Source organism: Lissotriton vulgaris, chromosome 8 (genome assembly GCF_964263255.1).
Source record: "Lissotriton vulgaris chromosome 8, aLisVul1.2, whole genome shotgun sequence".
NCBI classification, from domain to species: domain Eukaryota; kingdom Metazoa; phylum Chordata; class Amphibia; order Caudata; family Salamandridae; genus Lissotriton; species Lissotriton vulgaris.
In genome coordinates, this window is record NC_141696.1 from 285,298,060 (window position 1) to 286,451,492 (window position 1,153,433).

General features: G+C 44.0%; 1 protein-coding gene across 3 annotated transcripts; it reads left to right on the plus strand.

Annotated features, from left to right (window-relative positions):
- Positions 1 to 438,605: 438,605 nt before the first annotated feature.
- Positions 438,606 to 962,240, plus strand: SAMSN1 (SAM domain, SH3 domain and nuclear localization signals 1). Of its 3 annotated transcripts, none has more exons than XM_086934054.1 (16): positions 438,606 to 438,722; positions 480,533 to 480,664; positions 527,468 to 527,514; positions 538,356 to 538,396; positions 560,864 to 560,950; positions 567,704 to 567,783; positions 576,672 to 576,731; positions 627,179 to 627,305; positions 636,679 to 637,052; positions 810,107 to 810,178; positions 817,954 to 818,109; positions 850,524 to 850,680; positions 864,697 to 864,848; positions 876,865 to 876,933; positions 941,979 to 942,129; positions 961,289 to 962,240. In XM_086934054.1, the coding sequence occupies exons 1-16, from the start codon at positions 438,699 to 438,701 to the stop codon at positions 961,486 to 961,488; spliced, it is 1,929 nt and encodes a 642-aa protein (XP_086790180.1). In that variant the 5' UTR covers positions 438,606 to 438,698; the 3' UTR covers positions 961,489 to 962,240. The 3 variants fall into 3 exon arrangements, with proteins under 3 accessions (XP_086790180.1, XP_086790179.1, XP_086790181.1); XM_086934053.1 differs by having other exon boundaries at positions 438,611 to 438,722; positions 876,865 to 877,071; XM_086934055.1 differs by lacking the exons at positions 438,606 to 438,722; positions 480,533 to 480,664; positions 527,468 to 527,514; ... (4 more) ...; positions 627,179 to 627,305; positions 636,679 to 637,052 and adding an exon at positions 730,311 to 730,465 and having other exon boundaries at positions 876,865 to 877,071.
- The last annotated feature ends 191,193 nt before the right edge of the window (positions 962,241 to 1,153,433 follow it).

Below are 1,153,433 nucleotides of genomic sequence, written 5' to 3' on the forward strand. Positions count from 1 at the left end.
ATGTACAGAGACAGACAATAGGGTAAGAGCTTTCGAAATGTATGTCTGATGTGTACCTGGAGGAAAGTAAGTACAGGTTATCCCTAGACACACAACTCTCTCTCGGTCTCTCTTAACATGTCCTGGGGCATAATTTTACTGCCAAGCACTAAAGTGACCACCAAGTAGACACCTTTTGCACTTGACCTTCACAGTAGCAGTCAAGCAATCCAATGCTTACTCAGAGAGGCAGTGTGGGGCCAGCCACTCAGAATTCAATAACCAAGTAATACAAGTCAATAACTGAAAGTCCAATCAGTGCTTAGTCTGTGATAAAGAAAAAGTGGTTCACTTCAATCACAATCAACACAGCACACTACATAAAGCTTCAGAAGTAGCAAATTAAGTTGGCAGCTTAAGTTACTCTCCAGGGATTTATTAATCCTTGTGTATACACTGAGCAGTGGTGTCCATGACAACATTTCCACCCCTTCATGAAGGATAAAACTGAAATCCCTTAGCATTACCTAGACAGGAATTGTTAGGGAAAGCCTAGTAAATGCACCTTCCCAGCCGCAGGAGAATTTACAAGAATGTATTTAAGAATTTCTTACAACAAATGTGCTATTGCACGCACATGAACAGTGGGTCTTTTGCATCAGGTGTCCCGTGTGCTTCCATCAATGTAATACTTGGACGCCTAAGCATAACACAGTATTAGGTACATGCCTAATGTTTTCTTATACAGGATGGCTGTGTGTTTTGCAGTACTTGTGCTGTACTCCCGGCACTCTGATCAGAAGCATGTCCTATTGACTAATGCAGGGCCTGTAGTTTATCTGTCTCCTGCTCCAAATTTACAATGTGCAAACTACGCATTACTGAAGTACTGGGTGAATTTTTAATTATGCCTGTGTAACCAGGATACTTTGGGACATATACCACTTTACAGGGGGGACACTTTCACAACCGCAGCTACAGCTTCGTCATTAGTGACAGATGGCAACTTTATTTTACAAAATAGCACTGATCTGCAGGTCAACAGGCTTCAACAATTTAGTTTGCATTTTGCATAAATTACATGACCCTTGACATTTGTCAAACTGTCCCTAACCCAAAAGGAACGTTGCCTGTTGTCTAAATAACTGTCCCTGGGCCTCTCCCTCACTCACATCTGCCCAGACCCTTCGTTAGGTTTCATTGTATGCCATGCTACTGCTGTGGGGCTAATCTCACAACTAATGAATAAAGAACAAGTTAGTTGAGGTCAAAGTATTGCATAGGTTAGGTTTCAAGAATATGAAAACTAACAAGATAGTATAAACAATTGCATTTACATTAGTCTTCCGAATCCATTTCTGGACATTTTCCTTGCAAAACATCATTTGCATCTCACATGGTCACTCAGAGATGGGGTGAGAATAAAAATGCACATCCCCACAGAGCCCTCCACTTCTCTCTCCCTTCAATCATGCCACCTCAGGGCCACAATTATACATAACATCTCAGACTAGACAACCCAGTTCAGTAACCAGCAAAGCAGACAATATAAAATACCGTAAATGGACCAGCAGTGCTATTCAAAGCTAATCAAAAGACAAAATAACAGTATCTCAACTGAAATGATTTTGAAATGTGCACATGGCATCATATAATTACGATAAAAATTAAAAGGTACAGTTGTAACAGCACTGTAAGCAAAAAATTTGTGGACAACCCGAATTGGACTTGGTGCTCAATTGTGTTCGTGACACAAAAAAAGTGGCGATGCAAGTGACAATTGTGCAATCTGCAAAAACGGCGCAATTGAAATTGTTATCAATTTTCCAATTCAAACATTGTAAATCATTGTCTTGAGCCACAACATTGTATATACTTGTTCACATCCGCACCTTGCGCCATTTTCGCTGATTGCAGAATTGCCGCTTGTGTCGCCACTTTTTTTGTGTCACGTACACAATTGAGCACCAAGTCCAATTCGAGTTGTCCATAAATTTTTTGCTTACAGTGCTGTTACAACTGTATCTTTTAATTTTGATGGTAATTATATGATGTCATGTGCACATTTCAAAATCATTTCAGAGTCACCAGTTTTCTTTTCGCATAATGTAGTATACATACATGTCTAATAGTCCTTTCTAGTGATACTAGTTGAGATACTGTTATTTTGTCTTTACATACCTACCCTAATCTCAACGTGGTTTATGGGTTATACTCCTGTGGTCAAATATAAGTTCAAAGCTAATCAGCATACTGAAAACCACACAACTGTGTGTCTGTATCTTACAGTTCAACATCTAACACACTGCGTCCAATAACTGCACCTCTGTAGTCATCACGCAGAATATGGAAACACTTCCTGCATAGGATCAAAACAAAAACATCCTTTCAGCCACATACTCTACATGGTGTAGCATGCTGCTCATGTAAGCAAGTGCTTCAGTGTCCCACATAGGGGTAGTAAGCGCTATATAAATGCTGCCACACAATACAATACGCTTTAGGTGTTGTTGCAAGGCATGCCTCCTGAACTCATTGAATGGTAAAATCCAATTGCGGTTTCAGAATGACCAACACATATGTTAATATTTCCCATGCACATTATCCTCTGAACTGATCATATAGGCCGACTGACATCCCTATAACTAGGAGAACCAGCAAGACTCATAAGAGATCTGGTGTATCACTTCCCTGATGTACAATTATTCTGCATGCATTCAGGAAGTGACAGAAATAGCTTGACACCAATAACTTTGTGCTACCTACTGAATTTCCTTACATTGCTTGCACTTGAAAGATTAATTTTCCACATTTTATACAATCAAATTACAAAGGAAATTTTGCTCTATAATTCTTTCCTCTTATCGTATCAGATTTGACAGGAACTGGCAATTAATTAATGCTGAATCGCATTTTAACATCCATGGATGTACACATGACACCCACATTAATTCTAAATGAGCTCATTGTGATTTATGCCCCTACAATAAATACCCAAGGAATTAATAATGATTGAATCATTATAATATACTGTTCTACGAAGAAGATAGTTCAATTCACTGTATTACCGACAGTATTTAATAGTCATATTTCATGACATTTTATGAACTGTACATACTTGAAATGTGCAAAGAGGATTTGCTAGAAAGTGTCTCTATACAATAAAATATTACCTGATTCATTTCAGCCTGTAGTTTCAACATCCAACTTGATTCAGAGAATCAACTTAACAAAGTGCAATTCATGTTATGTTATGGAGATTTTTATATAGAACATTCCGCATTTTCAACAACCCCTTGACTCTGTTCAGGTGTTAGTAACCTGGCAAAGGTTGGGGGTTAGGCCATGTGCCCCCAGCATCATCAAACCATGTCAGTACATCCATACCGCAAATTAAGATTTTCTGTTTTGTTTTGAATGCTTGCATTTATGCTGGCCTAGTATATATTTCTAGCACCAGTTAAGATTTCTTTAGAGGCTATAGTTTCTCTCTCTTGCAGTGCATGTACTTCCTGTGCCCGTACCTACCAATTACTGGTTGCCAGCTATCACCATGGAGCTATAATTATTCAGGTTTGTTCTGCAATTTACCATTGATCTTGGCAAGTATGTATGGACTAGGAATGAGTTTTGTGTCAAAATGTTGTTTGTGTGTGTGCGAGTGTGGGTGTGTGGACATGGACTCCAGGGTTTCAAACTCCCAACTGAGGATTGTGGGCATGCTGTGTGAAAGGCCCAGGGATTGGGAGGAGATCCTGCTGCCAGACACAGAGGGGGCTAACCGAGCCTCGAAAACCATTGACCTATGGCTTCCCTGGCAGCCAGGAGGCACTAGATGTGAGTAGAAAGCAGTATAAGCCTTGACCTTTGAGGACTTGGAGTGGCTCTTTCCGGGACGCTGCAGGAACAGGAATCATGCCCTGCCAACCATGGTGCGGGATTGGACCTGCGGTGTTGCCTATGTGGCAACTAAGGCATACAATCTCTCCCCTCTTGGCACATCATATGACTCACCTAAAGAGAGGTGCCAAGACATGGCTGGGCCTCCCAGGACTGCTGCACGATGCCCTGTGATCCAGGAGCAGCTCACACCCTGGCCATGGTGAGTTGGTGGGCCTACTAGTTCACTACTCCTGGGACCTTGTAGAGGCTAGGCATGTGCATTTCAACCGGGCAGTTGAGTGGGATTGGCTAGGGCTTGCTGCCAAGAATGCCTGGGGTTGGTTACTGAGGTGCTTGGTCTGGACCCTTGACTCTGGGCCCTAAGTGGTCCATAAATAGCTGGAACATTGCCTCCTGTGTAGAAATCCATTGTCAAGCCACACAGGGGAGTGTCTTCTGGTCCCCAGATCAGACTACCAGACAGGCCAGTATTGGCCTATATGTACCATATTGTGACTTGCGCCTAGGGCCTTGAAGTAGAGGGAGATCTGGCTACTTCAAGCCAGGCCGAAAGATGGTCTCTTTCCCTCCTTCCTCCTACCCGCTCCTCCTCATATAAGGGTGAGTCAGAGCATAGCAACAGATGGGCAGGTGTCCTTTCCCTCAGAACGATCCTAACCTCCGCCCTTGACTGACTTGCCGCAGTGGTTGCCTAGTGGGCCCCAGTGATTGTTGTTGATCCCCTTCTTACTAAATCTCCTCCATACTTCGCAGCTGAGTGTACTCATTGCACTGCCCTTGGTCTTTGATGAGGCCTTCATCTGTATCCTCATCCCCTCTAAGCATGGGCGGAAAATCCGTTTCGCTCGCGGATTTTGCGGATTTTCGGTAAATTCGCAATCCGCGAGATTCGCAAATCTCCCGCAAAATCCGCAAATCCGCGAGCAGCGGATTTTATGGCTTGCTCGCACTGTTCGCGTGAGTTCGCGGCTTCCCAGTACAACTTCGCGCCCCGCGAATAAGCGCTAAATTGCAGAAATACGATCTTAGCAAAACTGAAACTACTTACCAGGTTCAAAAGTTCAGGCTCATCATTAGTAGCCATTTCCTGTAGTGCTTCCTGGGGGGCCCCTCCAGAGTTCAGTTGCCTACTTGCAACTATTATGTGACCCAGCTCTGAACCTCAGAATAGTTACACATATGCCACAAAGGTCCTGAATTACAGCTAAGGGAGACAAGCAGGAGCCAGGCTGGAAGTTCAAATCCATTAATCAGCCCCTAATTCATTATTGTCAGTTGGGGCAGGGCAGGTGTTGTAACTAATTTTGCAACAATGAAAGCACTTAGCAAGTGCAAAAGATCACTAATCAGGAAGCACTAAGGAAGCAGGTGCCAGCAAAAAAAATATTCTGTGACACATTAATCAGCCCCAAATTAATTCAGGTCACTTGAGGCAGGGAAGGTGTGCTTTGCTTTGCCACAATAATGTACACTGACTGGACAACCAGAGGGTGCTGTGATGAAACAGAGGGTGGCATGGGTGGGCCAGAGGGTGGCATGAGTAGTCAGAGAGTGGCAGTGGTGACAGAGAGTGGCAGTGATGAAGAAGAGTGTCCCAAACAGGCTGGACACGTAGAAACAACAAGTTCGCAAAACTTGCGACCCGACAGGTAAGTTCGCGTTTTGCGAAATTGTACAAAACCCTTGCGAACTGGCAGAAACACGCGCGAACACACAAAAAAAAATCCGCAAATTCGCGAGAATTCGCGGATTTTGCGAATTGCGAGTTCGCAAATCCGCAAAATTCGCGAACGTGAGATTCGCAAAATTCGCCCATGCTTAATCCCCTCATCCTCTTGTCTTTGATGCATCATGGTGAGGCCACAGGCAAATGTAAATTCCAGACAAAGCAGGATAGACAAGTTTGCCACAGCACCATCTGCACCACAACGCCAAGATGTCCCAACACACTCCAATGACTCAACTGACTCAGGCCATGCCTGAAAGGATCCTTCAAGCTATCTGTGACACTCAAACAACATTGAAAATACAGGTCAGTGTACTTGGTGCTGAAGTAGGTCTCCTGGGCCAAGACCTCAGGAAGATTGCAGAATGTGTCAACAAAGAGGAAACTAAGATCTCTACTATGAAGGCACAGTGCAAACACTCCATGTTGATATAGCACAAACAAAGGGGTAGGTGGGTCGCCTTGAAAGAAGGGTGGAAGACACGGAGGATAGGTCACAAAGAAATAATCTACATTTTGTTGGGGTGGATGAGGGCATAGTGGGGGTCAAACACTTCTAGATGTCTGGCAGAGGTCCTGGCTTACGGCAGAGGTCTTGACTCCCGACTTTATGGTTGAATGGGCACACTGGTCCCTGGTGGAGTAGCCCACCACTAGTGTCCTCCCATGACCACTGATAGCCCTGTTCCTTAATCATGCTGACAGAGACACATTTTGATGACAAGCCACCAAGACACCACACCTTACTATTGATTCCACCAAGTTTAGCATTTATCCGCATTGATAGGCTCTGGTTCCACAGCAGCAACCATCATTCTTAGAGGTGGAACAAGAAGTACTGCAATGCAATTGGTCTACATGCTTCCATATCCTGCAAAATGTAAGGCCCCACATGATGGGAAGGCATGCCATTTCGGGATGCTGCAGAAGGCCTGGGTTGGCTTGAACTGGGGTACTTCCAGGGGTCAGCCACTGAGAGCAATCATCCAAAGCCATTCTCCAAATAGAAGAATGAACACCAATCTTCTGTCCGACAACAACAGGGCAGTCAGCAAGGACTTCAATCCACAATAACTAGTGCCCCTACACCACCTGAGGGGCGGCCCAAATCCAACATTGAGGACAGTGGCAGAAAGAGGTCCATGCCTCTTCCCTCCTGTTAGTCTATGTTGCGAGTCGGGACACTCTCTGAGTAACTGAGTGCTATATAAAAGACATTCATTCATGCCCCCAGACACACTCCTCTGAGATATGCATCTAATTGATTGTCTTTCCCGCCTCAATCCTATATGTACGCCTCCTTAAGTCGTGGAAACCAAGAAGGTGCCTTTATGGCCAAGTATGCTTACATGTTGGATGGGCAATATTTCTTCTATAACTAACTGATGCCCAGGCAGATCTCTGCCATATTACCCCTTATCATATAGTTTCTACATTGTGATGGGGCATCAGTACTTCAGTTCTGGATGTGTAGAGTGGCAGGGGAGTTGGGATTAGAGTTTTAGATTTAGAGTTTTTCTTACTGTTTTTGTTTTCTTTGTTTTTTACACTTTGTTTACACAGAAGTCTGCAGATGGCCCGATTAGATGTACCCCAGAGGACAAGCCTCTTGATAACGTTTGCAGGCACCATTCCATACATCATTAATGTAATTTCCTGGAATGTAAATGGCCTCAACAATAAAGTTGTAAGGGGCCTGCATACCAGCACCCCAAGAGATATGCACCACAGGTGCTCCTCATTAAAGAAACCTATCTACTGGGTAATAGATTTGCAGTACTGACCCTTAATGGTTATCTGAGGACTTATGATTCAGGATACACAAGCAGTTCCTGTGGAACAGCAATTCATATTCATAAACACTTTCCATTCCACTTCCAGAAAGATCATTCTAACAATGGCGGCTGGTTTCTTATAGTGCAAGGATCCTTCGGTGATGTAAGATGAATGTTTTGTCTATTTACACGCTACCTAGTCTAGTCAACATTACTCATAGTACATCATCAAGCCCCTTTACAATCTGCATTGGGCATTAGGAGGAGATTTAAACTCTGGTATGGGAGCAGCTGGAGATACCCAGAGTACCTCAACTCTGCGTAAGTTGAGTATCCTACATTCCTAGTTCCGCTCATTAGGCCTGACTGACGTATCGAGTATTAAGAACCCCAACAATAGAGAATTTACATACTTTTCACTACCACACAATTCCTAATCTAAAACTGATTATGTCTTCCTGTCGGCCACAAAATAGGTGACTGGTTGTCACCACGTCCCTACCATGTGCCCTGATGGATCATGCACTGATATTGTGCATTAGGCACTCATGTGGGAAACAGGGAGGACTTTGGAGATTGAACGCATGGCGGCTCCACAACATCGTATTCTCAACCTTCCTACAACCACAGGTGGTGGAGTACTTTAAGATAAACACTGTCTCTGTCACCTCCCCATCCATACTCTGGGAATCTCTCCAATCAGTCACAATGAACAGATCATATCTTACCAGACAGAGGCAAAGAAGCATAGATGCATAGAAATATGTGAACTAGAGCCCAATATACTTGACTTTGAAAAACACCTAAATAAACCCCCGTTTCAGAGGTATGCTGCAAGATTTAACCACTGTGTCTCTTGCTATGGAAATAACTGCTAGACTCAGCTGCAAAGACCCATTTACTGACCCGATATAAAATGTAAGACATGGGTGACAAAGCTGGGAAAGGGTTATACAGGCTCGCTAATAGGGATTAAGAGCTGTCTTGCTAATAGGGATTAAGAGCTAAAACAGGTTCCTAAATTAGACACTTCCTTGGGACAAAGCCTTACTGATCCAATCGGATTACACAGGAATTTGCCAAATATTAAAGATCCATATACATTCCAGAGAGATCCCCAAGACATCCCTCCACCCAAATGTGGGAATCCTACTGTTAAGAACCTTGTTATTCCTAGACTCTGACATTGTTGGATGGGGTCCTTAGTGAGGAGCATAGCATGGGAGCGCATAATGCCCTCTCCACTGGGAAAACTCCACTTCGGTTTTTCAAAAAAATACGCTTCACACTGGACCCCCTCTGCTCATCGCCATGTACGAAGAGGTTTCCGAGCTGGGCTGCCTGCCAAACTACTTGTGGGGGAGAGCACAACAGTAATCCCAAAGCCAGAATATCCCTTTCAGGCTGCACCTTCTACTGGCCTACATCTTTAAATAATCTGGAGTCCAAGTTATTGGCCAAGGTTTTAGCTAACAGATTGGTTGAAACATTACAAACAGTGATACACCATAAACAAAATGGCTTCATGACAGGGTGTAGCACGTCATTGTCTCCAAAGACTTCATATTGCCCTTGCACCTTCTATTACAGTCCATAGAGACTACGGGCCCGATTCACAGAATGAACTAAAGACTCAATCCTATACTTACTACTGTTTTGGTATTCACAGATTGCTCTTACTACTTTTGGTATTCACAGAATGAACCTACTACTTTTGGCATTCACAGAATGCACTTACTACTTTTGGTATTCACAGAATGAACTTACTCAATTCGGTATTCACAGAAGTTAGGACTCCTAACTTTAGGACTCCTAAATGCCTTCTGTGAATACCGAAAATCTTAAAATTAGGATTTTTCTCACTTTAGTAGTAGTAAAGTTAGGACTCCTAACTTTAGGACTCCTAAATGCCTTCTGTGAATACCGAAAGTCCTAAAATTATGATTTTTCTCACATTAGTAGTAGTAAAGTTAGGACTCCTAACTTTAGGACTCCTAAATGCCTTCTGTGAATACCGAAAGTCCTAAAATTACGATTTTTCTCAATTTAGTAGTAGTAAAGTTAGGACTACTAACTTTAGGACTCCTAAATACCTTCTGTGAATACCGAAAGTCTTAAAATTAGGATTTTTCTCAATTTAGTAGTAGTAAAGTTAGGACTCCTAACTTTAGGACTCCTAAATGCCTTCTGTGAATACCGAAAGTCCTAAAATTATGATTTTTCTCAATTTAGTAGTAGTAAAGTTAGGACTGCTAACTTTAGGACTCCTAAATGTCTTCTGTGAATACCGAAAGTCTTAAAATTAGGATTTTTCTCAGTTTAGTAGTAGTAAAGTTAGGACTGCTAACTTTAGGACTCCAAAATGCCTTCTGTGAATACCGAAAGTCCTAAAATTACGATTTTTCTCAATTTAGTAGTAGTAAAGTTAGGACTACTAACTTTAGGACTCCTAAATGCCTTCTGTGAATACCGAAAGTCCTAAAATTATGATTTTTCTCAATTTAGTAGTAGTAAAGTTAGGACTACTAACTTTAGGACTCATTTTCATTGGATTCTTTATTCGATGATTAAAAATCACCATAAAAGTACAAACATTCAATATACATTCAATTCATTTCTTTTTAAAAACAAACCATCAAATTAACATGAATCCTAATGTAAGTACAACAACAAAGTCCCAGTGAATTAGATAAAACATTATAATCCATTAAAACCAATCACGGAAGTCTCACATTTCCCCCCCCCTCCTCTAGTTGCTCTTAATCGAACAGCTACTTTAATAAAATTGATAACGCAGCACAATGTAAGGGGATCCGACGCCTGTTGTAAAAAAATCAAAGCCTCTTAAGCACGTTTTATATTATATTTTTTCAGGATGTCTACCAAGAATCTACGCCTGGGTTCAGAATAAAATGAACATAGCAATACAAAATGAAGGGAATCCTGCGGAGACCTATTGTCGCAGCCGCAGGTTCCCTTCTGCTCTATAGTAGATGAATACCCTAATGGTGATCCCAATAATTATGGTAAAAAATTGAGCCTAAAACGGTTCATTAAAAACCTTTACTGTGCGTTGTGTAACAGATATAGGTACGGTTCCGTTCCTTCTGTGGTCTTTACAAGGTTATATGCACACACCGTTGTTTTAGCCCTTTCTTGTTCTGTTCTCTGTGCGGCTTTATGTGCAAGAAACGCTTTTTTAACAATTGTCTTATGCTGGGGGATGATCGCTGTTGGATCGGTAAAGAGATTCCCTAGGCCCAGGGTAACCAATACAGACTTTACGTAACTGAGCCACGGGTTTCGCAACCATTTTTCTCTGCCCAAGCAGTCCATCAAAATTTCCCTGCTTAGGCTCGCCTCAGGGTTTGTCCAGATTTTAAGCCAGGCTAAGATTTTCCTAACCTTTATCGAATCTTCAAGGTATGGTATCCCTAACTCCCTGTGTACTATTGCAGCTGCTAAACTATGTGGGGCTTTCAGGACGGAGCGTAGGTGTTTATTCTCCTCCCGCTGCAGTTGATAAGTATTTACAAAGCCCCACACCTCTGCCCCATACATAACTTTAGAGCAACACATTGAGTTGAACAGGATCATCACCTGTTCGGGGCACCACCTCCCCAGCCTCCGGCCAAAACCAGCTATTGCCCCATTGGCGACATTCATTTTACGGCAACGATCCTCTATCAGGGCATTACATTTTAATAACCCATCAAATAGTAAGCCCAGATATGAGAATGATTTAACCTTCTCTATCTTGTGACTCTTTATCGTGAAGGTGCATTTATTTGAGGGTTTTTTACCAGCTGATAATACATAGGATTTACCCAAATTACCAGAAAGGTCTAATGAGCCCATAAAAGAAACAAAACCATCAATTAAAATCTGTAAACTCTTTGGTGTGCATCCGAGGAGGACCGCGTCATCTGCGTAAAGTAACACAGGAACATGACGCGACCCTACTCGGGGACAGTCAGATCCCAACTGTAAGAGATACTACTCAAGATTATTAATATAAAGGGAGAATAAAAAAGGCGCCAGGATGCAGCCTTGGCATACCCCACTTTTACATTGGAAGGAGTCAGTGCATCCATCCTCAACGTTATACCTGACTTGCGCTGAAGTATTACTGTGCAATTCCCTTAAAATGTTAATGAGGCCAACCTCTATCTCCATGCTGGTCATCATGTTCCAAAGCTTGCCTCTGTTGACATGGTCAAAAGCAGCTGCCAGATCCATGAACCCCATATAAAGGGATTCATCACTGGCCATAGTGTATTTGGCTGCTATCATATAGAGGTTCAAGCATTGGTCACTCGTGGAACGACCCATCCTAAAACCATACTGTGCGTCTGAAATGATATTATTTGCTTCTGTCCACTCAGACAACCGGTTTAACATTCCCCTTCCCAGGATTTTGGCGGATACATCAATCAGGGAAATGGGGCGATACCATTGTGGATCATCCATGTTACCCTTTTTGAAAATAGGAACAATTGTAGCAGTAGACCAGGAGGGCGGTAAGCCACAGCGGATTGCGGTATTAATAACTCTCGTCATTATAGGGGCCCATAATTCCACCGAACTAAGGAACAAATCAGGCGGGATTCCATCCGGGCCAGGTGCTTTATTTTTTGACAGCCCCTCAATCCCGACCTTAATTTCCTTTAAGGAAGAAACTACGAGCTGACCTTGGTCTACATTCCCTTTTTCATACTGTATGTCTGTTTCATGATTATATAGACCCCTATAATGAGTAATCCACATATCAGGCGTAATGTTTGTTCCTAATTTGGGGGCCATGTCATCCTGGAAAGTGGGTCTGTTGATAATTCTCCAAAATTCTGTCATGTCCCTCTTTTCCCCCGCTTCTCTGAGGTCCGCCCAACCTGCTGCTTGTAATGCCTTTTTCCTCCTGCTCAGCTCACTTTTATATTTTTTTCTGCAGGACGCAACCTGAGTGGTGTCCCTGGGCTTTGTTTTGATACGATCTTTGAGCTCCCTCAGGGCTTTAGAGCAGTCTCGGTCGAACCATTGCGGCTGACTACCAGTCTCGTTTGCTGGGGCGCTAGTCTTTAACATCCCATCTACCAAATGTGCTATGTGTTCAAATGCTATGAGTAGCTGCCGCCCTTCAATTGTCTCGTCTAAACACGCCTCAAAAGCTGTTTTCCCCTTCTCCATCAGTGATTTGTAAAACCTCTACCCGTCTATCTTAGACCACCTTAGGCGTCTGCCCTGGTCAGTAACCCTCTCAGATACCCCTACAGGCTTTCCCCGATTTGGGGCGGACTGGTATAATATGTCTAACACCAAAGGGTTATGATCGCTAAACGGGTTCCATTCAATGCCAACCCTAGAGATTCTATTTGTAAAATCCCTTGAGGCAATAATGTAATTAATATACGATGAGCATCCTCTACCCTTAAAGGTAGGTGTCAGGATCTCGCCCTTTTGCATATGCACCATATCCATGGTGTGAACCAGATCCTGATTCAGCAAGAATTTTGTTAAGGCATCACCTTCTACTGTATGCTCAAAGTGGGCTCCATTATCTTCTGGGCATCGCGAACATGTCACGTCTATTGGAAAAAGGGTTGGGCAGAGGTGACAGGTAAAATCCCCCATGACTAGACTGTTTTGGGAGTGAGTTTTGGCTTCACAAGTCGAGTCTTGGCACAGTCTATACTCCAGTTCCCTTATAAGTACATTACATCCCCCACCCGCCCCAATATTAAACACATTCAATATTGTCAGATTAAGTCCTTTACCCTTGAGCCGCACCTCTTGGATGTCATGAGAATTACAGTTTGAGGTTGACCATGTACCAGGGAGGTTCAGGTCCACATATACTGATAGCCCACCCATAGCCCTGCCTGATCTAGATTTCCTTGCTGGAACAAAGAAACATTTGTACCCTTGTAAGTGTAGTGAGCAATTATCAACTGCCCAAGTTTCCTGTAAGCAGATTATGGAGAATTTATGTATGTACTGGCGCCATTCTTTATTATTAATTTTGGCGGCCAAACCAGCGGTGTTCCAAGACACAATTCTGACTACATCATTAGCCCCCTTCCCCCTTTTGTCTCCCCTGCCTGGGGCTTGTACATAAACTGATTGCCCCTTGTCTATAGTCACACAATCAGTCACTGAATTTTGGGAGCAAGTATGCTTTGGGGGGGGGAGCATACACATTACAAGTTGTGGCTGACTTTACGAATGGGCAGGGACTCTTTTGTGGTCCAACGACATCATTATCTGCTATATCCCCTGAGCAAAGTCAATCGACTCCCTCCATGCCCGCTAATGCTGCAAAGCGATTAAAAGTGGGCCAGGAGTAGTCACCTTGATGGTAAGAGAGAGGTCTGAGACAATCATCCTGCCTCTGGGTGGAGGGCCTAAAACCAAGATTCTGGTGACAGAGTGAGGGGATTGCATAGTTGTTCTGTTGGTGGTGAGAGAGGGGTCTGGGATAACCGTCCTGCCTCTGAGTAGAGTGCCCAAAACCCAGATTCTGATTACAGAGTGAGGGGGTTGCATAGTTGTTCTGTTGAAAAACCAAAGGCCTAAGGTTGGGTATCGGGGCAACTATTCCTCTTGGGTAGAAGTAGGTTAGATCACGTATAGTAATAGCGTTACCTACGTTTTGTGGAAACCCATTTACAATGTATCTAACAACTCTGTCATCTTGAAAATTAATGATAACAATGTCGCCCGGTAAATCCTTGGTTCTTTGCCCCAACCAGGGGAGACGTCTAACATTAAGTATTGCCCCATTTATTTGCGGTGAAAGTGGGCAATTCTGCCTCAGCCAATGTATGACTTTATTTTTTAGCCCACGTTGGTCTTCTCCACATCCATCCACTAAGGCTGGCACCCCGGTGAGGACCGCAACATATGGCTCCACTTCCGGGGGCAGCTCTACTCTGAGCCTCTTATCTGGGAATGTCTTAGCTGGTTTTTCTTGGTGAATGGATTTGGCGGCTTTTCTGGCAGGATTCGTTATCGGGGAATTTCCTAATTTATCTGATGTTACTCCTTCCTGTATCTTCTTAGCGTTATTTTTACTATTTATCACTGCTGTGTTAATGGGTAATATTTTGCGGGGTTTTGGTTTGGGTAGATTTGTGGTTTTTATACCATTCTGGGCAGTGGTGTTTGAAGACAGTGCAGTGGGATGGTGCTCTAGTTCAGATTTAGAAAAATCCCTAAATGCCACTTTAATTTCCCCTAGGTCCTTTTCTAGCTTCTCAATTTGGCTGGTTAATCCCTTCAATCTCTCCACCAATGGCAGCGTAAACGATCTTAATAGTTGTTCTATACTACCCAGTAAATTAATACTAGATGGATCATTTATCGGGGTAGGTATTGAACTAACCATCGGGATTGGTGTGGGTACTTTGGGGGAGGGTTTGTCGGAGGACCCCCCATTTTTGCCACTAGCCTTGTTTTTGTATAGAGAATCCCCCCTCTTTTTCCTTCTTTTGGGCGGTGGACCTTGGGCTCTGGGGATTTTGGATGCTCCCTTTACTGTGTTAGATAAGTCCACTCGTGGCGGCAAAGTGTCTGGCAGGGCTTCAGCCTCTGGGGTCAGGTTACAATTAAAAGATGAATAATTTATAAGGGTGGGTGTAGTTCGCGAAGTAGCGCTACGCAAAGCTACGCGAAGTGCACTTCGCACTACGTCAACTTCACGTAGCACTATGCGAGCTGCGTAGTAGCATGTTCGCACTGTGCAAGATGTGCTTTCAATGATTGCACAGTGCGGACAAGCATCCGGCACTGTGCAATCATTGAAAATGGCATCTTGCACAGTGCGAGCTGTAGCTTTCTGCTGCTCGAGTAGATTATTACTCGAGCTGCAGCTTTCTCAATGCGAACTAGTAGTTTCTCCTTGAGAGCGGTCCCGAGCATGCGCAACCACTCACAATGGGAAAACCTTACCTCCCCGCGTTGAGAATCTCGCCGGTATGTCATTTTGCTTGCTCGCGCCCGCGAACATGACGTTCAGGACCGCGAACAAGCAAAAAATGAGCGCTGCACTACGCTACGCTGCACTACGCGTGTTCGCACTGTGCTACGTGCAGCTCGCGTAGTGCGAAGTAGCGCGAACTTCGCAAACTCCGCGAGCGTAGCGTAGTGCTTCGCCCAGGGTTAATAATTTATAGTCATTGGCTACAACTAGTGGGGGAGTTTCTTCTCGCAAGAGTAGTGGAATACTGATATTTAGGGATGCCTCGCTATCCCCAATTACAGGGGAAATACTGTGGATAGGAGAAATTGTTAACTTTGGGGAACCTATAGATGATCTCTTGTTTTTAATGCATTCGATAGATAGATAGGATTTTTCTCAATTTTTCTCAATTTAATAGTAGTAAAGTTAGGACTCCTAACTTTACTACTACTTAATTGAGAAAAATCCTAATTTTAAGACTTTTGGTATTCACAGAAGGCATTTAGGCGTCCTAAAGTTAGTAGTCCTAACTTTACTACTACTAAATTGAGAAAAATCGTAATTTTAGGACTTTTGGTATTCCCAGAAGGCATTTAGGAGTCCTAAAGTTAGGAGTCCTAACTTTACTACTACTAAATTGAGAAAAATCCTAATTTTAAGACTTTCAGTATTCACAGAAGGCATTTAGGAGTCCTAAAGTTAGGAGTCCTAACTTCTGTGAATACCGAAATGAGTAAGTTCATTATGTGAATACCAAAAGTAGTTAGTGCATTCTGTGAATGCCAAAAGTAGTAAGTTCATTCTGTGAATACCAAAAGTAGTAAGTGCAATCTGTGAATACCAAAACAGTAGTAAGTTTAGGATTGAGTCTTAAGTTCATTCTGTGAATCGGGCCCTTAGTTTTTATTGACTTTGAAAAACACTGCGACTCAGTTCACTTGCTGTTTATTTTGCTGAAGTGAATGAACTTCAGCCTGCTGTTCAGACGATATGTGCAAATCCTCTATGCTAAACTATTGGTGAATGTCAGAGTCAATGGCCCTTTGTTTCCCCCCTTTCACATACAATGTGGCATACAACAGAAGTGCCCCCTTTCACCCCTTCTTTTTGCAGAAGCCAAAGGACAACTTGCTGAATGGAACCAAAGGAACACACTCATGAGTGTATTTAGGTGGGACACAGAACAGAACGTTTGAATATCCCTCTATGCTAATTATATCCTAATATATATTCAGAATCCAGAGGCCCACATTCCCAGACTGATGCAAATATTGCATTTCTATGCTGTGGACCTTTGTAAGTTCCTGGTAGGAGTACAAAATATAAATTTGGTCGTAAGCATCCAGATCTTGTTGACGGAGGGTATTGCCTGGGAGCGAAACCAAAACTAGCATCTGCTCACCATAAATATTGCCGGATGTAGTGCACTGTTTTAAATGATCTTCCTTCCTCACCTGTTTATACATTCCAAAACATTCCATACAGTATTCCGCATAAATCATTTTAATCACTGCAGTCATCCATTTTCTTTATTCCTGTGGACCTGGAATCAACATGCTGGCACTTAAAGGAAGTTTGTTGCTCTCCGCATACGAGGGAGGGCTTGGACTGGCAAATATTTAGGTTTGTGTCTGCCCCACACCAGAGTGTATAGCTGCACATGGTGCGCTCAATTTGTTAAATACACCAAGATCTTTCCCTCACTACTAATACAGCACTGTCTTGTTGACTCTCAGCCCTTCACTGGATTAAATGGGATGGAGTCCTGACTGACGGGGCCCCACTATGGTGTGGCACTACACTTAAACACCCTGTGAACTTACTGGGTTTTCACCCAGGGGACTTTGGGGAAGTCTGGGAGGGTGAACTTATCCGCACTTTTGTTTTTCTGGCTGGCATGACATGAACCAAATCCAATTTCACAGTTATGTACAACTAGGTCATGCACTAGTTGCACATGTCCTGATCTCAAAGCCTTACCTGAGTGCATGGGAGTTCGAAATTGCACAATTGGACACCTAAGGCATTTCCACTCTGTACCGTACACTGTTCAATAATACTCCAGATCTCCTCCAGACAGATGGATACAGGATGTTGGCCCACTGGATGATGCTGATTCAGTCGAGGCAAAGATAGGTTCTTAAATGCTTGCATTATCCAACCACCTGCGACTCTTACAACTTAGACACGTTTGCCAGGTATATTACAGCCTATCTCGACTGAGCAGAATGGAAACAGGAATAAACCCACACTGTCTACAATGTGAGATGTGTGAGTGACTACATTGGAGAGTGCCTGGGAGTGTGAGTGGCTGTATGGGTGAGTGAGTGGCTGTGTGAGTGGCTGTATGGGTGTGTGAGTGGGTGTGTACGTGACTGTATTGGAGAGTGAGTGGATGTCTGAATGGCTCTATGGTTCAGTGACTGGCTGTGTAAGTGACTGTATGGGTGAGTGAGTAGCTGAGTGGCTGTTTGGGTAAGCGAGTTGCTGTGTGAGAGGCTGAATGTAGAGTAAGTGTCTGTGTGAATGGATTTATGGGTGAGTGAGTAGAAGTGTGATTGCTTGTATGGATGTATGAATGTGTATGTAACTGATTGTGTGAGTGTGTGAGTGATTGTATGGCTGAGTGAGTGGATCTGTTGAGAGGCTCTATGGATGAGTGAGTGGGTGTGTGAGTGGCTGTTTAGGTGAATAAATGGCTGTGTGAGTATCTGTATGGGTGACTATGCTGCTGTGTGAGTGGCTGTATAAGTAAGTGAGTGGTTCTGTGTGTAGCTATATGGATGAGTGAGTGGTTATGTAAGTACTTGTATGGGTCTGTAAATAGGTATGTGAATGGTTGTGTGGGTGCGTGAGTGGTTGTATGAGAGTGTATGTGGGTTTGAATGTGTATATGAGTGGTTCTGTGGAAAATGTCATCAATTAAGTCATTTGAGATGTCATCAGTAATGTCACTGACCATGTCATGAGTGATGTAATATGTGAAGTCATAAGTTATAGTTAGATCAGGTGACTATAGCTGCTAAATTTTGTATGAGTGAAATGTGAGCCTAACTACAACATCCCTGTAACCTTTTGTTTTTCAGCGAATTTCAGAGGTTTTTTTAAGCCTATTTCCTAACTATGACGTCCGTGTAATCTTTGTTTTTTTTCACAGAATATCCAAGATTTTTAAAAAATGTTTTCATACTTATAACATCTGTGTAACCTTTGGGTTTTTCACAGAATTTGTAAGGTTTTTCTATTTTTTTTTTACTATAACTCAATATTGTACATTACACATCCACAATCAATGACTCATTTATGTATTTGTCTGTGTCACTCCTTTTTACTACCTTAGAAGATTAATAACAGTATTTATTTTTTACATTTTTTACAACGATTTTGCGACAACATTGAGTCCGCCGCGATACCTATGTTCCGCTTTGTGGAAACGCTGAAAAGACTGCATGTTTTCCAATAAGTGTAAAATACATATATACACATATTGTAAAGTATGTTTCACAATACTTGTTTATTAACATATTATTTAAACTTCTCTTTCTATATTTATTTTCAAATAAAAACACTTTTGAATTGTATTTTCCATTTTCGTGATGCTGCCGGTAATCGCGGAGAACGCAATTTTTCCAACAAGTGTAAAACACATCTTATAAAGTACGTTTGACCATAGCTGTTTATCAAGATAATGTTTAAACTTCTCTATCTGTACTTATTTTCATTGAAAACCACTTTTGAATGGTATTTTCCGTTTTCACGGTGACGCCAGAAGTCGCGATGACGTTGATAATCGCAAAGACCGCATGATTTCCAAGAAGTGTAAAACACATATTTACAGGCATGATGAATGGGTTTTGGCAGTAGGCGTCTATGAACATGCTGTTTAAACTTCTCCATGTATAGATATTTTTACTGAAAACCACGTTTACATTGTATTCTCGGTATTCACAATGATTTCTGTAACCATGAAGGTCATGTGACTTGGAAGGAAAGATATAGGACTGGACAAGGCACATTTCAACTATTCTAACATGGAGGACCCACCCATTCCTCTTTTCCTAATTCTTGCATTTATTTTATAATTATTCTGCCGATCAACCTAGGTAGCGGTGTTCATTGTGGATGTGTGCTGACCCCAACCCTCTTTTCCCTCTACTTGAATGATGTGGTCCAGTTTCTCTCTTCCAGACAAGCAGATACCCCCACATTAGATAAGGTCAAAATCTCAACACTGTTATTTGCAGTTAATACTTTATTGGTATCATAAAGCTCAGGTGGTCTACAATTTCTATTGAATCATTTCGAATAATTTTGTGCCAAGCGGGTCTTGAGATAAAGACATCCAAAATCAAGTTTATCAGAATAGAGTTACACAAAGCATATAGAGGGTGGCCTACCCTAGGCATGGTATCACTTGAAAGGATAGAACATTTGAGTACCTGGGCATTTTGACAGGGAATATGTCCTGGAAACTGTATGTGAATAGGATGTCCCTGACGCTTAGGCATACAGCAGGTATTCTATAACCATTAATGTTAGAGATGGGCAAAAGATCAATTGCAGACAAGATCAAACTGCATCCGCTGCTGTTTTGGAGGAGAATCAGGTCTTCACCAGAACTTTCATCCTATGTCAAAGCATTACAGGAAGTGAGCACTCTTTATATGTCCAATAAGTTAACTTGGTTGAGAAATATAAAATCACTGTTGGCTGAGATTGGTATGCTTGAGATTTGGAACTATTCATCCTCCGATTCATTCCCAACCAAAGATTTGTGTGAAAGTTCGTTATTGGGAGTGCATAAGGCAATCAGAGCCTAAGACCACATCAGGCAGTCGATTCACAAGAGAGTTCATGGATTTCAAATCAGACAGTATAAACAAAGATTACTTTGATACTATTTTGGTTCCTAATGAAAGGGAATTGTAAATCCAGTTTGGGTTGTGTACCCTCCTATTCAATACATTTGTGAGTGGGTGATTAGACAAGTCATCTACATCAATGTTTTGCCCATACTGCAAAGTTGAGAAAGAGACTGATGCCCACAAACTATTTGCCTGCCCAGTTTACAGGATTCCGAGATAAATGGATAAAATCCATTTGTAGTTTGCTGGACATTCGGAATCTTTTAATATCTCCAAGGATCTTATAATCGGACCCTAGACCCTTATTTGCTTGTGCTATGACCACATTTCTTAGACTTATGTGGGGCTTTAGGAGGAATTATGAAGACTTAAATTATTGATTTTAATTGTATTCGTATGCAACAAGGACTTAGGTTGAAAGATGAATTCTGGACAATACACAGCCTTTTTTCAATACAAAACATGTATCTGTTGAATCTATTAGCTGATGAGACAGCCTCATTGCGGGTATTGCATTGACATCACATGAGTGGCCTAGAAACGTGCAAACTGTCACACATTTTGCTGTATTTTAGGCATTGCATATGTTTTATTGATTTAATATATGTGTTTATATCGAAATTGCTCTGGGCTATGATACCGTTTGGTTACCAAAATAAGATTTTATTACTTACTATAGTCATTCTGAACAGGTGCTTGTGGTTTTCTGTAGTAGTCTGTTCACAGAGTGGTTCTTTTTATTTTTTTGAAGAGCAAAATGGCAACAGGAGGCCAAAATCAGGATGAGGTGCCTGAGCTACCAGAGCAGGAGGAGCAAGATCTAGAAAATGAAGACTGGGAAAGAAGGTTTTGCTCCAAAGCAAGGAGGCATTGGTTGGGAATTTTTCTCCATTGCATCTGGAAAGCCAGTGGCCAAATTTGTGAAGTGCTAAAACCCTTTGAAGAGGGTCAAACAAAAAATACTCTAGTGGTACAAAATCCACGTTGAACCACCTAAAAGCCTATTACTCAAGTGCATTAAAGGCAGCAAAGAAGAACAGAGATGCTACGGGATCTTCAACATCCTCGGCTGTACCCCCTGTGCAAGGACAGAGAGTCCCTTCAGAACTACAGAAGCATTCTGAATATTGGCCCCTGAATTGAGCTCTATGTTCATGTACTGCAGCACAGTAGTAACAGCTGGAGGGTAGTCCATTAAAACAATCCATCAAGCAGCCAGGCAGCACAAATACACATTTAAAAACAAACAAAAATACTGCCCCTTGTTGCCATTTTGTTTCAACTAAAAAAACACCCAAAAAAAATCAAATGTTAGAAAAACATAAAAAGAGTCATACAAAAAAGGTTCTTGTTAGAATCGCCTTTTACAGTTTAAAAAAAGATAAAGTATGCTGTACTGTTGAGTGAGTAGCTATCTGAATGACTGCATAGGTGACTCAGTGGTTACATGAGTAGTTGTGTGAGTGAGTGAATAGGTGCATCCTTAACAGTAAAGGTGAGTGGCTGTATGGGTGAGTTACTCCTAGTGTGAGTGGGTGAATGGGTGATTAAGTCCTAGTGTGAGTGCATGTATGCGTGAGTTAGTGGCTCTATAAGTGGCTGTGTGGGTGTGAGAGAGGCTTTATGACTAAGTGAGTGGCTGTGTTTGTAGCTGTGTGAGTGTGTGTGTGAGCAGTCGAATGTGAGAGCGACTGAATGTGTGAGTGGTAGTATGGATGAGTTAATGGTTGTGTGAGTGGGTGCATAGGAGAGTTAGTGCCTGTGTTACTGACTGTATCAGAGAGTGAGTGTCTGTGTGCTTATATGGGTGAGTGAGTCCTAGTGTAAATGGCTGTATGGGCGAGTTACTGGCAATGTAAGTGGTGGTATGTGTGAGTGAGTAGATCTGTGAGTGGCTACATGAGAGAGTGAGTAGTCATGTTACTGGCTGTATGAGCAAGTGAGTTGGTGGGTGAGTAGCCTATATGAGCATGAGTGGTTGCATAAGTAAGTCATTGAGTGCATGTGTGACTGACTGTATGGGAGAGTGACTGACAGTATGGATGAGTGAGTCATAATACGAGTTGTTGTATGGGTGAGTGAGTGCTAGAGTAAGAGGCTCTATGGGTGAGTTAATGACTGTGTAAGTAGCTACCCTATTTCTCACCATATACCTCTCTCAATATATCTTCTAACTCAACTATCTGACTAATCTCCAACCTCGTTCTACTACTCTTTATAATGTTCTACCCTATTCCTCACCCTATACCTCTATCAATATATCCTCTACATCAACTCTCTCATTCATCTCAAACCCCATACCACTTATGACCCCAAAAAAGCCCTTTCTAGACTCTCCCCTACTCTACCCCTCCTTGCACCATCTGACACCTTTTTAACTATACTGATCCCCAAAAACAAGCCTTTCTAAACTCTTCGCTCTGTCTTTTCCCCTCCACATCCCTCTTTACTCATCCAACTACTGCTATGATGTCCAACATTTTTTATCCCTAAATCCTTCACTCTTCTATCCCTCTACTATCCTTTCCAATCAAAATAACAGACTAACATGTCCACTTATCAAATTTCACATTTTACTATACTAATTCACGACTAATCCTTTATGGGTTCCAAGTAGCGTGCTACTCACTGAGAAAAGCGCTTCAACACCTCATTAGGAGTAGCAAGCACTGTATAAATGCAACCCTTTTTCCTTCTTCTATCCCTCCGCTATCCTTCTCAATCCAAATAACTGACTAATATTCACCACTCAAATTACTTTCACCACTTATCCATTATGGGTTCCAGAGTAGCATGCTACATGATGAAAAAGAGCTTCAACACCCCATCAGGGATAACAAGCGCTAAATATAGGTGCAAACCTCTTTCCCTCTACTATCCCTCTGCTACCCTTCTCAATCCAAATAATTGACTAACATATCACCCACCACTCAAATTACTTTCATATTTCACTATACTAATTCAACACTAATCCTGTAATGGGTTCCGGAGTAGCGTGCTACTTGCCAAACAAGCACTTCAACACCCCAACAGGGGTAACAAGTGCTATATAAATGCAAACCTTTTCCCTCCTTTATCACTACATTATCCTTCTCAATCGAAATAACTGATTAATATCCACCACTCAACTTACTTTCATATCTCACTATACTAATTCATCACTAATTCTTATGGGTTCCGTAGTAGCGTGCTACTCACCAAGAAAGTGCTTCAACACCCCATTAGGGGTAACAAGCGCTATATAAATGCAAACCTTTTTTCCCTCTTCTATCCCTCCGCCATCCTTCTGAATCCAAATAACTGACTAACCTATCCACCTCTCAGATTACTTTCATATTTCACTATACTAATTCAACACTAATCATTCTTGGGGTCCGGAGCAGCGTGCTACTCGCCGAAAAAACCCTTAGTAAGCACTATATTAATGCAATTACAATACAATACAATAGTTGTGTGAGTGGCAGTTCGAGAAAGTCAGTGCTTGTGTGATTCGCTGTATGAGTAAGTACTAGTGTGAGTAGCTGTATGAATGACTGAGTGCTAATATGAGTGGCTGCATGGGTGAGTTAGTGGCTGTGTAGGTAGGTGTTTGAGTGAGTGGGTGTGCATGTGCTGTATGAGTGAGTGAGTAGATGATTGAGTGCCTGTTATGAGTGAGTTGGTGTGTGTGTATGTGCAGCTTTGTGTAAGAGTAACTGGTTGTATGAGTGGTAGTACAGGTAACACAATGGTTGTGTGTGTGGTTGTTTGAGAGAGTCAATTTGTTTCTAAGGGAGAGTGAGAGTGTGTGTGGGAATGTATGTATGGGTGAGTGAGTCCTAGTGTGGGTCACTGTATGTTGAGTGAGAGCTAGTGTGAGTGGCTCTATGAGTACATTAGAGGCTATGTAAGTGGCTGTATGGGTGAGTGAGGAGCTGTGTGACTGGATTATCAATAACTCAATATGTGTGTCACTGGCTGTTTTAGTGAACGAGTATAGGAGTGATCAAGTCTATAAGTGAAAAAGTAGGTATATCAGTGGCTCTATCCCTGAGGGACTGCTTCTATGAGACACTGTATAAGTAAGTGATTGGATGTGTTCATGCTGCATAAATAATTGCTTGAATAATTGAGTACGTTATTGCATGACTACCTAGAAATGTGTTTTATTTCACTGAAACTTTTGATTAGGAAATTGAGAAAAAAACAAATGAGAAGGTATGGCAAGTACACTGTATGTTTAAACACTCTCTCCATGCATATCTGTAAGCCGTACATGTGTGGTAGTAGAAGTATTCTTTACATCAAACGATGTTGAACTGCATCCGCTAATAAAAAAGAAAAAGAAGTTAAAGATATTTTAGTATTTCATTGTCAAACTTACACAAACATAACAATATAAATTGCTTATATTAGAAGACTATAGATGATGGTTTGTAAGACACATCATCCTTGAACTGTGGGGGAAACACAATCAACGGAGTGTAAAAAAACAAAAAAACAAAGCCGCACAGTAGATCACTACTATTAAGTAAAACTGTGCATTTCACTCACTACACTTGATTAATTTGTGGCTTTTTCTACACTTACTACAGTAACCAGAGAAAACATATGCAACAAATATTTCTCATATTATTATATCTGGTAAAATATCAGAAATAAATGTGAAATAGTCTTCAATTTTGGAGATCCTTTTAAAAACATCACATCTGGTAGGCCAAATGATGTGCAAACTATTGATGATCCAAGTAGACAAAATCCCATACTGTACTTCTGTTGTAGCCTGGAAATAGGATGTAGACAGTTTGTTGAAGAAACAAAGCGGGACAATTTTTTACTTTTGAAATCCACTTTGAGGCTTTAATTAGAATGTTGTGTTTAGTTGTTTTAACTCCTTTCTCCAATATAACAGGACTCTTGATTTTCGAAGATCCTTTTTAAAACAATACTCTCAGTATGCTGAATAAACCCACACAGTAGTTTGTAGAATATGTTGTTGGAGAAACAAAAGGGGTCGTTTATTTTAGCTTTAAAAACACTTTTTAGATCCAACTTAAGACTGCTGTAATTGGAGAATTTCTATTCAGTTTTAATTATATTTAGACAATGTATTGTTTTGATGTTATATAAATTCCTTTGTCAAAGATAAAAGGAATCTTGCATTTGGAACAACTTTTGGCAGACATTATCCCAAATAGGCCAAAAAATGTCTAATAAACAGATGAACCATGTAATAAAAAATACGGGATACCACTTTTTTATCCACAAATCATCTTCAGAACTTCGTTTGAAAAAAGAAGAGATATGAGTTTGGTAATGTCCTAGGTAGTCTTGGTTTGGGTTTTAGATTAATGTAATTGTATTCTGTCCATCCAGATTGTTATCTTACATAGACAGTGTAGTGTCCAGAGGTTGTATTAACACCTTCATGAAAGATGATAGACAAAAGTAGAAAGTCCTTCCCGAAATAGATATATGTCCAGCTACGAATTTTGTAATTTCAGCTTCCAATGTTGAACCATCCTCTCTGCATCGTTGTAGCAACACTATAAGGTATTTCCCACTTGTTTCTAGAAACAACGTAGGCACATCATCTGATCTGCAGTTTGGGAAGATCATATTTTGGTTGATCTTGTCAACAATTTCTTAAAAGGCACAGTTTTAGTTTTTGGTAATGTGAAGTAGAGAAATTGGTCGGAATTAATTACAGTACTGGAGTTGAATCCACAATCTTTGTACTCATGGTTCCATTTGTAACTCAATCCAAATAACTAATTATTATTTAGTTCTTCTTGCTCAAACACTCCTAGCATTATCATAATAAATTCTTGTGTGGTTTGTTGAATATTTAGAGAAAACACTACTGGTCCATTAGATATATCTATATGATATCAGAATCCTGAAACATAATGTATTATACTTCTTTTACTCAGTAAATGTTTGAGCAAACTATATAGTGCAGAACAGATTCTTTTATCTGTGTTTTGTTAAATTTGGTTTATTACATATGGCAAATGGAACCGTATATGTGGAACAATATTTACATAGTAGTTGACCCCTGAATTGTTTTCGAACTGGGAACCTACTGAAGAACTGGATTAACCAACTTACTAGGTCTTGGCGGTGGGGGAACCACCCAAGCCTTCCATACCCTTCATACTTAGTAAAAGGAGACACAGGAGCCTTCGTCTGCAGGAGGAACCCAGATTTATTCAAATAGCCCGGGATATGGAACACAGTCCCAAGCTCGTCAGAAACCAGACAGAGGAGGCTGCTGCTTTACTCCGTAGCTTGCATGCCTTTTATACTTTTTCATCTCAGTCTTTTGGCTGTTAGTCTATTGTTCAATCAGGGCAGTTTTTGTAGTTGATAACCAGATCTAGACGACGTTTGTAGGTGGTGACTGTAGTATTCTTAGTTAGAGTGTTCCAATGGAATTGTTATGATACATTGGGGTTGTACGTTCTGTTGGAGTTGGAGTGAGGCACTTGTTATTCATGGTGGTTGTTTAAGCTGTCTCCTGCTATTAAAGTGTCTTCAATCAATTCTCTGCGTTCCTGATTACTTCATAATCTGGCGACGATCGGGATATTTTTTTGGAAGGACCCATGTCTAGTTTTGCAGAGGATTTTTTTTTAAAAACAGAACTTGGGAGACAGCGTTTGCCATTACTACAAAGGTATTTATTGGATTTTGTGTAAATTGATTGCACCAGCGGCAGGTTTACAGTAAGTGCTTTGCTTGCACCAGCGGGTGTTGATTTTGAGTCATTTATTGATGTTTCCAATACTTTAATTTTGGATTAGAAGGCTGGTTTAATTTTCCTCTATATTAAAAGTAGACAATTTATCAATTTAAATCCAGTGCCTTCAAGTCGCGGTGATTTTGAAGCAGTTTAAAAAAAAAAAAAAATAACCTGGTGTTTTGTGGAAACATTTGTTTTACAAGTATCATTGGTAACGCGAGTATATTTTCAAAGGAAAACACTGACCTGAACTTGTTTTCTTCGAATGTGACTGATCAGAGTATTCTTAGAACTCTGTGTTCTTTGCTGACAGTCAGGATTATACAACGTAGTGAGTCTACGTAACTAAGCTACATCTTCATCACGCAAAGGTCAAAGTACGCCGGAATACATAGAGCGGCCATTTTGTTTCCAACTAGTCTCCGATTCGGATCGCTTTATCGACAAAGTTGTCTCCAACGAGGAAAATAGATTGATTAACTTATGAAGAGGCTTTTGAGTGACTATAAACAAATTCTTATTAACAATTGACAGCGGACTACAGTGACTACTTTTATTATTTTTTTTCTTGTTTTTATGCTCCTCATGTTGTCAGTATTTTCTTCCATGTTATTAGTAATCTAATTTTATTTCACTTTACAGGTGTTTTGTGTCTAATATATTTAAAAAAAAGAGAGAAAATGTCAAATAATATCACTTCACCTGTGCATTTCTTACCTTTAGCTGGTAATCCCAAGATGGAATGGGATCTATGGTTTTCAACATTTGTAGCCTATGTAGACATAGTAGAGGAAGATGGATTTTCACCTAAGAGGAAGTTAGCACTTTTGAAGAACTGTTTAGGTGGTGCAGGTCTTAAGGAATTGGAAAATGTACCTCCTATCGAGGGGGCAGATGCTGGTGATTTGAATATTTTTGAAGTTGTAGTAAAACAATTGGCTACTAGGTTTGGGAGGAAAATTAACACTGTCATGGAGAAATTTAAATTTTATTCCCGAGTACAAAAAGAGGATGAATCTATTGAAGACTAGATAGCCGCATTACGCTCTTTGGCTGGGTCGTGTGCCTTTGAAACAATCAATTTTGATAAAGTTTTAAGAGATCAAATCATGTTGCATACAAAGAGTAAAAAGATCCAGGAACGTTTGTGGATGGGAACTGAATCTACTCTCAGTGCAGTGTTAAATATTGCTAAAGGGATTGAGCAATCTGAGTTATTTGTCAGTGAGATTAGAGGTTAGGATGTTAAAAACAAAGTAGTGATTCCTGAAGTTGCATTAGTGAAGACGTTTCCCAATTCAAAGAAACCTTTGTATACTACTTCCAAAAAGGAGAATTTTGGGAGAGAAAATAAACCGTTTGCAATACTCTGTTGGAGATGTGGGAGTAGTGACCATGTATGAAGCTACAGGGGCTGTCCAGCATGGAACAAAATATGCATAAAATGCAAGAAGCCAGGTCATTTTAACAAAGTGTATAGATCTTTACAGAAAGTAAATTTGTTGACTCATGAATAGTGTGATGACTCCGAGCAATCTTCTGAAATCAACAGCTTATTATGTGTTGGTGACACTGAATGTATAGATTTCCCAAAGGATACTATTGTGATTAATGGTGAAGAAATATCAATGCTTATTGATTCTTGTGCCTGGTATAGTATCATAGGCAGAAATGTTTTCAATAAATTTTGGAGCACAGTGAAATTGTCGCCACCAGATATACAACCTGGTGGTTATTCATGTCATAAGATTAGCTTAGATGGATTTATGTGGGCTGACATTAAATTTAAAGACAGAATGATAAAGGGAAAAGTTTATGTTTCGACCAAAGGTGCATCAATTTTGGGATGGCCTCACCAACATGAGTTGGGTATTAAACTTGATCCTAATGCCTCACCGCCAGTGTATGTGCTTTCACCTGATGATGACTTCACAATTCATATTCGCCATCTAGGCGAATATGTCAATTTCAAACACCGCATTATTCTTAAGGATGGTGCTGTCCCCGTTCGACATAAGGTTAGGAATGTACCATTGGCGTACCGTGATAAATTGAAAACAATTCTGGCAGATTTAGTATCTAAGAAAATCATAGACCCCATTGAATCCTCACCTTGGGTTTCTCCAGTGGTTTTGTCCCTTAAGGCTAATGGCGAACTTCGTTTATGTGTAGACCTTAGAAGTTTGAACAAAGAAATCTGGATTGATAGACATCCCTTACCACATATTCACAAACTAATTTCTACTCTTTCAGGTGCTTGTGTGTTTTCAACATTAGACTTAGCTAGTGCCTACCACCAAGTTGTTTTGCATGATGAGTCAAAAGTTTTAACTAGCTTTATCACACCTGAGGGTATGTTCCAATTTTGCCGCATGCCATTTGGTTTAGCCAGCGCAGCATCTGTATTTCAAAGACTCATGAAGGAAGTCTTGGAGGGTTGTGAGGGGGCTATTGCCTTTCAGGACGATATTTTAATTTATGGAAAAAGTTGTGAAGAGCACGATAGGAACTTAGAAAGAGTATTAGAATGTGTACAAAAAAAGGCCTAACATTAAAATTTTCAAAATGCAAATTTAGACAGAGCACGGTGGAATATCTTGGCCATGAAATTTCCTCACAAGGTATTAAACCAAAGTTTAATCACATCCAGAGCATATCGAAAGCACTTGTGTCATTTTTGGGACACACTGAATTTTACAGTAAATTTGTTCAAGACTATTCGTCAAAAATACATCCCCTAAGGTTGTTATTAAAAAAAGATGTTAAATTTGTATGGAACAGGGAGCAACAATCGGAATTTGATTTACTTAAACAAGAAGTTGTTAATGCTCCTTTCTTGAGACCATTTGAGATGGGTAGAGAATGCATAGTGTGCGTTGATGCAAGCAATGTAGGTTTGGGTTCTGTCCTAATGCAAAAGAACAAGGGTGAAGAATATGTGGTCTCTTATGTGTCTAGAACTCTACGTGGTGCTGAATACAACTATGCTACAATTGAGAAGGAACTATTAGCATGCACGTGGTCAGTTGAACACTTTAGACAATTTCTCTGGGGGACAAAATTTCGGATAAGAACAGACTACAAACCTTTGATTAATATGTTAGCAGCTGATGTGGGGAGGACCTTAACGGCGCGTTTAGCACCTTTGGCCGCAAAATTGCAAGAGTTTCAGTGTACAGTTGAATATGTTCCTGGTCGTGTAAATGTACATGCGGACTGCATGTCCAGATTACCTTTAGTTAATTCAATTGAGTTCGCAAATTTAAAAAGGGATTTGGATGTTGTTTTTACAATTGATATCAATGGTGGAATTAGTGGAGAATCGTCAGTTTCTATTTCTGAAATTGAATGGAGAGAAGCAATGTGCAGTGATACCAATCTATCCAATGTAGCAAATTACTTACAGCGGGGTTGGCCTCAAGAACGCAATCTATCTGGTGATATCTTATCTTTTTATAAAATAAAAGATGAACTCATGTTTGTTCCTCCTTTCGGATTAAGAGAAAAAATCATTTCTATGGCTCATGAAGGTCACATGGGTATGTCCAGTACCATGAGGCGTATTCGTGAATTCTATTGGTGGTCTGCTGTCGACAGAATGGTTGATAAGTGGGTTAGTCTCTGTTTTCCTTGTGCCAGAAGTGAGAAAACAGTTAAACCATTAACCATGAGTGTTTCTCCCATTGAATTTGTTCCATGCCCTTGGAAGAATTTGGGGATTGATATTATTGGTCCTCTTGACCTGTCAACTCACAAGGATGTTTTGCATTGGTTTTAATTGACTATTTTTCGAAATGGCTAGAGCTCAAGATAGTTGACAAGATTGGGTCAACACAAGTGGTCCAGTTCTTGGATGAAGTTTTTTGTAGGGAAGGCATTCCTGCAGAGTTAGGGGGTCATTAGGATCGCGGACGGACTTGAGTCCGTCCGCGACCCCAGAGCATGAGGGAACGTCCGCATGGGCTGCGGCGTTCCCTCTGTGCAGATTAGGATGTGACCGCCAGGGTGGCGGTCACATCCTCTATTTTTATCATTGCTGCGGGTGGAGCTTCAAGCTGCACCCGCAGCAATGTTAAAAATGCATGCACAGCATTTGCGTGCACAAAGCGGCAGGCACCGCGCGGTGCCTGCTGCATTGTGCACGCAAATGCAGGGGGGTACCATAGGTACCCCCCATGTGCACCCCCCACCCCCCACTACACCTAGGGGGCCCGCAACGGGCCCCTGCAGTGCAGTTACACATGCTTTTCCACGGCGGAAAAGCCGCCGCGGAAAAGCATGTTCCCAAGCACATCCTAATCCGGCTGACGGTGTCTAAGAGACACCTTCACCATTTTAGTGCTTTTCCGCCGCGGTTGTAAGCCAGCCGCGGCGGAAAAGCTGCGGACCTAAACCATGACCCACCAGCCATCCTAATGTGGCGGTGGGTCCTGGTGGGTCCGCAGAGGATTTTCCGCATCCTCCGGGCTGGCGGTGGCTTCCGCCGGCCCGGAGGATGCGGAAAATCCTCCATCCTAATGACCCCCATAGTGTCAGATAATGGTCCATAATTTATTAGCAAAGAGTTTGTGTCCTTTTTGAAAGGTGTGGTATAGTGCACAAAAGAGTGTCAAACTATAATCCTCAGGCGAATGGTCAAACAGAACGCTTAAGGAATCTATTCAGTTGGCTGTTAAAAGCAATTTAGATTGGAAGAAAACTTTACGTGAGACATTATTGACATATCGTATTTCTCCTAATTCTGTTGCTGGTCTATCTCCATTTAAGATGCTAAGAGGTAGAAAACCTGGCTCTAAACTTCTTCCTTGGTGGATAAAAGCTAAAATTTCTTCTGAAGTCTCATTTGATTCTTCGAAAGTCATGGACAAAGTTTTAAAGTATCAGGAGAAGATGAAAGGTAGTCGGTTGCCACTGGGTAATCATAAAGGGAAAATCAAGGTAGGGGATTTTGTGCGAGTCAAGTTTGGAAGGGTTTTTGGTAATAAATGGAATAAATGGTCTGATCCATGCAAAGTAACAGAAATGTTTTCCAAGGCGGTAAGAGTTGAGGGTGGTAAAATATGGAACTTTCGGCGGATTTCTGTTTGCAAGGCTCTTAATTCAGAAGTGTGTCCATCTAAAAATAATAATGGTTCTTTGTTAGACTTTGCTGGAAGGGAATCACAAAATCCAAGTATAGAAAATGATGCATCTTACTCGGCCATGTTTGATACTTTTGGATATGAAAATCAAAATGCAGATGCTGATGTTTCTATTCCTGCAATTGATAAGAGTACACAAGATGGTGCTTCTGTTATTATTAATGATGAAAGTGATGACAATGGTATTCAGTCCACTGATGTTACTAATGTTAATTTAAGGAAAAGTACTCGTGTTAAACAAATTCCTGTAAAACTGTGTGATTATTTGCATTGAATTTGTTTTTTTTCTCTCTCTTTTTTTTTTCTTCAAAGGGGAAAGGTGTGTAGTATTCTTAGTTAGAGTGTTTCAATGGAATTGTTATGATACATTGGGGTTGTACGTTCTGTGGGAGTTGGAGTGAGGCACTTGTTATTGATGGTGGTTGTTTAAGCTGTCTCCTGCTATTAAAGTGTCTTCAACCAATTCTCTGCGTTCCTGATTACTTCAGTGACCTGGTCAAGGCTTGGTACACAAATCATTGTTCACTCAGCTTGATCAAGGCTCAGTCTTTCAGGTCATTGTTTAATCACCTTGATCAAAGCCCGGTCTTTCAGGTCATTGTTTAATCACCCTGATCAAGGCCCAGCAGTCAGACCATTGTCCAGATAACCTGATCACGGTGTCAAGGATGTTTACCAGGCTGGGAGCAGGAGATGGAAAACAAATCATTTACACAGGGTGTGAGTGTCTCATGGCTTTCTGTTGAACTGCAAGAACAGGGGGGGGTTGGGTGTGCAACAGTTCCTGGGCAGAAATGCAGGCTGCAAGATGGCTGTTGTCATGTTAGTTAGATTTTCCTCAGGCATCAGCAGAAACGACCAGGTGGGTCGTGTGGAAGTGTTTGACACAAGATGGCAATGAAAAGGCAATGGAGTCTCGGTACAAATGATGCCTATCAGAAGAACACTTTTCCTCAGACCCTCCTTTTGCCATTGAGTGGCAAATACTTTAAGAAATGTCAATGTTCATAAGGCCATCGGTTTCTTGTAGACAAACAGCGTCACCACGGTGGCCATAACGCATTTACTATGTCGGAGACTGACATCTTGTTTCTGGATTCGGGTGTTTTGGACGGCTGCCATTTTGCTAAGCCAGGGACCTCTAGTGGCTGTCTCTGATTGGTGGTTGCTTCACTGGGCGCAGGTGCCAAGGGCCCTATCTTGTACCTTAGTCTGACACACCAGCACCACTCTCAGCCCGGAAAGATCACAGCCCTACAGCCTACAGGTACTTGGCAAAGTGAAGGGCAAGCCTTCCCTTGGGGGCGCAAGTTGTATCGGTCAGAAGTAGGGACAGTATGGTCAGGAAACAATTGTTCTTGGTGTTAAGCAGAGTTAAGGGAGGGTTCCACCCTTCCTTTCAGTATGCTGTCACTCTCTGCCTCCGTGGATGTAGAATGCAGTCTGGCATCGCTGAATAGGACAAACGTTGGGACTGTTTCTGTGTCTGAGTCTCCTTGTCCTTCCCTCACCCACTGATCATAGGGGAGAGGCAGAGGCACACGTCTGCAGTGCGACGAATGCACCCAATTCTTCCGAACTTCTACTTTCACTGCGGTGCGGGTGGCCAGTAACACCTGACGGGGCTGTGTCCGGCAGGGCTCGAGGCTCTTAGTCTGTTGAAAATGTTTCACCAAGACCCAATCCCCAGTTTGGATGACGTGTCCTGGGCCCTCGCTCTTGTCAGGTATGGCCTCATGCACCTGGTGATAAAGAGTACGAAAGATATTAGTCAGACTGTACAGATAATCAGTTAATACAGCTGCGGGACACCCCATACATTGTCAGGCCTCCTGAACACAATCTCATGGGGAGATAGCCCTATCCTGGTGTGGGCCGTTGTTCTTGTGGACAGTATGGCTAAGGGCAGAGCATCAACCCAAGTGACACCTGTTTTGGCTACTATTTTGCCCATTTTAATTTTTAAGATGCCATTGTACACCTCCACTAGACCTGCTGACTGGGGGGGGGGGGTTAGCTGCATGAAATTTTAGTTTTATACCCAATGCTGTACAGACATATTCCATAATTTGAGCCATAAAGTGAGTCCCGTTGTCCCTCCAGACCAAGCGGGGCAAACCGAATCGTGGGAGGTACTCTTTTAATAGTACTTTGGCGGTAGTGATAGTGGTGCAGTCTTTGACGGGGTAGGCCTCCACCCATCGGCTGAAGGTACAGACCACCATAGGACATGTTTCAAATTGTTACATCGGTCCATCTGGATGTAATCCATTTAGAGGACTTCAAAAGGGAAGGTAGGAGGAGAGAATACTCCCTTAGGAGTAACTATGCCTTTTCCTGGGTTATACATTAGGCAAATCATGCATGTTTTAACCAGCTTGTCAGCATATGCTGGTATCTTAGAGTTGTACCATGTAGGTTCCAACAGTTTACATATCCCTTTTGCACTGATGCGAGCGGGACGATGGGCCATCGTGACTACTGGTAGCACTTGGCTGTCAGGTAACATCCATTGTTTTTCCATAGTAGTACGGACCCAACAACCATCAAGTCCCTCCTTTGCTAATTGCTCCTTCCACACCCTTAGTTCCTCAGGAGTAGTATGGGACTGAATATCAATCACACTCTGTACTGTGTTTTCAACCATGCCCTCATCTGCCACCCACCTAGCGGGACCTCCTATTCCTTCCCGTTTCCTAAGAGCTGTTTGTCTGGCCGTCTGGTCAGCCAGGGCATTGGCTTTCCCAACATCATCTCTCACTTTCTTACGGGCCTTACATTTTATGATGGCCACCTTTTTGGGGAATGTCAGGGAGTCTAACAGTTGGTGAATTAGGGGGCCATGTTGAATCTTGGTCCCATGGGAAGTAAGGAAATTCCTTTCTTTCCATAACCTCCCAAAGTTGTGGGCCACCCGAAGGAATATTGTCTGTCAGTATAAATAATTACCGTCATCCCTTTGCTTAACTCACAGGCTCTAGTGAGGGCCACTAATTCTGCTGCTTGAGCAGAGCACTGCGGAATCTGAGCTGTTTCTACTATTCGCCCTAATGTTGTGAGGGCGTAGGCGGCTGAGGTGTTACCATCTGACCCTCTGAGACATGATCCGTCCACATACAGTGTACCTTCTGGTTCTGCTATCGGGGTGTCCTGTAAGTCAACCCGTCCCTTTGTCTCCTCCTCTTCCTTAATATGCAGTCATGTGGGTCTAAGCAAGCATCCTGAGTATCCAGTGGGAGTAATGTGGCAGCGTTTAGTACAGTGCATCTTTTGATGTTAATGTGGCTGGCAAAGAGTGTCAGTTCATATCCAGTGAGCTGTGCGCTAGTGAGGTACTGTGTCTTGGTGTTATTAAGGAGGGTATCTACAGAATGGGGGACCATCAGAGTCAGGGAGGAGTTCATGACGATCCCCGCACTCTGACGGACCATGGGGGCGGCCGCAGCGGTCATCCGTAGGCATCCTGGGAGAGCCCTTGCAACAGAATCTAAGGTGGCTGAAAAATAGTCACATGGCCGATGGTGACCTCTGAACATCTGAGTCCAGACAGCGCATGCACAGTAGTCATGGGCGGATTTTGCGGATTGGCAATCCGCGAATTTGCGGATTTGCGAATTTGCGGATTGCGAAAATCCGCAAAATCCGCGAATTCTCGCGGATTTGCGGATTTTTTTATTTTTTTTGTGTTCGCACGGGTTTCTGCAAGTTCGCGAGGGTTTTGTACAATTTCGCAAATTGCGAAATTGTACAAAACCCTCGCGAACTTGCAGAAACCCGTGCAAACATGCCAGTAACCCGATTCAAGGCCCCATTCTCCCGATTTTTTTTAAAAATCTCCCACTTTGCTCTTCTGAAATGTTTTTGCGTATTTTTTTATTTTTTTTGTGTTCGCACGGGTTTCTGCAAGTTCGCGAGGGTTTTGTACAATTTCGCAAATTGCGAAATTGTACAAAACCCTCGCGAACTTGCAGAAACCCATGCAAACATGCCAGTAACCCGATTCAAGGCCCCATTCTCCCGATTTTTTTAAAAAATCTCCCACTTTGCTCTTCTGAAATGTTGGCATGTATGATGTAACTATTTTACAATGGCGCCAGCAAGCTGCCAGCGCCGTTGTAAAATAGTTACAAAGTTAGCTTGCACAGGAAGCACTTAGATAAAATAAAGCAGCACCTGCTTCGTTTTATCTAGTGGTTCCTGTGCAAGCTAACTTTGTAACTATTTTACAACGGCGCTGGCAGCTTGCTGGCGCCATTGTAAAATAGTTACATGAGTGGGGGTTCAACTTTTGAACCCGTTACGTCCGCGGATTTTTTTTTGCGGATTTTGCGGGAAATCCGCAAAATTCGCGGATTGCGGATTTCCCAAAAATCCGCAAAATCCGCGGGCGTAACGGATTTCCCGCTCATGCCTAATGCACAGCCGTCTGTCTCATGTACAAAAAGAAAACATTGTTTGTTATAATCAGGAGTACCGAGGACTGGAGCAGTACCAAGAGCCTTTTTTAAATCTTGGAAGGCCTGTGCATGCTCTCTAGTCCATGGAAAGGAACTGTCTGATATGTTTTTAGTGGTGAGGGCAAGAAGAGGTTTGACCATGGCCGAAAAATTGGAAATCCACTGTCTACAGTATGAGGTTAGGCCTATGAAGGCTCGCACCTGCTTTTGTGTTTGTGGGGCCGTCATAGCATTGATAATGGCTACACGATCAGCGGTGAGCTGCCTTCCCTCCTTCGAGAGGAGATAACCTAAATAGGTCACCTTCTCTTGACAAAACTGAAGCTTTTTTAAAGAGACTCTGTGATTATGGAGGGCAAGGTGGCGTAACAAACAGAGAGTAGCTTCTTTACATGCTGGGGCAGAATTTGCAGCAATAAGGAGGTCATCTACATATTGTAATAGTGTGAAATTATCAGGGAGTTCCAAGGAATCTAGTTGACTTTTTAGGGCTTGACTATAGATACTGGGGCTCTCGGTGAAAACTTGAGGGGCGCGGCGGAATCTAAAGCTCCGCCCATCAAGGGAGAAACCAAAAAAATGTCTGCTGTCAGGATGTATAGGAATGCTGAAAAAAGAATTCTTCAGGTCTATGACAGAAAAGTCCGTGGTGTCCGAAGGGACCATCGTTAAGAGGGCTGTAATGTCGACAACAGGATATTGGGAGATTGTTATTTTGTTAAGGGCTCTCAGGTCAATCACAAATCTGTATATTTTAGCGGAGAGAGCATCTCCATTGGTCTTTTTAAAAACAGGAAAAATGGGACTGTTACAGATATTGCCACCTGTTTCCTCCACTACACCCTTGTCCATTAATTTAGATATTATTGTTAAAAGGTCCATTTTCGCCTTCCGCGGGCAGTCGATACTGCCAGAGGCGGGGGAGAAGGGCACCTGGCTGGATGCTTACCACATGAGGGGATACCCTACATCAATGTCCAATGATGCCCAGAGGGAGGATGGTAAAGACTGCAACTCTGGTGGGAGGGGAACGGACAGGTACCTATAGGAAGCTGCGGTGGGGCAAATTGTTAGTGAGATACCTTAGGGACTACATGATATGGTTGCAGACAGAGCTTTCAGTAAATCCATGCCTAACAAGTTTTCACTGCAACCTGTAGTAAGGACCAAGGGAGCGTCCACATGTGCAGGACCAATATTGAGAGGAAGGGGTTCAGAGACAGGGCTGGTCACAGGTGTTCCTGCAAAACCCACGGAGACATATATATTGCCAGAAAAGGGTGCCTCCGGGACTGACAGACGTGCAATAGAAGACCTGGTGGCCCCAGTATCCAAAACAAAATTCTGATTGTTCCCAACAACTGACATTTGAACATACGGGCCCCTTTGATCCACTGGAATTTGCACTCTGATAATACCCCTTTCCTGGCTATCCTATGCTTGGTAGGACCCTGTCTCATCAACTTCACCATAATCATCATTGTAATGATTGCGTGTTGCTTCATACCCATCAAACCTATTGGCCGGGCGCTGCCGGATGGGAGCGTCATCCCTGGGCCTGCGTTCTTTATCCTGTGGATGGCGCGGGCCATGGTCCCTAGTCGGCCTCCCTTCCCTGGAAGCGCGAGGCTGAGTCTTCCCTGATCGGATGTTTTCAGCTAACTCAGGGCACTCATCTATCCAATGGCCGTACCCCTTACAATAAGCACACTGATCTGTTTGGAGGGCTCCCGTACGTTGAGGGCTGGAGGGGGTAGACTGGCGAGCGCTCGGAGGGGGTTGGGATTGAGGTCTGAAATTCCCACGGGCATCAGGACCTCGGGGAGGGAAAGCCTGCTGCAGAGTGCCTTAGTCTTAAGATCCCTAACCTTCTTACTTTCCTTGTCTCTATCTTCATTCTCCCTATTCTTGTGATATTGTGCCATATCCAAGATACCAGTCATAGTTTGGGCAGACCACATACTTTTAACTTTCTTAAGCCTGGCGGAGATCTCAGGAAGCAAGTTGCTGACAAACTTATGAACAAATACTGGGCCAGAACCTAGGGTCCGGGGATCCAAACTACTATGTCCCTTGTATTCTGTCTCAAAACAGGTAAAGAAGTCAGCCACATTCTCATCTTTTCGCTGCCTACAGGCGTTTATTTTATCCCAGTTAATGACAGTTTCCACCAAAAGTGTTTTCATAAACATCATTATTTTACCGGGAAAAGTCAGGATGGCAGCTTCTGGTTTAGTCCCTCCTACCCTTGCTTCTTCCAAAGCTTCTAGGTCAGCCCATTTACCTCCCAACGCTACTTCATGGTCAGTATGTCGAATTTTGCCCCAAATTTTAGTGTGGACAACTGTACCAAAAAGTAAATCTATATCCTCAAGAACGAGAGTACCTGCAGATATAATCTGACCTAATTCTCTGTAAAAGGCAGCCAGATTCTTCTGGGGATCTGGTAATTGTCCTTTGAACTGCATTACTTCTGACCTTTTCCAAGAAACATGAACCCAAAGCCTGCACCAGTGTGCCTCAACAGCCCCTCGGCAATCATTTTGGGCATCGGTAAGTGCGTTAACAAAGACAGGGGCCGCCTCTCTCATTGGCATAGCTGTTTGTAGAGGGGTGTTGGGAAATGCGATCATATCATGGTGAGCCATTAAAGCAGACATAGTGCCAAATAGCCCCTCTCCCTGAACATCGCCTCTTTTTATTTGCGACCTAAGGTCCATTAATACAGTGGGTATCTGCATGAGCGCATTCTCAAATTTTTGCATGACCAGGGTACACATGTATTAAAGGGTAGTGGAGGCAGGAGTGGGCTGTGGCGGGGGGACATGCGGGTGTGAGGCATCATGGCAGGGTACATTGGGGCATATGCAGGAGGGCTTTCTAGCATGGTATCAAGCAAGGAATCACCTTCTTCTCCCCCTTCCATATGGCCCTTTCCTTTCTCCTCACGAGCTGGATAACATTTTTGTACCTGGGCCCCATGCTCCCTATCGGCTATTTCTACTGATTTTGTCAATTGATTTTGTAAATTTTCTCTGGCGTGGTCAGCCATTGACATACGTTCTTGTTTTCTTTCTTGTGCCTTCTGCTTTCTAGCTCTCTGCTCTATCTCTTTCCTCCAAAATCGGACAGATTCAAACATAGACGGGCGCGTTTTTCTTTTAATTAATTGTTCCTCTAGGTTGGCGAGAACTTGGGAACTAAAGGAGCCATAAAGTGGCCACTGTAATTCCGCGTTACTTTGTTTCGTATATTTCACCCAGAATGAGGAAAACATTATGGCAGAAGGGCCATGTTTTACATACATCGTATGGCCAGGGGTCCCTTCTGGAGAAAGCGGACAAGCCGCCTCCATCTGGGAGTCCTGCTTACACATACAACAACATAATCTCTTGAACTTACTACTGACTGGCATGCTTGAAAACAGATAACAGACACCAGAGGGTTTTAAAACTCACCTCGCTTGCTTGGCTTTGGCAAAAGTCAATAACAGCTTGGCTTTTGCAGAAGTCAATAACAGAATCACACAGACTCGGTGGGTCATCAGTCCACCCTTAGCTTACAGGGGTAGTTCTCTTTTGCAGACGTAGGGCTGTGTCCTGCTCCAGAAATTATTTGCCAGGGGACTCCAGCGAGAACGCGGTCATGTGGCCCAGACCGGGTGAGGAGGAACAGCGGGTGAGTTGTTTGGCTTACCGGATTGCAAGAATCCCTCAGGTAGGGTACCTCCGCCGGAGTCTCTCCGTGCATCTCCTCACATCCACCGGGCCTGACCTTCGTGCTCATGGAATCCCTATTCGGGCGCCATCTGAAAAACCGAATTAACCCACTTACTGGGTCTCGGCGGCGGGGGAACCGCCCAAGCCTTCCATACCCTTCAAACGTAGTAAAAGGAGACACCGGAGCCTTCGTCTGCAGGAGGAACCCAGATTTTCTCAAATAGCCCGGGCTATGGAACAGAGTCCCAAGCTCGCCAGAAACAAGACAGAGGAGACTGCTGCTTTACTCTGCAGCTTATAAGCCTTTTATACTTTTTCATATCAGTCTTTTGGCTGTTAGTTCATTGTTCGATCAGGGCAGTGTTTGTAGTTGATAACCAGATCCAGACGACGTTTGTAGATGGTGACCTGATCAAGGCTTGGTACACAAATCATTGTTCACTCGCTTGATCAAGGCTCAGTCTTTCAGGTCATTGTTTAACCACCTTGATCAAAGCCCGGTCTTTCAGGTCATTGTTTAATCACCCTGATCAAGGCCCAGCAGTCAGACCTGATCACGGTGTCAAGGATGTTTACCAGGCTGGGAGCAGGTGATGGAAAAGAAATCATTTACACAGGGTGTGAGTGTCCCATGGCTTTCTGTTGAACTGCAAGAACAGGGGGGGTTCGGTGTGCGACAGCTCCTGGGCAGGAATGCAGGCTGCAATATGGCTGTTGTCGTGTTAATTAGATTTTCCTCAGGCATCAGCAGAAACGACCTGGTGGGTCGTGTGGAAGTGTTTGACACGAGATGGCAATGAAAAAGCAATGGAGTCTCGGTACAAATGATGCCGATCAGAAGAACACTTTTCCTCACTACAACCTCTCCATCAGTTAGCAGTTTTCTCTTCTTTGATTTTTGGAAACTCTCCTTCTGTCCTTCCTTTTCTTGAGCATCTATACACTGTTTTGTAATCCTCCACTTTAGACAGATTAACCTTTCTCATAAACAGGGTATTGGCCTAATTGGGGAACATATAAACTTCTGAACCAATTATATTCCCTTATACAGCTTGCATCAGCACTAACTTTCTTCTCATCAAAGTCAATCAAAACAAACCAGACAATGTTCTAATTAGTGACAATGCTACATAATACGTTCCTTCTTTGCATACATTACTTCCAATATTAACAAAAGTTGCATCTAAACTTAAACTCTGTGATTTGTGGATGGTTACATGCTACACTAAAGATAGTGGCAAGTGCTGCTCTTTGGATGTTTAAGCCTTTCACTAACAAAAACGCATCAACCAATTTGCTTCACACCATCAACGTCATCCAATTTTTCCACTTCATGTTTATTTGGATAATTAATAAAATGTAATCCTTTTCCCGTTGCACCATTTACGAACCCTTCTACAACATTTACATTCCAAAGCAAAATTATACATGTTTTTGCAGGGATTTAAGTACTTCTCTAACCCTGCAGTTTTCGATTCCGACTTCTCCAAAGAATCCAATGTTGCATGTAGAATATCTGTGAGTAGTATTGTGATTCCCTGATGTTCCACTTTAAAATTAGCTGTAATTTCCCAAATATTTTCTTTCTCCAGTTTTAGTAATTCTTCATTGAATTTGGAGCACTCTTGAAGGGTCAGCATTAAACAAACTATACATTTCTGATCTTTAATTAAATTATACATTAGTTTTGCTGCTGTAATATTAGATTGAAATGGTTTCTTGATAAGGCGAGTTTCCAATGCTCTTTTCCCTTCTTTTGTTAGAACTCCTACTCTAATATCCACCAGTGAATATCCATATTCCACATTTGATGCTTGGTGCACATTTCTCACTAAATCTTTGTATTCAAAGTTTTGCCAAATATTTGCATTCCCAATACTTCCTAGAGAATTTCTTGTTTCATATTGTAGAAGTGTTTTTAAAACAGTTTTTCCTTTTACAGGTGTTAGTTGTAGTAGGTCACCAAAGACAATTACATGTTTCTGACCAAACAAAATATCATAGTTTGTTCTCAGCATCTGCTGCATTCCTAAATGTATGAAGGCAACCATAAGTTCAAAACCATTCTTACTTCATCTATAATTAGAAGCTTCAGTTTTTTATAATACTATTGCTACCTCACGACAAGCGTCACCAGATAATTTCTGGTATTCTAGTTTGTTGTCATGTTCCACAGGTAGCATTATTAGTTGATGAAGTGTAATTCCTTTAATGTTATGCGCAGCTAATCCTGTTGGGGTAGTAACTACACATGATAAATGTGAATATGTAGTCTTCTGTAGATAATTGGTGAGTGCTTTAATTAAGAAGCTTTTTCCACTTATGTGTAGTTGAACTGGTTTAAATGAAGAACAATAACACTGTCTCTTCTCATGCAGGAATCCATGCTCTATATTCTATCTTTAACTTTATTAAAAAAATAATTATTCATTATTCAGTTGTTCTACATAGGGGCTGATTCCGATCTGGGTTGAAAGCACTCCGTCCTGGGGTGTTTTCCGAACGATCCAGACTCCTGCAGTCCGACTGAGCGAGTACGATGTGGCTGTATTCTGTCGGACTCGGTTCGGTCAGACTCCCATAGAAGTGAATGGGAGCCGGTCGTACGACGCGTACATGGGCTCCCATTGACTGAATGGGTACGTCGCGGACAAGTGCGCCCCCTACAGTGGGTACGCGTCGGTGCCATCCGCACGTACATGCCTGTGTTGGGGAGACCCATGGGTCTCCCCCTGTGTCCGAGTCGTAAGGCTGCGGGTGACAGGGGGTCTGGCGCGGACCCCCGAAGTCCAACTTCGGGAGCTATTGCGAGCCAGATGCTCCGACTCGATCCGGCTGTCCAAATCGAGCATCTACTAGCTCGGTCATGAAATGTCTCCATTGCGCGCCACGGTTTGCTTGTGACCGAGTCGTATGGAGTGGTTCGGTCACGGAAACGATTCGGACGGAGATTTCGCGTTTGTTCGCATCGTACTTCGACGTCTGGCCCCGTGTACGACTCGGAAGGAAATCCAGCCTCCGAATTGGATCAGCTAATGCCGAACCCGATTCAGTGCCCTTCAAACCGAGATCGGAATCAGCCTCTAACTGTTCGAAATCTACAGTTTCATGTCTTGCTTGCTGCATTGCATTCTCCAGCTCTCTCATAGATATTGCTGCTTCATTTTGAATTATTGGCTCTCCAAGAGGATCTTGACTTGCTGTTGCAGAACTTTGGCTGCTTTGAGAACTCTCCTTGGCAATCTAGCAGAACTTTGGCTGCTTTGAGAACTCTCCTTGGCTATCTCAGTAGCAATGGTTTCTTCCTGTTCAATCTCATCTCTCAACATTTGCAGGTAGGTTGAAAACACATAGCACTCAATGGTGTATTTCACAGCAGCGAAAGAGTCTTCATAACAGTTATAGTGTCCAAGTAATTGTGATTCTGAACGTGATGGTGTGAATAACTGCAAGCGTGCCAAGTAGAAAAACTTTTTTCTCTGGAGTATGGCTACTAAGTTTTCTGTGGTTAATTAGATTTCTTTTTTTGTGTCTCACTAAGCAACCATCACATCCAAGGACTGCATACCTTCTTTGTAATATATTTTCAATTACATTACTTCTATATGTTTAGTGCTGAAGTACTTCATAGAAACAAATGTTTTCAAGATGAGGACTCCTTCTTGGGTAGTACGTATCCAGCATGTTAATTTTCAGAATGTCTGTACTCTTGGGTTCAAGTTCTACTAGTTATTGTACTTCTAGAATATACTTTAATACTCTATTATGACTACTTGTAAGGCCTAGGCTTACCCATAATATTCCTCTTGACTCCAAGAACAAACTAGCCAAGCTTAACCTGTCCGAGCATCATAAGAACATATTTCTCTGTGGGAGAGCATGTTGAAGCTGAAACTGTACAATTTCTTGGTAAAAACTAATTTCTGCAGAAATCTCCTTCTTCATCTCTTTTATCTCTGTCTTCTCTGACTTTGTCATGGAAGTCATGTAGCGGCAATAGTGATGGAGTTGTCTGCAACTAATTGTAGATACATTTTGCATTCCAAATCTTCAGAATAATAAGATTGTAGTCATTGATATATTTGAAGCTTCTGTTCTTCTCAGGTTGTATGTTTTTTTTGGAGATGTCTATGTGAGGGTGTGTCTGACAGCAGACAAAAAGCTGTTCACCTTTCCTTGTTTGATCAAAGGTCATGGGAATCCAAAAACAACATCTTGTCTAAAATTTTCCTTTGGATTTCTATTTTCGACAACAGTATTTACCACACCTATGAGTTTGAAATCGTAGAACTTGTTGTCTCAGCCCCTTCTAAGTTGGGATAGCGCATGTCTCCTATTGTTCTATGAAAGATAAGACACACTCATCAGTGTCTGTACCAAACTTCAGAGCATGTTTTACCTATAGCAGCATTTGATAATGTAGAGCACCTCTTGCTTGATATTCTTTGTGCCAAAAGAAGTCACTCACTTCACCAAGAGGAGGATTCGTTTTGTTTCAGATGTAAGCCATCATAGCTAGAAATCAGTGGTTAAAGTATCTGTAAACGTTTGCAGGGTCTGATGAACAGAGTTCTTCTGGGGTCTTCAGATTGATGTCTTTTATATTGGGGTCTGCTTCTTTTAAGAATTCAAGCAGATCGTCCCATGCATACTCAGCACAACTAAGTGTTAGAAACCAGGTAGGTGCTCCTAAGTTTCTCAACATATCCTCCTGCTACCTCCAGTAGGTTCCACACAGTGGGTTTGCTAAGAGGTTTCTTAGTGGCCATGTCCTCTTTCTCTACCATTCTGCAAATGCACCCCCTGGTGCACTACTAGTTGGGGGATGAAGTCCTCTTGGCTCTTCAGGGGCCCTGGGGGCCAACTAGCCTACCTGTTATGTCTGGTAAAGCCCACACAGCTGCATTGGTGAGAGGTCACCAGAGGCTATGCCTCTTTCTCCACCACTTTGCAAATGCAGCTCCTGGCACACTACTGCTTTGGGAATAAAGTCCACTTTAGTCCTGAGGCCCTCAGGAGGCAAGGGGACCTCATCCACCCACCAGCAGTGTGCCAAGAGGTGAGTTTGCACAGTGGTAGAGTATGGGGACGTGGCCTCTGACCACCTTTCATCAATCTCACTGTGGGGGCATACTGGAGGGAACAGGAGGTCTTGTTGGCCCCTAAAGACCCTCAGCAGCCAAGGGGACTTCATCCCCCAACCAGGAGCATGCCAGGAAGCATATATGCAGATTAGTGGAAAAAGGGGATGGGGTCTCCAGAAAGTTGCCATTTATTTTCTTTTTTTTGGAACGGACCCCCTATGGCCCCCCCTTCCCTGGACCATTGAGGGCCCAGGCCCCATACTCCAGGGCCAGATCCTTTTTTATTTTTTTTAAAAACCCTGCTAGGTCAATTTTTGCTCTGGGACACCATTCCCTGGGTCCCGGCTATTATTTATTTATTTTTCAATACTTCAAAGGGAGGGGAGCCCAGCGGCCCACTCCTGGGCCATTTTCGGCCCGGGGTACTCGATCCACCGGGACATGTCCATTTTAAAAAGATTATTATTTTAAAAAACAGGAAGGGGGGCGTGGCCAACCATAATGGATGTGAGGACGTGACTCCGATCGGATCCACGTGGAGCCCCGTAATTCTGGTCTTCCTAGCGCGCGGCACCTGGTGAAAAAAAAACGGGATGCCTGTGCCCAGTGTACTTGTTCTGGAGCCCTCTTTTGCCAAGGGAGTGCCGGTTTTGACCCCCGGACTGGGGCGGGTGAGCTGAGAAGCGGGATCCAAAATGGCAACCACGCCCAGCGGCTGTTAATTGCTGCGGTGGGTCGGTTCCCTGTGGTTGAACTGCATGAACGGAGCTTATCAGGCAATGTACCCCCCAGGAGTGCGGTCTCGCCAATGTCAGATCAAAGAAGTGTCTGATCCCAGGCCACGGTGAGGCCAGCAGTGTTCCAGGTGTCCCAACGAGCTGTGGGGGATGATGGCCCACCACGCAGTCTTCTGGCCAAATGGGAGAACGCTGGTGAGGAGCAGAGGGTGGGGCGGCCGTGGGCTTGCCCTGCACCTCTAAGCCTGGGCCATAGCCAGGAAGAAGAAGCCTGAAAAGGAAACTTGTGAAGCTGAACAGATCGTGCCTGACCCTAACATGGGGCCCGGTGTAGGAGATGACTGGTTCTGTTTGGGGGTCGTTCAACACCGGGAGCACTGATTTCTGCAGAGTGGAGTGTGTATCACCCCTTTCACACCGTAACCTGGGACTTGGCAAGGAGTCCTCAAGGAGGCAACCACCTGGGTCTAAGGGAATGATACAGAAGAGCCCACTCACCCAGAGGTCCTGAGCTTACAGAGAAGGACCCTCCTTCACCCCCAGCTCCAGTGACCGGGCCAACTGCACCTATTGATTGGAGGCGGCACAGCGCATACCGAGGAGCACACCCCTATGCCACCGAAAAAATCTCAGCCCAACAAGTCTTCAGTGATTTTGGTACAACCAGTTCTGGAGTGGAGGAAGAGGGGGGAACCCAGCGGCTGCAGAAATGGCACTCACCCGAAAGGATCTGTTGGCGACCTTAAGGGATTACAATAGGGAACTAAGAGAGGACATCAAGGCTGACATTGCACCTCATTTGAGGCCTTCAAAGCTGAGAAGGGAAGAAAACTAATCGCACTGCAGGCAGACGTGGATTCAGTTCGCACTCGCACCCTGGATGTAGAGGCAAAGAGCCAAGTGCTTGAAGGCAGACTCAAGCCCCTGAAAGAAGGCATGAACTGCCTAACCACCCAGCTGAATACCATTCTACTAAAATGCGAGGACTTATAAAATCGCTTCCAAATGGATAACATAAGGGTGAGAGGCCTGGCAGGAGGAAGTGAGGGATTGAATTTGGACTCATTCATGGCAGGTCTCTTCTCCAGCGTCTTAGGGGATGATTCATCAGAGATGTGACTGAAACGAGTGCATAGGGTGGGCTGACAACAACAGGGAGTAGACAGATGCCCGAGGGATATTCTGGCCAAATTTAGCTCCATCAAAATCAATGAACTGGTCCTGAGGAGAAGTAGTGATGCAGTCACTTTTTGGGGCGCGACGTGCTCATTCTTTCAGGACATGACCCAGGCCACACTGGCCCGTTGACAGCAGTTCCGTCCAATTACAGCTACCTTAAGAGATTGCCAGATAAAATGCCAGTGGACATTCCCCTTCAGGATAGCCTTTTACCTCGGCAACAAGCAACACCACTTCACTGAGGTGGAGGAGGTGACAGCCCTCCTCGGCCTTGAGAAATCCCCACAGCAGCAGGAGGCCATCGCAGAGCGACCACGAGCAGAGCAGCCGACGAACAGACACACACCTGGTCCCTGGCAGACGCTCAGGTGCATGTTAAATTGGCAAAACGTTGATGAGAGATCTTCAAACTGCCCGACGCAATAGAGATAAGTTCCCCCTCCACTGTTGACCGATTAAAGACTTTAAAACTAGAAGGAGGTGACATTGTGTTAGAGACGCCAGACGCCAAAAATCTCAGTTCCCAGGGTCGAAGAGGGGGAAGAGCTTCTCTTTCAGTACTCTGCAAAAATACCTCTCCCCATTTTTTTTTCCTTGACTAATTCCGCAAGCACTGTGTTGGCTTCGTAGGAATTAGTGTCCAAATTTACATACATAGGGGGTTCTGGGAGCAGGAATGGTCCTGCCCCAGAAGTCACCACTTAATGAAGCCTTTTGGTTGCTTCGTGGACTTCTTAATCTATAGTTATTGTTCTAGTTCAGTGTCATTGTTTTTAGTGTGGTGCCTAAAATGTGATGCTTTTGAATGGGCCATTGTGTGTGGAGTGGGCCGGGCGGTGGTGGGGTGGTCGATAGGACTCCTGTGTCCCCATGGGGAAGATGCACAACTATATGTAAATGGCAGTTAACTGTATGTCATGGAACGTAAGAGGTCTCTACTCCCCTAACAAGCAGCAACATCTGTGGAAATTCCTGGGGGACCATCAGGTACGCTTGGTGGCCTTACATGAAACCCACTTTTCTAACGCTACGAAGCAGTATGAGGTAGCCCTGTTTTTTCACTTTACCATTCACTTTCAACCCCGTGACATCAAAACAGACAAGGCGGAGAGGTTCCTGATGGTCAGAGCGGTGCTGATGGGACGACCCTGCACCATAGCTACGGTCCATGTGTCCAACGTTGGGCAGTTGGACTTCCTACTCACATATCTCACCACCCTAGAGGGCTTTGCAACGGGGGACATTATTTTAGGGAGACTTACATCTTATTTGGGACCCAACAATAGACATCACCCATTTGCAGAGGTCAAGGGAGGAAGTCTTAAAACATCTCTGCAACAAATGGGGCCTATAGATGTATGGAGGGGATCACTGACAAAATTTCGACCTCCAAAATATCGACCTACAGAAATATCGAGTCTTAAATATCGAGGGCAAGAATATCGACATCCTATCCACAACATGGTAAGTACAAAAATATCGAAAAAATAAGATGTTAAAAATATTGATGTTAAAAATATAGTTTTTTTTCTTTTAAAATATAATTGTAAAATAAATTAAATAACACTAATAAATATAATATACATAGTTATAAGTATCAAAAATGTTTAAACTTAATATATAATACATATATAATAATAATATATTAATTAAATATATACTGTAAATATATAATATATATGTTCTGAACAATATGTTGTAATAATTATTTTACAAACTTATAAATTATTACAATATATTCTAATTTACTAATACATTTACAAACATAAAACAATAACATAATTAAAATGTACAAAACATAAAAAATTAAATATACTTGTAATATTTTTACAATTAATTATATAAAATGTTGGATAGCGTAGGAGTAAAAATTACTATTCCCACTCCAGAGAGTGCAACAGTAGGGAAAACTTTGGATAGCGTAGAGGTAAAAATTACTATTCCCACTCCAGATAATGCAACAGTAGGGAAAGCTTTGGATAGCGTAGGAATATAAATTACTATTCCCACTCCAGAGAGTGCAACAGTAGAGAAAGCGTTGGATAGCGTAGGAGTAAAAATTACTATTCCCACTCCAGAGAGTGCAACAGTAGGGAAAGCGTTGGATAGCGTAGGGGTCAAAATTACTATTCCCACTCCAGAGAGTGCAACAGTAGGGAAAGCATTGGATAGCGTAGGGGTACAAATTACTATTCCCACTCCAGAGAGTGCAACAGTAGGGAAAGCGTTGGATAGCGTAGGGGTCAAAATTACTATTCCCACTCCAGAGAGTGCAACAGTAGGGAAAGCATTGGATAGCGTAGGGGTAAAAATTACTATTCCAAGTCCAGAGAGTGCAACAATAGGGAAAGCATTGGATAGCGTAGGGGTAAAAATTACTATTCCCACTCCAGAGAGTGCAACAGTAGGGAAAGCATTGGATAGCGTAGGGGTCAAAATTACTATTCCAACTCCAGAGAGTGCAACAGTAGGGAAAGCATTGGATAGCGTAGGAGTAAAAATTACTATTCCCACTCCAGAGAGTGCAACAGTAGGGAAAGCGTTGGATAGCATAGGGGTAAAAATTACTATTCCCACTCCAGAGAGTGCAACAGTAGGGAAAGCGTTGAATAGCGTAGGGGTAAAAATTACTATTCCCACTGCAGAGAGTGCAACAGTAGGGAAAGCGTTGGATAGCGTAGGAGTAAAAATTACTATTCCCACTCCAGAGAGTGCAACAGTAGGGAAAGCGCTGGATAGGGTAGAGGTAAAAATTACTATTCCCACTCCAGAGAGTGCAACAGTAGGGAAAGCGTTGGATAGCGTAGGAGTAAAGATTACTATTCCCACACCAGAGAGTGCAACAGTAGGGAAAGCGTTGGATAGCGTAGGGGTAAAAATTACTATTCCCACTCCAGAGAGTACAACAGTAGGGAAAGTGTTGGATAGCGTAGGGGTAACAATTACTATTCCAACTCCAGAGAATGCAACAGTAGGGAAAATGTTGGATAGCGTAGGGGTTAAAATAACATACTTATAAATAAAATCTTTTTATTAAAATAATGATATAAAGTATTTAAAAAATTCAAACCATATACAATACCTATACATAATTATACAAAACATGATTAGCAAAATAAATATTTTAAAATACCAGTTTTAATATTTAATTACCAATTACTAATTATTTAACATTTATATTATTTACAAAACAATCATTTAAAAAAAAATATTACTTAATTACATTTACATTACTTCCACCATATTCCCCTATAAACCCACTACCCACAACAGAACACATTTATCTATTTATGAAGTAATTAAAATTATTTAACAATCAATTAAAATTAATTACCAATTATTTAAAAATAATTACCAATTATTTAAATGTAATTTATAATTCCTACTAATGAATAATTAATTATACTTAATTAAAAATCTTCCCACCCTATTCCCCTATAAACCCACAACCCACTATAAAACATATTTATCAATTAATCAATTAATTAAAATGATTAACCAATTAATTAAATTTAATTACCAATTATTTATAATTAATTAATATTAACTACTAATTATTAATCAATTTAACATAGTTAAATTACTTACCACCCTTTTCCCCTATAAACCCACAACCCGCTATAAAACATATTTATCAATTAATCAATTAATTAAATGATTAACCAATTATTTCAATTTAATTACCAATTATTTATAATTAATTAATATTAACTACTAATTAGTAATCAATTTACCATAATTAAATTACTTCCCACCCTATTCCCCTATAAACCCACAACCCGCTCTGGTACTAAAACATATATTTAACTTATAAATAAATTTATTAATATATATATATAATACACATATAATAGTACCTATTTTAATTACTTAAGTAAAACATATAACAGATACATAATAAAAAACAACAGAAATAATACAAATATCGATATTAGTGTAATCGAAATTAGTAACATCGATATATATGCTATCAATATTACTAACTTTGATATTACTTACATCGATATTAAGTATTTCTATATTACTTACCTTAGGGTCGATATTCTGTCCAACGATATTCTTGTCTTCGATATTCTGCACCTTCGATATTATTGACACAATATTTTGGTACATCGATATTAATGACTCGATATTTTGACTGTGTACTGTATGGAGGGCCCTCAATTCCGCAATACGCGATTACTCTTACTTCTCCCGCTCCCACAGACCATACTCCAGGATCAACTATATTTTTGCCAGTCAATCACTCTTACAGTCAATCCCGAGTGCCTGGCTACACCTGATAAGCCTTTCCGACCACTCCCTGCTAGCATTCCTACTAAACTGGCTGGCTCCACACTCCAAGCTAGCTAGGGGGTACTTCCCCAATATCCTATGCCAAGATAGGAATCTACGGGATGACCTATGGTAGTCTATCCAGAACTTCTTTGTCTCCAATGTCCCCGTGGACACCTCTCACTTGAACAATTGGGATGCATTTAAGGCAGTAAATCGGGGACAATGCATCGCTTTGACCACCTGCCTAAAAAAACTTCAGTCAGAAGAGAGATTGTCACTTGAGGGGGACCTGTGAGAGGCAGAAAGGTCACACAAAGACTCCCTATCTACTCAATCCTTGCAGAAAGTCACAGCAATGAGAGGAAAGCTGCGGGCAATTTATACCAATAGAGCAGAGAAAACTATTCTGCGCCTTTAATCTCCGGGCTATGGGGAAATGATAAAATAGGCCCACTGTTGGCTCGACAACTCAGAGCGAAACAAGAAAAAGAATACATTAGGCAAATAATCAAAAGCAAGGGGACCACACACCTTAGTGAGGAGGGAAAGGCACAGGCCTTCTGAGACTTCTATCACTCACTCTACACTGCAGAGGCTTTTATCGTTTTAACTGAAACGTTTAGATGAATAGGGCATCTGTGGAGCCTTTCACGCAGAAGTGCACCTGATCTGTTAGCAAGTTATCTTGAGTTGCAGTGGCTAAGTATGAACATCGTTGAACACACAAAGGGGGCATCAGTTCCTCTGGGGGAGTGAATCCATAATCTAGTTCGCTCAATAGTGTAAATGAAAGGGGAGAATATTCTGAGTAATGTAGTCGTTTGCTCTGTAAGAAAACTATGAGGAGGGGAGAGAGATGTGGAGTGGGTAGATTCTCCTCGATGACCTAGTCCCCTCAGTAGACCGTACGAGCGCCCTGAGTCATCATTGGGAGTTGCTCCTCATGTGGGTGGCGCTACAGTCCCTCACGGGCCCCACAGGGGGGCTCTTTAGCGGAGTTCTTTTTGTGGAGATGCCGCAGTTGTGCATGTGGGTCTGAGGGCCTAGTGAAAAAAATGTATGTTAAGTGAGTGAAAATTTAAAATGACCAGACAGTACCCGTCAATTAATTTATTCAAGGGTCTGGGTGGCCAATTTAAAGAGGTGGACCCTGGAATGTCCCTATATACACCAAATAATAGGGGGGCGTCTGTGGTACTAGACGTTTGTCTCAGGGTAAGAGTGTGGGTGTGGCGATAGAAAATAAAAAAATGTATATATATATAAATACAATTATTGGGTCAACATGTTTCGCGCATCGAGTGGTCCCTAATGGATCCAATTGCGCTTCTTCAGGACCAAATCATATTGTTCAAACCAAAAAGTTGGGTTTGAAGAAGCAGGTTCCAGGCCTAATGCCTATGAGCCTGCAGTACCTTTGTCATCAAGGTGTCAAGCGTCTTGGCGCTATCCGGTACGTTCAAAAGTATGTACTTAAGCCCAACCCCAAAAGTTCAAGGAATGGGCCCCCTCGGCAGCTACTTGCCCAAATAGCGAGAGAGTGTGTTGTCTCCCTCCGTAGGCGTCATTCACTCCTACCCTCGGCAAAGTATGAACATAGCCATTCAGGCTTTGCTGTTGCACCTTGGTTTGTGTAATGGGTCTGTATATATCCATAAATGTTTTTAACTTTCCTTGTTTCTCAATTGTGGTTGGGTGTTTTATTGCACTGGATTGCAGATAGAGGTTTGTTTTTAATGCGCGGGCTCTACATAGGGTTCACAATGATTTCTATCTCTTTGGTGATGGATTGAGGGCAAGCAATGCATACCACTGGGTCCTGAGGATGGTCTTGCTAACCTGATGTGCCATTTGAGACCGTAACATTGACAACTTAGCCTCTCTAACAACATCAATGACACCACATGGTGCTTTTAGTCCTTCATTCAAAGTTGAAATGTGATGATTTATAGCTCATGGACTTAGGTGTCTTGGACCTTTATAGTTAGGAGGATTCAAGAGATTCCTTAGATCCTCAAACCTAATGAATGTAAATATAAGGATCATAATGCGGTATCAGTGTTGGTTTTCTGATGTACTGCTGTATAAAAAATGTTATTTGTACTGTAATACATAATCGTTATGATATTTTGCTGATTCAATTCTCAAAAATATATTTTTGTTCATTACGTCATTGGTTTTATACATGAATATTGTGTTGATGTTATTGGATCATTTGTTTAACCAGCATAAGATTAAGCTGAGTAGAAATAGTTCCTCCAGGAGCATATTCCTTTTGTAGATTACTTTACTAAGTTCCTTGGGGGAAACTGGGTTGCCCTGTGTCAATATATACAATACATTCTCCACAGCAGCAAATCCTGTTCAGCTGTTCCTCAGCAAAGGGGTATTCAGCCTACTGGGCCAATCATTGGCTACAGTCTCCAGGTTTGTGCCGCTGAAGATTTTCGACTTTGAAAAAAGATGCTAAGTTCGAACGTAGAAATCTTCGTCTAGAGGCTCTCCAACAACCACGCCTCCTCCTTGGACACCACCTGCAGCCTTACTCCGCTAATGTTTCCTGCTTAGAACATTTGCTTCAAAATTTCTATTAAGTCTGAAGGTAAGTGGTGACTGAGCCCAATCCACTTCTTCTATCTGACCCATTCTCCATCGCTGTCAGCCATATTTATCAACTTTGACCTGGTCTTGGACGACCATTACCTGACCATTTGACTTTGCTAATGCTGGACAGCATTGGCAAAATAAAAAAGAATTGGTGCCCGAGCTGAACAATCAAAAAAAAAATTCTAAATGCTAAATGGCTGGTACCAGGGTGATGACCTATTTCGGTTCACATGTTACTATACATGCTAATATATGGAATATGTCACTGTGGTGGCCATAGTTTACTTAATGGTCGATCCCAACACATGTGCTTGTATGCTCCATGATGTTGCAGCAGTCATTTTGTTTACATTTAATTTACTGTTCTAAGATGACAGATGCACAATGTAAAAAAGATGCAAAAATGCTTTGAGAGGGTATAGTGCCTGGGAAGCAAATTACAACTCCAGGGCCTTATACAAAAGAAACAAAATTGAACTTTAAAAAGGACAGTGTTATAGTTAGTTAACGGTAATTAAGTATTTGTTATTTTTTACCTTTTAATGTTTATTTTTTAGTTTAAATGTTTAATTTTTTATTTTTGTGTTTCATTGTCAATTTGGATTGTTGAATTAATTGGGAGAATGGAAGATTTGGCGGGTAGATTTTTATTAATGTTGATTAAAGTGTTAATTATGATATATATTTTAATTGTTAATTATATTTGTAATTGTTTAAAAACAATTTTAAGTTATGTATTGTATAGAAATTGATTCATTTCAATTTTGTGCTGTGAGATTTATGCGGTGTTGAGGGTAACATTTTTAATATGTATTATTATTGCTAATTGATTTTTATGTTATTTTAAAAAACTATTTACATTTTTATTTCTCTTTAAATATAAAAAAAGTTTTAATTGGTATGACATTATAAGTTTGGCCATATTGTTTATTGGGGATTGGGTGAGTAGGTTTTAATTACAAAATTTATACATTTAGATTAGCTGAGTAATGCATTAACTCTGCTAATCTTGAAACCCACAAATGTTTGTGTTTTTAATTAACATTTACATTTTAGAATATTTCTAAATGGAACATTAACTCTCTAGTTTTTAAACAAATTGGGTATATTGTTGGTTTATAATGAGTTTTTTAATGACAATATTTATAGGTTATTTAAAAATGTATTGATGTTATATATTTTTTTAATATTGTGTATAGATGTATCTTTTTTATGTGTGAATCAAAGGATACTGTTGATTTTAAATGATATTTTGCTTATTTTTTTAATTAAATTTTAGTTACATTTAAAAGTATTCGAAAAATATTTTCCATTTTGTTAAAACTAAGTTATTTTCTCTTTTTCTGAGTATTTTTTATTTCTACTAGGAAATTACATTATTAAATAATATGGCTTTAGTGAATGAGGCCCTCACCCAAATAGTTGCACTTTCCACAGAATATATGAGACATTGGTTAGAATAGTAAATTTGGCCCTGATGTATGTTCTTTCCCATAGTTTGTTGTATTGGTGCTAGAATAGTAAATTTAACCCCCAAGCCTACAAACTACACTTTCTGCAGTGTTTTTAGGTTGAGCATTCAAGACCTCTTGTATGTACTTTAGTACATATTTATATGTGTATGTACTTTGTGGGCTCTGGAGATCAGCCCTAGGACTTGTCTGCTTCCGCTTAGGGACTTTTTTGCTGTTCAACTGATTCTATTTAACTGTCTTGATAGAAAACGACTAGTAGGGGTCAGTAAAATACCAGAATTGCTTTTTGCTGAGGGACTTTCTTTTTTTATTTTTTCTGGCAACTACCTCTTTTTAACTTTCTTGATAGAAAACGACTAGCAGAGGTCGGTAAAATACCACATTAGCATTCTCTAGATTCCAGTCCATAGAAATTGTCTTCCACGAGCAACCGTAGACAATAATCATTTTTTTCAAATCTTGTATTTTCAATGATATGACCAGCGAAGGCCCTGATTTTAAATTAAAAAAGACCTTTGGACTATACCATTTCCCGATGAATGCAACATTTTTCTCCATGTGTTCCCATGCGTGGCATGTCACACAGTTTGGTGCTTACTTTCCCTCCATGTTAAAGAACAGTAGATGTTTCAGCACCCAGGCTAATGTGCTGTATAGATAAATACATATAAGGTCCCAAAGGCGAGACAGATTGCTTCTATTTAACTGTCTTGCTAGGAAACGACCAGTAGGGGTCAGTAAAATACCAGAATTGCTTTCTGCTGAGGGACTTTCTTTTAAATTTAGCTAAATACATATAAGGTTCCAAAGGTGAGACAGATTGCATTGCAAATGCTTGTTCAAACTGTAGTCTGAATGCAAATTTTAACACCCTCCAATGTATGTACCTTTCTAATGTTTGTTAGTCTGGAATTAGATTATTAAATCTGATCCCAACCACCTTGCCAAACACACACACACACACACACACACACACGGACACATGCACACGCACTGAAACCCGCTCTAGTTAGAAATATAAATGTTACTGAAATGTTTGCAGTTTTCTTAATGTTTGTTGGGCTGGAGTTAGAATTAGATATTTGACCTTCTTTTGTATGCATTTTCTGTAGCATTAGTTCAAAGAACTTTGAATAGAAAATCTGACCCCTCCCCCCACTGTATGTATATTTCCAAACTGTTTTAGGATTATCAAACAGACAGTATATCCCGAGCTCATTTTCTCAATAATCAAAGTCCTTAAACACAAGTTGATCTTCTCAATCTTTTTTTTATTTCGTAGTACTTCTTCAAAACAAAGGTCTAGCCACATCTGTCACCCAGTCATCCTTTCCTTTGTATAATATCGTTTTAGGATTATAGTTACAGTAGTGTATCTAAATTCATTCTTATTTTCTTAATGTTTTTTTATTAGAGTTAGTTATTAATATTTATTTAATTTGATGTACTTAACGCCTTTCTCCTTTCAGTTTTCTAAATTCCATTACCCTGAGCGATACAGTCTCATGGCCTTATATGATGAGTGTCGGAAAGCCTCTGACTTTCCGAGCCCCATCGTTGGTTTCCCTTTCAACCACCTAATTACAATCTAGGTGGTCAAAAGTGAAAGCAGTCGGCCATTCTGGCTGGGTTCTGACGGGCTCAAGGAGCCCATCGGCCAGTCGGTGACTGGCCCATAATCCCCATTGATGGAGTTTCTGCCGTAGGGATTACGATGCTCAGTTTCTGTCAGGCTTTACATGCTGGGCTTTTTGCCATAGAAAGTCTGTCGGAAAGCAAGTTTTGGGGCCCCCAGCAGTCCCCCTTTCTCCTTGGGGAATCCAGTTTGGGGCCACCTATAGTGCCTCCCATTAAACCCTTCCCCATGTGGCAGGCACCATAAGGTGCCTGCCAAGCGGTGCAGGGACTAACAGAATCTCCCATTTCTCTATGAGGGCTTGTGCTATGTCCGGTTTGCGGCCGCAGCACAAGCTCCCATAGAGAAATGGGAGTATTCGACCGCACCATGTGCGGTTGAATTGTAATTGCAGTGTTAGGAATGCCGACTGGAGGTCGGTCGGTCCCGAGACCATGATGGTGTCGGTCAGAGGCAACTCTGAATGACTTTGTAATCATTCTCCAAACAAATTTGGTAAGCACGAATGATAGATAGGTGTTTATGCAAAATACCACATTAAACTATTCTAATCCTGTGTAAAATGTGCATAGCTCCTACCTATTCCTCTTAGAATGCTTCCTTTGCATCAGTGTAGAGCTGGAACTCCTCTCAATGTGTGGATAGATTTGACTTTCTGGCCCACTCTGCATTTAGCCCACTGGACTCAACATCAATGAGCCAGCTTTAGGTGCAAGACATGTTTGCCACCTGCAGAGAAAAAAAGCTGTACTGTATAGAGAATTCAAACAGAGTGCACCTTTATCGGAAGTAGAGAGTGGCTTTTAGCTCCTCGACAGGTCATGGTTGTTTATTGACAGTTGAGATTCTAATGAGAGGCTGGGGCATCCTTAATCTGTGCAAACTGTGAGAGAGACGTTAACAAACCTTCTTCATTTAACATCTAGTCAGAGCCCATAAAATACTTCCGCCTGCTTGTATGTAGCATATTGTGTGTTACATGTAATGTGCAAGGAGATGATGTTAAGTATATGTGATGTCTTCTGTTGGAAATTTGCTCTTTCTGGAGGTTTAGCCCAGGTTTTTTACTTTTGTTGCTGAACCCCTTTTTGTTGGCCATAGGACTCTGATCACTTTACCCTGCTAACCAAACGTAAAGTGCTTGTGCTCTCCTTTCAAACATGCTAACATTGGTATACACATGATTGGCACCTTTAATTTACTTATAACTCTCTAGTACATGGCACTACCTGCACTCAGGGCTGGTGAAATTAATTACTACTATTAGGCTACAGCATTAATTTTGCCAGCCACTAAATTGGCACGGCAAAACTTATCTCCAGGCCTGCCTCTGCAGCATGGGTGTGTAGTTTTAAACTGTCATTTCAACCTGGCAAAATAACCTTTTTGCCAGTCTTAAACCTTTTTTAATACTTAAATGTCATCCCTCTGGTAGGCCCTAAATGCCTGTTTGGCAGGATGCACGGGGTTTAAACAGTAGGACATGCATATCTAATGTTTCATGTATTGGCAGTGAAAAAGTCATTTTTCACTGGGTAAGGCTGGCTCTCCCGTTTGTTAAAACTGTTTTGAGCTATTACATTTATTATGTGCTGAATTAATTTGGAATTAATTAGAAAAATTATTCAGGATACATGTTATTAGTAATTTAAAACCCAAATTAATGATAAAGTTGATTTTATATTATTATTATAGAAGTTACACATTTAGAAAATAGTTTTTTTCCTACCTAAATTGAAAGGCTTTATTGCCAGTGTCTAGCTGCCACTCAACCCCCTAATGATTTTCCAGTGGTGAGATAATTATTTTCCTTTCATACAGTGGACAAAGTGCTCTGGGTATAGGTTAGGGGTTCTTCTCTTGGATGGCCTGGGGGATTGTGCCCAGCCCCATTCTGAACATCAAAGGATGCCTACCTTTTCAATGATAGATAAAGCGGACACGTAAGCTTGCCTTCTCTTTGTCTCTCTAGTTAGGCTGGCACCAAACCCAGTGGGGATAGCGGAACTGTCCAGAATTGGTTTAGGGTATAGACAAAGGCTTACCCTCCAACCATAGGCTGGTACTAGGTATAAATGTGAACCCTTATCAGAGCTCTCCTAAGGACAATACTGGATCCGTGAAAATCTGAAGAAGAATTGCCCTGCTCTCTGAACCCAGCCTGAAGAAAGACTGGACGTGCTTGCCTCAAATGTAGGACCCAAGAAGTGACTCCAAGGGTCAATTGGCTGGCCTCCTGTTTAAGCTACAGGAACACAACATGCTTCCAAAGACCCTCTCTCTGCAACTGCTGACCAGCAAAGTATTACATGGACCTCCCCTGGGCCCTGCTGCTGGCCTTTGTTGAGGTGAGTCCTAACCCCCAAGTGATGGCCCCCACATCCCGGACCCTTGGCTGGTGTTAGAGGGAACTCCTCCTGTCCACACTGCAAAAGTTGAGACATAGACATTTTTTGCCAACTTTTTGCCTGGAGAAATGACGGCGACTGGGCTTGCAGTCAAAGTTGCAGCCATCAATATTAAATCACTGGTCGACTCAGTTTTCTCGTTTGCCCCGCTGAAGGAGAGCTCACTATCAGAAATGTTTCTAAACCCGAACGTAGAAGGCTTGATCTGGGCTGATGCCGAGCAGCAACTAGTTAACGTTGAGGCTTTCCTGGGCACAGACTTAGGACTTTGCCCACTTGGAGCTTTCCCACCTTCGTCAAGGAACACACTGGTACCCCACACCTTAGCAACCCCTACATCATCGAGCCCCGCTTTGGATCCAGATTGCAGCTTCCCTCCCCGACAACTCATTGCTGACCTCTTTTCTCTATTAAATCCAAAGGTAATCTTTACACCAGAATGAACCTGGTGCCTGAATCCGACTTGTGCTCTATCACTGTTACTCTTTATTTTTGCCTTTGACCTGTTCTAGCATGACTAGATACCCGTGATTAGTGCTTTGTGCTTTTTGGCTATATTTTTAATTCATAGTTTATAAATGCATATCTCCTGTTCTACTTGTTGGAGTATTGTCATTTTGTTGTCAATTTGTTTATCAAAATATCCTTTATTTTTCTTAAATTGAACTGGGATTTTTCTTGTGTTCTGAGCTCACTTTATTACTAGTTGAGTACTGCACAAATACTTTACACATTGCCTCTAAGTTAAGCCTTTCTGTTTTGTGCTAAGCTACAAGAGGGTTAAGCGCAGGTTTATTTAGTGACTTTGTTATTCACACTGACAAGGATTATGATTATTATTTGAGGTGGGTACTCCTATTTTTTACGCCTTTTATGAAAAGATGATAAATGCACACAAGAAAGAGGTTTCCTTCACATGGTAAAGCTTTTCTGGCTTTTCAATTCCCTGAACAGACCCTGATTTTCCATCCCAGTGACACTGCAACAGTTTCAACTCAGCCTGGCAAGAATATACATTCAGTTAGGAGCGAAGCCTGACTATGAAAGGCTACCTACAACCTCCGCTGCTGCTTTGCAATTCTACCTGAAGATCTTCCTGGAGATAAGCCAACCCCTACTCAGGGTATCTGAGTTGTATGAGGTTCCATCCACATCCTGTGGCCATCTAAGCGCTACCCTCTTTTTGCTCATCCACGGACTGTCTCGGCATTTCAGAGACCCCATATAGAGTCTACATGAATTTTAAGCTGTCATCCTAATTTCATAGAAACGTTTTTTTGCCAATTTTGCCAGTTTTACATAAACAATGCTTACCTTTATTCAGTAGAGTGTATTATTCTTATCTTCCAAAGTATCACCTGAGAAGGATATCCGACCGCGGACAAGGCTTTGGAAGTTCCTGTTTTCTCATCAAGTCCAGGTCCAAACCCTAGCCATTAAAAACCAATCATCTGGGCTCTAATGGCTAAATGACTAAACTTGAAATTTACTGCAATGGTACAGAAGGAGCGACCTGAAACTGTCAAAAAAGACCAAGAACAGAATGACTTGATCTGCACAAATTATGACTTATGGAACTCAACCTATCATTTAGGCAAGAAAATCCGCAGCCATGTTAATGTTAATATGTTTAATAAAATGCACGATTACCATCAGGCGTCTTTGCGCAAGTGTCACTATATCCTATTTAAAGTGATTGAAACAGAGTTCTTCAAGTTGTTGGCGGGATTTTTTAAATCCGGCATTTTGTGACTGCACATCAGGGCCTGGTTCAGAACCACCTTTAGCACCAGCTCGGGTGTGACCAATGTATCTGAAGCTACGCCATACTAGACAGACTCACCCCAGGACTGCCCTATCTTTTTGTGTACGAAGACTCAATACTCGTGAAGATACTACTCATAAAATACGTTTGTGAATAGCAAACAACTGTAAACTTGCACAAAAGTGTAAGTTCATCTTTGTGAATCAGGCCCTGTGTATTTACGAGTAAGCATGTTTTCCCCCTGGTTTGTATATTCAAGAGTAACTTGTATATTAAACCTGAGTATGTCACAAGTATTCACAGAAAAAGCTTTGGCACCCATGCCCCAAGGACCTTTCTTCTTAAAATAGGCTCAAATACCTTTAATAATTTTTAAGTATTAATACTTTGCTCTACTACCACAAATCATCCTGGCACTCTGCAAATTTAGCTTTAATGAGTAATTAAATGTGATAATAATGTTTTGCTGGTGATGGAGGGCATAGCATCCTCATGAAGTAGAGTGGTAATATCACATTATAATGCCGTAGTGCGACACCAATTTAAGTAGCACTATCTTAGAAGTTCAGTATTGCACACACTGCACCCTTTTAAATCGTTTCTAAATGAGGGGGTCAGCCTGTGTGCCCACTACCTGCTGCAAAGGCAGTGTCCGGCTGCTACTACAAAATAGTTCGACCTCAACCTGTTCTATTCCTTATTTTCTACGCCTGTTCCTGATTCCGTCACCCGATTTCAAACACCACCTACCCAAAACAGAATCAACGTGTCCTCATGCTAACCAGATTATTAATTCTGTATCACATATTAACTAAACAACATATTTGCGATTCTTCTTCAAGAAGTCAAGACATTACTATCTATATTGAGAGAGAAACACTCACTATTTTATGTAGATGAAAAAACACAGCATCATGTTATTCACATCCTGTTAAATTTCCTAGAATAATTCTTGCAACAACACGATTACATTCTATCTCTTGCTCGACAGTGATTTCTCTCCAGCATAAGATGCACTGACCTTTCTTGAGAATGTTCTGCGCGGGCATTCAAGGTGGAGATGGTATAGTTTATAGTGTTCTCTGCCATCATGTCAGCCATTATTTTCACTGACCTTATTTGTGTTCTCAGGTTGATATGTCCCAGATTAATGAGGCATTTGTTCTCAATGAAGAAGCCATTTAAAAATGTACTCTTAGTACGTTGTTTAAGATCCATTATTGTTATCTGACTTACTTATGCTGGGGCTGGAAATCATTTGGAGCAAATGATGGATCACAGATGTAATATATGTTTTTGAAAATCGTCCCTAGTGCTGACAAGGTGCCTTTTTACTCATGACAGTGTCTGCCTAATTGAGTCAGAATATTCTATCATTTTTGTCATCACAAGGATTGTGTGCACCTTACAAAGCCCACAAGATTCAGCAACAAAACAGTGCAGGTCCATCAGCAAAGGCATTTAGTTCCGTAGAGAAGGAGACAAGAATATGTGGTCGGTTGTTTACCCTGGAGACAGACAGAGGGGTCCGTTCCTTTAGGAACTGGAGCCCTCCCACACCCTGATCGGTGTCATGCTTGATCATAGGGCATGTTACTCATCAGACCGGCGCTGCAAGGCCTGACGGAAACCCGCGTAGGGGCGCTTTATCGGACATCTTTTGTTCAAATGCCCTATGTGAAGTGTGGGTGGGGAAGCAGCCATTACAATGCAACTAAAACAAGCACTACCATTACAATGAAACTTTTACAACGCAGGATCCATTACAACGCATTCCATTACAACGCAGCTGCTATTACAACGCACACCATTACAACGTAAGTATAGGTAAGTATTTAAATAAATGGTAACCCCTACACCATCCAACACTTACCCTACTATTACGCCCCCATGGAGTAAGAATAGTAATTTTAACCCCTACACTATCCAACACTTACCCTAATTTTACACCCCCTGGAGTTAGAATAGTAATTTTAACCCCTACACTATCCAACACTTACACTACAATTACATTCCCATTAATTAAAAAAATAAAATACTTACCCATACTTACGTTGTAATGGCATGCGTTGTAATAGCAGCTGCGTTGTAATGGCATGCCTTGTAATTGATCTTGCGTTGTAAAAGTTTTGTTGTAATGGTATGCGTTGTGAATGTAGGCGTTGTAACATCATACATCCGTGTGGGTGTAGGGCCGTTGGTGTAGATAGATATAGTGAAATGTGAGTGCATGGGGTGGTGTAATAAAATAGACTAAGCAGTACTCTCTATCAAGTTTTTAGCAGTGAGACTACTTGTCTAATTAAAAAATACTGGCTAAAAGTAGAGGAAATGGTCTCTGGTTGCTCATTTATTGTCGTAATATGAGTCAATAATGATCAAGAAGCAATTCGTTAGGTGCGTCAGTTTCTCATCTACACAGTGATTGGAAACTGGGTTGGTATCAAGGAAATTCCAAGCACAAATAAACTTTAATTTGATGTATTTCTGTACAGAGTATCCTAAAAAGCCGACCCAAAGCTTTCCTGAAGCGGGAGAGATGAGGTAGACCGTCCTGTGAAATTATCACAACAACTCTCATGCTAAATTTGCATTCTATGCTCCTTTTTAAGGAAGTAATAGTACTACGCTAATTGGGCCCACTTTTTAGGCCCTGGGTACATGTCTTCCTATTTTACTTGGGACTTCTAAGTAAATTAATTATGCCCATTGGGTGTGAGCCAATCCTGCCATACTAAACGGAGAGAGCACAAGCATGTTAGCACTAAGTCCACAGGCCAACAAAAACACATTAATCAAAAAAGTGAAGGGTAAAGGCAAACAGGGTTTGTCCAACAGTGATGAAAACAAAACAGTCAACTCAACCACATTCCAAAATTGTAAGGGAAGATTACAACATGAAATCAATTTGTTTTGCCTTCTTTGAAATCTTTAAAGGAAAGATAAACAGTCTTTTCCAGCATCACTTCCACCTGAGATCCATCATCAAAAATGTTTTCAGACACCATTACATGGGACTATTGAAATCAGCACTGTTAACTGTGTATACAGAAATTGAAATGTTTAACTGGTTGTCGTTTGTCTGGTTTAACTGCAAATTGTACATATGGATGAGCTATTGCTGTGCTGGTGCCTATTATGGCATCACATGCAACCTGGATCTGTGAGCAGCACTATATTAAAGTTTATGTCTGGGCTGTGTTAAATCAAACCAAATGTAATTAATTAAATAAACAAGGGGGAAAGGAAACAAAGCAGGGATTGCAGAATGCACAAGATGTACTTTTTCTTTTGGGTTAATCTCCTCTTAAAACAGTTACTGCGAGTAACTGAAACTACCATTGAAGAAAGTCTATTGTATGTGAATGTATTGTACCTATACCTTTATGAAAAATAAGTCAACACACACAGTTCAAAGACAATGGATTGCGAACCTAGGGGCATATTACCAAGCAATAGCGATAATTATCGCTATTGCTTGGTTAGAGACAAAAATTTACAGCTGAGCTGCGGCGATTTTTACCGCAAATAAACCTTGGTATTACCAAGGTTTATCGCAAATGCGATAAAAATCGCCGCAATGCATGAATATCGCTGAAAAGTCAGCGATATTCATGCATTACCGAGCTAATGCTCTTAGCCATGTTATCCACCTCCCATTGGATAACATGGCTAAGAACTGCTCAGGACAGGTGTTAGCTTTTGGAGATATTCGCGCTTAGCGCGAATATCTCCAAAAGTTGGTAATAGGAGATAGCGATGTTAGCGACTGTTTTCAGTCTCTAACATCTTGGCACGCCCACTTTGCATGTCATTAGTGATAAATATCACTGACATGCAAAGTGGGGCCCAAGATGGTCGCTATCTCCTACAAGCTGTCGCTAACTGGTGTTAGCGACAGCTAGGTAATAGGGAGATCATTTTATCTCCGCTTTCTTGGCTTTTAAAGCCAAAAAAGCGGAGATAAACCCCCTTGATAATATGCCCCCTAGTTTGCAAATATGCTGTCACCAGCTCTAGACTACAACGGCCTCAGCAAGTGGGACAACATGAGGCAGCTATCTATTAAAATGAGTAGAGGGAAAGTTAAAGTTAGTGACATAATAGCAAGCATAAGCAAACTCAATCGGTTAACATTTTTGATTGGAAAGTCCTTCTTCATTGATACAGCATTTTAAGTGTGTGTGTGCGTGAGAGAGAGTGAATGCATGAATGGCTATTCAAGCTATTAAGCACCAATTCTGAAGAGCAACCAATCTGCTGCTAGCTGAATAGCCAGAACTGTATGGAGGTGTCAGACAACGTTAACGGGCATTGGCAATGTAGGGCGAAGGATAAATCAGGTAGGCGAACCACTTTGGTAAACATTGCGAAAGGTCGACATGCAGATGCGACCGCTACCCTTCGAGAGAGCAAGGTTGACGACGGGGAAACCCTCCTTGGGAGAAGGCATGTGTGAAGATGACGTGTAGTGAAAACCCCGTCATGGAATTAAAATTACGTTGCACAGAAAAAGAAAGAAACATTACGTACCCAAACACGTTTCAACAACCAACATTATACAAACAAGCATTTACAATGCAACGGAGGGGGGGCGGAAAGGCACGGAGAGCGGGAGGGGGGCGGGAACGGCCCAACACTGACAGCGGAGGGGGGGGTGGGAACAGACACACACGGACATAAGGCAACAAAAAAACAAAGCACTCACCTGGACTTCTTCCGGCGGCCGTGGTTGGCATGGAAGAGGAGAGGGAGAGGGGGCGGGAAAGGCGACCACGCCCACGCGAGCAAGAAGGCGGGTGCCGGGTCAATGCCGGACCAGATTCGGGGGCGTTCCCGAGGGCTTTTGGCTGACGTAGCGTGACGTCGCCAAAAGCGAAAAATTCGCGGGAACGCCCCCGAATCTGGTCCGGGATTGACGGACAGAGCCCTCTCCCAATGGCTAGCCTCCATTTATGGAGCTAGCCATTGGGAGGAGGGGGCGGATACCCGACCCCACAGAGAAAAACATAAGGTTTTCCTAGTGCATGCATACTTCGTACGCATTTGCTAGGCAAAACCTAAAAAGGAAGAAGGGGGATATAATTGCAAAGGAGGCAGGAGAGTGATGACGGAAGTGAAAAATAATAAGGGGGATGGTGAGAGGTGTTGTTAGAAATGGGAGTCTCTATTTGGCAGTGGTTTGCACCCAGTCCAAGTAGTGGCCCTTAGTAAGGGTAAGGTAGTTACAAACCCAAGATGACTCCTGCCCACCCCCTTGGCAGCTTGGAATGTTCGATCAGGCTTAGCTCAGAAACAATGTGTAAAGCATTTGCACCAACATACACTGTAACAAGTGAAAAAACTAAAAAAAAATGGAAAACTAGTTTACAAAAATAATCAATATTTATCTGAATAAAACAAGACCAATACGAAAACAATCCAACATACACAAGTAAAGATATCACTTTAAAACCAATTCAATCCATAGAAATCTATGGATGTGTTACTTTTAGCACAAAGTACCTGGGATTCGTCAACATCAGAGAAGAAAACAGGCGCAGGGGAGGTGAGGCACCAAAAAAGCAAAGCAATGTGTCGGTTTCTTACTCCCAAGGGAGGTGATGCATTAGTTTTGTACTGCCAGGGGTGGTGATTTTCAACCCACAAGCAAGTGATGCACCGATTTCTTCAGCCGCACAGCAGGGCCTGCACTGGAGTCAGAGCGGGTGCCATGGATGTCAGAGACAGAGTTCTCGGGACCCGGGCTACAGTGTTTCTTTTATCTTCAGAATAGGTGCTTCAGCCGCCATGCCACGATGCACTGGTTTTTTAACCATGCAGTGGTGCTGAGTTAGGAAAAGCAGGTGCTGTAGGTTGATGCATGGAGTTTCTTCAGTCCGTTGCAGCAAACACTCCTCCAAGTGTCCAGACCTGGAATTGGCGCCACTTGGCAGGTCAGAACCCCCAGCGAAGGAGTTGAGAGGGCTGTAGATGACATCTTTAATGGCCCTTAGACTTCTTAAAAGGAGGCAAGCACACACAAGGCCTTAGAGGACCTTGGCAAGCAGGATACAGAAACTAAAGTCCAGTCCTTTCACTGCCCAAGACAGAAACAGCAAGCAGTAGACACAACAAAGCGACAAGCATAGTGGCAGTTCTCCTCCTTTAGCTTCTCCAGCTCTTTTTCTTGGTAGAATCTCCTTTTAGTCCAAAAGTGTTCTGAAGTTATGGTGCCACAGCTCCAGTACTTATATCAATTTCTGCCTTTGAAGTAGGCAAACTTCAAAGGACTGTCTTTGTAGTGCACAAGAACCTGACCTGGTTCCAGACACACTGCATGTGTGGCGGAGTCAGCTTTGTGTGAGGACAGGCACAGCCATAATCTGTGGTCTGTGACAATTCCTCCCATAAATCTAGCTCAGGAAGACCCGTCAGCCTGGTTATGGGCCATCAGAACAGGGGGGCACACCTCAGCTACCTTTGTGTTACTGTCTAGAGTGAGTGCACAAAAAGCCCAACTGTCAGTCTAAACCAGACGTGGATTCCACAGGTAGGCAGGCGCAAAGAATGGTAAAGCCAGAAAATATCCAGTTTCTAAAAGTGGCATTTTTAAACACACAGTCTAAAAACCAACTTTACTAAAAGATGTATTTTGAAATTTGAGCTCAGGGACCCGAAACTACAAATCTCTATCTCTTCCCAATTGGAGGTTACATGTGTAAGAGGTTACAAGGCCGCTCCAAGGATAACCTATGGGAGAGATAGTCCTTAGATATAAATGAAATTGGTAGTATTTCACTATCAGGACATGTAAAACATACAAGCACATCCTACCTTTCACATACACTGTTCCCTGCCAATGAAGCTACTTTGAGCCTACCTTAGGGGTGCCTTACATGTAGAAAAGGGAAAGGTTTGGGCCTGGAAAGTGGGTGCAGTTTAACACTGCCCTTACACACACTGCAGTGGCAGGTCTGAGACATGGTTGCAGCGCTACTAAGATGGGTGGCACAATTAGTGCTGCAGTCCCATAATTAGTATTTGACTTTCAGGACTTGGGCACACACACTGCACTTTACTAGGCACTTACTAGTATATCAAATGTGCCAATCATAGATAATCAGTCATAGTCACAATTTACACAGGGAGCACTTGCACTTTAGCATGGGTCAGCAGTGGGAGAGTGCCTGGAGTTCTAAAACCAGCAAAAATGAAATTCAGCACACATTTAAAAACAGGTGGTCAGAAGCAAAAAAGACAGGGAAATACACGCCAAAATGCCAGGTCTAACAGGTGCTCACCAATATAGGGTTGAGACAAGAAAGAATAGGACAGGATAAGAGAAAGAGAACAGGAGCAAGATGTTGAGTCAGGAGAGGAGAAAAGCAGGTGACCCATACACACTAACCCAATCTATTCTTGTTTTTACTATACGTCCAGTCATTTTGGCCATGACTACTGGGTTAAAGCTGATGCTACGCCATGGGCAAAATTGAGGCATTTTGAGTTGTAAATTGAACTGTGGCCAAATTTGAACTGCTTTTTATAGGCTAACTAGCTTATCCGTCCCGCGTTGCTGCGTTTTCAGAAGAAAGGAAATTCAAGGAAACTCGTTATGATAACATTAAATTTACATTGTGTCATTGTTATTGAAACTTATTCATTTTATTTTTGAAAATATTTCTAAGTGTGGCTTGAGCAGTGCGTCCTCGATTGGATTCCAATCTTGATTCTGGTTGCTCTCCTCTTTCATTTGAGCGGGCTTGAGCAGTGCGTAATTGCTCGTTTTCCAATCTTGATTCTGGTTGCTCTCCTGTTTCATTCGAGCGGGCTTGAGCAGTGTGTAATCGATCTGTTTCCAATCTTGATTCTCGTTGTTTGTTCGTTTGAGAAGAATGGGCTTGAGCAGTGCCAACTTGATCGGCTTCCAAACTTGATTCTCTTTGCTCGTTCGTTTGAGAATTACGGGCTTGAGCAGTTTGTATTCGAACAGCATTACGGGCTTGAGCAGTTTGTATTCGAACAGCTTCTAATCTTGCTTCCCGTTGCTCGTCTGTTTCTGAAGCTCACAATGCCTTTTTCTTTTGTGCTTCTGATGTAGCTTGACCAATCCATTTCCGTTTGGAGGTCATAACTGTTGACGATGCTCGCAAATTCGCTGTCTATTTCAGTATTCTAAAGATTATGAGGGCCCAGGGGGTTCGATTTTAAAAATAAATTTTTGACAGAAACCTTTGCGGGAGTGTACTCAACAACTTCCCAAAGTTTCATGGCGATCGGATGAATGGTGTAGTAATGCATAAAGGACAAACAGACAGACAGACATACTTTCGTTTTTATATATATAGATTGTGAAACTCCTTGTCACTTTCCACCTGTCATGGCTTCTGGTCCCTGGAACTAAGTCTTGCTGTTTCAGAGCTTTTGATAGATATGTACTCATTTAGAAATTATAGTGTTAGTTGTCAGATTTCTATGTGTGTATCACCACATCCATTCAGGGACTAGGTCAATGGTAGCCATTTAGGACCAGTATATGTCTAATCACCATGCCAGTGTCACCCTAGGGGCACATATAGGAAAAAACAGAGGCCAAACAACTGCAGCCTTCCAGTGTACCCATCACAACTGAAGCCCAGCATATATATCTTCAAATAGGAAGTCCATGGCAGTCCTGCTCTGAGACTGCCAAAGTCATAATACGGCCCTAAGACTTTTTCTCCTGCCATTTTTAATGGAAGTCATATTGGTTCAACACATGGAGATCTCAAAACTGCAGGTATTTTATGTGTCGAAATTGTGTATACTGCCTAAATATCAGAATCATTGGCACAAGCATTCAGACATATCGCAATATTAGCTAATGAAGTCATAACCATTTTCTCAGTAGCAAAACCTGAATTTAAAAATCTCCCACTTCGGATTTAATCTTTGATGTACAACTAGGCCTCAGTCTTTAGGACAAAAAGCAAGGTCAATGTTGACAAAATAATATTATGTATACCAGCATTTGTAAAGTGCACAGCTACCGCAGGTGATGTGTCCTGGCGCTGGGGGCCATCAGTAGGATTAAGCGAGCTATTGAGCTATTGACAGGAGTCACAAGGTGCTGGGCTAATCTGCTGCTGGCACCAGGGATTGAACCGTGAGCCCCTCTGTTCGGGAGTCAGCTGCCCTGGCCGCTGCACCACACCTCTTCCTTTATCATCATTCCACTTAATAGAAGACATTATTTTGAAATCCACAGCCCTAGAAGGAAGCTCAGAGGTGACAGAAATGTAATCAATTGTCCTTTGATTACCTCTTATTTAATAAATTGACATAAATCTTTAATTGTTTCAAAGATATAAATCAAAAGTTGTCAAATTAAAAAAGCCGTAATATCAAGTAGGATGAACATCAATTTTTCCATTTACAGGGAATGGGCTCTTTTGGCCTTGTCTCATTAGTTTCTCTGGCTCATCAATGATGTCTTCCCATTAAAAGTGCCAGCCAACAGAACTTCAGTAACTTGATCTGAATGGCGGAAACAGCTGTCTAATGATAACCCAGGAAAGTAGGTTGCCTTGTGAAAGTAACTCAAGGCATTGCACTAAAATATTAATTATAAAAATGTATTACATGGTCTTGTAACCTTGTTTCAATTTAATTTCCAGAGTTTAAATCTTCAAATTGTTGTTTCTTTTAGATGTATCAGGACAGTTACATTTACAAATAAGAGTTATCAAACCAGCCATTGCTTTCTCACAAACTGAAGGAGTGGCTTGGTTAATGGAAAATGTTATGGTCATAATAGCCATTCATGTTATAAACATCCAAGGTCTCCTCTATAGTCTTTGAAACTTGAAACTCAATTTGTGAAAATGCCCCTATTTGTATGGTCCCCCAATTTCTGCTAACTTTCTTTGCTGGTGTTTTGACTTCTCACACTGGGGCACTGCTGTCCAGTGCCCAGGGTATCTGCTCCTATCCCTAAAACATGCAGAAATGAGCTAATCCCTGACTGACATAATTAACTCCCCTATAAGTGTTTGGTACAAAAGCTACACTCATGACTTGGTACGTTACATGATATCTATAGACTGCAGCACACATTGTGGCATCTACTAGTGTGACAGAGAAACCATGTCTTTAGGGCTACCATGGAAGCCCTCTGCTACAATTTAAACCTGCAGCCCAACCTGTCAGATTAACCCTTTTTAATGGGAAAAAAACGTTCTATTCATCCCTTTGTAAGCCGTGTTGCCCCCAAGGTAGGGTGCATGATACTGTAGTGGGGGCGTGCCTTGCATTTACACAGTGTTAAGTTAGCATGGGTTTATCAGAAGTTTAAACACCATTTTTTGCTTTCCTGCTCTGCTTTGCACATGACACGCTCTTGCAATATTGTTTAGAGAAGGCTGAGTATTTTGCTTCACATGAGAATAGCTTGTTATGCCACATTTCTAAACTGCTTCGCTAGTTTAGTCTGCACATAGAGAGCCGAGACTGTCAAGATTATCTTGGACACTGTGTCTGTTATTCGGAATGATTCGCGCACGTTCTAGACATAACATATATGCAGCTGTGGCCACCTCTGATACTGGCGCGTTAAATAATGCACTGTGCAGGCATGATCGGACACACTTGGAGAACTTTTGTATCCTGACAGCTTGTGAAGAACTCGATGTGATCCACTACTGCTGAGTATCAGAGGTATGGGGCTGCCCATTTAATCCTATGAGACCTTCATTAGTTATAAACTAACTCACTAACTAGGGAGGGTAAAATATAGGTATATTTTAAACGGATGTATGACGGTACAACGTGTACCGTTTCAACGCGTGCCTTTACAACGCGTCTTTAACAACGCAAGTCGTTACAACGACTTGCGTTGTTGGGCGCGGATAGTAAATAGTATAATTTACTATTCTAACACCAGTCCCCGTGGATAGTAGGGAAGGTGTTGGTATAGTAAATATACTATTCTTTATCCTTTAGCGCCCTCCAGTGCAAGTCGTGGTAAAGGACGTGTCGTAAAAACACTGCGGGGTAACATCCGCGTTGAAAAGGATGTTCCCCTTTTAAACCTGTTTCCCGTTAGCATTATACGATGCTTTCGCCCTTTGTATTTTATGGAATAGTAACAAGGCTGACAACCTTGTTTCTGATAATATGTTTGCTTGTATTATCTAAGGTACTGCGCATGAGATCACAGCATTCGAAATAAACATTTCAAACTTGCAAGTGTCTCTATTTACTCCTTGTTTTGGACTGTGTAAGACTGTAACGGAAGTGTGCTCTTGTTAGCCACCTTACCTGAGGTATCCTAAGTCACATGTTCTGGGTTGACTAATCATTGGTGTTTTTGCTATAGTTCGAAGAACCAATGAGTCACTGATTGCTAGTCTGGTAGGGGGTTTGGCCACTAAGGTGGGTTTTGGAACACCCTAATTCACTGAGGTCCTAAGTCTCTATGCACAGTTCTGTGTAGGAGAAGAATCCCTGCTACATGGCGCCCAACATGGTTTGGTCGTATTTACAAGGCGCTTGAGTAGTGCTTATATCAGTCCTTAACCTCCTCACTATCGTTTCCGGATAACGGTATTGACGGATAAACCTACCTATAGTTACATAGGTATTTTCAAGCTTGAATCTATCAAAACGGTTTCCTTTTGAATTACTACCCAGTTGTGCTACATAGATTCTTCATTGTACCACATTCTTACTGTGTCGTTATGGGTGATGTTGACATACCGCAGCATAGTCGCATAGCGGTTCGCAATCATTTGCAAACGTATAACGTCGGACTGGAGGGCATGGCAGTAATCTTTTATTGTGAGTGCTGAAGTAGCTTACCCTTTTGAGATCTTTTACTCGTGGGTGACCTTCCCTGCTGTGAACGCAAATACTGGTGTGTTCCACACATGTACTCACACAGCTGTGCCCGCAGAATATGTTTCTTATAGGACACAGGAAGTTCCAATAAATGCTTGGCAGCACAGAGTTTGGTTTAATGGCGCCCTTCCCCACTCTTTAACGACAACTAGATTAGGTCCTTTGTCCATTCCAGGCGCTACTTGGCCTGTTTTGGCTGGATTTACACTGCATCCTCAAGCAGGAGCGGTTCCCGTTACAGATCTAAGACGCCTACATACTGTAGCGATTAGCGTTATTAAGTCCTTGGTACAATACATTACCCGCAATCTCCCAGGCAGGGCCCCAGGTGTTGCGGCGCTTCCAGCTGGACCGAGCGGAATGAAACTTAGTCCAGTAATGGTTAATGCAGTAATGGGCAAGCGTCCCCAAGATAAGGATGATATTCCTTTCTGGCTTGCCGAGAAATTTGACCAGCTGGAAGACTTGATACCGGAAGCTGGTGACTGTGAGTCATGGGTAAAGATTTTTGCGGGCAGTGTGTACGAGGTGCTTCGGCACTCCGTCAATGACTGTTCTTCCCTTGGTCATTAAGCGTGTTCAAGATGAGCACAGACCAGAGGCAGCGGTTGAATTGTGAATGAGGCTTTGCAGCAGTTTTGACGTAGTTTCCGATCTAGTCCTTGCGAATGTAAAGGGAGATGCAGTAAGCTTTCAGGTGTCTAATGCTTTGTAGGCTGTTCCCGGTGCCGATAAACCCCGAGAGTTACCGAGAATAATTATGGCGGCTTATTAGACCGCGGGCCGTGATAGTTTGGGTGTCAAGCCGTTCTCTACTAAAGAGAAAAAGCAACCCCAAGGGCCGAACTCAGAAAAAAAATGAACAGCCCAAATCTAAAATGCAGAATTGGTCTACGAATAAAAAACTAGGTAAACAACAACAGAAGCACGAGTCACGTCCTGCATCTCCCATGCCTTCGTCTACAGAACGTGTTTATGACTTGCGCGATCGCGCAATGATCCTGATCGTTTTCAGGTTTCTGAACAACGCTCTCCTCGTTCTTTTCAGGACTCATCGGCTTCATCGACCATTGGTGGAGGAGGCGGCAGAGGTCGGGGTGGCCAGCAGGGAAGCGACCAGCCCCGCCCAAAAGACGGAAAAGGAAAGCAGGACAAAACTACACCGAAAAGACCCCAGTTTCAGAAAAAGAAAGTCGCCACATTAACAGTGAGATATGCCACAGATAGTGAGAACGCAGCTTCGGGATCAGAATTGGGCGCTGACACTGTGGGAGAGCGCGGCGGAGATTACCATAGTACGTGAGGCGCTTCATCCACTACTGAAGGTGACAGTGACTGACACTTATGTTGTTGTAGAGACAGCTGACACTAGAGTAGCTGCCCCTGACAGGCTTTTTGAGATTCAACTTTTAATTGAAGGTGACATACAACGTACCATAAAAGGGGTATTTTAGGAAAATCTAACTACGACGTATGACATTTTGTTAGCGGAGGCTGATTGGCCACCACCTTTTGTTCTCGCTGCTCCAAGAGGGGAGGAGGTAATACTCCCTAGTTTCGCGCACACAGTGTCGAAAGAGCATGCACTGAATTTTGCAGAAAAGTGGGCTAAGGCCCTAGCTCCGGCTTTGTACCGTACTCACTGTGGTTAGGATATATTTTCCCCCTGACACAAGATTCTCCTATGGTCTATGCCACAGCCTCAACCTCAGTATCCCATGCGACGTGAAGCTAAGGCTTCTGTGGCAGAAATCCTTGAGCAATTGGAATATCAAGGTGTGATTGAAACTTGTGTGTCTCCGATGAATAACCCACTTTTTACTGTGACCAAACCTGACGATTCATACCGTTTGGTATTGGATTATCGGCATTTGGATTCGTATTGCTGTACCTGTGCAGTAGAGAATACCCATGGCTCTGCTCTAGTGGATGGTCTTGTGCGTAAGAGGTTTAAGACCACATTTGACATATCCAATGTTTTTTTTGCCAAAGCTTGTCCGGCTTAAGTAGTCAATGGACCAGTTTTACAAGTGGTGGCAAACAGTGCCAATACAAACGTTTACCTATGGGCTATAAGAATAGTCCTGGCGTGTTTGCTGCCCGTATTGTCTCTCTTTTAGAGAGAGTCGCTCCAGACGCGTGTTCGTACGTGGATGACATCTATCTCACAGACGACTAAATTTGGGCGCATCTGTGTCGCGTTGACCGCATAGTTTGTTGTTTTGCGGACTTCGGTTACAAATTCAACTTTGCAAAGTCACACATTGCAGAGTATACAGTGTTGTTTCTGGGCTATGAGCTCAACAATGAAGGTCAAGGCTTAGCTCCCCACTTCTTGGAGAAATGCGCACAATTGCGCCCTCCAACAACACTGAAGAAATTACAATCTTTGCTGGAATTTTTTAATTTCTGGCGTACTTACATTCCTGATTATGCCCAGCATATGCCTTGATACAACCAACTTATACCAAATTGTGCTGGCAGCCTGATCATATGGCCCCTTGCAATCTTTGCAGGCTGATCTACTTGAGTATAAATTCTTGCTGACTCGTGATAACCACACGGATGTATGACGTTACAACGCATACTTTTACTCCGCATACCATTACAACGCGGTATTTACAATGCATACCGTTACGCATAGCGCTTTGGGGTGCTGGATAGTGGTAAGTATAATTTACTATTCTAACTCCAGTCCCCGTGGACCCTAGGGAAGGTGTTGGATAGTAAATTAAACTTACCTCTTATCCTAGAGCACCCCCCAGCGCAATGCGTTGTAATGGTATGCGTTGTAATGCCTGCGTTGTAGTGGTAGTGCGTTGTAAAAATTGCGTTGTAACAGGTGAATACCAACCACACCAATCTGGTGATTAGAATCGTACCTGGGGCGGTGGGTTTCACGTACCCTACTTTTAATGAGGGAGACACAGTACCCCTTGCTTACAAGTTACACTTGTACACTTTGATTGAAATGCAGTTTTCCACTGTGAAAAAAGTTTTGACAGCAGTGCAAATGGCGCGCACTGTCGCAGGGAAAACGCATGTTGGTTGTTACCCCGTATCCTGCCCTGGAAGCAGTGACGAAAGCCAGTGTACCAAATTTAAAAGCCTTACACCCACGGTGGATACAATGGGTTACGTCTCCGATGTCTCCTGATGTCACGTTTGTCTTTGACGCCTCCTTACAGACGCAGGAGTTCTTGCAGTATGAGTTTGTTCATCCTGCTCCTCTGACTATGCGTCCTTTGAAGGAATTCCATTGTGTCATTTACACTGATGGTTCTGCGCAAGTTGCGCATGGGTCTAAACACGCATATGTCTCAGCCTGCGCTATTGTGGTGGGTACTATAGTGAATGGTGAATTCAAGTCCGATGTCGTACATACTCAGACATTAGGGGACTGTACTGCTCAGTTGGCAGAGCTACGTGCTCTGATGCTTGCATTGGAGTACGCGGATCCTGGTGTGACTACTCTTATTGTGAGTGTTTCTTATTACTGTATCCAGTCTTACAATGACAATCTAGTTTTTTGGACTCTAAATGATTATCGTGATTCCAAAGGTAGCACAATAAAACATAAAATGATCTGGGTTTGAGTGGCGGAACTCAAAGAGCAATTGCCACTCGTGTATGTCATTCATACTCTTGGTCATCAGCGCTTGGAAGTTCACGCTGTTGGCAACTCTTTGGCCGATGAGGCTGCAAAGTCAGCGGTAGCTACATACTTGGTTGCAGCAGTTACGCGTTCCAGAAGTAAAATAGATGATGACATCTTGGCAGCTATTGCTGCGACTGAGAAGGGTGGGAAATATCCTACTGGATTCCCTTCGAAGTACTCTTATCACTTAAGTCCCGATAAAGTACCTTATGTGAAGATACCCGACGTTGGTGACAGATTGATTCCCAACACGGACCACAGGCCCACACGGATTACAGCTACCCATGAAAGTGTTGCGTCCGCGCATGTGGGCGTTTCGGCTACTGTATCTCAGCTTCAACTGTGTTACTGGTGGCCAGGGCCGGACTGGTGCTTTCGGGCACCGGGCAATCCCCCGGTAGGCTGGATGGGGTGGGGGCCGTTTTTTGTACAGGGGGCCGGTTTTGTGGCTGGGGGGCGATTTTCAGTCCGACCGTCACTACTTCAGAGAGAAGTCACCAGGTGGCGTGTCTGAGACTCTCAGACTTCCAAGTCCTTAGAACTTGGAAATCTGAGTCTCAGACAGACACACATGACACAACACCTGGTGACTTCTCTCTGAAGTGAGTGACGGTCGGACCGAAAATCGGCCTCCCAGCCAAATACTACCAGGCCTGAATATCTCAGACCGAGTCCACTCGCTCTAGCTGCAGGGAAACAGCAGCACCAGCAAGCCTGATTGACCGGTGTGTGAGTACAACCAAAACAAACGTTTCAGGAGGAGGAGGTGCCTGTGCGCAGCGCGCAGAATTAGGCACTGTCTCCTCCTCCGCCGAGTCTGCGAGCCGCTCTAGGGTGGCTGATGATGTAATTCCTGCATGCACACAATTAAAACTGCGCGTGACTGCATCACGAGTGAGTGACGAGGCCAGCAGAGGTGCGCACTTCTTGACCGGAGCGGCCATAATTTAAGTATTCTACTGGCTAGCCGAGTAGCCGTAGCCCCCCTGTGTCTGCCAGACTGCCACCAACAGCAGGAGGTGAGTACGTTTTTCCACCCCGGCACCAAATCAATTAATGATGATTGTCTTCATGGTGGTCAGGTGGTGGTAGGTGCTGGGGAGTCGGGCCTGCGGGCTTAAAGGGGCTTCTCAGGTACAACATTTTTGTAAGCCCTAATTGCGTTACATCGTGTTAAATGTATCTCGTCGTGTCTCCCAACAGTACCAATATTCTCTCTCACACTTGTATCACAGGGCTGGTGGTTCGATTTCATAGGGAATCTTAGAGGTTGCAAGTAGTATCACGTTTGCATGTATTAGATAATTAATGAGCCTGGTGCGGCCGCTGCCACATTCCAGCGCTGCCCAATTCTTGTATTAAACCCATCTCCATCCTCTTTCTTCCACCATCCTCCACCCGTCTTCCTGTCTTCCTCCTGCAAAGTTTCCTTCAAGGCTTCTTCCTATGTCACTGTTTTCCTACCGTCCTTTAAATCCTTCTTTCTACCTTTGCTGCTTTCTGATTGCTTTCCAGGGGTCAGTCATAATAAAAAACTTGAGTTGGACCCCCCCCCCCCCCCCCCTCCCCCCAAAAAAAATTATCTGAACCGATGCCCACCACCGGCACAAATTAGGCAATGTAAAGAACTACAAAAGAACCCGGAGAAATGGCGCTGCCCACTGACTTCAGCTCCATAGAAGGACATTTTTAATAGAAAACGCGGATTGCTTAGATCCCAGCAGATTTTTGGCACTCTTCATGTTTTTACATTTTGCAAATTGACTGCAGACTTTTAAGTTTCTGGGAATCACCCTTCGATTTTTCATCTCTGCCTCAATTTATGGGCAAGCAGAAAGAAAAAGTGAAGAAATATTAGACAGAAAGCTGGAGTGACATAGGACTAAGTAAGTGACGCTGCAGTGGCAGATGTTAATATGGCCCGCCTAGCAACACTTAAGAGATTTACCGAAGTGCACGTTCATTTTACTAGCAGCTCAGCATGGACGTCATTTAAGTGTCGCCCTGGGGAGCAGCTGTTCTCCTGGTTTACCCTTTGGAGTCCTTGCGACCACTGGCCTCAGAGATCACAAAGACAGTGCCAGGAACCGAAAGAACATGGGGCTCTGATTAGCCCTGTCTACTTCTGTTGCTTCATCAGAATGGGGCATTTGTATTCATTAAAACATGTATCTCACTTCAGAAAGTTTCCATTTTGCGAACAGATCCATTCTGATGAGCACGCAAGGCACCTAATGAATTAAAATGTTGCTATCCTGCCTGGGCTTCACGAAAACCACTGTTCACTTCAGGGCTATTCAGCAACAGCAGAATCTGTTTAGCTTTCTTCAGTTTTTCGTTCCCCATTCAGGCAGGCACAGAGAGGAACCAATGTAGAAAAGTCAGCCCATATGACAACCAATGCCCAGGCTGCTGGCGCAAGTCGCCCATTAGTTCCCATTCTGAATAGTTACCAAAAAAAGAGACGGGCGCTGGGAGCAGGAATCACAAGAACAGAGTTTATTTCTCATGAGGAGAGCCTGTCATTTCAGACACGAAACAAGGTGTCATCGGGAGGTGCTCTAACAAGTGAGCTGAGACTCCGTCTTTTATACTTTACAAAACACTTGGCATTACAATCACAACATTGTGAAACAAAGAAAAGACATCCCCATAATCCTCGTGTCAATCCTACCCCACATGTGTTCACAATAGGGACCCTTGACCTGCTGATAAGAGGGGAGGGCAGTCACGCAGCTGAGTGTTCCGTCAACTGTTTAGGATGTGTGCGCCTGATCATAGCCTAGGGGGTGGGGTGGCCAGGATCAATAGTGGGTCCTTTGAAGAGGAGTGACTTCATACAAAAAAAGGGCAGTAAATGGTATCTCCTGGCTTAGGCGATGGCCTCGGACATGTGTGGTCAGTCGGACTCGGGGGAAGGGGTCATCAAAGGAGTGGTATTCATGCCGCGTGGACAATCGAGTGCGGAGGGAGGGCTTGTCAACAGAGGGGCATTCATGGAAGGAAAGGAGGTGTTGGTCAGGCGCGGCCGTGACTTCCAAGGACAGGGTCTTGCAGAAGAAGGTTTATGACTTGCCCGTGTGAGGGAGAAGGGGAAGGGGGGGGGGGGCAGGGTGTGCACAGGGACAGAGTCGCACAGAGAGAGAGAGGTCTTATGACTCATGCATGAGAGAGCGGTGGTAGTCAGGTGCAGCTGGGGAGGGCTATGTCAGCTGGGGCGAAGGTGGCCTCTTCAAGAGTGAATGGGGGGGTTTGCGTGGGTCAAGCAGAAGGGCTGCCTTTCAGGGCAGGGTCGCGCAGAGGGAGAGGGTTTCATGGTTTATGCATGTGAGAGAGAGGGGGGGAGGTTTCAAATACGCGCAGAAGGGAAGCCGGTGTTTCTAATCTTAGGCGGGCAAAAGGCTAGGGTGCCTAAAAATGGCTGTCATGTACACATGGGTAAAGGCCTTTGCTGGCAGAGTGATGCAGTCAATGCTTTACGGTATTCATGGTGCATGCAGGGAGAGGAGTGGGGAAAGGGAAATGAACGTTGCTTATGTATATCAATATTTCTAATTTTCTACAGTCGCCCCTTTTTACATAGCAAAGTTCATTTTCGTAATCGATGAGGGTACATATAAACAGGTGCGGTCGAAGAATTAGCATTTGTCAATACTAACATATGGCATATAATCATGGACAGTTGATGTGTTTGGCAGAATGCAGCACATAGGAGATTGCATTTGTCGAGTTCCTATCATTTCAAAGCACTACATAGCATAAATGTTTCTGACTTAAAAATGTGACCAATGAACATTTTGACCAAGTAGTTGAGGGCGGAATTCAGTTCAATACACAAGATCTCTTCGTCACAGTGTCTTTTTAGTAGTGAGCCATCACTGGTAGGCTCTAGTCCGTGTCCTTTTGTTGGCGCTGTTGAGCACCGGCGGTGGAGCTATAGGCCCAGCTCGGATTTATCCTTACACGTTGCAGGGTGCGGTCAGTCCTCTGCTGTTAAACCACAGTCCTGTTTCCTAAACAATCCGTTTGGCGGCGCCTTATGCTCGGCACCTATATTTCCGTGGCAACACCCTATTCCCATTTGAATGCAGTTCTTCCTTTTGGCAACAAGTCACGGGGGAAAGAGGGTGTGTGTGGTTCAAATAGTCGATAGGAGAGAGTGGAGTTGGGTCAGAGTTCCTGGGACACACAAAAGGGACCAGGGGAGCAAAGGATAACAAGCAGGCAGGCCCATCAATCGGGCTCAAAGAAGGGGGACGGAGACTCCAGGCACACGTGGGTTTAGCAGACGGAGGGCTTCAGGGCAGCCCGTCATTTTTCATTTTCCACGTTTGAAATTGCTGTCTCGTCCCGTATCTTGTTGCTCTGCGGCTCCACCTTTGGTCGAGGTCGCATGTATCTCAAGATCTGCAGCCAGGCACGTCCGACCCTTCTCCTCCGGTGATCGCAAATCTTTGAATAGGTACAAAACAAGCTTTTAGAGAACTGACAGAAGAAGTCATTTATGCAGGTCAATTCCTCCCTCAATCCTACGCACTTGGGAGATACGCTCATCGGTCACAGTCAGAGGTCTATTACCAAGCAGTGCATATGTCAACATTCCTACTGTGCTCATGCCAAGGGTATTCATCGTCTAGTCATGACATAAATTTATAGAAATAATATTCCCATCAACTGCGCATTTCATCAATTTCAACATTTTGGAACTTCCGGTGTAGACTTGCCTTTCAAACCCAAGCCTTTATCAGTCTAACATTTCCCTTCAAAGCTGGCTAACCCTTCCAAACAGGGCGGGGGCGCTATCATCGAGAGTCAGGTAAAACAGGGTTTTCTCGAGGGACGACAGTTACTCATGGTCATCATGTTTATATCCGGGACAGCGGCGGGGGTCTACCAAATGAAGTGGGGATGCTTCGGGTGCTCGCTCTTGGGTGCAAAAAAAAAGGGGGGGTGGGGTAATCTGGGCATTGGGGGTCAAGCTGGACGTTGGCGTTCGCCTCTGATGAACAGAAAAAATAAGGTGCCATTGACATACAGTTCCCTTATAAAGGCCAGATTGGGGGACCTTAGTCGTCTTACCTGTCCTTTCCTTCTCAGCCAATTCGAGTTCATTCATTTTGCAGAAAGGAGAGGTAGTAATATGGCGAGATATAATCATTTTAGTTTTCAGTCAATTTTGCTGAACGCCTTCGCGTTCAATAGTTATCCAATCAGACTGGTGCCTGCGAGGCATGATTTTACCATAAAAAGGAAGGGGAAATAAGGAGACTCTCATAGAGTGAGAGTCGTCCGCAATCTAAACGAGCCATTTGGTACACGTATGTTATGTAGAGTGGGAGAGAGAGAGAGAGACAAAGAGAGACAGAGAGAGATAGAGTGAGGGAGAGAGATAGGGAAAGGGAGAGACGTGTACAAAAATAGGTCCTTTAGTGCGTTCATAACACAGAACAGTAGGGGGGTCAGGTAACGGAGAGACGTAAACAAAGAAAGAACACAAACCCCTACAGTACACACACACACAAACTCAGACGAAGGAAGACAGTACATGTATTACATATATAAGACATTCACAACAAAACAGAAAGCAATGGTTGGCCAACAAGATCTATATTTTTATATCCTATTTATCCTTTTACTATCCTATTTACCTTCGTGCTTAGCTCTTTCTACCTTTCCCTCCTTTTCCCTCTCGCTTGTTATCTCTCCGAGCGTTCTCAATTGCCAATACTTACACCTCGGTTAGTCGATCAGAAATGAACCTGGTCGCGCTATTTACCCATGGTTGGATTTTAAACCATTCTCCAGTTTCTTCCTTTGGTGGGAAGTTCTTCAGGCTGAGGCAACGGCAAGTATTGATCGGGAGAACAGTCGGACAGCTTGGCTAGATCTATAAGAGTGTGAGAAGGGGGGGGGGGCAGTACATTTTGAACATCAGCAACATTTCTAACTTCCCAGATGGGTGCAGTCTTGGTAACCCTTACCCGTGTACTTTTCTTTTGTCCTTTCCCTACGTAGTCAAACGTCTAGTTACATTCTCTAACGTGTTATTTCGAGCCAATTTTCGTCATACAGTACCCGTCAAGTCTCTATGTCAGTCCATCCTCCCAGTCGCTATGTTCTAAGGAGGAACAGTCATGTTAAGTTTACGTCTTTTAAAAACTTATCGTCATGAGGACCATGCTCATATTCCCTGCTTCCCTTTTCCGTCGGTGGTTCGATCATCGTCCTCCCATACTTCAGCCGATGTTCCAACGCGACCTGCAGAAGGGCGGAGAAAGAAGGGGGGTGGGGGGCAGCATTCAAACCACATCAGCATGCAGTAATCCGAAAATGTTTTTACCTACCACATACTCGACCTATCTCCACGTAGTGCATTTCTTTGCCATCTCGGCGTTTAAGCCCAGAGGGACCAGTAATGTCAGATAGATAATCATTGACGATCTGCGTATCTACATCAGTTACTTGGTCGTAACCCCTTTTGGTTGGGTGCAAGGGTGGCGGTCAGGTGGCATTTCTGTGGTGTCGCTTTAAGGCTTCTAAAACACTTTTCCGGCTGCCTGTGACACATAATGTAGCTGCTAAATATCGGGTCCTTTTTAACCTTCAGCCTTCATCATACTTTCTCGTTGCTCACAGTAGTAATACATTCAAAACTCATTAATGCAACCGCTACAACTATGCTTTCTTTTTCAAAAATACTTTTAATAAAAAAAGTGCTGATGTATAAATACAGGCCTACAACCCAGTGGACCGGCCATGGAGCAGATTGGAACTGTACATAAGAAGAATGAAGTTGGTGGCAGTTCATTGCATAAAGTGCGACAGTGCAATAAAATCGTGTAGAACTTTACTACAGAGCAAGCATGATGCATGTCAAGGATTCAGTTTTCAATTAATTCATTAATTCAGTATCCAGATGCTCGTTCACTGTCCAAATTACACCAATTCATTGTTCCCATTCATAATTAGTACCCACCCTAAATCAGTTCATTGTCCAAACACATGATCAATATCTGTATTGCTTTCTTCTCTAAGCACATAATCACTATCCATCTTATCGACTTTCATTGTCCAAAAATGCATACATATCTCAGAGCATCAATATTCGAGCAATCCAGGTGAACAGGGAGTTCGAAAGTTTTCGTTTCGTGTATCGGCGCCATTTTGGTCGAGGTCAGGCAGGTTCCGGTATAGTCAGAATGTCTCCAATGACTCATGGTTGGACCAGAACCTTCCGTTGGTAATTCAAAAAGTTTTTCGCAGTGTGGTAACAGTCTAACAAATGGACCATCAGTCAAAGAGTGGGGAGGGCAACAACAGTTTTCCTACCGGGTCATTCTGGTGTTCCACCGGAACTGAACAAGTCTGCACCTTGGCTGTGTTTTAGCCATTTCCAAACTGAGGCTGGCGCCGGCAGGAGTGTATCGATGTCGCGGGTCCCAGTGAGGGGGACGGGGGCACCCATGCAGAGGAGTCGGGGGGGCCCCCCGGCTCTCATAGAATCTTCAAAGTTGAGGAGAGAAGGCATGGGGCGTGTGCCCGCCCCGGGCAAAAGACCGTTTTTCGATGTGGACCCTCTTTAAGTAAGAGCGTTGGGGTGCCGCTGGAAGCCTCCACCTGGAGGGAGGTGGGGGAGGCTCGTTTGCGCCACCTCCCCCTTCCAGCGACCCCTCGCCGATCCTCGGCTCCGCCGTTTTGATATTGGCCGTGCCGGCTATTGAAGATGGGGGGGGGGGGGTCGGTGGCTGAGGCAAGACAGCCCCCCCCCGTGGCCTGCAGGGCAGCAGAAGAGGAGAGAAGGAGAGGCCATCACGGTTTTCTGGGCCGTCCGCCCCACAGCCTCCCCTTCCTACTGCGGCCAGGCGAGCCCCGCATGCCTCGAGGCCTCGCCTACTGGATGGGCGTAACCGCGGACCTGTGGCACTTCGGGAGTTTCCGGAATGGGGGTAGGTACCTATTGATTTGTATCTATTTCATGTGACCGTTATTTGGGCGTGGTGGGCAATGAGGCAGACATGTTTAGGGCAGGAATAGGCAACGGAACCTAGCTACCTCGTGGCTTGCCTTGGTGTCAAGCTTGTCTTCCCTCGCCATTTTTATGTTTCTTATTACGGGTTATTTCTAACGTTTCTTATTTAATTTTTAGCGAAAACTGATTTCGCTCAACTCCTTTTCTTGTATTTTTATGCCATAACCTATTATAAGCTATAGCGACTAGTCCACACTTAATGAACAGGTCCTTATTAGGTGTGCCCTCCAGTGGAGCTGGATGGTTCAACTCTAATAAGCGGTCCGGGCTAAACAGGCTACCAATCAGTGGGGAGAAGATAGGCATGACGGATTACAATGGGGACAAAAGTCTGCACTACCTATCTTATCACGGCGGGCAAAGACTAGACAGAATATTTCTATTCTCCGTTGTTTGCAGGCGGTGAATACCTCAAAAGAACCAATACCGAACAATCAGTGTTCGGTCAATCAAACAATCAGTGGGGAGAATAAGTGGGTACGAAAAGTTTGCGTTACCCACTCTTTCTCTACCTGCAAAGAGAGACCTTGTTCTTCCCTGTTTGCAGACAAAGAATCTCCAGACAATAATCCACGAACGACAGTTCGGGACAACAGTGGGGGAGGAAGATAGGCACGACGGATTACAACGGGGACAAAAGTCTGCGTTACCTATCCTTCACTGCTTGCAAAGGGAGAGCCTGTTGTTTCTCCGTTTGCAGACGGTGAATCTCCAGAGGTACCAACAAAAGAGTAATACTAGTATTATCCAAACCAAACAATTATCTCACAATTTGTCGCATTTACGCGACCTTACCCGGACCGGACCGTGTGGGCAGTTCTTCGCCTTCCTCCTTCCAGCGCCCGATCGTTCTCTTACTCCATGATTTTACCGCAGCAGTCCTGTGGGATTCCAGTCAGGACAGTAGGTCACTCGAGAGAGGTCCGTTCAGAATTGGTGAAGTTCATTCAATCGGCAGCCGGACGAGGGCCCTCTCAAGACAGGTATACTCCGATCATTTAGATGTTCACCTCATCGTCTGGATCTCTCTCATTGGACCTTATGTCACTGATGGACCCCGCGTTGGGACGCCAATTGTAGAAAAGTCAGCCCATATGACAACCAATGCCCAGGCTGCTGGCGCAAGTCGCCCATTAGTTCCCATTCTGAATAGTTACCAAAAAAAGAGACGGGCGCTGGGAGCAGGAATCACAAGAACAGAGTTTATTTCTCATGAGGAGAGCCTGTCATTTCAGACACGAAACAAGGTGTCATCGGGAGGTGCTCTAACAAGTGAGCTGAGACTCCGTCTTTTATACTTTACAAAACACTTGGCATTACAATCACAACATTGTGAAACAAAGAAAAGACATCCCCATAATCCTCGTGTCAATCCTACCCCACATGTGTTCACAATAGGGACCCTTGACCTGCTGATAAGAGGGGAGGGCAGTCACGCAGCTGAGTGTTCCGTCAACTGTTTAGGATGTGTGCGCCTGATCATAGCCTAGGGGGTGGGGTGGCCAGGATCAATAGTGGGTCCTTTGAAGAGGAGTGACTTCATACAAAAAAAGGGCAGTAAATGGTATCTCCTGGCTTAGGCGATGGCCTCGGACATGTGTGGTCAGTCGGACTCGGAAAGGGGTCATCAAAGGAGTGGTATTCATGCCGCGTGGACAATCGAGTGCGGAGGGAGGGCTTGTCAACAGAGGGGCATTCATGGAAGGAAAGGAGGTGTTGGTCAGGCGCGGCCGTGACTTCCAAGGACAGGGTCTTGCAGAAGAAGGTTTATGACTTCCCCGTGTGAGGGAGAAGGGGAAGGGGGGGGGCAGGGTGTGCACAGGGACAGAGTCGCACAGAGAGAGAGAGGTCTTATGACTCATGCATGAGAGAGCGGTGGTAGTCAGGTGCAGCTGGGGAGGGCTATGTCAGCTGGGGCGAAGGTGGCCTCTTCAAGAGTGAATGGGGGGGTTTGCGTGGGTCAAGCAGAAGGGCTGCCTTTCAGGGCAGGGTCGCGCAGAGGGAGAGGGTTTCATGGTTTATGCATGTGAGAGAGAGGGGGGGAGGTTTCAAATACGCGCAGAAGGGAAGCCGGTGTTTCTAATCTTAGGCGGGCAAAAGGCTAGGGTGCCTAAAAATGGCTGTCATGTACACATGGGTACAGGCCTTTGCTGGCAGAGTGATGCAGTCAATGCTTTACGGTATTCATGGTGCATGCAGGGAGAGGAGTGGGGAAAGGGAAATGAACGTTGCTTATGTACATCAATATTTCTAATTTTCTACACCAAGAGAGCATAAATAACATGAACAATAACAGTAGGCAAGCATTGCAGAAGTGTGGCTCGATGGTTAGAGCGGCAGACCTTGATGCAGAGGTCTAGCCCGGGACCAGGGATCAATTCCCAGCCTTGGCGGGTCTTGGGCTCAAAAATTCCACGGACCTGATAATTCTCGCCTCGGTGCCTATTCCAATCATGGAGTCCCACTATGCAACTCTGGGCAATAGCTTGCGTAATCTCCACAACGGCCCCCACAACGCTAAGGATGCCTGGCCTCCACCTTGGGGTGCCCAGGAGTGGACACCTCACAGGGAAAGCCAGGATGGGTTCCACAGCGGTATTCGTACAAGCGCCTACTATACAAGTATCAATTTACATTTACATTGCATACACTAAGATAACATGATTAGCTATCGGTGGGAGGTTAACAGTGAGGAATATGTGGGATCAAAAAGTAGCCTCTAAAAAAATTGTTTTTGAAGGCAACCTGACATTCACCAGGTGAAGAATCTGTGCGAAAAAGTATACACCAACAAGAAAGTTAATGGATACTTTTCCCCACAGATTCCTCACCTTATGAATGAGTCCCACAGAAATACCCGTTGGAAGGTGCCATTGAGTGGTGCCCATTAAGTAGGGACACAATGCAACACATCCTTGGGAAAGTATATGTCACTACGAGACTGAGTAATGAGGCAATAATTTTCACACATATATGTAAAGATGACCATGTGGCTACCTGGTAATGGGGTGATACTGTGACATCCATGGAGGGAGGCTTGAATGAAAGTTGGAGGGACTGTCTAGGCCATAGCATAGAAAATCCTAATCCAAAGGGAATCCCAACGTGAAAACGAGCATTTGATGCCCTCTTGAGAAGCCCACAAAGATACGACCATCCACTCTGTTTGTAATGTCCAATAGATGTAATAAGGCACTGCACACGTGGAATGGAGTCCATGCAGTCGCTCTTCCTTGTAAGTGAGGTAGAGAAGAAGGAATAAAGGATGGGAAACTGATGGGCCGGTTACTATGAAAGTCTGACACAGCTTTGGACAGCAATGCAGGAGAGGCAAAAAGTACCAGTTTATCTGCGCCAAATACTGTGAAAGGTGGGAAGGTGGACAGGCTGAGATAGCCTGCAATTCACCAATCCTATGTCAGAAGTTATTTCCATCAGGAAAGCAGTTAATGCCACTGATGGCGTAAAGGAGTAAGTCAAAGAGATTTTGCCATAGAAGACCTCTGGGAAGATGTCAGAGACTGGAGAAACTGCTTCAACTGATAATGGTATCCTTTAGCTCCAGCGCTACCCTGAAAGGAGCGATACATTTGCTTGGGAGTTGCTCACCAGACTGCTGTGTCCTGGAGAAACCTCAGAACTTTCAGTACTGCTGTCATGCTGATGTCCCGCTTTCTATCTGAAGAGCCATTGACCGTCAGCATGTCCATTACAGCCTCTTGGACATTCCCAAAAAGCCTGTCAAGCACATCAAAACATAGAAAAACTCCCCCTAGTAGTGGTTGCTCACTGCGCTTGCTCGCTACATACCATGTGAGGGCTGGTCTCACTTTTACTTTGTTCTCTCTGAATCACTACTTGTGTCTATTTTTGGTGCTCTCTGAAAGAATGCCTATGGGTACATATGACTGGGTGGGTAACCTGATGTTCTTTAGGGTCATCATCTAGTATTTACTGTGCTTTGAAAGTTGATACAATTTGAATATGTAATGAAAAATGTGTTGTCAAATTCACCATTTTGGTCTGTCGTTTTCCAAAATTTTCCAAACTTCCCTAGTGGAGGTCAGGCTCGCTCGCTGCGCTCGCTCGTTAAGCGCGTGCCGGGGGCTGGTCTGGAAAAATTTGCCAGGGCTGCTTTCAGTTCCCAGTCTGGTACTGCTGATGGCGGGGACTGTATAAACAGACGCGAGATTATGTCCTTCAATGTGGCATATGTCAGCAAATCAAGCCTTCTTCAGCTGCGCCTCCGCCCCAGATACAGTTGTACATTTCTAATAAACCACTTGGTTGTGTTTATTTAGATCACTGCGGTCCTTTTTCTTCTGATACTGCGTATAAGTACATCTTAGTTGCAGTTGATTCTTGCACCCGCTTTGTTTGGTTATGGCCGCACCAAAGTGCTGATTCACAGACTGTCATAACAGACTTGCGTATCTTTAATGAATTTTTGCCTGTGGCACCTTCCATTCTGACTAGGGTCCAGCTTTCGCCTCTAAGGCATACAAGGATGCCATGGGGTCTTTGGGGGTTCCAAGTCAAATTTTCGTCTCCATACAGGCCTGAGGGCAACAGTGATGTGGAATGAATAAACCGTGATTTAAAGCAGTCTTTGACAGCTCGAGTTATAGGAAATGGCTAACCCATCTCAATGGCGTGCTCTTAATAATCTCCCTAGAAGGTCTCTGGGTGGGCGGACCCCATACGAAATGCTCTTTGGCATCAAAGTGTATGTCCAGGACCTTGACGGTCTAGACTCTGCGGGGTCTGCTGCACCCTTTGACGTAGATGAACATTGTAATGTTTTGCAGACTTTACAATAGACGAGAGACAGTCTGGCAAAGGAACATTTGCCCTGCACATCAGATGCTGCGTTGCAGATCCCAGTAGTTGGCTGGCTACCCAGAGTTTGAGAACTGGTCCGTGAGAAGATCGAGAACAAGAGAGAATTTGGCCCCTCGTATCGAGCACCAGTTCCTGTACTTGTAGTGCAGGGCACAAGAACAGTCATTTTACCACCTCTCCCAGGTCGTAAAGAAAAGAGGTGCATCTCCATAGACAATGTCAAATTACACAGAGTGGCCGATTCTTCTTAGTATGACACCTGCGGTCTTCTGCACGGCTATGCTGAGAAATTCTGTTTTGGTGCCGGCTCCAGGAAACAGACCTGCTGACGTTGTCTTAGAGATGCCTGCTGTATCAAGTCCTTTATTGAATATTCTACCTCAGGATCCTCTTAACGAGACTGAGTATACATACCCCACAGACTTGTTGTTGCTGATTTAGAGACTAGGGTGGCAAATGAGTCAAGATTTTCCTTTGACACTAACTCTTCCACATCTAAGTCCCAACATTTTGTAATTCCTCCTTGGACTTATATTTTGTTGGTACTTTTTTCAATTTTTTTGTTTATGTCAATTGGATTTGTGATTTTTTTCTTTTGTTTGGTGAATGTCCACTACGTTGAGAAATTATTAGTTATTCGCCCAATTAATGGAACATTGGCACCCTACTTCTCGTCCCACTGCATCAAGAGAGACTTGGAGCATGTTAACATCACTGCTTGGCCAGTTTTAGATGGAATAGTTTGGGATGCAGTGAAGTTCCAGATTCATGGTCCGACTGAAGTCATTAATGTCCCAAATGTACTGAGGGTTTCCATGGAGGATGTAATTAAGCAAAATATGCATGCTGATGATTGGGATGTTCAGGCCGTTGAGGCTTTGTTTTCAGATTTAAAATATTATGCTGCTTTTGATGCTAAAGATTTATATTTGAATTCTGCTGACTATGGTGATTTGTATTGTTACCAACACTTTGGAAATCACTACCTGCACAAGGCGAACACATGAAGGAATATAGTGAATTATACCCAATGAGAACATTGTCCTGCTCCTACAGAAGGGAGCTCCAGATCTCTTTTGAAGATATTCACATATTTTACTGATTTTTATCAAATAAATCCTGATGCTTTTTATTTTAGAATGACCGGAAAGTCCTTTTCCAAAGTTAGACTGACCCACACCAAATTATTATATTCCAGGTCCTTTCTAGAGCAATTGGCTCTAGGGGGCTATGAGCTGTGGAAATATACCATTGATCTTAAATCTGTTTGGGGTTCTAAAAATTGGTAAGTGCAAGGCACAGAGGCTTTGCATCATGCATGTCTCATCCCGAACCATATGTTGTTTCTGAATTCGACTATTTCACAGACCACATGCTTTGGATTGGCTACTCCTAAAAAATTAAATGCACTATATTTTCCAGAATTGGAAGAGTATCCCGGCTGGAGTAATTACTCCGACATCTACATTAGAGAATTACAAGTGTTAATACTGAATTCTTCCTTAAACATCTCTTTAACACCTGAAGGTTGGTTGTTGTGGCACAGAAGTGCTGATTCCTGCCAGCATCGGTTTCTGGGTTTGGCCCGTGGCTACACACAGGTTAGGGTTGCTGTTGCAGATAATAGCATTAATACGCTTTCTTCCCTCATTTACACTTTAGATAATATTGTGTCGTCTGTTGTGGATATAGTGCAAGTAGATGTTTCTTTTTTGTTCCATGGTCAAAATCAATTGCTTTCCGTAATGCAGTTTGCCTAGACCTTACAAACACTGAAGGCAGGAAAAGTTCTTTGGGATTACATGAATACGTCATCGTTATTTGCACCTTTTAATTTGACTGACAAACAGCAATTCATGTCGATGAAAGATGCCACGTTTTCTATATTGCATATTGAAAAACTTGAACCATTGCCATTTTCTGTGGCCGAAACAAATTCTGCTGTGTGGCTTATCCACTGTATGATAACATTACCTTTCAGCCTGTTTAAGTTTGAAGCATGCATGAAGTACTATGCTATAGGCAGATATGAACCCTTAGGCAGCACTTATCTCCATGAAGCTTGGTCACTTCCGTTTACCTATACGTGTCTGAGGGAGGGTAAAGAAGTTTATTTGAATGGTGCGTATTGCACAACAGTGCCAGACCACTCTTTAATTTGTAGACACATACAATTGCATGGCTCTTGTAATCAGGAGGCCCCTAATTTGGGTTGTATTTTGAAAGGCACTCCGACACAGGTCCTTTCTAGAGCAATTGGCTCTAGGGGGCTATGAGCTGTGGAAATATACCATTGATCTTAAATCTGTTTGGGGTTCTAAAAATTGGTAAGTGCAAGGCACAGAGGCTTTGCATCATGCATGTCTCATCCCGAACCATATGTTGTTTCTGAATTCGACTATTTCACAGACCACATGCTTTGGATTGGCTACTCCTAAAAAATTAAATGCACTATATTTTCCAGAATTGGAAGAGTATCCCGGCTGGAGTAATTACTCCGACATCTCCATTAGAGAATTACAAGTGTTAATACTGAATTCTTCCTTAAACATCTCTTTAACACCTGAAGGTTGGTTGTTGTGGCACAGAAGTGCTGATTCCTGCCAGCATCGGTTTCTGGGTTTGGCCCGTGGCTACACACAGGTTAGGGTTGCTGTTGCAGATAATAGCATTAATACGCTTTCTTCCCGCATTTACACTTTAGATAATATTGTGTCGTCTGTTGTGGATATAGTGCAAGTAGATGTTCCTTTTTTGTTCCATGGTCAAAATCAATTGCGTTCCGTAATGCAGTTTGCCTAGACCTTACAAACACTGAAGGCAGGAAAAGTTCTTTGGGATTACATGAATACGTCATCGTTATTTGCACCTTTTAATTTGACTGACAAACAGCAATTCATGTCGATGAAAGATGCCACGTTTTCTATATTGCATATTGAAAAACTTGAACCATTGCCATTTTCTGTGGCCGAAACAAATTCTGCTGTGTGGCTTATCCACTGTATGATAACATTACCTTTCAGCCTGTTTAAGTTTGAAGCATGCATGAAGTACTATGCTATAGGCAGATATGAACCCTTAGGCAGCACTTATCTCCATGAAGCTTGGTCACTTCCGTTTACCTATACGTGTCTGAGGGAGGGTAAAGAAGTTTATTTGAATGGTGCGGATTGCACAACAGTGCCAGACCACTCTTTAATTTGTAGACACATACAATTGCATGGCTCTTGTAATCAGGAGGCCCCTAATTTGGGTTGTATTTTGAAAGGCACTCCGACACCTGCTATCATACCAACATTCACTTTACTGGCAAACGGTAGTTATTTACTGTTAAATAATGCAGATTGTTGTGGGATGCTGGCCCGTATCGCTTATGTGGTTACGGTCACTGAGCGTGTAATTTGCTGGGAAAATGTTCTGTTTCCTCCTCCGCATGGAAAGCTGGATGTTTCCATCTGGCCGTTGATTCTGACCTTGAAAGCAGAGTTCAACCAAATGAGTCATATAAGAACACTATTGTCTCAAAAAGAGGTGGCTCTTACATCTGCTAGAGAAACATTTGTCCTTCACGTGGCAAATACCCGCACTGAAGTGCATGCGTTATTGAATACAGACCTGCCCTTGCATTTTTGTGAGTTAATTCACACTATCTTTAATGCGTCCTCGATTACGGGGTTGGCGCACTTTTTTAAAGTCGTAAGCAGTGGCCTTGTGACTTCTTTTCAAACTATTTTTGGTGTGTTCCAGGCATTTTTTCATTCAATTTTTTCGAGCCTCTTTGTGTCATGCCCCGAGATTCCCGACGTACTGTCCCTTTAAGGGAAACCACTATAAATGTTACCAGAGCCCTTGGAGCAACGCTTTACGTTCTTGCGTCTAGCTCCGTGGTTTAGCAGTTCCGTCCTGTTCCTGTGTGCCTGACTTCCTGTTGGTCCTTCCGGTTTTGTTTGAAGTCGGAGGTCCACCGTCCTTCGTGCTTTTTGCGCGTTGCACGGTTCCCCTTCTGTCCTGCTATTTTGTACTCTGTTCTTTGATCTAATTCATACTGTTGTTCCGCCCGACTGCCGGGCTTGGTCTCCGAAGTCCGGCCGGGCAACGTTTCCTGCAACCTTCCCTTACGCATCCGTGCTCCGCCCGACTGCCGGGCTTGGTCTCCGCAGTCCGGCCGGGCAACGTTTCCCTGCAACCTTCCCTTACACGTCCTTGCTCCGCCCGACTGCCGGGCTTGGTCTCCACAGTCCGGCCGGGTAACGTTTCCCTGCAACCTTCCATTTCACGTCCTTGCTCCGCTCGACGGCCGGGCTTGGTCTCCGCCGTCCGGCTGGGCAGGGTGTTTTCCCTTTTAGGTATTTAGGTTTCTTTTCCCTTTTCCGCCCGGTGTCCGGGTTTGTTCTCCGCCATCCGGCGGTGTCCCGATTACTTTCCCTTATTGTGTTACTTGATTGTAAATTGGCTAGTCCCCTCATCATTCATTCCTGGGCCAGCCTCACTACGTGTTTGGGGATACTTGCGTGGACTCGAGTGGGGTGCAGACTTCTATCTTCACAACTAAGAATCACGGTAACAGCGTTGAGCGCTGCACTCTTGTCTTAACTGCGATAGTAAATCTATTAGTCCTAAACATGTGCTTTGTATCATAGACTTCCAGGCAAGGCAGTGGTGTTGGCGTCGGATTGTTGTCAAGTACATTTGATTAACACATGCATCTAGAAGCCTTCTACAGCATACTGAGTGAGAGTTTTGCACTTTAGGCTATTATTATTATATGTTCATGGTAATCGAAGAGCATTCACTCTTAATTGGTTGTTATTCCAGTAATAGCTGAAGCTGAACTCCTACAAACTCCTACACATCTGATTCTGCGGGTTAGACAAAACATTAGTGGTATGTAATGGGCATTTGCGGAATGTAGATACCTTTACATGTGTATTGTAACTGTTGTTAGATAGCTTGTATATTTCTTTCAGCCCCACGTCTACCAGAAGTCCTTACAGTGTTGTACACCTCCACGCAGCAGATTACAGTCAAGCCTTTTTTCTTCCCCACCTTTCCTTGTTTTGTCTCCCTGTTTTCCCCTGGCGAGCCTCTCGATACTCTAGTGTCGAAAGGCCGTAGGGGAAGGCTGTGGATTACTCTTCGGATTCCTGACGCTCCTGCGGAACCTGCCTGGAAATCATTACACTTTGGTGGATTTCCTTTAATGCTCGCATTAGTTGCTGGTGTGCTGCTCTTGCTTTGTTTGTTTAAAAATGGATGGGCATCCTGCAGCACACGACAATATGTCCTGACTGTTGCTGCTCCGCAACCGAATGCTTAGTCACTATGGAGCTCTGGCAACATTGAGTGCAGTTTATGGATTATTGTTTCGATTCTCCTTTTTCACATGTGTCCAGCCTGTCTTTCATTGCCTGAGCTGCGATTTCGAATGGGCCCTGGATTTGTGTCTCTGCAGTACGGTGTCTCCCAACGCGGATTATGACCAGCTTATGAGCCCCTTAGTGGTTCATGACTTGCTCTGTTCTGGCGGCGGGATTATGGCCTTAGCAGCGATACATGGAATAATGGGACGTTGGAATGTTTTTGCAGCAGCGCATGATTTCTTGGCACGCAGTTACATTGAAGACGGTCCGAGTTTGCCTCTGATGGTGCTAGAGGCTCCGGTCGTTGAGGAACATGTATGTTCGTTCCCACTATTGGATTGGATGGCTGAAATGTTTTCAGATGAGGACAATGCCTTCCTATTGGAGGCTGTTGCAACATACTGTGCTTATACACTGTTGGAATGAGACTTTTTTTAATCTTTATACCTGTTCTCTAATTTTCAGCTACTGCTTCCTATCGAACAGCGAGTAATTTTTTTTGCACATTTGAACTTGACTCTGCTTTTCAGGCTTGGACTCTGCGTTCTTAATTCGCGCACGTTTATATCACGTGCTTCGATCAAGGGAGGGTGTAGTGGGGGCGTGCCTTACATTTACACAGTGTTAAGTTAGCATTGGTTTATTAGAAGTTTAAATGCCATTTTTTTCTTTCCTGCTCTGCTTTGCACACGACACGCACTTGCGATATTGTTTAGAGAAGGCTGAGTATTTTGCTTCACATGAGAATAGTTTGTTATGCTATATTTCTAAACTGCCTCGCTAGTTTAGTCTGCACATAGAGAGCCGAGACTGTCAAGGTTATCTTGGACACTGTGTCTGTTATTCGGAATGATCCGCGCACGTTCTAGACATAACACATATGCAGCTGTGGCCACCTCTGATACTGGCGCTTTGAGGTTCTTTGATTTCTGACTTTGTCGGGTATCTAGCTGCCATTTTGTGTCTCGTCGCCATTTTGTGTTGCCCTCACTCAGGCTGCACGGCGAACGCAATGTTTTTGCTTTTCCCAGCTGCTGCGTGGCCTTTCAGTTAAAGAGTAACTCTATTGCCCTTGTTTATGAAACTGATGTCAGGGTCTGGCCGAGTTTGTTAATCCATGTCTGGGTTGACTGATCCCCGTCTCAACTGACTATTTGCCTTCTCCTATTCTCTTCTCACATTATCTTATCCGACTGGCCTTCACTATTCTCTCCTTGTATTCTCTTGTTACACAGCTATCCTTTGAGGCACACAAATACGTCCTGCCACCTGCAAATTGGATTGTTGTAACCGTTACTGATTAAAATTGTTGGGAGGGGTAACACACGGGGTCTGAGAAAGGGGCGTATTTGGGATACTTGATAGCTTGTTTTCCAACTTTTCTCATTGGTCCGTTTTGTGTGCGTAAGGAGCGAATCCTGTAAATGTGTTTCCTATAAAAGATTGTGCGCCACGGATTGAAGTGGCAGTCTCCTCAGAACCCACCTCGTGTGTAACTTCTGGGATAACTGTGCTTGGCTGCAGCTAATAAACCTGGTTTCCACGCTCAACAGAGTGTTTTGTGTCTCAGGGGATTAAGGCGTTCCCTGCGCCGCCAGGCCCATAAGGCCCGGTTCTCCAACTGGCGCTCAATGTGGGGCTGTTTCAGTGGTAGCGGTTCAGCCCGAGGGTCGTGAGAAGCCCCGCAAGAAAATTCCGGAGAATTCGCGAACCACGTCAAGCGACCCCTATATGTCGAAGTGGACCAAAGGTCTTTTGCAGCGTGGCTACTCCTTTCCGATGGCTGCTGACGACTACTGCCCTGACTGCCGCCCTGCCTTAGACCCTCTGGTGATGATTGGTATCGCGAGACGTTAGACGGACCTCTGTTGACGTGAGAAGACCATTTAGTTAAGTATTCGTGGGTAGCGCCCACTCCTTTGTTTTGATTTTGACTTTTGTTATTCGACCATTGCAATAGCCGAAGCCAAGGGGTGAGTACATTTGTACCGTGTTCTTTCCTTTCTCTCCTTAAAGTTGGTAAACGGACCAGTGTGCCTGAAAAAGCCTGGTTTGAGCGGATTTAGGAAACTCTGTTGTTTTTGCTGTACTAGGGATTCCCGACTCGAGGACTCATGTCTGATTCCTCCGGTTGGAACTCCTACTTATGAGCTCTATTCTAAACATGGTATTGGTCCCATTGCCTTTAATGAGGCATGGATCCGATACACGAAGAAAGATGGTGTTTTACGATGGCCCATAATGGTTGTTTTGAGCCTGATGTTTCAGATAATCTGGAAGCACTTCTGTTTAAGAGAAAAGCCCGGTCGGCAATGTTTGACTCTTCGTTCCGCAACCTTTGCTTGGTCCTAATCAATGTTCCTATTGTAAAGTGGAAGGTAATTTTAAGAATAGCTGTCTGGTTTTATTGCAGCGTAATGGTGGATTTCCAGGCCGCGAGGCCGTGGTGGTTTTCAATCAGCACCTAGAGGTAGAGGGCGAGGTGCGTTGCCTCAAGGACAGCGTTCCTTTCCCCCTCAGAATTCTTTGAATTATTTTGATCAGCAGAATACTCAGTCTGCGCAATATTACAATGACGATTATTGTGTTGAGAGTGAAGTTCAGGATTTTCATTCTAGCTAGGACAGCCAGGGACAAAGTAAGGGAGTCGTATCAGTTCCAGTGGATCAGAATGGACCTTATGTTGAAGTAGTTGCATTGGGTGTTGCAGAGCCATTTCTTTTGGATACTGGTGCGATGAGAAGTTCTATCATGCATTCCAAACTCCCTGGGGCACCTTTGTCTGCCTTAACGAATGTTTCTGTGGGATTTTCTGGCGCCCCAGTTGCTAACCCGGTCTCTTGTCCTTTGCCTCTTTCGATTGGTCCTTACGATTTGGAAGCCCTGCTTATTCTAACGACTGGTTGCGGAGAAAACTTGTTGGGTTTGGACTTATTGAAACGTCTACATGCAACGTTGTATTGTTCCCCCTCTGGTGTGCATCTTACCATGGGTGAGAAATTGATCTCCCCTACAAATCTATCCAAAGATCGGTTTCCGCCTGAATTGCAATCTCTCCCTGCTACGCTTTGGGCTACAGGTCCTAATGATGTTGGTCTGCTACAGATTCCACCTTACGTGGTTACTATTAAAAGTGATGTTAAATTGCCACGTATTTCTCAGTATAAGATTTCTAATGATGGTGAAAGAGCTCTGTTGGCTATTATCTATGATTTGGTTCAGAAGGGTGTGGTGGAAGAAACGAGAGGTAATGTTTGCAATAGTCCTGTTCTACCTGTTCTTAAACGCACTGATCCTTCTCAGCCTCCTGTATATCGCTTTGTGATTGATCTTCGAGAGGTCAACAAGATTGTTGTCACCCAGTTTCCTGTTGTTCCAGATATCACTGCTTTGCTTACTATGATTCCAGCTTCAGCATCATGGTTTTTGGTTATTGACCTCAAGAATACTTTCTTTAGCATTCCTATTGCTGAGGAAAGTAGGGATATTTTGGTTTCTCTCTTGGAGGTGGAAGTTTCCGGTTCAAGCGTGCACCTCAAGGCTATTGTGAAAGTCCCTCCATTTACAGTCAGGCTTTGAAATCCCAGCTGGATGCTTTCATTTTGCCCCCAGGTGCCACTCTGATTCAGTATGTCGACGATTTGTTGGTTGCTGCTGATTCTGAGGATATCTGTAAGGATGCAACAGTTTCTTTGTTGCGTCATTTGTCTGAGTTGCATCATAAGGTGTCCCCTTCTAAGTTGCAATATTGCCGCCAAGAGGTTACCTATTTAGGTCATCTCTTGTGGAAGGAGGGAAGCTATTGACCCCAGAACGAATTCAAACAATTGCACAAATGTCTGTACCATTCACACAAAGGGTGGTGCGTGCCTTTTTGGGCATTACCTCCTATTGTAGACAATGGATCCCAAATTTTTCCTTGCTGGCTAAACCTCTATTGGCACTCACGTTGAAAGATACACCACAACCTCTTCCTTGGACTGATGAATGTCAGAAAAGTTTTTCTGATTTACGTACTGCTTTGTGTTCTGCCCCTGTGTTAGGTACAGTAAGCCTTTCACACTCTACATTCACGAAAGAGAAGGTTGCGCATTGTCGTTTTGAACGCAGCAATTTGGAGTCAAACAACGGCCATGTGCCTATTTTTCGGCTACGTTGGATCCAGTAGCCAGGGCATTGCCTAGTTGTCTCAGAGCTACAGCAGCAGCAGCAACCTCTATCCGTCAATCTGCTGGATTGGTATTAGATAACACTCTTGTTGTCATGGTGCCACATGCAGTAGATACTCTTTTGAATAGAACGAAGACACAACACCTCACGAGTGCTCGCTTGTCTGGATATGAGCTGGCACTTTTGGCCAGCCATATACACATAAAGCGGTGTAATACTTTGAATCCAGCGACATTGTTGCCCATTCCGGACGAGAAAGGCATTCAAGAACAGCATGACTGTTTTCTCCGAACAGAGGAGGAGACGAAAGGCAGAATAGATCTAAAAGACACACCACTTGTGGACCCGGATGGGATCCTCTGGGTGGATGGGTCTTGTTTCAAGCTTCCAAATGGCGAGACGACTGCAGCTTATGCCATCACCACCTTGTATACGGTAGTGGAGACAGCACGTATTGCACAGAATTCAGCCGAAGCAGCTGAATTAATTGCCCTAACGAGAGCGTGTGTGTTGGCTAAGGGAAAGAGAGTGAATGTTTACACTGATAGCCAATATGCCTTTGGTGTGGCTCATAGTTTCGGTCGCTTGTGGAAGGAAAGAGGATTCTTTACTTCCCATGGGACTAAAATTCAGCATGGTCAGTTGGTGACTGACCTTCTCGAATTACTTGCTTTGCCTACACAGATAGCAATAATCAAGTGTAGTGCCCATAAGAAGATTACTGACGATGTGGGTCGTGGGAATGCTTTTGCAGATGAAGTAGCGAAGGAAACAGTGAGAGATGTTACAAGTTGCATGTGTGTTGCGGGCCCTGCAAGATGGGTCAGAGAAGGAGGAATGTGTGAGGACACGATAGAAAGTGTGAGAATGATTCAAGAAGAGGCTACTGAGAAAGAATTGAGTGGTGGAGAGAAAGTACGGGAATGTTGGACTCGACTGGGTGTTGGACGGAATTGTCAGAACATCAGCTTTGGCTGGAAACCAGACGCCTATGTACTACCTATAGTTACTATGGCGCATGGTCCAGCCCACATCAGTGCAAAAGGAATATGTAAGCTCTTGGCTCCAGTATGGCAGAATGAAGGAATTCCTAAATGTGCAGAAAATGTGGTGAAGCATTGCATTGTTTGTTTAATGCATAATCCAGGAAAGGGAACCCCAACTCCAGCAGGTCATTTTGCTCCTCCTAGTTATCCTTTCGAGGTATTACAAATCGATTACATTCATATGGATCGTTGTAATAACCTCAAGTATGTTCTGGTGGTGGTATGTGCCTTTTCCAGATGGATAGAGGCCTACCCCCTAAAGGACAATACTGCTTTGTCTACTGCCAAAGTTCTTTTGAAGGAGTTTTTCCCGAGGTTTGGTTTGCCGCGCATTGTATGGTCTGACAATGGGAGTGAATTTGTAGGCCAAATCATGCAGAAAGTATGTACAGGTCTTGGTATTAAGCAGAAATTCCATGCGGCAAACCACCCTCAGTCAGCAGGTTTGGAAGACCGTCCACCGCTTTTCCGCTCGGCTGCCTTGCGACCGGGGCGGAAAAGGATTAATATGGTGGCGGTGTCTAATAGACCCCTGCGGGCCCCCAGAGTGAAGGAGGGGTGGGGGGGTGCACATGGGGGTACCTGTGGTACCCCCCAGCATTTGCATAAACAAAGCGGCAGGCACCACGCGGTGCCTGCCGCTTTGTTTATGCAAATGCACACATACATTTTTGACATTGTGGCAGGCGGTGCAGTGAGCACCGCACACCACAATGTTAAAAATGGGGGATGTGCCTGTCACTGTGGCGGGCGCATTCTAATGCACACATCAGGACCCCCGCCCTTGAGGCGGGCGGTCCCGTTTTCCGCAAGGCTGGCTGGGGCCATTATGTCTAAAGCACTAGTGCGGATCTTTAAAATAATATGCATTGATTTGGCTACACTCAGTCATTAAAATCGGTATAGTGGAGTTGTGTGGGTGGTTAAAGGTTTCTGTTTAACATTTAATAATAATTCTTGAAATGAGAAAATAAAGAAAGAAAATAAATGTGATACCTCAAGACAAATGCTTATAGTTTTGTCAATGGAATGGGATAGAAAGTCAATCAATCAAGATCTTTATTTCGCATTTAAAAGTGATGCATAAAAAGAACATGGACGAAAAAACATGAGTTACAAACAAGCAATAAAAACATCCGAACAACTCATTATTCAGCATCACATTATACCAATTCAATTTCATAAAAGGTAAGTAGTATCAAAAAGCAGATAAAATGACAACTTTATGCTTAAATTGTTAAAACAGATCTAAAAGAAACCCAGCGAAAACGTTCATAATACTAATGCTTTAGAAACGCATCAATTGGCTAAGGCTACTCAATAGTAAACTGAACTCATTATACTTAATAGAGGGCAAACTGAACAATAGGGAAACCATTAAAAGGTTGAAAGAATACATTTCCTAACTCAGTACATAGGTAGTTTTAGGGGCTAGCCCTTATAACAGGATATTCACCTTTCTAATCCTTAAAACAGCTAATAAATAGGACGCTGGCGTGTAACATACATAAGGGGATTCCAAACCTCGTATTACTTCCAATGCCTGCTTGTGCGAACATAGACTGAGTTTTTACAGTAGAGGGATAATGAATTTAGCCCTCTCAGCCTCATAAAATGTTCAAAAAAGAGCAAATGTGAAATTGATTGCTTGGAGAGACCATTACTGGGGCAGAGAGACAAATGGGATACCGAATAGGAATGTGTGGGGTACCCCACCATTAACAAAATGTAGCTCAGTCTAAATCTCGCCAAAACAAAATGATATCTTTTATTGGTGACAAAAGACAAATAGGAAAGATGACCAGCTCCCACAGGAGGTGATGTTGGAAAAGCCATTACTAATATTTTAGATTGATTTTCTTGCAGTATATCCTGAAATTGTTTAGCAATAAAAATGTCCTTTAATCTGAGTTTGGAAAATTATATACAATAAGAAGGAGTGTCATAAAAAAAAAAGAGGATCCAGTTTGTTAAAGGATTTTTTCACAGAAGCTTACCAGGCAATTGATGAAGCTCTGTTCAGGGAAAAATATCATTTATCTCTGTTTGATTAAGAAGGACAGTTTCCCCTATCAAAATCGTAAGCCACACCAGGAGCGGAGCTAGTTTTATAGTATCAGAGATGAGCGAGGAACCCAGCTTCTCATGGACTAAAGTGTTTGGGCAGGAGCTGGGCATAGCCAGCAGTCTTTTAAAAAATGCGTCCTCTGTTACTTGAATGGACTCTGCCTGTGCTATGCCCCAAAATGCAGCACCATATGTAGCTATAGATAATGTTTTTGCTGAATAAATATCTAACATTTCTTTAATTGGTTTATCCCCCAAATTTAGGGAGAGCTTCCATATGGTCGCTATGCTTCTGGACATCTGGTTCATTCTATTTTTAACCATTGAAAACCAGTTTAGTTTGTCATAAAAAAGAAAGCAACCCTTTCTTACCCCTTTTCAATTCTGAATGGTTTCTTATATTCTCCATTCTAGCGTAACGCATCACAGCCTCTGCCTGGCTGTATAACTGTCTGATGAAAGAGGTTATGGAGAGGTCCACGCCCATTGAGTCCATAATGTCCCACAGTTTACTGTAGGACACGCAGTCAAAGGCCGCGGACAGGCCCATAAATGCCATATATAATTGCCCTTTCTTAGCAGTGACGTATTTAGCAGCAATTAAGGCATGATTAGGCATTGGTCTGTCGTACTTCTTCCCTTTCTAAAGCCGTATTGGGCTTCTGCCAGTATATTATTTTCTTTAGCCCATTCCTCCAAATTATTTAACAACAGTCTACCCATAATTTTAGCTGTGCTGTCAAGAAGAAAAATTGGGATAAAAGTCACAAAGGTGGCACGATATAATGATTCTGATATAAAGTGATTACATTGTAGTGCAATCAGCATCAGTGTGCGTAGGACAGTGAGCATCACAATCAGATAAATCTTGAATATCTTGGAAAACAAAGAAAGCACAGAAATTGTGTGCAAGCTACCGAGAGAAAGAGTTGAGAAACTATACAGCAGAAACTGCATTAAAGGTCTGTAGGCATAGACAGTACTGTTTGAGGCGGCTACTTTTTAAATAATTACTCCAATGATCAAGCATCGGTGACCAGATCATGCCAAAATTGAGTCTGATCCCTTCTTTTTTTCAGAGATGCACTTGTTAGCATACATGTGTCGTATAGGACATTTAATCATTGGACACATGTTGGTCTATGAAAATTATTTCACACTTTTCTGCATTGCACATACTAACTTGGGGGCGGACATACTAACTTGAGGGTTTTGGTTAGATAACTTGACAGAAGAATTTTAGGAAAGCAAGAGAAAGGTTGCAGGTTAAGAAGGAAGCAAAGAACGGCAATAGTGAAACTTCAGGATCCAACCTTGGCCCAGTAAACATCAAGGTAAAGGCAATGAAAGACATTGCACAAAGACCGTCCATTCTTTTTGTATTTCTAGAACTTTAATGAGTTGTCTAAAACTAGATTGCCCCACCTCTCAATTGTCCAGAGTGTGCCCACAGGCGATGGAAGCAATGCTTTAGAGCATTTGTGGATTCTTGACCAAATGCTCCTAAACAACATTTCGGTTAGCTAAATGTAAGTTGATGTTGACAGCCTCTCAAGGAATAACAGAACATAAATATTTTAGGGATAGTGAGGAACTTACCTTTAAAAGATGTAAGGAAACCGTTGCTTGGTCTAATAGCAAAATGGACTGAGTTTATTAACTTGTAAATAGCTACTGCCGCACTTGGGTAGTTGTGAGATTGTGGGCTAAGTAAGTGAAACAAGATCTATGTTTCCATGAAGAACAGAAAGAACATGAGACATTCAAGTTCAAAGAAATGGCCAACGGAATATATTACTTTCTCAATCCATGGCTTGTTTGTTATCATACAAATCTCTCTGGTCCATTGGATGAACTTCATTGCGATATATGATGGAATTTGGCTTAACTACTAAAACAGTGTTGAAAACACAAATAAATTACCGAAATAGTGTCTCTGGTGATGTGTTCCTTGGTTTAACATCACAGGAAGATCTTAATTCAAAATATTCTTTCCCTCCTCTTCTTCAAAGTTTATATATACTTCAGATACAGCCAAGTCATTCCCTCTTAGGGTAGAATGAAGTTATGATGACTATTGCTATTGATTTATTTTGTTTATGATTTGTAACTCACTCAAATTCAGCTGGTCAGGCTTGCCCTTTAAGGGAAATGAATCATTTTGTGAATTGACACTGAAAAGCACAAACCTGGTTCATTCACAAACTCAAAATTTCAATTGTGGTGCCTGCTGAACATTTTGTGACGTTGAGATGTAGCTAAATGTTTTGTGAAATAGTCCTAAACACATTTTGTCAAAAAATGTTGTACAAGCAATTGTCACTAGTTTACCAGCACATAACTTGTTACAGAATTGCAACACAGCACCTTTTCTGGAGCAACTTGAAAATGTACGATTCACTGTTGAGAACAAAATCTCCATAGTATATTGGTTCTACTTCACCACGCTTCTTAAGAATATGAGCTGACATGGTAAAATCACATTTCTGGAATTGTCACTTAGTTAATCCCATGAGGCATTTTGCATTAATATTTTTTTTAGAATATATGTTTCAGTTTAGGCTAAACGTTTTAGAGTACTGGGGTGACAAGGATGCCTATACTGCGAGTAGAAGGAAGGGTAAAGTTTTCTTACCAGTAAGTATACTGAAATAACTACTTAAAGTGGTATCCAGACATTCACATTAAACACTGAGAGCGTTCTGGATCAAGGGGCATGTCCAAGGCGGCAGAGTTCTTGCCTTGTTTGCCTATAAAATACTTTACGTTATTCACAAAAACCCTTGCATAGCCTCAGCCAACCAGATTCTAGAGAGCATTGAACTTGGAATACATTGAGAGGAAGTTAAGTCTGAGAGCCCTCACTGTGCAAATTCCGTGACTGAAGTCTGGTCAGTGCCCAAGAGCTGCAAGGGTAGCAGAAGTCATCAGTGGAGGGTGGATGATTTTAGGCCTGAGTTGGACTATTTTGGAGAGTAGAAAGTAAATGTAAATTTAATATGCCAAACAATGCCAGCCTAATATTGCAGTAAAGGAGTAATTGTCTCAAGAAGGACACCTTATAAATGGTAAAATGATGTTATGATAGTTGTTCTTATATAGGACTATGTCTGACATTAACACAGAACCGTTGGCTCTTTACCTATCTCAAAGGAGCAAAGTGATATTTGGTGATTTTAGATTTCCCTAGGGAGAGGAGCAGGAGAGATTTGGTCAGTGACCAACCTCAAACAACTGAATAAGCCAAGTCAGTGAGGAGAGTATTGGCAGCTATGAGTATGTGTGTAGAAATATGTCCGAATATCTCAGACAAAAATACAGCCTGCCATAAAGATCATCTCCTAAATATTGTTTACAAAGCTATCTTCCCATTGGGTGTTGATTTGCTATTATTAACTCTTATGTGGCAATATTGAGGATGAAACATTTAAGCCAGACTATATTTTTACCACAATATTCTGATACCACAGCCTGATGGTTGTGCTTATTGATCAGATTTGCTGCTATACGCACAACTAGAATTGTACGTTTCAATAAAATGACAAATTTCATATGAAAGACAAAGAAAAATTATCTAAATATTATATACATGAGTGAAAACAGATCAGAGACAAGAGATCGGACAAAATACTTTTTTGATAGTGCTCTGTCATCTCCTTGGTGATAAGTTAGTGCTTGAAGCAAACACATTTTATTGCTGTATGGATGTGGTAAAATATGACAAGAATGTTTTTTCCGATAAATGTTCATATTTCTAGTATGGTATATGTTGCAATGGTGATGCACTTCATGGTTTTTTGTGCTGCTGTGCTTTTCTACTGCATTATTGCAATGTGACATTTGTTTTGCATTCTGTATTGAATGTTTTGTTGTGCTCTCTTATGTTTTGTTATGTCTCTTAATTATGCTAATGTGATACATTCATTTTTATACTGTAGACATGTAAAAAATGCTATGTTTCCAGCAAAAAGCAGCACATGCCTTTATACTTCCTATGAGAAGCAACTCTTTACCACTGTTTAAGGTGGTAAAGTAGCAGTGCTACAGCTCTTCGGCTGTTAAAGACACAGGTCAGCCCAAAAGTGTGGCAGAGACCTGTCCTGAATTAGCGTGCGCAATGCTCTCTTTATGTGAGATGGACCACGGATGTCTATAACTTTCAAAAACGCATACGCTGCTGTACCTGGGACGCTGGGACGATGTCATCTGGATTTTCTGCCAATTCGCCCTCAACGCCTTGCCGCACCCGCTTCGCGGGTGCCGCTGCGCGGTGTGAGTTACACCGCCCTGTGTCATCGCATTGCAGTTTGCCTGGGGAGGAGGTGAGAGCGAATCAGGGGTGGAGCGCTGCAGGGACTCGCATTCCCAGGAGCAGCGACGGCTCGTGGAGGGAGTTACGGTGGGGCAGGAGGGCGGGGAGGGGGAGGGGCAGGGCGGAGGTTGCTAAAAACCGGCATATGGATAATTGCAGGTAAGTAAACAATTTAATTAATAAAACGAATTTCGTAGTGCGCCTTGCATCGCAAAATGCAATGCAGTGCGAGCTACGAAATTCGTTTTATTAATTAAATTGTTTACTTACCTGCAATTATCCATATGCCGGTTTTTAGCAACCTCCGCCCTGCCCCTCCCCCTCCCCGCCCTCCTGACCCACCGTAACTCCCTCCACGAGCCGTCGCTGCCCAGGAGTCCCTGCTTGACCTCTGGCATCTGGTCAGCGCCCCCTGACTGCCCCGCCCCCTAGACGCCACTATTACATCTATATTACTAGACTACTCTCACGCTGCGCGGGAGCGCGCTGGAGCACCGGGCGAAGCCCGGGCCAAGGGCGGGCCCGTTTGAGACTGTTTGTGACCGGACCGGGCCCCCTCTCTTGGTTGTTTTTTTGGTTTTTGGTTCCGTACCCGCCTTGGACACTTGTCGTTTGAACACTTTATTCTACTTACAAGGTACCAGTTGATAACATGTCCACAAGGGAAAGCAGAAGTAAAACTGCGGTGGGAGGAGGACAGATAATTGGGCCATTGGATAATTTTATAACAAGGGCGAATGAAGCTATAGATCAAGGCATCATTCTCCTTGAACGCAGAGTATCCCAAGACTTACAAATAGCTACGCGTTCATCCTTGGGACTTCTCGCACTAGCAAGAACCCCTGTACAAACCCAGGATTCAGGTGCCATGAACGATGTTAGGATAGAAACTCTTAGTTTGCCAAATATAGTTGACCTGTCTGCATCCCAACTCTTATCAGATTCCCAACTAAGTCTGGCTTTAGAGAAATCACCCGATTTACTTATTAATCACACACCAGATGAAGTAAGGAATAGACAGTCACGGGGTAAGAGAGAGGGTGCCATACCAAAGCAAAAGAAACAAGCTATTGCGGCATTGGCCAAAGAGAAAAATGCACCAACGAAAAAGCCAAGCAAAGCAAAAAATCATCAAATAAAAAATGGGAGTAGTAGATTACCCCTGGCGAGACCACAGAGGGTTTGGAACTAGAAAGTATAGAAACCTTTGTAGTAGGGGGGGATATGTATAACTGTTGTGAAGCAACTAGCAGCCTGCTAGTAAAAATTGAGGAACTTTTTAGAACTTATTTTTCCCCAATAGAGACTAGACTCTCAACTATTGAGAAACAACTAGCTGGGCTGCACGCTTCATCTAAAATTATCCCTAAGACTGCCACAAACACATCTAATCCTGGGCCCTCTCTAACAGGTGGGATTAAAACTAAAACTGGAAACAACAACACCGTAGCCCCAGGGCCCAAGAAGTCCACAGCACAAGTGTTGCGTACTACCGTAACAACAAAGACACCAGTAGCTCAAGTAAATAAAAACCCTGGGAAACCCATAAATGATTCTGCCCCCCCCCAACCCACCAAACAAGCAGAAAGCCAAGTTAAGTCAACCCCTGTGCTCCCGGACAAGGACCAGAAGAAGGGAGAAAAAGAGCATAGACGTGCGTTTCACTTCCCTCCAGAGGCTAGCTCATTGGTAGTGGTCATGACCGGGGTTCCAGAGGTAGCTGATCACATCACTGAAACCAGTTGGTCCCTAAAAAATAAAGTACAACATTGGCTTAATGTCAACCGACCACTACCTTTACACTACACTAGCAGGATTCTAACAGTCCGCAGAGTACCCTGGATAGGAAAAGAGTGCAAGACTACCCAGGGTGACTGTGTTATAATTAACTTTGAGGATCCTCGTACTGTAGACTACATATGCTCTTTGAACACACAAGGTTCCTATCAACATATAGAAACAAAAAGACTCTCCTTTTTCTATCCCCCCCAGGAGTCGATATAGCTGTTTAGAGATGGTCGACTGACTGATACCAACCATCAACCCACATAAAGAACAGGATGGTCACAGCAAGTACAATAGTAGGAATAATCAGCAACTCAATGTTAAACAGACTCCTAACCCCTCACCCACGAGGATAAATAATGATAAACAGAAAATAACAACAAAAACAATAAGTAGTAGCCTGGGTATAGATAGCTTGTTATCCGCAAGGAAAACCCTGCCAGAAAGGATTGCAATCACTGAAAGCACAATAGATGTCAGCACTAACATACTTAACATACCAACTAAGTCTAATTCTGATCTATCGATCCTTAGTTGGAATGTGGCTGGCCTGGAGCCAAGATTGTCTGACCTAAATTGGTTAGAGACTATTTCCAATATAGATATAATTATGTTCTAGGAAACATGGGCCACCCCTAACCTGCACATTGTAACAGTGTAATTGCGGCCAAACCTGATTTTGGTAGACCGATGGGCGGATTGTTAATTGGCATCAGGGTTACTGCAGGTGGGAATATTAGGGTAATACCAACCAAAAGCCCTAATATTCAGATTATTGAATATAAAAGAAAGGTCCCCTTTTATATTATTAATTTTTATAATAATGATTTCCATTCAATCCCAAATATTAATTTCATTGAATTATGTAAAATTTTGAGCAACATAATTGAACCCCTAGAAAATACTACAAGTAAAGTGATTATTCTAGCTGGGAATTTTAACGCTAAAATTTCTAATCTAGATCTACCAGGGGCAAATATCTATAACGATCGAGCAGACAAAAGGGGGCAAGAATTGGACTTGCTTACCCGTGATCATATGTTAACTAACATCATGGATGAAAGCCCAACTCCTAACGATAATTATGTCCCCACATTTAGAGGTAGAGATCATTCCTCAACTATAGATTATATTTTCATGTCACCCGAACTCATTGACAGTCTTACGATGGCCAAGGTCATTGAGACTGCATTCGGGGACCATAACGCATTGGTTGCGAGTATTAGACTAGGGCCCCCGCCAGTATTTAAAACTACTATGGGGGCAGGAGATATAACCCCCGATACAAATAATTCAAGATTGAAATGGAGGAAGGTGGATAGTGGTAGTATAACTAACCAACTCACTACGAAACATCAAAATTTAATAGATTTGTGCATAACAGCCGATGGGAATCACCAAAGGGTGATCTGAGATTGTACTAATCTGTGCTTAGTTATAAAAACAATTTTAACTGTCCCTAATCACAAAACCAATACGGACCCTAAATGGTTCGATAACAACTGCTCAGCCGCAAACAGGGCTTTACGTAATGCACTGAATGCTAAGCCTAGATGTCAAATTAAGGTCAGGGAGGCACGAAAGAGGTATAAAGCTGAAATAGGGAAACGCAAGGCAATCATTTTGTCAGAATGCTGGGAGGAACTATCAGACTCAGCCTCTGGGAAAAAAGGCAAAATTTTCTGGGCCGCTGTAAAAAATCTGCGCAATATGGGTACACAAACGTCAGCAATAAGCTGTACCATTTCCAGCCATCAATGGGAAAACCATTTCTCTAAAGTATATGCAACACCACCAAATGTTAATAATAATTTTGTATTAGGTGATTTGCGTCCCTTAGAGATTAGTCTGGGAGAGGTAATCGCCGGTATCAAACAAAGCCTCGGCAATAAAGCCCCAGGGCCAGATGGCCTCCCAATCAATATCATTAAATGGAAACCAGAACTATGGGCACCCATCTTGACAAATGTATTTAACAGCCTACCTTTAGTGCATATACCCGACACATGGTCTACTAGCATAATAGTGCCTATATATAAAAAAGGAGAGAGAACAGACCCAATGAACTATAGACCCATCTCGCTCCTAGATAATACTCTCAAATTTTTGGGAAGAGTATTATACAATAGAATTAATGAGTGGGTAGACGACACAGGGATTTTAGACTCCTGCCAAATGGGGTTTGGGAGTTTGGTTGGAACAACCGAGCAGTGCCTAAATTTAAATTTGGTAATTGGTAAATATCCTATTGCTCGGTCTGCACCAATCTATTTAGCCTTTATGGACTTATCGTCCGTATTTGACCTAGTAAACAGGTCTAAATTGTGGGCGATTCTTTTAGAATATGGTCTGGATGAATCGCTTGTTTATTTTCTTGCGTATTTGCACACTGACACAAGAGCACAAGTAAGGATCGGGATGGGGGGGAAGTGTCAGAACCCATAAAAGTAGAAAGAGGAGTTAGGCCGGGGTGCGTTTTAGCACCCCTGCTATTTAATATTTACATAAATGGATTAAACAAATCCCTAAAAACGATAATCACAGATGTCCCGAAAATAAGGGGGAGACTGCTACCGACTCTGCTCTACGCAGATGATGCGGTTCTTATGGGTCTAACCCCAAATGCCCTGCGCAGCTTGGTAAAAGACTTTGTGCAATATATGGAAAAACTTGATCTTAAAGTAAATTTAAAAAAATCTTTTATTATGTCCTGTGGCCCGGGTAAGAGACAATTAAGTGCTATTTCAGTGGGTGTTGATAAACATTATTCTACCAACACCTTCCCCTATTTAGGAATGGTTTTTGCTGCGAGCGGCTCGTGGAGTGGACATTTAGCCCACGCCACGAGCAAGTTCTCAAAATCCAATAATTCTATTCTTAGCCTCCCACGGCCTAGGAAAGTAGATGCTACAAAAGCCATTTTAAATTTTTTTAAATCACAATGTGTACCAGTAGCTACTTATGGGGCAGAAATCTGGGGTCTGGGAAAAACATCGAGTATCCAGACAGAGGAAAACCGCTTCTGCGGTAAAATCCTCGGAGCACCCATTTCCTCCTCGGAATACATTTGCCACTGCGAACTAAATTTGCATTACATATCAGATTTTATTGCCTCCAGACCGGCACGGCAATGTTCTGGCTTGCTATTTGGAAGAATAACATGGCTGGCCCAACCCAGGACATCATAAGAGACTGCCTCTATTGTGATAAAGGGGTGTTAATCCCTTGGCTCTCTGGAGTGTTCAAAAAATTGAGTAGCGTAGGCAAAGGACACCTTTTCCTTGACCCAAGTAAAATCAACCCCAAAGATAAAAATTATTTAAAATATGCACTGTACGCACTTTATAGAGAAGAAAGATCGGCAAGAGAATTAATTAAACCTACAATCCAGGCTTATGTGAACAAAGATCTGTATATACAATCAATCCCTTTGTACCTTACGCTTCCAATGACAAAGTGGGAAAGATCTTTGCTTTTCCGCCTCATGGCAGGGACTATGAGATTCTTGGTATGTTTTCCACTAGGCTATACCTTTTTAAAATCTGGAAATAATCTGTGCCCATGTGATGACACGAGCCCACAAACTGATTTACATTTCCTTTTCTTTTGTAAATTTTATCAAAAATATTTTAAATGGTTTTTAGTACCGTATTTTAAAAAGCACATACCACTTTCTTTGGAGGAATCAAACTTGATGTTGTTGACTTTGAAAAATGAAGAGTTGATATTCCGCACTAGCACTTTTCTAAGAGTCATTACCCATGTTCGCAAAACAATGGAGAACCCTTAGTAAATCTGAGACCTACATTTATAAATTGTTTTTTAATATTGCTGTTTTTAATTACTGTAAATATGTTATTTGATCTGGGATTGTCTGTATTGCTTTTATCAATTTGCAAAAATTCCGAATAAAGATTTTTGAATTGAATTGACTGCTAAGAAAGGATAAGCAACACAAAAAGATGTTATGTACAGTGCTCACAAATGAGCTTGTGGTTACTGGTGGGGGATACCGGCACTAATTTTTGGGGATAATCACTTATTTTTCCTGATCAGACATTTTCCGAGACCAAGAGAGGGAAAACACACATAGGAGAACAAAGGAGGAAGAGAAAGAAGGAAAAAACGTCACAAATGGAGAAGGCAGGGTCTAGCAAGAGAAAGATGAAGTGCTGGTAGTGTAGGGAAGTGGATTAAAGAGGCCCGAGGTACATTCAAGGCTGCAGAGCCTTGGTATTCGGTGCGCTGACATTTATTTGTGCCAGTCGCGGACAATTATTTGTGCAAGTCGCTGCCTTCTGACCTAAGTTGGCACTTATTATGTTAGAAATTAAGCACTGGTTACATATACCCTTCCAAGGTAATACTGAAGCACACAAGTCACATACAACTGCAAGTTCTTGACACATATGCAAATATGACTAATGCTATCAGGCACATGGAGAATGATGTGCTCGGTCCCAAGTGAAGCTTCACTGCTTGTAGCAAGTATCACGAGAGGTCTAAAGTACAAAAGACTCTTCATCGAATTTTTTAATTTTTATCAAGTGCATTTAAATGCAGGCTTCTGGGACTAGTATAAGTGTTTCCTTGAGCTGTTCAACCGTCATGCATCCTGTTACAGAATTCAACTTTTAACCTTCCAGGCGGGTGGAGACTGGACTATGGGCCCTGTTATTTGGCTGAACTTTTCCCCTTGAAGTTAGGTTTTAAGTTCAAGCAGTGAGCAAGAGTTTTGTGATGTGTAATTCTGTTATGATTAACTTTCTGACCCCGGATGATTAAAGCGGGCAGCCAACAGAATGAAGAGTGACTCAACTTTGAACTTTTAATCCCTTGAGTGACAGCATCCAGAGGGCAATGGATGACTCATCTCAGTGCATTAACCTTTAGCCCATGGCTACCTAAATGTCAGTAATTTGTTCTCGAGCGTGAGTCATTTTGCTTTTTACCTTTGAATACCCAATATTAAATAGGCAGCATAATCGGTGTATTTTTTATCAATTGGTTTACACACAAAGCCTCGTTTAAATGTTTTAATGGCAATTTCATGATACCTTTTTCACGGGAAAAACCTATTCAAATTATCAGGCATTGCTTAGGGTTCAGAAAGCAACTGCTTTGTTTTGGATTGTGGGTTACAATTCTCATGAAAAAAGCATGAATGTACTGGTCAGCCTTGCCCTTGCCAAATGCGATTTTATCTCTCACCTTGATTAAACCCCCAATAGTGTTAGCTCAAGTCAAGTGACCTCAAGGCTTCTTAAAGAGATGGTTATGAAAACCAGGGAGGCGATGTCAGAGGTCATGCCACTGATCTACTTGTAGGGAATTAAGGGACAGGGATAATGTTAGCAAAGGGCACCTCAGCAAAAGGGAAGCAGTATGAGTCCCAGAAGAGAACATTCTCCCATAGACTTAAAACATATTAATCTGGAAAGGGCAGTCTGACTACAAATCTAAGGCACTGAAGGCAATTGTATAGCGCATACATGTCAAGAGACCCGATTCAGGCGGGGGACTCCCGATTTTAGAAGCCCAAAAAATCTTCATTTTTGCTGTCTCCAGCCTAGAAAATTGCCTCTGATACAGCATAAATCAATAGGTAAACTAAATTCTCGTGATTTTCTTTCAAATTCTCCCACTTTCATTTTCTAAAGTGTTGGCATAGTGGCCCCTCTCGTGGTACAAGCGCAGTGTTTTTTTTAGTTGATGGCGCCGATCCAGAATCAGATGTCCCGCTCATAATGCCGTAGCGCTTTAATGCTCTGATGTTTTTAACTTTATGCTGCATGATTACGATGTTGCATACAAAATTTTAAAACTTTAAAATTGCCGAATTTAAAAATCTGTAAATATTGTGACTGGTACTGTGATTGGCACGGTGTGCCAAAGCCGTGCTCTTGACCTTACCTACGCCGCCAGCGCCCCGTTCCAACACGGGATCTCCCGCTTGTTGTGGAGGGCGCCGGCCAATATCTGGTTCTCCTGCCCTGACTGGCTGCTTAGGGTCACGCGGGTTTAGGCTCCTAGGTCCTCCCCTATTTAACCCGGATGCCTTTCGCCGCGATCAGCGGACGCGAACAGCGGGCGCGCGCCAAAGTCGCGCCTAAGTCCAGCCCGTCTGTGCCCGTCCGCGCGCTGGACGCGCTGGGGGTTACAGAAGAGGCTGCTATTTCTGTGGGCCAGCGAGTAAGTTTCATCTACTCGAGTCAGGACTTAGCTGCACTTAAACCCCCTAAACTTTCCTGCCATCATAAGCTTACCCCTGAGGCTTTCCGGGGACCCCCCCATTGTTGTTGTTATACTGGATTTTTTGAGCCAATATTTTCGGACACTTTAGTTACGCGGTCTTCCGCTGTTACGCCGACCCTTAATACCACTTCTGAAGGGGGCTTTCTTATCAATGATAGATCTCGAGTAAAGAACAACATTGCATTTAATGACTTTGTCGTTGCCAGGAAGCCCACATGGGTCTTCATTACAGAAACATGGGCCTCTGCCTCTTCGGGTCCTGAACTGGTTAATGCTATCCCAGAGGGCTATGCGCTGGCTAGAATGGATAGAGTGGGCCGCAGGGGAGGAGGATTGGGTATCCTCTACAAGATCTCTGCAACCTGCCGTATTAAATCCCTTTCCTCCCCCTCAGATCCCTTTCAGGCTATTTTCTTTTCCCTAATCTCCTCCCCCTCGGTTTCTTTTTCTGGCCTCCTGATTTATAGGCCTCCGGGCCCCAGATCAGGTTTTAGTCACAACCTACTCAATATCTTAGAGCCCAATTTTGGTAGGTCTAATTTGACGGTCATGGGTGATCTGAACTTCCATCTGGAGGATGCAGGCTCTAGTGATACCTGCTCCCTGGTGGACGCCCTAGCTGCATATGGTCTCCTGCAACTGGTGGATAGCCCTACCCATCAAGCTGGCCACACACTGGATGGAGTTTTTTCCAACGATCCCAGATTAACAACGGGCTCCCCCATTCCTCTAGTGTGGTCAGACCACCTGGCTGTCCCCTTGGAACTAAATTCCCCCCCTTCCCCCACACTGCCAGGCTACCCTAGGAGAAGGGAACCTAAACGGAATTATAGGAGAATCTCCAATGATACCCTGGCCCCTCTTATGGCCAACATCAGGATGCTGCGCTGGATCTCTCTAACACCATCGTAAGAGCAGTGGACTTTCTGGCCCCCGCTTCTTACAGCTACTCTTCCAGAAAGAGACCATCGGCCCCATGGTTCTCAGAGACCCTCAGGCTTTTAAGACAGGATTGTAGGAAGCAGGAAAGGCTCTGGCGAACGAGCTGGGATCTCAGAGAAAGGGAAAAGCACAAGATCTTGTTAAGAGAGTACAAAATAAAGATAATTGAGGGAAAGCATGCCCATTTTTCCAACTTAACGGCCTCCCTCACTTCCTCAAGGGAATTGTTTAAGATCGTTGACTCCCTTTGTACTCTGCAAACACCTGACCCTGTAATAGGGTTTCAAAAACTGTGCGACAAGATCTCGCTGTTCTTCCACTCAAAAATTGCGGATATTTATACCTCTCTGGAATCACAAAGGGCCATATTGGGGTCCCCCCCTCCCCTGACTCCATCTCCCACTGATTGTCGGCCAAAGGACTCTGAGAACAGTTTGTCTAATTTCCCTCTTCTCACTTCCCAGCAGCTAGACCAGCTCCTGAATAGAATTAAATCTGGATCTCCTTTGGACCCTTGTCCTCTTAGAATCCTGAAGGACTGTAGGGAGGTTTTGTTGCCCTACCACCTGGAAGTGATGAACCATGCTATAACGGAAGGCATTTTTCCTGCTTCTTGGAAAAAAGCAGTGGTCAAGCCTTTGCTGAAAAAGCCAACACTAGATCCGGAGATATTAAAGAACTTTCGACCTATCTCACTGTTGCCGGCCCCAGCAAAGATGCTTGAGATACATCTTAATCAACATCTAACCGCCTTTCTCGATTCCTCTGGCCTTCATGATTCGTCACAGCATGGTTTCAGGAAGCACCATAGTACTGAGTCGGCCCTCACTGTGGTCGTTAATAACATACGCTCCAAGGTGGATCGGGAACAGACTACTTTACTGGTCCTGCTAGACCTGACAGCAGCTTTCGACACCCTGTCGCCCCCCATTTTAACAGCTCGTCTTAGTGAGATTGGGGTAGAGGGCCCAGCGCTGAGCCTGCTGTCCTCCTTCCTCAATCAGAGGGAGCAGAGGGTCAAGTTGGGAGAGTTCCTGTCCCCCGCTAAACCTGTGCAGTGTGGGGTACCTCAGGGGTCGGCTTTAAGCCCCACTCTCTTCAACATATATGTGGCCCCGCTTGCCAGGTTAGTAACATCTTTTGGGATGGAGGTGGTGTCATACGCCGATGACACCCAAATTATGATCTCTCTCTCCCACTCGGTGAGTACCTCCGCTTTCAGCTTCAGGAACTGCATGGAGGCAGTCTCACAGTGGATGATTCTGAACTCACTGAAGCTGAACGGAGAGAAAACCGAAGTCTTGATCTTTGGTGGAGACCAGGATGTCTGGTCTAACAACTGGTGGCCCCCATCCCAAGGCCCACGAAATCCGCTCGGAATCTGGGCGTAATGATTGACACCGCTCTTCCTATGACTCAGCAGGTAAATAGAACGGTCTCCACCTGTTGGGGTGTTATTAAGATCTTGAGGAAAATCATGCACTATCTTTCCCTAAAAGCCCGCAAACAGACTGTGGTGGCCTTAGTTACATCCCGGTTAGACTACTGCAACGCGCTCTACTTGGGCATTAACATAGGCCAGATACAACGCTTGCAGACTGTTCAAAACGCGGCAGCTCGGTTCATCCTTGATGTCCCCAGCCGCTCGTCTGCCACTGTAGCCAGGAAGAGTCGGCACTGGCTCCCGATTCAGGCCAGGATCTCTTTTAAGATCCTGTGCCTTGTCTACAGGGCACTATTTGGAGTAAGCTCTGAAGGTATACGATCTCTGCTGGTTCCTTACACTCCCAGCAGAAACCTACGCTCCTCCAGTAAGAATCTCCTGACTGTTCCTCGGGTTCGTAAAGTTAGGTGGGGAGGAAGGGCCTTCTCTGTTCTGGCCCCTAAGTTGTGGAACACCCTCCCCCCGGGAATTAAAAACACAACCCTCTATCTGACCTTACAGGAAAGCATTAAAAACCTGGCTTTTTGCAGAGGCGTATCTGTAAGCTGGTTTTCGGCTCACATATCATGTTTTCATTTTGGTTAGGCGCCTTGATGCCCATGGGCTAAGTCTGCACATTATAAGACTTCCTTCATTCATTCAGTTATTTCATAAAATGCCCTCTTCTATGGAATATTTGCCCTAATTTCCTTTCATTGGTTAATGTTTTATCAGGCTGGGTATTACTTTCACATTCTACTCAGATTTTTTAGTTCGATGAAGCTAAACAGTCTGCCAAGTACCAGCATTTTCATATCTGTATTAGGATACATTCATTTCCCCATTTTATCTTTTTAAACATAGTTTTTATTGTTTTGTTGCCAACTTACATTGCAGTATTAGTAAATGTCATAACAAATTTGTATACCGCCATTCCCCAATGCATGTAGTCAGAAACAGAATCATTTAGATAGCAGAGTCTATTGCTTTGTCCACAGTCACCTCGACCTTCCAGTCCTGGCGCCGTTTGTGAATGGGGGCCGTGCTAGTATTCACGCTCAACTGCCACCCAACCCCCCTCCTCAAACCAACTCAGTCACCCCAACCACCTCCCACCCTATCCCCCCCCCCCCACAGGCGTGTCTTAGCTAACCATTCGCTGCTGCCCTGATGGGCCAAAACCGTGATCGTTCTGTGCAACGGGATCGATGAAGGCACTGTAGTATTAAACGTCTCACACGTGGGGCGGGTGCAGCACTTCACCAATAACACATAGTGAAACCCTACCGACTATTGTGGTGTGTTTTGCCGTGTGTGTCTCGGGGCTAATTGCTCGGACCTCATCATCTGCATCTTCCGGGGCTGTAAGTTCCACAACTAGTCTCTCCCAAGCTCTCGCCCTCTCCAACGCCATCTCACTGCTCGTTCTGCGTGCAATTTGTAACCGGACTGTGCCCTCACACTCAGCCCACTTCCGGAATTCTGCCTTCCACTTATCTATAGTTAGGCCCTTTGTCGCTTTTCAATGGGAGGTTATAGTTCTTTTGGCCAATAGGAGTCTCAAATCTATGAATTTGCTAGTGATTTTATTCTTTGAGGTCTGGGGAAGCCAATGTAGGATACAGTGTGCCATGGAGGGTTAGGGTCTCTTTTGGTATATCCATCAACAGATCCATCACTGCCCTCCAAAAGAGGTCAAGAGAGGAGCAGTCTCACAACATGTGTTTGAAATCTGCTTCAGCCATAGCACACCTCGGACAGGACGCTGACTGGGTCGGGAAATATTTATGCCATCGGGCTGGTGTTAAGTATGCTCTATTTAGTATGTGAAAGTGCACTAACTGAAACCGCGCATTTCTTGTGCTTTTTCAGGCCCTCTCTACTATCCCACTCCATGCTGCATCTGGGAGGTCTTTCCCTATGTCCGCCTCCCACTTAAGTTTTAGGGCAGTTATTGGTGACAGGGACTCTAGTGTCATGCGCCTACATAGACATGTCACCGCCTTTATGGTGCCTGCCGCCACCGCCACATATTGGCACCCCATAGAGGTGGGCGGCTCTGTAAGGCCCGTTTTCCAGTGTTTTCTAATAGCTGTTTTGAGTGCAGTGTATTGCAGAAAGGCGCCACCTGGTAGGTCATATCGGGCTCGTAAGTCTTCAAAAGCTAGGAGGGCTCCTTCCTCATAAAGTTCCCCCATTGTCAGTAATCCCTGCTGTTCCCAGGTCTCCAGTTTCTGCCAGGTGCCCCATGTGGCAGAGCCCTGCACATCTTCAGCGGTATATCAGGGGCATAAGGGGTCCCTATATTTAGTCTCTGCAGGTACCTGTTCCAGCATTTCTGGGCTGTGGCAAATTCCAGGGTAAGGTGTATGGTCCCGAGCGGGAGCCGTAACACTATGCGGGATATGACCATCAGGGGGCCCGATAGTTCACCGGGCCCATCTTCTTCCCTAGTGGCCTTCGCCACCCACTGCGTGAGCCATTGGAGCTGGGCTGCTATATAATACATTTCATAATCCGGGACTGCTAGCCCTCCCCCTGCCGGAGGTATCATGAGTGTGTTTAGGGCCACTCTGCGTCTGCCCCTGTCCCACAGAAATGGCACGACCATCGCCCTTAGCCGTTTGACTCGGAACCCAAATCGGTAGGACCCTGAAGAAGTACAGTAAACGCGGAAGGGTCACCATTTTAAGAAGCCCCACCCGTCTCACCACTGATAATGGCAAGGTACCCCAGAATTCAAAGTTGGCCCTGGCCCCTTTGATCGCCCTCCCAAAGTTCCCCTTAAGAATATCTTCCTTCTCATGATAAATAAGGGTGCCTAAGTAGGGCAAACATCTCTCCTCCCATGTCACCCCTTCAGTGGTCTGGGGGGCTAGCCTGCCCTTGCGCACCGGGAAGAGGGCAGTTGACTTTTAAGCCAGCCATTTTACTCAGAGCCTGCAGCAGGGACTTCGCCCTAGCAATGCTTTGCCTGTGTCTGCCAGGAACATCAAGAGGTCATCCGCATATAGTGCGATATGGTGGATCTGGCCATAGAGGTCGAAGCCCCGATACGCCCACCCCAAGCAAGCGTGTGCCACCTGGGGCTCCACTGCCATAGCAAATAGTAATGGGGAGAGGGGACACCCCTGTCGCGTGCCCCTCCCCACACTACAGGCCTCCCAGATCACCCCTCCTGTTTTGACCCTGGCGGCTGAATCTGTATACAATAGGGCCGTCCATCTTACCAAATCGGGGCCAAGGCCCATTTGTCGCATCAAATGGAAGAGGTACTCCCACTCTAAGCTGTCAAAGGCTTTTTATATGTCTACAGCAAATATCGCAGCAGAAGTTTACGTTGTAGGAATCCGCCTCCAAAACATGTAGGAGCCTTTGTATATTAAGTGATGTGTTGCGGGCTAGGATTAACCCCGACTTAGTCGGCATGAATAAGGGTAGGCATGTGGGGCAGGAGACGAGTGGCTAGTATCCTGATGAGTATTTTGTAATCAAAGTTAAGCAAGGATAACGGTCTATATGCTGTTCTGTCCCAAGATTGTTTGCCCGGCTTTAGCAAGGGAACAATGATTGCCTCCCTAGTGGAATCCAGCAATCTGCCTATCCTTTTAGCCTCATTGTATGTGGCGCGTGAGATGGGGGGCAAGCAGATCAATGTAAGTAAGATAAAATTCGAGCCCAGAGTTTTATTACGAGACATGCTTTGATGGACACTCGCACCTCCCGTACGTCAATGTTCCATCCCAACAATTTCGCCTCCTCTTCATCCAACGTCGGCAGGTGAACACCCTCCGTGAACTCCTGTAGTTCTGCTTCAGAAGGGACTACTCGGCTGCGATAAAGCTCCGTGTAGTAATCAGAGAACAGATCATTTATCCCCTGCTGATCAAAGCGGGCAACCCCCATCTGATCCCGCAGCTCCCGTATGACTGAGCCGCGACGAGCCGGATTAACCAACCAAGCTGGGAGGGCCCCCGACTTATCCCGCTCCGAATGCGCCCGCGTAATATATTTTTTATAATCAAAGCACCACAAGCGCTCTTCATTAGCTGCCACTGCTTCCCTGGCTACTAACAGTTCCTCTTGCTTGGTCAGATTTTCAGGGCGTTCCCTTTCCAGGAGGCACAATCGTTCGTCATCTATTTGGATGTCGTGCAAGAGGGCCTTTCTGGTCCCAGCTCGGCAGAAATGCATCTTCCCCTAATAACCGTCTTATAAGCGTCCCACTCCACGATCACTGCCCCAGCTGTTCCCTCATTAAACTGGAAGTATTCTGTAATAGCCGTTGCAATGGTGGTGTGGAAAACCTAATCATCAAGGGCTTCTGGCCTCAATCTCCAGGTGGGGATTTTGGGGCGCGTTTGTGACCATCCCAACTGGGCTAACACCGGAATATAGTCAGAAATCGTCCTAGGGAGATATTCACTACTGCGGATCCCCCGTGAACGTCCAGGGAGCACAAGAAGGCGTCGAGGCGGATGTGCAATTCATGTAGAGCAGAGAAAAAGGAGTAATCTCTGGTTAATTGGTGTTGGGCCCGCCAAGTGTCAACTAATCCTCATTTCTGCTGCCAGTTACTACGCACATCTGCTAGCTTATGTGCCAGCGCGTTCGAGAGGGGGAGGGGGGTGGGAGAGATCCAAGGTGACATCCGTGACACAATTAAAATCGCCCCCTAGTAATAGTGGTCCTGTGAGGGCGGTTGCTAGCTTACGCGATAGCAGAGAGAAGAAGGCAGACTGGTCAGCATTAGGCGCATATACACATCCCAGAGTAATGTCCCTACCATCTAACTTCCCCTGTACCACCACATACCTGCCCTCTGGGTCAATCAACTGTGTTGTGCATTGGAATTGCACTCCGGCTCTCACCCAGATCAGAACCCCCCTTGAGTATGCAGAATATGTAGTAAAATAAACCTGTCCCCTCCAACGGCGCTGCAGTGCTTTCCCCTCTTTTGCCATGAGGTGGGTTTCCTGAAGGAATGCAATTTGATGACAGTTAGGATGGTCAGCAACACTCATCCCCGTGACACGCCTGGGTCCCCTTAAAAAAAAGACAACAAGGAAAACATCCCCAACTCCCCCTCCCCAGGACAGGCACCCAACGAGGCAACCCCATCCAAACTATGGAAATGTACATATAAAGATCTATCAAGAGAAGGTGACTCAGGACTCTACCATGAAGTCCCCAGAACCCCCCCGGCCCCCCCATTTGAGTTAATACATCCATATGGACCCCCCACTGTCCTTGCAGAGAGTCATCGCAGCCCGTTACCACCTGGCAAAGGAGTCTCGAGTCCCAACAGTCAGAACAGAGACCTTACCGATCCCTTCACGCCGCCCCCGCTGCTCCATCACCCAAACATCCCATCCGCCGTTTGCGGAGTAACCACAGGAAGATCTGCGTCCGAGTGCCCCTGAGCACTACTCGAACTTGGGCTCTCAGTTCCACTCCTCGCGTGCTCCGAGTTGCTGCTGGCCAGACTAACAGCTCCCTGGCTGATGGCTTCCACTGCTAAAACTGCCCAGTCTCGCTCCTGGCACCAATCTTTGGGAGATACAGGCCTCTGTGTCGGCGATGCGGTGGACGGGTGATCTCGTGGCGGAGCCGTCCGTGACGAACGTGCACCGGGTCCCTCCCGGGCTTTCAACCAGTCCCAAGCGGCCTGCGGTGTGAGAAAAAAGTGTGTATCCCCCTCGGCAGCCACTCGTACCAGGGCCGGGAACACCATGGCATAAGGGAGGTGAAGTTGGCGCTGCTTCCGCTTGACCGCCAGGAAGGAGGTTCTCTGGCGCTGTACCTCCCTAGTATAGTCTGGGAAAATCATTACTTTGCTGTTTCCAATCCGTAAATTCTGTTGCGCCCGGGCCCTCTGCAGTATGAGATCGCGGTCTCGGTAGTGTCGCAGTCTCACCACCATTGGGCGGGGTGGAGCTCCAGGCTTAGGGGGGTGAGCTGGGACCCTGTGTGCCCTTTCCAGCGCATAAAACAGAGAGAGGCCTTCCGGCGCCACCTCTGCTTTCAACCATGTCTCCAAAAACTGTACTGCATCTGTTCCCTGTTCTCGCTCCGGGACTCCCACTATGCAGAGGTTGTTGCGCCGGGAGCGCCCTTCACTGTCCTCCGCTCTCACCTCCAGCACCTTAACTCTATGTACCACCTCATTCAGTGACTTTTGCAAGGCTGTAACCGTGTCAGGAATGTCTTTCATGGTGGTTTCACTGGCCGCCACCCGCTCTTTGAGTTTCCGGTGGTCGTTCTTTAATAGGGAAAGATCCGAGCCAATGGCATCCATCCTCTTCTCCAGCGCCTCCCTGAGGCTATGATGGCCTGCATGATTTCTCCCAGGGAAGGGTCCCCAGGCTGTTTGGGTGCCCCGCGTACCGTGGAAGCATCCTCTTCATCCATGTGCCGGTCCATCTCCTCTATCTGCAAAACCTTGAACCCCTTTCTCTTGGTCACCCTGCCCATCTTGAGACTCGCAGGCAACAACAGTGAGTAAGAACAGCAGAGTCTATGTTCACACCCCTCCTTGGCCAAGGATTTGGCGATTCTCCTCGTGCCCGGTCAAGGCCACACGGGACCTTCCAATGAGTCCCTGTCCTAGTGGCTCTCCCGTCAGTGGGGTGCACTTCACGCCAAGCCGCGGCCGGCCAGTAAACCAGGAACAACCACCCCCTTCTGCTGCCTTCATATTGCCGAAGGCCAGGGAGAGCCGCCACCTCCGCTCCGGCATCTGTAGGGAAGATCAGGGCACTCCCAGGGCACCCTTCGACCGACTCTTGGTCAGGCCTCTCCTTCACCGCACATGGCCGCCATTTTGAGGTGCAGCAGCGGGCTCTCCAGCCGTATAGTCCCCATCTCCGGTTGTAGTCAGTACTGAGGACAGTCAGTTCTGTCCCCGCAGCCTAAGTCAGGTCTCCTTGCCTCTGGTGGAGGTGCGGTATATGCTCTGCGTCAGTATCCAGGTGCACCCCAGGTTTCTAGGGGGTATGCTTCCCACCCCTACAGTGTCAGTCTGCCCTATTCCAAATCGAAGGTCCACATCACATCCACATCAGCTGCATCCCCAGTATAGTTGTCCACGTGGTGACATCAATCCCCTCCTCCACTCTACTCAGGGACCGGAGGAGCTCAGGGGCCACCTGCTCAATCCCCATGGGCTGCCCCCATCAGTAGTCCACTCCGCCCGCTGCAGTCGCCTCCAACCATCGGGCGCCTACGCCACAGTCACCCAGTCTCATGCCAGGCAGTGCCACTGCAACCAGGACCGCCTCGACTGCCCCTCAGCTTTTTGCGCGCTTTGCGCTTCTGCTTCGCCCCACGTCTCAGGCACTCACAGGCAACTGTTATATAGCTCGCATGGCCAACTCTCCACTCCACTCCAGCCCTATCACAGAAGGTCTCCCGCTCAGCAGTTCTGGCCAATTAGCACATCCAAATAGAGCACAGTTAGTAGCAGGATTCACAGTTAGCAGGCTTTATCGTGGCGCTGATCGGGTCTCGGGCACCGCCATCTTGATGTCAGGCATCCTCTGCCAGCCAGCCAGGAGACATTCACTCACTCCCGCTGCCCCTCGATGTCTCCTCACCACAGATGCCCAGGTGAGTCACGTCCTCCTTCCAGGCAGAGCCGCCCACAGGCAGAGGGGCTCTCAGGATATCAGCAGACTACAGCAGTTGTCCTCCCAGTCAGGCAACTGTCCTGCCGAAGGGGGACGTCATCTTAGGTCTTGATTCAGCGGGCTCCCGCTCCTCCGAACAAACCTCATTCCTCCGCTCAGCCCCTTACATTAACGACCCAGTCACCCCTCAAAACGGGCACCAGGTAGTCCGCCACGGACTGCAGCATCGGGCCCAGGCTCTTGCTCAGGATCAGTTTTGACGGAGGGCAGCCGTGGAGGAGCTCCGAGGTCTGCTTCCTTTCACATCGGCGCCTAAGCCACGCCCCCGGATACATTTAATTCCCCATGCCATGGTGATCTCAGAATGTGTTCAGAGGCTAGGTGTCGCACTTCATGTGTACCCTACTGCGAAAAACCCCACCATGCACCTCTCTCACAAAATCCAAGATGGAGAAACCCTTCTTCTCTTGTGCAGAGACTGTGTGTCTGAGAGGTGTGGTGATGGTAGTAAGCAGTTCACTCCTTTTTTAGTTATTCCCAGCCAGTTCTTGGGCAGCTCTCCCCCACTAAGTTTAGTGCCTGATTGACTGGGAGGGCAAAAGAGATGGCCTGTGCAAGTGTGAGCTACATCTATGTGTGATGGGGGAGGACCCTTTAAAGTAAACTTGGCACAGCTCAACTGGCGGTGGAATAAAAACACTGACGGAGGAATAAACACACCTACCCCCTTGCAGGCCACTGTCTCTGCTCTGTGAGCAGTTTTCACACCTCTTCACAGATATTCAGCAGCTGGGTGACAGTTGTAGGCTAGTGTAAATTAGTAAGTATGGGCGGAAAATTCGTTCCGCTCTCAGAATTTGCGGATTTTCCATGATTTCGCGATTCGCAAATCGCAGCAAAATCCGCGAATCTGCGAGCGGGACAAATTTTGCTCAGAAAGCACTTACAGGTTTACAGCAGGTGCCCAAGTTGAAGCTAATTTCTTTGTAACCATTTACAAAATGGTTACAAAGAAATTAACTTCAACTTGGGCACCTGCTGTAACCCTGTAAGTGCTTCCGGCGCCTCATTGCCTACTTCCAACTATTGTCTGACCCTGCTCTAACCCTCGAAGCAGGGTCAGAGAATAGTTACAATTAGGCAACGAGGTTCCTGTCACAAAAATTAAACCTCAGCAGGAAGCACTTACAGATATAAATCCGGTGCCCGATTTCAAGCTCAAATTCAGTAACGCGTTATAATCAGCCCAAGAATCTTGTGAGCACGGTCAATGCTAGCCAGGTGTGCTTTCTCCACAAAAAGCTGTAATCCGTGATGGAGGTCTAGGCATCCACGAGTTTCTTGAGCCCAATCCCCCTGTACTTCCAGTGACCAGGAGGCTACTTTCTCCTCATCTGCTGCGCTGATCGGCCTCTGACCTTTATAAACAAGAGGCATGTGAACTCGCACAGAAGCCCTGCCCCACACACACTAGGCTATGCAACCTCTTCCCGCCCTTTCCCCCACTGTGATGGACAGCTCACTCGAGGGACCTCGGCGCCTATGGGCGCAGTGGCAAAGTTACAGACACACGGGGTCACTGGAGACAACTCTTCTGGGCCTTTACACAGCTGTAGTGCAGGAAAAGCACAATACATTTATCCAACGAGGTAGCACTTACTGCTTTCTCCCCATCTGCTGCGCTGATCGGCCTCTGACCTTTATAAACAAGAGACATGTGAACTCGCACAGAAGCCTGGCCCCACACACAATAGGCTATGCAACCTCTTCCCACCCTTTCCCCCACTGTGATGGACAGCTCACTCGAGGGACCTCGGCGCCTATGGGCACGGGAGCAAAGTTACAGACACACGGGCCACTGGAGACAACTCTTCTGGGCCTTTACACAGCTGTAGTGTAGGAAAAGCACAATACATTTACCCAACAAGGTAGCACTTACTGATTAGCCAGTAGAAAGTACTCCAGTTGAGTATAGTGTGCAATTGCAACAAAATCCGCAATTTTGTGGGGAAATCCGAGAATTTGTACGAATTTGCGAACCGCGAATGCGCAAAATGCGCCCAAACTTATAAATTAGCCTACAAATGCTTCAGGCAGGGAAAAGGTAACACTCTAAATGTACCTTTTCCTTAAGATTTATTACAAATATGATTTTGGCATTAAGCTTAGTTTTTAATAAATATAAGAAAATTGTGCATGACTTATTTTTTTTAAAAAAATAACTATTTTAAATGTGTATATTTTATTGTCGGATGATGTATTTATTGGCATGTATGCCAGTTTGAAGTGAGTGTTTCATGCATCTTGTGCTAGTTTGCGTGCACACTAGCTATTCCTTCCTAGCTGCTACCGTGAGCGGTTAGGCTTCTTATCTTGCTTCCACCATCTGCCCTCGGCCTGAGAGGATCCCGCCCCGTTCCTCTGTGGCTGTGTGCCGTTTGAGCGAAGGGTGCTGAGATGTCCTCTCAGGCTTCCCGTAGTTTTCCAGAACTGCTTGGCTGTTTCCGGTGGTGAGCAGTTTAGTTTTCTTCCACCACCTCATATTTAATCACTTTGAAGCAGACGTGCAGCGGGCGCGCCGCCGGCACGTCAAAGGCAAGCCTGTCTGTGTCTGTCCATGCCTGGACTGGGCCCAGGACCAGAACCCCTGGTCTAATGATGTTAGAACATGTAACAGAGCTGTGTGTGTGGTTATTCTCTTCCGGCAGAACAGGCACTTAGGATATGTCAGGCTTCACAGACGAGGCCTACAGTAAAGTGCCTAGAGACTCCAGCTGATGCGGATATCTATTGTGGTTTTATTAACGTCAGATCTCTAGCCAAACATAATATGAAATAGCTGACCTAATATCTCGCTATAACTTGGATGTGTTATTTCTCACTGAAACATGGGCTGATGCAGCGTCAGACCCAGATTTCGTGACAGCAGTACCCCCATGATTTTTATCCGCTATTAGATGGGCTGGCTGTAATCTATCATGAGCATTTTGGATCCACTTTTTCCTCAGCCCCCAACCCCCACTGTGAAACACTTTACTTTGCCCTGGAATTGAACCCGAAAAAGACTGTTAGAGGCATTCTTTTATATCGCCCCCCCCAGGCCCAAGAAGCTGCTTTGTTAACAACTTAGATTCCCTTCTTGAATCTGTGTTCACCACAAACAAGTTTACAATTTTGGGTGATTTTAATGTGTATTTAGAGGATTTAACAGATGAAGATACGGTCACTCTTTTAGATACTTTTGAAACTGTAGGGCTATCACAGATGGTGCATAAACCTACACATGAAGCAGCACACACACTGGATGGCATATTTACTTCCAAATCAAGCCTGACAGTAAAGGATATCTATCCTCTCACCTGCACTGATTACTCTATAATTTTATTTAATTATACTATCCCTAAAGTACCAGTGGTAGCTGCAGCTAAAGCCCACCCAACTATTTACGAAGCCTGGAATAAGAGTGATGCTTCTGGGATGATATCGCCAATACTTTTAGGAACAAAGTTAATAATATCTATGATTTTTTTGAGGCCACCTTTACACACAAGCTAATTGAGGAAACCCCTAAGACTGACCCTGGCAAAAATACGCTTCAGAGCTCCTCCCGAGTAACTAGTAAGCTAATGGAAACACTTATTAAGGAAATTAAATCTGGGTGCCCTTTAGACCCTTGTCCCCATGTAGTATTGGGAGATATAGCAAAGGAGGTCAGTCCTACTCTTATGGAAATTTTTAATACTATGTGCACTTCGGGAATTTTCCCCAATCTTTGGAAGGACACGTTGATCCTTCCATTGATAAAACACCAAATCTGGATGCATCTGACCCATGCAATTATCTTCCTATCGCCAGGCTGCCTTTTCCAGCTAAGATAGTGGAGAAAATCATGAATAAACAATTAGCTCAATTTGTCTAAGAAAATTACTTACTTGACTCCTCTCAGTTCGGATATGGTCCAGAACATAGTACGGAGACGGCCTTCATTAAGGCTACTGAGGAGATTAGGACAGCGATGGACAGAGTTGGTGCAGCTGCCCTGATCCTCCTGGATCTGTCAGCAGCATTTGACACTGTTGATCATAATCTGCTGTGGTTACGTCTGGAAAAATTAGGGGTAAAGGGTCGGGCTGCCCTTGCTATCATCTTTTTGGATGGAAAGAAGACAAACAGTGACCCTGGATCACTTTAAATCGCCCTCCTATGTTCTGCCATGTGGGGTCCCATAGGGCTCATTGCTTAGCACATCCCTTTTCAATATCTATGTGTCAAAACTGGCTCCACTGATCCAGCATTGCGGCTTTAGCTTAAAATCGCATGCCAATGACACACAGATTGTGGTACCTGGGTATAAAGATCAAGCCTCCCCTGTATTGCAATTTCAAAACTGTATGCTGGAAATTAACAGTTGGATGGGCAAGCATTGTCTTAAACTTAATCCGGAGAAAATCGAAATAGTGATTTTTGGCAATTTCCAACCTAGATGGGATGTGTTTTGGTGGCCTACACAGATGGGAGACTTGCCAAAAACAGTAGTAAAAGCAAAAAATCTTGGAATATTGATTGACGATAAATTAGCATATTCTCAGCAAACTAATGCTATTGTCTCTGCCACTTTTTATTTGGTCAAGAAACTGAAGAAGGTCCTTCCTTATATTCCTATGGGTTCTAGGAAGACGGTGGTGACTGCACTTGGTACTATCAGATTATTGCAATGGACTGTATTTGAGCATGCAGTAACAACATTAAAAAAAACTGTAGTTGGTACAAAATGCAACTGCTAGACTCCTATTAAATCTGCCTAAGTAAGAATCAGTTTCGAAGGAAATCCGAAGACTTCACTGGCTTCCTGTAGCAAGTTGCTTCAAGTTTAAGATGCTATGCCTAGCCTACAAGGCCTTGAATAATATGGGACCTGTGTTCCTAAAAAATATCTTTTCCTGGTATGATCCTGGCAGACAGCTACGGTCCCCAGGAGTCGTACCTCTAGCTGGGGGGGACGAAGCATTGGTTATGGCACAACCAAACTATGGAATATGCTTCCAATGCATATTAGGTCTGTAAGTTCACTGGCCTCATTTAGATAGTCTTAAAAGCTGGCTATTCCAGAATTTGTTTGTGATCTTTTGAGCTTACTTCAGTACTTTAGCGCCAAGACACCTCCGGGTATTCGTGTGCTTAATAAGTTACATTAACATAACATAACATTATTAATATTTAATCTCTAATACCATTGTTTCTCTATGGGCTAGCCAATCTTTCTACAGTAAAAATGCATTCTAGGTGATAGTTTTCGTAAGGAAATGTGAACTTTCTACAAGTACTACTTCTAAATATCAATGCATCCTGCCTTGCGGTCTACAAGGCCTACAGAGAGGTGACATCACTATTTAAAAGGAAGATGTTTACCTGTCAAGAGGGTTTATTTTAATATATTGGGTTGCAGTTTTAAAACTGCAGCAGCCAGGCTACAGTGGAAGGCCTAGAGTCATGTTTGCGTGTCCCACTAGTGAATGGCACGGCAGTGCTGTAGTCCTTAGGTGGCATTTCATATTACATGACATGAGTGTACTTTGGACACAGTACATGTTAATTAGGGTTTTAGCCAATGCCTACATTTTTTAAGGGTCAGAGTACCTGCATTGGGTCTGGTTTGCAGTGTCCCATTGTACAAAGTTAAAGCAACAGCAGAATGAGTCCACAAAAAATGGAGTGTCAACACAAAAAGGGCATTTTCCAACAGTCAACTTATAACTTGTAAGTGAGTTATAGCCTGTGGCACCGTGACCATGGGACCGAAACCTTGGCATATTTGTTGCTGTTTGGACATCGCACAGAGGGTAACAACAAGGTGATATGTGGAATGCTTTTAAATACTCTCAAACTTAGGCAACTGCAGGGCTGCATTCCAATTAGTCATTTTTTATGTTTTTCTTCCTATGTCACAGTGAGCATGGGACACGTGTTTCGGCTTACCAGTTACACTGAAGAAAATTAAAAGGGGATAGATGAAAGGTTTGCAAAGAGTTTTGTCCAATGGCGATCACTTGGGGCCCTCATTGTTTACCCACTTCGTCACTTCAGATAAAGATCAGCTTTAGAAAAATCAATCTCGGTTCTACTCTACTAGGACACACCCCAGATTAGTTTTGGCCAACTTAGGCCATGTTATTGAGGTACAATTTGAGTTTTGTTGCATAGTGAAAGTGGGACCCACATCTCAGCATGTGCGTCGCCATAGTGGCATCTCACTGAGGAAAACGAAAAGATGATAGGTAGAGTGCTTGCGAATAATATTGAACACTGGCATTCACTCGAGTCGGATTGTAGTCCACCTTGCCACTTCAGATAGATACCAGTATAATGCAAATCTTGCTTATTCATGGTCATCATTTCCCAGGAAAGTATATTAAGTAGTGATGTAAGAATTTGGAAACAAGCTTTTGTTTAGTGGAATTGGTATGTTTATAAAGTATATCAAGTAATATAGAATCTTGGGGAGTATGATCATATTTACCAATCCTAAATGGCCAGCCATTGTCAGCATAGTTTTAGCCATCAAATTATTTGACCTTCTAGGTTACTGATACGTGCTGTAATTTAGTGAAATGACATCATTCTTGTTTAGGCGAAGCCAGATATCAAGGTATTTAACCAGGCATACACTCCACTCTTTGGAATGTCTAGCTCAAATACATGTGTGCACTTCGATAGAGGGAATATCGTTTATTTTTTTCCAGTTTATAATTAGTCTTACCAAGCCTCCACATTTTTTAATTTCTCTGAGGATGGGGGTTAAGGTACTCTATTAGTGCAAAAAATATATGGGACAATGGATAGCCTTGGCACAATTCCGCTAGCAATTGGTAGAGGAGTTCAGAATCAGCCATTTATGTAAAGTTTTACTATTAAGGAGGTATACAGCAGTCAAACTCTATTCATGACCTGCTTAGGCATACTCATTTGGGTCAGCAAGGCCATAAGGTAGCTCCACTTAAGGTAGTCAGAGGCCTTTGTGGCATCCAAAAAGACTACCACGGGTCACATCTCTGGCTTTACCTGATGTGGTACAATGCACAGAGTGTGTAAACCCTAGGGGCAAACTCCACCTGATCGGGGAGCATCAGCAAGGGGAGAAGCCTGTTATCAATTATTTTCATTTTGTCATCACAGTTTATTAAAAGAGGTATCTATATGACTCACAACTGCCAGCAAGTTTGTCGTTCTTAGAATAGTTATCAGAACATCAGAACAACTTCCCACAAGGGCGGGGAGGCAGCCCTTACTCACAGCTTCTTTATAAACCTCCAAAAGAGGTTTCTTTGGGGCTTGTTGGTCTATATATGCATGATTTATTTGTTTGCTCGAGTAAAAAGACCGATCAACACAATAAAAACAAGGTGAACTATATACATCAAACATCAGAAATTTCCTATGTGATACAAACAATCACTGCAAATTGCCCACCTAAGAGGTAAATTGGCTTTATTCATCTATGCCACGCAGAGTATAACAATTTAGGAAAGGCAACCGCTACAAGGACAATTTCACGGATCTTAAAAGTCATTCTTCACTGTCGAATTTCAAAAACGCCATCCATTTGTGTCTTTGTTTACAATTTTCCGCTCAGAAAAATAGAATATTCTTCTCATTCTTTTATGGGTGATTGCAGGCCGGGCACACAGGGGATTCTTATAAGAGACTATAGACCTTTTTGTCCCCCCTCGTCCCAATTTCTTGAATCAAATATGTTTAGTAGTTGAATCAAACATCTCCTTGGGTTAAAGCCCTCACACCAAGGTATGACAATAACAACTGATGAAAGAATGCTACCCCAAACTCAAAATATAGTAGATGCTTCTAAATTGTAAATGCTTAGATGTTTAAAGTCAGTAGTTTAGTGGCATTTATTACATAATATCTTTCACAAGTAGCTGTGTTGTCAGATTTATTTGTGTAATAGTGTCCAAGTGAATACACATTAGCAAGGCTGACAAATAGTAAATTATGGACAAGAAATCCTTCAATAAAAGTTATATATGTATACATTATAATTTCATAAATGCAAATCGATAAGTAGAATTGCTTCTAATAAACATCAAACTTTCATCCTGGATTATTAGATGACCATTTGGAGGTAAATTTATCCGAGGGCAAAACACCAAGCCTAAATGTGACATATAGTGCTCTAGTTGCTGGATGATTAATAATATTTAGGAATTCATCAAATTGAAAATCATTCTTTAATGAAGTTTAAAAAAAAATCAATACCTGACTCATACAGGATATAAAGTGATGACCTTTCCCCTGAGATACATAGGGATCATGAAGTGAGGAACGCCTCTTTGCCGCAGCTCAGCGATCACCCATTCACCTGGAGACTTGTAGACATACACTACGAATACTCTGACCTCCTGAGGCGGAAGCCGGGAGAGTCGCTCCTCGATCTTTTTAAAATTGTAATTACTGTGATTTTAAAACAGCTTTTACCCTATTTGAGTGTAATTTTGTGATTGTGATACAAAACCTACCTCTCTCCCCTGGGCACTCCCGCGCAGCTGCTGGAACGCTGCCGCGGGATACTTCCTGGTGTTGCCGCCACCCTCCTGGGACACGCAGGCCACGCCCACCACCAGTCAGGCCACGTCCCTGCCCCCACCTCTTATTTATTATGTGCTTCCAACGGAAGTGCAGCGGACGAGCGCAGTGGGCGCGCCTAGGGCAAGCCCGTCTGCTCCCGTCCGCGACCAGACCGTGGCCGGGGCCAGGCATGCTGCCGGTAAGGGGGCGCACCGAGGAAGGATTGTGTGGTCAACAGAGGACCTATGGGCTCTCAATACTACATCTGAGTGCTGCACTCATGAGATAGATCCTCAGGCTCTCACACCCCCTCAGATCTGTGGGACTTGTGGGGTATCTCTCGGTCCTAGAGACACGGCGAGGCTCTCCAAATCCAAGCCATCAATTAACAAAGGTCTCAGAGCAGGCCTGCTGAACTGCAGATCCCTAGTTAAACATACAGAAGATATCTGGCTACTACTAGAAGAACATGAGTGGGACGTTCTGTTTCTAACAGAAACTTGGATCAAGGAGGATAATATGACCGCCATTGCGCTAGCAGACCTCCTGGGATTTAAAATATGCCACTCTAATCGCTCAGACGCCAAAAGAGGTGGAGGTGTGGCTGTTATTTTTAAAGAACAACTAGTGTTAACCTCCTCGGCCCCTACCATGATTCAGGGAATCGAAGGCCTACACTTTTGTTTTCAGGTGAGCCCTCAGCTATCTTTAGCAGGATTAGTAATCTACTGCTCGCCTGGCAGTGAGGATCCCAATTTACTTAATCTGCTGGATACGATTGTTCAGAGCTCCCTCCTCTACCCTCAATTCATCGTGGTCGGGGATTTTAACATCCATATGGACAAAACGGACTGCGCTCTTGCAGAGCTGCTGAGATCCACACTAAATACGGCCAAGCTGAGGCTGATTAATGACGGCCCCACGCACAGAGTGGGTCACACGCTCAATCTCATTTTTTCTAATATTAAGGATGTGAAGCCAGAGACACCACTACCGCTGACCTGGTCAGACCACTCATTGATCCCATTTAAACTAAATATGGCACATGATAGTCCGACTTCAAGCAAATGCTCTTTTTTGAAGAGACAATGGAAAAAACTAGTCCCCGATATTATGGGCCCTGTTCTGGCGCAGAATATCCCATCTCTCACCTCATACGTTAACTTAGACGCACAGCTACTCAATGATTGGGTCGGGAATATGGTTTCTTCCATCGCACCAGCCTCACGAGCATTATCTAAGCGACACTCTCCCTCCGCTCCCTGGTTCTCTCAGGACCTTAGAATAGAGAAAACAGCTTGTAAGAAGCTGGAGAGACTGTGGAGAGTAAACTACAGGCTCGCAGAAAAAGCCAAATATAAGGAAGCATCCAAAAAACAACAGAAAGCTATTAGAAAAACAAAAAAACTGTTTTATGCGGACTCTATCCAGCAGGCAGAGCAGTCGAGTAAGCAGATCTTTAAGGTGGTACAGTCCTTTTGTAAACCTAAATGCATCGAGAGGGAGTTCCCCCCGTCACCCACTCTATGCGAAAACATCGACCAAAAAATCAAACAAGTTTACGAATCCTTTGGGCCAGAAACAAAAACGGTGAAATCGGACCTAACTATCAAAGATGTGATGGGTGAAACCCTAGCTCAATTCCAGATTATACCTCTGAGTGCGGTGGGACAAGAACTTATCTGCTGCAAATCAGGTTCGCCGGACGACCCATGTCCATCCAAACTATGGGGCACCATAGCTGATTTTGTGGCCCCCACAGTACAACAAATCTGGAACTCGTCCGTCGTCTCGGGGGTATTCCCGAACATCTGGAAACATGCAACCCTCCTCCTGTTTAAAAAAAAAACCTAATGGGGATCCAGAAAACCTCAGCAATCTTCGCCCGATCTCTCTGTTAGCCGCCCCGGGAAAAATGTTCGAGAAAATAATACAGCGCCAGCTGAGTGAATTCATCGAAAAAAACAAGATATTACATGAGACGCAATCAGGCTTTCGTCCTGGCTTTAGCACAGAGACAGCACTAATTGAGGTGGCAGAGTCAGTAAGGTGGTCGATGGATGCAGGAAGCTCAGCGATGCTGGTACTCCTGGATCTGTCAGCCGCCTTCGACACGGTTGATCACGCTAGACTCTTGATGCGACTGGCTGAGATAGGCATCCGTGACCAAGCATTGGGGTGGATACATTCGTATCTGTCCCAGAGAACACAGAAGGTGGCACTAGGGACTGTCTCTTCAACACCCAAAGTCCTCAGCTGTGGCGTCCCGCAAGGGTCGGCACTCAGCCCCCTCTTGTTCAACATCTACCTCGCTCCTCTCTTTACGTTGATTGCCATTTGAGGTGTCAAGGCAATCTCTTATGCCGATGACACCCAGTTTGTATTTCCGTATTCAGAGGTGTCGCAGGAGTCCATCTTGAGCTTCAAGGGCTGTCTCCAAGATGTGGCCTGTTGGATGAACACGAACAAATTAAAACTAAACGCCAATAAAACGGAAGTGATCTTTTTTGGTAAAGGCCCCCCTCCTCCCTCAGAGCTATGGTGGCCAGCGGAGATGGGCCAAGCGCCCTCACCTAGCCTCACGGCAAAAAATCTTGGAGTGAGGTGGGATGACAGCCTGTCCTTTACCTCGCATATTTAACAGGTAGTCGGTTGCTGTTTGAGTAAGCTGAGGAATCTCCGTAAGATTCTGAAACTTCTCCCTGAGAGTTGTCGGAAAACAGTAATCCATGCCATAGTAACATCTAGGCTGGATTACACCAACGGACTCTATCTGGGCTTACCTAAATACCTGATTCAAAAACAGTTGGTCCAAAATGCGGATTCCTTTTAAGCATTCAGTCTCTCCGTATCTGCGATCACTGCACTGGCTACCAGTTGCCAACAGAATCAAATTTAAGGCACTTACGTTGGCCTTCAGATCCCTGTTTGGCACCTGTCCTAAGTATTTGAAAACCGGGCTCCCGAGATACGTCCAGGCCCGTGCGCTTCGTTCCAATTGCCGTGTTCAACTGGTCGTCCCACGAGCAAAAAGGGCTCGACTGGGGGGTCGAACTTTTTCGGCAAATGTTACAACGCTATGGAACACCCTGCCCCCAGCAATTCAGCAACCCCCCTCTGAACCTTGCTTCCAACGGCTGCTAAAGACTTGGCTCTTTACCCAACCACGCTAAGCTCCCTCGCTTCAACCATCCAGGTCAACTGTATTCTTCCTAGTGCCGGGACACCTCCTCGTGAGGTAGCTGTTCCTGCTTTACAAAATGCTGTATTATTATTATTATTATTACGAGTTCCCACAATAGTGTCAGCTTTGGATTGAGTTGGTTAGCCTGGTCAGGCAACCACCACGGTTGTCTCTATTTTCCATGACCTGATAAAGATCCTCATGAAAAGGTTTAAAACTACCCTCATCGCCTAACTCGGGTTGAAATGTCGACGCTTCCTATTCTATGGCCTGAACTACACACTATTGATCATCCCCGGAATTGGATGATACCTTTAATAAATAGCAGCATCATTCTGAAAAGTGAAAAGCGGACTTTAAATGATATAGCATATTTGCTTTGTAGTCAGGATTAAGAACACTGGTTTACCTCTTTTACTAATAAAACATGGTAACCAGTATTGTTTGTATAGAATCATGATACTGTAATCTACTATTGTTTTTCTGTCTGATTTTCCGTTTCTAAACTCACCCCACAAATGAGCACTTTTCTTTGCACATCTTATTAGAGCAACCTTTTATGAACAATTCTCTATATGACCTAAGTTGTTTTGTCTCTTTCTCTGGTGTATTACTAAAGAGTATTTACTCTCACGTTTCAATAGCCATACATTAATGTCCGACTGACCTAATTTATTTTCTGTTCCAGTTTGACCATGAACAATAGGTACCCAATTCCAAGTTTAGCCAAGATTTTACATAGACCCCTGCACTGCGTCCATATTAATGCTGCAATATTTAATGCATTGCTTCTCTATAGAGACTCAACTCATCAAACTGTCCGATTGTGTATCCACTACAAGAGTGGCTCCACACTAGCATGCAATTAATTGGTTTTAGGGAAAAAACAATGCAATATTAGAAGTGTTGTGACAATCGTTGGTGCCTTTAGTAATGATTTAATACATTTATTTTTGGACATTAACAGCACTTTGGCTTTGTAATGCCCCCCATAGTTCTGACCCATTAAGGGATTCAGTAATGGCGTTTTGCCATATATATATATATATATATATATATATATATATATATATATATATATATATATATATATATATATATATATATATATATATATATATATATATATATATATATATATATATATATATATATATATATATATATATATATATATATATATAGATATATATATATAGTGCTGGGGATATAAAAAAAAGTGGTCGAACTATAAGCAAGCTTCACTATTTTTGGATGCTGTCTATTAGGCTAGTTGGAGGATAATTCCCTCACAGTCTACTCTGTCTTACATAAATTAGGAACAGGCACGCAAGCCCCTATAGCATTCATCAGTTTATTAATATATCGTTCCCATACATTGGGTACCAAATAAAACAAGTCACACAGGGAGCATGACACCTACTTTGATCTGTTCAGATTTTGGGGTGCATTGGACAAGGATCTGAGAATTCTGCATAGGGCCTCATGAAACTCTGAGAAATGTTGCACCCATTTGTGAGGTTGCATGTGTCTCATTGATTGGGTTCTCCCCGTGAGATATGATATGCCAAAAAGACTTAGTGTTGGAAAACGAGGCAGCATCTGTGAGGCATGCACAAATAATATGACTACATTTGTCCTTCACTGGGAACCAAACACCCAATTGTAGCGCCTGACTCTCAGAGGGTAGTGTTGCAGAGCAGTCTGGGGCTTACTCAAGGGAGGTGGTGTGGGCTAGTAATCGCCATTTGCAGGTGCGCAAAAATAACACTCAATAATTGATTGTCCAGTCTGTACTTTACTTTATAAAAGTAAGAGTACATTTATTAAACACACACACTACTCAATACTATGCATTAATTTACAAATATTCATAAGCTGTTGGAATTACTTCGTGACGTTGCATAACATTTCCATCCCTCCCGCAGTGGGAGTGGAGTCTAGTAGCACCACTCCCATGTAAGTATATCATCTTGTCCCCAATACAGTTAGTGGATCAAAGCCTGGGCGAGGGCCCTGTACACTGGCACCATCCCAGTGGCGACCCACCCCTTTATCTCAATAAGCATTTAAAATTGGTAACCCTGTCTTGGTGACACATAACCCTGACTGAGCATGTCCTACTGATCATGAATTATATACCACTACATCTTAAGGGCTAGCAGTCCGGGTTCTTCACCTAAGCGCAGCAGCAAGAATACATGTTTAAGCATCACTTTAGATTAACAGTACTCATCACATTTGTGGATCATTAGAACGCATTGCAATTACAGCCCCTAAAGGCATCACAGATGAATTCACAGGATTACGCAGATAGAGCCAGACACCCTAGCAGAAATGTCTGACAACATAACCCCACTTTGCTTATGACATCACCTTACACAGGTACTTCACATTACACATGTGACTTTCAGTCCTCTGAAAGAAATACCATTAGTAAATGCATTCCTGGTGCAATTACACCTCTTCATCTCCATGAGATGCCCTTCTTCAAACATCCCCAACTCAGCCCTTCACTCCTTGATGCACTTCTCCATACACCTCCAGCTATACAACGAACATTCCAGCCCAAGAGGTGTTCAAATGCTAGCTGAGCCCTTGAGGGGTTGTTCTTTTTAAGTACCCATGAGACTTAGGGAGGGACTTCCAGTTTTCATGCTGGGGGAAACTGCCTTCTCCATGCAGCTCCCCCTGCAGCCTGGCACACATGTAGTTTTGGCCCCACTCTCTGGGAGCCACCACAAGCAGAAAAATGCTGGGTTCCCTTTGCAGGCCAGTCCAGGCCTGCAAGGCATTATGGGTGCTCCCACATATTTGATGAGCGGCTCTCCCGCTGTGCTGGGAAGAGCTGCGCTAGCAGTCCTCTGCCTCGTTGTTGGGCCTAGTTGGGGGGCCCGGTCCCACCCGAGTCCCCAGATGAGTGTTAGAGGCTCTGGGAGCCCACCCCCGGCCGCTCTACCACTTTTCGGGGTCCCGGTCCCACCCAGGCCCCGAATTGCAGTGCCTCTTGGCTCCTGGGTCCCAGTCCCACCAGGGACCCCCACTGCCTTTTTGGTTGGAGGGCAGCCTAGAGAACCCACCCCAGCTGCTCTACCAGCTCCCCGCGCGGCCACCACCCTCGTGTGCTGCCGTGGGAGCCGGCACAGCAGTACTGGTCTGCCCGCAGACTTGGAGGCCAGCGCTGCTTCAGCCGGCCTCAGGGGAGTGCAGCGGCACTCCTCCCCCATCGCCTTTCGCCACTTTGGCTCCCGGGGAGGGTGTCTTGGGACCCTGGATCATCTTCACCGAGGGTGCGACGGCACCCCCGGCTTATATTCCCTCGGCTGGGGGGCTCCAGGGCACGCCATCATCGGGGCCCGGAGATGGGGTCCCATGCCTCACCTTCTCTTCCCTGGGAGTGCACCGGTGCTCCCCGATGGACGATTCTTTGCCGGGGGCCAGGGTGGGCTCCTGGCTTTCCGCCTGGGCACTCTTCACAAGGAGAGCGATGGCACTCCCCGGCTTTACTTCGGCTGTGTGGGGGGGTTGCATGATGGTGCCCCCCCTCCTCCTCAGTGCCCTCTTCAGGGGGAGCGCGATAGCGCTCCCTGACTTGGCTCTTCTGCGGGCCCGGGGAAGGGGTCGTGGGCTCCTTAGGCATATTTTTGCGGGTTGAGCGACAGCACACCCCGACTTCGGCGGGGTCCGGGGATGGGATCCCATGCCTCTTTGGTCACCTTTACAGGGGAGTGTGATGGTGCCCCCCCTGGCTTGACTTCTTTTTGGGCGCTGCTTCGTCGTTGGTCTTCTTAGGGGTCAAAGTTTGCCTATCTTCCGGGGGGATATCTTGGCCTTCAGGTGTCCAATCAGCCTAATTTTGGCTACTTCTTGCTCCTGGTGGTGCTACCCAGCCACTGGGAGCACTCTCCTTCACCCGTATTGTCTCCAAAAAGGTGCACTCTGCAGGGAGTGGTCTTCACTGGCTCCCTGTGCCAGCCTTTCGTCTGCTCTCCTCCTGGGCCTCTCTTCTCCCTTCGCAGAGACACCTGCCTCTGCGCACTGGTCCTGGACTCTTCTTCCATCGCTGTTCAGGATCCTGGGGGTAGTCAGGGAGTTCCTTCTTCTAACTGCCCATTGTGCCAGGCTCCAGCACCTTCTGCCTCAGCAGCCCACACCCCAGAGAGAGCTTCTCTTCCTGTGCAAGTTTTTTTAAGACGTTGGGGAGGGGGCTGGCAGGAAGTCTCTGTTTGTCCTATCACACAGCGACACATCACTTCTCTGCACCTGCTCCCGCCTTCCTGCCCAGGCCTCTGGGTTAGTTCAAGATGGGTCGTCCAGGGTCTCCTGCCACATTGTCTCTGAAAAGCCCCTTCCCCCCAGAGTTGCCTTTTCCCTGGTGCAGCCTGGTGCCAGGCACACAGTGATAGCTGCTGATGGATGGCCCTGTAGCTCCACCCATCCTCTCCTCCTTGGAGATGAGGCCTTAGCTCATGGAAGAAAGGTTATCAATCCCGCCTGCTGAGGGCAGGCACCAGCCAGGCCCTGGTTATGGCAGACTCAGAGAAATGTGACAGTTATGGATAACCCAAAAGTACAAATATTACTTTGGACTCTGCAGAATACTTCTTTACACAACTGTTACAGTGGACTTTAGTGTGTGTCTGGAATCTGTAGGCCTTAGGAAAGTTAAACTACCCCATGTGCTCCCTATCCCCATAAGAGAATCATGGAATAAACACTGTAAAGCACACTGCATTTCCCTGGCATGTTTTTTCCCAGTGTATAGAGCCTATTCCATGTCATCACCCTGTTCTGCATAAGTCCTGCCACATCAGTCTATCTGCACCTACTTCTTGGCTGCACATGCTAGGAATCTCCCCTGCGCAGCCCCTACACTTGTGCATGTACACATGTGTCTGCATATAACCAGCCTGGTGTCCCTTACTCCATCTGCTGCGCAGTGCACTGGGCAAGCCAGGAGGACATCAGTAAAATCCCCATGTAGTCTCTTTCATTATGAGTTCACTGTGGGTGAGTCCCAACTTATGAGGCTCCCCCACAGTAAAAGCTCAACAATTAGGTGCTCAAAAAGCGAAAAATACGGGTGGCCCATAGTGTCAGAACCACCTTCTAACACTTAGGGGCTGATTCTGATTTCGTCCGGAAAGGCTCCGAAGGATGGTCGGAGCCCTTCCGACCGACCCAGAATGTGTGGCCCGGATTCCTTTCCGACCGAGCTATTCTGATGGGCTCGGTCAGAAAGGAATCTGACTCGGATTTCCGGATTGCGGACGACAGGCTCGGAGAGCCTGTCCGCAGTCCGGGAATCCCTCAGTACCTCCCCGGTCGCCTCTTTATGACCGAGGGAGTACGATGGCAGCTTTTCACTGCCTTTTCGTTCCGGTGTGTCCGGCATGAAAAGGCAGTCGGAAGCTGTCTCTAGGGGCCCCCAGCAGGGCCCCCATGGGTCGAGGCTGCCGGATGGCGACCTGGGGGCACTTATGGATCCCCTCCGTTGATCCCTGCACCCGGTGGCAGGCACCTTGGGGTGCCGGCCACAGGGTGCAGGGATGAACTGCACCCCTGCTTTCAGCAATGCAGGCATGCATTCCGTTCGGAATACATGCTTGTATTGCAAAGTATACGAATGCAACCAAACCCTGTTCGGTCACATCGTACTAGCAGGGCTGTAACTGATGACAGCAGGTCGGTCGGTTACAGCTCCTGGCCGATGTCGGATGGACTATCGGAATCGGACCCATAGAGGCTGCCAGCAGATTATCCCAAAGCGTGTTTTCCCTAATGACTTTTAGAAGATTTTACAGTTATTTTATAATCAGCTCTTCTTTAGATAATCTAGTTTTATCACCTGGCTTGATAACAAGAATTTATGAGCTTTTGACTGCTCTACACTCTACTTTGAAGAACCTACTAGTCGTTGTCTAATTTAAATGGCTTGCATTCATTAGAAAAGTATTTTTATATTTAAACTTGTGCCAAGTATTTTGTGTTGATGAAACTAAACTGGGATTTCACCAACATTCATCTTTCTCCCTAGTAAGATTGAGGACCATCCTCAATCTTACTAGAGAAGATGTCAATGTAGAAATTGAATTGAAATGCAACCTAAAGCTCTCTACACACATTATAGGGATCTCCAGAAGTCAGTCCACATTCACCAAATGGTATACATGAGCATTGTGGTTGAAGCTTCTATTGCAAAAACGTGAGGCAGCATTATGTGTCTTTTGAGAAGCAAACCTAAATGTTTGAACCCCTTACAAGAGGGGATATATATTCGAGTGCAATTAATCTATGCAAAAGTCTGATGTCTATTAATCTCACTTCTATGTAATCCAATTGCCTCTCTTGGAACGGTTCACCATCTGTGTGAATTAAATCTGAATGAACAACAGAACAACACTGCTGGACATTATGACTCCAGTGTATTACCTTGTTTTCCAGTGTTCTTTGGTCTTCATATAAACCTTGACACAGTTTAGCAAACTAACATGGACATAACTTTTGGGCGAGACAGATGAGTCCTAGTATTAACATGCATATTTGTGTGGATTTTTGTTGAGGCCCCTTGATAGTAAGGACATTTAAAAAAGCTACCTTTCCCGCTCTAGGTATATAGGCAGTTCATTTATCAATCTTATTTCATATGGTCCCATAACTATGGATGGACACATTTAAAAGAGGCTCGTGGGACACAATGGACTTCTGCTCCAAAAAACTGAAACTGTTCTCCCTAGCCCTGGTAGAGATAATGCTGCTTTGAAATAATATCTGCTGTTCATTTGCAATATCTTTCTCTAGGAAAAGGCTTGAAATGTCCTTCTCTCTAATACCATTCATGTATCTCAGTAAAACTATCATAGGGGCTATCTATGTATTTTGATTCTCTTGAGGTTAAAACAAGATCAGTTTTGAGGTGCTTGCTAATTCAATAGGAAATTGAATTAACGACTTGCCTGAGGTATAGTATCTTTATTTGTAGTGCCTTAATAAAACTGTATACTTCAGCAATCAACGTACTCACAAAATCAACTGCCACTCCATATGGAGGTAATATGCTTCCACACTCAATTCTAGGATCTAAAAAAAAACTATCCCTTTGGTTTGCACATGTATGAGAGGCTTGAACCAACTACAACAAACCACGGTTGGTTCTAAATGTACACAATCATTTGGATCTTCAGGCTCCTATTTTCCAGATGATAGAGTAGAGTCTATCATAGGCTAAGCTCTAAGGTTATGTCTGAAGTGCAAGCATGTATTTCTGGGAAGTTTAAGTTTCTTTTCAAATATGTTATCACCATTTTTCAATGCTAGATGTAACAACCTTTGCAAATCTTTTTTATTCAGTAATGCTTCAAACTCTTCAGTTATAGAGCTGCTGGTAGTTTTTCTTTTACCCATATTTATAGTACCATTTGAAAAGAACAATATTAGAAATTAAAACCTTAACATTGAGCTAAATGTGTAGACAAATAAAAATCCTTCACAGCAAACACAACTTTTAAAATCTAAGAGCACATTAACCCAGGTGGATCCCAAGAGCTTCCACAATGACCAAATATCAAATAAAAAAGAAAAAGAGGTAGCGAAGGGACTGCGCAGTGGGTCAGGTGACAATGGTTTATTGCACTAGCAGGAGGGGTGCAAGGGAAGGGACAGCAAGATGACTATCCATGGCAGGCTGGTCTTGACAGGAGCAGCAAGCTGACCACAGAGGGAAAGAGGGAGGAGGCAGGGTCACGCTGTCTGAGAACTGAGTGCAGACAAGAGGTGGGGCAGAGGCAGGGCAGCAAGCTGACCACAGAGCGCAGGCTTCTGTGGTTTGGCCTGATGGGGTGGGCCGGGTCCGCTATGGGGTTTTGGCTGAATGTGAAAAGACAAAAGCTAAAAGGACTTTATAGGTAGGGTATTGTAATACAGTATACCCTTCATTGAAAAATAGAAATTCGCAGAAGAAATCAAAGGTTAAAGTGGTGTTATAATTAGGTGTGGAAATGGGTTAAAAGTCAACATTTATTAACCAAACACTAAAATTAGCCAGTTATAGTTCAGTGTACGAACTATAACTTGTGCCCTGCCAATGCACTGCACTGAACTCACATATTACATCACTCTTGATATGTTAAATGCCATCATTGATGACATCACAGATAACATCTCAACTTAAATCAATTGTGGCATCTCTGCTCACAGTAGTGATGACATCACCCAACAGATATGGTAGTCTGCTATAAGCTTTTCATACTGAAAGTTATTCAGCAAGGTACAAGCCATTCCAATATTCTATAACATCTGTAGAAGTAATGGACTCATCCAGAACAATGAGAACATGAAGCTTTTCTGTGAAATAACTCAGATTAAGTAGATATTATACTCTTTTTTTTACTGGTAGTGATGTGTGTAAGAAATGTAATAGCTCCGTAGCCATTAATGAAACCAGCAACAATGAAACCTTTAATAGTTTTTTTTTTTTAAGTTTGGCTATTATTTATCTTAATGAGATGTGTCTGTTAAATATGTGATCTGACATAGAAGCTTAAGGTAATGACTTTACTTCTATATGTCAGCCAATTATAAGCCATTCACTACCTGGCCCTATGGACAATCTTCTGTAGTATGTACAAATATCATTCACATGTTTCTGAAAAGATCAGAATGGTGTGCACCACTCTAACAACATACTGTGATTTGAACCATTGTAAGTGTGTCACACATACATTATACATTCTATAACATGTAAGTCTTAGAATTTTCATTGAACTTTTGTACATTAATAAATGCACTTTATAAATCTCCAGTTTATATAGAAAAAGCTTAAAGCATTGCGTTTCATTTTTTTTTAACATCAGCATGCATACAGACATCAATGGGAGAATAATGTATTGTAAGGAGAAGCTTTAGTTTTTCACAAATATCTAGAGTAGCAGGCACAACCAATTTGAAACATATGACTGCAACTCACACTAGTTGTGCTCAGTCTCTACCTTGCTTTATTAAAATATTGTTTCCAGTTAAAACTTCACTGGTAGTTAACTGTACGCCATATAATTTTATCATAGTGAATCAAACTTATCTCCAGAACTACACTGTTTCTGTAGAGCAGTAGCGTGGATGCTTTCATCAGTGATGTTTTCAATTTTCAATGATGTCATTTGAGATGTTATGTGCGAGTGTTGTGTTACGGGAGGCCTGAAGCAGTGCATGGTGGGAGCTCAAGTCCTAATTAGGCCAGTAAAGTATAACTGATTAATTTTGTGTTGCTTTTTGGCTTTTGAACATTAGTTTTTATATTATAACAACCAAGATCTAACTATAATGTCACGTACTTTATATATATTTGATCTGAGAAGACAATGCCATCCCAAAGGATTGCGACCTACCACTGTGTGAGCAGGATGTATGTATGTATGAGTATGCTATTTCTATAGCGCAAGCGTAGCCAAAAGGCAGTGGAGTGCCATACATGGTCAAATGCAACCTTAAAGTCAACGAGTAATAGGAGAGGAAGCTGTGGACAATAATGCATTATGAAGTAGTGTTCTTAATTTAAAAAGAGAAGAATTTAATTTCATTTAATTTAATTTGAGAAGAGTTGGGACGGTCCTGATAGATAAAGGGAGGTTGTTTCAAATCCTAGGAGCATTGATACGAAGGTCTGTCATTTTTTTTACAATTCTTTAGCCTGCAATCCAATGGTGCCCTGGCTGCACTTGTGCCAAGAACCACTAAAGCTTGTGAACATGTCTTCAAGATAAGCAGAGCTGCTGGTTTTGATGGGTTTGTAAATGATGCAGCTGGTTTCCAAGATGGTGTGGTCTGCCAAGGGGAAACAATGCAATTCCATCAAAATAGAGTGATGTGATCATATTTCTTCAGTCCCTGGGTGAGATGTGTGGAAGCATTGTAGGGTGCCCTTAAGGGGAGCCAGTGTCGAGTCTAAGAGGCCATGGAGTAGGGCATTACCACCATCCAGATGCGAGAGCACAAGGACTTGAACAGCAACAGTGCAAGCTCCGCCTCACTCGTCTGCAAAGAAGTGTGTGCTCTGTAAGGCTGTTCCTCTTGGCATGCCTCCCCCTAATAGGAGGAGGAGATGGTGCTGCACATAAAGGAATAGTGCCGCCACTTCCTCTTCTCTGAAAATATGTCAGGGTGTCACATTGACACAACACAGACGTAAATGGGACACTGTGTTTGTCACTGTCCTCATTGAAGGTGAGATAACAACAAAAGCAGACAGGCAGCTAAAACATTTTAAACTGAAAGCACAGGGGCAAGGAAACATGACATAAAGTGAAAAAAATAAAAACATTCTAGGACACATGGGCAGGAAATTAATCAAATTTGGAGTGCAATGGGTAGGGAAACAGGCAAGCAGGACACGCCGGAGTCTGGCATGACACACGAGTCAACACGGCAGATTGCATGTGTTGCAGTCCTCGCTTTCTTTAACGCAATATACTGCCTTGCATTTGTTTTGGAAGTGAGGTGTCTGAATGCCATTTTGGGCAATAATGTGTATTTAATAACATTTTCGGACATTTCTGAGTAGAAAATTACACGAGTTTCTCCTAGGCTAAATACACACAGTATTGAAATAACAGAAAATCAAAACAGCTATGAATTTGCAATATATGATTATTTAATTTCACTTTTCTTTAGAGGCCATTTAACCCTGAAAATACACCTCTACACTGTAGAAGGCACACATACATAAAAACAAACGTACACAAAATATATTCCCACCTGATCACTCTTATTGTGTTCCCTACTTCCAATATATGTTGATGTGTTCATGAACAAAACATCTATTATATAAATGCAATTTTGAAACATTCACCATCTCCGAGTGCTTTACAAAAGCATACCTATTGCCTTTGGCAGCACTTGTTTAAGTTAGCGCACTTTTATTAATAACTGCTTCTAGTGAAGACATGCACTGCGAGCTCACTTAACTCCAACTAAATTATGTTTTGCCATATTTTGTTATTTCTATCCTTTAGGGTTTCTTGGATGACAAATAAAAAAGTTGTTATTGTTGCTATAGATACCTGCAATAAATACATCACATTTATCATCACCTTGTCAAATGGGCTTATCTGTGACATCTTTAAATTTATAACTATCGCTGCATCCAGTGTATGTTCTCCAAGCAAAAAATTTAAATGGAAGCCAATTTATCTTGAACATCCCTTCTTTTTTGGAGTATTTAGCAATCCATCATGTAACCTAACATATATATTTGGTCATCTAGATGAAGAACTTCCTTTGTGTTGACCACTTGCCATTAACACGGTAGCAACGCTGCCTCATAAGGAAATGTACTATTGTAGTGGCTAAAAAACGAACCTGACCTTGAATAATAGTGTTCATGTACAGCTCTCTAATGCTCGTGGGCCAGGTTTGCACTGTATAAAACTGCAACAACAACAAAAAACAGTTCCACATGTCTCTATGTTTGAGTAGATGTCAAGCAGGGCCTTAACTGCAACTTTGTCACCCCAGGTTAATTGTGTGATTTTAGACACTTCGGATTTTTGTTAAATTATGTAATTATAAAAGTGCACAGTTTATCACGATTCCGATTTTATGGGGCAGATTTACAAGAAAGTGATGCATCTGCAGAGATGTGTCACTTTCTCTGAGACAACCTGAGAAACTCTTGCGCCACCATGGATGCGCCGTATTTACAATACGACCACCATGGTGTAAGGACTGACAGATGCATCAGACATTCTGACACATCTGTTGGCGCAAAAGTCAAGCATTGCTGAAGTCGTTTCGCAAGCAGGATGCAACTCCATCAAAGCATGGGAGGCCTATGCTCATTGTATTGTGTCACTCCTTACTCCTGCTCTAAGCAGGCGTACGATTTTGACTAAGTGGCGTCGTAGAAGAGGAGCAGTGAAATCTTGTAGATTTCAGTGTGTCACTTCTCCAAGGCTTTTTGCGTGGGAACGCCCACCCTGCATACATTATACCTGATGTAGGTATAACGTGACGCAGGGCTTTACAATATGATGCATCTCCCTAGATGTGTCACGTTGTAAATAGGCCGCATTTTTGTGCAGCAACAGCGGCGTAAAAATGATGCAAGGGGCTTGTAAATCTGCCCCTGAATTTTTAGTCATGTATGCCTCGCATCCCACGTTCTACAATCTTGCTTTCATTTGGCCCTACTCCTTTAACAAACACTGAGTAATGGGACACATAGCTGGGTTCTGGGAACATAATTGTACTGTTACTGCATTGTTCTATAGTGGTCTTTAAAGAGGTGTATTTTCGATTGTTGCCTAAACTGTAGTAGCATAGTTGCATTCCCAGTGGTTAATTTGTAAAATAACAAGTGCTGGGAGAAATGTGCAGGTGCAAACTGCCTCCTGACTAGAGCCCGCCACTTATTATTCTGGAGAGGACTTGGCCTAATGGCTAGAGCTACCGATTTTGGAGTTTGGGAACTGGGTTTGAGCCTGTGGCTCAGCATCCTGTGATAATGTGGAAAATCGTGTGCCTTCCAAATGCGTGTGTCCTTAATTGGTGCAATAAGTGCTGGTGCTGAGGATTAGGTGCCGGTGCTGCCCTCCGGCCCAAATTAAACACTGTGCATTCCTGATAGATACGTGGATATTCTTCAGATCGTGTGTGCAGGGCTGGCTTTAGCACCAATGCCTTCTGGTGCGACAATCATTTTTGGCCTCCCCACACCCAATGACCGCCTCCCCAAATTCTGTGACTACCAGCAGCTAAAAGTGCCCCTCATCTCTCCAATAATAAGTTATTCTTAAACACACCGCCCCCTCCCCCATGAGGTCCAGGCACCTTCCACAGGTCAGCACCTAGTGCTGCCGCACCAGTCACACTACTGTAAAGCCAGCCCTGCTCGGGCGCTAAAATGTAGAAGGTGAGCTGTCTTGGTTTGTCTTTTTGTACACTTCTAGGTCTCCTGTCTGATGATTTCCTGGCTGCAGGAGTAGCAAGAGTCACCAGAGAATGTGCATTTGTCTGCAAGATAAGCCAAGGTGCTGGTTGTAATAGCTCTGAAAATGATGCAGCAGGTTTCAAGATGGCAAAGGGATGGCAAAGGGAGCCAATGGAGTTCCACCAGTCTAGGGTTGATGTGATCATATTTCTTCCGGCCCTGAGTAAGGTGCGCTGTGGAGTGTAGGATAGATGATCAAACACAAGGGTTACACAATATGCAAAGCCACTGGAAATATGCAGCAGGGGAGGGTTAAATTATGCGCAGGTTGACTAAGTTATGCTGTAAGAAAAGGCAAATTATATGGTGCAGTACGGCCATTTTCTGCTAGTATTACGTCACTATTTTTGTCATTTTTACACTTGTTAACACTGCCTAGGCATAGGTTTCGCTAAGTTTATCAACCAAACATAGCAATAAGCAACAGAAAGGTGACCAGTAAATCTTTGCAAAGGACCTTCCAATGCTGAGCAACATGTGTCACTGCGATTTTAGTAACTTTTGAACCATTTAAGCTAGTAACTATGTTTTGTTTTTTAATCTGCATATTATGCAGCAGATTATGGTTTTTGTGGCACATGCGGCAGATCCATATTTATGCGAAAAATGCCACATCGGCACAGTCCCGTTGTTCCTATGGCCCTGAGAATATGCCTATGAGGAACCAAGGACAAATTGCAGTAGCACAAAAAGAGTGGTTCACTCTGGCTGATTAAAACAACTATTCATAAGCTAATGGATGTATAAGTCATCTAAAATGTACTTAATACCACACAGTAATACCAGGTGATCCCTATTTGCTAAATGTATGCACATGAATGAATAGGTAAGGCATTTACTCAATAGCAACAATGGAGTTTTTAAAAGAGTCATTAAAAGGGTGTGTGGTTTCTGTGCCACTCAAGATGGCAGTGGCCCTGTGAGCTCTGGTACAACGTCGAGCTTCATAATTTTAATTGCCACATTCTGGATGGCGCAAAATTCTCCTCAGACAATGGCTATTGCCTTCCCATGTTTCCAGAGTTGAAACAGTTGCGGTAATTGCTGTATTGAGAGCCTCCTTCTGTAAGGTGCTGTGGTGGTGTGTTTCTGACTTTTGCTGCCGCCATTTTGTCAGCATGCCACCTGATGTCGTCCTGCTTCATCTTTCCACACACAGTGCTCATTTTTGTTTGCCTCATTATTGTGTGCCCACAGGTTGCTTTGATAATATGTGATTCCTTACCAACAACTTCATCCTTGCAGTGCTGCCTCGTCTTTCCTGTTTTTTGCTGTGGTACCTCCTTCAATTCATCACAAGCACACACTATTTTGTGTGTTTTTGCAGGCTGCTCGCTCCTCTATCTTCATGGCATTGTTCAGATTTCCTTTCATGGGAAATGGTTGATGGCAATAAAACTTTCTAAACTGCAACTCTGTTACACTTATAGGATCAGCTCACAAACTACTGGCAACTGAAATATGTGGTAAACCTCCTCAGCTTATCAGCTTATTCCTGCTGGTATGTATGAGGCATTCTTTTAATGGTAGGCCTTCATTGGTGATATTTGCCAGCATTTCAGGTTTTCCTCTCAATATGCCTATTTCCTATTCATATTCTATTACTACTCTCTACATTTTTTATCTAAAATCTGTTTCCTTGATTGCTGGCTTGTTGCATACTTTTTTGCCTTTGCTTTCACCTGTATGGGAAGGACCAACTCATCCCAACAAAGTATACCTTATACTTTACATCATGTAAATATGGCATGTGATCTTCTTGCCTCTGCTAAAGTAACCTCTTCTATTACTAAACCTAAGAGGACGAAAAATGATCCTCTGTCACCCATCTTATCTTCTCATAACCCTGTTTTGGACATTATCTTGGATGAAGTGAGAGGTCTGAAACCTTTCAAGTGTGCAACCAATAAAACATTACAACAGATTGAGGGTCATTGGATTGCCATGGAGAGTAAAATTATTGAAATGGAACAGCGTGTCAGTAATCTGTCCGATATTGCTAAAAAGATTCCTATTTTTGAGCAGGAAATCCTCAAACTCAAGGTCCATACTGAGGACCTTGAAAATATAAAGAGACGGAATAATGTTTGTATTTATGGACTGCCGGAGGCCATTGAGGGTCCTGACCTAATTGGTTTCTTCAATAAATTTCTTCCAGATCTTCTTGGCTTTCCGAATACACCTCTTCTCAACATTCAGAATGCACATTGTCTTTGTCGTCTTAATTTGCATGCTGCGAAACCACAAGGAACTATTCGTTTTTTTCTGGAATTTAAGGACCTGTTACGTGTCTTGAAAGCTGCAAAGGAAAAGCGTTGTCTCATCTGATCTGGTCACAACATCTTTAGCTCTCAGGATTTTACTAACAAAACTAATGCTAATAGAAAAGAGTTTCTGGCCCTTCAACCTCAAATGTGTTCATTTAATATTTGTAATGGCATACTTCATCCTTGTTTATGTAAAGTTGCTCATGAGGACACTACAAGAAAGTTTGAGGATACTGGGAAACTGAAAACATTTCTTCAGACTCTTTCTCCTAATGCTTTGGACCTTATTGTTCAGCAAACCTAGAAATGTTATACTTGTGCCTGTTCTCTTCTTTTCTTTCTTTTCTAATAACAAATGTTATTGATTCTATTTACAGACCTTACAAAGGACGGATGTGACAAGAAGCACTATAGTATAGCAAAGAATTTTCAAGATACATAAATTGTTCATTTAGCTTCAATACACACCTCTTTGCGGGGCCCAGATCAAAGAAAACAGTATAGTTGTCCAATACTAACATTGTCCCATTCCAATTGAGCAGGCAAAGTGATTACATATAACACAGTTATATCTATAGCGAAACATACATGACACCATTACTACTTGAATTTTTTGATCTAAGCATCTAATAGGCTCACAACACCGTTGTGTGTTTGCAAGGGGATGTTCCTATAAGTGAATGTTCCTATAAGTGTGTGTTTCTGTGGGCACCCATGGGTGACAAAAACTGGGAACTCCTACTCCATAATGAAGTCTAGTCCTGTCTTCCATTGTGAAATTCAGGGGGGGTGGTTCATCCTTCCACTGCCTGGGTATATCTCGTTTAGCGACTGTAAGACCTAGGAACAGTCCATGCCTTTTATATCGGTTGCCCCCTATTCCTTCTGTATTATGCAGAAGTGTTAGTTTCGGAGACTTCGGTATATCCCAGGCCAGTACTTCCGCCAGACAGATGAGAACCAAACCAGTCTGCGATCAAGCAGGACCAGGTTGCATGTAGAAATGTGCCATTGTCCGACTGACATCTGAGGCATATTGGGGTGGCAATCAGCCCCACAGTCCACAGTCTGTGTCGGGTGTAATACGCTCTATGGAGGTATTTAAATTGAATAAGGTGAAGTCCGGAGGATTTTGCAGCTTTGCATCGTGAACGTAGGGCATCGGCCTAGTCATCTTCATCCATCTTCTTCCAGGAGTCCCATATCGGTGTCCAAGCAGCCCGAAGAGCATCTAAAGTAGTTGGGCTATTTGTGACTAGGGTCCTCTCTAACCTACAATACGGGTTCAGGGAGCAGAGAAGTACCCTAGATCAATGCTTAAATTTGCACCTTTTAATAATTAAATATACTCAGGCCAAGGAAGCGTTGCTTTATATGGGTTTTATAGACCTTTCTTCAGTCTTTGACCTGGTTAACAGGGCAAAGCTTTGGGCAATTTTATTGAGAATAGGGATTGACCCATCTCTAGCAAATTTTTTAGCTGCTCTTCACCAGGGGCTTTTAGCATCAGTCAGGGTCACAAGGGATGGGGGTCGCACTAGTCACTTTAGCTCTAAGCGGGTTGTTAGGCAGGGTTGCATCCTGGCGCCCCTTCTTTTTACTTTATACATTAATGCTCTTGATAAGTCCTTAGAGGGGGTTTCATTGGATGTTCCGCGTGTAGGAGATTCCATAATCCCGGTTCTCCTATAAGGCTTTGCGATGCGGCTGGGGGCAAGACCTATGGAGGCTCATTTAAATGTGTACAAATCCAAATGCTTGGCTATAGCCTCGTATGGTGCCTCATTATGGGTTTTTTTACCCCAAGAAAAGTTACAGGTTGCAGAAATAAATTCTTAAGATCCCTCTTGGCGGTTCCATAATCCACCCCCACATTTTCAATGCACTCCGAACTGGGGCTGGGTTACCTTATCGATCAACTGACAGTTGCCCCATTGATTTGCTGGATAAAGACCTGGTTGAATCAAGAGATTACATTGAACCACCTTATTTTAAGAGATTGTATCTCCATGGAGAAGGTCGATAGGGTGCCCTGGTTAGTTTATATTAAAGACATGTTTTTAAAACTCGGACGCCCAGAAATATACTTGTCACCTGATCTTATTAAAAAGGAAGATTTATCTTGGACAAAGAAAACTTTTTTGCGTATGTTATCTCTGGATCGTGAGGAACGGGAATTGATGAAACCATGTGCCAGAGCTAATTATGCTCTATTAACCTCAATGTCACTTGAGCCATACCTAAAAATTGTTACAATCCCTTTTCATCGCCATCTTTTGATTAGATTTAGGTTTCCAGTCTGGGGCAAACCGGAAAATTCAATACCTTGTAGTTGTGATAATTTCTCTATCCAAGACACAATGCATTTTATTATGTTTTGTGAGCATTACGCCGATATTAGGAAAACATTTTTAAGACCCGCACTCATCTACTTGCAATTATTAAGCAGTACCCGTGTAACTTTCGGCGTTGCTAGTTTCTTGGTGGCTGCTGTACGGAATAATGTTAAAAGGACAGCTGTTCGCAATTGTCCTGACTGAATTTTTACTCTTTTATGATAGTATATAACTTTTTATCATGGAATTTTGTTCATAGTGTATAATGTATGATAATTTGCACCTATGATTGTATGGATTTGGAGGTATGAATTGTTCTATATTTGCTTTTATGATTTTAAGTAATCGAATAAAGAGCTTTGACTGACTGACTGACTGACTAGGGTTTGATATATCTTAGAGATCTTGTGTTCCTCGAGATCCCAGATGTCTTCAAGAGGGCTAAATTCGAGGAGGGTAGTCAAGTTCTTAAAGTACAGATGGAGAGGATGTCGCAGTTGCAAGTACTGATAGAACTGGATAAGGGGCATGTGAAATTCTTTTTTGAGGTCTCCGAATGCTTTAAGGTCTGTGCCTTTCATCACATCCCCAACGTTGGGAGGTCAATTCGGTCCCAACCACCGAAGACCTGTAAATCAGCAACCTGCGGAAGTAAGCGATTCTGCAACAGAGGGGTCGCTTGTGTAAGACGTTGCCACCATCCGAGTCTACGCAGGGTTTGTCACCATGTTAGGATCACCACACGTGTCGCTGGGGGAAGATCTTTGAGATCAGTATTATTGTTCAGGAGCAAAAGGGCGATAGGGTCTCCCATCATCCACTGCTCCAGGCGATATGTGGGATCGTCCAGAGAGCCATACCACCAGTTGTTTAGGACTTATAAATGTGCTGCGGCATGGTACGCCAGTATGTCATCAGTGGAAATGACCCCACAGTAGGATAGAAGTCAGCAAAGGCACGTGCAACCTGCTCCAGGATGGTAATCAAATACCCTGTATCCGACTTAAGGGTCGGAGATGTGTCTCTTTAAGGGAGTATGAATGCTTTGTTATCTCTTCTGTAGTGAAGCTAACTGGTGACGAGCCTCCTGTCCATCCCCTTCGAGCGCCTGCAACACCTTTTGTATTATCAGAGCCTCTAGCTGTATCCATTCCTGTTTTTTCTCCCGTTAGCTGCAGAACAATAACTGATGTCAAAGCCCCGTATAGTGGCTTTCACAGCCTCCCATAGGGTGATGGCAGAGTCCACCGTGCCCTCATTCATAATGAAATAGTCTGTTAGGGCTTTGTGTATATGAGAACGGTAGGTCACATTACGCAAATACCAAGACGTCAACTGCAGCTGGACCGGAAAGTGGTCCGAAAGACTCCTGGGCAGAATGTCAGCCTTGATCAGACATGATGTATGTTCCTTGGTGATGAAAATATAATCAAGTCTCGAAAAAGACCCATGTACTGTAGAAAAGTATGTGAAGCCAGCCTCAGTATGGTGGAGCCTCCTCCAACTGTCAGACCATCCTAGCACCTTGGCTAGTGACCCCGGACGGGAATCTCTATGTGAGAGCGGTATAGTAGTAGGGCGGCATCTATCAAGTTTGGATTGTATAACATGGTTCCAATCCCCGCGATCAGTGCTAACCCATCAGGAAAGGAACCCCAAAGATCAATTATGTGCTTGGTAAATGTGTTGCTGAGTGGGAGAGGGGCATAGACACTACCCAGTACCACAGCCTTGCCTCCAATTGTACAGTGGACAAAAAGATATCTATCCAGTGTATCCGCCCAAGTAAGGATATGCGTAAATGGTACTCTGCGGTGTATCAAAATGGCCACCCTTCTGGAGCCACTCGTAAAACCCGAATGGAATATGTGAATGAATCCAAGGCGAGCCAGGCTTGATGTTTTAGTCCACAACAAGTGTGTTTCTTGGAGGTGCAGGACGTCAGTCCCCAATTGTTTTAGGTGTCTTAGCACCCCTTCGCATTTGACCATATCAAGTAGGCCTCCGACTTTCCAGGTGACCACCGATATACCCTCGGCCTTGACAGGTTTAGGGGAATGTAGACTCGTGTTGTGCTGACACGTGTTTTACACAATGTGTGTGAAGAAGACAAACTGCATTGTTATTCTGAGGGGACTTTAGGACAACTATATCCCACAACGTTAACACCCACAACATCCGCATATCCCCTACCTCAATACCTCCAGGAACACAGAAGTATCTGTCGCGGAATGTGAACAGTCTTCACCCCAACGGGGGTTACAGGCTGGAACAGTTCAATGAATCCCCGTAGATCCATCCCTATGAAATGTCACTGGGATCTATGATATTTGGTTCAGTAGAGTAGCCCAATCCAGTGCTGATGTGCGGGATTATGCAGTTAAGTCAGTTTTTCAACCCACCCGCAAGTAGGCCCTCGAGTCCAGAGGGTTACGCTGCTTAAAGTGTGGCAATATTTATCGTCTCTTTGACCTATTTGTTGCTTCCCGGTCCAGAGCGCCACAAGGACCTAGAGCGATGATGTCATTTTTCTGTGGGAATATTGTTTTTGGTTAGGTGCGAGTCACTGGTTGAAGAGTCTGAATCTCAAGGTGGAGGCATGTGTGGCTTTACCAGATGCTGCTCCCAGATCCATTGAAAGATATATTCTGGAGTGTCAAAATAGGGTGTTGTTTTCATAGCTGAGTGAAGGCAAGCAGGTTAGAGCAATATGTAAAAGATCTGTAACTCTCTGAGACTAGTCTTCGCAGCCGTGAAGGATTGCCTCTGCTGCTGTACTATTCCAGTAAAATTAGGAAATATCATTATTTGCTAGGATTTGTACGTGAGGGATTTCTGGGCTCTAGCCTTTCTCAAAATGGTATCCGGGTTGTGGTAATTCCAAATTCGTGTGATCATGGGTCTGGGACGGGCACTGGGAGGAGGGCTCACCACCAGCATGTGATGGGAACGCTCCAGTATGAAGCAGGGTGACAGACATCCCTCTGGGATCCAGGATCTAAGCCAATTTTCGAGGAAGTTGCACATGTCCGAGCCCTCGCATCCCTCTGGGAATCCCATAAAATGTAAATTATTATGTCTAGGTCTCCATGTGTGGCCAGGCTCTTGGAGAGCGATTCAAGGGTGGAGACCTTTCCTTTCAGGATGGTGATGTCATGCTCCACCTCCGAAACCCCGGTCTTGGCCTGTGTGATCCATCCGACTGCGCCACGCAGATCCTGACACAACAACATAATGTCTGCCCCCACTGCCCCAATTTTGGCATCCAGCATATCGCGTTGTTGGGCTATCCCGGCTTGTATCGTGGTAGTGTCTGTCACAGCCACGGCTGCGTCATCCGAAGCAGCGGGGGCCACGCCGCTGCATGTGAATTTATTTATAGTGCTTTGTTTCATGGGTGTGAGGGTTGGGTGGCCCTTGGACATAGGGCAGTTGGGAGGGCTGTAGCACAAGGCACCAGGAAGTATTTGAGTGTTCCGGTACCAGATGGGGCACAGATTCTCAGAGCCCTGCAAGACTGGTAAGTAGCTGGAGTCCCGACAATTAAAGGTTCAGGCGCAATGGAGGATCGCCCACCCCTACAAGCCGCACCAGTACCTAGCCCGGCCGCTTCCGTAGACACAGCGATCCCCCAACCACTAAAGGGAACAACCCACATCTATCCTGCACTGCGGGCCGCGCCTGAGGACAGGCAGGTATACAGTGAAGAAAGCACAGCAAAGAAAGTTCACTTTAGCAGGAGCTCCCTGACCCCCCGGTATAGGGCAGCCGGTCAATCACATGGCGCTTGTACTGACCTCGAAAATCCTCTGAATCTATGATGGGAGGCCCAAACCAGTATAGGTCACCTTCAATAAGTGGATTTACGGGTTTGCCCAATGCACTCAAAAAAGTAGATCACATGTTATGTAACATTCAATAGACATATACAATAAACCAAGCGACAGAGAAATATAGAAATCTCCAGTGGGAGAGTGATCCGATGGAGTCCTTTATTTTGTAAAACAGCCAGCCGACACGTGTTTCATCGCTATTGCGAATCCTCAGGGCTAAATATGGCTGTATCACAACAGAAGGTCGCTCAGCTGGTGATAATTCCGACCCGACCGACCTGACCTGACGTGACCGTGAGTGAAGAATAGACAGGGAACTAGCCTCCACTCCCTGTGTGAGGTAACTGTTAATTGACACAGTCTTGTGTAAGACATCCGACCTTCTGTTGTGATACAGCCATATTTAGCCATGAGGATTCGCAATAGCAATGAAACACGTGTCGGCTGGCTGTTTTACAAAATAAAGGACTCCATCGGATCACTCTCCCACTGGAGATTCCTACATTTCTCTGTCGCTTTGTTTATTGTATATGTCTATTGAATGTTACATAACATGTGATCTACTTTTTTGAGTGCATTGGGTAAACCCGTAATTCCTGTAAGTTGGCAGTTTAGCTACCAATTGTTGAGTGGTTCCAAGGGCTCTCCACTCACCCAGTTGCACCACCTATATAAGCTAATCAGTATCTAGTGTGTCTACTTTAGGTTGTGCATCCAGTTGTTTCTCTGACAAAAAGCCTTTCGGTTTCTTCTACCTTCAAAAAGTGGGTCAGCCCTGGCCTCCATGGCCTCCTCAGGTCAATCTCCTAGCAGTGTGTAGTAATCCATGTTCTGCATTCTCTCTTAGAATTGTTATCTTACATTTCCACTGTAACATTCTATGCACTGATGAGCCATTCACTACTGGGCTCCTGCTGAAGGTGGTTGTTCAAGCTGTCTGTCCCAATAAAGCTACAGACTTCTACTTGGCTTCTTGGACTCATTTACTACATAAATTTGGCGACGACCGGGATCTTCAACCTTACATCAAATTCTTCAAAAAAAAATCTTCACCAAAGTTTTTTTTTTCTATTTCAAGAAAAGAACCCACATTCTCAAGAACTTTTCCAGTGAAGTCAAGGGACATTGACAGCGTTCACCTGCACAGCTCTAAGAAAATTAAGGTATTTCCTTTGTTTTATATGTGTAAAGATTGCACCAGCGGCTGTGTTTACTTTCTGTGCCTTGATTGCACCAGCGGCAGTTTGTGTTTATTCCCCTTATTTTCAACTCGCTCATACTGGCGATATGTACATGTATAAAATCTGCCCAGTGATTAATTGCCAGCTTAACGCGACTTTTGTATCTCAAAGCGCCACGTTTCTAGAGTTTTTTCTCTTTCATTGACTGTTTACTACATTTGTATATTTTCAAACTTACTCAACGAGCGCTTCTGTCCACACGAGCGCTTCTGTCCACACGAGCGCTTCCATTTACCCGAGCCTGCTTCCACACGAGCGCTTCTATCTACGCGAGCCTTCTCCTTCTCTCCCAGCGCTCCTGTTTCTATTTCGTCATCTCCGCCTCGTCATCACGCACGCATCACGCTTTCGCGTATGCGTTCCAGCAACCATTTTGTTTTTTTCGTTTCCATGGGAACCACCACGATCGTCTACAAACTGTGATTACGATCGTTTCTCCAATACTTCTCTATTATAATGCGCTCTTAAACCACGTTTTTAAATAAGAACAAACTTCTTTCCACAGCGTTTTTTTTTCATTATTTTTCTCTGTTTCAAGAAAAAGAAGGACATTTGGATGAAAGACTTTTAAAACAACAAAACTCATAATCGTCTGGAACTGACATCTTCAGACAACGGTGACTACTTTTATTATTTTCCATAATTGTCATTTTACTTCTTTGGACTTTTCCTCGTTTTTGTGAAATTAGTTTTGGAATTATTTACAATGTCTAACAACATTTCTTCCCCTGCACATTTCTTACCTACAGCAGGTGATCCTAAAGTGGAATGGGATCTTTGGTACCCTACATTTTTAGCTTACGTAGACGTTGTTGAAGAGGATGGTTGTTCTCCTAAAAGGAAGTTAGCATTGTTAAAGAATTGTCTGGGTGGTGCTGGTCTCAAAGAGTTACAAAGCTTACCTCCCATAGATAGTACTGGTGCTGGGGATTTAAATGTTTTTGATATTGTCATTAAACAACTAAGCACCAGGTTTGGAAGAAAAATTAACATTGTAATAGAAAGATTTAAATTTTATTCAAGAATACAAAAAGAAGATGAGTCAATTGAAAATTATGTAGCCGCTTTACGCACTCTGGCTGGCTCTTGTGCTTTTGAAACCATCAATTTCGAACAGGTTTTAAGGGACCAAATTATGATGCGTACTAAAAGTAAAAAAATCCAAGAACGTCTTTGGATGGGTACCGATTCCTCCCTTAGCGCTGTACTGAACATTGCCAAAGGCATTGAACAGTCCGAACTTTTTGTGAATGAGATTAGAGGCCAGGATACCAAATCTAAAGTTGTCATCCCTGAAGTCTCTTTAGTCAAAAATTTTAATAATTTTAAGAAGAGTTCTTTTCCTCCCAGAAAAGATTTCTCTGGTAGAGAAAGCAAGTTTCCTGTTAAAAAATCCCAGATTATTTGCTATAGGTGTGGTGCCAATGATCACGTGGGCAATTACAGAGGTTGTCCAGCTTGGAACAAGATTTGCATAAAATGTAAAAAATGTGGCCACTTTAGCAAAATGTGCAAGTCCCCTCAAAGAGTAAATTTTTTGTCTTATGAAGAATTCGATGATACTGAACAACCTTCTGAAATCAACACTCTGTTATGTGTAGGTGACTCAGAATGCAAAGGTTTTCCCACTGATATTATCACTATTAATGGTAAGGAAATTTCAATGTTGATTGACTCCTGCGCCTGGTACACCATTATTGGGAAAAATGTTTTCAGTCGACATTGGCATTCAACCAAGTTCTTACCACCAGACATAAATCCTGGTGGGTACACGGGTAAGAAAATTGACATTGAGGGCTACATGTGGGCTGAGATCAAATTCAAGGACAGATCCATTAAAGGGAAGGTTTATGTATCTTCCAAAGGAGCTTCCATCTTATGTTGGCCTCATCAGTACGACCTAGGTATAAAACTTGACCCCAATGCCTCCCCTCCAGTATACGTAGTCCCTCCTGAAAATGATTTCATTTCACAATTAAAAAACAAATTCTCATCCATCTTTTCAGATAATTTGGGGACTTTTGTGAACTTTAAACACTGCATCATTCTTAAGGACTCAGCCATACCCATTCGCCATAGAGTAAGGAACGTTCCCCTGGCTTATCGTGAAAAGTTGAAGGGTATTCTTTCTGATTTAGTAGATAAGAAAATTATTGAGCCTGTTGAGTCCTCTCCATGGGTTTCGCCAGTGGTTTTGTCACTCAAGAGCAATGGCGAACTCCGTCTATGTGTTGTCCAACGGAGTTTAAATAAGGAAATTTGGATTGACAGACACCCCCTACCCCACATCCACGAACTTATCTCCACTCTATCTGGAGCATCGGTATTCTCCACACTGGATCTGACTAGTGCATACCATCAGGTATTGTTACACGAAGAATCAAAATTCCTTACAACCTTCATCACGCCGGAAGGCATGTTTCAATATTGCTGCATGCCTTTCGGCTTAGCTAGTGCAGCATCTGTGTTCCAAAGGCTGATGAAAACTGTGCTAGAGGGTTGTTTGGGTGCAATTGCATTTCAGGATGATATCCTCATTTATGGTAAGAATCACGAAGAGCACGATGCTAACCTGGAGAAAGTTCTTAAGTCTGTCCAAGAAAATGGTTTAACGCTAAAATTGTCTAAATGCAAGTTCAGACAGAGCAAAGTAGAATATCTTGGTCATGAGATTTCTTCAGAGGGCATTAAACCTAAGTTCAACCATATACAGAGTATTTTAAAAGCCCCAGCACCGTCAAATAAGGAACAATTAGTCTCCTTCTTAGGTTTAACTGAATTCTATAGCAAGTTTGTTCAGAATTATGCCTCCAAAGTACACTCCTTAAGGTCTTTACTAAAGAAAGATGTAAAATTCAGCTGGTGCAAGGACCAGCAATTTGCTTTTGACACTATGAAACAAGAAGTAGCTAATGCTCCGTTCCTCCGACCTTTTAACCTGGGTAAAGAATGCATAGTATGTGTGAATGCTAGCAATACTGGTTTGGGTGCTGTTTTAATTCAGAAAAATGAAGGTGTAGAACATGTAGTTTCTTACGCTTCCAGGACACTGCGTGGTGCTGAATACAATTATTCCACCATAGAAAAGGAACTCCTGGCTTGTACCTGGGCTTGTGAGCATTTCAGGCAGTTCATTTGGGGTACCAGTTTTCGATTAAGATCCGACCACAAGCCTTTGATACACATGTTAGCAGCTGGTGGTGGAAGAACTTTAACCGCGCGTTTGGCCCGTTTGGCTGCCAAACTTCAAGAGTTCCAGTGCATTGTAGAATATATTCCTGGTCGCTTAAATGTACATGCCGACTGCATGTCCAGGTTACCCCTAGTCAATTCTATTTGGTCTCATTTTTCTGACTCTGATGTGGTTTTTAACATTGATGACGTCAATGAATGCAACAGTACAGGTTTATCTACTGGCATTTCTGAGGTTGCTTGGAGAGAAGCAATGTGTAACGACACCTGTTTATCCGGTGTTGTGGATTATTTACAGCATGGTTGGCCTCAAGAAAGGCATTTATCTGGTGATATTCTATCTTTCTTCAAGGTTAAGGATGAACTCATGTTTAACCAGGGTTTTGTGTCTCGCAGCGACAAGATTGTTCCCCCCTCCTCCCTAAGAGAAAAAATTGTTTCAATGGCACATGAGGGTCATATGGGCATGTCTAGTACCAAAAGACGTATCCGTGAATTCTACTGGTGGCCTGGCATTGACCGGATGGTTGATAGGTGGGTAAGTTCCTGCTCTCCGTGTGCCAATAGCGACAAAACTGTAAAACCTTTGTCTACAGATATTTCTCCCATCGAGTTTGTCAACTGTCCCTGGAAGAAACTAGGTATCGATATTGTTGGACCCCTTTCTTTGTCTCCGAACAAAGAGGTTTTTGCTTTGGTTTTAATCGATTACTTTTCCAAATGGCCTGAGCTCAAGATTGTAGACAAGATTGGCTCTACACAGTTTGTCCAGTTTCTAGACAAAGTCTTTTGTAGAGAAGGTATCCCAGCCGAAATTGTGTCCGATAATGGTCCGCAGTTCGTCAGTAAGGAGTTTGAGTCTTTTCTTGAGAGGTGTGGCATAGTCCACAAAAGAGTATCCAATTATAATCCCCAGGCCAATGGCCAGACAGAACGCTTTAACAGGGTTATCAAGGAGTCTATCCAGTTGGCAGTTAAGAGTAACCTTGATTGGAAGAAAACCTTATGTGCTACTCTTTTATCCTATCGTACCTCCCCTAACTCTGTTACAGGTCTCTCTCCCTTTGAGATGCTTAGAGGTAGGAGACCTGGTTCAAAACTTCTTCCTTGGTGGATGAAAGTTAAATTTCCTGTTGGTTCTTCCTTTGACCGTGATGAAGTTAGGGATAGAGTGTTGAGATACCAAGAGAAAATGAAAGGCTGTGCCTTGGCTTCTAGCAATTGCAGTAAGAAAATCTCTGTAGGTGATTTTGTTCGTGTCAAGTTTGGCAGATCTGTTGGGAACAGGTGGAACAAATGGTCTGATCCTTGCAAAGATATCGAAATTTTCTCCAAAGCTGTTCGTGTTGAAGGGGGGAAAGTGTGGAATTTCAGGAGAATTTCTCTGTGTAGGAACCCGAATCTCTTGTCCTCTCCTCCACCCATTAATCCTGTCCTGGAGGATCCTGTATCTTATTCTCCCATGGTTGACACTTTCATGCCGGAGTGTCAGAATTCAAGTGTGCCTGTCCCTGTGGGCAATATTTCCTCTCCGAGTGTTCCCTCTACATCTGTTCCTGTTACACCTGTCAATGAATGTTTCATTCCTGTTTCTCCCATTGCAAGCAATGTTGACAATTCCTGTGCTCAAGCGAATGTACCTGTGCCTCCAGCCCCTGCTCCTCATGAGAATAGTCTTCCTGAACCTGGTCCCAGGAAAAGTTCTCGTGTCAAACAAATTCCTGTAAAGTTACTTGATTATTGTTGTTGAATGTTCTCTCCCCTTTTCCCTCTTATTCCTTGTTTCATTTCCTTTTGTCCTCATTTTTTTTTAGTTTTTTTTTTCTTTCAAAGGGGGAAGGTGTGTAGTAATCCATGTTCTGCATTCTCTCTTAGAATTGTTATCTTACATTTCCACTGTAACATTCTATGCACTGATGAGCCATTCACTACTGGGCTCCTGCTGAAGGTGGTTGTTCAAGCTGTCTGTCCCAATAAAGCTACAGACTTCTACTTGGCTTCTTGGACTCATTTACTACACAGTGTGGCTGGCGAGATCCAGGAACAGTCCTCTGGGACACCGCAGACCCAGGCCCCTCATGGACAGGTAATGCAGGGCCCGAAGTCGTCTGCGTCCCTGCCAGCGCTGCACAGAGAGAGCACTCAGGTGCGAGCAGGGCAACAGCACAGGGCACACTCAGCCTTGATTATGCCTACAATCCTCCCGGGCACGCCCCCAAGGCAGCCCAGGATTGGTGCAAACTGGCACCCCCCTCACCTCGCGGCTCAAAGCAGTCTGCAGATTCACTCCCCCCGATACTGCAGGTCTTTCCAGGGGGAGGGGCCTCAATCTCACCCCGATGCCAATCATTTGGGGGCCCGCCAGATGAGCGTACCCCCACCCGGCCACAAATGAGTTTCCTAGACTGCACGCTTGCGGAGCTTGTACAGACGCGCCCCACGTCAAATTCAGGGCCTAGGCCCCAGCCCAGATCCACCAGTCAAGGGTCCCACTAAGCTCCGACAGAGTTCAGCGGCGGCATAATTATTCCTGAGCAATCCTCCAGCGGCCTGGGGGCCAGATCGCATCCTGATCGTATGCTGCAGGTCCCCTCCGCCTCGACACGGCTAACCACAGACTCTGCTGGCCAATCACATCCAATCGACCCTCGTAATGCACTCCCGCATCTCACAGCATCCTGGGTGCTGAACAGTCAGGTATGACAAAAACACTAATTGCGATTCTCCTATTACCATGACTAGAGAATCTGGATTTCATTAAAGACACAGAGGCTGACATTATGCAATGTCTATTATTGCAGTCTCCAAGCAGCCGCATGTCATAATACAAAGATTCCATAAAGAACATTGAAACAAGGTAAATGATACGGCATGATAACAATCTGCCTCTTTTAAAACAGGCGAAGAGAAAAGAGAAAGTTCAAAGGTATCAGAATGCAAACTTGAAGGTTTCCAAAGGATCCAAATGGAGACGTGAAGAGGAAAGTAACCAAGCAAAGATTCAGCACAAGGAATCGAAGGTTATGAAGAAGGGTTATCTGAAAAGAAAGAAAGTAATGAGTCTCTCTCGATCAAAAATAGGATATTTCAAGCATGAATTATTGTAAACAAATAATAAAGCATTACATCAGCATAAATGTAAACACAAGTCATAAATCATCAACCACTAAGGATTGGGATGGGTGGGATAATATCAGCCTCCGTGTCTTTAATGAAATCCAGATTCTCTAGTCATGGTATTAGGAGAATCGCAATTTCATTACAAGAACGGAGGCTACATAATGCATGTTGGTAGTTTTGTAATACAACATTAGACATATGTTCGATAGGTTTACAGTAATGTCTAGCAAAGGTACTAGCGTTCGACCAGTCGGCCGCTTTAAGAATATCATCTAACTTACCTAGCAGTAGTTGCAGGTGTGAAAATATTGATGTGGTATTGCTGCAAAACTCACAGTTATGGAAAACACAGGTGTGTGCTAGAAAACTAAAGTTATATTTGCACTTTAAGTTAAAAGATTGTACATATAACCAAGATTATGTTACGCAGCTACGTGTTTACACACTGCAGAGTTGGTGCTTGCCGAAAACTGGTCTAAATGCTGCTAGTAAATCCTTATGCATGTTTTCTGAAATTGACAAATATTCTGTCATTGCAGGATCTGGATGTACATAGGCATTTCAAGAAATCTGGTCAATACAGGAATTTCTATTCATTAATGAAAACTTTCACTCTGATGAAAAGATTTATTACAGGCGTCAGTCTACTGATGCAAAACTGTACGTTTGGCACACCTGGGAGGCTTCAAGCTTGAGCTGATGAAGGGGTTCAGTCACTGGTGCTAAATAAATAAAATGGCTCTTTGAGATATTACACTCTTGATTGAGTTTGTGTAACACTGCCAGGCACTAATGCACCTGTTAAGAGCCCTCGGTAATGAATAATCTGAACTGCGGTAAAAAGGAAACTGGCAGTAAATCATAAATGTGTTGTAGGTATTACCCAGCGCTGCAAAAATACCGAGTCAGTTGTTTTACACCTTGACCTGATGAATGCAAAGTGGTGGGATGGAATAAAAGACACAAGAGAAAGATGTCACTTTTAAAGATGTGTCACATGGTCAGCATCTACTCTGCATGTAATAAAATCTATTATCAAGCTCGGTTTCTGAATACAACAGATGACTTACTCAGCATTTGTGTAAACAGCTGATTTGAGACCAGTATCGGAAACGAAAGAATGCAAAAAGAAAAATTGATGGACAGAATGCAGAACAATGTCAAACATTCACCCCAGTACAGTGATCCACCGTTTTTTTTGCTCACCATGCCATTCCATTTTGGACCCAGCAGTATGCAAATCAGTCTTGACCCTGCACCCAATGGGAACAGTCCAGCCCGAACTGCCAGGAAAAGAAAGGACATTTCCCTTCTCCTGTGGCCATGTATTTGAACCCTGCTCTCGTAGACTTACACCATTCGAGGCCAAGGGCCTGATTTAGAGTTTAGCAGATGGCTGCTCTGTTAATGAGGGATATCCCCTCCACCTTATTACATTTGCTGTAACATACAATGCACTTGCAATAATGTAGATGGTGCATCTGTCGCGTTCATCCTGGAGTAATGCATCTGCCAAACTCCAAATCAGACCCTTAGTCTCACTCCGAACAAACTTGCTAAGTGGGAAATTCGAGAAAATGACAAATGTCTGAAGTGGACAGTGGCACAGGCTGTTCTGGTGGCACTCTGCCCATCTCTCTAGAGATGCTGGCGAGAAGCCTATTTAAAACTGAGACAAATGTGCACCTAGATCAATGATCATGCCCGCTGGCTAATCAAAATAGATGATGGTACACATTTCAGGAACAATATTGTCATCTCCTCTTATTCGGCCTCATTGTGCCAAAGTTAAACTATTGCTAGGGTTTGGACCCTGAGTTTGACCCACATTGATCCCACTGGTTTCAAAGACAAGAGAGAACTTCGCATCTCTCCTAAAATGTGCTAACACGATATCTAGGCAGGGAGGAAGCCTGATACCTATAAAAGAGAATACCCTTGCGGGTGACTGGGATATCGGGTCCTAAGAAGGAGATACCAGACCTCCTGCATTCTATTCCAGAGGTACGGTGCTGACTAAACCCTTAGAGAGAATTCTTGAAACAAACTCTTGGCAAAACCAACTTAACTTAAATTGCTACCTACTTACTCCCTCCCATATATTAGGCTTAGGTCAGGTACACCGGGGTAGGCGTAGTTAGAAGTACCAGTTGAGGTTGTTAGCCAATGTATATATGAATGTATATATTTTATTCATTTTAACTTTCTTATGGCTAAGAAACCATATCAATGCTTTTACAGTATTATTTCGTAATACTCCTTTTACTGTGCGCACTTTTCATAATAACAAGTCTTGCAATTGTGGCAATTCATTTCTCTTGCATGAGAAGGAAGACTGCTCAATAAATAATATCTTTTATTGGAAACGCCTGTCTCTCCATTCTCTGCACTCTGGTGAAAGTAAATCTGCACAACTGACTGAGTGAAATAGCTGTCTATTGTTTCACACGACTCTAGAGATTGACTCTTATTCTGAGGAGCCAAGTTGTCATGTTTATGCGGTTGTCGGAAGCTGAATCCCTTCTTGTCTGAGCCAGGGAAGCTGATCACTTCCTAATCAGTCAAGAAAGTTTCCAGTGACCTCTGAGCTAGCTGGCGCAAACCTAAATTAAGTCTAACATAGTCCGTAGAGACCTAGAAACCGCAGTCCTACGTCTACACTACTGTTTATGTTATTCCAATGCGCAGGGCCTATAGGGAAAATAGGAACTACACTACAGGTTAGAAGTGTTGACAGCCAATGAGCATGCTGCTTTCCTGTGAAAGGCATACTGATTGGCTGCCACTGTCTGTCAACACTCCAAACCAGGAAGTGTTGGCAGCCATCTTGTGACTCAGTAGAACCAAGGCACAAGAAAGCAGTGAAACAAAGGTGCAAACGTGCAAAGCATGCAAAGGGGGCAAGGTAGAAGCACCCTGACCCCCTAGGCCTGCTCAGGGGGTCCCACAAGGACCCCCCAGCCCCCCCCAAATATTTTTTTGGGGCCTTGGGGGTCCTTGTGGGACCCCCTAAGCAGGTCTAGGGGGTCAGGGTACTTCTACCCTGCCCCCTTTTTGAGTTCTACACGTTTGTTTTTCTGCTTTCCTGTGCCTCAGTCTACCGAGGCACAAGATGGCTGCCAACAATTTCTGTTTTGGTGTGTTGACAGACATTGGCAGCCAATCAGCATGCAGCTCGCGCATGCTAAGGTTCGCGCACGTGCAAGAACAGTGCAAGAACAGTGCAAGGACGGTGCGCGCACGGGCACGCACCGTGTCCCGCCTATAGATATATAATTTGAAAAAAGTTGATTTTCTCAACAAATACTGAAGGGATTTTCACCAAATATACAAAAGGCACTTCTGCATACCAGGCTCTACCATTTTGCCAAGTTTGCAGTAATTCCATTCAGCCGTTCGGGCTGTAGCTGTGTCTAGAGGTCCTATGGAAAATTGCATTGGACTCAATTTCACATTCAGTTTTCTCATAAACTACTGGAGGGATTTACACCAAACATACAAAAGGCACTGCTCCATACCAGTCCCTACCATTTTGCCAAATCTGGTGTAATTCCGTTCAGCTGTTCGAGGGGAAAATACGTTTTGGGACCCCCCTTTTTTCTCAGCCCCCCCCCTTGACAAATCCCCCCAAAACTTTCAGGGAAAGAGCGGAGCGCAGGGAGGCAAATTTAAGGAAAATTACAGGCAGATCCCTCAAAAGTTATTCCCATTTCCTATGGTAACTAGGTCCTAACTATATATACCTACTGGCTATCGCCAGTAGGTTATATATATATACAGATAAACAGACATGTATATATATATGTGTATATATATATATATATATATATATATATATATATATATATATATATATATATATATATATATATATATATATATATATATACACATATATATATACATGTCTGTTTATCTTGTAGATATATGGGATATAGTGCTTTTTATATATATACCCATTTTTAAATTTTGATATGTCTTTTTGATACTAGCTTTTATCATATGTGATTTTGAGTGCTGTTATTTATCATATTTATTGGTCATTTTTTCTCAGGGATCTGAGTTTTTATGAGCAATTATATCTCGTATAGCATCTCTTGTCCTATGAAAATGCAGCTCACTATGCACTTTGGCACTTTTCGTCACAATCACTTTTTGCACCTTATCTATTCATGCACTTTTTTCCCTTTTGCTGCTATCTAATTTTGCTACTTTGCACATGACAGTCGATATGTTTACATTTCCCTATCATTAGCTTTTTGCTTGGAAATTTAAACTGTTTGTACCATCTTTTATTTTGATGGGCTAGTAATGTAACTAGTAGATCACTTCCATTGTGATGTACGGAGTATTTGCACTTTAAGAATTCATTCCTGAATCCTGGATTTACCAGCCAATAACATTTTTCTGTGCCACAATGTCATTACTTTCCTCATGTGGATTTAACCTGAGACTGTTGTTCTATGTGTGCTGTTTATATTTGACATTTGCAGCAAAAGTCTTTTTTCACTGTTGTTACTCACGTGACACGGGAGGTTACCACCAGGGGGTGGTAACAGAGTGTTAGCATACTGATAAAAGGCTTGTGATTGTTTCATTTAACTGCAGCGTGAACAAGGGCACTTGTGCTCGAAACGCGTCGCTGATTTTGGTTCTGTGGATCTAAAATAAATAACATCATTTGCTGACTTGGTGGTCCGTATCCTTTTTGTTGTTGGCGTGGAGGCTGTGACCACGAGCGCAGAGCAGACAGAGGAGGAACTTTGTGCTCTCATATATATGTATATATATATATATATATATATATATATATATATATATATATATATATATATATATATATATATATATATATATATATATATATATATATATATATATATATATATATATATATCGTTACAGCAGCTCCGGTAAATAGGATGTTGCCTAGCCAACTCGTGGGCGGTCTGAGGTGGTGCCACCGGTAACCCAAATTATCCAGGACAACTCCGTTTGTACAGCAGACGTACTCGGACACTTCAAGTTGCTTGTGCAGAAGGGATTTATTGGCAGGAAACAACGCGTTTCACCTTTCGGCTTGATCAAGTTTCAACCTTTTTGATACTACGTGCTCATATTTATCCCGTATCCATCATAGACACAGGACTTTCACCCAATTTGTGTGGCAAACAATCCTCAATATTGCCAGCGATCCCCGCCTTTCATAACTTTATACATTTTATAAGTATTTATAATACTATAAACATAATTAATTGGGAAATGTAACAATTGTAAAATGTACATATATCAAAATTTTTTGATAATTTCACAGTTGAAAAAACAAATGAAAATAACTTGTTAATTACAGCGCAGCGGTCACAAACGGCAATTTTCCGCAATCCATTAAATTAGAACAGTGTAAACAATGAAAAGCATCTAGTTAATCGCACTAGTGTCAGCCTTCTGATTAATAAAGTTTCCATGTTTTGAACATTACTACCTCAATGGAGTCTGCGTGAAGTCATGTACGGCGCCCCATAAGCGTATGGCGCAAACATTTCTAATTGTTCAAAAACATATATTTATGTATTTAATGTACATATTAAGGGAAGACATTATCTATGACAATCATGAAAATAGTTTTTTTAAACGTTTAATAAGCAATTATTACTTTTAAAAGCAATTACGCAAATCGCAGAGGTAAGTCGTACATACTTGCATCTTAAGAGCACCGTAAGAGCACTGTAAGCGTACGCAAAGTCATGTGACCATAAAAGGAGAATTTTGATTGGTTCATAATACTTCCTATTCCAACTGTTGAAAGACCCCTTTCATTTTGATCATCCTACTTGGACTTTCCCAGGAAAAACATCTTTTCTGTGGAGCTGTAGTCTTTTAGAACCAAACTCTACAATGGCTTCTCTTTTTGAGATTTCATCAGTACATTCCACTGAGGAAGATTTTGTTACAGAGCCACCTAAGAAAAAGAGAAAAGAAGCTTTCATTTGGAAGTTTTTTTCATTTCCAGAGGGACAGAAAAAGGTGAATGTGCCGAAAGTAACGTGCAAGATCTGTGAGGTTACACTTTCCAGGGGTGACCCCACTAAAAAGTCCTCTTTCAGGACAGCCTCAATGGTTCGCCATGTCAAAAATTTGCATCCAAATAATTATGCAAGGATGGCAACACAAAGGTTCCAGGAGAACCCTCAACCTGCAGTTCCTTCTACCTCAACTGCACCACCTCCTCTTCCGAGCAGTCCGCATCCTATTATTGTGCCTCAGTTTGCGGATCTTACAATTAATTTTAAATTTTGCAGAGAACTCCTTTGTTACGGTGAGCAGTCTATTGACCTCATTGTGAAGAGCAAAGAAGAGCACTGTTACCCAAAACAATAACACTTTTGTTTCTTTTTTGTTCCTGTTCCACAGTTTTTTTGTTTCCAGTTTCATTTTTTTGGTTTAAAAAAAAACAACTAAAAAACTTGCTAAAAAATACAAAACAAATAGAAAACTAAAAAGAAAAAATAAACAGTTATTTTCAGAACTACCTCCACTGGCTTAGGAAAGAACTATATTTCTATATTAGTGTGTAAAAAATTGTCAGAATGAATGTGTAGTGCCTAAATGAATGAATGAATTAGTAGTATATGGTGAATGTGAAAGTGCAAAACTATAAGGGACTGCTACAGCATAAATGTATAAGGTGTGTACCTATAGTATACTGTAGTACCTCCGAAGCACTTCAATGTAACATATCCATATAAATAAGTTACAACAACTCTATGCTTCAATTTGCACTGCTAGTGAAACTGCCTGGGTGAATTTGTATGTGTTAGGAGCAGATTTACAACCCCCTTGTGCCTCTTTTACACATCTTCTCCGTCACTTTTGTGATGCAGCGGTGGTGCAAAAGATGTGCCATGGTGTCTGATATTTACAATGTGATGCATATGGAAGGCGCATCACATTCTAAAGCCCTGCGCCAGAAAGAGGCTTTCCTGCGAAGAGAGGGGGGGAGAGTGGAGGTGTTCTGCATTAGGAACGCCTCCTAAAAGTGACTGAGTGAAATCTATAAGATTTCATTCAGTCACTTTTAGGCCTATGCTACGTAAAAACCCTGCACTGGCTTGAAACAGGTGTAAGGATTGACACAGCTTTGTGAGCATAGACCCCAAGAGCATTGCTGGAGCTGCATTGCGCTTGGAACGCAAGTCAAGCAATGCACCACCTTCACAACACAAATACATCACATATCTGTGCCATTTTTGCTCAATAATACACCACATTCTAAATACGGTGGATCCTTTGTGGTGATATCACAGTGCACAATAACTGGCATATCTCTGGGGATGTACTACTTATTGTACATCTGCTGATTACTCTTTGAATGTAGTGAATGGATTACTACACAATGATCAATGAGTTACTATAAAACTATAACAGGAATGACATAGTGCTCGGTGAAAGTGTAAAGATAAAGACTGAGGAATTCAAAATATAAAAGGTCAATTTGCAGGTGCATAGAACAGTACATGCATAGTAGAAGTTTGAAGCAGTCCATAAACTAAGGCCTACTTTGCTCCATAATTACTTGGGTACTGACTGCATGATTACAGTTCTGCAAAGAGAGTGCATGGCTGAATTTATAAGAGCTTCAGTTTTACCACAGTACATATATAAGCAAATACTGCTGAATGGCTCACTACAATATTGAAACAGTAGAGTGAGAGTGACTGTGAAAGTCTAATGATACAGACTCGGAAATGTAATGTATAAAAAACAGAAATGTGCAGCTACATAGAAGACTGCATGCATCGTCTATACAGGTTTAAAACAGTACATGGCCTAAGGCCTACTTTGCACCATGATTACTTGAGTACTGACTGGATAATTACAGTTCTGCAAGGAGAGTGTCTGTCTGAATTTAAAAGAGCTTCATTTTTAGCACAGTGCATACATAAGGGCATTCTGCTAAGTAGCTCACTACAATACTGAACCAGCAATCACAAAGAGTTTGCTGGAAGTGTAAGAATATAGACGGGATGATAAAAGCTATAAAAGACAAGTTTGCCCGTGCATAGAAGAGTGCATGTATAGTGTATAGGAGTTTGAAGCAGTCCATACCCTAAGGCCCACTTTGCACCATGACTATTTGGGTACTGGCTGAATTATTACAATTCTGCAAGGAGAGTGTCTGGCAAAATGTATAGCAGCTTCACTTTTAGAACAGTGTATACATAAACAGATACTGCTGAATGGCTCACTACAATACTAAAATAGCAGTACCAAAATGTTTGGAGGAAGTGTAAAGATACAGACTGGGCAATTGAAAGTTTAAAAGCCAAGTTTGCAGGTGCATAGAAAAGGGCATTTATTATTTATTAACCTTCCCAAAGCCCCAAGCGCCAGCACACCTTTCCGAGTGTGGGATTACGATTTACAAATGCTAGCAGTTTTTAAATTAAGAACCATAAAAATAACAAATATTAAACCTTTTTTTTTCTTCTAATGATAACGATATTTTTTTATATGTCTTCTATTTAGATGCTTTTAATCATGAAAATGCAAAGAACACATTTTACCGAGTAACACTTTTTAAACTCTCCAACGTATGTAGATAATAATACCTTATACGTGTTACTATCAAAATCGAAACATTTACAGCTTCACAGTTTGTAACTTTTCCGAACACGTGCAGAAGAAAAACAGTTAAAACCTGAGCAAGTGTAAACTGCAAAACGTGCCATCTAAATAGGCAGAACCACATCTTCCTTCCATAGACTACTAAACAACAAAAAACTATAGAAACCATACCTACTGTGCAATTAGTTTCGTTTTCGCGAGTTATTTCTGAATCACCAATCTTTGTTACAGGTTCCGTTATCTAGCATCGGATTCTCTTTTTGCATCAACAAACATATTCCTGAGTTGTAAGTTGTTTCAATATGACATAGGCATAGTACTTAGTTATAAATTGTGGCTATTTGTCAATATTTAAAATTTATATGTAGAAAAAAATGTTATTGCATGTTTTTCACTTTTTCTCTGTAACGTCAGCAGCTTGTTCTTAGAAACAGATAGATTATAGCAAATATTGCTCATTTTTTGGCTCCTTTCCCCTTATATATAGGGGCTTTTTATATTATAATATTGATACTGTACTTCGCTCGAGAGGTGTTGCTAACCCGTCGATGCAAACCCTAAACATTTACAATCAACGTAACAATGTTACACTTGTTATTGTGTTTTCCCCTAGAGATCACATATTGTTAATATGTGTGTTATAATATTAACAGTCTTGGTGATCTTAGCGTAATTCACAATCCGTCGTCACAAACAGTAACGATAAGTAAGGAACGTTACTGGCTTGCTGCTTTCAGTCTATTTTCCCCTTGTGATCATATGCTGTGAGAATATATACATATTATTATTCTCACCCTCATGATCTCAGAGAAGTTTATGACCTGTCGCCACGAAGATCACATTTTTTCACCTCCCGGAGAAAAGAAGTTCAATAAATAATTACCGCTCAACAGTATTTCATTATGGATGTTCTGTTAAATACATAACTTTATTTTCCTTTTCTTTTTAATGTAACAATGGTATCAATTGTTATATTATAATAGATTGTCCTATTGCTACAGAAGAGGAATGGGAGATTTTTCAGCGCCATCTGTAATATAATTATCAAATATTTATAAGTACTTGATCAGATATTTTTATATATATTAAAATATAGCTATCATGCATACTTTGTTACTTTAAATATTTAATAAACCCTACATTTGTGAATGTTATTTTCTAATTTCTATTCTTATTTGCAATTCCTATTCACCTTCTCCCTAAATAATATATAGGAACTGTACTATATATTATAAGAGTAACATTCTATATATTCTTGGGTGAGTATGTGATTTATTAGTGGAACAGTCTGCAACCTGTAAACACTACAACAGCACGTTTCTGATTTGTACAGAATACAAATTTGAAAAATAATAATGCATGCCTTTCTATGTAATATGAAATAATTTATATTTTACTTGATCTGAGATAATGTAGTGCGGGAGTGTTTGTTGTAGAACTTCTGTTCTACTTTATCTAAAAGTAACTGATGCCCTCTTACATCAACAAGAATGTGGGGAAACACTTATACAAACTGTAGCACAAAAAAAGAAGTATATAGCCACACTTAACTGATATTTTATGAAATTACATTTCCTTTCATATACACAGCAACAGTTTCTGAATAAAGTTTGTTTGTATTTGCTTAATAAAAACTGTTTCAAACCTAGACTGAATTTTTTGCTGTGCAACCATACCTCCCCATCAGGAAAGTAAACACCACATTATAAGTAAAAAGTTCTACTAAGAAGTATGTCACCTACAAACTTGATAAGAGAAAACAACGCAAGACACTGTCATTTTTCCGGACTTCTTCTACAACTAACGGTTCCTATGAAAAAAAAATATATAAATCTCCAGCACAGTAAATATTTCAATTAGCAACATATTGTGATGAACTTCTAACCTCTGTACTCATGCAAGTGATCCATAAACTGTTACTATGGTAACAGGCAGAAAGGTAGTGGCTGTACACAAAACCGTTATATTTACCCTGGATCCTCTACAAGACACGAACAAAACCAAAATACCACATTTACAACCCCTTTGCACAGTTTTTTTTAAATAAAAAGAGGTCCCAGGGGGGGCTCGAGTGGAGGAGGAGGCTGTCCCCAGAACTCCGGGGGGCCATGAGTCCCCGCATACATATAGTTAAAGATCTAGGCCCCCATTATGAAAAACAAATTGCCCAGGGATTTGGTCCCCCCCAGAGGCTAATTAACAATAAAGCTGGGTTTGTGTTTTTTTCTTTTTCACCCAAAACGTGTACCCTGCGTTTAAAAAAAGAAATAAATAAATCCTGCGTGACGTCATATACGGCGCCCCGTACACGTACGCCGCGAAAGATTCTAATTGTTCAAAAACATATATTTATGTATTTAATGTACATATTAAGGGAAGACATTATCTGGGATAATCATGAAAATAGTTTTTTACAACTTTAAAAAAGCGTATATTACTTTTAAAATCAATTACGGAAATATCGGCCGTACGACGTAAGAGTAAAATAGTTTAAAGACTTATACATTTTATAAAACAATATAGTACTGCACGCTAAAGAAGAAAAGTCAACACAATTATTGACCCCTCTTCCAACATTGTGCTTAGGCTACCAGGAAAACACAACAACAGTACAAAGCCCAGATTTCCATTATAGTGATTTCTTAGTTGCAGGTCTAGTTGTCAGATCAGAGCTAGTCCCTATACTTCCATGAAGGAAAAGACAGTACTATACTTCCACGATTAACTCAAGAACCTACTGGTACCACGTTAACGTGGTACCAGTAGGTTCTTGAGTTAATCGTGGAAGTATAGTACTGTCTTTTCCTTCATGGAAGTATAGGGACTAGCACTGTTGTCCATATCTTTCTCCTTGTCCCTGATTGGAATACTAAGGAGACCTCCCTTTTCTTTTTACACTAGTTGTCAGATCGACACATACTCTCTCATGGCTGGTATACACCCACACCACACCCATCCAGCACATCCGTCACTACACACATGACCCTATGATCAAAAAAGACGGGGCACACGTGTTCTATGCCATTTTAGAGTTGTTTCCAAACTACCGAACAAGGGGCCCACTACTACATGTGTGGACTCTTTGCTCACTGAGTTAGTGGTGCCCGAAGCACTGAGCGGGTTAAGAACCTGCGATGATAATGATGGGAGCACGAGTATGTGGTTAGCCATACACATTTACCACCCATGATAAAGGCATAAGCATGATAATGGCTCTCTGGTGACGGACACGCGTTGTAATGGCTGTGGCTTACGTGCTTCAAATTAGTTTTTAGGTATACGTTTGACCAAGTCTGATAACATCGGAGGCCATGGACAAACACAGGAAATCCCATCGATCACAGACAAGATAGGCGGAGGGTAAAATGAAAGTAACAGGTATAAAAAAATAACGGAGGAAAACTACTAAAATGGCGGAGGACGGAGTATGTAATCAACGTTTGGCATCTCAGCAATATAATTATTAATATACTACAAAAGTATAGCAGTGGATGACACACACGGCCCGGGAAAAGAAAGTGGCAAAATTAATACCTGAAATGAGGACAGCTTTGCTTGGCGAACTTAAAGAAAAAGAAAGAAACATGGGCTTGGAAATGAGGCTGCTCATGCAGAGAGAGTACAACTGGTGCACAAAAAAAAGTTTCAAATACAATCATAGAAATATAGCTCTTTTTTTCACCAGTAAAGTTAGTTCTCCAAAAGAGCAGTTTTTTTTAGCCCCAATGCTCCCACGATCCTCCCCGCGTCCTTCGAGAGCCGGCATTGCTTTGTCAGAGAGAGCAGCTTACATGCTGCTCTCTCTATCGAAAACCAATCTGCTCTCCTACTTGAAAGAGAGAGCAGATTAACTTGCTCTCTCTTTCAAATAGGAAAGCAGTTTGCTGTGGTAAAGTGGGAACAGCGACTCTCCCGCCCTACCATAGCAAACAGCACCCCAAGATACTGCAGGAGCCGGCCCTGGGAGGCGGTGGTCCCCATGGCCATCAAGGGCTCCAGGAGGGGGGCCGCGTGACCCCCTCCCAACATTAAAAAGCCCCGGGGGCTGAAAGGTCATTTTACATATTACTGCCCCAGGAAGGTGGCGGTCCCCGGGGCATGTACAGGGGAGGGGGAGCTGAAAACATACTTTTAAAAAAAAAACCAGAGGGGGTAGCGGTCCCCGGGGCTGCGGGGGGCCTTACAAACCCCCCTTTATGGATAAAAATTGCCCCCAAGATTTGGCCCCTCCGGAGGTGAATTAAGAATAAAACGGACTTCTAGTTTTTTTCCCTATACGCGTACCCTGTGATTTCTTTTTTTTTTTTTTTAAATTGGGGGCCTAAAGATCCATGTGGGACCCCTGAGCAGGCCTAGAAGGTCAGGATGTTTCTACACTGCCCCCTTTCCTTTTTTTCAACTTTGTTGTACTGTTTTCTTGTGACTCGGTTCTACCGAGGCACAATATGGCTGCCAACACTTCCTTGTTTGGAGTCTTGACAGATAGTTGACATCCAATCAGCATGCAGCTCGTGCTCGTAATTGTACGGATTTCCCTACACGTGCAGTACTTTGTCTCTAGATATCACTATGATTTTACTTTTGATTTTCTCAGGAACTACTGAACGGATTTACACCATCCAACAAAAAGCACAATCTGCGAACCGAACTCTACCTCTCTGCCAAATTTGGTGTAATTCCGTTCAGCCGTTCGGGCTGTAGCCCTGGCTAAAGGTCCCTATGGAAAATTGCATGTTTTGGGACCCCCCCTTTTTCTCGGCCCCCACTTTGAAGAATCACCCCCAAACTTTCAGAGAAGGAGCGGAATCAAGCAGGCCATTTTCTTGGAGAAATTTGCGAAGATTCGTCCACCGGCGCCAAAGTTATTCCAAATAGACTGTTGTGGATTTCCAATGGAAAGTAGGTCCTAACTATAACTACCTACTGGTGACCGCCAGTAGGTAATATACATATATATATATATATATATATATATGTGATTAAAACCAAGGTCTCAATATACTTCTGGACTGAGTTTTGATTCCTGAGAGCGTACTTTACTGCATCTTTGCTATTGGATATATATATATATATATATATATATATATATATATATATATATATATATATATATATATATATATATATATATATATATATATATATATATATATATATATATATATATATATATATATATATTCTTCCTCCAAAAGACCCGTTTACACGAAGTACGTGGCCCGTACACAGATGGCGAGTGAAAACCGAGCAGGTCTCTCGGCAAACTTTGGTTTATCCTGAGTGCGATTATATATATCCAGGATACCACGTCTTGCTTCCTTCACTCAGGCTTTTCCCCAGAACAAGGAGACGCAGACACGGACCATTTCGTGCAAGTATTTATTCAGCTCAAGTTAGCGCATGATGTTTCGGCTCTCAGCGAGCCTTTTTCACATGACAGTGTTCCAAATACAACTCAGTCGTGCATGACGTTTCGGCTCTCAGCGAGCCTTGTTCACATGACAGTGTTCCAAATACAACTCAGTCGCAGAATTCAACAAGACTGCAGAAACAGATACGGGCCCAAAGTAGGTGCAACGGTTAATTCTTTATTTCGTGCTGGGTTCCAAAATCGCCATGACGCATTTCGCGCTTCACAGAGCGCTTGATCACATGACACAGTACACAAACAGGTATTGGCTTAAATAATCACATTGGCAGGGTCACATGTTTACAGCCTGAGTCAAGCATAGACATGGAAGAGTCTTGTAGTTCAATTGAACTGCACATCATTTACCTTTAATTCACAGCATCAACATTAAAATGTACTCATTTAGGCTGTTTGTTTAAATAGCTAAAAACAACTCCAAATTTAAATGCCAAAGTCCTGTATAAAAGTCAAAGTGTAAGTGCATAGAACAAAAAACTTTTGTTGAAAACCCACAAGATGGTTTGTGTATTTCACAGCAGCTCAATACATTCTTTCTCTCAAGTTACTGATGGTAGATATATTCTTTTTTTGTTTTTAATAATTTTTCCATTATTTAAATTTTTGTAAAATATTTCTTTTTTAAATAAAGTGACCAAATGAACCTGTTAATTACCAACCAGAGCCTCGGTGATAATTTTATCTGCTGCATAACAGTATTTTAAAGTGCCACGTGCTTCCTAGGACAAAGGGAGGGGGCAGCAACTATATATATATCAGTGCAAATACTTAAATTATCTGTAGTACAAATACATAGGTTACAGCCACACAAGGTTTATAAAATTAGGATACAGAACAAAGTTTTGAAGTAGCTTTGCCATGGTTGTCTCGGGATGAGCATAACAGATATCTCTTGTGTAGGCATATACGCTCCTAAAATTGATCCATGTGTGCAAAGAAAACAATTGAAGTTCATGTCATATGAATAAAACCTTAAAAATTGGTTAAATGACGACAAAAAATTGTAATTCTTTCACCACATAAAATATCTAAAAAGGCTATATGCGTACAAAAGAGTCAATCCTAAAATTGAATCTATAAATATATCAATAAATATCTAAAAGACATAAAAAAGTATTAGATCATTGTATATTTACACATCCCTGAGGCACAGTTTACATTCAAAATTTTAAATTGTTTCTGAGGGAGAAAGTTTTAAAGGCAAGTATAAAGGTCCTCCGTGTTATTTAACCCTGAAGGCTGTTTTGTATTGAGTTCTAGAATGTAACGGGTCTCTAGGCGGCGTAATTTTTCTTCTCTGTTGCCGCCTCTTTTGTTTAGGAGAACACAATCTATTACATAGTACTTTAATTCTGCACTTTTGGAGTAGTGTTTGGCCATAAAATGTCTTGCCACCGGGTATGTATTATCTTGATTATTGATCGCCCTGATATGCTGTAAAATTCTTTTATGTACGGGGAGTTTAGTACTCCCCACGTAGAGCAGATCACAAGGACATGACAAGACATAGACAGCATACTCCGTCTTACATGTAAGTACTTTGGTAATTTTGTGCTCTTTTAAGTCAAAAGGTAATAAATAGCAAGTTTTGTTCACTGCTTGTGAGCAGGCTTTGCAGACCTTACAATTGAAGAACCCACCATGTGTTTGAAGCCAATTGTTGGATTCAATGACTTCAGGGCTACTTTTTACAAGTACATCTTTCATTGATTGACCCCTACTGTAGGTGATAGATGGTTTTTTGGGGAGATCCTTCCCAATTACAGGATCACAAAGGACCAATGGCCAATTTTTGTTAATGATAGATTGAATTTGTTTGTGTTGGGCACTGTATTGAATAATGATTCTGAATTCAGTCGAATTTTCAGGGCAAACCTCATCAGTCCTTATTTTTTTAGGGTAATTCTGTAAGAGCTCTGATCTATTTTTGGTCATTGATGTGGAAATGGCAGTCTTGACCATTATTTCTGAGTAGCCTCTCTCCAAAAATCTAGTTTTACTCGCTTTTTGAGCTAAGATCAGATCATTTTCCCTACTGTGAATTCGCCTAAGTCTCAACATCTCCCCATATGGGATGCTGTTAATTAAATGTTTCACATGAGAGCTTTTGGCATGTAGGGTTGAATTACCCGCTGTGGGTTTGCGGTGGAGTCTCGTTTCAATTTTATCATTTTCAATAAATATCTCAGTGTCTAAAAATGTTATAGATGAATTGCTAATGGTGGCAGTAAAATGTAGATTAAGTTCATTGTTGTTAATATCCTCAATAAATCTTTCAGCTGATTCCATATTGCCATCCCAAATCACAAATAAATCATCTATAAAACGTAACCAAGTGATTATGTGACACTCCATAATTGTACGGTGCTCAACCCTGCGGACCAGCTCCTCCCACCAGCCCATGTGGAGGCAGGCGTAGCTGGGAGAGAAGCTGGCCCCCATGGCAACACCCTGCAATTGTCTGTACAACACATTGTTGAAAATGAATATATTATTATTCAGACAAAAGTCCACCATTTCCAACAGCATTTGTTTGTGCTTCAACATATCGCCCAACAATTTTTGCAAATAAAAATTAAGTGCATTCAATCCATCAGAGTGTACAATGCTAGTGTATAGTGCACTTACATCTAAAGCAATAAAGCAATCAGCAAATAATGATTTTCCCATTTAATGTCTTTGAGTTTGTAGAGAAAATCGCTAGTATCACTAACTAATATATATATATATATATATATAGTGGTTATTCATTTTCTCGATTACATGAGGCTTGTGAGACAGCATTTGCTGTCTCAAGGGCACATCTCAAAGGAGAGATTTAAGAGAGTTGCAAAGGTGTGACCAGTGAAAAGCAACCCACACTAAAGAACAAAACAGTAACTAGATACCAGTAATGCAATTTCTGAAATCCTGAGGTCCAGATAAGTCTAACTTGTCTGTATGTCGCCATGTCCGCATGTAAAATGACCGACTGTACTGCGCTGTATGAAATACCTCCAAGGCTCTCATTACAAGTCGTCCGGACCGGTCTCCCAAAGAGGATACATTTCCTGGCTATTCTGAGTTGTGTGGGGTCTCTGATACTGGAATTACCAGGCCGACATATCCCAACCCTAGCAAAAACCAGCTGTAGAAACTCTGGCCGGGACCTGCTTCTGGTGAAACTGCAGACAGGGTCTGTGGAAGAGGCACAGCCCGGCGACTGCCCAGGCCCTGCTGCACATGGAAGAGCAGCAGGCGGTCACCAGTATTTCTCAGCCCTATTGAGCTCTCTCCCTGACCCCAACACTTGCCCTTCAGCTCCCAGCACACATCAATACCCCCACTGTCATTTACCACCTGTGCGAAGGAGCTTTGAGAAGATGGTAATGTCAATGGTAAAGGTCCCACTATTCAGCCTGTAAAGGGAATGACATGCAGGAAAGGACACTATAATCCCAGATTGGCGTGTTACTCCCTACTCTTGGCAGAATAATTTGTCATGCCAATTATTTGGCGTGGGGAAATCTATCGCCACAATCCCTGCACCAAAAATGGACTACTCACACCAACACCCTGTATCATCAAAGTAAGAACGTATGCAAAGTATACATTTGCTATTTTAAAGCCACACCTAATGCAGTAGGCAATATTGTAGATTAACTATATTTGTAGCTCGATATTTCATAAGAATTATCCCCCCACCCATAATGCCTAATTACACAGATCACAGTCCTCACAAATCCCATTCTCCGGCAGGAGAAATGCCAAGTGTACAGTCCAGAACAAACAGCCATGCTCCAAAACATAGACTGCCATAAGTTATAAGGCAATGTCAACGTTGATTACAACCCACTGATGCCTCAGAAGGAGTACACATCATTACAGCATTTGTTAAAAACACTGGAGAGAAAATTACTCCAAATGATTGCACATGGAGGATAGTGCATCCACCCAATGGCCTCATTTATTGCCCATTGTGCCTCAGACCAAGCAGCACAAATGGAAGTTTTAAGACCAGCATAAACCATTGTTGGAGTTTTACAAACATGAAAAGCATCATTGCTGTGACTCTATCAGACAGCATCCTTTTTTGTTTTCCCTGCCTCCTTTAGAGAGGAGGAAACTACTTGGTTTCACATGCATCAGCCAGATCTACTATCATTAACAAGTTTCAGGCGGGCAAGCCATCACAGGACGCCGAGCTCACAGCTTCAGTTTGTTCACTATACTTATATATGACTATTTAAAGATTCTAACGAAATATTTAGGCTTGTGTATTGCCTCAAACAGTCGCTGATTTGTAGTGAAAGGTACTTGAAAATGTGAATGTGTGGGGCAAGGTTTGGTGCCTGTTTTTTCGGTGTTGTCATTCAACATCTGTAATGGTAGGGCCCAATGTGGGCCCAGAACAAATGCAGCGGGGGCACAAGCCCTATCTGCCCCTTCCTACAGAATCCTGTGCGTATTCCCACTTCAGCAGGAGAAAACTGCCTCCTTCTGGGATACTGAATCTTCATTATTCAGAAGAAAGCCTAGATTTCAGGGTTAGATTCGGAAAAACAAAACAAATAACACTGGACCCAGTGACATGGCGGGCCAGCTCATTGCATATATTGCTCTCCCATTTGATGCTAAACCCTAAACTAGATGAGAAGAGTGCCACTAGGCCAATAAAGGTGGGCCTCCTCCACCCTAGCTAGTTGGAATTAAGGGTCACACCCTGGTGTAAAAGAGGAAGTTTTGGTAGGGAGGTTTGCTTTTCACCACATGCCTTTCTGTACAAGTTCAGAGTATGGAGCCTGAGCTCACACAACCCATCTCTGAGATCCATCTCTTGCACACCTGCTCAGATACTTGCAGCACTGCATCTTCCAGTTACTGGGTTCCTTCACAGGACCAGTACCATGATATGAGAAATCTTACAGTTTTGTCTTAGATTTGGGCACAGGAGGATATTATAAGTGTTCCGTGCAGCCTTTAGGGAACAGTCATGTGACATATGTGGCTGTCTTTAACTGTGGCCCTCATGGATAACCTTGTTGGCCTTCGCCCTGTCCGGTGTCAAAATTAGCTGCTTCGGGTCAGTAACCTGGATACATTGGTATCATCAAGATAATAATGCAATGCTTACTGCTCATCCAAAAGCAGTTTAAATAATTCACCTGTTTGACCCGGAAGCTTCTCCATGGGGTAGGGAATCCAGCTTCATGCTCAGCCACAGAGACAAAGGGAGTTCAGGCAATCCCTAGGAGAGCTTGCCTGCTGTGGAACTTCTCTCCAGAGACTGTGAGAGTATGAAGGATCCAGAAAACAGAAACCTATCTGTCCTTCTGGAAGAAGTCCAGCAAATCAGTGCCACAGTCATACAATGTTCTCAAGCATTTAAATAGTTTAAGAAGGTCACTGGACTTTAGGTGGGTGGGCAATAGGTGTTACTCAGTGTGTCATTACTGCACCCCACAAATATAGAATTGATGCCACCAGTGAGGACTAAACGTAAAGGGGTTAAAGTGTGGTATTCCACTGAAACTATGAGCATGAGTCCAATTTAGTGTCTCTTCTATCCCAGGATGCACCAAGGATATCCCTGGAGAGCAACACATTTGTAGTTTGTTGACCGTGTGAGCAGCCACGGCCCATGCAGGTAAGAGCGTGGGGTCGGGTTGGAGGGGTGATTTCGACAGACAACAACGAAGGAAAATCAAAAAAAAAGAAATTCTCTCACGGTTGTCTGTCGAATTCCCTCCAACCCGGCTCCGCCTCTCTTACCTGCACGGACCGTGGCTGCGTTTGAGATAAGGTCCCCTCAAATGGATCCAAAGTAGGAAAATGTATAGGAGAGATTAAAGACAAACGAAAACATTTGGAGATAGACAGCGTGTACATTAGCATGGAGATTTGCACATACAACAGTGCTTCAGCAGATTTGAGGAGTTAGTGATTTATATGATGATTTTGTGTTGTAATAGCATGTTTTGTACCCAAGGGATAATGACTCCATTCTCAGCGGCAGTTTTTAACGGTCGGAAGCTTGTTGGGAAATGGAAACAATTCTGTTCTACTGGCACACTTTTTCTCGACAGTGCGGCAACTGGGTAAAATTAGTTTAACTGAATTGTCTCTAAATGTGCCACAAAGCAGTGAAGTGACATTATCTTCCACAACAAACAAGAGCTGCAGGTTTGGAGGCTGTAAAAATGGTGCTGACATAAATCAAGATTTTAAATCCTGGAATGCTGGCTCACACACCAATGCAAATTCCTCAGCTTAGGTGAAGGATTCAATGCATTGGATATTTTCTATGCACTACAACCCACATTCATGCATGGGTTTTTAGCGAAATAAAAACATTTCCCCTCGTCACCTGCTTCAAAGAGGCATTCGTTTTTGATGCAAAGCCCAGTGCAGCTATCTTAGTAGATTGAGCTTTGTGACAAAACCTATGCGCATTTGCATTTATTTATATTCTTAGCGCAGGAATCGACCCCCGAAGGGGTATCTCCGCGCTTGGGTTTGCGTTGATCAGCCCCATAATGCCCCAGTAACAGCCCCATGATAGAAAGTGCTGCAAAGTAACAACAAAGTATTTTGTGCTTAGAGAAAAAAGGCAGTTTCCGGCACAAAACAATGTTTGCACTAGATAGCAAATTCCTCTGCAGGACTTTGTGCCACTTTGAGCTGATTTGGGTTGCTTATCTCTGACACAAATCTTTAGAAACTCTGAGCCCATAACGGCTGGTATCTTCATACTAGAGCGAGGCACATAGTTGCACAGATACTTGACCTATTAAATACATACTTCCGTGACACGGTGAGAAAAGTAGTGCAAGAAGTGTGGTTGTTCAAAGTTCACCCCAAAAAAATGTTCAAACTATGGCAGCTTTCCAAAACTGCCAAAGTGAAGAAAAGAGAATATTGCTCATGTAAAGTAAAGCAGAAGGATCCATCTCGGCAAAGGCCCCCTTTCTCTTGTTGCATGCCCAACTCAGCACTGTCCTTGCCTGCCCTGTACAGCACCACCCTCCCCTGCATCTAGGCTTTATGCTGTGGCCCTGTGGCACCTCTTCCCACATCAGCTGTGTCCCTTATCTCTGTGCAGCTCCCACATTATTCAAAGCGTCCACACTGTTCGCTTCCTCCATATCTGTTCATCATGTCTGTACAAAGATGGGTGGCTGGCTGCTGCCCAGTTTAGGGATTTACTAGTGCATGGTATTGCCTCGACAGGGAATCCTGCATCCGGACGTGTGGCCTGCAGTGCACTAGCTCAGCTTAATTTTGCTTCAGACAAAAATGAGCAACGTCACACGCTTTTTCTAAGAGGGACTTCATCTGGCTAAGCAGGCACGTACGAACTTTACACCCTGCTAGTGAAGACCATTTCAGAACGTTCTCTACATTTTAATTAAGTTGGCTCCTTTAATTAGATTGAATCCATAAAAGAATACCTCTTTAAGACTAGAATTAAGAAATTCGAACACTGAGAGCAAAGTACTAATGTTAATCTTTATGTTTTCTGAACACCGTAAAAAGTACATTTGGAAGCTGTGTCTCCCTCGACGTCCGTTGTGTCTTCAACATTCAGTTTAGTGAGAATTTCATACAGCAATGCCAAGGTGGAGGGTTCAATGAATGAGACTTTTGTTATACTCATTCAGTGTTATTAATTTGTTATTGGAAGGAATGTTGAGCTCAGGTGTTTGTATGTCTGCAGAATTGGTGCCTGTATTATGGGCTAAGAAATTAAGATCTACTTTGACCCAGATTGCAAAGCCCCTTGATGGCCATCCTCTAGGACATGGTATGGCTTTAGTGCTGTAATTGGATCAAAACTGCATGAAAACTGAGGCATGTAAATATACAGTTTTGTTACGTGACTGATTTGTATGTCAGTATGATAACAATATGCATCAATTCTGTCGAACCAGTTGGTGTGTAATTCGAAATTCGGAATTGTAAACAGTTATTTGAGGCAGAGGCTTTGATTGTTCGTGATTCAGTTGGATGAAGCCACTGCCAGAATTAAGGTGACAACTTTCAATGGCTTACCTATTTTTCCTGATAAATTGTGGAATTTTGCATGTTCAGCTATGAAATACTCGCAGAGCATCAATCAAAATAAACTTTTGCACTTTCAAATTTCAGTTTAGCTTAAGAACAATAGTTTGGGTAAATCATCTCTATATCATTCATTGTGCTGGACAGCTCTTGCCTATGCTTTTTATTTTTTTTGTTGGCAAATGTTTCTGAGCAAAGTAGAATTACCGTTGTCGCTTGAAATGATTAAGCATCTGACATTGATCTTAAGACCCCCAGAATATGACAATGTCATGAGATTGTTTAAAAGGGCCCAAGTCTACTAATATGCATCGGCTAAAAAGTATGAGGTCTTGCTATTTACATTACTTTATGCAGCTGAGCAATATGCTTCACTGACAACTGGTAGAGTTTGCCTGAGCTCCAATGTTTTCTTCGGTCATCAAGTTGGTCTTCAAAGAAAACTAGGTTTAGTCAGGCACTCACTGAGAACATCTCCAGTTTTTGACAAAATGCAGGCATTGCTTGAGATTTAGGGCCTCTTTGTGGTTGTGCTTGTGGTTTCTTATTTCTGGTTGCTATCACGTTGAATCCCACCAGGTACTACAAGCCCATTGGAATGAAAAATTGATTACTTCAGAAACAATCATTCTAAGGAAAAAGACAGTAATAAAGCAATGGAAGATAAAGAGGTGCTCCCTATGGGGCGACCACCACATAAAATGAAGCTGTCTACTTTATCAGAAAAGAGAACACTGAGGAGGAATCTATGCATAACTTTGAAAAGAATGTGTGGGTTCTCAGAAACGTTTCACTCTTGATTACTGGAAACCCAGCCTCACTGATGGAATTATATTTTCATATTAGGTTGAAGGTAACTTTCGACATATAGGTGAAGCCTACTGAAGGACGTTCCTGGTATGCATTGAAGCGTTTGAAGAATAAGATGAATCCATTATAATGTGTTATGCACTGCAGCCTAGCCATTGAAAAGACTGATGTAGTAGTGTGGGATGAACATGAAAACCTCACGTTCAGAATTTCAAGTGGAATGTAAACAATCATTGCTGTTACTACAAAGGATTTTATTGCAAAAATAAAAATATGAAAATGAAGGTCATCTATTTAAAATTGACGAAACAGTGATTAAATAATATTTACATGTTTAAACCTTATCAAAACTATGTGCTTATGCGAGGTCACCAAAAGTGATGCAAAATGATGATTTTGAATTTACTTTCCAGCGCAAAACTTCTTTTGCACTGGAAAGTTGTTTCAAAGTAACACACACTAGTGCCAGTTACTGCTTTGCGCTACTCTGCATCACGGGGGCATCTGATGAATAGTGCATGAGCGTTGCCATGCATTGACGCAAAGCCCGATCTACTAATATGTAGGCATGGATAGTATCCCTATCAGTCGTAAAAGCATTTACGCCGTTGGGATTGCGATGTTGCTTTCCAGCAGCCTTTCCGAGTCAGCCTGTCTGACAAGGAAAGGTTGTCAGAAAGTGACTTTTGGGATCCCTAGCAAGGCCCCCTTGCCCGCGCTAACAATTGTTGGCCAAGGGAATACCTAAGGTAGCCCCCTGTAAAACCCTGCATTGTGTGGCAGGCACCATGGGGTGCAGGGTCTTCCACACACATCCCATTTCCCCCTAGGAGCCTGTGTTACGGCCTGTTCTCGGGCAGAACACAAGCTCCTATAAGAAACTATGGGAATCCGACCGAATAGTGTTCAGTCGGATTGTCATCCGACAGACGGCACCACCAACCGCAAGTCGGTCTGTCCTAAATCCTTGACAATGTCAGGAGGAGGCTTTCCGCCTGACATCGTAATGAGTCCCTTAACAAGCGCTGACTTTTCAGTTTGGGAACAAGTAGAGAATTGCTTTTGAATTGCAATTTAAAATCTTCTTTAATAGTAAAGTGGGTTTTTAAGTTAGTAAACTGAAATGTCGACTTTTAGAAAGTTGCCATTTTTCTACGTAAAGCAAATGTACCTTTCTGCCAGGGTCCAGGGTGGTTCTCCTCTGATGTAATCTGTATTCCTTTCAGACATGGGGAAAGAGGCCTTGGGCAGAGGGTTATTGTCCTGAGCTGGATGTCCTTGGGGGCTTTACCCAGTCTTTCTGAGCTTCAAAGGGTAGCCAGAGGGTTAGGCCCACACCCTTCCTGTTGTCTGAGGCTGCCAATGTTGCCACTGACAGATTAAGCTCACACCCAGACCTTTCAACCCTTTTTATCCTAGATAGTTCAGAGCCAACCCCAGGAAAGGGGGAACATAAGACAAAAAGGGCATCCCCACCCACAGGCTGGTACTGGGTATAAGAATAGCACATGTAGAACCTCTTATCAAAATACTCCTGGACCCGTGGAGGATTCAAATAATGGAGTGCTCTGCTGTCTGAAGATTGAAGACTGGACCTGCTGGCCTTGAATCCCAGGATCCCAAGAAGTGACACAGTTGGAAGACCTCCTGTTTGAGCTACAGAGACACGACAATGTTCCAGAGGTCATCCTGCTACTGTCCAGTTGGCCAGCACCACTTGTACCTGCCTGAACCCTGCTTCTGGCCTCTGTATCAGTGAGTTCTGAACTCCAAGAGGTGCCCCTCAGGTCCTGTATCCTTGGCTGATATCAAAGTGTACTCCTCTAACTTCAAACCTGCAAAACCTGTACTCCAGGTGAAAATCCTGAAGTTTGGAGCTCCTTGTGACCACAAGCAGACTCCTCATGGAAGCAACTGTCACCACACCTCCAACCAAAGCGATGTTGAGATGGTGTCCTGTTGTTCAAACCAAACAGTGACCGCCTGCATCTCTCGCCCAGGTGAAACTCCAGCAATAACTGCTCCTTGCACTGACTAAGACCTCCTCTTGGCCCACCAAACACAAAGCTCCAGGAGAGGCTCCTTACCTGGGTTTGGACATTGAAAAGGTAAAATCATCCCCAGGATTATGACTTAGACCTGGTCCAGCACAACCAGATAATCTCGAGTGGTACTTTGTGGTTTTGACACTATTTTCATCTAGAATTTTAAAAATCACAACTCCGGTTCTATTAAATGGATTTTTGTCATTTTGGAATTATTTTATCAAATGTAACTAAATTAGTTTGGGTTTATTCATATGTTGTGTTCCCACGGTTTTACTGTTTGAGTGCTGCATAAATACTTTACTTATTGCCACTTAGCTAAGCCGACATCTTTCATGCCAAGCTATCAAAGGGTTAGGAACAGGTTTATTTTGGGACTTTTTGTGTTCACCCTGACAAGGGTTTTGTTTATTACATGAGTGGAGCTTCCTCCCCCCTCAACTTAATTTCTTACAAGCAGTCTAAGCATAGTGTGGTGCAAAGGTGTTTGCGACACAGATGTAGGCAGTCAAAACAGGCACCAGTGCTTGGAAAGAGAGCAGCAAAACAATATCTTAGTAGATACAACACTGTCCAGCTCTCCCTCTTTCACACAAAAAAGTGCAGCACATTTGGTTTCTGCACTGCACTGTGTGGAAAAAAAGTTAATTTGCCCTTTAGTATGCAGAGAACTGTGCACAGTGAGTCATAAAGTGGCGATAATGGGCTTGATAATATGCTCTAAGGAATTCCAATCGAAGCTCATGTTAAATATATAGGACATCTAACATGAGCTTCGATTGGAGTTCCATAGAGCATATTATCAAGCCCATTATCGCCACTTTATCTGCAGTTTCCTGCCGATAAAGCAGCGATAATTTTATCGCCCAGGCTTGATAATATGTCCCCATATTGCCTGTCAGATGGCTTGTTTGCCCATGGCTTTTGGAAAAAGTGTGATATTGGTGAATCAGGATAACATTATGGTCTCTCGAATCAAGTTGGAATATGAAGCATTGTTAGAGGGAGAGCCCTGAAAGAATACCTAGGCCATCTGCAGTGGTTCCATCACATGTTGTTTAAGGTGAAGAGTGTCAAAGTAATCAAAAGGTACTTCCTGGGTTTTCATCAAAGCTTAGTATACTAGCAGCTTGAGGTTCTCAAGAAAGATGATGTTAGGGTAATTGGTGAATTTGAAAGTGATGAAGTCAGGGAATTCCTCTGAAAAGGCTTTGTTAGTTTTTGTGCTCTATAGAACAAGCAGAAGACATCTGTTTGGAAGTTATGAAGGAGATGTGGAACATTTGTAGCACTATATAAATGATTTGTGAAGGTTTAGAAAGAGTGGCTACATCGTGTGAGGGCTGGTGGGCACTCATATACATCCAGTAAGTGCTAAACCCCTTTACAGGTCAATGCTTGTCAAATTCTTCCTAAAGGACTGTTTGCATTATCTTGACGACCTCCTAATATAGTTTCTTTTTTTTCGTTTGAAAACTCTAGATGCAGATCTAATTAAGTGGGGTACATTTTCTGTGGGACGCTTTTCCACAATGTATCATGATTGCCACAAATTTCCTGCTTCTGATTGTCTTTCATTGTGCATCATTGTTGCCATGTGAGCAGCCATCACAAGCTGAAAATCTAGGGGAGTGAATGGTGCAAGGATGTTCACACTGTAGGCAGAATAACAGGAGTTATTCCCAAATACTGCCAATACTTTGGACATGTGACAATATATTGGAACCAACCTAAATTGATGCTCTAAATCTGCTGCCCTATCTGATCTTTTAGAATTGCTGCCCCTGACCTTACCACTGCACAAACACAAAACAACTTCTGACTTTATTTCTTTTAAATGTTTTGTCTCACAGCCCCTTGGGCATTCTGTTGACATACATGTTATTTATAAATATTACACTTAAGGGCATCTGACGCACTGGGTGTAACGTTTAACTATATTCGCCATGTACTCCTGTCCGTTCTGCTTCTGGCACTCTCAGCAAGAATTTGAAATCAAGGACCAGATTTCCTAGAAAGATTTTCAGGCATCAGATAAGGTACCTGACTCCCAGGAGTCCTAATTGTAGTTCAGTGCATTTGACCCAAGGAGAATGTCCTGCCTAGTCAGTTCAGAGCATGTGCACTTGTGGTGTTTTTAAACACTGTCATCTTCCAAATCACTCATGTCCACGGTCGGTATTTTAAAGGCTGCCATCCAATCTGCTCATTGATGCCTCTTAAACCAAGTTCTAATCTTAGAGAATGTGGCAGCGGATTTTTTTGCAATACCATTAGTGATTAGATGTACTTATAAATCTCCTGATCCTTATCCCTACAGAGAGGCATACAAGGCATGGAGCATCTTAAATATCAAAAGGAATGAATATTTATTATTCACTGTTTCCTATATCTTCCTAGAACTCCAAGATGGGGCTTTTACGCAATATGTAAAGCATTACAAAACTGCTCTGGGATACCTAATCCTACAGCCACACGAGCAGCAAACGACGTCAGAGCAGGGCTCCAGGGTGACCATTAAAACATATGATACTGCAGGGAATGTAATAACATTCTTAGACAATATGATATACAAGACCTGTTTGAAAGGCTGGACCCCAGGCCCATATATTTAAACCTACAGGCGTCTATTTTTCAAATATTAGAAAAATCTCAACATAGCACTTACATTTTAGTTAACCGAGTTAATTTGTAGGAAAGGATCATATTGCACCAGGCGTGTTCCTAGAAGACCAGTTTGCACTGTGCTCCTTCAATTGATGCGAGAACCTGTCAACAGGTTATTTCGGGTTACTTTGGAAAAATAACTCATCTTGCTGCAGAGTAAGAAGTCTGAGCTTGGAATAAAAGATTCAGTCAGCAGGACATGGCGTCGTAATACTGTAATGTCAGTCTAGGAGTGGTCTGTCAGCAAATTGACCTGATCCGTGTCTACGGTTGACACGAACTTGAGCGCTCCACAGGAATCCCAAAAAGAACATGAACAGCTGAGTGTTAGCAACAACACGTTTTTCAGCATTCGTGAATGAACGCTCGTAGACTCTCAGATGAAGTTACATTGGCTGACTCACTTTGTTTTACAGGATGGCTCTTATGGGGGAAACCGCAGAGAAACCTAAAACATTTACAAACCTGCCAGGGATAGTGACCTTTACTCCATGTTGGAAAGCAAATGAGCAGAGGAAAGTTACGTTTTTGTATGGGCAGAAAGGTGCTCATCTAAATAGTTCAGTCTTTAGTTCCTGGAGCTTAACAATAATGTTTTGCAAGGGCTGTAAAGCGGCTTTTGTTAAAAAAATATCCGACGGGAATAAAGAACAAGCATTGTCCTTGCCAATAGGTCTCGCCTTTTGGACCTTATAAGTATTTAGTCATGTGCAGCACATTACCTGGATGCTATAACATCTATTGTTCTTTAATTTGTAAGCTTTAACACCAATAGGCACATTATAGCACTGCATTGAGAAATATTTATTGAAAGGTTCTATTTTGTATAACTATTTTTCTGAACTCATATATTTGGAAGTACTTTTTATATGCAGTGATGAAGGAGAAAAAAGAGTTTTAGTGTAATAAATAATTTGCCTGATAACACAATTTAAAGAAAGGAAGCCACACGAGTCCAGGTTTTCTAGTTTCACTTTAGCAGTGGTCACACCAGTCAAACCCCGCGCATTCTGAACTTCTACAGGATGGAAAACCCCTTCAATTTCTCACAGTTAATCGAGTTCTGATTTCCGGCTGAAGGGTCTGTGCTGAGGGCCACCCCACGCACTCTCATTCTGCATTTTTGCTGGGTTTCGGTGTAGGGCGGCCCACTCACAGGTGAAAAATAGCGCATTATCCTCAATTAACAATATTTCGTTTTTTATTAAACTTATGTTTTGACTTTTGTTGGGGACTAAGGGAGTTAAAAGATGTTTATCTTAATTATGTTCATGGGTAACACAACACTGCAATCCATAGCATAAAACTGCATTATACATTGGGAGATGACATATCTTCTTTAGGGATCCAAGCTTGAAGTATACAGCACTTGAATGACTTATTTGCATATATATATTTTTTAAAAGTACTTGCGTCTGGTGACATTCGCTATCTAAATAACGCCACCTTACACAGATTACATTTTCATTCGCTAGTCTGTGTGCGTGTTTGCTTTTTTTCTCTTTAGATTTAGAATACATCAAACAGCAGAAGACACTTTGAAATGTGTTCTATATCTGGATAGACTATCCTTGACTAACATCTAAAGTAAACAAAGGCAAACAAGTCATTTTACAAATCAATACATATGCTTTTCTTGAACATCATGCTTTGTGTTGCGCCCAGGTCTTTGCAGACAACAACAAATAACCAGTATTTTCTCTTGGAAAGGTGGCAACCCTAGACACCTGATCCATGTAATGAGCCATAAATGACTGAAATATCGTTCAATACATACAACTATATGTTCAAATGAATACCAATCTCTCCAGCCTTCTCTTGTGAACAAAAACCGGCCACTGCAGAGCTCATCCACTTGACCCTCATGCAGTCAATTATCTGTAATGCAACAGTGACATCATATGATTCATCCCCAGATCTGACTAAGAACAGTCCCAGACGGAGCCTTGTTGCCATAGTCATGTGTCTTTAGTGTTCCCTGTAAACCATCCCCCCAGTAATATTTAAAGGGCCATGCCCATGTGACTCTCTTTCTTCTTTATGAATGGGCACACAAAGCGGAGAGGATGAGACTTGAAAAACAAAAAAAGCATAATTTGCACAGCTAAATAGCACAATTAACCTGATGCATTGGAGGGACCCACAAATGACTGTGTTTAGTAAGAAATAATTACTGCTCGGAAGCAGTGGCCGACTGATTTACTCTCTCTCAGCTCCTTGAAAGTACGACCTGCTAAATAGCCTGCAGTCTGACCTCCTGGCCCACAGAGCCCTCTAATATTTGTTATACTTAACCAAAAGCTGAAACCATATGTCATTTAACGCACTAATATACCACGCAGTTATTGGATATTAATCTCCCCTAGTGAATGAAGCATCCACTACATTTTATTGCAATTGTGGAGTGTCAGATTCTATCTCTGTGTTTAAAATATATATGTATAGTTTTTTAATTTCTGTTTTATTGGTAGTCAGTGTGTTCCCGATTGTTGCAAAGTAAGTGATTCACGCTTTTAAGATAGCGACCAATTCGCCCATCCGTCCCAACACTATGAACCGAGAGACCCCGCATCTGCATCACCACTGTGATGGGAATTGTGGCCGGGGTGCGCGGACGGGCAGTTCGGGATTTGGTGCCTCCATTCCGATTAATGCTGCCTGGCACTGCCCACCCTGCATGAAGAGGACACCTTTCAGAGCACTTCACATAAAGTGTCTAAACAAAGCCCTGTGGATCTCCCGGCAGCCACAGCTCATGCTGGCCCCTATGTCAGCAGTTTTCTGCCACTGTGGATGTGGCTCAAACTCATCAAGCGCATGACAAAATAGAAACGTTAGGAAGCGCCCGTGCAGTAACAGGCTCCTAAATAGACTGCTGTTGAGAGTGCGAGCTTGCTGCTGGGGTGGTTTTGCGGAGCTGCTCCTGTTGTTTGTGTCACTCCTGGGGCTTCTGAGAACTCTGCTGAAGCATTGTCTGCTGCCACGGGAGACAGTAAGATGCTGCAGCTGCATCCTCATAAACACAAAGAGGACAGGAAGGCGGAGGTGGGGCTTTGAGAGCCCGATCTGACACTGGACTTGAGCGGGGCTACTGCTGTAAAGTCAAGCAAGGAGGCCCCACACGTACCCTGGGTACGGCAAAATGACATCTGCTTTAGGGAAAGTAAAGAAATCGAAAAATATATATTTGAAATGTTATAGCATTGCAAACAAACGGCCGCCATTGTCCCTGCTGCTTTGACAAAAAAAACATGCACGGAGCACTGAATGCAAGTAAACCGCGTCATGCCTAACGTAGGAGAAACTCAATAAAGAAAATAGTACACGTACTATGTAACAACCAAGTAAAGGGGCCAGTAGCCATGGGAGGTAACAAATGAAGACATGGCCATGTTAAGGAGGGACTAACAAGCTAATTACAGATTCAGAAGCCAGCATTTATGAATGACAAAGACTCAAGCCAATGAAAAATATGGGTGGGGCTTCTCTTCTATACTGGACAACAAACGATCGCAAGAGCAGCGCTTTCGTGGTGGTTCAGGCTCGACCTAAAAAAGTAAATCAGTGACACAAGCCTACATTTATGAGCTGTGTAGTCAATAGCAAAAGAAAATATTAAAATGAAAAATCTTTATTATGTGTTAGTTCACAAGAGTAATGCAGATTATTTAAAAATGCTGTAGACCAGATTGCTAGTGGTCTAATAAACCCCCATATTGAGTGGGTTAGTTGAGTCTGAAAGTGTTTATTGACAAAAAATGATGTAGGATCTGTAAATTCAGAAATTGAAGAGGAAAGCAACTAAGTACATATATATTTTCCCTAGTTATTAGGTCTCAACTCTGAATAGAAGGTTTTTTTCTCGTCTACTAAAAACCTCAGTGTGCTGGGCTGGTACTTTTTTGAGTGTGATAAATGCCTAAGCCACATCATTGAAACTCGTTTTCAAAACTCTACTTCAAAATAAACAAACTTCAATGATGACTCTCATAGGCACCGTGAGACATACCCAATTGTAAGATTCGGGGCCCACCGTGTGTATAGTCCCCGGATGATCCATGGTGTTCCAGTACACAGATCCCACACACCGCTTACAGGGTGCACTACTCCACTGACCCCAAGCGGTCAGGGGTCCTTTACTTAATCCCTCGGGCTATACCCAGCACGCGGGTGCGAGTGACGCACAGAGTGCGTGTGTGGCTCACTACACCAATGACTTATGTCAGATGCTATATATTATATGGTCTTCAGCCAAACCAAAGGCGACTATCATCTCTAGATGCTAAACACTTGTCCGTCAGCATGTCTACCCCAGGAGAAAAAAAATCTAAGACTGCAGTCGTACAATGAGAGAAAATGCATGGAAAGAACAAATACTAGCTTCCTGTAACCACAATTTGATCCTCAAGCTTGAAAAATGCCTACTTACAGCATCATGCCAGGGGATACTAGACGTGTGTCAAAGTAGCCTTGTGCACAGCGTTTTCACTCAAAGGAGTGTACATCAAAAAGCTTGTTGAAATCTTGTTAAGTTCAATGATTTATACACAAAAAATGTCAATGGTGTAGCGAATGAAAGAAATTGACCAAATGAAGCATAAGTTTTAGTTCATTGTTCGATCTGTATTCAAATCATGATGAAAAGAGTTGATATCCAAGGACAATGTTGAAAATCACAAGATCCAGGACATGAAATACCACACTTCAAATTTCATGAAATCACAAGTCCCAATGCATTTCGGGCTTATAGAAAGAGCCCTTCATCAGGGGATCTAGAAAAACGACATAAACCAGGTTTTAGACCTATGTGTAAGGCAAAACAATAGGCATAATACTTTCTCAAGCAAGGGGGTGGTGTAAGAAGCCATGCGCAAAAAATACACCCAAAATAAGGTACTTGATTGAAGGAGAGCCAGGTAGTGCGAAGCAAAGTGATAAAAAAACGGACCTGCATTCATGCCTGCAAGCGCAAATATAGTGTGTGTCATGAACTACAAAGTAAAATGTGGAATCTAATCAAAATAGTAGAAATAGTGACTGACATGAGTAAAAACGGGTGGGTGGTGCAGCAACGAAAACATTAGATCACCCAACAAAGTTACAGTGGTTATCGAAGTGAGAGAACATGCCGGTGACACAAAAGAAAAAGTGTAAACAACGAGCATGCTCGGAAAAGCTTACGAAGTAGGTGGATAGTAGAGCGTCATCGCCGGTAGCTGCAAAAATGCAGACACGAGGCTTAGACAATGTCAGCAATCCAGTGACATCAAAGTGAAAACAAAACGAGCGCGTCTCTTACCGATGGAAACAATGCAGACGTGAAGCGTGTGAACACGGTGCCTTGCGGAGAATGAGTGTCAACGTTTGAGAAACGCCCAAGCTTATACGTGAAAAGAGAGGAAGTCCCAAGGCAAGAGAGTAGAAAGTGTAAAAGGACACCGAGTATATCCCGTGGTCGGCCATTTATGAGTGGTGTAAAAAATACAACAATGAATAGAAAAGAGGTGGCCAGAAGGTCCAAAAGGCAACTTATCAAACTGGAAGCAACATGATTACACACAAGAAATTCATAAATATTGTCACTGTGACAGTTATGCCAAGTTACACAAAAACGAAAATGAATGACTTGAATGTATGGAAACAAACGAAATGAAAACATTGCAGAAAATATCAGGAGACAGTACAGAATGCACATATGATGGTCTGTTTAAAGAAAACAAGCAAGTTCAAATTTATCATTAAGACCCAAGGGGGTCAGAGTCTGCATAAACCAAATCCAATGCATCTCGCGTTGAGACAAGTATTTGTTGCAATCCCTATCTGGACGTACATCTATAACTTCAAGTACCCCACATCTCAGTTGTGCAATATTGTGTGTTAGGTTGCGCCAGTGTTCAGCAATAGGGGAACTCGTGGTCTGGGTCCTGATCCGGCTCTTGTGTTCATTAATCCTTACTCTTAAAGGTCTCTCAGTTTTACCTATGTAGTAAAGACCACATGGACACTTGATGTAGTACACTAGATGGTGACTAGTGCAAGTTGCGTTGAATTTGAGATGAATGGGTTTCCCAGATCTAGGATGGTGAATCATATTACCCTTGACCATGTTGCTACAGTTAGAACAGTTCATACAAATCGTCAAACCTTTGTACATGACCTGGGGAGTTGGTTGAGTGTTCAAAATCTCCTTGAGATTTTTAGCTCTTCTATAAGCAAACATGGGTGTATGTTGAAATAGATCTTTAAAATCAACTTCCGACTGTAGAAGAGACCATCTGTTGGTTATAATGCTTTTCAACTGTGGTGATTGTGTAGAATAAGTAGAAACGAATACTTCTCTCTTGGTTGTTGATGCCTTCATGGTTTTAGTTAAGAGCTGTTCACGTGTCACTGCTCGAATTCTAGTCTCAGCTTCTTGGATGACTGAAGGGGGGTAACCCCTTGCAATGTATTTCTCTTTGTGTTGTTCAATCGTGTGCATGCCTTTTTGCTCATCAGAGTGTATGCGCTTGATACGCAAGAATTGACTATATGGAAGGTGGCGTTTAAGCGACCATGGGTGAAAGCTCTGGTATGCCAGAGCGTTGTTTCTGTCTGTTGATTTGGTGAACAGAGAAGTGGTGATGTTGGAGTCTTGTATCGTGATTGACACTTCAAGAAATGGAATACTCCTTGCTGCAATTTGAGAGGTAAATTGAATTCTAGGATGTATGGTGTTGAGCTCTTGGATCTTAGTCTCGAGTGTATGGCGAGGACCTCGCCAAATGATAAGGATGTCATCGATGTACCTCTTGAAAAGAAGTAGATGATCAATCCAATCATTGTTAGATAGAATGTGCTCAGTTTCGAATTTCATCATAAAGATGTTGGCGTAGCTGGGAGCTCCCGGAAAACCCATGCTGGTTCCATTAGATTGCAAAAAGAAAGTGCTCTTCCATTGGAAGTAACTGTGAAATAAGCAGAATTGTAAAATCTCCAATAGAAACACTCTATTTGCTCTCAGTTCATCAGTTTTTAGAAGTGCCCATTCAATGGCCTCGATGCCTTCGGAATGAGGAATGGAGGTATACAAAGCTACCACATCAACAGTGCTTAGCCAGATTTCTTCGCCTGTTGGAATATCAATGGAAGAGAGGATGTTGAGCAAATGTGTGGTGTCTTGCACATAAGTGTCGCTGGATTTGACAATGGGTTGCAGGAAAGTGTCCAGATATCTTCCCAGAGAGTCATGAATGGAGTCACATCCAGAAACAATGGGTCTCAAGGGTGGATCCCTCAAAGATTTGTGTATCTTTGGAAGCATGTATAGACGTGGTCTACGTGGAAACTTGTTAAAGAGATACTCCTTGGTTTTGACCGTGATCCATTTCATTTCTAAAGCCTTATTGAGAATTTTGTCAAGTACTCTCAAGAATTCGTTTGTGGGGTCCGCAGGCAATGGAAGGTATGTGGATGTGTCAGATAACATCAATTCAATTTTTTGGTCATAATGCTGTTTATCCATGATCACAAGAGCGCCACCTTTGTCAGCCTGCGTGAAGTGGAGATCAGTATTATCTTTGAGTGAACGTAAAGCATCTTTTTCTCTCTTAGATAGGTTGTGTTTGGATCGAGTGGTAGGCGGTAGTTTGGCAATGTCTTGTTTGGCTAAAGACTCAAAAAGATCTATGGACTTATGCGAGATCGGTGATATAAAGGAACTCTTGGGTTTGAATTCAAGAAGTTCAGAAGTATCCTGGCTAGAACCAGAAGATTCAATGGTGGAAAAAAAGTATCGTAACCTGAGTTTTCTCGTGAATCTAAATAATTCTACCTGGGAGTCTAAATTTCTCGCCTGGTTGGTTGGTACAAAGGAACATCCTCGATTTAATACCGTCATTTGAGTGTGAGTCAATTCTTTTGATGATATATTAACCACTAGTGTTTCTTCTTCCTGGACGGTTTTCCCGTGTCCGGACCCTCTGCGGGTTTTTGCGGGCCGGTCTTCGTAGGTGGTTCGTTTGTGGCTGGACTGGTGGATAAAAAATCCTTTGTGGTAGATGAGGTGCCTTGTGCCGGATCACTGATGGAAACTGTCGAGACAGGAGGTCTGGACATTTGGGTGTCGGTGACGGAAGCAACGCTCTCATCTGAAGACGCCATGTCGGATTTCTTCTGCCAAGTTCTTTTCTGTGCATAGACTTCAGCCCAGGAGTAGACCTCATCTAGTTTATAGTCGATGGTGTCTCGACGGAATTTTCTAATTTTTCTTTCATGAAGATCTTTGGCATAGGAATCTAATCTGGTATTGATATTTTCAAGAGTGGAATTCCAAGACTCAGTCTCCATGCGTTGAGTCAGGGTGTTCTGTAGTTCTTTGATTTCAGTCTCTAAGCCAATCAGCACTTGTGAAAGTTCTTCCACTATTAGTAAAATGAGATCAAGCGAGCATTTATTTAGAACCGCATACCACTTTTCCATGAATTTTTTGTTCATTTTAAACAGCATGGGCTTAATTGCAAGACGTAGTCCACGAGGGATTCTACTGAACCGATGGTACTGGATGAGCGTTGTGGCATGCAGACGTTGGTTAATTTCACGTCGCATGAGGTATTCAAGTTGTTTGATTTGTTGTTGCACTGGACCTGAGGTCACATCACATTTCCTCACCTCCTTGATGAGGTCATATATGCCTGAAGCTTCTTCAGAGGTGTAAGCTTTTGTCTGTGCCTTGTTCTCAGTAAGATGAGCTATGTCGTCGAATGACGCCATATTTATCAGTAGGAAAAATTGTTAGAGAGGTGGTGCAAAACGGTTGCGATGCAGAAACTAGAAGATCCAAATGAAGAGCAACCTGTATGCACTCAAGTAAATAAGATGTTCAAAATTGAAACCAATGAAAAATCCTCTATCAAGGTTTGACCAATGCGTGCCACAAGGAAAAGGGTCCTGCAAAACCCTTTCTCAATGAATGCCAGGGGATACTAGACGTGTGTCAAAGTAGCCTTGTGCACAGCGTTTTCACTCAAAAGCTTCAGGCATATAAATTCATGGAAAAGTGGTATGCGGTTCTAAATAAATGCTCGCTAAATAATGCTCGCTAAATAAATATCAATACCAGATTAGATTCCTATGCCAAAGATCTTCATGAAAGAAAAATTAGAAAATTCCATCGAGACACCATCGACTATAAACTAGATGAGGTCTACTCCTGGGCTGAAGTCTATGCACAGAAAAGAACTTGGCAGAAGAAATCCGACATGGCGTCTTCAGATGAGAGCGTTGCTTCCGTCACCGACACCCAAATGTCCAGACCTCCTGTCTCGACAGTTTCCATCAGTGATCCGGCACAAGGCACCTCATCTACCACAAAGGATTTTTTATCCAACAGTCCAGCCGCAAACGAACCACCTACGAAGACCGGCCCGCAAAAACCCGCAGAGGGTCCGGACACGGGAAAACCGTCCAGGAAGAAGAAACACTAGTGGTTAATATATCATCAAAAGAATTGACTCACACTCAAATGACGGTATTAAATCGAGGATGTTCCTTTGTACCAACCAACCAGGCGAGAAATTTAGACTCCCAGGTAGAATTATTTAGATTCACGAGAAAACTCAGGTTACGATACTTTTTTTCCACCATTGAATCTTCTGGTTCTAGCCAGGATACTTCTGAACTTCTTGAATTCAAACCCAAGAGTTCCTTTATATCACCGATCTCGCATAAGTCCATAGATCTTTTTGAGTCTTTAGCCAAACAAGACATTGCCAAACTACCGCCTACCACTCGATCCAAACACAACCTATCTAAGAGAGAAAAAGATGCTTTACGTTCACTCAAAGATAATACTGATCTCCACTTCACGCAGGCTGACAAAGGTGGCGCTCTTGTGATCATGGATAAACAGCATTATGACCAAAAAATTGAATTGATGTTATCTGACACATCCACATACCTTCCATTGCCTGCGGACCCCACAAACGAATTCTTGAGAGTACTTGACAAAATTCTCAATAAGGCTTTAGAAATGAAATGGATCACGGTCAAAACCAAGGAGTATCTCTTTAACAAGTTTCCACGTAGACCACGTCTATACATGCTTCCAAAGATACACAAATCTTTGAGGGATCCACCCTTGAGACCCATTGTTTCTGGATGTGACTCCATTCATGACTCTCTGGGAAGATATCTGGACACTTTCCTGCAACCCATTGTCAAATCCAGCGACACTTATGTGCAAGACACCACACATTTGCTCAACATCCTCTCTTCCATTGATATTCCAACAGGCGAAGAAATCTGGCTAAGCACTGTTGATGTGGTAGCTTTGTGTACCTCCATTCCTCATTCCGAAGGCATCGAGGCCATTGAATGGGCACTTCTAAAAACTGATGAACTGAGAGCAAACAGAGTGTTTCTATTGGAGATTTTACAATTCTGCTTATTTCACAGTTACTTCCAATGGAAGAGCACTTTCTTTTTGCAATCTAATGGAACCAGCATGGGTTTTCCGGGAGCTCCCAGCTACGCCAACATCTTTATGATGAAATTCGAAACTGAGCACATTCTATCTAACAATGATTGGATTGATCATCTACTTCTTTTCAAGAGGTACATCGATGACATCCTTATCATTTGGCGAGGTCCTCGCCATACACTCGAGACTAAGATCCAAGAGCTCAACACCATACATCCTAGAATTCAATTTACCTCTCAAATTGCAGCAAGGAGTATTCCATTTCTTGACGTGTCAATCACGATACAAGACTCCAACATCACCACTTCTCTGTTCACCAAATCAACAGACAGAAACAACGCTCTGGCATACCAGAGCTTTCACCCATGGTCGCTTAAACGCCACCTTCCATATAGTCAATTCTTGCGTATCAAGCGCATACACTCTGATGAGCAAAAAGGCATGCACACGATTGAACAACACAAAGAGAAATACATTGCAAGGGTTTACCCCCCTTCAGTCATCCAAGAAGCTGAGACAAGAATTCGAGCAGTGACACGTGAACAGCTCTTAACTAAAACCATGAAGGCATCAACAACCAAGAGAGAAGTATTCGTTTCTACTTATTCTACACAATCACCACAGTTGAAAAGCATTATAACCAACAGATGGTCTCTTCTACAGTCGGAAGTTGATTTTAAAGTTCTATTTCAACATACACCCATGTTTGCTTATAGAAGAGCTAAAAATCTCAAGGAGATTTTGAACACTCAACCAACTCCCCAGGTCATGTACAAAGGTTTGACGATTTGTATGAACTGTTCTAACTGTAGCAACATGGTCAAGGGTAATATGATTCACCATCCTAGATCTGGGAAACCCATTCATCTCAAATTCAACGCAACTTGCACTAGTCACCATCTAGTGTACTACATCAAGTGTCCATGTGGTCTTTACTACATAGGTAAAACTGAGAGACCTTTAAGAGTAAGGATTAATGAACACAAGAGCCGGATCAGGACCCAGACCACGAGTTCCCCTATTGCTGAACACTGGCGCAACCTAACACACAATATTGCACAACTGAGATGTGGGGTACTTGAAGTTATAGATGTACGTCCAGATAGGGATTGCAACAAATACTTGTCTCAACGCGAGATGCATTGGATTTGGTTTATGCAGACTCTGACCCCCTTGGGTCTTAATGATAAATTTGAACTTGCTTGTTTTCTTTAAACAGACCATCATATGTGCATTCTGTACTGTCTCCTGATATTTTCTGCAATGTTTTCATTTCGTTTGTTTCCATACATTCAAGTCATTCATTTTCGTTTTTGTGTAACTTGGCATAACTGTCACAGTGACAATATTTATGAATTTCTTGTGTGTAATCATGTTGCTTCCAGTTTGATAAGTTGCCTTTTAGACCTTCTGGCCACCTCTTTTCTATTCATTGTTGTATTTTTTACACCACTCATAAATGGCCGACCACGGGATATACTCGGTGTCCTTTTACACTTTCTACTCTCTTGCCTTGGGACTTCCTCTCTTTTCACGTATAAGCTTGGGCGTTTCTCAAACGTTGACACTCATTCTCCGCAAGGCACCGTGTTCACACGCTTCACGTCTGCATTGTTTCCATCAGTAAGAGACGCGCTCGTTTTGTTTTCACTTTGATGTCACTGGATTGCTGACATTGTCTAAGCCTCGTGTCTGCATTTTTGCAGCTACCGGCGATGACGCTCTACTATACACCTACTTCGTAAGCTTTTCCGAGCATGCTCGTTGTTTACACTTTTTCTTTTGAGTCACCGGCATGTTCTCTCACTTCGATAACCACGGTAACTTTGTTGGGTGATCTAATGTTTTCGTTGCTGCACCACCCACCCGTTTTTACTCATGTCAGTCACTGTTTCTACTATTTTGATTAGATTCCACATTTTACTTTGTAGTTCATGACACACACTATATTTGCGCTTGCAGGCATGAATGCAGGTCCGTTTTTTTATCACTTTGCTTCGCACTACCTGGCTCTCCTTCAATCAAGTACCTTATTTTGGGTGTATTTTTTGCGCATGGCTTCTTACACCACCCCCTTGCTTGAGCAAGTATTATGCCTATTGTTTTGCCTTACACATAGGTCTAAAACCTGGTTTATGTCGTTTTTCTAGATCCCCTGATGAAGGGCTCTTTCTATAAGCCCGAAATGCATTGGGACTTGTGATTTCATGAAATTTGAAGTGTGGTATTTCATGTCCTGGATCTTGTGATTTTCAACATTGTCCTTGGATATCAACTCTTTTCATCATGATTTGAATACAGATCGAACAATGAACTAAAACTTATGCTTCATTTGGTCAATTTCTTTCATTCGCTACACCATTGACATTTTTTGTGTATAAATCATTGAACTTAACAAGATTTCAACAAGCTTTTTGATGTACACTCCTTTGAGTGAAAACGCTGTGCACAAGGCTACTTTGACACACGTCTAGTATCCCCTGGCATTCATTGAGAAAGGGTTTTGCAGGACCCTTTTCCTTGTGGCACGCATTGGTCAAACCTTGATAGAGGATTTTTCATTGGTTTCAATTTTGAACATCTTATTTACTTGAGTGCATACAGGTTGCTCTTCATTTGGATACTTACAGCATCAAACATCTGCCAAGCTGATTACCAACAAAAAAGGAAGAATAAACAGAGGCATGCGATACAAACTGAATGCAAAATATGTTGAGGGATGAAAATTACAAACAAGGAAGACCTCAAGTATTTATTTTTATTTATTTGTGGGATTTGTAGAGCGCACAGCTACCCACTGCAGTGGTGTCCCGGCGCTGAGGTTTAACTGAAGGGAGCAGAACTAGTAGGGGCAGAAAATGTAAGATAGGACTAGGTGCTCGTAAACAACCATGTATTCAAGGTGCATCAAAAAGTAAGTTCTGATAGGCGGATGGAGAGTGGCAGGACAGTCTAAAGTTTAGAGGTTCCAACCGCAAAGGCTCTGCCCCCCGTCCTGGCCCGACGAAAGCAGGGGATGACTGGGAGACTCTGGTGGTTAGATCTAAAGGCCCGGTCATGATGGTAGTGTTGGAGTCTCGCTCTCAGATACGCAGGGCCCAATACACGGAATCAGCCGTGGCCCGTGGAGGGAGTTCGTTGGGGCAGAGAGGCGGGGCGGGGGTGCTAAACACCGGAGTATGGATAATTGCAGGTAAGTAAACAATTTAATAAATAAAATGAATTTCGGAGCACGCCCGGCATTGCAAAATACGATGCAGCATGCGCTACGAAATTTGAATCTGATTGCTTCTTGGAGTGATGCTTTTTTGTTTTTTGTTTTTGCCTATTTGAGCGCCCTAAGCCCCCCTCAGAAAACCTAAAGGGTCAGGAAGTGTCTACCGTGCCCCCTTCTAACCATTCCGAACATTGTTTGCCCTCCATCTTGGGTCTCAATTCTACCGAAACACAAAATGGAGGACTCCCGTAACGCTGCCGGTACGCGTACCGGTGCGCGAACCGGTAAGCGCTCGATAAAAAAAGGTGGGAAAGTAATTTACAGAAAAACCACTTGAGACACTTTCATCAAATATAGAATAGGCCCTACTACATAGCAGTCCCTACCATTTACCCAAATTTGATGGAATTCCATTGAGACATTTATGCTGTAGGCCTGACTAAATATCCTGAGGTAAATTACATGACAAAAACACATATGAAGTGTTAGAATTGACAACTAATTAAAATGTTACTTTCATTTTCTACTATTATATCATGACATTTGATTGGTTATGTACCTGAATATATATAAAGAAAGAGAGAGAAACACAGCCATTTTGACTACTTCTTCCTGAAGTACATTTGAAGAGCATTTTCACTGACAACTTAAACTTCTTTTTGAAAGGTAAGAAGTTATTTTAAAAATTTGAAAGGAGAACTATGTTACGGTAATTTGTGAAAACGTTTTCAGATAGTTATATACTGTCCCTCTGTAAGAGTTAGAGATTGAGATAGGCTTCTCTGTTATAATTATGGATTGAGTTAGGCTTCTATGGTATAATTATGAATTTACTTAGTCTTCATCACAGGCACATTTTAATAGTTCTACTTCCTGCCTGAATCCATACAGTGCCCAAAGATAACTTCACTGTTAAAAACTCACAAGTACCTGTCTGAACTTTAACCCAAGAGTAACCTATCTCTACTGATATATTTATTTTTTATGCAATTTACAGCAAGAAAATGGAAGCACAACAGAAAGAAAATAATATTTCCTTTCAAATTAAGATTTAAAACAATCCAAAGGAAAAAAATGAAGAAATTGACTTTTTGGATGACACATTAGACGAAGAATTAATTAAATGTGTTGAAGAATGTGAACCATGTAATGAAAAGGAGGACATACCTGATGAATTAATGTTACAAATTCTTTTAGATTTTGAAAAATCAGAACAATAAATTTAAATTTTAAAAGTTAAAATTGTTTGAGACATTATTCTTTTTTATTTGAAAATTATGAAATAGAACCCAAAAAGATATAATATAAAGTGAGACTTAAAATATACTGTGCAACTTCTTTGTGTTACATAGTAAGTTTGCTCATAGTTACTTCCTTTCTCCAACTATATTATCTCCAATGTGTATTTAACATCTCATTATCATCTTCTGCCTCCGTATTGTTTCTGCTTTCCTGACAGACTAAGGTATGAATTCCATATACCACAATAACTTCTGAAACAACATGCAAGATATCTACAAAGGAGACGGTGTATATTAATTTTTAGACTCTGCATTGGTACCTACATGTTGCTACTTAAATAAAAAGAAACAACAAAAAGAACAATCAATAAACATACAATATTTGAAAATGCTATCATTCTTTTTTCCCCATATTAGGCTCCCCGGACCGCTTCCCGGTGCGCGTACCGGGCGCTCCCCGCGCAAAAAAACGTTTTGGTTTTTTTTCTCCCGCTGGGCCCTTTTATAGCCCCCACATCAAACCTAGGGTGTCAGGGGGGTCTACTCTGCCCCCTTATGGTCAATTCCCCCTTTGTTTTTGCCACCTCTTGTGTCTTGATCCTACGGAGACACAAGATGGCGGCCGCTCCGGACTGTTTGGAATGTTTACAGACACCCGAGAGCCAATCAGCTTTCCGCGCGCAAGTTGCGTAGCGCGTCCGGAGCGCTCCCCGGTGCACGTACCGGGGCTCGCTTACAGATATACATATTTTTTTAACCTAAATTACTCAAAATGCACTATTGCACATATCTTGAGACCTAGCAAAGGCACATCGGGCTACCAGTCCCTACAATTTTGCCAAGTTCCATAGAAATCCATTCAGCCGTTCGAGCTAAAAGTGAGTCCAACCGCCCTATGGAAAACTCAATGATAAAAACAAGTTTTGGTACCCCCTTTTTTTCTCGGCCCCCACTTCACGAAACACCCCCAAACTTTCAGGGGACGCTCAGAAACAAAATGTGCCATTTTCCTGAAAATTTCAGCCAATTCCGTCCTTCAACACCAAAGTTATTCAACATAGAATTTTCAGAAATCCCTATTCGAAAAAATCCAAACTATATATACCTACTGGCGGTCGCCAGTAGGTAGTTATAGTTAGGGTTATTTTCAATACAAAATCTCAACATTCTATTGTGAATAACTTTGGCGCCGGTTGAGGAAACTGCCTGAAAATTTCCTCAAATATGCCTCGCGGCACCCCGCTCCTTCCCTGAAAGTTTAGGGGGGATTTGTCAAGCGGGGGCCGAGGAAAAAGGGGGGTCCCAAAACATGTTTTCCCCATGTTAAATTCCATAGGGAGGTGTACCTCACTTTTAGCCCGAAAGGCTGAATGGATTTCCACCAAACTTGGCAAAATTGTAGGGACTGGTAGCCCGATGTGCCTTTGCTATGTCTCAAGAGATGTGCTCCAGTGGATTTTGAGTGATTTAGGTTCAAAAAAATATATATATCTATGGCCGCGCCCCGGTACGCGCACCGGGGAGCGCTCCGGGCGTGCTACGCGACTTGCGCGCGGAAAGCTGATTGGCTCTCGGGTGTCTGTAAACATTCCAAACAGTCCGGAGCGGCCGCCATCTTGTGTCTCAGTAGGATCGAGACACAAGAGGTGGCAAAAACAAAGGGGGAATTGACCATAAGGGGGCAGAGTAGACCCCCCTGACACCCTAGGTTTGATGTGGGGGCTATAAAAGGGCCCCGCGGGAGAAAAAAAAAATATTCCCATTTGCGCAGGGGGAGCGCCCGGTACACGCACCGGGGAGCGGACCGGGTGAGCGTACCATGTTAAAAACCCAGTGAAACAGTAAAATAATAATTTAAAGTGCTTAGAGGTAGTGATGCATTTCTAGAGTGTGTCACAAAAGTGATGCAACTCCAGCAATGCATCCTTTCACATGGGGCCAGCCCCATGTGAAAGGGCCTGCGTCAGTCTTACGCCTGCTGTGAGGCAGGTGCAAGATTTTGACACAATGGTGTCCTAAAAGTGACGCAGTGAAATCTCATAGATTTCACTGCGTCACTTCTACGACCCTTTCTTGCGTCAATACGCCCCCTTTGCATACATTACACCTAGCGCAGGTATAATGTGAAAGGGCTTGCGTCAGTCTTTTCTTACCCTTCCACACCACCGTTCTTTTACTACATTTTCTTCACTTATCCACATTCCCCATGTTCACTCTCCTTCTCCTCACTCTCGTTCCCCACACTCACCTTCTTTCAGTCCCCCTACTTCACTTCCCTTCCCCTCTCGTCCCTTTCTTTGCTTTCTCACTCCTCTTCATTTCCTCTCCTCTCTCACTGCACTCCACTTCAGTTACTCATTTTGAATTTGATAAGAATATAGCTCTTTTTTGAGAACTGGAGGTAGTTCTAAAAAGAACAGTTTTTTTTCTATTTTTTTTAAATGTTTTTTTCAGAACAAAAACAAAAACAGGGAATGCAAAACTGCTCGACAGGAGCAAAAAAAGGGAAAAAATTAGGGCTGGGGAAGGCAGCGGTGTTCTTGCCTCTTGCGTGCAATGAGCTTGATGCTCTGCTCACCATAGCAAAGTAGTTCATCGCATTGCTTGCACTTTATATTAATGTCACTAAAAACAGGTTGAATGGTCGGAATCATCTCAAATTCCGCTGCACGTCCTCTCCCTGATGTTGTGGCTCCTCCTGTAGATGTAGAGGCACCATCCCTTGGGGGATTACGTGCCAGGTCTCGGACACTCTCCCGGGCATAGTTCTGGGGGTGCCTGAGTTGGACGTGGCGAATCATTGTCGAATTGCCAAAACTGTACTTGTAAATGTAAATGTATTTGAGCTTATATAGCGCACAGCTACCCACAAAGGGTTTCCCGGCGCTTGCTTAGGGAACCCGTCCTGGTATTCCCCTGTGAGATAACCCCGGCAGGGTATCCACAAGGTGAAAGCCAGGCATCCCGCCGCGAGGGGCCGTTGTGGAGATTAAGCAAGCTATTGCCCAGAGTCGCAGAGTGTGAACCCGTGAGTCGAGAAGGCACCGGAGCGAGAATTATCGAGTCTGTGAAATTTTTGAGCCCAAGACCCGCCGAGGCGGGGAATTGAACCCTGGTCCAGGGCCGATCTCAGCTTCCGGGTCTGCCGCCTCTAACCCCTGAGCCACACTTCTCCACTTCCTTTTTGGGTCTCCTCGTGAAAGCACAGTTTGGCAGATTTTGCATTCTACTTTGGGAGCATTCACCTTTTTTAATCCTTCAGGTATTGAAAAAAATTTCCAAATAAAATGCTACTTGATCTTGGGCTGAGGAGGCCATTCCTCAATGAAGCCATCTGAGTCCTCACTACTGCTGGATGGTCTGGCTGCCATTCTTTGCACAAAATGGTAGGACAGAAAAAAGCAGGTCTTGCTGTCTCCAAAGTGAAAGAAGGAATGAAGGAAATGGGTGGGGTTATTATTAGTTGTAAAAAAACTGATAACAACCAATGAAAAGAGTTATTTTAAGGTCACATGACCAGGGCTTTCATCATTTGGAAACCAAAACTGTCCTGAACCAATAAAAAGTGTTATTTTTAGGTCACATGACCCGACGCGCTTACGCTACACGCCCCGGGGCGCGCCCAGGGGTGTGTCACGTAAGCGCGTCGGATGCTTACGTTGCGCGATCTTATTCGCTCGAGTGCTTCCGGGTGCGCTTACGCCGTGCGTATCACGCGGATGCAGCTACGTGATATGTTATGTTATGTTATGTTATGTTATTTATACTTTTGTATAGCGCAACGGTTACTCAAGAAGAGTGTCCCGGCGCTTTGGGTAAGGAGAACTTATTCACAATAACATAACACATTAAAAACAACAGAAAGCACATAAGACAGAGGAGGGAACTGCTAACAGGACTATTGAGAGAACAACCAGGTCTTAAGACCTCTCCTAAACTCAAGCAGACTTGAGGCCCCCCTAAGAGGGAGCGGGAGCGAATTCCACATCTGTGGGGCCAGCAGGCTGAAGGAGCGGCCTCCCAGGCGCGCTCTCTTAACACGAGGAACAGCCGCCAAGAGCAAGGATTCGGATCTCAGATAACGAGCAGAATGATAAAAAGCCAGTCTCTTTTGAAGATACCTTGCTCCCACCGCATGGAGAGCCTTGTATGCCAGAGTCAAAGCCTTGAAGGCGATCCGTTTGCGGATGGGTAGCCAGTGCAGGGTCGATAACAGGCCTGAGGCACTGGCACGTCTATTTAGACCAAAAATGGCCCTGGCCGCTGCGTTCTGCGCAACTTGAAGACGCTGCAGCAGGTACTCTGGTAGGCCCAGGTAAAGAATGTTGGCATAATCCAACCTGGAACCTATCAGGGCCTGTACAGTCAGCTGCCTGTGCTCCACCGACAGAAAAGGCAGAAATCTCCGCAACATCTTCAATAGGCCGAAGCAGGTGCCGGTCACTCCAAGGATCTGGGCTTTCATCGTCAGCCCCTTGTCCATCTTAACCCCCAAGTTTTTGGCCATAGGGGAAGAACCGGACGGAGGGAACATATCGATGGGCCACCAGGCCTGCCAGCACGGCTCCGTATCGCACCCGAAAAAGAGTACCTCAGATTTATCGGAATTGCACTTGAGGCTGTTCAGTTGGAACCATGTGAACACCGCCCCAAGGCAATTCCGGATACTCTCCCCGTCAAAGTCAGCCCCTCTCTCACAAGAAAAGAGGAGCTGGGTGTCGTCGGCATACGACACGATCCGGGCGCCAAACGACTCCACCACCGCCGCCAAGGGGGTCATGAAGATGTTAAAAAGGGTAGGGCTCAATATAGAGCCCTGAGGGACCCCAACTCCCAAAGGCGGCATGGCGGCGGTGTCAGGCGGCGTCCAGATCGTTTGCCGGCGGCCAGCTAGGAAGGACGAGAACCAGCTGAGCACCGTCCCCCTGAGACCAATCTCATAGAGTCTAGCGAGAAGGCCATCATGGGGGACGGTGTCGAAAGCCGCCGACAAGTCCAACAACACCAGCATGACTTGATATGTCACGATGATGTTTTTGTTCGCGGCAATAGCGCTAACGGGACGCTCACCGGTGTGCGCCCCGGGGCACTGGAAAAGTGCGCTTTCCGGTGCGCACACCGGGGCACGCACCGGGAGCGCACCAGGGAAAAACAATTTTTTAAAAAAAGTATTATATAAATGTACAATATAGGATTCATTATAAAAATATTACATTTCATAGGTTTGAGGCCCTATATATAGTTAGGAATTAGCATTTAAAAAACCTATGAAATTCACTGAAAAAACAGAGGTTTCACACCAGTTATAGTTAGGAATTAGCATTTAAAAAAACCTATTAAATTCACTGAAAAAACCATAGGTTTCACACCAGTTATAGTTAGCTGGAAATTTTACTGACATAAAACCATAGAAATTCCCACGTTATAGTTAGTTGGACTCACTATAACTTGCGTGCCTGCAATGCACTGCTGATGACGTCACATAGTACATCACTCATGACATGGTCAGTGACTTCACTCATGACATCACTGATGACACCATCCTTGTGACAGAGTGAAAGACCCCCTTTCAGTGTAATGTAACCCTTGAAACACATATTCAAAAATAGAAACTAAAATTTTCAAAAAAATAGATACCCATACCAGTTACAACAACCAATTCAGTAATACCACCATCTATATACACATCCACTCATTTACCAACAGTTCTATATAGTCACTCATACATATACTCACTCATCATATGTAGTGATACACATATACATCCTGTTACACACCGACAGTCATCCAAACGTTACTCAAACACATACTCACACATGCAAATAAACTATAGAACATCCATGTATTTGCATATACAACTATACACACACTACCACCTTACTTCTAAGGAAACTTACACATACTTACTCTCTTAAACAAACACTTATAGAAACACATACTTTTTTAAACAGGAACTCTTACAATCTCTCCCTCTCACATATACTCACTTATATACATCAATACTCACAAATACTAGATTAAAACATATGTAGTTACTGATAAAAACACTAGTCAGGCAGTCAGATTCAGATTAGCTTTATTCGATTTTAGTTTAAAAACCATAAAAGCAACAACAATACATACATAGATATCTCAACATTTCATCACGAGGTTACTATCAACTATTAAAACAGGATTAAATCAGTGTGACGGATCAACTAATCAATGTTTGAGCGTATTCAAGAATAATTAAAAACTAGGGTTAGTGGCACAAGGTACACAAGATCCCCTTCTCCAGGAATTATAGTTCATTGTCATTTGTCTTGGTACCGGAATAAGTTGGAAGCTCGGATAGAAATTAAGCATGGGCGAATTTTGCGGATCTCGCGTTCGCGAATTTTGCGGATTTGCGGATTCGCAATCCGCAAAATCCGCGAATTCCCGCGAATTTGCGGATTTTTTTTTTTTTTGTGTTCGCCCGTGTTTCTGCCAGTTCGCGAGGGTTTTTACAATTTCGCAATTTGCGAACTTACCTGTCGGGTCGCAAGTTTTGCGAACTTGTTGTTTCTACATGTCCAGCCTGTTTGGGACACTCTTCTTCATCACTGCCACTCTCTGTCACCACTGCCACTCTCTGACTACTCATGCCACCCTCTGGCCCACCCATGCCACCCTCTGTTTCATCACCACACCCTCTGGTTGTCCAGTGTACATTATTTTCGGCAAAGCAAAGCACACCTTCCCTGCCTCAAGTGACCTGAATTAATTTGGGGCTGATTAATGTGTCACAGAATATTTTTTTAGCTGGCACCTGCTTCCTTAGTGCGCCCTGATTAGTGATCTTTTGCACTTGCTAAGTGCTTTCATTGTTGCAAAATTAGTTACAACACCTGCCCTGCCCCAACTGACAATAATGAATTAGGGGCTAATTAATGTGTCACTGAAAGAATTTAAAGTTCCAGCCTGGCACCTGCTTGTCTGCTCCTTTAGCTGTAAATCAGGACCTTTGTGGCATACAGTTAAGGTCAGAGCAGGGTCACACAATAGTTGCAAGCAGGCAACCGAATTCTGGAGGGCCCCCTCAGGAAGCAATACAAAGAATCGTTACAAATCATGAGGTTGACCTTTTGCACCTGCTCATTGCTTTTGCTTTTGCTGAAATCGTTTTGCGGTTTTTTTCGCGCTATTCGCGGGGCGCGGCGTCGTGCGAAACCGACCGCGGAAGCCGCCAATTCGTGCGAATGAGCATTTTATTTTTTTGCGGCTTGTTGTTTCGCGAGTTTTTTTGCAGTATTCGCGAGCCGCTTGCAGCGCAACACGCGAATTTACCCCAAGGTCGAGTACGGGCGCGGCCATTTTGTTTGCGTGACGTATTTCCGTTTCCGCCCGCTATGTATAATCTCGCGCAGTAAGCGCATTGCGAGTAGAGGTTCGCACGAGATCGCGCGGGAAATCTAGAGGTTCGCACGAGATCGCGAGGAAAATCTCGCGCGAACTGACTTTCGCGCTCGGAAACGGGCGCCGGCCATCTTGTTTTTCATTCATTTCCTGTGTCTGGGCATGGTGTTTAATCCTCTTGATATCTTTCCCATCCTTTGCTTGTTTTCAGTTTTTTTTTTACGATTTTGCTTCTTATCTATCCCTCTCTTTTCCTAGCTGCATATTTTTGTCTTTTCTGCTATTTTTCTTTACTTTTAAACTACTTTTGTAAACTCTTTTCTTTTCTTCTTCCCTATCCTATTCTTTCTTAATTTTCTACTTCTTCCTACCTTACCTGCCCAGACCATGGTCAAGCCAGGCGCCGTGAAGCTGCCCAGGCACTTGAGGGCCGCAGCGGCGGCGGGGAGTAGTGCTGGACCCAGTGGCAGGACAGCAGGCGTGAGATCGAGGGGGGAGCAGGTGACGCGCCGGGAGATATTCAGCCCGGAGGAAGTGGGCGCGCTGGTCTACTTCGTCCAGCGCCGCCTGCCCAGGACCATCGCGGGAGGCGGCAGGATCGCGGCCGGCGGCTATAACATGCGGGAGCGCCGGAAGCGGTGGGAGAAGGTGTGCTGGGCCATATCCCACCTCTACGGGGTCCAGCGCACCTACAGCCAGGTCACCCATCGCTGGACGGACCTCCTGGACCGCGAGCGCGACCTGCTGGACCAGCTCGGCTTGGAGATCCCCGGGCTTGGTGAGTAGTAGTAGCCATTGGCATTTAATCACTCACTACTATGATGTTTTCTCCTGCTCTGTGTTGTTGTATTGCAAATATTTGTTTTTTACATGGAGCAAGCCAATAATGCCGCTGATGACGATTACATTGTAGTTAAATTATATTTCAAAATCTTCTGTGCATTTCAGGTGCACTGCTCTCCTTCTCAGTGGGGTTGCTACTATGCTTATTTGTTTTCTATTTCGTGGTCTCATTGGCCTGAGTAACTATTATGTATGAGTGTACTTAACAGAACTGCGTAATGCTAGACACTAGGGGGCAGATTACATTTACAAGCCCCTTGCGCCACGTTTACGTTGCCTTGCGTGACGCAACAGCGGCGTAAACGTGCCGCATCCCTGCAAGTCATTTACAGCATGACGCATCTAGGGAGATGCGTCACGTTATAAAGCCATGGGCCTGCACCACAATGGGTGCGTTCCTAGTACGCAGGGTGGGCGGTCCAGCGGCTGTGCGCCTCGCAAAATTGCCTGCGTGAAATCTACAAGATTTAACGCAGGCACTTCTGCGACGCTGCTACGTCAATTCAATTCCTTATGTCTGCTCGAAGCAGGCGAAAGGACTGACACAGCATGTAAAGTATTGGGTGGCCCTGAGCATTACTGGAGTTGCATTGCGTTGGCGACGTGACTCCAGCGATGCGCCGCTCTTACGTGACGAGATGCGTCACGCAAGTGCCTACCCTTGCGCCAGGGCGCGCCGCATTGTAAATGAGGCACATCTGCCGTGTCGCAAGGGTAGTTTTGCGTGACGCATTTGATCTGGCGCATCTCTGGAGATGCGCCAGAACGCGTAAGTAAGTATGCCCCTAAGGGGCAGAATTGCAATTACCGTCGCATCCCTGCAAAGTAGCAGGGATGCGCCATTAATTGTGCGGCCCGCTACCACCACCAAACATGGTGCGCCGTATTTGCAATGCGGCGCCCCATGGGCCCAAAACGTCACCGAAGCTTTACTGCTGGAGTTGCGTCGCAACGATGGCGCAGCTCCATCAATGCTCTGGGGTACCCTATCTCCCCAATGCTGGGTCAAGCCGTACGTCTGCTTCAAGCAGGTGCAGGGTTTGTGTGACGCATCATTGTCCTAAAGGTGACTGATTGATATTTTGTAGATTTCCCTCAGCCACTATTAGGATGTGTTCCAGCGCAGGAATGCCCTCCCTTGCGCCGGAACGCCCCCTGATGGCGCAGGGCTTTATAACGGGATGCATCTCCCAAATGCGTCACGTTGTTATAATATTATACGCCGCACCATGGCGCCCTTTTTTGTTTAGCTGCTGCGTCACAAAAGTCACGCAAGAACGGCGCAAAAGAGCCGCAAGGGCTTAAATCTGCCCCTTCCTTTGTAACCCTGACAATAAGAAAAATAGTGGCGGTGGATTGATAGTTTGACTATTTAAATGACTGGTAATGTAGCAGGCAACTGTTAGTGTTGTCACTGATCTGACTGAAATCACAATGGAGTTTGTCTGTCACTTTGCGTCTTGCCTGCGGACTGCTGCCTGCCAGTCCTAGGTGAACGTTTCAGTACTTTGTTTAGTGAGTTACGTGACTTTCGAAGTCACAGGTCCGCAAATAAATAAAAAGTAACCATAATCAATATAATTTCGCGGAAATATTTTGTTATTGTTCTTTTGAAATGTTTGATTTGGTTGACATTGACAAGCAACAATCATCCATGTTTTCTGTTCTTTCTTTCATGTTGTACGTCAGCTCCCCCCAGGGGCGAGAGGAGGACACAGGAGCAGCAGGCGGCGGATGCTGTTCATCAACAGGGCCAGGATCGGGCAGGCGAGGGCTCCTCTGCTGGCCCCAGTAAGTTTTCATTTTAGACTAGTACCTATTTTTCCTAGCGTTCCTCATTTGAATTTTTTCAAAATTGTCTTTGCTCTTCTTGTAGACTGTATCTAAATTCTTATCCTGCCTCTACTATGACTCCCTGTGGTATTACTAGATTATTCTTATTAGTCTGTCTGTGTAGCTAACTAAGATTGCACGGTTGGCGAAACTCCCATGATTCTAGTCAGCAATAGCTCTATCAACTTAGTGCAGTCCTCTGGGATTGTCCATAATGTCTTTTGAAGTGTTCTATCTGGACTCATGCTTGCAAAAATTGCAAAACCTTTCGTTCAGTCACTCTAGTCTGGAGGACCAAAAAACACAGATTGTATTTAAATTTAAAAGCTTTATTAAAAGTAAACACATTTATTAAAATGAAGTCATAATAAAACTAAACGTTTAACTGATAATGGAAAAGTGGTTAGTGCTGACGATTAATTGAAGACATTTCTTGTGGTCGAGCCAAGCTCTCACCTGGTTTCAACTTGATCTTGTTGTTAGAAGTCCATCTTCTGTCTGTGTGGAGAAAAATGGTGCGTGTTAAAAAATCAGCCTTCATCAGTTGTGCCAAAAAGTGCAGCAAGACAACCTTCCCTGGAAAAAGGGACATTTTTTTTAACTTTAACGTAGACAGTCACAAATTACATTGTTTTCACATGTCTTCATTCCTAGACCAAATACTAGTGACTAGTGAGTGCTTTATTCTAAGATTCTTAAATGTACTTTGTAGGTGGAACATCTGGTGGCGGGGCCAGTGTGGTGGTGGTGCTCGACACGGAGGCGGAGGGCAATTCATCATCAGGGGAGGAGGCGGCGGCGGCGGCTGTGAGAGTTGAGACGGTGGTGGCGGCCAGAGGTAAGCTCTTATATATTCCTTACTTATTGAGATTGAAGACTAGCTGGGAAGGCAAGAATATGAGATGCATGGCTGGGTGAATGATGAAGCAATGATGGGTGGAAGGACAACAGCCTGGGTGGGTGACACAGAAACTGTATGTGTCCATATACCTGGATCATGCTACTATCTGACTCTTAGATAGCATATGTGTATCTAGAGCAGGGGTACTCATAGTACGGCCCGCGGGCCGGTGGTGGCCCGGCAAGCCTTCCTTGGCGGTGCGCAGACCTTGCAGACAATCACTGCTCCCCCGGCCCCCACAGAGCAGAGGCTTTTTTGTATTTCACCTGTTAGCGCCCCTGCATCTCCACTCTGACAATCACTGCTCCCCCGGCCCCCACAGAGCAGAGTGGAGATGCAAGGCCACAAAGAGGTGAAATAGAACAAAGCCTCTGCTCTGTGGGGCCGGGCAAGCAGTGATTGTCAGGGTGGAGAAGCAGGGGCGCTAAAACAAACAAAGCCTCAATAATATGTTAATGGTCTTTTAAAGACCTGTTAAGTACTTTGGTGTTGTTGTCTGTGTGTGCGCGTTGAGGAAGCGGTCTCAACCCGGGCTGAAGGCTGACACAGATAGACACACACACAGTGAGATGACAGAGGGAGAGGGAGGGCAGGAGGGAGAGAGAGATGGAGGGAGGGCAGGAGGGACAGCAGGAGGGAGAGAGATGTATGTAAATGCTGGGTCTGGTGGCTCAGTGGATGAGGGCATCTGCTGCAGGGACCTGTGTGCAACCTCATGGTCACAAGTTATCGTTTTGCTTTAGCCCCGCCCCCTCTGACTCCGCCCCCACCAGTGCGGCCCTCGGCCACAAACTACACTGTAAATGTAGCCCCTGAGAGAAAGTTTGTGAGTACCCATGATCTAGAGAGAGTAGATGGTCAGTGGATGAACTAAGTGTAACTTTGAAGAGCATGTAACACTGCACCCGCACGTCCGTTCCAGTGTAGGAAAGGCAAGGAAAAGAACTTTTAATTTTGTCCAAATACTACCATAAGTAGTAGCAGTAGTTTGTATTGCAAGCACTGCATAGATCCGGTTATTATGGTGGCCACTCCCTACCTCTCTTAATAAGTTTAGTAGTACTCAGTCATTCATGTGTGGATGTATCACTGCCTGTCACTCAATAAAAAGCAAAGCACCTAAAGTCATCCCATATATAAGCAAAAACATCCCATGTGAAGTGATAGATAATCAGATTATTTATCTTCTTCAATTTTCCATTTCTAGTACTCATTTCCACTGTAGGGTGAAAGTTAAATTAATTAAGCAGTAGCCCTTGAGTTGTAACAGAGTATTCTCAGTGCCACCCGTAATAGAAAAGTAAGAGATTCACCACCTGCATGTACTGGACGGGTACAGTAACGCAACGGCAACGCAAGTCTAGGTCACTCCTCATGGCGTGCGTCTCTTTTTCTCGGGTGCAAGTTTACCGCGCTGGCATTATGCCGGCTTGCAGAAAATAACGTACCAATTTTCCAAAACAAGAGACAAGAAGAAGAATAAGACTGGTGTACTTTCATAGTCGACTCCAATGGAAGTCCACAGTGCTCATAGAATTTGTTCCTTAAACTCCCACTAATGTTAGAGCAAGGATGAAGAAGTGTGAGGTTAGATAGATACTGGCCTCAATAGTTATGTAATGCGCTTGCAAGTTGCTAGTTGTACTGCAGCACACATTTCTGCTGAATGATTGAGTTAATCTTAAAGAGCATTGGTTACAGACTATGTCTTTCTTTCTTCATATAGGTTCTCCTTCCAAACGAACAAGGAGGAAGGAGCTGGCTAGAGCGGCCCGGCAACGGAGAATCGAGGCCACTGTTGCGGAATATCGGCGGCTGGTGGCCCTGGAGGACGAGGAAAGTGTGCGGTCGACAACAACGACAACGTCGTCCTCCGTGGCCTCACCGGCTGCCACCGTGACCCAGCACAGTGGTCCACCGAGACTGAGCCGGGCTGCCAAAGGCAAACGCCACCGCCGAGCAGCAAGGCCAACAGCTGCTTCTCACAGGCCTTGCACCTGCAAGGCAGTGAAGGCACGCCTGCGCCGCACTACCCTGATGGTGTCCCGCCTTCAGCAGGAGCTCGCCTTGCTCCGCGAGGAGCATGATGCCCTGGCCCAAAAAGTTAACAGCATCCACCCATAGTGTCCCTTGCCCCTTTTTTAGAGACTTTTGGGGGGTGGGAATTGGGAGTTGGGTTTTTGGGGACTTTTGAAGGACAATCGTTGGGGTTAGGGAGGGTCTTGCGGGAGATTATTTTGTTAGGGATATAAATATACTTTTTCAAACTTTATCTGAGCATACCTGTTTTTTACTGCTTGCCTGGTGGGTGGGGGTTTAACGTTGACTGTTTTCCTGAAAGTTTAGTTCCATTTTCTTCCTTTAAGTGTAAATGCCCAAATGTTTTCAACACTAAGTGCCTCTCACAGACTAAGTGAAGTGAATCCAAGAGTCCTAGGACTTTAGTAGTACTACCTTCAGTCTCTCGTCTCTCGTACTAATACTCCATTATACCCCCAAACCACCAAACGCTTATCTTACCTGTAATTTGTGTTTGAAAGTAGGGCTAGGCCCAGGGCTGGCTCCACGGGAAACACCGAATAACGTTGGCAATCTTGGTCGGATAAAATTTCCTCATAGCGGTGGTAGTAGTGGTGTGACACAGTGGCAGTTGCATGCCTATGAAAAAAAAGAAAATGAAATCTGGTTTGTCCTCCTGAGCAATTCAACGGTACAACTGAGAATATAGCAGGTGACAGAAGTACAGTAGAGCAGTGCCACATTGTAGCCTAACAAATGGTAAAGTATAACTACTAATTCGGTTGAAGTTCTTTCACATTAGCAATGGTTCTTTGTCAAGCAGAGTAAGAATATATCATCGACAACTGTGGAAAGAAAGAATGCGACAGTACAGGGCCTGTGTGGAATTATTGATAACTATATTCAACATAAGGTCTCTGTAGCCAGATACCCGAGAGCCTTGCTGGTCACTATAAATCCATTCACAACAACACTCAATGGGGTTGGTCTGGAAGGTGTCACGTTTACTCCCCGTGATCCAGTCGATGCAAATATGGTTCCACCTCCAAATGTCACCAACACCCAGAAGTGTAAACACAGGGTGTTCGAGGCATTAGGCGAGGGAGAAAAATAACAAACTAAAATAAAAAATGTGGGATGGGTAAAGGTAGGGTCAGCAGGGAAAGGATACCTGTAAGAGAAGACAAGACAGGCATCAGTGAAGTGATGTCCTAACATACAAGGGTACTCTCATATAGTCTCACTAAATAGTCTGCAAGTCTCCCGCCTACTCATGGGAAATGTAGTTTCATAGTACGGTAGGCGCTTAGGGGCTGCGTAACCTGACAGAAGGTATAGTAGATAGAAAAGGAGAAATTGCTTTTTTTCTAGGTGTCCCCTCACTCACCAGGGTTGCCCCTTGGTGACATGCTTCATCATTGGGGCCATCCCAGTCCTCTACGGCCTGGGGCGTGCTGCGACTTGCGAATTACGTAGGAGCACTTACAAATGACTATGTGTGGTGCAGATAGTGGAGTGGACTAAGTGATGTGTTAAGGGATCAATGTAGAAGCCGAGAGAGAGCAAAGAAATGCAGTCACAGTCAGAGAAAAAGGCAAGGGATACTGTATCTATGTGGTTGTAGTGGTCCTGTTGGAAGTGGTAAGTAAGTTGCCCGCAGAAAAAAAATCCTCCTATTAGCGGCACTCCTCCATTGCAGCCGACGCTTCGTCCACCGATGTTGGTCACCAGAAGACACCCTGTCCACTGCCTGCCTGATGCTGAATTGTGGCTCGCTACTGTGAAGCCTGACTCCATCCTTTTTTCCCCATTGCAGAGACTGAAACCCGGCCTGTAATTATTCAACGAAAAACAGGAAGTGATATAATATTACAACACCACTGATAAATAAATATAAGGTATGTAGGCTGTGGAGTGCAAAAAGTCACAATTTGTTTTTCCTAGTAGACAGACAGTACAATGTTTTTGAAAGTGCGTACTCTGAGTCACCTTTTGAAGGATAAGTAAGTATGGGCAAATTAATGTAGCGGATCTTGCCCCTCAAGCTAGGTGTACTGTAAACTGTGTTTTAGAACAAAAATAGATCTTCCTAGCAGTGCTCCCACCCAAAAAACGAGGCCTAGCAGAAAACTGGAGACAAAACTTACTTTGAAAGTAAAAGTAGGCCGAAGTACCCTAATTACCCATTACCCCCCGTGGATTGTATTCAAACCACTTGCAAGCAACCAAGCAAAAGTAGCCATAGCCAGCATCGCTCCAAGACTCGAAATCCCCCCCACTCAAACACATGCAATAGAAATACTGCTAACCCTAACGAACCCTAAGTTAAGAATAGTGGCAAAGGCTTTCTTTAACTATGCCAAATCCCCCCTTTCCCACCATGGATTTTCTTCAAATGACTTGCAACCAAAATTACACATTCTCACGAGTGCTCTAAGACCCCAGAACTCAGTTTGAAAAATCTAGAACACCCCGATACACATGCAATCCTGCTGCTAGGGCTAACCCTAACGAACCCTAAGTTACAAAAAGTGCCAAAACTAAAGGCTTTTCCGCGCGGATTTTGTCCCAACCACTTCTACCCGGTATTAGACCTTCCCAGGAATGCCCCAAGACCCGGCAACCCACCCGCCAAGAAGCATAACACCCCCAAACAGGCCAAAAGCAAAATCTCATACTTGCAATATTTCTGGGCCTTCGGTCCAAACGCGCTGCGTAGCTAGGCCATAAGTCGGGGTTGGCACGACGGATTTCCTGAAAAGCAAATGCAATCAAGATTAGAGTGTCCCAGCAGTGCTCCCAGACCACGAAACTCACCCACAAACACCAGGAAGCCCCCCAAACAGGCCCCCGAAAACGCTACATAGAGCAAAATGTCAGAAATAGCCCCAAAAAAAAATCGGCCTGGATTTTGTCCCAACCACTTCTACCCGGTATTAGACCTTCCCAGGAATGCCCCAAGACCCGGCAACCCACCCGCCAAGAAGCATAACACCCCCAAACAGGCCAAAAGCAAAATCTCATACTTGCAATATTTCTGGGCCTTCGGTCCAAACGCGCTGCGTAGCTAGGCCATAAGTCGGGGTTGGCACGACGGATTTCCTGAAAAGCAAATGCAATCAAGATTAGAGTGTCCCAGCAGTGCTCCCAGACCACGAAACTCACCCACAAACACCAGGAAGCCCCCCAAACAGGCCCCCGAAAACGCTACATAGAGCAAAATGTCAGAAATAGCCCCAAAAAAAAATCGGCCTGGATTTTGTCCCAACCACTTCTACCCGGTATTAGACCTTCCCAGGAATGCCCCAAGACCCGGCAACCCACCCGCCAAGAAGCATAACACCCCCAAACAGGCCAAAAGCAAAATCTCATACTTGCAATATTTCTGGGCCTTCGGTCCAAACGCGCTGCGTAGCTAGGCCATAAGTCGGGGTTGGCACGACGGATTTCCTGAAAAGCAAATGCAATCAAGATTAGAGTGTCCCAGCAGTGCTCCCAGACCACGAAACTCACCCACAAACACCAGGAAGCCCCCCAAACAGGCCCCCGAAAACGCTACATAGAGCAAAATGTCAGAAATAGCCCCAAAAAAAAATCGGCCTGGATTTTGTCCCAACCACTTCTACCCGGTATTAGACCTTCCCAGGAATGCCCCAAGACCCGGCAACCCACCCGCCAAGAAGCATAACACCCCCAAACAGGCCAAAAGCAAAATCTCATACTTGCAATATTTCTGGGCCTTCGGTCCAAACGCGCTGCGTAGCTAGGCCATAAGTCGGGGTTGGCACGACGGATTTCCTGAAAAGCAAATGCAATCAAGATTAGAGTGTCCCAGCAGTGCTCCCAGACCACGAAACTCACCCACAAACACCAGGAAGCCCCCCAAACAGGCCCCCGAAAACGCTACATAGAGCAAAATGTCAGAAATAGCCCAAAAAAAAAATCGGCCTGGATTTTGTCCCAACCACTTCTACCCGGTATTAGACCTTCCCAGGAATGCCCCAAGACCCGGCAACCCACCCGCCAAGAAGCATAACACCCCCAAACAGGCCAAAAGCAAAATCTCATACTTGCAATATTTCTGGGCCTTCGGTCCAAACGCGCTGCGTAGCTAGGCCATAAGTCGGGGTTGGCACGACGGATTTCCTGAAAAGCAAATGCAATCAAGATTAGAGTGTCCCAGCAGTGCTCCCAGACCACGAAACTCACCCACAAACACCAGGAAGCCCCCCAAACAGGCCCCCGAAAACGCTACATAGAGCAAAATGTCAGAAATAGCCCAAAAAAAAATCGGCCTGGATTTTGTCCCAACCACTTCTACCCGGTATTAGACCTTCCCAGGAATGCCCCAAGACCCGGCAACCCACCCGCCAAGAAGCATAACACCCCCAAACAGGCCAAAAGCAAAATCTCATACTTGCAATATTTCTGGGCCTTCGGCCCAAACGCGCTGCGTAGCTAGGCCATAAGTCGGGGTTGGCACGACGGATTTCCTGAAAAGCAAATGCAATCAAGATTAGAGTGTCCCAGCAGTGCTCCCAGACCACGAAACTCACCCACAAACACCAGGAAGCCCCCCAAACAGGCCCCCGAAAACGCTACATAGAGCAAAATGTCAGAAATAGCCCAAAAAAAAAATCGGCCTGGATTTTGTCCCAACCACTTCTACCCGGTATTAGACCTTCCCAGGAATGCCCCAAGACCCGGCAACCCACCCGCCAAGAAGCATAACACCCCCAAACAGGCCAAAAGCAAAATCTCATACTTGCAATATTTCTGGGCCTTCGGCCCAAACGCGCTGCGTAGCTAGGCCATAAGTCGGGGTTGGCACGACGGATTTCCTGAAAAGCAAATGCAATCAAGATTAGAGTGTCCCAGCAATGCTCTCAGACCACGAAACTCACCCACAAACAGACGGAACCCCCCCTAAGAGCACCTCAAAGGCAAGCAAGTCATCAAAAACACAAAAAATTTTCCGCCTCGGATTTGGCACAAACCACTTTTAGTGCTTCCCAGCAATGGCCCCAGACCCGTCAACTCACCTGCAAAGAGGTAGAACAACACCCCCACAAGTGCTGAGTCTTTCTTCATTGGGCGTAAACCAGCCCTCTGCTTTGATGGAAATAGGAGTCTGGTGGAGGAGGATAGAGGAGCATGTTCTTCTGAACTTGTGAACCTGAGGAATGCAGACTGCGGCACCTTCAAATAAATTAGCAAACAAGTGAAGACAGTTCTGCTGATGGCCTTGTCTTTGTGATTATCTGATTAAAGTTTGAATTATATTAACTGTGCACAACAAAGAAAGACAGACACACAGGAATAAAAGTGAATAAGGATGAAAAAGAAAGTTATTGATTCGTTGTCTCATTTTCAGGGCTCGAAGTCGGTATCACGGTCCAGGAATAAGAATAAGGCTTCGTCATCATACTCTGCGAATTCAGCCAGGGTGAGGTCAGTGCCACCTGACAGAGTAGAAATTCCCTCATCTATGGTGCTGGCCACCTCTTCATCCGGCACGCTCTCTCGTACTCTTATATCTGGTGGTATGGGGTGCTGATTCATCTTGATCATTGTTAACCTCTCCACATTTTTGGGCGAGAGGCGGCTCCGTTTGGGAGTTACAATCCCACCAGCCGCACTGAAAACCCGTTCAGAAGACACACTTGCGAGTGGGCAAGACAAGTAGTTTATAGCCAGGTTGGTGAGCTGTGGCCACAATTCTTTTTTCCCATGCCAATACGCCAATGGGTCAGAATTAACATAGACCTCTGTGGAGTCATTCAGATAGTCCTTCACCATCGACTCAAGGTCCTCCTCCAAGGTTCCTCCACTTTGCGTAGCTCTTGCTGTGCCTCTGACCTTTTGAGAACCAAACCCACGCAGAGCTAGCCAATCCTCTTCAGCCTCCAATGTTTCTGTTGTCTTTCGTGCAGATGATCCGGTTGCCGGTGTCTTTAACGGCTGAGAGGTCACTTGTGCCACAGCCACAGGTGCAGAAGTGGATTGTTTTGACTGGGGATGGCCTGCTGATGTACTGCCATTTCCTTCAATTTCCAGCCGTTCTGTTTCAAACTTCTTGGCTGACAAGGCTATCCAACGTTTGTACTTTGTAACATCTTCATCACCAAAAGGAAAGAATGCTCTGCCTGCCAGCGCCTTTTTGTAGCGTGGATCCAGAATAGTAGCACAAATGTAATGCTGTTCTGAGTGGATCTTTTGAAGACGTTCATCACCTTGTAGGAGCTCTAATAATTGCTCAGCCAGAAGCAAAGAGTCTTTCTTTTTGTCATCTTTTCGAAACACAGAACACACCTCCTTCAGTTGGTCCTCCAGCATGTACAACAATGGGATAGCTTTTCCCAAATTAGAGTCCTCCTTGCTGACTGCACGCGTGAAGACCTCAAAAGGACGAAGCATGCGTGTTAGGCTTTCAACTATGTTCCATTGCGGCCCACCCATCCTCAGCTCCTCTATACCCTCTTTCAAGAAATATTGATCGAGTTGCGTATACTGCTCATACAGACGCTCAAGCATGTAGAAGGTTGAGTTCCAACGTGTTACCACCTCCTGGATGAGTGCTTTCACTGGCATTTGACATTGATATAGCATGCTCCTCAGCTGCTTGCGGGCCTTAAAAGAATGCCTGAAATGCTTGCAAATTTTTCGGCAGTTCTCCAATACACTGTACGCTGCACTGCTTTTATTACCCAAGAATTTTTGGACAACCAGGTTTATACAGTGCGCCAAACACGGCACTCTGAAATAGTAACCGTCCCTCATGGCCTTAACTATATTGGAGCCATTGTCCGTGGAAACATAACCAACCTTGCGTTTTAGTGGGGACAGACAGTTAAGGACCTTTGTGTTAAAGACATCCAAAATGTTTTCTGCTGTGTGACGTTTCTCCAAACCAAACATGGCTAGTGTTGCATGTTTCCGAGCACCTTTAAAAACAATGTTAGTGTCAACACCTGAGTTTAGCTTTGCTTTAGCCCCTGAAAAAGAGACCCAGTGTGCAGTGATGCACATGTAATCAGCGCCTGCGCCACTGGTCCACATGTCTGTTGTCAGATGTATAGTGTGAACAGCACTCTTCTGCAAAGCTGCCCCAATCACCTTCAGAACATCTTCATGTAGTGCTGGAACCGCAACTCGGGCAAAATAGAACCGGCTAGGAACCTTCCATTTAGGGCAGAGCGCTGTCACTAATTCTAGAAAACCAACCCCTTCTACAAAAGAAAAAGGGAGAAGGTCCAGAGCTAGCATTTTAGCCAGCTTAGTGTTATACAGACGGGTCATTGGGTGGTTGCGTTCATATTGCGCTTCTGTAAACAACATCTTTTTAATGTTGCCCTGGACCAATGATTTACGGGATGATGATGATCTCTTCGACCCAGTTACGCTCGCTGATGAACTTTTCGGCATTGATGTCTCACTCTCTCCCACACTCTTAGTGTGGCTCCCATGGGGTGTGCTGCTGACATGGGAACTGGGTGTAAGTGAAGTGTTTGAATCGTCTTCTTCTACCTCCTCGTCATCAGCAGATGACAAATCAACGTTTTCATTACGTGCAATTCCGGCTTTCTTGATCGCCTCTAGGTGCGGAAACCATTGGACAGGGTGCCTTCTCTCAAGATGACCTCTCTGGCCTCCGGTACCATAGTTAGAACCAAGCTTACCACGACTAAATCGAAGCTTACAAAGGCTACAAATGGCTACGTTTTCCTTTTTTGGGCAAACACTAAAGAAGTCCCAAACTGGAGACTTGAAATGTCTTCGGGGGCCGGAGGAGGCGGCGATACTGGTGGTGGTGGTCCTGCTGCTAATGACAGATGAAGTGGAGGATGTGGATTGCCGAACTTCAGTACGTTTTGCACTTTCACCACCACGAATTGAGGTCGAGGACGAGGTGGGTACCTTCTTGCGAAGAAATATGGAAGCGGTAGGTTTTGGTGTACTACTTAACTCCAAATCTAATGATTCCATTTCCATTGCCTCCTCGCCGACATCATCATCACGCTCAGCAGCTTCTCGGGATAGGGTCAAAATGTCTCTTTGCTGCATGCCCGGTGGGGCTGCAGTGACCTTTGTGATGACTGGCTCGTCGTCATCGTGAGAGGCTTCATCACCAGCAGTATCTGTCACTTCTTGTTGAGCCTCATCACACTCCATAGGTTTGAGTTTTTGGACGACCTTCCTTTTACGCTTAGGTGCCGGTGTCAGATCATGGTGTGCCTCTGCCTCACTGTCAGACCGCAGTTGTGGTTCCCAAGACAGATCACTTGCACCAGAACGAGGTGGGCTTGAAGAAGATGTAGACACCCCCCTTGATCTTTTCCTTGCTAGGGATGTGGAAGACAATGAATGATCATCAGGAGGAGTGGCTTCCAATGATACCTCAGCTTCAATGTCGATTTCCAAATGTGCCCCTACTTCGGGAGGAACAACTATTGTGGGCACTTGTGAACCTCCATGCACCTTTGCTTGCGCATCTCCTTTTGCTGCCTCTCCTTCCACATGTACTTGGGCGTGTACTTGCACATGGTGTTGTTGCGGCTGTGGTTGTTCAACACTTGTCAGATGAGTTACAACAACCTGTGTTGATTCAGGGACATTGCTGCTACTTTCTTGCGATGAGCCAACATCACTGGTCGATGGTGATTGGAGAAGTACACTGACTGCCTCTGAAGCACTCAAGGGCTTTGACTTAAGTTGGCGTGGTGGTGGAGGCACTGAACCCAATGGAGCAGGGGTGCTGCTCTCAGCTTGGTCCCCAGCAGATCCTGCTGCTGCAGGCGTACTTTTTTTTTTGCTCCCAAAAAAAGTGGCGGGTGGCACACCAGCCTCCTTGGTAACTTGCTTCTTCTGCTCCTTACTAGCAACTTTCTTGCTAGAGGAGCTACGGAGAACTTTCTTTGGGGCCATCTTCTTCAGAGCAGGTCAGACAGCAGGCCGCAGTTGCACGAATTGTAGAGTTGTCTGAGGCCAGACGTGACGTCGCGTGACGTTATGCTGCACACACAAACCGCTGCAGGACTTCTTCCTGGCACTGGTGGTTCTCTTGAGTCTTGTGCACCTAAAAAAAATGGAAGACAGAGGAACATCAGTTCAGTTATAGAGCACAAAAAAATCGAAAAACACTGCAAAATCAGCACAATCCCAATCCATCCATGCCCTCCATAATGTTTAAATTCAAGACAACCCACAGAAAGACTAGGCCCATGCAAGACTCACTACCCCTGGGCATAAATAAAGGTTGAAAAGTAGGCAAAATGGTTGGAGGCCTAACAACAAAGCCTGCATTCAAAATGGCCACTTGCCTGCCAGCACATGGCCAGTGCCTGTAGCTGCACTCAAAATGGCCACCAGCCACATGGCATGTCCCTCCCCATGAACACCCCCAAAAATCGAAAAACACTGCAAAATCATCACAATCCCATTCAATCCATGGCCTCCATGATGTTTAAATTCAAGACAACCCACAGAAATACTAGGCCCATGCAAGACTCACTACCCCTGGCATAAATAAAGGTTGAAAAGTAGGCAAAATGGTTGGAGGCCTAACAACAAAGCCTGCATTCAAAATGGCCACTTGCCTGCCAGCACATGGCCAGTGCCTGTAGCTGCACTCAAAATGGCCACCAGCCACATGGCATGTCCCTCCCCATGAACACCCCCAAAAATCGAAAAACACTGCAAAATCAGCACAATCCCATTCCATCCATGGCCTCCATGATGTTTAAATTCAAGACAGCCCACAGAAAGACTAGGCCCATGCTAGACTCAAATACCCCTGGTGAAAAGGCCACAAGTACAGGCCCAAAAATCGAAAAACACTGCAAAATCAGCACAATCCCATTCCATCCATGGCCTCTCCATGATGTTTAAATTCAAGACAGCCCACAGAAAGACTAGGCCCATGCTAGACTCAAATACCCCTGGTGAAAAGGCCACAAGTACAGGCCCAAAAATCGAAAAACACTGCAAAATCAGCACAATCCCATTCCATCCATGGCCTCCATGATGTTTAAATTCAAGACAACCCACAGAAATACTAGGCCCATGCAAGACTCACTACCCCTGGCATAAATAAAGGTTGAAAAGTAGGCAAAATGGTTGGAGGCCTAACAACAAAGCCTGCATTCAAAATGGCCACTTGCCTGCCAGCACATGGCCAGTGCCTGTAGCTGCACTCAAAATGGCCACCAGCCACATGGCATGTCCCTCCCCATGAACACCCCCAAAAATCGAAAAACACTGCAAAATCAGCACAATCCCATTCCATCCATGGCCTCCATGATGTTTAAATTCAAGACAGCCCACAGAAAGACTAGGCCCATGCTAGACTCAAATACCCCTGGTGAAAAGGCCACAAGTACAGGCCCAAAAATCGAAAAACACTGCAAAATCAGCACAATCCCATTCCATCCATGGCCTCTCCATGATGTTTAAATTCAAGACAGCCCACAGAAAGACTAGGCCCATGCTAGACTCAAATACCCCTGGTGAAAAGGCCACAAGTACAGGCCCAAAAATCGAAAAACACTGCAAAATCAGCACAATCCCATTCCATCCATGGCCTCCATGATGTTTAAATTCAAGACAGCCCACAGAAAGACTAGGCCCATGCTAGACTCAAATACCCCTGGTGAAAAGGCCACAAGTACAGGCCCAAAAATCGAAAAACACTGCAAAATCAGCACAATCCCATTCCATCCATGGCCTCTCCATGATGTTTAAATTCAAGACAGCCCACAGAAAGACTAGGCCCATGCTAGACTCAAATACCCCTGGTGAAAAGGCCACAAGTACAGGCCCAAAAATCGAAAAACACTGCAAAATCATCACAATCCCATTCAATCCATGGCCTCCATGATGTTTAAATTCAAGACAACCCACAGAAATACTAGGCCCATGCAAGACTCACTACCCCTGGCATAAATAAAGGTTGAAAAGTAGGCAAAATGGTTGGAGGCCTAACAACAAAGCCTGCATTCAAAATGGCCACTTGCCTGCCAGCACATGGCCAGTGCCTGTAGCTGCACTCAAAATGGCCACCAGCCACATGGCATGTCCCTCCCCATGAACACCCCCAAAAATCGAAAAACACTGCAAAATCAGCACAATCCCATTCCATCCATGGCCTCCATGATGTTTAAATTCAAGACAGCCCACAGAAAGACTAGGCCCATGCTAGACTCAAATACCCCTGGTGAAAAGGCCACAAGTACAGGCCCAAAAATCGAAAAACACTGCAAAATCAGCACAATCCCATTCCATCCATGGCCTCTCCATGATGTTTAAATTCAAGACAGCCCACAGAAAGACTAGGCCCATGCTAGACTCAAATACCCCTGGTGAAAAGGCCACAAGTACAGGCCCAAAAATCGAAAAACACTGCAAAATCATCACAATCCCATTCAATCCATGGCCTCCATGATGTTTAAATTCAAGACAACCCACAGAAATACTAGGCCCATGCAAGACTCACTACCCCTGGCATAAATAAAGGTTGAAAAGTAGGCAAAATGGTTGGAGGCCTAACAACAAAGCCTGCATTCAAAATGGCCACTTGCCTGCCAGCACATGGCCAGTGCCTGTAGCTGCACTCAAAATGGCCACCAGCCACATGGCATGTCCCTCCCCATGAACACCCCCAAAAATCGAAAAACACTGCAAAATCAGCACAATCCCATTCCATCCATGGCCTCCATGATGTTTAAATTCAAGACAGCCCACAGAAAGACTAGGCCCATGCTAGACTCAAATACCCCTGGTGAAAAGGCCACAAGTACAGGCCCAAAAATCGAAAAACACTGCAAAATCAGCACAATCCCATTCCATCCATGGCCTCCATGATGTTTAAATTCAAGACAGCCCACAGAAAGACTAGGCCCATGCTAGACTCAAATACCCCTGGTGAAAAGGCCACAAGTACAGGCCCAAAAATCGAAAAACACTGCAAAATCAGCACAATCCCATTCCATCCATGGCCTCTCCATGATGTTTAAATTCAAGACAGCCCACAGAAAGACTAGGCCCATGCTAGACTCAAATACCCCTGGTGAAAAGGCCACAAGTACAGGCCCAAAAATCGAAAAACACTGCAAAATCAGCACAATCCCATTCCATCCATGGCCTCCATGATGTTTAAATTCAAGACAGCCCACAGAAAGACTAGGCCCATGCTAGACTCAAATACCCCTGGTGAAAAGGCCACAAGTACAGGCCCAAAAATCGAAAAACACTGCAAAATCAGCACAATCCCATTCCATCCATGGCCTCTCCATGATGTTTAAATTCAAGACAGCCCACAGAAAGACTAGGCCCATGCTAGACTCAAATACCCCTGGTGAAAAGGCCACAAGTACAGGCCCAAAAATCGAAAAACACTGCAAAATCATCACAATCCCATTCAATCCATGGCCTCCATGATGTTTAAATTCAAGACAACCCACAGAAATACTAGGCCCATGCAAGACTCACTACCCCTGGCATAAATAAAGGTTGAAAAGTAGGCAAAATGGTTGGAGGCCTAACAACAAAGCCTGCATTCAAAATGGCCACTTGCCTGCCAGCACATGGCCAGTGCCTGTAGCTGCACTCAAAATGGCCACCAGCCACATGGCATGTCCCTCCCCATGAACACCCCCAAAAATCGAAAAACACTGCAAAATCAGCACAATCCCATTCCATCCATGGCCTCCATGATGTTTAAATTCAAGACAGCCCACAGAAAGACTAGGCCCATGCTAGACTCAAATACCCCTGGTCAAGGCCCCAACAACAGGTCAAGAATCGAAAAACACAAAATTTTACAAAAAAAAAAAATCGAAAAACACAGAAAAATCAGCACAATCCCAATTCATCTATGGCCTCCATGATGTTTAAGTTCAAGACAACCCACAGAAAGAATCAGTCCACCCACCACTGAGTACCCCTGGGAAAAGGCCCCAAAACAGCCCAAAAATCGAAAATCCCAAAATTTTAGTTGCAGCAACTGTAATGCCCCAAACAAACTTACTTGTAAAATTTCTAATCCAACAGTAATCCAAAGAAAGTCAAAAAGGCCTCAAATCCAAAGATCCAGCAGCATCCACAAAAGGTAATCCTTCCAGGTCCACATCCGAATGAAAAGTGACCAGGAGATGGACAAAGCACTGGGAGGAGCCTGCTGAACAGGAACAGGAAGTTGAAGACTATGGGGCACTTCCTTCCTCCCACCCCCCTGCCCCCCTCCCCAAAATGGACTCCTCGCTAAAAAAGTGCAGGCAAATGTCAAACTAAGGAGTTATTCACATAAAAATCATCATTTCTAGAAGGTTTATGCTGCTTGCTGGTGGATTTCTTGTGCAGAATTGCAAATTTATATTTTCGCGCGCCGCATCTCAAATCTCGCAATTGCGAAGTACCGCGAGACGTGATCTCGTCGTACTCGCGTTGACAAACTATCGCTGGCAAGCCGCGATGACGTAATCGCGCTCGCCAATTCCCGCGGGATCACACAGCAAGATCCAAAATGGCGCAGCACTCGCAAACTATCGAAAAAAACAACTCGGCAAACGATGATAAACGCCGCGCGCCGCAAAAATTGTATCACCAACGCCGCGCGCCGCCAAAAAAATCCGCTGCGTGCGAATTTGCGGATTTTGCGGGAAATCCGCAAATCTCGCGGATTGCGGATTTCCCGAAAATCCGCAAAATCCGCGAGCGGAACGGATTTTCCGCCCACGCTTAATAGAAATCATACAAGTCCCAAATGCAAATGGGGCCATCTCCTACATTGGGCTGGCAAAATCGTAGGTAGGGGACTATGTTCCTGTTCTTAAATTTGATTAACACCAGGTCCCCCGAGATGTCTTTGGGCAATGTACCTAGCCACCCCACCCTCCTGACACTCAGGATTCCACCATCTAGGTCAGGTGGCAAAGGTCTGTTGAGTTTTAGCCAGAAAATGACCTTATTTATCAGGTCCCGGTGTGTTTCAAGTTTGCCCTGGCTAGGTGCAGGGACCCCAGAGAGGACAGTAACATATGGGGCGGCTTCGGGAGGTAAATTTATGCGATGCCTTCTTTGTAGCGCGTCCCTGGATGCTGTATGAGGTGGTAATGCGGAGTTTAGTGTAACATTGGGGCCAGTTGGAATAGGTGTAGTAAGAGGCAGTTCTAGGATTTGGACTTTACTGCATGCAATGGGCTTAGACTTTTCGTGGTTAATAGGAGGGTTAGGGCAAATAGGTATGGCGGTTTTATTGGTTGTTAGAGAGTTCCTTTTTAGTGTTTTTTCAATGCTGGTCAGCCTGTACCCTAGTTCGTTAATTTTTGTAATCAGAGGTGATATTGCAGATGTTAACAATTGCTCAAACTGAGCCAGTAAGGTCAATTGGAGGGGCGATACAGGGTCGTCTGTTCTATACACAGCCTTATCCGTCATAAGTGTGATTGGGTTCGAGGGGGATGGTGTAGAGCTGGTGCACAATTTTGGAACGTTAGATTGGTTCTCCTTGTCTTTTCCCTCATCATGCTTCCTTTTACAATTTAAACCCCGGGACGGTATATTGGCTTGAGATTGGACTTTTTTGGAAGGTAGAGGTACATCCCGTGGAGTGCCAGCCCCATGTGAAAGGGCCTGCGTCAGTCTTACGCCTGCTGTGAGGCAGGTGCAAGATTTTGACACAATGGTGTCCTAAAAGTGACGCAGTGAAATCTCATAGATTTCACTGCGTCACTTCTACGACCCTTTCTTGCGTCAATACGCCCCCTTTGCATACATTACACCTAGCGCAGGTATAATGTGAAAGGGCTTGCGTCAGTCTTTTCTTACCCTTCCACACCACCGTTCTTTTACTACATTTTCTTCACTTATCCACATTCCCCATGTTCACTCTCCTTCTCCTCACTCTCGTTCCCCACACTCACCTTCTTTCAGTCCCCCTACTTCACTTCCCTTCCCCTCTCGTCCCTTTCTTTGCTTTCTCACTCCTTTTCATTTCCTCTCCTCTCTCACTGCACTCCACTTCAGTTACTCATTTTGAATTTGATAAGAATATAGCTCTTTTTTGAGAACTGGAGGTAGTTCTAAAAAGAACAGTTTTTTTTCTATTTTTTTTAAATGTTTTTTTCAGAACAAAAACAAAAACAGGGAATGCAAAACTGCTCGACAGGAGCAAAAAAAGGGAAAAAATTAGGGCTGGGGAAGGCAGCGGTGTTCTTGCCTCTTGCGTGCAATGAGCTTGATGCTCTGCTCACCATAGCAAAGTAGTTCATCGCATTGCTTGCACTTTATATTAATGTCACTAAAAACAGGTTGAATGGTCGGAATCATCTCCAATTCCGCTGCACGTCCTCTCCCTGATGTTGTGGCTCCTCCTGTAGATGTAGAGGCACCATCCCTTGGGGGATTACGTGCCAGGTCTCGGACACTCTCCCGGGCATAGTTCTGGGGGTGCCTGAGTTGGACGTGGCGAATCATTGTCGAATTGCCAAAACTGTACTTGTAAATGCATTTGAGCTTATATAGCGCACAGCTACCCACAAAGGGTTTCCCGGCGCTTGCTTAGGGAACCCGTCCTGGTATTCCCCTGTGAGATAACCCCGGCAGGGTATCCACAAGGTGAAAGCCAGGCATCCCGCCGCGAGGGGCCGTTGTGGAGATTAAGCAAGCTATTGCCCAGAGTCACAGAGTGTGAACCCGTGAGTCGAGAAGGCACCGGAGCGAGAATTATCGAGTCCGTGAAATTTTTGAGCCCAAGACCCGCCGAGGCGGGGAATTGAACCCTGGTCCAGGGCCGATCTCAGCTTCCGGGTCTGCCGCCTCTAACCCCTGAGCCACACTTCTCCACTTCCTTTTTGGGTCTCCTCGTGAAAGCACAGTTTGGCAGATTTTGCATTCTACTTTGGGAGCATTCACCTTTTTTAATCCTTCAGGTATTGAAAAAAATTTCCAAATAAAATGCTACTTGATCTTGGGCTGAGGAGGCCATTCCTCAATGAAGCCATCTGAGTCCTCACTACTGCTGGATGGTCTGGCTGCCATTCTTTGCACAAAATGGTAGGACAGAAAAAAGCAGGTCTTGCTGTCTCCAAAGTGAAAGAAGGAATGAAGGGACGGTATATTGGCTTGAGATTGGACTTTTTTGGAAGGTAGAGGTACATCCCGTGGAGTGCCGTTTAGATAGTCAACATCTCTACCCATAATAGGGGGGGTTGATGCGTCCGGGACATACTTGGTGCCACACAGGGCATTCAGCTCCTCCCAGATTGACATGGTTAAATAGAGAAAAGGAACTCCTAATGCAACAGTAGGCAGTACAGTGCAAGACAGATATGAAATAAAAAGTCTCTATACCTCCTCCTCGGAAAGGGTCAAGTGGGGTGGCCCGTCCTGTCCTCTTCTGGCCTCTGAGGGCCTTAGAGGGCCCGCCCTTTGCCCGGGCTTCGCCCGGCGCCGCCCGCGACGCGGGGGATCTGGCTGGACTTATGAGCACCTCCGGGGGCGGGACAGGGCGTGCGCGACTTCTGGTCGTGTGGGGCGCTGGGAAATGTAGTCAGGAAGGCTGTCGTTCCCCACACAAGCAGCACAGAAAGGCTGCGGCGCTCCTAGGACCCTGCAGGACTCCAAGGTCAGTTCAGTATGCCCCCCGCTCCCCCGGGGCTCTGGCTGGACTTATGAGCACCTCTGGGGGCGGGACAAGGCGTGCGCGGCTTCCGGTCGTGTGGGGCGCTGGGAAATGTAGTCAGGAAGGCTGTCGTTCCCCACACAAGCAGCACAGAAAGGCTGCGGCGCTCCTAGGACCCTCCAGGACTCCAAGGTCAGTTCAGTATGCCCCCGGAGTCAGGCAGTCATTCACTCACTAACACACACATATACAAACTCATCCACCCATACAGTCCTGCACATATGCTGTCTTCAAAACACATACAAACAGTGAGTCAGTCATTGATGTATCTATGTGCTAAGTAATACCCCCACCAAACCATACAGACACTCCTACTGATACTAAAAAAAACATCTAATAACCCATACACACACACATGTAGCTACTCACCAACCCATGCAGCCACTTATACACAAAGTGAAACACTGATACATATATTTAAATATTTTAACATTACTCGCTAATATATGTATTCACTAAGATACACTTAATAAGCCATTTAACCAATCAATTTTTTTTTTAAACATCCATTTAGACACTTATTTAAAAATGTATTCTTCCATCAACCTTTACAAATACATATGTAAAACATATTTATTTTTCAGAAAGACACACATTCACTGGATGGTGTCATCAGTGATGTCATGAGTGATGTCACTGGCCATGTCATGAGTGATGTAATATGTGACGTCATCAGCAGTGCATTGCAGGCGCGCAAGTTATAGTGAGTCCAACTAACTATAACGTGGGAATTTCTATGGTTTTATGTCAGTAAAATTTCCAGCTAACTATAACTGGTGTGAAACCTATGGTTTTTTCAGTGAATATATATATACATATATATTTGTAAAGCGCGAACGAATTACCCTTAAGGGTCTCAAGGCGCTGGGGTAAGTAAATATGGCCTCAAGAGCCCTGTTCACATTCTATAGGTTCCACTGTTTCCTTCCTCTGTCCCTCAGCAAACAGGAGGCTCCTGATTGGGGAAAAGGGGTCAACCTGTTCCTGTGATGTCATGGCACATCAAACGGTGTGTTATGCCTGACATAATGGTGAATCGACGTCTATGAAAAGAACTGACATACAAAGCCTCGCAAGTGTAGAAAGTCCATAAAGGAAAGATTAATTTAGAAGCAATGCCTCTGCAGGACTAATTTACATACTCTTAAATGCCTTCGTGAATTGGTCTTAGAGTTGTTAAGTGTATCATAATTCACTAGAAGCTCACAAACTCACATAATGTAAAGAATTAGAAGTTTGAGCAAATATTTGCTAACGGTTTCGTGAGCCCTCACGTGGAGCAATCCAGTCCAAAACGTAGCACCGCTACTTCCTGCATTACAAACGCCTGTAGACACAGCTTCAGATTGCTGTCACCACACAAATACCCATGCGAACGTTAGCATATGTACCCCCCACTTTTACAAAACTATGCATCCTGCTCTATACAACATACGTTCCTCCCAAAAGCGATGCAACTATTTTTAAGGTTTCATTGTGTTTCTATGTTGTGTCGCAATAATATGTAGATATCAACAAATGGAAGTGCAGCAAAAGGGAATATTTTGAACACAATTGAATTTAAAGTGATTTAACCAGTGCTATATGCAAATTTACTTTTCGAACTAATTACAGTAAAAACTAATATGTGCGGTAATTTCTGAGCACATTTCTGAAAGCAGGAAGGGATTTGTTAGAAAGAATTTCTATTCAAGACCGGAAAAGCAGTCTGACAGAAATGCAGCAGCAGATGGCACTGTAAATGCGAAAGGCCTCGTGAATCAGCAGTACTTTTTTTTAATATCCGTGCATATATTTCCTTTTTACCCTCTCCGTAATTTAAAATGCAGGGGCGGCGCCATTATGTATCTAAGGAGGTATATTAAATATACCTTTCAATCAAGGGTGTGAAGAAGGGTTCCGAGGAGGGGTCTCGACAAGACAACGTGCAATAGACTGTCGGATAGTGCATGTCTTGGAACGAGGGGATGGCGACGAGCCTTCATTCATATCGGATTTAGCAGCAGGCAGCAACAGCCTGGAAAGACAGATTATATCTGTCGCCTTGGCAACCATTTTACATATCAATGCTTTCAATTTCCGTGTTCTCGCGGCTGAAAGAGAAACCCTCACCTATTAGACTTCCTTTGAATAAAACGGCCTAAATAGAGGAATAGGCTCAATTTTACTGGTACCTACAGTATACCATGGCTTCTATTTATTTCAGAATAACCCGTGCTCATATCACAGTTTCATTAACTCCGAGCGAAATTCTGAATTGCTATTTGCGTTCAGAAAGTTGTCACGACAATTACCTCTGCCTTTCCCCAGCTCTTGCAAGCCTTCCCATGTGCCATACCTCACGGAGTAAAAATCGTTTTACAGAATTTGACCTTGAATACTTTGGGGCTAATAGTTTTATTGGCAGGCGGATAGGGGGCGTTACAGGGGCAGGGACGTTTTAAGGCAAGGGCCTAGTGGGCTCTGGCCCAGGGCCCCAGGCTTTCAGGGGGCCCTCTGTTAGAGCCAGCTGTGTTCTGCAGAGTGTTGCCCTGCTGATCTTGAATAATTCTTAAACAGACTCTTTTAAATACTATTTTCCTTTAATTTAATTTTATTGTGGGTGATGCATTAATGTTTATTATAGAAATTTTACTAAGAAATGTTGTGTTTATGTTTGATGCAACATCCATAAAAAAAAGTTTCTTTTTGACCATAACAGGACCTGGAATATGAGAAATGAGAAGTTGTCACAGAAATTATTTGCAGTATTGGTAATGAGCTGCTGCTGTGTTACAATATTGAAAGCACAGGTCACTATCCCTAAATATTAGATGTAAAGACATTCAGAATTTGGACCAGTGTGCCTGGCCTAAGAGGGCATGAAAGAGTTGAAATTGGATCATAAATTCAAAGCTGTTGCGAAGAGGGGCCCACAAAATAAGTTCAGCCCAGGGCCCCCAAAATCCATAAGATGTCCCTGTACAGGGGGTGCTATCACAGGTTTCGTAGTTGAAATTTCAAGGGTGTATTAAGTTAAATAACATTTTCCATATAGCAAGCCCAAATCCTTCGCAGTGGGGTGCTACCAACACAGTGCACACACCACTTTCAAAATATAAACCTGTCCTATTTCTGTCCCTAGCCTTGTTTTTGTTAATCTAAAATGTGATCACTGGACAGTAGCGCATATATTGAGTATCACAAAATCACGTGTGTGAAACTATTCCTGACTGTCTGTGCCACTGTTACGAAGGCTAGGACTCTTCCATTGCAAGAAGCCGGTTCTTTGACGTGGGCGCAGCTTCCATTGGTGCAGCAGGTGCAGTGGCACCGGGGCCCAGCGGGCAGAGAGGCCTACCGAACCCTGATTATTGCTGTAGTTTAAAAGTCAAACAGCAGTCATGGGGCCCATCCATTCATTGCACCAGAGCCCATGACACACTGGCTATGCTGCTGTCATGTGAGAGGATTAACCATCTGCTTTGACATGATCACCTTGGAGTGGTGGCTCACGCGTTGGTCATTTCTTGTCTAAACTCCGTTTTGTGTGCCCTACTCTGCAATCTAAAGGCCAAAGTACACTCTACAACCAGAGATACCCCCTTCCCAAACAAAACAGAAAGCCTGGTGCATCACTTTAATCATAAGCAAAGTACACAGGCTACTACGAGCCTAGATACATTTTTAATGGCTGCGCAGCACTTAGAGACCTGCCGGTATTAAGCGCTCTACAAATCACAATTAACATAACATAACATATAGAGTAGCACATGAGAGGATGTGGCCTAACAGCCAGAGCGAACAACCTCAGAGCTGGGGCACGGGTTGGAGTCTCTGCATTCTGAAAAGCAGAGGTATGGTGCTCCTTTGGGTCTGGATACAAAAGAAGTGGGTGGGGACAAGGGATGCTTTTATTTTAGGAACCTCAGGAGAGATGGTCTCGCCCAGACACATTGGTACTGTACTTACAGGAAAATTATTTGGTTCAGTCTACAGGTTTTGAACTGATAAAAATAGTGAAGAGGGATTTGAGGATGGTGAGGGAGCCTAGGACCAGGACAATGAGGTGCGTTACTGTTACAACGCAACTTTTACGTCGTAATGCTGTTACAACGCAGCTTTTAAAACGTAGGTTCCATTACAACGGATGTCATTACAACGCAGGATATTACATAGCAGATGGTATTACAACGCCTACCATTACATCGTAAGTATTGGTAAGTATTTAATTTTTTTTTTATTTTATTTAATTTTATTTAATTAATTTAATTAATATTAATTATTAATAAATATATTTATTTATGTTTTTTAATGTTATAAATTAAATATATTAATTTAAGTAATTTTTAAAATAAGTATGAGTATAGGAGTATATGTTTTGGGGTACTGAGGTATATGTTTTGGGGTGTTTGGGTATTTTTAGGTTTCAGGGCAGGGTTTGGGTTTTGGGGTACAGGGGTGTTTTTAGGTTTTAGGGCAGGGTTTGGGTTTTGGGGTACAGGGGTATTTTTAGGTTTTAGGGCAGGGTTTGGGTTTTGGGGTACAGGGGTGTTTTTAGGTTTTAGGGCAGGGTTTGGGTTTTGGGGTACAGGGGTGTTTTTAGGTTTTAGGGCAGGGTTTGGGTTTTGGGGTACAGGGGTGTTTTTAGGTTTCAGGGCAGGGTTTGGGTTTTGGGGTACAGGGGTGTTTTTAGGTTTTAGGGCAGGGTTTGGGTTTTGGGGTACAGGGGTGTTTTTAGGTTTTAGGGCAGAGTTTGGGTTTTGGGGTACAGGGGTGTTTTTAGGTTTCAGGGCAGGGTTTGGGTTTTGGGGTACAGGGGTGTTTTTAGGTTTTAGGGCAGGGTTTGGGTTTTGGGGTACAGGGGTGTTTTTAGGTTTTAGGGCTGAGTTTGGTTTTGGGGTACAGGGGTGTTTTTAGGTTTCAGGGCAGGGTTTGGGTTTTGGGGTACAGGGGTGTTTTTAGGTTTTAGGGCAGGGTTTGGGTTTTGGGGTACAGGGGTGTTTTTAGGTTTTAGGGCTGAGTTTGGGTTTTGGGGTACAGGGGTATTTTTAGGTTTTAGGGCTGAGTTTGGGTTTTGGGGTTCAGGGGTATTTTTAGGGTTTCTTTTTTTAAAGTACGACTTTAATTAAATTAAAATAATTAATTAAATTAAAATTAATTAAATTTATTTAATGAAATTAATTACAATTTTAAGATTAATACAATTATATTTATTAAATTAAATTAATTAAATTTAAATAATTACTATTATTAAATTTATTAAATGAAATTAATAAAATTATATTATTTTAATTACATTACATTAATTCCTATTTAAAATTAAATTAAACTTATTTAAATAAAGATAAGATTAATACAATTATATTAATTTAATTAAATGAATTATATTTAATTAATTACTATTATTAAATTTATTAAATTAAATTAATAAAATTATATTAATTTAATTAAATTACATTAATTCCTATTTAAAATTAAATTAAACTTATTTAAATAAATTATATTAATTACATTTTTAAATTATTTTAATTATATTAGTAAAATAAAATTAATAAAATTAACTTAATTTCATTTTTTAAAATAAATTAAACTTACCTATACTTACGATGTAATGGTATGCGTTGTAATACCATCTGCTATGTAATATCCTGCGTTGTAATGACATCCGTTGTAATGGAACCTGCGTTGTAAAAGTTTGGATGTTACAGCATGCGTTGTAAAATAACGCGTTGTAACATCATAGATCCGGACAATGATAATGTGGCACAGTTGTGTTCTGGAGAGTGCTGAGGAGGGCAAATAAACCAACTGCCATACACAGTGCTAGGAAAGAAGTAAACAGAGAAGTGATACCATTCTGTAAGGTGCATGGGATAAAAGTGGCTAGACACACAGACATTGTGTATGAATTCTTGTAGTTGTTCAGGTATGATGGAGTTCTTATGTCACTGTTCAGGGACAAAATTACTTAGATAAAGAAGTGCCGAAACAAGAAGAACGGTTACGCAGGCCCTAGTCAGCAGCAGACTGGACTACGGCAACACACTGTACGCAGGAATCTCAGCCAAAAACCATTTACAACCACAACGCATCCAAAACGCCTCCGTCCGACTGATCGTCAACGTCCCCCGCCGCAGCCACATCACCCCCCACCTGAGAGACCTACACTGGCTCCCCATCGACAAGAGGATCACCTTTAAGTTTCTCACCCACGCACACAAAGCACTCCACAACGCCGGACCAGCCTACCTGAACAGCAGACTCAGCTTCCACACCCCCACCCACCAGCTACGCTCCGCCAGCCTCGCCCTTGCAGCTGTCCCCGCATCCAACGAATGACCTCTGGCGGCAGATCCTTCTCCTACCTTGCCATCAAGACCTGGAACACCCTTCCTACCCACATACGGCAGACCCAAGACCTACTTCAGAAGACTCCTCAAGACCTGGCTCTTCGAGCAGTAGCAGCACCCTCTTCTCCCCTCAGCGCCTTGGGACCCTCACGAGTAAGTAGCACGCTTTACAAGTACTCTGATTGATTGATTGGTGAAAAGACAGTGCAAGAGCCCAGTGGCGGCTGCTGTGGGATTTAAGTGGTGAGGCAGCGCAGGGAGAAAAAAATGCTTATCTGCATTCTCCAGGGTTGGTGTTCTTCTGGTCTCTGCTTTTCAACTCCACAGGGTTACCTACGCCAATCTAGGCACTCCCTAAGGGACTGCGACTTTCTGCTTGTTATCCACCCAGCCATACTGCATAGCTCGGGTGGAGAGATCTAAGTGCGCATTATGGTTTGGCCGGCCTTTGACAGCCTGCCAAACCGACATGCGCACTTGAAGCCTTGCCAGCACACCTCTTACTTCCTGCAGCTGTGTTGACATGTCATCAATCGATCAATCAGTGTTTTGTAGAGTGCACTACTAACTTGTTAGGGTATCAAGGTGCTGGGGTTGAGAAGTGGGGTGTGCAGCTCCGTTGGGGTTAATTCGAAGAGCCAGGTCTTCAGGTCCTTTCTGAATTGGTGCAGCGTCGGTGGAGGGGGAGCTCATTCCATGTTTTGGCTGCAAGGTTGGAGAAAGGCCCTCCACCCACTCTGTTCCTGTAGAATCGTGGGATGGTGGCTAGGGAGAGGTCGGCTGAGCGAAGGTTTCTCTTGGATGCGTGGAAGGAGAGGCGGTTGTTGTGAGTAGCTTAAAAGTTATTCTTCTTTAGAGGAGGAGCCAGTGGAGGTCACAGAGGAGCTGGGTGATGTGATTGTGTCTTAGGATATCGAGGATTAGTCTAGCTGTGGCGTTTTGGAGGGTCTGGAGTTTGTGGAGGAGTTTTTTGTTGATTCTAGTGTAGAGGGTGTTGCCGTAGTCAAGTCCGCTGGTGCTGGGGGATGTGAGTGACCCTTTTCCTGGAGGCGGAGGGAATCCATTTGAATGTTTTAATTAGTATGCGTTGGGTGTTGAAGCATGCGGAGGAGACTGCATTGATCTGACGATTCATAGTGAGCAATGAGTCCAGTATGATGCTGAGGTTACGTGCGTGGTCTGTCGAGGTGGGTGCGTTTCCGAGGGCGGGGGAGGGGGCCCACAAGGTGTCATCTCATGCGGAGGGTGTGGAGTCAAGGATGAGGACTGACTGCAGTTTTTTTTAGTTGAGTTTTAGGCAGATGTTCTTCATCCATGTTGCGATGGCTTTCATCCCCTCTTGAAGTTGTGCCTGGAGATGTTGGGTTCCTTGGTGAGGGAAAGGATGAGTTGGGTATCATTGGCATAGGAGGCGATGTTGAGCTCGTGGTTTCTGGCGATGGTTGCAAGGGGGGCCATGTAGACAATGAAGAGGAAGGGGCTGAGGGAGGATTCTTGGGATACTCCACATCTGATCTCTGTTGTTCCGAGAGGAAGGGCGGGAGTCTTATTCTCCAACACTCTCACCCCAATTAGGAAAACCTCCAACAGACGCACTGACAGAAAAGCCAGCTGGTTCACCGCCGACCTCCAGGACTTCAGACAAACCTGCCGAAAACTCGAGAAGAAATGGCACCTCAAACAGACACCGGACAGCTCTTCAGCCCACATGAATACCATCTTCAGTCACCATCACCTCATCCGATCAGCCAAAAGGGCCTCCTTCAAGGACCCCACCATCCACACTGACCCCCTGCTCACCTGGACCAAAGTGAACGACGACGACACCACCAAAATCACGAACACCATCCACTCCGGCTTTCCGTCAGACCCATGCCCACATCACATCTTCAACAAACCTAGAGCCACCATCACACCCCATCTCTGCAAGAACATCAACATCTCCTTCGAGACCGCAACCTTCCCGGAGAGCTGGAAGCACGCCGAGATCAACGCCTTACTCAAGAAAACCAAGGCGGATCCGAGAGACCTCAAGAACTACTGGCCCATGTCACTGCTCCCCTTCCCGGCGAAGGTCATCGAGAAGATCATCAACGGACAACTCACACATTACCTCGAGGAAAACAACATCCTGGACCATCCCAGCCCTGGTTCCGTAACAACCACAGTGCCGAAACTGCCCTCCTCGCTACCACCGATGACATCATGGCCCTGCTGGACAATGGAGAAACCGCGGCCCTCATCCTCCTGGACCTCTCAGCCGCCTTCGTCACCACTCTCTACGCACACGCCTCCACAATGCAGGTATCCGAGACAAGGCCCTAGAACGGACCACCTCCTACCTCTCCGCATGACCCAGAGTGTCCGCTTCCCGACATTCCGATCCAAAACCTCAGAGTTCATCTGCAGAGTCCCCTAAGTATCAGCCCTCAGCCTGACTCTGTTCAACATCTACATGGCACCGCTTGCCCTCATACCCCGATCGCACAACTTCAACATCATCTCCTACGCCAAGGACCTCCTCACTGCCAAAACCAACCTCCATGAAGGAATGAAGGCCGTCGTCAAGTGGATGAAGAACACCCGACTGAAACTGAACTCAGACAAGACGGAATTCCTCATCCTGGGTTCCACCCCCTCAGCCTGGAGTGACTCCTGGTGGCCGTCCACACTGGGAGCAGCACCCACACCCACGGACCATGCACGCAACCTGGGATTCATCCTCGACTCAGCACTCTCCATGACCAAGCAAGTCAACGCCGTCTCATCCTCCTGCTTCAACACCCTCCGCATGCGCTCCAAGATCTACAGATGGATCCCCACCAAAACTAGAAGAACTGTCGTAAATTGTATATTACCGTATAGTTTTTGCCATATAATTACAAGTCATAAGGATAGCTCAAATGAGAGGCAGAGTCCGTGGTATCTGAGTCATACGGGCTTTAATATAATGCTTCGAAGCATGGGACATCGGGTTCCATCACCACTCAGGTTCAGGAAGGGACATTCAACATTTTATTAGCATCACACATTATATATAGTAAAACAGTATACATGGAAGTGAATACAGTAGGCGTAACAGGTGAAAAGAGAGGTGATAAGAACACATGTGCGTAACAGGAGGCGTGTAAGAAGGCGTACACATGGGCGTGCACCGGACATGTCAGAGAATCGTCACATGAAACGTCACAAGTGGGTGGATGCATAGAGTAAGTTGCAGAATCAGCAGAAACTTATGACCTATATGCGCGCACAGCTGAGCATGACGTGTAACCGGGGAGAGCTGGGGGCTTTGACTTTTGCACGAGTAGAGGAGACTAATGTCTGGGGTGTCAAAACGACCTGTACCTATAGCATATCTGATATCGTATGTTTTGAGGATGTAGTGTCTGGAGTAAAAGGTTTCTCGGGCAGGGGCCGTTCAACACTGAATGCTAGTGCGTGCATACGGATCTTCATGTAGAGTGCGGGGGCCATGGGCCTACCATGGTAACAGGAGCAGTAAATTACTTGCATGGAGACAGGAAAGCAGGGAGGCAGGGCCCTTTGCTCTGCAGCCGGGAATATGTTTACCTATTTCACTAGACTGGAATGTGTTTTCGTGGAGGCTGAGCAGACAACATGTAGGTAAAACATCATCTTGGCAAGCGAACCAGGCCGAGCCGGGCACCGCTCGTCTGAGGCAGGAAGTAAGGCAGAGGTCAGGGATGCATACCTAAACGGCAGCTTTCAGAGGGAGAATGAACTCGGAGCCTCGTTTAAGGGCCTAACTCGACTGGGCCAGAAAAACGTGTGCGAGATTCAAAAGTGTACCATGTAAAGACGTTGGCACCATAGGCCTAGAAGCCTAATTAACGGGATATTTATGCATGACTGGATAGCTGACATGTTAACGTTGGACGCAAATGTATTTGCGTCTTTCTAGCATGAACAGAAAAGAAGTTACACGACATACAAGGAACATGGGTGCATGAATAGGGTGCGAGTGGGGGACACATTGGTTGCCTGGAAATTTCTATTACCTCAGAACGGTCACCCAGGCCCTCGTCAGCAGCAGGTTGGACTACGGAAACACCCTCTACACTGGAGCATCGGCCAAACTACTGAAACGACTACAACGTATACAGAACGCCTTTGCACGCCTCATCCTCGACATCCCCCGACACAGCCACATCACACTCCACCTGAAAGACCTGCACTGGCTCCTCATCAACAAGAGGATCACCTTCAAGCTCCTCCCCACACGAAGCACTGCACAACACCGGACCAGCATCACTCAACAGAAGACTCACCTTCTATGCCGCGAACCGCCAGCTCCGCTCCGCCGACCACGCCCTCACCACTATTCCCCGCATCCAAAGAGCAACCTCCTGTGGCAGATCATTCTCCCACCTCGCCGCCAAGACCTGGAACACCCTCCCCATCCACCTGTGGCAGACCCAGGACCTACTAACATTCAGGAGGCTACTCAAGACCTAGCTGTTCGAGCGGTAGCAGCACCCCACCCCCCAGCACCTTGAGACCCTCATGGTTGAGTAGTGCGCTTTACAAATGTTTGATTGATTGATAATCTCTGTGTTCTGCCGGTGAGGAATGAGCGTATCCAATCTAGGGCCTTTCCTTGAATGCCAAAGTCATAGAGTCTGGTGGCTAGTGTGCAGTTGGAGACAGTGTTGAAGGCTGCTAATAGGTCCAGGAGGATGAGGGCTGCCGTTTGGCCTTGGTCGAGGAGGGCGCAGATGTCATCTGTGGAGGCAAGGAGGGCGGTCTCGGTGCTGTGGTTGCTACAGATTCCAGATTGGGAGTTGTCTAGGGTGTTGTGGGTTTCGCTAAAGTGTGCTAGCTGCATGTTGAAGGCCTTTTCGATGCCCTTGGCTGTGAAAGGAAGCAGCAAGATGGGTCTGAAATTCTTGAGGTCTGTCAGGTCTGCGCAGGGTTTCTTCAGGAGGGGGTTGACTTGGGAGTGCTTCCAGTCATCGGAGAATGTGGCATTCTCGAGGGAGCAGTTGATCATCAGGCATAGCTCGGGTGCGATGGCTGTGGCGGCTCTGTGGAAGATGTGTGGCGGGCAGGGGTCTGAAGGTTCTCCGGAGAGGATGCTCATCATGATCTTTAGAGTGTTTTCTGTCATGAAGGGGGCCCATGTAAGTAGGGTCTATTTGGTGGCATCAGCGGGGGCAGGGTTGGGGTGGTGCAGAGGTCTTGATTGTCGAAGTTGTCATAGAGCGTCTCGATCTTGAGGATGAAAGAAGGAGCTGAGTCTGTTCCAGAGGTATTGTGAGGGGGGACATCTGTTGTTTCGCTGTTGGGTTTGGCAAATTCCTGTATGATGGCGAAGAGTTCCTTGATGTTGTGGGCATTGGAGAGGATTCTGTCTTGGAGGAAATTCTTCTTTGTGGCTTTGATGAATTGGTTGTGCGCCCTGGTGGCTGTTTTGCAGGCGGTGCATGTTTCTGGAGATTTGCTGTTCCTCCACATCTTTTCCAGTCGTCGGCAGGGGCACTTAGATTCTTGAAGTGTTGGGGTGAACCAGTTTGCTTTCTTGTTGTGTAGTCCTGTGGTCTTCTGGATGGTGGCGAGTGTGTTGGTACAGTTGGCGATCCATTGGTGGAGGTTGCTTGCTGCGGTGTTGGCGTCTGTCGTGGTAGGGGATGGTGTGCAGGTGTGGGCAAAGGTGAGGTGTTATACGGAGACTTTGTTCCAGATTCTGTGAGGGTGTGGTGCTTGTGCTTGAGAGTAATGGGTTTTCTAAAAGATAAATGGATGCAGTGGTGGTCCGTCTGAGCTGTTCTGTGGTGTGGCTGAAGAGGATGCTGTTTCCTTCGGTGAAAAAGGGGTTGAGTGTGTGTCCTGCTGTGTGAGTGGGGGTGGAGACAAGTTGCTTCAGTCCTATGTTGATGTGGTTCTCTAGGAGGGTGGAGGTGTTTGGGTCATCTTAGTTGTCCAGGTGGAAGTTTAGGTTTCAGAGTAGCATGTAGTCTGTGGAGGCGAGGGTGTGGGGTGCGATGAGGTTGGTGATGGCATTGATGAACAGGGCGTAGGGGCCGAGTGGTCTGTAGATGAGGGTTCTGCGGAGTGTCATTCTGGGGTTGGTCTAGATCTGGAAGTGGATGTGCTCCATGAAGGGGCGATATTTCATCTGAGTCAATGATTGATATGTGGAGGGAGTTTTTGTGGATGATGGTGAGGCCTCCTCATTGGTGGGTGAGGTGGGGGGATCTTTCCACAGGATCTTGTATCTGTTGGGAATGTTGGTTGTGATGTTGGGTCCGGAGCTGGCATTGGTCCAGATCTCTGTGATGAAAGCGACATCAGGCTTGTGTGTGTTAAGGAGGTCCCAGATTTCTGTGGTGTGTTGGTGCATGGATCGTATGTTGAGGTGGATGCAGTTCAGTGGTTTGTGTTTGCTGCGTCCGGTTGGCTGGGGGTTGCTTCGGGGGTCCAGAGGTGGGTGATGGTGCGGCGACAGTGTTGGCAGGCGATCAGGCCTTGGGTGTTGCTTGGCATCGAGAGTTGGCAGTCGTTGTTGCATCCGGGGATGAGTGCGTGGAGATTGCTAGGGTTGTACCGGCGGGAGACCGAGAGACCAGGATCCCTGGCGTTAGTTGCGATTGGGTCGCTGATAAGCCCAGACGGGCTTGCCTTTGGTACGCCATCAGCGCGCCAGCGGCGTGCCCATTGCGTGCACCCACCATTCAGTAGGAGTCGGGGGAGGCTGATCTGCTGGGAGGCGGGAGCAACATGCTGGAGGGGAGTGGCCATGGGGGCAGCATGGAGCATGGGAAGAGGGAGAAAGGAGGGCAAGAGGGAAAAGAGGCAAAAAAGAAAGAGGCAACGAGAAAAAGGCTATGAGAAAGAGGCAAAAAAGAGGAACAGGCAAAAGGATACAGAACAGAGCAGAATAGCAGAAGTGCAGGGTGCTCTTCCACTCGACCACCAGGGATGAGGCAAAGGCAGGAGCCTGCGGGGGGAGGAGGGCCACGAACACCTACCTGTAAGGAGCTAGGGCTCAAGGGCAGTCCCTTAATGGTGGAGCTTCACAGGGGGGGAGCAGTAACACTTGACCAGGAAGGTCAGCGGTGTCGGAATGGATGCCCAACCCTTGGCTCAGCTGCTGGAAGTACACGAGGCAAATAAAATTATGATAACCTTAGGTATTATCATTTTATTTTTCATTTTTCAATGCTCAAAAGCAGTGGTGGCGACGCTCCTCCACCTTAGCTGCCAGTGGATGGGGAGGAGTAAGAAAGTAAGCCGTCAGGGGAAGGGTTCTTCTGTTGTCGGGTCAAATGGCACTAAGACACTAAGAGCAAGATTTAAGGCAAAAGGAAAGAGAACAAAGGAAAGTAATAAGAGAATGAGAGAAGCAAATGAAGTTATGTTTGGTCCAGAGGTGGGTAAACCAATTAGGTAGAAAATAAACATTGGTGGCAGGAAAGGGCAGAGGGGCTTGAGCAACACACAACACGGAAGTTGTCAAGTTGAAGTTAAGAGAAATTTGTAACATGGGTATTGGGAATTGTTCATTGCCAATACCCATGGGGTGTTGTTTTATGCGCCTAGCTTGCTCCCGAATAAAGTGGCCCCCGGACAAAGACAAGTCTCTGTTAATGTCCTCCTAAGTGGGGTCCTGGGGGGAGGGGAGGTTGCCGCCGGGGAGATTTGGGGATAGAGAGCACGGACACACTGACTCGACTGTGTCATGAGTGTCTCTGCTTCGTTCCAGAGCTATTGCTATGGAGAAAGGCGGCAGCTACTAACCAACCCACCCTGGAACAGTTGAAGGTACAGCAGCAGCAGGCTGGGGGAGCTTGTGGCTTTAGTCACCAGGATGGGGTAAAGGGAATACGTTGCAGGGAGTCTGCGGGTCGAAGAGTGGTGAGGACAAGAGAAGGGGTGATAGGAAATAGAACAAGGAAAATGCAAAGAAAGCGAGGAAAAAAAAAAAGTATGCTTGGTCCAGGGGTGGACAAGCAAGTTAGGTGGAAAAGAAAATTGGTTGCAGGATTAAAGGCAGAGGGGCCCGAGCATGACACAAAGCAGAAGTTTTAAGTTGAAGTTAAAGAGGAATTTGTTAAATGGGCGCGGGAATGACCTGGTATGGGAATAATGGGATGGGATGGGACAACTATTGGAATACTGTGAGGGCAAATTAGGATGTGTGTCAGGAAGCCAGAGGATGTTGTTATGTGCGCCTCGCTTGCTAATAAAGCGGGCTTATGACTAAAAACAAGGGGGATTATTTACAAGCCCATTGCGCCACTTTTGAGTCATTTCTAATATGGGAAAAGTGACGCAAAAGAGGCGCAAGTGGCTTGTAAATCTGACCCAAGGTGTCCATGATGAATCCCTCCCAGATGATTACACGAAAAACGTGTGGCAGGTGAAAAAGATTATGTACATTTCTTAAAAGATGCCGAGTGCTCTTCACTTACCTTCTGCTGACTGCAGATGGCAGTGTTCTATAGCCCTAAATTATTTAGGATTCCAAAAAGTAGGTGCGTTTGAAATTGTTCCACTGGTTGATTCATGGCACTACAAAGCAGAAAAGTGTTAGTCATTGTTGATAATTTAAAACTTATTCTGTTATGACAGGGTTCACATTCATTTCACAAATGTAAACAAACAGTTGATTGTTCAGCTTGCATTGCACGCATTTGTTTCTTTTCAGTGTTTAAAGTCAGTATTAAAGATATTTTAGCAACATATATGGCTTGAAGCGTCCGGTGTAATACTGAAGGAGTTGTATGTCAGGCAGGAAATTCACTGCTATTTGTTTCACTTGCCATTTAATTATGTAATTTTATTACAATGTGGTGGCCACGAAGTCATCGCAGGCGATTGATTACGAGGAAATAAAGATGCAGCAAATATAACTGAGTGGTTACAATTAAAGTAAAGTAAACCTGTGTGCAAATACTAGAGTTCACATAAATGAACGACTGAAATTTCTAATGAAAGACATGAGGCCAGCTCACAAAACATGTCTCACTGGCCTAAAATAAAAGTCCTTAATAGTAAAATAAGGCAGTGCTTGGTGCAAACATACTGTATCCCTGTATCATAAAAGCAGATTTTTGGAGGTGGCAATGTATAACAAGAATATTTGTGCATATTTGTTGAATTGCATTTGGTTATAATTATGTGTTGTGATTTCCTTTGTGCTTTTGAAACATTACTGCATTGGGGTTGTGTTGCATTGTTTGACAGCTTTTTGGCTGTGCACCATTATGTTTTTGTTGCGTTGTTATTTTTCTTTGTGTTATGCTATTGTTTCGTCTTTTGTTCTGCTCTTTATTTACATTAGAGGTGTCAACATATGCTGTTACATTTCCAATCAAGAGCAGCACATTCCTTTAATTTTTAGTGACAACCAACCATTTACCACTCTCTTAGCTGGTAAAATATAATTGATCCAGTTCTAAGTTTTTCAGAATTTCCTGGAAATAAAAATGCTTTGTGCAATTAATTGTCACATTTCAGTCATAATCACATATCATTTTCCAACACTTACAATACTGATGTAAATGTACATATTTGGCCATTTCTACCAAAGGTGCAGTGTTATATATATTTCCCAATTTCCTACAAAGGCCCTTAAGTTCTAATTTCCCACAGCAGTTCAGGTTAACATAACCTCTATTTGTAAAGCACACGTTCACCCCAGGGCATCTTGGCACTGAATAACAGTTATTTATTGTTACCCAATGGTGTTCATGTTATCGACTCCGAAGGCTGAAAGGTGGAGTGGACCCGCTGGGATTTGAAACTGTGGCCATGAGGTCAAACACAGGCCCCTCCAGTGAAGGCATTAGTCCATTAAGCCACCAGACCCAGCACCAGAATGCACATATTTGACATTTCATGTTTTTGCCCCCCCCCCTTTATTATACAAACTCCCTGTTCATCCTTTGTGCTCCCCTCCGCAACCCACATACTGTACTGTGCTGCACCTATGATCTCTTGGTCACATAAACATTCAGACAATGTACACGAATGCCATTTCCATGCTGTCCACTGCATTACTAACCCCAGATCTTTCGAACATTCATTCCCCTGGCCAGCCGGTGCCGTTCTCATCTTCTTACCTAGACCTGTCAGCTTCACCTTAGAGCTGCCCCATTGAGCACATTAGTGCTTACGTCCACTGTCCCTAAACTGCTCTTCGGCTCCCTTGTTCCTCTGATGGTCCATTGGTGATCCCTGCAGATCCTCTGCACAGGCCTTGTATTCCCAGACGTGGGGCCCTTCCACACTTTCCACTAGATTCAAGATAGGGGTGTTACCCCAAAACCGGTCCCAGGATGCTTGTTTCCGGTCCAGGGAAGACCTGGCTTGGCAGTTCAGACTGGGCGGTTTCCACCTGGAACAGGGTCAAGACTGATTTGCTTATGGCTTGGTCTCAACTGTGGTGGTGAAGTGAGCTAAAGACCGATGATGGATTCAACCCTGATCTGTAACTAGGGGTGAGTGGCTGAAAAGTTTCAGCACTCCGTCCATCATCTCCTTGTGCTTGCCAGTAATTGTTTTAACCTTGACTATATTGCAGGTACATAGTAATGTAGCTCCAACCACAGCATTAGACAAGAACAGCTTCTTGGTCCACTGTCTGCCTCTCCATTCCAACATTCCGGATATAATGCAGTAGTTACAGAACACCACATCACCTCCCTCACCCAACACAACCCCAAAAACAAGGATTAAGATAACTGAAATGAAACCCCAATAGATCCTACAAACTAGTTCAGCTAAGGAAATTGCAGTTTCACCTAACGTAATAAACAGCAGAACTGGCCAAATGGGTTGGAACACTTGTATGTACATTTTATCTTTACATATAGTCCCATAAGTGTACTGGCTTTATCCGTTTTCGTCAGGGTCTCTCATTTTGACTCCCTGTTGGATCCCCCAAAGAACCACACTCAGGATCCACCATTTGACCACCAAGTTCCTGCTCCACCGAATGATACATTGCTAACCTGTTAAGATTCAAGATCCTGTGGTCACTTGTTTTTACAGCAATTAAAAACAATTTTAATACTTTGAAAGTTTGACTAAATTTCGACACTTTGACATCCTCCTGTGGAGACTTGATTTGTATCCAGTCACTCGCATACACAGGAGTCTGCTTCACAGCTTTCCTCGCATCATAAGCTTCTTTTCTCAGCACCTTTTTCTCACACACTCTCTCTCTCTCCATCCTTCAATATTTCCTACCTGATCATTCACATCCTTTCTTTCTCATTCACTCAACCAAGAAATGCCTCCCAATTAGGAACCCTTCCTCTGAACAGTTGAAATGGTGAGACCCCAGTGGTGGAGTGAGGTGTCAGGCCGTATTCTTGCACTTTCTTTCTAATCTCATTCTCCCATGCCACCGTACACACCAGCGACTGTTGAAACTCTCCTTAAGTGCCTTAATAAAGTGCTCAACAACACCATCAGACTCAGGGCGGTACAGCACTGCTTTCTTATGCTTGATACCTCTGTCCTTAAAAATGCTTCAGTAACCTCAGAAGTTAATTGGACACCATTATCGGTAAGTATAGAGGAAGGAAAACTTTCCAGCTCGAAAAGTTGTTCCAGAAAATTTATGAAATCCCTTGACTTTACAAAATTTACAATCTTGATCTCCAGACACTGTGAATACATTTCAGTACAAACAATCACATACATGTCACATGACCGAGCCTAATATGTCCAGCGCAATATCTATCCAAGGGCCAGCAGCCTCCTCTCTCACCACCCTGGGTTGTGCCCTGCATTTAAGCACCTAATCACTCCGTGCACTTTCTAGGCGGCTTCTCACCTCCCTCTCTATTAACACATCCATAGCTGGCCACTAATAGTTTTCTCTGACCCTCTCCTCAGACTTGATTTTGACAATGTGACTGGCATGCTCTACCAGTTTTGTCCTCATGTTATGAAGGGGAACACATTTACTGCCTCTCAATAACAAATCACTCACTCTTCACCTGCCAATATCCAGGTATTTCCTCATCACACTTGTTTTTAGTACACCAAGCTTCCAAGACCATCCCTACTACCTTTTGCAACACCCGATCATCTTGAAGCTCTTTCCTCCACAAGGCTTTGGCTTCTGCCTCATCTCTATGTTTAGAGAATGAGCCCCTTCTATCCATGTGGACCCCCAGGTACCTATATGAAACAGCTTTATCAACACTTTTACCGTTATATTGCCAACCACCACCTTGGTATTTCCTTAGCCCAAAGGTGATTGCCCTTCTCTTTGTTAAGTTCAATTCCAGTTTGTTTTCGGTTGTATAAAGGTACAATCAATGAAGTAGTCTCTGCAAGCCGACCCTGGTGTGGCTAAGCAGGACTAGGTCGTCCGCGTGCAGTAGGTTACTAACTCTTGCCCCGGAGAGTTTTGGAGGATGAGAATTAACTTTGTCGAGTGACTCCGACAAGTCGGAAATGAAAAGATGGGGCGCCAACACACAACCTTGTTTCACTCCGCGAGATGAATTATTCAATCGGTTATCAAACATAACTTTACCTCTTCAGCAACATACTCCCCAGCAAAATAGTCTTCATCTTCATGACTATCCTCTTCATGTGTTAGACATAACCTCGAGAAATAGTGAGTCTGCACAATAAACACACCACGAACATAGGACACCTTGAATTCGAATTCCTGCAGTGCACCCACCTATTTGTGGGTGTGATGAGCCACCAAATCAATGCCCTTTTTGGAAAAGACCTCCTTGAGAGGTTTGTGATCAGTCTTGATCTTAAAACTGTGCCCCCAAAGAAATTTCATAAGCTTCCTTCTGGTCCTATACATTCCTAACGGCTCTTTCTCCACCACAGAGTGATTGATCACTGTTCCTCTCAAACCTTTCTAGACAAATAACATTTTTCTGTGTTGACCCCCAGACAACTGAGTAAAACCCGCCATCAAGCCTTTTGAGCTGGCATCGGTCATTACAATAGTTTCGTCATTGATGTAAAAGCTTCCTAAATCGGAGGCATTCTCTAGGCTTCATTTTACGTCTTCAAACTCTTATTCCACATGATCTACACCATGTAAACTGTTTAGCCATACTAAGTAAAGCCCTCATGCATGCAGTTCTTCTTGAACATTTGGAAACAAACTTATTGTAAAATTCAGCCATGCCCAGAAATATCACCAACCCTTCTTTACCCTAAGGGAGTAGTACATTTGATATGGTGTTCACCAAGCCACTCTTAGGTCTAATGCCAGAACCTGTGACCATATGACCCAAGTACTCAATTTCAGCCACATTACATTTGCATTTTTCAGGTTTCAATGTTAGTTCACAGTTCTGCACTTTACTAGGACTTCACACAACCTCTTTTCATGTTCACCACCATCAGCCCCATACATCAAAATACCATCTTGATTAATCTTCACCCCTTCAACTCCTTTCAGAATCGTCTCCATTGCCCTCTAAAAGACAGAGGTGACTGAAATCAACCCAAATGGCATCCTGAGGAAATTGAAAGTGCAGAAGGGAGTGACAAGCGTGATGAGATCTTGAGAAGAGGGGGTGCAACTTAATCTGGAGATATGCTGATGTACGGTTAAGTGTGGAAAAATGCTTAGCCCCTTTAAGAGAACACAACGTCTCTCTGATATTGGGAAGGGGATAATGGTCAACCACCACTGACTTATTGAGCTCCCACTTAAGCCATGGTACCAGTGGATCACCAGGTGATGTTAAGAAGAATGGGTGAGCAGTGACATTCTCCATGTTGGATCCATGTTGGATCCAAAGACACCAACGCAAATTTGAACGTAGAGTTAAAAAACATACTCTGAGATTGGAGATGGACCTCACCAGTATTTTTTAAGTAATACCCACTGTGAGAAGCTGGCTTAGTATATGGTGCTCACTTATGTAAGTGTAGCACCCTGCACTAATCCAGACAACCCTTATGGTGATTTTAGTGGTCTTAGACAACCTTAGAAAGCTCTCTAAGTGGTAGCTGTGGAGAGCAGCCTTCAGGCTCAGTCCAGAAAGAGATATCAATATGCATTGATTGTTTACACTCACTAACACAATGTATATACAATACACACAAAACTTTGTCAATAGTATACGTAAGTATCACTGAATGTACAGTGGTCTTCAGGGGGAAACCAAACCATATACTAAAATAGTGGAATGCGAGCTACAATTCAAAATCAAAAGTGGACCCAGAAGATGTACAAGTGTTGGGGACCCAAGGAACCACTCAAGATGAATGTCTAGTAACCCCACAGAGGTCGTGTGCAGAGAGAGAACACAACCACATACTCAATTCAGGTCAAAGGGTAAGTCGCAGTTGCAATTTTAAAGAAAAGGGACCCTTCCCAGAAGACCCTGAGGAAACCCTGTGAAAGATGGAAGGTTGAAGAGCCACCCCACCCATGGACATCCCACGAACCAGGATATCTCCACCAGGGAACCCGGGTGCATTAGGGCATAGTGGCGTTGGAAACCGCCGTAGACATCAACGGAGGACTTCAGGAAAGAGGCAACTGGCCAAGAAGGTGAAAGAGTCTGGTGGAACCCAAAGGTGGATTCAAGGTGAGAGGTACCTGCAAGCAGAGGGGACAGAATCTATGCCACTCAGGAGTGACCAGGAGGCATGGAAGACAAATGCCCACAGATTCGGAGATGCAGGAGAATCGGCGGTGCCCTTGATGTTGTATCTGTATGGACCAGGCGACGCTGATGAAGACCAGGAGATGTTCACAAGCTGTTCCACGTCGAATGTTGAGAGCCAAGGGGTCAGTGTCAGGCAGGGGCACCAACAGGCCTTGGCAGCATCAAATAACGTAGTTGAAAAAAAAGGTGCAGTGTCGGGATCAGCAAGGTCCAAGTAACTCACCACAAGCAGGGAAGTCAGAGCAGGCTAGAGCAAGTAGGGGAGCCCACTGGAGCCAAAGATGACCTTCAAGAGTACCCACAGGCCAGAGGCACAGGAGTCACAGGAGCACCTCGAGCACCTCGAGCAGCTCACCAAAGAATGAAGGCCCAGGGTGCAAGGGATGCAGTGCAGGCACTGATATTGGTTGCAGGAGATGCTTGAGGCTGGGGCTTCTTGGAGCCCAAAGATCTCTGTTGAAGAGAATCAACAAGCCTTGGTAATGGCAAGTCGATGTAGTGCACAAGGTTGTTGCTCCAGCGGTTCCAACGATGGAAACTGTCCTTAAAATTGTGAGAAAGACAGTGCAGGCCTCGAGGGAGCCACCACCTGCGTTGCTGAATCTTTCAGAGTCTGTAGAAGCTTGGGAACAGTAGATCGGTCAGCTGCATTGCAGTGCCTGCAGATGCAGGTAAGTGACTTCTTCACTTCAAGGGAGATTCCTTCAGTTGTTTTGGATGTCCACAGGCTCTGTGAGGAACCTGTATGGAGCACAGGCACAGAATTTGCAGAAAGACTGGCAGACTGGCAGAACGACGAGACCAGGAGCAGCAGGAGGAGTCTTTCCAGGTGGAATCTTTTTATTTTTATTTTATAATTCTTTTTATTAAACACTTCCGACATATATCACCACAGTTACATTTAGGCCAGTGACCCATCATTTCACATTATTAACATTGAAATTGCAATAACAATCAGAATTAATGAGGTACATAAATCAAGGAGATTCTAGAGTGCCTATATCAACCTGTCGAGCCAGTGGGGCACAAATGTCACCTCTATATTGGTTCCACACTCCCCACACCCTACTCCATTTCCCAGGGCATCCTCTGGCTACATAGATCGACTTTTCCCTATACATACTCCAGTCTAAATCTTCCTCCCATTTTCTTAGGTGGGGCGGTTGGAGCGCCCCCCACAACTGCGCAATATTCCTTTTCGCGATCATGTATGCCAGGGTTACCCACTGCGTGGTATTTGTATTCAGATCAGTGGGTTCCAAAACATTGAGAATACACCTCTGCGCCTCTGGTTGCAAGTGTACCCCCAACACTACCCGCAGGGTGTCATGTATGTACTTCCAATATGCTTGTATATAGTGACATTCCCACAGTATGTGGAGGAACATCCCTGGTTCTCCACACCCTATTTACACTCTGCACTCTCCGTCCTCCCCATCTGGACCAGTCGGGGAACTGTCACATACGTTCTGTGGAGTATTTTAAGCTGTATTAACCGCAATCTGGCCGGAATTTCGACCTCCCGTGGGGATGATAGCGCCACCTTCCAGTCCTCCTCATCAAGGTCTAACCCATCACTATTCCATTTCCCCTTGAGGGCCTGCAGCGGGTCCACAGTATTATTAATTAGTTTCTTGTAGATAAGGGAGATGGTCTTCTCGGGAGGTGTCCGTCTAATATTCTATCCTCCATAGGTGAAGCTTCAGAGAGCGTGACATTCCTCGGTATCTGGGAAAGTAAGGCGTGCCGGACCAGGAGATATTTGTAATGTTCGGTATCAGTCAAACCATATTGTTTTTTCAGTGAGGCAAAGGAAAGGACTGTACCCTCCCCCAGAAGTCTTTTATCCCAATGGTGTCCCACTTATCAAACCCCTTAGTACGCCAAAGGCTCCCAAGTCTCTCCGAACCCCACAGTGGTGTAGCCAGAGGGAGTTTATTTTCCCATTGCATGTTCTATTAACTGCATACATACATGAGTGGAATGAGCCGTGGGTCCAGTCAGGGGAAACCTACGAGACCCGGCATACAGAACTCTATTATAGTCACCTCCAGGGAGCAGCCGCCTGTCCATAGCATATCCCGGATCACCCGGACGGCCATATATCCCATGATTGATAGCCACTAGCTGGAACGCCCAATAATATTTCCTAAGGTCTGGAAGGCTGATCCCCCCACGTACCAATTAAGAGTTAGTTTAGAAACCGCTATACAAGGTCTACCTTCACCAAAAAATTGCCTCTGGAAGCTCTCCACGTCCCTGAAGTAAGACGCTGGTACCGGGTCCATCGCATTTTGGAGCGCATACAGGAAGCGAGGCAAGGCCATCATTTTAAACAGGACCGCTCTTCCTAACAATGAGAGGGGAAGATATCTCCAGTGTGCTACATCTCTTTTAAGGCACTGCATGGGAGGATCCAAGTTATGAGCAAACCGGAGCCTCGAGTCCAGCGTCACATATATGCCGAGATACAGAAAGCCCTCAGGCGCAATCTAGATTGGGCACTTTTAACGGAAATCTGGGTGGGTCCCGTGGATGACATAAATCACTGACTTAGACCAATTAACAGTAACCCCTGAGTATCTACTGAATATAGCCTGTATATCCAGAAGGCCAATTAGCGACATCCTGGGGGAAGTTACGCAGAGTAGGATGTCATCTGCATATAAAGATATCTTATCCTCCCAATCAAGTGACCACCTCATTCCCCGGATTACCCGATCTTGCCTGATCCAGGCCGCCAAGGGTTCCAGGGCCAAAGCAAAAAGAAGCGGTGTTAAGGGGTATCCCTGGCGTGCTCCTCTCTTGAGCTGGAAATCTGCGGATTTGCAGTTGTTAACCACTAATCGGGCCATGGGGCCGGATTACAAAAGATGAACCCATCCAGTAAATTCCGGGCCAAACCCCAGCTTGCGCAAGACCGTGAATAAGATGGGCCACTCCACCCTACCATGTCAAACGCCATAGTACCGTCTAACGATATCACTGTGGCCGGCTCCTGTATTGTGTGAGCTTTACCGAGCACTCCGTGTAATCTACGCAGGTTAAGGGCCAAGTTACGGTGTGGCAAAAAGCCTGATTCATCAGGGTGCACCAAGGTGCTTATAACTTTGACTAAACGTGTCGCAAAGCAATTTTGCCAGGAACTTAGGTTCCACATTCAAAAGTGAAATTGGCCTGCTTGAGGCACAGCTGGTCCTGGGTTTGCCGTCCTTGTATATTACAACTATATTGGCAACTCGTTGATCATATGGGAGTATTCCTTTGTCTTTACTTTCAAGCCACATTACGCGGATATGGGGCGCTAGTTTATTCGGGCCAATTTGTATAATTCAATGGGAATACCATTAGGTCCTGTTGCTTTCCCGGAATTCACCCCCCTAATTGCCTGCACCACCTCATCATCTGTCAGTGGGGATTCCAAGTATTGGACATTTTCTTCAGAGAGTACGGGCAACCCTATGTCCCTGAGCAGATTGTCATATGGCTGAGATTCCCGCCACCCCCTCTCAACACAATCATCCCCAAGAATTGGGAAACCGGAAACAGTTCTTGAACTTTTGGAAGGCGGGAAGGGAGTTACCCTTCCCGGCCGTATTTATTAAAATATGAAACAAAATTAAAACATTAAAATAACAGTTTCATATTATGTACAATTTCATTTCCACATTACGATGTTTGGCTAACCTTAACAGATCTCTAATACAAAGGTTCTCCTAGCCGAACTAACATCCTACAAAACATTTGACTTGAAATTGTACATCCTAACGTTAAGGGCCAACGGCAAGGTCGTAACCGGTGTCAGATCCCTAACCCAGAAATGCCCCCCTCACTTGTGAGAGGAGCGACCGCACAGAGGCGTACCTCAAGTGCATCTACCAATTTCCCTTTGTACTTGACGGGGGCCCCAATAAACTCGACGCCATTTAACGGTCGTTTGAGGACTCGTGTGAGGTGTCTAAAAGGTAGCGTAAACCCCCTCCCGCACCCCACACAACTTACCCATCTGCCGTCGCAGATGTCCTGGCCCCGGGAAATTCCCCAGGAGGGGCCGTAGCCCCTCCTATCCAGGAAGGGGCCTTGACCACCTTTCCTTTCCTTCCGGCGGCCTCTCCTTAGACAGGACCGCCTCCCCGTTGAGGGGCCAATTGGCCACCTCCCCTGAGCGCTCCCATCCGTAATGGGTGACGCCCCCTCATAGGGATCTTCAAATTACTGCTCACCGATCATGACCTTACCGCCACAGGCCGGATAGTTGACCGGCTATCCGGACCCCCCACAAAACACTCCTACCTAAAGGTCATGCTGTAAACTCCTTAACCATGCTATGAAGTCTCCTATGAGTAATTCGTTCCCCACCCGGGACAAATGAACACCGTCCCCCAAATACATACTGTCCCCTTTAATACAACCATGCGAAACAGAATGCAGTGTACTTGAACGAAACAACCTACTCACTTTGTTATTAATTTTCCTTACTGAATGATTCAGAGCAGTAACAGAAATAGCCCCCCGCCACACTTTTCGTGGGATCATATGGGACCATGCAATTGTGCACCCTGGAACTCTTCTTGCCAACCAACTTACGGTGGAAAGCATCGCCTCAATAAGTAGTCGTCTACCAGTGGCCACCAAATCGTTGCCCCCAAGATGGACTATGATTATAGACGGCGGTGACCTTGTCCGCCCTAACAAACCCTCAAAAAATGATTGAAACTGGTCAATACAGAGCCCGCCCTTTCCGTAGAAGGACACACTGTACCCGTATTCCCCAGCCACGTGAATCATGTCACCTGCTTTGAATACGTCCGCGGCACGCCTCACGTATGAGTGGCCCACGACCCACACCTCCTTTTTCACAGCCGGTGATGTCTGACCGCTGGTCCCCAGGTGTTGGGTCGCCTGCACAGTCCGCCCCGCCTCGTAGGCTTGCGCAACTGAAAACCAAACAAAAACAAGAAGCGTGAGTACATCATTACAGCTTCACAACATGTGCAACCGCACATACCTCTTATAACAGTTCGAGGACCAACGCCCCACACGTTTTATTTGTTCAACACTCAGACCCCTGGCTGTAGCCTCTGTAGCAGCCCCTATCCGGAAGGAATGGGTCCCAAAATCGCCGGGGTTCAAGCCCGCGGCTGAAATCGACATCGCTAGCACCCGCTGGAACTGAAACCTCGTCAGTGGGGTGGCGTCAGCAGGTCTCAACAAGGTCCTCCCCCATGATGCCACCCTTTGCGCTAAAAATTCCTCTACGCAAACCACAGGGCACATGGAAGATCCGGGAATCCGTTGTATGATTATGTAGTCCCCCATCGCACCCTGATCGGTTTTGGACCTGACAAACGAGACAGTCATCGTCTCCCCCTTGACTTGAATGTGCTCTCGGCACAGTCCCCCCATCGCATCCTGCTTGTTCTTCGCCACCAGTTCGCTTACCCGCATAGCCCCATGGAATGCCAGCGCAAAAGCGGCTCGGAATAACACTGTTTCATACTGGGATGAACACGTTGCAGGGAGTACGGAAAATAACAGGGCCAACCTATCTAGACCTATCGGGTGTCTCTCATCTACTCTGCGACCCTCAAGGCGTTGCCACCCACGTAGCGCTTTTTGCACAACGAAAGACGCTGTCGGGTCCTGCATCCCATGAGCCCTTGCCATAAAGGAAATGGCGGCCCGATGCCTCTGGGCCGCTGCTACTGATTTGCCTGCCTGATGTAAAGACAGCAGAAATTTCACTACAAACTCTTCCTGACCCCAAAGCTCCCCCCCAGCAGTACCCAAAAAGGCCCAATAGGAACGGAACGCCCCTTCATATGCCTTCCTCGTCCTGGGTGCTAAACTCTCTCCCACGAGGTTTTGTAGTTCGGGGCACCGAGAGACCAGAGAGCTTCGGGAAAGGGTGCCGCCACCGGGTCCGCTGTGGGCAGAAAACCCCAGAAGGCCTGCATACGGAAACGAGAAAGCGCATCAGCCGCTTGGTTCATCACCCCCGGCACGTGTCGTGCCCTAAACAGTACATTCAGTTGCATGCATAACAACACAATTTCCTTGAGCAGTCTCAGAATCAATTTGCATCGTGCTGCCTGATTATTGATACACTCAACCACGGTCATGTTATCAGACCAGAACACCACAGAGTGATCCCTAAACCCTTCAGGCCATGTTTTCAAAGCCACCAGAATAGGGAACAGTTCGAGAAAAGCAATGTTACTCGTCAACCCGCACTCATGCCACCATGACGGCCATTTTTGAGCCGACCATTGTGTACCCAATATGGCGCCAAAACCCATACTCCCCGCCGAATCTGTCCAAAGCCCCAACTCCTCGGAGGACACCGCTGGTTTGTTCCAGACAATTCGACCATTGAAATCCGCCAGAAATGCCAACCAAATGCGCATGTCCTGGCGAACCTCTGCCGAGAGTCTCGTGCGGTGATGTCCTTCCTTCAAGCCGACCATGGATTGTGCAATCGAGCGGGAAAAGGGGCGCGCCATCGGTATCACTCTTAGGGCAAAATTCAACTGACCCACCACCTGTTGCAATTGATGCAGGTTTACTTTCGTTGCACGAATACATGCCTCAAGGGATAACCTGAATTTTAACACTTTTTCCTTGGGTAATCGAAAACAACCTTCCACCGAGTCGAGCTCGATCCCCAGAAACTCGATCAAGGTCGAGGGACCCACAGTCTTACCTGGCGCCAATGGCACACCGAATTGATTCGTTAAGACACAAAATTCATGTAAAGCCTGTCCACACTCAGGATCCCCGGCTGCCCCCAAAAACAGAAAGTCATCGAGATAGTGCATAACATGTTGAAAACCTGTCTTCCTTGTGAATACCCACTGCAGAAAACAACTGAACTTCTCGAAATAGGCACATGAAATCGAGCACCCCATTGGCATACATCTATCCATGTAATAGCGACCCTGAAACATGAAACCAAGAAGACGCTGATCGTCTGGGTGTACCGGGAGCAACCGGAACGCTGATTCGATGTCTGATTTCGCCATCAGCGCCCCGGGCCCCAGGCGATTCAACATGGCTACGGCCTCATCGAAAGATGCATACCGCACTGAACACACTTCCGGGTCTATCGCGTCATTCACGGAAAGACCACGTGGGGCTGACAAGTTATGTATCAGCCGAAACTCACCCGGGTCCTTCTTGGGGACCACCCCTAGAGGGGAACAAACAAAGTTAACAACCGGTGGCAAATCGAATGGACCGGCAACACGACCTCGAGTCACCTCCTTCCCAATCTTTACCTGTACCACCGCCGCGTGCTGCAAGACCGACAGTTGATTCTTACAGTTTGCTACACCCTGAAAATCCCCCACTGGGATGCGGAAACCATATGAGAACCCGTTTCGCAACACCCCAGCGGAAGCATGATCCGGGTATTCGTTGAGCCAAGGAATCATTGCCATGGTATCAATCGGGGTAGGTAAAGGCGCCCCTCGGACTATATCAGACCTGTTTGGCGCCTCCCTTACCACCGTTATCACCCGTTTTGGCTCTGCACAAGGACTCAGGATGGGATGGCTGCCCACACCCCCCACACTCATGTCTGAATTTGCATGACCCATGGGGCCTCGTACATTTCCCTCTGTTAAAATTCCAACAGATCCCCCTTTTCCCTGTGTTGCCACTTGGTTTCGAGTGGTACTCATTACCTGCACCCGTCCGAAAGGGCGTCCCAGAGTTTTGGCGGGAAGATTCTCCTCCGTTACTTCCCACCAATGGTACCTTCAACATTCCTGTACTCTCCATTTTTTGCCATGACACGGAGTCGTAACAATCCCAAGTCAACAATGGGTTGTGTTCCTTAGCTTTTCTAAAAAGATTGTCATAGCAGAACCACTGATTGCCCCCATATGCCACAGAATACTCCATAATACGCGACTGATAAATGGGTAACTGGGTCAGCAACTCGGGCCTGCGCTCGCCCATGATGGAGGTAAATATGCCCCACGCTCTGCCCCAAGTACCAATATTCTCGTCAACCTTAAAGGCGGCCATTTTAGCGCGCCAAACACTCGGGTGCATGAGCTCCTTTTGGCTCTTCACATGCTCTATCTCGTAATGGTCGGTAAGCAATGAAAACATGTTTACATACTTATCCGCCCAAATCAATTCCTTAATTTCTAGCGGGACATGCTGGGCAATCTTCTCCCTTCGAGAAGGTACAGACCCCTCCCCCGCAATCGGCAATGGCCGCTTACCTGAAGTAGACCCCGTGCTTGTCGCCGAACTTGGGCCTGCTGTACTTCCCGTAGCCGGAACCTGTGGGGGAACAGAAGATGTTGCCTTCGCAGCCTCCCTAGATTCCCGCAGTTGCCTCATTACTGCCCGGGCGTCGTCAGCCGTGGCGCCCTCGCTATCTTTTCCCAACCACGCTGCCAATTGTGCCGCTAACTCGGGGGGCATATCCTCCCTGTTCACGGGGGTGACCACCACAGGAATTGGATTCCCCTCTTTCGGCACCGGGATTGGCTCCTCACGTGGGGTATCGGGAACCGGGGTGTCTCCCCCAAGTGCTCCCCTTCTGGGCCTCTTGCTTTTTCCACCGGGGACTGCTCCCTGCAAAGGCCGTTTCGTTCCTCCCGGCCCGTCCTTAGCCTCCACCTTTTTCTTCAGATCGGCTATCTCCTTCATGAGCATGCGGAGCATCTGCTCGGTACCGACCCGCTTTCCGACTTTCTTGGGCATTCTCAGACGGGATATCTGTAAGAGAAAAAGAAAGATTACAACGCTCAAAATTGGCTCTTCGTTCCGTCTCGAGCTCACGTGCAGCGGGGAGGTGCAGCTTCAGAGCACAGGAACAAGAGGATGCTTTCTTGGCTTCCGCTCCTTTTATCCGTCTTCAGGGCGGGCGTAAACCCGCCCCCGCCTGCCTCCGAGGGCGTGGCCGGCCGCGTCGGTGTCTAGGCCAGCCCACTCTAGGGCGGGAAAAAGGCGCGCCCCGGCTACGCCACTTCGGGCATACCAGCCGAGACTCGCCTCCCGCCCAAGATGGCTTCCCAGGGGGATCGTGGTACTCCACCATACGTTCGGGGGGACCGAATGGTCGCCCCTTTCCATTCTCCTCCTCAGTGTATCTCCCCGTCGAACTATATACCGCTTGATAATTTTCCGCTAATGTATCCGCTATTTCTTGCGGGTCTGTAGTGGGAATGGAGTCTATTCCCTGCACCTCCGGCACCAATCACGACGCCCACTCCCTCCTGTCCAAACACACAATAAATTTTCCAGCTTTATCCCCATGTTCATATATCCTACTTTGGTCCTCCCTGCTCTGCGCCCTATCTCTATCTCTGGCAATGCTGTTAAACTCGTCTTGCCTCAGCTTGAGGAGGTGTACTCTTTCAGGGGTTACTGCGTTGGCTAACTCTTCTTCCAGCTTCACCACCTCCTCCTCTGCCTTCCCAAGATCCCCCTGTCTGTCTTTCTTTTTCCCCGCAACCAGGGAGAAAGTTTCTGCCCGGATGACAATTTTGAAGGTCTCCCACAGGGTTTGAGCAGAATCCACTGTGCCCACATTTATTTATTTATTTATTTATTTGCTTATATAGCGCAGGAATTCGACCCCCGAAGGGGTATCTCCGCGCTTGTGTTCTTATCATAAACTAAAAGCCAGACACCAGAAAACAAATAAGTTGGATGCGGGGATTAGATAGTCAGGAACAGATGTGTTTTTAAGAGTTTCCTGAAAGCTCCTAGATTGGAGTTTTGTCTCAGGGTGAGGGGTAAGGTGTTCCAGAGAGTGGGACCCCTGTAGGAAAGTGCTCGACCACCCTGTCTTTCCCTCTTAATCCGCGGGACTTGAAGCAACAGTTGGTTCCTAGAGCGCAGAGAGCGACCTGGCTCGTAAAGTTTACATTTTTCGGTCAGGTATCTTGGATCACTGCCAAATAGGCATTTATGGATTAAGCAACATATTTTGAATTTAACCCGCTGGCGGATGGGCAGCCAGTGGAGTTTGTTCAAAAGAGGATGCGAGGGGGATCTGGCTGGAACATTAAGGACCAGTCTAGCTGCCGTATTCAGGGCTACCAGTAATCTGCCAAGTTGTTCCTCGTTGGCAGAGAGAAGAAGCCAGTTGCAGTAATCTAGCCTGCTGATCACAAGCGTTTGAATCAGTGTTTTCCTGTAACTATCTGCTAGGTACGGGAATAAACGCCTCAGAAGCAATGACCCTAAAACAAGATCCTGTTACCTGAGTTACGTGATCTTTTAAAAAGGTATGTAGATCTGTTGAAAGGTGGCAAAATAAGGGAATTGCTAGTATTGAAACCCTACTAAGGTATAGGCTCTGGCATCAGAGAGGCTATTATCAAAGCTCTTATATAATGAGATTGTTGCCATAATTTGTCGCTGCACTACATGGCACCAAAGGGAAAAGTGGATTTAGTTTGGGGACAAGTAGTTTTATAAAGGAACCTGTCCCATGGACAAGTAGATATTTTATTAAATTCCACACCCCTGGGAAGGAAAAGGAGGACAGATAAGAACTGATAGGTACACCTGGATTCATTGACATTTAGGTATCCTAATCATTCTACCCCGGTTTTAACTATACCACCTAGGAGCTAGAATTAAAATTGTTTAGAGCTTACTAGGCAGGTAATTTTAATTCATTCACACATAATCCACTCCACCACATCACAACCTTGCACCACACATAGTCTATTAATAAAGTGCTCCTACGTAACTCGCAAGTCGTAGCACGCCCCAGTCCGTAGAGGGCTGGGAGGACCCCCATGATGAAGCATGTCACTATGGGGCAACCCTGGTGAGTGAGGGGACGTAATTGTCTGTGGCTTTGACTACTTTCTCACGAGTGGGTGGGTCCTTAAAGTACCAGGGGTTGAGAGGAGCCACCCTACCAACCCTCATCTTTTCTATCCCAGTTGTTAGCCACTCTGGGGAGTGGTCTGATATGCCCCGACCTAGGTGCCTAATTTCCCGGATAGTCTGCGCCTGCATCGCCTGGATGAGGACAATGTCTATGCGAGAAAGACTATTGTGCACACTGGACACATGGGTGTATTGTGACCTAACCGGGTTGTGTATTGTCCACGCATCTACCAGCCCCATTGTCTCTGCAAAGTTCTTTAACCAACTCAGTGTGGGTCTAAGTGCACGGGGTGGGTGGCGATCAAACTCTCCTGACATTACTGCATTGAAATCCCCCCCTAGTATCAGAAGACCCATTGGAAGTGAGAGGAAAATTGACTTATGGCTTTGAATGTGTCTGTCTGCAAGCCTGGTGGGACGTAGACCGACATAAATATGTCCGTCTTCCCTTCCCATTGGCCCGACACCCCAATATATCTGCCTTTCTTGTCTGCCCACGTTGCCTGGATAGTGAAGGGGAATGAGTTTTTAACCAGTATGCCAACACCCTGTGACCCTGAGGTAAATCCTGCGTGAGCTACTAGCTTATACCCTCCTCTATGTAAGGCCATACATTTACTCCCAACTAGGTGTGTTTCCTGTAAAAGGACGACATCCAGAGTGTGCCTTCTAAGAAATTAACTAACCATGCCTCTCTTTATCTTGTCCACCAGGCCATTCACGTTCCAAGTAAGCACTCTGATCCCTAATTCTTGCTTAGTGCACATCAATGTATCTATCGCAAGGTCGCAACCGAGCGACCCAACGCCTCCGTAAATGAGAGTCTAGCCCTGGGCTGCTGTTCATTAGTGTCGAAAAACCCAAGAGTCAAACCTGACTAACATACACACAAAAAGCGATGCAACCCCTACCCTCCAACCCCCTCCCTGCACCTCTGCACATGGCAAACACCCATCCCCAACTAGCAGGTGGCTGTCGCCCTATACACAAAAACTACAAAGCTACTAAAGGTATTAAAGAGGGAGGGTGTCGGCAACCCGTTCCCACCCCCCGCAACCCCGCACTCAAGAAACACAATTTTCCATCTGAGCTCACATGTCTCGATACAGTTCCGAGCTCCCCGGGAGGATCTTACCAGGCCAGCGATCGTGCACCCATCCAATACCTGTCAGAATACAGACAGTCCATACAATCATATTCAGACTTAATCCTGTTCTTCAGCGGCTTCCTCCCCCTCTCGGGCTTGGGACCCAGGGCCATCGGGGGGACAGCTGTCAATACAGTTTATACGATGTCCGGATTATCAAAAAAACATGCCCTTCCCCCAGCCTCCACCCTTAGACCCGTCGGGAACATCATGGTGTATTTGTACCCGCTCTCTCGCAGTTTTTTCTTGACTGCCAGAAAGTTCCGGTCTGCTTCTGTACTAGTTGAGTAAAGTCTGGAAAGAAGGAGAGTGTGGCATTCTCGTAACGTAAGGGTCCTCCGAGATGGGCAGCCTTCAGGATAGCGTCTCTGTCCCTAAAATTCAGGACCCTGGTGATCATGGGATGTGGGGGCGCTCCGGGCCTCGGTCTTCCCCCCGGAACCCTATGTGCCCACTCGATTGTAAAGAATTTTCCAATCCCCTTGGGCTTGAGATGCTGGAGAACCAACTCTTCCACAAACGGGTTAAGGGCCGGGCCTTTGGATTTTTCTGGCACTCCTAGGATGCGGATATTATTGCGCCGAGCTCTCCCTTCACATTCGTCCAGCTTATGCTTCGCCTGGACCTGAGGCAGTTTCACCCCTTGGGCGCGGCCGTGATTCTGCGTCTGTGTGGGCGTTTTAATGAGTGGGCTGGTTCATGACGGCCCCCAGCCGCCATCAGCATGGAAGGGGGTAAGATCACGCACTTCTTGCTGCAACTGCGCCACGTCCTCCACCAAACTAGCGGTTTTGATGTCCAGAGATTTGACCTTTTCATTTACTTTGGTAAGGTCTGCGCATATTAGGTTTACCTCTATCGACACCATGTCCAGCTTAGTGTCCAGCGCTTCCATCTGTTGCCCCAGGGAAGACTTGATCCCCTCTATTGCTGCCACGACATCAAGTAGCGTCAATTCCCCCATCGGCCCAGATGAATCTCCACCGCCCACTGCATCGTGCCTCGAGTCAGATGGGGAACCCTTAGGCATAGTGTAGCGGTCTACCTTATTGGTCTGCATGTGCTTAGGCCCTTTCGATACCCTGGATGAGTGCCTCTTGCTATCCAGTTTGGCCGCCATATTTTGATCTGCTCACACCGCTCACTAGCCTCGGTCTGAGAATTGGTTGCAGGATATAGCTTTTCAAATTCACCCAGGGCTTCTGTAAGTGTCCACCAGTCCACTCAGAATCAATAGCGTGTGACTCGCCAGGGGGGCCAGGAGCAGACAACCACAGCGATATGGGACTCCCGTCCGCCCGAATCCCCGCTAGGATGGCTCTGCATGTAAATCGCCTCCCCACTCCTAGCTCCAGCACTGCCAATCGCACCACTTCCTCCGCCACCTGCGGGTGGGCCCAATCCTTCGGGTCTCTCCACACAGGCCTATATGCAGGCAGGAGGCACTTCACCTCCTCTAAGGGCCCATTCACGGAACCCCTTCCACACAGAGAGCAGGGCCTGAGCACTGCCCCCTCCTCCGCGCCAACTTCATAGGGCTCCAAATCATGCCTGATTGCCTTCAGACCGCAGCGCGAGGGGGGCTTTCTCACCACCACTGCAGTCACCTCTCACCCCCGCCGCTCACCGCAGCCGCGCCCCGCAGCCGCCGATTCACGCGGGCGGACCCGACCGCTGACTTCCGGTCCGGTCCCCTCGTTGTTGTCGCTCTGCACGGCGACCTCTCCTCCATGCCAGGCCCCTGCTTCAGTCCCGGAACAGGCCCGAAACCGCGTCGCCTTCTTCTCAGGCTTCCAGCGTCCCCGGGGAGTCAGACAAGGCTCTAGGTGCACTGTGCACCTTCCAACGACGGCCACCACGCTCAGGTGGCAGGATAGTGATCAGCATGTTGAGGCTGGGGGACAATCCCGAAGGAGCCGAGAGCTCACGCAGACATCTTAGTCAGGCGCGTAGCTCCTTCCAGTTGCAATCTTGGTGTCACGAGTGAAATTCAGCAAAGTCCAGGGTGCCAAGATGGTCGAAGATGAAGTGGTTTCAGATCTAAATCTTGTCCCACGACGAATCTAGGGAGCCACCCACAGGTGAGCCCTTAAGCACCCAAAGGAAAAGGTTGGAATGATTTAGCGGTCGCTCCTAGAGGAGGGGCTGCAGAGTGGGTAGGATACTCCCATGCCTTTTGTCCAGTTTCGTGCCAGAGCGGGAGCCAATAACTCTCTGAACTGGTTTGAACGGGAGTATGTAAGGAGGGACCCAAATGTGCCATTCAAGCCGTCTTAGTGGTGCTGGCTATCACCCCCTCCCTGTCCCAATACACTAAATCTTGTCTGGGAGGTGGTCACACCTCACTGCGACAAGAAACCTATTGACCTGCCTTTCACTGCTCAAGCGTGGCTCAGTAGCAGGAAAGCAGACTTGTGTCTCTGGTCAGCAGCAAGCTGCCTGAGTCTAGAAGACTGGTACCGGGAGCACTGAGTGTCTCCCAGAGGAACTTTAAAGTGCATGGAATCATACCCCCACACATGATTCCAACATGTTTGATGCCAAACACAACAGGGTTCGTTACAGCCAGTTTAGAGATAGCCATATCGTAATGATGCATGTCTACTTCATGTATCATAATGGCTGAGGCACTTACAAACCGGGAGAATGGACACTGAAGGTTGTAGAGGTTTCCTGCGCATGGAAGGGCACCCTCACACTTAGAACTGAGCACCCTGCCTTCAGAATTGAAAGGCCTACCTTAGGGGTGACTTATAGGTTTTAAGTGTAGTGACCTCAGATTTAAGGAAACTGATATCCGTCGTAAGTGGTGCTACCACCAGCGTACACAGGCTGCAATGGCAGGCCTGTAGTCACAATTTGTGTGGTCTCTCATGGGTGGCATAATACATGCTGCAGCCCATGGGAGACCCATGGTGTACCTATGCCCTGCGTGCCTCAGTACCATACACTAGGGACTCACAAGGGTACACCAGTAGCCAATCTCACCATGTCACCAATCTAGGGAAGAGGCACAGAGACTTGGGTCCTGATTAGGAGGATCCCAGTCAGACTAATTAGTACAACATAATGACACCAGCAAAAAGTGGGGGTGAACATGAAAGCAGATCCTACTTTCCTACACCCACATACCTGTTGCACCCAAGAACAGTGTGCACAGTGCTGTTTTGGTGTAAGATCACCCACTTACACAATACAAACATAAAGTTAAAAATGCTGTGTTTTACAATGCGATAAACAGAACAACAAATATCAATGTGCCAGGGATGTGCCTGTGTCGCTGAAGCAACCACTGAGTTGTAAGTGTTAAAGTATTCCCAGGCATTGCAAGCAATGAATACAAGTCTTACTATGGAAGGTTTGCCACGGTTCTGCTGAATTAACTGTAGCAAAGTGAAGTTTGGAAGCCACCATTGTTCCAGGTAGAAGTCGGGTGCGTTGAGAAGACACCTGTCAATGTAACCAGGCAGTCCATACAATGAGCAGAGGCTCAGGAAAGGGTGGAAGGAAATGGTGGATCCTGGGATGAGCAGAGGTACGCTGTTAATGTTGCCGTTGATTTGTACGATTTAAAGTATTACCAGGTGCGGCAAACATAGAACAAGGGCTTTGCCAAGATTTACAAATATCCACGTTGTCAACTCTATGCTAGGCAGAAGCAGCACGTATTAAAAAAACCTGACAAAATGCACTGCACAAGTTAATGGAATACCAGGCTGCCAAGGTCAAGAGACGCACCACCAAAAGTTACCAGGCCCTCGTGTTAACTACTCCAGCATCACAAAACATGCCGGCACATTCCTGCAGAAGTGGCATCATTACAAATATATTTATGGTGACGAGTAATTACCAGTGGCTGAGATTAATTAAAGCATTTCATCCATCACTTTTCTGCATACTTTGATGTGTCGCCTTAAGTGGTTGGGGTATGGCCAGACGTGGGTCCTGTGCACACTGTGACACTGGAACCAAGCTGTACCTGGCTGATGAGCCCATAACTAGGGCAAAACCATTCCTGGGTTGCTTTTGTTCCGGTTCAGGAATGATTTGGCTTAGCAGTTTGGGACTGATTTGCATATAGGCAGTTCCAAACAGAGGTGGCATTGTGTGCAAAATAAAAATGGATTGGAATTTGGCTCCAATTAATTACTAGTTGCTGAAATTAATTCAAGTGTTCTATCCATCTCGTTTCAGTATACTTTGATGTGTGGTGAATACAGAGCAGTTTTTAAAAGAGCAATAGACAGACAATTCAAAAATTCACACATCTCATAAAAGGCAAATTGTACACCATTATCTGTGACCAAAACAGAGGTATTCCTTCACTGGAAAATTCTTCCTTCAAAAATTCAAGCACTATTTTTTTATTTTATTTTTATTTAAAGAGTTTTATATAGCGCGGACAAGACCACAGGGGGTATCAGAGTGCTTTGCAGAAAGGTAGTTACAAGGGTACAAGAAATATAAACGACATTAGTACAGGAAGGACTGGAAAAGGACAACATCGGTTACAACAGTTAAACATTTCAAAAGGAGAGAAGAGTAATAGAGCGAGCCCTAGGGTGAGACTGAAGGACTGACCAAATAATACTTTTAGCAGAACCCTTTGACTTTCTTAATAAGGAAGCAAAAGTTAATATCACAACTGAACAGGAGAGGACACCATATTTGTTTTCACTGTATTGACACATTTAGTAACCACCCATTGTTATGTATAATCCACCAATAGTAAAACAAAATATTCAGTCTGAGATAACATATTCAAGGAACCACTATGTATCAACTTAGTCCAGGGTTCAGGTGGGATTTCCACTGGAACATGAGGTGATGATAGTGCAACTTTTCTCTTGCCACTTCTTCCACACATATAACAGTCTTAGAACCTGTAGAGACTTTTCTTTCCCCAAGACTCAGCTCATCTCGGACATTCCAAAAGCCTCCCAAAAATTCAGATAATCCTTTGTAATTAGGCCAGCCTTTGTCCATGTATTCCAAAACCGTTCCAAGCACACCATCCTCTTTACAAGGTTCACCCCAATCGGTGACATTTGTTTCATTTTTATTTTCTCACACCTAACTTACCATAGTTGGTCCTTCACCTCAACTTCACTAGTTGTGAAGACCATATCAATCACAGGAAACCTGGATAAACTATCTCTGTCTTGTTAGGAACTCCTGAGAGATATTCAGCATGGAAATTGAATTCTATTAAACCTTCGGTCCACTTCCTAATCCTAGGCAATACATTCACACTATCTTCACATGAAAAAATCTGCACCAAAGGTGGATTTTGTGTTATCAATATGAAAGCTATGCCCCATATAAAAAAAATTGAAATGTTGAATTGGCCATACCCCAGCCAATGCTGCACACTCTGTCACACAATACCTCTCTTCTGCCCCTTTGATGGAGCAAGGCAATGACTCTTTCTTCACCAATGACTATTAGCAAAAGAATGCCCTCAAGATCATGTTAACTGGCATCAGTAGGCAGCAAGGTTTTCCAGCAAGCACCAAATTGCCCCAAAGTAGGAAGAACAGGAATTACATTTTTAATTAATTTTAAAGCAGCATCACATTCCACAAGAACAATCATATTTGAACACTTTCTTAAGCAGATACCTCAAGGGTAATGAAAGATCAGCAACATTGGGAATACATTTGGCACATTATTCAGCTAATCCCAGAAAAGATCTTACTTGATCCTTAATAACTGGTGAAGGTGTATCCACAGTGCTTTTTGCCAGCTCCAGTTTTGAACTTTTGCCTTCCCCTTACTTGAGAATGTCAATGGCTTATTCGCACAGCAAAGGAACAAACAAAATGTGAGAAGGCTAATGTTAATTCAAATAAAGTGCCTTATGACTATGTACTAAGCTTCACAATAGTATTAGAACAGAGCCACCCAATAATCCCACCGGGACTGGGTAATGTAATAGTATAAGCTAAGTGTCCAAGTAGGAGTCATTTACAGTATCAATTTAACATTAAACAGTGCCATAGCTATGATCACTGAATTGAGTGACCGTAGGGTTTCAGTAACAGCCAACATTGATTAGTATCAAAAATATATATTTATTCTTTTTTAGTTTTCAGATATAAACTTTTTTATATTGCAACTTGATCCAAAAATCATAAATCCGGCAACATTAAACCACCACAAACATATCTCACAAATCATATGGTGGCATATGAACACCTTTACCACATAGTGTGGACACAATGAAGGACCACATGCACGTTATTCAATATGCAGCCTAATTCACCAATTATTATTTTACGTGAATTATACAATGTAATTGTGTAAAAGGTGTTAGGCGTCGACGTTTCGGTCCATGTAGGCCAGAAAGATCCGGAGGACCATCTTCAGGACGAAAAGGTTGCACAGGGGTATCTGTGTACTATATAGTATCTTCAACAGCCAGAAACGCCTCACAGGTCGTTCTGTAAACCAATGAATAAATCTGGCAGCCGCCCACAATTTTCGCTGTTCAAAAGACGCCGGCTCAAAGGAGTTCGAATGTCTTCTCCATGACAGAACGCGTTCTTTTGAACAGCGAAAATTGTGGGCGGCTGCCAGATTTATTCATTGGTTTACAGAACGACCTGTGAGGCGTTTCTGGCTGTTGAAGATACTATATAGTACACAGATACCCCTGTGCAACCTTTTCGTCCTGAAGATGGTCCTCCGGATCTTTCTGGCCTACATGGACCGAAACGTCGACGCCTAACACCTTTTACACAATTACATTGTATAATTCACGTAAAATAATAATTGGTGAATTAGGCTGCATATTGAATAACGTGCATGTGGTCCTTCATTGTGTCCACACTATGTGGTAAAGGTGTTCATATGCCACCATATGATTTGTGAGATATGTTTGTGGTGGTTTAATGTTGCCGGATTTATGATTTTTGGATCAAGTTGCAATATAAAAAAGTTTATATCTGAAAACTAAAAAAGAATAAATATATATTTTTGATACTAATCAATGTTGGCTGTTACTGAAACCCTACGGTCACTCAATTCAGTGATCATAGCTATGGCACTGTTTAATGTTAAATTGATACTGTAAATGATTCCTACTTGGACACTTAGCTTATACTATGTACTAAGCTGGCGCAAAAGGGAAATAACCAATAAAATGTGTTTTCCCCCCAAAAAACTAGATATGTGACAGAGGATACTCTAAACCTATATCTTATTTTTTTTTTTTAGAGACACCAAAGTCCTTCATCCTGTTCAAAGACAATCTTCAAGGGTGACCTTGTTCAGACGTACCTTTACCTGACACCAAAGTTTCATCCTGGAAAATAAGTACTCTACGTATGTCTTCCAGAACTTTCTTCATAGCTCTTTGGAAAAATGCCCATGCTGACGCTAGACTAAATGGCACGCTAATAGACCTATAGGTTCCCAATAGAGTACCAAATGAGGTTAGATGCCTTGACTCATCTCCTAGGGTAATTTGGTGGTAAGGTGAAGATAGGTCCATAACACTTAATACCTTGGCATCACCTAAAGTAACTAATGTTTCAGAAGTATTGAGTAGAAGTTGACGGTCTACCCAAATGTGTTCATTTAAGTCACAAACTTCAAATGCATCCGTATTTTCTCCCCAACCCCCCCCCCCCCCACCCCCCACCCCACCCTCCATGGTAGCCAAAACCACTGGGCAAGTCACTCAGAAACTACAACTTCTTCAATAAAGTTCGCATCGAGAAGCCTCTTGACTTGATCATGTACTGAGCATTACTGTACTGTACTCGACATTAAAAGAGATGCTTTCCTCACCATGTGAACAAATGGAACTGCACTCTCCTTAAGAGCGATGTTGTGTTCAAATCTCTTTAACAATTCAAGAGTGCTGCTAAAAGCTTGTGGAAACTTACAAAACATATCATTATTATCAACAGCTGTGTCAACAACATTACCTATTCTGAAGAGTTTGGATTTAATGTTATACCCATATCACCTTGATGACACTAACATAGCAGATTGTCTCCTTCTCTGACAACATGATCTTACCACACCTTTTCTCTGTCTCGAAACTTGATTTTCATCACTATGTAACCCAACACACCAATTTGTAGTCCCAGTCCTCTTCAGGGTTGACATCAGTTGGTTGAAGTTCAATTTTGCTTTCTCCAAAACTTTTCCCCATATTTTGTCACTAACCCTAGAGTATAGTGATCCTGAATCGGCAAGAACATTGATCCTCTGTTTTCCCACTACGATGTCACATTCATGCATGAGAATAGGATCTCCAGCTACCGTACCTTCATCTTTGACACTCAGCACCATTTTTTCACCATCCTGTACAGATTAATTTTTTATTCTAGGATTCCTAGCTTAGTGGCCTTTAGCACATCTTCTGCAGGTGGCAAGTCTAGCAAAACATTCCATACTATTTGACAAATGTCCCTCACTTTCAGACCTGAAGCACTTCTTTTAGCCTCTTTGTTTTCCTTGATGTCTTTATTCCCAGACTTCCCTATATCACTGCTCTTACATTGCACACATTCTTCACTGATTTCACCTATTCTCCCTGGGTCGCTGGATTTATTCATAACTTGTATATCCTCAGACATACTGTCTCTCATTTCTCACACCCATAAAGTAGTGTTCTCCATCCTTTCTATAATTGCAACTGCTTGTTTCAAATCAAGATTTTTTGTCAGATTTTTTTTGCACCTTAGGGTTTTTTTGTACAACTCACCAGATAAAATCTGATCAATGAATCAGAAAGCGACTCACATTCACAAATTGAGCTCTTGTCCTTAGGGAGGCCACATAACTCAATTCTTCCCAGCGCTGCGAGGCCTCAGGTTAGTCTATGCGCTATATAAATGTAATTTTCATTTCATTTTCATTCATTCCAGTTTTTCCTTGAACCCTGGTGAAAAACATGTGCCTCGCCAAGACCACATTTATCCGAGACCCAAAATGTTTTTCTAACATTTTAACAGAGATATCAAATACATCATTGGGTTCACCTTCAGACCTTCCCACCAATATCTCATCAAGACTTCCATAAAAATTCCTTCCATCCACCTCTAAATTTAATTACTGAGTTTTATATAGTGCAAAGTTGACCCAGAGGTATCAGAGCACTTGACACAAGCACCAGTTACTTTACATGAGGACACATTCATTTTTTTTTAGGCACAGGGAGATTAAGTGATTTGCCCAGAATCACAGGATGTTGTGCGTCTCTGCCGAGACTCTAACCTGGTTCCCCAGGTCCGAGGTCAATCGCCCTAGCCTTTAGGCCAACTCCTCTTGTGCATTAAAACAGATTGTTTTCTGACTTGAGATAACTTTTAACCACCAATTGCAAGTAAGTAGGAGTCAAAATGTTTTTTTCTATTGTTTCCAACTCAATAAAGGATCTCCTTTCTCTGATAAAAATTGTGGTGGTTGGGACATACTAGCTGCAGCCAAAGTGACAATACAATGAGGAATATTTCAGATCGCCAGAAATGTGAAGGATAATGTTAAACAGTGCCATGCAGTAGTAGTAATATGTTGTACATTATTGCTTGCATGCCAGTCATGACAAAGAAGAGAGAAAAAACGCTGTATTTTAATGTTGAACAATTTCTGGAAGCTTGTTACGCTACACAAAGGTGCGCGCATCACTGCACTTTTACCAATTTGTGAAAAAATGTAACCCAAAACAAATCATTCATTAAAAACGCGGCGTATGAATATTGTGCTTGTGGAGAAGATTGTTTAGTGAAAACACCATGTTTCAATCCTGATCTAAGAAAGTCGCCATATGTGTAGTGTCATTATGCGACCTGAGACCGGTGGAGACGCATTGTTCCTAGCATGAAAATATATTATCAGCATGTACTCTCTCGTACAATCCGTTCTACTAGGTGAGCGGCTTACACAAGCTATACTATGCACATGTTACAGCACAAGAAGCAGCTCGAGAGCTGGCAACCTGGTGCGAGGAACAGCAGAAAGCAGGGTGTGTGAAATACACCTCAGAGTCGATAAACTTCTTCCTTGATGGTTTCAACAGTGTCTGAGTTGGAAACCAAGCACAGCTGATCTCAGGATGATGTACACCAACGTTTTCATTTGTATTGATCAGCAGTCCTTGAAATTTTACATTGATAGTTCCTGTCTATTCCTAGTGGAATATCATTTTGCCAGTGTTAGGACTCCTTTCTATGAAGAACAAGCAGAACTCCAGTGTGGAGGTAAGATGAGTTTATTTATTCAGCACAGGAGTACAGGAACCACCTGCCATTTCTCAGCTCCTCGCTTCAGTAACTGCCACTCCATGGAATTCCCATCCCACATGCATTTTGATAACAGGGTGAAGATTCAGTCAACAGTGGCAACGAGAGGCTCATGTCTACATTTGCATAACTCACCAGAAAACCATAACAATATGCACAATGGCTGGATTAGGAGTTAGGGGGACATTTTCAACATGAATGATGTGACTCAGAGTCTTCTCTTATAATTAATGGATTTGAGCACTCACTTTACTGATTTTTTTTTATTTTGATGGAAGAAGAGTGGCAGTGTGAAAGGAAATGTAACCATGTAGTTTTAGAACATGCAAATTGCTATCCCTTGGCTATATGCGGAGATTAAAATATATATAGAGACCAAGCAGAGAGCAGAATTTTCAATGTTCAATTCATAATTTTATTTGGGATTGTTGGCCTGTCACATTGTACTTTGTTGTGCTTTTGTCCATATTTAGAAGGGGAGAAATCATGAGCCCACACAGGATGGCTGATATACTGTGGAGAAACATGTCAATCATGGATTTCAACGTTGTGCAGCACTTGTTTTTTTAAATTGTGTGAAGAATGTCAGAACTAATAAAGCAGTATCCTAAGCCTTCAACAAAATTATGATAATACATATTGGACTCAAAACAACCCAAAATGTACACAAGTATGAATGGTTACACACACTTATGCATCTGTTTGCTACTAGCAATCACACTTGAGGGACAGACTAGATATGGTCTTCTAGTTTTGAGGTGATTGAACACCATTGCACACATTAAGGACAACGTTTTCAGAAGTCACTTTCAGGACAAGCAGAACTAATTAAATTGAAGTTGTGCACACATACTGACACAAACTAAAGTACACAAACATCTAGCCTGCCACTTGCCTGTTGTTGCAGCCTGATCCAGTGACACCACCACTGCCTGGGTTTTCCCGTCCAGGTTTTCCCGCTCACCGTTCTTACTGCCAATGGAAGGACCGCATACCCCGAAACCTACTTAATGAAGGCTGCAGTGCGACTGCACCATTGGCTAATATCCTCCAGGACCACGTCCAGCCTTCTGCAACTTCATCGCCTCCCTTGCCATAGACTCCACCCACTATATATTCCTCCGAGACCTCAACTTCCATCTTGATGACCACAATGACATCAACACTACCAACCTCCTTAACAGTATGAACAACATAATACTCTCCCAACTCGTCCACGAACCCACGCACACCACAAGCCACATGCTAGAACCCATCTTCACGTCCAGGGACCGCATCAGGTACAGCCACACCACACCACAGAACTTCTCTGGACCCACCACTCCATCGTTCACTTCAACATCATCAGCTCACAGACCTCCACTCCTACTTCCCAATTACCCCAACCGCAGCTGGATTAAAGTCTCAAAGGACACATGGATCAATGCCCTGAGCTCTACCCACCAAATCACTTCCGACAACCTAGACCATAACGTCAGAAACTTCAACAATTGGGTTACCAACTGCACTGACAGCGTCACTCCCATCAGTAACCACACCCACAGTAGGTCCAGCAAGCAGGCTAGCTGGTACAATGAAGACCTCAGAAATGCTAAATGACACTGTAACCAACTGGAAAGGAGATGGTGCACCAGCAAGGACATGACAAACAAGACCGCCTTCAAGACAGCCCTCAACCTCTACTATAGACAGTTGAGAGAATCGAAGAAAAAGGTCCTTTCATCATGTATGGAATCAAGCTCAAATAATAGCAAAAAACTCTTCAACATCGTCAAAGAATTCCCAACCCCCTCAGCTGCAACAGACAACATTATCCCTTCACAGGAACTCTGCGACAACCTTGCAAACCTCTTTCACAACAAGATCTCCAACATCGACAGATACTTCAAACCCCATCCCAGGCCACCAACTTCTTCAAGCAACACAACAACCCACAGCCACCACAGACATCCGACATCAGACCAGTCAGGAGCCTCAACCGACCCATGCACTAAGCATGGGCGAATTTTGCGAATCTCGCGTTCGCGAATTTTGCGGATTTGCGAACTCGCAATCCGCAAAATCCACGAATTCTCGCAAATTTGCGGATTTTTTTTTTTTGTGTGTTCGCTCGGGTTTCTGCCAGTTCGCGAGGGTTTTGTACAATTTCGCAAAACGCGAACTTACCTGTCGGGTCGCAAGTTTCGCGAACTTGTTTCTACGTGTCCAGCCTGTTTGGGACACTCTTCTTCATCACTGCCACTCTCTGTCACCACTGCCACTCTCTGACTACTCATGCCACCCTCTGGCCCACCCATGCCACCCTCTGTTTCATCACAGCACCCTCTGGTTGTCCAGTCAGTGTACATTATTGTGGCAACGCAAGCACACCTTCCCTGCCTCAAGTGACCTGAATTAATTTGGGGCTGATTAATGTGTCACAGAATATTTTTTTAGCTGGCACCTGCTTCCTTAGTGCTTCCTGATTAGTGATCTTTTGCACTTGCTAAGTGCTTTCATTGTTGCAAAATTAGTTACTTAACAACAAAAAGAGAGATAGGGAGAGGTGCGAACACTCTTAGTCCCCAGGGATTAACAGAAAAAACAACAAAAGAGTGTCCCTTTTATAGGAGGGAAGGGAATATGCACGGAGCACAAGGAATCAACAACAGCCCATTTGGTTTGTTTTTAAAGCCCTCACTCACCGACCTGGTCGGTAACTTGCTTCATCATCGGGCCCCACCGGGTGTGACCGAATGCCACCCCGGTGTGCTGCGACGCCAGAATTACTGCGGAGCTGGTCTTGTGAGGAAGGAGGGGCTATGTGATAGGTAACGTGAATAGTGTCAGAAGTGGTGGTTTAAAATTGCCTTGGATGTATCAAAAATTATTTAATAGGTGATCATCAAGGACAAGGTTTAAAAAATGTGATGGTGAACAAGGCCAACTAATTGGATGGTCTTGTACCAATAACATTAAGTGAAAGTGTAGTTGGTCAACATGTTTCAGCCGGTGTGGTATATTAACCTGGCATTCGTCAGGACCTAGAGTGTAAACCCCGGCGGTCTAGGCACGCTAGGGCCCATCCGACCGTGGGCCGTGAAAGTGAAAAATTGTGTCTGGGAAGTCAAAACGAGAGGAGGGCTACACCAGCCAAGGGCGGGGAGCAAACAACCTCAAGTCTCTGAATTTCAGAGACAAAAAATTAAAACTTCACAGGGGGTGGTATTACACCCCATAGACCACGGGAGGGGGGGGACAGCGCTTTTTGGCACATCGCCCACTACGCCAGTCTCCCGCCGATAAATCTGGTCGGCCCTCGGAACCGGGTCTCGTCAATTAGTTACAACACCTGCCCTGCCCCAACTGACAATAATGAATTAGGGGCTGATTAATGGATTTGAACTTCCAGCCTGGCTCCTGCTTGTCTCCCTTAGCTGTAATTCAGGACCTTTGTGGCATATGTGTAACTATTCTGAGGTTCAGAGCAGGGTCACATAATAGTTGCAACTGGCAACTGAACTCTGGAGGGGCCCCTCAGGAAGCACTACAGGAAATGGCTACTAATGATGAGCCTGAACTTTTGAACCTGGTAAGTAGTTTCAGTTTTGCTAAAATCGTATTTCTGCAATTTAGCGCTTATTCGCGGGGCGCGAAGTTGTACTGGGAAGCCGCGAACTCATGCGAGCAGTGCGAGCAAAATCCGCTGCTCGCGGATTTGCGGATTTTGCGGGAGATTCGTGAATCTCGCGGATTGCGAATTTACCGAAAATCCGCAAAATCCGCGAGCTAAACGGATTTTCCGCCCATGCTTACCATGCACTCTACACATCTTCAACCTAGGCAAAGCGAGAATCAGCCACATACTCAGCACCTTGTTCAGCACCTTAATTGCCACCTTCACCGAGGACTGGACACAAGCAGAAGTCAATGCCCTACTAAATAAACCATCAGAAGATTCCCACGAACTCAACTACTACTAACCAACCTTCTTGCTTCTGTTCCCGGGTAAAGTATTAGAAAAATACATCAACCAAGAACTCTCCTCACATCTGGAATGGAATCTCCTACTTGACTCCCCCAATCCGGATTCTGCAGCAATTAAAGCACCCAGTCAGCCCTCATTGTCGCTACCGACAACATGCGAGCCCTACTCAACTGAGGGAAGACTACGACTCTGATCCTCCTAAACCTCTCGATAGCCTTTGATCCAGTCTCTCACCACACACTCATCACAAGGCTGCACAACATAGACATCCAAGAGCCGCTCTCAGATGGATTACAAAAACTCTGCCTTCCCCCTTTACATCTGAACCCAAGCAAATCATCTGTGGAGTACCCCAAGGTTCCTCGCTAAAATCCACCCTCTTCAAAACTTATATGACACCTCTGGCCAGTATCGCCAAAACCCACGGACAAAAGCTGACAACAAACAGCTCATCCTCTCCAAAGAGACCATCAAGACCAACTTCCACAACTGCATGACAGGCATCGCCAACTGGATGAAGCACAACTGCCCCAAGCTCAACATGGACAGACAGAGCTACTGATTTTGGGAAATAAAAGATCCCATGGGATGCATCCTGGTGGACTTCAGAACTTGAGGCTACTCCTACCCATACTAGCCATGCTGGGAACCTAGGCATAATTCTGGACAACAAGCTAACCATGATGACTCAGGTCAACTTCATCTTCTCCTCCTGCTTCTCCATACTCTGTATGCTTCATAAGATGTTCAAATGGCTACCCCAAAGCTCAAGATGCACCATCACCCAGGCCCTTATCTCCAGCCAACATGCAGGGATTGCAGCTCACCTTCTTTGACGCCTACAAACCCTACAGAACGCCGCAGCCAGGCTCTTTCGTGATCTGCCTAGACAAACCCATATCACCCCCTACCTCAGTGAACTCTACTGGCTCCCTGTACAGAAAAGATGCTGGTTCAAGCTCATGACCCATGCATACAAGGCCCTACACAACTGTGGACCCACCTACTTGAACTACCACCTGAACTTCCGTCAGCCCACCAGACACCTCAGTTCCGCCTCCCTTTCTCTAACCCTCACCCCCACATCCGACATAGCAGATGTGAGGTCTCTCCTTCTCCTACCTAGCAGCAAAGACATGGAACAATCTGCCCTTTCATCTACGGACATCTCCATCTTTTCCTGAGTTCTGAAAGTCCCTGTAAACCTGGCTATTCTGCTAATCACTGGACTCTGTTAGTAGCTGGATACCCTCACGGGTGGCAAGTAACACTCTACAAATCTAGTGATTGATTGATACACACACACAATTTATATATATTGAAAGTGGTCCCTATGATGATGTAAGTGCTCAATTGTCCCTTTGCAGAGGATGATTGTTTCTATTTGAGCTCGTAATGTACCCTCTTTTTCAACATTTAATGCTTTTTCTGTGAGAGGGGCATTTTATATCTCAATGCTGTTTCATTTTAGAGTGATTTAATTTAACAGAGCTGTGGAAAAGATTGGGCCATTCATCTCTGGTGGGACAGAACAAGGTGTAAATGTAAATGTAAATGTACATGTTTTTATATAGCGCAAATCACTGACCCGGTATCTAAGTGCTTGCTTAGGGAACCCGTCCTGGTATTCCTCTGTGAGATAACCCCGGCAGGGTATCCGCAAGGTGAAAGCCAGACATCCCGCCGCGAGGGGCCATCGTGGAGATTAAGAAAGCTATTGCCCAGAGTGTGAACCCGTGAATCGAGTAGGCACTGGAGCAAGAATTGTCAAGTCCATGGACATTTTAGGACTCAAGACACCGCCGAGCCGGGAATTGAACCCTGGTCCCGGGCTGACCTCTGCTTCCAGGTCTGCCTCCTCTAACCAGTGAGCCACACTTCTCCACAGTCCACAATCGTGAGACCCCACCCCAGAGGCTACAATGCTTGGTTTGTTATATCTAGGAGCAGGGTTGGGCTGGCACCAGATGTTTCCCCAGTGGGCCAGAAGGGTGGGTGGCAGGTTTTAGACCGGCGGGGGCTGTTTTTGGTACAGGGGGCCACAATATCGGCCACCTATACCTAAAGCAGCAGTGCTTCCCACCATCACCTCCACCCCCCCCCCCCCCCCCCCCACAGCCGGTCCTACTTAATTACCAGGGCTGATTTGCGTTCCCAGTCTGGCTCTGTCCAGGAGCTTTTTGCAGCAAGGCATGACGTCTTCAGCTAGAATGCAAAATCTGTTTCTAGCTCTGTAAAGCCCACACGTTCACAGCATCTCGCCTTACTCCCCGGTGAGTTTTGACTTTTATAAATACTTTTGCCTGGGGAGAACCATTAACTCTTCTCCTAAGTTGGTCAATCATCAGACATCTGTTGAGGGTGCCTAGAATACAGGGAAACCACAACCTTTTGATAAAACTGGATTTTTCCATCCTATACTTAAAATCTTTAAAACGTGTGATCCCTTTCACCAATTTTATTCATTGCGATGTCTTTATAGTCATTACATTCAGGATTATACCCTTTCTAACTAAACTTTATTTGCTTTATTATTCATTTGTTAATTTAAAGTTGTGTTGGTGTTGGTATACCACATGCAATGATCTCTATGAAGGTTTTGCTGAAGTGCCGCGCTAACAGTAAGGTTGGGTTGCCTCAAAGGAATGTTTTTACATCTAGGAGCTACATTTTTTAATTTTGCGTGAGATAACCAAGATTGAGTCCTTGCATGCTCAAAGTTTAACAATCTCTTTTCCTACAGTGGGACACCCAAACATCTCAGCTACACCCAGTATTCATGCATCAAGCATCCTAACCACTCACTGGTCAGCATCCACTATAAAAGAGGGTGAAGAAGGCTCATTACTCAACCTAGCACAATCTAAAAAACAAATTAATGAGTTGTTTAAAATCTTCTGGGAAACTGTTGAATGGGAAGCAACAAAACACCATTGTTTTGAATCATCACATTGAAAACGTGTGTACCTTCTTCAAGAATAAGTCCCTGAACACCAAGACAGAAAATAACCCTCAGGTATCTCTTTCCCCCAATTTGAGCTATGAATTCCAGGTATCATTCACTTCATTGACTGCGATGAGGCTTTAGTAAGTGTATGAGGAAGAAGCATGAATTAGGCCTCCACTAAATCCTTAGTGCATGCACGGGTGCCCTGACATCATAAGCCAAAACTGTTTTTTTCTAAAGGCACAGCCCCCAGAGTACTAACATACTCTGTAGTTTTACAGCTACAGAAAACAAACAGTAATCTATGGGAGCTGAGAAGTTATACACTCAGCTCCAGTGCTTAACGTCTCTAAGAATGAGTGCCTGTACCTAGAGCTCTGCTCAGACGCCTCAGCCAGTGCAATTGAAGTTGGTTCACCTGATGCCAAGGCAGTTTAGTCCTAAATCCACCTCCTACCTCTCTAATCTACTTCCATACACTCCTTGCCCATGTATCTTACTAAAGCAAGTTCCTGCTTTCTCCCTGTGTAACATCTTTTCCATCTTTCACTTCCTGCACTTTTCTGTTTTGTGTATTTATCCCTCTCTTGCTTTCATAAATGTCTGATGTGGAAAGATAAGTGCTGGTCCCCGAAACAGAGTGGTGGTGGCCCCTATTGGCAACCACTAGCTTATGTTAATCACTGCTCACCTTACATTTCTCCTTCAAAAGAAACATCTTGAAGGATTAAAACATATGATATGATCAAGCACTGTCCTGTATGACTGACATTCAGGATTCCATCTGGGCAGGGAAACAGATTCTGCAGCCACCATTATTAGGGAAGACTTGCTTTCATCTGACTCTGCCCAACCAGAAATCATTGACCTGCTCAACCTTTCGCAGGCCTTTGATACTGTGGACCACAAAATACCACTGGAACATCTTGAAATATGGGTTCCTTGTGCATGTTAAATGCCGGTGGATAAGAAATGGTACTGTCACAACATGAGTTAAACTTATCACTTGTGATGCACTATAGAGTTTCTAATTATTACCACTGTACTTCAGAATCTATATGAGACCATTGAACCAGATAATCATATATCACAAACCACAGTTCAAAACAAATACAGATAGCATCCAACTCCACTGCTGCCTGAGTAGCAACAAAGAACAACATAAAAAACTTTCTTAATGAAAACTGGCTTTCACTTCATGACACCAATACTTTATTTTTGTGAATCTGTGGTATCTGAGTCTACTTTTACATTTGTCAGATATGCTAGGGGCTCCCAATGTCCCTGTTCAATTATAATAAATTGTTAGGGTGAGATTCATTCCAGAGCACTACTTTGTAGACCATGCCTCAGCAACTGTTAAAATAGCATCCACAAATGAATGATTATTTCTCTGCCATGGATAAAGTGCCACATCAGACTTACTGGAGCCATCCTGCTTTCCCAACTAGATTACTACAACATATTCTAACCTACACCACACAAAAAACACCGTAGAGCATGGCCAAACATAATTGCACAAGCACTCACTCTAAAACTCACCCTGTCTCTAAAACACTCATTCGATTTCTCAGACATTTTTTTCTCGTACATGCTTACTCACTGAACCCAAAACGCTTGCATATTCTCAATCAACCAGCAAAACACACACACACACACACACACACACACACGCACACACACCCGCACACACACACACACACACACACACGCACACACACGCCCCTTCCACATGCACCCTAACAGAATTCCACATCTACAGTCATAAATCAGACACCTGTGTAAATTATACTTACAGGCGTATTCCAACACATGTAGGGGTTCCTTACATCCTATCAATAAAGAAGAGATACACTATTCATTAGTATTTCTGAATGACGAAGACCCTATGTGAAAACAAGCGTTGGCAGTGTCATTTTTACCTTTGAGAAATCAAAGACGGGAATATTTTTTTTGCCTACCAGTTCAGTTCATATACTTCTTTATGAGATATGCACTATGTCTATATAAAGCATTAAAAAGGAATACATAGCATATCAATAGCCATTATTCTGTGAAAGATACTTAAGCCGTTCTGGGTAGGAATTCCACAGGGTGCACAGAATCAAGAAATTCCTAAATATGTTTTGTTTAATTGCGGAACAACCGGTGACAGTTTTCTTTAGAAATGGATGTCTGTGTGACATGTACATATTTTGTTACTGTGTGAGTAGACATTAGTCCTTGTTCAATCCTCTATATATTATATATGTCTGGACTCCATGAGAAAGAAAGAAAGTTGGATACAATTGCAAAATGCGCGTTGGCCTTGTAGTATACACAGAAAATCACTGAGGAAGACTGCATATAATTTGCCAATATCCTCACCTGTCTTTAAATTAGGCTGCACTGTGCGAAAATGCATTAGATAAGCAAATGTGATGCATAGCATATCACTATAATAGACAGTGCAATCATGACACACCATTTTCTCACTTTTTATTGTGCAAACGAGAAAAATCCCGGCCCTTGGAGTCGGCCATTAGGTGCTAAGTGAATGATTAAAGGTTAGTATTTTTAATTAACTGATTGCCAAGAATGGGTCGTATACGTGCAGAACCAAACGTCTGCTTGGCAGACAGACCTGCTCTGATTTACAGATAAACAGATTTCCAAATATCGCAGGACTATCTTTGTTATGAGACAGTGACACATAAATGTTCAACACACCAAGACTTAGACGTACTTTACTTCGTGGTCTGGAGGTCAAACGATGTTTCAATATTTCTTGCTTTCATTTAGTGGAAGAGATGTGCAATTTACTTTAATGTATCAGGGAAGCAGTGTGCTGGACTCCTCCACTCCATGACCCAGGTGTGCAGTAAATTTCCTCCTTTTCTCTGGGCCAGCATATTGATCCTGTATTTGCTCCACTGCCTTTGAATTCATGATACACACTGAGAAAAGCAAATTTATGTTTTTCTTGGGTCTATTTGTGATTATTATATTTCACCGATGTACACAATTTTAATTCTCTGAACATCTTAATACTTAATCAGTTTTTCATTAAAGAGGCTTCGTCTTTATGTGTAGGATTTGCATACATCTGACTGCAATAAATTTTTCCTTTTAACAGTTTTATTATTTCATCAGAAATTAATTTAAATGGGTTCCACTATATATCACAGGAGTTCCAGGGCAGGAATAGGTCACTCTTTAATTGATGCTAAAGCAATGAAGTATTAAAAGGGAAAGGGAAAGGAAAAGTCGAAAGTTGGACTGAGTTCAAAAAATGTACACTCATTATGGCATAGGCTTTTTATACAAGCGAAAACAGTATTTGTTGAACGATCTTTATCATAAAATATTCAGCATATAACTTGAGCTGAGGTGCTGTAAATGATACTGTATGTTTTTCAGTTTAACTGTTGAGCTCTAGTTGGGATGCCGATAATGTCTACTCTTTGCTTGAATATTATTTGCAACCACAACACAGTTCCGAAGTTCTGTGTCTGTAAATAATAATAATATTAATAATAATGATTCATATTTCTAAAACTTGAACATATCACCCCCCTTAAGGGTTTCAATGTGCTGGGGGCCGTCGGGGAGATTAAGTGAGCTATTGCCCAGAGTCACATGATGCTGAGCTGCCGCGGGTGATCGAACCGTGAACGCCGTGATCCGAAGTTAGCCACTCTGGCCGCTATGCCACACCTCTCCCATAGTACTTATTTTGAATCTTTCATTTCTGTAAGTGGCAACAGTGTAATCAACATGTTTATTTATCTGTTCTAGAGTTGTATAAGCACTACACAGCCTCATGAATTCACTTTTGAGTGCTACGATTTACAACAGAAGACAAGATGAGAAGGGACAAGCAAGCCCCGTAAGACAATCTTTGTTGGTTCCCGCCCAATGACGTTCTCCTCCACTCATTCCGTCACTACTACTCTCCAAGGCTGCCTCTAATATCTCCATAGCTCGCTCTCACGCTTATTTCATTTATTTTATAGTGCTTCTCATCACAATGTAGATTGTCAGAGGGCTTTACATCAGACACACATGCACAGACAATTAATCATACCGTGTATATAGCAATGTATAGACAAAGTTCCATAATACATTGTAGGATTCAAGGGGCAGGAGTCACATATCATCCATAGTGGTAGCCATTATATGTCAAGACTGCCTGCTCTGGAGAAGCACAAAGTCAAGATTTATATTGTAACAGAGATTGGGGTTGTCTACACTAAAAGGAATATATTGCACATCGTGGTTTCCAACAGGCACTTTAACCCTCTATACTACATTATGAGTCAAAATCGCTACCAGACAACAGAGCTCTCTAGTGAGTATGTGAACTACAAGTGTTATCTAGACATTTATATTACTGCCTGAAGATTGTACACTGCACAAAGACCACAGCAGTAGGTGCCTTTAAGTTTGTAAGGTATTTTAAACACCCCCCCCCCAGCTTGGCACCTGGTGCAGTGGCACCGGTTGCGCCACCTTAAAGTAAGCACTGAAGACGAATGACTTCTACTGTGAGGAATTTCTAAGGCAGCAGCTCTTATTCAAAAGTTGATGCGAAAAGTTAAATTTTCTAGATTCTACTGAAGCATGTGAGGTTAGGCTCTTCCCCCAGCCCCTCCTGCGGTTAGGATTCAAGGCATTCCACAATCCTAGAGCCACAATGTGCAGGCCACTGGTTTATGCTGCTTGAACACTCTTTGTTAGATCATATTTGATCCTGCTGACCATAGATTCCTTGCTGAGATGTAATATTGACCCAGCTTATGTATGCATCGCAATATTTTGCTATAATATGGCCTGTGCAAGCATAGAACCCCTTGGATTTGAATATCCACTTCTGTGGGAGCCACCTATGTCACACCGTTCATCCTCTGCTGGATGATTTTGCTTACATTGATCCTATATACTTTCTCTGATTTGGGGTGATGTTGCATTTTCCAGGTTAGGAGCACTCATATAATAAATGTGAATTAATGAATGTTTCCGTCTCCATTAAATTCCCCATCCCCTTGCATTTCTACACTCAGATTCCTGAGCCTCGTTTAGCCAAATTTGATGGGAAAAATGCACCATTTGGCAGCACATGACATAACACTATTTGTCTTATGCTTCTGGAGCTGTACACTAGAAATTTGTTCATGATAATGATGTGCTCTTACCACTGAAATATAGGGAGGGCGCACAAACTCTCCTTTTCTGAATTATTCTCTTGCTCGGCATCTCAGTGCTAATAGAATCATGACTCGCAAACTGGATCAGCCAGATCCTCATCCAGGTTACCGACACAAATTGGATTACCGTTCAATTAGCCTACTGTTTGGAACAATATTAAAGATGTTACTTAAGCTCCCACTCCTATCTCCCTTGATCTAGTTACCTGCTCCCAACCTAAAAAACATTGTACATGTGTAACATGACTCTACCCTGCAGAATTCATCTTTTCATACCTCAGGCACCCTGCACACTTACATGCATTTAACCTTTAATTGTAATCACATTAATTGCTTCCTATGCTGTCAGGCTGACTGGCCTAGATACGCTTTCATTCTCTCGTCTGAATTTTGATGTTAGGTGCCTTTGTTTGCTTTTTTTGAGCAGCATTCTCTTCTCTAAGAATCAACATAGGATGACTGTTTCCAGGTCATATACGTATTCTAGGTATTGTATTTTGATGCACATTTTCGGCCTCACATACATACATTATGGTACGAATAATGAATAAATAGGTTGGTTGAACAATTCACTTTTTTAACATATTCATGTACTCCTTGTCATCCCCTTACTGCCTTGCTCTGTTTCAGAGGTAGTAGAGACAGCATTGTTGGTCTTCATGAAAAAAATGGAAGGATGGCCACCATGATGTCTCTTGAGATCAAGCAATTTTTGACATCAAAGAAGTTCTATTTTGGAAAGAATTTCTGAGGAAGAAAATGGCTTCAATATTTAAGCAGCACACCAGTAGTGTAATGCAATTGGGTTTTACAAATGTATCTCTAAATTGTGCCCTTTGTTGGTCTTGGGAACAGTGGCCATGGTACTGATCCAACTTCATGAACATGTGGGCAGCAGAGTAGTTTCCTTTGTCAAACCATAGCTCTGAGATTAAAGAAAGATTAGGATTATTATAAAGACCAGGTAAAAAGATTGGACTATCTGTAATATCAATAGTATCTCAAGACCATTTCTAAACAACGAAGGCTCTGATTAGCAGCCCTTCCATCAGGAGAAGTTTTGGTAGGATTGGAAACCTATTGGAGAGAAGAAGTATTATTAATTATCTCTACCCATAAAGAGACAATCGTCCATAAAACCCTTTAGACCGTAGTTCTGTGAGGTCTACTCTTTCTGAAGAAGTAACTCGTGATACAGGAGCCTATGTGAAACCCTGATCTATTATGTACTTCTGTGCAAATACTAGAGGAGTGAAAATATTGCAGAACTTCATTTTGTGTAAATACGCGAAATTTAAGCAATATTGACTTTAAATTACGAGACCTGGAAACCCAGCATTAAGTGCCATTGTTTAGCACAAAACCTGCGCGAGTTGTCATAGCTATACAATGTGATAATAACTGAAACATTTACACTTTCACGTGTGTTGATGTAAACTGGGCTTTGACACCATCAGCATTGCTTGCTTAATGTGGTATTTAGGGCCAAGTGTATGACCCTCTGTGTTTGGGTCCCCAAATAAAAATGTTTGGGTAGTCACAAATTGCGAGTCACAAACACTGATGTGCAACACTGTCTGAGACACTGTTTGCGATTTCCAAATGGGTCGCAAATGACCTACCTCATAAATATTCATGAGGCAGGTCGTATTTTGCGACCCATTGGGAATGGCTAGCACTCGCAGGGATGGTGGCCTGCTGTGGTCAGCAGGCCACCATGTCTGTGACTACTTTTTCAATAAAGCAGTTTTTTTTCAAATGCAGCCCGTTCTCCTTAATCAAAAACGTGATGCTTTTAAAAAATAAATGTGACACATTTGAGTTTAATTTTTTAAGAGCAGGCAGTGGTCCACACTTCCTGCTCTTAAAAACATTATTGCTGCCAATCACAAAGGGGAAGGGGTCCACTGCGGACCCCTTCCAGTGCTCTCCATGCCACTGGAGTCAAGCTATCCTGGAGGATGAAGGCTGATAGCCAGAAACCGGTCCTTCGATGCTTGATTCTGGTCCAGGGAAGACATGGCTTGGCAGTTCGGGCTGGACTGTTCGCATGAGGCACAGGGTCAAGACTGATTTGCATATTGCCATGTCTGAACTGGGGTGGTGTGGTGAGCAAAAAAATGATGAATTAAACCCAGACCCGTGACTGGGGTTGAATGTTTTGCCATTGTGCAACATTCCGTCCATCAATTGTGGTTTATGCATTTGTCACCCCGAGTGGGACGGGTATGCTCAGATGTGAGTCCTGTGCTCTCCATGCCACTGGAATCAAGCTATCCTGGCTGATAGCCAGACACCAGTCCTAGGATGCTTGATTCTGGTCCAGGGAAGACATGGCTTGGCAGTTCGGGCTGCACTGTTCCCATGGGGCACAGGGTCAAGACTGATTTGCATATGGCCATGTCTGAACTGGGGTGGTGTGGTGAGCAAAAAAATGATGGATTAAACCCAGATCTGTGACTGGGGGTGAATGTTTTGCCATTGTGCAACATTCCATCCATCAATTGTGGTTTTTGTACTTTTTCAATGAAGCAGTTTTTTTTCAAATGCAGCCCGTTCTCCTTAATCAAAAACTTGATGCTTTTAAAAAATAAATGTGACACATTTGAATTTAATTTTTTAAGAGCAGGCAGTGGTCCACACTTCCTGCTCTTAAAAACATTATTGCTGCCAATCACAAAGGGGAAGGGGTCCACTGCAGACCCCTTCCAGTTTGTGCCTGGCTTACCACCAATTTGAAATTGGTGGTAATTATGATTGCGGTCATAAAACAATCTTACATCCCCCTTCGACATGCTGTGAGGAAGGAACTCCCTTGGCATGCTCCTTCCTAATAGAGACTCGCAAAACCTATTTTGAGAGTCAGTAATAGGTTACCGACTCGCAAAAAAGGTTTGGTACATGCTACAACCCTTTATAGCGGGCGCAAACGGGCCGATTTACTATTTGCGAACTCTAACAACGATCATACATCTGGCCCTATGTTTCCTTTCATAATCACAGTGATCCATGGACTGTCTCCACACTTTAATTGCTGTAATTGTTGCTTTCACTCGCACCTATAGTGTTTGACATTTTGTAGTGGCAACTACCCACACAGCTGACATTTCAAGCCATTGCTTTAATTAATTGTTCAGAGGGTTAGCAGATATTTACAAAACCTAACGTGAAATTATTTTGCATAATTGCAAACCTTGACATGTATAGGTAATGACTGTCTTTAATAAGTTGCTGACTACTTGGTGATTGCTTTCACAGAACAGGGCTATCAATGGCAGTCTTGGCTTCTTTTTCACTCACTTGCTTATCCATCCATCGATCATTCATCAATTAAGATTGTCTTTACTTTTTAACAGAACATGATAACATTTGGTCACAAATGCACTATAAAACATAACATTCTGAGAACAAGATCTCCCACCTTCCTTGCAAAGAGCTACTGTAATAAATAAGAGGATGAAAAAGTCTGTATCTGAAATATGTGCCCGGTCTTTCACTCCCATCTCTGCTGCAGTGGTCCGGCATGAAAAATGCGCTGGGAAATGAGAGCTGAATAAACAACCACATTCGTCTAGATTTTAATCCATTACATAATGTAAACACATCAGCTGGGTGATTAAGACTCACTAAGCACAGAAATCAATTGAGTTTAGAGAGGACTGAAATCCTCTTGACAATTTCGAAAGTGTGTTAAGCACTGAGGAAATGGAGGCGAGGGGTGGGCCGCTGGGAGGGACTACTGACTCTATTGGATTTATTTAACAAGAAATCCTAAATTATCGAAGTCAGACAGCCTCTTTCCAATGTGCCCGTACAAGATAATGATCTTTCTGCCTATAACACTTGAAACAAACAGTACATCTATGTCATCATTTGAAAAAATGGTCAGTGGTACAGAAATGGCGCATTGCTACTGATTGTTTTCAGCCAAGTACACTGAACACATGGAACACTCAAACAAGGAATGTAATATTTCAAAAACTGTTTTAGTTAAAGTATGAAAAAGAAATTTGGTGTGGGCTTTAGGGAAAACTTCTGAAAAGGTAGATAAAACTGCTTTGATGAATCTATCCAACTCAGCTGTAAAGGCAGACAAAGCAAATAGCAAAGAGATTGCAAATGGGCTAAAAGCTAGAAAAGGTTAGAGAGCAAAAGGGTTTCTGTTTAAAAAAAAAATGTCAGTGGAATTAATGCTGAGAGAAATTATTACACCACTAGAACACATCTATCTATCTATCTATCTATCTATCTATCTATCTATCTATCTATCTATCTATCTATCTATCTATCTATCTCTATATATATTTATATATATATATATATATATTTACTGAAAAAACCATAGGTTTCAGGGGTGTTATAGTTAGCTGGACATTTCACTCGTACAAAACCATAGAAATTCCCCTGTTATAGTTAGTTCAGCTAACTATAACTCGCATGCCCGCAATGCACTGCTGATGATGTCACATATTACATCACTCATGACATGGTCAGTGACATCACTCATGACATCACTGATGACATTATCCTTGTGATAGAGTGCCAGACTTCCTCTCACCCTAATATAACCTTTGATACTCACACTCAAAAATAGAAACACATATTTTCAAAACAATGGACATACCAATACCACTTACAACACACCTATTCAGTAATTCCAAGATATACACACACCTCCACTCATTCACCAACAGTCCTATACAGTCACTCATACATGTACTCACTCATCATATGTACTCATATACCTATACACCCTGTTGCACACTGACACCTATCCATATAGTTACTTACATAGTTACACATGCAAACAAAGTATCAAACATCCATTTACTTTATAAACAGTTATACACACACCACCAAACTTACTTCTACAGAAACTTACACATACTTACTCTCTTAAACAATCATTTATAGAAACACATACTTATTTATACAGGAACTCTTCCAATCTCTCACTCTCACGTATACCAATACTCACATATACCAGTTTAAATCATATGTAGTTACTCATAAAGACACTATTGAGACAATCATTCACTCACTAACACACCCATACACACGCTCATCCACCCATACAGTCCTGCACACATGCTGTCTTCAACACATACAAACAGTGAGTCACTCATTCATGCATCTCTGCACTAAGTAATACCCCCACCGAACCATACAGACACTCATACTGATACTCAAAAAGCCAACTAATAACCCATATAGACACACATGTAGCTACTCACCAACCCATGCAGCCACTTATAAACAAAGTGAGAGACTGATACATATATTTACATATTTAAACATTACTCACTAACCCATGTATTCACTAAGATATACTTAATCAGTCAGTCATACAATCAATTTTTTTTAAAATCATTCGTTTAGACACATATCAAGTTTCACAGGTGCTCAAAGCTTTAGGAAGCAGTCTCCATCTGCTTACTCCAGTAACATCAGGCTGCAACACAGTCCCTCCTCTGCACAAGATCATTTGCGTTGCCTTACGCGTTTCAGACATTCATTTCGTCCTTGTTCACAGGCTGAGTGGCAAAAAATAAATGGTAGAGATTTAGGATAACATCACCAGTTCCATTAATTACCCACAGTTACGGGGTCACATGATCACACATTAGACACATATACCCATTTATTCTTCCAGCGACCTTGAGATATACATATATCAAACATATTTAATTTTCAGAAAAACACACATTCACTGGATGATGCCATCAGTGATGTCATCAGTGATGTCATTTGAGATGTCATCAGTGATGTCATCAGTGATGTCACTGACCATGTCATGAGTGATGTAATATGTGAAGTCATCAGCAGTGCATTGTGGACGTGCAAGTTATAGTTAGCTGAACTAACTATAACGGGGGAATTTGTATGGTTTTGTATGAGTGAAATGTCCAGCTAACTATAACGCCCCTGAAACCTATGGTTTTGTCAGTGAATTTCTATGGTTTTTTAAATGCTAATTGCTAACTATATCGTGGCTGAAACCTATGGTTTTTTCAGTGAATTTCAAAGGTTTTTTAAATGCTAATTCTTAACTATAACGCCCCTGAAACCTATTGTTTTTCAGTGAATTTCTAAGGTTTTTTAAATGCTAATTTATAACTATAAAATCTCTGATAGCTATGTTTTTTTCCAGTGAATTTCAAAAAATGTTTTAAATGATAATTTTTAAGTATAATAATGGTTATATCTATTTTTTGGTACTGATTTTCTACTGTTTTTTAACTGTTTATTTTTAAATATTTTATTCATTAAATAACATTATATATTTTTTATGAAAATTGCAGAAAAAATGTTTAAAAAAATGCAAACTAAAATATTGTTTTTTTTGTTTTTTTATTTAATATATTTTAATTATTTTCTTAATTATTATTTTTTTCACGTTTTTTTGGAGTTGCGCACCCAAAGCGTACCCATCGCGATGGGTGTGCGGATTCTAGCCGCCATTTTAGAAAAGTCGTGAAGGATCCACTTACGTTGAGCGACAGCTTCGTAGTTTTTCAATTACGCCATTTACATTTAACATTACGTGATGTGCGCGATAGGTATGTGACGAATCCGCGACTCCTGCACCCTTGCATTCGTGACACATGCGCATTACGGTACGCGTCGCTTGCGCTGTGGCGGTTCCCGCGTGATGTCATATAAGTGCTGGTGCACGCTGGATGCGTGACTCCAGCGAATTATTTTTATTTCTAAAATGATATATATGTATTTTTAATATACATATTAGGGCAAGAGATTATCTAAGATACTTATGCAAATAATATATTTGTACTTAATATAAAGTTATAATACTTTTAAATATATGTTAGCGAAGTTGTGTTTAGTGCATGCTTGGTGAGCGCAGGCTGCGCGGATCCCATGTGACCTGAAAAAAAAGATTTGATTGGTTCATAAAATATCCAACTGTAACTATTGAAGGACCCCACCCATTTAATCATTCTTCTTGGACCATCTTCAGAGAAGCATCTCTTCTCCAACTTGGACCTGTTTGGTTTTTGTTGGTGTTTTGTGTGAACTCTGAACAAAAATGGCATCTGGACAACAGCAGCAGATGGAAGACTCTTCAGAGGAAAAATTCTTGCTAGTTGAACAAAAGAAACAGAGACCAGAATCTATAGTCTGGAAGTTTTTTACATTTCCTGAAGGCCCAAAAAAATTTCTACTAAGGTGACTTGCAAAATTTGTCAAAGAGTGCTGTCAAGGAGCAGTGAAAAGAAGTATTCATGTGGCACTGCCAGTATGTTCAAACACCTTCGTACACTCCATCTGCTGAATCTTGCTCGGGAATAGATGAGAAGAGCAGCTTTGAATCCACCAGCAGCAGGAGCAAGTACTTCAACAGCATCGACATCTCAGCCACCATTAAATATATTTTGCCTTTCTATAGCAGCACTGCATCAAATGTAAAAAAGTAGTTTGCTATGGAGAGCAATCTGTGGATGCTATTTGTGCTGCTCCACGCAACCAGAAATGTTACATTTTTCTCATTTCAAAAAAAATTATATTTAATTCCAAAAGTTACCTGTTTATTTTTATCGGTTTATTGTTAAATTTTTAGAAAAAAACACACAAAAATACAAAATCGTTGAAAAAATACAAAAAAATATAAAACAAAAAAAGAAGAAAAAAAATTCTTATCATAACTACCTTATCTATTTATTAAAAAGAAACTTTGGTTGAATATATGTGTAGAGAATGATTGACTGAAAGAATGCATTAGTAGTTTATGGTGAATGTATAAGTGCAGATCTATAAGGAAGTGCTGCAGCGTGACACTGTAAGCTCTTTAGCTGCACCATGCTGTTATACTTCTGAAGCACAGGGATGTGACATATGTACATGAATATGTTGCAACTTTGTGCTTCCCTCTGCATTTTTGCACAAACTGCAGACATGCAGTGACACAGCATCCTTGCACCATGGTGCAAGGATGTTTGTGTCGTGGGGAGGTTGTTTTTGTGCAGGAAGGGACATCTTCCTGCACTAAAACAATCAGTAAAGCCTTTTTCCTCTTTTAATGTATGCTGTGGAATACAACATACATTGAAAGAGGAAAAAATGAGTAGAAATGAAAACAATTCTCCTCGTAGTGCCTTGCTACACCACCTCTAGGATGGTGCAGCATTTACACACATCTCCAGATTTATGATTCCTCATAAATCTGGAGATGTGTCTTGTTCTATGAGTGCTGCTTGGGAACACCCATAACAACAGTTATGGAACACCCTTTCAATGTACAGTACTGTGTATAAAGGGGTCATATTTACAAGGAGAAGAAAAGCCATATAGGGTGTCTTTTCCTCTCCTTGTAAATATGAAGGAGTGTCTGGTGCCATCACTACGTTAGAAAAAGTGACGTACTGGTGGTGCAGGGTGCTTGTAAATCGGTCCCATAAGCACTGGATGTGCAGGGTGCTTGTAAATCTGCCCCATAAGTACTTAGGTATTAGCAGACTGATACAATAAGAACATAGTGCTGGATGGGTGATTGAAGAATTGCATTAGAGTGATAGGAGGTATCCTACGCTGCAAGGGTACTACTTCAGTATTTAATGGAGTGGATTAATAGTATGTATCTGCTTAGAGATTTGTAGAGATTATGCACAGAATATTGTCTGGGTACGTCTGTTTGTGCCTAGTCATTTTATAGGAATACCACTACTAACTGCTTTTTGAATCCATTTCACAGCCCTCCAATGGGCTCCGGACGTAAGGGCTGTGGAATGGATTCAAAAAGCAGGTTAAGTTTGCTGGTGAAAAACACGGACCTTAATGGAGGGGATGAATTGGCCACATCTACCAGCATGCATCACCAGAGATTAGCATGCATTATAGGTAATTAAATAGATGTGACTCTGTGATTCACCGGATACTGCCCCCTGAGGAAGAAGCTTGTTAGCTTTGAAACGCGTTGGGGAAAGGTTTAAACAGACATTGTGTGCAGTTTTCTGTAATAAATGGTTTGTTAACCTACCTGCCTGTGGAGTGGCGTCCTCAACTGGAGAGACTTTTTGGAACAATATAATCGCGGCAGTCTCAGCCGCGGAGGATGCACCGCATGCGAGCTGCGTAGAAGCAGGTCTGCACAGCCGGCACAATTGTTGGTCGTGAAAACAGTGGAGGCAGTTTTGAATGGAGGGAACTGCACCTTACGTCCGGAGCCCATTGGAGGGCTGTGAAATGGATTCAAAAAGCAGGTTAAGTTTGCTGGTGAAAAACACGGACCCTAATGGAGGGGATGAATTGGCCACATCTGCCAGCATGCATCACCAGAGATTAGCATGCATTATAGGTAATTAAATAGATGTGACTCTGTGATTCACCAGAAGCTGCCCCCTGAGGAAGAAGCTTGTTAGCTTTGAAACGCGTTGGGGAAAGGTTTAATCAGACGTTGTGTGCAGTTTTCCATAATAAATGGTTTGTTAACCTACCTGCCTGTGGAGTGGCGTCCTTTACTGGAGAGACTTTTTGGGACAATATATATATATATATATATATATATATATTACCTACTGGCGGTCGCCAGTAGGTATATATAGTTAGGATTTTTTCTCTATGGGATTTTTGAAAATTCTATGTCTAATAACTTTGGCGTTTGTGGACGGAATTGGCTGAAATTTTCAGGAAAATGGAACATTTTGTTTCTGAGCAGCCCCTGACAATTTGGGGGGTTTTCATCAAGGGGGGGCCGAGAAAAAAGGGGGGTCCCAAAACGCGTTTTTCCCATGTTAATTTCCCTAGGGCGGTTGGCCTCACTTTTAGCTCGAACGGCTGAATGGATTTGCACGAAACTTGGCAAAATTGTAGGGACTGTTAGCCCGATGTGCCTTTGCTAGGTCTCAATATATGTGCTCCAGTGGATTTTGAGTAATTTAGGTTCAAAAAAAGATATATATCTGGGCGGAGCCTAACCACACATCTGATCTGATTGGCTGTCAGCACTTCATCCAAGAAGTGTTGGCAGCCATCTTGGGACCAATATACATGATAGCACCTCATTAAAAAGCATTGTAGTTAATAGAGGGTTTTAGGACTTTAGTTACATTATAAATCATTTGTTGATGGTACCATACTCGTTTTAGGAATTGTGGTGGGTTCTAAGGTGATTTTACCATGTGAAAAAACCTTCTGCTGTGATATCATGAATATTGTTTGAAAGAAAACTAATATCTCATGATTTTCCCACAGTGGTTTGGAAGGGGATCTATAAGCTAAACTGAAAGCATATTTTCTGTAAATTCACATTATCTTTCTCAGTCATGTGAAAATGAAGTCTGACATTCTCAGTAAAACATAAACATCCAACAAGGACAGAGACTGTCAGTTGATTCCTTTGTGTTCTACTGCAGCCTCCTAGAGTGTTCTAAAGAACAACTAGAGCGCTAACAGTCCTACTTATTACAAAGGTATGGCACACCTGAAGCCATCTTGATTGGAATAAAGTGGTAACTCTTAAAACATTTAATTTAAAAAGAAACAACATGAGGGGGTATATTTTGCCATAGAAAGTATGATTAGTGCTGCAGAATGAAAAATTAGGGCACATTTTGAGTGACTTCTCAAATCCTTTTCTATTTCATTAAAACATTCTGACATGCAGTCTCCCAAAATGGCCACCAGAGACAAAAGAGCCCAAATGTAGCCCAAATATCACCCAGATGTAGCCCAAGTATAGCCCAATGACAGAATGTCCCAGAGTGTTCTAAAGAACAACTAGAGTGCTAACAGTCCTACTTATTACAAAGGTATGGCACACCTGAAGCCATCTTGATTGGAATAAAGTGGTAACTCTTAAAACATTTAATTTAAAAAGAAACAATGAGGGGGTATATTTTGCCATAGAAAGTATGATTAGTGCTGCAGAATGAAAAATTAGGGCACATTTTGAGTGACTTCTCAAATCCTTTTCTATTTCATTAAAACATTCTGACATGCAGTCTCCCAAAATGGCCAACAGAGACAAAAGAGCCCAACTGTAGCCCAAATATCACCCAGATGTAGCCCAAGTATAGCCCAATGACAGAATGTCCCAGAGTGTTCTAAAGAACAACTAGAGCGCTAACAGTCCTACTTATTACAAAGGTATAGCACACCTGGAGCCATCGTGATGGGAATAAAGTGGTAACTCTTAAAACATTTAATTTAAAAAGGAACAAAATGAGGGGGTATATTATGCAATAGAAGGTATTATTAGTGCTGCAGAAAGAAAAATTAGGGCACATTTTGAGTGACTTTTCAAATCCTCTTCTATTTCATTAAAAAATTCTGACATGCAGTCTCCCAAAATGGCCACCAGAGACAAAAGAGCCCAAATGTAGCCCAAATATCACCCAGATGTAGCCCAAGTATAGCCCAATGACAGAATGTCCCAGAGTGTTCTAAAGAACAACTAGAGCGCTAACAGTCCTACTATTTACAAAGGTATGGCACACCTGAAGCCATCTTGATTGGAATAAAGTGGTAACTCTTAAAACATTTAATTTAAAAAGGAACAAAATGAGGGGGTATATTTTGCCATATGAATTATGATTAGTGCTGCAGAAAGAAAAAGTAGGGCACATTTTGAGTGACTTCTCAAACCCTCTTCAATTTCATTAAAAAATTCTGACATACAGTCTCCCAAGATGGCCACCAGAGAAAAAAGAGCCTAAATGTAGCCCAAATATCACCCAGATGTACCCCAAGTATAGCCCAATGACAGAATGTCCCAGAGTGTTCTAAAGAACAACTAGAGCGCTAACAGTCTTACTTATGACAAAAGTATGGCACACCAGAAGCCATCTTGATTGGAATGAAGTGGTAAGTCTGAAAACACTCAATTTAAAAAGGAACAGCATGAGGGGGTTAATTTTGCCATAGAAAGTATGATTAGTGCTTCAGAAAGAAAAATTAGGGATCATTTTGAGTGACTTCTCAAATCCTCTTCTATTTCATTAAAAAAATTCTGACATGCAGACTGAAACATGCACTTTGAATACCAGCAGCAGACGTCCCTGGTGAGCAGTAGCTTTACTACAGTGATTTAATGTGCAACTAGAGTGCTAATATTCAGAATTTATGGCAAATGTGTGACACATCTGAATGCCTTCTTGATGGAACCAAAGTAAACAAGCATTGAAAATGCAATAGATCTCGCCCTCGTTTAAGTTAAAGCCATTCTGTTTGTAATGAGGTGGCTTTTTAGCTTTGCTTTTATTAGTGTTTTTTCAACTTTCATGTAAATAACATGCATCTGTATGCATATAAGTATATGTATGCATGCATTTATGTTTGTATTTATATAGATATACAGATGATATATGTTTATATATGTATGTATATATATATATTCACTGAAAAAACCATAGGCTATAGACCATATATAGTTAGGAATTAGCATTTACAAAACCTTGAAAATTCACTGAAAAAACCATAGGTTATAGACCATATATAGTTAGGAATTAGCATAGATCAGGTCTATGACAGGTTTTGTAATTGGGTATCCAGGGCTTTGGACACTCTTATTCCCTTGGTAGGCTGTAAAACTGGGACCGGTAAAGCCAGCCCCTGGTACGACGACTCACTGCGGGCATTGAAGGTCTCTTCTAGGCGTGCAGAGCGGGCTTGGCGTAAAGCCTACAACAGCACGAAGAAAGTTCTCTATCTGTCTACTGTGAAAGTGTATCACCGGGCGGTATGCAGAACTCGTGCCGCATTTTATGCTGCACAATTCAGGACTAGTTCGAACCCGTCTAAGGCTATTTTTAAGGTATTGAAAGACCTTACTGCCAAAAAGGTAACAACGACGTACCAGAGCTCTGTTGAGCACTGTGAAAAATTGGCAGAGTTCTTCCTGGAAAAGGTGAATACCATTTATCGGGCCTTTCCTTTGGCCACTCCCTCGGCTAATCCATCTCTTAAGCCGCTACCATCTGAGGGATTGCATTCCTTTCCTATTTTAACATCTGATAGTCTAGACACATTGGCCCGTCAAGTGAAGTCTGGGTCCCCAGAGGATCCACTTTGCCCAGATGTGTTCAAAGACCTAGCGGTACATGATATCTCACCGCTATGCTCTCTGATCAACTCGTCATTAACATCCGGCGATGTTCCACTGAAGTGGAAGCGAGCCATGGTTCGGCCTATCCTCAAGAAACCCAGCCTGGACGGTAGCAAGCCTGAGAGCTATCGGCCGATTTCACTCTTGCCGTGGCCGGCTAAGGTTACGGAGGCGCATGTAAATGCTGTCCTCTCGGAACATCTCCGCCGCGCAGATATCCTCGACGCGACGCAGAATGGGTTTAGGGCTGGTCATAGCACGGAGACGGCTCTGCTTTATATGGTGGAGCACCTTCGCTCCGTGCTTGACGCGGGACAAACGGCAGCGCTTGTGCTATTAGATCTGAGCGCTGCCTTTGACACCGTCTCGCACCCGATCCTTCTGCGGCGCCTAGAGGAGGCTGGTGTCACCGGTATCGCTCTCCAGTGGCTCCGGTCGTTTTTAGCCAACCGGGCCTTTAGCGTGACCGTCCCACCTTACCAGTCCAAATTCCATTCGTTGAACCTGGGGGTCCCCCAAGGCTCCTCGCTGAGTCCTACGTTGTTTAATCTGTACGTAGGGCCGCTAGCTGAGGTTATCAGGCAATGGGGTATGACAATGGTGTCATACGCCGATGACACCCAGCTAGCGGTTACGATCAGCGGGGATGCCGAAGTCGATGCCCCCAGGTTTCAACAAGGACTGCGGGCGGTCGCCAGCTGGATGACGTCCAACTGTCTCCAGCTGAACGCTAGTAAGACCGAGGTCATGGTCTTTGGCAGACAGCCGGATCTTTGGGGAGAGAGATGGTGGCCTGGGGATTTGGGTCCTGCTCCCATCCCAGTCGCCGAGCTTAAGAACCTCGGGGTCTGGCTGGACCCTTCCCTTACGTTTGTGTGTCATACCAAACGCACGGCGGCCTGCTGCTTTGGCATCCTGCGCGGGCTCCGTCCAGTGCTTAAGTTCTTCGATGCCCCCACCAGGCAACTCATGATCCAAGCCACTGTCATCTCTAGGCTGGATTATGCGAGTTCCTTACTGGTTGGTCTGAATCAGGCAGAGATCGGGCGTTTACAACGGATTCAGAACGCCGCAGCAAGAGCGGTGGTAGGCCTCCCAAGATTCTGTCCTACCTCCAGTACCCTGCGGTCACTGCATTGGCTCCCGGTGGCCCAGCGGATCCAGTTTAAGGTCCTCTGTGTCGCCTATAAAATTCTGAAGGGGTCCCCAGCAACAATTCTTATGGCCCTCCTCGCTCATTACACCCCAGCTCGACTCTTAAGATCTGCGGACCTAGAACTGGCTGTTGTGCCGCGCTTCAAGCGGAGTAGAGCTGGAGGACGTTTGTTTCGAGTGCGCGCGGCGGTCCTGTGGAACTCCCTGCCCCCGGCGATTCGTGCTATGAGAGATCTGCTTTCCTTTCGCCGTGCGGTGAAAACCTTTTTATTCCCTTAGTTCGTTTACACTGTTTGTCTATTGTTTAGTTGTGTTGTGCAGCTGCCTTGTCGGGCGCCAGGACGCTCCTTAGCTGGAGCATCTGTGCGCCAAATAAAAACGCATAACATAACATAACATAACATAACATTATGATAATAAAAGCCTTGAAAATATGGGGTTATGGATATATATGTTACATTAGGGTATATTTCATGAACTGTACAAATACAATTATTACATTTCAAAATAAAATGTCCCTCAATCCTATATTGCAAATCTATCCACATTTAGTGTAAACCCCTCAGGCTAATGTCTAATCACATGTTCTACAATGATCTGAGTCGTTTTGTTGATATAGTCATGTACGAGAACAGTCGATTAAAACATGTACATTTTTGTCACCAATAATAACAACTATCCTAACAGTTCATTTTGATAGATGTATGTAACGGGCATTGAAAATAATACTGAGCTCAAATGCTGGAAAAATGAGATGTCTCAAATTGCATTACCCTTGATGTGTGCAAAAATAGCCATAGGTGTGCGTTCTTACATTACTAAGTTGACGGTCCTCACAAGTGACGGGTGCAAAAGTAGGGACTCGTTGACAACATCGAGTGCCTTAAAGATAAGTGCAAAGTGCTAAAGTAAGTGAATGAATATTGAATTCATATCTATATTAAGGAGTTGTTTTTTTAGTGTATTCCTGCTCTGATCTGCCTAAAAAGTGTCAAGGTTAATTAGAAAAGAGATGTATTACATTATGAATGACACTGCGATATGGAACTTCTGTCAACGGGGGGTAAAAGAAATGCCTCATTTGCTGTTATTGGACCATTTTAACAAATTATTTAAAGATTTCATTATAAGAAGTTGTGAAGGTCCTCCCCCATGTTCAAATCTCCTGGGTCTTACTATTCAGAAGCACGATGTATTTTGATTCGAGCTGTCTGAGACGTTTTTCATTGTCCCCCCCTCTCTTATTCGGGGTGACTGCATCGATGACAAAATACCTTAGATGGTTCAGGTTTTGTCCATGTAAATTCTGAAAATGCTGAGCTACTGGGTAGCTTTGAACGGCATTAACTATAGCCCTTAGGTGCTGTAGGATGCGCATATGAACGGGTAATTTCGTGCTACATTTTAAGACATAAACCGCTAGTTCGGTGCGGCATGTATAATGTGCCTTCAACGTGACGGGCATGTCATCAAATGGGATTGGATAGGTGGTCATATTTATCCCAAACTTGCACGCCCTACACGAGCTACAACGGAAAAAAAACTTACGTGGAGACAGCCAGTTCTCCCCTTTGAGCGTTTCTGGACTGCTCACCACTAAACCATTGCGCATCGCATAAGCATGTCTATATGTGACCGTGGGGGTTTTGGGCATGATTTCTTTTAGTACGTGGTCAGTGAAGGATGATGGGCCACTGTTGTTTGACCAATTTGGTGATTTGGCATGCTTGGTGGCTAAACCCTGTAATGAGGCGTATGGTATTATTATCATTGCCTTCTGCTGTTATCAATGGGTTTGTTCTAGTAGGATATAACAGATCTAAGCGATTAATGCGGTTGGCCTTCACCATACTCACATCTAATCTTTTCTCATTGTAACCTCTGGCCATTAGCCTTCTTTTACATTCTTGTTGATGTTTGTTTCTAAGCTCAGGGGTACTGCAAGATCTATGGATCCTTAGAAACTCCCCATAGAGGATAGCTGTGATGGTATGTTGAGGATGAAAACTTTTTGCGTGCAGAATGGTGTTTCCTGCAGTTGATTTTCTGAACAGGCTAGTGGTTATCTTATTATCAACTATGTTAACCTGCACATCTAAAAAAGTTGCCTCATGATCACTTATGCTAGCCGTGAATTTCAGATTTAGTTGATTGTCATTAATATCATTGACAAAATCCCTGGCTTGTTGCATGGTGCCTCGCCAAATCATAAAAACATCATCGATGTATCTCCAATAACTTGTGACATGGTTCCTCCAGCTAGTTGCATGTTGTACTTTGAGGACATGTTCCTCCCACCACCCCACGTGGAGCCCCGCGTAGGATGGAGAAAAACATGCCCCCATAGCCACCCCTCTTAACTGTTTGAAAACAGTGTTATTAAATAAGAAAACATTGTTGTTAAGACACTTGTCAATCATAGCAACAAGCATTTTGTTACGCTGGTATAGTTCTATGGGGGGTTGATCTAAGTAATGCTTGACTGCTCTAATGCCATCGGCTTGTGCAATGCTCGTATACAGTGTCGATATGTCCATTGTCACAAGTAAAAATTCATCAGACCAGGTGCATTGATTTAAAAGGTACAGACATTCTGTAGTGTCCTTGATGTAGGCTGGTAATGAGACAACAAATTCCTGTAAATAGAAGTCTATATATTTTGTTGCATTCTCCAAAACGCTATTTATTGCTGACACTATGGGCCGGCCTGGCACTGGTGTCTGTTGTTTATGCACTTTCGGAATAAAATATATATTCGGCATTACAGGATGGACTTTGTGTAGAAATTTCAACTCATCCCTGGAAATGAATCCATCACGTTTCCAATGGTGCAGGTCTTTTGCATATGATTCCTGTATTAGTTTCGTAGCCTTCAGATCTATTTTGGCATAGCAGAGTTCATCATTGAGGTGACGATAGGCTTCCTCAATGTATTCCTTTTTCCCCCAAAGCACAATATTACCGCCCTTGTCCGATTGGCTGATGACGATCTTGTGGGCATTTTTCAATTTCCGCATTAAGTTGTTGTACGGCCTCAGTTTTATATTGGGCGGTTTGTGCTGCTTCATTGTTTTTAGTTGAAGTTTTTTGAGTTCCTCTGTTATCCTGTCCGCATAAATATCTATAGCGTCCCTAGGCATACAGGGATTAACGTTGATGGTGATTTATATATATATCCCAGCTCTAAGTTTACGCCTTGTGGGATCTGCACTCGGTCCGTGCGGGTGCTCGGTCTAGCCGTGGCGTCCCGCTAACATATCTCGCTCCACGGCCCAAGAAAGACCAGACCAGCACGCACAGTAGATCAAATCTCCTTCGATTTATTATGCACAAATGGACAAACGCGTTTCAGCTTCTGCCTTCGTCAGTGTCAGACACAGGTACAGACCACAGCAAGGGATCGTAGGGATTTAAAGTGCTTTTATTCCATCGATGGGATCGGCAGCATGACGCGTTTCGTCCGGGAAACCCAGATATCATACTCCTCCGTACGCTGTAATTCAATTCAATTCAATTCGATTCAAAGTACTTTATTCGGTTAAAATTAATAACCATAAAAGCATACAGTGTACAAATTTCATTTACAATAAGATAAAATATAGTTAGATAAACATAAATCAATTTTCCCTGTGGACAGACAGTAAGGAGTCAACCCAACAAGATAAATTTTGCAAGTTAAAAATGAAACAATTACAATTGAGGAAGTAAAATGAATATGAAACTATATCTAGGCTATGTAATGAAAGCACATAGGTGACATCAATTAAGATTCATTACATTTGACAACACAAAAAGGTTACTGTGCTTATTGGATGCTTTCAGATCACCAAATCTAAGCCGTGAAGAAGGTCATAACGATTGTAGGTGGGTATCTTGTAACTGCTCGTTACAGGGCCCCTCCTGCCAATCCAGTGGATTTCCTCTACGCTCCATCTTGTGGGGGGCAGATACGCGGTTCTGGGATAGAAATCGGACGATTCTCTTGTTGCTATAGGCCCGTCTCCTATTTGTGAGTCCCAACTACGTAAATATGGGATGACCTGGTTATCCCTGAAGTTAACAATTACCAGGTCTCCAGCCATGTCCTTAGGACGGGAACCTAACCATCCCACCCTTCTGACACTCAAAATTCTTCCATCAATATTAGATGGAAGGGGTCTATTCTTAGTTAACCAAAATTGTACTTTATTTTTGAGGTCCTGATGCCCTTCAGTTTTCCCGTTTGTGAGCACCGGTACTCCCAAAAGGATGCGCACATAAGGTGCTGCCTCTGGTGGTAGATTTATACAATTGATTTTTCTACGCATATTACCTTGGTTAGCAACTGACCCTCCGAGCTCGTGGCTACTTTGGACGGCCCTGCTCTGGCGGCAGATCTCGGTTCGTTTGTCGATTTCTTTGGTACTTCCTTGCTTTTTAGTGCTAGTAATGTGGAATCTAGTAACCGATTTTGGCCGATTTTACTATATGCAGTGGTTTCGAGCATATTGGAAGCAACTAGGCTCTGCGGTTGCCTACTTAGCTTGATAGTATCTTCTATCGCCGTGAGCTTTTCCCCAATTCTCTCTATCCTTTCTATGAGCGGGGATAATAAGGTTTTAGCCAGTTTTTCAAGCTGGGCCAAAAGATTGGATGGTAGAGTGGATACAGAAGTTTCCAGTATTGGATATGCTTTGAGTGGTTCAGGTGTGATGGTGGCATTGACCGAGGGGGGACTTGAGATCAATTTTGAATGTTTCGCTAGACTCCCTCTGTGTTCCACTCCTTTACGCTTTCTGTTCTGGGGAGGGACCTGGGAATGCGTAATCGCCTGAGTGTTAGCTGTGTCTATTAATGGAAAAGGGGTTTCCAGGGGATTATTGTTCGGGTGAGGAGATTTACTAAACTGGGGGCTTCTATTTCCCAAAGGGCAAGTTGGGGGACTGTATTGCTCAGTTCCCTGTGCCACTGGGAAGTACCTAGTGTTACACATTTCATTTATTTCCCTCAGTAATAAAGAGTTTGGTGAGTCAGCTGAAATCAATGGGGATCGTATGCAGGATATAGATTTTGTAGACAAACTATGTTCTGCTCTCTCAATTGCCGATCTTACCCAAGTTGTTCGTAGTCCAGAGTCCCCTTGAGTGAGCCCCCCAGAGAGAGTGTATGTTTGGGGGCCCCTTTGAAAGCCATGGTACAACTAAGCTATAACCAATAATAACATACATGAACCTATATCGGTCCAGTGGGTATCTTCAAAACCAATAGGTAGATGATTTAGGGAAGCGGAAGTGTTCGTGGATAGTCTCTAGTTGGGCATACCTTAGTTCATGTCCTGTGTCCCCCAAAACCAAGGGGGATTGCCCGGCCCGACCTCCTCTGGCCTCTGACGGCCAAAGACAGCCCGCCCTCTGCCCGGGCTCAGCCCGGCGCCGCGGGGGCTCTGGCTGGACTTAAGAGCATCTCCGGGGGCGGGACAGGGCGTGCGCGACTTCCGGTTGCGTGGGGCGCTGGGAAATGTAGTTGATTCTGAAAAGGGGGTGGTGATGGACAGAGTATCTGAATTAAGCAGAACACTCCTACCCACTCCAAAGATCAGGGCTTGATCCATCACCGTTTTTTAGCTCACTGCACCATCCCAGCTCAGAACCTGGCTACATGCAAATTAGTCTGTCCCTGGCCCAGTGCATCATGGGAACAGGGCAGACCAAACTACCAAGCCAATTCTTATACTGGGAAGGAAACAAGCTTCCGGGGACCGGTTTCTGGCATTTCAGCCGTCTTCGGCCCGGCTTGCTTGAATCCTGATGGTGCAGTGAGCAAGGGACTCACATCTGAGTATACCCTTCCACGCTTATGGTGGACAAACGATTCTGAAAAGGGGGTTCTGAAAAGGGGATGGTGATGGACAGAGTATCTGAATTAAGCAGAACTCTCCTACCCAGTCCAAAGATCAGGGCTTGATCCATCCCCGTTTTTTAGCTCACTGCACCATCCCAGCTCAGAACCTGGCCACATGCAAATTAGTCTGTCCCTGGCCCAGTGCATCATGGGAACAGGGCAGACCAAACTACCAAGCCAATTCTTATACTGGGAAGGAAACAAGCTTTCGGGGACCGGTTTCTGGCATTTCAGCCGTCTTCGGCCCGGCTTGCTTGAATCCTGATGGTGCAGTGAGCAAGGGACTCACATCTGAGTATACCCTTCCACACTTATGGTGGACAAAACGATTCTGAAAAGGGGGTGGTGATGGACAGAGTATCTGAATTAAGCAGAACACTCCTACCCAGTCCAAAGATCAGGGCTTGATCCATCACCGTTTTTAAGCTCACTGCACCATCCCAGCTCAGAACCTGGCTACATACAAATGAGTCTGTCCCTGGCCCAGTGCATCATGGGAACAGGGCAGACCAAACTACCAAGCCAATTCTTATACTGGGAAGGAAACAAGCTTCCGGGGACCGGTTTCAAGCATTTCAGCCGTCTTCGGCCCGGCTTGCTTGAATCCTGATGGTGCAGTGAGCAAGGGACTCACATCTGAGTATACCCTTCCACGCTTATGGTGGACAAAACGATTCTGAAAAGGGGGTGGTGATGGACAGAGTATCTGAATTAAGCAGAACACTCCTATCCAGTCCAAAGATCAGGGCTTGATCCATCACAGTTTTTTAGCTCACTGCACCATCCCAGCTCAGAACCTGGCTACATGCACCGGGGGCGGGACAGGGCGTGCGCGACTTCCGGTCGCGTGGGGCGCTGGGAAATGTAGTCGGCCGTGCCACGATGACCAGGTGGTGGCAGGCGGCAGTAATGCACGAAAGCTGGTGGTCTCTGCAGAAGCAGCACGGAATGGCTGCGGCGCTCCTAGGACCCTCCGGAACTCCCAGGTCAGTGTCAGTGTGCCCCCCGCTCCCCCGGGGCTCTCGCTGGACTTAAGAGCACCTCCGGGGGCGGGACAGGGTGTGCACGACTTCTGGTCGCGTTGGGCGCTGGGAAATGTAGTCCGCCGTGCCACGATGACCAGGTGATGGCAGGCGGCAGGAATGCAGGAAGGCTGGTGGTCTCCGCAGAAGCAGCACGGAATGGCTGCGGCGCTCCTAGGACCCTCCAGAACTCCCAGGTCAGTGTAGGTGTGCCCCCCGCTCCCTCGGGGCTCTCGCTGGACTTAAGAGCACCTCCGGGGGCGGGACAGGGCGTGCGCGACTTCCGGTCGCGTGGGGCGCTGGGAAATGTAGTCCGCCGTGCCACGATGACCAGGTGGTGGCTGGCAGAAGTAATGCAGGAAGGCTGGTGGTCTCCGCAGAAGCAGCACGGAATGGCTGCAGCGCTCCTAGGACCCTCCAGAACTCCCAGGACAGTGTCGGTGTTCCCCCCGCTTCCCCGGGGCTCTCGCTGGACTTAAGAGCACCTCTGGGGCCGGGACAGGGCGTGCGCGACTTCCGGTCGCGTGGGGCACTGGGAAATGTAGTCCGCTGTGCCACGATGACTAGGTGGTGGCAGGCGGCAGTAATGCAGGAAGGTTGGTGGTCTCCGCTGAAGAAGCACGGGATGGCTGCGGCGCTCCTAGGACCCTCCGGAACTCCTAGGGTCAGTGTCGGTGTGCCCCCCGCTCCCCCGGGGCTCTCGCTGGACTTAAGAGCACCTCCGGGGGCGGGACAGGGCGTGCGCGACTTCCGGTCGCGTGGGGCGCTGGGAAATGTAGTCCGCCGTGCCACGATGACCAGGTGGTGGCAAGCGGCAGTAATGCAGGAAGGCTGAAGGTCTCCGCAGAAGCAGCACTGAATGGCTGCGGCGCTCCTAGGACCCTCCGGAACTCCCAGGTCAGTGTCGGTGTGCCCCCGTACGCTGTACAATTTCCCCCATAGATGGACACGGACCCAGGTTACGTGCAGAAAGCTTTTTTATTCCTCCTCACTCGTCGCCATTACGCGTTTCGGCTCGCTTGAGCCTTGATCACATGGCAATGGTAAGGTGCATTTGTGCATTATTTAAAGTGACAGTGCCCCAATTGAACCAAGTCACAGGTTGCATCTCGTAATAAAACTAGAGAACATACTAACAATGTTATACACAATGCATCGGATTTTCATATTAAAACCTCACATTCTTTTCTCTTTTTTCGAGATGTGTCAAGCTATTTAAATATGCATCTAAAATGTGTTTCAAATTTACAATTGTTTCAACTGGATCGAACATTTGTAAAGTACGAGTTCATGTATGAATGAATGAATGAATGAGGAGTTTCTTGTATCGCGCGTACTTAGCCCAGTGGGCGTCAAGGCGCCTAGATTAAATACAGCAACTTAAGACCCTACCTAGTCCTATTTAATCATGAGTAGGCCTTCTTAAAGAAATACGTTTTTAGAGCCTTTTTGAAAGAGTCGATGGAAGGGAGAGTTTTTATCTCCATGGGGAGGGAGTTCCACAATTGCGGAGCGACGACGGAAAAGGCTCTGGCTCCCCATCTGACAAATGTATGCATATTGCCGACTAACAGTGGTGAGCTTTGCCAAACATATATGATTTAGATGGCAGTAAAATAATAGGTTAAAACCTTTATATTGTGTTTGTTCTCACTGGGTTCCAAAACTCATTATGGCAACAGTGACTATGTAAACCCTAAGTGCTCAAATTAAGTGATATAAATTGCTGTTTATATGTGCAAAGATGGCAAAAAACTGTGCGCAAACTGTACAAAGATGGATTTGTCTCTTTTTCTTAACTCATGATATGGTGGGTTATCTACACTTGTTTGTGTCTCTGTATCTTAATATCCCTTCCTTGGAATTCCAATAGTCAATGTTAAATTTCGATGAAGGTCACTCTTACATGACAACCACCTCTCCGGCGCCCTACAATCAATGGTCTGTCTCGAGCATATTGACTTTGGTGACCGTCTCCTAACTAAGGATTATGTGCAAACTGGCAATAAATATATACAAATAAGTATATACATATAAATATAACACTTTTTATAAATACATCATTCACAGTATAAATAAATAAATAAGTGCTTACATGAAAAGGTTAAATATATAATTTCCTCTTTTTCTATATAAAAAAACTAGATTGGATAAAATTCTAGTGGGAAATCTTAAAAACTAATCATATTGTAATTGTGCCAAAAGCATAATCCGCTATGTTATCTGAGTTTTTCCTCAGAGACTCATTACCATTGTTAAAACCTTACTGTTAAAAACGAGTTTTAAAAGTTGTTACTCAAGAACTGGTGAGATAAAAAGCATAAAAGAGTTGTTGTAGCTAAAATATATCTTGACTAAAATGATGTTTATAAAAAGGTCCTTTCATTTAGTATTTACCACATCACTCCTAATTTTTTATGTGAGACATGTGTGTAAGTCCACTGTGGCGTTTAGCCCGCCTGGATGTTTTGAATCTAACTCTGAGATGTAGCGTGTCTCTAATTTTCTGAGTTTGTTCTCTCGATCGCCACCTCTTCTACTGGTTGGGACTTTGTCTATCACAAAATATTTCAGGTACAGATTATTTGATTCATGCACTTCGCTGAAGTGACGCGCCACCGGATAAGTGTTGTCTTGATTTGTAATCGCCCTTAGATCTTGTAACACCCGTTTATGGACTGGTAATTTGGTGCTGCCTATATACTGAAGGCCACATGGGCACAGCAGGACATACACAGCGTACTCTGTTTTGCATGTTAGTAATTTAGATATTTTACATGGTTTCTCACTAAAAGGTGTGTGGTATGTGCTCTGATTTATTCTATGTGAACACGCCTTACAGGTTTTACATCTGAAAAAAACCCTGCTGGCTTTGATTCAGCTGTTATTGTCTACCACCTCTGCACTGGTTTTCACTAAGATATCCCTCATAGAGGGTGTCTTGCTGCAGTTATATATATAAGGAACTTCCTCACGACATCCAAGGTACTGGAAAGACGAAGCGGACCCAGTCAAAGATGTGCCATGCACCTCCTTGACGCGTTTCGGCCCTAGAAAGGCCTTGATCACATGACGCTGGCAACTGAAGCCATTTAATTTAAAGTGCAAATGTACATATCACGTGACCATCGGGCCAAAAGACATAAAAGACATACATCATAGCCGCTTAAAATGCATGTAAGTCAGTTCATAATCATGGTTCAAGACTGGCAAGACAATGACATTTAAAATGTTATATTTAAATAACAGTGCAAAATACGCAATAGTGCAATTTAAGCATGTGCAAAAATCGGCAAAGATGCAATATTCCCTGTACTTGGGCCATTGAGCATTAAAAACCATTCAACTGAACACATAAAATGCATAATGTTAGACTGTTGAAGGTAATTCCAAACTGTCTTATTAATAACAGTGCCAAATGCGTCATAGTGCAAATTAAGCAAGAGCAAAATCGGCAAACGAGTGCCGTAACTCCCACAATCGGGCCACTGAGCACGGAAAACCCATCCACATAGCTGGAGGCATTCGGTACAGAATGTAAAACTGTTAAAGGTAACAAAAAAATGTCTTATCTGTAAAACACAGCAGCCGTTCAAAATTTGCGATGGTACAAATTGGACATGTGCAACAGTGGGCGAAACTCAATGATCCCCATAGTGGGGTGGTAAGCGCAACTCCTAATGGATGCCTGAGTGGAGTCTCAACCGTGTCAAATTACAAGGTTGTGACCTCCTGCCCATTCTTATATCAAGATGCAAGGACTGCAACAACAACAATCAAGGCCAAGTATGAAAATTAGAAAAAATGAACTGGATAAAAAAAAAGGTCCTCAGTTTTTTTATATATATATTTCTTACACAGTGGCAGTCACTTTATACCTTTGGCACTAATTGACAGATTTAAATTTGGCACTCAGTGTAGTCAGCTAAGATATGGCATACACATTCCAACCTTCATGCGATACCTGCAGGGGGAAAAGTTAAAGGGGTGTAGGGGGAAAAAAATATGCGTTTACCCAAATTAGGTCCCATAGGAGAGTTTGCTTGCAACTACAGCCAAAACCACTGAATGGACTCACGTCATGCTTGACATGAAAGTAGAAATTTACTTAGAAAGAGTACTTTTCTTTGTTTGGTAATCCGTTAAGTAGTTTTAGAGAAATTAACATTTAAAAAGGTGCTATATGGGATTTAAATGGTTAACACTTTGACCTGTTTAGTCAGGGGAGGGGGTAAAGGAAAGGGGGGGGGGGAAGCCCGAGGACCATCTGCAGACCAAAATGAAAAAAATAAAGGCCTCCCATTGGTTGAGGAAGTTTTTTTCTTCCTGTCCACCCTTTCATGTCCATGACGAAAACTGAGGCTGCCAATCCGATGGCTTTCCACAATAGCTCTTGTGGCTGCCATTACAAGATGTGGGGAATGATCCCTGTGTCAATAAAAAAAATCGAAGAAAAAGCCCAGATAAGTGAATAGGATGTCCGTTTTTTTCTCTTGTTTGTTATGCCTTACTGAACAAAGGAACAAGAGAAAAGGATAGGAGGATTTCCTTTATTTTTGCAGCAAAAAAATGTCTTTAAACAAAAGTATGGTTTTATGCATTGCATTTCCGGTGTTCTATTTTACAGTGACCGTAACTTTCTTAAGTGGTGTTGGGTTATAGTCTTTAAAAATGCTGTCTTTTCTCTTCACTTCCAGGCTTTGCAGACATACTTTTCCCGAGATGCCCATCTTCGGAAGAAAATAGAATATACATATCAGGTAAGTTCTCCTGTCAGTCTGTCTCGTTCGTTAACTTTCTTTTCTTCTCTATTCTTTCACTCTTTTTCTCTCTTCTTTAAAGTGTCTGATCTCTGCCACTTGTTCAATCTTTCATCTGATCGTTTTCACTGCTTCTATGACAGGTTTTTCTCTCCTTCTCAGTGCGAGAGTTTCTTTTCCTCTAAGATTCGATATAAACATTTTTCTGGTTAGTTGGTTTCAGAGTTTTAGAGTTTTCTAAGCTTTTCTTCATCTCTATTTCCTAATTTCTGTTTAATTTCTCTTGTCTCTTTATGTGGCCTATATTCCAAACGTCTCCTTACTCCTTCTCTAGTAAATGAAGGGGCATATTTACAAGCCCCTATCGCCATAGGAACATCACTCTTAAAGATGTTCCTGCGATGATAGGGGCTTCACCTTATTTATAAGGCAGCGTTAAGCCAAAGTGGCTTAACACCGCCTTGTAAATAAGGCAACATTTCACGCTATATTTATCATGAAGGTTGTGAGCAATGGGTGTTGAGGTGGGCGTCCTGCCACAACAATCATTGATTTTGGCACTGCCCGCTATTTACAGGGGTTGTATAAATAGGAGGCAGCGCCAAATTTATGACCAGGGAAAACCTGGTCTTAACATGACGAAACAAAGAGAAATGCTTGCTTTCTCCTTGTCTTCACTGTTTCTATATGTGCCACATTGTACAGCACAGAAAAAAACAGCAAATTGACATGAATGATTGTTTATGTGCATGAAAGAGTCCCTTCCTGCACATAAACAATCATTACAAAAATGCCGATTTTCAATTTTGCGGTACACACAGAAGTTACAAATCACCATTTGTGATTGTTTATGTACAAGAAGGTACACCTTCCTGCACCTAAACAATAATTCCCTCAATGCAGGCACCTTGCACTATAGTGCAAGGGTGCCTGCATTGGTGCTAGTCAGCTTACTTTAGCGCCAGTGCAGGGAGAAGCGCAGAGAAGTGCTTTATTACTGTAAATACAGTGCATCCCTGCATTTCGAAAGTGATGGAGCACTGGGTTAGCAATTTTGGAGATAACCGGAGCTCCTCCACTTACTTGTATAGCTGCCCCTAAATGAGGCAAACTAGGCCAAGAAGCATTCCAAAACAAAACACACAAAAACCCTTTTGTTTCTCTAGGAATATTTTCCTTTTGAATCTGTCTATGCATTCAAATTTATCCACATTACTTACAGAGGTATGCCCTTTCCCAGTCTGGGTCCCCCACCTCTAAACAACTACTGTGACCACTCCTGTGAATGGGCACTGTAAGAAATGGGATCTCTGGTTGGCTAAGGCTTGCGCCAAAGCCAGGCAGAGACCACCACTCTAGTCAGGGCAAGGAAGTTACACGCCAAGATAACCTCTGCTCACCCCCTTGGTAGCTTGGCACGAGCAGTCAGGCTTATCCTGGAGGCAATGTGCAAAGCGTTTGCGCAACACACAGACAGCAGCAACACACTAGGCACACCACAAAAGGAACTCCACACAAGGGTATATATAACAATGGCCTTTGTATTATAATAAATACATTAGATGGTAATCATACAGTATGCACTGGGCAAAATTTACAGGGGATTATATTCACACGACAGGGCTGATGGGGCCACTGTCAAAACCATTACAAAGCCCCAATTGTAAATGTAGCACAAATAGTAACTGTAGAGCACAACCAGTAACTACTGGTAAAATATTGACCAAAGCATTAGACACCATCCTAACATATCCTGGCATGACATTAGGCATAAAACATATTACGCACTAGGCCCCACCAGTATTCAGGCAGGAATCACATGAGACCTATACATTACATAAATCACATTATCATAGGGCCCTCCTTAGAAACTGGCCTGAGGCCAACCTGGCCTTCCACTGGGGCTCCAATGCTCTTTGTCCAAATAGTCAGGGCTGGGATGCTAATGCAGCAAACTCCATTGGACACTCTACTAGTAGAACTGATATGGGGAGCAGGACGAAGGAGCATAGGTCTATCAAAGCTTCAGTTAGATACACAGCAGGGGGGACTGGGGGCTCCAGATTTCAAAGCATATTGATATGCAGGCCAGTTGCAATGGTTAGCATACTGGATCGCTGGACGCAACCTGCACGAAATTGCACTGTCTCAACGTGATTTTTGAAAGGGGAGTATTCCACACACTGCTGCAGCAGTAGACCCCGTTGCCTCGGTCCCCTTTACTAGAAATTGCACTGTGGTACTGGATAGAGGTGCTGTGATACACAAAGGTAAGGAAACCATATGCCCCAAACATTTCACTACTAGGTCTCCCTCTACAATTGGAAAGGGTTACATTATGGAGTATTTCCGTATGGCAGAAGCAGGAGTGCACACAGTAGGAATGCTATTTCTGGACAAGACACTGATGAGACATGACACCTTTACAAGGGAACGGGGAGTGCCGAACAATGTATTTCTTCTTTATGTAAATGTTGCTCGGTATGTGCGATCCATATGGGCACTAGAGGGATGGGGAACCTCCGACACATGAGTTGGTGCACATGCAGTATTTAATGGGGTGATAGTGCATCGTGCTTATCTGACCCCCCGCATTTATTTATTAGAACACGTTTCCTCTTTAAGATTTTGCCAGGCAAAATGAGCATTCCAGGTTTGCAGCTCAGAATGGGAAAAACAAAGGAAAACTGAGTGCAGTTTTACATCCCATCTGAGTTCTGCACATGGCTCAGCACTCAGATTTAGGTTGTAAAACAACACTCAGAAATGTCACGAATTTACTGGGTATGGTATTACTGCCTAACAAAATGAATGACTCAGATTGAGGCCCAAATTATTAACCCATGATGCTGAGATAGATCCTCCCTCTTTTAAAGATGAGGCACTCTATCGCACTGACCTGCACCTTAAGGCTATTCTGGGTGGATTACTGCAACTAATTTACACCAAAAACCCTAAGAGATTCAGAAGCTCCAGAGAGTACTAAATATTAAATGAAGTTGTAAACCTCTCCCTGCACCTAAAGAGCTCCACCTAGGGCATATTAACTACACCGGCATATAATGGCTCAGGGAATAACAGTCATAAATACTGGACAGTTTCATAGTGAACATCACTTGAATCGCTGTAGGTCCTTTTTGCGCCATCAATCATTTAAGTTATTTTTGCTTCTAGTCTGCTACAATACTTTTATTCTCACCTTTGTAGAAACAAATAGACCACAACTTTTAATTGGTATTTACAGCCATAACTCTCACTTTTTAGATCTTTTGTGATACAGTTCTATGCTTGCAAACTTGTCAAAGGCAGTTTCTTCATCCACAGAAAGTGAAACAAAAAAAGACATTTCACAGTTTGTTGGTGACTTTGGATAGGTGGAGCTACCAAAAGCAGATAAAACGTGCTCCTAATCAAATTAGAGTATAGTGATTGGTATATCTTTAATATACTGTTCCAAAGAGCTCTAACTGATGACCCTGGGGAACTGCATTTCATCAGTTAGCCCAGTGAAAAACCTAGGTGCCTGGATTGATCGAAAACTGACCGAAAATGCAGATGACAAAGGTAACCCAGCCTTCTACCAAAAGGCAAGTGGAAGTATTCACCTTTCACTCTAGTCACAAACTTTGTACCATTATGTAAACATTGCGACCTTATTAAAAGGTGAATTGCAAAACGTACCAGAAGTAATGTTGTCGATGAGAACTGATGAACCCGCTTCAAGAAACATAGGAAAGCATTATTTTCCTGACTAATTGGTAGCTTTGTATATACATGCCAGCTGCACTCCTCAGAATACTATGCTTATAGTAACATATCAGTAAAAAAAGACACCCTGCATTTTATAAAACTTTCTAAACTGGGATATTATTACCAAGAATAGCGCCAGGATACCCTCTCGGGTGAAAGCGCACTCTACAAATACACATAATAAGAAAGTGTATTGCTATTAAGTTTAATGCAGTTGTCTTGACCCTTTTTACCTTTTCTTTGAAGGATCTGATTAATAGGTTGCTGCCCATCATTTAGAACCCCTGAGCTGGACCTAAACTAATTCAAGGACAGTTTAAGTTTTACAGCAAAGGTATTCCAAGTATTACAGTAAACTCTCCAGACATACTGCTGCAAGAAACTCCCCAAAAGTTCCTATTGTAGGGCGAGCTCAATACTGAGTGCACTTCAAGTTGTTAGACAGATTGTACTGGAATCCCCTGTTTTAGGGCCACATCTGCAAGGGCATCCTAATGGTCAGTGTCCCTCCAGTTCAGATGCAAGCCACACTATCAAAGATTCTGCACTTATCCATTGAGCTGTCGCTGGCAGTACAACCACAACCAGATACCAGTTTACCTTCTGCCAAATATTTCTTTCTTAAAGTGCTGTGAGCAATATAATCCTTTTATCAGAACTCGCACTTTTCCACCCAGACAAAAATGTTATACACCTGTGGCCTTGCATCGGCACTGCAACTCGTTAGGCCGCAGTGTATACAGATACACTGAGTGTTGTGGTGATGGGTATTGATGTTTGAGCTGAAAAAGAGTGTGTTTCCAGAGACTTCCTATATGGCATGTGTTCAATTTTGATTTTCAAACATAGAAGGAGGAAATCCAGTAGGCAATAACTTGATGATCAAATAACCTGTCACCTACAGTGTTCTTCTTGAATCTGGGATGAAGGGTAGAGTGGAAGAGTAGGATTGCAAAATCTTAATTGATTCATGCGAAGCATAATGATTTAACGTTAAAACAGACAAAATTGGTAGCCATTGAAAGTTTATGAAAGTCTTGGAAATCCTGGCTCTATATTTTATGTAAGCAATTGCTGGTAATTTACTGTGGCTTGTTGCAGGCTATGAAAACCACACCAAATGTAGTGGGGGCTCTACCAGTGCTCTGTGCTGAGCGGAGGGGCACAGCGAGACTCAGGGGCATATTCACAAGGAAAGTAGCAAAGCGTGTCGTTAAAGCAAGAAAACTAATGACACGTTCTGTCACTTTAGAAACACAGGGTTGCACCGTATTTACAAGAATATGGTGCAGCCATGCGTTTCCCCCTGTGCTAGTGCTAAATGTAGCTACCAATTAAACAACAAGTTGTTTTGTCAGGTAGAAAGTACGTTACCTAATCCTGATCCTAGTGCAAATAGAAAATTGATAGCAACCAATGGAACACGCCTATGGATAAAAACATTTACTTTGAAGGGATTAGAGACAGAGCGTGAATGCTTGATACTGTTTCTTTTTATGATTAACGGAATTAATTCATTCAGTATATAATCACAGTAAACAAAGGCTGTCAACATTAAATATTTACATGAATATTGGGTAATTTTGTGACATAAGTGCTCAGTGCTGTACAACTGTGCAGTATATACAGGATGATAGTGGTTTCTATATACAGAAGAGGCCAGGTAATGATTTCACAACAATAACTCCTGTCTTGCATTTAGGTGGAGTCGTGGTAGGTCTTGACCTGGAGCAAGTGTCGACGTTTCAACCCTAAAAGTGCCCCAATAGGTGGTCACGGCGGGTCTTCATCAGGACAAAGTATCTAGGAGGGATGGTGACTACCAAAAAGGAAGCATGAGGTGCGTGGTATAGGAGAGGTTGCTAACCTCTTCTATAACACTTTGTTTACTGTGATTATAGACTGAATGAATTAATTCCATTAATCATAAAAAGAAACAGTATCAAGCATTCACGCTCTTTCTCTAATTCCTTCAAAGTAAATGTTTTTATCCATAGGCGTGTTCCATTGGTTGCTATCATTTCTATTTGCACTAGGAGCAAGACTAAGTAACATACTTTCTACCCAACAGAACCAACTGTTGTTTAATTTATACTTACCCAGCTTCTGAGGGACACAGGATTACCCAATTTTTGTTAAACCAAATTCAGCTACCAAGCTCTAACGCAAGCACCCTTGCACCATAGTGCAAAGCTGCCTGCTTTGAATCAGGTCTCCATTCTGTTGTGTGTCGATTTATTTACCGTATATAGGGTTCCCAATTTATGCCCTGATATAGGCAAAATTCTCATTTGCCCTTATTTAGGCATAGAAATCCAACCCTTATTTAGGCTTTACCCATGCTAACCTAATACAGGCATGGTCACCTACATCCGTCCATCCATGTCACAACGAGTTCTTGGTAAACCAGACTCTTAAGCCTTTAGGACTTCCCCTGCTTGGATTATTGATTTCTCCAAGAACTCATTTAATATGCATGAACATCTGTTCCTTAGGGGTTCGTTCATGACATTCCTCTGGCCGACTTTCACGTCAATGCTTCCAGGTATAAATATACCTTTACTTGCCATGGCAAATCATGGCACGGCTGCATACTTGCACGGCTCAGCTACGCGGCTCTCCACAGCAAGTTTGGAAGGAATTCGAGTCCCCGCTTGACCCACTGACAAGACGCTGTCATCCTCCTCGCAGAGAATACAGCTCCAGTGTTTCTGACTCCCCTTGCGGGGTGTTAGAGATTGAAACACGGAAAGAGATTCCAACCTCTTTAATTCTAAGGTATTGAGCAGACTAGAACCTAGAGGGACTCTTGGCAACTCTTGGTAAAACTAAACTTTAGCTAGCTATACTTTAGAAAACAGCACCTACTTCTTACCTCGTACTACACTTAGGTTAGGTACACTGGGGTAGAACTATTTAGAAGCACCAGCTGAGTATTCACATTTTAGTCTGTGTTATTTATGTATATATTTTTATGAATAGATGTCATAGCTACAAACCATGCTATTGCAGAATTATTTTATCTTACTGCTAACGCTGTACGTATTATACTTCGCATTCTGTCTTACGAGTGTAGCAGCTCATATCTCTTGCATGAGAAATACGACTGGTCAATAAGCCCTTTTTATTGATAAGCCCGTCGAGCTATTTCTGTGCAACTCTGTAGAAACGAAGCATGCACGATTGACTGAGTGAAACTGTTATCTATTGTTTCCACGATTCTGAGAGAACTGTTCTGATTCTAAGGGAAACAAAGTTGTCATGTTTATGCAGTTGTCAGAGACTAATCCCTTCTTGTTCATTCAAGAAGTTTCTAGTGACCTCTGAGCTAGCTGGCACACGCATTTAATTAAGTTTAATGTACTCGATAGAGACATACTGACCTCAGTCCTATGTGAAAACTATAGTGTATGTTGTTCCAATGCACAGAGCCTATAAGGGGTATAGGAACTACATTACATGGCGCCCAACAGTTTGGTAAGGCACTAATTTAACCCTAGATACTGACGTAACTCTGTCATGCTTTTCTCAGATACCCTCTACTCATAATACTCTATAAGACGTTTGGAGTGGGTAGTAATAATATCCGCAATAGCAGAGTAGGACGAAAATCCTATGTGTTAGCTGTTTGATTTGTTGAACGTTAAAGGATACAGTGTTCCAAAATATTGTGCACCTTATCTTTGTTTCCTTGAAACTTGCTCTGCATTTTTCATTAAACAATGTCCGATAGCGACAACAACACCCGAACTGGTGGAGCTGTAATCGACGAAGTCACAGCAGCTTTTAATTTTACAGGTTTTAATGAAACCGATGAGAATGCTATAATCATTGCTTTAAGTTTAAGAAGAGCCATCACTCTAAAACTTATAAAACAAGGCCTAACACCAAGAGGTGGTAGAGCAGTTTCTGTGATAGAAGCACATGAATCTTATCAGACAGAGGTATTCTACTCATGGATAGTATTCCCAGAATCACATCCAGCAACACATTTGTTTCACTTCTACAAAGAAGATGAACCACCTGAGGAATATATTCCTTTCGAGGATATTGAAATTCCACTCACATACCAGGAGCATGATCTCTGGTTTATAGGCGCCCTAAAACATTTAAATAACATTACCAGGCTCAGTCCACTAAGTAGACCAGGAGTAACATGGCCGATTTTAGCCGGTTACACACCTGACCCCGACATTGAATCAATGTCGGACAAGGAATTACTCAATAACATACAGAAGTTAATACAATTATACAGTTAAACCACAACTGTCTGAAGGTCCTGATAAAGACTCAGTTAAACACAATCCAACCTCTTCTAAAAAGAAGTTGGATAATAGTAAACAACATTCAAAAGAGAAACTTTCTCAATCCCGAGGTAGGTCTCCTCAAAAGGAGCCCTCTAAAAGGAGGTAAAACCTCAGGAATAGGGATAATTTGAGAAAACCTGACAGGTATCAAGATACTGATGCATGTTCCTCTCGTACCTTTCAGATATCATCACAGACATCCGAAAGAAGAGGGCGATCAGATCAAAAAGAAGAACTCGTGAAGTCCAAAGATGAACAACACGTTCAGAAGAACAAACTAAAACCTCAGTACTCCAAGAAGAAGGTAGCAGGTCTGAAGATCAGACATGCCGAGAATTCTGAGAACACAACTTAAGAACGGAGACTGGGTAGAATGCTGGACAGTGCAGCAGAAGTAACAATAGCTCACCAGAACCTGAAGGGACTTCTGGAGACAGTGAACTTGAATGAAGACATTCAAGTTGAGACTGTAGATACCAGGGTTAGTTCTCCCCATAGGGTATATGAAATAACGCTCCGTATGGAGAGAGACATACCAAGAAAAGTGAAAGCACTCTTTTGGGAGCATTTTTCAAAGGGTTATGATATACTTCTAGCAGAACAGGACTGGCCACCAGAATTTGTCAGGGAGTGCCCACATGGCGAAGAGATCATTATGCCAGCCTTCTCCAACCATTTTCCAGTATATTTAAAATATTCTTATGTCAGGAAATGGTCAGTAGCCCAAGCCCCAGTCTTATATAACAATCATGTAGGATTGGATGAGGGCTCACCTCATCGCAAGATCCAGTTAAAAAATCAACCAACTGCACAAAGGCAGTACCCAATTAAGCAAGAAGCTAAAAAAACAGGTCAGGGAGATCTTAGATCAACTTGAATTCCAAGGGGTGATAGAAACATGCACCTCATCAATGAACAGTCCTTTGTTTCCTGTTTCCAAAACAGACAATACATATCGTCTAGTTTTGGACTACAGACACCTCTTGTTCTAAAACATTTGCAGTACAACATGCACATAGTGCAGCACTAATGAATAACATTGTGCGTAAAAAATACAAAGCCACATTAGATATTTCTAACGGTTTCTTTTGCCAAAAACATTGCACCTGAAAGTAGGTATTTGACAGCTTTGTCAATAATGGGAACCCAGCGTCACTTCTGTCGACTCCCTCAAGGGTTCAAGACCAGCCCAGGGTTATTCTCAGCAAGAGTAACAGAGTTACTACAAATTTATGATGACGAGGCATTGTCATATGTCGAGGAAATCTATCTGACGATGACCTGGATAAGCACTTGAACTGGGTGAACACAATTATACTGGGCTCCGCCTCTGAGGGCTACAAATTCAATTTCAAGAAATCAAGAATGGCCTACCTCAACGTCCCTTTCTTTGGTTATGAACTTTCAAGTGCAGGTAAAAGCCTGGCAGCTAACCTTTTAGAAAAGTGTGCTCTGCTCCAACCTCCAAAAACGCTGAAAAACTTACAATCGATTCTAGGTTTCCTGAATTTTGGAAGAATTTACTTTCTAAATTATGCAGAATTAATGAAACCTGATTTTAAAATCACACATTGGACACAGAAGCACACAGATATCCTGCGTTCACTACAAGCTGATATGTTAGCAACAAATCACTTACATACACAAGTAAACAAACGCAACTTAGTGATCCGAATCATTCCGGGTCAATGCGGATTCACCTACTTAACTTTTAACAAAGGTGAAAAAGTACCATTTGCATACAAATCACATTTGTACACACAAGCAGAAATGAAAACATTCTGACAGCAGTTCAAACCGCTGTAGCAAAAGAAAGAGCCCTAGCACAGGGGAAACGCATTATGGTCCTAACGCTTGTACCAGCCTTAGAGTCAGTTACAAAAGCGAGCATTCTGAATGTAAAAGCTTTACATCCAAGATGGATACAATGGGTACATTCTCTTGCTCCAATTGATGTTGAATATGTTTTTGATCCTTATTTGAAAACACAAGCATTCCTGCAATACGAACATGAATGTCCTCTGCCTACTGAGATTCTCCTTCTTGACCAGTATGAATTCATAATTTATACTGACAGATCTGCGCAACCTGCTACAGAGAGTAAACAAGCTTATAGTGCAGCATGCGCGATCGTTAAAAGTCATATGCGCGATGGCAAATTCAGACCTTTGGTCACAAAAACGCAATGTCTAGGAGATTGTACAGCTCAGCGAGCTGAACTACAAACATTCAAAATGGCATTAGAAAATACAGATCGTGAATTCTCCACACTCATAGTGTGCGATTCTTTTTACTGTGTTTAATCTTACAATTAATATTTACAGGATTGGCTTCAAAATGGTTTCAAAGATGCAAAAGGTGGCACAATCAAGCATAAAATGCTTTGGGAACAAGTAGTTCAGTTGCGAAATGGAATGGACTATAAAACACTCATGTGATACACACGCAGAGTAATCAATGTGATGGCGTTAACGTTGAAGGGAATTTATTGGCTGGTGAAGCCGCGAAAGGGGATGTGCAAACGGCTTCAGTAGCTGCAATCACTCGTTCAAAAACGAAAATAGACAGTGAAATAATACTGGCTGTCAATGCTTCAACCAAAGGCAGCCGTGCAGTGTTACCTAAAAAGTTTCCACTCAAATACTCATATACAATTGATGCAAACAATGTTCCATTTGCTCGAATCCCTGGAGTGGGGGATAGGGTAATTCCAAACATGGAACACAGATTAGGACTAATCCTAGCAGCACATGAAGGGATCGCCTCTGCTCATGCAGGTGTTTCCTCCACAGTATTGTTATTAAAACAGAGATACTGGTGGCCCGGCATTAGGAAACAGACCAGAAACTATGTTTTGGACTGTGAAATATGCCAGAATAAGAAAGTCTCTACAGTGAAACGTCCTGCGCAGACGCCTCTGTTAATTTCAGATAAACCATTATCGTGTGTTTACCTTGACCACTGCGGTCCCTTACAAAGGGATGGTAACTATAAATATATCATGGTCGCAGTGGATTTGTGTTCGAGGCTTCTAAGGATGTGGCCTCAGCGCTCGGCTGACGCTCAAACTAATATAAAAGATTTGCGAGTCTTTATTGGCACATACGCAATAGGCACACTACACTCTGACCAGGGCCATGCGTTTAGCTCTCGAGCTTACAAAGAAGCCATGTCCAGTTTGGGCGTAGCATTGCGTTATTCTTCTCCATTCCATCCTGAGGGAAATTCTGTTGTGGAAAGAAAAAAAACGAGATATAAAGCAGTCTATAACAGCTAGGGTATTAGGTTCGGGTGATGGGTGGGTCAAACATCTTTATGGGGTCCAACGCTCAATAAATAATTTGCTAAGAAGTTCTCTAGGGGGTGTCCCTCCGTATGAGGTCCTATTTGGGACTAGAATGTTGGTATCGGACCTCGACATGAAAGGCACAGTGGTAGAAAATAAGTAATTTGATATCAAACATCGTTTGGCTGTTTTACAGGACTTAAATGAATTCAGATCCAAACAAGATCCAGTTCCTGAAGCCAAACACCACTGGGGAAAATCCAGCATTCCCAGCAAGGTCTGTCTGGATCCCAAAGCTTGGGGATCTAGTCAGAGAGAAGATCGCGGACAAGAAGGAATTTGGGCCTTCTTACAGACAACCAGTACCTGTCCTAGCAATTCACGAATCAAGAACAGTACTTTTGCCGCCCCTTGCTGGTAAAAAGGAGAAAAGATTTGTGTCCATCAACCTGATCAAACCACACTATGTGGCCAATACTAAGCAGTAGGCCAAGTGGACTCCGACAATGTAGCAGACACACTCCTCTAGCTACTATACAAGAGGTTCAAACTGAGAGACTCATCACCTTTGAAGATTCTACAGTAAGAAATGAAGGACTAAGCAACAATGCTATGGAACTTATTCCTCTTGAAACCCAAATATTAGTTTGTCCTGATACACCTGTCTACACCATCGTAACAAGTGATCAACAGTTTCCAGCGATTTCAACGAATCCTGATGCAATTCCAACCATTGACAGAACTGCTGCTGGCTATTTCATTAACTTTGATATGTTTTCTGAAGATCCCAGTGAACCTGAAACGGCACCAGCACAAAGAACTTTCAAAGAACAAGCAACTGACTTTTTTTCTTCACCTGAAAAAGACTTATCTGATTTCACCATGGATTGAACTATGGATAGTTTTGGGAATATTTTTCTTTCTACTTTGGCTAGCTCTGGTAATGACTCTGGGTATGCTGATAAATGGAAAACATATTTGAATAGACACAGCAAGTAAAAGAGTGAACTTACTTCTCCAGTCACACAAATCATCCCATCGTGAAACAAGATACTTGTCAACAGTGAACATCACAGCTGTTCCTATACCAGATGGTATAGTTTGGGACAAAATCCGAATATGACATTTTTGACCCATCTGAACTTATGAAGATCGCACACGTAAAATTTCATTAAGTGACTTTATTACCTCTAGTACATTTTCTGATGATTGGGACTTCGAGACTGTTAATAACATGATGTCTGATCTTCAAATGTCTGCAGCATTCTCAAATCATGAATATTTAGAGGGATTATCAGACTATGAACAGCTATACTGTTATAACAATTATGGTCATCGTTTCTTGCATAAAACTGCATCACCTAGAAATGTATTTATGCATAACCAATGGAAACATTGTCCTACACCTCCAAAGGGTAGCTCAAAAGGTTTTGCAATGAAGTTTCCATATTTTTCAGGGTTCAACTTGTCAAATCCAGAAACGTTTTACTTTAAAAATGTGAACAAAACAGGAATGAAAAGTATGTTAACAAATTCAAAACAGAGTTATTCTGCAGCCTTTATTGCCCAACTGTCTACACAGGATTTCGAATTTTGGAAAGACAACATTGACACAAAATCTGTCTGGGGTACAAAAGTTTGGCAAGTGCAAGGGGTAGAAGCTTTGTTTAGACCATGTATCATCCCTGAGCAAATAATGTTTTTGAATGACAATGTCCAACAAACATTTTGCCTTGGGATAGCCAAGATCAAAGACATGAATACTCCGTCCATACCTGCACCTGCGAGTAATACACTACACAGGGGAGGTAGACGACAATACTATTTTGCATCACAACAGATCAGATCCTGAATGCGTAAAATGGTTGCTCTGGCCCACAGACACAAACAACTGACCAAGAAAACCACTTCAAAAACGTTTCATATATGCCAGTATCTATGCTACTTATAATGAAATATGGAAGGTTACCCAAGAAGAAACTGCAGAAAGAATATGAGAAATTGATCGTATTAATTTAGAGAAAACTCTTGCTGTAATCGACAATGGGTTAACAACTCTGTAATCCAGGATATATTCATTGGACAACATTGTATCTTCTGCCATAGGCATCATGGAATAAGACTTGGTCATGCTGCAACATGGTCAGTCTCAACTACGTTCTATCATGCTATTAGGCTGGACGCTACAAAACTTGCATGCAGGCTATGTGTCTTGGCGTGTAATCAACACTACGTCTCTGTTTTCAGAATTCAATCTCACTGATAAACAGATCAAAATGGCACAAAGGGGAGCCGAGTATACCGTGCTGAGCATTGAAAAACTGGAGAAAATACCATCCACTGTGGCAGGAAAAACAGCTACTGAGTGGCTCATACATGGTAAAATTGCTCTGCCTGTTACAACTTTCCTTTTTCAGTATTGCCTAAAACATATACCAGCAGTAAAATTTGAAAGGTTGGGTAAAGAATACATCAAGACATCCTGGGATTTTCCTTACACACACAGATGTTAGAGTGGGGGCGTGAAGTGTTTCTTAGCGGTGCAAACTGTGAAAATGGACTTAGTAGTTCTCTCCTATGCCAGGATATTAACTTAACCAGGGCCTATGACGGTTCCACTACACACTTATCCTGTCACCTACAAGGTTCACCAGCTGCCGTGATTAATAAAATTTTTGACCAACTTTCTAATGGAATATACATTATGTTGAATGATCACAGCTGCTGTGGCATGTTGCCAGGCATCCCATATCTAGTAGCAGTTACATCTAGGGTCACTTGCGTATGCAAGTATTGTTTCCACAAATAGAGACAGCCAGGGAGTCGCCTTTAGGCCTTCACTGAACATCTCTTCTATATGACTTGATACTCTAAGCAGAATGAAAGCCATTCTTTTTCAACAAACTGTGCCTCTAACCTTGGTCAAAGAAATCAGATTTACAAGTCGCAAGGACTTCAGCCGGAGTACATGCCCTTTTGAATTCAAACTGTCTATACATTTCTCAGAAATGCTGGGACGTTTCTAAAATATATCTGATACGAACTGTATTGTACATGTATTTAAGAACGTGTGTTCAGGACTGTTAGCACCTTTTAAAGCAGCCCTCTGAATCTTTCCAAACTTTCTGCACTCTGTGTTTGGCGGCTGCCGCTACTTTTAACACTCGTTGCAGGGATCCTGTTTTTATTCCTATTGCTACGATATGGAAAGCTAAACCATCAGCGCCACCCCAAGCACCAGAGAGAAAGCTCTGCTGGAGATGAAGTGTTGTGAGCGCATCGTCCAAATTTTGGGTTCACCTCGTCTACGAGAATTAAATACCACATGGTTTCTGTCATTCAGACCAATCTGGCAAGATTGCATCTCACCTGTTCTACGCTGTGTGTTTTGCGGTGAAGAATGTGTGCTAGACATCTGTCTAACACTCCCATCAGTCATGTGTCGATACTCTGCTGGTGTGTGTTGTCCCCAGCGGCTACCAATCCTGATGACGGCATTCATCCAGATCTCACAGACGCAAATTGCTGCTGCTGCGGTATGAGAGGAAACAACAGGCATGCAGGTAACATCGGACACGAACATTGCTGATGCTCTCAATGCTGAAGATGATAGTTCACATATATGTGCGGTGAATCTTCTAAACGAGGTACTCAAACTCTTACCTACAACGGAAGACAACTTTTTGTCGACAGAAATAGAAGATTTCATGTTTTCTCCAAGCACACACACTGACTTTTGATTTAGCACACAGTGTACAGAGAAACTCTGAATTTGGCCTTCATTTTTTCAAAACAGGAACTAACTTTGGAACTTTTTTCCTATGATAAAGTTTTTTTTTCCAAATTAGAATTTTTCTTTTTATGGCACAGTAATCTGCTTATAGTAGAACTATTCATAGAGAAGAGAAATCTTTGAAAAACTTCCAAAGACAATATGTCACCTTGTCAACAATAATTTATTTATGTAACCTGACATGAAGTGGTTTCGGCCCTGTATTTACGAGCCATTTCATCATGTTTAAATATATTTATGATTCATTACTTTAGCATTCAATGTCAACATATGCTTAGAATGAAACATTGCTTTAATGTGTACAGCACCATTGCATTTTATGCATCGCAGCAGTTTTAAATGCATTTCTAGAAATATGTTTTAGCCATGTTTTTAGCTCTTCATGTGTAACTATATTTTAGATATGTTTAGCATGTTTAGCATTTAGTAATTTCGTTCATACGAAACCGGAGTGAGTGTTGTGTGTCGATTTAGTTACTGTATATAGGTTTCCCGATTTATTCCCTTATATAGGCACAATTCTCATTTGCCCTTATTTAGGCATACAAATTCAACCCTTATTTAGCCATTACCCATGCTAACCAAATATAGGCATGGTCACCTACATCCGTCTATCCACGTCACAACGAGTTCTTGAAAAACCAGACTCTTAAACCTTTAAGACTTTCCCTGCTTGAATTATTGTTTTCTCCAAGAACTAATTTATTATGCATGAACATCTATTCCTTAGGGATTCATTCATGGCGTTCCTCTGCCTGACCTTTACGTCAATGCTAGCATTCCTAATTACCTTCCAGGTATAAATATACCTTCACTTGCCATGGCAAATCACGGCACGGCTGCATACTTGCACGGCTCAGTTAAGCGCCTCGCCACGGCAAGTTCGGAAGGTATTCGAGTCCCCGCCTGAGGCACTGGCCAGACGCTGTCATCCTCCTCGTAGAGAATCCAGCTCCAGTGTTTCTACCTCCCCTTGCGTGGTGTTAGAGATCGAGACCCAGAAGGAAATTCAAAACCTCTCTCATTTTAAGGTATGGAGCAGACTAGAACCTAGAGGGACTCTTGGCACCTCTTGGCAAAACTAAATTATGGCTAGCTATACTTTAGAAAACAGTACCTACTTCTTACCTTGCACTACACTTACTTTAGATACACTGGGGTAGAACTATTTAGAGGCACCAGATGAGTATTCACATGTTATCCTGTGTTATTTATGTATGTATTTTTATGAATATATGGCATAGCTACAAGCCATGCTATTGCAGTATTATTTTATCTTACTGCTTACGCTGTATGTATTCTCATTCTGTCTTACGATTGTAGCAGCTAATATTTCTTGCACTAGAAATAAGACTGTTCAATAAACCTTTTTTATTGAAACGCCCTTCTATCTATTTCTGTGAAACTCTGTAGAAACAAAGCATGCACGATTGACTGAGTGAAACTGTTATCTATTGTTTTTACGATTCTGAGAGAACTGTTTTGATTCTAAGGGAAACAAAATTGTCATGTTTATGCGGTTGTAAGAGACTAATCCCTTCTTCATTTGAGAAGTTTCTAGTGACCTCTGAGCTAGCTGGCACACACAAGTAATTAAGTTTAATGTACTCGATAGAGACATACTAACCTCAGTCCTATGTCAAAACTATAGTGTATATTATTCCAATGCGCAGAGCCTATAAGGGGTATAGGAACTACACTACACTTCCTGCACATAAACAAACTGAAATGGTGATTTAAACCTTCTACGCTTAAAGCAGCACACATAGAAGTTGCAAAATGTAATTTTTTTTAAATTATTGTTTATGTGCAGGAAGAGACACCTTCCTGTACATAAAAAATCAGAGCGCTTCTCTGTTATCATGGGTGCTGCACAATGCAGCACACATGGAATAAGCAACATTGAGGCAAAATCAAACATTTCTCCTCGTTTCACCAGGGTAAGGCCAGGTTTTCCCTGGTCTTAATTTTGGCGCTGCCCCATAATTAGCCACTCTTGTAAATATGGGGCAGCTTCAAAATCAATTAGTGTTGCGGTGGAACAACCAAAACAACATCCATTGCCCTCCCCTTTCACATTAAGTATAGCGTGAAAGGAGGCCTTATTTACAAGGCGGCTTTAAGCGATGTTAAGTGGCTTAACACTGCCGTGTAAATAAGGCAAAGCCCATATTGCCACCACAATGTCCTTAAAAGTGATTCTGTGGTGACGATAGGGGCTTGCAAATACGCCCCTAGAGCTGCAGACTAGGATAGGCAGGTGTGGTGGAGTGAAACCTGTAAAAATGTGGTGAAGAGAGACCTGTAAAACAATTTGATACAGCAGCAGTACCATAGCCAAGTAGATGGAAACTACTGAATTAGTGTCTCAAGTACAACCTGAGGTAATTCTAATAATACGGTAAAGATCATGTGAAAAAAGGGGGGACAAGACAATTCCTTTACAATCCAAATTGTCTGGTACGTGCTTCGTATTTAGGAATTGGAATTCCTCTTGTAAAAAGGTTGACATGTTTTGGCCCACTCAAGTCGGGCCTTCTCGGAGCAAAACACAAGGAAGTAGGGTCAAGAAATGTCTTTGAGTCTTTTTGCATCAGCACACTATTGGCTACATGGATTGGCTGACTTGTGGACAATTCGGTATGATTGGACCATGGTACGTAATCCTGTCGGACAGAGGAACATTGTCATGGTTTTGTCAAAGCCAAAATGTATTGAACTTGTGGCGTAGACAATGCTTGTCATCCACCTGACATAAAGGTGGAAATGCTTTGCATAATGCAGGAATTTGAAGGTGGGGCAGAATCTGTCAATGGTAGTGCATTTGTACTGGGAAAATCAGATGCAAATATTTGTGGGCCATGCAAGAAAACTGATTTATTTTTTGCAAAATCTTTTTTTATGAAAAAACAAGATTTTCTTTGAGTATCCTGACCCAAAATGCAAAGAGTACATTTCAGTAATAACATGCATTTTGACAAAATACACTCATGTTTCAAAGCAAAATTAATGAAAAGCCACAAAATATTTAGAGCTGCTTTTTGAGTGATGGTTCATATCGAGTTGAAGAGATTCATATGGAGGCAATTTACATTTGTATTTATATTACATTTTATATATAGTTATACATATGATTGTATCTAATGTGGTCACTACTGCAACAATGGTCAAAGCTATTAGTAGAGTGGGACCATTTTCATTAATTAGAAGTAGCTCTCATTATAGAAAAGGTTGTAGACCCCTGTGCTAGATCATCATGTACGTTATCAGATGAGTAATAGAGCTTTAAAGTCTATATAGCTGGTGCACTGGTGAGGAATGCTCAGGTATATGCTGCAAGCACAATATATATGCAACATCACTAAGGCAAATACAGCCTGTTCTTTGTTGAGACGCAAAAGGGAAAGATTTTTTGTCACAGGAGCCACTCTGGGTGCCAAATACAAGATAACATAGGGCCTGATTCACAGAACTAACTTAAGACAAAATCCTAAACGTACTACCATTTTGGTGTTCACAGAAGGCACTTACTCCTTTTGGTATTCACCGAAGGCACTTACTCATTTCGGTATTCACAGAAGTTAGGAGTCCTAACTTTAGGACTCCTAAATGCCTTCTGTGAATACCGAAAGTCTGAAAGTTAGGATTTTTCTCAGTTTAGTAGTAGTAAAGGTAGGACTCCTAAATTTAGGACTCCTAAATGCCTATGTGAATACCAAAAGTCTTAAAGTTAGGGTTCTTCTCAGTTTAGGAGTAGTAAAGTTAGAACTCCTAACTTTAAGACTCCTAAATGACTTCTGTGACTACCGAAAGTCTTAAAGTTATGATTTTTCTCAGTTTAAGAGTAGTAAAGTTAGGAGTCCTAACTTTACTACTCCTAAATTGAGAGAAATCCTAACTTTTTTTTTTTTAAATAAATTTTTATTGATCAATTGCACACAAGGTGCAGCGCTCCACATTCAGGAGAAACTGCAAACAAATCAACAGTAGCAAATGATTGGCAATCCATACAATCCATATATCTTTCGGCTTCCCTCTCCCCCCCTCTCTCCAACCCCCACACTGCTAACCCACCCCTCCCCCGGATCCCTCCCTAGCCCTCTGCACGGTAACGTCTCTTTTCTCAATCGTGTTGCATGTAAAGTTGTGTACACAGATCCTCAATTGCGGCCCCCTTCCGCTATCTCTGAAGAATTCTCAAGTTCTGCCGGTGGTTCTAACCATAGACCTCTATATTCGCCCACCTCTTCCTCTTATATATGTTACCCCCCACCCCCTCTAGAACATGCAGAAGACCTAATTGTGGGGTACGCGGTAGTTCCCTTTCCAATACCTCAGACAAACAGTCCCACACCCCTTTCCAGATCCTAACCAAGACACTACAGCTCTACACCGTGAGGAGTAGGGTGCCCACCTCTCGACCACACCTCAAGCAATCTGGAGACGCAATCAGACCTGCCCGCCACAGCCTCTCCCTAGTGTAATAAGCTCTGTGAAGATATTTGATTGGATGAGTCATAAGCGCATGGCAATGGCTGCACCTCGGGGAGCTTCAAGAGCTTCCCGCCAATCTTCCTCTTCCAGCGTTCCGACATCCCTTTCCCAGGATTCCCTCAATTTGTGTAGGGAGTAGGAACAGTGTGTAACTAGAGTCTGGTAAATGCAGGATATTTTCTTATCCTCTAGATCCGCCATAAAAACCTTTGCCTCTAGAGGGCTAAATTTGGGTAATGAGTCAAGTCCCTCTAGACTAGGTGCAATGGCGTGACAGAACTGTAAATATTTAAAGAATTGGGTTTGAGGCATGCCATATTCCTCGCTAAGGTCCTGAAATGACTTGAGGGTCGTGCCAGACATAACATTACCCAGTGTGGAAATACCTATGCAGTCCCAGCCCCTAAATCTCTGCAGGGACGCCAGTGCAGGCAAACGACCATTACGCCATAGGGGGGTCTCCTCTGTTAACGTGCCCCACCATCCCATGCAACGCAGCGCCTGCCTCCAGACCAGAAAGACTATCTGAGTAGCCTGCGACAACTATCTCCTCAACCGCGCTGAATATAAAATCGTGAGCAGCGTGTCGGATCCCATAAGGTAGCGCTCAAGAGCATAAGCCGGGTCCCCCCTATCGCCATACCACCATTCATTCAGGATCAAAAGATGGAAGGCCTGATAGTAGAACAGGATATCGGACGTCGCCAGCCCACCACAGTATGTCGATAAAAAGCAGGTGCGCAGCGCAACCCTCGCTGCACTTCCCGTCCAAGTTAACCTGCCTAAACCATTGAGGTGAAATAGGGTAAGGGTGGTTCTCCATTTGGTATAGCAGGCGTGGGAGGGCGACCATCTTAAAGATCTCCGATCGGCCATATATCGTCAGGGGCATACAGGACCACATCTTTATCTCTGTTCGAACCCGGTCCCAGACCGGCACTATGTTGCCCTCCCAGGAGACCGCGGGGGATTCAGACAGGAACACTCCTAAATACTGGAGGCCCCCAACCGCTACTTGCAAAGCGGATGCCCATGATCCAATTTCTGTGCGATCTCCCAGCACCCACAGGGTGGATTTACGCGGATTCAAGTAGAGTCCAGATTTTTCACCAAAGATTTGCATTATCTCCAATATGCGCGGTCTTGACCTATTAACATTAGTAATGAAAAACAGGACATCATGCGTACAGCGCAATTCTATCCAAAGGGCCAGCCTCCCATTCAAAGCCTTTCAATTGTGCGTCTAAGCGCACTCACGCCGCCAACCGCTCCATAGCCAGGGCGAACAAATACGGTGACAGGGGGCATCCCTGCCGAGTACCTCGCCCTATGTGGAATTTGGTAGATGTGGCCCCGGCCACCCTCACCGATGCCGTCAGGTCTGTGTACAACAGTTTTAGATACGACAAAAATCGGGGCCCAAGGTTAAGGCGAGGCAGGAGCGCAAACAGGTAGACTCAACTCAACGAGTCAAATGCCCTATCTATATCTGCCAACAGGAGTGCTGCCTGCTCCCCCATGCCTCTAATTAACTCCACCGTGACATGAGCACGTCTGATGTTGTGTCTCGTTGCCCTATGGGGCATAAACCCAGCCTGACCCGGATGGACCAGCTCAGTTTTATAAGGAAGGAGACGATTCGCTAGCGCCTTGGCCAGTATCTTTGCTTCGACATTTAAGAGGGAGATGGGTTGGTACGACTCATGTCGGTCCGGAGGCCTACTAGGCTTGTGGAACACCACCACCTCCGCATGCCTCCAGTCTGCCGACAGGGGACCCTGCACTCTAGGCGCTTCCAATGCTGCCCTACAGTGCGCTCCTAATTAGAGGTGATATTTCTTAAAAACTTCACTAGGGAACCTATTGGGCCTGGGTGCCTTCCCGGTATTGAGCTCCCGCAGGGCCGAGCCCAGCTCCTCAGCATTTGGGGGGGAGTTGGAGACGCTCCCGCACCTCATCGGACACCGCCCGAGGCGGCAGATCCGCTATAAACTTATCCACCACCGCCGAAGGGAGGCATTCCTGCTGAACATATTGTGCGGCATAATATTGTGCAAAACTGTCCGCGATCTCCTTGGGGTCTGCGATCGAGGCTCCGGCCGCATCTGTGATCCCCGGCAGCGTCTGCGCCTGAAGCGTATTTTGGCAGAGCCTATGAAGCATAGTGCCCGACTAATTCCCCCATTGATATATTCTACTACAAGTCTCCAGCCACACCTGCCGAGCCACATCCAGCAACAAAGATGTATACAACTGCTGTGCCAGTCGTAGCTGCCCCACCTCTCTACCCTCCCTAGCTCCACTGCATCGCACCTCCAGCATCTCAATATGTGCTGCGGCCTTCACTAATTCCTCTCTGCGCTTTTTACGGGCTGCTGCACAAAAGGCGATGTCCACCCCCCGCAGAGTGGGCTTCAGGGCCTCCCAGAGTGTCACAACATCTGCAACCGACCCCACATTATCTTCCCAATAGTGGGCTATAGCCTCCCCCATGTGTTTTCTATAATCCTCCTGCTGAAGATGCCACGTGGAGAGACGCCACTGGAAAGGTTGCCGCCCCTTATCTAGCCAAATGTATACCGCTACCGGAGAGTGGTCCGAGAGCCCCCGTGGTAATATAACGGCTGATTCTACTCTACCGATTGCTGCGCGGGGGACGAAAACATAGTCCAATCTAGAAAAGGACTTATGAACAGAGGAAAGATATGTATATTCCCGATCATGAGTATGGAGGTATCGCCAAACATCCTATCCAGCCCATCCCCCCAACCATGTCGCCTAGTTTAGAGGGTGTCCCCCCCAACTGTCCACCCCCTGGTCTATAGCGGTCCATCCGATCATTCATAACATCATTCCAGTCACTCCCAATCACCGCTAGTGCCTCAGGAATTTCTGCCCATACCGCAAACAACTTTTCTACTAGCGACCACTGCAATGGGGGCGGGGCACACACTCCCCAATACCAGGGGCTCCTCACCAAGCATTTCTTTAATAAATACATAGCGGCCCTGCGGGTCAACCCACTGCTTCGAATGGACGTAAGACAACCTGCGATGCACCAGAATGGCTACCCCCCTGGACCCCCCAGTAAACCCAGCGTGATAAACCTGTTGTTATCCGTAGCGCTGTAAGCTAAGTGTTTTGTTGCCTAGTAGATGCGTTTCTTGCAGTAGCAGAATGTCCGCTCTTTCCCCTTTCCCCAACCGTAATACTGCCCGTCTCTTTACTTTATGAAGCACTCCCCGCACATTCCAGCTAAGGATCCGTATAGACGGCCTGGGAATCATCGACCTGGTTCCTTCAACCGCGAACAAAGGGGGTGCATGTCAATAGCCCAACAGGCGGGCCTAGAGGAGGTATACACACCAAGTACTGAGACCTCATATTTATCGTGCAGATCAGACCAAGCCCCCCCCTCAACTCCCCCCTCCCTCCCAAAAAAACACACCCACCCCATACCTCAAAAAATGCTGAAGTACCTGTCGCGGCGTGGGCGACCCCGATCCCAAACAGAGGACCTGAGGCCGTACACACCAATGGATCCCCAAGAAACTACCCATTTACCCAACTCCCCCTCCAACCAACCTGAAACCCAGGGAGGTGGTCCACCCCTTAGCTACCTCCCCACCCAATCCCTGACTGCCCCATATCCTCATAATCTCTGTCATGTAGTAGTCACAATTACCCTTCTCTGCCCTGCGGCCACTACAGCCAAGTGTCCCTTACACTTACAGCCACAGGAGTATATGCACACCCATGTTCCATCTCTCGCCCGTCGAATGTTCATGGGTCTGTAGTCGGATGCTCCGGGGCTGACCCTCCGTCACCTGCGGCGCCCCCCGGCGAGGAACGCCTCCTGGATCTGGACCTCCAGTTCCCTCTACTCCACGTACTCCTGGCAGTCTGTGCCTGTGATCCGCTCAAGGAGGAGTCCGAGTCTTGGCCCGGCGGCGTATGTGCCCTCACTTTCACTATTTCATCAGTCCAATGGAACACTTCCTCCGGGGTGTCAAAAAAGTGAGCACGAGATTTAAACACCACTTGCAGGCGTGCCGGATAAAGCAAGGCATAGGGGAGCTTAAGATCACGGAGGCGTGCTTTGGCCGCATTGAACAACTGCCTCTGCTGTTGGACAAGCCTGGTATAGTCTCGAAATATCAGGATCCTTTGATCCTCACACATGAGAGAGTCCTTCGCCCTTGCTTCTCGCAGAATGGTATCGCGGTCATGATAGTTTAACAGCTTGGCTATTACAGGCCTTGGACGGGCCCCCACTGGCGGCTTCTGTACCTGAGCCCTATGGGCCCGCTCAATCACGAAGCATTGTGATAGGGACTCGGGGGGGAGTCAACTCTCCAGCCACTGGGTCAAGAAGCGCTCCAAGTTGCCCTTCTAGCAGCCCTCCGGAAGTCCCACAAATCGTAGGTTATTTCGCCGGGCCCGTCCTTCCGCATCTTCCACTCTAAGGGCCAACCCCTTCTGAACGCTCTTCATGTCGGTTACTTTGCGCTTAAGGGTCACCACATCGTCTTCCACCCTTGAAATCCTGGCTTCAGCCTCCGTGATGCGAGCCACAGCCTTACTTAGGTCTTGCCGCAATAAAGTGACATCCGCACCCACTGCACCGATTTTTGCGTTGAGCATATCCCTTGACTGGGTGATCGCCGCCATCAACGCCGCATTATCAGGTCCTTGGCTGTTCTGGCCCCCAGCAGCTCCAGCTCCACCACTCGGCCCGGTGTACTTATCGATGGGCCCCTGCTTCGCGGACCCTCCACCACTCTCGCCTCTGGTCATTGTCTTCGGCGGCCGGAGACACACTCCACCAGGATCAGCCAATCCTATACCCGGATGCCACCTCCTATATCTCCGGTGAGCACTGCGCGCCTGGACCCTGGGTGCCTCTCCAGACCGGTTGCCCGATCACTCCCCCAAAGTCTTGGAAATTGTGCGTCTGAGATGTGCACCGGCCACCCTCTGCATGGATGTCCCTCTCCAGGGATCACGCTGCTGGGCAAATGACCACAGCCACTATTTCGCACCCAGAGCAGTCACACTGCCACTGCCCGCACCAGGACCGATCCGCCCCCGAAGCACCTGCTGGCGCAGTCCGTTATATGGGCTGTCCACACGGATAACTTGTGGAGCCGATCTTCAGCGGCTCCACCAGTCACCGGGCCTCACTATGTTATAGCCCTCGCACCATGGGCCAAATGGAAACAGCTCCTATCACTTCTGGCGAGCCCCTCTGCTGGTCATGTACACCCCCGCCGTACCCACCGAGGGCGGACCTGCCTCCCGATCACCTGCTGATGTTGTCCGCCGTCCGTGCTCACCTTTGCGGATGGCACCAAACTCCAGCTCCCGTCTGTGCCCTGGACACTAGGCCTCGCAGCAGGAAGGCCCGGCCCCATTCGCCTGGGCCGCTCACTCCTCCACTCAGCAATGTCTCACCAGCAGTCGGGCTACCACCGCAGGAGGCCTCCTGCTACTTCCGGAGCGTTCCGGCCTTCCAGCCCCTTTCCGCGGCTCTCCGCCGCTCGCTGCTGCCCCCCGCGCTCCCGGCCGGGGAGTGCGTAACTCGAGGTCACTACCTCACTCGTCCGGACCAGGCCGCAACTCGCTCCTCCACTCTGCTCGTCAGCCAGGGCCCCCAGAGCTCCGCAAACGGCACCAGAGCACAGCCGCTCGATCCAGGGCACTGTGACGTCCTCTAGGGCAGCGGGATCAGGAGGGGAGACAGGATATTTAGGCCGAAATGTGGCGGGCTGGACGGAGCTCTTCTAAGCCACGTCCGCCATTACGGCCCGCTAAGCCACGCCCCCGAAATCCTAACTTTAAGACATTCAGTATTCACAGAAGGCATTTAGGAGTCCTAAAGTTAGGACTTCTAACTTCTGTGAATACCGAAATGAGAAAGTGCCTTCTGTGAATACCAAAATGAGTAAGTGCCTTCTGTGAATACCAAAATGGTAGTTTAGGATTTTGTCTTAAGTTAGTTCTGTGAATCGGGCCCATAGTGTTTACATGCCAGCTTTTTCACTAGCACTAATGGTGCTTGTCAATCCCCTAATGACAAATTTCTATTGCCCGTTAATCAATGATAGGGGCTACCACCACAATTTCTTATGTCAAAATAGGTGTTCATTTTCAATCTGATGTGCAACATCCACAGGGATAAGTAGAGAACAAGTGGAAAATGCTTATACCTGAGAGACCAACATTTCTCCTTGGAAAAGGAGAAATGAATGATAAAATGTGACGGCTCAAGATGAGGCTGAAGCTGAATATTTTCTTTCAAAGAAGGAGTCTGCAATCGAATATCAAGTTTGTGAATCTTGACCTCACTCAGTGTAGCTATAAAATCTAATGTTTTGGCATTGAAGGATGTGGACGGAGCCAAGTGAAAGAGCATTTCAACACTGTGCCATCTACATCTTATCAAAGGGGGTCAAATACTGACATGGTCACCTGCACTCATTGGGCTTAAGATGCCTTGTACAGAGATAATTATGATTTCATCAAAGTATCTTTGTCATGATCATGCCTCACAGCATATGCCATTATCAAATCCACACCTTTGTGGTCTCAAGCTTCCACTCAGGACAAAAGGTTGTCTGGCACCAACAAGGCCCTTCCTCCCAAGCCTTCTAAAAATCAAAGTGATTCAAACAGATATCATTAAATTATTTGAAAGTGGATGATCTTCTCATCTGAAAAAATGTTTAATATACAGGGACAAATGAGTTGGATATTAATTCGGACTTGGAGAGAGACAGACCTCTCTTTTGAAATTGGCATTATAAAACCTGCTGTGAAAATGTATGTGGTATTCCTGTTTTGATGTCTGGAAAAAAATGCTCCAGAAAAAATTTGATTACATTTTTTCCTAGTAAAAAAGGTCTAGTATTATAGATTCACATGCAGATATTGGTGTCGTAGCACTGAATTTAGGCATGTTAATCCGTATTTCACAGTTGTCTATAGGTGTTTACTTCCTCTAGTAAAACCTCTGTTTAGTATTACTCATATTGCAGATATTGTTAATACTGGGTGCAGTACTACCACCAACAGTTACTGCAGAATATGTAGTGGAGATTTTTTATGGGTGGCAAACTCATCCATCAGTACCCCCTGTTCATGGCATGCCTAGTCTGAGGTGCACTCCTCAAGCCAGAGAATTAAAACATATCCATAGAGTAATTCTTAGAGAAGTCATTTGAAATTCCAATATGCCTGGATCCACCTCAAGTTTCAAGAGCCACAGTTTTTATAACGTCATCCATCAAGCATTTATGTCCACTTTCTCCATCAGGCTTATGCTGCAATGTCCTTTCATTGAGAGGTGCTCTCATATATGATGCACAATGCTGAGGCAATCTCCCACCGCATATATTGTGGCTTGTATGTGCAATTGTTACATTGACACTAATACTGTTGATGGTGATCATCCGAATTACTGGTGAACTCTACATTGAGCAACATGTAAAGATGACTATAAGGTTGAGGACACACTATTTCAAGATGGTGGCAAAAGTTGAAACCCTGTGCTCAGCACTCAGGATGAAATTTGTTGTCACCAGCATACCTGAGAATGATCTACAACCATAATCTCAACTACACATGCCTTCACAAACAGATGTGTTCCTGATCTGGGAAATGTTTCTGTAACCGGAGCCATGAATCCCCACACAGACACCTTCATTAGCAAGTAGGGTCAGGCCACCGGGCGGATGACAGTTTGCAAGACTTTCTTCCACTTCTTGCAGAGACGTTACTTAGTCTGAGTGGCAGTCCCTGCTGGCCAGCATGATACAGAGAATTAACCTACTATCCTTCTAAAGTTCTCTAGGGCGTGCTGGAGCCATTTATCCACATATGCCTTTTAAAGATTCTCTGCAAGCCAAAACTAATATTTTGAGAAGACCACTGACACGTTTCACAAATAATAAATGAAAACATAAAATACACATCCACAAACGGATTGAGATTAAAAAAGTTCATACAATAGATCTGAAATAAAGACCATTACTGTGAACATGTATGATGAGTTCATAAAAGGGTAAGGTGGTCTCTAGAGATGATAGAACTAGTTTCCCCAATATCTATATTGATAATGCAATAAAAATGGGTTTAAATATGAAAGTCAGATATGACTAATGTAAAGTAGGGACAGCTAAAAGTTGATCAAATCCCAAAGAGATTTGACATACATAAAATGTCCGAAAACATTGAGGGACATGTTTATCATTGAGCTGTGTTACCCATAGCCATGCAAGGGGGCACAAGGGCCATACAAGAACTAAGTCAGATTTATCCAGCCGCGCAAGGGCACCTTGCTTGGCCTTGCATGGTTTGATAAATCTAGAGCAACGCAATGCAGAGCAAATCGCTGCATTGCATTATGTTGGACCGTAGAAGCATTCTATGGGTAGAGTGTAGGTTCCCAAGCATCCACCCATGGATTTTGGCGCATTCCCAAATTTACCATTACTGGTAGACCTGGAAATGCACCAAAATGCTACGCCTCCCCAGTTGAGGCATAACGAGGAGCAATATCTTTTTTGCTCCTCGTTTTTTCCTCTTTCTATTTGTGCGGCACTCTGCAGCACATATAGAAAGAGGAAAATGCCTCTGGGATTCATTTTGTGCAGAAGGTCTGCCTTCCAGCACAAACAAATCCTGCCTGTAACACCGTCCCCATTGCACCTTGGTGTAAGGGTGCCTGCGTTGGCGCTAGGCAGCATATTGTGCACCAGTGCAAGTAAAGGTCAGGAATGCAACATATAATGTTAAATATGGTACATTTCTGCCCTTTACATTTCTCGTAGCGCAGCAAGGTTACTTGCTGCGTTGCTCTGCATGAAAGCTTGATAAATGTGCCCCACAATATTTTTACTTCAGTGAAACTCTGCTTTCAATCTACTATGCCGAAATCTCAACTGATGCATTACTTTTCCTTATGTACGTCGGTTTAAGATGGGTACAATCACCAACACATTCTTCATCAAGGAGCACTCACCCTAATGACCTTGACCTTGCTTGGTACACAAGTGGGTGGCAAGATGGTCTGATTTTTGGCAATAATGTTTAGCAAGATTTCTAAAGAGCCGTCGTCAACATGTCTTACTTCTCTCCTCCCGCAAAGATGATTTCAGCTGTAAGTAACTGCAACAGCCAGAGGCCATTGGCATTGTCCTTCACTGAGGTCATACCGTAAAGACATGCGCGTGGGCGCGCATCTCTGAACCTTGCAGCTCAAGCCTAAAAAAAAAAGTAATGGAAGTAATTCTGCAATTTTGAAAAATCGATCTCCAATGGTGCAGATTGTATTATAAAAAAATGAATACATTAGTTGATATCTTTCTTGTGCCAGTCTCGTAATTTCGAATGTCGAACAACACAACAAGAGTTTTAGAGAATGGTACTGTGCTTGAAGACTAGGCAATGAAATCCTCCTCGCATGCTTGGCTGCCCTTGCAGTGACTCGTAAAGGAGGCACTCTGAATCAATGATTAGAATTCGTATACTGTAATGGTTATTATAATATCTTACTGAGTGGAATTTTCCCACAATGACCTGATTTTCAAAGGTAACTGACTTTTGAGTAATTTACACTATTGAGTAAATTTACTACTTTTTGTTTATTCACAAAATAAAAGTGTAAGTTACTTCTAAAAATACAAAAAGTAGTAATCGCCATACATGGGCAACCATTGGTCCCGTAACAACCTCCCATAGAAAATAATGGAGGTAGGAAATTAAAATAAAGCACTGTAGAAAATAATGTTAACTTAAGTTAAATGATTTGAAATATTTACATGTCTGGGAATACCCTTACCACTTAGGTCAGAACATAAAAATTACAAAAGATGATGGGAGGAAAGCTTGAAAGTTGTCTATCCACTGGCAATCACTTGATGTAGAATTCCAAAACAACATTAATTTGCCAACCATGTCACCTCATTTTGGTCCCAGCCATATGTAAATCTGTAATTGACCCAGCTCCATTAGGAACAGTCCAGCCTGAACTGCCAGGCCAGGTCTTCCTTGAACCAGAACACAAGCAACCCAAGACCAGTTTTACCCTGATTGGGGCTCCTCGGTTGGATGTAGCTTGGTTCCAGTGGCACAGTGAGCACAGGACCCATGTCTGGGCATACACTTGTCACTTAGGGTGGTACATCACAAATAAGGTGATGGGAGGAATGCTTGGAATTTGCCTTACCACAGGTAATTTTTGGGGTATCATTCAAACCCATTGTTCTTTTGTCCACTGTGCCACCTCAGTGTGGGCCCATCCTTATGCAAATCAGTCTTGATCTTGCTCCAATAGCAACAGTCCATCCCGAACTGCCAGGCCATGTCCTCACTGAACTTGAACATACATAACCCTCCCCACACCTTTCCTCCATCATTCTTTCTCTCTCTCGATCTGCAATTATTTTATTCCTCATCCTTGTTTACTCTGTTTCTGTCACTCTCTTTCTGTCTTCCCCTTCTACTGTCCATCTGCCTCCCTTTCAAATTTCTTCCTCCCAAAATCAGAATGTATTATTTCTCATTTACTTAATATGGGGACTAGTTGATACCATCTCAAAATTCATATTTTGAATTGGCTACAGAGAGGGAGAGTCCATGGGTACGTGTAGTACACACTTATTGTGAAAAAAATATGCTGATTTGTTCAGCAAGCTGAGGAAAAGGCTCCAGTATCGAGTAGGCTGTGACAAATTGTGGATGTGGACAAAAGAATGAGAAGTGTTTAACACCAGTAGCTGAGAACCAAAAGATGGGGTTAGGAAATGTAATTTATTTTTACATCCTTAGATAAAATATGCAGATGTGTTATGTAAAGGAAAATTTGCCATGATTAAGTGTAGAGTAGCTGCATATCAGAGAATAGCAAAATGAGGTAACAATTTTAAGTGCAAGGGAGTGGTGAGTCGTGGAGATTGTGTTAAAGGGGCCAACCAGTGAAGGATGTCATTTTACATCTAAAAACCTCAGCAGACATAGGGCACGTGTGTGTGTACCCTTGAACTTTGGAAGATGCACTTTAGTGCATTTTTCTAAGTTTTTGCTAATTACCATCAAGTTTCATTTGACGGTAATTAGCATCCCCTAATAGAGAAATCGCTATTTTAAATGTATTATTTATTTATTTATTTATGTTAGTGTTTTATAGAGCGCAAACTTGACCCGTTAGGGTATCAGAGCGCTTTACAGAGTCAGAGAGTTGTACAATAGGGAGGATATTACAAGAATACTCTACATCAGAGTGCTTTACAGAGTTAGAGAGTCATACAATAGGCAGGATATCACAAGAGTACGGTACATTAGGGGGGAGGGGGTGCTGGGTACCAGAGGGATGGAGGAATACAAGGATAACATTACAATTACATTTACTGAAGGCAGACCCCCGGGTTCTTGGCGGGGTGAGGTAGCAGGATGAGGGCAGTAGTCTCTGGGGTGGTTGTGGAATGGGTTTAGCCAAGGAATTTACCCATGAGGAGGAATGTAGCCTCCTTTTTGAAGCATGCCAGAGAGGGGATTCTTCTTATGGCTGGTGGGAAGGAGTTCCATATTCTTGGTGCAGCACCAGCGAACGCCCGATTATAGGGTTTTTTTCCGAAAGCGTGCAGGCTGGAGCAGGAGGGCACTGGCCGATCGGGAATTTCTGCTTCCCCCGGATATCACAAGCTTCTGTGCAAGATACGCTGGGTAGTTTGAGGGTAGGGCCTTGTGCGTGATGCATGCCAGTTTGAGATGATTCCTAGCCTCGATAGGAAGCCAGTTCAAAGCTTTCAGATGAGGAGTGATGTGATCAAATTTCCTTGTGCCGGTAAGTAGTCTGGCTGCTGCATTGAGGCAGGCTTTTAAGGATGCTAGGGAGATCTTGGGTAAACCAGAGAGGGTGAAGCAACCATATTCCAGCCTAGAAATAACTAATCATTGGAATGCAATTTTTAGGTTGGGAGCGTCAAGAAAGGGTTTCAGTTTCCATAGGTAGCTCAGTGGGAATCTGGCAGATTTGACCATTGAGTTGATGTGGTCTCGCATGTTTAGGTTATAATCCAAGGTAATTCCCAGAGATTTAGCCGAGTCCACAATGGTCGGGAGACAGTTTAAGACTGTGATAGCTTTAATCCATGTCTGGATCTCAGAGTTGCTTTTGGGCGGGAAGATTAGGAGGAACTCAGTTTTCTTAGCATTGAGTTTTAGTTGGTTGGAGGAGAGCCATTGGACGGTCAGCTTCAGGGCCTCATTCAAGGTGAGGATCTCCTCAAGAGATGAGATTTTTATGTAGATTTTATGAAGATCTGTCGTCGGCGTACATATGGTAGAAGATGTTTGCAGTGCGAAGGACTGGTTCTAGTAGAGGTTGAAGATGGTGGGGGACAACGTTGATCCTTTAGGGACGCCCACTTGAGGCATCGGTTTTTAGGTTGATGCATGGGGCCCTTGTAATATAATAAAAGTTTGCTCAATGGTGCAGAATTGAATGTCTTCCAAAATGCGTTATTGTCATTATTCGTGCTTGCTTCGCATAACGCATCCCATGCCTCTTCTCCTAACCGCATTTTCCTTTGTTTCAGAGCCATTCGATATACAGATCTACAATACTGAACCTCAGCTCTGCACCTGGGGTTCTTATGTAGTGCCTCCTTTAGCCTCTTATTAGCCTTAATGCATTGTGAGTCAAACCAGCTATTTCTATCTTTGTTAGTTTTTATAGTGAAGAGAAGAATCTCATTCTCAACCAGACTGATAGTCAAAAAAGCATTAATGATCTCCTTTGGTTGTGAGGCATCGTCTAGACAAATCTCAATGACTTCCCCCGTATTGTGTATCAATTTTCTTAAAAACCCCTCTGGGGTAATCTGATTCCCTTCCAATAAGTAGCCATTAGGAGTAGCTAACTCAAGTTCTCCAGCAAGAGCCGGGCCATTCCCAAACTGTTTTCTAGTTAACAGCGCTGTTGAGATTTGTACAGATTGTGGCTACTGATCACTTAGCGGGATAGAATGCATTTTAAAGTTAAAAACATGGGTGGCCAGATTATTTGTTGTTAGAACATAACAATGATATTATAATTGTTTCTCCCATTAAAGTTACACCTCCAAGGGGCAAATGGAAATGAAATTTTGTTTTGGAAATGATAAGTCTAATCTGTAATTAGTTTGTTTAATTCGTCACCATAGCAATTGTGAGTGAAATGTGTTTTACCCGCACAGTCTAGGTTATTCATATGACAGAAGAAGTTTTTTTGAGGTCTTTTAAAAAAACAGTGTATAAGGAGTGTATACCACCATATGTTTGTTTGAAGATAAGATTTCCCATAAGAGTAGATGCGTCTCATGAAAAAGGGGACAAAACGTGTAGGCTGTTTCTTTTTGGAATTGTCCACCTGTTTTTTCACGAATAAAAAAGATGAAAAACAATTTAATCGTGACTGGAATTTTTGTATTGTATGACCACTAAATGCCTTTTACTGTTATCTGATTTACACATGAGCAATGTACAAACTCTATAAAATTTAAAAAGATCTATATAGACCCTGTGAAATAAGAACTGTACAGTGCTCCTCAAAATCGTTGAATTGTATTGTTTAAATATGAGCTTTTCGGTTGACCCAAAGGAGTGAGCAAGTTTTTGGTAACATCAGTGATAAACTGTGTGCAGACAAAATGCAGGCCATAACCAGATTCTTGTTGTATTATATTCATACCACATGTTTTCTCAGAGGATGAACTACATACTTGAATATTGAAATCGCCTCCCACAGAATAGATAGTTTCTTCCTATTACTATTATCCAGTTTTTCCAGAGACTCATACATTTTATGCAGGTGTTTTATAATTTCACCTCTAGGGACATTAATATACAAATTAATCACTGCTAAACTGGCCAAGCCAGAACCTTCACAATTACTTAGTAAGAAGGGTTAGTTAGTTCTTGAACTGTTCTTACAGATGGTAAGTTATTCAAGACAAAAATACATAAACCTCTTTTGGATCTACCGTGTGTAGTTAAAACAGCATGGACGTGGTATGTTCTGAACCCATTCATGTGAATGGGTTCCTCCAACCAGGTCCCTTGGAAACAGATACAATTAAAACCTTCACACTCCCTGAGTCCTTAGCGCCAAGACGCCTCCGGGCATTCGTTGCACTCTATAAATTGAACAATCAAATCAAATTAAATCAAAGCCCTCAACAAATTCAAGCCACTTTAGGTTATTGATTTGGTCCTGGAGTCCTGCCACATTCTAGAACAAAAAAACCATATTTTCAACAGAAGAATGGGGACAATGCTCTACACTATTAGTTAGGTAGTGTTAAATCGTTAATATACCTGGCAGAATGCTGTGAGGAGTCAACGACAAGTAAAGTACTTGAACCGGTTGTTTCCAGAGTTAAATATCCCCTTCCTGGGTTAAACAGTACATTTGTCCTCTCCTTTCTCCCTTTTTTTCCCTCTCAATACTCCATGGCTGGTCAATCCATTCAATCAAGTTTTTCTAGTTCCTGAAATCTATTAAAAGCTGGAACATTGTAAAGTCAGTTGATCAATGGTGGCGGAATACTTGGGGGTATAGATCGATTAAAAGCCACAAGTGAGCCTGGTTGATCAAAACAACCAAGTGGGACGGCAGAAATCGTATTTAGAGTAACATGAGTGGGCCAAGTTCTATTTAGGACTGTCTCCACTAGGTGTTTTAAAAGACAGAACTATGCAGTCTCCCGGTAGCGATTTCTTTGACCTCCCACCCATTTAATTCACCTTACCATTTTTATGTCTTCGAACAAATGTTCAGTCAGGCCTGATCTTACCCCTGTCCAATTTAGTGCCTTGTTACTGAGAGAAATCCAAGATTCGGAAGCCTGGGGCAATAGAGGTGGAGCATTTGACAGGACAAGTACATAAGGGGTGGCAGCCAGTGGAAGATCTAGGTTCTCAGTTGGTTGTATTGTGAAACTACTGTAGGTATAGTGTTGGCTGATACATGCAAGACGCTATCTGGTTTCTTCTCTTCATTTGGGCGTTAACCAGTTTAGGCTTGGGGTTTTAAGTCCTGTGAACTCTGAGTACATGATTGATTTAATTGCCTCACTATACTAGTTATGTGTGGGTTACTACCTGCAGGTATATTCCCAATAGGCTCCCTTGTCATTCGAGTGTTAAGTTAGTTCAGACAAGTCATACATTTAGTTTCTATTTCTTTTAGGCAGATATTAATGGATTCTAAACTAGTCTTCACAAATTGCTCTAGCAATTTAGCTGTTGAACATAGTGTATCCAGTTTTTGGTTATTTAAATCACTACACTGTTGGGTAAGTTCAGTGGTTGCCACCCTCAGCATACCCGGAGCCTGATTTGGAGGTTTAGCTCTTTTGTTTCGGGGTGCCTCTTTATTTAGGGTTCTAGTCGTAGTACAAATACGCATTTATTTTTACCCGTTTAGAAGGCAGTGTGGAATCCATTTTGGATGAATTAATGGTATCAGATATGTTCTGAATACACCCATTTGTTCCCTTGTCAATCCCCGCAGGCCCACCTCTATCACAGATTTTAGGTTCTTCATCATTGTCAACTGGGTGCTGTACCACGATCATAGGGGCCGTAATTTGATCTCCGCAAACTAATAGCGACTCCTCAACAGTTGAGATCTGTTTCTCAATAGCGCCCATAGCTCTTGATATGAATTTTAGTAGTGAGGTCTGTGTATGAGTCTGTGGCCTTTCTGGGGATTTAGGCCTCTCCCGATTACCCTATAAGTTTCCTTCTTCCTATGCTCAGTCAAGATGAAGATCAGTGAGCAGATCAGTGTTCAATCGTAAAGAAATTGGCTGTTAAAAACTTTCTTTTTTTATAAAAATGTTTAAAAAAAATAAGATATGATGAAGATAGAGTAATTATGATACAAATCGGACAACTCAGCAACACCAATCAATGAAGGCCTATAGTAATTGACCAATTAATAAATTCCCAAATGTCTGGGCGTGGTTTTTATGGCGCAAGGTGTTTCCTTTTCTCTCTATTTAACCACCACAGATTATTTGGGTAGAATAAACTTCCACTGCTGTCCCGACAAAAAACCTTGTGAAGCTTATCTTTGTTCGCTGATAACAGAGATATGAGGGCTTAGGCGCCAGTATGACCCAGCTCACCTGAATCGAGTTACAATGAGTTCTTGTAAACAGGAGGGATCAAACTTACAAAGTTCCTTGAGCTCCAACGATGGCAGGTCGAAATAATTCCTGTGTTAATGGTATCGTAGCACGAGTCTCCTGATTAAGTTTAGTTCAGCACTTCCAGCTCTCCACCAACAGGCCGCTATTTTCTAGATACGTCCTAACACAGAGAACCAAGAGGGGTGGCCCAGCCCAGCCTCCTCCAGTCTCTGATGTGTGCAGAAGGGCCCGCCCTTGTCCCGGGCTTAGCCTGGCCGTGAGTGTGTGATGGCGATTATGAGCGCGAGAGAAGCCCCTCCCTCCAGGAAGCAATGGTTTCTGGGGCTTGAAGGCCCCCAAACTGTTTAGCAGTGGTCCAGCAGTGGCGTTTGCAGCGTCTTTCAGTTATGTCATGGAATCTAGCAAGTGCACATGAACTAAAAATAAATGCAGATGTTTTAAAACGTTTACAAGATTATGACATTATCTGCTTACAGGAACCCTGGATGAAGGCTGAGATTGCTGTTCAAAACTATACATCCAATATTAAACCAGCAGTAAAATTTTCCACAAAAGGATAGATTACCTGAAGGGCCAGTGGCCCTAATAACCATGGATATAAAATACAACAAGGGCACCCAAACGAGTCAGCACGGGACCTCGGGGAACATATGAGTGAAAACAACAGTGGTCCTATGCCAGGAAGGAAGGTACGGGCAGAGGTCTGATATTTAATTTCTTGGAGGTGGGCACAAGCCTGTGCCCAAACCATGACAATTTGTAAACGTTTGGGCACAGGCTTGTGCCCACCTCCAAGAAATTGTTGAAGGTATTTTTCTAAGAATTGTGTTAAAAATTAAATATCAGACCTCTGCTCGGCTGGGCAAGTCAATTTACAATATAGTTTCCATTGTGTCTATATTTCTCCCTTTAGTACATTCCTTCCTGGCATAGGACCACTGTTGTTTTCACTCCTAATAACCATGTGGCTGGAACATACCAATGCTCTTCTAACAAGTGAGTATAACTATATTATAGTCTTTGAGCTAAAGTTTCAAGGAGCCTCTTATCTTCTTTTTTGACTATTGGTCTATATTAGCTATATTCCATCAGATATTATTAGAAGGTGAATCATGCAAAACAAATTACATGATCATTTGGAGTAACAGCTACTTCAGTCAGACAATGCCAAGTTCCTAATAACTGGAGTTGTAAACAATGTGCTAGATCATAAGTACCTTATCCTTGATCCAGTGAAAGAACTGCAAAGTTTTTGGGTGATACCACTGATGGAATATGACCAGAAATCATCAAGTCACACAAGTCATAACTTTTGGTTAAAGCTTTTTAGTATCACAATAATTAATCTAAATAGCAAATTTCTACAGGCTATTCCATCAAAGTCATCGCATTTTGTGGTCTCAAAAACATGTTTTAGTCTATATTCTAGTAACACCATACCTAGTACAACAAATTTAATCTTTTAAAATTGTGAATAGGAAAGAGAGTGATCACTGCCCCAGGTGACCACAATTAATTGGGAGATTTAGTGCTATAAAAACGCATGAACAATAGCTGAAAAAGAGGTGGAACCCATCTCTAGAAAAATTATTTGGAATGATCATTCAGCAAGGATAAGCACACACTGGATAAACTCTCTTGGAAACACTCTTCTAGAGAATATTATTATTTATAAAATAAGTGGTTGTCCAAACGCCCTTTTCTCCTTTTTCATTTTTTATATAGCTATGGATAATAAACAAAGAGGAAAGGGAAGCCATCATGAACACACTAACACTTGGTACACAGTGGAGTTGAGAGTCAAGAAAAGGAAACGCAATTGTCCCAAGAGGGGTTATGATGAGGGCATGGCGTATCGGCCAAGAAAGATGGTGATGTTTCGGGAAAGCTCTGTGAGCAAAGACCACACGAAGGAGCTGCTGAGGCGATTGCCCTGTGCAACCCCACACCTATCCACGCTGCCTCAAGATTTTGAGGTGATATAGAACCAGCAACTGCCCTTATTCCACCTGTGTGCAAGTGTTTTCTGAGATATGGGTGGAGCGCCGCTCTCTCTTCAGAGGCCCCTGCCATTTTGGCAGGCTCGGGTGAAATGGCAGGTGCTGAAGTGATACAACAACGCTCATCGATGGAAACTCCCTCTTCCCACCTGTAACCTCTTCTAATGCTGCCAGGAGTTTATTTTACATAGGCACTCATGCCATTATAAACCAGGAAAGTGTGGTTATTTTCTTTCAATGAGGTTTCATTAGGAGACATAATAATGTTCTGCCATTATGGTCAGCCTTCTTAATTATCCTCAGCTGCATGAATGCCCTGATGGCCAATAAAGTGTTGAAGTACAACACTTGGATGTTAAACGTGGGTCTCTTGCTTGCTATGTGTTAACCCCATGGTAGTCAGGATTTCTTCCCCTCACGGATATGTATGACCTCAAATAGACTTTTCTACACTTAACCACTTCCATGCGTATGTCGGCCAATGCTGTTGCGAGCACTACCTCTGAAGTGCGGCGCACGTCCGTTGGCTGGCGTGGCCCCGCCCACTCCACTAAACCGCTGCACAGCAGCGGAATTGCCGCCACGGTTAAGCGGTTAAAAGTGTGATTCTCATCATTCAAACGGATGCGTGAGCTATTTTCTCATCATTTCACAGCTTCCTCATATTTCTGAACATAAACTGCATAATTTTATTTTTCTTCCTCTGCCACGAGTGGCTTGCAGGTGTTTATCTTTTATTCGTGACTTGCTATGCTTACATAAAATCTTGCTGGTTAACTTTGTTCATGGGCAAGCTTGCAAGGCTTAAACAGCCTCTGAAAAATATGCCTGTTAAATACTTCAAACATCTCACTCTGGTCCAATGGCATATTATAATGGAAGACTCTTGTTCGTCTCCACACAGAGGTAATCCCTTTGAGTCATTTACCACTTTTGCTTTAATTTCTTCACAACTAACCTTAAATAAGTCTTCAACCAAAAGGCTCTAAAAACACACACCATCTTCTACAAAACCATCTTCTATTACTTCAGTGGATGTTCTGTTGTAAGGGATGAGAGCCTTACATCCTTATATGAAAGAGGAGATACTAAATTACAATCTCTAGGTGATCGATTGTCCCATATGAAGGAAAGAATGACTGGAGTGGGACATGAAAGTAACACAACCCTAAATGAGTCTTCTCTCATAGTAAATCCTCTTCAGTCGCAAGCTCTCACCCTACAGAAAAATTTCAAGGACCTTGAAAACCGTAGTAGTAATTTGAAAATGTATGGTCCCCCAGACGGGACTGAGGGAACCAACCCCATCAAATTTTTAAAAAGCTTTCTTCCTACACCTATTAATTTATCAGAGGGTCCATCACTTAATATTCATTGAGCGCACAGGTTGGGACACCCTACTGCTGCAGCACCTACCTCAATAAATCCCAGAGGAGTTATTCTTTATTACCTGGAACATACTGAGCGACTAACGGTCATGTCAGAAGGTCAAATTAATAAAATGCATTTAGCGATCAGGATGTGATCTATATTTCAATTAAGACTGCGCAAAAAATACTGCAGATTGATGAAAGAATTTTTTAATTTGTAACCAGAGCTTCGATCTTTGGGTGCTCATTTTAGGCTCTTTAACATGTGCATTTTCAAAGTAACTTAACAAATAAAATGATAACATATGATGATCCTAGTCAAATGAAGTTTTCTCTTGACTTGTACCCAACTGTCAATATGGATACTTCCATATCTACTAAGTCTTAAACAGCATATTTACATTCACATGTTTTATTTATAATGTTTTGATGTTGATTGTTTGCAAGATCTAATATTTTTTTCTGATGTTATAATAAATCCTAGTTGTTATCTCTGAGCATAGATGATATATACATATGTTACCCCATACTGTAACCTATTTTCATGTCTTTTTTCCTTCAAGTTCAACCATGTGTCCTTGTGCTTGTCCCCCAATCCTTCAACCTTCGTGCACCTTGTTACCCTGTTGCTGGGATTCTGCACATACAGAGAACTATGCGCAGGAAAACAGGCCCTCAATGCATAGGGGTTTTCCCGTCCTACCACCTTAGTACCCAAAATCCCCAAACCGACTAGCTATAGTGTCTCATTTGTTCTCCTACATATTCACCAAGCTGCAAATGATTAGACAACCCATAACATAACACTCCCGACTCTCTGAGGAATAGCCGTAACAAGACATACCCTTTCGCTCACTCACTTGTACTTGTCCACAATAAGGATTGTCAGAGTCACTGTATAGTTCAAAATGTATATTTTAACTATTGAGCTCTATACTGTAGTATACAAGCTACTACCAGCAGCATAAATGCATAAACCTAAAACAGTTAGCATTATTACAATACCATAGAATATGAAGGGGGATGTCATCATATATAGAGAGTGGAATAAGGAGTAGAAGGCCTTACCACTCTCCCCTTGGTAAGTTGAGGTTTATTATGTAAAGGAAGATCTCTTGGCTTTGTCAGCCGACCCCATACCTTAGAGCCTAGATGGAAGGTTTACATCATAGGAACAACATAGCTCTTCTCCATGGAAAGGTCTCTCTCCAAGTGTATGTGAACAACATTTATCCCTGTGATATCAAAGCACAAGTCTTCAGCAGTGCAGTTGTGTTTAGCATGTTTTGTCTAGGTGCCAAGGACTGACCAGAACAGAATAACAAGGGGCATGTTTATCGAACATGCACCTCGTGGTCAGACTAAACTCCAGGGATAAGCAGAGAACGCAGAAAGCAGACAGTTCTCAGGTGAAAGGCACAAACAGAGTCTTGCAAAATAAAGTTATGTAGTAACTTGCACAAAAGCAGCATCATGGTAGCAGAGCTCATCCTAACTTAGCAATGTCAAGAATGACTCTAACAGCCATATAACACCCTTCCCTTGGTAAGGTCGTAGTATATAGACAAAAGACCAGAGTTCAAAATCGTGCAGAGTTCAGAAGCGCCTGAAAAAAACGGATTGGAAACACTTTGTGTAAAAATTAAAAAAAATTGTTGTTTAGGGAAAACAAGATTAAGAAGGAGGTCATAAATCCATGAAGGTACGTGAACTTTTAAGAATGCAATGCGTTCCAAAAGGTCATCCCTATCGTTAATAGAAAAAAGGGATGTCATCCAATTAAGTATGTCGAAGGAACAGACATGCTCTTCAGTTTGTGATGCCTCCAAGAGCATATCCGCACAACTTGCGTGATATTCGATGAAACTATGTTGTAGGAGGTTCTGCGCAGCCGCGCAGATATCCCATTCAGCCAAAATCCCAAGTGCAGCTGCAAGTATGAGCGAAATTTGCGAATTCGCGCTCCGCGAATTCATGCAAAAGCGAACTCGCAATTCGCAAAATCCTCGAATTAGTGCGAATTTGCTTTTTTGCGCGTTCGCAAGGGTTTTTGCCAGTTCGCGAGGGTTTTTTGCAAGTTCGGGAACGCAAACTTACTTGTATGGTCGCAACGGTCGCAACCATGTTGTTTCTGCGTGTCCAGCCTGTTTGCGACCCTGTGGTTCATCGCGGCCACCCTCCGGTTCATCATTGCCATCCTCCGGTTCACCAGTGCCACCCTCTAGTTCATCACAGCACCCTCTGGTTCACCACTGCCACTCTCTGGTTCACCACAGTCACTCTCAGGTTCACCACTGTCACCCTCTGGCTCACCACTACCACCCTCTGGTTAACCACTGCCACCCTCTGGTTCATCACAGCACCCTCTGGTTCACCACTGACACCCTCTGATTCAAGACTGTCACCCTCTGGTTGATCACTGCCATCCTCTGGTTCATCACAGCACCCTCTGGTTTGCCACTGCCACCCTCTGGATCATCACTGCCACCCTCTGGTTCATCCATGCCACCCTCTGGTTTGCCACTGCCACCCTCTGGATCACCACTACCACCCTGTGGTTCACCAATGCCACCCTCTGGTTCATCACTGCCACCCCCTGGTTGATCACTGCCACCCTCTGGTTCAAGGCTGCCACCCTCTGGTTGATCACTGCCATCCTCTGGTTCATCCCTGCCACACTCTGGTTCATCACTGCCACTCTCTGGTTCCGCACTGCCACCCTCTTGTTCACCAGTGCCACCCTCCGGTTCATCACTGCCACCCTCTGGTTGATCACTGCCACCCTCTGGTTCATTACTGCCACCCTCTGGTTCCTTACTGCCACCCTCTGGTTCGCCACTGCCACCCTCTGGATCATCACTGCCACCCTCTGGTTTATTACTGCCACCCTCTGGTTTGCACCTGCCACCCTCTGGATCATCACTGCCACCCTCTGGTTCATCACATCACCCTCTGGTTCACCACTGCCACCATCTGGATCTTCACTGCCACCCTCTGGTTCATCACGGCCACCCTCTGGTTTGCCACTGCCACCCTCTGGATCATCACTGCCACCCTCTGGTTCACCAGTGCCACCCTCTGGTTCATCACTGCCACCCTCTGGTTGATCACTGCCACCCTCTGGTTAATTACTGCCACCCTCTGGTTCGGCACTGCCATCCTCTGGATCATCACTGCCACCCTCTGGTTCATTACTGCCACCCTCTGGTTCGCCACTGCCACCCTCTGGATCATCACTGCCACCCTCTTGTTCATCACAGCACCCTCTGGTTCGCCACTGCCACCCACTGGATCATCACTGCCACCCTCTGGTTCACCAGTGCCACCCTCTGGTTGATCACTGCCATCCTCTGGTTCATCCATGCCACCCTCTGGTTCATTACTGCCACCCTCTGGTTCGCCACTGCCACCCTCTGGATCGTTACTGCCACCCTCTGGTTCATTACTGCCACCCTCTGGTTCGCCACTGCCACCCTCTGGATCACCACTGCCATCCTCTGGTTCATCACAGCATCGTCTGGTTTGCCACTGCCACCCTCTGGATCATCACTGCCACCCTCTGGTTCATCACTGCCACCCTCTGGTTTGCCACTGCCACCCTCTGGATCATCACTACCATCCTCTGGTTCACCAGTGCCAACCTCTGGTTCATCACTGCCACCCTTTGGTTGATCACTGCCACCCTCTGGTTTATTCATGCCACCCTCTGGTTCACCACTGCCACCCTCTGGATCATCAGTGCCACCCTCTGGTTGATCACTACCACCCTCTGGTTAATTACTGCCACCCTCTGGTTCGGCACTGCCATCCTCTGGATCATCACTGCCACCCTCTGGTTCATTACTGCCACCCTCTGGTTCGCCACTGCCACCCTCTGGATCATCACTGCCACCCTCTTGTTCATCACAGCACCCTCTGGTTCGCCACTGCCACCCACTGGATCATCACTGCCATCCTCTGGTTCATCCATGCCACCCTCTGGTTCATTACTGCCACCCTCTGGTTCGCCACTGCCACCCTCTGGATCGTTACTGCCACCCTCTGGTTTATTACTGTCACCCTCTGGTTCGCCACTGCCACCCTCTGGATCACCACTGCCATCCTCTGGTTCATCACAGCATCGTCTGGTTTGCCACTGCCACCCTCTGGATCATCACTGCCACCCTCTGGTTCATCACTGCCACCCTCTGGTTTGCCACTGCCACCCTCTGGATCATCACTACCATCCTCTGGTTCACCAGTGCCAACCTCTGGTTCATCACTGCCACCCTTTGGTTGATCACTGCCACCCTCTGGTTTATTCATGCCACCCTCTGGTTCACCACTGCCACCCTCTGGATCATCAGTGCCACCCTCTGGTTGATCACTACCACCCACTGGTTCAAGGCTGCCACCCTCTGGTTGATCACTGCCATCCTCTGGTTCATCCCTGCCACCCTCTGGTTCATCACTGCCACCCTCTGGTTCCGCACTGCCACCCTCTGATCACCAGTGCCACCATCCAGTTCATCACTGCCACCCTCTGGTTGATCACTTCCACCCTCTGGTTCAAGATTGCCACCCCCTGGTTGATCACTGCCATCCTCTGGTTCATCACAGCACCCTCTGGTTCACCACTGCCACCCTCTGGATCATCACTGCCACCCTCTGGTTCATCCCTGCCACCCTCTGGTTCATCACTGCCACCCTCTGGTTCATCCCTGCCACCCTCTTGTTCATCACTGCCACCCTCATGTTCATCACAGCACCCTCTGGTTCACCACTGTAGATTATGCGGGGAAAGCACACCTGCCCAGCCTCAACTGAGATGAATTAATTTGGTGCTGGTTAATGTGACACTGAATTTTAACTTTAAGTCTGGCACCTGCTTCCTTAGCTGTAAGTGCTTCCTGTTGCAGTTACATTTTTTTTACAGGAGCATTGTGCCATACTTGTAACTATTCTCTGACCCTGCTTTGAGGGTCAGAACAGGGTCAGAGAATACTTGCAAGTAGGCAACTGAACTTTGGAGGGGCCCCTCAGGAAGCACTACAGGGAATGGTTACAAATTAGCTTGAACTTTTGCACCTGCTAAGTGCTTTCAGTTTTGCAAAATTCGTTTTTGTGCAATTTCGCGAGATTCACGGGGCGCAAATTCGTGCTAAACCGAACTCGCAATCCACGAATTCATGCAAACTAGCGGATTGTTTCTTTTTGCGTGTTCGCGGGGTTTTTTGCGTCTTTGCAAGCCGGTTGCAGCGCACCGACCGCGAAGTTACCCATGCGGTCGTATATGGGCGTGGCCATCTTGTGCGCGTTGCGTATTTCCAGTTCCGGTCACTATTGGCAATCTCGCGTTGCGTGTGGTGCGCTATTATGAGTTCGACTGTGTTTTTGCGTGCTCGCTGGGAAAATATTGCACAAACTTACCCACGCGGTCCTCTATGGGCGCGGCCATCTTGTTTTTCATTCATTGCTATAGTTTTTGGGCATGCTACCTTTCTATCCATCTTACATCTTTGTAATCCTATGTTTTTCTGAACTTTTTTTTGCTTTTTTTGCTTATTATCTATCGCTGCAATTTCCTACATCTATATTTTGTGTTTTTTTTAACTTGTTGTTACTTTATTACCTACTTTATTTCTTTCGCTCTCTCTCTTACTTTTTTTTCACACCTATTCTTTTTTCCTTTTTCTTGTGCCCAGGACCATGGCAAAGGGAGCCGGCAAGGGCAAGGGGAAGGGCCTAGCACCCTGTACCCGGCTCCCTTGCAGGCGTTTGAGGGGGGAGCTAGTCCAGGCCAGGGAGATCTTCTCTGCGGTGGAGGTGGCCGCCTTGATGGTGTTTGTGCAAGTCCACCTCCCTAAGACCGTAGCAGCAGGTGGGCGGATTGCTTCCGGTTACGGCCTCCGGGAGCGTCGCCAGCTGTGGGAGAAGTTGTGCCGGCGCATGTGGAAGGAGTCTGGGGTCCGGCGCCCGTACCAGCAAGCGACGCACCTGTGGACTGACATGCTGGACTGGGAGCATGATATGCTCGACCTGCTAGGATTGGAGATCCCTGGCCTTGGTAAGTAGCTATTTAATAACTACTTTTTTTTCTTTTGCTCTGTTATATTGCTAATCTATTTCTTTCCTGAAGAGTACGAATGCTGCTGATTCGATTACATTGCAGGTAAATTAATCTTTAAATAGCTTCTGTCAATGCAGGTGCTCGCCTTGTTATTGGCGTTGCTACTATGCTTACTTGTTTGCAACTTTTTACTCATTTGAGAGCATTACTGCGTAATGCTAGAGACAGTAGACTCAAGTCTAGTCCTTCTTTGTACTCCTGCTGCTGCCACTTTGAAGAGATAGTGGTGGATTGATACGTTGAGTATATTATTTATTACTCTTTATAGGACATTTGTTAGTGGTCTGCAATCATGATGACGGACTGCGTCTGTCACATGATATCTCATGCTGCTGAGTGATGGCAGTCGTACTAGAACCTTTTTGTTGTTGGTGTAGTTAGTGAGTTACATAACTTTCCTATTAGATGATCTGCGAATCCTCCAATACTGTACTACTATCCTCCTAGTTGACCAGATCAGATGCAATTGTTGTTAATGTGTTTCCCCGACATAATTTAGATTGTGTTCAAAGAAATCAAATATTTCCCAAAAAACATTCATCCATGTTGTGTTTCTTTAGTTCATGTTCACCAGAAGCTCCCAGGGGCAAGGCGGCGACGGCGACTGAGACTCCATTGGAAGAAGGTGGACAGGATCAGTCCCTTGCAGGCTCTTCTGCAGGCCCCAGTAAGTTGTTCTATTGTTATATTAATACTTATACTTCCCTAACTTTTACAGCTCCTATTCATTACAAACTGTTTCCTAATAATTCTATGTTTTACAAAATAGTCTTTGATCTTCTTCTAATGTAGACTACTTTCTACATTCTTATCCTGCCTCTACCATCACTCTCTGTGCTACTACTATTTAGGATTATGAGTCGGTCTGTGTAGGTAGCTAAGCTTGCCCAGTCGGCAAATGGTGTGAAACAAAACTCTGATCCAGCAATAGCTCTAGGCACTGAGTGCAGTCCTCTGGTTTGCCCTTGCTGTCTATTCCAGTCTTCTTAATGTAAGTGCTTTGACAATTTCCAACAACAAAATGTCATTGTTTACACCAAGTAAAAGGTAGAAGTTGCCTTTTTGATTTGAGAGGAGCACATCCCATACCGCTACTGTTTCAGGGACTATTCTGCACACAAAGAAGTATGGACAAGAGAAATAGGATATTGTTGATGATAGGTGCAGTTCGACTTTCGACATAGCTCAGTCCGAACAGAAGTTGAACCCCCAATCCCCTGACCGACTATCTAGTGTGTCTGACCAATGATTTTACGACCCCGAAGAACAGAAGAGTCCTGCCGAGTCCTGGCCTATCTGAGTCACTGAAACATGACTGCCAAGTGCAGTAGTTCAAACCCTTCCGCTCACTCACTCGTGAACAAAAACCACACAGGGTTTGTTAGTTTTAAAGTTTTATTTTCAATTAATAAATGAAAACATTATTTCTTTATTTTTAATAGCGTAGTATTCGGAGCGAGCAATGGTGATGGATGAAGACGACGTTAAAGTTTAAACAACATTCCCATGAATTAAATTACTATGACTCAGACTTAATAATAGTTAACAGACACATGAAATTATTAGAATAACTGTGCGGGAGCCCCCACCTTCTTTACAGTACATAAAGTACTGCTGGTGATGACTTACTAGTAGTTGGTGAATCGTCTGGCAGAAGGGCAATGGAATCTTCTTTCTGTAACGAGAAAAATGGTGCACGTTAAGCAAGCATTCATCAGTTGTCATAAGAAGAAGTGTAACATTTAATGGAATAAGCATATAAAAGGTTAACACTTCCTCCCCAAAACGGTTACTTTTTTCAATCCCAGTAATAAAAAATGTGTTAAGTAATATTTTCTTCCATTAAGAAATAAAATTGGGGGTTGTGTATGGCATCTTAAAATATGACATGTTTTTCCTAGACGTCACAACATCTGATGCAGCAGAGATGGCCACCAGTGCCGGGCCAGCAGTGTGGAGGGGTCCAGTCCGGATGCGGCGGCGCCAACTGGAGGAGCTGGGGGGGAAGACTCAGCGGCGGCGGACGGTGGTAAGTTATTATACTCCTTACTCATTGAAATGTTTTTGAGTAGGCTCGCAAAGGAGTGCATGATGTACTGTACAGTAGTACACAGTACACTAGTATAAGTAGACTGTACTGTTAATAACAGTTACTAATTTAGAACTACTTTTAGAGCTACTATCACGGAGAAGACAGTCAACCTGGACTTGTAATAGCATTAGCTGCGGTACTTCTCGGGTAACCAATGGCCCCCTCTATTTCACTTCAACTCAGCTGGCAAATTTTTATTGTGAAGCCAAGTCATATCAGATGTAGTTTAGGGATGTGGAGAACGAAAAGTTAAAGAAGGGTGAAACGAAGGATGAGCAAGTCTTAATATTTATGACTGTAAAGAATGGTTTTGTTGAATGCAATTCAAGATAAGAAGACGGCGGGTTGTTGACAAAAAGAAATGTTGGTACATTTGAGACATTAAGAAGAATCATAGACGTACTTTGGAAGCCTGGATGTTATCTTCTTTATCCTCATTGATAGCAGAGGTGTATGATGTAGTAGAGCAGACGCTGAGTGGATGAAGTATGGCCAGTGGCAGTGCCACCCCTATAGAAAAGTAAGACATTCCTATCCCCACCTGCATGTACTGCTTAAAGTACTGCAAGTCTTCATCATCATGGCGTGTGTCTGTATTTCTTGGGTGAAAGCTGAGTGAGCTGCCAATATGGCGGCTACCACAAGTTCACGTACCAGTAATTTCTTTTGCAACACAAGAGAAAAAAAGTTAAAAAAGGTCTTTTTTTAGTACTCTTTGACTATGTATGTAGTAGTGGGTCCATCCATAGTGCTGCTAGTGGATTTCCTGAAATGCCCAGTAATGTCACAGGCTTACAAAGACGGCAGAAAGATACATGCCAAAATGTTATACTGTTACAACAGTTATCTGTGCACACGTCGCCTTTTACAGAGTAAATGCTGTAGGTAATCAAACAACACAAGCAATAAACAAACAATGTGGAATTAGTCTTGATGGAAGTTTTCCTTCAATTCAGATTTTATTTACCACGTCCAGCCAACACATGTTTCGTCAGGGCAAGTAGCCCACAACTTCATCAGGGCTCCCGCAGGCAGCGGTTCCAAAGCTAGTGCCACAATGGCTATGTGCTCTCAGCCGGTTCTAATTCCGATCCGGCTACTGGGTACTGTGGAGGTTCTCGCTGATTTGTCTCAGCCGTCTCAGCTTTCCAGCGTCTCCGCGTGTAAAAAATGACTTCTGCATTTACACGGGGAGCAGCTGGAAAGCAGTACTGCTTAACCTGCCGCGCACACGGATACTCCTATGGTGTGTCGCATCTTTGGTATTAACCATCACACGGACGGCTGAGTCGAATCAGCGAGAACCTCCACAGTACCCAGTAGCCGGGTCGGAATTAGAACCGGCTGAGAGCACATCGTGTTTCGTCCGGGCTAGTTGCCCACGACTTCATCAGGGCTCCCGCGGGCAGAGGTTCCAAAGCTATTGACACAATGGCTATGTGCTCTCAGGCGGTTCTAATTCCGACCCGGCTACCGGGTACTGTGGAGGTTCTCGCTGATTCGTCTCAGCCGTCCGTGTGATGGTTAATACCAAAGATGCGACACACCATAGGAGTATCCGTGTGCGCGGCAGGTTAAGCCATACTGCTTTCCAGCGTCTCCGAGTGTAAATGCGGAAGTAATTTTTTACACGCGGAGACGCTGGAAAGCTGAGACGGCTGAGACGAATCAGCGAGAACCTCCACAGTACCTGGTAGCCGGGTCGGAATTAGAACCGGCTGAGAGCACATAGCCATTGTGGCAATAGCTTTGGAACCGCTGCCCGTGGGAGCCCTGATGAAGTTGTGGGCTACTAGCCCTGACGAAACACGTGTTGACTGGGCGTGGTAAATAAAATCTGAATTGAAGAGAAACTTCCATCAAGACTACTTCCACATTGTTTGTCTATTGCTTGTGTTGGTTGATTACCTACAGCATTTACTCTGTAAAAGGCGACGTGTGCACAGATACCTGTTGTATCAATTATGTTTGGATCTTGGTCCTAATTGGAGGTTTAGGTTCCTCCTCCTATCTGGGGCACCGTCAAAATAGTGGTTAGAAATGAGAAATAACGTCACACACGGGAGGCGGCAGTTGTGGATCGACAATCAAAAAACCTGGTCCATTATCTTCAAAATGTTATACTGTGTTTGCTACTTGCTGGTGTTACTGATGCTGGTGTTACTGAGTGTCAACTTTCCGTTGAATTATTTTGAGTTTATGTTAAAGACTATTGGCTACAGTATTTTTCTTTCTTTCTTCATAGATGCTACTCCAAAAAAGCTCACCCGCAAGGAGATGGCTGTCGGGCGAGGGCCCGTAAACTGGAGGCTATTTGTGCTGAGTATCGGCGGTTGTGGGCTCGGGAGCATGAGGACACATCAACATCAACCAGTACATCCTCCTCCACTGCCCCCGGGTCCACCAGCCACAAGCCTCCAGCCAAACTGACCCGTGGCCCGACAGCCTCCCGCCGCCGCCGCACAGCAGCAAAAACAACAGCTGCCCCCCCAGAGCCTGAATGGCACGTGTGCGCCACCTGCGAAAGCGAGTGGACTACCTGGAGCGGTTGGGCGAAAAAAATCAGCGCCAGCTACGGAACCTCCGCAAAGAGCTGTGGGACGTGCAGCACCAGCTGTCCACACTACGCCACTGGAGGAAGTGACTGGCCTTTGCCCCTTTTTTCAAAGACTGTTGGGGGGGTAGGAATTGGGTTTTTGGGAAAGGGGACTTTTTGATTTTTGGACATTGGTTTGGTTAGTAAGGGGGGGTGAGTTGGGGTAATTTATTTTATTTTTGTGACAACACCAAAAATTTATATTTCTTAATAATTATATTTTTCATATCAAAACACAGTATACACGCTCAAATTATTTTGTGTGGGGGTTGGCGGTGGTTACTGGACGTTTGGTTTTTCAAACTTACCAGCATGAATGAAACATCTTGTCCTTAAATGTACCAAAATGCAAGTAACTGAGTTAGTCAATTCAGTAGCCCTACTACTTACTTTACTAGTAGTACTGTCAGTCTCTGCTCTCCTCCCAACTTAGTCCTAGCCCATTATTCTACTACCTCTGCAATATGCGTATCTTACCTGTGATTTGTGAATCACGGTTGGTGAATAAGGTTGGTTGTTGACTTGAATTCATGACGGATGCAATATCATTGTTGTGCTGGTAGCAGTAGTGGTACACACTGGCAGTATCACCATATGAAAAAAAGGAAATGAAACATTGAGTGGGCTGAGCGTAGCATTAGAAACAGTACATTAGATAGTACGGTAGAAAACAGTGCCCTAAATTGTGGCCTAAGCAGTCTTAAATTAATGTAAATATAAGTAGTAGTTGCGTGGAGTTGGACTGCTATAACAAATTAAGGCAAAGGACACGTCATCAACGTAACATAAGCATTAAGCATTTAATTGTTCACGTTGTGTAGGAGGAGGATGTTCTTATCAATCCACGATGGCGCACATGAACTTCTTATTGTAATGATTTTGGCTGCTTTGACCTTATCCTCCCCAGCAAGTGTGTGGAATTTATTGTTGTTGTCAGTCACACCACAATGAAATACCACACAGCCCGGGGGAAGAGGGTTAGGGTTTGAAAATTGGATGGGAATGGGGTATTTTGGGAAAGTTTGGTAGAGAGGAAAAAAAACACAGCATGGACAGTCAAACCACAAATGAAGAGAAACAAATCTTTGGATTTGTAGATATTGATAAATCTTTAAAGGGACATGAAGGAAGTGCACTACTGCATGCCAGAAGTTGTTTACTAAATGGATGGTTTGGTGACTGCAAAGTAGCACTACTACTTATTGCAACTTACTAGTAACTACGAAGAAACAAGTTGAGAGTACAGGGCTGCAGTCATTACGCGATTTCACTTGCCTCTCTGCCCTCAGAGAGAATAAACGCTTAGAACATTAAATTACGGTTAAACATAGCAAAAACATAGCAAATTTAGAAGCAGAGAGCAAAGAAATGCAGAGTCACACTCATAGAAGTTCACAGCAATAACATTACTTAAAAGATAAGTAGAAATGAATGGATACTGTTACTGTATGTTGTTGTACTTGCCCTGTTGAATTTGGGAAGTTGCATGCATCAAGCCATTCCTCTTATTTGCGGTAATCCTCCTTTCCATCTGATGCTCCGTCGATCAATGTTGGTGACCAGAAGACACCCTGTCCACTGCCTGCCTGGCGGATGCTGAATTGCGGGTCGCTAATGTGAAGCCTGACTTCATCCTTTTTTCCATTGCACAGGGTGAAAGCCGCCCTGTAAATGTTGATGCAAAAACAGGAAGTGATATTAAAACACCACTGAGAAAAATAAATAAGGTACCTACGCTGTGAAGTGCAAAAAGTCACTCTTTCAGTTTCAGAATCGACAGTACAATAGTTTCGAAAGGGCGTACTCTGAGTATCCTTTTGAAGGATAAATAAGTATGGGCGAATTTTGCGGATCTTTCCCCTCAAGCTAGGTGTAGTGTAAACTACGATTTTAGAAAAAAATTAGACCTTCCCAGCAGTGCTCCCAGACCCTTAAACACGGACGCTAAAATGTAGAATACCCCCAATCAGACCACAAAATACAAGCGATACTTCTACCTGTCTGAGGCCTAGTGGAAAATGGTGACAAAACGTACTTTGAAAGTAAAGTAGGCCCAAATCCCCCCTTTCCCACCATGTATTTTCTTCAAACCACTTGCAACCAAAATTAGACATTTCTCGACAAGTGCTCCAAGAGTACCCAGAACCCAGTTGCCAAAATCTCGAACACCCCCAAACACATGCAATACTGCTAACCCTAACGAGCCCTAAGTTAAAAATAATGTCAAACGCTTTCTTCAACTAGGCCCTAACTCCCCTTTGCCACCATGGATTTTCGTCAAACCTCTTGCAATCAAAAGTATCCATACCCAGCGTTGCTCCAAGACCCCAAACCCCACCCACGAACACCAGGAACCCCCCCCCAAACAGACCCCAAATACGCTAAAGTGAGTGAAATGCCGGAAAATGGAAAAACTTTTTCACCTCCGATTTTCTCCAAACCACTTTTATACGGTATTAGACCTTCACAGCAATGCCCCCAGACCCGTCAACCCAGGCGGAAACAAGTTTAACCCCCCCAAACAGCCAAAAAGCAAAAATGGAAAAATGGGCACTTAGTCAAATTTCTGCATATTTCCCAGATCACTCCGTGCGCGCTCTGCAGCTAGGCCCTAACTCCCCTTTGCCACCAAGGATTTTCGTCAAACCTCTTGCAATCAAAAATATCCATACCAGCGTTGCTCCAAGACCCCAAAACCCACCCACAAACACCAGGAACCCCCCAAACAGCCCCCCGAAAATGCTAAAGTGAGCGAAATGCCTGAAAAAGGGAAAACTTTTTCACCTCCGATTTTCTCCAAACCACTTTTATACGGTATTAGACCTTCACAGCAATGCCCCCAGACCCGTCAACCCAGGCGGAAACAAGTTTAACCCCCCCAAACAGCCAAAAAGCAAAAATGGAAAAATGGGCACTTAGTCAAATTTCTGCATATTTCCCAGATCACTCCGTGCGCGCTCTGCAGCTAGGCCCTAACTCCCCTTTGCCACCAAGGATTTTCGTCAAACCTCTTGCAATCAAAAATATCCATACCAGCGTTGCTCCAAGACCCCAAAACCCACCCACAAACACCAGGAACCCCCCAAACAGCCTATCGAAAATGCTAAAGTGAGCGAAATGCCTGAAAAAGGGAAAACTTTTTCACCTCGGATTTTCTCCAAACCACTTTTATCTGGTATTAGACCTTCACAGCAATGCCCCCAGACCCGTCAACCCAGGCGGAACCAAGTTTAACCTCCCCAAAAAGCAAAATGGAAAAATGGGCACTTTGTCAAATTTCTGCATATTCCCAGATCACTCCGTGCGCGCTCTGCAGCTAGGCCGTAACTCCCCTTTGCCAACATGGATTTTTGTCAAACCTCTTGCAATCAAATGTATCCATACCCAGCGTTGCTCCAAGACCCCAAAACCCACCCACAAACACCAGGACCCCCCAAACAGCCCCCCGAAAACGCTAAAGTGAGCGAAATGCCTGAAAATGGAAAAACCTTTTCACCTCCAATTTTGTCCAAACCACTTTTATCCAGTATTAGACCTTCAAAGCAATGCCCCCAGACCCGTCAACCCAGGCGGAAACAAGTTTAACCCCTCATAACAGCCAAAAAGTAAAAATGGAAAAATGGGCACTTGGGCAAATTTCTGCATATTTCCCAGATCACTCCGTGCGCGCTCTGCAGCTAGGCCCTAACTCCCCTTGCCACCATGGATTTTCGTCAAACCTCTTGCAATCAAAAGTATCCATACTCAGCGTTGCTCCAAGACTACAAAACCCACCCACAAACACTAGGAACCCCCCCAAACAGCCCCCCGAAAACACTAAAGTGAGCAAAATGCCTGAAAATGGAAAAAACTTTTTCACCTCCGATTTTCTCCAAACCACTTTTATCCGGTATTAGACCTTCACAGCAATGCCCCCAGACCTGTCAACCCAGGCGGAAACAAGTTTAACCCCCCAAACAGCCAAAAAAGCAAAAATTGAAAAATTGGCACTTTGGCAAATTTCTCCATATTTTCCAGATCACTCCGTGCGCGCTCTGCAGCTAGGCCCTAACTCCCCTTGCCACCATGGATTTTCGTCAAACCTCTTGCAATCAAAAGTATCCATACCCAGCGTTGCTCCAAGACCACAAAACCCACCCACAAACACCAGGAACCCCCCCAACCAGCCCCCCGAAAACGCTAAAGTGAGCGAAATGCCCGAAAATGGAAAAACTTTTTCACCTCCCATTTTCTCCAAACCACTTTTATCCGGTATTAGACCTTCACAGCAATGCCCCCAGACCGTCAACCCAGGCGGAAATAAGTTTAACCCCCCCAAACAGCCAAAACGCAAAACCGCAAAAAGTGAGACAGCAAATTTCGGGCCTACCTGGAATTCAGTCCAAATGCGCTGTGCAGCTAGGCCCTAACTAAATGTAAATGTAAATGTAAATTGATACTTGTATAGCGCACTACTCACCCGCAAGGGTCTCAAGGTGCTTGTACGAATACCACTGTGGAACCCATCCTGGCTTTCCCTGTGAGGCGTCCACTCCTGGGCACCCCCAAGGTGGAGGCCAGGCATCCTTAGCGTTGTGGGGGCCCAGAATTGCAGAGTGGGACTCCATGATTGGAATAGGCACGAGGCGAGAATTATCAGGTCCATGGAATTTTGAGCCCAAAACCCGCCGAGGCGGGGAATTGAACCCTGGTCCCGGGCTAGACCTCTGCATCAGGGTCTGCCGCTCTAATCATTCAGCCACACTCCCCTTTTCCACCATGGATTTCCTGTAAAACAATGCAATCAACATTAGACTGTGCCAGCAGTGCTCTCAGACTGCAAAACCCACCCAAAAAACCTAGAAGCCCCCCAAACAGCACCCCAAAGACAGGCAAGTGAGCAAAAATGCTAAAACGTTTTCGCCATGGATTTGGTCCAAAACACTTGATTCCGATATTAGACCTTCCGAGCTATGCCCCCAGATCCCTGCAGCCACCCGCTAAAAAGCAGAACACCCCTAAACAGGCAAAAAGCAAAAATGCAAAAACTCATACTTAGAAAGTTTTCAGCCAACCAATCAACATTGGTCCAAACGCGAACTGCAGCTAGGCCCTAACTCTTTTTTCCCACCATGGATTTTCTTCAAATCACTTCCAATAAAAATGATGCTATCCCAGCAGTGCTCCCAGACCCCCACACCCTCCCCCACAAATCTAGAACACCCCCAAACAGCCCACCAAAAACACGCAATACTGGTATATTCAAAACATGGCAAATTGCGCTGTTCACAAAACATTGCTGATTTCAGCACTTCCACTACTTTGATCCTCTTAAAACTCACCTGGACAGTCACTTGTTCCAGCGATTCACAAGAATCTCAGCAAGGCAGAACAAAATCGAACCACTGCGCTCTTTGAAGAAGAAGAAGGTCTACGACTAGTTTTCACTTTGTTTTCACCCAAACACACGCGCCCGCAAAACACCCAAAAAGGCCAAAATTCTGACAATTCTGGACCAAAGAACACCAAACCCCCCTAAAACCTTGCCAACATCATTATGAACGAGCCTGCATCGGGCCCGAGCCCTAGAATCAGCGTGAACCATACCAACTTAAACCCAAAATCCCTAGTAAATCGCAATAAACCCTAAACTGTAGATATGCTTCGTCTGTCTGTGTTCAAAGAGCCTAGGTATGCTGCATCAGGAGGATGCTTCACTCAGTGGTGCCTGCCTTGACCTTCTGCATGGCCCTGCCGCAAGCATGGGCCAAAAATCCGTTCCGCTCAAGAATTTGGGATTTTTCGGTACTTTCGCGAGATTTGCGAAATACCGAAAAACAGCACATTTTGCAAACATAACGGATGTTTGGCCCAAGCTTGAGGCAGTGCCATGCAGAGGGTCAAGGCAGGCACCACTGAGTGAAGCAACCTGATGTTGCATACCTAGGCTCTTTGTCAGACAGACAAAGCATATCTAATTGTATGAAGCAAGCCACATAGCCCCAATTTGACATGAACTGCTGTCTGGAGTGGACTCTGCCTGGCATAACAACAACAGTAAACTGCCTCGCCCTCGACCAATACATACCACGAATAGACAGACTTGTAGTCCTGCTGTAGTAGTTCTTGTAGACTGGTTTACCTGTTTGCCACTCACGAATTGGCCATAGTTCTTCCGTAAATCAAAAAGGAAGTAGGCCTAGGGCCTTGGGAATCGCTGGAGCTGATTGGTACTAGCAGTGACTAAGTCAGGAAAGGCCCGCGGGACTCGGGTGCAGTGTTTAAAGTGCACGCATTCACCAATGCATTGTCTATGGTGCGTAAAAGTTACAAAGTTAGTTATTTAGGAACCTTCCGAGTGACCTAGAGAAGTGAAACTTAAGACACAGGCACTAGAGGTGTGTACCAGTGTGGGAACACCGGCGTTGTTGAGTTACCTCACCCACAGGAAGCGGGTGCACAGGTGCGAAGTAGTGTCGGGTTTCGTCACGCAGGTCGATGGTGCTTGGAGCTGAAGATGCTGCAGGCGGCTCGATGTGAAGTGTTCCGGTGGATCCAAGGGTGGATCTGAAGTGGTGAAGACCTGAAAGCAGAGGGGACAATGTTCAAAGTCACTAGCCAGTGACTACCGTGGAACCAGATTGGAACCAGGCGATGTCTGGTGCAGACAGGCATTGAGGTGTAGCTTCTCTCAGCAGCCACGTGGACACGAAGAGGTCGACGACGTCCAGGAGTCGATCACGAGCTGTCCCACAAAGGCTCTAGCTGATGGCGGTGTCGGCAACTTGATTGGCGCAAACAGGCCTTGGCTAATGCAAGCCACGCAGGAAGTGAAAAAGGCTTATCACTCGGACCAGCAAGGTCAGAGCGGGTGCTCCCTTTTACAGGAGGGCAAGTCTGGAGCAACCAAACCCGCAGTGTAGTTTGTAGGTTTCGTTGCCAAGATGGCCACTGACCACGTGGCAAGTGGCCGGGATGGCGCATCGAACGGCACCATGCAAAAGGGCCCCAAGCAGTGGAGATGCTGGGGGGCTGATCTTCGGTGCAAGGGATGCTCAGTTGTAGGGCTTCTCAAACCCCAAAGCACAGCATCGAGGGTGTCTCGGGTGCTGCGCAGTCAGCGTCTCGGGGGTCTTTCAAGAAGTACGGTCCCACGTCTCTTGGTGCATCCATAGGTCCCTTCTTTGCAGGGACTGTGGATCGGGCGGTGAGAAGTCTGGGAGCCTGGGTCTTGTCAGGCTCTGGGCTCGGGCTCCGGCGGGAGGCGGCGGCAAAGCAGACGTCGAGTTGCTGGATGGTACCTGTGTTCACAGGGTGGCCACTCCTAGGCCACAAGGGAGATGCTCTTCAGTCTTCTGTGCAGCAGAATGTCGATGTCCAGTCGTCTTCTTAGTTTCAAGTTGATTCAGGATGATCTGAGGTGCTATGGCACTGCTCCCACTCTTATTCCCAATCTGAGGGGTGGATCACCTGCTAGGTCCCTCCTCTGGGTGGGAACAGGAAGGGGGGCGGTTACACCCCCTTTCCTTTGTCCAGCTCCTCGCCAGGCCTGGGTCTGGAAAGTCCCAGGACCGGTTTGGACTGGCTTATGCACGGGGACACTTGTGTGCCCCAGGCATGTCTGATTCGATTCAGCCCTGTCCTACCCAATACACAAAATCCTGTCTGGGGTGGTGCTCGCACCTCCCAAGGCAGGAAACCCTTTGTCCAAGCCTCCCTCGCTGGAAGGACTCCCAACAGCAGGAGGTCAGACTTGTGTCTGTGGTGGCAGCATCCATTTTGTGATGCTGAGGCTCTGGTTAACTTCAACCGGGGTTAAGGCTATGTACATGTCGTGTCCCTCTAGAAGGGTGGAATGCTATCCCCGTCGACAGAACTGTCGAGGGGATAGTATTCCAAATCGTATGACACCTTACTCGACATGTTTTGATAAAGCCAAACCAAAGTTAGCATATAACCACGAGGATTATAATGCACTTAAGAGTATATGGTATGGCAATATCCCGGAACAGCTAAGGGAGTTGTTCCCAACAGCTGCAGACAGGCTCAGCTCATGCTAGAGCACCATCTCACATGTAACCACGCACTCTGCCCCCAGGATTGCAGGGGCCTTCCATAGGAATGGCTTATAGGTTAACATGTGTCCAGTTAAGGTTAGATATAGGGATACTATATCTAAGCAAGAGGTGATTACACCAACTTACCCCAGTTGAGTGATCAGCCAGTTGTGTCAAATATGGAGGCCAGGCCAGGGGTGGCAAAATACATGCTGCAGCACCTGGTAGGCCTTGGAAACACCTATGCCCTGGGTACCTAGGGTACACTGTTACAGGGTCCAATAAGGTGAACCAGTTCTAATTTGTAATGCACCTAGGGTGTATTGACAGTAATTTAGAGAGAGAACAGCAGGCTGTGGGTCTGATTAGCAGGCCCACAGCCACATTAAGTCATAAACCAGTGAAGCAAAAAGCAAAAATATGGGGTGACCATAGGATAGCAGACCCTACTCTCCTACACAACCCCCCCCCCCCAAACGCAGGGACATTAGACTAACCTTGACCAGTTGTGTCTTCATGTTCTAAGTGGAAGTACCTGGAGAGACCATCTGCGTTGCCATGGTCAGTCCCTGGGCGGTGCTCCACTGTAAAGTCCATCCCCTGTAGGGAAATGGACCATCTGAGTAATTTGGGGTTTTCACCCTTCATCTGATTAAGCCATAAGAGGGGCTTATGGTCGGTCTGAATCTTGAAGTGAGTGCCAAACAAGTATGGTCTCAACTTCTTCAGGGCCCACACCACAGCAAAGGCCTCCCTCTCAATGGCTGACCAACGTTTTTCTCTGGGGGTCAGCCTTCTGCTAATAATAGCAATGGGCTGGTCTTGACCATCTACATTAAGCTGTGAAAGCACTGCTCCCACTCCCAACTCAGAAGCATCTGTTTGGACAATGAACTCTCTTGAGTAGTCAGGACTCTTCAGGATAGGTGCAGAGCACATGGCCTTCTTCAGGTCATCAAATGCCTTTTGACAGTTTACTGTCCACTGAAACTTTTTGGGCATCTTCTTGGATGTCAGATCATTAAGAGGAGTCACAATGGACCCATAGTTCTTAACAAACTTCCTGTAGTACCCAGTCAGCCCCAAGAAAGCTCTGACCTGAGTCTGGGTAGTTGGAGGGGACCAGTCCTTGATGGTCTGGATCTTACTCTCCAGGGGTTGAACCTGGCCTCCACCTACAAGGTGGCCCAAGTATACAACTTTACTCTGCCCTATCTGGCACTTTGCGGCCTTGATAGTGAGGCCTGCCTTTTGCAGAGCCTCAAGCACTTCCTTCAGGTGGACCACGTGATCCTCCCAGGTGGAGTTGAAGACAGCAATATCATCCAGATATGCTGCGCAAAAGTCATCCAACCCAGCAAGGACTTGATTCACCAACCTTTGGAAGGTGGCAGGTGCATTTTTCAAACCAAAGGGCATCACCACAAATTGATAATGCCCACTGGGGGTAGAAATTGCAGTTTTGGCTTTAGACTCCTCAGCTAACTTGATTTGCCAGTAGCCAGCTGCCAAGTCAAATGTGCTCAAACATTTGGTAGAAGCCAACTTGTCAATGAGCTCATCTGCCCTTGGAATAGGGTGTGCATCTGTCCAGGTGACAGCATTGAGTCCTCTGTAATCCACACAGAACATCATCTCTCTCTTGCCATCTTTGGTGTGAGGTTTGGGGACCAGAACCACTGGGCTAGACCAGGGGCTCTCTGAAGACTCAATAACACCTAATTCCAGCATCTTTTGCACCTCAGTCTTTATACAGTCCCTGACGTGGTCAGGTTGCCTGTAAATCTTGCTTTTTACAGGAAGACTGTCACCAGTGTCTACCACATGGGTACACCAGTTAGTCTGACTGGGTGTCAAGGAGAACATATGTCTGTATGACTGCAAAACTTGTCTACAGTCATGTTGCTGATGTTCAGTGAGGCTGCCATTTATTATTTTTTTTTTAAATATATTTTTATTGCAGGAATTAGCCAAAATTACATGTCGGACCAGCAATACAGTTACAGGAATAAAATAGTAGATACTTCCGATCCCCTGTGAGAAAACGTCATGGGTACACAGCCATTCAGTCCACAACCCAAGGGTCGGGCGGCGAACACAGGCGGGGATCTGATAGAAGGTCGAAGCTGGTCCGGATAATCCCACGAGCTTCATCTGCTTTTCTAAATCAACCTAACAAAAGGGCAAAAGAAACTCCCCCCCAAAAGCCCAATGATTCAACTTATTCCCCCCCCCAACCCCGCCATCAGTGTGTAGTAGTGTGTGTAGGAAGAGCCTATGGGAAAAACCCCAGATGACCATATTCATTTCCGTATCGTGAACGGTTATCAGGACTCAGATTGTGCTACATCTTCACCCTCGGAATCGCTGGAAGCGCAAAAATCTCTAAGGGCCTGCACTAACGTCTCCCATTCCAATGCTGATTCTAGTGCTTTCTCGTTGTGCTGCCGCCTGGCCAATTGGTATCACAGAGTGCTCTCCCCCGCAGCCCATTTCAGAAGTTCGCTGTGCCACCTAACTCCCGTCGGACCAATTCTTGCCTTCCAATTCCTGGTTATCTCCCGTTTAGCGAGGATGAGCCCCAAATCAATAAATTTACTCGAAATTTTGTTTTTAGGGGTATGCGGGAACCAGTGTAAGAGCCCCACCGCCGCGTCGACCGATAAAGATCTCCCCGTTACCCTATTCAGAGTATCCTCTATCACAAGCCAATAAGAGGACAGCGCCGGGCAGGACCACAACATATGAAGGAGGTCCGCCTCAGGCGCTCGGCACCTGGGGCACTCTGCTGAATCCGTGGCGAAGTACTGCTGAATCTTCGCCGGGGTTAAATAGGCTCTGTGGAGTATGTAAAAATGAACTAGTTGGAATCGGGCATGGCGTACGCCCTTCCAGGCTCGGCGCATGAGTTGTGACCAGGTCGTCTCCGGTATCTCTTTCCCTATGTCTGCCTCCCAACGAGTCCGCAGAGTGGCGAGGGGGGGTAAGCCCTCGTTAACCAGTCTGTTATACAGGCACGTGACTGTCTTGACCGTCCCCGCGGACATCATAACATACTGGCACACCGGAGACGTAGGCGGTTCCTCTAACCCACTTTTCCAGTGCGCCTGAATCGCTCGGACCAGAGCTGTGTGCAAGAGGAAGTCGCCTCGGGGAACATCGAAACGGTCTAGGATCTCTTGGAAGGGCAGTAACACTCCGTCCTCATAAAGGTCCCCCACCAATTGCAATCCCACGTCCTCCCACTGCCCTAAGCGTGACCAGTCTCCCCCGTGAGGCAGGGCCGTCAGCATCCCCAGCGGTATTTCTGGTGCATACGGAAGCCTTAACTGTCCCCGGGCGTGGGCGCGATTCCAGCATAATCGAATGGTCTTTTCTTCGAGCGTCAGGTCCTGCAGGGCCAAGCGTTGCCGCAGTGTGATGAAGGAGATAACATGCCTGGGCATCCCCGTGCCCCTCCCAATCTCTGGGCCACGAAACTCCCTCGCGACCTCCTGGGTGAAGGTCTGCAATTGCGCCGCCAGGTAATATTTCTCAAAATCCGGCACCGCAAGGCCACCCTCAGACTTTGGCCTCATCAGGGTCTTGAGAGCCACTCTCCGGCGGCCCGAACCCCAGAGGAATCCCACCACCATGGATCGCAATAGCCGAAAGGTGGCCGGCGGGATCCAAATCGGAAGCGCTCGAAAGTAGTAGAGCAACCGGGGGAGTGCCACCATTTTCAATAGAGCAATCCGCACTGCCACTGAAAGCGGCAGGGTAGCCCAAAATTCCATGCTACCACGCAACGCGCGAGTACAGCGGGCTAAGTTCCCATCCAGGAGGTCGGTGGGGTCGTGGTATATGTATACCCCCAGGTACTTGAAGCAGCTGGGTTCCCACCTAATTTCCCCACTGATGTCAGGTCTGGGCGTTCCCCTGCGAACCGGGAACAGACAAGTCTTGGCCCAATTCACCCGAAGGCCCGAGATCTCCCCGAAAGACGTTAGTGCCGTCGCAGCCCCATTCAAAGCTACATTCGGGTCCTCGAGGAAGAGCAGCAGGTCATCAGCATACCGCGAGATGTAGTGCGGGCCGGATGGTGTCCTCAAACCGCTGAAAGAGACCCCGGACCGGATCAACAGCGCCAGTGGCTCCACCGCTAGCGCGAAGAGTAGTGGGGACAATGAACAGCCCTGTCTCGTGCCTCGCTCTACCGGATATTGTTGGGAAATCAGCGGGCCCGCCCTCACCCTGGCCGACGCCGAGGCATAAAGCACCGTGGTCCACCTGACAAAGCCCTCCCCTAGACCAAAACGCAGCAGCACTCTGCGCAGGTAGTCCCATTCCAAACTATCGAAGGCCTTTTCCAGATCAACCGAAAGAACCACCGGGCACGGGGCCTCTATGTGCGGTTCCCCCAGCAAGCGAAACAGCCTGCGAATATTCATGGTCGTGTTTCGCTTGGGAATGAATCCTGCCTGGTCCTCGTGCACTAAAGAGCGCATGTGCCCTAGCAGCCTCGATGCCAATATGCTGCTCAGGATCTTATAATCGACCGTCAGCATTGACAATGGTCGGTAGGACGCCGGGTCAGTCGACTCTCTACCAGGTTTGAGGAGGGGAACTACTAAGGCCTCACAAATCGAGCCGGGGAGGCGGCCCAAACGCTTCGCCTCTCTGTAGACTATCAACAGTCGAGGCGCCAAGAGGTCCACGTAGGTGGTGTAGAATTCAAACGGAAGGCCATCCAGGCCCGGGGTCTTATTCCTCGCCATCCCTTTAATGGCACTACGGATTTCTCCTAGTTCGATGTCGGAGCCCAGAGCCTTCGCCATATCGGGCTCCAGCGCTGGCATCTCTAAGGGTTGCAAATACTCATCAATCAGGGCGGGGTCTCTGGCCGGGTTACTGCGGTACAGCTGTTCATAGTAGCGCTGGTAGCAGCCTAAAATCTCCGGCTGGGTGTGCACCTCAGACCCCTCCGCCGTGCGCATGGACGTCGTTAGAGAGGTCCGGCGTGTGGGATTGGCTAGCCACGCTAACAGCGCGCCCGACCTATTCCCCTCCGTGAGCGACCTGGTGGTGTAGGCCTTATAATCGAAGCAGCGCAGCCTTTCGACTTCCGCCGCCACCGCCTCTCTTGCCGCGCCGTACGCTCCTGGAGTTCAGGATGACCGGGGCGGCGAAGTTCCATCTCACGGAGCTTCTGATCAGCCGTGGCCAAGTCATCAAGGATGACTCGCCGCATGCCCACTTTTTTAGAAATACAGTAGCCCCTGACCACTACCTTAAAGGCGTCCCACTCTGACGCTCTCGATCCCGCGGTGCCCCCATTGGACGCAAAATAATCCGAGATTTTGTCCTCTAGGTCCGCCTTAAAGACTATGTCCTCCAAGATCTCCGGGCGCAATTTCCAGGTGGGCACACTAGGGACCCCGGGAAACCAACGGAAGTCCACTAGGAGGGGGTTGTGGTCCGAGATGGTCCTGGTCAAATATTCAGAGCGGACCGCTGCGGACACCAACTCTGCTGATCCCAGAAGCCCATCCAGTCGCACGTGCAATTCATGTAGGCCAGAAAAATAGGAGTAGTCTCTAGAGTCGGGGTGCTGCGCCCTCCAGATATCCGTGAGCCCCCAGTGCGTCTGCCATTCCTTCCTCCCTTTAGCCACTCGGCGGACTGGAGAGTCCGGGAGGGGGGGGTGCGAGCGGTCGGCCTCTACGTCTACTACTGAATTAAAATCACCACCCAGCAAGAGGGTTCCCGAGAGAAAGTGGGCCAATGAACCCGATAACCTGGAGAGGAAGGCAAGCTGGTCCACATTAGGTGCATAAATACAGCAAATATTCAAGTCCCTACCCCCCATTGTGCCTGAGATAGCCACGTAGCGACCTTCCGGATCCACCACCAACTTCGCAACCTGAAAGGGAACCCCAGCCCTGATCCATATTAGCGCCCCCCTTGGGTAAGCTGAGTATGAGGTGTGGAAGACCTGCCCTCTCCATCTACGCTGTAGCGCCGCCCCTTCCGCCTTGGTGAGATGAGTCTCCTGCAGCAGCGCTATCTGCACCCCTCTACGCACTAGATAAGCGTGAACCTTGTGACGTCTAGACATTGTGTGAAGCCCTCGTACATTCCAAGTGATGCATTTCACGTTAGCAATTTCAGCCATTGTCCCATATTGTCTGTCCCGGGCTTTCCCCCCCAAGGCTCAAACAAAGAACAAGCGACAGTCAAGTCAACACTGATGGCGGCCATCTTCCCCAACAAAGACCCAACACCCGTCTTAAACAAACCCCCTCCCATCCACCCCAGAACAGGACCCAAATAGCTCCATCTAGTTCCCATCCAAACCATGTCTCCAACAACCCCCCAATCCCCGACTGATCCTGCGGTCGCCACCGCAGGGAAGCCTTAAGGACTAGGTGCGGGCTGGGCACCAGTAATGGGCCTTCGAGTCTCGGACTACCGAGACTAAATTGAGCCCAAGTCAAAACAGCGACAGCTCGATCGGGGCCCCCCCATCCCCCCATCGGATCATGTCACCGATCTCCTCCCCTACCACCCCCGCTGCAACCCCCACCCAAATGGAAGTAGCTCACCCAGTCATCCATGCCCATCCAGCATGCCCTCAGCCGAGTCTGGAGTAACCACTGGCAAATGAACACTATCGGTCTCTGATTCCTCCATGTCCGTGTGCGCCCCCTCGCCTCCGGGTTCCGATTCTTCGACAATGGGGCCGCTTTGTGAACCAGACAGATTAGACACCATCTCCAGTACTCCTCGCCGCTCCGCCATTGTCTCCACAGTCGAAGGCTTGCCTGGTTTGCCGCCGCGGCTTCGGAGTCTTTTGGAACGACGTTGTTGACCAGGTTCCATAGCCAACTGGGATGACGAGCCGAAACCATCTTTGCCGGCCCTATAAAGTTCGAGCCAATTACAGACTTCCTCCGGGGAATCAAAGAACTGGGTTTTGTCGTCAATGATAATACGGAGCCTTGCAGGAAAAAGGAGTGAGTACTGGATGCCCTCGCTCCGGAGCTCGCGCTTGACCACCAGGAAAGAGGTCCGTTTACGTTGGGTCTCGTACGTGTAGTCCGGAAAAATGTTCACCTGGCTATTCTCCACCTGATAAGGGCCGTTATGCCTGGCGGCATTGAGGATAAGGTCTCTGTCCCGAAAATGCAATAAACGCGCCACCACCGGACGCGGGGCGCGGCCCTGTTGCGGCGGCCTCGCCGGCACCCTATGTGCCTGTTCCAGGGTGTAGAAGGAGGACAGACCCTCCGGAGCCACCGTGTCCCGAAGCCAAGCTTCCAAGTAGGCCACCATGTCGCCATCCTCGATCTTTTCCGGTAGGCCTATCACCCGAATATTGTTCCGTCTGTTACGCCCTTCAGCGTCCTCCGCCCGTTTTTCCAAGGCCTCAATCCGGGACTGGGCATCCTTCATTGTCGCGGCCAGGGTCTTCAGCACCGGCTCCAGAACCTTCACTGAGCTCTCTACCTCCTTAACTCTGTCCGAGAGCTTGCCGTGGTCTGCCCTGAGGAGGCCCAAGCTTGTCGCAACCTGGGCGATGTCCTGCTGTAGAGCCGATCGCGTGGTTGCGATCGCCTCCAGGACCCGGTCGAACTGTTGTTGTAGGGGGGGACCACCAGAGCTCTACGGGTCGACTCGTTCATCCTTATCCGGCGCCTCCGTGTCCGAGGCGGCCGGGGTGGTCCCCCATAGCGATTGAATCCCGTGGAGGAAAGTTCGTCAGAGGCACTACCAAGTGTGGACGTCGGCTATGGCCCTCCAGGCACGCGGTCGTTGTGCAGAGGGCCGTCGATCGACGTTGCCAGGGCCCACTACTCCTCCGTCTCTTCGGGACGTGCCACCGCCGTGTCACCGGAGGCCAACGAGGGGGAGGCGGGGACGATCGGCGCCAGACCGGGTAGGCCCACCTGGCCGATGAAGACCTTGAATGAGAATCACCAGTACTGCCGGAAACTCTGTGGCGCCAGGTCGCTGTGCTGCCCATGAAGTGCACGGGACTCCGGCGAGTTCAGGCACTCAGTGGGGGGCAGCCGGGTGTGTCTCGTGGCATCATCTTTCCACTCAGGGCCTCCGGTCATCCGTGAGCTGCTCTCGACGAAAATTCACCCAACTATCCGTCTGGGGATGGCCACCATGCTCAGATCCTTCCAAACCATCAACCAGTCTAACTTTTCTCGGGGAGGTAGGATGTAGAGAAGATGCGCGGAGCTCTGCTAGGCTTCCACGGGTCTGGGGTCTCGGTAAAGCCATCGAGAAGGTCCGGGCGCCATCTTGGGTCCCACTCCGCGGTCCCCGTAACTTCGCTTTTTCGTCGAACTACCGGTTTTCGAGTGTCACCGGGCGTCCCAGCAGGTCCCCTCTGACCCGATCTTCGGTTTGTGGGGGTGGGGGTGCCCCGCGGTCTCCGATCTGCAGGATCGATGCGGGCTCAGTCCCGGAGCCGAGCTCTCAGGCGACCATCGCCATCGGCGTCCAAGCCACGCCCCCCCTTCAGTGAGGCTGCCATCTAAGGCCACACCATCCACTGAGCCATCCTCAGGGTTCTGAGTGAGCAGGTCTGGGAGAGGGTCACTCTCTTCCTCCTGTCCCTCATCTGTAGCCATGAGCAAGCCCATGTCTTCCCTGTTGACATATGCCTTCAGTCTGTTGACATGGAGCACCCTGTGGGGGTTCCTGGGAGTTCCTAGGCCCACCAAGTAGGTAACATCTCCCTTTTTCTCAACAATTGTATGGGGTCCAGACCATTTGTCTTGGAGTGCTGCTGGGGCCACTGGCTCCAACACCCATACCTTCTGTCCTGGCTGATACTCAATCAAGACAGCCTTTTGGTCATGCCAAGCTTTCTGCAATTCTTGGCTAGCCTCAAGGTTTTTGGATGCCTTTTCCATATACTCAGCCATCCTGGAGCGGAGACCAAGTACATAGTCCACTATGTCTTGTTTAGACTTTTTGAGAGGTAACTCCCATCCTTCCCTCACCAGACATAGGGGTCCTCTTACAGGGTGCCCAAACAACAATTCAAAGGGGCTGAATCCCACCCCCTTTTGAGGGACCTCTCTGTAAGCAAACAAAAGGCAGGGTAGAAGGATGTCCCATCTCCGCCTGAGCTTTTCTGGTAATCCTTTGATCATACCCTTTAGGGTCTTGTTAAATCCTTCAACAAGCCCATTACACTGTGGATGGTAAGGAGTGGTGAACTTGAAGTTGACACCACATTCCTTCCACATAGCTGTCAAGTATCCTGACATGAAGTTGGCACCTCTGTCAGATACTACCTCCTTAGGAAACCCCACTCTGGAGAAAACTCCAAGTAAGGCCCTGGCCACAACAGGAGCTGTTGTGGTCCTAAGTGGAATTGCCTATGGGTACCTGATGGCATGGTCCACCACCACCAGTATGAATCTGTGCCCAGATGCTGTAGGGGGATCCATTGGACCTATAATATCAATCCCCACTCTTTCAAAGGGAACCCCCACCACAGGTAGTGGTAGCAGGGGGGGGCCTTTGTGGTGCCACCTGCTTTACCACTGGCTTGGCAGGTTACACAGGAGCGACAAAGCTCCTTGGTGTCTTCAGACATGTGAGGCCAGTGAAAGTGAGGGACAAGCCTGTCCCAAGTCTTATTCTGGCCTAGGTGTCCTGCTAAATGAATATCATGGGCCAAGGTAAGAAGGAAGCCCCTATATTGCAGAGGTATAACCAACCTCCTGGTTATACCAGGCTTGGGGTCTCTACCCTCTGAATAAAGGAGCCCATCATCCCAATATACTTTATGCGCACCTTGAGCATTCCCAGCAGCCTCAGCAGCAGCCTGCTGTCTGAGGGGTTCAAGAGAAGGACAGGTTAACTGAGCCTGCCCAAAGTCTGCCCTAGAAGGTCCCCCTGCCCCCAGAAACTCAACCTGATCAGGTTCAAGTTCTTCAGAGACAGTTCCTTCAGGGGTCTCAAGACCAGCTTCCTGTGAAGGCTGATCCTCACTTGTAGGCAGTTGGTAAGGCACAGCCTTTACCCTCCTGTTCTTCTTCTTGGAAGGTGCTTGGTCCATTGTTCCGGGATCCAAGACCTGAGGTTCAGAGAGGCACTTTTTGGCCTGTGGCCTGGTCACAGCAAGGACATGTGATGATATCCCTAACATCTCTGCATGAGTCCTGTACTCAACTTCTGACCATAGAGAGCTCTCCAGGTCATTGCCCAACAAACATTCAACTGGGAGATCAGCACTGACCACAACTCTTTTTAGGCCAGTTACCCCTCCCAAAGAAAAGTTAACAATTGCCACACTATGGGTAGTGGTGACATTGCTGGCATTGGTCACCAGGTAATTATCACCTGGCATGTATTGTCCAGGGTCCACAAAGCTAGGTGTCACCATAGTGACACTGGCACATGTGTCCCTGTATGCTTGAGCCACTTTGTCATTATTTATTTATTTATTTATTTATTTATTTTAGGTTTTACTAAAGCGCGTAGTCACCCAGAAGGTATCCCAGCGCTGAACCTCTTACTCACAGGGGGGAGAAAGTCGGGAGGGAAAATGGCTCAGGGAAAGAGAAGGGTTTTGAGAGATTTCCTGAATCTCAGGAGGTTTGGTTCTGCTCTGAGGCTCAGGGGGAGTGCGTTCCATTTTTTTCCCGTGTTGACCGAAAAACGACGGCCACCTATACGGGCTTTCTTCACCTTGGGGATCGTGATGAAGTTTCCATGTTCGGAACGGAGAGCTCTCGTGGGTCTATAGGGTCTGATCCAGTTATTTAGGATTGGGGGGCCCGAGTTGTGAAGTACCTTGTGGGCCAGACAAAGGGCCTTGAAAGTTACCCTTTCCCTGATGGGGAGCCAATGCAGCGTCCTCAATGCGGGCTTGGCAGATGTTCTGGCCGGGGTGTTCGTTAGAATTCGGGCTGCGGCATTTTGAGCTTTTTGCAGAGTTTGGAGAGTGGATTCTGGGGATCCCAAGTAAATGGCGTTGCTGAAGTCCAGCCTAGATAAAATTAGGCCTTGGATCAGCAGGAGACGCGACTGGAAAGGCAGTAGAGGGATCACCTTCCTGCAGGATCTAAGTAGTCCATAGCATATGCCGGCCCTCTTTCTTGCCTGTGTCCTAAAGGTGAGATCAGTCTCCAGCCACACTCCGAGACTCTTGACCTCCGTCTTGGGGGTGGGGGGTTCACCCAGGCAGGCGGGCCAGATGTTAGGGGGGAGGGTCGTGGTGTTATGCCCTAGGAGCAGAATCTCTGTTTTGGAGCCGTTTAATTTAAGGGCAGAGTCACTCATCCACTGATGTATGTTGGAGAGGCAGTCGTGGAGATTGGAGGGCTCTAGCTTGGGGTGGGAGAGCGTCACCACCAGCTGTGTATCGTCGGCGTAGCTGACGATAGTGACTCCAAAGGGTGAAACCATTTCCTCCAGTGGGGCCATGTACACGTTGAACAACGTGGGGCTCAAAGATGAGCCCTGTGGCACACCACACTGGAGGGGGATGGAGGGGGAGCGGCTTTCACCTTCCCAAACTTGAAAGGAGCGTCGGGAGAGGAAAGACGAGAGCCATTTCAACGCCATGTCTTTTACCCCGATGTTATCGAGACGTTGGATTAAGACCTGATGACTGACCGTGTCAAAGGCCGCGCTCAGGTCTAGGAGGACCACTGCCACTGATCCTCCTGTGTCGATAATTTCCCTGGTCTTTTCTACTGCTGCGAGAAGAGCAGTGTCTGTACCCTGACCTGGTCTAAAGCCTGTCTGTGAGTCATTGAGAAGTTGATTTGACTCCAGGAAGTGCGACAGTTTTTTATTTACAAGTTTTTCGGCGACCTTACCTATCCAGGGGAGGAGTGAGATAGGTCTATAGTTGGATAGATCTGCCGGGTCTAGAGAGGGCTTTTTGAGGAGCCCTTTTACGACAGCCTCCTTCCAGTTTGAAGGGACCTCTCCCTGTGTCAACGAGATGTTAATGAGGGCTGTCAATTGGGAGACTATGGTCTGAGAGATGTTTTTGGCGAACCGTATGGGGACTGGGTCGCTAGGGGCTTTAATCAAAGGCGTCTGTCTGTATTTGCCCATATTACTGGGGCTGATGGTAGGGGCAAAATCTATGTCCCCCTCACAAATCAGAACAGCCTGTGTAAGGGTTCTGACTAGGTCAGAATCTCCTTCAGTTCCCAAGGTAATACCCACTACCCCCTTAGTTTGTGGTCCAACACTGCTAGCTGTACTAGTGGGTGCAGGTGCCTTAGGGGCTGCAGTGTTGGGGGCTCCACCCTTTTTACACTCACTTGTCCAGTGAGAGGTGTTTTTACAAGAACTACACCAGGGTTTTCTTTGACCTTCTTTCTTCTTCTTCTTGGAAGTTTGGGACCCACCCTCTGTATTAGTTTGGGGCCCTGTTGAAGACTTCTGGTCTTTAGCTTTCTGCTCCCCACCCTTCTGGTCTGTTTTCTTCTGGTCACCACCCTGGTTCTGGTTCTGGTTCTTTTGCTTAACTCTGGTTCTAACTCATTTATCTGCCCTCTTTCCCAATTCTTGGGGAGAGGTCAAATCTGAGTCAACCAAATGTTGATGCAACTGCTGGTTCTGACAATTATTTAAAATTTGTTCTCTCATAAGCAAATTGTACAATCCTTCATAGTCTGTAACCTTGCTTCCCAGCAACCATCCATCCAGAGCCTTAGTGGCACACTCAACAAATTCAGACCAGTCCTGAGTCTGTGTCTTCTGGGTGTCTCTGAACATTAACTTGTACTGTTCAGTGGTTAAGCCTAACCCATCAATCAGAGCACTCTTCAGGACCAGGTAGTTTCTAGAATCCCCATCACTAACTGTGAGGAGTCTGTCTCGGCCTCTACCTTCAAAGGAGAGCCACAAGATTGCTGCCCACTGCTCCTGAGGGATCTGCTGTACTCTGCAGGCTCTCTCAAGTGCAGTCATCCATTTGTGGATATCATCCCCAGCTTTGTAGGGGGGCACAATCTTACTCAGGTTTCTGTTATCAAAAAAACTGTCTTTATCCTTGTGGATAATGCTGCCACCAGTGGGTTCTATGACCCAACTCTCTCTAGGCTGTCTTGCTCTAGCAAGTTTCTCTTGGGCCAGGGCAACTTCTAATTCTTGTCTCTGGATCCTAAGCTCAGCCTCTCTCATTTTGGCCTCATGTTCCCTTCTCTGAGGGCTAGTCATCTCCCTTCTGTAGTGACCATGAGAACCTCTAGAAGCCTGGGAGGTATTGGATTCACCTGAGTGATTCCTCCTCCTCCTACGCTCCTGGTTAAGACCACCTGGGTGTCTGGGCAAGGTCATCTTTGCTTCAGTCCCAAATACACTTAAGTTAGCCTGGTTAAGCCTGCTGACTAGCACCTGACTATTTCTGCCATCATCAGCATCACTGCTCCCCCAATCTGTCTCTTCTTCGTCTTCCTACTCCTTATCTAACTGAGGAGCTCCAGTGACTTGGTCATCCTCATCTACCTGGACTATGGGGACAGGGGTATCAGTATTGTCATCTTCAGTGGGAGAGCCTCCATCAGCATTCCCTGTGGGGTCTGCTTTAGAGGTCTTTAGAGCCTCAGACTGGTCTAAGAGCTCTCTAAGGTGGTCTGTAGTATAGGATGGCCCTGTCTTCAGACCTCTTAAGGCACAAAGCTGCCTTAGTTCCTTAAAGGAGAATATAGCAAATTTGGATGGTGCCTTTGGAGGGTCACTCTCAACAGAGACATTCCCAGTGGAACCCTCTGCTCCAGACATTTCTCTAGTGTGGGTGGATATGTTGCAATCTACCTACACTGGTGTTTACCTACTAAACCTATCTAGTAGTTGTAGTCAGGGTGTGCTACTCCCTATCCTCTACAACAACTAAGTTCAGTAGAACTTAAGTATACTAGTCTTGTTTTATATGTACCTAGCAGGTACCTGTATGATCTTTCAAATGATACTCTCAAAGATTGTAATGGTAAAACAAACAGCATGCTCAGATCCCAATCCGCTGCTCACCAATGTGAGAAGTTGGCCTGGTACATGATGCTCACTAGTTCTAGTGATCACCTTGTACCATGCCAAGCAACCCTTATGATGATTGGTTGTAAGTCAACCTTATAGACCAGCTATCCTAGTGGTAGCATGGACAAAGCAATATTAGGCTAAACTCTGAAAGGCATGTGAAGCAAGCTGTTTTATCATACACAATCCCCTGGAATACCAAATGAAAGGACACCACACAGATATATATTGAAAATATATATATATTTATTAACTACAAATATCCCCTATACTCTTTATGAGCACAGAAGCACAAGCGGTAAAACAAAACACAGTTGAAATACACAAAAGTTGCACAGTATGGATGAGCCCTAGGGGCCACCTAAACCATATACTAAGAAAGTGGTATAAGAGATACCAATCGAAAAGGAAGTAGGCCTAGGGCCTTGGGAATCGCTGGAGCTGATCGGGACTAGCAGTGACTAAGTCGGGAAAGGCCCGCGGGACTCGGGTGCAGTGTTTAAAGTGCACGCATTCACCAATGCATTGTCTATGGTGCGTAAAAGTTACAAAGTTAGTTATTTAGGAACCTTCCGAGTGACCTAGAGGAGTGAAACTTAAGACACAGGCACTAGAGGTGTGTACCAGTGTGGGAACACCGGCGTTGTTGAGTTACCTCACCCACAGGAAGCGAGTGCACAGGTGCGAAGTAGTATCGGGTTTCGTCACGCAGGTCGATGGTGCTTGGAGCTGAAGATGCTGCAGGCGGCTCGATGTGAAGAGTTCCGGTGGATCCAAGGGTGGATCTGAAGTGGTGAATACCTGAAAGCAGAGGGGACAATGTTCAAAGTCACTAGCCAGTGACTACCGTGGAACCAGATTGGAACCAGGCGATGTCGGGTGCAGACAGGCGTTGAGGTGTAGCTTCTCTCAGCAGCCACGTGGACACGAAGAGGTCGAGGATGTCCAGGAGTCGATCACGAGCTGTCCCACAAAGACTCTAGCTGATGGCGGTGCTGGCAACTTGATCGGAGCAAACTCCTTGGCTAATGCAAGCCACGCAGGAAGTGAAAAAGGCTTATCACTCGGACCAGCAAGGTCAGAGCGGGTGCTCCCTTTTACAGGAGTGAGGGTAAGTCTGGAGCAATCAGACCTGCAGTGTAGTTTGTAGGTTTCGTTGCCAAGATGGCCGCTGACCACGTGGCAAGTGGCCAGGATGGCGCGTCGAGTGGCACAATGCAAAAGGGCCACACGCAGATCGTGGAGATGCTGGGGGGCTGATCTTCAGTGCGAGGGCTGCTCGGTTGTGGGGCTTCTCAAACTCTAAAGCACTGCGTTGAGGGTGCCTTGGGTGCTGCGCAGTCAGCGTCTCAGTGGTCTTTCAAGAGGTCCGGTCCCACGTCTCTCGGTGCCTCCACGGATCCCTTCTTTGCAGGGACTGTGGATCAAGCGGTGATAAGTCTGGGAGTCTGGGTCTTGTCAGGCTCTGGGCTCCGGCTCCGGCGGGAGGCGGCAGCAAAGCAGATGTTGAGTTGCTGGATGGTGCCTGTGTTCACTGGGTGGCCACTCCTAGGCCACAAGGGAGATGCTCTTCAGTCTTCTGTGCAGCAGAATGTCGAAGTCCAGTCGTCTTCTTAGTTTCAAGTTGATTCAGGATGATCTGAGGTGCTATGGCACTGCTCCCACTCTTATTCCCAATCTGAGGGGTGAATCACCTGCTAGGTCCCTCCTCTGGGTGGGACCAGGAAGGGGGGCGGTTACACCCCCTTTCCTTTGTCCAGCTCCTCGCCAGGCCTGGGTCTAGAAAGTCCCAGGACCGGTTTGGACTGGCTTATGCACGGGGACACCTTGTGTGCCCCGGGCATGTCTGATTCTATTCAGCCCGGTCCTACCCCATACAAAAAATCCTGTCTGGGGCGGTGCTCGCACCTCCCACGGCAGGAAACCCTTTGTCCCAGCCTCCCTCGCTGGAAGGACTCCCAGCAGCAGGAGGTCAGACTTGTGTCTGTGGTGGCAGCATCCATTTTGTGATGCTGAGGCTCTGGTTAACTTTGACCGGGGTTAAGGCTATGTACATGTCGTGTCCCTCTAGAAGGGTGGAATGCTATCCCCGTTGACAGAACTGTCGAGGGGATAGTATTCCAAATCGTATGACACCTTACTCGACATGTTTTGATAAAGCCAAACCAAAGTTAGCATATAACCGCAAGGATTATAATGCACTTAAGAGTATATGGTATGGCAATATCCCGGAACAGCTAAGGGAGTTGTTCCCGACAGCTGCAGACAGGCTCAGCTCATGCTAGAGCACCATCTCACATGTAACCACGCACTCTGCCCCCAGGATTGCAGGGGCCTTCCATAGGAATGGCTTATAGGTTAACATGTGTCCAGTTAAGGTTAGATATAGGGATACTATATCTAAGCAAGAGGTGATTTTACCAACTTACCCCAGCTGAGTGATCAGCCAGTTGTGTCAAATATGGAGGCCAGGCCAGGGGTGGCACAATACATGCTGCAGCCCCTGGTAGGCCTTGGAAACACCTATGCCCTGGGTACCTAGGGTACACTGTTACAGGGGCCAATAAGGTGCAACAGTTCCAATTCGTAATGCACCTAGGGTGCATTGACAGTAATTTAGAGAGAGAACAGCAGGCTGTGGGTCTGATTAGCAGGCCCACAGCCACATTAAGTCATAAACCAGTGAAGCAAAAAGCAAAAATTTGGGGTGACCATAGGATAGCAGACCCTACTCTCCTACAAGGGGGAGTCTGGAGGAGGAGTATAAAGGAGCATGATTAAGTTGTGAACTTGTGAACCTCAGTAATGCAGACTGCGGCACCTTCAAATCAATAAGGAATATAAGATGAAGACAGTGCTGCTGATGGACATGTTGTGATTAGGTGATTAGAGTTTTGTTGTGGTAAAAGTTGCAAAACAAAGAAAGACATACAGGAATAAAAGTGAATAAGGATGAAAAAAAGGAAGTCATTTTCAGGGCTCGGTGTCAGGGAAGTAGAGCTCGTCCTCCAACTCCATGAATTGAGACGGGAGTAGGTCAGGTAACAGAGAAGAACTTCTGTCACCTAAGTCGGTGTCCTCTTTTTCCTGCGTGCATTCACGTACTTTGTAATCTGGTGGTATCAAGTGCTGATTCATCTTGAACAGTGTTAACCTCTCCACATTTTTGGCCAAGAGGCGGGTCCCTTTTGAAGTTACAATGACACCAGCAGCACTGAAAACATGTTCAGAAGACACGCTTGCGAGTGGGTAAGACAAAATATTTATAGCCAGGTTGGTGATCAGTGGCCATAGAGCCATTTTCCTGTACCAATACAGCAATGGGTTCGTATTAACAAAGACCTGTATTGGGTCATCCAGATTGGCCTGCACCATCAACTCAAGGTTCTCCACAGTTGCTCCACTTTGCGTACCATCTGTGGCCTTCTCAACACTGGAACGAACAAACCCTTGATGAGTTAGCCAATCCGCTTCCGACAATATTATGGGTGGGCCTGGTGCAGGTGAGGATGATGATACGGTTGCTGCTGTTATGTTATGTTATGTTAAATACATTTGTAAGGCGCAACTAACACCATTAGGTTTCTTGGCGCCATAATGAAGAGAGCAGATGAGGGAGCAACAGAGACCATTTATTTGTAGGATTCAGTAAAGAGAAGAGTTTTGAGGGAAGATCTGAATTTGGGATACGGAGTAGACAATCTGAGAGGCAGAGGAATTCCAAAAGGTGGGGGCCAGGAAGGAGAACTTGAGCCCGCCGTGTTTCTTCCTCTTGTATCTAGGAGTGGATAACAAAGCCAGTTGGGAAGACCGGAGAGTGCGAGGAGGGACGTAGGGTTGAAGGAGGCAAGAAATAAAGAGGGGGCCCTGGCCGGCAAGGGATTTGAAGATAATGCAGCCCAGCTTAAACTTGCAGCGGGCAGCTACCGGAAGCCAATGGAGGCTTTTTAGGAAGGGGCGGACGTGTTGATCTCTTGGGAGGGAGTGGATCAGGCGGGCAGCCTGATTCTGAATCAGCTGGAGCCGCCTAAGTTGGTAGGCTGGAATGCCAACATAGAGCGCGTTGGCGTAGTCGATCCTCGATATTACTAGGGCAAGCAGGGCCAGGGTAAGGGCCTCAGAAGTAAGTAGCCGGGAGATTTTCCTAATTTTCCTTAATTGAAAATGGCTGGAGGAGACTACCGCGCTAATCTGGGGCGTCATAGAGAGGTCGCTGCTGATGACGACTCCCAGACTTTTGATACAGTTGGCAGGGCGGGGTGGACTGCCAAGGCTGACCGGCCAGAAGGAAGAGTCCCAAGGGTTGGAAGAACCCCCGACAAGAACCAGCTCGGTCTTGTCGGGGTTGAGCTTCAGATGGTTTGAGCTCATCCAATTGCTAATGAAGCAGAGGGTGTTTTGAAAGGTAGAAATGGAATCAGCAGAGGAATCAATGTTGAAAATTAGTTGTATGTCATCAGCGTAATTGAACGCTGTGACATTAAACTGTCGGAGGGCGCGAATAAGTGGGGAAAGATACAAATTAAAAAGGAGGGGGGAAAGAGAAGAACCTTGTGGGACACCACAGGTAAGTTTAACCTGGGAAGCAGAGAACTGGGATAGTCTGACAGCTTGATGGCGTTGGGTCAGAAAGGAGCGGACCCAGTCCAGGGCGGAACCCTGGATGCCTGCCTCCCCGACACGGTCCGCTCCCCTGCGCAGTTCCTCCATAACAGAAAGAATGACGGCTTCTGTTGAGTGCGCGGGTCTAAATCCAGCCTGCTGGGGGTCCAGTACACTAGAGTCTTCCACAAAAGAACTAAGAATCTGAGTGACGTGCGACTCTAAAACCTTGCTGAGAAAAGGGAGAAGGGAAATTGGACGATAGTTGCTCATAATAGAAGGGTCTGCCGAGGGTTTCTTTAGGATGGCAACCACCTCGGCCTGTTTGAAGGGTCCAGTAACCTCCCCTATGGTCAAAGAGTTGTTCAAAAGAGCAAGGGGGGGGTCTGGACAGGAAGTAAAAGCTTCTCGGAGGACCGAGGGGGGGCAACAGTCGCTGGGAGAGCCAGAAGAGACTTTGTGTAGGAGTGACAAAAAGTTCTCCTTTGAAATAAAGGGAATGTGAGTGAGAGTTTGAGTGTAAGAATAGCTGGGAACACAAGAAGTTGTGGGAGCAGGTGGAGAAATGGAGATACTGGTTTTAATTTTGATGATTTTCTCCACAAAGAATTGGTTAAGGGAGTCGCACAAGGATTGGGAAGGGAGGGGGGCTAGGGCGACTCTTTCCGGGTTAGATAGTTCATCCACTATAGAAAAAATATCTTTGGATTTATTGGAGGAGTTCAAGATTTTGCTTGAGAAGTAGCATGATTTGGCCGCAGTAATTGCCTTCTTGTACTCCTTCAACCGAGACGAAAAAATCTCTTTTGATTCGAGGGAGTAGTCCCGGCGCCAACGCCTCTCTGCCTGGCGGAGACTGAGTTTGTGTGCGCTGAGCTCGGCGGTAAACCACTTTTGGGCATCATGTCTGCGCCTTGTCTTGACAGGTTTTAAAGGTGCCACAGTGTCGGCCGTGGTGGTGAGCCAGTGTGTAAGGGTTTTGGACTGAAGGTCAGTGGAGGTGTTGGGTCCAGTGATGAGTGGGGACGATGAGCTCAGAAGAGCAGTAAAATGGTTGAGATCAGCTTTATTCCAATTACGTGCCAAGAAATTGGATTGGCGGGCAGGAATGATAGGGGAGGACATTGCTAAGGAGAAGGTAATGAGGTTGTGATCAGACCAGAGACAGGGAAAAATGAGGGGGACAGAAGTGACGAGAGAGGTGGTCCAGACTTGATCTAAAGTGTGACCTTTAACATGCGTAGATGCATGTATGTGTTGGGTGCAATTGAGACTCTGCATTAGATCAGAGAAGGCGCGCGAGTCAGAGGTTTCGTGAGTGTCTGACGGCCAGTAGTTAAAATCGCCTAGGACCAGCACGTTGGAATTGCTGATGGTAAGCTGGGTGATCAGGTTGCCGAACTGAATAGAGAAGTCGGGCATGGGTTGGGGGGGGCGGTAAATCAGCACACAAATGAGCGAGGACCCAGGCTGCTCCAGTCTTAGTACGAGACAGTCTGTCGAGGAAATGCTGGGAAAGGGCACTAGGGAGAACCTAATGGGGTGTCTAATGATAGCTGCAACCCCACCGCCCACTTTGCCAGTAGGGCGATTGGTCTGCAGAATGTAATAACCAGGGGGGATGGCTGCCAGGATGTCTGGAGACGAGTCATCTGTAAGCCAGGTCTCGGTCAGGAACAAGATGTCAGGTTGTTCAGAATCCAGGAGGTGGAAAATTTCTGATTGATGGCGGACCAGAGACCGGGTGTTGAGGTACATTACGGACAGTGGGGAGGAAGAGGAGCTAGGGAGTGACGGGTTGCGGGCCACGGGGTCCGGGGTAGGAGAGCATTTGTCAGGGAAGGTAGGAGAGATTTCCGTGAAGGAAGTTCTGGTCGTGAACAGGTTGTGGAGTAATAGTTTAGGGGTGGAAGGGGGAGGAGGAAGGGCGGGGTCGTGAGCAGAGACAAGAAAAGAGCGGGTGTAGGTAAGAGGGGAAACAGAGTAACATGCCCCTAGCCCCGGCCGGCTGCGGACGGGCGCAGACGGGCTTAACTCAGGCGCAACTCCGGCGCGCCTACGGCGCGCCCCCTGCACTCGTCCGCTGCGCTGACACATAAGGGCCGTTTAAATAGGGGCGGAACGAGGGTGGAGTGTCAGGGCTACACTCCAAAGGAACAAGCCCAATCCAAGATGGCGCCCGCGAGTGCTGGGAACCGGTGGTTCCAGGCAGCCCCCAGTCAACAGCTCACCTTCTGAAAATAGAATTTCAGGGGTTAGTAGCCTGCATAACAAAAAGGATTGTGTTAAAACAATTAAAATAGATCTTAGCGAGAAAACGCGACCCGCTCGCAATCAGCGGGGCACAAAGCAGGTGATGCCTGAAATTTCTCTCTGAGCGTTGGCAAAGCCAGCCCACTGCCACTGGGCCACTTGCAAACACGGAGCAAGAAGAGAAACGCGCTCCTAAATAGGGGCGGAACGAGGGTGGAGTGTCAGGGCTACACTCCAAAGGAACAAGCCCTGGTGTCGTTAACCGCTTTGAGGGAAAGTTACTCCCTTCGCCCACAGATTCAGAAGTGGAACTTGACGATGGATCGCCTGCTGATTCAGTTGGACTTCTGATGGCTCCTTGAATTTTCTGCTGATTTTTTTCGAACCAACGGGCTGACACAGCTATCCCATGTTTGTACTTTGAAACATCTGCCGCATCAAAAGGAATGAATGCTTTGCTAGCCACTGCCTTTTTGTACCATGGATCCAGAAAAGTGGCACAAATGTAATGTTGTTCTGTATGTATCATTCGAAGCCTTTCATTGGCAACCAGGTGGCTTAATAAGTTCTCCACCATTAGATATGCAGCTGGCTTTCCACCATCATCTCTGAACGTTGAAGACACCGCCTTTAGTTGGTGCTCTAGCATGCGCAACAATGGGATAGCTTTGATCACAGAACAGTTTTCCCTGCTGACTTCACGCGTGAAGACCTCAAAAGGATGAAGCATGTCTGAAAGGCTTTTAACTAGCTGCCATTCTTCCAACTCTAGCCTCATGTCATTCATAGCAGAACCTACTGTAAAGATATAGTCATTGATTACCATGCACTGCTCAAACAGACGCTCAAGCATGTAAAAGGTTGAGTCCCAACGTGTTGTCACCTCCTGGATGAGTCCTTTGACTGGCACTTTTCGTACATGTTGAATGCTCCTCAGCTGCTTCTGGGCCTTAAAGGACTGGCTGAAATGTGTGCAGATTCTTCAGCAGGTAGACAGTAACTTCTTGACTTGGTTTTCAGTTTTCAAGAAATCTTGAACAACCAGGTTTATACAGTGCGCCAAACACGGCACTCCTGCATGGCCTTAACTATATTACTGCCATTATCCGTGGAAACATAACCAACTATGCGATTTCTTGGTTGCAGCCATTCAGAGACCTTACTGCTAAACTCCTCCAAAATGTTTTTTGCCGTATGAGTTTTCTCCATGGCAAACATGGCTAATGTTGCATGTTTCCGAGTAGCTTGAACAACTGTGTCCAGGTCAACAACTGCACTTGACTTGTCTCTAACCCATGCAAAAGACCCTGCAAAAGAGTCACAGTGTACAGTGATGCACATGTAATCAAGGGCTTGGCAATGGGCCCACATGTCTGTTGTCAAGTGGATAGTGTGAACAACACTCTTCTGCAAAGCTGCCCCAATCACCTCCAGCACATCTTGATGTAGAGCTGGAACCGCAACTCTGGCAAAATAGGACCGGCTAGGAACCTTCCATTTAGGGCAGACTGTTGCCACTAATTCTAGAAACACCACTCCTTCCACGAAAGAAAAAGGGAGACGGTCCAGCGCTAACATTTTAGCCAGCTTTGCCTTATACAGACGTACCGTTGGGTGGTTGCGTTCAAATGGCGCCTCCGACCAGAACATTCTGCGAATGGTGGGCTGGATCATTTTTCGTGATGATGATGATGATGACATCTTCAAACCAGTTAGGCCCAGTGATGTTTTTTTTGCATTGGCGTCTCTCCAACACTCTCAGTGTGCCTCATAGTTGTTGCAGGGGTAGAGGGTGTGGGCGATACCACTGCAGTGCTGCTGCCAGGGGTACTGGGTGTACCAGAAAAAATGTCTGTCGCTTCTTCACTTCCCCCCTGCAAGATGAGATTCTCGTCATCATCAGATGCAATATCAATGGATACATTTGGATTTGTTTTTCTTTTGCCTTCCTCGATCTTCCTCATGTGTCTTTCCCAAATGATAGTGTGGTGTTGCTTGAGATGACCTCTCTGGCCTCCGGTACCATAGTTGGTACCAAGCTTACCCCGACTAACGCATGCTTTACAAATCGAACAAATGACCACGTTTTCCGCCTTTGTGCTAACAGTAAAGAAGTCCCAAACTTGGGACTGGTGATGTCTGCTGAAGGTGGAGGTGCTACTTTGACTTTCAATGCCAGATGAAGTGGAGGATGGGCGTGGCTGAATTTGTTTCTGTTGATCACTTACAGCACCACTACTTGAGGTCGAGCTTGAAGGAGGTCCATGCCGGCCCTTTTGACTAAAAAAGATGGAAGCTGCAGGTCGTGTTGGTGTTGTAGTTAACGGTGGTGGTACCAGTGCCACGCCACCCATATCCCGCTCAGCAGCCATTCGGGCTAGGGTGCTGCATGCCTGCTGGGGCTGGAGTGACGACTGTTATGACTGGGTCATCGTCAGACTGTTCATCAAAAGCAGAAGACACCACTTCTTGTTCGTCGTCATCACCCATAAGTCGAAGCTTTGCGGGAGCCTTCCCTTTAGGCTTAGCTACCTTTGTCGACTCATGGCATGACTCACTCTCAGACTGAATTGGTGGGTTCCAATCAACATCAAGATCCTCAGAAGGAAGGGGGCTTGAAGAAGAACTTGTAGTAGCCCTCCTTGGCCTTTTTCTTGATGGGGATCTGGAAGACAATGGATCATCATCAGGAGGAGTGGCTTCCTCGGATGATACCTCTTCTTGAATAGTAATTTCCTGATGTGCCCCTACTTCTGGAGGAACAAGCATTGTAGGCAGTTGTGCCGCTCCATGAACCTCTAGTCACACCTCTCCATGCACCTGTCCATGCGCCTCTCCTTGCGGCTCTACTTGCACCTCTCCTTGCGGCTCTACATGCGCCTCTCCTTGCGGCTGTACTTGCGCCTCCCCTTGCCCATGTACTTGCGCTTGTACTAGTTGCACCTGTGTTTGTGGCTGTGGTTGTTGAACACTCGTCAGCTGAGATACACCCGGCGTTGAATGGGAGGTACTTTCTTGTGATGAGCCAAGATCACTGGTCGATGGTGATTCAACAACCAAAGTGGCTGCCGCAGCAGCACTCATGGTGGTCTTGAACCTAACTTGGCATGGTGGCACTGAGCCCAATGAAGCGGAGGTGCTGCTTCCAGCTTGGTCCCCGCGGACCCCGCTGCTGCTGCAGGCATAGTTTTTTTCCCAAAAAAGGTGATGGTGGGCACACCAGTCTCCTTGGTAGGTGGTGTCACTTGCTTCTTCTGCTCCTTCTTACTGGCAGTGGCACTGGCAACTTTTTTCGCTGAGGGGCTACGGCCAACTTTCTTTGGGCCCATCTTCTTGAGATGTCAGAACAGCAGTCCGAAGTTGCACGAGTTGCAGAGTTGTCTTGCCTGTGGCCACACGTGATGTCACGTGATGTTGTGCTGCACACACGCCTGCAGGACTTCTTCCTGGCACTGGTGGTTCTCTTGTGCACCTAAAAGCAATGGAAGCCAGAGAAAAATCAGGTTAACACCCCACAAAGTAAAAAAAAACACTAAAAAATCACCACAATCCCATGCCATCCATGCCCTCAATGATGTTTAAATTCAAGACACCCCACAGAAAGACTAGGCCCATGCACCACTGTGTACCCCTGGGCATAAAGGTTGAAAGCAAGGCAACCTGGGTGCAGGCCTGAGCACACTGCCTGGCTTCAAAATGGCCCCTTGACCCCCACCACATGGCCAGGCCCTGCCTGTACCAGGCCTCAAAATGGCCCCCACCCACATAGCCAGGCCCCAACACCAACCCAAAAAGTCGAAAAACACTCAAAAATCACCACAATCCCATGCCATCCATGCCCTCAATGATGTTTAAATTCAAGACACCCCAAAGAAAGACTAGGCCCATGCACCACTGAGTACCCCTGGGCATAATGGTTGAAAGCAAGGCAAACTGGGTGCAGGCCTGAGCACACTTCCTGGCTTCAAAAAATGGCCTCTTGACCCCCACCACATGGCCAGGCCCTGCCTGTACCAGGCCTGAAAATGGCCCCCACCCACATGGCCAGGCCCCAACACTACCCCAAAAAGTAAAAAAACACTCAAAAATCACCACAATCCCATACCATCCATGCCCTCAATGATGTTTAAATTCAAGACACCCCACAGAAAGACTAGGCCCATGCACTACTGAGTACCCCGGGGCATAATAGTTGAAAGCAAGGCAAACTGGGTGCAGGCTTGAGCACACTGCCTGGCTTCAAAATGGCCCCCTGACCCCCACCACATGGCCAGGCCCTTCCTGTACCAGGCCTCAAAATGGCCCCCACCCACATGGCCAGGCCCCAACAACACCCCAAAAAGTCGGAAAACACTCAAAAATCACCACAATCCCATGCCATCCATGCCCTCAATGATGTTTAAATTCAAGACACCCCACCGAAAGACTAGGCCCATGCACCAATGAGTACCCCTGGGCATAATGGTTGAAAGCAAGGCTAACTGAGTGCAGGCCTGAGCACACTGCCTGGCTTCAAAAAATGGCCTCTTGACCCCCACCACATGGCCAGGCCGTGCCTGTACCAGGCCTCAAAATGGCCCCTACCCACATGGCCAGGCCCCAACACCACCCCAAAAAGTCGAAAAACACTCAAAAATCACCACAATCCCATGCCATCCATGCCCTCAATGATGTTTAAATTCAAGACACCCCACAGAAAGACTAGGCCCATGCACCACTGAGTACCCCTGGGCATAATCCTTGAAAGCAAGGCAAACTGGGTGCAGGGCTGAGCACACTGCCTGGCTTCAAAATCGCCCCTTGACCCCCACCACATGGCCAGGCCCTGCCTGTACCAGGCCTCAAAATGGCCCCACCCACATGGCCAGGCCCCAACAACACCCCAAAAAGTCGAAAAACACTCAAAAATCACCACAATTCCATGCCATCCATGCCCTCAATGATGTTTAAATTCAAGACACCCCACAGAAAGAAAAGGCCCATGCACCACTTCCTACACCTGAGCCTACTGGCTAGTGAGGCTTTACAGGCACCCCAAAAGTTTTTTAAAAAATCAACATATAACAGTGAGCTAAAATTCCATGACATAAATAAGAATTAAGTTAAAAAACAAATCACAGAAACAGTTGTATCATGCACCCATGACTAACCCTGGGCCTACTGGATACTGTGGCTACCCACCACAATATATATTTTGTTAAAGTTGTGAAAAAAGCCTCTTCATCTGGCAGCTGGTAAGATGCGGCATAGATTTCCAAACATGCACGTTTCTTTTTATGTGCATTCGTGTTCCTAGTGCATGCTGGGATTTATATCCTTTGGAAAAGATATTGTTCCCCTTAGTGGGTCCCATGCCGCATCTTTAATGTTAATCACCACGCTCTGATTAAAGTACCTTAAGTAGGCCCCTTGGTGTCAGCCGGTCGGTATTTTCTTGCATTAGCTGTGCTGACCGCAGTTTTGGCAAAGTTCCGTTCCTGCGCAGCCCTTTTTTGAATATGAAACAGTGCAACCTTCCACGACAGGACTGCCGTGTGAATTTGTGTAAACCAATTACCCAAGCTTTTGAAGGAAGCACTCACAGCCAATGCGAACCATTCGGTTCAGTAAACAGTAGAAAGACCAGCAGTGACATTTCCAGGCTTATTTCAATGCTGCGATGCGTTTCGCGTTTCAATGCTATGCCGCATCTTACCAGCTGCCAGATGAAGAGGCTGGAGCCTCAAAACGCATCGCAGCATTGAAATAAAGAAATGAAGAAGGTACACCAAGTACCAGCATGCTTTGGCACACGCCCACATGGGCGCGACTTGCAACAGCTTATCAAGGCGTCTTTTCATCAGCCGAGTGTTTTGCCTTCTGGCCGTGATCAAGAACACAGGAGTGCTTGAAACGCGTTGGACTGGAAACGTATTAGTTCAGTTGCTGTTGCTGTTACCTACTCGAAACTCCTCACATTAAAGGCTTTTTAACCTTCAGTTTAGTGGCGTCTCCACATTGGGCTTTAAAAGGATATATATATATATATATATATATATATATATATATATATATATATATATATATATATATATATATATATATATATATATATATATATATATATATATATATATATATTCAATGAAAAAACCATAGGTTTTAGCCCATATATAGTTAGGGATTAGCATTTACAAAACCTTATTTTACTCGCATAAAACCATTGAAATTCGCATATATAGTTATTTGCGCTAACTATATATCGCGCACCCGCAATCCACTGCTGATGATGTCACATATTACATCATTCATGACATGGTCAGTGACATCACTGATGACATCACTGATGACATCATCCAGTGACTGTGTGTTTCTGTAAAGTTAAAATATGTCTTACATATTGAAGAATGAGTGGATGTATAAGTGTCTGGATGAAGGATTTAGTACGTGCATGACTGACTGTATGAGAGAGTGATTAAATGTGTCTCAATGAGTGCATGGGTTAGTGACTAAACTGTCTTAATTTGTGCATTATTATATCTGTTGTTCTGAAAACTGCTGCATGTATTGATCAGTAGCTATATGAGTAACTATATGGGTTATTGATTGGCTGCCCAAGTATTTGTATGGGAGAGTGAGTGTGTGTGTGTGGGTGGCTGGGAGGTGTGTGACTCTGTGCATAGATGTGTGAACAGTTGATTCACTAGATGTATGGGTTCAAAACTGCATGTGGAAACAGCTGTATGGGTGGTTGACTGTGTGCATGAGTGTATTGGTGAGTGATTGGTTTCTCAGTGCTACATGTCAAAGTAAGAACATATGTAAAACACAGTACATGTGAAAGTTGACATATATAAATAACTGTGCATAAGAGCCAGTGAATGTGTGAGTGGCTGTATGGATCATTGTGAACTTGTATCAGGGATTGTATAAGGGAGTAAATATGTGTTAGTGTATGTTTGAATAAGTAAGATGTGTATAACTGTATAGTTGAGGAAATGGAGGTGTGATTGATTCTTTGCATGACTGACTAGGTGTGTGAGTAACTCCATGGATGAGTGACAGTCTGTGAGTGTCTGTTTACACTGAGTGTATCTAAGGTTATATCAGAGTCTGAAGAGGTTCATCATATAATCACATGAATGATGTCATCAGTGATGTGATCAGTAATGTCAAATGAGATGTCATCAGTGATGTCATTTAAGATGTCATCATTGATGTCATCAGTGATGTCATTTGAGATGTCATCAGTGATGTCATTTGAGATGTCATCAGTGATGTCATCAGTGATGTCACTGACCATGTCATGAATGATGTAATATGTGACATCATCAGCAGTGGATTGCGGGTGCGCGATATATAGTTAGCGCAACTAACTATATATGCGAATTTCAATGGTTTTATGCGAGTAAAATAAGGTTTTGTAAATGCTAATCCCTAACTATATATGGGCTAAAACCTATATGGTTTTTTCATTGAATTTCAATGGTTTTTTAATAACAAATATCAAAAGCTGTCAAATGTCAAGTACGTGATAGGTAAAAACATTTTCGTGTTTATGCACGCTGATGTGCATTAAACGCTGCCCCCCCCTCCTCTTTTCTCTTAGAAGTACTCTCTCTTTGCAGATAGTGAAGGGTAGTTAACGCAGGCCTTTGCCCCCGTTGTAATCCGTCGTGCCTGCTTGTCTCTCCATTTGATTGATTGTTATCCAAGCATTTACTATTTTAGAATTTATTCTCTTTGGTTCATTCTCTATTTACTAACAAGCACAAAGCCGCAATACTCTGTTTAGTCTTTGCAGATAGTGAAAAATCGTGTAAAAAAAAAAAAATAAAAATCGAGCAAAATCAGTAGGCCACTAATGGGATCTCTTTTTGACCTCGCTAAAATAGAAACATTAGGAACAACCCTTCATGAGAAATACGAAACTAGTGAGATGAACTGAGCTCCACATCATGATGGCTGCAAGACAGCTCGGCTCCGCCACTCACCCCGCCCAAAATAACGATAAACTCTATGCAAATATTATAAATATATACAACACACCAGCAAAGTAACAGGGTAAAACATTTTATGAAATAACTATTTACATAACTATTTTATACTTTTTGTTGCCTGATCCGGCTAGCTCAATCGATCGAGCATGAAACTCATGCATTCTGATAGCAAGCGTTGCTGCTGATGTTATGCAAACAAAAACTGGTTTTCAGTTTGTACATTCTTCAAGATTTTTCATCCAAGGCTGGTTGAGAGTTTGTAGAACGATGGCTTCAGATTTCCAACATACGGTGTGGTGGCGCGGACTGGGAGGGTGCGCTTGACTTCTGCCCCCTCCCCAAGTCGTCTTGCCCTGGCGTGGCCTAAGATCGCCCCCGACATAGGCGGCCGGCTCCCGGGGTCCGGCGGAACTTTTTGCCTTTTGATGACTCTTCCATTCTGGACCTTATCCCACAATCCATTTGACCTGAAGACACGCTGTAGTGGGGCGCCCCTTTACCGTTTCAGTTGCCATTCCGCCCGCTTTTGCTACACTGTGCCTCTTCCGCCATTCAGCTGTTTACTGCCCGCTCTTGCGACTACAGCATCTCGCTCACCATGTAGTTGAGTTGCTCCCGCTCTTGCGATGCAACTATAGGCGGCTGCCACAGGACTCTCAAAATGGCGGCCGCCTCTTCAGATTTGGGCGTGGTCCACTAAAATGGCCATGGGACACCTTGGAACTCGGACGCTTGTCTGCTAGGGCTTGGGCCCTATTCTCGAAAGCGTCCACTGAGCCTTGAAGATTCTACAAAAGTCTTGGGGGCCCCCGACTCCCGCAGGCTTCTGGTGGGGAGCGGCTGCCATGATTGCTCGTGGAATGGCCACGACTGAGATACGAGATGGTGGTGCTCTCATGCTAACGCCAGCTTCAGTCTGAAACATCCAGAAACACTGTAGACTACCAATTCGATCAGTTCCGGTAGCGCCCCAACGTGACCCGGTAGGGAAGAACTTGCCCTCCCCTCTTTGACTGATGGTTCTTTTTGCCTGTCCCTTCGGTTGTCATTTAACAGAACTTTTTAGACTGCTGAAAGGGGTTGTGTTCCGACCGCTGGTTGGTGGAGACATTTTGACTATATTCTGGACCTACGTTGTCGCGTAATGCATTATATGACACGCCGCGTTAGCGCACCCGGAAGTACTCCAGTGCGCGAAGCGCAGCTTCCCGGGAGGGATCCGGGGCGCGGCGCGCAGCGCGTAACGTAAGCATAACAGGTCATGTGACTTGTTAATAAAACTTTTCATTGGTTCATTTTACTTTTGTTATTCTAATGATGAAAGGCTTGGTCATATGACCTAAAAATTACGCTTTTTATTGCTTTCAAACATTATTTTTTCTTAAACATATATGTTATAATGTTCCAGGCTAATGTATTTTCCCGGAAAATTTACAACTGTCCTGCAAGTAAAATATATTCCTTTTTCTAGAAAAAGGGCGTTTCTTCGTCCCATGACGGAGCCGTTGAGCAAAAGATGCTCGGCCTGCTGTCTTAGTCGCCGATACGCCTGAATATCAGATTCTTATCGATCACTTTATGTTGCAGGAGTAAAAAACACAACAGCCCTTGACCATTTATCTTTACTGCGTTCCTGCGTATTATACCTTTTATCCGTCATGTAATTGGACTGCTTTATTTCACTTGCCTTTTACTGATTCGAAAACAGTGACTAAAATTAAAAACTTTACCAATGTAAATACTACTACCATGTTTTGTTTTAAAAACCTTTATTGTGAAAATGTCAGTATACAAATACGGGCCTATAACCACGTGGGCTGGCCACGGAGCAAACTGGAATCGTATATGATGAGGAGACATTTACACTGTAGAGGAACGCAACGAGCGGGCCATTAGGTTGCAAGAACTAAGGTGTCTAACAGTTGCGGAGTCGGTGGACGTACATTTTGTAATTAAAATACGACAGGGCCACTTACAATAAAATCATCTAGATATACATTTGCGGGCAAGTACCATGGGTGACGTTAATTCGAACTTTCAATAGTACAGTAATCAATAACACATCAGAACTTAATATCAATAGGGATGTCGAAATATTCAATCAATTCTCATTCCCGCCCGCCATGTGCTTCAAAACTGCATACGTATCTCGTGATATCAAGGTTGTGCAACCAGTACACAACAAGAAGTTACGAGTCCCATTTATTACGGCGCCATTTTGGGCGAGGCCGGGCAGGTCCAGGATATAGTCAAAATGTCTCCACCAACCAGCGGTCGGACCAGAACCCCTTTCGGCAGTCAAAAAAGGTTCAATTAAATGACAACAGAAGAGATAGGCAACAAGACCAACAGTCAAAAGAGGGGAGGGCAAGATCTAAAGCCATTGTTCTACAAACTCTCAAGCAGACTTGGATGGAAAAATCCTGAAGAATGTACAAACTGAAAACCATTTTTTGTCTGTATAGCATCACCAGCAATGCTTGAGTCAGCTTTGTGTGAAGCCGCCATTTTGATTCAATCAATAGCGTCCCCCTGCACACATTCAGGGACCTGGTCGTGTCTAAAGGTCAAACGGATTGTGGGACAAGATGCAGAAAGGAAAAGGAAAAAAGTTCCGCCGGACCATGGGACTTTCGGCGCAGCATTGTAGGATGGCCACACCAGTGCGGCAATTTGCTAGACACCACCTCGGTGCCACCCAGATCTCGGCGCGTTGTGCTTCCTTCGGCCTACTGTAGCCGCAAGTGCGGACGCAACTCAGCTGGATAGCGAGTGAAACACCAAGGGGCGCCCTACTGCAGCCGAGGAGCCTCCATCTTGGGGGCGACGCACAGCATCACATTGCTTTCTCAAACAGCCCCCACTGACTGACGCGACCTCACAGGCCAACGGGGCGCCCCACGCCGAATTTCGGCGCAGCATTGTAGGATGGCCACACCAGTGCGGCAACTTGCTGGACACCACCTCGGTGCCATCCGGATCTTGGCGCGTTGTGCTGCCTTCGGCCTACTGTAGCAGCAAGTGCGGGCGCAACTCTGCTGGACGGCGAGTGAAAAGATAAGGGGCGCCGCACTGCACATCAGGTGCCTCCACCTGGGGAGGCGAGAGAGGCCAGTTTGCGCCACCTCCCCCCCCCAGGCACCCCACGCCGACTTTCGGCGCAGCATTGCAGGTTGGCCACACCAGTGCAACTTGCTGGACACCACCTCGGTGCCATCCGGATCTCGGCGCGTTGTGCTGCCTTCGGCCTATTCGCACATCGGTCCGCTACTGACGCCGCCTCACGTGCCAACGGATTTTCTACGCTTTTTATAGCAGCGCGTAACGTAAGCATAACAGGTCATGTGACTTCTTTATAAAACTTTTCATTGGTTCATTTTACTTTTGGTTTCCTAATGATGGAAGGCTTGATCATATGACCTAAAAATATCACTTTTCATTGGATTAAAACATTTTTTTCCCCAAACGATGAAAGTCCCACCTTGTTTCTAGATGTTTCAGACTGAAGCTGGCGTCAGCCTGAGAGCATCACCATCTCGTGGCTCCGTCGTGGTCATTCCGCGAGCAATCATGGCAGCCGCTTCCCACCGGAAGCCTGCAGGAGTCGGGAGCCCCCAAGACTTTTGTAAAATCTTCAAGGCTCAGGGGACGTCCGAGTTCCAAGGTGTCCCAGGGCCATTTTAGTGGACCAGGCCCAAATCCGAAGAGCCGTCCGCCATTTTAAGAGTCCTGTGGCAGCCGCCTATCGCTGCACCGCAAGAGTGGGCGCAACTCAACTACATGGTGAGCGAGACGCTGTAGCCGCAAGAGCGGGCGATAAACAGCTGAACGGAGGATGAGGCACAGTGTAGCAAAAGCGGGCGGAATGGCAACTGAAACGGTAAAGGGGCGCCCCAGTACAGCCGACGAGCCTCCACCTGGGGAGACCCGTTCACGCCGATCCCCCCCCCCCCGCGGGGCGTCCCACGCCGTTTTTCGGAGCAGCATTGTAGGATGCCAAAACCAGTGCGACAACTTACTGGACATCACCTGGGTGCCATCCACATCTCAGCGCGTTCTGCTGCCTTGGGACTATTCGCACAACAGACCGCTACTAACGAGGCCTCCCCGCGCACCCCCCGGGACGCCCCACGCCGTTTTTCGGAGCTGCATTGTAGGATACCAAAAACCAGTGCGGCACCCAGGTAACATCACCTGGGTGCCGTCCAGAACTCAGCACGTTGTGCTGCCTTGGGACTATTCGCACAAAACACAGCTACTGACCATTGTTGCTTCTTTTTTCAAAGAAATGTTTAAATGTATTTACTGTTTTTGTTGCGTTCTATATATTTAAAAGTTATTAAAGTGTTATAATCCTACTTTGTTGGAGTGCTATATATTTATAATGTGACACATAATTGTAAAAACTTTGATGTACAAAGAGGCATCCCTGGAATCTTCCACTTCAGGCTCGGTCCCACACACCCTCACAGTGAGAATCCCCTCCCCAAGCACAATACAGGATGGTTATCAGATAGTAGGAACGCGTGTGGTGTGACGGATCTCATCAGGTGGGGGCCTTGATCTACTGTAACTCCTTTGAAGAGGGGTGATTCTCTACAGCTGGGGCCATAAACTACATCTGCAGGGCTAGGTGATAGCCTGGGACCGGCCTGAACAATTGGACACAGAGGAAGAGGAGTGTCAGAGGGTGCGGTAGTGAATAGGGTGAAAGGGTGGTGTCGGGCGGGCACAGGGTGTGATTCTCAGGGAAGAGCAGCGCACATGGGAGGAGGTTTCTGGCCCATGCATGAGAGAGAGAGCGGGGGTGACCAGTGCGTGGGGGAGATGCTTGCGAGGGTGGGGAGCCATGCTGTGGATCGGCGGCGTGCAGAGAGTGGGTCTGGTCAAGGCATCTAAAATGGCTGCCGTGCTCAACAAAAGTGTGGCATTGCAAAAAAGACAAGATGGCGCAGACAATGTTTATCAATAAGGATTAATTTATAACAATTATTTAAAACAAAATATTTACTCGCAGTGACAAAATGGCTGTCAACAGTTCCTGATTTCCATCGAATCGAACGTTAACAGACGTCACGCAACAAAAAAAAAAAACGCTCACGCACAGCCGCTGGAAGACATGTATCAACATATATGAGCCTCCTCAGCCACCCTCAGAAAACAAAAGGGGTCAGGATACGTCTCCCGTACCCCCTTATACCTAGTAATTTAATGAAATCGAAACACAAAATGGCGAATTCACGTTTCGCTACCAGTTTGCGACCCGGTTCGCGAACCGAGAAGCGCTTCTACCGCGAAAAATCTAATTTTTATTATTTGCCCCACGGGACCCTTTAATAACCCCAACATCATTCCTAGGGGGTCAAGAGAGGTCTACCTAGCCCCCTTTCATTAAATTCCCCCTTCGTTTCTCTCCTCCTCTTGTCTCTTGATCCTACCGACAGACAAGATGGCGGCCGCACCGGACTGTTTAGAATGTTGACAGACACCGGAGAGCCAATCAGCTTCGCTACGCAAAGCTCCGTTACGCGAAAAGTACGCGATCTGGAGCACTATCTGGGACGCTGTCACAGATATACCTGTTTTTTAAACGTTAATTTCTCAAAATCCACTGGAGCACATATATTGAGACCCAGCAAAGGCACATCAGGCTAACAGTCCCTATAATTTTGCCAAGTTTCGTGCAAATCCATTCAGCCGTTAATTTGCGAACCGAGAAGCGCTTCTACCGTGAAAAATCTAATTTTTTTAATTTTCCCCACGGGACCCTTTAATAACCCCAACATCATTCCTAGGGGGTCAAGAGGGGTCTACCTTGCCCCCTTTCATTAAATTCCCCCTTCATTTTTCACCTCTTCTTGTCTCTCGATCCTACCGAGAGACAAGATGGCGGCCGCTCTGGACTGTTTAGAATGTTGACAGACACCGGAGAGCCAATCAGCATCGCTTCGCAAAGCTCCGTGACGCGAAAAGTACGCGATCTGGAGCGCTATCTGGGACGCTGTCACAGATATATAAATTTTTTAAAACGTTAATTTCTCAAAATCCACTGGAGCACATATATTGAGACCCAGCAAAGGCACATCGGGCTAACAGTCCCTACAATTTTGCCAAGTTTCGTGCAAATCCATTCAGCCGTTCGAGCTAAAAGTGAGGCCAAACGCCCTATGAAAATTAACATGGAAAAAACGTGTTTGGGACCCCCCTTTTTTCTCGGCCCCCCCTTGACGAACCCCCCCCCAAATTTTCAGGGACTGCTCAGAAACAAAATGTGCCATTTTCCTGAAAATTTCAGCTGATTCCGTCCACAAACGCCAAAGTTATTAGACATAGAATTTTCAAAAGTTCCATAGAGAAATAATCCTAACTATATATACCTACTGGCTATCGCCAGTAGGTATATATATATATATATATATATATATATATATATATATATATATATATATATATATATATATATATATATATATATATATTACCTACTGGCGGTCGCCAGTAGGTATATATAGTTAGGATTTTTCTCCTATGGGATTTCTGAAAATTCTATGTCGAATAACTTTGGCGTTTGTGGACGGAATTGGCTGAAATTTTTAGGAAAATGGCACATTTTGTTTCTGAGCAGCCCCTGAAAATTTGGGGGGGTTTCGTCAAGGGGGGGTCGAGAAAAAAGGGGGTTCCAAAACGCATTTTTCCCATTCATTTTTCCATAGGGCGGTTGGAATCACTTTTAGCTAGAACGGCTGAATGGATTTACACGAAACTTGGCAAAATTGTAGATATGGTTTGCCCAATGTGCCTTTGCTATGTCTCAATATATGTGCTCCAGTGGATTTTGAAAAATTAACGTTTTAAAAAATAGATATGTCTGTGACAGCGTCCCGGTTCGCGTACCGGAAGCGTAACGGAACTTCGCGAAGCGAAGCTGATTGGCTCTCCGGTGTCTGTCAACATTCTAAACAGTCCGGAGCGGCCGCCCTCTTGTCTCTCGGTAGGATCGAGAGGCAAGAGGTGGTGAAAAACGAAGGGGGAAATGAAGGAAAGGGGGCAAGGTATTGCGACGCTGCCCGGTGGCAGAGGGCTAGCGCGCGATAGCTGGAGAGTTGCTGTGTCATTTTACCCTTCGTCCTGCTGATTGCGAGCAGCGGCATTTATTTTATCTTTGGCCATTATTGTGACTCCTAACTAACCTGACTTCAAAGTTATTAGGTTACTTACCCTGCTTTCTCTGTACAGAGGCTACGCGGCCGGCTGAGGGCTAATTGTTGGGGCGGGCTTTCAGCGGCCGCAGGCAAAATCTTGGGCTGGGTTGGCCGGCGCATTGGATCTTTGCCACACCCCCCTCATTACTCCTCTATTTAGGAGCAAGCATTCCCTTCTCCCAGCGATTGCGACGCTGCCCGGTGGCAGAGGGCTAGCGCGCGATAGCTGGAGAGTTGCTGTGTCATTTTACCCTTCATCCTGCTGATTGCGAGCAGCGGCGTTTATTTTATCTTTGGCCATTATTGTGACTCCTAACTAACCTGACTTCAAAGTTATTAGGTTACTTACCCTGCCTTCTCTTTACAGAGGCTACGCGGCCGGCTGAGGGCTGATTGTTGGGGCGGGCTTTCAGCGGCCGCGGGCGCCATCTTGGGTTGGGTTGGCCGGCGCATTGGATCTTTGCCACACCCCCCTCGTTACTCCTCTATTTAAATGGCCACTATGTGTCAGCGCAGCGGACGAGCGCAGCGGGTGCGTCGGAGGCGCGCCGGAGTTGCGCCCGTCTGCGGCAGGCCGGGCCAAGGGGCAGGGGATGCTAGTCATTTTATTTCATACTCAGCTAGGCAACTCTCGGATTTTAATTCACCCTGCCATGTACCCTCATCATCCACCATGGGGAAGCTCACTGCTTTTGGTATCCTTCGCACATACCCCTCCCCTCATGGCCCCCGCACTCCTCCGATAGTTCCACCAGAGAACCACACTTCCATTCGGGTGTTATATCTAAATACCCGCTCAATGGTGAGACACCAGACAGATATTTTTATCTTGTTGAAACAGGAAAAACCTGACTTACTTTTGCTGACCGAGTCCTGGCTCATGGAGGACTCCCTTCCCGACATCCTGGCTGCCCTCCCTCCAGATTATTTTATCCTCCACGTTGACCGGCCCCCTGGTCACCCTGGAGGTGGCGTGGCGGCTATCATCTCAAAACGATTCCATCTTATTTCTTCGTCCTCCTCTGCATTATCACAAGTAGAGAATCTGATCATTAGTCTGGGAACGGAAGCCGGGGCTTTCTCTTTCGCTCTGCTATATCGCCCTCCACGTTCTATGCCGGACTTCTCCGAGAATTTATGCGAACAGGTGACTGCTCTTCTAACCTCACACCCTAGCTTTGCCCTTTTCGGGGATTTTAATTACTGGTTTAATGATGCCAATGCAGGTGCACATGCCACGGCACTATCTGAGACCCTGACAAGTCTGAACATGACTCAACATATTTCTTCACCTACTCACATCAAAGGTCACATACTAGATCATATTTGGACTACAAATCTTACCCTTTCTCAGCCTTCTATATTTCCATGCGCGTGGTCGGACCACCATATTATCGACTCTACCATCACTCTTAGTGGGCGGACTAAGCCCCCCCTGATGGCAGGTGGTTCCTCACGTAAATGGAACAACTACGATTCAAAGGGATTTTTAGCAACCCTGGCCACCACTCGCCCCATTATCGGCACCCATTTTGATGTTAATAGGATGGACACTGATATCGGTAGCTGGCTAAAAGGGGCCAGTGATCAATTTGCCCCATTAATTAAGTTCCCCTGCACCAGACATCCTAACGCCAACAGGTGGTTTTCTGACAACCTCAAGCAACTAAAACTTGAGGTCCGCCAATTGGAACGCACATGGAGATGGGATTACTCTAAGTCATTTAGACGGAGATACGTGGCAGCCCGCAGAGAATACAAATTAGCTATTCTCTCAGCTAAATCGGAGCATATCTCCGACAGAATCTTCTCTGCTACCAATAAATCTCGAGAAGTGTTCAAGATTATGAACGAGCTGACCACTGACGATAGGACCCTCCCAGCCCAAACCCCGACTAAGGAGACCTGTGATGCCCTCAATCTCTTCTTCATTGAGAAGATCATCAAAATAAAAGACTCTATCATTCCTACCCCACAGTGACCATTCCCTGATGTTTCCCCTGATAATCTTCTATCCCTCATTCAGCTCCCTATCATAGATCCTCCCGCCTTAGCGGAATTAGCTACTTGTGTAAGATCTGGCTCACCGAATGACCATTGCCCTCCCTCAGTACTGCGGGACATCTGTCTTAAGCTACCAGAATGCATATTACCCTGCCTGAATGCATCCGTCATCTCTGGCGCAGTCCCTAGCTCCTTCAAGGAAGCAATCCTCGTGCCGCTCTTGAAAAAACCAGGGGCGGACCCTGCCGAACTTTCTAATTACCGACCAATATCCCTGCTGCCCTATTTGTCAAAACTTCTCGAAGCCCATGTCACCCGGTGCTTTTCCAACTTTATCGAGAGCTCTTGCTTCCTTGAGCCTAATCAGGCCGGCTTCAGGCCGGCCCATTCCACGGAAGCTGTTATCTTGGCAGTTATGGATACTTTGAGAGGGAATGCAGATGCAAAAAGACCTCAGGCCCTTGTGCTTCTAGACCTGTCGGCCGCGTTCGACACGGTGGATCATGACATCCTTCTCCACCGTGTCGGACAGGCTGACATTCAGGGCTCAGCTCTTAGGTGGGTCGAGTCATTCCTCACAGGCAGGTCACAAGCTGTACGCTTGGGTCCCTTCACTGCGCCGAAGTCTCCTACCACCTGCGGAGTCCCCCAAGGCTCCTCACTTTCCCCTTTATTATTTAATCTATACCTTCGCCCTTTAATTTGCTCTCTCCATAATTGGGATGTCACAGTCTTCAATTATGCGGATGATTTGCAGCTCGTCTTTCCACTTGATTCTCCACAGGCGGTCAACAACTTTCACGCCGTTATGACCCATATGCAACAATGGATGAATCAAAATCAATTAAAGCTCAACCCTGGAAAGACTGAGCTGCTCCTCCGTGGCTCGAGTGCTGCATACTGGGGCCCGTAGTTTTGGCCCCTCGATCTTGGTCCCCCCCCACACCAGTCAAGGCAGTTAAGAGCTTGGGGGTGACGATCGACGCGGAGCTGTCACTTAAAGCTCAAGTGGGTGCCACGGTCTCTTCGTGCATGTTCTAGCTCCAAAAGATCCGGAAGATCAGGCACCTACTTCCACATGCGGCTCTGTGTCAGGTCATCATGTCCCTTGTTCTCTCTCGCCTCGACTTTTCTAACTCTCTCTATCACGCACTCCCCCGATTTCTTTTGTGTCGTCTCCAGGTCGTGCAGAATCAGGTGGCAATCTGCGAAGCCCTTGCTCCGCAAGCTCCATTGGCTTCCAGTTGAGGAGAGGGCAGCCTTTAAGACGGGCTGCATGGTTTTCAAATCTCTTCACTGCCCCTGCCCCGCTTTTCTTAACTCCCTGATCACTCTGTATTGACCTGCACGTTCCCTCCGTTCAGTTCACCATCACCTACTTGTCACTCCCAAATTCAAAACCAATAAATTTGGGGGCCGTCGTTTTTCTCTCCTTGCCCCTAAATTCTGGAACCCCCTTCCCCAGGCCATCAAATCCAGTGGTTCCCTTTTTCAGTTCAGGAAACTTCTCAAAACTTTTCTGTTCACTCTCTCTGGGTAATCTCTCCTTGTCACTCTACACATGCTCTGTCAGCAAGCGCCAGGAAACCTCCGGGTGTCAGTGCACTCAAAAAGTGCCACTTAACATAACATAACATAACAAGGTAGACCCCTCCTGACCCCCTAGGATTGATGAGGGGGATATTAAAGTGCCCCGCGGGGCAAAAAATATATATATATTTTTTTGTTGCAATTTTTCGCCATAGAGGCGCGTCCCGGTACGCAAACCGGGCAGCTAACTGGGCAGCTAACCGGGCAGCTAACCGGCAGCGTAACAGGAGTCTGAGGAGAAGCTGATTGGCTGTCAACATTGTAAACAGTCCGGAGCGGCCGCCATCTTGTCTCTCGGTAGGATCGAGAGACAAGAGGTGGAAAAAATAAGGTGTAAATGAAGGAAAAGGGGGTAAGGTAGACCCCTCCTGACCCCCTAGGATTGATGAGGGGGCTATTAAAGTGCCCCGCAGGGCGATTTTTCGCGGTAGAGGCGCTTCCCGGTACGCGAACCAGGCAGCTAACCGGCAGCGTAACGGGAGTCCGCCATCTTGTGTTTTTGGAGCGTCCGGTTCGCGTACCGGGTAGCGTTCCGGTAAGCGTAACATAAGGAAAACCAAGAGAAACAGTAAAATAAAATTTAAGGGAATAGATTTCCACCAAACTTGGCAAAATTGTAGGGACTGTTTGTTTGATGTGCCTTTGCAAGGCCTCAAGATATGTGCACGTGTGGATTTTGTCTAATTAAGGTTAAAAAAATATATATATCTGTAAGCGTGCTTTGGCGCGCTTACGTTACGGGTTTTGTTTGCACTGCAGAGCCGACACGTCACGGTTAGGCGACGCGCCATGAGGCGTCTCATGTGGCTACGTGATAAGTCACGTAATAAAGAATATATTTTACAGCTATAGATATTAGCTTTTAAAAAAACAATGAAATTCACTAAAAAAAACATAGGTTATAGACCATATATAGTTGGGAATTAGCATTTACAAAACCTTGACAATTCACTGAAAAAAAACATAGGTTATAGACCATATATAGTTAGGGATTAGCATTTACAAAACCTCATTTTACTCACACAAAACCATTGAAATTCGCATATATAGTTAGTTGCACTAACTATATATCACGCACCCGCAATCCACTGCTGATGATGTCACATATTACATCATTCATGACATGGTCAGTGACTTCACTGATGACATCATTGATGACATCTCAAATGACATCACTGATGACATCACTGATGACATCTCAAATGACATCACTGATGACATCACTGATGACATCTCATTTGACATTACTGATCACATCACTGATGATATCATTTATGTGATAATACAATGAACCTCTTCAGACTCTAATATAACCTTAGATACAATCAGTGTAAACAGACACTCACAGACTGTCACTCATCCATGGAGTAACTCACACACCTAGTCAGTCATGCAAAGAATCAATCACATCTCCATTTCCTCAACTATACAGTTATACACACCTTACTTATTCAAACATATACTAACACATATTTACTCTCTTATACAATCCCTGATACAAGTTCACAATGATCCATACAGCCACTCACACATTCACTGGCTCTTATGCACAGTTATTTATGTATGTCAACTCTCACATGTACTGTGTTTTACATATGTACTTACTTTGACATGTAGCACTGAGATATCCATTCACTCACCAATACACTCATGCACACAGTCAACCGCCCATACAGCTGTTTCCACATGCACTTTTGAACCCATACATCTAGTGTATCAACTGCTCACACATCTATGCACAGAGTCATACACCTCCAAGCCACCCACACACACACTCAGTCTCCCATACAAATACTTGGGCAGCCAGTCAATAATCCATATAGTTACTCATATAGCTACTGATCAACACATGCAGCAGTTTACAGAACAACAGAAATAATGATGCACAAATTAAGACAGTTTAGTCACTAACCCATGCACTCAGTGAGACACATTTAATCACTCACTCATACAGTCAGTCATGCACCTACTAAATCCTTCATCCAGACACTTATACATCCACTCATTCTTCAATATGTAAGACATATTTTAACTTTACAGAAACAAACAGTCACTGGATGTTGTCATCAGTGATGTCATCAGTGATGTCATTTGAGATGTCATCAGTGATGTCATCAGTGATGTCACTGACCATGTCATGAATGATGTAATATGTGACATCATCAGCAGAGGATTGCGGGTGCGCGATATATAGTTAGTGCAACTAACTATATATGCAAATTTCAATGGTTTTGTGTGAGTAAAATAAGGTTTTGTAAATGCTAATCCCTAACAATATATGGTCTATAACCTATGGTTTTTTCAGTGAATATATATATATTTTCACATTTATTCTTTTCAAGGTCCTGCTGAATCTAAGAACTGGTACTTGTAAAGAAAACTCTAACTGCGCTGAAGTTGCACCACGTTGAAATCTAATCAAGATTCTTTAGTCTTGTAGATCTTGAGTTGAATAGTTCCCTGTAAATATATGTCTCTTGTACAAACTTTGTGTATATACTGTTGATATGTGAGTTAATTGATATCAACAAGGATTTTCTTTGATTTCACCAAATCACTTTATTACTTATTTTCAAGAATCACGTTGGGTCTTGGTATATGAGTTGAGGCACTTATAATGTACTTTTTTAAAATCCTAGTCATGATGATATCATACACAAATGAATTGTGAGTCTAGGAGAGGTACCTTACATGATGGTACAGGTTTATCGAGTCATGATTTGTGAATATGTATATAGTATTGTAATTAGATAGAGGGTATGTATATATATATTTTTGTACATAGGAAATTAGTATATATAGATATTATATTTTTCTATATGTTTATACTTTATTTCGTATTTAAGTTAGATCCTTCTTTTTTTCTAACACATCCGATATGAACATGACTTTATACCAATTATGTACATGAAGTTACAGTCATAAGTTTTTGCATTCATGCAGCTATTTTGTCTTCAGTGCCCTTCTCACTGTTTTATATTTGTTTGATGGTGTGCACTTATATGAAACTACTATAGTGTGTTTTTTATGTCTATACACCATGTGACTCACTGAATAGGTGGAGCATCACGCAAAAAAATGTGTATAAATTTGTTGCTGACCAGGTGCGCGGTGTGTGGCCAAGAGCACAAGTTGCTCGAAACGCGTAACCTGAGAGGTTTTGATTAAAATCTCCCTTACTGCAGCCTACGTGGTCCGTGTCTTCATTTTACGGCGGGAGTGTGCTGTTTGAAGAGTTTGTTTGCATATATATATATATATATATATGAAAAGAAATCCTGACCGCAATCAGCGCGGACACAGCAGGAGCAGACCACCTCTCCTAGGATATCCCCTCAGATCGGAATTTTAATGAATCGCCATCACACCGTTAGTCGTGTAGCAGTGAAGGTTTATTAGCAGCATTGACAGAGCAAGTGCTCTCCTTGACGCGTTTCGCTCCGCGGGCGGAGCTTGATCACATGACGCGTCAGGAGTAGGTGTTACATTTAAGAAGATTAAAAGCCCTAACAGCCTTAAAAAACGGATGAAAGGCAAAAGTGAAAAAGATAGCACGGTAACTGACATGAAATGAATTGAACAGGTTATACCATTCATATGCCTGATATTATAATTGCAGTAATTTGAGCATAGTGCTCATATTCAAATCCATTGTTAAGGAACAAAGATGAATTTAAATAAAGTTGGCATGAGTAACAAGACAAAATATATGTACATATTCATTGATATATTGAAAGCAATGCCATTCAACAAATGAGTTAAGAATAAAGTGCAAGTGCAAACGCTTTCATTCTCAACTTGTTTACATACAGCTATATAGATAAAATATCTCATGACTCAGACTCTATGCTGAAATAAAGTGCAGATGTAAAGTGTATGTATACTGAATGCATAAAAGGCGTTTAAAATTGCAATCCAAATAAGGTAAAATACCAAAGTACTCATTATATCCATCTTTCCAAAAGTTCCTAATTTTGCAATGTCGTGATAATTACTGTCGGCTCCTGGCTTAATGTAACAAAGTGCTAGTGCCTAAAAAGTGAAAACACTCTTTAAAAATAAGAGTGCATAGGTGGCGGCTGCACCTTCTGTTAAGCAACCTATTACTTCTATGCAACTTGTTTAGATTCATCTCAAAGTTCAAGAAGAAATTCATATCTATTTACAACAACCAATTGACAAATAAGAAGTCTTTACCACAAACCTAGATTAAAATGAAAACAATTTACACAATAGAGGTCTTATTTATAAAAAGTTGTGCAATTCCTCAATTTCATTTAAACCATTCTGGGCCCGTGAATCTAGCAGTAAAATGAAGTATGTCTCTTTTTGCCTGAGGAGTTTTTCACGATCACCTCCCCGTCCGGGGTTGGGGACCGAGCCTAACAGTGTGAATTTTAGGTCTGCCAATTTATTATTGTGGATGGGTTTAAAATGGCGAGCCACTGGGTAATTGCTGTCCGAGTTGACTATGGCTCGCACATGTTGCAGAATGCGTTGGTTTGCTGGCAACTTCGTGCTACCAATATACGACAAATTACAGGTGTAAGTTAGTTTATATATGAGAAATTCACTGCGACAAGTTAGATATTCATTAATTGCAATGAGTTTGTCACTAAATGCCGATTTGTAATGTGTTCCATTTTTTGCAAAGGAACAAGCACAGCATGAAGTGCACTTACAATAACCTGTTTTGGCCAATTGGGTTTAGGAGATAACTCAGGCTGAGATTTGTCTAATGCATCCTTCATTGAAGGAGCCCTCCTAAAGGTGATAGCAGGTAATTGTGGCAGAATTGGGCCTAAGATGACATCAGTTAAAACAATAGGCCATTTGGAATTAATGATCCGTCTAATCTTCCGTTCTTGTATGCAGTAGTTAGTAATAAGACGTACAGAACAAGTGGAATTAGAATCCGATGTGGTCATATTGCTGGGAATCAAGAGTTCATCTCTCGAGCGTAATGACGCTTTCGAGAGGGCATCGTTTAAAAGTTTTAACTCATATCCCCGCTTCAAAAATCTCTGCACTGATTCTGCTAAACACTGGTTGGAGGTATCATTATCACTGCAAATTCTCCTAATGCGAATGAATTCGCCATAGGGAATGCTTTAAATGGTGTGGGGCGGATGGGCACTACCAGCATGGAGAATTGAATTTCCCGCCGTTGATTTCCTATGTAGCTTGGTATGGAGCTGGCCCTGTTCACTGTATATTTGTACATCCAGAAACTCAGCCGAGTTTGAAGTGATCGTGGATGTAAACTTTAGGTTGCGAGTGTTGATGTTAATATCATTAACAAACAACTGGGCCTGATCCTGAGAGCCTTTCCAGATGACAAATATGTCATCTATAAAACGCCAGTAGTGGACTAAATATGGGAGCCACTGGCGATGTAATTTATGTAATATATATATATATATATATATATATATATATATATATATATATATATATATATATATATATATATATATATATATATATATATATATATATATATACGGACTGCTTTCATTCAACCAAATGTAAAAGATCTAAAATCTGGGCCAGCCACACATGTGGCGGGCCCAGATTTTAGGTATCGGAGGACCATTTGAGGTATCGGAGGACCACACAGGATCAAAGTAATATATAGCGCGATCTCCACATGGGAAACTTCACTAAAGGTGAAAATTCTAGTTAATATTCCCGGGGTAAACCGAATTGTATTAAGCCTATCAGCAAGTAAATAATGTGTAAAAAAGTATATGAAAATAATGTATGAAAAAAATAATCTGCAGGGAAAAAGCCAAAGATGTAACAACACTCTTTGGGGGTCCAAGATCGCATATGGAGCCACCAGTATTTACGACAAAACCAACTCAGGGCAGGGGGAATAAAACACTCACCTGAAGCAAAAAATAAAAAAAAACACGTTATGAGTGGGGCAAAGGAGATTACATCCCAAAGGTAACCACAGTCAAACATCTAGACCTATCCACAGGCGAAGGACCATCCCTAAAAGAGGTTCAAATGCACTGTATGCTCAACGAAGGGCTTACATTCTAAATACATAATTCTTCAAATAACATTCTCCATCTACATCTTTACAGCACCATACCTCATTTGGCTGCGCCCTAAATTGAGAAATGTGTGCGTTCAAAACATCATTACATTTGTTGTCAAAACATAATATATATTAACAGATCATACATAAACCCACTTTATTCATTGAAGCATCTCCCCAAAAATATATTCAAAAAAATATTTTAGATCAAGGTCCAAAGTTCATCCCAGTCATTCAGACCTCTGTAGCCGTATGGTATCTCTCAATTAGTCTTGCTTCTGTAAAATGTAATTTAATTTCTAGTTCACCTTTACAGCAAGCTTTTATCACAACTAGTACTGACCATACCAAGTCCTCCTCACTGTGTTGGTGTTCTATGTAGTGCTGCACCAAAGGTCCTTCATGTTTACTACATCTAATACGGGACTTGTGTTGCATTATTCACATTTTCAGAGCTTGAGTGGTCTGTCCAATGACTTTCCACATGGACAGGTCACAACGTACACCAGATTTTTGGTGTTACAATTGGAGAAGGTCTGCATCATATGTTTCTTGTTATTAATCATTACAGATTTAGAGTATTTTTGACCATACCCCATTGGCTTGTAACATGCACTGGCCCGGCTGCATGAGAATAATGCTTCCAATGACTTAAAACTGAAAGTGAATAAAACCAGAATTGTGCCCTTCAGCAAGTCTAAGTCAACATATAATTGGTTGAGAGCAAACTGAAAAAATTAACTCCTATCAATACCTGAGTGTCTGTCAAAATAACACCATAAGTCAAAAAGCACTATGTCAGGCATTGAAACACAGGGCATATTATCTGCAGTACCAACTACGTCAGACCAACTAGCAAATCTGGAGATTCGATGCCGGAATGGTTTAGAACAAAATTACAATCGGCTATTTTATTTCGTTCTTCTGCATTTGGATCAAAACTTCATAAAGACCTTGAGATGGTCCTTAAGACTGGACTTTTTGTCTGGTTAGTTGCATCAGAATGGCCAATTTACATACCATCAAATATTGCCCACAGTTGAAAAGTGCTGGCACTAGCATGTGACTTATTGATGGAGCTATGCGGCAACCCAAACAAATGGTTTTTCGAACCTCACTAGAATTCTAAACTGTTTGTGGTTGAATGAAGAATGGAACAGCAATGGGGCATGTCCAAGCTGCTGACCAAGAGTTATAATTGTGTTTCCATTCTTTTTTTTAACTTTATTTATCATGTTCATACTGTTTACAGACATTGCATGGTTACTTACTGCAATTATAAAAAGCAATAAAAAACGCGATCTTTGCCAAGCATACGTGCTCCAACACTTAACTCACAATTGTCTCGGGGTAGCATCTATATCATACATTATAATATCAACAGCTGATCCACTCAAACCCAAGGGTTCCAGACAATATTCCATGCTCCACCCTCCCCGACATAATAAATACAATTATTTTTAATTAAAAGGCATAACTCACCCCACCCAGGTGGGGACTATCCCAGAGAGGTGCTGGGAAGTGGGGGTAGAATCAATGTCCAGTAATAGCTCTTAAGAGTCAATACGGCACTTTATAGTCGAGCCGCACCCTAATCAGTGCCAAGAGAAAGGGCCCCAGACCGGCGGCAAACCAAGTTGCGATGGTGCCTAAATATAAATGCCCTATAACCAGGCGTTGTGGCGTTGCGCACTTCTGACTCACCAAACACGATGGACAGCGGTGTACAGTGATACTGACACCCCACGTCTCTGGCAAGCGCAGCTCTAAGTGGCCCCCTGACCAGCCGGGTGTCTGGCCCCCAGGCTCAACCGTGGCCCCTCTCGCCTCAGGGCCTCCTGGAGTAACGCAGGCCGGTCTACACTGTTGTTGCTGAGGGAGGCTGAATCAGGGGGGGGGCAGACCTCAGAACCGGTTCACCTTATCATCAGCAGTGCCGATTTTCTCCACTCCTGTCAAGGAATTTCTGCCAGGGCACCAAGGCCAGCCGTTCCAGGCAGTACGGCCTCAATCTAGGCCGCGCCTCGTACAGTGCACCGACTCCACATGCATTTGATGGGCATCCGTACAGAGTGCTTTCAATGTTTTGACCATCCAAGGTGGCTCTGAGGCGTGCAGGAACCTTCCTGAACCCAGGCCTCTGTCTAAAAGATGACTGGTGCGGATTAGAAGCAGGATGGGGCACAGATGCTGGGGTCCCTGACAGAGTTTCAACCCTGTGGTCACGCCCTGAGCTGTTGCCAGGAGTGGTGAGGAGTCCACCCGTACACATACGGGTAAGAAAATGATGTTCATACTAAATTTCCTAATATAAATGGCACTTAGTAAATGTTAAGAACATTAATAGTGATAATGTTCTTTTTTCTGAGCACCTAGTACAGGACAAGCGAGTTATACATATTTTTAACATGGTACAGTATGTCACTATGTTTTTCTTTCCACAGGTGAAAACAACAATCCTGTAGATTCTTCGTAAAAGAGACCACAGTTGACTGTAGGTTGCATCGTTCTACTTACTAAGTTTAATCTTATTTGATTTGAAGACATAATTTTGCAGTAGCACTACCATCTAGGTCCTGAGGAAGGCCAAGATCAAAGTTCGATCACTTTGGCTGAAACATGTAGACCCTCTATTCAGACCAGCACGCTCGACTATTTTTTCAGACTGTGCTTGCACTGCTTTTAATAATTGACACCAAGAGTTAACCAATAAAATTTCTTTCTTCACTTGATAGCCAATTTTAACATCACTTCACAACATTACTTCTTCTCCACTGCAAACACCCACCTTGAAAACAATTTCATGCTTCACATATCTTAGGAGATCCAACCAATTGACCTAATTAAAACATCCTTTTGCTCCTTTCTCACAGTGAGGGTGTTGCAGCCCTTGATTGCACTAGGTTTTGCAACTAAGAGGAGATCACAGATGATGAAGCATGCTACCTCGGTGGGTGATGGAATTCTGTCCTCTTAAATAAGACTCCCTCCATGTTAATATAGGATTACTTGCTTCTACTGACTATGCTTGTGACCTCTCCTTTGAAGAGGGTGGTAGACCCGCGGATTTTGTTGTTTGTTATGAATTGTATTGGGGATTTTGACCGCGCAGGTCTCTAAAACTTTCCCTGAGACCCTTAACCCACCCTCTGTTTTGTATGTTCTTGAGCAGCTGCGGCTGTGGGTCTTTCTAATTATCACATTAACTTTTGACCTGTAGATTTAGCTCTATCAACTCTTTTTCATTCCTGTACCTGACTATGGCAGAATTTACCGGCTTAGCATTCAATGAAGATGTAGCCCTTGCTATTCTAACTACCACTCCCAGCATTATTGACTCATTACACACAGCATTCACGACCAGTGGGGATGACTGGTCCAAACTACTTGTTCTTAAAAAATCTCATACTCGTACTTCAATTCATGGAGCAATCATGACAGAGTACCTTTGTGGTAACTGTGCTCCTACTGACCTAATTGTCACACAAACACACCCTGGCTTTTTTTACAAGACAAAACATTTCTTAAAGACTGGTCCATGATAGCATGGCGTTGCACACGTGAACTGGTTAATTTTAATCATCATTATGGCCAAGCGCGTGGCTGAAACCATCCTAATCGAAATACAAACACTAGAGCGACAGATCAAAGATACTTTATCCACTACCGTTTACAAGACGAATCTTGAAGAATCCAATAAAGCAAATAAAGAGTTCAAGGAAACCATCCTTCTGACAAAGATCGAAAAATTCAAAAAGGATTTAGATTGTTTCTCTGTCGGCAAAGTGCATCCATACACACATGTCAAAATAGAGGTCGAGGCCGCAGCTAAAGACGACAGTGGAGAAATGCACTTAGAGGACAACAACAGGCGCAATGGTGGCCCCCAGCTCCATGTAATTTCCAGAATATACCGTTCAATCCGCAAATGCTGCCTTATAATCCTCAACCACAGTTTTTTCCAAACCAGTCTTTTTTAGGGTCGGGTGTGGACTTGTGATGAACAAGCAGTCCTCAATAAAGGACTACGATTCGTCCCGACTAACAACGGAGACTCCTTCTTAATTCAGTGTGAGTTGGCTCAATTGTTTAGAAAAATCTGACTGATTTTTTTCTTCAAAGGTAAAGCTAAAGAAGACTATATTTGACACTGAATGTACAAATAGTGGCCTAAGACAACGGTCTACTTTCAATCCCCCAAGCCATTAGGTACCGGGCCAAGTATTAACATTCTAAAAAGCAGTCACTAAAGACATTTTCACTTTGAGTACAGCGCAAAATCACCAATTTCACAATCTAACGTCAAATGAAAAGTAAGCATTAGACACTCTAACTAAGGATGAATCAATAACAATCAAACCAGCAGATAAAGGCGGTGCGATAGTTATCATGAACACCTCTGACTATCGCACAGAGTGCCTCGGACAATTAACAGATAGACAGTTTTACCATTAACTCAAAACTGATCCAACGGCAAGATTAACTAAAGAAATTGGTGAACTTGTGGAAGAAGCCAAAATCGAAGATTGGGTGACTGCACAAGAAGCTAGTTTCCTCACTACTCCACACCTGGTGATGCCACATTTTGATGCTTTATCGAAGATTCATAAGTCCCAAAAGCCACTGCCAGGTAGGCCGATCATCTCGGGGATAGGCTCACTACTAGAACCATTATCTACCTTTGGGGATTACTTTTTAAGACCTTTGCTTAAAGATATGCCAAAATATCTTCAGGATACCAAAGACATCTTGAAATTGCTTCCTGAGATAGAGTTCGATGTCGAACCGGATTTTCTCGTCTCCTTCAACGTCGAATCACTATATAAGTGCATTCCCCAGGGCAAAACTTGGGACGCCATAAGATTACTTCTGGACCACAGATCGATGGAGACCATCACATCAGTACACTCCATCATGGAGTGTGCCAGGCAAGCTATGACTGAAAATTTCTATAAATTTGAAGAAAATATCTATCTCCAAACATCGGGAACATCGATGGGAAGCGTTTTTTCCCCTAGTCTAGCTAACTTGTATGTGCATCTCTTCGAGCAACAACATGTACTCACTGACGAGAATCCTTTCCATGAACAAATTGTGTTATGAAAACGGTACTTTGATGATATTTTTGTCATTTGTAGAGGTGATGCCAGCACTATTGGCGAATTCCATACGTGGCTGAATATGAGAAATTATTTTCTCAACTTTACAGTGGAGTACAGTAAAGACAGTTTGCCGTTATTGGACCTTCGAGTTTGTCCATCTGCCAGAGGGTTGGAAACTGAACTTTATACGAAACTAATGGCAAGGAACTCATTGTTGACATTCCAGAGTTTCCATCCTAAGTCGCCTCATGAAAACTTACTGTTTGGGAAATTCCTTTGCATCCAAAGGAACTGCCAAAAGAAAAAGAATACTACGAACATAATGCCAGCATTCTGTCTCAGAATTTATATAAGAGGAACTATCAGTAAAAATTAATACGTCAGCCATACAAACGAGCATCGAACAACAACCGGGAAGCACTTTTAGAACCATCAGGACCTAAACCACAGATGACAAGACTCACCTGTGTTAACACTTTTAGCACATTGTCCAATAAGATCAAGAAGAGTGTGTGTAAACACTGGCGAATTCTGAATGCAGGAAAGGAAACTATACCTCTTTCACTGTTTTCCTGCAAGAGAAGTTTCAACCTCCGTGACAGTCTGGTACATACCAGACCAAGAATAGAAACATCTAAGAGACAAGAGACTTTATGGAACTTGCCAGCTGTCCAAGGAAACCATCCATGCGGCAACTGTGCGATCTGTCCCCAAACAAGACACGCAACAGAAGTTGACATAGGCACTGAGAGACCAGGGAGACAAATAAAACATACAAACTGTAACAGAGTTATTTACCTTATAACTTGTCCATGACGACTTAACTACGTCGGAATGACGACCAGAAAGGTCAAACAATGAATTTTGGAACATAAAAGTACTATCCGGTGTAAAAAACAATCGACCAGACTGACGAGCCACTTCCTGAATCTGCAACACAAAGCAAACGATTTAACATGGACGGTCCTTGAGTAACATTTTGTCCCCCCCATGTTGCTGATACATCAAAATTCCTTTTCAGGAAGGATCAACAATGGGTTTTCAAGCTTCACAGTGACACTGGAGGTCTAAATGATGACATTTAGTGGACGCTGTTGTAGTGAGGCACATTGTTCTGCATGTAGCATAAGCACAAGAGTTTTAACCAATTCTATTGAGGTGCTGACAATTAGGTTTCGACACTAAAATGATACAAAAATTACTTGCAGATCACGATGACTGTTCATAGACATAGAATATTTTGCACTTTCAGTAACATCACTATCTAATTAACGTAGGAACATCGAAACGAACCAGATGATATGACTGAATAATTCCTATGTAGAATAAAATCCAACAGGGTTACTTACACTTAAGGTCTATGGTTGAGGTCTATGGCTGGGGTATTTGCATGGGCGACTACCCGCTTATTCACCCGATATAATGGAAGTGTGGTATTTCACAATTGTCTTTAACATTCCATGACCAAGCGTGTACATTTTCTGTGACATTTATGGTTTTCAATTGTCAACAACAAAACACGATAATCTTAAGCATACTATGTTTCCTAAGATTCTAGGGGCATTGAGTAGTTTGATTGTCGATGACGGCTAACGACTACAATTCCCATGATTCTCAATGCCTTTTTGTAGTTCGCTGACAGAAGTGAAAATCATCTTACAATTATTGCAGCCTCTTTTTTCTATTAACATTACACTCATTTAGGATGGTCGTCTTTTGTGACATCTGTTGACTTCAATTATCAACATAAAAATACGATGGTTTTGAAGATGACTACATTTCCCTAGACTCTTCGGTTCCTGAGTAGTTCTACTTTCGACGACAGCTAGCGATAAACTACATTTCCCATGACTTGTAGTTATTTTTGTAGTTCATGACGTGTCATTACACTGAATTGATGACGCGATATATATGTGTTGGAACCCCAGATTAATGAGACACAGCGGGTTTCATTTAACGCATTATGCAAAGTATATAATGCGAAGCCTCCCTCTCATCGGTTACCGCTCGTAACAGCCAGAAGACAGTCTGGGGTACCGACGGAGAGGTCAGTAGAATGGCACTGCTCTGACAACACGTGTTTTCAAGACTTTGCCAGCTTGCTAGGTAGAATAGCCTCATCTACAGAGTGCAGTGGATAATTTAGTTTCAGGCTTTCATCTGCCTGTTGCTTCTCAGATGACCCTTGTTAGAAATGGGATCCCTGGTTGGCTAAGGCTTGTGCCAAAGCCAGGCAGAGACCACCACTCTAGTCAGGGCAAGAGAGTTACACGCCGAAGACAACCCCTGCTCACACCCTTGGTAGCTTGGCACGAGCATTCAGGCTTATCCCAGACGCATGTGTAAAGCGTTTGCCCAACACCCACACACAGCAGCAAAACACTAGGCACACCACAGAAGGATCTCCACACAAGATTAAATAGAAAATAGCCTTTCTAGTGTCATAAACACATTAGAAACATAATCACACATTTACAATGTGCCAACTTGCATGGGCAGTATTCACAGGGGATTATATACACATGAAAGGGCCAATTGGGCCACTGTCAGTACCATCAAAGTGAAAATAGTAGATGTAGAACATATATTAAATGTAGAACACAACCAGTAATTACTGGCAAACACTGTACTCAGTATTATATCCTGCAACATAAAACATATTATGCAATCAGCATCATATCAGGCGCAAACCACATTATGCGCCAACAACTCACGAGCCTAACCACAACAGACAATAACCTCACAATCATGAATCACGCTAGGGGCAGGAATCACAGTAGAAAGTAACTTCATCACATAAACTACAGTAGAGGTATAAATCAGGGTGCATCAATCACATTATACATACACCATAAGCATAAACCCATTATGCGCCATATTAGATCTCTGAGCCCTACATCATTAAACTGAACCCCCCAGGCCAACTGGACTCCTCTAGGGCTCCAATGCCCTATGTCCAGCAAAGTCAGGGCTGACTGCAAAAGCAGCAAAAGCAAAGTGTGCAGTTGCACAACCTAAACATGGCAGCTGCCCACTACTTGCTGGACAGCTGGGAAATCAAAAGGATGGGCATGAGCATTCACTGTGCCCTCTGTCCCTCACTGGGATTTTAAAAGCAATATTCTGCCCAACGTTGAGCTGCCCGCTCCTCCGGTGCAAATGTGGCCAAGGTGAGCTCCCCTCTGGGACTAAACAGGACAGAAGTAATTGTGCCCAAAAGAAGAAACGTTGCAGCCGCCCATAACTGCGGCGCCGCTGTGTAGCAAATGAGACACTGGCTTCTCACCGCTGTGGCCCGGGAAAACACAACCCAAGAAGAAAAAGAAGAGAGGTTCAGCCCCACTCACCACTCCTTGGGGCTGAGCGAAGTAGTAGGCAGCCGTTCACTGCAGCCAGTGTCCAGTGATCTCTACCCCCAACGTGGAGCGGCCTGCTGTCCTGTGGGGCCACTCAGGACCCACCGGCCCGAGTGCTCTGGTCTTGCGACCACCAACACTGCGCCCTCCTGAAGCCCCCACTCACCTGGGGCTTCTTTTGACTTCACCCGCCACAGCTTCCTCTTCTCGTGTCCAGGCAATAGTCAGGCGGGTTAGGCTCCGGCCTGGATTTCCTCTCCTGGGCCGGTGAGGTTGTGGGGCATGTGCGGGGCTCCAGCTCACAGGAGCCCCCGCTCTGGACCCCGTGATTTCCTGGTTCTGGGGCAGGCCCCTCCCACAGTTAGGAGGTGCCCGCTTGACTTCCTTTCCTGCGGTGCTCCTATCGGCAATTCGGGCTGCAGCGGTGATTTTGCTGCCAAAATGCAGGGTGGGTACCCGCTAATTTTAACAAAGAAAATATCGTCCACATGCGGGGGGAACCCGCGACGGCTGCAAAATGAGAGCTGGGCACCCGCTGGCAGCACACACAAATGCGGGGTGGGCACCCGCCAATAATTAAAGAATGAGCACAAAAAGCCTGCCAAAATGCGGAAAAATAAAGGGCAGTGTGGGGAGAAATCCCACAAGTTGCACCTTCTCGCTGCAGGCCACCAGTGCTCTTTAACATAAAAGTGTAGAGCACTCAGGGATCAGAAGATATAGCACTCCCAGGGATAAAAGTTCAAAGTAAGCTCTTTAGGATGAAGGTGGCAGAGGGATGGGCCCAGGCAGGTCAGCTCACATGGCCTTTCGTCAGGGAGGCTGTCCCTAGTGGCGGTTCCTCCTGGAGCCCAGCAGCAGCAGCAGGCATCCCTCAAGTCATGAACAGCACAACATTTTCATGGGGTCACAGCCCCGTCTTTTATAGGACATTTTTCTTTGAAAGCCTAGGGCTGGGGAAACCAGATGCAACTGGTTTTGGAGCACTCTGTTTACCAGGCTCCTCTTTCCTCCTTGTTAGGTGGGGGCTCAGTGATCAGACACACCACAGGGGGGAGCCAGCATTGTGGAGGAAAGGCACAGCCCTATTCAGGTCCCAGGTGGAACTCCTCCCTCCCATCTGCATGCAGATCTTTCTATTCATCACTGGGCTGACTCACCCTGTCTCCTGGAGCCACCCACACCCATCAGCCCCTGTCACTCACAAGCCAGACATGCAATTCACATTAGGCAGGCAGACACATAGCACACAGAAATGCCAGCTTCTAAAAGTGCAAAAACCACAGTTGATGGACAGAATGCAGAACAATGTCATACATTCACCCCAGTACAGTGAACTGGGCCTAAATCCATCGTTTTTTTGCCATGTCTTTCCTGGACCGGAATCAAGCATCCGACATTGTTCTGCATTCTGTTCATCAACTGTTGTTTTTGCATTTGTCACCCCGAGTGGGATGGGTATGCTCATACGTGAGTCCCATGCTCTCCACACCACTGGAGTCAAGCTATCCTGGCTGAACACGGCTGATAGCCAGAAATCAATCCTAGGATGCTTGATTCCGGTCCAGGAAAGACATGGCTTGGCAGTTCGGGCTGGACTGTTCCCGTGAGGCACAGGGTCAAGGCTGATTTGCATATGGCCATGTCTGAACTGGGGTGGTGTGGAGTGCAAAAAAACGATGGATTTAGGCCCAGATCTCTGTACTGGGGTGAATGTATGACATTGTTCTGCATTCTGTCCTTCAACTGTTGTTTTTGCATTTGTCACCCCGAGTGGGATGGGTATGCTCAGACGTGAGTCCCATGCTCTCCACACCCCTGGAGTCAAGCTATCCTGGCTGAAGACGGCTGATAGCCAGAAACCGGTCCTAGGATGCTTGATTCCGGTCCAGGAAAGACATGGCTTGGCAGTTCGGGCAGGACTGTTCCCATGAGGCACACGGTCAAGGCTGATTTGCATATGGCCATGTCTGAACTGGGGTGGTGTGGAGTGAAAAAAACCGATGGATTTAGGCCCAGATCTCTGTACTGGGGTGAATGTATGACATTGTTCTGCAATCTGTCCATTAACTGTTGTTTTTGCAGCTTCTAAAAGTGGCATTTCTCCACTAGTCACCATAAATCTGTGCACACCATTGGACAGCATTTATTCTCACGAGTTCATACATACTACACTCGCCCCTGCACTCCTCTCATACCAGGAATTACCATGGACACACATGTTTCCCATGCATTCCTATGGGAGGGCAGGCCAATCTCACCACAAGCACACAGAGTGCATAAGCACTTTACACATGGCCACAGTGCTAAAGTGCCCAGAGGCCTAAAATCACCACCACCATGTCAGAGCTTAAGGCGAAAAGTTCAGGGGTGAACCTGCCAAAAAGAGCCAAGTCCAACAACCCTTATATGCATTGTGGTTGATTCAATAATAAGGCGTCTGTAGTAAGTGAGTGCTATTTATTCATTTAATTAGCATTTCCTGCATTTTTGACAGCAGTTTTTCCAGTAGTTCGCATCTAGTACCTCTTTGTGTTATATAAACAATCTCTTTACAACATTTTATGTGATGATATTCAGTCTAAAAACACTCTATTTTGCACTACCAACAAACCATTACCAATGATGATAACTCCTGGTAAACACTTTATTAGACATAAGATATCTTCCACATGGTTCTTTGACTAGTGGATACTATATAGTCTAGTGAAGTGCTTTATGGTTTTGTCTGGAATGTATTTTTAGAGTTGATTTTAAATTAATGCAGAACTGATTTATGGTACACTTACAGGATCCGTGATTTCAGTTTTTTCCTTCTAACAGAGCGGTGCCTCACGCCCTCAGCTGTTGCAAGGGGTGATGAGGAGTCCACCCGTACACATACAGGTAAGAAATTTATGTTCATACTAAATTTCCTAATATAAATGGCACTTTGTAAAGGTTAAGAACATTAATAGTGATATTGTTCTTTTTTCCGAGCACCTAGTACAGTACAAGCGAGTTATAATTATTTTTAACATGGTACAGTATGTCACTATGTTTTTCTTTCCACAGGTGACAAGAACAATCCTGTAGATTCTTCGTAAAAGAGACCACAATTGACTGTAGGTTGCATCGTTCTACTTACTAGGTTTAATCTTATTTGATTTGAACACATAATTTTGCAGTAGCACTACCATCTAGGTTCTGAGGAAGGCCACGATCAAAGTTCGATCACTATGACTGGAACATGTGGACCCTCTATTCAGACCAGCACGCTCGACTATTTTTTAAGACCGCACTTGCACTGTTTTTAATAATTGACACCAAGAGTTACCCAATACAATTTCTTTTTTCGCTTAGTAGCCAATTTTAAGATCACTTCACAACATCACTTCTTCTGCACTGCAAACACCCACCTTGAAAACAATTTCATGCTTCACATATCTTAGGAGATCCGACCAATTGACCAAATTACAACATCTGTGAGCTCCTCCCTCACAGTGAGGGGGTTGCACCCCTTGGTTGCATTTGGTTTTGCAACTAAGAGGAGATCCAAGATGATGAAGCATGCCACCTCGATGGGTGATGGGATTCAATCCTCTTAAATAGGACTCCCTCCATGGTAATATAGGATTACTTGCTTGTACTGACTGTGCTTGTGACCTCTCCTTTGGAGAGTATGTTAGACCTTCAGATTTTGTTGTTTGTTATGGACCGTAAAATGTACCCACTGAGATTGGGAGTTTATTTGCGTCTCGTGGGTGATTGGTCTCTACCTCAGGCAGTGGCACCCTGGTCCTAAGTGTGTGAAAGATGTAGGAAATGGAGAGGCTGCCAGGTGAGGTGGGCTAACCTCAAAGAAGTATCACTGCAACATGCAAGGGGGCTGAGGGGGTGAGAGGTGTAGGTATACACAGGATACATTACCTCGTGTAGTAGTTACCACGGCATTTCAATTGATCAAGGAAGGATGCGCGTGGTGCATTACCATATATGTGTAGGTAACACATGCACCATACTGTGGCACAGGACTCTGTGTGGCAATCATTAACTTAAGAAGATTGCTCGCTGGAATGTGCCTGGGCAACTGTGAGTTTGAAAAGACCTTGGAATGGTAGCCAAGTTTTTTTTTTCTTCTTTTTTTAAAAATATTTAATAATGCACCCCTAACTCTGCAGATGCGAACAATGTCAAAGCTACAGTCTCCCTCTGATGACATCCAGACCCTCTACAGGTACAAAGCAAAATGACATGAAACGCAACCAGTGAGAAGCAGACAGCCCTCCCCTCCCCCTCCACCCAAGCGGGCTTTGTTTCTGTATAAACACTCACATTTTGGGTACAGCTGACTCACACGCTGCCTTCCGTGTCTTATATCTTCCCGTGGTGACAATTAAAAACAGCTGAGGAGCCCGTCTCCTCTGACGAGGAGAAAACCAGGCTGAAACCACACTGTTTCCATGCTGAACTGCAGGCCGCGTGTTCTTGGAAACCTGAAACATTTTGGGTGGACGCCCAGTTTCATGTCAGAGGGATTCTCAGACAAACGGTATTTGTACAGGAAACATGCAACTGTCCGCAGGGCACTTATCCGAAGAGTGAAATGAAACTCATATTGTGGTAGAGATCTGAAACGCTGTCATGGAAAGTGAGTATTAGCTGTGCAGGACAAAAGTTGTAAACAAACATTTGCAGTGCAATAGGACTCGCATTTACGCGAGACCTATTGCATTGCAAACGGGAGTGCGAGCGGGGGATGAGAAGGCACGAACAACAGGAATGCGGACGGGTGGCGGGAAGGCATGGGAAGAAAATAGTGCTCACAATCCAAATAACACATACCATGCAACACTCGAAGTAAAGGGGCCAGTAGCTATGGAAGGATACAAATGACTACATGGCCATCATAAGGAGGGACTAACAGCTTTTAAACTGATCGGAAGGCAGCATTTAGAAAGGACAAAGACACAAGCAATGAAAAAGATGGGGGGAGTGGATGGAGCTTCTACTCCATACTCCATTACTGCATGCCTCGCAGAGCGAGCAGCACATGCGCGCTGCCGCTATAAGCTCGACCTAATGAATACTTTCAAGTAGAAAATAGTGCTTCATCTGTGTTTTTAGCTCTTCCATTGTCCTCCTCACACACCACTCGGCCTATGCCTATGCCTAAGCGGTGCCCTGCTCCGGATTCCCTCAAGTTCTTTGATCCATGGTGGGTTTCTCTCCAGTGAGCCCTGAAATCCCGCTTCAATAGCATGCCTGCTCTCAGTGTCAGATCTCTACAGCCAAAGAAAGTAAAAAGGAGGCCCCCTTATCTGTCAACTTTGGGACAGGGGAGATATATTGAAAATCAAAATTGTCCCACAAATTTACCACTAAGTTGGTAAGGAGTGGAATAGTGGTACCTTATACGTTTTTTTGATGTTTTAGCAGTACCAATCACACAAATCTATAAATTGCAAAGGGCTGAATTATAAAACATAGGCCAACTAATGTACTCATTAGACCACCAAGAGTTGCAAGCTTATATCACTATAGCACACCATGCATCGTATAAAAGCAAGATACAAATTGGAAAACCAGAAAGTAGTTTTTTGGAAAAATATATATATACTTTGTATATTTATTCAGATGAAAAACATTTTATCACAGTGATAACAAATCATTAAAAAACATACATGTAGTATGTTGAACATTTCATAAAAAACAATTAAACATGTTCTTTTGAACTTTTAACCAATGTTTACTTCATGTGATTTTAATTGTTTTTTATGAAATGTTCAACATACTACATGTATGTTTTTTAATGATTTGTTATCACTGTGATAAAATGTTTTTCATCTGAATAAATATACAAAGTATATATATATTTTTCCAAAAAACTACTTTCTGGTTTTCCAATTTGTATCTTGCTTTTATACGATGCATGGTGTGCTATAGTGATATAAGCTTGCAACTCTTGGTGGTCTAATGAGTACATTAGTTGGCCTATGTTTTATAATTCAGCCCTTTGCAATTTATAGATTTGTGTGATTGGTACTGCTAAAACATCAAAAAAACGTATAAGGTACCACTATTCCACTCCTTACCAACTTAGTGGTAAATTTGTGGGACAATTTTGATTTTCAATAGATCTCTACAGCCACCTTGTCCTTTCCCCCAAACAACCTCCTTCGTGTGCACACCGGCGATAACATTGCCAAACCCAGCGAGGTCACACACACACACACAGCTCAGCGGTGATGGTGTCAAGGGCAGGTACACAAGAGCGCAAAAGGTGAACCAACGCTCTTACTGCTCCTTTATTATACAGACATTATGGGTTGTCAAAGGTCCAGAAAATTGGCCATCTTGTGCTACTCTGCAAAGGATGTAACAAAAAATTGAGTGGACATAGAGTTTGTGATTCCACATAAATAACTTTGGACCAATATGAAAATCTATTTGCTCTTGTACATAAGCTTTAGCACAATGGTTAGTATGTTTATCAGAATATGGATGAAAAAAATACTGTCTGACATAAACAAACCAGCCTAACTTTAATTTACAAAAATATCACTCAATTGGGTACGGATTGTCTATTAATAACTCTAATGGGGAGGTTGTTTTCTGTTAATTATTTTTAGGATACAATAAATGTTGTCAGAGGATGTTTAGATCCCAGCAGTATTCCCCTGCCAAGGTTCGAATGGGAGCGGAGCACCTCCCCCCAGTGGCGTAGTGTGGGTGGGGCCACAGGTGTGGGTGCCATGGGCGCAAAATTCTTAGAGGCGTTCTTTGGGCCCTAAGGGGCATTCTTACAGGAGCAAATTTTTTAAAAGAAAAGTGGAAGGATACTTGCCTTGCGCCAGGCACTAGCAACCTACGCTATGCAGCTGCCTCCCCCTTACCCAAACTAGGAGGTTGTGCTGGGAAATGGGTTTCTCCATGGTAAAAAAAAAAAGCATAATAGAGAATAAAAAATAATTAACAACATATACTGTTTCACATCCGGAATGCCTTTCCTCGTTATAGTACTGTACCCTGAGAACACTTCCACATTGGAGAAATGGCAAAGGCATAACATGTGACATGCCATTCCCAGTAGCACACCGTGAAAGCTGCAACTGGTGCAGGGGACCTACAACAAAGATTTGTAAACAGGAAAGAATCATACACCTGCCCCATTCATAGGAGTACTTTTACGGGGCACATTAGGAGCCCCTTTGTGGACCGGACCAGAGTCTTCATAAAGAGCAGCAGTTCTTGGAATTAAATATTATTTTTATCTGTTCTGCACGCAGGTGTTAGTTGTGTTCTGCGAGAAAAAGAGACGGATGAAGGGTTACAGTATACTAGACAGGGAACAAATGATACACTTTGTGAAGCGCGTGTTACCTTCCTTCCCGTAGGAATGCACTGTCCCTTTTATTCAAGCACCAGCAACCAGTTTCGTCCGGGACGCCGGCCTCATTTAATAATGGCCTCTGAATCCAGTGGATTATTGCGGGGATTTCAGCTTGCTGTAATCTCCAGGCAGAAACATATAAACAGCTGGGAGACAGGCGGCGGCGCGCGCTCAACTCCCGGGACCCGCATTTCCTATGGCCGGGGACCGCGCTACACATCAACATGAACCTTTTCTGTTTTTCCTTGGTGAGTGGCTTTATATTTTTATTTCTGGCATGAATCTGAGTGTGTAAATTGTGTGTAAAGTTTATGGGCACAAAGCAGCGAAATAGATCACTCGATAGGAGCTTTAGAGTGAGGGACAGACTTCACCACTATATATGTAGTTTCAGATTGACGTGCACTGTGCATCAACGTGACAACTATCAAAGAATGTAATGCTTACATCTCTGTAAATAATCTATATACAACGTGTTGTTTCAATATGTGATAAACCAGTGTGTCTGTCAGGAGAAGTACATCCAGAAATAATGTCACTTTGTAATAGCACTGCTCAGCCTCAAGTTTTGTCAAACAGTAAAACACACATTATGTGTCAAAACTGCAAGACAGTAGAAAAAATGATTTTGCCTTCTAGAGCTGCAAAATTGAGTTTAGCAAATTATTTAATACCCCAGTACCTAGTAAAAAATGTGTAACATTCTGGTGCACATCCAAAGCGCTCAATGGCCATCCTTAAGCCAGACTGGCACTATATAAAAACTATAAAAATCGTGAATAAGGTTTTGTAGTTGAAACGCGTTGGTGATGGTGTGCTGTGTGGCAGTGGATGGCCCCTAAATAAACATTGCTGTATCATGAACTCCTGGAGTGCAGTATAAACTTTATGGTGAAATATAATTGTTGTGCATGGTTCCGCCCTGAATGCGCCACCAACAGTGAAAGGAGCCGACTTGGTGGAACATATATATATTCGTTTTTAAAAAGTATGGGCAGAGGTACAAGCAGTGCTTACAGATACAGGACCATCCTGCCTCGTACTGATCAGACTTGGAATGAAATAGTAATGCCTAAATTTGCCTGCCTTCCATGTGCTTCTGCAAGAGAGGCATTGCTAGTGTGCTGGAGCACTGATGCAAGAAAGTGTGCATGGGTCCCTCCTTCCCAAAGAGAATAACTGGGGGAGAAAGTACAGGGGAATGTGAGTATAAGCGAGTGGCAAACACAAGAACTGATTGTTAAGGGTACATGCCAAAGGGCCAATGTCCGACTGCAAGCTGGTTGTGCGTGGAACATATACGGCTTGGCATGGAAATAATTAAGGTGTTCTACGAACACTTTAGCCAATAAAACAATAATGGGGGCTGGGAATGCATGTGTGGATACATGGTAGGGTCTAGACTAATTGAATAGGACATATAGGGATGAGTGATAAGGTATGCTTGGGGTGTTCCTAATGTTCATTTTGATTTTTATTATGACTGATTACATTATTATAATAATTACAAGCATTCTGGTACATTCTAAATAACTGTATGCTGTAAAATGCCACCGACTGCGTGTGTATGTCTAGGGTTCAGGGTGGAGATCCATATGTAAATACAACCCCCACGCACAGATGAGGGATTCTGTGACAGTGTTGTCTGACTGCTAACTCTCCTTATCTGAATGAGCATAACTTAATGAGAATAACTTATTGTTGAGAGGAGTAAGAGACACTTTCCAGCTCTCGTTTTCTCTGAAGAGGGAACAGTATGTATTATTCTTCCAAGGACTTAGGAAATCTACCCTGGTGTTCCCTGCAAGAAGCAGAGTTCTTGACAACATTTCACACAAGGTGTTTTTTTGCTTTCTCCCATTTACATACGATGCAAGCCACTTTGCAAGAGAAATGTGTTTGCTATAATCGTCTTGAAGAATACTTGCTGAAGTACTGGGGATTTGGCGGTTAAACCAGTGTAGTGTAGAAAACACATCCATGTTGTTTATGAGAGTGAAAAAGAATGTAAAGTATAACAACAGTTTAAAAGGATACCTTTTCAAACTGTGTTTAGTGATGCTTTCCGTATTTCAACAAGCATCAGCACGCCTATCAATATACTGGCATGTACTGCTATCTTTAGCCAGTTGTTTCCCCCCTCAAAGATACTTCCTTCCTGTTTATTAGCTCAACAAAGTTTCTGCCTTCCTGTTTATTAGCTCACTTGCCATGTCCAACTCCCTCACTTATTGCCTGCTCTAAAGACACCCCAGGTCAAACTAGGTCACTCCAGCTCCAAAATATACAAACAAAGCTCCCTCACTTCTGTAGCCGAAATAAAAAAGTAATTGTCAATATTTGGAATATATATATAGATGTCACAATCTCTGCACAAATACGCTACACCAGGAGGTAACTATCAATGCCGGACTCCAAACCTGGCCGTACGCAGCCTGACTCATTTCGAGTCAGCAGCTATCTCACACGTTATTCTGCTACTTAAAGATGCCATATGCGAAGATAAGTGCCAGAGAATTGCCCCATAGCTTAGTATCATTAACATGACTGATCCGCATGCATTGCAATGCATAGCGAGTAAGCTGCTTCCCTCTCTTATTCGAAATTCAACTGAGTAATTGTAAGTTAACAAGACCTAGGGCCAGATGTAGGTAGCCCTTTACCGATCGGAATCGGCCGAAAATACCGATTTTCGGCCGTTTCCGATCGGTAAAGGGCTATGGAGATGTAGGTGCACATATTCGGTGATTTTACCGAATCGGTATTATTACCGAATCGGTAATTTTACCGAATCGGTAATATTTACCGATTCGGTAAAATTACTGAAAATGCTAGATTGATATGTGGGTAGCCAATTTTCCATTGGCACATGGCTTTCAGAATCGGTATTTTACCATGGAATACAAATCCATGGTAAAATACCGATTCCTGTGTACATGCACATCTGTGCATGTACACATGTGCCATGTGACAGACAGACGTGCCCTTAGGGCATGTCTGTGTGCCACATTGCACACATGCCCGTTTTGGGGGTGCTAGAGGGTGTCAAAGTGACACCCCCTGCACCCTTGACAAATTCGGTATTTACCGATTCGGTAAATACCGAATCGGTATTTGAATTGAATCCTATGGGCTTCAAGGCCCATAGGATTCAATAGCAAATACCGATTCGGTATTTTCCGAATCGGTAAATACCGAATTTTTAAGGAATCAGTAACAAATCCAGATGTTGGTACCTACATCCCATTTACCGATTTTGAAATACCGAATCGGTAAAATTCGATATTTCGAAATCGGTAAATGTGATTTACCTACATCTGGGCCCTAGTGCGGTGTATATTACTCGTAGATGGGGACATGCATGTCATCACTAGGCGTTACTCATTCCCTTGTATGAAAATCAAATTAACTTTCACAGGTTGTCTGCTAGAAGTGAGAGTCTGTGAGCTAAAGAGGTTTTAGAAAGGTAGTGCATAAGCAAAAATATAATGGGCTGACTCACAAAAGTGTGGGAAGTGGCACAGGAATTCTCCTTAACCACTTGGATGCTAGGCGTTTTCCCGCTGTGTGCTGGAAAATGCCATTTTAGTGGCACCATGACGAGCTCAGCTCGTCATCAGCACACGACCCCCGTGGGTGATGACGAGCTGAGCTCGTCATCAGCATCGAAGGGGTTAAGGAATCTTATATGCCTCGGTGAATCTGCTACGACACACCTCTCGTTATTGTTTAAAGTGCATAGGGGACACCTTCTTTCTATTTGCACTAACTGAACATGAATAATTCCCATTTGACTTGTTTTGGGGACAATTCTCAAGGCATGCAAGAGAATGTAAAAGAGTTTACTATTTTACACAGTCCAAAATGCTTTTGTGAAGAGGCATGAAAGCAATTAGCCTCTTTGTGTTGTACAACGTCGGCACACAGAAAAGTGATTATCAATAGAACAACTGTGTTACAGTATACAGTGATAGTATAAAGGAAAAACCAGGGCCACATTTGGAGTTTGCCAGATGAAATATTCCCTCTAAGCATGACAGCTATCCTTTACACAGAATACTATAAATTATAATGCGCTAGTAGTACAGCCAATGAGATGTAAACTATGTTTGTGATGGAGTATTCTATCAGCCAAACTCTAAAAAAACCCTATGGTGTAGTCGGTGTAAAATTATGATAGGATCTGGAAATTTTGACCCTGATTTCAGGAACAAAATGCAGGAGTGCTCCAGACTTACTTCTGTAATTTCTGAATACAACAATAGGAAGTCACAGTAAAATATTTTAGCATAGGACCACTTGTGCTGTACAATTGTTTGGAAAGTTAAATTGCAATTTCCACTTACAGAAGATACTTTAAAGTTCTTATGGCCAATCCAAACAATGCTGTTTACACCTGTGCATGAATAAGCTGTTTAGTGATATCCTACCATCCTTGATAAAATAATATATATAAATTAACCCTGGGTGTAGTTTGCGTAGTAGCGCTACTCGTAGCTATGCGAAGTGCACTTTGCACTACGCACACTACGCGTAGCTACGCGAACTGTGTAGTGCAGTAGGGAAAATGCTCTTCGCACTGATTGCACAGTGCTGGAAGCTTGTCCGCACTGTGCGATCATTGCAAACAACATCTTGCACAGTGCAACCAGTAGTTTTCTGCAGCTTGAGTAGATTTGCACTCGAGCAGCAGCTTTCTCAACGCGGACTGGTAGTTTCTCATCGTGAGCGGTCGCGAGCATACGTGACAAATCGCAATAAGAAACTTGACCTTCCAGCGCTGAGAATCTCGCCGGGATGTTTAATGTCCACGCTCTTGATCGGCAACTTGATGTTGCTGATCGTGAACGAGGAATAAGTCTCGCCGGGATGTTGATTTTTCTCGCTCGCGGTCGCCAACTTGATAATGAGGACCGCGAGCAAGCAAAAAATGCTTGCTACGCTACGCGTTTTTGCACTGTGCTATGTGCAATTTGCGTAGCGCATAGTAGCACAAACTATGCACCCTCCACAAGTGTAGCATAGTCCTATGCCCAGGGTTAATATAAATGCTCCAAATCCAGTCACTTTATGAAGAACCAGAAACCAGTACTCCAAGGTTCACTATTCAGTACTTTTATTACAAGTCGCCCATGAAGCGTTTCAGCCTGTGACGGCCTTGATTAAATGAGAGCATCCACCATTTTAGTTACGGATTCATGTGCTTAGCGTGCCACACTGCACAATAGACATAATAAAAATACATCTCCTGTATATTGCCCATTCAGCATTTCTAATGTTACATAATCAACAGACTTTTTATTATGAATTAATTCTTTCAATTGAAGTGCAGAAATAAATAAAAGATTTACATGATAATTTAATCATTGCATGTTCAATCACACGACCTGGATATAAAGTGCATGAGTGCTAATTTGCTCTCTGTAAAGCCGCAAAATAACAAGTTTGATCTGCTGATGTTATTCATACATAATGTATGCATTCACACAGCTTGCGAGTAAAGTGCAGAGTGCCAGTTAGCTCCCTTAATGGGGAATTAGCCAAGCTTAAGTATCGCTTAAAACATTCTGGAACTTAAATGCCCTTCCAGGTTTCATCATAAAGTGTAATTACTTATCAGATATTGGTGCTGTTGTGGTTGAGCAAGTAACCCTTATGTAATAAAGCCCAAGTGGCATACACATTGTTGCACACAGATAAATTGTACTGTGTACACCAGGCGTGCTGTCAGCCATTCTTCAAAGATATGTGTGTCCATGTGAATGCATGAATCTCAGCCATGAACAATCACTGGAGCCACATCCCAATCCATCGTGATTTTGCACATCATGCCACCTCAGTTTTGCACCTAGCTTGGCAGTTTGGCCTGGACTATTTTTTTTGGAGCAAGGTCAAGACTGATTTGCATATAGCTGGGTCCAAACTGAGGTGACATGGTGTGCAAAATAGCGATGGATTGGAACGGTGACCCAATAATTACCAGTGGCTTCGATTAATTCAAGCATTCTATCCATCAGTGTTTTGTATACTTATTGTGTCTCCCTAAGTGGAACGGGTATGCCCAGATGTGGGTCCTGTGTATACGGTGTCACTGGAATCAAGCAATATCTGGGTGATGATCACATAACAATGGCAAGTATTCCATCCTTCACTGTTTAGTATGCTCTAAATGATGGGTCTGTCATTTAATTAACAGAACAGATCTGATCTTTTGTAATTTATAAACCACACTTTACATACTAAATTTCTTCTACGAGCTTTCATCATAAGACAAAATATGACTCTTCCAAAAGAGTCTACAGTAGATGAGTGAACTGCTCCATAGTTCTACATAGTGGAATTTTGAATTTTAGCAGGATAAATTCAAGATTTCATAATTTGGATGTGATTTCGATGAGCATCAATGAAGAGGTAGTGCATTTGTGTTATTCCATTTGCTTTCATGACAGGATTGCACTTCTGTGGGTCTGTGGCAGTTGCATGTCAGACATGGAAGTTGCAACCTTTCCTTCCTCTTTGGCTGCTAAAGTGAGCAACCGCTGAAGTGCGTAATGTAAAGACCCAGCAGCCCAGATAAGTCTTTTTAAAATTATTTATCCTGTAAATAGGAAACGAGCAAGGAATTATACATATAAATGAAGTAAAGAACATAAGTGGGAAACAAAAAGCATACACTGGGACCTGTACAATCAGGAAAAATAGAATACATTGACTGATCCAGTCTCTAACTCGAGCTACAAGCAACCCAGAATCCTAACAACACCCATGAGAAAGAGTAAAGTGTCATAGCCTAGACATAGTCTCTGGAAAATGACCACGCCCTGTCCAACTAAGAGTACCCCACCTCTTGGGCATAAGCTTCTAAAGTACATAAAAAAGCTTTATATAATGGCAAAGGCAAAATATGTAAGATCATTTTTATAATGATTTGAAAGTGAAGCTAATATTTAAGTTGTGTTTTTTATTGTTAAATTCAGAATTAATGAGATTTCTCTATGCATTTAGAGGAAAATAATACCTACATTGTTATACTGTTTAAATTGAAAAGACAGTTTACATGTCAACTAAATAAAACCAAAGTAACAGTGGGTCTCTAACCCTTTCTGTAGTGAGAGCTATTTCTGATCAGTAAAAAATCACTGTGAGCTACTGAAGGCTAAGTAACTAGCGCATTGTTACCAGACACTCCCACACTTCATTGACTTTAAGTTTAATGTCCATAGAGCCAGAAAGTATGGTTTGAACAAAATACTTTGACTAGGGGCACTATGACAGGGCTGCCATGAGCCCCTAGCAACTCTCCCGGTTCTGTCAACAGAATCACTTCTAGACCCGCTGTCCCCTCCCTACTAGCTCCCCAAGTAGACCATGTCATCGGTATGCCCTCTTGGAACTACGATACAGGTCGTGCTTACCTTTCCCACACTGTTGAGTCCTCACCCAGCCCATCCAGCATGGCCAGCCATCCTCTAACCCCCCTTAAGTCTCCCATCATGGACCACCCGAAACAATTCAGCACATCTCCCGGCCTCGCCAACAGAGTCACCCCTAGACCTTTGGCCCCCTCTCTACCAGCTACCCAAGTAGACCATGTCACTGTTATGCCCCCTAAGACGTAAGATACTAGTGCTGCTTGCCCCTCCTGCCCTCATTCCAACCTGAAAATGGGCTCCAACATAGATCCTATGGCTTACAATACAGGCCTTACTAGTCCTTCCCCCCTCTCACCTATTCATGCTGTCAAAACTGCTCCCGAACCATTGCCCCCCTGCCCTCCAGTACCTCCCTTTCATAGGGACATCGATTTTCTGCACGTCAGAGCTACCAAACTTACCCAGAGCATTCATATTTCCATCCTTGAGCTAATGAACCTCCTCCATCTTGCTGAACTCTTCCTCGCCAAACTCATCCCCTGCCAAACGCCACCTCCCCACACTTGACAGAGCCCACTAAACAACCTCTTCCGCTATCCTTGAGACATCACCGCCCGCAAGCACCCACACCACCTATCGGAAAAAGAAATCCATACTCACGTCCTATCCTACAACTACACCTTTGCCACTCCAAATCAACTAGCTCTCACTGAAATGGAAACCCTTGCCACCCTCCGAGACCACAACTCCACCCCAGCAATCCCGCATCCCTTAGATGCAAGTGCCGAACATGCCATCTGCACGGTTATCATCAACCAGCTACCCTCAGAATGGTGGTCAAGAGTAATCTAGCGCCTGTTCACCTGTCTGCCCAGACTTCGGAACCTCCTTCCAATTCCTCCCTATCTGGTCTTTTAATTAATTGCCGGTCAGCAGCTAAGCATTCCGCGGACATTGCTGATCTCATCCTCTTAAAAAATATCGACTTAGTGATCCTTACAGAATCATGCCTCAAAGAATTCTCATCTCCATATCTGGACCTCCTTGTCCCTCCTAACTACAACATCGCTAGGCTAGACAGACAATCTGACAAGAAAGGAAGAGGCATTGCCTGCATCTACCACTCTAACCTTCTGATCATGGAACTTCTAGCCGACACCACTGAGTCCTGCGAATACCTCGCCATCGCTATTCACAACAACTCTACCCTACTATGCAACCTGCACATCTTTAACCACCAAAATCCAATATATGTGTGGCACTCTGATTCTATTCTCGTTATTTAGTATCTCCAACCTTTGTAATAGGAACGTTAAAATATTTGGGTGCTGGTGGGTTGCTCCCTCTGACCTTGGGGAGTTGGGTCCAAAGATTAATCAATAACACTGCTAATTATACCAGTGTGCCACCCAGCACTCCTTTGTGAGACAAGATGTCTTCAAAGAGCGTAATCAAGGTATTCCAAACAGTTCATGCCTTTTATTTTTATCCAATTTAGTTAGTTCACTGTTACATCACAGTTTCTTGAAACTGATGTAACAGTGAACTAACTAAATTGGATAAAAATAAAAGACATGAACTGTTTGGAATACCTTGATTTTTTCGGATCACAGCATGCAGACAATTGATTATGCTCTTTGAAGACATCTTGTCTCACAAAGGAGTGCTGGTTGGCACACTGGTATGATTAGCAGTGTTATTGATTCATCTTTTACCACCCCCAGGCATGAATCATTCCTTCCCAGACCACCTCATGGAACTCATCACAGCTAAGAGTCCCAATATGGCTAAGTATATGTTCCTTGGAGACTTTAATTTGCACTGGAACGATCCAAATGACTCACATGTCAATGCCATCAAGGACCTCCTTGCCGATCAAGCCCTGACCGAAGCCTGCTTACTTCCTACTCATTCAAAATGGGCCACCCTTGACTGGATTATCTCCAAAGAATCAACAGTCAAGCTCATCTCTATTGACCCATGTGCCTGGTCTGACCACTACACCATCACCTTTATCCTACCAGGCACCCACAAGATTAGGGCATTGCAACTGGTGATTCCTAAATGCTGGATCAGAGACACTAAGAACCTAGACCGCAGCGATCTCGAGGCTCGCTGCAAATCCGACCCCCCCTCCCATATCACAACAACCAGTGACCTCAATGATCACTATTCTACGTCTATCTCAAACATCCTGGATGATCGAGCCCCACTAAAGTTGAAAAGAACCCAAATCAAAGACCGAAACCCCTGGTTCACGGGATCCCTTAACAACGAGAGGAGAGTTCTCTGACAAGCTGAAAGATCCTGGAGGCAGCACACCTCTACCGCCCATCTAAAATTTCTCTGCCAGGCCAGAAATGCCTACAAAAGGAACATATTCAAGTCCAAAAAAAGACTTCTTCAGAACTGCACTAGAGAAGGCCAAGAACACACCCCAAAAGCTCTACGAACTGGCCAAACACCAATCCAACCAATTGTCCAAAACTTCAAAAGAAACTCCCAAGTCTCTTATATCGTCAGAAGAATTTTCCTCCTTCTTCGCTGCTAAAATCTTAGCCCTCGGAAACGAACTCAACTCCATCACACACCCCCAAACACCTCTCGACCCGCATTCTCCAGACATGTCGCCCCCGCCGGCCTCACCCAAAAACGATGCTCAATGGTCTGACTTCAAACTCTAATACAAAGATACAGTATCCAAAATCCTATCTTCCCTAAACCCTAATAACCCTTTTAATGACCTGCTTCCTTCCAATTGCCTAGCTGCTGTTGCCCAATCCATTATTCCTAGCTGGACTACAATAATTAACGCCTCTCTCAGACATGGAATGATGCCTGACTCTCTCAACCCCTTCGATGCGGGTGACAAAGCCAGCTCGTCATGGGCGTTACCTGTGCTGCGCGCATGACGAGCTGGCTTTGTCACGTTACCCACGATTTTCAAATTTCAGCGCGCAGCGGGAAAACCCGCTAGCTCGCATGCGGTTAAAGCCGGCCAAATTCTCCCCATTCTGAAAAAGCCATCACTGAATCCAGCCTCCCCGGACAACTTTTGACCCATCTCCAACATCCCCCTCTTAGCCAAAGTGATGGAGAAATGTGTGCAACAGCAGCTAAGTCAACACATCAACACCTGCTTGATGACTACCAATCGGGATTTAGACCAGGGAACAGCACCAAAACTACTATGCTCCACATAATTGACGATGCTCTCCAAGCACTTGACCAAGGCAAAACCTGTCTCCTAATCCTCCTGGACCTATCATCGGCCTTCGACACGGTCAACCATGAAAAACTACTTGAGCGCCTCAAATTCAGGATGGGTTTGAATGGCACTGTTCAGGAGAGGTTCAGATCCTTCCTTCATAACCGGTCCCAGAGTTTCCTTGTCAACGGCAACCTATCGGCACCAACCCTTGTCACGGTTGGAGTCCCTCAAGGATCAACACTTTCACCCACCCTCTTCAATCTTTACCTGGAACCACTCACCAAAGTACTACGCACTGCTAATATCTCCTATCATATGTACGCTGATGACACTCAGATCTATATCAAAACCTCATCTCCCGAAGAGATCCTCTCCCTGAACGAAGCCTTGAAACTCACTGTCCAATGGCTTGCATCCAATCAACTCAAACTCAATGCAAAGAAAACGGAATTTCTCCTGTTCGCCCCGCCTAACACCAACCTTGAGATTCAATCATGGGTTAAGGCTATCACAGCCCTGAATTGCCCACCAACCATCGTGGATTCTGCCAAATCCCTGGGAATCACCCTCGACAGCAATCTGAACATGCGCGACCACATCAATTCAATGGCCAAATCAGCAAGATTCCACCTGAGCTATCTTAGAAAACTGGAACCCTTCCTCAATACTCTCGACCTAAAAATGGCAGTCCATGCACTTGTCATCTCTAGACTGGAATACGGCTGCTCTACCCTCTCGGGTCTACCCAAGATCTCCTTGGCATCTCTAAAAGCCTGCCTGAATGTGGTCGCCAGACTACTCACCGGCACGAGGAAATACAAACTTATTTCCCCACACCTGAAAGCTCTCAACTGCCTACCCCTGGAGGCAAGAATACAGCTCAAAATAGCATACATCACGCACAAGGCCTTATACTCTAACTCCCCTGCATATCTGAGACAGAAACTTGTGATTTCTGGAGGAATCAGAAACTCCCGATCTGTCAGAGACCTCCTGCTCCAACCTACACGCTTTCGGGGAAAAAAAACTACAACCGGGCTTTCTCTGGGGCTGTTCCAAGAATTTGGAACTCTCTCCCTCCCGGAGATCAGAAGAATACCCTCTCTAACTCGGTTCAAAAAGGATGCTAAATCATTCCTCATGAGCAAATATCTTGTTTAAACTTGGCCTCCACCACCACGGCCCTGATCTATAGACATCTATCGCCTCCCTCAGATTATCTAACTCACCCCATCAGAAACCTGGGGCCTAGTCGCGAACATTGGTTAACGTAATCTGTAAATATGTTACGTCATCTTGATTATTTAGATATTTATTCTGTAGAGATGTGCCCTATCTCCCTTATGTACCCTGCACCCTGCCCTCCTTCCCTCAATCCGTAACTGGATGATGCAATGCCTACTCTGTACATGACTATGTTTTTCCTGTAAAGCGCTCTGATACCCTAACGGGTCAAATTTGCGATCTATAAAACACATAAATAAATAAATAAAAATGTGTGTGTATGAAAGTGATATTTGCGTATGGGTGACTAAGAACCTGTGTGGTATGCACTTGCGACACAGGAGATAACTTTCACCATAAGTGGCACCGTTACATGTATAACACAAGCATACAACTATTGTTTTTTGAATGGTAGACATTTAAAGGGCAGAAAAATGTTCTGTAAAAACTTTCATAATATGAAAAATATTGTTCTGCACTCTAAATTTACCCCACTAAAATAAAAGCTGTCTTTTTCAGTTATAAATATGGCACCCTGTCTACCAGCCTCTGGGAGAAAGATGCCTACTGTGAGTGTAGGTGGCACTTTGAAATGGGTGAAAATTACACTGAAGAGTTAACTTTGTTTATATGGATTCCATAAAACTCATGGTTTAAATTTTCTCTCATTTCCAAATGTCATTTACAAACAGCAGGCGTCTTGTTCCAAGTGGCACGCAGACATGGTGCCATATTTATAACAGAAATATTCAGCCTCTTGTTTAAATGGGAGGAATTTTAAAGTGAAGAAACACGATTCATAAAACAATACGATGTAATTGCCTTAATTGAAAGTGGAGAAAAACATAGACTTTTTAATAAAAAAGAAATTATTCACTTTAAATTGATCCCATTTAGAAAAATAAATTAATATTTTTCAGTTATACATATGGCCCAGTGTCTCTGGACACTGGAAGCAAGACCCCTCCATTTTCTAAATGTGACATTTTCAAATGGGAGAAAATTAAAATGAAGAGTTAACTTAATCATTAGGTAACTTTTCATTTTAATTTTCTCCCACTTGAAAGCATTCAGAAGCACAATTTTGTTCTCACACTATATTGAGTATAAATTGACTTTTATTTAAGAGCTAAGTACCTCAGCAACTCTGAACTGATAATGGCGAGAAGATGATAACCAAAAGGTGGAAATCAGTTGTACCCCCTCAGATATTGGCCTGGTAGTGGTCATTGCAGGTATGGGCAAAAGCGGAAAATGTAGCATTACACTGGGAAGACACCCTGGGACTCCACAAAATACCAATCACAGCGTTCTGGGACACAATCTTGAGAGATGCCCAGGGTAAACACAGCACCGACACAGACATGGGGGCTGCTCCACGGACATGCCTGAGAGACACTCGCAGCCCACATCCACTGGCGCGCATACCCATTCCAGAACATAAAGTAGCAACCAATACGTAGGGTGGGCACTCAGGTGTTGCTGCAATCACGTTACATTGACACCTGTTTGTTTTCAGTATTACCCGCCTTCCCAGTTAGCAGATCAATACACAGATGTTAGGACACACATGCTGTCAGGGTGTTGGCACAGACCTGAGTTAAGCAGTGAATACCTAGGGTGTTATGTATAGCCCTCAAGAGTTACTGATGACCACAATAAGTAGGCAGCTGTTCACTAAGATCAGACACTAAATAATCCAGTATATTTTATTGTATGTCCAGGCAGAGAAAGTGTAACAATATGCCATGATATATGTGTATATCTGCTTTGTTTGTAAAACTTTCAATAATCTTCAATGAAACAGATTTAAACAATTTTTACATTTTATCCAATTTTACTGTTAGACTATCGCACTGCTGTTGTACTAACCAAAGTTCTTTTTTCGCTCCCTTTTAAATGTGTACATGCATACGTAAGTCATATGGTTTTAACGTTTTGTTATGATTTTTAGTAATCAAGCAATACATTTGAATTGAATAGATTTAAACAAAAAAAAAGATTTAAATACATGTGTCAGTTCTTCACCTCTGTGCCCAAGCCTAGGTCATGAATCTGACTGAGCACTGCTCATTATCAGGCACTGCCGACCCTTAACTTTAAAAGGAAAATGTGACTGTGCTTATTTAAAAATAAACTCAAGGCAGGAGCTACTTTGAAGGTGTACTCATGATCTACTGGTTGGAGACTTCTGGCGCCATATTTATGACCCTGTTAGCATTGCTCTTGCACCACGCAACATGGTGCTAGAGTGATGAAAACCGTAAGTCAGATTTGTAAAGCCACGCAAAGCCACTTTGCGGGCTCCAAAAATCTGGAGTAACGCAATGCAGCTCAAATCGCTGTGTTGCATTACATTGCCCTGGATAGGCATCCCATTGGTGTTCATGGGTGTTCCCACACAACTCCCATTGTTTTTGACACATTCACAGATTTATAAGACCCTGCAAACCTGGAAATGCACCAAAAGAATACTCCTCGCCAAGAGAGGGGTAACAAGGAGAAATGCCTTAATTTCCACTTGCTTTTTCCTCTTTCTATGTGTGCTGCAGTTTGCCTCTTGGATTGTTTTTGTGTAGGAAGGTGCCCCTTCCTGAATAGAAACAATCCAGCCTACAACACAGGCACCCTTGCACCATGATGTTAGGGCTCCTGCGTTGGCGCTCGGCTGCCAAAATGGCACCAAAAATACAAGGGAAAAGGACAGGAATGAGCCATTTTGGATAAAGAAGGCGCATTCTTGCCCTTTGCCTGTGAAGCAGGGCAGTGCAGCAAAGCGACTTGCTGTGCTGCCCGGGGCTACTAAATTCGTGAATATGACCGTTGGTTTAAAAGTATTACCTAAAAAGATCTGAAGATTAATATAAACACATTTGGAACCATTTGCAGTCATAGAGCATATTATCAATAGTCCTTTGACAAAACCTATTAATAGTAAAGTAAACTGATAAAGCTAATTAAAGAATATCGATGATAACACTCATGGTGTGTACAAAGGTAGACAGAATGGATATGTAATGACATTCCTTATGCCTGGGTTTAAACAGAACACTAGTTATAGTGGGAAAGAGCTGGGTACTGTAAACAAATCGAAGGCACAGGTGTATGCCTACACCAGTTCGAGCATCACTTGTTAGGCAAATAAATGTTCAGTTGATATTAAGCTGACTGCGCTGCCTACTGATATCCCGCTACCTGAACATGTATCTCAAGTCAGATAACCACTAATGTATATGTGCGCTATTTTTAGTTGACCCCAAATGAGCAACCCTACTGGCTTTGAAAATTAATTGAGGGAAAAACTTCTTGAATATTTAGCACTATTCTGGGTTCGAAGACCAGAGTCCGCATTAAACATGTGGTGCACTGTTCATATCTGCACAATGGTGTACACTTACGTCTATACACCGGACGTTGCACGGGACAGTGTACCATTTCACAGCAAATGCACCATTTTCTGTGCGGCCCACACCTGTGCCTGCTCTAGGATTAGCGAAAGATAGACTTACTATTTGAAGCTGATAGTCTACCTTTCATGATGCAGGTGTCAACCTGGCCTGTTCTTCAGAGTGCCAAGAAATCCCCTTGCAAGCGGGTGCAATGATTGACGGCACCTGCATACAGGAAGATGGTTATGGTTCCTGAAAACCCCTTTACTCCCTTTCAGGGGGCACCGTCAAGAGACGCACTGACTATGCACCACTTCCATGTGGTGAAAAGAAAGTACGCCACCTAACAGCATCAGGGAGTCTGCACTCACATTTGCAATATGGTGGGGGAACAAAGGTAAAGAATTTCCTCAATTACATAGGGCCAAACCACCATGCAAATGATGAAACGCCACCTTGAGACGAGTCAGTGCACATTCAACACACGCTCACTTCATAATACCGAAGGGCTTGCACAAATATCTACAACCCCATCTGTAATACCAAAGTGTCCCAGAGTTGAAAAATGCGGGGTGAACATGCATGTTGTATTCGAGGGGCACTTTCTTTAATGTGCCCCCAGGGTTCCTAATGCAACAGCCAAGCATAAACTGCTTAAATAATGATTGCTTGAGATTTACCCCAGATGTTGTCTCTGCACTCTTATGCAGATTGCCATTTACATCTTTCAGTGAGTATACTGTGGTAACAATAGTCTGTCATTATTTTTACTTTATGAAGAGCACTGACGAATCTAATAAAAAAAAATAGGAATTATTTTGAACAATTGATATTTATTTTTTTAGTAACCCATTTCCACTTAATTATTTAATTTAATAAAAAAAGTCTGTGCTTCCCAAGGCGAAGGTGCATCACAAAATTTCTGAAACAAATCATAGGCACCACAATGATTGCCTTCTTCAATAATTTCCACTTCATCATTACACATCAAAAGTAAATGTGTTATCTTCTTATAAGCACCCCCACGTTTTAAATACCAGGGAAATTATAATGTTTAGATGGATGCAAGAGATAGTTCTTGTATCAAGTGCACATAGTCTATTGATGTACTGCAACTTGAGATAATTAATCAAAGAAATAAATAAACAAACTGATCAAAATACGATGATTTAATATTTTTTTAAATTACATATGTGTGTGTGTGTGTGTAACTATGCTCTTCAAAAGGAGATACAAAATATAATAATCACACTATACTCCATGATACATAAATGTGGCAGTCTACTAGAGAGTGTAAAGACAACTGATATCTAGCACAACTTGAGTTATCTGATAATCATCGTACAGGTCTCAAGAACAAAAGTTCACCAAAACAGATCATGGACATAGTTATCTGATATCAGTATTAGAGTATGTTCCAATCCCAGGGAGGATACTGACCACTAAAGACAACTTGAGTATAACATTAGCAGTGGTCCTGTATCAACTGGCTCTACCTGCTGGGCCAATCTATTGAATTAAACTTTTTCTGACACATGAATTTCAAGGAATTAGATGGGTATGGTGTAAGACAAGTCTCAAATGCATTGCTTGGGTTACTTGGATTACTGGTTGAGTAGCTGAAACCCTACCCAAGCAGCAACCAGAATCCTTGGCACGGTGATGCACGCACCATCCCTAAATTAACCTGTGCTCAGTCCTCTGGTAGCTTGGAACCGAACAGTCAGCCTTAACTTAGAGATCATGTGTAAAGTATTTGGGCAACCCTTCAGACTGTAATAAAATGAAAGCACCACACAAAAAGGTTGCCGCACCAAGTTAGAAACAAAGGGAAATTTATAATAGATAAAACATGACTAACATGACAAAAATCCATTAAGTACAACCGGAGCTAAGCAATGTTTAAGGTATAAGTGAAAATAGTGCTCAAAGCACAAAGCAACAACTGTATTTATTTATTTATTTGTGTAATTTATATAGCGCGCAGCTACCCCAACGGGGTGTCCCGGCGCTTCTGAGTGAAAGCAGAGTGAATAGTCCTGGGGGAATTAACAAAAGAGAAAAGTTTTTAGTGCCTTTCGAAAGGGTAATTCTTCCTGGATCATCCTAATTGCGATCGGGAGTTTGTTCCAGAGAGTTGTGGCACAAACCTGGAAGGTTTTACCGCCAGAACGTGCTTTCCTGAATCTTGGTATGGAAAGCAGATGTTGGGAGTTGGAACGGAGGTTCCGAGAGTTACAATAAGGACGGATACTAACAGAGAGGTAGGCCATCCCCTACCCCTAGTTGCTCGATGGGCTAAGGTCATGGCTTTGAATGCAGCTCTTTGATGGATTGGAAGCCAATGTAATGCTCTGCGATGTGGCGAAATATGGGTGCGAAGGGAAACCCCGCAGACCAGCCGAACAGCCGCATTCTGGACTGTCTGGAGCCGATGTAGGAGGCCCGCGGGCAACCCTAAATACAGGCCGTTCGCATAGTCCAGGTGAGATGTAATCAATGCCTGGACTATGGTTTTCCTGGTATCACTAGGGAGATAGGTGATGAATTTCCTAATCATCCTGATCTTGGAAAAACAAGCGGCTGAAACGGTCTGTATTTGGTTGCTAAAAGAAAGATTAGAGTCCCACTTGACCCCTAGATTTTTTACAGAGTCCTTAGGGACAGGGGGAAGGCTGAGTTCCTGTGGCCACCAGAGAGTTGAATCAAGAGGGGAGGGTTGATGGAAAAAGAGAACCTCCGTTTTCGCCGCATTCATGCGGAGGCAGTTATGGTCCATCCATTTTGAAATGTCCCGCAGACAATCCTTCAAAGGATCAAAAGTAGTTTGCGTGGCACTCTCATAGGAGAAAAGTAGCTGAATATCATCTGCATAGGAAGTAGCTATGATGCCCGACCTTTCAATGAGTTCAGCCAGAGGAGAAAAATAAACATTGAACAATAGTGGGCTCAAAGCTGAGCCTTGAGGGACACCCCATTTCAGGGTACGGCTAACAGAGGTAAAAGGGTGAGTATAGACTGCCTGGGTGCGATTAGACAAAAAAGAGGTCAACCACTCCAGGGCCTTCCCCTGAATACCCTTCGACCGAAGACGGTCAATCAAGATGGTAGGTATCTGATAGCGCCAGATCAGGACAAAGTCATAAGTTCAGGCTGACCGAAATGGCATGTGGGCTGGCTAAGGGGTCCCACTTAGGTTCCTTAAATCCTGGTGCATGGTCTGTGCAGTGTTGCTTTGCTAGACTCTGTCGATGTCAGTTCTGAGGAAACTGTGCAACAAGGCTTTGCGTAGGTTATGGTGAGGTGTGTGGCGTAGCTTGGCATGGTTTTCGGTCAGTTCCCATGGAGCTGCCAGCTGTGTTGCAAGGCTTTGGGGGCTTCACGTCGCTTTGTGTCAGTTCCTTTGGGGACCAAAGCTGGCCTGGCAGAAGCATCTTGAGTCCCACTTCTAATGGGTCAGTTCTGGAGAGGCACCGTTGGGAGGGCAGGACTCACAGATGACAGGGTTCAGGTGCTCCGCTTAAGGCTGTTGGAGCCTTCTGTCACACAGGCTCTAATCAGGAGGCCAGCCATCTAGCTCTTGGAGTCACACAGGTGGTCCTGAGTTCAACAGATGTAGGTCCAATCCTTTCAGCAGCACATTACTCCTTTTTCCTGACAGAGTATCCACAGGTCCAGAGGTGTACTAAAGAGATGGTGTCTGATGTCCTAAATGTATTCCCAGTTCTGCCTTTGAAGTGGTAGAAGTTTCTTGAGGTTTCCCTTTGAAGTTCACAGGCGTGCTGCCTTCCTTCCCTGACTCCAGCCTATCCAAGTGTAAGTCTCAGGCTAGGCCCATCTACTCCCTCCAATCCTGCCAGTGATGGCCCATCCAGGCACACCTAAACACCCTGACTGTCTAAGGGGAGAACACAAAGCCCACCTGTCAATTACACCCACTCATTTGACCCAGAGACAGGTTGCATGCACCAAAAGGCTAAGGCAGGAAAAAGTGCCAATTTCAAAATTGTAACTCAAAATCCTACTTTACCGTAAGAGAAGATTTTTCAGTACAATTTCAAAGACACCAAACACGTTCTAATACCTGTTCCCATTTGGAAAATACAGCTTCTTAAATGTAATAAGGTAACTCCAATATTAACCTATGCAAGAGGTAGGTCTTCCAATAGTGAACAACAAAATTAAAAGTACATTGCACCCTGCCCTCTGGGCTGTCTGGGGCCTACCCTAGGGGTGACCTATATGTATTTAAAAGGAAGATTTGGGCCTCGTAAAATGTTTATTTTGCCAAGTCCAAAATGCAGTTTAAAACTGGCCACACAGGCTGCAATGGCAGGCCTGAAAAATGTTTAACGGGCTGCTTAAGTGTGTGGCTCAGTCAGTACTGTAGGCCGACTAGTAATACTTAATGTACAGGCTCTAGGCACAGGTAGTACCACTTTACTAGGCACCTACATAAAGATTAGACATGACATTGGGTATGAGTCAATTATACCATGTTTTAAGAAGAGAACACAAGCACGTTAGCCCTGGTTAGCAGTGGTAAGGTGAACAGAGACCTAACAGCCAACAAAAATGGGTTCAGAAAACAGGATGGTGAAGGCAAAAAGTATGGGAAAGATGCTGCAGACAGGCCATGTCCAACACACAGTAGACATAAGCAAATTGTGAGAATCATTTCTTTATGTGTCTTTAATTTACACCAAGAGCATGTTTGTATTGGTACATAAGATACACTAAATTGCAAATATTTTGAGAATAAAGGATTACAGGGGCTGCGGATCAAAGGGCTTTCCTTCACAGAAAGACTCATGGTTAACAGGCTGAGTTGTGATAGAAGGGAATCAGAAGCCAAGCAGTTAAAGGGAAGACGTTCAGTGGAGACCTGCAGTCAAAACCCCATCTAGGACCAAATATACTACCCATAACGTGCTGTGAGAAGCCAATATAGGATGATCAACGATGGCGGTAAAGAGCCACCTTCTATCACTTTGGCCCCCTTCTCCTTTAGAGGCTACTCTGGGCATACCAGAAAGAGGGAATGCTGTTGCTGTACCTGGTCTTGGAGGAAGCTAGGAAGCACTCTAGTCAAACATGCTGCATTAGGTTTGCACCCTTAGTGGCTCATTTAGACACCGGTGGATGCCTACCATATATGGAGGTCTCTGTGGGCATGATTCGGGTTATTTCACCAGAACTGTCTCCAATAACAAACACAAGCATTTTGGGTGGAAATGGGCCAAAATGGGATTACAGACCAGCCTGCATTTTTTACATATTTTCCAAATGCAACCACCTAAAAACACTAACACATTAAATGAGTGTCTCTGAAACACTGGGAGTTTATTCACAGTGCCTGGGGGACGTTGTAGCTTTTAAACTTTTCAAAACAGCCATGCTGTGCGTGGCTGACTCAGGCATGAAAAGATACCTTTTAAAAAACATTTCAGCTATCCATTGGCGCTGGAATTAGAACATTCACAGGGTGCGAGGTCGGGGCGTTCTGCTGCAAGTTTCAATATCAAAAAGGAAGATCAGAAAAATGGGTTTAGCAGTCTCTGGGTGCAATCTTCAGGCATAAATAAACAATAAACATGGAAAAACTTCTAACAAACTTCTGCAAATTATTATGTTATGCAAATATTGGCTTGACAGTAAATGTAAGCTTTTTGTAATTTGAACCTAATGACACTGTCTGAGTCACAGGAAAGGGTGAAACAAGGAAGTTATGTGTAATGTTTCATAAAACACGAAGATGTAATACATTGTTGCTCTCCATTATACGATGTAAACATATTTTAAAAAGTGCAACCTTTAGCAAATGTGCAGATGAAGGATGTTGCTTCTTGTTGCTGACCTCTCATGGCAGGCAAGGTGCACACCTCTTTTATGAGTGATGCACACCGGGTTAAGCACGTTTGACTTTGCTGTTCTCTTTCTTACTCATTTTCTTTTTCAGTGACAAGTGTGTATTACACAGTGTTATATTTTCTGGTGCCCTAGCATGAATAATGCAATGATGGTATAGCATATGTCATGGTTTATTCGTTATGTTGTACAATGTTCTGATATTTCTGCTGTCTGTCACTATAGTTACTGGTGTTTTATCTCTGTCTAATGTATTGATTGGAAGTGCCCAGTAAGCTATTGACCCCCACTGAACTGCCTATTCATTTAAAGTATCAACTGGTGCTCAACCATTGGCTTGGAGAACCCGTCTAGCCCATCCATGCTAAATTAAGAAAACTGAAATGCTCTGTCTCTCATAGTGATGAAACGAGGTGCCTCTCAACTTCAGTACACATATAAATGCTACGAAAATATAACACACCTGCTTCCAGAAAAGGAAGCTCGGTCACGCAAGGGATAGGTGACTACATGTTCTGCGGTGTACTGAAAAATAATAAGTACTAGCCAATCAGCATACTTTTTTTACAAATAACTCGCAATATGGCAAATTGCAATATGGCACATTTAGTTAAGCATGTGTTGCTGACAGCTGAGTGATCTGAGGATTACAGGTACGAATCCTGGCAAGGCCAAGTCAGCTTCTCATCTTTCAAAGAGAAATAAATTGAGTACCACTAAAGTGGTTAATACTGCATCTGTTATTTACAGCTATGTTGTTTTGTCATGAGCCATATAAAAGGCAGATTATTTTTATAGATCTATCAAATGTGTACTTGTCTGGTTGCTGCAGGAGAGAGGAGGTTTCCCTGGGTTTGTAAGTGTCAGATCAAGTGTGGTCCTACGAAATACAAAGCTGCAACAATTGACTTTTAGATTTTCACTGTCATAACCAGTCGTCAACTCTGGCTAATGTGCAATGGTACAAGCTTGGAGATGCCTCTGACTGGTGAATCATTTGGGAATAACCAACACTGTCATGGCGACTAACTAAGTAAGGGTGCGAGGATGCGAAGCAAAGCATCAGAAGTCCAAATAGAGCCAAGCTTGCTTTTGAGGTCAACCACTGAGAACCAACCTCCTACCTATTGAGAAAGATATAAAAGATTTAGTGGAAGGCTTCTTCACACCAAGACTTACCATTCTTGAGTACTGTCCAACACACCTGGGACATCCGCAGATTTTGCAAACAGCTTAAGTCTCCAAGCACCCTAAAAAGTGTAGGGTTTTCATCTTTGAGTACCAAATTCCCGGTCTCAGCCTGAGACTTGCCACCCAGACGCTAACTTTTCTCGGATGTTTCTCACCCCACAAAGCATCAGTAGCAATCCTCCCAGGCAGTATACTGGACGCATTGAATAGGCATCATTATAGATTGTAATTGGACTCACCGACGCAGTCCCTTTGATGTGCATGTAGCTTTTTTTTTAAAAAAAGGTATTAAATATTTTTATATGGTGCTCTGACACTAATCAGTATACTGAACAATTTACATTTCTCTTTTTAAAACACAACCACTAGTTAATAGCATTACATTTCAGGGAACACATCATTCCATAGGCGCAAGAACGGTAAACAACAAAGATCATAAGAAGAGAATGAATGCTTCATTAACTGAGTGTCTGAAAACATCACTTTTTAGATGTCTCCCTCCAACATATAAATAACCAAAAGGAGTCCCTCCAAAAATAAAAAAAAATAATGACTCCAACCTCGTTGTGGGACAAAAACATTTTCCTTTAAAGTAACCCTCACCCACCACGGTTACCCTTTGGTGGCATGCTTCATCACGAGGCTCTTCCCTGACCTGCTATGGAGAGGGGTGTGCTACAACCAGTGACCACAGGAGCACTGATTAGTGATGTTCCTATACACCTATGCTGGTTGAGATGGTAATGAGGTGGGTTATGTAGTGCATACAAAGATTTTAAAATATCTACCTAGTGGGAGAAGGGTACTTTTATTCACTCCCCTGGCTGATATGATTAGAAATTGGGGATGTTGGAAAACCACTAGGGTGTATGGCCCACTGTTTCCCTAGTCAACTAGTTTCAGGCCCTACCTCAAGTCTTTTCTTCATGACCCTAAGGGATTGTGCCCACTCCTATAGTAACTTCATTTCTAACTAATAGCCAAATTAAGGATCGACACAATAAGAAATAAAATTAAGGAAAAATATATACCGCACCAAATTCGTCTGTTCTCAGTTTGTCAAGTTAATGTAAAAGGTCATAATCAGGCCTCATGAGTTCAAATCGGGGAAGAAGGGATGCCTGTAGTCATACCTTCCTCAAGGCTACTCCCTCACTGGGGAAAGAACCCCTTCACCCGAGACTCCTCAAACATAGCACTCTGATGCTTTTGTCACCAGTATGTATGTTTTACAAAAGTCCAGCATAACTAAAACTAAGCAAAATGCTGGTGGAATATCTAACACATTAGCCCAATGAATCCATCAGTGAACCAGACCGTGAACTAAAGTAGTCCTGCAAAAATCCCACTCCACAGAATAGCTGCCCAAAGGAAGCCCAGAGTGAGGCTAGGCAGGCCTCATTAATCTGAGGATCATCAAGTAAAGGATACACGTGTACACATGTTCATTATAAAGGGGAGGTCTCTGATTTCTTAATGGTATTTTCAAAAATAGAATGCTGAGTGACTAAATGTGTGTGTTTTCATGTGCAAAATAGAGCATGTGTTTTGGATATTTTGAAAAGCAACACTGACTATGTCTGCATGTTATGAGGAGTAGTGCTCCGAGTGAATTTAGACTTTATCAAGAATAGAGCTGAGTGGTATTTTTATGGTCACTACTGTAAGTCACTATGAGTGAGGCTGTGTATTTTCAAGAGATGAGGTTTGCATAATCCAAACTAATGACTCAGTGACTTTTGATATTATAGGTCCTAACAGAATATATATAATCAAGAATAGCCCTCTTTCTCTTTCTAAGCATAATATCAAGAAATGTGCAAGTTTATCTTAAAATGATGAATAAGAGAATACCTGGGGAATGAATCTGGTTTGAGAGTTTGTGGGTGTTCTAGGATGTGCAATGAATACCCAAATTCACACGTATGTATAATTCACAAACCTTTAACCTGCACAAAAACTGTACTGCCCATAATGCAGGCACTCTTGCACCATGGCACAGGGGTACCTGCATTGGAACTAGACAGCCACAAGTGCACCATCATAGGGATAGAGCTGTGCTGCACCTTGCCTTGCTGTGCTGCATGAACTGTTAATGCATCTAGGCCCAAATTTTGATAAAGTGATTAAGATCTAAATTTGAACTCGAGAATAGTTTAGTGGTTGTTTCTGCAGATGTCCCAACACGATTAGGCCATTAAGCTAAAGAAATAACTTTTTCTAGATCGGACATGGGGAAGATGGCGGGCTGAAGCCGCAGATGGGAGATCCTCCTCCCTGCTGCTCCACTGAGCCCTGACTCCTGTCTACTGTGCTGCCCAGCATTGAACTGCATTGAAGGGTTTTTTCGCAGCTGACTTACCGGCAAGCTGTGCTTTTTTCCTTGGACCGCATATATGGCGCTGTGCGGCTGGGGTTGGCATGGCCTAACAACATTGCTCTGCAGACTATGGCGGTCTGTCCCTGGCAGCACCATCTGCTGTTTGAGGACCCACACAGGCAGAATGGCTCCACTGGGCTCTTCAGTGTTACATGGAGGGTGGAGTGCCCGCAACCTGGCGAAAAGCCAGTGCAGCACTTGAGGCTTCAGAAATGCCAGAGGAAAACGTGGAGGGCTGGCTCAATGCACATGCGAATGGCTATAAATCTCAGGTTTAGCACCCAATTTTGAAGCGGTTGCAAGCAAGTACAGCAGCAAGCCTGCTTCAGGCACAGGCATTGACCAAGGTGATTTCTGCTTCTGTAGAAAAGCCTGGATAGGTGGATGCATTAATGGGGTGGGCAGCACCAGCTGGGAGGACTGGTTCTCTGTCTGCCACTTCACCCCTTGAATGCAACATTGTAACTTTGGACATTGAATACATGAGTTTGCTACATTCTGTCAATCCTCCTTCACTTGCAACCTCCCCCAAGGCATCATTTCAGCAGGTTCACAGGAGTGTATTGGAACTGTTACTGGCAGCACCTCCAGGAGCAGTCCTGACGGCTGACCCTTTGAGTACTCTGGTACCCACTACTGCTGGCAAAGCGGGTGGGGTCTGTGGCGGGGGTAGCTTTGGGGATCTCACTGGTTCTAACGGCAGTGCCTCCAACTCCTGACCCTGTTACATCCATCTATCCATCTATGGCTTCAAATTCATTTTAAGCCCCCACCTATATGGGTGATGCTAATGGGAGAGAAGGTACTACAGAGGTCTGCCAAGAAACAACTGAGGAGACTCCTAGGGCATATATATTAAAGAAAGTCAGATGACCTTCTCGGACAGGGGAATGTGAAAAAACGTAATGTAGCTCTCAAGGACTCTAAATCCAAACCTGTGGTCTCATGTATCCGTTGCCGGACACCAGTAGCGGCACTGAAGTCAGTCCATTATGGGGCTGGGTGATTCCAAAGGCAAGGTTAAATCTTTAATCTCGTGTCTGTCCACTGCTAACACACAGGATCAATCATTGTCAAAGAGGGAGAAGCAGCACTCAGGGAGGCCTTTTATTACAGCTTCCCTCAGCTCTGAAGCTATCTCTCCTCTGGGGTCTGGTTCCAAATCGCCAGGTGGCTGTCTTTCTATATCTCCCTGTTCGGAGTCTGGTGAAGACACTATAGCAGTGAATGACATGCCGTAGTCGACTTGTCAGCAATCATGCAGCTGTTACAGGTACAGCGAGTGGAAGCAAAACAGCATTACGCACACATTAGAGCAGATAATGCAACATATAATGCACCAATTCTATAGTCTTTAGCTGAAGTCACTGGCAAAGTATCTGCTCTTTCTAATGAGGTGATTGAATTACAGCAGTGAGTGGCTGACACAGAGGAAGTGGTCGCAGCCATGGTAAAATTTTTAGAGAACTATGAACATCGCTTGGATCTGAACCCGGCTAAGCTTGAAGAACTAGAGAATTATTAAAGGAGGAACAATCTGCTGATGTTCGGTATACCTGAAGGGGAAAAGGGGAAGATCTCCGGGAATTCATCGTTTAGATTTTTTCCAAGGCTTTTCCTGACTTCATGGACTGGGACTTGGACTCACAAATCCAGCAGGTGCACCCTCTCTCCTTAAATTGGAGAGCAACACAGCTTTTTCAAACACCTCCCTACACATCCTCACCCTGTCTTAGCATATGTAGACAGCTTTATACTATGGCAGGCACTCTTGCTGAAAGCTCATCCTGCTTCACCCATTGTGGTTGATTCCATGCCTATCTTTGGTCAATCTGACCTGTACAAGTCTACAATGGGTAGGCACTAGAAACTACACCAGTTGATTAATTCTCTGAAGTTGGTTGTGGCTCAAGTTTTTCTGCAGGAGCCAGCCAGTATCAAGATTGTTAAATATGTCTGGGTTCTGTTTTACTGAACAGGATGCTACACGCGCCCTCAGTAGAGTGAAGGGGTCTTCACTATAGAATGAGCTGGTATTGTTATAGGGCGCTCATGCTTTAATGCTTATTTGCCTTTCAGTCTGATTTTATAGCTATAATAGTGCTAAGCTAGGCTGTTCCTTGGCCTATGTATCACTATTTCTTTACCCCCCCCCCCCATTTTTTGGGATGGTGGGTGAGGTGGGGTGGTGTTTGGTGGGGCAAGGAGTGGTAGTCTCTGAGGGCTGTCTAGTTCGACAGCCTCATGGTGGAGGTGATTCCCTTTGTAGAATATGGGAGGTGCCTAAGCAGCAGGGTGGGGATGGGTTTGTGGTATTGGGTAAGTCACAGGATTTTGCAGTTAAAACTGCTGTGGTTGGGAACGGGTTTTGTGGGGTGAAATATGTCAGAATGATCAAGCAATGCAATCTGAGTTAAGGTTTTTAGGGGTATACATAGATTTTGGTATTGGGTGGCTCACACAAGGTGAGGAATATCGCTAAAATGATCACATTTAAGTACATGTGTTGGAATGTATCCACCTTGATTCAAGTAAAAACGACAGGTAGTATTGGAAGAGATTAAGATGTACAGGCCACACTTGTAACAGAGATCCATCTAACTTATAAAGATCCATCTTTACTTAAACAACTGTACTATAACACTGTTCTAATTACTTCTCAGTCTGTCTCCATACGGGGTGGGGGTTGCTAATATGGCAGCTAATGATTTAAAGATTGAGGTACTGAAAATGGCTTCTGATCTGAGGGGGAGACAGGCAATTGTCCAGTTGCTAATACACAGTCAGAAATTTGTTGTCTGTGCTATTTTAGGGAAGAACGTGCATGATCCTTGGATCTTTTACATGCTTTGTCTTGAACTGCTGGATTGGTCCGGGGAGCTGCTACTAATAGGGGATCTCACCTGTGTGATGGATTACACCAATGATTCTACCAATCATCACTATACCCCTCGAAAGGCTGGAATTAAGACATCTATCCAGGAACTTGTCCATTTGCACGGGTTGGTTGACAGATATTTGGAAGGCACTGCATCCTGTTACCTTAGGATACAACTTTTTTCATCCCCACATAAGCATTATTAGAGGATTGGCATGGTATTTTCTAAAGGGTATCTGACACAAGATACTAAAATAGAGGTGTGTTCTAGATTCACTTCTGACTGCAACCCCATACTATTGTCAATCAAACTTTCTGCAGCAAAGGCAGAAAAGCATCAGTTCCTATTTCCTCTACACTTTCTACTAATCCTGATTACTGTAAACTCATAGCAGGTTCTCTCATGGAATTACTGAGAGTTAATACAGGTACAGGTTTGGGAGTTAATACAGGTACAGGTTCACCATCGGTGGTGTGGGATACAATGAAAGCATATATCCAGGGTGTCACAGCACTGCTTATCTTTGGCAGAAACCAAAGTATGCTAAATATGACCAGACAGCTGTTCCAGGCAGTTTTACAGCTGGAAGCTTTGAATGCTAGGGATATAAGTACTGTATGCCCTGATGAATGAGCTCTCTATCTTCAATTGATTAATAAACGGTCCCTTTAGTGGCAAAACTTGAGTGAGAAAGCAGCCACGTTATGTTAAAAATATGGCCCGCCATTATAAATAATGGAAACAGGTGGGGTGGGTCCTGGCACACCAAATTTCAGATAAAAGGGCTAAATGCTCAATTCAGTATATTGAGTGTAACAATGGATCTGTCTATACTAACCTTCGGGCCATTGCTGAGTAGTTTTCCCTTTTCTATCAGGGACTGTCTACCCAATCACAAACACTGAATATGTTTGGGCTAAAGGCGTATATTCAGAGCAGGAGGCTTCAACGTTTAGGGGAATCTCATAAGATGCCCCTTCAGAAAGATATTACTGTTGGGGATATGGAGGCCACTATAGTTGCTTTGCAATTAGGTAATGCTGCTGGGGAGGACTGTATACCTTTAGAATTGTAGGCAGTTTTTTAAAGATCTAATAGTTGACCCCTTCTTAGTGTTATACAAAGCATAAATAAGGGTGGTGAAGTGCCCAGCACTTGGAACGTGACCAACACTATTATATTCTTGAAGAAGGACAAACCATTTGAAGAGATGGGATCAATGCTCCCATCTCTTTGATTAACGCTGATGCTAAAAGGTTTGCTAAAATTGTAGTGACTGGCTTGGTCCCCTTCTTGCCTTTTTAGTCTCACAACATCAACATGGCTTAATTCCTGGCAGGGACACCACTAGCCACATTAAAACATCAATTGCTTCCTTCAATGTGGCAGAAAGATCAGAGAATAATCTGGGTAACATATTATTGAATGGCAAGAAGGCTTTTGACTGTGTGGTTTGGGACTGTCTTTGGGTCACGATGGAGGCTGGTGACCGGTTTTACAGATGGGTGTAGTCTTTATATAAGACTCCATACGCTAAGCTTGTTTATTCTGGGATTTCTTTATCACCGTTTCAAATTCAGTGGGGCACCTGGTAGGGGTGGTAGGGGTGCCCGCTAATCCCCCTTTTCTTTGCTCTTTATCTTGAACCTTATCTGGAATCATTGCCTTTTGTCTCTGGGGCCTGCGAACTCAAAGTTAGCGCTTATGCTGACACTGTCAGTATGTATTTGATCAATCCATTTGATTCTATGAAATGCGTGATTGAAGAAGCTGACTGGTTTGGTATATACGCTGGTTATAAACTCAATGTTGTTAACACTCATAAATTGTTGAATTTCAGCCGGGTGGCAAAATTACTGGGGTAGTTTCCTCAGCTACCTATCTGGTATTAAACTGAGTGCACAGGTTGATGAGATTTGTAAACTAAATTATGAACCCCTGCTGCAATCGTTTGCCTCCAAGCTAAGGTTTTGGAATAGACTTCCGGAAAGTTCAGTGGCTGCTGCAATATGATAAAAACTTGATATACTGTATACATTTCTATATTTATTTCGGGCGATACCACTCCAAATTATTTTTTAAATGACTGGAAGGAGCCAGAAGCAGTTTCATTTGGGGATACAAGTGGGCTTGGCGAGCTCCTATATCGCTAAAGCTGCAGTCCAGGAAGGGGGCTGTTGCAGTACCAGATTTTAAGTTGTATTACTGGGCAGTGTTTGCTGGCTGACTTAGTAATTTGCTTACATTAATCAAACCAGACTTGTCAATAGAGGGATATAGACTGGCATTGGGGTCAGATTGTAGGCTTTTATTCTATAGGTTAGAGGATCCCAATTACTTTAAACTGGTTTGATTCAAGTTCAATAAGGATATCATTGTTATCTGGTGGGAGATATGTGCTACAGTTTTCCTACTATTAATAAATTGCAAAACGCCGTAATGGGATAACCCTGCATTTTCTGAGGTATTTCATGACTCTATCTGCAGAGCATGATTCCGATTAGAGGTAGAAACTATGGGCAGCTGTATGATCTTGATGGATTTTACTCGTTTACTGGGCTTCAAATTTCATACTTTGTTCCTCACATTTGTTTTTTTAAATACCAGCAGTTGAGGAATTTCTTTCTGTCCAGATGCAAGGCTCTTATCAATTTGGTAGGCTCTAACATCATGACATGCCTGCATATAGCTAGCAGGAAATCTCTAATTAACACAATTTATCTTGGGTTCTGTGAGCTCAGGATGGATAATGGCCCACTTCTAGCTTCTAAGTGGAGCAAGATGCTCTCCTGTTAGATTGTATCTATGCAAAAACAACAGTTGATGCGCAGAATGCAGAACAATGTCATAAATGCACCCCAGTACAAAGATCTGAGCCTAAATCCATCGTTTTATTTGCACTCCACACCACCCCAGTTCAGACATGACCATATGCAAATCAGCCTTGACCCTGTGCCTCATGGGAACAGTCCAGCCCGAACTGCCAAGCCATGTCTTCCCTGGAAAGGAATCAAGCATCCTAGGACCGGTTTCTGGCTATCAGCCAGGATAGCTTGACTCCAGTGGTTTGGAGAGCACGGGACTCACGTCTGATCATACCCGTCCCACTCGGGGTGACAAATGCAAAAACAACAGTTGATGGACAGAATGCAGAACAATGTCATACATTCACCCCAGTCCAGAGATCTAGGCCTGTTAGATTGTACCATCAGAATTATACAACACTTTAGAGACAATGCACTCTGTTAAGCTCAAGTTACAACAATTTAAGACCATTTGTATTTTGTATTATACACCAGAGAAAACTATGAGGTGGGGTGCAAATGTTCACGCTGATTAAACTAACTGCCCTAAGTGCGACTGTCATGCTGCTGACATCCTTTACATGTTTGTTACATATCCTGCTCTACAGGTGTTTTGGACAGGGGTGAGTTGACTGACAACACCATGCTGTGGTTTTGAAACACAATTTACACCCAAGGAGATTATGATGGGGTACAGAATGGAATATGACTTTGGTCTTAAGTGCTGTTGTCTATAATTATTGTCTCAGCCAGACTTTGCAGCTAGATCCTGGGTGTCTTCAGTCCTGCCACGGGCAACGGAGTGGTGGCTAACATTTGGCAGATGTACGAGTCTGAACTCGCTCTTGCCAAAGTAAGGTGTATTCCCTCTCTTAGGACGTTTGACAGAATCTGTTCAGGGTTCCATTGGGATTTATGGAATAATCTGCAATTGTAACTGCAAGTAACCTATAGCAGACTTTAAGGGCCTTATCAACCTCTGTCCTTTATATCCTTCCTTTTACCCTTGTTTCTTATTTTTTTTTCTTTCTAGTATCTCTCTCTCTAAGGTTCGGACATTGTTCCATCTCTAAAGGGGTAGATTGATTGCTGCATTTGCATTTGTGTACCTAATTTTTCCAACTGGGTTATTCCCTCAAAGACCAATTCTGACAAATCTAATAATATTTTAAATAAAAAATAAAGTAATTGGGGAGGCGCTAGGGGGCGCACGGCGGAATGGCTGGGTGACCACACAGCTCCGCCGGACGACTCGAAAAACATGGCCTGAGCGGTCTATCCCGACCCCCACGGACATCGGAAATCACAGATTAGGGGTTATGAATGCCTCTGGCTCTGATGCCGACGAGTGCGGGACTCTAAACAGCGTTCTGTCTCCATAAAACAGCGGCGAGCGCTTGGGCGACCAGCGCGAGGCGACAAGATGGCGGCCGGCACCGCGATCCTCTGCGGAGCAACGAGTCACGGAGACACCCTTGGCACCTGCACCTAAACCTGAGGTGACTTGTGACGGCCAACTGCATGATCGCGGAACTTGTGGGTGTACGACTGCTGGGTGGCCGGTGGTTGTTGGGAGCCAGTCACGAACGGCCCCTTTAAGGACTTCTGGCCGGTGGTCCACAAGATGGCGGCGCCCATGGACACAACGCGGACTGCGCCTATTTGATCCGGCGGTGAGCAAACATTGCGGCGGTAATGAAACAGCGGAGAAGCGGCGCGCAGGGGGAAGAGTAACACGATAAACTCATGCACCATCATCCTCTGGCCGGCAGTGTGCATTGTACGCCGCATTGAGGGCACTGCAGGATTACACCCAGGTCCGAGCACTGGGCGGGCTCTTGAGCGCGGGTGATTGACTTGTGTGCTACGTGGACACGGGCGTCAGCGCTCCGGATAAGCTGGGACATACGGGCAGCTGCAGCGCCTTCCCGCTATCACCCGACGACCCAGGTGGGAACCAAAATCGGCACAGCGCTTTGTGGGGATAGCGGAGCACCGGCGCTACCGAGGGAGGGCAGCCGCTGCACGTCTGTTCCCGTGAGGTGCCGTTTTCTCGCTGGGCGGGAGCCGCGGCAGTGCAGCATAACGGGACAAGTGCCATGTTAGGGTGAGATTCCCCAAACGCACGGCAGACCAAGTGCGAGGTACAATTCATAGCCCTAAAAGCATTGGGCAATCACGGGCTCTCAACCGCAAAGACACTGCGTGAAGGGTGTCAGTGTGACCCATCGGGTGGCGTCCAAGCGCACGAGGGTCGAGGGCAACAAGAGGTGGACAGAGCTGTTCTACACAAGCGCTCGCCATTGGGGTGTGAATCACGCATGCACTCGAACGTGCTCACCTGCGGCTCCTTCTAGATTGGAGGCGAGGACATACTGCGAAGGAAACTGGGGGACTACTGTACTGGGGTGCCCCCCGGGATCGCGACAAGGAGTACGACCACGGCGGCAGCGGCCAGGGCCACCAGAACAAGACGAATAACGATTAGTGGGCCTCCTGGATCAGCCGCGATGGGGAAGCCGGATAAGCAGCAGCAAAAAATCTCCTTTGAGAGCAAGAAAGCGCCAAAAGTCACAGAACAGGTACCGGAGGGGGAAGACGCGCCGCATATGGAGCCCACGTCCAATATGGAAAGGATATTGCTGTCCATACAAGCTAATGTACAGGATATCAACGGGAAACTGGACAACCTGACGTGTCGGATGGATGGGATGTCAGACAAACTTGAGAAACATGGCGAAAGGCTGGACACCGCCGAATCCAGAATATCGACAGTGGAGGATGAATCGCGTGCCACGACTAGCAAGTGTACCGGAATGGAGCGAGTCCTGGAGGTAATCAAAGCAAGAGAGGAGGATTTGGAAGCGCGCTCCAGACGCAATAATGTACGTATAACGGGCCTGCCGGAATCTACAAACACGGGCAAGATGGAGGTCTACATAGAACAACTATGCAGGGACATTTTTGGGACTGAGGCCCTGTCTCAAATTTTCATTGTGGAGAGAGCCCACAGGTCCTTGGCACCCAAGCCGAAACCAGGAGCGACACCAAGACCGATTGTTGCGAGGATCCTCAATTATCGCGACAGAGACACCATCCTCCGACTGGCACGCGAGAAGGGGAAGATCACACACCAAGGAAACAACCTGGAGTTCTACCCGGACCACACAATGGCGGTGCAGCAGGCGAGGAAGGAATTCGCGTCCGTCAAGGCCAAACTCAGAGGCTTAAACGTGGGATATTCCATGCTGTATCCGGCGCGGCTGAGGGTGACATGGAATGACAAGGCAGTGGTATTACCAACCCCAAGGGCAGCCCAAGAATTCGTTAAAAAGGTGGTACAGCAACACAAGCAGCAAGCACGAGACGCTCGACACACAGACTCGGACGAAGCGGAGAAAGAATGAGGGTGGTAAGCTGCAAATTTATGGTAAGACTCCCTTTTACTATTCTCCCAAGAGGCCTCTTTGCATAGACACGGGAGCCCCAGATCTACGGGCTCTCTGCTCACATGCAATGACACTGGCCTGACGTTCTGATCTCACTTGTATGGTGTTGGAAGCAGGTCTGCACCGAGACATTTGTCCAAGTTCAGCATGCATGAATGTCATTATGGCGCAGATTGCTCGACCCATGGGCTCCTGTCGAGGTTCACCACAGAATCGCTGACAATTTTGACTATGCATAGTGGCAGGCGTTCACTGGCAGTGGCCACGGAACGCACAAACTGTTGACAAATTGCTGATAATAGCCACTTTCTGTTTTGAACTTGTGAGTTGCAAGTACCATTACGCTTCCACTGGTGACCTGGATAGTATGACTCAGGCCACTGTCGCTCTCCTGAGCGGATGACCACGAGTGGGGGAGTCCACATTGCGTACCTATAAGACACTGTGTTGCGACATCAAATTGGTTCGTAGGGTCCGACCCCCACATAGAGTGGTGCAATGTTACTACAATATTCATATACGTTAACCTACTATTGTGATATATGCTAACTCACCAGAATACCGGGGTCTGTGGGTGGAAACGGGATGGATGGACTCAGTACACACGTATGAATCGCGAATGTATGAGTGGTCCGCACCCATTCAGTTGGGTGTAGAGTTGTGCCCCAGGCGGACCTCCGAAAGGGTGATCCCCAACAAAGTTGTTTATCTTTGACTGTTTTTGTAGGGATTGTTTACAATGGGACAATGGCTTCGGCAGAATTGGGATGCTGGAGTGGGTGGGGGCGGAGGGAAGGGGAGAATTGTTCAAGTTCTGAGACCAAAGCTGTTAACACATAATCGTCTGCGAGGTGTTACTGGGCGGGGGGGTGGTGGTGCGCATATGCTCTTAACTGGGGAAACGCATATTTGTACTGTTTCTAATTGTCATTTGCTGAATCGATGGAACCATCAATTGTATGGATGGCACAGGTAATAGGAGACACCAATAGGAATCATATCAACCTCCTTACATGGAATATACGGGGTCTAGCTCAGCCGAAGAAAATTAGACAGGTCTTTGCCTACTTAAAGAGATGGGAAATTGATATTGCTGTGTTACAAGAGACACATTTTGCACCTAACACGCATGCACAACTAGGGGGACGTTGGTCGGAATCCTCATACACGGCTAACTATTCCTCCTACTCGAGGGGAGTGATCACACTAATACGCAGAGGCATGAACTTCATAGCACATAAGGTTGTAAGTGATCCCAATGGCAGATATGTTATTGTATCGGGCACACTACGTGGGCAGCGGATAACGCTTCTCAATATATACGGGCCGAATACGGACGCCCCGGAATTCTTCCAAGAACTGTGGGGCCACCTGCAAACACTAACGAACACTCATATCATATGCGGTGGGGACTGGAATGTGACGATGGAGGAGGGAGTGGACCGGTCTACGAACTCATCAGAACCACATAAGCAGGCCAGGGCTAAGTTAATGCACATGCTTTCAGATCTCTCATTGACTGACCTATGGAGACACAAATACCCTGGTGCCTCAGGTGCTACACACATTTCTGCGGCCCACCAAAGCTGGTCACGCTTAGATTACTGGCTAGGGTCAGATGGCGTCACATTGTGGACACGAGAGATTAAGATATTACCCAGGACACTTTCGGACCACAACCCTGTATTGTTAGCCCTCATGATCCCGAATCATACAATGCCCCCTTTTCACTGGAGATTCAACTCCCGTGCGCTCACGGACACAGTATACGCAAACACCATTCACAAAGCGATCAAAGAATACTTCCTACTGAACGAACCTGCAGTGGAGGACCCCGGACTGTTATGGGAAGCGTTCAAGGCCACAATACGTGGCGTATGCATGAGCACTACAATAGGTATCTTAAAAGATATCCGACGACAAATAACACGTTGCGAAACACGCATGAGGGAACTGGAGTTGGCCTTCGAGGCTACTCAAGATGTCACCCTGATGGGGGAACTGAGAACGCTACACTCAGAACATCAAACATTCATAGACGACGAAATCAAATACCTAGACAGGAAGCATTCTGCTAGGGCATTTGGGGAGGGTGGCAGACCTGGCAGTATACTGGCGGCCAAAATTTGCGATGGCAAAGGACACACACCAATTCTACGCATTAAGGCGGAGGATGGCACACTACACACGCAAGCGGCGGACATATTAAAATGTTTTGCTGAAGGGTACGAGGAGCTGTACAGAACACGACCGATAGCGTCGAGTGAGGACACCTTCAAATATTTAGAGAATGTGGCGATAGGGTGGCTGTCGGACGGGCAGAGGGAGATGTTAGCTTCCCCCATCACGGTGGAGGAGGTGACTGAAGTAATTGGGTCTCTCCCGAATGGGAAGGCACCAGGCCCGGATGGGTACACTAATGAATTTTACAAACAGTATGTGGACATACTTGCCCCACATATGGTGGAAATGTATGGTGCAGCTTTCGAGCAAGCAGAATTACCCCCAACACTGCGTGAAGCAGCAATTATAGCGCTCCTCAAACCTACCAAAGATCCGGAGGCATGCGACTCATATAGGCCGCTTTCACTTATTAACACCGACTCTAAAATATTGGCGAAGTTGCTGGCCACGCGACTGAAACCTCTAATGACAAGTCTGGTTTTGCCAGATCAGGCAGGTTTTGTCCCTACGCGTTCTACCTCCCATAATACTAGGTCACTGTTCGCCCTTTCACACTATCTCCATCCATCCACGAAGGCGGCGGCGGTTATGCTGGATGCCGCCAAGGCATTTGACTCCATTGAGTGGGAATACTTACTTACCATTTTACATAGAATGGGGTTTCCCAGACGATTTGTACAATGGGTATCACTCATATATACCAAACCATGTGCCAGGGTGCGTATCAATGGTTATGTATCGGACTCATTCCATATTTGACGTGGCACAAGGCAGGGATGTCCTCTATCACCCCTATTATTCGCATTAGCACTTGAACCCCTGGCCTGCATTATACGGCAAAACTACAAAGAATCAGCGCTTCAGTTCCCATCTAGACCACTGCACATCTCGCTCTACGCAGATGATATGCTGCTATATGTCCGTGACCCCAACACACATCTAAATTCAATAATACGCGAATATATCAAATTTGGTGGGCACTCGGGCCTAGCCATAAACTGGTCCAAATCCTCCATTATACCCCTGGCAGATACGATGACCCCCCAGGACACCGAATACCCATTGGAGTGGCAGTCGGACCCGGTGAGATATCTGGGTGTGTGGTACCATAGAGACCCGGCGGAGGTCCTCAGATCGAACTATGGCACGACAATCTCCAAGTTAGAAGATAAGGTAACACGCTGGATACAGCTACCCCTGTCGTTAGCAGATCGTATAGCGATCGTGAAGATGAACATACTGCCTAAACTACTATACCTGTTTAATAACATCCCTATTACACCACCAGCAGAAGTATTCAGGAGTATAAAATCACTGGTACTAAAACTAATCTGGGCAGGAAAACAAGCACGTGTAGACCTTCAGACGCTGACTCTTCCATATATCAGGGGAGGTTTCGGGGTGCCAGACTTCCTATTGTACTACTTATGCGCCCAAGCGCAATATGCTGCATATTGGTTCCACGAAATACCATATCTCACGCACACTGCTATTGAGGAGGGAGATGCGTTGCCGATACCGCTGACGTCGATCCTCTCACATGTCCGACAGCCCTTACATACACGTGATATTAACACAATCGACACCACCGTCAAGGCATGGAGAAAGTTGGGACACCTAGCGCACAAGACACCATTGTACGCACCCGCGATGCCTTTACCCTACCATCAAGCATTATCGGTAACGTGGGAAAAAGTGGGCATGTCACTACTGCAACAAGTAGGTATTGGGAAAATGGGTGACATGTTTCAGGAACGCTCATTTGTGAACACAGAAGACCTAACGTATGTCCAAAACAAGACGCCCATGTTTCAATTCACGCACTATCGACTGAAACGTGCAATGCAGGTGCACTATCCAACATTCCCGTCGGAACCAGATAGCCTGAACACACTACAGCTGGTCATCACCACACAAGACCTATCACACCTGGTGTCTAGGTTGTACTCTACGGCACAGGCTGAGATACCGTACACTACTGACAAGGCCAAAGCGAGATGGGATGAGGTATTGGAGAGTCCGCTATCTGAAAACGAGTGGCAACAAACCTGTGCCTTAACACAAATCCTTACACCAAACGGTAATTTAAGGATCATTCACTACAAGTTTGTACACCAGGCATACTACACACCTGCGCGCATGTACAGGTTCGGACTACAGGATAATGACAGGTGTAAAAGATGTAATGGGGAGGGAGCAGGGTTCGTGCATTTGGCTTGGTTCTGCCCTGCAGTACATGCGTATTGGATAGAAGTGGTAAATGCATTGTCCACCATGTTGGAGGTTGAAGTAGAATGCACGATTCACACTTGTCTGCTGGGTGTAGTACCACAGCTCAGAGCTACACGGCGTAAATTTTGCGCGATAGCACTATTGCTGGCCAAGAGACAGATAGCACAATGCTGGCACAGCAGGCAGGTGCCCAGCACATCCAGATGGCTGCTACATATGGCCAGTTGTAGAGACAAACTACAGACCTACGAAGAGGAATTGCCAGCAACATCTAGGCCCAAAGACTTCTGGTGTTATTTCACGGACTATACACTGACATTGAATGCTGGCGGGGAGGAATAACCCAGATATTAGTTCCACTCTATGGGAGGTGTGCAGCACCGGGCCTCCATACGTCCACAACCCATGATCTCACGCTGTGATATTATTGAGCCAGACAGCTTATAAGAGTCTCATTTGAAGGTTACTATTGTGTTATTTTTGTGTTTACAGTTGGCAAACTACAAAATTGTTAAAAAATAAGACCTCATGCTCTGCAAATATAATGCCGGATTTCGCAGGGTAAGGTATTGAAATGTATGTTTAACGCGTCACTATGTACTGTCTAATGATTTGCAGCCGGCCCCAGGGTTGTAGGCACATGGCTGTGTATAATTATCGAATGGTAATAAAGGTCTTACAAAAAAAAAAAAAAATAAATAAAGTAATTACTTTCTATAAATCAGCAAACCATACCATATAGCCTTCATGTGTTAGGGAACATGTACTTTAAAAGACGCAACCGCACAGCATTTCCAAAAAGTGTTTGGAAAGGGTTTGGGGGCAGATGGCAAAGAGATGACCTATGGAAGTGTAGGTATTTTTAACATTCTCTTGTTTGGTACCCATGATAGTTACAAACTAGTATTTGAGTGCAATACTGCCACTGTACACCACATCCACTGTGTAAACATTTCCACCAACCACTACAATGGTCAATTTAAGTAATGGCATGTATGGGTATCCGTTAGACCTGACATCCCAGGAGTGGTTTTCTCCCTAACCGTTTGCCTTCAGACTTCATGTTTTGCTGACTTCACATTTGAAGGTTTTAGGACTCTGCACAATTTACCACTGCCAACCAGTGCTAAATTGCTTGTGCTCTCTCCTTAAATCATTTTAGATAGGCTTATACCCAATTTGCATATTTAATTGATTTGTAAGTATCTAGTAAATTAGCAGGGCCTGTAAATAAATGCTACTAGTTGGCCTGCAGCACTGATTGCACCACCCAATTAACTAGCACTTTAAACATGTTTCAGGCCTGCCACTGAAGTGTGTGTGTGTGTGTGCAGTTTTAAAATGCCATCTCGACCTGGCAAAGTAAACCTTTTGCCAGAGCCAAAACCTCCTTATGAATACATATAAGTCATCACTGGGATAGGCCGGGGACAGCCAAGAGGGCAGATGCGCAATGTATTTAAAAGGTTGGACATGTACTTTTAAGATTTACATGTCCTGGTAGTGAAAAACTCTTACATTTGTTTTTCACTACCGCAAGGTCTACTTCTACCACAGAATAACATTGAAGTCACCTTTGTACATTTCATAAGTGTAATTTCCAAATGGGAACAGATGACCTCTTCATGTTTGGTGTCTCTGGAATTGGCAGAACACCTGTGCACTTCAAAGCATGGCTCTAGGAGCTTCTTCTCACTGCAAAAAGGCACAACAGGATATAAATACTCGATGTCAGACACCAGCACTTACCAGCAGAGTTACTCCAAGGGGTAGTTGGCTGGCCTCCTGATCTGAAATCTCAGGGACACAACAAACTTCCAACAACCTTGCACCTGGATTCAGCCATCTGTGACTCCATTGTGCCAAATGGAGCCTCCCCAGTCCTAGACACTTGGAAGTTGGCCAAAGGGGCTTGTGGATGCAGCAGAACTGACGCATCTCCTCTGCTGTATGGCGCATCATCAAGCAGAACCGGGCCATCGCCGCTGCTGCATGGATTGGACCCATCAAAAAGGGCTGTATCACCTCCACAGTCTCCGACGACTTTGGAATCAGCACTGCACAATGCATCCTTGGCACAGACTGTCACATCCCTCTTAGCCGGCAGCCTCGACGACGACGCCAGACCCTGCATCGCAGCCTCACCGCTCTTTGAAACCAACTCATCCTCGACGCCAAACTTCGCGTCAAAAGCCCCATCACAGAGATCCTCATCAAGGATGCAGGCCCTAGCCTTGCTGCCTCTACGCATCTTGATACTGACGCATTGCTTCAGATGCGCAATCCATCTTTGAGGCAGATCCTTGCAGCACTCCACAAACAAGGATTTAAGGTACTTTGTTCAATAGGTCTAACTGGGTCCCTGTAACCGGCCCGCGCTCCATCGTGGTTGGCCCAAACTTGTGACTTTGTCATGGTCCATTGCGACCAGATATCCACAGTTGGCGCTTTGTGCTTTTTGGCAGTATGTGCACTAAAATCTTTGAAATGTCATATCTCTTGTTGTACTGAATGTATTTTTTTGGTTTGGTCTTGATTTATTAATTACATTTGACTCTATTTTTCTAACTTAGTCTGAGATCCTTTTGAGTGGTGCTTTTCACTTTTGTACTGTTTGAAATGTTGCACAAATACTTTACACATTACCTCTAAGTTAAGCCTATCTGTGCCAAGCTACCAGAGGTTTGAGCACAGGTTAATTTAGGGTTGGCTTTTGCCTCACGCTGACAAGGACTGTGGTTCCTGCTTGACCAGAGCTCACACTCCAGTCAACCACCAACCTAATTTCTCACAGTAGCTATTCCAGCAGCACAGCTTATGTGATAGCATCAATTATAAACTAGATGTTTTCAGGGAGTAGGAGCTCATTTGCCTTGGAGTATTAGTTGATTGGACAAGTGTAACCCTGGGCGAAGAACTACGCTCCGTTTGCGGAGTTTGCGGAGTTTTGGCAACTCCGCGTTCCGCGGAGTTCGCGTAGCTGCCGATAACTCCGCTATCCGGTGCGGAGCGTAGTTGTTGCGCGCTAAATAACATTGTCGCGCGCTAAATAACATTATCGCGTGCGCGGCAATGGCTTACCTTGGTTCTGCGTTCGCTTTTTCCCGGTCGCGTCTGCCACCATGTTTGTAAACCCTCCCGTGCGACTGTGCGAACGCGATAACGTCATTGGAAGCGCGATAAAGCCATAAGGACGCGCGAACGAGAAGATGAGTTCCCGAACATGTCTTGCACAACGCGACCACATTAATTGACCCGGAACAGGAAATAAGGGAACGCAAGCAGGCGGGACAAACCTCTGGGGTAATTTAGCGCGCTAGCCATCCCGAGCATGCAGGCAACGCCCCGAACACGCGCACCGCGCTCCCGAAGACGAAAAACGGCGCGCGAACGGGCCCAGCAAGCAACTCCGCATGGTTGCGGAGCTACGCGTAGTTCGCGGAGTGCAACTACGTCTTCGCGTAGCTCCGCGGAGTCCGACTCCGCGAACTACGCCCAGGGTTAGACAAGTGCACACTGGTACCGAGTTCAGCTAATTTTTCCAGCACCAAATCATACAACGCAAAAAAGAGAAGAAAATAATCTTCCGTGGCGCAGAACTCTCAAATAGATTTTAAATCCTAGAACTTTTTGTACATTTTTTATAATATCCTTCTGTCAATTTACAGAAGTTTATTTTTAGCTTGCATGTGTATGTCTTGACATGCGCAAACACCACAGCTGCTGGAACGTGCGTGTTAATGTTTCCCTCAAAGTCACAAAAATGTCCTTACATTAAAGAGAGCGCCAAATGTCTTACATATGTTTTGTGGAGTACAGCTTTCCTAGTCCATTAGTCCACATAAAAAGTATTCTTTTGCTTTTGTTTTTGCAGGAAGGCTCCATGGATAGCCTGTATGAACGTGTCCAAGAAGCTCAGGATCCTAAGGAGAGCCTTTGTAGAGATGCTAGAAGCCAATTTAACACACTGATGAAATTCGTTCCACCTGACAGATCGATATCATTTGTAAGTGAAAATGCGTTTTAAAACATATTTGTGCTCCATATTTTGCACTGATTTGAAAATGTGGGGAAAACTGTTCCTATATGGGTGTGAACTATATTGAATATATTGTCTTTTAATTATACAAACAACTGTGAAAACACTGGCAGTGCTTTCTGGGAGTTGAATAGTAATCTGTCCAACCATTAGAAGAGGAGATCTTCCTATAGAAACAATAACAATACAGATCAGTGTACAATGAAATACATGGCTTCGAGCTATACAGCACTATCTTACATACTCCAAACTTCATTTTTTTATTTTGGGGAACGAAAGTGTGGCTTAACGGCTAGAACGGACGACTTTGAAACTGGGGAACGGGTTCGAGTCTGACAGGAGGCTCAAACATCCTGTGATTCTGCGCAAATCACTCAATCTTCCTGCGCCTACAAATTAATGTGTCCGTCTGTAATGCAACTGTGGCTCATCTAAAGCGCTCTGATACCTTCGTGGCCAGCGCGCGCTATATAAAACTGCAACAACAACAAAAAACTGTAATTTTGGAATGGCATTAAAAACGAGAATTTCCTAAGTAATATCGGAGACTTATCAATATGAAGTCACCAAGTTGATATTTGCCTGAACAAAACCCCCACAAGTTGCATAAGCGTGAAACATATGCAAGGCTCTAAAGTGCAAAGTGGGTGTAAAAAACTAGGCATGAAAATTGCAATGGAAACACACAATAAAAAAACAATTCGGACTGAAAACTTGGCATATAATAAAGAAAATGGCCCAAATTTGTTCACACCTACACCTGCGACCAGTGATAGAATGCAAACACAGAATCAAAATAATCTTTATTCGGTAAAAAATACCATAAAAAATGCTCAATATAAAAACATTATGACAGTAAATCATAGAGTTTGGCCATGTTAAAATGAGCAGCGAGCAATACACAATATAAAATCATCATCACAATACATCACGGTATTGACTGTTATTAAAATATCATATCCACATAAAATCTCAATGATATAGAAAGCACCATCCTAAAAATCGAAGCATAAAAATGTCCAACTCAAATCAGCTCGTAGTGAATGTCCTTAGACCCAACTATCCCAGCCATATTCCGGCTGAAAAGTGCATTGTGCAAAAGTGCCTGAAAGAATGAGGAAAGACCTAATCTTCCCATAATCTTTGAGGGGTCATTCCATCGCAGCAAATCTTGTGCAGATGTATAGATTTAAAATAACCAGATTAATAAGTACATTGTGCAAAAGTGACTGAAGGGATGAAAAGAGGGCTCAGAAATACTATTTCCCCAGCAGTGTCCTCGTTACCACGGCAGCAGAAATACATTTATAGCTCATCAGACATATATTACCTACTGGCGGTCGCCAGTAGGTATATATAGTTAGGATTTTTTCTCTATGGAACTTTTGAAAATTCTATGTCTAATAACTTTGGTGTTTGTGGACGGAATCGGCTGAAATTTTCAGGAAAATGGCACATTTTGTTTCTGAGCAGCCCTTGAAAATTTGGGGGGGTTCCGTCAAGGGGGGGCCGAGAAAAAAGGGGGGTCCCAAAACGCATTTTTCCCATGTTAATTTCCATAGGGCGGTTGGCCTCACTTTTAGCTCGAACGGCTGAATGGATTTGCACGAAACTTGCCAAAATTGTAGGGACTGTTAGCCCGATGTGCCTTTGCTAGGTCTCAATATATGTGCTTCAGTGGATTTTGAGAAATTAACGTTCAAAAAAAGATATATATATGTAACAGCGCTCCGGGTAGCGCTCCGGTTCGCTTACTTTTTGCGTAACGGAGCTTTGCGAAGCGAAGCTGATTGGCTTTCCGGTGTCTGTCAACATTCTAAACAGTCCGTAGCGGCCGCCATCTTGTCTCTCGGTAGGATCGAGAGACAAGAAGAGGCGAAAAACGAAGGGGGAATTTAATGAAAGGGGGCAAGGTAGACCCCTCTTGACCCCCTAGGAATGATGTTGGGATTATAAAAGAGTCCCGAGGGGAAAATAAAAAAAAATTGATTTTTCGCGGTAGAAGCGCTTCCCGGATCGCGAACCGGGCCGCAAACTGGTAGCAAAATGGGAATTCGCCATTTTGTGTTTCGATTTAATTAAATTACTAGGTATAAGGGGGTACGGGAGACGTATCCTGATCCCTTATGTTTTCTGAGGGTGGCTGAGGAGGCTCATATATGTTGATACATGTCTTCCAGCGGCTGTGCGTGAGCGTTTTATTTTTTTTGCTGCGTGACGTCTGTTAACGTTCGATTCGATGGAAATCAGGAAGTGTTGACCGCCAATTTGTCACTGCGATAAAATATTTTGTTATAAATTAATCCTTATTGATAAACATTGTCTGCGCCATCTTGCCTTTTTTCCAATGCCACAATTTTGTCGTGCACGGCAGCCATTTTAGATGCCTTGACCAGACCCACTCTCTGCACGCCGTCGATTCTCAGCACGGCTCCCCACCCTCGCAAGCATCTCCCCCACGCACTGGTCACCCCCGCTCTCTCTCTCATGCATGGGCCATAAACCTCCCCCCATCTGCGCTGTTCTTCTCTGAGAATCACACCCTGTGCCCGCCCGACACCTCCCTTTCACCCTATTCACTACCGCACCCTCTGACTCTCCTCTTCCTCTGTGTCCAATTGTCCAGGCCGGTCCCAGGCTATCACCTAGCCCTGCGGATGTAGTTTATGGCCCCAGCTGTAGAGAATCCAGACATGCCAACCCTCCCGATTCAGGCGTGAGACTACCGATTTCAGTGCTAGTCTCCCGCCTCCCGATTCCTGCAAGCAAAAACCCGATTCCTCGGGGGTTTCAGCTGACAGGGCTTGGTATTGTGTTACGTGCTAATTCTTCCAAGAAACGTCAGAGGGCCGATGCAGGGGCTCTAGAAGGGGTGATAAACCATTTAAGCCTCATTAACAAGCGCATGGTCTTTTAAAGATCTGTGAAGTACTCGGGGCGGCGGTGTGTGTGCCCTGTTTCAGGAGCGGGCGGGGGGCGGGGGGGCACTGCCAGCAACTTGCCAGGCCAGGCAGTGTTCAACACTTGCATCACCCTTTCTCTGCCTGCTATTGCGCTCCATGATTCGGAAAGGTAAGAAAAAGAACGTGCATTTGAGTTTGAAATGTCCGATCCTGCAGCAGCACACTTCCAAAGCCCACACATGACAATAACCCGATTCAAGGCCCCATTCTCCCGATTTTTTAAAAAAAATCTCCCACTTTGCTCTTCTGAAATGTTGGCATGTATGAGAATCATCCCTCTTCAAAGGAGTTACAGTAGATGAAGGCCCCCACCCCATGAGATCCGTCACACCATACGGGTTCCTACTATCTGATAACCATCCCGTATTGTGCTTGGGGAGGGGATTCTCACTGTGAGGGTGTGTGGGTCCGAGCCTGAAGCGGAAGATTCCAGGGATGCCTCTTTGTAAATCAAAGTTTTTACAATTATGTGTCACATTAAAAATATACTCCAACAAAGTAGTAGGATTATAACACTTTAATAAATTATAAATATATAGAACGCAACAAAAACAGTAAATACATTTAAACATTTTTTTGAAAAAAGAAGCAACAATGGTCAGTAGCTGTGTTTTGTGCGAATAGTCCCAAGGCAGCACAACGTGCTGAGTTCTGGACGGCACCCAGGTGATGTTACCTGGGTGCCGCACTGGTTTTTGGTATCCTACAATGCAGCTCTGAAAAATGGCGTGGGGCATCCCGGGGGGTGCGTGGGGAGGCCTCGTCAGTAGCGGTCTGTTGTGCGAATAGTCCCAAGGCAGCAGAACGCGCTGAGATGTGGATGGCACCCAGGTGATGTCCAGTAAGTTGCCGCACTGGTTTTGGCATCCTACAATGCTGCTCCGAAAAACGGCGTGGGGCGCCCCGGGGGGGGTGGGGGGGAGAGGCGGCGTGAACGGGCCTCCCCAGGTGGCGGCTCATGTGCTGTAGTGGGGCGCCCCTTTACCGTTTCAGTTGCCATTCCGCCCGCTTTTGGTACACTGTGCCAAAATCCGCCATTCAGCTGAGTTGCGCCTACTCTTGCGGTTCAGTGATAGGCGGCTGCCACAGGACTCTCAAAATGGCGGCAGGCTCTTTCCCTTTTGGGCCTGGTCCACTAAAATGGCCCTGGGACACCTTGGAACTCGGACGCTTGTCTGCTAGGTCTTGGATCCCATTCTCGAAAGCGTCCCCTCAGCCGTGAAGATTCTACAAAAGTCTTGGGGGCCCTCGACTCCTGCAGGCTTCCGGTGGGGAGCGGCTGCCATGATTGCTCGCGGAATGACCACGACGGAGCCACAAGATGGTGGTGCTTTCATGCTGACGCCAGCTTCAGTCTGAAACATCCAGAAACAAGGTGGGGCTTTCATCGTTTGGGAAAAAAAAATGTTCTAAACCAATGAAAAGTGTTATTTTTAGGTCATATGACCAAGCCTTCCATCATTAGGAAACCAAAAGTAAAATGAACCAATGAAAAGTTTTATAAACAAGTCACATGACCTGTTATGCGGCATAGGGCTATAAAAAGCGTAGAAAATCCGTTGGCACGTGAGGCGGCGTCAGTAGCGGACCGATGTGCGAATAGGCCGAAGGCAGCATAACGCGCCGAGATCCGGATGGCACCGAGGTGGTGTCCAGCAAGTTGCTGCACTGGTATGGATATCCTACAATGCTGCGCCGAAAGTCGGCGTGGGGCGCCCCGTTGGCCTGTGAGGTCGCGTCAGTCAGTGGGGGCTGTGCGTCTCCCCCAAGATGGAGGCTCCTCGGCTGCAGTGGGGCGCCCCTTAGCGTTTCACTCGCCGTCCAACTGAGTTGCGTCCGCACTTGCGGCTACAGTAGGCCGAAGGCAGCACAGCGCGCCGAGATCTGGATGGCACCGAGGTGGTGTCCAGCAAGTTGCCGCACTGGTGTGGCCATCCTACAATGCTGCGCCGAAAGACGGCGTGTCCAGCTGAGTTGCGGTCACTATTGCGGTACAGTGACTCGAACGCGCCGAGATCCGGATGGCACCGAGGTGGTGTCCAGCAAGTTGCCGCACTGGTGTGGCCATCCTACAATGCTGCGCCAAAAGTCGGCGTGGGGTACCCCGTTGGCCTGTGAGGTGGTGTCAGTAGCGGACCGATGTATTAATAGGCCGGAACCAGCACAAGGTGCCAAGATCCGGATGGCACCGAGGTGGTGTCATAGTTGAGAGTTCTGAGCAGTGCTTGTAACACTGTCTGAAGCTTATTTGCACCTGCTGCAGCTTCACTATCGCCCTGGTGTGGCCAAAGATCGCCCATGACATAGGCGGCCGGCTCCCGGGGTCCGGCGGAACTTTTTTCCTTTTCCTTTGTGCATCTTGTCCCACAATCCGTTTGACCTGAAGACACGACCAGGTCCCTGAATGTGAGCAGGGGGACGTTATTGATTGAATCAAAATGGCGGCTTCACACAAAGATGAGTCAAGCGTTGCTGTTGATGCTATACAGACAAAAATTGGTTTTCAGTTTGTACATTCTTCAGGATTTTTTTTTCCATCCAAGGCTGGTTGAGAGTTTGTAGAACAATGGCTTCAGATTTTCAACATACTACTCTTCAACATTCTTCCTAAATGTAACAATGTGAGACTCACTAGGAGAACGGCTGTTTATCTTTCCTTTCAAAATGCTGCCAACAATATTTTCTGAATGGAAGACACCATCTTGTAGCATAAAGGGCCGAAAGGGGTTCTGGTCTGGCCGATGGTTGGTGGAGACATTTTGACTATATCTTGGACCTGCCCGGCCTCGCCCAAAATGGCGCCGGTATAAATGGGACTCGTAACTCCTTGTTGTGTACTGGTTGAACAACCTTGATATCACGAGATATGAATGCAGTTTTGATGCTCATGGCGGGCGGGGACGAGAATTGATTGAATATTTCGACATCCCTATTGATATTAAGTTCTGATGTGTTATTGATTACTGTACTATTGAAAGTTCGAATTAACGTCACCCATGGTACTTGCCCGCAAATGTATATCTAGATAATTTTATTGTAAGTGGCCCTGTCGTATTTTAATTACAAAATGTACGTCCACCGATTCCGCAACTGTTAGACACCTTAGTTCTTGCAACCTAATGGCCCGCTCGTTACGTTCCTCTACAATGTAAATGTCTCCTCATCATATACGATTTCAGTTTGCTCCGTGGCCGGCCCACGTGGTTATAGGCCCGTATTTGTATACTGACATTTTCACAATAAAGGTTTTTAAAACAAAACATGGTAGTAGTATTTACATTGGTAAAGTTTTTAATTTTAGTCACTGTTTTCGAATCAGTAAAAGGCAAGTGAAATAAAGCAGTCCAATTACATGACGGATAAAAGGTATAATACGTAGGAACGCAGTTAAGATAAATGGTCAAGGGCAGTTGTGTTTTCCACTCCTGCAACATAAAGTGATCGATAAGAATCTGATAATCAGGCGTATCGGCGACTAAGACAGCAGGCCGAGCCTCTTTTACTCAACGGCTCCGTCATGGGACGAAGAAACGCCCTTTTTCTCGAAAAAGGAATATATTTTACTTGCAGGACAGTTGTAAATTTTCCGGGAAAGTACATTAGCCTGGAACATTATAACATATATGTTTAAGAAAAAATAATGTTCGAAACCTATAAAAAGCGTAATTTTTAGGTTATATGACCAAGCTTTTCATCATTAAAATAACAAAAGTAAAATGAACCAATGAAAAGTTTTATTAACAAGTCACATGACCTGTTATGCTTACGTTACGCGCTGCGCGCCGCGCCACGGATCGCTTCCGGGAAGCTGCGATTCGCGCACCGGAGCACTTCCGGGTGCGCTAACGCGGCGTGTCATATAACGCATTACGCGACAACGTAGGTCCAGAATATAGTCAAAATGTCTCCACCAACCAGCGTTCGGAACACAACCCCTTTCAGCTTTCTAAAAAGTTCTGTTAAATGACAACAGAAGGGACAGGCAACAAGAACGATCAGTCAAAGAGGGGAGGGCAAGTTCTTCTCTACCGGGTCATGTTGGGGCGCTACCGGAACTGATCGAATTGGTAGTCTACAGTGTTTCTGGATGTTTCAGACTGAAGCTGGCGTCAGCATGAGAGCACCACCATCTTGTAGCTCAGTCGTGGCCATTCCACGAGCAATCATGGCAGCCGCTCCCCACCAGAAGCCTGCGGGAGTCGGGGCCCCCAAGACTTTTGTAGAATCTTCAAGGCTGAGGGGACGCTTTCGAGAATGGGACCCAAGCCCTATCAGGCAAGCGTCCGAGTTCCAAGGTGTCCCAGGGCCATTTTAGTGGACCACGCCCAAATCTGAAGAGCCGGCCGCCATTTTGAGAGTCCTGTGGTAGCCGCCTATCGTTGCATCGCAAGAGCGGGAGCAACTCAACTACATGGTGAGCGAGACGCTGTAGTCGCAAGAGCGGGCGGTAAACAGCTGAATGGCGGAAGAGGCACAGTGTAGCAAAAGCGGGCGGAATGGCAACTGAAACGGTAAAGGGGCGCCCCACTACAGCGTGTCTTCAGGTCAAACGGATTGTGGGACAAGGTCCAGAATGGAAGAGTCATCAAAAGGCAAAAAGTTCCGCCGGACCCCGGGAGCCGGCCGCCTATGTCGGGGGCGATCTCAGGCCACACCAGGGCAACACGACTTGGGGAGGGGGCAGGAGCTAAGTGCCATCTCACCGCCCCTCGGGGGCCTCCGTCAAGCGGTTCAGGGAGGCACCGCATCACATTGTTTAACAATGCAGTCAGGTCCACAAACGGCCCTCACTTACTTTGAGAATAGTGAAGCTGCAGTAGGTGCAAATAAGCTTCAGACAGTGTTACAAGCGCTGCTCAGAACTCTGAACTATGGCACCCAACATCCAGAACTTATGCCATTTGAGCATGGCAGTGACATCGAAGCAACTCAGGGACCAAAACCATGAACGTACACTCACGTATGAAAATCTTACTTGGGGAGGGGGCAGGAGCCAAGCGCCCCCTCCCAGTCCGCGCCACCACACCGTATGTTGAAAATCTGAAGCCATCGTTCTACAAACTCAACCAGCCTTGGATGGAAAAATCTAGAAGAATGTACAAACTGAAAACCAGTTTTGGTCTGCATAGCATCAGCAGCAACGCTTGCTATCAGAGTGCATGAGTTTCATGCTCGATCGATTGAGCTAGCCGGATCGGGCAACAAAAAGTATAAAATAGTTATGTAAATAGTTATTTAATAAAATGTTTTACCCTGTTACTTTGCTGGTGTGTTGTATATATTTATAATATTTGCATAGGGTTTGTCGTTATTTTGGGTGGGGTGGGGTGGGCGGCGGAGTCGAGCTGTCTTGCAGCCATCATGGTGTGGAGCTAAGTTCATCTTACTAGTTTCGTATTTCTCATGAGGGGTTGTTCTTAATGTTTCTATTTTAGCGAGGTCAAAAACAGATCCCATTAGTGGCCTACTGATTTTGCTCGATTCCTTTTGTTTTTTTTTACTATTTTTCACTATCTGCAAAGACTAAACAGAGTATTGCGACTCTGTGCTTGTTTGTAAATACAGAATGAACCAAAGAGAACCAATTCTAAAACAGTAAATGCTTGGATAGCAATCAATCAAATAGAGAGAGAAGCAGGCACGACGGATTACAACGGGGGCAAAGGCCTGCGTTAACTACCCTTCACTATCTGCAAAGAGAGAGTACTGCTAAGAGAAAAGAGGGGGGGGGAAGGGGGGGCAGCGTTCAAAGTACATCAGCGTGCATAAACACGAAAATGTTTTTACCTATCATGTACTTGACATTTGACAGCATTTGATATTTGGTATTAAAAAAACATTGAAATTCACAGAAAAAACCATAGGTTTTAGGCCATATATAGTTAGGAATTTGCATTTACAAAACCTTGAAAATGCACTGAAAAAACCATTGGTTATAGACCATATATAGTTAGGGATTAGCCTTTTCAAAACCTTATTTTACTCACACAAAACCATTGACATTTCATATATAGTTAGTTGCAATAACTATATATCACGCACCCGCAATCCACTGCTGATGATGTCACATATTACATCATTCATGACATGGTTAGTGACATCACTGATGACATCACTGATGACATCTCAAATGACATCACTGATGACATCTCAAATGACATCACTGATGACATCACTGATGACATCTCAAATGACATCACTGATAAAATCACTGATAACATCTCATTTGACATTACTGATCACATCACTGATGATATCATTCATGTGATAATACCATGAACCTCTTCAGACTCTAATATAACCTTAGATACAATCAGTGTAAACAGACACTCACAGACTGTCACTCATCCATGGAGTTACTCACACACCTAGTCAGTCATGCAAAGAATCAATCACACCTCCATTTCCTCAACTATACAGTTATACACACCTTACTTAATCAAACATATACTAACACATATTTACTCTCTTATACAATCACTGATACAAGTTCACAATGATCCATACAGCCACTCACACATTCACTGGCTCTTATGCACAGTTATTTATATATGTCAACTCTTACATGTACTGTGTTTTACATATGTACTTACTTTGACATGCAGCACTAAGAAATCCAATCACTCACCAATACACTCATGGAGACAGTCAACCGCCCATACAGCTGTTTCCACATGCACTTTTGAACCCATACATCTAGTGAATCAACTGCTCACACATCTATGGACAGAGTCACACACCTCCCAGCCACCCCCACACACACACTCACTCTCCCATACAAATACTTGGGCAACCAATCAATAACCCATATAGTTACTCATATAGCTACTGATCAACACATGCAGCAGTTTACAGAACAACAGATATAAGGATGCACAAATTAAGACAGTTTAGTCACTAACCCATGCACTCAGTGAGACACATTTAATCATTCTCTCATACAGTCAGTCATGCACCTACGAAATCCTTCATCCAGACACTTATACATCCACTCATTCTTCAATATGTAAGACATATTTTAACTTTACAGAAACATACAGTCACTGGATGTTGTCATCAGTGATGTCATCAGTGATGTCATTTGAGATGTCATCAGTGATGTCATTTGAGATGTCATCAGTGATGTCATCAGTGATGTCACTAACCATGTCATGAATGATGTAATATGTGACATCATCAGCAGTGGATTGCGGGTGCGCGATATATAGTTATTGCAACTAACTATATATGAAATGTCAATGGTTTTGTGTGAGTAAAATAAGGTTTTGAAAAGGCTAATCCCTAACTATATATGGTCTATAACCAATGGTTTTTTCAGTGCATTTTCAAGGTTTTGTAAATGCAAATTCCTAACTATATATGGCCTAAAACCTATGGTTTTTTCTGTGAATATATATATATATAGTTTATAAAAGCTGTAAGTAAAACAGGGCAGGTCTACATCTCCTAATAATAATAACACATTTTATCAATGGGATTAGAATGAGTTTCCTAGGCGCATAGTAAAGCTTACAAAAAAATAAAAGTGCAGCATAGACTGCTCTGAACATGAATCACAGGGGCACAATTCAAAGGTGGAGTCAGAGCGGGCATTACTGGGATATGAGACTAAAAAGAGGGCTTTGTTAAATACAAACCTCATCAAGTAACATCTTTGGGGGTGTTGGAGTGGGAACAGGAGGTGAGCTCCACAGAGTTCATGGTTACTAAAGGGAGATACCTAGACACCCTCTTCTTTCCCGTCACCACTACGTCTTTCCCTTAAGGCTAAATATTACTGTTTGAGCTTATGTTTGGGGACAGGGGAGATATTGTGCAGGTTGTAGAAACACTCAACTCTCCCTAGTATGGCTATTAATGTATACCAGCCATGGAATGATGTGTGCATGGTCAAGGAACAAACAATCATTTATAATTTCTGGATTCAGTAGGGTTTCATGTTTGGTCCAAATTGAGTGCCACAGCATGAACGAGGCTAGTTTGATATGGTCTTCTAGGCTCCATAGGCCTAGCTCTGGAAGACAGAGATATATAGGGAGGCTGTTTGGAAGAGCCAAAAGCCTTCACAGGAACACATTTTCATTAATCTGTTAGTTTGAGGAGTCACAATATCCAAAGCTTTGGAGCCCAGCTTCTCCAGACATCTAAAATGGGCCTCAATAGTTTGGTCGAACCGAGATTTCCCAACCTTTATTAGATGCGACCATGCGGCTTTACAGTCAAATTGAAAGCCTAAAGGTTGGGACATAAAAAAAGTTTGTTATCATTAATGTAAAGTGATCTGAGGTTAGAACTTGTATTTCCAACTACCATGACGTGATTTGGCATGATCGGTCCTAAGATTAATTTCATCCATGACTAATGCAAATTTATTCAAATGCTTATGAATTTCCAAACCCATTCTTGCCATTAGGACACAATTGTCTGCATAAAGCAATGCAGGAAGCTACATACACACACACAGTCTTGCCTCACACCACACCCCATTTTAAAGAGGGCAGTGCTTTCCCATTGGCCCCATATCTTATACAACTGTTTGCATCTTCATATAACTGAGCCAGAAAATTGACTGGTGCCACATCCACACCAATTTCGAGCATGTTCTGTCATAGTTTCCCTCTATTCACTCAGTCGAAGGCTGAGGTGAGGTTCCTAAAGGCAAAATGGAGACATCAATAGCACATCCCAGTACTTTAGTTAATACTGGTGCTCATAATTCAATGTTATCAACAAATTGATCAACATTCACTTCATCTGGCTTTGTGTCTGGTGCTCTCTTCCATGTTGTGTTTGATTTCTTTCATAGTGGGGGGTGCTAGCTTCTCCCCCTTCCCCAGGAGGTTTAAAAAGGCATACTATCAAGGATACTCTCAGACTCAACGTCATTACCATATACATGAGAGAAGTGCGCAACCCATTTAGACGGTAAAATGGTGACGTAGATGGGGGGATTACGAGTGTCTCCAAAATAGGGGGCATAAACCGTCTTCCAAAAAGACAAAAGTAATTTATAACACTGGCTTTGTGCAGTCGACTCCGAGCTCTCCATGGCCAACCAGGTCACCTCAGTGGTTAGTACTTGCACAGGCCTGATGCAGCAGTTGCGGAAACTTGTCCCCCTTCTTTCTACTACCTCACTGCAGATGATAGTGTCAGCCACTATTGTCTCGAGGTTAGACTATGGCAATGCCTTATATATTGGCATTCTGCAGAAACTTATTAACAGACTACAGGTGGTATTGAACGATGCAGCCAGGCTGATTTTCAGGCTTCCAAGAATGTCTCATGCTACCCCGCTGCTGTGCAAGTTGCATGGCTCCCCATTGGGCAGAGAGCAAAATTCAAGGGCCTCTGCATTGCCCACAAAGCAATGTATGGCCAAGCTCCAACCTACATTAAAGAATGCCTCCAGACCTATGTCCCAGTCCATACATTGCGGTCCTCCGAGGCCTGCCGCCTGTCCCTCCCACGGTACAATACCACATCAAAAGGGGGCAGAGCCTTCTCTGTCCTGGTCCCACAGCTATGGAACCTGTTACATGAACACCTCCGAAAGGAACCCGCTCTCCTCTTTTTCAGGAAGCAGCTCAAAACGCTTCTGTTCAGAGAGGCCCTAAATACGGTCTAGTTCCCTATCCATGGACTGTTCATGACATCGTTTAGTAGTTTCTGTCCACTCTCCTCCAAGCGCTAAGAGACCTGCCGGTGATTAGGCACTATATAAATACCAGTTAACATTAACTAGCCCAATATGGGCATCCTAAGGGCAATTACATGTTTATAATGCTGTCTAAAGGCCCTCACCACCCCCATATCTCATGGGACCAGCTTTAGAATAGTGATAAGTTCGGTGTGTGCCTTAGAACATTGCCCATCAAACCACCTTTATGGCTTGGGCCTCCTTACCTTACAGTCAGTAGTCAAGATGTCAGCAACAGAGTTACTGATTCTAGCAAAGTCCTGTAGTACATAAACAGGATCTTGTTCATTGTACAAGCACACCATGACCTGCTCCCTGCATCTCTCTATTAGGCCTTTCAACCTGCCTCTGTGTCCACCAAAGCCCTTAATGTAAAATGCCCTTTTTTCATTTAAAAGCTATTGGCATAATAGCAAGTGTGTCACGCTGCTTCCCATTACCCACATCAAAAGAGACTGCTAGAGGGGAAAGATCACTCAGGCAATTATGCAATATTGAAAAATTGGTGGCCTGGAACTTGTGTTGCTGGGAAAGTGCAATAAAGTCGATTAAACTCTCCGTGCCTCTTCCCATGTAAGTAACATAACTAATTACGGTGTGAACTGCAAGATTTATAGCGAGAAAATAGGAATTCTCGGTTAAGATGTAGTTAAAAATATCTACGCATGGGCTGCTTTCAAAATGACATTGATCCTCAGTATCACATCCTTGCACCCCACACAGAATGCTTAGAAACTGGACACAACCTACAGCTGAAGTCCTCTCCCCAGATCACATTACAGTCAATACTAGGCTTGGACATAATCTTACTGAAAGACTGCTAAATACAGACCGATAAATCTGTATTGCCAGAATTAAAATTGTAATGGTAAAAATCAACAATAAAAAGCATTTCCTGGAGTTTGTTTTAGGAGAATAACAATTTGAAAATGGGAGGAACCAAGATACGTTATATGAATCCTCTTGTCCCTTGTGGTGGAAATCAGAGTGAACAAGCCACCTGTACAATGGCGTAGCTACACACTTTGCCGCACTTGGCTGTTCCTTGCTTTACTGCCCTGACTTTCTGGCAAACGCATGTAAGAGCAGGGGGAGGCACTGACCCAAAACTCGTGCAGCCTGTAATGGAGCACCCCCGCCCGCACCTTGCTTTGCCACTGCACCTCTATGGTGCCCCCCCAAGGATGTGTGGCTCGTGTGTGAATGGAAATAAACCCACCTACGTGAACTATGTCACAACCCCAGGTCTCTTGTAGGCAAACAATGTCGAAGTTCTTCATTGTTTCAAACCATTCAGTATTATTCACCTCACTGTAGAGGCCAGCAACATTTCAGAACATGCCTTTAAAATCAGATTTAGGTTCCATAAATTGCCCAGGAATGGCTGTAAGTAGGCCAGAATTAGTAGCTGTGACATGTTTAGTATAATCAACAGGCAGCTGTGTTAGTTAAACCACCAAAGAAGCTGGACTCTGCATTCTTTGGCCCTGTGTTCAGTCATCTCTCTTGTGTTGAAGCAGAGGTTCAGAGGAGCTGTTGCCAAACTCTCTTGCTCAGGCATAGGCCATCCTTTCATTTCACAGTGAAGGCTCAAACTTCTGGAAGTGCTTAAGCAGGGGCCCAGGGGGGTTGTTACCAAACACTCAGGCTCAGGCATAGTCCACCCTTCAATATCACAGTGAGGGTTCAAGCTTTCGGATAGAGCGTGGGCCACTGGTGACCCTGTATTTAACAGTCAATTGACTTGATCCAGAAGTGTAAACCGGTTATTTATTTATTTACATGAAGCTTATAAAGCGCATGGTTACACTAGCTAGTGTGTCCCCGAGCTAAGAAGACATACTGAGTGAAGGACTGGAGAGCAGAGACCTGGAGGCCCCTAGCGCGTAAGTTAGCTAGTGGGAAACAGGCTGGTTTTGAGCTCTTTGCGGAAAACCGCTTCAGATGTTTCAAGTCGTAATCTCTGTGGGAGTTTGTTCCAATGGGTAGCAGTCATGACTCTGAAGGATCTTCCCCCCATTCTAGCTCTGGTTAACTTTGGGACCTGGACTCGCCCAGTTCCACTAGAGTTGGCCCGTCGGACTATAGGGCTCAAGCATATTGTGAAGGTACTTAGGGCCCTTCCTTTGTAAGATCCGGTGTCCTACACAGAGTGCTTTAAAAACCACCCGTTCCTTGATTGGCAGAGAGTGCAAGGTTGTAAGTGCTTTCTTAGCTGATGCTCTCTTAGGGAGCATCAGAATCAGGCGGGCCGCCGCGTTTTGAACGCGCTGCAACGTCTGTAAGCACTTGGCACTGGCTCCCAAGTACAAGACATTTCCATAATCCAGTCTATATGTGATTACGGCATGGATTAGAGTCTGTCTAGCCGACTGTGGTAGGAGGTTCAGGGTTTTTCTGAGGATCCTCAGCATTCCAAAACAAGTGCCTGCCACTTGTTTGGTCTGGTGCTCGAAAGAGATTTTATTGTCCAGCCAGATGCCAAGGTTTTTTATTGGATTGCTGGGACGGGGTAGATTGCCCAGCATGGAAGGCCACCATGCCGAGGTCCATACTGAGGGGGCCCTGCCCACAATCAGCACCTCCGTTTTATTTCCGTTCAATTTAAGGCAGTTCTCAGCCATCCACGTGGCGAGTTCCTGCATGTACGCATTGAAATTGGTGGCACATTGCTCCTTAGTTTGTGTCAGTGTCACCACCGATTGCGTGTCATCCACATAAGATACTACTTCTATCCCAAATCTGTCCGTGATGTCAGCAACCAGAGCTACATACAGATTGAAGAGAGTCGGGCTGAGGCTGGATCACTGGGGTACTCCCTGTTTTAGATCAATTTTGTTCGATCGTAAGGGACCCTGTGCCACTTGGAAGCTACTATCAGCAAAAAATGATTCCAGCCACTCCCATGCTTTGCCCACCACTCCTTCCCTCTTTAGATACCGTAGCAGAGTGTGGTGAGCCACGGTGTCGAACGCGGCGTTCAGATCGAGCAGGATCAGTGCCGCTGTTTGACCCTCATCCGCATGTTTCCTCAAGCTTTCAGTTGACAAGAGGAGATGTGATGGTATACTAAAATACTTTGAACAGTTGCATCGTAAATTGGAATTTTAGGTGAGCTTATGCTATTAGGTCTATAAACGTATCTCAGTGGCACTGCCACAATGCATCTATGGAAGGGACATGATATGGTCAGCCTTTCCAGCAGAGCCCCAACAATATGTTTGCTCCTAAAGTTGATAACCACAAAGTCGCCCGGCTACTCTTTGGGACTGTGTCCAACTCAATGACCAGTTGCACATTGATTATATTACTGAACAAGGTTTTGCAGCTATATATCTCTGATGATTTAGTCAACCAATGAACATCTTTGTTCTCTAACTGGTGGTTGTCTTCGTCCCAAATGAGATTTTGAGCTTGCACTTTTTAGGACTATCACCAATGGGGTAGCTTCGGCGGTAGCTGGTGAATCCTGTTAGTAACTCTCAGGACCAAGCTCTGCTTTTGATTTAGATAAACAACTCTGTCTGACCTGGAATGACCAACTTCTGCTGTATGAGGAACATTTCCTCATCAGTCAGCTAGCAGGAGGGTGCTTGCTGATGTGGGATTGTTTCGCAATATATTAATGGCATTAAGATGTGATTGTGGCCCGATGTCTATTCTCTTGAGCCACATTTGACCCTATACTGGATGTGACGGCATGCAGAGGTCTTTGCACTTATATACCATCAGCTGCTCCTCAGCCTGTACCAGCTGCCTTGGAGTTCCCTTGTTTGGCTAACATTTTCAATGAAGAGTCTATGCACTTAAAGACAGCTAGCATTGGCTCAAGAATTTTAGTTAGAGCAGCCTCAAGGAGTTAATAAGCAGGGTACATGTTGGTTCCCCTCTGTGACAGTTTGTCTGTCGTTATTCTTCGCATTTTTTAGTGGGTTTGTGCTTCCAATACAGTCATTCTGTGAGTTGTTAATTTAAATTGCAAGACTGCCATTAAAGACGCAAGAATTTGGAAGATCAGAAATTATGTCATTACTAGCATTGGTACAGGCAATATGAGAAGCTGTCCTAGTATCCACAGTACTCTCTTACTCTTACTGGGGTTTTAAAAGTTTTTTTTTGTATCTCTCAGACTCTCTTCAACACATTCAATTTCAGAGCTAATTAACCCAATGACATTCATGAGGTGGTTAGTAAGGGTGGCAGGTAATGGGCGATCATTTGAAGACAGCATTGCAGACTTTCTTTTCCCCATCAGATCTTACCTTTCCAAACGGTGATGAAAATAAAGATAGTTGGCAGCCAAAAAGGGATGGCCACCCCAGTCTTGGCCAGGCCACCGGCCTGTGCAGGTGGGCCCGCTCTTGGCCAGGTATTCTGCGCTCCACTCTGCAGGAGTTGTAGAGCGCTTTTAAGTGCTGTTTTGAAGTGTGAGCTGCAGACGGCTTCACCTCAAACAGAGGGCCATGGTGATGCTGGGGGATGTAGTCCCACCCCAGCCACGAGTCCGGTGAAATCCAGCAAATGAAGCATCTCCAATATGCATACCTTCCATCATGGATGTCATTTAGGGGTCGCCAGAGATCTCAGCTCACCTGACCTCAGAGGAGAGTAGCTAACTTGGAAAAAAAACATTTATTGTTGCAAGTGGTGTAGATCATCTCCATGTCTCCTGCTGCCCCTGACCTTGTGGAGGGAGTAAGAATGAAATGCATGGGAAAGAAGGAGAGTGAACGAGAGAGAGGGGTTAAAGGCTTTGAGGTGAAATGAGGGTAGAATAACGAAAGGAAAAACACCCTACAGAAAGAAGGATGAGAGATGAGGGGGCAAAGACAGAAGGATGTGTGTTTGAGAAGACAAAGAGAAGACAAAGAGGGATAAGAGACACCAATAATATTGTGAAAGAGACAGGTGAAAATGAACAAATAGGGGAGTAGGAGGGGTGGGAGCAAGGTGAAAAAAAGACAAAACGGATGAGAAAGTCAGATGAGAGAGGAGAAGACATGTATTATAAAGAGATCTGTGAAAAAAACATAGTTAAGATACACAGGAGGGGTGAGAAAATGTCAGCAACAGGTAAGAAAGATGTGACAGATTATATAAAAGTTTTACAGTTCACAAACAGCTGAGAGGAGGATGACAGTGTGTTAAAAGTCATATGACATTGTTAGAACTGGGGGTCTCTAGTTGGCAGAGGGAGGTACCACTGTCCAAATAGCAACCCTTGCTTCTAGTCAGGGTAAGGAGGATACACTCTTTAGATAACCCAAGCTCACCCCCTTGGTAGCTTGGCACGAGCAGTCAGGATTATCAAAGGCAAAGTGTAAAGTATTTGTACCAACACTCACAGTAACACAGTGAAAACACCACAAATGGACTCCACAACAGTTTAGAAAAAAAAAGGTATTTAATCTAAACTAGACAAGACCAAAATGGCAAAAGTCCAACATACACAGGTCAAGAATATGGTTTCAAAAGTGTTCTTAAGGTTGCGTTAAAATAACCCACAGTTGCATCACGTTTTAGCCAACAGTACCTTTAGATGCGACAAAAGTTCCAAGTGAAAGCTGTAGCGGTGAAAAGCAAGCAATGCTTCACTCCTGAGACCCTGGGGAGGCGATGCGACAACCCCGCTGGACGCATCGGGCGTGTTGCGATGACTCCGGTCTGTATGGGGAGGGATGTGATACCGCGCGTGGATTCCGGTGCACAGGTTTCGGTGGAAGCGACTCGCAAAAGGTACGATGCGACGATCTTCGGGGCGGCGATGATCTCCGGTGCGGCAATGGTGCGCGGCTCAGCGGGGATCTTCTCCTCTTGTGGCCCTTCGATGCAATGGCTCTGCAACGATTCTCAACGTGATGCGGTCCGCAAACAAGCGGTGCGGCGATCTCACCCAGTGACGACAGACTCTGCGACGATACTCGCAGCAATGGTAATCTTCCCGCACCGTCACGCAAACGAAGGGTGCGACGACTCTGGCAGCGGCAACAGGCGCTGCGACGATCTCGGCCTTCGTAGCGGCGGGAATTTCCTCGCACTGACGGGGATGCGCTCCGCAAGCGAGCGATGCGTTAAAACTTGCAGAAAGTCTTTAAAATCTTGGTTTACAGCTTCCCAACACAGGTACAACTTCCAGAGGCACCACAACTGGCCCAAGCACTCTAGGAAGGACTGAACTCTATCTGCAGAGTTCAGGAAAGCTGGGGATGAAGCCCTTTTGTTCCTGGGACTTCTTAACAGGGAGCCAGCTCTTCTCAGGCCCTTGGAGATTCCTTCAAGCAAGGGGACACAGCACAATGCAAAGTCCTTCCCCCCTCCTTGGCAGCAAAGCAACAGCAGGTCAGTCCAGCAGAGCAACAGCAGGACAGTCTTCCTTCTTCAGTTTCAGCTTTCTCCTTGGCAGAGGTTCCTTCTTGATTCAAGGATGATCTAATTTTCTGTAGTCTGGGGTCCTATACTTATACCCCTAAAAGTCTTTGTTCCCTTTATGCAGGAGGGCTCTGAGCCCGGTAAAAACCAGTTCTTGAGCACTTTGTTTTCCTGGCCTCTCCTTTCCTTTCAGAGAGAGGGGCAGGGTCGTCAGCCGCCCAGCAGGAGGTGGAGCCAGCATTGTGGAAGGCAGGCACAGCCCTATTCAGGCCCTGGTGCTATCCCCTCCCATCACTCTAGATGCAGATGGAGCTATACAGCAGAGGGATGGCTCACTCAGCCTCTAGGAGCCACCCAGCCCCTGTCACTCACAAACCAGACAGTCAATTCACAAACAGGCCAAGGCACACAGAAAGGTCAGACAAGAAAACAGACACTTTCTAAAAGTGCTGTTCTCAAACACAGGATTTAAAAAACACCTTTCCTAAAAGATGTGTTATTACATTCTGAGTTCGACTTTTATGTCCTATCTTGTTCCTATGGGAAGATGTGCTGGTAGCCACTGTAGCCAGCATTCCCCATGATAGCCTATGGGGCAAGATAGCCTTACAATAGTGAAAAACGAAAATGGCATTGATTCACTACCAGAGCATGTCACTTGCACAAGTACATGCTCTACCTTTCACACACACTGCACCCTGCCCAAGGGGGTACCTTGGGCCTTCCATAGGGGGGACCCATGTGCCCAGAAAGGCAAGGGTTAGGCCTGGACAGTGGGGACACTGACCAGGAGGACATGGCAGTTCACAGACTGCACACAGGCACTGCGGTGGCAGGCCTGAAACACCACTTTAGGGCTACTCATGTGGGTGGCACAATCAGTGCTGCAGGCCCACTAGTAGCATTTGTATCACCAGCCCTGGCACACTTAGTGCACTTTACTAGGGACTTCTTAGTGATACAAATATGCCAATCATGGATAACCAATTACCATCATAATTTACACAGGGAGCACTTGCACTTTGACACTGACCAGCAGTAGCAAAGTGCCCAAAGCATTTATACTAGCAAAAACGAAATCCAGCACAGCGTCAAAAATACAGGAGGCAGAGGCAAAAAGACAGGGGAAACCACGCCAAAGATGCCAGGTCTAACAAACATCATTTACTGTGATGTAATTGGGATCAAAACATGTGATGTTACTTCCACTGCCTCTGGCATTTTGGTGAATCCACGCACATGCCTTCTCCTAACATCTTAACTTGAAGCAGAAAAGACAAGATGTTTTCTCCAATGAGCAATAGAGAGTGATACACATAGAAAATGTTACACCAAGGGTATAATTGAGCTAGTAGGAGTGGATCTTCACCTATACACACATTGTTATGTCATGAATTCATCTCTGTATGCCGGCACGTGGAATGAATTATGAAACAGAAACAGAGCAATAACACACTATCAGGATACTGCAGGTAATTTCATTGAAAACAGGTAGTAACATCATGGTAATTGCACCTATCTGTTAGTAGTGTTGGCAGTGAGACACAAACAGTAATTTTATTGCTGACAACATGTGGTCAGAAAATCAAGTAATAGAAGTTTAGGGCCTAATTTACGAGTTTTTGGTGCAGAGCAGCAAGTCTCTTTGCTGCACTGCTCTGCGACAAAAGGAAAGGGCAGGAATGTGGTGTATTAATGACATATCACACATTCTTGTCCTTTCCCACTGCGCTGGGGCCATTTTCACTGCCTTGCGCCAACCACAGCACCCTTGCACAATGGTGCAATGGTGTCTGCATATTGTTGGCATGATTATTCCTGCACAAAAACAATCACGAGAGGCAATTTCCTGTTCTATGTGTGCTGTAGAATGCAGCATCTATGGAAAAAGAAAAAAACCAAGGAGAAGTGAAAATTGCGGCTGCTCCGGGGAGGTATTAGGTTTTGGCACCGCCCCAGGTTTACAGGATTTTATAAACCGGGGCAGCGTCAAAATCCATGGGTCTTGCGTGTAAAGACCTACTGCAACGCCCATGGAACACCTCCATGACGCAGAGTAAGGCAACATGTGCATGCATGTCTACAAATCTTGCAATGGATCGCTTTTGTAGGAACCTCTTTTCAAGATGACCATCGCCTTGGACTTGCTAATACATAAATCAGCAATTTAAAGTGTTTTCCTCTTAATGATGGAGGAGTTGTACATTTACTGACTACATTTTTTGAAAAGTCAAGTAAATATAGAGGAAAGAGAAGAGGAGATAAAAGATAAGACATTTTCAGTTGTAATTAAAGAAGAGACATCTTCTGCCACCCATAAGAATCTTACATCAAATTGCAATATGCAGTTCAATCACCAGTGTTAAAATGCCTTTGGAAATATCAAAGGTTGGAATTTTCTGCCTCAGAGTATGCCTGTCTGCCCAGCTACATACAGAAGAAAAATCAATGAAGGCCTCAAAGGCTGCCTGACATCTCATCTGAACTTATTTTTCTAGCATTCCATTGTGTAAGGCAGTATTAACTACTTCCTAATTTCAATGTATTACTTCCATTATTATTTGTGTTCCATGTAAAGCAACTCCTTTCCACTTTGGTCCAGGCTGTACAAATAATAAATGAAAAATATCAGGATGTCACACACAACAACAATTGAAGTTTAAAATATTTGGGCATTATATTTGTAAGTTGTTTGTGGACAAGACCCTTCAAAAAGTTAAGCTTCAGATATATATTTTCCAAATTAAAATCAAATTATATGTGCAAGTAACTTGATTTATTACTCCAAATTTCACTTTCACCTTTGGAATGCAAAAATATAAATTTGTGCTCTAAATCCATGTATTCCCACACATAATATTTAATCAGTATGGTGTTATATTATGTTGCGGTAAATCTGCTTCAATCAGCGAACAATGGGCATTCCTTGATGGGAATTCTTGGAAATTTGGTGGAAACCGATGCATGCGTTTGTGGGGCTACACAAACCTCTCCATGGCACATTTTCTGCCTGGATTGGGTCGCAAATTTACTCCTGGCAGTCCCCATCCATACTGGGTGAAAGGTATGAGGCTGTAAATGATGCTGGTGAGGGAACCATAGTAGAAACCCAGGATGAGAATGCTGTGGATTATGGCACTAAGATCCTCTTAGCACAGATCTAGCCCCGACACACCCCAGTATGTCCCCTAAGGCATTTCTAGATGTCCACCTAGACACTCACCACCTTTAGTTTCTAGAGTACGACTGACACCACTTCAAGGAGTATATCCCTTGGGGGGGGGGGGTTGAGTCTAGCAGAGACCCTGAGCTTGTAGTTGGCACGTTAGTAAGCTAAGGCTAAGGAAGATGAGAAAGCCAGAGAGTTTGAGAGGGAGAAGCTAAGAATAGCTCACCGGGAACAAGAGGAGAAGGGGAGGGAGATCGGGGGAATCGGCCCAGGAAGAGAAACTGCAAGAGGGAGAGAAAGGTGAAACAGAGAGAAAAGGAGGAGAAATTGAGAGAGTGGCATGAGAAACAGGAGGAAAAGAAAAGAGGTTTTGATAGGGAAAAGATAGCCCTTTAGAAAGAGAAATTTAGAATGGCATCAATGACAATTTAATCTGGGAAAGGTGACTCTACATCCAGTTCAGGCGAGGTTGTGGTCATGGTTCCAAAAGAACATGTGCATGTGTATGTGGAAGGTCAGGATACTTTGGAATGGGTTGTGAGCTTTGAAGTCACTTGTAAGTTTCAGGTCTCAAATGAGGTGTCTAAGGCAGCAGCTACAATGGGGTGCATGCCATTGAAAGGGACATCCATCATTGGGAGAATTTCTGTGGCCGACCAGGTAGTCTATAAGGGAATTTAGGAAGCTCTCATTAGGCAGTTTGGGCTGAAATTAGCTCAATACCTGGAGAGATTCCATGACAGGGGAATAGATGGTGTTCTGTTTGACACCTGGATTCATGGTTTATTGCATTATTGCAATGAGTGGGTAAGAGGGATGGAGGCCAAGGATTTCCAGTCCCTTAATCAGATGATGGTGACAGAGTGACTTAAGGACGAGTAATCTATCCACTTAGGCAATACCTGTCTGATCTTACAGAATATGGATCCAACAAAACTTGTAGTGTTGTCGGATAAAAGGTTCACTAACAAAGTTCACACAGGGCTGGAGAAACACAGTTCTAAGCCAAAGAAGGAGAAGAACTCTCCACAGACTGGTTCCAAACTAGAGCGTAAGGGCCAGTGTAATTTTTATAGGTCTAGAGCAGGGCCCTGAAAGCATGGGAATGGTAATGTTGTATTCGGAAAGGAGCATCGGGAGAAGGGAAGGCTTAGAAGTCCTACATGTCCAAGGCGGTGATGCTCTTCATGTGCTCCCATACATCCACCCATGTTTTCTGAAGCATTCCCAGATTTGTCAACACTGGTAGACCTGGGAGTGCATTGGAATTGTATACCTTCCCATCAAAGGTTCGAAGTGGGAAATATCTTTCTTTCTCCTCGTTGTCTTCTCTTTCTAAGTGTGAATGCCGCTAAGAATTGTTTTGGTGTAGGAAGTTGTCCCTTCCTGCATAAAAACAATCCTACCTGTAACGCAGGCACCCTTGTACCATGGCACAAGGGTGTCCGCTTTGGCGCTAAGCTGCAGATTGTGCGGCAGTGCAGGCAAAGGACAGGAATGTGCTATAGATAGATATGGAACATTCCTGCTCTTTCACGCAGTGCAGCAAGTTGTCTTCCTGCATTGTGTTGTGTGAAAGAATGTTAACTCAGGCCCTGTGTGTTTGCAACCCCAGCCATAATACAGCCCGTGCTGAGATATAATAAACATGGTTTCTATGAGGTAGCAGAGCTGATTCTTAGATCTTTACTTACAACAAGTGGGATACCTGCGGGTCGAAGGAAATGATACAACTTTTATCAGAAGTTGACTTTAGACTAATACATTTGTATTAATGGTGGGAGACAGTCGCGGCTACTGACATCACTGAGTGGCAGGCAGCACGGAAGCTGGAGTGCCGGACGGGGAGCAGGAAGAGTGGTTGCATAAAAAAAACAATTTAAAAACTTACCTGTTCCAGCAGCTGCCTTGCGCTTCAGGTGCTCCTTCTTTCCGCTGCTCCCTGTAGTCCCTGGGACAACAGACTCCCCATCCAACCCAGACGCTACTCTCATTCTATGTGAGCAGCATATGTATTGGCCTGAGTGGACTGGTTTTCTGTTCTGCCCAGGCACAGGGACTCTGTGCCTTTCTCTAACCTGGCTTTACAGTACAGCCGTGTTAGAGAAACCTAAGTGTGCATGTCTGATTGGCCGGCCTAGGATGGCCGGCCAAACACACATGCGCACTTAGAAGTGAACAACACTCCTCCTCACCCCCTCTCATGGCTTGGTTCCGCCTCTCCCTACACACGCTGGCTCAGAGCCAGCAGCTGAAAAATTAAACAATAGTAAAATATTGTTTCGTTTTTCGACTGCTGGCTCTGAGCCAGGAGGGTTACACTCCTTTATCATTGCAGAGGAGACTCAGCTGGTGGGAGAGTGTACCAGTGCAAGAAAGACATTGATTTGATCTGAAAAGGTGCTGACTCTTCAAACCGCTGACCTTTACAAGAGAGCAAGTGTTAATTTCACAAACACTGCTTAGCAGGATCCTAATCACTTATTAAGCATATTTCAGCACCCAGGTTGTTGACATTTTTCATTTTGTATTATGCCCAACCATCCCAACTGCAACACCTACAAGCACTCCTTCATAGGCCTAAATATAGTTGGAGGTGAACACTAGTCAGCTAAAGTCTTGTATATATATGATTGATATAAGATGTACCTATTTTCACTAACTACATAATCATCTTACAACGTGGAGTCGGAATAGTAAAATAGTACATGATGAGTGTGTTATTGTTTTCTAAGAAGTATGAAGTTACCAAGGCAAACCTGAGGCAACACATATGTATTCTATCATCCTTTGTGTCATCCATTTGCTTACTTCTAGTATCGACAGACAATAGGCAGTTAAAATAAATTCAGTTGCATTAAAAAAGACTCCAAGGAATTGCACATGTACAATTTGGGGAATAGCTCCTACAGTACTCCAAAGTATCACAGATATATTCCTGATATTCTTACATCTTACTCCTAAATGGCGTAATCACTGCTTAATTAGGCATAATCCCGTCTCCTACTGCTAAACACATAATTTAAGCGCAAATTAAGGTATTGGTCCATTAAAAATGTTCCTTAAATGTCTGCACTCGCTATTTTGGAAGAGAACCACTGTAGCACCAGACCATAAACATGCTGCGAAGATAGGCACCTGGGTGCACAAGAAGACCCCGGAAAGAGAAAACTCCAGAAATGGGGTAAGAGACTGTGACACTGACTATTTGCCTGCCTCAAACTGTAGGACTAAAGCAATTGGTACTAGTACTGCATATGTTCCCTAAGGTGGGTAAGGAGATTGGGGGGAAAGCTGTTACATGCCCAGTCTGTGCATCGTGGGATTCAACTACTGGGAAAGAAGTAGCCGCCTTGCTAATGCCCCTTGAATCTGCATGACTGGACAAAGTGGAAGATGCGCTTGTTTGCTCGCAGGCTGAGCAGGCGCAATACCACTTAAGTGTGTGCCCTGATACTAGAGGACCTGGGCAAAAGACTGCAGCACTGAGTGTGTGCCTCGACCTTGTACTACTTAGACAAAAGGCAGCAATTTCTAAATGGGTTCCTGAAAAAAGCAGAATAAAAGTAGAGGTAGCAGTGCAGTAGTGGGTAAGTGGCAGAAAGATCAACTGTAAGTCGTGAGACTGCAGGACATCTAGTGAGATGGCAGTAAAGAGGAATGATGAAGGACAGCAGGCTGAAGCTGAATTCAGACAAGACGGAGGTCCACATCCTCGGCTCAACCCCCTCAGCTTGGGACGACTCCTGGTGGCCAACATCGCTAGGAACAGCCCCAGAACTCACCGACCACGCACGTAACCTGGGGGTCATCCTCGACTCCGCCCTCTCCATGACCAGGCAGGTCAACGCCAACTCTGCTTCCTGCTTCAACACTCTCCGAATGCTCCGCAGGATCTTCAAGTGGATCCCCTCAACGAGAAGAACAGTCACCCAGGCTCTCATCACCAGCAGACTGGACTACGGGAACGCCCTCCACGCAGGAACAACAACCAAGCTCCTAAGACAGCTGCAACGCATCCAGAACGCCTCGGCACGGCTGATCCTCTACGTCCCCAACGCAGCCACATCACACCCCACCTGAAAGGCCTGCACGGGCTCTCCGTCAACAAGAGGATCACCTTCAAACTCCTCATCCACGCACACAAAGCCCTACACAATGCCGGACCAGCATACCTCAATGACTGACTCAGCTTCTACACCCCCACCCGCAGCCTCCGCTCTGCCAACCTCGCCCTCGCCACAGTTCCACGCATCCAGAAAAACACCGCCGGTGGCGGATCCTTCTCCTACCTCGCCGCCAAGACTTGGAACACTCTCCCTACCGGCCTACGACAGACCCAGGACCTGCTGGCCTTCAGAGGACTTCTCAATACCTGGCTTTTCAGTAGCAGCCCCTCTTCTCCCCCCCAGCGCCTTGAGACCCTCACAGGTGTGTAGTGCGCTTTACAAATGTAATGATTGATTGATTGAACGACACCCCGAATCCTGCATTATGATAGCAGAACATACATTGTTGTAGGCAGTATTTCTCTGGTCTTTGAGAGTGCAGGTGCAGCTGTATACAAGCCACAATTGTGGAACACTACAAGGTTTTTTTGGCACAAGAGAGGTTGTATTTGTCCATTACTTTGAAAAAGATTACTTTGAATTTCATTGAGGAACTGTTAAGATATAAAAAAATAACTGGCTGCAAAAATAGTGTGTTCCCTTCTTAAATGGTTTTGCAAGTATAGAAGCAGGTTCCTGTGTGCTTTAAGATTATGGGATGTGGCAATGGGCCATGAGGATTCTGTTTTTCATGCATGAGCATGTGTTATAGAAGGGAGTGCACTAGACCCTCAGGAGTCCTTAGACTGCAGAGCATGGGGATGCATTCACGGGGGCACAACATGTGCTCCCCTGTCTGCATTCCCTCAAAGTTCCAGCATGGCATGGGTGTCATCATCCACTTTTTCTTTGCCGTTCCCATTGCAATGCCTGTTTTCTAGGTACCACTTTGGGGAAGGCAGGTGCTCCTTGTATGGCTTTGGCGGTGCTGTATCGGAGAAGAGCCGCGCAGCACCTCCAAACTCGTAATCGGCCCCTAAGAGTGCCCTGCAAGCCTCCATCTTATGCCTCCACCAGAACCCCTTTTGACATTTTCTGCCTGCTCAAAGCAGGTACAAACTGTTAGCATTTATTTCACCAAGTTCTGGGAAACCTGCCAGTAAAAGGATAGGAGATCTCTGGGTCCAAGCAGTTATTCCTTATTTTGGTGAAAATTTTTTGAATGGTTGAAGTGGAGATAAACACCAGTAATATATATTTCACACCCCCTGTGTGTCTCTGCACCAAATTCCAGCAAAATCGTAATGAGGACCCTCGACTAAACATAACTTCCAAGTTATACATGCCTGGAAGATTCTAACCCACATTTACTCATATTTTAATGAACGACTTACAATTATCCCCAATGATACCCACAAAATGCAAAATGTTTATCCAGTCCAATGCAAATCAATGGAAACTGTATCAAAGACTAGCATTTTGATGGAACATTATTAAAACATTGAATTCTTACACCTCAACACATCCCTGAATAAATATATAAATTAGTATTGTACATAAAATAAAGTATACCCTCAAGCCATCCACCACATTCCTGTAGATGAAATTCAGCATGTAGGGGACTCCTATGAGGATTAGACTTACACAAAAATTGCAACATCCCCATGACCATTCTTAAGACCTGGAACTGCACATAGGATGAAGCATTCCCTGAACTCATACCAGCCATAACTTTGCACATACAGTGCTCCATGCCTTGATGTCCTGAAACTGTGAACGCTAGCCTTGCGTGTGCAATGCACTTTATCCTGGAATGAAGTCATATATTCGGCACGCCTAGAATCCATATAAACAAGACTTGTGCAATACAGAATATTTTAACAAACAGGTCACAGTTTTACATGAATACCATGGTTATGTACATGCCACTGTCATTCATGTGCCACACACCATGTCAAGTGCTCACTAACATAACTCAGTATATTACTATTACACAGCATGAGGTGGACTTCTACAAGCTTTGCAAGCATTGATAAAAGATGGAGTTCTACAGAAGAGACTACACAGGTGAAAGTCCATTTACAAAGAAAACCTCAAGCTTTAGCCTAACCAGAAAAATGAACAGCAACTATGGGCGGTACGGTGAATACCTCTGGTCCTACCACAAACACAAGAAAATGAGGTGATTCATACTGCATACTTTAAGCGTTCTGCATATTTGACAGATATTTGGTTGGGAGTCTTATGTAGAGGCTTTCACTGGATGCTAAATGTGAAAGTACAACCCTTTAAAGCCAAGGTACTATTTGGGGGAAGCTTGGAAGCCAATGATCCCATAATAAAGGAGGATGAGGTAGAGGCATGTTTAGGTCTGCAATGACAGTGAACTATCCATAAACCGTTTTGCACTACTCTCCTAATCCTTCTAAAAATATACAAATATACATACAATGGGCATCAGACAAGTAGATGAGTTAGCATCTCTCATACTATGCCATTAGCTCATTGGCGTATCTTTCCACTGCTATGAATGAGGGACTGTTTTCTATTTTGCATCTAAAAAAATATCTATCTATCTATCTATCTATCTATCTATCTATCTATCTATCTATCTATCTATCTATCTATCTATCTATCTATCTATGAATATCATCATCATCCCTGATGACATTTAACGTCATGAATTAAGTAATATATGAGGTAATAAGCAGGGCATTGCTGGGGCACAAGTTGTAATTAGTTCACAGGACTAGACTGTCAGTGGATATATATATATATAGTAACTGTGAGTGTGACTGACCCTGCACTACAGGTCCCAAGATGCAATGTGCCACGCCCACCTGGGGGCAGGACCTTTAAAGTGAATGGGTGGGAACACGAACTCTAGTCAGCACAAACGCCATTGAGAAAGAGAACAAGGAGTTCTTGAAACGCGTCTGGACATTGTGCCTCAGAACCTTTATGAAGTGCTTGCATTGCAGACCAAAGCCCAAAGGAGTGGATTTGACTTTTGCATACAGTGCTGCCACTTTGCCTGAATAAACCAGTACCTTGAATTCTGATGCCTGGTCGGCGTGCTTCTTTCCATCTGGTAAAGAAGGAGTGTGTGTATGTTTCTTGGAGGTGTTCGCCCCCAGCGCCTTGACCGCCCTTACCTGTGTCCTGCTCTGCGAACAAAACGTGTGGCAAAATTCTTTAAGAACAGGACCCGCCTGCACTTGCCTGGTAAGCAGCACGGAGTTTACCAGCAAGCACGGAGTTTTCCAGCAATCACTGAGCCCCAGTGCAAGTTGTGGGCGTGGGAAGGTGGAGCACAAGCGTGTGACACGTTCAGCATCAATTCAAAGGCACAGGTTCACACTGGCTGAAGGCAGACGAGCGTTTTTTCCAATAAGGATGCAAGCGTGAAATGGATGCAAATTTCAGAACATTGGTCGACATGCAGCAAGATAGGCTTTAATTTCGAACCACTGGGTGTTGAAATGAGACATTGTGCTAGAGTTCGACGTAGTAACTGTGAGTGTGACTGACCCTGCACTACAGGTCCCAAGATGCAATGTGCCACGCCCACCTTGGGGCAGGACCTTTAAAGTGAATGGGTGGGAACACGAACTCTAGTCAGCACAAACGCCATTGAGAAAGAGAACAAGGAGTTCTTGAAACGCGTCTGGACATTGTGCCTCAGAACCTTTATGAAGTGCTTGCATTGCAGACCAAAGCCCAAAGGAGTGGATTTGACTTTTGCATACAGTGCTGCCACTTTGCCTGAATAAACCAGTACCTTGAATTCTGATGCCTGGTCGGCGTGCTTCTTTCCATCTGGTAAAGAAGGAGTGTGTGTATGTTTCTTGGAGGTGTTCGCCCCCAGCGCCTTGACCGCCCTTACCTGTATCCTGCTCTGCGAACAAAACGTGTGGCAAAATTCTTTAAGAACAGGACCCGCCTGCACTTGCCTGGTAAGCAGCACGGAGTTTACCAGCAAGCACGGAGTTTTCCAGCAATCACTGAGCCCCAGTGCAAGTTGTGGGCGTGGGAAGGTGGAGCACAAGCGTGCGACACGTTCAGCATCAATTCAAAGGCACAGGTTCACACTGGCTGAAGGCAGACAAGCGTTTTTTCCAATAAGGATGCAAGCGTGAAATGGATGCAAATTTCAGAACATTGGTCGACATGCAGCAAGATAGGCTTTAATTTCGAACCACTGGGTGTTGAAATGAGACATTGTGCTAGAGTTCGACGTAGTAACTGTGAGTGTGACTGACCCTGCACTACAGGTCCCAAGATGCAATGTGCCACGCCCACCTTGGGGCAGGACCTTTAAAGTGAATGGGTGGGAACACGAACTCTAGTCAGCACAAACGCCATTGAGAAAGAGAACAAGGAGTTCTTGAAACGCGTCTGGACATTGTGCCTCAGAACCTTTATGAAGTGCTTGCATTGCAGACCAAAGCCCAAAGGAGTGGATTTGACTTTTGCATACAGTGCTGCCACTTTGCCTGAATAAACCAGTACCTTGAATTCTGATGCCTGGTCGGCGTGCTTCTTTCCATCTGGTAAATAAGGAGTGTGTGTATGTTTCTTGGAGGTGTTCGCCCCCAGCGCCTTGACCGCCCTTACCTGTGTCCTGCTCTGCGAACAAAACGTGTGGCAAAATTCTTTAAGAACAGGACCTGCCTGCACTTGCCTGGTAAGCAGCACGGAGTTTACCAGCAAGCACGGAGTTTTCCAGCAATCACTGAGCCCCAGTGCAAGTTGTGGGCGTGGGAAGGTGGAGCACAAGCGTGCGACACGTTCAGCATCAATTCAAAGGCACAGGTTCACACTGGCTGAAGGCAGACAAGCGTTTTTTCCAATAAGGATGCAAGCGTGAAATGGATGCAAATTTCAGAACATTGGTCGACATGCAGCAAGATAGGCTTTAATTTCGAACCACTGGGTGTTGAAATGAGACATTGTGCTAGAGTTCGACGTAGTAACTGTGAGTGTGACTGACCCTGCACTACAGGTCCCAAGATGCAATGTGCCACGCCCACCTTGGGGCAGGACCTTTAAAGTGAATGGGTGGGAACACGAACTCTAGTCAGCACAAACGCCATTGAGAAAGAGAACAAGGAGTTCTTGAAACGCGTCTGGACATTGTGCCTCAGAACCTTTATGAAGTGCTTGCATTGCAGACCAAAGCCCAAAGGAGTGGATTTGACTTTTGCATACAGTGCTGCCACTTTGCCTGAATAAACCAGTACCTTGAATTCTGATGCCTGGTCGGCGTGCTTCTTTCCATCTGGTAAAGAAGGAGTGTGTGTATGTTTCTTGGAGGTGTTCGCCCCCAGCGCCTTGACCGCCCTTACCTGTGTCCTGCTCTGCGAACAAAACGTGTGGCAAAATTCTTTAAGAACAGGACCCGCCTGCACTTGCCTGGTAAGCAGCACAGAGTTTACCAGCAAGCACGGAGTTTTCCAGCAATCACCGAGCCCCAGTGCAAGTTGTGGGCGTGGGAAGGTGGAGCACAAGCGTGCGACACGTTCAGCATCAATTCAAAGGCACAGGTTCACACTGGCTGAAGGCAGACAAGCGTTTTTTCCAATAAGGATGCAAGCGTGAAATGGATGCAAATTTCAGAACATTGGTCGACATGCAGCAAGATAGGCTTTAATTTCGAACCACTGGGTGTTGAAATGAGACATTGTGCTAGAGTTCGACGTAGTAACTGTGAGTGTGACTGACCCTGCACTGATAAAAGATGGAGTTCTACAGAAGAGACTACACAGGTGAAAGTCCATTTACAAAGAAAACTTCAAGCTTTAGCCTAACCAGAAAAATGAACAGCAACTATGGGCGGTACCGTGAATACCTCTGGTCCTACCACAAACACAAGAAAATGAGGTGATTCATACTGCATACTTTAAGCGTTCTGCATATTTGACAGATATTTGGTTGGGAGTCTTATGTAGAGGCTTTCACTGGATGCTAAATGTGAAAGTACAACCCTTTAAAGCCAAGGTACTATTTGGGGGAAGCTTGGAAGCCAATGATCCCATAATAAAGGAGGATGAGGTAGAGGCATGTTTAGGTCTGCAATGACAGTGAACTACCCATAAACCGTTTTGCACTACTCTCCTAATCCTTCTAAAAATATACAAATATACATACAATGGGCATCAGACAAGTAGATGAGTTAGCATCTCTCATACTATGCCATTAGCTCATTGGCGTATCTTTCCACTGCTATGAATGAGGGACTGTTTTCTATTTTGCATCTAAAAAAATATCTATCTATCTATCTATCTATCTATCTATCTATCTATCTATCTATCTATCTATCTATCTATCTATCTATCTATCTATCTATGAATATCATCATCATCCCTGATGACATTTAACGTCATGAATTAAGTAATATATGAGGTAATAAGCAGGGCATTGCTGGGGCAAAAGTTGTAATTAGTTCACAGGACTAGACTGTCAGTGGATATATATATATAGTAACTGTGAGTGTGACTGACCCTGCACTACAGGTCCCAAGATGCAATGTGCCACGCCCACCTTGGGGCAGGACCTTTAAAGTGAATGGGTGGGAACACGAACTCTAGTCAGCACAAACGCCATTGAGAAAGAGAACAAGGAGTTCTTGAAACGCGTCTGGACATTGTGCCTCAGAACCTTTATGAAGTGCTTGCATTGCAGACCAAAGCCCAAAGGAGTGGATTTGACTTTTGCATACAGTGCTGCCACTTTGCCTGAATAAACCAGTACCTTGAATTCTGATGCCTGATCGGCGTGCTTCTTTCCATCTGGTAAAGAAGGAGTGTGTGTATGTTTCTTGGAGGTGTTCGCCCCCAGCGCCTTGACCGCCCTTACCTGTGTCCTGCTCTGCGAACAAAACGTGTGGCAAAATATATATATATATATATATATATATATATATATATATATATATATATATATATGCAGCAACAGCAGTTTCCAAAGGCTCCGCATTCCCATCGACCCAGGAAAACCACACGAATCCAACGTAGATAAAGGCACAGAGTTTATTAAAAGCTTGAGTCCAACAAAATCTGACGCGTTTCGGGCATCCGCCCTTGCTCACAGACAGTCAGTTAATGCGACATTCACATTTAAATACCCAGTGCTTCAGAGTTTTTTTCTTTCAATTGACATTTTTTTCTTTTTTTCAAACATTACACCATGTGATCATGGAAAAAGAGGACATACTCCATTCTGAGCACTAGGAAGTCTGTTTTCCAAACAATCAAACCAGCAGTTGTTTTCTACTGCATTTGAATTGGTTAAAATCCACAATACCAAAAAAGAATAACTTGAATCCATTATTCATAATAAAGTGCATCTAGTGGCCAAAAAATGTGTCAAACATAATATAATCCGACGCATATAATATAATTGCACATAATGCTAGCAAAATCAAGCAAATAGAGCCATGTTAAAATCCATTAAAAAACAATGCAATCTTTTGGATAAAACCCATTCATTGTGCAAATTACGCAATCACGTGCAATGTTTTAGTTAATATCCTAATAAAGTGCAAATGCAACGTGCAAATATATGCTTTTTATGTAAACATTATAAAGTGACAAAATGCAATTTGTGCAAAAAATGCAAAGATGTAAACAATTGGATAAAATCCAAGATGAACGGGTTCTATATGTCTTCTGATATAACATGGCAACAAGGATATTGAATGCTTGAAATGCAAAAGGCCAAAAATGGTATCTTAAAAAAGAAAATGGATCAATAGTAGATAAACCACTATAGGATATTCCCAATGTAATTTTAGGTGGAGAAAACAGACATTAACAAATAGTCCCATGTGGCTATGTCCAGATAAAGTAAGAAAGTGTAACCCAAATAATAAAAGTGGGAAAAAGCTTATATGGTAACCACCATGAAGCAATATGTGATAGGAAAAAATGGGAAAGTGATAAAGTGTATAAAAGAAATTCCGTATACAAAAAATATATCAAACCGAGGATATTACTGGCAGATGATCATCTCAGTAATCAGTATAGTGAGCAACAAAGGTTTACAGGAAAACGTGCAAATCTTCTGTATTGTTGAGCCCATTTGGAAATCTACTGTCTAATTCCAAAATGAATTGGGACTCAAGTCTCCTAAGCATCTTGTCCCTGTCCCCGCCCCTCACAGGCTTGTCCACTGAGGCGATGACAAAGTACGTTAGGCATTGTAAATCATTTTTGTGATTGCTCTTAAAATGCCTGGCCACCGGATATGATGGATCATTGTTCACGATGGCACGGAGATGCTGGAGAATCCTGACATGCACAGGTTGTCGTGTACTGCCGACATATCTAAGTCCACATGTGCATGTCAGGACATATATGGCAAACTCAGTTTTGCAGGTGAACTGACCCCTGAAGTTAATTGGGTCAGGACTAAAGGGTGTGTAATACTGAGTAGTAGTTTTGCCAAATTTGCACGCCCTGCAGGAGGTGCAGCGTTTGAAACCAGAGCGAGATTTCATCCACTCTTGTTTCTTCCTAAGTTCTGGAAAATCATGACAGATATGTGATCTAAGAAAAGGGCCCTTCCGAAAGGTCACAGTGGGACCATCAGGCAGTCTAGGTTTTAACACCTGGTCAGTTAATAAAACCGACCACCTTTGTGTCACAAAAGCCTTATTTGTCTTGCTTGCCTGCTATAGGCAGTTATGAGTCTTGGTGCCTCGGTGTTATCATCAGGGACACTCCCAGACCTGATGTTAAGTGTCTGGTCTAGCAAGGATTCACGAGTTCTACTGTTTGCTTTCTGCAATGCCAACTTAAGGGTAGATTCACGGTAGCCCCTTTGCCTGAATCTATCCAAGGCTTCCTTGGTGCAGATTTCAAGATCAATTTCTGTACTGCATATCCTTTTGATCCTGAGTAACTCGCCTAATGGGATGTTATCTACTACATGTCGAGGATGTGCACTGCTGGCATGAAGAATACTGTTGCCAGCAGTGCTTTTTCTGTGTAGTTTGGTTGCCAGGTGTCCATTATGTACGAAAATGTTTACATCCAAAAACTCAGCCTCACAATCACTAATAGATTTGGTAAACCTTAGATTTTCAAGGTTAGTATTCAGACTTGTGACAAAGTTATCAGCACTGGCAAGATCTCCACGCCACAAAACAAAAACATCGTTTATATAACGAAACCACAATAAAACATGTTTATCAAAAATAATCGCATGTTGCCGCCTGAGGACCTGTTCCGCCCACCAGCCTACGTATAAACACGCATAGCTGGGGGAAAAACAGGCCCCCATAGCAACTCCACGCTTCTGAACAAAAATATCATTCCCAAATAAAAAGAAATTATTGTTAAGACACCAAGTGGTTAACTCAATTAGTACTTTGTTATGGCAATAGCAATTGATGGGTCTTTTGCCAAGAAAAAACTCGAGCGCTGTCAAGCCAGATGTATGTTCTATGCTCATATAGAGCGACTCGATATCCAAAGTAATCATTAACATATCACTGCTCCATGGGATGTTATTAATTTTGGCAATGAAGTCACTGGTGTCCTTGACATAAGTAGGTAAATCTTTGACCAAGTCCTGCAAGAAATAGTCAATATATTCAGTGACATGTTCTGCCACCCCCCCAATGGCCGAGATGATAGGCCGGCCAGGGACTGGTTTAACCTGCTTATGAATTTTTAGGAGTAGATATAATTTGGGCAATATTGGAAACTCAATATGGAGAAAGTCAAACTCCTGAGAGGAAATCATACCATCTCTTTTACATTGATATAACAACTTTTTCAACACATCCTTGGCATCATTAAAATGTTTGATGTTAGATTTAGAATAACATGTTGAATCATTCAGTTGTCTTTTCGCTTCATCAATGTAGGCTTCCTGGGGCCAGATAACTACATTCCCCCCTTTGTCCGCAGTAGTAACAATGATATTGTGGTCGTTACCCAATTTTTTAATGAGTGAGAAGTAATCATTTTCGTGTTTACTTTTATAGCGATTTTTTGTGCTTTACCTTGTGGTGTAACTTTTTGAGGTCCTCAACCACCACGTCCTGGAACACATCAATTGAATCCCTAGGCATGGTGGGATTGAATTTCGACTTAGGTTTGAAAGGGCTGATGTTAGCCCCCACTTGTTGAATGGATGCTGCTCTTAATTCCTCCTGTGTTGAGTTTGTATCAGGAGACGTTGCATTGTCAGAAGCCAAATGATGTAAAGTCAACAAAGATTTAGCGTATCTCGACGGTAGAGCTAAAGATACATTTCGGTGTCATTAGAACGTGAACGCTCTTTTTCTTTTTCATTTAGTCCTTCCTTAATGTTAAAGAATTTCTTGATTTTTAGTTTTCTAATGTATAAGTAGACATCAATGCGAGTCTTTTGCATAATTGAAATCAGATGCTGGACAGTATGTTAACCCTAAACTTAAAAGTTGTTTCTCTGTTTCAGTTAGGGTAACAGTAGATAGATTAATGATGGTATTGTCACTTATCTTTTTTGCGCCAATACTGTCGCTTCGGTTTTTTTGGAGATTTTCCGCTTTTTCCGGCGCTCACTCCTCCTTTTGTTGCATCTGACTCGTTTGGCTTCTGCCGTTGTCCCTTTTGTTGGTATTTGGTCCGAGGCCTTAATGTCTGTAGTCGATCCGAAACTAAAAAATCGACCTCCTCCCCTAAATCCAGGATCAAGGAGTTACTGTCCATGGAGTATTTCCATCTTCATCAGATGTGGGGCCACTTGTAAGCGATTCATTATCGCTTATTTCTTGATTGCCGGTCATTGAAGGTGCTCCCTGAGCTGAAGTGGTTCATAACAGTTTTGGTTTCATAATGATGAAACCCCCGGTCATGTGACCTAAAATTAACACTTTTCATTGGTTCAGGATATTTTTTTTTCAAATGATGAAAGCCCCCACCTTTTTTCTTTATTCTACCTTTTTTCTTTGAGAGAGGAAGACCTGTACTTATATCTGTCGAAAATGGCTACATTAGCTGCAGCTGCTGGATCTTCTGGACCACCACCACCACCAACACCACAAGGACCTCCACAACTTCACAGTGGTGGAGATCAAGAACAGGAGGAGGATGAGGACGAAGAGGAGAGTAGATTCGTCTGAGAGGACAACATAACCTACAAGCCAAAAGAGCACATCCTATGGCAATTTTCTTCTATCCCGAGTGACAAAAAAAAAGTAAATGCACCTAAAGCAACCTGCTTAATCTGTCATCAGGAGCTGTCAAGGGGGAATCCCAACAAGAAGTACTCCTTCGGCAACCACACAATGATTAGGCATATGCTTAGAAAGCATCCCAATAACTATTCTAGGGCAGAGGTCAGGGAACTGGCCAAAAACCCTGTCCAATCTTCTGCCAGCACCTCCCAAACTACTGTTTCCATCCCATCAGGACCGGAAGTTAGGGAGAAATGCTCCAACTTTTCAAATTTTAAAATGGTTTGTAAATTTTGTGGTCAAACAATTTGCTATGGTGAGCAATGCATCACACTTATTAATCATGCTTGGGATAACCACAAGTGCCAAAGGAAATATTAATTTGTTGCACTTTTTTTTTCCTCCTGTTGAGCCCTTTTGAAATGCCTGTTTTTTGTTTCTCCCCTTAAAAAATACAAAAAAAAAAACAATGTTCAGAAAAACCAAAAAAAAAAAAAAATGTTTAAAAACCCCCCCAAAAAATATAAAACAACAAAAAGAATAAAAAAACAGTTATTTTCAGAACTACCTCCCATTTATATAAAATGACTTAAATTTTTAAACTCTGCCATTCCCTTTTCTCCCCGGTGCGATTCCCGGTGCGCTCCCCGGTGCGCGTACCGGGCGCTCCCCCCGCGCAAATCAAAATAAAAATATTTTTTTTTTTTGCCCCGCGGGCCCTTTTATAGCCCCCACATGAAACCTAGGGGGTCAGGGTGGTCTACTCTGCCCCCTAATGGTCTTTTCCCCCTTTGTTTTGGCCACCTCTTGTGTCTCGATCATACCGAGACACAAGATGGCGGCCGCTCCGGACCGTTTGGAATGTTTACAGACACCCGAGAACCAATCAGCTTTCCGTGCGCAAGTCGCGTAGCGCGCCCGGAGCGCGTACCGGGGCGCTGCCATAGATATATATATTTTTTTTAACCTAAATTACTCAAAATCCACTGGAGCACATATCTTGAGACATAGCAAAGGCACATCGGGCTACCAGTCCCTACAATTTTGCCAAGATTGGTGGAAATCCATTCAGCCGTTCGGGCTAAAAGTGAGGTTGACCGCCCTATGGAAATTAACATAGGGAAAACACGTCCCCCCCAAACTTTCAGGGAAGGACTGGAGCTCAAAGAGGCCATTTTGAGGAAATTTTCATGCAGATTCGTCAACCGGCGCCAAAGTTATTCCAAATAGAATTTTGAGATTTAACATTGAAAAAAATCCTAACTATAACTATATATATATATATATATCCAGTTACCGAACCGGTGAGTGGATCCACCATAAAGCATAAAGAGAAACACAGACTCTGTAATAACTTTCTCCCAATGCTGGAAACAGTGAATTTTTTTTATTTGTTTAGCCAAGACCGCAAATACATTGGAAAGGATGACGCGTTTCACTCAACTACGTGGCCTTGTTCACATGTATAGTCGCCAGTAGGTAGTTATAGTTAGGATTTTTTTCAATGCAAAATCTCAAAATTCTATTGTGAATAACTTTGGCGCCGGTTGACGAATCTGCCTGAAAATTTCCTCAAATTTGCCTCGCGGAGCTCTGGTCCTTCCAAGAAAGTTTGGGGGGGATTCGTCAAGCGAGGGCTGAGATAAAAGGGGGGTCCCAAAACGTGTTTTCCCTATGTTAATTTCCATAGGGCGGTCGTCCTCACTTTTAGCCCGAACGGCTGAATGGATTTCCACCAAACTTGGCAAAATTGTAGGGACTGGTAGCCCTATGTGCCTTTGCTATGTCTCAAGATATGTGCTCCAGTGGTTTTTGAGTAATTTAGGTAAAAAAAATATATATATATCTATGGCAGTGCCCCGGTACACGCTCAGGGGAGCGCTCTGGGCGCGCCACGCGAGGTGCGCACGGAAAGCTGATTGGCTCTCGGGTGTCTGTAAACATTCAAAACAGTCCGGAGCGGCCGCCATCTTGTGTCTCGGTAGGATCGAGACACAAGAGGTGGGAAAAACAAAGGAGGAAATGACCATAAGGGGGCAGAGTAGACCCCCCTTGACCCACTAGGTTTGATGTGGGGGCTATAAAAGGGCCCCGCGGGTGAACATTTTTTTTTATTTTTGATTTGCGCGGGGGGAGCGCCCGGTACGCGCACCGGGGAGCGTGCCATGGGAAAAATTTATGATAGAGTTTAAAAAAAATGTAGCCTTTTTTTTAGAAATTGGAGGTAGTTCTAAAAAGAACTGTTTTTTTTCTTCTTTTTGTTGTTTTATATTTTTTTAATGTTTTTTGAACATTTTGTACTTTTTTTGGCTTTTATGAACTATTTTGTATTTTTTGGGGTTATTTTTATGGGGAGAAACAAAAAACAGGGAATTGAAAATGGCTCAACAGGAGCAAAAAAAATCAGGAAAAAATTAGGGTTTTTTGGGGCAATTGTGGCTGTCAACAGCAAGGAGGATGAGCTTTAGGCTCTGCTCACCATAGGAGATGGTCTTACCACAAAAAATACAGGTGACCCTAAATTCTCCAAATCGTGGTTGAATGCAAGGGATTGTCTCCCTTGTCTCTGGTCCCGATGGAGTGGGTTGTTTTCGTTTGAAGGTGCTGGGTGTAGATTGAGGAGGGTTGCTGGCCAGTTCTCTCATTTCTGCGGCAGCATGGTTGTTAGGGTGCTTGCGCTGCATGTGCCTTATCATGGTATTGTTCCCAAATGAATATTTTTTATTTGGGTTACCCCTTGAGAGTTCCGTGTAACAGATAAGGCAAGTCACCTTTGCCGCATTCACTTTCTTTTTTCCCTCAGGGATGGAAAAAAACTCTCATACAATGTGTGGCTTGGGTTGGTATGGGGTATTGTGTTCTTCCAGCCACCTTCTCCTCGTCCCCTCCTCCTCTTCCTCCTCCTCCTCTTCTTCTTGACCACCAATGTGATGTTGTGGTGGTCCTCTTGGTGGTGGTGGTGGTGGTGGTGGTGGTGGTGGAGATGCTCCAGCTGATGCTGCAACTGTAGCCATTTCAAAGTACAAAATATACCTAAAAGATTTCAAAACAGGTCTTCCTCAGTCAAAGGACAAAGTCAGAATAAGGAAAAAAGGTGGGGTCTTTCGTCATTTGGAAAAAAAAAATGTCTTGAACCAATGAGAAGTGTTATTTTCAGGTCACAAGACTAGGGATTTCATCATTATGAAACCAAAACTGTTCTGCACCAATTAAAAGTGTTATTTTCAGGTCACATGACCCGACGTGCTTACGCGACGCGCCCCCGGGCGCACCCGTAGGCGTGCCCCGGGTCGCGTCGCGTAAGCGCGTCGGATGTTTACGTTGCGCGATCGTATTCGCTCGCGTGCTTCCGGGTGCGCTTACGCTGTGCGTATCACGTGGACGCGGCTACGCGATATGTCACGATGTTGTTTTCGTTCGCGGCAATAGTGCTAAGGGGACGCTCTCCGGAGCGCGCCCTGGGGCGCTTCAAAATACTACGCTTTCCGGGGCGCTCACCGGGGCGCGCCCCAAGAGCGCTCCAGGGCAAAAAAAAATATATATACATTACAAAATTTGTTTTAAATACAAATATAATATAGGATTCATTCATTTTCGAAAATATTACATTTCATAGCTATAGACGTTTGCTATTAACAACATTTTGAAATTTACTGAAAAAAACATAGGTTTGGGGCCTTATATATAGTTTGGAATTAGCATTTAAAAAACATATGAAATTCACTGAAAAAACCATAGGTTTCACACCTTTTATAGTTAGGAATTAGCATTTAAAAAACCTATTAAATTCACTGAAAAAAGCATAGGTTTCACACCAGTTATAGTAAGCTGGAAATTTTACTGACATAAAACCATTGAAATTCCCACATTATAGTTAGTTGGACTCACTATAACTTGCGCGCCTGCAATGCACTGCTGATGATGTCACATATTACATCACTCATGACATGGTCAGTGACATCACTCATGACATCACTGATGACACCATCCTTGTGACAGAGTGACAGACCTCCTTTCAGTGTAATGTAACCCTTGAAACACATATTAAAAAATTGAAACTAACATTTTCTAAAAAATAGAGATACCCATACCAGTTACAACAACCAATTCAGTAATACCACCATCTATATACACATCCACTCATTCACCAACAGTTCTATAAAGTCACTCATACATATATTCACTCATCATATGTAGTGAAACACCTATACATCCTTTTACACTCCGACAGTCATCCAAAAGTTACTCACACACATACTCACACATGCAAATAAACTATTGAAAATCCATTTATTTGCATATACAACTATACACACACTACCACCTTACTTCAAAAGAAACTTACACATACTTACTCTCTTAAACAATCACTTATAGAAACACATACTTATTTAAACAGGAACTCTTTCAATCTCTCACTCTCACAAATACTCACTTATATACATCAATACTCACATATACTAGATTAAAACATATGTAGTTACTGATAAAGACACTAGTGAGAAAGTCATTCACTCACTAACACACATATATAAAAAAGCATACATTAAGACACTTATTTCAACATTTATTTCTCCATCGACCTTTACATATTCATATAAAAAACATAGATTAAAACATATGTAGTTACTGATAGTGAGACAGTTATTCACTCACTAACACACACATATACACACTCATCCACCCATACAGTCCTGCACATATGCTGTCTTCAAAACACATACAAACAGTGAGTCAGTCATTGATGCATCTATGTGCTAAGTAATACCCCCACCAAACCATACAGACACGCATACTGATACTAGAAAATACATCTAATAACCCATATACACACACAAGTAGCTACTCACCAACCCATGCAGCCACTTATACACAAAGTGAAACACTGATACATATATTTATATTTTAACATTATTCGCTAATATATGTATTCACTAAGATACACTTAATAAGCCAGTTAACCAATCAATTAAAAAAAAAAATCCATTTAGACACCTATTTAAACATTTATTATTCCATCGACCTTTACATATACATATATAAAACATTTATTTTTCAGAAAGACACACATTCACTGGATGGTGTCATCAGTAATGTCATGAGTGATGTCACTGACCATGTCATGAGTGATGTAATATGTGACGTCATCAGCAGTGCATTGCACGAGCAAGTTATAGCGAGTCCAACTAACTATAACGTGGGAATTTCAATGGTTTTATGTAAGTAAAATTTCCAGGTACCTATAACTGGTGTGAAACCTATGGTTTTTTCAGTGAATATATATATATATACACACATATATATATGTATATATCTAAATCACATCTCCTGGGTCGCATGTGATGTTTTATGAGGAGGGAGGCATGGAGGCTTTTTCCCTGAGTACTTTGAAATTGCATGGTTGCCCGAATGACTACATAGGACCAGGGCCGGACTGGCCATAGCGGGCACCGGGCAATCCCCGGTGCGCCTCATGGGTTGGGGCTGGTTTTGGGCCCCTGGGGCCGTTTTTGTTACAGGGCTGTTTAGCTGCAAAATCGGCCCTGTACCAAAATCGGCCGAAAACCAGCCCTGGCAAAGAGCTCAGCGGCACCTCCAACCCCCCGAGTGGGGAGGGTGTGCTGGCCGAGCACTTTGCCAGTGCCGGTTGTGTTTCCCAGTCCCGCCCTGCATAGGACACTCACAGAAATATTTGCCAATGGGGCCTGCACCCATCACAGTGCAGAAGGAGTGAGCTACAGTGTTTTTTCATGCCTGGCAGGAGCAAACGTTCTTTGCTTCCGCCAGGTATAAATTTGTGATCCCTGCATGCAAGAGTGCAGGCAGGGACTTGACGTTCTCCCTGCCCTTGCAGGCAGGGAACTGTAGTGCCTGAGGGGGTGAGGTCCACTATCGGGCCCGGGGTCCCAGGGACAGCCCCTTATCTGGCCATTATAGTGGCAAACCACACCCCATCCCCACAAAGGAAACATTGGGTCTGCGGTATGTGGGCCACAGCGCCTTTATGTGGCCAGGAGAAGAGAACGCACACCCCCCTTCCAAATAAAGCCCAAAATGTGGACCTGGAATGGGGTCCTCTGGTGCCCTTATGTGTTTGGGGGAATACATGCCTCCTTCCTCAAAAAACCCAGTAATGCAAGGGCTATTTGGAAAATATTCAATATCTTTGGGTTCCTGGCCCCTAGAAGGAGCTGGGGCACCACCAAACATTTGATTAAAGTTTTTTTGCGGAGGGCTGCAGAAAGTGCAGTAGCCTGCCAGCAACATAAAAAACACAGTAAGCCTTCCTGATTAAAGAATCCATGACCCTAGGAGAGTTTACCATATTTTTTAAGCACTGTGAGCTGGAGCTGTATGCTCTTCAGCTGCAGTGTGGGGACCTCTTCTTGTTAGTTCTATGGCTAAATTCTGTGGCCTGAAAAATGTTTTAAAAAACTCAACGACATGCTAATATTTTTTTTAAGACTTTCTTGAAAATATTTTATGGTAATCACTTTCATTAAACATTGCTATGTGAGAATTTATCAAATACTTTTGATTATAGTTATTTGTGACTATTTGACACACACAAGAGATCGCCTTTATTTATGTTGAAGTGCTGCACTTTGATGAAACCAGCAGGCTTGCATTTTACATTTTGGTGTTCTGACCCCATGACAAATACAGTAGGTCTGTCTTACATAAAATGACACCCTTTGTCTTATTGTTTCACTGAGTCAGCGGTGCACGCCCATGTGGGGTCCTGCACCCAACATCAAGCCCCGCAAGGCTGAAGGCTGTGTGTGGAGGGGGTTTGGGCACCCTACCCCATGCCGAGCTTGGTGAAGGATATTTTACTTTACATTAAAATAAAATCACTGAAACAATGTCAGTTAATTCATACCATTTTAAAAAAACAAAACCATTGAAATTCACCACTCGTAGTTATATCAAGTAAGTGTAACTCCTGACGTAAATTAATTAGAACTTGCACCCTCGCTATTCTTCGCTACATACCACATATATTACATCACGCATGACATGTTCTATGAAATCACTGATGATATTATTGCAACATCTGAAATGACTTCTTTGATGATCACACTGTGCATGGTGGTGCGGATGACATCGGGACTCAAGAAGGCGGAGGTGCTATCAACAACTGTCTACTTAGCATGGATTAGCATTCTGGGACTGGCCAAGGATCAGTAGGAAAAACAAAGGACAGCTTCCACACTACCTATTTTGACTTGTAGATCTCAAATGAGGCTGATAGGACCTGTCCCTAATCATTCCCAGAGCCCTCCTGACCCATCCTGCACCTTTCCCAGCAGATGAAAACATCATTCAAGACCCTGACAGAGGGTGAGATGGCCTTATCAAAATAGGTGAGTGATTAAGGGAGAATGAGAGGCCCCTGTGGTGTTAGAAGGGGTGCACCATCTTCTATTGTGGACTTTTAGGAATTCTTACAGTTAGGAAAGGAGGTCATGCTGAAAAAAGGAGGTGGGTATAGGCCAGGAAAGTAAACAAGATTGGGTAGCAAAAAATACCTAATTACTGGTCTGCAGACAGGATAAGGATGGTAACTCACCAACACCTCCTCAGAATGTTATTGGAACTCAGAGGACTACACGTGAAGAAGATGTTTCTGATGGAAGGACATCTGGCTCCTATTGACAAACAGGATTAGAACTTCTATTAAAGGGTAATGTGGATCTGCTCTTATTTGCCTGCTCCAGGGAGACAAAAAGCACAAGGATTTCGGAGTTCAAGAGGGCTTTGCTGATCGCAACTACAGGAGCCCTTGTTGGAGAAAGACCTTGTGTCCAGAAGCGTGCCCTGAGCACCTAAGTGATGCAAGAGTTACCAGAAGGAACTTTTATAGCAAATAGAGAAACATGTGAATTAATAATTTTTCATACCTCCAGAAGACAGAAAACAGGCTCAGAGACTTGCCCAGGCAGTTCACACCCTAGGGAGGCAAAATAAAAACGGGTTTGTCCAGCTCAGAGCATTCCCAGTCCTAACCCACTAGGAGATTTTGAAAATCAAAAAACTGAATAAGTCTAAAGGTAAAACCTTGGACTGGGGCCTGACAGAAAATCAGACACAGCAGTGACACAACCTTTGTGGCTACAAAATACACCTTTATCCTTCATAGAGCTTTTGGTGACAAATCCAACAGCGTCAGCAGAGCTTAACGACAACCTATCTGACTTCGAGGGACCCTTATTGGCTTCATCCTAAGACCTTTCCCCACTGGAGGGCTTTGACCTCGAGAGAAAAAACTTTAAGTATAAAGGTCAAATGTTTAGCCATGATGAGTCACTTACTGTATTCAACCTTCACTCCAATCAACCTGAAATTGTGCTTTGGTCCAAGTTAATGGCATGGCGATAATTTTCAATAGCATATTAATTTTTGTACTCTTTTTTTGCCTCAACATTTTAAATATTCATATCTCTGGTTCTCCTTATGTACTAGTATTAATTTTAGTGGCTTTTTGCTTACTGAGGTTTTCTCTCGTTTTCTAATCTAGTTTGGGAATTCTATTGTATTGCTTTCTTGACTTTAAAATATTTGGTACTGTTTGAACTTAACACATACTTCTCAGCGGATTGGGTGCTACTTGTTCCATAGCTACCAGGGTGTGAGCAGGGATTTTTTAGGATCTGAGCTTTTTTCTAACCACGTTGTATTTCTTAAACTGGTGAAGGTTCTTCTTTCTCAAATTGATATCATTTCTGACATTAATGCCTTTGCACAATGCACCTTACTTATATGCATGGCGCAAATATGATGAGTATGATATGTTAACTTTCCAAGAGATCCACATTTGAGTTGTTGATTTTGTGACCTTCCTAAGAGGTCTTGCTAGATCCATTCCACTGGATTTCTTATGCCACAATCCCTTTAAAAAAAATGCACAATACGATTTTAAACCCCCACCCATATACAATGCTGTCTCATCTTTTCGGCTTTCGAAATTAATGTGTGAATAGCTCATAGGTCTTTCTCGGTATTCTGGGGCTTGTAGTCATGTTCATACCATTATAACTGTAGAACTGTAGAACTGCAAGTCCCACAATTCCCAAAATTCAAAGAAAAAAACGTTTGTTTGGTGCGCTGTTCATGCATGTAATCGTGAAAAGTAAGAATTCTGCACTCTAGGTCGACTACAAAAATGTTTCCTTTTCTCACTGCCTCATGAAAATGAAAATACAAAGAGGTTAAACCTCTTCTCAATAATGTCTGCCTCACAGACCTAAGCCTCACCCACCCAAGGCCAACGTTAGACATCCAATTTAACCCATTTGAAACTGATATAAAAATGTAAATAATATTGTTCTTTTATTTTATTTTCAAAGGAACTTTCTGAAATTGACCACACAGATGTGAAAAAGAGATGGAAAAAGTAAGTGCTATTTGTACTCATCATACTAATGCATTTATTTTTATCTTCAGATTACCTGAAGTACCTGGTAGTATTATGTGCTATATGTGCGTATATCAGGTAAGGCATGTAATGAAATGAGCCTTCTAGTATTAGATAATAAATTCAGCACTTGGGGCCAGATATACTAACATTGGGGATAGCAATATAAAAATTGTGATGTTCAGCATATCACTTTTTTTAAAATTAGCTATTCCTAATGGGTGACAATTAATGAATATTAATAGGGCAGGTCGCAGTTTGCGACCTATTCGGAATGATAGTCAACACAGTGATGGTGGCATGCTGGGATCAGCAGACCATCATATCCGTGATTGCTTTTAAATAAAGCAAGCTATCTTTTATAAAAGCAGCTCGTTTTTCTTGGAGGAAAATGGGATGTGTTTGACAAAAAATAAATAAATGTTTAACTTTCAGTTTTTTAATAGTAGGCAGTGATCCTTGGGACGACTGCCTGCTCTTAGAAAATGTTTTTAAACATTGTTAAAGGAGAAAGGTTCCAACTGCGAGGGGTCACTAAAATATTGTTTTGCGACCGCATTTTGGTTGCAAAACATTAATACTTACCATTAAACTTCAGTATATGCCCTTTCCAAATATCGAATTGGCATTAAGGGCCTTATGTAGGAAGCCTAATTGCGCCCGCAAATGCTGAAATTCGCAATTAGGGCAGTGTGCTATGTAGCACACAAAAACCCACATGCAAAATAAGGAATCTCAAAATTTGCGATTCCTTATTTTGCAATTGCATTTGCAATTGCATTTAAGGAATCTCAAATTGTGATTCCTTAAATGCAATGTAGAAAGCACCCAAGTTGTGCAAATTTTGGCTTAAGGAAGCACAAAATACCACCAACTTCAGGTTGGTGGTAATTTGCTATTTCTTTGAAAAATGCACTTTTTGGCATTTTTCACAGTGCTATGTGGGTCACATACATGCCCTTAGGTCATGTATGTGGGCCACATGTCCACACATCTTAATATCAGGGGTGCAAAAGGGTGTCCTATTGACATCCTTGCAACCCTGAAATTGCATTCTCAATTTGCGATTCTCTAATTGAGAATCGCAAATTGAGAATGTCTTCCCATTCATTCCTATGGGCCTTCTAGCCCATAGGAATGAATGAGAAGGTATTCCTTATTTGCGAATCTCAATTTGCGATTCGCAAATAAGGAATAAGTGTGATTCACAAAAAATGTTGCTAATCCTACCTACATTGCGTTTTGCGATTCTCTAATTGCTATTCCCTAAAAAGCGCAATTTGAGAATCGCAAAACACAAATTACCTACATATTGCCCTAAGTCACAATCCCAAATTGTGATTCACTAATGTGTTACGAATCACAACTTGGGTTCGATGCATTAGAAAAAGACTTTTTGCATTCATAGAATCAGGCCATTTGCAACTGCAAAAAGACTTTGTCCATCTAGCCATCGGTGTTAGGCAGTTTACTTGCAAGTTGCGTTTGCCATAAACCTACACTGTACAATAAAAATGCATGTAAAGTCAAACGTGATTTCTACTTGATACAACATCTTCTTTTCCTGTTTGCAAAGCACTCTCTGGTGGAAGTAGGAAGCCTGGCAAACACAGAAGCAGTGCTGAAGCCAAAGGAAGAGTTGAAACAGCGTTTAGCACAATTGTTTCTTTAGATATCCCAGTTGGTTGTAATACACGTGTTCTTTTTAAGTTCAATAGAAGTTTATTAAGCATAATATATAAGGCATCAGTACATAATACAATAAAAGAAAAAAAAATATGGGGAAAAACGGGGAGGGAAGGGGAAGCAGGGAAAGAAAAATCAGAAGGAACTTTATGTTTGAGGAAAGGACAACAAACTTATAATGGGCATTAATAAGTAAGAAGAAGGAACATAGGGCCAGATGTAGGTAGGCATTTACCGGTCGGTAACGGCCGAATTCGGCCGTTACCGACCGGTAAATGCAATTTGAGATGTAGGGCCCTGTATTTTACAGAATCGGTAAATTTACCGATCGGTACATTTACCGATTCTGTAAAATACCGAATCGGTATTTTTTCCGATTCGGTAAAATTGATATGTAGGTGGGACTCTTCTGAGTCCCACAAGCATTACAGAATCGGTATTTTACCATCAAAAACTAATTGATGGTAAAATACCGATTCTGGTGTGCATGCACATGTGTGCATGCACACCTGTGCCATATGACAGGCAGACCTGCCCCTAGGGCTTGTATGCCTGCCACATGGCACCCAATCCTGTTTAGGGGGTGCCAGGGGGTGTCAAAGTGACACCCCCTGCACCCTTGTGAAATTCGGTATTTACCGATTCGGTAAATACCGAATCGGTAAAGCCTATTGATTTCTATGGGCTTTGAAGCCCATAGGAATCAATAGGCTTTACCGATTCGGTATTTACCGAATCGGTAAATACCGAATTTTACCGATTCGGTAAAAGGGAACATCTGGATTCCCTACATACCAACCCCTCACATTTACCGAATCTTAATTACCGAATCGGTAAAATTCGGTAATTTTCGGTAATTAAGATTCGGTAAATGTTACTTACCTACATCTGGCGCATAATGATTATACAACAAAGCAAACGCAAATGGGAATATGCAAGTAATAATGTTGAAAAAGAAAGGGAATGACAAGGGCATCAAGGGGGTTTGGAAACCTCCTGCTGAGCAGGTTGTGGACAAAATGAACGAATTGTACAATTATCTGAATACAGCATAACAGGAAGCCATAGATCTACCCGTTTGGCTGCCGTCTGGGCAGGAAAAAAGAAAGCGGTATCAAGCCTGTGATTATAACATACATTATCCCACCATGCTTTGAAAGAAATGGTAGAGGCAGACTTCCAGTTAATAGTAATCTGTTGAAACGCAACAGTCAGTAACAAATCAACAATACGAACATTGAGATCAGTGATGTCCCAACAAGGTGAAAGACTCCCCAAAAAGAGATGAGTGGGAAACAAAGGAATACTGGTATGAAAAATAACATTAATTTGAGCCCAGACCTGTAACCATAAAGCATGTACATGCTGGCAGAGAAATAACATATGAAACAGGGTAGCATTAGGCAAGGAGCAAGACCAACAAATATCCGGAGTGGCAGAGAAACGCTTGTTAAGGGTAGAAGGAGTGAGGAGCAACCGATTGTAAATGAAAAACATGGAATGCGCCAAAGACGCAGCTCTGGATGTTTTACGGACCTTTGTCCAAATCTTGTCCCAAAAGGAAACCGGCCAAGACATGGAAAGGTCATGTTCCCACTGCTCCTCCACCTTAGACTTGGGCCTGGGAATTGTATGTGCATGAAGGTGTTTGTATAGAGTAGAAGCTTTAAGGGAGAATGAAGTTGGAGAGGAAGGTCAGGAGGAATAGGGGAAAGTGAGGATGATACCTGCATGAGTTTTGTGTAAACCTCCATGACCGCTACCTTGAGTAAGAGGTATTTGGGAGTAAAGGACAAGGGCAAAGCGAAGGTGAAACATAAGGTGTGAAAGGGCAAAAAGGTGGAGTGTGAGAAGAGTTGCGAAATCCAGATCAAACCTTTGGATCTCCAAGACTTCCAGTAAAAGGGTTTACCACAAATTAAAAGGTACTTATTATGCCAAATAGTGGATGAGAGAAAATCAGCAACAGTCGTAGGAGGGGGAGGGCTGGAGGATAAGAGGAGTTTGACAGTGAATTTATGAATGAGAGTGGGAATGGAGGAGGGTTTGCGTGAGAAAGAGATATATTCAGCAAAGGAGAAAGGGGAAAGGAAGAGGCGCTCAACCTTATTCCACAGAGGGCATGGTGAAGCAGGGTCCTGTAGCCAAAAAGAAGCTTGACGTAGCAAAAATGCCTTCTGGTAGGCTGGGAAATCCGGAAAATTGACCCCAACTTCAGAAGCGGGGCAAACGAGCCTAGCAAGGGATATTTTGGGTTTTTTGTTCTGCCATAAAAAGGAGGAAAGGACCGAATTAATTTTTAAAAAAAATTTGGTTGGGATAGGGACAGGGATATTAGAAATTGTATAGAGAATGATGGTGGATAGCATCATCTTAATGGTGTCCAAACAACCCCACCAAGACAGGTAGAGAGGATGCCACCTAGTTGTGAGGTCAGATATTTTCTGAGTACATTTAGTCAGACATAGAGAGATGGTATCAGGGATGTGCAATCCTAAATACTTAATGTGGGAGGAACTCCAGGCAAAGTTAGAGGCGTTGAAATCAGGTTTAAAGGTGAACTTTGTCAGGGGCAAAATTTCACACTTATCGTTGTTGAGCTTATAGCCAGAAATTAAGGAATAATTCCGCACTTCCTCTAAGAAAGCAGGGATGGAAACAGCGGGATTCGAGATGAAGAGCAAAATATAATCGGCGTAGGCAGCAAGTTTAATGGAAGACTCCTCAGTCTGAAACCCGTGAATGTCGGGGTTCTGGCGAAGCTTGGACAGGAAAGCTTCTAAGGCGAGATTGAAAAGAAAGGGGGAAAGGGGACAGCCTTGGCGAACTCCTCTACCGAGGTCAAAATAAGGGGAAATTTGACCGTTCGCATAAACAGCTGCTCGTGGGTGAGAATATAATAATGAGACAAGGGAAATAAATTTAGGGCTATATCCAAACCAACCAAGAGTATGGAAGAGATATGACCACTCGACCCTATCAAACGCCTTCTCGGCATCCAGGGCTATCGCTGCAAGGGAATGTTGGAAGTGGGATGATTTCGACAGTATGTTAAATAAAAGTCTGGTGTTATCAGTGATATAACGAACTTTAACAAAAACTGATTGCTCTTCGCCTAAGGGATCAGGTAGTAAGTGATCCAGCCTGATCGCCAATCACTTAGCGAAAAGTTTATAGTAAATGTTGACAAGGGAAATGGGCCTGTAATTTTTGCAGTGCTGCACATCTTTTCCGGGTTTGGGTATTAAACAAATGTGTGCGTCGGAAAAGGTCAAGGATGATGCACCTAGTGCAGCAAAAGTATTAAGAAGGGAATGCAATTTGGCAATCAACAGTTGGAGAAGTGAAGGTAGAACTCAATGGTAAAACCGTCTGGTCCAGGGGCTTCATTGAGTTTGAGACGATGGAGCGTGGTAAACAATTCTTTTTGTGATAGGTCAGCATCTAAAGAAGAAAGATCGAGAGGAAAGTGTGCAGGCTTTTGAATAGTCGAGAAGAAATGTGTGAGAGAGTGAAGGGAAGGTTGGATATCAGAGGTGTATAGAGTTTCATAAAAGCGGGAGAATGTAGCAAGGATATCGGCATCTTTGTGTTGTAAGTGAGCATTGGTGTCAAAAACAGATTCAATATTCATATTATTATGCTTGATCTTTAAATAATTGGCAAGAATGTTCCCAGCTTTATTCCTACCACCATAAAACTTAGCGCTTGATTTTAGCAAATATAAGGAAGCATCTTCTGTAGACTTTTCATTATACTTAATCTTAGCAGCGACCAAAGCTGTCAGACTATCTTGGGAATGGGAAGTGAAATAGGCGTGTTCCAATCGCTTAATGTCATGGAGGAGATTTTTAGTGATTTGGCGAGCAGTCCTGCGTGTCTTTGCGACATAGCCAATAATGAAATCGCGCGGAGCTGCCTTGAAAGCGTCCCAAACCATGTGTTTCGAAATGGGCGGAACATCATTTAACAGAAAAAATTCATCAAAAAGGCAGTGAAGGAAGTAGAAAATTTTGGATCCAAGAGGAGGGCATTGTTAAAACGCCATCTCCTAGATCCGTCAACCTTAGGGATCACGTCAAGGCTGACTACAACAGGGGCATGATCCGAAAGTAAGATCAGACCAATTTCAGCTGTAGTGAGCATTTGTGCAAGATTGTGAGAGACAAATATGTAGTCTATCCACGATTGGGATCGATGGAACAGAGAGTAAAAGGTAAACTCCCTTAGGGTCGGATTACAGAGCCTCCAAGAGTCAACAAGTTTATGTTGGGATATGGCTTGGGTGAAAAATGTTGTGCGCCTTAGTGGGGACATAGGTGGCGTCAGAGTTCCTGTCTATAAACGGATCCAGGGGTTGGTTACAATCCCCAACGAGGATGAAATTTTCATAAATTAATTGGGTGATACGTGGAGAAAACTCAGCCCAAAAAAGGGGTTCGCCAGTGGTGAGTCCATAGACATTATGAAGAGAGATTGGAACACCTCTAAGCGATAGTCTGACATGTGTCCATCTGCCATTAGTATCGGATTCTTGGGAAAGGACTGTAAAAGGAAGTGACCTGCGGCATAAAATTGCAACACCATTGCGTTTACCATCACCTTGCGAATAGAAGGCTTCACCCACTCATCCCCTTCTAAGCGTAGCTGATTCTATATCAGAAAGATGGGTTTCCTGAAGGAAAGCAATATCGATATTCAATTTGGCATGGTGTGATAAAATGCGTTGACGCTTAATTGGGGAGTTTATACCCTTGACATTCCATGAAACTATATTCAAAGACATGGCACATACATTAATTCAATAAATAAATGGTAAATGGAACAGGAATAACAACCCATGGATAAGAACAAATAGAAAAAAGAGAGATACGCAATGAAAAGTAAGAGGAGAGAAAGAAGGAAGAGATGAATGAGAATGAAATAAAGTGCACGAGGAAAGAGTGACGTATAAAGTCGAGAAAGATTTAGGAGGGTCGAATTAAAAAAAGAGAGAAGAGGAAGATATACACAACCTGAAGTAAGCATATGAAACATGAAGAGGGAAAGAGGAGAACGGAAGAAGAGAAGGAGAAAAGGGATAAAAACTGTGTAAGAAAAAACAGCACCCAAGAATAAACAAGGGAAAAATGATACAAGGGAAAAAAACAGGTCAGAGCAAAAAACTGAGGGAGGAAGCATGCACATAACATACCTACAAAAGGAAAAAACAAGAAGGAACCGGGGAGGGTTAGGGCCACACGGGTGAGGCAACACAACCAGGGTCAGCTCAACGAGGAACCAGGGAAACATCTGGAGTAGGGAAAAACAACCTGCAGGGCAAGAAGAGAGAACAAGAAGGTGAACCATGGACAAAGGTAGGAACTAAAATAGAAACATAAGTAAACAACAATGCAATTTAGAACAGGAACAGGAGCGATGACAAGAGCTTATAAAAGTGATGATCAACAAAATGCAACCATATTACGAAAAAACAGGCAAGAAAACAACTGGCAAGAAAACAATTCAGCCCGGGGCAGAGGAAGGAGAAGGCCCAGAAGCATCCATGGCAGAAGTCTTGTGAGCGTTAATAAAGCTTTGCAAGTGTACTGGGTCATCATAGGTGATAGTTTTGTTGTTAAAGGTGACCTCAAACAAACAGGGATGATAGAGTCCATATCTTGCACCCATTGAACGTAGATCATATCTCAAGTTCAAGAAGGCCTTTCGGCGATTTGCGGTAGCTTTCGCATAATCCTGGGAAAAAAATAAGGTGGATCCGGACCATAACAACTTGGGGGCCGCTTTGGCGGCCGCCAGAACCTTCAGGAGATCTGTATACTCCAGGAAATAAAGAATGACGCCTCTCGGTCTTTGTGAGGAGGAAGCCATCGAGGGCAGGCGTCCTAGCCGGTGAGCACGTTGTATGTTAAGAGCAGTTCCTTCTGGAAGACGAAGCAATTTAGGAAGAAAGGAGGTAAAGAAGGCAATTGGATCTGAACCTTCAAGACCTTCCACCAGGCCGTATATGCGAAGATTATTGCGTCTATTTCTGTTTTCTAACTCCTCCACCTGTCTCTGAAGGTTGGACACTTGAGAGTTCAGGTTAGTTACTGTGGAGCAGGTTTCCTGAAGAGATGTAACAGAATGTTCAACAGTGGAGACTCTTGTGTCAATCTGTGACCAGTTATCAGTGAGCGCCTGGAGTTTGACATTAGTTTCTTCCATGAAGGGACGCAAGGTCCTAATTTCTTCCAAGAAAGGCCGGAAAGATCTTATCTCATCCAACAAGAGTTCCATGGAAACGCCAGAGGGTCATTTAGGTGGTGAGGGGGGATCCTTTTTTAGTCTTTTGATGTTGGTTTTCACCGAAACCGGCTGTGAAGATTCCATTGCTATGTCGGAGCCAGATGAGGCAAGAGAATCTTCTAATTTGGAAAAAGTCGAAAAAACTGTAACGTTTTTCACATAAGCAGTCTTAGATGTGGAGAGCAAGCGTAATGAAGACTTAAGTTTACCCATAAAGAGAATAACAGAGTGTAGCAATCGCTAAATATATGCAAGTGCCCACAGGAGAAAAAACAAGAAAATGGACATTCTAAAAAGATTCATGGAGAATAGAACCCACTTGTTGTCGAATGCATCCCAGTAGAAGAAGTACTCATCACACACAAACGCTGGACGACTGAGCTGATAAGGCTAGGATGCACAACGTAAAGGTGACGGCAAAACCCTGGGCCAGGCAAGGGCAAAGGCGAGCGTGGATACCTGAGCGTAAACGCAGAGTTAGGCGTAGTGAGAGAGCATCCCGTGAGAATACAAGCGTGCTGTTGAGATATGTCCAATACCATAAAAAGCGAAAGAGGCGCAAAGGACAATTGTAACAGAGCTGAAGGCAAACGAGGTCACAGAAGAGCAGCAACAGCAACCACCTCAAATGAAGTGAGCTGAGGGATGACCAAAATTAACGCAAAGCTGTGCCTTCACATCATATTTAAATTAGTCGCAGTTCACCTTATGAGCAGCAGGGACATAAGCATTGCAGATGACTCAAAACGGGTATTGAGGCGCTTCCATATACTCAGAGCCGCAAAACGCCATCCAGAATGCAGAGTGGAGGATGAGCAGCAGCACAAAATGGCGGCAAAGGCTGTCTGTGAGGCGATGCAAAGTTGGCAGCCAGAAGGCAGTCGAGAATAGATAATGCTCCAAATTGTTAGGAGGAACAGTCACATGTAGATGCGGGCACAAATGAAGCAAAAAGCAGGCACATTACCGTTGAGGTATCTGGATACCGGCATTTGAGAGAAGCGCTAGAGAACGCACCGGGCAGACAAAATGGCGGCAGCGACATCGGCCGAATCCCTGTAACGCGCTCCTGCAAAGTTCTCCATCGCAAAGTCACGGAAAACCAGTTGGAGCAACGCCGCAATGTCCTGAAGTGCTCCGGTGAAGAACCTTGTCACTTAGGCAGAAGAAGGTGAGCAGGAAGCAGTGTGGTCCCTAGAACCACTGCGGAGCTTCACCCAAGCGCCGCCATCACCGACGAACGCCAAGCCACGCCCCCCGTAATACACTTGTTCTTAATGGAAACTTTCTGCACTGCCATTTTGGTAGCTCAGGTCATACTTAACAAACACCTTATTCAGTCAGTCAGTTTAAACTTTATTTCGGTCATAGACCATAAACGTCAAGGATCAAAAAAAGAAGTACAGTACATGAGCCCACTAAGGGCTCAATTAATAACAAATCACAAAGTTTTTTTTTTTTTAAAGGGAGATAAGAAAATTATCTCTGGCTCACTTAACTGACAACAGAACAAATATCTAAAATTTTAAACCCATAATAAAAATAGTAATAAAAACCATAAAAGAGAAGATTTTACATTATTTTAAAGTTACAGATAAAATTAGCACATAAACTACAAATAAAACATTCTACATAAAAGCGGAATGGTTCAATTTGGCATAGTTGTGTAGCAAAAAATGTATCTCAGCCCTGGTGATTAGTGTGAGGTGACTTTGTGCCAGATCGGTCAAACACTTGCTAAAATGTGGGGATTGAAAACACGATAATGGGCCTGGTGTCAGTTCTACAGATTCTCAGGGCGACCCTATACTGATGGACTCCTAGCGAACGTAGAAGGGAAACAATCCAGCATTACGCTACTTCAAATAAAAGGGGCAGAAGAACAACAGATGGTCGTCAGTTTCCTCACATCCATTGTATGCTAGGCAGAGGGTAATCCCCCCCAAACAGCAATTCCATTTAGAGGTAAATGAAGCGAGGGGGAGAGGGCCCAATCTAAACCTTATATAAAGTGCCTTTGTGGGGGTACGGTCAATCTGGTAAATATTCCTCATGGGAGTGTTTAAATCACTTATGTAGATGAGTGTGCCAGCGGGTATCTAGGGTCTGGGCGGTAAGCATATGCAAGAGGGCACAGGTAAATAAACTAAATTGAAAGATATGCAGGATGCAGGATATCTAAGAAGTTACTCAGAATGGGATCCACTTTAGCAGAAAAGTAGCGATGGGAGGGGAAAATAGAGTCAGAGAGCAAAATTAGCTACTCATAGCAACATATTCCCTAACGTGACGATGTCGCTGTAGTAGCATTTCATGATAAGCATTTCTTAATATCAGATTACCAACTAGGGGGCATATTATCAAGGACTGCGTTAAAAATTATCGCCGGTTTAGCGGCAGAAAACTGCTGCTAAAGCGGCGTTATTGGGCTTGATAATATGCCCTTGAGAATTCCAATAGAAGTCCATGTTCTGGTGTGAGCATAGGCTTCTATTGGAATTCTCCAGGGCATATTATCAAGTTCATTATCGCTGCTTTAGCAGCAGTTTTCTGCCGCTAAACCGGCGATAATTTTAACACCGTCCTTGATATTATGCCCCTACATTTCATATTCATAAAGGGCGCTTGATAAGATTCCATTGAACAGTTGTGAGGATAGTGATGAAACACATTGCTCTACCTTCCTATTTCTTCTACACATTTGCTTGTTTCCTACCTGTTCCATTATATCGATTTCATGTGAAGATTCATTAGACATTCATACAAATCAAAAAGATATGTTGAATTTGTATTGCTTACTTGATCAGTAGAATCTATAATCAGTTTTCTTTGTGGCTTTCCTTTAGGTCAATGATACAGAAGTCCATGTCTGAAAATGAAGCTTTTGGTAAGTACCTCTGGAGAGCATTAACACAGTAAATATAGTTTTTATGGTCGTATGATTTGTATAATTCGTATTTTCTATTGCTATATTTGCAACTAAAAATATATATTACAACAACAACACAGTAAATATTACATCTAGTTATTTTGTGAAGCGTTTTCTAATGCTGAAAACCAGCAGTAGGAAGAAAATCATTACCTGGAAAGAAGTACATGACTCTTGTGGCGTCAGTTGTTAATGATGGTCATGCAGTGTTAACACCATCCAACGGCTGCGGGCAAATAATTATTTCAAAGTGGGGTGCAGTGCTTGTTGTGTTGTAGTCGTTGGGTAACTACGAGAACAAGTAGATCAAAATAAAATGAAATGACAGATGTTATAGAAAAAAAAAACATATGACCTCCACAGTATGTTTGTTGGTTTTGGAAAAAAGCAAGTTGGAAAAGTGCATCTTGTTGAAAGGATTTTATTTAAATTGTTCTTTATTTATATTTTATATTTTTAACATTACAAGTATTTGGTTTGGCTTCTGGACATGTGTTACATTGATTGATTCGGGCATAATCTGTGAGTCCATATCTGTTCTCAACTAAGGATTTTATGACGCTTATTAATAATCTATTATAATAGCAATTTAATTCTGCAAATTATGATATTACACATGAACAACAGAGTTAGAAAAGTGTTCCTCTTCATGGTTTAACACAAAAGCAAGGTTGTTACACGGTACGTATCCATTTTTCCTAATGATTTGGTATCAACATCCCCCTGCAGCTCAACTTTCTTATTTAATGCCCACCCAAAATTTGGTCTGGACCAGCCACAAATTGATTGCTTAGTAAGGTTTTCAGAGGGAGAACTCAGCCGATGAAGATCACGTCTTCACCATCATTCACAACCGATACTACCATTTATACCCAAACCCTTCTAACACTCTTTCAATGCAGTCGCATGTCAGACTTGGCCTCCACCTCCAACAGAAATGAGTCCCAGACCATTCCTACTTGTACACTCCCTTTCCTCCTTTGCAGGTGTGTGAGAGTTACAGCCTCGCATGTGGCCCACCTCCTCTGGTCCTCAAGCCCCACTTCCAGTGTTGGGCTATTAGGAGACTTACAGGTTATTATTATACAGTGTTTGATCAGAACCCAAGCCAAGTCTATACATTTGGCTGTATATTCATACTTTTTGGTCCAATCCATAAGGTCTAGCAAGCATAATCATTGGCACCAGGGTCACAGTTTTCCATCTTAGCTCATTCACCACCTCTAGAGCTTTTACCCAGAACTGTGTTATAACTGGGCATTGCCAAACCATGTGATATAGGTCTGCTTCAGCACATTAGCCATGGGGACAGCGTGCACTAGCACCCTAAAATGTGTGCAATGCATTTGGGAGTGAGGAATGTCGGATGAAAGTAGTTGAACTGAATGTATTTCAGTCCGGGATTCTGCGACACCCTGTGTACAAACTCCAAGATAAGAGTCCAATTCTTGTCTGCTATGTGCTGTCCCAAGTCTTGCACCCGCTTGTCTCTTATAGCCACTGCCTTTCCCCCTCGGCCATGAGAAGCTGCAATGTGGTTGATACAATGCCACAACATCTATCTAGGAAATGAGGAAATGAAGTACCCCAAGCTGTATATGTCTTGCAGTGTGCGCGGCTTCCCATGTACACAGAGATCTCCCAGCATTGTGATCCTACCTTGCACCCAAAGTCTTTTGTCACGTCTATCGACTACAGACTTGAATGCCGGAATAGCCCTTAGAGGTACAATAGCAATGGCAACTCCACTTAGCGACCTTTCCCAGATTATACATGTTTCCTTTCCCTTTCACTGAAGCTATCTGCCAATGAAGAAACTCAGTGTCCTAAAATGCACCAAGCACGTCTTCCCACTAGGGTCCTGAACACTGCTTAGCCACTTCATCACCCATTGCAACTGAGCTGCTACATAATAAAACTCATATTTCGGATCTCCCAAACACTGGTGCTGATTTGATTCTGCAGTTTATGTAATGCCACTTTCTTTCTCCCTGATCCCCAGATAAGATAAGAAAGTATCCCGTCCAGCTCTTGCAATAGCTTTCTAAGTAGCCTCACTAGCGACACAGAAAGAAATACAGCGGTCTGAGCAAGACCAGCATTGGGAAAAATGGGAATGACGTCCAAAACTTGGTGGACTGTTGCATCGCTATCACCACCCTGCACAGTTCACTCTTAATGAGGTCTGTATCCTTGTGACATACATTAAGGCTACTTGAAAAAAATAAACCTCCACTTCAAGTCTTATAAAGGGTGATTCTGTGAGCAATGTCTCCAACGGTGGTCGAAGCTGAATCAGTCGGGATTCGGAATGGCAAAGATAAGGAGCGACATGGGCAGCCTTGCCAAGTACACCTGTATATTGAAACCTGTTCTGATATTGACTATCCTGGATGGCCTGTTTGCCAACAACTGAATGTAAATAATTGGAACCATTTCTGGATGTTTGGGACCATTCCTACCTTCTCTAAGACCCACATAAGATATGACCACCTTAGGATGTTAAAGGCCATTTCTATATTGAAGGAGAGAGATGCATGCTATAAGTCCACCTTCCAAGCACTGTCTATCAAGCTCAACATGTGTCACAGGTTGAGGAAGGAGTTCCAGCCCGACACAAAGCCATTCTTGTCTGGACGTACTATAGTACCTACCACAGTCAACAACCTGTTCTCAAGTATTTTCCCAAGGATTTTGCAATTCGGATTTAGGGGGAGATGATTGTACATCTAAGATTTCACTACCATGTTTGAGAAGGACCACTATGAGGGCCTCCCCATCAAACACAGCAAATTACCCATTGTTTGGATGCTTTATATTGTCTAAGGAGCTTTGGGGTGAGTATAGATCTATATGTTACATAAAATTCAACAGGTAGGCCATCTGTCCCTGTGAATTTGTTCCTTTCCCTCTGATCTGTCCCCTCCTGAACCTTTTCTCTGGTAAGAAGTTTCTGTAGTGCCTGATGCTGTAAAGGGTCTAGACCCAGTATGTCCGCTTCAGCCAGGTGTGCATGAAGTCAAACCTGATCCTGCTTTTTGGAGCCCTCGAATAAGGTCTGGTAGTATTGTGCAAAAAACAAGCTTATCTCAACTTGTGAGTTGATTATTATGGAATAGTAGGATCTAATGGTGCCATTAGACTTCCTGTCTGCAACTCTTGTCAGCAGCAAGGCCAGTAATAGTCCAGTCCTATAGTTCACTCTGCCTAGTCTGTCCACCAAGTCCATGTCTTTCCTCCTTAGGTGCCTCAACCCCTGCGGGTTGTCAAGTCTTTGGCCTAGATGGACCTCTAACTGACAGATTTCCTCTTCTGTAGACAAATAGTTGTGGTCAGTCCCTTTGAAACCATAAGTGGTCTTTTGCAGATCCCTCATATTGCTACCTCAAAGGCATCCCATACCGTGCCGGTCCCTTATTTTCCATGAAATACTCTGTGAAAGCTTTACTAGAGGTGTCCTTCACTGGGGCATCTGCTAGTGCAAGGATATTCAGTATATAGGTTGTTATTTGTGCTTGCATTCTGCCCCATCCTTTCACCGTCTAGGGGGGATGGTGGTATGATAGTGTGCTGCCTAAGTATTCCGTGTCTAGCACCAGGTTAGCCATATGCTAATTACTGAGAATTAAATCCAATCTGGTGTGTAACTAATATACTGTCTAAGTATAGTAGTATTCTTGTTATGGGGTTGCAACTTGCACGTTCCTCAATGTATCACAAAGATCCCAGCCACGGGACATGTCTTGGCAGTTCGGGCTGGACTGTTCCCATGAGGCACAAGGTCAAGGCTAATTTGCATATGGCCATGTCTGAACTGGGGTGGTGTGGAGTGGAGTGCAAAAAACGATGGATTTAGGCCAAGAGCTCTGTCCTGGGGTGAATGTATGACATTCTTCTGCATTCTGTCCATCAACTGTTGTTTTTGCATTTGTCACACCGAGTGGGATGGGTATGCTCAGACGTGAGTCCCGTGCTCTCCACGCCACTGGAGTCAAGCTATCCTGGCTGAAGACGGCTGATAGCCAGAAACCAGTCCTAGGATGCTTGAATTCGGTCCAGGGAAGACATGGCTTGACAGCTAGGGCTGGACTGTTCCCATGAGGCACAGGGTCAAGGCTGATTTGCATATGGCCATGTCTGAACTGGGGTGGTGTGGAGTGCAAAAAAAGGATGGATTTGGGCCCAGATCTCTGTACTTCCAGACGACTACCTTATGTCAACCATCAATAGGGATGGAAGAGGAGGTGGCATCGCCATAATCTATAAGAAGTTGTTCTCTTGCTCTTTCGTCAAGGAAGAACTGCCCGACTGTGAAAGCGCCCACTTTAAAATCACTATAAATGCGAACTTCACTGTGTCGGGCCTTTACATCTATCGCCCACCTGGCCCCGCTTCAAAATTTATTGAGGCTCTCCTTGAGACAGCAACCTCTCTCATAACAAAAAACTCAAACTTTACCATCCTAGGCGATCTCAACCTGCACTTTGACCTGCTTAACGACACTACGATCAGAAATCTTCTTGCTGATCTTTCCGCACTGCAACTCAACTCTCTTATTCTTACTCCAACGCACCTAGCTGGTCACATTTTAGACCCAGTATTCACAAACATGGAGAAACTTGCATCAGATATACCCGTTCCGATGGCATGGACAGATCACTACCTCATAAAATTGTCCATACTAGTCAATAAAAGCAGGCACAAAACAGCATCGACCCGTCGTCTAAAAAGACCATGGCATAAACTGTCCCACAGTAACCTCCATACCACCCTTGGAGAATTCCAACATGACACCAATTCTGACATCAACGCTAACTACAGCGCGTTTCATGATTGGATCACGGGAGGGCTAGATGCCCTCATTCCAGCAAAATGGTCGATAGGACGCAACTCCCCATCCAACCCTTGGTATAATGACACCCTCAAAAGCATGCGCAAAGACTGCAAAAGAGCGGAGCGCCTTTGGAGAAGGGACTATAACAACGAAGATAAATCCAACTATCTACTAAAACAAAAAACGTACCACAAAGCCATCCGTGCTGCGCGAACTACCTTCTATGCTGACAAAATTGAATCTAGTCCCACCCCTGCCAAGGAAGTTTTTAAACTTGTTCAAGAACTTCAGAGCGGCAAATCCCCCCTCCCTAATATCTCCTCCGCACAACAATGCGAAGATCTTGCTAGGTTCTTTGTCGACAAGGTACAGAAAATATATACTTCTTTTCCTCAGCATTCCCCGAGCCCTACCAATAGCCTTTCTCCTTCTTCTAACTATTCTACCTTGACTCACATCCCGGAAATTTCCGATGATAACCTCATTAAACTTTGCCAAAAAGTTAAATCTGGTTCACCGGCTGACCCCATGCGCCCGGCTCAATTCGTAGAATCTCTCAACTTCTTTTTACCCCCACTTACCTCTATGCTGAACCTCTCCTTTACCTCAGCGAGCCTACCATCCGCCTGGAAACAAGCGTGGGTTTCACCCATCATCAAAAAACCCACCCTCGATCCATCGAAACCGGAGAATTTTCGACCAATCTCCCTGCTTCCATGGCTGTCTAAGCTCGCTGAGGCACATGTGAACAGCACTCTATCTCAGCACTTGGTCAATAATAACATCCTGGACCCATCCCAAAATGGGTTCAGACCAGGCCATAGTACTGAGTCTGCTCTTCTGGCCACCACAGAGCACCTTCGAACGATTTTAGATGCCGGTCAAAGTGCTGCGCTGATTCTTCTCGACCTCAGCGCGGCCTTTGATACGGTATCTCATGACATCCTCCTCAATCGTTTGGAAACATTTGGAGTGTCTGGCCATGCTTTGGAGTGGTTCCGATCTTTTCTCAAAGACAGATCCTTTCGGGTCTCTGCTCCCCCCTTTCTATCCAAACCCCACCCTATTGCACAGGGAGTTCCGCAGGGCTCTGCGTTGAGCCCATCCCTCTTTAATCTTTACGTCAAGCCTTTGGCGGCAGTGGCCAAAGAGTGGGGCCTGACATTAGTGTCGTACGCCGACGACACTCAGCTGGCCATCGCACTTACAGAAGCCCCTTCCATTTCATCCTCCAGTTTCAAAAACGGCCTTTCCGCGGTTGCTCAATGGATGACAAATAACTGTCTACAGCTTAATGCTGGCAAAACAGAGGTGTTACTCCTTGGCAAAAACACCAGCCTCTGGAATGAGCATTGGTGGCCGTCCTCCCTAGGCACCTTCCCATCTCCCAAACCCCTAGTGAAAAACCTAGGAGTCTGGATGGATGCCTCACTCAATTTTCAGGCCCACACCAAAAAAGTTGCTGGCACCTGTATCGGCCTGCTGAGGAGTCTTAGCCACATACTAGGCTTCTTCAATGCCAAGACTCGCCAACTTATCATTCAAGCTACCATCCTTTCGCGTCTTGACTACGCCAATGTTCTCCTTCTTGGCGCCAACAAAAGTGAGGTAGCACGATTCCAACGCGTGCAAAACTCTGCGGCTAGAACTCTAGTCGGCCTCCCCCGCAGATGTTCAGCCAGAGCGACCATACAAAAATTACACTGGCTACCCGTCGACTCCAGAATTAAGTTCAAGGCCCTTATCATGTCCTTCAAAATCATCAAACTGGATACCCCCCCACTGCTTCGACCACTCCTCACCCCCTACGTGCCGCCACGTAACCTGAGATCCTCAAACCAAAATCTCCTATGCGTTCCACGCATAAAACTCTGCCGCATGGGCGGCCGCTCTTTTAGGTTCCTTGGAGCTAAACTTTGGAACAGTCTGCCACAATACATCCGCTCCATAGAAAGCCTACCGGCGTTCCGGAAAGCAATTAAAACGTACCTATTCCCTCTCCCCTAATTTCCTCCCACCTTTCCCGCTCAGGCCAGGTTTCTGTGGTTCCTAGCGCCGGGACGCCTCATTGCTGGGGCAGCTGTTTGCGCTCTACCAAAACAATAGAATAGAATAGAATGTATGACATTGTTCTGCATTCTGTCCATCAACTGTTGTTTTTGCATTTGTCACCCCGAGTGGGACTGGTATGCTCAGACGTGAGTCCCGTGCTCTTCACGCCACTGGAGTCAAGCTATACTGGCTGAAGACGACTGATAGCCAGAAACCAGTCCTAGGATGCTTGATTCCGGTCCAGGGAAGACATGGCTTGACAGCTAGGGCTGGACTGCTCCCATGAGGCACAGGGTCAAGGCTGATTTGCATATGGCCATGTCTGAACTGGGGTGGTGTGGAGTGCAAAATCATGATGGATGTAGGCCCAGATCTCTGTACTGGGGTGAATGTATGACATTGTTCTGCATTCTGTTCACCAACTGTTGTTTTTGCATTTGTCACCCCGAGTGGGACGGGTATGCTCAGACGTGAGTCCTGTGCTCTCCACGCCATTGGAGTCAAGCTATCCTGGCTGAAGACAGCTGATACATATGGAAAAAGGGGCCCCTGCCTAAAAGGATAAACCCTCGCAAGGAAACTATACTTTAGGAAAAACGAACAGGTAGCACCGGGTTTTGTGTATATTTCACAAAGAAGAAATTAGACGTTGTACAAGTGAACTAATTAGCACCATGTATATTCATGATATATTCTTCTATTTTATTTTTATAACAATGTTAAATTGAATTATTATTTCATCTTTTTGTCTTTTTTTCTTTTTACAAACATAAAATAAATACTCTTTATACAATTATATGAATCAATAATACAGTAGTGCAAACAAATTACAAAACACATATAATACAATTCATCAAATACAGAACCAAATTCCCATTCAACGCGTTTCGGCGTATGCCTTCTTCAGGAATTCTGTATTTTTTTCCCCTCGCAAACGTAGTTACTGGAAAGGAGTCCAGGAGGACTAACTTTGCTGCATGAATAGTGTCGGATCTATGGTTCTCATGTATAGAGTTCCTAGAGGATGGGTACGTGGAAAGGAAAATTGAGATACTTTTCCTTGTGTCCTTCCAGGTAAAGAAAATAATTGGAATAGGAAGGGTCCTGTGGAGGATGTTCTTGTGCCAACTGGTAACAGAGAGAAGGACACTTTGCTCAAATAATAGTATTGTCGTGATAAGTGCAAGAGGTTCTTCTAAGTTCCTATGTATTCAGTCATTATCCGTGTACTGGTATGTCTTCTTATGTCATGATCTTGAGTTTATAAAGAACGCCTTCCAACTGGATACTGAAGTATCCAGTTGGAAGGCGCTCTTTATAAACTCAAGATCATGACATAAGAAGACATACCAGTACACGGATAATAACTATCCAGTTGGAAGGCGTTCTTTATAAACTCAAGATCATGACATAAGAAGACATAACAGTTCATGGATAATAACTGAATACATAGGAACTTAGAAGAACCTCTTGCACTTATCACAACATCCCTCATCCCTCATATTGCTACCTCAAAGGCGTCCCATACCGTGCTAGCCCCTTATTTTCCATGAAATACTCTGTGAAAGCTTTACTAGAGGTGTCCTTCACTGGGGCATCTGCTAGTGCAAGGATATTCAGTATATAGGTTGTTATTTGTGCTTGCATTCTGCCCCATTCGTTCACCGTCTAGGGGGGATGGTGGTATGATAGTGTGCTGCCTAAGTCTTCCGTGTCTAGCACCAGGTTAGCCATCTGCTAATTACTGAGAATTAAATCCAATCTGGTGTGTAACTAATATACTGTCTAAGTATAGTAGTATTCTTGTTATGGGGTTGCAACTTGCACGTTCCTCAATGTATCACAAAGATCCCAGCCACGGGACATGTCTTGGCAGTTCGGGCTGGACTGTTCCCATGAGACACAAGGTCAAGCCTAATTTGCATATGGCCATGTCTGAACTGGGGTGGTGTGGAGTGCAAAAAACGATGGATTTAGGCCAAGAGCTCTGTCCTGGGGTGAATGTATGACATTCTTCTGCATTCTGTCCATCAACTGTTGTTTTTTCATTTGTCACACTGAGTGGGATGGGTATGCTCAGACGTGAGTCCCGTGCTCTCCACGCCACTGAAGTCAAGCTATCCTGGCTGAAGACGGCTGATAGCCAGAAACCAGTCCTAGGATGCTTGAATTCGGTCCAGGGAAGACATGGCTTGACAGCTAGGGCTGGACTGTTCCCATGAGGCACAGGGTCAAGGCTGATTTGCATATGGCCATGTCTGAACTGGGGTGGTGTGGAGTGCAAAAAAAGGATGGATTTGGGCCCAGATCTCTGTACTGGGGTGAATGTATGACATTGTTCTGCATTCTGTCCATCAACTAGTGTTTTTGCATTTGTCACCCCGAGTGGGACTGGTATGCTCAGACGTGAGTCCCGTGCTCTTCACACCACTGGAGTCAAGCTATACTGGCTGAAGACGACTGATAGCCAGAAACCAGTCCTAGGATGCTTGATTCCGGTCCAGGGAAGACATGGCTTGACAGCTAGGGCTGGACTGTTCCCATGAGGCACAGGGTCAAGGCTGATTTGCATATGGCCATGTCTGAACTGGGGTGGTGTGGAGTGCAAAATCACGATGGATTTAGGCCCAGATCTCTGTACTGGGGTGAATGTATGACATTGTTCTGCATTCTGTTCACCAACTGTTGTTTTTGCATTTGTCACCTCGAGTGGGACGGGTATGCTCAGACGTGAGTCCTGTGCTCTCCACGCCATTGGAGTCAAGCTATCCTGGCTGAAGACAGCTGATACATATGGAAAAAGGGGCCCCTGCCTAAAAGGATAAACCCTAGCAAGGAAACTATACTTTAGGAAAAACGAACAATTAGCACCGGGTTTTGTGTATATTTCACGAAGAAGAAATTAGACGTTGTACAAGTGAACAATTAGCACCATGTATATTCATGATATATTCTTCTATTTTATTTTTATAACAATGTTAAATTGAATTATTATTTCATCTTTTCGTCTTTTTTTCTTTTTACAAACATAAAATAAATACTCTTTATACAATTATATGAATCAATAATACAGTAGTGCAAACAAATTACAAAACACATATAATACAATTCATCAAATACAGAACCAAATTCCCATTCAATGCGTTTCGGCGTATGCCTTCTTAAGGAATTCTGTATTTTTTTTTCCTCGCAAACGTAGTTACTGGAAAGGAGTCCAGGAGGACTAACTTTGCTGCATGATTAGTGTCGGATCTATGGTTCTCATGTATAGAGTTCCTAGAGGATGGGTACGTGGTAAGGAAAATTTAGATACTTTATCTTGTGTCCTTCCAGGTAAAGAAAATAATTGGAATAGGAAGGGTACTGTGGAGGATGTTCTTGTGCCCACTGGTAACAGAGAGAAGGACACTGTGCTCAAATAATAGTCTTGTTGTAATAAGTGCAAGAGGTTCTTCTAAATTCCTATGTATTCAGTCATTATCCGTGTACTGGTATGTCTTCTTATGTCATGATCTTGAGTTTATAAAGAACGCCTTCCAACTGGATACTGAAGTATCCAGTTGGAAGGCGTTCTTTATAAACTCAAGATCATGACATAAGAAGACATACCAGTGCACGGATAATACCTATCCAGTTGGAAGGCGTTCTTTATAAACTCAAGATCATGACATAAGAAGACATACCAGTACATGGATAATAACTGAATACATAGGAACTTAGAAGAACCTCTTGCACTTATCACAACACGACTACTATTTGAGCACAGTGTCCTTCTCTCTGTTATAAAAAGAAAATAGAAGAATATATCAGGAATATACATGGTGCTAATTAGTTCACTTGTACAACGTCTAATTTCTTCTTTGTGAAATATGCACAAAACCCGGTGCTACCTGTTCGTTTTTCCTAAAGTGAAGACAGCTGATAGCCAGAAACCGGTCCTAGGATGCTTGATACCGGTCCACGGAAGACATGGCTTGGCAGTTCGGGCTGGACTGTTCCCATGAGGCACAGGGTCAAGACTGATTTGCATATGGCCATGTCTGAACTGGGGTGGTGTGGAGTGCAAAGAACTATGGATTTAGGCCCAGATCTCTGTACTGGGGTGAATGTATGACATTGTTCTGCATTCTGTCCATCAACTGTTGTTTTTACATTTGTCACCCCAAGTGGGAAGGGTATGCTCAGACATGAGACCCGTGCTCTCCACGCCACTGGAGTCAAGCTATCCTGGCTGAAGACGGCTGATAGCCAGAAACCGGTCCTAGGATGCTTGATTCCGGTCCAGGGAAGACAAGGCTTGGCAGTTCGAGTGAATTCAGGTGTTTGCATGGAAGTCACTAAAATTTAAATTATACCCTCCCTTCCCATACATGCACATATAATTAATGTATGACTCTAAATGTGGGTACTTTTGTGATTATTGTGACTAAGTTTCACCCCCTCGTGTTTGAGTGGAAGTGGAGTTGCTATTTTTTCATCACCTGAGTAAACATAAAAAAGTATTTTCTTGTTTACATGGAGCTTCATACCACAGATCTGCCCTTTCTAAGTGCTGTAAATAGCAAGGGATGTATCATTACACTGTATTTTTTGGCTGCACAAGTGCAGAAGCTATTTTTCACTCCTTTTGGCGTTCTGAACACATATTTAAATTTGAAATATTTATTTGTTTCGCTGATAGCAGAGCTCAGAAATCCAGACAAATAACTGCCTCTATGTGTTGCCGAACTCTTGTGTCAGAAAAATATGCATTAACTCAAAGTGTCATTATGATCTTTTAGTCATTCTGATTTCATTTGGTCAGTGTAAAAATGCTTTGTCTGCTTTCAGTCCACTATAAATAATTCATGATTCAAATCATAAAGGCTTAAACACAGCATTTTTAAATAGATCAAATGACAGAACAAATACATGATTTTGGACGGAACTTGTTGACTATGTTTGAGGATTACTTTCAAGAATTAGTTTGTTTCTGTGAAGTACATGATTTCTTGTTGCATAATTTTATCCTCCCATTATTTCCCAGTATTGTGCTTTTCCTATCCTGATATATACTGCCAGTCTCCAACTTTAAAGTGCCATGTGCACAAATATACTCCTTTATGTTTTTCTCCCATAGACATTTTATCTATGGAGTGCAGTCCCATTACCTCATCGAGGGCCGCTAAAAAGCATAGTACTCTTAAATGAAGAATTGTTTAATGCTGTGTCAGACTGTTGATTATATGAATGTTAGGTTATTTGGAGGAGGTGATGGAGTTCAAGGGGAGGAAAATCAGGGGCATTGTTTGCGTAGCTGTCAAGGGCCTCAACATTCGGGTTGGTTTCACCAAGGGTTGTCTGGTATGATACTAAGACCTGGGGCCAAAGAACAAATCTTGTTGGGTGTCTGTGAGGATATAGGTCAAAGGTGGATGGAGGAATTCCCACCTGTTTTTAGTGATAATTTGGGCGGGATTCGAGGTTTTAAACACCAAATCAAAATAAAGGATGGAGCTGGCCCTATTAAACACAAACTCAGGGGATGCCATTCAGTGTGAGAGAAGATCTGGAAAAATAACTTAAGAGTCTGTGTGACAAAGGTATAATTGAGGTAACTCAATCTTCATTATGGCTATCTCCCTTGATGGTTGCTCGCAAGAGGTGTGGTCAACTTTGTGTATTTGTGGACCTTAGGTCATTGAACAAAGAAATTTGGGTTGACTATCGCCCTTTGCCTAAGATCAACGACTTATCTACAAGCATAAGGGGAGCAAAGCTGTTTTCAAAACTCAATTTGGCTAGTGCATAGCACCAGGTGGAACTTCAACCTGATTCAGGGCACTTGACTGCATACGTTTTATTGGGCCTTTCCTAATAATGTTGAATGCCTTTTGGTTTGGCCTGTGCAGCCTCTGTGTTCCAGAAAGTAATGTACAATCTTCTCAAGGCGGTGGAAGGGGTGTTAGTGTTTCAGGATGATGTCTTAATTTTTGCTGAAAATGCCAAATCTCATGATCAAATTTGGCAGATCATGCCAAGCTCGTGGAGAGAGTAGACGATGTATAGTCCTCCCTGACTTCTATGTGACCCTCCTTGGTGGCCATACAAGATCAACTAAAGATCCTGCAGACTAAAGTGGGTGGCCTCAAGGTGAGAGTGGAGGATGTGGAGGGGCGCTTAAGACGCAATACCATCCACTTCCGGGGCCTCCCCGAGAGGGTGGTGGCCCCAACAAGAGGAATTCTTTCTAGAGGACTTGGTGTCACAAATGCTTCTGGCCAACCGTATCCCTAAGTTTTGCTTTTGGAAAAGAGCACACCATATTCCTGGCCAGCCCCCTGTTGTGGGGGCCCTTCCATGCCCAGTGATAACGCATCTGCTGAATTACAGGGACAGAGACTTACTCTTGCAGCTGTTCCGAGTGGAGGGCCCCATGACTCATAATGAGAACATCATCCTAACGCATCTTGACTACAAAGCAGAGGTCTAAAAGCATCACAATACATGTGGAGCAGTAAAAGTGTAACTGTGGAACTCGGGACTCACGTATGACCTGCTCTTCCCTGCGATGTTCAGGGTGGTAGATGCCAACACAACTCACTTCTTTTCATCCCCAGATGAGGCCTGGACGTGGCTGCACACAAAGGGAGTTCAGGGCAAGTCAGGAACGGAAGGTGAAGACCTGCAAGGATGGCTCAATGGGAGACCCAATGCCGCCCCCTCCTGCGCAAACCCAGAGCATATCCATCTGACTAACAAGTTGCAAAAGAACGAGCACAGGTAGTGCCAGAGGTCTTGCTTCATGGTGCTAATTGATTTCAAGCACTGGCACCTGACCCCAACCAGGGATCCATGCTGGGTGCTCCCGGTTCGATGACCTCAGATGGGGGCTCTACCATTGCTTTGGTAGGGTCATCTTGAAGAGAGATTCCGGAACAGTGACTCTTGCCGTTCTGGTTAGTAAAACAATTTGAGCTTGTGCTGGGGTTGACGGATGGTGGGGCGATCACTTTGGGGGCACCTAGAGGTCATGTTTGACTGTCAGAAAACTCTGGGGCGTGTATGCTCCGTATGGGGTGTATAGAACAACAGGAGAGGAAGGGAACAAAAAGAACACTCCTACTCCTCTCAAGCTAAGGCCAAACAACAACAAAGGAGTGTATGAAAACGTTATATATACGAGAAGAGCAAGCATGTATCTGCATTCACTGTAACAATGTCTCGTGAATGAAAACACTTTCGGTTTTTCTGAAGGCCCTCATTCACCAACCTAGTTGGTGACATGCTTCATCATCGGGCCCAACCAGGAGTGGCCGAATGCCACCCAAGTGTGCTGCAATGCCAGATTACTACGGAGCTGGTTCAGTGATTGGTGAAAGGTGATATAAGTGAATTAAAAAATGTCCAATTAGGTCAAAAAAGTGTTTGATTTGATTTGCCAATTGAACATGAATAAAAAAGGTGGGGGATAAAGGACCAAATTAAAAGTCTATTTTTATCTCAAAGGTGTTGGTCAACATGTTTCTGCCTTTAATTGAACAGTTTGTCAGGCTTTCATCAGGACCAGTGTGATGTGAGAAGAACCCCGCCGGTATGGGCGCGCTAAGGCCCACCCCTAACCTGGAGCTACTAGTGTAAAAAAGTCTAAAACACTAGATGGATTCACTCAATTGTGGAGAAAAACCAAGTTTATTATAAGTTGCTAATACTAAGTGCACCATAGGTCTCAGGAGGGGGGTGTTGGTGACTTGGCACACCGCCCTTTCCGCCAGGCACCAGTTCGGAACCTGGACGTAACCGCTCTCACCGGACCCAGAAATGTGTCCTACAGTTATGTACATTGCACTGCTACGGATGGATTGGTACCCCCAAACCTGGGATGCAGGGCCTTGAGGCAACCAAATACTTCAGGCAATGGACATCCATGACACATCTTCATGATATCTGGTGAATGGGCCACTCGGGAAATGCAAAATACATCTATTATGATCCAGGGCACCAGATATACACTATGCTGGATTATATTTTTTAACATGTAGAGTTCTAGCCCCCTGTGCAGAGCTCGGAGTACTTAGGCTGGACAACATCAGATCATAGCCTCCTTAAGGTGACCTTTCACTGGGGGAGGACAGGGTGTCAATACTGACCTGGCATTTGCTGATGGAGGCCCTCCTTGATGCAGTATACAGGGACACCATCAGTGGCCATCTGTTCCATTACTTTGAGGAGAATGAAGGCTCCTCCGAGTCCAAGGGCTTAGAGGGGGATGCCATGAAGGTGGCTATGAGAGGATATTGTATTATGACTTCATGAGGGGAATGGGCAACCATCATTCGAAGTGAGCTGGCATTAGAGAGCACACCTGTGCATACTGCATTAGAGGCAGTAACAGTGGTTGACGCTTGGGCACGGCTACGTGAACCTGGCTTGGTAATACACAGATGAGGATAAACAAGGCTGCATGCTGGCACGGCTCCTGCACTCTGCAGTCCCTATGACTATTATTTGGGTGAATCACAGTCCCACTGGCAATGTTGTGAACTCCCAGGCACCTACATGTGAGGTCTTTCTCCAGTACTACAAGACTTAGTATTCTCCCCGGACTGCCTCTGGAACTACAGCACCGGAGCTGCCCTCCCCCACCTTTACCCCCTGCAGTTCCAGAAACTTGAGCAACCGCTACAACTCGAGGAATTACAGGTAGCAATATGCTCGATGGCCCACAATAAAGACCTGGGAACAAATTGGTTTCCCAGTGGAATATTATGCAATGTTTAGGGCTAGCCTTGCACACAAGTTGCTTGTAATGTAACAAGAGGCACACCAGCAGGTTAGGCTGCCGAAATCTCTATGTGAAGTCCTTATAGTGCTGTTACCCATATCTGGCAAAGAACCCTTGCTGTAAGCTGCTATTGCCCTTCAATATTGACTATAAAATCTTGAGCAAAGTACTGGTGAAATGATTTCTCCCGATGCCCAAGACGCTGGTCCACCCCAACCAAAGCGGTTTCATCCCCCATAACACGGGTACGCTGTGCCACATTATGGGTGCTGTTGAAGGGTCTGTGAAACTTCCAGTGGTAGTCTCCTCAGACTTCAAAACAGCTTTGAAACCTTTGGGTGGTCATATTTGTTGCTAGTCCTGGAGGCTCTAGGGATGGGTCCCGAGTTTCTGAGATGGGTTGTTACTTTACACGGCACCACAGTCATAACTGGGGTTGGGACATCACATATCTCATCAGTTCAACATTGGTAGGGGTACACATCAGGGTTGCTCCCTACCCCCTGTAATCTTCACACTGGCTGACCTGCTGCAGGCAAGAGGCCATGACTGGGGTGTGGCAGTGGGGCGCCACTGGCGCCCCCATATTTCAAGATGTTTCGTTATCTCGGGGGGAACATATACCACACTGACAAGGACCTTATCAATGGGAAACATGGCAGAACTCTGACGTCACTGAGGCAGTCCTTGGCTTTTAGACTCACCTGCCACAATCCCCCATGAGCCGGGCATCCATAGCAAAAATGTTAATACTCCTGCGGTTCCTCTATTTCTTCGTGATGGTACCTTTAATGCCCACCAGGGCCTTTTTTGGGGACTTATGGTGATTAGTCTCTGACCTAATATGGGGCGGATCGCGGATCTATACCAACACTCCAGCGATCATTAATGGAAGTTGGTCAGGGAGCACCCGCACTCGAGTTCTATTTCACAGCTGAGCAGGTACAATGGTATATGCACTGGCTAGTGGGGGACACAATGAGTGAGGGTAGGTTGGTCAGAGAGGAACTTGGTGGTTTAGGAATACTGGAGTGGCTGTTATCACCTGGTGGCCCACCCTGAGAAATGAGTAGATTGACAAGCATCCCGAAACACTGTTGGGCCAGATGCATTCAGCCACAACACAGCGTGCAGCCTTACACACCACAATTACCACTTTGGAGTATGCCATGGATGAGGGCTCTCCATGGCTCATGACATTGTACCTTCACAAGAGTTGGGGGAATCCTGATTGGGAGACATATACAACGATGTAGACCTGCGATCCTTTCAGGATCTGCAAAATGTCAATGACATGGGAGCTGGCCCGTTCATGGCCTACAATGCTCCCGTTCTGGAGCATGGGAAAACCTGGATGGTGGGTCAGGAGGCCCCAAACCTACACCATGAGTTGCAGTAAATACTGATGCACAGACTGGGGTGTAGGACTGTCACTGTGCTATATGCAAGACTACCAGCTGCGGACGCGGATCTTGCTTTGCGTTGTCTGGGGGCAGTTCTGACTGCTAAGAAGTGGGGGGTGGCGCTCAAACAGGTAAATTTGGTGCCCTGCAATGCTTGTCTGAAGATCCCTTAATTCAACTTTCTTCATCACACTTACCTTATGCCATATCATCTAGATAAGATGTTTCCGAGAGGGCCCCAATGGGCCTCCGATGTGGTTATCGCAACTCCACCTTCTTGCACATAGTGTGGGAATGCCCCCCATTAGCAAAGATATAGGTGCAAGTAATGGAACAGGTGTCAGAGGTGATTGATGTGCAACTACCGCACAACCCCCCTCTTTGCTTGCTTGGTATTGCCAAGCAAACAAAACGCACAAAACATTATTTTAAAAAAGCTGATCTTTCAATGACCTTCTTCAATCGACTATTAGCTATGTCATGGAAGGAAGTGCATCCACCCCCAATCTACTACTGACTCTGGGTTGGGCTTAGATGGGTGACTGCCGAGGCTGACTTTATGGGACACGACTCATGTGCTGAAAGAGGGGGTTGCTGCCACCCTATGGGACACATATGTGGTTAAGCTGCAAGATGAATTAGATGCCCCTGCTTGATCAGTAGCACAGTCCAAAACACACCTGATCACTATGACACTTGTGATGGTTTCCGTTCTGTCAATTATGGGGGGTGGGCCTGAAATGCGATTCCACTGTCCCCAGCACATGGGGAAGGACCTCACCCTTAGACGCCCTGGAAGAGGACAGAGCGAAGAGCGTTAGCTTATACATAGCACTCATAGATGTCCCAGACGCTTCCCACTATGTATCTTATCTTTTTGTTATCATATGGTTAATAACATTGAGTTTCCATGGCCACCACATTTTCCCGAATTATTTAAATGTTTTAGATTGTATAATTTAGACCATTGTTGTAGAATGGATATATATTAATGGGATTAAGCTCAGGAATATATTGACCTAGCGAACCGCCCTCATACGGGAGCTAAAACCGAACAATAGAAATTCGATCTACATACGCAATACATGTTTCTTCATATTGCTTATAGTTCCATGTTATGTTACTGTGATTTCTGCTGTTCTATATGCTGATATAACTGCTATTATTTGCCCGTGTCTTGGTTACTGTTGTACCAACTTGAAAAAGCCAATAAAGAAATATTTTAAAAAAAACAAATTAGTAAACCATTGGTCAGATTTGCTCAACCAATGCTTGTCATAGTTGTCTATTCAGGTTTCCAAGATAACACAAGTTGCTTGGCTGATTTGTTGGTCATTCGTGCTCTTCTAAGGGCTTGCCACAGTAGGGGTCCTGAGGTATTTGGGATCAGACATGTAATCACAACTTTAAACAAGCATTTGCAATGCAATAGGTCTCGCATTTACGCGAGTTTGAGCAGGTGACATTGCAAATAACAAAGCCTTTTATTTTTGTTTTCGCTTTTAAAACAGAAATTAAAGGCATTGTCATTTACAATGCCAATAGCTTAAACTCGTGTAAATGCGAGACCTATTGCATTGCAAATGCTTGTTTTTCTTTCTTTTTTTCCCCCATTGATGGCACAACCTTTGACAGTATTTCAAAGAACAGCTGATGGCAGATGAGTGCCAGGGCGTCCGGCTAGAAATATGTTTAAAACAGATTGTTCTGTTTATTCTCCGACTAATGGTGTCACGCCGTGCAGCGTTGAAGTGTTGTTAGGCATAGGCACCTGTCCTTTCCTTGTTGATGCTGAAGCTCGGGCACGTAAGTGCCGGGCACGTGCTGGCTTCACGCGGTAACCTAGCTCTTCTCGTGAGCTTCGCTGCCTTCTGCGCGTCGCCTCCCAAAAATTATGCCCGAAAGTTACACCAGCCACCGTTGCCTACAAGATTATGGAAAATCTGTTTCCGCTGTCAAGTTGGGCATTCCATTGCACCTCGTCTTGTTTGACTCATCCGTTTTGCTATTTCGTTTTCCAAAAATTGGATCAATGTTGACAGAATCAGCGCCGACTTCTTTCTTGCCTCTCCTCCCAGCCGATATTGGTTCGATAACATATTACCAGTGAAGCAAATACAGTGGCGAGCTAAGTGGAAGACTTTTTTCCTTTATTAGATGCACACCCGACTGAGATGGCGACTGGCAGCAACTGTAACCCCAAGGCTCCCTTCCATTACATTTTTGAAACCCCGCATGCAGGATGCACCAGCTATTTCACTGGCGCAGTTTCTGACTGGATTCAATCTCAGACGGTGGTGTTACCTCCGTTTTCCTCTGAAGAGAATACCTCATGCTGAGGTAGCTTGCGAGGGGCCATCTTTTAGCCTTATCTTTTCAAGTCTTGATATGTGATCTCGTGCATTCCTATTCAATCAAGCAGGGGCTCAATGTGTAAAGGGATGACGCCGAGGACTAAAAACAAGTTCCCGCTGGGCCGCCGCGCTGCCTGCGACGACCCGGAAGCGGTTGGGCAGCCGGCCAATCGCAGCGCGGCCCCAACCGGAAGTCCCGCCCCCATCGCGGCGCAAAGAGAAGAGACTGTTGCGGAGGAGGAGAGGTGAGTGGGGGTGGGGTGTGCGCGTGTGTCTGTTGTAGTGTGTCTGTGCGTGCGTGTGTCTGTCTGCGCGTGTGTCTGTTAAAGGGGGGTGCGTGTGTGTGTATGCAGTGTGTGTATGTGCGCATGCGTGCGGGAGCCTTTGTGTGAATGCGAATAGCAGGCAGGGCGACGCGACGTGCGCGCTCACGAGCTGCAATCTCCAGGAGGACAGGCTCGTCACAGTCTGATGTCCACAATATTCCCAGAAAAGCGGCAACATAAGTTGTCTCGCATAGACAGCAAAAGCTTCGCTTTTGCTTTCGTCTAGGCGAGACCTAAAAAGACTTGGTGGTCAGTGAGTTTCCTGATTCAGAAAAGGAGGTAATACTAGTTGTGCTAAATAAACAGGGAATGACAAGCAGTATACAACTGGGAAAACTGAACTGATGTGATCCGATGGCTGAATTGGGAACAGGTTTTGGGGCCACCCTGATGTACATGTTAAGCAGGATTGGTGTAATGACAGAGTCTTGTGGCACTCTAGTGCTAAGTGGATATGAATATGCAGCAAACAGTGGGTAGAAATGATCTTTATTGAGAAATAGGAAGTAGATCCAGTCCACGGTGTTATCTTGAATTCTCATGCAAAGAGATGATGAGGGAGTGAGTGTCAGGTTTTACAGGAATGCATGGTGGTGAGGGAAAGAACAATGAAGATGCAATCACTGCAATCCTAATTTAACAAAGTGTTTCCATGCACCCTTTAAAGGCAGTAGATGGCAGTAATAGAGAAGAAGAAAGACTTTGCTAGGCTGAGCCAAACTTACTGAGACTCACCTCTGGGTTCCAAGACAGGACTTTTAGGGCAGAAGTAGAAATGGCAGTATAAAACCTGCATTTCATAGATGCATGGCAACATTCCACATTGTTTTGGCTACTTCGCCTAATTTCTCACCTGCTTCATCCCTATGCTTTGCTTGTATTGTTCTTTTTGGTTCCCCTCCCTGACCCTTCTGAACTTACCTTGACTTTCCCTTCACATGCACTTGCTGGCAGAACTTTAAAGTTACCTTATTTTGTGGATTTGTTGGAACTTGGCACTTTGCATTCTGGAGCTTCAGTCTAGAATCCTGGTCACACACAGAGCTCATCAATGCTTACCCTCTCTGAGAAAAGGGTAAGGTTAATACTGAATGCAAAATATCACACACAGTGTATTCTTGTGACCAGTATACTGATTATTCTGTGCTGGGTTGTTTTTAAAAGCATCCAGAATTATGGATCTGTGAAGGACCTGAGCCAACATATAGTGTCAGTCCTTAAACAGTGTCTCTGATGTCTACCCCTGCCCCCACTTTCCCCCTGATCCATAATTGAAGTATGTTCATTTCAACTGGAAAGGGTGGGCGATTGGGATTCTCTGTGGGCCACTTTTGGTTAGCTTACACTATCTCCAAAAACCTGACAGTGAAGTATAATAGACCATGCCTAAGGCATGAGGGCAAGAAGCATCTGTCGTTTACATGTTTAATTTTCATGTATGCATTGTGGTGAACCGTTGTCCAACTCATACATTCTGTGATAATAGGGACGGGAAACGTCTGGTTTAAGTCTAATGCAAATAAGACTAAAATATTCATTGATCACGTAAATTTATTGGGATTCCCCAGCACTCTTTCCATCATTGGAATATGATTTGATTGAATTTTTATATGTGGTCTCAAGGCACTTTTATTATTAGTAGTGTATGCATTTTGTATTTCAATTCTTCATTCAAGTTTTACAATAACAGTCAAAAAATGGAGCAAGTTTCTCCTACTAGTTACAACACTCTTATGTGTTCCAAGAACAAGGCTGGCAAAGAGCATAAAGGAAGAGGAATAAACAATGGATATACATCCATCAGGAAGGTATAGAAAGAATTTGACAAGGATGAATCTAAATAAGGAAATCCAAGGAGAGCAAGAACATATCCTCCAACCAGCAACAGTCCCATCACCTCTTCTACCGCCAGTTTCCTCGAGGTGACTGTGCAATGACTTCCCCTACAACCCAGAGATCTGACATGGAAGGATCCATCTACAATTGTACGGGAGGGGTGGAGGGGGGCGTGAGCCATTACAGTTCACATCAAAAAGCCTCCCGACCCCTCTTCAAATTGCACCATCTTATCTTGTACTGTATATACCAATCTTTCAAAGGCTGCCCCATTTCACTCATATCATCCAACAAGCTAGGATCGGGACCTATGTTGCTTTCCATAAACGTAGAATACCCATTTTTACGCCACCTGTTCGTGTGTGTAGTAAGCGGAAGTTGCGGAACCAGCTCAGAGGTGTTGTGCAGGTGAGCCAACCTGGTGATGCGATACAGCGTATGCACTTTGATCTCTGTCTGATAAAAAAGATTGTAATCACCTGTTAAAGCCTTGCACCCTTGCACCTTAAATCAGAGGTCACTGCTCGTGTGTACATATGTATTTTCCATATGAACATAGGACATACAGAACAGAGCAATAATTGTACTATGACTAATGGCTTGGTTGGCACCTATTAACACATTATTTTATCTGAGGGAAGTGGAATTTCTGAATAATTACAAATGAATGTCAATATGTTAGCAGATTGCTTCAGACTAACCTTTTCAGTTGGCTTTTCCTTGACCCACTCTTCACACACAACATATAAAAAAATGTTCGCTCTTTTTTTGTTGTGCAGTTATACTCTTAGCAATGGATAAACTAATAAGACACCATTTGTTGTTTAGATCATATTTTTAATGTTTTCGTTTTCAGAAAGGAAGAACGCTAACACCACGTTTGTGCAGAACTCTAAAAAGAGTGAGAAAGACACGTATAACAGAAGGCATTGTCACCTTGAAGGTAATCCCCTTTTTTTAAACCGATTTCAATTCCCTTTTCCACTGGAACATAATTACCAAAACTATTAACACAAAATAATACATTTTAGAACTTGACCCTCATTCTTCTGGAGTTTCAGTCCAGATCCCAGGTAACACACGGAGCTCATCAATTGAATTATTTTATAAATGTATTGTTTAAGATGACATCGTTTCTTATAGCACATTTATTTCCACTTCTTTTAACTTTCTAGATATTGTGACCTAAATTAACAACAAGAATTGACAATGACAATAGGTGTAGTTCTAAAAGAAAGTGGCTCTTCTGTTAATGATAGTTTTAGGCACTGAGGCATAGATTCATGAAGGTAAAAATAGCTCGCAAAGGGGCAGATTCTAAGAATCTGCCCCTTTGCGACCGGTATTTTTGCATTTGGGATGCATTATCCCAAATGCAAAAATCGCTAATTGAGAATTCGCTAAATTGTGATTACTTGCATTTAAGGAATCTCAAATTGAGATTCCTTAAATGCAATGCATCAAAGTTGAAAAATTAGCGATTTCACTAATAGGAGTAGCAAATTACCATGAAGTTCAACTTCATGGTAATTTGAAAAAACTTTGAAAAATGCACCTTTGTCCATTTTTCAAAGTTTCATGTTGCGCACACACATGCCCTAAGGGCATGTGTGCGCGCAACATATGTGCACAGATCAATTTCAGGGGTGCAACAGGGTGTCCTTTGGACACCCCTGCACCCTTGAAATCGCATTCTCAATTTGCGAGTCGCTAACTGGGATTCGCAAATTTAGAATGTCTTCCCATTCATTCCTATGGGCATCTACGCCCATGGGAATTAATGGGGAGGTATTCCTTAATTGTGACTCGCAATTTGCGAGTCGCAATTAAGGAATTTTAAGAAATTGCTATTTTTTGAGCGAGTTCTTCCTGCATAGCATTTTGCTATTCCTTATTAGCGATTCCTTATTTTTCGCTAATAAGGAATCGCAAAATCGATGCTTGATGCATCTGGGGGTTAGTAAGCCATTATACATGCAGCCTGTCACTCATTTTTGCACTTATGCACGCTTTCATCCACCCACAGACATGATTGTGTTGCATTTAAATCCTGTAGCTGGATCTGCAAAACTGTTAACAAGCAAACTCTGGAAAGCTTACTTAACACCACGACTGTCTTCGACCACAAGAAGAAATTCTCGGTCTATGTTATGAAGGTTTGCAGAGTGCGTAATCATCCTAGAAGGTATCCTGGCACAGAGCATTTGTGAGTCTACCCACACCTATGGTCTAGTGGGACTACTCAAAATAGCAAGGTCTCCAGCTTCCTGTAGATATCAAGCTTCTGGTGGAACTCAATAAGTGAGGAGGAGGATCTTATGTGCAGGTCTTTCCATGGTGTAGGAGTGAGCCATGGTGTAGGAATGATCTAGGCTCAAGGTTGAACAATCTCAGAGTGACAAATAAAGCCTGCCTGCACCAGGCCACACTCCTCACACCTTGCCCTTGCACTAACATGTCCTAACACCACACAAATATTTGTATTTGATTTTAATGAGTGCCCAGGAGCCAGGTAAACACATTTCATTGTATCTTGTAGCATACTCTTTCACAAATAGCACATAGTTCCTGAATCCGCTTTAAACACTCTGGTGACATGTGGCCATCAGGATCACATTCAAATTGAAGACTATGGCAGGGCTTTAAGTGGTCCGGGTCTCACCTGGTCTGAGCACCGGCAGTTTTTTTAAGGGGGCCTCGAAAAGGGTCTCTATCGGGCTCTGTTTTGTGCCCGGGCACAGGCGGTACTGTTTTTTTTCGGGACCGCAGACATCGATGTGCGCGTGGTGAGCGTTGCAAGGGAAGGTAAATCCTTTAAAGAGAGTCATTTTCTCTATGGATTTCCCTTCTCTTTTTGAATCTCAGGAGCAGCCACATTGTCATGGTGTCACCACCAGGGCTTTAAGTGGAAGTGTTTTCAATATTATATACAAGTCATAGTTGCTGCTTATTTATCTTATGCAACTAGCAACCATTGACAAAGCCAACAGTCCTGACTTGTCGGTATGATGTGACTTGTTGTATGATATATCTGGACGCAATGACAGGAACAGCAAAATACAAGTCGGGTGGCACACTGTGCTAAACCCAGATTTTTAGCTTACTTGTTTTTAAGCCATGCTCTTAATTACATTGACCACGCACCTTTGAGAGACCCCCAGTTTTTTCATTCCACTTAAAGCCCTGACTGTGGGGATCCTTGTGAGTCCCTTCCTTCAAACCTAAGTTGAGGATTCAGAAATGTTCATGTCTGTACCTGCTGTTCCAACTCTAAATGGAAACATTGCCAACACAGGCTCCTAAGTGAGAGACTCCACGCGGTTTAACATTTAGGTATGGTTTGCCAGACAGATACTGAAGGATAAAAAGGGAGCAGGACCCTTCATTTTACTCCCTCCTTGATGACATTCTCATAGACCATTTTCTTGATCTATATTGCTGTTCAGACACCGCTTATTTTAGACTATTTAAGATGATAGTCAAACTATGTAATGACGTTTCTAAAATACTGAAAATATTGGGAGAAACCCTTTACTGAAAAAGGGAATAGGTCTGTATGTAGGCAAGAATTCCCTTTTCCTTTTTTGTTGGTTATGGACTCCTATCTCACGAGGGTCTTGGTTAAAGGAACTAAACAAGGAAGGGCTTAGAGTTTCAAACAGATTAACAAATTTACATTATATGTGATATTTAAGTGTTAAATTGTAGGCAACAAGCAGTAGGATACAATGAGGGTGGAGAGGCAAGAGGATAAATTATATCTCATTTGTATTTATTGGTTTTTCCGATAGTCATATTAAAAACATCATTTTATTCCTAAAAGCATTACATCATAAAACAATTCATGAAGAAAAAAGAAAAAAGAATATATGTCGACGCGGCGTTTCGGTGAAAGAAATCGTCACCTTCTTCAGGACACTTTTTTCATTAAAAAACTGTCTAAATTAAAACAGAAATTTAAAACACTTGTTACACAAAAGCTACTATTTTTTTCTTTGATTTTACACAAACATTTTGGCTAAAGGAAAAAACCTCATGTTTCAAGTCCACACTCCAGTTTAATTTGCACTTCCAAAACATTTCTATGGATTGAACTTATTGTTCCGTCTACCTCACATCATCTTTTATAATTATATTGTAAAAAGGGAAGTTTCACAAAGCATTTCTTATTTTTACTAAAAGCATTAGATGTTCTAGCGTGCATTTCTTATATTCATGAGACTTCATTTTAAACAAAACATATACATAGTCATACCATATTTGTTAATCTGTAAACTCATATTCTTGCTCTAGGCTTGTGTTACACCTCCACCTGCACCATGTGAATTCTATATGAACAACATTTTTTTGTATGAGAACATACCTAATTTGGCTACTGGTTACCCGCTCTATTCAATGGGCGATGGGGATTTTTGCGGTTTATTTTTGCGGTTTATCAATCGTATCTGGAATATGAAACAAACCAATCAAATTCAAATCAACAATCTTTAGTTTTTACTATTACTTGTTTTTTTAGGATTTATTTTTATACCTGCAGACTGGATTAATTTTCTTTATCCTCAATCGTTTTAGAACTTTCGCCCTTCTATCGTTGCCCTCCTTGTGATTTTTCAATTGTCACTGTTAAGATATGAAGCCATACTGTTATGTAGTATATTCTTCAAAGAATTCCCTATTTCATTAGGACTTTCACTGCAAATCTCAAGGTCTTACCACAAACTTTATTTTTGCATTTATTTCCTCCTCAGTCTTAAATACACCTATCAGTGCTACAATTCTCATGCTGGATCTTCTGAAGTTAGTAAGTAATGTTGTAGGTACCAAAATTATGAAGACAATAGACTATGGTCTAATGACAGTGTTAACTTGTCTTCAAGTCTTTTTTACTGAAGACAATGGAGTAGCATTTTGTCCTCTAAAACTGTAAGTACTGAGGTGGAAGTGTGCAATGAGGATTCATGACATTTATATGATTACATTACTTCTTGAGTGTAAATTCCATTAGCTTTCCATGTGTAATTTACAGCGTTCTATGCCTTTTTATGCTCTTAAAAATGGCAAATATTGTGTGCAAGGAATTTATTTGTTGAGCTCAAAGTAATAACTACTGAACATGATCATGAAAATAATATTGGTCCTACAAGAATTACATCTGCCCTATGTCTCTCTTACATTTTTTATTTTATTGGTATTGCACTTGATAGAGTGCATGTGAATAACCTTAATTTTTGTATAATAACAAAGGAGCAATAGTAATCAAATAACAGAAGATGGCAGCTTTACAAATGTACAATGAGGCACTGTGGCACCAGTTTATTTCCCTCAATAGCATTGTACTTAAAGTATTAAATGTCTTTTGTGCTCAAAGTTCTTTTGTTTTAGGAAAAGATTAGACCTCCTAAAACTAGAGTGTCTTCCTAGTGTTCAAATTCAACCTCACCCCCACACCCAGTTGCCTGTGTTTAATATGCATGGTCAATATCAACCATTTGAGTCTGTTTGAATTCTTGATGGGACATTTAACCAGAATGATCCTGCTACTTGCCCTTTTTCAGTCTCTTTGGTTTCCCATCAGTGGGGAACAAATACAATCACTTCTAGAACATCACCTTCCCTCTTCCAAGCATTATGTAATTTGTAACTCATACAGGAAGGAGTGAGAGTTTTTTTGAGCTGACACTACTTTTTTATGCAAGACATTCAGCAGTTTCACTTCTCTGGATTAGAGGATCAGTTTTTACGTTTCACCAGGCCACTTCATTATAGTAAATAATGCCTTGGGGCAAAAACTCTTCTGACTACTGTGTGTCTAGTTACGAAAGGTGGTTAGAATGTAAATGTAAATGTGCTGGACTTGTAAAGCGCACAGCTGCTCGTAAGCGTCCCGGCGCTTGCTTAGGGAACCCGTCCTGGTATTCCCCTGTGAGAAGCCACGGCAGGGTGTCCACAAGGTGAAAGCCAGGCATCCCGCCGCGAGGGGCCGTAGTGGAGATTAAGCAAGCTATTGCCCAGAGTTGCAGAGTGTGAACCCGTGAGTTGAGTAGGCACCAGAGCGAGAATTGTCGAGTCCGTGGAATTTTTGAGCCCGAGACCCGCCGAGGCGGGGAATCGAACCCTGGTCCACGGTCGATCTCAGCTTCCGGGTCTGCCGCCTCTAACCACTGAGCCACGCTTCTAGAAGACTGCTTCCCTTGCTAGAGTGTGGTGTCACGGAAGCAGGTCTAATGCTAACTAGCTCCTTCCGCTACTTAGAATTGTGCTGCATATTTAACTAATAGTCAAGCCTTGATGCACTTTGGAAATTACCCCTCTCTCATGACGCTCTATGGAAAAGGCTCATGATTGTGGGAGTTGCGTGACCATCTTTTCATATAATGATAAGAATGCCTTACCATATGTTGACCAGAGCTGTTTCTAACTACATCATTGTCCTGAAACCTAAATACTCAAGAGTCTGAGAAGTTTTCAGTTGACAAATCCTGAGATCTGTGTTGGACTGCTTCAGAAGGGGTTGATTGGGGTGTGTTCCTAGAGTTAGATGCTGTCATTAGTGCCTGGTGTTGGGAGAGGAAGGTATGTGGAGCACTTTAACAGCTAGCCTGGCCCAGTGTGACAATTAGAGACTTTAGTCCTGAAGAAAAGACAGGGGACTTCTTGTACTTCAGTGGGCTCTTGTAGTGTTACCATTGCATGCAGATTCTGATGATTTTCATAATGTTTTACCTTCTTTTGTTATTTATATACTTGAATATGTCCTTACGGTATTGCTGGGGTGTGTATTAGGAAACCAAAATGAGCCCTAACAAAAATGTTCAAGGCAGCACACAGTTCATGAGGCTATTACTAGAAGGAGCCAAGGGGCATGCCTGCGCCGTGACAGCACATCCTGCTCTGGAAGCAGCCCCTTAGCCTGTAGCCTACTGGGAAAATGTCAGTGTCACAATGGCTAATTCAGCACTGGCCACATATGCAGGGTTAGAAAATGCAATATGTTTTTAAAAATAAAGTGTTCCTTTCTACAGTAACTGATTTGCCATCATCTATCCTTCTCCAACACCTGTTAAGAAAACAAAATAAACGTGTACGCTTTTCCACACTTAATACATCACTTTATTTTGGACCATTCATTTGTATGTTTGGAAATGCAAATACAGGTGGGAAACGCATTGCCAATGTTTGTGAATACTCACAGATTTAAGTTGGTGCAAGGTTTCATATTGTTTTCATTAGATTTTCCTGATCCTTGTCCTAGGGAAGCTGGCAACCTTTTTACTAGTTGTTACTGAGAACGTGGAAAATCTTTGCATGCTTTAGTGACATTTATACAATCAAAACAGAGTTTGTGAATCACAAATTTTGCAGGCAGACTGAAGTCATTTCCGATTGGTAAGCCTGACTTGAACATGGAACATGTTTCTTTTTAAATCAGGCCCAAGGGGTAAAGAAGAATGCTTGTGAGCACACGTTTTCAAACTTGCTTGCTAGTTTTTATAATATAATTCAAGGTATTTTGATACAAAACATCTGTATTTTGAGGTTTATTTGAGGCGCCTTTCCAGAATTCATTTGGACATGTAGCTGGTGGTGTCGGTAGTATTAACTTTACCTGTATGAGTGTGCATCTTTAATAGCCATAAACACCTAAATGTTAAATACCATTTACAATAATGCATTTGTATTCTGTTTTTTTAATCAGACCTGACTGAATATGAATTTCCGAATGGAGATACGACTCATTTATTTTCAGGGAAGACCACAGCTGAAACTCCAGGCCAGGTAATTAAATTGTATAGAGGCTATTATATATTATAATACGGATTGTATCAGGTAAATATATGCAGCTCATTTAACCCTCCAAACAATGGGTTATATGCAATTTCATAGAAAATCGATTTCATGGAATACCATTACTGAGAAGCCATTTCATTTAACTGTTTAATGGACATTTTCAGAATGAATGGCATTTTCCTTTTTGTAGAAACCAATTAATAGAATGTCTTTTTGGTCGAAATTGGCCCTTGAATGCTTATTTTTTAAGTGCAAATACAATGGTTGCTGGTTTTACTTTCAGAGACAGTTTTGTCAGAGAAATGTATTTCAGTGTTTTACTTCAGTGGACATTATTTCATATTAATGCCATTTACATTGTCAAACAAATACTCCGGATGCTTTTAATTTGCTGGCCCTTCACCACTTGTAAATACCATCCAATGCTGATCTCTGCTAATCCATCCCTGAGCAATAAAACCCCAGCACACCTAAACTACTTTCATCCCTAAGGCCTAAAAGACCTTTTTAACCCACAAATCCACAATACCTGAACCATAAAACCACTCCCTACCCCTACCTCCATCCATTCCTGCACTCTAAAATATCCTTTCTACGCCTAAACCCCAGTCATCGCATACTCCTTAAAACACCTTAGCACACCGAAACTCCACCCCTCCCTGAACCCCACAAAGCCCTCACCACCCTAAAACACCAGCCATCCATGACTCATAAGAATTTCTTATCACCCTAAACTACTCATCCCTGAATCCTAAATACCCCTTTTTACATCTAAACTCCACTCACCCCTGAATCCTTAAAACCCCTCACCACACTAAACTACATCCCATCCAGAACCCTAAAAAACTCTTCACCACATGAGCCACTACCCATAGTTAAATCCTAAAAACCCTCACCAGCCCTAAACTATGCTCTTCTATGAACGCTAAAGCACCTCAAAACCTTTACACTCCACCCAAATGTAAAATCACCTAACACAACTAAACACCAATCATCCATGAACCCTAAAAACCTCTCACCGCCCCAATACACTTATTCCTGATGCCTAAACACTCCTCATCTGCCTAAACATTACCCATCCATGAACTTAAAAACCTCACTGTAGCGCTAAACTCCAGCCAAGTTCAATATCATTTTGGATTTTTCCGTAAAAGTGTATTTCATGAAAAATGTTTTTTTTGTATTCCTGTACAATTATCTTTTCTTGGAATTAGTTTTCTAATATTTAGTTTTTTCCAATGGGGTTTCTCACTTTCTGTTTTCCATGAATTCACACAATCACAGAAAATGCAGTTTACATGATCAATCAATCAATATACATTTAGGGAGCGTGCAGCTACCTCAACAGAGGTGTCCCACGCTAAAGCAACCTCACCAGTGCCTTCTGTATTACCTGTAATCTGTGAATCAAGCAGGCCAGAAGCCCAAGGTAGAGGCTGTTAGCATAATCCAACTGAAAGGTCAGCAGAGTGTGGACAGTGATCTTACGGCTCACTTTGGCAGAGCTCTTATGAATTTCCTAATAGATTAAAATAAGTGGAGGAGGAGTTCTGGCAGATTTGTGCCGTAAAAGAGAAATCAGTATCGAACCTGATTCTAAGATTTCTCATGGAATCAGCCAGAATTGGGGGAGGGCTCAGATCTGCGGGCTACCAGAGATTAGATGGTGGAGGTGAAGCATGATTAAAAAACAAGACCTCGGTCTTATCAGCATTCAGTTTTAAACAATTATCAAACATCCACATTGAGATATTCTTCAGACATTACTTGAATATATTGAAGATTACCGCTAAGTGTTCTTTATAGGAAAATACCAGCTGCATATCATCCGCACAGGAGACTACCTTCACACTCCAGGATAAAATAAGGGTGGCCAATGGAGCCAGGTAGAGATTGAAAAGCAGCAGGCTCAGGGCAGAACCCTGTTGCACCCCGCACACCAGTGGCATCGGTGAAGATTAAAATAGTGGAAGAAAAACCTGTTGAGAGCGGTCTTCAAGATAGGACCGAATCCATGAAATTGCCATCTCCTACATGCCTTGGTGGCTTAATCACTTCAACAGGATCGGATGAGCAACTGTATCGAATTCTGCAGACAGGTCTTAAAGTACTATGATGGCTTAAGCACCACCATCCACGGTCGCTCTCACTGATCCGGAGACTTCTAAAAGAACAGTCTCAGTGCTGTACCCTTCTCAGAAGCCCAATTGAGAATGATGAAGGAGATGGTTAGCTTCTACAAAGTCAGTAAGCTGTCTCTGAATCACCTTCTCTAGGATTTTGGCCAGAGATGTCAGCAGGGAAATAGGTCTAAAATTACTGAGCACTCCAGGGTCAGCATTGTTTTTTTTTTTAACAAAAGCAGCAAGCACTTCAAGAGTTTCGCCAATGAGTCTAACTGTGATATAGGGAGAAATTCCGAAAAGTAGATGGACGAATCATTGGTCAATGGTTTCTGGATAGCCACTAGCTCCACATCCAATGTGAATAAGGAAAAGAGTTTCTGAATTTTTTCTTCAAAGAAATCCGACAGACTCAAGCAGAGGGTATGAGAGGGATGAAAGGTGCTATCCATAGCTGCCTGAGAGGTAAAGGATTTAACAATATAAAAAATGTCTTTAAATGAATTTTCTGAGTTCTCAGGGCGACTCGCAAAGTATTCCCTCATCTTACTCCGCATTAATTTGCAGAATTCTTTCAGAGCCTCCTTTTATGCATTTTTATCCTCAATATTGTAAGACTTTCTCCAACAGCGCCCTAACTATTTACAGAGGTTCTTCACCAACCTAAGTTCGGCTGAGGACCAAGGGTCCGATGGTTTAGATCTGTAAGATTCCTGAAGCACTATACCCAAGATCTCTCTATTAACTTTCCTGCAATTCCTCATTATTTCCACAGTTGTCTTGTTTATTACTGGCGTAGCCTAGAAGCTAAAAGTGAATGGAACCAAAAAATGGTCCGTCCATACCAGAACAAGAGGGTCTTCCACTCTAACATTTTGATTATTTGTAAAAATTAGGTCCAACGTATGGCCTGCTCTGTGGGTTGGTGAGGTTACCCCCTGAGTAAGACGTTAAAGTTAGCTGGGAAGCCTCAGGCAATACAGATCATGAATGTGTAGTTTGAAGTCTCCCAGGACTGTAAAACTGGCATATTGTAATATAAACTGAGCAATAGTATCTCAAAGTTCCAGGGTACAAGTATAAGGGTAATCAGGTGGCCTATAAAGTAGTAGTCCCGCAAAGGAAAGGGATGGTGAGAGCTTGACACAAAAGATTCGGCCCTCAGCATTGCATATTTTGCCAAGCCTAGTTGTGGAGACCTCACAGCTGTCTTTTAGAATGATAACAGTGCCACCCGACCCTATCTCCACCTCAGTTAGCACTCCCTGCCCGCGGTCCAAACAGGTCATGGGGGTGCAGGGATCACCATTCAAGGCAAGGAGTGATTCTCTGTACCATTTGATGGCCTGGACGTTCAGAATTTGGGCATTGTGGCTGGCTGCAGTCGGGACGCGGATGGGCGCATAAGGGCTGGCACTTGGCGCGCATTCAGCGAGCCAGATGCGTGCCCGTTGTGCACGTCTGCATTGAGGCTCTCATTAAATAGGCACAGGGAAGCCAGTCTAACAACTAGGCTGCTAACCCTGCAAGATGGCGCCTGGAAATGGCCACTCCGAGTAGATGAAAGATGGCGCTCCACTCGGAACCAAACAGACTGAAACAAGACCGACTCCCTTTTAACTGAGGTAAGTGGAATTCACAACAATAGATACGATCAAATTTAAAATTAGGTCTCTTTCAGGTAACACAAGTAATTATAAAATAATCTCTTTGCAGCAAGCACAGGGCCCGATTCACAGAACTAACTTAAGACAAAATCCTAAACTTACTACCATTTTGGTATTCACAGAAAGCACTTACTCATTTTGGTATTCACAGAAGGCACTTACTCATTTCGGTATCCACAGAAGTTAAGAGTCCTAACTTTAGGACTCCTAAATTCCTTCTGTGAATACCGAAAGTCTTAAAGTTAGGATTTTTCTCCGTTTAGGAGTAGTAAAGTTAGGAATCCCAGTCAGTATTTTGGATCTCGGTTTTCTTCAGCTGGTCTGTTGCGGAATTCTGCAAATACACAGAACTATGGGCAGGAAAACAGGACCTCGGTGTGTAGGGACTGAGCCTTCCTACCGCTTCAGTACCCAAAATCCCAAAACCTACTAGCTATAGTGTCTCATTCATTCTCCTACATAATCACGAAGCTACAAATGATTAGACAACCCAGAACACAACACTCCCGATTCTCTCAGGAATCGCAGCAGCAAGACTTGCCCTTTCGCTTACTCACTTGTACTTGTCCACAATAAGAATTGACATAGTCACTGTTTTTTTTGTGTTTGTTTTAAAAAAAAATAGTTTTATATAGCGCTGGCTAGAGCCGTAGGCAACAGAGCGCTTGCATGAGTTACAGCGAGTTACAGGTTACATTGTTACATCACTTAAATCAAAGAATCACAGGGGGAGGAGGAGGGGAGAGGGGGGAATACACAACGGGTAAAACAAGGAAAATAATGTCAGATGTCCGGCTGGGTAGGAGACGGCTGAGAGGGTGAAACCAGGGCCAGACTCCTCTTTAGCTGCATATGACAGCTCCACCGGGCATCCGCCAAGGTTACTTGTGCATCGAGGTGAGTACAAACAGTTTTGGTAACTGCCCAGGGGGCATCATCAGAGGTCCATCAGAAGTTCAGAGGAACGTTATTATGAGTTATATATAGTGCTGGCTCGACCCGTAGGTATCAGAACACTTTACATTAGGCTACACACTGCTACAGAGAATGAAAACAAATACACGTTGTGTCAGAAATTAAGCAACAAATTGGGAGAGCAAAGAAAGGTGAGACAAATAGAGAGGAGGGTAGGGGGAAGTGTGAAGGGGGAGGATGAGGGAAAAGACAGCAGGAGAGACAAAAGGAAGTCTGCCCAAACACCGACTGGGTAGGTGATGTCCGAGGAGGGAATCCACAGCCCGTCTCCACAATAGCTAAACAGGTAGCTCCATTGGGCATCAGTCAGATAGCCAGGTCTCAACTGATGAGGGAAAGTTCATAGAAGAAAGTCCAGTGGATAGACTGGGTGGGAACTGTGAGCAAGGACGGGTGAGGGCAAAGGTCAATAGCTGGAAAGAGGAGAAGAGCAGAGAGGAGGGAGATGGGGTATGTAAAAGAGGAGAGGGGAGAAAGGTCCAGTAGAGAGAAGCAGGAGAGTTTGCCCAAAGACCGGCTGGGTAGGTCATGGTCAAGGAGGGAAATCCATAGCCCATCTCCCCTTTAGCTCGCGAGTTAGCTCCACCGGGTGTCAGTCAAAATGTCAAGGTCTCAGCTGTTATAGTTCAAAATGTTTATTTCAAGTATAGTGCTCTTTAATGCAGTATATGAGCCACTACCAGCAGCAAAATGCATAAACCTAAAACAGATAGCATTGTAGCAAGTCCATAGACTATGAAGGGGGATGTCATTGGATGCAGAGAGTGGATAAAGAACTATAAGGCCTAACCACCCTCTCCTTGGGAAAAATAAGTTTTATTATAGAAAGGAAGATCTCTGTTCTTTTTCAACTGACCCCATACCTTAGTGCCTAGACGGTAGTTTTACATCATAGGAACAGCATAGCTCTTCTCCCTGGAAAGGTCCCTCACCAAGTGTATTTTAAACCAGCATGCATCCCGATAATATCAAAGCACGAGTTTCCAGCAGCCGCAGCTGTTTAGCATGTTTTGTCTAAGTGCTAGGGACTGACCAGAACAGAATAACAAGGGGCATTGTTTATCGACCTTGCACACCGTGTCCAGACTAAACTCCAGGAACAGGCAGAGAACGCAGAAAGCAGACTGTTCTCATGTGAAAGGCACAAACAGAGTGAAGTAAAATAAAGTCAAGTAGTAACGTGCGCAAAAGCAGCATCATGGCAGCAGAGCTACTGCTAATTTAGCAATGTCGACAATGACCCCAACGGCCATATGACAGGTCAAGGCTTGAGGCTGTAGCCCAAGAGTGCCCCATGAGACCCAATACCGTTTCTGTCATGTCCTGCTGAATTGGATTAGCTGCTGCAAAAAATCTTTGAGTGGGAGAAACTTGAGTCTTCAGCAACCAGAATTGCACCTTTGTCGGATTGGCTTGGTAGGTTTGTACTGGTCCGCTGGAGGTCTTTGGAACCAAACAGTGTCTAAGTCCCAGGTTTTCAGTGAGGTATGAGAAGTCCAGCCATACACAGTCAAGGGTTCCAGGCACTCAGGAACAGCACTTGGTGGGTCAGGACTCACTCCAGCAGAGGCCAATGCAGGGTCCAATGAAGTTGCAGGAGAAGCCTCTTGTAATTTGTTTTGTGCCTGTAGCTTTGACAGGAGGTCAGCCTTATGACCCTTATTGTCCACTCCTGGTTATAAGAGAGAGCAGCTACAGTCCTTAGGAGCTCTTATTAGGTCTCACACAGCAGATTCTAGTCTTCTTCTGATCTTCTTTAGGTCCAGTAATGTTCTGAGGAGGGTGCTGGGGTTGCCACATTTACACCTGGAACTGCTCTGTGTAGGTGACTCCTGGCTCCTCCCTACTCAATGAGATAAAAGTCCAAGGGGTTATCCTACCCAACTTGGCTGGATTTTCTATGTGCCCTATTGCAAACAACCCCACAGTGCCCCCCCCCCTGCCTAAATCCAAGATAGGGAAACCCTTCTCCACTTGTGCAGAGCCTGTTTGTCCGCATAAGCGTGGCCAGGGAATTAAGCAATCCCTCCTCTGTGGTCACTTCAGGAACTTCTAAGGGCAGCTCCCTTCCAAATGGGATTGGAGCCTTCCTAAGTGGAGACGAAAAAGAAGGGGCCAGTCCAGGTGTCATTTGACATCTAACTGTGATAGGGGAAGACCCTTTGAACTTAATTAAGTTCCTGGGCACTGCCCAAATAGTAATCTTGCCAAAGGGAGCAGTTTTACAAATCATAAAGACCTTGAGCACTCAGAGACCTGTACCTGTAGATTATTCAAATTAGCCACCAGATGCTTTAGGTTGGCAATAGGTAACTTTCTAAAAGTACTGTTTGCTTAATATTTAATAAACATCTGACTTCACCAGTGAATTGTGCTTTTAGTAAACAATACAGAGAGTTCATAAACTAAATGTACTGCTTGTTCCTAGCCTAAGATAGCAATATTAACTTAATAGTGCATCACAGTGTATCTCTATGGATCAGCCAACTTTGCTACAGTGAAAATAGCTTTTTGGTGCTAGCCACTGTAAGGACACGTTTAACATCACATTTCTACATGTCCTTATTTTAAATACCCTGCTCCCTACGTTATGGAAGGTAAAGTGTGCTTAAGGGTGACTTTATAATATTTAACGGGAAGGTTTACACCTGACAAAATGTTTTATTTTGAAAGGTGGATTTGCAGTTTTTAACCAACACCACTTGAGCTACAATGGTAGTCCTGAAGCCAAGTTTGTCCTGCCACTGTTCTTGGATCGCAAAATAGATGTTGCTGTCTACTAATTCCATTTAACGTACCTGCCCTGGGTACAGTTTGTACCATAAACTACCGACTTATAGGTAAGTTAAATATACCAGTTGGGGTTATGCAAATTATGATAAAACGGAGAGAATAGCTATTTTACTACAGAGGAGCAGGGGTGAAGTGATCAGAGTTAAGCTTCCATAAAAAACAGATAGGGCAAAAATGTGGGTTTACCAAGCAAAATATGGTCTTTTTCTACATCTGCAGTAAAGAAAATGCCCCTTTATCAGCAAAAAGAAAGGTCTTCAGAACAATGTGACCATTACATGTTTTACAAAAAGGTCTTTTATCATTAAGAAATCAGGTCATCAAAGAGATGTAACATGTTGGTTCTGCAGAAAACAAAACACAAATGTATATCTTTTAGCCCATCAGGATCTATAGTACATTGAAGATATCAGCATAATTTAAAAGTGAGTTGTAATAATTTAATTAGGTTTCGACTGGGAAATAAATGTATCCTGGAATATGTTTTAGGGAGCTTCACACTACACAAACAACAACATAATAGAAGTTAATATAAGCAAGCCTAAACATCTCCACTGGACACTGTGAGAAGGAATCTTCTATGAATATGTTATTTTTAATGTGTCCAAATGTTTAAGTTCCCGGTAAGAAAAAGTCCACATATGCCTTTTCATGCGTTTCTAAGGAATCTATGCAATACCTCTACAGTCTAGTGTATGAGTCAATACCAAGTAGGTATATTTTTCAGTCGCTAAACCTCGTCATTTCTATGTCCATACAGAAAGCCTATTTTCTGGTCAAAATAAGCTGCGGATCAATGAGACATATTTAGTCTCTACATTGCACTGCTTCCCCTGCCTAGCTGGGGTTCCTTGTGAATACTGAGGCAGGTCCAGAATGTGTCTTCAATACAGTAATCATATAGTAAAATGTGGATAGAAATGATAATCAAAGTTTTAGGTTTTCACTGTATTTCAGATGTCTCATTCCAAGTAAAATCTGATACTTTTGAGCTACAAACGTTGATTTATAAATATGTAGGTTAAGCTATAGATGAAATTAACTTCTAGAATTGAGTGTAATATACTCGGGCCACAGGTCACACATTTTCAGTTGCACTATTAACTATAATGAATTAATTTAGCTGAAGGCACATGATAAAGATCCATTTGATGGAACCGGCTATACAAAGATAAACGCACATCTGAAAAACTCTAAATTAAATAAATAAAGGCATACTTTTAGCATGCTTGAAACAAAACATTACTTCACCTTCTTAAAAAGATTGCCATTGTTTTGAATATGTATTTTTAATTTTCATTTGCCTTTGCTTTTGCAGATACCATCCTATGAACAATGGATTCCACCACGAGTCCAGAGTCCAGTCAACAATGACCTGGTAAGATCAAAAGAAAAAGATAACAGCGGAAGTCTTTTTTACCTGCTCATTTATTATTTTTGGGATAGTTATATACTCCGTGATACATGTTCTCAACTTGCCAAATATGGACTCTTTACTAACACTTTGTGCTGGGTCCGCATCATACAAGTGACACAAACTGGTGCAATGTCTTGAATTGGAATTGACTTTCTAGCACAAAACTTGTTTTGCTCTGGAAGATGCCCTAAAGAAACGCAAAGTACCAATATGCATTACTTTGTGTCATGGGAGTGTACCATTGGTGGTACTGGTAATCCCATGCAACCACCCATGTTTTTGTAAGCAAATCCCTATCTGCTAAGGTAGACAGAGATTTTCTCAAAACATTTGTTTAAGTTTGCAAGTGGGCTGTAATGTACAGCATGCATACATAGCTAAAAATCTTTCTATGTCTGAGCATAGCATATCATACTGGAAGGCTGTGCTTCTGGTACCAAATCTATGCTAGATATCATGCACACACCCTTGCGGCATAATGCATTCTGACCTACAACCTTTCAGTTACTGCCTCCTGCATGTAATGAAAAATTGCTTTTTCCGTGACTGCTCAGCTGACAATACCGGCTTTTCAAAAAGCATCGATAGTGAAGTGAATGAAGAAATATTGCGATCAAGTGATATTTCTGTTGAGGTCTAATTTATCCAGATGTAGTGATTTCAAATGGTGAATCTAGATGGTTCTTTACTCTGGGGAACAGCACCTCAGTTATGAAGATATGTTCCACAGGGACAATCTTCTTGTCTGACAGCAAATGATCGGCATGCTTAAAATGACTGATTCCAGGTTGGTCATGTTTCTTATTAATTATTGCGGATTTCTTACTCATACTGCAGCTCTGGAGAATATTTATTGAGTGGCTTACGATTTCTTCTTTCAAGTCTTGTCATTGGCTTTTGTATCAAACAAATGCCACCAGCTGATCCACTTGTAGGGTTTTGTCCTATCACATAAATTCTTCCTATAGCATGCTTCTGACACACATTAAATACATACAAGTCACTTACCCTTAAATGTTCATACTGCAAACATCTTAGTTTCATATTGCCTGTGACTGTATTATGTAGTTCAGCTCAATATAACTTCAGGATAATATCTCAAAATAACAGGTATCAAAACATATTTTTCAATTGTATTTGTTGTACTTAAGACAATTTGCGTGGCTATTTCTTACTCACTTGATTGACCTTCAACATTATATCAAATTGGAGAGCAGAAGCAGAAAGTATAATATGTCAGGCAGATATGCACATTATGATCTGTTCCATACAATGTTACCTGTACAATTAAATGAAATTGCTATTTGATGAACCTGAAACTAATCACACTTGCTTAAAATGACCCTGAAGTGCTGCCTTGCCCGATTCACAAATGTAGGACATGTAGCAGACACTGCAGTGTCTGTGATTACAGTTTTAAACTGCCATGTGGACCTGGCAAAGGAACCCACATGGCAGGCCCAAACCTTCCCATTTTCAACAGGTAAGGCAGCCCTAAGGTAGGCTCAAGGTAGCTCCATTGGGCAGGATGTAGTGTATTAAAAAGAATGTACTGTTGTGTTTTACATGCCTTGATAGTGAAATACTGCTAATTTCATTTTTCACTATTGCAGGGACTATCTCTCCCATGGGTTATCATTGGAGCTACCTTGTAACCTCTTACAAGTGTAAATTTCAATTGAGAAGAGATGAAGATTTGGAGTTTGGGGTCCCTGTACTCACAATTTAGAAATAGACCCTTTAGTGAAGTTGGTCTTTGAATTGCACGTTTGAAAATAAAACTTTTAGACAGTGGGAATTTTCTTGCTTTACCATTCTGTGCCTCTGCTTGCCTGTGGAATCCACGTTTAGTTTAGACTGACAGTTGGGCCACACAAAGGGAGCTGATGGGGTTTCCTGAGTTAGAGTGGTGGGAGGAGTTGTCACTGACACCTAAATAGGGCTGTGCATGCCTACACACAAAGATATCACACCCCCCTGTAGTGTGTCTGGAGCCAGGTCAGGAAAAGACAGAGTCTTGTGCACTACAAAGACTTTCTATGACGTTTGCCTACTTCAAAGGCAGAAACTGGTATAAGCACTGGAGCTATGACACCATAACTTTAGAACATTACTGGATTAAGAGGAGATTTTTCCAAATCAAAGCGCTTGAGACGCTTTAGGAGGGAAAATGCCACTCTGCTTGTTGCTGTGCTGTGCTGCCCCACTGCTTCCTTTTCTGTCTTGGAGAGTGAAAGGACTGCACTTTTTTTCATCATCCTGCTTGCCAAGGTTCTCCAAGAGCTTGTGTGTGCTTGCCTCCTTTTAAGAAGTCTCAGGGCCATCAACGTATCACCTACAGCCCCTGAACACCTCTGCTGGGAGTTCTGCCCCGCCAAATGGTACCAATTCCAGTTCTGGACCCTTGGAAGTTCTTCTGTCATAAGAAGAGAAGAAAACCCACGCATCGACCTTTAGAACATGTTTTTCCCGCCGTAGTCTTGCAATGCGGTTGAACAACCAACACATCGCCGTGGTGCGGCAGAAGATTTATCAAAGTGCCTACCGTGTGGCCCAAAGATTGCCACAGCCTGAGTCCTGAGTAGGTTGTTCCCGGTGTCCGTGACACCCGCTCCAGCTTTGATGTAGGTCCTGCTGTGTGGCTGAAGAAATCAATGCATCACCTGCTCACAGATGGAAAATCGACGTAGGGCCTGTTTCGCCGCTGCAACACCAACCCAGCGCATCGGGATTTTTGAAGCATCGCACCTGTGCGTCAAGTTCTTCACCAACTTTGTCTAGCCGTAAGGACTCAAGGCCGCTTTTCTGGAGATCGACACAACACCTCCCCTCACAGTAAAGATCCGACACAACACCTCCCATGAGCTGCAGTTAGGAACCAACACATCACCTCCCCAGGCAGTAAGGAACAGGCACATCACCTCCCCTTGGAGAAAGGAACCGATGCATTGCTTTGCTTTTCCGGTGCCTCACCTCACCTCCCGTGTGCCTGTTTTTGTCTTTGTGATAAAATTTCCGAATCCGTAGTTTTTGATGCCTGAACTATTTTGAACCTTTTAGTATTAAATTGGTTTTATTAACAAAATACAGAGCAAGAAAAAACCTTGAACCTTTTAAAAGTATCTTGTATCTTGGCTTATGGTAGTTAGATTTTTGTTGTTTTATTCAGATAAATATTGGTTATTTTACTAAACTAGTGTTGTGTCCTTCTGTAGTATTTTCACTATGTTACTGTGCGTTTATGTACAAATACATTACACATTGCCTCTGAGATAAGCCTGACTGCTTGTGCCATGCTACCAAGGGGTTGAGCAGGGGTTACCTTGGGTGTGTAACCCCCTTGGCCTGACTAGAAGGAAGGGTCCCTACTAGGACAGGGTGCGAGCCACTGCCAACTAGAGACCCACATTTCTAACTCTGCAATTTTAATGTGCATCAAAATGATATCAGTTGTTTGCTTGCTCGTCCATTGACAAATGTCCTTTCATCTCTGAACCTATCCCAGTTGGTCACTTCCCTTACCGAATCAGCTGGCCACATTTCATTTGCTCAAGCATTCTCTCTCTAATGGTAGATTCATCTTGACCCAGGACCTGGTCTGGATTATCATAATTATGCCTTTCTCATTCATGTATCGATCAGAATGACTGCCTACTTCAATACAACTTAAACCTTCACAATCCTGGGTTATGATTGACATGCAAAATATTTTATGTAAATTTGTGTCCTCTAAGCTAAACTATGAAGGAGATATGGCAGAAGCTGTCAAACCCGCCAATCAATGGCTTTTAGCAGCAATTAATCAAATTGCTCCTCAGAAAAGTATAGCATTCCCAAACACTAACCCATTAGCTTGATTGTGTTCAGGCGATTTCATGACAGAAAAAAAGGAATTGTAAAAGATTAGTAAGAATTGGGATGAGAACATTTGATTTGGTGGATAAAAACATTCATAAAACAGCTATTAAAAAATGTCATAATATTTGGAAAACCCAAGCCCAATGCTCTTAACAAATTCTCTCAGCTATTAATGTCCCTAGAGAAATCCTCATAATAGTACAATCTATTTTTGCTCGCATGGCTTGGAATTGGATGATTACTCCATCAGCTGAATTGTCTGAAAGTGTGTCTCTAAACATAGAATTGAGACAATTTCTGCTGAATTTTAGACCTTTGCAGTTAATTCTGAATCTATGAAGGCTTCTTTCAACAGTTTCCCAGCTGTCTACCTCTGCAGCACATTTCCCCTTAGCAAAGTTTAATTCGATCACACTGGGAGAATTTGCACAGTCAATGCTTTAACTGTGGTATTGGTTCACCTTTATATCCTTTCACTCCAAACATCTTAGTCAAAGCATTGCCAGCAGTTAACCCACTTTTGAAATACTTGTTCAATTGATCTTTCAATTATGCAGGTGATAGAAAAAAGCTAAAACAATGCCCATGTGGTTCCGTCCTAAAAAAAGCAGACGTGGATCCCATGGATGTGGCATACTAAAGGCCTATATCATTACTTATAGCTGCTTCTAAAGTGCTGGATAAATTGGTAAATGGTCAGCTCTCTCACTACCTTGACACACAGGACACGCTTCTTATCACCCAATCTGGTTTCAGACCAAGATTTAGAACAGAATCAGCACTTTCAGAGGTGTCGGAATTTAATAAGATGAGTTTACATCAAGGTAAATCTTCTGTCTTTGTGTTGCTAGATATTTCCGGCTAGGGGTCAGTGGAACTCACAGAGTTTCATAAAAATGTGTTGAAAGTGTGCATGTGGCTTTGCTTGCACTGCAATTTAGTAGCAGTAGCATGAGCAGCGCTGACAAATCAGTGCGAACTGCACCATGCGGTGCGCTAGAGAACACCACCATTCATGTTGATTTTGCTGCATCTTGAGTAGAAAATGTGCTTGAGCCGCATCAAATCTACTGGAGAAGCAGCCCTCTGACCATGACTGAACATTCACATTTCTGGAGCCTCGCAGTAAAAAATGCCTCTATGTGGTGACTGGCAGAATTTGTCTGGAACTCCACATTATAATGTGAAGTTGCCAAATTCCACCAATTCCCCTGGCGGAATGAAACATTTCACCTGTCTCTAATTTCAGGAGCCTTTGATACTGTGTCTCTCTCCGTTCTACTGCAACACTCAGTTAACTTTCGAGTTTGCGATTTGGCACTGATGCCAGACAGTCCACCTCACTTTTATTCTCCTTCTACTGAGCCATTGAGACACAGATTCCCGCAGGGTTCTTCTTGGAACTCAATGATGATTAGCGCTTATTTGGCCATTATCGCTCCATCATCCAGTCTTTCAGCATCAAAGTGGTGTCATAGGTGGACGATACACAACTCATGTTTTCCTACCAAAAAACCTAATGATGAGCTTCAAAAAACCTTCTAACCACCCACGTTAATTCCACAGAAAACCTAGGTCTCAAATTTTATAGTAGTCTCTTCTTTCTTCTGAAAGTTGAGATAGTGCCTACTGCTTGCTCCTCATGCTTGTAGTCTTTAAAAAATCATTAAAATTGTCTCCAATAACATCTGTAATACTGTTCTCCATTCACTAATCATTGGAAGGTTAGATAATGCAAATGCTGTATATCTGGATGTGCCTCTCTATCTGGTTTGGTCATTTCATGTACTACAAAATGCAACAGCCAGCCTCCTACCTAATATTCTATGGCAGCAATTAATCACACCACATTTGATGAGGTTACATTGGCTTCCGGTACACAAGTGGATCCACTTTAAATGCCTGATGTTGATTTTTAGATCTCCCATAAAAAAGGCACCAAATATCTGATAAACAGACTCTGTCACGATCAACCTAACAGACAGCATTGGTACTCCTGTTAACAATTATGAAAGTCAGTAGGACTCAAAAAGGACGCCCTTGTTCCTTGCTGGCCTCCAATCTGTGGAATGAACTACCATTGTGCCTACAAACCTTCTGAACGTGGGGGGCATATTTTAAAACAAATGTTGGAGCGCGGTGTTACGCCAAATTTGGCAAGGCAGCGCTCCGACATTTTTAAAACGCTGGGATGCACCGTAGTCACAAAAATACAACGCACCCTTGTGTTTCCCCTAGCAATGGTGCTAAAAAAGCTGCCTAAGGCCAGCGCAGGCCCCCTGCCGCCATGTTGCAAGAGTGCCTGCATTGCCGGTGGAATTGTTTATGTGCAGGAAGGGACACCTTCCTGCACATAAACAATTAATAATGGCAGTTTGCTCTTTCTATGTATGCTGCAGAATGCAGCACACATAAAAGGAGCAAAGAAATTAATATTTCTGCTCATAATGACATTCTAAGACCAGTTATTCCCTGATCTTAGGTCAGAGGACTGTGGTAGAGAGGGGCACATTTACAAGGTGGCGTTAAGCCATGTAAAGTGGCCTAGCGCCACCTTGTAAAGATGAGGAATGCCGCTCTGCCACTGGAGCGTCATAAAAAGTGATCCTCCAGTGGTGTTAAGGGCTTGTAGATATGCACCTTGGTTTTTAAAAAACTTGGATACTTCAAATGTATTCTTACTGTGTCCGATTTACTTACTTTGCACAAGTACACTCTTTTGGGCGGCTGTTGTGCCATGTACATTTTCATTCCTTCAATCATTCAAAGCATTCAAAATCAAATCCAAATCCAATCTATGAAACTCTTGTTTATTCTAAAGAAGCCATATGTGTGCTATGTTTGACCATGTAACATTACAACAAAATAACTTCATGGGGCTGATTCACGAAATAATTCATGAAAATGGTAAGTAGAACTATAAGCGTATTCTTACATGGCTTTGTGAATAGGCCCTGAAACTTTCAACTCCCTATTAATCAAATTGAAAAGGGGGCACAGCCTTTCTATTTGTACTAATTACAAATGAATATACCTTACATGTTCCCATTTTTTCCTATTAGGATGGTTTGGAACCAATTCACAAATGCTTGTAATGGTTATTAAAAGAGAACTTTAGGAGTGATACTTTACATACACCAAAATGCCTTTTTGAATAGGCTACATTGTATTTCAGATCACCATTTAGATTCTCCACAGTGCACACACCTTCATAGGCACATAATTCCATACATACAAGGCATTCTTACCTAAAACACAAAAAATAAGCTTTGCACAAACTTTGGGGGGTATTCTCAAGAACGTGTGATAATTATCGCAAAATTAGCTTAACGCAACTGTGCACATCACTGTCTATCACGACAAAATAACACTGTGTTAAAGTTGTATTCCCTACCCGGTGGCACTATGCAATAGTATCAGGATAACGTGCCAAATCAATGCGCAAAAATCAATCCGACGCCGAAAAAATTCGAAACACAAACGTGAAAAAAGTTGCGATGCCCCAAATGGCGATACAAAAATCAGCGACAACCAGCGACAGGCCTGCAATTCCCACGCGTCATGCGGGAAAATGCACTATAAAAGCAACAAAAAAAACACACCAAAAACAAATCAAACTGTGTAGCACCATGGATGTACCTGGACCGAGTGCAGAGGACAAGCGGAACCCCACAAGTCTCATGGAGGACTAGCCAGGAACTCTGTGTTTGGGGAAGGGCAAGGAGAATAAGAAGAGGAAGAGGAATACGGGGTTCAGTCCGCAGGAAGACTGGATCATCGTCACGGAGGTGATAGGACACTACCAACAACTGTTTGTCAGCTCCACTGCAACATTGGCAACACAAACGGAAATATGGCAGTCCATTGTGAACAAACGTGAATGCAGTCGGAGTGTTGAGGAGGTCAATGGAGGAGGTCAAAAGGCACTGGCATGATGTGCAAAGCCAAACCAACGGAAACTCGCTGCCAACAGGAAGGCAGCAAAGGCGACAGGAGGTAGGAGTCCTGCGCCGCAGGAGGAGCTGGATGAGCTGGAGGAAATGGTGGCCACAGTCATCAGTGTGGAGATGGTGCAAGGAGTTGGGAGCCCAGACACAGCTCGACATCACCTGACCCAACAGCAACAGGGTGAGTAACGACCAGTGACTGGGGGGACGGAGGGAGATGGGCACAATGGCATACATGCACAATCATGTGTAGCACACTGCACACGCACAATGATTGTGGAACATGTCCTTGATACCCTTTGCTCATTGCAGCACACAGAGAAACACTAAGTAGGCTCCCGTCCACTATGTGCACAAATGGGCCCCCCTCCCTATGACCAATCCCACAACCTACCCATGCACATGTGCCGAATCCAGCAAAGCAGCGGCTCTGTGAGCCACACTGACAATGCAAGTGACACCACATGACCAATAGCATGGCTGCAGCCAAAATACATGACATGTACAATGCGTCAACATACATGGAACACACTGTGAACCTGTATCTCCCCTTTACATTGCAGATGGACAATCAACACCTCCTGCAGAGCAGACCGGACATCTCTTCAGTGATGATGAAGAGGATCCCCTGGCCATCTGCTCCGACACCTCCCAACGGGTCGTAGGTAGCCTCTGCCCCCCACCTCCAGGAACAGGTCAGCCCAGCTGCATCAAGGTGACCCCACCCCCTGCACAGACCACACAGCAGGAAGCACACACCACCAGGCTTGGCTCATAGGACCCCCGACCAACACATAGCATTCCAACGCAGTGTGTTAGGGTGCCAGGAGAAGATGGCTGATCAGCTGCGGGTGAGGCAAGAACTGTCTAGTCAGACAGGCTCCAGCGATGACAGCACAGAGTTGCATAGATGCGGAGGACAATGGAGACCATGGAGCCGATGCAGGCTGGAAGTATGGCTGCCACGGCTGAACACCAGAGAGTTGTAGCTGGGATCTTCCATGCCCTGCAGATCCTCGTCTTGCTATTGCTGCCACAGATGACTGGCACTGGACCTTCGACACACACATCTCCGCCCCCTGATGTGTCATTGGCACACGGTGATGCAGCACTACCACCTTTGCCCCATGATGTGTCAGTGGCCCACAGTGATGCAGCCATAACACCACCACACACACACCTGACACACCAGGCAAAGAAGACATATTAGACGAGTAAGATGTGGATGGTAATGACTGTGTGAGGAAGGAGGAAGTAGCATCCATCCTGTCATATGGCCTGTCCCTGCCTGATTCAGCCCTATGCATCGTGCCCTGGAACAACACCTTCCCCTGTCCCCCGAAACACTCTGAGACATTCACCTGGACCCCCACATGGACTGCCATATCTGCTCTGGTTACCAATGACACAGCTATCCGACTGTGGGCTGAACTCTTCCTCTCCTGATTGACTTTTCATTCCCCAAAGGACTTTGGTTGGCCCTCCACTGGGCAACCATGTAATGTGGGGTTGGCATGGCCATGGACTGCTCCAGTTTTGACACTCCACAGAATTTGAATAAAACATTCCAAATCACACAGATGTGTCATGTCTATGTTCAATCAAGTACAAAAGTATGGATAAATGTAGGGACAGTAATTGCACTAAAAAGTACACCCTGGGAAATGACATCAATGCACATGTTTGACCCTGACCCACATGGCCAATTAGATGACTGTAAAGGTGTGAACTAACTGTGGCCTCATTGCACATGAACAACAATCTTGCAACCCCCCAAAGTAGCCTCAGGTCCATGTCTTAAATAGGGCTGTGTGTAAAAATGTCAAATTCTGTAGCAGCCCTAAAGTAGTGTCCCCATCTCATGTGACAACAGAACATCTCGTCGCATACCTACTCACAAACATCTGTGTGGACACAGCCTGTTTTGATGGATCACATTGATCCACATGGCAAGAAGTTGGACACCATACTAACATTGCTGTAGACACGTAAGAGCACACGTCTACCAGCAACTCTCCCAACCACAATGTCTGGCTCAAAGAGGTGGAGCTGGCAATAAGGACTCATCCCCAATGGAAATGTGTCAGTCAGTCCTTCCCTGTGTACGGACAATGCTCATGGAGGCACACGATTTGTCATTCTAATCAACACTCATCACAGTTGAACACAAGTTAAGTTGCATAGACTTTATTAGCATGTGCGTGTCAGTTCGGGCATGACAGGGGTCACAACATGCAGCCCAATGCTTAAGACACGTACAGGCAGCATAGGAACATGTCAAGGTGCAAGAAATCAAGAGGCAAAAATGAACACCAATCATTGCGGATGGCAACGGTCTCAGCCCACCTTGCCTTGCTCGACGAGTCATGTGATGTTTGGCGTCTGCTCATTGCTTCGCGTCAGGGGACACGACTCATACCACATGGGATCTTCATAGTGCTGCACCACCGGACTGCGCCGACTGTCTGTTCTGCTTACAGTGAGCAGGTGAAAGGGTCCAACAAGGTCACATGTCGTACCACATTGCCATGTCTGTACGCTCCCTCCAGCAGTATGTCAGATTTAGGAACGTTCCCAAACAACGTTGTGCAGCTCCGCCCATTGGACTGCATTACCTTCACAGGTGTGTGTCAACGCGCGTACGTGCATGCACATGCATTCTGAGTCCAGGCGAATTCAGACATGTCCACTGTTGTGGAGGGACATATGACCATTCCTCCGAGATGTAACAAGGTGTTGGGAGCTGTGCTCTGGGCTACAATCAGTTTTGGTTGCAGGAAGGTAGTTACTCGTCCATGCATGTGAGCGCAGCTTCATGGGCAATCAGTTCAAAGAGTACGTCGTTGTCGAGTTCAAGGAACACGAGGGAGAGCCAAACCATTAACTGGTCCGGATAGCTGTGCTCCATAAACACCGTTTCACCAATCCACAACACAACCCAATAGGGGAGCGCCTCAATGTGGTCACTACACACGAGCAATTGTGCAATCTCCCATCCCCAACTGCTAGCACATACGCCAAATACCAAGGCATCCCATGCACAGGTATCACGGTTGCACTTCTGGTCGTGGGCCACCAGGGGGCGCACACACAAGTCATAATCCAGTTCAGCTACCGTTGTGTTGGATAGGCAGACATCCATGGACCACTCAAATGAGCATGATCGACAGTGGAACCAGGGCTAGACGCAGGTGACGTATGCAAGACGGAAGCTCAGACGGTAACTGATGCGCAACACTGCCAGTGGCAGTGATCCCAACAGATGCAGCATACGTGCACGGTACAGTTCCACGTGACAGGTGTTGTGCATGTGTCCGGGAGGCCTACCATTGTGTTTGCTGGTCTCGTAGAGCAGGCACTCTCTGACCTGCGGCAGTTTTGTGGATGATATGCCAGCTCAGAGCAATGAGTCGTATGTGTGTGCAAAGTTGGACGTATGGGTTGTTTTTTACTTATGTGTCAAGGGCATCCAATGCAGGTGTACCTCAAGCGGGGACACATGTGTGTGGGGTGTGGACACGTTGGTCTTTCATTAGCCCAGTTCGTGGTGTGTGAGTCATCAAAATTTGGTATGGTATCTCTCTCAGGGGGTGCCAGCCGCATTCAGGACCAAGGTCGGAGGTTCAGATGTCCTTCTGCCTTATGTTTTGAGACAAAGGAGCTTTCATACCTAATTTTAGTCTGACTACTGCTTGCATTTTTTAAATGTGATGTGGCCTTCAAGCTGCAATTGATGCCAGACCTTAGACTTATGGTGCACCAATAGCGATACACACACAACAGTTGGCATTTATGAGCCAAGAGCCCGATTGGCCTTGCGCTCCTTGTACAATCTCTCTCTTTCTCTCTATCTCTCCCTCTCCCTCTCTCTCTTTCTCTCTCTCCCTTTCTCTCCCTCTCTCTCTTTCTCTCCCTCCCTCCCTCTCTTTCTCTCTCTCTCTCCGTCTCTTTCTCTCTCTTTCTCTCTCTCCCTTTCTTTCTCTCTTTCTCTCTCTCCCTCTCTCTCCCTCTCTCTCTTTCTCTCGCTCCCTGTCTTTTGATGGGTGCATGACACACCTTCATATCTTAACCCATTCAGCACGGCGCAAATTCCTGCGCTGTGCTGAACGTTCCATTGGGCCTATGGAACCATGACGGAACGGTTCCGTCATGAGCACAGGCCAACCGACGCTCATGACGGAACCGTTCCGTCATGAGCATGGAAGGGGTTAAATTTTGTCTTGCAGGCTGTGACTTGCAGATTGTCCAGGGATGACCCGCCATGACTCTTCCAAATAGTCAAATTCGATTGTGATATTTTGTTTGGACTTTCAATGGTGAATGAATGAGTCTCCTTTATCTGACCACATATGAATGTTAGTTGTTGTAAATGTGCAACATCAGGCAAATGATTTTGTCCATGATTTCGTTAAGTAGATGTGCAATATCTTGGTGCGGGGTGTGGTGGGTGCCTGGGGTAGGGCCCGACGGGGGGAGGGGTGAGTGGTGGGGGTCCTGGGGTGGTGGTGATGGGTGTTGTGGCCCTCTTGGGTGTCCGAGCTGCATGATCAGTGGTTCCATGGCATCTGTTGTTCTTCAGGTGTGACTCTGGGCTGGGCTCCCTTTTATGGTGCAGGTTGTTGTCCGACTTTACACCAGGTAAAAGCAGGTGTTAAATTCCTGCGGCTAACGTGCCTTATCACGTGTTTTGTGATCTTATCGCAGTTCTGGCTGGTCGTTGAGAATGTTGTGACGTGGTATTCTCGCAGCTTTTTGCACGGGAACGCTTACTCTGCATATCATTAGCGTTAGTTGCATGGGTCATCTGTGGCGATGTATTTTGCGGCTGCTATTGCAGGGGAACTGGTAATATCGACTGTTAGCACCAGCTTGAAAATGGGGTGCTAAGTTTATCACCACTTTGGCTCAGATAAAGTGCCGATAACGCGGCCATAAGTCCTTGAGAATAAGCCCCTTACTCTCTTGGGGGCAAATTCTTACAAGCCAATTCACGCCTCGCTCGCCCATATATTGCTTCTCACATTAGCAGCTTTAAAGAAAAAATACTTCTCGTTAGTTTAAATATAACATACTGCAAAAATGCAACCATAATAAACATTAATTGTTTTATTTAAAGGACTTTGTGAGCTGGATTCCATATAATTGGAGCTCACCTTATAACTCTTTTAGAAAAACTCAATTAACTCAAACTCTATGTTTCCCCTGTATCACAAAGGAAATTACTGACTACCGCGTTTAAGAAACAGCTTTTCTGTTTTTAATCCGAAATGTGTTACACCTGAAAAAATCTTCAGCTGTTATCTACATATGCCTAGTGTAAAATTGGTTTGATGCTTTCCCTCCCCCTTTCATACTGCAAACTACTTTTTTCCATTGAATATCAGACCGTAATCAGAGAGAGAAAAAATTAAGGTAAAAGACAGTTCTCCTGTTTAGAGACATCTGTTTCTTCAGAAGGGTGTAGCTGATTTCCTTCTTCAGGTATTCTTAGGACCTCCTCAGCCAGTAGTCCAGGAGGAATAAATGTCTCAACAGATCATTGTAGCAGAACACTATCTGGAGCTTTTCCTACTGTCAATAAATAGCCCTATTTGTCAGTCCAATCTGCCAGATGTGGAATAAATAAATGGAAAATATCCACTTGTGGCATAGATTTTGGTCCTAACGCATTTTTATATTTCCTCTCTCTCAGGTTACTTTTTTCCTATGGGAAATTCCAGAGCACGTCTGCAACACGCTGACCTTAAATGTCTGTTCTTCAGGGTGTTGACGGGCACAGCTAAATAATGTTTGAGAGCTCAAATAAGGAAGCATGGTTTATGTGCAGACATGATTCAAACTTGCCTCGATAAAAGGTTATACTTTTACACATTATTAGGACTGCTGCATATTTTCCTCCTCTCCTAAGAGACCATAATGCTGTTGTTGCCAGTATTTTAGCTCTCCTGGAGAAAAATATGCAGCCTAAGCATACGTAATCATAAATTACAGGAATTTAACTTTCCACTGGATTAGGGTCTTCCGCGGTTTTGTTAGCACAGTGCCTCACGTGAAAAAAATATATTGAATACAAATGTCAGCTTTGCTTTACATCTTTACTGTAAGTTCTAGCACACTGTACATTAAGTTTCTTTGTTCTGAAAAATGGGCTTTAGAAAAGCCAGCAGTTCTGACTTGCATTTTGAGACCTGAGTAAACTTTGTTAACAAAACAAAAAATGATTGCTTTCTGTATGCAATACTTGTTTAAGATAAATAATTTAATGTAGAGATTCAGGGCCGGATTTACTAGAGTTTAGCGTGACATTTTGAGTGACGCAAAGAGGTGCAAAGTCCTGTAGACCTTTTCAATGTCACGCAAAACCTGTTTGGCGTCACATCCACATAGCTGCGTGATGCAAAATAGCGCTGGTGTTGTTTTGCATGGAAAACATGCAAATCCATGCGAAGTGGACATAATTGGGTGTTTCCCACGCAAAAATGATGTTTCAAACCAGCTGTAATCATATTTACTAAAGTAACGCAAATCTTCTTGAGGAAGCGCATGAGGGATTTGCGTGAAAATATGGTGCAAGTATAAAGCAGGGGCAAAAGAAGCCTTAGCAGAACAAGCAGAGACTGTGAAAGGACTAACACTGGAGAAATTGACCAGAGGGTACCGAAATGGAGATAGTGATTTTTATTTTTTATTTTTTATTCCTCATTCTGCAATAGAGTGTATTTGGAGTTATCTGCTTTCCGATCCTTTACAGCCCCTGAAATTGGGGTATCTCGCCATACATGTTTTCAGAGTAGGGTCCCCTTACGCCCGTAACACTTTCAATAATTTTCAAACGCAGTGGGGGAGCTGACCACCTTGGCCACTCACACAAGTATCATGCTTGTAAGTTTATTGCCATTGCATAATCATTGGAAATGAGTAGGCCTTAATGTGTTTGTGTTCTAAGTCTCCCAGTAAATTAACAAACTTGGAATCTTCCCAAATCTCCCAAAAGTTATATTTCCTGCTGGGTTTCCCTTTCCTGTCCCACTTATTTATTTTATTTATGGAGGCCTCCCATTCTAAGTGTGTGGGGGGGACTGGTCTTATCCACTTAATACAAAGTTCCCTTTGTGCAACCAGAATCAATATAAACAACAAATTCTCTTCCTTTCTTGTTAAGGATGTTACCCCCTCTTGCCTACTGACCCCAAAAATAACAAGATCCATACTTACTGCAATTGGTCTTCTCAGTACCGTTTCTAAGCTTTTACTTACTTCCTGCCAGAAGCCATCAAGCTGGGGGCACTGCCAGAACATATGCACGTCATCTGCGCTTAGTAGTCCACACTTGTGACAGGTTCTTGTGTTAGGACCACCAAATTTAGATAGACGCTTCGGCGTCCAGTAGGCTCTGTGAGAAGTAAAGAAGTGATTTCTCCTTAGTGTAGCGGATTTCACAATAGACCAGCATTTGCTCATGGATACTTGCCTCAGATTTTGGAGGTACAGCGATGGTAGATCCTTCCCCCAGATCTTTTCCGGAATCAGGAAGTCCTCCTCCCTGGCTTCAATCAGTGCCCAGTACCATAGTGCAATCTCTTTTTTCTTTGGGGGATTCTTTATCATGGATGTTTCTAGGGTTTTATTTCCCGTGCTCTTCTCCTCCAATGTTTTTGCCCAACTAATGAGCTGATTAAATTTAAACTTTGAGAGGGATGCATTTGTATTCGCAAACAGAATCTCCCAATCTATTACGGTGTTGTTAACTAATAACTGGCCCCATACTTGGAAACCTATAGTGGCCAAAATCGATTCAGAAAAGGGGGTGGTGATGAACAGAGTGTTCGAATTAAGCAGACCACTCTTACCCAGTCCAAAGATCAGGGCTTGATCCATCACCGTTATTTATCTCACTGGACCATCCCAGCTCAGAACCTGGCTATATGCAAATCAGTCTGTCCCTGGCCCAGTGCATCATGGGAACAGGGCAGACTAAACTACCAAGCTAATTCTTCACCAGAAAGGAGACAAGCTACCGGTGACCGGTTTCTGGCATTTCAGCCGTCTTCGGCCCGGCTTGCTTGAATCTTGATGGTGCAGTGAGAAAGGGACTCATGTCTGAGTATACCCTGCCACACCTATAGTGGCCAAAATTGATTCAGAAAAGGGGGTGGTGATGAACAGAGTGTCTGAATCAGACTAATTTGCATATAGCCAAGTTCTGAGCTGGGATGGTGCAGCGAGCTAAAAAACGGTGATGGATAAAGCCCTGATCTTTGGACTGGGTAAGAGTGGTCTGCTTAATTCAGACACTCTGTTCATCACCACCCCCTTTTCTGAATCATTTCTGTCCACCATAAGCGTGGAAGGGTATACTCAGATGTGAGTCCCTAGCTCATTACACCATCAGGATTCAAGCAAGCCGGGCCGAAGACGGCTGAAATGCCAGAAACTGGTCCCCGGTAGCTTGTTTCCTTCCCAGTATAAGAATTGGCTTGTTAGTTTGGTCTGCCCTGTTCCCATGATGCACTGGGCCAGGGTCAGACTAATTTGCATATAGCCAAGTTCTGAGCTGGGATGGTGCAGTGAGCTAAAAAACGGTGATGGATAAAGCCCTGATCTTTGGACTGGGTAAGAGTGGTCTGCTTAATTCAGACACTCTGTTCATCACCACCCCCTTTTCTGAATCATTTTTGTCCACCATAAGCGTGGAAGGGTATACTCAGATGTGAGTCCCTAGCTCATTGCACCATCAGGATTCAAGCAAGCCGGGCCGAAGACGGCTGAAATGCCAGAAACCGGTCCCCGGTAGCTTGTTTCCTTCCCAGTATAAGAATTGGGTTGGTAGTTTGGTCTGCCCTGTTCCCATGATGCACTGGGCCAGGGTCAGACTAATTTGCATATATCCAAGTTCTGAGCTGGGATGGTGCAGTGAGCTAAAAAACGGTGATGGATAAAGCCCTGATCTTTGGACTGGGTAAGAGTGGTCTGCTTAATTCAGACACTCTGTTCATCACCACCCCCTTTTCTGAATCATTTTTGTCCACCATAAGCGTGGAAGGGTATACTCAGATGTGAGTCCCTAGCTCATTGCACCATCAGGATTCAAGCAAGCCGGGCCGAAGACGGCTGAAATGCCAGAAACCGGTCCCCGGTCGCTTGTTTCCTTCCCAGTATAAAAATTGGCTTGGTAGTTTGGTCTGCCCTGTTCCCATGATGCACTGGGCCAGGGTCAGACTAATTTGCATGTAGCCAAGTTCTGAGCTGGGATGGTGCAGTGAGCTAAAAAACGGTGATGGATAAAGCCCTGATCTTTGGACTGGGTAAGAGTGGTCTGCTTAATTCAGACACTCTGTTCATCACCACCCGCTTTTCTGAATCATTTTTGTCCACCATAAGCGTGGAAGGGTATACTCAGATGTGAGTCCCTAGCTCATTGCACCATCAGGATTCAAGCAAGCCGGGCCGAAGACGGCTGAAATGCCAGAGAACGGTCCCCGGTAGCTTGTTTCCTTCTCAGTATAAGAATTGGCTTGGTAGTTTGGTCTGCCCTGTTCCTATGATGCACTGGGCCAGGGTCAGACTGTCTGTTCTGCTTACAGTGAGCAGGTGAAAGGGTCCAACAAGGTCACATGTCGTACCACATTGCCATGTCTGTACGCTCCCTCCAGCAGTATGTCAGATTTAGGAACGTTCCCAAACAACGTTGTGCAGCTCCGCCCATTGGACTGCATTACCTTCACAGGTGTGTGTCAACGCGCGTACGTGCATGCACATGCATTCTGAGTCCAGGCGAATTCAGACATGTCCACTGTTGTGGAGGGACATATGACCATTCCTCCGAGATGTAACAAGGTGTTGGGAGCTGTGCTCTGGGCTACAATCAGTTTTGGTTGCAGGAAGGTAGTTACTCGTCCATGCATGTGAGCGCAGCTTCATGGGCAATCAGTTCAAAGAGTACGTCGTTGTCGAGTTCAAGGAACACGAGGGAGAGCCAAACCATTAACTGGTCCGGATAGCTGTGCTCCATAAACACCGTTTCACCAATCCACAACACAACCCAATAGGGGAGCGCCTCAATGTGGTCACTACACACGAGCAATTGTGCAATCTCCCATCCCCAACTGCTAGCACATACGCCAAATACCAAGGCATCCCATGCACAGGTATCACGGTTGCACTTCTGGTCGTGGGCCACCAGGGGGCGCACACACAAGTCATAATCCAGTTCAGCTACCGTTGTGTTGGATAGGCAGACATCCATGGACCACTCAAATGAGCATGATCGACAGTGGAACCAGGGCTAGACGCAGGTGACGTATGCAAGACGGAAGCTCAGACGGTAACTGATGCGCAACACTGCCAGTGGCAGTGATCCCAACAGATGCAGCATACGTGCACGGTACAGTTCCACATGACAGGTGTTGTGCATGTGTCCGGGAGGCCTACCATTGTGTTTGCTGGTCTCGTAGAGCAGGCACTCTCTGACCTGCGGCAGTTTTGTGGATGATATGCCAGCTCAGAGCAATGAGTCGTATGTGTGTGCAAAGTTGGACGTATGGGTTGTTTTTTACTTATGTGTCAAGGGCATCCAATGCAGGTGTACCTCAAGCGGGGACACATGTGTGTGGGGTGTGGACACGTTGGTCTTTCATTAGCCCAGTTTGTGGTGTGTGAGTCATCAAAATTTGGTATGGTATCTCTCTCAGGGGGTGCCAGCCGCATTCAGGACCAAGGTCGGAGGTTCAGATGTCCTTCTGCCTTATGTTTTGAGACAAAGGAGCTTTCATACCTAATTTTAGTCTGACTACTGCTTGCATTTTTTAAATGTGATGTGGCCTTCAAGCTGCAATTGATGCCAGACCTTAGACTTATGGTGCACCAATAGCGATACACACACAACAGTTGGCATTTATGAGCCAAGAGCCCGATTGGCCTTGCGCTCCTTGTACAATCTCTCTCTTTCTCTCTATCTCTCCCTCTCCCTCTCTCTCTTTCTCTCTCTCCCTTTCTCTCCCTCTCTCTCTTTCTCTCCCTCCCTCCCTCTCTTTCTCTCTCTCTCTCCGTCTCTTTCTCTCTCTTTCTCTCTCTCCCTTTCTTTCTCTCTTTCTCTCTCTCCCTCTCTCTCCCTCTCTCTCTTTCTCTCGCTCCCTGTCTTTTGATGGGTGCATGACACACCTTCATATCTTAACCCATTCAGCACGGCGCAAATTCCTGCGCTGTGCTGAACGTTCCATTGGGCCTATGGAACCATGACGGAACGGTTCCGTCATGAGCACAGGCCAACCGACGCTCATGACGGAACCGTTCCGTCATGAGCATGGAAGGGGTTAAATTTTGTCTTGCAGGCTGTGACTTGCAGATTGTCCAGGGATGACCCGCCATGACTCTTCCAAATAGTCAAATTCGATTGTGATATTTTGTTTGGACTTTCAATGGTGAATGAATGAGTCTCCTTTATCTGGCCACATATGAATGTTAGTTGTTGTAAATGTGCAACATCAGGCAAATGATTTTGTCCATGATTTCGTTAAGTAGATGTGCAATATCTTGGTGCGGGGTGTGGTGGGTGCCTGGGGTAGGGCCCGACGGGGGGAGGGGTGAGTGGTGGGGGTCCTGGGGTGGTGGTGATGGGTGTTGTGGCCCTCTTGGGTGTCCGAGCTGCATGATCAGTGGTTCCATGGCATCTGTTGTTCTTCAGGTGTGACTCTGGGCTGGGCTCCCTTTTATGGTGCAGGTTGTTGTCCGACTTTACACCAGGTAAAAGCAGGTGTTAAATTCCTGCGGCTAACGTGCCTTATCACGTGTTTTGTGATCTTATCGCAGTTCTGGCTGGTCGTTGAGAATGTTGTGACGTGGTATTCTCGCAGCTTTTTGCACGGGAACGCTTACTCTGCATATCATTAGCGTTAGTTGCATGGGTCATCTGTGGCGATGTATTTTGCGGCTGCTATTGCAGGGGAACTGGTAATATCGACTGTTAGCACCAGCTTGAAAATGGGGTGCTAAGTTTATCACCACTTTGGCTCAGATAAAGTGCCGATAACGCGGCCATAAGTCCTTGAGAATAAGCCCCTTACTCTCTTGGGGGCAAATTCTTACAAGCCAATTCACGCCTCGCTCGCCCATATATTGCTTCTCACATTAGCAGCTTTAAAGAAAAAATACTTCTCGTTAGTTTAAATATAACATACTGCAAAAATGCAACCATAATAAACATTAATTGTTTTATTTAAAGGACTTTGTGAGCTGGATTCCATATAATTGGAGCTCACCTTATAACTCTTTTAGAAAAACTCAATTAACTCAAACTCTATGTTTCCCCTGTATCACAAAGGAAATTACTGACTACCGCGTTTAAGAAACAGCTTTTCTGTTTTTAATCCGAAATGTGTTACACCTGAAAAAATCTTCAGCTGTTATCTACATATGCCTAGTGTAAAATTGGTTTGATGCTTTCCCTCCCCCTTTCATACTGCAAACTACTTTTTTCCATTGAATATCAGACCGTAATCAGAGAGAGAAAAAATTAAGGTAAAAGACAGTTCTCCTGTTTAGAGACATCTGTTTCTTCAGAAGGGTGTAGCTGATTTCCTTCTTCAGGTATTCTTAGGACCTCCTCAGCCAGTAGTCCAGGAGGAATAAATGTCTCAACAGATCATTGTAGCAGAACACTATCTGGAGCTTTTCCTACTGTCAATAAATAGCCCTATTTGTCAGTCCAATCTGCCAGATGTGGAATAAATAAATGGAAAATATCCACTTGTGGCATAGATTTTGGTCCTAACGCATTTTTATATTTCCTCTCTCTCAAGTTACTTTTTTCCTATGGGAAATTCCAGAGCACGTCTGCAACACGCTGACCTTAAATGTCTGTTCTTCAGGGTGTTGACGGGCACAGCTAAATAATGTTTGAGAGCTCAAATAAGGAAGCATGGTTTATGTGCAGACATGATTCAAACTTGCCTCGATAAAAGGTTATACTTTTACACATTATTAGGACTGCTGCATATTTTCCTCCTCTCCTAAGAGACCATAATGCTGTTGTTGCCAGTATTTTAGCTCTCCTGGAGAAAAATATGCAGCCTAAGCATACGTAATCATAAATTACAGGAATTTAACTTTCCACTGGATTAGGGTCTTCCGCGGTTTTGTTAGCACAGTGCCTCACGTGAAAAAAATATATTGAATACAAATGTCAGCTTTGCTTTACATCTTTACTGTAAGTTCTAGCACACTGTACATTAAGTTTCTTTGTTCTGAAAAATGGGCTTTAGAAAAGCCAGCAGTTCTGACTTGCATTTTGAGACCTGAGTAAACTTTGTTAACAAAACAAAAAATGATTGCTTTCTGTATGCAATACTTGTTTAAGATAAATAATTTAATGTAGAGATTCAGGGCCGGATTTACTAGAGTTTAGCGTGACATTTTGAGTGACGCAAAGAGGTGCAAAGTCCTGTAGACCTTTTCAATGTCACGCAAAACCTGTTTGGCGTCACATCCACATAGCTGCGTGATGCAAAATAGCGCTGGTGTTGTTTTGCATGGAAAACATGCAAATCCATGCGAAGTGGACATAATTGGGTGTTTCCCACGCAAAAATGATGTTTCAAACCAGCTGTAATAATATTTACTAAAGTAACGCAAATCTTCTTGAGGAAGCGCATGAGGGATTTGCGTGAAAATATGGTGCAAGTATAAAGCAGGGGCAAAAGAAGCCTTAGCAGAACAAGCAGAGACTGTGAAAGGACTAACACTGGAGAAATTGACCAGAGGGTACCGAAATGGAGATAGTGATTTTTATTTTTTATTTTTTATTCCTCATTCTGCAATAGAGTGTATTTGGAGTTATCTGCTTTCCGATCCTTTACAGCCCCTGAAATTGGGGTATCTCGCCATACATGTTTTCAGAGTAGGGTCCCCTTACGCCCGTAACACTTTCAATAATTTTCAAACGCAGTGGGGGAGCTGACCACCTTGGCCACTCACACAAGTATCATGCTTGTAAGTTTATTGCCATTGCATAATCATTGGAAATGAGTAGGCCTTAATGTGTTTGTGTTCTAAGTCTCCCAGTAAATTAACAAACTTGGAATCTTCCCAAATCTCCCAAAAGTTATATTTCCTGCTGGGTTTCCCTTTCCTGTCCCACTTATTTATTTTATTTATGGAGGCCTACCATTCTAAGTGTGTGGGGGGGACTGGTCTTATCCACTTAATACAAAGTTCCCTTTGTGCAACCAGAATCAATATAAACAACAAATTCTCTTCCTTTCTTGTTAAGGATGTTACCCCCTCTTGCCTACTGACCCCAAAAATAACAAGATCCATACTTACTACAATTGGTCTTCTCAGTACCGTTTCTAAGCTTTTACTTACTTCCTGCCAGAAGCCATCAAGCTGGGGGCACTGCCAGAACATATGCACGTCATCTGCGCTTAGTAGTCCACACTTGTGACAGGTTCTTGTGTTAGGACCACCAAATTTAGATAGACGCTTCGGCGTCCAGTAGGCTCTGTGAGAAGTAAAGAAGTGATTTCTCCTTAGTGTAGCGGATTTCACAATAGACCAGCATTTGCTCATGGATACTTGCCTCAGATTTTGGAGGTACAGCGATGGTAGATCCTTCCCCCAGATCTTTTCCGGAATCAGGAAGTCCTCCTCCCTGGCTTCAATCAGTGCCCAGTACCATAGTGCAATCTCTTTTTTCTTTGGGGGATTCTTTATCATGGATGTTTCTAGGGTTTTATTTCCCGTGCTCTTCTCCTCCAATGTTTTTGCCCAACTAATGAGCTGATTAAATTTAAACTTTGAGAGGGATGCATTTGTATTCGCAAACAGAATCTCCCAATCTATTACGGTGTTGTTAACTAATAACTGGCCCCATACTTGGAAACCTATAGTGGCCAAAATCGATTCAGAAAAGGGGGTGGTGATGAACAGAGTGTCTGAATTAAGCAGACCACTCTTACCCAGTCCAAAGATCAGGGCTTGATCCATCACCGTTATTTATCTCACTGGACCATCCCAGCTCAGAACCTGGCTATATGCAAATCAGTCTGTCCCTGGCCCAGTGCATCATGGGAACAGGGCAGACTAAACTACCAAGCTAATTCTTCACCAGAAAGGAGACAAGCTACCGGTGACCGGTTTCTGGCATTTCAGCCGTCTTCGGCCCGGCTTGCTTGAATCTTGATGGTGCAGTGAGAAAGGGACTCATGTCTGAGTATACCCTGCCACACCTATAGTGGCCAAAATTGATTCAGAAAAGGGGGTGGTGATGAACAGAGTGTCTGAATCAGACTAATTTGCATATAGCCAAGTTCTGAGCTGGGATGGTGCAGCGAGCTAAAAAACGGTGATGGATAAAGCCCTGATCTTTGGACTGGGTAAGAGTGGTCTGCTTAATTCAGACACTCTGTTCATCACCACCCCCTTTTCTGAATCATTTCTGTCCACCATAAGCGTGGAAGGGTATACTCAGATGTGAGTCCCTAGCTCATTACACCATCAGGATTCAAGCAAGCCGGGCCGAAGACGGCTGAAATGCCAGAAACTGGTCCCCGGTAGCTTGTTTCCTTCCCAGTATAAGAATTGGCTTGTTAGTTTGGTCTGCCCTGTTCCCATGATGCACTGGGCCAGGGTCAGACTAATTTGCATATAGCCAAGTTCTGAGCTGGGATGGTGCAGTGAGCTAAAAAACGGTGATGGATAAAGCCCTGATCTTTGGACTGGGTAAGAGTGGTCTGCTTAATTCAGACACTCTGTTCATCACCACCCCCTTTTCTGAATCATTTTTGTCCACCATAAGCGTGGAAGGGTATACTCAGATGTGAGTCCCTAGCTCATTGCACCATCAGGATTCAAGCAAGCCGGGCCGAAGACGGCTGAAATGCCAGAAACCGGTCCCCGGTAGCTTGTTTCCTTCCCAGTATAAGAATTGGGTTGGTAGTTTGGTCTGCCCTGTTCCCATGATGCACTGGGCCAGGGTCAGACTAATTTGCATATATCCAAGTTCTGAGCTGGGATGGTGCAGTGAGCTAAAAAACGGTGATGGATAAAGCCCTGATCTTTGGACTGGGTAAGAGTGGTCTGCTTAATTCAGACACTCTGTTCATCACCACCCCCTTTTCTGAATCATTTTTGTCCACCATAAGCGTGGAAGGGTATACTCAGATGTGAGTCCCTAGCTCATTGCACCATCAGGATTCAAGCAAGCCGGGCCGAAGACGGCTGAAATGCCAGAAACCGGTCCCCGGTCGCTTGTTTCCTTCCCAGTATAAAAATTGGCTTGGTAGTTTGGTCTGCCCTGTTCCCATGATGCACTGGGCCAGGGTCAGACTAATTTGCATGTAGCCAAGTTCTGAGCTGGGATGGTGCAGTGAGCTAAAAAACGGTGATGGATAAAGCCCTGATCTTTGGACTGGGTAAGAGTGGTCTGCTTAATTCAGACACTCTGTTCATCACCACCCGCTTTTCTGAATCATTTTTGTCCACCATAAGCGTGGAAGGGTATACTCAGATGTGAGTCCCTAGCTCATTGCACCATCAGGATTCAAGCAAGCCGGGCCGAAGACGGCTGAAATGCCAGAGAACGGTCCCCGGTAGCTTGTTTCCTTCTCAGTATAAGAATTGGCTTGGTAGTTTGGTCTGCCCTGTTCCTATGATGCACTGGGCCAGGGTCAGACTAATTTGCATGTAGCCAAGTTCTGAGTTGGGATGGTGCAGTGAGCTAAAAAAACGGTGATGGATAAAGCCCTGATCTTTGGACTGGGTAAGAGTGGTCTGCTTAATTCAGACACTCTGTTCATCACCACCCCCTTTTCTGAATCATTTTTGTCCACCATAAGCGTGGAAGGGTATACTCAGATGTGAGTCCCTAGCTCATTGCACCATCAGGATTCAAGCAAGCTGGGCCGAAAACGGCTGAAATTCCAGAAACAGGTCCCCGGTAGCTTGTTTCCTTCCCAGTATAAGAATTGGCTTGGTAGTTTGGTCTGTCCTGTTCCCATGATGCACTGGGCCAGGGTCAGACTAATTTGCATATAGCCAAGTTCTGAGCTGGGATGGTGCAGTGAGCTAAAAAACGGTGATGGATAAAGCCCTGATCTTTGGACTGGTTAAGAGTGGTCTGCTTAATTCAGACACTCTGTTCATCACCACCCCCTTTTCTGAATCATTTTTGTCCACCATAAGTGTGGAAGGGTATACTCAGATGTGAGTCCCTAGCTCATTGCACCATCAGGATTCAAGCAAGCCGGGCCAAAGACGGCTGAAATGCCAGAAACCGGTCCCCGGTAGCTTGTTTCCCTCCCAGTATAAGAATTGGCTTGGTAGTTTGGTCTGCCCTGTTCCCATGATGCACTGGGCCAGGGTCAGACTAATTTGCATATAGCCAAGTTCTGAGCTGGGATGGTGCAGTGAGCTAAAAAACGGTGATGGATAAAGCCCTGATCTTTGGACTGGGTAAGAGTGGTCTGCTTAATTCAGACACTCTGTTCATCACCACCCCCTTTTCTGAATCTAATTAGGATGTGACCGCCACCCTGGCGGTCACATCCTGTATTTTTAACATTGCGGCGGGTGCTGCTTAAGAAATGCATGTTTAACTTTGCATGCACGAAGCTGCAGGCACCGCATGGTGCCTGCCGCTTCGTGCACGCAAAGGCAGGGGGGTACTATAGGTACCCCCCATGTGCACCCCCCACCCCCCTTCACCTCTAGGGGCCCTCAACGGGCCCCCGAAGAAAACACTGTATCCCTTTCCACAGCGGAAATGCCGAGGAAAGGCATAGGAGTGCCGCCATCCTAATATGGCTGGCGGTGTCTGATAGACACCGCCATCCATGTTAGAGCTTTTCTGCCGCAGTCGGAAGGCGACCTTGGCGGAAAAGCGGCGGACTGAAAAAAGATGCCCCAGCCATCCTAATCTGGTGTGGGTCTTTTCTCAGTCCGCAGCGGATAATCCGCATCCTCTGGGCCGGCGGTGGGTTCCGCCAGCCCGGAGGATGCGGATTATCCGCTATCATAATCGGCCCCTTAGTGTGGCAATATCCTCAGTATACAACGAGGAGAAGAAGTCTACGAATTCTTTAATTATTACTGCTTCTTCCGAGCAAATGTCGGAGCCATCTTGTAGTAGGATATTAAGTATCTTATTTCTACTGGCATCTGTCTTTATTTTTCATGCCAGCAGCTTGCTGCACCCCTCCCCATACTCGTAATGAGCCAACTTACTTGTCTCCCATCTCTCTCTTACCTTACTCTCTAATACTCCTGTCAGCATTTCCTCCTGCCTCCCCTTGTCCTCTTCCATCTTCCTTTTCGCTTCTGAATCCGCCTCAGCTTCTAATAATAACTCTAGACCTTTGATGTTAGTTTCCAACCTTCCTATATCCTGTTTTCATCTTTTTGTTTTGTATGCAGACAAACTAAGTATCCTCCCTCTTATAACGGCTTTGTACGCATCCCACGTGACCTGCGGGGATGCTCCCTCTTTATTATTCTCAAAGTACTCTGCCGACTCTATTTTAAGTTTCTCAATGTTTTGGGAATCATTAAAAATAGTGTGATCCACTGTCCATCTGACTACCGATTGCTGATTACCCAACTGAGTTTTTAGTAGCACGACATAGTGGTCCGACAACATGGCTGGCAAATGCTCAGCTTTATGTATTTTATCCACTAATATTTTGTCTATTAGAAAGAAAACAATTCTGGCTTTTATTCCCAATCTTTTATTTTTGAAGGTGAAAGGGTGTTTTTTGTCCCCTTTCTCCTTCCAAATGTCCACCAAACCCAGATCTCTTTTATAGATTCCCAACCACTCCCGCATTTTATGGAGATTCAGCTGTTTCATGGGAGGAAGACGGTCTACCTTAGGATCTGGAATCAGATTAAAATGCCCCCTAAGACCACTTGGGATGCCCAAGATAAGAAATGAGTGTACAGGCTCTGTAGAGGGGAAGGGTGGTCGGAGTTAGGTCCGTAATAACCCGCTATACTGTTTGGGGTAAATTCTTACCCTGGTGATTGCCCATCTACCCTTTTTATCTAGTTCAGTCTTCTCAATTTTTACTTTTATGGATTTTTAAAAAAGTATCGCTATTCCCTTTACTACACAATCCTGATCTGTGCATACATCGCAATCCACCCAATTACATTTTTTTATAATTTCTTCCCATTCCTTCTTTAATAAGTGTGTTTCTTGTAAAATTACGATGTCGTAATCTGCCACCCTCAGGTACTCCAAAATTCGTCGCCTTCTGCTTGGGAGTCTTAACCCATTTACGTTCCAAGATAGTATGTTAACGTTTTTTCCCATCATTTCCTTTTTCTTTCACTTGCTGATTTTCCAACTCTTTCCCTGAACTGCGCTTGACAAGACCTGATAACTCCTTTCCTGCATTCTGAGGATTGTTTTCCCCTAACTTGCTCCCCACCCATGTGCATAATTTTATGTTTTTGTGTTTTTTGGGACATAAAAACAACCTCCCTGGGGAAGCCTCCCTTCTTTCTACCTTGGGCTGCATTATTAGTCCATTTTGAGCTCCGTGACTGCCCACTTTTTACAACTAGTGCTCCCTTTTAGTCTTTTCCTTACAATTGCATTTTATCCCTCCAACGAGATCATCATTAACCTCTTAACCTCTTTATTTTCCTACACTACCTTTGACTCACTTCTCTCCAACAGGATTAGATGATCAGATACCGGACCTAGACCCAGACCCAGCCCCGGGCCCAGGCCCTGACTGAGCTCTGACGTGATCCTTCATTTGTTCCAGGAAATGTGCAACTTCAGCTGGCTCCCTTATATTATACATTTTATTACGCCACATAATTCTAAGAGCAGCAGGGAATTTCATTTGTACCATAGCCCCTAGACTCTTCAATTCTTGCATGTATGGGCCTAATTCCCATTGTCTATCCTGGGTGGCTTTGGAGATATCTGACAGGATCCTAAATGTCCAATCTGCTTTACTGTGTGGGCCGTTTTTCAACCCCTCACTCAAGATTCTCTCCTTAGTGGTATATGTTTTGAAATTTATCAAAATTTTCCTTGGGTTCATTTTTTCTTTATTCCTACCAAAGGGATCTCAATGTGCTCTTTGGATATCTTCATCTAGTTCTATCTCCATTGCCCACGGAAAATGTTCCTCGAGTAAATGTTCTATAAATTTCTTTACGTCTGCCCCCTCTTTCCCTTCTGGGACATTCAATATTCTCAGATTATTTTTCCTAGCCTGTTTCTCTAAAGATTCCAGTTTGTCATTAGTACTTCTACCACTTTCTTTGAGGACCCTTATATCCTTTTCATTTCTTTCCACTTTTTTTGAAAGTCCCTCAAGTATTGATTCTACTTCGGTAACCAGATCATTCAAGGCAATCATCTTAGTGTCTAGAGCTTCACATACTTCCCGGATTTTGCTCTGATTTGTTTCTTATACGGCAAATGTTGCCCTAATTTCCTCCAGCATTTTCTCCAGGAATAAATCTGTTGAGTTCGAACCAGGAACCGATTTCTGAGATTGTTGAGATTGGTCTCCCCCGGACCGATCACCATTGAAGTGTGGGCTCAGATGATTTACAGATGGAGGAGATTGTAGAGCGTCTAGCCCATCCGGTCCATCAAGTGTTATATCTGCCGGCACTTGTCCTTGTAGTGTGGAGACCATCAGATTACTTTGTGTGGTGTCCCTATTTATTCCTTCTCTAGTAGTGGGTACAGATAAGGACTCATGCAGGACCGAGATACCAGGTATTGGGTTCTTTATTGGAGACCCAACCATAACTGCGGGTGATTTAGGTATTAAAGAGGAGGCGTTAATTTTAACCGCTTGGACCTCCTTAGAGGGAGTTACTTGGCTTTGTTCCTGAACTTTAAAAAAGGATCTGAGAGATGGAGTTACTCCAGCGAACTTCCGATCTTCCCTGTCTCCTTTGGGGTTTTCCTCTTAGTATAAAAGTTATTAGAGTCTGACCTGGGTTGTTTCTTGGACTTCCTTTTGGTGCTGAGAGGGGCAAAAGCTTGCTTTGTTAACGCTGGAGTGGTATACTTGAGAAATTGCCTGTTTCTCAGGCAATAGCTTGATATGCCCTTTTCCTTTTCCTGAACCGTGCATACTCTTGTTTCCTCGGTGTGCGCTTCCTCCACAGGCACTAGTGCTGCTGCCCCTCTACACTTACTTGATTTAGCCCTGCTCGACTCAGTACAGTCCACTTCCACTTCCACACTTAGTCTGTGCACCTGAACTAATTCTGTGTTTTCAACCCCCCCTTTTAAGGCTTTATCCCCATCATTACTCCTTGCGTCCACAGTGTTATCGAAGTTTTTCGTCCGCTGCTGCTGCTGCGCTGTTGCACACCGGAGTGTTCCTCAATCTGCTTTACACTCTGCACAATTAAGCCTCTTCCTCCCTTTCCTCTGGGTACAAGGTTTAATACTTTATTTCCTTTAACCCCTATGGTCTCCTTATTTCTAACTGTGTTTAAGGCCTTTTCTATATCGGTATCCTCCAGGAAGCATGCAACTCCAAATCCCTCACACGACACAAAACACTCACCTGCAATCTGATCCCCCCGGTATACAACCTTTACCACGCATCTTTTACCACGAAATACTGTTACAACGAAACTATTACAACGCAAGTGTATTTACAACGCATGTATTTACAACACATTACACTACAACACAGATACTATTACAATGCATACCATTACAACGTAAGTATAGGTAAGTTTATCTTTTTTTTAAAACATTTATTAGGGGTATTGGGTTTGGGTTATGGGGTACAGGGGTATTTTTAGGTTTCAGGGCTGGGTTTGGGTTTTGGGGTACAGGGGTATTTTTAGGTTTCAGGGCTGGGTTTGGGTTTTGAGGTACAGGGGTATTTTTACGTTTCAGGGCTGGGTTTGGGTTTTGGGGTACAGGGGTATTTTTAACATATATATTTACAAATTCTTATTTTAAAATGAATATAATTACTTAAAATATTTAAATAATTATTAATTACATTATTTAAAAATATTATATACTTACCTATACTTACGTTGTAATGGTATGCGTTGTAATAGTATCTGCGTTGTAGTGTAATGCGTTGTAAAGGTATTCGTTGTAAAGGGTCCTGCGTTGTAAAAATTGCGTGGTAATGGTATGCGTGCTAACATCATATATCCGATCCCCCCATTAGACAGCAGTTTTACCTGACCTCTAGTACTGCCATCAGCACTATTGCTAGTTAGTCGAGCTCTGATGCCTCCCTCGCCGACCTCACTACCCCGGAAGAGGAAGGGGACTCTGCTTGCAGCTCTCCGGCAAGCACTACAAGCCTCCCACGCAGCACTCCACAGCCCAGCGGATGGTGAAGCCGCCAGCCCCCACCTCCCTCGCCGAGCCGAACGCAGAGCAGAAAGCACTGAATACAGGACTGAATACGGCCGGCGAGGCTCTGTCAACCAGCTTGCTTGAGCGGGCAGCAGCATACATACACCTCCTTACCCCCTTCCGTAGGATGTCAGCTGAGTAGCGCCGGAGATTGAAGCTGTGAAGCTGTGACGGAGGTTAGTGATTTTCACCGCAGCACACAGGGGTTCTTGATTTCACGCTGTTCAGGGTCTCTTCTCTGCTATTTTTTCTTAGATGGAATGGGCCATTAGGAGGTAGAAAATTAAGAACACATTTTAAAGGTATGACGACTCAAAGGAGAGAGTTATTTGGGAGCACATATCCACAATTTCCACATTCCGCTGGGGCAGTCTCCGGAGCTCACGACCTAGCGTCCTAGCCGGCAGCCATCTTCCCCTCGATGGAGATAGTGATAGTCAGACGCAAGCACTGCCTCATTACAGAAGGAGGAAAGAGACAGCGAAAGGAGAGAATATTTAAGCAAAGGGTAATCTTGATTGATCTGCGTGAGGAGGACATAAAAAAATACAGATTAAGCAAAGATATGATTGTTTCTCTGCTCCAAAAAATTGCACCAGCACTTGAAGATGCAACTACAAAATCACATGCCATACCAGCACAAGTGAAACCGATGTCTTTGCTACACCTTTTAGACTCTGGGTCCTTCCAGCATACAGTAGGTGCTGTGGCTGGTGTGTCACAGGGAGCCTTGTCAGCCTTCCTACCCAAAGTCTTGGAAGCAATATTGAGTATGACACCGCAACATATCAGCCTCCCTAAACCTGGTGCAGAAATCCTGAAAGTGCAGCATGGCTTCTACCAAATATCAAACTTCCCAATGGTTGTTGGTGCAATAGACTGTATCCATGTCAACCTTCTCCCACCATCTGGAACTGCACATCTGTACCAAAATCGGAAGCATACTTACTCAATACATGTGCAGGCAATTTGTGATGACAAATACTACTTCATCAACAATGTGGCGAAATATCCAGGATCAGCACATGAATCACACAGATAAGGGTGCACTTGATTAAACAATATAAACTATTCATTTGTTTTCAGAAACAGACAGCCATAATCTACAACGTAGAGGGCAAGTGAGATGAATGCAAGGGTGCACTTCGGTGCACTTACCACATTACAAATCATTTGGGGTGATAATAAAAGTTCTTACCGGCGTTGGGGAGGCATACTTTTCCTCTCAGGCACTCACAAAAGGCAAGGCTGGTTAAAGGAAGGCAGCCACAGTAAGAAGCGCGAAGTGTTAAGAAACTAAACAGTGTACACAGTGATAGGTGCTGGTGACTGCACAACGAACAGAAGCAACTTCCACTGCAACTGTTCCCAGAATCCACCATGGCTAGAGCAAATGAACAAAAACAATCCTGGAGCTGCTCTCATGTATGAAAGCAGCTCCAGGATGTGTTGGATAAGCTTAACACCATCAACTCTTATGATTTTCCCCTCCCCTGCGCTGAAAATCTGTAAATCCCATTGTTCATGACGAGCTCAGCTCGGCATGAGTGTACGAGAGGTGTACCTCATGACGAGCTGAGCTCGTCATGAGCGTCGAAGGGGTTAAGGCAGTGCTCCTTTTCAGGCTAGGAGCCTGTGTCTGCATTCCCCAGGCTGCTATACAGCTCACAGATTGCTGCAGTGTGAAGTGAGAATGTTGGGCTGGCCATGGCAGGATAGCCGGCCAATCCAATATACGCACTTTAGGCAACAGTCTGCAAGTTGGAATATCCCTGCCCCATCCTCATACGCAAGGTGCACTAGAATGGTAACCACCATTACCATTGTTTGTAATTTTTGTTTCATGTAGCTGCTGAGTATCGTCGGCTTAGGAGATTATGTTGAGGTCGTGCTATCAGGCAACGTGTGCAAGCGGGGCCATGTAGATGTTGAACAATGTCGGGCTGAGGGAAGATCCCTGGGGTACGCGGCAGATGATCTCGGAGGCTTCGGATCAGAATGAGGGAGGCGAATGCTCTGAGTTCTGCCAGAGAGGAAGGAGGTAGTCCATTCCAGAGCCTTGTCTCGGATCCCTACGACGTGGAGGCGTGCGCATAGGGTGCGGTGGCAGAAGGTGTTGAAGGCGGCGGAGTGGTCCAGGAGGATGAGGGCTGCGGTCTCACCGTTGTCCAGCAGGGTCCTGATGTCGTCGGTGGCGGAGATGAGGGCAGTCCTGGTGCTGTGGTTGCTGCGGAACCCTGTCTGGGAAGGGTCTAGGATTCTGTTTTCTTTGAGGTATCGGGTTAGCTGTCTGTTGACGATCTTCTCGATGACCTTGGCCGGGAACGGAAGCAGAGAGATGGGCCGGAAGTTATTGAGGTCTTTCGGGTCCGCCTCTGGGTTTTTGGAGTAGGACGTTGATCTCTGCGTGTTTCCAGCTCTCTGGGAAGGTCGCGGTCTCGAGGTAGAGATTGATGATGTTGCGCAGATGGGGTGCGATGGAGCTGCTGGCTTTGTTGAAGATGTGCTGCGGGAATGGGTCTGATGGGGAGCCGGGGTGACTTGTGCTAATGGTCTTGATGGTGTCATTGTTGCTCACGTTGGCCCAGGTTAGCAGGGGGTCATGGTCAATGGTGTGCAGAGAGTCTTTTGTGTTGATGTCTGTTGGGGCTGTCTGGGTTTTGAAGCTGTCGTGGATGTCTGCTATCTTGCAGTGGAAAAAAGTGGCGGAGTCGCACAGGGCTTGAGACGGCGGGATGTCGTTGGTGTTGGAGCTGGGGTTTGAGAGTTCCTTCACAATGTTGAAGAGCTCCTTGCTATTGTGTGCGTTGTTGTCGAGGCAGTCTTTGGAGGAGGTCCTCTTGTCAGTCCTGATGTGTTGATGGTGGTTGCTGATGGCATCCTCGTGGGCTGCGTGGCTGTCCGGAATCTGTTCACTGTGCCATTTCTTCTTTAGTTTCCGGCATGCTCGCTTGGAGGCTAGGAGTTCTGGGGGTAAACCAGCTGGCCCCCTTGCTAGTGTCTCTGTAGGAGGGTTTCTTCAGCGGGCGAGGGTTTTAATGCAGTCATCGATCCAGCATCTGAGGCTGTGGGCACCGTCGTCAGTATTGGAGGGTTTGGTGGGTGGGCTGAGAGCGAGGTTTGTGTGTAGTTGGTCTTCTGTGATTTTGCTCCAGCAGCGGCGGGGATCTGTTGGCTGCGGTGGTGTGGGTTTCTGGAAGGTGAAGTGGATGCAGCGGTGGTTGGTCCAGAGGAGTTCGGTGGTGTGGAGACGTGGGAGCTTGAGGAGAAGACGGGGTTGAGCGTCTGGCCGGTGGAGTGGGTAGGCGTTGTGACGAGTTGCCTCAGTCCGAGGTTGGCGAGGTTATCGATCAGGGTGGTGGAGTTGCTGTTGTTGTTCTCAAGGTGAAAGTTCAGGTCTCGAAGGAGGATGTAGTCGGTGGAGGCCAGGGCGTGCATGCTGATGAAGTCGGCGATGGAGTCGATGAATTGGGGTCGGGGTCCCGGGGGTCTGTAGACGAGGGTGCCTCTGAGGGTGGAGTTGGGGTCTGTGTGGATCTGGAAATGCATGTGTTCCGCAGTACTGAGAGTGTCGTCGGTGCTGGTCGAGACCCTGAAGCTGTTCTTGTGGATGATGGCAATTCTTCCTCCGACTCTGTTGGTGCGGTCTCTGTGGGTGATCTTGTAGCCGTCTGGGATGGCAATGGCGATGTTGGGTGCAGAGGAGTTGTTCATCCAGGTCTCTGTCAGGAAGGCGACGTCTGGGGATGAAGTGTTGAGCAGGTCCCAGAGCTCGACGGCATGTTTGCGTGCGGAGCGGGTGTTCAGTAGGATGCACCGGAGGTGATTGTGGCCTTTCTTGGCGGGTGGTTCGGCGGCTCTGAGGCTGGGGTTGCTGCAGTTCCAGCAGGTGAAGGGGCCCTGTGTGCATTTTGGGCGGCTTTGAAGCAGGTTTAGGTCCATCCGGATTTGAGAGTGTGGACTGTGCTGGCATCGTAGCGGCGGCAGTCGTCGTGGCGGGTGCGGGGACCAGGTATTCTGGCGCTGGGCCAGACAGGCTTGCCTTAGGTGCACTTTCGGTGAGCCAGCAGCGCAGCCGCTGCCATATATGGGGAGGTGGGAGGGAGGAGCAGCTGGGAGGCGGGAGGCAGGGCAGGGGCAGCGAATGGGCGTTCAAGGAGGCAGGGCCACAGGGGATGCAGATGTGAGGGGCGACAAAGGGAGCAGAAGGGCACTGAATTACGGGAGCAACAAGAGAACAGAAGGCAAAAACGGGCACAGAATTATGGGGGCAACAAGGGAACAGAAGGCAAAAACGGGCAGAGAAACACGGGGCAACGAAGAGAACAGAAGGAAGAGAGGGCACAGACCAAATACAGGCACCGGGGGAAAACAGACAACAGCAGTCACAGATAGCAGAATAACAATAAGGCAATACAATAAAGATACAGATGATGATACAAACCTTCGGCCTACCACTGACCACCAGGGATGAGGTGCCGGTGGTAGCCTGCGGGTGGAGGAGGGCCTCGAACATCCTCAGCAGCGGCAGCTGGGGCAAGGACACACAGGCGGTGCTGTGCGTAGGGGGAGCGACCTCCTGCCAGGAAGCTGAAAAGAGAAGACAGAACTGGTTTTGGCTGGGCAAAGAGCTTCTCTGCCACAGAGAACAAAGGATGTATTATGAAAAGAGGGGCCCAGACCCCAGACTTTTAGATCACTTCTGGGAAATCAAGAGGAACCTTTGCCAAGGAGAGGAGCTGGAGAAACTGAGGGGGAATACTTCCTCTATGCTGTTTGCTGTCTCTGGTTGGCCTGCAGTGGCTACTTTCTGCCAAGGAAAGGGAAAAGGACTTTGCTGTGTGCTGTGTCCCCTGCTTGAGGAATATCGCCAAGGGCTTGAAGAAGAGCTTGCCTCCTGTTCTGAAGTCTCAGGGACACAAAGACTTCGCCCCCAGCTCCCCTGAACTTCCTTGCTGGGAGTTCTGACCTGTGAAGAAGTGCCTTTAGCTTTTGGAGGCCTCTGGAGGTTGTTCTGGCTGTGGGAGCTGGAAAAGCAACACAGCAACAAGAAGAGTGACTCATCGGTACCTGTTTCCAACGTCGGTTTCTTCAGCTGCACGATAACGATCATCGTGCCGCTGAAGAAACCGACGCAGCGCCTGCACGCAGCTCAAGAAATTGCCATGCCACATTGGGTGCACCGATCTCCGAAGTCTGAGATCATCGCACCGATTCCAACGCAAGCCCTGTTGTGCAGCTGCAAAAACCCATGCATCGTCCCTGATCATTGCATTGAGGTGTCAGGTCTGTCGCATCATTGGGAGATACAGTAAGAAACTGATGCATCACCTCCTTTCCGGTAAGGAACTGATGCATCACCTCCCCTGCACAGCAGTAAGGAAACAACGCATAACCTCCCCTGAAACAAGGAACAGATGCATCACCTTCACTGCATATAAGGAACCGACACATCATCTTCCCTGCTTCCCTTTTTGTTTGTCTGCACAACGCATCTAAGGTACTTTTTGTGGAAAGTGTTGCATCTGCAATTTGCTTTGAACAGAACTATTTCTACCAATTTAAAGTCATCATTATATTACTGTATTGTGAATTTTTGTCATTTTCAGTCTTGTTTTGGTTTAGATAAAGATTACTTATTTTTTCTAGACTGGTGTGGTGTCCATTTGTAGCGTTTTCATTGTAATACTGTATGTGTTCACAAATGCTTTACACACTACCTCTGAAATAAGCCTATCTGCTTGTGGCAAGCTACCAAGGGGGTGAGCGGGGTTATTTTAGAAGTGTATCCCCCTTGCACTGACTAGGACAAAATTCCTACTTGGACAAAGTTACCTACCTCTGCCAACTAGAGACCCCCATTTCTAACACATTTGCTGCATGTGTAAATATTCTGCTATTTGATGTTTATAAATACATGTTGCACATTCACTTACTGGTACTCGTATTGTCCACAATCATGGCTATATGTTGCCCTTTTACTCCTTCAACCAGTTCCAGTCTTATTACGGCAGCAACTTGCTTCTTAGTGGGATGTAAGTGTCCGGACCCCCAACTGTTGCCATTGCGCTACGACTTTTGTGTGCCATTTTCTCTTTTGTGTGCCTCTTGCATACACGTCACTTTTTTTTACTTCATCAACAGTTCACACTGTTGTGGCCACTAAATTGATTTCCTTTTTTATTGCACTCCATAATGCTGTTTTTTTAAGCTTGGGGTAGCTTGGAATTGACAAAAAGTTGATGCTGTTCCTTTGTCCATACTGCTATTAGGATCTCGACCTCTTTTGGGGTGAGTTTTAATTTCCTTTTCTGCCCTCCTTCCTGTTGAGGATACTTATCATGATCCTGCTGCTGTTTTTGACATGTCTTCATTGTTTATTTGGAGATCTCGTTGGCTTTGCACTCTTTGTTCCATTTTGCGTTGGTTGCTCTGCTTCGCGGTGAGTATTTTCACATTTGCTCTACCTCATGTTTCTATTTTCATAGCTTACGTGAAGCTGTGTCATTTTGCGTTGCGTCGTGACGTTATTTTTTGTGCCGGAGTGCCTTTGCGAGCGTTTGAGTTGTAAATGTGGCGCAGCCTTTACGTGGAACACTGGTGCTTACGCAGCACAATTATTTTTCTTGCCAAACATCACCAGGTGAAACTTTAGTAGATCTGGCCCTCGGAATCCTTTTGGCATAGTAAAAAAAAATCTTATGCCCTCCAAAGCAAGAACTTCAATGTGGGTGGAATGATACACAACAGCCACTATCACGGAGTGAGAGAGAAATACTGCCTTGGACAGAACCAAAGCCTTCTCTATGCATACTTTAAAGAAGTAGCAATGATATGCTCGCTGTCTGCTGGGCTGTGAAGGCAGGATATGCAAAATAGCAGGGTCTGGTAAAATGCATTCCATAGATTCTTAGGACACGACATTTCCAGTTCTGGACTTTCCTTAACAAATCATTATTTTCTGTGTTTTATGCCAAGAGGTTGACAGAACCAGAGACTGCAATTGCCACGATATACAAAGGATAGATATAGGCATATGACTGGAAATGAGGTGACATGAACTCCCAAGCACACTCGTCTCGAATATGTGTAGACTTGCATACCTATGCTCACTGAATCAATTACAAGCGCAGTTTATACACACACAATCAGAGAGATTCCCATGCACCCACAGTTGCCTGTGCAGCTGCATACACATAGAATTGACATGATGTCCACAGGCTCACTCACACAATCACACAGGCTCGGTAATAGGAGATAAATAAAATGACTGAACAGGAGATGGAGTGCTTAATTTGTGAAAAAATAAATAAATGCCAGGACCCTCATCAGAAGCCCCTATTGCACCCAGCCGTGCAGCCAGTGGAATTAACAACACACCTATTAACCATCACGCTACTACAGGTGTGAAAATTCAGACTATTCGAGGACTCCAAAGCTACACATATGACTTGGCGGCATGTCTTAGTCATTTTTTATGTATATTGAACTAATAAACAACTGTTATTGTTCTCATCTCTAAATTACACAAACAGCGCAACCAAAAGTGCTGGTGTCGACAATTAAGTGCCGGTGCTGAGCACAGAAAACCAGCGGCTCAAATTAAGCACTGAAGAAGTAACAGTATCAGGGGGATGTCGCTTTCCACATAATAACATATAAACAGCATATCAAAAATTAAAGTATTTCAGTTTATTAACATGTCACATTCATGTTTCTTTCATAACATTACACCTTTGTTCAACTTCGGTATCACTAATCTGACAAGAGCTAAGAATGATTGCAGATTACTAGTAATTATGAATTGTGTGAAATGTTTTGGAATCATCCAAGGACAGATAAACAAAGATTAATTAGCAACTTATTTGTTTTAATAACATTTTACCAACCAATACTGTTTCACATGAACCATGTTTGATCTGGAAATGAATACAGAAAAATGCGCAGAGATGTCATTCATGCTTGTCCTTCCATAAATAGAAAGAGCTTCCCTGTCAATTTGCTCTCCACTGAAGCATAGAGGGGAAAATGACCTTGCTCCATACTTGTTCCATGCCCCTTGGCGAACTGCAGATCACGTAAAAACAAATATCGTTCTTGTCTTTACTCCCCAATGTCATCGCTTCCATACTTCGCTATTTTACGGAAGAGTTGAATAAAACATTAGAGACAGCCCAACTCATGTATTCACTCATTCCCTTTTTCCTTTCACCCCCTCCATCCTTCCTTTTATCCTCATTCTAACCCTCTCTGTTTCATTTTGTACGGTGCTAAGGTGCTACTTGGTATTACTTTCAATACATTGGTGCAGTAATTAGGAACTGTGCACATAAAAGTATCTTTCTAATGCCTACAGAGATTCGGGGATAGCACAACCACGTAGAGCCTGAATAACAGGAGTTGTTAATTTTGTGACTAACATTCACCAGTCCTAAACTGTTTACAAAATACCAAAAACGCTGCCATCAAAGGATTCCTGCCCCCTAACAACAAAGTATAGGATTACTGCCATAGGACCGTGGTCACTGGCTGTGACCAGTGCTCTAAGGGTTTTCTTACCAAATATCTACTACAAAAATATGTATTGACCAAAATAACTATGTCACAATATCTTCTACATTAATATCGATTTTTTTATACGTATAATTAAAGAAAACAAAAATAGCAACCACAATTTGGAAAGTAAAAAATATAAATTGTAGACAAATATATCTACTACCAAAATATCTGCTACGATAGTATGGTATTGTTAAGATAAAATGAGAATTAACAAAAATACAAAAATATAGCATTGCAAAATACTGTTAAGTAATTGAAAAATAATATGGGCCTACGTCACAAAAGCATTTATGAGTACGGTAACAGGTGTACTCTTTTAAATACTCTAACATTGCTTTATGAATCAGACCTGAAACATTCAGCATCCTATTACTAAGTACAAAAGGACAAAGTTCTTTCTAATAACACTAATTGTATATGAATATTCCCATTTATTCATGTTACGTTTTGGTGCCAAGGAAAGGTATGTAAAATAGTACTTCAGGAATACTGTTTTACATGATCACAAATGCCTTTGTCAATAGGACCCCCTATTTTTACTTAATAATAATTAAAGTCATTGTTTTTAATTATTTCATACACACACACACATATATATATAATATTTAAAGTCGTTTTCTACGCAAACATTAGCAAATTAACTATATTAGTGATTTTAAAAATATATAAATGCAAATTATATGTATCAAATTCATTACGAAAATATGAGTATGTTTGATATGTAAAATTAACTATACTTTACTATATTGAACACACATTTCTTTGGATGTACCACTTACTAGTTACAATTCTAACTCTGGTCCCACGAACACTTGGCAAAGTGCATATAGTTGGGAGTGATAAGATTTACTCTATAAACTCAAGTCATAATAACATTGGGGACAGGAACATATTGGGATAAGGCTGGAGGTTGGAAGGGTCACAATTACTAATCTATTGCCAGTCTGACTAACATTAAGAAAAGTTGATATATTAGAGGGTTTTGATTTACTATTCCATCTCCAGTACTACAAATACTGGGGAGGTGGAGAGGGGCGGATTTACTATTGTAATGCTATCTATCTAACAATATGTAAATTGCATCTATTTGGCAGGTTCAGATTTAATATCCTAACTCCAATCCTGCAAACATTGGAAAAAGGGCATATTTCCTTTGAGGGGGGGGTCAGATAATTTTTTTTAACTACTATCCTAGAAACACTGTAGAAAGTACATATACTTGGGGGTGGGTGTGTCAGAATTTCTGTTCGAACTAAAGTTAGACTAAAGATGGAGAACGTGCATAAAAATAGGCAGTCACTTATATTTTAACTTCCGTTCCCCTAACAGTGGTGAAAGAGCATGTATTGGGGAGGGTGTGCCACTTATACTCTTTTAACTCCAGTACTGCAAACATTGGGGAAAATGCATATCTTTGGGGTTTTTTTTTTTTAGATTTTCCGTGTTAACCTCAGTCCAACAAGCATTGTGGAACATGAAAATAATTGGAAGGAAGGTTCAGTTTACTCTTTTTTTAACATAATCCTATTAATTTGAGGAAAATACATATATTTCAGGGGAGGTGTGAAGATAAATACAAATTAAAAAGATATTTTATATTAAAACACTGTAGAAAGTACATATACTTGGGGGTGGGTGTGTCAGAATTTCTGTTCGAACTAAAGTTAGACTAAAGATGGAGAACGTGCATAAAAATAGGCAGTCACTTATATTTTAACTTCCGTTCCCCTAACAGTGGTGAAAGAGCATGTATTGGGGAGGGTGTGCCACTTATACTCTTTTAACTCCAGTACTGCAAACATTGGGGAAAACGCATATCTTTGGGTTTTTTTTTTTTAGATTTTCCGTGTTAACCTCAGTCCAACAAGCATTGTGGAACATGAATATAATTGGAAGGAAGGTTCAGTTTACTCTTTTTTTAACATAATCCTATTAATTTGAGGAAAATACATATATTTCAGGGGAGGTGTGAAGATAAATACAAATTAAAAAGGTATTTTATATTAAAAACATAAATATGACAGTGAATGAACCTCAATATCATTTTTCATTTTATGTAATTGGTTTCTGATGTATTTAATTAAATGTAATACTACCAATTTAACTCAATAATATTTTGAAATTCAATACCTTTCATAAACACTACCTGTCCAATCTCTCAATATACCCGCAGCCTGTAAAAAAACACAGGTATTTATAACATGATGAACGAATAATTAAACGTATTATTAAAAAGCAATGTGTATACATTTAAAACAAAAACGACAACAATATCACACAAGTTACAATTATAGTAATTACCATTATATTATAGTTAACAGTATCCTAAAGCATTGATATATTTGACAAAATGTAAAATGTATACGTACCCTCGTATATAACATCTTGATATTTTGTACTCCAGATATTTTGACCACAAAATAATGGCTATTCAAGAGCTATACCGCTCGAAGGAGAAGAATGAAATAAAGGTTGGGTTTCATTGTTGGCAGACAGTAAGAATTGTATCCGAAATAAATGTCTACAGCTGTATCAGGAGCATGGCAGAATATGTTTCTGGTGCAAAACAAGGCGTGTTCACACATCTCACTAAAAGGAGTTTGTTGGAGGGCCAGTGCCCTAGGAGCATCAGTTACAGGAGGTCTGTCACAAAACTAAAGTCACGCACCCAGTGCTCCTTCACAGCATGATCGTTCTAAATGGAAACACTGTATTGTGAGCATTATGGCGATCTGATTTAAAGGCCAACACTGAAGCCGTGGCGAAGAACACAGCACACTCACCTTATAATCCATCTGTCCCACCACCACTTCATTCTTAATTTTCCACTCCATCCTTCCTGTGGAACCCTGGCCAGCTGCATTGATGAAGTTAATTCTGCCTTCCATCAACAGATGTCAAAAACCTAATCAAGGCTCCTCTTTTTAGTATCACACATTATAATTATCTGAAACACACAGTCATCACTCCTCTTCTTAAGACACATATCAATATCAAGCGTATTTTGACCAATATATCTGAATAATCAACAATCTCGCTTCAGACTAACTCAGGGCTCAGATCAGGTAGAGAAGACCTATTCATCACTTTTAACAAAAGTTGGATCCTCCTTTGCGCATAGTGGTATACGATGCGTTGTGCTGCAATTTCTTGTTGAGCAGCCTCAGGGAAGGGAAGAGGCAGCTGGAGCAACCCTTGATTTCTCTAAAACAACACCCTGTTTACAAAGAAAGGATCAGCTTTCGCATCCTTTCTTGTGGAAGGATGTCACTCAGGAGTGGTCTCAGTTCTCCCTACATATATAGTACAGAAGAGGTAAAGTGACTACAAGAGTAGCTCAGACAAATGGGTAAGATTTTTACTTAAAGGTCTGTCGGCATAAACGCCCGACGCTGGTGCTGGAAACCAGGGTTCGAGCCTCAAGGTCGCATCCACATCCTGTGATTCTGGGCAAATCACTTAATCTCCCCGTGCCTGAATGTGTAATGTAAATACGGTGCTCATGTAAAGCGCTCCAATACCTTCGGGTTGAGTTCGCTCTATATAAAAAATAAAAAAAAGTAACCCACTTTTACATACTGGGGAAGTAAGTCCTACAATTCTTTAGGCATATATGTGGATCAATATTAAACTGGTGGTGTATTTAGAAGATGCATTTTGGAAGGGTGAGTGAGGAACATTTTAAGCCTTGTGGATAGTTTGAGAACTCGTCATAGAGTGAGCATAGTGATTATTACAATTTGTCTTTACATTTACACTACCCAATAAGTGAAAATGTACATATTGTGGCGTGGCTGAGGTTCACGATTGTCATTTCTCCCGGAGCCACTAACCACTTTTATCAGCTTAAATTCCCAGTAAAATCTAGAACAGGAATAAAAGCCTGCAGGTAAAGAACTACTGCCAGAGGAAATACTTTAAAGCAACCACTCCATAGTGCCTACAATTTTGAAGGAATGGCATATATGAAGTGGAAAAGGCCGTTTTTCCCATTATAGAAAATGACTGGCATAGACATTTAGGAAATATTTTCAGTAACCATATGGGTATAGGGTGTACTCAACAGTGGACTCTTAAGAAACTGTGAAAAATTCATTTAATTTAGGAAATTGCATATCGGACATGCTTAAAACATATGGGCACTATGCTAACCCACTGAAATATAGCCCATGACTAATGGGTTGAAGTTTATCAGAGATTCCCAGTGGTTGTGGTCAGGAAAATAAGTTAAGTTGAGCCCTCAAATAATTCTTTTAAATGATCGTCATTTTCAAAAGGATATTGAATTCAAACATAGTTGCTGTTAATAGGTGTGATTTAGTCAACATGTTCTTCTTTAAAAATGCACCCTTTACCTTACCAGAACGGCACAGAATAGACAAGGCTGAAACTTGAAAGCCAAGGGTATTCAGGAGTGTAGGTACACTACTGGAAACATAAGAAAGGACAAAGATTTTGAGCAGTGAACTCATCGAATCAAAGGGGTAACCTGGAGGATCTGAGATGAAATAAACCATGAATCTTCACTAGTTTATATACTTTTGTAAAAGAAACACCTGTGTAAAGCTCCTTGGAGCCCTCTTACTATTTTCTGAAGATGTGTGGCTCTGTTACTAAAGCTGTATTCTTGGTGTGTCTTCAGGTTCCCAGAAAATGTAGTGGGAAAGCAGTTTGATTCAAGGACATCTTAAGGATTTTGGGGGCCCTGGGCTAAACGTGTTTTGGGGGCCCTGTTTGGGACAATTTTGAATTCATGATCCAATTTCAGCTCTTTTATGCCCTCTTTGACCAAGTCACTGAAAGTGCTCAGGCACACTCGTCCAAATTCTAAATGTGTTTACACCTAATATTACTGAAAATAATCAATGTGATACCCTGCCATTTCTCATATGTGAGGTCATGTTTTGATGTAAAAGACACTTTTATATGAACGCTGCATGAAACTTAAACACATAATTTCTCTGCAAAATGTCTGTAATAGACTCACACATCACCCACATTAAAAGTAAATGAAAGGAAAGGCTGCTTGCCCTACTTAACGTAGATTCAAAGTACTAGCAAAGTTTTTGTCAGATAGACTGGCGCTGGTGGTCCCCTCCCTGGGTCACCATCTCCAAAACGGGTTCGTACCCTCAAGAAGCACCTCCTTAAACCTTCTGCGCTTATTTAGGATTTGTAAACCCAATGGCCGAGAGCAGACTCCCTCATATTAAACCTGGAGAAGGCATTCGGCTCCCTGGAGTGGGGATTCCTATTTGCCACACTAGACAAATATCATCTGGGGGAGTCTTTTCTCAACATGTATGGTGCTCCTACTGCGAGGGTTAAAACAGGCCCCTACATATCTGGCCTCGCAGAAGTGTGCAGAGGGACTGGGCAGGGCTGCCCTCTGTCTCCATTGCTCTTCGCATTGGCGATTGAGCCACTAGCGGAAGCAATACACACAGAGATACCAGACGGCATTGCCCTAGGAGATGGCACACACACAATATCTTTGTACGTGGACGATCTTCTGCTATACATAAGTGACATCCACAGCATCCCAAAGAGATTAGCAACTATATTGGAAAACTTCACTTCTATATCAGGACTACGAGGAAACGTCACTAAATCCTGTCTATATCCCTTCAGCGAACAATGTGGTGACCCAAAGTATGCGCTCGACAGAAAACTTGTGCGTTGGTGCACATACACATTCCGCTACCTGGGTATCTGCATATACAGAAGCCAAAAAGACTTGGAAGATGACAACCTGAGCAGAGCACTGACCACAGTCCACTCCCAGATGGCATTTTGGGACATGCTCCCACTATCGGTGAGAGGGAAAGTGGCCATAGTAAAGATGGTAATACTGCCTAGGTTTTTGTATTATTTCACAAATCTCCCACACTACATCCATTCGTCCTTCTTCTTAGCCCCTCAAAAAATTAGTCAAAGATTTCATATGGGGAAAATCTAGACACAGGGCGGCAATCAGCAAACTCTACTTACCGATGGACCCGGGTGGCCTGGCAGTTCGACACTTGGAACAGAACTACTTAGCAGCCCAAATACAATGGGTTTCCAGATAGTTTGCTGGCCCCAACTGGACCGTTCCCATGAGGCACAGGGTCAAGTCTGATATGCATATGGCCATGTCTGAACTGGGGTGGTGTGGAGTGCAAAAAACAATGGATTTAGGCCCAGATCTCTGTACTGGGGTGAATGTATGACATAGTTCTGCATTCTGTCCATCGACTGTTATTCTTGCATTTGGCACCCCGGGGGGGGGGGGGTATGCTCAGATGTGAGTCCCATGCTCTCCACACCACTGGAGTCAAGCTATCCTGGCTGAAGACGGCTGATAGCCAGAAACCGGTCCTAGGATGCTTGATTCCGGTCCACGAATGACATGGCTTGGCAGTTTGGGCTGGACTGTTCCCATGAGGCACAGGGTCAAGGCTGATTTGCATATGGCCATGTCTGAACTGGGGTGGTGTGGAGTGCAAGAAAATGATGGATTTCGGCCCAGATCTATGTACTGGGGTGAATGTATGACATTGTTCTGCATTCTGTCCATCAACTGTAATTTTTGCGCCCAACGGTGGAGACACAGCAACCACACAACCTCCCCCTACAGATCGTGGAGCTAGCGGTAATAATCCACCCATGTTCAAATGCCAAGCCGCCGGACTCACTACTGCTGAATGTGGTCTACAAGAGCTTCTGTAGAGCACTGTACATCACCTGCCAAACCACACCATATACTCCAGCCCTACCTCTGGAAGGAAAACCCAGAGGTCACACAGTAACCACAGCAGCCGAATTCAGAAGCTGGCTCACTACCGGAATTCAGGACATGGGGGATCTAGATCGAGAGGGCACACTAGTCCAATATACAACGCTAATGGAAGAAGACAAATTACATCCCAGCAAATTTCTACTGCATCAGTCCCTACTAGCGTCGATAACAGCCAAATGGGAAGACTTGACTACTGAACCAGAGACACAACTCACCATTCAATACCCACACGTTATGGGTCAAGGTGGGCACCTTGTCAAATGGTTTGCAAGCATCATACGTCAGCAAACCTATCGGCCCTCCGCCAGCACTGGGAGGCAGATATAGGACGCCAGCTCACACACAGAATGGGCCTCGGTATTGGCGAGCTCAACTCAGGTTCCAAGGAATGCACACCAGTGTCAAATACAATTCGATGTCACCCATGGAGCGTACCTCACGCCAGCGAAGATCAATCAATACTTTAGACACCAAGACGCCAAATGCCTCGGTGTATGCATTTAGATGCAGACTTGCTACACATGCTATGGGAGTGCCCCACATTAACAGAATATTGGTTGGCAGTATCCGAAGCGCTGGCGCACTGCACAGGTCGCACACTCCCGTTTGAATGGCACGTATATCTTCTGCATTTATATCATAGAAGCCGCAACAATAAAACCATGTCTAGATTTTTAGATCTGGGGTTGGCAGTAGCAAAAAGGCTAATCACAAAAAGATGGAAGGACCCTGCTCGCTGCTCATAATAATGTTGAGACGCTCCATGCTAAACTGGGCCAAAGCAGAAAGTACTGCACTCAGATGCAAGGACACGCTTGGGATCCACAAGACCCCCTTCGCTGCAAGGTGGGATGTAATCCGAACCGACCTGACCCACACACAAGGGAATGCCATCTCCTCCCAGACTCCTGTAGATGAAACACCTCAAGAGCAGATTCCATGGAGGAGAGCACATGGGAAGAGAAGCAAAAAAGGAGTGAGGTTAGGAATTCTAACCCACCAAATAAGTGCAACCATGAACATGCCCTATGCCAAGCTAGCAGCCAGCGCCAGAGCACAAATGACAGACATTAACGCCAAGATAGTTGCTCCCAGGGTACCTAAGTTACAGCCTCACAGTTGAGATCCCTCACCCGTTAAGTATTATTTTGCCACAGTTTCGTTAACACCCCTCCTCCACAGTTACGGAGCACATCGTGACAAATGCAGGCACAGCACAGTTGCAAAGCGTAAGACGTATTAGGAACATCATCACTGACAACACAGACATATAGCCAAGACAATGTGACTGATGCCAGGCAAGATATAAAAGATGTCATATAAGTGGTATAAGTTGCTGTGAAACTTTAAAGGATTCATTGGGCACAGAAAGATGTAAATGAAATGAATATCAGAAATGTCCTTCCTTTACTTTGTGAGTTATCGTTGCATGTCGCAACTTAACGAATCAATGTGTGCCTGGTATGTGTTTATATGACCTAGCTTTAGGACACCCCAGCGCCGCACGGCCACCAGCTGCTGCGTGTGCCCCCCGCCTGCCTCGCTGTCCCTGCCTGCCGCCGGCTGACCACGCCCCCTGCCGCCGGTCTCCTGCGGTCGGGGCATCTGCTACTGTTAATGTGATCGCTGATTGTGTTTCCTTTTCAGGCTTGTGTGCCCCGTGATTCTCCTGCTGTATTCCCCATTGTTTTACTGTTGTACTGTTTTTGCTCCTGTACTCTCGCCCCTCTGCTGCCCCGGTAACTTCCCGCCCCGCTCCCCGCTTCCTGCCTCCGTTGCTTTGCCACGCCCCCTTTTCTTTCTATGCCCTCCCCGCTCCCTCCTCCCAGCTGCTCCTCCCTCCCTCGCACTTCGCCATAAATGGCGACCGTTCGAATGCGCAGCTGTCACGCGCAGCAGTCACTCGCAGCGGGAGCGCCGATTGTGCGCCGAAGGCGCGCCAAAGGGAAGCCTGTCTGCGCCCGTCCGCGCCTGGACCACGCCCAGTGCCAGAACCCCTGGCCCTCGCAGACCCCAGCCCACCCGCCGGACGAACGATGCCGCCACCCTCAACGCACTCAACCCTGGCCGACTCCCGGAATGCTACCAAGCCACCCCGAGACGCACCCACGGACCCCTCAGCTGCCGCTCCTGCGAGTTCACCTGCATCCGGACCTGCACCACACCCGCACCCACCAAGACCAAGACGAGCAACAACAGCAGCCACCTGAAATGCATCCTGCTCAACAGCCGCTCCGTCCACAGACACGCCGTCGAGCTCTGGAACCTGCTCGACACCACTTCACCAGACGTCGCCTTCCTCACGGAAACCTGGATGAACGCCTCTTCAGCACCCGACATCGCCATCGCCATCTCAGACGGCTACAAGATCATCCGAAGGGACCGCATCAACCAGACCGGAGGAGGCATCGCAATCATCCACAGGAACACCATCCGCATCACGACCAATGCCGACAACACCCTGACAACCGCCGAACACCTTCACTTCCAGGTCCACATCAACCCCAAGACCACCCTCAGAGGCACCCTCATCTACAGACCCCCGGGACAACGCACACAATTCAGCAAAGACATCGCCGACTTCATCAGCCCGCACGCTCTCCTCTCCGCTGACTACATCCTCCTCGGGGACCTCAACTTCCACCTGGAGAACAACAACGACCGCAACACCACCACCCTGCTGGACAACCTCGCTAACCTCGGACTCAAGCAGCTGGTGACCACCCCCACCCCCTACACCAGACACACACTCGACCCAGTCTTCTCATCCAGCAAGGACATCGCCTTCAGCCACGCCACTCCTGGTGGCCCCCCGCCCTAGGCAGCGCACCCAAACCAACAGACCACGCACGCAACCTAGGCTTCATCCTGGACTCCTCCCTCTCCCTGACCAGACAAGTCAACGCCATCTCCTCGTCGTGCTTCAACATCCTGCCCATGCTACGCAAGATCTTCCGGTGGATCCCCACCGAGACCAGGAAGACGGTCACCCAGGCCCTCGTCACCAGCCGTCTGGACTACGGCAACTCCCTCTACGCAGGAACCACTGCCAAACTCCAGAAGAGACTTCAGCGGATCCAGAACGCCTCAGCATGACTCATCCTGGACATCCCCCGTCGCAGCCACATCTCCGAACACCTGAGAGACCTGCACTGGCTCCCGGTCAACAAGAGAATCACCTTCCGCCTACTCACCAACGCTCACAAAGCCCTACACAACCAAGGACCAGGATACCTCAACAGCCGCCTCAACTTCTACGCTCCCAAACGCCAGCTTCGATCAACCGCCCACACCCTCGCCGCCGTCTCCCGAATCCGAAGATCCACAACAGGGGGTCAGTCCTTCTCCTACCACGCCGCCAAGACATGGAACTCCCTCCCGACCCACCTCCGCCTGACTCAGGACCACCTCGCCTTCAGGAAGAAGCTCAAGACCTGGCTGTTCGAGCAGTAGCGGACCCTCCTCCCCTAGCGCCTTGAGACCCTCTGGGTGAGTAGTGCGCTATATAAATGCTTTGATTGATTGATTTATTAAAAAGAGAAAATGTAATAAAAACAGTTGTTTAAAAAACGTCAATGAAAGGAAAACAGTACTTAAAACAATCTGTTTAACCACTAGGTCAAGGTCATCAGGGCCAGACTCTCTGCAGAAAAGAGCTGGCTCTAATAGGGGACCCCTGAATGGCTGGGGCCCTGGACCAGAGCCCACTTTGCCCATGCCTTAAAACGTCTCTGGTTTGATTAGCTGGAAGGTGGTGGCGGGTCAATGCTCCGGTGGTATTTCCCTTCTAGTTTGGAGTCTTTTCCTTTGTTGTATTGGCAGAGGCGTCTTCCTTCCTGGAGGAACAGGGTGGGTTTCTTAACTTGACTAAGCTCAGCTTGTATCACAGTATCATCGCAGAGAAGATATTAAAGGAAGGTAGCGGGGCACCATGCCCATGCGTGAATAGCGTCTCTATTCTTAATCCTGGTCATAATATACATTTATGGTATTTTCCAGGTTTTAGACTGCGTTAGCATACTTTTCTCTTTTTCAGGAAGTCATCTTCCCCAAAGAATGATAGTTGAATGGTGGCTTCTATTTTCACTAATATTATTTTTAGTCATTTTTAGAGACCCTATACAAAGCAGATCAGGAAGACTGATTGTCGCCTCGTATCATCGCTTATTTACTTCTTGCCCGCTTTGACAGTTTTCCTGTCTGATCCAATTTCTTTCCTGAATATTTATTGATTGTCATCTGCCTACCGCTGTTCTTAAACATTCCAGAGCGCCTCCTTTCTCAGCGTTAGAATGAGGAAAAACACCAAACAGTTTCAGTGTGTTTTAGGGTTAAGCAGTAAAAGAAAATTGAAATGTTGATTCTATACTGTATTGGACACCGTAAGCGAAATGCGATAAAAATGAGCAATGTAATATGACTTATATTGGTGGCTTTCTGTTGTCAATAAAGATATTGAAAAAAAAAAAAGCAGTAGGCAGCAAAAATGCCCTTCTTCTCTAAGAAAGGGACAGTATACAAAGTGCCCACAGCTAGCCTCACAGCAACTCAGCACTGGGCTCTAACACGATAAGGTTCCTGGGAGAAGTGCTGCCAAGTGGAGTCGATTGACAGCTCCTGTCATATGTTTACGACTACTGCATGTTGGCTTCGTTCATGAAACAAAAAAATGTATGGAGGGGCCTCTATACATATAATGGTACATATCTCGTAGGTGTAAAGCAGGGCAGGCCAAAAAATGTCCTGTGTATCAATGATCAAGGGCATTCATTAAACTGAAAATTCTACACACAACATACCTTTACGTTCAATAACATATATACCTGTTTGTTTTTATTTTACTTTATGTTTTCAGTATTTCATATTTACATTTACGAGTGCGGTTTACTTTTCACAGGTGACTGAATCCGAAGACGGTAAATCAGAATCAATGGGAACATTAAAAAGATTAAAGAAGCTGGTTCAAGCCAAAAAAGCCAATGGGACTAGCATGGATGATGCCAAAAATATTTTGATATCCACGAGTAAGTGACAGCACATTATTTAACAGATTGATTATTCAACAGATTTTAAAAGCACTGTAATGGAGCTAAGAACCTTATGATAGATAACTGTAAACCAAGGGAAAGACATGGCAAAAATGTGGTTATCAAATATACCTTCACTGATGTCAACCCACCAGACCACATGAGCACTAGAGAACTGCGCCTCATAAAAAATAAGGAACAAGCATCTGCAATGCAATAGGTCTCGTATTTACGCAGGTTTGAGCTATTAGCATTGTAAATGACAATGCCTTTTATTTATGTTTTGGGTTTTAAATCATCAATAAAAGGCATTGTCATTTACATTTACAATGCCAATAGCTTAAACTTTCGCAAATGCGAGACCTATTGTATTCCAAATGATTGAAGGCGTCGCTAAGTTCCCCCATTCAGGGCCGGACTGGCCCCGGGCATTTCGGAATGCTGCTGAGCTGGGGGCTGATTTTGTTGATGGAGACCCGCGTGTGCTGAACGAGATTAGTTTTGCTTTATTTCAAAGCACACGCAGGTCTCCATCAACAAAATCAGCCCCTACCGTAGAGAAATCAGCGTCCAGCTCGGCAGCATTCCAAGTCCCCCGGTAGTCAGTCCGGCCCTGCCCCCCTTCTGTCTCCCATGGCCACTGAAGAGCTCCCCGTTTGCTACTTGCTACGAGTTAAATAAACAAGCCGGTGGATAAACAAGCCGGTGGTCACAACTGTGCACGAGAGACCCTCCTGCCCTCCTGCAGTAAGAGAAACTCATTAATGAAAAAAGCGCTTAAAGACTAAAGAAGACGTGCTGTGTAACAACTGAAGTTAAAGGGCCAGTCCCCATGAAAGGTCACAAATGAAGACAAGGCAGTACTAAGAAGGGACGAATAAGCCTAATCAGAAGTCAGTATTTAAGAAGGAAAATGACACAAGCCAATGACAAATATGAGCGGAGAGTGGGCGGGGCTTCAAGTACAGGCTCGCTGGCAAAGTCAATAGGCTAGACTTGGATGAGTAGATTAGTATTTTTTTTTTAAAAATGCTGCAAAACAAAAGAAGAAAATAATACAATCATATATTTGCAATAATTAATTTTTTTAAAAGAACCATCACATATAATTTTAGCACAATAATAAGAGTATTTCCTAGCTGGCAGGCGTACTTAGACCAAGTTTAGAAACCCTTTTAAGTTTTAATGCACAATGCAGAAATATATAATACATGCCAAGAAATTATACTATTTGCTTTGGAATACTGTAACCTGAAAACAAAAGTTAAGCACAAGAGGGTGATACTCAGATATATAAATAAGCACAGACGTATAAATAATTATAAATATGTAAATTAAATGGGAAACAGCCTTTACAACTCAGTTGGAACCTGCATGCCTTATCATGCAGGCGACATTACCATGCAAGTCTTTACCACGGAAAAATTTCATTGTAAAGGCATGGTTAGCGAAGAAATATCAGTTGTAAAAGTTTTAAAGGAAAGTATATGTAAGTATTAAAGGTTTTATGTTTAAAGTGTTTTATCTTTCTCTCTCTTCCACTCTCTCGCTCTCTCTATATATATGTATAAATATATATTACCGACTGGCGATAGCCAGTAGGTATATATAGTTAGGACCTAGCTACCATAGGAAATCCGCAACATTCTATTGGGAATAACTTTAGCGCCGGTTGAGGAATTTGCATGTAATTTTCCAAAATTTAGGCCAGCCCCGCTCCGCTCCTTTCCTGACAGTTTCGGGGGGATTCGTGAAGTAGGGGCTGAGAAAAAAGGGGGTCCCAAAACGTGTTTTCCCCATGTTAATATCCATAGGACGAATTGACAAGGCTACAGCCCGAACCGCTGAACGGAATTACACCAAACTTTGCAAAATTGTAGGGACTGGTACGCAGATGTGCCTTTGCTATATTTGGGGAAAATTGCTCCAGTGGTTTTTACGAAAATTAACTTCAAAAACACATATATATTTATAGGCGCGCTCCAAGCGCTCACCGGTACGCGTACCGGGGAGCGCACCCGGCGCGCTACTGGAGCGCGCAAGCGGAAAGCTGATTGGCTGTTGGATGTCTGTCAACATTCTAAACAGTCCGGAGAGTCCGCCATCTTGTGTCTGGGTAGAATCGAGACACAAGAGGTGAAAATAAAAAGGGGGAAATTATTAAAAGGGGGCAGGGTAAACACCCCCTGACCCCCTAGGTTTTCTAAGGGGGGCCTAGAAGGCAATTTTCGCGGGGTAAGCGCTGGGTGCGTTCCCATGTACGCTCACCGGTACGCGCACCCTGAGCGCACCACAGGGAAAAACAGTGAAAGAAAATAGTTTTAAATAGGAATTTGGATTGCTTAGAGGTAGGGTAGTTCGAAAAAGGGCTCTTGTGTTATGTGGGTGATTTAAGTACCTACAAGTAGGTACCGATGCAAAGTCTAAAATTCAAGTGAAAGACTCTGTTCTCCTCTTCTGAGAAATGTACATCATCTCATCTGTAGATATCTTGCATGTTGTAAGGCAAATTATTGTGGTATATTGAACTCATACCATAGTCTCTCAGGAAAGTATGTATGAGTGATTGTTTGGGTGAATGAGTGGATGTATGTGTACACCTAGGAATCAGTGAGTGCGTATGTAGTAACTGGTATTGGTGTGTCAATAATTTCAGGAACGGTAGTTTGTATTTAACACTGGGTGTATCAAAGGTTAGATTAGAGTTTGAGGAGGTGCATCGTATTATCACATGGATGATGTCATCAGTGATGTCATCAGTGATGTCATTTGAGATGTCATCATTGATGTCATCAGTGATGTTACTGACCATGTCATGAATGATGTAATATGTGACATCATCAGCAGTGGATTGTGGGTGCGCGAGTTATAGTCAGCGACGGCCCGTGGAGGGAGTCACGGTGGGGCAGGAGGGCGGGGAGGGGGAGGGGCAGGGCGGAGGTTGCTAAAAACCGGCATATGGATAATTGCAGGTAAGTAAACAATTTAATTAATGAAACGAATTTCGTAGTGCGCCTTGCATCGCAAAATGCAATGCAGTGCGAGCTACGAAATTCGTTTTATTAATTAAATTGTTTACTTACCTGCAATTATCCATATGCCGGTTTTTAGCAACCTCCACCCTGCCCCTCCCCCTCCCCGCCCTCCTGCCCCACCGTAACTCCCTCCACGGGCCGTCGCTGGTTATAGTGAGTCCAACTAACTATAACGTGGGGATTTCAATGGTTTTTTATGAGTAAAATGTTTAGCTAACTATAACTGGTGTGAAACCTATGGTTTTTTCAGTGAATTTCAAAGGTTTTTTAAATGCTAATTCCTAACTATAACGAGTGTCAAACCTATGTTTTTTTACTGTATATATATATATATATATATATATATATATATATATATATATATATATATATATATATACCCACATGGCTTTGCAGCATGCACAATGTAATTTGTTTTATTTATTTCTTTCTTTACTTAACTCCCTTCGGCCGTATGTCGGAGTTTACTACCCCCCACCCTGCTCCTACCCCGCCCCACCGCCCCGCAGCATTCCCTTGAGGAGCCGCAACTGCAGTAGTGTGTGTACCAATGGTGCCCAAATGTCCAATTCATTATTATATATGTATATTATGGAAATGTTTTTTTTAGGGTTAGGTTGGGTAAGAGAGGATAGGTTTTTGGGTTGTATGAATTTTTAGCGTTTGGGGTGGGTTTGGATTGTGGCTGGTAAGTGAATTTTTACGTTTTAGGGTGGGTTTGGGATTTTGGGTGGCAGGGGTAAATTTAGGGTTTAGGGTGGGTATGGGTTTTTGAGTGATAAGGTAATTTTTAGGGTTCGGGTTGGTATGGATTTTTGCGTGGCAAGGGAATTTAAGGATTTAGGATTTTTCAGGTTGGTATGGGTTTTTGAGTGATAGGGGTATTTTTAGGGTTTATAGTAGGTATGGGGTTTTGGGTGCTAAGGGTTTTTAGTTTAGAGTGGATATGGGTTTTTTGGTGGAAAGGTTATTTTTAGTGTTCAGGGTAGGTATGCGTTTTTGAGTGGTAAGTATTTTTAGGGTTCAGAGTGGGGATGGGTTTTTGGGTCTCAAGGGAAATTTTGAGATTTCGGGTTTAGGGTGGGTACGCATTTTTGGGTGGTAAGGGGTGTTTAGGCTGCATATGGGTTTTTGGGTGGTAAGGGTAATTTTAGGGTTTAGGGTGGGTATGGGTTTTTGGATGCTAGTAGGTTTTTAAGGTTTAAGGTGGGTATGGGTTTCTGAGTGGCAAGGGAAATTTTAGGATTTAGGGTGTTGGGTGGACATGGGTTTTTGGGTGGTAAGGGGTGTTTAGGAGTTATGATTGGTATGAAGTTTTGGGAAGTAAGGGGTTTTTAGGGTTTAGGGTGGGTTTGGGTTTTTGGGTGCTAAAGACTTTTTTAGGATTTATGGTTTAGGGAGGGTATGGGTTTTTTGGTGTTATGTATTTTTTTGTATTTAGGGTGGGTATGGATTTTGGGATGGGAAGTGCCTATGCATGTGTGTGTGTGCATATATTTAGATTTGGTTATTTGTATAAATATATTTATTTATTTATTTATTTTAAAGATAGATATATGTATAATTTATTTTGAGGTCATACTTACCTGGTAGGTTTTTGCCAGGCATTTGCCTTTACTTTACATGCCTTAACATTATAAATTTTGTTGTAAAGTCATGAGTGGTAAAGGCATATGCATGGTAAAGACTTTCGGAGTAAAGACTTGCGGAGTTCTGTTGTTGTCATTGTAATGACCATGTTGTAAAAGCATGCGTGGTAATGGCATGAGTGGTTTTGTCATATATCCAAATAGGACATATAAATAACAGACATGTAAATAAGACATATAAAAAGCACAGGGATCTCACTAAGAGAACTTAAAAAATCCAGAGATCTGATTTAACAAATTAGAGCCATCTCTGGTAAAACCCTAACACCCTAACAGTGACAACGGCAATTAGTTTCTCCTTTTTATATGTTGCAGTTTTTGTCTCTTTTTCTGAGTTGCCTGGCTAGTCAGGAAACATAAACTCCCTGTTATCATCCACCTCTTTCTGACTCTATCTTACCTAGTGCCTTGCTCAGTTCAGCACTAACTATTCCCTTACGGGGGCTATGGGCTTCCACTTCCTGGTGTGGAATGTGATACACTTCGCACATGTGACACCAGGACCAGATTCAGGAGGAAACACCTCCATATCTACAAATCACTGCATTACATCATGTAAGTGGTCCTGAACTGCAAGTTGTTGTGGAATGCTCAGTAGTTGTACGCGCAAAGCATCTTCTTGAATACTCAAGCATAGGTTCAAATTGTATCACTGCAGAGGTGGCGCTACTCTTAAATTTAACAAATAGAGTAGATACCAATGGAGAAGTGTGGCTCAGGGGCTCAGGGGTTAGAGGAGGCAGACCCGGAAGCTGACATCGGCCCTGGACCAGGGTTCAATTCCCTGCCTAGGCGGGTCTTGGGCTAAAAATTCCACTGACTCGATAATTCTCACTCCGGTGCCTTCTCGACTCACGGGTTCACACTCTGCAACTCTGGGCAATAGCTTGCTTAATCTCCACAACGGCCCCTCGCGGTGGGATGCCTGGCTTTCACCTTGTGGATACCCTGCCGGGGTTATCTCACAGGGGAATACCAGGACGGGTTCCCTAAGCAAGCGCCGGGAAACCCACTGCGGGTAGCTGTGCGCTATATAAGCTCAAATACATTTACATTTACCAATGACTCCATCCTTGAGATCTTTTGTACATTCCCTTGACCTCCTTCTTTGTGTTAAACAAATGTATGTCCAGGGCGTTTACAGTGACCTCAATGGCTAGCATATTTGTTTTGATATTTGAAGTGGTGATTAGAGATCACATAGTTTTGTCAAGTACATGGACTCCTCTTGCCATATACCTCCATATTCACCACCCTCATGGTTCCCTGATGTAGTATCCCTCGCTCCAGACATTGAAGGTGGTGTAGAGAGAGAAGACATCTATCTTGTATTTTCTCTCCCATCCATTCAACTTTTTTGAGGCATAATTACAGCTCTCAAGGTCCAGGTGGGTGTAATACTGAAGAAAATAGGGTCTATCTTAGAATGCTAGTCTCCAGCACAGCCGCTCATTAGCAAGTTCTGTGTGCTTAAATTACAGGCTCTCACTTGCTCCGTGATTCATTTTCTGACTCTCACAACCTGTTTGGGAGCCATGGAGCAGACAGGGGCGATTGGACCCTAGCCGTGGTAGATGAGGTTGATTGCCACTGGTGTCTTGGGGTCTTCCCTACTACAGCTCTACAAACAGGGCCAAGTAAACACTTTTTGCACTTGAATCCTAGGGGAGTATGGGTGAGTAGTCAAGGTCTTCCCAGGAAAATAGTGTGTGAGTAGAGACTCAGAACTCAACAACCAATCAACAGACAAAATACATCACTGTACATCCCAGTACCTTTCTTTATAGAAGATAACGCACTTACAATATCACTGTGGTAAGAAATACTACACATTTAGATACATATGAAAAACAATGCTAAACAACCTCACCCCCCACCCCCTACACTGGGAAAAAATGAAAGGCTGCACCAGGCCCTCAGACACTAGTTTGGAAGATGGAACTTGTGAGGGCTGGCCGTTTGGGAGATTCGGTCTCTAATCTGGGTGGCCACGGCAGGTGGATCCTCGGGGATCGGCATTCCTGGCAGGTGCAGTCTCTGAGCCTTTCTAGATTTTCCATGTCAGTAGCGACTATTCCCTCATGGTTAAAATTCATTCTGACAGCATCAGCATCAGTCGTCAGACTGTAGAAATAGCATATGAAACAGGGTTCTCAAGTTGATCTTCACACAACCTGAGCAACGTATAAGGAGGTAATTAGTAACATATAGCACAAGGGCTGTGTGGTATCATGACTTCACACTAAACTATGGACCGTGGGCTTTTGTCTATCTTGTGCCATAGTAAATCAGGGGCTAATAAAAATAACTCTAACTGGTCCTTGCACACATATCCGCATGGCACACAGTTTCACTATTACACATGAAGCAATCATACACACTGCTAGCACGCACACCACACCACACACACTGGGGGTCAACCCAAGGGTTGAGGTACTACACTGTAGTGTGGCATTTTGAATAGAGTGGGGCATGTAGGCCACATTACTTTTTGATAAAAAAAGAAAAGGTCTGATCAGGACAATACATTCACAACAGTTGGCCTGTTACTGTCACTGATTCATGTCAGCATTCCAGAACATGAACAGTAGCGTCATATCATTAAATACAGAGCAGACTTTGTGTGACACTCCAGGGCACAGAACAATTTCTGGACCTTGGCATTAGCACGGTCAGACCCAGGCCTCAGTGCATATGCTAGATTAACACAATAAACGAGCTGATAACAGGACACCAGATTCGCATGCAGTTAGTTTACTTAGGGTAAATACAGGGAACATTCCTGCCCCAACACTGTTAGATGCATTGTACATACTTACACAAACACAAGCTGAGGCGGGGTTAGGCCCAGCTTTATTTACACACATGCATGTTAATACTGGCACTCATATTTGTACCCTTGTCTATTTGTTTACTCACGCTTTCTCACATTGCACATCTATCTCGCTATCTATCTATCTATCTATCTATCTATCTATCTATCTATCTATCTATCTATCTATCTATCTATCTATCTATCTATCTATCTATCTATCTATCTATCTATCTATCTATATACCTATCTATCCATCTGTTAATCTCACACAAACACACACACACATATTCACACATGCACTGTTACACTGTCTCACACACACTGTAGGGTAAGGAGGGGGAAGCAAGCTGGCCAAAAGGAAGATGAATTTCTAAGAGGATGGAGACTGCACATCACAGCTTGCATGCCCAATGAAGAGGACCCAGAGCACAGGTTAGGATATGCCAGCGTGCAAGGGAATGGAATGGTACTTAATTGGCTTAAAGAATCACATTTTATGAAAAGTAAGACAGACCAAATAATTTGCGATATTTTTTGTGTTTATTAGTAAAGATTATTTTTTGAGCATTTGTCTCTAATAAACAATAAGAGAGAGACATCATAAAACTAGGCAGCAAATGCAAACAATAAATGTAAAATTGACCCACAACTTTAATAAAAACATGAGCACCTGTTGAAAAGTGCAGATGCGCTCTTCTCCTGCCTCCTGTCACTGGCTCTGTTCCCTCACCTTAAAACTTTATAACACAGAATTTAAAATCTCTCTAAAAAGGCCCTAAAGGACACCTCTGTCAAGGATGAATGTGACCATCCAACTCTGTAAAACATAACAGCCGTGCATGTGATAAAAGTATGATTATATAAATGAGTACTGTGTGGCTTTTACAGGTGTTTGAAAAGGGAGAAAGAAGTTTCAGTCTTCACCATGGTAAAAGTGAAAAAGTCTGTGTATAAGCAGGAAACAATGGTTCCACCAAACTCCTGCATTAGGAAGTCCAGAACATTCTGGCAGTCCTGAAAAAATCACCCCATCTGAAATATCTACCTCATTATGTTTATTCACCAGATATTAGCCCATCATGTACAGTAGTAACCCCCAACAGTGGCCTTTAACCCACTCACACTATTTAGAGTCATCACATCAAGCAAAGATCACCACTAGCCTCGTGCACAACCACCACTAGCCTCGTGCACAACCACCATGGTCAGTCCCTTCCACCAGTGGAGAAGTGTGCCTCAATGATTAGAGCGGCAGACCCTGATGCAGAGGTCTAGCCCGGGATCAGGGTTCAATTCGCCGCCTCGGCGGGTCTTGGGCTCAAACTTTCACGACCTGATAATTCTCGCCTCGGTGCCTATTCCAATCATGGAGTCCCACTCTGCAACTCTGGGCAATAGCTTGCTTAATCTCCACAACAGCCCCCACAACGCTAAGGATGCCTGGCCTCCACCTTGGGGGTGCCCAGGAGTGGACGCCTCACAGGGAAAGCCAGGATGGGTTCCACAGTGGTATTCGTACAAGCGCCTTGAGACCCTTGCGGGTGAGTAGTGCGCATACAAGTATCAATGTACATTTTTAATTTTACATTTTACCATTCACAGTCACATGCATACCCAAATACAGTCTGTTGCCATTTTCTTATGCACTGAGATACTGGAAAGACACACACAGTGAAATATTTACTGAGATACTGGGTTAATTATGATATCCCAGGGTTGAATAATGGTTAAACGTTGCTCTTGTGGATTATGCTATAAGAGGGAGACCTCATAGGTACCTTTGAAAACAGTCTATTTGTTATTCTTTTTGTACTGAAAAACTGAACAATTGCATTTAAAAATAACTGCATGTCTTGTAAAAATATTTTTAGACTATCCAAGTCAAGCACAAGAGGAGGAAGAGGAGGAGGAGGAAACATTGACAACATGCATGAAATTAACAAAGTCCCAAGAGAAAAGGCCCTTGAAAGATATTACAGTGAGAAAACCAGAACCTGGTCGTAGCGTGGAATACAGTTCGGCATCCTTGGACCGATTGCGTCAATCCAGATGGAGCAGTCCTGTTGAGGTTTCTCTGCACTCTGATCCCAGACTGTGGAGTGACTGGAAGCCCTTTCCAGACACTGACCTTTTTCCATTTGATGTTGCTTTGCCAAAAATGGGAGCATGGGAAAATTGTGCCTGCTGCAATCACCATCCATGGCTTCCTTATTCTTTTACTGACATCGATCTCGCCTACGCTTGGGTGAGTGATTTCCATGTCTATTCAAACATCAAGTGTACGTTTGATTTGTTCAACACAACTAAGTTCAAGTTATAGAGCGAAGCAAAATATTATTTACACTGAGATTGTCAGTGGCAAGGGTTTGTTTTCCAGTTTTGAGAAAACCATCAATGTTGAGGAAGGTTGTGAGTCCTTCCCCTGAGAGGGTAAAACAGTACTTGAGCTGGGATGTCACCCTCATATCGAATGGTTTGAAAGATGTGAGGATGTTGGTGTGGTTTGTGCTGGAAAAAGGTTTGAGCATGTGGTATTTTCTAAAAAGATGTCTAAACACTCCACAGTGTTGTTGTGTGATGGTATGCGTGAGGAGGGTTGCTGTTTAATGCTGTCGAAATGATCTAGCCTACTATTGGAGTGGTGTGGCTCACTGGTTAGAGGCGGCAGACCCGGAAGCAGAGAACAGCCCGGGACCAGGGTTCAATTACCGACGCAGCAGGGTCGTGGACCAGGGTCAGCGGACTCGATAATTCTCGCCTCGGTGCCTACTCTAACCAAGGATCACACTCAGCAACTCTGGGCATTAGCTTTCCTCATCTCTACAACGGCCCCCCACATTCGCCGGGGATGCCTGGTTTCACCTTGGAGATACCCAGTAGGGACCATCTCACAGGGATAGCCAGGACGGGTTCCCCAGCGGTCTACAGCGCCACGACGCCTCAGGGCAGCAGTGTGCTTTACAAGACCACATACATTACATTACATTACATTTCTGTGAAGAAACGCTTGATTTCAATGCATTTTTGTGAAATGGGGTGGATTGGGGATAAGATTCATGCTGAGTCTGGCTTATTTGAAAAGGGCCTTTTATTTCTTTACTACCTCAATGATTGCATATCTAAACAAGATTTCTTTTCTTTGAAGAAAAGTCGGAATTCTATTTTATCATATAGGAATATTTTTTCTTCATTTTCTTTTGTCTTGTTAGTGGAGTATGTGCTATTAGTAGGTTGCTGGTAGTGCCAGAGCGCAAAGGCTTTCTGTTTGAATGAAAGGGTTTTGAGGATGTTGCTTTTTAGAGCTGAATCTCAGGTTAAGAGGAGTGTTGTGGATTTGATTACATTGTTGAACTAGGTTGGTAGGGTAATAAGATCGTGCCGGAAAAGGTCTTGAATTACCAACAGTCATATTTGTTTACCTTGGGTTGGCTTGGATGACTTAATGCCATTTGGTGAAGGAAGAATGGGGTTTTGAAGGTAGATGGTCCCAGCTGAAAGAACCTGGGAGTGCAACATTGGATTGTTGATGGCGCATGATTGTCAGATCCAAGATGCTACCATTTATGTGGGTGTATATGGTTATACCTTGTGTGATGTCCATGGTGGTGAAGAAAGTAAAGAAAGTTTCATTGATGTTCTTTGTGTATATATATATATATATATATATATATATATATATATATATATATATATATATATATATATATATATATATATATATATATATATATATATATATATATATTACTACCAGTTTATTTAGGAAAAGCACCGCTGGCAATTCCATATTGCATGCGCAAAGCTTCCACCCACAGCACACTATTCGAGCTATTCCTTATGGTGAATTCCTGAGGATTCATAGGGCCTGTGGTTCCATTGAACTCCAGGACTATCATCAACTGGAAGCGAAAGCCAGATTAATAGCGAGGGGATATAGCTCCCATACTCTTGATGTGGCGATGCAGAAGGCCAATCGCCTTAATCGTCTTGAATTATTAGATCCCTCTAGAGTATCTAATTCATGAGTATGTGAGGGCCAGGAGTGCAACAACATTAGACTAATCACTGGGTTTAGTCGCCAAGCCCGACAGATTGCCACTATGGTTAAGAAACAGTGGCCTGTCATACTTACCGACCCTATACTCAAAGACATTCTGCCCAACACACCAACCATCACCTACAGGTGAGCTTTCGGTATGCGGAATGAGCTAGTCACTAACAGTCCAGAGGTATCTAAGAGTGATAACTGGTTATCCCCACGTAAAGGCTTTTTCCGATGCAGTTCGTGCAGGGCTTGCACTTTCGGAATTAATACTAAATCATACATAACCCCCTTTAATGTAAAACCTGTTTTTCTGAAAGCACACTATACTTGCAGGACAGAACTGGCAGTATGCGTGCTCACTTGTAGTTGCACCTGAGATACGTTGGCAGCACCAAATTACCTGTGTACCAACGTATACTACAACATCTGAGGGCCATTGTGAACGCTGACCAAAGCTACCCTGTAGCTAGACATTTTCAGCAGGTTCACAATAAAAATCTGGCACATTTAAAGTATTTTGTAATTGATGCTGTGACCACCTCTAAAAAAGGTGGAGATTATGAGACAAAACTCAGGCAGCTTGAATCACGATACATTGTGCAACTTAATAGTAAAACACTGGGGGGCCTGAACATGGGAGAAGATTTAAGTAATTTCTTGTGAATATTCACTGACCATTTGTCCAGCGATGTTACATGATAAATAATATTATCTCTTGATCTCACAATTCTTACTATCGCTTGGGAAAATAGGGACCTCTGTATGCGATGGATTTTCTTTGTTGGCCTTATTGAAATTGAAATTAATATATATCTGTATTAAAAAACGTTACCGTATGTACCAGATGACCTGTTGAAAGCAGATTTTTGATATTTTTTTCTTTTATTCTTTTATTACAAGATTAGATTTGATTCATTATGGAAAGGATTGACCTCACTATTATTATTTTTCAGTTGTCACGTTTTTCTCCCTAATGCACTATTTATTTGGCATTATTATTATTTTTGTATAGACCACTATTGCAATAGCATCAGCATACATAGATATTTTGTCTCATATTCGCTCGGAGAGTCCACTATGGAAGTTATAAACTCGCGCAGCTTTTCATATATTTTATATGTATGTGGTGTGTACTACAGGGTATTCACTTTATAGTTTCTGTCTAAAAAAGTGGAATTATGAGCATAAGTTTGCACCATGAACATCTGATTGTCATATTATTGTGTTGAGCTGGATTGATAGTACAGGTGAACACACATGCGTATTTGCACAGTAAGATAAAGAGGCACATTTGCACTTTATTATGCATTATTTTGCACATATGAAAGTTTACATATTGCACAAGGCACTTTACTATTAAGTGTCACCAACTTTACAGATCAGGATGTTCATCATTTATATATGACTACATTTTTAAAAGTGTTTAAAATCATTATTTGTGATATTATATGCTCAATTTACTCAATTATTTCAAATGTAGATTTATTGATGATCCCTGATACAATATTGGGGGCAATATATCTATTTGTATTTGTACGGTTATTTCCACCATCCTTTTAGCAACTGATATTTATATTGTTGGTGAGATATTTTGCGCGAAGTGCTCTCATATGTACATATATCAATTGTCCGAGCTTAGGCATTAGCAGACTGTTGTGACATAGCCATGTGTAATGTTTTATTGTGCATTGAAAGTGTTTTACTTTTACTCTTTCAAAATGGCGCCCATTTTCGTTAAAGTATAGGCCTAGTCAATATGTGAGTCCTATATCTATTTCTATAACATGTTTTTGAATTGGGCGCGCTTTGCACTTTGTATGCTATAAATGTTAACTGTGGTCCACACCCCCGACAAAAGTGAGCAAGGACGCTTTGTCCGAAACGTGTCTGTTCGGCATTTTCACCCTGCACTTGATAGTTTAATAAAGCAGCAAATAACTAAAGACTGGCTCTGGGTTATTTCTGTGTCTACGCGCTGGGTTCTGTGCTTGGATCTATGGCACGGCTACCGACTGGATTGTGATATATATATATATATATATATATATATATATATATATATATATATATATGTATATATATATTTCACCATGCAGATGTCTCCTTCTGGACTTCTACCGACCCAATGGAGGTTAGCCTGCACGCCGGCGGAGATAACCGGCAATTTAAATCCAATTAAAGTCTCAAATCAGCTCGCTCTCAGGAATCACGCAACCACAGGAAAAATTTGTGGAACTGCTGTTAATACACCATGCATTTCGCCGACAGGCTTGATCACGTGTATTATGACACCCAGCTTGACAAACATAAATACTGTGGCTCGCCATAGACATAGAAAGTGTCTACAAAGGTGCCAAGAGGCCATTTGTAAATGGTGTAGTTATCCAAAATGTCCACATAATACATCTTGTAATGCTTCATAAAATACAGTACTTCAATTGTAGAGTTTTGTTAAGGGAGATTACTCATTTTGAATAAGTAACTAAAACTAGTAGTAAAATACCTGTCACATTATATCTCAATTCCAAATTACATCGATAATATTATCTCCGTCCATAAACTTAAGGCTGCCGCTCATAGAGTGAAACATAAGTGCAGTGTATCCCCTCTTGTGTTGTTATAAATGAGGACCTAGCCGCCATATTTGTGAGTGCAAGTGCAGACGCGTGACCAATAAAGTTGTGTCTTTCAATGTAAACAAAGGAAATCCCACTACTAGAATAGAATGATATAGCCTCCCCCATAACATATGGGGATCCCGCTGATTCAGATGTGTTCTCCAGTTCATTGTGCCTAACATCAGATTGCAATGGTAACAAAGGTGGTAAAGCTACCATTATACGCCGAATGCAAGCATAGGCTATTGTAAACCTATTGGCAAGTGCCATGGGCGAAAACATGAACTATGCACATGATGATGAAAACCCTATTTGTTTACAATGGTCATACCGACCCCTTTGGCAAGTGCCTGAAGGCAGGGAGGCAATTACATAACCATCACTCTATAAATATAATTCATATATTTCAAAATTGCCATTGCCACTCTCACATATCAGTTTGCCACAGTGTCCCCAGATACCCGTGCTCGTGAAGAAGGAGACGAGAGAAAGGGTAGGTAGCCCGTGCAGGTGAATTCTGGTGAGAAGGGCCCCTTCCTTTCTTCATAAAAATAAAAAAAGAGAATAGAAAAACATGATTAAACAGTGATTAAAACCAGGGCTTACACCCCTATCATAAATGTACACAATATACAGTCAAATAAAAAAACACACAGAATCCTGCATAGTCATTGAGGAGTGGGTACTAACATAAGGGAAATCAATGTATAGAGATAATCATAACAAACCCTTAAAATGAAAGGAGTTAGATTTTCATGTCACAATCATCCTTTTAGATGTACAGACAATTCTTCTTCCTGATTGAGCCCTCCCGGGGTCTTAGTTTGAAAATCTATGATCAACCTGGATTCCCGTTGCCTGAGCTTGAGAACTCTGTTTCCGCCCATGGGATTTCGGTCTACTTGTTCCAAGAGGATAAACCGTAGCTCTGTGCCTGGGGTTATCATTCTGCCCGTCCAACCCCTCCAATTATACCAATGATAGGATTAACCGCTTTAAATATGTCCGCAAATTAAAATTGAAGAAGTGGCACAAACTGAAGGGTAACAAAGTCAATCTTGCTACGGGGTTGGAAAGTACCAACAATGATTATGGTTTTAATATAAGAGATGTAGAGACGCTGAACTCAATGGTAGGACTAGGCAAGAATGAGGAAGGGGTATGACAAGATAATACTCCAACACAACTACTAATTGAACTAGACATCACAACAGACATGTCTGCAGACACTGATTTCAAGCCAAAATCATCGTTCATGCCAGTATTACCCCATGACAATATAGATACATTTCACGATTGTGTAGGTAAAGTATTCAATGAAGCCAGACACAGTAGAAACAAACATGGTAACCGGGGGAGTCTAATCTCACTTTTAAACAGAGACAAGCCCTCAAGTCATTGATGAATGATGACAATATTGTCATCCGACCCGATGACAAAGGGGGCAACATTGTCATCCTTGACCGCGATCAATACCTCATGGAAGCAGACAGACAACTCACAGACAGGACATTCTACAAGGTAGTGAGTTTTGATCTCTACAACAACAGTATCACACACCTCTGGGAACTACTAACAGAATGGAAGGATAAGGGGATTTTGTCGTGGGAGGAGTACGGATATCTCAAACGGGATTATCGGGTCCTCCCAGTTCTATATCTCCTCCCTAAGATACATAAGGATCCCAGTAGACCACCAGGGAGGCCTATAGTATCGTCTAGGGGAAGTGTGGCTGTACATGTCTCTAAATATATTGATAATTTCTTGAGGGAATATGTGACCAACTTGAACAGTTACATCAAAGATACCACGGATATCCTCAAGGAAATAGGGAGCCTGGAGTGGGACAACGAGAGCATGTTCATCACTCTTGATGTACATAGCTTGTACACTATCATTAATCACGCTCAGGGTCTAGAGGCTTGTAGGCACTACTTGGAAACCAGATCCATCAGGTTTCGAGAGCACACTGAGATGCTCCTTTTGATGACAGAGTACTGTTTAACAAATAATATATTTTTGCTTAACCCGTTCCATGCTCGTGATGGATCCGCCCCGTCACAAGCCTCAGGTGGGCTGTGCTGTGACGGAGCGGTTCCGTCACGGCCCGCTCGCCGCGCCTGTGCGGCGCTGATTTCGCACCTGCGTGGCACGTTCTATAGAGCGGGCGGGGCCGTGACGGATCCGCTCCGTCACAAGCACAGCCCACCCGAGGCTCATGATGGAGCGGTTCCGTCATGAGTACAGGAGCGCCGTGCAGCCCCCCCTCCTCCCTAGCGCTGCAACGGAATAGCCGCCGCAGCGAAGGGGTTAATGGGACACTGTTTAGACAAGTCAATGGTACTGCGATGGGGTTGTGTTTTGCTCCCAGTTTTGCCAACCTATTTATGGGGACCTGGGAGGAGAACATTAGATCCCATCCAGCCATGCAACAGGATTTCAAACATGTGTCAATGTGGCTTCGCTACATCAACGACCTGTTCATCATATGGAAGGGATCAGAGATAGAAGCTCATAAGTTCATGAGGAAACTCAATGACAATGACTGTAACATCGAAATGAGTGGGACCATCAGTAGGACACAAGTAGAATACCTTGATGTCAAATTGGAAGTGGTAGACAACAAAGTCCATACCTCCCTCTACCGCAGAGGTCTTCAATCTGTGGGGCGCGACCCCCAGGGGGGTCATGGAGTCCTGGGAAGGGGGCCGCAGATTCTGTCAGAGCGTGCAGTTCCTTGAAACACGTGGTTTGCCTTAGTGGCGTCGGGCAGATTGAGGGTGCTCAGGACAGAGGCCTAATTTACACCGAGGGGTGAAAAACATCAAAGCCTCATTAACAAGTAAAAGGTCTTTTAAAGACCTGTGAAGTACTCTGGTGTGGCTTTGTGTGTGTCCATTAAGCTGTTTCAGAAGGGCTCGCATACACGAGGGTGGGGCGGGTGGTGTGGCTGGGGAGGAGTCTGTAGCCCTTTGAGTTCAATGGGCGTTGAACGCCTGGAGCTGTGGGTCCCACCAGTAAAGCACATGAAAGGTCCTCCCCCCCCCCTCCGACACATCCCATAAATCATTGGTTCAAGTCCCAAGAGCCCTCATACCTGGCGCCTGTGAAGGAGAAATGTGCCTGAGAGTCGGTTCTTCATGGTGAGATGTTGTTACAGCCTGTCTGCCCCCGCCCCCAGCAGAGAGGCACAGAGATGCCTTCCCATGAGAGAGGAAGAAGAAGGAAGGAGACGCAGAGAGATAATCACCCCCCCCCCCCCAAGAGAGAGGCACAGAAAAGGTGGGTGGATGGATGAAGGATGAATGTATTGATGGAAGGATGAAAGGGTGGATGGATGTATAGATGGAAGGATGAAAGGGTGGACGGATGAAGGATGGATGGATGTAAGGATGAAAGGGTGGATGGATGAAGGATGGATGGATGCATGGATGTGTGAAAAGGTGGGTGGATGAATGATGAGTGGATGGATGGATGAAAGGATGGATGGATGTAGGATGGATGAAAGGGTGGATGATGAAGGATGTATGTATGGATGGAAGGATGAAAGGGTAAATGGATGAAGGATTGATGTATGGATGGATAAAAGGTTGCATGGATAAATGATGAATGGATGGATGTGTGAAAAGGTGGGTGGATGAATGATGGGTGAATGGATGGATGAAAGGGTGGATGGATGAAGGTTGGATGTATGGATGGAAGGATGAAAGGGTGAACGGGTAAAGGATGGATGGAAGTATGAAAGGGTGGATGGATGAAGGATGGATGTATGGATGGATAAAAGGTTGCATGGATGAATGATGCATGACTGGATGTGCGAAAAGGTGGGGGATGAATAATTGGCGTACGGATGGATGAAAGGGTGGGTGGATGAAGGATGGATGGATGGATGGAAGGGTGGATGCATGAAGGTTGGATGTATGGATGGAAGGATGGAAGGGTGGATGGATGAAGGATGGATGCATGGAAGGAAGGATGAAAGGGTGGATGGATGGATGGAATGATGAAAGGGTGGATGGATGAAGGATTGATGCATGGATGGATAAAACATTGTATGGATGAATGATGCATGGATGGATGTGTGAAAAGGTCGGGGAATGAATAATGGGCGGATGGATGGATGGATGAAAGGGTGGGTGGATGAAGGATGGATGTATGGATGAAAGGGTGGATGCATGAAGGATGGATGTATGAATGGAAGAATGAAAGGGTGGATGGATGAAGGGTGTATGTATGGATGGATAAAAGGTTGAATGAATGAATGATGGATGGATGGATGTGTGAGAAGGTGGGTGGATGAATGATGAGTGGATGGATGGATGGATGAAATAGTGGATGGATGAAGGATGGATGGATGAAAGGGTGGATGGATGAATGATGTATGTATGGATGCAAGGATGAAAGGGTAGATGGATGAAGGATGGATGTATGGATGGATAAAAGGTTGCATGGGTGAATGATGGATGGATGGATGTGTGAAAAGGTGGGTGGATGAATGATGGGTGAATGGATGGATGAAAGGGTGGATGGATGAAGGATGGATGTATGGATGGAAGGATGAAAGGGTGGATGGATAAAGGATGCATGGAAGTATGAAAGGGTGGATGGATGATGGATGGATGGATGGATAAAAGTTTGCATGGATGAATGATGCATGACTGGATGTGTGAAAAGGTGGGGGGATGAATGGTGGGTGGATGGATGAAGGATGGATGTATGGATGGAAGGATGAAAGGGTGGATGGTTGAAGGATGGATGTATGAATGGATAAAAGGTTTCATGGATGAATGATGGATGGATGTGTTAAAAGGTGGGCGGATGAATGATGGGTGGATGGATGACTGGAAGGGTGGATGGGTAAAGGATGGATGTATGGATGGAAGGATGAAAGAGTTGATGGATGAAGGATGGATGTATGGATGGAAGGATGAAAGGGTGGATGGAAGAAGGATGGATGGATGGATGTGTGAAAGTGTGGGTGGATGAATGATGGATGGATGGATGTGATGAGGTCTAAGAGGCGCATTTATGGTTGTCAATAGTTGTTGATGATGAGGAGTACCAGTTTCTAGAAACATTTGTCGGAAGGGGGTCCTTACGCCTAAAAAGATTTTACAAGGGGGTCTCAGCATCAAAAAGTTTGAAGACCTCGGCTGTACCGGAAGATGGCGATAATATTATCGATGTAATTTGGCATTGAGATATAATTTGACAGGTATTTTACTACAAGTTTTAGTTACTTATTCAGTATGAATAGTCTCCCTTAACAATACTCTACAATTGTAGTACTGTATTTTATGAAGCATTACAAGATGTATTATGTGGACATTTTTGGATAACTACACCATTTACGAATGGCCGCTCGGCACCTTTGTAGACACTTTCTATGTCTATGGCGAGCCACAGTATTTGTTTGTCAAGCTGGGTGTCATAATACACGTGATCAAGCCTGTCGGCGAAACGTGTTGTGTATTAAACAGCATTTCAAGAATTTTTCCTGTGGTTGTGTGATTCCTGAGAGCGAGCGGATTTGAGACTTTAATTGGATATATATATATATATATATATATATATATATATATATATCTTGCCACTGTGTGACCCAAATGTGTAGGCGCTGGCCCCTTTGATGGGGCGGTGTGTTTCAACCAGCAGGGTCGTGCCGGTAAACATTCAAACCAATATTCTACCTGTCAGTAGAAAAGATGAAACACACTCACTTGTATTCAGAAGTTGTGGCGGTTTTATTTAAAAAACTCTCACCATGCCCTACGCGTTTCGCCTTTACATAAGGCTTGTTCATGGGATGTAATCACAAAAGAATTAGACTTTATTTATTTCAATGGGCACACAGTTACTTCCTGTTTAGTTATTACAGTGCATTGTGGTAGTGGTAGTGAAACATTTGTACAAAACGTATAACTATAAGTTTATCAGTGAAACAAGTGCTCATTTTTGTGTGATTTAAAAACATTTTACATTTATTCCTTTGATTTAGCAATATATGCTTTTTAGCCCTTCATGTTATAATTTATCTTTGCTCTCTGGTGAGCTATTCGTCAAGTCCTGATTTTTATGCCATTTCTAGTAATGGTTCACATTATGTCACTTTGTTTATCTAGACGTTTTATCTCCCAGTTGTTTCTCTCTCTGGTGAGTTTTTTTGTTTGTGGGAGATATTTGATGTTTTTATTCTTGAGTGTTATCTTAGAGGTGAACATAGAGTTCTTCATTTTGATTGAGACCTCTCTGGTCTGGAGTTCTGAAAGTTAGTATATGCTTTGATTCTCGTTGTCTCAGAGTTTTCCTACGGTCTCCTCTTTCCGATGTTGAGATTTGCTCTAAGGCCCAGTATTTTAAGGACTCCCACTTGCCTCCATGGAATGCTTCTATATGTTTGGCTATTACATTTGTTCGGTCCTTGTGGTTTGTGGCTCTGATGTGCTCGAGAATTTGTTTTTTTACTTCAAAGCTGGTGCTGCTTATGTATCTCAATGAGCAAGGGCACTCAACCATGTAGACTACAAAGTCGCTTTTGCATGTGAGATGTTGTTTAATTTGCCATTTTTTGCCCTCTTTGATGATTACTTCACGTTCCTGCTTGCCGATTTTACATACTTTGCAGTGTTTGCACGGCCAGAAGCCTTCTCTCTGTAGCCAAGTTGTTACTGGTGCTTGTTGAAAATGACTACGGACAATTTTCTCTCCTATGTTTCTCGCTCTGCGGTATGTGATGCTCGGGTGATCACCAATGATTGCTTTCAAGATTGGATCCAATTGTAAAATACCCCAGTGTTTTTTTATCAGTTTTGTCAGACTCTTGTTTTCAGCACTGTAAGATTTTATTAGTCTTATGGTTCTATCCAACTCTTCTGATTGTTGTTTGTTCTTTTGGAATTGCCCTCGTTGTTGATTTGAAGCTCTCTGTAGACTTTTCTCAATTACTTTCTTGGGATATTTACGTTTCCGAAAACTTTTACTTGTTTCTTTGCTATGTTTCGAGAATTCTGCTTCAGTTGAGCAATTCCGCCTTAGTCTTAGAAATTCCCTGCATGGGATGCTCCATTTGAGTGACTGGTTAAGGAAGTTTTCTCCATGTAGTACGGCATTCGTAGATGTTTTTTTACGATGTAAGGTTGTTTATAGGGAATTGTTTTCTATATGGATGTTTGTGTCTAGGAATGTCACTTGTGTTTTACTGATATCATACGTGAATTTGAGTTTTGACACATTGTTGTTAAGTTTCTCAAAATAATTTTTGAATTCTTGTTCCGTGCCATCCCAGGTGATCAAAAGATCATCTATGAACCGCAGCCATAGAATGATCTTTTGTAGAGACTCATCATTTTCTGTGGCCCATGCCAGTTTTTGTTCGAACCATCCCATAGTTAGGTTCGCATAATTGGGGGAAAAGGAAAAGCCCATGGCACATCCTTTCATTTGCTTGTATAGCTGTTTATTAAATAGAAAGATGTTATTATTGAGGCAGAGGGAGATCATTTCATTTAGCATGATGTTATGCTCATGATATTTACTGTTCCGTTTTCCTAAGAAGTATTTGCATGCCTATGTGCCAATAGAGTGTTCTATATTCATATATAACGAAATTGAGTCCATTTTTATAAGTTTGAAAGTGGGCTGCCATATAATTCCCTCCACTTTTTGCAGGAGATCAGTTGTATCTCTGAGGTAGGAGCTCAGGTCTTTTACAAGTGGTGCTCAGAAGTAGTCATGGGTTCTAGCAGGGAATTGTTCGCTGACACAATCGGTCTCCCTGGAGGATGTTGTTTGCTTTTGTGAATTTTCGGCAAGCAATAAAATGTTGCTAATGTTGGTTGATGTTGACTCAAGTATTTTTGTTCTTCCTCGTCTATCAATCTTCTTTCACACCAACCTTTGAGTTTCTCCATTAGATTTGCCTGAATTTCCAGGGTGGGATCAGATTGCAATTCATTGTAGCATTCCTGATCTGTCAATTGTCTCCTAGCCTCAGCGACATAATCATAAACATGTGACCTGTCCTAAACAACAAAAATAAAAAGCAGATTTTCGCTGCTAAACAATAATGTGATTGATTCAAAGGAAAAACTGGAAGCATTTACATCATATGATTTCGTCTCATTCCTATTTACAAATCGTGCACTTTCATTTAATTTATGCATTTTGTTTCCCTGTGTAAGTCAATTTTCGGCATTAATTTCTTTTAGTACAAATCAAAGAAAACTTTATCAAACAGCCATATGCTGCAATTCTATTCTGTTTGCGGTCTCCATTAATCAAATTTGGCCAAGTGCCCCTATACATTTTCTTGCTGTTCGTTCTCGAAGCGCGTCGAGTTTGTTTGCCTTTTTGAAATGAAATAAAGGCTGTTTTTTCCACAAAGAGGTGTTCGTGTGTTATCTGGGCAGCAAGGAGTGCAGATATTGGACTTGATTTTTGGGCTCGCAACCCACACACGAACCGCCTTCGGAAGAGGCTCTGAGCATAGCGAGGCTAGGCGGCTGCCAGGCCATTTGGAGAATATATATATATATATATATATATATATATATATATATATATATATATATATATATATATATATATATATATATATATATATATATATATATATCCAAGCTCCCAAAGATCCTGAAGATACCCAGCCGGGTTACAGGAAGAAAAGCACTCACAGGCACGGCACAGCTCGTTTCACAGGGCAAATTTATTAAGGACAGACGCGTTTCGGGAGAGCCCTCCCTTTCTCAATGTCTTTTCATCAGACAAGACGTGCGCAGCGCCATTATGTATGTTTTTCAAAACATTATGAAAAACAAACGAAGGACTGATTCTAGTTTGCAGCTCAGGGCGCCATCTTTGAATGTATACATTTAACATAAATAACGTTAGATCGCTTGTGAGTGTACCACATACAAATACTGCCGTGTATCGGCTACCTTGGTGTCTTAAAAAACATAACCGGGTACTGTATTAATATAGTACATTGCATGGCTAAGACAACAGAAACTGTTGGGGATTACCCAACCTGCGACATAAGCACAAAAATACAATGTGATCAGGTTGGACATAATATATATATATACTCCACTCAGTGCGTACAGATGGTGTGATTCCCAGAAGTCGTCGGTGCTCATAGAGCCTAGGACTTCTGCAACATTGAAATCATGAGACAGCACTCCGAGTAGGGTTGTGTTGATTTACTCAGCTAGCAGAAAAAAACGTGTATAGCGTCAGACGTGTTCCAGCTTAAAAAGCCTTAGTCACGATGCCTGCGCACTAGAGAACTTCCTATATTACCACGTGCTGTGACATAAACAATAGACTACCAGATATCTACATTATCAGCGGCCAAGTTGGAGTATACAAATTCATATTGGAACTATTTTACTTACATACGTAAGAGGTCACAATCACTGTTTTAAAGATTATTTTTCACCAACAACTTTACACAATTAAATACATTGAATTTGTAATGGTGGCTTATGTCCAATTGGGCGTAGCTGCTATATTTACACCACATATTTCTGGGTGTAGCACACTCCTAAAATGAGCCAAGTTAAACATAAATACTGGCTATATGCAACCGTTTGGCTTAGACAGTGAACAAATTTGCTGTGGGGCACATTCCGCCGCGGTGCGGAACAAAATGACGCGCGCCCAGTTTGGCCGGCTGCCGGCCGTCTTCCGCACACACCCACCGTGACGTCGGACGGTGCTGTTAGTGTGCATAGATAAAATACTGGATTACATCTTCAAGGCTGATACTGTACAGACACATTTTTAGAGATGCATACATTTCTTCTTCAGAATTCAAACCAATTGGTTCTCTTGTCCCTATTCTCAGGATGTATCTACATTCCAATTGCCTAAGTTGTCTTTCCCTGTCCCCTCCTCGAGGCGATTTTTTTATTTGGTCAAGTACACTGTATGTCAATTGTTTGGGATTACTGTCATGGAAGTCCCTAAAATATCTCACTACTGGGTAGGTGTCATCTACATTTTTCACAGCTGCAAGATACATTTTGGACTTGGTGTTTGGTACTGCCTATATAGATCTTAGGGCAGGGACATCTAAGCACATAGGCTGCATAGTCCGATTTACAATCTAGTGACTTTTTTATTTTTAATATTTCACCAATCTCGGTTTCAATTTCACTAATGTTTACACCATACAAACAAGCTTTACACTTACTGCATTTGTGAAAACCTCTGTACAGTTCAGCCAATATCCTTCCGTGGCAATCTGTTTTTTCACAAAAGTATCACTGATGGATTGTGGCTTGCGGTAAGTAATGGAGGGCTTAGAGCTAATCTCTTGTCCAACCTATAGGGTCTTGGCGCAGGATATGCCAGTGCTTTAATAAAGCCTTTCTGACAAAACTTTGTTGCTCATTATAGGTGGTAATAAACCTGCATTCTGTCTCTGCTGCCAACAAATCATCTGATTTCTTGAACAGTAGTTCTGTTCTTGAATAGGTATTAGTTCTAGACCTTGCTTTACTTAGAATACAATTATTGTACCCCCTCTCCCACAATCTTTCTGACATGTCACCTTCTACTTTATTGAAGAGTGCTAGTGTACTGCATATTCTCTTCGCTCTTAGAAATTCTTCGGTGCCGCAGGGTGAAAACTCATGGCATGGAGTGTAGTATTGCCTGATGTCTCTTTTCTAAATACTGTTGATGTCAGGTTAGATCCTAATACTTGCAGCTTTACATCAAGGAATTCAATGCAACTATTGCTAATGAAGCAAGTGAATGAGAGATTAAGATCATTTATGTTTAATCTCTCTACAAAGTCTTCTGAAGATTTCTGACTACCCTTCCATAATAGGAAAACGTCATCGATGTACCTAGTCCACATTATAATATGTGGAGACCATTCCTGCAATTACATGCCATGGAGCACCTGCTCGTCTCACCAGCCCATATGCAGATTAGCATAACTGGGGGGCGAAGTAGGTGCCCATCGCAGTACCCTGCAATTGCTGGTAAATCCTTTCATTAAATAGAAAGATATTTCTTGTGAGGCACCATTAATCATATTGGGTAACATATAATTGTTTTTGAGGTAACCTATTGTTTTTGACTTCAAAAAGTGTCTCACAGCCTTCAATCCATCTTCGTGTCTAATACAAGTTGTTAGACCTGGCACCATTGGCGAGGGTCTCCCTTCCATATTTATGTGGTTGCCTCCTATGTTTTTGCTGGTCTAGATGCTTTGGGCACTTTGCCACTGCTATTCAGTGCCAAAGTGCAAGTGCTCCCTATTGTAAATTGTTGTAATGGATTAGCGACTACATGATTGGCTATTTGATTTACTTGTCAGACCCTAGTACAGTGCACCATGTATGCCCAGGGCCTGTAAATCAAATGCTGCTACTGGCTTGTAGCACTGGTTGTGCCACCCACAGAAGCAGTTTTTAAAATATGGCTTAGGCCTGCCATTGCAGAGCCCGTGTGCCGTCTTGGACTGCCATGTCGACTTGGCAAGTGCACACACTTACCAGTCCCTAAACCTTCCCTTTTCTACATGTTAGTCACCCCTAAGGTAGGCTCAAGGTATCCTCATGGGCAGGGTGCATTGTATGTAAAAGGTAGGACATGCCCTTATGTGTGTAGCATGTCCTGATAGTGAATTACAGCCAGTTTCGTTTTACGCTATTGCAAGGTTACCGGTTCTCATAGGCCAGAATTGACAGTTTGATTATAACATCTTATAAGCCTAACTGACCCTGGGAACAAGGCAGAAATTCGAGTTCAGAATGCCTGAACTCAGAATGTGAAAATACATCTTTTAGTGAGGGTGATTTTTACATTCTTTGTTTGAAAATACCACTTTTAGAAAGGAGGTAATTTCTTGCCTAACAATCCAGTTGTCTCTGCTTGGTTTGTGTATTCCATGTCTGGTTTGTGAGTGACAGGGGGCTGGAGAGGGCCTTGTCTCCAGCAGTCTAATGGGTCAGGGCTGGGCTGAATAGGACCTGCATTGAATAGAGAGTAGGGGGAGGAGATTTCCTTTCACTGCCCAGAGCCCTCATAGAATAGAGAGTAGGGGACGGAGATTTCCTTACACTGACCTGAGCCCTCATGGACTAGAGAGTAGAGGGAAGAGATTTCCTTTCAGCTACCTGGGCCAGGTCTGCTCTCAAACAATGCATTCTCCACCTCCTGCCAGGAAGCTGCACCCAGGAAGACAGAACTAGTTTTGACTAGGTACAGACACTCTCTGCCTTCAGAGAACAAAGGATTTAAATATTGGGGCCCAGACTCCTGAACTTTAGATCAATTCTGGGAATCAAGACAGACCTTTGCCAAGGAGAAGAACAGGAGAAGCTGAAGGAAGATTACTGCCCCTGTGCTGTTTGCTGTTGGGGTTGGCCTGTAGTGGTTACTTTATTGCCAAGGAAGGGAGAAAAGGAACTTTGTGTGTACTTACTATCTTAAGGAAGATCTCCAAGGGCTTTAAGTTGAGCTTGCCTCCTGTTCTGAAGTCTCAGGGACACAAAGATTTCACCACCATCTTGCCCTGAATTCCCTTCCTGGTAATTCTACCTGCAGTGAGGTGCCTGCTGTTGTTTGGGCCCTCTGAGAGACTGTGTGTCACTGGGAGCTTGAAACGGGATGCAATGAGGAGAAGCGTGTCACTGCCGCAGCAGTTGCCGATGTATCACTGAAGAAGCGTGGCACCGCCGCAGCTGTTCTCCGTCGCAGCACAGACGAAGCATGTCGCATCACCAGGGAAGCGTGCCGCAGAGGTCGCTGTCGCATCACTGGAGAAGTGTGTCACAGGGCCCGTCGCGGCTCCAAAGTTCATCGATTTCGCTGCACGGCTGTCGGGCATGCACACATCGCATTCCTGTTGTCGCATCGCATCAAATACGCCATTTTGTCGCATGGCACATGATCGTCATATCGCATCGAGGCACCATCTTGTTGCATTGTAACCGGAATGCAGTAAGAAACCGAAGCATCACCTCCTCTCCGGTATGGAACCAACGCATCACCTCCACTGCGCTGCAATAAGGAACCAACGGATCACCTCCCCAGAGGCAATAAACTGACACATCACCTTCCCTGCGACCCTTTTGTTTGTTTTGCGTGGCGCATGCAAGGTACTTTAGGAGTAAAGTGTTGCATTTACCATCTACATTGAACTAAGCTAATTCTACCATTTTAAAGTCTTATTTTTGATCACTGTATTGTGGATTTTTGTCGTTTGGTCTTGTGTTAAGATTAGTAAAGATTACTAACTTTTCTAAACTGGTGTGGTGTCCATTTGTAGTGTTTTTACTGTATTACTGTATGTGTTCACAAATGCTTTACACACTGCCTCTGAGATAAGCCTGTTTGATTGTGCCAAGCTACCAAGGGTGTGAGCAGGGATTATTTTAGAAGTGTAGACCCTTACCCTGACTAGAAGCAAGGGTTCCTATTTGGACAAAAGTGCAAACCATTGCCAACTAGAGACCCCCATTTCTAACACTGGTATAAAGTGAATTAACATCCAGACAGACCATCAGAAAGTCTTCTTCCGATTGAAAGTCAAAAATTATCTCCAGAAAATCTTTGGTGTCCCTGATATATGATAGTAATTCCAACACTAGCGGCTGCAGAAAAAAGTCTAAAAATGTTGACAAGTTCTCTAATAGGCTCACTATTGCATAAATTGTTTGTCTGCCAGGAGGGCAGTCTTTGTTCTTGTGTACCATGAGCAGTAAATACAGGACTGGTAATTTCAGGTTGTACTCTTCTGTACTCAACAGCTTGTTGTCCCTCCACTCATTTAAGGCCATATAGAAACTTCTTTGAGCTTCTCATAATCATTTCTGGTTATTTTACGATAGTATGCCTCATCATTCAACTGCTTGTATGCTTCAGCTAAATACATTTCCTTTGGCCAGATAACTACGTTGCTCCCTTTATTGGAGCCCCGGATGAGATATTGATTAGAGCATGACCATTTTTGCATCACTTTCTAAAACTTCAGATTTCATGGCATGTTGGGTTTGTTCTTATTGAATAATTTCTTTCTTAAGTTAACATGTCAAACTATCAAGGAATAAATCAATGCTATTGTGCGGCATAATAGGATTGAACGTGGACTTGGGTCTGGAGGGTGTGTTGGCCCCCTGATTGCATGTTAGTCCCTGCTCCAATATTAATTCACTGTCAGTGAAGCCCTTTGGTTGATCTAGTTCTCTATTGCCTCTCATCAATTCCAAATCAAAGACATCTAGGTTGCTATGACTGATGGTCCTAGCTTTTTGTTTGACATCTTTTGTTGCAATTATAAAGTATAAAATGGACAGGTCCATTCCTTCAGGGGTCCTCTCAGGTTACAGACAGCAAGTTCAGTCCTCTTCTGATTATCCACAATACAAGAGAGTGTCCTAAAGTGGGTGCATCCAGATGCCACATGTATGCCTGGCACTAGGTAGTGGGTGGTGATTACTCTTGGCAACCCCCTAATCATTACAGTAAAAGTTCCTGGGGCCAACCCTGCCCACTTTTCCAGTGGTTCCTGTTTGCATTACAGCAAAGTCCAAAATGCAATGTGTCAGGCCATCTTAAACAAGGTGAAATCTTTAGCCACACTAAACTAGGGCTCTGAGGGCTGTGAGTATGTGTGAGGAGTCTATTTTGCTAATCCTAGTGTCCTCCCACATCTACTACATAAATCGAGTTTAGAGCAGGTGCTGTACCCAAAATAACCTCAGAGACCAAGCCTTGCTGGAAAAAAGAAGGGTCCTGCAGCGACCAGACAATAAAAATGCCTTGGCATCCTGTTCTCTCCCTTTCAAGTGCACCCCAAGTGTAATATGTAAACCCAGAGACAAGTGGCTGGTAGGACAAAAGTGGGGTCCTTCAGCAACCAGAGAGGAAATCCACAAGAATAGTCTGTTCTCTCCTTTCAAATGTGTCCTTAGTGCTACATGTGGCTCAACAGACATGTCAAGCAGGATTTGACGCTGTACTGTCAAAAGCAGCCCACAACCCCACTCTGCATATTCTGCTGAACTCAGAGGAGTTCTATCTGCCCATTCTGGTCAGCCTAGCAGGCACTTCACAACTTCCTCACATCTATTCAGGACTAATCATTGGCTGGGGGAAGCTGAAGAACTGATGTAAATTAGCCTCAAGGAACTTCAGACAGGAAAAATGTTATGTTTTAAAAGATGGTTTTTTCAGACTATTTATTAAAACTCCGACTTTACCATTGGATTTTAAATAACTATTTAAAATTGTTGTTGAATAATATTATAGCCTCCGGGTAACAGTCGCGCTATACAAATTAATTAACATAACATAACATAACATAGCTGAAACATTGCCAAGATACAGTATTAGTATTTAAATCTACACTCTGGATTTCCCTATCTTCGGATGTCAGTGACTCTTTAGAAAGGTTAACTACCATGTTAAATCCTTTCATGTCTTGCTGTAGCTTCGTGTTGTCATTCCATTCACATTATCGCCTTCTTTAACCTTGCCCACCGCGTCTCGACCGCCTCTGCCTCTTCCTTTTTTGCTGTTGTGGCCTGTGATTTGTAAACCGAGCAAGCCTTAAAAAAACAGAATACATCCTGAACTGTTGTAATGGGTCAACTCTTGTCTATTTTCCCTTTGCAGACTGATTCAGATCCTGTATCCGAACTAATGTCACTGACAGAAATGTCTGGTTTCGCTCTGTTATTGATTTCCACGTGTTGTCTTCTGATCTTATCGAATTTTCACGTGGATGTGTAGATTCTTCCGTTCTTGTAATCCTTTCTGTCTCTTAAACTTATAGGCATTTCTTGCCGTATTTTTCCATACAGATCTACATTTCTTTAAGATACTTGCCAACTGCCTCCTTATCAATATGCACCTGTAGTTGGTCAGTCAGTTAGTACTTCGATCTGTGTCATAACCATTTCTCAGTTGCTGTATGCATATTTAATCAAAAGCAAAATCATTTTCATTGAACTCTCTGCATTAAGATCTGCCCATTCCTTTATTTGTTCAGGGTTAGGATTCTCATAAAATCAGTGTTATCATTATCCTCAATCCCCTGGGGACTCTCCCTACTTCCACATATCTTTTAAGTGACTGTACTTCCCACCACTTCGAGATCACTGTTTTAGTGAGTCTCTCCAACTTGTTGCACAACAATAGATAAGACATTTTAATTGCAGTCTCTGTTGATGACAACGTAGATGCATCTCTTTTGGTATTAGGTTTATCATTGAACAACCGTTTGGCTGTTAACAGTGTTGCTAGAATCTCCTCTATTGCCATGTTAGTGCTGGATTACTTGTAGAGCATGACACGCTCTGCGTTTTGCAGCTCTGCACCATGTTTATGTTTATGTTTAAGGATTTCTAGAGCGCATGGCTGCCCGTGAGCGTCCCAGCGCTAATGATAGAGACGAGCGAGAACAGATGAGAGAGAGTTAAGGATACAGCCAGGTCTTTAGGAGTTTACGGAAAGAAAGGAGATTGGGTTGAGCACGCATGTCAAGTGGGAGTGAGTTCCACAATTTGGAGGCATTATACGAGAAGAGACGACCTCCAGATCGAACCCTCTTAATCCTAGGCGTCAAGGTCAGGTGGAGGTTCGTGGATCGAAGGATTCTGTTGGTTGTATAGGGGGCAATGAGATATTTGAGGATGGGTGGGGCCTTACCATGCAGTATTTTATGGGTTATACAAAGGGCCTTGAAATGCACTCTTTCAAGTATTGGCAGCCAATGAAGTGCTTCAAGGGCCGGTTTGGGCGAACAGCGATTGTTGGCGCCTGTGAGAATCCAGGCAGCCGTGTTTTGCACTACCTGAAGTTTGGCTGTCACTTTCTTTGGTGCACCGAGGTAGAGGGCATTCCCATAGTACAGTCTGGACAATATTAGGCCCTGAACCAGGATCTTCCTAGACTGAAAGGGAAGCAGCGGTAGGATTTTGCGGGTGGTACGGAGGAGACCATAGCAGGCTCCGGCCGTTTTCCTTGCTTGGGTGTTCAGTGTAAGCTCCTGATCCAGCCAGATCCCAAGGCTTTTGATGTCAGATTTTGGAGTCGGGGCGGACCCATACAGGGAGGCCACAAGGTCTCCGGACGAAAATGTGACTGGTTGCCCATGACCAGTATCTCTGTCTTGTTACTGTTCAGTTTTAGGTGAGATCTGTCCATCCAGCTGGCTATATCTCCAAGACAGCAATACAGATCGATGGCAGGATTGTCCTGATGGCTTAGTGATACAACGAGCTGGGTGTCATCAGCGTAGGTCAGCATTTGATTCCATAAGGGGTGAGAATTTTTTCGAGAGGGGAAATATACACATTGAAGAGCGTAGGGCTCAGAGAAGAGCCCTGCGGAACTCCGCAATGTATTGGGATCACTTTAGAGATGTAGTTTCCGTCTGCCACCTGGAAAGAGCGGCTGTGTAGGAAGGATCTCAGCCAGGACAGGGCAAGGCCGGAGATACCCAGGTCCCTGAGCCATTGGACCAGCATACGGTGGTTCACGGTGTTAAAGGCTGCACTCAGATCCAGGAGGATCACTGCCACTGATCCTCCTGCATCGATGATCTTCCTGGCCTCTTCAACTACTGCAACCATTGCAGTCTCTGTGCCCTGGCCCGGACCATATTTAGGAACCACTGTGAAGAAGCTTTCCTGGTACGCTGACTCCCGCTTATACTACCAATTCCACTTTGGGAAGGCTTGCAGCACTGTCAAAGAGCTCTCAGAGTCCCCATTCAGTGTGCTCACCTTGTCAGCCGGTCTTATTTCGTTACATGGGGGCACGGCAACAGACAAATCCTCAATTCAGCACGTACAGATAGCGTGCTGTCCAAACATCGAGGGTGCTCGTAGAACGCCTGTGCCTGGGCGTTTATAAATCCTAGGACTTCTGCAACATTGAAATCATGAAACAGCACTTAGAGTAGGTTTGCATTAATTTAATCAGCTAGCAGAACAAAAATGTGTATCGTGTCAGACGCGTTTCAGCTTACAAAGCCTTTGTCACGACGCCTACGCACTACATGACAAAATCGTTCCGGATCCAACATAAATTTTACTATAAAAATATCTGACCTCATGCTGAGGTCAGATATTTTTAAAGTACACTTTTTGTTGCTGAGGTTAGATATTTGTATAGTAAATGTTTTATAAGATCTGGAATGCCTTGAAATATTGTGGACTTGGTGCGAAAATGTTTGATTGTGAGAAGTTTCAGGCAAAGCTATTTCAGGGTTTGATTTTCTTAGCGTTTCTAGGTTATGATGATTTATGAATGGCAAGGGTATCCAGCATTTTGTCTGCATCCTAAGGAGATGAGGCTGGTAAAGTCCTACAGACATGTTGTTTTGACCAGGTTTATATGATGACAATCACATCAAGATTGTGTGTGGTGATGATGTCACCAATGACAGGAGCACTGCACAGTGTGTATTGAAAAGCTCGAGGTGATATGTTTTATTTGTGGGTGGAGTTTGTGTGGTGATAAGTGGGATGTAAATGAGATTGCAGGTGGTAGAAATAATTTCAATGCAAGTGGATTGTTTGTTTGCATGTGTGAGGGTAGAGATTGTATGTTTGGTGTGTTGGTTCTGCAATTTGGTGGATCCTTATATGAGACACCAGATACAGGTGTCCCACTGCTAGATCATTTTAAGGCCCTAGCAACGTTTAGAAGATAATACTAAAAAGTATTACCTTGTTTTTATATATCTCTTATACTATAAATTCGCCATTCTAAGCGCATTGAATACAAGGTGTTACTATTTCCCAAATTAAATGGTACTCAATCACAGATCAATGGAAGGCTGAGTTGACCTTTCCAGGTTCCAGACGTGATCACTGCATGCTTAAGCCACCCACATTCATTTGCTATACTGCCCTGTCCATGCCTTTGCCTGCCTTGACTTTTATTTTAATATACTGTGAATTGATTAATTTGGCGCTAAGATTTCTCTCCCAAAAGGATTAGGTTAAAAACTGATTGCTAAATGTGTGCGCCTTGGTGCAGAAGACAGCCAGCAGCCTTTCTTCCGCTCTTGTTACATTATGTTCAGAGATTGGAATTAGTATAACAGGCAGTTTCCCCCAATTAATTGTCTTCTTGTGCTGCATAATTTTGAATAGTAGGGGAATAACGAGTGTAAAGTGTAAGAGGTCTGCGCACTATGGATTGAGTGGATTTTATCAAAACATGGTTTCACCTGCCTCATAAAAGAACCGTGAACCTGCAGGGTAAACAAATTATTATTCCGTCCTTCTCATTTGGTAATTCTAGAGGTTCGTGGACTTCGATTCCTCACCACACATTTGTTGCTGTTTATTGTTTCCTCTGTAACACTGCGTTGCTCGCTATGCAGCTTGGTTTTTGAGGAAGTTCGTGTGTGGCTTAACTACAGAATGTGACAATATTATGTGTACACTGCGCGCAATGTGTCTGGCAGCGTGTTCCAGGAAACATAAGCAAAGGGGGTGGGGCGAAAGGTTGCAACACACTTAAGACTCTATTGTGCAAATGACTTCAGGGGCGGCCTTAGGCATGTGCAAGCTGTGCACCTGCACAGGGCCACCAAAACCCAGGGGCCGCCACACCAATCTATATCCTTAATATAATAATCCTCTGAGGATGGATACATATTTGCTTGGTAGGCCCTGGCAGGGCTTTGGCGGCCTCCGGCTCTGTTCCACTTCCAAACACCCTCACCCCACCTCTTCTCTGGCCTCCGTGCTCCGCCCCGCCCGGACCCCCTCTTCTGGGGCCCCCTACCTTCGCTCCCTGCCCAGGGCCGCCATGAGCCTAGAGCCGCCCCTGATGACGTACAGGCAGTTACTGAATATTAATAAACAATGACTCTATTACTTAGCAGTAATACCCAGAGTACTGATGAGAAACTTTCATTACTCCAAACTAGAATCCTCCTGTTTCTTGTCCTCAGACCCTCCTTTGCCGACCGTTAGGAGGTTCTGCTGCCATTTGAACTTATACGTAGAACATGTCATGGGAGCAGGGTGATTATGAAAGCCCACTGGAGGGGTGGAGAGGGACACATACATAATGAACGGAACGAGGTCCTGGACCCTTTTTCAAACAAATTAAACTTAATTAATATACAGGATGTAAGGCAAACTGTTTGCTTCTCTCGTGGATGAGGACTTACCCTGACTTGGTAAAAAAATAGAACAAGGCGGAGTTACCAATGAGGAAGTAATTGTGTATTAATTGTGAACATCACATGGAAAAGGATGCAAGATTTCAACAACAAAAAAGATTTCGTACGGTGAATTTTGAGTTTCATTCCTAATCTTAACTAAAAGCTGAGTTTGATTCCAAATCTTAATCTTAATATTTTATTTTCAGTACTCATGCATCCACTATATGATTCTAAGATTGCTCAATGAGTTACAATCCAGAAGGCTGACAACCTCTATGATCACAAGTTCAAATCCTAAAAAGGACAGCTCTGCAAATTTAACACTATTAATTTAGGCACTCATAATACTTTTTTTCTGCAGTCATTGTAAAAATTGGAAAGGTTGCGTGAAGTGCTGTATAAAATGAGTTCTTTTTTTATTTCTATTATCATCAAGGCAATAACGGTATGCATTTCATTTAAAAAAAGTCATATACAGGATAAGGTACTATTTGCTATACAATATAAAGATACTGCAAATTATTTAGGAATTCCATTACCATATAAAGAAGAAAGACTGAAAGCTAAGTTCCTTTATAAGGCGACAAGTACTCAATGACTATGAATTGTATTCTTTATAATGCACTGCAGCACCATCACCCTTGCCACAACCTGCTTAAATCCTTAGTGGACAACGATGTGGGAGCACACCACTGACCTCTCAGGCAAGATTCGCCCCTGGCATTCTGGGAAATGCAGTCTCTTGTAGCTCGCTACGATATTTTCGAGTATTTCGCCAAGGTTGGCGCAGATAGTGCTGATCTCTAGACACGTGTTTCTGGTTTATTAACCCTCATCAGTAGAGAATACAGTCTTGTATTTTGGGGTTTGCTGAGTAGGCTGCCAAACATTATATCAGGTCCGATACCTCTCACTGGCCCACAGGTGCTTCATCAATGAGCTTGTCAGCTCAATGACGCACAGAAGTACTTTAAATAGACAACAGGATGTGGGACCTCTCAGGCAAGATTTGCCCCTGGCATTCTGGGAAATGCAGTCTCTTGTAGCTCGCTCTGATATTTTTGAGTATTTCGCTACGGTTGGCGCAGATAGTGCTGATCTCTAGACACGTGTTTTTTGTTTATTAACCATCATCAGTAAAGAATACAGTCTTGTATTTAGGGGTTTGCTGAGCAGGCTGCCAAACATTATATCAGTTCCGGTACCTCTCACTGGCACACAGGGACTTCATCCATGAGCTCGTCAGCTCAATGACTCACAGGAGTACTGTACATAGACAACAGGATGTGGGAGCACACCGCTGACCTCTCAGGCAGGGTTCTTCCCTGGCATTCTGGGAAATGCAGTCTCTTGTAGCTCGCTCCCATATTTTTGAGTATTTCGCCAAGGTTGGCGCAGATAGTGCCTATCTCTAGACACGTGTTTCAGGTTTATTAACCGTCATCAGTAGAGAATACAGTCTTGTATTTTGGGGTTTGCTGAGTAGGCTGCCAAACATTATATCAGGTCCGGTACCTCTCACTGGCGCGCAGGTGCTTCATCCTCGAGCTCGTCAGCTCAATGACTCACAGGAGTACTTTAAACAGACAACAGGATGTGGGAGCACACCGCTGACCTCTCTGGCAAGGTTCGCCCCGTGCATTCTGGGAAATGCAGTCTCTAGTAGCTCGCTCCAATATTTTAGAGTATTTCGACAAGGTTGGCGCAGATAGTGCTGATCTCTAGACACGTGCTTCTTGTTTATGAACCATCATCAGTAGAGAATACAATCTTGTATTTTGAGGTTTGATGAGTAGGCTGCCAAACATTATATCAGGTCGGGCACCTCTCAATGGCGCGCAGGTGCTTCATCCACGAGCTCGTCAGCTGCGCTCCTTGAGAGCTAATGTGACCCGAGAATTCTTTGGCAGCCTGCTCAGCAACCCCAAATATTTGAAATGCCTAATCTCTACAGACGATGGATAATAATCCAGAAACAAGTGTATAGAGATGGCCAGTACTTATCTGCACCAACCTGGTGAAGTACTCGAAAGACTATTGCAAGTATACACGCTTGGCAAACTGAATTCACCATAATGCTTAGGGGTGAACCTGCTGGGAGGTGAAGCAGTGTGATTACCGAAAGTACCCACGAAGGGGTGAGAGGCGCACTCTTTGTTTAAACTGTCACTTACTATATATTCAACCTAATTAGACAAGGGTGCTACACTAAAAACATGTGTTGGCTCCACATGTATATGTCTACTCAGAGCTGGAACAGGAAAACCTGCTCTAGTGTGCACTGTTCCTAATGAACTCAGTGTTCACAATTCTTACCCTTTAGTTAAATTTGAAATAATACTCATCGTACCACAACTTCAGTTTGTTATGTACTTATATTTACTTGTTTTTCCCTTTTTTTTAAACCATAGTTATATAACTAATATAAATGCATATTCATCATCATATGACATTCAAAGTGGTGTTTTCATTGTTCACAATAGTCATCCACATACTTTTTTGCACATACAAATTTTAATGGAATTCCTCTGCTGGATCAACACCCTAAACAGATACTTGAAATTTACCCATACAGTGAGCACCACGGAGGTGGTGTTCCTTGATGTGGTAATCACAAATAGTGGAACAACTCTGACCCACTATAAAGCCACAGCCAAAAACAACTTGCTACAGTTCTCTAGCTTCCACCCTCGCCCGTTAAGGGAGAATCTCCCTTACGGACAATATTTACGCATTCGCCGGAACTGTAGCAATATAGTTGATTTCAAACAACAATCAACGGACCTAACGACCAAACTGACACAAAGAGGTTACCCAAATCACCTTCTCAACAAAGGTTTCAAACGGGCACGGAACCAACCACGGGAAACCCTCTTGGAACCCACCATAAAAACAACAACGGAAATTCCCTTGACTTGCGTTACCACATACAGTGCACTATCCAACCAAATGAAAAAGTCAATAAACAAGAATTGGAAAATTATCACAAGCAGCAAGAAGGATTGGCAGAAACCACTGTTTTCTTTCAAGAAAGGTCACAGCCTGAAAGATTCCTTGGTCCACACCAGACCCAAAGAACTACTTGCAACCCCTGTGAGGAGTGTCACTGATGCATGGAACCTACCCAAAGTCACAGGCCATTTTCCCTGCTCAAACTGCTCTGTCTGTCACCTGACAGCCCCCACCAAATCCTTGGCCCTTGAACCAGGAAAAACATGGTGGCAGAAAGCACATACTAACTGCAACTCCATAAATGTTGTGTACCTTATCACATGCCCATGCTCACTTCGGTATGTGGGCATGACAACCAGAAAAATCAAACAACGGATATGTGAGCATAGAAGCAACATTAGGTGCAGGAAAACAACGACAAGAATGAGTGATCACTTTCTACAAACTAATCACACTACCAACGATCTAAAATGGACTGTGATTGAACAAATCCATGGGGGCACCAATATCTCTGAAAGACTATTTGAAAAGGAACAACGGTGGGTATACCGCCTGGGCACCCATATCAATGGCCTTAATGACGATATACCTTGGGGCTCTATCCTGAAGTAATACCAAAGTAACCTCTGATCCGTAACTGTTCCAGTCAATCTGTTCCAGTAAACTCCTGATGTCTGTGGTGCTTGTGTCCCTCATTTATCTGTCCAATAGAAGTTAAACCCAAAAATTAATATCCATCTTATTTCCTATGGGTTATCTTCTTTTCTCATCGCTATTTTTCATGGGCGATGTCTGCCTATTCCAATACAATAGAAAGGTTTTTTGGCTTACTATGTATACCATAACAAACCCCGCTTTGTTTACTTCCCCTGACACTGGCCGACAAACTTTCGCGCATGCGCATTAAACCCCATCACTCGAGTCCCTCTGCTTCGACAAGGACAACCGAAGGGGCACGCATGCGCGTTGTACAGCCCTGTCTTTCGCACATGCGCATTAAACCCCATCACTTGAGTCCCTCTGCTTCGACAAGGACAACCGAAGGGGCACGCATGCGCGTCGTACAGTCCTGCCTTTCCGGAAGTGGGTATTCTCGACCGGACTAGGTTCACGCTCTAGTCTTTCTCTGCTTTCCTCACGCATGCGCAGGACGCACGCCTCCCTCCACGGAAGCGCGAGACGCGGGTTTCCTTACCGGAGACTCATAAAACCACCCACACCCTCTCATTCCGGATCGACGAGACCCGGTCCCGAGGGCAGAGTAGGCGTACCTGCAGGAGACGGACGCCGTGGGCGTGAGTACTATGCTGGATGCAAACGACCATGCAAGCTAAGTACTGTTACTGCTTGTTGACGGTGTTTTGTCCCTCTTTCTTTCCCATTTTATGCTTCTCTTTCAGGATGTGCCAAATGCGCCGTCCCCTCCCTCCCGCGGTCTATGGGGTGGATTTTCATCCCTGGTGAAGTGAGAACCTACCTTTTCTCACATCTTTCTTCGCGTTTTGTTGAATGGTCACTGGCCATTTGGCCCATTGATCGCAGAGTGATCTAGTGTTGCCTGAATGTTCTCACTGCCATTCGCCTCCTTTTTCACCTACTTACCCTCCCTGCGCACTCACACCGTTAGATCCTACAATTTGGCAATCTATCATGAGAGTGTCACTGCATAAAACTAGACTACCTACCATTTAGTCTCAGCCACTGGCAGAGCCACGCACCTCTGCTATTTTGTATGAGTTGCGCACCCTGACACCTTGAGCACAAATAATTGGCCTGAACCTATTGACAAATAATTCTAATTGTTTGTTTGTCTTGTTTTGTTTGTCTGTTTTTAATCCCCACAGGTGCTTTTTAATTTTTGTCTCTAAAACTTTAGAGACCGGAGGTGTGTGCGTCCTACCTTCGGGTGGTGAAGCCCGCCCCCCCCCCCTTTTTTTGCACTTCACAGACTTTTAACTTTCAAGTCCTCTGGTTGGGTGGGCGTTAGAGTGCCCATACCGCCGAGGTTTAACACCATAGGTCCTGACGAATGCCAGGTTAATTATACCACACCGGCTGAAACATGTTCATGTTGACCACTCACGTTGTCACTTAATGCTAGTGGGAGTAGACCATACAATTAGTTGGCCGTACTCGCCATCACATTTTTTAAATTTGTCCTTGATGATCTTTGATTAAATAAATTTTGGGATACATACAAGGCAATTTTAAGTCACCACTTCACACTATTCACATAATTTTCACATAGCCCTCCCACCCTCACAAGACCAGCTCCGCAGTAATTCTGGCGTCGCAGCACACCGGGGTGACATTCGGTCACACCCGGTGGGGCCCGATGATGAAGCAAGTCACCGACTAGGTCGGTGAGTGAGGGCTTTATTAACAAACCAATTGGGCTTTGTTGGTTCCTTGTGCTCTGTGTCTTCTTCCACCTTAAACAGAACAGGAACACTCTTTTGTTGTTGATATCTAATACAGTTTGGGGACTAAGAGTGTTCATGACTCTCCCTATCTCTCTTGTTGTTGATCACCATACAAATTTTCTCCATGAATTCTTCTGTACACATGTTATTACTACTGGACCATATTTAGTTTCTGGCCCAATGCATTTCGGAACGAAGTTCCTTCCTCAGGGGCTGTATTCTGTGCAACTCTCTGATGTTCTGATAACTGTTGCTTCGAGGAATAATCAGGATACAGTATCTGTTGTCTCTGCAACACTCGGAAGTAAAGACGACCTCCCTCACAGTATATGGCTATTTCAGAATCCCTTTTGTTCGCTCGTGATGGTAATTTTGATGTTTAGCTCGTACCGCTGTAGCAGGGTGGTTATTTCAGATCGTCTAAGTTCGTTCACCTGTATACTCGGTTGAGTAACGCTGCACTTCTCAACCTCGTCCGTGTCTGCTGGCGTTCCCGAGAAATTTTGCCGGTGTATAGAAGAATTCATGGAGAAAATTTGTATGTGCAAAAAAGTATATGGATGACTATTGTGAACAATGAAAACACCACTTTGAATGTCATATGATGGAAAAAGGGAAAAACAAGTAAATATAAGTACATAACAAACTGAAGTTGTGGTACGATGAGTATTATTTCAAATTTAACTAAAGGGTAAGAATTGTGAACACTGAGTTCATTAGGAACAGTGCACACTAGAGCAGGTTTTCCTGTTCCAGCTCTGTGAAGCAGTGTGATCCCACATTGGTTTCCTAAATCCTTAGTGTCTTGTTCTTTCACATGAAAGAAAAAGTAGGGTTGCACAAATGAAAAACAAAAGTGGTATCTTTAGTGTGAAACTAAACACACTAAAAAGTAGTTAGTAATTTGTTGCAAAAATATATTTGAATCAGTTTATTTTAAGCTAGATTACGAAGTGATGTATCTCATAATATACAGAAACACGCAGAGTTGTTCTATGTTTTATGTAGTGCGCAACAGCATGATACCAGAAACATGTTGCTATAAATATCTGGTAACTGCTGACCACTGCTCATTTAAGGAAAGCAGAGCAGAAGAGGGAAAAGCCAGTTTCCGTGTTTGAATTGTAGCAGTAATTATGCTCAGGGATTTGCCTTTCAGCTTGGATGCAAGCTCTGGCTGGAGGCAGTAGGATGTCCCACTTAACTTCAGTTATTGTAGTTAGGCAGACACATCAACACTAACCTAGATACCCTTTCTGGTGCAAGGTGCAAGCATGAGTACCTTTTGCATAGCTGAAGGGCTAGAATCTGGAGTTTGATGTGGCATGAAGAGGAGAGAGAGTTCTGTATTTTTGACAAGTCCATGTTAGACTTGTCAGCCAGCCTTAGGGTGGTCTATCCCCCTAACCTTTTGCCTGCTTACCTCCTATTTTTGCTGATTATATTTGTTGGCCTTAAGACTCTGAGCAGTTTACCACTGCTGGCCAGTGCTAAAGTGCATGTGTTTCCTACACTTAGTAACAATGGTGCACATGCAACTGGCACATTTAATGTACTTGTATGTCCCTTGTAAATGGGTATATCATGTATCCAGGGCCTGTAGACTGAATGCTACAAGTGGGCCTGCAACACTGTTTGTGCCACCCATACAAGTAGCCCTTTAAACATGTCTCAGACCTGTCACTGCAGAGCCTGTGTGTGCAGTTTTACTGCAACTCAAAATTCAAATTTAACCCCATTTTTCAAGCCTAAATCTCCCCTACACACACATCACCCCTGTTGGAGGTCCCATGTAGGTCAAAGGACAGGGTGCTGTGTAAGTAAAAGTTAGGACATGTACTTTTAAGTTTTGCATGTTACAGTAGAGAAAAACACCTACATTCGTCTTTCACTAATGTGAGGCCTACACTTCTCAAAGGTTAACATTGGGAATTCCTTAATACACTTTTAACCTGTAATTCCTGATTAGAAAGGAGTGGTTGTCTTATGTTTTATATCTTTGGAATGGTAATGATAAATCCTCTTTAATGGTAAAGTTGGATTTAGCAATACTATTTTAAAAATATCACTTTTAGAAAAGCAAAAAGAACAGATGATGGATGAAATGCTGAACAAAAAAAGGGGTTTACATGTGAAGTCGAAGTGACAGTAAAACTGCACACACAGGCTCAGCATTAGCAATCCTGAGACAGATTTAAAGGACTACATGTGTGGGTGGCCCAAACAGTGTTGTATCCATCCTAGGATGCTTGTTTCTGGCAGTTCAGGCTGGACTGTTCCCATGAGGAGCAGGGTCAAGAGTAATTTGCATATGCCTGGGTCGAAACTGGGGTGTAGTGGTGAGCAAAAAAACAATCGATTAAACCCAAATCTGTGACTGGGGTGAATGATTTGTTCAGCACTCTGTCCATCATTTGTTCTTTTTACTTTTAGAATGTGGACATGTTTCTGCTTTTACGGCTCTGTGTGCCTGCAGACTGTGTCCAAAATTCGTCTGGGGTGGGTGACAGTTGACCTTGGTGCATTTCCTCTAGATAGCCAAAAACACAGGAAGCTTACGTGTGTCTGAGTACTCATCTGTATTCTGATGGCTCTTCATGGGCAGGAAGGATGGGAGGGGCTGACACTTACACCTGAATAGGCAGTGCCCTGTCGCCACACAAAGGGTTGATTAACCCCTACTGATAGTCTGGAGCCAGGGTTAAGAGGAAAGGACCTCTGTGCACTTCAAAGACCCTTCTTTGAACTCAACCCTATTTCAAAAGCACAACTGGGTATAAGTTATGGGTCTCTGACACCACCAAATCAGACACTACTGGACCTGTTACTGAACTCTGTCAGAAGAACTGTTGTGCTGCATCAGAGACTGACACTCCGCTGGACTGATGATCTGGAAGACCTGCTTTTCTGCTGTGCTGCCCTGCTGCTCCCTGACCCTACTGAGGGGGAACTGGACTCTGCCTTGCAACTGAAGTGATCTCCAAGGGCTTGTTGGTTTGCCTCCTGTTACTTGAGAGTAAGAGCTATCAAAGTCTGTACACCTGCAGCTGTGCCTGGCTCACTGAATGTGGACCCAGATACCTGCACCAGAGAAATCGACGTATCTCCACTCGGCGTGTCAACACTGTTGCGGAATATAATTGGTGCATCGCTCTCAGAACCGATGCATCGCTTTGGGAGCCTGATGCAACAAAACCATGCATTACCGTCGCAGAAGTATGGAAAGATCGGCGCATCCACTCAACTGTGTGGAGAAACCTTGCTCATCGCACTCTGAAACCAAAGCATTTCGTCACTTTGTCTTTGGAACCGACGCATCGCCACCACTGCATGGAGAAGATCGATACATCACCTCACCTGCGAGCTCGACATCAATGCATCGCTCATCTGCAACCCACATCTCGCTGTTGCGACCAGGATCAAGGTACTCTGTTCACCGGGCCTGCAAGGCTCTTGTCCCCAGCCTGTGCTCCATTGTGGCCGGCCTCAACTGTTGACTTTTCCCCAGTCCAGGGTGACCAGATAACCCCCATTTGCGCTTATTGCTTCTCAGTGCTAGAACTCGTTTTATTCTTAAAAAAATGAAATCTCAACTTCTACTTATTGGATTTTTTCATTTTGGTCATGATTTATTTATAAAATTATTGTCTATTTTTCTAACCTGTTGTGGAGTCTTTCTGTGGTGTTTTTATTGTGTTACTGTGTTTTTGTTGCACAAATAGTTTACACATTGCCCCTTTACATAAGCCTGACTGGTCTGTGCCTAGCTACCAGAGGGTGAACACAGGCTATCTTTTAGTGCGTATCTGCCTTACCTCAATAGGATTGTGATTCCTGCTGGGACAGGGTCATACCTCTGCCAATCAGAAACTCAATTTCTAACAGTCCATATTTTGAAGTTCACAACTCCAAAATAGATTTTTTTAAAACTGGGGTGACATATCCCATGAGTGTTCTTCAATCAAACTGAGATGATTGTAAGTGAGTAAATGTATATACAAGGAAAGCCCTCGTATAACCAATGTTAGTCGAGATTCCATTTCCATCAGCTTTTCCTTTAAACTTCTCAAAAGGTTAAACATGTAATTTAAAAGGTGCAGTGTGGCACCTATTGAGAAGGCAGAGGGTGCTGAGAAGGGATGTAGGGTTTATCTAAACCCTTTAATAGTATTATTCCTACTGACGGCCATTGGGCTGGTGTTGTTACACACTCAAGCCAATAAATGACAAGAATTCATTCCTTCTACCTTGAAGAAGAATGAGTAGTCTTTGATAATTAAGCTGGAGTTTGCATTAAAACCTCTATGCTGTTTTGAAACCTAAAACAGGCTTTGTTGTTAAAACCAAAAAACACTCTTTGTAGCTGGTTAAATGCAACTCTGTTCCCATCAGAGTCTACTGGAAGACGTCCCTAAGCACCACAGGCCTGGGCGCGCCTTCGAACATAAAGCACTGAATTTGAAGCACTGATATTGGAAATGGTATAGAGGACAATTGGGGTGAGCATCATCTTGATGGTGTCAAGGCGGCCCCACCAAGAGAGGTAAAGGGGGTGCCATCTGGATGTAAGGTCAGATAGTTTCTGGGTACATTTAGTAAGGCATAATGAGATAGTATCTGGGATAGAGGGGGTGATATACAAACCGAGATATTTTATGTGGGTCGGACTCCATTTAAAGTTGGACATCACAAAGTCCGGCTTAAAGGTGAATTTAGTGAGGGGAAGAATTTCACACTTATCATTGTTCAGTTTATAACCGGAGAGATGAGAATAAACGTTGACTTCGGCAAGGAAAGCTGGGATAGAAACAGATGGGTTCGAAATGAATAGTAAAATGTCGTCTGCGTAGGCAGCCAACTTAAAACAGTCTTTGTTTTTAAAACCAAAAAACACTCTTTGTAGCTGGTTAAATGCAACTCTGTTCCCATCAGAGTCTACTGGAAGACGTCACTAAGCACCATAGGCCTGGGCGCGCCTTCGAACATAAAGTACTGAAAAAATGACATTGTCTGTCTAGTAGGTTCCAAAGATCCTCCTGCTGTACTGAGACAAGTCACAGGGCCTGATTGCAAGTGCCCCTTTGAATATTGATCCCCTCATGAACACCTGTGTAGCCATCACCGTTATAAGTGGTGGTAATAAAATTCACACCCTCTGCTAAATTTTAGTAGGTTCCAACCTAACAGAATAGGTCCCAGAATTTACCAGGCCGTGTTAATTTTGCGTAGTAAGCACCCCAATTCAGATGTTATATCTCCAACACTCAGAATAAGTGATAATAACTTCACCCAATAAATTCCAAACGCCTTAGTGTTGGACTTTATCATTGTGATAATTATTACAAGCCCGAGGGGCACTTGTAATCAGTTTCACAGCATTAAATTTTCACACACTTTTCAACCATGCCGTTCTAAGCCCTTCTTGCCATGAAAAGGTGCATTTGAATTAAAATACAGCGTAGCCTGTCACATTATAGGAAGCTGGAAATATAGATAAAGATTCATATAATATACTTTGTACTGAGCAATGATTCATAGGAACTCAGACAGTATACTCAAGATTTCAAAGTGCCGTGCTTTAAGTGGAATTAAAAAGGTGGTATGGCTCGGAAAAGGGCGTGGCCAAAGGCACATAACTAGGAACACTTTACAAAAAGTATGGCATGTGTAATTAAGGAAGTGGCCTGAAACGTCAAGAAGAATCCTGTGGTTGACACAGCTTGCCAAAGTGGACAGTATTTGGGAGTCTCCATGTGTTTTTTCTGTAAGCGCATTTAAAGATGTTAGACAACTTAGGGCTATTACAGCAAAGAAAATACAAATTCAAACTAAAAAATAATCCTTTGGTGCTGTCCACATTTCACGCAAGGATTGCCTACATTTGGAAATTCAACACCTTTATGGCCCAGTGACCACCATTCTGGGAAATTTAAAATGACTTTAGCCTAAACTCCAGGGGTCTCAATTGGGCGTCATCATGAACACACAACATGAACTCACCCAGATAACTAGAGGCCACTTCGTTTACAGTTTGGGCCAAGAAAGACTCATATGTTGTGCGAAAAACAAAAGCATAGAACAGTGGCGGCTCCTCCACTGTCGCGTAAGAGCGCCACCCCACTGTTTTTAAGCAGTGTGAAGAAGAAACCTAAAATGATAATAACTGGGGGCCGTCGTGAAAAATAAGTCAGCCAATGCCCAGAGTCACTTGGTGCTGAGCTGAACTACCACCAGAGCTGGGGATCGAACCGGGAACCCTGTGTTCTGAAGCCAGCTGCCCTGGCCGGTGCACAGCACCTCTCCACCTTTGCTCTCAACAGTCTCCTGTTGGCTGATGACTGCTCAGGAAAGGGCTTGAAATAAAAATTAAAGAAAATTAGCAGGGGTGTCAGAGCCCCATTGGGGGATTTTTTTCTTAATTTGCATCGGATATTTCACAATAATGTTTCAGTTACAGAACCATGCCTGGGCTCATACAGGATTTTAATGAAGGTACTGAATTCTGTCACTCACGTAGCAGCTAATCGAGCAGCATATACATAGAGTCCATCGTGTGGGCTTGGAGCAGGTGTATGGTGGATACCAAGCATCCTCTTGAAAGACTCTCCCTCTCTTATCCAAAACCGAGAGGATGGTGAGTGAAGAGGGAAAATATGGGCAATGCAGCCGGTGCCTGCACATATAAACAAGCACTCCCTTGAGGGAATTAAAGTGACCCTACAGTAGCAGTGCGATGACCCTTAAGAACATTCGCCAACACAAGGAACTGTGCGTCTTGTTGCATGGTATGCACATATATTAGCACTGAACATGTGTCACTCTTTATATAATGAAATGAAAATTATTTGTGTATAGCGGAATTCTCCCCGGAGGCGACTAGATACTTCCTGCTATAATAAGGGAGAAAAAGGGAGATGTGATGGTTAGTGGAGGAGAGCCTGGCAGGGGAAGAAAAAAAATGAGTTATTGATTAAAAAGCTATGTTTTCATGGCTTTCCTTAAAGCACGAAGGATCCCTTCAAAAAAAGAGCAATGGAGTTCTCTTGTCTTCCATAGACTGGCACTGCTATCTTTTAAAGGCATAATGTGCCGTAGATAAAACTCTAGATATCATGTTACTACGTGGTGCATTGTAAGGGCCCGATCATTTCCTGACCATAATTTATTTACGTTTGGCTAGTTTGGAAATCTGGCGTAGTCTATAATAAATATGCACCATAGTTTGCAAAAATACATTCATCATAATTACAACACCAATGACTGCAGAGCGTCACCATTGTCTTGGATACTTGGATTATGTGAGATTAGAGGACCTCACTATAGGTCACGGTTATCTAAATTATGTGGCACATTCTCTGGCAGTATTATGTTTTTCGTTTTAACAAGAAACAACAATATTGTTCACATCTACAAATTATACAGCGAATCCTGTGACAAATGGGGTAAGTCCTGAATTATGCAGTAAATGCCACAGTAGTGCAATTGGACTGTAGTCCATTGTTTTATCAACAATCTACTCATCATCCTCTGTGCGTTGCACATCTGTGTAGTGTTTGGCCATGGGCACTGCCTCAATTTTACATCAAATGCAGCTCTGGTGCTGGCAGATCCTTGCTTGATTGTCTGTGTTGTCTATCCAACGTGCATTTTGTTACAAGAGCATGTAATGACATAGATCGCATTTCTGCTGTTACAATTAGAATACAACAACAATTGATAGATACCTTGTAGAGCCCACTTGAAAACTTTTGCAATTAAACAAGATTGAAACGTCGACAAAATGTCAGGGTTGCCCTTAATAAACCTTTTGAATAAAGATACAAAATTCTGAATTGGGCTTTATTGCTTGATAATTGTTGTTACCCCAAAAACGGTCCCAGGATGCTTGTTTCTGGCCCAGGGAAGACCTGGCTTGGCAGTTCGGGCTGGACTGTTCCCATGAGGAACAGGGTCAAGACTGATTTCCATATGGCTGGGTCTGAACTGGCGTGGTGATGTGTGCTAAAGAACAATGAATGATGCAACCGACATCTAAGACTGGGGGTGAGTGTCTGAAACGTTTCAATGCTCCATCCATCATCTTCTTGTGTTTGTTTGGTTTCCCTAAGTTGGCAGGGTATGCCCAGACGAGGGCCCCTTGCTCACTTTGCCACTGGATTCAAGCTAACCAGGCTGATGAGGGTTGTTACTCCGAAACCAGTCCCAGGATGTTTGTTTCTGGTCCAGGGAAGACCTGGCTTGGCAGTTCGGGCTGGACTGTTTCCCTGAGGACCAGGGTCAAGACTGATTTGCATATGGCTGGGTCCGAACTGGAGTGGTGAAATGAGCTAAAGAACGATGATGGATTCAACCCAGATCTAATAGTGACTGAGGGTGAGTGTCTGAAAAGTTTCAGCGCTCTGTCCATCATGTCCTTGTGTTTGCTTTGGAGAATGATTCTGACATCCCTATTGTTGCATATGTACCGATATATAACTTTACACACTTATCACTTTTGTGAACTGCACCATCTGCACTAATGTCTAACAATTGTGGCATGATAATACACTAATACAATATCACTTCATTTATAAAGAATGGCCCTTTTGCGCATCTGTTGCGTATTGTTGAATTGGGAAATGAAATGTTCCTGTCTGGGTATATAGAGTCTACTCTTCTTGAAGGAATTCCACAGAGCCATTATAGTTGTCTCTTATGATGTTTCCAAAATTGGCTACAATAGTCTTGGGTTTTTAATCGTAAGTACAGCAAATACTCCAACATCAACCCACAGTTTTCAGAAGCACCGACCATAGAGAGGTTCATGATAGAGCCTGCTTGTGTTTTACATGTAAACCAAACAATCTCTAGCAAATTATTTGCATGATTGCAAAACTGACTTGAAGAAATGGCTCTCTGTCCTGGAACATTGCCGTATACAGGCATCTATAACTGTAGTAAAGGCGCTGTTGCTGAAGTGGGTTGAAATTAATTCTGACTGCTGTCTGCTTTGTTGTGGATCAAACTGCTTGAGCTTCAAACTGAAATGTATACTGTACAGGGTATATTTTCTGTTTACCTTGAAGCTTAAAAATGTAACTTAATATATTGAGGAATTATCCTGCTTGGAACTCTATTTTAGCTATCATTAAATGTCAGTTGTGTAGTTGTTAGAGGTTTTTTTTGGGAGGTAATGTTTTTATTAAAGTTTAGAATCTCTACAGTTAGAGAACACACTATTTTGGTCAGTCCCATGATCGACATGTTACCAGTGTGTCAGCCTCAAATAAAATCCCACATTTGTGGCAGTGCTTAGTATGTGAATAAAATATTAAATAAAATAAGTGAACGTCCCCTGCATTTTTTTCTTGAGGGGTGACTGCAACTTTCAGCACTAGCACCGCTGACTTTCACCACAAGGGCAACCCGTGGCCTTCATGGACATTGTCAAAAGCCGGATTACAGCAAACGAAACCAATGAGCCCACCCTTCGCAAATCGTATTCGAAGGAGATTCTTTCTCTTTGCAGAAACATTTTGCAAAAAAAAAAAGAAAAAATGCGTCAAATGGTGCACTTTAACACCACAACTTCCACTTAAATGTGCTAAAACGCCATAGGCTATGAAAGAACACTTAACTTCATTATGGGAAAGAATGTTAAGGTTCATTTTTGATGTTGTTGAGGTCAAGGCAGAATCTTGACATTTTCATTAAAGATCTCCCAGTATTTCTTCTTCTCATAAATTGTTAAGTGGTATCTCTCCCCTGCCTGTTCATATTCCAAATGCTGAAAACATTAACTTGCGGCCTACACTAACCTTCTTTCCCTACCATGGCTCTTCCGGTTTTCGAGCCCAATGTATGTACTAAAATGTTATTACAAGAGAGAGGCATGCCGAAATCGCAAACAAACTGAATTGACAATTATTATATTCAAATCCTATTGAGGAAGGGATTTTGATGTACTGGCAAATCTGGTTTCAGGAACACTGGGATTCCTATAACTGTGTGGAGCTGAATTCCACACAGAAAGTCCACCCCGCACAGTTCCCAAATCGTGGCCCATGTCTTTTATGGGCACCTTTCAGGTGGGCTGATTAGGAAGAGAGAGGCAACACCATGAGGCATGAGAAGCAGGGAAAAAATAAACAAACCCTCCCCAACCAGTAAATGGCTTTTGGGTGAACTCAGTGGATGAGGAGGCGGGATCGGTTGGTAACAACATTCCCAATTTTTATTTTTATTTTCATAATGACAGTTTCCATACTTATTAAAAAAAAATAACCACCCCCAGAACGGACAATAGGCCCCCTCCAATTGCCTCTGGCCAAAAAGAAGGGGTGGGGGGGCTCTTGTTCTGTTAAGCCAAGTGAGAGGCAGACAGCGAAAGGAGAAACAAGCCTTCTAGCCACAGTGTCTGCTACTTGAAAAATGTAAATTTGTGTTGTAATTGGTTAACCAGCAAATGTAAAGACTGATTGGGAGACCACGTGTAGCTTAAATTGATTGAGTCATTTGAGGCTTCATAGTGACAACGTTTTATTATCTTTGAGGGGCAATGTAAGGATGTTATCAGCTGCTTTATAGTGTGCATCATTGTAATGGAAATTTATAATAAAACAGTTGCACTTGTTACAATTTGATTGCTGATAATCTGTGCCTGGTAACATAGGAGGTGCAAACCAGTGCAAGCTGTTGATTTGGCTGGCTATAACTTTGAGTATTTAATTTTTTTTCAACTTTGCATGTAAGTTGCACTGCACAGCACACATACAAAATGGGCAGTGTTCATCTCTGTTTTAGCCTTTTATTTTCTATTGGAAGGATACCCTTCTACTACAAAACCTATGCTTGACAGCACAAACACAGCCTTGCACTATGATGCAAGAGTGTTGGCATTGGCTTACGTCTGCCTAAAGTGTGCAGTGCAGGGAGATAAGAAAAAAGCACTATTTGGTAGTAGATGTTCACAGTGTTTTTAAGTCACAGGCTGGGACCTCTAAGCACTATAAATGCACCTCACTATCCTACCGATGCTCCAAGCAGAATTCATTTGTGTGACTGTCTGGTTACACTCACATACATTGGCAGTGACGACATTAACCAATTGAGCTTTCATAACATAAAAAATGCATTTCCTAATGATTATTTTTCAAATGTATTTTTCATTTAAGGTGAGTGAGTTATATTTTATACGTATTTATCTGAAAGTGAAAGGCAACAAAATAGTTACAGAATATTTTGTTCTTTTTTAGCCATGTCGCCGACATTGCACTTAGTATCTGAGTTCCCATAATAATTTTTATGTACCTCATGTTGGATACCCTAGAAATTAAATTGGCTATAAGACACCAATAGGGGTGAGTGGGGGTTGGGTGGGTGGGGGTGGGTGCTGAAGCATTTTCAGCAAAATGGACGTTGCACGTCTGGGAGGTTAGTTTTGCAATAATCACAGTCGCCATCTTTTCACATGATTTGACACATGGATTAAAATAAAGAAATTCAATTGGTGTGAAACCTGCCTATTTTGCTTCAGTAAGGAGCTAGTAACCACCATTGTAAACTTCACCATTTGCCACACAGCCGGCGATGTACATATAGAAAATGTGAATACATACTTTAATTGTTGCGTAATTCTAGTGCTATCCGTTACCACTCTTCAAGTAGTCCTTAGGTACCTTCTGTTTTAATTTCTGGGAGCTGAGCCTTCTGGGGAGGGTGGTAGCTACTCAGGGAGCTTATATTTCAGGCAACTCTGCATATGAAAGGTGGGGCCTGACAGGGCTGTTCAAAAAGAGGGAGAGGGGGCCGATCATGCAGAGCAAGGGTCAAGCAGATCCAGTTTACGATGGACATGAACGGGAGACATTGCTTACAATGGACGTGTTACAACGCATCCCATTACAATGCAATTTTTACAATGCAAAATCCATTACAACGCATGTCATTACACCACATGCCATTACAACGCATTCCCCAAAATAACGCTCTGGCGGAGTTAGAATAGTAGGTTGCATTGTAATCGATTATGCGTTGTAATGGCTTGCGTTGTAATGACATCCATTGTTATGGATGTTTCATTGTAAAAAATGTGTTGTAATTGTATGCGTTTTAAATGCGAGCTTTGTAACGTGTCCTATTCGAACACGGCTCAGGAACAACTCTGGTCTCATTGCCAACCTACCTATCAATCTCCATAGCACAATGACAACGCAACTACAGCCCACTTCCATAGCTGTTAGCACCATCAGAAACTCTCACATTTCCAGCACCGTGATTGGACCGGATGGCCACTGACTGCGCTTTTCTCTGATTGGCTAATTCCTGCATAGGCTCTGCAGCCTGAGTTCAAATTGATCTAAATCAGGAGACTGAGTTTCAGCTTGGTGGTTCCCTGTCTTCTGCACCCACACACTCTGTTAGCACTGGATGTAACAGACCCGCAGATTGTCACCCACTGGAGGGACTCCACGAGCCCCCGTCCTCTGAGATAAGTACTGGTGGAATCCACTGTCAACCAGCAGCACAAACTAACCACTTGTTAGTGATCCGCCTTAAATATGGCAGAGGAGGAACCTCATAGTGCGTATTAAATAAAAATGCATTGGTCACGCATAATAGTACACCTGGAACCACCCAAGTATGACGCTGAGCATTCAACGAGGCTACCTTTACCAAGAGCAGTTAGTGTGCTACGTTGGCTTGATCTTTCAGTATCTTCTCCGCTGAAGCTCTCCAGCCTCAGACAACTGTCTCATTCATTCACAGGTGACTGGGAGGGCGAGAGCTTGCATCTGCGTTATTTATTGACTAGAAGTAACTAAAGGCATGCTGGGACTTTTTCCAATAGTCAATCAAGCGGTATAGTCAGCCTCTGAGTCCCTCTGGGTGGACCGTGTGGTCTGCCTCAGGGATGCTAAGTAGGAGTGTGAACATAAACAACAGCCAGATTGGATGGCACTGTGTGTCTGCAGCTGGAAGTTAGACCTCATGTGGACCCTGCTGTAGCACCTTGCTGTTGTCAGTTTCCAGCACAGGACCCCACTAGTTACCACAAACGTTCAGTTCATTAGCCCAGGCAGACTTGGGTGTCTGGGGTTGGCAGCAGATTTGTTTTCTACCGTGCCCCACCTGCCAAAACAACGAATAAAGTGTGCCTCTCACATGCAACCATCACTGTGTTCTGTGTTGTGAAGGTTCAAGCTGGTAGAATGTTGAATGTTGTTTTCCCCTGGACTGCGTCTCTGTCCTGCGAGCCCCAGTCTCAGGAGCCCCCAGACAAACCACATATATTTTCTGCCATTAGGGTATGGGAAGAGGATTATAATATGTTTGTTTTGTTGACTAAGCCAACTACTCACATGCCATGCAGTCACATGTGTTGTGGGGGACTGCACCTGCCTGCAAGGGAATGCCTGGGGGCGTCCATAGGTCCCCCTTTTTCTCCTGAAGAGGGCTGCTTTCAGGGGGCACACTGATAGTGCACCACCTTTTAGGTGGCGCACTGTCAGTGAGCCTCCTGAGAGCTTCTTTGTGTCTGCACACGTACATGTAATACGGCGTGGGCGCTGAGGCAAAAGGATTCCCTCATTTGCATGGGGCACATCACCATACAAATGAGGGAACGCCCCATGAAGATAGCGCTGGTGCTTTATGTGCACCAGTGCTATCGGTGTCACAGGAGGGACTGCACACGTGTCTGCGGCCTCATCTGTAATACCAAAGTACCCCGGGGGTGCGCAAAGCGGGCACCAACTCCCATTGCGCCCCCGGGGCACTTTGTGTTATAAGGCCTCAGGTCTACTAACGCGAAGTGATGTACTAACAAAAATCCACAAATTGGCAGACTGCAGTCCTTTCAATGGGGCATATGCCAGGTGACTGCAAGGCTACTATCTGTATACATATAGACAGAGTTGAATGTAGCACGACAATACCACATGTAACATAACATCAGAGGTGGCTTAAAAATTTACGTTTACCAAAACCAAATGACTATTAAGACGATTAGTCATTAGTTTTTGTTACAAAAGCAAGGGGACTAAAATTTGAAACTAGAAATGGTTTTACTTAAAATATAATCATGGGTTTTGTAATTGATATTGAATAAATATTAAATTTTTAAGAAGTCGATTTTTTATACCGGTCACTTGAAGAAAATAAATACAATTAATGAATTCAAATCTCTCCAGAAAATATGAAGCAGTTAGCAGATGCTCCTGAAATTATACAAGAAAGATACTACAAGAATGTCTCTGCTTTTATAGTCTTAAGACATAAATTGGAGTGTACATTAAAAGACATGAATGTCACATTTAGATTTAACTTTTAATCTAATTCGTTAGTTTTGAAAAAGCTCACCTATTTGAGTGAAACAAGTTGGCGTGTACATTAAAAGACATGAATGTCACATTTAGATTTAACTTTTAATCTAATTCGTTAGTTTTGAAAAAGCTCACCTATTTGAGTGAAACAAGTTGGCAATAATGCAGTCATTTGTTTTACATAATTCAGGTATTCAGTGTATATAATTCATCAACGTAAACAGATAATGTAACAATTACTAAAAGCAAACCAAACATGAAATTTACAAAATCTGAAAATGTGTTTGTTACTAAACCTTTATAGTGTGTACCATGAGTGTAAGCTCCAAGTCTCCTCGATTTTGCTTCAACAATTTTCTGTATTCGGGTTGTAGTAAATGCACTTTCATTTTGGGGGTTGGCGAGATGTTCAGTGCATTTGTTTATGGTTTGCACACTTTTTTTGGCACCCTGCGCATTAAAAATGACAGATAGCAATGATATGGGGAAGTGTTCGCATTCACATTTTGCTGTTCATACAGGGTCCACCATCCAGCTGTAAACATCTTTACCATGCATGCGATACAACACATGACATTACAACGAGGTCATTACAATGACTAAGTTGTTACACTGTATACCATTACAACGCAAGTCAGAACAACGACTTGCTGTAGGGAGCAGACGGTGTTGGATTTAAATGCAACACCTTCCCTTCTGTTGCACAGACTGGAGTAGGAACAGTAAATTATACTATTCCAAAATCCAGCCCCCCCCCCACAGCAGGTCATTAAAAAAATGTTTTGAAAAATATTTTTTTATTGCGAAATCATAAAAAGGCACAGGTTTACATGGTCATCTAAACCACTCATGTGCAAGACTATAAACATGCAGTTCCCAGGACAATACACAGCCATATAGGCCCACATCCCAGAGGCTGGGCGGCATAGAATCAGAGCATGTATAAAGGAAAACTCAGCTGTGCATTAAGGATACGGAACTATCTTTGTATTCGCTAATTTTTCGTTTTTCTATTTTTTTATTCTGTTTAACATAAAACAAGAAACAAACCCCCAGAGCATAACATCATTAGTTAAGTTTTATAAAGAATCAGGCTATCTATGTGAGGCCAAGCAAAGGCACAGTCATTAGTGTGCAGTAAAGACCTGTAGGGAGCACATCAAATCACAGTTATACGTACCAAGGAATATTAGCGTGCATTCGGTGGGGTACTACACTGGACTCAAACCCCCCAATTCAGCTCCTCCCCCAGCACACTCGGACTCAGACTCATCAGGGGTGAATAATTCAGCGCTGGTGGCATCAGAATCATCATCTGCCAACCCCTCTATGCACAACATCCTCCAAGCAAGCAGATCATCTTGTAATTTCCCATCTCGGCGAGTGCGCTGCATGTGCGTCTCTTCAGCTAGGGCCCATTCTCTGGCATCCCTCAGCCAGAGGGAGATCTCGGGAGCCCTTTGACCCATCCAGGTGATAGCCACGCGCCTCCTTGCCAAGACTAGCAGTAATTGTAAGAATTTATAAGACAGCTTGTTCTTTCTGGGCTTGGGCACTAGAGCCAGGAGACAATGGAGCGGGTCTAGCGCAATTCTAAATTTTGTGGCACGACCGATATGGTCCACTACTTCCCTCCAGAAGGTATTGACCAGAAGACATTCCCACGCTAGGTGGAAAAATCCCGCTTTCTGCGCACCACCCCTAGGACAATTGTGTCGTCTATCTGCAGATATGCGATTCATAGAGACCAGGGTCATATAGGTACGGTGGACAAAGTTGAAGTGTATAAGTTTGAAACAGGCTTTACAGGAGACCTTACGGGTCAAGAGCCCGATTCGTTTACGCTGTCCCGGTTCCAACTCCACCCCCAAATCTGCCTCTCAGGCCGCCCAAGACAGCGCGGTCGGGAAGGTCGAGTCCCGACGCATGGCCGAGTAGAGCAGGGAAATCAGCCTTCTACCTCTACCACAGGATAGAATGATGTCAAGAGTATAGGTGAGCGGAGGCGCTTCCGGGAACTGGGGCCACGTTGTTCTGTATATGTCCTGAAGGCCTCTGTAGTGGAGGTATTGCCCCCTACTTAACCCAAAAAACTCTGTGGCACGTTCAAAGGACACAAAAGAGTCATCCGGGTAGAGGTCCGTCAGGGTCTCACATCCGCCACAGCGCCACTCTCGGTAGGACATGTTCTCCTCCATCCGGAGTACCGCAAGTCATTAAAATTGACTTGCATTGTAAATGCATGCAATGTAACGAGGCATATTCCCATCCAGCATATACTATTTAGTCTTAGCCCATCCTCACCTGCCATTATCAGAGGTTCTGCCAGGCACTGCCAGGTTCCGCTGCAGAAAAGGTGAATGGACTGGACCACAGCAAAATCTGTGGAATTTGCACCATTTTGTGGGGGTTCTGGTACTTCACTCGGATATATCATATCGGGGCCTTCATGGGGTTGTCTTCATTGTTTATTCTGCACTAAGATGCATGTCTGCCACAAGGACATGCTACACACTGGTTCAGACCAAGCCAGAGAACACTTCCTTGCCTGTTCTTGGGTATATAATCACACTGTCCCATCTGTTACTGTATATGCATTTCATCAGCATATCGATCCTCGTGAAACCAACATTTGATTCATTTTAGGCTGAACATTAACCAGAACTATATATATTTATTATGCTTAAAGGGGCTTTCAAACAGCCTTCTTCAGCCATTGGTCAATTGTTGTATCAGTCACACTTTTCTTCTGTCCAGTGCAACATACAGCCTGGGGCAATGGGTCAGCTCACCTCTGCCATTGGCTATCTTCACTGTGGGTCACAGGATTCTGCCCTTACCAAAATAGTTCTTTTCTGTGGCAGAGACTAGTATGACAATGTGTGCTTTTTAAGACCAAAACATATTTTTGCGTTTAGCCAATCCTTTAATATATATATGTATATATATATATATATTCCTGGCAATTTGATCCGTTCATGCACAAGAGTGCTCGACAGTGTGTGCTCAACCCAAGGGCAGGATCAAAGCCCCAATTCAATTTTGGAGTACAAGAAGGGCGGCACAACCGGGTACTTTTAAGAAGTTCTTTATTTCACCAACACTCCACCGACGCGTTTCAGCCTCACGGCTTTTCTCACGGTCAGTGAGTCCTTTTTTGCTTTTTCCTTAAATACTGCCCCACTTGAGCCATAAAGTGGCATTGTGGGATATGTAGTTTTAAAGCAAAATTTTAATTAAAACTTAAATGACAGACAAAGGACTGGTGTGTTTACATAACAAGTATAGTACTTAGCGTCCCAAGTTATGTTCACTCAGGGATTGATCTTATCACATTTATGTGAATGATTATTGAATTATATGTGAAGGGTATAGTACCCAAGTTCATATGTTGTTTCTGTAGAGTTCATTTTCACTCCAGGTGTATGTGGAGATCTTCTCCGAAATTCATGCCTCTGGGCTGTTTGGTTCGGAATCGGACAATGAAGCGTGATTCCATTTGTCGCAAGAGACGGACCGTGTCCCCTCCTCTCTCTGATTTGGTTAGCATTTTCAGTCCATAGAAATTCATTGCTCGCCAATCCCCATTTTGGCAGGTACTCAAATGTTGCGCTGTCGCATACAACAAGTTCTGATTTTTCGGATGTGTTCCAATATTCTTTTCTTTAGCATGTATGTGGTGGACCCTATATATTTCATTCCACATTTGCACTCTATCACATACACCACATTTTTTGATGTGCATGTGATGTACTGTTTGATGGGCATGTCTTTTCCATCTGGTTCCAACACTGTCTTCATTTTTTTACCTATTTTGCAAGCTTTGCACGTTGTACATGGCTTGAAGCCTACTTTTTGTTCCATCCACCATTTAGGTTGTTCTTTGGTTTGGAAGTAGCTTTTCACTAATAGGTTTTGCAAAGATGTATTTTTCTTGTATGTAATGGAAGGATGTTTTCCCGCCAATGGTCCCACATCCGGATCACTGCTTATTAAATGCCAGTATTTGTTCATTTTTTTGGCGATGATCCCCTTCTCCTTGTTATATGTCGTTATGAACTTCTTAAAAGTACCCGGTTGTGCCGCCCTTCTTGTACTCCAAAAAAAAAAATATATATATATATCTATATATATATATATATATATATATATATATATATATATATATATATATATATATATATATATATATATATATATATATATATATATATATATATTAAAATATATATATATATATATATATATATACAACAGTGGCAAATGTAACCCAGGATAATGTAATGCCAGACAGAATAAATATAACGCTCAGACAACAGATGAATTCGTTAGAGCGTTTATACAAAAAAGAAATAAACAAGAGCTGGGAAGTGATAGCACTTGAAAATTATGTGGAGGTCAAACGCATTCCCCGTGGCCTGCGCATTTTCACCATGCCCACACACCCGGATACTAAAGAGGATCTTATAACAGAATGGATGGAAAACAATACCAACTGTTCATTAAATATGATGAGATTATTGATTAAACATGCTAAAATTGATATTGATGACATAACGATCAAAATCAAAGAAGCAGAAGAAATACTACAAAAAGAAGTAAATCAGGAGGAAATTACCAAACTAAGAAAAGAAATGGAAATAAGGCTTGATCAGTATGAAAAAGAAATTGAGGAAAGAAAAGAACGAAAATTTAAACGTGATGAACAAGACTACTTACATGGTAGAATTTTGACATTTGCAAAACGTTATGACAACTTAAAAAAGAACTACCCTCTGCATAAAGTAGCATCGAGTGCAAGTGAATCTGACATTAGTGAGGATGGAACCACACGCATAGTACCCCAGACAAAAAACGTGTCTGTTTTAGACGAAGTGACACTGATGAACTTGGAAAAGAGCATCTCACGTGGCGGAGGAAGGGGAGGAAGACCATACCGAAGAGGCGGAAGAGGAACAATAACGCAAACACAACCAACCCCCTCGCCAGCACCCGAAAAACCCGCAGATCAAAGCGGCGGAAGAAGAAAATATCCCCCCGCAACAGGAAATAGTGAACCTGATTGTAAATCTCTCCAAGCATCAACTAACAGAAAAGGACAAAATGGTACTTAACAAGGGACTGTCGTTCTGTCCGGAATCTCACTTTGACTACACACAGACCAAAATCGACTTGTACAAGTTTGTCAGAAAATTAAAACTTGCGACAATACATGCTAACAAGTCCTCAACCACAAATGACCAGACTGTGAATACTGAAGAAAGCAAGACAACAACCACAATTGAACAATTACCTGATTTAAGGCGAACTTTTGAGATGCTGTATGATCAAGGAGACAACAATCTCTCAGACATCCAAATGTTGGAACAAATGGATATTAGAACCAATGAGAAACCCAACACTGGATTAAAAAAGAAATCCCGGTTCTATCCCATTTTATCACCAGGTAATAAAATTGATCTCTTCTCGGATGCTCTAAATGAAGAGTTGGATAAACTAATGAAGGTAAGAAATAACAGCAGAGAAAACTTAGCAACGGATGAGAGAAAGGCAATAAAATCCCTGATGGAAAATGAAAGCATTACAATAAAACCCGCTGATAAGGAGGGAAATACTGTGATATTGGAAACAACGGATTATCGGACACATGCATTAACCTATTTAGGAAGTACAAAAGGTGCGAATCGGTAAATTCGGCCGTTTGCACTTCCTAAATACGTTTTTGGGATGCATGAAACTATTTTTCAAAATTCGCTTTTTTTTGCATTTCCTAAAAATGCAAATGCATTTAAGGAATCGCATTTGTGCGATTCCTTAAATGCAATGCATCAATTTTAAAAAAATGCAAATTCCTACAATGATGCATGTGCCCCTATATCACAGAAGCGATGAGACAACTGAGTGTACAACAAAATTACACAAAACTAATGAATAATCCAATTGCCAACATGATAAAAGAACTTAAACATCATCTAAATGAATGGCACAAGAGGGGACTATTAAGTGATGAGGAAAAGACATTTTTAGATACTGATTTCCCGACAATGCCCTGCATATATTTCTTGCCAAAGATTCACAAGACTTTGATAAATCCACCAGGGAGACCTATTGTTTCCTCATGTAGCTCCCTATATGAGAACATTTATAAATATGCGGACACGTTTCTAGCACCTATCGCTCAAAGTATGTCCTCCTACATTAAGGACACAGGAGAATTTCTTGGAACACTCCTGAATGTAACTTGGAATGAGGAATATCTTTTAGCCACAATTGATGTGGTATCTCTCTACACATCAATTAGACATAATGTGGGGATAGAGGCATGTCAGTACTTTCTGAAACAACGCAGCATCACCACCCTGGAACACACGAACATGCTTTTACAAATGATCAACATGTGTCTGACTAACAATGTATTCCTGTTTAATAAAGAATTGTATAAACAGGAGTGTGGCACCGCCATGGGCATATCATTTTCGCCAAACTACGCGAATACCACCATGGGATGGTGGGAAAAGACCATTGCATGGAACAACAACAATCATGAAGATGTAGATCGTATAATTCTATGGGTACGCTACATAGACGATTTGTTTTTAATTTGGCACGGATCTGATCTTGAATTTCAAAATTACTTTTCAAGATTGAACACAAATGATGTAGGTCTGCAATTCACCTGTACAACGAGCAAAAAACAATCGACTTTCTTGACACCAAGATCTATATATCTGATGGTAAATTAGAATCCACACTGTTCCGCAAAAAAACAGCCACTAACAGTGTGCTACACGGGACCAGTTTTCATCCTAAATCACTGTTAAAAAGCATTCCGTATGGAGAATATATAAGGTTAAAAAGAAATTGTTCTAAACCTGAAGATGCTGAAATTAAAATTCAAGAGAGTAAATCAAGATTTAAATCAAGAGGATATGATGAACGCATCCTAAAGAACTGCAAACAGAAAGCTGACCAAAAAACAAGAGCAGAAATTTTGATCGAAAAACCAAAAAAATCAATGGAAAAGGATCCACCAAGATTTGTGACCACATATAGTAAAGAAAGTGGAATCATTGCCAATAAAATGAAGAAATATTGGCATCTCACATCTGGAGATCCGGACATTGGAGAACTAGCGGGAAAACAACCAGCAATTGCCTACAAAAAGAATATCTCTCTTCAAGATCTCCTGGTAAAAAGCCATTTTCAAAACAAACCTCAAACAAACTGGTTACAAGACCAACGGAAAGGATTTCAACCATGCTCCACGTGTAAAACATGTAAAATAGGAACTAGCAAAAAAAGCTATGAGGAACCGAATGGCAACATCATGTATATTGACCAACAGATAACATGCACGTCTAAAAATGTGGTATATATCATCGAGTGCAGATGTGGCACCAAGTATGTAGGCAGTACCACCTGCATGCTGAAAAAGAGGATCTTAGAACACATCAGGGCGGTCAAAAATAAAAACATGCAACAGCAAAACACATAAATGCTTGTCAAGAAGGAGATTGGAAAACAATGAGATTCTATGGGGTGAAAATGCTCACCAAAATGGAAAGAGGAGGCGACACAGTTCGTAAATTGCGACAAATTGAATCTCGCCTAATCATCCGATTACGAACAAAAACACCAAGAGGCATGAACTTTGAGGAAGACCTCCATATACATTTAGAGTGAACTTGATAGTACCAGCTAAAATACTTTCACTTTAATTGGGTACTATACCCTACAACAAACTTATAGTAATAACTGGAACTATTCCAATCATTAATACAAAAGAAATATTTTGCTCATGTGATTTAACATGTTAAGAAATGCATATGCAATTAATGACACACCAGTCTTTCTTTTAAATATGTGAATTGTTTGTTAATACTGTTTTCATACTACAACTCCCATAATGCCACCTAAGGCTAATATGGGCCAGTTTAAAAAAGAAAATAGTAGAAGGACTTACTGACCGTGAACAAAGCCCTGTGAGGCTGAAACGCGTTGGTGGGGTGAAGCTCTGATTAAAAGGCTTCAAGAAGAAATTGGTTGTGCCGCTCCTTTTGTGACATAAAATATAAATATATATATATATATATATATATATATTAGAGAGGGCCTTGCAGTTTTCTAAAATATCAAGTTTTAACAATACAGTAACAAACATTGTGCCCTATTATGATGTGTGTGCTTTTAAAGGAGATTAGAGATCTCTGTACAGGCTGGTGCAGTCAGTGACTGCACCCGCCTGCACGGGTATGTGTGGCTGGTCCATAGGACCCCATTTCTCCCCTCCAGAGGGCTGTTTTCAGGAGGCGCACTCACATTGCGTCACATACAAGGTGGCTTAATGTGAGTGCCCACCCTGAGAGCTTCTTTGCCTCTGCGCCCACGTCTGTAATATGGCGCGGGTGCAGAGGCAAAGGAATTCCCTCATTTGCATAGGGCACGCCCCTATGCAAATGAGGGAATACTCTCTGAAGGTAGCGCTGGCGCTTTCAGTGTGCCAGCGCTATCGGTATTATTGGATGGGAATACAATCATCTGCACTCCCTTCTGTAATAACAATGTGTCCCGGTGGCATGCAAAAGCGGACACACACAGCTGTTGCACCGCCCGGGGCAATGATTGTAATACGGCCTCTGGAATCACGAGCTCTCATCTGCATTTGATTGTTCTGCATTAAGATTCATTGATGCGCTTGCTACTGTAAATTTGGTTACACTAAACATTCATGACAAAGAACCCAAAAAACATAGATCAGTAGTAATAGAATGGATTTCCCTAGGATCGGTGTTTAAATAAAATAACAATGGTAGCTATAGTAGAAGACAAAGGTTGGAGGGTTTGGTGAAAGTTTGACAGGATTGTGATATTGTCCAAAGAAAGAAATATTGATTTTCTATTTTGTCTAACCGAAAAGTGACCATTAAAGATAATGGGGCAACCCAGTAAACCTCAGGACCTGGGTAATTATAATATACAAAAACAGTGGTTCTGTTGGTAAATTCAACTGATTTGTAATAGTTATTAGATACCCTGCCGAACAAATGCATTAATCATATAGCCAGGTAACACACCACGGAAACAATTTCTTTAAGGTATGGAATTGAATTTCTTTACTTAATGTTCATATATAAACAAATCAACATCATAGATGGCTGTCCATGACATGTAACACATGTGGCAAAAGAACAGTGGTATGTGATTAGTGAGTGATTGTGGTAAGTGACATAGTGTTGTGCACAGGTGACATAAATAACATATATAAAACATAAGAGGGATGATCTATGATGTTGATTTGTTTATATATGAACATTAAGGAAAGAAATTCAATTCCATACCTTAAAGAAATTGTTTCCTTGGTGTGTTACCTGGCTATATGATTAATGCATTTTTTCTGCATGTATCTAATACCTATTACAAATGAGTTGAATTTACCGACAGAACCACTGCTTTTGTATATTATAACCGAAAAGTGAAGCTTTTGCATGGATTAAGTGGTTAAGGAGAGACAGCTTAAAGGACCTCAGTGGTGGGCGATTATTCGAAAGGGATAGCTGGAACTCTTGAATGGAGTCCTAAACTTGATGCTAAAGCCTTACAACAATTAAGTTCTTCAATCTCATCAGCTAGACACATTTAAACAATGCAAGATCTCATTTACTGATACTGCTGAACAGAAGAATATTAGATGACATACAAAGTGGAATAAGCTAAAGGTCAAGCTGGGTGTTTTTTTAGTCTCTTAGCATAACATTAGTGCGTGGTTAAATACACACAGGGGCACATAATGTACAAAGGTCTTCTCCTGTTGCAGGGCTTTCAATTCACAAAATCACTGGATTTGCGATGGCAAAATAATTTTTTAAAACGGTCAAACATTTTTTATGAGTCAGATATACTTTCAGGCTGGTTAAAAAGGCTTTTGCAATGTTTCTGAATCACAAATAGCTGGGAGTGAAAGCCATCCCCCACCTCTTATTTGAAAGCTCTGATGGGATGTGTAAGTGATATGTGAATGCAAATGCTGTCGCAAACCCTATATCATTTACTTAACACCCAATCTTGGGTGATTACTGATTTGCAAACGGAAATGCCACCCCTGTTTCCTGCTAGGACTGACATTTTTTGGACTGAGTTACACCCAATGTGGAATTGAAGTATCTCAGTGATTCAGTCACCCCGAACCAGGCTTGATCGGCTGATTTATAGGGACGGATGCAGCCTTCTGGTATTTCCCCAATACTTTAGACCGCTAATTTTCAAAGCCTGCCCAACGTATGTTTTAATACATTTTGGAATTTTATGTCAATCCATGCACGTAAAATAGCGGGTTGGAGAGATAACTCGACTAGAACTCTTGGACACTCAATTTTCAAAGCCTGCCCAACGTATGTTTTAAAACATTTTGGAATTGTATGTCAATCCATGCACGTAAAATAGCGGGTTGGAGAGATAACTCGATTAGAACTCTTGGACACTCAATTGAATTCCAGTTCTGATGGTGACCGTGTACTTCTACAGAGGTCGAAATGCCGTCAACTCATTGTGACCATAAAATTAATGAAGGACACATTATTTTGTTCCATGTTGTTCCCTCTATGTGACATGTGTTTGTTGTCTGCTGCTTGTTTGGCCTGTATTATATTTTGTCTTTGTACCGGCACACTGTACTGAATGTCATTGTTTCATCTGTTTTAATATTTATATAAAGAAAGAATACATTTCTTATATTTTTTCAGAAAAGTAGTATTGTATATGGGTCCCTCTCTTTTTATATTTTCTCTTTTCCCATTTTTTGCACTGCTAATCTCTGCTATTTAAATATGGATGTATTAGTGTTTGTGAATGCTATAAATTGTTGCTTGAACCTTTGTTAGGATCAGACACTAGTTGCCCCTAGTTCTTGTGGTTTGGGCTGCCCCTGTGGTTGCTAATGCTAACCCCTGTTTAGTAGCTTCCTATTTGGTAACTATGTTAGTGGCTTCGAGGAGCAGACAGGGGTCCTGGTGAATACTGTATGCTCCACCCATTGTCTTTCCAGCATCTCAACATTTGTTTTAAAGCAATACCTGTCCCTCCAATGGACAATAGCTGCTCTGTTTGGGTCCCATTCCAGAACCAAAACAAGAAGTAAAAAGCTTGGGTGTGTGGCTAGATACTACCTTGTCATTTTCCACACAAGCAAAAAAAGTAGCCGGGACATGCTTTGGCCTGCTGAAATCACTGAGAAAGATCCTGCCCCTTCTGCCACCCAACTCCCAAAAACTGCTTATACAAGGCCTGATAATTTCTAGGCTTGATTTCAGCAACGTGATATATCTGGGCGCCCCGGAAGCAACACTGAACAAACTTCAGAGAATCCAAAACATAGCCGCCCGGATTCTCACTAAGACCCCTGCCAGAGACTCGGCCAAACCAGCATTGAAACTCCTCCACTGGCTTCCTATAAGGGAGAGAGTTAAATTTAAGGCCTTGTGCCTAGCTCACAAATTATTACAAAATCAAGGCCCTCCCATTCTTAGAAAATTTATCAAACCCTATAAATCCTGCAGATCCCTCAGATCGGACACGGAGAATTTCATCAGCGCCCCTAGAATCAGGAAGGCACGCACAGGTGGAAGGCGGTTCACAGTCCATACCGCAAGCCTCTGGAATGCACTCCCCCGCGACCTGAGAATTGAACCACACTACCTCCGCTTCAGAAAGCGGTTGAAAACTTTTCTTTTTCCCCAATGATCCCTTCCCATCCGAACCACTGTATCCCCGCCCCATCCCTCACTCCCCCTCCTTCTGGCCCCCTTGTCAGGTTTAGGGTAGGGTTCTTAGCGCTGGGATACCTTCGGGTGACTACGCGCTCTACAAGAGTTTTTAATAATAATAATAATAATAATAATAATAAAATAATCTTGACATGCTGGGAATGTGAAAGCAGGTTTGGAGATCTGGGGGGGATATTTACAATAAAATGTCGGAGCGCAGTGTTACTCCAAAATTGGTAATGCCACACTCTGAAATTTTTTAAACGCAGGGATGCGCCATATTTACAAAAATATGGCGCACCACTGTGTCTCCCCTTGCACTAAAAAAGCAGCACAGCGCCAATGCAAGCACCCTTGCACCATGTTGCAAGAGTGCCTACACTGCAGCGTCAATTGTTTATGTGCATAAAGGGACACTTTCCTGCACATAAACAATCTTTAAAGGTGACTTGCTGTTTCTATGTGTGCTGCAGAATGCAGCACGCATAGAACGAGCAAAATACGAGGAGAAATTAATAATTTCTCTTTGTATCACCATCCTAAGATCAGTTTTTACTTGGTCTTAGTATTTGATGCTGCCTCATCCTTGTAAATACGGGACAGCATCAAAAAGCAATGGGTGTTGCAGTGGAAAATCCACTGCAGCACCAAATGCTTGTCCCTTTCACACTAAGGGGCAGATGTATCAAGATTCGATTTTGCGATTTCTAAATAGCGATTTTTAAAGAATCGCTATTTAGAAATCGCAAAATGGAATGTATGTACAAAATCGCTTTTTTTTAGCGATTTCCTATTTTTCCTTATTTGCAAATTCGCATTTTGCGAATTCGTAATTAAGGAATAATTCCCAGGAGGCCCATAGGAATGATTGTGAAATAATCCTCAAATTGTGAATTCGCAATTTGCTAATCGCAATTTGAGAATTATTTCAAGGATGCAGGGGTGTCTCAAAGACACCCTGCTGCATCCCTGAAATTTACATGTGCGTCACATGCCACTCTCACAAATGCCAAATATGGCATTTTCAAAAGAAATCGCAAATTACCACCAACTACAAGTTGGTGGTAATTTGCGATTTCTTAACCCAAATTCACAATCTGAAAAAGTTACATACATCTCATTTAAGGAATCATAAAATTTGCGATTCCTTAAATGCTTAAGCAAAATAAGAAATCGCACATTTTTGCAATTCCCTATTTTGCGAATATTTGTTACATATCAATAAATGCTAAAATGCCTTTTGCTAGTCGCTAAGGCCGAAATTCTGCGAATTTCGGCCTTTGCGAGTCGCAAAAGGCTTGATACATCTGCCCCTAAGTGAAGTGTGAAAGGGGCCTTATTTACAAGGCGGCGTAAAAGTGACGTTCTGGTGGCGATACATCCTAGTAAATGTGCCCCATGATGTCCTTGCGATGATTAGAAAATCAGTCTCTGGGCAGTTTTCAATCTGCTCCCACTATTTGTGATCTGCCCATTGGAGCAGCAGCCCCCTTTTTCTGTCTAATGCAATGTCCAGCATGTAAATGAAAAGCATTAGCAAACCCTTTTAGGGGCATAATGAAGCAAACCAAGCCGGTATTGCATGTGTGTCCATCACAAAATGAGAACGAACTCATTAAAGTTCTTGTGTGAGATTATTTAACTAATTTTCTGCCAATATACATGGGACACTTACATGAACGATCACAATGTGAAAAAGCATCAGCAAAGAACATTTCGAGACACATATTTGCTATCTCTTAAAGGAATTTTCGGTCGGTCCATTGTTGAATGCTTAAAACTGTTGTTCTTTGAACACCAGGTCCATGAACAGGAAATGAGTGTAGGCCTACATCATGCATATAAGAAACCGAGGGGAAAAACCTGCCTGTCTAACCTGCTCCCCTGTGGTCGCTCAGTTACTTGAAAGATAAAAAGTACTTACTCGTCTATGCAAAAAAAGAGCCTAGTCGGCATTTAAATGTTTTCCTTAAATCTTGTGTCATCGTCAAGACAAAATTATCACTATGTGCATCTTTGCCACTGTTAAAAATGATAAACTATGCGGTTTAACCCTTTCTTCACCTCAAAGCAATATTGGCGGTGACATCCATGACTCAATGTTCCGAACTGATCTTTTTGTAGGTTTGCAGCCAATCATATTTTCCTTTACAATACTGACATTCTGTAATGAGAGATCATATTTGAAAATGGGGATTTAATGAGGCGATATACTCCACCGTTTAGTACCGACAGAACATTGTAATATGACACATGCAACGCAGGTAGCTGTGTTACCTTTACACCATAGAAACTCTCAAAAATAACAAAAAAAGATGTGGATATGCAGGGAATCAGCAAAATGTAAAGATTCACATAGTACTTATGCCTTCAATGTATGTAGAAGAGGAATTAAGATTAGTAAATTTACATTCACCTATGTATAATTACCTTAACGATATAGTGATAGTCAATATCCTGCACTTGATATTGTTGTAGCACACTACTTTGTCACTCAGTATTGGGACAGACAAAGCACGTGAGATGGGATGGTACAGAACCCGCAATAGTCAATCTGATGACAGGCCCGAAGTTCTGAAAGCAACTCGTGTCCATGTCTGCTCAAGGCGTAGATATATGACAATAATTTTGAAATAGATCAGGCCAAGAAGTGTGGCATTTGACCCTATGTAAATATCTTGCTGCTGACACAGCTTGGTGAACTCTCCTGAATGTCCAGAGGTAACTCTGTCCTACCCTCCTCCTCCTTCAATATTTTGCTACTCACTTGACAGCACATTTCCAGTTACACACTGGTCATGCTCTAGGAGCAGGAGCCATCTTCAAGACCAATTCGTAATTTAGTTTTTTTGACATTTGGACATACTAGCATGTTTCTGTGATTTGGATTCACACTGGAAAAAGAGAGTGGATGTTTGGAAATATTTTTTCTGACATGCGGCCTTCAGGCACTTGCACATTTTCTGAAAATATTTTTACATCACTACTGGTGTCACTGGTCGCACAATGTAGGGCATTCGCCATCATGCAGTGAGCGAAATCTAAAACTGAATGATTCTTTATAGACTGAGTAATCGGACAAGCACAAGTCCATGATGTAGAAGATGTTGACGTTTGCAGCAGCTGCTGCTTGGATTGATCCACTCTCTCAGCCTGAAGTCTTGTTGAGTGACATTGCTTGAATATCTTCCAACGTCTGCTACCTCTGCAGAAGTTTCTTGTACAGGATAATGTTTCTCATTGAGCAATGGTTTGTGATATGAGGGCTTCTTCACAATTCTATTTATGAAGCTCATAGTCTTTCTTCCACACTTTAAGTTGAATGACACTCATAATCACATTCGTCTGAGACAAGAAATATGTGAGCAGGCTGTCTTTAATATTGTCCACCTTCCAAAGAATCTCTGTTAGTCAGGGCTTCTAAGTCATTAGAAGCCCTTAGTGCACGCTTCATCTTTTTTGCCCATGACCACAATGAAAATGACATATTCTTTGATTAACCGGCCCGCTTCGGAGCCCAAATGTCCTAGATTCTTGGCTTGCTTGTGTGCCAGTTCAGAGATGAGCGGAATTGGCTGGACTGTTCCTACCTGAACAGGGTCAAGCATGATGTCTTATATTGCTGGGTCTAATCAGAGGTGGCATGGCAGGCAAAAAGCGACGGACTGGGGCTTGGCCCATTGCAATCAGGGCCGGACTGGGAACCAAAACCGGACCCGGCAAAGTGCTTGGCTGGTCCCCCTGGGGTAGGTTAGGGGTGCAACCGAGCTCTTCGCCGGGGCCGGTTTAGGGCCGATTTTGTTACAGGGCCGAATTTGCAGCTATGCTGCATAAACGGCCCTGTAACAAAAACGGCCCCCAGGGGCCCAAAACCGGCCCCACCCTTGCGGCGCACCGGGAGATTGCCCGGTGCCCGCAACGGTCAGTCCGGGCCTGATTGCAATTACTAGTGGTTGATATTAATTGAAGCATCCCTTCTATCACTTCTTTGTATTCCAAAAGGTTTCTGGATTCAGACAAATCAAAATATGGGTGTACACTCTGCACCAGCATAGCATTAAAGAAGCTGAAGATCATGGCACCACCCCTCAGCAATGACATATTTACTTCAGGTGTAGTGCATCTCCCTAATCCTTGCCAGACAAGGGCGACAGCATAGTACGCAGAGACGCATCTTTATAAGCCAGAACGGTGGGAACGATGCCAGGATAAAGCTTTGCAACGTATGAGTAGGCCAGCCTAATTGCCAGTGCATTGTCTTCCATAGACACAGACACATATTTGCATTACAGCAAATTGTCTGGTTATTCAGCTTTTCTAGAACAGTATCATGGATGGTTTGTAATTTAATGCACATGCACAGATGCCAGGGCTTCACTGTGTGCTTTCTCCTTTGCCAAGCACAGATTTCACTTCCCAGCAACTCCCAGACTTCCACCAGAGGGCACTGGAATGTTCAAGTATCAGAAGTGAGAATGCTACTTCTGATAGCCTCCAAAAAAAGAAAAACTGCACTGGCAGTTATTCTGGCAAGAAGCAAAAATGTTCTTCTCCATGCTGATCTCGCTCATAAACTACTATTGGACCTTAAAACAATATCTACGTTTATATCTAAACAAAGAATACCAAGCGATTCAATTAATATTAATTAATTCTGGGCATCAGAAAAGTTTTGCATGATCATTAAAAACGCACAAAAGAACACTTTTCATTACTGGAAAGTTTTGTCTTTAAAGTTTAAACTGTAACTTTTTTTTCACAATTTTGACAATATGACTAAACAGACATCGAATTAAAAGGAAAACCCAGAACCAGTCAATACCTAATAAGTCACAACATTCCTATTTAAATTCCTCAGAAAACCCCACATAATCCCTCTGTGTGAAAATGTGGCAATGTGTCACCAGGAAGCAGACAGACGATCCAGCGTGCACTCACTTCTGCGGGTACTTGAATGAGCGCACAACAGACTGATGAAGCCTGTTTAGATCTTACGATCAGCATCTAAGACTCAAAGTGCAGGAAGTGTGGGTATTTTGGGAGTGTTGTGCTCGAAGACTGGACACCTGATTTGCAACAGTGTAGACGATTGCCTGAAACTACAGATTCTTCCATGGCTTATGCATATGGGGGTCCACTGTAGGGGCCATTTTAGGGTTGCACCTCTGCCTTCAGAAAGAGTGCAAAAATGTGTCAGGAGGTTGAAAATAAATGTTCCGTGTTGCACTAAAGAGTATGTGATCTTCAGTTTGAGGAAATGAGAGAACTGAGCATGGGGATGTATGTTTTCAAATTCTGAATAATTTGTGGAAAGAGGAATGTAATTTCCTAAATGGAATTCTATGAAAAATAAATTACAATTCTCATTTTCGGTGGAAAGCCACATAAGCAATAATTGAGTTCAAAGTAGGACTAACTACTCTATGAAGGGGGGGGGGGGGGCTTGGCCAGCTGCTGAGCATGGCGGATGTAGGCTGAAGGAGCTCCGTCCCCAGCCCTGACACTCTGCTAATTATCCTGCAACCCACTGGACCCGCAAGGCCGGGACATCCCTCCTGGAACAGTGGACCTTCCCTGGACCCGGCAACTGTATCCTGGGCTCCTTCATTAGAACGGACTGGCTGCAATCTGCGCGGATTCCGGACGGCTGGGGCCGAGTCGGGGAGAGAGGAGAAGCTGGATATGCTGAGCGGCGGCCCGGACGACAGCTGAGAACCTTGCTGCCTTAACAGCGCTCAGGAGAGAAACTGACATGGACATCGAGGTTGTTACCCCTAATTTGAGTCACTTTGGGATGTGACGGTGATGAGCATTGTTGGGAACTGCTCCATCACATCAATGACTACTGAGCGGAAAATGGTGGACGCGGCTGATTGTGCCTGACACCAGCATGATTGAGGCCCCGGGTAAGAGGAACCCGAACGTGTGGGGGCACGCTTGCAAAAGACCAGAGGGCGGCGGGCAGCGGGGACCGCCGTTGCGTCCCCCCCTCCTGATTATGCCGAGTATTACCAGCTAGAGGGGTGGAGACCGGCAAGGAGGAGTGGCCTGAGAAACTGTGTGTGGGGGAATCACTGGTATTGAGCTGGTCATAGCTGCTCCCTGGGGCATGATAGGGACTACATTTCATGGCCTGCATCCTTAGTAACACTAGAGGCACAGTGTTTGCACTCTGATGAATACGCAATGTCCTTGAAGTGCTGAACAACAAGCTGAGGCAGAACGCACTGATGGACAGTGGCATCCCGGCTCCTGGAGACACGAGAGCTGCTACTGTTCACCCGCTTACTACCTAGGCTGCAGAAAGGCGTCCTGGCTTGGTTTGAGGGTGCAGCTGGGCCTATTACTGCCAAGACTGCTCCAATATTTGTGTGTGCCATAGTGGGTAGTGGCTGAGATGGCACACTTGAGGAATATGTAGCCACTGAGTGCAGGGCTCTGAGGTCCTGTGGCATAAGGAACCGGGAGCTACGGAAGTGGCTTGAGTGCACCGATAACCTGCGCTGAACTGTGGGGCTGTGGTGCGTTCGGTAGCGCCCCAGAGGCCCCCCAAGTGCCCACCCTGGAGCAACAATGGACAGGCGGACGCCGCGGCGCAATGGGGCGCAATCAGAAGAAACAAGCGGATGCCGCCGCGGACGGTGAAACGCAACACACATTTGGCAGTGACCCCTCCAATGCTTCAGACAGTGATGTGATACCCCCTACTGGTGTGGACCCCCATGATGCTAAACTGGATTTGATATTGAAAGAAATACAGGACTCACGAATGGCGCTGGAAGCGCGCATGGGAGCGATGTCTACTAATCTCAACCTACTACAAGCGGATCACAAAAATCCTGCGGACAAGGTCAAATCGAACAAACTAGCTTTGGATGATCACATCCCCCAGCAGACTCAGCACTCCACTCAACTCGAACAATTTCAACATCAATTGAAAGGATTACAGGACAGGGTAGATGACGCGGAAGGGAGGTCCCGCTGCAATAACGTTCGCATCCTTGGAATGCCGGAGCGCAGCGAGGGAGCCAACCCTCGCAGTTTGTGGAGGACTGGCTGGGAGACCATGTGGTGATTGAGGGCCTGACATCCTTGTACAGCGTGGAGAGAGCGCATCGGGTGCCTTCCAGACCTCCTCAACCGGGTGCACCGCCCCGCCCGCTGATAGCACACATTCTGCACTACAAGGATCGCAACACTATACTGCGGGCTGCCAGAGAGAAAGCCCCGGTGCGTTTTGAGAACAACACAAACTCTCTCTATCCGGATTTTACACGGCGGTTCAGAAAGCTGGAGCTACATTTTTGGGAGTCAAGAAAAACTTACGTGAACGCAATCTAAAATATGCACTATTCTTCCCTGCTAGGCTGAAGGTCGTCCATGGGCAAAAAACGTATTTTTTCGACTGTCCATAGGAGGCGGCGGACTGGCTCGAAATAACTCACACCAGAGACTTCCCAGACTTCACTCCCGGTTTGGACAATTGCGACATGCCTCCCCGATGCGGTCAACCGGACTGCTCCACTCGGGAAATGGCGTTAATAAGATCAACATGGACACTGGACCAACGTCGGAACAGATCATGGCTAGTCAGCAGGATGCACTTTTTACAGCGGCAGCTCTGGCTGCTCATAATGTCCGGGCTTCTGCGGCCTCGGAGCACTCATCAGATGGCGACAGAGTGTGTTCTGACTCTGAACGTAGCATAACACTGTTCCCCTCAATTACGCCTCAGGTTGCCAGGGACTTCTAGGGTTGTGCTCCGAGACGGCTGGGAGTGGTAAAGTATACAGTGACTTTGCAATATGTACTATGGAGGGTGGCTGCTTTGTGGGTCCAGAGAGTAACTAAGCTTTATAGGGTAGTGTGCTGATGTAACAAAGATATATCTGAATGAGTAATATGTTGTACTTACAAACTATCACAGTCTTGGCCTTTACCCCCCAGGCGATTACGTTGATGCCTTTATTGTTTGTATTCCATGTTGGATTTTTGTTTAAAGTTTGGTCCTCTGCTGTTACATAGGGGAACCTAGGATTGGGGATTTTTCATGTCAATGCATGCTCAGCTTATAGACAATCAAAGTTTGCAAGATTTTGGCTCCCACAGAACACATGGCAGTTGCGCTTATTATGTCCCAATGGCATTACATAATACATACACCTGCTGCACGTGGAACGGGAGGGGCTTGGGCTCTGTACATAAAAGGAACCGGGCCCTGGCACAACTTAACAGGAGAAGGACTGCTATAGCTTATTTGCAGGAAACCCACCTTAATGCAGACGAGGCAGCTAAACTGCAGAAAAAATTGAGGGGCAACTGTTTGCTACTACATACTCCGCTTTCTCTAGGGGGACGGCAGTGTGGATACGGAATAACGTCCCTTTTAAACTTTTAGAGCAGAGAATATTGATGCCAACGGAAGATATGTTACTTCATGGTTTGTTAGATGGGGCTCATGAGGTTCTGGGTTGTGTATACGCACCCAACACTGATCAGGATAAATACTTGACTACATTGGGCACAGCCTTGATGGACTGAACTGAATATCCCTGGGTGATATGGGGCGACTTCAATTCGGTGATGGATATCGTCCTATATAGATCACACCTCCCATTACATGCCACTGAAAGTAGGAAACAGGCAGAGGCGCTTGCGGGATGGGCAGAGGGATGGGGATTCCATGATGCATGGCGGGCAAAACACCCTGGGAATAGGGAGTACTCTTTTTACTCGCCACCACACAAATTGCACACTTGAATAGATCGGTTCCTCTGCTCCGGTGCCCTGTTGGGGACCATAACTTTGGTGCTCCACATGGGTAAAACCCTGTCAGACCATAATCCAGTGGAATTGACTATGCAGTGGGGCAAGGTCCCAACTCCCATACCATCTTGGAAATTACAACCCGCGATGCTGAAGGACCAAGTCTTCCGTAATGCACTATCAGAGGCGATTACCCATTATTTTTCGGAGAACACGGGGTCTGCTAGCACTCGCCAGATGGAGTGGGATGCCTTTAAAATGGTCATCAGGGGAGTGGCTATTAGCACCAAGGCGGGGATACGTCTTGCTCTCATAGAGCGACTTTCTAGAAGAGAGGGTAGCTTGGCCTCGTTGGAAGGAGAGGCAGCGGGGACGAATGAACAATTGACACAATTGCGGGAGGCTAACATTCAATACGCAGAACTGCTCGAGGAACTACAGGTTGTTGATTACCGATTGTACACACAGAAATTGCACACACAGCCTGATAGGTTGGGGCCCCTACTGGCGTGGTTGGTTCGGAATGCCCCACTACCCACACCCATACTCAAAATTTGAAATAGTGAGGATACTGTGGTGACTACGCAACTGGACATCAATTCTGCATTTAGGGACTATTACGCATACCTATACGGTCCGCCGCCTGGACTTCCTGATACTGAATTTTATCACTTCTTTGACGGTTTAACCCTTCCGCAACTTACACAACAACAACGTGATGACTTAATGAGGCCAATAACTGGGGCGGAAATATGGCAGGCAATTAAGGCCTTACCCCGCAATAAAACTCCAGGGACAAATGGGCTGCCGGTCGAATTTGATACAGTGTATGCTGAATTGTTAACTCCACATTTGCAACGCATATACCGGGAATCACTGGAGGAGCGTGGCCTCCCTACTACTACTTTGCAAGTGTTAGTAGTCTCATTATTAAAACCTGGGAGAGACGCGCTACTCATATCAAGCTATATACCCTTGTCACTCCTCAACACGGATTATAAAATTCTCAGCAAGTTGCTGGCCACTCGTCTTGGTCAGTTTAATCCAGCACTGATACACACTGATCAGTGTGGGTTTGTGCCTGGTAGGAACACTGCACACAACATTAGACGTCTCCACCGGGTCATGCTGGGCACACTAGACACGGGAACTAGGGAAGGTTGTATATCTCTTGACTAGAGGCAGGGGTTCGACTCCTTACACTGGGATTATATGTTTGGTGCACTCGCCCGCTTTGGTATACCTGAAGAATATATAGCATGGGTGCGCATACTATACAAGACCCCCTCTGCGCGGGTGCGCACGGGTTAGCACATCTCAGGACATTACATGGTGGCACAGGGAACCAGACATGGCTGCCCCTTGTCGCCGCTGCTGTTTATTCTGGCATTGGAGCCGCTTTTACATAGCCTTCGTGCTCTCGCCGCCTGTAAGGGAATAATGTGGCAGTACGTTACACACCGTCTCGGCGTACGCAGATGATCTCATTTATTTATTTATTTATTTATTTATGGGCTTGTAACGCGCCGGCATCACACCCGAAGGTGTATCTCCGCGCGGTGCTGTGAAGAAACAGGTAGGGCAGCGCTCCAACTAGAATAGGGTTGTCTTTAGGCGTTTCCTGAAAGCTAGATGGCTCGGGCAATCTCTGAGGGAAAGGGGAAGACTGTTCCACAGACGCGGGCCCATAATGGAAAGGGCGCGACCTCCCTGTCTGGTCTTGTTATGTCTAGGAACCTGGAGTAATAGCTGATTGCTGGACCTAAGATTGCGGGAAGGGCGGTGGTATACAAATTTCTCGGCCAGATAGTGTGGACCGAGGTTGTGAAGACTCTTGTGCACCACACAGCAAATCTTGAATTCCACCCGTTTCCGGATGGGAAGCCAGTGGAGGGCCTTGAGGAGGGGCAAGGATGGAGTTCTAGGGGGGGCATTGGTCACCAGGCGGGCCGCAGTGTTCTGAACCACCTGAAGTTTATTAAGCACTCCTTCATTGGCTGCTAAGAATAGGCCATTGCAATAGTCCAGGCGGCTCAAAACGAGGGCCTGGACCAAGGTCTTTCTTGTATAGTCTGGTAGAAGGGGGAACACCTTCCGAAGGAGGCTAATGATGTGGAAGCAGGATCCCGCTGTGGTGCTGGCATGATGGGCAAGGGTGAGGTCATGATCTAGACGGACCCCCAGGTTTTTCACCACCTGTTTAGGGGAAGGGGCCTGACCCAGACTGGAGGGCCACCAGTCAGGGGTCCACAGGATTTTTGCCTCTCCGAATAGCATGACCTCAGACTTTCCCACATTACACTGGAGAAAGTTCTTGGCCATCCAGCTGGCGATCGCAGTCATGCCGTTGGAGAAAGCTTGTCTTATCTCCGGGGTAAAGTTTTTAAAAGTGAACAGCAGCTGCGTATCGTCAGCGTAAGAGATGGGCATAAACCCGAAAGACCTCATAATGTTAGCCAAAGAGGAGACATATACGTTAAACAACGTAGGGCTGAGACAGGAGCCCTGCGGGACTCCTTTGGTGATGCTGGCCGAGGGGGAGCTGAAGGAGTCCATATTCACCTTCTGGGTACGCTCGGAGAGAAAGCTGGTGAACCACGCCAAGGCAGATCTATCAATACCAATCTCCTTTAATCTGGTAAGGAGGATGGCGTGGGATATGGTGTCGAATGCTGCGGACAAGTCCAGCAGCACCAACACCACTGACATCCCTCTGTCCAGGGACAAGCGTATAGCATCCGTGACGGAAAGAAGAGCCGTCTCGGTGCTATACCTAGGCCTGAACCCCGACTGAGAGTGGTCCAGACTGCGGGTCTGCTCAATGAAGCTGGAAAGGTGGTGATTCACATGCTTCTCCATCAATTTGCTGATGAACGGCAAGAGGGAGATTGGCCTCAGATTAGTCATATCTGACCAGGGGATGGAGGTGTTTTTCCTGATAGGCTTGACCATGGCCTCTTTCCACTCCCGGGGGACCAGTCCCTCGGAGAGGGAGCGATTGATCACCGTCTGAATGGAGGGACTGAGGACACTCCCAATGAGGTGCATGACACGGGCAGGTACAGGGTCCACTGGGCTGCCTGATTTAATAGTCCCGATCAGGGAGTTGACTTGGTCCAAGCTAATCTCGGGGATAGAGGACAGCGCAGATGAAACAGCGCCGACTATTCCGGGCTGGAGGCTAGAAGAGGGGACCATTTCCTCAATAGGTGGGCTTGCTTGGGAAATGTTTCGATAAATAGAATCAATTTTATCGGCAAAAAACCCAGCAGTATCCTCACACAGTTTTTGGGTCAGCATTTCTGGACTGTCACAGGCGACGGGCTTGGTGAATGTGCAGAGAACCTGGTACAGTAGTTTAGAGTCATTGCCAGCCTCAGACAGTTGGGAGACAATGTGGGATTTACGGGCAGCTCTGATGTTTTTATGATAGAGTCTCATGGCTGAGCCATAGCGGTCTTTATCGGTCATACTGCGTGAGATTCTCCAGGATTTCTCCAACTTCCTGCAGGCCTTTTTCTCCGCACGCAGTAGGTCCGAGTACCATGGTTCCTGCCTGCGGTCAGAACGCCGGTTACAGCGTCTTAAAGGGGCAATTAGGTTGACCGCCGTGATCAAGGGATCATTGTATTTAGACAGAGCCGAACTGGTGGAGTCAGAGGGGAGAAAGTCGGGAGGTACGAAAGTAGTTTTGAAAGTGTCTGAGAGTCAGGAAGCCAGCACATTCTCACAATATTAGCAGTAAGTATCACAAAAGGTTTTTAAAATGTCGTAATCACAAATTAAAAGTTAAACTGTGCAGGAGCACACAAACAGGTACCGGCTAGTGGGGAGCGCAAAGCGCTGTTGCAATCACAGCAGATAGTAAAGCGGGTCGGGGAGACTCTGCCACCGTCCTCCCTTCCTTTATATCAAGGACATGGGTGCGGATCCTCACCCAATGCCCTCTATTTTTGAGTATTTTCAGGGCCTATCTGGCCCAGCTATTAATGCTAAACACACAGAAAAAGTAGGTAAGGGTCAGAGGCCAGAGTTTATAGACCAACTAGAATATGTTCCTCCAAACTGACATATAAATACAAAAAATATTCTAGCGTCTGGAGTCTGATGGAACGAAAGGAATCAACAAACAAAGTGTGATGTGGCAAAAAAATATAAAAACTTATGTGTGCGGATTCCCATCATTCACCAAGCCTGGTGATCATCATTTGGGTATCCTTTTTCTATAGGAGTGACAGACCAGCTCTTTAGAAATCAGAGCTACAAGTGTCACAGAGGTATAGTTACCAAGATGAGCAAGATAGAATATATGGGAACAAATTTTAAGTGCAGTGCAAGTAGTGAAGTGCAATGGTATAAAATTATCCTTTGTGATAAATTATTAGTAGCAGTAGTTTGCTTATCTTTTCTTTAGAGGTCCTGACGAAAGCACATGGCTTAATCTTTTGCCTTCAGGGCTGAAACATGTTGACCACTTCTGTTTAGGACAGCTATTTGTTAAAACTGGTCCTAGTACTCACGTTTTTAACCCTTAATCGTGACAGACACCAATAAAATTCACAGTCTGTTTACGCACCAATTTTATACCATTGCACTTCACTACTTGCACTGCACTTAAAATTTGTTCCCATATATTCTATCTTGCTCATCTTGGTAACAAAATGGAACTACCGATGGAGGTAGATAAAATGGCGACTGTTTGAAACGCCATAACATGATTTACTATGGGACCGCAGAAACCGTTTTTTGAGCTCCAAACTAACTTTTGGTAAGTCGGTTTGCTACTTGAAACTTGAATTACTTAAAATAACTCTCTGCCTTGTCATACCACTCTGTGCTTCAACACAAATGCACCATCTTGTACAGAGCTAATGGCACAATTGTAGCTCTAAAGTTAGGCAAGATGACTTGAATAACAAGACTAGATCCGTCCAAATGAATTTAATATGAGTGCATTATTCTTTTCCAAATGTGGACGTTTATTTCCCTCTGCTTATCTAAAATCACACCAGTCTTTCGTCTTAGGATCACCTTTATTAATGGCTGTGACACCTGCTTAAGTATCTCATGCAAAGACACATTCGACAAGTCTCAAAGCATATCTGACCGCACATACCTTATATACATTTCTTCTGGCATTTGAATACATTGGTGTGTACCTGGCCACACTGCATTGCTCACCTCAAGCACGTCTGCTGATCATCAGAGTCACACCATCCTATTTGTACTGGGAGTGTGTGTTAGTCGTGTCTGGACTGACCACTAACTTCCCTCAAGGCCATATATGTTGAGCTGAGTACGATGGTCAGTAGGTTATTTCTTCCAACTGTTTGTGTTCTTTTTTTACCAATGGTCATGGCCCCCATCCCATGACTAGCACATGTACTGAAACTCCAGTTTCAGCACATATTTTACTGGTTTGTCTCTATTTCCATTTCAGGTATCTTTTTTGTACAAGATGGAGTCTGTTCAGAAGGTGGAGTCACTGCAGACTTTTCTATTTTCTCTTGTGCATGAGCATAAATGTCTTCCACTGAGAAATTTTTATGTAGTACCACTAGTGTTTGGTATATTAGCATAACAAGGAAACAAACATTTGGGCAGTTGATAATGTGCTTGTGTACCACATTCCCAGTACATATCCATCAATGCAGCTGTTCCTTACTGTAGGCTTTAAAGATCTAATGTCAGTTGACACTTTTTGTTCCGACCTATCGGCTGTGTCCCATTGCCTCGAAAACATATAGTATAATTCAAGGGTGGTAAAATATGTATTGGTGCTGGTATTGGGTCAAGATGCATCATACCTGTTATTTCTTGGTCCCTTAGGAGACTACATCCGGTTTTTGTTTCATTATAATCTGTAACATTGAAAGCTACTTCCTTTAACATTTTGGAAGGACAAATAGCAATAATATTAAAATCCCACTGCCTATTCTTATTTGCTGCTCCTCTAAAGTAAGTATAACCCACTTTTCACATTCTTCCGCTCTGCTGTTTACATCAATTTTACTCCCATTGGTACAATGTCGCTGCGCTTGTCTTCCTAATACTGCGTGGTATTCATCTTTACTGCACTGAAATAACATTTAAAATATTGGTTTTGGCCCCCAAAAGAAGCAGGACTTTATGTCAACAGACATTAGGGGTCTGTTCTCTCCTTCACTCTCTTTATTTCAGTACTACCTGCCGCATGTGGCATTAATGAGCAAACAAAACATGACCTATTGCAATGGGATGTATGACGTTACAACGCATACTTTTACCACGCATACCTTTACAACGCGGTTTTTACAACGCATGCCTTTACAACGCATAGCGCTTTGGGGTGCTGGATAGTGAATAGTTTAATTTACTATTCCAACTCCAGTCCCCGTGGACACTAGGGAAGGTGTTGGATAGTAAATTAAACTTATTCCCTATCCTAGAGCGCCCCCCAGCGCAATGCGTTGTAATGGTTTGCGTTGTAATGTCTGCGTTGTAATGGTAGTGCGTGGTAAAAGTTTTGTTGTAAAGGTTGTATACCATTGCAATGTTCCCTGATTGTAGTGTGTAAACCTTTATACTAAGTGCTCCCCATCCACATTAGGTATAGTGAGGGGGCAGTAAGTTCTCTTTTTTGCTTATGTGATCAGGCAGATATATTCCTGTTATCCCTGGGTGCTTGTGGTGTTACAGTTGAATTGTTACCTAGCAGATCCTTATCTCGTAGGGAGAGGATCAGCAACACTTTGTTACTTCCTGAAAGACCCGTATCTCTTAAGGAGGGATCAGCAACATCTGATAATGACTACCCGTTATGAGTGTGAGAGACAGCATCACAAATAGAAACAATAGACCGCATATAATAAACACAGTCCAACAGATAAACAGTGTGGAAGTTGTAATTTATCAACAAATGTATCTTGAAATCTTGCATACAGTTTATAAAAATGTGGCAATTTCTTTAAAAAGTTTTAAATATTTCATTCAGTCTCTTACTCCCCCTCTCCTTCCTCCTGAAGAGGAGAAAGGCCCTTGTATTGTGATACCCGAATGTTGGATCAATGTATCAAATACTTCAGTTCCTCGACCTTTACTGCTGTTGGCCTTACTTGAATTACTTTGAATATGGTACTGTTGCTGGGGGTCGAGATGTGCTGTAATTTTAATATATTAAACACTGATGTAGAAACACGTCCAATAATTTGGGAAGGTCAGGGACAAACCAATCACCCGAAATTGTGTATGATAGTTTCTTTTTGGGCACATGAGTGGGTAAGTGTAAGCGAGTCAATGCCAAATGTAACAATCTCCCTGTCATTACTAATTTATCTGTGTCCGTGTGTCTGTATAGAAAATCACTTGAAACTGCACACCCTCTCTGCTCCCAAACCTCTTTCTCCTCTGGTGAAGCTTTCTCTTGTATGCCTTGCGATTGGTGTACTGCTAGTGTAAAATATGATATGTCAGTGTGTTCACTTTGTTCTTTAAGTACTGTACATATTGGTGAGGACATCTGTCCTGCCTCTTTAGCTGCTCTGTCTGCTGTCATTCCCTAGAGAGATCGAATTGTCCACTGAAATATACTATGTGCTTATGGCCCATAAGAAACATTTGCTTTAATACTGCTGTCATGCTAGCTTCGTTAGTATGGGAGAACAGAAAAAAATATTTGTTATAATCTGCTATTGCTAAGACTAGGGTGATGGCTAGGCAGTCCTTTAATTCTAGGAACATTTGTTGCAATTGTGGTGTCTAATGCATTATCATGCTCCCCGAAGGTGTGCCCTTGATCATCAGGTACAAGGGTGCAGTCTTAGAGTTGTAATCAAAAATCCATTGTCTCACAAAGTTGCATAACCCTAAAAAAGTTTGTAATGCCTTCACTGTCCATGGTAGTGGTTGATTTCTAACTACTTCTACACTCTCTTCAGTAATGTGATGTCCCTTAGCAGGCACTACCTGTCCCAGTAACTGTATTTGTTGTTGAACAATCTGCAATTACTACATTTCAACTTTTTAGCCTTTTTATGCTAACAATATCAGTAATTCCACTCACTATCGTCAATTGTTGGTGTTCTGTCTTTACTGTTGTGGCCAAATCAATCTGTGTGCCGATTGCCTCAAATCTATTTCTCTCCCCTCTGCCCTCTGTCTACTTTTACGTTCTTTCTCCTGTTGACATACTTCTGCCTTCTCCTCTATTTATCATACCTTCTTTCTATATAGCTCCTATGTAAGGTCCTCACTCTGTGGTGGGCACGGTGTAAAGTGTGGTGCTGGCTATGTCATTCCTTTACTACTTCCAGAGCCATGGTCTGGTGTGTTTAGAAAGTAGTCCGGTGCTAGCAATTTTTTCTGTCTGCCTCAAAGCATATGGTCAGTTTGTTTGGCATTTCAGCCGCTTCGGACTACGCGGTCCCTATCGACGAAATCTAGTGTAATGAAATAAACAATGAAAACTTAATTGCTTAAAAATCTGTTAGCATTACACATTGAAAAATAATAACAGATTTTACTAGTAGACACTCCCAGTGTCCATGGGCCAAATTCATATAAAAGGTATACAAGCCTGCCATGAACGGCGGTGCAAGCCCTTAGACAATAATTGGACGGATACTCATATTTAAAAAAAAAAAAAAAGAAGCATTAGTGGTGTGGTTCACCCTTGTAATGTATAATTGAACCTGTTTGGAAATGACAAATTCCTATTTGATGCGGAGGATTCAGTAGAAGTTAGGCATCAGCCAAGTAGCAGCATGAAATCCCCCCATATTGTATTTTATTATACCCCTACCACTAGATGAAAACCTACGACTTTGAAAGGTCCTGATGATGGTGGTCAACACAAGGCTCATTCCACCGAAACGCATGTCAACCTAGCTTTATGCGCTCAGCCCACAACACAGTCATGGAGACCCAAAACATCTTTGTCCCCTTCTGACCAGAATGTGTATGCGTTTTAAGGTTGATTGTCATTTTGAATGGTTTGATTGAGTATGAATGTGGATCTGATAGAGTGGTTTGATTGTATGGTATAAATATAGGAGTTCAGTGAAGATTATCACATTTTATGTAAAAAGAAATATAGAATTGTTTGTCATTCAATGAAATGTACAAAAAGGAAAAATATGCTACAAAGATTTCTTACTAATATGTATTTTTTTAAAACAACTAAATATTGCTTTTTGGATATCATAAATGGTAAATAAGTACTAATTTCTGGAAACATCAATAAAAATGTTTCTGAATAAAAAGAGGGTGTTGCATATATAATGTCTCAAAATATATATGGATAGCCCAGTGGAGAGGATTTAGCTTATATGTTAGAGAAATAGAGGTCAAGGGGGAGGTTTGTACATTATTAAGTTTGATGTGGTTGTCCCTCTTTTCTCCCAGAACTAATTGACCCTTAGAGGGGGCTCCCTTTTCTAGGAGTATGGTCAATTTGTTGTACATGAAGTACAGTGCCCTGGCTTTAGGAGGGTATGACTACTGGCAGTACTTCTTCCTGGCACTCATCTAATTTCAAGGTAAAATTAGCTGTGACATGTCCTGTGTATTTGATTTTCCCTGTAAAGCCAGGGTCAGTGCCTCCTGCTTATGACTGTTGGTCTGGTGCTGCTCCTAATTCTACTACGCGCATTGATAGTGCCTGTCTAAGTAGTTATTTGGCTTCTTGAAATGGACCCACTTTATCTTCCTTATATGGAAGAGGAGGTGGTGCTGTGGGTTAGGAGAGGCCAATACTCCTCTAGGTGTTTGGTTTTATCTGGTTCAAAGGCTTGCCACATATTTAGAGTCTCTACTCTCTTTTTCGGGTTTTTGCCTTTGTATGCCCTAAAATTATATGTCTGTAATGTCATGTCCTTTAGGCTAGTCCTGTCATGTATAACCCTATTTACATACATTGTCCCATCCACACGACAATAACGGTTCTTAACAGGTGACCTTTTACCTAGTAGTTTCCTCCCGTCTCTTCGATACCGGGCTCCTAGTATTCTATCATAATCCCTGTACCTGACGTACATAAACATGCCTTCAGGCAATGCACAGTTATTCTGTATCAGAATCAACCTAGGCCAACAGCCTGCTGTGCATGATCGCATTTGTTTGGAAAAAAATTTATGATTATTTTCAAAACAGTTATGACTGTTTTCAAAACATATTGATTCTAGAAGAAACCCTGGAGTGACCACTCTAGTATATAAGACCCTTATTGCCCCATAAAAATTGGAGGAGAATTCCTTCCACACTGACACGGGGTCCTGCATGCTGAATTTTCGACACGCAGTGGTTTGACATCCCTTGCAGTGTGTCATCCTCGAAGCAGAGACGGGGTCCTTCATTCTCAACTATCAGGTGAGGAGGTTGGTTCTTCCCTAGGGTATTCTTGGCTATATACACATATACATGCTACACCCACTTATCGAGGTTAGGTACACTTAGGCAAATTACTTGGGGTGCACATTATAGGAGTATGCAAATGCTACTATTTTATCTGAACTGAATATGTTCATCTTCTTAGCATTATGGTTGAAATGTATCTACTGTTTACCATATTAGTACTTGCGATTTCTTTCGTATGCTCCTGTCTCCTGATTGTAGCAGAAAATATGTTTTACACAAGACTGACGCTGGACCAATAAATACTTATTGAAACGTCCTGATTGCCTTCTTGTGTGCTTTCTGAAAATAAGCAAGCATGAGTGACTCAGAGAAAAGTACTGTACTGTTTTCCACGATCCCTGAGGAATCAGGGTTGTCATGTTCAGTGGTTATCAGAAACTACCTACACCACTGTAGGATACAGGGGGTGGTAGTGGCACTGTAGAGCTAGCTGGTCTAATGGCTCACATATCCTGTAGGGTGTCCGGAAGTGGTTTGGACACCAAGCCCTCTGTTTAAGTCATCCAAAACGTGCAGGTCCTGGGGATTCCTAGGAACTACACAACAGTTAATGTCCCATGTGACATTTATTGAGATATCCCTCTTCTGGCCATGATAGGGATACTATTCTTTGTACCTGAATGCCATTTTTTGCAGTGTTTTTGTATTTGACTCAAATTCACCTAAAACACTATATGTTGCAAAGGAGTTTCCGACATTCTAGACATCGTAATGTAATCTAATATTCATAACATATGTAAACATATAATGAATTCGAGTGAATGTAAAACATATATAATACAGTCATCCATACTACAGTCACTTTCCTGTTATTTCAGCCACACAGTTCCTGTTTGGTCACCAAGACCCAGGATGGATACGCCACTATTAAACTGTCAATTAATGCAGACATTTTGACATTCTTCTTAATCACATGTGAATAATTAATAGTCCTCCCTACAACAATATCCATGTTGTGCCTCATGTACCTTCCAAGGACCTCAAGAGGGAAAGACTTTTAGGGACATACATTTATTCGAAGAATGTCTTGGGCTCACCTGTCTTCCCCAACTACAAGGACCCACTCCCCCAATTCGAAGGTATATTTTGTACAAAATGGGTATCTGCTACGTGTTGGAGTGCTCTTTGATCATCGAAGGGGAGATGGTGAGCTTGACCTCCGAGGTCTGGCACACTGACTTCAGGAATTCTCCTGGCTGGACAGCCAATGTCGAATGTGGACTTTTGCATCCCTGTGCCCATCAAAAACAACGCCGGTCTTCCAGTCTTGGTTTCTTAGGATAACCTTTATTCATGGCCAGTAAACATGCTGAAGTATCACAGGCAAAGACACATTCGGCAAGTCTCAAAGCATATCTGACTTTGCATACCTTATATACATTTCTTCTGGCATTTGAATACAATGGTTTGCTCCCAGACATAGTATGTTGCTTCCCACTAGCACATCTGCTGATCACCAGAGTCACACTATCCTGTTTGCACTGGGAGTGTGTGTTATTCATGTCTGGGCTGACCACTAACTTCCCTCGAGGCCATATATGTTCAACTTAGAACAAGGGACAGTGAGTTATTTCTTGGAACTGTTTGTGGTTTTTTTTTACCAATGGTCATGAACCTCCCCCCCCCCCCCCCCCAATGACCAGCAGATGTACTTAAACTCTGGTTTCAGCACATATTTTACTGGGTTGTTTATTTCTGTCTAGGGTATCTATTTTTAGCCAGGATGGAGTCTGCTCACAAGTTGGAGTCACTGCAGAAATATCTATTTCCACATTTCACCTACACCAGTTTCACCATCACCTACACCAGTTTCACCAATATGGTTACGGCTATAGGTATACGGGTGATTAAAATGTACAATGACATCCGATTATAATTTGTTTACACATATATTACTTCAGTACAGTTCGCATTTTTTTAAATGTATTTGCAACAGATGTAGAGAAAGCAGCAAACTATGAGTGCCCTGACAGACTTCATCCAAATAGCGATTAAGTGGGACAAGGTAATGCTCAGCAAATATGTGGTCAGCTCATACCGCATCCTTACAGGTTCTTGCGCTAGATATCATTGTCCCAAACTAGCTACATTTTGAACGATATGGACATGCTTTGTATGCACATGTTTTATTCTAGACCAAAGTTTTTTAGGTCGTGTTACTTACTTTTCAAATGCAAAAAGAACATTCCGTCCATCAATTGTGCGTCTTTTACTTACTTTTCAGATTTTTTAGAAAATAGAAACTTTTAGATATTGCTACTTTGGCACAATATGAGTTCTTTAAAAGTAGGTGCGTTTGATACAGAGAAAAGCGGCTAAACTATGAGAGTCATAACAGACTGCTGCTAAAAAGTATGACAGGGGCACAGGGTAATGCCCAACAATTACAAGTCCCGCACAGAGCGCATCACAACATGGGCGTCCGCAGGGGAGGGCAAGGGGGGACACTTGCCCCCCCCCCCCTGGAACACCGGTCCGTCACTATTGACAGCCCCCACAGTGGTGTTTGTCTGCAGGGCCGTCAATTCTAAAGGCGTGAGAAAGGGCTTGCAATGACGGTCCTGCTTGATGAGCGGGAAAACTGCTGCTGATGGGCAAGAGAGAAGGTCCGGGCCTGGCTGCTCCCACAGCTTGAAGCAGAGGCGCACCTAGAGTCAAATTTCAGGGAGGGGGGCACATTTTTCAAGCTAAGGAAGAGTGGAGCTGCAGCCAGGGGCCCTAGGAAGGGGTGAAAACCATCAAAGCCTCATTAACGCCGGCACCGAATTACACAATTCGCCCAGAGATGCAATGGGTGTGTCTGCCTGTTTTTTGCGAGATCAATTGGAAAGTCCTTCTGTGCACTCGTGATTTATTCGTACTCAAGCTATTTTCCTTTCTTTTGTTGGTGCTACTACATCCTGGTACCTACTCTTTAGGTGCCCTTTCGTATACCATATCGTGTGTGGTGCAGACACTTCTGTTCCGATGGATGTGTGCACTTTTCAGCGAACATTAAAGTTCATCAATTTCTTTTTTATGGTAACAATCGGTTTTAACTCTTTTTCAGTTGTCAACAAAATATTTTAATGCATATTTTGGTTTCCATTGTTAACTGTTGTTATACGTTTTTTAATATATCAATTATTTCTTAAAATAAAATAATGGATATATTAAAAAACAGCTAACAATGGAAACCAAAATATGAATTAAAATATTTTGTTGACAACTGAAAAAGAGTTAAAACTGAACAGAAGTGTCTGCACCACACACGATATGCCTGTTTTTTGCCCCATAAGCACTAGTATTACAGAAGGGTCTGCATATGAGATGGATTAAAGAGTTTACGCTTTGAGCTCCAACGGGGCAGTCCCTCATGTTCATTGCAGTATCGAGTGTAGCCCCTGGACCACTGTCTGTACTCACTGTCACCTGCCATGATTCACGAAGGGAAAGCTGTCCCACAGAGACAACTTTTCTTTTCTGAATCATGTACCAACTGCAGCTCAGTGTTGGTATCAGATCAACGGTTTGCGACTGCCATTGCATTTGAAAACCATTGATATATGTCATTGTAAATTGCAATTTGAAGATAGCACTCTTTCCACTGCCCCTCCAAATTCCAATATGAAGTAAGATGCAGAACTCCTTTTGTCAATCATGAAGATTATACACAACTCTAAAAAGGGGTTTTGCAGTAGCAACCACTGTGATGCTGCAAATTGTAAGCTTTATGACCACAACATCCTTTTGTATTTGAGGGCCCTAGATAATTAGATGAAGCAGGATGTGCAGTGAAATGAATGATGTTACAAATGAGTAGTGCCTTTAATGCTCTGGAAATGCTAGGATCTCCAATCTACCTCTCTACCTCTCTCTACCTATCTCTCTACCTCTCTCTCTCTCTACCTCTCTCTCTCTACCTTTCTCTCTACCTCTCTCTCTCTACCTCTCTCTCTACCTCTCTACCTCTCTCTCTCTCTCTACCTCTCCCTCTCTATCTCTCTCTCTCTCTACCTCTCTCTCTCCACCTCTCTCTCTCTACCTCTACCTCTCTCTACCTCTCTCTCTAACTCTCTCTCTCTACCTCTCTCTCTACCTCTCTCTCTACGTCTCTCTCTCTCTATGTCTCTCTTTACCTCTACCTCTACCTACCTCTCTACACCTCTCTCTACACCTCTCTACCTCTCGCTATCTCTCTCTCTCTCTCTCTACCTCTGTCTCTCTCTACCTCTCTCTCTCTACCTCTACCTCTCTCTCTACCTCTCTCTACCGCTCTCTCTCTACCTCTCCCTCTCTATCTCTCTCTCTTTACCTCTCTCTCTACCTCTCTCTCTCTACCTCTCTCTCTCCACCCCTCTCTCTCTCTACCTGTCTACCACTACCTCTCTACCTCTACCTCTCTCTACCTCTCTCTCTACCTCTCTCTCTCTATCTCTCCCTCTCCCTCTCTCTACCCCTACCTCTCTCTCTCTCTACCGCTACCTCTCTCTACCTCTACCTCTCTCTCTCTACCTCTCTCTCTCTACCTCTCTCTACCTCTACCTCTCTCTCTACCTCTCGCTCTACCTCTCTCTCTACCTCTCTCTCCCTACCTCTCTCTCTCCCTACCTCTACCTCTCTCTCCCTACCTATACCTCTCTCTCTCTACTTCTCTCTACTTATCTCTCTCTACCTCTCTCTCTCTCTCTACCACTCTCTCTCTCTCTCTCTCTCTCTCTCTCGCTCGATCTCTACCTCTCTCTCTCTCTCTACTGCTCTTTCTCTACCTCTACCTCTCTCTCTACCTCTATCTACCTCTCTCTCTCTCTACCCCTCTCTCTCTACCTCTCTACCTCTACCTCTCTCTCTCTCTCTCTACATCTCTCTCTACCTCTCTCTCTCTCCCTACCTCTACCTCTACCTCTCTCACTCTACCTCTCTCCCTCTACTTCTCTCTCTACCGCTCTCTCTAACTCTCTCTCTACCTCTCTACCCCTCTCTACTTCTCTCTCTACCTCTCTCTCTTCCTCTCCCTCTCTACCCCTCTCTCTCTACCTCTCTCTCTCTCTACCTCTCTCTCTCTCCCTCTCCACCTCTCCCTCGACCACTCTCTCTCTACCTCTACCTCTACCTCTCCCTCTACCTCTACCTCTACCTCTCTCCCTCTCTCCCTCTACCTCTCTCTCTCCCTACCTCTGCCTCTCTCTCTACCTCTATTACACTACCTCTCTCTCTCTACCACTTTCTCTCCCTCGCTCTACCTGTGCGTCTCTCTCTACCTCTCGCTCTCTCTCTCTACTGCTCTCTCTCTCTCTACCTCTCTCTCTCTCTACCTCTCTCTCTCTACCCCTCTTTCTCTCTCTACCTCTACCTCTCTCTCTACCTCTCTCTCTCTCTCTCCCTACCTTTACCTCTGCCTCTCTCTCTACCTCTCTCTCAACCTCTCTCAATTCACCTCTCTCTCTACCTCTCCCTCTCTACCTCTCTCTTTACCTCTCACTCTACCTCTTTATCTCTACCTCTACCTCTCTCTCTACCTCTCTCCCTCTACCTCTCTCTCTCTCTCTCTACCTCTCCCTCTATCTCTATACCTCTCTCTACCTTTACACCTCTACCTCTCTCTCTACCTCTCTCTCTCTCTCCCTACCTCTACCTGTACCTCTTTCTACCTCTTTCTACCTCTCTCTCTCTACCTCTCTCTCTACTTCTCTCTACCTCTGTCTCTCTACCTCTCTACACCTCTCTCTCTCTACCTCTCTCTACCTCTCTACACCTGTCTACCTCTCAACCAGTTGAATTCCGGGAAGCCCAAACCATCAGTATTTCAAATCTGCGCATGAAACGTGGGTAGGATGAGCCGTGCAGCTCAGAAAGGGATGTTCTTTTTACATCATTTGTATTTATTAGAATTGGGAAGCAGGAGAGCAGTCTCACAGTTGAGATAGGGATTAACATACACTGGTGACAGCTTTTGAATTGGCTTTAAAACCATTCAAAGATGGCTGCAGCATCTACGTGGGATGTGGTGGACTAAGTGGCAGCCGGAGCCATATAGCACTGCTTGTCATTTAAAAAAAACACAGCATTGACATACCCAATAGGTCTCCCCTTTGGGACCTTATAAGTGTTTCGTTGTTTAGTGCAATATCCTTGGTGCAACAACTTCAAGTGTTGCATGGCTAAACACTTATAAGGTCCCAAAGGCGAGACCTATTGGCTATGCCAATGCTTGGTTGTTTTTTCCTCTGTTTCATTGTGGTTGCCAGGTAATCTGCTGTGAAGCCTCACATGATTTGTCTCCCACCCCATGGGTTTCTTTGTTTATTTTAGCTCTTTATCTTATTAGATTTTTTTATTTGTTTATTTAATACTTGTGCTCAATCATGTCGGAGGATGGTGATGAAGTAAAAATGTTGCCCCCCCCCCTGGAAAAATTTCTGCGGACGCCCATGCATCACAAATGCTTTGTACTTGATACTGAGGAAGCTTCACATTTATGAGTGCCGAAACAGACCACATCTAAAAAGCAGCTACGAGGCACATAGACATGCCCAGTAAGAATTTACACCGTTCCTGTACGCATTTTACAAGGTTCGTGATCATTAGAGCCCACTCATAACTTTACGGGAGGTGCCCATGCATGTGGGCTCGCATATTTGTGTTTATTCATTAGAAGAGCAGTACTTCTGCCCATGCAATCGATTACAGGTCGAAAGGAGCATTTGCCTCGCGCAATACAGTGTGAGAAACACCCCAATCATAACTGTATATACTGCTCATGTTTATTCTAAATCACATACATGACCCATAGAAGGTTCCAGAACCGTAAAGTTCACGCTTCAGAATCGTTCTACCACATAGTAACCAAGCACTTTACTGGTTCTCTCAGAACTGTACAAATATTTTTATCTTACTTTTATGGAGAATATCCATCCTTTATATACAACTGTAAAGAAAATTGCTGTGTGAATTGGAATGACTGTTAATACTTTTTAATTTGCGAGACACACAGGTGCCTGTAGTGTACTATTGTTATTGTGCCAGTGCTAAGTTGGCAATCACTTTTTGGCATGAAGTTCTAGCACACATTTCACTGCTTTCCTAGCACCCTGCATTTCATTTCTTCTGTTAATCTAGTACCTTAGCACTTGACTATCTAGTAACTTTATCTTCTTTAGACATCTAGAATTCCAGCATTGGGATCTATACAAATTCATGTACAAGGTAATATTAATTACACTTGTTCACGATGACTTCAAAATATGTTCTTCACCAATCACGAGGTGATACTCTCTTGGGTGAAACACTATCCCATTCCTGTTATTCATTAAGTATTTTCCAACATCTGTTACATAATGGCTTTATTTTTTTGTTCTTTTTGTTTATTATCTCATGGCCTTGAAAAATCCTAGGCTTGCATGCCTACACAGGTTGACTCTAAGAGCTAGTCAGCTGCTCTCCTGATAAGTGTCTCAGGGGCAGAAAAGACTCCAACCATCTTGAACCCAGCACCTAGAATCTGTCTGCTGTGAGTCTTGCCCCCCAAGTGGTGCCACCCAAAACCTGGACCCTTGGAAGTGGACCTGACGGTGCTCTGCCAGCCCAGCTCTGGTCCCCTGAGTAGAACCACCGTAGTGCGATGCAACCTCCACACCAAGCCTTGCATAGCAGCCAGCAGCCTGTTCAGAACCACTATTGCACGATTAATTCCCAACGCATCTCAAGACCCTCATCGACAGCATCCTCAATGACGACGCAGGACTTCATTTTGCAACATGGCTGCTTCTTCTGAACCACTGGTGCATGATGCATCTTTGATGCAGGACTTTGCATCGCAAGCTCCTCATCGACAGCATCCTCAGTGACAATGCAGGACTCTGTGTCATAGCCTTGCAGCTCCTTGGAACCACCACTGTGTAACACATTTTCAGCGCGGGATACTGCAATACACTGCAACCAGGATTCTTGGTACTACTAAATCAGTTTTTGTCATTTGGCTCTCAAATTCTCTATTAATTTTCAATCTATTTTTCTAAATGGGTGTGGGAGTTTCCTTGTGTTGTGTTTCCACTTTATTACTGTTTAAAGTGTTGCATATATACTGTTTTGTAGCATTCTACCAGAGGGTTAAGCACAGGTTAATTTGGGGGCTGCTGTGTTTCACCCTGACAGATATCTTTGTTGGAGCTTGAGTAGGGTTTCACCCTCTCAACAAGTAACCTAGTTTCCAACAGGTGGTTTAAAAGATTTGATTTCTTGGAAACAGTACCCTGCCCATGTCCTATAGCACCAGCAGGATGGATTTCATTTTGGGGAAGTGGTATCGGCTACGTGAATATATATTTTATTAATACCACAGAATGGGGGCGTGGCTAGCCAGCCATGATGGCGGTCGGCTGCTGCTAGAGCTCCGGGTCCGCCCGGGGGATAAATCCTGATAAATCATGACTGCGAGAACCCTGCAGACAGCGGAGGCAAGGGTAACATCACCGGAGCCCAGCCATAACCTGGAGACCCGAAGACGGGGCCGGAAAAGACTCATATATACCCTCGGAGGAGGTTTGGGCCTGATGCAGAGCGGACAGCCCGCAGCCCGCAGCCGGGAGCTGGAGTGAGTGCAACGCCCGTAACGACTCGGACACACAGCACTGGAAGTGCCCGGGCCGGACATCTAGGGGTTTGCAGTGACGCTTAATCGGACTGGGAGTACGCGAGGAGGCGTCCCCCTACGGCACACTGTGTGGAGGCGGAGATTGAGTTATCAGTGGAGGCGAGGAAGAGAAGCTCCGGACACTTGATCCCCGCCATGAGGGCTGGGCCCGGCCGGGCCCACTGAGACCGCGAGACACTGGAAGAACACATTGCTGCCGACCGGGGACAAGTAGCAGGCGGCTAGTAGAGACGGAGAAGCACAGAAATCCTTGGAGATCCCTTGGGAGACATTAATACAGACCGACATGGTGCACAAGGGGGCCAAAACGGCGGAGGGACAAGGAGACCCAACGGCCGGGCGTACTGTGGGGCCTGTCTCTGAACCGGGTCAGGACAGCGAGCAACAAATGGATAAGCTGGATTTAATTCTATCGAAAATACGGGATTCGAGAATGGCGCTAGAGCAACAGATGGGAGCCCTTACCATGAACTTATTGTTGTGAAAAGCAGACCACAGTAAACTGGCGGATAAGGTGAAGGATCAGGGACTTGCTATCACTGAACTCACACCGACGGTGACGGACAACTCTGTCTCTATCCAACAATTGCAGCAGCAGATCACCTCCCTCATGGAACGAGTGGAGGACGCGGAAGGCCGAAACCGCCGAAATAACATCCGCGTCATAGGCCATGCAGCGGACGTTATGGAACAATGTTTCAGGGACCATGTTACGATGGAAGGCCTATCGCAGCCGCGGTCCGTGGAGGGAGTTCCGGTGGGGCAGGCAGGCGGGACGGGGGAGGGGCAGGCAGGCGGGACGGGGGAGGGGCAGGGTGGGGGGTGATAAACACCGGAATATGGATGATTGCAGGTAAGTAACCAATTAAATTAATAAAACGAATTTCGTTCTGTGCCCTGCATCGCATTTTGAAATGCAGGGCACAGAACGAAATTCTTTTTTTAATTTAATTGGTTACTTACCTGCAATCATACATATTCCGGAGTTTATCACCCCCCACCCTGCCCCTCCCCCACCCCGCCTGCCTGCCCCACCGGAACTCCCTCCACGGACACATTTCTGTGTGGAACGGGCACATAGGATCCCGACCGGCCAACCCAGGCCAGGCCGCCCTCCCCGTCCTCTCATTGTGCGAGACCGGGACATGCTGCTGCAGAAAGCCAGAGAGAAATCCATCATATAGTTCGAAAACCAAAGGGTGTCCCTATATTCGGACTACACCAATGTAGTCCAGAAACAGCGCTCTTCATACATAGAGGTGAAGAGGAAACTGCAGAAAGCCAAGCTGAAGTACGCACTTCTCTTCCCCGCCCGCCTCAAGATCGTACATGGCAGGAATATGCACTTCTTCGAGAGCACGTCCGATGCTGAAGAATGGCTGAAGGTGATGGGCATAGACGGAAGTCAGGTTGCTACTCAAGAGACAACCGACGGCGGCTCGAGGAGAAGCTTGGGGCATGAAGATTTTAGATCCCCAAGACCGAGAAGGGAGTCGAGACGACACGGCCCGTCATGAGCCCAACAGAAGGAAGCCCAACTGGGTGCCCTGGCGATGGTGGGCACGTTCCGGGAGGACTCGGAGAAGATTGTAACAGACTCGGAGGACAGCACAGTCCACTCGGACTTGGACCACAGCGTGGTCCTGTTCCCTACCGTCACACCACGAGCAGTGGATGATATGTTAGACAATTGAGCACGAAGACGGCTCATACTCGGAGCGAACTGCCTACAACATAGTATATGGTATCCTTTTACAATATAATAATTGTTTATGGCTTTATTACATTGTCATGTGTAAGAATAGATGCAAGACCTGAGATATGTATCTAATGTTTATCCACACTGTGACACTCCGAGGTTTCTTTACCCTGCTGGGCTGAAGTACAGGGGAGGCGACCCCTGTTTGAGAACAGCCTCAGTGGGTCGAACAGTATGTCCCGTGCGATTATCTGCAGTCAGAGATTGGAAGCATATTTTTGCTGACAATGCCCCCGGGACGGTACACCGTTGAGCCAGCGGTACCCAGTGCGAAAGACAAGATGACCGAATTAGTGCTTGGCCACCCCCTCAATGGCGTATGCACTGGTGTTTGGAAGTATATGTTAGTTGTTCTTATGTCCGGCCCAGCATTGTTGCCCTGCTGCGCCAAGTTTGTTTGGTTCTTGAAGGGGAATTTAGAGTATGGGGTCTCTTGGTCATTAGCTAAAACGGGTCATGCTCTAGTTATAGTGCCACTCCTGTTCCCACCGACAGATGGCTATGGCTGACACTGTAGGATCCTATGGATCTACAACTTGGAATGTGCGCGGACTTGGGGCAATACAAAAACGACACCGGATCCACTCCTTTCTGCTTAGACCGCACACACAGGTCGCCTTCCTAAGGGAATCCCACCATACACTGTCGGAAGCTCAGAAATTGAGGACGAAATGGAGGGGCACTATTTATTCTACAACATACTCAGCCTTTTCTAGGGGGGCGACTATTTGGATCAGACAGAGGACACCATTTGAGGAAATAGAGAGAAAGGTAGACGACCAGGGCAGATATATTTTAGTGAAGGGTACCTTAGATGGGGCGCTAATAGTACTTGGTTGTATATATGCCCCGAATTTTGATCAGGATAAGTTTTTAAACTCGGTGGGTCTGGCACTTTCAGGCTGGGCTGGCATCCCCTGGGTCCTAGGCGGCGACTGGAACATGGTACTGGACCCAGGCCTAGACAGATCACATCCCCCCTTCAGGCGGCTGGAGTATTGCGGTTGACTGAGGTATTCCTGGCATGGGCAGAGGGTTGGGGACTGATAGATGTATGGCGTGAGTTGAACCCGACTCTTAAGGAATATTCCTATTACTCCCCATTACACAACCTGCATGCTAGGATTGACCGATTCATGTGTTCAGGGCCATTGGCTTCCAGAATAGGACACCCAGAGTATCTGGCTAAAACCTTCTCCGATCACAGAACCCTATCGTTCGGCCTCCAATGGGGCAGGGTTCCGACCCCAGTACCTACTTGGAGATTAAACCCACTTCTATTAGAGGAGGGTCCTTTCCGGGCAACATTGTCCGATACTCTGACTAACTACTTTGAAGAAAATTGGGACTCTGCGACCTCTAATTTGGTGGTATGGGATGCTATGAAGGTTGTAGTGAGAGGGGCAGCCATAGGCCAGCTGGTGGGAGCCAGGCAGGAAATCCACAAAAAATTATGTGCGGTAGAAGACCGCTTGAAGGTGCTCGAAAGAGAAGCGAGTATAGATCCCAGGAAGAGAGAGGAGTTGCAGACTATGAACATAGATCATGCTGACGTACTGCAAACACTGAGAACTATTGATCACAAGGAATATTTGTGCCGCCAGCATACTGAAGCGATAGGTCTCGCGCCCTGCTGGCCCGCCTAGTACGGGATCGGCCAGACCCCCCGGTGATCACCCAGATACATGACATGTCGGGAAACCTGGTCCGCACGCAATCTGGGGTCAATAAAGCGTTCCATGATCACCTGAGAGCACTGTATGCTCCCCTTGAGCGGGAGGACCCAGACAGACTGTCCGGGTTTTTACATGATCTTCCATTTCCGGTCCTGACGGATGATGTCCGAAAGGAATTGGAAGGGCCCAAAACACAGCATGAGATACGAGCCGCTATCAAATCCCTCAACCGAAATAAAACACCAGGCATAGATGGACTCCCATTGGAGTTCTACACAACTTATTCAGATACCCTAGTACCTGTCCTGGACAAGATATACAGGACGGCATTTGAAGAGGGACACTTACCTATATCGAAGATGCAGGCTTTGGTTATATCCATACCCAAGCCCGGCAGAGATACTCTAGAAATGACGAATTATAGACCACTATCAATTCTATCTACAGAGTATAAGAGACTTAGTAAAGCCATCGCCTTAAGAATACAATCCCATCTCCCTACCCTCATACACCAGGATCAGTGTGGGTTTCTATCGGGACGAAGTACGTCCCTGAACACGAGGAGGCTGCATGCACTTATGACAACCACACCACGGGATTACCCCCGGGCGGGTTGCATAGCACCGGATCTAAAACAGGCGTTTGACTCTCTGTCCTGGACATTTATGTTCGAAGCCCTAAAACGATTTGGCTTCCCGGAATCCTTATTAAAATGGATCAGACAGTTATATACGGATCCTTCGGCTAGGGCGCACACAGGCCGGCATGTTTCGGATAGCTATGCGGTGCTCAGGGGCACCCGTCAGGGATGTCCCCTGTACCCGCTTTTATTAGTCCTAGCCCTGGAGCCCCTAGCTATAGCTTTACGTGCCCGCGGGGACCAGATGGGCATCCCAATCAGAGGTGTGCATAATCTGATATCAATCTATGCAGATGATATCTTATTATATTTTAGAGACCTAGAAGCAGATCACACTGCCCTTTACGATATTTTCTGCCGATTTGAAGAGATATCGGGATTGGCTATCAACCCAGAAAAATCGACTGGCTTCTTCTTTAGGGATATTTAACAACAAGGGGTGGTGAAGGACAGAGTTTCTGAATTAAGCAGAATACTCTCACCCAGTCAAGAGATCAGGGCTAGATCCAACACCGTTTTTTAGCTCACTGCACCATCCCAGTTCAGAACCTGGCTATATGCAAATTAGTCTGTTCCTGTCCCAGTGCATGATGGGAACAGGGCAAACCAAACTACCAAGCCAATTCTTAAACTGGGAAGGAAACAAGCTTCCGGGGACCGGTTTCTGGCATTTCAGCCGTCGTCGGCCCGGTTTGCTTGAATCCTGATGGTGCAATGAGCAAGGGACTCACATCTGAGTATACCCTTCCACGCTTAGGGTGGACAAAATATTTAACAACCATTTTCTGAATCGTTTTTGGCCACTATAGGTGTGGCAGGGTATACTCAGACATGAGTCCCTTTCTCACTGCACCATCAGGATTCAAGCAAGCCGGGCCGAAGAAGGCTGAAATGCCAGAAACCGGTCCCCGTTAGCTTGTCTCCTTTCTGGTGAAGAATTGGCTTGGTAGTTTAGTCTGCCCTGTTCCCATGATGCACTGGGCCAGGGACAGGCTGATTTGCATATAGCCAGGTTCTGAGCTGGGATGGTGCAGTGAGATAAATAACAGTGATGGATCAAGCTCTGATCTTTGGACTGGGTAAGAGTGGTCTGCTTAATTCAGACACTCTGTTCATCACCACCCCATTTTCTGAATCGTTCTTCTTTAGGGAGGCACTGTGTCCCACATCCATTAACTTTGGGATGCATTTGATCCCAGTGGCCCAGACCACGTTCAAATACCTGGGGATACAGGTGTATAGATCGCCGGGGGATCAGCTAGATGGTAATATCAGGTGAGCCGTCACGCGACTTCGCAGCAGTGTAGGATTCTGGACTTCCTTGCCTCCGTCCGTCATGGGCAGAATAGCGATTTCTAAGATGGTCATGCTCCCCCGCCTACTGTACTATTTTGTAAACCTACCTGTGATTATCCCCCAACATGAGTTTAATACGCTCAACACTCTCTTGATTAGTCTTATTTTGGGGGTTGGCAGAAGGCGAATTAGCCTACGGAAACTCCAACTGGGGACCAGACTGGGGAGCCGGGGTGTCCCGGATTTCCGAGGATATTATTATGCGAGCTAACTCCAGTGGATTTTGCACTGGTCGGCCGGCAGGAATCTCCACGAGATTGACTAACTACACGCCAGAACGGCTAGAACGAAGAGAGTTACACTCCTTGTTGTTACCGAGGAGTTGCATCCCCCCGGATTGTCATCCTCTTTTACGCACAGCCCTGCTCTGCTGGAAGAGAACCCTGTCATACACCTCATCGACAACACCATATGCAGCGAACATCCCCATACGAGGTGTCCCAACGCCATAGGGTAGGCTTATGCGGCACGCACTGCGTCCCTGGACGGAGGCTGGGATAGAAGACATGGGTGCCTTTTTTGGAGATGGCAATCTGTTGGACCATGACTCCTTCCTACAGGCCACGGGCGCTCCCCCTGAATTTGATCTATTATATGCCACAGTGGCACATTATATCCGAAACACCTGGGCACCACAACGACTCCAACCCGCGCAACACGAATTGGTCCATCTATTATATTACATGGGAGCCGGGGGTCACCTGGTGCGATGGTTATACACGGGTATCAGGGCACACGCAGCAATCCCGCTCAACACACTTAGGGACACCTGATGCATCAAGGCAGCTAGGAGCATTGACGGCCACAGCCTCATGATGCATTATGCATCAAGGCAGCTAGGAGCATTGACGGCCACAGCCTCATTACGATGAGAACGGCGCGCTGAGTTTTTGAATACCAGGAGTGAACTCTGATACGGCAACTGACACAAGGATGTCCATTCATCAATAAGGAATAGTGTCCAAAATACACAGGAGCACGCCCAGGCCCTCCTTTAGGCGGTACAGATGACGACCGTCTATTGATGCTCTCCATTTTACTGTCCTGATGAAGACCCCAACATGAGGCAATAATAACCCTTTAGCGTACATGGGGGCGAAACGTAGACTACGCCATCTGAACACACCATAGGATACAAAGGAATATATTGATTTAACCTATGTGTCATGTAATTTCGGAACCTCTTGTTCATTTCGATTGTAAAGGCGTGCTTTGATTTTAACGTGATGTCCTCAAAAAGTCATCCCACCTTTACCCGGTCCCTCACAACTTTTGCACTTCCCTTCCCCCCCTCACTGAGAGCACTCCGAATGTAATGATCTTGCAATTACATTGAAGTATTGTTTTTGAATATTTGATATACAACTGGTTGATCAACGTACGCAAATACTAATATTGCATAAATAAATGCAATTTTCATTTTGAATACTATGTTTTCTTTAATGATTCTTTTTAAATTGTTGCAAATGAATCTGTGGTGCATGTCTGTATGATATGATACAGAATTGATTTAGCCTATTAGTCACATCGCAACTCGGACCTTTTCTTCTTTGTACTGTTCCATGGACCCAGGTCCTTGAGTTCTAAGGGCCCACCCCTTTATTACTCAGACTGATAAAGAGTGGCAGATTATCCTTGAACATCCCAGACGGGTTTCGCAGAATGTTAAATTTAGATTTATACAGGCGATGATACTACACAGAGCTTATTTGACCCCTAAGAAACTACACAGAATGTTCCCGAACTTTCCCCCTTGTTGTCCACCCTGCGGGGAAGAAGAGGAGGGATTCCTTCACATGGTATGGTCCTGCCCACGCATACGGGGTACTGGGCAGAGATATGCCAGACACTACGAACCACTACCCACTTCCGGTGCCCGAGGAGGCTCTGTACTGCCTAGTGGGGTCCCGTAAACAGTCTAAAACACTGAAGGCTAAATTAAAACTCCTAGACCTGGCACTCCTGTTGGCAGTCAGAGAACTGACAATGAAATGGAAATCGCCCAGACCGCCAAGGACAGCCCTGTGGCAGATGGAATAAATGAAGTGGGGCTGGGCAGAAGGAACAGCTCTTAGAAGGGAGGAGGAACGGGGTCACAGGAAGCATCCTATATCACAGGAATGGGAGGTCATGTTGGTAGCTCTGGGGGAGATAGACCTGATACCATCGCAGGGAGACGGATTACAATAGCTCCACAGTGTACGGGGCTTTGAAGATATGAAATACTAGTGCCCAAGATAGCGCACAGATTGCTTGGACTCATTATAGGTCAGTGTGAGTGTTAGTGATAACCAGTAAGAGACAGTTATTCAAAAGGGCCCTTTGCGACCAGGAGACGGGAGGGAACAGAGAGGGTGGGAAGGGAAGGGCGGGAAAGGGAATTGTTAATGGTATTGATTGTTCTAGATGATAGTGCAGACATATGGCTGATCCTCATTTTGCCGAATATGTGTTATAAGTTTCATGGCAATCAAAGACACTATGCTATGTAATTTGATATACAAAATGCGAAAGAATTTTTCTTTAGAACTGTGATGAACATTTATTGGGGAAGAAAACGGAAAACAGGGGCTGTTGGATACATGTAACATATGCAACTGTTTTACTTATGTCCTGCACAGTTTTGAATAAGGTGTTTTAAAAAAAAATTAATACCATAGGATAGCAAGGGGTAGTTTTGGTCCCTGTGAGAGGTTGGCTAATAAGAGATTTGGCTTAATTAACAATGTTGTTAATTCTTTGACCCCACGTGCCTTGTCATGGGTGCAGGCAACTCTTTTTGGGTCTTTAGATGAAGTGACTAGTATATTTCTTTATTAGCAACCATTTTCCTTGCCCCTCTTCAGTTGTAGCAGGACATGGGTGTCATATGTCTATGTATAGTATTTAGGTCCATATACGGATAGCACTGGGGGCACAGGCAGACAGGGATATTAAAAATGAGGGGCAACCGTTATGATCCCGAGTAACTTCATAGGTGATTATGTTGTTTTGTTAAGATCTGAAACATGCGGAGGCTTTTGCCAGGACAAAAAGTGGACCGTCTGAAAGCGGCTAAGCTACAAATGTCCAGTCAGTTAACACCTAAAAGGGATCCGGATGGTGTGAGAGGACAGGTGACCATGGGCCCGATTCACAGAACTAACTTAAGACAAAATCCTAAACTTTCTACCATTTTGGCATTCACAGAAGGCACTTACTCATTTTGGTATTCACAGAAGGCACTTTCTCATTTCGGTATTCACAGAAGTTAGGAGTCCTAGCTTTAGGACTCCTAAATGCCTTCTGGGAATACCCAAAATCCTAAAGTTAGGATTTTTCTCAGTTTAGGAGTAGTAAAGTTAGGACTCCTAACTTTACTACTCCTAAACTGAGAAAATCTTAACTTTAAGACTTTCGGTATTCACAGGAGGCATTTAGGAGTCCTAAAGTTAGGACTCCTAACTTCTGTGAATACCGAAATGAGAAAGTGCCTTCTGTGAATACCAAAATGAGTAAGTGCCTTCTATGAATGCCAAAATGGTAGAAAGTTTAGGATTTTGTCTTAAGTTAGTTCTGTGAATCGGGACCCATCTATGGAAGAAGAATATGAAACAAGTGCTTTCAGAGGATTGGACATGGTGGTTGTATCCAGTAAAATGAAAACCAAAGACACACGTTTCGAGCAGGCTGCCCTTACAAACCCACAAGAAAACCGGGCACTTAAAGAATCATTTGTTCAGCATGTTTAAAAATAATACTTCCTTCTAAATTAGGCAAACACTAGCTTTCAAAGTATTGCATACGTTTCTTTAAATCTCATTTAATTAGATTGCTAAACTTTTAACCTTATACCAACAACTTATAAAACCAAGCTATGTGTGTGTGTGCGCGCGCGCGCCCGTGTTTTTGTAATGCAGTTGTTTTGCACCGCAGTTGAATTGACGTTCGTTTAGAAGTCGGGGGCACAGGAAGATCAGCAGTTGCTAAACACCGAATTACAGTTTTTGGTGGACGATGTCACATCCTGATAAGAATGCGGAAGGGGTGTTTTTTTCACCCTCTAGCTTCTGCGCGCTCTATGTTGTGCAAGCGCATTCGGATTTTGGTCACGGCTGACAACACCAGGCACTCTGGAAAACGCAAAAAAATATGTTAAAGAGAAAAACGTCCAGTGCTTCAGATAAGGAGAAATGCCAAAAACCAAAGGTAATACGATTATTTCATTAAAGGTTAATATCTTTTGTTCTGGGTCTTGCTCTGTGTTTACTTGGTCAGATAGCTACATTAGCGAATTCATGGGTAAATGTCACCAGTTCCATTACAAACCCCAGAGAGTGATTACGTTTGTAGGGTGCTGGCTGAACCGCTATAACAACTTAGTATAACATAACGACATATATGTGGGAGTAATACGAATGAAGATAATATCTATATAGTAGTTTTATACATGCAATGGAATGAAAACAGTCGACATGTACTGATGCACTTTGTCGTGTGTTTTGTGGTAAACCAGGCATTTTTAAAATGTGACATTGGTGGTGACAGAAATGTTTCTCCAGAAAAGATTTTTCCCCCTCCCACATGAATTACTATTGGACTATAACTAGGTGTACCAGGAATATGCAATTATGCTGCCACCGTGTTTTCCTCATAAATACGGATTTCCCGCATTTGTCACATAATTCATCACCTGCTGCATAATTAGCAGAATTTAACAAGAAATATTGTTCCTAGCTCAAACGGATCTACTCTATTGCTATACATGTTGTGGCACAGTGAAAGGACAGTTACAAACGTTAACTGAGCACATTCCATTTGGAGGTTGCTGCATCTAGGTGCTAAACCGATACTAATGAGGTGAACCCTTTGCTTAGATACTGTTAGCAGGTATAGAAATGATGTACAGATAAGAAGTAATACTACGACGAAATGTGCGAAATTTTAATGCAAAATACTGTCTTTTCTTGAATTATAATTTAGTCCTCCCCGCTACATAACTGCAGAATCCTTGACTATAATGTTGGGACAATTTTGAGGGGAATCAGAAAAGGAGGTGGGAAATAGAAATACTGTAAATCTTTTAGTACGCAGATGTAAAGTTGGTAATCATGCAGTGCCTCTGTGTTAAGCGTGTGGATGGACTCAATTGACCTGGAGGTTTCCAGCTACTGACATATTCTGTAGTCCTTATTCACAAAGATGTTGCTGTGTGTAGATATAACTTCCTCTTGAAGTATTTCTGACTTTCTGCTGAATTCCAGGAGTAAGGATAAACTTCGCCTGGTTTATTCCTGAAATTCGGGAACACTACATGAGCAAGTCACAGCAAAATCTTCATGTATCGCGCCTTCTATGTCGAAGTGAATATAATTATAAGGGGATAGACCACGTAGTGCTCTCACCATTGCACACAATGCTTCACTTGTGGTCTGAATTATGGATTATCATTGTGCATGTTTCAGATAATTTTTTTCGCACAAAATGTATAAAAAACCTTGTTTCTAGATACAATCCTTCTTTGAATCTTCGTTCTGCCTATAAAGCTTTATTGGTTGTCCCGACCTTTAAGAAAAAACGCCTTGGTGGCTGCTGTTTTGACCATCTCGCAGCCACCTTTTGGAATTCTTTACCATTCCCTTTAAGAATGAGCCCAGACCTTCTCACCTTTAGACATTCTCTTAAAACATGGCTTTTTTATCAGGCTTACCTTTGAGTATTTTGTGTGTTATGTTCCTTCCGATAGCGCCATGAAGCCTACGGGCGTACAAGCGCTTAATAAATAAATTTTAACATAACATAACATAACATGGGCTTTCCCTCAGATTCCATTAACTACTACTAATCGATGAAACACATTGAACAGGTGACGTGTTCCCAACATCACTTTATCTAATGATATGATTTGCAATGCACTAACATGTTGGCAAGGCCCCTTGGCAGCGCATGATGGAATGCGGAGGAACTCATAGTAAATCAGCCTTTTAAACTAGTACCGGAATTTAAATCGGAAGTTCGTGTTCATTATGGTCAAGGGTAAGAGATTATGGCTGAGTTTATGCAGGTCCTAAAAAGGAGGAGACTGCTTACATGTCTTTGATTAGATGTGTTTTGGGTAAATTGGGAGGGCTCGCAGGCGAGGGTTTTATCAGAAGCGTAAATTAATTTTATCAGAAATACACATGTATAGAGACATTGAAACAGTTCCCTTTCTCAAAGGAATGTTGCTTAATTTGATTTTCACTGCATTCAAGTGAAGCAGAATAAAAAACATGCATATATTAATGCATACAACAGTGTAAGTAATTAAATACTTGAGGGAAAATGGTGCTTTCACCATATTTTCTTTGTCAAACTTTGACAAAATGTTATCTTACAATGTATATTTTAATGAATACGATCTTATAATCAGTCCATAGATTCATTATCCACCTATAGTCTGACGAGTGCAGGGCATCGCTTAAGTGGATGCGGGTAGGCGTGGCAGGATTGTCCTTTCTTGCCTATTTAGCCACATCCCCTACATTCTAAGGGCTGGGCAATGTATCTGCGACGTCCCATAACTTTATTTACAATAGACTAGAATCTATCAACTTCAAGGAATAATAAGCGTTTTAAGCACATTATACCTTATCAAAATGGAAATGGTAATGGGGAAATCAAGCATGGAATAAAGTTTATGGATGCCTTAGAACAAATTGAAAATTAGATAAGTATCTCCCTGTACAATTCATCAAATCTTTTTCCACTGAACGTTGATTGTACTTTAAAATCTGTTAGGAAAAGTTATTATTGAAAAGAGTTTGCATGTGTTATTTTCCGACAAACAGTTCGAAAATATCTCTATTTTTGGGACAATTTGCCAGATTATCTGCTGCTTTGTTATCTGACATACCCAAACTGAATTTGTGCAGATTGGTAAAACCTTTGGGAACATCTTTGGTAAGTTATAAAAAAATTAAAGTCTGAATGCTTAATATAGCAGTCTATCTAATTTACCAAGGTTGTCAAAATTTGTGTATTAAGATAGTAAAATGTGACCATTAAAATTGTTATGAATGTATTTATGTATACAATATTTCCATAGCGCTAACCTAGCCAAAGGGCAGGAAGACTAAAATCAACAAGTAAGAGGAAAGGAAGCCCAGTTGTGGACGGTTAATGCATTGTGATGTATTATTCTTTGAAGAGGCGAGTCTTCAACTCTTTATTAAAGTGGAACAGCCTTGGGGCCATCCTGATGGATACAGAGATCTTATTCCAGCTCCTGGGTGCATGGATGGAAAAGGTCTATTGTCTATTCTTTTTTACATGTGTAAGTCTGCATTCAGATGGTGCCCTTGAGGTGGGTCTGCTGGGAACCACCAATTTGTCTGCACGATTGTAGTATTGTATTGCATTGTATCATAGACTTGTATAGCGCAGACTGCCACCCTACGGGTATCCTGGTGCTTCGACTTATCAGGTGACACCAGCAAAACAGAAATCCTATTTCCAAAGTAGAAAGCTCGTTTTACTCATTCCTTGGGAAGAGCCAGGTGTTTAAGCTTTTTCTGAACAGAAGTAGAGAATTATATTATCTAATACTCTGGGGCAGATCATTCCAGAGGTGAGAAGCTGCTACTCCAAATGCTCTGCCTCCCATCCTGGTCTTCTTAAATCTGGTAGCAGTTACCAGATTTGCACTAGAAGAACGAAGACTTCTCATGCGGAGATACTGGGCCCAGACCATGTACTGTTTTAAATACTCTGCAGAGAGACTTGAACTGAATTCTGTCCTTAATGGGTAGCCAATGAAGGTCCATTAGAGTCAGCGCAGTTGAGGATCTCCGCTGCCTTTTTAACATCAGTTTTGCTTCTATAGACTGGGCTCTCTGCAATCTCCGTAGCACTGATTGTGGTGCTCCCAGGTACAGAGAATTGCAGTAGTCCAGTTTGCTCAAAATTATGCCCCTTACTACCAGAGGTCTGGTGGCACTAGGCAGTAGTGGACGAATCTTGCGAAATGCTCTTAGCTAGGTGAAGCAGATACTAATTGTTTTATTGGCTTGTGACTCCATTTGGAGGCTGTCATCTATTAAGACCCCTAGGTTACGCACTGTTTTAACTGGAACCAGTAGTTTGTCCTTAGGGATAAGTCTGAACTCCAACGGCAGGTACCCAGACATTTTGGCCGTGGAGCAGTACACAACCTAAGTTTTTCCTCCATTGAATTGAAGGAAGTTTGTCCTAAGCCAGTTGAAGGTCTGTTGCAAGCACTCCTGAAAAGTGTCCATAGTTACTGCTTGATTCCCTTCCAGGGAAAATACCAGTTGGGTGTCATCCGCATAGTTAACCAGATCTATTCCGAAAGACTTGATGATAGGAATCAAAGGGCGCAGGTATATGTTAAATAGAATAGGGCTTATTGCGGAGCCCTGCGGCAACCCATGGCGCACCGAGGTCTTGGTGGATGTGAACAGTGTAATGGACACAGCCTGTTGTCTGCCCGTCAAATAAGATTGCAGCCACTTCAGTGCCCGTCCTTTCACACCTGTGTTCACTAGTCTTTCCAGCAGAATAGAATGGTTCACCGTGTCGAATGCGGCCGACATGTCTAGTAGCACTAGCACCGATGGATTACGATTGTCGGCTCGCATTTTTAGTTTGTCCAGTACGGTCACTAGGGCTGTTTCAGTTCCGTGTCCTGGTCGGAACCCAAACTGATCCGTATCCAGCAGATGATTTTCCTCTCGATATAGGGACAGAGATTTACTAACTGCCTTCTCTAGGATTTTTACCGGGTGTGGCAGGAGAGCGATTGGTCTGAAGTTCATTGGGTTTTTAGGATCGAGAGACAGCTTTTTTAGCAGTGGGGTCACCACTGCCTGCTTCCAAACTTCTGGGACCATTTCTTCCTCCAATGACTGGCAGCAGATCTGCCATAGCCAGGGGAATAATTCTTGCTAAAACGCCTTCCAAATCACGTGTGGAAGAGGGTCCAGAGGGGAACTCGAGGATACACTTTGGGTGAGGCTATTGAATGTGTCCTCGGTGAGAGGTTGAAAACGATAAGAAGGGGTGCTGGATGTGATAGCTTTCTAAATGATGCAACTGTTTTTGAAGATTGTGTTAGTCAGCAAGGGAGCCAATAGAGTTCCATCATTAAGGGGGTGATGTGATCATATTTCTTCAGGCCATGGATGACATGTACTTTACCATGTATGATGCACATAAGGGGTGCCAGTGTGGAGTCTGGGAGACGATGTGGTAGGGCATTACTACCATACAGAAACAATATTACAAATACTTGAACAGCAGTTCTGAAGTCACTTTCTGGAAGAAATGTTTGACTTGAGTTAGAAGAGAGAGATGGTCTTTTTCTTTTGGAAGTGTTCCGTAAGGTGGCAGTTGGTGTCTTGGGTGAATTTAAGTGATTTGACTTTGGTGCGAGTTGGGGATCGAAGCCATTAATGTTTGTGTCAATGAGCAAGGTTTCTACTGCATTGTGCTGTTTCTTGTTATATGCTAAGAATGGGAATTATGTCTTGGTTGTGTTGAGCTTGTGGTAGGTGCTAAACATTCAAGACTCGATGATGTGCAAGCAGTGTTTGAGGTGTTATATGTCTGAAGCAGAGGAGACTTTCAAGTAGAGTTGCGTATCATCGGCATATTGGTGAACCTTGCTGCTGTTCTCTCTTAGAAGATCATCAAGCAGCTCCATGTAAAGGTTGAAGATAATGCTTCATTTCTGCCTGGATTTAAGGTTAACATTGAAGAGAACTAAATACCTCAAGTTTCCCAGTTTCATGTGTGAGTTTTTGATCTACTTTGGTGTTTTTCTTTGAATTCAGGGATTTATAGTCCTGTTGATTCTATTATAACATCAGGACTTCAAATCCCAGATTGCAAAGAACAATCCAGGCTTATATGAACTAGTGACGCATGGAATTTGGAAATTTGGTAGCTTTGCGGTGTATGTGCTGTACAGACCCCACACGCTTTGTTGGTGTCTTGAATCAGCTAAAACAACTACCTGTGTAAATCACAATGAAAATGTTCATTACAGAATCAGTATAGTGAAAATATAGTTATGAAATGCATGTGGATAAATACTGGAGATTGACTGTCACAATAGTGCAATAAACCTGCCTCCAATGGTCTATCTCTCTCTCTCTACAGGCATAAATGTCACTAATTCTTCCCTCTGACCATTCTCATTTCCTACCATACATTGTCTTGTAACCAAATCATTGAACATTTTTAGCAGATTTACAATTATAGTTATAACTAAAGGGCAAACCAGCTTCAAAGTGTGAAGGCTTTTCATTGCAGTGGTAAGTCCATATTGGTCTCATTTGAGACAGTGCATGCTTACAGTTGGATTAGAGCCCACTTATTGTTTACCATTGTTTGGCTTAATTATCAATCTCATTTGCTCGCTCCTGACTAGTTAACCTGTGGGGATTCACATCTTCAGTGTTTTGGCCCTCTTGTTGAGCACAGCCAACATATTTGTGTCCTTTCAATGTTTGCATTATTGGAGCAACTTTTTTATTTGTTGGTGAATTAAATGGTGAGACTCCGGTGATCAGCCGAGTCAGGCGCTGACACACTCTGACCTCACCTCGGCCCTCGGAATAGAGCAGCGGCCATCTTGGGGGTAGGCTACACCTTCTGCGCTCTAGTCTCCAGCGCATAAAAGAGCTGCCGTGGCAAGCGTGATCCCTTGCTGCGTGTTGTGTCCTCCTGAGGAGGAAGCCGGGAGGTTTGCTGTGTGTTGCTATTGTGTATGTACCTCCTGAGAGCGCCAGAATTTTTAACTTTCTTTGCGATACTTATAAAATCAGCATCTTTTTAAAAAAAAAAATGGCATCTTGAAACTGTGTAATGTAAGTGATTTAATACTTACTTAGACAAGCTTTCTTTTAGCATAGGACACTCGTCGGCCCCTTCCCCCGCATTAAATGGTGAGACTCCGGTGATCAGCCGAGTCAGGCGCTGATACACCCTGACCTCACCTTGGCCCTCGGAATAGAGCAGCGGCCATCTTGGGGGTACACCTTCTACGCTCTAGTCTCCAATGCATAAAAGAGATGGGCATGCCTCTGCGCAGCGGACGCAGTCAGCGGACGCGCCGTCTCAGCACCGGAGTCACGCCAGAGTCTAGCCCGTCTGCGCCCGTCAGCGCAGAGGAAATGCCGGGGGCCGGGCAGGCTGCTCATTCAGATTCTCCTGTCCCTGGTAGTCCTTTATATTCCTTTCGTACATTGCTATCCTACAAACCCTCATTTAAATCCTGCCACCATACGTTTCCACCAGAGGGTTTACCGGAGGCCCTTAAGTGCCAATGCATGGGGAAAGAGGATAGTCCCTTCCTCCATATCTCCCGAAATAGGTACTCAAGACCGGGAAACTACAAGCTCCCCCTGCTTAGTAAAGAGACTGGGTTCCTTATTAATACCAGATCCCTAATTAAAAATAATCTTGCCTTCAGGGATTTCATTTCCAATAGAAAACCTCCCTGGGTCTTCATCACGGAGACCTTGGCCGCAGATCACTCTGGGCCAGAACTCCTGGATGTCATTCCGGAGGGGTACTCGCTGTCAAGAATGGACAGAGAAGGGCAAAGGGGGGGGGGGCTGGGTATTTTACACAGAATCTCTATAAGATGTCGAACAGAGCACCTTTCTTCACCACGTGGCTCCTTTCAGGCCCTATACTTTGCGCTTAATCCCTCCCCCACAATCTCCTTCGCTGGGATTCTGATCTATAGGCCTCCTGGCCCCAGGCCATCCTTCTGTCAAAAACTACTTAAGCTGGTGGAACCCTATATTGATAGACCCAACCTCACCATTCTTGGAGATTTTAATTTCCACTTGGAGATTGATGACTCCACAGACACTGCCTCCCTGCTGCACTCACTAACCTCCTGTGGTCTAAAACAGATAGTAGATGGTCCCACACACATAGCCGGACATACCCTGGACGGGGTCTTCACCAACGACCCTAGGGTAGAGATTGGGATCCCCCTTCCTCTGTCTTGGTCAGACCACATGGCCATCCCCTTGGACTTTACACACCCTAATATTTCCAACCCCCTAGCAGACCCCAGCAAGTGGGATTTCAAAAGGAATTTCAGAGGGATAAATAGTAAATCATTAGCTCCCTTTTGTCTAGCCACCGCTCACAACTAGTAAGTGACATCGACAGTGCAGCTCTTGACCTGCATAATTCCATTCTAAAAGCGGTGGATAAACTGGCCCCGATCAAGCAGACCTATTCTGCCAGGAAGCGCCCCTCGGCCCCTTGGTACTCTGACACCCTCAGGTCACTCAGGCAGGGATGTAAGAGACAAGAGAGGCTCTGGAGACTTAATCTCGATCCAGATGAAAAGAACAAACATAAACTCCTACTCAAAGAATATAAAATTGCGGTTCTTGCAGAAAAGAGACTACACTTTTCCAAACTGACTGCTTCCCTCAGCTCCTCTAGGGAATTGTTTAAAATCGTCGACTCCTTGTCGGCTCTGCAATCCCCGATCCTGTAATAGCAACTCAGGAGCTTTGAGACCAGATATCAACCTTCTTCTACGCAAAGATAACCAACATCCATTCAGGCCTAGAAGTTCTGAACCAAGTTCTAAACCAAGAACTAGGATCGCTGCCCAAGTGCCCCATTCTGCGAAAGAAGATTCCACAGAGTTACCTCAGGGTAACTCTTACATCTTCCCCCGCTCACTCTAGAGCAACTCAATTCGCATTTAGACAAGCTTAAATCAGGATCTCCCCTCGACCCCCGCCCTCTGAAGGTTTTTAAAGAATGCAGAGATGTCCTACTTCCTGCTTTTCTGGAAGTCATCAACCTGGCAATTCAGGAAGGTGTCTTTCCGACCTCCTGGAAAATGGCCATAGTTAAGCCCCTTCTAAAAAAGGCCTCGCTTGATCCTAGGATCTTAAAGAACTTTCGGCCTATCTCACTACTCCCTGCTCCCGCAAAAATGCTAGAGGCCCACTTAAACTACCATCTGAGTGCCTTCTTGGAGAACTCTAGCCTATTTGACCCCTCCCAGCATGGCTTTCGGAGAGCTCACAGCACTGAGTCCGCCCTGACAGTTGTCACTAACAACATCCGTGTTAAGGTCGACAGTGGCCAGACCACCCTTCTGGTCCTGCTCGACCTTACTGCCGCATTTGGCACCCTATCTCCCTCCATTCTAGTTAAACATCTTAGGGAGATAGGAGTGGACGGACCGGCGCTTAGCCTTTTGAAATCTTAACTGGATGGCCGTGCACAGAGGGTCAAGCTGGGTGACTTTCTTTCCCCAGCTAAACCTGTGCAGTGCGGGGTGCCTCAGGGCTCGTCCCTGAGCCTCACGCTCTTTAACATTTATGTCACACCTCTTGCCAGACTTGTAAGATCTTTTGGGCTGGAAGTTCATTCCTACGCTGATGACACCTAAGCATGGGCGGAAAATCCGTTCCGCTCGTGAATTTTGCGGATTTTCGGTAAATTCGCGATCCGCGAAATTCGCGAATTTCCCGCAAAATCCACAAATCAGCACACAGCAGATTTTTTTTTCTTGGTGATACAATTTTGCGGCGTGCGGCGTTCACTTACCGTCATTCAGCGTCTGCCAAGTGGTTTTTCTCGATATTTTTGCGAGTGCTGCGCCATTTTGGATCTTGCTGCGGGATCCCGCAGGAGTTTGGCGACGCAACGCGAGAGTTCGCAATTGCGAACATGTAGGTGCTGCGGGCAGCAACAATCTCGTGCTCGCAAAATTACAGAAATTTGCAATTCTGCACAAGAAATCCACTAGCAAGCAGCATAGACCTTCTGAAAATGATGATTTTTATCAGAATAACTCCTCAGGTTGACATTTGCCTGCACTTTTTGGGATTTGAGGCCCTTTGACTCTCTTTGGATCACTTTTGGATTAGAAATCAACTTTCATAAGTAAGTTTGTTTGGGGCATGACAGTTGCTGTTCTGCAGAAAGCACTCAGCAGGTGCAAAAGTTCACTCATCATTAGTAACCATTCCCTGTATTAGTTCCTGAGGGCCCCCTCCAGAGTTCAGTTGCCTAGGTTTGTTTGGGGCATTACAGTTGCTGCTCTGCAGAAAAACGAGTTTTCAAAAATGAAAGCACTCAGCAGGTGCAAAAGTTCAAACTCATCATTAGTAATAGTAACCATTCCCTGTAGTGCTTCCTGACTGGTGCCCCTGCTCTGACCCTCACAGCAGGCTCATAGAATAGCTACAAGTAGGCCACAAAGGTCCTGGAAAAAAAAAGTTGCACTGCAACAGAAAGCAAATTACAGATAAGGAAGCAGGTGCCAGACTGGAATTTTAAAACAGTGACACATTAGTAAACCAACCCCAAATTAAATCATGTCAGTTGAAGCAGGGCAGGTGTGCTTGCTTTCCCCCCCCATAATCTACAGTGATGATGAACCAGAGGGTGGCATTGATGTACCAGAGGGTGGCATGGGTGAAACAGAGGGTGGCAGTGGTTAAACAGAGGGTGCTGGGAACCTGTGATGATGAACCAGACGTAGAAACAACATAGTCGCGACCGTTGCGAGCCGACAAGTAAGTTCGCAATTGCGAACTGGTACCAAACCCTCGATAACTGGCAGAAACCCTTGCGAACACAAAAAAAATAAAAATCTGCAAATTCGCGAGAATTTGCGGATTTTGCTGACTGCAAGTTCGCAAATACGCAAATTCGCGAACGCCAGATTCGCAAAATTCGCACATGCTTAATGACACCCAGATTATGGTCTCTCTTTCACAAACTGTTGACATCACAGCCCGAAACTTTAAGAACTGTATGGAAGTGGTTGCAAATTGGATGGTGGGGAATTTCCTCAAATTAAATGGGAAAAAACGGAGGTGTTGATTTTCGGAGGCAAGGAGGAGACTTGGTCAATGGACTGGTGGCCTTCCGCCCTTGGAGCCTGTCCTACGCCCTCTCAGTCTGCTCGGAACCTGAGTGTTATTTTTGATACCAAGCTCTCCTTCGAAAAACAAGTCAGTAGGACGACCTTCACCTGCTGTGGTGTCCTTAGAACCTTGAGGAAATTAGTACCCTATCTTTCCACCGAGGCCCGCAAACTGGTTACGGTGGCCCTAATCTTCTCAAGGTTAGACTACTCTAATGCATTATACCTTGGAATTAATAAACTTCAGATACGCCTACAAACAGTACAAAACGCAGCAGCCCGGTTTGTTGTTAATGCCCAGAGGCTCGCTTCAGGCACCTCAATCAGGAAGCATCTGCATTGGTTCCCCATCCAGGCCAGAATAGAGTTCAAGGTCCTGTGCCTCACCCATCGTGCTCTGCACGGGCTTGGTTCGGAAGATATCAGACCCCTGGTGACACCTTATGTCCCCGGCAGGGCACTTCGCTCAGCCAACAAATATCTTCTGTCGGTACCTAAAAGCAACAAAGCCAGATGGGGCGATAGAGCTTTTTGCTCTCGTGCTCCTAGTATCTGGAACACCCTTCCGCCCGAGATTAAGGGACTTACCTCCCACTCTCTCTTCCGAAAGGCGTTGAAGACCTGGCTCTTTAGGGAGACCTACCATTAACCGGCTCACTTTGCTCACCTCTCACTCAGCTTTTCCCGCTTTAGCGCCTTCACGCCTATGGGCAAAGTAGCGCTTTACAAATGTTATCTCAACTCAACTCAACTCAAGCACACTGTGCAGGCGTATGTTTTTGTGCTCATCTGCTGCTCCCGCACACTGTCCCTCTTTCTAGGTTGCCTCCTGCCCATCCTTATCTATGGTGCCTTGCGTTCCTCCTGTTTAGGTATTATGTCCCGCTGCAATAAAAAAAAGTGCTATGATGTGGCCAGCGGTGGGCGCTTGATAGTGCTTTAAAAAAAGGGTTTGTGTTGCCCCCACACACCCTCCCTCCCTGTAGTCCCCTACACCACACTATCTCATTGCCAGCAATAAAAAAATAACTATGACACAGCCAGCATTTACTTTGTTATTAGTTTCAGCCATGCTGCACAGCAGCTGCGCAGGTGTACTACATGGCTAAAAAAAATGGACAAAGACCAATAATGCTTGATTATCATTATTGTTGGGGATTATGCCAAATTTGTGATGTTGGCATTTACCAACTTCATGAATTTGGTGGAAAATATGATGGAAGTTCCCTCCCCAAAAATACTAAAATCCTGGCAAAACCTACTTTTTACCAGAAACATTCTCTAATTTTTGTAAAACATTTGACCCCAAAAAAATCTTTGGATGCAACATTTTGCAAACTTGAGAAATGCAGTTTCTCAAGTCCTCACCATGTCAACATTATGTACCAGGTCCAGTTAGATCTCAGTAATTTAAACTTGAGCTCAACCCTTTAGCTGTAGCACAGAGCAGTCTGAATTTAGGAGAAATGTGTAAAGCATTTATCAGCACCAAAACATCTAAAAAGTAGAAAATGCAATACAAAACCCATCCACTCCAATTTAGAAAAATACAGTGTAATTTAATGAACAAATAGGCACTATTAAAGACACAGAACAGATGTAGGAAACCTGAGATATGATTTTTAGAAGTTTTAAGTCACAATAGCACCTAAAACCACAAAACACCAATTGTTCTCTGGACATGTTAGACTGGGTTCAAGTTAAATGTTAAGGCCGACCGCAAGTTTTCTGTCAAATCAACTGCATTTTTAGGGGACTTGTTTCCACCACAAATTAGTAGGTCATGTCTCCTTTGCAGGCAGAGTATGAACACAAAATTACTTGCGCACTAAGATGAGAAGATGTCGAAAAAGATGCAATCAGCAATGCTTCTATTAATAAATGATGATTCTGTGTTTGGCTCAGAATGGTGACTTGAAAGAATGTTATTCAGTCAAAGTTGGAGCTGGAAAATCGGAGAACTGCAGAAGAGATTGTGGTTGTGGTTCTGAATCCACATAAACCTGTGCAAGCGCCATCTTGTGGAGCCCTTTATTTCAGCTTTAATTCACTGCAGTTGAGGATGGGATACAGACCTATGTGTTTAAGGCCAGGGTGGAGTTGTGGCAGAAGGAAACACCTCCCACCTTACAGCTCTAGAAGAGGTTCAAATACCTAATAACCTTCTGGTAAAAAACAATGGCTTAATAGGTAATTATTTCTGCCACTTTGGTGGAGATAGAAAAGACTGAAGAGGCCGTAGTGGAAGTCTTCACCTGTAGGTTTGTGAATAGCCTTTTATTTATATGAGTACTACTACAACAGTACTACTTTACATAGTTTGGAAATAGGCCCTAGTTTCTCTAAAACATTTTTCTCACTCTGTAATCAACGATGTTGAGCAGGATCATTTACATTTATTGGAGATGTTGAAATATGAGAAATGTGGGTAGTAGGTGTCACCCTAGGGGTTATTCCCTAAATATTTCTTTTTCAAACAGTGCAGACTAAATGCATCCTTAAGATTGTTATAGTTGACTATTACCGAGTGGTCATGATGGGCAGAACTGTTGTTTCATGGAACATTCACAGGATACTGTTGACTGCTAATTATCAATGTCTCAACCAGCTTCTTTTTTCTGCTTTGCATTTTCTGTGAATACTAAATTTAAATGAATAAGAAATAGGAATAATAGGACATCAGTTAATTATCGGCAGCATTATGGGATGGAATTGCCCTAATTTTTGGTTGAATGAAAGTTCAAATCCTGGGAGTACACCCAGAGAAAGGTTGTTTTCATTTTTTTTAATCCTTCCCTTTTAAGGAGCATGCTGCCTCTTCTTCTGGAGAGACTAGGCGTTGCCTACCTGAGATGGTTTTATAGCAATATAGCTTGGTTTTTCCCAAAACAGGGCAGTGTGAGTAATTCATGCAAGCTTATAGATACGTCTTGGTTCAATGGGCAGTCACTCCAGTGAGTTGGCAAGATGTTGTCAAACATTCTGGTGACAGTGGTGGACCTGGTGTAAAGCTTGTAGTTTGGGACAAGGACTCGCTAAAATTTACAGTTTTGCCTGAATCTCTCTCTGGAGGTGCTGACAACTCACACACTTGAACACAGAAAGCTTAAGAATATAAGGAAGGAGAGAAGAGATATTGGAGAGCTTGCTTTGTTGAGAATAGTGATTGTAAATACAGGTTTGCATGGGTGTCAACTTCTAAAGGCTAGAATGGTGGCCCGAGCGGAAGTTGTGGAATATGTGCTCTGGACAGAAATAGTAATTAACCATAAATTAGTATCAAGCTAAGTGGGTACATGTAATGGATATTGACATGCCTGTGATGAGACCAAGTCTAGCCCAAGATATCAGCTCTTATCTGCAAGATGTTTATTTTCTGATAGTAAAGCGTTTCTGTTGGCAAGTCTCGATCTATAAGAGTTGGTAGTTCTTGACCGTTTGACTTTTGTGGACCCTCGCTTAAGCATTACTGGAATCCATGGACCCCACTGAGTCAATATTGGAATCTGTGGAATTCAGCTAAGCACAATACAATACACAAAAATCTGGACACAAGCATTCATAAAACAAATACACAATTGATAGTGTTTTGGATTTCATTCACAAACAAATATGAAAAATTCTGAATTCTAATTTTAATGGAAAGGTTGTAACCTTTATAAATTCAAATGAGGCCATCAATAGTCCATACCATATACTGTTGCATGTCCCACAAATCAAACTGAGGATATCAATTTAATTTTTAGCCTTCATTTTCAAATTCCTTCACATATACAGAATATTTTAAAATGTCAGTGAATAAAGTTTGAGGTGGTAATCAAACATCCAAGTATTGCTACATTTAAGATAATTGGTCATAGTGTCTACATTTTCTGGGAAAGATATTCCCAGACACAGTTGGGTAATGTCAGCCTAGAAATGGTGTGAGAATTAGGAACTGTTAAGGATGAGGCTAATGTCCCCATGTAGGGGTTGAAAAGGGTGGGAGAAAGAATCGATTTCTGTGGGACACCTTGATGGGTAGTCATTGAGTAGGACAAGAATTTTGCCAGATGGGTCAATTGGTTCAAGTTTTCTAGAAAAGAGGGGAACACATATAGGAATGTACCATTTTGCTATATATGTATTCCTCAAGTATTTTAAGGAGGATAGCAGGTGCACTATATCAAAAGTGGCTGAAAAGTCTAAAAGCCATGAGTCCCATTAGTCTAGTATGCAGAAAGCATCATCAAACTATTTTACCAGGTCAGAACTGCAACCATGGCCTGAAACCTGGCTGTATTGCTTTAAATAGATTATTTATACAGTGGCGTGATTGAGTTGGCACTGAGCTCTGCTCTCGATGATATTTGAAAGGATATGAGGTTAGAAACAATTCAGAATTTGTTTGGATTTCAATTGAGATGAGGACTGGCCCATTTGTGAGAAGTCACAGACCTTTCCTTGTGATAGAGAGTTGTTGGTCGGGTTGGACCTGTAGGGTGAGACAGCATTTCCACTTTCATTGAGCAGTGTCATAGGAATGCATTAAGGGAAGTGAGAGGAGTGTTTGGTTTTGCCGGTTATCTTGACCAAATCTAAAGGAAAGACTTCTTTCAAATTAGACCAGGTGAGTTTGGTTTTTAATGGAGTGACCTCACAATTATATGATTTTCTAAAAAGTGTGAGGGATAGTTCAATTGTGTTTGCCTCTTCTACTAGGAACTTAGGTAACTCCTATATTTTTCTTTTGAAAATTTGCATAAGCAATCTGTTCTCATTTTTATAAGTGTAGGTTTTGCCTTGAAGATACATTTTATTACACCTGGTTCTTTCAGTTCTGAGTAGAGTAAGTTTCTCATAAGAAGGTTTTGTGCTACAAATTCATACAAAGACTCTCATTGTTTCCTTTCCTAATTCTATACTTTTGAGTAAGAACCCAAGCATATTTTATTTTTTTCTGCAAGAATAAAGATTATTTTTATCATATGATCAAAGAATAGGTAGCATTTAAAAACCATTTCCATTACTCATTTCCCTTTTATCGCTGTTATCAAGAAATTATTTTGATCATTATCTGCCACTGTCAGCTTTATTCTTTTATCATTTTCATCAAACCACCAAAGGCTACGCTCTGCATGTTTTGTAACTGGCTTAAATAAATGAAAGGAACATTTACCAATTCTGCTGCTGCTAGAGACAAATGTTTAATTTCTTATAACAGAACTACAATATGTGCAGATTATTTCATCTTGATCATTATATAGCTAAATTTAATTTCCATAACAATAAATTCCCTGTTTCTTTATTTTAAAAGGATGTTCTTTTTGATTCTGAGAGTATGTTCCATCCGAATTGGTACGATTCTGAACTCTGAAGCTGTCTGCATCCTAGGACACTTTCTTTGCTTTTTTAAGAGTATTACTTTAATTGCTAAATAAACTGCTGTCACTTTGGTATTTGTTTGAAAGTAGGGTCTATGACCAGTGCATTGTTGCTACAGAAAGAGAGTCTGGGCCTTTACGAGTTCATATGTTTTGGACCTTCATTTATTAGTGAGCAAGCCTTTCAGCTAATCAGTTCAATAGGATTAAAGAGAATTTCGACAATTTCCCACTGGTTCCATCTTGTTAAGTTATTTCCTATATGTCAAGTTAGGATTTCCTCACTACTGCATTTTGCTTCCCAATCAAGTACTGCAGTATTCTCATGCATGCTAAGTTTAGCTGCTGCCTCAATGCTCTGGGTGACAGAGCTTATGCATAAGTCCTTATTAAATTAAATGTTCCTTTTAATAAATTGTTTCAGGTTAATCCCTCTAACTCATCCTTTGAATTATGTATGTAATGTAATGTAAAATAAGTTTATTGTATGATTAGTTAAAACCTTAACAAAATAGAACATTGAACCATAAGGAAAAAAAATTAAATCAAGAAGACAAGGGATTTTAAACGATTATAGTTAACTTATTATTAATACAACTATTTAAAATACATTGCCTTTTGGTCAAAGTGCAGAGTGCATTGAACTTAATAGTCTTGTGTACTACGTACCAGATGTATCAAAGGGTTTTACCCATTGTGTGTCTATGGGAAAATGTGTTCATACATATGGTCTTATATGTGCATCACAATCTTGTGGTATCAGAAGAATAACGCGCGTGTTTTGCAATCAGGGGTCATTTTGTTAAAGAATCATATGATTGGGATCTATTGGAGGGTAAACCCGGTTGCTATGTGCATTTTATTGATCAGCGATCATTACTGCACTGAAATGGGCTGTTTTGAGCATGTCCTGCCCTGTCTTGACATATTTGCTGATTCGGGCCAGATCCGAGGGGACTATAGTAGTAAATATCCAAGTTGTGACGTTGCTGTATGTCCATAAGCCATTGGTTAGAAAGAGTGGCTTTAGTAACGTCCGCCTGCAATTGAGTAGCGATGGGCAGCAGTGGACTGAGTATGTATATATGTATTCATTTATTTATTTTATCAATTGTTACAGCAGTTTAACCTCAGTCAGAAAAAAAACATATGAATGCATGTGCTTGTTTTATCTTTCCACCAACTTACTTGATTTCAAAAATGTCAATGTTTATTTTACTCTGGCCACTACATGATCACAACTCCTTCCGAATTTATTTTTGCATTTGGGACTACTTGATTTGATCAAACATCTGGAAACCACGTGGCTGGTGTATATTTTCATCAGCTGGATCACACCAGTTAACCTTCACACAGCACCATTGTTTATAAGGAAGTCTTCACACATCACCAGTGAGAAGGTTTGTGAGACTTTAGCACATGAAAAATGGGGTTACACTATAAAAACAGATGTGAATGTGTTACGTGCTGCACTCACAGCATATATTTTGCTTTACACAGTATAGTCAATGTGAAGACAGTGCTGTCACCACCCACGGTTCATGCGTTTAATTATAATAAAGTTAATGCTGAACCAATATTGTAATGAGCCTTGACATTATATTTTGATGTATTTAGTGTTTCACTACAAATTTTCCAAACAATACTACACAAATGTGCATCAGCGAGATAGGCTATTGGTGAACCACTGCCACCCTGTCTCTGAATAGTAAAGCAACCATAACATTACCCTATCTCCTAGCACATACATAATGTATTGATATTTTATTTAGAACAATAAAATGCTGGTGTTTCACTTTAAGAGATCCCATATCTTCTACTTTGAAAGAAAGCCGAATTCACTAAGCAACCCCTATACTGCGCTGCTGCCTCATTGAAAACGTAATTACATTCATATTAATTAATTTAGTTTTTTACTGTACTGCCTGAACACATAACTGCCCTTAGTAGCAACCCTGTTAACCTTCATCAATTTCCGCACAATAAACCAAGCTGCTTATTGCATGGTAATGTCTTATTGCTGGCCAGTCAAGGGTGTGACAATTATCAGATGCACAATGAGAAGTTGACATATTTGGGCTCCTTGACATATATCCCCATCCTCCACAGCCAACCCTCCCTCGCCTGATTTATTATTTCCCTTTTGTGTTACAGCTACAGTGATTGTCGCGAAATTCTTCAAGAAGGCATTGCTAAAATGAGGGCCACATCTATACCTAATATAATATATTAGCACAATTCTAAAGAAGATCATGGAAATAGGGCTTTAAGTGAGTTGTCAGGCTGGTTTCATTTGAGACAAGCAAAGTTTATAGAATACGAGTGAATTTTCTGCAAGTTGCCAATCATTTGCTTTTTTCAGAAACGTTTTAAGGCATGGGCAAAGTGGACAGTTGCCCAGGGCCCCAACCTTCCAAGGGTCCCTTGGGAAAGTGAAGCATTCTTTTGCTCACATATGTATATTTTTGTATCTTAACCTTTAGCATATAATTTTAAATTGTTATCCAACATATTCTTACAATTAGCAAGATATAGGCAATAAAATTCAAAGTTGTTCCAAACAGGGACCACCACCCCCCATAAAAAATGTCTTGCCTGGGGCTCCCAAGATCCTTAAGATGACACTGTCTTTTGCATAGTTAGCTTTGTTTTCTGTCTTCCATTTCCAAAGATACAATGCAGTTTTTTTGTATGAGATGTGCACCTGTCTTGTGAGCATTCCGAAACAATGCCGCATGGGTACCTATGAATGTTCTGTTAAAGACTGTATAAATTGAATAGCTTATCCTCAACGTTGGTCGAACAGTCGAGTGGGAAAAGCACAACAAACTCCATTTGTGTACAAAATATTGAAAATGGGGAGATCGTTATGTTAAAGGGAAGCATAACAGATCTATCTATAACTTTGCAATATTTGCATACTTCTTGTAGTTTTTGTGAAAAATTTACGACAATCACAAGATAAAACTTTGCTCAGTCTTCATTTCAAGAAGTTCTTTAGATGTTCGCTAGATATCTTGCCTGTAATAGGGTGCTACATAAGGTAGTGAGCCTTTTCTTCTTATTACACCATCATTGTTAAATTTACGAAAGCAGTTTGGAAGTCAAACATTGATAGATGGTGAAAACAGAAATCTATCACTAACGCCCAGAATGTGTTATGGTAGTTCTGTTGTTTATATGGCTATGGAGATTTGCGTTTCCTATAATGCGATCCTCTTTCATTAAAAAGTGCCTGTCCTGTGTACATGATGTCCTCATTTTTGTGCTCAAGCCGAGAATTGTATGAGGTGGCATCAAGGCCATAGGTTTCATTGGTGCAGTAGTTGTAGTGGCACTGAGGCATAAACGCCTCAGGAGCCCACCTAGCCCGAATTATTTTTGTATTTCACGGCTCAACCGGCGGTCCAAGGGCCCATTTCCTTCCTTGCACTAGGGCTCATGACACACTGGCTACGCCACTGGGTTGCATTAAAACTTTATGGATATTTGTCAAGGTATGAAACGATAATCTTGATGACTAAAGAGCTCCCTTTCTCATACTCACCTATGAATAGCCAGGCAGATTTTGAGCTCTAATGGAGAAGCATACCAATAAAATAATTGAGGCGTAAAATTAATCTAATGTCTGTATTACAAATGTGGCAGTAATTAACCATACCAAGATTTCGACCAGTATTCAAGAAGATTGGCCTAGGTGGTCCAGAGTGACCGTTTGAGCTCTGGATACGATTACCATTCTAAAAAGATTATTTGTGCTAGTTTTCCTCAATTTTATTCTCTGTGTTTCTCGAGCTATTAAAAAAGTGTTTGCATTTGACATGTGACAGTTTTAATTGTTTACTTTGAGCCAATGGCAAAAGCCTAATTTCTCTTCAGTGCACCTCAAGTTAGGGTTTTCCCAATATATATATTTATTTGTAGATTTATATAGCTCAGCTTATCACCCGGGAGGGTACCCAGGTGCTGTCCATGGGCATGGGGAGATTAAGTGATTTGTCCAGAATCACAGGATGTTGAGCTGATGCTGAGACTCGAACCCGGATCTCTTGCTCCTGCGTCCACTGCACCACATGCTATCCCTTCGGATTGTTTCAGTAGTCCATTATGCTGCATCACATGTCAAGGTAAAGGACTATGTTGTAGCCTGTTATTCTTAGTTGGATGTTAATAAGTGATGGGTTAATTTTATTTTTAATAAAGGAGCCAGACATTTCTGTAATTCTAAGGAAGTTCCTATAACTTCACGATCAGTACTGTTTATAGAGACAACAGTTATTGAAGCCTTTTAATATTAGATACATCAATATTTCTTACGATTCATCGGAGAGACCCCAAATATTAGACTTGATGACAAGACAAATAGCTTACAGATGGTAACACGTCCATGGTAAGTGTGCCCCTTCGCGGTTTCTCTGTTCTTAGACATTTCTCAAAAATGTAATGCATATCGACCAAGGCTGTGCCCAAGTGGCAATTCTTTTTCTTCAGGAATATCCACAGCTAAACTTTACAAATTACTGGCTCCCTCTTTATCAGATGCATGGGTTGAAGATTCGGGCTACAGATTTGCTGACTCAGGGAATTCTCACATCTGCTTTTAGCACATGCTTTGCTCCGATCTTAAAAATGAATCAGCTGAAGATGTTTTTAGAATATACTGCTTTGCAGGTGAGATAACAATTAAACTGTGCAAATCTCTGTCTGAGAAAGGGATCTATATGTACTTTAAAAATAACAACTACAAATATTTTTTAGTCTTTTATTAGAAGGTGCACTTTCAGACTACTCAGAAAGTTCGGTGAGAAGCTTGGCAAGTTACAGCTCTCCATCTCCATGCAAGGAAGTAGAGCAGGAGAAGCTCCTCAGTGATTCAAAAAGATAGTACTTCTCAAACTAATCCTGTCATTCTAGAAAGTAGAGTCTGTCAAGCTGCTAAGAGTATTCCCTGCTTCAAAACCCCCCGGCCTGTTGACACATTGGTACCCGTGCTGCTTAAAACCATATTTGAAAATGATTTTATCTTTCCTCACGGACCTCTTCCCTTCTTGGAGTTAAAGAGAATAATTGTTCCCTTATTCAATGATCCTCAATGCAATTTAAATATTGAGGGCCTGATTTAGAGTTCAGCAGTTGGATTACTCGGTTACAAACACGACTGATATCCCGTCTGCTGTATTGCAAGTGCTGCTGTATATAGTGCACTTGCAATACGGCGGGCAGGATATCCGCCATGTTTGTGACAGAGTAACCCCTCCTCAAAACTCTAACTCAGGCCCAAATTGTCTGTCTGAAAACTTCTTGACAGATATATTGTATGCATAAAATAGATAGGTCTCTCAGAATATAGTGTTGCGAGACAAAAATATCCTGACTAGTGAAAAATGCATAGAGTTGAAATAGACAGTTGACACATCATATAATGATCTGGTACTGGCAAAGTTTCCAGCACCGAAATACTGTACTAAATTGAGGAGAAAACGTAAAGGTGCCTTTTATACTATACAAAAGGCTTATAATGTCATTTTAAACTGAATGCACACAAGCAGGAGCGGCCCGTGCAGGTAAGAGCGGTGGACAGGGTGGGGGGGACTTGACAGAGGACGACGAAGGAAAATGTAAAATTTATTAAATATTCCCTCATTGGGCAGGGTGAGGAGGACTCGAGAGACGATGAAGGAGAAGAAAATGTAAATATTTATTTAATTTTCCCCCGTCATCGTCTGTTGAGTCCCTCCCCCCCCACTGCTCTTTCCTGTACGGGCTGCTCCTGCTTAAATGTAATTGCGGAACTACTCAAGGATAAAGGTATTGCCTGTGGCTTCAACACTTCTATGCAGAAATATTCTGTTTTCTAATTTATGGCATCCATTTCCTCTTCCATGTCCCTATAACAGGTAAAGATTTAAGTGACATGGCACTGGCTCCAAACGAGCAAAACTTTGGATCCCCCTGCTTCACATTGGCCACATGGCACATGGAGAGCATTTTATAGGGCATTCATGATTATCTACCTTACTCCTGCCACAGGCATATGAATTTCGCTTAAACTAAAGTAACTTTTGTTGTGACAAGCATATCATCTTGTCTCTTTTGGGCTTGCACCTATGCACCAAGGAGCTGCTGCACTTTTCCTGTTATAAGCAATTTATGTACAATTTACCAATATAGCAAATCCCATCCATTTCACTTTAATATATCCCTTCACTGTCATTAAAACATTCAATATAATCTTTGTGTGTACACATACTCATTTCTGCACCAGGCTCAGAAAAGATCAACATCTCAAGCTGTTTCAGAAGTATTGTTTAGTGGCCAACATACAGTTGCTCTTTCCAGGATCCCACATGTTCATACATGCCACATTGCAAAATGCATTTTATCCTTTCGGGCCTATTGTCAAGTTTAGAAATTGTGCAAATGTGCTCCATTTGAAATTATGGGATCTAGCAAGCCATTTTGAAATGAGCCTGATTCTTTCCTTGTGAGGTTATGTCCTGAGAAAATCTGTCCTGGGAGAGGTATGGTGCATCGGCCAGGGCGTCTGACTCCGGAGCACAGCGCTCACGGTTCGATCCCGGCCGCAACTCAGCCCAGCACCATGTGACTTTGGGCAATAGCTCGCTTAATCTCCCTGATGGCCCCCAGTGCCTTGAGACCCGTAGGGGTGATTAGTTTGTGATTTAAGAATACTGGGTATTATTATTATTATTACAAAGAGATCTGGTGCCAAGGGTCATGACCCTGGCAAACACAAGGAGATGATGGTCGGAGCAATAAAACTTTTTAGACACTCACCCTCAGTAAAAGATCTGGGTTGAATCCATCATCGTTCTATAGCTCACTTAGCCACCCCAGTTCAGACCCAGCTATATGCAAATCAGTCTTGACCCTGTGCCTCATGGGAACAGCCCACCCCAAACTGCCAAGCCAGGTCTTCCCTGGACAGGAAACAAGCATCCTGGGACTGATTTCGGGGTAACATCCCTTATCGGCGAGGCTAGCTTGAACCCTGTTATTTAGGAGAAAATAGGAGTGCCTTTTGCAGCATAAGGCAATATTTGGGACTTTTTCTGACCCCCGGGGAACCACAACAAGGTAACAAGGCAACAAGGCAACAGAGCTCCCAACAAAGGCTCAATGTATTGTGGTTCTTTCACCTGGCATTGATGGCTACCTTGGAAACACTGCAGAAGAGTATCCAACCCAGTAGAGCCGTCTTTGGCTACACCCTCCAGCCTCACTGCAGAAGGAAAATGAGAGCCAAAAAAATAACAAAGTCTGAATGTAGGACTTGTGGCTGGGGCAAGGCATGACATACGTCACAACAGAGAAGCTACCTCGGCAAATTTGAAATTTAACTTTATTCTGCCCCTGAGCTTCTGGGGACAAAACTGAAGACTTCAGCAAGAGCTTGATGATGATATCTCTGACTTGAAGGGACCTTCTCATTCAGCACCATGCCTTTACCTGCAGGTGGATTTGGATAACCAGAACAAATCCCCAAATAAAAACTTTGCTAGGTGTGACCGGCTAGGATTACCTAACCCCACCTTCATAAACTTAAGCCTGAAATTGCTCACAGGCCCCGGTCTACTTGCAAACATTTACTTTGATAGACATTTTGCTGTTTCTTCACACTTTTAACCCTAAACAATGTATATTCCTATACCTCTGGACCTCCAGTCCATTTTAATTTTTTTTTGTTATGTCTATTTAATAAATTCCATTGGGAATTGTACTGTGTTATTTTCCCACACTAATGCTCTTTAGTACTGCTTGAATGTAACAGGTATTTCTGTGGGGAAATACCTGCTAACATGCTATATTGACCCTTCAGAGAGACATTTGAGACCACGGTGACCCTAATGCTACAAGGCTTGGCAGGGCTTACAGTAGGGATGGAATGCAGGTTCACTTCCCAGAAGCGGGGTGTGGTGCCCACTTTGAGCCCAGTGGCCAAGAAGCATTATAATTCTTTGTTTGTTTAGTTTAATCTGGGCTGCTGTTGGGGTGTTGCACAAAGCTGTAAGAGGAAAGAGTGAGAGGTTGCAAGAAAAATATAATTGGGGCTCTTGGGCTCAAGATCCTAGCAGTGAACGTGAAGGGGCTTACTTCCCCATTTATGAGACCCAGAATCCAGTCTTCTCTCAAGAGAGAAGATTTTGACATAGTGGATCTATAAGAAACTGACTTGTTAAAAAAGGGAAGTGGGTTGATTTACATTGGGCATATATGAAAGACAATCTCATGCGTATGTAAAGGAAAAACAGGTATAAAAGCCCCTTTGGTCCACAAACATGTAAGGATTCAGAAGATGTTATCACATGGGTGTTGGACTGTACCTCAAATCAAATACTGGATGTCTATCTGATGTGACTTCCTTTTAACACAGTGTCTTTTGCAGAGAAGGAGGTGGTCATGGTGCGAAATCTCAGTTTTGTGATGTACCTCAAACGGGAACAATGAGGAGAGGTTGACCACTTCGAAGGTAGCCTTAAAGATTTCCAGGAGGGGCTTATTTTGTTTTCCATGTTGGAGAGCTGAATGGAGGCACATATGGATATACACACCTAAATGGTTTTCTCAAATATTCAGCAGTTCTTCTCAAGAAGAGACCACCTATTGGAGTCTTTCATGGTGTGATGTTAATGAAATCTTCAATTTGGTCATGTGTTTGTTTTGCATGGTTTTCAAAAGAAACAAACACACCACTATACCACATCCATCAATAAAACACCACCACTACCACTAATACCACAGATTGTGGTTAGGGCTGGCATGGTAACAGTGCCTAACCATGCTCTGGTGGCAAAGATGATTGACTTAAAGATAGGATGTGAAGATTATGAAATCTTATTTTAATAATGCAGAGAACAGGGTGTAGATCAAGGAAGATATCTAGACGTCGATATGGCTTTAGACACCAGGATGATAACAGTGTAGGATACCATGAAGGCATTATTGAGGGTAGGCTAATTGCCACGCATTAGCTGCTCGGAGAGAGAGAACAACCCCTTGTGCAAAGTAGGTCAGAAGAGAAATTCGCATTTTTTTACTGGAGTTTTTTATAGCACAAACTTGACCCGAAGGTATCAGGTATCAGAGCGCTTTACATAGCACCAGTTGCGTTACATGTGACACATTCATTTTTGCTAGGCACTGGGAGATGACATGTTTTGCCCAGAATCATAGTATGTCCAGCGTCGTTCCTGAGACTCGAACCCGGTTCCCCAGACTCGAAGTCGACCACCCTAGCCATTAGGCCAACTCCTCTCCCCACACTAGCTTGTGTTAAGGTGACTTAAAAAAACTACAGGCTATCATAAGGCCTTAAGAACTATGGGCCTCATTTATGAAAAGTGATGCATCGCTGCGTGAAAACAGCGATGCGTCACTTTTCACTGCGTCCTCCTTGCGACACCAATGATGCGTCATATTTACAGTATGACGCATCATGGAGCAATGAGTTACAGATACGTCAGTATTTCTGACATATCTGTATGGCGCAAAAGTGACGCATTGCTGGAGTGTGTCACAAAAGTGACGCAACTCCAGCAATGTGTCCTTTCACATGGAGCAATCCCTATGTGAAAGGGCCTGCGTCAGTCTTACGCCTGCTGTGAGGCAGGCGTAAGAAATTGACGCATTTGTGTCCTAGAAGTGGCGCAGTGAAATCTTATAGATTTCACTGCATCACTTCCATGACCCTTTCATGCGTCAAAACGCCCCCCTTGCATACATTATACCTGGCGCAGGTATAATGTGGCGCAGGGGTTTACAAAGTGACGCATCTACTTAGATGCGTCACTTTGTAAATATGGCGCAACAAGGCGCATTTTTTACGCCACTGGTGCGTCACAAAAAGTGACGCATCGGCGGCGTAAAAGTGGCGCATAGCCTCATAAATGAGGCCCTATGACTTAAGGGTCAACTGAACATCTTTCAGGTAAACAGGTCTGAAAGGCCTTTCTGTGTCTCAAATAGAGGTTTTGTGGGGGAGGAAATAAGACAGTGGGTATCCTAGCTAGGATGCTCAAAACTAACTGACCCTAGAGACTCGACAGTCTCCCAATGTAAGCGAAAAGCAAAAGTCCAGTCTATTCCTATCGTTTTACCAAAAGCTTTATGCAGATGGATAGGCATTTGCTGAGGAGAAGTACATAGGCACTATGCAAATCTCAACTATAACACTTTAGCGGGGGGAGACTCTACCAGGCCTGATTTCCCATGAGGGTAAGTAGGTGGAAGAAGATGTTTTGAATCAAAATAAAGTTGCCCTGTTGGTTTCTCATTTGATTTTTATAGGATTATCATGTCTGTACTAACTCCTTTGATAACAGTTTTGTTTTGTTCCTTTCCCTGTTGTGGTACAGTTACTCTTACCACATCCAAAGTCAATATTTCAGTGATACACATAACGAGCAAAGACATGGTTTGCTGTATTTCTTACAGAACTATCTCGCCTCTAAAGCAGGTGTGAAGCTTTATAGGAAGGTGACAGTAAACAGACTGTAATAATGATGCTTTATTGTTTGCAATGTAAGGTATATTTTATATTCTTTCATGATAATTGTGTCCAGTTCAACCTGTAATTGTGCAAAACAAACTTTTAACACAACGATTCTCATCACTAATGTTATGTTATGTAAATTAAATTTACATCGTTTTTAGAAAAAGTTCTGAGTTCAGCTGTACTTTAGAAGTTCTGGGTAAACATGCATTTCACCCATTTGCCTGGGATAGCTACAACTCTGGTACTGTGGGAGTACTGTGGTATAAATTGTACACTCAAAGAAATTGGCCCTTCTGGACGCAGGTGGAGGGACACAGACAGGAGCAGCAGACTGACCAGGGCCGGCAGGGCTCCACAAGAGACCACAGAGGTCAGGAGTGAGGGGCAGTGGCACACATACACAGAATGCAGGGCGGAGAGGAGGTGGGCAGGGGGAGCAAGCTACACACAGAGGGCAAGTGGGAGGGATAGTGGCAACACAATGGACTATAAAGAGCAGAAGTGAGGGGGCAGTAGCACCAATTCCAGCAATGGAGCAAAGGGGAGGAGGGCAGGGGTAGCAAGCTAAACACAGACAAGTGGGGGGAGCAGTGATAGTACAAAGGACCATATAGGGCAAGAGGAAGTGGGAAGTGGTATGAACTCAGACAACAGAAGGTAGGGAGAGGAGGTTAGGTGAAGTAGTTGCAATGACCATGGAAGGCAGGAAGCAGGGGCAGAGGAAGCATAACTGACCACATAGGGCACGAGGGAAGGGCAGGGGGACACACATGGAGAACAGAGGGTAGGCAGGAGGCAGGAATGGGTTTGTGCATCATGCTACACACAGGGCACTGTGTGCAGTGGACAGTTGGCCACAGAGCCTGACTCCTACACAGGTGCTCACCCAAGATCCTGCTGTAGGCAGCCAATCACCCGCGGTGCATGATCTTCCAATGTGTAGTTATAGTTAGGACAGATTTTCAATATGAAGAACATGATTTACTTTGCTAACAACTTAGGCACCTTCAGGCAAATATGCAAGAAATGTTTAAAAAAAAGTTCATCCACCTCAGCTCCTTCTTGGAATGTTTTGTGGGAACCCGTCAGGTGGGGAACAAGAAAAAGAGGAGCTCCTAAAAGTTACTTTCCACTAATTTCTCTTGTTAATTTCAATGGGAAACCTCTGTTGCAGATACAAACAAAAGGCTGAACGGAATTCCAACAAATTTTGCAAAAAGTAGGAACTTTACTCAAAAAGCGTGCCTATTGTCATTTTTTGTAAATCTGTGTAGCTGTTTTTAAAACATTTGCACTTAAAAGGGTGCTCAGGTGGTCATAAAGGGTTATGGTAGGTATACCTGGACTATGTTATATTATGTCACTTTAAAAGGTACATGCTAACCCTGACTGGCTGGCCACAACATGAAAAATATATAGTGGAAGTCACTACTGAACTCAGAGACATGATCTCTGCATCTTGAAAATGAATGAAAAACACATATTAGGTGGTAGGGTGATGAAACCTTGATGCACATTGTTATGAATTCTTGGGAGTTTTAATGTGATTTACCATGTGAAAAATGTTGACCTTCTGCCGGGATTCGATGAACCATGTTTCAAAGAAAACTGTTTTCTCTCATGCTTTTCTCATAGATGTTAGGGTAGGTGCTCCAGATGCTAAAGTGAGAGCACATTTTCTATAAATTCACAATATCGTTCTCAGCCATTCTGTGAATACAGTTTTTAACATTAGGTGTTCAATGTGTACTTTCAACTACTATCAGTTAATTCCTCAGTGTTCTTCTGCAGGTTCCCGTAGTGTTCCAATGAACAAATAGAGTGCTAACATTCTGTATGTAATACAAAAGTGTACAACACCTGAAACTATCTTGATAGAAACAAAGTTGTAAAACGTAAAGCATTTTCTTTAACAATCAATAAAATGAGAGGGTTCTTTAGTCATAGAAATTATGGTTAGTGCTTCAGAAAGCTAAAACGAGGACACATTTTCTATGATTTCTCAAATGTCATCCATTTCAGTAAAACATTCTGTAATGCAGAGCGGACTATGTACTTCCAACACCAGCAGCTGTCTGTCAGTTAACGCCCTAGTAATATCCTGCATCACCACTAAGTTCTAATGAACAGCTAGATTGCTTCCATTTTTATTTAAGACAAAAACAAGGCACTCTTGATGGCCATTTTATTAGAATGGGAGCTGTTGAGTTTAAAGCCTTCATTTACACAAAAGGTGATGAAAGGAATGCTTATAATTTGTCTAACCACTGGTAATCGCTCGAGTAGCACTCCTGACCATCGTTCTTTTGCCCACCACTCCACCTCAGTTTGGACCCTGCCATATGCAAATCATTCTTGACCCCGCTCCAGTAAGAAAAGCCTAGCCCGAACTGCCAGTCCAAGGCCTCCCTGAACCAACCCACTTCTAGTCGGGTGGTTCTGGTGGCACAGTGAGCATGGGACCCACATCAGGGCATACTTGGGTGCTACATCAAACACACAAAAGGTAATGAATGAATGAGGAATGAATGAGGTCATTTATAGAACGCAGCTATCACTCCGAGGAGCATCTTGGCCTTGAGTGACGGGTGGAGTGAAGTATCGAGGGGAGTGGTCTCAGGAAAATGAAATGAAATGAAATGAAAAGCAATTTTATTAAGCGCTAACAGCTGCCCTGAGGCGTCCAGGCGCAAAAACTGAAACAGTACCTTCAGAAGAAAAAGATCAGGAGGTGATCTAACTTATTGAAAAAAAAAGTCTTGAGCTGTTTACGAAAGCTCAACAAGTTAGAATTCGTTCTGAGGTGGAGGGGGAGAGCATTCCATAGTTTAGAGGCATTATAGACAAAAGATCGTCCTCCTGCCCTTGCTCTCTGAATCCTAGGGACTTTAGCAAAAAAAGCATGTGATGAACGGAGATCTTTGTTGGGTTGGTAGGGTGATATCAGAGAGTGACTGATTTCTGAACCGGATTTCCAATATGCTTGGTGGGCAATGCACATAGATTTAAACTTGACTCTCTCCCTAATGGGGAGCCAGTGCAGAGCTCTTATGGCAATTTTTATTAAAGTTCTACGGGGAGTTCAGAGCAATGTGCGAGCTGCACAATTTTGAGTCCGCTGCAGTTTTTGTAGAGTGTACTCAGGTGCCCCCAGGTACAAGGCATTGCTGAAGTCAAGGCATGATTGGATTAGACCCTGTATGACTGTCTGTCTGGCCTCAAAGGGAGGAAGTGGAAGAATTCTTTTTATCATCCTAAGGAGGCCAAAGCAGGTCGCTGACACTTTGGTTGCCTGTGGGTCGAAGGTCAATGATTTATCCAGCCACACTCCCAGACTTTTGATGTAATCTCTGGGGGTAGGGGCTGCGCCCATGCACAAAGGCCATAACAGCTCCAAAGTAGAAGGAGCTGAAGGGCCCAGGAGCATAAGCTTCGTTTTATCGTCATTGAGCTTCAAACAGGACTTCGTCATCCAGCTCTTGACCTGTTCCAGGCATGTTGTTAAGTTGGACTGTGGTTGTGAGCTGCTCTTCTGCACAAGGGAGACCACTAGCTGGGTGCCATCCGCATAGGTAATGATGTTAATACCGTGTGGCCGAACAAACCCAGCCAGCGGCCTCATATAAGCGTTAAAGAGCGTAGGGCTCAATGAAGAGCCCTGCGGCACCCCACAGCCCAAAGGCTTGCTTAAAGAAACCGAGGTACCTTCAAAGACCTGGAAAGTTCGATCACTTAAGAAGGCGAAGCAGATATCAGACAGGAGATAGAACCAGGCTATCTGGGGCTGCGAAAATCTAGGTTTTCAGCATTTTCTTAAACATGGGTTCTGAATGCCTGTGTCTCAATTGGGTCTGCAGGTTTTTTCAGGCTTTAGTTCCAAGAACAGCCATTGACTTTCCTCCTCTGGACGTCATTTTTTTTTTTCATTAGGTTTTTATTGCATCACCAATATAAATGTACAGACAATACAATCAGCAGTATTTATGCAGCTTGCACAAGAGTAGCATGGTCCAGTCCTTCTCCATCCGGGAGGTCCACCCTGTCCTCGGGGCGAATGACCTCTCCCCTGATCGCCTCTTGTTGCGTCTTACAATGTCTGGTAGTAGCATTTGGCAAATACCTTTGGGTTGCTTTTGTGATTTTCACCCCTCCCCCTCCCCAACTTTCGGTACCCCAACACCCCACCAAACCAGCTTCCTACCCACCCTCCCCCGTGGTCGCTCTGCGTTGGGTCAATAGTGTAAAGGTGTCTGGTGTGTTATAGGAGGAATTAGTCATTCGCTAGTGTGTATTCTCCTGTATAGTGACAGGGCCTGCCCCATCCAGTCCACCCTCGCCCTCCAGCTCTTCAGCATCCATATCACGAAGCGCCTGCACCATCACTTCCCATGCGGTCGCCCTCTCCAGAGCTTTCTCATCATTCATCCTCCAGGCCATCTGGTACCTCAGAGTGCTTTCACACGCAGCCCATCTCAAGCACTCCCCATACCATCTTTGATACGTGGGCCCCACTCTGGACTTCCAGTTCCTCGTGATCTCCCGCTTGGCCAGAATAAGTCCCAAGTCAATAAATTTACTAGTCATCTTGTTCCTAGGCGTGTGGGGGAACCAATGGAGAATGCCAACCGCTTTAGTGTACTGGACATCCCTGTCTGTCGCGCCATTAAGGGCCCGCCCAACTTCCTGCCAGTAGTCTTCTAGAGAGGGGCAATCCCACAGCATGTGACCCAAGTCCGCCCCTACCGTGTTACATCTGGGGCAAGCAGCGTTGTCCACCCCAAAGTACTGTTGGATTTTCCCCGGGGTAAGGTATGCCCTGTGAATAACATAAAAGTGAATCAGTTGAAACCTGGCGTTTCTCGAGCTCTTCCGTGCCCGCCGCAGCAACTGGCCCCAGGTCGCGTCAGGTATCTCCACCTGAAGGTCCAGCTCCCACTTGGCCTTCAGGGCCGTCAAAGGCTGCAAGGCCTCCCGCTGCATCCTAGAGTATAAGCACGTGACGGCCTTAAAAGTCCCCGCCGCCATCATTGTATACTGGCAGGCCATTGAGGTGTCCGGCTCCTGCAACCCTTCCCCCCAATGGGCTTGCATAGCGCCCGTGACCGCTGCATGCAACAAGTAGTCGCCCCTCGGGAGGTCAAAACGCTCCTGCAGGTCCTGAAACGGCAGCAACACCCCGTCTTCGTAGAGATCACCCAGCATGTGTATTCCCGCCTCCTCCCACCCCAGCAAGCGCGACCAGTCTCCTCCATGCGGGAGGGCGGTGACCATCCCCAGCGGAATTTCAGGGGCATACATAAGGCGGACATCCGCTCGCTTACGGGCCCGGTCCCAGCAGAGCCGGAACGTCTGCTCCTCAACCGTCAGGTCTCCCACCCGGAGCCTCTGGTGCAGCGTAATGTACGCCAGAATGTGCCGCGGGGTGCCGTCTACTCTCGCGTCCTCGGGGCCTCTATATACTCTCGCTACCTCCTGGGTTAAAATCTGCAGCTGCGCGGCCAGGTAATACCCTTCAAAATCTGGCACCGCCATACCTCCTTCATCCTTGGGGCGCAGCAGAGTGTCGAGCGCTATGCGCCTTCTTCCCGTGCCCCACAAGAACGATATGACCAGTGATCTCAGGCGTTTAAAGACAGAGCTCGGGATCCACACCGGGAGTGTCCTAAAATAATACAAAAGCCTGGGCAGGGCTACCATTTAAAGCAGGGAGATCCTACCAGCCAGGGATAACGGCAGAGTTGCCCAGAAGTCCATGGACCCCCTCAGGGCATTTATACAGCGGGTGATGTTGCCGTCCAGCAAGTCAGCCGGGGTATGGTAAACGTAGACCCCCAGATAGTGCAGACAGCGTGGCTCCCACCGTAGCTCCTGTGCGTTGAGCGGGCACGTTCCCCTGGTCTCAGGGGGAATAGGCAGGATTTAGGCCAGTTGACCTTCAGGCCCGACAGCCTGCCGAACCGCTCCAGTAGCTGCCTCGCCCCCCGGAGCTCGGGTCCCGCATCAGCCAGAAACATCAGCAGGTCGTCTGCGTACAGAGAGATGAAGTGCGGCCTGCCCCGAAATGATAAACCTGCATAGTGGCGGCCCAGCCTGGCCTCCGCAGCGAAGGGTTCCATCGCCAAGGCGAACAGGAGCGGGGACAGGGAACAACCCTGTCTAGTGCCACGCCTGACCGGGTACTGTCTCGAGATCAGAGTACCCACTCGAACTCTAGCCACCGCCTCGGTGTACAGGACCTTGGTCCACTTAATGTATCCGTCCCCCAGTCCGAAGCGTCGCATCACCTCATACAGGTATCCCCACTCAAGGCTGTCAAATGCCTTCTCTATATCAATGGAGAGGACAAATGGGGAGACGGCGTCCGGCCAGTCCGCACCCATCAGCCTCATAAGTCTGCGAATGTTGTGGGTGGTGTTGCGTGTCGGAATAAAACCACACTGGTCTTTGTGAACAATGCCCGTCATGTGTACCAGCAGTCTGTTGGCAAGGATTTTACTGAGGATCTTATAGTCCGTCGTCAACATGGATAACGGGCGGTACGAGGACAAGGCCGCTCTCTCTCTGCCCGGCTTTAAGAGCGGGATCATGAGGGCCTCGCTCATGGAGCCCGGGAGTCGACCCTTCGTTTGTGCCTCATTGTACACCTCGCGCAGCCGAGGAGCAAGGTGCTCTAGGTATTTACTATAGAATTCGATCGGGAGCCCGTCAAGTCCCGGGGTCTTATTTCTGGCCATCTGCTTTACTGCACACCCTATCTCTCCAAGAGTGACGGGCCGACCCAGCTCTTCTGCCTCTGAGTCTTCCACCCGGGGCAACTGCAAACCGTCCAAGAACTCTCCAAGCTCCTCCGCCCCTCCTGTTTCCCCACTCTCATATAGCCCTTCGTAATAAGCCCGAAACTTATTCAGGATCCCGGGTTGAGTGTGGCAGGGCTCCTCCCCTGCTTCCTGGATCCCCATGATCGGCACTCCCCTCCGAACTGGGTTAGCGAGCCATGCCAACATAGACCCCGCCTTATCACCCTCCGCATGCGCTCTCGTCATATACGCCTTGTGGTCAAAACTACGCAGCCGCTCTAGCTCCACCGCCAGCCCCTCCCGTGCTCCGCTAAGCCCCTCCTGCAACTCAGGGTGATTCGGGCGCCTCTTCTCCAGCTCCCTCAGTCGTGCCTCAGCCTTATCTAAGTCGTCCAACAAAGTTTTGCGGGCCCCAGCCGTGTGCCCAATACAGTGCCCCCGTACCACCACCTTAAATGCATCCCACTCTACCGCCCTTGTGGAGGCCGAGCCATTGTTCTCCTCGAAGTACCTCTCAATGCGCTCACCCAACGCCTCCCTGAACAACAAGTCATCTAGGGTGTCGGGCTGCAGGCGCCATGTTGGCACACAGTTAACAGTCACCATCCAGTCCAGAGATATCAACAAAGGGTTGTGGTCCGACAACGTCCTGGCCAAGTATTCCGCCCCACCCACCGCAGGGAGCACACATGACGAACAAAGAAACGCGTCAAGCCTTACGTGCAGATCATGTAGGTGCGAGTGAAAGGAGTAGTCCCTAGTAGTGGGGTGCAACGACCTCCATGCATCCGTGAGGGCCCAGCTCTCCTGCCACTCTAGCCTACGCTTGGCAACCCTATGCACTGGTGACGCGCGCAATGGGGGATGGGACCTATCTAGTAACACATCCTCGACCGAGTTGAAATCCCCCCCCAGGTTGACTGGCCCTGCCAAATAACCCGCCATTTTGCCCGAGATGGCAGACAAGAATGCGGGCAAATCTACATTAGGAGCATACACATTACAGAGAGATATCACCCTGCCTCTCAACCTCCCTTCCACCGCCACATATCTGCCCTCCGGATCCACCAATGTTTTCGACACCTGGAAGGGGACCCCCGCCCGTATCCAAATCAATGCCCCCCTTGCAAAAGCTGAGAACGTCGTATAAAACAGCTGCCCCCTCCAGCGCCTCTGCAGAGCAGCCCCTTCTTGCTTATTAAGATGTGTTTCTTGCAGGAACGCTATGTGAACCCCCCTACGCTTGAGGTATGCCTGAACCTTGTGTCTGCACGTCATGGATTGCATACCCCGCACATTCCAGGTCACACATTTCAATGCCCCAGTACTAGCCATCCCCCCTCACACAACCGGACCAAACAATAAAGAACAATGTCCTTACAAGTCCCGCGACCACGGGCCTACCCACCCACCCTCTCCAAACAGGAAGCCAAACCCCTCCAACAACAACTACCCCCCGAGCAACCCCAACTGCTCGCAACTCCCACCCCCCCAGGACAGGCCCCCCCGCAACTGGAAGTACCCCCATCCAAACCAACACTCCCAACCACCCCTCAAAGAAAGGCGGTAATGGCCGCAGCCTCCACTGCGGTGACCTTAGGGGCCAGTAAGGCGTGGCTCGATGCGATAGATCCTCAAAGCAATTCTGCCCCGCGCACTCCACCCCACAATCCCCACATTACAGCTCCCCAAAACCTCCAGTAATAGCGTTCCACTACCACGGGCCCAGTGCCCCGGTGTCCCACAGACGAGTCCGCTCCGCCAGTTCAACTCAACACGCCTCGAGTATCTCCCCTGAAGTCTGCGGTGTCACAATAGGGCCCCGGGCTCCACCAAGTTCCGAAAGTCCCGTCTCCGAGCCCGTGCCCGGGTCCTCTGAGTCCGTGCCCTTCCCGGACTGACTTCTGGCGTCCCTGGATAAGTCCGCTACCGCCTGCAGCGCCGCCTGCCTCTCTGCCTCCGTTTGCGATATCGATGGTTTGCCGGTCCTCCTGCGGTTCCTCCTGATCCGTTGGGATTTCCTGACCGGTTGCGCCACCTTAGCCTCCTCCTCCCTGGCTTTAGCACCGTCCGTTCCCGCCTTATAGGTGTCCCACCAGGCCCAAGCGTCCACAGAGGACGTGAAGAAGAGTGATTGTTCATCCACCACCACTCTCAGCTTGGCGGGGAACAATAGGGAGTACTTGATACCCTCCCCGCGGAGCTCCCGCTTGAGGGACAGAAAGTTCGCCCTAAGCCGCTGCGTCTCAAATGTATAATCCGGGAACATAGTGACTCTGCTGTTGTCCACTTGAAAGGGTCCTGCCTCTCTCGCCTTCTGCAAAAGCCAGTCCCTGTCCCTGTAGTGGAGCAATTTGAACACCACTGGGCGAGGAGGGAGGCCCAAGGCCGGTGGGCGCGCTGGAACCCTATGCGCTCGTTCCAGGGAGAAGAAGGGGGACAATCCCTCCGGTGCCACCTCCGTCCGCAACCAGTTATCTAGGTAGCCCACCATATCGTCGCCTTCGATTTTTTCCGGCAGGCCCACTAGGCGTATGTTGTTGCGCCTATTACGGTTTTCCGCATCTTCGGCCCTCCGTTCCAGCACTTTCAAGCGGTCCATAACTTCCGTCATCTGGGCCTTTATCGTCGCTTGGCCTGGGGCTAATTCCTTAACCGTGATCTCCACGGATTTCACTCTGTCCTTAAGTTTATCATGGTCGGCCTTCAGGAGGCCCAAGCCCGTCGCCACCTGAGCTATATCTTGTTGTAGGGCGTCCTTTGTGGTGGCGATGGCCTCTAGGATACGATCTTGCATCCGCTGTAATGCCGCTTGGTCTCGCTCCGCTCCCTCCGCAGCCTCTGTATCAGTCGCGCCGTCTCCCTTTCCTTTCGGCTTCCCCATCTGGGCTGGCCCGAGCGGTGGCCTCCGCGTCTGTCTCTGGTCTTCCCCCGCACTACGCCGGGCTGCGCTCTCCGGTGGGGTCCCCGGATCCAAGGTTGTCTCCAATAACCAGGATCGCCGATCAACCGTCAGCCCGGCTGGCGCCAGTCGTGCTCCGAGGCCTGGGGATTTCGTCACAGGGTCACAGCCGCACCATCGCCGCCACTACTAGGGGGCGGCCCTCAACCACCGCTCGAGGGTGCGCCCAAGGCTCACTCCAGCACCCAGGGAGAGGCGCGATGCGACCTCCAACACCTCCGATTTGTCGGGGAGCGGTCCTTAGTGGGTCTCCGGGCAGACGACTCCGTCGGCACCTAGGCTCATGCCACCGCCGCCATTTTAGGGTCCGTGACTCCTCGCTTGGGTCCAACTTTCAGAGTCGAAGGACTGGTTTGGGATGGCTCGATGTCGTCCTCCGTGGGCACCGGACCCTCCGCAGTACCTTCCAGTACCGGATGATATCGATCACATCGGGGTCCGATCAGATTTTCAGGATATTTTCCGGGATCGGGCACGGAGCTCCGAGCTCACGCTTCCTACCTCCTTGGCATCCAAGCCACGCCCCCCCTCCTCTGGACGTCATGTGGAATGTGGAGGTACCAGCAGGTTTTTGGAAGATCTCAAGGGACGTTGAGTAACATAGGGTTTAATTCTCGTCCTGAGGTATTTGGGTCCAGTTTGCCTGACCATTCTGAAAGTAATTACTAGGATCTTAAAGAAGGTCCTATTGTGTATTGGCAGCCAATGGAGGGTATGGAGTGCCTCCGAGGCTGAGGACCCCCTTGGCAGTTAAGTACTAGTCGGGCTGCTGCGTTTTGGACAGTCTGAAGTTTTTTCAGAGTTATTTTCTTTACTCCTGCATAAAGACTGTTACAGTAGTCCAGGCGCGATAGGATTCAGGCCACTGCCACTGATTTACGAGCAGTGGCTGGAAGAAGATCAAAAATATTTTTAAGAGTAAAAGCAGACGCTTTCCACCGAGAGCACATGCTGATGGAAGGACAAAGAAGAGTCAAATTTGACCCCCAGTTTTCTAACCGTATACCCTGTGTTTGTGGGGGCATTGTGTCAGTCAGCACCACAATTTGGGTGTGAATAAGAGGATGCTTGCAATAAGTCTAACCACTGCCAATTACTTAGGGCAGAAATCCAATCCAAGGAAAGAAATGTATGTATTTGGGTCTCTGCTCTCTGCAATAGCTTTCATCTCTGGTGTAGCAGATGGGATTTAATCAGGCAAATTAGCATCAGAGTCTGTGTTAAAGAGTTTGTGGCAGAAGCACCCATCTATTAATTTGTAAATATGTGTGTACATGAGTGCATGTTTGTACTAGTATGTGTTCATATAAGTGGATGTGTCGTCCACGTTTGTGCCTATTATTGCACGTGTGCATGTAAGTGTGACATAATAATAATATTAATTTGCTTTTAGGTCTGACATTAGCCAACATCTTTTGATTTTTCTAAAATAATATGTATAATCTGCGTAGTTGAAGGGGCTTTCAGTCAGCTCTCTTCATCCATTGGTCTGTGGTGTCATTTACATTTTGCTTCCACCCTCTACAGCATACAGCAAGGAGCAATACTTAAGCCACTGGTTAACTTCACTTTGAGGGACTGTATTTGGCTTTTTCACAATCATCACATCTGCACACAAGATAGTTTCCTTCAATGCACATATTTTGGTTTTTGCTTTAATATTACTTTACTTTTACCTTTGTGATAAGAGGATGCTTTCTATCAGCTCTTCATGTGAGACCAGGGCACATTTCAGCTTTATCAGTTCCTATCTCTTGTCAATGCTGTTGCAAATTTCTTTGGAAGTGCCTTTGTTTATCAGACTGCTGCTATTTCACAGCATACCATATTTTGTTACTTGATTAGGTTTCACAAATGGTTCTTTAATAAACTTTGCCAAGGAACAAAACCAAACTTCATCATGTTTAATTTGTAGCACATATGTGAAACTTTTCTTTTATCTTTCTTGCCTTCTTACCATTGTCTTCCCTTCTTTCTTTAATTTTTTATATCTTTCCTTTGTTCTCTCCTGCTTTTTTCTTTTTTATTCTTTCTTTTTTTGCCTTCTTCCTTTCCTTCATTTCTTTTTTCCTTTTGCTTTGGCCTCTTTCCTTTTGTTATCCCTTCTTTCTTTGTTTTGTGCCTCATTTCTTCTTTCTTTTCTGTTTGCCTTCCATCTTTATTTCCTTGCATCTTTTGTGCTTTTGTCTTTCTCTTTTTTGTCTTCTTTACTTCTTTCTTTATTCCTTTTTTGCCTTCCTTACTTACTTTTTGCCATGCTTCCTTTTTTACCTTCCTTGCTTCCTTCCTTGCATTCAATCCTTCCCTATTTGCCTTCCTTTTTTGTTCTTCCTTCCCTTTTTTCTAGCGTTTCTTGCCCCCCCTGCTTCCTTCTTTTCTTTCTTTTTCCCCTGTTTCTTGCATTTTATTTCTTGCCTTCTTTTCTATAGGCAAGGGGTTGGTTGCCAATACCAGACTGACTTGCTTTTTTCAGGTCTATGTTAGCCAATACCTTTCGATTGTACTTAAAGTATCTATAACATAGTTACTTATAGGGGTTCTCAGCCAAATTTTAACCATTGGTCTAGGATTGTGTCATTCACATTTTCCTTCACACACTCCATCATCCATCATGGGGCAATGCGTCAGTCCACTTCGCTGTGAGTTACAGCATGCTACCTTTTTTGCAGGCTCTATGAATCAATACATTCTCCATAATCAGAGTAGCTGCACTGCTTAGCACTGAAGGTCCTAGGCCTCCAGTACTGCCTGAGATCAACTGTAAAATATGTCTAATTTGTTTTATTTTTTCAACCCCATCTCTTTAAGAACACTTTCTGTCACAAAATATATCATTCAGAATTGACTTGGAAGGTCAAGGAAGCAAGTTAATGCTAGAACTGTAGCTACATGCTGAGGTAAATGACAAGCCAGGTGACACAGCATCTTATCACCTATCGCCTTTTAGACATTAATCAATCAGTGGATTTATATAGTGCGATTAATCACCCAAGAGGGTATTCAGGAGCTTGAGGGCCATGATGGTTCAGGTGACTCAATCGAACAGCCAGGTTTTAAGTGCTCTCTGGAATTCCAGTAGAGACCTGGAGGTCCGTAGCTGCAGAGGGAGGCAGTTCCAGGTTTTCTCTGTGAGGTACAAGGAGGGTCCTTCACTATTGCTTCGGTGGATGCGAGGTGTGTGGGCAAGTAAGTGAAGTTTAGGTGACGGTTGATGTAGGTCGGTCCTTGGTTATGCAGTGCTTTGAAGGCATGGATCATCAGCTTGAATTGGCATCTCTTCTGTATAGGAAGCTTTGGCTTTTTACACTGGCTTTTGACAGTCGTCAGCCCTGCGGCCTACTTTTCCATTTTTGCAGGAGTCATCTTTCCCCCATTCTGTATAGATGTGTCAAGTGTACCCTTGATTGGAGTATCCTTTTCCTAAAATGAAAGTTGCAAAAATGCTTTAGTAATAATGCAGAAGCCAAAACCATGGTAGATGATAGCACCTGTTTCGTTGCACTTGAAGCTCCCTATAATTCCACGGCAACATCCAGTGAATTGATGCCATAGTAGGCTCCAAGTCTCCTCTGATTTTTCTTTGACTGATTTGTTTATTGATAAAGTGCATGTTCTCCATTTAGCGGACTCTTGTTTGTACTATAGACAACTTAACATGAAGATTAGAAGTGGTATTGAGATAGTGAAAGCAACTGCACGGCAGTGGCTAAAGAAGGAATAAAGGGAGAAAATATACTGACAATGCCTGCACTCCAGTTGGCCTGGGATGCCCCTAAAATTCACTCTTGGAGGTACAATGATAGGTTTCCTGAGCGAAAAGAACAAAGAAAACCTGTAAACTCAATAGACTGAAGAAAGATATTATTTATTTATGTATTTATTTATTTATTTATTTATTTATTATTAATCTTATAGAGCGCGACAGCTACCCGTAAGGGTTTCCCGGCGCTAATTGACAGCAAACAACATGGTTGATCCTGACGGAAAAGGATTATTGGGCAAACAGCCAGGTCTTTAAGGCTTTTCGAAAACGGAGATGGCACTGCTCCATTCGTAAGTCCACGGGAAGAGAGTTCCACAGTTTGGGTCCCAGTACAGCAAAGGAACGGCCTCCCACTCTGGAAAGCCTGAACCTAGGTAAGCAGAACAAATGTTGGGAAGAAGAGCGAAGTGAGCGTGTAGGTAAATAAGGCTTAACGAGTGCTCGAAGGTAAATGGGAGCAACTTCAATTTTAATCTTATGCATAAAGCATAGTGCCTTAAATTTTACTCGATTTTCAATATTAAGCCAATGAAGTTGCTTAATGCGTTCCGTGATTGGATCATATTTCCGGCATCCACACAGGAGCCGGGCCGTAGCATTCTGAACCAATTGGAGACGACGCAGGATCGCCTTGGTAACCCCCAGATAGAGCACATTACTGTAATCCAGTCTAGAGGTCACCAGGGCCGTCACAACAGATCTTTGGGTGTCAGATGGCAAAATCCAAAAGATCTTTCTCAGCCATCTAAGAATAGTAAAACAGGTGGCTGAGACTTTATTGACCTGGTCTTTCATCGACAGATCCCTGTCAATGAGAACCCCAAGGTTCCTAGCACGTTCCGATGGGGTGGGTAGAACGCCCATGGTTGACGGCCAGTGTCTCGGACTCCAAAGGTCAGGTTTATTGCCGAAAACGAGCACCTCCGTCTTATCGCTGTTAAGTTTTAGAAAATTACGGCTCATCCAGCGAGAAATGTCACTAAGACCAGATTGCAGAGAAGAAGGTGAAGAAGGGTCTGCTTGAGATAAGGAAAACACAATCTGAGAATCATCAGCATAAGTGAAAAGATTGAGGCCAGAAAGCTGTGCGACATGCGCTAACGGAACAACGTAAAGATTAAAGAGGAGAGGGCTAAGGATAGAACCCTGGGGAACACCGTGAGGGGAATTGTAGATGTTAGAAGTGGAAGTATTAGAAAAGATTTGGAAGGTCCTGTCAGAAAGAAAGGACGAAAACCAGAGTAAGGCTTTGTCACAAATGCCAAAAGAGGCAAGGCTATCGAGAAGGATACTGTGGGAGACAGTATCGAAGGCTGCACTGAGATCAAGCAAAATCAGTGCAGCCGTTTCACCTTGATCCAATAATTGGCGAATGTTCTCAGTAACACCTAATAGGGTGGTTTCTGTGGAGAAGCCCTGGCGAAAGCCAGATTGAGATGAGTGAAGAAGATTATTGAAAGTGACAAAGCGAGAGAGATGTAGATGAACGTGTCTTTCTAAAATTTTTGAGAAGGCTGGCAACAATGAGATAGGCCGGAAATTAGCAGCAACATTAGGATCTGCAGTGGGTTTCTTAAGGAGTGGGGTAACCATTGCATGCTTCCAGCAATGGGGGACCGTGGCTGAAGCAAGAGAAGCGTTAAGTAAAGAACAGATCACTTCAAGTTGGGAAGATTCAAGCTGACGTAGAACCGAAATAGGTACGGGATCCATGGGTGAACCAGATTTGATATTGTTTAGGATTTCTAAGAGAGTGGCAGGTACAAGGTCAGGCCAAGTCTGCAAAGAAGCCAGGGGAGGGCAAGTGGTAATAGGGGGTGACCAAGGGCAGGCAGTAGATTCCTCAAGAGATTTTATATCTCTATAGATTGTGTCGATTTTAGATGTGAAATACTGGGCAAGTTCGTCACATTTCTTACTCGAGAGAGGAGGGGGTGTAGCAACTGTCTGTGAGCCCGCAAGGTCTTTTACCACTTTAAATAAAACATTTGATTTATTCATGGCTTCTGTAATCAAGTTTGTGGCATAGGTGGCTCTGGTGTGAGCACAGGCCTTGTGGTATAGTTTCAGTTCGGCTTTATACGTAAGCCCGGCAGCAGTAGAGTAATCTTTCCTCCAGGCCCGTTCTAGTCTCTTACATTGAGCTTTGTGTAGACGAAGGGTTACATTATATCATGGGGCGGGAGAATTATGGACAACGTTTTTTTTGTTTGTAAGAGGAAGACAGATATTTATAGCATCAGAGAGCCAAGAGTTCACCGAGTTAGCAGCTGAGTTCATGTTGTCTAAGTTAGGTCGGTATTTAGGCAAAAGATCAAGCAGTTTTGAGTTGAAAGCTGTAGTATCCAAATTCTTCCAGATTCTCCTTTTAAAATTGAGAGAGGAATTAGGTGTGGTCAGAGTTTTATTGGTAGCTACAGTGAATTTAACTGGATAATGATCTGAGCAAGAGACAGGTAAGGCAGGAGAGCATGTTATTAGTGAAGAGTTTGAGAAAATAGGATCTAAAAGATGTCCACCCCTATGGGTGGGGCCCTTGTTATGTAAGGTTAAGTTCATAGCAGCAAGATCGGTGATACAGCTACCAGCAGCCTTATCATTGGGGTTGTCCAAGTGTAAATTTAAATCACCAATGACAAAAAAGTTACTGGAAGATACGAGCACTAAAGCTATGTAATCCAAAAATTGGGTATACCAAGAATTAGTAGTGCCAGGGGGACAATACATTAAAAGTCCAGTAATAGTATAGTTGGGGTTTAGAGTGAGCTTGAAGTGAAGAGCATCACATTTGCTCAGAGTAATAGAATCAGAATGGCATTGGTATTTTTTATTGAAGATTATTGCCACACCGCCTCCAGTCCTTACAGGACGGTCACTTCGGACCATGGCATAGTCAATAGTCAGTGCTTCGGCGATGTCAGGGCCAGAGTTGTCGTGGAGCCAAGATTCAGTGATAAATAGCGCATCAGGCGCCTCATCAGTAAGCAAGTCAAAAATATCGTGTTTATGTTTGGGCAGAGAGCGACAGTTATGACTGATGAAGATAAAGCCAGGAGGAGAAGGAATGGTAACTAATTGTTGTTGACTTTTACATAAATCAGGAGTATTTAATAGGAAAGGGCAATCAGGGCAATGCAAAGGAAAATTTCCAAGCAGGTCAAAGGAGTGCGTTATATGCGTATTGACAGGTCTTAAGTCAAGTAATTGTTTTCTGGAGTATGGGCGCGGAGCCGATGGAGAAGAACCAGGGGTTCTGGCCCCGGGGCCCGGTTGGGCGCGGACAGGCGCAGACGGGCACGCCTTTGGCGCGCCTTCGGCGCGCCATCGGCGCGCCCGCTGCGCCCGCCCGCTGCGCGGACGGGAAATGATACACATTTATACAAACATTTGCTCACACCAAGGGATTAGGACAGGTCAATAAACCTAGATCATTGAAATATGAATACAACAAAATATTAGGTTCCACAGCAGATGTATGGCTCACGGATAGCAAAATCGAAAAATGAGTTAATTAAATGAAACTAAAAAACATTTTCTGAAAATTGTCTTGGTATGAGTAAATATATAAGACTTTTGGGGAAGGTCAGGCATGCTTGCCACTCAATGAACGCAATTTGACTGATTTGAAATAAATAAATAACTCCAGTGAGCCATCAATTGAAAAAATGTTGAGAGCTTGCAGCACACTTTCACATTGCCAGACAACTAGTGCGGTTACTCGTTCAGACCCACCTGCCAGCCAATATGGATACACACAAGAAAGAGGCCATTACAGGAATGGAAAGGTAGTATACAATAAAGGGCACAGAACCACAATACAATTCGACTGGTAACAAAAATAATAATAATGATAATCGAATCAACCTGCCATCTTAAGAATAACATCTGTGTGATTGACCATCAATTGTGACACAAATAAAAATGATACACAATATTATACAATAATACAGAGTACACATATGTATATATAATGAACAGAAAAGTAAATCCTAATAATTAGTACAATTACAATGAGACAATTAAAGATGAAAAATAAGAATAAAAATGAACTAATAATGATAATAAGAGAATCTGACTTACAATTAGTCTTAACAAATTAGTGATGAATCATTGAATGGAATACAACTACAAGACACATACTTATACATGTAATAAATAAAATTGAAATAATTCTATAGAGACACAGAGTAAGGTCCAGGTCATTACCTTGGGGCGATGTATATGTTTTAAAATGGAAGGTTTTGACATGGCTAAATGTCTATTTTGCCAGGACCAAATGACAGTTTAAAACTGCACACAAAGGCTGCAATAGCAGGCCTGAGACATATTTGAAAGGGCTACTGAAGTGGGTGGCACAGTCAGTGCTGCAGGCCCACTAGTAGTATTTATTTTACAGGCCCTGTATACATGTAGTGTCACTTTACTAGGGACTTCTAAGTAAATGAAATATGCCAATTGGGTGTATTCCAATTCTAACATGTTTTAAGGAAAGAACGCAAGCACTGTAGTACTAGTTAGCAGTGATAAAGTATGCATAGTCCAAATGTCAGCAAAAGTGAAGTCAGCAAAACAGAACAATGGAAGGCAAAAAGTTAAGGAAGAACCTCACCAGGTCTAACACCTGTTCTGGCGGGCTTCAATGCACCTGCCCATTTTTTTGCTGATGACACTATCCTCGTTCAAAAGCACAGAGAGGGGAACATAGTCTACTAGAGAGGGTTGACTCGTTTTGTACCACCCATGGATTCAAAATTAATACTTTCAACACTAGGTTTATGGCTATCAACCTTCATAGGAATTTTAGGGGGAAATTAATATTGGATGAGACAATCTTGGAGTGAGTGTCAATATTTGATTTTCTTGGTGTCAGGTTATCTGATACCCAGTCATGGTCACGTCAAAGAGTGTTATCTTGTCCAATCACAGCGCTTCAGCCCTGTAATCAGGTTTGGAAGTTGAAATTCTTTTCACCCAGATGACCTATTGATTGAAATCTACAGAGTGCAAGCAGTTGCAGTTAGTGGTGCGTTTTATGGCTCTGAACTTTGAGGAAACTGTAAATGCTCTTGGGATGACTGATAATAACTTCATAAGACTCCAAGAAAGTACACCATTACTTCTTTTGAGACTTGATCTAGTTTTGAAACGAATTGTTGGGTTTACTGAATTCAAGCTAATTCTTTTCTGGCTCTGCATCTAGTTAGAAGAAGAGCTGGAACCCTATAGGGTGGGCCTCTGAGATATTCCCCAAAGCTCTCATGCACTTTAAATTCGCTGGTTGGGATATTTTAAGTCTTCTTTGATAGCACTTGGTCTGAGAGATTAGTGACCCTAAAATTCTTCTATCACTTTTGAATTAACATGAGATTGAAAACAAGATTTTGGTACTGTGAGTGGGAGAAGTTGCAGATAGCTTTGTCCGTGGTTAATCAGGCCAGTTCATTTTTGGTCTTGCAATGTGAACCAAGATCTGAAGAGTTCCTGAATTATATCAACCCTGTCTCAACAAGATGCATGCATAGTCAACTGAGGCTTGGAACCCTTGCACAAGCTTCTTTTACTAGCAGGTAAAAGACACAATCAATCGAAAGCACACAGGGGCATATTACCAAGGGCAAGTATCGCCGCTTTTTCGGCGAATTGTGCTGAGAAAGCGGCGATACTGCTAGAGCCCTATTAACAAGGGCATTTTAAAGCCTGGCCCAAGCCCACTTTGCATGTCGGCAATAAACATCGCTAATGACATGCAAAGTGAGGGTTCCCACGTCCAACCACATGAAAAATGTGGTTGGAGGAGGGAACACCCTATTACCAAGGCAGGCCTTGGGAGGAAAAGACCTGCGATAAACTCGTTTATCGCAGGTCTCCCAACGCCTGCTCTGACCAGGTGTTAGGAATTAATAACATGGGGGTGTGGATCATAAAGCTGAATCCACTCCCCATATTATAAAAGGCCTACATTAGCACGTGAAAACAACGTTTGTTTTCACTCGCTAATGTGCCATATCGCCGACTATCGCCGGATTTCAATTCGCCTATCTGATGCGCATTGATAATTGCGCGTTAAAACGGCGATGAAATCCGGTGATAGCCGGTGATACGGGAATGTGCGTTGTGCGTTTTCCAACGCACTCCTTGGTAATATGCCCCACGGTGTCTTGCTTGTCTGGGCTGAGGAAAATGAGTAACATTTATTGTTTTTTTGTGCTGCTTATTCTATACGGCGATCTGGACAGAGATACAGGTGGATAATTCCATATAGTCATTTGTTGTGAACAGGACGTTATAAAGAAGCTTTGAGGATTTTTAGAATTGACTATAGCCCAATTTGGTATTCTAATTTTCGAAGTTTCTAGAATCAGCCAGGCATGTGAGATCTAGAATCGTAAGGACAGACTGTTTGAGATAAATGTCGGCTATTATACTAATCAATATTTTCTATTTTAATATGAATGATTTTTAAATGTTATATTTTTTATCCTGTTTTATCTGGGGTATTTTATATGAATAAAGGAGTCGTTAATATGTGCCTTTACCTGTTTTGTCGATTGATAATATCGACGTGACAGTAAATAAATGAAATGAAAACATAAATCTTCAAATGTATGTTTCTCCCCAGCAGTTTCAATTGGCCCATATCCTAATTCAATCACAAACATATTTGGAGCAAAGTGCCTCTCTCTGTTTTCTGATCGGGCTTCTCTCACCCCTGAAATACTGAGGTTTTATTGCTCAGAGAAAGTGGTATTATGGGAAAATAATAAAGAAAGTGATTATGATAATGTTTTCTTACGAGTAAATATGAAGCTATTCCATTAGATATTGTAAAAAGTGCATCTAGTGTTAGCCATTTAGGAACTGTAGGTTTCGGATTAGAGTTAATGAGGTTTGAAAGGTTAGTGTTCGGATGATGTGGGTTGTGGGGGTCTGGGCTGTGGCTGCTGATAGACTTGTACTGGAGTTAAGAGTTCATGAGAAGATTGCATTTGGTGGTTTGGTTTGAATTAGAGTTTGGTTTGTGTAATGGACAAGGTTAGGGTTAGGCTAAAGGTGATGCCAAGGGCGAAGGTTATGTTTACATGCCAAGTTATTTTTAGAAAAATGGGTCTGCTTTGGATTAAGGCAGCGCTATGAAAAAGGTTTGTGATTGGTGGTAAAATTAAGATAAAGTTCACGATGAGGGGTCTTGGAGTAGACTTTCCTCATCCTGATGTTGTAACCTTCCTTCCATAAGAACTGCCAATGCCTTATCAGGCGTGGGTCAGGTAGAAAGAAGATGTATATATGTGCAAGCGAATATCTGCCTTTTTTTTAAAATACTTTTCTGCATCATGTCATACTAATGTGTAGCTACAAGTTACTTGCACGTCACTGAAACACCCAGCCAACTCTCATACACACTACAAACACACCACAGCCAACTCTTCCCGCATAGCCACACTAGAAACCCATACACCACCAACCCTTCTCCACTAACAGGGTAGCTTCTTACTCGACCACCTAGAAAGCGTTTTGAAGCCTTGTTAGGAAGACGAGGCGCCATGTAACTGCACAGCACAATTGAATGAGAAATTACATTTCTTTTTTATTATAGGTTGCTCATGATCTCCTCTTCATAAAAGACCTAGAAAAAGCAGTTACTCTGCAGAAGTGGCTTTCGTGGCCTTGACAGACTACCAGCAGGCATTATTTTAATTTCTCAAGTGTGCAACATTAAATCCACCAAGGGCAACTATTTATTTATGAACAGTTCAGCACTGATTGAAAAACAGACCTAAGAAATCATGAGGACTTTCCTTTTTAAGACATTGAGTTCTTTACATTTAAAACATGACACTGAATGACCAAATTACAAATTGCATACGTCGTTTTCCTATTTATTATTTTAAAGAATCCGAACCACACAGCTGAAAAAATTCAAGAAAGAGCACAATAGCGCTTTAATTCATAAAAAGCATTAATTCAGATTCCGGGGACTTTGAAGTTTTGTAGGCAGCCTGACATAACACTGTTTATAGGCCTTGTAATATTAACAGCAGGAGTCATCCTTAGCTGACATAAAACACACGAGAAAAGAACTTTCTGTCAGTTTTATTATGTCTCCAAAAGCATCTCCTTGAAGAAAAGGCGTGACCTTGCTCTGCTGAGCTGGCACATGCCACTGAATTAATGGCAGGGCTTTGCTGCAGGGGAACTAGCAGAAAACATTATCACGCCAAGGGCCTTGCGCTGCTCTGGCCATTAACCAGACGGATCAAAGATATACATCAAATAAACTCATTTAGCACTCTCAAAAATATTAGCTTTAACTTGTGCACTTTTGACTGCATCCTGCCAGTGCTTGCATTTGTTCGGAGGACTATGTCTGCGTGATAGGATGTGCTGCTGGAAACTGAGCATTGCAGAAGCATCCTCAAGGTGAACCCAAGGGCCTTTGTGCAGTTGGTCTGCACATTGACTCCCGTGACTTTCAGCTCTATGGATTTCTTTTCAGGGAACACTTATTCCTGAAACAAAACAGCAACCAGATTAATATACATCGGCCACTAATCACCTTCTCAATTGATTACCCTATTAATTTAGCATCAGTACGTTAATGCACCAGAAGGTTCCAAAGACTTCTGCCTGGATGGTAAGAAGAGGAGCGGCCCATTGCAGATGGAGATGTAATAAGCAGAAGCAAATGTAAATGGAATATTTAGGGCCAGATACATATGATGTGCATGGGTTGCAACTACCTTTATGTAATCGATTACAGATTACTGTTTTGTGACCAGCTTTTGGGCAGAAAACACTAATGAATCCAACTGCAAACTGCTTTTGGAAGTGATGTCCTAAACATGCCCCTTCCAAATAGCGATTCGGTGTGTCTTCGCACAGGGCCGGAGTGGGAACACAAAGCAGCCCCAGCAATTTTGTCACACCAGCACCCAGAAGAGGCGGGGGGCAAGTGTGAAGCTCTGCTACTGCTTTTGTTACTGGGGGCCGATATTGCAGGACTGGCACCAAACCGTCCTCCAGTAACAAGCCGTCCCCCACCGCTGTAAAATTGTCCCCCACTCTTCCAGGTTCCTAGGGAAACACCCGATGCCCAATACGGCCAGTCCAGCCCTGTCCTCGCAAACCCAAATGTGATTCAGTAACTGGTTACCGACTCGCAATTTGGGTTATGCGCATACCAAAAGCTTATTTTCAAGTTGCAAAGGCTCCAATTTTGCGAATCAGTCTTTGCCAGAGCAAAATCCCTTCAACCATCGGGAACTTAGTGATTACCGGAAAAGAAGGAAGTTGGATACTTTTTAAGACCAGTAGATGAGTCTAATTTTAGATTCTAGCTTTTGTGAGCAGTTTTCTTTTTAGGATTGTAGGTCTATTTGCAATTAATTTATTGTTAAAGTGGTTAGAACAGAAAACGCGATGCGGGAACAAGTAGTACATTAATGCAGGCATAAAGGAGGCTGATGATCTGTTCCGCCTCCGCATGATCTGAGCACCCATCCAGTTTGAGAAGGCAATGCCTCAAAGAGCTCAAGGTGGCTTCAGAGGGGTGGGTGGGGTGATACATGAACAAAATGTAAATGTAGCAGTGAAAAACTGGTCATGAAAAAAGTCTAATTAGTGTATAATAGGAGACTGATTGCTCCAGCTGGTAAAATGGGTTTGTAAAAGTGGAGCGTGGTGGTATAACTGAATGTTAGTGGATGGGTGGCTGTGGCAAAGTTAAGGAACTTTACAAAGAGTTAGTGCATGTGGATTGGGAGATCAATGTGAAGACTATGGCAGCAGACAGGTTAATTCCAGACTAGCACAGGGTGTTTATTTGGTGAGATGGGGATACTCTTGCAGATGTGAAAGAGATCACCACAAATTGACACAGTGGTGGAGGTGATCAATGCTAAAGTTTCAGAGCCACTTTTCACTATCAACAGGTATGCTTAGGTTAAAACTCAGGAGGATGGAGCAAGAGCAAAGGGAAATGGGAAGAGATTGCATAATGGTTTAGGGAAGAAATGCAGTTTATTTAAATCTTTGGTGAGTTGAGCTTTAGGTGCTGAGTAGATGTTCACTACTGCACTTCAGGAAGGCAGTCTGAAATGTGGTCTTTAAAAAAGTTGTGCCCAAAAAAAGGATATGATGCTGTGGAACATGGTGACGTAAACCAAGCAGATGAGCGGCCCAGGAAAACCAAAAAAGGTGGTAGGAGAATGGTTAGCTGAACACCAAAAATCAAAATAAGAGAAGAACCATGTGGACGTTGTTACAGTGATGCACATTTTAGACATGGAACTTTGAAGTAGGCTGTGACACCAGATTTTAAAAGGCAGCAGAGAGCTCAAACAAGGTAAGAAAGGATATTTGTCCATAAACTGGAAAGAGGGTGAATTGAAGATAGAAATCAGAGTTGTTTCATCAATCAAATAGTTGTTGTGTAAGCCATACTAGAGTTGCTGTAAAAGATTCTATTTAAAAAAAAATGTTCTGTATTAGTCTTCTGATGAACAATCTTGGGTCTTTCAGCAAGGGAGCAAGTGACAGACAACACATACGTTGTTCACCGGGATGACAACAGCCAATTGAATATTTGTAACAGCCTCTCATTCAACGGATTGGTTAAATAATCAGGGGAGGAGGTTGACGCTGAGCAAGGGCCACTTTTTACATGTAGCATTGAGGGATAACACAAGGAATTGGAAAGATTTACAGATTAGTTAATGGGGATTTATTGCTATTTCTTATGTTAGTGGGAAGGGAAGAATGATAACAGAGACTTGGATGGTCAGGGTGTCCTGAAGACCAAAGAGAGTTAATGTGATTTGCTGGATTCAGGCAGAGAAGAAAGTTGCAATGGTTGGATGGCAATGGTGCGGTGAGCATTCACGATAGGAATAGGAATATCTAGTGTGTGTTAGAAAGCTTGCCAGTGTGATTGCGCACAGATGATATTTTATTGTTTGATTGCATGATGGATGAGTACATCATGCTTTGAGCACTGGATTAGACACTTGAGTATATTTTTCCTCTAGTGGAAAAACGTCAGCAGCTTTTCTATCTTCACTAAGTGAACATGCTCACAAATGTTTACTCTGGGAACTGTGATGGTCATGCAGGTGAGGAATCCCGATGGCTTTAGTACAGTGACTGCTGTCTGTTGGTTCCAGGATACTGATATGATATATCGGTATTGTTAGTAAAAGACTTTAGAAAGAAAAAGGGAAACAAAAAGAGATTCAAATAATACTTTTTGAGAAATTATGTGATCAAATATTTTGGTCTCAGAGGCATCCATACTAGTAAGGTCTTTATGCAAAATGAGTAACATATATCCTGACAAAGCTCATTATTGTGCAGAGGATAAACCTAAGCTCTAAATTCTGTTAGCACTCATAGCTTGGCGCTGTTTTCATAGTACTTGATGCGATACTGTCATATAGAAGATGATTATATACCGTGTGAAATATCGCTTGACCATTCTAAGCTTTGACACTATGACATATCTGTTTACAAAAGCAGTTTTATCAAGTGTAAAACATATTATCTCACTGTGGTCTCACAGTACCATAAACAGGGGGGGTAATGAGCCCAGACAGGTGGTATTGATCCTATTGTAGAAATAAAAGACATCAATGACCCATACTCGTGCACCTATGGAAAAGGTAATGATCCAGGAGGGCTGTGTTTACTTCCTAGATGATGAAGGGTGAGGTTGTGGGCGGCAGTCTCGCAGAAAGAGTACATTGGTTGGGCGGTTACAGACTATACGCTACAATTTATGAGCAGCAGACTCAGGCACAGTGTGGGTCCTCTCTCTGGTCTCTCTTGGTTGCTACATCCATGGAAAAAATACCTCATAGGAAGAAAGCTATTTAACTATTAGATTCAGTACGATTAAGAGAATGATTAAGGAATGAAAAAAGTAACCCTTTTAATTCAACCATCCATTTTTGTTAGATTAATAAGACACCTCTTGCATCTCATGAATAAAGGGTGAAACTCATCATAACTGTCAATTATGTCACTAGAGCTGTATTTGTGTGAAGTCATAAGATGAGACTTCTGGTGACATCAGGCATGTGTGAAACCACTGGAGGGGACATCGAATGCATATGGCCCTGAACATATCATGACAGTAATTAGTGAGTTGGAGTCTATATAATTGTACACGTCGGATCCTGAGAGCCTTTTAGCTCATATTATTCCCCCTAAGTAACCAAAGTCCTTGCAGGAGGAGAGCTCCTCCTGGTTTGGAAGACTTCCTAAATGGCCAAACAATTTAGATCATGGTAACTCTCTGCTATAAGGAACTAAGCCGGAGACAATAATTTGGGATTCAGCTGTGTACCACACTACATTATATAGGTTGCCTTGGTATTTTCATCAGGTAGTAGCAACTGCAATACTTCTTGGTGCTAGTGACAAGAGGAGAAATTAAGGCACACACATCTGGGCAGAAAATTCACATAAGTGAAATAGGGACAATGTATTGTTTAATTTTGAAGATCAAAATGAGGGTGGCAGAACTCACTGTACTTGTCTACATCACTCAGTCTTTGTTTCCTGACTTACCATGATCAGTCATGCTAAGTTGATTTACTACAAATGCCTTGATTACTCAGCACATACACTACTAGCCATTATGAGATAATGCAGAGAAACAGCCATAATCAAGCATCAAATAGACAAATGACTTGACACATTTTAGGGGCCCGATCTTCGATCTCGTTTTTACCTTCTGATACCACATCTCCTTCACTTGGGGTTTAAAGAAAGCTTTACTTTGAACCTGGGGAGCTGAGATTGAATTCAGACCTCAGGACTTAACTATAATGTGAGTTGTTCTAGGCAAATCATTTAATTTTCCTGTGCCTAAAAATTAAGTTGTGGTGGAAAAAATATATTTAGCAACCCACAAATCACCACACCATTACTAAGCTGGAAGTCCCAGCATTAGTACTCATCTTCTCTTATCTAAATGAGAACTCAATGTTTGATCCTTTACTACAAGTACTTGGGCTTTTGAACCAGACTTGAAGCTCTAATCGCAAATACTAATCACAGAACAAGTACCAGCAAAGTGTTCCCGGCAGACCTGCATTTGTTGGTTAGAATGGAATCCTGAGGTGGCTATGGGAGAACCCATTCTGACAGCAGGTAAAAGAAGGCCATTTGTTTTTAGCAGCAATGACTAAAGGATATTTATGCTGTTGAGATTTCAATTGATGAAAAGAGATTGCTTTGCATTCGGTATGCAGCCCTTTGATGTGGACAGGCACTGCCTATTCAGGTGTAAGTGTCAGCTCCTCTCTAGAACCTGCCCAGGATGGTCGATCTGGATGTGGATTGCCCATCCAAACACCCATCTTCCCTTTGTGTGCGTATTTCTGGAGGGAATGGACATAGCCCAGCTGTCACCCACCCCAGACGTGTACTCAGAGACAGGCAGAAGGCGCAGAATGGTTAAAGTAAGAAAATAAGCAGGCATCCGACACGACTAGGTTCACAGCTGGCAGCCCCTTGAGAGCGACTGATTACAGATCTGCCAACGAGTTAGTGCAGGATGCCCACGCCATGCCTGACACTCGTCAATGAGCAAGGTACTATACAGGAGCGGGACACATTAAGAAGATGTAGCCTGAGTCTGGATACATAACCCCCCTGGCCGCCCTGTTAAGTTGAGAGGTTTTCTTCTATTTTTATAATTCACGTGCACTTATAAGTGTTTGGTCCTGACGAAATGCCACCGACCTTTGGGCGATTACGAGCATGAAACATGTTGACCCTTGATTCCTTGATTCATCAGGTACTATACAGGAGCGGAACACATTAAGAAGATGTAGCCTGAGTCTGGATACATAACCCCCCTGGCCGCCCTGTTAAGTTGAGAGGTTTTCTTCTATTTTTATAATTCACGTGCACTTATAAGTGTTTGGTCCTGACGAAATGCCACCGACCTTTGGGCGATTACGGGCATGAAACATGTTGACCCTTGATTCCTTGATTCATCAGGTAAATATACCTATTAGAACAAGAACGTCTTTCATAGCTACTACTGCTTGAGGTATATCACGACGACACATTGTTGCGTACAAACCCCCTCCCATTATTCACTAGGCACTGGTTTTTCCCTCATCTTACCCCATACCTCCTTTACCCCGCACACCTGCATGCACCATCCGGCTGTCCTAAAAGATCTCCAGTAAAGTGTCCCTTCTTGGGGCCCGTGGGGGTTTGCAGCGCCGGCCCCACGTGGAGCTATAGCCCGATGATGAAGCATGACATCCTATGGATGTATGATGAAACATGATATCCTAAGGGTGTGTGAGGGCAACTAAGGACAATATTTGCCTTTGTCACGATGGGTGTTTATACCTAGGCTTCTTTCTCTGTCTCCTTCCCCCCTTTCTTCCTTCCCTTTAAATTGTTTGTTTGGGTGACTTTTTGCACCCCTACGTTTCAGGATGACTTTTTGCATCCAACGTCCTAGTTGCAGTGTCCCTTTTGTGTTTTAGTGATAAGGTTAGGAGCATGGACTCTGTATCTTTAATAGCTCTTGGGTCTCCCTTTGTTGTTAATAAAGTAAGAAAATGACAATTTTCTAAAAGTGGCATTTTCAGCATTACAATTTAGCATTTAACTTCACCATAAGTTAGGATTTTAAATTGTGATTCCAGAGACACTAAACTTGGGGTTCCCCTTTCTTCCCAATTGGACATGACACATACAATGTAATAAGGCAGTCTCAATGTTATCCTATGGGAGAGATAGGCCTTGCATTAGTGAAAAACGAATTTAGGAGTTTTTCACTACCAAGACATGAAAACATAAACATGTCCTACTTTTTACATACATTGCACCCTGCCCTCGGGCTGTCCAGGCCAACCTTAGGTGTGAATTATATGTATTACAAATGAAGGTCTGGGCTTGGCAAGAGGGTTAACTTGCCAGGTTAATGTGGCAGTTTAAGACTGCACACACAGGCTCTGCAGTAGTAGGACTGAGACATGTTTAAAGGGCAACTACTTGAGTGTGCGGCAGAATCAGAGCTAAAGATCCGCTAGTAGCATTAAAGTTACAGGCCCTGGACACATGTAGCGCACGTTACCAGGGACTTATAAGTACATTGAACATGTAAATTGTGGATAAACTAAAGTTTCAATGTTTTAAGTAGAAAGCACATGCACTTTAACATTGGTTAGCAGTGGTAAAGTGGCCAGCGTCCTACGGACAACTAAAACAAATTCAGAAAATGGGGAGGAGTAAGGCAAGACCATTTGTGAGTGACCCTGCAGAAGGGACCATTTCCAACACTAACTATAATGTCTGTTTAGCTTTTGTTTTTTTCAGTGAATTTCTAAGAATTTCTTAATGTAAAAAAGGATTTTATTACTTCTGAAAACTATGCCAGAACTCCGCCGTGCACAGCCATAACTTTTGTCCACCCCCCTGTGGGCAGCCTGCTCATGTCCACCATAGCCAAAGGCTTGCATGACATGGGTTATCTGTAAGGCCAAGGATCTGCACGAGTCACAATGCCAACTTACTATAGACAATGATGGCTCCCTTTTTTAAAAAAAATATTGCAATCCTGCAGGACTCTTGTGGAAGTCAGAGTGGTCCTCTAAGGTCCCATGAGACTCTGTGGGAGTATAGCGATTGCACTGGCACCCTTGAGTCTTGTGGGACTGCAGCAACCAGGGGACCACCCCACTTGGTCCATGGAGTCAGGGTACCCATACCCTGCTTCCTAATGCCTTTTACCTCCTTTTCATAACATGCGGACAAAGTCCAAAAGTCCTATAATGGTGGCTGTATCATTTCTCTTCATGTTGTGGCCAGCCCATCAGAGCATGAGCTCCCGTGGGACTCACAGGAGCTTCTCACTCCCTTGAGAGCAAGGAGGCTGATGCAAAAAAAAGAAAAGCTCCCACAGTAATCAAATTACACTATTATTTAAATTGCTTGCTCCTGGAACTCCACAAGAGTTCAGTGAAAATAACCATCAAGGTATCTATAAAGTTTGAATCTTGGTTTCTCAAAATCTACTGAACTGATGCACACTGCATCATAAAAATACGCTTACTAGCTTTTTGTCATATTTGGTGTAATTTTGTTCAGCCATTTTGACTTTAGCAGTAAATTCCCCTATACAAATTACATGGGGAGATTCCATTTTGGGATCCCACTTTTTTCCCAGCCCCCATTTCAGGGATCACCCCAAAACTTTCAATGAAGGAGCTGAAGTAGATGAGCTTTTTTTTGAAAGGTGTCACGAAGATTTGTCAAACGACATCAAAGTTATTAGCAAACCAAAAGTCCATTCACTTTCTATGATAACTAAGTCCTAATACCTACAGGTTGTGGATCACCACTGCTGTATTATATATATAAAGCTGTCCCCATTGATGTTGGCTGTTGGTTCTCAACATGCACTGGGTCCAAGAGACACTGTCTTAGCTCGTCTGAGCTGGTGTCATGGCTGGCAAAAAACAATGATTGGATGTCATGCAGGTATTCACATAGAACTCAACTCATCCCTCTCGGGCTTTCACTGGCCCCCATAATGTCATGTGGCTGTTGTGCCCAGTCTCTGAGGCTGGGAACAGCAGGCTTCACCTCCTAGTGACAGGAGCAGAAGCTGCACACTCCACCACACACCACTTACATCTATTGTGTTGCATTCAGCTTGTTAATCACACTGTTCATATTTGCTAAAGTTCGATCTCAAGCATGACAAACGTTTATTGGTGGCAAACTCTTATTGGAAGGCATAGTAGTTTGTGTTGTGCAGTCCTATTTATTGGTTAGTAGAATTGTATGTTTTGTTCTACTGAGTTCTGACACTATATCACATGTGTGCCTTTTTAAACGTGAGGTATGGTGACACAAAGGAGTTAATTGACTGGATATGATTCAGGCATTTATTTATAAATGCGAGGGAGGGCTGGGGTAGCCGCCTGAGGATTGACATGATGCAGGAAAGTTTGCTTTGTTTTCTCTTTTCATCCTCCTCCACACTGGTGCTTTCATTTATAGGAATTGTCTGCGGGGAGGAAAAGATGCAGATAGAGATAATTTAAATACATTTAGAAATATGGAGACATTCATCTCCATCAATGTGTTTCTACCTTAGAGTTCTATGTGAGGCAGACCCAAATCGATGGGTCCTTCACTCCCTAGATATCAAGGGCTAGCTGCCTGTTATAGGTGGAATCTTCAGTCAGTTCTGGCTTGTTATTCAATTGCAATTTACATGCTTGGATTTTTGAGCCCTTGCTCAAAGTGTTAAACATAGAACTACATCTCCTAAACTGAAACATAGTGTGGGCTAAAGAAGCCGAACTTGTTGAATGGCCCACTGCCACCTGGGCAACTATGCTTGCTTATGATGTCACACTCTGAACCCATTAGAGGAAAACATCCCCTTGATTAATGCCATTTCATACACCATCCCATATGCACTTAAAAGTAAATTGAGTAAAAACACTTCTGCATATTTTGCCTCAATTCTATCACTTTTCAGAAGTGGAGCAATTGTAACATAAACTGGCCTTGAGTCAGGCTGAACAGATGTGAAGGAAACACCCACAGACCAATGGCTCAAGCAACTCTCCTGAAACAAACAGGTAGCAGCTTCAAACCTCACGAGTTGTGACCAGTTGAACTTCTAGATTAAGGATCTTAACTGAAGTTCTAATCGCATTTAAGGTTTTTGAGAGATGTGAAAAGAGCCAGCCTGAATTTGGGATGATGCAGAGAAGAAGAACTGAAGGGGTGATCAGAAGATACGGAAATGTAGTTGAAGTGACTATACTATTGACTTGAATGCTGCAGAGGGGAATGGCACATATAAATCTGGACTGGACCAACAGGAACCAAGGAAACAAGAGGAAGGAATCAATAAAAGTGAGGAAGTGAACACAATAGGAGGCACTCAAGAGGCAAAAACCAGGAATACAAAGTAGCGAGAGGACAGTAAAGTAGTCAAAGGGCTAACCGCAGGCCTGGAATGCTGCTCCCTCTATGAAAACACCATTGTAAAGCGAGGTGCGCTGGTATACCCTTCCTTGTGTACGCCAAAGTGAGACGCTTACCTGTTTCATGCAGATCCCTGAACGAGCGCATGCGTAGTAAAAGAGGAAGTTACCACTCAAGCTTTGTTCCTTGCACAGGTTCTTTTTTAGATTCTTCCCCACTTCCGGGAGGAAGGCATTTTCAACTTGGAAGGCACCATCACCCCCAAGGTCTTCGTGGCTTTCTTCAGCGCCTGAATTCTTAGCACTGCAAATTTGAAGCAAGCCAAAGAGGTGTTGTCTATATGTGTTCAATCAACTTGAAGGGAGTATTTTTGATAAACATTTTTGCCTCAGTTGAAAATGTATGGTACAGTTGGTTTAATCGTTGGTAAAGGTAGTGGCATTATTCTTAATGACGTTGTTGCATTAGGTGTTCAGTAAGTCCCTCTAGTGATGGGAATTGGACGCTGAACCTTTCTCCATGCATGTGTTTCAAAAGAAATGGACGCCTATCAGTGTTGTTCTCCCTCGGGCATCCTGCCGGCTTAATTAGAAGTGGTTGTGCAGTGCGGAGTCACATCAAAGTGTAAGTAAGATGCCAAATTCGAACTTTCAAAGTGTTGTGGCTGCCATGCACCAAAGCCATATGTATCGTAACTCACACCCCAGCTTCCATTTGGAACATAGGATGCCACAAAAGACATACGGCCACATGCATCATCCCGGGTGTTTGCGAATTCTTAATTGCGAAAAATAGCGATTCGCAATTTAGAATTCGCAAAACGGGATGCATGAATATTTTCGGTAAATTTATGCGATTCGGTAAAAATCGCAATTTTTACCGAATCGCATAAATTACTGAAATACAATTTGCGAATTCGCTATTCCCATTGGTTCCTATGGGCCAAAAGGACCATAGGAAGCAATGGGAAGGCATTAGCAAATTGCGATTTTCACTTTGAAAATCGCAATTTGTTAATGCATTTCATGCACCCCTGAAATGTATTTTTCGCATCATGTTTCACACACACATGTCCTAAGGACATGTGTGTCCGTAACATGAATGTTGAAAAAAATGCATTTTCAGCATTTTAAACACTTTCTGAAAATTTACAGAGTGGTTCAACCACTCGATAAATTTGACCCCCTAATTGCGATTTCGCAATTTTAAAAGTAATCATGCATTGCTTTTAAGAAATCGCAAATTTGCGATTTCTTAAAAGCAATCGCAATTTTAGAAATCGCAAAAATGTTGCGATTTCTAAAATTGCTTCATGCATCCCAAAAAGCACTTTTGGAATCGCAAACGGCCGATTTTAAGGAATCGCACCGTTTGCGACTCCAAAAATGCTTGATGCATGTGGGGGATAGACCTTATTGGGTTTACTAAAAAAAATAAAATCAGAAAAAATACACCCGAAAAAATTTAGGAGGAACACTTACCAGGCAATTTTGCTCAATCTATATATGAAATAACGATGTCAAAATGTGAATTCTCTCTCTCATTTTAATGCCCACAGTTGTGAATTATTGTAGTTGCAGATGTCCATGTGTTCGTTTTAACAGGGGTTGAACACATGTCCAAACCCATGGCCTATTGATCGAGTGAGGGGAACGGATACTGTTTAGAGATGCTGAGGCAGGCATATTTATCACCCCTGGGTGGGGTGTGTCATTACATGAAGCAGCTGACATCATCAGAAACCGCTTATTAATATTTAATAGGTATTAAACAACACCGTCGTGAACCGCAGAACACAGTTCGTCAAACGACAGAGTGCTGAGGACACAAGACAATAGGAACATGAGTGCTGACCTCAAGGTCACCTTTTTATTGAACACAGAAGGAACAGGCAGCCCAGAGCACATTTCTCCTCTATTCAAAGCTCCTCCGCTGAATTTGTTAATTGCAGCTCATAATTGTTTTCTAAGTACTTGTTTTGAAATGTTTAAAGGATAAAAAAAGGTTGTAGTCTGAAGAATTTTCTTAAGCGAGATGGCAAACAAGTCTCAAGTGGCATTATTGGATAATCCATATTGTTTTACTCGTTTCCTTTATAGAACAGGTCGTACCGATTTTTCTATATCTAAATTCTTCTCTTTCACCAATGTGGGTTCAGTGTGACCTTCAAGAAAGTCATATCAAACGCCCACAGTCTAATGGCTCATTCAGAGCCGGGGTCCTGAACATCTGGATCAGGGGATGCTCCCTGGAACAAAAATTCCGTAGTGGCGCAGCCCCATGCCATTCCAATCAGCCTGGTGTCTCCCAACAGTCGCATTCCAGGCGCAGAGTTCTGAGAGCATTTTGGTCTGACGGTGTTCTGATCAGATGAGATGCCTCCGTCCACTGCTAACCTGAGAGGACTCTTTGTTCATTTTGTATTCACGCTCCAAGGAAATGCCTGTCTTTCCATGCCCCGCTCCCCCGCCAATATTTCCTCTACTCCATTCCCCGCAAATCAAACTCACTTTTTACCCCCACTCCAATCAAGCTGTGATTCCATTGGCTATCTATCACAAGTTGGATCAACCCAAGGCATTTCGTAGATGTATACATATATTTTTTGTTCATTCTTGCTTTGGTGAGGGGGGAATGGACAATATTTTGCCATGTGATGCCTCAGGCACACCAGAAAGCTCTAGTGCGGTAATGGTTGTTGAGATGGAGATGGAGGAACGTGGCCCAACACATGAAGGGGACTTTTGAGCCGGATATATGATGCTCAGAAAAAGTAGCGGAATCTGGAGAGCACTTCTTGAATCACTGCCAATTGATGTAGTGCTTCTTGGAGAACCTGGCTTGGCAGTTCGGGCTGGACTGTGATCAAGAATGATTTGCATATGGCTGGGTTTATGCTGGGGTGGAATGGAGAGCAAAGGAATGATGGATTTAACCAGATCTCTTGACTGGGGTGAATGTTTGATGTACTCCTATGTTCCCTACATCGTTGTGTGTTTTTTGCTTTCTCGTTCTAAGTGTGCCAAGTATGCCCAGACATGGGTCCCAGGCTCACTGTGCCACTGGATTCAGCTAACTTGGCTGATAAGGGATGATAACCCAAAACTGGCCCTAGGATGTTTATTCTGGTTCAGGGAGGACCTAGCTTGGCAGTTCAGACTCGACAGTTCCCATGAGAAACAAGGTCAAGACTGTTTTATATATGGGTGGTTCTAAACTGGAGTGGCATGGTGAGCAAAAGAATGATTAAATCAACCCAGATCTCTTTACTGGAGGTGAATGTTTGAGTTGCTCCACATTCTGTCCTTCATTGTGTGTCTTTTGCTTTCTCACTCTAGGTGCATCAAGTATGTCTAGACATGGGTACTGGGCTCACTGTACCACTGGATTCAAGCTAGCCTGGCTAATGAGGAGTGATACCCTGAAAACTGAACCAGAATGCTTGTTTCTGGTCCAGGGAGAACCTGGCTTGGCATTTCGAACTGGACTGCTCTCATGAGGAGCAGGGTCAAGATGATTTGCATACGGCTGGGTCGAAACTAGGGTGGCATGCTGAGCAAAAGAATGATGGATTTAACCCAGATCTCTTGACTACGGGTGAATGTTTGATTTGGTCCGCATTCCGTCCATCACTGTTCGTCTTTTGCCTGGAGAAGCCAGCCTGTAGGTCACTCTTTCCATTCCTGCTGTGCCTGATGGCTTTCTCAAGTGCTGCTATGAGTGCTCCAAAGCATCTCACCACCCTCCGAAAATATGCAGTCCTGTGCCCAACAGGAGGAGTAGATGCATTCATTACAGTGGGATTTAAATACCCAGAGTGCTTCACTAAGTGCTAGCAGCTACTTTCCTATCTGCAAAGAAGATGGAATTGCAAACACACTATAAATAAAGCCCATAGTAGTTAAAACATTTCATTTGCAAGTGTGTTATTTATGACATAAAATGTCAGGATCAATGGTCTAGCTCACCCTGCCTTCATTGTAACGGCACAGCCAACAAACTCCGCACTCCCAAGATTTGGTTGCGTAGTGGCATTTTTAAGCATTTCACTGCCAAAGACAACTTCTTGTCGCTAACTGAAGCAGTTTAACGGATAAAAACAGGTGATTTCTGCAGATGGTTTTGATGTGTTCTATCTAGGAACCCGATCAATATTGTGACCTTATGCCCCTATACAGCTATAATCAATGAATACCCCTATAATGGCATAATAAATCAGAACCATATTTCAGTAACTCGCCTCTGCAGTTCATGACACAGCAGAAGCTACTTCCTTAGATTTCTAGAGAGCACACCGAGTTCTTTCGACATACCAAACCCCCAGCAACCTGGGAAAGGCCCGCTTGCTTTGTTTTGATTAGTAATAGAACTCCTGCGAGCACTGTAAGAACGAACAGTTCCTAGTGACATCTTTATTGACTTCTTATGTCCAAAAGCTTCCGTCAAACACGGCACCTTTCAGGTATAAATATACCAACGTTGCCTTAAGCAAACACACGGTGGTGGTGAACACTGGAGCAGAACAGCTGTCCCCTTGCGGAGAGCCCAGCAGATGCGAGAAGCCCACGGACGCTGCCCCTCCTCTTTGACGCGCTGAGAAAGACGCTGTCTTTTCTCCTGCCGAGAAAATCCAGGTCCGACGTTTCCAGCCTACCCTTGCGGGTGACTGGGATATCGAGTCCTGAGAGTGAGATACCAGACCTCCTACATTCTATTCCCAAGGTACGGTGCTGACTAAAAACCCTTAGAGAGAATTCTTGTAAAGATCCTTGGCAACAAACCAACTTAACTTAAACAGCAACTTACTTACTCCCTCCCATGTATTAGGCCTAGGTCAGGTACACCGGGGTAGGAGTAGTTAGAAGCACCAGTTGAGCACGATAGCCTTTGTATATATGTATATATATTTTATCCATTTTAAAGTGTCTTATGGCCAAGAAACCATATCAATGTTTTTATAGTATTATTTCATAATACTCCTTTTACTGTACGTTCTTTACTTTATATTAAGTATTGCAATTGCGGCAATCCATTTCTCTTGCATGAGAATGAAGACTGTTCAATAAATAATACCTTTTATTGAAAACGCCTGTCTCTCTATTCTCTGCACCCTGGTGAAACTAAGAACGCACGTCTGACGGAGTGAAATGACTGTCTATTGTTTCACATGACTCTAGAGATTGACTCTTATTCTGAGGAGCAAAGTTGTCATGTTTATGCGGTTGTCCGAAGCTGAATCCCTTCTTGTCTGAGCCAGGGAAGCTGATCACTTCCTATTCAGTCAAGAAAGTTTCCAGTGACCTCTGAGCTAGCTGGCGCAAACCTAAATTAAGTCTAACATAGTCAGTAGAGACCTAGAAGACCTCAGTCCTACGTCTACACTGCTGTTTATGTTATTCCAATGCGCAGAGCCTATAGGCAAAATAGGAACTACACTACATGGCGCCCAACGTTTGGTAAGGCGATAAAACTAACGCAAGACGTTAGAGTAACTCAGTCGTGCTTTTTCACACAGACCCTTTCTCCCGTAAATACTCCAATAGACGTCTGGAGTGGGTGAAAGGTTAAAATCCGCCGGAACTTAGAAGGAAGAGATTCCTATGTAGAGTTTCTGGTTTAGTCAACGTTGAAGGATACAGTGTTCCAAAATATTGTGCACCTAATCTTTTGTTGCCTTGGAAACCTGCTCTAAAAACGTTCGTTGAAACAATGTCGGATAACGGCGACAACAAAGAAACAAATGAGGCTGCAGTAGATGCGAATCAACGGAGTTTCGAAGTTACAGGGTTTAATGAAAATGAACCAGGTGCAATTATCATCCCGGCAAATATAAGAAGCACTATAACTTTAAACTTATATAAAACGGACTGACAGCACGAGGCGGTACAGTCATTTTCGTGATAGAGGCAAACGAATATCGGCAGACAAAGGTATTCTATTCATGGATAAACTTTCCAGCGGCAAACGCTACAACACATGAGTTCCACTATTACAAGGTAGAGGAACCCCCGGGAGAATATACTCCTTTCGAGGAGATTGAAATCCCATTAAAATACCAAGAGCACCTGCTCTGGTTTAAAGGCGCCCTAAAACATAATGATCACATTACCAGGCTCGGTCCACTAGGTAGACCAGGAGCATCGTGGCCGGTTCTAGCCAGCTACACACCACATCCTGGCATTGAAAAAATGTCAGACAAGGAACTTTTAGCACAGCTAAAATTACTAATAAAAATTCGCAGACAGTTAATCCAATATGTAATGCGGACTGCAACAGTCCAAACAGCTGTTAATATTTCCCAGCTAACCCCTCATCACGGGAACACAAGTAAAATCACACCACAAAACAAACAATCATGTCTTGGAAAAACACCCGCAAAACGGGAACAAATTCCTTTCTGGTTAGCACAGAAAATAACTCAAATAGAGGCAGTATTCCCGAATACTACCCCTATTGAGAAACACAGAATTCTGACTATCTGCCTTCCAATGGGGTCGCACCACATGTGGAGGACTGTGACACTTAGGGTACAGTCTTTGCTTCCATTTACAAAAAAACACACGGTGTTCCATCTATGGCGGTAATACCAGATGTGCTAAAACAAATTCAGAATGAATACGGTCCAGAACCTGCTTTAACTCTTGGTATGAAATTACTGAAAGACTTCAAGCAGGTCTCGGCTATATTATTAGCCAACATAAAAGGGGAAGCAGCATCTGTGGCGATCCGCCAGAAATTGAAATAAACAGATATAACAGATCAACCAATTGAACTTGCCAGAATCATAGAAAAATGCTATGAAGAATTAGGTAGAGATAGTTTGGGTGGGAAACCAGTAAAATCCCAACTACTTGAAAATCCTGAAAAATAATTTATTAAAAATAATATAAACACTCCTAAAAAGAGCTGAGATGGAAATAAACAATCCACTCCCAAAGAAAAAAAATTCCAGTCCAGAGGAAGGTCTCCTCGGCGGAGGGAAAGGAGTCCGAATCGAGAACACCAGTCTCCCCAGAGGGAGCCCTCTGAGAAAAGATATAACCTTAGAAATAGGGATAACTTGAAAAAAACCTGATAGATATCAAAGTGTTGATACACGTCCTTCTCGATCTTTTTCGCAGAAATCGGAAAGAAGAGGACAGTCAGAACCAAGGGAAGAGCACGCCAAGTCCAAAGACAAGGAACCTGCTCAAAGTAAAAAATTACAATTTCCAAGAAAGAAGGTAGCCAGTATTAGAGTAATCGAACATGCCGAGAATACTGAGGACACAACTGAAAAACGGAGAGTGGGCACAGGCAATGCTACACAGCGCAGCGGAAATCAGCATCGCTCAGAAGATCCTGATGAGTCATCTGGAGACAGTGGACACGAATGAATGCATTCAAGTGGAAACTGCAGATACCAGAGTTAGCGAACCTCATAAGATATACGAAATAACACTGCATATAGAGGGAGATAAGACTAGGAAAATAAGGTGTCTGTTTTGGGTTAACCTCTCAAAAGGCTATGACATCCTGTTAGCTGAGAAAGTTTGGCCCCCAGAGTTTGTCAGGGAGTGCCCTCATGGCGAAGAAATGATTATGCCTGACTTCTCTAATCATATTCCAATTCATACTAAATACATATATGCAAGGAAATGGGCAGTAGCTCAAGCACCTGCACTATATAAGAATCATGTAGGATGGGATGAGGACTCTCCTCCTCACAAAATCCAATTAAAATGTCAACCTACTGCACAAAGGCAGTACCCGATTAAGCAAGAAGCTAAAAAACAGGTCAGGGAGATTTTAGATCAACTTGAATACCAGGGGGTGATTGAAACATGCACCTCTCAAATGAACAATCCTTTGTTTCCTGTCTCAAGACCAGACGATTCATATCGCCTAGTCTTGGACTACAGACATCTTAATTCATGTTGCAAAACATTTGCGGTACAAAATTCGCACAGTGCGGCACTAATGAATAACATAGTTTGCTAAAAATACAAAACAACATTAGACATATCTAATGGGTTCTTTTGTCAAAATATTGCACCAGAAAGCAGGTACTTGACTGCTTTCTCAATAATGGGGTCACAGAACATTTTTGGTAGACTCCCACAGGGATTCAAGAATAGCCCAGGATTATTCTCAGCCAGACTAACAGAGTTACTACAAATGTATGATGATGAGGCATTATCTTATGTCGATGACATCTATCTCACAGATGACGACTTGGATACTCACTTGAAAAGAGTGAACACCATAATACTTGGGTTCGCAGCAGAGGGTTACAAATTCAACTTTAAAAAATCCTGAATTGCACATCTAACTGTCCTATTTTTAGGATACAAATTATCAAGTGAAGGCAAAAGCCTAGCGGACAACTTTTTAGAGAAGTGCGCTGTACTCCAAGCACCAAAAACGCTGAAGAACTTACAATCGGTACTAGGCTTCCTGAATTTTGGAAGAACTTACATTCTGAACTATGCAGAGAGGATTAACCCTCTCTACGACTTAATAAAACCTTATTTTAAACCAATCAACTGGAATCAAAAACACACAGAAATTTTGAGATGATTGCAAACAGACATGTTAGCTAAAACAAAATTAGATACTCGTGACAATACACGCAACCTTGTAATAAGGGTCATTCCAGGAAGATGCAGATTCACGTACCTGACCTCTAATGAGGGAGAAACGGTACCCATAGCTTACAAATCACATTTGTACACACAAGCAGAAAAAACATTCAGTCTTACAGAAAATACTGTAAATGCAGTTCAGACGGCGATAGCAAGAGAAAGATCACAAGCACAAGGCAAAGGAATAACTGTTTTCACAGCAGAATCAGCCTTCGAGGCGCTTTTCAGCCCAGTTAATCTAAAAACAGTGGCACTGGATCCAAAATGGATACAGTGGGAAAATTCTCTTGATACAGAAAAAGTGAAATACTATTATGTCCCGAACATGAAAAAACTGAATGATTTAAAATATGAAGCATTTCTCTATGTTTTGGCATGTTAAGACCAGGTTCTCCCTGGTCTTAATTTTGGCACTGCCTTCTATTACACCACCTTTGTAAATAGGGGTCAGAGTCAAAATCAATGGGTGTTGCAGCGCAACACCCATTGCCCACCCCTCTCTCGTATAGCATGAAAGGGTGCCTTTTTACAAGGCGCCGTTAAGCCACTTTAACTGGCTGAACTCCGCCTTGTAAATAAGGCGAAGCCCCTATCGCCACAGGAACATTGTTAAAAGTGGCATTCCTGTGGCAATAGGGGCTTGTAAATATGTCCCATTGATCCCTTATGTTTTACTTTGTTACGTTTACCCTGATGAAAATGGTAATTATTAATCATATGCACATTTTTGAAGATATATTACATTTCTGAAACATAACTGGAAAATATAAAGTTTCATACATCCAAGTAGAAAGCAAGATATTTTCATTGAGGAACCTGTTGGTTTAAAAGTATCAATTTTTTCTTCGCTGTTTGAAGTGTGGCTGCCAGCTGGCTAACTATGTAGCAGCTTAATATTGTGGTTCTGCCTAAATTTGTCGAAATGTAATTGAACTGCAGTTAAAAAGCATTCAGCTGTCATGATGGTGTCATAAGTTAATTCACTTTCATTGTCTCTAGTCCTCATGGGCTGTTTTCAGTAATGCACTGACTGACATACTGTTCTTGGGCCCTCTGATTCAGGGCATCCGCCTGCTATCTGCTGCTGCTGCAACTGCGTGGATTCACCTGTTTCTGATCCGGAACATGCAATCCAGCTCTAATCATTTCACTTATGCGAGATTCTGTGCCTTGCACAAGCAGTGCTTAATTTGAGCAGGTGGTTGCTGGTGAGGCCTACCTGCAATCATTTTTTGGGACCGGTGCTTATTTTGATTTATCAAATGTTGACCACAAGCAACAGAGGGAAAAGACTGTTCATGTGCAGAGATTGTCCTGGTGTTTTTATTGTACATTTATGGGAAAATGATTTAGTGCAGCTGTTGAGTCTAGTACTACTTAAGATGACAAATGTGGACCTACCATAGTTGATGCAGATGTGGTCTGACACAAACATGATTTGGATCGAATTAGTGCATTTGTCATTTTTGGGTAACAAGACCTATCTTTTGGGATTGATAGAAATGGTGTAAAGTATTTTAGGAGCAAGGTTGTGGTGCTGTAAGACATAGGGGCATATTATCAATGCTGGTGATATGCTATTTTTGCTGCGTTAGCGGCCGTTTTCGGCTGCTAAGCGGCGATAATGCTATCGCCCAATTAGCAAGATGTCGCTAACTGATGTTAGCGACAGCTTTGAGGCGATAGCGAGCGGTTTGGGGCCCGCTTTGCATGTTAGCGATAATTATCGCTAATAACATGCAAAGTGGGCGTTCCCAACCCGTTAGCGGCTGAAAGCAGTCGCTAACGTCGCTTACGCCTATTAGCAAGGTAGGCTTAGCGATGGTTAGCGCGAATATCACCAAAAACTAACACCTGCCCAGACCATTTTTTAGCCATGTTATCCAATGGGAGGTGGAAAACATAGCTAAGAACATTTAGTCGCTAATGCGTGAATATTGCCTTATTCTCAGTGATATTCACGCTATCTCCGGAAAATCGGAAAAATTATCGCTTTGGAGATAAACTTAGCTAATAGCACGTTATCTCAGCGATAATTTCCGGCGATGCTTAGCGATAAAAAAATCGATGCTAAGCCTAGTTAGCGATAAATAATGCTAATCGTTGGTAATATGCCACATCGTTTTTTATGCTTTATGGTGGGACAAGAAATCACCTTGGCATCTGGATGACCTAGTAAGCAACAGTGTGAGTCTAGCCAGCCCAGAAGGAGTAGAAGTAGGGTTAAGGACCGAGGCAGCTCAGAAGGTGCAGAGGACAAAGGTTAAAGGCTATAAGGCAGAGGTCTTCAAACTTTTTGATGCCGAGACCCCCTTGTAAAATCTTTTTAGGGGTAAGGACCCCCTTCTGGCAAAAGTTTCTAGAAACTGGTACGCCTCATCATCATCTTTTGACAACCATAAATGCGCCTGTTAGACCTCATCACATCCATCCATCATTCATCCACCCACACTTTCACACATCCATCCATGCATCATTCATCCATGCAACCTTTTATCCATCCATACATCCATCCACCCTTTCATCCTTCCTTCCATCCATCCACCCTTTCATCCATCCATCCATCCTTTATCCCCCACCTTTTCACACATCCATCCATGTATCATTCATCCTTGCAATCTTTTATCCATCCATACATCCATTCTTCATCCACCCACCCTTTCATCCACCCACCCTTTCATCCATCCATCCACTCATCATTCATCCCCCCACCTTTTCACACATCCATCCATGCATCATTCATCCATGCAACCTTTTAACCATCCATACATCCATCCATCCTTCATCCGTCCACCCTTTCATCCTTCCTTCCATCCACCCTTTCATCCATCCATCCATCCTTCATCCGTCCACCCTTTCATCCTTACAACCATACATCCATCCTTTACCCATCCACCCTTCATCCATCCACCCATCATTCATCCACCCACCTTTTCACACATCCATCCATCATTCATCCATGCAACCTTTTATCCATCCATACATCCATCCACCCTTTCATCCTCCCATCCATACATGCATCCTTAATTCATCCACCCTTTCATCCATACATCCATCCACCCACCCTTTCATCCATCCACCCACCCATCATTCATCCTCCCACCTTTTCACACATCCATCAATGCATCATTCATCCATGCAACCTTTTATCCATCCATACATCCATCCATCCATCAGTCCACCCTTTCATCCTTACATCCATACATCTATCCTTCATCCATCTATTCTTCACCCATCCACCCTTTCATCCTTACATCCATACATCCATCCTTCATCCATCCACCCTTTCATCCATCCATCCATCCATCCTTCATCCGTCCACCCTTTCATCCTTACATCCATACATCTATCCTTCATCCATCTATCCTTCACCCATCCAACCTTTCATCCTTACATCCATACATCCATCCTTCATCCATCCACCCTTTCATCCTTCCATCCATACATCCATCCTTTACCCATCCACCCTTTCATCCATCCATTCACCCATCATTCATCCACCCATCTTTTCACACATCCATCCATCCATCATTCATCCATCCACCCTTTCATCCACCCATTCATCATTCATCCAACCACCTTTTCACACATCCATCCATCATTCATCCTTACATCCATCCATCCACCCATCATTCATTCACCCACCTTTTGTGTGCCTTTCTCATGGGGGAGGGGGGTAGGGTCAGTATCTCGCTGCGTGTTTTTTTTCCTTCTTTCCCGATCATGGGAGGGCATCTCTGTGCCTCCCGGCTGGGGGCAGGGGATGTGTCACGGGACGCGCAATATCCATTGACCTCAAAGGGCAGGCTACACTACAGCCTGCTCCGCCGGCCCCCCTCCCCCACTTCCCCCAGCTCGAAACGGCTTCAGGGACACACACAGCCACACCCGAGTACTTGACAAGTCTTTTACTTGTTAATGAGGCTTCGATGTTTTTCACACCTCGGTGTGAATTAGGCCTCGCCGTGAGCACCCTCATCAGCCCAAGCCAGGGACAGAATCTGCGACCCCCTTCAAAGGACTCCACGACCCCCCTGGGGGTCGCGCCCCCCAGATTGAAGACCTCTGCTATAAGGGGTGCGAGTGGATTGAAAGGGAAGGATGCAAAAGATGAAGAGAGAATAATGGTACATGATAATATGACTGGTGCAATGAGGGGATGTTTGGGAAATAGGCCAGACTTAAGGATGGGACATGTTGGGTTTACCAATTGCATTTAGTGAGAGGGGGTTGCTGTTTGTATTTGAAATATTTTTTTAATTGCGGTCCTAATAAAGTGGCCTTTTCGGCTAATTATGAGTCTGTGATCAATTGCGCTGACTCATCCAAACACCTGAGTATGTGCTGGTCTTCTGGAATGGCCCATGTCCCAGCCCTTATTAAGGTAATGGACATTTTAGGAGGTGTTTCATTACAAACAAAAATTGTACAAAATAACAATATTGTCCTCTGGAATGGTGAGCTTTTCATCTCTACTTGCTTGTTGAATTTTTACTTTAGGTGTACCAAAGCATCTGCTGCTTTATTACTGAGGATAGTATTAAGTTGTCATAGGATCATAATTAGTTTCCTGTGTATCTGTTGGGAGACTTGTTTCAATACTTGGATTTTTGCATTGTTAGTATTGCAAAAGGATTTTTGTGCTTTGAGCTGACTCAATCTGTTCATATTGCATGTTGATGCTATACGAGTCTGCTGTACATCTGAGAAAAAAGGTTGTGAGAGATTTTTCGGCGAAGCCTTCAAAATACTGAAAGAAAAAATCTCCAGAGGTAATGATGTATTAACTTAATGGGGAATGGTCTCAGACTGTTATGCTCCAGGATAGTGCCTGTGCCATTCTAACATTAAACCTAACAATGTGTAATAGGCTTTATATTTAAACTTTTTGCGGCACTGGCTTCACGATTCCCCCCTCTCACCACGTGCTCACAAAAGCGCCGGGACACCTCAGTGGAGGTAGCTGTTGCGTTATATAAACTTCAGTATTATTATTATTAATATTATTATTATTATTATTATTATTATTATTATTATTATTATTATTATTATTATTATTATTATTATTATTTATAAAAGAAATGTTAAATGGGAGCAGTCCTCATATTGGTCTTTCTATGCAGCACTGAAATCTGTATCAGTTGTTGTTTGTGTCAAATGACAATTCCTGCTTGTGCTGGGGCTCACTTGAGCAACAATATACTTAGTTTTACTTTCAGCAACAGGGTTACGTTTCTGTTGCGTCTTTCATCTCTATTTGTGCTAATTCAAACAAAAGTCACTGATGAATGGCTTCTCATTTTGATTCAAGTTTAGGTTGAAACTATTGGAAGAATGACTTAGTATTTATCTTTTTAACCGTTAATCATCAGATATTATGCATAATATTCCTGTTTTAAAATATTGCTCTGTGTTCCTTTACGGTCTGTAGTTTCCAGGGATTTCTTGCATTACCATGATCTCTTCCTTGACCTCTTTGATCTTTTTAGAATCCTCACTCTTTTCTTGGAGGGAGCTGCTCCCCTAGGATCTAAGGTTAATATCAATTCTATTTTGCTTTGCAGTATTTGGAAGTGTGTCAAGGTAGTGCAATGCACTTTGGGCAAATCACAGAAAAATAGTAACATTTGTCAATGTATCCTTTCTCTGTACCCCAACCTCAATTGTCAAGCTTTTCTTCATATCCCATGGTCACAGGGACATCCAAGCAGTATCAATGGTGATATCATAAGTGCTTTCTGTTATCTACTGGGATTTGGTCTGCTATAGAACCAAAGGCGTAGCTAGAGCCCGTGGTGCCTGGGGCCATCCCCCAGACAGCCGCCCATGGCATCCGCAGCCCCATGACCGTGCAAGGCCAAGTCTCGACTCAAATTTTGAATCTCACCCCACTGTCAAACCTCGGGCACAAATATTTCTCACATGTATCTCTGGAATGCCAGCTCCACACCGGTCCACCAACCAGTGCAAGCAAGTGCCAACAACCTGAACTCACAGCCGCAGAGGGCCGTGCAAGCCCCCCGAGGCCACTCGCCCAACCATACCAGTGTGATTCTTCAGAATGCCTCCAAACATATCCGTTAGCCTGCCTGACTGTGATTGGTACACGCTTCTCACAGGCTCTTCCAAGACTTGCCCAGCAACCATGCTCAAGTTGCCAAAACCACACTCTTTCTCAGATGCATCTAATTCGATTTACAGCACCACTCATACCAGTGTACGGTGTCAGAGCACTTTACATCACACACACTACACAGAGACAATCATTTATACGTGTGTAAATCACTGTATAGGAAATGTTACATAAGACAAAGGAAAACAAGGTGTAGAAGCCACAGCAAAACCATACGAGTAGGCAGTATAGTTTAATAGCTCACTGTTCTATGTTAGGATTTTAATTTATAAACTGCAAGTAACAAAAGGATCTCTCTGACAAAAGCAGTAATCTACTAACCAAGTAAACATTATGTGCACTTTGTGATCTGCATGGTACACGTTCTTTGCAGCAGGCACATTAACCATCTGTGCTACTTTTCCAGGAGTCAACCCTTGCACTAGACAAAACTTTGATCTCTCTCTAGGAAGAACATTAATCACCGAAGTTATCATGACATTTTTATTGCTGCTGAAAATTGCTGGAGGCCAGGAAGGAGGCAGCAAGTATTTTCAAACCATAATATACTTGCAAACACCACGCACCCACCCGAAATAGGTGCCCAGTGCAGTCACACCGTTCGCACCGCCCTAACCTGCTCAAGGTTCATGTGACCTCAGTGACAGAGTCACAGTGATGGGATCACTGTTGCTCTAGGGTGTGCTGCTTTGTAGGCCTGCCCACGAGACTGGAGATGAACTTCAGTATGGATTGTGGTGGACAAGCCTTCACGGTTAACCCACAATTGACACCACTAGGGTACACCTGGTTGTGCTAGGACATCAGGCCTTCTAAGGTCTAGTGGGGCCCTCTAAGGTCTAGCATGGGACTATGCTTCCTCAGTCGAGTGGTCTGGTGGACTGGACCCAGTTCCCCAAGTCCAAATTCGACAGCTCTGGCTATAGTGCCACATCCTTTCCCGCACTGAACACCATATTGCCCCACTGAGAGAAACTCACACTGCCTTCAGCTACAACCTAACTGTGCCGCTATAAACTCCTGGATGTGGCTCAATTCAAATTATGCACTTGATAAGAGTAATATGCTGCCTAAAAAAAAAAAAGTAAAAGCAAACACTCATAGGGAATGCAAGATTAAGTAAAGCATTTGCAATGTAAGCAGAAACAACATGGTTGCCTTAACAATCTCTCACTCACTATTTATAAATCAGCAAGTGGTTTTACCTCAAAAGTTAAGGACATGATTACAGGGCCCTGAAGGGAACCGTTTCAATGTCCATTGCTTATATCCTTACAAAACGTAAGCAGTATGGTTTATAAAGAGCCATGGTACACATTTTGATTTCCAATCCACCTATCAAACAGGTATTGCAATACATCCAGGAATGGTGCACTTCCCCACCTGGGGACAACAATGCTGTTCAAAGAAAGACGAGAAAACAAAAGTAGCGCTTCACTGCAAAGTCTGTAAAGTGAGGCTGATGTGTTTGGATGTGAATAAAACTAATCTGGCCACTTGGCAACCACTCTGTATTTATTTTTCATATTTAAAACATTTTATTTCTCTCCATCCCGAGGCTGCACTTTGGAATAGAAAAATGTCAGAAAAAGGGGATTTCCCGCAAGAGTGTTTTTCTTTTTTGGATCCATTATACAGGGAAGCGACTAAATGAAAGAAGTAAAGAGGTTGTGAACAGTTTCTTCAAGTCGCGGTTTTCAGTAAGTAAAGAGCAAGACAGGAAGAGAGGGAAACAGAGGCTTAGGTAGACTGACTGACAGTAGTGTCAGTGAGTGTCCCGCTCTCTAAATAAACTATAAAGGCCGCCGCTTCCAAAATAGTAAAACCAAAGGGGATGATAGACGGAGTGTTGAACAATGCAAGCACTCACCCCCAGTCAACTGATCTGGGTTTTAATCCATCATTATTTCTTAGCTCACTCCGCCACCCCAGTTCAGACATGGCCATATGCAAATCATATGACCCTGTGCCTCATGGGAACAGTCCAGCCCGATCTGCCAAGCCATGTCTTCCCTGGACCATAAACAAGCATCCTGGGACCGGTTTCTGGCTAATCAGCCGTCATCAGCCAGGCTAGCTTGAATCTAGTGGCAAAGTGAGGAAGGGACCCACGCCTGGGCATTACCTGCCAACTTAGGGTGAACAAAGCAAAACCAAAGGGGATGATGGACAGAGTGTTAAACAATGCAAGCACTCAACGCCAGTCAACTGATCTGGGTTTAATCCATCACCATTCTTAAGCTCACTCTGCCACCCCAGTTCCGACATGGCCATATGCAAATCAGTCTGACCCTGTGCCTCATGGGAACAGTCCAGCCCGAACTGCCAAGCCATGTCTTACCTGGACCGGAAACAAGCATCCAGGGACCAGTTTCTGGCTAATCAGCCATCATCAGCCAGGCTAGCTTGAACCCAGTGGCAAAGTGAGCAAGGGACCCACGTCTGAGCATACCCTGCCACTTTAGGACAAACAAAGCACAACTAAAGGGGATGATGGAGGGAGTGTTGAACAATACAAGCACTCACCCCCAGTCAACTGATCTGGGTTTAATCCATCATCGCTTTTTAGCTCACTCCGCCACCCCAGTTCAGACATGGCCATATGCAAATCAGTCTGACCCTGTGCCTCAGGGGAACAGTCAAGCCCGAACTTGCAGGCCATGTCTTCCTTGGACCGGAAAGAAGCACCCTGGGACCAGTTTCTGGCTAATCAGCCGTCATCAGCTAGGATAGCTTGAATCCAGTGGCAAAGTGAGCAAGGGACCCACGTCTGGGCATACCCTGCCAACTTAGGGCGTACAAAGCAAAACCAAAGGGGATGATCGACGGAGTGTGGAACAATGCAAGCACTCACCCCTAGTCAACTAATCTGGGTTTAATCCATCATCATTCTTTAGCTCACTCCGCCACCCCTGTTCAGACATGGCCATATGCAAATCAGTCTGACCCTGTGCCTCATGGAAACAGTCTAGCCCGAATTGCCAAGCCATGTCTTCCCTGGACCGGAAACAAGCATCCTGGGACTGGTTTCTGGCTAATCAGCCGTCATCATCCAGGCTAGCTTGAATCCAGTGGCAAAGTGAGCAATCGACCCAGTCTGGGCATACCCTGCCAATTTAGGGCGAACAAAGCAAAACCAAAGGGCCACCAAAATAGTTCTGCCCGGGGCCCCCCCCCACCGCCCCTCCAGCTACGCTGCTGTATAGAAGGAAGAGACCTACCAAACCCTATTGAATCTCTGGGCTACTTGGTTATGCAGCCAATGACTACCTCAAAGTAGGTCATATGAAGGTCCTCACTTGATACAGGATAATTTCTTAAATGGATAGGTATATGTAATGTAAAGAGTCACAGGGCATGATTCACAAAGGTAAACATACACTTTTGTTTTAAGTTTATGATGGTTTGCTGTTCACAAAGCAATTTACTAGTAGAATTTTTACTAGTACTAAGTCTCCGCACATAAAAAGATAGAAGGAATTTTACTCTGCTTAACTGCTCTTATGCCTCAGATGATATTCACACACAGATGAGAACTGGATACTTCTCTAGGTGAACTTGAGGATAGACTAAAATCTAGCAATGGAATAGACCAATGCTACTGATGAAATATTTCTAGGACCTTAGAAAGCATCTTTGATTTGGTTCAGGAGTTGTACTTTTAAATTTGAGTCCTAGTTATAGGTGTAAGGCCTTTATAGTATTGTTTTGAGGATTCTCCAAAATCCCCACAAGTGTGCCTGAAAATCATAACAAATCCTACAGTAATTATGTGTTCCTCATATTTGTGATAACTACACTCCCCCATCCCTAGGCAGTACATCTGGATGGGGGACTAAGCTGTACAGCAGCAGACCCATATTCCTGGTGTGGAGTGCAAGTGTAGCCTGGCAAAATAAACCATCATCACTTTCATGAATATATTTAACAAGTAATTTAGAGACTGACGGACTGTCTGCTAGCCGCCAGGTCTGGCCTTGGTTCCTCTGGAGAAGAACTACCAACTCAATTTAAAGATTCCTGCCTGCCTGGCAGCTTTCTAAGGCCTTCACTGCAATCACTGGTGCCACAGTTGCAGTAAAGGTTTTATATGTTGCTGAGCTGGTGCTGTGGTTATTGTGTTTGGTTGCAAAGTATTTTGTTTTCCAGAAACCAACCTCCAAAATAGGGGATTGCAGCTGAAAAAGAAAAACTCAATGGACCTGATGAACAGGAAGTTTTCCTCCTGCATGTCAGGAACAATAATTGAGTGGAATGTCCCATGCCTCACACAAGGCAGGGTGACTGTCATTATGATCTTGCACTGAAAGAGCTCGAAGAGACTCTGTAAGTGCGGATCTGGACCGGTAGAACCATGATGGCACGCGTTTCGTGTTTGTGCCACGACACACCTTAAAACAGCTGTGCTGGGCTCAAACAAGGAAAGTGCGCCCTACTATGGTGGCCGGGCCTGGTGGCCTAATGGATGAATAAATCCACTGTAGTGGCCTCTGTTTGATCTCATGGTCACAGGTTCGAATCCCAGTGAGTTCACTCAGCCATTCATCCTCCATAGGCCCTAGGGGCAGCACATTTTAGTGAAATATGGAGCGGCTGCTTAAAAGCTGCTCCGTGTTTCACAGTGCAGGCGGCAATCCACCTGCACTTTGAAGAGAGGAGACAGGCCCCCTTTCAGGCAGGTGCAGTCAGTGAATGCATCTGCCTGCAAGGGGATGTCTGGGTAGTGCTTAATTTAGGAAAGAAAGAGTGGGGGAGCCCGATGCTGTGCTTAGAAGCCTGCAACCAGTGCAATTAACGGTGGCGTGCACAATACCAAACACTGTTTTATGGAGGTTTAACTGGTTCGGCAAACTCTAAATGAACCCCTTTGTACAGTTAATTGACATATGTACAAAAACTGCTGTAACGGTACATATCACAATTGTATTGTGATAAATATTGGCAGGTTAACCCGTTGACCGCGGTGCAAATTCCGCCATGGTGCAGACGTTTTAATCAGTGGGTGGGGTTTGGACGGCCCCCGGCCGTCCTCCGCACACGCCCACCGTCACCTGGGACAGCTGGGGGCCGTCCGACGCACCGAAGGGGTTAAACCTGCTGATATTTATCTGAGGGAAAAAATCCCAGTATTTAACGGAATAAGTGGTGACCACCATAATCTGGATTTAAGGGGTCATTAGAATCGCGGACGGACTTGAGTCCGTCCGCGACCCCAGAGTAGGAGGGAACGTCCGCATGGGCTGCGGCGTTCCCTCTGTGCAGATTAGGATGTGACCGCCAGGGTGGCAGTCACATTCTCTATCTTTAACATTGCGGCGGCTTCAAGCTGCACCCGCCGCAATGTTAAAAATGCATGTACAGCATTTGCGTGCACAAAGCGGCAGGCACCGCGCGGTGCCTGCTGCTTTGTTCACGCAAATGCAGGGGGGTACCATAGGTACCCCCCATGTGCACCCCCCACCACCCCTTCACCCAGGGGGCCCGCAACGGGCCCCCGAAGTGAAGGTCCGTATGCTTTTCCACAGCAGAAAAGCCGCCGTGGAAAAGCACAGAAGTGCAGACATCCTAATATGCCTGGCGGTGTCTGATAGACACCGCCAGACATGTTAAAGCTTTTCCGCCGCGGTCGGAAGGCGACTGCGGCGGAAAAGCTGCGGACGGAATACCAGACCCACCAGCCATCCTAATTTGGTGGTGGGTCTGTGGAGGCTCCGCAGCTGTTTTCCCGCATCCTCCGGGCCGGCGGTGGCTTCCGCCGGCCCAGAGGATGCAGGAAAAACGCAATCATAATCAGCCCCTAAGTCCCCAAAAACTGTTAACTGGTTGAAATTTATTTCTCAAAATAAATTCTGACCCATCAAAGGCAGATTTTAGCAGGAATAATAAATGTCACACCAATAAAAGGGCTATGGGCAAAAGGTATACGTTGCCCACTTGTGGCTAATATTCAGATAATTAAAGTAACATTCCCGACTCCTTCAGCAATACCAAAGAGCCTGGGGGCGAGCCAAATGGGTGCACATGCCGGTTGCACCCCGGGACACTCTGTAATATGGCCCCTGGCTTATGAATGGGGCAGGGTACCATGGGATTAATGAGGCAAACACTGTTTTGGGGCAGTTCTCCGGGTTCGGCTAACTCTAAATGAGCCCCTTTGTACAGTATAGGTTATCGGGATTCAGGAAACCATATAGAGGCATTGTAATTGCCCCCTAAAACACATACACAGTAAGGGGGAGGCTTAACTGTACGCATCTTCCAGTATAATCTGTATTTATTCACCAAAAATTCATAACTGGGTGACATTTATTGATCCCAATAAATTCTGACCCAGCAAATGCAGATTTTGTCAGGTGCAATAATGTCAAACCAATTTCAGGGCTATGGATAAAAAGTATACCTTGCCCACTTGTGTCTCATATTGAACCGTTACATTCCCGACCCCTTTCATCACCCTGGACAGGCCACCGCTACCTCTAAGGTGGAATGTACTCCAGAGGTGTCCTTCACCTAGACTTGTACGTAGCGACACTGAAATTTCAGTTTGTGATTTACCATGAGGTTTTAAAGGAGGACAGGAGATCTCCATTGATAATTCTGAATGAAACCTGCTGAGAAATTCAATGTTTTATTTTTGTACCAAGGGTTATTTGCATTTTTTTTTAAATATATGTTATATAAAGTAATTGAAACCCGTTTTCAAAGTAATCAAACACATATCATTGTGAAGAATTTACACATGAAGATTTATAAATATAAAAATTATATAATTCAGTATTCTTGTCTTTTGTAGCGTGCCAGCAGTTTTGGGAGCTTTGATCGTTTCAGGCATCACTCCGTATCAAAACCAGAAGATTCAAATGAGGTTTGTGGCATCCTTGTATTATATTATCATGAACTTGTGGACGAAGTGGCTAGCGCAAAATGGTGCACATGTATGAGAGTAATCTTGATCTCCATAAACTACATATGTAGCCTCCACTCCTTTGGGAGAGTGTTGGAGCCTGAGAAAGGTGCTGAATTTACAGTAACAGTATTCACAGAGACAGTGAGGGCAGAGAATGCACATGCTTCTCAACTCTGATGCTACTTCTTGTCTCCGAACCTCATTTGGAACAAGATCTGATGCTCTAGAACTCATTATATATTCATTTTCCTCACACAGACACTGACAGAATCTGAGGAAGGGCCACTTATTAGCAAAACCCTCAGTGCACTCTGGGACATTACTGAGTGTGACATTTTCAGATTCCCAGAGGCAACAGTCATAGTTGTATTTCATGTGGGGGGTTTCATCAAGCACTTGTAGGGTTACTATGTCTGTACTAGATTAATTACATAGGATTTACTTTATTCCTGTTACATAGCATCTACTGAATCAGAATATTACTGATACCTCCCTAAGAGGCTTTAGATCTTGAGAATACTTACCCTTTGGTGCAATATGTCTAGAGCAAGGACGCACAAAAAGGGGAGAGGATGTAGCCTTACAGCTAGAGTTGTCGACCTGGAAGCTGGGGAACCGCGTTCGAGTCTCGGCAGGGACGCTCAACATCCTGTGATTCTGGGCAAATCACTTAGGGGCATATTACCAAGCAATAGCGATAATTATCGCTATTGCTTGGTTAGAGACAAAAATTTACCGCTGAGCTGCGGCGATTTTTATCGCATATAAACCTTGGTATTACCAAGGTTTATCGCAAATGCGATAAAAATCGGCCGCAATGCATGAATATCGCTGAAAAGTCAGCGATATTCATGCATTAGCGAGCTAATGCTCTTAGCCATGTTATCCACCTCCCATTGGATAACATGGCTAAGAACTGCTCAGGGCAGGTGTTAGCTTTTGGAGATATTCGCGCTTAGCGCAAATATCTCCTAAAGTTGGTAATAGGAGATAGCGATGTTAGCGACTGTTTCCAGTCGCTAACATCTTGGCACGCCCACTTTGCATGTCATTAGTGATAAATATCACTGACATGCAAAGTGGGGCCCAAGATGGTCGCTATCTCCTACTAGCTGTCGCTAACTGGTGTTAGCAACAGCTAGGTAATAGGGAGATAATTTTATCTCCGCTTTCTTGGCTTTTAAAGCCAAAAAAGCGGAGATAAAACCCCTTGATAATATGCCCCTTAATCTCCCCATGCTTAACAAAAATGAATGTGTCCATCTGTACCAAAACTGATGCTCATGTAAAGCACTCTGATTGATACCTGATATCTTCGGTTTGAGTTTGCACTATATAAAACACCCCCAAGATTTGGCCTGGACTGCAAGTAAAATATAGATGCTTTGTAGATTGGGTCCTATCCACAGGCAGTTTCCTGATTTATCCTTCTTCTAGACGAAAAGAGACTGCCAGGCATACACACCACTACATTTGTTTAATATCCATATATGACCAAAGAGATCTAACACAGAATTGCATTGCAGATCATAGAATCTCTAGATAGCACCTTTAAAAGCATAGATTCTAGTGACGTATTCATTGTAGGTGGAGATTTCATTTGCACCTAGGAGCCGGTAAATGGCTTGGATTTGATAAGTGAGGAGGAGGACACACTAGTGGTATACTTCAATTAGAGACAGGTCCCCATGTACCATGCACTGTAGCAGCCATGCAAATAGCACATTAGATCATGGTTTAGGAGAATGTAATGGCAGGGTCAAACTGGTAACAAAAGTAACTCCCTTTTGTATACATTTAGAAGGGGCACTGTCCGTTCAAGAATCAACTTCATATTGCATAGTGTAATAAAATGGCATAGAACTATACATTGCTAGGGAAAGAGAAGACCGCAATAATTTTATCTATGCCTAGAATGGAAAGGGTATATTACTGAACCACAAATATCTAGTAGAGTTGAGACCCCTCACTGAGATTCCCCACAATAGGGAATAATCATAGAACGCTTCAATGGCCTTGTATTGTGAATAGTATTGAGACCATGATCAAAGTTTATAACATCTTTTCTGGGGTGATGGGGCTCTATGCTAAGAGTGATCCTTGGGGAATTTGGCTATTGCCACTCACCTAAAGTTAGTCTCTGAACTAAGACCATCTCTAACAAAAGCATTTACTAGCAACATAAGGCAGGGGGTAAGGAGGAAACCCCTATGTAATTCATGGTATACAGTTAATTGTAAAGAAGCCAAGAAGTCCTTGCCCTGTAGCCTTAAGAGTGTGAATGTATCAATGGTAAGGGATGCTAAGGCCAACCACAAAAGGTATTGCTAAAGGCACAAAAGAGTTAGGAGGACCCCGAGTTGGTGTGATCTGCTCCAAGTGGCCAAGGACTCCACATTATTTTGGAAACTTATCACACATGGAAGTAGGGATGCACCTTCTTGCACAGAGCACCACGTGGGTCCTGCTTCCTGGATCCAGCATTTTACCAACCTTTTTTGTACCCCTGACACCTCGACTATGGTGAACAAAGGTTACTGAGTATACTAAAAAAAAAAGAAGTAATTAACAAGTACTGCATTTTAGTTAGGTAGAAACAGAGAGGGCTATTGATGCTAATAAATTGGGAAAAACTCCGAGATTAGATAAAATTCCTGGGGACCTGCTGAAACATGAAAAAGAAGTGCTGGTTCTCTATGTAAATTTAATAAGTAATGCTTTGCATCAGGGGCACCATTCCCTTCGACTTGGAATGGGGCGAACTAGTACCAATTACGAAAAAAATGCAATACGTGCGAACCAGGGATTTATAGGCCAATAGCCTTATAGATGTGATGCAAAAAACCTATGCTCGCCAAATCCTGAACAGATTAAATGATTGGATTTGTGATAATGATACATTAAACAGTAGGTAGGAAGATGCATAGCTGTAGATTTGACCACTTGTTTGGTGGAAAGTTAAGTAAGATAGGGTGCTCTCGCAGGTAGCGTGTCCGTCCACAACGCTATCAAGTATAATACAAATAGTGCATACATGCATATGAATGCATCCCTGTGTGAGGCACTCCACTTGGTTCAAAAAAAGACTCCCACTGAATGTAGGTTGGTTTTTCCAAAGTTTATATGTAGTTATCAATCACGTTTGATATTTTCAACATATCATATTGTACGACGATATAGGACGCCTGTTGCCGTCTCCTAAGGACTGACAGCATGTAAACGCCAATTAACTCTAACTTGCGTCGACTCTCTTCAATTGAACGACTTACTCCTTGATAAAGGGCTAACCCGCCCGAAATGCATTGGAGTTGGAGTTTATGAAATCAACTAAACGATCAATGATACTATCATGACTATATCGTAAAATATGATATGTTGAAAATATCAAACGTGATTGATAACTACATATAAACTTTGAAAAAACCAACCTACATTCAGTGGGAGTCTTTTTTTGAACCAAGTGGAGTGCCTCACACAGGGATGCATTCATATGCATGTATGCACTATTTGTATGATAATGATATATATTAACATCTTTTCAGGAAGGGTTTAGGACCTGCTCTAGCTCAATCAATCAGGTGTTCAGGCGTTTTTTTGTATCCTATGGAAGTATATCAAAATAAAGGGAGGTTGTGATTATATAGCATTTACAGACCTAAAGGCCGGATCTGATTTTGTCCCAAGAGCACCCCTATGGGCTACACTAAAGAATCAAGGTGCACCAGATGAAATTCTGAACCAGATAATCAGGTTGCATCAAAATAATTGTGTGGGGGCTAACATGGTAACCTTACTGAACAAATACCTATCAACAGAAGATTCAGGCAGAGGTGCGTGCTAGCACCTACTCTTTTCTTCCTTTATATGAATGATATTGTGGACCACCTAAAACAATGCAGACGTGATTCTTCAAAGCTATGCGGAACTCGGTTCCTGCATTGTTTTTTGCTTAGGATACGATCTTGATCTTACAGATGCCAAGGGCTCTCCAAAATGTACTCAATAGTTTTTACATCTAATGCACAAAAAAAGGACTGGATATAAACATAAAGAACACAAAATATATGACGGCAAAACCACGCTTTAGGAAAAACATCACAGCAGGGGAGCAAAAATTGGAGCAGGTAGTCAATTTCAAGTATCTGGGTAAAACACTAGATTCTTGACCATCATGCGAGCTTCAAACAAATCATGAAAATATTGTTCGCACACTGAGCTCGAGGCCAATTTCGAACATATACAATAAGTCTATTACTAAGGCCATAAAAGCAGTTATGGGGGTCTATAAGCAAAAGGTCCAGCCAGCTGCACTATATGGAGCCAAGCTCTGGGGTGCAAACAATGTAAAATTGCTCGCCATCGGAGAAAACAAGTTTATGAAAGGGCTGTTAGATCTTCCAGTGGGATCGCCATTAAATATCACACAAATAGCATATATTGCAGTTCTGTGACCTATTCTCTATTGGATAAAAGTGTGGACAACACAGAAATTGGGTCATTACAGAGAAGGTCGTAGGGAAATTCTGGAATTAGATGAAACCCTTAGCTTCACTTGGCCAAGGCATGTTAAGACATTGCTTGTTAAACTTGGCTTACCTTCATATTGGAGGGAGCCACAAACACTATTGTTATGAAGCTTATAGACTGGGAGTATATCGCAAATACTCATAGTAATCCAGATCTAGGCCGATTGACTTCACAATTTCTTACCATTAAGCCAAATCCTGCTTTTGAGGAATTTTTTTGATTTAATCCAACCTCACTTGGCAAACATACTATACATAAATGTTGCTATAAAATTCTCCAAATTAGAGCATATACTTCAAAGTAGAAGGTGGGTGACATGTCTGACAAGGAAATTTGCACTTCGTGCACTTTAGGCCTGTTCTTCATTACAGCTTGCGATAAGAAAAGAAAGAAATTGATTCGCCCTTTCTATAGAAATGTAGGGTTTAGGAAATATGAGGAAGCCCTAAGAGTATTGAAAAGTGATACCTCACATAACCTTTAGTCTTAGTAGATATCTACATGTAGTTGAGTTAAATGTAAGAAAAATGGGCCTATAATTTTTAAAAAATAGACAAAAATTGTTTCTTGGTTATAACTACGAAATGTACATATAATGTTAGTTCAACAGAATATTAAAAATATATTTATAATTGTTGTAACTTTGATAATATGATAATATGTGAAATATCTATTTCAATTGAAATACAAGTATTTTGAATAGATTGGCTCAACTAAGGATGCCCATACGGACCTTTCTGTTATTCCTTATTGATCCTTATTGATTAATTAAAATACATCAAAACTGGGCTTTCTCAACTATATACAATTTCAATTTAACTTCAGCTTACATTATCTGACTACTCATCGAAGACTATTTATCAGGGTCAATTGGGACAAAAATATTCATATATGTTATTATTGCGGCAGATCTTTGATCATGGTTTCTTTTTACTTGCTGATGTTGAATTATATGCTGATAGAGAATTACTGTGTAGTACCTTCTTTGGAAATGTTTGCTAGTTTTTTAAATAGAGTGTGTATTCATAATGGAATCATATATTGAATGCATGTTTTATTTTTAAATTTCGATGGCCTATGGCCAATATTAAGTTTGTACAAACTCTGCATGGCATAGAAATAGGCCCACGGCCCACATTATAAAGATGGCATGAGATACTTTAACAAGTGAACAATAGCAAAATTAATATAAAAACAGTACTCTATGGGAACACAGAGATTATTTTAGGAGGGGACACCATACACAAATGGCTCACGTGCCCCAGCAAAAGAACACTGTCAACTGCTGAACATTATCTGAGAGACAGGGTAGAAGGAATTTTGTTTTAGGTAGGGAAGAGAGCTAAGTATTTGCATAGCAGGAACAGCTGGTCACTATACAACCCTCTTGTTTGCGAATTACATTCGTTGACAAGTAGAGTAGCACAATATCTTACCTTTGGAACTGTAGCAGTTACGTCTTTTATTTCTACAATACATGGAAGAGACATCAAAAAGGATGAGTATGTCATGGATCATACATAGTATTATGGGGGTGCCCTCCTGTGGCAATGTGAACTTATATAAGACACTAAAGATTCCACCAGGCACTAGCACCTTTTCATCATGCTGGATTTAGAAAGGTTGCCTAGTTCCCTGATGATATCTCCAGTCCCATTAATAGGGAAATAATTAAGCAAATGAACTAATTACTTGCATACAATTGCTTCCCGTCTGCTCTTATTTTGGCGCCGCTTATGGAGTATGCCCGAGCTATCACACTATAGGGTGGAACTGAAGGATATAATATCTATTTTGAGAGCAGGGAACATCCCATGGTTGACCCATATTCGTAACACATATTATACAATGGGGAGGGGAAACATGTGGTTATTGCCTGAGGAGACTTGCTCCTCTATTTCTAATATAACCCTTCAGCTCGCTATTAAAGAACATAAACTAGCACAGCTCTTGCAGAGCACTAATTCTTGCACTTTGACCTCCAGGTTTCTGGATGTCAAACTGCAATATAAGCTTGAACCAGTACTCAATATGATTCAACCACTTTTAGCTAAGAAATTGTTTTTGCAATTTAGACATGGGGTGCTTCCCCTTAGAGTCTTAACAAACAAATGGAAGGGTAGCCTCAAATTGGACTGCCGAGGGTGTATGTTGACTGAAGAGTCCGAACTTCACGTTCTTCTCTTCTGCCCTGCTTATAGAAGGCCAAGGTCCAAATGGGTGCTCCAGTTGTATAGAAACATGGGAATAAGAGATCACACTGAGGCCTACAGGCTACTATAATATGAGCTACACCCATTATTTGTCTTTGCAACTTCCAGATTCTTGCTCGCAATGTGGCATATGTATAGAGCTATTATAGAGAACCAAAGCTCCGGACTAATTCCAAGTGTGCCCATCTAATGTGTTTGCTGCTACTTCAAGTTTGCACAATCTCTCATGAGAAAACCTGAACAGAAAATTGCTTCCTATTATTAGCCTTTTAAACAGTTTTTACTTGTTTTAACATTATTTATTTCTAATGGCTTTTAATGATTATGTGATATGTGCATATTCGCCATGTTTTTATTTGGCATTTAATGGCATCACTGTGATATATCTGCTTTTTGGGCTCGAACGTATACTATACATTTTCTGTTTTTTGCCGTGCAGTTTCCTTAAACATACTTGTACTGGTTTTAACATGATCAAATCAATGTGCAACAGTAATTTGGCGTCTTATCTGTGCTTTTATGGCATTTCGCCGAAATAAAGATCTTTTTGACTTTGACTTGACTTGCATACGAATGCCACTAATTGTAAGCATAACTGAGCTATGTGTGCCTTTGGTAAAAACCAGGGGCCATATTATCAAGAACGGGCAATAACATTATCGCCTCTTTAGTGGCAGGAAACTGCCGCTAAAGCGGCAAAAAGGGGCTTGATAATATGTCCTAGAGAATTCCAATAGAAGCCCAGATTCCGATGGGAAGGACATCAAACCTGGGCTTCTATTGGAAATTTCTAGGGCATATTATCAAGCCCCTTATCGCCGCTTTAGCGGTACTTTCCTGCCGCTATAGCGGCAATAATGTTACGCCCGTTCTTGATAATATGGCCCCTAGTCTCTAGATTAACTTACATTTTCTTGCTATTTCAAAGATGTATGCATTGTATGAACCTCAATGTAACTATCATTTGTTTTAATGATTTTTTAATTAATCTAGATATGTGAATCTGAAAATATTTGTGAAGATGGAGATCAAGCTACCACTAAGGCACAGAACAGTACAGGAAGCATTGGAAAGAAAATGAAGGCCATTTCATTGACAATGAAGAAAAGGATGGGCAAAAAGTATAGCAAGGCACTATCTGAGGATGGGGTACAGTATTTTCTTGAACAATTGCAGCATATTTGAATGTATAGCATTTCGATATATCAACATGATGCTAATGGGGGAGTTTCTAGTCCAGTCCAGTTCACCACGTCTGTTATCATTCACTTTAAAATGTTGTGATGGTCCGGTGTTTCAGTGTTTTAATGATAAATGTGTTGACGGGTTGACCAGAGGGACACTGGCAGAATCAAAGATCAGAAAGTGGTGACGTCTGAAGTTGTTTTTGAGCTCATATGGAAAGTCATGAGCAGTTTTGAGGTATATATTTTTTAAGGGGTTTACATGCAGTGGTTTGTTTTAGGAGACTGAGGAATAAACAAAGCTGAGCTACTGGATATTATAAGTATTCAGCTCAAGTACAGAAATGTGTAACCTATGGATGGAAAGTGCCAAGCTCTACACAGGAAACCTTTGCCTAATTCACAGTAGTGGGGCCAGCTTACATTTGGTTTTAGATTTGCCCCTAATGAGTACAGGGGTTTGGTAAGGAATGCTGATTTTGCTGTGTTAGTAAGTGACGCCCACAGGGTGTTCATAAGGAAATGCCAGTAGTGGTTGGGGGAATAGAGTGCTAATGTGGTTAAATTTGTAATTTTGTGGTCATATTTTTGTAGGTTGTGATGTATTCCCCCCACTTATCTACAATTTAAACACCTGAATGAACTATGTGAAGCTGGTTCATCCATATTTTGAGGGTATGCCAAGAACAAGAAACAAGAGTTATTTTTGTGAAAGATCACAACTTTGTTATGTTGCATTTGTTTGCAATGTGGACTTTCTGCCAACACAGTGTTAGGGAATGCAGTCTTAAGCCAGGGACATGACATTAGTCTTTTAGTTTTCCTGGCATAACCAAGATGGTTTTGTGAGTCAGGTAGGTGCTCCTATATCTGCATAAAACATAGGTCCCTGCACTGGTGGCTTACCCATGAGGGCATTCAGGCAGTGCCTCATCTTTTTTCCCATAGTCGCCCAATGGGTCTGAAGTTGTGCAGCAGTACCTCTGCCGCAAACCAGGGATTGACGGGGTAAGATAGAAAATTGTGCGTGTCTGAGCCATTGATCGATGAACATTCAAAAAGACATACACAGCTTGTGCTTTTTGGAGCGCTGATGAATTACATTCTTTTAGAGAGGTTTGGCCTAAAACCACTGAGAAGAGCTCTTCAACTGAGCGTACACAGTAGTCCTCCCAAACAAGTTCATGGTCAGTAACACAGCCAGTTACCATGCAGCTCAAGTTCAGACACTTTGTTAGTGTGTCACCCGACCAATCATGCGGCGGGAGCTAGGACTGTGAGCTGAGACGAGAAGAAGAGAAGCAGATTGAGGGGCACTTGTGTCAGCCAGACAATGCAAGGTAAATGTATATTTTAAATGTCTTGAATGGCACTTTGTATGTATCTTTTCACGTGTGCATGTGTGACTGTGTGCGAGTGTGTGTGTGCATACATTTGTTTCTTATTTTCTTTCCTCATCTCACCAAAAGACATTTGCAGATTTACCAAGCCACCATACTTTACAACTGGGCGTCTCACGACTAACTGCATTTGCCTAGGTCGGCCCGACCTGCCCCGGGTAGTAGAGGCTTGGGGTAATCATGGGACCCGGGGGGAAGACCAGCACTCTTAAAAAGGTACCAATCGCAAATCCCCGCCCCAGCATAGCAGAAGATGCCAAGTGTTAAGCGAAGTTTCCTTGCTCCCTTTTTGCACTAAACGTGCCCTACCAAACGAGGCTTTACGCCAGCCCTCTCTGTTTGGGGGGTAGAGTCTTTCCACTTTATGCAAACCTCTGTCCGAGGGAGCAATATAAGGTATAACAGCAGTCCCCTATGGATCTGTGATAACACCCGTTACCAGATGGAGATCAATCTCGATGTTAATTTAAAAAATGTCCGATAAGGAGTCCCCCTCATCTTTCCAGTAAGATCTTAGCTCCGGACATTCAAAAAAGACGTGGATGTCGTCCGCATTTGGTAATTTACATATAGGACATTTTGGGGTGGGGGAGCGGAGCAAACTAACTATCTTAACCAGGGTGTAGTAGATTCTATTAAGGAAAAAAAGATGATTCTTTTTTAAACTCTCTCCAGAAGCAGCTATGTTTGGTATAGGTAGTAAGGAAATTATACTCTCTGACTCCCAGGGGCGTTTTCTTGCAATCATGATGTTAGTTGCTCCTTCATTGATCTTAAAAAACTGGAGATCTGGGACAATACCGCTGTTTGAGAAATGGATGAGTAAAATTAAATGAACAAAATGTTTTGAAGAGGCTATGCGAAGCGGTGGGGGCAACAAAGAAATTCTCAAGGGTCTGGGATCATTTGGGCTGACCGTGAATTTGTATTCATTTGTTTTACTTTGTAGGTTGTTTGTTGATCTTATTGGTTTAATTAGCATGGGATTTTCTTTCAGTGTAAAATGTTTTTTTCTTCATGTTTTTTTTTAATGTGTAAAGAAATTATGTTTCATAATGGCTCTGCTCAATAAAAAATAAAAAAAAATAGAAAGATAATTTTTTAAACTGGCTGGTTTGATGTGTTTATAAAGTAGTTTGAAAGATGGCTCAGAAAAATCTTCAATGTTGTGGGCGAGGGGTGATTGGTTCCAGACCGATGATTGGGGAGGAATATCTGTATCGTCTGCTTCAAGAAGCCTTGTATATCACATGGGTATCTCTTTCTTTTTTGGCTGGACATTTTGTAATTGCCACTCGAGTTCCCAATTCCCAGAAATGTCACCCACTTCTGCCTCGTGCCATGATTTGAGTTGAATATACTTGAACTTAGAGGGTGTGGGGCCTATTTTAGCTCTTAAGACCTCCCATGGAAGAATCCCATCTACGTCCAACAAATCAGACCATTTAGCCACACCAGCTCTCTTAATTGGTATCGCCAGGCTATCACTAAGGCAGAGTGGGGTCCCGGGGGATTCCCATATGGGAGAAAATCAGAGAAATATCCAATACCCCATCTGCGTCTCACTTTATACCATGTCTCTAGGGCAGCCTTAAGGACCTTGAGACGCACATGTTTAAAGTATCTTGGGGCCCCAAACTTATATAGAAACCCTTCTCCTCCACTTCCCCCTCGTGCATAGCCATCTCATTCAGGAGCCTACCCCATGTTGCATCATCTGGTATTGAGAGTAGCATCCTGATACCCTTAAATTGAAAGGCCATTAAATACCAACGGATGTCCGGAAGGGCCAACCCACCTTTTAAGAGCGTCCTCCTCAGCTTTTTCCAGGACATCCTAGCGCTTTTATGCCCCCAAATGAAGCTTCCGATTTTCCCCTGGATCTTACTAATGCTCTTACTGGGGAAGGTTAAAGGAACTGCATTGAACAGGTACATCAGCTTAGGAAGGATACTCATCTTCACCAGATTGACCCTCCCATAGATCATCAAGGGGAGATTCCTCCATCTGGCGAAGAGGTGGTCGATTTCCTTTATGGTTTTCTCCAGATTAATCAGGGGGATTTTATTCGGGTCTTTAACAATTGTTATACCCAGATACTTAAATTCATTGTTAATGGGGCCTCCCCTGTAGCCGATGTTCCAACACATCACTTCCGTTTTAGCAGAATTAGCTAGATAACGAGAAATTGAGCCAAATTCCTCCAGCAGTTTTTCAAGCCGTGGAATAGATACCTACGGATCGCTGGTGTAAATAATAACATCATCAGCATACAGTGGTGTTTTACACTGATAATTTTGTGATTTAAAAGTACAGATTAGATCATCTAGCCTGATAGCTTGCGTCAAAGGCTCAATGTAAATGTTAAATAAAAGGGGGATAAGGGGCACCCCTGTCTAGTCCCTCTCTGGATTTCAAAACTGGGAGTCAGGGTGCCATTCAGCAGGATCTTTGCGAAGGCTCCCTGGTAACAATTCCTTAAGGTCTGGACAAAGACAGGGCCAATGCCCAGGCCCTCGAAAACCCCCCCGAGAAAGCTCCAACAGACCCGGTCAAAGGCCTTAGCTGCGTCCAAGGCCACTACTGCTAAAGGGTCCGCTCTCACCTCAGCCAAGTCGATATTCCCAATCAAAAGTTGAGTCTGTTCCTGGATGTACCTCCCTACCATAAAACCTTTCTGGTTGATGTTAATCAGACTCAGGACCAGTTTCGCCATTCTCCCTGCCAGAATGCACATAAAGATCTTATAATCGGCATTCAGCAAGGAGATCAGGCGGTAGGAATCAGCCTTTAGTGGGTCTTTCCCCGGCTTCAGTATCAGAACGATAGTGGCTTCCTTCCGGAATCTGTACACCACTCCTGTTGGTCTGTAAACTGAGTTAAATAGAGTATAGAGTACCAGGGTCAATTCATCCGAAAGAAGTTTATAAACTTCATTCGGGAAAACATCCAAACCGGAGGCTTTATTGATTTTAGACCCCTTTATTTGATCCCTAATCTCTTCTCTGGTTATAGGGGCATCACGGGAGACCGACTAACTTCAGTTAAGGTAGGTAGAGATTTGTCCCATATCCAGGAAGATATTTTATCCTGAGAAGGAACCAGATTTTCCTTGTACAGATCCGAAAAGAGAGAAAGAAGACACTTTTGCAAGTCTTCAGCCTTGCTAGATTTATCTTCACTACTATTGATAATTAGTTTGTTGATGTTATTTTTCGAACGATCAGTCCTGGCCTTCCAGGCTAACAAAGCACCTGCTTTTTCCAATATTCAACATTTTCCATATTTTTCGCTAACCATTGTCCTCTACATTTCTGGTCCAACAAGCTCCTAAGCTCCCCCCCCCAGATTTTTCTGAACTTGTGTCAGTTCTCCTGATTAAGATTGTTCCTTTCCACTTCTATTTCGATTTTCCTGCTCTCGATAGAATGTTGTTCCAAGGCCTTGACTCGATTTCTAGAGCTTAATAGACCATGTAACATGCCTCTCAGACTAGCTTTATAAGCATCCCATACATAATCTATAGACGTGGAACCCAGGTTAAGTGAAAATAAATCCAAAGAGGAGGATCTGATGGACTGAACAATTCCAGGATCTGACAACATTGATCTGTTCAATGTCCATCTAATTTGTGGACAGTTGCCTTCCTTGGACTACGAAAACAAGAGAGGGGCATAGTCAGAGAGATGGCTAGGTAAAATAGATACATCACATAGATTATCTAACACTTCCCTATTAACTAAAATATAATCAATTCTGGATGAATGATGATGTTTTTTACTATAAAAAGTGAACCCCTGGAGATCTCACTTCTTGGCCCTCCAAAGGTCTACCAAGTTCATATCAAGTAACAGATTTTTCATGGCCCGGTGATATCGCTGGGTCCCTGCTACATGGCTCAAATTAGACCTGTCTTTGGATGGATCTAGATGGACATTAAAATCGCCTCCTATTATTAAGGGAGGCGTCACCATCATCAATTTGTCTTGTAATTTACTTAGATATGAAGGGTATGTGATTCAGTAGAAGTCAAATGTGTCTCTTGTAAAAGACAGACCTGAGCGGGGTAAGTTCTAGATACTTGAATATCAACCTTTGCCTATGCGGGCCTCTTAAACCATTCAAATTCCAGGAAATAAAACAGATTTTACTATCCCTATTAGTATTACGTGCCATCAGCTAATGCACCCCTTACTTGAATAATACGGCATTCCTTAAAATCCAGATGAGATGAGGAATATTTTTTAATTTTTTTACCCTCTGCTCCCCACCCAGTGAACCCCCCCAACCTCCCCCCCATGACTACCTACAACAAGAGGAACCCTCCCTTCCAGTAGGCTAAGCCTATTCGGTTGCCACTCCCTCGGTAATATGTTACTGATAGTTAATTTTAGAGACTTGGGACCTCAAAACCGAGCCCTCCTAAACCTCTAATCCCTTCTCTATTTCCCTCCCTCCTTTTCGTGTTATATACTAGTAATAAGAGCATCCACCTCTTCAGTTGCACGAATTATGTGCATGTGGTTATTCCACATCACGCATAGTGTGGCAGGAAACCTCATTTGGGCCTTTGCTCCAAGGCTATTCAACTCTGCTAACCTCTTCCCCAACTCCCACTGTCTTGTAGCCGTTATATGCGAGATATGGGATCTGATGGAGAAGGAGAAGGGGGGCATATCCGAGAATAGGGAAGATATCACCACTTCCTTAAGTGCGGCAGTCAAAATCCTCTCATTAACTGGGTAAGACAAAAATTTACTAGGATTTTCCAGGCTTTCTGTCTCCCTGGGTTTCTCTTAAAGGGATCCGTATGAGCTCTTTGGATTTCATATGCAAGATCGATGTTTGGAATTATTTTGAAAACAGAGACTTTTAATAAGGAAATCAGAAACCCTTTAATGTCCTCCCCCCTCAAGAGCTTCCAGAATTTCCTAGAGTGATTTTCCAATCGCTCGATGTCATCCTTCAGTTCCTTATTTTGGGTTGATAACTTTGCCAGGTCAGTAGAGGTCATTTTGATCGATTCTTTTAGTTTGGGGATTTCAGCCTCAATTGCATCAGTCCTCAAGGTGACTTCCTCTAACTTCTGAGCCAATACCTCGCATGATGAACGGATAGCAGCCTGATTTACTTCTGAGACAGTGAACCTACTAGCCATCTCTGCTTGATTCATCTCTGACACAATAAACCTGCTGGTCATCTCTTCTTTCATAGCCAGGAGTAAATCGGCTGATGAATGTGTACTTGAAGCTGAGACCGTATTGTCCTTGAGGACAGAAGTATTTAAACTTTTGCTACTGCTTTGGTGAACCTTTTCCACCCCTTGTTCCTGTACTTGCTCCTGCCCCTCCTCCTGCACCTGCTCCTGCTCTGGTTCCTCATGTAAACCCAGAACTGAGTATCTGTTAGTGAGATTGACCATCGGGTGGACCACAGACTCAGTTTCAGTTTCAAGCATTGTACTGACGATAGAGGAGGCCTGAGATTCCATTCCATCCAGGCTTGTCTGCGTGATGTTATTTAAAGGCTCACTATCATTAAAGGTTGATGCCTTCCTCATTGAACACGCTGGGACCATGGGGTAGGAGGTGGATGTGGACATGGACGCGGACATGTACGTGGACATGGGTGTAGTTGTGGACAAAGGCATAACTTGATAGAAGGTTTTTAAAGACGGGGTGATTTTGGTTTTTACAGTTGGCGTTTTCTTGTCCCAGCTTTTTACCTTGCCCTTATCACTTTGGCTGGAGTTCCAATGTATTTGTGTATCCACCCTGCTTACGTTGTTTGATTATCGCTCTAACTTCAGAAATGGAGGGGAAGACCCATGAGGGCGGGATAGAGTGAGTAATTACTGTATTTGATGATAGGTGGGCTGCTCTGGCTCGCAGGGTGTACCTGGTTATTTTAGGGGGGGAAATACCCTCTTTAATCCCATCACTATTCTCCATACAATAAGAAAGAGTCTTCCCCTCCTGGATTAAAGGTACACCTACTTGGAAAGGCACCAGAGAATCACCGCTCATAGAATTCTCTCTCCCAGTCAAGGCTTCTGAAACTGACTTACTGTCCGGTAGGTAGTTTAAGCCAAACCTGGTGTCCTTAAGCTTCTCAGCAGGAGCCAGTCACTGAAGCTATAGCCCCCCTACCTGCTCACTATCCTCGTCCTCGGAAAACCACTCAAACCGGCAACCTCGGTATGCACCTAGACTGGTGTTGACCCTTTCTCCTATGAACCGGAGCAACAGGCAAGCAATGTCCCGGCGTCTCCGCTCATGTGCGGCCTCTCCTCACCTCCAGCGCCGAGCTCCTGTCACCAGCGTGAACTCCGTGAGTGTTGAGGACAGCTGGAAACACTGAATTGTCTCGACAGAGAAGGAGCGGGTCCCCCGCATGTCACAAAAGCTGGCGAAGCGAAAAGAGGAAAACTGAGGTAGGAAAATGATCAAGCAAAAAGAATTTAGCTCATCAGGACTTCAATAGCGGCCGCCATGTTCCTCCACCCCACATACATTTGTTTCATGGAAGGAATGTGTTATCCACAGCCCTGCTATATGTACCTATGTAAATATCAGTTATTTTACAGTGTAAACTAAGCTGCTGAAAAGGAGCAAACACCCTTGATGGTGGCAATTGTTGAAATGTTGCATATTGTGGGCGTGATGATACCACCACAGGCATATTCCCGGCCCTGGAATAACAATAGTAAATCCTGGTCTGTTGTTGACATCCATGGCATAATAGTGCCAAACCACGACATGATGACTCTCATTTATAATAGTTATAATTCTTTTCAAATTGTAGTCAGTCATGGCTTGATGGTACCGACCCTTGGTTTAATGATGATCCTCGTATAAATACATTTGCGAGTATGCATAGCACGATGATGCCTACGTCTTTTAAATTTCTGAATGTGACATAATGGTGGGATATTGTGAGAGCCCATGGCAGTATTTTGGTTATATCTGTGGGTCGGTTTTTTAAGTGTTCAGAATGATTAGGCGCTCGACTTCTAACGGTATAGATGTAAGTTCTTGCTGTATCTAAGTAGGTGCTTCTTGGTCAGAGGAAAACCTTAACCTCTGTAAAGAGAAGTGGTGAAACCACCCCTCTTATGTTGATTTGGCAGAAAACCAGAGCACACTATATTTATTCAAAATATATTCCTCATTGAGTACTTTATTGATTCCGGATAGATCACACCCAAAGTAGATTTTTCAAAAGAGTTTTATTTGTGAACAGTGTCCACTTTTCAGGATTCACTGTATCAATCACTTAAGCCTACACGTGTTTCATCACAGCATGTGGCTGTGACTCATCAGGGCTGATCAAATGATCGTGACTCGTGGTCGGGGAGCCGGTGATAATTCCAACCCGGTCCTAGTCGGTGGTTAAATGGCACAGACGATTGTTACGTGTGCCGTCAGAAGATAAATTCAGTAGGGAAATGTTCTCAATTCAAATTCAGGCCGTGTGCAGCCCGGGTGCAGCTTGTAGAGCTTCTGTCTCCCGCATTCGGAGACAGAAGCTCTACAAGCTGCACCCGGGCTGCACACGGCCTGAATTTGAATTTGGAATTATCACCGGCTCCCCGACCACGAGTCACGATCATTTGATCAGCCCTGATGAGTCACAGCCACATGCTGTGATGAAACACGTGTAGGCTTAAGTGATTGATACAGTGAATCCTGAAAAGTGGACACTGTTCACAAATAAAACTCTTTTGAAAAATCTACTTTGGGTGTGATCTATCCGGAATCAATAAAGTACTCAATGAGGAATATATTTTGAATAAATATAGTGTGCTCTGGTTTTCTGCCAAAGCCCATGGCAGTATGATGCCCCCTTCTGGTACAATCGTGTCCCCTGCCTAGCCAGGTTCATTCCTGTGTTATTGTGTCATCCATGGTATGAAGGTGCTCTCAATATAATGCTACCGCCCGCCTAATGGTGGTAATTTGCTTTACACTGGGAAATTTTTTTTGTGTCCACTCTAACACCTTTAAGGAGATTGCCAGTAATAAGATGGGACTGAGAATTTCATTGGAAGGGGCAGAATAGATCCTCAAAAGGAAGTGAAGTTTAAAATAGAAGCTCTGAAAATGTTAAATCCCTAGTGCTGTGCCCATGTGCCAGCCTGCTTCACATTTCACCATTCTAACAGAACCTGTATACATTTACCTAAGCAATCAATCCAAAATTACAATGAGTTGGTGTTTTAGGAACCCAGTAATATTAACCTGGGCTCAGCCAGAAGACATAGACCAAAATACACTTGATGGACCTTGTTTGACGGCAACCAGAAAATAAACACTGCACATACTGTGTCACAGAATTGTGAGAGCTTAGATTTAAAAGCACAGAATATTTTGAAACTTCATGCTTCATTATTAAATATTTTGCAAACATCAATCATCGGACTCAATATGAAATAGATAAGCTGGACATCTAGATAGATCTTATGAATGAAATAGCTTCTCACATCACTGTTATAAATGTGAAACTAGAAAAATTGACAAACTTGACACTAAAGGTGCAATAAATAAATTCTTCATTCCAAACAAAGTGTGCATATGGCCTAACCATGGACAAGTTGAGCACTATACCAGCTATTTTATTGATTATTTTAAATGAAAGGAAAAATTGCAAGATGGAAACTCAAAAGCTGAGCAATCGGCCTCAAGTACTGATGGAAGAACATCGCATCCCAGAGAAAACCAAGTTGGTGAACATTGCAGGAGAAAACCTTATTAACCAGGAGCTGACAGAGCTCGCTCTGCAACCAATCGTTTAGAGATTCTAACTAAGAGACAGAAAAAACATGCTAGGAAGGCAGGGACAGTGTACAGTGAAAGATGCTCCTTGCATCAATAGATTATATCCCATCTTTGAGGCTGAGCAGAAACAAAGAGACATGGCAAATGCAAACACCTCAACAAATTCTCACCAGGGCATGGTAACTGAGGAGACGTTGCTAATTTTGGACGTATTCGACATGCCGCAAAAAATGGAAAATATGGCCCATAATGTTTCTAAAATACACGAAAATGTCCTAATTCAAGTTGGTCCTGATAAAAGAATGCAACATGTAAACAAGGTGAAACACTCCAGGCAAACCACTGCGCAATAAGGTCCAGATAGGACTGTGTCCCTTGCTATACAAGAAAAATCACAGAATGAACCTAACCCTGTACACAATTATTCTCCCCGAACATTAAACAAAGGAAGAGATAATGGAAGAGAATTCACCTTACTGTGGTCAACTAATCATGTTAACAAGTAATTTTCATGACAAGAAAACACATGATGTCACTCGGGGTGAGGGAAATTGCTACCCATTTAACAACATCCAAAGTGAAAGACTAGATGTTAAGATCAAGATGCAAATAGAGGACTGTCCTAGTAGTGGAGCAGTCCAAAAAATATAACAGGAAAAACACAATTCAGAGATTCACTATCACTCTTCATTATCTACAACAAGCTCCCTGCAGAAGGAGGGTCTGAATCAGCAAATTCTCCTAAAACCACAAAATGTTTTACAAGGCCAGCAGGATATCCTCAGAAGAAAATATATAATGAGATTATTTTCTGAAATCCCCAGCATGAAACTTCTTAAATCATCAGACTAGTTGTCTGTCAAATTCCTTTCCAATGAGGATTATAAGCAACCTGAACTAACCCTCACCACATGGAGAACTGAAGATATAGCACTTTCAATTATGAAGGTTGGTCAACAATTTGATACTTGGACCATAATACTATCAAAAAATACAAAGCCTAGTTACATTCTTCCCTTGTTGCCACCGGCCAGGGGATTAGCATCAAATTGGGAACAACTCTTATGTACAGGACCAGCGGATCTGAGTAGCCTCAGTCTTAAATGCACAAAGAAAGGAGTGACTACCTAAACAATGGCTTAGCGAGCCCCAGGGTGTGTAGCTTAACCTTCTTTCCTGGAATATTGCAGTGGCAAAAACTGTACTTCAAGATGGTGTCCCTCCCACTGATTTGGGGGAAATTTGAGATCTTTGCTCTGCAAGAGGCTTGTCTAATAGAGCCTATGCATTTGGTAGGCTATACACTTCATTATGTTGAGGCCACCTGATCACATTGATTTGGAAGACTGAAGGGGGGCTGGCAGTTTATATTTTGATAGAATTAAACATCACTTCGGAGCCACTTTCTTTCTCCCTCTCCAGCCAAAAAATATTTAAGTTTAGTACTTGGCACAAACAACCGACAACAACAGTATTGTTTATTAATGCCTATGTGCTATGTGTTTGTTCTATTCACAAAATTGATCTAAATGAGAACAGAAGTAAGGTTAATGAACCCAACATCAGAGATAATTCTGACAAGGGATTTCAACACAAATGTTATTTCTACCCCAGATGAGGATGAACATTTAGCAGAAGGAAATGTAATTTGGGAAGTGTAGCCACAATACGGCCCTCCAACAAAATGCCCTGATTCCACCAGGCAAAAACGAGTCTCTGCTTTAGAATATCTAGGCATGGGTGTAGTAAATGGCTGATCCCAGGATGACACTCCTCCGAGATACTCATGATCAATAATAGATTATACAATCCTTTTTTGCCATTATTCCGTTTCTCTAGAAAAAATATGCTGTCAAATACACCACACAAAGTGACCATTCTTATCAGCAACTCGAGGTAAATATAATTCCCCCAAAGCATATGAGAGCCCCACCTGCAGCCAAATCAGGACCCGACCCCAGGAAGGTGGGGGTGAGTACATGGATCGGTATGGATCCTGAACGAGATAATGCAAAATAAACACCTTGGCTGAGGATATCTGGGCTTCAGAGCGACGCTCACAAAATGGTGTGGTGGTTGATCTAAAATAACTCCTCACGGGGACGAAGGCAATTAAAACGGCATCGGGACATCGGGGCTCTTTATAGTGACGCCAGGCCACATTGAATAACAGCACCTCATAAAGTTAGCTTTCGATCTCTTAAATAAACGCCAAAGTGAGCTTGAATGACAATGCTGAACACTACTAGCCACCGCATTAGCATTGAGTAATAGCACATTAAAACGGCGCCAACCTCACGGCAAGTGGTACTCGATTCTTCACATTGCACCCTTCATCAGCCCATACACCGCTAGCTGCACTTATACATGCACCGATAACAAACATCATAGGTGGAGCTGTATTGGGCTGTATTGATCTCAGAAGTGACACACACAAAATGGCGGATGCTCGGCACAGGATCAGACTCTGAGTGACAGCTGCATGAAATGAAGCGGCGCCTGGCCGATCACGCTATAGAAGCAGCACCTCGCAAACGGAACTAGAATAAGTGAGCGGATTGAGAGTCAATGCTATACCTTTGCCGGCATTGTTGAAATCTCGCTCCAGGTGCGCACGTTCACAGCTTAGAAGCACACCATTGTTACTGATCTGAGTGTGGAGGTGTGAATAAGAGGCAACTTTCACACGACCAAGTTGACCACAGAATCATTGTACATAAGCTCATGCTGTGAGGTGAAGTCACTGCTGTAATGCCGGATGCTGTAATGCCGGATATAATTAATTGAATAGAGTGCTGTGACAGCTTGATTGTTGGGCTGCAGCGGGACTAATCAAGCTGAACAAGCCAGGCAAGTGGGCAAACACACTGTGGTGCTACTACTGAGTGTTCTTACAACTGGCCACCGTCTGAGGTTAGATTAACTTGGTGACCTAAGCAAAACGGAAGACCATGGGTGACAAGGAAAATAATAAAGGCCTTAAATGCCCTAAGACTGAGCCACCAAACCCGTTATCACCGTTCAAAGGCAAGAAGGACTTTAGTGTAGCCATGGATACCATCTTGAGTAGGCTAGAGGATGTACTAGATTTGGCTAGGTCTACAAAAGAAGAGGTAGTAGCCGTCAGGCAAGATATTAAAGATATTAACTCCAGAATCACCAAAGCTGAAACGAGGATCAGTAGGCTTGAAGACTCAGATGTAAAGGCATGTGGAGCTCTCAAACACCTCACTATAGCCTTGGACCACGTCACGAGGAGACTCTCGGGGTTAGAAGACAGAAATCGGAGGGGGAACCTTAGAATCTTTGGCATTCCAGAAAATTCAGAAGAATCTCATGGTTCTTGTATTGCCTTCTTAGAGTCATGGTTCACACAAGCAACCAACCATACTTTCACCCAGCAATTGGAATTTGACAGGGCACATAGAGTCCCAGGCAGGATTACAAAAAGTCAAAAAGGCCCGAGAGCCATCATCTGCAAACCATTGAGGTTCCAACATGTAGAGCAGATACTTGCATTTGTGCGCAAAAGCAACCATGTTCTGTGGAAAGGAAACAAGAACTACATATCACAAGACTACAGTAAAGAGACGGTGGACATAAGGAAAGCTTTCCTTGCACTACAACCACAACTACGATCATTGGGTCACCAGTATGGATTTGTCGGACCGGCCAAATTCAAAGTAACCATACAAGGAGTTTCCCACATATTTTCAGACCCACTTAAGCTCAAACGCCTGCTGCATAACTCATAAGAAGCATTTATGTGTAAAATAGTCAATATTTATAGTAAATAAAGGTTGCTGTCAAATGGTTGATCCAAGTTCAGTTTAATCACCTCATCCACGAACAGCTTAGTATATAACTGACAAACAAGTCATCCTACATTCTAAGAATCATGCAATTGGAGAAATCCAAATTCCACGAGGAAGCAAATGCTAGAGAGTATGATAGAACATCACAGTATGGACGTCTCAGCAACAGATGCGGCGGGAGCATCTGGCACGGGCTAGAAGTGGCTTGAAGTGGATAGAAGTAGATACTCGTATTTTTCTTTCTCAGGTTGCTCCTTTTTGCTCTAATGTTTATGCACTAATGTCTGCTCTGATATTTGGAACGCTTTACGAACTCACTGTGTAATCCACACACTGTAAAATGTTCTAGGTTTCAGAAGTTGTCCTACGATGTTGCGGTAAGTTACCTCACAATAATGCAGCAAAACAGAGACAGCAGAGCCGTTTGTAATAGTAGTGTAAATCAGCAGACATTGGTACAGTAAGATAATGATTTCTCTCTAGCATATAACAGCAGAATAGGTTATCCTATAATATTACAGCTAATCTAAAATGTGCTGATATCTTGGGGATTCATGCTAATGTTACCTTACTTACATATTGCAGGCTGCAGTTATGTTCTCTCAGATACTCAGGAGTACCACAGGCTACCAAAATCTCGACAGATATTACAAGTTGTTGCACTATATGTCCTAACTATGGATGTAGTGAGCTGTTCGAGTCATACAGGAATCCTTTTGAAGTTTTTTGAGGTTTAGGAATCTCATATAGTTCCCAACGTATGTCAATTTAAAAATGTTGCTACGGAGGCGAAGTTCGCTGTTGTTGTTCCTGAATCGCCATGTCCTATTTCTACAATTGGGGTGGGAGGGGTGGGTTGAGGGAGAGGGAGGAGGGAGATGGGAGGGGAGGGGAGAAAGGGTTGGGCATGGGATGTTTTTTTCTGTAGTTTTTTGTCTCAGCTATTGTTTTTATTCGCACTGGTACTTACGCTCACAACTCATACAGGATGCACACTAGGTCTGTCATCACCAGAATGCTTGCAGAACCTAACTTTTAGTACTAAAACCGGCCGTGCCATGTCTGGCAGATGGCTCAGAATGGGGAAGTCACAATGGAGGTTGGTCAAGAGATTAAATAAGGATCCTGTCAAAAACCGCGACAAGAGCACCCAAAGGTCTGATACACTCAGACACACATGTTTGCCTTCTGAACTTAGATGTTTTGACGCACAATCAAGATGACACAAACAATTGATACACCCATAGGGACGACGAAAATCAGTAACTTGAAAATACTATCACTTAATGTGAAAGGCTTGAACCAACCTGTTATGCGACAAAAAATCCTAGACTACCTACGTAGGCAGAAAAGTGACATTGCCTTGTTACAAGAATTGAAGCTAGAGGCCAAACTATTACACACACTCAGGAACACATTTTTCACAGAGGTAGTAGGGTTTGAAGCTATTAGAAAGAAGAATGGGGTGGTAACATTGATCGCTAGGAAGGCTAATGTAGAAGTCATCTCATCAACAACAGACAACAAAGGCAGATGGGTCACGTCCAAATTACTTAAGGATGACACTGAGTTCTATATTACGAACGTTTATGCCCCGAACACATGTGATCTATCATTCTGGTCACAGCTCACAAAACAGATGGACACTATCCCCGACACAGTGGTACACATCCTTGCACGTGACTTTAATCTACCGGCTGACCCCACCCTAGATAGGGACTCTAAATGCCCTTTTCGCAGCAATAAGGCACATAAGGCCTTTACCAAACTCTGTAGCAGATTCAATATGATAGACTCATGGCGTCTACAAAACCTGCATGGCAGGGACTACACGTTCTACTCCCCTCCACATGACTCATTCTCACGAATTGATTATTTATTTATCACTAAAAGTGCCATAGCCAGAATTGAAGACACAAGCATAGAGCCGAGGGTTGTATCAGATCATTTCTGCATTTCACTCACGGTATCTAATATAAAACCGAATCTCCGCCAATCCTTATGGCGGCTAGACAATGAAATACTGGGGGATGAGAAACACAGAAATACAATTGAAGTTGCAATAAAGGACTATCTGACAGACAACAAGAGGGTGGAAACTACAGACTCCACCCGTTGGGAGGCCCTAAAGAGTACTGTACAAGGCGTAATCATTCAACTTAAATCCGCCATAAATAAAAACCACAATGCGGCCTTGGAGACATTAGAGGCTGACATTGCCGCATTAAAGGCCAGCTATATACAGAACAGGTCAGAAGTGACTCTAAATAAACTAACTAACCATAAATACGCATACAACAAAATTATAAGTGAAAGGGCTGGGGTGTGGCTGGATAGAAGGAAACATTATAAAGTCTGCGAATCTAATAAGGCGGGGAAGGGACTAGCGGCCTACCTGAAATTTAAGATACAGAAAAACACAATCAACTCACTATTAGATGACAAGGGAGTGTCCTGGACTGATCCCCTTAAAATTGCCGATATATTCAAGGACTTTTATGAGCGTCTATATGCGAGGAACAAAAATGTAGACAAAGATAAGGTTAAACACTACTTAGATAAATGTGATCTGCCTACCCTCCCTCTAGAAGACTGGGAGGTGCTTAACAACCCGATAACACAGGCCGAGGTGACAGAAGCTATAAAATCACTTCGCTGCAGGAAAGCCCCAGGACCTGATGGGTTTACAGCTAAAGTTTACAAATGCTTTTCCTCGACATTGGCTTCCCCTTTGCTCCATATGTTCCATGAAATTAACGAAACAGGAGAGGTTAGAGGCACATTGGCGAAGGCTGTCATAGCGGTCTTACCAAAAGAGGGCAAAGATCCAAAGCTCCCAAAAAACTACAGACCCATCTCGCTCATCAATTTAGATTGCAAGCTCTTAGCCTCGATCTTAGCAAACCGAATCCAGAAAGTCTTCCCGAAACTTATCCACCCCTCACAAGCTGGCTTTCTGAAAAATAGACTGTCCAGTGACAATACTAGAATATTGGCACACGTCCTTGAAAAATCTAAACTTCTCTCCACTCCCACTGCAGCAATAACATTGGACGCAGAAAAAGCCTTCGACAAGGTGGATTGGACGTTTCTGGAGGCTGTTTTAAATAAATTTAACTTAGGTCCAACATTCATAAAACTGGTCATGTCCCTTTACTCCTGTCCCTCAGCCAGGGTTCAAGTGGGTGGTGCCTTCTCCTCTTCTTTCAAATTACAACAGGGAACAAGACAGGGTTGCCCCCTGTCCCCTTCGCTTTTCTTGTTGGCCATAGAGCCTTTCCTGTACCAAATCCGTAATAACAATAGCATCCCTGGAATTGCCGTTAATGACTGTGTCATCAAGCTTACAGCATACGCAGATGACGTTTTAGTCATGTCCGAGTAGGCAGATGAGGCAACACCAGCCCTTATGAATACCATAGAGGAATTCTCGGAAGTCTCTGGATACTCCTTGAATTATCAGTGACATCTTGATAGTTTTATTTCCCATTTAACGATTTAGGAAAGCTTTGGTCTCCAGTGAGACTGGGATGTTTATAAAATCTTGTTTTTAACTATCTATTAAATTGTATATAGTCTTTATTTGTGGTTGTATTGGTATGGATTTTATTACCCAAACAATAAATATTTGATTTATTGATTGATTGATAGACCTGGATGAAGAAATGCTGTAACTTTTGCTACATCTTGAGGGGAAAATAGTCTGTGGCCGCCCCAAATAATATTTTTTTTTGCCTTGACAGCAGACATTACTTATAAAATGCCAGTATATTGCAAAAAGAACAAAATAACACCTTGTGGCTTAGCATAAATTCTTAGACCAGGCCTATGAGCTCTTTGTATGTTAAGGGAAGTGGTTGCAGACATATCAAGAAGTTTTGGGAGAAAAGATTGAAAACAGATGGTCAAATCAGAGCCCTCCAAGTTTTAGGGAAGCCCATACATGTGGAGTTTATTCCTGTGATTTTGCTTTTCAAGATACTCAGTGTGCTTTTTAAGTAGAGAAATCTTCGACTTCACATGAGAAATACATGTAGCTGCAAGTCTATCTGTTTTTTGCTCTACAAGTAAAACTTGTGACTCCAATGGATACCATTTATCATCTAAATGTTGCAGTGTCTTGGTAGATTCTTCAATGAAGGGTTTCAGTGCATTAATTTCCTCAAGGAACACATGATTAGAAGCTAGGGAGGATTTTGTGTTAGAACGTTTTTTTTGGGGGGGTCTTTCATTTGAACCCATCAGCATTTTACCTAACGAAGACATTTATGGGATGTACCTGAGTGGGATTCAGTTTTCTGTGAAGTAGCGTCATCCACATTGTTATATGTAGAGTCAGAGTCTGAAAATATTATGTTATTGGTAGTACCAGAAAGTTTAAGGTTCCTTGTTTTCCCCATATAAGAGAAAGGGGGCAGAAAACCAAAAAGCGACTTACTATCAAAGTGGAACATGAAGCCAATAGAGGGCCACCACAAATGTGGAAATTGCGTGGCGTGTAATAATACCATTGAGGGTACAGAATTTCATCACAATGGGGTGAAGTGGAAACATTCTGACTTTACAAATTGTAAAACCAAAAATGTAATTTACGCTATATTATGTCCCTGTAACAAAATCTATATAGGGAAATCAACCCAACAAGTAAATACCAGAATCACACAACACAGGTCCACTGCGCCAATGGTAGACCATTTTCTTAAAAAATCCCACAGTGAGAACGACTTTGAATGGACCATTTTGACAGTAATAAATGCAGCTAGAAGACAAATTGACCTAGAAAGCCTGTTGCTACAAAAAGAAGCGTATTTAATAATGAAATTCAACAGCACAGACACAGGTCTAAACAGTATGAGTGAAATCAATAGAGCATGCGACTGCATATCCCACATGCCAAATTTTTAGGCGAATGACAGAAACTGAATCGCTATTGGGCGACACAGTTGGAAACGCCCTCTCTTTTGTATCTATTGAATGTTGGGCTCGTAATGGATGCTCACATTTGAAGGAACTCTGGAGCGGCAGAATATTTATGAACGACTTCTGGTGAAAATCGTGGTGAGTGTATGGCCCAATAACTTTATATGAAGTCTAGAACGAACTGAGAGATACAAACTGACTCGCATATTTAATTTCAGGAAATGCAAGTTTGATGAGCGAGGTTGAGCGAAGGAAAAGCGGCGTCCTCCGGGTTAACTGACAACGGAGGTAATCACTTGCAACAATGTAACCGTGTAGAGAAACAATGTTAGAATAAGGATAATAAATGGTGCTTATTCCTTTCTAGGAATGAGGCGCCTGCATACAGACTAGGACAGAGTGAAAGCTGTCTAAACAAACGCTTATGAAACAGGTACCTACATTGTCTCCCCTAAACTCAAACAGAATGTAAGCCACAGTTAGCTCGAACTAAACAAAAAATGTATATTGTTTACAGGAGAAAGTGTGCTTGACTAAAAAGAACTATAGAACATCGCGCCCCAAAAAGAAAACACACATGGTAGGCAAAAATCGAGCGCAAGTCGCAAATGCGATCTAAGCTAATTTTACCATTAGTACTACAATGTTTTTAATATATTTTTTGCAGAAAATAGAGTTATATAAAGCAAGAATTTTGCGATCTTGCAGCCAGCAGTGTGGGGAATGAAACCACACTATACAGGTACAATGAGCTTGTCATGAAGTGCTTGTGATACTAAAGAAGTAGAAAGGGAGAGTCTAAAAATCTGTTTTATGCCACAACTTCTTTACAGACTAAAAAAAAAAAAACCCTGATGAGAGTCCTGTGAAGGATATATCAGGACTTGAAACACGTCAGCATATACCTCAGAATTGTTGAGGACTGGCGGCTTAATTCCACCGTAGACTTAAGGACAAAACGCCTCTTTAGTTATAATTGTCATGTCTATTTTGGTTTAAAAATTAGACAAATACCAAGACATAGACACCAAAAACGAAAAGGGCAACCTGATAAAAAAGCAGTTGTTGTCTGTTGTGTTTTATTCAAATGTTTTTTCACAATAGTTAGTCAATGAGTCTTGTGAAGTTGTTTGTAAAGTATGATTTATCACTTGTAAATGTGTAATGTCCAAAAGTGAAATGTCTTTTATGAAATGTTTTGTTATGTGAGGAATAACTGACAATGTTTTCCCTTTCTCCATGTGTTAATGTATGAAATAACAAATTGAAAATACAAAGTAGAAAAGTATAAATAAATGTACTAGACAAACACAAAGAAGAAGTGTTAGTCTTTTGAAGCAAAAATTATTTCAGCTTCGAAAGAACCTGAGGTATAGGCCTATTCCCATTTGTTCTACAATTTAACGGCCCTGCCTATCCTTGGTCCCGTGGGCCTTACTCCCCTTTTTTTCAAAAGGATATTAAGTAGAGCACACTAGAGGCACAAATGGAAAGGGGCGACCACTCGGTCCCCCCGAACGTATGGCAGAGTACCACGATCCCCCCGGGAAGCCATCTTGGGCGGGAAGCGAGTCTCGGCTGGTATGCCCGAAGCGGCGTAGCCGGGGCGCGCATTTTCCCGCCCTAGAGTGGGCTGGCCTAGACACTGACGCGGCTGGCCACGCCCTCGGGGCAGGCCGGGGCGGGGTTACGCCCGCCCTGAAGACGGATAAAAGGGGACGCAAGACCAGAAGGCATCCTCTTGTTCCTGTGCTCTGAAGCTGCACCTCCTCGCTGCACGTGAGCTCGAGACGGGACGAAGAGCCAATTTTGAGCGTTGTAATCTTTCTTTTGTCTTGCAGATACTCTGTCGGAGAAATGCCCAAGAAGGGGGGAAAGAGAATGACGACGGAACAGATGCTTCGGGTCCTCATGAAGGAGATGACCGAGCTAAAGAAGCGGGTGGCGGAGAGAGAGGGGGAAGGGGGGCCGGAACGTCCTTCGGCTGGAGCAGCTCCAGGAGGGAGAGCCAAGAGGCCAAAGAGGGGACCAGCTGGGGGAGACGTCCCGGTTCCCTGTACCCCGCTCGAAGCGCCAACCCCAGTACCCGTGGAGGGGAATCCGATTCCCGTGGTGGTCACCCCGGTGTCCAATGAAGATATGCCGCCCGAGCTGGCAGCACAACTAGCAGCGTGGTTGGGCGACAGTAGTGAGGGCGCCACGGCTGTCGACGCGCAGGCGCTGCTGAAGCAATTGCGCGCGAAACGGGAGGCAGCCAAGGTGCCCGCGCCGGCTGCAGTAGTTGACAAGCCACAAGGGACGATTACGACCGCAGAGGCAGCGTCCGGTGCAGGTAAGCGGCCATTGCCGATTGCGAGGGATGAGTCAGCACCCTCTCGTAGAGAAAGGTTGGGTCAACATGTGCCTTTGGCAATTAAAGAAAAGATTTGGGCGGGGGAATATGTGAACATCTTCTCGTTGCTTGTTGATCATTATGAGGTGGAGCATGTTAAAGGCCAGAAAGACCTCATGCATCCGAGTGTTTGGCGCGCAAAAATGGCCGCCTTTAAAGTGAATGAGAATATTGGCAATTGGGGCAAAGCATGGGGGATTTTTACGTCGATCTTGGGGGAACGTAGGCCCGAGTTGCTTTCCGAGTTGCCGACCTATCAGTCGCGAATCATGGGGTACTCGACATCACACCAGGGTAACCATTGGTTCTGCTACGATAATCTTTTTAGAAAGGCTAAAGAGCATAATAAAAGCTTAACCTGGGATTGTTATGATTCTTTGACATGGGATAAAATGAAGGAGACAGGTATGTTGAAAATGCCATTGGTAGGGAGTAATGTTGGCGAGTCCTCCCGCCAGTATGCGGGGACACCCTTTCGATCAGGTACGGGTACTGACGATTACTCGAGACCTGCCGGCAATACAGGGAAAAAGGGGTTCTGCTGGAATTTCAACAGAAGTAAATGTACTAGGCCCCAGGGATCGTGTAAATTTAGACACGAATGTAGTGGGTGCGGGTCGTCCCATCCTGAGTCCACGTGCAGAGCCAAAACGGGTGATAACGGGGGTAGAGGAGGCGCCAAACAGGTCTAACATGGTCCGAGGGGCGCCTTTACCTACCCCGATTGATACCTTGGCGATGATTCCCTGGCTCAGCGAATACCCGGATCGTACTTCTGCTGGGGTGCTGCGGAACGGGTTTTCGTATGGTTTCCGCATCCCAGTAGGGGACTTTCAGGGTGTGGAAAAGTGTAAAAATCAACTTTCGGTCCTGCAGCATGCGACCGTGGTACAGGAAAAAATCCGGAAGGAAGTTACTCGAGGTCGGGTCGCCGGCCCGTTTAGTACACCCCCGGTGCAGAATTTTGTTTGTTCTCCTTTAGGGGTGGTCCCCAAGAAGGACCCAGGTGAGTTCCGACTGATTCATAATCTATCAGCTCCACGTGGTCTTTCTGTAAACGATGCAATAGACCCGGAAGTGTGTTCGGTGCGGTACGCATCATTCGATGAGGCCGTAGCCATTTTGAATCGCCTGGGGCCCGGGGCGCTGATGGCGAAGTCAGATATCGAGTCAGCGTTCCGGTTGCTCCCGGTACACCCAGACGACCAGCGTCTCCTGGGTTTCATGTTTCAGGGTCAGTTTTACATGGATAGGTGTATGCCGATGGGGTGCTCTATATCTTGCGCCTATTTCGAGAAATTCAGTAGTTTTCTACAGTGGGTCTTCACAAAAAAGACGGGTTTCCAACATGTAATGCATTACCTTGATGATTTTTTGTTCCTTGGGGCAGCCGGGGATCTCGAATGTGGCCAGGCCTTGGCCGAATTTTGTGTTTTAATGAAGCAGTTTGGTGTGCCATTGGCACCAGGTAAGACGGTGGGTCCTGCGACTTGCCTCGAGTTTCTGGGGATCGAGTTAGACTCCAGTGAGGGTTGTTTTCGTTTACCAGCTGACAAAGTGTTGAAGTTCAGGGCAGCCTTGCAAATGTGTATAAGTGGATCTAAAGTTACGCTGCATCAATTACAGCAGTTAGTTGGACAGTTGAATTTTGCCCTGAGGGTTATACCAATGGCCCGCCCGTTTTCCCGTTCGATTGCCCAAGCTATGGTCGGCCTAAAGGAGGGTCATCATCGCACGAGACTATCGGCTGAGGTCCGCCAGGACATGCGCATTTGGTTGGCATTTCTGGCGGATTTCAATGGTCGAGTCGTCTGGAACAAACCGGCCGTGTCCTCTGAAGAGCTGGGGCTATGGACAGATTCGGCAGGTAGCATGGGTTTTGGTGCCATCTTCGGCACAAAATGGTCGGCACAAAGGTGGCCGGCATGGTGGCATGACAATGGATTGACAAGTAATATCGCTTTCCTGGAACTTTTCCCCATTTTGGTGGCCCTGAGAACGTGGCCCGAAGGGTTCAAAGATCACTCTGTGGTATTTTGGTCTGACAATATGACCGTGGTCGAGTGTATCAATAGCCAGGCAGCACGATGCAAACTGATTTTGAGACTGCTCAAAGAAATTGTTTTACTGTGTATGCAGCTGAATGTGCTATTCAGAGCTAGACATGTCCCGGGGGTAATGAACCAGGCGGCTGATGCACTGTCTCGTTTTCATATGCAGGCTTTCTCGCGTTTCCTTCCCACAGCGGACCCGGAGCCGGCACCCTTTCCCGAAGCTCTCTGGTCTCTCGGTGCCCCGAACTTCGTCACCTCGTGGGAGAGAGTTTAGCACCAAGGACGAGGAAGGCATATGAAGGGGCGTTCCGGTCCTATTTGGCCTTTTTGGGGACTGATAGAGAGGGGCTTTGGGGCCACGAGGAATGGGTAGTGAATTTTATGATGTCCTTGCGTAGGGCTGGGAAATCGGTGGCGACGGCCCAGAGGCATCGTGCTGCCATTTCCTTTGTTGCCAGGGCTCATGGTATCCAGGACCCGACAGCGTCTTTCGTTGTACAGAAAGCGCTGCGTGAGTGGCAACGCCTTGAGGGTCGCAGAGTAGATGAGAGGCGCCCGATAGGTTTGGATAGGTTGGCCCAGTTGTTGGCCACACTCCCTGCCACATGTTCATCTCAGTTTGAGACGGTGTTGTTCCGGGCCGCTTTTACGCTGGCATTTCATGGGGCGATGCGGGTGAGCGAGTTGGTGGCAAGGAACAAACAGGAGGTGACAGGGGGTTTGTGCCAGGAACACGTTCAGATCAGAGGAGAGACAATGACTGTATCCTTTGTCAGGTCCAAGACCGATCAAGGTGGGATGGGTAACTGCATAATCATACGCAGGATTCCCGGGTCCTCCATGTGTCCGGTAAAGTGTTTAGAAGACTACCTAGCACGAAGGGTGGCATCATGGGGGGGGACCTTGTTGAGACACGCGGACGCCACCCCACTGACAAAATTTCAGTTTCAGCGGGTGCTTGCGATGTCAATTGCCGCTGCGGGCTTGAACCCGGGCGAGTTTGGGACCCATTCCTTTTGGATAGGGGCTGCTACAGAAGCTACAGCTAGGGGTCTTAATGTTGAACAAGTGAAACGAGTGGGGCGTTGGTCCTCCAATTGTTATAAGAGGTATGTGCGGTTGCACATGTTGTGAAGCTGTAATGATGTACTCACGCTTCCTGTTTTTGTTTGGTTTTCAGTTGCGCAAGCCTACGAGGCGGGGCGGACTATGCAGTCGACCCAACACCGGGCCAGCGGTCAGACATCACCGGCTGTGAAAAAGGAGGTGTGGGTCGTGGGCCACTCATACGTGAGGCATGCCGCGGACGTATTCAAAGCAGGTGACATGATTCACGTAGCTGGGGAATACGGGTACAGTGTGTCCTTCTACTGAAGAGGCGGTCTCTGTATTGACCAGTTTCAAGCATTCTTCGAGGGTTTGTTAGGGCGGAAGAGGTCACCGCCGTCTATAGTCATAGTACATCTAGGGGGCAATGATTTGGTCACCACTGGTAGACGACTTCTCCTGGAGGCAATGCTTTCCACTGTAAGTTGGTTGGCAAGGAGAGTTCCGGGGTGCACAATTGCGTGGTCCCATATGATCCCACGAAAGGTGTGGCGGGGGGCTATTTCTGTTCCTGCTTTGAATCATTCTGTTAGAAAGCTTAATAACAAAATGAGTAGGTTGTTCCGTTCCAGGACATTGCATTCTATTTCGCATGGCTGTATTAATGATGACAGTATGTATTTGGGGGATGGTGTGCATTTGTCTCGGGTGGGGAATGAGTTACTCATAGGAGACCTCTTAGCATGGTTAAAAACGTTATAACATGACCTTTAGGTAGGAGCTTTGTGGGGGGTCCGGATAGCCGGTCAACTATCCGGCCTGTGGCGGTAAGGTCATGATCGGTGAGCACTAATTGGAAGATCCCTATGAGTGGGCGTCACCCAACACGGATGGGAGCGCTCGGGAGAGGTGGCCATTGGCCCCTCAACGGGGAGGCGGTCCCTTCTAAGGATGGGTCGCCGAAAGAAAGGAAAGGCGGTCAAGGCCCCTTCCTGTGTAGGAGGGGTTACAGCCCCCTCCTGTGGAATTTCCCGGGGCCAGTGACGTCTGCGACGGCAGATGTGGTAAGTTGTGCGGGGTTTGGGGGGGGGTCTACGCTACCTTCTAGATACCTCACACGAGTCCTCGAACGACCTTTAAGTGGCGTCGAGTTTTATTGGTGCCCCCGTCAAGTCAAGGGAAATTGGTAGTTGCACTTGAGGTACGCCTCTGTGCTGTCGCCCCTCCCAAGTGGGGGGGGTATTTCTGGTTAGGGATCTTGACACCGGTTACGACCTTGCCGTTGGCCCTTAAACGTTAGGATGTACAATTTCAAAATTGCAAGTCAATGTTTTGTAGGATGTTAGTTTGGCTAGGAGAACCTCTGTATTAGAGAATCTGTTAAGGTTAGCCAAACATCGCAATGTGGTAATGAAATTGTACATTAATATGAAACTGTTGATTTAATGTTTTAATTTTGTTTTAATAAATACGGCCGGGAGGGTCACTCCCTCCCTCTTCCAAAAACTTCAAGAACTGTTTCCGGTTTCCCTCCTTTGGGGATTGTGTTGAGAGGGGGTGGCGGGTATCTCAGCCATATGGAAAGGGGCGACCACTCGGTCCCCCCGAACGTATGGCAGAGTACCACGATCCCCCCGGGAAGCCATCTTGGGCGGGAAGCGAGTCTCGGCTGGTATGCCCGAAGCGGCGTAGCCGGGGCGCGCATTTTCCCGCCCTAGAGTGGGCTGGCCTAGACACTGACGCGGCTGGCCACGCCCTCGGGGCAGGCCGGGGCGGGGTTACGCCCGCCCTGAAGACGGATAAAAGGGGACGCAAGACCAGAAGGCATCCTCTTGTTCCTGTGCTCTGAAGCTGCACCTCCTCGCTGCACGTGAGCTCGAGACGGGACGAAGAGCCAATTTTGACCCACCCACCAGCCCCTGAGGACAGCCAGTTGTTTTGAATAAAAGTTGATGGATAATTCTAAATTCGTTACAGGTTGTGGTATTATCGTGTTGATTTTGAGTATGTAATAAAGAATGGTCTATGTCATTTATGTTTTATGATTAAAGAAATTCGGCTTTAGTGTTCATTTATAAGCATGCTTTTAAAACGCTCATAGTAGCCAATGTTTTTTGTTTTAGTTTAGTAGGTTAGTTAGCATTGTCGTATTTATTTTGGTCGGGCGGTAAGGTCATGATCGGTGAGCACTAATTGGAAGATCCCTATGAGTGGGCGTCACCCAACACGGATGGGAGCGCTCGGGAGAGGTGGCCATTGGCCCCTCAACGGGGAGGCGGTCCCTTCTAAGGATGGGTCGCCGAAAGAAAGGAAAGGCGGTCAAGGCCCCTTCCTGTGTAGGAGGGGTTACAGCCCCCTCCTGTGGAATTTCCCGGGGCCAGTGACGTCTGCGACGGCAGATGTGGTAAGTTGTGCGGGGTTTGGGGGGGGGTCTACGCTACCTTCTAGATACCTCACACGAGTCCTCGAACGACCTTTAAGTGGCGTCGAGTTTTATTGGTGCCCCCGTCAAGTCAAGGGAAATTGGTAGTTGCACTTGAGGTACGCCTCTGTGCTGTCGCCCCTCCCAAGTGGGGGGGGTATTTCTGGTTAGGGATCTTGACACCGGTTACGACCTTGCCGTTGGCCCTTAAACGTTAGGATGTACAATTTCAAAATTGCAAGTCAATGTTTTGTAGGATGTTAGTTCGGCTAGTAGAAACCTCTGTATTAGAGAATCTGTTAAGGTTAGCCAAACATCGCAATGTGGTAATGAAATTGTACATTAATATGAAACTGTTGATTTAATGTTTTAATTTTGTTTTAATAAATACGGCCGGGAGGGTCACTCCCTCCCTCTTCCAAAAACTTCAAGAACTGTTTCCGGTTTCCCTCCTTTGGGGATTGTGTTGAGAGGGGGTGGCGGGTATCTCAGCCATATGGTATATGAAAGCCTTACGTCCATGAAAAGCAAAAATTAAAAGAATAATATCAACGATCTCCGTGCCTAAAAAGGTAATCCTTTCATTTAAAGAGGTCAATGTTCCAGAGAGCTGAAGAACATGAGGAAATGCTCAAACAAATGTTGAAAGTAAGGGAGGATTTGATATTTTCACACACTGAGGCTTGTTGGCCATGAACAGGTTCCAGAGGCCATTTGAGTGGAAGAAAGTGGAAATATGAGGAGAAATAAAATTTTGAAGTGTATAGGAAAAATTGCAGAGTGCTCACCAATTTTTTACAATTATAAAAAAAAACATGTGTGAAAAAATATGAAAGCATTGAAAAACAAGCCCTTTCCATTTCTAAAGTCCAGCTGTACGCATCAGCTCCAACCTGCAGCGGTTAGCAAGGAAACGTGCTCACTGCCTCTCAAAATGGTGCACATGACCTCGCATTTTGAGGCAAACTCCCCTGGTGCCGGACAAAGATAAGAGGAAGTGGAGTATAAAGGAGCTCCGATGACTCACCAGGCATTCGGGAGGAGTCACAGCATTGTCTAGAAAAAGAGAGTAACCCCTTTAGTGCCAAGGGAAGAGGGTAAATCGTATCAACAAACACAAAAGTTCCCTTGATTTTCTATACTCCAAGTACTTCTGAAATCTAACTAGAATTTCAAATAACCAGAGAGATTCAGTAAAAATGTAATCAGGATTTTGGTCATCCAGTTCCTCACTCATTCAAATCTCCCCCATCTCAATTAGAACCACAAAAGAGCACTTACAATCTAAAGATATATATTACGTAGCCAAGGCATATGTACTCTTCAAGTATTTTTATTAATAAAAAAGGGATTCAAATTTGTTAAAAAAGATCAAGTGTATATATGCTTTTTTCGTTAGTATTCACTGTATGTAAATACACTATAATCCAAATTTATACAACATATTATTCAGACACTCAAATGAAAACCCAAATCAATATAGATTGTTACAATACATTTTTAGAAAACATTCACATGAATCCAAGTCCACGTGTTTCGGTGGATCTTGCTGCGTGCACCACCTTCCTCAGGACAATGAAAAACAATTCTGTAAAAACAATTATTCAAAAAGAGAAAACATAATCACTATCCATCCTTGGCGTACGTTTACATAGAGATCTATAATTACATCATTTCATTAGGCATAAAAACGTTATCAAAAGAGGCACCTTATGAGTATTATGGCTTCATTGTCAACATCAACTTGTTATGTAAAGTTTAATCAATGAACATTTAAAGCCTCAAATTGGTTTTATCTCTCTCATCAATTACATTCTTGAGCTACTACCACTTTATTGGTACTTTCTTAGTGTTTAGACACTCCCCATGTGCTACTTTTGTGTCCCATTCGACAGCAATCCATACTACACATCCCTCATAGTGTGATTACCCTATAGGAAACCTATAGTTGGATACATACACGTAATACTCTATCATACATTCATACATGTTCAATGTGCCCACCAATTTGGTTTGCATAACTTCATCTTAGTCACCCTTCACTTTGATGAATTACTGTGAGGGTGTTTGAGGACAATCTTTATTCTTTGTCCTATATTAAGAGGAGACATGAATCTATTTGTGTAGCTCTTATTCTGTCCTTGCTTATTACTCTTATTGTGAAAAATACTTACTAAAGACGCTATAGTTGTAAGTCAATTCTAGGGTTTTTCTTAAATCAATTTTGAGTACACATACTCCGCGTTGTGGACGTTCCTTCCTGTTCTGTAAGGATATGTGGTGGCACCTTTATATTATAAAAACAGTGCACAAAATCTTTAAAATACCGCCCATTCTACTTTTTTCATTATGAGTATTCAAGGACTATGATTTACCAGTCTTTTTGTTAATATTTGTCCACTTATATTCTTATCTTCAATATAACGGATTTTCCTTTCTTTTCATCCTTTCTGAGGGGAATTCTTCAATTTTCCTGATCTAAGGGCCCCATTCCGATATCGGGCGGATTGCCTCCCCAGGCGGAGGCAATCCGCCCGTCAACCACTCTTGTGTTCCCCTCCGTCTGATTAGAATGGCGGAGGGGACAGGGGCGGACGGAAAGACCGTCCACCACTTTACCGCCGCGGTCGGCTTGCGACCACGGAGGTAATAGATTAATATGGTGGCAGTGTCCAATGGACACCGCCAGCCATATTACAATGTCAAAAAGCAGAGGCCTTTCCGCGGCGGCAACGCCGCCACGGAAAGGCATGCGGTGATTGCTGCGGGGGCCCCCTGCAGGGCCCCCAAGTTGGCGCCACTGTCTGGGGGGCACATGGGGGGGTACCTATGGTACCCCCCCACATTTGCATATGCAAAGCGGCAGGCACCGCGCGGTGCCTGCCGCTTTGCATATGCAAATGCAAAAGAGCATTTTTTACATTGTGGCGGGCGGTGCAGAGTGCACCGCCCGCCACAATGCAAAAACTACATGATGTGCCCGCCACTGTGGCGGGCACATCCTAATTCCCCCCATGGGACCCCCGCCCTTATGGCGGGCGGTCCCGTTCTACGATAGGGTGACGGGCGGACAATGTACGCCCGTCATCCTAATGGGGCCCTAAGTGTCCTAATATCAGACAGAGTTAAAAACATCTGTTATTGTCCCCTAGTGTGTTATGACATTACTTGCACATTGGTTGTTTATTTAAATGGGGAAGAAAGATGCTTTCATCCGCCCACGGCGTTAATTTAGGGAGATTATAATTCCTTCGGTGACATTACTTGCACATCGGTTGTCTTTTATTTATTTTTTATATTTTATTTAAATGGGGAAGAAAAAAACAATTTTTTCTGCCCCCGGCATTAATTTAGGGAGATATAGTTCTTTTGTTACTGGTCATTGCTTCTTTGTTTTTAAGGTTTTGCGAGAACTCATTAATGTGCTTGGTTCGAATGTTCATCATTCCCTTCCTCCGTTTTAAGTTATTGGGAATGTCTAAAACACGGTTGAAACCTTGAGTGATTCCCTGCGTTTTTCAACCAAATTCGCGCTTAAAGCTCTTCAATAATATCTAGCACATCGATTGTTTTTTATTTATTATTTAATTTAAATGGGGAGGAAAAAACGGTTTTGTCCGCCCATGGCATTAATGCAGGAAGATTACAGTTCCTTTGTTCATAGTCCTCGCATCTTTATTATTAAAGTTGTGCGAGAACTCATTGATATGATTGGTGCGATTATTTGTCATTCCCTCCCTCCATCTTAAATTAGTAGGAAAGTCTAAAACCCGGTTAGACCTTAAATGATTCCCTACGTTTTTAAACCAAATTCGCGCTTAAGGCTAAGCAATACTATCCACCTCCTTCTACTTGAATTTAACCAAGGTAGATAGATCCATGCTTCCTTCTCACCTGGTGCTTTCTTCTTTGCGTTTCCGCAACCGGAGTTCAAAACAACCCATACCTCCCGTTACCTTTATTTAAATCGCTTGATGATGGTCACATGACTATGTGCAACGTGTCACATGATCCTCACAAACATCCAGCCCCATCCATGGTGGCCTTCTTAGAATTGTGTTTGTAACATCCAATTATCCGTTAAATTATTGTATTGAAGCATTTCTATCTTGCCCCATTTATTACTGAAATACAGTCTATGTGTTTTCAAATGTTTATATAATGATATAATATTAATCCTAATCGCGACCGTCTGAATCATCCTACATATTCCATCCACGAAATACTGACGTACCCTCAGCTGCGATCGCCATTTTTGCCTCTTCATTAGTGCCCACCGTTGTAATGAAAATTACTACTTTTAGTTAGTTCACATCAAATGCATATATAGCCAAAATTCTCTATATTTTATACAACGGTCTGCATATTCAATTTACAGTGAAGGTCAATTTGAGGATGTTTTTACAATCCAATAATGATTTTGTCATCAGAGTGGGAGTGTGTTTATTAATTTTTCTATATTTTTGTTAAAATCTATGGGCCAGATGTACGACGGTTTTTAGTGTGCACAAACTGGTTTTAGACTCATGAGCCATGTATGAATGTTTTGTGACCGCAATTGCGGTCGCAAAACACTCACAAATGACTACCTTCTCCAAGTAGGTGGTAATGCAATCGCAAATGGGAAAGGAAGCACCTTCCCCTTTGCAAATTCATGCAAAAATATTTTTTAAAGGCAGGCGGCAGTGGTCCCAAGGACCACTGCATGCCCTTAAAAAATTAAACAAAAACTTTTTTTTTTTTTATTCATCCCGTTTTTCTTAAAGGAAAACAGGCTGCATTTAAAAAAACTGCTTTATTTAAAAGCAGTCCTAGACATGGTGGGCTGCTGAGCCCAGCAGGCCACCATCCCTGGGAGGGCCAGTCATTCCCCAATAGGGTCGCAAAATGCGAGTGCCTCATTAATATTAATAAGCCTCGCTTTTGGGACCCCATTGGGAATGAAAAATCAGTGTCTCTAACACTGTAGTACATAGTAAATTGTGACTCGCAATTTGCAACTCGCAGTTGAGCGCAAATTGTGAGTCGCAATTTACTTTGGCCGTACATCAGGCCCGCAATCCTCTAATAAATGTCACTGAATCGAGTGATGCAATCTAATTTACTAATGTCAAATGGTTCCAAATGTTGACTGTTTTCGTTTTAATTTTGAGGAGTTTTTATCTTAATTTTTGCTTTGCGTTTGTTTCACTAAATAGATAACAAATATTTTGATTGCTTGACTTGTGCTTGCTCTAATGGCCAAACTCGCCTCTTGCCTTGGCTTTGCTCATCTCTCCCTATTATTTTGCTGGTATGCCCATCTCTGGTTAATTAGCAAAATATTGTTAAGTCCTGCCAGAGTTGCATTCTGTTGGATGATAGGCTCAGAATTGTAGTGGTGTCTGGTACAGTGTAACACTATTTGAGTGACATCCATGTTGCCACACTTTCACAGGTTTATTTTTACCAAATTGCAATTCCTGTCAGAACCATTCAATTAATTCAGTGATAAATTCAGAGACATTATTTTTCAACCTAAATATTTCACATAGTTTGTTTCTCGGTTTCAGACAGAAGATGAAGATGGAGACCGAGTTGGAGATGGAGATTCACACTCTTACAGAAATAGTTACCCTGGAGGCACACTGCAGGCAGATAGAGTTTCTCTTAAAGGCAGTGATTCCAGTGACAGTCTGTACAGTCTTAACAGTGGACAAAGCTCATCCAGTGAGTACCATAATTCTGAAAGATGTGACAAGCTTGAGTGTGTGGTTAGGTATATGTTGGTGCATATACGGATGAGGCAATTGTTAGATTGCATCCTTTAAATTTTTTTAAATACATAAAGAAGACTCCAAGTGCTTTAAGTCAAGAAAATATGATGACATACATAGACAATGAATAATCTAGCAACAGTAATTGACTAATGAAGTGGTCAGTATAATTAATCTAGACAAGAGTAATCTAGGTTAATATTTTTGGGAATAGTGCTCCTATATGACCTACCAGAGTGACAGCGAGATTGCACCAATGTTTGTTGACTTGCAGAATAAACTTCTTGGTCCAACCTACAATGTCAATAGGTTTGGAGGAAAGAAAAACTCCCTATGCTGAACATGAGCGTGGACTGGTGGATAATCAAGACTGATGTGAAACATAACCTCTTACATCCAGAAGCATCTGTTCACTGACTAGCATTGACTCAACTTGTATCTATGAAAGATGAGCTGTTTGGCAGCTCACCCAAGCCAACTGCCTTATTCGAGCAGAAGGTGTCTTATTGTTAGTTAACATTTCCTGAGAAGCAATAATATTATAGAGTTGAGAAAGTACACTGCCATTTCAACCTGGCCCTAAATCCCCATAGGGCAGGGTGCATGGTATTTAAAAAGTAAAACATGTATATTTAATGCTTTACATGACCTGCAGTAAAAACAAAACCGTGGCAAGGCTGGCTCTCCCATAGGCTAACACTGGTTTACACTATTACCTTTAATCAGTTCTCATCTGACCTCTGATGGCTCCCCTGTTGTGAGATATGCATTGCTCCAGGACAGTAGACAAAGGGACCTGTAGTGGGGAGGGGAAATTCTCCCTTGACAGGCATGTGGCTGTACCTAGCACATTCCTGAGTTTCAGAGCATGCCTACCTTATCACTGGCAGCTGAAGACAGCACCTAGGTCATTTGTCTCTCTAGTCAGGATGGCTCCAAGCCCAGTGAGGGTAGAGGGACTAACCAGAACTGGTTTAAGGAGTAGACAAAGGCTTGCCCTCCACCAGGTTGTATGGCATGACAATGCGTGGTATTACCACGCGTGCCATTACAACGCAGGAATTACAACGAAAGTCGTTACAACGACTTTTGCTGGAGGGCGCTGGATAGTGGAATAGTTTAATTTTCTATTCCAACTCCAGCCCACGTTGACAGTAGGGTAGGAGTTGGATAGAAAATTTAATTATTCCCTATCCAAGAGCGCCCTCCAGCGAAAGTCGTTGTAAAGACTTTCGTTGTAATTCCTGCATTGTATTGGCAGTGTGGGGTAATCCCTGCGTTGTCATGGCTGTTCACCCCTCCACCTACAGGCTGGCACTGGGCATTAAAATGAAACCCACAGATCCCTCCTGAGAACACATTTAGATCTGTGAAGAATCAGAAGGACTTCACTGCTGTTTGAGAAACCTAAAGGAAGACTGGACCTGCTTGCCTTGGACCCAGAACCCCAGATGGATCCAGGGGTCAGCTTGCTGATCTCCTGTTTGAGCTACAAGGACACAACAAGCTATCAGAGGCCCTTTTCTTGCAACTGCTCATCTGACCAGTACCAGCTGGAACTGCCCTGGACCTTGCTGCTGGCCTCTGTTGGAGTGAGTCCTAATCCTAATGTGGTGGCCCCAAGGCCCTGGACCCTTGGCTGTTGTTAGAGTGTACTCCTCTTATCCCCAAACTGTAAGAAGTGGGACTTAGAAATTCTGTGCCAACTTTCTGCCTGGAGAACCATCGGAGACCAGGCACGCCACTTCAATTGAGATCAAATCGCTGGTCAGCGTCACCTTGCTGGTTTGCCCTGCTAAACCTGAATATAAAGTGCTTCATCAGGACCGATGCCAAGCAGCAAACTGTCAACATTAAGGGCTTCATCGGCACAGACTTTGGACTTTGCCCTCTCACTGCTTGTCTGACTTTATTTGTGACAACAACGGGACCCCCACTGTTCAACAAACCACCGTTGTTGAGCCCTGTTTCAGATCTAGCTTGCCACACCAATAACTCATCAACGACCACTCTTTCTACATAAATGTTGTAAGTCAAAAGGTAAACTTTCCACCGGGACGAACCTGGTCCCTGTGTGCAACCCATGCTCCATTACAGTTGGCCTTAATTTTTGACTGTGGCCAGTTATAGTGCTACCATATAACTACAGTTTAATTAAAAAATTTAAAATCCATATCGCCTGTTCTACTTTCTGGATTTTAGTAATTTGGTGTCATCTTATTTATTAACATATTCTCTATTTTGCTAAATTGGTTTGGGATTTTCATTTTGATGTGTTTTCACTCTTTTACTGTTTAAGTGCTGCATAAAACCTTTACACTATGCCTCTAAGTTAAGCCTGGCTGCTTTGTACCAAGCAGAGGTTTATTTAGTGACTTTTGTGGTTCAGCCTGGAAAGTACTTTGATTAATAATTGAAGTGGGGTTTCACACTATTCAACTAATACTCCAATTTCCCAGAGTAAGCATGGTCTGGAAGCAAGATATGTTTATTGTCAAACAGAAAATTAAATCCTAGAAATGTCTAAAACGCCTCGTTCTTTTTTGATTGCATTCTGTAAATATGGATTTGTTATGTTTCAGTATGTTGCTTTATTTGTCGCCACTCGCTAAATATGCCACTTGCTTAATGCTTGATTACCAACCTCATAAAGATTTATACTAGTTTGTTTTACATCTGATTATTATATTTTTTTCTGAATAATAGCACTACATCCTTTACCCTTTCCAATCTGAATTGATTTACAGTTCACTATCATGGTCTTTGGCCTCCTGTCTTCAATATTTTTCTAAACAAAGGTGTGGGGGGGGGGGCGTGGCCAAGATGGCATCGGCGTAGCAACTCAAGTTCGGAGTTCCACCGGGCAGGGCCCTTACTGCCCTGAAAGTGTCTGTGCCTCTCTGGGGCTCCTGGAGCCGAGCTGCAGCAAAACTGCTGTATTGTTGGCAGCAGCTTAGGCCCCCCTGGGCCCAGCAGCTGGTTACAACCTGGAAACTGCCCAAGTTGGCGGAAGTGACCGACCAGAGTGGAGGGGAAAAGGCCTGTGTGCGGGAACATCAGCTAAGATGGCTGTAGTGAGTTGGGAGTCCCGCCTTCAATGGGAACAGCACACGTCATCCTGGGCTGGCGAAGGGAACACACGGATCGAGGCCATGCTCTGCATGTCTAGAACACCCTGTGTGTGCTCTGAGCTGAGGAGCGGGCCTATAGTAGAGGCTCCAAATGAATGGAACGAGTGCCCGCCCGGTCCCGGCAAGAGGTGAGAACTTCAGATACTAGCTGCCTTCGCACTCCGTACAGAGAACTAACTGGACTGGTACCAGCAGTTAGCTGCACATTTTCTGGCATCTTTGCACAATGGCCTCGGGACGTATATTAAGAAGCTCCTAGGAAAGCCCACCACTAAGAAAAAATTAAGTGCGTACTGAGACCCCACCCAGAGTTGCTAGTGATGTGCCCCCAACTTCAAACTCAGCTAACACCACAGAACCTCTTACCTGCCAGTTCTTAGAACAACTGTTTGGTTCCCTGCGAGACGATTTTGCGTCCCTGCATCAGGAAGTGGCAACAGACATTAGATCCGTCAAAACTGATCTATCAGAATTTCAAGACAGGGTGGATGCCCTTGAAAGAATGGGGGATAGCAGGGAAGGAGAACTCCAAGACCATGCGTGGGAACTATTGGAGGGACAGGAATCAGGAGTTGTGTTTTCGCCTGGAGTATTTGGAAAACAGATGCAGATGCTCCAACAGCTGAATTAAAGGGGTTCCACTTCAGACAGATGCTGGGAAGCTAGAGGACTTCGTTCTTTGGCTCTTCGAGCAGGTAACGCCAGAGCTCAGGGATAAAGAAATCCCTCTAGACCACACACACAGGGTGAAACACCCAGCTGCTGCGCCGGAACAGCTGCAGGACATTCTCACCTGTCTCCACTCCTACACACAAAAAGAGAAAATCATGGCGAATGCACAAGACATATCTGTCATCTCCTTTGAGGGGATTCAAATGGGAATTTTTCAGGACCTCTCCCCACTTACCCTTCAAAGACACAGGGCTTTGCGGCCAGCCACCATCTTTCTGAGGGAAAAGAGAGTTCGCTATAAATGGGGACATCCTTTTAGACTGTCCTTCATATGGGACCAAGAAATGCATGTGGTCCGCACGTTGGAGGAGGCGAAGTCTGTCTTGGGTCCCGACATAGCTTCAGATGACAAGGCTGATGGCACACAAAGAAGGCAGATGGCCCGGACTGGGTGCAGATCACGGCACCAGCGAAGGACAGGGAAGGATCTCATGATGAAACCAACAGAGTCGAAAAGCATCGAAGAACAGAAAGCATTTCTGCAGCAGCTCTAGCAACAGGAGTAGTCAGAGCTTGGATAATCATAAGCTCCTGACAGAACTGGCTTAGTGACTTCCTCATTGTAGTGCCAGGAAGGGTGGCTGATGGTTCAATTTGCACTGGCCTTGCCTGGCGTGGTCTCCACCCCTGCCTCAAGCCCGAAGCAAGGAGAGGGCTGGACGCCTGGTCAACGGACCCATCTTAATTGGTAACATCTTTTCCCAGTTGTGGGATTCTTGTTATACAAACGGTATATTAGTTAATGTTTTTCTTGATTAGATTTCCAACTTCCTCTCAGCCCAGCCTACCAGGAGCATGATTGAGGTACGTCACGGGGCTATGATGTGAGACCATCATACAGGCCTCTCAATGTTTGCAATGAGAGACGTAGTATTGTACTTTCCAAGATTGATCTCACCCTACCAGACCTGCTCTCTTTTTGCTCGACAGCCTATTTTCTTTTTCTTTCTGATGGTTCTCCAGTCCCATATTCAGGAATTCTGCCCTGGAGACTCTTAATGTCCCAGGCACAGATTAGCTACAGTCAAAATAAACACACACGAGCACCTCCTTAGGATACTGAGCCTCAATGTTTGAGACCTCACTCAACACACCAGCGAAGAGGCTAGGCCTGCTTACATTCCTCGGGGAAACAAAATGTGAAATATGGTTTCTGCAAGAAACACACTCAATACGCTCTGACTGGAGGCTCCTTAAATCATGGTGGTTGGACCATCAATATTTTTATCCCCCTCAGGGAAGCAGGCGGGGTGGCCATTTTGTTTGGAACACACTTTTCAGGGAGGGTTCTCTCGACTCAAGCTGAGATCTCAGGTCATCTCCTATCTTTGCGAGTGGAAGTTGGAGACCACACTTACACTATGGCTTCCATATATGCACCCAACGACTCACAGGAAGCGTTCCTTAGGAAGGTCCTGGGTGAGATCTTGGCCTCCCCAGATGAGGAGTTAGTAATACTACAATATAGTATCTGACCCTCAGGTGCATAGATCAGCATCAAGAGTGGGAAGGATGTGGGAGTTCTCGGAGGCCATGCATAACTGTCTGATATGGTGCATACGCAATCTCTCTGCCAGACAGTGCACCTTTTCTCAGCAGTACACCAGACTTACACACACTTGGACCTCTTTCTGACTTTCCCTCACATGACCAAGCTGCTGTAGCTGTAGAAATAGGAGTAGCGGCATTGTAAGATCATTCCCCTCTTATGCTCTCCTAGAGATTACCAAGTGCCAGGCACCTCAAAGGGGGTGGCGATTGAATCATAGGATACTCACATACGAATCCAATGTGGTGCAGCTCTGGAAATCCATTCAGGACTTCCTGGAAATAAACAACGACAGCTCTACACCAATTACACTTTTGTGGGATACATGATATGTGGTCCTCCAGGGGCAATTCTTAGCCATCGCAGGTAGACTAAACAAAGAAAGGAAGACCGAGCGCGAACAACTAGAAGGTACGATTAAAGAGCTAGAAGGGGTTCATCAACGCACTGGCTCCATTCAGGCACAGCATCAGCTTACCGTGGCACAAAAACAATTGAAGGCACTAGACCTTGATAGGATGGAACTTACTCTTCTGCATACTAGGCAGAAGTATTACAAATGGGGTAATAAGGCAGGAAGATTGCTAGCATGCAAGTTGCGAGCAGAAGTGGACCAACGTCCAGTTGAGGAGGTTGAGGATCTAGAGGGCATGAGACTACTGTCGGACAACCTTATAGAAGGTGAATTCGAAGGTTTGTACTCTATGCTTTACACTGCAGAGACACTGGACGAAGGGTCGGCCTTTAACTATGTTATTTATGGGGGCCCCTGTGACTCAACTCCCAGAAATAGAAGCAGCTAAAATGGATGTCGATATGAGTTCTGAGGAAGTACTCCAAGTTTCCGCGACCTTCCTAAGGGTAAGGCTCCCAGAGAAGACAATTTCACCTCTGAATTTTATAAATTATTTGCGCTTGCCCTCACCCGCTCCTCACGCGCCTCCATAAGTCGTTCAGCGAATCTGGGTGCCTTATGCCATCTATGCAGATGGCCTCCATAGTAGTTCTCTGGAATCGGGCAAAGATCAGAGGATCTGTGCCTCGACCTTGACCTAAATATTTTTGCCAATGTATTGGCCGCAAGCTTTGTGCGTTATATGCAAGGCCTCATTGACCCGGACCAGTCAGGGTTTATCCCTGAGATGGGTTGTAGTGATGGAACTAAGCGACTTTGCCATAGCCTAGACAAATCCCAATGTGCTCAGGTGCCGGCTTGCTCCTGGCGGGCAATGCTGTAAAACCCTTTGACAGGTACGCTGGCTATATCTACAGATGGTACTTTCTAGATTTGGACTTTGGGAGAGATTTCGAGACTGGGTTAACTGCAATTATGCCCTCCCAGAGGCCAAGGTAAGGGTGAATGGGGTTTCGCCCCTTTAGGATCTCTCTGGGTACCGTTATTGTTTGCCCTCTGCATGGCGCCATTGCGGAATGTGTTCGCCAGTGCACTTGTATTAATGGGATATGTATGGGAGACAGGGAGCATAAAATATCACTTTACGCAGACAGCGTGCTACTGATCCTGACACAGCCATTCACATCCCTGGCCCCTCTTTTGAAGGAAATGGCAGTCCTTGGCCAGGGTGTCAGGCTTTAAACCTTCGGAAAATGCAGGCTCTTAGCCTGATGATCACCAGGACAGACCAGTTATGACTGTCGGGCATGTTCCCCTTCAAGTGGGCTTCCGACAGGGTGACATACTTGGGCCTCTGAATTTTCACCACACATGAATGTACAGCACAAGAAAACTATGCTACCCTCCTTACAATGACGAGATCAGAACTCTCGAAATAGAAACTGCACATACTGTCTCGGCTTGGTAGATTGGTGGAGGTTAAAATGACCTTACTCCCCGGATCTAATATGTCCTGCAGATGTTGCCCTTGCAACCCCCTCCTTTGGTGTTATCCAAACTGCAACATCTTATAAACGATTTCATATGGGTTGGGAAGAAGGCTTGCATGGCCCGTAGCCAGATGACGTAACTTAAGCAAAAAATTGGGGGACTCGGTTTACCTCATTTGGGAAGATATTATCAGGCAGCTCAGCTCCACTACATTACAGAATGGTATGGAATGACATCCGAGAAGCACAGGTGTTTTATTGACCGCTCGGTCACTGGGATACATGCCTTGGCTCCCAAAGAAATTTTGACCTCCTGGACTTTATATTTCACCCATATCCAGGGTGACAGTGGGAGCCTGGGACAAAGTGCAAGCCAAAAGACACCTTTCCGCATTGACGTTTCCCTTGACCCCCTTTATCAGTCAACCGTAATTTCGTCCTGCGGCGACTAGGGATGGTTATATCAAATCGCAAGAGACCAACTGTAAGAGATTAGGAGACCTCTTTGATGCAAAGGGAGTGATGGAGTTCACAAAGCTTGGCTCTGGTTATGTATTGCCCCCTGATGCCCACTGGCAATATTTTGGCCTGAGAAAGGGGGTCACACAACCCCACATACGTCCACATGCCAGCCACCCATTGACAACATTCTAAAAATGGGTTTTTTTGCCCGCCACTCCGATAAGTGACTGCTCTCTGTTTTATACACCATGCTCACTGCACCCCAACACCATGCCAAATCACCAGTGCAGCATCGGTGGGAGAATAAATGTGAGCGTAAGTTCCCTATTAAGGAATGGCAGGACATTATCAATAGAGCAAGGGTGTCTTCATGCAGTACTGCTGGGAAGGAAATGTTCCTCAAAATTGCTCATTATTGGTACTATACTCCGGTAAGGGTCACGTGGTGGAGGACAGGTGGGATCACACTGTGTTGGAGACAATGTGGGCAGGAAGGCACTTTAATGCATCTATTATGGAGTTGGCCAAAAATACAACAGCTTCGGTCAGCTGTCCTATCGGACATTGATAATATTTATGAGACAGAGATACCCAGATATCCAAGTTACATATTGCTGGGCTTACCTAACGCTTTGACCTTCCTCCTACATTCCTGCCATTAAAGGGCTATTGGTCTGGCCCTGGGAGCAGCCAAACAGACCTTTTGTATCCTGATGAGGCACAGGGGTAACCCCAACCAATTTGGACTAGCTACATCAAATGTGGGCACTTGTGTGTATTGAAAGGTTGACGGCAAGAGCTACGGGTACACTACCGCGCTTTGATAGAACATGGGGTTCGACCATTAGATTTTTAGCAAACGAGTTTATTGAATTGATGTAACCAATATACCTATGTGTGCTCAGCCTCACTCAGGCGGTTAACGCAGAGAAGTGATTCACTTAGCTAGGCTGTGTGGGGCAGTTGCAGCTGTAAGGCATCCAAGGGTGGCAATTTTAGTCTTTTGCTATGGAGCTCTCTCTCTCTCTCCATTTTCTATTCTATAAGTTCTATCTTTACTGTCCCCCTTCTTTCACCTCTGAAACAGTTGTTATCCTCCAACAGCCTATAAATGTAAGTAGTTGTTGTTGTTCTTTGTTCCTTTAAAAAAATATAAAGATTTAAACCATAAACAAAGCTGTGCTATGAATATACTGACAAACACTATAAATGCATCTTTGTAATTAGTCAGGCATATGTGTTCATGAATGGTTAATTTAACGAATCTGATTTCATTTCATATTACACTCTGGAACTCTTCAATTGTAAATAGTTTCTATCTATGGTACTTTAATTATGTTTCGTAGTGGTGTTCGTGATTGCTGCATTATTTAAACAACAGCTGTTCTAATGAAAGTCCGATTCTCTTTTCAGAATTGTATTTTTGCTGCTGATTGTAAACCCCAAAGATTTTTGCCTGCTAAATCTCATTTATCCCAGATAGGAAATATTTGTCCCCCAAAACACCTTAAATCCTATCATCTTGTGGCTACCAATCCAGTGGGCAGATACAAACGAAATTTTTCATGGTCATGTTTTATTTGAGCCATATACCTTCTAAGTTTGTTGATTTAAACAGTAGTCATGTAAAATATAACCTATTGGAAGTTGCTAGAGACAAGGGCAATAGACCTAGCTTACATGCACGTGGGACTAAGCAAATAAGGGAATGAAATATTTCAGGAATCTTAAACTCAGTCTCATTACGTAGATTTTGCTCAGTTTAGTTACATTCCTGTCGATAAAATAACATTCTTCAAATTACATTGACAGACAAAATAGTTAGAATAATTACCACCAAACTGGTAATTATTTTGCCTTGTTTGACTCTTGGAACTGAAAATCTAACAAAAGAAAGGGTTTCGCATTTTAGGGAACCTCCCGTTTAATTTTAGGGGCTGGAGGTGTTTTACATTAATACAAAAGTGAAGTCTCAGCAGTGCACTAGATTAACCACAAGGTATTGCTCCTGATATCCATTTGTGCATGTTCTCGAAAATCATGTACTTTTAATGGTCTTATCAGGGGGCGTATGGATCCTCCTGATTGTCCTGTTGTCAGTAAGTCAAACCAATATGTTTATTCAGAAAAGGCATAGTTTCATTAAAAAGGAACATTTAATGTATAACATACTGAACGCATAAACAAGTTATAATATATCAATAAAAGGATTAAATTATACATACAAAACTGATGCTCCCATTCATGGAAGTGAGGTCCCAAATAAACCTCTGTAATTCCCTGTATAGTCACACTGTCCCTTCCTATTAAAGATTGGAATAAGACCCAAACATTACATTATACCAGTTGGAAAGGCTTTTTTCTTACCTGCCACACTTTCAGAATAAAGGTGGTAATGTGAAAATAGATCCTCACTTGGAGTAGGGGCTTAGACAAGTCCAAAGGTTCTTTTCTAGAGCTAATGTTTTGTTCCAGCATAATTGGCTCCAGTCATAAAGGAAGTGTATCTCTTCTAACAAGTGTGAACGCAGATCACATTTATCAATTTTCCACATCAATGTGAAACTATGTGGTGGAGGAATACACAAATTATATTTTAAGTACAGGAAGCTCACACAAGGAATTATCATTAGGTCCACTTAGCTTTCAAAGCTTGTTGTCACTTTATGGACAAAAAAGACGAACCCACATTCTACGCAGTCCAAATATTTGACTTCAACATCCGTATAATTTCTTACATTAACTGCGAAGAGTCTGACTAAGAGTCTGACTATATGTTTGTTAATCCAAAAGTTATTAAGGATTCTTTATCAGGTCGAAAACCCTGTGAGATGTTCAGATTTGTTGGACCTTAAGAAACATGTTAGTGTAGGTTCATATTTGAGTACCTTTGTTTGACCATTACCTCAACCCCAACAAGGCAAACGTATTAGCTGTAACATCTGTTAGGTCCCGTATACCCAGCTTCAGTCTCAGAAGCTTCACCTGGGCAGAATTGGACTATTATATATTTTCCTTAAGAAAGCTCTCTCAGCTCTGGAAAGTGGTCTCAGCGTCAGATAATGTCACAGTTCTGCAACACACAAGACATCTGCAGCAGTTTTTCAATGAACAATCAAGCTGATAGGGGTCCTGAGCCAGTTTTAGACTCTTATAATGCCTTGTTTACTTCCTGTACCACTCGGTGAAGTCCATTTTACATACTGGTTATTTTGAAGATTATTGTGAACCTTTCCATCTACTTTTCTAAATATTTACAACTCATATTTGTAGCGAGACTATTGGCAGATTCTTTGATCATTGAATCCTATATTATGCACCAGGAGTTAGGAATCAGTTACTTGACAGATAAATTTAGATTGTAACATTAATTTCTTTGTCTATCACTATAAGTCACTGGAAAATCTATCTTGACTAGAAACCATGGCAATTTTTTTTAAAACAACAGCTACCCTTATAATCCCTTAAGTAAACAATGTATTGAACCAACCAACAGAAATTCAGATCTTGCATCGGTTTTGAAGCCTCTTTATGGTTTCTGTGTGGTCTACATTGCTGATCAACAAAACTATGAGGGGTCAAGTATGAAAATGTATTTTCCCCTCGAAAAGGTGGCAAATTATAAAAATGTGTGAATGTAATCAATATTTCATTGTGGACATTTCTTATATCGTAATGACTTACAGTAGTAAATGTGTTACTATCAAATTCCATTACAGCTAACACCAATTTGTTCCTTAAATCTATTTTGATGTTCCAAAAGTGGGTAGAATTACACAAGGCTGTCATGTTTTGAAACCATACCCCTAAGTTATATTAATATTTTAATTAGTCTTTACTCCTGTTTCGCAAACTGCCACCAGATATTTGTTTGAACTTTTATTGCCACAGATATGCCTCTTTTTATAGAATCAAGTTAGTTAAGGACTTCCTAGACTATTTCATACGCTATACTTTCCTAGAATATTGGATGTAGGTGACATTTTGTTAGAAATTATAATAGAAGTAATAAATCAACTCAACAAACCCAATAAAATCTAATCAATTCAACATTATGTTAAAAACAAAATAAACTTGGTACATGACATTACATTTTGCTATTGTTGTAGGGTTCTAATAAACACTTTGTACAGGCCGCTGGGATCCGTCACACCAAGATTTTCACTCCGTAAATCCACATTGATTGAGGTTCATGAAGCGATTGATACTCAACCTTTTCTGCTCTAATGAGCACATCATAATATTATCATATTTTATATCACTAATGATGATATCAATGGCATCAATAGTGATTTCATATCACTGATATTTTCATCTTTAATGTAACTGTAAAACTACTAGCAATAACAGAGATGGTAGCAGCACTGAATGGCATCTTTCATTTATTAACAGCAACAGCTAGATATGAACCACAAGATAGTTTGGAAATTGCACTTCAGGTACAGATTGACAGAAATCAGAAGGGTTTGGAATGTTTAGAAAATATTTTTATATCAGTTAAAACCTGGGAACTACTTCATAAAAAAAGCGTAGAATTTCCATATAAAAGGCCTGTCTCTTTGTGGGGTTGTTCTGGCTTCTGTCTCTTCTGCCTAGACTCTATTGAGATTCTGCAAATCTATTATGGTGTAGTATTAATCGCCTGTTTCATTTTTTATCTCCACAACAACAAATGGTGTGGTTGTAAAATATAACTGCCCATTCAGGCTTTACCTATGAGGCTTTAACTCAAATCAACTAGGTCAAACTCAAACTATATTGGGTATTTAATTTAAAAAGAAATCCTTTGTGCAAATATGTCACCAATGTAGGAATACAGCATTTACCAATTTTTAAAAAGTAATAAACCTATTGGCCTCATAATTAAACAGTTTGCTACATTGTGGCTAAATCTGTGACGTAATTTATAGAGTAAAGAAGAATTAAAATACTTAGGGCCAGATGTAGGTCGACATTTACCGACCAGTAACGGCCGATTCGGCCGTTACCGACCGATAAATGGCTATTCTAGATGTAGGTGGCCTATTTTACTGAATCGGTAAATTTACCGAATCGGTAAATTTACAGAATCGGTAAAATACCGAATCAGTATTATTACCGATTCGGTAATTTTGAGATGTAGGTGGGACTCTTCTGAGTCCAACAGGCCTCACCGAATCGGTATTTTACCACCCAATCCAATTGGGTGGTAAAATACCGATTCCAGGTGTGCATGCACACCTATGGCATGTGACAGACAGACATGTCCTTAGGGCATGTCTGTGTGCCACATGTCCCACATGCCTGAAATCGGGGTGCTAGAGGGTGTCAAAGTGACATCCCCTGCACCCTTGCAACAATCGGTATTTACCGAATCGGAAAATACCGATTCGGTAATGCCCATTGATTCCTATGGGCTTCAATGCCCATAGGAATCAATGGGCATTACCGAATCGGTATTTACCGATTCGGTAAATACCGATTCTTACAGAATCAGTAATTCAATTACCGATTCTATCTACATCTCCCCCCTTCTATTTTACTGATTCATAAATACCGAATCGGTAAAATTCTGTATTTATGAATCAGTAAAATATACTTACCTACATCTGGCCCTTAGATTTTCTTTATTACAGTATGCATTTGTCGAAGAGAAAATCAACCAGTCCCCTGCCAGGTATAAAATTCAGGTGTGATCCCGTTGGAGATGTTTCAATAAACCATCTGATGTGCCCTTTGTTTATAAGGCTTTCATATTCAATTGTGATTGTCTTTTTTTTTTTTACTTTTTATTTGCGACTGCATATTATGTCATACATCTTATCATTTACATCAGTTACGAAATAGTCTTTTTAATTTTCGCCCCTTACATTCCCCAACCGGCTTAAAGAACAGCGGCTTGGCAATTACAATGTCTGAAATAATCAGGAAAAAGAGTCTTATAACCATTGTAGAAAATGTGCGAGAAAGCATCAATTAGGTAATCATCAATATGCAACACATCAAGATATATTCTAGCCGCTTAGTGCTGATCAAGCAGTAGACGAAGCCCGTGAGCCATTCCACCCTCCCCCCACCCTGCCTACCATCCTGTACGTCTCCTGGCACACTAAATCGAACGGGCAACCCTCCGTGTCGAAATTCAATTGTGATTGTCTTGGCTATTACTAAAGAAAAGCCAAATGGTAGATTTTTATTATTATGTTACATTTATCCATGTGTATTTTTTGTACAATAAAATGCCATACATGTTTGTTGTTTCTTCAATGAGGTGGAGTGACAAGTTGCTCAGATGGAACAAGCAAGCGGGACAGTTTCAGGCTTGATGAAGATGTTCCTTATACTGGGCCATTCTGTGGTAGAGCCAAAGTTCACACAGACTTCACGCCAAGCCCTTATGACACTGACTCACTCAAAATCAAGGTAAGAGGATTGTTAATATTTTTCTTGAATTCACAAAAATAGAGATTAGAGCAATCTTTCAGCTGTGAGAATTTATGTAGCAATGGAAGAGAGCTTCAATTTATTTCGAAGATACTGGTAAGCCACATATTTGCTTTTGGAAGTATTTACTTTTGATCATTAACTGATAATATTACTTTCAGTACTCAGTGCCTAAGTAGGAGCTCAGGGGAAATGATGTTCCTGTGTAATTATTGTCTGCAATCTAAATGAAAATTAATTTATATGTTTTGGCGTAGTGTACCTATTAGACCACATGTGTTTTACATGCGTATACAAAGAATCCCTTTTATTTATTTGATATATACCATGTTGAAAGATTTGGCCTTAAAAACATTATTGCATAAAGTGCTACATAACATACATAATAATTCCCTTTAATTATTTGATATAAACCATGTTTAATTTTTCACACAATTTAAAATATCATAACATACAGTGCTGACTTTCAAACTAGGCTGATTTCATTCCCTTAAACTATCCATATTGTCAGTTTCAGTCTGAAAAGGCAATCCTAATCTGTATTTTTTACATTATATATTTAGGCCCACATGCATCAAGCGATTTTGGAATCGCAAACGGTGCGATTCGCAAAAATCGGCCGTTTGCGATTCCAAAATTGCATTTTCAGATGCATCATTTGTTTCTGCTGAAAATCGCAAATTTTGCGATTTTCTAAAATGCGATTGCATTTAAGGAATCGCAATTTTGCGATTCCTGAAATGCAATGCATCATTCTTAAAAAATTTGCGATTTTAAAAATTGCAAGTGCAAATTACCACGAGGTTGAACCTCGTGGTAATTTGCGAAATTGTTTGAAAATGCACAAAAATGCATTTTTTAAACTGTTAGGTTACAGACACACATGTCCTTAGGACATGTGTGTATGTAACTTGTACTTAAAAGTACATTTCATGGGTGCAAGGGGGGTCATTTGGACCCCCCTCTCCACCCTTGAAATGCATTGATGAATTGCGAATTTTCAATTGCGAATTCGCAATTCACATTGATTCCTATGGGCCTTTTAGCCCATAGGAATGAATGGGAATTGCGAATTCTCAATTGAAAATTCGCATTTTTTATGTGATTCGGTAAAAATTGCGATTTTTACCGAATCGCATAAAAATAAGGAAAATAATGCATAGGCTTTTGCGAATTCTAATTTGCGAATCGCTATTTTTCGCAAATTAGAATTCGCAAATGCCGATATTGATGCATGTGGGCCAATATTCCTTAATAATGCCCAAGTGGATATAACACAGTTATCACCGTAGTGAGCCGTTAAGCCAATAAATCATCCAAATTTATGGAGAGTCCATCTAATATCTGTAAAAGAAATAGCGGGCAATAAAAACTTAAATATGACAACCTAGGAACATTATAGCTAAATGGCTAGTTTGGCAGTTATAATTTCCTTCAAGGTAAATGCACAATGAATTCTTACTCAAATTCCAATTCAAATGTACCACATGTTTCCAAACCAATTATTAAATGCAACTCTAATCTGGATTTCCACCAAACTTGGCAAAATTGTAGGGACTGGTAGCCCGATGTGCCTTTGCTATGTCTCAAGATATGTGCTCCAGTGATTTTTGAGTAATTTAGGTTCAAAAAAATATATATATCTATGGCAGCGCCCCGGTACGCGCACCGGGGAGCGCTGTGGGCGCGCCACGCGAGGTGCGCACGGAAAGCTGATTGTCTCTCTGGTGTCTGTAAACTTTTAACAGTCCGGAGCGGCCGCCATCTTGTGTCTCGGTAGGATCGAGACACAAGAGGTGGGAAAAACAAAGGGGGAAATTACCATAAGGGGGTAGAGTAGACCCCCCTTGACCCCCTAGGTATGATGTAGGGGCTATTTTGATTTGCCCTGGGGGAGCGCCCGGTACGCGCACCGGGGAGCGGACCGGGAAGCGTTCCATGTGGAAAAAAGAATGATAGAGTTTTTAAAACATTTAGCCTTTTTTTAGAAATTGGAGGTAGTTCTAAAAAGAACTGTTTTTTTCTTCTTTTTGTTGTTTTATATTTTTTTTAATGTTTTTTGAATATTTTGTACTTTTTTTGGCTTTTATGAACTATTTTGTATTTTTTTGGTTTTTTTTATGGGGAGAAACAAAAAACAGAGAATTCAAAATGGCTCAACAGAAGCAAAAAAAATCAGGAAAAAATTAGGGTTTTGTGGGGCAATTGTGGTTGTCACCAGCAAGTAGGCTGAGCTTTATGCTCTGCTCACCATAGGTGATGGTTTTACCACAAAATATACAAGTAACTCTGTATTCCCCAAACCGTGGTTGTATGCAAGGGATCGTCTCCCTTGTTTCTGGACCCGATGGAGTGGGTTGCTTTCTTTTGGAGGTGGTGGTTGAAGATTGGTGAGGGTTGCTGGCAAGTTCTCTCACCTCTGCAGCAGAATAGTTTATTGGATGCTTGCTCTGCATATGTCTAATCATGGTATTATTACCGAAAGAATATTTTTTGTTCGGGTTACCCCTTGAAAGTTCCATGCCACAGATTAGGCAAGTCACCTTGGGTGCATTGACTTTTTTCTTGCCCTCTGGTACAGAAAAAAACTCCCATTCAATGTGCTGCCTTGGTTTGTATGGGGTATTGTCTTCTTGCAGCCATCTTCTCCCCTCTTCCTCCACCTCCTCTTCTTGACCACCAATGTAATGTTGTGGTGGTCCTCTTGGTGGTGGTGGTGGTGGTGGTGGTGGTGGTGGCTGAGATGCTCCAGCTGCTGCTGCTACTGTAGCCATTTTAAAGTAAAAATATTTTTTCACAAAGATGTTCAAACAGGTCTTCCTCAGTCAAAGGACAAAGTCAGAATAAGGAATAAAGGTGGGGTCTTTCATCATTTGAAAAATAAACTGTCCTGAACCAATGAAAAGTGTTATTTTCAGGTCGCAAGACCAGGGGCTTCATCATTATGAAACCAAAACTGTTATGAACCAATGAAAAGTGTTATTTTCAGGTCACATGACCCGACCCACTGAAAGGAGTTCTGTCAGTCTGTCACAAGGATGGTGTCATCAGTGATGTCATGAGTGATGTCACTGACCATGTCATGAGTGATGTAATATGTGACGTCATCAGCAGTGCATTGCAGGCGCGCAAGTTATAGTGAGTCCAACTAACTATAACGTGGGAAGTTCAATGGTTTTATGTCAGTAAAATTTCCAGCTAACTATAACTGGCGTGAAACCTATGGTTTTTACAGTGAATATATATATATATATATATATATATATATATATATATATATATATCGCTGCACAAAGTGATCCTCAAGCCACACGAGAGCGCTCGGCAGTGTGTGCTCTGCCCAGGGTCGGATCCTGACCCAGGAAGAATTTTGTTATACAAAAGAGGCGGCACAGCCAGGGTACTCGTTCAAGCCTTATTTAATTACTGCTTCACCCCAAACGCGTTGGTGGGGTGAAGCAGTAATTAAATAAGGCTTGAACGAGTACCCTGGCTGTGCCGCCTCTAATATATATATATATATATATATATATATATATATATATATATATATATATATATATATATATCCTGGAAACTCGAGCCACTTCCCAATACCACGCTCGGCGGTTTTAGGCGAGGAAGGAGACACAGACCTCTGTAGTTTCTTCTGGGCTGAAATCTTGTTTATTAGAGAGACCCAAACACACAACGCGTTTCAAGCCCATAAGCCCTTGTTCACGTGTAAAAAAATGGAGAAAACGCCATCTACCATTTAAAGTAAAAACAACCACTCACCTTGTCTGACATCATAGGTCACTTGGTGATAGGTAGAGACAACAGACTTATTGTACCACAAAAATAGTTTTGAAGTTCCATACTTAATAGGCAGGATAGCAGCATATGACACACTCTTTATGTATATACATGTTATTAAAATTGTAAAACATGTAAAGTGCATAAATGGCATAGTATTTATATATATTAAAAAAAAATAAACACTGATTTTCATAAAATTCTCATTGGATAAATCCAAGACTGCCTACATTTCTGCTGTCATATAATTGAATTATCACCGGATAAATCCGAATTTGATCATCTCAAGAGATGACGACCTGCGTGTCATTCGTGCATAACAATTTGTTTTTTACGATTTTTAGTCAATCATTTTTTAGTGAATACAAAAGTGATTGTAAAATTTGCAAAAAAAGTGCATATATATAAATATAAAGTGCTGGTATAGACAAGGTCTTCGATTCATAATTTGATTTTCCAACCTATCAGATATTGGTGTATTTGCTTAAAACTACCAATAGGTCATAGACAAATCTATTGTCCAAAACCGGCATACAATTGATAAAAGCCACCAATATAAAAAATATATAACCATACAATAATTAAGTTCATTAAAAATCAAATCAGAGGGTGAGAGAACAGTATTGTGTAATTCATATAACCGGGAAATTAATACAAGAGCAATATCTGTTATCCCTAATAGTGATAGGTCTATATGTATACACTTCCTTGTAGGAAACCAAGCTCTCCCTGTGTATTTCTTTTCAGAATATATATATATATATATATATATATATATATATATATATATATATATATATATATATATATATATATATATACATATATATATATAACATATATATATATATTTATATTACCTCCAGAGCGGTTCCTTCGCGGGAGTTTTTGCAGCGCTCTCGCATGTGCGGTGTCCTGCGGCAGAACCAAGCCGCTAATTATCAACACAACTTTTTCCCGTCAGGGAAAACAACGGGTCGCACAGCCAACTTGGATTTAAACAGCAATCCTTTTTATTTCTTTCTTTTCAAAGGGCAACAGGCGCAAAGATCTACGCGTTTCGGTGTCACTCCACCTTGTTCACGATCACCGGGTTTGCCCCACCCACAAACATTTAAACACATTTTTTTCCATTTTTTTCAAAACCAAAAGTATTTCCTGTCACATGTCATGCCAAGGATTCTGGTCCTTGTAATTTTACCGAAAGTTTAACAAAAAATTGATTATTAATGTTAGTGCAACCAAATCAATAACTGAGAATAAAGTTCAAATGTTAGCTGCATTAATTCATGCGCCTTCCAATAGGCAAATATCACAGTCATTTGTTCTGCCTTCCAATAGGCTGACTACTACTGATAATTTACACTGTTCATTGTGCATAAAGTTCTGATTCAAATGTCTTATCACAGGTGCACATATAATTCCTCCGATTGGTTCAACCCATTCGGGTGCAGAGTCCTCAGGTTAATAATAAATCTAGATTCAGCTTGTCTCAATTTTTTCGCTCGGTCACCTCCCCGCTCACCTTTGGTTATTGTCTGAATGCCATAAAATCTCAGTTTTTGCCAATCACCCTGGTGTGATAGTTCCATATGTTTGGCTATGGCATTGGAGCGGTCCTTATGAATTGTGGCCCTCATATGTTGTAAGATACGTTTTTTTAATTCCACAGTTGTACTTCCCACGTATTGCATGGGGCACGGGCATTCCACTACATATACAGTAAACGGTGTTTTACACGTTATGCATTGTCTGATTTGCCATTTCTTTTTGTTAGCCAGCGTGATTTCCTTTGTTTGTTTGGCTATCTGGCACATTTTGCAGCCATGACATTTCATGAATCCTTTGGTTTTCAGCCAGTCATCCTGTCGTTTTCTCTGGAAATGGCTGTGTATTAGGTAATCCTTGAGGTTTTTTGCACGCCTATATGTTATCGTAGGGTGCGTTCCCATGAGCTCCCTGACAGTGTTGTCTAGTTGTAACAATTTCCAATTCTTACGGAGGATTTTGCCTATCCTTTCACTTTCTTGTGAGTAATCCATGATTAGGCGAATTTTGTCCGTCTCAGTATCATCCTCTTTATTTTTCCTCTTCAAACATTCCTCTCGTGTTTTTGTGTTCGTTTTTATGAGGCTGTTTCTAACTGTTTGTTGTGGGTATTTCCTTTTGATGAATCTTTCCATTGTCTTTTTACTGTTCTTATTCCACTCATCTTCGACAAAGGCGGCAACGTGATAATCCAGGACCGTGGTGCATATGAAAAGGAAGCTAATCGCCAACTAAGAAACCAAATGCACTACGAAAAATTGAAACACAATCCAACCATGCACTCTTCTTGCAGCACTCTAATCATCCATTCACTATCCATGCACTCATGCAATGACCCATGCACTAACTCATGCACTGCTACCATCCCCTCAGCACTACCCATGCAGTCCAGCCATCGCCCTGTCACTATCCATGCACTACTTCAATCACCCAGTGAGCAACCTGTACTTATCCAATCACTCTGCCAAAACCCAAGCATTTATAAATTCACCATTCACTCTCCTGGCAGTACTCTAATCATCCAGTCAGTACCCTTGTACTCATGCAATGACCCACTCACTCCCCGTGCACTACTCCAGTCACTCAGCCACTACTATGTACTAATCCAAACACTCTGCCAATACCCAAGTACTTATAAATTCACTCAGGCACTTACAGTATTCTAATGTATCAGTCAGTAGCTATATACTCATGCAATGATCCAGGCACTAACTGATCACTGTTACAATCCCCTATGCACTACCCATACAGTCCTCGAACCACTTACACACTTCTTATTTGCTCCTTCAATTCCCCAGGTAGTACCCATGCAGTCACACAATCACACTGTCACTCCCGTTGCACTCCTCCAGTCACCCAGCCCTTTTCCATGTACTAACCCAAACAACTATAACACCTATAGTGGTAAAAGACTGACAGGGGGATTGCTGGAGTGCAAAGTGGTCCTCAGGGATTGTAGCACTACACCTGTTAGTGCCTGGGTCATTCCATAAGTACATGTTTAGTGACTGGATGATTAGAGTACTGCAAAGAGAGTACATGGTGAATTTATAAGTGCTAGGTTATTGGAGCAGTGATTGGATAAGTACACAGTGCTGACAAAGTGATTGGAAGAGTGCTCACAGAGTGGCGGGGGAATGCTGTAGTGCATAGGTACTGCTCTGGTGATTGTAGCTGTGAATGTATTAGTGCCTGGGACATTGTATGAGTACATGTGTACTTACAAATTGACCATGCACTCTCCTTGCAGCACTCTAATCATCCAGTTATTACCCATGTACCTATGCAATGGCCCAGGCACTAACACATGAACTGGTACAATCCACAGAGCACTACCCATGCAGTACAGCAATCTCTCTGTTACTCCCTGTGCACTCTTTCATTCACCCTGCCAGCACCATATACTTATCTAATCGCTCTGCCAAAACCCCAGCACTTACAAATTTACAATACAGTCTCCTTGCATTACTCTAATCATCCAGTCACTACGCATGTACTCATGCAATAGCCAAGGCACTAACTCATGCAGTGCTAAAATCTCCAGAGCACTACCCATGCAGTCCAACAAGCCCCCTGTCACTCCCTGAGCACTCTTCCAATCACCCTGCCAGCACCATGTCTTTATCCAATCACTCTGCAAAAACCCAAGCATTTATAAATTCACCTTGCACTCTCCTTGCAGTACTCTAATCCTCCAGCCACTACCCATGTAGTCATGCAATGACCCAGGCACTTACACATGCACTGATACAATCCCCTAAGCACTTCCCATGCAGACCTCTAACCACCTACACACTACTGATTCACTCCTCCAATTACCCAGGAAGTACCCATGGACTCCAGAAATCCCTCTGTCACTACCCATGCACTCCTCCAATCACCCAGCCAGCACTATGTACTTATCCAATCACTCCGCCAAAACCCAAGCAGTTATAACATCACCATGCAATGTCCTTGCAGCACTCTAATCATCCAGTCACTACCCATGTACTCATGCAATGACCCAGGTACTAACACATGCACTGCTACAATCCCCTGAGCACTACTGATGCAGTCCAGCCATCTCCTTGTCACTACCCATGCACTCCTCTAATCACCCAGCCAGCACCGTGTACTTATCCAATCACTCTGCCAAAACCCAAGTACTTATAAATTCACCATGCACTCTCCTTGCAGTACGCTAATCATCCAGTCACTGCCCATGTACTCATGCAAAGACCCAGCCACTAACACATGCAGTGGTACAATCACCTGTGCACTGCCCATGCAGTCTTCCAATCACCAAGCCAGCACCATGTACATATCCAATCACTCCGCCAAAACCCAAGCACTTATAAATTCACCATGCACTCTCCTTGCAGTACTGTCTTCATCCAGTCAGTACCCATGTACTTATGCAATGATCCAGGCACTAACACATACACTGGTACAATCCTCTGTGCTCTACCCATGCAGACCTCTAACCACCTACACAGTACTGATTCACTCTTGCAATTACCCTGGCTGTACCCATGAAGTCCAGCCATCGCCCTGTCACTACCCATGCACTCCTCCAATCACCCAGCCAGCAGCATGTACTTATCCAATCACTCTGCCAAAATCCAAGCACTTATAAAATCACCACACACTCTCCTTGTAGCACTCGTATCATACAGTCACTACTTATGTACTCATGAAATGACAAAGGCAATAACTCATTGCAAATACAGAGGAGGTCATGATAATCACAGGGGTACCCCAACGCATAGTGTTCCCTAGTATGTGTTGGTGTTTTCACTGTATTCTAAGTGTCTTTTAGCATAGCACTGGCTCTAGGCCTGGTTAGTCAGAGTAAGTTACCACCAGTACCCATCAGCAAAAAGTTGGGGGCACAGGAGGACTTTCTACTCCTCTGTTGGGTCTTTCTGCACACATATTGCTTCTTCCTGTGCTTGTATTTGTCTTTCTGGACTTCTGTTGCCTCTTTCTGCATTTGTCTTGCTTTTTTCTATGCTTTTCTTCCTCTTTCTTCACATGTCCTACCTTTGTAGGCATAGTTAGAAATTAGCATTTAAAAAACCTTTGAAATTCACTGAAAAAAACATAGGTTACAGGGACATTATAGTTAGAAATTAGCCTTTAAAAAACCTTTGAAATGCACTGGAAAAAAACATAGGTTTCAGGGACTTTATAGTTAGAACTTAGCATTTAAAAAACCTTAGAAATTCACTCAAAAACCACAGGTTTCAGGGACGATATAGTTAGTTGGACATTTCACTCATACAAAACAAGAGAAATTCGGCAGTTATAGTTAGTTAAGCTAACAATAACTTGCACCACCGCAATGCACTTCTGATGATGTCACATATTACATCATTCATGACCGTCAATGACATCACTGTTGACATCTCAACTGGGGGGTGAGACCATATGGGTCCCCTCCCGAGTCTCATTAGGCCCAGGGAAGCTCTTCTCCAGGGCTTTAAGTATTTTAAAAGGGAGGGCGTCACAAGCCCGCTCCCCAAGCCTCATTAGGCCTTGGGGATCCCATCGCCCACGGCGTTACATTTGACACCACTCCCCGAGCCTCATTAAGCCCTGGGTATCCCATCCACCAGGGCCTTAAGTATGTTAATACACATATTGATGTGTGCAAGGTCACAAAACATGTTATGGTGGATGTGTAACAAATAAATCAAAGTTATTGGAGATCTGTGGGGTCTCTGTCTGGTCCCTTTGGGATTGGAGAATATATGTATATAAAAATAATCTTCTTCTATCAGGCATATTCCCCCTGAGAGTATATATATACATATAGGTGAGTACCCACCCAGGGCACCCACCATACACAACAGTGGGTGCCGCAGGGGGAGCACTAGAACCTTGCAGCCCCAGCCAGCTCTCCACCTACTGAGGAAGCTGGCATTGCTCCCGCCCCCACTGGGAACAGCTATTTATGCTGCTCCTGTCGGGTGGGAGTAATACATTAATCTGTTTCTATGCCCGCATCAGTGCAGGAAAACAGATCTCAAGTCTGCTCCCAACTCACGGGAACGTTTTTAAAAGCTCCCGCCCGCTGGAAGCAAACTTTGTGTTTGGTCTTGTTTGGCGGAAGATTTGAAAATGCTCCCTCCAGGCTGGAGCAAATGCAAGTTTCCCTGCCCATGCTGGTGCCTGGTGCCCCCAGTGCCATTAATGGCTCAAGGGGCGGGGGCTTCCGTTTTAAAAAGTTAATTAGCCCTGGGGGATGGGATCCCCAGGGCCTTTGGAGGCTAGGAGACTGTTGCCACAAGGCCCCCTTATACCTATTGGGACATTTCTGCATAGGGGGCGGGTTCCCCTGTGTGTTAAATTGCTTGGGAAGGGGTCCTAGTGGCCCTTCTGCCTTTAATTGATTAAATCAGCCAAGGGGAATAGGTCCATGGGACCTATGTTAGCTTGGGTGGGGCAGTTCTCCCCTTCCCTTATAGAATGCGCCACTGTGGGTGGGCTCCCCGTGGACTATAATGGCTCCAGGAGGGGGCTGCATGCTGCCCTACACTTAATTAAACAATGCAGCCCGAGCCACCATCTTGTCGATTTTTGGTTGATTTAGCAGTAGTCCCGCCGGCTTGCGGCAAAAATTGTCAATTACTGTTTATTTGTGCCCCAGGGGACTAAGTCCCTGAGTCCTATAATGGCTGCCAGTAAACTTGTTCTGATGTTGCTGGCAGCCAATCAGAGTGCTCACTTGTGCATTGACCCTAGGTAAATAAAGTACCCTGGGCCAATGAGAACGCTCTATTTTTGAATTGCCATTCCCACAAGAGCCTCTCAAGCCTCTTGCGAACCCAACAGTCAAGATATACAATTATTTTTTAATCTTCATTTCTCAAAAACTACTGAACAAATTTCTGTGTACCAAGATCTAGCTTCCTGCCAAATGTGGTGTAATTCCATTCAGTAATTTTTGCTGTAGTCCTTCTAAAAGAAATCTTAGGAAATGCATGGGGATTTCCTGTTTTCAGTCCCTCGTTTTTTCTCAGCCCCCACTATACGGATCACCCTGGCACTTTCCATACACAAACTAGCCAAAATATAGCACCAAGGCTAGGGAGGGCTTAGGACTCCCTCCCATTTGATAAAAAAAGGCTCTGGAGTATGTGCTCCGTGGGGCTTTTAATGGCTTTGGGAGGGAGGCACCCTCCTCTTTATAAAAAAAAAAACCCTGTGGATGGGGTCCCCAGGGCCAGGGTCAGTGGCCAACACCCAGCCATGCACAGCCAAAGGCCATGTGCAGTGAGAGGTTGGCTGACTTTGGGGAATTTGGCCACAGGCGGGGCCTTGTGGCCAACCACCCACCAAGCACGTCTGAACGCCATGCACATTATGCGGTTGACTGCATGCAGGAGGTTGGCCATGGCCAGGCCCTGTTGCCACTCTCCCCACAGTGCACAACGGAAAGCTCTGCTCAGTGTGGGGTTGGCTGCCTTATGACCAAGACGTTTTGTTGATTCAAATGGCCATCAAATGCAACCACTTGATAGTTATTTATGTGCATTTTAACTCAGACCTTACTTATATGCATTCAACACCCAATACAGATGGTTGGCTTAGCCTTTCCTCCTTCTGACTTACATTAATAGACTAATTTTTACTTAGATAAAGTTACATGTATTAGCCCACTTCCCTTGCCACCTGTACCCTAGTGAGCAATGCCCCCTCCCAACCACAGTAAAAACACGGCTGAGACAAAGGCATTGTTTAGATATAAATTATGCAAACAGGTGAGCTGTAATGTATAGCTGAATATGCAGCTACATCATTTGTTTGCGTCCTTTTAAGGATCTATCCTTCTATAACCGTCCTAATGTACTTTTTTGTATGTACGGTTTTTCTCACTGTCTCTGTTTCCTCTCTATCACAATCACGTGTGTTTTCATGGACTTATGCATGCACAGCAATATAACATAATGTCCAGTTTCATATAAAGCCTTTGCATAAGTGACATGGCCCGCATTTTAATATGTCTAAAGTATTGCATTTACGTTGTATAAGTCCACTTGAATGCGTTTTGCTATAACGCAATCTAATTGTGCATCATTTTACATGACATTATTTTACAAACATGTATCCTAATCATTGTTTCAAGAAAAATGTGTTTTCGTAATTATTTTTCAACTTATTTCTCCAGAAAGGAGACGTCATAGACATTATCAGCAAAACCCCCATGGGCATGTGGACGGGCATGCTAAACAACAAGGTGGGAAATTTCAAATTCATATATGTTGATATTATCTCAGAAGAGGAAACTGCACCAAAGAAGACACTGGTCCGCAAAAGGAGTAAAAGACCCAGACCTAAAACCCTTCAAGAGTTCTTAGAGCGGATCTATCTACAGGTCGTAAATGTATTCACAAATACTACTACCTTTGTCTGAAATGTAGAACAGAACAGATATTGTTATTCTTTGAAAGCAGAAGTACTGCTTTGAGACTAAGAGCCTGATTTAGACTTTGGCCGACTGTTGTATGGTGGATATGACATCCACTGGTCCCAAAGATGATTCTTAACTTTGACTAGGGGTTCCTGTCAGTGTTGCAAAACTCTGATGGACTCCTCCATCAAACACAGTCCATCAAACTTTTATAAAGTTTTATTTTTTTCTAAAATAAACTTCCACAGCAGGAGTGTTACTGAAAAATGTAAAATGAACGGTACCATTGGTGTGAGGGTCAGTTTTTAGGTCGAGCAGACCTACCCTCAATGCGTGAGCATTGAAGGGTGTCTGCTTCAGACCTATTGTGGCCCGTTAGTGAGAATGCTGGGAATGAGGACACCAATCTGTTACGAGCTCGCATTTTTCCCCGCGGGAGCGCGCGTCTGACCCGCGCTTGCGCAGATCAACTCACAGCCCCTGCTCGCACACAGCAAGCCCCCACCCCTCTGCATGCACGCATACACAGGCGCGCGTGCGCGCACACACACACACACACACACACAGGCGCGCGCATGCACACGCAGGCATACGACACACATACAGGCTCAATCACACACAGTCACGCACGCGCGCACACACACACTTCCCCCCTCCCCTCCCCGGCATACACACAGGCACGCACGCACTTCACTTCAGCCCTGGGCCCCACTCACCGACTGCGCTCTTCCGGCGGGCTCCTCACGGCGCGGCGCGGCTCGTCTCCTCTTCTTAATCGGCCTCTCGGACCTCGGGAGGCGGGACTTCCGGTCGGCCGCGACCTGATTCGCCGGCCGGCCAAGAGCTTCCGGGTCGCCGCGGGCAGCGCGGCGGCACTCCGATGCGCAGTCCCTTTTCTTCAGATGCAGGGGTGTCCTTGCTTACAGAATTTTATCGTGATTCACTGTCTTTCAGCACCGGTAGTTCAGTGCTCTCAGTCACGTTATACTGCTTAATAGTGTCACATGATGGCTTTTTAAACAACATTACTTTGCACGCTGAGGCTTTTAGTTTCAATGTTCCCGTTTTCCATGAAAAGTAATAAATGTATAGCAGTATGCGAAGTGAGTACTCTTTTGGCTAAACAGAAGTCCAGAATGGCTGACGGTGTTACATTGGTCTCCATAACAAACATTCCCTCAAGGAGGGCACCTTCAAGCCCATCACAATTTAGCTAATGAGGGTGGTGCACCTAGTATCAAGGATCTGTCTCATAACCCTCCACTGCTTGAGGTGTCTCAATCTAGACCCAAGTGGCTCTTTCTTATGTGTGATCTCTTCAGCTGTTCTATATTCGTTTTTAAGCCATCCCTTTACAATATGGGACTTGTAGTTTCGTGTTCCCCCATTAGAGAATAAGCGTAGTCACTCCACGCCCTTGCAATTGAATCTTAAAAAGCAAGTTTGCACCCATTCACCGTTAGGTATATAAATAACTCTAGCATACCAGGAGCCAGTTGGGAGCTATGTGTATATACCTTAAACCTCATGAGAGGTCTCCGCCAGCATTGGAGGCTTTCTCTGTCCTCCTCTGACCTCAGGGCTCTCCCTCTCTGGCATTGAGTGAACTGACTCTATCCCTGCCTCCTCAGAGCCCCCTGTATTGCAAGCTTAAGGTGCTGAGTCAACATCTTTAAAGTGAGAGTTCCTTTAATCTCACACCAGGGAGACAGAGTGATTGTCTCCCACACTTCCCTCCCAGACTTTTTTCTGTCTCTCATTTTATCTATGGAGGGATCACCGTGATTCACAATGGGAGGGGGGCTGTCTCTGTCACTCTCACTAGTAAGGCATCTGGGTCCAACAAAGCAGGGGTTAGCTCCAGTATTCACTGAGGGTGGCTGTCCACCCAGGAGTTCCCACTGTCTCATACTGGAGGAGGCTGTCTCAGCCCTCTTATCAAGAGAACCCCTTCTCCCTTACTGGCCAAGAAAACTACTGCCAGCCAGAGATATGTCCCTGTCTGAGGCTGCCTCTGTCTCATTAAAACAACATGTGTGTCTGTTGTCTTTTTTCACGCTAACATTGTAGCTAAATCTTCATGTACATAAATGGATCGAATGAAATAAGATGCCCCTCAGTGGTAGGTCCTGTCAGCTTCTGTCCCTAAGTAGTAGAACCTACTACTCAGTGGGAGGCATGCACCTTACTGGCAGCCCATGCATCTATCTCCCACTCAAAGGGTTTGTCCCACATTAGCAGTAAATGTTCCTCAGTCCTAAAGGCTGCCTCTTGTTCTTCCTGGCAGAATCGCTCATAAGCCCTTTTAACAGGGAACGAATTACCCTGTCCTTTGTTGGCAGCAAAGTAATCCCTCGCACCTACAGCATGTCCATTATTGGCAGGGGAGGGGCGTGTCCCACACTGGCAAAGCCTACCTCTGACTCTACTGTCAGGGTCCACTTAGCGGTATGTTATGTCCCTCACTGGCAGTACGTATCTCTGTCCCTTATTGGCAGAGCCTGCCTCTGTCCCTGATAGGCAGAGCCCGCCTCTGTCCCTGATTGGCAAAGCCCGCCTCTGTCCCTGATTGCCAGGGTCTAATTCTCACTAGAGTGACTTCCTCTTTCCTTTGTTATCAGAGTCTATCCCTCACTAGTGGAGACCCATGGGCATTATGGAGCCCCCTGCGGTACATTGTATGCCCAACCCTTAAGGGTCCCCAACTCTTTAGGGAGCCCCCATTCAGCCTAAGGCTAATGAATATCTTTGAAATAAGGGAGCCTCCGGTGACTGGCTGCATCTCATTCTGCAGGGGGGCATTTTTCTACGCTAATCTTCAAAAAAGTTATTTACAAAAGTTTTAGCTATTACCATATAAATTACAATAACTTTTATTTAAGTATTAATTATTTTAAAAAAATTAGAAGCCATTGTTATTTGCAATATCAGTACATATTACTCACGTAAATGCAACACATATTGCATTACAAATGCTATACGTGTCACATTTGCGAAAGTTATAACTATTGGCCTTGTAAATGACAAAGCTATTAATTTCGCTATTTTCAAAACCAACACATAAATTAAAAATGTGTCATTTACAATACCATTAGCTCAAACTTTCCTAATGCGAGACCTATTGCATTGCAAATGCTTGTTGTATTTTTGTTGCCTATCACTGCCCACCTGGTGGTGAGAGACCCCCAAAAAATACTTAAGCCGTATATGGTGTTATGTGTTAACTTCAGACACCCTGTACTCTGTCGGGCAGTAACAGGAGTATGCCGACAGCAGAGCTGGAATAGGCTCAGTTGTCGCCATAATTAAGATCCACTCACCTCTATATCAGACGGGCGCGCCTTAAGTTTGGCATGGAGGGTACTCCAAAATCAGCCCTTATTTATTTATACTGAACTTTCACTATGACAGGAGTGTTCGTTATTTTAAAACTGCAATAGCCTCAGTGCGTACCTAGATCCCTTTTGGGCTTAAACCCTCGAAAAAGGGCACCAGGGGGAATAGTGTTCTGAGTTAATTATCATTTGGACTGCATCTTCCTAATGCACATTGCAACACTTTTTAAAAGATGTTCTTCACCCCATATCATCGAGATTGTTTTGTATTAAACATCTAATAATCTTCGCTGTTTTCATGGCTGCTAGAACAGTGGATCTTTTCTCCCCAGCGTATGTTGCTTTGACAATACGTTGAAAATTGATACGGTGCAGCCAATATACGTGCAGGTCCATGTTCTTGGCCTCAATATTTTCTCTTACATACCTTGTTGAATATTCACAAGTCACCTGTAGCTACTTTCTGGTGGACTTTTATTTACACATAGATGGGCACCTGCCAAGGTTATGCATGTAGGAGTGATCATGCAATGGTAAGAGAATACCGCTAAAATGTATGAAGTTGTTTACAGAGGGCCACTCTAAGGAGAAACATGGACAAACCCATCACCAAAACATATGCTCCAATTTGCATAAATAATTATAAATGTGGGCACTGTTATCACACTTTGCCAGGAGTACTCCTGCAATTCGCTTTGGAAACCAGGTACATGTATGTTCTTCAAATGTAGCTGTATGCCAACAGAAGTGGAGTAAATTATCGTTGTTTACTCTTGGCCCTTTGAGATTCCCACCCTATTAAGGTGCAACGTGTGAGCCGCAAACACAAACATCTATTCAAAGTTTCACAGCCAAACATCGGCAATAGACACTGATCAGAAATGCACACATTTCCAAATGCCACCATCAAGAAGTGGCATATTTTGCCGCAATGGACTGAAATGGGAAATTGGTCTCTTTACTTTTGGGTGGAAAATTGGACCTACACGTTTACATCTTGATGCAGTCTCTGAGAAAGATAACAATTGTAGCTCTGTTGCATAGATCCAAGGCAAGAATATTGCTTTCATAGCATTATCCGAAATGTTTGTTGTATTACATTAGGAATAGTGAACTTCCACCATCTTGTAAACCAACAGTGTAACTATGTGCAGATTAACTGATGGACAAAGAATGCGTTATTCCATTAGTCTCACTTATGTTTTTTAAAATGAACATTCCTTAATCATTTATTAACCTGGTCTTGTTTTATTTTCACTAGGCCTGTTATTTTTATCAGGGAATGTTGACTCCATTTTTTCAAACAGCTTGTGTTCCTTAAAGGAACAGGTGCTGGCCGGTTTAAAAGTTTCCCAAAAATCCATCGGGGGAGTAGGCAGTGGAGCCATGAAAAACTGCCTACTCACCCTAAGGCCTTTCCTTCCCTAAAGGAAAACTATCCTAAGAGAACAGACTTGCTTTTCCAAATCAGTTAGATATCAGTGTTGTGCCACTACAATAGGGGTTGATGCAGTACATACCCTTCCAAATTCCAGTGAGGAAGGGATGTGCCTTACACGCCTTTCCTAATTGTGATTCGGAACGAGCTGCAAACCGCTTATGTGATTCGGAAAGGCTTTTCTGAATCACATGAGTTTAGCACATGGCCAATCACCATTTCCGAGCTGCAAATCCTGTGATTTTTATAAAATGGTTTTGTACATTTGGCGCGTTTTCTTGTGCACATTAAAATGGTTTACCATAATATTTGCAATTGTGATTATTTTTAATATGTTTGCAAATCGAACAGGTCAACATTAGAGAATTACTTGTGAAAATCTCAACAAACATGCACACATTTTTAATGAGTGGTGATGTAAATGTGAGCTTGGATTGTGCCCATGCAGCCAAGTCTGCTAAATTACAATGCATTCAAGATAGCTGGATGCGGGTCTGATCCACCATCCAAGAGGAAAGGGTGAAGGTGCACTCTAAACATGGACTCAGTACTCCTGGTGATGGGCAAATATAAACATGCACTAATGACTTCTGAGGAATGGGCTGGGCAAAAATTACAGTTCGTTTTAATGCATGATGGTGCAAATCTGGACATTCCTTCATGATTACTGAGAGATGAGCCAAATCTGAACATGTTTAACAGTGGCAATGGTAATCCTAACATATGGAGAATGTAATCAGGTTATTAAGTGATCCCTAGTTTGTAAAGATGACTCACCAATAACATGTTGTTGATGAGATAGTAGGTTTATTGCTGTAATGCCTCAGGCACCATCAACTCTCTGCCATTAGACGTACTGGCTCAAAATGATGCATGGAACAGCACAACATTCCATGTGTACATTCCTTTGCACATGCTCAGGGTACCACAAAGAGTTCATCTTGGGGCTATGGTGCCCACACCTTCATAGTTCTTGCATTGTCATAACTGTGGTCATTCATTGCATATTGTAGGCCCCTTTCAACATAGGAACTTACACAAGTATTATATTGCTAAATATTTATATATATATTGGGGGCATTGTTGGCACAAACTGGCATATTAGTACATCATGACATTTTATGACACTTTTGCTACTGCTGTCAGAGGCCATACCCTTTAAGATTAGTGTTAGCTAGCTGCATTCATCCTTGCGCTCACTCATCAATCTCTTCATTCACTCCCAAATTGTAACACGCATTCAACAAGGAACTTACTTATTCAACCATTCATCTATTTATAAACTCCCTCAACCTGTACTCATCTGCGCACATGGTCAATTATTATGTACATTGAGGCAGTGGTTGATTCCCCTATGCACTGGCTCATTTATGCATCCATTGACTCATAAGCACGTTCACCCATCCATGCAAACACAAACTGTGCAATCAATGAAGAATCAGTTTCACTTATAAAACAGCACAACCTGTTTTTTTCCCAATGCTTGTCGTAGCCGTTTTCCCTATTCTTTTTAAGTTAAACATAGCTGTGCATGGTACAGTTTGAAGCTGGTTTGTTCACCTAGTCCTCCTAACGAGATGGGAGCCATTTAAACTCTCATCTGTTATAATCAACAAATCTCTCTTCAGGATCATCGTCTAACCTGATTATGCATATATTCCCCATTAAAGCAAATGCATGCATATCTGGTTGACTAATAGCAGTGAGATCTGCTGTGACACCTTTAATGTAGCAACAGCCTGCTCAACAATGTGGTCAGTACAAAAATAGCAAAGAAATGGCCAGTCATCAATAAAAAGAGGAAATGGATAAAGTAAAATGTACCACTAGAAGCGGCGCTTTCAGTCTCAGCAAAAAAAATACATATATAAATATTAACTTTGTATAGTTCTAAAATAGTGCTAAATTCGGCCTGTTTAAGCACATTTGCAGCATCTGGTGCCAAATTAAACTCTGCAGTTTGGGGTCTTCTAGTGCAGCAGCTTTGACTGAGGCCGTGAAATATTGCATATGGAAGAAATGTCATTGACAGTATAACGGAATGAGATTAAAAGGTCGAAGGGCCAAATTTGGATGAAACAGTAGCTTGAAAATCTTCCCAAAATTGTCACATTTACCATTCAACTCTCCATTGGGATACCACAATCATTCGAGTTTTGACAATGACAGGCTTCATGCCAGCAAAGACGCTTCTGGCTCTACTAGTGGTGCCACCCACTTACGAAGAGGGCCTGTGACTGCTTAGAATTATTTTTAAAATACATTTGTTTATTCAGTTTTTTATAAAGATGATGCAGAATACAGCAGTGCAGCATTATTACAATTTGACATGGACAGTTTCATTTGAGGGTGTGTACAGAACCCAGGCAGGGGGAAACATGTATTCTCAATGTCATAAATGAGGAAGGAGTGACCAAGACCTCCCTTCTACCCTCATCCACCATATTGCAATAAAGCGGTGTGTGTGCATAACAGAGGGGGGTTCCATTCTCAGACTCAAGCCCGTCTCTACATGTGTTCAAGGAACTATCAACAATCTCTCGCTGATCTGATCCATGTACACTGTTGGGTGATGCATGTGAGTCCAATACACCCTCCTGCTCACACTCACTATTTGCAGCTGTGACTCCTTCCTCATCACTCCCATCCTGGTCCCCCCCCTCACCTTGTTCCCTATCATTGTCCCCAAGTACATCCAGCATACTCAACCATATCTCAATATCCTTTCCGCATGTTTATCGTTGCGCGCTCTCTGAAGCCTACACTCCCCGGCCACCACCCACTCCAGCAGGTTCACCCTCCATTTAGGGAGCCTGGGGGTATGTATGTATGTATGTGATTTGTAGAGCGCAGGAATCACCCCTGTAGGGGTACCTCCACGTTACTGTATCAGAAAAGTCAGATTAAACATGGGCAGACAGGATTAAGCTCTAAATAATGCAGTTTTCAGGAGTTTTCTGATACAGAGAAAATTAGAGCATTTACGCAGGTCCTCGGGCAAGGTGTTCCAAAATTTCGAGGCTAGATGGGCAACGGTTTTGCCTCCTTTTCTAAACTTCTTAAAACCGGGGATCACCAGCAACCCTTTACCTTCCGATCTAAAAGGCGATTCGGACAGTAGACTTTAAATTTGTCTGACAGGTAGCTGGAGCTCGCACCATATAAAGCTTTATGGATGAGACAGCAAAACTTAAAATTAATTCTCTGACAGATGGGGAGCCAGTGAAGTTGTTGTAACAGTGGACCTGAAGAGGAGTGAGGTGGTTTTTAAGGGCCAGGCATGCCGCTCATTTTGTACAATCTGCAGTCTGTTTAATAGGGGACTCGTTTGCGGATGTCAACAAAGCCATACAATAATCCAAGCGGCCAATGTCCATGCCTTAATCAGGACTCGTCTTACAGAAAGAGGCAACCATCGAAATACTATGCGCAAAAGGCTAAGGGTGTGGTAGCAAGTCCCTGCCGTTGTCATCACTTGGTCCTTCATGGATAACAATACATCTAAGCGTACTCCCAGGTTTTTTGCCATCAATGCAGGAGTAGGGGCAGGTCCCAATGTTGTAGGCCCCCACCTAGGGGATCAGAAACTCTGGGCTGGACCCAAACAGCAAGATTTTTTGTCTTGGACGCATTTAATTGCAGACAGTGGTTCGTCATCCACTCCGATATGGCCTACATGCCTTTAGCAAAACGCTGATTAATAGACTCACTGCACTTGTTAAAGGACAGGAGCAATTGGATATCGTCAGCATAAGAGAAAGGAGTGAAACCGTACTCCCTAATAACCTTGGCAAAGGGGGCCACATAGATATTAAACAAAGTTGGGCTCAAACAAGAGCCCTGGGGCACCCCCTTAGAGAGTTTCAAGGTTTGAGAGCGGAATAGACCAAGGTAATGGTCTGAGTGCGCTGGTCTAGGAAACTGGAAAACCACTTAAGTGCCTGTCCCAGCAGACTGGACTCCCGCAGTTGAAAAATAAGTTTTTGATGAGAGACCGTGTCGAAGGCTGCTGTCAGATCCAATAAGACCAGTATCACAGCTTTATTGTCATCCAGTGCCATTTTAATATGATCCGTAACCCCAATAAGGGTAGTCTCTGTGGAGTGGTTGGATCTAAATTCAGATAGAGAGGGATCAAGAAAGGCATATTTGTCGAGGTAGTCCATTAACTGAGTGTTAATATAACTCTCCGCCATTTTACTCATCAAAGGGAGGAGTGAAATGGGGCGGTAATTAGAGAGCACATCAGCAGACAGTTGATCTTTCTTCTTAATAGGAAGTACTTGAGCGGACTTCCAATCAAGAGGCAGGATACCTTTGCTTAAAGAGGTGTTCAAAATCTCAGTAATAGGGGCGGCTAGAAGCAGAGCATATTTGTGTGCTGGCAACACATCTAGGGGAGAGACGGATTTTGCCGAACTAAGCATGGCTTCAACCTGAGAGATCTGAATACCTTGAAAACAACCCAGGCCTTGATCTAAGTCCTTAACTGTAAGAGAACTAGAGTCAATGGGCTCCAGGTGACAGGGGTTTTGAGGGAATTGATTATAAATCAAATTAATTTTATCATCGAGGTGCACAGCTATGTTGTCACACAGTCCCTGAGAGGGGATAGTCTGTTGTGCGCAGGCTCTGTGCTTAGTGAAGGAGTTAAGGACTTTATATAGCTCCCTTGTCAAATTTCTTGCATCGTTCAGTTTTAATATAACATGATTTTTCCGTGCTATTGTTAAATTCTTGTGATAAGCAGCATGGACCAGTTTGAAATGGAATCTTTCACTATCTAGGTGGTATTTACGCCAGCTTTTTTCCAGCACTTTACATCAGAATTTTTCCAACCGTAACTCTGCCGTGTACCAATCTTGACTTTTTTTCCAAAATTTGATAATTCGATGTTTTAACGGAGCCAGCGTATCAATTATTGTGCTACTATTATTGTTAAAGACCCTCAGCTTCATGGTACTGTCCATGTGTTCATTGAATATCGGGGGCGTATAAAGATGCTGAAAGAGTCATACGTGACTTTATGCCATCGTCTTTGGAGGGCCATCTGGGCACCTCCAGACGATTGCTGTCTGAGGCAGCTGGTATTCTGACAAGGAATCATGGAATGATCCGACCACATCAATGGGCAAGGAGGATCGGCACTTATGAGAGGGGAATTAGCGAATATGATGTCCAGGGTATGACCTTCCAAATGTGAGGGGCCAGTATTAATCTTTCCAAGGCATAAAGTGGCCATGTCAGCCAAGAAGCTAGCAGCTTCAGTGTTCTCTTTATCCGTACTAGGGATATTAAAATTTCCTAAAAGTAGAAAATGACTGGAGGCAATAATGTGCGTAGCAATTTTCTCAATTAATTTCAGATTAAAATATTTAAGTGGCCCCAGAGGGCGATCTAAAAGCATACCCTTTAAAGTTTCCTGATGTGACAGCTCCACTTTGAGTATACACATTTCCATTTGGGTATCTGAGACGGAGTCAATGATAGTAATGTTCAGTTCTTCTTTGAGAATTATGGGAGTATGGGGCTGGCCCAATAAAGAGCTATGTGGTGGTGTGCTAGTAGCAGGCCCAGCTGGGCAAATTTATATTGCATTTTTCTGCCCTTGTAGTGGGGGGAAGGCAGCAACCCCAGTATACAATGACATTGTATTGAGACAATGGATTGAGATTTCCACAGCCACCTGTGTCACTCAATGCATTTCTCCACATACATCTCTTCAGTATGCCCGACGTGCACAACACCAAGCCACATGGCAGAAATCTGAAGGCATAGTCCTGCATCTAATGCAACCTGGTGATCTCGCCGGGTATGCCCAATGCAGTTGGGCTGGGGTCAGATAGGCTTAAGAAAATAAAAGGGTGCTAGCTTACAGCGGGCGTTACTAGCCACCTCACACACCTGCTCTCAAGCCCTGTGCTATTCATTGTCTGATAGTGGTGTCTCCACGTCCCTGTCCCAAGCTTCCTGTCGTGCGGCAACAATCGTCATCCTATCAGCCTTCAGGACTACATTTAGTTTGGAGGTAATAGCATTATAGGAACCCAGGTCTAGAATTACCCCATGACTTTTTTGGCTCATTCTGGAAGGTGGGCCATATAATGTAACATGTGTATTTGTAAAGCTCACGTTCACCCGTAGGTATCTTGGCGCTAAATAACAGATGTTTCAAATTACCCAACTCAATGGTACTCATTTTACCTACCTCAGATGGATGAAAGGCTGAGAGGACCCACCAGGATTTGAACCTGTGCTCATGAGGTCGTACATAGGCCGCTCCAGTGGATGCATTAGTCCACTGAGCTACCATATCCAGCCATATCCCTCAGGCAGTGTGTGAAATGCTTGCATATTGCAGAAACTGTTGATCATCATCTCCATAGTGTGTTCCCATATCCACCAGGTCCTTGAAAATAACACTCATATACAGATCTCCCGCAGTCTCACAACCCTCTGTTATCCAACCCTTAACTTTCATGGATTAGCAAATACGCAAGAAAAGGTAATAACCACCAAAGCGGGAAAGTGGGTCGTATGGCGTTCTCTTGATAACTTTAGGACTTGCCATGGCTCCTGCTGGTACCACAGTGGTGACTGAAAAGGAGTGTCCGGCAGCAGATCCCTGCCACACATCAGCAACTAAGGGAGCTGGGCAGTACCAGGGGACCTCAACATCAAGCTTTTTTCCCAGTTAGGTTCAGTATCCCACCACATTGCCGCATATTGTAAGAGACCTGCCAAATAATACTATTGCAGATCGAGGAGCCCTAATCCTTGATACAGCTTCAGCACTTCCAGACACACCCTACATCTCTTGCCCGTCCATACCAAATCAATTTATAACTTATCTAGTCATTTAAACATCTCTGATGGCAGTGTACAAACAGAGTTCTGCATCGAATAGAGGCAACAAGACAGTAGGACCATTTTGCTCTGGGCCGCCCTAGCCATTACCGACAGTGGCAGCATGATCCAGAATTGGTTGAGCGTTCTAGACCCTCCAGTATTTTCCTCATGTTCAATACATATTGGAGATGGCTATAATGATAAATCTGGAGTCCAAGATACTTAAAGCTGTATGTTTCTCATGGCATTCCCACATCTGAAAAATGTCCCTCTTCTCTACCCACCAAGGCAGGCAGTCGATAAAGCATCGTCTTGTGGTGATCAACATGTAGCCCAGTCGCGTTGCCAAAATGTCCCTGTGGCTGCATGAGGAGCAGGACTGTGTGTTCAGGATCCTTCACATACACCGTGTCCTCCGCACATGCCGAGACAACATGATGATTGTCTCTGACTGGTATGCTCCAATCTAGCAATTGGTCTCTGAAGTATATCGCGAGTGGCTCCATCACCAGCACAAACAAAAGTGGCAACAGTGGGAATCCCTGCCAAGTGCCCTTCCTATACTGAAGGCCTCCAACACATCTGTCCCCAATCACACTCTCACTGTGGGCAACATATCCAGTCCCCAAACCCATATGGGTCAGGACTTTCCACAGGCACGGCCATGACAGGGTATAGAAGGCCTTTTCTATATCCAACAATACCAAATCAGCTCTGAAGACAGATTCCCATGTCCATGCATTAGGTAAGCTAACCTTCATAGGTTCATGTGTGATCCCCTCCCCAGCACAAAACCACACTGGTCCTCCCTCACCAAATGTCTCATAACCTTTACTTGCCGTAGCGCTAACACTTTTGTGAGAGTTTTTACATCCTAGTTCAGCTGGAAGAGAGGTCTGTATAAACCCGGGTCTACAGGATCTTTGCCTGGCTTTGGAAGCATAAGTATAATAGCTTCTCGCATGTGTGGTGGAAGCACGCCTCAGTTATGAGCCTCCAAGAGGGATTTCAAAAGTGCCGGAAGCATGGTGGCAGCGTGTGCTAGTCAATACTCTACCTGCAACTCGTGCGGTCCCAGGCACTTCCCTTTAGCCATAGCTCAGAGTGCCTCCTTCAGTTCCTCTAATGTTATAATCTCGCCAAATTCCTCCATCTGTGGTGGCATCAAACAAAGCAGAGCAACCAGAGCCAGAAGGTCGGCAGCTCCACTATCCTCCACTTGTTGTGGTGCAGTATATATTTCGGCAAGGTGAGCAGGCAGCAGCTGTGTCACAGCCATCTGGCCCATAATCATTACACTATCAGGTGCTCAGAGACCGAGAATTGGATGAGGGCGCTCCTTCTTAACCCCTTCTGTGCTGCGTGAATTTTGCTGCGGTGCTGAACGTTCCATTGGGCCTATGGAACCATGACGGAATGGTTCCGTCATAAGCACAGGCCACCTTACGCTCATGACGGAACCGTTCCGTCATGAGCATGGAAGGGGTTAAACAACCATGCCAGCATGCACCCCGACTGATGCCCCTCTCTATGAAGTCATTGGCGATAGTCTATGAGAACATGCCAATCGACCTTCACCACTAGTCTGCGTGCTTCTGTCAACTCTGTCTTTTCCCTTCCCCCTTCCATTCCTGCATCCATCCCTGCAGCTCAGAAAGTTGTGATTCCTTCTCTTCCAGTTCCCCCTCCTGCTTTTTGCCTAATGCCATATGTTTCACCTAAGCTCGTCCCTCTAACGACTACATTTAGAGCCTCCCATTCCATCCCACATGAACTCACCGTACCCCAGTTGGAATCGAAAAAAACCAGAAGCACTTCCTGCATACCTATTGCATATTTGGGTTCCCCTAGCGACTCAGATCTGAACCTCCACAAAGGGATAGCAGAGCACCGTTCAACATCTGACACTCTAAGAGTAGAGGAGCATGGTCAGAGAAAACCCGTACCTGATTAGAGATGCTTTCACACTGTCAAGAACTCCCTCACCTGCAAGAAGGAATCTATCTAACCTGCTATGTGTACCATGCTTTGGGGAGTAACAGGAATACTCCTTTGCAGTGAGATAAAGCTCCTGCCACACATCTACAATTGAAGCGGGTGCATAACCTCCTGTAATCCAGTCACCATGCGAGGTTTCATGCCCACTCACATAAGTGCCTATCCAATAGGCAATCTAATATACAATTTAAATCCCCCGCCCAAACAATTGGAAAACCTGCATATGGCAGTAGCGCAGACTCCAAAGCATTTAAGAACTCTCCATCCTCAATACTGGGGGCAAAGATGTTTATCGGGCACACTTCACGACCATCCAGCATGCCATGCAACAGTATGTAGCACCCCTGCACATCCGCTGCCTGCCCTCTCCATTGGAAAAGAACTCCTGGTGCCACTCACATCGGCACCCCTCTGGCGTATGACAAATAGGTAACAGAGTAAAGCTGCCCCTGCCATTTTTGACCAGGCTTTTGGGCCTCCTCCTCCATGAGGTGTGTCTCCTGGAGAAAACCAATGCTTTCTCTTAGCTAAGGTAGGAGTGTACCCAGTATCTCTTAATGAAGAAAGTGAGCTCGCTTTCATTCCAAGACAGCATTCGAACTGCTACAGTCATTGCAAATCAACTCTGCACACATCCACCCTTTCTTCCAATAGCAAGCACTCTCCCCACCACGCACCCCACCCAACCCCCACATCTTCATAGGATGTATTATTGCTATATACATGAAAGTACTGTGCATTAACTAGTTTAGAACATTGTCCCCCCCATCCTGGGTAACCACCCCACAACTGAACTAGTACTAGTACAGTGGAAACTGCCACAGACGTTATTTTATGAAAAATGCTGAAGATGCAGAAAGATAAATAAAGGTGACTTAGTCCCCGTCTCACTCCTATGTGTCCAGTTTCCTACCTTCTGCAATGATGTGAATGTCTGCACAACTGCTACTCAAGATTAACAAATGACCAAGTGGTCTATAATTGCAAATATAAAACAATATACTAATCAAACAAAATATCATTGGTAGGGATAATGAAATAGGGAGTGTCTGTGCCCCCCTAAAAGCCGCCGTTCCTATGCAACTATCCCAATGACATTAATTATGTAATGAAGGATCTAGTAACACCATTCAAGAAGAATAGACATGCATCTAAGCAAACACAGAGTGTCACTTTGCAGGTGTACATGTCCCCATTTGTCATATTTAAGCCACTGCCAGTGCAAACACCCCATCTAAGGCAGGGTTTTGTCTCAATTGTTGGTGGTGCAGACCCTTACACACAACCTCTGACACCACTACTTATCTCCCCTCAGACCTCTGCAGTGTCCAATGGCGTCCCCCCGACCTCCTCCTGCATCTACGAGCGGATGCTAGAGAATGGTGCTGATGTAACCATCTCGACCAGTGCCCTGGCCTCTGCTCTCCTGCTGTTGAGATTCCAAGGAGAAAGTGACAGCAGTTCTCACTATCGCCCTTGCCCAAGAAAGAGTCCTCCTTCTCCATCTGCTCGGTTTCCATGGCTATGTTCGCAATGACGCCTAGTTCCAAGTTGTCTCTCATCTTTGTCCCCACTTCTTATCTCCAGCCAATCTCATGTTTACTCCGGTGTCATGAAGAAGAAAGTCTGGGTATCGTGAATCACCTTCATCTTGACAGCAGGATATAGCAACATATATTGCATTCCCATGGTCGACATTTTTTGCATGACAGCACTGAACGATTGTCTCTGCAACTGCTCTGGTGTAGTCTGGAAAGCTTTGAATGGTTGTATTGCCAAACTTCAGGTCTCCCTGCTTTCAAACCATCCGCAAAATGTCATCCTGGTGTCTGTAGTTCAGGGATTTGGCATTAATCGTTCGGGGGAACCCCCGGCTGAGGGGATGGACCCAGGGACTGATATGCTCTTTCCAAGGCGAAGAAGCTGGAGAACCTATCAGACAAGAGTGTCAATTTTATCCAGTCTTTAAAGAAAACTTCAGAACCTCCCTTCTCAGCACCCTCTGGGAAGCCCACGAATCAGAGGTTACACCTGTGCAATTCCCCCTCTTCATTTTCCATTCTCGCCTTCATTTTTTTTTTTAAGTGCTTCGAGTGTGCTCACTGGTTTTTTAGGTGAGAGACTTCTTCCCTGAGTTAGGTCCCCTTGCTCTCTGTTTCCATTGATTGTTCCACCACCTTTCACAGGTCCCCTCTCAACAGTTTTACGACAATCGCTATTGTCACAACCTTCGCCTGCACAGCCAGGCCAGACACCTCAATGGCCACTAGTATTTGAGTTCCCATTGGTTCTGACACAGTCGGGGCGGGTCCCCCTCCGTTGACTGCTGACCACTACTTGTACACAGGGCAGAATATTGGTCCATTTTCATCTGTTGCGTGATCTGCGTCGCCTTATCCTTGTCCATGATGCAATTCGACAGGCTTGTTGGCCCTATATTCCAAGGCAGCAGAAATTTCACTGACCTCAAACTAAGGCAAGCCAAATGCCAGGAGATTGAGCACCAGATGTGATCGCACCCCGAGCTCTCAAACTCCTCCATACTAAGCAACACCAAACAGGCCCTCATCATACCAGACACTGAACTGCACAGAGTTTAATCCAGGCCACGATCACGTATCACAATTGATACTATAATGGGGAAGCCTCGAATGCGCCAACTGTGTTAATATATTAAACGGGCCAGTAACACACCATTAACCTGCAGTCTCTAAAAAAGAGGTCAGTCCTTACTGGGGCAACAGCAGAGCCCGACAACTCCAGAAAGCGTTAAGCAACACTGGGCCACTTCCAGGGTGTACACTTCACATTGGAGAAGTTCACATCATCTGTGGGGAGAAGCACCATTTCAGACCCCCCAAGCATGAGGCCAAGTGCTTAAGCCACCCTCAGCCTCCAGGGCCCTTTCCAGGCCTGCCCAGGGGGCAACACTTTGGTCATGCAGTACGCAAGGTGGGACCACCACGTGCCAACAGCGTCCAGCCTTCTGAATCAATCAGGAGTGGGGGGGTGCCAGCACCACTCAACATTATCTCTGGCACCACAAGTGCTTTCATAGTGCATGCACTCTACCTACTGGTGTGGGATGCCTCGGCTACAACCCCCAACTGGTTGCCGCAGTCAGCCCTCCTTATCGCAGCACCCACAGCTGACAGCCACTCTGCTGTCGGGGGACCCGCCAGGTGACACCCGCTCATGGTGTCTTTCTAGGTCAGGCTTCAGTCCGCCCGTCTCTTCGGCTGCTGGCCCAGCCCAGGGCTCGAGGCCCCTGGCTTTGCTGTCTCCAGGCCTTCTTCAGTGGGGCTTTCTGCAGCCAGCACTGCTCCCGAGCTTGTGTCCGCAGTCATCCTTGTGTGTGGGCCCGATTATGCCTAGGTGCCCCCTGGGGCAACGGGCAACACCACAGCCACTTTCCAAGGGAGTGGGCTTAAAAAGGGCCCCATTCTGACGTGACACTGTCGCCACCAGTCAGGGCGCTCACCGCCTGCCCTGACTACCCCTTATCTCACCACAATGGAGGTTGTGGCCCAAGCAGCCTGCTCTCCAATATGGCTCACATGCCCAGCACCCGGCGCCCCTCCACTTCCTTAGGTGCCAATTCCATGTCTCAGCCGAAGTTCCCACTTATTTGCAGGGATCAAGCTTTTTTCAGGGGCACAGGAGTGGCAGGATGGTTATGGATTTATTTGTTGGGGCTGGAGCGAGAGCTCGGTGCTGCAGCTCAGCTATCTTGTTGGCCATGCCCCAGACTGCTTAAAAAATTAACTAATATTAACTGATTAATAAAGTGTATATACATAAATAAGCAATATGTAACATTGGAGGCTAAAAATTCTGTTAATATTCTCATATTTATGGGAGTTTTGCAAGTGCATCACACATGATAAAATATGGATGATGAGTGGCCCCAATTGAATTTAAAAAAGCTCCAACCTTCCCATTAAAATACAAAATGTAGATTTTTATATATTTGTCAATTAAACAAAACATTCAATAATTTTTGTATTAGTTTGAAGGATACATGTTTATTTAGTTTTTGTGTTTTGTTTTGTAGTTCAAATCCTTGAAAATGGTGATGTGAGGTCCCCGGCTTCTAGTAATGGCTATGTGGGGGACACCGTTCCGATAATGATGTAATGGGGGCCCTGGGGATCCAGTAGTGATTAAGTGGGGGTCCACACAAGTCAAAGCCTTTAGAACCACTTGAATATATGAATCTCCAACAAGTCTAGTAAGCGCTTCTTTGTGAAAGAATCCATTGGAAAGTGTAGCATAGCTTTACTGAAGAGTGAGTATGATGTCCCGATGTGCTGAAGTGCAGATCCCAGAATGGTGAAGAGATTAGATTTGTAAGCAGTGACAATGTATCACCACTTTGAAGATACATTTGCAGTGCCCACATTTGCAGGTGGAAAAAACGTATTTGGCAAAATATTTGTAAATTTACTGATAAAGGTTGTGGCGCTTAGAATGTTTCCCCTCATGGCATACAGCCACTTAGATGGAAAACTGCTTCCATCTGTGAGAATTGCATGACAACATTTTCCTTGTGCTGATTGACAATTGCGGACAGAATTTATAAATCAGCGTCTATGTTCCTTTATAAGTTCACTGAATGACTAGGTGACTTGCAGTATTATATTTGTTTAGAATAAGGTCTATTTTAGTTTATTTTATTTACAATAAATGGCATCCCTCACCACATTCACAAGTATTGTCAATGTCACTTTGAGGCATGAGATCAGCAAAAGACAACTGTAGAAATGATAAAGAATGCCTTCATAGGAATAAAAATAATTTGCAGCCTAAATCAAGAAGCAAGAACATGATGGAAATTAAATTGTGGAATCAAGTTAAAGTACATCAACTTGAAAGTTAAGAGTAGGACCTAATTGGGACATGCAAGCCTCTTCTCCCCGGTCCGTACGTTACAGTATATCACACGGCACATTGTTCACAAAGGTTGTTCATCTTGACAATTTAGCAGTTCAGATGATGTGCACAGTAAAAAAAAACATTGAAGGGAAAGAGGGGATTCTTCTTTCTTAATATTCTTTTTCTATAGAGATTCATAAATTAATATTTATATAATGCACTGTGTGTCCTCTTTTGGCTGCTTCATAGCGTTTTGCTCGCTGCATTGTTGCCGGAGGCACTGTGTTCTCAGGAGGCTACACTGCAAAAATCACTACCAGGCACCTTACCTGGATTTCCGCTTTGCTTCGTAGTATTGATTTGTATTGTCGTGCAGCATTTAGAAAGCGGTTCCTACCCCTGTGTGGGGCGACTGAAGTGCCTGCCTACTTGGCTAGCATGTTACACAGTGTAGGGTGTGTGTATGGAAGGATACTGTCTTTGTTTTGATCCATTGTGGGAATTGTTCCCATGTCATGCGTGATGGCCATTAGCCTTTGTGTCATTTATATTTCACATCATGCTAGCCAACAACGTAACACAGACTCAACATTGAATAGGACCACTGACCTATGGCACATTTCCCAATATAATGGAGGCTGTGAATGCTACTTTCAGGACTGGAGGTTCTGCCTGGCCTGCCCTGAAAAATCTCTGCAGGGCAGGTGTTTCCTCAGCAATACCCATCTCTCTCACAGAGTCTGAGAGCACCATCCAGGGAAGAGGCCTCTCCCATAGCAGGAGCTCAAAAGTGTCGAGAGGCAGGAAGGATAGGTGCATAAGATACCACTGCACCATGATGCCCTCTCGTTTACCTCTACTCCCACCTCCCCAAGTCCCCAGCCATACTAGAACTATTGTGACCTCTGCTGCTACGGTAAAAGGATTCATCTGCACTAATCGGTTCACCTGTGCCCATGCAAGCAAGGAGGAACGAAAAAGGCAGATGGAAAGGAGGAAGGGGAGGAAATTCCTGAGGAAGGGGCGGACCAGAAAATGACAAAGAAGAACAAAAGAGTGAGAAAAATCTATAGCGAGAAAACAGAAAGGGGCTAGAATTTTTTTTTAAAGAAGCCTGTCAAAATGAACAGAGACAGGAAATTAGGAAAGGATAGAATAGAAGACATAAAATGGGACAAAAAATAAAAAAACCAACATAAAACTCACAAGGTTGAGAGATGAAAGAAGATAGCGAATCAGGAAAAAGGAGACTAAGCTATACAGGCGGAACACTAAAGGAAAAGAGTAAATAGAAAGAAATCATAAACATCAAAAAAGGCTAAATGTACGCTGTGTAATCTTTAAATTACGGGTTTCAATAGACATGAGTTAGGGCCAGATGTACGGCCAATTTTAGCATGCGCAAACAGGTTAGCGACCCGTCTGTGCATGCTAAAATTGGAATGGCTATGTACTAACATAATTTTGCGAGTCACAATTAATTTGTGACTCGCAAAAAAGTGTTTAGAGATTCGCTATTTGGAAGAGGCATTCCCTTCATGATAGCGCCTCTGTAACCCATGTACTAATGTTTTGCGACCGCAACTGTGGTTGCAAAACACTCGCAAATTACCACCCTCTTAAAGAAGGTGGTAATGGAGTCGCAAACGGGAAGGGTCCCTAGGGGACCCTGTCTCCTTTCTGACAGGCTCTGAAAATATTAAAAGGGGAGGCAGTGGTCCCAGGGACCACTATCTGCCCTTAAAAAATTAAACAAAAATGTTTCATTTTTTTTTTTTAAATGCATCCCTTTTTCCTTTGAGGAAAATGGGCTGCCTAAAAAAACTGCTTTATTTAAAAGCAGTCCCAGACATGGACGTCTGCTTAGCCCAGCAGGCCACCATACCTGGGAGCGATACCAAAGGCGATGATGGACGGAGAGTTGGAACAAATCAAGCACTCACCCCAGTCAACTGATCTGGGTTTAATCCATCATCATTCTTTAACTCCACTACCACCCCAGTTCAGACATGGCCATATGCAAATAAGTCTGACCCTGTGCCTCATGGGAACAGTCCAGCCCAAACTGCCAAGTCATGTCTTCCCTGGACCGGAAACAAGCATCCTGGGACCAGTTTCTGGCTAATCAGCTGTCATCAGCCATGCTAGCTAGAATCCAGTGGCAAAGTGAGCAAGGGACCCATGTCTGGGCATACCCAGCCAACTTAGGGTGAACAAAGCAATACCAAAGGCGATGATAGATGGAGCGTTGGAACAAATCAAAGACTGATTTGCATATGGCTTGGTCCAAACTGGATTGGAATGGTGAGCAAATAAATATGGATTTAGGCCCAGATCTCTGTACTGGGGTGAATGTATGACATTGTTCTGTACTTTGTCCATCAATTGTTCTTTTTGCATTTGTCACCTCGAGTGGGACGGGTATGCTCAGACGTGAGGCCTGTGCTCTCCATGCCACTGGAGTCAAGCTATCCTGGCAGTTCGAGCTGGACTGTTCCCATTGGGCGCAAAGGTCAAGACTGATTTGCATATGGCTGGGTCCAAACTGGAATGGCATGGTGAGCAAAAAAGATGGATTTAGGCCCAGATCTCTGTACCGGGGTGAATGTATGACATTGTTCTGCATTCTGTCCATTAACTGTTCTTTTTTGCATTTGTCACCCCAAGTGGTACGGGTATGCTCAGACGTGAGTTCCGTGCTCTCCATGCCACTGGAGTCAAGCTATCCTAGCTGATGAGGGCTGAAAGCCCGCAACCGGTCCTAGGATGCTTGTTTCCAGTCCAGGGAGGACCTGGCCTGGCAGTTCAGGCTGGACTGTTCCCATTGGGCTCAGGGTCAAGACGGATTTGCATATGGCTGAGTCCAAACTGGAATTGCATGGTGAGCAAAAAAAGATGGATTTAGGCCCAGATCTCTGTACTGGGGTGAATGTATGAGATTGTTCTGAATTCTGTCCATCAATTGTTCTTTTTGCAACCATACCTAGGAGGGCCTGCCATTCCCAATGGGCTTGCAAATTGCGAGAGGCTCATTAATATTCAAGAACCTCACAATTTGCAACCCCTTTGGGAATGGCAAACAGTGTTAAACACACTGTTGTACATGCAAAATAGCGCCTCACTAATTGCGAGTCAAAAAAGACTCGCATTTAGCGAGGCATTATTTTGCGCATTGTACATTTGGCCCTTAATGCCCTAACTGCAGAGATCTGTGGCGCATAATATATCTTAAGGCCGGAAACCATGCACACAATATTTATCCTAGAGGTCACATACTGTAATTCTACTAAAGAAGGTAAATGCATCTTCTCCAGAAATGTTTGAGAAAACTGTATAGGTTATAGGCTTGAATGAAAGTGGGAAAGAGTAGTGAGGCATTCCTCCTGCTACGAGAACCTGTGTGTAACTGGCAGTGTGTGCCCCATGTCAAGAGCGTCCTGCAATTAAGATGATCAGTTCTTTCTAGGTTGCTAGGCGCGCTTTTTCTAGTTCTGGTTTTTACTGCCATAGCCTAATGTACTCAGGGAGTGAAAGACTCATTGTGCAGTACTGGAGACAGTGCCCATAAGGACCTGGAGTGAGGTGATCACCCCACCGGCAATCAAAAAGAAGAAACTTGGGGGCATATTCTAAAGGATGCATCGTCGAGTTATCAGCTCTTTATCGCAGCCAAAGTGGCGATAAATTTATCGCCCTATTCACAAGCTGGTGCTAACAGCCGATATCACCAGTTTCCCACAATAGCAGACGCAAAAAACATCTCCACAGATGACCCCAGCAACTAACGCTAATAATATGCAGAGTAGGCATTCCCGTGCAAAAAGCTGTGACAACACCTCTCTGCAACATTCTCAATGACCGGCCAAATCGGCGATAAGATCCCAAAACAGGTGATAAGGCGCATTGGCAGCAGGGATTTAAGACTTGCACTTACCTGGTGTAAAGTCGGACCACAAGCTGCACCATAAAAGGGAGCCCAGCCAGAGCCACACCTGAATTACAACAGATGCCATGGAGCTACTGATCATGCAGCTCGGAGCCCCAAGAGGGCCACAACACCCCCGCCCGGGGAAAAAAAAGATATGTTACATCAACTTTACGAAATCATGAACAAAACAATTCACCTGATGTGGTACAATTACAACAACAAACATTCATGTGTTGTCCGAAAAAGGAGAATCATTCAATCATATTTGAATTTCCAAACAAATTATTCTATTCAAATCAAACTCAAAACAACTATTTTGAAGAGTCATGGAGGGTCTTCTCTGGACAATCTGTAAGTCACAGCCTGCAAGACAAAATTCAAGATAAGAAGGTGTGCCATGAGCTCATCAAAGGACAGAGAGAGAGAGAAAGAGAGAGAAAGAGAGAGAAAGAGAGAGAGAGAGAGAGAGAGAGAGAGAGAGAGAGAGAAAGAGGAGAGAGGGAGACAGAGAGAGACAGAGAAAGAGAAAGAGAGAGAAAGAGAGTGAGAGAAAGTAAGTGAGAGAGAGAGACAGAGAAAGAGAGTGAGAGAGAAAGTAGTGAGGGAGAGAGAGTGAAAGGAGGAGAGGCAAAGGGTGAGAGAGGAAGAAGGAGAGAGAGAGAGAGAGAGACAGTAAAAGGAAGAGAGGGAGAGGGAGAGAGGAAGAGAGAGAGAGAGTGAAAGGAGGAGAGGGAGGGGAGAGAGAGTGAAAGGAAGAGAGGGAGAGAGGGGGAGGGAGAGAGAGAGAGTGAAGGGAGGAGAGGGAGGGGAAGAGAGGAAGAGATAGAGAGAGAAAGGAGGAGAGGGAGGGGAGAGAGAGGCGGAGGGAGAGAGACTAAAAGGAAGAGAGGGAGAGAGAATGCAGACACTGCGGAGCCAGGCCTCACTGCTCACCTTCCGCCAACCACGTGTCTCCAAGAGGGCCCACCATGTGCCGGAGCAAGCTCCAAGCGAGGGGCCCCCAAACTCGCCAGCCTCCACATCAGGCAGCCCAGCACCGCGGGCCACCAGGTCATACACGTGATTCTGGGTCTTGATTTCGCAATGGCAGAGATCATATCAGTGCACACGGCATCATTGCATGCAGCACACCCACTCAGCTCTTTAGGTGCCACTAATTCTGGGAGTGGCGGTAGGCCCGCAATGCATGCTGGCTCAGGCCTACACTGCGGTCCAGCAAGTCAGACACATGATTCTGGGCCTTGATTTATTAATGGCAGAGATAACATCAGTGCCCACGGCATCATCGCAGGCTGCACACCCGCTCAGCACTTGAGATGCCCCCACCCCAGTGAACCGAAAGTCACCGTCCCATGGCGGTAGGCCCGTGCCGGCCACAGTGTATCCGGTGCCACCACCTCTGTACAACGCAAGCCATGGACCCTTTATGATTGAGCCTTGTGGTGCGGACTCCATCATGTCACCTCTGGCAGTAGGGAATGTGATGTGGCCAGGCCCTTGGCCCTCATGCATAAATAATAACCACACAGATACACCCAGATAGAGAGTGGAAACGGCGTCAAGCACGTACGCCCGGCCCTTTTTTTGGCAGGGTCACATGTCCTGTGACGCTTCTGCTGGATGGGTGTGGTGTGGGTGTAAACCAGCCGTGAGGGAGTGGCTGTGGCATGCTGACAACTAGACCTGTGATCAGCAGATCACTACAGGGAAGACCTGGTACATGTAGCGTTGTTGTCCCCCAATGTGAGCATAAGTAGAGTGGGCTGGCCTGGCGTATGCTAGTACAGTGTAGGGGTGTAAACAATGACCCCGGGGCTCTGGGCATGGTTCCGTCCTTGGCTGGACAAGGAAGTAACTAATGCGTGTGTCACTGCTGTAGTGACGGTGCCACCCGGACCGCAATCGGTAATGTTGCACCCTGTGACTCAAGTCCCACAACATGAGCAACATGGACATGAGGGGGAATCACTGACCCTACATTCATCCATACTTCCGCACTAGAATGATCATAGCCATGACACATCTATGTGAAAATAAATGTTTAATGCACATTCAGTGGAGTGTTGTAGCTGAAGCAGTACAGGGCCATGCAAACCCCACTTTACATTGTTGTCCCATGGAGGGCCAGCCTTTAGGGAATGACAACTTCATCGGAAGAGGAAGAGTTCAGTCCGCAGTCTGATTGCTGTGTCCTTGGTAACCAAGCAGAATATGGCAGTCCATGTTGAGGTCCAAGGTGAAGGTTGCAGAGTATATCGAGGGACAGTGGAAGGTGAAGATGCAGAGGGTAGAACCAAGCAGAAGCAGGCCATATGGCGGAGATGAATGCTACTGCGTCGTTCTTACCACTAAGGCAGAACCTCCGCATCTTTGTCCTCAGCTGTTTCATGTGCCTCACATGTGCGTGAGGGTGTACAGTCTCCAGCACTGTGTGGCTGTAACACCTCAAGGGCCTGAGGTGGAATGTCTGCCGCACTGTGTGGCACTGATACTTCAGGGGGTGGAGATGTGGATGGAGTGGTAGCAGCGGCATTCATCCGCGCCAGGCCTTGTGGCAGCAATGCCATGAGGAGGGACTGCAGGGCATTGAGGAACCCAGCTACCTCTCACTGGTGTCCGCTCCATTATTTTCCCTGATCCTCCGCTTGTGTCCCAACTCTCGGGTGACATCGCCGGAGCCACTTTAACTAGACAGTTCTTCTTGTCTCAGAGTCAGGACTCGAGCGATGTAAGCCATGGATTCGTTGGAGGCCATGGAGTGGACTGTGGGTGTTGGTTAGGGACTGTGATTGGTCCTTGATGGGACTAAGACACCCACGTATGGCATCTAGTTTGGCTGCCATGCGGTCAAAGCCCACCCGCACCTGTTCAGCCAACTTCTCCTGGCACCCCAACACACGGCATTGGAAGGCCATGTGTTCTTTGGGGGGGGGTCCTGGGAGGCAACCTTGGTGGTGGATGTTTCCTGCTGTCTGGTCTGTGCAGGGAGTGGGGTCTCATCAATGCAGCTGGGCTGCCCTGCTCCTGGAGGTGGGTTGACATAGCTGTCAATGAACTCTTGTATGGCGTTGGTGTCGAAGGTGTTGAGGTTCTCTTCGTCATCAGTGAAGAGAGGTTCGGTCTGCTCTGCAGGAGGTGTTGGTTTTCCCTCTGCAATGTGAAGGGGAGACGCAGTTTCACATTGTTTACACATGTATTTTTACTCATTTTACATGTTTACATTCAGACAGCATGACATGGTACATTGTTACTGTTTGGGAGGAGCTGCCAATTTGATACGGGACAGCGGACATTTTGATGACATCACGGATGTGTGCTTGTAGTTGTACATTTTCATCTCACATTTCACTGCTATGCCAAATGTGATTGGCCCGTTTCTACACACAAGCGGCACCAGTTGTGTCCTCTGTTCTGTTGTGGACGTGTTGCGGTTAGTACCTCATTGTTGTCAATGTTAATGCGCTCTGCATGTTATGTGTGTATGCTGCATTTTGGGAGAGTCGCCCCTGCAGCTCTGATCTTTCTGCCCCTTATCCCTTTCATGCGGTGTGCCTTTGAATTCTGTGGTTACACAGTGCTGAGCTGTTGCATACTAGAGGACATTGGTCTCTTGGTGGGAGTTGGGTGTCTGGGACATGGTTTGTTCGCAAATGTGTTGTTGTCAGGGCTTGTTTGGGCAAGTGGATATGTCAGAGTGTGACCTGCTCCTTTACGGATTTGGATCCACACTCAGCCACCTCAGTGTCGTGGCGTGCAACATTTCATGATATATTGACTGCAGCAATCCACACTCAGCCACCTCAGTGTCGTGGCGTGCAACATTTCATGATATATTGACTGCAGCAATCCCATTCATCAAGCAGTTTCACTTGCATTGTCAGTGTTGCTCACAGACACTCCGCTTTGCTAGGTTTAACACATGTGTATCGGTTGGCTGTGAGATTGGTGGTGTGTGGGAAGGGCCCCCTCTGGGCACATAGGGGGGAGGCCTACTTGCTGTTTCTAGGTGTGCTGCAGTGTACCAAGGGGATCCGAGACATGCTCCAGAGTCATTGTGGGGGTGCACTGTGCTATACTTAATTGTGCATGTGTGCCATTGTGCCCATCCCACTCCCCGTCCCCCCAGTCCCTTGTCGTTACTCACCCTGTTGCTGTTGTGTCAAGTCATGTTGAGCAGTGTCCGGTCCCCCAACTCCTGCCACCGTCTCCACAATGATGACTGTGGACACCATCTCTCCATCTCATCCAGCTCCTCCTGTGGCGCTGGACCCCCACCTCCAGTCTGCATTGCTGCCTTCTGGTTGTTGGCAACTTTCTGCTTAGTTTTGCCCTTCATATCATTCTAGCTTCTCTTGGCCTCTTCCATTGTCCTCCTCAGCACTCTGACTGCATTCACCTTGTCCATGATGGACTGCCATATTCCATTTTTTGTTGCCAAGGACACAGTGGAGGTGACGAACAGTAGTTTAGAGTGTTCTATCACCTCCGTTATCAGGATCCTGTTTTCCTGCTTACTGAACCACGTCTTCCGCTTCTTCTTGTCCTTGCCCTTCCCTGACCTCAAGGTCCCGGCCTGGCCCTCCAGAGGGCTTGTAGGGTTCTGGTTGTCCTCTGTTCGTGCTCCGGCTACCTCTATTGTGCTTCGCAGTTGTTTTGCTTTTGTTTGTATTTTTTCTACTTTTTTTGTGATTTTTCCCGCCTGACGTGGGTGAATTGCAGGCCTGGCGCAGCTTGGCACTGATTTTTTTATCGCCATTGGGCCCATCGCAACTTTTTTCACGTTGGGGTTTAGATTTTAATCGCCATCCCAGTGACTCAGTCGTGGACATTAGAAGTGTTATCGGGAAACTATAGCATGTTACCGCTGTGTTGGGAATAGGACGTTATTTTCCCGCGATAGACGGCGATATGAAACATTGCGTTAACCGATTTTAATGATGATTATCGCACGTTCTTGAGAATTTCCCCCTTAAAAGGTTAATAACTTAAAGAATTTACTCCTAAACTTCAATAATTTTGCACCAATGGCAATTTCAAAGCCATACTTCTGAGCTCAGCTTCTTCATCCTCCCCCTAAGCTGAGTCCTTTTTTGATTTTTCTTATGGTGTCCTTTGCCTGATATTAACCTGGTTTCATTATAATAAATGATGGGACATCATGGATACAACAGTGAAAGAACTACACACAGTGGTTCATTGTACTGGTCTCAGAATGTTGCTTTACCTACATGTACATTTTTAGCCATAGGCCTAAGGATGGAGCTTCACATACTAGGACATTGTGGATATAAGCCTTTAAACTGCACTTTTGGTGTTAAGTTAGGTAAGGCGAGGGTAGGTTAGGTTAGGTTATATCAGCACACATGCACCAAAGCATCTTGATACTACAGACCAACACAGTAGAGATTAATGCACCCAGAAGAGGATGAGTGGTTATGTAGTTGAGTCTTGAGCTTTTACCAAAAGATAAGTATAGAGAGGAAATTGTGTGTAAATCCAGAAGTAAGGTACTCTTTAGAAGCAGCATCAGAAAGGCTCTATCACCAACTGAGACTGCTTTGGTCCTTGGGATGCTCAAGATGACCAGAAAAGCAAAATGCCCATTTAGGAATACATATTAGAAATTTTACAGCTATTACTGCAGGAGAAAATATGCACAACTATGAGAAATTTGAAGACTATTCTTTGTCTAAAGAGTAGTCAGTGAAGGGGCTTTAGGAAGGGCCTGCTATGTATTTGATGTCTGGCTGCAAGCCTAACAGTGTTATTTTGCACAAGTTCGAGACATTGCAGCTGTTAATCAGGCAAACCAAGATAGATGGGTTTCCGTATTCCAATGTGTTAATGTAATGGTCCTTATCACTGTAAAAATGCAAAGGATAGGGCAGCGTAAGGGAGAATATTCCTCTGATGTTTAATTTGCTAAAAGCAAAAACTAATCACTATGGAAATCTTAGTCTCTGAAGTTACCTCAGAATCAGTGCAAATCCTGTGATCACACCTCACTTTAACCAGGGTTGGTAACAGGCTCATGATTTCGGAGAAAAGATTTGAGGTCAAGTTCCTTCCAATATGTTCAGTCATTAGAAGCCCTGTATTGTTGAGGTTCAGATTTAAAGAATATTCTGTGAAAAAGCATTGGAAGAGTGTGGAGAAATTGTCTAATCTCTGCTTCATCTGTACATATTCAGCATTGTACATACTTTAAGTGGCTGGGATGGGTTAGCACTAGTGTATACTCATTGAACAAAAGGCAAGGCAGTACCGATCTCTGTGATACACCAAATTTGTTAGATTTTTCTTCTGACTTGAAGAGAGCAAGAAAAACAACCTGGGGTCATTTTAAGAGATAGCAGCCTTGGTCAATACTGCTATGCGGTGTCTCAGTACTATTTCAATTCCATTTGGATAGCCAAGGCACTCCAATTGTACTCACCAAGGATAGAGATTGTGAGCCTGCAAGGCTACTCCGTAGGAGGAGATAAAGTGATTGAATTTAAGATATTAATAAGACACACTAATCACACTTGATAAACTCAATATTGTTATTAACCACACTTGATAAAATCAATATGGTTGCAGATGTATATATAGTTTCAAGCAACTATGTTCTTAATTTAGAGGAGGATTGTGTGCAATAAAAGCCTAGAAGTGTTTTTTTTAACTCATATGCCCCATATGCACATTTTGTCCTGCACTCGAGCCTCCACTGATACCAATATGGCCCGCAGGCACACCCACTATACATTTTGGTCCCTGAGAAAAATGTGGGCGAGTACCTATGCTCTGTATAAACCAGCCACATGTGCTGTAATATGAGACTACTGTATCTCAGACATAGAGGATGTTGCCAGGAACAAAAATGTATATTCCAAAGCCAAGTTCTATGGTAATAATCTGAGGATTGTGGGAAATCCTGAGTTCACTAATACAAGAAAGATGAAAAATATTTTTTAAGCCCTCCTGACAGACATGTTTGACAGACAACAGTTCTCCCCATTGCTTTTAGCAGCGAGAGCTCATCAATTCCTCGCTCCTCCAAATCTTCTAAGGCCCTTTCCTCTGAATCATCATCCACCTTCTGAAATGTAGAGACTGGGACACTGCTCTGAGACTGGCAAGATTAAAATGTGACCTGATTTACAACAGTGTACCCATGTACATGAATCCAGACTTCCCCATACCTACACAGAAATCTAGGTGGGCATATATGACTGTCAGAAAGAAACTTGGGCAACTGAACAATCCATATGCCAAACTACACCAATCAGGCTCAAAGACATGGGTGGGGGAGGGGCATCAATCTTTAATGCTCCTTCAGGTGCAATGGCCTTTGCTCAGCATCAGGGTGAATGGTGGAGGCTTTCCTTGCTGATTCAGAAAATGGAGAGCCGTCCTCAGATCAAACTGACATTGAATTACTACACCAGTACGCCATGATTCTCTAAGATGGGAGCACGCCAATATTGCTATACCATACAGCATATCTTTGCTTGTCTACAAGAGGACCTTGGATTGTGGTGGGGTGGAGTGGTACATGCTCACTGCGGTCTCTGGCATTTGCTGGATTATGACCCTATCTGTAATGAATACCAATGTCTTATAGGTAACTGCTCACAAATGATGCTGGATAATGAATTATTTGATGTCTACACTGTTAGTGAAGCTTGGCTGAGGTTAATGGTACTAGCTTACTGTTGGAAGGATGAATAAAGCTTTGGGTACAGGGATACCTACCTGCTATTGTGTGTGAAACTAAATGGCCCATGACCCTAACTGTCCTAAGCATTACTGTCCTGTAGTAAACTGTGCATATTTAACACTTCATGATGGAACAGATAACAAATGCTACTTGCTTTTGTTATGGGGCTTGATTGAGGCTACCCTTCATACCTTTTTGTATATTGTTACTGCTGTCCCCCCCTCCCCCACTACAGTACTTGAAAGACAGAGAAAACCGGGACATCAGATTGAGGGAGCAGCTATCAGATCTTAAGGCAAGGACCATGTAACATTTTGGTGCAGGAAACAGTGGCTGTCTGAGGCAACTTCTTGTTGTAAGAGCACTAGTAGGAATCTCTTGGTCTTTAAAAGTGTGCTCTTAAATACATTCCTTTATTTGCATTCATTGACTTGCGATAGGAGTCGATGATTTACTGACAACTGGGGTTGAGGCTAGGGGAAGGCCATTTTACTTTGCGTCACATAGTTATTGGTTACATATCAGGTACATTGGTACAGGCTGGGCACCCTGGAGACTAAGGGAACTGTGACACAAGGTTTTGTGGATGGGGAAATTCTGGGTATTGAGATTAAATTACTTTCATGGAAGCTACTAGGTGGAATGATTTTCATCAAACTTGACAGGTGTTACCCTATCTGGACAGGTAAGCAAAAGTACTTTGCATCATTCAGGAAACATGCTTTACCAAACAGACACAATCGCTTCTTGCAAAAAATGAGGACCTCATAACTACTTTGCAGAATATACCTACCATCCACAGGGAGTAGTGATTCTAATGCATAAGCCAATTGAATGGCATAATATATCTACTAATTCAGACAAGGAGGGTACTATGTCTTCTGGTTCAGGAAACTGTAGTGGGGCTATGATGACCCTGTTTTGACTGCTCCTCCTGTTGATCCGGACTGGTGGCTTAGTGGACTAATGGGCCACTGCAGGAGCTTTTGTTTGACCTCACTGTGACAGGTTCAGATCCTGACAAGTCCACTCAGCCTTTCATCTCTCTGAGGTTGATAAAATAAGTACCATTTGTAGGAAAGTAGGTTATTGTTGCAGTAACCCTTTCACTTTTTGCCAGACTACAGATGCACTTTTTCTTGGTGTGCCCTGTCAATGAGGTTCCCATGTTGTGTTTTATCTAGGACCCCGATCAATATTTTGACCTCATGCCCCTATACGGCTATAATCAATACATATCCCTATAATGGCATAACGATCAGAGCCATAGTTCAGTAACTCGTCTCTGCAGTTCATGACAGTCCATGACACAGCAGAAGCCACTTCCTTAGATTCCTAGATAACACACCGAGTTCTTTCGACATCTCAAACCCCCAGCAACCTGAGAAAGCCCCGCTTGCTTTGTTTTGATTAGTAATAGAACTCCTGCGAGCACTGTAAGAACGACCAGTTCTTAGTGACATCTTTATTGACGTCTTATGTCCAAAAACTTGCGTCAAACTCGGCACCTTTCAAGTATAAATATACCAACGTTGCCTTAAGCAAAAACACGGTGGTGGTGAATACTGGAGCAGATCAGCTGTCTCCTTGCAGAGCCCAGCAGATGCGAGAAGCCCACGGACGCTGCCCCTCCTCCTTGACGCGCTGAGAAAGACGCTGTCTTTTCTCCTGCCGAGAAAATCCAGCTCCGGCGTTTCCAGCCTACGCTTGTGGGTGACTGGGATATCGGGTCCTGAGAGGAGATACCAGACCTCCTGCATTCTATTCCAGAGGTACGGTGCAGACTAAACCCTTAGAGAATTCTTGAAACAAACTCTTGGCAAAACCAACTTAACTTAAACTGCTACTTACTCCCTCCCTTGTATTAGGCTTAGGTCAGGTACACTGGGGTAGGCGTAGTTAGAAGCACCAGTTGAAGTCGTTAGCCAATGTATATATGAATGTATATATTTTATCCATTTTAACTATCTTATGGCTAAGAAACCATATCAATGCTTTTACAGTATTATTTCGTAATACTCCTTTTACTGTACGCACTTTTCATAATAACAAGTCTTGCAATTGTGGCAATTCATTTCTCTTGCATGAGAAGGAAGACTGCTCAATAAATAATATCTTTTATTGAAAACACCCGTCTCTCTATTCTCTGCATCCTGGTGAAAGTAAATCTGCACAACTGACTGAGTGAAATAGCTGTCTATTGTTTCACATGACTCTAGAGATTGACTCTTATTTTGAGGAGCAAAGTTGTCATGTTAATGCGGTTGTCGGAAGCTGAATCCCTTCTTGTCTGAGCCAGGGAAGCTGATCACTTCCTATTCAGTCAAGAAAGTTTCCAGTGACCTCTGAGCTAGCTGGCGCAAACCTAAATTAAGTCTAACATAATCAGTAGAGACCTAGAAGACCGCAGTCCTACGTCTACACTGCTGTTTATGTTAGTCCAATGCGCAGGGCCTATAGGGAAAAAAGGAACTACACTACATGGCGCCCAACATTTGGTAAGGCGATAAAACTAACGCAAGACGTTAGAGTAACTCAGTCGTGCTTTTTCACACAGACCCTTTCTCCCGTAAATACTCCAATAGACGTCTGGAGTGGGTGAAAGGTTAAAATCCGCCAGAACTTAGTAGGAAGAGATTCCTATGTAACGTTTCTGGTTTAGTCAACGTTGAAGGATACAGTGTTCCAAAATATTGTGCACCTAATCTTTGATTCCTTGGAAAACCTGCTCTGCAAACCTTAATTAATACAATGTCAGTAAATGGCAATAACAACGGAACCAATGAAGTCGCGGTAGACGCGAGTCAGCAGGGTCCCGATGATACAGGAATTAATGAACCGAATGCGATTATCATCCTGGCAAACATAAGAAAATCTATAACTTCAAAAATTATAGAAAACGGACTGACATCACAAGGTGGTACAGTCATTTTCGTGATAGAGGCACACGAATATCGGCAGACAGAGGTATTCTATTCTTGGATAAACTTTCCAGCGGCAAACGCTACAACACACGAGTTTCACTATTACAAAATAGAGGAACCACCGGAAGAGTACGGTCCTTTCGAGGAGATTGAAATCCCATTAAAATACCAAGAGCACCTGCTCTGGTTTAAAGGTGCCCTAAAACATAATGATCACATCACCAGGCTCGGTCCACTAGGTAGACCAGGAGCAACGTGGCCGGTTCTAGCCAGCTACACACCACATCCAGACATTGAAAAAATGTCAAGAGAAGAACTTTTAGCACAGCTAAAATTACTGATTAAAATACATAGACAGTTAGTCCAATATGTAATGCGGACTGCAACAGTCCAAACAGCTGTTAATGTTCCACAGCTGACCCCTCATCAGGGGAACACAAATAAAATTACACCACAGAACATGCAATCATGTCTTGGAAAAACTCCCGCAAAACGGGAACAAATTCCTTTCTGGTTAGCACAGAAAATTACTCAAATAGAGGCAGTATTCCCGAATACTACCCCTATTGAGAAACACAGAATTCTGACTATCTGCCTTCCAATGGGGGTCGCACCACATGTGGAGGACTGTGACACTTGGGGTACAGTCTTTGCTTCCAATTACACAAAAACACATGGTGTTCCGTCCATGGCGGTAATACCGGATGTGCTGAAACAAATTCAGAATGAATACGGTCCAGAACCTGCTTTAACTCTTGGTATGAAATTACTGAAAGACTTCAAGCAGGTCTCGGCTATATTACTTGCCAACATAAAAGGAGAAGCAGCATCTGTGGCGATCCGCCAGAAATTGAAAGAAACAGATATAACAGATCAACCAATTGAGCTTGCCAGAATTATAGAAAAATGCTATGAAGAATTAGGTAGAGATAGTTTGGGTGGGAAACCTGTAAAACCCCAACTACTCGAAAATCCTGAAAAATTATTTATTAAAAATAATCTAAACACTCCTAAAAAGAGCTGGGATGGAAATAAACAATCCACTCCCAAAGAAAAAGTTTTCCAGTCCAGAGGAAGGTCTCCTCGACGGAGGGAAAGAACTCCGACTCGAGAACACCAGTCTCCCCAGAGGGAGCACTCTGAGAAAAGATATAACCTTAGAAATAAGGATAACTTGAAAAAGCCTGATAGATATCAAAGTATTGATACACGTCCCTCTCGATCTTTTTCGCAGAAATCGGAAAGAAGAGGACGGTCAGATCCAAGTGAAGAGCACACCAAGTCCAAAGACAAGGAACCTGCTCAAAGTAAAAAATTACAATTCCCAAGGAAGAAGGTAGCCGGTATTAGAGTAATCGAACATACCGAGAATACTGAGGACACAGCTGAAAAACGGAGAGTGGGCTCAGACAATGCTAGACAGTGCAGCAGAAATCAGCATAGCTCGCAAGATCCTGATGAGTCATCTGGAGACAGTGGACACGAATGAATACATTCAGGTAGAAACTGCAGACACCAGAGTTAGCGACCCTTCATAAGATATACGAAATAGCACTGCATATAGAGGGAGATAAGACTAGAAAAATAAGGGGTCTATTTTGGGATAACCTCTCAAAAGGCTATGACATCCTGTTAGTCGAGAAAGATTGGCCCCCAGAGTTTGTCAGGGAGTGCCCTCATGGCAAAGAAATGATTATGCCTGCCTTCTAAAAATCACAGTCCAATTCACACTAAATATATATATGCAAGGAAATGGGCAGTAGCCCAGGCACCAGCATTATATAAAAATCATGTAGGATGGAATGAGGACTCTCCTCCTCACAAAATCCAGTTAAAAAGTCAACCGACTGCACAAAGGCAGTACCCAATTAAGCAAGAAGCTAAAAAACAGGTCAGGGAGATTTTAGATCAACTTGAATACCAAGGGGTAATTGAAACATGCACCTCTCAAATGAACAATCCTTTGTTTCCTGTCTCCAAACCGGACGATTCGTATCGTCTAGTCTTGGACTACAGACACCTTAACTCATGTTGCAAAACATTTGCAGTACAAAATTCGCACAGTGCGGCACTAATGAATAACATAGTTCGCAAAAAGTACAAAACGACATTAGACATATCTAATGGGTTCTTTTGCCAAAATATTGCACCAGAAAGCAGGTACTTGACCGCTTTCTCAATAATGGGGTCACAGAAAAATTTCTGTAGGCTCCCACAGGGATTCAAAAACAGCCCAGGACTATTCTCAGCCAGAGTAACAGAGTTACTACAAATATATGATGATGAGGCATTATCTTATGTCGATGACATCTATCTCACAGATACTTGGGTTCGCAGCAGAGGGTTACAAATTCAACTTTAAAAAGTCGAGAATTGCCCATCTAACAGTCTTATTCTTAGGATACGAATTATCAAGTGAAGGAAAAAGCCTAGTGGACAACTTCTTAGAGAAGTGCGCTGTACTCCAAGCACCAAAAACGCTGAAGAACTTACAATCGATTCTATGCTTCCTGAATTTCGGAAGAACTTACATTCTAAACTACGCAGAGAGGATTGATCCTCTCTACGAATTAATCAAACCTGATTTTAAACCAATCAACTGGACTCAAAAACACACTGAAATTTTGAGATCATTGCAAACAGACATGTTAGCTAAAACAAAATTAGAAACACGTGACAATACACGCAACCTTGTAATCCGGGTCATCCCAGGAAGATGCGGATTCACGTACCTGACCTCTAATGAGGGAGAAACGGTACCAATGGCTTACAAATCACATTTGTACACACAAGCGGAAAAAACATTCAGTCTCACAGAAAATACTGTGAAGGCAGTGCAAACTGCTACAGCGAAAGAACGAGCACTAGCACAAGGCAAAAGGATCACTGTTCTCACAGCAGAATCTGCCTTCGAGGCACTATTCAGCCCAGTAAACCTGCCTACAGTGTCACTGGATCCGAAATGGATACAGTGGGAAAATTCTCTTGCTGCAGAAGACATGAAATACTATTTCGCCCTGCACATGAAAAAACTGAATGATTTGAAATATGAAAAAGAATATCCTCTGCCAATCGAAATTCTCCCTCTAGAGCAGTACTCCTGTATAATCTATACAGACAGATTTGTACAGCATTACAATGTAGAAAATAAATCCTACGATGCAGCCTGCGCGATTGTTAAAGGTCGCTGGCTCTGCGGTAAATTCAGACCGAAAATAACAAAAACTGAATCACTGAGAAAATGTTCGGCTCAGCGAGCTGAAATCAGATCTTTAAAGATGGCGCTTGAAAATGCTGAATGTGAATTCCCAATAATTAAACAACAGGGGGTGGTGATGGACAGAGTTTCTGAATTAAGCAGAATACTCTCACCCAGTCAAGAGATCAGGGCTTAATCCAACACCGTTTTTTAGCTCACTGCACCATCCCAGCTCAGAACCTGGCTATATGCAAATTAGTCTGTCCCTGGCCCAGTGTATCATGGGAACAGGGCAAACCAAACTACCAAGCCAATTCTTTCACTGGGAAGGAAACAAGCTACCGGGGACCGGTTTCTAGCATTACAGCCGCCTTCGGCCCGGCTTGCTTGAATCCTGATGGTGCAATGAGCAAGGGACTCACGTCTGAGTATACCCTTCCACGCTTATGGTGGACAAAATAATTAAACAACAGGGGGTGGTGATGGACAGAGTTTCTGAATTAAGCAGAATACTCTCACCCAGTCAAGAGATCAGGGCTTAATCCAACACCGTTTTTTAGCTCACTGCACCATCCCAGCTCAGAACCTGGCTATATGCAAATTAGTCTGTCCCTGGCCCAGTGTATCATGGGAACAGGGCAAACCAAACTACCAAGCCATTTCTTTCACTGGGAAGGAAACAAGCTACCGGGGACCGGTTTCTGGCATTACAGCCGCCTTCGGCCCGGCTTGCTTGAATCCTGATGGTGCAATGAGCAAGGGACTCACGTCTGAGTATACCCTTCCACGCTTATGGTGGACAAAATAATTAAACAACAGGGGGTGGTGATGGACAGAGTTTCTGAATTAAGCAGAATACTCTCACCCAGTCAAGAGATCAGGGCTTAATTCAACACCGTTTTTTAGCTCACTGCACCATCCCAGCTCAGAACCTGGCTATATGCAAATTATCCTGTCCCTGGCCCAGTGTATCATGGGAACAGGGCAAACCAAACTACCAAGCCAATTCTTTCACTGGGAAGGAAACAAGCTACCCGGGGCCGGTTTCTGGCATTTCAGCCGTCTTCGGCCCGGCTTGCTTGAATCCTGATGGTGCAATGAGCAAGGGACTCACGTCTGAGTATACCCTTCCACGCTTATGGTGGACAAAATAATTAAACAACAGGGGGTGGTGATGGACAGAGTTTCTGAATTAAGCAGAACTACAAAAGACTCACGTGATACACACTCTGATTCATCAACATGATTGCGTTCACGTTGCAGGGAATTCATTGGCTAATACAGCCATAGCGGAAGCAACTAAACCGGCTTCCGTAGCCACAAAAAAGCGTTCAGAAAAATACATAGATGGGGAAACCATGCTGGCAGTAAAAACGTCTTCAAAAGACAACTGTGCAGCATAACCTGTGAACTATGCACTCAATTATACATATGTAATTGATGCAAACTCCGTTCCTTTTGCTCGAATCCCTGGAGTGGGGGATAGAGTAATTCCAAACACGAATCAGAGAATGTTATTAATAGCAGACGCACACATAGGTGAAGGTCCAAGGCACAAACAGATGAAGGAATCTCTGACTGAATTACAATCAGCATACTGGTGGCCAGGGATGAGCCTGCACCATTATAAATTTGTAAAGAACTGCCCAGACTGCGACAGAGATCGCAGTAACGAGTCAAGCGGAGTAATGCCATGGCCATTTATGAAGGTAGCATAGAGCTATCTACACATGCAATCCAGCGTCCTATTAATTGTTTAAGACTACACTTTAAAAATGTGGCCCCAGCGCTCGGCTGACACCAGAACTGTTATAAAAGATTTGCAAGTCTTTATCGGCACATACGCAATTGCCATGCTGCATTCTGATCAGGGTCCTGCTTTTAGCTCTCGAGCTTATAAGGAGGCCATGACCAGCATGGGCATTGGATTGCGATTCTCTTGTCCCTTCCATCCTGAGGGAAACGGGGTAGTGGAAAGAAAAAACCGAGACATAAAGCAATCTATAACGGCAAAGGTATTAGGTTCGGGTGATGGGTGGGTCAAACATTTAATAAGTGTCCAACGTAGTCTTAACAACTTGCCAAGAAATTCTCTAAAAGGTTTCAGCCCGTACGAACTATTGTTCGGAACTAGAATGCATGTTCAGGACTTAGATAGTCTTGCTTCAGTGGTAGAAGATAAGAATAAAGACTTTGACATCAAAGATCGTTTGGCTGTTTTACAGGACGTAAATGAAACAAGAAAAGCCCTGAGCAACATAAAGTTAAAACAACAGCCAACCACCACTGAAGACACACCACCTGTCCCAGCAAGACCTGTCTGGATTCCAAAGATTGGGGATCTGGTCAGAGAGAAAATAGCGGTGAAGAAGGAATTTGGGCCTTCTTACAGAAAAGCAGTACCTGTCTTAGCGATCAAAGGAACAAGATCAGTAGTACTACCGCCCCTTGCTGGTAAAAATGAGAACAGAGTTGTATCAATCGACCTGGTAAAACCACAATCATGTGGCCTATAATCAATTGCAGGCCCAGTGGACACCCAAGAAGTAACAGAATACCCAAATTTGCAAGTATCCAAGAGGTTCAAACTGAAAGACTAATCACATTTGATAAACCTGCAGTGAATAAAAAAGGACTATGCAGAAATGCCATGGAACTTGTGCCTCTTGAAACACAAATTGAAACAGTTCGTCATGAAACACCAGTCTACAATGATGTGGCATCAGAATGTGCTAATGAAAGCCAAATGGGAAAAACAATTCCAACAATCGACAGAACTGCATCTGGCTACTTCATCAATTTTGACAACTTTTCTAAAGATCAATGCGACCCTGAAGTGACGCCAGAAACAAAGACTTTTAGAGAAAAAGCAACAGAACTCTTTCATCAAATCAAAGAAGCATATCTGAATGCACCATTGATTGAGCATTGGATTGTATCAGGGGTACTTATACTCCTACTATGCCTAATTTAGTTTTGATTTTAGGAAAATTTATCACAGTTCAATGGACACAGCAAGTCAGAACATCAACTTAGTTCTGAAACCTCACAAATCATCTCACGTCGAGAAAAGAGAACTATCATCAGTAAATGTCACAGCCATTCCAATACCCGGCGGGGTAGTTTGGGACAAGACAGACTATGAAATATATGGCCCGGTCGAGATCTTGAAATATCCTCACCAGTTTAAGGTTTCATTGAGTGACTTTTTAAAACCAAGTACATTCTCTGATGATTGGGACTTTAAAAGTATAAATGATATGATGTCGGATTTAGTGTTGTCAGCAAAATTTACAGAACATGATTATTTACAAGTTTCATCTAATTATGAACAGATGTACTGTTTTTCACATTACGGAGACCACTATTTACATAAATCTGCTCAACCTAGAAATGTTTTTAAATATAACCAATGGGAACATTGTGCTACTCCACCTAAAAACAGTTCAAAAACATTCTATGATAAATTCCAATACTTCTCAGGGTTTAACACGAGTAATGCAGAAACATTTTATTATAAACTGTTGGATAAAACAGGGACGAAAACCATGCTGACAAATACTTAAATTGATATATTCAGAAGCATTTTATGAAAAAATTATTACATTTGGTTTTGATTTCTGGAAAAATAACATTGAAACAAAAACCATCTGGGGTACAAAAGATTGGCAGGTACAAGGCCTAGAAGCATTATTTCGAGCCTGCATGATCCCAGAGCAATTAATGTTCTTGAATGACACAATTCAACAAACCACCTGTCTTGGTCTAGCCAAGATTAAAGACCTTAACAAACCGTCTATTCCAAAGCCAATACCTGATAATGCAACCACAGATATTGAAGTAGACGTATCCCAAATTTTAAATGAAAACAGAACACATCCTAAATGGAAAAAGTGGTTAATCTGGCCTACAGACACGAATAACTGTCAAGATAGATTCCTGAACAAAATACAGGGGTTAAAAATGTCCAGGCCAGACCCTAGATACTCCCAGAGACAACATTCAGGGATAGTAACAACATACAGTGTAGGGAAACTCTGCCTTGAATGGCTACAAACATCCACTCTGGCACAAATTAAGCAACACTTGTCTTTACTTAAAGATGGTGCTGACTTGCGCAATTTCATTATGGGAACACGCAAACAGCATCAAAAACTTTTCATAGCGGCCAGCATATACGCGGTATACAACGAGGCTTGGAAAGAAACTCAAATTGAAACAGCCGAGAAAATACAAGAAATTGATCGTATTAATTTGGAAAAATCACTTTCTGTTGTGGACAATGGGTTAATGACTCTGTCCTCCAGAATATATTCACTGGACAGTATTGTATCATCTGCTATTGATATAATAGACCAGGACTTGCTAATGTTACAACATGGCCAGTCCCAATTACGTTCTATTGTACAGCTAGGCTGGACGTTGCAAAATCTCCGTTCGGGCTATGTGCCATGGCGTTTAATCAACACACGTCATTGTTTTCCATCTTTAACCTTACTGATAAACAAATCAGTTTGGCACAGAAAGGAGCACACTATACAATCCTGAGCATCGAAAAACTTTTACCATTGACAATGTCAGAAAGACCTGTCATTGAAAGGATAATACACAGGATTATCACAATTCCGACAACAACTTTCCAATTTAAAAATTGCCTTGAGTATATACCGGCAGGCCAGTATGAAAAGTTGGGTAAAGGATACATTAAGTCATCATGGAAATTACCTTATACACACACATGTTATAGTGACAACAACAAAAATTTATTTCTTAGTGGTAATGAGTGTAAACATTCACCAAGCGGTATACTTTTGTGCCAAGGTATTAACTTACATGGGGCCTGTGAGGGTACTTCAAACAACCTTTCATGCCACCAGCATGGCACACCTGGAGCACAAATAGAGCCATTCTTTAGGCAACTTTCTAACGGGAGTTACGTTCTAATAACGGATCACAGCTGTTGTGGCTTGGTGCCAGGGAAAGCATATCTCTTAAGCGTGAGTTCCATGGTCACTTGCTGTATGCAAGCATTGTATCCGAATGGCCCTGGAGACTCAGTGGCTCCGATTTGGCCTAGTTTGAATATTTCTTCTATACGAATTGATACTTTAAGCAGAATGAAGTCTGTACTTTTGCAGACAACAGTGCCCATCTCGTCATCAAAAGAGACGTATGATCTCCAAGTTGCAAGGGCGGCGGCAGAGATGCATACACTTTTATCAACAAAGTGCCCAGTGCATTTCACAGAAATGCTCAGCCAAATCCTAAATATGTCAAATGCCAGTGGTATCTCGAATGTATTTAAGACAGTTTTTTCGGGACTGTTAACACCATTTGAAGCGTTCCTGGGTATCTTTCCAAACTTTGTACATTCGATTTTTGGCGGTTTACCACTACTTTTGGGACTCATAGCAGGTATTTTATTTTTGACTGTCCTGCTCCGATATGGCAAGCCAAACCGCAGACATGACTTCGGCACGGATGGAAGAAACGATCCTAGCAATACGCTACCGGGACCGCATAACTAAAGTCCTTGGGATAGCCCGACTACGAGATCTGAATATGACCTGGTTTCTTTCATTCAGACCTATATGGCAGACCTGCATCTTACCTGTGCTTCGATGTATGCTATGCGGGGAGGAATGCGGGTTAGACACCTGTCTTGCACTACCATCAGCAATACCAATGGACGTCGATACTTTGCTAAGTCCAGTAACAGCTCACGCATCGTGTTGTCCCCAGCGGTTACCAATCCTGATGACGGCATTTGTTGAGACTCCTGCACTACGACTAGGTGGTGGCAGTGAAGCAAGAAATGAAAGCAACATCACCCAGGTACGACCTTCTGTGAGCATTGCTGATCCTGAAATCGATGATAGCAATCATTCTCACAACTGCCAAGTTACAGCATTATCGAACTTGGTCGAACTGTCACCTGAATATGTAGACCAATTCTTTGCGAGCCTGTCTGAAATGATGTTCTCCCCTGAACAGAAACAATAACTTTTTGGAAAAACATTCCGGCACACAGCGTACCCTTGAACTCTGAATTCGGCCTTCAGCTTTGATAAACAAAAAGCTACTGAAAAGCGTTTTTGAACTATTTTTTCCCCGCTCACCATGAAATTAATTTTTCCAAAATATTTACTTTTTTTCTGGCACACGTCCTTTGCTTAAAGTAGAACTATTCATAAAGAACAGAGCTTCTGTTTTTAGTAGATCTAGAGACAAAATTTTACCTTAGCCTCTAGCACATTTTACAGCAATTGTATTTATATGTGATGAAATAGTCTCACCCTTCTTTTCTGTATTTAGAGACTCTTTCATGTTTAATTCTTCGCAGAATCGTTCAAATAATTACATATGCAATATTTTTGAATGATTACTATGCTTGATAACGTACAGTACCGATTCATTTCCATGTATTTCGTATACACCATTTTCAAATGCAAAATGTATTTTGGGGTGGGTAGGAATACACGTGCTTCTTATTGCTTTCGTTTTTATTAATTTGATGGACATAAATTCGTGGAGTGGGTGTTGTGTTTTATCTAGGACCCCAATCAATATTTTGACCTCATGCCTGACCTCATGCCCCTATACGGCTATAATCAATACATATCCCTATAATGCCATAACGATCAGAGCCATAGTTCAGTAACTCGTCTCTGCAGTTCATGACAGTCCATGACACAGCAGAAGCCACTTCCTTAGATTCCTAGATAACACACTGAGTTCTTTCGACATCTCAAACCCCCAGCAACCTGGGAACGCCCCGCTTGCTTTGTTTTGATTAGTAATAGAACTCCTGCGAGCACTGTAAGAACGACCAGTTCTTAGTGACATCTTTATTGACGTCTGATGTCCAAAAACTTACGTCAAACTCGGCGCCTTTCAGGTATAAATATACCAACGTTGCCTTAAGCAAACACACGGTGGTGGTGAATACTGGAGCAGATCAGCTGTCCCCTTGCAGAGCCCAGCAGATGCGAGAAGCCCACGGACGCTGCCCCTCCTCCTTGACGCGCTGAGAAAGACGCTGTCTTTTCTCCTGCCGAGAAAATCCAGCTCTGGCGTTTCCAGCCTACCCTTGCGGGTGACTGGGATATCGGGTCCTGAGAGGAGATACCAGACCTCCTGCATTCTGTTCCAGAGGTACGGTGCTGACTAAACCCTTAGAGAGAATTCTTGAAACAAACTCTTGGCAAAACCAACTTAACTTAAACTGCTACTTACGCCCTCCCTTGTATTAGGCTTAGGTCAGGTACACTGGGGTAGGCGTAGTTAGAAGCACCAGTTGAGGTTGTTAGCCAATGTATATATGAATGTATATAGTTTATTCATTTTAACTATCTTATGGCTAAGAAACCATATCAATGCTTTTACAGTAATATTTCGTAATACTCCTTTTACTGTACGCACTTTTCATAATAACAAGTCTTGCAATTGTGGCAATTCATTTCTCTTGTATGAGAAGGAAGACTGCTCAATAAATATTATCTTGTATTGAAAACGCCCGTCTCTCTATTCTCTGCATTCTGGTGAAAGTAAATCTGCACAACTGACTGAATGAAATAGCTGTCTATTGTTTCAAACGACTCTAGAGATTGACTCTTATTCTGAGGAGCAAAGTTGTCATGTTATTTGCGGTTGTCGGAAGCTGAATCCCTTCTTGTCTGAGCCAGGGAAGCTGATCACTTCCTATTCAGTCAAGAAAGTTTCCAGTGACCTCTGAGCTAGCTGGCACAAACCTAAATTAAGTCTAACATAGTCAGTAGAGACCTAGAAGACCGCAGTCCTACGTCTACACTGCTGTTTATGTTATTCCAATGCGCAGGGCCTATAGGGAAAATAGGAACTACGCTACACCCAGGGCCTGTGTTCTTTCCACAAAACTAACCCAATGGGCATCTCTGACCACAGGTCAGCCCCTGGTAAATGGTACCACAGGTACCCAGGTCACTGTGGCCACAGAAGACCTCTAAGGGCTGTAGCACTTATAATGCCTCCCTTAGAGGCCCTGTAACTTTACACACACACACTGCATTTGCAGGCTGTGTGTTTTGGTGCAGAACAAAGTAAAGAGTCGACATGGTACACATCCCTGTGTGCCATGCCTACAACCCACTGCCCTTGCATAGATCAGTCACCCCTCTAGCTGGGTGCCCTATGCCAGTGGTGAGGGTACAGGTGCATGAGCCCTGTACCCCTAAGGGTCTAAGTCCATTCTTAAGCATTGTAAGTGCAGTGCCACCATTAGGAGTATAAGGTGATGGGAGCTTGTCATTACGAACTCCACAGCACTATAATGGCTACAATGAAAACTGAGAAGTTTAGTATCAAACTTTTCAGTGCTTTCAACTCCCACTGATGCCAGTGTGGGAGTTAATAAGAAATGCACACAGCAGGTATCTTTGAGATGCCCCCTGAGAAACGACCAGCCTCTGGTGGGTTCCCTGAATAGTACACAGCAGCCTGCCACCACAAAACATGTTTCTGGACCCCTAGGGTGGGAGCCTACGCTCCCTGAGCCCAGAAACAAAGCCTTTCCTGGACAGAGGTGTTCACACCTCCCCCATGCCACGAAGAGCCATCTGTGGCAGGGGAGCTTCAAATGCCTGGCAGCCTTTGTAATGTGACGCCCAGCCTCTCCTGCTATCAGGAGCAGGCCCCTTCCTGTCTGCCCTACCTTTCGGTTGGAAGACAGGCGTGAAAAACTAGCCAGGCTAGAAGGTGTGCCAACCTCTGCCAACTCCACCCCTCAGGTGGGGGAGGCGAGGTGAAGCCCACTCTCCAGTGCTCGCCATCTTGCAGATGGCAGGCACTCCCCAATCAGTACTAGGGATTGTGCTCACTCCCCTATGTGGGTTGAGCACACCAAGGGTGTAGTCACCATAAGGTCAGTAGCACATTGGCTACTAACCTCAAGTCCCCTAAAAATGCCCCCTAAATACAATATTTAGGCAAGGGAGCAGCCCTGAACCAAGAAGGCAGATCCAGACAAGAAACAAGAAAGAAGATAAGAAGAAGGACTGAAGAGCTGTGTAGAGCTAACAAGAGGACGACCTCCACTGACTTGGCCCCAGCCCTACGGGCCTGTCTCCCCCCTCGAATCTGCTCCTGCGAAGTCCCGGTGTGTCCTGCAGCCTGCAACCTCAAGAAACCCTGGAGTACCTGCCTGCCTTCATTTCAAAGACTGAATCTCCTGTGAACACCGGACTTGTTCAAACAGCAACCATTGGCAGCAGCCAGGGACCATGAATCTAGCCCACTCTGCACCCGCCGAACCCGGCCCGAGCTTGAGTGGAAAAACACTACGACAAGGTCACCCTGGTGATCCTGACCCAAGATATGGCGACCCCTGACCAGCCTCCAGACGACGCCTGCAGCCTAAATCCAGAAGGCCCCCATAACCACGACCAGGAGCTGGTAAGAAGATGCAACCCCAAAAGACACCCCTACACCCGACGCCCCACGGCCTTATGTGCCCAAACCGATGGTGCCTAACCATCCCTTAACTTCACAACTTACCTCTACAAGAGGTGGTCACACCCAGAAGTCCTTTGTCTCCCTGCCTGCAGTGCTTTTGCAAACCGGAGGTTCTCCTTAGAAAACAACAGGGCGCCCAACGTCGAAACAGCACTCTGCACCCGGCCGCCCCAGTGCTGCTGAGGGTGCACCTTTTGTGCTACGTTGTTTCCACATTTGCACTGACCTTAACCCTAGGAGCTTTGCTCCCACAACCCAGTGGCCTGCATGCCAGCAGCCACCAACCGGAGGCCCCTTATCCCCAATTGGATAACATTGGCCACCAACACTCTGCACCCGGCCGCCCTAGTGCCGCTGAGGGTGCAACAACAGTGCATCACTGACCCTGGGAGACCCCTGAGTCTAACCCCAGAACCTAAACTTCCACAGTTGATTACTTACCTGTGAACCGTTAACCTGTTTTGCCTCTATAGGATAACATTGACACTTTTTCTCCAAAAAGTTTTTGTGTGGAGTTTTGAAATCTAAAAATATTCTTTAAAAATCGTACAAATAACCACGTGTTTACTTACCTGTTTGCAGGAAATGCCCCAGTGCTGAATCTAGTTATCCAGCACTGAGTTAGAAAAGTAAAGTAAAAAGTAACTTACCTGTAATTTATTGAAAAAGCCTATTCATTTAAATGTACTGTATTTGCTAAGTGTTGCAGCTTACTGCATCCCCTGTAAATCAAACAAAGTACAACTTCTATTGCATTTTCAATCTGTTCTATATCCAGTAACTTATAACTGAAAAGTATTTAATGCTTACCTGTGCCAGGCTTGCATGGTTCTAACAATACAACAACAGTATATATTTGTATACAAATACAATTGGCCTAGGGGTCCATTTATTGAATGTGTGAATTCATTTGCTGACTGAGTGTGTACATCAAATGCTAAACACTGTCCTCTGATACTGCCTTACTGCTCGACCACTCTACCACAATTAGAGGGTAAGGTTCTATCTAACTTTAACCTCTGCCTACCTCTGGAGTCACCTGGACTCTATACACACTATACTGTAATTCAGCACAAAGATATCCTTCTGGGTGAACATGCACTTTACAAATACACTTGTTAAGTTATGTTTTGTTCTTTATAGATTTTCATACTGACATTCTTGATCCGTGTCTGCATATGCTTAAATGGGGAGAAGATTTTAACACCATAATACATTCAGAAGTGAGCGAATCAGACACGGTTCCAAGGCTATGGTACTCAGCCTTAAAGTCCATCTCATGATTAATAGGACACTTTGGACTGATTGGCATATAGCACCAATGGAATCCTAACAATAAAGCCTGTACTACTGGTTGATTACTTGGGATGTCTTTATCATGCCTAAGCAATATTTCTGTAGTGTTTTTCCTTATTGGACCACTCCCCTCTACTTTTCTTTCTAATTTTGATGGCTCAAATTAAATTCGACAAATTCGGTTGAAGTACTCTGAGCTACATTTTGGGCCAGCACCCAGCATAGGTCCCATCTGGGAGGCATTCAATGTGGTCATTATAGGTGTATGTATTTTAAAGCATGTTGGGGTGCACTGGCCTGGATAGAAGATGAAGACAGAGACCAGAAACACAATCAATTTCAGTTAATGACAATGAAAAAGTTAGAAGTACAAATTTAACTATCAACTTCTATAAAGGGTATATCGACATCCTTTCTCCTCATCTTCATACAGCTTTGCTAAAACCAGGCAAGCATCCATCCTTCTGTGGGCTCTGTAAGCCATTCTTATAAACGTGGATAACAATACCTTCCAGTCGGATACACTGCTTCCCAAACAGGCAGTAATCATCCCAGGGAGAAACACATCACACAACCTCTATATTATTTTTGCCCTACTATACATTTAGCATCCAGAGTTAGAGACAACAGCTGTCTTCCTGGATACTGATGAGGGTGTTTTGATTCACTTGAAAGTGATTTGAAGTTTGCAGCGTTACATAGGATGAACTTAGGTCAGGAGATATTGAGATGGGCAGATCTGCAAAATTCAGAGAATATCACCCAGGTCAGGGTTAATGGCAAAATCTCAGAACGGTAGAAATCTGGACGTAAATGTACTAGCATTGCTTACTCCGCCCCCCTTGCTTTTTTGCAAATGCCCTTGAGCTATTGGCAAGTGTGATCTCTAAATTTCATGTACATAGGGGTTTATGGTTTTGGGGAGTGAGAGTTCTACTGCTAGTATCTTGTGAGGGATCCAGGCACCTCCCTTAACCTCGATTATCCCGCAAAAAATGTACTTTGGTAACATCCAGAGCTGCAAATTGGCCGAAATAAATCTGTAGTGGAGTGCATGGTAGCTATTTACCTGAATAACGGAAGACAATGGGCGAATTTAAATCTGGGAGAAAATGTACACCGTTGACACATTCTGTTCTTTTTTATGCAGCGGAGAAGTAAAATCTTCCATCATTTCCATTGGAACAACTGGCATTTACAAGACTCACACTGGTGATTATCAATATGAAGGATAGAATAAAGCTTGTCAAACATAACTATTTATTTACGGGCATCGTATTAGGATAAAGACTGAAGGGTTGCATTGCCTGTAAATAAATCGATATGTCCAGAGAATATATCACATTCCAGTGAGCACAAGTAGGTTTAATCTGGCAGCTGGTAAAGACTTCACATGTTGCCTTTAATTGGAGGGGGGTAGACTTCGAGCATCTCGTGTGGGATGGCCCACATTTGCGGAAATATTGGCATGTGGTTTTTGGGAGTTCTCGGGTATAGTGGGCAAGATTTTCACCCCATATTTGCTTGGTTTCATTGAATGTCTATGAGATATTCCAGCAGCCTACTTCAGATTCACTGCTGTTTTACAAGTTATGAAAAAGAGAAGTATGGTGACATGAAGTGAGAGGAGGCAACTTCCGACATGGCGGGTGTGGGTGCAATGACATAGCAGACACACATGCTTTTCTTCTTCTTCCATCAGCCTCCTATATAGACAGGACAGGTCTTTTAATTTGCCCATATTTTGACGGTTTAGGCTATACCTTGATGTATGGGATAGATGGGATAAGGGAAGATTCTGATGGTGCAGATGCAGCTCGCTTGTCTGTCCGACGTCGAGACAATGCCTCCCATCACTGCGCTTTGAGGCCCAACGGGGGAGGGGGGAGGGGAAACAGCACTGACCAGAGACTCAAAAATAGGTGTGATAAAGGCCGCTTTATTGGAAGCAGGTGCACCTTACACTAAGCATGGGCGGAAAATCCGTTCCGCTCGCGGATTTTGCGGATTTTCAGTAAATTGGCAATCCGCGAGATTCGCGAATTTCCCGCAAAATCCGCGAGCGGAACGGATTGGGTCAAAAGTTCAAGCTGACTTTTGTAACTCTTTTAGAATGGTGCCGGCAAGCTGCCAGAGCCATTCTAAAATAGTTACAAAGGTCAGCTTCAACAGGAAGCTCTAATAGATAAAGTAAAGCAGGTGCTCGAGTTGAAGCTCAAATTCAGTTACACAATCATTAATCACCCCAAACTTGGGGTGATTAATGATTGTGTAACTTAATTTGACCTTCAACTCAAGCACCTGCTTTACTTTATCTATTAGTGCTTCCTGTTGAAGCTCTTTGTAGCTATTTAGAATGGCGCTGGCAGCTTGCCGGCGCCATTCTAAGTGGGGCTGAGGGCAGAAGGGCACAAAAGTGGGACAGAGGGCAGAAGGGGATAAAAAATGAGAGGGGCAGAGGGCAGAAGGGCACAGAAACAAGTGGTACAGAGGGCAGAAGGGCATAATAAACGATAGGGTGGCAATGATTAACCAGGCAAAAAAAAAACACGCGATCACGCAAAGCGCCCCGCAAACACCCGCGAACACGCAAAGCGCCCCGCGAACACCCCCAAACATGCAAAAATAAAAAAATCCGCAAAATTCGCCCATGCTTACCTTACACAATGAAAACCCTTGGCCTGCGCCATACAAAACTAGACGTCACTAAATATGTAATTTCCTGACAAACCCCCCACCCCTCCCCTAAACTGGTTCCCCCAATCCACAACCAGTAAACAATTAGCAAAAACGTAAATTTGCCTCTCCACCTGGCTAAATACTTTATTGTGCTTGACCTACCCCCTGATAATCCAAAAACAGATCTTCTACACTTCCCCCATATATTTGGAAGAACCGCCCCCAAAGGCAGAAAATCACACCCACACCTGCTCCAGCGACACGACAAACCCCACAACCATCGAACAAACCCCGGTGCACCGGCCCCCAAGAAAACTCCTTCCAAAAAACACCATCGCACCCCACAAAAAACCCTACTACACCCTGAAAAAAGGCAATCACCCCACCCCCTGCCCCCCAGGCCTCAAAACTTGAACCCCCCCTATCAACTGAAAGAAAACCCAGGGAGGAAGGGAGGGAGGGAAAATAATTACATCCGCCACACCCCCGCCCGGCTGCTGTGTCACAAGCCACCAAAATGGTGGCCTTGGACACAAAATGGTCGGTTTTAAAGGAACCCAGCCCAAATGCAGCCCAAAATAAGCCCACCCCAGCCCAAGGCTACCCACTAGCCCAAAACCAGCCCACATACGGTGCTGGACTCTACCCCCCTCCCCCGGCCCCAAAACCCCCCGGGGGTGGCAGGCCACCCGCTGGTTGGCCGCCCCCCCAAAGCCCTATTGGGGCCCAACGGGGGAGGGGGTAGGAAAACAGCACCGACCAGAGACTCAACAAATAGGTGTGATAAAGGCTGCTTTATTGGTTGCAGGTGCAAATTACACAATGAAAACCCTTGGCCTGCGCCGTACAAAACTAGACCTCACTAAATATGTAATTTCCTGACAAACCCCCCACCCCCTCCCCTAAACTGGTTCCCCCAATCCACAAACAGTAAACAATTAGCAAAAACGTCAATTTGCCTCTCCACCTGGCTAAATACTTTATTGCGCTTTACCTACCCCCGATAATCCAAAAACAGATCTCCTACACTTCCCCCATATATTAGGAAGAACCGCCACTCGAAAGACGTGCTAACGGCTTTCGACCCCCCCTCAGGACTACTGCACTTTCGGGTATCTGCGCACACTAATGGCCTGATCCAGAGCCTCCTTCAAGTGTACCACATACAACTACATTCCGTACTGACAGGTGTACCCCATCCTCCCTGAAAAAATCCAATGCCCCGTACCTAAGCTCCGGGTGCTCCATCCTTTCAAAACTTTCTTTCTCCCCAAAAAGCCTTCATTTCCTTGAAAATTTCCTCCGGGTCCTATTTATGGGCGCTGGCCTCTCAGCCCCCCTCGAAATCCGCCTGGGACCGAAACTCTGACCAAATGACATGACACCCCGCCTACCTGGGCCACATCTCTAACAGGTCCCTCTTCACTTGTTTAACCAACGCTAACCCTTTGCACTGTACCAAAGCCACGTCTGGCATTCTCTCTCCTTTACCACTTCACACAAAGCCGGCAATAACGCATGCCAGCCCATGCCCCCTTTCCTTGCCACTGACAATGAAACAACCTGTCGTCCAATTTCAACTTCTGATTCCGGTGCTTGACCCAGTCCCCCTTTCTGCTCGCTTTATAAAGGAGTGTCCACCAATATAAATCTCCAGCGCCGCCGCAGTTGGACCCGGGCCTGCACCTGAAAAGACACACATCTGAGAGGCGAGAAATGTCCTTCATGTCATTGTGTCACCCCCCACCCTCGTAGCCTGACAGACACCCGCTAACAGTCCGATCTCCAGGGCCCGAGGCCTTCCCCAACCCTGATGCGCAGCCTCCGTTGCCGCCCCACTCCGAAGGAATGCCTCTGTAACGCCTTCGGGTCCTCACCGATACACCATAGGGCATGCCGCAGGACACCCAACACCTGTGCCGCATACACTCTGTCACCTCCTCCTTGATGAAGCCCCCCACCCAGCCTTCCAACAGCCGCGTCCCCCATTCCCCCGCCGACAGCGAATCATCACCCCTGAAAACCCCGTCCATCAAATTCAACCTGAACCGCACCACCTGCTCCTGCTGAAGCCACTGATCCCCTGCCTCACTGCTCCCGACCGCCGCAACTCCTCCCATGTCCGCTCATAGGCACACCATGGAAATGCTCCAAGAACGCCTGTCCCAAGCAAATCCCCCTTAATCCCCGCCGACAACCGCAGTCGATGATGCGGCAGCGTCAAACCGGACAGCGTCAGACCCAAACGACGACGTTGCCATCCTCTTGTCCTCCGGCAGGCGTGCTTCCATGGCCACGGAGTCGAGCTCTATACCAGGGAATGACAGCACCGAACTGGGACCGTGCATCTTCTCTGGCGCCAGGGGCACCCCCAGGAAAACCACAAGGCCCGTAAAACCGGCCAGCTCCGCTGGCAGTCTGTCGAAACTCGGCCGTCCCACCGGAAAGCAATCATCCAGATAGTGCGTCACCGACCAGAGCCTGTCCGCCAGGAAAAAGCCCACTGCAGAAAGAACTGAATGGCTCAACAGCGCACAAAAAGTCAAATATCCCATGGGCAGTGCTGTCGCCGCCCATGCCAACATTGCCGCGCTCTCATCCTCTGGCAGGCGTGCACCATACTGGGACCGTGCGTCTTCTCTGGCGCCAGGGGCACCCCCAGGCAACCCACGAGACCCGTAAAACTGACCAGCTGCCGCTGGCAGTCCGTCAAACCAGGCCGTTCCACCAGTAAGAAGTCATCCAGATCGTGTGTCACCGTCTCAGAGCCTGTCCGCCAGGAAAAAGCACACTGCAACAAGGAACTGAATCGCCCAAACAGCGCACGCGAGATCGAACATCCCATGGGCAATGCTTTGTCCCCAAAATTGCCCACCGCAAACCGGTTCCCCACCAACCGGTGATCCTCCGGATGACCCGGAAGCAGCCAGAACGCTAACTTAACGTCGCACTTCGACATGAAAGCGCCTTTACCCACCGCGGCCGGATCCGCCGCGCCACGTCCATGTCCGCATGAGACACACCCGAGAACTCCGCCACAAAACAGTCATCGACCGACTTACCCCCAACCCCGACCGCTGCTGGCTCAACCGAGACTGGCCGGGCTCCTTCTTGAGCACCACCCTATAGGGGAAACAATCAAACCCAGCAGCGGCGGCTCCAAAAAAAGGGGGGCCCCATCCGGGCCCCGCTCACCTCCTTAAACAACTGCCCCGCACTATCCATGTGTTTGCATTGACGGCTTCAAATTCTCCACCCTAACCGGCGACGAGCCTATGCTCAGAACTCTGGACCCCTTTTCCCACCTCCCCGCACCCCACCTGGCACCCCTTCACATACCGCGCCATTCCCAGGTGCACCCCAGGATCCCTGGTATCCGCACCAACTGACAGCCGACGTTTACCCAAACAACTCCCCGCTCCACCACCATCCTTACTTGGCGTCAAGGTCGGCGTCGTCACTGGATCCCGCCGCCTAACCAGTGGAGCCGGGGGGCCGTCACTCTCGGCACTCCTTGCCGTGGGCATACCTGAAACACACTACCAACACCGTTACTCTGCTCCCCCCACCCCCTTCCCGCATCTCCGTCTCCTCCTCAGAATCCTCCACATAGTTCAATTGCACCATGTCCTCCTGCCCAGCACTGGGCCCATCCTTCCACTCGTCCCCTAGTCCTCTCTTAGGGGCTCCGCCCTACTCAACCCCGCCTCCTGCCTACAAACCCACATCAAGTCCCCCCGATCCAAGCTCTCTCTCCTCTCATCTCCTCCTCCACTCCTCCTTACTTTCTCCTCTCCCGGTTCAATCCTCGATGGACTAGATGAATCTACGAAACAATGAACCCATCATTGTCGACAGCGCAAAATCCCTTGGAGTCATACTCGACACAAAACACAATCTACCCTCCCAATTAATTCCATTGCAAAGCCTGCTTGATACCAAATGCGCCTTCTTAGGGGGATTCGTCGCTTCTTCCCAGAGCATGACCTAACAACCCCGGTTTCCATTGCTGGTCCTCTCCAAGACTGGACTACTGCAATTCTCTTCTTACTGGCCTCCCCAAATCCCACCTGTCCCCCCTTAATTCTGTTCACCATTCAGCAGCTCGCTTCATTTATGGGGCCAAAAGAAGCGACCACAGCACACCCATGTTATCCACCCTCCGCTGGCTTCCCATTGGAGCGAGATCTATCTACAAGACTGCCCGCATCACCCACAAAGCCTCGCACTCCTCCTCACCTCGCTATCTGGCAAATAAACTGAAACCCTCTGGAGGCTCTAGACCATCACGAAATGTGGAAAATCTACAGCTTGAACCTCCCACTTTCAAGAAGGAAAGATCGATGGCCCAATCCTTTTCCAGCAACGCAGTGAGAATCTGGAACTCACTTCCGCCTCAGCTCCGGACCACCAACTCCTCCAAGGCCTTCAAAACTGACCTCAAAGTTCTCCTCCTTCAAGACACTTCCAAAGTTAATTCATGCCCTCACTATTACCTGCAGGAAGACCCTTTAGTATAGAAATTTTTTATTTTCCCTGACTATGGAAGTGCCGTCCCAGTGTGTACGTGTGGTCTGTGAGACTGCCATTACTGCAGTAATACCCTTTTACATGTGATTGGTACTCTTAGTAACATGCACACATCACAGTTCCCGTGTAACACACTGTTTGCTACCTCTTACATTTTTTTTGCTTTCGATACCTTCACAAGTGCCACCATTGCCCATGTAACTCTTGCTCTTGTATTTGAGTGTCCTCCATTTATTGTAGTATTATACCTCTCCTTGCACTTTGCCCGCTTTTGTAACCTGCACACATGTCACTTTTTTTCCTGTAACGCACCGTTTGCTACCTCTTGTATTTTGTTTGCACACAATTGTCACTTTTGCCTCATGTAATGTAACATTGCTTTTGCAAATCGTTCACTTGTAATGCTCCTGTATCAGGTCTGCTCCTATTGTGAAGCGCTCTGACACCTTCGGGTAAAGTCCACGCCATATAAAACGCATGAATAAATAAATAAAGAAATAGTACTCCACATCTGATCAACAGCCTCTTGTCTCCATCCCTGACCCCATGCGGCCGTCCCAACCCTTCGGGGTGGGAGTGACGGGGTGCACCGCCCCGCTTCCCCTCGCGCTTCCAAGAATGGTTCCTCGTGGGAGCTCGACCGCCCGTGCCCGGCAGAGCCGGCCCATTCCCTCGATCGACAGGAGCCACATGCTGCTCTCCCGAGTGCCTATCCTGGCCCCCTGAAAGCCCCCACGCCCGCCCCCACCCGCCGAATGCCCCCCTCCGTGCCGTCGTGCCTCCAATCCCCCCCGCACCTGCCCAGACCCCGCTCCCCGCTGGCACCTCACCCCCCCACTCGAAGGCCTCCCCCTGAAACGGGCCTCCCCCCCACACGCCCCGTACCCCTCCCCCAACCGGTACCTCCCGTTGTACACTCGCCGCAAAACAGCTCCCCCCAGCCCCACCCTCCCCCCCAGGCTCTCAACCTCTGACCCCCCCGGCGCCCCCCAGCCCGCCCGATCATCCCCATGGCCCCCGCTCGGGACACCACCCCCCCACACCACTCCCCCCAGCCGTGCCCCCCTTCCCGCTCAGCTTCATCTATAATTAGGGGAGTCCCCCCTTTCCCCCAAGCGGAGCCACCCCTCCCCACACCCTCTGCATCACTCCCCGGCATCTCCACGTGCAACCTCCAACCCCTGCCCCCCATCCGTGAGCCCCCCAATGCGGGGCCCCCCCGGCCCCCTCCCGCTCAAGTAAATGCAGAGAAGGCTCAGCCGCCGCCACCCACGATGAGCTCGCCCCTTCCCTCTTGCCCCGCACCCTGGCCGCGCCGCGACCGCGCTGCCCTCTAACCCAAGCCCTGCGGTGCCCCCCCCACCCACCTCCTACCTGGGGCTTGCACGCGGCGGCACCACCGCTAAGCCGGGTGCCGCGGCATCGCCAGGGGCGTGCCGCGGCGGCCTCGCCAGGGGCGTGCCGCGGCGGCCTCACCGCACCGGTGGGCCGCACCAGTCCCTGCGGCGCGCCTCCTCCATGACCCGCGGTTCCTCGATGCACGCCGTCCGCCTCCGCGCCTCACTCCACCGACAACCACGACTCCCAGCACCAAAACAGGCCCCCACATGGTCCACCAAAAAGACGACCTTGCCCAACGCGACGCGACAACAATTACACAACATAACAAACAGTGGCAAAAATAATTACATCCGCCACCCCCCCCGCCCGGCTGCTGTGTCACAAGCCACCGAAAAGGTGGCTTATGACACAAAATGGCCGATTTTAAAGGAACCCAGCCCAAATGCAGACCAAATGCAGCCCAAAATTAGCCCACCCCAGCCCAAGGCTACCCACTAGCCCAAAACCAGCCCACATACGGTGCTAGACTCTACCCCCCTCCCCCGGCCGCAAAAACCCCTGGGGGTGGCGGGCCTCCCTCTTGTTGGCCGCCCCCCCCCAAAGCCCTATTATCATCTTGTTAGATTGTGAAGACTATGCCGCTTCCCAAAGCTGGCACAATGAATATCAATGCATTGCTAAATACTTTTTTAAGCAAAAGTGTCACCTTCTTGAAATATTTTGTGATAAGTACCTACAATGTCAATAAAGTTACAAAAACAAAGTATTTCCATCCAGATACCGAACCATGCTCAATGTTCATGCACTGCATTACAGGTTGAGTGAGGTAGTTATAGGATCTTAAACTGAATTCTGTGCTTAATTAGTGCTATGTCTGTCTTTGCTCAGCAAAAGCACTTATTTCTAGACATCGAAATTTATTTCTAACAGTCTGCCACATGGTGGCGCTCTCTATTTTTGAGAAATGGGTATAAACAGAGTTTTTAAAAATGAAAGATAAATTAAAATTAAAATATTAATTCCTCGGGCAGGCCATTCTTACAGTTGTGATGATACAGAAAAATCAAAATGTGTTGGTATTTAATGGTTAGTACTAGTAGGTAATGTTGGCACTGGAATTCGACATCTTTGGCTATATGTACAGTCTGCAGTGGGCTCCTGAAATTCCTTGGAGCCTGGCACTTTTCAGGCAAATTAATCGCTGTCTAAATCTGAAAATGGATGACCATAACTTCCGGTCTTAACTTATGAAAATTAAATGTGCACGCCCGATCGTCTTAATCGAGATTGATTGTATGTCCTTGATATGTTCCTGATTATAAGTGGATAACTTGAACCATTTAAGGAAGCATGTTACGCGTCTATAGTCGAAAAAATATAATTTTGCTTATGATTTTAAATATATTTTGCTTCACAAGATGGCAAAACAAAAGCTTTGGTGTCCTGCATCGTCCGTAATTAGTCATACAGCTGTGAAAAGTATGGTACCAAAAATATTAAAGTGACTCTTACAAAGTAAGCAAGTGTACTTTCAGTACACATGCAAGAACATATAGCGGTTTCCTGCTAATGGGTGTTTCACAATAGGAAATCGACTGCTGCTGCGCCACTTCCTGTGCTAGCGAAGCTTCAACGACTCTGCTTCCGGCGCCTCTCGAGCAAGAACAATGAGTCACACACTCAGTTGAGCAACTGGGATGTGCTTGAATTCAAAAGTATATTCGGCGCAGTGTCAGCAAGCAGAAACGAAACAGTGATATCATGGAGCTACGAAATGGGATCCTCGGGGGGAGCGAGACGCGATAGAGCAGGACAGTGCGCGCTAGGGAGCTGCATAGGCGTTAGGCAGGGGAGAGGCGCCATTTTAGGTTCCAGTCTTAGGAGATAGGAGCGTTTTAGGCGAGGCCCGCCCACCCACCCCTTGGACACAAGATTTTAAATAAATTTGTTTATGATGGTAATAAACCATTGTCTGATTAAGCGGGGATGTTATACCTTCAATATGCCACTGTAGGACAGGCATTTGATTTGTATCCTATATCTTGGTGCGGCGGAATAGGGGGAGGTCAAGGTCTAGAGCGGACTTGATCGTCATTCATGAGAGAGGGTTGTGGGAGGTACAGGATGGGGAAAAAGAAAAGAAAAGATGGAAAGTGTAAGATTTTGAAACATGGGGTGAATTCAAGAAAATGAAGTTATATTGGTTTTGGATCAATACAGTTATAAACAAATAAGTTCATAAATAAATGATATGGTTTTGGTACAATATGCAAATTCTATGGTTCTGAAGATAAGTGATAAATATAAGTGTTTGTAGGTTTTATGGATATTTATGAAATTGCCTGATCTTACGAATAAAGTGGCCTTTTATGCTACCAGTGATGTTTGTCTCATTGCATGGGTCTGGATTATTTTGGGCGAAGGATAATGTCGGAACCAGGGCTGGGCTGGCCTGTCTGCCTCTCTGGAAGTTTCCTGGTGGGCATCAGGCTAGAGAGAGCTGCCTTCAGAGACGATGGTCTGTCCTGATCCGAACAAGGAAGCTTCCATACCCCATTCTAGTCCTTACTTCCTCCTGGTAGGCTGTTTTGGACATGTTTTTCAGGGATGATTTTGGTTTCTAGCTAAGCTGCACCTTTTAAGATGGTTTAAAGAAATGGCAAGACTAGTCACAAGTCTACGTGAAGGAACTCATTGGGGAAAACCACAGATAATGTAGAGGATGGGATTAAGAATAGTCAAATAAAGGTAGCACAGCAATTACCTTTGGCACACACTTAAACCACCAAAGGTAAGTGTAATGGTGGAAGCCAAAGTTACATGAGCTCAGAATCGCAGTGCAGTAACAAATCACACAAATTGAGTAATAACTGGAAATTAAGGAATACTGGATGGAAGCATGATGGAAGTTGAAACATGCTGGGGAATGCTAAATGCTCAAGGAACCCAAATTGCATCTAAGTGGTTTTCAACTAAATCTAATGGTTCCCGAAACACAAGAAGCGATGATTATTAAAGGCTCTCATTAGAGGAATAATAATGTATTATGAGGAAGTAGAAAACACCAACAAGGATAAACTGTGACTGAAAGAATTGCTAACAGCATCAGAAAGAGTGACATAGATTGCAAGAACAGGAAGAAGAGTATGCACGAACAGAGGAAAAGTTCAAATAAAACTAGAAAAGATGAGTAGATAAAGGGAATAAGATGGAAGAGCAGCGAGAATATCATCCGCCCACCAGATAAATACTATTGGACAATTGACAAAAGCATTTATGAGCACAGGGAGTAGTACTACATAAGTACATTTTTACATACTCTTACATGCCAATGTGAATCAGGTGGCAACATTCAACTCACCATTAGTAAAATTGCAAAGAAGGGGCAGATGTTTTCTTTTGAATTAATTGTACATGAGTGATCCCTGAATATTCCCAATTTAAGTCCCATTTTAGGGGATATTCACAAAGCTATGTTGGAGTACATAAAGTAGTACTCCTGCAGTACTGTGTTACTCACTCCCATGTGCCTTGCGATATGCTCACAATAACTGCATTTACAGGGAAAAGACACAATATTGTAGAGAACACAGATGTTAATGTATAAGGATAATATCTGAACTAAATGGGCTGTAAAGGTCGCTTTCATACCTACAGTGAATGGATGTACATGTTCTCTTATGTCATATCTAGAAGGAAGTCGGAATAGAACTAGAGATAAACTGCTTGCCAACACCTATACTTTAAAAATCCTATCTGCTATCTGTTCTTCTTCTTCTTTTAGCATATTTTGTCTCCCACTATGTCATCCAAGCTCTACATCAGTGGGATCGTCCTTTCTCTCCCTTCCAAATCCTGTCCCTCCCTTGGGACCACAGTTGGTTTATGATTTCTAAGCCACAGGTTTGGGAAACTCCTACACTCCAGGGCCCTCATACCTTATCATATAAACTTTCTGCTCACATTTATACAGTACCTCAGCTAATCATATTGTGAACTTCAAAGAGGGCTGTACATGGTTTTGCTATCGAGGAGTCACAATGTGGCAGATCACATGTTTTAAATAAAAAGTGAGTCTGCACATCCTCAGAGATGACAACCTGCTGGTCTCAAGAGATTCTGGCTGTGGTGTTGAGTCTAAGTTGTATTTCTAGAATAAAGACAGTGTCAATCAATAATTTACTAATTTCCGATCTTAGGAAAGTGGCTGGATGAAGATCTGACACTCCATGTATGTTGTAGTCTCTGACTTAATGCCTTTCCCACTTTAGACACCTCTCCATGGTTCGCATTACCTCAGCTTCTTCTATATAAAGTGGGATTCATCAACTGATGTTCTGTGTCTTGCTTTTGGCATTTGAACCTCGTGGATAGCTTCTTATCATCTCCAGAAAATGTCTAGTAACATTAGTTGATGGTGCAGTGTTGATCAGTGTCCTTCATCTCTTGGAGTTACTCTGGTGTGTGATCAACCACATTTCTTGGTGATTTTCGCAGTGGTCACACTCTGACATCACTGGCCAGAACGTGTCATATCCTTTCTCCAAATTATGTCCTCTGGGGTTCAACATTTTGCCACCATGTGATAAATGACCATGGTTCACCGAAGAGTTCCCAGTGAGAGCCTTTCAGCTGTTGCAACATTAAACGGCATGTGGCTACCATCTCACTTTCTAATATGCAACTCACTGTAATGATTGGCTTGGGCTAGTGCCAAGGAATGAAACTGATCCATCCATTGAGTCTTCCTAGGAAAGCAACAGTCTTAGAACATAGTCGGGAAACCTTATGCAATAGTTTGATCCTCACTTACTGCGTTCCCCTTGGTCAATGACATTGTATGTGACTGCCAATAATTACTTTTTCCAGTTAATCCTAAATTAGATATGGTGCTGTTTGTGGCTAATGCTTCTTTTAGAATATCCGGGGCTCACAGACACTTCTTAACTGATTTTTGTGCCATTCTTTATCAAAAGAAAAGTTAATATTGTGGCGTGCCTGATGCTTCCTGCATTAAAAACGTGTGTTCTGTACTACCTTCTTTATTCAAGCAGGTTTAAAAGTAATCACGATTCCAACAGCCACCACCCATACATGTGCTTCAATAGTGGTGCAAAGATACTGTATTTTAAATGTTATTTACAGACTTATTGTCCTATTGGAGTTATTTGTGAGAAGTTGGCCTGGCATTTGCTGTCCACTATTCTAGTGGGCACCTTGCAACAGTCCAAACGACCACTTATTGATGGTAGGTTAAAGACAACCTTATAGAAAGCTATCCTAGTGGTAGCTGTGGAGAGCAGCCTTCAGGCTAAGTCTTGAAGGAATGTAAAGCAGCTTGTTTTACCAGTCTATAATCTCGTGAATGACCAAATGAAAGGAGAACCACACCATATATATATATATATATATATATATATATATATATATATATATATATATATATATATATATATATATATAATATATGTATTTATTCTAAACACACTCCTCTAGTCTCTTTATGAGGCTAGGGGAAAAAGTACATAACATAAACTTATTTAGCACACAGTAAATTAGCACAGTATACGTTTAGCCCTAGGGGCCTCACAAACCATATACTAAGAAAGTGGTATAAGAACCAGGACTGACATAGATACAAGGCCTAGAGTCTTTAGAACCGCTGGGGCCACCAGGAGCCACCCAAGGTAGTGACACAGGGTACCCACGGGGGACGCGTGCAGTGTCTAAACACAGCTGTGCATCACCCTTAGCTTCTATAGAGGAAAGTCGCGGTTGGAAAATTACAGATTAGGGACACTTAGGAGTGGACTAGGAACAATCCCCTTTAGAACTAGACAGTTTGAGAGACAAGACCCACGGGAGCACCGGAGTACTCGTGTTACCTCACCCAGGGAAGCCGGTTGCATTGGTGTCTTTTCGTGTCAGGTTTCGTTGTTGTTTCCTATGGCGAGCTGCGAAGAAGTGCTGCAGTGGAAAGTGTCCAGGTGGATCCAAGGATGGATCGAAGATCTGAAGAACCTGTAAGCAGAGGGGACAGAGTCTAGGTCACTAGCCAGTGACCAGGAAGGCGAGGCGAAGATGCCAACAAATGTTGGGTGATTTCAGGTGAAGAAGGTGAAGCTTGACTCTTCAGCCACGAGGACCAGGAGGTGTCAACGATGACCAGGAGCTGGATTCGAGCTGTCCCACGAAGGATGTCAAGTGCTGCAGTGCCGGTATCTGGATTGGACCCAACAAACCTTGGCAACAGCAACCCACGCAGAAAGTAAAGATGGGTTTCGGTGCGGACCAGCAAGGTCTGAGGGACTCACCCTTTGGAGGGGAGTCTGGGCACATCTGGAGCAACCAGGAAAGCCCAAGAAATAGAAGAGTTACTTCCGTGGGGACCCACCAGTCGACAGACCAGGGATCGAAAAGAAGCCTTGAGCGGGAATGCTAGAAGCGGGCCCACGGAACACTCGTGGAGTGTAGGCCCACAATCTTCAGTGCAACTGGTGCTCAGGCTTGGACTACAAGTAGCCCAAAGCACAACTTCCGGAACGCTCGGGAAGTCAATGCACTAGCACATGTGCACGGTGTCCAGGGGTTCTGGTTCCACATCTCTCATGATGGCTGCGGGTCTCAGCTTTGCTGTGATCTCGTGTCGACCTCAGAGATGTCTGGAAGTCTGGGACCTGTGTCGCAAATCCTTCGGAATACGGCGGGAGCCTCGGAAATGCAGACTGGCAAGATGCTTCTTTGGTGCCTGTTTGAACAGGGGAGTCACTCCTTGATCCAAAGGGAGATTCTTCTATCTTCTAGTCAAAATAGAATGTCGAAGGTCCAGGATATATGTTGCAGAGTTTCGTCTAGGGTAATCTAAAGTCCTAAGGAACGGGTTCCTATACTTATACTACGTTTAGGGGTTGGACTTACTCTAGGGTCCCACCTATGGGAGGACTCAGGGTGGGGGTGGTTGCACCCTTTCCCTTTGTCCAGTTTCACGCCAGAGCGGGGTCTGAGTGCCCCTGCAACCGATTTGAAATGGGGTGTGCACAGGAACACCAAGTGTACCCCCCAGCACTGTCTGAAAAGCATTCTCTGAATGCACCCACCCAGCCCCAATACACTAAAGCCTGTCTGGGGAGGTGGTTACACCTCCCTGTGACAGTAAACTTTTTGTCCAGGCCTCCCCTGCCGGAGTTTCGTCCAGCAGCAGGAGGCCAGACTTGTGTCTCTGGGCGCAGCATCCATTTGTAATGCTGGGGCTCTTTTAAACTATTACCGGTTAGGTAAGTGTGAACATGTCTTCTCCCTCTAGAAGGGTGAAATTCTACCTCCAAAGATAGCATTAACTGCGAGGTTATGATGCACTTAAGAGTATATGGTCTGGCTGCATCACAGAACAGCTACAGAGAAGTGATTCTGAAAGCTGCAGAGGGGTCCTGCTTATGCATGGGCACCCTCTCACACAAAAAAGCACTCTGCCTTCAGGATTGTCAAGGCCTGCCATAGGGGTGACTTATAGGTTTATATGTGTCAGTGATATAAGGTAGATATAGTTAACCTATATCTCAGTAAGGGGTGCATGCACCACCTTAACCAGGCTGCAGTAGCAGACCTGTGGTGCCATTTTGAAAGGCTTCCCAGGCGTGGCACAGTACATGCTTCAGCCCCTGGTAGGCCTCTGGGGTACCTATGCCCTTCGTACCTAAGGCACCATATACTAGGGACTCACAAGGGTAACCCAGTAGCCAATCTGGAGTGTACCTAATGTACATGCAATCAACTTAGAGAGGAAGCAGCTAGGCTGGGGTCCAGGTTAGGAGGATCCCAGCCGAACTAATTCATAAACCATCAAAACACCAGGAAAGAAATGGGGGCAACCATGCAGTAAGATTCCACCTTCCTATATTATTTACATTTTGGGCACAATCTTGCATATAGAGTAGGCCAGATGCTCTATATTCCGGTTACGCAGATATGCCACAATTGGGGGTATATACTGTGTACACTATACATATTATAAATAGTATAGACACCAGACACTTTGGACATAACTCCAATTATGTGTGCTTCACACAACCCTGAATACTACTGCATGACTGTGCCCAAAATGTAGCATGATGAATTGCTTTATAATCGACATGCGTTATACATCTGATTCAAGAACTCACGAAATTCGGGTGCTTATCCTTTCCTAATATGGGGACTGTGGGTCTATATACGCAAAAGCATATAATTTGAAGAAAACATATGTGTGATGTTGTTACATCACATTGTATATATGTTTTGCAGCCCTGACAAAGTCGGAGGTGACCAACCCAAGTAGCGACGAAACACGTGTTGGCAACAACAACTGGAATAAAGAAAAGAAAAAAGAATGCGGAGAAAGATTACTGCTGTCTTTTGTATATATATGTTATAAACATGACGAAAGAAGTTTATGTGTGCTAGGATATTGTCACAAGTTTATAGGAATTCTTGCGGAGATCTGATTGATGGGGTTGTGGATGATAACCCCCTCCCTAAGCACCATAACATACTAATATTGAAGTATAGATACACCGAGAATTAAGAGAAGCGCCACTGTCACTAGACTACACTAATCATCCCCAGAATCAACATTAGGGGTGGTGTTAGGTTGTCAAAAAACCTTGCAGCAAGAGGTAAACATGTCAATTTGGCCTTGTGAACTTGAGTTGTTACAATCATTCACCTTTTTAAGGCACCGCTGCTGGAAAGTCAAATGGTTTCCTGAGCAAACAAAAGTGTTTATTCTCTGCATTCTGACTCGGCATCTTCTGGGTCAGTAGAAACTATGTTTAAGAACATTTTATGATAACAAATGTCTTTGTCATTCATTTCCATAGAGATTATCTTCATACTTGTTGGTAGCTCTAACAACTTGACTGCATTTTTGTATTTCATTACATAATCACCCCAACTCTAGTATATGATAAAGTAAGCAGGAAAATGGTCCTACACTATAGCACCTTGATTGTGGGAGTATATACCGATTTCAAGTAAGCAAGCACCTATATGTTGTAGTTTGAAGGCTCATCTGTTTTAATGTTTTGACTATATGTTTTTATTTGTGCCTTGTGTTATAGAGTTATCATGTGCAGAGGTTTGATGTAACTGAACTTAAAATGTGCAATACAATGAATAAAAAAATGATAATGTAAGCTGGTGGTCTGTCTTGGATTGGATAACTTAAAAGACTAATGCCACAAATGGCATTCAGATAATGTGGAAAGCAAGGTAATCCAGCAAGAATGACAAACGATTATTTGTGTTCCATAGGACTGGATTTCAACGCTGTTGCTAAATGGTTATGAGACACTGGACGACTTGAAGGATATGAAGGAAAGCCATTTGATTGAACTTAATATAACAAATCCAGAAGATAGGGCCAGGTTGCTGGCTGCTGCTGAGAACCTACATGCCTCAGAATGTGAGTATCCACATTTGAAACATGTCTACATTCTGGTACAGATCCCCAATGGTATTTTTTTTAGATCATGCACATTCAATAGCTGTTTTAGAGCCTCCAACTACTGTAATGTGATATTTCCTAAATTGTGCTATTGAAGGATGTCATATTTAAATCACTCAATAAAGGCAGCTGTATACCTCTCCTCTTTTATTCTTCTCCCACACCATTACATGTACACAGCTCAACTAGAGATGCAGAATCATTACCAAACTTGCTTCAGTCAATCCATCAATCTGTTGTTAGAAGGACCTGGTAACATTAGTGACACAAAAATATAATTACAGTTTCAGAGGAGAAAAGTAGAGCCACTAGATATAGTGGTTTTTGTTTTTGTTTAAAAATTGTAGACATTAGCTTGATTTTATACATCCTTTTTCATATAAATAGTCTATGAATCAAACAATTGAATGATCAAAATCAAGTATTGGAATTGCCCAGTATAGTTCTTCTGGAGTACATAACTGGGTGAATTTTGAGCAAAGTCTCAATGGTCTTCAACTAAAACTTGGTGTAATATTGGGTGGTAAGTAGACCGCCTAAAAGAACTGGTGGATAAATCATCCTCTGAACTCTCTGAGATGCTGACAGTTTTAGAGGGCAGTGGTCCAATGTTTTCCCACTAGGAGGCTGCCAGCAATTCCGCCAATGAGAACGCACTGGGAGCATACCCGGCATTGTGGGGCTGTCCAACTAAGGGAGACCTCTCCAACCACATTCCTACTGGTGACCATTCTCTCTGTGAATGCCTTTGCATGCAAGATGGTTCCAAACAGGAAACAATTTCAGTTCTACCCCATTCACTGAGAGGAATCTCCCATCATTGCAGAAACATATTCGGATTGGTGACGGTACAACGCGTACCGTCACAACGCGTGCTGTTACAACGCGTCCCTTACAACGCAAGTCGTTACCACGACTTGCGTTGGGTGCGCGGATATCGAATAGTATAATTTACTATTCTAACACCAGTCCCCGTGGACACTAGGGAAGGTGTTGGAATAGTAAATTTACTATTTTTAATCTTCTAGCGCCCTCCAGCGCAAGTCGTGGTAACGACTTGCGTTGTTACGGACGCATCGTAACAGCACCGCGTTGAAACATCCGCGTTGTAACGGATGTTTCCCACATATTCATATGAGTCCTGAAAATGGGAGTCTATCCCATTGTCTAAGTGATGACAGTTCTGTCATGAAAACATTGGAATGCCACAATCAACTTTTTACTTCGTAGCCTCTCCCGTCATCCATTTCGGAGGTATACTACCGAAAAGATGTCTGCCATAAGGAGCATCTTTAAATTTAGTAGTTCAGTATGGCACATGCTCTGCCACAACAGCAATTTGCCACAGCTTTGTGAACACTGACTAGGAGCCCTACTTAAAGAAATAAACAATGATCATAAAAGCTCCAGGTGGACACAATAATTTTTAAATGGCTGTCCAGGATCATAGGATGTAGTTCCAGTTCTCAGGGTCTGAGATGCTTGCTTGAATGGCACAGGAGCTTAACATCACCGGGTTAGAAATGATCCCAGTAGGATAAGATACTTTTCTAATATTTATTGTGTTGGATTTTTGGAAAAGCTTTGGCCCAGCACTGCTGTCCTCTGATCATTCTTTAGCAAGACATATTTTTAGCTGTGTTTGGATGTTAATAGTAGTATTCCATTGATAATTTCCAGGAACTTTTCAGGACTGGGGCTAACTCAGCCTACCTGGCCACAACCTCTGGGAAATTACTATAGACTGTGCTGCAGTTTTGAATACTTCCTTAGTTTTCAGAACTGTCTAGACATTGTTCTGTAGATTGCAAACCAATCTGTATCCAGCACCATACCAATATTAATCTGGAATATTCAGCTATTTAGGCAGCCGTCAGCAAGATACAAAAACTACAGCAAAGCAATTACTCCAATATTCCTTGAAGTGTATGGTTATAATACACAGCTGAATTCATGGACTGCATACTATTTGCAAGAGTGTTTGAAAAATCTTTATGAGGAAGAAAAAGAACATCATAACAATTAAGAAATAAAAAAAGATATTGGAACATCATTACCATATATAAGTATGATGAACATATAACCATAAAAACCATTACAATATACAGTGCTAAATTAAGTATTAGTACAACATAAGCTTATTTTCAAGGTGTTTATGGGTTTTCTAGGAAATAGAAGGGAAAGGAAGGGAAAGGAAAGGAAAGTGAAGAAAAGGGAGAAGAAGGGAGTAAAGGGAGGAGAGGGGTAAAAAAGGGAATGAGGGTACTTGAACCAAATTGCAAAAAGATCATCATAACTAACAAAATTGCATAAATAACCATAATCAATAGAAAATGATAAGATATATGTAGAAATAATACAAATGTACACATGGAATGTTGTTAAACAGAGAATTCAATAATAATCAGATAAGTTTGAAAGTCTGATATGGTGACGGTTGAGAGGGGTAAGAGCAGACATTAGTAGTGTTTAAAAAAGTAGTAAGGTGTACCCATGGTAAATCCCTCGAACGAGATAAAAGTATATGTTCTGCATAATGTCTATACAGTTTATGGGGATGGAATACTGTACAGGCTTTGTAACAGATGTTAGCTGTAAATTTCTCATGAATGGCAATCTGTTGAAAAGAAATGGCTATTTATTATTGGAAAAATCAGACTGGCAATCGTCATGGAGGCTACCTAAAAAAAGACAGGCAAAATTAAATAGAATGGAGACTCAAAGAATGTGATTAATTTGTTCCAAACCTTATGCCAAAAATGCATGTAAGTGGGGCATGACAATAACATGTACTGCAGGTCACTTTCTGGAAATGGACACAACCAACATTTGGAATCACCTGTAATAACAAAATGAGACATAGATTTTGGAGTATGGTAAAGTCTATTATAAACAAAAAATAGTGTCTGCATAAGAGCAGCCATTCTAGATGTTTTGTGATTTTTAAGCAACATTTTGTCCCAGTGGGAAGTTGGCCACCTCAGCTTCCCCTAAGGATTCTAATGAAGATGTAAGTTTCAAGGTTGGAGAAGAAATTAACAATTTATATATCAGGAAGAGAGTCTGTAGTCGAAAATGTGTATAATGATCTTCGGGAGAAGTTTCAGGTAGATGTACCAAGATGTCAAAAAAGAAGTTCAATAAAATCTAGGTTAAAAGGAGTTAGGACAATTACATTTGTATTGCATTTAGGAAAAGAGGGTGGAATATCACATAAAATAGATCGCTAATCCATTGGATTTCTTTATGTTTCTATGCTTTGAGAAGATTTGTATATTATTGAGCTAGATTGACTAATTACACCATATGGGTAATTAGAAAAAGGTCACATGATTTAATGAAGAGCGATGAGATCACCATGGGAGTACCTGAAACAAGTGTTGAAAAATTGGAGAAGATAAATGTGGGGGGTGGGAGGATTAGACATGAAATATCTGAAGAGAAATAAGATATTTTTCTATGGATGACCAAAGTGGTGAGAAAGGGGAAGCGTTTTTAAATAACAAAAAGAAGCGGAAGAAAAAAAGCATTATGATATTGAAGGAAGTCAAGAAAGTTCACTCCCCCAATACATTTAGGCATTTGAGTTTAAATAGAGAGATACAAGATTTATTTTTTTCATAAAACCTTGGATAAAAGTGAATCAGTTTACTTAAAGTAGGTGTGAAGGATAAGGACTGAAATCATAGATCAAATAGAAAGAATAATGGGGGCGTTTATCATGTTAATGACATCCAATTGACCCTACCTAGAAAAGAGTGTCCCTTTTGGAAATAAAAGATTCAAATTTAGAAAGAAGCTATGTAAGATTAAGAGAAAAAGAAGAAGATTTAGAATTGGTAAACCAACGTCCTATATATTTAAATTTAATGGGAGCCAGGTGAAGCCAGAAGAGCTGAATAGTTCTTTATGATAGTATTTATTCAGGGGTAACATTTCAGTTTTATCTAAACTCCCTTAATAACTAGACGTTTGAGAAAGGAAATATATCTTGAGAAAGAGCTAGTAAAGCAGTTTCATATCAGATATAAAAAAGAGAATATCTTCCACATACGCAGCTAATTTTAAGTGGTCGGACTCAAATTGGAAACTGGAAATCAATGGATTTTGCCAAACTTTTAATCCCTACACTGCATGGCGTTCCACCCAGTACCACCCCCCCCCCCTGTGATAAGCCTTTCGGGCTATTTGGTATAGTTCACATTTAGGCCCCTGTAACTTTTTGTCCACATATGGTATCCAACATCCTAAGGATTCTAAGGGTATCCAGGGTTTGTGGATTCCTCTGAAGGGAACCAGGAAGTTAGCCAAAAAACAGCAACATTTAAGGCCCGATTCACAGAACTAACTTAAGACAAAATCGTCACTTACTACTTTTGGTATTCACAGAAGTTAAGATTTTGTCTTAAAACAAAATCCTTACTTAAGTCTGTCTTAAGTCTGTTTTAAGACAAATTTAAGACAAAATCCTAACTTCTGTGAATACCAAAAGTAGTAAGTTTAGGATTTTGTCTTAAGTTAGTTCTGTGAATCGGGCCCTTAGTTTTTTGGGGGAAACATGGGAAAATAGTGCTGCAAAAAAAAATTTCCGTTTTTTTCCCTGCAACCGGTATCTACAAAGAGTTTGCAGTGCTAAAATTACCACCTTCCCAGCTTTCAGGAACATGCAGACCTTTGTCAGAAAGCCAAAATGTTCTACACAGTTTAGGCATTTCACTGGGACATACACATTTTTTCTTATTTTCTGTGCTTCCAACCTCCTTCCAAAAAGTGGCAAAAATGGGTGTGAAACCAATATTGAATCCCAGAAAGATTTACATTTATGAAAAGTAAACACAGTTTTGCAATCAGAAAGAGGACATTTTTGTAGATCCCTCCAGGTTTTTCTATATAATGTAATCGTTGAAATAAAACAATATTTAAATTGAATAGAAAAAACAGCCATTTGTGCCAAGGTTTTCACCTGTAACTTCTTCTAAGTACGTTAGATTTTTTAAAGCAATATACATTAAGACCGCTAGACCCTTCTGGTTGCAGGGATATATAGGATTTGTATGTTCACCAAGAACCCGAGGTACCCAGAGCCAATAACTGAGCTGCGCCTTGCAATGATTAAGCATGGGCGAATTTTGCGAATTCGCAATTCGCGAATTTGCGGATTTGCGATCCGCAAAATTCACGAATGTGTGCGAATTTGCATATTTTTCCTTTTTGGCGTGTTCGCGGGGCGATTTGCGTGTTCGCGGGGCGCTTTGCGTGTTAGCGGGGCGCATTGCGTGTTTGCGTGTTTTTTTTTGCGAGACCGCTCGTTGTTGTGCCCTTCTGCCCTCTGCCCCACTCGTTTTTGTGCCATTCTGCCCTCTGCCCCACTCGTTTTTGTGCCGTTCTGCCCTCTGCCCCACTAGTTTTTTGTGCCATTCTGCCCTCTGCCCCACTCGTCGTTGTGCCCTTCTGCCCTCTGCCCCTCTCCTGTCTTATTTTAGAATGGCGCCGGCAAGCTGCCAGCGCCATTCTAAAATAGTTACTAAGTTAGCTTCATCAGGAAGCACTAATAGATAAAATAAAGCAGGTGCTCGAATTCAATTAAACTCGAGCACCTGCTTCAATTAGTGCTTCCTGTTGAAGCTAACTTAGTAACTATTTTAGAATGGCGCTGGCAGCTTGCCGGCGCCATTCTAAAATAGTTACAAGCTTTAAGCTTGAACTTTTGCCCCCCGAATCCGTTCCACTCACGGATTCGCGGATTTTCGGCAAATACGCGGGAGTTCGCGGATTGCGAATTTGCCGAAAATCCGCAAAATCCGCGAGCGGAACGGATTTTGCACCCATGCTTAGCAAGGTTATCGCATTGTGTACCCGGTATACAGCAATTGATTAGGTAAAATATAAAGAGTGAATAACAGGTATCAATGAAACCTTTGTATTTCAAATGGGAACAACATATGGAGTTTATAAGCAGTGGTTACTTGCACATCTCCGAATTTGTGGGTACCCATACTAGCATGTGAATTAGAGGGTACATTTCAAAATGATGTCTTTTTTACACACTTTCTTAAATTTGGAAGGCAGAAATGCATAGAAAGTCAATTGGTAATAACTCTTGTTCTACTATTCATTGTTCTCCTAAGACTCCTGATAAAAATGGTACCCCACTTGTGTAGTTAGGCCTAGAGCCTGTGATAGGAAACTGCCCAAAACGCAACATGGACACATCAAATTTTTCCAGTGAAATCTGACCCATTTTTTGTAATGTGCCTTGCTCTGGGTTTTGGACCCTGGCCCAGCCAGAGCCTATGGGAAGCCACAAACTTCCACCCACCCAGCATTCCCCCAAGTCCCCCGATAAAAATGGTTCCTCACTTCTGTGGGTAGATCTAGTTCTTGTGACAGGAAACAGCCCAAAACGCAACGTGGACACATCACATTTTTCTTGTGAAAACTGGCCCTTTTTTTGCAGTGTGCCTAGCTGTGGATTTTGTACCCTAGCTCAGCCAGCACCTAGGAAAACCTAGCACACCTGTACGTTTTTTTAAACTAGACACCCAGGGGAATCAAGGATGGGGTGACATGTGGGGTTCAGTTACCCAGAATCCCCTGCAAACCTCACACTTTGTCAAAACAAACATATTTTCCTCACATTTCTGTGATGAAAATTTCAGGAATCTGTAGGGTGGCACAAACTTCCATCTACCCAGCTCTCCCCCAAGTCTCTTGATGATAATGGTACCTCACTTGTGTGGGTAGGCCTAAATTCCGGGACACGAAATGGCCCAAAATGGCCCAAAATTCAATGTGGACATTTTTCGAATGAAAACTGACACTTATTTTGCAGTGAGTCTAGCTATGGATTTTGGGGACTAGCAAACCTGTACATTTTTGTTATCCGCACACCCAGATTAATCCAGGATTGGGTGACTTGTGAGGTTTTCGCAAGGTTCTCTTGCCCAAAATCCCTTGCAAATGTCAAACTTTATAGAAAAAACACATTTCCTCACATTTCTGTGATGGAAAGTTCTGGAATCTGCGGGGAGCCACAAACATTCACCCACCTTGCAATCCCCCAAGTCTCCTGATATAAATAGTAACTCACTTGTGTAGTAGGCCTAGTGCTTGCAACAGTAATTTGCCCAAAACGTACAGTGGGGACTTCAAAATTATCGATCACAAAATAACCTGGTTTTGCACGGGGCACCTGCGTTTTTTGTCCCGGGCTCGGCCGCCATCTAGGCAAATCTACCAATCCCAGACAATACTGAATACTTGAAACCCGGGGGAGTCCAGGGAGATGTGGCTTAAGGGGATTCCCCAATGTTTTCCTACCCAGAGTCCCCTACAAACCTCACATTTAGCTAAATAAATCACATTTCTCTCACATTTCTGTGTGGGATCAGCATGCTGGCACAAATCTCCTATCACCTAGCATCCCCCGTCTCCTGATAAAAATGATACCTCACTTGTGTGGGTGCCCAAAGCAGAGTCAACCTAAAAGCGTATACAATGAAAAACTGAGGGAGAACCAAAGCATGTACATAAGGGGCAGTTTTTTTTTAAATACGTTTTTTTGTCTGACTCTGCTTTGGGCACCCACACAATTGAGGTATCATTTTTATCAGAAGATTGATGGGAATGCTGGGTGGTAGGAAATTGTGCTGGCGTGGTGATCCTTCAACTTTCCCAAACAGAAATGTGAGGAAATATGACTTTTTAGCTAAATTTGAGGTTTGCTGAGGACTCTGGGTAAAAAAAATGATGAGGATCCACACAAGATACACTGCCAGTCAAGCGACAGTCCACACACTCAGCCAGCCAAGTGCCAGTCCATGCACACTTCCAACGAAGCGCCAGTCCACACACACTGCCAGGCAAGTGCCAGTCTACACACACCACCACCAAGTGCAAGTCCACACACACCGTCAGCCAAGCACAAGCCCACACATACCGCCAGCAAAATGCCTATACACACACAGCCAGCTAAAGGTCAGTACATGCAGACCGTCAGCAAAACTCCTGTTCACACACATGGAAACTTTCCCTGGTATCTAGTAGTTTTCATTCCTGCTTGGGGGCAGATGAGCCTAAAAATATTACTGATCTGCCCAAACGGCTGAAATGTATGCATAAAAAAAGGGAGAGCAGCCCTTGCTTTTGTGGCCGTTTCCTAGCATGCCATAAACAAAGCCATTACAAATCACTGGTGCCTAGTGGGCTTCCTGCTCTGACCCGGGGGGGGGGGAGGGGGGAGGGCTCGATCAGGTGTAATAACCACCATCTGCCCATTTTTGTTTTGAGGGGCTGGGGGAAACGACATGCCCGACTAGCCCAGCCCCCACACAAAGTAAAAACCGTCCCTGGAGTCTAATGGGATTCCTGCCCCCCCAGCGGGGCAGATCGCTGGCTGTTGCCCATATCTGTCTCGCAGGGGCGTTTAAAAACTGTGCTTATTTGTTTGGGGGGGTAGGGGCATTGGCATGCCCCTTCAGGGCAGACCCCATTCATGCACAAGGAAAAAAAATAGCCCCTGGTGCCGAGTGGGCATTCAGTCCCCCTGAGGGGCAGATCTGGGGAAATAACCCCCATCTGCCCCCCACGAGGCAGAAAGACTGTCTCTATAGTTTTGGGTGCATTTGGGAGAGTCTCCCCTTTCCAATGACACCTCTCCTGTCTGGCTATGTAGTTGGGGATTGCAATAGCCTCACAAGCACTTAGGCAGTGAAAGTGAAATGAGCTGATTTGCTCATTTCACTTTCAATGTAATGATGTCAGTGCGCCATGCACACCGATCGTCATTACTTTGAAAAAAAATGCAGAGGAATTTCCTGGTTGTGTGCAGAGGATGGAACGGTTCCGGCCTGAGCATGCAAGGATTTAAAAGAAATGGTTTGAATACCAGGATAAAAAATAGAGGTGAAGAGACAACATTGTTGGATGCCTCTTTGAAGTATGAAGAAGTTAAGCAATAACTGTAACTGAAGCTGTGGGAGAATTGTACAGTGTGAATGTGTGCGAAAGAATTATGTGCCCAATTTTATGCCCACATCCATACCACTGTAAAACCTTAAGCATGACAGACCAGTGAAGTCTATCAAAGGCTTATTAAGCTTCAATAGGGATAACATAATGAGGGAATTTAAGGATACAGGCTTTAGTTATGACATTAAAAAAGAGACCAGTTTTTTCAGAGCCCATACACCCCTGAATAAAAACCAGTCTGCTCTGGGCCAATCAATTTAGGTAGAAAGGATTCTAATCTTATGCAAGACGTTTAGCAAAGATCTTGTAGTTCACAGTAATTCAGGATATAGGGCAATCATTTTGACATGAGGTAAGATCTTTACCTTCTACGGAATAAGGCAGATAATGAATTCAAAAAGGTGCCTTTGGTAGTGTTAGGTGAAAAAGAAGAAAACAATGTGGGTAATAGTATAGGAGCAAAGTGAGAGTAATATTCTACAGTGAAACCATCTTGTCTTTCTTCAAGATGTTATGTTATGTTATGTTATATTGATTTATTATGCGCACAGATACCCCAGCCAAGGGGCGTCCCGGCGCAGAGACAAGGTAGAACATAACACAACAGGAAACTAAAAACATGAAAGCAGCTAAAACAGGAAAGTTTTTAAAGCCCTCCGGAAAGTCAAGAGAGATGAAGGACATGAGTTTATTCAGAAAGGGAAACATCCTGTTTTATACTGGATAAGTCAGGTGTGGAGGTGGACAATCTGTCAAGAATTTGAAGAAAATAATCAATATCATAGTCAGTAGGGTGGTGGTCTGGGGTATAAAGGGATTGTTAAAAGGCTGTGAATTCATGTAGAATATCACTGTCTTTACAGATATTTGAATCCGAGCTGGAATGTAAAGATTTCACTTTTGCGTGCTCTTTTCATATTTTGAGATAATTGTCAAGAAGTTTACCTGATTTATTATGACCACCATAATAACAAGCATTGCTTCATAGTAATTATGTACAGGAATCACCAGAGGAGATTTTATCAAATGAAGTTTGGCTGTAACCAACTCATGTAATACATTAGGTCAGTGGTTCCCAAACTTTTTTGACCCATGGCTCCCTTGACTATTGGTCATTTGCCATTGCTTCCCCATCATGTTACTTTTTATTGGCAAGTGGAGTGATGTAAGCATGGCCTTGGGAGTACTTCCATTTTTCTCCCTGAAAATAATTGGGATGAAGCATATGAATGCTGCCTGCACTTGTATTCTGTTCCCAGTGAGTTTAGCAAGTTATTTTAGCCACATTTTGTTCTGCTCTAACCAACTTTCCTTTCCTGTACAGCGCGGTATCTATGTAACTGTATCCAGTGAGTTTAGCAAGTCATTTTTAGCCACAGTGTTATTCCCTGAATAACTTTTCCTCCCCTGTTTTGTGCCGTTGCCTGTATCTGTATTATTGTATTAGCAACTGTTTAGCTGAATTTGTGCTTTTACAGAAAACTCTTTTTTTCCCTGTACCATGCCATTTTTTGGAGCCTCTGTGCCAACTGCTCATTCCCACCTGTTTTGCCCCTCCTGTCACCCAACGTCTTGCCCCCATACCCGGACCTACTTAATGAAGCCACAGTGTGGCCGAGCGGCGAACGCATGCAACTGGCACACCACTGGCAACATATGCCTCACTTAGCTTATCACGGACCCCACGCACAGCACAGGACACACGCTTCACCCAATCTTCACGGCCTGCGATAGTCAAGTACAGTCATGCCACCAAACTCACCTGGACCGAGCAAGCCATTATTTGCTTTACCATCGCAGGAGCACTGTGCACCACCTCCAGGACCGCCAGCTTCTCCCGTTGTAGCTGGAACAAAGTGACAGAGACCAAATGGATAGATGCCTTCAACACCACCCAGCCCAACCCCACAGCCACCATCGAGCAGGCTGCCAAGAATCTCTCCACCTGGATCACCAAATGCACCAACAGAGTCACCCCCATCAAACCCTCCTAGACCAGTAGGTCTACAAAACAAGCCAACTGGTACTCACAAGAACTCAGGATCATGAAACACAACTTCAAATGACTGGAGAGACGATGGTGCACTACCAAAGATCCTACAGACCGAGCCACCTTCAAATCAGCCCTCAACATCTAAACAAAACGAAAAAACATGCCCTTGCTAACTGCATCAAAGCCTCATGCAGCCACAGCAAGGGACTCTTTAACATTGTCAGAGAGTTCTCCTGCCCAGCAGCCACCGAGAACACAACCCCCCATCCCAGGAACTCTTCAACACCCTGACGGACTACTTCCACAACAAGATATCCAGCATCTACAGCAACTTCAAACCCCAACTCACCAACCTCTACAGTCTCCTTACGCTGATTGATATCACCCACTATCCTCTGCTCATAGCATGGGAACAGCTTACCACACAGAGCACCACTGCCAACATGATCGAAGCACCCACGGACCCCCACCGCTTCTTCAACCTAGGGAGAAAGGAAATCAGTAGCAAACTTACTTCCATCCTCAACGCATTCTTCATCACAGGCACCTTCCCCAATCATTGGAAACACGCAAAGGTCAGGCTCCTCCTCAAGAAACTCTGCTGACCCCCGCAAACTCAAGGACTACCGCACTCTGCACCATTTCTCAGTTGAAGCCCTTGAGAAGCCCATCAACCAATAACTCCCCAAACACCTGGAGAACAACAACCTGCAGGATACCTCCCATGCCAACCATAGCACCGAAACCACCCTGATCGCTGCCACCATTGACATCAGAACCCTCCTTGACCGAGGAGACACAGCAGCCCTGATCCTCCTCGACATATGAGCAGTGTTAGAGGCCATATCCCTCATCAAGAGAATCTGCCCCATGAGGATCCAGGGAGGCATTCTCAAATGAATCGTATCCTTTCTCACAAGATGAACCCAGAGAATCCGCCTACCTCCCCTCATGTCAGAACTCAAGAGCATCATCTGAGCCATCCTGGAAGGTTCATCCCTCAGCTCTACCATTTTTAAAACCTACATGAGGTCACTGGTTGACACCATCAGAATCCATGGCCTCAACATAATTTTCTACGCAGACAACACCCAACTTACCCTATCACTCTCAGAAGACCACACAACCACCAGGACCAACTTACACAACTGCATGTCATGCGTCGCCGACTGGTTGAAGGCCAACTGCCTCAAGCTGAACACGGACAAGACTGAAGTGCTGATCTTTGGAAACAACACCTAGTGGCCTGCCGAACTCGGATCCATACCGACAGACCACGCCTGCAGCCTTGGCATCAGTCTGGACAGTAAACTCAACATGAAATGGCATATCAACACAGTCTCCTCCGCCTGCTTCCACATCATGTACATGCTCCAAAGAATCTCCAGTTGGCTTCCCGTCGACACCAGGAAAACCATCACCCAAGCTCGAGTCACCAACCGGTTTGGCTACAGCAACGCACTCTATACAGGAATCACCACCCAGCTCTTAAAGAGACTCCAAATGAATCAGAATTTTTTGGTCAGAATCATCCTTAACCTCCGCAAATCGATCCACATTGTCTCCTACTGTAGGAATCTTTATTGGCTCCACGTCCAGAAAAGATGCCAATTTAAGATGCTGGACCTGGGACCAGCATACATCAGCCACTGCCTGTACTACCACCGACCCACCAGAGACCTGCGCTCCGCCGCCCTCACCCACACTCACCGCATCCGAAGAAGCTACAGCGGAGGACGCTTCTTCACCTACCAAGTCCTCAAATGCCCTTCCCTTTCACCTCCGAACAGCACCCTCTATCACGGAATTCAGTAAGGGACTCAAGACCTGGTTTTCTGGCTGATTGCAGAAGGATCCTAGCACCTGGATACCCTCACAGGTGGTTAGTCGTGCTCTACAAATCCCCATTGATTGAGATATCATAATCATAAATGTGACAAAATAAAAATATAACAGTTTTTTAATACAAAAATTGAATTAAGTCAGTAACAATACAATAGTATTGGCCAAAAAGTTTTCCATGTATTAACAACCTTTTTAACACATGTAACATAAAATGCACAACAAAAGTTAAAAAACGCCTGTAGAAAATATGTTTTTCACTTAACAGGAAAAAACATGTAGAAAAAGGACTACATTTATTTTTTAAATCCTAGTGGGATGTATATGCTTGTTTTTCCTTTCGTAGCGCATCAAATCTTACCTGTATTTTTGAGATCACAACACACATTTCTTTTTCAAGTTTAATTTTTGGCCCATATTTTTACTTTATTACTGCAACTGCTGAGAAACCAGCTTCACAGGAAGTAGCCAATAGGATCAAAACATGCAGGGGTCTCTTGTTTATCACTAGATATTCAGCTACAGTTTGACACTAAAACTCAAGCAGTGACCGAGATGTGTCTCTTACTTTCAATGTTGAGTTACGTGAAAGGTCAATGAGCTGTTCTGCTTCCTCGTTCTTCAAATGCAGATGTATATCAGCATTGAAAGGGTCTCTCACCCATTTTATTGGCTCTATCCTCTGGGAAATGGTCGTCAAGGAAAAGACACAGCTGTGGCAAATACAGAACAAAAACTGTCCTCAGTTCCTCATTTGATGCCATCTCACTATCTTGCAGAAACTGGTCCAATGAAGGAAAACATTTATAGTCACATTTGCTTACAGTGTTTTTCCAAAGGCTCACATTCTTGATCAGGCCTGGAACTTTGGTGAGAGCTGCAAGTTGTTAGTATTATTGCCTTGCAAGGATTTGTTCAGTGGATTCAGTTTTTCAAAAAGACCAGAAAGAAAAGCCATTTTTATTAGAAGGTCCGCGTCAATGCATTTTTCAATGAAACAATGTTCATGATCATGTAGATACAAGTATATTTCATTCCTCAGCTCATATACTCTAAGCAGGGAGTTACTGAGAGACAGCCACTGAGAACTGCTGTAGAACAAGAGGCATGAATGTTCTGCACCCATGTCATCACACAACTTAGCAAAACATATCACTTTCATAATCTTGTTTCAATAACATTTACCACTTTGATGACGATTTTCAGATCATCATGCAGTTCCTCACTTAGATGTCCTGCTGCCAATGCTTCTCAGTGTATTATACAGTATTTTCCAACAGCATTAGGCAGCATTTGTAGCATCCTGCTCATTGAACGACCCCCCATCTGTACAAACTCCAACACATCTCTCCCCGTTAATTTGATTCTGTACCATAAAATCATCCACAACCGCAAATGTCTTCACCTGTAGTTCCACCTTTCATTTTTTACAGACAACAAATCCTCAACAATTTTTTTCCGTTACCAACCCCAACATAACAAATAAGATAGGTGTATTTTTGGTTGTCTGCGGCCTCATCAATTTGAGTGCAAAGTCTTTGCCTTTTAAATTACAGATGAGCTGATCGTTAATATCTTCAGTCATATCTTTCATCCTCTGGCTCTCCTTATATAATAATAATAATAATAATAATAATAATAATAATAATAATAATAATGTAAAAGCAATGCAATAATGAGAAAATTGTAATGTAAGTAATAAAATAGCCTTCCCTATGTAATAATAATATTAACGATGGAATAGTAATAATGTAAGTATTAAACAGTAAGACAGCCTTCTCTATGTAATAATAATGATAATATTAATAATGACATAGTAAATGTAGTAATATAAGTAATAAAGTAGTAATATAGAAGTCGTAAACTTAAACAAATGGCAGGACCAGGGAATACCATACACCCTCTACTGCACACACTGTAATATACCGTCCACTTACCAAGAACACCCTCTACTATTGCAGGACCAGGGAAATGTACATATCCGTCTGCATACTAGTGCAGGACCACACACGCATTAATACACAGTAACCTCCCAATAAGAGAACACACACCTCTTCGTAAAGGGGGAATCCACCTCCCTATAAACCACCACACACAGTAACCCAAGGGGGAATCCACCTCCCTATAAACCACCACACACAGTAACCTCCCAAGGTAGTAACGTCACCGGGTACTGAGGGGAAAGAAAAGATGGAATGCATTAAGTATAGGTGGTCTTTTGATCACATATGGAAAGAAAGGGAAAAAAGGTCCATCACCAGGGTCAAAGAAAAAAAGGTAACACCTCAGTGCATGGTTCTTTTTAGGGAAGTGAATTCAGGAAGGGGTATTCACAGGAGCCTCTGTCACCTTAAGAGCAGGTAACTATGTTGGGGAAACTCTAAATAGTAGCATTCTCCAGTGGGTGCGAGGTACTAGGGGTTCCTCTTATTTGCAAAGTATCGCTGGGCAGGCAAGCGCTGAGACAAAAAAGAACGTTTAAGAAAATGAGGCTCTTTAGACAAAAGGCTCACAGGCGCGCTCAAGGTGTGGCCAGTACTTAAAGAAAAGTACTCTCTTTATTCAAAGCATACACACGCCAGTATTTAAAGAAAATTAGGCTCTTCATTCAAAGCATATACAAGACCCACCCAAACCCATTAGAAACCAAAAAAAACACCCTCCCGCAAGATTCATACTCCTCCCTCCCCTCCTACCCCTGTCTCTGAGGCACGTACCGCAGGAGCCGTAACTCTCCAGAGTTATGGTGGAGTGAAGGTGTCCTCCAGGGGCGTCCACCAGTCCTCAGTCCAGAGGTCGGGCTCGGCTATTTCATCCTCTCCGCTGCTGGGGTCCAGTCCGTCAGTCGTCTTCTCTGTCGGGGGGATGGTCTTCTCTTTGTCCGTGGTGCTGCTCTCTTTCTTTGGCTCCTTCACGTTCTCCTCCTCGATGTTTCCTGGCGTTTGCCACTGAAGGTCTATTACCGCCTCCTGGTTCTCCGCTGATTGGTCCCGCTCCCCTCTGGGTCGTTCCTCTTCCTCTCCGCGTCTCTTCTTTTCCAGTATGTGAGAGGAGTCCGGTAGAGTTAACCCTTTGTGTGCTTGGGAAGTTCGGCGTCTTACCCAGTCAAGGTCAGTGTGTGGGGTAAAAGCGGGTTCCTCCTCACATGCTGTATTTCAGATTTTATTATTTTCTTAAAGTTGAAGAAAAAAGTTGCAAGGTCATCTTGCCTTGCACAGATTTTTTTAAAGAAATAAATGAGAAAAAGAAGCATTGCTTAGAGGTCTGTATGGCTCTGCAACATTTGCCTGCTATCTTTAACTCCTGTAACAGAGCTGTTGTCTACTGTTATGGAGGGATGATACAAGATGATGCAGACAAAGTAGCTCCTCCTTTCTCTGTAGAGAATCATTGGAGGGGAGAGTATAAAGAGAGGGCAATATGTGTGAGATGTGACACCCACAAACTATAATTGTTGAGAGGTAACTTACTGGATAGCCGGATCGACTGATGACCAACAGTTTTTGAGGTATGTGGGCATAGATACATAATCTAGCATATTTAAACTGGAGAGATTAATGACTACTTTGACAACATAATAATATGGAGATTATGTGGAGCTAAGGATATATACAAATATATTCATAGATGTTTGGTAGGGACTGGACTAATTTTGAGAAGTAGGGATATGAGATGTAAAATTCTTAGGACATTGCTAATGTTCATCTGTTTTTTTATTACAACTACTACTGAGATTATTTTGATATTAGTATTATCGGTAAGCTTATAAAGCACAATGGTTACTCCAACGGGAGTGTCCACACGCTAGGACATAGCTGAACCCAACAACCCTACCAAGCTGCCACCGAAAACACGGGCATCCAACCAGATGACACCTTACCATTACATACCTCCTTGGGGAGAACAGAAGAGCCATGTTTTCAATTTCTTACAAAACAGAGACTCCAACTCAGTTGTCCTAAGATCCACTGGAAGCTCATTCCAGGCCTTAGCTGCCAGGAAGCCAAAATATCTTCCGCCCAACCGCGCATTCCACACCCTTGGCACAATCACTCTTGCACTACCCAATGACCTCAAATTACGGGCAGGCTGGTGGGCTGTCAGAAGAGGCCATAAAAAGCACGGTTCCCTCTGCCCCAGAATCCTGCGACTCAGGCATAGAGCCTTAAAGGTAACTCTAGCCAGAATTTGAAACCAATGCAGTGCCATTAAGGCTTCTCCCACCAATGCCCTCCTAGGTACATTCAGGATATGCCGGGGTGCGGCATTTCGGACCTTCTGCAGGATGTTCAGATTTTTTACCCCCATATACAGGACGTTGCAGTAATCAAGGCGAGATGTAACCAACGCCTGTACAATCAGCCTTTTGGAATTTAGGGGGAAAAAGTCTAAGATCTTACGTATCATCCTCAGAATGCCAAAACACACCCCAGCCACAGCTGTTATTTGTGAGGAGGAGAGACCATCGTCAAACCACACTCCCAGATTTTTCACCTTGCCTTTCGGCACTGGACTCATTCCCAGTGCTTCGGGCCACCAATGCTGTGACCAGAGAGAGGGCTGTTTTCCAACCACCATCACCTCTGTCTTCCCTGCATTTAGCTGGAGACAGCTCAGTCTCATCCAGTCCATGAGGCAGGTTCTAAAATCGGCAGCCCTTTCAGGTTCCTTCTGTTCCAATATCACAACGAGCTGAGTGTCATCAGCATATGACACCAGTTGAATTCCATGTTTCAGAACAATGTCTGCAAGTGGGCGCATATATATATTAAAAAGGGTTGGGCTAAGAGCCGAACCCTGCAGCACCCCCTGGTTTAAAGGACAGATTCTGGAACTGAAGGGATGTTGCAAGACCTGGAAGGATCTATTTCCCAGGTAATTACCATCATTCTGATACACAAGGTTAATGAGCTATTATAAATATGTTTGTATTGTAAATTAGAAACTACTGTCTCCAGGGCCCAGAGAGTGGTCTACACACACACACACACACACACACGCACACACACACATACACACATGTATAAGTGTATATACATTCTCCCTGCAGATAAGAGTACCTTTGACAGAACTGTATAATTCCTACCATTCTGAGACTGAATAAGCCTAACTTGTCACAGATAATATTGAAAGACACACGTCCATCTCCCTATCTCAGTGGGTGGTGCAACAAGCATTTCCCCTAGTGAAAGGGAGATCTATCCAGGTATGCTTCCAGGAAAACTGGAAGTTCATGAAAATATATCAGTTTGTTCTTTAGGGTATGTTATAGTTTGTAATGAGTTGGGCATAGGATGCAAAATATATTAGCTGTAATGAAATTGGCCTTCTCAGTGTCTGTGTTAGGTGGCTCTCCCCAATGCTAATAAACATAGGAAGGTGTCAAAAAAGAGTTTGAAATATTGCAAGCTTTATCCCCACACATACTTCTCTGTCCAGACAAGTGCAAACAATTCATTGAGATTTAAAATGGGCATTGCTCTCACAGGAAAGTAAAGAAACCTAGCAAGATATAGCCTGTATGGATTGTGCATGCTATTTTTGGACTGCAGCATATATTTTGTGATATATTAGCAGGAACAGTTAAGCAATATTGTAATGTACAATAGAAGTTTGATTACTATAATTGATAATTATGGATAATGATAATTTGTTTTCTAAAATCAATGCATGTATTTTTTTATTTGAAACTACAGTAAAAGCATATAAAACAATTTATATTTATATCATATGCAGTATTATCAATAATTTTCAAAAGTGTCATAGTTTTCTGTGAACTGCAATGAACGTATTTACTAAATAAAAAACTAAAATATGATAAGCTGTGAGCAAGATTTTCTTCAGGACTATTTCCATAAATGTATCACTTTGGAAAAATTGGCTTCACACTTAATACAGCATTTCCATACCTCCAAAAGGCCCCTCTGTGTAAAAAAAAAAACATTTTTTCAATAGCTTTGATAAAAGCCTTCTGTGATATATGCACACCACTTTTTTCCTCTCTCTGCATTGTAATGTCTCTCTTTTCTACTTTCTAGTGTAGGTGATGCCATCGATCTGTGGTTAAGACTGATTTGCATATAGTTGGCTCTGTCATTAGTGGCAAAGTGAGCATACAAAATGAGGTGGAATGCCTCCTGAGTAATTACCAGTGGCTAAAATATGTTAAATTATACTATCATTATCTTTTTTGGGTGCTTTTCGCAATATTTATACAAACCACTATAACAGACTGAATTATGTTTTACTATAGTTTGTTGTATTAACTTCTTCAAACAATCCCATCCCAAGACTTCTTTGTCTTTTTTTCAGCTGAACAGGAACATGACAAGGAGGCGGCATCTCACGGCCCAAGCCTTGGTGTGGGATTAAACAAAGAAGAATTAAAAGATTGCCCCAGGGACTCTGGCTGTTACATCTCATCAGAAAATTCTGACAATGGCAGGGATGACACAGAGACTGAGCATCTATGTGATGCTGTGACGAAGATCACCATCACGGAGTCCAACTGATATGGCCACTGCTTTGGGAATATACATCTGCGGCTTTCCAGACTTATTTTTTATTTACAGTGAGCATCACTCAAGTTGATATTAAATGGACTCTGAATCCCCAATGCTCAAATGTATTTACTTCACACTATATACCATGTGTGTTCTTCTAGAGGAGCCAATGAAGAGAAGGGCCCAACTTTTTATTAATTCCCATAAATGAAAACCTTAGTAACAACCCTTGACTTTGTTCACTAATTACTAGGATCCCATTAACTTTTGAACAGCAAAACATGTTAATCTGTATTATTTCTGCAGTGCATTGAATCTTTTTTTACACATTTTACTTTGCTGAGTAACTGTGCCCTGGTTGTTTCTAGGAGGGCCATATCTTTTCTTATTGAACCAGTTCCCTATTTTTTCTGTTTTATACTATTCTCTTGAAAATATTGTGTCTTTTTCGATGGGGTTGTCACAGTTACTTAAATCCTAAATCACATACTATTTTTATCCCCTGGATTTCCAACTTTTAAAGTATCCCTGTTATACTAATTGTAAACACAACTTAACAAAAAAAAGAAATACTTTGTGATCAAGCATAGAAATGACACTTAGACATGCATTAGGAAGTGTTTCTACTTGTGAAACAGACTGCAGTGGGTACTATGCACTGGAGTTAGCAAAAGACTGGAGCGGCTGGGCAATGCAGTTTTGTGTTTTGTGTCTTGTTATTGTTCTTGTTTGAAAACCAATAAACGTAAGTTAACAATATATATTTATGTATAACTATTAATTGGAATAATATTCTGACAAATTACTGGTTTAAAGTATCAGAGGGCACAGGACTGCTCACACTGGGTTCTACGGCAATTGGTGAAGGAACATGTAGGGCGGTACTGCACAGGGCACCCAAAGCCGAAATAACACTATTGTGCATACAACTAGTCTCAAATATTAGGAGTGGAATAAGAGAAGGTCAGGTATTTGTAATGCTACTCTCTGGCTCTCTGGGAGAGATAGAGACTTAAGGCATTGCAGTGACTGGAAGTGTTCAACAACGGAAGGGATAAAAGTATCTTCTCTGAGAAAGTCATATGAAGGGGAGAGAGGATAACGCCCATTCATAGCTACAAAGGGGATTTGTAGTAACTGTCGCCAGGTAATGCATGCAGTGAAGACTTTGCTTGAAACCAAGATGGACATCATATGTGTACCATCACTAGTAGCCCTTTTGGGGCTAGAATTGAAGAGAAAGGGTTCTCAGCACATACAGTCTACTTGCCTCTGTGTAGAAGAACACATTATAGGAACCAAAGGGTAAGTAAGAAACGGATAGTTGCTCACTGAAGGACGAAGAATTACGGCTGCCCTAAGAAAAGGAAAAAAAACCACTCAAAGCAGTACACTTCATAAAGCTCCACAGATACCATATTCATAAACTAGTCTTCATATGATGAAAAGACGGGACACTATAAAATGTCCACATTACCCTGAGGAGGAAGTTGCATTTTACTTACGGTGTGAAAATATAATAAATTACGGAATGGGGATCAAGGTGATCAAAGACATTAAAAAGCTCCCAAGGCTATGCCATGCCCAAACTAAAGTTGTGCCTGTTAGGTATCCCCTGTGAACTAGATCTATCCAGACATCAAAAGGTACCTCGCTGACACTAGTCATTGCCAGAAGGGACACTGAACAATAGCGAACAAATGTGAGGCCTCCAAGACGGAAAGGGCAGTTTATGCAAATGGAGAACATATTCCTTTTTTTCCTCTTAGAGATAGCTCTAAAAAACTCAATAAAGTTTTGGATTAATAAGATGTGAGAGAGGTAAGAAAGAAGAGACAATAAACAAACATGGAATTATAGTTGAATTAAGTAATCTTTCAGATTTTTGTGAACATACACTGAGATGCTAATTTGCAGCATAGTGCATGTTATAAGGCAGTATTTTTTTGGTGAGTGGCCTCAACTGAACAAAGTATGTCTTCTAATTCCACTGCTGTTGTATTGGTCCACCTTTGAAGTTTGCAGCTTTGAAGTAGGTGATGTATAAGGAAAGCAGCCAGTAAGTCCACAATGAAATAAGCAATGATTACTTTGAAGTATACTTAAACACATAAACCTCCCCTTTACCATTATATCCCTAACAAATACTTAGCTGAGATTTAGACACCTCTACACACTCATCCCACCTCAAGTCTTTAATTGCCCTTCCTGAAACCTCCTCCGATTCAAATGATTTTGCAGTACTATATGGCTTATTACATCCTATTATCTGCAAATCTACCTCCACTAGGCAGTCCTGGTGTGAACGTTTATAAATCCAACAGGATCACACCCCAAACCTACCTCCATAGACAACTCCACGTGACCTTGTACAAATAATACAGGATTACAGCACAAAGATGAGGCACATCGAACTATAGCAGTGAGGCTTTGGTATGAGGTCTGATAGCAGCACCAATTGCCGTACAGAAATAATTGGTAAGAACATATCACTTCACTCAATTTTATTGGTCTGTTAATCAGTAGGAATCAAAATGTCAGCAAATCAGGGAAACCATAAAATAATAGCCGTAATTTACAAAATCTCAATTTTTACTGTAAGAAAAGAACTCTTTGCTGACCCAGATCACTAAAACCAAATGGCAACCGCAATAGCAGACTGTAGCCTTTCACGAAATGCCATAGATTTGATAGACAGTCCAACAAAGCTTTGTCAAAGCTATAATACATACCAGCCAATGTTTCAAGGGCCTAAATCTAAGCTCACTCTCTCATTATGCCACTTCTTAATGTACTTTTTTAAGTAGTGTTAACATGAATCCCCAGTGATCTAAATTGTCCATTGCCAAAATAAAAAAAGACGTGCTTATTAGAATCACTTATCAGAAACCTCATATAACTAGGTACATTGACCAACAGGATGCAATAATTCCTTGCTATAAATATCACAGTCAAGTGGTTTTGCAGTGTAGGATGGTAAATAGCAACTGTTACTATCTCTCAGCTCAAAAATACTATAGCTTTAGAGCCTGTCACAACGGGCTCTACCAGTCTTTAAAGGCCTCCTGCAGTGCTTATTTTATTTTTGTAAAACATATTTTATTGGTTTTCAGTGGTCTGTTACATATACATTCAACTAAATCATTTTGGTAGTCCATTTCAAATTGACTGTGAGCAACATCATATTCAGTGAACATAGCACTGTTGGATATATATATTGATGTAAATAAATAATTTACTCTCTTAATTTCTATGCAGGTAAGTACTTAATCAATAATAACTCAGATCGGGTGAAAAAAGACAGATTCCGTGGTGTTAGAGTTCTAAGGGGTTTTATTCCTTAAAAAGGGATGGTCATGACCAAGATATCATGTTCTGACCACCACACAGGGTGTCAGAAGGGATAGATGAACGCGCTCTCATTTTATTAACGGTACATAGCTTATATACTTATTTTGCATCATTGGAAACAGTATAGAAGGCGTAACAGCTGAGAGAAGACAAGATAACAGTATACACGTGGTACATGTGCGTAATCAAGAGGCGTGAACTAGAGGTGTGTTCTGGAAACGTCACTGATAGGTGTCACAAAGGGGTGGCACTAACAGAAAATGTGGCAATGTCAGCAGAAATCGGAAGCTTGGATGCGCGCGCAGCTGCATGACGTGTAATTGGAGGGGTGCAGGGGACTTGACATTTACACTGACGGAAAGAGACAGAAGTCTGGCATGTCAGATCAACTTGTGCTTCTATCATATCTGATATCTGATGTTTAGGAACTAAGCTATCTGGGCAGAAAGGTCTCTAGAGCAGAAGCTATTCTATACTTGCTGTGAGTGCGTGTATAAGCGCCTGGGTGTCTGTATGAGAAGCGTGGGGGCATGGGGCCTTCCATGGAAGCATGGCAACGAAGCTATGAATTACTTGCACAGAGACAGGTCGGCCCTTTAGCCCTGTAGCTGAGGAAGGATGTTTACTGAAGCTAGCAGGCAGGAATGTATTTTCGGGGAGGGAAACAGATAACTCGAAGGTTATAGTCAATCTTGGCAGGCAGCGGGCTGAGCCGAGCGCGAGGGGCCGCGCTGAAAGTAAGTCAGAGTTCACGAGTACAGGGGCTGCCTGGGCAGAGATTTCTCGGAGTCAGAAGCCAGAAAAGAGGCTCGGTGGCAGAGATTCAGGGCCTACTTCAGCCAGGGCTGGAAAACTTGAGAGTACACTACAAAAAGACGTTGGCATAGCATACTTAGGAACGGACCATTCAACCCATTCATGGTGGGTCTGAAAGAGGACATGTTAACGTTGGACGCAAATGTATTTGCGTCTTCATAGCTGACACAGGAGGGAAGTTACATGCACTTTAACTCGTACATGGAGTCGGTGGGGTACTCGCTAGGGAACACAACTTGACCATAAAATTTATATTACCTCATTCCCTCCTTGTTCCCTACGGACCCTTCATGATATATCGATCCTCATGAATCGATCAGTCTGTTCTTGTAACATTATATGTTCATCTTTCTTTCTTTGACTGTTTGAGAGAAAACTGGAATGTTCAATGCACGATGTGGCACACAGTCCACAAATCGCTGGCCCACACTGTAGGCACAGGCAGCAGCTGAATACTATAACAAGGCCAATGCCTAGGAATGATAAGATCTTCCATCCCCAAGCGGATAACGTTGTCCAGAACCAACCGGACCAAGTCCAGGTGCCTGGATTCTGATGTATCTGATTTGCAATTTTATGCAGACGGGTAATAGCTTGATAGACAGATGGTGCGTTTTGTGGAATGAAAACGCAGCAACTTGACCCGATGACCTTACAGGCTCCACCTCTATCTGCCAAGATGACGTCAATAACAAGACGATTTTGAAGGACAACAACCCGCATAGCAGATTGCTCCTCTGTTAAGTTACCTAAGGCGGAGGCAGTTTCATGTACTACAGCTTCAAGTGTTCGGGTTAATCTGCGTATTAATTTACTGTTTTGGACAGGTCCTAGAAAGAAAAAGAATCCTTTATTGAAATCAGTGTACTGTTCCCATGCCGTTTCTGTGTAGTCGACAAGTGGAATATCTCTTTTGGGTCTATTCTGCACTAGATTCGTATTTCTATGATAATCAGGGGGAGCTAGAAAAACAGGTGGCAGAAGGAATGCAATATAACAGGTACCATCCCAGTCGGGAGGCAAACGTATGTATGCGGTATGACCACAAACAAAATAGGAGTGACTGATAGCTTTGAAGGACGATTTACCATGATCACTGAACTCGACCACAGTAGTGCATTTACTATGACCTACGTGTACTGAACCTTTCTTGCTAACACATAGTTCACCTGTGACTGGTAATACTAACATATGGGGCAGAACTGGAGCAGTCTCGGATTCAACAGTAAGGATCATAAGGCTAATTGTGTAATTACCTAATCCATATACTTCATTTTCTAGATCAGTTCCTATTCGAATGGGAAGTCCCTCTTTATCAGGATAACAGACGTCGAGCAGAACTAAGTTCAGGTTTCCCCAAACCCAGCCCCCATCGAAAACAGCAATATCAGGATCTAAGGAATTAATTATTTTAAACCATGCCCCACAGGAGCCATTGTGAGTGAACAGGTACGGAAAGAGGGGCAGAGCTCCCTTGTAATTCTGGTAGGGAGGGAGTCGGCCACATATCCAGCAGTCGGTAGCATTATTTGTCTGATGGGAGTGGTGTAACATACTAATGAATGTATTGTTGCGCAGCGCAAGTCTGTAAGAGAGTTCATGTGCAGGAAGTTCACTAAAAGTGTGTTCAGCAGAGACATTGTAAACAGATTGTTCACGCCTGAAAATAGGCCAATATATAGGTAGCAGAATGCTGGCAATAATAATTAGAATACTTAGAAAAAACATTATTAACAACGTCACTATACAGTGACTACGCAGTGATTTGCAGTATGTAATTCGTTTAACTTGTCTCTCTCTCTCTCTATCTCGATCTAGGGGATACATGTCAGAAACTATTTAACCGATTCACCTAGGGGAGGACTTAAACAATTAAACTGTCTGACTTGCTAGATCGGAGTTTCATACGATATAGTTCTTGAGGAGTCTTTTCTCGTTCGGTAACGGTAAAGTCTTTTTCCTCAACACAGTCTTTGGTGGGGGTGGACGAGTCAGAGTCCTGTTTTAGTCCGTTTTTTAGTTCATTGCAAAGCTTGATGTGACTCGTGTGGACCCACCCCTTTCTCCCCTCTATCTTCACGGCGGTCCTGGTGGTAAGGAGGACGGTCTTCGGAGACTTCCAACGGGGCTCCAGCGGACTTTTCCGGTCGAAATTCCGGACGAGTACCAGGTCCCCAGGACGGACCTCATGCGCCTTTACATCGGTGTTATCAGGGAAGGCTGCGGCAACCTGTGAACGACATGATTGGAGTGCAGACATCAAGGAGGCAAGGTAATCTGTCAACATATTGCAATCAACATCAGTTATTTTCTTCGGAATGGGCGTCCCCCACATATTCGGTGGTCTGCCAAAGACCACTTCGTACGGGGATAGCCCTGATCTTGAATGGGCGACCATTCTCATGTAGAATAGTGCCACGGGCAGGGCGACTATCCAGTCGACCCCCTTTTCCTGACAGATCTTTGCAAGGCGGATTTTTAGTGTCTGATTATGCCTTTCTACAAGGCCTGCTGCTTCGGGATGTCGGACACAGTGGAACCTCCACTGATATCCTAGCAAAAGGGAAACCTGTTTCATCAACTCGGACGAGAATGGCTGTCCGTTATCTGAATACACGACACGGGGCAAACCGTACCGTGGGAAGAATTCACGAACCAACTGTCGGGCAGTGGTCGGAGCAGTGTAGTCTGGGACTGGGTATGCTTCGGTCCAGCGGGACAGAGCACAAACAATTACAAGGACATATTTGAATCCTCGACAACTGTTCATCTGGATATAATCCATCTGGAGGACTTCAAAAGGGTGATCGGGAGGATGAAATCCACCTTGTTCTACAGGGACACTTTTACCTGGATTGAACTGACAACAGATCATGCAAGTACGCACTTTCTGTTTTGCTGCTGCTCGTAAGTGTTTGTTGTACCAGAGATTCTGTAAACTGTCTAACATCGCCTTCTCTCCTAGATGTGCCGGGCTATGTGCTGTGTTTATCATGACTTGAACCATTGAGTCAGGGAGAAACCATATAGATTTTCCCTTCGTTATCCAACCTTGATCTGTCTGAATCCCTCCTAGTTCAGTCCATTTCTTTATTTCATCTGGCGTAGCATGTGTCTGAATGTCAATTACGTCTAGGGCGGGATCTCTAACTGCCATACACTTTATCGGTACTATTGTCTTTGTTACATCAGTAATCTGGATGTGAGTCAGTGCTGTATGTTTTGCTGTCTGGTCTGCCAGGTCGTTACCCTGGGAAACAGAATCTGTAACTTTAGTATGTGCCTTACACTTCATGACTGATATGCCCGAGGGCAAATGTATTGCTTCTAACAGCGCTTGAATGAGGGGACCATGTTGAATCTTGGCCCCATGAGAGGTCAGGAAACCTCGCTCTTGCCAGAGGACTCCGAAGTCGTGTACAACTCCGAAGGCATAACGGGAATCAGTGTATATGTTAACATTTCTGTTCTTGGCTAGAATACAAGCTCGGGTCAGAGCGATGAGTTCTGCTGCTTGAGCAGACAGTGTGTCAATACGATGTGTTTCTTTAACTTCAGTTTCAGTGGTCACGGCATACGCGGCCACTAATTCTCCTGTACTTGTTCTCATGCATGAACCGTCCACATAAAGTGTCAGGTCTGGATTTGTCAATGGAACATCTGTTAAATCTCGTCTAGGCTTTGTTACTGCATTAATGATTTCTATACAATCATGTGGGGCTGGATCTGTCATAACTGTTGGTAATAGTGTTGCGGGGTTCAGGATACTGCAGCGTCTGATTTCTATGTGTGGCTGGAATAGTGTTAATTCGGGGAGGGAAACAGATAACTCGAAGGTTATAGTCAATCTTGGCAGGCAGCGGGCTGAGCCGAGCGCGAGGGGCCGCGCTGAAAGTAAGTCAGAGTTCACGAGTACAGGGGCTGCCTGGGCAGAGATTTCTCGGAGTCAGAAGCCAGAAAAGAGGCTCGGTGGCAGAGATTCAGGGCCTACTTCAGCCAGGGCTGGAAAACTTGAGAGTACACTACAAAAAGACGTTGGCATAGCATACTTAGGAACGGACCATTCAACCCATTCATGGTGGGTCTGAAAGAGGACATGTTAACGTTGGACGCAAATGTATTTGCGTCTTCATAGCTGACACAGGAGGGAAGTTACATGCACTTTAACTCGTACATGGAGTCGGTGGGGTACTCGCTAGGGAACACAACTTGACCATAAAATTTATATTACCTCAATATAGCATTAAACATATTCTATCTGTAGTTGCTGGTACTTATTGGAGGACCATTATCTCGGGTGGCTCGCAGGAGTAAATCAAGGTCTCCGAAGTTCTGACTTTTTCCTATAATCAGAAGTGGATTCGCGCCAGGGATTGGTTCTTTAGCTGGCAGTCGGTGCGCACGCTCCACTGTGAAGAGAGCTGATAGTCCAACGGGATTTAACCCAATTGTTGTGCAATAGCTGATCTGGACTCACTGATCCCCTGTTGAATCATCTCCAATTTATTTGTGGGGGGGGGGGAGGTTAGAGCATCGTTGTCTCCTGCCATGGAATGCATTGAGGAGACTTCAGAGGGTGAAGATTGAGAATGGGCCCTCATCAGCGGTGTTCTCGAATTAGGCCTTGTGCCCCTCATGGACTGTGGTAAGCCAATGTACGTTACGTGCCATCTTCTAATGGCCCATCGCTGGTAGGTGTGTCCCTGCGTTCGGGGATTACTGTGGCATTAGTGGAGGGTCCCGGTGGTAGAGGGTGATAGGTATGGTCAATCTTCCACCTCTCCTCTATTCCGCAATGGATTGGTCACTGGTGGCCCAGCCGACTCACACCCACTGCCACCGCGGCCGCAGTCCAGTCGTCCCAGTGCCCCTCCACCGACCAGCACTCCCAGTCAGCTCCACAAGCCCGCAGGCAGTCCCTTTCAACCCGCAGGAGTGAACTCTGATGGGAGTCTGCGTCAGGCTAGGCCTCAGTGTTGCCTGCGGGCTTGCTGCTTATTGTGTGGTTCTTAGCTGTTTTGCCTATTTGCTGCTGGGGGAGCCCGCCTCCAGGGAGCCAACGTAGGTGAGGCCTGTGATATTAGTTGTTGTCTTGCTCACACACACTCTCATAGAACCAGAATACAGAACTGTACTCTAATATTCTTTTAAGAATGCTTTTGCTAGAATACTCTTGTTAGATTCTATACTGGTCAGTTGTTGCTGGCTGTTGGTGGATGAGGTGCAATAAACCTACCTGCGTTATTCTATTCATCATGTTCCTGTCTCTTTGTTATTTGGGAAACACCACATTTCTTTGGCGACGAGCGGGCGATTTGTCACCTCAACACCAGATGCGTTGGTCTCTCCGCAAACAAGTTTCCTCCTCCAGCGGCTGTCCGTGTTTTGTATGAGAAGTTAATTCTTCTCTAGCGGCTGGTCATCGAATTAGTGCATCGGCATCAAGGTCGTATTGAGTATTTTCGGCGTAATATGCGGTGAGGAGGATAGAGGATGACGTGTGTTGTGAAACGCATTTGCATTCTAACACTTCAATTTAAGGAGAAGCCAGGCTGCAACGGCAAGAACTTTCTTGCGTTCCAGCTAGTTGAAAGTTTCTGACGTAACTGGTGGTGCCTTCATTTTTGCGGCGATTGGATACGATCCGTGCGGCATAATGTACAACATCCATTATGAGGCTTAGTTTCAACCAATCTGGTGCTGGCACGTCATACTAAGCATCCATCTTGTCGGGCTTTTGCCTGTGTATTAACATTGGAACACAGCTATACGCGCAACATTTGTATTTGCCTTAAGGCGTATCTGTTCCAGCCATCTAAACACGGGGATTATTTACTTTAATTTCTATTACTTTGGAACACAGCAATGCATGCTATAGTTCTTTTTGACTCAAAGTGTACCTGTTCATGAAATTTAACACGAGGATTATTTATTTCTGGTTCTCAACCTTCAATTTATTTCTTGAGGAGACTGCGTAGATAGCCAGCGCTTTCGGTGACTGGGCATACCTTTGACAAAAGGAGGTATTATTTCACTTCAAATAGACTGTGGAATTTCTTATTGTTACTTCATGTGAAAAATTACTTCTTTATCTAGTCACTGTTATATTTCTATATTTAGGGAGAAAATAATGTTCATTCTGAAAACATTTATTTTTATTTTAACTAGTAATTGTTGTGTGAAATGATTGCATTATACAAAATGCAAGTCAACCTCCATTCTTTCTAACTAGTCCAGATGAACCGAATGTGAAATGGCAGAAATGGAAAAGATATTTGTAAATTATGCCAGAGTTTGTGGTACCAATTTAAGTGCTGAACGTAAACATTCTTTACTATACTCTGTCTTGGGGGTGAAGGGCAAGAAGTATTAGAATATCTACCTGAACTAAGTGCAGCCGAACAAAGGAATCTCAATGAGTATGAGATATGTATTTTACAAATAGATCGCCATTATCTTCCACGGTTAAGTACAATAATGGAAAGGTATCACTTTGGTCTTCGGGAACAGAAAAAAGATGAATCAGTTGAAGAATTTGTATCAGCTCTAAGAAAACTGGCATCATCTTGCAATGTTGGTCCTGCTGTAGAGGAGAGGATTAGAGATCAATTTGTTTAGAAGTGTGCCCATGATAATATTAGAAAATACCTTTGGTTAAAAGAAGTACTTCCTATAGAGGAGGTTATAACAATTGCAAAGCAAGTAGAACACATGATGAAATGTGTTGATGAACCTAATGGTGATAAGAATAAACCTACCACAACTTTAACTGAAACTAAAGTAGAAAAAGTGGTATGCCAAATAGTAAATAAAGAAGAAAAACACGATGGACAAAGGCAAAAATACTTCCTTGCCTCCTAATGCTAGTATCTCTTTATATGGAGGGAAACCAATTTCCTTTAGGTGTGGACAATTTGGACATCTTGCAAATGCTTCCTTCTGTCCTGCTTTACGTGTTGTGTGCAACACCTGTGGTCAGAAACTTCATTTTGATAAATGTTGTGAAGGCAAAGTTAATAGAGGTGATTTTTCAACTACAAAAAATCAACCAAAAGTGAAAGTAGTTACTTTTCAAATTGATGGGCAAAGAGCAGAACATCCCTCTCATATGGTGTATTACTCAACTTTAAGTTTGATTCGTGTTCCCATTTGACAATGATAGGAGAGGATGTTTTCCGACAACATTTTTATAAAAAAGTTAAGCTTGTCAAAAGTGACCTTTCTCCTTTAGGGTATGGGGAAATTCCAATTAAGATGCTAGGATATTTTTTAGCTACTATTGAGTTGTGTGGACGAATGATTGCTGGAAAAGTATATGTGGCTAAACGTGGTGATTCGCTTTTAGGTTGGCCTCATCAACGTTTTCTTGGTGTACTTCTTAATCCCAATGCTTCACCACAAGTTAAGGTCCAAGAAGTGGATGCTCCATCTTCTATGTTTGCCGAGCAATTCTCTGATGTATTTAGAGTCAGTCTTGGTTGTCTCAAAGGGTGCGAACATTGTATTAAGCTAAGAAAAGATGCTGTTCCGGTAGTTGTGAAAGTCAGGAGAATTCCTTTAAATGAACAAGCTGGTTTTCAAAAAGAAATTGAAAGACTAGTGGACATGGGGGCCATTGAACCAGTGGAAGCCACAGAGTGGTTGGCTCCCATAGTTGTAGCTAAGAAAGCCAGCGGGGGGGCGTGGCTAACTCGGCTCCCGGCCCTCACCTGACTATCCGCCTCAAAACTCTGTTATCCGGCTGAGGACTCCTCTACAATCGAGAGGTCCTCACGTAGACCCTGTGGTGCACTCCAGGGACTCGCTGTTGGTCAGTCGGGAGAAGCCGTGCGGGGACGCGAATCGGCTGAAGGACGACCCCCATCGCGAACAAGATGGCACCCGTTGCGGAGCTCTGGCTCTAGTAGAATCTGCCTGCTGAAGCCTGGGAGGTGATCGGGCCTACAGAGACACTGTCTGCCTCTCTGCCATTGATCAGAGCAACTCCGACACCCTCCGCGCCTGTCTGGGGCCCGTTGCTTCGTTGGAAGACCGAGGTGAGACGCGCTGAAGAGCGGCCTGCTGCTGCCCGTGGTCCCGGGGAGGCATCCACGCAACGCCCCGGCTTCTGGGCCTGGAGGCCCGGATTTGGACCCCTACGCTACAGATATTGGCTGTGGCTCATCCGCCCCAACTCCCCGGAAGCCCTCCAACACACGGGGGCTCACTGGTGCCATTACCTGTTCTTCATTGGCGACTGCATTCTGGGCCTCGCTGTGGTGGGCCTGCTGCGCTCCGCTCACGCCGTGCAACGCTTCCCGGTCCAGCCTTTCATCAAACAGACTAGTCTGCCTTTCTTTGTGGCGCACCGACCTGGGGCGGATCTGGGAGGTGTTTGCTCCCTACCATAGTGCCCTGGGTCCGGGGCTTGGGGGACTACTGACCTCGCTTCCTTGCACGACAGGGCCCGTGCTCTACCAGCCGGTCCCCCGGACTGGGACTATTTGAGTGGTATCTGGCGCCTCTGGACTCCCCCTGACTAAGAGCAGCTTCCCACACTGGTGCAGGCGCCTACTTCAAGAGCTCTGCTTGGCGCCGGGGCTGCAGAGGCTGGCTGAGCGGATGGCCTGGATGTGGGCGGAACTGCGCGGCAGACCCTAGGACTCAATAGATCTTCCCCGGGTATCCAGGGTGGTGCCTCGGCGACTTGATCACTTACACTACCGCCAAACTTGTACATTGTACGTAAGGGGGGGCCCTCCCTGGCCTCCCTGGAGCAATCTGCCCCGTTACGTGTCTCTTGTCCCGGTGTGCTGGTACTCCAACAAGGGGGCCAAGTCCTCAACTCAGAGAAAAATTAATAAGCTCTCCTGGGGATCCAAGGGAGACGACAAGGTTGCAACCTCATCCGAAGACCCGAAACCCACGTCCTCCTCGCCGAGAGCAAAATCTCTCACCCTTGAAGACGTCATGCAGGCAATCGCTGGGGTCCGGTCCTCCCTAGAGACTCGGATTGGCTCCGTTAACATAGACCTCCGACGGGCGGACCTACGCAAAATGGACATGAAGGTCAAGGATGTCGAGGTTAAAACCGCGGCCCTCATAGACGACACCTCTACCCTACAGCAACCCTACAGCAACAAGTCGCCCAACTTCAAAAACAACAGAAGCAGACCTTCTGGACGACTATGAAGGGAGGGCAAGACGGAACAACATCCATATTCTAGGTGTTCCGGAGCGGATGGAGGAGCCATTTGTTGAGAGCCTAGTAACAAAACACCTCCGGACGAAACACCTCTCAAGTTTTTTCTCCATAGAACGGGCGCACAGGGTCCCAGGAGGGAGACCAAAGCCAGGGGCCCCTCCTCGCGCTATCATTGCTACAGTCTTTAATTTTTGAGACCGCGATGCTATCCTCCGGGCAGCTCGTGCGGAGCCGCCCCTGCTAATGGAAAACACCTGTATCACAATGTTCACTTTACGATGAAGGTCCAGGGAAGACGGCGCAGTTTCCTGGAGGTTGGGTTTGTTTTGTTGATGTTTTATTGTTTCTTTGTCTTTTTTGCAGAGTCCTTTCTAGTCACGCTTACCTACTTATTCAGCGTCCATTAATGGTGGGTTGGCCACCTTGGGCGGTATTTGGTCCCCAAGCTGTCCACAGACCTCTTGCTCCTGTGCCTTGTGAGGTCCCGATGACCCGGAGGCCCGGGCGGCCTTTCTCCCACTTCACCGTCCTCATATTCCACCTGTTTCCACCACCATGACACAGTCCCTCACTAGAACTCCCACGGTCCTGTCATGGAATGTTAATGGCTTGGGGCAGAGAATCAAGAGAGGTATAGTCCTTCAATTCCTAAGGCGTCACTCCCCCGACATAGTTCTGTTGCAGGAGATGCACCTAGTGGGTAACACCTGTCAAGCTCTCCAGAGAGGGGGTTACAAACTATTGGTCCACACGGGGTTCACCTCTGGGTCTTGCGGCACCGGAATTCTGGTTAGGAAGAGCCTCGCACTTACTCACTCACGGCTCTGGGCTGACCCTTTGGGTAGATTTGCCTTGGTGGAGGCAGCATGGGAAGGGCGTCCCCTGAACATAATTTCTGCTTACCTTCCGCCGACGTTAGTCCGAGACTCCCTTAAAGAATTGGGCGCTCTATTGTTAGGCCTCCCCACGGGTACACTCCTGATCGGAGGGGACTTAAATGCCACTATGTGTGACGACCTAGACCGCAGACCCAGGCACAGCTCTCACCGGCTGAGCTCGGACTTATCTGACTTTGCACACTCTATGGGACTGGTGGACATCTGGCGCCACCACTATCCGGATACGTCGTATTTCACACACTACTCAAACGCGCATAACAGTATGTCCCGCATCGATTATTTATTTTGTCCTGTTACGGATATTGGATGTTTTATCCGTCCGAAAGATCTTCTGCGGGGCATATCCGACCACTCACCCCTTAGTGTGGACTTAACCTATCATCGCCAATATATGCGTGGTCCCATTGTCAATAACACCTGGCTTATGCAGATTCCAGATATCAAGGACGCCCTAATTGAACGTACCGCATTTTATTTTGCTGAAAATGTCGGCTCTGTCGAATCAGCGGTCATGCTCTGGAAGGCCTACCTGGCGGTGGTGAAGGGTGAGGCTCTAGCACTTAAGATGGGATACCTGCGGAAACGCGATGAGCAGATTCTTCAGGCTGAATCCGACCTCATTCGCCTTGAGGCGACCCATAACGCAGCCCCCTCGGACGACACTGCTCGCTGGCTTCATACCCAACAATTGGCCAACAAAGCGCTAGCGCAGGAAAAGGCAAAGGCGCGACTACTTCATACGCGTCATCGGGTGTATGAGTTTGGGGACAGCGCAGGCAAAATGCTTGCGTGGCTGGAAAGACATGAACAGGGGTCCCAATGGGTGTCGTCCATAACTAGGCCAGATGGGTCCTCGGATGTAGATCAACGAGACATCGCGGAGGCTTTCGCCAGCCATCTGGAGCACGTTTACACTGCTGGCACATGTTACGTGCTGGAGGAATCCAGACAACTTCTGGATGAGATGCGCCTCCCGGTTGTCTCAGACGTTGATAGAAAGGCCTTGGACGCTGACATCACGGCAGATGAGCTCACCACGACGCTCTTTGCCGTTAACTCCGGCAAGGCAATGGGTCCCGATGGGGTCCCCAGCGAATTTCTGAAGGGCATGGTCCCGGAAATCATTCGCCATCTTCAGAACATGTTTACGGGAAGTTGTGACAACGGTATTCTCCCACTTGATCAAAGACTAGCCTCCATCGCGGTCATTCTCAAGCCTAATAAACCACCCGCCGACTGCAGCTCGTACAGGCCGATTTCCCTGATTAGCGCGGAGGCAAAAGTCCTGGCTAAACTATTGGCAAATCGCCTCCTTTTGGTGCTTCCCTCTTTAATACATGACGACCAGTCCGGTTTTCTCCCTGGTCGCAACACTGCGTTGAACCTACGAAGAGTTCATAATGTCATGAGTCGTCAATCCATTATACAACAGGACTCAGCCATCTTGTCCCTCGATGCCACGATGGCATTCGACTCGATTGAATGGCCCTATCTCTTCGAGGTCCTGCTCCGTTTTGGTTTCGGACCCCATTTCATTAGCTGTGTGCGACTCCTCTATACAGAACTTTGGGGCCAAGTTCGGGTCAACAACCACACGTCTCAGCGTGTTCCCCTCCACAGGGGAAGCAGACAGGATTGCCCCTTGTCTCCGCTGCTGTTCGCCCTCACCCTTGAACCTCTAGCCCACTGGGTCCGTACTGACGTCTCCATCAGAGGCCTCTCCTGGATTGATGACATAACGGACAAAATTTCCCTATATGCTGACGACATCCTGATATATGTGTCTACCCCCGATCCTCTATAAACAGCTTATTGCACATTCTAACTAATTTTGGAAAATACTCGGGGTATTTGATTATTTGGACTAAATCCACCCTATACGTGCTCCATGGTGCCCCGCCCCGCCTACCCCGGGGGTTTTCCATTGCAGTGGCTACTGAAGGCTTTCAATACCTCGGTATCCACATCACGCCTGACCCTAAAGTATTCTATGATCGCAACCTGTTGGGTCCTTTACATAGACTCCATAGTGACGTTGCCCACTGGCGATCCCTCCCGTTTCCCTCCCAGGCAGAGCAGCATTGTTCAAAATGCTAGCGCTCCCGCACTTCCTATATGTTTTGCAGAACTGCCACTTCCTAGTACCAGACTCCTATTTCCGCACGGTGGAGAGTGAGCTACGTCTCTTGTTGTGGAACGGTTGGGCTGCCCGTATTACCCTTTGTAGACTTTTTCAGGGTTGGTATGATGGAGGCATAGCCTTACCCAACCTCCGCCTCTATTATCGGGCATCACAATTGGTGGCTGTTTACCGCTGGATTCATGGCTCGCCCCTGAACCCGGCCTTCCTCCTCGATAAATGCCAAACTGGACGGGAAGGGTATCTGGGAGCCCTGTATAGCAAACCGACTAAGAATAGGTATGTCGGACCCATGGAGCACATGGTCACAATATGGCATAGGGCCAACAAACGTCTGGGCTGGACAGATAGGATCATAAAGGCAACACCCTTGTGGTCATCACAGCGCCTGGGATCCCTTTGCTTCCTCAGGGGTTCGACAAATGGGACACTATAGGGATTTCGGAAGTGGGGGACCTTCTTCATAAGGGTAAACTACTGACGTTTAGTGACCTCCAGGCCAAATACTCCCTTGCACTCACAGAATCTTTCCGTTATATGCAAATCAAACACGCCATTAAGACCGCCGTCCCGGACCTCACTTCCAAACCAGCGACCTCACCCCTGGAAGATCGGTTACTATCCGAACCCCTCCCTGAGAAAGCCATCTCCTACTCCTATCGAAAGCTTTGTAATAACCTCCCTGATCCATTTCAGTCATTGCGGACCAAGTGGGAAGTAGACCTGGGACCCTTAGATGAGGAGGATTGGCGATCAGCCCTAATGTCCCCTAGAGAATCGGCTATCTGTCATAGGTTCAGGCTGATCCAATTGAAGGTTTTACACAGGACTTTCATGTCCGCTCTTACCTTGGCCAAAATCGGAAGACGCCCTGATACACTGTGCCTGTGGGGATGTGGCCTGCCTGGCACCTTCTATCACATCCTATGTCCGGTGGTGCAACAGTTCTGGAGTGGTGCGGTCCGAAAGATGAGTAGGTCCCTGGGTAAGCCTCTCTTACCATCACCTAGGGAATATGTCCTCAACATATGGGGGGCTAGTGACTTGAATGACCTAGAACTTCAGTGGGTGGCGCTGGGTTTTCTGTTGGCTAAACGTTCCATAGCAATGAAGTGGGGCTCCCCAGGCGGGCCGTTGGTGGTGGGCTGGATGGCTGAGATGGACCGCTGGGGCTCCCCAGGCGGCCCGTTGGTGGTGGGCTGGATGGCTGAGATGGACCGCTGCATGATTGCTGAGAAAACTGTATACAAAATTAGAGGTTGCCCTAAGAAGTGGGACACTAAGTGGGGACATTGGAATAGATACCGTGGCGAACTCTTATGTGCCCATAAGTCAAATTTTGCCCTGATTTGTGCTTTGCTTGCTCCCTGTATTGTCCTACAAATACTGTAATACTGGTGACTGATTTTTTGACTCTGCTTTTTCTCCTCAATAAAATCTTACGTTAAAAAAAAAAAAAAGAAAGCCAGTGGGGAATTACGCCTCTGCATTGACTTACGCTCCTTGAATAAAGAAGTTACTGTAGATAAATTCCCTATGCCGAATATTGATGAGATGGTTATTGTTATTGTTATTGTTATTGTTAGTTTAGATTTGTAACGCGCTCAATCACCTACAGGCCTCTAAGCGCATTGGAAATAGATGTTGTTACAATAACTTAGCTTCACTCCTCCAAGAGACACCACTACAGGCCTACATTGCTGTCAGGGCTCTTCTGAACAGCAATGTTTTCAGGGATTTCCTGAAACGTAGGAGATTCACCTCCCTGCGTAGCCCCTCAGGCAGCTTGTTCCATAGCTGAGGGGCCAAAACAGAGAAGGCTCTCCCTCCCTTGGTCACTAATTTATAGCGGGGGCAAACCAGTAGCTGAGAATCCGATGATCTGAGTGTTCTCTTCGGACTGTATACTTCCAGACGGGCTTTAATATATGCCGGCGCATGGCCATAAATCGCCTTATGCGCTATACAGAGGCTCTTAAACTCAACCCTCTCTTTAACGGGGAGCCAATGAAGATTCTGGAGTAGAGGGGAGGCCTTTGTTCGTCTGGGTACTCCGAAGATCAGTCGTGCGGCGTCATTCATTACGACTTGAAGTCTGTTTGTCAATGTTTTTGGGAGGCCAAGATACAGGGCATTCCCATAGTCGATCCGTGAAATGGCGGTTGCTGCTACAATTGAACGCATCATAGAATGAGAAAGGAGGGGGGATAACTTTCTCAATTGTCTAATGATGTCCGTGCAGGTTCCAACAACGGCGGAAATTTGGCTGCACATTGACAGATCACAATCTAGTTTAATCCCCAAACTCTTCACGTTGGCACTAGGTTTTGGGGCTGATCCAAGCTCTGCAGGCCAATACAGATCACTCCACGGTGAGGTGGTAGAAGGAATTACCAGTACCTCGGTCTTATCCGGGTTGATCTTTAGTAGGTTTTCCGTCATCCACCCCACGGTAAACCTCAAGATGTTTTGAGCTTGGATTTGTGCTGTCCCTGTATTATCAATGCTCAGCACAAGCTGAGTGTCGTCAGCATAGTTGAAGACTCTGCAACCCATCTCAGCCAAAGACGCAATCAGGGGCTGCAGATAAAGGTTGAACAGGAGTGGGGACAGTGCAGAACCCTGCGGTACCCCGCACTCTAAAAATCCCACCTCCGATATCGACTCCCCCAGTTGTATCCTCTGTGTCCTTCCCGAAAGGAAAGATTGCAACCACTTAAAGGCCAAGCCTTTGGTACCTTGGTTGGCACTAAATACTTCACGACTCTTGATTTGGCGTTGGCCTATCATCAGGTTGAATTAAATGAATCCTCGCAAGAGTTAACAGCGTTTGTGACACCTACGGGGACGTATAAGTTTCGTAGGATGCCTTTTGTTTCTGCTGCTTCGGTGTGTCAGCGTATCATGTCAAGGATTCTTAGAGGAATTATTGGTGTCAAATGCTACCAAGATGATCTATTGATCTTTGGTAGCTCAATGAAAGAACATAATGTTCGTGTCTGTGCAGTGTTGGAACGACTCAGGGAGGCTGGTTTATCTATTAGAAAGGATCAATTTAAGTTTGGTGTGGAAGAGGTGAATTATCTTGGTCATCGTATAACTGGTCAAGGTGTCTTTCCTAAAAAAGAATTGGTTGATTCCATTGTTAAGATTGCTGAACCGGTCAACAAGGAAGAGCTTCTCTCTTTCTTAGGCATGGCTGAATTTTACAGTAAATTCATTCCAGACTATGCTGACAAAACTGAATGTAGTATTTCAATGGTCAAGAGAGTGTATGGAAGAATTTGTTTCAATTAAGGATGAACTGAGAAAATCTCAATTTCTTCAAGCGTTTGTCCCTGGTGATCATCCTTACATCATGACTGGGGCTAGCGAAAAAGGATTGGGCGCAGCCTTGCTTCAAAAGAAGGGTGATAAAGATTGTTTGATTGCTTGTGCCTCCAGGAGGGTCAGAACTTAACTATTCTGTCATAGAGATGGAGTCTTTAGCCATATTATGGGTGTTAAGGAAATTTAAGAATATGATTTGGGGCACAAAAGTTGGTGTTTTGTCTGACCATAAGCCCCTAAAAGAAGTGGTTTCAAAAAAGGGTCTCGATTCCATCTCGTCTAGAATAAAGAAATGGATCATCTCTCTTCAGGAATTCAATTTTTACGTTGAATATATTCCTGATGTAATAAACAAACCAGCTGATTGTCTTTCCAGATTGGTTAATGTTAATGAATGCATTGAGGATGAAGTGAGCCAAGATGATGATGTAATCAATGTATGTGAAATTACTGATGGTGCTGTTAGTGAAGTTGATTGGAAGTCTGAAATTGAGAAGGATGATGAGATAAAGAATGTGATGGAGATGTTGACGAATAATAAACGTTTTGAGAAGACTTGGGCTCTTGTTTGTGAAGAACTCTTAGTTGTTGATGGTATGCTTGCTCGGGTCACGAAATTGGTTCCTCCAGAGGTTATTAGGATCAAATTACTTAATTTTGCTCACAGTGGTCACCTTGGAATAGTTAAGACAAAAGAGTTGCTAAGGTTACAATTCTGGTGGTCTGGCATGGACTTAGATATTGAGAGGATGGTCCCAGAGTGTGTAGAATGTTGTGCCAGTGATAAAATCGTGAAGACCAAACAAACACCCATGGTTTGCAGGAAGTTGCCCAATCATCCTTGGGATGAAATTTCTATTGACATTGTTAGTCCTCTGCATGGTGTGTGTGACACTCCTTATTTAAATGTTGCATTGGATCTTTATTCCAGGTGGATTGAGGTGGGTGCTGTTAGAGAAATTTCCACTGAATTTGTTATTACATTTTTAGAAGAAGTTTTTAAGAGAGAGAGTTTTCCCAACAGTATTCTCTCTGACAATGGTCCGCAGTTCTTTCCGAATGAATTTAAACGCTTTCTAAATAACTGTGGCATTGTTCATAAGAGGTGTGCTATTTATCACCCAGAAACTAATGGAGGTATAGAAAGGGTCAATAAAACTCTCAAGGAAAGCATACAACTTGCCAGGGCTAATGGTTTGAGTTGGAAAGATGCACTTCAGGAAAGGATTACAGCTTACCGCATATCTTCTCATTCGACTACTGGGAGATCTCCCTTTGAACTCTTTAAAGGTAGAATTCCCAATTCTAAATTGTGTCCTGGGTGGATGAAGTTAAATAAAGGCTTTGATGAAAACCAGATAGGAGATTGGAGGAAGAGAGAACTGGATAAGCAGCTTCATGGGAAGTTATACTTTGATGAAAAGAAAGGTGCTCAATTTCAGGAAGTAAAAGTAGGTGATCTTGTAAAGATTAAAGATCCTGTTGGTTGTGACCTTGGTCTAAATATAATAATGTTAGACCTGTGGTTAACATTTTTAAGAATGCTGTCAAGACAAGACCAGTGATGGGAGAGTTTGGAACAAAAGTTGTATAGTTGTGGTCAATTCTGATGTCCCATTAACTGAGACACATGGTGATAACATTAGCTCTTATTCCAAATTGTCTGGTACTCTGTCTTCTTCCACTGGTTTGTCTAGTGTTCCAAGTTTTGTTAGGGAAAGGAGTCAAAGGTTACGCAGACTTCCTGTGTATATGAAAGACTATGTATAATATATTTCTTCTGTTTTTCATGCAATTTTTCTCTTGATTAATTTAGGTTTTCTCAACATTGATTTGTGTATATATAATACTTTTATATCATTTGTTATTGTTAAGGAGGAAGATGTGTGATATTAGTTGTTGTCGTGCTCACACACACACTCTCATTGAACCAGAATACAGAACTGTACTCAATATTCTTTGAAGAATGCTTTTGTTAGAATACTCTTGTTAGATTCATGGTGCCCTGACCAGCCTCGAGAGCGTTGCACAGAGTGACGCCTGATATGTTGGAGCAGGCGCTCACGGAACATCCCTGCCACCTCTCGGGGGACCCGGAAAGAGACACTGAGGCTCTGCAGCTGTGGCTGACTGAGAGGCTGGATGATCTTGCCCCAAAGGCAGCCCCTCGGTCCACGGTAGTACGGCAATCTGCGCCGTGGTTCACGGAGGCGTTGCGTGTGGCTCGCAGCCAATGTAAGGTTGCTGAGCGGGCCTGGCGCCATCAGTACGATGGGGAGGCTAAACTTGTCTACAGGGCGGCTGTGAAGGCCTATCATCGGGACTTCCTAGGAGCCAAGAAAGAATATCTTGCTAGAAGGATTGAGGCGTCGGCGAACTCCTGTAAGGAGATTTTCAACGTTGTGAAGGAGTTCACGACCCCCAGCTCCCATTCACTCCCGCCAGTATCATCGGATGCGTGGGCGTGTGATCTCGCCAGCTTTTTCACCGACAAGATCAAGGCGATTCAGGCCTCCTTCTTGGAGAGCTCGGAGGAGGGTGGCTGCGGCCCCGTGGCAGGACATAGGTCACCGTCCACACCTGCCGCAGTGTTGTCAGATTTTCCTGCCATCTCTAGCGAGGCGTCTCGGGTGTTGCTGGCCAGCCTTAAATCAGGTTCGCCACTCGACCCCTGCCCTGCCAAATTTCTGGCCGGGATGGCGGCGGTGGTGAACCCCCTGGTCAATCCCATCCTCAATGCCTCCCTGAGGGAGGGGAGTGTCCCTCGCACCTGGAAAAGGGCGATGGTAATCCCCCTCCTGAAAAAGCCTGGTCTTGATGCCGAGGTTTTGGCCAATTACAGGCCAATTTCACTTCTCCCGGCTCTGGCCAAGATCACTGAGAAACATGTCCATGGCATCTTGTCGAGCTTTTTAGAAGACAACAATCTGCTCCATCCATCCCAATCCGGATTCCGCCCTAATTTTAGCACGGAAACGGCGTTGTTGGAGGTCTCGGAGATCATCAGGGAGACCTTGGATGTTGGTGGCAAGGCCATGCTAGTCCTGTTGGACCTGTCGGCGGCCTTTGACACTGTCCCCCATGAGGCGCTCCTCGCCAGGCTTTATGACATCGGCCTTAGGGGGACGGTGTTCAAATTGTTCACATCTTTCTTTGAAGGCCGCCGCCAGACGATCTGGGCTTCCCAGAGCTCCGCCGAGATGCCGCCATTGGGAGTCGGGGTTCCACAGGGTTCTGTGTTGAGCCCATCGTTGTTCAACATCTTCATAACCCCTCTGGCGGCGGCGGTGGAGGCGTATGGGGCCCAGATCGTGTCCTACTCCGACGACACGCAACTCCTCTTCACATGCGGTAAAGACCAGGCATGGGACGGAGAAAATATTCGGGGCTGTCTGGGAATGGTCTTCGACTGGTTCCAGCAGAACAGTCTGAAGGCCAACTCCAGTAAGTCGGAGGTCTTATTCTTTGGCTGTGCCACCGACCCTGAGTGGCGGCAATGGTGGCCGTCTAACATGTGTCCTCCCGCACAACCATCATTGGTGGCTAAAAACCTTGGTGTCAAGCTGGACAACAAGCTTTCATTGAGAACTCATGTCCTCGGCCTGGCCGGCACCTGTTTCGGCATTTTAAAGATGCTCCGCAAGTTCCTTCCATTGCTGTCTGTGGAGCACAGACGGATTACTGTGCAAGCGCTTATTGGATCCAGGTTGGATTACGCCAATGCCCTCTTTCTTGGCCTCCCTGACTATCTGGTCCAGCGCCTGCAGGTGGCACAAAACTCGGCTGCCCGCGCCATCTTTGGCCTAAATAGGCGAGCACGCGCTTCTGGGCTGCTGCAGACGCTCCATTGGCTGCCCATCCAGAAACGGATTATGTTCAAATCCTTGACACTGATGCACAAAGCATTGCATGGCGCTGGCGCCGGGTACCTGCAGCGTAGGCTGGCGTTTTATCGTCCAGCCCGCTCACTCCGGTCTGAATCTCTCTTCACTGCTGTGGTTCCGCGTGTGAGGAAGGCCCGCACCGGGGGGCGCTCTTTCAGCTTCAAGGCACCCCAGTTGTGGAATTCGCTCCCACTGGCGCTTCGCAGCACCTCCAATCTGCTTCAGTTCAGGAAGAGCCTGAAGACCTGGCTTTTTAATCTCTATTTTTTTTCTGGTGGGCCTTTTCTCTTTCCTGTCTATCTGTTTTTCCCTGTTATGTTGTTATACACTGAGCTGCCTGTGGAAAGCGCCGGGACACTCTTTTAGAGTAGCCGTGCGCTATATAAACCTACTATAACATAACATAACATAACATAACGTAGCTGGCTGTTGGTGGATGAGGTGCAATAAATCTACCTGCGTTATTCTATTTATCGTGTTACTGTCTCTTCGTTATTTGGGAAACACCACAAGGCCTTGTTTTGCCGTGGCTCAGCAGCACTTATTGCCGGGATTGCTAAGGGATATTGGGTGGATTATTGCCCCGGGTCTGGGAGCCCGTCGCTTATGTGACCGCCGTCTTGGGCTGCTAGCCACCCCCCTGAAGGCGGGGGTCTTTAATAGTTGGTAGAGCTCGCTACGGAGGGCTCTAAGGCTCTTCGACCATTCTGCCCCTAGAGGGCAAAATGTTCTAAATTGTAAAGCAAAGGCTTCACTGAGCCCAGGGGAGGAAATCCCCTCGGGTTCCGTGAGGCCATTATTCACAGCAATAGCTGTGAACAAACATTGAAATGTTTATGCTCCGGGCTTCTATTGGCCATTAGAAGCTCTCAACATTCTAATGTTCTAATAATATTTAAAACTCAGAAGGACACAAGTGAGAAGTTGACGTTACTACCAGCAGCACAGCAGATGTGTCAACCCAGTGAGTTGCTTTGCCACTACACAGGAAATGTGAGTGATACATCAATATGGTACAGCTCACGGAGCAACAGTCATCTATAAATGTTCAAAAACAACAAAAGCACTGTTGCATATTAAACAAAGTATCTGATATGTAAAAAATAGAAAGGGTTCAAAACCTTATATGATAAATATTTATATTTTGTATTCAATTATATATGCCCTGAAGTTAATTACTTTTATTGAATGTTGATAAACACAGTCTTGTGGTAGCGTTGTACTTTGCGGATATTTTTTGTCGTGGTTTGTCCTCTGTCACCCATAAAGTTGCACAGCGATTCGGTTGGAAAAGATATTAGAATGTTTCCCTCCAAAAGGATTGCATTGATAATCCTAGGAGTCTTCCACCATGTGACAAAGTCCTCATGATCTTAAAGCAAAAAAAAAAAAAGACACATACGTTTTAATTGCACTCAAAGAGACATGTTAAAAAATTGCCCTCAATCAACAATAAAAAAATTAATATTAAAATAACTTTACTAATTTATTTTTGAGTTCAATAAACTTTTAAACTTTTCTCTATGCTGTATCATAGAGAGATCTCCGCCCCAATAGCAGGGACCTCCAATTACGAGTGAAAAGTTAGTAGAAGCAACTTTACACAAGTAAATTTGTCTCCCACCCCCCCCCCCCTCCCCCCCTCCCTGAATTCAGGGGGTAGGGACATGTTACGCAACATGTTTGAGTATCTTTACACACGGAAATAGTGAATTGTCACAACTAAATTGCTTTCAGATTAGAACTCTTAACTAATACAAGACTGGAATACATAAAAACTTCCCTCCCTCTATGTTAAGTTGACTCTCTCTGAAAACCGGGACATGTGCTAAAATTATTGAAATATAATGGGACAGGTGTGGCGAGACTGGTATGGGCCCTACAAACCCAGGATGCCTGGTCAACCTAATGACCATATTCTACTAACTCCCCCTAAACACTCCATCTGGTTCCTACAAATTACTGCTCTGAATCCCAACCCCTTCAAAACAGGGTAGGCTGAGGGGGTCTCCAGGAAGCCCACAGCCCTGCCGCTCTGCCTGCACATGGAGACGAAGGAGAAGCTGCCGCTACAGCACTGTAAGGTGCCTATTTTCCAAACACTGACAGTTGTAAACTCATAACATGCATGAGCTCATTATTTTCAGCTTCGTTTTTAATCAAATCAAAATTAGCAAATACTATTATGATTAGTCTTTGTTAAACAAAATGTACATCCAACATAGTACAATAATGGATAAATATTATAGGACTAATGCAAATATAATCATTATCAAAAGTGTGTAAGATGTTGTTTGGAAAAAGAAAAATAATGTAGATGAATATGGCGAAGCAAAAAAAAAAAAGCACGTTCTCTGTGATTTCATATGACAGTTAACTGTATCACTTTCATAGCTAATTTAAGGTGTTACTTAATGAGCACAGGATGATAAAATCCAGCCACATTTTCAGGATAACAGCAATGAATATGTATGGGGCCAATTTTCATACAATGAATTTCAGAGGCAAGTACTTGCACTTTTGGTAGTCATTGCGCTCACCTGACTTAATTTTTATTATTCAGCGACACACTTAATTGTTTTACTATTCGGCGACACACTATTTTTATTTAGGTCCAAATGCAAGGATAACTGTATACTAAAAGCATTTCTGTTTTCTCCTGCCTGACATTTGTGTGCATGCAAGTCAGTAGCCACCAGCCAATATGTGCATCCTATATCAAACGAGTCTCCTCATAAGTACCTGATAGAAAATGCATTACGAGCCACCTTGGCAGAAATATATCCTTTGCTATGGCTGGCTGGAATCTGACCTTCATGTATTTATCAGTATGATGTCTGATACCATAAATTCAGGCTGAGCCATCAATACCAAAGCTTCTTTTAAAAAGGGATGAGATTGCTCCACGTTTCAAAGCAGCCGTCTATCTTACCTTAATATTTTCTGGAAAGATGTACAAAGCCCTGGCAGGTATACTGTGTTCTTGACTTCTATTACAGAATTTCATTTCTAACCGGAAATATGTTATGAAAGGCACTTATAAAATATTGGCGTAGTCCATTTTTGTGCACATTGCTATGATATAGTCTTTATTTTCAGGCTGCTTCAAGGTTGAACAACAGACCTATAGTTGAACTCAGAAAATAAACTAGGATTTAGCAAGAACAAGGACTATTCTCTTAAAGAAGTGCTAAGCTTTATTGAACTATAATATACCTACTTTCCCTGAGTATGAATACAGCATGTAATATATAACTGTGAAGGAGAAATAGAAACTAAAGGATCGTTGCAATTAACTTTAAATTAGTCATATGTTGGTGTCAAAATAAATGCCAAATGGCTTAATTCGATGCAACCCCAATTATATAAAGGCGCTTGTGTAACAGCAAACACAGAGACCATCCCACTCAATGCTCACACACCAGCTTTTACAGGGTATGAAAAAATCTAATTGATGCATTGACCTCCTTTTCTCTGCAGGAAGTAGAGAATCCTCATAAAGTCAGCCTGCTTCCTATTTCTAGCAGATGTAGGTGTTCCTAATCCTCCTCTGCTGCACTCTCATCACACAATACTTGAATGAGCTACACTGGCTTCCAGTTCACAAATGAGCACAATTCAAACTCCTCACCCATACTTTCAAGGCACTACATAACACTGGTCCAACATACCTCAACAATCACATCTGCTTTCACAAACCTTCCATGCACCTCAGCTTGTCTGGACTCCAACATGCACACATCCCTTGAACATTTAACCCCTTCACTGCGGTGGCTATTCCGCCGCAGTGCTAAGGGGGCGGGCGGCCGCGCGGCGGGGCCGTGCTGGTGACGGAACCGCTCCGTCACCAGCGTCGGTTACGCTGTGCTTGTGACGGAGCGGTTCCGTCATGGCCCCGCCCGCTCAATAGAACGCTCAGTGCAGGCGCGGAATTCGCGCCGCGCATGAGCTGCGGGCGGGCCATGACGGAACCGCTCCGTCATCAGCACAGCGCCACCGCAGCTGATGACGGAGCGGTTCCGGCATCAGCACTTAAGGGGTTAAAAATTGGTCTGGCAGTCGAGCCTCCTCCTACATCACCCCTACTGAGCGGAAGGACCTGTCGTTTCACATAAGCGCCTCTTCACTTCTTGAAATCCACAAGCAGCTGAAGACCTGGCTTTTTGAGTAGTCCCACTAGACTCTAATTGTTGCTAGACTCACACATGCTTAGTGCCAGGATAACTTCCCAGGTGATAGTGCAATCTACACATCTTGATACCATAACACTACATAACATAACATAATAACAGAGGATCAGGTATAAGTTGTAACATCTCAGATGGAAGCAGTTGATGCTTACTGACAATTGTAAATAAAAGATGGACGCCTATGTAGAGGTACATGTAAAGAAATGTTCACCTTTCAGTAACCTGAAGGACATAACATTGATTGTGATCATGGGCATAAATCTTCTGTGTGCCAACGTCAATAAAATCTCAGAGAGAGTAGAAAGTCAAGATGGAATTGAAAGGTTGGAAGGACAACCTTCCAAGCTTTCTGTGGGAGATCTCCTTGCAGCTGTGGAGAGATCTCCTTGCAGCTGGCCGCCATGGTGGAATGCCTTCAAAAAGCCTTAACTCTCATGGTCTAGGCCATAAATGGAAGGGATATTTTGAACTATTTGATGCAGATGACTAACCACTAGTTCAATGAAAATGTGGGATAAGTTACAGTGACCATGATGTTCTGGAAAGCATCTAAGTCTGTGGTGCAGGGTCAGGCTATGTCCAAAGTGGTAGGTAAGATGAGTGCCAGGATTTGGGAGGTTTCAGGCATGACGGAAGTCATCATGAAGTTAGAGGAACAATGTGTGGAAGATCATGTTCCTGAGAGCGGGTGTTATATTATGCCTTAAAAGGAATAATTTCAGTAACAATGTTGGTGAATAGAACTCAGCATTCCTTCCCATTCTTTCTAGAACTGTTGTTTTATTTCAGGGTAGGGGTGGTAAAGTCAGATTCACTGCCTGAAATGCTAACTGTACATCTCCCAATAACAAGGGAACTATATATTGCCCAAACATTCGGGTGATCAAGTCACATTTGTGACAACCCTTTCAAAGTACACAAGAAAATAATCTGAGTCTTCACCAGCCTGGTAATTCTGAAGCACTGGGCACATTAGGGTAAGTTCTGGTATTCACAATTACATCAGTCAACCACAAGATGGTGGTGTCTTGAAATTGTTGAATAGTGGTAATGAGAGTGGCTTGTTCTTTTACAGGCGCTTGTAAGGATTCTATATTGTGAACAGCCACTCAAGTATCCAGTTCTACACTCATCTGAAGGTGCCTCTGTCCCTCTCCCAGTTTCTGAACCGTGCCCTGCATAGTAATTAGTTGAGAAATATTGGAGAACCATTCGGATAATCCCACTTATCCCAAACCTATGTGCAAGAAGATTGCACACCTCTCTCTTGGAGGTAGTTGCTCTGTGGAGTGAACTGAGGATTTCAAAGTTTTGTATTCCTTCCTTCCTTGCCTGCTTTTCTCTTTGTGCAGGTGGCCTGCTCAAAGTTCTCCCCAGCCATCTCCAGGAGTTTGTCTGGAGCTATTATCCCTTTTGGGCTCTCCTGTGGACTCTTTCCATCAAGCCTCATCTCTGACTCCCATGCCCTGTCTTCACTCCCTCTTTTAATTTCACGTCTCTGAAGGTCAATTCCTGCTGTCTTCGGCAATCCTTGCATGTGTCCAGTGATGTGCTCCCTCCTGGCTTCTTATCTCCATGCCCATTTAGCACCCCACCCTGGGCTTGAAGACCTGTTCCAATCTCTTCAGGTAGGACAATCCTGAAAATCGCACTCCTTTCACACTCTCCCACTGAATAACTACGTAGACGAGTCAGAGATACATGGCAGGTTTTTTTTCTCCAAAAAGGTCATGATTTTCTTTTGGGACTTAAGAGATCTATCAATGTGACCCAATAATTGTGGAGTGGTGGAGAGTGGTAAAACAACAACAGGATGAAAGATGTGGATGGCAATATGACTAATGGGCATGTAGAAGGGACATGAGCCTGTGCATCATTTTTATGTTAACTCTACCACAGTAGATAGTAGCAATCCAAAATGAAGGATATCCTAGTACCAGAAATGGAACCCTGATTAACATGTCTGCTTGATGAGGATGTTATTGGGGAGGAGTTCTTGGAGGCAATGTTTTAGTTGAAATGGAATAAAATCCCATGTCCTAATGGAATGACTAAACAGATTTTTCAAAATGTCCTCCAATGAATTGTTGATTACGTTCTTGAAATTCAAAAGGGTAAGGATTTATGCCCAGTGGATCTACACCCTAAGTGGCCAAAAGTATGCCTAGACGGGGGTCCCTTGCTCGCTGTACTGCTGGGTTTAAGCTAGCCTAGCTGATAGGGGTTATGCTTGTTTCCAGTCCAGGGAGAACCTGGTATGGCAGTTCAGGTGGGACTGTTTCCACGAGGAGCAGGGTCAATACTGATTTGCATATGGCTGGGTCCAAACTGGGTTGGAATATTGAACAAAGGAACAATGGATTCAACCCAGATCTGTGACCTGGAATGAGTGGTTGAAAGGTTTCAGCACACCAGCCATCACCTTGTGTTAGATATGTTCGCCCTAAGTGGCCAAGGTTATGCTCAGACATGGGTCCCTTGCTTGCTGTGCTACTGGATTCAAGCTAGCCTGGCTGATGAGGTGTAAAACCATGAAACTGGTCCCACAATGCTTGTTTCCGGTTCTGAGAGGACCTGGCCAGGCAGTTCGGGCTGGACTGATCTTATGAGGAGCAGGGTCAAGACTGATTTGCATATGGCTTGGTCCAAACTGGGGTGGCATAGTGAGCAAAAGAATAATGGATTAAACCCAGATCTGTTACCGGAGGTGAGCTGTTAAAAAGTTTCATCACTCTGTCCATCATCTTGTTGTGTTTGCTATGTTCGCCCTAAGTGGCCAAATCTATTCCCAGACATGGGTCCCTTGCTCGCTCTGCCACTGGATTCAAGCTAGCCTGTTTGATGAGGTGTAATACCCCGAAACTGGTCCCAGGATGCTTGCTTCTGGTTCAGGGAGGACCTGGCCAGGCAGTTCGGGCTGGACTGGTCCCTTGAGGAGCAGGGTCAAGACTGATTTGCACATGACTGCATCCAAACTGGGGTGGTATAGTGAGCAAAAGAATAATGGATTAAATCCAGTTCTGTGACTCGGGGTGAGTGGTTGAAAAGTTTCAGCACTCCATCCATCATCTTGTTGTGTTTGCAGTGAATCTACAAGGCAAAACTTAAGGCAACAGCATAGCTGCTTGGCATATACATATGCATCTGGATAAGCCCACGGTGATACTCTTGCTGAATACTGTAAAGCTCTTTAACTTGGACAAATCAACTTCTACGCTCGCAATTTTGCACAGAACGGTTTTTGGTGAGTCATTCTGTTCTATGGGCTTGCCATATTGCTAGAGTATAGGTTGACTGACTGACTGACATATTTATAAAGCGCTCGATTGCCGAGGTGTCTTGGCACTAAGAGTGACCTGTTGCCGTTGCACATGCTCGACTGAGGTTTATTGCGGAGGGAAAAGTCAAGTGTTGACCAATTTTCTAAAGAGAAGCCTATTAGTCTGTAGTCTAATAGTGGTAGGTAACTTGTTCCATAATTTGGCTGCTCGGTGAGAGACGCTTTTGCCTCCCTATCTAGCTTTCAGTATTTTGGGAACCTGTACTAGCCCTTTGTTGGCTGATCTAAGATTCCACTGCGGGGAGTACCAGGAGAATAGTTTCTGAAAGTCCGTGGCTCCCCCACCATATAGTGCCTTTTGCACTAGACAGAGAGCTTTGATTTCTACTCGCTGTTGGACTGGGAGCCAGTGAAGCTGCCTTATACTGGTGGACGTAGGATGATATTTTGGAATATCAAGTAGTACTCGTGCTGCCACATTCTGCAAAGACTGCAGTTTGGCCTTTCTCAATTCCCAAGAATAGCACATTACCATAATCGATTTTTGAGAGGACAAGACCTCCTATTACCATTTTCCTGAGGTTCAATGGAATAAACGGCAAGATTCTCCTCAAACTTTTCAATGTAAAGAAGCAGTAGGAGGTTAGATGATTGATTTGTTTTGCAAACTTTAGTTTGTTGTCAAGTATTATTCCAAGGTTTCTTGCCTTAGTAGAAGGAACAGGGCAGTTACCTGTCTCGGATTGCTACCACAATTTGCTCCTTGTAGATGGACCCTGCCCAAACTCTATGACCTCAGTCTTCTTAATGTTAAGCTTGAGAAAGTTTAAATAGATCCAGGCCAAAATGGAATTTAGACAATTATGAAAGCTTCCGTCTGTGGCGTCCACTCTCTGCATGACAGATACAACTATCTGGGTATAGTCAGCATATGAGATTAGCGTAAAACCGTGATCTGTGAATAATCTAGCCAAAGGGGTGACATATATATTGAACAATGTTGGTGACAAAGCTGAGCCTTGTGGTACTCCACACGGAAGACAGACATTTACTGATTTGAGATCATCCCAGTAGATCATCTGCTCCCTGGATGCCATGAAAGATGATAGTAAGGTTAAGGCCGACTCTTTGATATCTTTTGCCTTCATCTGCTGCATCAGTACTGTGTGGTTAACTGTATCAAATGCTGCTGATAGGTCAAACAGGATGAGGACGGCTCTACCCCTCAATCCATCTGTCTACGGATCTCCTCTATGGCCATAATCAGGGCTGACTCGTGCAATGACGAGCTCTAAAGCCATGTTGGGTGGAATCTAGGAGGTTGTTGCAATCTAGGTAGTCAGTGAGTTCCATGTTAATAGATTTTCTAGAATTTTAGCTGGTATTGGTAGACACAATATTGGGTGATAATGTTTCACCTCAGTAGGATCCAAGGAGGGGTTCTTCAGGAAAGGCCTAATACAAGCCTTTTTCCATGACTGCAGAAAGTTTGATGTTGTCTTCATCAAAATGGTGTGCTGTGGATGGGGCATACGTCAGGGATGCTGCTACATGCTTCTTTTTGCACTCGTTCTGAACGCGTTGGCATGCAGGATAGAGAAAGAATGCCCTAATAGGGGGCCAAGGTGTGCCAACAGCTGTGAATATAGGATTATCTGTTACATCTATGACCTTCTTTTTTGTATTGCTGACCCTGCCGTTAATATATTTAGAGTAGATTCTTGCAAGTGAATGGGATATTTGCCAGATACTGTAGCTTAGGGATCATCAGGGGCAAACTGACTCTTTCCCCAAATGGGGTGGACCCATCCTCAGGGCATGATATACCCATTACAGATCTCTTGTGATGGTTTTCAATTTTAATCCTTTTATAGCACTAAAGACAGAGATGCATTCATGGAAAAAACATTAGTAGTGTCAAGGTTCACAGGGATTGCATTGCACTGGAAAACACCACCCTCCTTCCTGCATAGTGGCTGCATGTTATAAATTATCAACCGTATTCATTTTTTTATACTCTTCAAAACACCTTGTTTAAAGTGCCTGAGGACAATTTCCATAAATTGGACAGGGAGGTGAGAGACCACCTCAAGGACAGTGGGGCAGCAGGATAGCCCATCAAAATTTATGATGGCAGGTTCACACTCCAAGATATGAATATGAAATTAGCTTTAAACAAGGTGGATTAATTCTTGAGATGCACAAATAGTTGCCCCTGGAATATAGGGTGTTGTCAGTCTCATCAGGGCAGCAGGCTACATCAGCGATATATAAACCTTTAGTGAATAACCCACCTGATCAGATGAACAACATGAAGTTAAGGGAGGAGGATGACATGCGTAATTTAGGAGCTACTGAGTGGAATGAAGACACATAAAAGTTTGGCTTAGTGCCTCAGAAAATTTTACACTGAATCTATTATAAGCATGGGCAACTTAGCAGGTTAGTTACGACAAACGTTTAAGAGGACGTTGGTAACTCCATCTTTTCACATATACTCCATGGGGTATGCCCAAGAGTGTGCAATTTAGGGGTAGTGTCCCATAACATTGTTTGTGTTGTGGACCTAGCTGTTGTGATACAAGATGTTTCTCGTGCTTGTCCACCTACACATGGAGCACAAGAGCTCTGTGGAGAGCTAGAGTGCAGGAGCTGTGACAATGTTACTGGAGACCTAATCCTTTGCTGTGAGGAGCTTGTTATAATGTTCTTGCATCTTGCACAGGCTTCGCGGAAGTTTGAGACATGGAATCTGAGATATGTCAGAATACATGTGTTTGTTTAAAAGAAGGAACATTCTTGGGTTGAGTCAGTTACACCATGGCCATCAAAACTCTTTGTATGAAAAATACCTGTTAGGTGTGTGACCCTATCTTCTGTATGACAGCTTGGAGATGAGCTGGCCAGAGGGACACTGGCCAGGCTGAATTGAGCAGCAGAGCAGCGACAGCGAACAGGAGCCAAGCGTGTGGACATGAAGGTCGCAAAAATCACACGACGGCATACTCTGGTTCACGAAACCTGTAAAGCAAGTAATTCTGGTGGTTGGACGCTGGAGATACCATTGTTGTGTTTTTAGTGTATCAGCCTTCTATCAGGCACAGCGGGCTGCAGGTGCATTGATGCACACCATCTCAATAGTGATACGCTCACAATTTGTGCAAAGCAGCGTATCAGGTAGGGGTGATGTGCACACCTTAAGTTAAGGTATGACGTAAATGCAAGAAATGCTGTTTTTCTCCCCAGAAGATTGAGTTTGCATGTCATTGACCGTAGTAAGCATACCTTTGGCAAGAGACCTAGTTGTACTATAGTCTACATCTTATTGCGTGAGGCAACGTCATTCACATTGCTTTGTAGCCTAGCATAAATGACTGTGATAATCACACCTTTGCTGCAGACCAGGATACATTTGCTGTAGACTTTTGAGACTTGTGTTCTAGTATGCAATATTTATCCTATAGTATCCCATTGCCCTTATTGAAAACATGGCAGCTTCTCATGTTTCAGGTGTGTTACCACCATGTTTTTTAGCCCAAGCTGGCGCCCCACCAATTTCCTGGGAGGATTGGATCTTGTTGTTCGAAAACTATTAAAAGGCCTTAGATGGTGAGGATTTCCATGTAGTGCGGAAAAAAGTCCTACTTTTGAGCACACTAGGCAAAGAGGGACAGTGTCTTTTTAGATATTTACCACAAGCTCAATGGTCAACAAATTCAGCATGCTGCTGTATGCAGATTGGAAATTAGATCTTTCAAATAGGAGAATCTGGTCATGACCAGATATAAATTTTACATTGAACATATGGGAGGATAGGAGTCAATTGATGAGGTTGTGAGTAGGTTTAGGGAATTGTGGCAAAATGTTGATTTAGAGGTATGACCGATGAACTTATATATGGCCAGTTAATAGTCCAGTGCAAGAGTAAAAAGATTCAGGAGAGGCTATGGATAGACAAAAACTCTACCTTGAAGAATGCAATAGATTTGCCCAAGGTCATAAAAAAGTCTGATTAGTGTATCCGAGAGTTGGAAAAGAGAAAACAAGATTATGAAGTGTCTGAAGTGGGGGAGGGCAGTAGGTCAGAGTCAGGAACAGTGGCTGCTTTGAAGTCTGTGGCTAAATCTAGTAAAGGTTTTATACAATCAAAACCTGCTGTCAAAACTTGCAACCAGTGTGGGAGTATGAGTCACATGGCAGACTCGAAATTCTGCTTTGCCAATAATAAAGAGCGCAGGAAGTTGGCTGCATTGGCCATTTTGCAAGACTGCACAAATCTAAGGGGCATAGCAATGTGGCTGTTGTGTCAGATGTTTACACTATGGATCCAGAATTCCATGACAGAATTCTAAGTGTTTTTGATGAAGGAAAAGTAGTGGAGGAAGACAAGAGACGCAATAGACCCAAAGCTGTGCTTGAAACAAATGGGAGGACCACCTAGCTCATGGTGAATACAGGGTTGATGTATATAAACACTCCAAAATCAGTCTTTGAGCATAAGTGGAATGGAGTAGTATTGAAATCCAAAGATATTTTCCCAGGAAGAAACCAAGGTTAACCTATCGATATTTTAGGATACATGGATGCTCAAATTGTGTTTGCACAAAGATCTATACAGGACAAAGTGTATGTGGGTGAGCAAAGATCCCCATTTTTAGGATGATTGCACCAATACGACCTCCATGTAATAGTTAATACTAGGGCTCTCACACAAGTCATGGTGGTGGACAATGAATCTCTATCGGAGATTCTTGATTGTGTGAAACATGTTTTTGAGGGCAAACTAGGTCAACTAAATAAAATTGATTTGAAGAAAAGTGCTGTAGCAGTGCAACAAAAACTCAGGAGTATTTACAACAAGGGGTGGTGAGGGACAGAGTCTCTGAATTAAGCAGAAAGCTCTCACCCGGTCAAGAGATCAGGGTTAGATCCAACACCGTTTTTTAGCTCACTGCACCATCCCAGTTTCAGAACCTGGCTGTATGCAAATTAGTCTGTTCCTGTCCCAGTGCATGATGGGAACAGGGCAAACCAAACTACAAAAGCCAATTCTTACACTGGGAAGGAAACAAGCTCCCGGGGACCGGTTTCTGGCATTACAGCCGTCTTCGGCCCGGTTTGCTTGAATCCTGATGGTGCAATGAGCAAGGGTCTCACATCTGAGAATACCCTTCCACGCTTAGGGTGGACAAAAATATTTACAACAAGGGGTGGTGAGGGACAGAGTCTCTGAATTAAGCAGAAAGCTCTCACCCGGTCAAGAGATCAGGGTTAGATCCAACACCGTTTTTTAGCTCACTGCACCATCCCAGTTTCAGAACCTGGCTGTATGCAAATTAGTCTGTTCCTGTCCCAGTGCATGATGGGAACAGGGCAAACCAAACTTCAAAAGCCAATTCTTACACTGGGAAGGAAACAAGCTCCCGGGGACCGGTTTCTGGCATTACAGCCGTCTTCGGCCCGGTTTGCTTGAATCCTGATGGTGCAATGAGCAAGGGTCTCACATCTGAGAATACCCTTCCACGCTTAGGGTGGACAAAAATATTTACAACAAGGGGTGGTGAGGGACAGAGTCTCTGAATTAAGCAGAAAGCTCTCACCCGGTCAAGAGATCAGGGTTAGATCCAACACCGTTTTTTAGCTCACTGCACCATCCCAGTTTCAGAACCTGGCTGTATGCAAATTAGTCTGTTCCTGTCCCAGTGCATGATGGGAACAGGGCAAACCAAACTACAAAAGCCAATTCTTACACTGGGAAGGAAACAAGCTCCCGGGGACCGGTTTCTGGCATTACAGCCGTCTTCGGCCCGGTTTGCTTGAATCCTGATGGTGCAATGAGCAAGGGTCTCACATCTGAGAATACCCTTCCACGCTTAGGGTGGACAAAAATATTTACAACAAGGGGTGGTGAGGGACAGAGTCTCTGAATTAAGCAGAAAGCTCTCACCCGGTCAAGAGATCAGGGTTAGATCCAACACCGTTTTTTAGCTCACTGCACCATCCCAGTTTCAGAACCTGGCTGTATGCAAATTAGTCTGTTCCTGTCCCAGTGCATGATGGGAACAGGGCAAACCAAACTACAAAAGCCAATTCTTACACTGGGAAGGAAACAAGCTCCCGGGGACCGGTTTCTGGCATTACAGCCGTCTTCGGCCCGGTTTGCTTGAATCCTGATGGTGCAATGAGCAAGGGTCTCACATCTGAGAATACCCTTCCACGCTTAGGGTGGACAAAAATATTTACAACAAGGGGTGGTGAGGGACAGAGTCTCTGAATTAAGCAGAAAGCTCTCACCCAGTCAAGAGATCAGGGTTAGATCCAACACCGTTTTTTAGCTCACTGCACCATCCCAGTTTCAGAACCTGGCTGTATGCAAATTAGTCTGTTCCTGTCCCAGTGCATGATGGGAACAGGGCAAACCAAACTACAAAAGCCAATTCTTACACTGGGAAGGAAACAAGCTCCCGGGGACCGGTTTCTGGCATTACAGCCGTCTTGGGCCCGGTTTGCTTGAATCCTGATGGTGCAATGAGCAAGGGTCTCACATCTGAGAATACCCTTCCACGCTTAGGGTGGACAAAAATATTTACAACAAGGGGTGGTGAGGGACAGAGTCTCTGAATTAAGCAGAAAGCTCTCACCCGGTCAAGAGATCAGGGTTAGATCCAACACCGTTTTTTAGCTCACTGCACCATCCCAGTTTCAGAACCTGGCTGTATGCAAATTAGTCTGTTCCTGTCCCAGTGCATGATGGGAACAGGGCAAACCAAACTACAAAAGCCAATTCTTACACTGGGAAGGAAACAAGCTCCCGGGGACCGGTTTCTGGCATTACAGCCGTCTTCGGCCCGGTTTGCTTGAATCCTGATGGTGCAATGAGCAAGGGTCTCACATCTGAGAATACCCTTCCACGCTTAGGGTGGACAAAAATATTTACAACAAGGGGTGGTGAGGGACAGAGTCTCTGAATTAAGCAGAAAGCTCTCACCCGGTCAAGAGATCAGGGTTAGATCCAACACCGTTTTTTAGCTCACTGCACCATCCCAGTTTCAGAACCTGGCTGTATGCAAATTAGTCTGTTCCTGTCCCAGTGCATGATGGGAACAGGGCAAACCAAACTACAAAAGCCAATTCTTACACTGGGAAGGAAACAAGCTCCCGGGGACCGGTTTCTGGCATTACAGCCGTCTTCGGCCCGGTTTGCTTGAATCCTGATGGTGCAATGAGCAAGGGTCTCACATCTGAGAATACCCTTCCACGCTTAGGGTGGACAAAAATATTTACAACAAGGGGTGGTGAGGGACAGAGTCTCTGAATTAAGCAGAAAGCTCTCACCCGGTCAAGAGATCAGGGTTAGATCCAACATCGTTTTTTAGCTCACTGCACCATCCCAGTTTCAGAACCTGGCTGTATGCAAATTAGTCTGTTCCTGTCCCAGTGCATGATGGGAACAGGGCAAACCAAACTACAAAAGCCAATTCTTACACTGGGAAGGAAACAAGCTCCCGGGGACCGGTTTCTGGCATTACAGCCGTCTTCGGCCCGGTTTGCTTGAATCCTGATGGTGCAATGAGCAAGGGTCTCACATCTGAGAATACCCTTCCACGCTTAGGGTGGACAAAAATATTTACAACAAGAGGTGGTGAGGGACAGAGTCTCTGAATTAAGCAGAAAGCTCTCACCCGGTCAAGAGATCAGGGTTAGATCCAACACCGTTTTTTAGCTCACTGCACCATCCCAGTTTCAGAACCTGGCTGTATGCAAATTAGTCTGTTCCTGTCCCAGTGCATGATGGGAACAGGGCAAACCAAACTACAAAAGCCAATTCTTACACTGGGAAGGAAACAAGCTCCCGGGGACCGGTTTCTGGCATTACAGCCGTCTTCGGCCCGGTTTGCTTGAATCCTGATGGTGCAATGAGCAAGGGTCTCACATCTGAGAATACCCTTCCACGCTTAGGGTGGACAAAAATATTTACAACAAGGGGTGGTGAGGGACAGAGTCTCTGAATTAAGCAGAAAGCTCTCACCCGGTCAAGAGATCAGGGTTAGATCCAACACCGTTTTTTAGCTCACTGCACCATCCCAGTTTCAGAACCTGGCTCAGACATGAGTCCCTTTCTCACTGCTCCATCAGGATTCAAGCAAGCCGGGCCGAAGACGGCTGAAATGCCAGAAACCGGTCCCCGGTAGCTTGTCTCCTTTCTGGTAAAGAATTGGCTTGGTAGTTTAGTCTGCCCTGTTCCCATGATGCACTGGGCCAGGGACAGACTGATTTGCATATAGCCAGGTTCTGAGCTGGGATGGGGCAGTGAGATAAATAACGGTGATGGATCAAGCCCTGATCTTTAGACTGGGTAAGAGTGGTCTGCTCAATTCAGACACTCTGTTCATCACCACCCTCTTTTGTGAATCGATTTTGGCCACTATAGGTGTGGCAGGGTATACTCAGACATGAGTCCCTTTCTCACTGCTCCATCAGGATTCAAGCAAGCCGGGCCGAAGACGGCTGAAATGCCAGAAACCGGTCCCCGGTAGCTTGTCTCCTTTCTGGTAAAGAATTGGCTTGGTAGTTTAGTCTGCCCTGTTCCCATGATGCACTGGGCCAGGGACAGACTGATTTGCATATAGCCAGGTTCTGAGCTGGGATGGGGCAGTGAGATAAATAACGGTGATGGATCAAGCCCTGATCTTTGGACTGGGTAAGAGTGGTCTGCTCAATTCAGACACTCTGTTCATCACCACCCTCTTTTGTGAATCGATTTTGGCCACTATAGGTGTGGCAGGGTATACTCAGACATGAGTCCCTTTCTCACTGCTCCATCAGGATTCAAGCAAGCCGGGCCGAAGACGGCTGAAATGCCAGAAACCGGTCCCCGGTAGCTTGTCTCCTTTCTGGTAAAGAATTGGCTTGGTAGTTTAGTCTGCCCTGTTCCCATGATGCACTGGGCCAGGGACAGACTGATTTGCATATAGCCAGGTTCTGAGCTGGGATGGGGCAGTGAGATAAATAACGGTGATGGATCAAGCCCTGATCTTTGGACTGGGTAAGAGTGGTCTGCTCAATTCAGACACTCTGTTCATCACCACCCTCTTTTGTGAATCGATTTTGGCCACTATAGGTGTGGCAGGGTATACTCAGACATGAGTCCCTTTCTCACTGCTCCATCAGGATTCAAGCAAGCCGGGCCGAAGACGGCTGAAATGCCAGAAACCGGTCCCCGGTAGCTTGTCTCCTTTCTGGTAAAGAATTGGCTTGGTAGTTTAGTCTGCCCTGTTCCCATGATGCACTGGGCCAGGGACAGACTGATTTGCATATAGCCAGGTTCTGAGCTGGGATGGGGCAGTGAGATAAATAACGGTGATGGATCAAGCCCTGATCTTTGGACTGGGTAAGAGTGGTCTGCTCAATTCAGACACTCTGTTCATCACCACCCTCTTTTGTGAATCGATTTTGGCCACTATAGGTGTGGCAGGGTATACTCAGACATGAGTCCCTTTCTCACTGCTCCATCAGGATTCAAGCAAGCCGGGCCGAAGACGGCTGAAATGCCAGAAACCGGTCCCCGGTAGCTTGTCTCCTTTCTGGTAAAGAATTGGCTTGGTAGTTTAGTCTGCCCTGTTCCCATGATGCACTGGGCCAGGGACAGACTGATTTGCATATAGCCAGGTTCTGAGCTGGGATGGGGCAGTGAGATAAATAACGGTGATGGATCATGCCCTGATCTTTGGACTGGGTAAGAGTGGTCTGCTCAATTCAGACACTCTGTTCATCACCACCCTCTTTTGTGAACAAAAACTCAGGAGGACACTTATTGTGGTTCAAGATGAGGTTGAAAAGTCAATCCAGGAAATGTAAGAAGAAGGTGTCATAGAACCTATAGAGGTTTCAAGTTGGGTGTGACCTGTCATCGTTATGAAGAAACCAAATGTAAAGCTGAGATTTTGTGTTGACCTCAAGTACCTACATTGATGCATGATAGTTGACACTGTTCTTTTACCCAATATTGGGGAACTTGTCTTGCTGCTGAAGGGTGGTAGGTACTTTTCAAAGTTAGACTTAAAAAGTGCGTATCACCAAATAAAGCTTCACCATAACTTCAAGCCTTTGACAGCCTTCATCACCACCAAACAAACCTTTCAGTTTACTTGTATGCCCTTTGGTTTGTCATCAGCTGCGTGTGTATTTCTGCGCATGGTAAGCAAGGTTTTCAAAGGTTTGGGTTGCATAGTATACTTTCAAGACAAAATCTTGATATTTGGTAAAACTGTCGAAGAACACAATGTAGTGAAGAAGCAAGTTTTACATGGAAATGGGGATGTAGAGTTGACACTTCGCAAGGAAAAGGTTTTTTTCTTGGTAGAGGAAATTGAATATTTGGTTATACGATTTCTGCCTATGGAATTAAACCAAAAAGGAATCTAGTTAAAGCTATTGAATTGGCACCTGCTCCTACAGATATAGAACAACTCAGATCCTTTATGGGTTTGATTGAATATTATACTAAATTTGTAGAGAAGATAGCAGACAAGACTGAAAGTTTAAGACTACCACTCAGTCCGTTTTCGCTGTCTACATGCAGGAAACGCAAACGGCATTCTGAGCCAAGTGGCAAGGCTCAGAAGGAATAGTTATCCGGATTTGTTTACCGTCGTGGAGAGTTTGAGGACTCTAAGGATGATTCAAGAGGCTTTTTTTTCCGTTGGGGTGATTGCCCAATTTGAAGGAATTCAAGTCAAAAGCCCTTATTATTGAAATTGCCTGTGTAAGAAGTTGGAACCCGTATTTTTGCCTACTATAGATCCGGACCTGGGTTCTATTATAGTTGCCCTCATAGTCCTGATGAGGCCTGGATTAAACAGAGGCTGTAACGCGTTGACACACATTATTTGAAGACTCCAAAACAAGAAACCTGTTTGAGTTTTGTTGATGAAATAATGGTTTAAAGAGAGTGCTAGATGGAGAGAGGTTAAAAGCGGTTCAACCTTGTACACTCCCTTTGTCTTTGTTTTGGTGATCGAAAGAGAAGGAATGTTATGTGAATTAATTATACATTGACATCCTTGTTCAAAAAAGTGGGGCAAAAGAACCGTTATTTTGGTTCCAAAAAAAAGTGTATATATATGTAAATCAGAAATATATGTGTTTTGTTTGTATATATGAATTTTGTATAGTTGTGTTCAATGTGAGAGACCAATATTTAAGGTTTAATGTGGTTTAATTAAAATAAATAGTTGAGCCATACATTTGATATTCATTTCTCTCTTCTTATGGCTATCAATTGGAGAAACTCTATATCTAAAAATATCTCAATTAAATTGTGTTGAGAATGATTAATCCAAGAATGGATAATTGATAGTATCCAGTCTTATAATCAGGTAGATGTATTATTTTTCCGTAGGCTTTACCTTGTTTTTCCTTGTTAGATACCCAAAAGCCTATGGGTTACCCCTGTAGTTTGTTCACCACTCAGGAAAGGGGCACATTTTATGTGGAACAGAGAGCAAGAATTTTGACTTGATTTGATTAAGAGAGAAATGCTGGAGCAGGTATTTTGGCACCTTTTGACATCAAACTCAAGTCTATAGTGGCGGTGGATGCCAGCTCCACTGGTGTTGGTGTGATTCTCTCTCAAAAACATGGTACTATTTAAAAGACGGTGGTCTTTGCTTCTAGAACACTCCCTGCTTTAGAAAGGAATTACTCTTTTATCAAGAGAGAGGTGCTAGTAGTGGCCTGGAGGGTAGAATATTATCGAAAGTATGTGTGGATACTCAATTCATTCTGGTCAAAAGTATTGCTTCCAGGCAGAGGTGGGAAGGGCTTGGCAAGCCTAGCTAGATTAGCGGCAAAACTACAAGAATTTCACTATACTGTGGAACATGTTCAAGGTTGAAAGAACATTCAGGCAGACTGTCCTGGATGTCTCTGAACTAGAAACTTGTGGATGGTCCCCCCAGTTTCAACTAGTGAGTGTGATAGTACAGTGGCCTTTGTGAATGATGTGATGATGATGGGAAAAGGCGCATTTACATTTGATGAGTGGTATCGAGAGATAGATGCTGATGATGTTCTTGGGAAGGATTTGCGTATGGTAAATTTGGACAGCAAAAGGGAGAGTTGTGTGGCGGTGCGACCTTATATCTAAATTATAGATTAGTTGTCATTATGTGGTGATAAGGTATTGATGAGTGGTGGAAGGTTTATACCACCTTTAGGGCTGAGGAACAAACTCATAGCATTTGCTCATGAGGCTCATTTAGGACATATTTTGATGCAGCGACATCTTAAATCTCATTTTTGGTGGCAGATATGGATGATCAGGTGGTGGCATGGGTTGAAAAGTTTCTTATTTGCAAGGTATGCGAGGAGAGATTCAAAGTGGGCACTAAATCCATCATAGGGCAAATTACATATCCTGGTAAAGCATGGCATAGTGTTTGTTTAGATTATATTGGGCCCATGTCTGAATTACAAACAGAGAACAGATTTGCAGTAGTGGGCTTCGATGTCTTCTTGGAGTGGTTGTGTGTGAAATTTTTCAAAGAAATTACCACAGGCTACAATCTGTATCTTAATCAAAATATTTTTGGATGAGGGTGTCCCATCTGTGCAAATAATGGACAAAGGTACTCAGTTGGTTTCTTGTCGAAATTAAGATATTTTTATCAGTGTGACATTACCAACTATCGAACTGCACTCTAATAACCCCCGAACTGAAAGCAATAGCTGAAGGACAATAGGCTTGTGAAGGGGGTCGTACAAATACCAAATGCAAGCAGACAAGATGTGGATAAATCTGAGGAGGAGATGATGAGGACCTAATGAACCACTGCTCAAGGGATTACTCAGAAATCCCCTTTGGAGCTTTTGAGGGGGAGAGTTCTGGGTACTAAATTTGAGCCATCTTAGATGAAGGAGTGGATATCAAGAAGACGGAGCTGTGGTGTCAGAGGTGGGAGAGATGTTCAGATGTTTGATGACGTCATTAAAACTGGTGATTGGGTAAAGATCAGAGCAGGAAGGGTAACATGAGGTTTGTTCAAAAGTAGAGTTCTGTACTGGGTCAAACAAGTATTTCAATTTTATTTTCTTTTGGAGACTGATGAGTGATCGATTCGTCTCAGGGCAGCATCATATCAGACGGGAGGAGAGTGTTCTAGGGGGAAGAGTGAAGGATGCAGTGGCTAGATGTTTATGGAGGATGTCGATGTGGGAGGAGAAAGAAATGCTAATGACGTGGGAGGAGAAAGAAATGCTAATGATTCTCTGATGGTGAGTGGGGCTGGTTCATTGAATGAATTTTGGAGCTCAAGGGTGCGCAGGAGCACAAGAATTTGTAGACCTTCTGATTATTTGAAGGATTTTGTTCAGTGGCATGTGCCTTTACTTTCATGTTTTAAGTTACATCATTATTGTTACATCACAATGAGAGTAGTTCACCTGCCAATTTCTACAACTTGTTTTCAAGGTCAGTCCCCTCGCCGCCGCACAGCACCACCTGTGTGACGCTGCCCTGAGCTTGACTGCTGCCGCTCATTTGGCTCGTGGCCCGAATTGTCTACTCTGCCATCGATACTTGGGTCCTGCTCTGTTAATTGCACTGTATTTAGCACTGTTGTCCCTGCCTGTTTTATTTGTATTTCCATTGTTGTCTTTTGTCCCTGACCGTCCACTCCCGTTTGTGCCCTCTTTTGCCCTCTGTTACCACTACCGACCCCCCTTTCGCTTCCCGCCGCTGTGTCCCCTGCGGCCCTACCCACCGGCTCTCCCATTTGCCGTCCCGCTCCCGCCTCCCAGCAGCTCCTCCCTCCCACATCCCCTCATATGGAGGACACGCAGCGGACACGTGCAGCGGGCGCGCACTTGTGCGCCAAAGGCGTGCCTAGGGCAAGCCTGTCTGGGCCCATCTGGGCCTGGACCGTGCCCAGCACCAGGACCCCTGGCCCCCGCGAATGTCACGATGCCTGGCGGCGCTATGACTCCAGCACCATTCACGCCCTCAATGCCAGACGATCACGCACCTGCTGCCTGGGTGGCCCGAACCTCACACAAGGACCCTTCTCCTGCCGGAACTGCAGCTTCACCAGCATCCACCCCCCAACCCACCCACCAAAGAATCCAACTACCTCATATGCATCCTACTCAATACCCACTCCGCCCGCAAACACGCTGTCGAACTCTGGGACCTACTTGACTCCAACACCCCAGACGTCGCCTTCCTGATGGAGACCTGGCTGAGCCCCTCCTCTGCACCCGACATCGCCATGGCCATCTAGGAAGGCTACAAGATCACCTGCATGGACCGCACCAATGGAGTAGGGGGAGGATTCGCCATCGTCCACAGGAACACCCTCAGAATCTCGACCAGCACCGACGACACCCTCAGCAATGACAAACACCTGCACTTACAGATCCACACACCGACCCCAACCCCACCCTCAGAGAAACCCTCATCTACAGACCCCCCGGACCCCGACCACAGTTCAGCGACTCCATCGCCAACTTCATCAGCACACACGCCCTCGCTTCCATGGACTACATCCTCCTCGGGGACCTGAACTTCCACCTCGAGAACAACGACTTCAACTCTTCCACCCTGATCGACAACCTCAGACTCAGACAACTCGTCACAACACCCACCCACTCCGCCGGCCACACGCTTGACCCCATCTTCTCCGCAAGTTCCCACGTCTCCTTCAACCACACCACCAAACTACAATGGACCGACCACCGCTGCATCCACTTCACCTTCCGGAAACCCACCACACAACACCGCACCCAACAGAAAAGTCACCAAAGACCAGCTAACCACCACGCTCGCCCGGAGCCCACCCGCAGACCAAACGGACCCCAACGCCCGCAATCTCAAACAGTGGATCGATGACTGTGCCAACACTCTCGCCCCACTCAAGAACCCCTCCAACAGCCACACCATAAAGAAAGCCAGCTGGTTCACTGAAGACCTCCAGACCTCCAAGTAAACCTGGCAAAAGCTAGAGAAAAACAGGATCTGTGAATGAACATCAGAAAGCTATGCAGCCCACAAGAACGCCACCCGCAGACACCACTACCTCATCAGATATGCCAAAAGGGCCTCTTTCAAAGACCACCTAGACAACAACGCACACAACAGCAAAGAACTCTACAACATCGTGAAGGAACTCTCCAACCCCAGCTCCAACACCAACGACATCCTGCCTTAACAAGACCTATGTGACTCGCTGGCCACCTTCTTCCACCGCAAGATCACAGACATACACAACATCTTCGATGCCACGACCGCCACGGCAACCACTGAGACCTCCACCCCCATGACCACCACCCGCACCAACCGCTTGCTCTCCTGGACCAACATCAAGGACGACGACACCATAAAAATCATGAACACCATCCACTCCGGATCTCTGTCAGACCCATGCCCAGACCACATCTTCAACAAAGCCAGCACCGCCATCGCACCCCATCTCCGGAAAGCCATTAACATCTTTTTCGAGACAGCAACCTTCCCGGAGAGTTGGAAGCACACTGAGATCAACACCTTACTCAAGAAACCCAAGGCAGACCCCAAGGACCTCAAGAACTCAGACAAGACGGAGGTCCCTATCCTCGGATCCAGCCCCTTGCCGTGGGGCCACTCCTGGTGGCCGACCGCACTAGGACGGCGCCAACACCCACCGACCACGCACGCAACCTGGGGGTCATCCTCGACTCCTTCCTCTCCATGACGAAGCAGGTCAACGCCGTCTCTTCCTCCTGCTTCAACACCCTCCGCATGCTCCGCAGGATCTACAAGTGGATCCCCACTGTAACAAGAAGGACGGTCACCCAGGCCCTCGTCAGCAGCAGACTGGACTACGGAAACGCCCTCTATGCAGGAGCCTCTGACAAACTGCTGAAACGTCTACAATGCATCCAGAACACCTCAGCGCGCCTGATCCTTGACATCCCTCGCCGCAGCCACATCACACCCCACCTGAAGGACCTGCACTGGCTCCCCATCAACAAGAGGATAACCTTCAAGCTCCTCACCCACGCACACAAAGCACTCCAAAACACCGGACCAACATACCTCAACAGCCGACTCAGCTTCTACACCCCCACCCGCCAGCTCCGCTCCACCGACCACACCCATCTGCATCCCCAGAGTGACCGCCGGCGGCAGATCATTCTCCCACCTCGCCGCCAAGACATGGAAGACCCTCCCCATACGGCAGACCCAGGACCTACTGGCCTTCAGAAGACTCCTCAAGACCTAGCTCTTCGAACCGTAGCAGCACCCCCTACCCATTAGCGCCTTGAGACCCTCATGGGTAATTAGTGCGCTTTACAAATGATCTGATTGATTGATTGATTGATTGATAGTTGTATTTCATGGAAAACAAAAAAAAATATGTTTTATTGAATCGAGAAACGTTTTTTGTAAATTCATTGTTTTTTCAATTCCATTTTTATTGTACTGTTATGTTTTACTTTCTTGTTGTTTACTAGCTCCTAGCAACAAAGTTCCTTTGTTGGAATCCTGGTTGTGGAGTCCAGCAGAGAAGCTTGGCAGTGGAGCTGAATGGTTGGCTCTGAGGGTCGTTGTCATTATACTTACTAATAAACCCTATATTTCAACTTCAATTTGCTCCTGGAACTTAATAATGGCGACAGAGGATGGGATCCAATTTTGAAGAAGTAACCATCATATTTTTTTTTTTTTTTTTTTTATTTCCTACAAATATTTGAACTAAAGCTGTGAAGACTGATAAAACAAAGAAGGAAAAAAAATTGACCCTCGGAGTGACCAACATTAACCAAAAGGTTAGTGAAATTTTGGACAACAAAGCTATTTATTTTATCATTCAACGACAAAATATGACTGTTGTTATTAACTGAATTGGCAATTGTATCTTATTATAAATTGCATAGCCAAGTGAAGAAAAACTACTATTTCTATCGACTTCACATTTTTTTTTCTCACGAGGCTAATGAAGAATTAGATTGAGGGTTTGTTGTACCTTTAAGATACTGATGTGAAGTGCAACCATTGATGTTGTTCTTTGATTGCCGAGATATGCACCTGAGAAGTGTTCGGCGAGGTGCTCGAGCGTGATTAGAATAATCATCGCAGAAGTGCTCGAGCGAAACGGCAATTCAAGGTGCGTCATTCAACGTCGTAATACGTGCTTGAACCGGCAGTTCAAAGTGTGTCATTCAGCGCTGTAATACGTGCCGACAACTAGAATGCGCAGAGAAGGTCAATGTTGGAGTTAATAGCTGAAACAAAGCCTGATATGCGCATGCGTGGTGACGTATGAATCGGCTGAACTACGCATTAGAGAACGAGGTGAACTGTTACTAAGAAACATTTTTTTTCTGTTTCAATACGGAAGTGTGTATTTCACCGAAGGAAGCATATTACACGGAACAGGTGACAAGACGAACATTATTAAAAACGAACGGTTAGAGGAAAGAAGTATGTTACACGGAACAAGTGGCAAGATGAACATTACTAAAAACTAACAGTTAGAGGCAAGTTATCTATTGAATACATATCCAAACTCATTTAAAAAAATAAAAACCGATTTATCAACATTGATAGCAAGAATTGGATTTATATAATCTACATGTTGATATGAAATCATAATTAATTTCATAACTTGCATTTTAATTTTACAGGAAAGAAGCATTTTATTTTAAAGTAAATATATTTGAGTTATCATACTTATATTCTATTGCAGGAAGAGTATTATTACATCTGAAATTGTTATATAATTGACTCACTCATGGCCACACAATCCTCTATTCCAACTCCACCTACATTTCTTCCTGAACCGGGAACACCATGTATGGATTGGAAGGATTGTAAGGCTGCATTTACCACTTATTTAGAAGCTATTGGTGCAGATGTTTTTATTGCAAAAAGAAAATTAGCAATTTTGAAAGTATGTTTAGGTGTTGAGGGCAGAAATGTGCTAAAAACGTTACCTAATTTTCATCCTGAAAATGTTAATGCTGATAATTCGTCAGGTGATGAAGAAGATGTATATGAAATGGCTTTGAATGCTTTAGCCAAAAATATTGGCAAAAAATTGAGCATTGTTGTGGAAAGGCACACATTTTTTTCACGTGCACAAAAACAAGGGGAAAAGATTGAACAGTATGTAGCTGCGTTAAGGAAATTGTCTACAACGTGTGAATTTAAAGATTTGAGAGATTACATCATTAGAGACCAGTTAATCAATAGGACTAATAATAAGAAGGTTCAAGAAAAACTATTAGATTTAAAAGATCCGTCATTAGAAAAATCTATTGAAATTGCAAGACGAACGGAAAACACATCAAGATATGTAAAAGAATTAGCTGAAAATAATTCCAAATCCGAAGTTGATGTTGGAAAGGTGTGTGAACTAAATTTGAACAAAACAGTCAAATTTAATAAAGATGAAAATTATGCAAGAGGGAAAATAGGAGAAGATAATCGCAAGAAAGGTTGTTACGGATGTGGTAATTATAGACACAATGCTGATGCTTTACACGTCTCTGCAGCAAAAACTCGTTGTTATAAATATAAGAGAATTTACCATTTTTCTCGCATGTGTAAATCCACTGAAAAACTAGGGAAAGGAAAACTGTAAATAATATGGAAGAATTTAATTTGTTACAGTTAACATATGATATGATTGATGATGATAGTGATATTGAGGTAATGGTGATTGAAAGTGTAAATTCATTACATAATAATTCTGAAGAAGTTTATCAACCTCCAAAATGTATTGTTCTAATTAACAACAATGAAGTTCATATGTGGGCGGATTCTTGTTCACCATTCACTCTAATAGATAAAAAGATATGGAGAAAGTTAGGATCAATCGCATTGATTCCCACAGACGTTGAACCACTTGGTTATTGTGGTGTTAAGTTACCAATTGTGGGATATTTTGATGCAAAAATTCAGTTTGAAAAAAGTACCACAATTGGCAAAATGTAGGTGGTAGAATATGGCAGGAGTTTATTAGGATGGAGGGAACAAAAAGGATTGGGTACCATAATAAATACCAATCATCCTAAACTCGTTTTGTTAACAGATGGTGAAGAAACAAACAGATGGGTAAAGGATTTTCCAAATGTATTCAAACAAGATTTGGGATGCTTAAAAGGATTTGAACATCGCATTATTGTAAAGGAAGGTTCCACACCTAAAGTACATAAAGTGCGTAATGTACCCATGGCTTTAAGGGGAAAGTTAAAGGAAGAATTAGACAGGCTGTGTTGTGAGAATATAATAGAACCAATAGAAGCATCGGATTGGTTAAGTCCGATTGTAATCACGCACAAACCTAATGGCAAAATCCGCATGTGTGTGGATTTGAGAGATTTAAATGATTGTATCTAGGTAGATAGATATCATTTACCCCGTATAAATGAAATGTTGTCAAGTGTGGAAGGTGGGAAGTATTTTACCACATTAGATCTATCAAGTGCGTACCACCAAGTACGTTTGCATACAGACTCAAAACATCTAACATCATTTATAACACCTGAGGGAACTTTTCAATTTGTAAGGATGCCATTTGGGTTGGCTTCGGCTTCTGCCGTTTTCCAAAGAATCATGCAAAAAATATTGAAGGATGTTGAGAATACTTTGGTATTTCAAGATGATGTGTTAATTTGGGGCAAGGATATGCTTCATCATGATGTAGTGTTAAAAAATGTTTTAACAAAGTTGGAGAAGGCTGGTCTCGCCATAGGGTTAAGTAAGTGCAAATTTGGTCAACAACAAGTTGAATACCTTGGACACACATTGTCTGAACATGGTATTGAACCAAAAATGAACTTAGTAGCTGATTTGGAGAGTGCTCCATCTCCAAAGGATAAGGAGCAATTGAGGTCATTTCTCGGTTTAGCTGAGTATTAATTTAAATTTGTCCACCATTTTTCAGATATTGTACAACCATTACGTGACATCATGAAGAAAGGTGTCAGTTTTAAATGGTCAAATGAGTGTCCACAAATATCTATAGCTAGTCTTTCCCATGCTCTTTCAGGCAGTTTCATAGGTGAAATGGCAGTATTCCTTAGGACATGAGATTTGTCACTGCATGTACATGCAATGCACTCTCTCACGAACCTTTCAATGTCTCTGTCCATGTGTGGCCACCAAAAATCTACTCTCGCCTTTCTTTTTATAGCCAAACATCCCTCCATGTCCCTCATGTAATAAACTCATCAACTTCATTCTCAAAGATGTAGGTACTACCAATTTATCATTACGCCTTCGAATGCCATTTACTACTGACAATTCGTCCCACACATCTTTATACATGATGATATCATCCTCCCATTAACAAATAGTCAATCCTGGTAGATCATTTATCACTTTGACTAGTGATGCATCTGCATTAATAGCATTTTTCCATTCTTGCTCATTGATGGCTTGAAGACATTCCTCAATATTAGCAATTAACAAATCATCATCTTCATGACTCTCCCTACAATTTTTGTCTACTGGCAAACTGACAAACAGTCTGCATTTATATTTCCTATTCCAGGCACATACTTTAATTCGAAAGAATACTCCTGTATTCTATATAACCATTTCGCAATGCAGGAGTAGCCCTTCCTGCTCCCGAGGTAGTAAAAATATCTAATAGAGGTCTGTGATCTGTACGAAGCTCGAATCTTGTCCCCCCAAATATACACCCGGAAATGTTGAACTCCCCACCAACAAGCTAGCGCCTCCATTTCAATAGTAGAATAAGATGGTTCCGCCCCCTTCAAGGTGCGTGACGCAAACGCTATAACATTTTCTTTACCATCTTTTTCCTGCATGAGTACAGCTCCCAATCCATAACCGCTCGCATCTGTCACGATAATAGATTTTAATTGTGGATTAAAAGATTTTAGTGTGGTGGCTTCTGTTACGGCTTTCTTTACTGTTTCAAATGCCTCTTGACACTCATTTTATTTGATATTTACTATCATCACTATTATGGAAACAGATGCCAACTTCGTTTTTCTCACATCTCACTCATTTCTATTTCAACAAATTTGTTGTTGAGCCTCTTTTCAGCATCCTTATTAGGATGGAAACTCTTGGCCTTTTTATAAATCTGGTTTCTTAATTCCTCTAACTCAAGTTCGCCAATATTTCTCTTGACTCCTTTCTTATTTACCGTATACTTCTTTCTACACTTTTGACATTTGCAGCAAATTACTATTATGAACACAATCAGACTTATTCCAGCTATTGGCATCAGTATTTTCCCTACAAGGCTGCGACCTATGTTAGTAAACCAACTACCTACAGAGGAGAGACCATCAGTTAGTCTCTTCCAGGCACTATCAACCTCCAGTGGTTTGACTTCTTTTTCCAAATTAGTTATGTTTTGTACATATTTCTTAATTTCTACGCTTTTATCAGGAATGTAAGTGCAACAATGTTGTGCCTTCAGCATTCTGCAGACTCCGCCTTCTTTTGCCAATAAGGTATCAAGAGCAAGGCGATTCTGTAAAACCATTGATCTGATCGCAACCATTTCAGTATTGACCAGCAGGAATCCAGCAGCGGTGTCCGTTGACAACCGATCCACTACTGTATATAATTTACAAATGCGGTGAGTATTCAGAACCACTCCCATTCCAGGTATCAGTGCACTAAATATATCACCTATAATTTCTCCTACACTTTCACGTCTACTACGCACTAAACCATAGTATTTTCATTGCTTCCAGCAGCGTTGTTCACATGGTATATTTTCGGGAAGACAATGCCAAAATAGCAGCTTCCATACCAGTGATCCGGCAATTTGAAATAAGCCTTGTTTCCACATATATAATAAATTCCGGGAAACACAGGTTCTGACCCATTTTTGAAACCCCAACCTCCAATTACCTTGTAATTATGTTCGCATTTACTGGAACCGATGAATACATTGTTATAATAACTAGTCTTTTCTCTATGAAGACAGAGTTTCCCTTTCCGTTCAAAATCCAGCAACAGCGCAGGATTTGCTTCGCCATTTGAGGTGCTCTCCATGTTTTCAGCCCATTTAGGAGTTTTCTGTCTCTTATCATTGGCCTTTCTTTGGAAACTCTCCCTTCTCTTTTCTGCCATTTTCAAAAACATTTTCTCTTGCTCATGTAATGAACAAGTCAAATTATCTCTTCGAGCTTCATTCAAATCTATGTCACCTATAGTCAGAAAGTATTCTCCCATGTAACGAGTTACTTCGCTTCTGACATGCACAATGTTCAGGTGTCCCCGAATAGGCAGTTCAGAAAAAATCACGTCAGTGTTTGAATAGTAGTACTGCAAAGTGCTTCTATAAAATAAGCTTGCTAATATACTACAGGAAATTCCATAGGTCAGGGGTAAATGGTGATAGGTCACGCCTTCAGCTACTGAAGTAGGTAGCTTCATGCAAACATAACAATCTTCTATTTCCATAGCTTCTACGTAATGCACTAAAAGATTTGCAAAGAAATTTAAATGTGATCTGTTTCTCATTTTGTGAAAATGTAGTCCTTCCTCATCTGGTGCTTCTAAGTCATTTCGTGTTTGTCTCAGGCTGACTGAATTGTCACGTCTTTCTACACTTCGTGGTGTTTCTTCGGTATGTACAACTTCTGTGTCTGGGTTCGTCGGTTTAGTAGGGTACAGGTTAGTATCTTTACTTATCATAAAAGGTATAAAGACTGTTAGTCCTATCCATACTACTATAACTATTGCTACGCTGCATAAGAATATTTTATAGCAAGTTTTACAACAATTCCCTCTAGGTCTTCCATTCACATTTGAATCAGACATTTTAGCTTACAGGTGGCTTTCCAACCCCTCTTTGTTTCTTAACACAAGAGGCTTACGCAGTTTCACTTTCAAGGTGGATCTTCTTCCTCAGGACTCAGATCCTCGATTGTTTCTTGATCGCTTCTGTCACTCACTTCAGGATCATCAATTTCTTCCAACACCAAGTAGGTCCATTCAGGACTCCGATAGTTTTTATTTAGTCTTTTCACTCTGGTACTGCGTCTGTTTTGCTGAGTTCCTGCTCTCTGTCTTTCGCTAGCAGCTCTTTTTCGGTCTTCTATTTTCTCCTCTACTGTTTTCAATCTTAGTTTCAGTCTCTTTATGTATCTGGGTTCACTTTTCTTCTTGAGCCTTTTAGTGGTCGAAGAGACTTGGCCCTCTTCGAGAGCTCTTTTATTTTCGCTCTGCTGTGACACTATTGTTTTGGCAGTGTCCTTTTCCCTCCCTGTCTGACTAGTTCCAGGTCTTTCATCAGTTTCTTCTGCCTGGTTTCTAAGCTGGCCTTGTTCAGCTATATTTTGTATTTGATTTTGGTTTTCAACTGGTTTGGACTCTGTTTCCTGAACACGTTCGTCTATTTCTATCTGTTCCTGTTCATGCACTTCGAACCCTTGATATTCTTCCGCATGAACTTCAGCTTTAATTACTATCTGTCCCTTTTCAGTCTCTGGAGTCTTTGGAGGAGTGTCGATGACTTGGTCTGTCCCTACTTGACCTATTTCCTGATCAGGTCTGACGTGAATCTCGATAACCTGACCTTTTTCTTCAAGCCCTGTCTCCTCCTCACTATCCCACTCTCTATCTAGGTAGGAATATTTTCTGGTTCTTATTGGATCAAGAATCAGGTCGTCGGCTGGGAACCATTCATCTTGACTGGTGCTCGGTAGGATTACGTCAGCTAGATCCGGACCCTCGTCTGGAGTCTCCTCAGCTGCGCCACCTTCAGCCTCAGCCGCCTCTTCTTCGGTTACCTTCTTGGTATGGCTGGCATGAATCCACTTCGGTACGCCAGCACACTTTACAGCAGTGGTAGTTACAAGGATCACTTGCCTTGGCTTTCCCCACTTTGGTCCAAGACAACTCTTCCGGGTGTGCTTCTTCAACACCACCCAATCTCCAGGTTTCAGTTTATGGGCTGGAGTGGTTGGCCATTCGACAGCAGTCTCCCCAATCTGGTGAGAGATAGAACGCACTTGGTCACCCAGCTGCCTGCAGTATTCTAGCACCAAATCATCAGAAATACTCAGCAGTTTGTGTCCAGGTACACATGCCTGTCGCATCACTCTTCCCATTAGTACTTCATGGGGGCTCAGGCCTGTCTTTCGGTTTGGAATACTTCTCAATCCCATCAAGACAAGGGGTAAAGCTTCTATCCAGTTCAATTTTGTAGAATTACACATCTTGGCCAATCTTGACTTTATAGTGCCGTTCACTTGTTCAACTATTCCAGAAGCCTCTGGACGATATGCACAGTGTAGCTTAGGCTCAATCTTGAATGCTGTATAGAGCTCTTTTAAGATGTCGTTGGCAAAGTGCCCACCTCTGTCTGTTTCAATTGTCTCTGGAAAACCGTACCTAGGTTTTAGCTCCCTTAGTAGCAATTTGGCTACAGTAAGGGCATCATTTTTCTTTGCGGGGTATGCTTCTACCCACCTTGAGAATAGGCAAATTATTACCAAGACATATTTGTATCCTTTACACACAGGCAACTGAATAAAATCTGCCTGTAGTCTGACAAAGGGACCTTCTGCTTTTCCAATTGAACTTTGCTCTACTACAGTCCTCTTTCCTGCATTGAACTGCTGACACACCAGGCACCTCAGGCAAAGCCCATCCGCAATGTTCCTGAACTTTGAGTTGTAGAACACTTGGTGAAACATTCGGCACATTGCATCCCTCCCAATATGGGTATCTCCATGAATCATCCTGGCCATTGGGGCAGCCATGCTATCTGGTAACACAGGCACACCCGTCTTATCAACCACAACACCATCTCTTTCCCTGAGCTGACATTCCTCAGTCTCCCATCTTTGTTTTTCCTCCTCCTCTGCTGCTTGCTGCAACTCTTTCAGTTCCCTCCAGGTAGATACATTCTAAAACACCATAAGTTGGCAGCTGTTTCCGCCTCCCCATAATTTGATTTTTAGGGACATTTTGTATCGGGCACAATACTGGGCAATTTGGTCAGCATATCTATTTCCGGCTGTCACATCATCATTTCCAGACTTGTGAGCAGCACATTTGACTACCGCCAATTCTTTGGGTAACTGGATTGCTTCCAGTAGGTTTTGTACCACTTTTCCATTTCTGATAGGGGTACCTGAGGAAGTCATGAATTCTCTTTGCAACCATAGCTGGCCGAAGTCATGAACAACCCCGTAACCATATTGACTGTCAGTGTATATGGTTACTCGTTTATTTTTCCCTTGCTTGCAAGCTCTGGCCAATGCGATTAGCTCGGCCACTTAGGCAGACTTTATTTCACTTAGATAGGATGCTTCCAGGGTCGTTTCCAGTGTGACTACAGAATAGGCAGCACTCAACCCGCCATCCTCATGTCTCAAACAGGAGCCATCCACAAACATCACTAGGTCCTCTATGGGAAGGGCCGTTTCTTTTATATCAGGACGTGGTTTTGTGCTAAACTCAGTTAAGTCAATGCAATTATGCTCAATCTCACCCTCCACTTCTGCATTTTGGGTGAGGGGCAACAGGGTTGCAGGGTTTAAAATATTGCATCTGGAAACATCACATTTTCTGCACCAATAAGAATTCTCTCATACTTAGTCAGTCGACTAGGCGTGAGATACTGGGTTTTGGTTCGAGTTAACAGGATCACAACTGAATGGGGAACATAAACCGTTACAGGATGTCCCATGACAATGTTTTCACTTTGTTCCAGACTTGTGCACGTAGCAGCCACTGCCTTCAGACACCCGGGTAACCCAGCAGCCACTGGGTCCAGAGTGGCTGAAAAGTAGGCCACTGGACGTCTAGTCAGACCATGTTCTTGTGTTAGGACTGAGAGCGCACAATTGTCTCGTGTATCACAGAATAATTCAAAGTTCTTGGAGTAATCAGGCATTCCCAGTGCAGGAGCAGAGCACAGACAATTTCGTAATTTTATCCAGGCTGTCATGCTTTCGTCATCCCAGCTAACTGGATCATCTACTCCTTTCTTGGTCATTTTTATCAAAGGTTTGGCCAAAACAGCAAATCCCACAATCCACTGTCTGCAGTAGCCCACAACTCATAGGAACATTCTGACTTCCTTCTGGGTTCTGGGTAATTCCATATCTCGAATTATTCTGATTCTTTCCGAAGTGATCTTCCTGATACCTTTTTCTATCTGGTGTCCCAGATACTTCACTGAATTTTTACAAAACTGCAATTTGTCCGGGGACACTTTATGTCCTCCTTTTCCCAAATGATTCAGCAGGGCAATGGTATCATTTTGACTTTTAGACGCCACTAGAAGGTCGTCTATGTACTGAACCAGGACAGACTCCTTTGGTAGAACTAAGGATTCAAGGCATCTTTTTAGAATCTGATTAAATATTGAGGGGCTTTCTGTGTACCCCTGAGGGACACGATTCCAGACGTAGACATGACTGTCAAACTCAAATGAGAAAATAAATTGGCTGTCTGGGTGTAATGGGATGGAAAAGAACGCAAGGCACAAATCAATAACAGTGAACCATTCTGCATTCCAAGGGATCTGATACAGGATCACTGCAGGGTTTGGCAAGATGGGACAACAAGGTACAACAATCTGGTTCACCTTTCGCAGGTCCTGCACTACCCTGTATTTTCCGCTAGGCTTTTTAATTCCAATTATGGGTGAATTACAAGGACTGCTCATTACTTCCTGTATTATGTTTGCCTCCAGTAATCTGTTTATTTCGAATGCAACTCCAGCTTTCACCTCTGCACTCATTTTATACTGTCTAGTTTTCGGGTAAGTAGCATTGAGTTTAATGGCTATTTTAACTGGGTCTACATTTGCCATTAACCCTACATCTCTCCCGGTGAAGTCCCACACTTCGGGTATCACCTTTTGTTGGAGTTCCTCAGGTAAATCGTGGATTGTCAGAGTTTTAACTGCTGCATCAGACCTCAGCAACATTAGTTTGTACAGGCCATCTTCATCTGGGGTCTGAATTTCGACACCTTTTGGTGTGCAAAAGATGGTACAGTTAATTTTGCACAACAAATCACGTCCTAGTAGATTCACCGGACTAGAATCACAGACAACAAATCTGTGCATTTCTTTGAAATTTCCTATAGAAATCTCCATTGGTTCAGTTACGGGAGTGCTAATTATCTGGTTTGATACGCCCACTACTTGGATTGCTTCTCCCGAGAGGGGTAGGTTTGGAACGTCCGCTGTTCTCACAGTCGAACGGGTAGCACCAGTGTCCAACAGAAAGGTGACATAATTTCCTTCAACCTTTCCTTCAATGTATGGCCCTGTCTGGTCTACCGGTAGGGAGGCGCCAAGCACGCACTCCCCTTTCTCCCCCCTCAGGCCCCGTCAGTATGGCTCATCACAGAGGAATGTATAATTTAACAGGAATTGTGAAGTTGCTGCATTTCTCTCATTTCCTCCTTCCCACACCTCAACCCTTTCATTCTGTTGAGCCTGATTCTTGTAATTAGGTCTAGGAGCTCGAGGCAATGGAGGCGGATTTACCTGTTGCTGATTCTTTCGTGGCCCTTCTTTCTGCACCTGTAGATTTAAACCATTTATGGGGGCATTACCAGCCTGCAAATGTGGACACTCGTCTCTCCAGTGCCCTATCTGACCGCACCCGTGACAGGGGAACTTCTTTTTGGCTTCTTCTTTACTCATTTTTACTCGAGGTTTCCCTCCCCCCCGGAGTTAATGTTTGGAGCATTACTATTTAAGTTACTTAACTGTTTCTCTTGTTGCTCGGCCAATTTTACCTGTGCCCACATCACCTTTTCCTTCAGGGCCTTCTTTTTGTTCTCCATTTCATCCTCACAGTACTTAGCGTACTTGAGGACATCATCTATGGACTTTCCCTGCCAACAGATTTTATTGTCTCTAATCCACTGAGATATCTCCGGTCTCAAACCCAACACGAATCTATAAATGAAATGAGTCATATCCTTCATTTCAATATTATCGATGCCACTGTAGGTTTTGAATACCTGTAATAGTCTTTCATAATAGGAATGCACCGTCTCATTATGATCCTGGGTAGTTCTATCTATTCGGGTCCAATCAGTTTCTTTCGCTGGTACTTTTCCTTTTAGGTATTGTATGACTTGGTCATATTTTCTCATAACATCTGGGGAAGGAGCTCCAGTTCGGGAGTCCCTTGCATATTCGTCACTGGGCCAATCAATTGCTATCTTACAATCAGTCCATACATTTACAGGAACTACAATGTCAAAGAACCCATCCAGGTCCTTTAGGAGACATTTTTGGACTTTCACAAATCGCTCCACCTGCCTATACCACTCCACTGGCTTCTCTCTTAATTTTGGGAAGTCATTGGTAAAAGACACAATGTCTTGCCAGGACCACGGGACATGTACATATTTCCCACCTGGCACTTCTCTCATGGGATACAGTTTTTCTGCTTGGCCTACTTCTTTTAACACGTATTCAGAAGCCTTTGGTTTGACCTTACTATCTTCCTTTTTCTTTGCCCACCTGGCTTTCCATGTATCTAGATCTCCCCATTTCTGCAATATGTTCAGCAATTCCTTTATCTGTATTTTCTTCCCTGACACATTCATGTTCTCCAGATCTTTATCAGAGAATTCTGCTCTATAGGGTTTCTGCAAGACTTTGGATCGACTTACATCAATTCCCATGTCCGCAGCAGTGTCCATTAATTTTTCATGGAGCACTCTAGTGTTCCGTGTAAGGCTCTTGCTGATAAACAGCAACTCTTCTTCGTTAAGGGTATTCAATCTGTCTAATCCCACATTTCCGGACATTAGTTCCTCTATTTCTATTCTTAGCCTGTAAATATCCAGAGGTTTGGGCGGGGAAGTTTCTCGGTCTATTTCTTTAGCCCATCTATCTAGTTCCTCTGGAGTCACCACTGTGGCGCTCCGGATTCCTGATGTTGTTTCGATTAGGACTTCCCTTGCCTTAGCCTGACTCCCTGCCCGAGGCTCACTGGTCCCAGGTTCCCTTATAGGTAAATCCATTAGGGAGATTACAGACTCACATTCACTCGCCTGATCGTCAACGACGAGTGGCTCTTTTCTTGGGGGTGCTGAGATTGGAGTAATGACAGGAGTTTTTGGACTAGCCTGCCTATCCCCGTAAAGGGGTATAGCAGGACCAATAGTTACAGGGATTGTCAGGGCGTCAGGACTGGGATGTATCTGAGCTATAGTCTGAATTAGGTCATTTCGCTGCTTAATCAGGGCATCCCTTTCTCTTTCTTGTAAAACTCTTTCTGACAAGTTGTCATGCATTATTTGGGGTACCAAAGGAGGGTATATATTCGGGGCCGTGGGGATGGCTGACCCTGGTCTATCTTCACCAAAAGGTCGGTAATTTGGGACTGCTGTACTAGGTCTGCAAAAGTCATTGCTATTACTGGGTCTGCTACCAGTACCAGTTACATCTGTTTCGCTGGCCCTTCTACTTCTGGGATGGTGGAAAAAAGGATTTTTCGAACTTAGGGTTCCTGATGCTTCAGCATACGGAGGTGGATTTTTCATTAACAAATCCTCCAGATACTCATCCTCTGAATCCCCCATGGTAATTAGGTGTCGAGTTTCCTCTGTCTTTTTCCCTTCCCCTGGTTCGGTTACCCCAAACATAGGAAACAGTCCCTCATCCATCATATTCTGTCTCCACTGCTTCATCTTTTGCTCTTTTGTTTCTCGCTGTACTTTTGGATACCATTTGCTCACTCCCTTATCCATTCGGGGTCTGTCTCGCTCTAGAGCCTCAATCTCCCATTCCTCTAAAGCTTCGTACTGCGTTAATCTGGGTCAAGGGTGTAATTCATTCATTCGGGTTCTCAAGTTAAACAGGATTCTACCATTAAAAGTACCATCGAAGGGAAATGCTAGGACTCCGTCATCTTCAGTGTACTTTACCCAATTTTCTAACCACACACAAGTATGGTACCCTTTGTCAAACATCATAAAAGATGCGGGAGTATTAGGAGGCGGAATAATCACACCCTCCCTAGTTCTAATGGGTTTGTCTTTCTTAAAATAATTCTTGATCTTTTCGGCAAGAGTCAATTTTCTCTTTCCTCCATACATATTGTAAGGTCTACCTCTTAGCATCTGTTCCTTATGAAAACCTAGGTTTAGCGGATTAGGTAAGAATTCAGGATACCACATACACCTCTCCAAACTATCCTCAAGCTCGGATTGATTAATTTTGTTTACTTATGGGCTTCCAATGCTAGCGCGTCTTTCAATTCTCGGCAGCCAATCAGCACCGAGGTTGTAACTATCCGTTCACCAATGGGTGCGCGGCCCCTTCGTGAGACGCGGTCTCACTCTTCGGCACTCACCCCTCCCTTACAATTCTGGCTTCGCCACACACCCGCTGGCTCAACCAATACAAGCGCGGCACGGAGTGACATCAGTGCAGCCTTGCGACCGACTCCCTCCTTCACACGGTAACGGAAACTTTGAATTTTCCTTAAAATGCAAATGCGGATTTTAGTTAACAACGTATAACGTTCGCCACTGTGCTTGAGGGTTTTAAAAAGAAAGAGGGTTTTTCTTTTACTGCATGTAAACCACTTTTGTCTACTTTTCATTCACTACGGATAGATCCCTTCTGCCTATCCTTTTCACACAAGGTGTAGATAACCTGCTACTCTTTTGACTAATCCACATCTTTCCGGGATATATACTAAGTCAATTTTCACCAATGTCCTCCCTTGCTGTCATTCAAGCTCCAAAGAACCTATTACTCCTGCCGCCTGTGACCCTTACTAGGTGATATCACAACTGGAGTTTCACCACGGTATTGGTAGCTAACATTTACACATCAATGAATTTATGAAAGTCCTAATTAGTGCTTCCAGTTCTGCCTAACCATGCACTAATCTCCCTCCTAGCCAGTGACCTCACAGCTAAGTGGATTCTACTCACCACCTGCTTTTCTATTTCCCCGGGGATCCTCACAACACGAAAACAATCACTCACAATTGGTTAGTAATATACTTAATATTTCATGAGATATAACAAACTTATTCTATGACATTTAAATGAAATATCAATAGCAGCAAAACATTTATTCAGCAGCACACGGTTCAATGGTAACTATTTTATCTACCTATCTTAACTAGTCCTAACCATCATCCTGCTACCAGAAAAATACTGATAGAGCGCGCAGGTCACCCGGCTCTGAGTTTACCAGATTTTCACGCACTTGGGCCCATGACGTGATTTAGATGACACTAATTTGTGAGTCGGGCAAGTTTACACACTACTATCAGTACTTTATATGTGTTTTCTGTAACACTATTACCATGGCACCTGAATTACCGCAGGTACTTACTCTTCCTGACGGATCAGGAGCTATTAGAGGATAGGTGACAAGATAAATCTAAACATTTAATTTATTCATGTATCAAACACTTTGTTTCCTTTCAATAACCACAGACACCTGATGGGTTTTAAGGGTTTTATATAAGAAGTAAAATTTAAAGTGACAAGAGTATAAGGCAGATGCAAATCAAAACATCAATAATCAGGATTGCAAGAATAATATAACTATGGATAAGGGCAAGTACCATTGGGTGCGAATAGGACTCTATTGGGTAAGGGTAACAGGGAACATGCTATTCAGTTTCAGGCTTATACTAGGGAAGGTAAGTTTAAAACACATTAGTCAGTGAATTCCTAAAACCTATAAGTGATTCAAAACCCTAATCTTAGTCTATCTAACTTAGATCCTAAACATTGACAATGGTCATCACACTTTATTTAAGCAAAAACAGTTTCAATATGCCCTACAGGAAGGGGAAATAATGGAACATACTAATAAACAATTTTCATATGCATTATTTGAGAGAACAGAGAGAATATCATCGGCATAGAGGCTTTATTAAAGAGCAGGAAGGAATAAGGATAGTAGACGGACACCCACGGATATATTGACCTAGGACAGGAATGAGGACTAACCCTGGCCACGGGTCAGCTTCGGGAAAAGACGAGGACAAGGACCCTCAAGGATTTAGGATGCCAATAGATGAGCAGGTACAGCTCACGAAAAATCAGGACAGGATACCCCTCAGGATTTTGGGTCAGGACTGGGCTCACCAAAGGGCACGACCAACACCTGCAGCTTCGGATGCAACGCCTGCGCTAACCCCTCACTGCACAGAATCCGCCAGTAACCCCGATTTGGTTCTCGAATCTCCCAGCAAAGTGCTCCGCCAGCACTTAGGACTATTTCCACCCCTTGGAGTTTGTGGAAATTCGGACAGAGCGCTCCGCAGCTCTCTGTATCAATCACCTATAGAGTCGTGGGGTCGGTGACAGGTCAGCTATTCGGACAAGTCGGACAATTTTCCCTAACTAAACTAGGCTAGATATACTCTTTTTGAGTCCCCAGACCACCCACAAATGTTGCAAGTGACAGGGCCCCAACTTACGATTGGTCAGGAGAGGTGGTTAGGTCATAGTCACCACCTAAAATTCTGGGTTCCCATATTTAATATGCAAATGTCAGTGCCCACCCCTTACATTCCTGTTCCCAGGCATACGTGTAGAAGAGGACAATAGAGTACACAGTGGAAAGAAACAAATGTAGCATTTTCAGATGAAATTCAGCATCTTCTCCCGGGGTTAGAGGTGATCTTCCCAGGAGCGTCTCAGCTTCGGTAGCCAGCTGGCTGAGTTCACCTGATGCAAGGCCCGGTCCTCATGTCACGTGATCGGGTCCACATAGACTTCTAAGATGGAGAGGCTCCCCAACTCCCAGGCCCCCAGATATGCGGTACATGAAAAGTAAGCGAAAACAAATTAGAAACACAGAAAAACTGAATACACTGTACACCATGATAATCTACACTGCACCCCTTACTTCATAATGCTACAGCGGTTAAAGGTTAAGCGGAAATAGATAGAAATGCAAAGCAGCATGGGCAAGCAGAAAGCGTGTTTAGAGACAAGCGGCCATATTAGCTACAATGCGCATGAGCGAACTCTTCCTCCAAAACTGCGAGTGCGTCACATCACATGGGTATAACCGACGCATGCGCAGACTGGATTTTGCGAAGCGGCCATTCTGTAGTATGCAAGCGGAGTTAGGATTAATAGACACATAAGCAAGCGTCTCTGGGACACCCGCGTGTACTGGAAAAGTGAAATATTAATAACAAACAGGGTTGGTTAATACTATTACAAGTTAACGAGGCTCATGAGAGAGAGCAAGTCGCTTCATGTGCGAATCCTTACTCCATCAGTATAATGTATGCAAGGGGGCGTTTTGACGCAAGAAAGGGTCATGGAAGTGACGCAGTGAAATCTATAAGATTTCACTGCGCCATTTCTTGGCCGCTAATGCGTCAAAATCTTACGCCTGCTTCATGGCAGGCGTAAGACTGACGCAGTCACTAACAACATGGGACTTGCCCATATGAAAGTGCACATTGCTGGAGTTGCGTCACTTTTGTGACACACTCCAGCAATGCGTCACTTTTGCGCCTACAGATACGTCAGAAATACTGACGTATCAGTAACTCCATACGACACGATGCGTCATATCATAAATATGATGCATCAATCATGACGCATGGAGTGCGCACTGAGAAGTGACGCATCGCTGCTTTCACGCAGCGATGCGTCATTTCTCATAAATGAGGCCCGAGGTTTTTTGTTTTTCATCTCTGCATCTACACTCTGCATATTACTGAAAGAGTCAGCACCCTCCCACCCCCGAAATTTTCAGTAGCCCCCCCCCCCCCTCTCCCCACCGAAATGTGGCTCTGGTTGCTCCTCTGCTTAACTTGTGTGAACTCCTACAACTGCTCTACCAAAAACTGTAATGACGAACAACGCTATATGTCAGGCTGGACAGACCCTATTAATTACTTTAAAAAAAAACTCCTGTCCTGTCATTCTGTGCTTCCTTGTTGTGAACCAGTCCCAGAAGGGAAGGTGAGTAGAGCAATACAGTAATAGCTTTTCCTTAATACCAATTCCCTCAAGTATAATCATCGGCAATTGTATATATTATTTATTTATATATATAGACTCATAATAAACATTATTATTTAATATGACACATTTTTGTTAAAGATACTGCGGTATACTCTCACAATTGTAGTACAGCCAGGCTAGATGTATGAATACATTATGTGAAAGTATCAATAAAGGGTCAGTAAGAGTTTTGCATTTTTAGCAAAACACGCAATCATTTTACATCATGCATTTAATCTGAACCATGTCAAGCATGTGACACAATATCCACAATGTCACTGATTCAAAATCCTTGTGACCTATTTCCAGCTTCCTCTGCCAATCGCGCGCTGACCTAGTTTACATTGAGGTTCAGACAGCAAACTCCTGACCTAAATTCAACATTATAATCCCTTTTAAAAGCAGAACAAAAATATCTATACTGTTATCGGATGTCCCCACAGTTCAGCGCGATCAAGACCGTCGATCTAACCGTGCGGCTTGACTGATCCTGACCTCTGGATGTAAGATATATTCATCCATGGGCACCTTTCACAAAATGCGTGCCAACCCCGCCGAGTGCCCTGTGCACACGAATGAGGACACAAACCCTCGCATAAAGCACATTATGCTTTCTCTGAGAACCAATAAACATCCGAAAGCGGGAATTATTAGAAGGCACGGAAATCACGGGTCTAAACTGTACACGAGTCTGTCTATTTTGGGTCTAAACTGTACACGAGTCTGTCTATTTACTGCTAGAAAGGGTCGAGGGTTATTTACTGAAAAAGCAGAGAAGAAGTCCGCGTTGTATTAGTAAATCCCGTGATGAGGTATGCTTTCATTCAATCCCAGTTTTTAAAAGGTTTACACCCTGTGAAAACCATGTCATACTAATTGTTCTTTTACTGCATCTTAATAGTTGGGGCAGTTCTTGTCACATATCATTTAATTCACTAGAAGGGTGGCTTGGGGGGGGGGGGGGGGGGGGCGGCCGACCCCTGGGAGGTGTCCCCCCCCCCCCCCCCCCCCGGCTGTTTGGGAGGGGCGGGTGGCTCCTTTTAGAGCAGCCTGGTGTTTTGGGCTCCTCCTCCCGGCCACCATTTTAGGCTTAGGTGACCTGGTGGCCGGGAGTTTTTTCAGTTAGCTTTTGTCAGGTAGCTTTGTCAGGCAGTTTTTTGTATTTTGTGGTAGGTTTCATTGTAGTTTGTTAGTGTTGCTATGGCCGAGGAAGATTATCGTGTTTTGGAAGCGATTCGTCTTCTTAGTGAAGCGGGCCGTTTAGATTTGGTAATAGGTGAGAGGGAGCAGGTTGGGCCTTTGCGCCCCCAACGTTTGGCATCGGCAGGAGTGTCGGCTGTGGTGGCGGCGTGAGTCTCCCCGAAGTGCCGTCGACAGGAAGCGGTAAGTGAACGGTGCCGCTCTCGCACTAGGAAACCGGTCTCGGGTGGGAAGACACGGCAGGGGAGTGGTTCGGGGCTTTCTGAATCTGTATGTACCCGAGTGCTTGCTACGGGCGGGTCAGGGGGTGCGGGTGCTGTGGAGGCTGCGCCGGTTGAGGTACCGGTTACAGCTTTGCGTGAGAGAGCCGTTTCTGCTCCTTTACAGCGGGGTCGTCGTACCTCTCGGCAGCGTGGGGGGAAGCGGCGTTCGGCCTCGGCCTCCGCGGTGACGGTTGGTGACGTCATGGGCGGGGGAGGGGCGGAGGCCTTGTTGGTGCAGGAGGCACCTGTTTTCATGCCGGGGCAGGGCGGCCATTTTGTGGAGGATGCTTTTCAAGCAAAAGGGGTTGGGGAAATTGGTTCGGCCGGGGGTCCTGTTAGCCCATTATTGTTTTCTCCTCAAGTCTCTGTTAGGGGTGAGATTATTTCTGTGTGCAGCGGTTCTGTGGGAGAGGGCGAGTGGGCGCAGATGGGGGGTCATGAAGGTTCTTCTCTTTTACATTCAGGTCGAGAGGTGGAGTCTTTGGATTTTTCACAGTTTCCTTCTTTTTCGGGGACAGGGGACAAGGGAGGGGGGTCTTCTGCTGCGGGGGGGCATTTGTGTGAGTCTCCTTCGGAGGCCAGGGTTCGATCTTGGGGGGGTTTGGATATCTTTCCCTCTTGGGCTGAAGGGCTGAGCGATGGCAACAAGGTTCAAAGATGTGAGGGTCAGGGGGATAAGGTTGCAATGTATGGTGTGTTGAATTTTCCAGGTTTACAGGTTGGTGGTCGGAATAGGGCGTCAGGTGCTTTGGAAAGGGTGCATCAAGAAGGTGTGGGTCTGGGTTCTCAGGTACAGGGTCCGGCGTCTGCGATGGTTCAAGCGATGTTGGACTGGAGTAGTGACGAGGAAGTGTATGGGCCTTCCCCTCCTCCCCCGCAATTGAGTAATGTTTCTGCGGGGAGGGATCCGGTTTGTTCGGTTGAGTTTCAAGGGAGTGGTCAGAGTGTGGGTAAGGTAGCAGTAGAAGGGTTTTCAGGTTCTGGTCAGTTTTGCAGTAAGGGACCCGGCACATCAGTCCGGCCTTTTTCTTTGCAGGTTAGAGAGCGGTCTGGAGCAGCGGACTTGGTAGGGCAGAATGCAGCCCCTTTACGCCAAGGTGAAGAGAGGGTGGAGCCTTGCGCGGCACGTCCCGTACCGTCGAGGTATCCCATCGTGGCCAGCGGAAGCAGGTTCTGTGCGACCTCGGTGGCCCCAACGAGGGAATTCAACATGGTCAGTGGGAGCAGGTCAAGTGCGACCTCCCTGGCCCCATCGAGGGATTACAGCACAGTTGTAAAGAGCAGGTTCTGCGCGACCTCTCTTGTTCTGCAGGCTTTTCAATTTCAACCAGTGGTTTTGCCGGTGGAAAAAGGTTTGGTGAGTGGTAAAGTGGTGGTGTGTACCGGCGAGTTCAGTCGGCTTCTCCGCCACGCTCGCAGTTAAGAGTTGGTAAGACCCGTGATCATTCACATACCTTTGGAAAGGTACAAAAGGATGTGGTGTTGCCTGCCCCTCCCCAGTTAAATGAGTCGTTAATTCTTGACTATGATGAGGAAAGCGCTGAGGAGGGTGAAGTACGTGACATGGTGTCTGGGGGGGGCATTTTCATGTCTCTCATAGTTCTTTACAGGCACCGGTGGTGCAACCTCGAGCGGCGTTGTCAAGACCACGAGAGCTCGGCCCCTAAGTGAGGGCTCCTTGGCGGGTGGAGGACGTGTCACAGGTGGCATGGAGAGCAGAGCCAAGTCAGCCTCCTTTGTTACGTCCAGGTGAGAATGCTGATCCTCGGGCGAGGCCTAAAATGGTGTCTGTTGGGATTGGGGAGGATGTAGTATCTGGGGGGACTGATAGTAAGTTGTACAAGGATCGCTATGTGAAGGATCAGGGCGTGGGCACTACTGAGGTTGATAAAGTGGCGGATGCCAAGGGGGACAGTGGGTCTACTACAGTTGGGGTGGAGACAGCGTCAGAGGCTTTACATAGTAAGGAGCTAAAAATCAAGAAATTGCCATATATGGGCGTCACTAAGCCTTTGTGGGCCCATTTGATGCTGAGCACTAAGGAGAGGATTTGGAAAGGGGAGTATGTTGAGCTTTTAAAGCTATTACATAGGGAGGTTCGTGCTAAAGAAGGTTCCAAAGAGGAGGAATATGAACTGGCCAAACGCCCCAAGGTCCCGTTGAACATTGAAAATTGGACAGCAGCCTTTTTGATTTATGCCAGCGTTTATTGTGGGAAGTTCCCTGAGCGCTGTGTCTCATTGTTTAAGTACATGGATGTGATCAGGAAAGCACAGATCACAAGGAATGATTTTGCATGGGCGCAATATGATGAGGAGTTTCGGGCGCGCATGGCTTGGGACCCTGAAGCAAAATGGGGGGAATTGGACACGGACCTTTGGCAACACACTATGGGTGCTCCGGCTAGTGGTAAAACAATCTTTACAGCTAGTGGTTTTCCTTTGGTTTATCGCCCCTTTCAAGCGCGGCCCACCCTTGGAGGGGTGGGGGCTACTGCATCAGCACAGTCTAGTTTCGGGACCTGCTGGGATTTCAATAAAGGTATATTTACAACAAGGGGTGGTGAGGGACAGAGTCTCTGAATTAAGCAGAAAGCTCTCACCCAGTCAAGAGATCAGGGCTAGATCCAACACCGTTTTTTAGCTCACTGCACCATCCCAGTTTCAGAACCTGGCTGTATGCAAATTAGTCTGTTCCTGTCCCAGTGCATGATGGGAACAGGGCAAACCAAACTACAAAAGCCAATTCTTACACTGGGAAGGAAACAAGCTCCTTTCTGGTAAAGAATTGGCTTGGTAGTTTAGTCTGCCTGTTCCCATGATGCACTGGGCCAGGGACAGACTGATTTGCATATAGCCAGGTTCTGAGCTGGGATGGGGCAGTGAGATAAATAACGGTGATGGATCAAGCCCTGATCTTTGGACTGGGTAAGAGTGGTCTGCTCAATTCAGACACTCTGTTCATCACCACCCCCTTTTGTAAATCGATTTTGGCCACTATAGGTGTGGCAGGGTATACTCAGACTTGAGTCCCTTTCTCACTGCTCCATCAGGATTCAAGCAAGCCGGGCCGAAGACGGCTGAAATGCCAGAAACCGTTCCCCGGTAGCTTGTCTCCTTTCTGGTAAAGAATTGGCTTGGTAGTTTAGTCTGCCCTGTTCCCATGATGCACTGGGCCAGGGACAGACTGATTTGCATATAGCCAGGTTCTGAGCTGGGATGGGGCAGTGAGATAAATAACGGTGATGGATCAAGCCCTGATCTTTGGACTGGGTAAGAGTGGTCTGCTCAATTCAGACACTCTGTTCATCACCACCCCCTTTTGTAAATCGATTTTGGCCACTATAGGTGTGGCAGGGTATACTCAGACATGAGTCCCTTTCTCACTGCTCCATCAGGATTCAAGCAAGCCGGGCCGAAGACGGCTGAAATGCCAGTAACCGGTCCCCGGTAGCTTGTCTCCTTTCTGGTAAAGAATTGGCTTGGTAGTTTAGTCTGCCCTGTTCCCATGATGCACTGGGCCAGGGACAGACTGATTTGCATATAGCCAGGTTCTGAGCTGGGATGGGGCAGTGAGATAAATAACGGTGATGGATCAAGCCCTGATCTTTGGACTGGGTAAGAGTGGTCTGCTCAATTCAGACACTCTGTTCATCACCACCCCCTTTTGTAAATCGATTTTGGCCACTATAGGTGTGGCAGGGTATACTCAGACATGAGTCCCTTTCTCACTGCTCCATCAGGATTCAAGCAAGCCGGGCCGAAGACGGCTGAAATGCCAGAAACCGGTCCCCGGTAGCTTGTCTCCTTTCTGGTAAAGAATTGGCTTGGTAGTTTAGTCTGCCCTGTTCCCATGATGCACTGGGCCAGGGACAGACTGATTTGCATATAGCCAGGTTCTGAGCTGGGATGGGGCAGTGAGATAAATAACAGTGATGGATCAAGCCCTGATCTTTGGACTGGGTAAGAGTGGTCTGCTCAATTCAGACACTCTGTTCATCACCACCCCCTTTTGTAAATCGATTTTGGCCACTATAGGTGTGGCAGGGTATATTCAGACATGAGTCCCTTTCTCACTGCTCCATCAGGATTCAAGCAAGCCGGGCCGAAGACGGCTGAAATGCCAGAAACCGGTCCCCGGTAGCTTGTCTCCTTTCTGGTAAAGAATTGGCTTGGTAGTTTAGTCTGCCCTGTTCCCATGATGCACTGGGCCAGGGACAGACTGATTTGCATATAGCCAGGTTCTGAGCTGGGATGGGGCAGTGAGATAAATAACGGTGATGGATCAAGCCCTGATCTTTGGACTGGGTAAGAGTGGTCTGCTCAATTCAGACACTCTGTTCATCACCACCCCCTTTTGTAAATGGGATTTCAATAAAGGGGCATGCAATAGAGAGTTTTGTAAGTTCCGACATGAATGTTCCCAATGCGGGAGAAAAAATCACCCTTTGTCAAGATGCTGGGGGCCTAGGCCTACGGGTGGGCAACAGGGGTCACAGCAGAGTTCGGGACTTCACACCACAACACAGCCATCTCAAGCTCCCAGGGGAGGGAAATCTTCGTCAGGTGTTGGGCCCAAGGGCTCATACACCGGTTAATGTACTTCATTTGGCTGACGCTTTGCATGGTTATGGGTCTGCTGAGTTGAGAGAGTTCTTGTTGTACGGTTTCCAGGAAGGTTTTCATCTGGGTTATGATGGGCCCCGTTTACGGCGTTGGTCTAAAAATCTCAAATCGGCAGGTGAACATAAGGCTGTGGTCCAGGAGAAATTAAATAAAGAAGTGTGTGAGGGCAGAATGGCAGGTCCTTTTGATGATTGGCCTTTGGAGAATTTAATAATTTCACCCATTGGTGTGGTCCCCAAAAAAGAACCAGGGCAGTTCTGACTCATCCACCATTTGTCGTGGCCAGAAGGTGGGTCGGTAAATAATTTTATTGACGATGAAGCTGCTTCTGTTTCCTATTCTTATGTTGATGTGGCCATGTCATTGGTGGTAACAGCGGGCCCTTCCACTTTGATGGCAAAATGCGATATTAAATCTGCTTTTAGGCTGCTTCCAGTCCATCCTGAAGATTGGAATCTTCTGGGCATCCATTTCCTTGGGAGGTGGTACGTGGACAAAGCATTGCCAATGGGCTGCTCCATGTCATGTGCATTGTTTGAAACCTTCAGTACGTTTTTACAATGGTTTTTCACACAAAAAACTGGTCATACGTTGGTCACACACTATTTGGATGATTTCTTTTTTGTGGGTGCTGCAAGTTCTTCGGACTACCAGAAGGCTTTGGTTACGTTTCAAAAACTAATGGATCATTTGGGTGTGCCTTTGGCTCCTGAGAAGACCATGTTTCCTTGCGCGACCATGTCTTTTTTGGGAATAGAGATTGACTCACAGTCCATGCAAGCTCGTTTGCCACTTGATAAGAAAATGAAAATGTTGGAATTGGTGGAAATGATGTTGTCTAAACAAAACGTTTTGGTGCGGGAGGTTCAAGTTTTGCTTGGTCACCTTAATTTTGCATGCAGGGTGGTCAGGGCGGGCAGAACCTTCTGTAGGCGGTTGGGCAGGGCTCTGTCTGGTCGTTACTTGCCACATCACCGGGTTCGCTTGTCAGCCGGGGTCAAGGAGGATTTGCGGATGTGGGTCACCTTTTTGCATTCTTTTAATGGTGTTCCTTTGTGCGGAGAGGTTGATTGGACTTGGGATGTTCAGATTTTTTCTGATGCAGCTGGCAGCGAGGGTTTTGGTGTGTACTGGCAAGGAAAGTGGTGTGCGCCTCAGTGGCCTGAGAGTTGGAAGAAGGGTGGCAGGAGCATTGCCTTTTTGGAATTGTTTCCAGTTGTGGTGGCAGTTACTTTGTGGGGCCATAATTTGGCTCACAAGAAGGTTCTTTTCAGGATTGATAATTTGGCTGTGGTGCAGGTGATCAATAGACAATCTGCTAGGGACGTGCAAGTCCTGAAATTGCTTAGGGTCTTTGTGTTGGGTTGCCTCAAGTTTGATATTTGCTTTAGAGCCCTGCACATTCCTGGTGTGGACAATGACATTGCAGATGCTTGAGATTCCGTGGGCTAGCTTTGGAGGCAGACGAGACGGCGACTCCCATGCCGGAGCACCTGTGGACGGTAGGCAACACAGGGTCTTTCAGCTGGTGGTAGGTTCGTTAGCCCCCTTTACTAGAACAGCTTATGAGTTAGCTTGGAAAGAGTTTTTGTCTTCTGGAGCCTGTAGGAGAGAGATACATTGGCAGAGGTCCGAGGATGTGGTTCAGTTTATTTTGTGTCTCATGGATAAGGGTTTATCTAGAGTGACTATTGCTGGGAAGTTAGCGGGCGTTTCTTTTATGGGAAAGTTGTTCTGGGGTTACTCGCCGTCTGCTGGGGAATTGGGCAGGAGAATGTTGGAAGGTTGGTCCCGGGAGCGGGGAAGTTTTCAGGCGGTGAGGTCTCCTTTGTCGTGGCAGAAGTTGGCAAATATTGTGGCAGTTTTACCGGGGGTTTGCAGGGATGGTTCAGAAGCTTGTCTGTTTGCTACTTTGATGGTTTGGATGGTTTTCGGGGCTTTTAGGGTGTCAGAGTTGTTGGGCAATAAGTTTAGGAGAGGTGTTGTGTGGGGGGATGTCTATTTGTCAGTTAGAGGTGTACATATTTGGCTATCTCATTCAAAGACAGATCAGAGGAGCTCTGGGAAGGGCATTTGGTTGGAAGCTGTTTCCCCTCCGGAGACTTGCCCTTTGAATTGGGCGCAACGCTGGTGGGGATTTTCGGGTGGGGTTCTGGACCATAATGTTTTTCAACACCTGGATGGCTCTGTGGTTACTAATTATCAATTGCGCATGGTGCTGAGGAAAGCGCTGCGTCAGCTTGGCCTTGATGAGTCATTATATGGCACGCATTCTTTTAGAATAGAAGCTGCTACAGAGGCTTTTAATAGGGGTTGGTCGAAGGAGGACATTATGCGTCTAGGGCGCTGGACTTCAAACTGCTTTCAGCGCTATGTTAGACGGGGGATGGGGTTGCGCATGCGCATGCTTCGTTTTTGCCTATCTGATGCTTCTTTTTCTTGCAGGTTCCGTGGCTGGTCCTCGTTCTGAATTCTTGACTATCTGGATTGTGGGGCACTCCTTCGTTAAAAGAGCTCAACTTCAAGCTCGTTTGAGTTATTTTGGCACCTCTCTTGGTTTTAATAAACGTTTATTCAATGTTGTTTGGAAGGGTAGGGGGGGTATGTTGTGGAAAGATCTCATCCCTGCTCTGGATTCTTGGCTAGTGGGAGGGGTTTGTCCAGATGTTATGGTTATACATCTTGGGGAGAATGATTTGTGTGGGGTTAAGGGGGTCGTGCTTATTAGAGCCATGAAGAAAGATCTTTCTCTGCTCCATCAACAATGGGCTGGGTGTCACGTCCTTTGGACAGAACTGATTCCTAGGAGGATTTGGAGGAATGCGGTTAAACCTAAGGCTATTGATAAGTCTCGCAGAAAGATTAATCTTGAGGTATCTAGGTTTTGTAGAGATTTAGGTTTTGGTCGTGTCGTTCATAGCGACATTCGTTTTGATGCTGTGGAATTTTTCAAGAGTGATGGGGTCCATTTGTCACTTATGGGTATGGACTTATATCTTCTGGAGCTGCGGGAGGTGCTGTCCCGTTGTTTGAAGGTTCAGAGTTTTTGTTAGTAGTGGTTGTTACTATCTTTCAGCCTTGCATTTTGCTTTCGCTGCTTCCCCTCCTGCTTCCCGTTTTCTTTGGGGGGCAGAAAGGTGGGGTCTGTGTTTCTTCCCCCACTGCTTTCTGGGTGGCGGATTAGGTTGTTTTGCCAGTTTTGGGCATGATGGGAGTTGATATTTTTGAATTGGGATTTTGTCAGGGGAAGTTGTGCAGGTTAAATTTTGGTTTGGAGGCATAGGCTGGGGGATATGGACTGGCTTGGGTTGTAATTGGGTTTTGGAAATATGGTTTTGGGGACTGTTGAAGTTATAATGTTTTAATGTGGTTGTTGTATGTTTTAATATGTGATGGGGTATGTACGGGTGGGGGCGGGTTTTGATGAAGGGTGAGGGGCGGGGGCGGGTTTTTGGGGGGTTGAAAAACAATACAATCATTTGGTAAAAGGTTTAGATTGTTAGGCATTTGCCGAGGTTATGGTTGTGTAAATGTGCACCTGTTTCAATAAAGCAGCCTTTTTCACACTCTATCTGGTCTCGTGGTCTGCTCGCCCTCCCCCACCCCTCCCTCCCAACGTACCATACGGGAAAACCTTTCATATTCTAGAGAGCTTACTGCTATTTGTCGAGTAGGACTCTTTACCTCATCGATAAATGCGTCTGCTGTCCACAAAAAGGCATATCTGGTCTTGGATAAGTTAGTACCGTCCTGTTTTTTCTTTCCTGGACCCCATCTTGTGGAATAAATAAACAGGAAAGTTGTTGGTGTAGACCTGTGTCCTTAATAGGAACAGGCCAGCGTTGATGTTAATTGATGTGAAAACAGGCTAAAGGTGCGTGAAGCGTGTTGGAGAGGGGTGTTACTGAGAGCAATCCCAAAGCAATATCACATGGGTTCTCACAAACTTTCTCTTGGGGGCCAAATTTACAGTTTGGTTTGTGTCCAAGGGCCGCACCGGTGGGGGCGGGGTCAGTGGGGGAGGGGGCGGGCCTAGAGCAGCAAAAAAAAACTGACCATGAGGTTGATCATAGGTCCCTGCAGCGGACGCCTTCGTCCACTGAGCCACCAGACCCGGCATGCACACATCTCTCTGAGAGAGACTCTCTTCCTCTCTCTAGCTCTCTCTCCCTTTCTCCCTTTCTCCCTCCCTCTCTCCTGTCTCCCTCTGTCTCACTCACTCTGACGTCTCACTCTCTCTCACTCCCTATCACTCCCTTTCTCTCCCTCTCTCCCTCTGTCTCACTCACTCTGACTGTCTCACTTTAATGTAAAACACAGGTACGATGCCCGCGGCCCCTGAGACATCGTCCTTGTGTTTTACATTTTTTTTAGAGTGTCTGCAGTAGCGCACGAGACTCTGCTGCCCTATGAACCAGCCTCAGCCCACCGCTTCCTCAGCTTCAACCATGGTACCCATTGAGGCATCCTCACCTGAGCCTCCGGTTTTTAGGCCTGAGCCCCGACCCCCCCCCCCCCCCCCCCGCCCCCCCGGCCCCCCCTCCCACCTGCCACCGCCTACCGTATCTCCTGATCTGGTGAATTCCCCCACTCCTAAACGGAAACGGAGGGCAAAGAAGCATTTGAAAGCTGCTCGGATTACACGCCAGGGACAGGCGAGTGCTGCTAATGGGTTGATAATAGAGGATCTGTTGACCCGGATAGCCCCTGTCCCACATAATATCACAGAGACTTTCTGTGACCTTTTGTCTCCACTCTTGAATAGACTGCATACATTGGAGGTAGCAACTAGGGACTTGGCAAACAAAACGGAAATTTTGTTGTCATTTGTAGAAAAACACCCACCTTGTTGTTTGCCAGTGTGCCCTCCTCCAATTGATATTATACCTCTTGCTACTCCTTTGTGTAAAGTCCAAGGGAGTTGTGGCTCAATCTACAATGCCAGGGTTGGGTGGTACTCGTTTCCCGGGAGATCGCACACCCAGTGCTGTTCGGGTCTGTCAGAACCTAGGTCCTGAAGATGCCCCCCACACAGGGATGCAATTATCTAGGGTTTGCCAGTTTACCGTGATCGACCTTCCCCTAGCATGTGCCCCCTATTCTGTGGTTTTGTCAGGTGTACCCTGCTAATCTGCTCATAGAGAGGAATTTCCAGGCCAACTAAATAATAAAGTCTCTAACGGTTGGACCTGCATTCTGGGTATTCCATCAGGGATCACAAGGATATCTTGGTGGCGCGGAGGGTGGCGTGCATAATTCCTTCTAGGAAATCCTTTGAGGGAGACTGTATTATAATCTCGGTATGGTACCGTGAGTTAGCTGGTAAAATTCTGTTTGGTGCCTCTAAATCTTTTTCCCCAACCTCCTGCATTAAATTGACCCACTGGGCTTTTTGTACAGACCTCCGCTGTGCAGCCCCTGGGGGTGGCAGGGAGGGGGGGGGGATGCCGGCGAGGGCTGGGTTTGTTGAGGGAGTTTTGGGACGGTTTTGCCCCTTGCAAATTATTTTGCCCCCCTTGCTGACTTGAATGAGATGGATTGACTCCAGGAGGATGACGAGCTGTGCATCCACCCCCCTCAGCAGATTGACTCTTTGAGTCAGAGGGTAGAGGAAGTTTGCTCCTTATTAACATCAAGTCCTAACGAGATCTTGGTAGTGGCCTCATCCCATGTGTTCCCTGTGACTAGTCATATGTCTCAAGTGAGGCCCGGCCACTATCCTTCACATCCCCCTCATGTCTATTGTTAACCACACTACCAGTAGAGATTTTAGCCTTGTATCCTGGAATGTGGCCGAGTTGTCTTCTAAGTTCACTGATGACAGTTGGATACTGTATGTTAGGTAATATAAAATTATATTTTTACAGGAGACTTGGGAGACTAAGTACATCTTTCATTTGGAGGGGTATAAGACCATCTTTTGTCCAGCGTCAAACTCAACAATGGGACGAGCCAGTGGATGTCCCATTATGTTTGTGGCCCTAGAATTTTGTAAAGATTTAAAGATTTTGAAATGGAATTCTCAGGTATTTCAGGACATAGAATTGCATATGGGGAGAGCACTTACTTTTGTGATTATTAATTTTTATAATGCTAAGAGGGGTGAGGATGGACCCTCCAACCTTAACGCTTTAAACTGTGATATGGATCACTTAAAGGAGGATGGTTGTGGGAATATGAGCTTTATTTTTAGCGGGTGACTTCAGTTGTCATATGTGTCCATCTTTTGTCAAAAATTAGCTGATTGCTCAGGCCTGCCCACTTTCGGATGATCTACACATAGAACACACACTGGAAGGGAAGGTTTTAAACAACTTGTTACTTACTCACAATCTGGTGAATACCCTAGACCTCTTTTGCCTCAGGCCTATTTCCCAATTGCCACCGTCCTATAAAGGAAGGGGGGCTGAAACCACTATACATTTTATATTTGTGACAGCATCTTTGGGGGTGGCCCCCGGATCATTTAACATAGAGGATAGTGCTTTTACGACTACAACCCATTGACACTGGTACTGAAGGGGTTGGGCCAGCCCACCTTAGGTCCCTGTAAGCGACAGGTAGCCTTTATTTCCCCAGATCAGGGCAGGCATCTTAGATGGGTGAGCATAGACGTAAAAGCTTTTAATCATAGCCGTTTTTTTCTTCATGCAAAAATAAGTCTTAGCACCCAGAGTGAGGCGATTTTAAGCTCATTCTCCTCCATTGCCCAGAGTGTTTCTGGTCTTTTAACTGTTCAGGCTGCCCCGTCATGGTTTGATCATAAGTGTTCGCAGGCCTGAAGGAGGCTTAAAGCAGCCCTGAAACTCTTTAAGTAAGGTGGACGTTAAAACTATAAAAGACCTATATCACAAATCTTTAACTATGAACCATGAAAATCATGAACTCAGTAAACCCTCAGTTAAGGCATACACAATGCTAAAATCAGTCCTGGACATTGAACCATACTTTCTGGCCTTAACTAGTGCCCACGATAGATTTATAATCACGCGTTTTAGATTTAACCAGCTCAATCATCTTTTAGCATCCCCAGCGGGTTTCTTTCCCTCACCAGATCAACGAGGTCCTTGTGGCAGCGATCTTCGATCTCCACAGGGCATGTTGCATTTTATACTATTGTGTAAATATTTTTTATTCCCCAGAAAACATTTCCTCCGGCTCTTGTTTAGGCATGCTAAAGTGGCCCTCTTGCATTTGCAGTTGTTACCCAACCCTCTCACACTCTGTGCTGTGTTAAGTTTCTTGCAGGCCACTTATAAATCCAGATTATCCAGAATTGATTGAATTTGTGCTGCTGGTTTTTATCCATTCATATTGTTTTACAAATTTTACTGAATCTGCACGAACCGTTTGCCTATTTATTATATGATGTACTGTATCTTTTATGGTTGCTTTGCATCCGAATAAAGAAATATATATATATATATATATATATATATATATATGTGTGTGTATGTATGTATGTATGTATGTATGTATGTATGTATGTGTATATATATATATATATATATATATATATATATATATATATATATATATATATATATATATATATATATATGTGTGTGTGTGTGTGTAGAAACTCCGCATACCACCTTCAATCCCCCAGGACCGGCGAAGTAGGAGATAGACCACAGCTTTCAGGTAACTAGTTTTTTAATTGCAGGTCTCAGTGGAAACAACCAACCATGACGCGTTTCGGGCTATTACAGCCCTTGTTCACATGCAGGGAGTAGCTGGATACAATGGAATTTAAAGTGCATTTAGCCCTGCCTGCCACCGCCTCCTCAAAGGTCATGTGACCTACAAACATAAACAACAGACTCATTTTGCCTGAGTTCAGTGTCTAAGAATATAATCATGTACATATTGCTAAAAAATAAATAAGAAAGCAATTATGTAAAATCGATTGGAATTATTGCACATTATATACTTTGCATAAATGCAAGTTGAATTTTAAGCACCTTCCTGTACTTATGGAGTCGCTTAGTCAATGTAACCGGGTCACATTTTAGCTTTTCAAAATAACTGGTAAATCCATTTTGTCACAATACAGACCAACTCTATTCATTTACATAAGGTGATTGTGCTGATAATAACATCTTAACCTCTGCCATGTGGGACAGAGGAATGGAGGGCTCGGTGTGCAAATAGGCAAAAAAGTGCTAAAGTGTCAACAACCACAAACTAGGACAACCCTGCCTAGTGTGCAAAGAGGCTTAGTATAAAGTGCAAACAATCACATCTAAAAGACAATATTAAAATTAAAATACATGATATACATCTTACTGATTAAAAAAGAATACACATCTAAAACGTTACCCGTATTAAAATAAGGACAAAGCCATATTATTTGATCAAGGTAAGTTAAAAGTGCTATTCTAAAAACAGTAATTCATCATGATTTTAAAAGTGAAGAAATAAGTGCAGTGACTAAATATATGGTGATAAAACTAAATAATAATAGTTAGGGAGGATAAAGTATTGCCACTGTTGTAAAGTGGCTGGAGAAGAGAGCTGAAAGGAAGAAAGAAGGGAGAAAATAGTAAAACCCAATAGATAACAGGGAACCTGACTATCTATTATACATCATAAATAGTTCTAGTTGACCCTTCCTTCATATTCGAAAAAAGTGTGAATGGGCAACAGGGAACCTGACTACCCATTGAGACATTATGCCGTCATAGATCAACCAATGTAGGCACCACTTCTGTTTATGTTTCAAACTGATATTGAGATAGGCCCTCTTGCATTTGCAGTTGTTACCCAACCCTCTCACACTCTGTGCTGAGTTACGTTTCTTGCGGGCCGCTTATAAATCCAGAGTATCCAGAATTGATTGAATTTGTGCTGCTGTTTTTTATCCATTCGTATTGTTTTAAAAATGTTACTGAATCTGCATGAACCGTTTGCTTATTTATTATATGATGTACTGTATCTTTTATGGTTGCTTTGCATCCGAATAAAGAAATATATATATATATATATATATATATATATATATATATATATATATATATATATATATATATATATATATATATATATATATATAATTTACACTGAAGTATTCAATAGCAATACCTTACTGCCATCTGATCTTCTGGGTATCGTAAAACATGAAGCAATTATGCATACTCCCTGGTAGCACACTTATTGCTGGACCTGGTGGACTTCTACCTTTCCAACTGGTTCTAGAACATCTTACCTATGGTCAGCAGAGTAAGTAGTCTGCCTCTGACTGCGTGGTGTGAATCAGTGTGAGGGCCTAAACCTTCTGTGTGCCCCTCACCTCTAATCCCTCTTTGGGAAAATGAAGCTCAGCATCTGGTTGTAACTTTAGCTCAGTACCTGGTTGTGTGTGAGGTTTGGAGAAACCTTTTATATGAAACGTTTTAATATGTTTCTAGAATTGTGTGTCATTTGTGGATCTGTTTTACTTTCTAAGACCCCTGATCTGGTATTAGTGTTTGTATTAACTATGCTTGTTTCTCTGGCAAAGTAGATTTGCTGACTATCAATGTGTAGTGATAGTAACATTCTTGCTTGGCAATCATTTATAAATTAGGCGAACGGTCCATCTGTCATTGGGACAGAGTAATTTACTCCATCCCCACGGCAGAACAACAGGTCATCTGCCTTTAAATAAATTAGGCCCTGTGGGGCATATTTGCAATAACTGGCTCATCCCCAGGGATGCACCAGTTATTGTGCGCCGCAGCTCCGCCACCCATGGTGTGCCGCATTTACAATGCGATGCACCATGGGGCAGAAACGGCACAGATGCGTGACGCATCTATGCCGTAAAGGCGGCGCATTGCTGGAGTTGCGTCGCAAGCGCGACGCAGCTCCAGCAAGGCTCGGGGTGCCCTATCTCCCCAATGCTGTGTCACCCTTACGCCTGCTTCAAGCAGGCGCAGGGTTTTGACGCAGCATTGGCCTTAAAGTGACTGAGTGAAATCTTGTAGATTTCACTCCGCCACTTTTAGGAGGCATTCCTGCGCAGGAACGCCCACCCCTGCGCCATAACGCCTCCTTATGGCGCAGGGATTTACAACGTGACGCATCTCCCAGATCTGTCACGTTGTAAATACCCCGCGTCATGGTGCATCTTTTGCGCAGCCCCTGCGTCACAAAAGTGACGCAACGGCGGCATAAAAGAGACGCAAGGGGCTTGTAAATCTGACCCATAGTCTTTTAATTCATGTTTCACGACAGGGGCTGGAAATAGATGTGAGGTAATAGTTTTAGGGTTTGACTACTCGGTGAGGTTGTGCATGCCAGGAATCAGCAACAGTCATGACGTTCCCCAGTGGCCTGGCTTACCGAAAAGCACCAGGAAAGAACTCTACAGGTAGGCAGAACCTCCTACCTAGCTTGAAAAACGAATTTCACCAGTGGCGCAAAAAGAAACACAGGCCTGGAAACTCTGGAAGATGGGGAAGAGGAGACTGAGAATGCCGTTTGCAGCTGTGGCTGAAAAGCCTTAGGCTTGTAGGATCAGGAACATGTTCACTTCTGGGATGCAAGAAGCAGTGCCAGTTAAAAGGACAGCAAATATAAATGTTGACGCTTCTTAACAGAGACTCTGAGGATTCCTCTACGTTCGTCCTAGTTCACATCAACTTTTCGTGTTTTGTACCATTCTCAGTTCTGATGACAGGTAGGTCCCACTTAGATAGATGCCTGCTGGTTTCCCTCCATCTCTAAGTGTTCCTACAGTTCTGTATTTCTCACCACGTGGAGTTTCATCAGCTATGTGGTCTACCTTGTCTGTGTTGTAAAACTGAACACTTTCTTCTGCAGCATCTGCCCCTTTAACTCTCTGGCTGTATACTGGTAACTGGGGGGCTAATTACAGCATTTCCTCTACCAAACGCTGGTAAACACAATTCAGGGTTAGGGCCTTGTGGTGTATGCTATAAATTCCTGATGCACTTCTAATTTGTTGTGTGTATCCCATGTAGATATCCAAAGGTGTAGTGAGTCTTTGGGATTATACTTAAAAGTGCTGAATCACATTGACATCAGGACATCACCTACCTCTGTCTCACTTTAGCCATCTCTTCCCTGGGGTAGGGTCATCCTTAGAATTGGCACTTTTTAGACTGTCAGTTTTGGGGAGTGAGGCAGAACACCTTTGCTCCCCAGAAACCACAACCACTCCTGAATTCTGAAAGCGCACAGCACTAAACTAATATTTTTAAGAGTATTCACCAGCTCCTCTCCAACTCATGTCCTTTCAAGAAAAAGTCAGAAATGTCCTCTTGACAAGGACAGCAATAACACTGTGAGCGGGATACAACAGAATTCCCTTTCAATAAAAGACTGAGCTGTAGGGAAAGAAGTTTCAGCACGTGAGGAAATGTTTTCCCTTTGCAGAAAAAATAAAAACCTTTTGGAGATCTTCCCAGGTGCCAATGTACAGTTGTTGTTTTTTGCTTTAAAAAAATATATATATTGGGGGCGTGGTTTGGACGCCGAGGAAGATGGCGGTTTAGAGCGTCTCTCCTCCCGTAACGCGATCCCAAATCAGAGATTGGAACCTTTCTTTCCAGCTGAACCGGGGATGTGAGAGCAGTTCCGTGAATCGAAAGACGGAGGGAATGCAGTGAGCTGCTTTTTGGGAGAGGGGCTGCCCGAGAACCTGCAAAAACTTCTGTCGAGACCCGGACCGCCCCTGCCATGACACCGACGAGGAACCGAGTGCAGTGAGCTACGCGGACAACGAGAAAGACCAACCTTCTAGAGATGCGCTGAAGGCTTAAGGGGTTTAAGTCTAACCTAGGGCAACAGTGCTGTTCGGTGCTGCAGGCGTGTGAGTACATTCTGACTTTTTAACAACCCGTCATGCTAACGCTCCTGGCGCCCAGCACCTTTACCAATATGGCGGCCGCCATCTCTGCAACTGCCTGACACGAGCTAATTATGCCTCTAACCCTAACGGATCGAAAATAGACAATGCTGAAAATACTTCACAGTAAATTGGCAGCCGTGATACCGCTTGTGCGCAAAATCTAACCAGCTGAGGAGGGTCTGGCAAGCGAGTGGCACACATGAGCCTCTGGAATGCAGTGCTTGCCTCATGAAGCCACGTGTCCTGCCGGCCATAAGTGATCTTAATACCGGCCATAAGCGATCGTAATACCGCTTGAGCATAGAGTTTAACCAGCTGACGAAGTTTGGCAAGCGAGGGGCGCACATAAGTCTCTGAAATGCAGTGCTTGCCCTCATGAAGCCACGTGTCCTGCCGGCCATAAGCGATCTTTTATAGCATCCCGGAGCGCTCAAAATTCAGTGCCAAGGGTGCTTCTTCGAGGCTTCACAATCGTGACCTGGGCCATTTACGTCCAAATCAATTATGTGTAGCACCTTAAGCATAGCTGATCTCCATGTGTGACACAGAAACGGAGCGAATGAAATCTGGTGAATATGATTTCTCAACATATCCCCAGTTGCTAAGACCCCTACAGTGCTTGGATATGTCAGCTCTCATTATCTTTGTCTAAAAAAGAGATAGCGTCACAGCTCTAATTAACCTGCTTAGCCTACAATTCACATCAATGAGGAGATACTTTTATATGCTGTGGGCTTTACTGTAGGTTCTATGGCAGTACGCTTCCAAATAATGTGAGAGACTTTCCATGTCCTTGGTAATACCACAATAAGAAGAAGTGCGTCACTACTACACGTGCCAAAACGCAAATATCGACCAAGTTATCTCTACGTGCTTGTAGCGACGTTTCCCACGAGGCAACGGCTAGTCTCTGGAGCAGGTACAATGGCCGCCAAAGAGCAAAACACCCTGAAAAGGGTCAAGTCCGACCATTCGAACACAGGATCACCTATCAAAACCAAGAAAGTCACCACCGATGCAATAGACATGATCCTAAGCAGGTTAGATGAGGTTAAAGACCTGGCCAAGACAACCAAAGAAGAAGTAGTGGTAATCCGGCAGGATATTAGGGACACTAACGCGCGTCTTGCAGGGACGGAGGCCAGGATCAGCCGACTAGAGGACATTGAAGTTAAACGTGTGCGGCTCTGAAAAATCTGAGCATATCTTCGGACCAAACAACAAGAAAGCTGGCTGAATTGGAGGACAGGAATAGGAGAGGGAACCTGCGCATTTTCGGGGTTCCGGAGGGATCCGAGGATTCGCAGGGCTCCTGTGTTCAATTTCTGGAATCATGGTTTGCTCAAGCCACAAATTTGACCTTCGTCCATCCCCTAGAGTTTGACAGGGCACACAGAGTACCGGGAAGGATCACCAAAACGCAAAAAGGTCCCAGACCCATCGTTTGTAAGCCACTACGATATCAGCACGTGGAACAAATCCTCGCCTTTGTCCAGAAACACAACCATATTTTATGGAAGGATGCAAAGATCTACATCTCACAGGACTATAGCAAAGACACTGTAGATGTGAGGAAAGCATTTCTGGCCCTACGCCCACAATTGAAATCGAGGGGCTACCAATTTGGCTTTGTGGGACCGGCAAAGTACAGAGTGATTGTTCGTGGGTCCCCTCACATCTTTTCAGATCCCATGAAACTCAAACGTATGTTAGATGATTTGGAAGAACGCGACATGGACACCAATAACCCCGACAATATGGCGGCCTCGTCCTCTGGATACAAATGAGCATTCTTAGACTATCCTATCTATAACACGACCCTACTGGTCGCACTGATTCACCATGACAATGGTCCTATGGCTCTGGTGGTTGTACTGCCAGGGTTATACTCTTATGGTTAGAACAAGGATTGATCTGCCAAGTAGGTGGTCATCAGAAGAAACAGTCCGGAGCTCCACCTACCAATGCAAGCTCTGCCCTAGCGCACTGCTTTTGGTCAAAATCTCTGCAATCCACTGTGCGCTTGACTCCTTGATACCACTACTGCTTGGAATGCTCACCTATGTATGCGCCTAACTGGCGTTCTGCTTCATTGATCTGAGTTACTGTTATGCTTTATTGCTGTGACCTGTTATTATGATGTTAAATAATGTGTGGTATTGACGCTTCTCCTCAGGTGTTAAGATTGTTGGCGATAGGTACGACGGGTGGTAATAAGCCACTCCTGCTCATACATCACTTCCTTTTAGATTTTAGGATGCTCCAGATCAGTAAGTCTGGTAATGTAATTAATCCACAACGGCTTCTTCTAGATTTACAAACGCAAGGTTGTCTCATTTGCTGTTAAATATGTAGTCTTGGTTAGAATTGTCGGAACTGTGGTTCCGTAGTTGAGTTACACTGTTCATGGTCCTAACCGGCTTAGCATAAAGTTCAATGCTTCAAAAAGATTGTTCCAATGTTTACGCTATATTAACATTGACGGGAGGGAATACTGCGATTTTCCTAAAGTCACCATGCTTACTATTTGCGGTTGGGGAGGGTGGGGAGGGGGGATTGGGGGGATAATGGGGGGTGTGTGTTGTATGCTTTGTTTTTTACTTTCATTTTCATTTTCATGCTTATTCTTTGCTTTGACAAGATGTGACGTTTGCATGCCATCCTTACAAGCTTTCACGATTGCTCAAGGTCCTAGTCAGACAAGTGCCACACACACCAGGAAGGGGGAAACCTTACCTTTTGAGCTACATGGTACATATATCTATGAGGATTATACTGTTCTCACAATGTTCATATCCGTTTGAAATGATACATCCTACACTTGACACGCCGCTCGGGGCGGCTACGGTAGACAAATTAAAAATCTTGTCCCTGAATGTAAAAGGATTAAATCAACCCATAAAAAGACAAAAGATATTGGACTATTTACATAGACAAAAAGGCGATATTGTGTTACTGCAGGAACCCAAACTAGACACGAAACAATTCTATACGTTACAGAATAAGTTCTATTCTGAGGTGGTAGGTTCAGAGGCGGTAGGTAAGAAGAACGGAGTGTTGATACAAATAGCGAAAAAGTCCAAGGTGGAATTATGATCTTCATCGGCTGATGAAAAAGTAGATGGGTTACGGCCAAACTGAGCAGAGACAACACAGAATTTTACGTCACCAATATAGATGCCCCTAATACTAGTGACCTAAACTTCTGGGAGGGACTAGTGAAGCAACTCGAAACTATTCCAGACTCGGCCGTGCATTTATTGGCCGGAGATTTCAATCTTCCATTTGACCCAACACTGGATAGAGATTCACGGTGCACTTTCAAGCCAAACAAATCACATAATGCATTCCTTAATTTGTGCCATCGTTTTCACTTGGTTGACACATGGAGAATACAGAATCCCACGGATAGGAACTACACGTTCTACTCCTCCCCACACAACTCATATTCACGTATTGATTACATCTTTATTACACAGAATGGGGTCCCAAGGATAGAGGATACATCTATTGAGCCAAGAGTCATGTCGGACCACTCATGTATCTCCCTCTCCATTAGCAACATTAAACCTTCCCCAAGACAAACATCGTGGAGATTAAATGATGAGATCTTAAATAAAGACTAACACCGGATTGCTATCCAATCAGCCATCCGTTCGTATATAGAGCTGAATGAGAGAGGGGATACCTCAGATCTTGTACATTGGGAAGCCTTGAAAAGTACGCTCAGAGGGATATGCATCAAGATTCGCTCAGCGATGAATAAAGAACATAACACTAGAACGTGAGATATCGGAATTAGAAAATAAACACCAGATAGATAGGGATAACGAGACACTCAACACAATGACTAATAAGAAATACGAATACAGTAAACTGGTGAGTGAAAGGGCAGGTGTATGGCTGGACAGAAGACGAAGATTTAAACTTTGCGAATCCAATAAGGTGGGCAAAAGATTAGCCGCTTACCTAAAATTCAAGGTTCAGAAAAACTCAATCAATGTTATTAAGGATTCTGCAAGGGTAGGCCATTTAGATCCAAATGAAATAACGGAAGTCTTTAAAGACTTTTATGAAACTTTATACGCTAAAAACACGTCGCTAGAAGAAGGAAGGATTCAGGACTACCTAAATGAATGTAATTTACCAAAACTGTCATCGGAAGAACAGCGGAGACTAAATGACCCGATCACGGCGATTGAGATAGAGAAAGGGATCAAAGGTCTAAAATATGGGAAGACACCTGGTCCTGATGGCTTCACTGCTAACTTCTACATAGGTTTTACCTCATCTCTGATTGATCCTCTTCTTCACCTGTTCCAAGAAATTACTGACACAGGTGAGGTGAAGGGAACCCTAGCGGAAGCAATTATAGCGGTACTCCCCAAAGAGGGTAAGGACCCATCCCTGCCAAAATATTATAGACCCATTTCCTTGAATAATCTTGATTGTAAGATCCTAGGTATGATTCTCTCAGCCCGACTCCAGCGAGTTCTCCCCAACCTAATTCATCCATCTCAGGCAGGATTTTTAAAACATAGACTGTCCAGTGATAACACCAGAGTACTGGCACATGTGTTGGAGAAAGCAAAACTTCTAGATACCCCCACAGCGGCAATCACGTTGGATGCCGAAAAGGCCTTCGACAAGGTAGATTGGGCTTTTCTGAAAGCAGTGTTACACAAATTCAACTTAGACGTAACATTCATGAAACTTGTAATGTCCTTATACGCCTGTCCTACTCCAAAGTTTAGAGCAGGTGGCTCCTTTTCCACATCTTTCTGTCTAAAGCAGGGAACGAGACAGGGCTGTCCTCTCTCCCCGTCCTTGTTCTTGCTAGCAATTGAACCGTTCCTATATCCTATAAGGCATAACGATGACATTGCTGGTATACTATTCGATGGCTGTACTGTAAAACTAACTGCATACGCGGACGATGTGCTCATTATGTCGGAAAGGGCTGACGAAGCTATTCCTGCGCTAATGAACACTATCGATGAATACTCTAGGGTTTCAGGCTATAAACTGAATAAGGACAAAACGGAGGTCAAACTCCTGAATAATGTCGGAAATAAGGACATAGTCGGAGCCTCTGGCCTCACCTGGCAACCCCAATATTTTAAATACCTGGGTCTGGAATTCGGGAAAGATTTAATATCAACCTTAAAAGCTAATGAGGAATTGACCTTAAAAAGATCTCCACACTGTTAGACGGCTGGTCACCCAAGTTTCTCTCCTGGTGAGGTAGGGCTGAAACTCTTAAACTGATGTGCACTCCACTGGTTAACTACTTAGCTAGCATGCTCCCCATGACTTTTTCGGACGACTTTATCAAGAAAGTGGATAAGCTGTTTGGGGGGGTGTCTGTGGCGAGGGAAAAAAGCCAGGATATCATTAAAAAAATCGCAACTAGCAAAAGAGAAAGGCGGCCTGGGCCTCCCCTCGTTCAGGAACTACCAGACGGCTTTCCTCTGCAAACAGTGTGCTCTCTGGCTGGTAGACTCTCCATCCTATGTTCCAGTGTGGCTAAGTATTGAAAATTCTATCATCACACATGCACCCCTTCCAGCTCTCCTTACCATGGATTTATCACACTTACCTCATTCCAAATACATCCTGTTAAACACTAGACGAGCCCTGTTAAGGCTTGACCAATCCCATCAAACTAATTCCGTTTTTAAAAAAAACACCTTTATGTCGTTATGGAGAAATCCTATGCTCAAGATAGATGGCAAAACCCTTTATTGGAACCAATGGGCTGAAAAGGGCATCAATATGGTTAAGGACCTCTACGATGGTACACAACCCATTCCCTTCTCGAAATTGCAGACCACTGATAACCTGCCCCCATAGAATTCTACCAGTTCCTGAAATTGAAATCCATCATCTCTAAACGTAACCTTATTACTGAATCACCTTGGCTTGTGACGCGCCTGCCACTTCTGATTCATGCTGGCCATTTCGTGTCTATAGTCTATAAGCAACTCCTACCATTGCCCAAGAAATCCCATAGGCTTGTAGAAGGCAAATGGGAATCGGAATCCAATTCAACAGGAATAGTGATCGACTGGGATGTAATATATAACACCACACTGTCCAACAAGGTATCCCCAATTCTTTGCCAGACAAAATACATGTTGCTGAACAAAACATTCTGGACCCCTCATAGGTTGTATAAATGCCATCTGAAAGACACACCCAATTGCTGGAATTGCCAGTCGGCGACCGGGGATCTTGCCCATATGCTTTTCTACTGCCCTTTATTGCAGACATTCTGGGAGAAAATCTTTGCCTATATCCACCAGATATTTGGAATTGACCCTGTGAAGGACTTTATCTACATTATACTAGGTGCACTAGACACACAGTTGGCAGACATCCACGACCGCCAACTTTATAGATGTAATGTTAACACTGGCATGCAAGGTCATCCTTTGAAAGTGGAAAAACTTTGCGGAGGTCAATTTTAAAATCTTGCTGGAGTGGCTCTCCTTCTTGAGAAGAGCAGATAACCCAGGGCTGCAATCGGCTACATGGAAACCTTCCAACAAAAAGTTATGGAACTCTCTAGATGCTTCGTCCTCTCACTTAGACCCCCCGTGATGTAGACTCGCAAATGTATGTTACCTATTTATGTTTCATTGACTGTATATTCTACATCTGAATGCACTGCGATTATAGTGCTCTCTGATAGCTTGGATGCGATATACCGGACATACTTGTCTTTATTTTTTACTTTGATTTTGATTTTGATTTTGTGTAGGTGTCACTTAATACTATGGTTGTATTAATCTATGTAATGGAAGATTTATTGTATTGTCTTTTCTTTTTCCAAAACTCTCAATAAAAACGATTTGAATTAAAAAAAAATTCCATCATCAGTTTAAAATCCAAAGTGTAGAGAGAAGGCAAAGGTGTAGACAATTCATATGTTAAATATAGCAGGTACCAAAAAAGTGGACATTTTAAAGCTATAAAGGGCTTTAACCATTCAGATATCCACTTTAAAAGCCCTTCCAACCATTATGCAATAGGACCCTCCCTTTAAACACTTATTTAGACCAGCTGCCTGCCAACCATTCTACAAGAGGTTCCCAGATTTCCACCCCTTCTGCCTGGCCTTCCTTCCTTTGTGCTCATAAAGCGCAGTTTTGATGATAAAAATAGAAAGAAAGTGTAATTGACACTTTTAGAGGGAGGGGGATTGAGGATCAAGACATGCAGAGTCAATGCAAATTCGATATATTGCCATCGCAATGAATAGTAAGGGCTCCCCCTAAAAATTCCAAACCCCTATCCACCCCTGGTAGCACTATTTGGGGAGTAAATACCAGGCTAATGTTAAGGACATCTCCGAAAAATTTGGAGATCTGTGATCTGAGTGAATCTAGCTGTGGGTAAATATAATTTTCAATAAAAAATTACTGAAATAAAAAAAACATATGAATCAAATTCGCTTCAAGGGCTCGGAAACGAGGACAGTTTACTTCATCTTTGCCCCCCCCACCCCAATTAGCACTCTTTGTGGGAGTAAAATATAAATCAAATTTTTTTTTTATAATACTGTGCCTGTAAATCGGAGGAGCAGAGTACAGTACAACTTAACTCCAGACAAACTAACTGCTCAACCACCCGCAGATCCTGAGTGATAAGGAACCAATTCGCCACCAGTTGTGTCTTATGGCAATTCAGTGAATATCCCAAAAACTTGCCAAACTTGTAGGCCTCCTCCTCCACTATCTGTAAGGTGGCATCTGGATTTGCCATGACTACTGCAATATGATCTCCATAGGCCAACATTTTCATGGCCCAGTCATGGCACCTTACTGGTATTATAGCTGGATTAGCCTGTAGTCTGCAAATGAAGAGATTAAAATATATCTGAAGAGATCCGGTGGTTCGAAATTCTCTGTTCTCGCCCCCACCTTCTGGAACACACTTCCGCCCCCAATTAGATCTTCCGACTCCTATATGGAGTTTCGTAGGGCTCTTAAAATCTTTCTTTTCCAGCAAGCCTTCTCTCCCTAGCCCTCTGTACTCCCGGCGCTAGTATCCCCCAGCGCCAAGAAACCGCATGGTGTATGCGTGCTTTATAAATTCTTTTAAATTAAATTTTAAATTAAATTAAAAATTAATTTATATCACATAAATACTTGGGGGACCAAGTGCAACCCTGCCGAGTTCCTCTCTGAATACAAATTGGCCCTGATTGACCACCCATGATTTGTAGCCGGGCAAAAGGTTTATGATAAACAGCCTGTAATGCTTTTAAAATGCGTATCCCTAGTCCAAATGATCTCATGAATTTCCATAGATATACCCACATGACCCTGTCAAATGCTTTTTTGGCACCCAACAGGGACATTGTCATCGGCTCATTCGCAACCTCAGCTGCATCGAAGAATGTATTTACTCAATGAGTATGAATAGCAGTGCCCCTCCCTGGAATAAAACTGTGCTGGTTGGTAGATACCAATTTAGCGATCATACAGCCCAGCCGAGTGGCTAGAATCTTAGAAAAATGCCTTTGCATCACTGTTTATTAAAGTGATTAGATGGTATGATCCTGGATCTCAGGGGACCTTGCCTTTCTTTACAACAAAAATAAAAATGTTAACAGTAGACCAAGTCTCAGGAGCCATGTAGATTCTCTACACCTGTAAAAAGAGCTCCAACATGTCGGTTTTTAGACCTGTAAAAAAGACCCTATAAAACTCTAGTGGGATTTTGTGTGTCCCACTTTACTTCACTGAGGGTAGTTCTTTCAGAGCTGCTTGAAGGTCCTCAATGGAAAAGGCCAACACCAGCAAATCTCGAGCCTTCTGAGAGATTATCAAATATGCAAAATAATATAGCTGAAAGCCATAAGTACATTAACGTGCAATTTGCATTGAACAAAATAGACATCTAAAAATGTGCAAAACTAGTAAACAGCTATATTTACTAGTACTAGGACTCAAAATGCTTAAAAAGCTGTTTTGTTCATAATTGACTCAATAAGGAAGTCATCATGAAAACTCTCTGAAAGTTGACCTTTTTTATGGCTATGTCTTTTAGTGAAAAGCATCACATAACTGCAGAATGTTTCTGATTAACCTTAACATTTTGAAGTGTTTGCTGAAGAAACGTTATAAATAATAGAGAATAAGTGCACGCTCAAGAAAGCAATGCTTCAGTGGAGATGCTGACCATTTAAAATAATTTTTCCATATTATACCAGAAGACGTAGTGCTAAATAATTTCTTGTTACAGCTCGTGTTTCTATTTTACGTAGGTCATTGTTTAGCTAACATACAATTTGTTATATTATAAGGGTTAAAATGTAGTCATGTTAGTGGGAAATAGGGTCTGAATTGAAAGACCTCAAATGCAGTCAAAATTACATATATTGTTTCACGTGTCACAATAACTTTCTGTAGTTCATTGTTTAATATATGGGAAAAGAAGAATAGAGACTGTTCTCAGAAGAATTCTGAAAGCTGATTGGACAAGAGGAGAAGAAAATGGAACATGGACTACAACATTTCTTTTCTACTGTTTATATTAGTGCGTGTTCCTAGAGTTGGATAATACTTATTCCCCAGACGCTTTTGCCAGATGGTTTTTCCAGACACCTTTTTTCCTTCTTCCATATCTGCCCCCCTGGCTGAATGCTGAAGGTCTCATGCTAAATGCAGAAATCTGACTTGCCACCTTTTTGAACTTATTGCTGATTGCAGTTTGCTACTGCCTCTGCATGATTATTTTAGCTTTATTTGCTTGTGATTCTACTCGGAAGTACTGCTGATTTTAATTAATTGAATTTGAGCTTTGTATTTTGTCGCTTGAACTTTAACTCTTTATGGGTACTGACTAACACCATGTTGGTCCCATTCCTAGACTAGGGCATTCTTTCCTTTATGGAACACACTTGGGGCCAGATGTAGGTGAAATAGATTTACCGATTTTAAATTACCGAATTTTACCGATTCGGTAATTAAAAATCGGTAAATCTATGGGGTCGACATGTAGGTATTCCAGATGTGCTGGAATACCGAATCGGATGAATTCAGTATTTACCGATTCGGTAAATACCGAATCGGTAATGCCCATTCATTCCTATGGGCTTTGAAGCCCATAGGAGTGAATGGGCATTACCGATTCGGTATTTACCGAATCGGTAAATACCGATTTTCACAAGGGTGCAGGGGGTGTCACTTTGACACCCTCTGGCACCCCCAAAACAGGCTCGGGTGCCATGTGGCAGGCATACATGCCCTAAGGGCAGGTCTGCCTGTCACATGGCATAGGTGTGCATGCACACATGTGCATGCACACCGGAATCGGTATTTTACCATCAAATTGGATTTGATGGTAAAATACCGATTCGGTAAGGCTCCTGGGACTCTGAAGAGTCCCACCTACATATGGGTGGCTCAGATTCGGTATATTTACCGATTTTTAATTTTACCGAATCGGTAAAATTACTGAATCGGTAATTTCACCGATTCGGTAAAATTATGCCCCCTACATGCCAATCACCTATTTACCGATCGGTAACGGCCGAAAATACCGATTTTCGGCCGTAACCGACTGACCTACATCGGGCCCTTGATGCTTTATTATATGATTATGATTTTGATCTAACCATACCTTTATTGTAAATTCTGATATTTGTCTGAAATATTGAACTAATTGAATAACGAATAAAGATATAACTAAACCTTGAATGAAAATAAAAAAATTCAAAATAAAATCAAAATGTAATTATTGACTAAATTTAGAATCAAGTTTGTGATTGCAACTTATGTGATGACTAGCTCCTGATTCTCATAAACAACGGCAAAGGTCTGTCGCACACGTTCTTAGGGATGGAGAAAGAGAAAAGGAGAACCTCAATCGAGTGATGAAAGGGAGTAAGGGTTAGCCCTGTGGGTGTGACAATAAACCATATTATTCAAATTGAGTCTCGCATCAGCATTAGTTTAGTAGATCTGCCTGTAATCTTCACCCCATTAAGGTCTGTCCTTTGAGATCGCTTTAACTGTTTTGCTAGACTACTGTTTTTAAAAACAAAATTACATATAACATAGAAACCTATAGGGGCTATTCGGCAGCAGTCTTCACTTGCTGGTTTGGTAATTTGTCTATTACATTTCACTTTTACTCATAACAGCATAAAGAATAGGGCAATGGTTCATCCCATGTCAGTCATTGGCTGCACTCAGTGTAAGGTTTGGAATATTGTCTGTTAACTATAACAGTCTGCTTCACTCCTGATCGACAAGCATAATAGTTAATCCCCAGCCTTGTCTTGCTTTCTGCCCTCTGTGGATTAGTAGAGCAGTTGAATACCTCCACGAACAGAACTGAGTTTTTCTCTCATCACCACAGCAACTCTGTCCCAGGCACACTGCTGTAAACTTGCATCATGAAGTACCATGCTGCATCATGCAGAAATAGTAATGGCCCATGTACTTCATAAACCGGGTGGGAATTTCAAAGTGAGACATGGTAGGGATCCAAAGGGGAATATCTTAATACACTGGGTAACTATAACTCACGCCCCTTCATGCACAGTTTTCTTATCAATAATTTAATTCCAACGTTGCAGTGAAATTATCGACGATGTCATGAGTGATGTAATATGTGACGTACTTACCAGTGCATGGCGAGGGCTCTATTTATAGTTACCTTAGGGCACAATTTCTAGTTACTTGAGATAACTATAACTGGTGAATTTCTGTGATTGTTAGAGTTTAAAACGTTACGTTATTACTGAATACTACATCGAAATCTAATTTTCTTCTAACCTTTGTTCTTTTCAGTGATTTTCTAGCGTTTTGTACAGTAAAGTAATGTTTTATTACCATATGTAAAGCCAGACCCTGCAGCCAAACCCCGTAGACATAACAACCTCACAACGCGTATGGCCTTCTACCATGCACAGCATGGAGTTGGTAACAGGACCTGGCCGCAGGCCAACCCACCCGGAGGCAGCCAAAACCCCTGCAGGCAACTAACCCCAAGCTGCACACAACCGTTTCTTGCGTGCAGCATGGGGTTGTCCAGAGGGCCTGGTTTGCAGCTAGTCAGGGAGCCACCCGGGGGCAGCCAACCCTACACTGCATTGAGCCTTTGCCCATGCATGAGGTCCAGTTGGCTGCAGGGCCTGGCTTCTAGCCAGGCTCTGTGAAGCCACAGGGCTGATCCTGAGACCAGGCCTTGTGCCCTCCCCTGCAGGATGCCAACCTCATTTGACATGTGTTAGAACTGACGTCCTTGGCGTGGTTTCCCCCCTATCTTTTTGCCTCTACCTCCTGTATTTTTGATGCTGTGCCAGATTTAGTTTTTGCTGGTTTAGATGCTTTGGGCACTTTGCCTCTGCTGTTCAGTATCAAAGTGCAAGTGCTCCCTGTGTAAATTGTTAATGTGATTGGTTATCCATGATTGACATATTTGTGTCACCAAGAAGTCCCTAGTAGAGTGCACTGAGTGTGCCAGGGCTGGTGATAACAAATGCTACTAGTGGGCCTGCAGCACTGATTGTGCCACCCACCTGAGTAGCCATAAAATGGTGTCTCAGGACTGCCACCGCAGTGCCTGTGTACAGTCTGTGAACAGCCATGTCCTCCTGGTCAGTGTCCCCACTGACCAGGCCTAACCCTTCCCTTTCTGTACACATTGGTCACCCCTATGGAAGGCCCAAGGTACCCCCTTGGGCAGGGTGCAGTGTATGTGAAAGCAAGAGCATGTATGTGTGCAGGTGACATGCTCTGGTAGTGAATTACAGCCATTTTCGTTTGTCACTATTGTAAGGCTATCTTGCCCCATAGGCTTACATGGGGAATGCTGGCTACAGTGGCTACCAGCATATCTTCCCATAAGAGCAAGATATGACATAACAGTCTAGTATCCCTGAACTCAGAATTTAATAACACATCTTTTAGGAAAGGTTGTTTTTAAATCCTGTGTTTGAGAACAGCACTTTTAGAAAATTGCTGTTCTCTTGCTTGGCCTTTCTGTGTGCCTTGGCCTGTTTGTGAATTGACTGTCTGGTTTGAGAGTGATAGAGGCTGGGAGCCCCCGGGAGGCTGGCTGAGTCAGCCCAAGGCTGAATGACTACATCTGCATCTTGAGGGGTGGAAGGGGATAGCACCTGGGCCTGAATAGGGCTGTGCCTGCCTTCCACAATGCTGGCTCCACTTCCTGCTGGGCGGCTGACGACCCTGCCCCTCACTCTGAAAGGAAATGAGAAGCCAGGAAAACAAAGTGCTCAAGGAACACCCGGAACTGGTTCAGACCGGGCTCAGAGCCCTCCTGCGCAAAGGGAACAAAGACTTTTAGGGGTATAAGTACAGGACCCCTGACTACAGAAAATTAGATCATCCTGGGAACAAGAAGGAACCTCTGCCAAGGAGAAAGCTGGAAGACTGAAGAAGAAGGACTGCCCTGCTGTGTGATGCTGGACTGACCTGCAGTTGCGTTGCTGCCTAGGAGAGGGGAAGGACTTTGTTGTTGCTTTGTCCCCTGACTTGAAGGAATTTCCAAGGGCCTGTTGTGAGCTAGCTCCCTGTTTTAAAGTACCAGGAACAAAAGGACTTGACCCCCAGCTTCCCTGAACTCTGCTGAAGGAGTTCTGTCCTTCTTAGAGTGCTTGGGCCAGTTGTGATGCCTCTGGAAGTTGCACCTGTGTTGGGGAGCTGGAAATCACGCTTTTAAAGAACTTTCTGCAGGTTTTGTCGCAAACCCGGTAGAGTGAGAAAATTCCTGCCACTACAAAGACTGTGATCGTCGCAGCGCCTATCGCCGCTGCCTGAAGATGTCTCACCCTTCGTTAGCGGGAAGATTTCCACCGCTGCGAACATCGTCGCAGAGCCTGTCGCCGCTGGGTGAGATCACAGAATCACGTCACTGCGAGAATCGTCGCAGAGTCATCGCATCGAGGAGCTGCGAGAAGAAAATCGCCGCTGGACCGCGCAACGTCGACCCGGAGATCGTCGCAGCCCCCGAGGATCATCGCATCATGCCTTTGCGAGCATTCTTCACTATGGAACGTCCGCACCGGAATCCATACAAGGTATCGCAGCCCTCCCCATACAGACCGGATTCGTCGCAACTCGCCGCTACATCCAGCGGAATTGTCGCATCGCCTCCCCAAGGTCTCAGGAGCTTCGCATCGCTTGTTTTCCACCGCACCAGCTTCTGTTTTAGAACTTTGTCGCAACTAAAGGTACTGTTGGCTAAACGTGACGCAACTGTGAACTTTTCACGCAACTGTGGATTATTTCAATGCTAACATTAAGAACTCTTTTGCAACCATATTCTTGAACTGCATATGTTGGATTTTTGTCGTTTTGGTCTTGTGTAGTTTAGATTACAATACCTTTATTTTTCTAAACTGTTGTGTAGTCAGTTTGTGGTGTTTTCACTGTGTTACTGTGAGTGTTGGTGCAAATACTTTACACATTGCCTTTGATAAGCCTTGACTGCTTGTGTCAAGCTACCAAGGGGGTGAGCAGGGGTTATCTAACAGTTTTTCCTCCTTACCCTGACTAGAAGCAAGGGTCCCTATTTGGACAGTGGTACCTACCTCTGCCAACTAGTGACCCCCAGTTCTAACAACATGTCATCAGCAATGTCATAAATTATGTCATAGAACATGTCATGTGTAATGTAATATGTGAAGTCATAAGCAGTGTACGGCGGATGCACAAGTTTACTATAATGGGTGAATTTCTGTGTTTTTTCATTCAAAACATTATTGTTGTCACTGACCTATTCACCTAAATGTAAAGTTACTTTAAACTTAGTTTTTTTAGTGAATTCCTAAGGTATTTTTAAAAAAATAGATATTTTTATCACAGCTAACTATATTGTTACTTTATCCTTTGTTTTTTTCTGTGAATATAGATAGACAGGCAGATAGATAGATAGATAGATAGATAGATAGATAGATAGATAGATAGATAGATAGATAGATAGATAGATAGATAGATAGATAGATAGATAGATATTAATGAGTGGCAGACACCACTAGGTAGTTAGAGTAAGGTCAGCTGTTAAATAGGAAAAACTTTTTTTGTGTTGCAAATTACTTTGGCCCTGTCTGAGAACTCACAACAAACTTTCCATAAAGGTTTAAGAAGGGTTACAGCAAAAACTACTGAACTGAAATACACCATGTTTGACAGGAAGCTAGATCTTGGTATGCAGATTGTGATTTGTTTGTGATTTGAATTAAATCCGTTCAGTAGTGATTGAGATATAAAGGTAAACAAAATATAGATATCTGGTTGGTTGGGTTCGAGGGATTCTCGTGAGAGTCCCTTGAATGCAAGTTTAATAAACAGTGTGTTCTGATTGGCCCACTGAGCTTTTTTTCCCTTCGACTCTCATTGGCTGCTGGCAAAATGAGAAAAACTTTGCTGGCAACCTTTACAGAACTCAGGGACTTTGTCCCCTGACCTGACCAAGTAAAACAAATATATATAAGGGAGCATTGGGGGACCCCCCTGGGGCCAAAACCAAAAAAATAATCAGCAAAATTGCCACAATCCTGTAGAATTTCCACAGGATCCTATTCTTTTTTTTTTAAATGGAGGCCAGGGCCACTTTGTTCTGTTAATGAGAAGGATGTGTGCACCCCTCCTCTAGCCTTTACAGTCCCCAGGAAGACGAACCACAGGGCTGGAATTAAAATATATGGGAAGGGGGTCACATGGCCCACCTCCCCTAGCCTCTAAATGCCCCAGAGAGCCCACCCCCAGAGAGCCCACACCATAGACAAAAGTGTTCAGAATGTAGAGGGGGCTGCGGGGCCCCTCTGCTGAGCCTCTAATGGCCCCAGGAACCCCAATCCAAGTAGCCACTAAAGTAATAAAAAGTGAGGGGGCAGTGTGCCTCTTCTCCATGAGCCATTAATGGCCTGGGACCCCATCTTCTGGGGCTGGCTAAATAGCTATGTCCTTGGGAGCCCACCCCTGGGAGTTAGCAGTTTCCTTGCTAGCATTCATGCAGGCAGGGAAACCTGTGCTTGCTCCCAGTTGGCAGGAGCAAAGTTGAATCTCCTGCCAAGCAGGAGCAAACACAAAGTCTGCTCCCAGATGGTGGGAGCTTTAAAAAAAACTCCCACCAGCTGAGAGCAGACTTTTGCTCTGTTTCCCTACCCACACTGATGTGATTAGGGAAACAGATCAAAATAATGCTCCCACCCAGAAGGAGCAGCATTACTAGCTGCTCCTTTTAGGAGGGAGCAATGCTGGCTCCTGTACTATGCTGAGAGCCGGCTGGGTTCTTGGAGGCCTTGGGGCTCCTCCCACAGCCACCCATGAATATATGGTGGGTGCACTGGGTAGGCACCAGGACACTTACCTTTCAGTAATGAGGGCATGTGGAGAAACGCAACTCAGAGAGAGGGGCTGCATTACTCCCTTACCCTTTATTTTTAGTAATTTCCCTAGGAGATGGTGACCCTGGGGCCTAATAAGGCTTAGGGAGTCGGGGGCTGTAGCCACCCTCCACTTTAATTTAAAAAAATGGGCATGGGGATGGGATCCCCCGGACCTAATCAGGCTCGGCGGGAGATGAGACATGTGGCTCCCCTTCTCTTTAATTTAAAAAAATGGCCCTGGGGGATGGGGCCCCCAGGGCACAATACGGCTCGGGATGGTGGGCCACGTGACCTCCTACCCTTTTATAAAAACCAAAGAGACGTGGAAATGGGGTCAACACGGCATAATAAGGCTTATGGAGTAGGATCATGCACCCCCCGTCTTGTTAATTAAAAAAACAGCCCTGGGGCTGGAGTCACCATGGTCTTATAAGGCTCTGGAAGCTCATGGCTCCCCTCCTTTGTAATAAGAAAAAAAGGCCATGGGGATGGGGGGGCCTAATAAGGATCAGGGAGTGGTCCACTAAATCCCCTCCTCTTAATTGAAAAAAATGGCCCTGGGGGATGGGGTCCCTAGGGCCTAATGGGGCTCAGGGAAGGGGCAACCAAGTCCCCCTCCTCTTTCATGAAAAAAAGGCCTGCGGTAAATCGGTTTTCCTTAGGGACTGATTCGTTAGCCCAGATAGCACGCTTTGGATCCTGAATGCTTCGTAGAAAGTGCTCCATGTTCTGCTGAGGAAATCCTCCTGGGAGGAGCATTTGGTCCTGAACATGTCTGGAAACCGATTCCGTGCCAGGCACAGAAATGTTGCAGTAGAAAGCGTTCAATTCTGAATTCATCGTGAAGAGTGCTCTTTGACGTGCTGAAAGGAGGATGCGGCAAGGAGCGTTAGGGATTCCGTGTCGGACACAGGAATACTGCCTTAGTAAGCATTCTGTTCTGATCGCATCATGAAGAGTACTCCTTGAAGGCTGAAAGGCAGATGGGGCGAGGTGCGTTCGGTTCTGAACACGCCACATGGAAAGTGCACAGAATGGAGAGCCCAACTCCCAGCGGCTATGAATTGAGGTTGACAAGCACTAGTCCACTCTAAGGGAGGGGCTTGTATACTCTAGTTCCTCCTTTACTGGAACTGAAGAAACTGTCTACCCCAATGTTTTTTCGGTACTGTAGTTCTTACTGTAGTGCTTGATCGCTCCTTTCTCACCAGACATTCGCAACTCAACCAAACAATCACAAAAGTTAAAAAAACATGTCTATCGATTCTTATGTGTGCTTTTTCCCCACCTCAGGGCTCAGTCTGCTACGGATGACCATGACAAATTATTAGTTAAGTGTGATAAAAAGATCTTTTTTTCTTTTTAAACCATAGAAATTCACTGAAAAAACAAAAGTAAAGGAAAGTTATAGTTATAGTTAGGAGAATATGTCTATGAAAAGAATTACATTTTGAACTAAAGAGAACACATAAACTCACTATTCACCTTTGACATGACTATTACATTACAACCTCCCGGCAATGGGTGGGGACATAACCTTTGAGGCGAGGCACACAAATCGTTCATAACCGAGGTATTCTATTCTTGGGTTAAGTTCCCGGTTGCGGATGGCCACACAAAATTGTTTCACACTTACATTGAAAATGAAAAACAAGAGGAATACTTTCAGCATGTGAACATAGAAATTTCATTAACTTACCAAGAACACATAGATTGGTTTAAAGGCCCCTTCCCCCATACAGTAGAAAATATGAGACTCGATCCGCTCAGTAAAGAAGGAGTGACTTGTCAGGTCCTAGCTGCTTATACTCTGCATGCTAATCTTGATGATTTAGATAGACAGCAGAAATAACAACACTATACAAAGATCTAGTAAAGATTTACAGACGACTCACATAGTACATTATGCGAACACTCGCCGTTAACCCTGTGCGGACTGCTTGGGCTGCACAACCACAATTGGCAACTACAAGTATCAGTCCCCAAACGCTGAACGTCGCAATGACAAAGGTTCCCACCAGTTAGGAGCAAATTCGTTCTGGATAGCAGAGAAAACAAGCCATATTGAAGCAGTTTTTCCCCATACAAGCCCACAGGTCAAACACTGAATATTAATAATATGCTTCCCAATGAGCATGGCTCCTCCAGTGGAAGATTGGGTCACTTGAGGTACCGTCTTCTCTGCAGTTTACACCAGAACTCATGGTACCCCTTCAATAGCAGTTACCTGAGATATTGAAACAGGTACAAAATGAGTACGGGGCAGGGCTGTCCTTGTCTTGGGAATGAAACTGTTGGACAATTTTGCAGTTCAACCATTATGTTAAGCAACATAAAGGGGGAAGCGGCAGCCTTGGCTATACACCAACGTCTAAGAGAATACACCCATGCGCAGCAGGAGCGGGAATTGCGTAAAATTATGAAGAATCTTAAGCTACAGTAGACCAAGATCCTTTGGGAGCCAGACCTGGGAAACAACAGGTTAAGAGCAATTCTGAAAAGGATAACTCTAGGCAAGTACCTGATTCTTCCAAGAAGAAATGAGACAATAAACAAAAGTTAAACAAAATTAAACACAATCACGGAGTGGGAGTCCTCAACAGGAAACCACTGAGAAAAAATACAATTTAAGAAACCGTGATAATATTAAAAGCCTGACAGATATGAGGACACTGATGCACGTTCCTCTTGTTCCTTTCAGGATTCGTCCGATATGTGGTCGGAGAGTTGTGGACGGTCGGAGCGCAGATCAGATCTTATTATTTATTTATTTATTTTCAGATTTGTAATGCGCATAGCCGCCCCAGTGACGGGGCGTCCCAGCGCCACCAGAGACTGAAGACATGAGCCCAGGAGTGAACCATCAGTGTTAAACAGAGACAACAGGGAAAAGCCAGGTTTTTATGGCTTTTCGAAATGCCAAATGATTCTGGATTGCTCTAATGGGAGTAGGGAGCGAGTTCCAGAGTTTCGCCGCCAGACTGCGGAATGAACGCCCGCCAGCTCTGGATTTCCAGATTCGAGGAGTACAGACCAATGCTAGGTCGGCAGATCTCAGAGGGTGCCCTGGCACATAGAACTCAAGCAGATTGGAAAGCCCCAGAGGTGCCTGAAGCCGAATCCGAAAAGGGAATCACATCACACTTCAGACTACACCTTTAAAGAGGACAAACAGAAGACTCCAAAACCGCAATTCACAAAGAAGAATGTAGCTGGGATTAAAATAAGGCATGCGCAGGCTACTGAGGACTTTGCTTTTGAAAGGGGAGTGGGCAGTGACAGTGCTGGACAGCGCAGGAGGCGTTACAATAGGTCACAGGAACCTGATGGATTATCCGGCGGTAGTAGCCCTGAATGAGCATATCACTGGGAAAACCTGACATATGGCTATGATATTCTTTTGGCTGAAAGGGCTTGGCCACCTGAGTTCATGACAGAGTGCACAATGGGAGACATAGAATTTTTACCTGCTTTCTCTAACCTTGTTCCAGAATCAGTCAAACATTCATATGCGCAGGAGTGCCATTAAAATCAGTTGCTCAGAGACAATAGCCACTAAAGCATGAAGCAAAAGAACAAGTTGGGGAAATCCTAGATCAACTTGATTACCAGGGTGTAATAGACCATCGTACCTCATACATGAATAATCCCTTGTTTCTCATAATGAAATTGGAAAATTCATACCGTTTGGACTCAGACTGCCGACATTTGAAAACTTCCACATGCACATTTGCAGTAAAAAATGTAGATAATGTGGTACTAATGAATAACATTGAACGGAAGAAATACAAAATAACACTAGATATCTCAAATGGATTTTTCTGCCAGAATATAGAGTCTGAAAGTAGATATACCTCAGCGGTATAAGAACAGCCCAGGGCTGTTCTCAGCCAGGGTAACAGAGTCACTTCAAAGTTTTGGTGAGCCGGCATTGTCCTATTTAGATGTAAATGATATTTATCTGACGGACGATGAATGAATGGAACACTTGACTAGAGTGAACCACATAATTCTTGGGCTTGCTCACCTGGGATACAAATTTTATTTTAAAAAATCCAAAATTGCCCACCTCAATGTCGTATTTTCGGGACACGAATTGTCGAATGAAGGCCAAAGCCTGGCAGCACATTTTTTTAGAAAAATGCGCACTGCTCCAATCTCCAATGACTCTGAAAAGACCACAGTCCATTTTAGGATTCCTGAATTTTGGCAGAACATACATTTTGGATTATGCAGAACGAGTAAAACCATTCTAATACTTGATAAGACCTGATTTTTCAATCAACTATTGGACACAGGAACATACAAACATTTTACGCTCTGTACAAGCTGGCATGATAGCTTTCAAACATTTACACACACGTGTAAACACAACTTACCTGGTGATCCGCGTAGTCGCTGGACCAACCGGGAACACTTATATCACTTTCAATGAAGGTGATACAGTATCCATAGCCTTCAAATCACATTTGTACACCAACGCACCCACTGAGAAAATGTTCGGAGGCACAGACAGCTGTAATGAGAGAGAGAGCACTAGCTCAGGGTAAACGGATAATTGGCATTACCCCGGTACCGCCAGTAGAAGACGTTACTAAAGAAAGCATTCCGAATGCCAAAGCATTACATCCAAGATGGCTTCAATGGGCTAACTCTCTCACTGTGACAGATGTAGATTACAGATTTGATTCTACATTACAAACACAAGCATTCCTGCAGTACGAACAAGAATATCCTCTACCAAATTAAATAATGCCTCTAGATCGAAATGAGTAAACCATTTATACAGATGGATCTGCTCTGCCTGCCGTAGGGACATGACAACAACATTCTGCATCTTGCGTAATCATAAAGGGGTGCATGCATGACGGGAAGTTCCATCCTGAAAAAATCACACACCCAGTACCTGGGGGACTGTACAGCGGAGCTGGCAGAACTAAAAGCCCTGATCCTGGCACTACAAAGGACGGATGTCAAATTCCCCACACTTTTAGTGTATGATTCATACTACTGTGTCCAGTCCTATAATGAATACCTTCACTAGTGGGACCAGTATGGATTTTGATATTTCTAGGGTTGCACAGTCAAGCACAAGATGCTTTGGGAACAGGTGGTAAAGCTGAAAGAGTGCTTGCCACAGGCTCATGTTATCCACACATTGAGTCATGGCTGATGAAGCGACTAAGGCAACAGCCCACAGTGCTGCCATTGCTGCAATGACTGTTTCAAGTATGAGAATAGACAGAGACATTATGGTGGCAGCCAGTGCTGCTCACAATGATACCCACCCGCTGAAAGGCTTTCCACCCAAGTACTACTACAAGTTAGATGCACAAAACATTCTGTATGCTCAGATTCCAGGAGTGGAGGATAGAGTAATAACAAACACTGATCACAGATTGGGATTAATACTAGTTGCAAACGAGAGTCTGGGTTCAGCACACACAGGGGTTTCTTCTACAGTTTTGTTACTGATGCAGTGCTATTGGAGGCCTGGTTTAACAAAACAGACCAAGGAATGTATCCTCAAATGTGACATCTTTCAGCAGGATGAAGGGTTTCACCATAGCACATCCTCCACAGGCACCTCTATTGATTTGCAAGCCTCTATTGGTTGTTTATTTGGATCACTGAGGCCCCTTACATTCAGATGGGGCTTACAAGTTCATCTTGGTGGCAGTGGATTCATGCTCTAGATTCCTGTGGATTCGGCCACAGCGCTTGGCTGACACTCAAACTTTAATTAAGGATTTGCAAGACTTTTTTGGGACATAGGCAATTAGCACACTATCCTCTGACCAGGGTCTGGCGTTTAGCTCTCAGGCTTACAAATAAGCTATTGTAAGTTTAGGTGTGACCTTGCTGTACTCCTCCTACCATCCTGAGGGAAATTCGGTATCGGAGAGGAAAACCTGTGACGTAAAGCAGTCCTGAACAGCAAGGGTATTAGGCTTGGGTGGGTCAATCACTTCAGAGGGCACTCAATAACATGCAAATACCACAATACGCGTTTTCTTGCTGTCCTTCCTTTTCAGGAAATACAGGAATGCGCGATGTCAAGAAGGGCTGGAAAAGCTGTTGGAATGGGGATCGCCGTCCGGAAATAGGAAGCCTGGAATTCACTGATGCGGAGCTGCAGAGAAGCCAGTCTGAAGAGCTGGAGCCAGGTAAGTGATCGGGAAGTAAAACGAGGCCAAGCGCATAGTGTGGATGAGAGCGGATTAAATACCCTCTCATTCACGTTGAAGGGGAATTTGCTTTCACACAATTATTGGCGGTTACCGCGTGCGTGTGTTTAGCATATTCATGAGCCCAACTGTCTTTACCAAAACTATTTTACAGGGCCCATGGCTACACACAGGGAGATGTCTTTGCATATGCATGAGTCCAACTGTTCATTACCAATACTGTCTTTACAGGTTCTCTGCCAGCACATCTTTTTTTGAATATTCATTAAGCACATGTTTTCTCACGAGTTTCAAGCTACATTCACGTTGTGCAAATAATGCAAACTATATGTTAATCATATTATTTACAATATATTCCTTTTTGTAAAATACATAACAATTAAAATGAGAAAACATATACAGACAAGATAGAAGTACTTGTAGCGCTCTAGTTGTTAGCAGCTCCGGCCTCGGCCGGAACTACGTATAGCAAATGTATCACCTTCTGGCCAGGCGTGGCCAGAAGGCTATAAATAAATGGTCGGAGGTCGCTCGGGACTCCCGGTCCGACCAAACCTCCACAGTGTCTGCATGTGTCTGATTTGTTCACACCCTGCCATACACATAAGGTACTCACCCCTTTACACTGGCGACGAGTGGGGGAACATGGACAGCGACATCTCCTGTCGAACCGCCGTCCAGAAGATGCCGAATGCAGTGGGGCGCCGCAGGAGCGACCAGAGAAAACCAGTGCCGCAGTGCATCGCACGTCACGAGACCCAAGCAGTGCCCCGGGGCCCGTCGACATTAGCAGCCACGGCGGTAAGCAGCGTGAGTCCCGCGCTGCGCTAGAACACCGGTAGTGCGAAGGCGCGAGCTGGAGGAAGGCCCGAACCAGCGTCTGCATGCGTGAGTGCAGGTAGGCCCAAGATCGTCAGGCACGCATGCGCAGAAGAAGCCAGACCCGGCAGCAACGCCCAACAAAGGCGCGTGTGAGCGCGAAGCTCGTGTGGAGCCACAAAGAGCTCCTGTGTGTCCCGCGATTGCCTGAGACAGCGCGAAGCGAGCGCTGGCACCGCACACGTGGCACAGTGAGGGTGGTGCTAGAGTCAGGAATCAACAAGCACTGGTAAATAAAAAAAAAAGAGAAAACAGAGAGCAAAGACAAAAGAATGGGAAAAGTATTGTTGGACCACCTTATATGCTGCAGTACAACAGACACGCTAAGTACAAACGCAGAATAAATCAGAAACTACTGGGCAGAAAGCAGAACGTACGTGTACAACACACACAATCATAATGTCGAACCCACTTGGCAACCAGAACCAGCAAGCAGCACCACAACAGCCAGCCCCACAGCAGGCAGCGCCACAACAAGTAGTGCAACAACCAGCAGCTCCACAGCAGGCAGCACCGCCAGCTCAACCAACACATCCATCTGCTCACTCGCAGATTCAAGCGCTCCCACCATTCATAGAGCTAATTGAACCGACCACAGCAGCTCCGAGATGGGCAGTATGGATAGGACAACTGAACAACTACTTTGTAGCCACTAGTGAGACTGATAACACTGTCAAACGCTACCTACTGTTGCATTTCAGGGGCACTGAGATATACAAGCTATTCTCCCACCTTCCAGACACCGGCAACGCCAATGATTATGATGCCGCCATACGAGCACTAAATGCACACTTTGACCCCCAACTCAACCCGCACTATGAGCGGTTCAAATTCAGACAATCCAGACAAAGAGAAGGTGAGACAATGGACGCTTTCCATGCCCGACTAAGGGAACTGGTGAGCACATGCACCGAGGATGATCATACTAAAGAAGTCACAGCCCAGATTATTCAAGGGTGCCGGAACAAGACCCTAAGGACACTGATACTACGCCAACCCAACATCACGCTCGATGAAATACTCATGCTCGCACGGTCACACGAACTGTCTGATGTCCGGTCGAGAGCAATGGAGGCCGCCATGACCACCCAGGCTGAAGCAAGCGCCGTTGTAAAGACAGAGCAGGTAGATGCCGTCCGCGCCTCAGGAAGGGGTGAAAGGGGGAGATGGCCAACCAGAACTCCGAGACGAACACCCTGTGGTTACTGCGGGCGTGACGAACATAGTCAAGACGGGTGTGCTGCAAGAGGGAAGACATGTTCTAAATGTGGAACACCGAACCACTTTGCCAGCGTGTGCAGAGGAGGATTTTGTGGCAGGAACACAGCGGGAAGACGAACCGTGACAGGAACAGTCAGACAACTAAGCCTAGAAGAAACTCAAGAATCAAGACCCATGTCAACCAGGCAACACCGCCACGCACGGCTAGATGATTCCTCCACTGACGATGAAGGAGAATGCTACTTCGTGTCATTCACAAAACACCTGAAAAGAAGGCGGAGACCACAACCAAAATGCCAAATCCAAATTGACGGGACAGAGGTCACCGGGGTCATAGATACCGGTGCAACAGTGAACGTAATGGGCATACAGCACTACAAAAGTCTCAATCCAAGATCCCAATTGACACCATCTAAAATCAAGATAATGACCTACGGCAGTCAAACTCCGCTCCCTCTACGAGGGAAAATGCAAGTGCAGGTCAAGGCAGAAGACCGCGAAGTAACAACGACGTTTCACGTAATCGATAAGGAAGCAGATCTGCTCGTAGGGAGCCACACCTCAGAAGACCTCAACTTAGTCGCATTCGCCAATGCAGTCAAGACGCTCCAGACAGGGGACATACTACAGCTGTTACCATCACTGTTCAAAGGTTTAGGCACAATCAAACGGCAGCCGGTCAAACTGCACATTGATAAAGCCATCCAGCCAATAGCTCTGAAACACCGAAGAGTTCCATTTCACCTAAGGGCTGCCGTCGAACAAGAGCTAACACAACTTGAAAAACAAGGAGTCATAGAGAAAGTCACTGGACCAACGCCATGGGTATCTCCCATGGTGATAGCAGAGAAACCCGGCAACCAGGGAAAATCAGAATTTGCATAGACATGCGGATGCCCAACAAGGCAATAAAGAGAGAAAGACATATAACACCCACTGTCGATGACATACTGACAGATCTAAACCGAGCCCAATGGTTCTCAAAGCTAGACCTCAACGCTGGGTACCACCAGCTCCGATTGGCAGAAGAGAGTAGGTACATAACAACATTCTCAACCCACCTTGGTCTTAGAAGATATAAGAGACTAAACGTCGGAATCTCATCAGCAGCAGAAATATTTCAAAATACCATCCGGGAGATATTATCTGGCCTACAAGGAGTATTAAACGTAAGTGACGATATCTTGATACATTCAAAGACCAGCGAAGAACATCACCAGCGTTTTCGATCCACACTTAAGAGACTAGCCGAACATGGGGTAACACGACACAAGGACAAATGTAAATTCTTTCAAAAATCGATAGAATTTTTCGGATACGTGTTCAACTCCGACGGAGTCCAAGTCGATCCCAGGAAGTCACAAGCCATAAAACATGCCTCAGCGCCGACCACGCCCTCTGAAGTGAGAAGCTTCATGGGCATGCCCCAATATTGTACCAGGTTCATACCAAACCTAGCAACCATTGCCGAACCCCTCCGAAACCTAACCAAAAAGGAGAGTCCATGGAGATGGACGGAGACTGAGGAAGAAGCATTCAAGAAGATCAAGAATGCCCTACTAGATGGAACGACCATGGCTTACTTCAACACTACCAAACCCACCGAAATACAAGTAGATGCCAGCCCAGTCGGACTAGGAGCCCTCCTCACGCAAGAAATGGAGCCAGGAGTATGGGCGCCATTAGCGTTTGCGAGCAAGGCCCTCACGGCCACTGAAGCAAGATATTCTCAGATCGAACGAGAAGCTCTAGCGGTAAAGTGGGCATACAATCATTTCCACCTCTACATAACCGGACACACATTCAGAATGGTGACTGATCACCAACCCCTCATTCCATTGTTCAAGGGCACAGCCCCTCACCCGCCACCGAGGATTGAAAGGTGGGCGATCCAAATCCAACAGTACCAAATGGACCTTGTGTACCGACCAGGAGCCAAAAATACGGCTGACTTTTTGTCTCGACATCCCGCCAAGGAAGAAGCACAAGATGAAGAACCCGAAAGGCAGACTGAAGAACTTGTTAACATGATATCACAAGGATCATGCCCCCAAGCAATGTCAGCTGACAAAATCAGAGACCAATATGTCGACAATGTCGTCCTGAAGAGAGTGGAGAATGCGGTGCACACAGGTGCATGGGAAGGCTTCCTGCGAGACGTGCACGGTTGGAGTGAAGATGACCGTGCACGGTTAAACCAATTCTGGAAGATACACAATGAGATCAGCATAGCTGAGAATGGTCTCATCCTGAGGGGATCAAGATTGATAATCCCAAAGTCCCTGCAAGAACAAGCAACGGTGTTGGCACATGAAGGCCACCAAGGCACCAGGAGGATGAAAGCCCGCATGTGGGAGAAAGTATGGTTCCCGAACTTGGAGGATGCTGTGGACACCATGGTAAAGAATTGTCGAGCGTGCCAGCTAACGGGAAGAGCTGAAGCCCCCGCGCCGATCATCACAGAGGAACATGAGCCAGCACCGTGGTCCTGGGTTAGCCTAGACTTTGGCAGCTTTCCAGACGGAAGAGTCACGGTAGTGCTAGTGGACAGCTATACAAAGTATCCAATAGTGGAAATAGCCCAGTCCACAAGCTTCAACAACATACAACCGATATTGAGCAAAGTATTTGCATTATTTGGAATTCCTCGACAACTAAAGACGGACAATGGGCCTCCTTTCCAGGGGAGTGAATTCAAAGAGTTCATGCAAAGACTAGGAATTCATCATCGCCGCATAACTCCACGGTGGCCTCAGGCTAATGGTGAAGTGGAGAGGTTCATGAGGACAATAAATAAAGTACTGAGAATTTCCGCAGTGGAAGGGACCAACCCTGAAGATGCTCTTCAAAGCTTTCTACGAGAGTACAGAAGCACTCCACACAGCACCACACAAAGATCGCCGTGGGCTCTCATGTTCACAGGTCCCAGGCGTGATCTGCTACCTATGGCAGAAGAGTGGAGGCCTGAACTGTATCATCCGGAAGGAACCCAAACCCGGTGGAAAAGGACCAATGACAAAGCAAGCAGGAGAAGAGGTGCTCAAGACCGACTACTGGTCCCCGGAGATCGTGTGTTAATCCGGGCCCGTAGGCCTGGTGGGAAATTCAGAACACCATATGAGACCGAACCGTGGGTTGTCAGAACAAGCAGAGGCACAGCAGTGACAGCCAAACGCGAAGGTGAAGAAGTAACAAGAAACGTGTCATGGTTCAAGCGGATTCCATCAACACCTGCCAACACCGAGCGTCAGATAAGCACACCGGAAAGATCGGAAATCGACAGTGAGCCGACGGGCGCTCCGGTGAGCAGTCCGGCATCCATCGAGTCTGCCGAGGCCACAGAACCGTTGACGCCATCCGCGAGAGCCTGCCCTGAGAACACTCCGGTAAGAGGGAGAAGGCAGTACAGTCTCAGACCAAACCCTAGGCCCAGTCAGAGACTCGCAGACTTTATGTGCTAAATTAATTTGTTTCAAAGAACTAACTTGGGAAGGAATGTAGCGCTCTAGTAGTTAGCAGCTCCGGCCTCGGCCGGAACTACGTATAGCAAATGTATCACCTTCTGGGCAGGCGTGGCCAGAAGGCTATAAATAAATGGTCGGAGGTCGCTCGGACTTCCGACCAAAGCTCCACAGTGTCTGCATGTGTCTGATTTGTTCACACCCTGTCATACACATAAGGTACTCACCCCTTTACAGTACTCACTAAAGTAAATAACATAATCCAATTTATAGAGTGCCATTTGCCATGAGGTTTGCTGACTAAGACGGACATCAGGCAGGGCAAGCATGAGAAAGAACACCTGTAACACAACCTAGATTGGGACAGAACTGCTTGTGCTGCGATGCTGTGAGTGCATTGGTGTAAAGGCAACAATATCTCAACTGGATTTAGTAGGAGGGACAAATAAAGGCGTATGTATAAAACATGACAAGAAAACTGGAATAGGGGAAGAGAGACTATAATTTTAGATTTTTGGAAGTGCATATAGCAGCATCATATATTTTGAAAAAAACATTTCATACACAACAGTTTAGAACAATTCTGTGAGCACAAAATGTGGAGGCAACCCTGATGGGGCTTTGTGCACTGGTGACAGTGAAGCAAAAAGTGACGATGCAAGTGACAGGTGGGTATATACAGCGAGAGATGCAAGGTGACATTTGTGAAAAAACAATAAATACAGAGTCGATGGTTCTTGCTCAAATAAATGGGTAATGATTGTTAGTGTAGGGAACCAAGGTAGGAGATGCGCCACGAGTCGTGCTGTAGGTGGGTCGACGGCGTTTCGATCCTGTTTAGTTGAGGATCTGCATCAGGACCGGGTTGCCAGTTTAAGTAGTGTGTAGTAGTGGACAGTAGGCGGGTGGCCGTCCAAGTCGTTTGAGAAAGAGCGGTCCAGTGTGTGTGGGCGCAAGGTCCACCGGGGTTGAGTATTAGAAACTGTCTGGTTCGTGATCAATTGTAAAAAACGGGAGGGCACTCGCTTGGAGCCCCGAGTGGGCCAGGACGAACTGGAGCTTCTAGGTCGATGTGGTGGGAGGGAAGAGCGGGTGAGTTCCCTTCTTCAGCGTACGATTTCCGAAATCTCAGTAATGGACAAGGCAACCGTTGAAATACGGGTATCAGGGTGCGGTTGCAGGGTAGTTGAGTTGGGGCAATCCGAGTAAAGTCATTTCAAAGTGCCTTCTGCGGCGTATAATTTCTGAAATCTCAGTAATGGACAAAGCAACAGTCGGAGTACTGGTGCCAGGGTGCGGTTGCAGGGCAGTTGAGTTGCCGCAATCCGTGTAAAGTCAATTGGTGAGTGCATTGTACACTCCTTTTGCACATCTCGGCTTCAAGAACTGAATGAGCATTGGTTCCTATTCTTCAGGCCTGTCTAGCTTGACTGCATACAACGTGTCTTCCGTTGTTGGATATGCAGCCAAGAACATATTCTGGATATATGTCTCGGATCAAAATTGGTTGCGCCATGGGCATTGAAGTAATGATAGACCCCTTAAAGGCCCATGAGTATTGTTGTCCCCAGTATGTTCCATTGATGATGAATTCATTCTTAGAGCCACTCTGGGAGGCTGTGGCTCCAAGTGTAATTGACACTGGCTCTAGGATATGCTTACACAATGCAATCCCTCCCTCAGCTGCCGCTCTGGAACTGGATGGAATGACCTTTGCTCCATAAACATGCTATGAGTTGCACCTCTGGGAACATCGTCTAGGGTCCCAAGCAACAGCATTGCTGCGTCTACTGCTTGGAAGATATAAACAGTTATCTTCTCCGTGTGGTGGGAACCATTTGGCCTATTTTTAAACAAAATTAAGGAAAAACTGCTTTTTGCTTTATTTTTCTAGACCCATGGCTTTCTGAATACTTAGGATTTCGAATAGTATTAATGACTTTAAGGCTTTCATAGGAATGTTTTAAAGTGAAGCTTGCTTTTACATGCTTTAAAAATGTTCTTCATTATGACCCTCTGGCTTTTTAGATAGCTTTTATATATCCACCCTTAGTTTGAGGATTGGGTGTTATGTGTCTGGGTTTTGCCCATGTAGCAAAGCGGCTAATTTCTCACATTTTTCTATTTTTCACAATTACATTTCTGTTGTGACCTTTTGCACATATTTCTGTGCACGACAATGTTGGATTAGTTTCTCTGAAACTACTTTGCTTATATATCTAGATTCGCATAACATTATCACGATGCCTTAAACATCGTGTTTGATGGCCCTTCTGTGCACTATGGGCCTCATTACAATGTCAGTCGGAAAGGCTATGAACGGCATTCGGATTTTCCAAACCCATGGCGGAACCCATGTTTCAGACTGACTCTGAAACATTTCCGATTATGATATTAGGTAACCATTTGGTATTTCCGACTCTGCTCCAACCAGTATTCAGAGACTCAGAGTCGGTCGGAGCCGAATCGTACAGCTCTACGGATTGCATTTCCTACTGATGTATTACGATGTCAGATTCGGACAGCCTTTTCCAAATCGATTTGTCTGACACAAAACGGCTGTCGGACACTGAGTTTGGGAGCCCATAGCAGGCCCCCCTTCACCCGGGGGCTTCTGGTTGGGGCCCGTGGGGGTACCTATGGGACCTCTCTTTACCACCATGTACAGTGTGGCAGGCACCATGGGGTGCACGGGGTACCTGCGACAGGATGCAATGTTTTCCACAACCACCCGATTCTTTCAATGGGAGCCTATGTTGTCGGTCGGAACAGAGGCTCCCATTGAAGTCACTGGGAGTCCAACTGAACGGTGTTCAAAAACATCGTAATCAGTCGATCGTACTCCCTGAACCCGAGTCTGTCGGAACAGATTCTGACAAGGAGTTGGCCAGAATGTTTTCCGGCCGAAATCGTAATGAGACCCTATGTACAAATGTCGTTCTCTCTTCATCCACGGGGCGACAGGGCTATCTACATAAACATAACATTGCACATCGCAAGGCTGCTTTCTATTATAAATATTGAGCCTCCCAAAAGATTAGTAGAGGAGGTACTTCAGCTGACACCGAGGGTCTCTGCATGCTGAGACGTCACCATGCAACGGTCTGACATCTCTGCTGTGAGCGGGTGTCCAGTTTGTGACCAAGACGGGCACTTACATTCTCTCCCTTCAGGTAATGGGATTGGATCGTCCCTTTGGGGGATTCTTGGCTTCACACGACACACACTCTAGGCAAACCCAGAGTAGGGTTTGCATAGTAGGATTACGCCTGATTACTGCCTCGTTTATATGCCTGCATATATACACGGGTTTAGCACCATGGTAGAACTGTATCTACTATTTACACTTTGGTTCTTGTAATCACGTTCATCTGCATACAGATTATCGCAGCACATGTATTCTATACAAGAATAACATTGGTAAATAAATTTATTAAAAACATCCCACTGTGTATTCTCTGTATATTTCTCTGAGCACTAATGAGTGACTGAGCAAAAGGTTATGATCTGGTTCCATGATCCCTCAAGGGTCAGGGTTGTCATGCTTATTGGTTGCCAGAAACCATTTGCGACCTGGTAAGGTTAGAGGGGCTTACGGTAGCACTGTGAGCTTGCTGGTCTCTAGGCTAACATATCCTGCAAATCACCCAAAATTTATGTTGTCCAGCAAATGTGAAGGTCCAGCGAATTAGTGGAAAATACACAAGGATATCTGATTGTATTTACATTGGAGTACACTGCCATAGAGTGGAGTGGCACATAGTGGAGCAGAGTGTCGTGAAGTGGCATAGAGTGGACTGGAGTAGAGTAGAGTGGATTACAGTGTTGTACATTAGAGTGTCATACAGTTGTATAGAGTGCAGTAGATTGTTGTAGAGTGGAGTGGCGTACACTGGAGTAGAGTGTCATAGCGTTTGGTATAGTGGAGTGGCAGAGGGTTGTAGAGTGGAGTGGAGTGGCATAGAGTAGCGTAGAATGGGGTGTTGAATAGTGAAGTAGTAGAGTACAGTGAAGTAGTGTGTCACAGAGTACAGTGGAGTAAACAGGCATGGAGGAGTGCAGAGGGAGTAGTGTACACTGTTGTAGTTGGGCGTAGAGTGGAATAGAGTGGCATCTCATTGAGTGGAGTGGTGTGTCATCGAATGGAGTGGAGTGTTAAAGAAGGGAGTGGCATAGGTTGTCATAAAGTAAGTGGTGTGGAGTGTCATAGAATAGACTGTGTGTCACAGAGTGGAGTGACCTGTGACAGGGTGGAGTGGCATTTCATAGTGTGAAGTGTTGTGTCATAGAGTGGAGTGGCATTGAGTGGCGTAAAGTGGAGTGTCACAAAATGTAGTGTGTTACACCTGGCATCATTGGCATGAGTTTCCCTTCCATTTTTGATGGATTACCGCCTCAATTTTGATATGTTTTTGCTGGATTTATGTTTTGGGCACTGTGCCACTGCAAATCAGTGCCACAGTGCAAGTGCTCCCTATGTTGAAATAATATACTAGTTGGTTATTCAATGATTGGGTTATGTTTCGGGTTTCTCCTTGCTCACGAGCCTGCCAGCATAAAAACACAGTTCACCGTTGATTGAAAACACCTGCTTTTAATGAATACTTGCCGCCCTAATGGGCGTGACTTGACACTACATTCGCGAATGCATAGAGATGCTTTATGGTCTTAGCAGTCCAAACAATAAGTTTTGCCGCAGTGGGTGGTGTCAGTGTTTTATTTTTCCCAATATTAAAATCCACAGTGGGTTGATTTCAGGTTAAGGACACTCCCAGGGCAATCAGTAACCCCTTCGTATTGAAGACCTCCGCTCCACTCTGGCGCTCGGTGTTCCGGTGCCTGGATCCGCAGACATGCGGCAGGCCTCCTCGCGACCGGGACAGGGCCGCTATTCATCCACACAAACAGGTTACCCCATGAGAGGAGGACACCGCAGAGGATAATCTTCTGCAAACGAGGGCTCCACTGGATGCACCCTGTCGCCATCCAAAGTACGTGGCTCAACATGTTTCGGGTTTTTCCTTGCTCACGAGCCTGCCAGCATAAAAACACAGTTCACCGTTGATTGGAAACACCTGCTTTTAATGAATCCTTGCCGCCCTAATGGGTGTGTCTTGCCGCTACATTAGCGTATTCATAGAGATGCTTTATGGTCTTAGCAGTCCAAACAATACGTTTTGCCGCAGTGGGTGGTGTCAGTGTTTTATTTTGACCAATATTAAAATTCACAGTGGGTTGATTTCAGGTTAAGGATGCTCCCAGGGCAATCAGAATCCCCTTTGTATTGAAGACCTCTGCTACACTCTGGCGCTCTGTGTTCCGGTGCCTGGATCCGCAGATATGCGGCAGGCCTCCTCGGGACAGGGACGCTATTCATCCACACAAACAGGTTACCCCATGTGAGGAGGACACCGCAGAGGATGATCTTCTGCAAACGAGGGCTCCACTGGATGCACCCTGTCGCCATCCATCAAAGTACGTGGCTCAAAATGGTTCGGGATTCCCCTTGCTCACGAGCCTGCCAGCATAAAAACACAGTTCTCATTTCATTGGAAACACCTGCTTTTAATGAATCCATGCCGCCCTAATGGGCGTGCCTTGACACTACATTTGCGTATGCATAGAGATGCTTTATGGTCTTAGCAGTCCAAACAATAAGTTTTGCTGCAGTGGGTGGTGTCAGTGTTTTATTTTTCCCAATATTAAAATCCACAGTGGGTTGATTTCAGGTTAAGGACACTCCCAGGGCAATCAGAAACCCCTTCGTATTGAAGACCTCCGCTCCACTCTGGCACTCGGTGTTCCGGTGCCTGGATCCGCAGACATGCGGCAGGCCTCCTCGCGACCGGGACAGGGCCGCTATTCATCCACACAAACAGGTTACCCCTTGTGAGAAGGCCACTGCAGAGGATAATCTTCTGCAAACGAGGCTCCAACCACTGGATGCACCCTGTCGCCAACCATCAATGTAGAGACTGCAAAGACCACAATGCAAAGTAATACACGCCTACTAGGGCGGGAACACATGCCCACTGGGCTGTTTTGTCAAATAAATTGCAGGTGTTCTCTACTGCTGGTTGCTGCTCTTTCCTGGATGCATGGCTTGTGATCAAGGGTGAAAAACCTGAAATGCGTAAAGCCGGATTGTGTGATTTTAAGCGGGATGCTGAATCTACTGCGGTCCCCACTTCACAAAGTTTATTTCTGGGAGGTCATTCTCATATTGGGCAATACTTTTTGTTGGATGTTGGCGGCTTTGCCCAAGCCGCGAGGACGATCCCTGTGTAAACACAGATCCATGGAGTCTAGAACACTAGGCGCTTAGTATGGAATGGAAATGTTCAAATGTGAGTGACTTTGTAATGACAGTACTCCGGACATTCTTGGCTTTAATCAACCCAATTGGGATGTTATTTTGTGAATAGTTGTAAAGTCGGCAACACCCACTGAGGATTTATTTTAAAAGTAGTAGTGCAAAGTAATACATTCCTACTAGGGCGGGATCACATGCCCACTGGGCTGTTTTGAAAAATAAATTGCAGGTGTTCTCTACTGCTGGTTGCTGCTCTTTCCTGGATGCATGGCTTGTGATCAAGGGTGAAAAACCTGAAACGCGTAAAGCCGGATTGTGTGATTTTATTTGGAATGCCGAATCTACTGCTGTCCCCACTGCACAAAGTTTAATTCTGGGAGGACGTTCTCAGATGGGGCAACCCTTTTTGTTGGATATATATATATATGAGGTGTATGCCAGCAGGGATAAATTGAAGAGTAGGTTATACCGCAAACGCACAGCCGGCAACACCACTTTACATGCAGGTAGTACTCATTCTGCGAATTTGATAATGAGTATCCCATATGGAGAAATGTTAATCCTCAGGAGACTGTGCAGTAGTGACAGGTTTTTGGAAAGAGGGTACCATATCAGCACTATCAACAAGGCAAGACTAAAATCCCTGGAAATGAGTAGTTCTGCTCTATTGGCCAAATATGATACCTCGGCTGAGATGTCTGAACAAAGAGCATTGGCTAGCGCAGGCAACATTGATAAAGTTGATCCCTTTCGGGTCATTATTGGTTATTGTAACCAACATAAAGCAATTCGCAGAATTATCAACAAAAACTGGCCCATAATACTTAAGGACCCAGTAATTGGCCATGTACTACCTAGAAAGGCTTCCATCATATTCAGCAAGGCCCCGAATATGAGGGATAGGTTAGTGGACACTGGCCCTGAGGTGTTGGACAAAACTTTATGGCTACAGAGCAACAGAGGTTTTTTTAGGTGTAAAATCTGTAAAGCCTGCACACATGGCACTAACAAATTATCATATAAGGATGGATTCAGTGATCATGAACATCATATTAGCAAACTGTTAACGTGTAAAACGGAATTTGCTATATACGTCATTGAGTGTCCCGTATATTGCAGCATCTCAAAGCCATTACATCTCAGGACAACACCTACCCAGTTGTGCGACATTTCAAGCAGGTACATCAAAGCAGCAACAAAGGGTTAAAATACTTTGTGGTGGACGCTATTCTAGCCAGTAGGCGTGGGGGAAATAGAGAGGCAAATTTTCGCAAATTGGAAACTAAATATATTTTACAGCTTATTACCAAGCAGCCTGGGGGGGTTGAACCTCACAGAGGATCTTTATTCATGTTTACATTAAGATCTATTAGTGTTAAGCAAGACAGTTTCCATATATATCTAATAGTGCTGGAGTCAAATATCCGGAAAAAAATGTAAATAGTGTTTTTGATGTCTCTACTATTTATTTCTTATTTTAACATGACTCTTAATTTCAATCTTTTATTATTATGCACATCATTATATAATATAACTCAGATTTATGAATGATGAATTTGTTTTGTGCAATTTGTACTATACTCTTACCCACTAATGGCCAGACACTTGAATGTCTGAAGTGATAGAGACATATTTGATTTGAGATGTATTAACTGTGATTTATTTTCCTTCTCTATGTTCTTGACATTTTTCATACTGTTCACGGCATTTCTTCTGTGACCAGTATTTTCTATTGTGTCCAATAGGGATCTGTTGGTTTCCTCATTTTATTGAACTTAGGGTGCACAGGGGGCAACTCCAAAACTTTGGATTAGACAAGCTGGGCTCAGTCTATCTCAATTGGATATGTCATTATTGACAATTTTGATAATTATTTATTTGCACATTGCACTTACACTTTTTTAGCACGTTAGGTATGGGTTACCCATATAAATTATGTTTAGTCTAACTTGGTATTGTACTGTACGTTGGGGATTTAACCCAGTATTGTTTTAATTAACATAAACATCGATGCATATGGCAATTTATGTGACAAAAAATATAATATTTTGTTGACCAGCAATTATTGTGTGATGCATATGCACGATGAGAAGACATGTTTTGTTACAGCAAAAAGATGTGGACTCCGGTCTGTTTTCACTGGTAACTAAACTGTGACCCAATCAATTAACAGTACTTACATTTTAAAAACCCACCCTTCCACGCTGTCATGTGATCAAGGCTCGTGTGAGCCGAAACGTCTTGGCGACAGCAGAATAAAGAATCTTGCATCCAAATACCTCTGGTCCGTGTCTGCTTCCCGTTCGTGTTCGTGGAAGGACGAGCCTGCGAGGGAAACGGAGGTTGCTGTATATATATATATGTGTGAACAAGAGTACGCCAGTACTCGAAACGTTGCATTTTGGAAGGCACATGGAATAAATAACATCTTGCCTGGATTACGTGGGGTCTGTCTCTTCTTTCGCCGCTGCCTGTGGAGGTTTGAAGATTTTGCAAATTATATATATATATATATATATATACACATATATATATATATATACATATATATATATACGCATATATATACGCAGCCCATCCCGGCGTTGCCCGGGAGCAATCATGGCTTAGGGCCCCCGCCCGCCCTGACGTAGTGCAGTGTTATGGCTGTATGTTTACTTTTGGACGCTTTTGTAACCTGCACACGTTTCTTAACCTGTACACGTTTCTTTTTCCGTGGCTCGCTCACCGCTCCTCACTGCCCACGTAACTTTTTCTGACCTGCACACGTTTCTGTCACTTTTTCCTCCTGAAATGGGCTGTTTGCTACCCGCTCCACGTTTCTTTTTCCGAGGCTCGCTCACCGCTCCTCCTCGCCGCCGCTGGCGCCCTGCACACGTATCTTAACCTGCACACGTTTCTTTTACCGTGGCTCGCTCACCGCTCCTCACTGCCCACGTCACTTTTTTTGACCTGCACATGTTTCTGTCACTTTTTCCTCCTGAAATGGGCTGTTTGCTTCCCGCTCCACTTACCTGCACACGTTTCTTTTTCCTGTGGCTCGCTCACCGCTCCTCTCTGCCTCCGCTTTCGCCCTACCTCATCCGCCGCTCAGCGCTCCTCCCCACCGCCGCTCCTCACTGCCTGCCCTCCGATCGCCGCTCATGTACGCTGCTCCCGCGCTGATTGTCACTGCTCCTCCACGCGCTGATCTCGCTCGTGTACGCCGCTCCTCCTGATGTCAGGACGCACATCACGGCCATCCGGCGCTACTTTGAAGGGACTACTTTTTTTTAAAGTTTTATTTTTTAAATAACGTATTTATTTGTAAATTATATAGCCTATGTCCATCTGCACACCCTGAGGATTACAACGATGTATCAAGTGTGTGGATTGGCGCTGTGGTTCCCGAGTTTACCTGGCTCAAAGGTTTGTGTTCTCTCTTTATAATAGTAGTATAGATGAAACACAGGAATCCTGACGCGTTGGAGATCACGGTAAAACAGGTACAGACCACACGATGATGTGAAAGTGAAAAGTGCTTTATTCCTCCTTAAGTGGCAGCATATATATATATTACCGGCAGCATATATATATATATTACCTACTGGCGGTCGCCAGTCGGTAGTTATAGTTAGGACCTAGTTACCAATGGAAAATGGCAACATTCTATTCCCAATAACTTTGCGCCGATTGATGAATCTTCGCGAAATTGTCAAAACAAATTATTTGTTGAGATCAGCTCCTATGTTGAAAGTTTGGGGGTGATTCGTCAAGGGAGGGACGAGAAAAAAGGGGGGTCCCAAAACGTGTTTTCTCCATGTTAATTTCCATAGATAACTTTAGACAAGGCTACAGGTCGAACGGGTGAACGGAATAACCCCAAATTTGGCAAGGAGAAGGGTCTTGGTCTAGAAAGCATGCTTTTGTTTATTTGGTATAAATACTTTCAGTAGTTTTTGAGAAATATCAACATTTACAGATATCGATATTTGGGAATTCTGCCATCTGATTGGCTGAGGTGTTACGAGCACGAGTTTGTTGCTGATTGGCTGCGAGCAGTTGCAACTAGGAAGTGTTGGCTGCCAATTTGTGATTCCGTTGAAGCGAGTAAGGTGAAAAAAGGGGAAAAAAGGGGGATCAAAGTGGGAAATAGGAAAGTAGGAGCACTGTAACCTCTGTGGGGTGTTTAGGGTGTGCTATAGAGGGGGTGCGAAGCGAAGTATTTACCCCTACCGGTGTGTAAGTGGTGGGCTACGGAAATTAAGTCTGATGCGGGTAAGGTGAGCTGGTGTGGGACTCGGGGATTAAAGGGTGAGCCCAAATTGTGTGTCTTATGCTTTGAAGTCATGTGCTGTGGCTGCTCCACTACAGTTGTAGAAGTAGTGTCCGGATGTGTTTATAACTACTAGGAAGAACTACTAACCCGCACTGGTCTGAAAGTCCTGAGGTACGGAAAATATGTGAGTTAGTGTCTAGAGTCTCATTCTGCTAATCTGAGCTGCTGCCGGAGTCGGGGATTAAAGATTGAGCCCAAACTGTGTGTCATATGCTGTGAAGTCATGTGCTCTGGCCGCTGTGCCAAGACTGTGCAAGTAGTGTCAGCATGTAGTTACAGCTATTTGGATGAACTTTTGTTTAGAACATTGTAGCTTGTGTATGGTGCTTAGGTGGTGTTGTATAGGGAGTGCAAAGGTAAATCAATATGGTATTTGTAAAGCGCAAACTACTCACCCCTATGGGTGAGTAGAGCTGGGGATCAAAGCGAGAGGTCTGTGCTGCAAAGTGAGATGGTCTGGCCGCTGCGCCACAGCTGTGTGGAGAATACATTTTGGTGAAGGTGCAAGAGTTGGCGTTAGATGGCCCTAAAATAGCGGGCCTAAGTTGTTAGTTATAGGGTGGCTCTAAAAAGAGCCCTTGTGTTCATTAGTTGGAGCTACATATAAGTGCGGATGCAAAGCTTCAAGTTATTCAGGAAAACTTGGTTTCCTTGATCTGTGAAGTGTACTCCATCACTTCTGTATATATCCGCCATATCATAACGTATGATGTTGTTGTATATGGACCCCATTTTGTGGTCTCTGAGGTATGCAGGGACCGCTTTGTTGACTTTTTTTTCTGAGATTTCTGAGGACAAAATTGTTAGGATCATTTCCACTTCTGTCTTTGGCATATATTGGAATATACAAAGACAGTTTGAGGCAAAAGTAACATCAATTGTCCAAAGGTGTCCTTCATAAGCATTTCAAAATCTACCCCAGTCAATGTGCCTAGGTCGTTTCCACCACAGTGCACAATCATGAGGTCAGGGTGTTGGAGATGCAAACAGGTTTTAACCAAAGGCAACAATTGGTGCCACTTCAATCCTCTCTGTCCAAACCATTTAATGTCCACATTTTGTAAACCTAGGTCTAAGTCAATACGTTTCTGTTCTGTATACCTCTTGCACCAGAAAACATAGCTAGGTCCTACGATCCACACTAGCATTTTGAAGGTATGGCTTGAAGGTATGGAAAGATGTATGTAGCTCATGCAGTTCCTTCGTAGAATAAGAGTTATGTTTAAAGATGAGGAACTAGTTTATTTTCGCATACAAAATGGTACCTGATTGGGAGATGAAAAGCATTGTGTTTTTAAAAGTAGGGTGCACATTCGTTTTGTGGAAAAGTATGTTTGTGATTGGTTAAGAAAAAGCAGTTTGCAAGCAGAGTACATAATATAGGATCAAATTTGCTCAACTCATCCACATCTGCTACTTGCATTTGGAAGGCACTGTTCGAACTTAAAACAATCGTAAACTTTTAACCTGCAGTTGCCGTTAAATATTCGAGAAAATGTTGCAAAAAAATATCGTTAGGTTTATAAAAACTGATGAACTTTTAACCTTAACGTGTTGTAGAATGTTCTAGAAAGTGTGTTGATAGAATATGTTGCATTTCTGACTTCGATGTGTACTTGAATATTAAAAATCTATTTATATGGAAAAGTAGAAAGACAGTAATAGAGCGAAATTTTTTGCAAACTAAAAGAATCAAGGAACTATTGTTATATGTTCTTGATTACCTACTGGCGGTCGCCAGTAGGTAGTTATCACTGTTAACGGTCTGAAAGTGCGGTGTTGCTCAGAGTGGCATGGTGGTGATATGATATGGTGCCACACTCGGGTATGAAACAGAGAGTCTAAACCGTAAGGTCATTACTGTAAAGTGATGTGGTCTGGTGTTTGCAGCATACGTGTGCAAGTAGTGTTAGTAGGCATTTATACCATACAGGGAGTGGGAAGCGAACTACTGACCGCTACTGTGTGTTGATAAGTTTACCGGAAGCAGGAAGCAAAGTAGTTACGCCTACCGGTGTGAAGACTTGAGGATGAAACCGATCTGATTGCTGTAAAGGGGTGGGCTCTGAGCGCTGTAGGATTCTAGCGCTGCAGTATAAGTGTGTAAGTATTGTTAGTATGAGTTTATAGTATATAGGGAGTTGGACGCACACTACTCATCCCTACTGGTGTGAAGACTTGGGGATTAAACCGTGAACCTAAATTGTGAGCTCATTGTTGTAAAGTTATGTGCTCTGGGCGCTGTAGCATACTTGTGGAAGAAGTATTAGTTTACGTTTACACAATATAGGGAGTGGGAAGAGAAAGTCTTACCTTTACGGGTCTCAAGACTCGTGGATGAAACCATGAGCTCATTGCGGTAAAGTCATGTGCTTTGTGTAGTATTCCACTGTAACTCATAGCAGAATATTAGTATGTAATTCTACTAGAATCTAAGGGGCATATTATCAAGGAACGGCGTTAAAATTATTGCCACTTTAGTGGCAGGAAACGGCCGCTAAAACCGCGATAATGGGCTTGATAATATGCCGTGGAGAATTCCAATAGAAGCCCATGGTAACACCAGAACATTGGCTTCTATTGAAATTCTCTACGGCATATTATCAAGCCCATTATCGCTGTTTGAAGCAGCTATAATATGGCCTTCAGTATGTAATGTTAGAATGTAGGGCTGTCATGAGGGGAACCTTGCGGAGTTTGCACACAGTTGCTTTGCTGTCTGCTCCTGTTGGTGGTTGTTTCAGGTGTTTTGATTTCTTGTAATAAATCTACTTATTGGATCCACTGCTGTCTGCCTCTTTACTACATAAATTTGGCGACGAGCGGGAGAAGGCAAAAAGAAGGCACCACGCACCAATATTTCAAAATTGCTTGCATTGTGCTGAAGACCCGTTTTCTTCGTGTAGCTGTTTCTACTCATGCCAGGGTCGTCGGCTCATTGAACTATGTCATCCGACTTCTGGTAGGATTTATATTTTTAGATTTTGTGCTTCCTCTACTTCTTCGCTACATTCTGGTCGATGTAGTACACGTGTGTAAGTAGTGTTAGTATGTACTTATACTAACAAATGCATCATGGTAGTAGGGAGGGTGACCTCTCAGGCACAGCTCATACAATGTCCTGGGGTGTGCATTCGCTGGACATTTGTGTTTGCTATTAGAGGGTGGTGCATGGCTTCTACCCTGTGATAGCAAATACTTGTTCGACTACTTGAAACAAGAGGAGGAAAACCTCGTATCGCTGTAATAGAGGGGATGCGGATGGTAAAAATGGAGAGAAAAGAAAAAAAAAGCGGGTCTCAGCCCTTCTTTTAAACGAGGCCCCTGGTGGGTGGGTAATGTCCTGTGGCCAATCCAATTATTATATTGCGTGGTCTCCGTAGGACTTGGGATCTTAATGTCACATGTAAATTAGGCGCGGAAGGGCACAGAGAGGTTTTGCAGCCTAGGGGAGCACCACCTTCCTGGGTATTGTTTACTAATTGTTCAGGGGGTTCGAGGCCAACTGAAGTTCGGGGATCGCCACACTCCGGGTCTTTATTTAAATATGCAGGGTGGGCCTCGGCAGTCCCTGAAGCCTAGGTGGTCCTAGCAAGTGCCTCATTTGTTCTGTAATCACATGGGAAGTACTTATGGTGTAATAAAGTGATACACTCATAGAACTCTTGCAGTTGTATAATTACCCATGCTTCATTTGTCTAATAGTCAGTTAGATTATGTTTGGTAGGTGCACTCTAATATTAAATAATGTTGTCCTTACAATCTCCTATAAACACATGATTTTCACAGTAAATAATAGACAAGTGTTGTCAGAAAAAGAAGACCTATACACTCAGTTATTTATTTGTAAAAAAGTAACTTTAATTAAAACAGAAATAAATAGAAACATAACTTTAATAGAACAGTATAATAAAGAAAACGTGGGTTGGTAGCAGCGTAGGAAACCTGCAAGACAAAAATAAAACATAAGTATGTGTGCTATGTGGAAGAGGTAAAGAAAGGTAGTCCGAATTAAAGGACCATAGTAAGAATGGAAGGGAGGGGGAGTGGGTGTAAGGGAGAAGGGGAGGGTGAGCCAAAAGAAGAGAGGGAGGAGGAGACAGAGCGTCGGCCTATTGCACCCAGCCCTTAGTGTTTACCCTCCATCACCCGTTTGTCTAGGACGCTGGGGTCTGCAAGGAAGAGTGTGGTTCAGCAAGTCCTTAAAATTAAATACATGAGGCCAGAGATTATGGGCAATATTATGAAGGAAGGGCGATAACATTATCGCCGCTTTAGCGGCTGCCGCTAAGCGGAGATAAGAGGTTGATAATATGCCCTTGTGAATCCCCCTAGAATCCCAGGTTCTGGTGTGAACATGGCCTTCTATGGGAATTCACAAGGGCATATTATCAACCCCTTATTGTCACTTTAGCGGCAGTTTCCTGTCGCTAAAGTGGTGATAATGTTACCACCGTTCTTTGATAACATAGTCCTACATTATTAGCTACTGGAAAATCGCTTGCATACACCTGTGCACCCAGGGTGCTGTACCCCAACCCCACCCCTTCCCCCTCACTGTGCTCAATTGTAGGTCTTGCACACCGAGGCTTCACTGCTCACCTGCCACCACTGGTGTGTCCCACGACGTGTTGGTGCAAGCTCCTAGTCCGGGGTACGTTTGTACGGTAGACCAGGTCTCCCATCAGGGAGGGTATCTTGATACCACGATGGAAGGTGTCAGAATGCCATCATTGCTTGGTCAGCTCCCACTCTGCCCTTCTTGTGGCAATCAATGAAATGTCTGAAAAAGGAGAAATTATTTAATGGTGGAAACATCTGGAGGTAAATGAAGGTTTATTTCAAGCTTGATAGAAAATAGGAGTTGAGTGCATCCTTCGTTTTTGAAGTACGATCTACCAACTGTTAGTGGTAATCGTGATTCAAAAAGGAGTTGGAGTGCAGGAGAATACACAAGTTTAAATAATAATATGTTATGCCAACGTTAAAATAGAAAGGAACAGAGAGCATGCTAGAAGCATAATGTTCGCAGGTGTAATGCAGTGGCGGGAGCCTCTGTGCATGTACACTACAGTGTCCTAAAAGCCAACGCCACACATCTCTGTAGCGCAGCACTGTCCGCTGCCTCAGGCCTACAGTACGGTCCAGCAGGTCCTTAAAATTAGACCAATGTGACTGAATGAGGTCAGAGATCACATTATTACGCACTGCAACATCGCTTTTTCGCACGTGCGCACTCAGGGTGATGCACCCCACCCCTGCCGCAGAACCGCCCTCAATGGGTGTCTGTAGGGCAGCACTGCCCGTAGGCTCAGGCCTACCTTATGGTACAGCAGGTCTTTAAAATGAGACAGAGATACGACTGAATGAGGTCAAAGATGACATCATAACACAGGGCAATATCGCTTATTCGCACGTACGCAGTCTGGCTGATGCATCCCACCCCTCCCGCTGCACCGCACTACAGAGGTGTCTGTAGGGCAGCGCTGCCCGCTGGCTCAGGCCTACAGTACGTTCCAGCAGGTCTTCAAAATGAGACAGAGATGAGACTGAATGAGGTCAGAGATCACATCATTACACACAGCAATATTGTTTGTTCAAACCTGCACAGCCAGGCTGAAGCACCACACCCCTCCTGCTGCACCACCTTCCCCTGTGCACCCAGGCTGCTGTGCTTACCTGCTGCCATTGTTGTGTGAGCAAACACTACAGGCAGCAGTGCTCACAATTCAGATGGAGTGTTGATTGCAGGAAAGTGTACACCTCATGGATCCCTTTCGTAGCCGACAGGCAGTAGGGCTCACAATTTAGAGCCCATGTTGATTGAAAGGATGGTGTACACTTCTTGGATCCATTTCTTTTTTTATTGCGCATTGTGATATGCCCGGTGGATGCGGCATATCATTTGAGGTAGTGTGGAAGAAGAGGGACGTGTGGCGTTGTGTTTATCCTATTTATAAGTACGCAAAGTGGGCTGGGCTTGTTTACGCCAGGCCAGCGTAGGGTGTGAATAATTATTCCGGGGACTTGGGCGTTGTTCAATCCCTGCCTGGCCAGGAAGTGTACTTATGTTCGTTTCTTTTGTAATTTTGACCTCGCAGAGTGTGCAATTTAGATTAGTGTAGCATGTGTCGGGAGGGCGGAAACTATCGTTAATGAGATGGCATGTGATCTAGGATGTGCAGTTTGCCCGTGGCTGATGATGCTTCTTAGAGCCACCAATACCCAGGCCGAAAGGCAGCACAATAATGTGCACACACACACACCAGGGGCTTCGTGTAACACATATTTATTTTTTGATGGAACGTTTGGGATGCGTGGCATTCACACATGGAAGGCTAATGTACAGAGCATGAATATTGATCAAGATGATCGTTGCATGTTATGTGTAGTATAAGATATGTGTATACAGGGAAACACTTTTCACAAAGCTTTCTAAGCAGAAGAGGTGTCTCTCATCAAATGCTGTAAAGAGAATGAGTAAAACGGGTGGGGTTGTACAACTGTTACAATGGGAAATGTTATGAACCAATCAAATGCTTTTTTTTAAGGTGACATGTCAATCGTGCACCGAGAGCGCAAGGAGGCCGCACCCGATGTGATTTTGACAAAATGTATTTATCATAATATAAGTTTATTACAGTTAGAAATATATAAATGTTTGAAATAATTTAGATTTTCCTGTGCGCTTATATACTGTTTAAAGTTATTTAGATATACTTTTGAGCCAAAAAAATGGGAATGGCATACCCGGCACGATACTATACCTCTGTGACATAACACAGGGCCTGGCAGCGTGTACTCGTTGAATACGCAACGCGCAGAAGGTGCGACCACATACGTACATGACGTAACGCGTGGCTTGGTACTGCGTACCCGTCGGATACCAAAGTAGTACCTGGGGTGACTTCATGCGTATATGATGTTACGCAAGACGCAGTGCCACAAACTCGTCGGATACGAAATGCGCATCATTTCCGAGTTTAGCAATATGGCGGATAGGATTCGCGTGGTGATGGAGCTTGGTACGCTACCGGTATGGGAGTGAAGTTTTCTCCCCCCCAAAAAAATATATACATATTTTTGGGAGAAGATATAAAATATTACATGATTTTTAAAGTTACAAAAAAGAAATATAATAGTTTCAAAATACTTAAAATTATAATGGAAAAAATATAGGTTTTGTAAACATTAAAATATGAAATTAACATTTAAAAAAACCTTCAAAATTCAATGAAAAAAACCATAGGTTTTACAGACGTTATACTTAGGAATTAGCATTTAAAAAACATTAGGAATTCACTAAAAAACATGGGTTTCAGGGATGTTCTAGTTAGTTGAACATTTGACCCATATAAAACCAGAGAAATTCACCTGTTATAGTTAGTTGAGTTAACTAAAATTCCCGCGCCCGCAATCCACTGCTGATAATGTCACATATTACAACACTCATGACATGGTCAGTGACATCACTGATGACATCACTGATGACAACCCAAATGACATCACTCATGACATCACTCATGAATATATATATATATATATATATATATATATATATATATATATATATATATATATATATATATATATATATATATATATGAACACACAATTGTGTCGCCAGTAGGTAGTTATAGTTAGGACCTATTATCCATAGGAAAACCGCAGCATTCTATTGCCAATAACTTTGGCGTCGATTGATTAATCTTCTTGAAATTTTCCAAACTTTTGGCCAGCTCAGTTACGCTCCTTTCCTGAAGGTTTGGGAGTGATTAGTGAAGCATGGGCCGAGAACAAAAGGGGGTCCCAAAACGCGTTTTCACCATGCAATTTCTCCTAGGACCTTTAGCCACGGCTACAGCTTGAACGGCTGAACGGAATTACACCAAATTGGGCAGAGAGGTAGTCCTCAGTTCCGACTTGTGCCTTCGTCATATCTGGTGTCAATCTGTTCAGTAGTTTCTTTGAAAATTGCGGTTAAAGTCATTTATATATCTATGGACGTGGAGGATCCGCCGATTATGTGAGGACTGGCATTGTATGATAAGTACACTGTTCCGATCAAGCGCTGAATTCTAATTGACTGTCAAGCAGTTGTAAACATTCGAAACCAGGAACTGTTGGCAGCCATTTTGTGCCTCAGTAGAAGCGAGGGTGAAGAAGTCTGTAAAATATGTTATCAAAACTTGAACTTGGGCGGGTTAGAACCACCCTGACCCCCTAGGCCTGCTCAGGGGGTGACATAGGGACCCGTAGGGCAAAAAAAGTAAGAACATTTTTTTACGAAAAAAGTCGCAAGATGCGCGTATGATACGCACATTCGATCGCTGAAAAAAACGTAGCATGTATTTTTGAGATATATATCAAGCTTAGGTGTATAGATGTTGGGCGGTTCCCAAAAAGGGCCCTTTTGTTTATTGAGAGATTTTAGTAATTACAAGTAAGTACCGATGCAGAGTCAAAAGTTCACGAGGAAGGCTTGGTTTCCTTCATCTGTAAAATGTACACTATCTCTTTAATAGATGCAATGCATATTGAAGAGCAGATTGTTGTGGTATATGGACAATATTCTATAGTCTCGTAGAAAAGTAGAAAGATTTATTCACATGTTTATTCACTTATCTGCGCCGATCAGGTGTTCCAGTCTTCCCCTATTTCGCCGACTGGTTGTTGAAGGCGGGCTCGCCCCAGAAAGTCGTCTCCCACCTCCAGACTATGGTTGACCTCTTGCACCTGCTGGGGTTGTCCATCAACCTGCAGAAGTCACACCTTTGCCCCTTTCAGAAGCTCCTCTTCATCGGAGCGGTTCTGGACTGGGCACTGTTTCGGGTTTTTCAATCCGAACAGGGGTTCGGTATATTCAGGCTCTTTCAGCTTTTATCCTGGGTCTCGGTCTGGTTGACGCTGCGGCTCCTGGGGCTGAAGGCCTCCTGCATCCTACTGGTGCATCACGCAAGGTGGCATGTGAATAAATATAAACATAGGCCACGCAGTTTGCCTCCCGTAATACACACATTTTAGGGGGTGGTGGTTCCCGGGGCTTGAGGGAGGTCGTTGAAGCCCACATACTTGTAATGTTGTGGGGGGGGGGGGTTTGACGCAAAAGTGATGCAATAGGATTGTAAATCTGGTACACAGTGTTTTGTTTTACTTTGCTTTACTTTCTGTGATGTAGAAGATCCTGGGTGTATATATAACGTTTTTGTACAGCCAGTAACTTTGAACTCTACCCCCAAATGGCTTTCTGCATGTTACCATAGTAACAGTTCATAGAACACGTACGTGAGCACAGAGGTTAAAAGTTCACCACACTATGTTGCTAATGATGTAGCCTCAGAATTATACTTCAAATTATAAATATAATTTCTATTGATGACTTCTACCCCCACAAAAAAAAACAGAAGTATGTACTTTTTTAATTAACTTTTATTAAAACAATAACTGGAACTATAACTAAAAGATAACAATACAATACATAACTAGAACTAGAACTAACAAAACAATATAATAAACAACATATAATATGGACTCCAAAAAAAGTATTGTAGTTAATTTGCAAAACAAAAAAGAAAATTAGTGTTTAAAATTAGATTGATGTGAATAAATGAGGTCAAACATTGTCAAAGTAACACTTGACGATATTTATATTTTTTTTAATGTTTGAAGTGTCCCTTAAACTCTTCCACTGGCATTGTACATGCAGACTTTGGTCCACCCTTTTTATCAATTTTTTCAGTTTGAGATATAACGTCCTACCTCTATTATTCATCTCGTACTTTCTCCTTTCAAATTCTCTTGTAAAGACCTTAACAACAATTAAAGGGAACATTTTCTGCATATTTTTAATAAAGCATTTGACAGAATGCATAGTGACACCGTATTTATTGAATGTTTTGAAATTAATTTTCGCAAGTCTTAAAAAAGGTGAATGCAAGAAAAGTTACTTGCCGCATATGCAAGACTGCTTTCAAGAGGAGACCCCAATAAAGAGGACTGGTGTGGAACTGCAAGTATGTGGAAGCACTTGCAGACTAAGAATCCGGTCAACTTTGCAAGAGAAAAGTTAAGGAGATTGAGAGAGGCTCCTCCTGCTTCATGAGGAGGCCCAAGTACCAGTGGAGCCACACCGTCAACTTCTACTGCACAGTTTAATATTCATCCCCAATTTGGAACCCTTTAAGAAAAAAAGTAAGAAGGTTGGGAGCTCTGTATGCCATCCTAATACCTAATCATCCTTTAGTTATACAGAGATCTACCCTGTATCAGACCAATCCGCACAAGTGTGAATTGGAGATTATCTGCCATTGAAAACCCAGCAAGTACTTATATCCATTAATTTTTTACTTTGTTGAGTAGTCGTATTGTGAGTATTTACCTTAAAGTTGTCCGTTAAAAATCTGTGAATCTTTTTGGCTTCATACAACTAGTTCATGCCATATTTGAGACATCGGTGAAATGAACTGGAACATGAGGATATACTTTCTTCAATGTTGGTAACGTGCTGCTGACTTATGTAACATTGTGGTAACTGAAAAAAAAGTTAAAAATGTATATGTTGTACATATGTACAAGTTTAATTTTGATGTTCATAAAAACAATTGTTCTCAATAGGATTAGGGATGAAAAGTAATGATCAGAGGTTATATTTGGACAGCAAAATAGGAAATAGTATTGCATTAATCAAATGTTAGGCTGAGATTGGTCACTCACTTCATTCACAAACTCCTGGGCTTGATCTGATAGAACCCTTTTTGGACTTCCGTGATCTAAAAATTGAGAAATAAATAGCAAGGAAAATGAAAAGACAAGTTTTTTAAAAAAAATAATTAAAAACAACATTTTCACTTTGTTTCTGAAGTACAGGCTGAAAACGTGTAAGGAGCATTTAAATTAGAAACGTCTATCAGACTATCACATTGCAGATTTATACTTTATAAAAAATGTATAGAAGCAAAAAAAATTATAACTCATACATTGTTCAATTTTAAATCACATATTTGGCCATAAAAATCAGGAGGACATGCTTTTTTTTACATTTGGTTGCTTTCCGAATGCCTACGAATTCTACTAAAACATGAAAAAAACAGTTATCCGTCTGCAAACACATGAAATACACAAATGCTTAGCTCACAATGGTTTTCTATCATGAAATGTTGAAGTCAAACCTGATAACTCCATTAAGTCCATTGCAATTTTTGGATGATAACATATGGAAAGTAGTCAGTGCATCTAGTGTGTGGAGTTGTTCACCACCACGTGGTATAGTGTATAGTGTATGGGCAGGACAGCTTGTGGCAACCAGTACGTCTCATGGTTGAGATATCTGTATAATGAGATAGAACAGGGGGCAAATGAAGTTTAAGGTTATTAAAAAACATGGAGAGCGAGCTAAAATACAACATTGACCAATCAATTACATGTGCTGTGCATGGGGAGGAAGCAGCATGTGACGCACTCCTTAAAAAAATTATATGCGGCAGGATTAAGTAATTTGCCAAGAAACTTCACCTACCAAGGCAAAATATTTAAGTTATAAAGGGTGGAAACCGTGCCAAAATACACTTTTGCTGAAAACATTACTTTTGCAATGCATGGGGCACGTGACACACTACTTACATGAGAAAAACTACATCGCATTAACTTGAACAGCACATGCCACACTGCTGCGGAAGCGGCCAGGTGGCACTTGGTAAAAAAAACAAACGCAGCAGGATTAAGTGATTTGCACAGAACAAAGGATAGCAAATCAAGTTTAACATTATTAAAAAATATGGAGATCATGCTAAAAAACAACTTTGACCAATCAATTACATGTGTAGTGTATGGGGAGAAAGCAGTATATGGCGTACTACTTAAATAATGAAAGGCGGCAGAATTAAATGATTTGCCCAGAAACATCACCTACTAAGGCAAAATATTTGAGGTATAACAGCTGGAAATCGTGCTAAAATAGGCTATTGCCGAAAACATTACTTCTGCAATGCATGGAGCACGTGACGCACTATTTACATGAGAAAAACTACATCGCACATGGTCACGTGGTGATTTGCAAATTAAACAAACGCACCAGGATTAAGTGGTTTGCCCAGAAACAAAACTTACAAAGTCAACTTTAATGATATAAAAAAGCAGGAATGGGTGCTTAAAACAACACTGTCAAATCGAACATTAATTTGCATTTACGCGGTATTTAAAGATTATTCAGATTCATTAATTTAATTACTCTTAAAAAATGTGCTCACCTACGTAGAAGTGGATACGAACACTCTCAATAGCTGCGACTGCGGATAGGAGAAGTTCAAGAAAGTTGGCAGGTTCTAAATGCTTTGCAGAAGGATGATTGGTTGAGCGTGATGTCACTGGGTGTGAGAGCTGTGATTGGGCATGTTGTAATTGAGCATGCGCAAATAAAATAAAATATGTTAGGGGTACATAGCCTGACGGGGGACTTATTGTTCAAATGCGTAACATTAACACAAATGCGGTACCACAAACATGCATGCGCAAAGTGAAGGCAGCGCCTACGGGGTATATACATAGACGGAGTTTGGATGTCCCCGTGGTCTTGAATTGGCTTCAGGAGGGGGGCTTTGCAGCCTTCCTGCATAAAATAATAATATATAATTAGCCATGCCCCGGGGGCTGGGGACCATGGTGCCCGGAATTGGGCACGGGAGAGGGGCCACGCGGCCCACTTCCCATAAAAAAACTGAATACGCATACTTCGCCTATTGTCATCGTACCATAAGTGCACTCTTCCGATCACGCACTGAATGCTAATTGGCTGTCAAGTGATTGCCAACATTCTAGCCTAGAAACTTGGCAGCCATTTTATGTCTCGGTACAAGGGAGGCTGAAGAAGTGTGAGAAAGGTGTGTTTAAAACGTGAAAAGGGGGAGGGTAGACACACCCTGATACTCTAGGTCTCCTCAGGGGGTCCCACAAGGTCTCCCAGGGCCCCAATGTATTAATTTGTTTGGGGAAAAATCGCGGGGTGCGCGTATGATCCGCGCATTTTAGCCATATTTAAAAAAAAGAAAAGATGGGGGTTTCCACGCGTCTTTGGTAATTTGCATTCTTTCAACTCTTTAGAGGGAGTAAGAAAAGGTAACAATAACACTATTTACCTGCTAAGTGAATTTCAAACCATAGGATAACAGTGATGTACTTTTTAAGAAAGTCAAAGAAAATTATTAAAATAATAACTTCAGATAATCTCATGTCTTAATATTTATATTAAATATATATAAATAGGTTTTTCAACATTTAAAAAATCGCGGAAGTCGCGCACACACACCGCGTCTTATATGCATATGACGTCACGCGCTACCGTGCGTCCATCACGTCGCGTTATACGTACATCTCGCGTATGCGCAAGGCATCGTGCTCAAGTCGCATCACAACTGCGTGGGAAAAGTTGTACCCGTCGCACACCCTAGACAGCGACCCTAAAATGGCGGACACGTTTCGAGCAGTAAATGAGTAGGGTGCACAACTAAAAAGAAAAAAGAATAAAAATAATATAAGTATATTATAAACAATATAAAATAATGAAAAATATATTTTTATGTAAAAACGTAATTAAAAAAATGTGTAATGTAATTTAAAAAATAACATCTAACAATAAAAAGATTTAAAAAATGTAGTTAGAAAATATAAAGAAAAATATTTACAAATTAGCATTTAAAATCCTTTGAAATTCACTGAAAAAACAATAGGTTTCAGACATGTTATAGTTAGGAATTGGCATTTAAAAAACCTTTGAAATTCTAGGTTTCAGATAAGTTATAGTTAGGAATTGGCATTTAAAAAACCTTTGAAATTCTAGGTTTCAGATAAGTTATAGTTAGGAATTAGCATTTAAAAAACCATAGAAAGTCACTGAAAAAAACCATAGGTTTTAGGGGTGTTATAGTTAGCTACACATTTCACTCATATAAAACTATTGAAATTTCCCCATTATAGTTAGTTGATAGTTAGTTGTACTAACTATAACTCGCGCGCCCACAATCCACTGCTGATGATGTCACATATTACATCATTCATGACATGGTCAGTGACATCACTTATGACATCTCAAATGACATCACTGATGACATCACTGATGACATCATCCATGTGACAAGCTGATACATCTGATCATTCAGTAGCATAATCTTTTAACACACATTATAAAATATGAAGTACCATATTTGAATTTCTATGGTTTTTTAAATGCTAATTCCTAACTATAACTTATCTGAAACCTATGTTTTTTTTCATTGAATATATATATACATATATATATCCTGGAAACTCGAACCACTTCCTGATTTCCGCCACAGCAGACAGGCGAGGAAAGAGACACAAATCCTCCCGGGTTTTTCAAGTGGGCAAGATGTTTTTATTTGCAAGTGACCCAAACACAACGCGTTTCAAGCCCGTAAGCCCTTGTTCACGTGTCCAAAATGAAAAAACACCATCTACTGTTTTAAAGTGAGTGATACCACTCCCAATTGCTGACATCACAGGTCACATGATCATAGGCATAGATAACATACAATAGTTGCTGCACAAATCGTTTGGTAGTTGTGAACTACTGAGGCAGATTAATATAATATGACACAATTAATTTATATACACATGCTTTAAAAATAATCTAAAAACATGTAAAGTGCTGAGTGTCAGAGTATTTATAAAATAATAAATACAAATCATTTTAAAAGTTCTCATTGGATGAATCCAAGACTGCCTACATTGTGACTGCAATGATGTTTTGATATTACCGGGTAAATCCGATTATTGTTAATTCAACCAAAAAGACCTATGAGTCCCGTGTACTAGACGACATGTACTCAATATTGTCTCTATTCTAAAACCATTTTTCTATGTACACATATAAACGCTATTGGGAGAGGCTTTGTGCAAAAGTGCATATATAAGTCTAAAGTGCTAGTGTAGATAGTATAGATTTCTCAACAAATCAAATGCTAATTTCAGTTCAAACCATCTGTGCACGAGAAATATATAAATCTAATTTCTAAAATTCATACAGGGTTAACAACCAACATTTTATCCTAAAAACATTTGATTATGTAAAAAATATAAATACAATCCGAGAAATCAATATGAGAGAAAGACAAAATATAATAGAAATCATTTGTGAAATCAGTAGTTGATATATTTACACAAGGACGTATTTCATTGAATTATTTACATACAACTCAACTGATAAGAAAGGGGAACCACAATATTGCAGCTAAGACTTATTCCTACAGGAAGCTGCGCATATCCTCAGTGGTATTCAAACCGTTGGGCCATTTACAATCTAGCTCGAGAATATATTTGGTTTCGAGCTGACGGAGTTGGCGCTCTCTATTGCCCCCTCTTCTTTTCCTAGCCACAGCGTCTATTACATAATAAGACAAGCAATTGGTGTTATTTGCATGTACTCTCTTAAAATGTCTCGCAACAGGATATGTTGCGTCACTGTGGAGAATGGCCCTTGTATGCTGCAAAATCCTGACGTGCACCTGTAGCTTCGTGCTACCCACGTAGCTAAGCCCACAGGTGCACGTCAGGACATATACAGCATATTCGGTTTTGCAATTGTAGTTTCCCGTTATCAAAGTAGGAGTAGATCTGAAAGGTGTAGAGTATGTTGACATATTACAACCAAACTTGCAAGCATGACATGACGTGCACTTAGTAAAGCCCTTCTTAGGTGCCAACCAGGTAGTTACTTTTTTAATCTCGGGTGATACTCGGTCTAATATTGTGCCCATGGTGCTACTTCTTCTAAATGTAACCACAGGTTTAACTGCAATTCTATTTCGAAGAATGTTGTCTGTTAACACCACCGGCCAGTGTTTGTTCACTATAGCTCTGATCTGCCGCTCTTCTCTGTTATAGGTAGTGATTAATCTAGGAGTGTCAATCCTTGTAGAGGTAACAGCAATATTAGGTGTAGCAGAGCTATCTTTATCAGGAGCGAATAGGCTCATTCTAGATCTAGTTTTAGCCTTCTCAATCGCATCCTGTAAGATTTTTTGAGAGTACCCCCTGACTTTAAGTCTAGCAACCAGCTCTTCTTGGCATCTATTGAACTCATCCTCATTGCTGCAGATTCGTTCTATTCGTAGGATTTCTCCATACGGATTGCTAGCAATTAGGTGTTTCGGATGAGCGCTGGTTACATGTAAGGTAATGTTGCCAGAAGTAACTTTTCTGTGAAGGGTACTTTCAAATTTTTCGTTGTTGACAACGACCTTAACATCAAGGAATTCAATTTCCTTTTTGTGAATGTGGGAAGTGAATTTTAGATTGTAGATGTTATTATTGATCTTATTTATAAATTGAATGGCTTCTTCTTCACTTCCCTGCCAGAGTATGAACACATCGTCTATGTACCAAAGGTATGATCTTATGTGTGTCTGATAATCCGCCTGAAAGGCGGTTTTGAGGACCTGCTCCTCCCACCAGCCCACATGTAAACATGCGTAGCTGGGGGAGAAGCAGGCCCCCATCGCCACACCTCTCATCTGTTTGTATATATCTTTATCAAACAGGAAATATTTATTGTTAAGACACCATTTGATGAGTTCCAGCAAAACTTTGTTGTGTTCATATAAGGTACTAGACCGAGATTCCAAGAAATGTTTCACTGAAGCCAATCCCTGCTCATGATCCATGCTCGTGTACAACGCTTCTATATCTAAAGTGATAAGAAGCAAGTCTTCAGACCATGAAAGTTTGTCTATTTTCTGTAAGAAGTCTCCAGTATCCTTTACATAGCTTGGCAATGCCATCACCAGGCTCTGAAGGAAAAAATCTATATACTGGCCTACGTGTTCTCCCAAGCTGTTTATGGCAGATATAATCGGTCTACCTGGGATTGGGGAAACATTTTTGTGTATTTTTGGAATTAGGTAAAGGACCGGTAGAACAGGAAACTCATTAACCATAAACTTGTGATCTTCTGTCGAGATAAGGCCTTGTCTTTTCCACGTTGCTAACAGTTTGTGCAAAACAAGTTTAGCTTTATCATACTCTTTGACATTTGATTTCGCATAACACTGTACATCATGGAGCTGACAATGTGCTTCAGCTACATAATCCTTTCTAGGCCACAATGCAAGGTTCCCACCCTTGTTGGATTTCTTGACCACCACCTCCTGATTATTTTCCAGTTTTTTAACTAAATCATGATATGCTTTTCTTTAAAAAAATAGATTTCTTTCGTTTCTGTTTTTATGAACAGTATGATTTAATTGCTTTAGGTCATTGACAATAAGATCATGAAACACATCAATACTGTCCTTTGGCATAAATGGAACAAAACTGGACTTGGGTTTAAAGGGGCTGGTCCCAGCACCCTCTTGCGTTTGATTGATTTTTCGTAATCGTTCTTGAGTGGCCAGATTGGTATCTTGTTCAAGATCCGAAGTTATATCTGATTCGTCAGCCAAATCATGTACCATCAGTAGATTGGGAATGTCCGATGCTGCTAAATTGATCATTGTTTCGTTATCCTCTATTTCATTGCTGCCTCCTGCCTCTTTCAGGGCTTTGAGTGCAAAAAAAATATATATATATATATTTTCACTGAACAAACCATAGGTTTCACACATGTTATGGTTAGCTGGACATTTCACTCATACAAAACCATTGAAATTCCCCCGTTATAGTTAATTCAGCTAACTAACTTGCTCACCCGCAATGCACTGCTGATGACGTCACATATTACATCAGTCATGACATGGTCAGTGACATCTCTGATGACATCACTGATGACATCATCCAGTGAATGTGTTTCTTTCCAGAAAAATAAATATGTTTTATATATGTGTATCTAAAGGTTGACAGAAGAATATATGGGTAAATAAGTATCTAAATAGATGGGGGGGTTTGTAAAATTGATTGTATAACTGACTTATTAATTGTATCTTAGTGAATACATGTATTGTTTAAATATTTAAATATATGTATCAGTGTCTCACTTTGTGTATAAGTGGCTGCATTGGTTGGTGAGTAGCTACATGAGTGTGTATATGGCTTATTAATTTGTTTTTTGAGTATCAATATGAGTGTCTGTATGGTTCGGTGGAGGATATTACTTAGCGTATAGATGCATGAACGAGTTACTCACTGTTTGTATTTGTTTTAAGACAGCATGTGTGCAGGACTGTATGGGTGGATGAATGTGTGTATGGGTGTGTTAATGAGTGAATGACTGTCTCAATAGTGTCTTTATTAGTAAGTACATATGTTTTAAACTAGTATATGTGAGTATTGATGTATATAAGTGAGTATATGTGAGAGTGAGAGATTGGAAGAGTTCCTGTATAAATAAGTATGTGTTTCTATAAGTGATTGCTAAGAGAGTACGTATGTGTACATTTCTGTAGAAGTAAGTGTAGTGGTGTTTGTATAGCTGTATATGCAAGTAAATGGATGTTTGATAGTTTATTTGCATGTGTGAGTATGTGTGTGAGTAACTCTATGGATGAGTCTCTGTGTGTAACAGGATGTGTAGGTGTATGAGTACATATGATGAGTGAGTACATGTATGAGTGACTATATAGTACTGTTGGTGAATGAGTGGATCTGTATGTAGATTTTGGAATTACTGAATAGGTTGTTGTAACTGGTATTGGTATCTCCATTGTTTTTAAATTTTTAGTTTCTATTTTTGAATGTGTGTATCAAAGGTAATATTACGCTGAGAGGAGGTCTGCCACTCTTTCACAAGGATGATGTCATCAGTGATGTCATTTGAGATGTCATGAGTGATGTAATGGGTGATGTCACTGACCATGTCATGAGTGATGTAATATGTGACGTCATCAGCAGAGCATTGCCGGCGCGCAGTTATAGTTAGCTGAACTAACTATAACGGGGGAATTTCAATGGTTCTGTATGAGTGAAATGTCCAACTTACTATAACGTGTGAAACCTATGGTTTTTTCAGTGAATTTCTACGTTTTTTTAAATGCTAATTCCTAACTATAACGTGGCTGAAACCTATGTTTTTTTCAGTGAATTTCAAAGGTTTTGTAAATAATAATTTTTAAATGTATTAATTGTTATCTTTTTTTATATTAATTACTACATTGTTTTAAAGTATTTATTTTTATATATTTTATTTTTTAAATTACATTACATATTTTTAATATAAATTGAAAGTTTTTTTAAATATTGAAATTGTAATATTTATTTTTTTAATTTTATATTTTTTTAATTTTAATATATTTTATATAGCAGACAATGATATCCTATGGAAAGAAATTCAAGTTACTGGTAAGTTCAGGTAAATGTACTTTTCAGGAATAGTAGTGAGCTGAAAGATGCAGCACTGAGGTCTCTCCAGATAACAGGTGAGTAAATCAGAATTCGTAGTTCGGCTGACGTTTGAGAAGTTCCAAAACTCCACACTTAGAATAATTTCCAAGTGAAACCAGACAATATTAGCCTATGGAAGGAAATTCAAGTTACTGTAAGTATGGTTAGAATTACTTTTCAGGATCAGAAGTGGGTTGAAAGATGCAGCACTGAGATCTCTCCTGATAACAGGTGAGTAAATCGGAATTCGTAGTAGAATTGTTTAGTCTTCTTATAATTAAAATTCAACAAATTCCCTTTGTATATGTTCAGCGTGACCCAATGGCAAATCATACATCATTCATACCAGATTCAACTAATATCACTAACTGTAGGAGAGTAGGATCTGCTTACTATGATTACCCCCACTTTTTCTGGTGTTTCACTGTTGTTCGACTTTAGTCTGGCTGGGGCCCTGCTAACCAGGACCTCAGCCTAGCTGCTTCCTCTCTAAATTGATTGCATGTACATTAGGTACACTCAAGATTGGTTACTGGATTACCCTTGTGAGTCCCTAGTATATGGTACCTTAGGTACTAAGGGCATAGGTACCCCAGAGGCCTACCAGGGGCTGAAGCATGTATTATGCTACCCTGGGAAGCCTGCCAAAATGGTACCACAGGTCTGCAACTTCAGCCTGGGTAAGGTGCTGCATGCACCCCTTACTAAGATATAGGTTACCTATATCTACCTTTAATCACTGACATATATAAACCTATAAGTCACTCCCATGGCAGGCCTTATCAATCCTGAAGGCAGAGTGCTTGGCTTTGTGTGAGAGGGTGCCCATGCATGAGCAGGACCCCTCTGCAGCTTTCGGAATCACTTCTCTGTAGCTGTGCTGTGATGCAGCCAGGACTAGGTTAATGCTAACTTTGGAATGGCCGCACCAGTCCTTCTATAGGGAGAAGACATGTGAATACTTACTTAACCAGTAATAGTTTAAAAGAGCCACAGCATCACAAAATGGATGCAACAGACACAAGTCTAACCTTCTGCTGCTGGATGAAACTCTGGCAGGGGAGGCATGGACAATAGGTTTCCTATTACAGGGAAGTGTAACCACCTTCCGACGGGCTTTAGTGTATTGGGGCTGGGTGGGTGCCTTCAGAGAATGCTTTTCAGACAGTGCTGGGGGCACACTTAGTGTCCCTGTGCATGTCCCAGTTCAAACCGGTTGCAGGGGCACTCAGCCCCTTCTCTGGTGTGAAACTGGACAAAGGGAAAAGGGTGTAACCACCCTCCTCCCTGGATCCACCCATTGGTGTGTCCCTAGAGTAAGTCCAACCCCCTATCATAGTATAAGTGTAGGAACCCAGTCCTTAGGACTTTAGAGTACCCTGACTGAACATCTGCAACATAAATCCTGGAACTTCGACATTCTATTTTTACTAGAAGATGGAAGAATCTCCCTTGGGGTCAAGGAGTGACTCCCCTGTTCAAACAGACACCAAAGAAGCATCTTGCCAGTCTGCATTTCCAAGGCTCCCGCCGGATCCCAACAGATTTGTGTCTCAGGACTTTGACTTCCAGACTTCTCAGAGGCCGACACGAGATCCCAGCAAAGTGGAGACCCGCTGTCCTCACGAGTGGCGTGGGACCGAAACTCCTGGACAGCGGGTACATTTGCAAGTGCATCAACTTCCCGAGCTTTCCCGAAGTTGTGCATTGGGCTCCTTGTAGGCCAAGCCCCGAGCACCATTTTCACCAAAGAGGGCCTACACTCCACGAGTGTTCCATGGGCCCGCTTCTAGCATTTCCGCTTGAGGCTCCTATGCGATCCCTGGTCTGTCGACTGGTGGGTCCCCACAAAGGTAACTCTTCTGTTCCTCGGGCTTTCCTGGTTGCTCCAGATGTGCTCTGACTCCCCTCCAAAGCTCCAAAGGGTGAGTCCTTCATACCTTGTTGACCTGCACCAAAGCCAATCTTTGCTTTCTGTGTGGGTTGCTGTTGCCAAGTCTTGAAGGGTCCCATCCGGAATCCGATACAGCAGCACTTGACATTTTTTGTGCAACAGCTTGATTCCAGCTCCTGGTTGTTCTCGATACCTCCTGGTACTCGTGGCTGAAGAGTCAAGCTTCACCTTCTTCACCTGAAATCACTCAACATCGGTTGGCATCTTCTCCTCGCCTTCCTGGTCACTGGCCAGTGACCCAGACTCTGTCCCCTCTGCTGTCACATTCTTCAGATCTTCGATCCACCCTTGGATCCGCCCGGACACTTTCGACTTGGTCGCCAGCAGCACTTTGTAGCAGATCACCATTGAAAACGATGACGAAACCTGACACCAAAAGACACCTATGCACCCGGCTTCCCTGTGTGAGGTAAATCGAGTACTCCAGTGCTACCATGGGTATTGACTCTAGAACTGCCTAGTTCTAAAAGGGTTTTCTCCAAGTCCTCTTCTAAGTGTCCTTTATCTATAATTTTCCTAATGCGACTTTCACCATAGAAGCTAATGGTGATTCGCGGCTGTGTTTAGGCACAACACGCGTCCTCCGTGGGTCCCCTGTGTCACTACCTTGGGTGGTACCTGGTGGCCCCAGCGGTTCTACATGCTCTAGGCTGTGTATCTATGTCAGTTGTGGTTCTTACACCACTTTCTTAGTATTTGATTTGTGACACCCCTAGAGCTAATCATATATTGTGCTAATTTACTGTGTGCTAAATAAGTTTACTGAATGTACTTTTGCCTCTAGCCTCATAAAGAGACTAGAGGGATTTGTTAAGAAAAAATACATATATTTTATATATATATACCTGGTGTGGTTCTCCTTTCATTAGGTCATTCATGAGATTATAGACTGGTGAAACAAGCTGCTTTACATTCCTTCAAGACTTAGCATGAAGGCTGCTCTCCACAGATACCACTAGGAGAGCTTTCTATATAGGTTGTCCTTAAACCTACCATCAATAAGGGTCGTTTGGACTGGTGCAAGGTGCCCACTAGAATAGTGGACAGCATATGCCAGGCCAACTTCTCACACTAACTATATTCAATATGCAGATTTATTTTTCTTTCATAAAAAACAGTATAAAATATATATTACAATTACAAATAATGCATTCAAGCTGACAATAAAAGTAGACACATTAAACAGTCCTATATCAAGTTCAAAAGATCCATCCCGGGATGTTCTGAGAACAAAATCACAAAACAATCATTCCAGGAGATTGTAAAACAATTTTTCATGATATTAAAAAAAGGGAGAACATCCTAGCCATCAATTTTTGTCATTTCACCGCACTATTAGATCAAAACGATCATTGGTCAAACTACTCTGGTGAAAGAAATCTCATTGATCAACCAAAGCTATGTCAATTTAGTGCTTTAATAACTTGGCATTGACGAGTTTCAGTGGGTTTGCATGGTCCAAACACCTTCTTCAGGAACTGTAATTGATGTCTCCAACACCTTCAAATATATCTATCATAATTGTTTTTATGAGGAACAAAACCCATTTTCAAATTAATGGGAAACTAGGGGGGCATTGCATTTCATTCTTCTAATGGCGGACTTGTGCTCCTGTAATCTGACTCTTAATTCTCTGCCTGTATCGCCCACATACTCCAAACCACATGGGCATCTGAGCAAATAGAATACATTTTTGCTCTGGCAATTATTCAGGGTGTGGGTCACTACTCATCTACCATTGTGTGTACCAATTGATTACGCAGGTTCATATTCCTTTTGTGTGCAAAAAGGGATCTATCTAACTTCATCTCTTCTTCATCATTCAGGATATTCCAATGTCTGTTAATCACATTTTTTATCTTGTTATTTATGTCCAAAAACTGGCGCACAAATACTATTTTGGTATTCTCCTTCTTCTGCTCTCATGTGCGGTGAATCTAAAATTACTACCTCCTAGATTCAACCATGCTAAAAATTCAATTCCATTGATCGCTCCCAGATAAACAAAATGTCATCAATGAAACAGTGCCACTCCTGGACATTCTCTGAAACTGGGGCCATTTGATTGTAAAAATGCCTCTTCTCACATTCGCCTACATAAAGACAGGCCAGACTCAGGGCACAAGTGGCCCGTATGCTGTCCCCTTCTTTTGGCAAAATAGCTGGTCTTTAAACAGGAAAATATTGTTTTTCAGAATCATATTAGCACATTTAATAATTAATTCCTTATTTGCTCCATCTATCTCCATGTTCTCTAAAATTTCTCCAATCACCTGAACCATGGATTCTTGCGGGCTGTTAGTATATAACATCTCAATGTCCAGTGTGACCAGGCATTGGGTGTTTCTGTTGAATGGTTTATTTTTCAGGAGAGTAATAATGTGAGCAGAATTCCTCACATAGGATTTCAGCTTACTAGCTAGCAGTTTTAGGGAAAAATCTACATACTTGCTGAGATGTTCTAATGGAGAACCCAAACAGCTGACAATAGGTCGTAGGGGGGATCTGTACTATTCTTGTGGGTTTTTGGTAATCCATAAAGGGCTAGAGTTTTAGGTTCTTGATTATTCAAGAATCTGAATTCCTCATCACATATCACATTCTGTTATTTAGTTTCCTTAAAAGTTCACAGCATTTCTTTGCTAGACTAGACAAATCTTTTGACAAGACTCTTTCGTAATGTTCTTCTACGTCCAGCAATTTATATACCCTAGTTTCATAATCTTGAGTGTCAAACAGCATAATGCCCCCACCCTTATCAGAGGGCTTTATTGTGATATTGAGATCTTCTTTTAGGGTACTAATTGTTTGCCTTTGGCTCTTAGAGAGATTATGGGAATGGGGGTACGTTTCTATCAAAAATGTAGAGTTTTTAATTAAGGATTCAAGAACTATTGCTTTTTAAGACATGTGTGAACTGCAGTTTGTAAATATCTAATGTATATTTGCTGTGGACGCTAGAGATGTTAAGATTGCACTAATTCTGAAAATGTTTTTGTTCCTTATAAAATGTTTTTATGATATATTTGAAGGTATGGGAGACACCAATTACAGTTCCTAAAGAAGGTAGTTGGACCAGGCAAACCCACCGAAATACGTCGATGCCAAGTTATGAAATCACTAAATCGCCACAGCTTTGGTTGAATTAAGAGATTTTTTTCACCAGAGCAGTTTGAACAATGATCGTTTTGTTCGAGTAGTGCAGTGAAATGACAAAAATGTATGCCTAGGATATTCTCCCCTTTTTTAATATTATGAAAAGCTCCTGGAATGATTGTTTTGTGATTTTGTTCTCAGAACATCCCAGAAGGGATATTTTAAACTTGATATAGGACTGTTTACTGTGTCTATTTTTATTGTCACATTGAATGCACTATTTGTAATTGAGATATATATTTAGTATTGTTTTTTTATGAAAGAAAAATAAATCTGCATATTGAATATAGTTAGGACTCTTGGTGATATTAGTTGAATTTCGTACGAATGTTGTATGATCTGCCATTCTACAATCTTCCGGGAGCATAGGTAACTGAACTGTTGTAAAATAATCCACAAGAGCCTGGATGTTAACTAGCTGGGATTCTGCATAGATCTTCCTAAAATTAGACACAAAGATTTCAGCTATTCTATCTTTATCATTAACCAAGCTTGCAGTGCTGGGACCCCTTATTTGTGGGAGTATTTGTTGACTCTGATGTGTTTTTGTTGACTAGGCTAGAAATGTACCTATGCGTTGGCTCTCTTCGTAAACCTTTTGCTGAGATTCTTTGCTCCCAGAGATCTCCCCAGAATAAAAAAGTTCTTTAATTGCTCTTTCTCCCTTAGTAGTTCCTCCCCTATCCCAATCCACAGCCTCCTGAAGGGCTGCAATCTTATGTTGCCTTAGTTTAAAGAGATTTGCCCTGTATGCAATGACCCGTCCCCTAAAAGTAGCCTTAAAAGCCTTCCGGACCATTAAACCTGATACTGTGTTAATGTTTTCCTTAAAAAACATTGAATAAAATCACAGGTTTCAGCAATCCATTTTTGGTCAGAGAACAAAGCTTTATCAAAATACCTCTTGCTATTATTTTTTTCCCTAGGAATCACAATTTGCGATTCCTTAAATGGCGACGCAAAATTAAGGAATTGCAAATTTTGCAATTCCTTAATTTAGCGATGCGATTTTAATCATACATCGCATTTTCAAATTTTTTTGGCGCAAATGCTGCTTTTTTGCAAATCTCAGCGTTTACGACTAAAAAAACGGATGACACATATGCCCCATAGCGACTGCTGTATATCCATTGACCCCTCAACTTGATTATGTTACCTTCTTGCTTGTTATCCCATGCTTGCCCGCTATTCAATCGCCCATTTTTATGTGATGCAGACCAGATTAACCCAGCTGGTTGACCCTAGATCGCATCATAAGACTGTGCTGTACTAAGAGAACTAAGAGTCCTGGGTCACCTTTTTTTGCGCTGCTATTCTCCTTGCCTTCTGAAACAGTGGGGGAGGAGAGGGGTTCTTGGCTGAAGCTCTTACTTGTGTAGCTGATCCTCTCAGGACCATCTGCTGCATTATTCCCAAATTGTGAACTTCAGACTATGTAGCTCTCTCATGAGCTATAAAATCCTGTTTCTGGTAAGACAGCAGAGCAGAAACAATCCAGTTGGGGTTATTCTCAGCAGGTACAAACAGTTTCTTCAGCTGAAGCCATAATGCCGTCAACCCCCCGAATCATCTCAACCAAAGCCTGTGGGGGCATCTTACCTTACAAGTAGCAGTCCACTGAGAGCACTGAAAGCACACAAATGACCTGGCAAAAACACCCTGGCTGACTTTCTATGACCATTTTTCCCTCTTCCCAGAGCCTTCTCTGACCTAATGGTGACCCTGAGCAGAGACCGCACCGCGCCTGGTTACCTCATGGAATGCTAGTCAGTTGGTAGTCACTCGCCATGCCACACAGGAGGTCCTTCTCATGGAATACCAGCCTGTCCTATATAGCCAGTCATATGCAGCTGCTCAAGCCACATCCTTCCATCTCCTCACGGGGGTGTAAAGAGCTTTTCTTCTCCTTTCACAGCTGCACAGTGCCAAAAGAACAAAGTATCCACCTTGGGCTCGGCTTAGCGTTGCTTCGTTCTGCCGCAGCACCCATCACCACGGCTCGCTGCATTCGTGACCCAGAAGCAGTCATAAAGAGGGAGGTGGAGGAGCTACGTGCCTCAGTAGCTGTGCATCGGGATCACCTGCTGCCGCTCCACCGGGTTTGATAGTTTCAGTGCGTTTTGACTTACGGAATTCAGTTAGTATTTTTATGGAACTCTTTATTGGCACACTTTGCATTGTGGATTTGGTTTAAATAGTATCGTTTTTTTGCATTTTGATAGTTTAATTGTATACTCTGTTGTGTCTGTGTGGGCATATCTTGCTCTCAGGGTTGTTTGTTTTAAGCCTGTTGCATTGCAGTTTGCTATTTTTTAATTCTGCATTCATTCAAGGGGCATTTTCTTTTGTTATGTTTAGATATAGTCAGAGGAATTAAGAGATCCAAAGCTCTCTGGAGCCATGCGTAGAGTGTTTGTACATAATTGATGGTGTCTAGATCTGTGTTGGAGGTAAGCAGATTTTCAAGTTCCTCCAAATTCAGTTTGTTCCATGGTCAGTATGTGGTTGTGGAGGGGCTTGATGTCTTGTGTAGGAAGACAACGACCAAGTGGTCTGACCACATGAGAGAGTAATTCTTTGGAGTGTGACTAGGTTTGGGTTTGTGGCCAGCAATGTGTGTGGGGTTAGGAACGAGTTGCTGTAGTTTAAATATGATGGCTAAGCCATCTCTTCTTTTTCCTTCATGATTTTGTGTAACAGTTTTATGCTCTGGTGGAACAAGTTCCTGCAATCCTGGTGCCATGTCTTTTCCCAGCCATAGTTCTGTACTATAAAGTAAGACTGGCTGGAGTGGAGAGTGGATTGAAAATGTAAGTTTGCAGAGAATGGTGTGTGTTTTTGTGAGTTTGTGTGCATGCCTGTGTTTTTTGCTCTTTCTTGAAAAGTGGCTTTTGATTGGTAAATGGGAAATGTCTCTGGACCTAGGTCCAAACCTGAAAAGTCTGAGCCCTAAGGTTAAAGAGCCATAGTTATCAGGTGACCTTGAACAAATGGGATCTCTACCCCTAACCCTAGACGATCAGACTCCTCCTAAACCCTAAGCTCTACGTCCAATGCAAACACTAGCCCTGGAAACCAATCTGAACCCTAGCCCTATCAACCAATCAGAACTCAAACCACAAACCAAAGTCCCAATGAAAGCCCTATCTCTGGGAACCAATCAGAACTCTAGCCCGATCTGCTAATCAGAACTCAAACCCTAGCCCCAATACAAACCCTAGCCCTGGTAACCAATCAGAACCCTAGCCCTATCAAACAATCAGAACCCAAACTCTAAGTCCTAGGTCCAATACAAACCCTAGGTCTAGGAACCAATCAGAACCTTAGCCTTATCAGGGAATCAGACCCAAGCGCTAAGCCCTTGGTACAATACAAATCCTAGCCATAGGAACCAATCAGAACACAGATGCAACAACCCATAAAACCATTTTTTAAGAGCATGTATCCTTAAACTTAAGAGGCTGTGCAAGGTGTGAAGGGAGGAGAGAAAGGCCTGCTCAGGTGGCTGTGGCCCAATCAGTAAAGCAGAAACTAGTGTGCAGAGGGTGAGTGAATTATTATGTTATGTTATGTTATGTTATGTTATGTTATGTTATATTATGTTATGTTATGTTATGTTATGTTATGTTATGTTGATTTGTATAATGCACTAATCACCTGAGAGGGTATCCAGTCCAGGCACTTGGGCAAGGTGTGTAGGTGTGTGGTTCCAAGATCCTTTTATGAAGAGCCAGGTTTGCAGCTTCTTGCAGAACTAAAGAAGTGAGGAGTCAGCTCTGATGTGTTGAGGGAGGTCAGTCCATGTCTTAGGTGCGATGTAGGAGAATGAGCAACATCCAATTTTGCTTTTGCAGAGGAGGGAATTGTGTGAAAGTGAGGCAGAGCGTAGGTGTCTGGTGGGTTGGTGAAAGTGTATGTGGCTGTTCAGGTATTCTGTGTTGTGTAGGGCTTTGTATGTATGCATGAGAAATTTGAATTGGCTGCGCTTGTGAATGTGGAGCCAGTTAAGCTTTCTGAGGTGTGGAGTGATGTGAGTGCGGCCTGGGAGGTTGTGTATGAATCTTGTGGCTGTGTTCTGGATGGTATGTATAGGACTTGTTTGGAGATTCCGGCATAGAGAAGTTTCCCTTAGTCCACCCTTATGGTGATGAGTGCTTGCATGGTGGTCCATCTGGTGTTCTGAGGCAACCATTTGAAGATCTTTTGCAGCATTCATAGCAAGTGGAAGCAGGAAGTGCACACTGCGTTGATTACAGCTGCCATTTTGAGCTTGTCATCTAGGATGATCCCTAGATATCTTGTGTGGTCTGTGCGTGTGGGTCCTAGCTGGTGAGATTTTAAAGTGGTGGGGCGTAACATGTTCATGATTTGCCAGTAATGAGGGAGCACAAATAAATCTTCCAAAAGAACAACGATTGGGAGGAATCTCCCCAAGTACATTTTTGTAAACAGGAGGGCATTTTGCATCTATACCACATTTACTAATGTAATTGTTACAACTATATGTATAAAAAACTGAAAGTTCTATTGAGGTACCAACAAGGCCCTGAAATACTTTAAAAAATATTTTCAGCAATTTATAAACTGACAAGTGTAACCACATCTCAATAAAATGTAACATGCAAGTTCTGTCTGCTACTCTTGCCATTTAAATGATATGTCTAGTTGCAGGGGAGGTTTTGTGCTGCAGCAACGTTTTTATTTCTATAACTATGCTAAAAGGATACAGTCATACTCAAACACTCCATGAATGGGAGCATTGACAATGAAAGGCTGTACAAAAGATATCAGACTAAATGAAAATAACACATTCGCTTAGAGACAGAGCCCAGGCACCACAGCATTTAGACAGTGCCTCATTATAAATAGGCGAACCCTCATTGAATGGTAATCCAGAAAAATGCACTTTTGTATTTTCCCAGAAATTATTAGTTACCAATTTATTGCATTTTATTCCAACCTTTCTTAACCACTTCTACCATTCTCTCTAGGCAATACATAAGCCTAGATAAGAAACAGGATACAACACAGCCTGACACCATGAAATATGGGTATCATTTTAAATAACAACATATGGATTTGTTAACTAAGACTAGTTTTTAATTGTTCCAGATTGAGGTTAAATTTCAAACCACAATTATAGAGAGTTGACAGCAATGACCTTCAAAACCCAAGGAAAAAACTGATTGCAAGAAAAGAGCTACTGGCTACATTGCAAAGAAATACAATTATTAAACCCCTTCGATTACTGTGCAATTGTGCACTGTGTTCAAAGAACTTTATTTCTGCAACATGAACTGATATATGCTATGCTTCACAGACCTTCTTAATGAAGTGTTAAAAAAATATATATGAGGTAGGGGGAGGGGTTGGTTTAAACAGAATTCTAGTTTAAAGGTATTAGTGACTCAATTTTGTTTTGTCAGAAGGTTGTGGCACCTGGTAGGTGTGCTCATGAAGCCCTCACCCACCAACCTAGTTGGTGGCATGCTTCATCATCGGGCCCACCCAGTGACACCTAACGTGTCCCGGGTGTGCTACGACGCCTGGTGACAGCGGAGCAGGTATATCACTGTGTGTGCGGTGAAGGATGTTTTGAATGTGAGTTAAAACGGCTTGGCGGGGGTCCCAGTACCCGAAGGTAGAACAGACTTTAATACCTGGGCCTCCGTCAGCGGTTAAAAATAAGGCAGGTGGACGTTAGAGGCGAGTTACGACCTCCCACGTCCTTGGTAGGTCAACATGTTTCAGCCAGTGCCTTATGAATATGCTGGCTTTCTTCAGGACAATTAAAAAGTGTGTGTAATTAAAACTAGTGGACGTGTGATACAGACTATGTGTCTACACGCCCTAAAGTGTATCTATGTATGAGAGGGGGGATTCCCTTCTCAAGACCACGCTAGTTTTAAGGATTATTTCTTCAAGGTTATTGAAGGGGCAAAGTGGTTGATCAGGATTACTGACAAGAGCCTGCTGTGGACTTGTAGTGCCTCCTTCGCAGAACCGGTTCTAGAGTGTTCTTGAGAAGGGAATCCCCCCTCACATTCAAAACATCCTTCACCGCACACACAGTGATATACCTGCTCCGCTGTCACCAGGCGTCGTAGCACACCCGGGACACGTTAGGTGTCACTGGATGGGCCCGATGATGAAGCATGCCACCAACTAGGTTGGTGGGTGAGGGCTTCATGGGCACACCTACCAGGTGCCACAACCTTCTGACAATACAAAATTGAGTCACTAATACCTTTAAACTAGAATTCTGTTTAAACAAACCCCTCCCCCTACCTCAGCTAGTCTCTTTTTGTTTAAATTATATATAAAACGGGGATACGGGCTAGCTATCTGGTCCTCTCTCTCCCTCTTGATACACGACAAAAAAATATATATATCATGGTTCTAATAGTAATCATAATTATAATAATAATAGTATTTGTACTGAAGGAGAATCGTGTTCTTTTATCTGCACCAGAATAACCAATAACCTTTAATATAGAAACTCATGCTGTCTTTTACACTCCCTTCTTAAGAGTATTTATGCAAGCAATAGCATGTAATGCTACTATCAAATGGCATCTTGCCTCATGTAAGACAGCCTGTGATCCTGTCTTTATCTGTAGTGTCAAAATAAATGTTATTAGGCTCTACAATAATACTAACTGGCCAAGACAGTGAACACTTCTCAGCACACAATGCCATAAACTCAGCCCTTTCACTCTCACTTTGAGAGAAATGGGGAGGAGGTGATACATACAGCCCATTCTATAGGAAAGTTGAGTGTTATACCGGGATGTACCAAAGGAGCGTGAAATCTCCACCTTTCTGAGTCCTGAACAGCGTGTCCACTGCTGACACTTTGGCATTGACCTTCTGTTGTGCTCTTTTCTCTCAACTTTTTTGAAGTGCTAATTACCGTTCATTTTGTGCCCCATTCGCCTAGCACAGGCTTAGATCTTAAATGTTGATAGATGCCTCCTCGCATATGCCCCAACTTGCACCAGAAAGCAGAGGAATTAATTCAGGATCCGTGATGATTTATTTTGTACATTTATTCTAAGAGACGTCTCTTGAACTGTTCTCTTCATTGAATGCTGCATTACCAACTGAAAGAATTATCCGCAGTGTTTCTTGTTTACTTCTGGGGTTTTCAGCATTAATTAAAAAAAACTGTTGTTCCGCTATCATATATCTATTGATATTCAATTTATCTTTTTCAGAAAGATGAAAGGCTGATTGGCCCTGCCAAACTCCAAACTCCTTATTTGCAGATCATAGCAAGCATCAGCAAGGGTGTTTAAGATACCTCTTACCATCAGTGCACCACTGTGGTTGATTCTATCTATATTACTTTCATGAATTTAGACCTGTTCTATTTTCACCTCCGGCTAACCTATTTAGGTTTAAAGCTTTTTATTAAGGCAAAAACATAGGAGGAAAGGGAACAAGGAGGGTAAGGGTACATACATTTCAAAGTAAAATAGCAGAGCAAAGATAAAAGAGCGCGGTGGTGGACAGGGCTACTGCAAAGAAAATGTCGATGAGCAAAATAGTAAGGGCTAAACATGGTTGCCACCATCAAGCAGGCTAAAAAGTGAAAGGCAGAAAAGCAAGAAACCAACTCCACTTCCCCCCTGAACCCCTCCCTCCAAACACCCCAACTCACCCCAACACCCTCCCACCCCCCCCGTCCAGTGCTCAGCAATAATACGTCCTGCCTTCCCACCCCATCCCCCCGCCCCATGAGCCCCCATCCCATATCTTCTTAGTCGGTTGGGACCACAGGAGGTGTCAGTCTCAAGAGTCTAAGGTACCTTGGACAGGTGAGTTCTCTAAATTCTGTGGTTAAGAGCGCGTGAAAGGGTTGCCACAACTCGTCAAATTGCTCCCCGTCCCCCGCCACCATAAGTGATAATTTCTCCATACCTAAAACATGCCAGAGCCTGTGTAGCCAGCCCGTGATGGAGGGGACAGTGGTGGTGCGCCAGTGAATCAAGATGTTCTGAATTGCCGATCCCAGTGCTATTGCTATTTGCCTGCCTTTGCGGGACTTCAGCGGGTACATCAGCCCATTCGGGAGGCCCAGCAGAACATACGCCGGGAAGCGTGGCAATTCAATCTCAAAATGAGCATCTATCTCATCAATGATCTCCGTCCAGTATTCCTTCAACAAGGGGCAGTCCCAAAGTACATGTGTGAGAGTCCCCATGTGTCCACATCCCCTCCAACACTCCTTCCCAATATTCCTATTCATTTCATGTAGCCTCTCCGGGGTATAATACCAATACGTGGACACCTTTGTGAGTGTTTCTGTGAGACCTGTGTGATATGCAGAGTGTCTCGTCCGATGTGCAATCTGATCCCACTCCTTATGACTAAGCGTCCTTCCCAGTTCCCTATTCCAGCGTTCCCTACCCGGGTTATAAAAATGAAACGAGGGGGGGTTGCAGGAATTTATAGAGGTCCGTGATCACCTTAGCATCAGAGGTGCGAGTTACCAACCACCGCTCGTACGGCGTTATCTGGCGATCAGCAGTGCCTCGCACCTGAGGTTGAAGCGCCCAGTGCCTGATCAGCATGTATCGTAACCTATCTGCCTCAGTCAGGTGGAACTCCTGCTTCAAATGCTGAAAAGGGACCACTCCCTCAGAGTCATACATCTGGAAGAGCGCCCGGCAACCCGCTTCCCTCCAGTGTGAGAAGGCGCCCGGTTCCAGACCCGGGGAGAAATCAGGGTTATCTACTATCGGCGTGAAAGGCGAGGGGAATGTGGTGAGTTCATGAACTTCACTGACCGTATCCCACACCCTCAAGGGGACTCGCGTGACATAGGAGGCATATAGGTTGGGAGGGCGGTGAATCCGTCGCAAGAATGGCACCTCCTGAAGGGGACGCCCCGCTACTGCCTGGTCTTGAAAGAGGCAGTGCTTGTCAGATTCCCACTTGCTCCACTCTACCAAGTAGCGCAGCTGCGCCGCCTGGAAGTATTTCAGGAGGTCCGGGATGCCAAGGCCTCCCGCCTCAGGGGCCAGCGTGGAAATAACCCTCTTCATTCTCGGCTTGCGGCCCAGCCATATGAAGCGCGCAATGTCTGCTTGCGTCTGTCTGGTCCATCCCGCAGGTGGCTGGAGCGGTAAAGCTCGAAAGAGATACAAGATCTGGGGCAGGACCGTCATCTTGACCGCAGCAATCCTGCCGAGCCAGGACAACATTCCTTTACTCCAGCGGCCCAGCTCTTCCTTGATTTTCCTACTAAGGGAGGCATAATTGGCCGTTACCATCGCTGGCAACGTCGGTGCTAGCAGAATCCCCAGGTAAGGCACCAGGGACGACGACCACTGCATGGGGAAAAGCCTTTGCAGATCTCGTCTCGTATCCGCAGCCAGGGACACATCTAGGGCCGCTGACTTGCCCATATTCATCTTAAAGCCCGCCACTTTCGAAAAAGCGTCTAGTTCCTGAATACAGGCCGGGAGGGCCCGCCTTGGGTCATCCAGGGTCAAGAGGACATCGTCCGCATAGAGACTGATCGTATGGACATACCGCCCCATCTTGACCCCAATCGCATCCGGGTTCTGGCGAATTCTCTGGGCAAACGGCTCCATATAGAGAGCAAAAAGGAGGGGGGAAAGCGGGCATCCCTGCCTGGTACCCCTTTCAATCTCGAAGCTGCGGGAGCTGCCCCCATTAACTCTAACTGTAGCCGAAGGGGACTTGTAACAGTTGAAAACCATCGAGCAGAATTTTTCTCCAATACCCATTTTCTGGAGTACCTGCTCGAGATAGGGCCAATGAACGCGATCGAATGCTTTCTCAGCGTCCACCGCCAGCAACATCCTCTCACCTGGGATCCGTGAGGCTTTCTCCAAGATGTGCGCCACCCTCTTGGTGTTATCGACTGTTTGTCGGCCTGGGACAAATCCAGCCTGATCAGCCTCAACTAGGCCCGGTAGATGTAGGACCAGTCTAGACGCCAGAATTCCTGTGTATAATTTAAGGTCAACATTCAGGAGGGATATAGGCCTGTACGAACCGCAGAGGGCCCGGTCCTTCCCTGGTTTCGGGATCACTGAGACCGTTGCCCTCAACAGGTCCGCCGGTATGGCCCCCGGCGTGGAGAAGGAGTTAAATAGGCGGGTAAGAATAGGAGCCACAACCGGTCAAAAGGTTTTATAAAACAGGGACGTATAACCGTCCGGGCCCGGGGCCTTCCCATGTTTGAGCCTGGATATAGCGGATATCACCTCCTCCACATGAATACTGCGTTCCAGGTGTTCCGCCTGTGCTGGGTCCAGGGCCGGAAGGGCCACTGACTCCAAGTAGTCCGCAGTATCCTGTGGCAAAGGGGGCTCCCCCGTGTAAAGCTCTTCATAGAACCTACGGAACGTCTCCGCCACAGCCGCGTCGTCAGAGACTGCCACCCCATCAGAACCGAGCAGTTCATTTATCACGTTACGCTGATGCGCTATACGAAGCCTATTCGCCAAGAGTTTGCCACACCTATCCCCATCCGTGTAAAACGCGTGTTTCAGTCGCAGCGCCGCGTATTCCGCCCAATCCATGTCTAACGCCGACAAGAGCTTCCTAGCAGCCTTCAGTTGTTTCCACACCCTAGGAGCCCCGGTACGGCGATGGACCTGCTCCAGTTCTCGGACTTAAGAAGTCAGCTCCTCCCTCTTGCGTTGTCTCTCCCTATTCTCTGCTGAGGAGATGGAAATGAACTCCCCCCTCAGAACCGCCTTCAACGCCGCCCACTGCTTCGCTAGTGAGGTGTCTGAGTTATCGTTGTGTGCCTGATACTCCCGGATTGCTTCCTCAATGTGTTTCACAACAGTTTTTTTATGTAAGAGGGTGTCTCTAAGTCGCCATACACCACAAGAAGGGGGGGCTGGCGGAAGCGCAAATGTGCCCACGACCGGTGCATGATCAGACAACGACAGGACCCCAATGTCCGCCGCCGTAGCGGAGGCACACATCGGTCCACTGACCAATAAGTGGTCCAACCGCGCATAAGTCCGGTGTGCATGTGAATAGTAAGAGTAATCTCTACTCGTGGGGTGAAGTGTGCGCCAAAGATCATGTAGGTCCATATCAGCGATTCGAGCCTTTCCTGCCTGTGAGAGTTCTCCAGTTTGCGGGTGTCGCTGCGCTGACCTATCGAGTGTGGAGTCAAAAACTATATTCAAATCACCCCCTAGAATGACATGTCTGTCCGGGGAGGCAGTCACGTCCACCAGCACTGAGTCAAGAAAGCGTTCCTGGCGGTCGTTCGGGCTATATAAAGAGCCGATAGTGAACGTCGTGTCCCCCAGCTTGAGGCGATACGCTAACAGCCTCCCCTTTTGTTCTGCGAATTTGTACAGCACCTCCCCCCTGAAGGAACTTGCTATCAAAATGGCCACCCCCGCTGTCTTAGATGCGGCAGAGGAGAAGAACTGTGTGGGAAACTTGTTAGAGCGCATCCTGTGACAATCCTGTGTTAGTAAATGAGTCTCCTGCAGGAGACATATGTCTGCTTGTGTCCCCTCCATCAAAGATAAGATTGCTCTCCGTTTTACCGGATTGTTCAGTCCCTTAACATTAAGGGTCACTACTTTCAGTGTCGACATTTCCCCAAAGGACTGTGTGCGCTAGGCCGCGGGTGCCCAATCGGCGGGGGAGGGGCACGGGACAGCAGCGCAGGAGAAGCAAAAGAAGACAAAGCTATAACATGTAAGACACTGGACGATGCCCCCTCCATCCCCAAACAGCCCCCAACTTCCCTCAAATCAACTCCGTGGCAACTGGCCAACCCCCTACCCAAACCCGAACAACCCATTGTCCCAGTCATGTCCCAAAACGGACAAGTCAGTGGAAAGTACAAAAAGTGGACGTCCGGCCACTCGTTCTTCCCGCCTCTCCCCCGACCCCCTCTCCAACCCCCAAACCTGTCGTTACAGAAGCTGTGTCCATCTCCCCCCGCAGCGATTCTACGCCGTCATGGGTACACCGTTCGTGGCAGCAGAGTCCCTGGCTGCTTCTCTCAGAGCGTTGGCCATTTCTGCTCTGATGGTGGGTGAGTCCGGCCTCCCAGCACTAGCTGTCGACCTCCGCCTCGCCGATCGCCGTCGTCCTCCTCCATCAGGGCGCCTCCGGCCCGGCGTCGCTTCACTCTCCTCCGTAGCCGTGAGGCCCAGGACTCCACAGACATCCTGCAAGGAGCGCAGTTGGTGCAGTACGCCATTCCAGTGGAAAATAAGGCGAAAGGGATGTCCCCAAGAGACGGTGTTTCATTCTCCCTTAGGAAGTCCGTCGCGATTTTGAAGGCCCTGCGCTTCTGCAACGTGATGGCAGACAGGTCCTGAAACAACGCTACAGGCCGTTCACGGAAGGTCAGCGGCTGTTTCTTGCGGGCCTCCGCCATTATGCGTTCCTTCACTGGGAAATCCGGGAGGTAGGCCAGAATGTCCGGAGGAGGCGCCGTTGATTGCAGCTGCCGGCCGACTCTATGGGCCCTATCGATCCGGATCGGGAAGTCCGCGGGCTCACCCAGGATCTACCTGAACATGTCCCTCAGGTAGCCATGCCAAATCAGATCCCTCTTCTGCGGACGGAACGCCCCGGACCCGAATGTTATTTCGTCTCGACCTGTTCTCCAGGTCTTCATTGTGTGCCTGGAGGTCGACATGCTGTTCCCTGAGGCGGAGTACATCTTGCTGTAGATGGACAATCTCCTCGTCCCTCCGCTGAGCCGCTGCCTCCACCATTTCCATCCGTTCACCAAGGCCCTCCACCTCTCTGCGGACCTCTCGCACCTCGCTGGCTACCTCCTGCTTTAGCCTCTGAAAGTCAGCCTTGAGTGAGCTGAACAGGTCCTCCATGAAGGATCTTGTGACTGGGGGCTCACCCCCCGCCAGTTCTCCTGTGGTTCTGGAAGAGCTTGGGGATGGTTGCGCCCTGTCGCGTTGCTGCTGGGCCCTGCTGAGCATGTCCGGGAGGGTGCGGTCACCTCTCTTCGCGCCCCGGTTCCCCAACATTTGTGCACTATGGACCACGGCACTCCACTCCACCAAACAGGCGATCCCGGGCCACTGGCAGCAGGTCTCGGTATCGTTGAGTCCCCACTTACAAGCAAGGCACCACCGAGGGGAGAGTCCGATGCAGCAGGGCCGCCTCGCGTTCCGTGCTTCCGAGAACAAAATGGCAGCCAGGCTCTGCCGCGGAGGCCGACCCACACCTCCAATTAATGTCCAAGCCGCTGACCACTACAAGGACCTCCCGGTCCGTGGAATCTCCCATGAGTTCTGCTCAGGGCCGGGGGCGCAGGAATTGTTCCAGGACGGCACTGTAGGAGATCTTCGTCACCGCCGCCGTGGGGATAAGATGCGGCCGGGCGTAGCCAGGCAGACCCCCCGAGTCCGATGGTCACTGCCCGAACCGTGCAGAGAGTCAGGGCCTCAGTAATGAGTCTCCTCTGGGCTCTTCGAGTCGTAGGAGGGCCAAATGACCTGGCTCTCTATCCTGAACTCCGTCCCAAACTGGCTACAGGGCCGATGCACACGCAGTGTATCAGGCTACTGCCGCAGGCTCAAGCGTCTCCATGCTCAGACAACAGGCGTCTCTCCTCTCGACACCTCTCGGTGGCTAGTCATCCGGCGCACCAGCTTTCAAGGCACAAGCCGATGCGAGTAGGCAAGCAGACTCCGCACCAAGCAGCCAGGTACTGGCACCGGGGCCCACCCAGGCCTCCCGGCCAGCGATCCGCTCTGCTTCGTTTCAATGGTGGTCCGCAGCCAGCTTGTCGACGCCCGAGTATGCTCCTGCAAAAGCGCTCGGGCCAAAGTTTAACACCGGTGTATGCACCAAGGTCTCTGTTACCCGTCCCACGGCCGCTGAACTCCAGCGGCGGGAGAGAAGCTGTCTAAAAAGGGCTCGGGCCTAGTCGGGCCGGAGGAGCTGCGGGCCGGCTAACCTTTTTAATGGTAATTTAATGATGTGCATCACACACAAATAGGCACAGAGCAACGCTAAGCAATCTTCACAGGACTGAAAAATTCCAGACCCATTGTCTGATGGGTTAACCATAAAGCGCAAACATGTAAATTGGAATTGATTGGCATATAAGTGCAGGTGTGAGGCATCACAAGATAGCACATTCACTATGCCTTGTTATGTGTCTTTGAACTGCTATGAGCAGAGTACAGCTATGTGAAACAAGAAAACGGTATTGCACTTTGTAAATAAGTGCAAATAAGATACTGGAGAGAGTGTTCTAGATGTCTGATACTAAAGCAGATCTGCTGTCCTGAACACACAGCAGTTTGTAGTTTGCAATTGGGGGCAAGCACACTCACATGTGCACGCACACACTTATTGACCCTAAACATGTGAACTACCTGCATTGCATTGGTAAAAGATAATGCAGACACTTCAAATCTCCTTGAAAGCGGGGTTTCAAAGACACATTAACACTCTCCATATGCCAATTCTGACTGTACACCTCAATGTAATATCATAAATTCACACTGGGAAAAAAGATTCTTTCCAGGCCCTGTTAGTCCCCCCATCAACTAGCATTTTCATTGTGTTTTGTCCTCCTTCATTTTATTTAAAACTCTCTCCTTACAAAGAAAACAATAAAATAAACGTTCAGTCTTCTTTGTACTTGAACTCCAATTACAACGGGTCTCGTGGGGGAGATGGGGAAATTGCTGCTCATGTCTGTTTGTTAGGTTTAATATACAAGGGAACCCAAAATGATGGCCAAGGACCATGGGTTAAGCTTCTAATTTTATATTACAAAGGTCCTAGGTTTATAGTGATATCTAGAGGATTAGTTTTCACAGGCTAAAAATAAAGACTGTGTTTTTTTGCTTTAGTGTCCAGCCGGACCTAAACGTATTTATTTTCAAAATAAAGAGGATAGACAGCATCAAGCGAAAACATTTCGCACATTAATAACTGGGCACAAGCCTGTACCAAGTCAGAGGGAGACAAATACAAGGAAAAAAGACAAAGAGTTCACAGGCAAACGAGGAGAACTGGGTGGCTTAAAATACAATGCAAGAAATTCTTGAATAAGCACAAACCCACAGTAACTGCCGGGAAATTAAAAAACATACAACAGGCAGTACTGCACAACAGTCGACGAACGTTTCGATCCCTATCTCCAATGATGTACTGGGATCATCTTCAGGACTAGAATTAATTTTGCCTGAGTTCAACTCAGGCAAAATTAATTCTAGTCCTGAAGATGATCCCAGTACATCATTGGAGATAGGGATCGAAACGTTCGTCGACTGTTGTGCAGTACTGCCTGTTGTATGTTTTTTAATTTCCCGGCAGTTACTGTGGGTTTGTGCTTATTCAAGAATTTCTTGCATTGTATTTTAAGCCACCCAGTTCTCCTCGTTTGCCTGTGAACTCTTTGTCTTTTTTCCTTGTATTTGTCTCCCTCTGACTTGGTACAGGCTTGTGCCCAGTTATTAATGTGCGAAATGTTTTCGCTTGATGCTGTCTATCCTCTTTATTTTGAAAATAAATACGTTTAGGTCCGGCTGGACACTAAAGCAAAAAAACACAGTCTTTATTTTTAGCCTGTGAAAACTAATCCTCTAGATATCACTATAAACCTAGGACCTTTGTAATATAAAATTACATGTCTGTTTGTTAGGCCTAGATGGTACCTGTACATTACTACAAATCTCCCTACATAGTATGGGAGGCACAGTGCCAGGTACACAAATGTTTACACAATCACCCAGAAATGCATGCCCCCATCAGTATAGGAAAAATAAATCACTTACCTTGATTTCTTTATAATTTCTGCCAGAAAGGCCTCCACTTGATCTACACGGCGGACATAAAGGCAGGAACCCAACTCTGCATCCTGCAAATAAATCCAGGAATAGATTCGCAGAGGCGGGGCACAATAAGAAGGGCCATCCTATGTCCTCTTCCAGCTTCAAGCTCTATCAGAAGTTGGGACAGGGCTGAAAATCCCAACCCTGAAGTTGTGTTTGTCTTCCAATTGGATGCCGGGATGCACTGATTTGCGACCGGACACCCCTCGTTTTAACAGGTGAACTCTGCTGATTAAGACTTGCGCAGTATGGCTGTTAAATTCAATAGAAAGTGCCTATGTGAGGGGACGTCGGTAAATTATCTCCTCACACATGCACAATCCCGGCATGCATCTCCAGATTCCCTTAAAAGCATACAGCAATCTGAAGATGAATGTTTCAGCCCCACCCACTCCCGCCTCCTCCTGCATTGAGCTAGAGAGGCTGCTACCCACACTGGCAGGATGCATATAACCCAATCATGTTCAAATGAACGTGTTTTATGTACAGTGACAGTGAGTCTCAGGTGTCTTCTTTCACTCTAAGCATCTAGAGTGTGCAGCTCCTTGCAGGTGGCAGGGCACAGCCCATTTTCTATTGAGGACGAACCGCCCCTGCTTCCGTCTTGCCAGAGTTGAGCTACAGGCAATTGGTTCACATCCAATCTGCTACCATGGTCTTGCAGTTGGTGAACTTGGTTCTCCTGGTGGTTGTCTTGTCTGTCAGGGAGAGGATGAGTTGGGTGTCATCGGCATAGGAGAGGACGGGATGCATTTTGATTGGATGATGTTGGCGGCCATGTCATGTAAATGTTAATAAGAGTGGGGTTGAGGGTTGAGGGATGATCCATGTGGGACACCACATATCAATTTCTTGGTCTCTGATGTGAAGAGTGGCAGCCTCACCCGTTGGGTTCTTCCTGTGAGGAAGGAACAGATCCATTTTAGAGTAGATCCTTGTATGCCCATCTTGTGGAATCTTCTGATGAGGTTATTGTGGGAGGCTAAAGCAGGATGAGGCTGCTATTTCTCCTGATTTCAGGATGTTTTGAATGTCATCCGTGACCACGATGAGTGCTGTTTTGGTGCTGTGGTTCTTTCTGAATCCTGATTATGTGTTGCCTAGAAGAGGGTGAAGTTCAAGATGGGTTGTAAGCTGCTTAATGATGGCCTTCTCAATTACTTAGGTTGGTCAGGGGAGCAGGGAAATGGGTCCGAAGTTGCTCAGTTGATTTGGGTCAGTTGTGGACTTCTTGAGGAGGGATTTGATTTCTGCAAATTTCCATTCTCCCAGGAAAGTGGCAGATGTGATGGAGGAGTTGATAATGTCGGTGAGGGGGGTGCTGGTTGGTGATATTCCCCAGTTGTAAATGCAAAATGCGATGAGAGCATCTGGCCTTTGGGGGGCCTGAGTGGATGGTCCGCATGAAAGCTGCTGTGCTGTTTCTGGCGAGGATTGTCCATTCCGTCAGGTGCCATTTTGGTTGGTGGATGGCAGGTTAGCGATGAGTTCTGTGGGGTTTGGATGGTGGGCAAAGTTGAGGTAGATGCTTCAGATTTCGCTGTAGAAGAAGATGGATAGGTTTTGGCAGAGTAGTTAGGAGGCAGTAACGTTGACAGTGGCTGAGGGTGAATTAAAATCCTTGACTATTGAAAAGAGCTTCTTGCAGCTGTGGGAGATTTCTTCAATGCGGTCCACTATTGCATTGTTCATGGTGTGTCTAATTTGCTGGTGCAGCCTTGTTCGTAGATCTGTTTGTGGTGTCATGGCTGCCTCACCATTCTTTTCGAGCTGTTTACAATGTTGTTTGGTGTCTCGGAGGCCTTCAGTGTACCAATTGGCCTGCTTGTTTGATCTACTATGCTTGTTGAGTGTGATGGGTGCGAGGGAGTAGGCATAGTTCTTGATTTAGTTGTTGAAGTTGTTGATGTCTTTGTTGAGGCTATATGTGGGGCTAGGCTTATCTGTACTAAGGGTGCTAAGCCAGTCTGCTTCTGTGAATTTGACCCAACTGCAACATGGAGTGCTGAACCTGGTAGGGGTGTTGACTTAAAGTCTGTTGATTTAGATAGAGTGGTCTGTCCATCTGTGTGGTGGAGTTGTATTTGAGGCTGCAGCTTGGGATGAAGATGGGGTCCGGTGTGTGCCCTACAATGTGTGACAAGCTGGGTCTGATAATTGCTCAATCTTCGAGGGGTGCTTTGGAGCAGGGGTTGTTCGGTCTTCCAAGTGAAAGTTGAGGTCACTGAGGAGAATGTAGGCTCTGGAGTCGATTGCGAGCGGAGCAACAAAGTTGGTGATGAGGTTGGTAAAGGTGGCCTGTGGTCCAGGTGGTCGATAAGTGAGGGTTCCATTCAGGGTGAATGGTTCAAAGATGTGCAGCTTGAAGTGCAGGTGTTCCCAAATATGGTGGTGTTCTGTGAGAATGTTGTGCATTTGATGGATACCTTGTTGATGATAGTGAGTCCTCAGTGCTCTGGAGCTCCCAATTTCCTTGGATAAAGACTGGCCCAATACACACTATGCGCTTCTCTTCATTCCTGCAGGTAAAGGCCAAATGTAAAGCTACTAAATAATGCTTTTTCCACACTTAAATAACTTGTTTAATCAGTCAAGAACAAGTGCTACATACACTCACAAACACAATTTAAACACTAACCAGATTAAGTAGTGTCTAAGACACTCAGTTGGGATGTATTTTTTGCCTTTTGGGATTTTATTTAGAGTGTGGGTGTGTTAGCATCTAGTAGCCCTAATACAGTTTAAGGGAAAACAAGGAAATGTAATGTAATATAATGTGGATGCATAGAGCGCTGCTTGTCACCTGTGATGGTATCCAGCTGGTGGGTAAAGTTTTCAAAAAGTAATAATAGCGCCTCGGTTCGACCTCATTGAGAATGATACTGCCAATGTGCAAAGCAGAAGGAAATCTAAACTGCTTAAGAAAAAATAGCAGTTTTAGAGTTAGAATTGTACATCAGAAAGTGTCTGCTCTTAGCACCTTTCCTTTAGCCTTGGTCTCTAGGCTGTACAGGCCTCACAGAAACTAGAGCTACAAAAAGGAGGTGTCTACCTTTGGCTTCCTTCCACAAACTTAAGGGGCTGTACAATGTGTGAGGCATGGGGTGAAGGCCTGCTCAGATGGCTGTGGCTTAATCAGTAAAGAAGAAACTGGTGTGCAGAGGGGAGGAAAATGCTCTTCAGATCACAATTTCCTTAGAAATAAACTGGCTTAATGTGCACTGTGCAGTTCCTGCTCAACCCTGCTGGAAAGGGGCAAATGTAAAGCCACTAAATAATGGATTTGTGCATTTAAAGAAAGCTTGCTTTGCCAGCCTAAAAATGAGTGCTACATACACTTCCAAACACAATTTAAACCTCAAAACAGATTGAGCAGTCTCTAAGACACTCAGATTGGGTTTATGGGTGCATTTTGTGCCTTTCTGGAATGTCTTTGGGGTGTGGGGTTGGCACCTAGTAGCCTTAGTACATTTTAAGGGAAAACAAGGGAGGAAATGTAAACAGTCACGCTTATAAAAAAACAGGCATTTTAGAATTAAAATTGCACAACAGAAAGTGTCTGCTTTTATCATCTTTCTTTTGTCCTTGCTCTCTGAGCTGTTCAGGCCTCACTGAAGCTTAGGCTACAAAATGTAGTGTCCATAGAGCATCCTCCCTAAGTTACCAGATGACACCATGTTACCAAGGAAGGAAACAATACATAATTTCTGGGCTTCTATGTTTTGATTTTGAGTAGGAAATATCGACCTACAATAATATCGAGTATGAAATATCGAAGGAGCATAATATCGAAGTCAAGAATATCGTAGGACAGAATATCGACCCTAAGGTAAGTAATATCGAAATTCTTAATATCGATGTAAGTAATATCGAAGTTAGTAATATCGATAGCATATATATCGATGTTACTAATTTCGATTACACTAATATCGATATTTGTATTATTTTATAGTTTTTTATTATGTATGTGTTATATGTTTAACTTAAGTATTTAAAATAATTACTATTATATGTGTATTAATTTTATATAATAATAAATTAATTTATAAGAAAATTGTATGTTTTAGTACTGGAGCGGGTTGTGGGTTTATAGGGGAATAGGGTGGGAAGTAATTTAATTATGTTAAATAGATTATTAATTAGTAGGATTTATTAATTAATTATAATTAATTGCTAATTATTTTTAATTAATTCGAAAAAAAATTAAATTAATTGATTAATTGATATATATGTTCTGTAGCGGGTTGTGGGTTTATAGGGGAATAGGGTGGGAAGTAATTTAATTATGGTAAATAGATTATTAATTAGTAGGATTGATTAATTAATTATAATTAATTGCTAATTATTTTTAATTAATTTGAAAAATAAGTAAATTAATTGATTAATTGATATATATGTTCTGTAGCGGGATGTGGGTTTATAGGGGAATAGGGTGGGAAGTAATTTAATTATGGTTAATTAATTAATAATTAGTAGGAATTATAAAATAAATTTAATTAATTGGTAATTAATTTTAATTAATAGTTAATTAATTTTAATTATTTGCTAATTAATTTTCATTAATGCATAAATGGATAAATGTGTTATGTTGTGGGTAGTGGTTTTATAGGGAAGTATGGTGGGAAGTAATGTAAATTTAATTAATTAATAATGTATTAAAAATAATTGTGTTGTTAATAATATAATTGTTTAATAATTATTAATTGGTAATAAAATATTATTAAATGGTATTATTTTAAATTTATTTTAGGTTAAATATATTTTGCTAAGCATGTATTTTATAATTATGTATAGGTATTGTATATTGTTCATATTTATTTAATAGTTTATTATTTTATAATTACAAAAATCTTTTATTTATAAGTATGTTATTTTAACCCTTATACTATCCAACACTTTCCCTACTGTTGCACTCTCTGGAGTTGGAATAGTATTTTTTACCCCTACGCTATCCAACGCTTTCCCTACTGTTGCACTCTCTGGAGTGGGAATAGTAATTTTTACCCCTACGCTATCCAATGCTTTCCCTACTGTTGCACTCTCTGGAGTGGGAATAGTAATTTTTACCCCTACGCTATCCAACGCTTTCCCTACTGTTGCACTCTCTGGAGTGGGAATAGTAATTTTTACCCCTACGCTATCCAACGCTTTCCCTACTGTTGCACTCTCTGGAGTGGGAATAGTAATTTTTACCCCTACGCTATCCAATGCTTTCCCTACTGTTGTACTCTCTGGAGTGGGAATAGTAATTTTTACCCCTACGCTATCCAACGCTTTCCCTACTGTTGCACTCTCTGGAGTGGGAATAGTAATTTTTACTCCTACGCTATCCAACGCTTTCCCTACTGTTGCACTCTCTGGAGTGGGAATAGTAATTTATACTACTACGCTATCCAACGCTTTCCCTACTGTTGCACTCTCTGGAGTGGGAATAGTAATTTTTACCCCTACGCTATCCAACGCTTTCCCTACTGTTGCACTCTCTGGAGTGGGAATAGTAATTTTTTACCCCTACGCTATCCAATACTTTCCCTACTGTTGCACTCTCTGGAGTGGGAATAGTAATTTTTACCCCTACGCTATCCAATGCTTTCAGTTTTGTGGTATATGTCGTGGGCACTTTGACCACAGGGCAAATAACAACACATACTCTATACTATGATGCCAACTTTGAGAATCGATTCAACTGTCCATTCAATGTTCTGCCCATCACTTAGATTTGGCCTAGTATTCTTGTGGGACACATAGAACATTAACACATGCGAAAATACCCATGTTGTTGAGTGGGCTTCTCTCTAAAAATACAATATGACCTCTAAGTATGTACCTGCTGTGATCAATTCATTAAAGAACTGTAAATGTATATTCATAACGCTGTGATACATATTGGTACAGAACTATAAAATGTAGCAGAACTATATAATGATTCTTACTGAATTTGAAGTACACCTATTATGTATTTAATTGCCCAGTGCGTGATTTAACTAACCTCAAAGTGCATTTAAGTTGTGAAATGTTTAAAAATGAACACGTGATAATAAATCTGAAAAACTATTAATTTAATTGGCTAATATATGGGATAAAGTACTCCCTTGTGTACTGTATATAGATATTTCAAGTCACTGAGGGGATCTGTGACGATAGAGAGGAACAAGATTCTTTCTAAAGTCAAGGGACTCCAAGGAGACTTGCAATATCCTATTACATTCCTTATATTACATGGTCACTCCATCACCTTTTCTGTACACCTCTTAAATCCTTGGAGACTTGCTGATTCATATGAAATAAGTAGTTTGGTTGGAGACAACAAGAATAAAAGTAAAATCTAGCGTGAAATTAAGCACATCAATTTGCTGCAAAAATTACAGAGACACAAAATGTGTAGTCATTTTTCCTGCAATGACAAAACGTATCTCTTTGTGCTCATCACTAGGCCTGGGCGTAGTTTGCAAAGTAGCGCTTCGCAAAGCTATGCGAAGTGCACTTAGCATTACATGAGGTACGCGTAGCACTACACGAACTGCGTAGTAGCATGTTCGCACTGTGCAAGATGCCGTTTTCAATGATTGCACAGTGCGGACATGCATCCGGCACTGCGCAATCATTGAAAACGGCATCTAGCATATTGCGAGCTGTAGTTTTCTGCCGCTCGAGGAGATTTTTCCTCGAGCGGCAGCTGTCTCAACGCGGACTGGTAGTTTCTCATTGCGAGCGGTCAGGAGCATACGCGACCACTCGCAATGAGAACACAGACCTCCCTACGTTGAGAATCTCGCAGTGAGGTTTATTTTCCATGCTCGCGATCAGCAACTTGATGTTGCTGATCGCGAAGGAGGAAAAAGTCTTGCCAGGATGTCATTTTGCTTGCTCGCGGTCGCCAACTTGATGTTGAGGACCGCGATCAAGCAAAAAATGACCGCTGCGCGTGTTCGCACTATGCTACATGCAGCTCGCATAGTGCAAAGTTGTGCAAACTTCGCAAACTACGTGAGCGTAGCGTAGTGCTTCGTCCAGGCCTACTTATCACGGTATGTTTAAAAAACAGCTTTTAGAATGAAAAGCCAGTTTTATTTTCGTTGAGTTGCTTAAACTGCAGCTATATTTTTGCTCTGAGCCAGGCTTATTGGCTTCTGGCTTTGGCAGGAGGCATAAGGCGCTTAACACTCAACTGTATTCATTACTACAGTTCTCAGGAATGTCATTTCATTATTAGAGATAACTAGAGTATTTGCAAGTAACTTGTAATAAGGAAATTAAAGACAGACTTGTATACAGAGATAGCAGGATCCCATGTCTTATAGTATTAGCCTTCAAGTCCGCCATAGTACGCTCTAAAGGGCAATAAAGTACCACTCCTTTGGCGAGGGCCATTAACAAGTGAGTGGGTCTATAAGGGACGGTAGAGCCTGCTATGGAGGGCTCGGGCTCTAAGGCTATCTAATTTATAAAACAAACGCCTCACGGAGCCCGAGAGGCCTCACAGAGCCCGAGACGGTTGAAAGCTTCTCGGGTCCTGTGAGGCATTTGTTAAACATTGGAATGTTGATGCCCTGGGCTTCTACCCGCCATTAAAAGCCCAGAGCACTCCATTGTTTTCAATGGAGTTCCCAATATTCATATGTTCTAATATTATTTATTACAGGAGATTATTCAATCCCTGTATCAAAAGCCTGTCTCATTTCTTTATAATACAAGGGATTCTGCAATGCCTGCATAAAAACCTGTCTCTAATTTAATTGAATAGGGGCACGCAGTCACCAATTATAAAGAAATTATGTGGCTGCTCCACTGTAATAACTTATTAAAGATCAATCAATCAATCAGTATATTTGTAGAATGCTTTATGTCACCCATAAGATGGGTTCTGATGTCACACTGCTGCTGTCAAAGCCAGCAGATGAGGGGAAAGGGAAGTCAGGCCGTAGAGCATTATTAACCCCTTGCATGCTGACGACGGCCCCCATCCGTCATGCACTACCGCGATCGTGTGCTAATGACGGCTGGGGGCCGTCATAAACCCGCCCACTCGCGATTTTGCCGCACAGGCGCAGAATCGCGGCAGCATTCAAGGGGTTAAAGCAGCTGCCTAAAGGACAAAAATAAAACATTTCTTTCTTCTGCTCTGTCATTTATAAATGTATGGCAACATGTTTTTTACACTCAATAGGTAATTATAGAAAAGTTTTAATCTTTCTGCACACTTCTACACATTCCAAACTACTGGCTTATGTTAAATTGCTTCTAATGTATTTTGCAACAAATAATTTTTGATTGTGGAGTTCCTTTTAAAGGAACTCAGCCTTTGGCCTCTTTCCTTAATATAGGTTTAGGACTCCTCAGCGATTTGCACTATCCTTATAATGTATGGGATTGGGTACTTAATAACACATATAAATTCAATCCCGGCTGGTTAACACCATACAGCCATTTGAGAAATTTTTTAATGAAAGAACTACAGGGAGTTCAAGTTTACATATGAAATGTGCACATTGAATTGTCTTTCAAAAGACAACTTAACAGTAAGCCTGGAAATAATACAGTGACATCCATAAACCTTCATAAAGGCTCTTCTAGCCTAGAAATAGTCATACCTTTTGAATAGGGTTAGCAACAAAGAACATGATTAAGGCTCCCTGGGGCATATTTACAAGCCCCTATCACCACAGGAACGTTACAGTTAGTTACGCTGCCTTGTAAATAAGGCTCCCTTTCATGCTATCCTTAGTGTGAAAGGGGTGGGCAATGGCTGTGACGGTGGGCGTTCCACTGCAATGCCCATTGATTTTGACACTTCCCCATATTTACAATGGCGGCATAAATATGGGGCAACACCAAAATTAAGGCTAGAGAAAAAATGATCTTAAACGGGTGCATTGAGGATAAATGTTTAATTTCTCCTCGTTTTTGCTGTTTCCATGTGTGCTGTGTTGTGCAACATACATAGGAACATCAAAAAGTACTAGATTGTTTATGTGCAGGAAGGTGTTCCTTCCTGCACATATGCAATCAATAATACAAAAAAAATATGTTTTACAACTTCTATGTGTGCTGCATTAAGCAGCGTACACAGAAGTTTCAAAACGCCATTTAAAGATTGTTTATGTGCAGGGAGGGAGACCTTCCTGCTCATAAACAATCTTCCCCTCAAAGTAGACACCCTTGCACTATGGTGCAAGGGTGCCTGCATTGGTGCTAGGCTGCTAAATTTAGCCCCAGCACAGGGGTAAATGCAGGGCTGCACCATATTGTTGTAAATACGGTGTAGCCCTGCATTTCAGAGGTGGCAGAGCGTGAGGTTAAGCCAAAAAGGTTCCCGCCACGCTCCGCCACTTCCCAATTTTTACTGATTTTTACAGATAAATACAGGCAAAAAACATGTATTTTACTGTCGGTATTTATTTTGCAAACGTGAACAAAAACAGAAATTACGTTGTTTTTAGTGATTCTCCATGCTGTCTGTCAGAACAGCTAAGCCAATAGCTGTGAGGTGAGCTGTGTGACAGGTGAGTGGGTTAACAAAGAAACAGATTTTAGTAAAGAAGCTTAACTACCAGTAGATATACACATGGTTGATACTAAAATGTGCATGTTCCTATATAAGTGCATTGATTTATCATGTGTGGGAAATCATATCATTGTAACCTGTCAGGCATTCAATTATGAGTGCATATTTATCGGTTATATTTATATGTGGAAATACACTAGCTTCAGCTTATTTTTTCACAAAACTCAAACTAAATATAAAATACAGATAAAACTAACGAAAAATGAATATGGATAAACATAGACAGTAATATAAAAAAAAATGCATAACATCGGCATGCATGGTATATCATCTTTCCCAATTCAGTGCAAGGTATACTCCTGGAGAGTAAACGCTCGTCCTTGCCTGGAAACAATAAACCACGAAAACTACTAAAAATATATATTTTACCCACAACGTAAGCGTTATCTCAAACAGCACTGGGTTAAAACTTAAAATAATTGCTCGGCTAGTCCTTTTGAAAGAGGCAAGATTTAAACACCGTGGATAAGTCGTTCAAAGCTCGTATATTAGCCGGGGGCGCCACCTACCGATCAGTTTTCAAACTATCAGAACAATACATTAGAACTAGTAGTCTTGAGGGTTACTTAGTTTGTGCATTTTGATTAAATACAATGTTAGAGCTATACGCAAGGCTACTAGAATTATATGGCAGGAGAGGGCAAAATCATATGCCAGTATTGATTAAATATGCAGCAAGAAAAGGCAAATTATGCGGCATAATGTGGCCCATTTTATTATAGTAATACCTCATTATTTAGTCATTTGTATACGTTAATACTATCTAGGCAAAGATTTAACTTGATGAGTAGCTGCTTGATAACCAAATACAGCAATAATCCACAGAAAGGAGACTAGTGAACCATTGTGAAGGGCCTTCTACTGTGGGGCAATACACCTTTCTCTGTTTTTAATAACTTTTGATCTGTTTAAGATATAAATAATATTTTTGGTTAAAATCTGTAGATTATGTAGTTGATGATGCATTATGTGGCAAAGGCCGCAAATCCATAGCAATGTGGAAAATACTGCAACCAAAAATTCACTTAATTCCAATCGCCCTGCTAAAATTACGCATTATTTTTTACCACGGCCAACAATCTAGACTTGTGAAAGGCTTCTTGGTAAGGGAATCATATGTGAGTCTCAACACTTTGTTAGGCTTGCAGTTTTTCGAAAACAAGTGTGAGAGGTAGGATATCAATCCTTCCATTTCATCAAGAAAGGCAGCATATTCTGACCTTTCCTCAATGGCTTCAAACCAAGACTTCAAATACTTGAGCACAGAGTGAACAGTAAACATCTCTTAGGCATTACACCTCAGACGTAGCCCTTTATATCATCTGCAGAGCTAAGCCAACATGCCATTGAGTTGGGTCTCTCAAAGCAGCATCCTCCATTAACATAAAAATCAGTGTTTAGACAGAATATCGGAAACAGAAATATCATGCAAAATAATATTGCGTCAGAATATCGAGGACTAAAATATTGTGAATGGAAGTTTCCTCATGTTAGCAAAGTTTTACTATATATAACTCCAAATATATGTACCTTGACAATATATATATATATCTTCAAGGTACGCAGATGTGGACTTAAGAATAGTGATCTTTACTTACCTATTTGCACTTACCTTCTCGAAATGTTGGTTCTCAATATTTTTGACCCAATATTATGTCCACACAATATTTCAGTTTCAGATATTCTGTCAGTGATCCATAAAAAAAACTTTAAGGCAAAGAAACTGATTTTTGATTGTGAAGCTGATTGCCCGTCTCTAGAAAAGGATGGAAGCGGGACGTGAAACAAGAGGAGTTCCTCATACTTTAATTCGGGGGCAGACTGGCCTATAGGGCAATCAGGCTGTGCATGATGGGTTGGTCTGACAGATCAGAAAGTGGGACAGTTTTTTTACTGTTTTTTGGTATTACGCACGCGTGCCATTACAACGCAGGAATTACAACGAAAGTCGTTACAACGGCTTTTGCTGGAGGGCGCTGGATAGTGGAATAGATTAAATTTCTATTCCAACTCCAGCCCACGTTGACAGTAGGGAATGAGTTGGATAGAAAATTAAACTATTCCCTATCCAAGAGTGCCCTCCAGCGAAAGTTGTTGTAATGACTTTCGTTGTAATTCCTGCGTTGTAATGGCAGTGCGGGGTAATCCCCGCGTTGTCATGGCTGTTCACCTATTAAAACAAATATTGCTGCAGCAAGCTCAAATCCATGCAGTATTACATATCTTGAAAAACAATTATACATAGTGACTTCACTAGTTCAAACCTGCCCCAGTTTGCAAACATTGGCCACACTTTCAGGTATCTAATTCATTAATGGGGGCACTTTTATTTTGGAGCCCAAACCTATTTTCTGACCCAGTCCAACCCTGCTCTCATTATCAAATCCAAAACCATTTTAGAAGGGACGAGCCAGACTAGGAATGTTGCTATAACTAGAGTAGAGTTCCTGTGGAAGTAATAGTAGCTTTGAAAGATGTGCAGCCAATATTCTCTGATGTTATGGACAATATAGGTTTGGAGCTGCATAATTTTAGCTCTAACTTTACACGTTACAGAAACACTCTTTTTATATATACTCGACATATATTAACTTTATTAACGCGAAGTGAAGCATTCAAATGTACTACTGAAGTGCATTCACTGTAGAAAACCATAGGCCTATGAACTTGTGTACACTAACATGAAGACATGAAGTTCTCATTTATATTTACAGTCATGTCTCAAGTTATAGTACATGTATTTGAACCACATTGTATATGTAACCAGGAAAGCATTTATTCATGTTCTAGTTATTTTTTTAAGTTATATGTGCATATATAATCATGTATTTGAAGTGCACATTGGAACGCTTGACTAAGTTAGTTTAACTAAAGAGGTTCATTTTGAAATGCATTTTGCTTGCTCTGCTTGTTTTTCCTTTGCAGGTGCATTTTCATGGAATGATTTCATAGTTAGGAAAAGGAGCATTGGTATATTACTGATAGTAAGGGCTGAGAGAGGAAATCTTTGCAAGAATATGAAGATCTAAGGATCTGAAGAAACCTCCTATTCATCGCGTATCAGGAACGGAGGAATACCCGAAGTTAACTGGCTGTCCAAGTTCTGTGGGGTGGGAAAGTCTGGCGATTTTGCAGTTGTATAATGGGAGGTTTAACACCAATGGGCAATGGAGGGTGGCGAGAAATCTGGCTGATGCTGGAGTATCTGTGTGTTTTAATGAATGTATTCACTGTTAGAGGTTAGAGCAGATCCCTTCGATTTCGAGAGGTGAAGACCTCATTGCTTCCTTTCTTCTTGCAAATATAGGGCTTTATGCTAAACACTTGTTCCCTTTAGAAGAGTTCTACTGAAATATTCACTATGCTGACACCATTTTCCTGAATTTTTTGAGACCTTTCCTTATGACCCAATTGCAATTTAGAATTAGAAATCCATTCATGTTTAGGAAGTAGGAAGTAGGAGCTGGATTTTTTCAAAGAACACCAATTCCCAATTCTTGGTATTTGTATCGTTCTGGCAGCATTTATTGTATGCTTTACGCTATTGAGTCGGAATTTGCTTCAACGACCTTAATTTACTTGTCCTAATCCTTTCCTTTTATAACGTGTTCTTGATTTTGGCATTTACTGGAATGATCATTAACTTGTAATACACCCTCTTAACTGTAGTTACTGATTCCTGGTCCTTATTGTCTGGCCAAATGGCCTACACAAACTTTCACTTGTTTTATTGAATGTCGACTCCCCTTTCCTCTCAGTCAACCAAAAAAGATACATCAGGTAATAATTGATAATCACTTTCCAGCATGCTCCCAGGTGATAGCATATTGGATGTCTGGTTACTCAAGGAAAGGGTGTTAGTGCGCTGTATTCTAGACCTATCCAAACCCAGCCTGTGTCCATAAAAGCCTATGTCTTGCGTTGGATAATCAATGCCATTCCAGCAGGTCAGAAGACAAGAAAACACTTGTAACAGCACAGGAGTGTTAGAAATGGGGGTCTCTAGTTGGCAATGGTTTGCAACTTGACCAAGTAGGGACCCTTTCCTTCCAGTCAAGGTAAGGGGGATACACTTCTAAAATTACCCCTGCTCACCCCCATGGTAGCTTGGCATGAGCAGTCAGGTTTATATCAGAAGCAATGTGTAATGCATTTGCACATAACTCACAGTAATACAATGAAAACACTACAAAAGAACACTACAACCCTTTTTTGAGAAATAGCCAATATTTATCTGTGCAAAACAAGACCAAAACAATAAGAATACAACATACAGTTGTTCAAGACTATCAATAAGCAAACATTGACTTTAGAAACAGTTCCTTGAAGTGGTTAGCTCTGTCCGGGCCTACCACACCGGTGTGAACCAAACAATCGAACAGTTCCGTCCAACCGCTGCAATGCGGGCCGGCTGTGGTGTAGGGAAGACCATCAAACAGTACTTTTGGTTCCCACCGACCGCGGCGGTGAGGGCCAGCTGCCGTGGGCATTGAGGTTGTGGCGTGAAGCGGAGTGGGGCAGCATGCAGTGCCCTCAGGTCATGGTGCAAGCAGCGGCTCAGAGGCAGATATCCTGCAGTGTCAATGAGACCAGGGCTGAGGTGCGAAGTAGGGCAGTGTTCAACCCGGTGTTGTCGGTCACAGTGCAGGCAACAGCCTCCTTTGAGGATCTGGGGTCGATGGGGCTGGCGTCGGTGGGCCGAGACAGCAGTGTGGGATTGTACGATGCGTAGTGTAACTTACGAAGCTGTGCCCCAAAACCACGGTGCAGGCAGTCGTGCCGATGTCAGCTCGCAACTGCGTCATCAGTGAAACCGGGGCAGTGTGAAGCAAGACGGTGCAGAGTGTGGTGTCCACAGGTTGCAGTGCCGGCAGCGTCCTCAGTGCTGGTGTGGTCTCGGTGCTGGCATCGGGTTGTGGTTTCCCTCTGTGGCAGCTGAAACCCACAGTTCCAGATGTGGTACCCAGAGGAAGGTGAAGTCTTTGCTGTTCCAGAGACTTCTTGAACAGTCAGGGGGAAAGCTCTCCCTCAAGCCCTTGGAGATACTCAGAGAAGAAGAAATTGTAGAAAGTTCACTCCAGACCTTTCACTGCCCAAGACAGAAGCAGCTGCTGTAGGCCAACACAGCAGAACACACTGCAAAGTTGTAGTCCATCCTCACAGCTTCTCTGGCTTTTCTTCTTGACAGGTTTCTTGATACCAAAGAGTACCAAAGTTTTGGGTCCGGGCCCCAATATTCATACCACATTTCCCTTTGAAGTTCATACAAACAACGTTTCTCTGGCACACATAAACCAGTTCTGCCTGGCTCAGGCCAGGTTCCCTACAGGAGGTGGAGACAGCTTTGTGGAAGGCAGTCACAGTCCATTCAGGTGCAAGTGACAACTCCTCCCACTACTCTAAATGCAGCCAGGTTATGAGTCACCCAGGAAAGGCAGGACACACCTCACTCCCCCGCCCCTTTCGTCTATCTAGTGTGAGTGTGCATCCCCCGTTCCTGTCACTCTGAACCTGGATGTGGAATACACAAATGTCAGAAGCACACAGAATAGTTAAGCAAGAAAATGCCAATTTCTAAAAGTGGCATTTTCAAACACACCATATAAAAATCATCTTTACTAAAAGATGTATCTTTAAATTATAGGTTAAGGAAGCCTAAACTCCATTTCTCTAACTTGCCCAAAAGAAAGTTAAGCTTGTAATATATTACAAAGCAACTTCCATGTTAGCTTATAGTACAGATAGCCTTTTAATAGTGAAAACGAAATTGGCAGAATTTCACTATCTTGACATGTAAGACACACCTGTACATGTCCTACCTTTCCCCTACACTGCAACCTGGCCATGAAGGTACCTTGGGACTACCTGAGGGGTGTCTGACATGTAGGAAATGGAAGGTTAAGACCTGGAAAGTAGGTGCACCTGCCAGATCAACATGACAGTAATATTCTGCACAGACACTGCAGTGGCAGGTCTGAGAATCCTTTGGAAGGCTACTTGTGTGTGTGGCACAATCTGTGCCAATGACCTACTAGCTGTATTTGATTTATAGGCCATTTGCACACACAGTGCACCGTACTAGGGATTTAGTAGGAAATCAAATAAGCCAAGTATGGAAACATTAATCCATAAACACAATTTACAGCAGGAGCACTTGCACTTTAACACTGAATAGCAGTGAAAAAGTGAGCAGAGACATTAATCCAGGAAAACTAAGTCCAGCATATCATCAAAACTAGGAGGTCAGAAAGCGAAAAGACAGGGCAAACCCGCCAAAAGGTGCCAGGTCTAACAGGGAGTGAGTATCAATAGTGCTGCGCATTGCAATTGCTTATGTTTAGATTGTGATGTTTCGCAGAAATTGTGTGTGCTGAGGTGATGTTTTAAGTGTAGTGTGAGCATGGCACTTAATGTAAAGAAGTTGAAGTTGTTATCAAGCTCGACATAATCTAAGGTCTCAGGATAGTAATGAATTAATCATGCAGAAAACAATGTCTTGCAATTGTCTGCTGAGTTTTGTGATGCTAGTCGTGAGACGTCGTCGACTGCACAATTGAGATAGGGACATACACTTAGTGCGATAGTACGGCGTGGTTAGTGTAGTGCATGGGTACTCACAAACTTTGTCTCGGGGGCCAAATTTACAGTGTGGTTTGTGGCCGAGGGCTGCACCGGTGGGGGCGGGGTCAGTGGGGGAGGGGGCGGGGCTAGAGCGGAAAAAAATTTGACCTTGAGGTTGAACACAGGCCCCCGTAGCTGACGGCTTTGTCCACTGAGCCACCAGACCCGGCATACACACATTTCTCTCTCTCTCTCTCTCTCTCTCTCGCTCTATCTCTCCCTCCCTCTCTTTGTCTCCCTCCCTCTATCTATCTCTCTCTTTCTCTTCCTCTCTCCCATTTTCTCACTCCCTTTCTCTCTCTCTGTCTCCCTCTGTCTCCCTCACTCTGTCTGTCTCCCTCTTTCTCTCTCCCTCCCTCTCTCTGTCTCTCTCTCTCTCTCTCTCTCTGTCTCCCTCTCTTAGTCTCTCTCCCTCTCTCCCTCTGTCTTCCTCCGTCTCCCTCTGTCTGTCTCTGTCGGTCTCCCTCTGTCTGTCACCCTCCTCCCCCTTTCTCCCTCTATCTGTCTCCCTCCCTCTGTCTCCCTCTCCGTCTCTCTGTCTCTGTCTGTCTCTGCCTCTATCTGTCTGCCCCTGCCCCTGTCTCTGCCTCTATCTGTCTCTGCCTCTCTCTGTCCCTACCTCTATCTCCGTCTCTCTATGTCTCTCTCTCTCTGTCGGTCTCCCCCTATCTGTCTCCCTCCCTCTGTCTTTCCTCTCCGTCTCTCTGTCTGTCTCTATCTGTCAGCCCCTGTCCCTGTCTCAGCCTCTATCTGTCCCTGTCAGTCTCTATCTCTGTCTGTCTCTGTCTATCTCTGCTTCTATCTGTCTCTGCTTTTATCTGTCTCTGCCTCTATCTGTCCCTATCTCTATCTGTCCTTGTCTCTATCTCTGTCTCTCTCTCTTTGTCTCTCTCTCCCTCTGCCTCCATCCCTGTCTGTCTCTGTCTTTCTCTACCTCTATCTATCTCTGCCTCTATCTGTCCCTGCCGGTCTGTCCCTGTTTCTGCCTCTATCTAGCTCTCTCCGCCTCTGCCTCTATCTGGCTCTGTCTCTATATGTCTCTATCTGTCTCTGCCTCTATCTGTTACTGTCTCTATCTGTCAATCTGTCCCTGTCTGTCTCTGTCTGTCTCTGTCTCTATCTGTCTTTGTCTGTTTCTGTCTCTATCTGTCTCTGTGCCTCGGTAAACATCACATCACGGACACGTCATCCGGCTCTCACTCCCTGCTTCCCTCCGTCACCTCACCCTCACCTCACCCGGCTCTCACTCCCTGCTGCCCTCTGTCACCTCATATGGCTCTCACTCTCTGCTGTCCTCGGTCACCTCACCCGGCTCTCACACCCTGCTGTACTCTGTCACCCTGTGATTTCACAGCTTGGATCAAAGCACATATAATTAATTGCCCTAAAACACAGGACTTATCTTTGTGCTGACTTCCAAATTCAACATACCATTATCTTCATGTTCCAATTGGCGATTGCTATGTCTGTGATCATGTTACTTGTTGTTGTTGATGGGCTGTAACTGATAAACAAACTTTTCTCTCTCTCTCTAACTCTCTCTCTCTCTCATTCTGTTGCTCTTTCTTTCTTCTGCTGTCTCTTTTCTCTTCATCTGTGTCCCTCTTTCTGTTTACCTTATTTTACTGCCTGTGACTGCGTTTCTCCATGTATTGTCTTTTCTAGTTTTTTGCTCTATCCTCCCCATCATTTTTAACAGGTCACACTGACATAGTTTGCATGGCTCTTTTTAATGGAAAATCTTAGTGAAATGCAGGGCCACATGCAGCATCACCTAGTTGGCTTTGGCAATGATATGATTATTCCATGTACCTTTCTGACACACTTAATACCAAGTTAGCAATTTACCATTTCATTATATAGTAGCCCCCTATTTCCTATGCAGTTTGCTATCCACTTTCACCCTCTGTCACCTCACCCCACGTGTGTCAGCCCGGGCACACACACAGCTGCACCTGAGTACTTCACAGGTCTTTAAAAGACCATTTACTGCTAATGAGGCTTTGTTGTATTTCACCTCTTCTCAGTGCCCCTGCGGCTCCACTCTGCATATCCCTGGAATCGCCTGGCCCCCACAGAGCAGAGTCTCTTGGAGTCTGCACTGCTGCAGCTGTGTTTGCTGACACTCTTTAAAAAAAAAAAAAAGGTACAATGTCTGCAAAGTCCGCGGCCGCCAAGGAAGGCTTGCTGGGCCGCTGGCGGCCCGCGGGTCGGACTATGAGTACCCATGGTGTAGTGGGTCATGTTGCACAAGGGAGAAGCTGCATTGATCTAACTGATTCACGCTGGTCGAGGTTTCACTCAAGTGTGTTTCTAAGTAGGTTTGAAAGTGTCACTTTGAACCATTTCTTGTGTGATTGAAAAAGTTAATTTCTTTAGTGGAGCAGACAAAGTTATTTGTTTAAATCGCTGGTGTTTTGTTTTGTGTGCTTAGTGCTGAGAGAAGGGTGTGTTTGTGAAAATTGTAAAGGATGGTGAACTGCTGTGAGGAGTGATAACTATGTCATAGTGTGCGGTGCTGAGATTGGTTGGTTATGTTGAACTACGCTGTTATTGGATGACTATGTCATAGAATGCCACGCAGTTATTGGTTGTTGATGCTGAACTAGAACTGTAGGTAGCAAATTATTTTTGGATTTGAAATTAAAAACCTGTTGTGATTGTCGATACTATTATTGAATAAATAAAGTCTTTAAGGCTGTACAAGATCTGATATGGGGAGATTTGAAAATACCTGTTTGAGAGGGAGAAGAGGCACCACACTAAGATACACCAGGCCATTATATGACCATAAAGGTGGACCTACACACATTAATATGCCTGAATCAATGGCATAAGATCACTGAGAATGAAGGTGCATTGATGTTTCCATGCTATGGTACACGTAATTTAAGAATAAATGAGAATTTGAGAAGAGTACTGTATTAAATAAGCTGCCTTCTAGACCCGCATAGTACAAATCACTTAACGCTTAGAAGCATGCAGCTCACGTTAGGCAAAGGGAAAGGTATCAGGGAAGAGCCGGAAAGGCAGTGTGTACCTGTTCTGATGCTAGATGGGATTGCTTATCAGGGCCAAACTGGTCCAAGATTGCTAGTATTCTAGTTTAAAGACAGTTTTCGAGGTCAAGACTGATTTTCGTTGTATTAGGTTCCAAACTCAGGTGGCATTGTGGGAGAAAAACATACAGCCCGAGTGATTGCCAGTGACTGAGATTACATCAAGCATTCCATGCATCACCTTGACGTTGTTGCAGTTGATGCCCTTAGTGCGAATGGTGTGCTCAGATGTGGGTCTGGGTCTGACTGTGCCACTGGAATCAAATTATACCTGGAGGATGAACCCTTATCAGGTGGACACTGGTCCTAGGTTACTTGTATTCCAGTTCAGGGAGGACCTGACTTGGCAGTGCAGATTGACCTGTTACCATTGGAGCAGGGTTAAGACTAATTTGCAAATGGTTGGGTCCAAACTGAGGTGGCAGGGTGTGAGAAAAACAATGTATTGGGATATGGCCCGAGCGACAGCCAGTGGCTAAGATTAATTCAAGCATTCCATCTATCACCTTGTTGATGTTGCAATTGACGCCCTAAGTGCGACAAGTAGGCCCAGACATAAGTCAAGGCTCACTGTATCATTAGAATCAAGGTATACGTGGCTAATTAGTCCTTATCATGGCAAAACCAGTCCTAGGTTGCTTGTATTCAGGTTCAGAGAGGACCTTGCTTGCCAGTTTGGGCTGGCTGTTTTCATTGGAGCAGGGTCAAAACTGATTTGCTTATGGCTGGGTCGAAACTGAGATGGCATGGTAGGCGAAAAACGATGGCTTGGGGTGCAGCCTGAGCAATTGCCAGTTGCTGAGATTAATCAAAGCATTATATCCATCAACTTTGTTGTTAGATTTGACACCCAAAGTGTGATGGGTATGCCTAGACGTGGGTACAGTGTTCACTGTGCCACTGGAATAAAATTATGCCTCTCTGATGAGCCCTTATTATGGCAAAACTTCTGCTAAATTGCTTTTATTTTGGTTCTTAAGGGAGGATCTGACTTGGCAGTTCGGGCTAGGCTGTTGTCATTGCAGGAGGATTGACTCATTTGCATATGGCTGGGTCTAAACTGAGGTGGCATAGTGGGCAAAACATTATGAATCTGGATGTGCCTCTGTGATTGCCAGTGGCTGAGATTAATTCAAGCATTCCATCCATCACCTTGTTGTTGGTGTGATGGGTAGGCCCAGATGTTTGTCCCATTCACACTGTGCTACTGGAATCAAGCTATAACTGGCTGATGAGCCTTTATCAGGGTGAACCCGGTTCTAGGTTGCTTGCAGTCTGGTTCAGGGAGAACCTGGCTTGGCAATTCGGGGTAAACTGTTCCCACTGGAACAGGGTCAAGACTGATATCCAAATGGTTGTGTCCTAATTGAGGTATCACAGTGTGTGAAATAATGATAGATTGCGATGCAGCCCAAAAAGTTACCTCTGGCTGAGATTAATTCAAGCATTCCATCCATCATTTTACTGTTGTTGCAGTTGACAACTGTGTTGGGGACAAAACATTTAAATCGCTTGTAAACGAACTATACAAAATATTCAAAATCGATTTCAATAGTTTGGAAAACACTTTTTTGTAATTCTTAAAGAGATGGAAACAAACATTTTAATAGGATCAGAACAAATCAGAATACATTACTTGGTGCAAATATTTGCTGAAACCAAATTTCCACACATTATAGTTTGTACTGTACATAGTTTCATAAGCGAAACTGTATGTGAGTGGGAAAGTTTGAGGCCATATCAATGAAAAATGGCTGCAAATGACAGTGCGCTAGCACGTCATACTTTAGAAATATATTTATTAAAAGTGAGTCTTTAAATATGAACTGAGAATTATTCCGGCCCTTGCCCCAATAACAATGCGATTAGTGAACTAAGAGTCAAGTCCAGGGTCATGTATATTCTATATGTGAGCTAGAATAATATTATAAGTGAAGCAAAAGTTTAGTTCACTAAATCAAACAAGAGTTTTTTATACAGCACAGAAGCTGAACTTACATATCTTGTATTTGATAATGAAGAAAAAGGCGACTCCGTGAAATAAAATATTTAGGAACACACAATTTGAGGCAAGTTTATGGATAAGGCAAATTAAAGTTAGGTCGAATAGATTATTCAAGTCACTAGACCTGCAGATCTGGTAAAAAAAATCAGATTTTTTTAGGCTTGTTGTATCTTGGATCCCACTACTTCTTGCCATGTAGACCAATACTGTACCGTCCCCAAGTATTTTCCTAATAGTGCTAGATTGCAGTGATGCAAAGTGTAATAAACTGTATGGCTCCATCAAGAAATTATTAACACATGCAGGACTAGTATTTACATTTGTGTGTGTGGTCTAGCCACAGTTAAAAGGGGAGCATTGGAGACTGCTGTCACGCTGTCATTCTGACGCACGCTCATGATATTGATGGAGCAATATTGGCATGACAAAGACGAGAGAAAGGGAGGAAAAACACAAGCGGGCAATAGCGAGAAAGTTATAAGAATTCATGCCAGAAATAAGGAATAAAGTGACATGAATGAACGAATGAATTAATTAATGAATGACTACGCACTTATATAGCGCATGACTACCCTGAGGCATCCCAGCGCATTAGGTAACCGAGTCATTTCCCAGCGGCTCAGGAGAAAAAGAAGGTCTTTAACATTTTCCTGAACCTGAGATGGTTAACTTCCAGTCAGATGGAATCAGGGAGCTGGTTCCAGAGCTTTGCTGCCTGAAGAGAGAAGCGTCTGCCACCCATACGGGTTCTCTTGCTCCTAGGGATCGTTAATAGATTCTTATTGCTTGACCTTAAGGTTCGAGAGGTCTGATGAGGACAGAACATGGGTTGGATTAAGGCTGAGTCCAGCATCAGACATCGCTTTGTGCACGATAGTCATAACCTTAAAGCAAATCCTCTGTTGCACTGGCAACCAGTGTAGTTGGCGTAATGCTGGTTTAGCTGAGCTCCGCCGAGGGACGTCCAATAGCAGGCGGGCCGCACAATTTTGGACGGTCTGCAAGATCTTGATCGTTCCCTGTGGGGCCCCCAGATAGACAGCATTCGCGTAGTCCAATCGCGATAGGATTAGGGCTTGTACCAGATTCCGCCTGGCTTCAAACGGGAAGAGCTTGAGAATTTTTCTTAAAATTCTTATTAGGGCGTAGCAGGTGGCTGCCACCTTCCGGGCTTGTACCATTATGCCTGAGCATCATGACCTCAGTTTTAGTACCATGGAGCTTCAGGAAAGACTCATCCATCCACTCAAGGACATCACTCAGACATGAGGAAAGATTATTACAGGCTGAGCCTGCCCAGAGAGAGAAATTACCAACTGTGTGTCATCGGCATAGGTGACCAGTTGCACTCCCCAGGGTAACACCACCTCAGCCAATGGCCTCATGTAGATGTTAAACAGGGTGGGACTGAGGGACGATCCCTGGGGGACGCCACACTGAAGGGACATCTGAGTGGAGACTACCTCATCCTCGTAGACAGAAAAAGGCCTGTCAGTGAGGAAGGAATGAAACCATTTCAATGCAGTACCCGAAACCCCGACATCAATAACCCTTTGAATCATGATTGAGTGATTGACAGTGTCGAAGGCCGCACTGAGGTCTAATAGTATAATAGCTGCGCAGCTTCCAGAATCAACAATCTTTCTAGCTGCTTCGACCACTGCAATAAGGGCGGTCTCTGTGCCCTGTTTACACCTAAAGCATGTCTGGGTATGATGTAAGGAGTTATTATTTTCCAGGAAAGCAGAGAGCAAGGCGTTCACGTGCTTTTCAGCCAGCTTGCTGATGGTTGGGAACAAGGTTGGGACATGATCTTAGTACCAAAGGTAAACAGTGACACGAAGAGAGAAAAGAAGCAATAATGAAAGGAAAATCGAGTGGCCGTGCATTAGAATATAACAACGATCAAGAAGCTATCCGTGTGATATACACTTTTTGAAAGGTGGATTGTTATAAGGGTGCATGTTATAGAACACCTTAGAGGTGTAACACGAGAGCCTTGTACATATGTCAGTTCACAGTGCAGGTCAAGCCAGTGAATAAGGCATTACTAGGAAACAGTTCATAATGCAGATCTGAAAAGAGGTGCATTGATTAGGGAAGGCCTGTGGTCTGGGGTGCCAGAACTCCATTTCCTACACAGTTTTGTTAAAGAATCTTAAACAAGACCCATCACACCGTGAGTGACCAGTACTGTGACCCTCATACCACTCTAATAAATCAATGATCAATACAGCAGGCACAGCTACTTTGTAATGAGATGCGCACAAATCCACTTTTTCAGTGAAAGGCTGGATGGAGCCCATTCTGTACCTTCACAGAGACCTTCCCTACTGAATGTTAAAATTGCTAGAGGGAAAGTTAGGCAAAAATGTTTATCAGGGTGAACATAAAAAGCACACTTTTCTATCCAACCTTTATTCCCAAGTCACCCCTCATCGTTCTGGTGTCTCTCTTATCTATGCCTAGATTCTTCTTTCGGTTCACTTCCTCACTCTCCTATCTCAATTGTCCTCATCTGAAAAGGAATCAGCAAAAGGAAAAGGCTAGAAGGGGACAGTTTTTTCGAACTGAATCACCTTACATGGAACATCCCTCCCCCACCACCCCGCACCCTGAACTATCTTATGCCTAAACCGGATGGTCGATGCTCCCCTCTGCTGTCAGCGCCAAGAGACCTTATGGTGAACATAACATCTCGTTTGCTGCTCTCTTCCTTTTATTTCACATGCATCTCTTTCCCCTCCAATCTTATCCTCCACTCCACAATCGGCCTTACATCTCCCGGCTGACCTACTCCTACCCCCTGATATCTTCCACCTGCTCATCCACTTCTCTTGTTTTCCTCCCCTTTTTCACAGCCATCTTTCACCCTTACTTCTCTGCCTAACATCACACATAGCCATTGCCAGTATTGTTGTCACCCTAGATGAACATACATTTCTTGGCATCACTTATCTCTAGCAATGGTGACGCATGCCATGCTTGTATTGACAATATTGGAAGAAACAGAGGCATCCAGCTGGTATTACTTTAACTAAAATGTGCCCTCACCTGTCGTTTGATCCACGCACCCAACTGTCTTTCTCACACAACCTCTCTTGAACTCTTTTCTATCATTCAACCTCCTTCACTTTCTTGCATCATCTCCTATCACACCATTCTCATTCCTTTTCCCCCTTTGCCCTCTTAAACCTGTTTTCACATCTCATCTCATCTCTTCCCAGTGGCGGCTCCTCCGCAGTGGTGCAGGAAAGTCGCCTCACTGCCTGGCTCAGAGCTACTAGATGAAAAGTAAAACCATGTTGTTGTTTTATTTTTCACTTTCCTGCGCTGAGCCAGCTTACGAAGGGAGGGGAGGGGCATGGGGAGAAGGAGTGCTATCTGCACCCCTTAAGTGCGCATATGTGTTTGGCCAGCCATCCCCAGCAGTCCAAAACACACATGCGCACTTAGGTTTGGGCTGGAGAAACCCCACAGACTCCCTGGTCTGAGCAGGTGAGAACAATATCCTCCACTGCTGTCCCATGTGAACAGCGCGGGTATTGCAGGGAGTCCGGGACGTGGCCCCAGTGCTTGCTGGGACCAGGAAGGACTATGCCGAGTGCGACACAGGAGGCGGGAGGCAGCTCAAGGCAAGTTTTTCTTTTTAATATATTTATTATTATAATGTAATTTTTTTTTCAACCACCCGTGCACTCTCCTGCCACCCCTCCACCTCTTTATTGGGGTGGCCGCAACTGTCTCTTCCTGACACCATTCTGTCGCCTCACTTTTCCATGCTCCAATTCGCACACATCTTTTCTTCCTCATTCTAATCTTACCACCTTCATACCATTCACACAACTTGCTTTTACACATCTTTTATTCTCACCTCATTCTTACAACCTTCTTTAAAAATACCGTCTCCAACCCATTCCTCTTACCAACTAGCGGTCTTTACCTATCTAAATCTCTCCTCTTGCACACCTTGGCCTCTTGCAAATCCTCCTTTCTCTCATAAACTGCGTTTACGCGTACTCTTCCACCCTAATCTCTCATAGGTTTTTACTACACTCAGACCATGCTTTCTATTTTTCACGTCCCTTCTTCTTTTTTCTCTTCTTCTATTTCTCACACCGACTTTCACTCGTTCAGATTCAGATACACACAAGCAAATGATGGGTGTGTTTATTATACTAGCAGTAATAGTGTAAGTGTTGAGCAACAGTTTTGAAACTGGCACTGATAATGTTAATATGCAGGCAGCGCTGATGATACCTCTGGGGCATATCTTATGCAAGAATAAAGACTAAAATGGATTCAGTGATTTCAAGGTGAGACATATGTATTTAGTTGTACAGAAGAAGTGAAATAAAAGTTTGTGGCTATTTGGAAACTGGTTCAATTCTTTAGTTTTCCATTTATTTGAGAATGTTACTTTTAAAGCTCAAGCCTATTGGTTCAGTATTGTCTGGAACAAATTTAGCCCCCTTCATAGTGAATATGCCACCCCATCCCTGACAAATACCACGCATCAGGGGTTAGACTAACGCATTTTAGTGCTGGTGTCCGGATCACTGCACTAAAAGGTATTAGGTAGCAAAATAGCACACCTGTAACCACCTGAGTACAACAAGGCCGACTCAACTAGGCTGCATTTAACAAAAGCCGTCAGCACTGAAACATTAGCTTGCTCTGGCAGTGTTGACTGCTGATGCTTCCCAGAGCCTCTGTTAATTATCTTACAATTATTCACATGGCTGGGAGTGGTGAGAGCTGGCGCCAGTGTGGCTAATATGAATGAACAAATTACGCATTTCTATAGTGCACAGCTACACAAAAGAGTGTCCTGGCACTGTTCAGTATGCCAAAGGTGAGTAAACCGGAGGTAGAAGCCTTTGCTCCATGCTAATATCTGAATAGAAATGTCTTTAGCTTCTTTTTAAATGTTGCTTCTTTGGGTATCTGTCTAAGGTAATACAGGAATTTATTCCACAGATTTTCTGCTATGACCGTGAAGGAAGCACCTCCCCTCCGCTGTTTCAAAAAGCACGAAGACACAATAAGACCAGCTGAGCTGGACCGCAGCAGTAAGCCTTAAAACAATCATTTAGCTGCCCAGGGCTCTTATTATGGAAGGCTTGATGCGTGAGGGTCAGAGCTTTATAACTAATTTGCGGACAAACTGGCAGTCAGTGAAGTTTGCCTCGATACTCTGAGACCAAAGAGAATTTCGGAATTTTGTATAATAAACGGACTGCCACATTTTGTATGGCCTGTAAGCGCGGGATTAGATATGCCAGGAGACCTAGAGACAGGACATTAGCATAGTCCAGCCTGGATAAAGCAGTGATCCAACCACTGTAATTTGGGCCTCATGAGGAAGCAGATAAAGAAACTTCATCAGCATGAGGAAAATCCAGAAACAGGATTTCACCACTGCTGACACCTGTGCTCCTATTGCAGCGGTACTCCAAAAATAGTTTCTAACCCCGCATCACCACTTCCCTGAAATATCCAGACACACATTCATTCACCAGTGGGGCCCATAACACTGCACACCTCCTCATGTCACTTTAACTCTACTTCAGGGATTGGTGGAACACAAAGGAGTAATGCTGTAACATTGGCGGAGTGTCTAAACCTATTTAACTAGTTATTATTTACACCTGCAGTTTTAAACGATTTACCATGGTTTTCAACAAATGTCAATTTTATTCAGACACATAGTGTCCATTACCATAGTGGTAATGGATCAGCTAGTAACAAAAATAGGCGTATGAAAATACAAGACCAGCTTTAATTTTCCATTTATCTATTTTTTATTAAAAGCAAACCTTTTGCATGTCTGACATTTAGGCATTTATTAATTCTCTATTCAAGAAAAATCTCAAAACTTTATTTCAAAAACGATCATTTTATTTTAAAGCTCGGAAAAATAGACATTTATTTCAAGTTCAGTGAAAAGTTTAGCAAAGAACAGATAGTTCCAAGTTCATTCTCTCCTAACATCCCTAACTAACGCCCTCATCTTATCCTACAGTCCTGCAAAGAAAACAAGAAAAAAAACAATGAGTCTTACATCCAGAAATCAATCTGCTATCCGACAGCACACCGAGATGAAATTGAAAGGAGCGATACTTCGAAGCCAAATCAGGGGGTTTTATACACTAATTCTCTAACTTAATCTATCTAAAAATTATCTAGCATCACCAACTCGGGTTCTGATTCGACAAATTTGGGGTAGATGAGCATTTCCTCATCATTACAGCATCATATTCACGGTGAACCAGCAATTCGTAAAAGAAGCATTGTTTTTAAAAGTCTCTGGCCTAGTCATATCCTCGACTCGCAACTATGCCATGGATTCCCACGTTCAGAACACTCGAGCGTCCATGTTTTGGCAACCATCCTGCCTTCCAGGGTAGAGTAGCCTTGAACTTCCCATACGAGCACAGGCAGCTCACTCTCACTTGCAGGCTTTGGGCGCGCATGCGCAGTCCAGCACTCGCTCGCAGTTTATCAGAGCAGCCATGTTTTCACTAGCTCTCAAAGGTCACTTTTGGAACTATTGTAGAAACAAACACAAATTCATGTTAAATATGGAACTAAAGCCCTTCTATTTACCTCCCACCTTACTAATGTTTCCCCATTATTTATTACCTAGCAGATAAGCCACATAAATGCGTTTTATACTTACACATCCGACGACTTTCTAGCACAAAACGTATACAATAAGCACATTTAAGCTGTGCCTTAGTTCACACCACAATAACAATGCTAAATTAGCATTCCCACGTGTGCATATGTGTGCAACTTATACTATCGTTGATTAATTCACCACAACACATCATTAGCAAATGTTAACGTTATGGAGCATTGACTTCACGAGGGGTACACAAAATTTTGCTTTGCCACCTCGCTCTATCACTCCAAATGAGATCTGGTTATGGAACAGCACACCCAGATTTCTTGCCACCTTAGTAGGAGGGGGCGGCGATGAAACACTTTCAGGCCAGGCCCCAACCCAGCCAGGAAAGTGGCCTCGTCCAATAATAAGACTTCTGTCTTATCAGGGTTGCACTGCAATCTACTAGCCCTCAGCCAGTCTAACAGTGCCAAAATTCAGTTGGCAAAGGCAACCTTCGCCCTCTCAGGGTCCCCGTCATACACAAGCAGGAGTTGAGTTCCATCTGCATAAGAGATTATCTTGATATTATAGGATTCCACCAAACGAGCCAAGGGAGAAGGCAAATATTAGAGTGTGGGAGTAAGAGAGTAGCCTTGCGGCACGCCCCATTTTGACTCTTTACCTCCCGTTGCGTATAGTTTCATCCAAACCACCTGCTTGCAGCCTTCAAGGAAAGAGTCCAACTAGCTCAGCGCCAAACCAGTTACTCCCAGTTGTTTTAACCTGTACAGCAGGATGATATGATCCACTGTGTCAAAAGCTGCTGACAGGTCCAACAGCACCAGAGCCCAGGTTGAACTTGTTGGACTCTGAGACTTCCAACACTGTGGTCTTGGTGCTGTGGCCAACTCTGAACCCTGATTGTGAGGGGTGGAGCAAGATATTATTCGTCAAAAAGTTGGTGAGTTGCTAGTTTACCGCCTTCTCCAACACCTTTGATGCTGCTGGTAGCAGTGAGACTGGCTTGCAATTTGCTAAGCATTAAGGATCAGTATTTACCTTTTTTAATAGCAGAATCACCCTGGATTTTTTCCAGTCATCGGGTATTACACCTGTGTCGAGGTAGCTAACAAATAGCTTCAGATACACCAGAGCAATAATGTCTGAGATTTACTTTAATATGTGAGGGGGTATTGGATCCATTGGGGAAGTAAGAAGCTGTTACATCCTCAACTGACTGCGTCAAAAAAGTAACGAGTGAGAGATGCTGTAATTGCTCCACTGGTTCTTCTAGCTCTTGACCTGTGTTAGTCTCCCGAGCTAAATACACCTGGATTCTGCAGATTTTCTCCTCAAACAAATCACTCAGACTGGAGCATAGGGACTGGCTGGGTTCCAGCGGGAGATGTAGCTTTAGAATCAGTAACATTTGTTAGATTTTTTGAAATCTCCCATCCATCATTATCGGCCTCCTTAATGCATTGGGAGTAGAAAATGCTATGAGTACTCTTGATATTTTTATGAGAGGATTTCAGGGACATTTTATAAATGATTTTATCAGTGTCAAAATAAGTGCACCGTCACACTCTTTCTAGTTTCTTACACTCTGCTCTTTCCAGCACTAGTTCCTTTGTGAACCCGTGTGGCGAAAGCGTCTTTGTTTTCTTTCTAGAGGTCGAGGTGGGGGCTACAAGCTTGACCACCCCTCTAAGCCAAGAGCTGTTCGCCCTAACGGGATACAGGATCTCTGGTTTAGAGTCCAAAAGAGTACTCTTTAACTCATCCAGGGAGACCCTGCTCCAGCATCTATTTTCATAATGCGGCCGTGAAGGATGGGCTCTTTTAACCCATCCGCTTTCCAAGCAAAAGGCAAAAGAAATTGGTCTGACCAAGGCACTGGCCGAAGGGACGCCCTTTTTAGTGTTGTGTTGGAGAATATGCCGTCAATCGTGTGGCCAGCAATAAGGGTAGGCCACGTAGCAGTTTTCACTAAGTTCCAAGAGGCTAAAGATTCCACTAAACGCCTTATTAATAGCTCCTCTGCCAACTCCAAGTGGATGTTAAAATCCCAAAGTATAGTGAAA

Excerpts from the sequence above, each read along its gene's own strand:
- SAMSN1 (XM_086934053.1), top strand. The coding sequence starts at position 438,699 with ATGAACCTTTTCTGTTTTTCCTTG. Across the intron at positions 576,732-627,178 it reads GTCCAGTCAACAATGACCTG|GTGACTGAATCCGAAGACGG; the intron begins GTAAGATCAAAA and ends TACTTTTCACAG. Across the intron at positions 942,130-961,288 it reads GAACCTACATGCCTCAGAAT|CTGAACAGGAACATGACAAG; the intron begins GTGAGTATCCAC and ends TCTTTTTTTCAG.